General features: G+C 35.5%; 11 protein-coding genes across 20 annotated transcripts; 6 read left to right on the forward strand and 5 right to left on the reverse strand.

Annotated features, from left to right (window-relative positions):
• Positions 1-1,095: 1,095 nt before the first annotated feature.
• Positions 1,096-54,918, forward strand: LOC149807084 (mitochondrial enolase superfamily member 1-like). Of its 3 annotated transcripts, none has more exons than XM_089961713.1 (16): positions 1,096-1,221; positions 29,584-29,686; positions 31,947-32,062; positions 32,417-32,503; positions 33,098-33,124; positions 34,683-34,723; positions 36,073-36,104; positions 36,636-36,674; positions 37,137-37,219; positions 40,055-40,089; positions 44,064-44,151; positions 48,078-48,212; positions 49,023-49,194; positions 49,588-49,687; positions 50,178-50,259; positions 54,396-54,918. In XM_089961713.1, exons 3-16 carry the CDS (start codon positions 31,967-31,969, stop codon positions 54,504-54,506), a joined length of 1,128 nt encoding a protein of 375 aa, XP_089817839.1. In that variant the 5' UTR covers positions 1,096-1,221; positions 29,584-29,686; positions 31,947-31,966; the 3' UTR covers positions 54,507-54,918. The 3 variants fall into 3 exon arrangements, with proteins under 3 accessions (XP_089817839.1, XP_089817829.1, XP_089817821.1); XM_089961695.1 differs by lacking the exon at positions 1,096-1,221 and adding an exon at positions 2,180-2,410; XM_089961703.1 differs by lacking the exons at positions 1,096-1,221; positions 50,178-50,259 and adding an exon at positions 2,178-2,410.
• Positions 54,919-61,350: 6,432 nt separating this feature from the next.
• Positions 61,351-70,336, forward strand: LOC149807085 (thiol S-methyltransferase TMT1A-like). The gene is made up of 2 exons (XM_089961723.1): positions 61,351-66,858; positions 68,496-70,336. Exons 1-2 carry the CDS (start codon positions 66,334-66,336, stop codon positions 68,754-68,756), a joined length of 786 nt encoding a protein of 261 aa, XP_089817849.1. The 5' UTR covers positions 61,351-66,333; the 3' UTR covers positions 68,757-70,336.
• Positions 70,337-73,059: 2,723 nt separating this feature from the next.
• LOC149807086 (uncharacterized) lies at positions 73,060-102,465 on the reverse strand. Its single transcript, XM_089961737.1, has 5 exons — positions 102,392-102,465; positions 91,938-92,131; positions 89,151-89,336; positions 81,922-82,031; positions 73,060-78,201 (listed from the first exon to the last, which is right to left on the reverse strand). The coding sequence occupies exons 2-5, from the start codon at positions 92,095-92,097 to the stop codon at positions 77,323-77,325; spliced, it is 1,335 nt and encodes a 444-aa protein (XP_089817863.1). The 5' UTR covers positions 92,098-92,131; positions 102,392-102,465; the 3' UTR covers positions 73,060-77,322.
• A 14,385-nt stretch (positions 102,466-116,850) lies between these two features.
• On the reverse strand, positions 116,851-160,914 carry LOC149807087 (dynein axonemal assembly factor 11-like). Its single transcript, XM_089961749.1, has 17 exons — positions 160,766-160,914; positions 152,934-153,027; positions 150,492-150,565; positions 149,908-149,985; positions 147,997-148,093; positions 146,539-146,614; positions 140,967-141,017; positions 140,204-140,263; positions 134,453-134,559; positions 131,179-131,283; positions 129,272-129,364; positions 128,013-128,090; positions 126,875-126,940; positions 123,906-123,975; positions 122,785-122,880; positions 121,015-121,094; positions 116,851-117,087 (listed from the first exon to the last, which is right to left on the reverse strand). The coding sequence occupies exons 1-17, from the start codon at positions 160,773-160,775 to the stop codon at positions 116,901-116,903; spliced, it is 1,422 nt and encodes a 473-aa protein (XP_089817875.1). The 5' UTR covers positions 160,776-160,914; the 3' UTR covers positions 116,851-116,900.
• A 10,043-nt stretch (positions 160,915-170,957) lies between these two features.
• LOC149807088 (eukaryotic translation initiation factor 3 subunit I-like) lies at positions 170,958-201,028 on the forward strand. Its single transcript, XM_089961760.1, has 9 exons — positions 170,958-171,084; positions 178,712-178,892; positions 180,989-181,054; positions 182,925-183,074; positions 184,608-184,735; positions 187,608-187,718; positions 188,250-188,339; positions 194,309-194,475; positions 200,441-201,028. The coding sequence occupies exons 1-9, from the start codon at positions 171,082-171,084 to the stop codon at positions 200,520-200,522; spliced, it is 978 nt and encodes a 325-aa protein (XP_089817886.1). The 5' UTR covers positions 170,958-171,081; the 3' UTR covers positions 200,523-201,028.
• On the reverse strand, positions 201,029-217,990 carry LOC149807089 (uncharacterized protein C8orf74 homolog). The gene is made up of 5 exons (XM_089961773.1): positions 217,838-217,990; positions 216,919-217,111; positions 214,456-214,859; positions 211,171-211,312; positions 201,029-203,579 (listed from the first exon to the last, which is right to left on the reverse strand). Exons 1-5 carry the CDS (start codon positions 217,907-217,909, stop codon positions 203,452-203,454), a joined length of 939 nt encoding a protein of 312 aa, XP_089817899.1. The 5' UTR covers positions 217,910-217,990; the 3' UTR covers positions 201,029-203,451.
• A 114-nt stretch (positions 217,991-218,104) lies between these two features.
• Positions 218,105-494,963, forward strand: LOC149807090 (lipoxygenase homology domain-containing protein 1-like). Its single transcript, XM_089961784.1, has 72 exons — positions 218,105-218,240; positions 242,662-243,528; positions 244,355-244,538; positions 245,084-245,247; positions 249,164-249,250; positions 253,042-253,174; positions 255,659-255,810; positions 260,221-260,299; positions 261,089-261,170; positions 262,310-262,400; positions 265,206-265,335; positions 266,958-267,061; positions 271,288-271,464; positions 272,374-272,598; positions 276,261-276,438; positions 280,636-280,665; positions 289,746-289,880; positions 294,064-294,096; positions 306,193-306,350; positions 307,029-307,254; positions 310,645-310,796; positions 312,525-312,682; positions 326,579-326,634; positions 350,343-350,384; positions 356,418-356,584; positions 359,269-359,355; positions 363,609-363,744; positions 370,318-370,472; positions 370,823-371,045; positions 373,828-373,881; positions 374,820-374,989; positions 379,550-379,636; positions 381,187-381,319; positions 382,597-382,833; positions 387,535-387,660; positions 388,299-388,531; positions 390,005-390,091; positions 391,179-391,311; positions 398,471-398,622; positions 399,259-399,410; positions 401,299-401,405; positions 404,416-404,597; positions 406,836-406,928; positions 412,191-412,317; positions 414,285-414,442; positions 414,647-414,795; positions 425,059-425,177; positions 427,160-427,323; positions 428,030-428,119; positions 430,480-430,609; positions 431,233-431,387; positions 435,208-435,286; positions 440,090-440,165; positions 441,025-441,266; positions 445,673-445,836; positions 447,795-447,914; positions 449,291-449,417; positions 452,626-452,780; positions 453,647-453,804; positions 457,094-457,194; positions 457,671-457,834; positions 458,704-458,823; positions 466,915-467,041; positions 468,796-468,953; positions 473,041-473,195; positions 473,693-473,796; positions 478,717-478,880; positions 481,023-481,115; positions 481,946-482,072; positions 483,613-483,767; positions 489,051-489,208; positions 489,878-494,963. Exons 2-72 carry the CDS (start codon positions 242,707-242,709, stop codon positions 490,026-490,028), a joined length of 10,302 nt encoding a protein of 3,433 aa, XP_089817910.1. The 5' UTR covers positions 218,105-218,240; positions 242,662-242,706; the 3' UTR covers positions 490,029-494,963.
• A 1,116-nt stretch (positions 494,964-496,079) lies between these two features.
• Positions 496,080-834,187, reverse strand: LOC149807091 (KICSTOR complex protein SZT2-like). 4 transcript variants are annotated; one of them, XM_089961821.1, is made up of 63 exons: positions 833,291-834,187; positions 828,447-828,572; positions 824,691-824,864; positions 818,341-818,418; positions 812,593-812,685; positions 805,813-805,953; positions 798,942-799,095; positions 795,499-795,719; positions 793,437-793,579; positions 785,625-785,779; positions 783,961-784,057; positions 774,217-774,354; positions 773,343-773,498; positions 771,878-771,943; positions 763,891-764,094; positions 762,967-763,287; positions 754,561-754,785; positions 753,485-753,563; positions 745,897-746,006; positions 739,898-740,057; positions 677,548-677,660; positions 675,575-675,702; positions 667,532-668,491; positions 655,752-655,995; positions 653,777-653,993; positions 647,140-647,194; positions 639,389-639,646; positions 635,765-635,975; positions 631,107-631,157; positions 627,590-627,668; positions 622,274-622,465; positions 620,470-621,727; positions 619,822-619,960; positions 617,319-617,418; positions 611,873-611,996; positions 609,899-610,057; positions 607,990-608,089; positions 604,543-604,604; positions 594,395-594,553; positions 586,028-586,152; positions 584,299-584,463; positions 576,997-577,078; positions 575,510-575,674; positions 570,988-571,128; positions 562,306-562,478; positions 561,929-562,127; positions 560,474-560,670; positions 553,130-553,304; positions 550,958-551,094; positions 548,486-548,656; positions 547,063-547,309; positions 546,204-546,283; positions 544,375-544,539; positions 537,644-537,909; positions 535,499-535,682; positions 532,045-532,258; positions 529,573-529,703; positions 525,372-525,651; positions 524,005-524,158; positions 516,595-516,733; positions 510,716-510,922; positions 508,983-509,051; positions 496,080-500,439 (listed from the first exon to the last, which is right to left on the reverse strand). In XM_089961821.1, exons 1-63 carry the CDS (start codon positions 833,309-833,311, stop codon positions 500,299-500,301), a joined length of 11,478 nt encoding a protein of 3,825 aa, XP_089817947.1. In that variant the 5' UTR covers positions 833,312-834,187; the 3' UTR covers positions 496,080-500,298. The 4 variants fall into 4 exon arrangements, with proteins under 4 accessions (XP_089817947.1, XP_089817922.1, XP_089817932.1 ...); XM_089961796.1 differs by having other exon boundaries at positions 570,910-571,128; XM_089961806.1 differs by having other exon boundaries at positions 537,644-537,906; positions 570,910-571,128; positions 833,291-834,186.
• Positions 834,188-891,490: 57,303 nt separating this feature from the next.
• On the forward strand, positions 891,491-1,013,990 carry LOC149807092 (dual specificity testis-specific protein kinase 2-like). Its single transcript, XM_089961834.1, has 10 exons — positions 891,491-892,039; positions 914,436-914,557; positions 934,520-934,568; positions 966,665-966,814; positions 981,243-981,325; positions 987,664-987,745; positions 989,018-989,101; positions 994,267-994,353; positions 996,272-996,389; positions 1,002,221-1,013,990. Exons 1-10 carry the CDS (start codon positions 891,755-891,757, stop codon positions 1,003,318-1,003,320), a joined length of 2,160 nt encoding a protein of 719 aa, XP_089817960.1. The 5' UTR covers positions 891,491-891,754; the 3' UTR covers positions 1,003,321-1,013,990.
• Positions 1,013,991-1,026,054: 12,064 nt separating this feature from the next.
• On the reverse strand, positions 1,026,055-1,068,116 carry LOC149807093 (beta-1,3-galactosyltransferase 5-like). Of its 3 annotated transcripts, XR_016421780.1 has the most exons (5): positions 1,068,009-1,068,110; positions 1,066,986-1,067,126; positions 1,043,023-1,044,378; positions 1,027,744-1,038,366; positions 1,026,055-1,027,702 (listed from the first exon to the last, which is right to left on the reverse strand). XR_016421780.1 is itself a non-coding variant. In XM_089961848.1 (4 exons), the coding sequence occupies exon 3, from the start codon at positions 1,044,239-1,044,241 to the stop codon at positions 1,043,027-1,043,029; it is 1,215 nt and encodes a 404-aa protein (XP_089817974.1). In that variant the 5' UTR covers positions 1,044,242-1,044,378; positions 1,066,986-1,067,126; positions 1,068,009-1,068,110; the 3' UTR covers positions 1,026,055-1,038,366; positions 1,043,023-1,043,026. The 3 variants fall into 3 exon arrangements, 2 of the variants coding, with proteins under 2 accessions (XP_089817974.1, XP_089817983.1); XM_089961848.1 differs by having other exon boundaries at positions 1,026,055-1,038,366; XM_089961857.1 differs by lacking the exon at positions 1,066,986-1,067,126 and having other exon boundaries at positions 1,026,055-1,038,366; positions 1,068,009-1,068,116.
• Positions 1,068,117-1,094,205: 26,089 nt separating this feature from the next.
• Positions 1,094,206-1,138,100, forward strand: LOC149807094 (DGAT1/2-independent enzyme synthesizing storage lipids-like). Of its 3 annotated transcripts, none has more exons than XM_089961870.1 (9): positions 1,094,206-1,094,578; positions 1,107,007-1,107,351; positions 1,109,314-1,109,481; positions 1,113,670-1,113,768; positions 1,116,309-1,116,403; positions 1,123,872-1,123,935; positions 1,124,458-1,124,533; positions 1,129,979-1,130,042; positions 1,136,026-1,138,100. In XM_089961870.1, the coding sequence occupies exons 2-9, from the start codon at positions 1,107,090-1,107,092 to the stop codon at positions 1,136,128-1,136,130; spliced, it is 933 nt and encodes a 310-aa protein (XP_089817996.1). In that variant the 5' UTR covers positions 1,094,206-1,094,578; positions 1,107,007-1,107,089; the 3' UTR covers positions 1,136,131-1,138,100. The 3 variants fall into 3 exon arrangements, with proteins under 3 accessions (XP_089817996.1, XP_089818004.1, XP_089818013.1); XM_089961878.1 differs by lacking the exon at positions 1,094,206-1,094,578 and adding an exon at positions 1,094,613-1,094,955; XM_089961887.1 differs by lacking the exon at positions 1,094,206-1,094,578 and adding an exon at positions 1,097,632-1,097,734.
• The last annotated feature ends 13,066 nt before the right edge of the window (positions 1,138,101-1,151,166 follow it).

Consider the following 1,151,166-nt stretch of genomic DNA (forward strand, 5'->3'; position numbering starts at 1 on the left):
AGGCTGTTTGAAGAGAGTCCTCATCTACGGTCCAGAAATAAAAAGAAGTGCGAGGAAGAGAAGAAGACCAATGCAATGTCCTTTATGTTGACAGAATGATGTTAACATAAAAACAAAGGCCCTTTTCAGGGTCACTCATATGCCTCGAAAAATTTGCTTACTTGCCTAAAGTTTTTTAAAAAGTCAATTGTATAGTTGTTTGTGTCATAGATTAATGTTCATCCACCTATGTCTGTATGTTATATGTGTTATACATGTCTATGTCCCGCCAAGCGTTCTCGGTTTTCCCCCTGCTTTTTGGTCCTGATTGAGATCAGCCCCTTGCAACATTGTTACCAATCTTCAATACCGTGATATCACCTCACCTGTTGCATTCCTATCGTCCCTATACAGCAACCCCACTTTCTCCTGTCCGTATACAGATCCAATATTCCCTATGTTAAATTCCCATTGTCCGTATATCGTCCCAGGGTAATCTGAATAGTCTTGTCCGTTTATCGTCCGGGGTGGGTGGGGGCGGGATGGTCTTGTAATGTATTTTCCCGTTGTCCGTATATCGTCCCCATACGCTACTGGGGATAGAGTGGACATTTCCCATAGAGGCTTGCTGCTTCCTATGACATTTATATATAAATTAAACCAAGTTTTTGTATGGTCGTCAAATCTATAACAAAGTAACTTTCTTACGAAACTATCATGCGAAACTAGATCAAAGGCTTTCTTATAATCTAGAAATGTTACACCAGTTAGATTGCCATTATTCCTTCCTTCCATCTACTCATCAGTTAATTTTGTGAGAAATGTTTGACAGGAATGCTCATTGCGGAAGCCTGTCTACTCATTGTGGAAAATGGAACAGTTTTTATAGTAGTTATAAACCTGTTTCACTGCATGTTTTTCAAAACATGTTTACAAAGCTATTAGTATGGAAACGGTTCTATAATATACAGGATTACTTCTACATCCTTGTTTAAAATACAAGTAATATTAGAGCAGATTAGTTTATTTGGGAAGACACTTTAAGCAATACTTAGGTAATCAAGTAGGAAACAGACCATGCTATAACAGGTGCTGACAGCTGTATGTAGGATGTTTGGTCCAACCTCATCTGTACAACACGAAGTTTTTGTGTTAATTTGCTAACGGTGTAGAGAACTTCACTGTCACTCTCCATCTCTAGGGCAAATTGTCGACCATCAGGAACTCTAGCCGTTACAAAAAGTTAGTATGGGGTTTATTGTTGTTGTTGTTGTTCTAGGGTTTAACGCCATTTTTCAGCACAAGATAGGCTATACATGGCGGCCAGTATAACTGGTGGAGGAAGAACCCTGGAAAACCCAGGGAAGAACCACCGACCCACGAGAAGCTACTGGCAGGCTTTCCCACATACCCACGTTAGCCGAGCCTTGGACTCGAACCCACACAGACAGAAGTCAGATGGCAGTGATCCGGAACGGTGAGCGCTTTAGACCACTCGGCCACTCGGGGCCCCTAGTATGGGGTTTTAAGTCGGGATGACTACCATTTTGTTCACTGTAAAAATATATACTTACTATTTTAAAGGATTGATTAAACATATCAGCTATATTCTGGGGGGGGGGGTTGCGTTTGCACTGTGAGCACCATATGCTGTCAAAAATGGACTTAGGATGTGAAAAATGCATGTATAAAATAGTGGTTGGGGTGCATAAACTTCTGCTATGAACTGCCATTGACTTCTCTGGTCAAGTGGATAATATTCTTATACTTTGTTTAAATATAGGTATCTAAAAATATGGACCTTTTTGACCGCACTTGTGTATTTGATTTTTTTATGATTTTTTTATACTAGGTCGCTGATTGCGGCATTAAATTTGTACATAAAAACTGGCCCATGCCCCCTTAGCTGCATACCCCCCCCCCTTCATTTCAGTGGTAAAAATTACGTGATAGCACGCATATATATATCAGAAATTTAGAGGCTGGCAGATAAACAACCGAACGGACGGGAAGATTGTGCGAACGTAGACATACCAAATACATGCATGAAATATTTATCACCTCGTACACCGATTCTCACGCTATACAGTATACCGTACAATAAATAATACATGTAGGTTGGGAATGATGCTCAATACATGCACCAGCACACTAGACAATTTAACCCATTGGGCCCCCTTTTCATCTAGTACTGTATACCGTTCCCTTGTATCTCTTGCAGTTATTTCGATAACATAACTGACTTTGACACAGCTCGATTTTATGCACAGTATTACAACAGGTCAACACATCGGTGGGCTAGGACACACCTCTTGGCTGAACTTTATATACTTCTAGGCCCTATAACATGGCTACAACGACAATTACAGAACTTGTTGTCAAGGATATCCGCTTTCCGACTTCACTGGAGAAAGATGGTTCAGATGCTATGGTGAGTACTAAATGGATAGTTACTGGGTTATGAGTACATGTAAAGATGTACTGCATGCTGTCGTAACTGACATGTTAAAGTGTGTGCTATAAATAGTCTGGCTATCAGCAGTCAACGGCGCGGTAGAAAATGTGTTTCGACCAAACTGAGAGCATATTTGCTGACCGAGGGTCGCCGATCGACTTTGATCCACAAAGATGTGGAACAAGATAGGTTGACGATATTTGACTGGCAAAGATGTACAAATATTGAGATAAGTGAATCAGAGAGATGGGGTAGGAGTTAAGTGTTTAAGGTATATAAACTCAGCTTCTATAGTATTCGCACACTTTCCCATTTGTTTGTACCCCCTACCGATTCAAACAAACGAGGACAAAAAGCAAGGATATAAAAAATGCACAAAACTTGGTCATTTCTTTCATTGATTTATAATTTATAATCTGACTGTCGTCATGTGGTCTCAAATGTTGCGGACTTATTGGCGTTTGAAAGCAAACGGAAGCTCTTACGTCAGAAAGACTGCTCACTGTCCTTTATTGGCTTCTAGAATTGTCCATTTTCCTAAAAAAAAGTGTCTTATGCGGCCAGTATTTGTGTTAGGGTCCACTTGTTACTTAGTGGTGGATTAGTTTGGTTATCGTTATCTAAAGGATGATCGACCACGGTGTTATTGCCCGGATCGAGTGAATAAAAACAAAAGTATGAACATTAATGGAAGAAATAACGGAGATCTAAGCGAGATACATAATAGAACAACACGAGCCCCCGTATGTAAAATATGACAGTTTAATCATTTACATAATCAATATGATATTGAACATGGTATTTTAATGATAACCTTTGTCTTAGAAATAAAGTTACTAAGCTCTACAAAAAGGATTTAGACGTTGTTGCACAGATATGACAAATTTCATCATAGAGTCGAGTGAACGATCGAACTCATTTCGGCCAGCATAATAACCTGGTTGCTTCCAGTCCTTTCAAAGTCAGTCTTGGTGACAGGTCATAGTCGCCGTAGTCAGTCTCTCTCTCTCTCTCTCTCTCTCTCTCTCTCTCTCTCTCTCTCTTCCGGGTTATCAACCGTAACTTGAGTGCCTGCTCTTTTTTCCCACTGTAGGGTGCATCTACAGTCCAAATATCTGTCATCGGTTTCCTTCCGGGATCGAACAATACTACAGCATCTGATATCTTCTTATCGTAATTCAACAGAAACAAAAATTAATATGGGTAATTTTGCAATCTGACAACTGATACACACAACCCTATTACTAGATAATTAATGTCTCTCCAAAGAGGCCTACTTCGTATCCCTAATTGAACTATGACATAAACTAGATACAATAAATCGTTCGTACGCCCCTGCTCTGAATTATAAATCATTAACTGAACTAATGTCGGTCGGTAGGCGTACGGTTTCTCCGTCGAAAGAATTCACAACTTAATTACACAAATGAATTACTAGAAGTCACTTCTTGTGTGAACTACATTACTTGCTAACTAGCAATTAATTGGCTTAACATTTCCAGACACAGTAAAATAAATTCCTAGCCTACATGATTCATATAATTTAAGACAGAAAAATTCACACGTTCTCGCAATTGTATCTGAAGCAATGCATGAAATGCCCAGAATACGAGATTCCTATTACAAATAAACGAGTATTTTTGAACATAATTATCCAGAGAACAATGTATGACATTCTTAGAATAAATGAGATGCATAACATTCAAGACAAATGAATGCAGACAGTCAACTTCCGAAACCAATGAAAATAAATGTATAAATTTAAAACAAATAAATTCAACAAATAATTACAAACTTTATCAAAAAACAAATTGTATGCGATTGAATTAATACATTGTGCCTTCTTGAGACTCGCTCTATCCACGCAGCGGAATCTCATTGTTCCATTAAGTTCCGTGTCCGTTAACTTCCAGACAACCGTCCCTTGGACAATTTATGACGAGCAAATAGTTCTTATTTCCCCGGAGCTAGAATTGTCCTCACTGCAGAAAGTTAAACTGACCAAAATTTCGGGGGAGAATGCTTAAAACACTGTATTTCGCCTGGGAAGTACACTCCCTTATTCAGCTTTGCCAGTCATGTTTAACTTTATCTAAACGCCAAACATTAACACGCCCATCGAAGTTAAACAAATTCTCTATATTCCGCATTTATTAATAACTATTTCTGAAAAACCTCATTATATGACACCTATTTCCAATGGCATAGTTTTGTATCAGAATTATTTCAACTTTGACAGTTTTTCCACTACTTAACCCCAAATTAACCTCGCATATCTTTGTCTCTAACTGTTATCTCAGTTAAAAATCAACCATGTCTCGGCAGGAACATCATCTCCATCGCAGGCCAGCGATTTATTGCGGACCTAACCCATTCGTCAATGTTAAATGTTACGTGCCACGCTGACTGCGACAAGATTCACTCAGTTTGTGCCATAATAAGCTTTCAGAATTCATTCTGTTACAACTTGCAATATCTAGTTTTAATATTTCTGAAACAAGTCGAACAAATAAACTGTAGAAACTCTTGCATCCATGTATTTAAAGAAATGTAACTCCCATAATTTACGGAATTATAAAGATTATCAAAGACGATGAACTGTACCATATTTGTTGCATGAAAACATAGACTCGCCCATGCAAATATGGCGGATCGTTTTACTAAAGAGACTCCCGTTTGATTCGAAACGACAGATAATTTACAGTGTTTGGACCCCCAAGTAGTTATGTGGGACGATTCAGCCTCAATGGGAATTAGCATTACAGACCCCCCTGGGACTGTTTAGCCACAATGGAAATTTAACATTAACCACCCTGGGACTGTTTAGCCTCAAGGGAAATTTAACATGGACGAAAGATCGTGGGACTGTTTAGCCTCAAGGGGAATTGAACATGGGAATATGGGAATAAACAGGGTGGGACTGTTTAGCCTCAAGGGCAATTGAACAATGGTAAAAAAGTCTTGGGTCACTCTATTTAAAAACAAAAAAAACAAATGGGGTAGGCAATGGAAAGTCAATCTCTTTTCGAGAAATGTGGGTGGCCCTGAAAAGGGCCTTTGGGTTTATGTTAATGTATCCATTAACATAAGGGGCACCGCATTGGTCTTCTTCTTGTCCTTAGGCTGCGCCTCACTGTAGGACCGTAAATCAGGACTCTTTTGAGGCATCCTTGTCTTTCTACGTAGATCCTACGTATCCACAGACTGGTGTTTGTCCTGTGGACAACTGTCCACTTGGACCGGACATACATGGGTATGTCCGTCCGGAACATCAAGCGTAGAAGATTGCACATCGGTCCACATCTTGAGGCGCCGAGAACAGGTGAATCAATGCAGTGAACTGCACTTATTTATAGGTAGAGGAAGGATTGAAACGGATTGAGTTCATTGACCAATCCAAACACGCGTTACAAAATTCAGTCAGCCCGCATCCAATCCGAAGAGAGCAGTCTGTGACGTCACGTGGTCTATATAGATTCGCTAGCGCCTGTGTGCAGTCAATCTATGCGACAGTGATTCAACATGACAGAAACTCAGAAAACGATTCATTGGGGTGCACCAGCAGTGGAAACCGTCCAAGGGAACCCGGACTTACTTTCAGAAGAGGTAAATTGGGATTTTGTGGATTTTCTTACCTCGCAAGAATTTGTTCCGGAACCTTCGTCACCTTCATTACCGCAAGTGGAGAATTTTAGACAGAGACAGAAAGAAGAATTGGAGAAATTTATGCAACGACAAAAGGAAGCGGAACAAGCTTTTCTCCTACAGCAACAGCAGCAAGAAGAAGAGGTAAGAAAAAAACAACAAGAAGAAGTAGCAGCAAAGAAACAAGAGGGTGAAAATCAAACGGTCACGGTACTGTTGGACATTTTAGCGGAGTTAAGAAGTCTGAAACAAATGTATCAGACTTCTTTATTACGACCGAAGAGAATACAACCTTCCCGAGCTAAACACGTCAACCCTGTGACTAAGCCTACCGTACCACCCTTAGTGATTTCAACCAAATCATCATCATCAACAGTACGCAGTCCAGAAGTAGGCCTTGGCCTTGGCAAAGGCTTAAGGCACTTAAAGTTGATTGCTTAAACTCACCCCTACACCAAAAAAGGTCCTTTTCAGGGCCACCCACGTCTCTCGAAAAGAAATACACTTTAAATTGCCAATAACTCAAAAAAAAAAAAAAAAAAAATTTTTTACCCCTATAGTACGTGTATATGAGTGCGTGAGTGTAGCTTCTTATTTTAAAATCAAAACTCAAAGACACTTACCTTATATAATTAATGTATTCTTTTCTCAATAGTTACAATCCAATTCACAATTCACAACATAACACTTTAAAAAGTTCATAGACTTCTTCTATCTCATTGTTTACTCTCTCTGTTTTTTCAATTTCTTCACCGTCACAGTCTTTTCCTCTTCTTCCTCCTCACTTTCTTCCCTTCTTTTCTTCTCCTGTTTCTTTTTCTTCACCTGGCTGCTTTCTTCCTCTGAAGAATCCCTCTCTTCTTCTGAAGAATCCCTCTTTTCTTCTGACTCCTCTTGTTTCTTTTTTGGGCAATCTGGAGACCAGTGTCCTTTTTCTTTACAATAATAACAGGTATCTTGACTTTTGTCTTTTCTAGCCCCTGTTTTTTTTTTCTTTTTTGACGGTCTGGACACTCTGAAGACCAATGCCCTTTCTTTTGACAGATATAGCAAGTATCTTGACTTTTATCTTGAAAGGAAGGAGAGTAGTCCGTCGGCTGGTCTGAAGAGAATTTTTGGATGACCCCTCGCAAAGCTCTGATGAAACGTTCGATTTGGCTAGTCTCTTCCATCGTTGTGCTCGGTTTGAGAGTGAAATGAATAGTGAAAGGACAAGACACACACCCTTTTATATACGCAGGTCTGCCATGACTATAAATTAGTCTATGGTGTTTAAATTTGAGTCATTTGACGTTTTGCACTCAAGATGAAACGATCCTATTCATTCGAGAAGAAAGAAGAAGAAAGTAAGAGGCAGAAACGTGATCTATCGCCTCGTACCAGGGCTGAAGTCTTGGCACAAATTCATGCCAGTGATTTTGAAGAGGACATGAGTGAATCAGAATCCGAACCCTCTAAACAAAGTTCACCACCCTTAGTCAACCCTGAAAAGTACTATTCCATTCGAGAGACCGAAAAGCGCTCCTCTAGAAAATTTAGAACCACGGCTTACAAATACTCAGTGAAGTTTAAAGATTTCAAGGCTGAAGTACCGTTAGAGAAAGCAGAAGGGTTCATCACTGGGGTGTGGGATTCTTTGCTCACCGCACTCAAGCGACAATGTCAACCCAAAGAAGACGATCGCTTGAGACTTTCCATACAACACGACGATTTGAAATCCCCTGTTTGGATCGAGTTTAGCAGACCCGCAGAACTAACTGCTTCCAAAGTCATGGACAAGATTCAACACGTGCAACAATCTAATGACCAGTTTGACATCACCGATGGAAAAGCCACACTGGACATGCCCCACGTCTCTCCTCCTCAAGGGACCGGACAACGCAATAAGGTGTTATTGGTGAACGACCTTCGCAGCACCAAGAAGAGTCTCGTCCAAATTCACAATTCTCAAGACCAGATGTGTTTAGCCCGAGCCATTGTGGTGGGACGAACCTATGCCAACAAGAACGACATGCCTGAAATGCAAAAATTGCATGTCCTAGCTCCATTCTACACCTTGAAAGTACACCCTCAAGAAGTGCGCGGACCTCTGTTGTTTCGAAGGAAAGACTTTAAGGACGGAAAATACATTCATGTCTATTATCACGATGACCATTTCGATACCATTACCAGTATCACTGCATTCCTGGGATACGGTTATTACTGTGAGAAATGTGACCATGGTTATAATAATCGAGAGCAACACAAACATTGCGGATTGAAATGCTCAGGATGTTTGGCCTCTCCACCCTGTCTGAGCGAAGGACAAGAAAGAGTACATTGTCCTGCTTGTCTGCGCACGTTTGTCAGCCCTGCCTGTTACCAGCAACATCTGAAGACGCAAGGTTCACAGCAGAAATGTGCTTGTCAACTGCTGAGATTGTGCCCTACGTGTGGACAAGGCATACGTACCAATAATGCCAAGGCACACGTATGTTCAGGAAAGAAAAAATGTCACATTTGTCACCACATCGTGGACTTGGAACACCAATGCTACGTGCAAAAATATCAGCCCCCACCAGAGAAAGAGGACGGTCACAAGAAGAAAGGCAATTTCATCTTTTTCGATTTCGAATGCATGCAAGAGACCGGTATTCACATTCCTAATTTCTGCGTGGCTCATCGAGCGTGCGAGAAGTGCATTCAAGAACCTATCTTCAGTCATTGCCCTCACTATAGCAAGATTCCTGGAGGACGGGGAAAAATCTTTCGGGGACCGAACACGCTAGCCGATTTCGCCCGATGGGTCTTAGACCCCATCGACAAGACGTGGAGCCAAGAGGACATCGAACGTTACGGAGATTGTCATCGTCATGCCACGGTGATGGCTCACAATTTCTCCGGATACGATGGACAGTTTCTTTTGAGGTACTATACGGAACAAGGCACCGAGCGTCCTAAAGTCACTTTGAACGGAGCCAAAATCATTTTCATGCAAGTGGGACAAGTACAGTTTAAAGATTCGATGAGTTACTTGGCCATGCCTTTGAGCCGAATGCCTAAAACGTTTGGAATGACAGAAATGGCTAAAGGGTACTTTCCACACTTTTTCAATACGGAAGCCAATCAACATGCCGTTCTACCCCATTTACCTGAGGCTCACTATTACGACCCCGACAACATGCGTACCGAACAACGAGAAGCTTTCTACGCTTGGTACCAGGCTCACGCCTCCGACCCTTTCGACTTTCAGGAAGAAATGTTAAAGTATTGTCGTTCCGACGTGGACATTTTACGACGTTTCTGTGGAAAATTTCGAGAACTGTTCATGGAATACGGAGGGGTCGATCCTTTGAAAGAAGCTTGCACCATTGCCAAAGCGTGTTCCTTAGTCTACCGACAACGATTCATGCCTGAAAACACCGTAGCTGTCATCAGTCCTCAAACGACCAACTATGTCAAACGTCAATACTCGGTCAAAGCCCTACGCTGGTTACATTACTTGTGCGACAAGGAAGACAAATGGATTCAGCATGCCCGCAACGGAAGGGGGCGAAAAGACCATCGGAACGCATTCGGTCGATGGCTGGGACTTAGAAAACCCCAAGATCGCGTACGAGTTTAACGGTTGCTTATTTCACGGATGTCCCGTCTGTTATCCTGACCGCGGCACTAAAAATCAGTTTTTACAACGAACCATGGAAGACCTGTACCAGGACACTTATCAGCGACGCCTAAAGTTAGAACAGGAAGGATACCAAGTGGTGGAAATCTGGGAACACGAATACGATCACCGTTTGAAAATCGATCCCGAGTTTAAACGTGTCGTGGAAAGTTACAAGCTGATGGACCCCCTGAACCCGAGGGATAGATTGTACGGAGGAAGGACCAATGCCACCTGTTTGCTGTACCAAGCCGACGAAGAGAAAGGAGAAGAAATCAAATACTTGGACGTGTGTTCGCTGTATCCCTACGTGTGCAAATATTGTCGCTTTCCTGTAGGGCACCCACAATTGTTCACGGAAAACATCGACCTGAAAAACATTCGACAATACGAAGGTCTGATCAAGTGTAAAGTTTTGCCGCCCACGGACTTGTACCATCCCGTGTTACCTCACCATTGCCAAGGCAAACTGATGTTTCCTTTGTGCCGTACTTGTGCCGAAACGTGCAACCAACATCAGCCTTGTCAGCACACCCAGGAAGAACGTGCCTTGACGGGGACGTGGGTTAGCGTGGAATTGTTCAAAGCTCTGGACATGGGATACCAACTGTTAGAAGTGTAAGAAATTTGCCACTTTCCCAAGACACAACAATACCACAAGGGTGACCCCACGCAGAAAGGCATTTTCGCAGACTACGTGGATGCCTTTTTGAAACTGAAGCAAGAAGCCAGTGGCTATCCTTCCTGGTGTCACACTCCCGAAGACCAAAAGACATTCAAAGAGAAATACTATGAACAAGAAGGCATCTCTTTAGACCACATCGAGAAAAACGAAGGCAGGCGATCGTTTGCCAAAGTGATGTTAAATTGCTTGTGGGGTAAAATGGCACAACGACCGTGTTTACCCAAGACGGAATATTTGACCGAACCTTCCCGCTACTTCCAGATGATTCACGACAAAACCAAATTCATGAAACACGTGGACGTCGTTCGCGAGGATTTGATTTTGGTCAATAAGAAGATCTGGACTTTGTACAAGACGACCCTTTTGGAAATGTCATCATTGCGGCTTACGTGACAGCTCATGCTCGCTTAAAACTGTACGAAGCTTTAGAACTGTTAAGGGAACGCGTCCTGCACTTTGACACGGACAGTTGCATTTACATCCATCACCCGAGTCAACAGCACCCTGACATCGAAGGAGACCGTTTATTAGCCTGGACAGACGAGCATCCCGACGACAAGATTCTAAGTTTCGTCAGTGGCGGTCCCAAAAATTACGGCTACGAATACCGAGACCCACAAGGAGAAGTGCACACGACGTGCAAAGTGAAAGGATTGACTCTGAATTATCGTACCAGTCGTGTGGTCAACTTTGGGGTATTAAAAGAAGCCTTGCAATCCGGAGAGGATGAACATTTTAAAGTGACCACCTATCAACCGAACAAGATTGTACGTTTACCCACTCACCACATCGTCAGTCGACCCTTGGAAAAAGTCTATCAAATCGTGTACCAGAAGCGAGTGCGACCTCCCAATCATTTCACTTTGCCGCATGGACATGTTGGTATAAAACTTTGGTTGTAAGCGGATAGCCACCCACCAGAAGGATGACTTCGCCACAGCAAGAATCGAGTGAGAAACCCGATGAGAACTCCAAGTTCAAACCCTACCCTTTTCCGGTTTTCTTGCCTGACTATTGTGATTGTGCCCGTCGATTGGACACGTTTCAAGCATGGCCTACGGATAGGAAAGGATTACCTTCTTCTCATATTTTAGCTAGAACAGGATTTGTCTACTTGGGACCTGAGTCAGGATTGGGATATGAAGTACAGTGTTTCGCTTGTGGCCTGAAGTTACGAATGGATCTATGTATCTATAAAGATTCAGCTATTCTGGAACATACTCGATGGTCTCCGCACTGCCCTTATCTTTCTATGGCCTTTCCACCCATGACATTACGGTACAATGTTGACGGTACCTTAGAGACGGTACCTTCCAAAACAAGACATAAAAAACATAAAAAAGGAACGATGTACAAGCTTGAGACTGCATTGCGACTAGTATAAAAAGGGGCTATGGTCAAGATCGATAGTTCATTGGGACTACCAAGACCGAGCGAACAAGATGAATACTTTCAGAGAAACACAAAACAAGTTTAGAAAGGCACAATTCAAGTGTGGACTTCTGAAGTGGAATGCGATTGTGAGCCTTGCGATGGGTACGATGCTGTACGTTGTGACCTTAGCGATGCCGTAAAGCATCATGGGAACTTTGTTCTCACTACCCCTATCATGGAAAGTGATGCTGTGCGTGTCAAACCTGAGGGATGCAAAAGCGATGCCGCTCGTCCTCTTGGACATTTTACTGGGTTTCGTTTTAAAGAGGAATGTTCACCTTCACGTCTACCCCCCCCCTACGGATGTCATCCAGCTCTGAGCAAACTCCTGCCCATGTCACTCAACCCTCATCGAAACGAACCTGTGAAATACGAATGTACGTTTCCTGTGCGTTTGTCGGAATACTGTGACTTTGAAAATCGTCTTCAATCGTTCAAAGGAAAATGGCCTAAGTATCTGGGAGGACCGACCCCCGAAGAATTAGCCAGAGCCGGATTTTTCTACTTGGGCGAAGGAGATAAAGTCAAGTGCTTCAGTTGCGGTGTGTCACTTGGGAACCGCAAGATTCGGCCTACGTAGAACATGCTCGATGGTCACCGAATTGTCATTACTTACCCTTAGTGGGACCGAGAAATTGAAGTAACTTACCATAATATGTTCATGGATACTTTACACGAGAACATTCGTGCTTTGCCTGTGGAGTTGAGAGAACGCATTTACCGAGAGCTGGTCAAAATACAAGTCAAACGTAAAGAACAGTTGCATCCGTTACGTCACCAGATCTTTAACCACTGGTACCTGAATGGTATAAGAGAACTGATTCGTCAGAAATTGTTTCAGTGGTCAGACCTTGTTCAATACTTCCAGGCCCCCGATGATCCACCTGTTGATCAACTTGGTTACTTCGAGATTCACCTAGTACAACACATTGAGGAAGACAAGGTAAAGGATTACCGACATATTTTACGTGGAATCTACTTAGCGGAAGAGGAAACTTCTAAACGAAGTCTGACGTTTCGGTTACAGTATGCAACATTTAAATTCCCCACTGGAGAACGAAGATCTCTAGCTAGAAAGTACGTGTATTGTTTCCGAAACAAAGAGACTATAAAAACAGGCTGCCATGCCACGACTTTTATCGCATGTAATCCAACAGATTCCGTGGAAGGAACTCAATGACTATATTCAAACCGTGGATCATTACCATCGATTATTACAAGAACTGTATCCATTCAATTTGGGTCGACAAGTGGTGTGTGTCTTAGTGACTTGTTTTCTAGGATTTCGTTTACCAGCCGATTCCTTGTGGACTCTTTACGACCAGTACTTACCACACCCCCATGGCCTTAAATGGTCACGAAAGACTCCTTTTGCTCAAAGCCTTGCGGTTTCATCTGGATACTTCTCGACCTCTACGGGAAAAAAAGATTCGTCAACTTTTAGCTACCCAAGACGTGTATGACGATGTGTGTGTAGCTTGTGACTTACATCCCCATTGGACAGATGTCCGTGCCTGGAAAGAATGGGATTTTGAGGCTTGGACCCAAGAAGTGGCCCAGTATGCACGAGAATTGTTCAAGGAAAAAAGTCACTTTTCAACCTGTGTTAGTGACGGTACCAGAAGAACCCGTCACCCAGGACAGGACTGTCGTGGACATGCCTGAAAGACCCTTTCGGGAGGACACTTGTGTGACCTTACCCCCTATAGAACTGGTCAGAACTTTACCCAAAACATGTTGTACAGACACTTGTTTTTATTCCACGTTAATGATTTTCATGTGCCTTTTATCGTTGTACTTAAGCCTTTGGCTTTTATGTATTTTTGGCTTTCGTATTCATGTTTAAAACATTAAATAAATGTGTTCTGAAAAAAAGTATATAAACTCTCGTCTTGTTTGTTTTCGTGTCACAAGTGACATTCCTGACACTATGGCTACCTCTGCTGTCTCTGCTCCCTCTTCCTCCACTGTCAAAGTCATCGACGAACACTTAGATCGTGCCAGTTGGGAGGCTTTGTATCTTCGCCATCCCTTTAACATGCTCATTGCTGGACCTAGCGGTTCAGGCAAAACCGAATTCGTCAAACGTTTGATCGAACATAAACATCATTTGATCGATCGACCACCTCAGCGGATCGTGTGGTGTTACAAAGAGTGGCAATCGGCGTACAGCCTCTTGCGAGAAAGTCAAGGCGATTCCATCGTGTTTGTGGAAGGCATTCCTAAAGAAGACGACGGCATCGTCTCTGACTCCCGTCAAACCCATTTGGTCATTTTCGACGACATGTTAGGAGAAGACGAAGAAGAAATTAAACTGTGGTTCACGCGCAAAGGGCATCACCGTAATGCCAGTGTCGTTTACATCACCCAAAATTTGTTTCAACAAAGTAAAGCCCATCGCACCATCAGTCTCAATGCGCATTACGTGGTCTTGTTTAAAAGCCCTCGAGATAAATCGCAAGTGCAAGTCTTAGCCAAACAGTTAGGAACACCTTGGCTGACTCAGGCGTACGACGATGCCACTCAAACTCCACACGCCTATTTACTCGTCGATTTGAAGCCTACGACCCCTGATTATTTGCGATTTCGTACCCACTTGTTTCACCACTGGTGCCAAGACGGAGAGCCTGTCCTGTACACGTCTCCGTCTTCGACTTAACTTCATTCCACAAAAAAAATCTATAAAAACCTCAGACACTTTTCGTCTGTCTCACACACATTTTGAACATGACGTCCCTTCAGTCGCATCTTCCCGTCAAATTGATTCGTGCCTTGTATGGCATCAGTCGAGAAAAAAATCCACAAATACGAGCTCGTGTCTTAGAAGCTAGTCTCAAAGAAGTCTTACGATGGTTCACGGAGACGGCACGTCAATTACTCCAAGGAATCATTCAGATTCCTCATCAAACCAAACGCTTTTTTCATCGAAACAAAGTCGCTTTGACCCAACTGGCCGATCCCCGCATCGACACTCAAACCAAAAAACAAATCATTTTGAAACCTGGAGGGAGCGGTAGTCTAGGAGGGGTCATCATTCGCTCTCTCTTAAGATGGGATCCTAATGCCCCCAAACTTCTCCCCAAGAAAAAAGTCAAACGAAGCTCCAAGAAGAAGAAAAAGACCAGGCCCCCATGGAGAACTTCTCCAGTGGCGGGACCCTCCTCTGACCAGACACCACCCCGGAAAAAGAAAAGAAGCCCCCAGAAAAAGAAAAGTCCACAGAAGAAAACTAGTCGCAAGGGAGGCACTTCGGCCAGGACGCAACCTTACCCTCGCAAACCACGACCTGCCACGACGGTGACTGCGTCTCCGGCACCCTCACGTTCATCCACTTCTCCGTTGATGACACCAAGAACTGAAGAGTACTTGGAGACGCTGATCACACCAAGAACTTCTCCGTTGATGACCCCAAGAACTTCCCCAGTGGCAGGACCCTCCAATTTCGTGGCAGTGGCTGCTGCTCACAAAGTACCTTCTCCCAAAATTAAAGTTCAAGAACGATCGGGCATGTTACAAAGTTTACTGGATTTGTCCAAGCAAGAACTGGCTCGATTTAGTCCGTTGCGTACCCCTGCACGACGTGTCATGCCTGTCCTGAAGTTGATACGACGTAAAGACAACCAGTGGCGACGCGTTCCAGTATAAAAAAGGCCTGTGACCGAGTCGGGGGTATCAGTGTTTTTGGTGCTCCTGAAGACTCAAAGATGTCACCCTCCAGAAAACATCCCTCTTCTAAACAACCCCAAGGAGAGAAAAGAAAAGGACTGCGTCCTCGTTTAGTCAAACATGGGGACATCTTATCTGTCCTGTCCAAAGCTTCTCCACCTCTATGAAAAAAACTCATTCAATCAGCCTCCAAAGAGGTCATCGATACCGTGTGCGAATGTTGTTTGAACGTCTTGAAAGGCACGATCCCTTTGTCCAAACACCAGAAACAATGCTTAGGCAAACATCGTCACGTTCTTCGCCAAATGGTTCAAAAGAAAATTCCCATTCGTCAAAAGAAGATGTTGGTCCAACGTGGAGGCATTTTACCCATCTTATTAGGTCCCTTACTGAAAGGAGTCTTGGGAACCATGTTGGGAGGACTGGTGGGAGAAAGATAAAAAGGCCCTCGGAAGTCCCAAGATCTCAGAATCGACCCCTGACAACCCCATGGAAGGACGAAAACTAGCTTTAGTGCCTTACAAACGATGGATGGAATACCATCGTTGGCAAGAACAACGTACCGCGCATTTACCTCCCAATCCCCATTTGAGCGAGATGTCCCAGTTACAACACGAATTGCAGTCCTTGATGGATCGCCAAGATTTGTCCGAAACAGAAAAATCGCAAAAGTACGGTCAACTCTTGCAACGACTGCAACTCTTTCACCAGAAAGCTTTAAACGAAACAGCTCTACGCACTCTGAAAGATTTTAAGACCTTGATGAAAAGTCCAGCACCATCACCAGTACCACTACCAGTGACCAAGACAGAAAAAGGAGAAGAAGAAGGGTTTCAAACTCCACCAGAAAAAGTACGCAAGTTAACAACACCACCTACCTCCAGAATTGGATGGATTAAAAAGATGATGGCCACCCCTTCTTCATCACAAGAGAAAAAGAAGGTGAAGACAGAAGTGAAACAAGAACCGATATCCCCTGTTCACACATCCTCCTCTTCAACACCTATTGCCGGTCGCACACGCAAAGCATTGCAATCCAAGAAAATACCCCAAGAGAAAAAGAGTAGCATCCTCCAAGAGTGGGTGTCTTATTACCACACCAACCAACAAATGGAAAAAGTCTTAGCCAGCATTTACTACGATCCCTCGCATCCTGCAAGTTACGCAGGAGTTCAAAAATTGTATCGTGCTGCCAAAATGCGACTGAAAAGTCTCCGTTTACCTCAAGTGCAACGATGGTTACAAGAACAAGCTACCTACACTTTACACAAACCCATTCGACGCAAGTTTTCCAGAAGTCGCACCCGAGTGGAAGGCATCGATCATCAATGGCAAGCCGATTTAGCCGATGTCTCTCATTTGGCCAGCTACAATCGTGGCAACAAATATTTGTTTTGTGTCATCGACGTCTTTTCCAAATTTGCCTGGGTCGTGCCCTTGACTTCCAAATCGAGCAGCGAGTTAGTCGAGCCCTGCAACGAGTGTTGAAACAAAGCGGTCGTCACCCTCTTCGATGGCAAACGGACAAAGGCGCCGAATTTCTGAACCTAGCTTTCCAAAAAGAATTAAAGAAACGTGACATTCATTTTTTTACCACCGAGAATCCCGAAACCAAAGCCAGCATCGTGGAACGTTTTCAACGCACTTTGAAAGAACGCATGTGGAAATATTTTACGCATCACCACACTCTAAAGTACATCGACATCTTACCACACCTGGTGCAAGTGTACAACCAATCTTACCATCGAAGCATTGGACGTGCCCCGCAAGAAGTGACTCCCGAGAACGAAGTGCTGGTGTTTGAGCGCCTGTTTGGTACGTCCCGACGAGGGCTGTCCCCAAGAAAAGTGGAGAGTTGGCCGTAGGAGATTGGGTACGCATTGGCAAAACCTAACGCACTTTCGACAAAGGTTACTTACCTAACTGGACGACCGAATTGTTTCGTGTCACTGGACGAGTGCATGCCCGTCATCCTGCCGTCTATAAATTGGAAGACATGAACGGAGGAGTGCTCAAAGAAACGTTTTATTTGCCCGAGTTACAACGTGTCACCAAAAAAGAAGACGTGTACGACATCGAAAGCATTCTCGAACGCAGAACCCGTAAAGTGGGCAAACGACGTGTCAAAGAAGTCAAAGTACGTTGGAAAGGATATCCATCCAGTTTTGATTCTTGGATCGACGCTTCGCAAGTCATCGACTATAAAAAGAAGTGACCATCATGCCCTTTCACACAGACGCAGCTACGTCGACCACTCCTCCTTCACCCAGTTCTTCTGTGCAAGATTTACAAAAACAACCCTTGTGGGTGTGGTGTGGAGAACGTGTGCCTAAAACGCAAATCGTCTTTTTCTGCCAAATCTTCGTGGTGTATTGTGTCATCGGGGCAGCCATCGCCAATTTGAGTTTGCAACAAGGAGACAAACAATTGTGGACCATTTTATTGAGCAGTTGCATCGGTTACCTGCTTCCCAATCCCTCCCTGAAATTCTTCTCGAACGGGAACCACGGGAACCTAGTGTCCAGTGTCAGTGCCAGTCACCACTCCAATAACAACAACAACAACAACCCCATTTTGGGCGGTGACACGCTTCTGACGTCCAGTAAGCCCTCGGACAGCCACAGAACTCTGGAATTATGAGTCACCAAAACCAATTTTACTTAACCTTACCCAGTGACAGTTCCATGGAGGTTTTTTCCCCAGAACACGTGCTGTTACACGGCCAAATTATCTCAGGCCATCCCATTAGATCACGAAGCCCATTGGGAAGTGGCTTTAGTAGAAATGATTCACCCGACCCAAGTCCTCAATGTCCTTCCCAATCAAAATTTTTTTTACGGTGGAAGTTCATGACGAGCAAATGCAAAGGTACTTGAATGCCCATGTCAAATATGACAATAAAAGCTATGATGACAAAACTCAAAAGTGGTCCTACCACTTGTTGATTCCCCCAGGCTATTATTTTAGTGGTCAACATTTGGTCAGCACCATTACCTCCAGATTTAATGTCGTGTTTCTGAAAGCTTTGGAAAGTGCCCAAAAAAGTGTCACCATGGAGTACCACAAAGCAGCTCGTCGCTTGTTGATGAAATTTGACCGGAGTAAAATCGTGTCCATTTTATTTTGTCCTGAATTGTTTGACATGTTGGACGGAGACATGGACATGAGAATGACCATGCTCAAGAAAAACGAATTACCAGTCATTTACGACAACGAGTCTTTTAGCAAGTTATTTCGTGCCCCGGTAGAACTGAACCAAGGACTGAATTTGATGTTTGTGTACTCCGATGTGGTGGAGTATAACGTGGTGGGACACACCTCCGTACCGTTACTGCGTGTCATTCCTTTCAAAGTAGATTCTGCCACGAACGCTGACGAGGAAGGTGGAAACACTTACCACATTCACCGCGAATTTGTACATCCTCACTATTTGCCTGTCAGCAAGTCTTATTTGGACACGGTCAACATTGCTATAAAAGGAGATCTGGGACAAAATATTCCATTCAACAAAGGAAAAGTCACGGTGAAACTCCATTTTCGAAAACGGTTCTCTCACGACTCGTAAGTCATGTATCCAGTGTACCGAGGGGTTGCTCGACAGCGGGGACACGGTTTAGGAGATATGTTAAGATCGGCTTTGAAACCGATGGTGACACGCGGATTGCACGCCTTGAAAGATGCGGCACTGACACACGGTAAAGAATTTCTCCAAAATGTCATCATCGACAAACAAAACCCCAAAGAAGCTTTCTTGAGAGCAGGCAAAAATGTCTTGTTGCAAACGGGTAAAGACCTTTTGGGCCGACGAGACACACCTATAAATACCCTGCACGCTACCGAGTCAAGCATTCAGCAAGGACAAGGCAGAAAGAGACGACGAAGAAAACACCCTTTCACCAGACTTCACACGACTAAAGCTAGAAAGACAAAGAAAAGAAGAACCGTTCGAGACTTAGACGTTTTCGATTATTGAGACATAGAAAAAAATGATGCACCGAGAATCTTGCGCTTGTTCCAAGTCGGAACTGGATCTGTTTTCCATGCCCCCCACCATGATGACCATGGAAGAATCCCAGTGGGTGGAATTTCATCCCGTCTCCTCTTTGACGGATTCCGCTCCCATCGAGTTTGAAATCAAAGGACAGCCCGAAGATTACATCAATCTGAATAGCAGTTACTTGTACTTGAAAGTCCAAGTGATCAAAGCGGACAGCACTCCTTCAGGACTCAATGACAAAGTAGCTCCCGTCAACAATTTCATGCATTCTTTGTTCAGCTTAGTGGATCTGTACTTGAATAACAAACTAGTCAGCAGCAGCATGGATACTTACCCTTATCGCGCCTACCTGGAAAATCTCTTGACGTACGGAAAAGAGGCCAAGAATACTCATTTGGATGCTTGCGTGGTATAGAAACCTGACACAGCGGGTACAACCACGTTTACCGACCTAGCTATTGCACCAGAAGATGACAATCCTCACAATGCGGGATATATAGCTCGACGACTGAAAATCAAGCAAAGTCGTAGTTTAGAACTGATGGATCGTTTGCATTTGGACATGTGGTTGCAAGAAAAGTATTTGCTGAACGGAGTGGATGTCCGCCTGAGACTGAATCGTAGTAGTGCTGCATTCCATTTGATGGCTGATACCTCTTACAAAACTATCATTCAAGAAGCCCGACTTTACGTGCGTCGTGTGGAAGTGTTACCTAAAGTGGGAAACGACATCAGTCAGACGTTGAGCAGAGCGACCGCCAAGTATCCGATCCGACGCGTAGAAGTGAAAACGTTCACCATTTCTACTGGACTGCGATCTATCATCGAAGATCATCTGTTCCAAGGACAGCTACCCAAACGTTTAATCCTTGGCATCGTAAGCAATGCAGCCTTCAGCGGAGCCTACCATCAAAATCCTTTTGAGTTTAAACATAACAATGTGTCGAAGATTGAAGTCAGTCGTGATTGCAAGACCTTGTGTACCCGACCTTTCGAACCTGACTTTAGTGATAGGAAGAAGAATTACTTGAGGTCGTACTTGTCCCTGTACGAAGCCACCGGACAGTTAGGAACCAACACCAGTCACGGTATTACGTACGACGATTATGCAGGAGTCTATGCTTTGTGGGCTTTCGATTTCACTCCAGACCAAGGCAGCGACGAGGGACATGCAGAATTCGATAATACGATAGGAATTAACAGTTTGAGAGAAGTCGTTCTAGATTATTAGAAGCCATGGAAGACTGTTATCCCTCTTTACCTAGTGGAGAAACTTTGGAGATGAAATGTGAGGAGACCGTGGAAAAAGAAGAAGTTATCATGATGAAGTCAAGATGGCCAGAACAAGAAGCCCATTTAGTCTCCTGTTTTGCCAAACACTTGGTCGAAAAAATGACGAAATTGATCAAGAAAGGGTGCTATGGATGTCAAAACGATCATCCCAGTCAAATTCAACACGATAAATGACTGATGCTGAGTCAAGAAGAAAAATTGGACGAGTATCTGGACGAAGCTTGGAGTCTCATCTCGGACGAAGTCGTGTTACATCAGTGGTATAAAGACTTGCGTGAACATTCTTGTCCACCATTAACCACTCAAGAGATCGATCGTATCGAAGCTCTCCTGAATCAGAGTGAGGAGACGAAACGAAGAAACGGTTATTTGTCAGACATTTTCAAGCAAAAAGTCAGGATCGAATTGACGACTTATTATTGCCTGTGAAGAGGAAAAAAACAAAACATGGATACCTGGGAACTTTATTACCTTTTGAACCACAGTTCGTATACGTCTTCTTGGAATCCTGTCGTCTGTGCTAAAGATGAACTCCCTCATCGCAAACCTCAAGACCATCTAGCTTATGTGATCAACACAGACGACAGTCATCTCCCAGGAACCCACTGGGTAGCCGTTTACTTTCCTCAAGAAGGATGTGTGGAATATTTCGATTCGTACGGATTGCCCCCTTTGGAAGACGATATCATTGACTTTATGAGAAGAAATGCTCAGACTACCCGATTCAATAATGTGAAATTACAAGGCACAGATTCCTTGGTGTGTGGACAATATTGTGTGTATTTTCTGCATCATCGCAGCCTGGGCTATTCCTTAGAACATTTAGTGACTCATTTTGATCCTCGTTCTTCTAGAAATGATGTGAAAGTAGATCGATGGTTTTGTGACCATTATGCTTATATTTTGTCTCAAGCTAGAAAACGTAGTGTTCATCAATGGCCTAATGACTTCCAACAGTGGAAATCACAATTTCATTCACAACGTTGTCAGCCCTGTTTAAAGTAGAGTGTGAATTGAAAAAAATGTTTGTGATTTGAAAAAAAAATGTTTGATGTTATATTGTAGGTATATTGTTAAAAATGTTAGAGTTGTTTGTTAGTGTTAAGTAATTTGGAATGAAAAAATGTTGTGTTTTGAAAAAAAATGCCTTTGTCTTTTGTTTGGCTATAAGAATGTTGATTCATGCTCTTTGACTTCTTACTATCCCTCTCATGACACTCATTGAACGTTGCGGCTCGAAAACCGTAGAGGGATGTTTACCTTCACGTCCGCGCTTTGACTTTAAGAACCGGGGTAGTTTTCAGTCTAACCATCCATTGTCGACTCATCCTCCTACGAAGATGTGCTCCAAACTAGCTAAGCTAAACGAAGCCTACGTGAATTTGCATAGGGTCAGAGACAGTCTGATACCGAAGCCAGAAGAGATAGAGATGTGAGAATGTTAAAAGTCACTGAAGACCTGATAGAAGAGCTCTTCAGAGAAGAAGTGAACAGGGAGAAAGAAGAATGGAAAGAGAAGTACAGACTTCAGAGACAGCAGCAACAGTAACAACAACAGCAGCAGCAGCAGCAGCAGCAACCTGAAGCTGACAGAGGCTTTGTCGATTGTCGTATCGACACCAAAGAGTTCTTCTTCTCTTTCCGAAGAAGCAGACCTATCGTCAGAAAGTCTATCCTCAGAGGACGTCGCATTCTTAGAAACTAAAAGATTGCCATAGCAAACAAAAAAACCAGCCCTTTTCAGGGCTACCCCAATACTCTAGAAAAGAAATAACAATCCATTTGTCAATGTGTGTAGGTAGAGTAGTGTGAATATAAACACTAACTCTTTTTTATAGTGTGAGTGTATGTGTTTGTGTATATGATTGTGTGTTTGTAAGTGCTCACGTACGTTTGTGTGGATAGTAGATTAAGATCATGTTTTTTTTTTTGCTGTTTGAGGTGTGGAGAGAGTAGATTTGCGGTTTGATTGCTTTGCGTATGTGGATAGTATATTGAAGTGATTAATGAAAATTTTTAAACTAGTAATGGGTAGTATAAAAAAGTGAGTGAGTGTTTCTTTTAGGTCCGCACGTTGTTTGGTCATGATCTAGGTAAGATCAATTTTGTTTAAGGGGGATGTTTTCCATCACGTCCGCGCTTTCAGTATAAATTGAAACTCGCTGGGCAGTCTAGCTACCCTGTTCATTCGTTAACAAGACAATGAATACCAGATTAAGCAAACTTCTTGAACTCCAGATACATCTGGAATATGTCAGGCGCCTGTTAAATGAACTGGCCGCGGAGGCCATAGTAGAAGAGGAAAGAATAAAGAAGGAAGAGGAGGAGAGAAGACAGATTGAAGAGGAGGAAAAGAAAATAGGAGAGAGGATGGCTTACAAGATACCAGAGACAGAGGATTGGGGTGCTGAAGCCAATCATCCTCCCTCTGCGCTTTCAAGAAAAAAAGTAAAAGGAGACTGGGGAAGAAGATGTGTGTGTGGTGTCAGGCCTGGAAGGTGCTATCATTAACCAGGTGTCACTGGAGTTCAAAAACAAACAGCCCTTTTCAGGGCTACCCAATACTCTAGAAAAGAAATAACAATCGATTTGCCAATGTGTGTATGTAGAGTAGTGTGAATATAAACACTGACTCTTTTTCATAGTGTGAGTGTATAAGTTAATGTATATGATTGTGTGTTAATAAGCGCTAGCATAGGTTAGTGTGAATAGTAGATTAGGGTTTCATTTTAATGCTTTGCGTGTGTGGATAGTAGATTAGGGGTTTGAATAGGATTTGATTTTGATGCTTGGTTTGTGTGAATGGTAGATTTTGGTTAGTTTATTGCTGCTTCACGTATGTGGATAGTAGATCATATGAAATGAGAAAAGTAGGGGATGTGTTCCTTCACGTCCGCGCGTTGTTTGGTCATGATCTAGGTAATATCAATTTTATGTCTTAGGGGGATGTTTTCCATCACGTCCGCGCTTTCACTATAAGAACCCACAGTATTCGTCGTTCAAACCATTCTACAAAGAATAAAAAAGAAGATAGCTTCGAACCAGCTTGATAAAATGAAAACATTGCAAGACGTCATGGACAATTTGGGTATGATGGAGCAAATGTTAGTGAGGTTAAACGAGGATCACTATTCTTATAGCCCACATCGAGTGAAGATGGAGATTAACAACTTAAGAAAAGTAAAGGAAATGATAAGTGCTGTGATGAAAGAAATAAAGGAGGAGAAGGAGGATGAAGAGGAAAGGATAAGGATGAGAGTATGGAACGAGAAAATTGAAAAGGAAGAAGAAAATGAGAAGAGGAAGAAAGAAGAGGAGAAGAAGAAAGAAGAGAAAAAAAGGAAGAAAAGAAAGGTAAGAAGAGAAAGAGTGTAGGACAGAAAATAAGAAGTTGGTGGAGAAATAGAAGAAATTAGAAGAAGAAGAAACCCAAAGGCCCTTTTCAGGGCCACCCACATTTCTCGAAAAGAGATTGACTTTCCATTGCCTACCCCATTTGTTTTTTATTTTTTATTTTTTTTTTTAAAAATAGAGTGACCCAAGACTTTTTTACCATTGTTCAATTGCCCTTGAGGCTAAACAGTCCCACCCTGTTTATTCCCATATTCCCATGTTCAATTCCCCTTGAGGCTAAACAGTCCCACGATTTTTCGTCCATGTTAAATTTCCCTTGAGGCTAAACAGTCCCAGGGTGGTTAATGTTAAATTTCCATTGAGGCTAAACAGTCCCAGGGGGGTCTGTAATGCTAATTCCCATTGAGGCTGAATCGTCCCACATAACTACTCCCCCATTCCCACCCCCAGCCCCGAGACAATCAGGTTAGAACTTATGGATCAAGGAATGAAATGGCTAAGTTTTGTGCAATTTTTATATCTTTGGAGCCTTTTCGTTTTCAAGATCTTTAAGTGGCACAAACAAACGGGAGGGTGTGTGAATATTATAACAAATAGCCTGCCTTGCTGGTCCAGAACTTTAGTCAGGTACTATGAGTACATGATTCGTCGATTCCCGACAGCACCAGTTATGTTTTGTATTCCTTCCATACTGCATATAGAATTATCCTGGAGTAAATGTGACGTACAAAATGTACAGTTCCACTTAGTGCTGTGTATGAACGCTGTTGCAAGTGACGTATAAGCTGTATACAATACAAGGGTTGCACAAAGCACTATATCTCATCTGCGTAAGGGGCCACGGGTGGCAGAGTACTCTGAAGCGCTCGCCTTTACCGATTACTGTCATCTCACGCTTTGGAGCACATATCCCACATGAAAGTACAAATTTATTAATACCGACCAACTGACAGATATAACGCGAATTGTTTGTTTTTCTCTCTTCAAAATGACCCTTGTAAATTTGGTACATGTACAAGGTTTATCCGATAGAAGTACTTCTTAACTAAGTCCCATCAAACTGATCCATAACTTGAGACAGTAATCATTGAAGGAAAGAAAATATCTCCTGTTTCTATGAATGAGCTACCATCAGTTTCTGATGCTTGTAAATTCAGAGGTCGCGAAATATCCATTGATATATAATTGTTAGAAATTCAGATGCCATGGCCGTTAGGGTTTAATATTAGTATTTTTTGGAAGTAACCAGTAGTATCACAATAGCCATTTTGGATTTTTATTACTGAAGGTCCTTTCCTATCTACCCTCTTTGGCAAAGTTATAATCATTTGGGGTAAAAGGCTTTGCCCTTGATCAGTAACTATACAAACCACTATCATCATACTGCTTTGTGGCTACCACTTTGTTACGAAACCATACAAGTGACGATTATGATTCCGAAAACTTTGTGTAGCCCCATAAGTGAAGTGCTCATGAAGCACCTCATAACAGGGACTGGGAAACATTTGCTCGATTAAATCAGGATCGTTAATGCCCCGTTTCTGCATATGTGTTCGGTGATTTGCCATTTCCACCAACACGGTGTCGAATTCATGTTAATCGTTTTATCTTCAATACATAGTGAGTAGACTCCTTTGTGCGCCACGAGAAGTTCCGAATAGACACTATTCGCAAATGTAGTGGTAACGAGATTATTTTACCAGCACCTCCATCGATACAGTTGCTATTGATATACCCCCAACAACAAATTTGATAGGTGTATATGTGATAGTTGTTGTAGGCAGAATTTCAGCAACATCAAGACCTACAGTGGTCGCGGTGGTTACTCCGCAAATATAATCTCAACCACACACACACGTTTGTATTTCAGGATTAGTCGCAGTTCACTTTGTGATTTCGTCTCGCAGCTGTTGTTCAGCTTCGACTATGTTTTCGTGTCAATAACTTTGAATGCCTATTACAGTTCCTCAACATCATCATCGCGTTCAGTATCCATCATTTCGTAAAGAAATGTTACTCTAACAAAACGCGTCTTGTTGAATTACCATCCAGATTGTTCTCTTCTTATCCTGGTTATCGTGGAGACTAATTACGCTACAGGCAGGCCTTGTTCACCTGCAACACGCACTCACACTTCCAACCAAGCAATTTTCTTGATTCTTACAACCATCATACAATCATAAAAATATATTCGGGGGAACATTTAATTCTCTGGTAAATATATGTCCCCGTGGTTTGGCACCAAGTTGATTAGAAACAACGCAATTACACCTTCAACTTTGTTCCTCTAATGACAGTTTTCGTAAAGAAATGTACTCTAACAAAACGCGTCTTGTTGAATTACCATCAAGATTATTCTCTTCTTATCTGGTTTTTTTTTTTTTTGGTTTAACATAATCGCGGGGGGAAAGCAACCGTAGAGGATTCCGCTGTGAATTTTACTTCATCGTTGTAGAAACAGTCTTTTGCTGATTGTACGTCTGACGGTGTCGTGTCATTTAATCTGGCATTTTCATGTGATAATGCTAAGACCCTAAGTTGGTCTCGAGTTGGTAATGATGCATCAAGGTGGTTCCAACGATCAGTTTATATCTTGTCGTTGCTTAGATTATACTTGAGCTTATTAGCGGGCTTGGTAGCACCAGTCTGAAGCAGATATTCATGGGCCAGTGGAACAAAACTGTTATCAGTATTAGCATTCTCAACCGGTCAAACACTCCGTCTGCAAATTCCTCAACATCATCATCGCATTCAGTATCCATCACTTATATGTAATGGTAAATCTAATCAAAACCACAAACGGCAAAAACGTTTAAGTACCATCCGGACAGATGTTGAATCCTTCAAACTGAATCTCATCTCCGGCGACAAACGACCCTCCTAGTGTAAATGTGAAAGATCTTGCATCATTACCATCGATGACAGAGGTCAGCAGAGCATCAAGTCGCTTGTATTTCGTTTATTGTTATTGAACCACACACGCGTTTAGTTCCTGCTAAGGTAAACAAGATTGATTTGGACTTGCGTACCTTTAAGATGCGACTCGTAGGTGCATCAAAACTTCCCCCGACAAAGTCGAAAACAAGTCCACCATTTACTACGCATTGTTTTTCTCTGCTTCGAAAGTTAATATTCTTTCAGCTGTGTTTTATGAAAGTTTTATGGACGTAGCTTTTGATAGATGTAAACGATATAAAGAGACTTAGATTCGTCCGATTTGATTAATTTCGGCCAGGCTATTTTGCGCCTGCGTATCGTACATTCAAGACACATTGACTATCCACATTAGACGCTTTAAGTTTCCAGTTTGATCTTGGACTATTAGGAGCTCGCCCGGGTCAACGTCAACAACAACATGGCTGGTACACTAAGTCAAATATCTGCTTTGGTAACAAGCCTGGTAAGATCAATACCAAGGTCGCGTTGAGTTCTTGTACTAAGCGTCCGTAAATGTTAATAACAGTAATTTCGTATACTATTAAGCGTACTTTCTTAGTGACAAGGTAAAATCAAAAAGAACTTGCGGGGCTGGCGAACGCTCGAATGCACGAAACGCCTCAACTAAAAGATGTCCACATACTAGATTTTCCATTCGAGTTGGCAACGGTATCTCCGAATAATACAACAGAAGACGACTTTGAAGTCTATATAATTAGTCAACAAGTTCAAGTGCAAGTCTGTACATGTGAAAATACAAAAGATGTCGAGGTGTTACAACGTATGATACTGATATCAAATGAGTGCCAGGCCTTGTTGTCAAATCCAGATGAATGATGCCGATTTCCTTTGTCCATGGAATCATCGCCTTAGAGCCTTTGACTCTGTGTTTATCCCGTACACATCGGAAACGCTTGACTAACTTCGCTATGGTAGTAAATTGAATTTAGGTAATGGCGTGGTCTTTTGCAAGTCGTACCATGTAGTCAAAGACTTCTGCCTGAGAGTATTCTGCAAGTCGTTCCGGTAATTGAAGACTTTTCCTTTCTTCGAAACTTTTCAGCCTCCATTTGCCTCTTTATTAAGGCATTTCGGATGCAGTTTCATCTGCTTCTAATGCATTTTTTTTTTTTTTGCAAACACGGAAGCCCCAATCGCTTATAATACTTGAATAGCTGCGAGGAATAAAAACATTGCACTAGTCTTTGAATTTGTACCACTTCTAACTTAAATAATTTTAATGTCACCTATATATTCTTTTGCTTGGCTGCATTAAGTTGATCAGTTTACGTTTGGGGAATCCACACGGGGACGATTCCAGTTAACTTTGTCGGAGAAACCTAAGTGTGACCGTGCTGTCATTTCGTATTGCGCTCCTTTTTTTTCGCAAACTGCTCTTGCCCAAGGCCAGCATTAATTTCGTGATAGGACAGTATTATTTGAAAACGTAACAGGTTCAGTTACCACGTTACAATGACCCTTATTTGGCCACCTGTACCCTACCAGATGAAAAACCTATCGGAGTGAATCGCAGCAAGGTATATGTAACTATCAGTGGCGGTGGGAATAGGCCCACATACATGTGAACGAAAGTTCATGTCGACCAGGCATTGCTTAAACAACTTTAGGTGTTCCAACACAAATTAATAAATCGGGAAGAACGTACTGTAGTCGTGGTGGGAAATGTGCAGACCCGTGTCAGTGTTTGATGCCGGTCCATGAACATCCATAACTTGTTAAATGCACATGCGACTTAATTGTTGTCGAAGTAAAGCAGAATTTCTTAGGTGAGCTCCTGTTGACCGTTTAACCGCAGTCACTCCTGACTTGTCAAATTTCATCGCACCATTGCTTTGACCGTTAGTCCGATCTTCAGTTTGAAACCCCACTAACACGTGCTTTCATGTGCTAAAGTCTTGTTTGGTACTTATTTGTTATGCAAACTGTCCCTGAAGAGTACTTCTTTACTTTGAGTCTGTTGTAACCACGAGAAATGACATCGTTGAGGCGGTATCAGACTGCATAAAATTAATAATAACAAAGAGGATTTTGTATAGCGCCTAATCTTTAGAAGCTCTAAGCGCTTTACAATATTAGACAACACCTATAAGATAAAAAAACATATGATGATATGATTACAAAAACAAACACCATGAACTTAGAAACATAAAAAACATGCTGAGAATATTTAATGTAGGAAACATTATTAGGTCTTTAAGTTTGTTCTTGCAGTCGAAATAAGTGAGTTTTGTGAGCACTCTTGAATGGGATCATTGTGTCTTTGTGTCTAAGTTCAGTGGGCAATTCATTCACCTGATGAGAGAGAGGTATTAATAACATCAATTAGTGAAGGCAATATCAGTAACTTTAAGTTTTCTTGCACACTATCATACTGTGACCTTTCACGCGTTTAGGGACACGGAATGTCCTCCACAGTTAGAAAATGGAAACAGGTAGAAGTGTAATTGTGTTTTTTTTCTCTCCAAATATTTCAGCACAAGAGTCCGGATTACTCCTGCCCTTATGTGATACTGAACACGGACTCGGATCTACAAGGACATGGCATTACCTTTACACTAGGAAAAGGCAATGAGATAGGTAGGGTCATTCTGCAAACAGGAGGCACTTGACCCATAGAAAATCGAAAACATGGAAGTCATCCTAGCCATTAAGTTTGAACCATTTTTCAAAGACCATCATTTCAATAATATTTATCTGCAACGGCTTCGCTCTAAATTAGTTTTTCGATCAAATAGAACGAATTAGTCAACGTAAACATCTTTTCTATTATGATCAAAAGATAATGCTCAATGAGTAAAATCGTTCTGAATTTTTAAGAAGTATTTTTTAAAACCAAAAATACAAATTTTCATGTCAATATTGAGTATGTTCTGTTTCAAGAACAAAAATATATTTATTAAATTATAAGGCAAATGTTTTGTTTCATTTTAAGAAATTAAAGTCTGGTTCCTTACTTCGATAAAAAATGATTTATTTTCTTTTTTAATTATATTCTGAACTTTTTCAACAATAAACTACATTTATCAGCTATTTCTAGTATTTGTATGAAGGTGGATGATTTCTATTAGTTATGTTGCTCTTGGTCAAATCACCGGTGTAGAGCAGAACAACACCCAGTATATCGCAATCTATATGTTAACGTTTCTGTTTTTCGATCAAAATCCCGTAATTTCTGAAACAATACTTTAAATGTGATACAGGTGACAGAAGGGCATTACAAACAAATCCAGTGCAAGAATTAACGTTGGAAAAGAACTCGTATAGGTGAACAAAATACCTAAAAGATGGTACTTGTACTAAAACATTAAAGGAAATAAGCCTCGAAAAAAAAACACCCTGTTAAAACTGTCACAGAGCCTGTACCACAGTTTTATAGGACTCGCCATATTATACAGATTTTTTATATACTCACACTTTTGCGCATATTTTGTGGTAGTTCATGTCTGTCCGTCCTTCTATCCGCCAGTTTTTCTCATAACCTAAACTTATTCTATACCCACAGACGGAGAGTGATCATATTTTGTATGATGTTTTATTATATAAATGAAATGTGTTCATAACAACAAAGAAGGTTTCGTATCCCATACGCAACCATTAGAGGAGGAGGGGATAGTGGTATGTAATTCATCTACACCGATTGAGGGAGGGTGATCATATCTGGCATGTTTTAGGACGTTGAAAAGATGTTAACGAAGGTTTCAAATTAAGAGTGCATTCATGGAGGTGGCTATACAGCAGAACCAAAGCTAAAACATTTGGATATTTATTATGACTTCGAACTCTAGTTTATAATTTGGCACAAAAAAAAGTATATGTTGATATTACCGGAGCTTAGGAACTTTATTTATTTGATTCCTATATACATGTGAGTTTTATCCTACTTAAGTACACTTTTTGACACCATAGATGAGATTATGTTTATGAATTCACGAATGCGGTTTTAGTAATAGAAAGGAGAAAAATGTCAACCTATTAACAGTCATCTTACTTACAAAAAATTCCTTGTTGCAAATTACAACTGTGCATGCCATATCTGAGTGGTAAATACTTACAGAAAATACACAGTATTTCTCAATCCTAATGACACACCGTCTTTTTTTCCGACACTATTTCTTAGTGCGAAATGCGAGAGCAAAAACTGACCGTATGCTTCGATGTGGAATAAGGATATTGTATCCTTGTAGATGCGAATTTGTTGTTAGAAAATCCGTGAATCATTCCTTCTATAGGACCAAACTTTCGGATGGGATTTATCCATTTCACAAACGTGCATTTGTTGGAACCTATTATTCTCACCCATGTTTTTTGTTTTCTTACCTGAGACAAATATCAAGATCATCAATTAATTGTTATAATTGAATTAGCACAATAACTGAAGGTGAATGTGAAAAGAAATTATTCAAAATTAATTAGATCAGTTCTATATTTCTCAGTATCATGAAGTCGAGAACTTTTTTTATACTTAATATATAAAATTGTAATACAACACATATACCAGCAGATGGTGAAGCTGAATTTTAATTGGGGCTGATGTTGATAATATGTACACGTGCATGTGTACGTGAAACATTTGTCAGATACTCATTTGTACGCTGTGTATTACCTCTTTCAGGACTCGCACTTTCTTTTTTTAAAAATAAGTCCGTGTATTTCCATGGACTAGCGCTTTTTAAAATAATTCCATGTATTTCCATAGTAGGACTCGCTCATTTTAAATAATTCCATGTATTTCCGTTTTGAACTAGCGATTTTTTAAATAATTCCGTGTGTTTCCATTTTAGGACCAGCGCTTTTTTAAAATAAGGCAAAGTTAGATGATTTGCCACTTTTATTTCAGTGTGCTTTGCAATCAGACTTATGGAGAAGATGGTTGTAGGAAAGAAACTGAGTGACATTTTCGGAAACTTTGGGAGTTACTGGAGAGAACTAACGAGCGAAGATCAAGCGAGATGGGTAACGTGAGGAATAAATTACTTCCATAAAGGATGCAGTGTATTAATCAATATCAGACATGCGTGCTACACAAATCTGCGCCACGTTATTTGTTTTAATGAATCAATTTAAGGAGAAAAGAAATAGGCATACAATATTTTATTAATTAATTTTGTTTTCTTTATTGACACATTCTTACTACAAGTATGAATCTCATAATGAACAGTTTAATTCTCGTTTATATTTATACCATTAAGATTTGTTCAGCTTGTGCTTCATATAGTAAAGACTGGAAAAAGTAGGAGAAAACAAATAGATAAATAACATGTCAGCATTTATGGCGCTCCATCCCTTTTTTTTACATTTGTTTTTCAGGTGGGCCCAGAGAAAGGTGTTGTCCATTTGGCCGTTGCCGCTATAATAAATGCATTGTGGGATCTGTGGGCGAAAATGGAGGGAAAGGTATATGTCCCAATGTTCAAATAATAAAAGTCGTTTCAAAATGGATATTGTGATTATATTTTGAAACCAACACGAACTTTCAAATAACCAATTTAACCAACAGAAGAATTATTGATTAACTGCACATGAACGTTTGGTGCGGCTGTAACAGATATATAAAACCTCCTAAAATAAATGAATATGCATATAAGTAATAAATAAATCCACAAGACAAACTTTTCATGACTTGAAGATAGCAGTTTTCTTGAATATACACCATTTTCTAATGTATATTTACCACTTAAATGTGCACTATATTTCTCACGTGTACCTTCCTTGTCGTGGATTGTCTATATTAGATCATTCTCATGCTTTCTCTTCTCTGGTTTTCGCAGACATCACAATTTCTATATGTTATCAGTTTAGAGACCAGACTTAGCAAGCACTCATTCAATAGTCATATTTATATAGGGGGGTTTTTTTGTGGATTTTTTGCTCCATTATTTTCATTCTGGAGACCAATTATATCAAGCACTCATTTGATAATTATATTTATATAGTTTTTTTTACTCCAGGATTTTCATTCTTCTAACAACCGACGCATTTTCCTTTCAGCCCTTGTGGAAACTTCTTGTGGATATGGTGAGAACAAAATGTGAACAGTTCCGTTTACAGATAAACAGAAAGATATTTTAAAAATTGTTTTTGTATTTCCTTTTACCAATGTGCCGGTTCAGAATGGCTTAATTTATTTTCAAAATAGTTTAACTTTTATTTTTGTAATTTTATCGTTGATATGTAATTCATTTGCTATGCTGACAATTAAAACCTATCACGATGCTGACAATTAAAGCCTATCATGATGTTGGCAATTAAAACCTATCACGATGCTGACAATTAAAGCCTATCATGATGTTGGCAATTAAAACCTATCATAATGTTGCAATAAAAACCTATCTTGATGCTGACAATTAAAACCTATCATGCTGTTGACAATTAAAACCTAGAACAATGTTGGCAATTAAAACTTATCATAATGTTGGTAATTAAAACCTATCATGATGCTGACAATTAAAGCCTATCATGATGTTGGAAATTAAAACCTATCATGATGCTGACAATTAGAACCTATCATGATGTTGGCAATTATAACCTATCACGATGCTGGCAATTAAAACCTATCACGATGTTGACAATTAAAACCTATCATGATGTTGGCAATTAAAACCTATCATGATTCTGACAATTAAAACCTATCATGATGATGGCAATTAAAACCTATCATGATGTTGGCAATTAAAACCCATCATAATGTTGACAATAAAAACCTATCTTGATGCTGACAATTAAAACCTATCATGATGTTGACAATTAAAACCTATCATAATGCTGACAATTAAAGCCTAGCATTATGTTGGCAATTAAAACCTATCATGATTCTGACAATTAAAACCTATCACGATGTTGGCAATTAAAACCTATCATGATGTTGACAATTAAAACCTATCATGATGTTGGGAAATAAACTATATCTTGATGTTGGCAGTTAAAACCTATCGCAGTGTTGGCAATTAAAACCTATAATGATGTTGGTAATTAAAACCTATAATGATGTTGGCAATTAAAACCTATCTTGATGTTGGCAATTAAAACCTATCATGATGTTGGCAATTAAAACCTATCTTGATGCTGACAATTAAAACCTATCATGATGTTGACAATTAAAACCTATCATAATGCTGACAATTAAAGCCTAGCATTATGTTGGCAATTAAAACCTATCATGATTCTGACAATTAAAACCTATCATGATGTTGGCAATTAAAGCCTATCACGATGTTGACAATTAAAACCTATCATGATGTTGGGAAATAAACTATATCTTGATGTTGGCAGTTAAAACCTATCACAGTGTTGGCAATTAAAACCTATAATGATGTTGGCAATTAAAACCTATAATGATGTTGGCAATTAAAACCTATCACTATAATGATGTTGGCAATTAAAACCTATCATGATGTTGGCAATTAAAACCTATCATGATGTTGGCAATTTAAACCTATAATGATGTTGGCAATTAAAACCTATCATGATGTTGGCAATTAAAACCTATCATGATGTTGGCAATTTAAACCTATAATGATGTTGGCAATTAAAACCTATCATGATGTATAATCGTAGCTTTTTGGATATGTTTCAGGAGCCAGAGAAATTAGTTTCGACCATCGATTTTCGATACATGTAAGCATTAATAGTGTTAAGTTGATGTAATGACCAAGTGATGTATATATATATATATATATATATATATATATATATATATATATATATATATATATATATATATATATATATATGGATGTATGAATGTGTGTGTGTGTGTATTGATGGATGGATGGATGGATGGATGGATGGTCAGACTGATGGATGTATCTAAGAAGGAAAGGATGGATATATCCGGTCTCGCTAGATATTGCTTTTCTATTAGCACCATATGGAAATAGATTTAGTCTAAAAGAACATACAAATAAATTGGAGAACATGATACTGCATTTTGGAATATATTTTCTGTTGAACTAATATCCACAAAAGACTTTATGTTTTTATTTTTTAGATTCGGACAAAAGTATTTGTGTTATTAAATTCAGATTTGTTTTTCAGGGCTTCAGTAATCCTTCGCGTTTAATAAGTCGGTAAAATCTTCTCGTTTTCATAAAGATTTCTAAACTCAATAATAATAGAATGACCAGTGGCGGAGTGATGGTTCGAAGTGCCGAAGGGGGTCAGTGTTCTTAAGTGGGGCTCCTACTGAGGCGCGGGGGATCAGTGTTCCTTATTGTCACGCATATTCTACTACAGAGAACAGTTTTTTTTATCAGTTGCCAACCTGCCTCTACTCCCCTCCCCCAGTGTAAGTTTTGTGAAGAATCGCCTCCTGTTACACTAAGGTGAAGGAAAAATAATATGAACATTTCAGCTGAAAAAAGAGCAAAACCTTTCGACAGCGCCGACGACTATGAGAAAGTGGAACGATTTTGAGAAATGAACGTCAATGAAATTTTGAAGTGGAAACATTTTGAAACATTGAAAAAGTTGTGTAAAATATCTTGTTAATGCAATCTAAATATGTTATTCTGAATGTCATCTCATACTGTCCAACCTACGTTATTATTACATCTATTTTCGCTATGGAAGTTTGCATCCTTGAGTTCTGACAATTTTAGTTATCTGTACACACGTCAGTTAGAGTTTACTCTGTTAAGAAAGAAGAGATAATGTTTGCTATTGGAATAATTCTCCCGAAGACACATACGTAAGCACACACACACACACACACACACACAATACCGATATATATCTTTATTAGATCGATTTGTAAATACCCCATTTGAGGACTGAGTCTGTTTTCCCTATTTGCTGCACACATAACAGACAAATAAAGTAATAGTTGCCGTTTAACACTGTAGTTTACTCTATTCGACAAACATATCAATCCTTTAAACTCGGTGCACCAGTAGAAGACTAATTTTTTTTTAGAAGAGACTAAAATAAAGAAACAATATGCCATCATTTTCTCTTTATTTATGTAGCACAGATGCACTGACAAAGGAAGACGCCATCGGTAAGTTTTCTGTCTTGAGTCTTTTGTTATGTCTTTTTTTTACTGAAAATATCATTTTGTCTCTTAAATTTGATCATGTGCAGTAGGCTTCCTTGCATCTTTGATGGTCAAGGTTGTCGATCTACTGTTTCCACGTGTGTGGCAGGAAGTGGATAGATAATCCTTGGTTCAAGAAGATGGCTCCTTTTTGATTACGTCTTCAAATGAAACATTTCAAAGGACCTCACATTACTATATTTTTGTGAAAAGGGCTGATGCTGTATTCAGTGGTTCAGTGGTTAGCGTTCTGGACTCGGAATCAATAGGGTGTTTGCAAAATTCTACCCAAATTGGGTCAAGTTGGCCGTGATGGTGTGTCTCGTTCAAAGGCACTTTACTCGAATTGCGCTGACACTCAGCAGTCTTTCATTTGTTGATGTAATATTAAACAAATTAAACATTATGTTAATATACGAAAAATTCTCTCTAGAAAGTTATATTTGCTTCCATATCTGACCACCAAGATCAGATGGACGTTATTGTACGTTTCAGAGATGCTGAGGAAGATGGACCAGGGAAAGGAGCAGAGAGGTATCTCTCTCTCTCTCTCTCTCTCTCTCTCTCTCTCGCATATGCTTCCACGTCACATTTGTCACCAGTGTTTTCTTCATTCTTAACAAACTCGGTTCTTTTACATCTTCTCTTCAACTATTGAGTTATTTTCCCCCGTATTTGATACATTCCTAAATTTTTACGTGACTTCGACGACATTCTTTCTATACAGAACCCAACGTGTGACTGTTTTCAGTAGCATGAGTTACGTGTTGGCTTATTCCGTCTGAAGCAACTTGTATCTTCTGAAGGAGAAATTAATAGACGGAGGAGAATTTTTGTTCCTGAACAAAGACACTTGTTTAATGTAAATTGACTTAATAATTAATGAATGTTCTTTTTTAATTATCAACTTCCACTGACTATAACAATAATGATATTAAATTTTAAAAATGCCATTAATTTGTTACTTTATTTATCTGAACAAGTTTATTTCCACAGAGGCAGAAATTAAGGCCACTGGCTATCCAGCATACATAACATCTTGTGGATGGCTGGGTTACAGTGACGAAAAAATTACGAAGGTTGTACTTTATATTAAATATAACGAATGAAAATTATATAGTGTTACAGTTATTGTGTAACTTCAGATTTTACATATTTTCAGAATGTATTCATATGGCTAACGAACGATGCATAACTCCATAAATAAATTCGTTTCTTGTTTTATACTTGGTAGGAATATCTAACTGATGCAAACAACATGCTGAAGTTCTTCCGAATATATGTGTAACCACACCCACGACTATAAATTAGACTCTCTTGTTCAAAGCTACTGTACACGTTTGTTTTAAGAATGGGTCCTGCATTTTTAAAGTGAATGAAAAAAAGAAACAGTAGAAGACAAAGCCCGTTTTGGCTCACCTTTTAGCCTTACCTAGTGAGGGGATTCGTTTTTCAGTAAAATTCATAATTAATTTTTCAAAGCATTTTATCCATTTTTAAAATATTTTTGTTTACAAAAACTTTTATGTTAATTGTGTTTTTGTTTTTTGTTTTTTTTTTAAATTTCTTTGACGAATTTTAAGAAGCTATTGGCCAAACTTCAGTTATTAATTAACAATATAAGATGTAACTAATCAGATCAGAAATTTAATAATATAGTTTTGCTGTATTATTTGCATTTACACCAAACAGTCCCCAAGGTACCCTAGTAAATATACGACCATACGTGTTACGAAATGTACCAGTAAATAAGATGTTTACGTATATCATCAGTCACAATGCGTAACAAAAGTAGATTTGAATAATGAAAGATTAACATATTATTTATCAATAAAAGAACAAATATCATATAATAAATATATCAAACATGTTAATGAGAAATACTTGTTTTCAAAAAACAAGACAAATTACCCCATGATTCAAATGCATTATATTTCTGACCGTACAGAACCACTTTCATAAATAGGATTCAAATGGAGTGATGAAACAAAAGTTGATCAAGATATTCCCTGACAATTACACGATGGATCCGGTGATCATAAGTTTTCGCACTTTCACAGTAAATTTATAGAGTAAAAAAAAACTATTACATAATCTAGTGAATAAAAGTACTGATGCATTATAAAATACTTAAACTGTATGTGCAACTAGGATTAAAAACTAAAAAGGTTAACAGAATTGTGAAATTCAAACAAGTCCGGTGGATAATATAAGATATAAATCATAATATAACACTTAGAAATGGGGTAAAATAGCAGGGTGGTGGTTATGAATATAATGTACATTTACATGTATATAACCTAATGAATAACGCTGTTTTGAAAATGGCAGTGGAAAATGTAAGAAATAGGGTTGATGTGCAGCTATATAGAACAGAAAAAACAGAATAAGAAAACTATCTAAAAAGACATAATTTAAGAACAAAACATATTCACTGAAGATTTTATTAGCATAAATATAAAAACAAAAATAATGCTAAATAAACTAATTTAGACTGGAGTGCTGTACTGGATATATCAAAATTATCAATGTGTAACTTTTATTATAGCGATTTATATATAACATTTGGTGACAAAGTGAAATTGTTATGTGTTGATACCGATTCATTAATACTGGAAATATTTACAGATGATGTATATAAAAATATGAAAAAACGATATGCCTTTGTATGATGTAACAGAATATTACAAAGATCGTTGTCTAAGGAGTGAAAACAACTTTAATGCATATTGTACATTTAATGGTCATTTTATAAGGAGTGCAAACAACTTTATTGTATGTGGTAATATAAGGATGGCATAAATTGTACATTTAAAACAAACACAAATTTTACATTTAAAAATGACACAAATAGTACATTTAAAACTGACACGAAACATACATTTAAAGATGACACAAATCATACAGCTAAAAATGACAAAAACCGTACACTTAAAAATGACACAAATAGTACATTTAGAAATGATACAAATCGTACATTTATTACAAAATGTATAGTATTAAAACCAGATACGTTTTCAATTCATTTTTTTAAATAACAGTAATATAAAAATATTATAGTAAAAACATCCTCAGCACGTGAGTTGTATAAAAATGTTTTATCTGATGAAAAAAATTGCCAGTAAAATGCATACAGTAAGATCCTAAAGACATACGTTGGTGTGTTTATGAAACAAATTTAAGTAATTTAAGCGTATTATGTAATAAAAAGTTTAATTATAACGGCATAAATCTATTCTGTTTTGGAATTTTGTTGAATTAATGGAAGCCACTACTACCACAAATTTTCACATTCGTCAAAATATATTTTCATTTTTTTAAACAAGTTGAAAGAAATTAAATATTAAAATTATGTTAGGTTTCAAAACAAAGAATAACACAAATCATCCCCTTCCCTTCTGCCCCCCCCCCCTTCCCGGGTACAAAAGAGCTCTTTTCTTTATACTAGAGAAAACGGAATAATTTTAAGAGTTTATGTCAAGAACGATAATAAATGGAGGTTCAAATAGATGAAATTTAATTGTTACATAATTTTATATACATTGGGCAAATAATAATTAATCTCGCAGAAAACGGCATAAGGAGACGGTTAGACGTCCTTGACATGAACATTCAGATTACCAAATATTTGTGTTTGAATGGGGGGGAGGGACTAGCCCTTGCATGAGCAAAACCATGGCAGTGGTCACGGACATCATAGGTGCGATGTGGCGTTGTACTACAGTGGTATCCAGTAAACTTATTTTTGTACACTTTGCTATGAATCCATGGTCTTAAGATGTTTCGTTCAAGGAGGAATTTTTTCCATCAACCATCAAACTTTGAGCTATTAGGTTATATATTATATATAGTATGCAACTAAGAAACTGAATTGAATTTATCATTTAAAAGATTTTTTTTACTCTTTTGTACAGCTGGCCACTGAAGCCATGAGCCAAGGTCATAGCCGGTAAGTTGCCCTACAGAGACATGTTTTATGTTATATTTCACGAGATGAGCGGTTCTCCGGTGAGTTCATCTCGCAGATTTTGTTCAGCTTCCATTATTTTCTCGCTATTTTTGTTACTACTGAGGGTCCATCTTAGTTCTTTTGTTGATAGAATGTTATCGCGAAATGTAAACTGTTCGACAATCTTGTCTTTTCAGATGCATCACGCACGCGCACTTCTAACCAATTACTCTTCAATACTGGCCCAAATAACATACAGTTATATATAAAAAATACCTATTATGTAAATTGAGAGTTTTAGGGTCTAGCACACCATTGATATAGAACCATATTGATTATGCCATTGAATGATGTCTGAAACGACCGTTCTCGTCTTGGCCGAAAAACCTGTACACAGATAAGTTTGCCATTGTAGAATAACATTCGAGATGTTTCTCTTCTCGGTTTAATTACTGTTGTTGTTGTTGTAGACAAAAGGCATACAATTGCTGTCAATGTTAGCATTTGCTGTCAGCCGGTCCAACATCCCGTCAGTAAATTTGGCAACCTCATCACGGTCACAATCCATTAATTACATGTAACGCCAAAAGGCAGTTAAGTACCCCATTGGAAAACAATGAGTCCTAAAATGGAATTTCGTATCTGGCGACAAATAATATTCATACTGTATATGTAAAAGATTATGGAACATTGTCGTATCTAATATCCTACCACGCTGGTCGTCACTAAGTATTATTAATATTGCACCCCACCGGCCTATAGAGCCGGTTAAGATAAACAACTACTATCCGGACTCGTGCACGTTTAAGATATGAAGTTTAGATTTATCAAACAGCAGTCAGTATAAGTCGGTCATATGCTTCATTAATATATTACTTCTCCTTCGCTGGTGAATATTTCCCCAAACACACCCCATGAACATACTACGCGTAAGGTCACGGTATAGCTGATAGAGCTTGGGCGGCCTTACACAGACGTAGTATTTAATAAATCCAACCGAAACATCAGAGCCTTTAATTTGACCAGGTTTTTCACGGCGCATCGCAGCTTCAGAGCAACATCTCAAATGTTCATGTTAAACGTTTTAAGTTTTCCAGTTCATCTTAGGAAATTACAGCTTGCACGGGAGAACATCGACAACAACCCGGCTGATACACTCGGTCAGACCCGCTCTGATGGCAAACGTCAGATCGCGAAGGACGTATCTAATCGTTGAGACATCAGATCCTTACATATCAACAGGCATTTCGCATAGCATCAAGTGTACTTACCAAGTGATAATGTCAAAATAAACAAGCATGCGTGGTTTTGGTGAAAGCTCAAGTGCACGCTTCAACAACAGTATGTCCATATATTTGCCCGTCCAGCAGAGATCTGCATAAAACAATGGTTGTTGTCCGCCACTAGCACACCGGGAATATCTATACTCCAAGCTGACGTTCCATTGTGCATTCACATGCAAGAAGTTTACATCTATTATAGTCATTGTTTTTCATAATTATAATCATCACATCGTCCCCGAGTATTGACTATGGGTTCTCTATCTTTACATGGAAATAACGCCTCGCAGCAGTGCCACAATTGTGTGAGAATTTCTATAATTTCTTCATATTCTTAAGTGTTACAAATGAATTCATTATTATGCATATTTGATCGTTGCTGCTGCAAAGACTTCGCTAATTGTTTCACTGTAATCACTAGTGTATTACAATGCGTTTCACTATTACTCTGGGTTGTCAACGTCAGCGACTTCAGCTATTGTTGCACAATATGATTGCAATGTATATTTAATCTATAGTGTGTGCTTGACTTTTGTCTGCTATTAATAAAGTTTTGGGCTACCCATCTTTGACATTTTATTTACTTGAATTTGAGTTCAAGGCATGGTTTTTCCTATTGTCTACTTGATTTTCGTCATGCTCTTTACCCACAGATTTTGTGGAATTTTCCATTAGTTTTTTTCGGAAATTTGTTGCAGCATAGGTAAAGTGGGGATTATATTAAGACGTTTTTGTAAACAAAGTTTTCATTCCACTTTACTATCAGTGTTTGAAAATCTATGTTCAGAGTTTGTAGTCGTGTTCAGTTATAATTGGAGAGGAACTATTTAAGGTATTAATTGGAATTGCAAAGTGCTTATTGAGTTTTGGACCTGAAGATTACTTGGAGATGCTAGAGAACTAATTCAAGGAAATTCTGGATTATGTCAGTGTGATCCTTCAAATCTATTGGTACATTAGCACACAATAATCTTGGTACATCAGCTCATTTGGACTTTTGGATTCATTTGCAACATTTTATACCTTGGTACGTGTGATAGAAAATTTAGCATTTTTTAAATTTAATTTGCAATTCATAATACTGTAAGTTCCTTGTAAATTTGTACAGTGTGACATAGAGAAATAAATTATTTGTTGAATTTTACTAAACTTGTTGGTTTTGCTTTTTTCTGTTGAATGGTTTAAGAACATAGAGTCGTAACGAATGTCTTTTTCTTCTTTTCGTTATAAGCTTTACCAAATTCGCATCGTTATTGTTAAAAAAATATTTCAGAAGTCGAATAATTTATGAAGATACGGATACGTATTTGAAAAATCGTACATATTTTGTGAGCCACTTTAACAAATCTATATGACGTATTTCGCGAGATATTGACTGAGTCTTTTCCGTGACGTTACACCACATTATGTAGACCACTTGATTCTCTTGTTAGGTAGACTCATAAATTATTTCAAAATACAATACGCATCAATCCTAACATTTCGCCAGTTGTATAATGTATGCAGCGATAATCATCTTACATAATATATTCTCACGTAAAAGGAAACAATCTCTACGAAATATAGTGTACATAAATATAGTCACAGTCAACATAAAATCTTCTCTCGCAAAGAAAATTCTCAATGAAATATATTAACTAGTGTGGTCACGAACATTAATAATATATTCTGGTTGCTATATATTCTCTTACTCCGGAAAAATATTCTCATTATATATTGTATGCAGTTTAACTGTGAGCAATAATAAAGTAATAGGTAGGTGCTACAGTGTATTGGGACGCCTTATGATAATTTCTCTTTGGAGCGCCGCGGAGAGGTTTTCCCTACACGGGTCAGGTCAGCTTTTGCGGCAAAGACGCAGGTTTACGCTAGCAGATTATGCTTCTCGAAATCTTTTACGCGACCAGATATAATTTACGCTAATATTGCTGTGCAGAATCGTGCATGTTTGCGATTAGTATCCAAAGATTATCCATAATAACACCGCATATAAATGGTGGAATTATCTGCACCTGCGGTGGCTGCGTTTTGACAGTGTCTTTGTTGTATTTCCGTTGAATTGATTTTGTATTTCCAAAGAATGAATAATTTGTAATCCAAAAAATTAGTAATGGAAGCGTCGTTTTATGCCAGTCGATTTTGCTATGCAAAATCATTCACGCCAGAGTTAGAATTATGCTTGACTGCCTACAATTTAGTTATACCGCATACACTCGCGTGAAAAGCACGGGTAAAAATAATGTCATGGGGAATATAAAACCCTGACTAATTAAGTGATGTATGAAAATGGTTAAGATACGTACTCATGGCTAATTTGTTAAGGACAAAACTGTTTTATATTTATGTAGATGAAGCTATTTCCTGATGGTTGTAAGGTAAATAAGAAAATTTAACAATTTTCTGTTAAATATGCTCGCAGTAAAAACAAATGTACAGCCGAGAAATAATGCTGATTCTGATTTCTCCCTATGTCGCCAGCGAGATTTAAAACGATACTAAGAAAGAATCTCTACATGGAGTCGTGACATCAAAATACCACTAAGTACAGCCCATCCTTTTTTCTTCAGGTGATCGCAGAATTAAAAGAAATGTTCATGCTCACGTAAAATGTCATTCGACTTGAAATTTCTACTTTGAAATGAGGAATATAAGTATGTAAATTTGAATTATCTCGATTATTACTGCATATTTCAGATTCAAGATGAAGGTTGGAACTGACTTGCAGGATGATATTAGAAGAGCAAAAATATTCCGAAAGGTCATTGGTTATGACAAGGTCTGGGTAAGCTGTACTTCGACTTTCAGTGACGATTTGCTTTGCTAATACTAAACAAGAGTCCGAAATAGATCACATATATCTGTGTGACAATGAGAGTTTTGCCCAACTTTTTTATACTATGATCTATCTAGGTCGAAACCTTTTAAACCCACAAAATTCGTTTCTCATATCACGCGTACACAGCAAGCAAATACGCGTCATGTTGCCAACAGTCTCCTATGAAAGAGGACAGAAGACTTTGACCGCTATTCATTAAACAATTGGTTACAAAATTATAGGAGTGATTATTGTGGTTCCAAATCATGAAACCGTGCGTATACTGGCCATTTACTCGACTTCACCGCCTGTAAATCCGCTACCTTCCTGTTCCGTATCTGTGCTCGAAGTCGTCGGTAGTTTTCCATTTCGGCCGGCTCCATTTCGAACACAGCCATGATAATTATTTTATCCTCGATAGCCACCGAGTACAGTTTACTAGTCATACTGAGACTACTTTAAGCCGCCGCGAAAAATTAGGAATGCGTATTCTCGAATGCGGTCGTATCGAATTGTTTTGTTTGCACCACCAGAGACACCAGTTACTATCGATGTAGATCGACAACAATTTCTATCGGCTTGCCTACAATAGCTGTCTTGTGATTCTCGCCACGCTAACGTCAACATGTACTGCCGCGGTAAGCCCACATATCGCATATTCAGCCAAAAACACATATACCCGCATTTGTTTGTCTTTAGTCAGGCGAATTTCGTCGTGATTTAATCTCGCAGTTACTGCGTTTGGATTACTTTTTTTGCGTCGGTAATACTGAGAATCCATCATGGTTCATTTATTAAGAATATATTCACGTAGTATAATTACTCGATAGGCCGATCTTGATCAGGTGCAACATACACACGCACTTCCAACCGATTACTCTTTTTTTATTGATACAGCTGTCATACGGTTATATAAAATCGCTGCTTGCAGAGCATTCAACTCTCTGATGATTGTGCGCTCTTCAGGGCTGGCACGTCGTTCATATAGAAACACGCCAATTACGCTATTGAATAATGTCTCAAACGATCGTTCTTGTCTTTGCTCAAGAACTCTTAACCGACAATTACGTGCTTGTTGTATTACATTTGAGATCTTTCTTTTCTCGGTTGAGTAAATGATGGCTCAACTTAACTAACTTGAAATGTAACATGGGGGATTTATCGGTAAACTCCAATTCATATTGTGGAAACTATCCCTGCATGTTTTATGCTTGGCTGTGCAGTCAACAAGCGGCGATTTTCACTTGCTAATGATATCACTCCAAGTAGTCCTTGATTTGGGACTGACACATTAGGGCGGTCCTAACTGTCGATTTCTATTTGATCCTAACAAGGTAATATTTCAATGTATACGAGGGTCTGGTAAGCAGATATTCGTCAACGTATGGAACAAAATCACCGTCAATCTTGGCTTCACTGGTCAACCAGTCTAAGACCCCACCGGCGAATTCCGTAATATCACCACGGTCAGAACCCATCACTCACTAGTATAAACTTTGAGTCTTTCAAACTGAATTTCGTCACTGGCGACTAATGATGTTGATAATGTATATGTATAACATTCTACAACAACAACACTGACTGAATTGTCAACACCTGATTGTTGATAAGAAATTGTCATTGTCGTTGATGGATTTTTGTTCATATTACTATTCCACCCACTAGCCTTTAGTTCCGGTTATGGTAAACAAATATGATCGTGCCCTTTAAAATCTAACGTTTGGTCTATCCAAACCACTTTCAAGAGAATGAAAAACAAGTCGGCTATTTGCCAACGTTGTCGCGTTAATATTTTGCTATCCTTTTATAATTAATATTCCTTGAATTTGGTTCTATGAAGTTACAACAGGTGTGGTGCGGACACGTTTGAGATATGTTCATCCACGTATTGATTTCGGTCAGGTGTTTCTCGTCAGCTCCTCGTAGCTTCACAACATCTTGTGAACTTAAGATATGTGTAGTTTTCCAGTGCGATCTTGGAAAATCACAAGTTAGCCCGGGTCAACGCCAACAATAATCCGGCTAGTAAACTCACTCAAATCCATTTTGATGGCAAACCTGATCAGATCTACATCAGCTCCACGTCATCGGGCTGTTGAACATCGGTACATGTAAATAGGATCTGATCATCCATCCAGTGCTTGCAACGCTTTAACACCATGTTTTCCACATATTGCCCGTCCAGCCTTGTTTGTAACGGCAGGGTTGAATTAAACAGTGGCGAATGACTTTGTCGTCTATGTAAATGATCAACTTCAAGCGTCGGTACAAGTCCGTAGGGATCAAAAATAAAATATGTTTGGGTGTTACTACGTATTCTGCCCAATGTGTTCTAGGTCCTTTTGTTAAAACCAGATTGATTTTGTAACTTTCCATTGGAATCGTCAATGCGAGTTCATCCAGCATAAAGTCACCTCAGAAATGTTCTATTGACCTTTAGCATACCGAGTAATTCAAAATTAGTTCAAGGAAGTGTCAACGACTCGACAACCGAAGACCACTTGCACTCAGGAGCTACCTGGATAATAGAAGACTTTTTTCTTTTTTATTTGTCTACGAAATGTTGCTTGGCCTTGAGAGCCTCCACCACGCTCTACGCGTCCGCTTCATTATTAACAAATTCATCCCGAGTATTGGCACAATGATCATTATTATTGGCCTATATCAGTTTTCTTCGATTTCCAAAGGGGTCTCATATAGAAGAAAAAACCGAGTCTTTTAATTCTAACTTTGGTTGATCAGGGAGCCTAGCCGGGTATGAATAATACTGAAAATCTGTTATGCTGAGATATACCAGCACAACTGCGCCCATGTCAAACGCTGTCATCGGATCTATCATTCAATTTGACCATCTTTTATGCATTATTGGTTTCGTCTAATTTGCAATAGATGAATCGGCTATACGTCTCTGAGTGCCTTCATGGATGATTTTAAAGGCTGGTCATGGCATTATCGATGTCGATGTATAATCGGTTTTGGTGTTACTCGAGTCAGGACTGATCGTTGTAGTCGCTCTCGAATCTTTTGAATCGCTAGCAATCCCAAATTGTTCAACCCATCCGCAGGAACGTTATTAATGATATGAACTAATCGCATTGCAAATTGTTTAGTGATCGGTGCAGCGCGCGAAGACAATGTCGGTAGCACCTATGTTGCGCCTGTAAACAATCCACGAACAATATCGCCAGTGTCTTGATTGACAACACGCACGAGTATCACACGTCCACGTACGACTTTTGGGTCTCTTTGACAAATCTGTATGATGCAGTGAAGCAAAACAAATATTTAACGTAATGCTACACACACTCCATTGCACTGGTATATAGATGCCGTTATTAGATCCGCTCATAAATTCTTTCAAAATATTGTGCGCATCAATGTGGGTATTTCCGCGATTACCGCCGTAATTATTTACCATAAGAAAATCATCACACCAATTCTGCCACAGTCCATGTAAACTATTCGGCCACAGTCACTGCATAATACTAACTATGCCACTGTCAGTATTCTCACATTAACTCTACCACAGAGAATATAATACAGTGTGGTGGCGATCAATAATCAGATTTCTGCAGTCGCTTCGAAAACTTTGATAAAGCCACAATCAGTAGTATAGGCCTGACCGAAAACTTCACTTGTATGCATCGGTTGTGTGGTTAATATAATACTGGGTGGTTTGTTTATCACGTGACCATTGATGCAAATCATGATTTTGTATGTGGATGGACTTGCGTATGTGTATGTGCATGTATACTAAGTAGTATAATTTTGGCAGTCAAAGTCTTGTATCGTCTTGCATGGGAGCATGTTGGCAACTTTACGAGCGCTTGCTCGCGTGCGTGCGCGTGATTTAGTCGCCATTACTGATTCAGTATAAGCATGCTACTTTCCAGTGTGTGGACGCTAACCAGAAATGGGACGTGCAGGAATCGATTGACTGGATGGTCCATTTGGCGGAATACAAACCCTTGTGGATAGAAGAACCAACTAGTCCCGACGATGTCCTCGGACATGCTGCCATTGCAGAGGTGAGACTTTTCCTCTCTTAAGTATCAAATGAAAACGATTTGTCATCAACTGTGGGTGGAAGAAAAAAAATTGATAATGACTCCGAATAACGCTTTGCAGAGTACAAATCTGGTGCGTGTTGGATTTATGAGATGCGGTGTGTTGGTGGCAATCTTGCTGAACTCGAAACCGGAACATTGCAGGCTTTATTCCTGTCTAGACCAGGTCGAGTCGGGCACATTTTACTCCAGTTGTCTTGGCACAATTTAACCGTACGACTGTTGATGCGCCGCTTAAACACCAACCAAACAAAGTATACTGTGTTCACAAACGTACTAATTTCGTAAAGCAATAGTTAAAGAATAATAAATCTGTATTCAATGTATAGTTATTATAAAAAACGAAAAGTACTTCTTAAGATAAATCAGAAAACTGTCATACTGTTTGTCCTCAAAATCATCCATACATTTTAAGGAAAGAATCGTCATATGTTTTAGGTACGTTATCATAACAAAATATAACGTTGGAAACATTTGAGTTTTATTTCTTTAACAATAGCAATAAACGGGGAAAAAGTTGTTTTAAATATTCTAGAAGGAAATGAGGTTTACCTATAAATTTTAAATATGAGATACAGAGATTTTGCTTCACATCGTTTAGTGCCAAAGATGAGAGACTGGGGATAGAATCATATGATATTTAAACGTCCGTCATGAATGTCAGGATCGTTTGTCTTTTTTTTTAATATGTTTATTTTCCCGTCATTTCTTGATCTGAATGTCTAAAATGCTTCATATATTTGAGTTTGTAATTATCTTTCCTTTAAACAGGCTTTGAAACCCCATGGTATAGCAGTAGCCACGGGGGAAATGTGCCAGAATCGGGTAATGTTTAAGCAGTTTTTCCAGGCCAAAGGAATGGATTATTGTCAACTCGACTCGTGTCGCTTAGGAGGAGTCAATGAAATTCTTGCAGTCATACTTATGGCTGCAAAATTTGGCGGTAGACTTAAGTATATTTTATTCAAATTAATCTCTAAACCGTTTTCGACCTTTCGAGTACAAACTATTTAGAAGGTTTAGTTTGTCTCTTCGGTGAAAAAGATTGTATGCATATACTGCATGATCGCTTTAATACAATTATGGAAGTTTATCACCAACATCAGTGATCTTTGCTTGACCTTCTCCAAACTTAATACTTTTACGAACATTTATAGTGGCCAGTTGGTTTTATTTATAACTATTAATAACCTTACAGTGGGAACATATTTCCGGCAATTTTTTTTTTAAACTGTCGTTAATTTTCCCATTTAATTCATTAGTTTTAGAGTGAAATTCCGTTGCAATGGATTATCTTAACAAACTTCAAGTTAAGTTTAAATTCAAAATATTTTAGTACCCGTGTGTCCACATGCTGGAGGTGTAGGACTTTGTGAGCTTGTTCAGCATCTGTCCATATTTGATTACATAAAGGTCTCAGGAACACTGGAAAATCGGTAAATATAATATATATATATATATATATATATATATATATATATATATATATATATATATATATATATATATATATATATATATATATATTATGGCATTTTTGCACAGTAACTTTTAGGTTTATACATTCAGAAATTTACAGTGGTACTTTTACATTCAATATTGTTTCGTCCACGTAAGCAAGTTGGCATCTACGTAATATCATTTTCCTTGTAAATGTTTCAACCTTGCGCCACTCGAAGCGTGCATCTTTCTTCATCTTTATTCTTTGTGTCAGTATGTGTTACGTTCTTACTTTTTTTCTTTCTTTCTTCTTTCGAAATCTTATGAAGTTGTGATAATTTGATGGCTAATGAAGAAACCATGATGTACCTTACATGCCTTGACTAAGATAAGTAATATTGCCTTGACTAAGATAAGTAATATTGCCTTGACTAAGATAAGTAATATCTAAGTAAATAACTAGTGTTTATTATTCATCATCTATAGGATGACAGAATTTACCGACCATTTGCATGAACATTTCTACCAGCCTGCGATAGTCAAGAATGGTTGTTATCAAATACCAATGGTAAGACATTATTTTGTAAAAAGAGAGACAGTGTCTACAAAGTGTAATATCGTTACTGCATGCGTTATTTTTGGATGTTTGAATTCTTAATTTCTGATGCGAAACTGTCTTACTTCTCTGACAGATCCCAAGTGAACTCGAAATCCAATGCAGCGTCCTTTAAACGACCATATGGTCATTTTCTTTTTGACAATACATTTGAAACCAGTGGCTACTCGGGAATAACTTCACTAGAAATCTAGATCCTATAACAAAGTCAAAGTTTGACAACATCTTCTCTAGCCATAGTTCCTATATATTAACCTATCTACACCTTGGCGGAAAGATGCGGTATTTCATTGTTTTGCTGGCGAAATCAAATTGGATTTCACGAACTGTAGTATCCTTTATTTTCATGGAGCTAATTTTTCATGGTTTTATTGAAAAAATTCGTGGTCATTTAATTTCGTGGTTTTGCCTGTCAAATATCCCATATTAATTAGTATTTCATTTTGTGGGTTTACCTCAAAAACCGAAAATTAAGAATACAAAAGAATAAAACTATGCCTATGTTTAAGACAATGCTACCAAATGTATGAGCATTAAGCAAAGACCTGACAAGTTCAATATTTATACCGTGTTTTTGTCCGAGTTCCATCAATGAAAGCCGACGTAGACAATACATTAGTACAGTATTACCACCTCTAGGATCGCAAATTAAACACCACCAGTTACGATCATCACATGTGCCGTGGTTTGGTCAGAGTGCTGCACATAAAAATAAAAAAACACGATGCCACCGAAGTGCGAAGATGCTTACTAAATTTAAATGTTCTGGAATCATTCCTTTGTTTGCGCCAGCTTCGTGTGCATACCAGCTTCAATCACTGTACTTGACAGTAAATAAAGAGTGCAAAGAAGAAATAAAATCACACTTCCACAACTGGCACACTAATTAGGTCATGCAGGCCATCACGAAAATGGAAGATGTCACTGGTGACAATCAGTGCACTATATTAGCGAATCTTGCAACCTCATTAATCAAGTCAGTTCACACTGAATGGGTACTTGTAGCTCACGTGAAAATGAGTGAAAGATCGGACCGAATTCTGAGTGGTTTTGACAAAGCTGGACATGGTTAATTCTGCAATTTGCAATTTTGACATTATTTACTTGACAAGCATTTGTGTATACCATGAGATTTGATTGACACGCAGTTGTAATAGTGGTTTTGTCCTAAAATAGTTTAAGCGTGAGCTTAAATACTGTGCTGTAATTAGTGTATATACTTTGGGTTTCATTATTAATAGAGCTTCAAGCACTATTTCTTTTATTTTGAATGCCTGTTGTTCTGTTGGATTAAAAATGCATGGACAAAATGAAATGTACCTTCAGGAGAATTCAAATATATTGATAGTTTTGAATCAGTATTAAATTTAATTTTCATGCACAATATTTTTATTATTCTTTCCATCATGTTCAGTATTACTAGTGTTTGAATACTTTACATATTTTACGCTTTTCTCAAGCTTTTCTTTTCTTACATATCGATTTAAGTCAGTTTGTGGAAATAACAGCTATCGTATATCTTGTCTCTACGTGTACAATATAAGCTGTTTTATTATTCTTTTTTGCAAAGTGTTAAAATAAAAGACACGCGTACAAGCTAAAATTGTATTACCAGTTTACAGTACTGAAGTTGTTCTATTAAATACGAGTAGCTTTGTTAATATCTAGGAACGAAAGACAGTAAGAAAATGACGATGTGGTGGAGTGGATCATCATCACATATGGCTAATATTTCGTCGGGTCTTAAAATTCATGATTCGGGACAACAATGAAAACCACAAAAATTGGTCCTACACGAAAATTTCTGATTCTACGTTTTGATATGAAATCGTGATTTGATTGCAGTTTTTATTTTACAACTATGCATGAGGGTTTGTGTGTTTCATTACCTACTGATACAAATGAAACTGGAAATTAGTGGTGAAGCAGCATTATCTGTAATCATTACCACTCCAGCCCATGTTGCTCCAACTCACCCACCACAATGGGATGGATCAAACTCTATCCCACGTTGCTCCAACTGCAGTTTTTAGCCTTGTAATTTAAATTTGTATAATTTTGCTAAAGATGATAACCGTCAGATTTTTTTAATTGTTTAAATTCAGTATTGTATATTTTTAATAAAGACTGTGATTGTTAGAATTCTTATTATTGTAACCCAGTCTGTGTATCGTTAATAAAGAAGATCATTGTTCTTATATACCAATGCACTTGTACATTACACAGATATATTTCTGTGTTTCTCTCATTCCAATAAGAAAGATAACAATTGAGTACATAAGAAAAACTATGTAGCAGATTCCTCGCTACTTACGTTAGTGACATAACGATAAATCTTAAACGATTAAAATCCGAGTCTTGCACTGTTTGACGGGGCAGAGTGTTCTTAGAAACGGAATGTAAAACTAAGAACCCTTTCTAGTTTTTCGGAATTACAAACGGCTTTCCGAGCTTCAAGGACACAAGAGTTGAAACAAGTTGTTATCAAACATATCCCATTAAGAACAAAGCAGACATTCCATCAGTGCAGATATATACAACCATACAACCTGTTCAAAAAACATTCATACGTTGTAGACTTCAGACTCTGACTTCCATCTTGCAGGTAAGAGAAGTCCCAAATACCTTAACACAATGACTATCGTAAGAAACATTCAGGAAGCATTTCACTCACTTTCAGAGTGCTTGTAATCTTTTATTATATGTATATTAATTTTGCAAATATAGTGTGTAATGGATTGTTTAAGTTTTCGTTAGAATTTGTATCAATTTATAATTATATTATTAATTGTTGTAAAATTAATTTCGCTACGACATCATGCTTACTAATAATTAATTTAGAAACAAAATACCTTTTAAGGTACAGAAAATAATATTGTGGTGTTTTAAACCAAACATTCAACAAAATACCTTATTACAGACAGTCATGGTATAATCTGAAACATTCAGTTCTTAAGCATTTGGTTAACTTATTCGACATTTAATTATTTACATTATATTCTAAAACACACAAATTAGAGAATTGTGTGAAGTTGTTAAGCTTTAAATAAATATAATAATTGTATTATTTATCTCAAATGTGTAATTTTATTTGTGTGTAATTTTTCTGTAGTGAGTGAAGTTTGATTTTTTTTTAAATGGTGCATTGTAGACTACAGGCTCTGACTTCCTTTTTGCAGTTCGAATCCAGTACTTCTCAGCACACTAGCGATGTACACACCCACATCCCAAGGAGTGACACTCCTGTAAAGGGAGGCCAGAATTATGTCCTCTTTTCACCATCTTTCCACCTGAGAAGTGCCCCGTCAGTAAATTGGGCATGCTGAAAGCACATTAATCAAATAAACTAACCATAAGAATGTGTTAAAAAAAAGTTGACCTGTCCTTCCTAAAACATAAGCCCAGCATCCTCAATCATATTATACACAAGTTTCATTCTCTCTCTCTCTCTCTCTCTCTCTCTCTCTCTCTCATAGAGAGAGTTGCAGTTTAGCCATGTTTTTGACAGCGATAACGATAAATGTAAGCGCGTTTTTGATTGGATGCTGTTGCTTGCTACTGCATCCTGTGAACTTCACAGACCTTAAGTACTGAAATATCGGATCGATCCGCCAAGGTGTAGATGGTTTAACATATCGGAATCATGGCTAACGATGTCCTGACAAGGCAGTTAATACATTCTTGACTATTATTTGACTCCCCTGACAAGGCAGTTCATACATTCTGGAGTATTAGTTGACTTCCCTGACAAATCAATTCATTCACTTTAGAGTATTAGTTGACTACCCGGACAAGCCAATTTAGACGTTCTCAACCATTATGTTTTACTCCCCTGACTAAGCAGTTCATACATTCTGAAGTATGGACTCCCCCAACAAACCAATTCATGCATTGGGGATAATTTATTGTGCTTCGTAAGTTATTTTTTTATTATTATCTTGACATGATCAAAGATCTGAAAACTATGTACTATTATATGACAAAAACACATCATCACTACAATCAGTTTTTTCTATCATCGTTGTATTTTTCATAATGATCATCTGATTTATTATTATTATTATTATTAATTATTATTATTATTACAGGAGCCAGGGTATTTAGTGGGTATGAAAAAGGAATCGATGGAGGCATATGAATACCCGAATGGCAAGGCTTGGCAGAGGCTGTTTGATGATGGGACATTTACCAGGGATTAAAAATTATTTATTGTTTGCATGTGCATCTACACGAATTTACATGAAAAGTACTCGAGATTATATTCTTTATTTTTTGTATAACATTCATTTTGACATTTGTAGATGTTTTCGATATTATTCCGAAAACAAAGACTTCTGATAGGTCTATTCCGAAAAGTCGATTTAATTGATAAAACAGACTTTTAAAATTCGGCCTATTATTGATCGTTAATATGAACTAATATATAATATTAAACACACAGCTCCCTGAGAAAATAGTATCATCATTTTCCATGTGCCTCAAAGATTCGAAATTTCGCGTGATTACATGCATTTCTTTTAAATTCGATCTTTCAGAGCTTGGCATATCTTTTTTGTCTTATATCACCAGCTTTTGATACAATTTTGTGTGAAATAAACACAAGAAGGGCAACTTCTGTTTTCATTTTGTCAACAAAAAAAACCTCTTGAATTTTCAACCGATGACCAACAAGTTTAAAGTGTTACTCGATCTTGATTAGTCTCTTGATTAGTTGAATGCGTGTCTAATATTAAAACAACACGCATTCTAACTCTTCATGCACTTGGTAGAGTGTGGTATCTGTCAATCAGCTATAAGATAAAGTAAATTCCAGTGGACCAACAAAAGCTTGTATCGTTTGCTATATGTGAATCATGACATAATCGGGTGGCAAGCCAATATATTCGCCAGCTAGATGTGAATCGGGACATAATCGGGTGGGAAGACAATATCATCGCCAACTTGGTTTGAATCGTAACATAATCAGGAGGCCAGATGATACGATCAGCAGCCAGGTGTGAATCGTGACATAGTCGGATGACCAGACAATTTGATCGCCAGATAGGCCTCAAGCGCGATATAATTAGGTGCCAGTACAATCTGATTTCCAACTAGGTATGAATCGTCACATAATTGAATGGCCAGGCAAGGTACGAATCATGACAAAATCGGGTAGCCAGATCATTTTATTGACAGCTGGGTGTGAATCACGGCATAATTGGGTGGTCAGACAAGAGATTGCTCTACTAAGTGCAGCAGTTAGAAATTGGTTCCCCAGAAACGCTTGTTGACGGTTAATAGTAAATCGTGATATAATCGGGTAGCCACACAATTTTATTCACAGCTGGGTGTGAATCATGAAATAACTGGGTGGCCAGGCAAGAACTCTCCCAGCTAGAAAAACTGTACTATATAGCATATGCTACCTCAGTGGTGCATAACTTGGACATTTCTCAGATATTTTCATATCATAATTGAATTTGACTTAAATTAATGGATGAGGTGGCCAGGGGCATCCTCATTATTATTAGGGGTGGTGGGACATGTAGTGGTCAGCCATTAAGTTTTACGGATGTAAGCCAAAGCATTTTTAGAGGTGAAAAATCCGGTGAGTAGGCGTAGGGTGATCTTTCTCCGTTTTTCCGATTGGTCAGTTTTGTATGCAATTTCAATAATTAACTTGGGGCAGTTAGGGACAGTTGCATCTAAAATTGCCATAAACCATTCGTTACCTGAAGTGTGATATAGCATTTAACATAATTTACAAAAAACGGTAGAAACCCAATACGAGTTATTCCACTGTACTGTATGCATTAGATCAAATCTTGATTCATAGCAACAGAAGTAATGATTAAAAATATACCCCACCACCAGCACTGGGACCAATTACAATGACTACTGAGTGCATATTGAAGGTAAGTACTATATATTGGTTTGCACGTGACTGCTCTCTCTCTCTCTCTCTCTGTATTATATATATATAACTATCACACGGGTTAGAAAGTTTTATGGACATTCGAACCCAGGTCCGCAAGTAAACAGAACTCTCCGTTCTGAAATAATTCTATATACCTTGCTTTCTGGTGTAGGAATCTGGAAGTTAGATGAGAATTTTTTACCAGGTCAACAGGCGAGTGTGTCTGCTACTCACGAGTGCATATAAAACCGACTTTGTGGCATCATTTTTTTGCTGATATATGCTTAGTCGTGATTGTAAATTACTGGTGCATGCAAGCAAGGCGATGGGTGACGTTTATCTGCTGATCTGGTTTCTAATCTCCATAGAGTATGAATTAAAGAGTCCCTAACCTGTAAGCTAGTATTATTTGAATTAAATATTATTTCTGCCTAATATTATCAAGCATTCTCCTGTAGACTCCAGTGATAGCACTATCCGTTCCGTGTATTTTTGTAATTGTGTGTGTGTGTTTTAGAGAGAGAGAGAGAGATTTATTGAATAAAATGAGCACATACAAACAAGCAGGTGACCACTGCAAACATATTTCCCCCTCTAAGTGCCACATGCCATATATGTATCGATTTACAGGAGGTAATATAAAAACTACTTCGTTTGATTTATCGAATAGTTTCATGAAAGAAAGAGTCACATTTATGTGCAATGTTTGAATATGCTTTCAAAAAGGAAACGCCGTGTAATCTAAGTAAAGGAAAATCAACATATCGCGTAATCAGAGTTGGTATCTTATCGTAAAATAAACTTTAGTTTGCGTGTTCACCGTTTTGTTTTAAAAGATTAAGTTTCTTTAATGTGGCAACATTTTTAATTGATCCGGTCAAAGTAATTTTTTTCTTCCACCTCTAAAACGGTTGATTTATGGAAGCTGAAAATGGAGGAAGTATATTCATCCTCCATATTGCTATATCTGACGACTGAAAGATAATAGACAGACAAAAAGAAAATGCTTCCATGTTTACAACTGCCTTTTCAATATGCAATTTCTTTAATCTCCTTTTCAATCTGCAATTTCTGTAATTAAAAAAATATGAAATTGAAAATAGCTACATCTTCCATCGTTTCTAGCAGATGTAAAAATGTATTTTAGCAAGATTTTTATTTCAATCGTCTAATGAAATATACTGGCAGAAACTGATAACTAATCCGTGCATCAGTAGTATAGGATGTAACTTGAGTATCCATGGGAAATTAATAACGGACATGCATTTTTATGGCACTTTGAGACGATATGAAATCAACCTTATGCTGACTTTTTTATATCATTTACAGTAGGTCGCAATATTTTAATGGCACTTAAGGGACAAGGGAAAATCAACACGAAACCATTATGGTTTATGATCCCTAACATTTTTCCTCATCACGGCAACTAGGAAAAATTAACGTTAGGTTACTGGTAGCAATTTGTATTTCAAACATGTTATGCCCATTTTTCTTCCTAGACCAAGGTAGCTGAGAGGCTATTGCACCACCAAAAGAATTTATCGTTTGTATTGTAGACACCAAAATTAAATTAAATAGTATCGCTCTTTAAAAACGGTCACAGAGTTTACTTTATTATTTGGAATTTTGTATCTCTGTAAATAAGCAGAGTGACTGTTTAACTTTTTTTTAAATGATCTTTTGCGAGATTAACGTTACGGTGTAGGTTTAGTATGTGTGGGTCTCTAACGGAGAATGTAGATTGATAAATACACATACTATTAAACACGCCATTAGAAGACCGTCAGACATTCATCAACAGATCACATCGTATGATGCGAAATAACGGTATTTAAAGTAGGAGAGACACTTCATTACAATTTGTGTGTGTGTGTGTGTGTGTGTGTTCAAGGCTTAACCTTATTTACGAACATGGAAGCGAACTTTTGACTCCCAATCTGGATATTTTATTGTCTTAGGTCAAGTGAAATCAGTATATAAGGATGTGGTAAGTAAACGTAATCATTCATATCTTAAGTTCGGTCGGTTAGATGATTTACTGTTGCGTTCAAATATAATTTGATTGGAATTACAAAGTGCTCATTAACATTTTGGACTAACACAATATTTCAAATCGTGAATTCATTCAGCGACATTGTGGATTATATCATTGTGACAAATTAGGATTATTGGCATCCACAGTGATATGAAGACCTCTCTTGATCAGCAAAAGATTTGGAAGATGACGCTCGCTTAACTAATGCTTATTCAAAACGTTTCATTATTCAGCCAGCCTTCCTCTCGGCGTGTATTTGGCGAAAAATCATTTCAGTCTCATCCAGGTACTTCCCAAACTCAATCTGGCACAACTTTTAGGAATCAAACTTCAGATAAGACTGATCAGAAATACATATCTTTTCCTATATGCAATTATTGTGAAAAGATAAATCAAGTCGTTTCTGATTGCTACTGATTGAAAAAAATTCATGCAGTTTCAAATAATCTTACTTCCAATAGGTCAAGGTCACTGTCTTGTATTGAAATACAAACAAGCCAAATCTATTTCAATGATGGAGAATTATGAACCAGTCATGTCGAAAGGTTCTGTATCACTTATTAGTGATTATGTTAAGCCTATCAAATAGTAATGGGCACAGGAGCTTCTCTGAGCCTTTTTATTATCAGTACTTTGCTTTTGTCCGAGATTTTTTCTAGTGAATGTGTTCTTATTCAATGAGTAGAGTGCATCTTTGTTAATTTTCCTCTCCATTGTGTCAATTTGACATCAGACTTTGTCTCAGAACTCGTGAATGTTGGAGCAAAAACATCAGTACCTATTAAGGAAATGTATTACTATTAAACAAGGGCCTATCTGGAGATACCGTAATGGTTAATCTTCTTGTAACTGGCAAGCATTTGTCCTGTTGAGAATGAAACCCTGATTTATTTCTGTTTGTATTGCTACTAGAGCAACGAGTTCTTAAGAATGACGTTGATCAGGAAATGTTTCCTTCAGCTGACACAACTATTGGTAAGTCTTTTGATGAGGTCACCTTTGCACCTGGTATGATCAATCAATAGATATTCATCACAATAATCTTTTTAATATTCATTTTCACTATTGCAGTCCGGGTCACAAAGGCAATCAAATGCTGGTTCAATGGTCAGACAAATGTCGTGAAGCTTTAGACAAATTAAAGACCATATTTAAGAGTGCACCTGTTCTTTCAGCTCCACGGTTCAGTCAGGTTTCTTAAATTTGTGTTGATGTAGATGTTGGCAGATTATTGATTGATGAAGACAAACGTGGTGTGGAGCATCCTGTATGCTATTTTTCTAAAATTAACTAAACAATCACAAGAGAAATTATTCCGGAATCGAGAAGGAATGTTTGACTTTGATATCGGCTTTGCATCACTTTAAAGTGTATTTGATATAAACTCCTCCGACTGTTGTGTTCAGTGATCACAGTCCACATACTTTAATTAACAAACTGAAGTACAACAAGCAGAGACTGCTGAGGTGGAGTTTGATCTTGCTGGAATACAACTTTGACATTAAGTACATCAAGGAAGCAGAAAATCTGATTGCCGATGCACTATCACGCGTATGGAAGTATTATTTTCATTTATGTATATTTTGTGTTTTGTTTCATTTGTAAGACATCTTTTAATGTAATGTTATATCTCTACTCGATTAATATGTAAACAAAAGCTTTACTGTATAAATCTTTTTTCTTTATAAATGGTATATAAGATATATATATATATATATATATATATATATATATATATATATATATATATATATATATATATATATATATATATATATATACATACACATAGTGTGTGTGTCTGTACGTGCGTGCTTTACCTTTCTCCGTACTTGCGGGTAGGGTAGTTATGACCTACCTGATTTTGGCATTTTTAAAAGATGTTTACTTCAACTGAAGTTCATTGTATAATCTTAATTTCAAAGTTAGAATGTTCTGGAAGAGAACTTGTGACCCTCATCCTGCGCATTTTGTGTCTTAGAAATTGTTATATAAGGGTGCGGTAAATAAAATTAGTTTTCATTTATGTTTTATGATCGGTCTGTGAGATCATTTATTGTTTTATTTTCAGATATAATTTGAGACGCGTCATTTTTTAAAATTATTCATTGGATATGCAAATTTCTCAGTAACGTTTTTAACTCAAACTCTATTTTGGGACTATTGTGAATTCATTTAAAGACATTCTGGAATATATCGTTTTTATACATCAAGACCGTTTTATAGATCGGCACATTCATGAATATTGGTACATCACCATATTAAATATTTGGACTTCATTATGTACACTCTGTGCATTTCAACTTGTGATATAACAGTTAAGATTAGGGCCCCGAGTGGCCGAGTGGTCTAAAGCGCTCTCCGTTACGGATCACTGCCATCTCACCTCTGTCTGCGTGGGTTCGTTTCTCGGATTCGGCCAATGTGGATATGTGAGAAAGCTTGCCAGTAGCTTCTCGTGGGTCGGTGGTTCTTTCCGGGGACTTCCCGGGTTCTTCCTCCACCATAAATACTGACCGTCATGTATAGCCTATCGTGTGCTGAAAAATGGCGTTAAACCCTACAACAGCAACAGTTAAGATTATATGGGATTTAATTCACAATGCTATAAGTTCATCTTTTGTTTTCTTTTTGTAACAGCGAAATAATTTTTTTTTTTTTAAATTTACTAAAATTTTGGGCCTGACCTTTTCTGTTACTTAATTTAAGACGATAGAGTTGTAACAACTTAAATAAAAGCAAAGACAAAGAGACACTTTATGGTATATTATCGTGAAAACGAACCACAATGAAATTTCCAAAACATATAAAAGTCCATGTTTACATCCTTTTCTACTCTTTCATTTTTGAATATAACAATCCAAGCCAGCGTTAACAAAGAAAATACACAATTTCACACACACACACAAATATATATATATATATATATATATATATATATATATATATATATATATATATATATATATATATATATATATATATATATATATATATATATATATATATTTGCGAGCCTAGAACGAGTATGAACTTTATACAACATCACATGAACTTCATCTTGTTCTGTTTAAGACCAGCCTTTACGTTTTTTTTTTTTTCTTTTTTTTTTTATTGGGCTACATTTATCAAACTTAGAAATTAGGCCTGTGTGAAGTGAAATGTTTTTCCAGTTTTTTAAAACGGCGTAACTACACTCTATGTTTAATAAGATCAGTGAAACGTACCCAATGAAGAAGCACACAGGAGTTCTATATTATTTGCCGGGGGATATTTTGACTATGGCAAGTCATTATGTCATACACAAACGTAGGAAGAGATGAGAGATTATGAATACGGTAAATTTTATTAAAAATTACTTCACATGAAAGGTTTATAACTGGCAAAATCATTATTGATTTTGGACTCCAAATTGTAGTCAAACATAATTTTTCCATGAAGCAGAACTATCAAAATACTATCTTTAGTTTTTTCTTTTTTTCTTAGACATTGTAACTGAGACAAATATTTAGTACATCACTATATTAGAGATGGATACATTGGTCAAATAAGACTTGATGCAATCATCGTGAAAAGATCACGCCATTTTCTCGAGAAACTAGAATCAAAACGACGACGAGTTCCTGTGTCGCATGTTAGCATTAATTCACTTGAACGATTCTGATGAACTTAATGACCCATATCCAATACCACCTATCGTCACAGGACAGAGAAAGTCAAGATCAGGCAACAACAACAAAAATTCGTCTGGTAGTAGTAGTAGTAGTTGTTGTTGTTGTTGTTGTTGTTGTAGGGTTTAACGCTATTTTTCAGCACACGATAGGCTATACATGGCGGTCAGTATTAATGGTGGAGGAAGAACCCGGGAAATCCCCGGAAAGAACCACCGACCCTCGAGAAGTCGTCTGGTAGCCTCTGAAGAATACGGTATACACGAGTACGGTGAACTTTAAAGACTTCAAGTTTCAAGTTCTGGCAAAGAAAGCAGCTGTCTCCATTACGGACTTACTTTACTCATTTTCTTAGATGAATTGCAACGATAGAGCCAAGCTAAGGACCGAGATCGTTTGAGACTTTTTTCATGTCTCACGACGGTTTGAAACCTTCTTTGTGAATCAAGTTTAGTACAAATGCAAAATTATTTTTCTTTGAAAGTCTTGGACAAAAATTCAGCTTGTTCAACAAGTCAACGGTGAGTTTCAAATTATTGACAGAAAAACTACTACTTAGATGCTATAAGTTTCACCTCCATGAAGTAACGGTCAACTAAAAGTTATACCGGTGGATCAGTTTCTCGGTGCCAAATAAAGTGTCGTCCGGATTAACAGTCATTAAGATCATACGTGTTTTGCCCGTCTCATCACAGTGGCTTCAACTTTTGCAAAGAAGAATTAAACAGGACAACGGAAATATTAATGACAAGCATTAGACAATCTGACAGAGCTAAAGAGCGGCGAGAAATAGAAAATTTATTTTGGGCTAAACGGTAATTTTTAAAGATACAGTGTGTGAAGTTACATCATTGCAAAACCTTTAAGACGTGCTGGCGCCTCGTTATACACTGAAAGCCATTTGTAGAGATCTCATTTCCCGAGATCATTTCGATTATATTATTACCACCACACAGTTACTTGAATACAGTTACTACAGTTACCAATAGGGAAAAACGAATTCATAGTTGCACGAGATATCGTCACTGTTTCGCTTTATGCCTAGAACATTGCGAATGGCATAAGTGGCTAAAAAAACAAAAACATTATTCCACGCATTGTGTACAGAGAAGACAACCGACGTGGTGTGCTCGTGCATTTGCCAGAAGTTCACGAATCGATTCAGACGATATACGAACAGACCAACTAGAAGAGTTATACGCTTGGTATTAACTACTGTCTTCTGGCCCTTTTATTTTTCAAAAAGCAATGTTAAAATACTGTCGATTTTACGACGTTGTTGTCAATGTTCGACAATTACTTAGGGGCCACAGAAAGTTTTCCGTTATTTTCTATGAAGTGAAAATATCGGACCGAGAGCTAGTTTCACCAACTAGCAATTCTGCAAGACTTTTATAAACAATCGTCTTCCTTTGTTCTATTCCACATGTTCCAAAGTGAGGCTTTCTACGGATATGTACAGTTCATTGAATACATCTTTTTCTTCTGGAGTCAGACACCAAGAAGGCTAGCCGCAAACTTCTTTCTTAAATTTCTGAAATTCGATGAGCAACTTAAAAAAACCTCTTCGATGTAATCGTCATTTTTTGGTACTACTTAGTCAAGGATGCAGACATTTTGTCAAAACCAAGTTGTCCACGAACAAGAAAATGAAAAAGTTCACTTGACCGTATAAATGACCTACTTGTCCGTATTTTTATAGTTAAAAGGAAAAGTGGAAGACAGGAATGTTCAAACGTTTATTTTTGTGAAGTGATAACATTTAAATGCATTCAGTTTGAATCTGTGACGTGTACAATATACTGGACATTTTAACTAGTGTTATTATTTTGACTTTCATGGTCAGGATCTGCAAACCTAACAAGAATGCATTCTGGGTCCATAAATGCTGAATCAGTATTTGCATCTGAAAGAATTAATGTGAAGACCGCTCAGGTGGCCTCGTGGTTAGAGTGTCCGCCTTGGATGCGGGATGTCGCCGATTCGAACCCCGGCCGAGTCATACTTATAAAAATGGTACTAAGAGCTGCCTTGCTAGGCACTCAGCATTAAAAGGTTAGTATTAGGACTGGTCGGCCTGGTGTCAGGATAATGTGACTGGGGGGATATCATGTTACAAGTCTTCGGCATGATGCCCCAGTGGTCGATATCACTATAAACTGCACTGCAGACATGGTAGTGATATGACTGAATTTGTTTTAAAGTTACGTTAAAAATCGAAATAACACACACACACACACACACACTGAATGTGACTTTAGTTCTGGATATTTTATCCTTGACATTTTTCAGTAGGACGTCAGATATGCTGTTGATGAAATATATGCATGCAGTTCTGTTATGATCAATTCCAATTTCAATTCCATTTATTACTTGAGCCTGACAACAAAATTCAAAGTCTGAGAACGATTTTCCTGTTTTGCTGTGTTAAACAGCTTCTTGTAACGTTCTGTGTAGCTTACACTGTATTTATTGATCACGCTGCATAAACAACTTCCTTTTTCCCCAGGTCTTTTCATTATCAAATTTTAACTGGTATGTACTGTGTTTCGCTTTTTTGGTGTATTAACAATGCGTCTGTCCTAGTGATAACCTGTCCTACAAACAATATACTGGTTTTGTCTGCAGCTGGGGGTATCTGTTGCGAGATTACAAGATGCAATTGTTCTGTCTTTGTGGGCCTCGAACCAAAGAAAATAAAGCAGCCAAGAATCTTTGAACGACCATTTTCATTATTTTTCTTTTTTAGTGTAGTCCCCGTCATTGTCAAGTTTAGTTTTAGCCTGTCTTGCTGACTTTTCGTTCAGCTTTTCGCCATTCGGCTCAAGCTCTATATGAAAACGATCCAACCAAATGCATTCCTGGGAAAATTCATTGTAGTCGAGCATAATGGTTTCAAGGAGTTCAGTGAGTGGTTCAAAACAACAGATCCATCGGAGAGACGTATCCTCCAACCAATGAAATTCGTTCTGATGCAACCATCAAAATATTTGCCACTGATTAAGTGTAAACGAGCAAGTGATGCTAATTAAATTATACGATAACCCTCAGTTTGTGTCACTCGTTGTAGAGTATCTGTTCGGCACAATCCAACCAGCATGGCGTCCCAGACAAGCAGTGATCGGTCAGAATTACGCCCACATGACTATTTTCTAATGTGTATAGGAGCAAATTTCGAAGATCGACAGATAGGTGTCAACAGCAAATCAAATCTCCACCAAATTACTGTCTTGGGAAAATTTCTAAATCACATGAAGAAGCTAACAGATAGTTATAAAAATAAGAGAGGTCAAACAAATTTTATTTCTTTATTATCAAAATAGACGGAAATTACACCTGTAGTACAATAATTGGAATCAATTCAGTTCAATCAAATTATATTCACTGCCATTGATTCAGGCCTAATGCAAAAGTAATATTGTGCCATAATAAATATAAACAGCTATCTCCCACCACGCGAAGAATTTAAGGCTATCTTACAAAATACTTGCCCTGTAGGCTATCTATTTCTTGTTGTATAATAATATTAGGGCTGTAAAAGCCAACATATAACAGTAATGGTGTGTCACATACGTATTATACTCCATGCCAGATCGGGGTTCAGGAATCTCATTCCATTCCCGCTAAATAAATAGCCGTGCACACACACATATCAACGTAGTCAATTGTCAAATGAAATTTGACCATCGTTTTTTTTCTTTAGCATGTTTATTGGGTATTATGAACACTTTGAGAAAACAGACACATAAACATTTGCTTTTTTGCCTTTCCGAGGAAAGTCAGGGCCCTTTTGTAATTTTGGACCCCACCCCACTCCCCCAACACTAGACGACGGTAGTACTAATACTAACAAATCAAGCTGAGGCTACGACATCGTAGCTAGGTTTGGTCGTGTCTTCATTTTATTAAGCATTTTATCACAATTATATTAAAAATAAAAAAGTCCTTAATTGAAGCATTTCTTTTAACCTTTTAATTCGGGGCCCCGAGTGGCCGAGTGGTCTAAAGCACTCGCCGTTACGGATCACTGTCATCTCACCTCTGTCTGCGTGAGTTCGAGTCTCAGCCTCGGCTGACGTTGGTACGTGAGAAAGCCTGCCAGTAGCTTCTCGTGGGTCGGTGTTTTTTCCCGGGGTTTTCCAGGGTTCTTCCTCCACCAGTTATACTGGCCGCCATGTATAGCCTATCTTGTGCTGAAAAATGGCGTTAAACCCTACAACAACAACAACTTATTAATTCCCTTAAGTTAGCACATATCCTCTCCTCGAACACACCCAGTCGTTACAGTAAGTATGACAGGGGACCGGTATTCCTTCTTTCCATGTATCATATCTTCGCAATCCGAGTAGATGAAACATCATGGAAGCAGACCAAAAGTACTTCTGGCACGTGACTTATATTTTCGATAGCCACATGACAAAGTAATGGCGAAAATCGATGCCGAAATAGCTTTAATTGTTAGGTATAGTTTTCCTGTTGCAGTTGGAATCGGCTTGATCTATTTTTTCAGACGCTACATACATTCATTTATAAAATCACGAAAGTCAAGACTATTCGCATGGACTTTGAATCGTTTCATGACAAAAATAAATAAAATCCTTCGTAAGGAAAAAGAGACTGTTTTCCGGCACCTAGATTCTCATCGTGAACAGCTGGGCCATCCTTTAACCGTGCTAGAAATTGGCGCAGGCCCTGCCACAAACTTTGACTATTACCCCAGAGGAACAGAAATCGTGTGCTTGGATCCCAACCCGTATTTTAAATATTACGTTGAACAGAACGCACACAAACACAAGAATATACGCCTGTCTCGAGTTGTGCAGGGATTCGCTGAAAAGATGGGTGACATGAAAGATTCCAGTTTTGATGCTGTTGTCTGCACTCTGGTTATGTGTTCTGTAAGAGATCCAAGACAAGCACTTGATGAAGTAAAAAGAGTCCTAAAACCTGTAATTATTTATTATGTTTTTCTTGTTGTTAGTTGTTTCTTTGTTGAAACGGGCGTTTTAATAGATTTCTACACCCCGCTAAGAGGCACCGAGAAGGCATTAACATTAGTGATTATTTTATTATTATCCCTACCATCGTTTAAAGTTGCATGATTTACAAACTCAGTTTGTGTTTCAGTAATTTGTTTTTTTTGTTGTTTTTTTTTTCAGTCATGTGGATACAATGAAATCATATATATTTGATGTGTATTTCAATGCATATGTAAATACGAAACCGAAGCAGTTTTCTTATTAATACAATATTAATGTACTTATTAAATTTTATCATATGGCAGCAATAAAAGAATGACAGTTTCAAAAGTTGAAACGAATTACAAGTAATCCTATAGAAGGTTGTGTTTCTAATGCACTTTTTTATTTTCATGTGTAAAAAATCATCATTATTATTATTTTAAAAAGTTCATATAATTTTTAATAATTGTAATTGCAATAATTATGATATTTTAGATGTTATTAAGTGTTTATGATAAATATCTGGATCATGAAGTGCATATCATATGGTATAATTTTTACTGGTACAATCACACAATACGACATAAATTGTAGTATATGATATACTGGCATAAAGAAATTGCCTTTCGAACCCTTGTAACACAGAGATTGGTATTTAAACCTCTTTTAGACCTCTGACTTGTAGCTGATTTGCATATGACCTTTATGACCTTTATTACAGATATAAAAGATGCTAAGTGATGTTCAAATGGGTTAATACCTTTTATTGATGAACACATTTTTTCAGAGGTTTCAATTTCATCATAATTTTTCATTCTGACTAGCATGCAAGGTAAAATAAGTTATATCAGTACATTTTCATTTTTTTAACATGCATAAAGTTACTTGTTTAGTCTTGTAAATAAACAATTAATTATGTAGTATTTTGCATACATCAGGCATTGTAGGTTAATATCACTCAGTTATGGTTTCCGTATTTGAATTTTTAAAACAGGACACCATAGAGTGGGTGTATCTGTATCTATATAACCATCTGTTTAGAGGAAATAGTGATAATGTGATCTTCAGCATGACTACCAAGGCAACATTTTCATTTTTTAAGAAATTGTGTTTCATAAGAAGTCTTTTAGTAAAAATTCTATTTCACTATGACTATCAATTTTGAATAAGCAACAATAACAAGATATAAAAAGGTGGTCACCATGCCCATAAAATCTGAGATCTGATCAGTACCATTTTAAAAACCAACTAGACATTATATTAAATCTTGTTGGATGTGCAAAGGGAAACAGTTTAATTCAGGACCAACTAGAAATCACAAGATACCCTTGAGTGAGAACCTCATATTAAAAAGAGCATCCATTTAGGAGTAGTGTCAACAATGATGTTTTATATGGCTACCATGGTGGACATATCGGATAGCAGATTGGCACCATTTTCATTTAAGATCAGCTATACATCAGAAGTCTTTTAGTGCAACTCCATGTCGCTATGCAATTTCTTTTGGTATTGTGTTTATAAGTTTAATACAAGTAAAATTGTTGTAGGTGTTGATTTGATTTGAGATTAAAACCGATGTGATCTTCATATTATTTGTTGACTTAAGATTTTATTTTTTATTCCAGGGAGGCATTTTCATTTTTGTTGAACATGTTGCTGCAGGAGAGGGTTCTTTTGTTAATAAGATTCAGCAAATGATGAACCCAGTTTGGAAAACTCTATCTGATGGATGCAACTTGACAAGGAATACAGCCAAGTATATACAAAACACGGGTTTTTCAGATGTTAACATTCAAAATTTCCAGCTGAAGTGGGGATATAGGTTTTTAACTTCATTTATTCGTCCATCAATATATGGTTATGCCATCAAGGGAACCAGAACATGATGGGACAGAAGAACTTTGTTTTGTGAGACAATTGATGATTTGTACTCCCTTACTAAACACATTTACGAAAAATATACAAGTAAAGGGTGAAATTATAATAACTATTGGAATGACCACGATACAAAAATAGAATATTAAGTAGTTTGTCTAGTGGAGTTTTAATATGTAAGGAATCATTTTAGATGTAAGGACATAAAATCTTTTTTTCTTCTTGTGTAAACATTATTGGGGAACTTTTTAAAATAGCATTATTTCTTGTGAAAAAAAATGTTGCAAATGATTGTTTAAAAAAAAATGTTTGCACACAATTGTGTAAAACTTGGGTTTTCACAACTATTTTTATAACTTCACTGTACTGAAAATGTTTTATCCATTGCAGATACTCTAACTCCAAGATAGTAAGCTTATACAGTTCAGCTTAATATTTGTAATAATGTGTGTAATAAAACTTTAACAAACAGTACCTGTGAAGAAAATGGTTTCTTTGTCAGCTGGTGGATCAAGTTCAAGGTGTGACCCTAGAAGCAATTGTTCAAGCATCACATTAAAAAAATGAAAATTTAGATATTGGCATGACAGGATTTCATGGCTCTCTAAGAATAAAGAGTAGTGATGGAGAATGTAAAACTGTACACCAGGATAAAGAAAGAAAACGAGAGGAATCCAAATGGGACCAATGCCACTTAGCACACAATATAACGTGCATAAGCTAGATGTTTTCCAATCTGTTGATTGCTATGTGATGCTATGACACTGTAAACATGCCAATTATACTTGCTTCTTATATGAGTCTAACTGCAAACTGCATAGACCCAGATCTGCTGTCGTATAATGCACTGGCAGATCTGGTTCTGTGCAGTTTGTTAGGATTAATAAGTAGAACAGACAACATGGACTTGATCTGCAGGTGTATTATACCCATGCCACTCACACCTATAAGTAATGTGAGAGTAACACAAAGCCCCACACTGAAACAAAATATGAAAAAGAGCAAGAACTGTATTGTAAGAAACAATTATGCCCCCCCCCCCCATGATATGTTGATATTACAAGGGGCATAACCCTGGCAGACCCAACCGGGAATAGGGAAAGTGTATAATGTTATTTTAAATAAGGTGTAAATTGGGTACCAAAATACTTTATTATATTTTTGGACCCAATAGCTCCATCAGAGGCCATAATTCTAGTGCCAGAGTAGTACAGTGTGATAGCTGTGATATCATATTATACATTGTTATGTACATTTCTTCTGTATTTGTTAGTTTTTCTTCATGATTATATGCTATATATAATTGTATTTTGTACTGGTCCTTGACCAAAATCAAGTTCACTGTGTTTTGACTTGAGACACTGATAATGTTTTTATTTTGTAAACAAATCATACATTGTTAATATTTCCAAGGAGAGTGGTTTAAATATTCATATCTATTTCAACAGAAGTATACATAATTATTAGGGTCTAGGTCATGGTTATTGGAATTCCCCCATACAAATAAAAAGCCTACCTAGTGTATATCATATTTTATATTACAATTTTAGTAACATATTGTTCTAGAAATAAACTTTTATCCTACCTCCTAGCTCTTCTTTTGTGTCTTAGTTTTTATATAATTTTGTTTATCTAACATGTGAAGCAGAATCATTTGTATTGCTGTTTTCAGTATTTGATTTGGGTGAAATTATTTATTCAAATTAATTATTCACTGGAAATAAAAAGTACTCATAAATAATATCCTTGGACAGAGACCGTAACTGGGAATTATAGTGAATTCAGACCATGACATCTTGGATTATACTATTGTGATTCATCAAAAGATTTGTCACATCACCACATCAGAGGCCACTCACTACAAGCACATCAACACCTTCAGTCCTGGATCTTATTTTACACACCACTGAAATTTAATTATAAATTTATTCATTATGACAGGTGGTAAAACTTTTGTACTATTTTTGGATTTAATTCGTATTACTGTAAGTTCTTTTTAACATTTCATTTTGCATTCTGGGGGAAAAAATTGCTGAATTTTACCCCAAAAGATTTTTAAGTTATTTTCTAATACTTAGTTTATGACCATAGAGTCACAATAGAAAGTACACTGTATATTGAATTTATTAGTATATTACAACCAGTAAGTAGTACAAGGTGATTGCTGGATATCATAAGTGTATAATGAAGTTATTAGTAGATTACAACCAGTCACTAGTTTAAGGTGATAGCTGGATATCATTTTATAAATGTATATTGAATTTATTAGTATATTACAACCAGTAAGTAGTACAAGGTGATAGCTGGATATCATATTGTAAGTGTTTAATCAAGTTGTTAGATTACAACCAGTCAGTAGTACAAGATGATAGCTGGTTATCATTTTATACATATATATTGAATTTATTAGTAGATTACAACCAGTCAGTACAAGGTGATAGCTGAATATCATATTATAAATGTAAATGGAATTTGTAACTAGATTACAACCAGTGAGTTAGAGAAGTACTGTCACAGAGTTTAAGGCAATTATTCCAGACAATTTCTTGTTTGTTTTGGTTATAGCCAAATCCAACAAATGCCCTTCCAGCAGCATGGGACTACAATCAAACTCAACAAACACCCTTTCAAAAGCATATAACTCCAGGCCAATCCAACAACATCCTAACTGCATGTCATAAAAATTTTCTATTTTGTGCACAAATTAAAACCATAATTTCACAATGTTATGACTCGCCTGCTCTATAGAGCAAAATTGAAGAAAAAATCTAGCAGAGATACTACAGTTAAAAATAGGTCATCACCGCCACTGTGACCTATAATTTTCAATGGAATCAACCTACATAATATAAATGAACACGCTTGTCAAGTTTTATTACTAAAAACAAGTCTGGGATATACATGCAAACTTCATCACTGTGCAAATTGTGAGTGTGAAATGTATATCAGTATGATGTACTTTTGAAAATAATGAATTAAAATGAATGCACTCATCAAGTTTCATAACAGTACACAACAAATTGGCAGAGAAATGAACACTTGTCATCGATGCCAACAATAAAAACAACAATGTCATTGAAAAGTGATGCCTATTTCATCTTTGCTTTACAGCCAAAAGCAAAATATCTTACTTTTTCAAGCCTCTTCAAAGTACTTCATGATATTACGATCTTATTAACCATCCTTCTACACAGTACATCACGAGACCAAAACATATCTCTCTATACCTCTATTTTGTACTTGATGAGATCAAATTACAATCATATTTTCCACACAGCTACATACTATACTTTACGAGACCAAAATATGATTTTGTTCTCCATGCCTCTAAAAAGTAATATACAAGACCAAAATATAATCTTATTTTCCACACTGCTACACAGTACTGTATGAGACCAAAATATGATCTTATTCTCTATGCCTCTACAAAGTAATTAATGAGACAAAAATACCTTATTCTCCTCACTGCTGCACAGAACTTAATGAGACCAAAATATGATCTTAATCTCCATGCCTCTACAAAATTCATAATGAGACCAAAGTATATTTTTATTCTCCACACCAGTATATAGTACTTGATGAAATGAGACCAAAATATGACCTTATTCTCCACACCTCTACATAGTTCATGGTGAGACCAATATATGATCTTAATCTCTAAACTGCTACTAGTACTTCATGAGATGAGACCAAAATATGATCTTATTCTCCACACTGCTACTAGTACTTCATGAAATGAGGCCAAAATATGATCTTATTCTCCACACTGCTACTAGTCCTTAATGAAATGAGACCTAAATATCTTATTCTCCATACTGCTACACAGTACTCAATGAAATGAAACCAAAATATCTTATTCTCCATACTGCTACACAGTACTCAATGAAATGAAACCAAAATATCTTATTCTCCATACTGCTACAAAGTACTCCATGAAATGATTTCAAAATATAATCTTATAGTCTTATTCTCTACACCTCTACATAGTATTTCATCGTGACACTAAAATATGATCTTACTCTACACACTGCAACATAGTACTTAATGAGATGAGAGCAAAATATGATCTTATTCTCTACAATGCTACTAGTTTTTCATGAGATTATTCCAAAATATTATCTTATTCTCCACAATGCTACATAGTATGTCATGAGATGAAACCAAAAATGTTCCTTTTCTCCTCATCTCTTATTCATTCCATCATAGGCACCAAGATGAGATTTAGATGAATTCAGTTTAACTGCCAAAAAGTACAACTTTCTGCTGCTACCAAAACAACAATACCTGGTAATAATAATAAAAATAACAATAACAATCAGAAATCAAAAAGAACTTTATTCTCTTTGTGTGAAGATGTACTGCAAACACTCTGCCGATCATCATTCATAAATAATACACAATATCAGTATATAAAAAACAAAATGCAAAAAGTGCACTGTTGGTGTATGCTCTCATTTAGAAAACATGGCTATAAAGTGCAAGGAGTGTATTCTCTCACTTTGAAAACATAGCTGTAAAGTGCACTATGAGTGTATACTCTCACTTTGAAAACATAGCTGTAAAGTGCACGGAGTGTATTCTCTCACTTTGAAAACATAGCTGTAAAGTGCACTATGAGTGTATACTCTCACTTTGAAAATATGGCTATAAAGTGCAGTGAGTGTATACTCTCACTTAGAAAGTATGACTAAAAAGTACGCTGCAAGTATATACCGTCACTTGGCAAAAAAACCCCAAAAATTAAGATTCTAAAAACAATAAAGACAAGTTTAAACAGTATCACAGCATAAGATTATTTATGATCATAAATAAATGACAATAAATTTGTATCACAGTTTAGAACTTTATCTCATCTGACAAGTCCAATCATAGGAATGGTCACGCAAACCAATGAATATGAACTTGGCGTTTTAAATGGAACAGCAAACCAATGAATATAAACTTGGATTTTGGAATGACACTGAATATACTGACAAGAATGGACTGGAATCTTTTCAGCATAACTAGTGAAGATATATGTGTTATGTACATACAGGTAAGTATTAGCATTAACATCGGCACAATAATGATGAGCAAGATACATGTAATATTATTATAATTTTTTCCATTTATAATGTAGGCTTCCTTAAGGACATTTGTCAAAGCAGTATGCAAAGTCTGAAATAATAATGATTTTATGTGTGAACCTTTGCCCAACAAGCAATATGCTACATAAGCAGTAAATGCATCGATTCTAGACATATTTAATGATAGACTGACATCTAATACAAATATGGAAAAGAAAAGAGATAGTTCACCAATCCTGGATAGATTTAATCATATAGAGTGACATCTTTACTTAGGAAAAAAACAGCTGGTTCACTAATTCTGGATAGGTGCAGTGAGATATACTGATATCTCTACCTTATCAAAAAGAGGGATATCTTCACCTGGTACAATGAAATCTAAGACCAAAATCCATCTAGACAAATCAAGTTTTTGGTTTTGAGGATAAGTAAATTCACTGTTTACACCTAAAAGTGAGATAAATCGGGCTAAAATTTGAGACTGAGCTTCTCGCAACAGCCAATCAAAATAGATATTTAAACAGTCATGTTACTGACAAATGGTTGTTACAAAATCTTGAGCTCAAATCTGATCTCCAAGGTTTTATTATCTCCAGACTTGGTTTCCTCTCACATTATACAAGGAAATGTTTATGTTTTGACAAAAACATCAGCAGTCAATATTTTAAAACAGACACATGTGATAATTAGGATTTCATTGCTTTTGTGTATTCATGTTGAGTTTTGTTTTACTCTGCATGGCTTTAAGTTTTTGTAAGACCACAGACTGACCACATGCTCTAAATAATTTTAAATATGATGTTTTTGCTTTTAAACAAACTTTCTGGGACCAACAATTTCTAATGGTTTTCAGAGCAAGGGGTTTCAATATACTGAAAAAGTTTACAAAAAATGAAGGATTTAGTTTCAAGGTAATTTAGCTGCTGGAGGTTTCAGTCTTAAACAGTTTCATCATACAGTATATGCCAGATAAAACTGAGAAAAAGGAGATCATATGGGAGCTTCAGATGGTTACATGGGCAATGTGTTCCGATTTACAGTGTTTTGTGTTCAAACTTGAAAACTTGTTAAAGAAGGAATACCTGTTTCTCTTGACCTTATTGCTTGTCCTTTTCCCCCTTTGTATGATAAACCTTTTACAAACAAAAGTTTAAAGTCAAAGATTGGCAACATTGCTTAGAAAATAGTCTGAATTCACAAGTTTTCCTAGGGTACCAATTTGTGCTGAGTTTGTGCTTGTAACAAAGGACAGATGTAATGATACAATGAACAAATATCTATCTTTGAAATAATAGAACCTCCCCTTATCCAAAATATAAGAATAGAAAGACAAAAATGTCATTTTTTGTGCAAAACCAAGAAAACTACAACCCATGAAAATAAATGGATTCACAGTAGCTTATAAAGGCATATCTAAGCACAATGCCCTTAAATCGGAAATGACAAAGTGATTTACAAGCAAAATTTCCATACTCAGAACTGTATTGAACATGAGGGAAGAAAATCTGTAACTTTTTTCTATATTGGAAATTCATGAATATCTATTTCATACAGGCAGAATATTCAGGGATTTTTCTATATAAATGTTGCAAGTTCTTTTGTGTGTGTGTGTGATTAGGATTTTTAATGTAGCTTTAAAAGATTTTCAGTCATATCGCTATGATGTTTGCAGTGTAGCAGTTTAAAGTGATGTCTAGCACTCAAGCATCATGCCGCAGACATCTAACATGATATCCCACCTAGTCACTTTATCCTGACACCAGACTAACCAGTCCAAACACTAATCTCTTAATGCTGAGCGCCTAGTGAGGCAGCTGTTTTTGAAAAAAAAGGGATCTTGTTTGGTAGTGTATCAACAGTTAGTCTAGTTTCCTGCTACTTTACTCCTGACTTGGCACTATACTGTTAAATACCACTCTGGGAACCAGACTAATCAACAAAACAAAAAGCAGTGATGTAATACAGACATTTTAGTGTACACGTGTTGGCTGTTGAAACCAGTTGGAACGATCTTTTATATGTTGGACATTTTGAAAATAAATGCTATTTATACAGAATAATGAATGACTTCATTAGAAAAAGTGTGTTATTAACAATTATTATCGACATGATTGTAAAATGAGGATTCAGTCATTAAACAGCCCAGTTCACCACACCCCCACACCCGCAATTTTCTTGATGTCTAAGTTGATTTTTTCAATTTTTGGAGGTCCCTTGGTAAAAACTTGTGCCCTCATTTATAGTGCAGTCTATGTTTGAGGACCCCGTTGTGCACGAGTTATTGAGAGAGAGGTGTATAATCGTATGCACAGTTTCTTCCTCATACTCAATCAAAGCCCAACAGATAAAAAATATGGTTTCAGGTAACAAGCCCAATCAATCAAATGCAAAATCACCTGATTAATATGCTTAGATCTCTAACACTACTGAAACATACCAAGCTCCTGATCTTTAACGTATATATATTTGACCAAAATCAGAACACAAACATGTCATCCTGAGTGGTAACAAGCTCAGTCAATTAGATTGCATCAAAAATACACATTGAGTTTGCTCATTATCAAACTCGTCCAAGATCCTGATGATATAACCAACATTTCAAGTTCAATAAAAGTCAGATCAGAAATATGGCTTTGAGAGTAGTAACAAGCTCAGCCAATCAAATGCAAGAGTATCTCATTAATATGTATGGATCATGTTCATTATCAAACCCATCCAAGATCATGATGATCTAAGTTAATATTTCAATTCTGATCAAAATCTGTTGAAAAATGTGGTTTACAGAAGTGTAACAAGCTAAGCCAATCTGATGCAATATCAGCAAATTAATAGACATTGGATTTCATTCATTTATGCAAACATCCAAAATCTTAATTATATAAACATATATCTTAGATCTGAAATTGTATATATTTGTCAGTAATTAGTATTGGATCATTAACTTGTCCATCTGCAGATGAGTGTTTATGACTGCTGTTGGTAAGAGGCCATGTTGGCTACTCATTATCTGATTACTTACATGACCTTATTGTGAACCATAAAAAAGAAATAAGACCTTTCTTTGAATTGAAAAAAGTCTGTCTCACTCTGATGAACAAGCACTGATTCTTCTCATCTGGACATTTTGCCACTTCAGGTATGCCCAATATGCTTCTGGGTGGAAAGTGCAACTTTTGCTGGTGGGACTCCTATTTATATCAAAGTAGGAATCCTGAACTCCTAGTTTTAAAATCCTAGAGAGACGTATATAGGTGGGCAGATAACTCTTAGATAAAAGTTTTATCCTGGAATGGCTGGATTTGTGAGACAGTAGTAGTTTTCCTAAGGTATTATGTTTGGATAAAACATCTGAAGAAATCTAAACATGGCATCTACATATGGATAGAAATACTCTTAAAAAATTGGATTTTTTTATATTGAGTGGCTTTTGTGCAATCTTGCTAACAAGTTTCTCTGGACAGACAATCTCGTAGACAGCCAATAATAAATAATAATAGCAATAAAAAATAATCTACAACATTACAGGAACTGAGAGTAGTTGACTTATGAGTCTTTGAGGTAGTGGGAGAGCCTGCAGCTTAATGGCAGGCACCAAACTCAATAATGCAAATCTGCAAAGATTTTGCAGGTTGATTTCCATTGGAAGCTGCCATATCCGGACAAATCCATCACATGTGCTGACAGCCATTTCCTGCCCTGTTGATGAAAAGCTTAATCGCAGCACTCCAGGATAACCAGGAGGAGAAGCTTTAATGGATGAGCACATGTCTTTCATTTCTATTTGAAATAAGGTATTGCCCTCATGGGCATCAAATATTAATATTTTATAACTACGTAATGCTATGGCCACCGAGTGTCCTAAAGGTGTGAATTGTACACAGTCAATTGGATCCACACCAAAGCTTTGAGATTCATAAAGTACTTCCTCACTTGAAATATTAACTAAAAAGACCTTATGGTCATCTGAACCAAATGCCAATACTTCATGGCAGGATCTCGGGTTACAATCAAAAGCTCCCACCTGGCTCAATGCATTGCCAGGGAGAATATCATCAAATACTGAGCACACTAACTCCAGTCCTGGACAAGAAATGACCAGAATGTGTCCCATGGATGAACTAACCAGGATATACTTGCTGTCTGGGGTCCATTTACATTCTACCATTTCATTAAATGCAATTGTCCCTTTGAAATCTTTGCACATTTTTCTTAGGCTGACAACATGTTCCAGACTGGAAAATCCAAGATCAGTATTTGAGATATGTAATTCAAAGCTCATTGAAGATCGACACACAACAGCCATGTACCGTCCATCTGGAGAGAAAGCACAGAATCTGAAGTTGGCATTATTCAAGTCCTTCGCCCTTTTGTAGACATTCACATATTCAATCTAAAATGTAAAAAAAAGAAAAAGAATGATGCACATTTGTATTCAAAATAAAAAATGTAAAGATATAAAGATAACCAGAGGTATGTATGCAACTGAATGCAAATTCTCCTCTGTTATTACTTACAGTGTACATGTATCTAATTGTGTGCTTGACTTGTAGACTCATGCTGGTAATAAAAAAAGAGATAATAATACATGTTTTAGTAATTACAGTATTCTCCACAATAAAATTCTTAAAATAATGTAAGCCAAAAGGTAAATGTTAGAAAACAATCTGATTATCTCTTGTATTATCATATAAGAGATTTCATTTACATGATATTGTTAATATAAAATTCTAAAGTTGGGTTGGAAATGACCTTATTTGGCACGAGTGATAATGAACATGAGCATGCAAATAACAAACAATTCTTACATATCTGTACACTTATAATATTCTAAATCATTTTTTAATAGTATTTACATGTGGGTTTTGGCACAAAAAATTAATAACTTCCTGTTATATATTTATGGGTGAAAAATCTGGTCAGGTATTTGAGAGAATGATAAGGGCTGTAAAGTTAACAATTTTTGTGTCACTGTATTCAGCAGTTTTTTTAAAAAAGCATGATTACATATCAAGCAAACTCAACATTTGTATGGAGATCCTTGCTTTCAATGATACAATCTAACAATGGTGTGCACTTGTATATCTATATTATCCTTCAAAATACATGCCATTTTATCGAGTACAAGAGTGTAGAGGGGAAGTTCTGGATGATGTGAGCTGATGTCTTTTAAACTGTTTCACATTTCATACCCTACAATTGTGTACATAGTTACCGATTGGAGATCTCAAATGTTTCCAAACTATGAACTTGGGTCAGGAATTATCTTTATGTGTGAAATTTTGTCACACATATGAATTCCTCTTTTGTGCTCTGCAACTATATCCGTTTATGGGATAGTGATTTCTACAGAATGCAGATATGTCAGCCTCTCAGTGGCTGGGTCAAATATATCTTTGAATTTGCAATTTCTAGATAAAACAAACGCTGTAAAACAATACATTTACTGAAAGAGCAGGTAAAAAAATGTCTTTCTCCATCCCTGTGAAAGGAGACTCTGCCATCTATCCAAGTATATTTTTTCAGGTTTTCAGTGGTTAGAGCATAAGCCTTGGATGCGGAAGGTTGTGGGTTCGACCCCCCCCCCCCCAGAGTTATACCAAAGACTTATAAAAATGGTACTAAGAGCTGCCTCACTTGGCGTTCAGCATTAAGAGGTTAGTGTTAGGACTGGTAGGCCTGGCGTCAGGATAATGTGACTGGGTGGGACATCATGCTACATGTCTGTGGCATGATTCCCCAGTTCTATATCACTATAAACTGCCACATTGCAGACATCATAGCGATATGACTGGAACACTGTTAAAGCTACGTTAAAAATCCAAATCACAAAATCACACTCAGGTTGAAATCATTACATACATGAAACAATAACTCAGATTGCATATTTCAGTTCTTTATATTACACAAAGATCTCATGTGTGAGTATCCTGTTAAGGCATATCTTTCTTTTATTATTATTATTTCCTAAGATTAAGGAATGACCACAGAAACAATTACTGTATTTTTTTCATACACGACAAATTAATTATTAATTTCAGTGTACGAAAAATTATATTTAAAATAAATAATCATCATTTTGTGGTTCTGACCATGTAAGAAATATAAAGGGATCGTACTGAACAAATTCTACGGAACACATGCTACTCGACAACCTAACGGTACAAACATACAAAGTAAACATATATTTTTTGTCTCAAGCTGTTCTCAACTCAAGAATCTAATTACAATAAAAATAAAAGTACTCAAAAAGATTTTTGTTGTTATTACTAAACAAGAGAGAGAGAGGATTATGTCTCAGTGTGAAAGCTCAGCTGCATTTAGAGCACATGCAGATGTTATGTTGTGTAATGTTGACAAAATGATAGTCCTACGTATAAGACATATCACAGGTTATGTTTTAGTGCACACAAAAGTCAAAACATAAATATCAGAGTTGAGGTCGTACATGTAGGACTAGCAAAATGATTAAGATGGTTTGAACATATATTAGTTAAGGGTATTATTTGTTGGTGAATTGTACGCAAGGATATGAGTCCACATTGTCAAGAAATAAAGTGCAACTTGTATTTTTACAGCAGCAATAATCTCATTATCAAATAGCAATAAAAAAAATAAAGAACCTGAAATCATGTTTTAGTTAATGCATGTGAGTGTGTGTGCACATGTGTGTGTGCATGTGAGAGCGAGAAAGATGAAAAAAATTGTCCATGTACAAAACTGTATTTATTCAGGGCAGTTTTTTTTTGTAGCTTTTGCAACAAAAAAAAAAAAAAGACTTATTTGAGTTACCTGATGATTGTGATAATCCTCATATATTATGACCCTACTATGATGGTGATAACCCTCATATATTATGACCCTACTATGATGGTGATAACCCTCATATATTATGACCCTACTATGATGGTGATAACCCTCATATATTATGACCCTACTATGATGGTGATAACCCTCATATATTATGACCCTACTATGATGGTGATAACCCTCATATATTATGACCCTACTATATTCCATTATCAATAAACACAGCTAAATCAACAATTCATTCTTGTTTTAATTACGATGTACATCAACCACATGGCTATGCAGTGTTTTTTACAAGGTAAATTAACATGCTTAACGCTTTGGTTATTACAGCTGAAAACAAACTGATGGTAAGAATGGACAGAATAAGTCAAATCAGCAAGGCTGCCAGTAGAGAAATGAGGCTCTCTTTAGGGAAATGAAAATCTGTCAACGTGCTATTGAAGCCGCTGTCCATACAAAATTCATTACAAGGACAAGGAATCATACACATTACTTGTTATTCGAACTTGCCAATAATGATAATAGAGGGAAATATCATTGAATAGATTTGCAATAAAATGCTAATTATATCCAAGTCAAAACAGAACAAACACTTAAAAGACAGTATATGTATATATACAAATCGATTTAATGAAGCCCGTGATTTTCATATTTACGATATAAAATGACAAGGTTTTTATATTTTACTTTTGTATAACTATAATGAAACAATAAGACTAGTTGACCAAGGGTCTGTGGTCTTCACTAGCATGTACATGATGTTTTGTTATGGTGACAAACTTTATAAGGAGAAATAATTAACGATAATATTTAAAGGTTGGTCTGTGAAGTCCTTGGTCCATTTGTTAATAAACACCAGTAGATATCTTAATGACAAAAAGAGAGCTTATGCACCAATCATTGTATTTTCTCACCAACAATTAGTTATTAATTTTTGGTAAAAACAAAATGGCAATACAGTATGATCAATCTTTTTTGCAAATGTAAATCTTCTTAGAAATTTTATATCCGATAATTTAATTGATTTTTCAAAAAAATACAAAGTGATATGTATGAAAAATTATGATACATTTAAATAATTATGATTTTGATAATTGGATTATGTACGAAAAATTAATGGGTAAAAAAGAATACATGAAATACAGTACATGCAAATGAAACAAAAATTTGTGAATTAAAGTCTGCGAAATATTTTAAAAAATCACCTTCATCAACATTATCATCATGATTACTACTATTCCTTCACACACCTTTGTCACTATAAACTGCAGAAAACACCTAGTATAAACACATGACCTACCGTATCAATTTTGACTTCACCATTGCCCAAATAACCAATGTACTGACCATCAGGATGAGGTTGAACCTTTGGTAAGCTAGATGACCCAGTCTGCTTAAATACTTCACACTCTGAAAATCAGATTTCAAATTGTTACATAAATCAATAACTAGAGAAATGACAACATTTGCAATTGGCAGTATTCCACGTTTTTTATTCAAGGTTCCCACACTGACTAGAATGAATTTTTTATTTTCAAGGTTCATTTAAGAACCATTTTAATCAAGAATCAACAACAAATTAACTTCCAAAACAGGCATTTAAAAAATAAAAAGCTGTTTCTTGTTTGAGACCTCCCACAACACCTGAATTAGACATGAATATGTACTAAACCACTGGATGTATCACTAGAAACACAAAACTACTGAAATTCATATAAATCTACATGCATCACTAGAAACATGTAAAACTATAGAAATTCATGTAAATCTACAAGTATCACTAGAAACATGTATAACTAAGGAAATTGTTGTTGTTTTTGTTGCTGTGTTAAACACCATTTTCAGCACACGATAGGCTATACATGGCGACCAGTATTAATGGTGGAGGAAGAACCTGGAAAACCCCGGAAAGAACCACCGATCCATGAGAAGCTACTGGCCAGCTTTCTCATGTACCCACATTGGCAGAATCTGAGACTCGAACCCATGCAGACAGAGGTGAGATGGCAGTGATCCGTAACAGACAGCGCTTTAGACCACTCGGCCACTCGGGGCCCCAACAATGGAAATTCATATAAATCTACATGTATCACTAGAAACATGTATAACTATAGAAATTCATATAAATCTACAAGTATCACTAGAAACATGTATAACTATGGAAATTCATATAAATCTACATGTATCACTAGAAATATGTATAACTATGGAAATTCATATAAATCTACATGTATCACTAGAAACATGTATAACTACAGAAATTCATGTAAATCTACATGCATCACTAGAAACATATAACTACTGAAATTCATGTAAATCTACATATATCACTAGAAACATATAACTACTGAAATTCATGTAAATCTACATGTATCACTAGAAACATAACCACTGAAATTCATATAAATCTACATGTATCACTAGAAACATGTATAACTATAGAAATTCATGTAAATCTACTTATCACTAGAAACATATAACTACAGAAATTCATATATATTTGCCTTTATCACTAGAAACAAGTATAATTACTGAAATTCACATAAATCTGCCTGTATCACTAGAAACTAGTATAACTACAGAAATTCATATAAATCTGCCTGTATCACAAGATACAAGTACCAGTATAATTAGTGAAATTCAGATAAATGGATTAATAACTAGAGACAAGTATACTTATTGAAATGCAAATAAATTTGCATCTATTACTAAAAACAAATATGACTAGTGAAATTCATAAAAATTTGTATGCATCACTAGAAACAAATATAACTAATGAAATTCATATAAATTTACATGCGACTCATTTATGTTTACAGAATAAAAGACTTTCTTCTGAGTAACTGTGTATGCTGGCTGGAAGAATTAATTTCGAAATGGGAAGGTTTTTTTTTCTCTTCTTTCTTGTAAGACTAATGTTTTTCTCTGGCCAGGATCAAATCTTTATTTTCTCTTTAGGAATCCTCTTTATTGCATTCCTCAATCCTTACTCATGCGCAGACAGCGGCCTAGAGCCAAAAATCTCTTACAACAATTATTATTATTTGTCTTTCTGTGATGACTGCATAAATAATGTTCAAAATTAAGACTGTCTTTCTGTGACGACTGCACACATGAAGTTTGGTCTACATGCATTGAACAATGTCACTGTAACACTGGACAACAAATTTTTACAAAAGTCATGTTACTGAAATAAAATTAGTCAATTCTTATCAATTTTTATGTGCTGAACACGAATATGACAGTCAAATTGCAAAATTGGCTCTAGTTTTTTTGTAATCTGCAAGAAATTAATGTTTACATAACGAAATGCATTCCAATAGTAAAAGGTCAACTGTAATAGCCTACCTATAAAAAATCAAGTCATTGACTACATCTTAGATTTCTTCGCCTGTCTCTTGTACAGCTGTTCGGGAGCATCTCTGAGGAGTGTCCAGCAGTAGTCAGCCAGCATTGTAGTGGACCATTTTCCCTGGTATCTTTGTTCCATTGTTGCGATATCTTGATGAAAACGTTCGCCGTGTTCATCACTAACAATACCACAGTTGCTAGGAAAGAAATCCAAATGGGAATGAAGGAAGTGAATCTTTAGAGACATATTGCAGCCAAGTTTCTTATACTTCATCAACATGTCTTCTACTAGTTCCTTATAGTTTTCTGCCCTAACATTTCCGAGGAAGTTTGTAGAAACTAGGCGAAAAGCATTCCATGCTTTTTTTCGCGTCACCTTCCAGCAAGTTGTTGAACCGGTCATCTTTGAAAAGCTCTCGAATCTGAGGACCCACAAAAACTCCCTCTTTAATCTTTGCTTCGCTGAGTCGAGGGAATTTTTCATGCAGGTATCGGAATGCTGGCAAAGTCCGGTCAATGGCTTTCACGAAGTTCTTCATCAAACCTAGTTTGATGTGAAGGGGTGGTAGCAAGATTTTCTGAGCCTCAACCAGAGCTGGGTGTTGGATATTCTTCTCTCCATGTTTCCATTGTGCAAAAGCACAGCCTTGAGACTCAGTTTCGAAGAGTCCACAAATAGTCTCCATTCTTGTGGGTCATGAGTGATTTTTAAAGCATTCATGAGGCCCTCAATATCGGAACAGAATATCAGATTACTTTCCTTTCTGAAGAAAGGCTCCAATTGCTGGTGGCGCTTTCGATATGCAGTAATTGTGACATCTTCTTCTAGAAGATTCCATTGTTGGAGTCTTGATCCTAGCAATTCTGCCTTGTTCTTTGATAAGTCCAAATCACGAATCAGGTCATTTAGTTCTTCCTGTGTTATTCTGTGTGGGGTTGATGATGCACCACAGTGAAAATCTGGATCACTGCATGCTGATGGACCAGGAGAAGAACAGGTCGACTCACCTTTGTCTTCGTCAGATGAATCAAGAGAATATTCTGCTGGAGGTTCTGGAATAGGAAGTCCCTCACCATGTGGAACTGGTCTCAATGCAGACGGAATGTTTGGGTAGACTATTCTCGACTTCTTTCGCTTCGTTATTCCGCCGGAAAGAGGAGGAACCAAGCAGAAGTAACAGTCATTTAGGTGGTTGCTTGGCTCTCTCCACACCATTGGGACTGCAAACGGCATTGATGACCTTTTGCAATTCAACCACTGTGAAAGCTGTGTTGTACATGTAGCACAGCATATATGCGGAGCCCAAGGCTTGTCTTGGTCACCAACCTTGCATCCGAAGTAAAGATGATATGCCTTCTTCACTTGAGAATTGATACTTTTCTTCTGGTTGGCAAATGTCACTTCCCCACAAATATAGCAAAAATTGTCCGCGGTATTAACACACTTTCGAGGCATTACTGTTCTTTATTGTACGTAAATGGATAAAATAATAAGTTTTATGTAACAGTAGCTTGAACTGTCTCACACAACGTCTAAAATATTTTAAATGCTGAACCTATCTGATTGGGCTTTATATAGTACACTGCTTACGTCAGCTTCAGCAGCCGCCTGGCATTAGTATAATAGGCCTACACATGTATAGTACACTGCTGACGTCAACTTACTTCAGCAGCCGCATGGCATTAGTATTGCATTGCATCAGAAAATGATGCAATCAACTGTGGATGATGTGAGCATGATGGTATTATGCAATGTTACATCATTATTCCGGATGTTGCTGCAGTCCTACTGGAGAAATTTACACAGTGAAACATAGAAAATGAGGTATATGAATATCTTCAAAACGAGAGCCAATACAAATTTTTCACGGTTATATTCGTGTTCGGCACACCAAAATACTACAGATTAGGGCCTTTTCAAGTCAGTAATGATTTCACTGTTGACCAGTGTAATTGAAAATTTCTTGTAAATATGGACTCTGACCTACATCCCTCTGCTATTTGGGAAGGAAGCCAAAATAATACAAATCTCTAGCAGGGCAAGATAACCATTTAATTTACTGAATCTTCACAGGATGCTCTGTGGGATCAATATTCAGAAAAAGCTGAAAATAAAGTATACCACTGTCAAATTTAATATTAACCCCCAAAGAACAATTACCCAGGATAAGTTCTATACACATCAATTTAACCCCATGGTCTATGTTCTCTGTTATCAATATTCAGAAAACAACTGAAAATAAATTATACCACTGTCAAATTAAATATTAACCCCCAAAGAACAATTACCCAGGATAAGTTCTATACACATCAATTTAACCCCATGGTCTATGTTCTCTGTTATCAATATTCAGAAAACAGCTGAAAATAAATTATACCACTGTCAAATTAAATATTAACCTTACAGAACAGTGACTATCAGCACATGTTATGGATTTGTCCGGATATGGTAGCTTCCAATGGAAATCATTGCAAACAAGCCTTATTGAGTCTGGTGTCTGCCCACGTTTCCCAATATATTTATGTATTTTTCCTTAATAGCCGTACCCACAACTTTATAAATTTCCCCAATTTGCCCCAATGTATTTTTTCTTAATAACTGTACCCACAACTTTATAAATATCTCCAATTTGCCCCAATGCATTTTGCCTTAATAATTGTACTTCATAAATATCACTAAAACCTGCCCAGGTGTACTTTGTATTAATAACTATTAATAACTGCACTCAAAACTTTATAAATATCCCCAAGGTGTGCTCCTACCTTTTTTTGCCCTGATAACTGTTCCCAAAAATTCATACATATCCCCAATGTACACCCAAGTATGCAGCAACTTATTTGCAAAGTATCACTCCAATTAACAAGTCTTACACTGCCTGTAAAGTCATAAAATTTTCTGCTGCATTAACAGTCCATACCCTGGCAGATCATCATGTAACAAACAGAAAGCATAATTTTCTGTAAACCAAAGGAATAAAATCCTTTCTTGACACCACTATATATTCCCATAACCTGTACCCTGCATAAACAGTAAACACTCATGATTTATATAGCTTCACGCTTAATAGCCTCAGAATATCATTATCCATAGGCAGTTTACATGTTTAGCTGTCACAGAGGCAATTAAAGGGTAAGAAAGTCAGATAAATGACCACCACTCCACATATTAATTGACTTTTAATAGTTACACTGATTTAACTGACTGAAATAGTTGCTGTCATTTAACTGACTGACAACAGTCACAGTGATTTAACTGATTGACAACAGTCACAGTGATTTAACTGACAATAGTTGTTGTCATTTAACTGATTGTCAATAGTCACACTGATTTAACTGACTGACAATAGTTACAGTGATTTAAATGACTGACAATAGTTGTTGTTGTTGTTGTTGTTCTAGGGTCTAACGCCATTTTTCAGCACAAGATAGGCTATACATGGCGGCCAGTATAACTGGTGGAGGAAGAACCCTGGAAAACCCAGGGAAGAACCACCGACCCACGAGAAGCTACTGGTAGGCTTTCCCACGTACCCACGCTAGCCGAGCCTTGGACTCGAACTCAGGTAGACAGAGGTGAGATGGCAGTGATCCGGAACGGTGAGTGCTTTAGACCACTCGGCCACTTGGGGTCCCTACTGACAATAGTTAGTGATTTTGTTCTGCTATTCATTTTGACAACAAACAAACCTGTTAATTTAAAGCAATTTTAAACTGGTGATCCATGCTGAATAAATGGAAGTTATTATCCTCATGACCTTCAATAAAAATGTTGAAGTAATATTTATTAAACTTCATAAAAAGTTTATGATCATTGCCAGCATTCTTTAATGTCTGACTTTAGTCCATGAATAAAATGCACAACATGGCATTATTGCACTAAATGGAGTGGTTAAACTTGCTGCAGTATGGAACTGTGATTCAATTTTTAATACAAAATGTGGAAATGCAGCCATGATTAATTTTAATAATAAAAAGATGTCAAAACAGATGTGATTCATCTTTTTGTACAAAATGTTGAAATACAGCTGCAATTCATTTCTTGTACAAAAATGTCAAAACACACCTGTGATTCCTTTTTTAACAAAATGCCAAAACACAAATGTTTCATTTTTATATACCAAGTGTTGAAACACATCTCTGATTCATATTTTAATACAATATATCAAAACACAGCTGATTCATTTTTTTACAAAATGTCAAAACACAGCTGTGATTCATTTTTACATAATGTCAAAACACAGCTGTGATTCATTGTCTGTACAAAATGTAAAACACAGTTGATTAATTTTTCTTCTTCAAATTGTCAAAAGACAGCTGTGATTCAGTTTTTGTACCAAATGTTGAAACACAGCTGTAATTATAACGAAATGCAAAAACACAACTGTGATTCTTTTTATACAAAATGTTGAAACACAGCTGTTATTTGGGGAAAAATAAAACAAAGACCACCGAAACTAAATTTCAGAATTCCTGGTTGATGGAGTTAGACTTGCAAAGTAGCCAGGGGAGCATTGTCATTTCATATACCACAAACACCATTTTAGTCCTTCACCTTTATAGGACATAATTTAGTTGACATAGCAACACCACCCTGCATTGTGGCAGATGCAGAAAAACATTTTAAATGCTCAGAAAAAAATCCAACAAGATCTTCAGGGAAGTCGGAACAAAAGTACTGTCCAGTCTCTAATGAGTACAAAGATGACCAATAATGACACTTGCATCACTTTCAACCCTTTCCATGAACCATTCAGAGAAGCATAGTCAGTAATTGTAAGTTAATACTGTACTCCACAGTCCAGTGAATTTTAAAGCTGTCAGTAATTAAAAGTTAGTACTGTACTCCATAGTCCAGTGAATTTTAAAGCATAGTCAATAATGAAAAGTTAATACTGTACTCCATAGTCCAGTGAATTTTAAAGCATAGTCAATAATTAAAAGTTAATACTGTCCTACAAAGTCCAATGAATTTTAAATCATAGTTAGTAATTATAATTTAATACTGTACTTCACAACTTCATCCGAGTTTCTATTTGTCTCTGTCAGCTTGTGACTCCCGTCTGAATAAATGGCCAACAGCATTTTAAAACTTGTGATCCCCTCCTACAACAACATCTTTTAATATGTCCATGTCCATGTCCATTGCTAAGAGACAGTTGGGCCTAAATACAAACTTACTCAGCCTCTCTTTATCCAAGTCAAAACGACAGATGCGTCCAATAGGGAAATGTGGTACTGGGACCCAAGCACGAGCTGCACCTCTAAGAATATATGCCCCAGATGAAGTGAAGAGGGTGCAGTCATTATGTGGCAGAAACTGTGCATCAATCCACCAATATGCTTCATCTGGTATCACAACATGATCTGTGAAAATAAATTGCATACATAGTTATTAGTTTGAACAAAGAAGAAAACTATTCTTTTTTTCAACAATTTAAACTATCTTGCTTTCATTGGCATATCATGGAACACACCCTCATAACCTGATTACAACTGTAATATCCAAACTGATGAGATTTGTGTTTAATTTTGAATGCCATACATCACTTACTACCAGTGACATACGGAAGCAGAAGCTTTAAAAATTATTGTTTTGTATTGACTCAGCTTTTACAATCTTCAAAAAAGAACATAAATCTGCATCTTTATTTACATTCCATTGAAGGGGTCCAGAGTGGCCAAGTGGTAAAAAGCACTCTCCGTTACAGATCACTGCCATCTCACCACTGTCTGTGTGGGTTCAAGTCTCGGATTCAGCCAATGTGGGTATGTGAGAAAGCCTGCTGGTTGCTTCTCGTGCCTCGGTGGTTCTTTCTGGGTTTTTCCCGGGTTCTTCCTCCACCATTAATACTGGCCGCCATGCATAGCCTATCGTGTGCTGAAAAATGGCATTAAACCCTACAACAACAACAACAACATTCCATCCATAGGAAAACTTGAATCTTTGAAACTGAGGATCTTTCTGTATTTAAGACACCAAGCATAACATGTTCAAGGTGATGGGGGATGCCTGGGATTTTTTTGAAAAACATTTCTGGCCCCCAAAAACTCATCCAAAAAATTATCTTCCTCCAATTTGAAGAGAAAAAAAATCATTTTCTAACTCATTTCAGCTGCAGAAAAAAACTGTCTTATGTTCAAAGAAGAAAAAATATTTCTGGCTTGAAATTAAATATTCAGTCTCAAAGGGTTTACTGGATTGGTACATACTGGTTCAGTCACATTTATAAAATACGATAACTTAATGCAATGATGTTACCAAAAAGCATTCATGCTGGTTAATCTGTTTAAATTTTGAGCATTAATCATTTCACCTATCATATTTTTCTATGTAGATGACAGTTTGAATGATTGATTCAATCATTGATGTTTAAAAGGAACATCAACAAATAAAAGATGATATTGTGTCTAGGCAATAGAAGTGCCATGGGTAGGGATACAATAACATTATATTTCTGAGCAATAATAAGAATTTTAAATTAACTGTTGTGGTAGCCATATTTGATGCAAGAACAACACTATTTTCACTTATGAACAAGAAAACTTATGACCAAGAAGACATCATTAGAAGTCTTTTGATGAACAACCTCTATAACATGACCATCCACTATGGAGAAGTAGTGATACAATAGTTGCAAGATTCCTGCAATGGTGGACATCCCAGATGTCAAGGTCAGCACCATTGTTACTTAGGTTGAAATAAAAATTATAAGGTAAGAAAGGGCCAACAAAAACGTCTTGTCTAGGAAAGCTGTTATGAGAGAGAGGATCTTGTTGATCCAGTCCAGGAGAGAACAAACTCTAAAAAGGTTTGTAATAAAATTCATTCTCACATGAACAAAATCCTGAGATGGGATTAGATCTGACTTCTCGGGGTTCAGATTAAATTCTAGATAGGTCACTGTGGACAAAATAATAAGTCCTGTAGAAGGGAATGTAGCAGGACATTATGCACCAACCAAAATAGTGAAGGATGGAAATACCTTGGCACCTCAGATGGGCGGCAACTATTCCCATCACCCTGATAAAAGCTCGTCGAAATGACAAGAGATTGAAATTGGAATAACTCCTGGCTAAGATGGTATTCTTGTAAGAAGGACTGATGTGTAATGTGAAAATATGCATCCTGAAACTTCACAGAGACCTCATCATGCACTGAGCCTAACTGAAGCAGTAGTTTCAATCCTGAAGCATTTTTCCTTCAGAAAGTGTTAAAGAGGACAGATCAGTTATGCGACAAAACTTTCTACCTTTCTTAAGACCATGAAAAATATTCTGAAACAAACCAACAAAATGCTGGTGCCCCCTCATTTATTACCCTCTCTAATGCACCCTTCTGCTGAATAGTGTGTACCTCTTCTATTAACTGCACCAGCCTGGACTTGTGAAAGAGGATGGGGATCTGAGATACTGGAGAGTGTTCCCAGAACCCAAATAATAAGCCCTCCTACAGAGCAGAAAGGGTCCACATTACCTGTGATGCTCAACCATGCCCTTCAAGACAGGGTTAGTGCAAGTTCTCAGAGATGTCAGGAAGAGGTAGGCATGGCAGAAAATAGAGTGAGTATCCATAAAGACGTACTTATAAAATAAAATTCTGGAACTCAGAGAGTGACAGAATGGACAATTTTCCATACATATGCAACTTGTTCAAGACAAGCATGAGATGTGGGAGTCCCTTGGGGCTACAACCCACAGAATGCTACTGTATGTGCAATAAAAAAGAATTACACCAAATCTGGAACTAAAATTGGTTAGGAAATACTTATCCTAGCACCCCTTCACCAAGTTCTTTCCTCACAGGAAGAAGGAATCATGTAGGAACATGAATAATCTGTTGCTTAGATATGAGACATGTCAGAAAGATGAGCAATGCAACAGTAATAGATAAAGCACTACTATTATTACATTTCAAGCTTACACTAATAGGTAGTCAAGAAATTTTGCTGCCTTACTGATACTTACATGCTCCTTGTGGAAGAGCCTGAAATTCCTTTATCAGACTTCCAGGAGCCATCTGAAGATGAGCAGGAAATTTTCTGTACCTTGTTCGAGGGACACATTTTTTAATACCATCTGCATCCTGTATAGTCTTGTAATATACATGAGAGTTATACAGGCCCATTATCACACATTAATTACTGGGAAAGCTGAACAACCTACAAAAAATAAAAAAAACATGAAATGGGTAGGTACAAATATCAAGTTCAAGAGATCATGCTGCTCTTTGCAGTTTCTTCAATGCTGAAAATTGTTAAGATCTTTTTTCTATCTAATTTTGCTTAGCTAAAGGAGATTTCCAAGTTATCATAAGAATGTAATTGAAATCATAAATTAAGCATTATTATATGCTCATTTTTTTTTCTCCGTTAACTTTACAATGTCAGAATCATTCAGTATTTTACAATATTACACTCATGTGAACTTCATATTGCACTCATGTGTGCCCAATAGTGTATTAGAAACTACTTTGTAAACAAATCATGTATACTCAAGTAGTAGTTTCTTTATGTTTTGGTTGATTAAATTTGTTTCTGAATGAACTAAAGCATAAGTTTCATAGACTGCCACATACCAGTTGCTTTCCACATTCCATGTTAAAATTTTGATACAATGTTTCGGATTTAGGCTAGATCTATATGCCAGACAGGTCTGGGTCCCTACAAATAACATGCAAGTGACAAGGCACAAACTGTCTTCTTTAGCTGGTAATAAGAATGGCAAAAAATAGACTTACAGTTTTATAATACACTTACATCCTGAATTTCCTCAAAATGTACTTTCCTAGTTCTGCAAGTCTGAATTATATGAGCCATGTCATGGGTTCTCAAGCTTGATTACACATTTTGAAATTGTACTGTAATTTCAACTATATTCCAAGTGCAATTACATCCTCCTTACTACACTCAATATGAAATAAATATGTTCTACAGCATCTTTTTGATAACTGCAACTGAAAGACTTCATATTCCCCCCCCCCATGATTTCAAACATTCAATGGCAGAACAGATACACACTTGCAGATGTCAGCACACTGCTCCCTTGCCGCTGAAATCCAATGTACTTCATGTAGAATTGACATAGATAAATACAGTCATTATCACAGAATTTAGCAGAATCATCAAAAATACCAAAATCTATTAATCCCAGACTAAATGGAAAAGTTTGCACATATTCATTCATAATATGAAATCTATATTTCAATTTTAAATAGACCAAAACTTCATTTTCTTTTGAAAGTTATGTCTAACGCGCTATTAAGTTCAAATTTATCTGGGCAGAGTTATGTGCGCATTAATAATGTTTTTGTTGTGTACTGATGAATCTGCGCTTGTGTATTTAGCTTAGAATATGGCATAAATTCAGTTACTTTGTTTCTTGTAGTGTATTTTTGTTTATATAATTAAGCCTATGGTCAAATAAATAAATGAGCATATAATTATAGGTTACTGCATTTGTATGGGAATATATGAACGAGTTTTTTGGATGTAAATACTGCACAACCTTGGGAGTGCAGTATATCCATCCAACAAAACGAGTTCATATTTTCCCATACAAATGCAGTAAACTTTTTATTATATGCTCATTTTCTTATTCTATCTAATGCTTAAATATATTAACAAAATACACTACAAGAAACAAAGTAACTGAATGTATGCCATATTCCAAACTAAATACACAAGCGCAGATTCATCATTACACAACAACATTATTTCTGTACACATAACTCTGCCCAGATAAATCTGAACTTAGTCACGTGCTCGACATAACTTTCAAAAGAAAATGGCATGTCTAGTTAAAATTGAAATGTGGAGTCATATTGTGAATGAATGCGCACTGCAACAACTTTTTCATTGATCAGAAATTAACAGATTTCGGTATTTTCTTCAATTCTACGAAATTTCGTGATTATGGATCAGATTTATATGTGATAATTCCATATGAAATACATCAGACTGAAAAAGCAAGGGAGAAGTGTGTTGACATCTGCAAATGTCTTTGTGTTTCTGTTTCTGTCACTGAATGTTTGAAATCATAATGTGGGAAAAATATGAAGTCTTTCAACTGCAAATAATCAAAAAGACGCTATGGAATTTAATGCTTATTTCATTTTGAGTGCAGTAAGGAGGATGTAACTGCACTTATATTCGAAATTTCAGTACAATTTCAAAATGTGTAATCAAGATAGAGAAAATATGACATGGCTCATGTAATTCAGATTTGCAGAACTAAGAAAGTACATTCTGAGGAAATTCAAGATGTAAAACTGTAAGTATATTTTTATTCCCCATTTTTATTACCAGCTAAAGAAGACAGTTTATCCCTTGTCACTTGTATGTTATTTGTAAGGACCCTTTCTGGCGCTAACTGTATACATTTGTAGCTAGCCTAAATCCGAAACACTGAATCAAAAAAGTTAACGCGGAATGTGGCAAAGCAGCTGGTATGTGGCAGTCCAAGAAACATCTGCGTTACTTCATTCAGAAACAAATTTAATCAACCAAAACGTAAAGCGCCTACTACACATACTACACAAGTGTACATGATTTGTTTAAAACTCAAAAGTGCAGGCATCTGTGTCTAATTGTTTGTTTACAATAGAAAGTACATGTTCTTTTATGCGCATGAATGCAACATGAAGGTGTGCAATATCGTATAACAATGAATGATTCTGACAATGTAAAGTTAACAGAAATTAAATTTGAGCATATAATAATAAAAAGGTAACTGCATTTGTATGGGAAAATATGAACTCATAAGTCGTGCAGCATTTCCATCCAAAAAACTCCTTCATATTTTCCCATACAAATGTAGTAACCTATAAATACAAGGTAAGTTATACTGTATGCACATTATTTACACACATGCATGGTTTTCTACAAAAACAAAGTATTACAAATATGATTCTTGAGTCTCAATCTGCACAAATAAACGTCATTTAAGAATATTAAGATGCTTTTTTTGTGAATCAAGCATCAAAAGCAGTCCCCATTTCCACTAAGTTTTTATATTTATCTACTTAAAATGTATGGCAGGAAAAACTTAAAACTTATGTCCAAAATTTAGATTGCATCTCAAACTGTACTCCGTAGCATAGGGTACTTTTCCAGTGAAAGTATTAGTATGAGTACCATATGAGTACTTAAGTCCTTAAAATTATGAGTATCAATACAAGTATGAGCTGGATTTTCAAAACTCTGGAGTACAAAGAAATACATTGTGTCTGCCTATAATAGTACAAAATTTATGATTTCATACATTTAAAATGAATACATATGTTTAAATTTACGATATAAAATAAATTTATCACACATACAGAATTTATAGAATATTTTAAGATAGCATGCATCTGAATCTATAATGAATTTATGACATGTAAATTCTTCAGCATTTCTTTCCATAGATATATATCAAAATATTTCTTCTAGTATCAAAATCTACAACTTTAATGACTCAAAATCACCCAAGAACAGAGAGACACTGACATGCTTAATGCATTGGCAGATATGGGTCTGTGTAGTTTGTAAGGAGTAATCAGTAGAACACAGACCCTGATCTGCAGGTGCATTATGCTACCTCAGGTCAGGATCTTTGTTGTTTAGTTTTACTTATGAGTATAGATAGTAAGACTCGAACATTCTAAGTACAGTGTGACCCCATCATAGCACATTCCATTATAACGTGATTTCAAATATAACACCACTGTGGCATGGCTCTAGAAATTTCATATGCACATATTTTTTCTTTTTAAAAGTATACAAAATAACACGTATAAAATTAACTATCATTTTAGGGAAGAGATCCTTTATGAATTTTAATATAAGACCATCATATCACGGCTCCTGAAATTTTGTATACGTGTATTTTTCTTGTACAGGAAAAAATATAATTTTCTTCTTAAAAGTATGAAAAATAAAAAAATCTATTCAGGAATTATGCTGGACTTTGCCAATGTCGAAGGCAGGAACAGGAATGACTAATCAACTGAAGAAGAAGTATTGTTTTTAAAAAAATTTGCCCAGAAAAAATAGTTTTGCAGAAATTTAACGCTGATTACACCCGGCATGAAGCCCCTATCGTTCTGTATAAATACTAAGCAAATAAAATAAAAATCAGTCTCAATCAATGTTCTACAATTATTTGACATTGCCACCAGAATAACAAACAGGCTTTTGTTTGGTCCTCCAAATTTGTTCTTTAGTGGTGACTTCAATAACACATGCACCCTTTATCAAAGCAAGCTGACTACAATCTTCAATAAAAATAAAGCACCTTTTATCAAAAGAAGTCAACACCAAACTTAAATAAATTCAATGCAGTCTGATGGATTGCTGCATTTACCAAAGTGACTGAAAGATGTATGTTCTATCATGACAGTTTCCTTTTTGCAGGAAAAATGTTTATGCTTATGACTGCCACCAACAGCGGCAATAAAACTCAATGTAAATTTCCAATCTTTTGAAACCATAAATATCTGGCCACAACATAGATCAACTGAGCTGAAGTGTATTCCATTTGCAGATACAATTTGTGTCCTGTTGACCAAGTAGGACTTGAACCACAGTAAGGCTGTATCATGAATGCCAAATACATGTTGGAGACGGTGAAGTAATATATCATGGTCTATTGTGTCAAATGCTGAAGACAAATCATGAAGGGTGAGGACTGTAATCTTTCCGCTATCCAAAGCAGAGAGAATGTCATTAACTACTTTTAGAAGAATAGTTTCAGTACTGTGGCAAGGGCGATATGCAGATTGTACATTGCTAAAAAGACTGTTTGAATTCAGATGAGATACAAGCTGGGATAGAACAACCTTTTCTAAGGCTTTTTATATGAATGGGAGATTAGAAACTGGGCGGTAGTTCTTTAAATCGTTATGGTCTAGTGTTGGTTTCTTCAGCAGAGGCTTTACAATGGCAGTTTTGAAATATGATGGGAATTCCCCGGAGGAGAGAGAGGTATTAATAACATCAGTTAGTGAAGGCAATACTGGATCTAAGCACTCAAGCAGCAGTGATGTTGGAATTGGATCAAGTTCACATGACTTTGGTGCACTCTTCATCAGGATTGTACATACGAAATCCATAGAGACAGGTTCAAATGCTGCTAATGGTTGCAGCTCAAATTCTGTATCCCAACTGTATGGTGACAACGAGTCAGTTGAAACTGTGGTGTCAAGCTTATCTTTAATGGTTTGTACTTTGTCATGTAAGAAATTTGCAAACATGTCCAGAAGGTCGACAGGAGAGAAGGTAGTTGGAAGTGGTGTGGATTTGTTCCTTGACATTAGTTTGTTAGTAATCTCGAAGAGCTCTTTGCAGCTGGAACTTTCCATGACCTCAGTAGTGTAGTGGGATGATTTCGCTGCATGGACTATATTTGTGACATTCTTCTTAGTGGCTTCATAGATTTGCTTATGAATAGTGAGTCTGGCGGAAAGCCAAAGCCTCTCAACTTTATGGCGGTCTCTTTTAGCAGTGCGAAGCTGGTCCCTAACACTGCTATACCATACAGAACACTCCTGAATTGATACTCTGCACTTGGTAGCTGGGGCATGTTTGTCGAGCAATGAACACAGGCAGTTATCGAGTTGTTCTGCTGTAGGTGGTAAGCAAGTTGTTAGGTTTGCTTGGATGTCATGCATTGAGATATAATAGATCAAATGAGGACTTCCATTATATATATATATATATATATATATATATATATATATATACACACACACACACACACACATACACATGTGTATATGTGTGTTCTTTGTGTGAATCTAATGGAATGTGACCGATTCATGAAATTTATAACATGCGATCTATACTCAATTCATGGACTTTTCATTTACATGCATAGTACTTAACACATTATGGACATAACTAAGCAAATGTAAGTTGTCAATATACAAGTGTATTTCAGACTAGTTCTGTCTTCATTTAATCGAAAAGCACATATTTTTGTGCCCACTTTTACTACCCATCCACCACCCACCGTCTGGCCATCTTGTTTTGGTATGTACATCATTTGCTTCAGTTCACTGACTTAGTTGGCTATAACATGGTTTGGTCTATGATACAGTCAGATTCTATGGATTCCAACCACCATGTTAGAGCAGGGTCACGCTATAACATTACACTGAAATTTTATTTCAATCTGGAGCTTTCTGAGCCGATTTCATTGCGTTACTCATTCAATTGTCCAGAGACCTCTCCTGGAAAAGGCACATATACAAGATAATGTAAAAAGAGAACAGTAATCTTGGTTTCCTGTGTTGCAACCTCCAAATCAACAATGAAGAAGTAAAAAGTGCCACATATTTCACTCTGGTTCGACCAGGTCTTATGTATTGCTCGACGATGTGGAACCAACATAATAAAGATCTAATAAATAAGATAGAGATGGTTCATCAGAGAGCTGCTAGATTAACCACAAATAAAAAATAAATATCACAACACTAGCAGTGTCAGTGCAATGTTGAACCATCTCCAGTGGGAATCACTCGAATCAGGTGAACCAAGGCCAAGCTGACCATGCCGTACAAGACTGCAAACAACCTAGTGGACATACCAGTGGACAAATACCTGACCCTGGCATATAGCCAAACTAGGGCAAACCACAAGAAAAAGTTCCAATTAAAGTCAGCATAAACAAACTTTTTAAAATTCAGCTTCTTCCCATGTATAAGAGGGATTAGAACAATGATAAATAAATGCAGAAGCTCCTGACTTGGCATCTCACAAGCAGGAGCTTTCCAATATCACATTCTAATGAACTAGTCAGCCACAAGTGATTCTCAGGGCTATGCCGGTTGAGGTTATATATCTCATCGCTGCTACAGTAGCCGGATTGGTCGGGTCTCACTAAACAGCCCAAGACTCTCCAAGAACACATTAAGACTTTATAAAGTACCCACTTTAAATTTCAACAACAACAAAACAAAGAAAGAAACAAAAAGTGTGAATATTTAGCGATTGTTTATGCAACAGGAAATGTAGCAAGGTCAAAGAGTTGGCAAGGGTAAAAAAATTCAGACGAAGAGTGTTCGGGTAACGTGAATATTTATCAACATCTATCAATAAGTAGCAATGGGAGTGAGACATTTCAACCCCAATAAAATTCTCAAGACATTTCACCCCCAAGACACTTCAACTCCATCTAATGGACGATTCGCCCCCAATTCATCCATATTTAAAACGATAATTAGTACATTGCTAACAATAATTTCCACTAATCACACCTAGCCAGCTTGCTTTGTCTTGTAAGAGATGTGCTAAATGGCAGCATCGCATTTGCAATACAGGTTAGTGTAATAATTCATTATCTTTTTTTATTCTGTCAGTCTTCCTCTGAAAATATTTATTTATTTATGAATTTCTGAGTTGATTGTACCGAGTAGCATAGATGTTGCTTGTATATTCATACATTTTAGATATAAAAATATATATAATGATTTTATTCCTTCAAGCTTACCAACTTTTCATACAGTTCTAGAATTTCTTTATTTTTAGAACATAATGTAAGTAATTAAATAGTGAATTAGCTAACAATTAGCACAAATAATCTTACTAATTTCAATATTTCAGATGACTCCAACATTATTTGTAGTAAGTAGTAAATAAGAAGTATTAAATGTTTGACTTTAAAAATCGATATATTATGTTCTGTAGCTTCAACGGTATTTTATTTCTAAATTAATTATCACTGAACATGAAGTTAGTAGCTAAATCTTTACAGTAAATCAATACTATGATCTTAGATACATATAAATTCTTAATAATATTTAACTTTCCAAAATACAATATATATTTTTTGATTAGTAGTATATAAAAATAATAGCCTTATTAATTACGATGTATTTTCTATTGTGTGGTTTTATGTACTTTGATTTCTGTATACGTTTAATGTCCTTGTGGAAGTTTGAGAAAATCTCTGTTGCTTTTCGGATTTGCACCTCCGGATGCTGTCATGTATGTCATAAATGTGTTCCTTTTTTGTAAACTGGTAATTGCAGCTGTCATGAAGAGCACTTCTATCACCCACGAAATGGAGCTTTGTCACGGTGAAAAGTTTATGTATTAGGTCTTGCACGTGTTGTGGTTTCCAGTCAACAGAGAGTTTTAGAATGTTATTGATGGATTCTGCATTGTCATTAGTTAAATTCACATGTTCAATATTTGTGCAGCTAGGTTTTTGAAGAAATATTAGTAGTATAGTGGGGGACCCTAGTATCAATGGGAAAATACATTACAGACCCCCCCCAAACAACTCTAGCACCAAGGGAATTAAACATGGAGAAAATTGGGACTGTATAGTGACAAGGGAAAGTGGGGATGCTGTATAGGGTAGCGGGTAAGTTCACTGGGCACGTTTAGTGTCAATGGGAATTTAACATAGGGAATGTTGGGCTTGTTTACCAACAAAGGAAACTTGGTTTGTTGTATAGGGTTAATAAGAATGGAATAGATGAGGTGACGTCACGGTACTGGACATTAGCAACCATGTCCACCAGGCGTTCTATAAAGTGATATGTCCCGCTACGCCAATCATTCTATCCAGTTCTATGTCCCGCCTGCCAAGCACTGTTTTATTCCTATAGTTTCACCTCTGAACTATCTAAACTTACCTGCCCCACCAAGCATTATAGCCTTTCAAAATTGGTATAGTTTATGAACTAGCTGAACTTATCTGCCACCCAACTACCTGCTGAACTAGCCGAACTTACCAGCTGAACTAGCATCTGTGATGCCACCGGTACCAAATATTTAGGTCATTATTATATCACGTTCACCCCTTTCCACCCATATTTTATTTTGAAGGAAGTGCCTGACATTATCCTTCAGATATTTAGTGCAAAGATAGAGTGTAGCCGAGGGGAATACAGTCTCTATTGGCTTTATTATTATCTTCTCATCATCACTTCCAAATTCCATCATTTCAGGCACTCTTACTTTCATGGACTCAACATCTCTACCTAGCTCTGTAGCAATATGCTCCAGAAAGCTCATGTAAGTTCTGTAGGAAGCATCTGTGTGCAGAAGGACAGGACTATTACAAATCGAATGTTTGTTTGAACTGTTTCTGACAGCTCTTTAATATGTCATACTGTAGTTTTACTCATCAATAACACTCTGATACATTATACTATCGTTTTACTCGTCAAAAACTCTTTATGCAACTTGTTTTGTACATATAATGCGAAGAAAGCACGATTTGTTAGAAGTCAATAATCAATAAATATGCATTACTGTTTGATAGTGTTGATAATGGCCTGATTTATGAAAAGTTAATTTTATATTTTCTTTATTGAAACACTGGAAAGTTATTTTGGTAAAAATAAATGAACATGTGACAGCTCACATTTTTTTTCTTCTGATTTCAGCTTGAAACTGGCTATATTAAATAAATTTGAAATGATGAATCCAGTAATGGCATCATCTCTGCCCAACATGTGTCATATTTTGGCTTGTTCTTTCAATTCGCTATTGAAACAGAGTAATTCATACATTGACAGAAAGAATGTAACATGTAGAACACCACTAACTGTATTTATTTCAGTAAATACGTCTTAGTATAAGGAATACATTTTATTTTTCAATATACAGCATAACAACAGGAACAACTTGGTGGAGGGTTGATCTCTCTCTCTCTCTCTCTCTCTATATATATATATAGTAATCCGTCATCTAGTTACATATCACCCCATCCACTCGACTAAAGATCGAAACTGCACAACAGCTGTAGTAGCTAAAGAGTTAAATGACATATATATTCAGACAGTTTGGATAAATTACATCTGATAAATCAAGCATGACATTGATCTATAATCAAGGGAATTACAGAGCGACCTTCCTTCACGGCTACTTAAAATCAAGGGAAATCACTTCCATGGAGTTTGAAACACTTTAGTCATGTATTATAAACGTCTGTCAAAATTCCTGATGCATCTTTATAACAAAATAAATGAGAAATGTATGGTGCATTGCCACTTAATTAGAAAATGGTGTAAAAAAAATATTACAAAATTAAAGAGATTTGATGCATAAGAGTTAGTTTCCGTAAGTTATCAGAAATAGGGCCATCAACCAATACTATCAAACATTGATAGTAACAATGTCCGTATGTGTGTTTGCTTTTCTTCGCTTCTTGGTACGTTTATGGGAGCTTTGGTGCGAATATATGTAATAATGGGGTTTTCTTGGAGAGTCTTGGGGTGTCCTGGGTGTTTAGAGAGACTGGGATTGGTCTGAGTATGAAGGGACGAAAACGAACATGGACACTCTTTTACTTATTTCTGCCTTTCCTACCATTACTCTTTTGACTGTCCTATCACTTCCGTCTTTACTTTATCTTTGACCACGCACCACCCGTTGCTTAATAGTCAAGTGTGACTGCGTCAACGTATTAATAAATATAATACTTACACGAGTCTACTTTAACGCGTTGATGGAATGTTCTGTCTGACGGTTCGAAATCTCGTCATGTGTCCCACACAACATATGCAACGGTGTTACACTCGTTTTACACCCTAAATGTTGTTATCCTATGCGTTTTCCCAGTTCTAAAGCACTCTATTACGTTTTAAAACACTCATCTTTCTTTTTAATTCACGTTTTTGCAAAATTTAAATATTATATTTTATTGACAAATCATAAAATTATGAACACTGACACACAAAAAAGAAAATATGAAAACAGAGTTCATGCAATAAGATTGTAACGAAATTGTCGTTGTTATCTCTGTTGAAAGATGAAATATATCTTAATTTAAAGCACTTTTTTATTTGTTTTTTATGAATTTATATTGAAACATTTAATTTGTGCAAATTACCGGGGATAAAAAGAGCATCAAAGCATGGTCCATACAGTGATAGTGTGTGTGTGTGTGTGTGTGTGACTGTGTGTGTGTTTACATTACTTTTATCTACATATACATGTCTGGGTAGGTTTATGCCTTCTGTTAGATTTATTACATTTATGTGAAGAAGTGAAAATGTTGGACCTGTGCAATTTATGATTTAGTTTGATACAATATTGCACATAAATATCATATGTATATAGTGTACTTCATGTGATTAAATATATTTTAATAATCTTTGTTTAAAGCAACGTTTGCAAAGTTTGTTCAATTCATAATGTATCATTTAATGTTCTGCAAATTACAAACACAGAAAAAAATCAATGCAGGTGATATGTTTTCATCTTTATAGAATGGCTTCAGTATGCTAATGTATTAGTTGTTGTTTTTTTGTCAATATATACTGGTTTGGGAATGTTAATGCCTTTTTTTAAATTAAAAAATCGATTTGTGAGAATATTTCTTTATACTAAATAAGTCCTATGTGCTAAAACATCGAGCACCATTAATGATTTTCAATAGCTGAAGTTATAATCTATTATTTCAAGTTTACACTCTGTACTGTACAAGCGCAAAGTAAAAGAGAAGCATGTTATTATTTAAAATAACTTTATTATATAATATAGCAATGGAGAAAATAACACGGTCCATAAATTCTAGCATGTAACTTCAGTATCTGACTGTGGAGATCCGTTTCTCAACATAGGACTTCCATGGTGCCATGAAGTGACCCTGGCACTTCTTCATCTGTTTACATTGGTATCTGAGTTTACCCTGGGATACCATCTTAACTTTAATTATCACCGTTTGTTTATTACTTGGTTTGATCACTGTGTCCTTAATTAATTTAACAGCCAACACTAGTAGTGGGATCATCTGGACAACAGTTGTCCAAATCAGTTTGACCAAAACACTATAATTAAAACACTAATGATTTCTTTGCCAATTTACTGAATTTAATACCATTCTAAAACACAAACTATAATGATCACTTGAAATTACCTCACCTAAAATAGAATTTAACCATGAGACAATAAGACAGGTTCAAGAATGGCCATACCATCTCAGGGTATTTAACATGAGATCTCCCATTGTAACTATAATTTACTTATAACTTAAGGGAAATTGATAATATAATATTAAAATGACATTAAATTACCAACACCTATACTCATTAACCAATGCACTGTTTTGACTGACTAGCACTTGTTGATCTACTGACCAATACCTACATCTACTAACCAATAGGTCATTTTGACTGACTATAACACCCAGTCATCTACACATACTAACCAATACAAAAAGTAGGAGTGTTTATACAAATATACATACCTACTATCAGCCCTGGAAAGTGAAAGGATGTTTACCCACATACATACTACCCAACACACTGTCTAACTGACCAACAACCAATTGATACTACTCACCCTTTGCCAAGCAAGTCAACCAAAGCAAGTCCTTATATTGTCATGTGTGTGTGTGTGTGTGTGTGTGTGTGTGAATATCTTATAAATACTTCTGCACAAATCAATACATTAAAACACGTTTCTAGTATAGTCTATTGAATAAGAATGGTTACAAAGGGAAATCTCAGATTAATTTTCCTTCGAGGCCATATGATCATTTTTAAAACCATTTTTATAGTATCAGTGTAAATTTCTGCTGGGGCCATATGACCACATTAATGTTAATCTATGGATATTGTACCACTGAATTCCTATTCAAGGTCAGAAAGCCACATTTCAGCATGGCAGCCTATGTACTTTTTTAATATTGCCACTGCCATTATTTGACCTAAGGACATTTTTGTTACAAACCTTTTCTCTTATCAGAGTATAACATATTTTTTAATGTATGGACCATTTAACATGGAATTCTATTGTCACCAGAACAAATTTTGAAAAAAATGGCAGCTTTTATATTAATCCTATTGTTGTCAGAGTGCCACATCAATGCTGCTGACAAAGGTAGTTAAATATGTGATATATTCTGGAGCAAAATCATTTGATTTTGTATACTCGAACACCTGTTAGATATTTAAAATGTCTAAGGGTAGGTTGTCAAATTCTCTGAAAAAGTCTTTGCTTACTGTCAACATGGATTTATTTTTCACAATTTTCAATTCCCGTTTGTGTATCTAAATTATGCAAGGTTAATAGCTATGTGGAGCAATACTGGTACAATACTTGCGCTAACTAAATTTCAACAAGTATCTATGTGAGTTTAACATCATAGTCCAGTAATAAAATATCTAAGGGAATTTGAACATTTGGGCTGGTATGGGTATCTATGGGAATTTGACATAGTAATCCAATATGGACACCCATGGAAATGTTAACATTTTACTGGTATGGGTATCTGTCCAAAACATACAACATAGGAATGGAACATTTGCGTCATTCTGGCTACAAGTACCTACACATACAGACCATTATCCACATCTACTAATCAATAACATCAACTTCTGACCAACAGTTTTACTGACCATGACTCACTTACTGACCAACAGTCTTAATGGCCAGCACTTTTTTTTAACTAAACAATGCAGACTCCTACAAACCAATATCAAAAACTACAGACCAACACATTCTTAATGACCATCACCTACACCTACTGTTTAACCCCTATACCTTCTGACCAACAGTGTTACTGACCAGCACACACATACTGGCCTACACAATATTACTAACCAGCACTGACACCTGCTGACAAATACCCACATCTACTGGCCAATACTCACTTCTACAATCAGATGTGTAACAGCAGGATGTAAAGTAAGGAAGTAAAGTAATGAGACTTAACACATAATTTTAGAAAGATAATACCTTGCTGTAAACATGCAACTATCCCACTTTTATGAATCAGGCAGAAAAACTGAAGTCCCATGACTAGCATGCACACACACACACACACACACACACACATATATATATATATATATATATATATATATATATATATATATATATATATATATATATATATATATATATATATATATATATATATATATATATATATATATATATATATATATATATATATATATGTATATATATATATGTATATATGTATATATATATATATATATATATATATATATATATATATATATATATATATATATATATATATATATATATATATACACACACCTCAGATTATATGTGTATTGCAATCAATTTGGATAAATTGTACTAAAAAAGAGTTAATTATGTCTTTGACTAAAATTAGTACTACAATTATGAAACTTGCACAGAACTGTATATACCATAAAATTATTTCTTGGCCTCAAGTAATAATATATTACAGAAACAAAAGAAAAAATATTGACAAAAATTAAATGGTCTAGACTAAAGACGATAATAAAATTCTGAAACAAACATGGAACATAGCAGCAAATGAAAACAATAAGAACAAGTTTGAAAGTTAAAAAATGTACAAATTGTACAAAGAGTGTACAAATTTTATGGTTTTCTTTTTAAAAATTTAAACAAATTTGAATGAAATATACTACATTTATTTGGTAGACATTTCATGCACACTGCAAGGACTTTATGCATATTTATTCATTAGATTCGGAAATGTATCTATTCAGTTTCCACTAAGATGCAACTTTTGATGAAATAGTGCAGCAACTTTTGTAAACAGCCGGATGTGTGCATTTCAGCTTGAGATGTCAGTAGAGGAACTGTGCACAACATACATAACAATTAATGTTAATACATGCTCTTTGTTTTGCAACATCAGGTAAATGATGTAACATAGTTGACTACCTGACACCTATATTTGATTAAAATTGTTCCTTATATTTAAGATTAACACTGGCTTACATGCCTTAATCTTGCTAGAATCACTATATATATATATATATATATATATATATATATATATATATATATATATATATATATATATATATCACAATTAAAACAATATATTAAAGGAGTGTTGTTTATTCAATACATGTATATTTATATCACAAGAAGCCATATGACATATAGCACAGTGTTCAACAGTCCCAATTTAGTAATTACAGCCCAGCAATTAATAAACAGTGGAAGTTTGATAACTGGCATCATTGCAAGCCATGGCCAACAATCTGCTATGCTTTTTTATCACCATTGATTGCCTGTGCTTATATTTTCATGCTTCTTATGCAACGAACTTGGTTAGTAGCTTTATGTATTGACAGCAGGTGTAGGTGCTCATCAGCATGACTTTGTAGATCAGCAATAGTCTGATAAATCAGCCCTTCACCAGTGATCATATTGATTTTCGGGTGAGGGGCTGATATCACCTATTCATTAAAAGCTGCAATTATCTGCATCCAGATTTGGCCGCACACATTGGTGTACATGTTATGCACTTACTAGTATTTCTTGTGGCTGTGCAGCTACCATTGGCTGAAGGGTTCTTTTGGTGAAATGTAGATTATATTTCCTGAGCAAATCATATGTTTGGTGACTTGTAAATCCACCTGGAATAGCAGAACCTTCTGTCCTGTGGCCATTTTGTGTTTTGCGCTTGATATGGCTGTTACCAATTACAGGTATGTGTCTAAAGTGTACATGGGTTTGTACCTGAATGATTTGCATGCAGCAAAATTGCACATTTTAATGAACAGGTGACATCAGCCCCACAACATCGTACATCAGTATCAACATAGATTTGTGGTAGGTGTTGATGATCGTCAGTAAAATTGTGTTGGTCAACAGTTGTGCGTATTTGTTAGTAAGTGTAGATATGTGAAGCTGAAGTGACCCACCATATTTTATTCCCATGATGTGTGTTGCATTGCATGTTAAATTCCTATTTAGCTCATACAGTTCACATGTTACAATTCCCATAGATACCAATACTGGACCACAGTGTTAAATTCCTATAGAGACCCATAGCAGCTTACATGTTGAATTTCACACTGATATTCATATTTGACCACAATGTTGGACTTTCATTGATATCCATTATCCCGGCTCCCAATGTTAAACCTTTGGATACTTTTAACATTAAATTCTACTTGTACCCATATTGGCCCAATCCAAGATTGTGCATAATGAATATCAATCAATTATACACTTCTTGGTAGTTCATCATTAATACTACTTAACCTTGTGTTATAATCATTCAGCAGAGTATTATAATCATTACAACTTTTCTTAATTTCATTAATTACAATAGTCTTTACTCCAATATCTAGATTTATTTCAGTTGATGCTTTTTCTGTTTCTGATAGAACTCTATCAATCCTTTTCACTGTAAGCAATATTTTTTTTATCTATGTCAATATTAATTCATTATTATGTCAATTAATTAATATTAATTTCGTCTGTTTCTTTATTAATTTTGTTTTTATGTTGCTTCATTTGGGTCTACATCATTAAAATCTTTTCTTAATCATTCACTGTTGGATCTAATTTGTCAATAATTCCTTATGCCACACCAATGTTATCAACAAGTTCTTTATCTGAATAGGCTTTATTGTTAGAAATTGTCCTATTCCAGGTGAAATTAATGCTTGAGTCCATAAGTCCCACTCTTTCACAGCTTTATTTTATTGTTTTAATCTGAATAATAAGTCAGTTTAATAGCTCTATCATACTTTGACTCACACTGACCTTGTTATGTAAGTCCACTATCTATCTGTTGACTTTTTCCAAGTTGTTCCTGTCTGCGTGGGTTTGAGTCTTGGTTTCGGCCATTGTGGGTGTGTGAGAAAGCTTGCCAGTAGCTTCTCATGGGTCAGTGGTTCTTTCCGGGGTTTTCCCGGGTTCTTTCTCCACCATTAATACTGGCCGCCATGTGTAGCCTATCGTGTGCTGAAAAATGGTGTTAAACCTTACAACATCAAAAAAAATTCCAAGTTGTTCTTTCAATTTAATTGTGAAAACTATTATTGACAGCTGTCACTTAACCTTCCAGCTCATGAAACGGCTCTAATGTCATCAACTAACTCTTCATTATCTTCATGATTCTCTTTCTTCTCATAGATTGTTTCTTTCTGCAACTCTAATGTCATCAATTAACTCTTCATTATTTTCTTATTCATGATTCTCTTTGTTGTTTCTTTCTGAAACTCTTGAAGCTGTGATTGTAATGTGGTGTAATTTCCTATAGACTACATTATTTTCTCAACATCACTCTCTGAAGCTGATATTTTGGCATTTATCCTTTCCTCATCTAGTTCTAACAATTTCTGTATGTTTCTAGGAAGACTTTAATTCTTGACACCAATGGAATCTGAGCAATGAAGTCACAAGAATGCAATGGACACAAAAGGGTTGTAGCTTATTCTACTTGATGACCAACAAAAACTGAACGAAGATATAGCTTTACATGAAAGAAGCTGTTGAAGGTCATCTTCTTCATTAAATATTTAAAGTATTACTTGTATGTAATGAATTTCTTGACTGGAACAGATCACAGCTTGCTGAAGTGGTTACTGTACTCCAAGTTAACCAGTAGGACAATTCATGAAATGGATTAAGTTTTGCCACAATGTAAGTTTGAGATTCGTCATTTTCCTGAAAGGTTCAATCACAGTGAAGATGTCCCTGCAAGAGGTCTTTGTAAACAGTACAGCTTTCAAGCAGTGGCATCAGAGAGGAGTGTGTGGACAAATGGAGGCAATGATGATCAGATGAGATTTAAACAATGGAGTGTTGCAAAGCAATAACAACTATGAAAAAATATCTGCCAGATATGGTGTGTTGGTGAAGAGTCTCTGAAGCCAATTTGACTGGCTAAGGATCAAAAACACCAAACTCTATCACAAGTGGGAGACAAATCATGGTAAAAATTCACAGTCAAGCTATCTTTCCAACAGAAAAGAGAAATCATGTTCTACATCTGGTGCAGGATTCATGCTAGGGAGGACACCTCAACATCAGAAAACGTTTAAGATGAACAAAAATGGTTATCACTCAAAGTTCAAAAACAGTGTGACAGTGGTGCCAGAGATATGAAGCCTTTGTAAATCAAACATTTCCAGATTAGAAAAGGAGAGATTAAATGCAACTGACTGCATCAGTAGGTCTGGTAAAATATATAGCTGCCCATGTTATAGGTCCATTTCACAAAACAGGGGATGGAAACATTTGCATCTTCTTGGTCACTGACTATTTTATTAAATTGACTGAGATATGCCAACTGTCAAAATGTTATATTCATTCCAACACTGACAGCAGAAGAAGACTTCACACATTTCAAGTTGACATAGCCAATCAAAACATATCAAGGCTGACAGCTTAACAGCAACCTTTTTCATGAAATGTGTCAATTAAAAGGAATTAAGAAAACTAAGAGCATTTTAAACCAGGCACAGAATGCTGTCTGTATTCATCAAAGAATGAAAGAGTTCGGGATGAGCACCTCTTGTATCTGGTGTAATGTTCAGCACGGAAAGGAAGGCTAATTTACTTTTAAACATTGCATTTGGAAGACCAAGCTATCAATGTTGTTGAAGTTTGCAAGGATGGGTTAAAGCATTTGAGAAGATGGGAAACTTCCCATAGTATTTTTAGGGAGAACTTGCAATGTAAAATGCAACAACAGAAGTACTATTAATAATTAGCAGGTCTTGATGGGAACCATTTCAGAATGGCACCAATGTCTGGTTGTTTTCACCAAAAATGAAAATAGGATTTTGCTGAAATTACACACATTATGGTATGGACCCAACAAAGTCTTTGACAGACTGAGTGATGTTAACTACCAAGTAAGGCATGGCAGACACAAGAAGTCTCTGGTAATATACACTAAGCGCTTGAAAAGTCTGGATTCTGAGAAGTTAGAAATAATGGGCATGAGTCTTCGGCTTCATGACTTAAATGACGCCAGCCATGTTACCACTTATCCATCAACAATATGGCATGAATTCTTCCAAAGACCCACAGAAACAATGGTGGGATAAGAGCAACTGGTGATAAGTGATCTAGGAGAGAAAGAAAACTACTTAAGAGTCTTGATTATTTCCATGTTGTGTTTTTCTCATCTGGAATAATGACCAAGTGCACCTGAAACACCAATTTACATGTAAAGTTATTACTATCACTCAAACTAGATATTCTTTTGGTGTTTATTTGAGATTGTGTTTACATGATTTTTTTGTGATGCATTCTTATGTGCATGGCAGCACACAGTATCAGTGGCATAGATTGAATACAAAAATAAACTCTTGTACAGTAATTTAAATTTAAAGGTAATGCTTCGACTTTTAAATGTAAGCAGGTTTTGTAACATGGTCAAGCATTTTAAGTTTTATTCATGTGATCTTGCCTATTCAGTATATAACTGATCAACTGTTGGTGTTGTGGAATACATCAGAGTCTGAGTTACAGATTATTTCTCCTTCTTGGTTGCTATGCCATGTATTTTGGTCATTTGACTTCACAAGTGCACAGTAGAAACTAAACATGACAAACAATCCTAACTGACAGTATAACTAGATTATATTATTGTACATGTAATTACAAACAGGTATAAATAGCTAAATAACTGCAAGTAGAACAAGCAATTGAAATTTGTTTCATTTTACCAAAAAATAAAAAAAAATAGTCCAAAGGATGATTCATATTTAGCTCAAATGAATTCCTTAAACTTGAAGTTGTAAAGATGAGGTTACACATCCATAATGCTGGTGACTACTGTGGTTTGAATAGATAAACACTATAGAGTGGATAGATGAACACTGGCCTGAATAGATGAACACCATGAAATGGAAAAATGAACACCAACTTGAATTGATGAGCAATATGGAGTGGATAGATGAACACAATATTTAATAGATGAACATTGTGGAATTTATGGATGAACACTAGTTTGAATATATGAACATTATGGAGTGGGTAGATAAACACTGGCTTGAATAGATGAACACTATGGATTGGTTAGATAACCACTAAGGTTTGAATATATGAGTAGTGTGGAGTTGATATATAAATACTGGTTTGAACAGAGGAATACTATGTAGTGGATAGATAAACACTATGGTTTGAATAGATGAACACTATTGTGTAGATAGATGAGCACTATGTTTGAATACATAAACAATGTGGTTTGATTAGATGAACACTATGCCTTGAATAGATGAACACAATGGAGAGGATAGATAAATATTATGGTTTAAATAGATGAACACTATTGTGTAGATACATGAACATTGTGGCTTGAATAAGATGTACATTATGGTGTAAAGACGAGTACATGTGTTCATGTGTACATTTATAGGGGTTGTTTCAAAAAGAATTTTGAATGTTTTTGACTTTATCATTTTCTAGTTAAGTTTTAGTAAATCTAAGAAGAATTAAATTGCTTGTTTAAGTGGAAGTTGTTTAATTATTTTTACCCATTTGTAAAATATAGGTATACTCCTATCAGTTAGAATTAGTTACAATGTATAGTTTATGTTCTGCCCATGGCAATTACAATCTACAGCTAATGCACTGTCCATGATAATTACAATCTGTAATTTATGTACTGCCGATGATAATTACAATCCATAATTTATGCATTGCCCATGATAATTACAATCTATAGTTTGTGCATTGCCTATGATAATTATAAGCTATACTTTATGTACGGCCCATGATAATTACAATCTGTAGTTTATGCATTGCCCATGATAATTATACACTATAGTTTATGTACTGCCCATCATAATTTCAATCTATAATTTATGCATTGCCCATGATAATTACAATCTATAGTTTATGAATTGCCTATGATAATTATAAGCTATACATTATGTACTGCCCATGATAATTACAATCTATAGTTTATACAATGCCCATGATAATTACAATCTATAGTTTCTGCTGTGCTTATTTGAAGTTCAAGTCCCATGGCCAAAACACATGGTGTATAATTAATAAAGGCACAGAAAAAGGGAAGTGTGGCAGAATTATCTACGACAGTACTTTTATACAGGATCCATGTAACACACATAGATACTCTTATCATACATCTGCTACAGTACTAATAGCCAGGATCCACGTAACACACATACATACTCTTAACACTCATCTGCTACAGTACTAATAGCCAGGATCCATGTAACACACATAGATGCTCTTATCACTCATCTGCTACAGTACTCACAGCTGGGATCCATGTAACACACATATATACTCTTATCATTCATCAGCAACACTACTGAAAGACAGGATCCACATAACACACACAGATATTCTTAACACTCATCTGTTACAGTACTTGTAGCCAGGATCCACATAACATAGATACTCTTAACACTCATCTGTTACAGTACTTGTAGCCAGGATCCGCATAACGCACATAGATACTCTTAACACTCATCTGCTACAGTACTGAAAGCCAGGATCCACATAACACACATAGATATTCTTAACACTCATCTGTTACAGTACTTGTAGCCAGGATCCACATAACGCACATAGATACTCTTAACACTCATCTGCTACAGTACTAATAGCCAGGATCCATGTAACACACATACTCTTATCACACATCTGCTACTGTAGAACAGTACTTATACCAGTATCCACATAACATGCATATATACTCTTAACACTCATCAGTTACAGTACTAATAGCCAGGATCCATGTAACACACATACATACTCTTATCAAACATCTGCTACAGTACTAATAGCCAGGATCCACATAACACAAATAGATACTCTTATCACACATCTGCTACATTACTCACAGTTTGGATCCATGTAACACACATATATACTCTTATCACTCATATGTTACAGTACTTATAGCCAGGATCCATGTAACACAAATAGATACTCTGAACACTCGTCTGTTACAGTACTAATAGCCAGGATCCATGTAACACACATTGATACTCTTACCACTCATCTGTTACATTACTTGTATCCAGGATCCATGTAACACACATATATACTCTTAACACTTGTCTGTTACAGTACTAATAGCCAGGATCTATGTAACACACATATATACTCTTAACACTCATCTGTTACAGTACTAATAGCTGGGATCCATATAACACATATAGATACTCTTATCACTCATCTGCTACAGTACTTGTAGCCAGGATCCATTAACACACATTGATACTCTTACCACTCATGTGCTACAGTACTTGTAGCCAGGATCCATGTAACACACATTGATACTCTTACCACTCATCTGCTACAGTACTTGTAGCCAGGATCCATGTAACACACATTGATACTCTTACCACTCATCTGCTACAGTACTTGTAGCCAGGATCCATGTAACACACATAGATACTCTTAACACTCATTTATAATTGGTCCTGCTTAAAGCTGTGGTACATAGTTACTATCTTAGCTCAATACCTAATCACCCACTGCTTTGCTCTATCAGTCAAGGTGAGCTGATGCAACCATATTAATTTGAATAGGTTACCACTAACCTTAATTGTTTTTTCCAAAAGACAAGGTGTATATAAAAGCTGATTTTAGTGTAACTGAGAACATTGATATCTGAGACTGACATTAGAGAAAGTGTTTAAACAGCTGCAGTCTGGATGCCCATATAGAATATGGATTTAACATCCATATAGAACACATGGTCAACCATATATCTAAATAGTTACTGTCTGAATGCTATATAAAGAATATGGATCAAACATCCATACAGAACATCTGCATGTTTAAACAGTTGCAGTCTGGATGCACCTTATAGAATATTGATCAAACATCCATATAGAACAGGGGTGCACAAACCCAGGCCCATGGCTAGATTCAGCCCATGAACATGTTGTGTTTGGCCCTCAGGGCAAATTAAAACAACACAGAGATCTGGTCCATGAACAGTAACTATATTAAAGAAATTAGTGTTTGCGGTCCTCGAGTGGTCTTAGAAAATGTAATCTGGCCCTTGGCCGATAAAGGTTGTGTGCCCCTGATATAGAACATTTAGTCAACCACATGTCTAAACAGTTGCAGTCTGGATGCACCATATAGAATATGAATCAAACATCTATACAGAACATATCAACCACATGTCTAAATAGTTGCTGTCTGGAAGTTCCATACAGAATATTGATTGAACAGCCATATAGAACACATGGTCAACTATGTGTCTGAATAGCTGTAGTCTGGATATTCCATACAGAATATGGATTCAACATCCATATTGAAGACCTGATCAACCATGTAAAATGGAATGGGCATGTACTAACAAGTTTTATCCTTTACAATAGTATAGTTTTAAAATACAGAAATATCATGAATCCTAACAGTTCTTGTTGCACATCAAATGTAGCATGCCATTTTTCTGAAGGGTTCACCCATATGATGGACGTCTGCCATGTCAAAGAAGATAATTATAAAAGCTTATGACACTTTATCAAAGCAATTTAAATAAAATAAGGAATGACCTTTTACTTAATAAATTGTAAATTTGATGCTTTCTTAATAGTACTTTCATCAGCTACATCATACAAGGTTCCTGTCAGGACAGATCAGTCAGAAGAACAAATCTTTAAACTGTACTCTGTCTTTAATACATACATCATATAAAAATATCTGAATGTGATTAAATCTAACTACAATAAATGTTAAGGGAACAAGAAAAATATATTGTTTATATTAGTATATGGTGAAGTAAGCATTTAACTTCTTAAAGTATTCAAAGACTTGTGTTTCTCTGACCAAAAACGTTTATATGATGGTTTACTCTTATGTGCAGAAAAACAACAATATAAAATGATACAGGAAGAGAGTGTGTGTGTTTGAGTGCTTTCATGACCACACAAGCTCATCTGGAGTGTATGTTTATGTGGCTTCATGTCCACACATGCCCATCTGGGCTGTGTATCTGTGACTTTACGTCCACACATGCCCATCTGGGCTGTGTATCTGTGACTTCATGTCCACACATGCCCATCTGTGATCAAGATATAAATTTAGTTTACTGCATTATTGGCACTTACACCTCATATAAGAAATGACTGAAATTTGTTGGCAGCCATGTTACCAGTATAGCCCATTGTGTCACAACTGACAACTCACATCATGTCTACAGTGACATAATCTTTATGTTCCAGCCAATCTGAGATGTAAACTATTATCACTTGATACACTGACACCATTCTAGAGGACATAATTACAACATTATTCTGTCCCATTGCTTTATATATTCAAATAATTAATTTGCATGAAGGAAAACAATTTGAATTGTATTATGGGGACTGGACTTGCTGCTCGACTTGTCGAAATTTAGGGACTAAGGGGGGATACTCATCTATTAATTTTCTCTGAGAATTTATTCATCACAAGTTATGTCATTGTTTGGTTTTACATGTTAAGAATCTAAATCTTTCTACAAATCTTATAAAAATCTTTATATAATGTACAAATATTTTTTCCCACACTTCTTTTGTTAGCAAGCCAATGTCCTATTAATTCCTCAACAATGTTTGATAGTTGAATGGAAAGTTGTGTGCTTCTCCATTTTTCAAATGTTTGCATCTATTCTGTACATTAAAACATTGAAATTAATTTACAGCACTTAATTTAAGCAATAATGAGAGTATTTCATCATAGGGTATAGGGTAAATTCCATTTATATTTAACCACAATATTTAACCACATTTGGTCATTTTTGCTAAAGTTAATAAAGTTCATAAATGAATGAAATAATTCACCAGCTTATAAGTATTGATACAAGTTTACAAATTGTTCATGTCACATTTTGTTGTCCTTTTGGATTATCAGAACATGTTGATACCCACTGTAAAACCAACATGTTTAATTTGTTCCACTAAGTGTTGATTTTGACTGGAAGAACTGTATTATTATTATCATTATTATTATTATATCATTATTATTCATTGAATACATCAAGATGATATTGATTTCATAATACTGACTTGCATGGCAAAATACTGTGGTTCATCTTTTTCATCTGTGAAGTTAATGGGTCCAAGAACTTAGCATGATTCTACTTACAATCACTTTCTGTTTGAACGAGCTGTGAAAATATTAAACTACAAACAACAAGGACAGTCACCAAATATCACTTTAAGAAATAAAAATATCCATTTTTATGAAGAATAGTTTTATTAAATCCTGGTCTGTTAAAGTACTGATTTCATTCAAGTGGTGGAACATCTGGATCATCAACAAAGTTCTCACTGTTGGGCCGTTCTGCAACATGTCGAGTTGGTCCCTGCGATCCTAAGGGAGGTATTATTTTATCTCTTCTATCCTGTACAATGTTTCGAATGTCAACAGACTTTTTGGCAGAGGCATCCACTTCCAACTTTTCCTCTTTGGGCCTGGTCAGGTAAAGAAATAGGAATTTTGAGTAAAAGAAGAGTCCATCAGAAAAGTAAAAACTATTTTGAACTTTCAAATCTGCATGAAACATCAATAGTGACAACCTGTATTTCAAGTCCACAAATAGCATTTCCATTTCAAAAACCATCCCAGTGGTATAACTTGGCATACATACAGATTAATAGACACAAGTAAACAATGTGGTGTTACAACTCTATGGTCTTAAAAAAAGTAACAGAAAAGAGCAAATATGAACAAGTTTTGTAAAATTCAACAAATAATTTATATCTCTAGAAAACAAAGTAAAAGTGTGAAAAAAGAAAAAGAACTTATGGTATTACAAATTAAATACCAAATAATCCCTGAATTACTAACACAAGTCCTTAAGAATAAGGTTCAAATAAAACTTAAGTGGTATTCCAAAATAAATCCAAAGCTGAAAGTGTTAATGTGCCTGTGATGGCCCGAATAGTAATAATGTGCCAACAGTCCTTTGCTGAATCACAATAATCATATCCAAGAATATACCCCTATTTGAATTTCACTATAATTCCAAGCCTCTATTTCCAAGCCTCTACCCTTATATGAATTTCACTATAATTCCAAGCCTCTATTTCCAAGAATATACCTCTATTTGAATTTCACTATATTTCCAAGCCTCTACCCCATTTGAATTTCACTATAATTCCAAGCCTCTATTTCCAAGAATATACCCCTATTTGAATTTCACTATAATTCCAAGCCTATATTTCCAAGAATATACCCCTATTTGAATTTCACTACAATTCCAAGCCTCTATTTCCAAGAATATACCCCTATTTGAATTTTGCTACAATTCCAAGCCTCTCTTTCCAAACATATACCCCTATTTGAATTTCGCTACAATTCCAAGCCTCTATTTCCAAGAATATACCCCTATTTTAATTTTGCTATAATTCCAAGCCTCTATTTCCAAGAATATACCTGTATTTGAATTTCACAATAATTCCAAGCCTCTATTTCCAAGAATATACCCCTATTTTAATTTCGCTATAATTCCAAGCCTCTATTTCCAAGAATATACCCCTATTTGAATTTCACTATATTTCCAAGCCTCTATTTCCAAGAATATACCCCTATTTTAATTTCACTATAATTCCAAGCCTCTATTTCCAAGAATATTACTTTAGATGAGCTCTGTATCTTAAAAATGCAGTAGCCATAACAAGATTTTCAAGATGGTCATATGTCCCAAATGAATCACTTTTATTTAAGACCAACTTGACATCATACGTCTTCTGGTAAAAATCCCATGTCAACATGTCTTTCTGGTTTGGAGGAGAGGAGATAATGAGATTTTTAAGATGGCTTAACCCTTTACCTCATAGAGCATAGTTACAAAGTGCAGCGCGCTATAAACAGAATACCTGTTACCTATTCAACTCCATATGCATAGGCCTGCCTGTTAACTGTTAAGCAGTGTAGTGTATGTTATGTTTAACAGCAATTTTAACCATTTTACATTTTTGGTACACATCTATTATGTGTGGAAAAATTTAAGAGTAAAGTCCGATTGATATAGCTGTGTAATTATTTTTCATGAATAATTTCTTATGTGCTTTAAAATCTTGAGAGAACTCGTTCACCATCATGTCAGTGAGGCCGCGTGACCAACCATAGCTGCCATTACTCATACTTGAAATTCATCTGAATTTGATAATTTATAAAAACTAACTGCTGCCTACATCAATATCAGAGCCTTTACCTAAGTTATTGGATCCTTCATAGTTATGATTCTAATCTTGAAAACTTCGTAAGTACTGAATGAAATCTGCAACTGCCATTTTGGAAAGTGGAGATTAAGACCCAGTTACTTTAAATAGCAGATATCGACCAGTGCATAAACAGTGACCACGTGCTCTGACATATTTGTCATTCGTAGAAATGAATGTAGTATCTAATAGGGGGGTTTCTCCGAAGGTGGAGCTACGAAAACCGGCTCAAAATGGCTGATGTTTACAGCAGGAGTCAAAAGGCGCTTCCATGCGAATGGAGTAGAGGCATCCAAAGACGCTTGCATGAGGTAAAGGGTTAAAGTAACATTAACACAAATAATAAAATAGCAGCATAGACTTCATGTGTATCATCCTTAAAGTAACATAACAATAACGGAAGTAATAAAATAGTGGCATGGACTTCATGTGTATCTTCCTTAAAGTAACATAACATTAGCACAAGTAATAAAATAGTAGCATAGACTTCATGTGTATCATCCTTAAAGTAACATAACAAGTAACGTAACATTAGCACAAGTAATAAAATAGTAGCATAGACTTCATGTGTATCTTCCTTAAAGTAACGTAACATTAGCACAAGTAATAAAATAGTAGCATAGACTTCATGTGTATCATCCTTAAAGTAACATAACAAGTAACGTAACATTAGCACAAGTAATAAAATAGTAGCATAGACTTCATGTGTATCATCCTTAAAGTAACATAACATTAGCACAAGTAATAAAATAGTAGCATAGACTTCATGTGTATCATCCTTAAAGTAACATAACAATAACGGAAGTAATAAAATAGTGGCATGGACTTCATGTGTATCTTCCTTAAAGTAACATAACATTAGCACAAGTAATAAAATAGTAGCATAGACTTCATGTGTATCATCCTTAAAGTAACATAACAAGTAACGTAACATTAGCACAAGTAATAAAATAGTAGCATAGACTTCATGTGTATCATCCTTAAAGTAACATAACAATAACGGAAGTAATAAAATAGTGGCATGGACTTCATGTGTATCTTCCTTAAAGTAACATAACATTAGCACAAATAATAAAATAGTGGCATGGACTTCATGTGTATCATCCTTAAAGTAACATAACAAGTAACGTAACATTAGCACAAGTAATAAAATAGTAGCATAGACTTCATGTGTATCTTCCTTAAAGTAACGTAACATTAGCACAAATAATAAAATAGTGGCATGGACTTCATGTGTATCATCCTTAAAGTAACATAACAAGTAACATAACATTAGCACAAGTAATAAAATAGTAGCATAGACTTCATGTGTATCATCCTTAAAGTAACATAACATTAGCACAAATAATAAAATAGTGGCATGGACTTCATGTGTATCATCCTTAAAGTAACATAACATTAGCACAAATAATAAAATAGTGGCATGGACATCATGTGTATCATCCTTAAAGTAACATAACATTAGCACAAATAATAAAATAGTGGCATGGACTTCATGTGCATCATCCTTAAAGTAACATAACATTAATGCAAGTAATAAAACAGTGGCATGGACTTCATGTGTATCATGCTTAAAGTAACATAACATTAGCACAAATAATAAAATAGTGGCATGGACTTCATGTGTATCATGCTTAAGGTAACATAACATTAACAGAAGTAATAAAATAGTGGCATGGACTTCATGTGTATCATCCTTAAAGTAAAATAACATTAGCACAAATAATAAAATAGTGGCATGGACTTCAGTGACATAAGTTACGTCCTATGTGTCAGCTAGATTTGTTTAACAATCAGCATCCAACATTTTCCATTCAGATAACATACAAGTAATGTTATATTATAAAACATTACTATCAAGGCCAAGTAATTCAAAGCATACATTGCTTTAGTCCTGTTACTCTGAGTTTTACCTTGAACCCTGGGAAGAGTCCCCAGTTCTAATAAGGTAAAACAAACTCTATATTTACAAGAGTTTGGACATTTAAATTTCTTGAAAAGACTCTTAGAAGGGCTCTTGGTAAAAGAATTCTATCAAAAATCTGCCTCATGTAAATATGTTACAAATATATGAACTTCTATAAGAAAAATAATTTGAAGTCTGATCAGAGTTTATGAAACAGCTCCATCTCTATAGATTTAAATTCACCAAGTCTTGAATCCATTCCTACCCACCTCTGTTGCTTTGGTTTCCCTTCATTCTCCTTGTTGTCTTCTTTCTTTTCTGTAACTGAAGGTTTGACTAATGGCTTGACCTGCAAGGTTTAAACAGCTTACATTTAACTCTATTATGAAATCCAATATTAGTTTTGTGAAACCACTATCTGACAATAAAATGACTGTGTGATGAAAAGTCACATGGAAACATGTATCATGTTCAATGAAAAGTTACCCAGAAACATATAAAAATTTACATGGAAACATGTACTATGCTGAATGAAAAGTAACATGGAAACAAGTGCTATGTCAAATGAAAAGTTACACATAAACATGTACTATGCTGAATATAAAGAAATATGGAAACATGTACTATGCTCAATTAACAGTTACTCAGAAACATATACAATGCTGAATGAAAGTTACATGGAATCATGTGCAATGTTGAATGAAAAGAAATATGAAAACATGTACTATGCTCAATTAACAGTTACCCAGAAACATATACAATGTTGAATGAAAGTTACATGGAAACATGTACTATGTTGAACGAAAAGAAATATGGAAACATGTAGAATGTTGTGTGAAATGTCACATGGAAACATGTACCTTGCTGCTTAAAAAGTCACATGCAAAGATGTACTAGTCAAATGAAACGTCATGTGGAAACATGTACTATGTTGAACAAAAAGCAACATGCTTGGAACATGTACTATACTGAATAAAAAGCAACATGATAATATATACCATGCTGAACAAAAAGTCATAAGGAAACATGTACTATTTTGAACGAAAAGTCATATGAAAACGTGTACCATGCTGAATGAAAAGTTACATGAAAACATGTACTATTTTGAATAAAAAGAGCTATGGAAACATGTACTATGTATAATGAAAAGTCACATGGAAACATGTACTATATTTAATTAAAAGAAATATGGAAACAGTTATTATGCTGATTGAAAAGTCACAAGGAAAGATGTAATATGCTGAATGAAAAGTCACATGGTAATGTGTACTATGTTGAATGGAAAGCAACATGGAAATGTGTACCATATTAAATGAAAGAAACATGGAATACTATACTCAATGAAAAACAACATGGAAACATGTACTATGTTGAATGAAAAGAAATATGTAAGCATATACTGTGCTGAATGAAAATAAATATGGAAACATGTACTATGCTGAATGAAAAGTCACATGAAAACATGTACCATGCTGAATGAAAAGTCACATGAAAACATGTACCATGCTGAATGAAAGTCTCAAGGAAACATGTCCTATGCTGAATTAAAAATCATACAGAAACATGTACTATGTTCAAGATGAAGCAAGGAAGCACACCAAATGATAGAAAAATATTTTGTTTGAATGAAGACAAAAAGGGCATCAAAATGCATAAGTTATTAAATGTTCTATATAACCAATAATCTTGCCATATTTTTATGGCTAGACTTTGTCAGTAAACTCCTGAATGCAAACAAATATATTACAGTAAATTTGATCTAAACAATCAGCTGTGCCATAAGTCATGAAATTGAAGTTTTGGTCACTGTCTCATACATAAATAATTTGCATTCACATTTCTAGTAGACAATGAGTATCTGAAATTATTTATTATCAAAGCCAGCTTTACACATGAAAAAATAACAGATTAATTGTACAGATGATATCATAGATTCTGATAAACACAATTCACATTTGGTTTCAGACTTATTCAATCCAGCAGTCAACTATTTAACATGATTTTGCAGTGAACAATTCTCTCTCCCATACACACAGTACCTTTGGCATGGTAACCAGGAGGTGACCTGTGATCTGTGATCTTTGAGCTGAGCTTGAGTCAGGGTTCACCTCCTCTGTTAGATGTAACTGGAACACCTTGTGTCACAAGAATAAGAATGAAATGGGATAAAGAGAACAAACAAAACAAAACCATATCAATGAATGGAAATTAAATGCAAATCTTACTGCAGTGTCATGAATGGCACATTCTATGCCCACATCATGCTTAACCATTCTCAATGTAGATAACTGCAATGTTTTGGTTCAGCTTTGTGACACAGAACAAATGTTATTGTGTGGACATCATTCAGTCACAGTGAATCTAACAATTGACCTTTTGACCCAAAACTGACATAAGGTTTCTACCTTACCACAAGTGTAAGCTATCCAAAAGTGTGATCCAGGTATGTAGTGTAGAACTAATGTTACTGTGTGGACACCATTTGTATTTTTTCAATCAGTTTAGGTAATTCTCAACAAAAACAGTACCATAAAACTTATCATAAAGCCATATGAGAGATGAATGGGTTTGGGTAATTCTCAATAAAAACAGTACCACAAAACCTTATGATAAAGTTATATGAACCTTCAACTGGCTTGGGTAATATTAACAAAAACAGGACCAACAAAATATTATGATAAAGTCACATCAGCCACCAGTGGGCCTTGGTAATCATAAAAATATATGACTAGAAAAGGAATATAAACAATCTGCATAAAGTGATTATACCAAAAAATCTTGCTGTTTTCATTATATTTTCAACAGAAGTTGGGAAGAACATATATATTCCATTTTAATTTCTTGCAAGGGCCCAACACACTAGTAAATATTTGTCTGCTGTGAAAAAGAGAAGATATAAGGGAAAGGTAGAACAAATAATAAGCAACTATAAATCACAAATAACTGTCAGCATGTACTGAAGAATTTAAAGTTGCAAAAATATTAACATAAAATGAAGTACAAGATTAGCAAATCATTAATCTATAAGCAAGAGAATAGGTTAAATGTACAAGAATTAAATGATTCACAGTATTTCAACTTCCTTGTTATTCAATTCAACTGAAGAGTGAGGTACAGAAAATTTAGTGAAAACAAAGAATTTAAGAGTGGAAAGCCTAACCTTTCCCTTCAAGGTCACTCTGACATAATTTGTTTGTACATCCACATCAATCAAAGAGGTGTCAAGATGCCTGAAAAAAGGAAGCTCACATTTTATAAGATTTAACTTAACCAATCAATTATAACAGTATTATTATCAATTATAAACCTAATTTTGACAGGTGGAAAACTGAAATGTAACTATTTTTGTCCAAAATATTTTCAAAATCTCCCTTTTAAGCATAGATATCTCAATTTCAGTAAGGCTCAAGGAAGGCAAGCTGCTACTAAAATCTGCACAAAACATAAAACATCATAATTTTCAAAGAATTTATCATGATACATACCTGGTGTCTTCATTCCACTTAACTTACCATCATGCATGCATATTGTCTTGTTATCACTCAACTCACTATAACACATTCCTGGTGTAAAATTCCACTTAACTTATCATCATGGATACCTGGTGTCTTGTTGCCATTTAACTTACCATCATGCACACCTGGTGTATTGTTGGTATTTAACTTACCATCATGCACACCTGGTGCCTTGCTGCCAAGTAACTTACCATCATGCACACCTAGTGTATTGTTGCCATTTAACTTACCATCATGCACACCTGATGTCTTGTTGCCATGTAACTTAGCATCATGCACACCTAGTGCCTTGCTGCCACTTATCATGTACACCTGATGCCATCTTGCTACTTAACATATCATCATGTACATCTGGTGTCTTGTTAGCACTTGATTTTGTGCATTAACTCAGTGCCAAAAAACAGATCTTACATCTGCATTATTCAGTGCAACCATATTGGGAAACAGAAATTGTACTTCCAAAGATGAGAGCTCTGCACACAGTCAATGGAAGCTAAATCTTCATATGCACGGTGTACGTATTACATCAAATATGGTATTATAATCTGTGAACTGCGTGGTTTAATAAAACAAGAGTCTCTCAAATGAACTGATGCTCAACTGTCCAAAAAGAACTACCAGGAATTCAAGATAAGACCCATATTTCAGTTTAACTGCTGAGTGTTGAAACTGAATGAACTGATGCTCAACTGTCCAAAAAGAACTACCAGGAATTCAAGATAAGACCCATATTTCAGTTTAACTGCTGAGTGTTGAAACCATCTCTGACATCCTTGAGCAATAAGATTTGCATTCTGGCTGCTTTGGTAGAAATACTGGATGTAAGATTGTCACCAATTTCATCTTAGACAAACTGGACTCAATTAGAAGACTGATGCTGAAAATCTACAGCCAATGTGGCCAGTTATTATGGAGAATTAGTGCTTAGATTTTCAATATGTTCATTGTGGCAGTTATAATGGATGTTTGCTGGGCACCATTTTCATTTAGGACCAATTAGAATTATTTGTCTTTTGGTGAAGACTCTTTGTTGATATGACCATCAATTTTGGAACAGTTGTGATAACAAGATTTTCAAGCTGGTCATAATGGTGGTCATACTGGATGTCAGATCAGCACTGATTTCATTCAAGACCAACCAGATGTAATAATAAATCTTATGGTCAAGGAGCTGAGACAAAAATATTTTCAAGATGGTTTCCATTGTAGCCATACTGGATGTCAGATTGACACTATTATCACTTAGGATCAACTAGTCATCATAACAAATCTTCTTGTGACAACCTTATGTTGATATGATCATCCTTTAGAAGGAGTAACAACATTTTTAAGATAGCTGCTAGGTGGTTACACTTAATGTGAGATTAGCACTATTTTCATTTAGTCCTAGCTAGACATCATAACAAATTTCAAGTGAAACCACATGTCAATATGACTTTCCATCTTGAAGGAGTATTGTCAACATTGTAAATTGGCTTCTGTTGTAGCAATGCATATCAGATCAGAATTTGTATTAAAGACAAACTAGACACAATTAAAAGCCTTCTGGAGAAACCCCATACTGATAAGACATTCTATTCTGGAGGATTGGAAATAACAAAATTTTCATGATGGCTTCTATGGTGGCCATAGGACCATCCATTTATGAGGAGTAGCCATGACAACATTTTTAAGATGACTGCTGTGGTGTTGGATGTCTGGGCAGTACCACTTTCATCCAGGACCAACTTCTGGTAAAAACACCATGGTGTATAATGTTTAAGGAGTAGTATTGATAATACATTTTTTCAAGAGATGGCTGCCATATTGGTTGTCAGATTGGCACCATTTTATTTTAAGACCAATTTTATCATGGAATGATTATGTGTGTAAAGTTTCATGTCAATCCTCCAAGTAGTTATGGAGGGAGGAATAATAAACATGTACAAATGGACAAACCAACATATGACAACAGGTCATCCCATAAGGTCTTTGGGTCTATGACCAGTAGGGCTAAAAATAGAATGATACAAATTTGAAAACTGATTTTCAGCTGTTTGAAAGTTATATCTGTCTCACTATCTACTGCTGAACAAAGAATGAGTACTTTTTCTGTCAGTGTCTTAAATTGAACATTGTTGATTATCTCTTTCATTACCAATACAAGCAAACATAGCATATGTACAAAAATTTTAAATGTTATGATACTAAAACAATATATGGATAACCATTAGTGGCTTTTGTTAAACAGATTTTAACAGAGATAAAATATAACAAAATGATTGTAATATTTATGAAAAAATAGAAAGGCAAAATTGGACACACACACACCCCCCAGTCTCTCTCAGAAAATAATTAGAAACAAGTTAAAAAAGATTGGAAGTGTAATTTTCTATTAATGTTATGGTCATATGTCAATAAAACAACCAGTTATCTACTCAACCATCTACTGTATGCTACAAAATTTGAACGAAATAAAATTTTGTGAATTAAGCCACTGTCACACATTTTCAAGAGTTATGATCACCTAAATGTATATCACTTTGTATTGTCGGATTTACAAAACAAATCTTTAAAAAAGTTTAGCTATGATTATTTGTATCATTATAGGGCTAAATTAAAATACAGTACTTACTTATAAATTACAAGATCCAAAACAAGTTTATTGTCTTCTTCATTATCCTTCAGAGTAAAATCAATCCTGAAAAACAGATGGATACAACAAATAAGAACTGACAAAATGAAACTGTAATCAGTCAAAAATAATAAAGACATTCTTGGTAGAATTTCTACTAGATATAAGAAGAAATAAGGCAGACCAAAGTCTGCTCTGAAGTTTTAATAGATTGAAAAAACTGCTGTCTAGCATGTGCTTGATCCAGATTACAAAAGATGATAGCATTTCAGCACCTAAGGATGATTTGTTGTCAAGAGTGGACAATTCTGGAATGAATTGCCCTAACAAGACAGAAATGCATGATGGTACTTTGATAAATTTCAACTGCATAATGCATAGGTATAATGTATGCTTAACACTTGTCCATGACTGTGGATTGTACTTAATGATAATGGTTATTTGTAAACAGGATGTCTACATGACTAAGTTTTGTCATGATTGTAAGTTCTAAATCCCACATGAGAAAACTTTTTATTTCAGGACATTCTTGAAACAGACTTCTTTATAAGGCAAGAGTTCATGGTCAGTCTTGTTTACTGTTAGCGTAGATTTTTCCATCCAAAACTATCACATTCTATTATATTATAAGCCAAGTGAAAATATATATGTAAAGGGACCTAGTAAACAAATAATTCATGCCTGTTTTAGCTCAGTCTGTGGGAATCCATTTCTCATCAGAATGTAGAGTTTACAGTTTGGTTCAGATATAATTAGAGAGGAATTATTTATTTAAATTATTCCTTGAAATTACTAAGTGCTCATTGACCTCAGATTAACATATTAGTTTGGAATTATTGTAAACACATTCAAAGACATTTAGGATCAAATCATTGTAATATTTCTGAATATTCAAGACTATTGGAATTCATCTGGAACATTCTATACTTTTGTACTTGTGATAAGACATTTAGAATTATTTAAGATTTAATTCCCAATACTTGAAGTGTCTCTTAAATCAGCACTTTATATTGTAGAGAAATAAATTATTTGCTGACTTTACTAAACTTGTTGGTTTCACTTCTTTCTGTTACATAGCTTAAGACTTACAGTTTTGTAAGAATAAATAAACATAAAGAATTAAATGGCCTATACTTACTTTGGCTCATTAACATTCATTGGATTTCCTTCATCACTAAATAACCTGCGAGGTTTCTTAGGTGGATTCTTCTCTGATCTAAAATAAAATTTAAGTAAAACTTTGAACTTAAATAAAGACTGAATCTGCCATGATGTACAACTCCATTGTGTGTTGTTTAAATTATGACTTCAATCCTGATAAATAATTGGTACACAAGGCAGAAACTTTTCTGGGAGTTTGAATATTCAAGAGCTTGAGCTTATTCATCACATTTAAGGTTGGTGGTTCTAATTTCCTTCGGTTTCCTTCTGCTTATTGATTATTGAATGCAATCACTTGACCAATGGGGTGTACAGTACAACTTGCATACTGTCATCTCTCTTATGCAATAAAATCTTTTACTCAGACATGTTCTGATATTCTATAATCTTATTCTTTCATCTATAGACTTTGATTTTACAGTGCTGTGCTTCCAATCAACAACCCTCTACAATACAAAGCCATTATGTGGAGGTTGTAATCTACCTAGAACTTGCTTTGCAATAATATTTTGATAAAGAATAAGAGATGCCATGTTATTTTTCCTTTCTTTTTAATTTCAAAATAATATTTTTGTCCTGAAGGACGAAGACACAAAATTAAGTTTGGGAGAATGTGGGAGGTTTACAGATGCTATCTTCATATGGAAATTCTTCCTCCCTGACACAGGTGGACTGTTCTACTAACTGGACTGCTTAAGCTGACACCCCCATCCAGTTCCTGTAACACCCAATCAGAAATACACACCCAAAATAAGAAACCAAGTTTCTATGGTTCAAAGCAACCTCAAGGCAACTTCTGAAAAACAGGACTCTTTCTTGCCTCACAAGAAAGATACACATCAAGTAGTGAGGTACAGTGTATGATTGAAAAGCAGCCATAGGCAACAGGCCATCATACAGACATATGAACAGCCGAACATGCCTGGCCCCTTCAAAGGATATATCTTCAAGTGAAATACCAAATATAGTCACTTACAGGTAGAGTCAATCTGCAAACAAATACGATCCTGATCTGCCCTCACATAATACTCTGGCAGATCACAATATATGTTGCTTGTTCTACTGATTACTCCTAAAATACTGCACAGACCCAGATATACTGGTGTATTATGTTATGGAAGATCTGGGCCTGTGCAGTTTGCAGTTGAAAGTGACTCATAAGTGAGTATGAATGGAAGATGACTCTTTAATAATTTATACTAATTACTTAGAAGAACAACCCAAAACTATACTTACTCCTTATTCTTCTCCTTATTTTTCTGCTCCTGTATATAATGATGAACCTCAATCCTGGACTCTGGAGTGTAGGCTACTTTCTCCTTCCAAAATCTGAAAATAAAAGACTGCTTCTTAAAATTTCACCAATTTAAAAAATAACTTGAATCAAAGTACTAGCCTGGTATCTCAAATGGAAAAATGTCAGGCTTGTTGCCTCATTACTTCCAGTCAGGTGGAACTGATACAATAATTTCTAATAGATCTATACCTGTGTCATAGGAATATACCTGTATTATAGATATATACTTGTGTTATGGGCTATACCTATGTTATAGGTCTATACCATGTTATAGATCTATACCCGTGTTATGGGCCTATACCCGTGTTAGAGTTCTATACCTGTGTTTTAGGTCTATACCTGTGTTTCAGGTATCTACCATGTTAGAGATCTATACTTGTGTTATGGGCCTATACCTGTGTTATAGGTCTATACCTGTGTTATAGGTCTATGCCTGTGTTTCAGGTATCTACCATGTTAGAAATCTATACTTGTGTTATGGGCCTATACCCGTGTTAGAGGTCTATACTTGTGTTTTAGGTCTATACCTGTGTTTCAGGTATCTACCATGTTAGAGATCTATACTTGTGTTATGGGCCTATACCTGTGTTATAGGTCTATACCTGTGTTATAGGTCTATACCCATGTTATTGATCTATACCTGTTATGGGCCTATATCTGTGTTATAGGTGTATACCTGTGTTATGGGCCTATACCTGTGTTATAGGTCTATACCTGTGTTATAGGTATATGCCCATGTTATTGATCTATACCTGTTATGGGCCTATACCTGTGTTATAGGTTTATACCTGTGTTATGGGCCTATACCTGTGTTACAGGTCTATACCTGTGTTATAGGTCTATACCCATGTTATAAATCTATACCTGTGTTATGGGCCTATACCTGTATTATAGGTCTATACCCATGTCATAGGTCAGACATGTTATTGTTTAATGAAAATGTGACCGCGAAACAAATTACAAGTTGTCAACTTCTTATTTGTTTTTATTCTTTATCTTGTTTTTAGACTGTCCACATTGTTACCCTTGATTTGTTTTATTACCTTTTTATGCTGTCCACATTGTTATCCTTGATTTGATTAATTTTTTGTTAAACTACCCACATTGTTACCTTTGATTTGCTTTATTTTCCTTCTGTTTGTTCAATTACAATTTGATAAGGAAATGAAAGTTTTTGAAATAATAAATATCATTATGACATTGTGATTCTTGATAAAAGTCCCTTTTCTAAATATAGTACCATTAGATTTACCTCCACATTTATGGCTGCAATACTGATGCAATAACTTGTTTTGTTTGTTTATATGCTGTTTCATAAAAACCTGATTTAACAAGACCAAGCAAAAGAACAAAATTAGTTCCTCAGGTCAGAATGAGATATGGAACATAATTAACATATTCAAAAACAAATGAAGAAAGTGAAAAATCACAAAGACTAGACTAGATAAATCTGACCATTTTTTATAACCAGAATTTAAATTTATACATAACTGCATCCTGTCATATATAATTGTTATGATGATGCATATCATTTATGACGTTACGTAATGATGTAATTGTTGTTTTAAAATAAAAGACGTCATCCGTTACTTTCAAAACATTTCGTGCCTGAAGAAGTATACATTAAATGTGAAACTAGTTGCATAGAATTTTTGGCATTTGCATTGTTTTTAAACTATCTACATAACTGCATGAATTTCTACTCCCTCTTTCATTTCCAGTTTAAATATAGTAAACAATAAATATGAGATAAAAGAACATTGGCTAATAAAGTAAGTAATTTGTCCTCTGCTGATAGATTTCTTTCAGACTAATTGCAAAGTGAGAAAAACAACACAAAATTTACTCATTTGTCTTTTCAATGTCTTCTTTTTCTTTTTCTATCTTCTTGGCTTTTATATCTGCTTCCTCAGATGAACTGCTCTTTTCTTCCAGGGATTCCTGTCCACTCCTGATAAAAAAATTTAAGAAAGGTTTTCTTTACCCTGTGACACTGAGGGTTTAAATTTATTTACCCTGTGACACTGAAGGTTTGAATTTCTAAACCTTGCAAAAACTAAGAGCTTGAGTATCAAAATCTAAGAAAGATTTTCTTTATTCTGTTATACTGAGTGTTTAAATAATTTTTCCATGTGTAACTGAGGGTTTTAATTTCTTTACCCTGTGACACACTGAGGGTTTGAATTTCTTTACCCTGTGACACTGAGGATTTTAATTTCTTTACCTTGTGACACTGAGGGTTTGAATTTCTTTACCCTGTGACCCTGACGGTTTGAATTTCTGTAACTTGTGACACTAAGGGCTTGAATATAAAAATCTAAGAAAACAAATGCAACTGAGAATCCCAATTAACGACATAAAATCTTATTGTTTTCTGTAATGAAAGCTTCAGTATTGAATGGTACATATAGTAAACAGCATTTTGTGTTTTAAGAATAGAATCTGTAACATCAATATTTAAAAGCTGAGTGTACATATTTTCTTGATAAAAATCAGTTTGGAACCATAAGGGAATCTGTCATAGGGAAATAATGGTGGACAGTGCTGTGTCTGGTAAGTACCACTTTATTAGATTGTCGCTTTTCATAAACCACTGTGCAAATATATTCAGGAAAATATACAATTCATAGAAAGCAGAGACAAATATTATTTTATTAAAGATTTAGTCTTAAAGTGCAATTATGTAGGTCAGAAAAATATGGGACAATGCTATGTTGTGGAATTCAAAAGACACTGTACAGTCAAGGTTGTATTCTAAGTTCACTCATTTTTGTGAAAATACAAAGAAAAAGAAACAGTGAAGCAAACACTATTTAACCAATGCCTCATGTTGCACCAAGTATGTAGACAAATAATAAAACCTTATATTTGCAATCCTATGAATGGACTGTTGTAATGAAACTATAAAGTGAGTGATTACATTAAGAAAACCCCTCTTTCAAAAAATAGATGCACTTGCATATAAGCTGTGTTGGTTCTGTTGTTCTCTGTTTAAGTCATACTGCCAAAATACACTCAATATGAATATGATAGTTTTTAAACATATACCAAATGTGTTTATAACATATATAGAACTACTTGAAAATAAAGCATTGCTTAAAACCAATGTTAGATGCAAATATGATACTGGGAAAAAGATGGCATAATTCAAATAAGAGAATGAAAACAACATACTTGTGAAGTTGTTGTTGTTGTAGAGATTAACATCATTTTTCGGCACAAGATAAGCTATACATGGAGATAGGCTATACATGGTGGCCAGTATAAATGGTGGAGGAAGAACCATGAAAACCCCAGAAAGAACCACTGACCCACGAGATGCTACTGGCAAGCTTTCTCACATACCCACATTGGCCGAACCCAAGACTCAAACCCACCCAGACAGAGGTGAGATCACAATGATTGGTAATGGTGATCACTTTAGACCACTTAGCCACTACACATGTGCATATATATATATATATATATATATATATATATATATATATATATATATATATATATATATATATATATATATATATATATATATATCATGAGTGCCTTGTGCCTTGCTTTGCTCTCACTTCTCCCTGTTCTATCCAAAAGGAGAAGTCACTTTTTCCTATACTTCAAGTCTAGCTTGACCCCTAAGTAATATTATCCATGGGGAAAATGCATGAATGTTGTGCTTAATTCCATTCAATCTAGTGTGGTCACTGTATTTCTGACATAACCTCACAGCAATGCAGATGATGAAAGATTACATTTTAATACTGAAAAAAATTCAACAAGATCTTCAGTCAAGTTTGAACAACTGTACCATCCAGTCTATGGTGAATGCAAAATTGAACCCTGATGACACATGCAGCATCTTCACTCCACCCCACTTAAATAATAAGTACAGTCAAAACTATGTCAAGTTAGGACTATATTCCACTGTCCACAGAATTTTAAAGACAGAAACTATGTGTATTTTTATATCTAACATCTACGTTGTTGTGGTTATGTTAGTGTGTATACAAACATATTTTTGTATATTTATTATTTTCCTTTGGGAATCAGAGAAACACAATTTTAATACCAAGAAACAGAATTTTAATTTTGCAATAGCTAGAGTAACTAGTATACTTGGTAAATAGTGTATCCTGTAAAACCATTTATTATAATGTAATACAAGATTAGAATGTCTTGTTACATAACCTGTAAAACCTTTTATCATAATGTAATACAAGACTGGTATGCCTTGCTACATAACCTGTAAAACTTTTTATTATAGTGTAATAAAAGACTGGCATGCCTTGCTACATAACCTGTAAAACTTTTCATTATAATGTAATAAAAGACTGGCATACCTTGCTACATAACCTGTAAAACTTTTCATTATAATGTAATAACTGTCTTGCTTCATAACATTAAGAACATTGATTTACAACAATAGTAATGTCTCACTTACCAAATATGCTACAATTATTGCAGAAAAGAATTTTCTCTATTATTGATTTCAGATAACTGCCATTACAAGAAATACAACAAAATGTTCTTTACAGCAAATAACATAATGACTCCTGTTCTAACTCAGAGAATGATGTGATTACTATTTCATCTCATTAACTTCTACTCCAAGTTTGTTTCCATTTGGCTGAATTGTGAATCCTGTTCCCACTTTTATATCATTGTCACTGAATTTCTTACGTTGCTGTTATGTTTTGTAATCTTTTAATTATACCACTGTTGAAATTGTTCTTCTAAGATGCTTATTTACTTATATGTTGAGTGTAAACTATTTACCCACTTCAGATTGGACCCTACTGGAAATAAGCCCCATAAGGACAATACGAATAATCTTAGGTTTAATCAGTGCGTCTTATCTTACATATGAAATGTGTACCTTACTGAATATGTACTGCCTTAAATGTTATATGTACCTTTTACATTGTTTATATATTGCTTACTGCATGTTTTACATCATGTATTGAATTTTTTTACATATTAAATGCTGATTTTTCTAAATAAATACTACTACTGCAACCCAAAATATCTGAATTTTGAGATTTTTGTCCTTGATTGATTACTAGGTCACAATTGGAATTATTTTTTACTGTATAAATATGACAAACTGTTTATGTAAGTTTTCCTACCCATTGTTTATATCTGTGTACCATCTTCCATCAAAACCAGGTTTCATCTCTTTCGTCTCTTCCATTTTTTGTTTTGCTTTTATTTCTGCTTCAGCTTTCTGCTTTTCCTGGAGTAATTAGAAAAGCGTGTTTACAAAAATGGCTTCTGAAAGTTTCAAGCAAGATAATATAAACTATAACATATTTATGGAATTAGGCTTATTTTCAAGGTAATATAAACTATTTGACTCTTTTAATGGCATAAGGATTATTTTCAAGGTAATATAAACTATAACATATTTATGGAATTAGGCTTGTTTTCAAGGTAATATAAACTATTTGACTTTTTTATGGCATAAGGCTTGTTTTCTAGGTAATAAAAACTATAACATTTTTATGGAATTAGGCTTGTTTTCAAGCTAATATAAACTATTTGACTTTTTTTAATGACATAAGGCTTGTTTTCAAGGTCATATAAACTATAACATATTTATGACATAAGGCTTGTTGTTGTTGTTGTTGTTGTAGGGTTTAACGCATTTTTCAGCACATGATAGGCTATACATGGCGGCCAGTATTAATGGTGGAGGAATAACCCGGGAAATCCCCGGAAAGAACCACCGACCCTCGAGAAGCTACTGGCAAGCTTTCTCACATACCCACATTGGCCGAATCCGAGACTCGAACCCACGCAGACAAAGGTGAGATGGCAGTGATCGGTAACAGAGAGCGCTTTAGACCACTCGGCCACTCGGGGCCCCCATAAGGCTTGTTTTCAAGGTAATATAAACTATTTGACTTTTTTTATGGCATAAGGCTTGTTTTCAAGGTAATATAAACTATAACATATTTATGACATAAGGCTTGTTTTCAAGGTAATATAAACTATTTGACTTTTTTTTAATGGCATAATGTTTTCAAGGTAATATACTATATTTATGGCATAAGGCTTGTTTTCAAGGTCATATAAACTAAAACATATTTATGCCAAAAGGTTTGTTTTCAAGGTCATAATAAATATTTGACTGTTTTAATGGCATAAGGCTTGTTTTCAAGGTAATATACTATATTTATGGCATAAGGCTTGTTTTCAAGGTCATATAAACTAAAACATATTTCTGCCATAAGGTTTGTTTTCAAGGTCATATAAAATATTTGACTGTTTTAATGGCATAAGGTTTCTTTTCAAGGTAATATAAATTTTTTGACTTTTTTAATGACAAAAGGTTTGTTTTCAAGATACAGTGGAACCCCGCTATAACGCGATGATCGGGGTCCATAAAATCGGATCGCGTTAAAAGCGGGGTCGCGTTAATGCGGGGTTTTACAATATTTAACTTTTTTTCCGAGAACATATACGTGTATACATGTACAATGATCAAAAGTCGGCTTATCATCAGATGAATATTAACTGGAATGCATTAATTAAGATATATTCAAAATAATCGATGGCTAATATATTTATAGGTTATTACTGTGCATTAAAAACATTTACTAATTTTTATTTGTTTGAACGATAATACAGATTGACCGATAATACCAGACTATCGCTATATCATGAAAAGTGTATCAACACCGTATGCTACCGTGCCATCGTGGCATGCAGTTCATCCATAATGGATGTAATTTCATTGAAAATCGTACAGATTTAAATTATTCAATAATTTTGTAATAGTCTGAATTCGTCGTGTAAAATATAGGATGAACAAAATATTAAAACCATTTACTTCCGTCTGATATCGTACGGTCATTGCATGCAGCTATTCCCGGGTCTACATACGGTGTCTGTACAAATTTCATACCGCTAAAATTTTATCATATGCGACAACTGCAAGAATAATTAACAATCAACGCATGATTTCAGCATGCAAATAACTTTTATTTCAGATTTTGTGAACATCAAAAGAAACATGTGAAAACTGCTAAATTAATCGTTGCGCAAAGTGCAAAGTCAGTGTGGTTCCAAATTTAAATTTCATCATTTCTTGAAAAATATAGCCAATGACGTTTGCTTCTTTGCCGCGAACTGTTGGGTTCTAGCAAAGTCAAGAATGTTTCTTAATTGAAGGACTTTGATGCTGTCAACATCTTGTGTTTCCAGCCACCTTAAACTTGCTTCTAAATGTACTACTGCTTCAGACACTTTTGGTGGGGGAGTTGGGGTGCCATCGTCATCATTATCATTATTGTCACTGGTTTCAGGTTCTGATTGTGCAGCTTCATTCTTCCTGCTGACATTTGTAACAATTTCGTCATCTGATATGTGTTCGTATATAGGGCAGATGTCATCTACTGAATACCAGTTAAGGATATCATGATGACTGTGCTCGTATTTTTTGAGTGCTTCTTCTGCTAAACGTACCTCGTCTTCAGTGAATCCTGTAAATTCAAGCTCATCGTCACTATCATTTTGTGTCGAGGGCGTAAAAGCTGGCCCAAGACCCTTTATCCAGCATCGTTCAATGCAGCGTGCAGTGATAGCATCCCAGGCTTTACCTCCAAGGTGACATACTTCTTTTAAGTTGAGTAATGCCAATGATGTGTCGATGGATGCGTTATTATCTGCTACCATTCCCTTTATCATTTCACGGCGATAATTTTGTTTAAATACGGAAATTATGCCTTGGTCAAGTGGCTGGATTTCTGACGTAGTGTTTTTCGGGAGGTACGAAACTTTGATCTTGCCATCACTGCTGACAAGATTTTCCGCTGGGGGGTGGGCAGGGCAATTATCCAGCAGGAGGAGAGCTTTTTCCTCCAGCTTGAGTTTTCGTAAATGAGCCCGAACATCTGGAACAAATGTTTTGTGAAACCAGTCGTCAAATATGGAGCTATTCATCCAAGCATTCTTGCTGTTAGTGTACTGAAATGGAAGTGCCTTCATATTTACATGATGAAAACATCTGGGAGCTTTCGATTTTCCAATCATCAGAGGTCTGACTTTGTGGCTGCCAGACTTGTTAACACAAAATAAGAGAGTCACTCTGTCCTTCCTCTTCTTGAAACCTTCTCGTTTGTGACTGTCAGTCTTGGTTGCAAGGGTGCGATCGGGTAACATTTTATAACATAAACCAGTCTCATCGCAGTTGTAAACTTGGTTGGCTGTGTAGCAACCGTCCTCCAGCAACTTTTTAAGCCCAATCAGGTAGGAATTGGCAGCCTCTTTGTCAGCGGAGCAGATTTCCCCAGACACAAGAACTTGGCTGATAGCGTGCCTTTTCTTGAATCTGTCTAGCCAGCCATTACTCGCCTTAAATTTGGAATCATCTCCATTGATACGGCGATCAAATTTCTCTGCTTGGGCTTTCAGAATTGGGCCAGAAATTGGAACACCTTCTGAGCGAGCTTGTACAAACCATTGGTACAAAGCTGAATCTAGGACATTGTCATTAGCTAACTTAACCCTTTTACGCTGTAAACCAGTTTCCTCTTCAAGAATGTTGGGTAGACTACGGAGCTTTCCTTCATCTGTTTTCCACCCTCGCAAAGTGGACTCGCTGATTCCTAGATCTCTGGCAAGCTGAGTTTGTTGTTTGCCCTTCTTTAGTTGATCTAGGGCATACAGTTTCTCTTTAGCAGAAAACGACTGTAAAATATTTTTTTATATAAGCAAACAACGTACACAGATAAAGCTCGATAACTAAGTAATGAAGGCCTGCAATGGTTACGAATCACTTTTTATATAAAACAAAATTAAGCTGAACGGATGTACAATTTCATACCCTTTTAATTTACAGATAATAAAGTGGATATTATTTACTTTCAACTGTTTGTTGTTTGATCACACCGCCAAGCACAGCATACATGTTGGCGGCTTTCGTCCTTTGATGTTTATTAAATTGTGCGACTCTTGTATCAACCACAGCTTTGTCTGCTGCTTGGCTGTGATTGCAGTTAAATAAGAAGCCCATGTCGGCTATTGTTTGAGCAACGACTATACAGAATTCATGGAAGACAATCACAAAGACGATTTACTGGCTTTACTCATGGATCCGTAATAAGTAACACTTCCGATAATGTTTACTTCGGCTTAACAATTCAAAAACCTAATGAAACCAGTTTTCTCTTCCAGAGTAGAATACGGAGCTTCACCACAACCTGTTCAAATTGATAAATTTCAGAAGCCAAGCGTTGTACACACTATTTCTCGTACGTTATATATATCGTATTATTTTAGAATTCATACATGATCACTTCTCCAAAATCACTTAAAGAACCTGGATAAATTGTTAAGTTCCGATCGTTTATTATTAAAAGTCATACGCGAACTCTTCCACCAAATTATAATAAACATTTTACACACTATTTCTCGTACGTTAAACAAATATTTTCACGGTCCTATAAAAATACACGTAAATGAATTTCAAATTTCAGGAACCATGCCACGATCATATTATTTTAAAAGTCACAACTAATCTCATGCCCAAAATGAAGTTAATTTCTTGTTTTGTTTTTTTTACTTTTCTCCAAATTTTTTTTCTCCATGTGTGAATGAATATACAAAATTTCGGGAGCCATGCTACGACCGCGTTATATCCGAATTCGCGTTATGGCGGGGCGCGTTATAGCGGGGTTCCACTGTAATATAAACTATAACATATTCATGCCATACGGCTTGTTTTCAAGGTAACATAAACTATAACATATTTATGACATAAGGCTTGTTTTCAAGATAATATAAACTATTTGACTCTTTTAATGGCATAAGGCTTGTTTTCAAGGTAACATAAACTATTTGACTATTTTAATGGCATAAGGCTTGTTTTCAAGGTAATATACTATATTTATGGCATAAGGCTTGTTTTCAAGGTCATATAAACTAAAACGTATTTATGCTATAAGGTTTGTTTTTAAGGTCATATAAAATATTTGACTGTTTTAATGGCATAAGGCTTCTTTTCAAGGTAATATAAATTTTTTGACTTTTTTAATGGTGTAAGGCTTGTTTTCAAGGTAATATAAACTATAACATATTTATGACATAAGGCTTGTTTTCAAGGTCATATAAAATATTTGCCTGTTGTAATGGCATAAGGCTTCTTTTCAAGGTAATATAAATTTTTTTACTTTTTTAATGGTGTAAGGCTTGTTTTCAAGGTAATATAAACTATAACATATTTATGACATAAGTATTGTTTTCAAGGTAATATAAACTATGACTTTTTTTAATGGCATAAGTCTTGTTTTCAAGGTAATATACTATATTTATGGCACAAGGCTTGTTTTCAAGGTCATATAAATTATTTGACTGTTTTAATGGCATAAGGCTTCTTTTCAAGGTAATATAAACTATAACATATTTATGACATAAGGCTTGTTTCCAAGGTAATATAAATTATTTGACCTTTATAATATCATAAGGCTAGTTTTCAAGGTAATATAAGCTATCTGAGTTTCTTAATGGGTATACAGCTTGTTTTCAAGGTAAAATAAACCATCTGACTTTCTTAACAGGCATAAGGCTTGTTTTCAAGGTAATATAAACTATTTGACTTTCTAAATGGCCATAAAGTTTGTTTTCAAGGTAATATAAACCATCTGACTCTCTTAATGGGAATAGGGTTTGTTTTCAAGGTAATATAAACTATTTGACTTTCTTAATGGGCATATAGCTTGTTTTCAATTAGAAGACTCATTACTTGAAAAAATTTCCAACTCATCTGAGGATTGCTGTTGGAGACTTATAATATCTGAATAGTGAGAAAGAAGAACTTGGCACCATGGACACATAAGTTGAAGGAAAAGAAATATTTAAAATCTTTGAACATATACCCTTTTTTTCCTATATGCTACCTGCTGCTGTATGATTCTGGGTCGGACAATGCCATAATTCTGCAATGATTTAATTAATAGGGTCTATGAGAACAATAACATACAAAAGTCAAATCGATAAGTTTGTGGATTTTCTTAAAAGAAGAAGAAGCTTCAATAAATCTTTATCTTTTATATTGCCCATACCATCAAAACATGATGCATAAATTTGCATTAAAATCTAGTAAATCAGAGATCCTAACATAAACCTTATATGTCATATTAAGAATATTTACTGAGATTGTATGGACAAGCTGAGAATGTTTCATTATAACAATGTCATATATAAGTGCAATTTGATACAAAAATTGTATAGATCCAATTTTTATTTAATTCACTGGTTTTATGTAAGTTCCATTTTCTTCAGATAAAGATCAGACACTTAAGTCTAACGGACAGACACAAAAAAAAGAATGGAATCAGCAAAGTTATTATTTCTCTTCAAAGATAAAATGAATGGCATGCAAATCAGTACTTAATCAGCAAGCTATTCAAGTTTAGTCAAGAAAACAATGTTATCTAATAAAAAGTAAATAATATTAATACAATTACAAAAGTAACTTCTTTATAACTGATGGCAGATCTAACTGAAATTAGGGCATATCAATAATCATAGTTTAAATATGTTTTTATATTGGAAGCATACGAGAATGCTCTTTTTTAAATTCAGCTCTTTTTGTTTAAATCTTTGTTGAAATATGACTTGAAGTAAAATGCAACCAACCTGTAATGCCTTTATTCTTTCAGACTTTTCAACTTCTTGGCCATCCAAGTACTGTAAGGGGGAAAAATAGCATTTATCAATTCTGTATCATAGTAAATACTAATATCATAATACTGTATCAAAGTAAATACTGATATCATAATACCGTTTCAAAGTAAATACCAGTATCATAATAATGTACCAAAGTAAATACTGATATCATGAAACTATGTCAAAGTAAATACTGATATCATAATAATGTATCAAAATAAATACTGATATCATGAAACTGTATCAAATTAAATAATAATATCATGATACCGTATCAAAATAAATGATATTATGCTACTGAATAAAAGTAAATACTGATATCATAATACTGTACCAAAGTAAATACTGATGTCATAATAATGTATCAAAGTAAATACTGATATCATAATTGTGATGGGGCAAATTTCTGGCGATCTAAGAAGAATACATTAGCTGAGACCAGAGAACATTTAATTAGATTTATGGAGACAGGCGCATATCAAATCGCCATACTGCCATGATCGGTAATGTCTTTTCAAGGGAGAATTTTGTTCCTAATTAAGCATTTGTTTACACAGCAGCCAGATAGACTATTATGGACACGGTCAACTTTGACTTCATGGTAAAACCGTCACAATTGAAAGATTGCAGAAACTCTGTCACTCAAACTACCAGGTCAAGCTGACCCTGACTTTGGCGCCTCTGAAAAAGGCGGAAGAGATATTTGATTCTGATTGGTTACGATCAATAAAGGGCATGTTCCCACACTAAATTTCCTAGGTTTTAATATCGCCACATCAAAAATTTTAATCAGTCTAAGCTTTTCCTGCAAGAGGAAAAAACCTGAAGAATTTGGTGAATTTGCAAGAAATTCCCTCGTAAAAACCTTGTCCAAAGGGGACTGTTGTCAAAAGAAACCGATGAACTAATTTGGCAAATAGAGGGAGAACATTGAAAGCAAAGGTAGTTATGACAATTCCATTTTTATTTGTTGATGCCATATATAATGCTTTGCTGAATTTATTTACTTGTATTTGCATGAATCTTTTTTCTACATTCATATAATAATTTGCTTTATGAAGTATAACTGTGTTGAGTTTATGCATAGGACGTCGTACATTAACCTTTAGATAAGTTTGATAAATTGTTTGAATTTGTCATCTTGTTTGCATAAGAATTAGGTTCTAAGAATTTAATGCATTACATTGCTTAATATGATTATGAGAATCCATGTGAATTCACTGAATTTAGAAGATTTCACGTATAATTAAGAGTAAATGTGTATTGACTGAAATGACTTAGTAATTCATAAAATGTATCTCATTTTTTCGCTTGTAAATTGAGGCTGGCTCAGAACTGCTAGGCCTTGTGTGGTGTGTTAATGTGTGATGTTAATGCGTGATGAATTAGCCATTCGACTAACTTGTGTCATTATAGGAAATGTGGAGTCGACTGATAGCCTTAGCATCTGTTCAGCACCGATCTGATAATGGTGGGGGGGATAATGCAAAATCCCCTGTATCATAAATAACAGGAAATTTAGGTTGTCTCTATTTATATTTATTTAAAAGGGAGAAAATAGCTCCTGAGATGTATAATCCTGTGACGCAATCTGGCGATGTATACTGAGAAGTATACAGAGAAGTGTAGTGGTACGTACAATCCTGTGATGTAATTTTGCGATGTATCAATTCTGAGACGTATTCTGAGAGTATCCTGAGACGCATTGTGAAAAGTATCATCCTGAGATCCAGGGGTCTGAACAGCAACAGTAGAAGTGGAGTGAACTGGATGAACAGGTTATGCAATCATACAAGGTGTTGACTTCGATTGTTCACTCGATCCTATGATGAACTAAATCTATCAGTAAACAGATCAGCTATTTTATTTAAATCTATTTGTGTTTTTTTCCTTTGTAATTTGGTGAAAGTTTTGTTTCTAAAAGCAGAGTATATTCCTGATGTAATGAATTCTCACAGCTGTTTTATGTAATTGATTAAATTGTTTGTTTACATGTATGGGGGCTTTTGTTGGTTTGTTCAATTAATATCTGATCAGATCTCTATTTCACCTGTAAGTTTTCACCACTTATATTTATATTTACTCGAACCGGGTAATAACATCGAGGGCAGTCAACCTCTAGAAAACAAAAACCAAATTAAGCGGGACACCCACCAGTACCCTTACAATAACACTGTATCAAAGTAAATAATGACATCATAATGCTGTATCAAATTAAATAATAATAATATGATACTGTAGCAAAACAAATGATATTATGATACTGTATCAAATTAAATAATGATATCATCAGATTATATCACAGTAAATACTGACATCATCAGACTGTATGAAAATAAATATTGATACCATGATACTGTATCAAAGTAAATACTGATATCATGAAACTGTATCAAATTAAATAATAATATCATGATACTGTCTCAAAAAATGATATTATGATACTGTATCAAAGTAAATAATGATTTCAGTCCAGAGTGTCAAATTAAATAATGATATCATCAGATTGTATCAAAGTAAATACTGACATCATCAGGCTGTATGAAAATAAATACTGATATCATGATACTGCATCAAAGTAAATAATGATATCATAATATTGTATCAAAGTAAATAATGACATGGTACTGTATCAGAGTAAATAATGATATCATGGTACTGTATCGATGTAAATAAAGATATCATGGTACTGTATCAGAGTAAATAATGACATCAGTACTGTATCAATGTAAATAATGATATCATGGTACTGTATGCTACTTTATCAGAGTAAATAATTGTATCATGATACTGTATGAAAGTAAATAATAATATCTTCAGACTATATCAAAGTAAATAATTATATCATGACACTATATGAAATTAATAATGATATCATGATACTGTGCCCTTACTATAACACACTTTATTATAATGTAGTCCCTGATAAAACATAGGTATGGTCATGGTTCTAATTATAGAGGGTGAATTTTATATTTTAAATTTATGCTTCATTTATTTCACCTAATTATAGTTCTTGGTTTATTATAGCCAATTAGAATGTGATTAAACATAAAAAGATGCCCATCCATTATGTTGTTATGCATGAAACACGCTGATTATTACAGTCATTCTTAAAGTGTACCCCAATGAAAGGCAGCAATGCTATTAACAAGTAAATGTTTATGCTCCCTTGAACAATGTTATTGCAAGGTACAATTATAATATGACATGTCATTATTTGAATGAGGAAAATCCAAATCATTATTTACGTATATTATTAGGATTCATTTAGAGATGTGGAAGCTGTTATGGTGATGTGGAAGTTGTAATGGTTGTTATGGAGATGTGAAAGTTGTTATGGTTGTCTGGTGATCCAAATAACTCATTATAACACTAGTCAGTTAAGGAAGCATGCAATTACTGATTACAGGTACAAATACATCAAGTATGAGATATGTAAGTGAAATCAAAATATTTGGCTCATCAGAAAGAACACTGTATTGCAGATTTTTCTTAAATAAATTGCAATAGCATTGACACTGTTAAAAATAATAATGAAGCACAACATAGCAATGTGCACTATGACTAGATGGGAAACCAGGGACCAAAGTAGATCACTCATAGAAAAGTACACCATGGCTGGATAGGAAAGCAGGGACCAATGCAGATCACCTCATAGCAAGGTACACCATGGATATGTAGGAAAGCAGGGACCAAAGTAGATCACTCATAGCAAGGTACACCATGGATATATAGGAAAGCAGGGACCAAAGTAGATCACTCATAGCTAGGTACACCATGGCTAGATAGGAAAGCAGGGACCAAAGTAGATCACTCACAGAAAGGTACACCATAGATATATAGGAAAGCAGGGATCAAAGTAGATCACTCATAGAAAGGTACACCATGGCTAGATAGGAAATCAAGGACCAATGTAGCTCACCTCATAGCAAGGTACACCATGGATATATAGGAAAACAGGGACCAAAGTAGATCACCTATAGCTAGGTACACCATGGCTAGATAGGAAAGCAGGGACCAAAGTAGATCACTCATAGAATGGTACACCATGGCTAGATAGGAAATCAAGGACAAATGTAACTCAACTCATAGCAAGGTATACCATGGATATATAGGAAAGCAGGGACCAAAGTAGATCATTGTAGCTAGGTACATCATGGCTAGATAGGAAAGCAGGGACCAAAGTAGATCACTCATAAAAAGGTACACCATGGCTAGATAGGAAATCAAGGACAAATGTAGCTCACCTCATAGCAAGGTACACCATGGATATATAGGAAAACAGGGACCAAAGTAGATCACCTATAGCTAGGTACACCATGGCTAGATAGGAAAGCAGGGACCAAAGTAGATCACTCATAGAATGGTACACCATGGCTAGATAGGAAATCAAGGACAAATGTAACTCAACTCATAGCAAGGTATACCATGGATATATAGGAAAGCAGGGACCAAAGTAGATCACTTGTAGCTAGGTATATCATTGCTAGATAGGAAATCAGTGACCAAAGTAGATTCCCTTTTAGCAAGGTACACTTAAAGCAATTTAATTACTACTGTAGGAATTTATCAAGTTTGCTTGACAATGTTTGGAACTGAATTTCAGTATAATTCTTATAGAGAAATATACATTGTCGCTCAATATCTTTTTTAAATAATTTTTTTCAAATGACAAATACACAAGATAGAGTAACCAAAACTAGAGAGTTTTTCAACCAGTCCATAAAATTCATAATTACAAATTTACTATGATTCAGAGTAGACTGTCAAGGGTTATACCCCTAAAAAATACTTCTCAAAATGGTTGCTGAAATTATACTTGTCTGAAAATTTTGTTGAAATATAAACAACTACTAGTAAACTGGCTGCCATGTTTTATCATAGCAATGATAAGCATGTTCTGCTCATATTTCTTAGAGTGAATGGCTGTGAATTTAAATTACATACGATTCAAGAATCAAGGGTCATAACTCTAAGAAATATGAGCAGAACATGCTTATCATTGCTGTGATTAAAAGTGGCAGCCAGTTTCCCAGTAGTTGTAATTTCAAAATAAATGTGCTAGCTAGAGTATTCAGAAAGTTCTGAACTGTCATTACCAATTCTAAGATGATCAAGGGCCATAACTCAAAAGAATACATGTAGAATGTGCTCATTATCAAAGGCATCAGTCCTCTTGTTGAGATGAAGCTTCATAACAAATCTGAATGAAATCTATAGATATCAACGTGAAGCAAGATTGTTCAAAGAGTTGTACATTAGCAGTTCCTATGCTAAGGTGATCAAAGGGCCATAACTATAAGAAATATGCACCAAATATGTTCTTCATCAAAGTAATCCAACATACTGTTGCGATGAAGAATCACAACAAATGTTTTAAATCTGATAATAAGTAATGGCAACAGTACTTGTAAGGGCATGTGGACAGAAAGATGGATCGTCTGACACCATTTTAATATTCCCTTGACAATAGTAAGAACATAATACCTGGTGTCAAAAGATTATTATACAGAAATAGTGTTAATAATATTCTGCATACCCTTAGCTGTTGTAGTGTAGCTATGACATATTCTCTGTATCCATCATACTCTGAGCAAGGATTCCCTGTAAGGTACCTATACAAATAACAGTAAAAGCAATGTACATACAAAATTTGTTATTTAAATAGAAAATACAAAATGACATGATATTGTGACTTTGGGCAGTTCCTTGTAAACACTCTTGATACACAGGAAGGCACTCTTTAAGAATGAATGCCAATATTATTTGATTACTCAAAAAGTTTATATGAAAACAATACAAAATTCTAAATCACATCTATGGGTGCCTACTCCACATTCAAAGTGTCTTCCCTGTGTCACAAGTATACATTACTGGAACTGCCCTAATAATATTCAGAAGAAAATGCAGATACTAAAATTAAATTGTTCGTATATATTACCATATTTTATCAATGATAAGTTCACTACCCAATTTACAAATGTAGGGCAAATTATGACTAATGACAGCTATATCTGATCACTGGCCCACTCCTATAATTACAACACAAAATCATCACTATAGTGCCGCTGTGCTTATCACAGGAAATTAAGGCCTGTTCAAGAATTATGGAAAATTCTAGCCCACATTGCCATATTTATGTGATGTATGCTAAATAATTAAAAAAAATATCAAACATATAATTGTAATGCCTCTTGCTTAAAGTTCTACTTATACAAGGGTCTTACCAGGGGTAATATGGGTAAAATAGTCACTCTTTGCTGTGAAATTTTGCCTCAGCATCCCATAAAAGTAAATTTAACTTTACTCCTGCATACTTAGCACCTGTCCCCAATACTGAACCAGGTGCCACTGATATTCTTGCATAGTTTTTAGTTGTATAACTTATCTTACAATGAGCAGAAAAATGCTTTTAAATAAACTTTAGTGAAAGTTAGAAGCTACTGTTGCCATCCAATATACATGCAGTTAAAATTGTATCACCAACCATATCAATATGATATACTTCAAAGTGAATTAGTTCCAAGCTTTTTCAACCTCAAAATAAAACAATGCAATCACTATAAAAGCTATCAAACTAAGAACTAGGAAGAGAGTAAAGAATGTATTCAATACTTTCACCATGGGTGATAATCGGCTATCAACAAGTAATGTTCACCTATTTGTGGGAACAACTACCAATGTTTGAGCTTACTGTCTAAAGCTATTTATAAAGTTAAACAGAAATTTTGTCAAATTCAGTATATACATTTTTCAATATTTTCTTAAGTATAATGAATATTTTGTGTGCTTTAATATTATTTAATTTGTAGAGACAGAACTTATTTTCAAATTTTGCCTTCACAAACTTTTTCTTCTAGCTTATAGACCCCTTCTCCATATTTTCCCATCTCAATGCCCTATTTAGACATGAGGAAGAAATCACCTGACTGGATGTTTGGAGTCCAGTGTTACCCTTGCTATGTTTTGGTGTCTGTTAATGCAATGCAAGACTTACATTTCTTGAAGATGATATAAATCCCTGAGACATTCTATGCTGGTCAATTCCCCAATAAAGTTTACAGTCAGATCCAGCTTTTTTAAAGACTCACAACCTGAAAGTATTAACCTTTCATCATTCAAAGTATTAACCTTTCATCATTAAAAGTATTAACCTTTCATCATTAAAAGTATTAACCTTTTATCATTAAAAGTATTAACTTTTTATCATTAAAAGTATTAACCTTCAAAGTATTAACCTTTTATCATTAAAAGTATTAACCTTCAAAGTATTAACCTTTCATCATTAAAAGTATCAACCTTCAAAGTATTAACCTTTCATCATTAAAAGTATTAACCATTCATTATTAAAAGTATTAACCATTCATCATGAAATGTATTAACCTTTCATCATTAAAAAAAGAGTACATATAATTGAAACTGACAACTAATGTAAAAAAAGAATCAACAAAATGACGTATATTCCATTGGTCAATGTATGGGTCTATGCAGATCTCTTTGCAAGTCTCATATTATGGGAGTCCAAGATCACAAGTATCAACTAAATATATAGTGGTGGGATGCAAACCAAATATACAGTGGTGGGATGCAAACCAAATATATAGTGGTCAGATGCAATCCAAATCTTAAGAATTAATTATTCACTGACAACAACTAGTCTTTTCTAACTAATAAATACAAAACACTTAATTGAAAGGTATTTCAAGTCAAGTCAAATGGTAAAGTTTAATTGTTTAGTCATCAGAGAAAGCTAATTAAGTTAGTTGTTGTTGCTAGTATCTGTTTTTTCTTTCAACTAGGGCAAGCCTGCATATAGTTTGTTCTGAAAGTATGATATGTGTTGACACACATAAAACCAATATACCTGGTTCTTGAAAAGCACATGATTAACATGTAATGTCTATATTACAACCCTGGCAATTGTTCAGTTAAAGGATTTTGATAAGTCCTTTTTTGTCATGTGCTTTGTGATATTTGATGCTGATTCCACAAACATGGACTTCATTAATGGCGTATTTCTTGTCACATTTAATATACAGATTTTAAAACCAAGTTTAAGAGAAGGGTAGAATGTATAATCATGTCCTATGAACTTGATTCCATCCACTGAAATTCTTGTTTCCATCCATCACTGAAATTTGTGTGCCATTTCACTTGGTATTTTAGCTTATGATGATAATCCAGTTAGACATCATGATAAACTTTAAACACTGAAGCCATACTGCCTCTGTTTTATGTGCTTTAGTAATCAAACCATAATCAATCAATCTCTTTAATCCTTTCCGAATTACTTCTGATCACATGTGTAGACAAACTTGAAACACTCAAGCCAACCAACCCTGCCAACAGTATCAAAGAAATGTTGATTGTTTTATGCTGCCTGAAATTATTAATTTAATCATTTTGTCCTGCCAGTGTGTTTTCTGTGAAATCTGATCAAATTATGTACAACAATTTGTAAGAAATGTCATTTAAAGGCATTTATAGTTTTAGCAACTGTGGACATTGACAAATTCATGGCCCTGGAGCCAGGATGCTGTCAGATTTCATCAAAGTCTGTTCAATATAGGTTGAAAGTCATTTGATGGTTTTCCTGCTTTTATTAAGGTGGCCAAAGGTGAAGGTAGATAAAAATCATTTGTATAAATTTGAAAGCTCTACATGTCAAGATGTACTGTGTGAAATTTGGTTGAGATTTGTTTTTCAAAAAGAAGTTAAAAATTAGCATATTTGACGTGTGATCAACAACACACTGCATGCAGAGTCATATGGCAAAGCAATCCAAAAATCTGAATAAGTTAAGTGTCATTTATAAGGTTGAATTTCCTAAGGGATTTGCAAAGAAATGCTATCCGTGCAATGCTTATATTTCTCATACAAAAGACTTGGTTAACTTGTTTTTCCTCACCTTCCAAGTTTTCTACTCTTTCTATGTTGTTTAGGGCCAAATTCAGATATTCAAGCTTCTTCAAACGCCCAACATTTTCTGAAATATACAAAATTGAAATATACATAAGAAGGAATTGCATGATTCAGTGGACCAGCTGGGTGTTTTACTTCTTTAAAAAATCAAATGACAAATGCAACCATGAAGCTACAAATAATGCAAACCTGGATTTCAAAAAAAAGTGTCTACTGCTGCTGAGCACATTTGCTCTTGATCAAGTCTGAGAAAACACAAAAAGGCAGGCAGATGCATATGTATACTGAAATTTTAAGGATTATGTCCTCAGTGGAATTAAATCCAGTGTACCTAATATTAACAACAATATTAACCAAAAAGTAAAAGAGAGAGAGGGGGAGGTGGAGAATTCACCTAAGAAGATGTACTATTACAAATGATATACTTTGAACAAAAGCCCCAGGTGGGCCTGATATCAAATATATGTGTTCTATTTTATTCATGCAACGATTGGTGATAATAATGGACTTGCTGCCATATCATTGCTTGGAAAGATCTTTCTCTCAAAATTGTATTCATTTTCACATTACCTATCTTTGGTATAAGATTACTCTGCAGGTAAAGTATCTTCAGGTCTCTGCACCACTTGTCTATATATTCAATCCTGAAAAATTTAATTCAGTTTAAAAAATCATTCTAAACAGCTGATTTATTTCTAATATTAATAGTAGAAACTAGCAAAGATTTTAAAATGAACACATAAAAGTTCAAATAGGAGCAAACAATACCTCAAAAAGAGATGTTACAGACATCTGAAAGGTTACCATAGAATCAAATCATGCCAGGAGCTCAGATAATCCATTAATATAACCTTAAATAAACAAACACTACCTTCTAATTTTCAGAAAAAGTCTGTGTAAAATTTGGAGTAAAGTTTTATGATATTTGGTCCTAGCTTTGCAGAGTTCCTGCCCATAAATTTGGATCCCAATAAACAATTTCTAAGATGAGGTAAAAAAAAACAAAACGATATAACTATTACTTAGCTTTGATTGGTCACAGTAGAATGAAATTATGCACCGAACTCAGATAATCCATTAACATAACTAAAACATACCAATTCAACCTTCTTATTGGTTGGAAAATGTCTGTGTAAAATTCAAAATTTAATCTATAGATCTAGAGGTAACAAGTTCAGCCAATAAGATGCAAGATTATCTCATTAATAATGTGTGCAGATCTAACTTAGTATAGATAATAATGATATAAACTTACTAACCAAGTTAAAGCGAAATCTATCTGATATATCGTCTCCAGAGTGGATATAAAAACAATCAATCATATACAAGCTTTCATTATAAATATCCATAGATTTTGCTTATAATTAAATTCATCCAACAACTTAATAAAAGACTATTTGATAAATTTTATAAAACTCTAATACTAAATAAAGTTGCAAGAATGATGACCAGGTTAATTAAGTCACTCTAATGTAAGATCCCATCATTAATAATATGTGGTAATTATAATCAACAGGGATGTTGATGATATACAAATCATGATCACAAATCCCATACTAAATACAGTTTCTAGAATTGTTAATAAACTCAGCCAATCAGATGCAAAGTCACAGCATAAATATTCACAGATCTTGCTCATAAATAAAACTCATAACCATCAGGACAATGGTCAGGACACAATATCTTACAAGCAGCACAATGCTAAGACAATCTGAAGCAAGATTACCTTGTTAATATCAATAGATCTTGTACAATATAAAAGTCATTGAATATCTTGATGATTAAAATATGATCAGTTGTTAAAGAGTTGACAAGCTCTGCCAATCAGATGCAAGATCACCTCATTAATATGCATGGATTTTGTACATAATAAAAGTAATTGTATATATTGATAATTAAAATACAATCAGTTGTTAAAGAGCTGACAAGCTCAGCCAATCAGATGCAAGATCATCTCATTAATGTGCATGGATTTTGTACATAATAAAAGTCATTGTATTTATAGATGATTAAAATATGATCAGTTGTTAAAGAGTTGACAAGCTCAGCCAATCAGATGCAAGATCACCTCATTAATATGCATGGATTTTGCACATAACTATACCCATCTAAATCCTGATGACATAAATCTATCTGCCAAGTTTATTCAAAAGTGGATCAGAAATACAGTCTAAAGAATGGTTGTTGTTGTTGTTGTTGTTGTAGGGTTTAACGCCATTTTTCAACACATGATAGGCTATATTGATTTGTGACCTTGTAGCTTGATTTGTGATCATGATTTGTATATCATCAACATCCATGGTGGCCAGTATTAATGGTGGAGGAAGAACCCGGGAAATCCCCAGAAAGAACCACCGAACCTCGAGAAGCTACTGGCAAGCTTTCTCACATACCCACATTGGCCGAATCAGAGACTTGAACCAACGCAGACAGAGGTGAGATGGCAGTGATCGGTAACGGAGAGCACTTTAGACCACTTGGCCACTCAGGGCCCCCTAAAGAATGGTACTCTGTATACTATATAAATTGAATCAAACTGCAAACAACAAAGATCCTGATCTGCCATAGCATAATGTGCCTGCAGATAGGGTCTATTTGGTTTGTGTTACTGATTACTTATAACAAAATGCACAGACCCAGATCTACTTTTGCATTATGCAATGGCAGATCTGGGTTTGTGCAGTTTGCAACTGGACTCAACTTATGAGTGTATATGGTAACAAATCTGATGTGAGATCTTGATTTTACAGGCCAATATGCCAAGTCTGATAAAAGTCAAATCAGAAGAATGGCCTAATAGGTCAAGTCAGCATGCGGGCATTCTTGATGATAAAATTACTGTGAATGGTCAGCAATATGTAAAATCATAGGTAGGATACCAGTGAGTGCACATGCATTGATTAATAGACATGTACAAGATGGTTTTCTTTGACATTTCTCATCATGTAAATTGTAAGAATTTGCAATAAAATCAAAGCAAAAAGACTAAATATGAATTATTTATTTCCAAACCTTTCAATGTCTTGTTGATGAAGTGAGACTTCTTCTAATGTTGAGATTTCACAATTATTGTGTTCTGCTCGCTTACGGATCAAATCTTCAGTGACTGAAAAAGTCAAAGTCGATGTTATCTGGATCTTACAAAGTATTCCCTTTCATGAAAAAGAGTATTACCACTGAGAATTATAAACTAACACTGGTGTTATGTATATTTAATTTAATTGTTTGCTTCTTAGTTTTAGATTTTTTTATTTCATTACATGCTATTGTAATGTAACATTGTATGCTGGACTTGACCTTGTCTAAAATGGAGTTCATATCTGCTTGACCTGATTGACTTTTTTATTTTATTCATTCTAAACACCTAATAAATAGCTCAATTATTCTCTTTGTATATGTGCTTAATATTGGGATCATTATTAATATAAAAGGTAAATCTGTTTATTTAGGTCAAAGTGTTGGAATTTCCTAAGTGAATTATACATAATCAAGGTTATTGTTCTGTAAACATATGGATCATTCTAGAGGGTTATTTTTCATTAGGTAATGTTATTTTTTAGAAAATGTTAATTGTGACCCGAGGTTATGTAGAAAACTATATAATCTTGTGATTGTGAAGACCTGATCATTCATGCCTTAATATCTAGCACTTTCAATTTGTATTATGTCGTGACCAGATGGGCTAAATTTTATTTTCTTGAAATTACTGGATTCAATTGATTATTTTCTCTGGAAATACAAAGTGCTCTGATAAAATTCTTGGATAAAGATATTCACTGGAATTTATACTGAATTCAAACCTGGAATTATATTACTGATTCAACAAAAGACTGTTGACACATCAACACTCTATAAGCTATAACAGACATGTCATCGCCTTCAGTTTTTGGATTTCTTCAGGACTTGTACTGGGTTTTATTCAGGATTTTAAATTACTAGGACTTGTGTCCGTAATTATTGGATTATTTTGGGATTTAATTTGCAATACCGTAAGTTCTTTTTTCTCATTTTCACTTTCAATTCTAAGTAAATAAATTATATTTGTTAACATTATAAAGCTTGTTGTCTTTCACTCTTTTCTGTTACTTATTTTAAGAGCATAGACTCGTAACAATGGAAGGCCCCAAAGCATGTGTGGTTTCAGTGAGCAACAAAGATACCAAGACCATCAAAAATAAAAAAAATTAAAGTTTTGCATCAATCTTTTGGAAATTTAACAACTATACCTAAGTGGGCCCAGGATGGACCCTTTCCAGATGCACCAAAGTTTGCAAAAAGGTTACTCTTTTGTGGGCTGAGTTATATGTTGTATTCCACTGTAGGCATTGATAAGTGTGAAAAACATTGATAGCCAGTGTTTTGAATGGGTGATCTAGTCCTTCAGATGAAAATACAGTTCAGTCTTGAAAATACTGACAACACCTGGGTGACTTCAAGTTTGATAATATAGAATTTCCTGTACAAATTATGATGTCAACAAGTTTTATTGACTCGACACTGACATTTCCATTTCTATGCTCAAATGGAACAGTGACCTTCAGCTGATTTGATTATTTCCACACGCATGAACAAAATTCCACGCAGACGGATTAACAACGATCTATTATTGTTGAGCAACATAGATGGCCCAGAAATATTTATCAGATCAATAGAAGTTACTGTGAAGTGGATCCAGCAACAACTTATCTTGCCCATGGATATGATTATGACTGATGGTGACATCAGCAAGTTTTCCAGTGGCTCATTGTTGTACCTGTGATGGTCCCTTTAAAACCAATCAAAACATTCATGATCCCTGTCACATCATTAGTGTCTACAGAGGAGCTACACACATGCATGCAACCTGCATCTATAAATTTAACCTGGCAAAACAAGAATTCCAGCAGTGCTTCTTAACATGTGCAGGTATGACAGCCACTTCATCAAAACAGAAAATCACAACATCACATGTGGCAATAAGTGCAATCCCCAACAACAAGGAAAAATAAACAACATTTCAGCTGGATCAGCTGCAGTTCATTGACTCACTGCAGTTTCTCAGTTTGAGCTTGAATAACACATCAACAACCTTGGAAGGCCATGATCCCTTTATAATCACGTGTTGATACCGCTGTGCTGATGATGGAAAGCTTCTGGAAATGTTTTCTAAAACTCAGTTGCCACTGATTATGGCTGACTATACACACAAGTACAATGTCTGGTCTGCGTTTGGTTCTCAAAATCTTGGTGACTTCCACAATTTTTATTTGAATATGAATGTGCTGTTACTCACTGGTGTCTTTGATGCATTTTGCAACACTGACATGCATGCACTCAACCTTGTGCACTACTTTCATCATTAGGAATGGACTTCTATCGATAATGCACATGAAGTTGGAATCTGTGAGTATGACAGCAATAACAATGTTGGGTACATCTTTGAAGTCAACATGGAATACCTGATAAGCTTCACAGCACACACAATGACAACAGGCTGGCTCCGAAAGCACTGTCAGTATAATGTGAGTGGTTATCCCTGTTCCACTGTGTGCTTGTGGATGAACACTGGATCAGTGTTGGGGTCAATTTCACAAACGTACAAAAACTGGTACCAAATCTGCACAGAAACCTCAACCATGTCATCCATATAGAAAACCTACTTGTGGTTATGACTGCATGTGTTTCAGATCCAGTGGGTGCTATGATTTTGTCAATGTGTGTACATACAGATGAATACAGATCTGACAAACTGCCACCATAAAATAACTTTTATAAGGGTTTCAAATTCAGGAAAACCATAGAATTTCTTTGGAAATTAATCCATATCAACCTTTCTGAGACATTGAACAAGACAAACTTCACAGGCTCATTGCGAACAAGACATTTAAGTCATGCAAGATATTCGATAGTGGACTCATTGCCATACACAGCAAGAAATCCTGGTTAAAGTTGATGAAACCCATTTACATTAGTGTTTCCATGTTGGATTTGTCAAAGTTGCTCATGTGCGAGTTCTAGTATATCTAAATCAAATCATATTATGGTAACAACATTAAGAAGCTGTAAACGGACATGGATTCATTGCTGATGCACATTACCACCAAGGACATCTAAGCGGTGATATGTATATTTAATATGCACTACTTGTTAGTTAGTCTTTTAAACTTGTTTTTATTCATTATATGCTGTGAAAATGTAACATTGTAATCTAGTTGCTGACCTTGTTCAAAATCAGTGACAATTTTGTAAACAACTTTTTTCTCTCTCTGTGTAGGATCATTATATTAAGTGGAGTAAAGGACATTGTATTTTTTTTATAGTTAGGGTACATGATAATTGTCATGTGCTTTATTGTGATTTTGGTGAAGGACCCTCTAATTATAACTAAGATACTTCTAGAATAATGTACTTCTGACCCTTACTGGGGTAAAATCTTAGTTTAAAATAAAAAATCATGTTTAGTTTTGAAAATTAGTCATTTGTGCTTTAACATCTTAGCAGAATCAATTGTAATATTGTTGTATCCAGTAATTCATTTTGGCTGGAATTTATTTATTCAAATTATTTAATTCAAGTTATTCTTCTCTGGAAATAAAAAGTGTTCTTAAAAAATAACATTCTTGTAAATAGAGACTTGAATTTATGGTAAAATTTCTAGTAAGGATATATTCTTGGATTGTATTACTGTCATCCAACAAAACAATGCAGGCACATCACCACTATATGGGCCACCACAGACACATCAACACCTTCAGCGTTGGATTTAATTTGGATTTCAAATAACCTTTATTCAAAACTTTAATCATCAGGACTTGTGCCTGTAATTCTAGGATTATTTGGGATTAAATTTTGCAATGCTGTAAGTTCCTGTTTTTCCATTTTCAATCTGTATTCTAGGGAAATAAATTATTTATTGAATTTTACAAAGCCTGTTGCTTCTCTCTCTTCTCTATTACTTATTTTAAGACCATAGAGTCATAATAGCAGATCTGGGTGGAACATTATTTGTTGATGAATTTGACACCAATGAGTACCCCAAGGATTATCCACTATTTGGAAATGCTAACAAGAAAGTACTTGATTATAGTCAGTTCTGGCAAGAATCTTAAGAAAGACAAATGAATTCCCCAGGTTGTTGTTGCAAAGGTTCACTGGAACAACATGTATATGGAATGTGTATATGAACAACATGAATTCAGACATGCAGTTAAACTTATTTAGCTTGCAGAAACATCACACTGTCATGTACTGATTGTTGTGCCAGGTGAGTTTGTCCCTGCTGGTCACCAAGTGGTGGATTTTCCATGATACAATAACCACATGCTCATATGAGTACACAAGAGATACCAAAATATCCTTTGGCAAGGAATTCTTTATTCAGGGGAAGTACTTGTAATTCCGTTTGCATGAATGTAATTCCCATTGGCTTTGCCACTTTTCATCCAATGGCACCAATGGCAGTGCAATGGCTGTCCTGGAATATCAATCTGGTCTGAGACTGTGAATGGTGGCTGTGGTGGTAAAACACTTTGTGTGACTGCCTTGCAGCTCTTGGTTATGGTTTTTTGCTAAACTGCATCAGCAAGTTCTATACCCATTGCACATATTCGATGTTCATTATTCAGTGTTGGAACTATTGATTGAAGCCACACTATCCATTCTCTGGGGCAATTGTACTGGCACCCAAATAATCATTCCACAAGTGTATCATTCAATTGTTCCATTTATATCATGATTAACATTGGCATGCCCATGACGAACCAATGCATGATGTTGTGCCAATAATGGCTCAGAGAAATTCTTTATCTGGGTTGATGTAGAGCAGCCATGACAATGTCAGTGAGTGGCCCTTGTACTTAAACTTATTTTAATACATCTACAACACTTGCTGAATCTTTAGATGACAGCAGCTTGCCTTCCTTGTATCCGCTAGCTTACATTTGTATGTACACACACATACCTAACTGTGTGTTGATGCTGCATGTTACTGACACAAACAAAGCATCAAATGATACCCATAAACATCAATGTATTGACATAGATCTCATCTCCTGCTTTAATGCAATCTCAGGACTGGCCATCACAGAAGGATGTGAGATGGATTGTCCAAGGAGACCAAGATTACACTTGAATGATCATAGATCCTCTTGTAGTGGACTTTGGAGGCAAAGTCTCAGTTTAATAAACATGACCATGAAATGCATAGCTTGTGAATGGACTATGTCCACAATTTGTTACAGTACTCACAGCTAATGGAAGGGTAAAGCAGCCATTGGTAACTTAGCAAGCACTGCAACAGTCACTCACTAGGTAACTAGAACATAGCTGGCCAAACAAGGATTGTGAGAGATTGACCTACCTGCACCAAAGAAATGATAAACAAATTCATACCACCCTATATTGTGATGATAAGACTCAATGTGTTTATTTTCTTGACCAAGTTTAGTTCCTGGCAATTACTGTAAAAGTCAAAAATCGATTGATATCTTTCATCTGGAAGTTTCTTTATGACTGTTAAGGTGCAGAACATTAACTATTCAGTATTGAATAGACTTTGGTTAAACAAAATTAGTATTCAATTTTAAAACAACAATTTATATTTATTTAAAGATCAGTAAATGCGCATATATGACCTGTATGTCTTTTACTATAGAATAAGTCAAATAGCTCATGTACACGTTCTAAGTCACATTTTGCAGCTCTAGGTATCATTCTGGAGAATTTGATTACACATACCTTTAACTGGCATTTATTCACTTTATTTTGTGCTTTATCCATCAAATTTCCATTGAAGATCATTGTATAAATTCCTCAAAAAAATGCTTAATGGCAAATTCAATGATAACATATTTCAACATTTTTAAGCATAGTCTAGCAAGCAGTGTGATTCCAATTAAACTGGTTTTTGTTGTACACTATGATATAAGAGGGAAAGCGCTTGTGGTTGGGAAAAAGTAGTACTACAAATATAAACAAATACATGACAATGTTATCATTTATAAACAAAGCCTGTGAAAACACTGGCGGGAAAAAGAAAGGCACACAAGTCCAATAAATTGGAAGAAATTATGTAACTTTGCACATATCTTCTGCATGGTATGTTGTCTTTTATTTCAATTCATACATAATTTTTCCCATACAAATATGTTCCTTCATACACATAAAAGACAGTAGAAACAAAGCTATCAATTCAGATTTATTTTAGTTAAATTTTGAAGAAATGTCATGTGTGCAAGATAAGAATAAAATGTATGTTATTCTTCTATCCCATTCACAGTTAAACATCCATATAGGAGATGTATGAAAATGCATGCGACTTCTTGTTCACATGATCAAACCTTGATTCCTCCTGCACTAGCAATAGTTCAATCCAGTATCAACTTTCTTGACCCAGTCTAATGCTGAACTTCCACTGTCAAAGTCCATAGTAATCAATAATTTTCATCTGGAAATTTTGCTATGACATTTAATGAGCAGATTATTAAAAAATCACGACTAAATAAACTTTATTATAACTATGATCAAATTTTAAAACAAAGATTAATTTTTAAATTTATATCAGTAAATGCGCTTACATGACCAGTGACTTTTACTACAATATGGTCAGGGATTTCTGCGTACCTAAGGTTTCTGTTACCAATGTTCAAGCAAAATGCATACCGAATTCGACAGATTGACAAAAATAAAATATTGCAATGTTTATCATTTGAAAAGAAGCAATTGTCACCTGAATATTCTGTTTAAAATAATATTAATTTTGGACACAACAGATACCACCCCTGTGTTTTCATGACTCCCGATATGTCTGCCTATTCTGCACATAGATTTGAAAAGATGGAATGTTTATTAATTGGGCTATGGAAATAAAATACATTACTTTGGACTGTTTCTGTTAGCATTTTGGTAGAGGAATTAGGTCAGGTTTATAGCTGGTTCTACAAAATTAAATGTAACAATACCAATAAATGGCAAGATATTTTAATCAAACTAAGCTGATCATGTAAAAAAATTTAATAAAGTTCAACATATTATTTAAAGAAAATAAGCTATTATGTTGAAGAGAACCAACAATGAATAGGATGTAATGTATTTTCAACATCTTGTTTATAGGGGAAAAAAATTACTTAAAAATTAAGAAACAGACTATACGCTGGAGAATTTCTTGAGAATCCTGTTCTAGCGGCAAGTTCACATTTTGGATAGCAGACAATTTTGTACATTAGGGACAGCCTCTTACAACTTGGAAACATGGATCAAAATGCAGTATTGTTTTGAGGTATAAATTTCCATCTTTTAAATAATGTATTTAGTTTATGATTCTAAAAGATACATAATAAATAGAATTTTCTGGGTTAAAAGTTCAAGGTCATGGAGTGAGTCTTCATGTTGACATTTAGAAATCACATTTTCGTATGCTATTATGGTAGAAATGTGGGATATTTGTGCATGCTTTATGAATATCACTTCCTTAATTAATGGATGGCCTTTTTTCTTGATACAAATTGGATTTTCGACCAAAAAACACACGTGATCCGATGTTTACAGGAATGTCGCATCGTTGAGCAAAATTACCCGACGCGCAGAATTAGCCGATATGGTGGTATATCGAATTTCACGTATGTTCGACCCTGAAGCCCTTCATTAGCCTAACAGTATTACGGATTTTTATAAGAATATATGCAAACAGTATAAACTTGCTAATCTTTATACAACTATCTTCGTTTTTTTTTTTTTTGTATACTGTCATTTGTAGATGTGTGGCTCTTTCATGACAGTACAAGTCACGAAAAAAGGTTACTCTCAATAACTGTCGCGCTTTGTTGCTTGCATTTTGCTTTAGAATAATTATACATGTGTATACTTACTTTTAACCATGGTGTATGATGAAGTAAACAGACACACAAGTAAAATGGGTAAGATAGCTATAAATCTCTCTTAGATCAGGACATTAAAACGGCGTTTCGATGGACACTATAAAATTGTTTACGTGAACGTTCCTATCTCAACATTGAAGAATTCCAAATGGACTGGTTTCAAAAATTAATTATATAAGTTTGATAACATGATTGGATTCTCAATATATTCGTATTTAGCAGTTCATTATTTTTTTAAATTATGTATCATGTATTTATAAATTATCTTGAATTCATAAAATAATCAACAATGTTCATTATCTTTCAGATTCCAATATTTGTTTAAAATATGTATTGGTCAATATCAATTGGTAATTTTAAAATATGTCATTTTCTTTTAACTATGTTAATTTTAAGAGCGCAATTGCTGTCAGTATTATGCAAATAAGATTAAAATTTTATAATTTGGGTTACAATGGAATATTCATATAGTTCTCATTATACACAAAAACGCACGTACACATGAATGTTTAATTTATTTTTGAATTTAGACGATGAATCCAACATGTTTTCTTCAACAGACATTCCATCTCCCATGTTCCCATATAGATAAAAAGGAGCCATACAACAATAATCCTTGCAATAGCCTATGTGCCCTTTTATAAGAATTATCTGTTGACAGGGCACTATAAAAGGCCCTCAAAGAGCCCGAGCCGAACATCGCCCGTCGGAAAAGTTGTAGAAATATGATTCGTCTATAAATTTTACGACGGCAAAGGCCGCTCACATTCCGAGTGTGACTTTGTCTCCATTCACCGCCATAGTGTTCAAGGTGAACACAAATAGTTAAGAACATATTTCTCATTGGCAACGAATTACAACAGAGGTTTCTCTCTTGGCTTGACGGTAAAAGCCGAAGTGTTTCCGATTGTCCAGCAACCACCATGTCTGAAGAATTGAATGAGATCACAATTATTAGTTCCAGTTCAGTACGAATGTACTCTCCTTCTATTTTTAGACCAATTGTTCCTGTCTCCTTTTATCGGTGATACGAGAGTTAGATTTAGGCATTCTTGGTATGGATTTAAAGGTGATTATTTATTCTTAGAATACGAGATTATGGCATGGTTGTCTGTGTGTGTTTCGGCGACAGTACACGGTGAGTAATAAGGTCTTGGTGATGTTCCAGAAGTGAAATATGTGTTCCATTGCGCAGTGCTTTGTTTACAGTTCAGCCTCTTAAAGAAAGACCAGTGAACCTATCACAAGAACTTCACCGTAAAGTCATCTTTGAAGCTATTTTAGATTAACATGATTTGTATCGATTAGCACAAAGTGGAAATTTCAATAGTTATAAACAAATGTATAGACTATACAGGAAAATTCATTGTAATCTATGTCCGAATGCTAGTCAAATAACATTTGTTTTCAAGCATGCGACGGAAAAGTCCGATATCATTCTGAGAGACAGTGTCACGCGAGAATCTGGTTTAACGAGACGGGTTTTTGACGTTTAACAAGCTGTTACTTATACTCTAATTGGGACGGTTCAGGGTCAATACGGACCTATACAACAACAACAAAAAGAAAAAAATGGTTCACTTTTATATACATTACTAATTATTATTATCATGTATTCTAATGAAAGTAAATAATGCATAAATATCAATGCAGTGAAAAGGGGGTTCTGGCTCAGTGTTGATGGTATAAAAGTTCAAATGGGGTTCTGGATCGGTGCTTTGGTCGTTTTTTATTTATCTAAAAAGTTCATAGCGTCGGTGTGAATTTCGTACACGAACGAGTCGGTGACAGTCATGAGAGGCGTGGCTTTATCACTGTACTTGTGTTTGATGAAGTCATAGTGGAATTCTATAATGATCACTTTGGTAAGATCGAGTATAGCCGCGCCGACGTAGACGGTTTGTTCAGTCTCAGTTTTTTTTCTTCTCTTCTTCTGGATTCGATGGCAACTAACTCTTCCTCAAAGATTTTCATTACAAGGGCGTCATCGGCAACCAGTTTATCGCATCGTTCAAAAACAACGTCGATCTCGATGTTTTCTTTTAATTTCGTTTCTTTTCCATGTTGTTGTGTGCTTTTTTTACACGCTGTTGTTCATGAGTTTGAAGAAGTCTTTGTAGAACGTCGACGTGGCAAGGGTGCGTTGTTTTGTGTTGAAGTCGATGTAGGGTTTAAACTTGAGTGCCCGATGAAGTTTTTCAAGAACAAGTCCGTGTTTGGATCTTCTGCAGTAACGCTCAGTGCTGGAGGATTTAAATGTTGTTGTTTTTTTGTCACGCAGGTTAAGAATTATCTTATTCACCTTAGCATCTTCGATATCAAACACCGTTTAGGGTTGTCGTTGTTGTTCGCGTAACCATTGATTGTCCGCGAGAACGCTTTCAGGACAGAACGGATAATCATTGTGTAGTTCGTGGAGATGGGATGGATACCCAAGAACGACTTCGACGAAATAGTCATCGGATCATCTACGATACCCCGTTGCATTTTCTCGACGAACTGTTCTCCGGGATCCAGTGAAAGCCACTAGTGGGAAGGGGTTGTGACATCGCCCATTCGTAGAGATTGGTCGTTTCAAGGCCGAGGATATACACGGGAGGCTTCGTTGAGTCGTAGCTGAACATAAATTTGTGGTTGGCAACGGCGTGTTTTTTGTTGATGACGGAGATTCCACCACGTGTAATTTTTTTCCGTGAACATGAAAATGTCAGGATCTGTAGAGGATTCTAAGGTCAGCACGGATTATTGTAGCAAAGGCAGGGGCAGGAGAGGAGAAATACCAGAGGGAATCAAGCTGGTAATGGTTCAAGTATGTAAGTCTGAAATTTCGAAGATATCCGAGACCAGGAGTACATCCGTTTTCAAGTTCAGGTCGTGATAATCGCTGAGTGGTTTGCAACCGAACTTGTTGCATATCTTTTTCGCGTACATGTACTCGTCGTTATCAATCTGAGATAGGTTTAAGCTGGAATATGTATTCGTAGGGTTATATTACTTTTTATTTAAGTAAATCAGCTTTGACACCAAATTCCTTTTCCATGTGGGTGAACATAGGACAGTTTTGAGCGAGTTCTTTCAGCGACAACGCCATGAACAAGAACTAATCGATGGATCGAAAGGGGCCTACCGTCACCGACATTTATTTTTCGAAATTGTTGGTGATGATCTTGAATTGTTTTCCTGCCTTGTCTGGAATGGCCTTCACCCGCAGATGACTGAGCGCAGTTATGATGAAATGTGCGTCGTACCCGTGAGGGATGTGCGCGATTACGTGAAGAAATGGTGGGTCATTAAAGAAGCGTTTACGACTGGCATTAACAGCTCCGGTGATTTATTTCTGTGATTTTGCAGTGGTTTCTTACTTTTCAGCATTTGTCTTCGTGAGGTTCGAAGGGTTTTTGCAGATGAAGCAGGACGTCGCGGTGTTATAAAGTTTTCAATCACTGGGCGTCAAGGGTTGCATCGAAGCAGGATTGGCGAGGATGCCTTTGATGCGTCTCCGTTGTTGCTCGAGTTGTTGAAAGAACCATACGATGCAATCCTCGCAGCGGTGCTGTTGATACTCCGACGACAAACGTTCATGACTTACAGCTGACCGTGCATGGGACTTGTTTTTGTTCGATTTTAATGAAGGAGTGATCTGTGGCGGGCTAAGATCATTCTACTTTTTCCAGGATCGCTTCACAAAGTTGGCATGGAAGGGTTGGGCGTACTGTTTCCCATAATCGTGAAACGCTAACTAAAATCACTCACTGTCGCCATAGAATAATGGGTTAAATTGGTTTTGGAGTCTGTGTGCGCACACAATTTCGTAGCGTTCGTCATTATAGGTGGGGGCTTAGGTGCTTTAAAAAAAATATTTTTCTTCTCCACTCCGTGTTGATAGTATATAATAGGTTATTTTCTTCACTCTGTGTTGATAGTATGTAATGGTTTTGTCTTACCTTTGTGTGGTTAGTATATTATGCTTGTTTCTTCTTCCCTCTGTGTTTATAGTGTATATTGTTTTTTTTTTCTTCCCTCTGTGTGGATTATGTATAATGGATTTTTCTTCTCGCCTCTGTGTGGTGTGTGTGTATGAGATAGTATATTCTGAGTATATTCTGGGTTTGAGTTTTCTCCTTCCCTCTGTGTGGTGTATGTGTATGAGTTAGCGAACCTTTGTGTGGATAGTAGAGTGTTTATTTATAATAATTTGTATGGGTTAGGGTAAGTTTATGTGTATAGTATATTGGATTTTTTTCTTCTTTTTTTTCTCTTCCCTTGTGTGGATAGTAGATATTGTGCTTTTATTTTATAATAAGTATAATTTGTTTATTTTTTGCTCCTTCCTGTGTATGGATAATATATTTGGGGTTGTTTTGTTTTTTTTCTTTCTCCTTCCCGTGTGTGGATAGTATATTTAGGGTTTGTTTTTTCTCCTTCTGTGTGTGGATAGTATATTTTTTTTTGAGTCCACGTAAGTTTGTGTGGATAGTAGATATTTGGGTGTTTTTCTTCTTCCCGTGTGTGGATAGTAGATTTTGAGTTTGTGGATAGTATTTAATAGTTTTTCTTCTTCTTCCAGGGTGTGGATAGTAGATATTGTGATTTTGTTTAACCCTTCCCATCTGTGTGGATAGTAGATATTGGGGTTTTTGATAGTATATTTTGGGTTTGTTTTTTCTCCTTCCCGTGTGTGGATAGTAGATTTTTTTTTCTTTTTCTCCTCACCTTTGTGTTAATAGCATATTTGTGGATAGTATAGTAATGTTTTTTATTATTGTCGCGTGTAGATAGTAGATATTGGGGTTTTTGATAGTGTAATTTGGGTTTGTTTTTCTCCTTCTCGTGTGTGGATAGTATGGTTGGGTTTGTTTTTGCTCCTCACCCTTGTGTTGATAGTATAATTGTTTTGTGTTTTTTTTTTAAATAATATATAATAGGTTTTTACCTTTCTTTCTGTATGCATAGTTCATGATATGTGAAGTGAGTGTAAGGGATGTTTTACTTCACACCCGTGCTTGACACATAAACTCAAAGCGTTCGTCGTTCGCGCCATTCAACACTGAATAAAAGAAGATGACAATAGAGTTGTTCAACAAATTGAAGGACAGTTGATACTGGATGGTGAATGCCTCCTGTGTGGTGAAAAGGCTAAAACATGAATGGATGTATCCAGTTACCAAAGACTTTGTGACAAGTCAAGTGACCAGCCTGAAAGTAGTCAGGGGCCTGTTACAAGGTATGATAGAGGAGAAAGTAGAAAGAGGTTTCATTCAACCAACATATGTGAGAGTGGGAACCTTGATAATGTGATGAAAGTTATATGCTTTTTAGAAGACATACTGCTTTTGACAGAGTGGTCCTTTGTGAAGTGGGGACTGGGCCAACTAAAGAAACGAGAAGAAATAATGAGAAAAGTGCTGGAAGAAGAGGTGAAGAAAAATAAGACAGCTTGGCAAAAGAAAGAAAGGTAAAAGAAAACAGAAAGAAAAAAGAGGAGTTTGAAAGAATGAATGAAAACTGGATGAAGATACAGGAAAAATTTAGATTGATGGGCCATCCTGACTGGATTCCAGGGACGGAAAAAAAGAAGAAAGGAATTATTGAGAAAGTGAGGAGATGGAGGAAGAACTGGAGAAAATAGACGAAGAACCCAAAAGCCCTTATCAGGGCCATTCATATGCCACGAAAAGATTTGCTTTCTTGCCTAAATTTGTTTAGTCGGTTATATAGTTGTTTGTGTTTATATGTTGTATGTGTTATATATGTCTTTGTGCCTATATTAATGGTAAGTCCCCTTTCAGTAAACAACCCCCTATTCCCATGTTCAATTTACCTTGTCGCTAGACAGTCCCATACCCTTGTCGCTAGACAGTCCCATTCTTTTCTTTTTTTGTCGCTCTATAGTCCCGTCCATGTTAAATTCCGCATGTTAATTTCCCTTGTCGCCAGTGTCCCGCGACCTTTTTGACTAGGATTTCCATTGTCGCTAGGGTATCCCACTATACTACTTTCGTTGAGTGATTCCACTTAGGGACGTCTTGGATCATCGCGGAAAAGGTGATCCCGGTGGTGTTGAAGGTATTTTAATACGACTTGTACTGTGAGACGCGATCGGCGTTATCTTAAGCGGGATGTTTCGGGGGAGAGGATAGCGTACAACAGACATGGTTCATGCCGTCGTTGGAGATCCTCGATGGCGTTTTTGAACGCGCGCCGTTCCACTGCTGATCGAGGTTATTTAGCGTGAGTTCCCGTGAGTGTAAAGTAATCCCGTTGAAGTTGTTGAGCTACCTACGAAGCCTGTTTTGTATTTAATTTACTGTTGCTAATGTTTAGTCAGAGACAGAGTGGATATCAGGAGAGACGTGGACTCGCATAGACGAGAGAAGACAGATTAGGAAGAGACTTTTGGACTCCAAGTCACCAAGACTGAAAGAGAGAATTTCGAAGGAGTATAGAGGAAAAGACAAGGAGGTGAAGAAACAGCAAGGAGAGACAGGAGAGAATACACAGAGAGACTGGCAAAGGAGGCGGAGGCAGCAGCAAAGCAGAAAGACATGACGACGGTGTACCAGAACACCAAGAAGATGAAGGGCGACTACGGCCAGCACCACGACCTTCCAGTGAGAGATGAAGATGGAACTCATGTCACAGTGGAGGAGGAGAAGCTGAAGAGATGGAAGGAACACTTTGAGTCCATACTGAATCGCCCAGACCCACCAGTACTCGTTGACATTCCTGAAGTAGAGGAGGACCTTGACATCAACTGCGACGACATCACTGTTGAGGAGGTCAAGCAGGCCATCGACAAGCTGAAGAATGGGAATTCACCTGGCGATGATGGAGTATGTCCCGAGATGCTGAAAGCAGAAGACACAAAGACACCGCAGTTTCTTTGCCAGAGTCTCCAAAAGATCTGGGATAGTGAAGAAGCACCGAATGACTGGAAAACAGGAATCATCGTCAAACTTCACAAGAAAGGAGATCTGGGGAACTGCAACAACTGGCGAGGAATCACAGCCTGCACCGAGCCTCTCTGTGGAAGATCCTACGACACTACGGCATCCCCCAGAAACTTGTCAACGTCATCAGGTCCCTGTACGAGAACTTTGAGTGCAGAGTCATCCACAACAACCTACTCACTGAACCATTCAAGGTGGAAACCGGAGTGAAGCAAGGATGCATTCTCTCCCCGATCCTCTTCTCACTGGCCATTGACTAGATCATGCGCCGCACCATAGAGGGCCGGAGGCAAGGAATAGAGTGGACGCTGACCTCAATGCTGGATGACCTGGATTATGCCGACGACATCGGGTTGCTGGCAAGCAGACACCAGGATATCCAACAGAAGACACAACAGTTGGTACAGACTGCAAGCACCATAGGTCCTCGAGTCAACATAGGGAAGACACAAGTCTTGAGGAAGAACACCAGAGTGGGCGACCCAATCACCATCAACGACCAGCCTCTGCAAGAAGTAGACGAATTCACGTACCTGGGCAGCAAGGTCGCCACGGATGGAGATTGCACTAGGGAAGACACCACAAGAATCAGCAAGGCCAACCAGGCCTTCGCAATGCTGAAGCCCATCTGGAGGACAACAAACCTCAGCGCCCACATGAAGATCCGTATCTTCAAAAGCAACGTGCTGAGCGTCCTTTTGTACGGGTCAGAGTGTTGGAAGACCACTGCTAACATAGAACGCAAGCTCGAAGTCATCGAGACCAAGTGCCTGCTACGGATCATGAGGATCTTCTGGCCAAACATGATCTCGAACGAGGAACTCCGGCACATAGCGGCCGCAAGCACCATCGCTGAGACCATTGCAACTCGTCGATGGAGATGGCTCGGCCATGTCTGCAGAATGCCCCCGACTCACTACCAAGGGTGGCACTGAGATGAACTCCACAGGGGAAAAGGAACCGTGGCAGACCCAAAGAGACCTGGCGCCGAACCGTGGAGCGAGAACTCAAGACCAGAGGCCTCACCCTGCAGACCACCCCCATAACAGCAGCCGACAGACCAAAATGGTGCTCCATTGCTGTCGCCTCAAGCACCAGACGGCGCAGAGAGGATTGATTGATTTGATTGAATGTTTAGTCCATCTGACTACGCGTGATGTTATATATCTGTGTGATACAGATTTACATAGTCGATTGATTGGTGGTTGTATAAGAATAAAATAGGCTGTGTCTCTGCGTGACGCCGATAGGTTATACATCTATATAATACAAACTTACATGGTCTGTTGATAGTGACTATATAAAATTGTCTATATACTTACAAAATTACATAGTCGATTGACAGGTACAGGAGTGCTACGTGAACTTTTACCCTGCTTATAACTATATATCAATTATATATATCATCATAGAGGATGACATCTAGAGCGAATAATAGCTGCAAGTGGCTGCTTAACAAGTCCACGGAGACCTGCATCGACGCTGCGTTGGCAAATAATATGCAAGACATAACAGGTTGGTCAAAGAGGGTCGTGGCTTTACAACCTTTATCTTCTTTGATACATGAAAATAGTAAAAAAGTGAGACAGAAGCCCATTTGATGTTCTCTGATACGCGAAAATAGTCAAAAAGTGAGCCAGAACCCTTTTGGTCCTCTTTGATACCATCAACACCCCCTTTTTCACTGCATTGATACCCAAAAACTGGGCTAAATCATGTTCATCACTTAGATAATTTTTAAAAAATCACTCATTTATACCCCAAAGACGACAAAAGTGAGTCAGAACCCCATTTTCTATACTACTACTACTACTCTCTTTCTCTCTCATTCTCTCTCTGTCTCTGTCTCTCTCTCTCTCTCTCACACACACACACACACACACATACACACGCACGCACACAGAGCAGACGATGGGGATCTTACGTGTTAAGTGCTCATAAGAATCAGCAGCATTATTTAAATCAAATGGAAGAGAACAGATTCAAATGGAGATAACGTGTTATTCTTATTAGAGTCAGATTTCCTGTTATTAGAATATCAAACTTTTTAGTACTAATTTTAAACAAAGAATGGCACAAAAGATATTGTTTTTAAATCCTATATCTGATATATAAAGTGTACCGATAATGGGGTAGTTCATTCAGGAGTATCTCGGTAATCGCTATAAAAACTATTAAAATCTTATCATACATCAAGCTCTGTTGAGACTAGAGACATGGGAAAGAGTTTGTGATTGTAGAGACTTCGCGTTCGCATCTCAGTTGTGATTATTAAAGTTTCCTGACATATTTAATATTTTTTAGACAGAAAACAGGTAAAGGAAGTATGAAAGATTAAACGTAATCGCTGATTCTTTCCAATTAACCGTACTGCGATCTGTATAATTAACAGCGGTCTGCTGTTTGCAGCCAGTAGTTTACCTGAGTCTTGGTGTTAATCCTCACATCATGTTTTCCTGCTTAATGATTTAAGCAATATATGTATAAAAAAGTGTCAGTGACTACAAAGTGAATAGTTACAGGTATTACAGATAAAAAAGTTTCCTTATTGCGAGAGATCAAATACCATACACGCACCCTTTCGTTCTTACGATTGAAACATTATTCGGTGAACCCTATGTTAACTGTAGAAGAAAAAAAAAACACAAATAGTTTTAGCTGTGCAACAATATATTAGGATGACTAAGAGATGTACTTAACTGACTGAACTCACAACCATTTTAATCACAATTAATTAGTTCTTATTCATTTTATGATTTGTATGTAAGTGTATGCATATTTTCTGCAAAACCATTGGTACCGGCATTGAGATCCTTGATGTTATATTTTCTTTCTTGTTACAGTTGGGGAGACAGTACATGTTTCTAATTGTGCCTGACAAAGTTTCTCAAATAACTATGGTAGCTAATGCGAGAAAGAAAATGTGTCAAGGAAGAGTTGGAAAAAGGTAGGGCAAATGACTTTGACTACCGAGTGCTAATAGGGCTTTCAAAAGATTCAGGGTAAACTGCAGGTTAAATTTTTTTGAAAGAGAAAGAAAAAGTGAATTCATGCATATTAAAAAATAATGGCGTAAAAATGATGACATTGTAAAATTATTATAATTATTATTATTATTATTATTATTATTATCGAATCGCATAAACCAGTCTTTTCTAACCTGGGCCTTTTTCGTCATGTTCCCTTCTGACCCGTTAACTGTCTTTCTGGACCGGTCCCTTTTTAACCCGGCCCTTTTCCGTACCGGTCCATCGTGACCCGACAATGTTTGTACAGTGAGAAAAACCAGTCAAAATCCTTTAACGTTCAGGATCCGGTACGCATGTTTGCAGCGAGCAAGTTATCCAACTTAACAAGATGGTAAAGATTTGTGTGGAGTACATATATAATATCATTATTATGTGGTCTTTGTTTTGCTTTAGGTAGATTACTGACATACTTTTAGACGTTCGAAAATAGTTTGGTGTATTAATAATGACAAGATGAGCTAGACTTTTATAGTATGCCCCCTACCCCCATTGTCATTATATTGCCTCATAAGACAGTCGGAGACGTTCGTCTCTGTCATAAAAAAAGGGAAATTGTTAGTGACACTAACAGTCCTTGCTCCAGTTAATGCGAATTGATTAGCTGGCTGAGGTCGAAATCGGACTCCAGAACCAGGCATGGGATCAATTACAGGTGCTCGATTAGGATTACAGGTTGTTAACTTGAGCACTGATGTCCTGCATGTAAAATTTTGACGCTGATATTTATGTTTTTGGGCGTCTAGGTCTTATCGTATAAATGACGGCGTTCTGTAGCGTGTTTTGATGTCGACTAACATCGCAATGAAAGTCAAATGTTCAGGAATATCTCACACAACTGGCAGCCAATAACGACCCGTTTCTACAAATTAAAGTTACCAGTATAATGTTTTAGTCAGGCTTTGCTTACTCTGATGTATTTTTTTCTAAGAAATTAAAATTCTCTTAAAAGATATGGACATGTTTTCAAGTTTCGTTGGCCTACATTTCAGTTGGCTGAAATGTTATGGATGCTGGGAATGTGAAATTGGGTTAAGTTGAAGTATACTTCTGTAATGAAATGAATATAAATATATTAATATCAAAGAAAGTGTTTAGATAGCTTTGTTTTGTTCAAGATTCTTATCCGTTTTACTGATTCCATTGCAATCCAGTTAATGTAGGCCAATGGAACTTGTCCATTTGCTTGTGTGGGAATTTGAATTTAGTAGGAAAAAGACATCAGAGTAAGTAAAGTCTGACTAAAACATTGTACCTTTAATCATAGAAAAGTGCCAATATGGGCTGCCAAGGGTATGAGATATTCCTAAAAATTTGACTTGTAGTTCTCATGTTAAACAACAATGGAATACAGCGCTTTTTGGGGGGCATTAAGACCTTGACACCCAAAACAAATATCAGCATCGAGGTCTTGCATGTAGGACTGTTGAGAACTGATGATTATGATTGCAGTTGGATTTTATTTGGAAACCTTGATTATGATTACAGGGGGATGATGCTTGACACTTTTTTTCTTTTCTGGGCAAATATACATATTTGTTACTGAAAAACATGAGCTAAGTTTTTATAAAAATAAGCTTGTATATTGGGCACATCAGGGATGGTCCTGGCTTTTAAGAGTTGTTGCCAGAAAATTGCCAACCTCAATATTTTGCCTCTAATTTTCAAAAATTTTGTCAGATCAAGCAGTGAATATTTTCCAAGTCTATTAATCTAATAGGCAATGAAGATTGAAAAAGATTGGATAGTTATTACTTTATTGACAACAAACAATGCAGCCATAATATTACAAAATAAATCGGGGCCCCGAGTGGTTTAAAGCACTCTCCGTTACGGATCACTGCCATCTCACCTCTGTTTGCATGGGTTCAAGTCTAGGATTTGACCAATGTGGGTATGTGAGAAAGCTTGTCAGTAGCTTCTCGTGGGTCGGTGGTTCTTCCCAGGGTTTTCCAGGGTTCTTCCTCCACCATTAATATTGGCCACCATGCATAGCCGAGCGTGTGCTGAAAAATGGCGTTAAACCCAACAACAACAAAATAAATCATTACATGACAGTTTTGCACTACTTCCATGATCTTTGCATCCCACATCACCTTTAGTGCATAGGTGTGACTGTTATCACTGAAAAAATAACTGCATTATCAAATGTAAAATATAGACTTTCCTGACATCTACAGTCACCCTCTCTATCTCTCTTTCTCTCTCATTGTTTTAATAGAAACTTCAGGTACTAAGCGAATCTATATTATATATATTATTTTTGAAATAATAGTTTTGTAAGGAACTTTAGTTAATGACATTTTGATACTAAAACCCAATGATCGTACTTTACAATGTAAGATAAGTGACATATACTGTGATGTCAATTTCATGCATTCAGGAATTAAATGACCCCCTTCCTTTTATGGCTAGTTTCACAAAGTACATCTCCGTCAACCAGGAGTTCAGAAATTTATTTTTGCTTTACATGCTTTGCTTGTAGTTAATTGCTTTCTAAATCCAAAGACTGATACTTAATGACGTATATTTTTTTCTCAACAAGCAAACTAAGATCCCCATTCCTACAGATGAAACTTACATGAGTCAACACCTGGCATTTATGTACTGTAATAGTCTGTATATATATATATAAGCATTAATTATCATCATTAAATTAAAAGAAGGAATGAAGAAACATATCACAGAGCATATGTGCCCACAAAATACTAATTCAGAATAAATATGTTATTTAGTAAGCAGTGTTATATGCATATATGAGTTAACAATAAGGAAAACATGGTGGGATATAAATTGTGGGAAATAGTTATCACATGTAGCTTGAGTCCACATTTGAACCGATAACATAAATTTACACCCATTTTAGGCATTGTTAGTTATAACAAAAAAGGGCACTGTTTATTTCTCAATCAATTGCTAGTGCTTTCACTCACTGTAGAATAGACGGTTTCTTTGAAGTATGTCGAACAGGCTTGAGTCTAACCTTTAGCTATTGTGCAGATTAGGCAGCTGACCAGAATATGAAATGAGGGCACATGGGGGGGAATAACGCACTCCATAGGGAGAAACGGCATGTCCTTTGATAATTTAACAAGTATTGGACCCTAAAACTCTGAATATTTAGTGAAAACAATGCTTAAATATGCTGCAAAAAACTTCCCGATGGTAGGTCCCAATCTGCGTGTTTTCGGATTCAATCTCCCAAGTTGGTTTTTGGAAAAATTATATTTTTCATGACATGGTATAATAACTGTACAGTATTATTTAAATTTATTCAATGACTATTTGGAAATCTTTGTGTACATTTGAAACTGCAACACAGAAGGGGCATTTTTGGTTGGAACATATTCATATTTCTTGGCACTATTATAATTGAAAGGACCTTTAGGAAATTTGAATTCATTCACCATGCTCTAAGTTAATTTAATTCTTTCACTATGCATTTTGAGAAACAAATTATCTTCAGTTATGCAAAACCCTGTTTGTTTTGCCATTTCTTGTTGCATATTTGAAGTCCCTGGAGTCATAATATGGATTGGTGGCAAAGTAAAAGATCAATGAGCAAAATTAACATATGTTACTTACCCCGCCTGGATTCATGCTTGGTAGCACACTCCTTCAAAATATCACAACCAGTTGTAAATGAATTGACGACTTGTACCTTGATACATATATCACAGACCGCTCCTGTGGCCTAGTGGTTAGAGCATCCTCCTTGGATGCGTGAGGTTGTGGGTTTGATCCCTGTTCGAGTCATACCAAAGACTTACAAAAATTTTACTAACAGCTGCCTTGCTAGGCGCTCAGCATTAAGAGATCAGTGTTAGGACTGGTCAGCCTATTGTCAGGATACTGTGACTGGGTGGGACCTCATGCTACATGTCTGCGGCATGATGCCCCAGTTCTAGGCATCACTATAAACTGTCACACTGCAGACATCATAGCGATATGACTGAAAAATTGTTAAAGCTACGTTAAAAATCCAAATCACACACACAAACACATATATATCACAGAACATCTGCTTTAACTTTGTATCATATCTTGGCCAGGGATGCCCAAGTTTCCAGCTGTTGAGAAATTTTTGTGAACATTTGACGTGTTCATCATGGTGTGGTATTGCACTTGAAGCATTACTACCATCACTACATGTAGATGATGTTGGACTGTCAGGTATAACATCAGGTTCAGTGACTGTTGTCTGATGAATTTGCACTAAATCCAAATGCTGTTAATTTTGTTAACTTATTCTTAGGATAAGACGATGAACTCACAAAGTCTAACTTGTATTTACCAATGATAAAGTTGCACTGTTGACAGTATATAATTCTGATTGAGATTATTTTCATTTGCTTTGTATTTATACACAGCAATCATTACACGGATTGGTGGCAATGTAAAAGATGAAAGGTAATCAGTTTTCTCTGAAGTTTCAGGAAAACTATTTTATTGGTATATTTAAAAAAAAAACGACAGAAGGATTAGTCGTTGTTCAATTAATTGTAGCTGTTTCTGTTCATGCCCTTAGAGGTCGGTCGATTGTAGGTATAGTCCAATAGCATGACTGAGTGTATCACAGCATACAATACTCAGACCAGATGTCAACATAAGTAGATTATGATGTAATAATGCACTGTAAAGATGGGTTTGTCAATTTGAACAAATTATTTATGTAACAGATTCAAGAGCATTGTGTATCCATGATTGTATGTACAAATTAAACAGCCAAAAAAAATCACCAGATAGTATATTTTGTCACCAATAAGGGGGAAAAAATAGCAGTTTGCGACATTTGCGAAGCCCATGACAATCCCTGCACATAAAATTACCCATTCCTTATTGTAATAGTCAATCTTCAGTTTTTCTTTTGTTTATGGAAACTTTGATTATTCTTATAATTCTTAATAATATAATTAGTGATTTTTTTTTTTAATTGCAATTACACTATGCAGTTTGCAATTACACTGCAAATGAAGGACGATTACGATCATAGAGTTTCCAAAATCGGTGATTACAATTGCAGCTTACACTGTAATCAGTTTCATTTGAAATTGATTAAAATAGTAATTGGCCCCCATTGCTTCTCTGGACTATTCAGTGCTAATTTTATTGTACTAACTCCAATAACCCTTCATCCAGTTAGCGTAGGGTGACTAACTGGATCAAGTCAAAATCTGACCACTTGCAAAATCTGCTTATTTTTTATTGTACTGTTGGTATGTTTAGACACATGGTCATAAAGATGTCTAGTCCTACATTTGACCCAGATGATTGGTGGGGAGTCCTCATTTGGCATTTATATAATAAAAACATTAATAGCAATCATTTTTGCACCAGCCCATTTGTACCCGTTTACTAATTTAAAAAACGAAATGCATCAAGGATATAAAAAATGCACAAAACTTAAACATTTCATTCATCAGTGTCTAATTTATTTTCTAGCCAGATTGCTGCCAGGTCGTAAACACTGTCAACTTATTCATGTTTCACACTAAACAGAAACTCTTTTTAAACAAGCAGACTGCTCACTGCCATTTTGTTGTATCTAAAATAGTTTATTTCAGCAAAAACTGTCGTCTGCATCCAATTTGCAATGGCTGTTTTTAATATTTTAAATATAAATTGAAAAAAATAAAAAGTTTACCCTGTTGCATACATGAGCTGTAACTCCAGAATGTACGAATTGAGATTATCAAAGATAGTGAACTACATTACATTTGTTGCTTGAAAACATAGACCCACCCATGCAAACATGGTGATCATATTTCTAAAGAAATTCCTGCTTTATTCCAAATGCCAGGTTGACAGCATTTGGGACCACACGATGACAGGTTATATATCAGTGAATTAAATGACTAAGTTTTGTGCACTTTTTTTATATCCTTGATGCTTTTTGTTTCTAAAAATGGGAGGGTATGTGAATATTTTTTTTATAGATTATAAACAATAAGTTAATAACTTACTTTAACAATCAGACATACATACTAATTTAATCATGTTGCAGTTAAGTCTTGTTTCCATGCTAAAATTATATACCGACCCACTTATTCTATATAAAAATTCGTTGTGGAGAAATTATTTCACATGAATAGATTCTGCTAAAATATTACATGCAATGTGAAAATATACATAAAAAGTCATTGTGGAAGTCTTTATTGAAATGGTGGCCATTCCACAAGAGTTGCTCAGATCCAGAACATTTATGTTAGGAAACCATGCATGCTGATGGGTTGGCACCTCTGGTTGTGTATTATGGTGGTACATACCTGCCTTAACACGTGTCATGCAAAAGGCATGATTTTTTACTCCCCAAAAATGGTCATGTTTTGAAAAACACGATTTTCAGTAATCTTTTGGGGGAAAAACCACCACTTAATTGTATACCAATGACATGTAGCGGTATAAAAAAACCACCATTTCGTGTCTTACTAAAATGGACTGACAATAGCCATGGTGCTGTGTTAAGTCCTATGAAAACTGCTGTCAGGAAACCCATTTTGTTGATTTGCATTGGTAAAGTTCACAGAGTCAAACAACCCAATTCATTTTAAGTCAAATTGGTGCTAGATGCATATAGAAGAAAAGGTATTACGCATCCTTTTGTGCATGAGAATGTTTAAGCCATCTGTATTAAAGATTATTGGCAAGTATGTGAATGGTGGAAATGTTTTTTTGAAGTTACATTTTACCTGATTCAAGTGATGCAAATCATTATTATTTCTGTTGTCAGAACAGTGTGCAAATGGGCTTCATTTTTGAAGGTGATTCAGGAAGCAATATGCCATCAGCAACACAAGAAAAAACCAGCTTCATGTTTGTGAATAACAGAGGCAAGGTTGTAAGGGTTTTGAATTCTTTGTGCAAACTGCACAACAGCATCGACATAGGTTGTTCTAGATTGCAGAATGTCTGTCAAAACGGCAGCACCAACTGTATGTAACATATCCAACATCCTAAATTGAACATTCAGATTATTTTTTTTAATTATTATTTGTTATTGTAGTGTTGTTAAATTACTGTTAATTATTACAAACTTTTTGGGATGATTTTAGCCCTGAAATAGATTGATTGAAAGTCAGTAATAATCAGACCATTTTGTTTGCAGAGTTGATTTGTGTTGATAAAGCATTAATACCCAAACTGGACCTAGGCATTTATTAACTGCTATGTTACCTGTAAAGCTTCCATTAAACTTGAAAATATTGTCACCTCCCACATTTTCCCTAATGAAGTGGTGAGTCCCAAATGCAATATTTTTTCATTTCCTATAAAGACAAGCTTCAGATACTGTTCTGACAATACTAATACATGTATTATGATCATCAAGATAACTGTGTTATGACCAAGAATTGCTCAGAGAATCCAGCAGGGAAGTTCGAATAACAGTACTATTCAGTCTTTTGTGACTGGATAGAAGAACACTAATGACAACTGCATTACTTTCAAACCCCCTACTGAATTCCTGAGACTACCAAAGAATGCATCTAAGCATATATTTTGCCATCCTGTGGATTTTAAAGACGTGATGTTGGTTTTTATTTAATGTTTGTGTGGTTTTCATTAAATGAGTGTTGCCCATATTTGTATGATGATGATATTTGACAGTCTGTCAACTATTTCTTTCTTTGTAAGTGTGAAATGTTTTAAAAAAACAGAAGCTATTTTCTTTTATTCAGATTTAAATTTCCAATCATTTTCTATAGGTTTATGTAAAAAGTTTGCTTATTCTCAATTGGATGACATCACTTTTTTGGCTCCAGGGCGCAGACCCCTCTTGGGACTTCAGAACACAATTTTTTAGACTACCCCCGCTCCCCAGCTCTATCTTGGAATGTGGTTTTGTTGGGACACTTGCATATATATATCATCATGTAATTGGGGTGAGGGTAGTAATGCGTGCTGCAGACTTAAAGATTTACTCATTATGAACACATGTACAGATGATTGATCTTCTTTTACAGAAGCCGATTATGTTGCATGGCCATGAGCGCTCCATAACACAGATTAAGTACAACCTAGAAGGAGATCTGATATTCACCTGCGCCAAGGATTCCCAGCCCAATGTATGGTACTCCATTAATGGGGAAAGATTAGGCAGCTATAGGGGGCACAATGGAGCAGTCTGGTGTATTGATGTCAGCTGTATCCTTTCATATCTAATACTTCAGTTATGTTTTAGAGCTGTGTTTAGGATTTTGTAGATGAAATTTTGCAACTTTATTCTGCTATAACTGAAGGCCTAGCATAAATAGATGCTGAAAACTGACTCCCAAGAATGAGTGACTGGAGTTCTTTTGAGCTGATACTGTCATTAATCATAGTTTTGTACATAAGCTTGTACATGTTCATTTGCCAAACACCATATCTAGTTGACATAACTAAAGCTGTGGGTAGCCCTTGTAACAGAACATAAAGCACAATGTAAAGCTATCACTGCAACAGTGAAGCGATAAAATGTCTTTCCTTCCCAGCTTTTAGTTAGGGGCAGTGAGAGGCATCAGTCCTTCTCCATCCTTCCCACTTTTGTTTCTCCACAGTAACTTAATTTTTTAATTTTGTCCCGATTTGTTATTGATGAGAATTTGAGGTCAAGTTTGATCATTAGCATTCTGCATCATCATTAGCAGAGTTTCTGCACAAAAACTCCCTTAATTATTTCAACCAAATTTGATATGAAGCTTGATTTTGATAAGATTTCAGCTCTAATTGCTGTACGCAATTGATTGCAGAGCTGTAACCTCAGATTATCAAACCCACCCATTTTTGTTTTGCACAAGAACTCACTTGGATTTCATCTAACTTTGCTCTGCCACTTGATATTTATAAGACTTGGTTTAGTTCAATTGTCACTACTGTAGCCCCAGATTTTCAGACTGACCCCTTTTGTTTTCTGCACGATTTCAACCAGATTAGATATGGCACTTTGCCAATGATAGCGCTTTGGTTGACTTCAGTTGACAGCCTTCTGTGTCATTGTTTGGCAGTTACAGTCCCTGATTTTCACACCCACCAATTTTTCTGCACAATAAATCTATCAATTACTATGGGATTTCAGCCAGATTTGGATGCTACTTGATATTTGAATTTTGGATGAGTTCGATCGTCAGAAACCGGTCATTGTTTTGCATTGTTATAGCTCCTGTGTGTAAGACCAGTCCAGAGTCTCTTCCACACAATAACTTGTGTATTATTGAATTCATCCATATTTGGTATGCGACTTGATATTGATGAAACCATAGCTGAGTTTGATTGTCAGCATTCTACATCATTTAAGAGAGATATCAAACCCCGTTTTTTTAAATTCCTGCACAATAAATCCAATGGTCAGTAAGTCATTCATATCAAATTTGGGTTGCTGCTGGATATTGCTAAAGTTTTGAGATATTTGTTAGCATTCTGCATCATCAGTCATTTTTAGCCCTTGTTTGTCAAACTCATCCACTTTATTTATATAAAGTAAATTCATGAATTATTATTGGATTTCAGCCACTTTTGTCATCTTTTCAAAGATGTTTGCTTGAATTTAAATTTAGATCTTTGTGAAATTTTTCCATTTGATGTAATTAGTTTTCCATAACATTCTGTTGTGTTATAGGTCACGTGACAGTTTCTATATGAAGAGTTTTTAAAAAACAGTTTTTCATTTCCTGATTTAAGTTCAGTCTGTGGAATCATTTACCATGAACAGATGTAATTTGAGAGGAATCTTTTATTTCAATTATTCATTGGAATTACAAAGTGCTTATTGAATTTTTGGACTAAATGAAACTACTTTAGGATTGTTGTGAATTAATTTTAAGACATTTTGGATTATATTGTGGTCATCAGGACTTTTGGTATATCAGCACATTCAAGACTGTTGGCACATCAGCACATTCCATATTGGAATTCATTCAGAACATTATAAACTTTTTAACTTGTGATAGAACATATATGAGTAATCAGGATTTAATTCACATTACTGTGGGTTTCTCGTTAAATCTTCACTTTGTGTTCTAGGGAAATAAATTGTGTTGAATTTTACTAAGCTTCTTGGCATTTGCTTCGTTCTGTTACTTAATGACCATAGAGTTGTAACACAGCACACATCTATGTAGGATAAGCCAGTAGAGGGTAGTAGCTATGATCCTGTTACATTATCCAACACTTACAGGACAGAATTTTATTGGAGACATTTTTAATTTTTAGTCAAAGATGTTTACATTGTCATATCATGTTACCCTTAACACTGAAATTAGGGGATACCACTCAAGTTTTGTCAGGAAGTGCTGACAACACATGCCGATTATGGGATTGTGAAACAGGTATGGTTTGTTATTAAAGGAATATATCATCTTGGTTCATCTGAGCTGTTAAAATTTATTTCTACCACTTATCAAATGGTTTCAGAAAATTTACTTGACTCACCTACATTTTCACTTGTCCCAAAATTTAAATTTTCATGTTTTCGATATCGATGCATTTTAATCCATATTAAAAACAAAAGAAACATGTAATCAAAGGGCTTATTTTTATAGTTATTTTTTTGTCAAGGTATCTTGTATGCACTATTTCTTTCTCTGATATAATAGTATTAATACTTCCATCTGGAAAAGTAGAAAGGAACATACTGGAATTCAGATTTTCCCTAACCTTTTCTCTGATGTCTTAATCAACTGATAGAACAAAGTCTCATGTCCCTAATCTGTTCTTATAATTAGCGCAAAGATTAGCATGGTTCTTTTCCTCGAGCATACATGGCATTTCCATATTGGGATAGAGTGTAGACTGTCAAACAGAGCTCTCATTTATTTATTTTTATTTCATTATTTATTTTTAAAGTGGCCTTGCCTAGTAGAGTATTAGCAATGCACAGGTTTTATGAGGTCCAAACTGTCATGAGGCTTAATTAAGTCCTGAATTTGTCGGATTCATTGACAAATGCATTAGTTGTCTGAGTAAGGTTGCCAATTCTATTTTCTAGGCCAGGATGCAATATACCTCGAGGGTTTAGTATGCAAACTGGAGAATCTTCAGTAATTGGGGGCAGTAGGTAACATGCGGATCTTGGCTGTCCCCTTTAAAAGCTGTTGCAGACTTACTTTTCTTCCTCTTTCTGGAGAGAGAATGCTCAGTGTCCACTGTTAAGGGCTATATGGCCCCTTTCTGACACTATCAAGTTCTCTAGGGTTTCTGCCATTGCGATATAAGAAGCTCTGAAAGGGAAAAATTCACAGAAAATATTAAAACCAGAACCAGAAAATGGTGGAAAATACTTACGTTACCACTGGGACTATGAAAGGGTACACAACTTACTGAAGCACACATGCAAATCTTTATACAGTCATAATAAATAATTACTGTTAATATAAGTCATTTAGTGCCTTCTTCACAAAGATGTGATGATCCTGTACACATGAGCTTTGTTTTATAGAAATCAAAACCATCATATGTGAAAACTATGAGGGATACCTAATGAAGTATCATGTATATTCCATTGGAGTATAAATACATAAAACTTGTAAAAATTGATCTTGCTAACAGTTCATAGCTGCAGTTTGAAGATTCTGGTTTTAAACATCATGTGTCATAAGACTAAATCATTTCTCAATTGGAAGTTCACATTCTCTACAATGATTATATAGGATATTGTTATCCCATGTGCTACTCGTGTGAGTTTCTTAACCAGTGCCACCTTTGTACTCCCCAATAGAAGTGTCAGATCTTTGAATATCTGCTACAGGAAGTGTATGTGCACTTGCTGATAATGGGTAATCATTGGTGGAATGGGGGTGGGGCAAAGACATGACTTGATTTGCAGATATAACAATACTGCATGCTAAAAGCCAAACATAAACGATACAGGAGTGTTTAAGGCCAGAGTAATCTTATTATTTATGACTATTATATTGTCTTTTCACATTATAGATGTCAATGAATACTGCTAATTATTTTCAAAAGACTTTGAAAATTCAAGTCATTTAGACTGTCTGCATGGTGTGATTATTTGATTACATATATTTGTTAACAAAAGTTTTCACTGCTTCAGTGCAATTCATATTCATTGTAGAGATCAATGTAGTCAATATAAGATACAGTTTCTTTGATGTCCTTACATTCTTTTTATTAAAAAGAAAATATTGGAATTAAAAAAAAATATAAATGTATATGATCACTAATTTGTATCCACTACAGGTAAAGAACTAGCAGTCCTTGAAACACGGACAGCTGTTAGGTCATGTGGTTTTTCATACAGTGGGAGGACGTTGATGTACACCACAGACAAAACTATGGGCCAGCCTTGTGAAATTCACATCTATGATGTCAGAGACTCAACACAAGTGTGTAAGTACTGTTAATTTCAAAGATTATGTTTCTTCATTGATTCATACTCAGTCATAATATGTAAGAACATCTACAGCTTTTCATATCCAGTCATTCCAGCTGAAGCAAAGATGTTAATTGTATGTTTTAACATGTTTTAGGCAAAAAAGTGCTAAAATGTTGTTTACTTACCATTGGTCTCTTCTTGGATATGGATAGAGGGACTGTGTCAAATCTTGTAAATCCTCAGTTACTTTTAGAACAGCAGTACATGCTCCTCAAATGAAATAACTACTGGGAGAGCTTGGGAGGGAGTAGCATGTTATGGTTAAGTATGTATCATTAATGAAACCTATTTCAGAAATTGGTTTATTCTTCAGAAATGTTACCATGGAAAGTTAGGTAAGCCATGAAGAGAGTTAATTAGTTCTTTTACAGTAACTCCTGTCAATACCCCTCCCCCCTTTCAAACATTGTAGATAGCTTCAGTGATAAGACCATGCTTTGGTGGGGAATGTTGTAAAGATACCATATGTACTTGCTTATAAGTCGAGTCAGACTGCAAATAACATAGACCCTGACCTGCCACAGCATAATGTGCCTGCAGATTATGGTCTATGTTGTTTGTTCTACTGATTACTCCTAACAAACTGCACAGTTGTGATGTGGTCCTGGAAGAGGCAGTCCCTGGAAACAAGGTCCAAGAATGTCAGGAAAACCTGTGAATGGTAATATATGCATACATTTTGGAGGTCTAAACTGGCTTTAGAGTGTCCCCATAACTGATGTCAAGGGTCCAACATAGGGTCTCTATCATTAACTTGGTTGGCTTTTTCTGAGTAGAATTCCAATTTGTTTGTGTTGTGAATGATTTGGTGAGTTGTACATCTTCCATAGCATTACATGCAAATAGCATATTCAGCAAAGTGAGGAATCAGTGCATTGTTGTTATGTGAAAACATTTCATGATTTGTTATTTCTTCACAGCCAACCTACGATGGCATTATGTAGGAAAACAACATAGACCGAGATCTGCAGTGTTTAGGCAAAAGGCTTTCATTTGGGTCTGTAATCACATTATGTACTGGCAAATCTGCTTCTGTGTTTTTCACAGTTTAGCAAGTGTTCAGCCATATAGAACACAGGCTATTACTGAGGACAAAGAATGTCTTTGCCATAGTTGTACATTCAGGATTTGTATGCTACACCAGAAATATAGAGGGGCCTTTTGTCATACACCTTTCATCCTTCTGTCTTTCTACCCATCCCATCTTTATGGTGTATTTTGCATTTGGGCTATTTTAACATACAAGGTCACAAAACTTTGGATACCGCATGGTATATATAACACTCCTGTTAAAGATTCTCACTCATCTATATTTTGTGTGTCAGTGACTAAAGTCAGGTTTTGCATTTAATTCAGTTTCCTTGCACTATTGGCAATAGAGTTGGTCAATTTTATGAATATGTATTGGTGACTGCAACACTTTGCCAAAGTGGGGAGTCAGTGCATTGTTGTTATGTGAAAACATTTCATGTTTTGTTTCTTCACAGCCAGCCAAAGTCCTGCTATGGTGATACCTAGTGAATCTTCAAAGATAACAGCAGCAATCTGGGGACCTTATGAGGAATACATTATCACAGGGCATGAGAATGGAGAGATATGTCACTTTGATGTAAAGGTTTGTACAAATCGTGGTTCACACTCAGTCAGTTCTGTAAGTAACCTGAAGAACTCCATGAATATGTAATATATAATCTGTCATTGAAAATACATGTACTTAGTTTACTAGACATCATCATGCAGTGGAATAAAGTGAACTCTTACAAACCTGAGAATATAGTATCTGTTGAAAGTTCAGCTCATTGGAAACCTAACATAAAAGACAAGTGGTTGGAGAAAATTCACTTGTTCCCAAATTTAAATCACTTGTCAAGTTATATGTACCTTAAATCATAGATTTTGTTATGTTGTAAAATATTGGGGGTGGGAGAAAGGCAAATAAGGAGTAAACATGGTAATGTCATAATTTAATAACAGACAATGTACACAAAGAATTGATAAATATAATTATGTATCTTCATTGAAACTCAATATATGTAAGTACTGCAAAAACTAGTTATCATCTGCTGTCCTCACTTACTGGAGTTTAAAGCAGTTTTCATAATGAACTAAACAAAAACAGACCTACCCACCCTTGCAATTATGGCGTGAATTTCACTTCAGTGTTTGTGGCCCTCAAGTGGTCTTAGATAATGCTACCTGGCCCTTGGCCGAAAAAGGTTGTGCAGCTCTGTTATAGATAAAATAGTTGTACTGTGGAAATGAAAAAAAGGAAAAAAAGAAAAAATTATGCAAAGAAGCAAGCTTTTTATCGTGAGATAAAATGGGGGGAATACTATTTCAGCAGAGATATATTAACAACAAATGGCTTGCAGTAAGAAAAAACAAAAGCATGTGAAAAAACACCAATGCTGTGATGATACTTGAACACCCACTGGGCTATAAAACATGCTTTAAAATGAAATGCACTCATGACCACTTTTATCTTTTCTCATCGATACTCGTAGTAAGTGTAAAATGATAATGCAGAAATAATTTGCTCATTTCATCTGTTTCTTAATTGCTCTATTGGTTCTTTTTATGATACCTGACATGATAACTGACAGACAGTTTATGCGAAACATTCAAATTTATTTTGAAGATAGCACATAAAACATGGAAAATTTTCAGACTGATTGTACATTTATAGCTGTCAAAGTCCAGTGTGTTTGTCTTAAATCAGTTAATAAAGTAATTAATTCCATTTGTAAGTGTATCAAGACAGTTGTAAATGAATATCTATTTGCATCCTAAAAGCTTGCTCATGTGATTCGTCTGCAGTTTTTGAACTGATAGCAAAAACCAATTATGGCATATTGTCACCAGTGTAAATGCAGGTAATAGAAACCACATGCAGGCAGACCTGCCAACCCTCCTGATTTTGGAGTGAATTTCATGACTCTTGATAGTGATTCACGCTGCATGCAGAAAATTCCTGAAATATAAATCTGCTTAAATCAGGAATAAAATAAATTTTATTCTGTTATGGCTTGTCAAAATAGCAGCAGTAATCACTGATACCCATAACGTTCCTATATTGCTAGTCATGATGATAGTAGAACTATACCCATTGTTACAGTATGCCCTATAGCAAGCATTGTAAAGTAAATAAATATATATTTAGAACAGAAGTTTTATAAATACTCATGAAGAAAACTGGGGCCCAACTGATTTTTTTTTAATGGCACATGTACATACTCATAGCATTTGTAACTTTTTTTTAAACAAACACTACATGAATGAGGCTTTTTCGAGTGTTGGAATTTTTCAGATATTGAAAGATTAGCATGTAACATAATTTGCTTTAGTAACAGTTTTCCACTCATGCACCGACATCGTTAATCATTCACCATTCAATGTTTCATCTTCTTGATTAATACCATTTCGTAATTAAGCTACGCTGCAGCTAACATGTTTTCACCTCCAAGGAAAAAGATTTGTATTCCACAAAACGGGAAGTATAGATTGGAGTACACCAAAATTTGGCCTAGCATTCAGCCATCAAACATCAATGTACATTATGCTTGTTGCACAGTATTGTGCTGCGAATTTTACAGTTGCGAATGTGCACATGGACTGGTATTGTTGCTTGCAATTTACCTGTCATGCATGTACCATGTAGTAATATTATTATATAGTACATGTCTAACTTATAAAAACTTCGACTAGCTGCCAAGTGGTGCAAAAATTTGCTGTTATTTATGATGACTGAATTCAGTGGCACAAAGACCCAGAGATGTATGTGTGGTCATTATAAGAGTACATCAGATTAACAACATTAGTTTTCATTATTGTGTTTGTTTCCTAGTGTAGCTAAATAAGTAGTGCATGTGATCTAAAAATCAAGACAGGTTGAGACTTAGAAAAAAGCCATATGCAGATTTTGGGTTAAACAGCAAACTGACAAGGATTGTAATGAGGTTCAGAAGTGTTAAAGTTGCTTGAACTGATAATTTGGATGGCAAGTGTAGCCAAGTGTAGCCAAGTGTAAGAAAGTGAGTGATGCCTGGTTTAATGTTCAGAATAAGCCCTTTCCTTGAATTGACAAAATTCAGGCTCATTCTAATGGACAAACAAAAGCTATATGTCAGTGGTGTAACAAATTTGGAAAACTCATTAACAAGCACTGGATCTTCTCATCTGGACATTTAGCCACTTCAGGTATGCCCAGTATACTTATGTGAGGGGATTGCCATGTTTGCTTATGGGACTCCAATTTTTACCAAAATAGGAATCCTGGATTCCTTGTTTTAAAATACTAGCAAGACCTCTATTTACATATCAACATCTTCTGTCATTATTCTTTTAATGTGTTAGAGTGTTCACTAGGACTCTTTGTGTTATATAAGGATAACAATCTGAAATTAATTCAAACAATGCTGATGAAACAGATATAAAATCTTTGGCCCATAACATCTCAGCTTATTTCCTGCATTTTATTCTGTCCACAGACTGGTGAAAAGCTGATCTCAGTGAAGGAACATAATAAACCTATTAATGATATACAGGCATCCAAAGATATGTCCATGGTAATATCAGCTTCAAAAGATTTCACAGCAAAGGTAGGTCTAGAAGCATGGAATTTTTTCAGGTATTGCTCTCGCATTATAGAAGTCTCAATATGATAACTTCATCAATTTGCAAGTATCAGTGATTTCACATAATTACATAATAAGCTAGTTCTCATGTTGTCAGGCTAAATGTAAGCAAGAAACATGTTTCATATGATGACCTTTCATTTTTACACAAATGATGTCTCATAGCCATTGAATGCTGCTGCCATAACTAAATATAAGAAAACCCATTTTAAAAAAGACAAAATATTAGAGTCACATTGAGAACCGTTCTGAACATAATGCGTTCAATCCAGATTATTTTCCCATAGCAGTTAATCTGACTTTGAGGCATATGTCAGTCACATGAGTAATATGGGATCCACTTGGACTTCTTGTTTTTAACAGATTTCCTGTAGTATGAACAGATTTTTCTCAGATAAGATGTTCATGAATACAAAATTTTAAAATTATGTAACCTCGTAATCAATGTTACTATAAAGGAACATTGAGTTTTTATGAAAATCTTGTCATTTGCAGTTGTTTGACACTGCTACATTACGTCACATGAAGACCTACAAGACAGATAGACCAGTTAACTCTGCAGCAATCTCCCCTGTGATGGAACATGTAGGTTTGGCTTTGTGTATTCCACATTTAGATATAGGAGCCCTGTACTAATCACTTGTGCTGTTTTTCTGTCCATCTGCCCATCTTTCTCAGTCATACCCTGCAAGTTTTTTTATATCTGTATTCAGTTAAGAAACTGAGAATGTACCACTAGAAAAATTCTGAGAAATTTTGAAGAAATGCAGTTTATATAAAAAAATTTTGACTCACTTTTAAGGACTTTAGCCATATGATTGTTTAATTTCCGTATAATATGTTTACAGAATTTTAACATTTTTACCATTATCTTTTACATTGTAGTACTTCATATTTATTTTGGAAGAGTTAATCAAGGTTGTGTTTTGTAATTCTTGATAATCATTTTTGTAAAATGTTGTGACTCGTTGGTCTTAAACTAATTAACATAAAAGGGCAAAAACCAACAAGTTTTGTAAAAGTTCAAAAAAATAATTTATTTCCCTAGAATACAAAGTGCAAAAGAACTTGCTTAATTGTGAATTAAGTTGTAAGTAGTCTTAAAAGTTTTATCACAATTCCAAATGTACAAGTTCCAATTGAATTCTCTTGGTATTCCAAATTACTACCTGTTGATATGTATGTAGTCTTGAATATGCTAATGTGCCATTGCCTGGTTTGTGGTGATGTGTTAAGTCTTTTGATATATGACAGTATAATCCACAGTGTCCTTGACTGAATTCATTATATTTCCATATGAATGTTTTAGTCATAGAATATTATTGAGCACTTTGTAATTATAGTGAATAATAATTTAAATAACTAAATCCATTTTTGTTCACATTTTCCCATGTCATAAATGTTGCATGGGAATTTATATTCAAGTAAAAATAGCACACCATTCTATAAAGTTTTAAGTAATCTTTGCCTTCTTGGACCCTTATGTAAAAATTTCAGTTTTATATGCCTGTGTGATGTTCTCCACCAATCTGTCTGTTACCAGATTTGTTTGCACACAGTATCTCTGTTCTGCATAATCTGCATTTGCCATACTTTGTGGATGGCATGCACTTTAGTTAAAGAAACATCTAATCGATTTGGGGTCAGAGGTAAAGGTCACTGATGGAAAAGAAGAAAAATGGTTTATGCACATTAGTATTAGTTTTATATCACATACCTGGACCAAATTTTGTGGATGGCTTGGGGTAAGGATGCATATATGTAGACACCCACGATTTCACTGTAGGGATTACTGAAACAAACCTCAAGTTAATTACTTGTGGAACACTTGCAAAATTATGAAAATATAATAGTTTTAGTAAAATCTGGATATGTGCCTGTCAGGTTTTGTCTGGCTCAGGGTTTTCAAATTAGACTCAGTAGAATTCATCAGGGAACCATCTTAAATATACAGATGCTTTCATCTACCTTTATGGTTCATGCAAACATCCCACATGATCAAGCTTGTGCTCTTACATTACAAGTTCAATCTGGTAGTGTCATTCAGCAAAGAAAAATACATTGAAGGCATAAGAGACATTGAGTCATTTAAAAACTACAAATAATTGGCGCAGAAATTTGAAAAAAAAAAACAATATTTAGATTCTTGGCCATGCTTGGAAAAACAGTAGGATAGGTGACTATTGCCTTGATTGGATCAGGGGTCAAGCTAGACTTGAATTTTAGGGAGAAGTGACATCTCCTTTTGGACAGGACAGGGAGAAGAAGTGAATGCTCATCAGGGAGAAATGGATGCAAAGCAAGAAATATAATATATATGTGTGTGTGTTCTCTTATTTGAATTACACTCTCTGTTTCTCAATATTCATATTTGCTTTTAACATTTGATTTAAACAATACTTTATTTTCAAGTAGAACATTTTGGGGTTATTTTGGCCAAATAAAATAATAGAAACTACACTGTAACAAATTTTAACTGAGTAACCAGAATACATTATTGTAATTGCAAGTTAATTTTAAATGTGTAATCAACTACCCTTAATCATTTTTGTTGTTGTTATACTTTCTAAATATTCACAATAACGACACTTTCACACATTTTTAATAGCGCTCGAAACAACCCCTGTACAATGTGCATGAGGGCAAGTGCACGTGTCTTGAGATCATACTGTTTGTCCTCATTTTTTGTTTCCGATAAAACATTACCATAACTATTCATACATAACACACTAAAATGCATAAAATTACATACGCGACTCCTTTATTGTCGGTATATGAACTAAACCCTTCTTTCCAACCTAATAACGCATACATGGGTCCATCTGTTGTTAGAAGAAGGTTTTTTTTATAATGTAACCATTCATTTTATATAGCTTCCTTACAATTGTGCATTGATTGGATTGTAAATTTATGGTTTATTTATTTGTCTACCTACTCGTCGTAATTTTAGACATTGGTTAAACAGTATCTGCTCAGCTGCTTTTTCCATATTTTCACAAATACTTTTCAAGTGAGAAAATAACTTTGACCTTACAACGCTTCTCACGAATTCCACAAAAAGCATTATCCCATGCATTTCTGACCGACATAATTGCATTTTAAAGTTAAATTTTTAAATAACATAATACCTAGGCTTTACTTTCTATGAATTGTTTATTTTTCTGAATGTATTTGCCTGATGATTTACAAAAACAGACAATCAATATCCGCCATTGTTTCCCAGTTAGGATAGGTTTACTTACAGTAGTTTCAAACTAATTTTATGATGTAGTAGTGTACAAGAGGCAGTTAAAATATCTTGATCACCGATTCAGTTCATAAAACAAAAATTCTATTTACATACTATTGTTAAAGTTCCGAAACACAAGTTTGAGTTTACCATCAAAGGGTTACATGAGGAAATCTGGCAGTGATAGTTGCTATATAGCTTACACAGGAAAGTGTTAATGGTCAATGCTATCAAAACACATGTCTATCAATGTGCATAAGTTTGTCAGTGTAATCGATATCAAAACTAGACCAAGCTACTGATGGCTTGATGAACACGTTTCGCTACAACACAATACTGGAATTAACCTGGTTAAGGCAAGGGGGCATCTCAAAAGTGGTCAGTCAGTGTACCACACAGGGCAAAGTCATTTTCGCTTTTCTAACAGAAGAAAGTGAAGTTTACATTTTTTATGCGACTTAGCCACCCACTTCGCCTGGTAGCGTGACTCCAGTTGGATATAGTATCAATTTGAATTTTGATTACAGCTGGAAAAATTGTTGTTATTGCTGTCACCACAAGAATAAAAAAAGACATCAAAAGACTACGTCATGTTGAGTGATCTAGCAAAAAGTAATTAAGCTTCATGGGGTTGTGAAGCTAATGTTTCTGAACTGGACTGAACATCATTATGGCCAAAGTATACTTTGCGCTATTTTTGAGTTTAACATTATGTAGCCATTACAGCATTAAACCACACTTCTAAACTGTTTGGAAGTGTGTCATAAACTCCTTGGAGAAGTGTCATTAAACTTAATGTACACATTTGTCCCATGTCTGATTGATCCAGATGAAATGGTGCAGCTTGTACATGCAATATGGCTTCCACAGCAATCATCTTGAAAATCTGATTGCTGCTTCTCCAGATCTGATGGTTGTATTGATATAGGGTTTTGTATTGCTATAGGGTTTTGTATTGGTTGTATTGCTATAGGGTTGTATTGGTTGTATTGATACAGGGTTGTATTGCTGTAGGGTTTAGTATTGATATAGGTATTTTTTACCAAAAGACAACTTTGTCCTAAATGAAAATGGTCTGATGGAGATTATTACTCTTGAAGTGAATTTTAACTCAATTTTATATTTAGTTGATAGTAGATGGCAACATGTCATCGAATTGAAGGTCAAAAAGGTCTTGATCAGGTTTTATCTGTACTGGCTTATGAGCATGATAATACAAAGGAGTATAGATGGATTTTTATTACACCCAGTTTGTATATATATCTAATCAGGAATGATACCACTTAAATAACTTTGTTTTTTTGTGGGGGGTTTTGCTAAACAAATGTGTTAATAACAGATTTGCCAAACATCATGCTGGTAGATTGTGGCACTTCAGTTATGTTCAAACCTTGGCATCAGGTTCAAGATCAAAGGTAATGACAAAAAATTCTGTGTTGCACTTACAAGTATCTTGTAACTTGGACATGCAAGAAAATGTTTTTGTTGCCATACTTGATATATTGTAGCTTCAAATGAAAATCTGAGTTTCCATACTTTGGAGTTAAACAGAATACAAAAACAGAAGAAATGGAAATTGTCTTATCTTGGATTTCAGGAAATTATTTTTTGTCAGTAAAGTAGCAGTCCCTTTGATAAACATCTTTATATAAACCACACTCTTAAAAGTCCAAGACCTGATGGAACATCATCCCAAGATGCATCACAGCTCAAAAAGTTTGCATATAATCTCCTTTTATGAGATGTACGAGGGCACGTTGGGCCTATTCTACATTTTAATGGTGCAAGAATGAATGTTTTCATTTTGGGGCAAAAAGGTCAAGTCACTGAGTGAAACAAAACAAAAAGGTTTGTGCAACATTGTAAAGATTGAATGCCCGCACATTTCCTCCCCATACATGTGTATTACCTATTGTACTAATGTTAATGTGTTTGAGGAATGTATTCAATGGAGAAAGTAATTTTTTGTAATTATGTTTCTCAGAGAATGCCTGATCAGGTTAAACTGGTAAATATCCAGTTGATGGGCAGCCACCTAGTGAAGTAATTTGTAAAATGTAGTTTTCACCTTTATGGGATTACTTGATGCAGGAGGTAGTGCAGTTTATTTCCTGACATTAATATGATCAGGTGATTATTCTCAGAGAAACCTAATTTAAAACAAAATTTACTTGTTGTTACTCGAAAATGTTTATGAATTTCAGGCCTGACACTCTGCATTTACTAGTTTTTGAAGGGGAAAAAATGTGATATAATAATGCTTATGCCTAAATCTGTCTGACATTGATGTACATAAAAAAGATACACATACATTTTCATGAGAAGTTGCACAACGGATTTTAAATTATTTTAGTTACTGCTTAAGTTTCTTTTTTACATTATTCTTGCTGACAGGTTGATTCATCTGTTTAATTAATAGCTAAAACATTGAGGTTTTTAATGAAAATAAGACACTTGGCTTCTCCATCATAAACTTTGACTTGTTTCAATTAATAAAGGTTACTTTAGACTGTTGTTACTTGAAATGGTCAAACGAACCCTTTTAGTTTTGCAGATTTGAAAATGTTACTTGAAATGGTCAAATGGACTGTTTTGATTGGGCAGATTTTGAAGTGTTACTTGAAATGTGCAAATGGACCTTTTTGATTGGGTAGATTTTGAAATGTTACTTGAAATGTGCAAATGGACATTTTTGATTGAGCAGACATTGAGGTGTTACTTGTGTAGTTGTGCCCATTTGATTGAGAAGACTATGAAATGTGGAACTGTGTCCTTTTGATTGGACATAAACTTTGAATGATTCTTGAAATGTGTGACTGCCCTTTTGATTGGGCAGATTTTGAAATGTGCAAATGCAGCTCTTTGATTTGGCTGACTTTGAACTGTTACTTGAAATGTGCACATGTGCCCTTCTGATTTTGTAGACTTTGAAATATTTCTTGAAATGTGCAAATGGTCTTTTTGATTGGGCAGAATTTGAAATGTTACTTGGGCAGAATATTTTCAAGTAAGATTTGGATTCTAGCACATTTTTAAAATGGAGTGTTCAGGTTTTCTTAGATTGTATTATGGAAACATAATGTCAAGAAGAAAATTATTGTTATACATGGCACTAGAATGTTATTCCAGCTCTCATTTTTGGTTTTTGATGTTCAAAAACAGTCTAAAAACATTCAGAAAATTCAGTGTGAGATTTTATTCAAGCTGGGAACTTATTGGTCATTCTTTGTGTTTAGCCAGTAAGACACTTATTAGACATTGCCTGAGATTCAATATTTCTGGAGTGAGGGAGATATACAATGCCATGTTCATTTGTTTTTTGCAGGTTGTGCTTGGTGGAGGACAAGAAGCCATGGATGTTACCACAACGTCAACAAGGATAGGGAAGTTTGATGCTAAATTCTTCCATCTTGTGTTCGAGGAAGAATTTGGTAGAGTGAAAGGTCATTTTGGTCCAATCAATAGTGTTGCTTTCCACCCAGATGGAAAAAGGTTTGTGTCATCAGTTGAAAGTATTATGCAGATATTTTTTTTATTGAAAATTATGAAAAACGTTTTTAAAGTAGGAACTTGTCAATATTTTAAGACTGGCCCAGTCATACCAATGACTTTTAAAATAGGTTCTAGCAGCTGCCTTGCTTGGTGCTCAGCATTACAAGGTTAGTGTTAGGAATGGTTGACCTGCTGTCAGGATAATGTGACTGGGTGGGAGGTGGTGCCACATGTCTGCAGCATGATGCAGTGCTAGACATCAATATAAACTGCCACACTGTAAACATCATAGTGATATGACTGGAAAATTGATGAAGCTACATTAAAAATCAAAATCAGACACACACGCACACGCACACACACAATTTTAAGATAACTTATAAATTGATGTCAATAAGTGATGTTGATTTAGAAAAGAAGACAGATTTATGCATTAGATTGTAGGGGCATATGATGAAAACATGACACTTTCCTTCATGAGCCTTCAGAGTGGAGGGCCTTCTTGCTCTCGAGATTCTCTTCACAATTGAAGGTTTGAATTGTTTGTCTTGCAAGGCTGCCCTGATAAGAGCAGAGCATGAAGAGGAGGACAATCTGAGGAAAACCCGTGACTGTGGTTGCAGGAAAAGCTTTGGGTTGGACGGAAACGTTTTTTGCAGATCTATTGCTAGAATGAGTAGATCAGTGACCCAGCACTGGTCCCATCTAAGAGGGTAATCAGAATCATTTTGCCATTCTCACCTCGTAATTTCTGGATTATTTTCAGTATCACCTCCACAAGAGGGTAGGCAAATGCCTACAACCCCTCTAAAATATTGACAATGCATCTGTGGCCCAAACTTTTGGGTCTGGATCTGGGGAGATAAAATTGTATAACTTACGATTCCACCTTGTCGCTGAGTGATTGATCAGATACCCCCAAACTGCACAGATCTGAGTGAAGACCGATTGATGGAGAGACCATTCTTTGTGAAGGACTTGACCTCTCTTGGATAGAGTATCGGCCAAGTCATTGTCTGCTTGGAATGTATCTGATTTGTATGTTGATATGGAGATTATAGCAGCAACACAGAAAATTGCCAAATCATAACAAAGGTAGGGTGATTTTGGTTCCTCCTATTTTGAGGAGATATGTCACCTTTAAAGAGTTGTTAGACCTAATGAGGCCAGTTTTGCCTGAGAGTCAACGTTTTCAGAAGTGAAAGGCATTGATGACAAACTTCATTTCTAAGATGTTGATATGTAGAGGCCATTCCCCTGGCTCACACCTGCCGCTAACGGTAGTGAAAGTTGGCAATAAGTAGATACCTCAGCTGTGCATACTAATGTCGGTACATGCCATTATTTCCACTTGGGGCTTTCTTCAGCGGGATTCCCATGGTCAGCCAACCTGGGTTGCACCACTGATGCACAGATGAATCTCAGCCATGACGATGACTGTTTGAGAGGACTTGAAAAGGGGCTCACAATGTCCACATAAAAAAGATGGCAGAGTGGGAGCAAGTCCTGCAGATTGAGTAAACTAAGGGGTTGCAAAAACTCTTTCATTGAAATCCTGCTCGAATTGGACCATACAAGTTTGACGATTCTAATTATGCTATCACAAGGAAGTCGCGCCACAATCCAGTTGGTTAAAAGTTCCATGTAGAAAAGTCTGGCACCACTCTGACTTTTGTTTTTTTAATGAATGACCGTATCTCCTCTTGTAGAAAGGTATCCTTCTTTTGATCTGACAGTGTATCCATGAAGAGGGGAGAGGAGAAGTGGTTGTTGATAAACGAAACCTGAAGCCCCTTTGAAGAGTGACCTGTATCTCCACCACCCCACCTCATGTTATGAGGGAAAGGGTTGATCCAGTGAGCTCAGAATTCGGTTCCTTACCACTCTGTGTATGATTGCTTCCTTGGGGTTGATACTGCTGCACATGTGACTGAGAATATCCCCTTTCCTTAGGCCATATAACATCTCTTCACACTGGTGGGGGTTGAGTGGTTCCATATGCCCGTGTGGGTAAAGTGGATGGGCAGTTCCTGAGCTACCTGTCTCAGAGCTTCTTCTATGGTATCTTCACAGCAACGGTGATCCAAACAGGTCATCCAGAAAGGGAGGGTATGACATGGTTTGAGCCACATGGGTCATAGACATGCGACACGTATCAGATGTAAATTGGCTGAACTTGTCAAAGTATTGGCCACGGTATGGTGAGCAGCCCTGGTCAATGACCCTAGCAATCCTAGCTGTTGCTTCCCAAGCATGGCTATTGCCGGGTTGGCTCTGTTGAGTCTGAAATCTGCCACTGAGGCCAAATCCAACACTGAAGGTGCAATGACAACCCAAGCCAGCTCAGGCGTGGAATGGGGCACATATGTCCACCTTATATAATAGATGAGCAGACATGTGAACTGCTGCTATATTCTTGCCATGTGCTGGGAGATCAGTACTGAAGGCCTATGTCTCCTTAAGTTTATTCAGTTGTGGAAGGAGCCAGAGGGATGGCGTCTTTTACTCCTTGTCGAGATCTACTGATTCTTTAGTGGTAGGGAGTGGAGGGCATTTTGAAGTTGTCAACACCCTATAAATGTCTTTGATAGACACTTGAAAGCTAAACAGTCCGTTCCATAGTTGGATGTGAGTAAGATGTGAAGGATGGTGGATATGAAGAAGTTTCATTGTACTCACTGTGTGTCAAGGCCCAATCTGGGTCTATTTGCAGATGTGGAAAGTACATATTAGGTGGCATGAAGACTTTATTTCATTCATTAGCTCTCTCTTGTGGATAAGCATTGAACATATGGAAGTCCCCCACTGCTGACAGATTTGCCCTGCAAATGGTAAACCTGAAAGCTGGTGGTACAGAAGACAGTCCATTCACTCCAAGGGCCTGGCTGGACAGACAGATTTCTCATTGAATTCTCCATCATAGAAAGGGCATGTTGCCAATTATATGGTTAGATGGACAGATCTGTCACAAGATCCCTGTAGTTGGCTGGACGAATCAAGAAAAGGTCCCCACTTTGGAATGGTTGGATGGATGGCAACTTTGCAGTTTTATTCTGTATTAGATCCAATGGATTGGGAACAAACCACATGCATCCTGACTTATAAGTCCAGGTAATATCCTTAGACGTGGGCGGGGGGGTGGGGGCAGGACTTACGCCCACTGGGCTGCCTAAAATTGGGAAGCTCTCCCCTAATCAGTTGGAAATGCAAGGAAGGAGCTAGTTGGCTTGTAATGGTGAAGTGGTATAAGGAAGTGGATCCAGTTGATCTTGTATGCATTCCATGTGCCCTGACTTAAGGCCCGAAGGACGTGCAGGGGGACTTACACCCACTAGGCTGTCTAAAATTGGGAAATAATCAAATAATCACAAGTGAGTCTGTATTGCCAGCAATGAACCATAGATTGTCTCCTTGATTTATTCCGTCTTTCCATCCCTTTGGTGCTGAATGAACTATTGCTTTGAAGGTGCATTTCATGCATTTAGTAAACATCCTGAAACAATACAAGAGAAAACAATGTGACTAACTAGCTGATACTGTAGCCCAGACTTCCTCTGACCATGTATTAAAGATGCTGCATATCATAGATGGTGTATACTTAGTATAAACAAAACAAAAGTCATGGTAGACTTCCATGTTCTAAAGTTGCATATATAGTATTTAGATAGCATACTGCTGAAATGACACAAGAAGAGGAAGCAAAGCATAAATTAGTAATTCATGAACTCACTAATATAAAGGAATCAAGAGTGTCACATTCAGAACTATTCTTTAACATATGCATTTCAAATACTTAGTTGATCGTTCTACAGAAACTTTACAAAAAGGGAAAAACAAAGCATAAATTAGCAATGCAGTGCATGCTAATAACTCACGAAAACCAACTCCATTACAAATGGAGCAAGTAAAAAATTACTAAGTCATGCCAACTTGTAATGGTCTTGCAGAGGTCAATGATCACATGGTGTGACATTATCTTAAAAGGACAAAGTCCGTAAAGGTGACAGAATCACTCAAATTTAGCAGTAATTGTAAAAAAGAAAGTACACTTCCTGCCAGCAGAATGATTAATCCACTCAATAGATCCAAAAGGAACATGGATGAATTAGAACACAAAAATGTCTTGGATTTTGAGAGGATAAACTGTATGATGTGATTAGTACAGTTTCAAAGCTAAACACTACTGACATGGTGGTATCTAGGGGAGATAATGGACAATAGTTATTGTCCTTTGTCTATTTGAAATAGGAAAAGAGGATTTTCGTCTTTTAGTAGGGCTGGATTCCTGAGGTAGTAGGCTAATATTCCTAACGTAATGTGATTGGGAAAGTATTCTTGGAGAAACAAAATTACTTAAAGCTTTCCATCACACCTTAAGAGGTTTGTGCCTAGGTCATTTTTTTGGGGCACTGTGATGTAGGATCCATGTCCCATGAACATGTTTCTCCATTTTTGGATTTAAAAGCGGATATGAAGAAAATGGATTTTATATGCAGTTTCAGGACCAGTATTAAAGCTTATATTTTGAATATGCTATTGTAGTTTTTTTTCATCTTGTGGATCAGCATTGAAGCATATCTTTTAACTTTAGACTTTTGCTTCCTTGTTCATGAAATTATAATCATATATGAAATAAAATATAAACTTAAAAAATTTAAAATTGAAAAATTAGCAAAATTTTTAATTTAAATATCATTAAAATAGTGAATTAAAACTTGAAAATAGTGTATGCGTAGTAGGTCCAGGAACAGTCACCCTTTGAGGGAACCAGATTTAACGTGCATAATATCAGGTCAGAGTTAGGCCTGTATATTCAATACACAGTTTAATTTTCTTTGATTTTTGCATGAGTGTGAATTTAGTGAAACTTTAAGTTGTATGTAACATTAAAGGTTGCTTGATTTTTCAGCTAAATCAGGAAATTTCAAACAGTTCAAATACAATAGTTTTCCAGTCTCACTGTCATATTCAACCATAGACAGTAGTTTATTTTCCAACTGTTCTTCAGATATTTGACATACTTTGTATCATTGTTTGGTTTACTCTGAACATTTTCCTCATATTTGCTTTCTCTGGCTTTTTTGGAGTTGCCAAAGTTAAAAAAACTCATGACTTATCTTCATTGTCAGTCATATTGATTGAAGCAGAACCATGTGTTATGGTTAGTTTGTTCTGTTCAGCTAATTCAACCTTACGAGTTGAATACTAGTTACTCAGCATGCCCACATCTTTTGCATAATGTATTTAATATTTCACTGAATAAGGCTTCAAGTGGAAGACTGGAATATTCTGTTTCCATATCATAAGACAAAATCTCTTTGAACAAGGTCTGGTCACACAGTTTTGATATCCTTGTGCACTGGTATCCTAATCTAGAAACAAGAAAATCACAAACTTGTACTCTTTTCCATGTTCCAGTCTCTCCTGTCCTGTACCCAGCAAAACATAAGTACCATTGACTGGAACTGACTTTGCAGATGTCTCTTTTGATATTTTACGTTCATTGAAGTAAAAACTTTGAGCCAGCAGATGAATACTTTTAATTTTTATTTCTTTGAAAACTTGTAGTTCTGACAGACTTTTGACACATTTAGCTATTAAGTCCTGTGGTGATGATTATAGATTCCCAGACCTCAGACCACCACTATTATCAGGCATTGTTTCTTCTTTAATTTGTCCTCTTTTACATTTTGAAGTCTCTGCATTAACCAGAACATAATATAAGGGTGAAAAGTATTCTAAAACTTTGCTGATGACTCGATAAAGTGGGTAGAGTATAGCATCAGAATGTCCTATGTGTTGGAATGGTGCTCCTATTACTGAGTTAATGATATATCTTTTAAATATGGACTATATTGATTGGTATATATAATATAACAGATATGTGCTGAGTTATTTAAATAATAAAATGATTCCATTAAGGTAAAGTTACTTTATGCTGATATTTAAATCTTTCTGATTTCAGCTACAGCAGTGGCGGTGAGGATGGCTATGTGAGAGTGCATACATTTGATCCTGAGTACTTTGATTTCAGATTTGAATATTGATACAGATAATATTAAGCCTTCATTTTTATCATAGAGCTATTAGTGTCAACCATTTATCATTCTGTATTAGAAAAAATGTGTGTTGCCATCAATTCAAAATTTGTTCCTTAAAGAATTATACATCATTTTATGAGACTCTTTGGAAAGACTATTTGGCATGTGGGGACAGCAGCCAGCTGTGATATTTACATTGACTGTATCATTGCTATGAAAACTTTGGTCAACTTATCCTAAATAATTGTTAAATCATGCAACCAGACAAGTATACCTATCTTATAAAGTAACAAATGAGAAATTCCTTAAAAAATATGTAGCTTGTGGTATATATAATTTGTATATACACATTTGTAGGTGAGCATTTGACAGCTCGGAGCTAATGTGTGTGTGTGTGTGTATATATATATATATATATATATATATATATATATATATATATATATATATATATATATATATATATATTGGCTGTCTTATTGAAACATTAATAAAGCAACATAAAAACTAAATATTTGTTTATTTTGTACTTTATTAAAATAGTCATGCATGGGTTTTTGCTTTGGCATCTCCAAAGATACGAATACAATGATTCCGCAAAACCCAAATATTCATCAGAAACCAATGTTTCAATAATTCTGTAGCTACAGAAAGGCTTTATATGAATTTGTTATTTATCTGCAGAAAAGCAGTATCATCTGATGTAAACTAATGTTAAAACAAACGTTTAGTCATTATGAACAAAATTTTCACAAAAGTTTTTAAAACTCCCCTTTGGAACACATGAAAGTAATCACATTTTCCATGCACACATTTGTCCACCACTCAGTATGTCTGTCCATCTATTCATCTCTATTGTAGCTAGCATATCATTGCAACACTTACGTATAAAGTATGTCATTAGTGGATAAATTACCTCTATGTAGCTGTACCCATGGTAGCTTGATAAAGAGTTCAACACAGACCAAATGTAAAAGGTATGAAATAATACACCGCTGCTGCGTATCTATACGATTCATGATACACAGCTTACAGTACAATATATTATTAATGCATATATCAACTTGATGAACGTTTTCGTATTTAGAAGGTCTGTCAGTGGTAGAGTGTGTTATATGTGTTGACTTGTTGGTTGTATTTCCAGTAAGCAGATCACAAACAGATGTAGACTTCTCATTTGTTCATATGCCATTCTCATGCTTGACAAGAGAAAAAAATATTTCCAGTCATATACTACCTGTTACACAACTAGTCAGTGATTTTAGTCAACCTTTTAGGCCATTTCAGGCTGTCAATGATTTTAGTCAACCTTTTAGGCCATTTCAGACTGTCAATGATTTTAGTCAACCTTTTAGGCCATTTCAGGCTGTCAGTGATTTTAGTCAACCTTTTAGGCCATTTCAGGCTGTCAGTGATTTTAGTCAACCTTTTAGGCCATTTCAGGCTGTCAGTGATTTTAATCAACCTTTTAGGCCATTTCAGGCTGCTCCATTTGGTCAGGACACATCTTAGTCACTGCACACTTTGTTTTGCACAAGCATGAATGCTTTAAAAACATCATATTACCAAAATGTCTTCACTTAAATTTGGAGAGCATTATGGTATCATCTTCAGAAACGTAGAAATAATGTAAATTTCCTCCTATGTAGCACAATTCCGAGTATAGGAGCAGTGATGACTAACATCCAGAGCCTTCACACTTTACTTTCTGCAGATGCAGTACAACTGCTGCAGCCACAGGCACTTATTTCTATCAGTGAAAAAGGAAATAATTGACAACACCCACTTTCCTTCAACAAATTAACAAGGTGATTAGAACTCATTTAGTTTGGAATCTGCCCTCTTGCCAGTTCTGTCCTTACTTGTTTTTCTATCCCATTGGCACATTCAATCACAGATTACATGCATCAGTGTAAAAAGAGACGTTCCAGACTTGTTCCCCATGTATGATTTAAGTACTTTCTAGATCATTTAATAGCATGTTTGCATGAAGTTTCTCTCTTGCTTTGTATCTATTTTGGATTAAGTTTGGATGTAAATATTTGATGTGTCATGCAGTGAATAAAATAATTCTGATTGGTGATTATTATTTTTTCATAGACTTGAATAAACAATAGCTACCAATCAGACCTGAATGTAACATATTTCATTGTGTGATATACTGAATGTCTAACCTTCAAATTAGATCCAAGTAGACAAGATGTGAAACAAAAGAGAAACTTAATGTAAAAGTGGGTATTATGTGTTATTAGTTTTTCTTAATGTCATGTTGTCATTTGTGCCTATTCTTATTTTCTTGGGTATATTGCAATTATCTATCAAAAAAATTCTTGCTGTTGAAAATAAATTATACCCAAAATAAAACCAAATTAAACCTTTGATTACCAAAGCAATGTTGACACAGTGTTTTTGAAATGGACATTCTGTGAGAAGTATATAAAATTAATACATGATAAAATATAAAAAAAACTAAAAATGAAAAATGTGAATTTCGTAATAAACTTTTTGACTATCATAGATAGAAGAAAATGTCTCGCCACTTGTGGCCTTGTCCATTTATTCAACCTTTCTGCAGCAATCAAACAAAAAGGCAAGAAGCTAGCAACACAAACACTGAACAAACTTTAATGCAGGAGTTTAGCAAAGAAACAAATTTCATCCAGGCAATATGTTGATTCAGTAACATAATTTGGCCCTCATAAAAAATAACAAAATTCAGTGCTGATTTAGCTTGTTCGTTTTTTGCAGTTAATAATACTAAAAATAATTTTAAAACTTCTTGATGAAATGCACAGTTATCTCAGTTGTAATAACCAATTATATAGGTTAAAATAACTCTATCATAAAATTTCTTCTGGTAGATAATGCTAATACAGAATGAAACCAATACTGTCTGTAGTCTGATATTTCACATGTGGCTCTCTTAATGATTTACTCAATATAACTTCTTGCTTGATCTTGACGATCCTCTTGACTGGGATTCCTTGGGAGACTTTTGATCTTTGTCTGGTTTCTGCTGAGTTACTGGACTCTTTTGCTTTAGACTGTAGCGAGGAGGGGGACCTGAAAGTAGGTTTAAGTTGTTCAAATTTAACATAAGCATGTCTTAGAAGACCATCATTTACGAATTTTTTAAAGCCTCTCAAATTATTATTGTTTAATCTCAAATAACTTCTGTATTTCATATTTATACATAAAGACTCATTTGTGACAAAATATGCACAATAATGGAAAGCCAATATATATTGCAAAATGAGCTTTTTATAGCCTGAGTTCTGCTGCTGACATCTGTAAACTAGTTTTTAGTAATTTTTTCTTTAACCTTTGTTACAAAACTTTGCATGGATGTATGATATGAAAGAAAACCTTATTTTTTATGGCCATTTTAAACTGTCTGCAAGGACAAACTGTTAATTACCTGTAGCATTCTCAGATGCTGGCCTATAAATCACCTGTAGCATTCTCAGATGCTGGCCTATAAATCACCTTCAGCATTTTTAGTAAGATGCTGGCCTGCAAATCATCTTCATCAATCTTAGATACTGGCCTATAAATCACCTGTAGTCTTCTCAGATGCTGGCCAATAAGGGGGCACTCTACAGGTATTATGAACTTCTGAGAGTGATGGATGTAATGTTTACATTTGCAACATGCACAATGGAGAGAATATTGGCATACCTCTATGTAGCTTTCATATACTGTTGCTTGTTTGTTTTTTTGAAATTGTATTTGTGGAAATTGTACATGATTTAAGCATACAGCTGACTAAAATTACTGCACCATTTGCTAAGTAAAATCAGCCTCAATTAGTTGAAAGTACACTATCTTTAGCAGGTATCAAAATGGGGCAGAGGCATTTTGCCAGACTAAACAATAATAGCTTTTGAAAGTGCAATGAATGAATTACCAAATACATAAAATGTAAAAAAGTTAACACCTCTTTTGTTATTCGATTTACCTCTGAAATCCAGGCAGTGAAAATAACCAAGTAGCATTTTTTTTACAGAGGTACATGTCTGAAGTAAACTCAGTCTGTATACTCTATAACCCATATTACACCCATCAATATTACATCAAAATGAAGGGAATTATTTTGTTCCCTGAATAATACCTAACATATTAAAGTCTTTTTTTAAATAAAATAGCCAGTATAATCAGTTAGAAAAATGGTGAAAATTATTTTTCTTCAAAGATTTAACCCTAATCAAAATACGAAACTCTAGAGTGCCATCTATATCACAATTAGCATTCTCAGATGCTGGTCTACAAATCACCTGTAGCATTCTCAGATGCTGGTCTACAAATCACCTGTAGCATTCTCAGATGCTAGCATACAAAAGCTTACTACTATATATTATTGTTAGCATATTGTTGGCATTGTTATAAAAGGTAGCATTAAATTCAGTGTACTGTATATGTGTTGGCAATGTTATAAAAGGTAGCATTAAATTCAGTGTACTGTATATGTGTTGGCATTGTTATAAAAGGTAGCATTAATTCAAGCAGGGTCTGAATAAATAAAGTTATTAATGACAATTTTCCAGCAATGCCATACATTGTTTTGAGAGATGTATCTCTATAAGGTTAGAAGATAATTATTAGTAGGGCCAACCAAGAACAACTTAATTCTACATCTGTTGTCACATTAAATGCTGGCAAATTGTGATTTGTACTATTTATTTTACTCATAATTTAAAGTAAACAGTCTACATCAAGGCTAGTCTGATAAATCAACCCCACAAATCTGTGTTGATACTGATGGACAATGTTGTGGGTCTGATGTCACCTTTTAATTAAAATATGCAATTTTGCTGCATGGAAATCATTCCAGAACAAACCCACGTACACTTTAGACATATATCGGTAATTGATAACAGCCATATCAAGCATGAAAGTCAAAATGGCCACAGGACAGATGGTTGTGCTATTCCAGGTGGATTTACAAGTCACCAAACATATGATTTGCACAGGAAATATAATTTACATGTCACCAAAAGAACCTTCAGCTGACGGTAGCTGCACAACCACGAGAAATACCGGTAAGTGTATAAAATATACATCGATGTGTGCACCCAATTTGGCTGCAGATAATTGCATCTTTTAATGAATAGGTGATATCAGCCCCTCACCCGAAAATCAATATCATCATGGGTGAAGGGCTGATTTATCGGTCTACATCCAGGTATGAAAATCATAAAACTTATAATTTAAAGCAAACAGTCCACACCCTGGACTGGAAATCATAAAACTCATAATATCAAGTGAACAGTCCATGCCCTGGCCTGGAAATCATAAAGCTTGAGAGCTTGATATTTTTTTTACCAGTCACAGATTGTCTTACTTTTGACAACTTGTTTCTGATTGGCTGATAGTGGAAATTCATTCCTTGGCATCCGTCTGTCTACGGGAGACGATGGCATAGCTCCAAAGTACACTTTTGCTTGTCCTTTTTAGCTCTCTTTTCAGCTTGTTTTATTCTTCTCTTTTCCTCTGCATTTTGAACTCCCTGCCTGACAGCTAGACACCAGCTGGAATGGTTGTTTGCACAGCTCTCCCAGTCATTGACACTGATGTTTGCTGTCTTCATATCCTTCTTGCAAACATCTTTGTAGCGCAGATGTGGTCGTCCAGTTGGTTGTGCACCTTCTGCTAACTCCCCTTATAACAGGTCCTTGGGAATGCGACCTGGGTCCATTCTCTTGACATGGCCGAGCCAGTGAAGGCGCCTCTCGCTGAGTATGGAGAACATGCTGTTCATGTTGGCGCGTTCTAGAACCTCTGTGTTGGGTACTTTGTCCTGCCACTGGATGTGCAGAATGCGCCACAGACATCTCAGGTGGAAGCTGTTGAGTTTCCTTTCCTGTCTTGCATAGGTGGTCCATGTTTCGCTGCTGTAGAGAAGTGAGCTGAGCACACAGGCTTGGTAGACACGCAGTTTGGTCTTCTCTGTGAGGTTGGGGTTGTTCCAGACCCTCTGGTTAAGTCTGGCCATCACTGCTGCTGCCTTGGCAATCCTGCTGCCCACCTCAGAATCAATGGAGAGTGAGCTGGAGATGTTAGACCCGAGGTATGTTAAGTTTTCGACAACTTCCAAATTTTACCCATCGATGGAGACAGAGGGAGGGGAGTCTGTGTCCTGTGCCATGACATTCGTTTTCTTCAAACTGATGGTCAGTCCAAATTCCTTACATGCATGGGAGAGGCAGCATACCAGCTGCTGAAGTCCATCTTCCGTGTGTGATGTCAAGGCTGCATCGTCGGCAAAGAGCAATTCACGGATGAGTACCTCTGTGACTTTAGTCTTAGCACGGGGACGGGCGATGTTGAACAGCTTGCCGTCAGCCCTGGTATGGATGTACACTCCCTCGCTGCAGTCCTTGAATGCGTACTGCAGAAGCATGGAGAAGAAGATGGCAAAGAGCCTCGGTGCAAGGACACAGCCTTGTTTGACTCCGCTAATGACTGGGAATGCTTCAGATGTTGCGCCACTGAAGCACACTGTGCTGTGCATGTTTTCGTGGAACGACATAATGACAGCAAGCAGACGTGGGGGGCAGCCGATCTTCTGCAGGAGTCTGAAGAGTCCACTCCGACTAACCATGTCAAACGCCTTCGTCAGGTCTATGAAGGCAATGTAGAGGGGCATCTGCTGCTCGTGACACTTCTCCTGCAGCTGACGTAGTGAGAAGATCATGTCTACAGTTGACCTGCCGGCTCGAAATCCACATTGGGACTTTGGGTAGACACGGGAGGCTAGGATCTGCAAGCGTGCCAAGGCAACACAGGTGAAAGCCTTTCCGACGATGCTGAGGAGGGAGATGCCCCGATAGTTGTTGTAGTCGCTACGGTCTCCTTTGTTTTTGTACAAAGTGACGATGTTGGCATCACGCATGTCCTGTGGGATGTATCCCTGTTCCCAGCAAAGGCAGAGGAGTGTGTGTAGGGGCTGGAGCAGTGCTGGTTTTCCGCTCTTGAGGACTTCAGGCGGAATGCCGTCGCTTCCAGGAGCCTTCCCACAGGCAAGGCAATTGATGGCTTTTCCGAGCTTTTCCAGAGTGGGCTGTGTGTCTAGCTCCTCCATGACAGGCAGGTCTGGAATGGCATCCAGGTCAGTTCCAGTGACATTGTTTTGGGTTGCATATAGCTCGAGATAGTGCTCAACCCATCGCTGCAGTTGTTTCCCCTGGTCTGTGATGACTTCGCCCGTCTTGGACTTGAGGGGGGCGGTCTTGTAGCTGGGGGGTCTGTCGCCTTTTTGATACCCTCATACATTCCTCTTGTATCCCCGGTGTCAGCAGCTGTCTGTATACTGTTGCAAAGGTTCAGCCAGTCGGTGTTGGCACGGCGGCGAGCAGTCTTCTGGGCGTTATTCCTTGCAATCCTGAGGGCTTGTAGTGTTCTGGGGCTAGGTGCAGCCTTGTATGCCAGGAGGGTTTTCCTCTTTGCCTCAGTCACGGGCTCCATCTCCTCCCACTTTGCCTCATACCAGTCGACATTCTTTCGCTCCCTCTTCCCGTAAGCTGTGATGGCTGAATTGTACACAGAGTCACGGATATGGGACCACTTGGAGTCAATGGTGTCATCAGGTGTCACTTTGGTGAGGGCTTCCTTCAGTTTGCTGATGAACTGCTGTGTTTTCTCTGGGTTGCTTGCACAGCAGGTGCTGATATGTGGGTGACCCTTCTTCTTGGCGTGGTACAGCTTCTTGGGTAATATTCGCACCTTGCTGGCCACGAGGGAATGGTCCGTGTCACAATCGGCACTGTGGTAGCTGCGGGTAAGGAGGACACTGGCCAGTTCTGCACGCCTGGTGATGACGAGGTCTAGCTGGTGCCAGTGGCGTGAATGTGGGTGTCTCCACGACACCTGGTGGATCTCTTTGCATTTGAAGAAAGTGTTGGTCACACATAGGCTGTGGGAGCAGCACATCTCCAGCAGTCGCTGACTATTCTTGTTGATCTTGCCGTTTCCGTAAAAGCTGAGACAGGTGGACCAGGCCTCATGGTCAGCTCCCACTCTAGCATTGAAGTCTCCTAGTAAGTAAAGGCTTTCATTGTTGGGGATACTGGATATTGCCTGATCCAGAGCCTCATAAAACTTGTCTTTCTCCTTGTAGGTGGAGTAGAGGGTTGGGGCGTACACACTGAAGATGTTGACCGGGCCTAAGGATGTTGACAGCTGGAGGGCAAGGATTCTCTCAGTACCTGATGATGGAGGTTCAATGAAGGCGATTAGCGTGTTCTTGACGGCAAAGCCTACACCATGCTGCCTAGGTTCATCCAAGGGCTTCCCCTGCCAAAAGAATGTGTAATTGGCTTCCCTGATGGTGCCGCTATCAGCCAGTCGGGTCTCCTGGAGGCAGGCAATGTCGATGTTCAGTCGGAAGAGTTCTCTGTCAATGACGGCAGTCTTCCGTGCATCGTCGATCTGCTGTAGGTCAGTGGTCAATCCAGGACACATGGTCCTGATGTTCCAGGTTGCAAAACGAAGAGTTGGAGTCTTTTTATTTCTTCTTTTAGTCTTTCCTGGTGCAGAATTTTGTGGCCCACTTGTCGAGATGGTTCTCTAAGCTCCACGCACCCAGTGAAGCAGGCAGGCCATGGCGGGCAGCACTGACTGGGGGCTGCCCAGCTTGAGGCGGGCGGTAGCTGTCCAGTGAGACCTGATGATCTCTCCCACCGTCAGAAGTAACCCCTGGTGCCAAGCTCTACGCCAATCGAGCTTTGACTTAGAACCGGTAAACTGCTACTTCTCATGTTGTGCCGACGCCGTACGACGACGCTGGAGTGTCCTCTCCAGTGGAGCTATGAAGCCTGGGCAGGGTGGTATGGAGAATCAGCTGTTGCCCATGCAGCAGATCCCTCCTCTCCATGCAGCTGGTGTGCCCAAGGGAACGACGAATGCCGATACAGCTTGGCACCAACAGCGTTGCAGGAGTTGCCGGAATGACGTTGAAGTCAATGTCATACCGCCGTAGGGACTCCATCTCCGGATTTTCTGTCGGGGTTTACTCCCTTAGCCTTTCCCATGAGTGGGTATAGCCACAAGGCAGCAGAGGTTTGGAATCGGAGTTTTCCTTCTCCTAGATGAGCTACCATCCAAGGTTTACGAGTCCCATTTACCCGAAGCAACTGGTCTTATGGCGCCAGTGGGCCGCCTTCACCCCTTCTCCTGTTAGTAGAAAACATGGTCTGCCGGGCTTCAAATCTAAGCCACTCGCGAAGGCCAGGAGCTGGATTTTAGTTGACAGAGGCAGTAAGGGACGCAGGCCGTATGGGGCATTTTGGAGGATTGGGGCGCTTGTCTCCCACTCCCACCCTGGGCAATGTCAACCTTAGACCACAGTGGAAATTCAATATCACATTCAAGCTCAGAGTTTTATAATCCTGAATCCACTTATCTTTCATTGTATTATGTAATGGTGGTTCTGGGTCTATGCTATTAACTGTTTGGTGAGCATCATACATTGGTAGATACAGAATAGTCTGGAAATCATCAAACTCATAATGTGAATCCAAACCCTGGCCTGGAAATCATAAAACTCCTAATTAGAAGGAAACAGTCCACACCCTGGCCTGGAAATCATAAAACTTATCATTTAAAGCAAACAGTCCATACCCTGGCCTGAAAATCATAAAACTCCTGATTAGAAGCAAGCAATCCACACCCTGGCCTAAAAATCATAAAACTTGTGGGGTTTTTTACCAGTCACAGATTGTCTTACTTTTGATAACTTGTTTCTGATTGGCTGATAATGGAAATTCAATGTCACATTCAAGCTCAGAGTTGTACAATTCTGAATCCACTTATCTTTCATTGTATTATGTAATGATACATTGGTACATACAGAATAGTCTGGAAATCATCAAACTCATAATGTGAATCCAAACCCTGGCCTGGAAATCATAAAACTTATAATTTAAAGCAAACAGTCCATACCCTGGCCTGGAAATCATAAAACTCCTGATTAGAAGCAAACAATCCACACCCTGGCCTAAAAATCATAAAACTTGTGGGGTTTTTTACCAGTCACAGATTGTCTTACTTTTGATAACTTGTTTCTAATTGGCTGATAGTGGAAATTCAATGTCACATTCAAGCTCAGAGTTGTATAATCCTGAATCCACTTATCTTTCATTGTATTATGTAATGGTACATTGGTACATACAGAATAGTCTGGAAATCATCAAACTCATAATATGTCCAAACCCTGGCCTGAAAATCATAAAACTCCAAATTACAATCAAACAGTCCATACCCTAGCCTGAAAATCATAAAACTTCTAATTAGAAGGAAACAGTCCACACCCTGGCCTGAAAATCATAAAACTTATAATTTAAAGCAAACAGTCCATACCCTGGCCTGGAAATCATAAAACTCCTGATTAGAAGCAAACAGTCCACACCATGGCCTGAAAATCATAAAACTTGTGGGGTTTTTAACCAGTCACAGATTGTCTTACTTTTGACAACTTGTTTCTGATTGGCTGATAGTGGAAATTCAATATCACATTCAAGCTCAGAGTTATACAATCCTGAATCCACTTATCTTTCATTGTATTATGTAACAGTAGGTCTGGGTCTATGCTATAACAGTTTGGTGTGTATCATACATTGGTACATACAGAATACCAGTGGAATCATACTGTAATTACCTAGAACCTGAGGTCTTGGTAAAGAGGTCATCTCAAGCTTAAATTCTAAGTCCTCCTGAACTTCAGCTATATCTGCTTTTGTCCTCTCTCTAAATGCCTCTGAATAGGAACCAATCACTTCGTTCATAATCTCTTGCAAGACCTAAAATAAAACATGGTGTTTATTAGTAGACATAAACCCCTCAACAACAGAATCACCTTTGGAGAAACTTATAATATAAAGGCTGGTATGGATTATAGATGCAGAGACAATAGGAGTTAAGAGCCATATAAAATAATATGACAGCTGATTCAGGCTCATCTGGACAGGACTTGAATCTCTCACCTACTGGTTGTGAGTAACTTAATGACTCTGCCACATGTGGTGGGGAGGATGGAAATGACATGATTCATTATGATGTATTGTTAAAATTTCATCAGTTAAGGTTGAAACAAAGTTTGATTAGTCTTGATCTAGTAAAAGGATTTTTCTGTGCCTGTTTTTTGTCTGAAATTGAGCCCTATTCCCAGTGCCAAAAACTGCTCATTTTTCCCAATTTAAGTCTTACAAATTGCAAAGCACAACTTCAAACACTCTGATGCAGTTTGCCAAGAAAATTACTATAAAGTGTGTAGCAGGGGATTTAAAAAGCTAAAGTAGTTTAGGCTACTTAATTATTTTAAACATTCAATAGTATTTGATTTGGTAACTTTGTGTACATTACCTACATAACAAAGATCCAGATTTCCCAATTTGACCTTTTTATGTATAAAATTTTGAATTCAGTAGACCAGGGCCATGTTTTTGAAAAAGGCAGAAAAATATATATAGTAGAGTTAAAGACAAAAAGGATATAACAAACATAGGACTGAAAATGCAAACATCACATAAGTGCAAAAATCAGGTCACAGTGACTTAGTTTTGGTATCAATGAGTTACTCTTGTTGGGATGTATCCAAACAAATTTTCAAGATGTAGATAAAAATGGGGTCCAGTATATCAAGCGTGTTGTGAAGAAAAAAAAACAGATGAGCATACACAAGTCACTAAGCATGCAAATTAGATTATAATGACCCGATGTTAGTATGGATGAGTTACTACTGTTCAGATGTATCTAATTATATATTTCATGTGAATGAGAAATGTGTCCAAGATATCAATGGTGTATTGAAAAGTTTGATGAAAATACTTAAGTCACTCTAGCATAAAAATTAGGTCACAGTGAAGTATGTTTGGTATGGCCCAGTTACTCTCCCTGGGGTGCATTTACATACAAATTTTCGTAACAATGTCAGATGGGTTCTGACATAATAAATGGGTAATGGGTAGATAAATGAAAATACAAAAGTTGCTCAAACCTGAAATTGGATAACTATGACCTGCTGTTAGTATGGTTGAGTTACTCTTCCTGGTATAGGTGAAATGGGTCCAAGATAATGAAGACATAATTAATGAATGGGTGAAAATACAACTGTCCTTCAAGTGTGAAAATTAGGTCACAGAAATCATGTTTTGGTATTGGCTCAGTTACCCTCCTTGACATTCATCTTCACACTAATTTTTATGAGGATAGATGAAGGTTGCAAGATATTGAAAGTATTAAAAATGCATAAACAAGTAAAATGCTTTTTCCTTCCCAGCTTTGTTGGAAAGGGAAAAAGTAAAATAAATTTGTTGGTAACTTATTTATTCCAGTGACATGTTTATTTAATTCAGAGGTCTTCATTAAGAATTCAAGAATAGATTATTACCCAACAAATAACATTATTTCTTTTATTTTGAACCTTCCTTATGTTTATTCCTAATTCACTGCATTCATATTTACATTTTTTAAAATGACAATTACTGTTAAACTTAAATATGATAAAATGTTTGAAAATTAAATAATGGTCAAAAAATATAATACATTCATAACATTTGTTTTTCTCTGGAAAGCAGAAAGCAGTTATAGTGGATTTTTTGTAATGCATACATACATACATCCATACATCCATGCACACATGCACACATACATACATACATACATACATACATACATACATACATACATACATATATACACACACTCATGCATGCATATGTACACCACACACATACATACATACTATAGTTCAGAACAATATAAATCTGAAGCAAATGAATCTAATGTGGAAATTCTTTAGAACCAAAAATCTGCACCAAAGTGGCAATACCCAATATGTTTGTCAGCTCTCAACACCTCTCTCCCATACCCAGGCCAGTAATGGTTTCACCTCATCCACATGTGAACTGAATATTAGACCATAATGCATATCTACAAACAATTTGCTACAATCATGATTTAAGACTTGAAGTACGTGTCCCAAATGGTATAGAGTTGTGTAACATTATGCATGCCTACTTACTTGGACATTGAAAACCTCTAGACACAGATTTTAATTATTATCCCCCCCCCACCCCCGCATGTAATGCAGTGGAATATAGCTGGACCAAAAGTGTCTTAGTATATGTGACGGCTCAATTGCACAAAAATAGGTCAGAACCTTATTAAAAATAATAATGCGATAGTAATCACAAAAACTCAATATTTTTGGTTCTAAAGTTTGGCTGAAATTTAGAATAACTGAAAAATAACTAGTATAATGATACAAAAAGATTTTAGTACTATTTGCAATGTTGGGGTAGTTTTAATAATTCTTGTGATATACAACTTGAACTCTTCAGTGACAAGAGGACAGTTACAGTCACTTACATTGCATGCATGCCCAAATACAAACGTTTCATGAATTTGAATAGAGTACTGACGCTTTTTATCTTAAGAGGATGTTTCAGATTACATATGTACTGAGAAGTGTGGATCAAGGCAAAAATTTTTGGCATGCAATATCTGTATTAAGTCTGTTTTTTAGTCATTTTCTGTTAAAGTCAAATCTTCATTTAGATTGGAAATAATTCTTCTTAACCTGTTTAATCTAGATTGAGCTATGAAGCCTTTTCTACCCAACTAATTCTTTAGGTATGTCTTGTTATTATTTTGTTAATTTTCTCATTGTATTTGTTGTGTATATTTGCTACAAATCAATCTGTGATTTTGTTTAAAATATTTAAAAGTGACCTTCATAAAAACATTTCTACATAATTAAATATCTACTTGGTACCTTTTCCATCTGCGTGGAAAGCAACACAGTTGATTAGATAAAAACAACCTTTAACTCAATCAGATTCTATCCTTATACCAAACATAGAAGAAATAAAAGGATAATTTGCTACTGCTGCTACTTGTACAAAAGAAAAACAAAAACCTTGTCAAACAAAACTCAAGATACCTCTTTTGTTACTGGTTTCCCTGCTCTGCTATCCACCTTCTTTAAAGTTTGGTTGATTTTTTTGCCACTTTGTTCCACTATTTCACTCTTCTCTTTCAATCTTTCATTTGTCCTTTCTGCCACTTTTTTCTCAATCTGCTGAATTTGTTGCTCATACTCCCACACTTTGAGCGCCTTGGCTTCCTTTAATGGTGCCGGGGGATCCACAGGCCTAACTTCCATAATAATATTAGGACAATTAAATGTACGATCTTTTGTCAGTGCATATTTATACAATTTGAAGTGTGGCAGAATAATATTAAATATGAAATCTGTAAAAATTTTGTAGTTTCTTTCTCCTAGGATGTCAGCAAGCTCGGGAGATTTATCCTTGTAGAATTCTATTGACTCTGTCAGTGTGCCAGCTGAAAAAAAGAAAAGCATTATTAGGTCTTTCTGAGATCAAACTGTGTCTCTTTTCAGTCCATGATTTCCTAATATTGCTACATACTCAAGTCACATTAATACCAAATATTTGTATACCCCTACAACCAAGGGGTATATAAGGTCACATCTGCCCATTTTTCTGCATGTTGGCTTATAATGGACAATTTGTCATGAAGCTTTAAATAAGGATGACCTTGATCAAGCTCTATTTCTTAAATTTTTCTTTCAAAGTTGAATGAAATTCAGTCTGTATTACTGAAGACATTGTACTTCAGCTGTATCATATTGGCAGCAGTATGTGTCATATGGACTGGTTACCACAAAGTATTTACAAATATGTAGTTATTTAATAACTCTCACCAACATGAACTGGTTCAGTTTTCTTTTAGTACCATTATATTGGTAAATCATCATTATCAACAAATGTATTACTTTTTATGATTGAAGTATCATCCAAACTCAAAGAAAGATAAATGCCTTATTTTATTACAACTGGGCAATTAGATTTTTATCACTCTGGTTTATAATCAGTTTGATTACTATGATAAAAAATCAGTTTGTATGGGCATCCTAAGGGTCTGCTAGTTGTTATTTATGAATGAACTGTCTGCTTACTAAAGATCTGATACATATCTAGCAGAGCCAGTCATCAATAATAAGTTTCCTGTCATAACATGGCTAATTGGGGCTAGCTAGTGACATGCATATTTATATTTTGAAACTGACTAAGGTATTGCAAAACAAAAGCTGCTCAGAGGAGACACCAAGAACAAATCATCACTCAAACTTTTTTTTATAAACAACATTCTTACATAGGTGCATGCTCAGTCTGTAGCTGTTTTAAATTCTTCTGTACCATGTCAAGCACCCTTATCTTACTGCTAGATATAGAAATTTCAAAAGGCTATAAATCCTCTTTCATAACTCTGTGGAGATAAATTATGATGATAACTAATTATGCTGTGCTAATTATGATTGTCTCTTTTCTTTTTTTTTACTAAGGCAGAGACAGTTCAACTTAACAAAATATTAGATTCTGTAATTTCATGATACATTCATATGCAGTTTTAGAGGAAAATAACTCCACTTGATTAAAATAAGTCAAATAATCTATAAATGAAATAGAAGATTTTGGTAAATAAAAAAGTAACTTTTTATTGTGAAGACCAAAGAAATTTATTTAATTATAAGCCTAATATTCATGTCTCGGAATAAAGAAACCAAACTTGTAAATATTTGAAACTAATACTAATTCTGAACTTGTATATAATATTGACTATGCATAATACAGAGAAAGATTTTAACCCCAAAAAATCAAAATGTTACATATATTTGATAAGTAACAATCTATATACAACCATAATTATATTGATTGTAGCCTTATGGTTCTTTTATCATTGATGTTAGAGTTCCTGCACGTTCCAAGAGGGAAAATGAAGAGTCATAAATATTAAAATCAGAATGTTGATTAAATTAAAAAATATTGGCATTATCTTATTACATTTATCGAGAAATGAAGTTCATAGTTGTTTCACATGATGCAGACAATTTGTATTCATTGTTGATTTATCAACTTCAGTGGAGTTGTGTTAAGGAATTTCTAATGTGTACAACCACATGATTTTACCAGTAGGCAACCATACTTTTAAAAACTTTATATATATATATATATATATATATTACTGCAATTTTAGGTTATATATATATATATATATATATATATATATATATATATATATATATATATATATATATATATATATATATATATATATATATATATATATATTACTGCAATTTTAGGAGCAACAGTTTGTCAAAGCTGGTTACTCATGGACAACCATGGATTTTCTACCCTTTAAATACATGTAACAATGGCATTCTAAATTAAAGTTAAATAAATCACTGAACACATTTAAGCAACTATGATTAAAGACAATACTTACAAAGATGACCAGTGTATTTTTTGCAACTGAATGTCACAAATACATTTAAGTTTTAATATTTTCCATTTTTTGGTATATGACAGTTACCAACCTTTTATATTTTGAAGCAAACTCTCAGCTAACTTCACCACATGAGCAACCTGCCCCCAGGGAAACCCTTTTTCTGAAGCAAATGTTAGAACTTCATACAGGTAGTCTAAATGAATATCTTGTTGTAAATCTTTCTCTACATCAAATGGCTTCCAACCAAGAAGAAGAGCTAGTTTCTGCCTCCCTTCATTTTTCTGAGGAAAAAAAAAAACAAAATGCAGATTCCATCAAGCTTTGGTCTAGATACTTGCAGATATATCATATGGGACCAAAAGTGTTAAAAGTATATGGGTGCACACACATACACACTTTCTTACACTCATGCACATAGAAATTAAGCCAGCCTGGGATGTGCATTGGATAAAAGCTATACACCTCCCAATTAATATCAAATATTGCTTTAACTGTTAAAGTAAAACTTGTATTATTCTTATACTTTACGTTTGATAGATATTACTATTTTCTAATTCATATGTGATTGAAGGATCACTAGAAAGTTAGATAAGCAGGCCATGAAGTTATTATTTTACCTTATTAAGTTAATCTTCATGCCTGTTAAAATATCAATTACATTTGCTGTTAAGAAAAACAAATTATGTAGTCCCTCGATATAATCTAGTGGAGCTAGACAGATACTAGTGCAGATCCGTATCAGCTCAACATAAGGAACAGCACTCTATTCTGAAAATTTAAAGAACGATGCCAATGAATGCAACCGTGGCGTGTTCAGTTTATCCGCCGTCAAATATTTTATGTTGCAGCCCCACTTCTTGTGTCACATATTTTTGACAGTTTGCAATGAAAATCTTTTGTTCATTTAATCATTAATCTTGTCATGCTTAATAACTTAAATGTTGATGATGTTCTGTGAGTATTTCCATCTAAAGGCTTGGCAAACTACCATACAAAGTTCTGAATACCGGTAACGAAGCAACTGCCATTGCTCCACTTGTTGTCAATGCCGCCATTTTGTTGCTACAACGCTTTCTCATTTTCAGGTCTCGAGATACCACGTCAATAATTCGTACAATTTTGTCTAACTTTTAAATTGTTTAAGTTAAAATAATGATTTTATCTGAATATCTGGATATTGATAAAGTGAACAACTGACAAATAGGGGTAAGAAAGGTGAAATAATACTAATATAAATGAAAATGGTGTATTGCTGAGCTACGTCACGTGACTGGAAACGCGACCACGCTAGTGCTCGCAGTCAACGTGATAAAAAGTGTCAAACCTGAGTGTTTACTTTCTACGGATGTAAATGTAGGCTTCATTAACTGACTTGTAGATTCACTGCAAAATATGCTTCTTATTTGGAAGGTAAGTTTAAAACGACACGGTAATATGTGCTTCCATAACTTTTGTGAACGATGTAAGTTGCTTTTGCTGGACAACAGTAATATATCAGTAGGCTTGTTGTTATTCCCAATGTTGAAGAGGTTTTCGTAAGCCAGCAATATATCAAGTTAGCAGTAGGTCAGTTGTTATTCTTTATGAATCGAAAGAGCTCATATGATTGCCACATTTTCCCGATAAATGTGACTTGGTCAATCAGAAAAAGTTACAAGCTGTCTGTGATTTAAGTAAAAATGGAAGTGATTGGGGGAGAGGAAGAGAGAGAACTGTGTGCGTACATAAATATGACATAAATAAAACTTCACCCGATTCACTTAATCACTGATCTCTCATGTTATAACCCAAATCCCCGATCCCTCTCTCTCTTTCCAAAAGTATTGTCCTTTTATTTCATTATTTTAATTGTTCCCAAATTCAAAAGCACAAAGGTATTTGTTGTTTTGGAGGCCAGAATTTTGTCCACACAGGAGAAAAAAAAAAGCTCTCATGAAGTATATTGAAAAAGTTGGGCCTAATGACTTCAGTACATACATTTTCCTTCTTAATCTTACAAAATTACTTACATAATTTACAAAGAAAGATATCCATGTTTAAATCAACAATGAATGTGTTGGAAAACCATTGGCAACAGTTTTTCTTGCAATTTGTCTTGATGAACTTAATATAATCATTATCATTCTTTTAGCTTGGTCTATGAAAAATCAGACACAATATAAATGAACTTAATTTTTCAATATTTTGCTGAAATAGTGGACCTTTACGTCATATTTAACTAGAAATAGCTGTAGAGAGATCCACTCAATGCCACTTGTACTTTTTACCTCTGTGATACTTCACATGCATTGACATCAGTTCCTTAAAACAGCCATCATCTCAATTTAGGACAAGGCAAACCAACATAAAGGTGACTAGTTGTAATTTCTATGCTTTTGTTCATACAGAAAATGTGTATGAGGTACTACATTTGTTTATCCAAATATAGATGCAAAATCCATTATTCATTTACAGCAATGATGAGAATGCTGAGGTCTGTAGAGTGTAATTCTCTGAATCAGAATGGTGAATCTTTCTGGGACAATATAAAACACAAATTACTATAATTTCATCACTAATACATATGCCGTTAATATTTTGAGATGTAAGTTACAAGAAAACTGCCTGCTGTTAAATTATCTGAATGAAGCATTCATATGTATGATTGATATTTTAACATGGCATTACAATTACTCTATCATCAAAAAAAAAAAGTAATAGAAAAGAGCAAAAACCATCAAGTTTTGTAAAATTCAACAAACAATTTATATCCTTAGAATACAAAGTGAATATATAAAGATAACTTAAAGTATTGTGAACTGAATCCCAAATAACCCTAGAATTTCTAACAAGTCCTAATGAATAAAGTTCTGAATAAACTTTAGTGGTATTTCAAATGAAATTAAATGCTGAAGGTGTTGATGTGCATCATTGCCTGTAGTGGCATGCAGTACTAATGTACCAATGGCTTGAATTGTAATGCTGTGCCAGCAGTCTTTTGATGAAAGACGGATATACAGTTCCAGAACTCCTGTTTTAATTCAGTATAATTCCCAGGTAATGTCTCTGACCAAGAATGTTTGTTATGAGCACCTTGTATTTCCAGTAAATAAATAATTTGAATAAATTATTTCAACTAAATCAATAATGATACTGAACACAACAATAAAAAAGATTCGGCAAGATTTTACAGCAAGAATAAATAATTTTTCCAGTAAAAAATATGTAACTAAACTAAAGTATAACCAAGATGGGGACCACAAGTTCATTTCTAGAACAGTTATAGTTATTATTAGGTCTGTTACTAACATTATACTAAAGAACATGATAAGCATGTCTTTGACTCAGACTAAGATAATTGTCTTAATATTTATTCTACACTAACAGAGAAATAAAAACAATGTATTAGTTGTTTAGTGCTTTAAAAATAAATGATTCTGGTTACATTATAAAGCCAATGAATTTGATTTTGGACAAAGTCAGCTACAAGATCAATTTTACAGAACCCACTGTATATAATAAATAATAAAAAACCTAAGAAACAATGCAAATTAAATATACATAACAATAGAAGGAGAGAGAGCTATGGTTGTTGGAAAGTGATTATTATATTTTGCTTGGCATATAAATTGATAAGTTTTAGTTCATGTGTATGTGGGTATAAAGGTTTTTTTTAATTATAAATGGTTCATGCATCAGTCTGCAAACTTTGCATAAATATTCGACTTTCATCATCAAGAAATGTATATTGTTTTTTCTTTCTATTATGCATTAGTGATTTTATTACCTTTATTTTAATTCTGATGTGTACAGCAGTAACAAAATTAAAAGATATGAGAGAAAATTTATGTTTATTTGCATGTCAGTTACCTCTTTCTCAATAATAATTTTGAATGACAATTTGTAACATGCAGGAATGCATTATGTTTATTAGAGTTATGGTGTTCAGAAGAGCAGTACTAATTGATTATATTTATAATACATGCATAACACATTTTCTTAAAGGAATAAAAATATATACATGTAATTATATTTTGTCTGGAAGTATATTATTGGCTGCTTGTATTGACAGAAACAGTAATACAGAAACAGCTGTTCCAAATGATGACATAGAGCCTTAAAATGATATACATTTCACAATTTCACACACAAAACTACTTAAAAAGGAAACAAAAACATTATATATGTTATCTGTGAATATAACTGGTTTCAACACATTATATATATATATATATATATATATATATATATATATATATATATATATATATATATATTATACCTTCATTGTGTTCCATACAAGAGTTTTACCCAAAATAGATTTTCAAACAATAAAAAGGAAGACGAAGGAATAAAATGTACAAAATTATTTAGTTTTACACTCATATGTGTTGGGTGATGCTATCAATCAAAATACTAGATTGTGAAGGAAATGCAGATCAAAACAACATTATTGTATGCATCTATAACATGAATTAGTACATGTTACACTGAGTCACTTGATGATTTGTCCAAAAACAATATCACAGCAGCTGGGTGCATTTACATCAAGGTCTGTTTTTAGCTCAGTTTTATTTCAGTACAAAGGAGAAAAGGAGGATCCAGGGAATTACAGACCAATATCAAATTCTTCCAGTATTGTCAAAATTATTTGAAAAGCATGTAGCCATTCAGGTCTATTCATTTTTTGAAACATACTCTCTCTTTCATAAAGTGCAATAAGGATTTAGAAAGTACCACTCGTGCCAAACAGAACTTACCAAATTAATTGATCTTTGATTGCGGGAAATGGATAATGGACTTATGACTGAGATTGTTTTCCTTGACTTCAAGAAAGCCTTTGATCTTGTTGATCATGAAATTCTGCTGCAAAAGTTGAACTGCTAAAGGTTCAGCAATCCTTCTTTAAATTGGTTTAGATCATTAACTTAAACCAAAGGCCTCAACAATTAAGCATTGGCAGTATTAGCTCTCAAACTTGCATTATTCATTCAGGGGTCCCTCAAGGCTCAGTGTTAGGCCCTCTCCTCTACCTTATCTATATCAATGATCTACCATTAAATAATGAATCGACAAATACAGATCTGTTTGCAGATGATGCAACCGTGTATACCTCTAGTTCTGATACTGAGGTTATCCAAACGAGATTAAACTCAGACCTTATTACAGTCCAAAATGGGGCACAACAAAATAGGATGGTAATTAATGAAGGTAAAACAAAATGTATGATTTTGGGGATATCAGAAAACCTACACAAGTCTGGGAACCCAGAACTATCTCTTGCAATAAACAATCATCTGTTAAAAAATGTGAAATACGAAAAGCTTTGTGTCCATAGACAAAAATTTATTATGGGATGACCATATTGATAAGCTTTGTAAAACACTGTAATCCAAAATTGCCCTACTAAGCAGAAACATGAAATATTTACCTATGGAAACTCACAATCTATATTACAAGTCATATATTCTTCCAACAATGGATTATTGTTCAAATGTATGGGGAAACTGTGCTAAATCTGAGCTTGACAGTATTTATAAACTTAGATACTAGCAGCACGCATAATTTTAGATGCATCTATTGATCATCCCTCAAAAGCATTATTTACAGAACTCAAACGGTTCACAATATATGACAAGATATATTTTCACAAGGCAGTTCTTTTATATAAATGTCTACATGGAACTGCACCAGAATATCTTCAGGACTTATTCAGGCCTTTTTCAACACAATACCAGTTGAGATCAATTTCACATGGAAACCTTCTAGCACCAAAACCAAGAACAGAGCAATTTAAAAGAGCTTCCAATACTCTTGGTACATTTCTGTGGAACAAGCTTCCACTACATGTAAAATCTGCTGAAAATATTACATTATTTAAGAAGAGATGTGATGAGCATGTATGTGTTTCTAATAGATAATAGAATTTAGTATTTTAATACTAAACATGTTAAAATAAACAGTAATTATTGCTATCTTCATGTAATGTGCATTGTTATACATGTACTCTCCTTAAGAGGTCCTTAAGGGAGAATAGTCCTTGACTAATGAGTAAGCTTTATTATTATAAAATTTAACCCTTCTCAACCAACATGTTTGAGAGAAACCCATGATGAGAAGCACAGCATTGGCTATTATCTCAATGATACCATTTCCTGATCCCTCATTAAATATTTTCTCCAATGTGAACAGATTACACCAGCAGTGGCCATCATTAAGGCATCATACATACATATTCTGATAGATGATGTTTTTGCTATGCTTGGCCCAAAACAATGGTTTGACATCTTCTATAAGACATAAGTTTTATTCATTCAGGAACCAATGTGTGATCATGTATAATCCTATTCTAAACTACTTACCCAATAATAAGATTTGTTTTTTGTTTCTATGAAACTAACATTTGAATGCAAATAGGTCAATAAAATCTAAATTGGTATTAAAAATGTAATTGATTTGACAGTCCCTGGGAGATGTGGGTGAACTTCAGGGTCAGATGCTTATATAAATTCATCTTTTTATGCCCAGCATGTGTCAGTATGGTTATATGGTGAGGATCTCAATAGTCTATATTATGACTTAGGGACTATGTCCCTAGGGATAGGGATGAACCCCCTGGGGTCATTGTCAGTTGCACTTATAAATTTGTTCATGCCCAGTAAGTGTATGTGGTTATACAGTGTGGCTGTCAATAGTATGTATATTTTGATCCAGGGGCTTTGTTCATAGGGTTAGGCAGAGAGCCCAGGGCATCATCCAGAGGTCCCAGTCTTATGTTTGTTGACACTTGGAGCATTGATCATACATGTTGATTCTTGGCACATGAGACATACAACTCCAGAGTTATTTGAAATTTATGTAAAATCTCACCCACTAACCACTAGTTCCTTCCCCCAGAGGCATGATCAAAATTCAAGTGTTGGCACAATCTATACTCACAGGACTATCATTGACACAAGTTTTATATAGTTATTTCTAATGCTGTATGCAATGACACTTACACATATAGATACATGCACACATGGATATGGACAGACAGGTTGTATCACAGTTGCAAGTAATTAACAAAGCCTCAGAATTATCTAATTACACATGTATGGTTAGACCAAAGGCATATACTTATAGCCTGTTGGATCATATGGTGGATATGACTTCTAGAAACTTGCTCAACAGGATTTTACCCTATTTGATAAAAATTATCCTGGCATGAAGGTCATTTATGTTTAAATAATGCCAGCTCCAGTATCAGATGTGGCCACCATTACTAAAACTACGAAAATCTTTAATTGATTTTTCAAAAACACTGCAGAATTTGACAAAATTTGACAAAGATCTGGACATAGATGGCTTGTAGAGTTTTACAAATGATACTGATCTACCACCAAATATGGCTATCATTTCTAAAATTGGAAGTCTTTAAATTACTTATTGTCAAAAATCTTTAAATTGAATTGGACCAAAGCTTACAGAAAACAAGCTGATCAAAAGGCAGTTTAGTTTTATGTAAATAATGCACTGTCAAACATGTCACCTGATTTTGAACATGGTAAAAAAAAATGAAGATGACTTATTTTCAGGAAGTAATTGTCAGAATTTTACCAAATCTGATTTAAAAAAATACATTTTGGCATGACAGGCTTCCAGATTACATAACAAAATAATGCTAATTCACCATTAAATGTGGTCACTATTTTAATAAATGACAAAAGTTTTTAATAAGTTTCCAAAAACTACTCAACAGAATTTGTCAAAATTTGACAGAAGGGCTTTTAAGTTTGTGCAAATAATTAATGCCAATCAAATATGACTTTTGCAACTAAAATAGGAAGGCTTGATAGCTTTTTGTAAATAAAAAATTATTAAAATGGGACCTGATTTGACAAAAAGCTACACCTTAAAGGCATTTTACATTTATAGATGTGATGCAGTTACTAACTTTATGAAACCATTTATTCAGCTTTATGTAATAAAAAAATGCTTCACAGAATTTGACCAACTGACAGAAAACATCTTGTCATGGAGGCCTTTAAGTGTATGACAAAGCATCTTGTCATGGAGGCCTTTGAATGTATGACAGAAAATATCTTATCACGGAGGTCTTTAAGTGTATGACAAAGCATCTTGTCATGGAGGCCTTTAAGTGTATGACAAAGCATCTCGTCATGGAGGCCTTTCAGCATGATGGAAAACAGTTTGTCATGGAGGCCTTAAGTGTATGACAAAGCATCTTGTCATGGAGGCCTTTAAGTGTATAACAGAAAGCATCTTGTCATGGAGGCCTTTAAGTGTATGATAAAACATTGTCATGGAGGCCTTTGAATGTATGACAGAAAATATCTTGTCACGGAGGTCTTTAAGTGTATGACAAAGCATCTTGTCATGGAGGCCTTTAAGTGTATGACGATTGAAGTTGATATAGCATCATACGTTGATAAGTTATAACAACTGGAGTAATCTTAGATCATTTATTTCATAGTACATATATATACAATCAACAACACTGAGAGAAAAGTTTTTGGAGACAGCATCCTGCAGTTCTAGATCCTGGCCAACTAATGTTGCATTTAACAGATATCAACCAGGCGGACAATCCCAGGCTTACTTGTTCTCTTATTCAGTAAAGAAACTTAAAACTCTCATAAATTTGTAAAACATGAATTATCAAACATAACATTTGTCTGAGAATTCTTGTGCATTCCTTCAATTTATACATGAAGCCAGTGTCAGATTTCAGTGTGACTCACATATTAACACATACGGTAGTTGTTTGGTTCAACTGCCAATTTTGCTTTTAGTGAGAAACAATGGATTCAAACAAAGGTAGTAATGACAGTCCTTGTTTACACAGAGATATTGTTGAAGCTTGTACACTATTTTGACAGTACTATTTAGGGTCAAGGTGTTCGCAAGAACATTAGGGCCTTAAATAAAAAAAAATTGAAAAGATGTAAACAGGTATCCAAGGACTGAAAATTAGGTCATATTATGATGTAAGTAAGTACATATTTGAATTGAATAGTTTTGAAAGAAATATTGAGTTGGTAGTTTGTGGGAAAAAATGCTACAATTCCAAAAAATGACACTGCCTTGCATACCTTGCACAGATTATTGTCAAGTTTCTTGTATGGTTTTTAAGACTCAAAACAAGGAACTTTTTTCTTTTCACTACAGACAAATTTTATATTCAGGAGATTTTGTTATAATAGTTTGATTATAATCGATTTATGCCTAGTTGTCTGAGGGAATTATAGTTTGAAAGCAATATGAATGATCACAATTGTATGTGTAAGAGAAGAAGTGCAGTTTATTTTAGAAATACAGTTTTGCAGATAGATGAGTTGTGTTGGCACTGATTTAAAAAAAAATACAATTTTGCAGGTGGATGAGTTAGGTCTGTGAGAATTTAAAATACTTAAAACATCTTAAATCCAAGCAGAAATCAATCGATTGATAGTGAGAGACATGTAAAATATTACTGGTATATTTAGATATTAAGCATGCAGTACCGGTACATGGAACATGATCTGAGTCAGTCAAATATTTGTCTTTCTTTGGCCTCAGCTAAAACCAAGTATCTACTTACTGGATTAATGAAAATTTTATGGTGGCGCTCATCAGTTTTGTAATTTGCATAGGGTAAGAATTTTGAATTTTAAAGAAAAAGAATTTCCCTGGGTGTCCTCATTGAGTTATACTGGCTATTTGAGAAGGACCATGTATATCTTAGGTATTGTTCAAAGAACCTTTAATTCCCTTTATTTTGGTATATGATTGATGTGTGTAACATGGGTTATAGAGCATACAGCTTGTACTTAATTTAATGTGCACCTCTCTAAAAACTTCTATCTCAGCTTGGTCATTTTTACTTCCTGGACTTCAGAGGTCAATTGTAGAAAAAGAGCCGATAACTTTTTTTTACATTTTACATATTTTGTAATTCATTAATTGCACTTTCAGAAGCTGTTATTGTCTAGTCTGGCAAAATTTATTTTCCGTATTTTAACAATTGCTAAAGATAGTGTACTTTAGACTAATTCAGGCTGAATTTTTTTTGCACAAGGGAGCAGACATTTTAGTTAACTGTGTGCTTAGATCATTTACAGTTTCCACAAGTACAATATCCAGTGAAGTTTAAGCCACAGTAAATGAAAGTAACATAGATGTATTCCAACATTCTGTCCATTGTGCATGTTGCAAATGTAAACAACTTCACCTTACACCCACCACTTTCTCAGAAGTTCATAATCTCTGTAGAGTGCCCCCTATACGAGTTGAAGTATAGATTTCTTGGCAGGCCAAAATCCTGCACAGGGAATTTATCTGCTACTAATACAGTACCTGTTGCACTGCAAGATAGTCCAGATTCCTGGTCTGAAAAAGACATAAACTAAACTAAATTGAGGACCATGTATCTGTTTCTTCCTGTGATGAGTGGTGAGAATGGTTCTGACATGTTCAATGGAAATTAATGTTCAGAAAATCCAATCTGAGGCTACTCTTATAAATGATACATTTTCCTGCATGTGTTCACATTTTCATTATAAAATATGAAAGAAGAATTTATATGCTAAGCAGAGTTCTGAAAATCATGAATCTTGGCAAATTGAAATGTATCATTTTTTTATATTGTTGGCTAAATGCTTTGGTTTTTGGACCAGGGAAGTGTAGGATTCTGCTGGTCATGAAATGTTTTTTTAGGTCCTGATATATGTGCATGTTGTAAGTGCAGCTAATGGAGACATTAGGGATGACACGACATATTGATGTATCAATATTTTTCATTAATAATAGTCATATTGATACAAGAGGTGAAGAATTTATACAAAGTATACTAATACTCTATACAAGTTACTTCAATCTCAGCAGTCATGATTTATTTATAATTGTTAGTCATTTGTCATTTTAATCTTTAAATTGAGAATTATATATCACTGTAAAGAAGACATTCCAGATTTATTCTAAGGTTATATGATTTAATTGCTAAGTTACTGATCATTGAATATTGATCACATTTATGCAGAGTTTCACTGCTGCTTCACATCTTGTCTGCTTGTAATGAACATGAGGGCTACACTTCTAGCATTTCATGCAATGAAATACATTACATTCATTTCTGATTGGTGGTTATTGTTTGTTCAAGTGCAGAGTAAAACAATAGCCACCAATCAGAACTAACTATAATGTATTCACTCTGTGACACACCAGAGGCATTGACATACAAACTCAGTAGAAATAGATGCAAAGTGACAGAGAAACTTCATGTAAAATTGGCTGTTAAAAATGATCATGTAAATCATACATGGGGAACAAGTTTGGAATGTCTTCTTTTATGATGATATATGTAATCAGTGACTAAATGTGTCGCCAGGATAAAAGTATCCCAGAATTAACATGGGGCAATTACCAACGCGCATGAGTTATAGTCTCCTTATGAATTTGTAGAAGGGGAGAGGGTGTTACTAATTTCTTTTTTCACTGACAGAAACAAGTTCTATATCCATGGCAGTTGTTTTGCATTTGAAGGAGGTAAAATATAAATTATTTGATTGTTTGTTATCTCAGCTTCCATACATGGACTAAATGTTCTAAAGAAGATATTCCATGCATGAGGAAATTGCAGTAATGTATTAATTCTCTTTTGATGATAATGCCATAATACCTGGCAAATTTAAGTGAAGACATGAAATTTGCAATGAAATCACTTATACAATGCAGAACAAAAGGTGAGTTGACCAAGAGGAGACCTGCACCCTATCAAATAGAGCAGCCTGAAATGGCATACAATGCTGAATAAAAATCATGGACACATAACAGATAGTTTTTTCTTTTCTTGTCAAGGATAAGAATGGCATTTGAACAGATGATAGAACTATACCAGTCTATAATCTGCAAACTAGAAACATACCCAGTATGTTAATATATAAAAAATGGCACCACCCTGCCGATGACAGACCTTCTTAAGTTGAAAAAACCATGAAGTTGTATTGATAATGTATTTTGCATGGTATCTATACTTTACACAATGTATTGTTTCATCTCTATATGGGAGCCTTTTGTGTTTGTGATAATGTTCTGACTTTTAGAGTGTGGTTCATAAAAAAAATTGGAATTTGTATGTAAGATTTTTGCCCTTTTTTGGCTTACAATCTATGTTTTATGTGGGGTACATAAACTAATACCTCATTCTTTAGCTAGATTTTGCCTTTGTGCAGTTAAAACTCATACATACATACATACATACATACATACATACATACATACATACATACATACATACATACATACATAGTGGATTTAACTTTTGAGCAATACAGAACCCAATGTAATTTAAAGTCACAAGGTTAAGATTAAAACCTTGATAACAGTGCTCTTGTCAGTGGTTTCTATTTGATAACTTAATTTTCACACTACAATTTCTGTATGTAGATAAGCATATACATTTACAATGTCCAAAGAAAAAATTGTCAGTCAAGCAAGTAGAAATATTAAATCTTCACAGTTTGGAAATATTTGCTGCATACACATTGTATATACCCTAGTAATGTCACTGATATATTTATTTTATCCGAAATGTTTTGTAATTTTGTTTAGTCAAGTTCACAGGGACTGAAAGCTACAAACTAGTTGTCATGAAGTAAAATATTCAAATTGAGTTTTCCTTACTTGAAGCTTGCTACAAAAATTAAGTATCACACACACACACACACACACACAATCTTGTAAAACATTCAAAACAGGGACATGATTTTTACCATGTAGGAAAAATAGTTCCCTGTATTTGGTGTTTGAGTTGTGACTTGTATTTTATAATAGTTAAGTACCAGTTCTATGTTATGGAAATGTAATACGTGTTATGAGAAACCATGCAGTTGTGAGGTAGGCATGCAGTTGTGAAGTTGTGATGTAAATGTGTAGTTGTGATATTGGTGGTCATACATTAATTAGAGGAAAATTAATATAGTTTGTTTCATTTGTTCACTAAAGAGACTGCTTGCATGTAACAGTATAAATGCTCTACCTTTTGCTTAGTGGAGAAGCCAGCTGTGAAGTTAAAGTTGATTGATTAGAGAAAAATTGACGACTGTTATCATTGGGTCCTTAGAAAAAGGTGAAAACAAGAGACTTACAGCCAGAAAGAAATCAAGCTAGCAAGAAGGAAGAAAGACAGAAGAGAGAGAGAGAGAGAAAGAGAGAGAGAAGATAAAAAGGTACTGACTAAACAAGAAAAGAAGGAGAAATATTTGATAATTACCTCTGAGTCAGACAACATTTATCTGATTGTTTTGTTTCTCATTATTTATACTTCAGCCAGCATGCACATTTATGATACATCGAGAAACACTAAATATGAGTATGAAAACTTGTATTTTAAGCATCGTGACTGATACCATGTACAAGTACTTACAAAAGTTCTTTTTATTTCCTATTGGCTCAAGCTTAATTTATCAGATTTAACTCTAATGCAGTTAATTGGAGGAAAGAAATGGTATTATATTTTAGTTACCATGTAGACTGTTCATTATACTTCTTGAAAGAACTAAAATCTATTATGATATTTTCCAGTGTGTTTCTTATTCAAATGTGTATGGCTCAGAGTTAAATAGGAGATAAAATACATAAGCACAGATAAACGGCTAGAATCTCTTGTCCATCATAAAATCTGTGCATAATATCTGCATGAAACCTGTTATTCAGTTTTCTTATGTTCTCCATTTAATTTGGCGAAATGTGTTATGAATGTTGGACTACCCATTAATAAACACGTTTATCAATGTTGCTGTCTGTGTTAAAATAGAAAATAGATCATATATATATTTGCCTATGTTTACATAAATGATTTAAATCCTGTGGGCTCTTCTTGATGCCATCTTTGGTGAGTAATTTGGTAGCAAAGTGCGCAAGCTGAAGGCAAAACAATGTGAATTTTTACTGTGTAATTGGGGACACAGTTTTCCAACTGATATACATGAAGTTTTGAGTCGAGTGGGATGTGTGTATTAATGTTGTGTATAGCATGATCTGAAAAAATACTGACAGTATGGGGACATGCTCAGATAAGCTTATTTTAAGGTTTGTATTATTAAGTAAGGTCTTGGCATTCTAGTTAAGCCGACATTATGAAATGGGTATGTCCCTATTTCGAGGTGTCTCCCCAGTCTGTTGATGTGTATTGACACTGATGTCCCTGTTTCACGCCTTTCACACACACACACACACACACACACACACACACACACATGTCAGGGCTTTCTTTATCATCTGGGAGCCAGGTGATTATTACACCCAGTTACGTATTAAAAAAAAAACTATCCCCACTGGTGGAGATCCCCTAAACCTCTTGCCTATCTTTGTAACTCACTCTCCAGCTTAAATTCTAATGGAAGCCCCAGCATGTATTTCAAAACATATAGCCTAAATATTTTAGCTATACCTTGCTTGCAATATGAATAGAGAGGCAGGTAGAAAAGTAATTTGAAAGCCAATCTGACTAGTCTTAGAAAAAACTGACTTGATGTGTAAAATAAATAGTCAGTTGGAAATGTTTGTCATTGCATAAAATTGAGAATTCAACAGTGTTTACTAATTGTTATCATTTATATAAGCTTCTTCAGAAGGCATTGCTGATTTTTGTTCCTGCCTCAAAAAGTAGTAAACTTCAGTATTAAGTTAAACAAGAGCAAATTATGAATGACACATGCCAGGACATATTTTAGTGTTCTGATGACATCTGCTGTCAGGTTGTTTTTTGCTACACATTAGGACAAATAATTCGAAGAAGAGGAGCATTACATCAAACTTCCATTGCATCAAGCCATGGTGGCTCTGTCGATAATGCATTAGACTTGTAATCCAAGGTTTGCTGGTTATGAACCTGCTTTGGGCAGCCCTTGTCACCTGCTACAACTTGTTCTCGGGAAAGGTACCTAGATTGAATTCCTTTGCATGATTTAGCCAATAAAATGTTGAAATGCTGTTTAAAAACAACTAACATCTCTTATTATTACATTTTCAGTTGAATAGTACTTTTGGCAGAGTAATAATGAAATGGTCATATAACAGATATTTGATAACTTATACAGTTGCATCAGTATAAAGCTAATGATTTTCATGATGGTTGTTTTTTGTTCTTCTGCATGTTTATAAGTTTCAAATCCTGTCACAAATTCATGCTGTGGTAATGACATTGGTTGTGATGACCTAATTATCAGCAATGTAGGAAGTTTGGATAAATTTGTATCCCCTAGCATTAGCAGGGATATATTGTGATACCCATACATTAGCAGGGATATCACAATAATTGTGATGCCCATGCATTAGCAGGGGTACATTGTGATGCCCATGCATTAGCAGGGGTACATTGTGATGCCCATGCATTGGCAGGGGTACATTGTGATGCCCATGCATTAGCAGGGATACATTGTGATGCCCACGCATTAGTAGGGATATATTATGATGCCCATGCATTAGTAGGGATATATTGTGATGCCCATGCATTAGTAGGGATATATTATGATGCCCATGCGTTAGTAGGGATATATTGTGATGCCCATGCATTAGCATGGGTACATTGTGATGCCCATGCATTAGAAGGGATATATTGTGATGCCCATGCAGTAGTAGGGATATATTATGATGCCCATGCATTAGTAGGGATATATTGTGATGCCCATGCATTGGCACTGATATATTATGATACCCATGTAGTATCAGGGATTTATTGTGATACCCATGCATTATCAGGGATTTATTGTAATACCCATGCATTATCAGAGATTTATTATGATAACTTTCATCTGTCCATTAATCTGTCATTTCATAAATATATTGCCACTTAAACCATCAAGGTAAAATTCACCAAACTTGTTACATTTGTTGCTCATGTGATATTCTTCTGCCAGTGTGGTATAAATTTGCCCCCCGCCACTCCACCCAGGGTCTCTGGGAGTTGGAACAAAACTCAAAATATACATTTTCGATTGGCAAAGAATTTTGGGTTATGACCATGGGTCACATTTTTGAAGCGGGGCATGTAATAAAAGGGGATTTGTCATGGGTAACCACCAAAGTAGCATGTTTTCCTTATAGTCACAAATCCCTTTAGCAGACCCATCATTTTCATATTGAGACCACTCTTTATTCCAAAGCCCACCTTATCCTACTTTTTGCAAAGGTTCACCTGTCTGTGTGCAGTTCAGACTGGCCTGCCTTAGATCTGAGGCCAAAAAGTCTAAAATCCGGACACAAAATCAGATTCCAACCACGGGTCAATTTTGGGTGGGACAAAAAACGAGACCAAAAAATTAGGTTTTTCCCTCTGTATTTTGTAGTGCAACTAAAACATCCAGATTATTTGGTATCATTGTAGAGCTACATCTGTCTACCTTTCTATAATATGACCCACTTTAGTGTATCATACATGACCTTGACGCTACAGAGCTTGGCAGCAGGCTACTGCCTGAACCCGCCACGTAAACATGGCACCAAAGGTTGATGAGTTAATCATCTATCAGTTTTATTTGTGACAAAACTCCATGGTATATTGTTTGCAGATGATAATTACCATACATACTCACTTATAAGATGAGCCCAACTGCAAACTGCACAGACCCAGATTTGAGCCTGTGCATTTTTTGCAGTAATCAGTAAAATAAACAACATAGACCCTGAAGTGTCATGTGCATTATGCTATGGCAGATCAGGATTTTTGTTGTTTGCAGTTTGACTTAACTTATAACTGAGTATATATGGTAGTTAACAGTGAAGGTTTGGGATCCTAGGCAAGGCTTGATATGTGACAAAAGTTAAACTTTTATGAGATATCACAGAAATTTGCACCAGTAAACCATAGAAACTGTGGTTTGGGTGGGTTGAGGCCAATATTGCAAAGGTGAAGAATCGGACAAATATGACCTACACATAACTACAATATTATTTTCAATTTTCAATAGCTTTGCTAATGACTAAAAGAACATTTTTGATGTTATTTAAATTTGCTTAAAGACCTCTGGCAGAAATTACATTTATAGGGAAGACATTTTAGGCCTGTTATTAACATTCATGGTGTGTAGAAAGAATTCATGAAACTTGGTACCCAGACTACAATTGCAAATGAACTTGCAGTATGTCTGGTCTTGACATTCAAGAGTAGAATAAGTAAATCATAAAATGTGACCCAGGGTCCTTAACAAAACAAAACAAACTTAACAAAACAAAATAAACTTAACAAACTTGAAGAAGGGGGAAAGAGAATATTGTTTGATTATTTACTAAGTATTATCGTTTGTTTAAGTGTGTACTGTACAGAATTTTGACAGTAAATGTTTTGAATGGAGTCTTACTTCATGCTTGGTCAGTTGTTTCAAAATATGTTATCAGATGAGTTCTTATCCCGCTTATAGCTGACCTGTTTGGTCATGCTAGTGTACTTAACACCTTGAAAAAATACAGAAAATCAGTCCTTCTGAATTCAACAGCTTGAATTAATGTTAAATTTCTTTCAAACAAACCTTTTCATGATATCAGAAAGGACAATCAAAACTTGAAATACTAAACTTGTTATATAGCACTGTATAGGAATATAGCAATCTAATTGTCACTGCATTTATGTCAGAAGTTAAACAAATGTGGTTTTGGATCAAAAGTTTATAATTTTATCAGTGACTGAGAGCAACATGCTCCACAGCTGTATTGTATGTAGCACTTTGTTAAAGCTAAGCCCTATTTAATAGGTTTTGTGTACAGACCCCCATCATCATATACTGATAGGTGTGAATATTTTGAACTAGATAAAATTTCAAATGAAGAGAAAGAAGTTTACATTCTAGGCGATACAAATATAGACCATCTCAGTGATCAAATAAAAAGGAATTGGATGAATTGTATTGCTTCGTTACGAATGAAGCAACTAGTAAATGAACCCACCAGAGTAACATCTACCTCTAAAACACTTATAGATGACATTAATGCCAATACAAAAAAAAAATGTTTTGGAAGTAATGGTTCTAAAGATTGGTATAAGTGACCACTTTGCAATTTTTCTAACATGTAAAGACAATGGTAAATCAACAAAAAATAGTATCCAAGTATCCATAAATCTATTACTTATAGATCTTTTCAAAACTTTGATACTGTTAAATTCGTTGAAGATCTGAAACAGATTCCATGGAATACAGTCCAAATCTTTGAAGATATTGATGATGTTTTAGATACTTGGGCAGAATCTTGTTCATCAGTATAGTGCACAAACATGCCCCATTAAAAACACACAGGATAAAGAAAGACCACCAGCCAGGCTGGATCACCCCATACATTTTAGAAGCAATAAAGCAAAGAGACCAACTATCATCAGTAGGAAATCAAACTGAATATAGAGTTTGGAGGAATAAAGTTAATAAAATGATACATGAAGCCAAATAAGTGCACTACCAAAAAGTGCTGGGTGAAAACCAAAATAACCCAAAATCTATCTGGAAAGTGTTTACATGGTTTGTTGCAGGCAAATGTGAGAGTAAAACTGAAATTTTATCCTCAATCATGAGGGCATTTATACTGATAATCCAACTGACATCTCAAATATTTTTAACAACTTTTTTGTTCAAATTGCTGAAAAACTTAAAGAACCCAGAACTTCATTCCTGAAATGAGTCCTGAATTTGTGTTGAAATATATTTAAAAAATGGATGATTGTAAAGCTACTGGACTTGTTATGATTGGACCAAGGCTACTAAAGGTAGCTGCACCTGCAATTGTAGAGAGTATAGCTTTCATTTGCAGTGAAAGTATTAGGTCTAATAAATTTCCACCAATATGGAAAACTGCCAAGGTTATACCATATTGCATAAAGCAGGAACAAAAGATGATGTAAATAACTACCGACCCATCTCTATCCTTTGTTGTCTGTCCAAATTACTAGAATAACATGTCCATGATTCTTTTCTCAACTCTTTAAACACTTATGATCTTATTCATGATAATCAGTCTGGCTTTTGCCAGAATCACTCTTGTGAAACTGCACTTATATCTTTGATTGATAAATGGCTGAAAGTATTAGATCAAAGAGAAATGGTAGGCACTATTATGGTTGATTTTTGTAAAGTTTTGATCTTGTAGACCATGAAATTTTGCTTGAAAAACTAAAAATCTATCAATGCAGTGAAAACTCCCTAAACTGGCTTACTTCATACTTAACCGATAGAGTGCAAAAAGTATCTTTAAATGGTCAACTTTCTGAAAGTAAAAATATTAATTGCAGAGTACCACAGGGTTCTATCCTTGGACCTCTTTTATTCATTCTATTTATCAATGATTTACCTCTTAAGATTTGAACTTCAATTTCTTCCACTGACATCTATGCAGATGATACTACACTGTCTGAGATGGATAAAACCTAAACCAAAACGGTTCGTGAAAATAACTTACAAGATGCTCTCAACAGACTTCAAGTATGGTGCAAGGAAAACAGTATGATCAATAAATACAGAAAAAGCAAAAGCCCTACTAGTTACAAAACAACAAAAATGAGCAAGGCTAGATAGCGACAAACTCTAGGTTCTGTTTGACAATGTCAGCCTAAATTGACCTCTCAAGATAGAATTCTTGGTGTATTCATAGATAACATTCTTACTTGGTCTGTTCACATTAAACATGTTTCAAATAAAGTTAATTCTTATCTTTGGGTACTGAAGAGAATCAAAACATACACTAGTCTTCAGTATAGGGTCATCTTTTAAAAAAGTTATATTCAGCCATATATGGACTACTGTAATGTAATTTGGGGTAATACCTCTAATTCAAACATAACAACACTTTTAAGACATTAACAGCCATAGACCTTCATCACACTCATCTTTGCATGGGTTCATCAGCTTCTACAGTAACAGCCATAGACCTTCATTGCACTTATGTTTACATGGAGTTGTCAGCTTCTGCAGTTACAGCCATAGACCTTCATCACACTCATGTTTGCCTGCAGTTGTCAGCTTCTACAGTAACAGCCATAGACCTTCATCGCACTCATGTTTGCATGGAGTTGTCAGCTTCTACAGTAACAGCCACAGACCTTCATCACACTCATGTTTACATGGAGTTGTCAACTTCTACAGTAACAGCCATAGACCTTCATCACACTCATGTTTACATGGAGTTGTCAGCTTCTACAGTAACAGCCATAGACCTTCATCACACTCATGTTTGCATGGAGTTGTCAGCTTCTACAGTAACAGCCATAAACCTTCATCACACTCATGTTTGCATGGAGTTGTCAGCTTCTACAGTAACAGCGATAGACCTTCATCATACTCATGTTTGTATGGAGTTGTCAGCTTCTACAGTAACAGCCACAGACCTTCATTATGCTCATGTTTGCATGGAGTTGTCAGCTTCTACAGTAACAGCCATAGACCTTCATCACACTCATGTTTGCATGAAGTTGTCAGCTTCTACAGTAACAGCCATAGACCTTCATTGCACTTATGTTTACATGGGGTCATCAGCTTCTAAACAGCCACAGTTGTTATAATACTATATATACTTGCTAACAAGATCGAGTCCAACTGCAAACTCCACAGACCCAGATCTGCCAGTGTATAACGAGCCAGCAGATCTGGGTCTGTACAGTTTCTTAGAAGTAGTCAGTTGAGCAAACAACATAGACCCTAATTTGCAGGTGCATTATGCTCTGGCAGATCAGGATCATTCTTGTTTGCAGTTTGAGTTGATTTATAAGCGAGTTCACGTATATATGGTAGGTATACAGATTCCCTGTGGACTGTATATATATATAACTCACCAAATGACACCACTACTTTGAATCTATAATTTTAATGTCAATTTTCTATGTAACCCAAAGTGTTTCAAATGTGCTTTATAGGATAGAAAGTTATTATTATTACAAAACAGCAGTTTTCTGCAGTTTAAATTTTTAATTTAGAGCAGTTGCACATAGCTATCATGTAAAAAAACAACCCCCCCAAAACCCTGTCAGCTATGTACATGTATAAATTTTGTTTTCTTCTTAGCATTTTGATACACAAGGGGCAGCCTGCTTTTAATGTTAAGAAATTTGTATTTTAATTATATATCTCATGAATATTAAAATACTATGTTGAAACATGAATAAAATATTGGCCATTCACTTGTCGGCTGCTAAATTTGAGTAAGCAAAGTAGGAAACATGCAAACCAATGTGTAAATAAAATATTACTATATGTATTTGTGTAGGACATCCCCATGTACTAACACAGACATGATACACTAGGGTTGCTGTTCATTCTCCTTATTATTTAGCCCACGTTGTTGGAAGCTTGTCACAGGAATCACTAGTGTTCATGTCTATGTCTGGACAACCATTGGTAGCCTAGATTAAGGTCAGTCTTAAAATAACTTTTTGTTTAGATTAAGCTCAACAGTCAAGTTTTTTTTCTTTCTTTCTAGCTGAATAAATGGTACATTCAGCATACAGGATGTTATTATATTTATAATTACACATTTTTACTAATCCTTTATAAGAAGAATTTGATAGGTTAAAGTCACATCAAGTGATGCAGAAACCTAGAAGTTAGTTCATAACACTAGAAAGGAACTACCGGTACTGAAGTATTCATGCACTTTGACAATATTTGTAATCAGTGGTTCAGATATAGTTTTGTTATTTTTTCTTTACATTTGTTATTATTATTTGAACTATTTGTAATCAGAATGAATTGAAATTTGACAGGATTCTTGAAATCCTGAAGTTTGAAAATCAATTACACTTTATACATTAGCTGCCTTTGCTTAACTTAAGCTATTCATGTATAATTGATTTTCAACCTTCATGACTTCTATAAAATATGAAGTTCAATTCATAAAGGGTTTGGAGTGAGCAGTGCAGACTTTGTTCTGCCTGCAGGTTATGCACATTATTGCATTTTTTGGTACCAGTAGACTAATATTTTCTAATTTCAAATTGGATGACATTATTTCAGTCTATCTTTGCTCAGGTTCATCATTCATGGATTTGGTTGGTTGGTTTAATGGTTTAATGTTGGCACAACAATATTAGAGTTATATGCCTTGCCAAAGGGCACATGACAGTTTCCAGCCTGGACTGCTTGATTGCAGAATTTGAACCTTCACCCTTTTGGTCTGGAGTCAGGCATGTTAATCAGCAAGCCACTTAGGTCATGGGAATTTATATTCAAATTAAAATTTAGTAACCCAAATTTAGTGGAAGCACTATAATTACTATAGTCAAGAACCTTAATTTTCCAGATTTCTATCATTGAAATTATTGGTTTATGTCCCAAAACTACTATAGTTTATTTTATTATGTTATTCCTTTGAGAGATGCTTGTTGATCTAAACCTTGTCCAAAGATTCTTAATGCCTCGTATAATGCTAACAAATTTAAGTTTCCCATTGCATTGAAGTTTAGGGCGAATTTTCTATGAAACAAAAAGGTGGAACTCAGATTGCTTTAAAAAAAATTGCAGAATATGGACATGTTAGAAGCATATGTTTGTGCAGAGTTGAATGCAGTCTTTTTTATCACCACATGTGGGTTGTGAAGAAAACAATTGACTTCATTCAAAGTTGTTTGGAAAAAAAATGCATGTACTCATTTGCTTAAAATCTTTCAAGTAACTTTAACAAAAGCTATATCATTGTTAGTATTACAAGATGGAAATCTTGAGTCCGTGATAATTTTAGCCAGATAAAATTGAAATATTAATGATTAAATTGATACCAATTGCAAAATTGTCACTTACATAGTTGCATACATACAAATAATATTTATACCATTTGTACTTGCTTGTAAGTCGAGACAAATTGCAGACATCAATGATTATGATATGCCATTGCATAATGTACCTGCAGACAAGGGTATATATTGTTTGTTTTACTGATTATTCCTAACAAACTGAACAGATTCTTATCTGCTGGTACAGTATGAGACAGCAGATCTGTTTCTGTGCAGTTTGAAATTGGACTCGACTTTTAAGTGAATGCATACATTACATTTTTTCACCATTTTTTGTTCATTTTATTGGAGGCCATGGTCAATTTCATTCAGTGCAAATTTTATGAGTGAATGAATTTTTATGAATCTTTTGAAGTAAATGGAAGGCTAGCTGAATACTGGAACTGAATAGTTTCTTAGGTTTATTCATCATGTTCTCAAGAAATGTACTCATGCATGTTACAAAGGCCTGGTGTATCCCAGCATCCTATTTGTAAGGACATATTATAGCATTTGGTACCTAAAACCTTCCAAATTTGAATTGATGATTTTAGGATAGGACATATTTATGATGCAGATACATACAACTGATGCACACTGCTTGAAGTCCTAAGAAGGTATGTGATGCATTGCGCATTCCCTTCATATTTTCATATTGAAGAAAATGTGTTTACTTCAGGACTGTATATTATTAAAAAGCATACTAAACTGGAATGCCTCTACTGTACTGAGGATACAGTATTGTTTGATAATCTACATTGTATATCATTTGGTAAAGAAAATTGGTCTGCCTAATCTACTTTTAAAATCTATGCAGCTTTACTGGGGTTCATGTAAGTAACATAACTGTATATCTATGTAACAAGTATAAATTTTTTATCCCAATGCTTTAGCAGGAATTCATCAGACATGCCCCTTTAAAAACACACAGGATAAAGAAAGACCACCAGTCAGGCTGGATCTCCCCAGAAATTTTACAGGCAATAAAGCAAAGACACCAACTAAAATCTGTAGGAAATATAGAGTTTGGAGGAATAAAGTTAATAAAATGATACAACAACCCGAACAAGCACACTACAAAAAAGTGCTGGATAAAATAGAAATAATCCAAAAGCTATCTGGAGAGTTTTTAAAAAGTTTGGTGCAGGAAAATGTAAGAGTAAAACCAAGATTTTATCCCGCAGACATGAGGGCAGTTATGCCAATAATCCAACAGACATCTCAAATATTTTTAATGATTTTTTTTCTTCGTATTGCTGAAAAACTTAGAGACCCCAGAACTTCATCTGATTATCTGGAACTCAAACATTTTTGTGCTAAAAAACTACCAAATAATATAAAGTTATAAATTCCTGAAATAAGTCCTGAATTTGTGTTGAAATGTGTTTTAAAAAAATGGATGATTGTAAAGCTACAGGACATGTTATGATTGGACCAAGGTTACTAAATGTAGCTACACCTGCAGTAGGAGAGAGTGATGCTTTCATTTGCAATGAAAGTATTAGGTCTAATAAATTTCTACAAACATGAAAAACTGCCACGGTAACATCATTGTACAAAATTGGAACAAAAGATGATCTAAATAACTACAGACCCATCTATATCTTCCTTGTCTCCCCAAATTTCTAGAAAAACATGTACATGATTTTTTTCTCAACTATTTGAACATTTATGATCTTATTCATGATAATCAGTCTGGCTTTTCAACAAAATCACTCATGTGAAACTGCACTTACCAGTATATTTTTGATTGATAAATGGCACACCTCAACGCTGCTCTGTACCCTATACTGGCTATCCATTCGATCCGGAATCAAACACAAAACTTGTTTTCTGTGCTATGTTTCACTGTTGGACTCTAGTCCAACATACCTATCCGACCTCAACCATGTGTACACACCAGCAAGATACTTACACTCCTCTTCTGACAATCGTATACTCATTATTCCCACTATGAAAACAAAGTCATATGGACAGCGTTCTTTTGCATACCAGGGTCCAGCAACGTGGAATGAATTGCCCACTGAACTTAGACACAAAGACACAGTGATCCCACTCAAGAGTGCTCTCAAAACTCACCTATTTCGACTGCAAGAACAAACTTAAAGACCTAATAATGTTTCCTACCTTAAATATTCTCAGAATGTTTTTTTATGTTTTCTAATTTCATGGTGTTTGTTTTTGTAATCATATCATTATATGTTTTTTTATCTTATAGGTGTTGTCTAAAGTTGTATTGCGCTTTGAGCTTCTAAAGATTAGGCGCTATACAAAGTCCTCATTATTATTATTATTATTATTATTATGTGTTCACAGATGCCTTTGCACATGTTCTTCCAGGCTTGATACTTTAATTTTGAACACTTAATTATCTAGTGCCAATTTAGCCTGATTTTTCACAGCATGTTGTATATACACTGTACTGTATATTATTGTACACAACAGCTAGAAGGCCTCAAGGTAGATTAGTTCTGTAACTGAGTTACCTTCTCTAAATAAAGTCTTCTTTATTATTACTATTATTATTATTATTATTACTATTATCCATCTATCCATCTGTCCATCTGTCCATCCATTCATCAGTACATTCATAACTCCATCTCATCCTACAAACTGGCTGCAAGTTAACCAACTTGATACATGTATATTGTTTGACTGTAATAATTATCTATGAGAGGTGTAATTTTGGGAGATGACATTGTCTCTTTTGAGATTGGTATCTGTTATTTACAGGTTAAATATATACTTGCTTATAAAAAATGTCAAACTGAAAACAACAAAGAACATAATCTGCCTTAACATACTCCACCTACAGATCCATGTTTGTTCTAATGATTACTCCTATCAAACTGCACAGACCCAGATCTGCTGGAATAATATACACTGGTAGATTTGGGCCTGTGAAGTCTGCAGTTGGATTCATCTTATAATCAAGTATATACAGTATGTGAAATTAAGAAAATCGATTTTAAATGTTGTCCTTTGCAGACCGATTTTATTTACATGGAGGTAGCCACTAAGACAGATTTTAAATGTTGTCCTTTGCAGACCGATTTTATTTACATGGAGGTAGCCACAGATTTTAATTATATTGACCTTATTAATAAGTGAACAATTAATTCTTGTTTTCAGATCCAGCAAAATGATTTCATGACAAAGTCACATTAGTTTTTCACAATGGCAACCGTAGATAGGAAGAGGAAGGCAGAACGTCCAAAAAAGGACCGTAAACGGCAAGCCCCAGACAGTGAAACTTCCCCGGCAAAAGGGAAGCCTCCGCTACCTCCTGGAAATGGAGAGAGGCTCCCTCGAGCACCAAAGGTTCCTACAGAGAAAAAAACAAAGCACAAAAGTATGGTCAATTTACGTCATTCACCAGAAAGAGAAGAAATTCGAAGCTCACTTACAGCACCAGTTTACTCCAAGTCTTGTTATTTCTATCAGGATGATAACTATCAATTTCCACCAATCAGAATTGTGATCCATCCCAAAAAGTATAGAAAACTTGACATTATGCTACGGGATCTTTCACGACGGATGCCTCAGCTTCCATTTGGAGTACGTTCTGTATACACACCAACAGGAAGGAATAGGGTCACTACTTTGGAAGACCTCACTGATGATGGGAATTATATCTGTTCAACCTATAAACGCAAGGCTAGAGGGTTGGATGTTTCTAAAGTTGTATCAAGACATGCCTGGCATCTTGGTCGTCCTGATAGTGGACAGAGGAGATTAAATATGTTGCTTCGGGAAAATGAAAATATTAAAAGTGCCAGTATCCTCAGAGGAAGACCTCGTCCTGATTATGATTTGTCACGTGCATACATGGAAAAGCATCCCAAGAAACTGCATGTGATGAGAAATGGGGACCCCACGGATAAGCACATCTTTTTGCTCAACAGAAGAACAGCACAGACTTTTGAACAAATTCTTGATGACTTGAGTGGTATGTTTGGGTTTGCAGTCCAAAAGCTGTACACAATTGATGGAAAACAAGTAAGTTGAATGCTTGAGAAGCGACTGTTCAAAATTTATTTTAGGTTTTTTGTTTAAAGCACATTCTTTAGCAATGTATATAAACTTGATAGATTCATGTAAATTTTGTACAGAAATTTAATTATATTGGTTCTGTCAGGTTTCATTTTTCAGCTTTTTTCACATGCCCATGTTCAGCTGAGGCTATTATACTGATAGGTGCATTTTCCCTTTCCACTCTATAACTTCAGAATGTCTGAGTGGATTAATCCAAAATCAAGTTAGATACACCCTTGACACTTTTATCTGACATTATCTAGGCTAAATTCAATTTTCAGTATTTTCCAGCAGTTAAAACAGTTATCATCTATGTCCTTTCATGGTGTCAACTTACTGGCACTTAGAGACTTGCTATTACTGGGTCATTAATTTTCTTAAGTTACTGTTTATAGTTGGTTACCATTTTCTATCCATGAAGTAAAAAAACATTTCGATATTTTTATTGCTGCTAAAACAGTGTTTAATAGACTCTACAAGATTTTACAGTGGTAATCAGTTGCCATATTTGCAGTGTGATTTTTTTTAGACTGGTTCCATACATAGTGCTGGACTGGAACCATGTTTTGACTTTTAAGATGAAGTGTTTGAGAAGCAAACAACCAATCTTTTTCACGGCAGAAATGGCTGCTCATTATCACTGTAATCTTTGTAGAGACTGTCAGATGCTGTTTTAATATCACTAAACTTGCAGCAACACATTTTCACTTTGAAGATAGAATGTGGTATTAAAAGAGTTATTTTATGTTTGCTTAATATTTTTTAAAGTAACAAGTATATTTCATATTAGATTACTGGCATCAAATCGCTGATTGATGGTCCAGATGCCTTAGTGGCAGCACCACTTGAAGATTTTAAGCCAATGGCACTTACCTACTCTCAAACACCTGGTTCACGACTTCGAAGTAGAATGTCCGATGTGGAGAATCTGCAGAGTCGTCTACAGAACAGGAAGGATAGACTTGCAAAAACAAGTAATTATGCTGAAATGATTATTAATTATTGACATGGAAACAGTGTATTTAGTCTGATGGTTTTCATGTTTTTTTAAAAACAATATTATGGTGCTAATGATAACATCCGAAATCGATATATTTATATATTATTAATACGTTTACATAATATCCATGTATTTAGTAAAGAAAAAACAACACAAAGGTTAAACACTCCCACAATTTCAGCTTTGACAAAGTTTAAATCTTCATAGTTTTATAAACTCAGTATTTTTATATTGACATCATCATCATGAATTTATGGCATTATTGCTAAGATTTCCTTTAAATCCCCAGTTAGTTTTTATGTGGACTTTCATGATTACTATTATTTCTTGGCAGAAATCAATTACTATGATAAATTTTGACTCAGTAAATTTTGATATTTATTCCACCAGCAGTCTACAAACTGTTTCAAGTTCTAAAGGTATTAAGGTGTCTCTTTAACGTGAAGTGTAACATATAATTTAGACATTCATAATGTAATAAAATGCAATGAATTTTTAAGACATTATTTTTGTCTGTAGAGGGACGCTGGAAAGTATGGGTGCAGACAAATGCTATGCCATCTGCTAGCACCAGAGCTCAGGTCACCATGACAGTGTATGGCAACAAAGGCAACTCAGGGCCCATAACTCTGGGGCAGGGAGATGGGCAACACTTTCAGGCAGGACATATTGATGAGTTTAATGTGAGTACAAAGAGGCATCTGTTTATCTGTATAAGTATTAGACAAGAATACCTAGTAATCAGATTTTCAACATTTTACAATTATACTATATTTTTGTAGTGATATGTACACTATGTTGGAATATTTGTTGAGGGAGATCATTTTCTCCTCTTATTAATTCTTATATAAGTCACAGTGGAGTATTAAATTGATGGAGTTTGTACTATTAATATTATGTCACCACCCACCTAACCATTTTTATGTCTGATCCAGTAAATAATAAAACATTTTGTTGCACTTGAGGTACATTAATGGTGTTTAAAAAAGTTCCACACTTATAATCTTATTGCATGTCTTTTTATAACTGTGGACATGATCACAATTTTCTGAATAAAATTGAACAGTTCATTCAAATCATTTTCGTAAATATGTTGTTGGCAGAAGATTATTGAATGTTATGACTCATGTACTTAAAATAAGTAACAAAAGGAAAAGTAAACCCAACAATTTAAGTAAAATTCAACAAACAATTTATTTCCCTTGGATACAAAGTAAAAATTCAAAAGACACAGTAATTTAAATTATAATACCAAATAGTCTTAAATTTACATGCCCAAACATATAGAATACTCTGAATGAATTCCAATAGTCTTAAATGTGCTGATTTGTCACAATGATAGAATCCAGAATGTCTCTGAAAGAGTTCTCATTAATCCCAAATTAGAGTTTTGGTCTAAAAAGTTAATGAGCACTTTTGTAATTCCACTAAATAATTTATGTAAATAACTCTTCTTGAATTATATCTGAACATGATGGTAAACTCAGATCATAGATTCTCAAAGACTGGTATGAAACAAGAATAATAATTGTTTACCAAATCTCTTTTATATAAATCCACACTTGATCTACGATGCAATATTATCTTCTAGAAAACTAATGGAAAATTCTGCTAACTCTTGAACTCAGCATATTGTTTACTACTTAAAACATGACAAAAGCCAATTAGGCATAAACTCCATTCTCAACCCTCAAACACAAGTTGAAGGTGAAAGGCCAAGGTACTGGCTTATACAACAAAAAATATGGTATTTAATGTATTTGGTAAGTGGACAAACTACATAGTAGAAACATAATACTGAATTTAGTGAATAAAAGATATTATGGTACAGTGGAACCCCGCTATAATGTGCCCCGATTTAACGTGAATACGGATATAAAGCGGTTGTGGTGTGGCTCCCGAAATTTCGTATCATCACACATGGAAAAAAAAAAATCTTTGAAGTACATGAAATAGTATATAAATAAATTAGTATCATTATGGAGAGGAGATCACGTATGGCTTCCAATTTAATATGATCGTGGCGTGGTTCCTGAAATAGGGTATAAAACGTTTATTATCATTTTGGGGGAAGAGTTTGTGTATAAATTTTAATATAATACGATTGTGGCGTAACTTCTGAAATTTAACAATTTCACCAGGTTCTTACAGTGTAATGCCAAAAATAAACATTATCGGAAATTTTACTTATTACTGATCCAGTAAAAAAGCCGCCAGCATGTTTGCTGGGCTTAGTGGTGTTATTAGACTCAATCAGTTGATCAGTAAATAATGTCCACTTTATTAGCTGGAAATTGAAAGGGTATGAAATTGTACATGCGTTCAGCTTTAAAAAAAATATATAAAAGTAACTCATGACGTTTGCAGGTCTACTGCGCTTAGTTCTCGGGTTTTACATGTGCATGGGGTCGGCTTATGAACTTGTTATTAATTTCCTATTTTTTTATAAAAATATTTTACCGTTATGGAAAAGCAAGTTCACAAACGCAATTCGTTCTCTGCACTTTGAACAAAAAAAATTGATTATCATTTTGGGGAAGAGATCGTGTATGAAATTGAATACAATATGATATATAATACGATTGTGGCATGGTTCCTGAAATTTTAAATACATGTACATGTATTTTTCTTGTACCCGGAAAAATACTTTTTTTAAAGTAAGAGAAATAGTGTGTAAAATGTTTACTATCATTTTGTGGAAGAATTCGCTTATGAATTCGAATATAATACAGTCGTGGTTTGGGTTCTGAAATGTAACAATTTCACCAGGTTTTTGAAGTCTTATGCCAAAATAAACATTATCGGAAATGTTACTTATTACTGGTCCATGAGTAAAGCCAGTAAGTCGTCTTTGTGATTGTCTTCAATTAATTCTGTATAGAATCATTGCTCAAACAATAGCCGACATGTGTTTCTTCTTTAACTGCATACACAACCAATCAGCAGACAATGCGGTGGTTGATAAAAGATTCTCACAATTTCATAAACATCAAAAAACGAAAGCTGCCAACATGTTTTCTGGGCTTGGCGGTGTTATTAGACGCAGTTAGTTGACCAGTAAATAATTTCCGCTTTATTAGCTGGAAATTGAAAGAGTATAAAATTGTACATGCGTTCAGCTTTACATTTTTCTTTAAAAAGTGACTTGTGACCAATGCAGGCCTACTGCACTTAGTTCTAGGGTTTTACATGGGTATATTTTATTGTTATGGAAAAGCAAGTTCACAAACGCAAACCATTCTCTGCACTTTTGCGCCATGATTAGTATAGTAGTTTTCACATGTTTCTTTCAATAGTCACAAAATCTGAAGTAAAAGTTACATGTACGCTGAAAGCGTGTGTTGATTTGTAATTATTCTGTTGTAGTCGTTCAAACAAATAGGTGTACAAGTGTTAATTACTGGAAATTTGCAATGGATAAATGTACATAGAAATGCATATGAGAAAATTTTAGCAGTATGAAATTTGTACAGACACCGTTCATATAATCCTGTAACGTAATGAACCGTACACGTGCTTCGTCTTTCTTAACCTAATTTTGCTGTTAATTTTTTCCATTGAATTCAGATACATAATGATGTGTGACAAAATTATTGAATAGTTTAAATATGTATGCAATTTTTGCAATGGAATTACATATTTTATGGATTAATTTCAAGCCCCGATGGTACGATATCAGCAAGTAAACGATGTTGATACTATGTTTATGCTATATATTAGACGTTGAATTCAGATACAATGATTAGGGGAAAATATATTGAATATTATAAATATGTGTGCAGTTTTTCAGTAGAATTACATGCATTATAGATGAACTGAATGCCACGATGGCAAGATAGTAAACGGTGTTGATACCCTATTCATCATATACTGTAGACATGAATACATGTATATGTGCCAATGAGTTGTTTTCTCAAAAAAGTAAAATACTGCAAAATCCTGCATTAATGCGACCCAGATATTAACACGATCCAATTTTGTTGACCTCAATTATCGCGTTATAGCGGGGTTCCACTGTACATACATGATGTATTTTCATTTTTATTGAGAATAATATGTAATATATAAATTGTATGTTATTCCTATGCAAAAACCTTGAATTCATATGCTGCTGAATTTGCTATTTATGGGAGCTAAAACGGGAATGGCAAGTATACACCACCTGTCCAAATTTTCCTTCCTTATATCATTTAATGTTAATTATTGATCACCTCCCTACTTTCACGAATTGGCCACCTCACTACATTCCCTTCATAGACCATCAATAACAAGCCCACCCCAAAAAAACACAATTCCTGTGAGTCCCCATTTAATCCTTGGATAGGCAGTTCTGAGGACGGATCACTGTCATCAGCTATAATGAAAGAAGTAAAAAGGGATCACAGTCATCAGCTATAATGAAAGTATTAAAAAGGGATCACTGTCATCAGCTGTAATGAAAGAAGTAAAAATTTATTTCACTCTAAATTTTTTACTAATTATGATTGTTGACTGATTTAAATGTTCCCCCAAAAAGCATAACATGACTGAGATTTTGAGCAAATTGGAAAAGATATCTTTCTCTTATGTTTTAACATGAGAACTGATAATTTCTTTCAGGTATCAGTAGGAAATGTAGGTGAGGTATACAAGATCCGGATTGCCCATGACAATTCTGGGGATTTTCCCGGCTGGCTTTGTGATGAGGTATGTTCTGAAATTCTTTGATTATCTTTACACCCAATAGGTCAGATATTGTTGGCTTTATATGAATGGGGAATGTGATTCTGTTATTACTGTGAATTTTTTATTATTAAAGGGACACCGATTTTATGTGGCTTTTGTGGGTAAGCTAGACCACAGATTTAAAGTCACAAGGAATTATGAATTAAGCTGGTAATCAACAAACCCACCACCCCACCCCACCCCACTAATGTGCAGTTGTAATATATCATCACTCACTTGTTTCTTATAATACTGAGAAATGTATATGATGATATGTTTATGAAGGGTAAGGTACAATGAAATCTCATTGATTACAATTTAATTTGCATGCAAGTTTCCTTGTACTGATTGAAAGGTCTGTGCTAATAAAAAGATTACTGTTTAAGTAATAAATGCATCACAGAAATGTGACATTAGTATAATTCAAGAAAATGACGGTAAGTGTCATACACAGTGTGTGTCTATTTGAAGTACATGTACCCTTGACTAATTCTAGTCTCTGTTCATTGTGAAATTATCCAACATAGTGTATCGACCATTACTCTTTCTTGTGTACATCAATGATTTATATCAATGATTTACTACATCACATTGAGCTATCTACCACCATGTTTGCAGATAGTACATTATATAACACTGGATCAACAGGCTATGAGATTAGCACTAAATTAAATAAAGATTTGGTAAGAATAAATAACTGGTGTGGACACAATGGTATGAAGATAAATGTGGCCAAATCAAAAGCCGTGATCATAGGTACTCAAGCAAGAGTAAAAGCTGAGAAAATGACTACAAAGTAATGGTAAAAGGAATGGACATACAACAGTCAGAAAATGAAAAACTACATGGCATCATGATAGACAATATCTTGTGCTGGAAAGTACAAGTTGATAAGGTCATTAAAAAAGTGAACTCACTGTTTTATCTCTTGAACAGAATAAAATCTTATCTCCCTCAAGAACAGAGAAAGATATTCTACAATGCATGTATCATGCCACACGTTGAATATTGTTGTTCTGTCTTGGGTAATGGTAGTGCAGAAATTCAGGAAAGATTACTCAAATTTCAAACAAGTGCAGCTAGAGTTATTCTTGATGCTGATTGAGATATACCATCAACAGACCTTTCTAAAATCCCTAAATGGCTTTCATTTCAGCAGAGAACTCTATTTCAAAAAAGTGTACTAATGGTAGTCTATAAATCCTTTTATGGTTTAGCTCCTGATTATCTTAAATGTAATTTTAAATTTGGTGAATGTATGTATGAACTAAGATCCATCTCAAACAACAAGTTATATTTACCTAAACGAAATTTAGAGTTTTATGAGAAGAGTTTTGCTTTTTCCAGAGTCAAACTATGGAATTACATACCACCTTATATAAAGTCAGCTGACTCATGCCAAGTTTTCAAAAAAAGCTTCTTAGTCAACATCTACCGAAACAACCATTTTTATGATTTTGTTAATTCAATAATACTACTTTTTACAACATTGTTTTCATGTGCTCACCTATAATGTTTTACACATGTTTGCTGCTGCTCTTTGTATGAATCCTAAATGCACTCATCCTTGAAGTCTTGTGCATATTTGATTGCAGCAGTAGATCAATTGTCGTTTTTAATAGCATTTGTTGTATAAAGACACCTCATCTTGTAAAAATTGTGCATAATATATGTATACATGTACATTTATACAAATACCATTGTAGAAGGCCTTGTGTAAGATTGGTCTGTTGACCAAATGAGCTTTTTCTTTAAATAAAGTCATTATTATTATTAATTTTATATAACCAATTGCTGTAAAAATATTTAACAGGTATGTCCTACTTTCTCAAAGCTCATTTTATTTATATTTAGCCCAAGTGACACTTTGTCGTGTGTAGAGATAATCTTTTTGCATGAATTGTCCTAAGGGTAGATGCTTTCAGCCTTTCCGGTCAGATGAAACCTTATCAGAGAGTACATCTCTAGTATCCCCTTATTCCTTTAATGGAATCACCTGGTCCATGACAGCAATGAATAATCAAACAAATTAACCTAATTACTGCAATAGGGATTTTGCAAGTCTGTTAAAAAATGCAAATAAGTGAATGTCTGTAAAATCTTTGATAGCGGTATGTATGCGGAAAATGCATCAACACACAGAGATCAGTAGAACACTGTTTCGTATATGTTTAATAATATTTTCAATGAAAGTCAGGTTGCTTCATATAGATATTAAGCCCAGAACCCAACAGATTGGAGAAAAAAAATATTTCATGTATGAAAATATTTTAGAAAGAAAGCATGTTTGGACATGTGTGATTCCCCATTTATTATTTTTATTTTTATTTTATCAGCATGGTACAGGTGAAACTAATGATAGGATGTCAAACAGTGACAATATCAAATGGATAAATGGATTTGATTGGTTGGATTGGACTGAGGGTTTTTAAAGAAAATACATTTTATTAGCCTTGTGTAATATTTCTTTGGTTTTAGATATATGTGTGGGTTATTGAAATAGTACTGAAAAATATATTTGTGTAGAAAATTAATTTGGCTGTGGCCATTGAGCTTATGAGTCAGACCACTGAAACAATTCAGCCTGCACAAACATTCTTAAGTACAAACTTGCTAACTTATTTATTACATATTTTAAATGAAAAATGTACATAAACATTATATTATACACCAGCATTGTAACAGAAAATGACACATAATGTTATAACTTTAAAGCAACCGCACCGGTGGCCTAGTGGTTAGAGTGTCTGCCTCAGAAGCGGGAGGTTATGGGTTAGAACTCTGACTGAGTCATACCAAAGACTTACAAAAATGGTACTAACAGCTGCCTCGCTAGGCACTCAGCATTAAGAGGTTAGTGTTAGGACTGTTTGGCCTGGTGTCAGGATATTGTGACTGGGCGGGACATCGTGCTTCATGTCTGTGACATGATGCCCCAGTGCTAGACATCACTATAAACTGCCACACTGCAGACATTGTAGCGATATGACGAGAAAATTGTTAAAGCTATGTTAAAAATCCTAACGACACACACATAACTTTAAAGCTAACATTTTAGTCTTTACATGAATGAACACCTCATCATTGTATTTTTGTAATTAACAGATCCACTACTCCATCAGCCTAAGTGGTTAGAAACTGTATACTGCACAGACTGAGATCTGCTGTCACATAATGCAGTGGCAGATCTGGGTCTGTGCAGTTTGTTAGGAGTAGTCAGTAGAACAAACAACATAGACCCTGATCTGCAGGCACATTCGGTTATGGCTGATTAGGATCTTTGTTATTTGTGGTATGACTCGACTTATAAGCGAGTGTATACTTTAGATGGTAATGCAAAATGATTTGGATTTTGTTTAAAGTATATAACAAGTTGAACTGTATCTTACTTGAATGTACTTTGTAATAAAAGCTTATTAATTTCTAAACAAATACTGACAACAGTAAGGTACACTATATGGACATTTAATTACACTAATGATTTTCCTTTTATACTGAAGCAGTATTTCCCAATATATATTGAACCATGGTTCCTTTTGACTTACAGGTTAATGAATAGAAGTCCTAGTCACAATATCAAAGGGTTACAATCAAAGCTAATATTTTTAAAATGTTTGAAAAGTTGCATTTTGTAGCTTATTATGAGGGTTTTTGTTGTATTAATGAAGCAACACAAGATAATCACTTCAGGAATGTAAGTTGTTCCTAAAAAAAAGTTTCTGTGCAAGAATACATTATCCAAATTTTATCTTAATAATAGCAGTATATTTCAGGTGCGAATGAGGGACCTAGACACCGATGAGGAGTTAGTGTTCCCATGTAAGAGATGGCTGGCTAGGGATGAAGATGATCAAGAGATCTGCAGGGAACTTCCTGCTGTACGCAGGGGAGAGGCTGTACTGCCTAGTAAGTTGTGAATTATACCTTGGACAGAGTTGTAAAATATGTTAACCTTTATTGAAATACAGCTTCTTTCTTTGAGCCATCAATAGATTTATAACCTTACATCATATTGCATCACCATCTGTTTGTTATTTTGGAATGAACTCCCTGTGAATATTGAGAATAATATACATTGTGACCCTGCCATAATGCACCCCATGAGAAAAGCCAAATTAATGTACAGGATATCCCATAATAGTGCTCCTGAATATTTACAATTACTATTCCAGTATAGGCTACCTGGTAATACTCCCCACCTGTGATCCATGTCTACCAAACAGTATAAAATTCCCAAACCAAATAAGGAGTTATTTAAAAAAAAGTTTCCAATACTCTGGAACTCTGCTCTGGAATAGTATTCCAGTAGAAATGCCCACTCTGTTTCCTTCTTCCAAACCCAGTATATCCAGTGGTTTCAGACATGCAGCTAAAATAAATAAATTCCTTTTATGAGGGCCTCAAGGTAGATTAGTTCTTAGCTAATTGTGTTACTCTCTTTAAATAAGGTCATTATTAACTAATCTACCCTGAGGCCTTCTATATGTTATGTACAGTATATACAGTATATACAACATGATGTGAAAAATCTGGCTTGACACTAAATAATTAAGTAATTTTAAAATTCAAATTATCAAGCCTGGAACACATGCACAGGCATCTGTAAAAACATAAACATATATAAAATATAAAATATCATCCTGCATTGAAAAATTCAGCTATGAAAATGATGCAAAATTACAGAAAAGCAGGCAGTCTTTTTTGTACTAGAACTGTTCAATTTTCTAAAGATTTCGTCCATTTAAGACATTGATTATGAAAAGATGAAATGCTAGGAGCCTGCCTTATGTCACTGGGAATGTTGTTCCTTACCAGTGGACCAGTATATTGAAAACTTTTTATAAACAATTCCTTCTTTGGCCTTGGTATAATGTAATTTTTACTTCTTACGGACCTTAAATTTGGAGTGCCATCAGCATCTCTTTGGTGAAAGATATTGCTTAGATAGGTAGGAATGGCTTTTCTGGATACTTTTTACATCAATTTGGCCTTTCTAAGAAATATTCTTTCATGTATTGTTAAAACCTTTATATTATTCATTGCATCCTGAAAATTGTCTATACATTGATCTAGAATTAAATGGCAAACCCTCTTTTGGAGTCTTAAAAGTGTTGTTATGTTTGAATTAGAGGTATTGCATTACAATAGTCCAGATGTGGCTGAATATAACTTTTATAAAAGATGACCCTATAGTGAAGAGGAATATATGTTTTTATTTTCCTCAGTAGCTGAAGATACAAAATAACCTTTTTTGAAACATATTTAATGTGAATGGACCAAGTAAGGTTGTTATCAGTGAAGACATCAAGAATTCTATCTTGTGAGGTCATATTAAGGCTCACGTTGTCAAATAGAATCTGGAGTTTGTCACTATCTAGTCTTGCTCATTTTTGTTGTGTTGTAAATTTCAAGAATTTCAAGCTTTATATTGTTTGGTAGTTTTTTTAGCACAAAAATGTTTGAGTTCCAGATAATCAGATGAAGTTCTGGGTTTTATAGGTTTTTCAGCAATTTGAACAAAAAAGTTGTTAAAAATATTTGAGATGTCAGTTGGATTATCAGTATAAATGCCTTCATGATTGAGGGATAAAATTTCAGTTTTACTCTTACATTTGCCTGCAACAAACCCTGTAAACACTTTCCAGATAGCTTTCAGGTTATTTTGGTTTTCACCCAGCACTTTTTGGCAGTGCGCTTATTTGGCTTGATGTATCATTTTATTAACTTTATTCCTCCAAACTCTATATTCAGTTTGATTTCCTACTGATTTTAGTTGGTTTCTTTGCTTTATTGTTTCTAAAATTTCTGGGGTGATCCAGCCTGGCTGGTGGTCTTTCTTTATCCTGTGCGTTTTTAAAGGGGCATGTTTGTCATCTTTTGTTCCTGCTTTATGCAATGTTATGACCTTGTTATTTACTTGGTAATGCTGTACATGTCAGTGAATCAATTACGTATAATCTCTCAGTGGCATCACAAGTTATTTACTTGGTAATGCTGTACATGTAAATTAAATCAATTACGTATAATCTCTCAATGGCATCTCTAGTTATTTACTTGGTAATGCTGTACATGTCAATGAAATCAATTACGTATAATCTCTTAATGGCATCACAAGTTATTTACTTGGTAATGCTGTACATGGCAATGAAATAATTATGTATAATCTCTCTGCGGCATCACAATTTATTTACTTGCTAATCCTGTACATGTCAGTGAAATCGATTATGTATAATCTCTATGGCATCACAAGTTATTTACTTGGTAATGCTGTACATGTCACTGAAATCAGTTACTTATAATCTCTCTATGGCATCACAAGTTATTTACTTGCATTTTACCATTACAGTTGTTGATCATCATGTAAAGTGATGCATTTTTTTTCTTTTCCAGTCATGAAATATGAGATTGAAGTGCACACAGGGGATATATGGGGAGGTGGTACAGATGCCAATGTTTACATCACAATTTATGGAGATCGTGGAGATTCTGGAGTGCGACAACTGTATGCTGAAAACAAAGGCATTTATTTCAGAAAGGGTCAGGTGAGTGACTCGATACAATTATTAAGTTTTATAGTCTTTGTTTGAGCTTCTGCTCATCTACTCAGCTTTTTAATATTAAACTATTCCTCAAGGATTTATATGTTACTGCATTTGTATGGGAAAATATGAACGAGTTTTTCGGATGGAATACTGCATGACCTTGGGAGTGCAGTATATCCATCCAACAAAACAAGTTCATATTTTTCCATACAAATGCAGTAACCTTTTTATTATATGCTCATTTTTCTTATTCTACCTAAGGCTTAATTATATGAATAAAATACACTACAAGAAACAAAGTAACTGAATGTATGCTGTATTCCAAACTAAATATACAAGTACAGAGTCATCATTACTCATCAACAACATTATTAATGCACACATAACTCTGCCCAGATAAATTTGAACTTAATCATGCACAAGACATAACTTTTGAATTGCATTGCAATAACTTTCCCATTTGATCTGGAATTAATAGATTTTGGTAGTTTTGTCGATTCCTTCGAAATTTCGTGATTATGGATTGGATTCATCTGTGCAAATTCCACATGAAATACATCGGATTGAAGCAGGGAGGGAGACGTGTGTTGACATCTGCAAGTGTGTTTTTGTTCTGTCATTGAAGATTTGAAATCATAATGTGGGAAAAATATGAAGTCTTTCAATTGTGATTATCAAAACAACGCTATGGATTTTAATGATTATTTCATTTTGAGTGCAGTAAGAAGGATGTAATTTCACTTGGAATATAGTCAAAATTACAGTACAGTTTCTAAATGTGTAATCAAGCTTGAGAGCCGATGACATGACTCATGTAATTTGGATTTGCAGAACTAAGAAAGTACATTTTAAAGAAATCATATTCAGGATGTAAAACTATAAGTATATTTTGTGCCATTTGTATTACCAGCTAAAGGAGACAGTTTATACCTTGTCACTTGCATGTTATTTGTAGGTACCCAGCAATTTTATGAAATCAGGCATCTATTGCCCAACTAAATCCAAAACATTGCATCAAAAAAGTTAACATGGAATGTAGCAAAGCAGCTGGTATGTGGCAGTCCACAAAACATCTGCTTTTGTTCATTCAGAAACAAATTTAATCAACAAAACGTAAAGGGCCTACTGCATGAGTCTACATGATTTGTTTACAAATCAAAAGTGCTGGCATCTGCATACATTGTTTGTTTACAATAGAAAGTAGTTCCTTTATGAGTGCAATATGAATTGTGCACACGAGTTCAATATCGTAAAATACTGCACAATTCTTGCAATGCAAAGTTAACCAAGAAAAAAAATGAGCATATAATTACACTTTATTTGTATATTAATGTATGAAAACCATTATAACTTGCCCAGTTTTGTCCAGTTTATTTCAATAACAAGAAAATCCTAGCATATTGAGAAACACAACTTCACATATGAAGCAATGGCATTTGCTGTGTTTTGATATATTACCATAACCTATCACCCTTGAAATCTGCATAAATATAACTTAGATAGGTCATTTAATAAATACAAGATAAAAATAGGATAAGATGAAACTTGAGTGTAATTTTACAGAAAGTTCAGCAGTAGTATAATTTTCTGCTTGGTGGGAGAACAGATAGTCAGTCCTAAATGCTGCAAACAGAACCAATCATAGTCTTTGTTTTCTGTACCAAAACTTGGTATGGGGTGTTTAGTAATCAAAATCTTGCAATCATGAACACAGCTAGTCTGCCAGTTTCTGATGGCTTGCCATGAAGCTTGATAAACAGTATATATGTGCATGTTGACAAGTTATTTTGCTTGTGGAATTTTTGCGAGAGTTAATGCCCTTTTTGTCTTGTAGCAGTGTTTGACACAAACTATTTAACGCAATTAGTGCTACAGTTTTTGATCAATAGACATTAGACTTCACCTAAAGATATAAATATCAAAAAATCACTTGGCTCCTGCAATTTTTGTCATTGACCCTATTGTCTTCCAGTTATGATACAATCTCCTTATTGCAGCTAGTTCTGCAGATTTTGCCATGAAACAAAGTAAATATTATATTGACCACATTAGAATATACATGTACACTAATCACTTGGCTCAGCAATTTTTGTTAGAGTATTTTGGTCTTGTAGCCTAATGCAGTTGATGATACAGTCTCACTAGCACAACTAGCCATGCATATTTTGATGGATTTCCAGGAAACTTGGTACATATTATGATCAGCTAAAGATGTGCATACAAACCAATCACTTTTACTCCTGTGATTTGTGTAAGAGTTAATGCCCTTTTTGTCTTGTAGCCTAATACAATAAATGACACAATCTCAATACTGCAACTAGTCTTACAGTTTTTCATGAATCACATGTTTGCTTCTATCCCAAAACTTTGTAGTGTGTTTAATAAAATGACATAATCTTAAAGAACAAAATGAAATTAGTTATAATATGTTATTTACTAAATGACCCTTAACATTCTATAATTATGAAAATTACCACACATAATATTGATATTGATATAATATCAGTGACAGTGCTGTGATAAATATCAGTAACAAGTGATACTATCATGTCAGTTAGAGCTACACAGTAAGCATTTAGTTTACAAAAGTGGCACCCTTAATAGAAACAGTAATATATTTTTAGGTTACCAAGTCTCATGTTGCTTAGCAAAGGTCAGATGGTAAGTGTGTGGAATAGCATGTCATTGTCACAAGTGAAGATTACATACATTGAAGTCTTGACCTGTTTCTTGTTGAAGAAAAATATGATGAGTCACCTATCATTTATTGATAAAGTTTGGCTGTATTGAAACAATCCTGACTACCTGTCAACTTATATTCTTATAAAGTGCATTTGCACATATCATTAATGTTTGGGATAATTTATAATCTCCCTTTATTGTTTACATTCCCTTCATGTTGGAATGTTGTACCTATGTTTCCAATGCAAATAATAGTAACTGTAGTATCAGTTTTTGATGTATGACCCTTGTACAAAAGAAAAGTAATTTGATACAATATGTAAATCATATAAAAATGATTTGTTTAAATATTCATCATCTGGGGAAAGATTTTTGAAGTGCAGTGTGTACATGATAGGATTGTAAACTGTTTTCACTTTCCTTCTGAGAGAGAAATAGGCAATTGTATCCATTTTTCTCGAGGATTTAGATAATACTCATATAAGTTCATAATGAAACTGTTCATCATTAGTGTTTAATGTTTTTATAATTTATTGTGAAATAATTGCTATTTTTGTAGTTTAAAATTGGGCACCATTTTTATTACTGTGTGTATTGGGTGCTCAGCTTTCCACTAGGAGATGCTCAGGTTAATCTTTCTGAATTCTTCCATATTTAGTCATATTTGTGAAAACTTTGTCATGAATTTCCCAAGGGTGGGATCTGCCGTTTTGGCAGTTGTGGTTCTACTTGACTCCAGTAAAGTCTCAAGACCAAGCAAACAGAACAAAATTCTCTTGTCATCTCAAATGATAATTTCAAGCATCAATACAATAGCAAGGTAGACTAGTCACAACCGATACATTAAATTTAGTACTCATAATGACTATAATGTTTCTCTGAAGTTGTTTCAACATTTATTTCCTAGTTATATCAGATAAAAGTTCCCATAGAAGGATTTAGCCAATGATACTATCACTGTGTCATCATCAACACTGCCATCTGCTATCCATTGGAAATTCAGTATTCTGATTGGCATTATCGAATTTCCTACTCAGTTACATGTATCATTTTGAAATCACAAATTTTCATCCATTTTGTAGTGGTTGCATCATTTAGATGTCGAAATAATATACCTGACACAATGACACACTTTATTGCTACAAAATGACACACATTGTTGCATTCAGGACACATGATACTAATTATATGGAAAAATGGGAATCAGCCTGGAAATGGGTGAACATAAGGTAGAGTATATATGGGTTCGGCTGGCCAGGATTGGTTAATAATGTTAAGTTACGTTATAGGAAAAATAATCTTTTGAGAGCTTATCCTAGTTGTAAGTGAAAATAGAGACATTGTTTGATTGATGGAATTTCAGTCCTTTAACAGTCTTGAGATCGGAACACTCATTACTGAAATTAGCACCTGACTCTTTGGTGCGGAATTGTGTGTTTTTATCATCTGAATAAGAACTTTTGTGGTGAACATGCCATTTCTTGACACTGCAATACACTGGAGAGATCTAGAAACTGAAAAACGCATGAGCTGTCCATCTATTCCATTTTATTTGACCTTGACCCTTGACACATTATAGTATTTTATTAGTTTCAGCCAAAAGTAGTACTGCAAACTTCAGTGAGTCATATAATCTGCATAAATGAATTTTAATGTGTTATTTTGCTAAAGTACTGTATTATTATTGACTGCAACAAGTGTATTCAATAATTTAATTTTTTTATCTAGGTGGACCATTTTACTTTGGAAGCAGTGACTCTTGGACATCTGAGGAGGATAATCATTGGTCATGATGGCACTGGCCCTGGTTAGTGTTATTAGAGTTACCCAGTTAAAATACCCCACCCCATCGCCCTCTTTGGTCTTCTCTGTCACATGCTGATGAACTTGGATGGAAATCATATTTATTGTGAACTGCTTTTGTCCGATAATTGTGATAATGTCATGACAACATTGCATAACCAATACTTCATAACATGTAATCTCATTACAATGCGAAGTGACATATAGTTGCCCAAATTTATTCATGTTTTAATTTTAAGTAAGATTTTGTTCGTGATTCTTATGTTTTGTCATCTTTCACTGACAAATCTTTGAATGGGATATTTTTATATGCCCACCATAAGGCAGAGTAAATTATTTTGTCAGTCTGTCTGTTGTCCATCTGTCTGTTAACAATTTTGTTTTACACAACAAAATAAGTTGTCCACCATTTAGAGTTACCAAACTTTGTGGATTGCTTTCATTTGGGGAAAGGAGAATGCTGTTGATCATGGGGTCAAAAGCATGCAGGTTAAGGTCACTGAGTGAAAGAAGAAATATGACTTCTGTGCAGTTACCTCAGGCTTTCCACCATCTGAAGTTACCAAACTGTTTGGATAGCTTTCATTTGAGGTAATGAAGAACCCTACTAATTCTGTTTGAAACATTCAATGTCAGTGTCACTGATTGAAAGAAGAAAAATGGTTTCTGCACTTGTTTTCTTTGAGGACATGATTTTAATAAAACTTTACTATCTGACAAGGCTAGAAATGCCTGTTTGGCAATCTATGATTCTTTTACTCTAGTTTCTTAATATGTATTTTTTACTTTATAGGTGAAGGCTGGTTCCTAGAAAAGGTCATAGTTCGAGAACCCCGTGCAAAACCACATGAAGAGTATGTCTTCTACTGTGGAAAGTAGGTCGACAGCAAATAAAAGAAATTCTTTTTGTCAAAAATTTTTTGCCTGTTTGTTCAAAATTTTGGCCATTGTATCTTTCTTACCCATACAGATGTACTGAGAGCTGGATGAAATTGTGCAGCAATTTGCAGCTGGAAGCTTATATGAGAAAATTTAGAATTAATTTGTATCTCATCTAAGATGAATATTACAAAGAATCAGACACATTGTTCACAGTTTTGCCCATTTTAAAAGTGTCTAATATATGTCCTGTCCAAACACTGCAGTTGTGCAGTGGAAGTAATAGAAGAACTCAATTTCTTAAAATTCTTAAGCAAAAGCTAGAAAATTTAAGTATACTTGGCACATCATTCTTACAAATTTTTCTGTTGAATGATTTTGAGTTTAGACAAAGAGTTGATAGCATGATTAATTTTGATGTAGTCATACTGACTGTATGGTACATAGTAGTTAAATTTTATTGAATTCTACATGTTGTCACACTCCTTTATAGATGTTTGCCAACATTACTGTAAATTAACTTGTACTTTAATTTGAAATGTTGCTCTTTCTGTTTGCATTTTTGAATTGACATCAACCAGTGCATTTACATCAGGTGAAATGTAAAGTTGCATATGGCACTTTGGTCCCATAATTTAAAACTTCAGGGGGAGAGGTGGTGAATTATGTGAACCATAGTCATTAATTCATAACAGTATAAATCATAGATTTAATTTTTGCCTCAAAATTTTCTTTTTGTGACATTATTTAATCCCATCTTGTGTCTGGAATTTTGTGAACATAAAAATCTCTGATTTATTTGAGAATTTTCGGTTTTGGTGTTATATAATATATCTGGTAAATGCATTAAAATATTCAGAAGGATTCAGATTTACACGAGTACTTTTGTAATATCCCTGGCATCGGGATTATCATCACATATTAAAGTTTGTGTATATGTTTGGCTTCACTGCATCTCAAACATTCTTTCTTCTTAGGTTTTTTGCCAAAGTTTGAAGTGGTGAGTACCTATGTCACAAAAGCAGATTCTTGTGATCCATATTTCATACTTCACTAATAAGTTAAACAAGAAAATGTTTCACTGAAATTATAAATCTATGACTCGTAAATTTTTAATGCATTCTGTTTACTGTAGGTGGCTAGACGAAGGAGAAGACGATGGAAAGATTGTACGAGAACTGAAAGTTCAAGATGAGTACATGGATGATGTTCTGGAAAAGAGAAATGTAAGTAAATTGCAGCCTTTATCTCATTTTGTCTTTCACTTGGGAAGTATATTGTTCAAGCATCTCTCTGTGAGGAGAAATGTTTACTTACTATTCCCATTTCATTTTGTTTAGGCCTAAATTAAAAAATGTTTGGTTTGCCCTTTATTAACCCACCATATTAGGACTAGGTAGGCTGGTATCTCAATTTTGTTTCAGAATTTTGTTTAAATGTGTCATCACACATGCCAACCATTATGCTTTTGGTGTAATTGTTATGCATTTTTTTCTCCCCAAATTACATTTTACACTTGCATGTATATGGATTATGCTTTTATGGTTCATTATAAAAATAGAAAAAATAAAGTAATAAAAGGTTGTTTCTCATCATTTCTATTATTATCTCTTTAATTCCACTCACATAAATTTTGAGAATATTCCTAAAAAGATGACTGCTGTGTAAGAATAGCATAAGAATACTTTCCTTATTTGCTAGTTATAGCAACTGTATATGACACCATTCCAAGAAAACAGACATATGCACTTTGCCTCACAGATTCGTAATATTGATAAACTAGTTAGTTAACAGACCTGTCTTTACTTTTAAATTAAAATGGCACCAGATGTGAAGCGAAATGCTTTACGGCATGAGTTATGCATGTTATATGATGGAAAATGTTAAAACCAACCTTTTTAAACTTCAGATCATGTCAGGTCAGAAAATAGGACAAATAGACACAAACTTTAATGAAGAACATGAGAGTAAAGTAATACAGCACTCTGAGAACATGATCATTCTCATTCCATTTCAGGATCATTCATTGTAAGTTTTACTTAAAAAGTGTGTGCTGAATATAAATAATTTTTTTATTATATTTTGTGTTTGTATTCTGGTTTTAATCTATATGGAATTTCCACTTTGTGACAAGAATTTGATTAGCAGCAGAACCAGGTTAGTGTGTTCTGTAATTCTGGGATTAAACTATAGATTTCACTTTTTACACACAAGTTACACTTTTGTACCACTTATAGTGGCAATAATTACACCTATACCTCATGGGGTTGGCATGTATGTACTATAACTGATATTTTTTTAATGTCTTAATTCATGCTATGTACTTGGATCCTCTCTGATTTTCAGTTATGCTATGCAGAATGTCATAGTGCATGCCAGGAACATAGGTACTCTCTGATTCTCAATTACCATATGTCGCATGCTAGTTAGCTTTTGAGATTGCAACAAAGCTACAGGGTGATCTGTGTTTTGTATGTCCACATGGGTCTCCAGCCAGTCTCTTCATATACTTTAAAAATTGAAGTGTTGGCTTAATGCAAGAAAAACTATGCTTCGGTCAAACAAACATAAAGTACAAAATAAAAATTGTCATGAGCTCAGCATGTTTAGATACAGTATCAGTTATAACTTGTAAAATATTCTGGGTGAAGCCAGAAAATTAAAATATAGGGAAAAAATGTATCTTTAATAAATAATTAGGTCATTTTAATGATATAGGTTGATATTTTTTTGCTCCTTCAAATAGGCTTCGCGATCACATTAACATTACAAATATAACTCTTGAATGCAACCTTACAAAAATATGTCTTTCCTCTCCGTCATATATAGACAAAAGGCAATAAATCTTGCACATTACCTCCCCATTCCACCACAAAGTGTCACTAGTTTTTAAGCTCCACTTCTGCATTGTCCGCTTAGTACATGATATCTCCCAAAAATCCACTCCCACATCAGGAATTCTGACTTATTGTGTGTAATAATAATTCCTCTGCAGGTTGTGTAAATTAGTTTTACATTTTTCTAATTTTGGCATGAATTTGTCATATTCTTTGATATCTTTGGATGCATGTTGTCGTTCTCTTTTTAGCACATCACTACTTATGTTTTGCTTACTCTCTTATTAACAGTTGTTGTATTAGTGTTAAAAGAACTTAAAATTGGAAAACATGAATGTTCTGTGCAAAGATAAATTGATTTGTCATAATCAAAACACTTAATGAAAGTTAAAAAACATTAATGTGCTGTATTTTATTTTAATCCACTAACTGATTCCTCTGAATTAAATAACTATACATACCAGTTCTTATTATTATATTACAGTATATATTTTTGTAGTTTTTGTGATTGAATCATGATAGTGAAATACTTAGTTATTTTACCATAAAAGCTAAGTTTCAACTAGACAGCTCAAAATCTTAGATTTTCTTCCTAAAATTAAATTTTTTTAATATTTTTATTTAGCATTCAGCAGTTATTGTGATTTCAGTAATAATAACATGGTGTTAGTTTAAAATTGTATTATTCAGGTCTGAGTAAAATTCTAGGAATTGCTAAATTTTTCTTGAAATTCAAGATTTAAAATATTCCATATGTACAAAGTTGAAACAAAGAGTTATTATTTCAATCCTTGTCCATTCTTTTATTTCACTGAAATCAGTATTAATGGGATCATTAGAAGTGGGATGATATATAATCTCATTCTGGGACAAATTTTAGAAATAGTAAGAAACAGATCCTGCTTCATCATTCAGCTTGCCTGATTTGCAGCCACTGACATGTGATTAAGACTCTATATGTGATTCAGGATTTTGTGCCTTACTTTCAATGAATTATGACCCTAACTGTCAGTTACGGTTTATATTTAGCTGGTGGCCAGTAGTAATATAGATTGTGGTAACAATACAATTCTAATATGCTTAAAATATATTAATTCTTAGACTTTGATATTGTAATTCATGGACTGATTTTACATGTCACATTGTTCTTTCCTCTAGCATTAATGTATCATAATAAATCTATCTTTTTAACAGTGGGAGTATGAGAAATGGAAGTTTGAGAAGGGCAATCGATTGAAGTTTTACTCTATAGTGACAGGGAAGTGTTTGCGGCTTCAGGCAGATGGGTCTGTAGATGGTCTGGGCAAAGAAAAAGACAATCAGAGTAAGCTGTAAACATCAACAACTGTATGCACACAGCTACATAGTTTTTCATTACATGTATAAGCCTTTCTAATCTACTTCTACTCCTTTAAACAGGGTTTAATATATGCACTCTTGTACATGTGCCTTTAAAAGAATATATGAACAGTAATGTGTGTATATATATATATATATATATATATATATATATATATATATATATATATATATATATATATATATATATATATATATATATATTTGAAGTTGGTCAGGAAACATTGTCTATGTGAAAGGTAAAGAATAAAAACAGTGCAAAACTGGTGTGAAACCAGTCCAACCACTCTAAGAATCTTCCAGTTACTTTCTCAAGGGCACAAAGCTACAAAAGGTGATTATGTAAATAAGTTAAGAACAGAGGCCCCCAAAAAGCAATTCTGTAAAGTACTTCAAGTAATTATGTTTTCCATTCATATATAGGTATATATTTTTATGTATATTTGATTTAATTTATATTTGAATTAGTTTAATTGTTTGTTTGTTATTTTAATTTTTTTTAGATTCCATTACATGCTATTGTAATATAACTTTATATACTGGATTTAACATTTTCCAGTTATTAGTTTGACCTGACTGTTTTTTATTAAAAACTAATAATAGAAACTTTGTATCTAATGTGTACCTAATTCCTGACCATGATTAAAAAATCAGTGAGTTGAAGTTAACAACTTTTCTTTATTTCTTTTTATTTTTTCCAAGAGTACAGGTCATTGATTTTAGTCGAGACCATACTGGGAGGATGTCATGTTAGGCATGTAAAAGCTTCTGTGTGGTTCTTGAAACATGGTCATGTGACCCTCTGATGGGAATCTGTTTTGCGTCTTAAATTAGTGTCTAACCTTTTTCTATAGAGAGTTTAATTATTTGGGCTTTAAACCATTGACACTTAAAGGTGTTTTATTGTTGTAACCAGTTTGAGTTGAATTTTTAACTTTTCTTCAAACTATTTGGATTCTAAGAGATTATTTTTCCCTGGAAATACTTGTGCTCTAAATTAATTCTTGGACAAAGACAGTTACTGAAATTTACAATGAATTCAAACACTGGAATATCATTTTCTGTGATTCAATAAAGAACTGTTGACACATCAGTATGACCCTGATCCCAGCATATGTCATCACCTTCCATTTTGGATTTCATCAGGATTCGAACATGGTTTCATTAGGACTTTTTATTACTAGGACTTATAATTTTTAATTATTACTAGGACTTCTCTTTTTTTAATTCTTGGATTATTTTGGGATTTTACCACAGAAACCGTTAGTTCATTTTTCATTTTTACCTTGTTTTTCAAGGGAAATGAATTATTTGTTAAATTTTACAAAGTTTGTTGTCTTCACTCTTTTCTTGTTGCTGTTTTAAAGAGCCTAAAATGTAACAATGTATATATATATATATATATATATATATATATATATATATATATATATATATATATATATATATATATATGATAACAATTTTTAACCTTTTTCCTATTCTACAAAACACATAAAAGCTACGAATCATTATTTATTTCATCATAAAAAATCTTTGTTTTATTACTATTTTTTATATAATTAAACATGAATTTGTATTTCTCAGCTGTCTTTGAGGTGGTTCCAAAGAAGCCAACCAGACCCATGTTTTGTAGTGTGGCCTATCCTGACAGTTATCTTGTCATTGACAATGGACACATTTCTGGATTGGTAAGTTTGGTCCTTGCCAGATTTACCATCGGTCCAATCTAGAAAGTTTTAGAATATGTACATCATAGACCCAGTCTGGCTCCATGTCATAGGTCCATGCACAATATATCTTTCATTCTTTTTGGATGACATGTTGGGTCAGTTTGTTGTCAAGGTAAAAAATACATACTAGCTATGGTTGTTGTTGTTGAGGATCTCATATTAATTTGTCTTTATATTCAGCAAACTTTATCCTCAGTCCACTAGCTGTCAGAAAAATGTTCAGCTGATATTTGAAGACACAATATGATCATCAAAGGATGCATAAGCTTTGGAACTATTGCTAATAATTGTATATGGTGTGGAATGGATTACAAGTGTATTTGATGTTTATTTTGCTGGTTGTAAAATACATTGCAGCATGCCTTGACAAATAAGGATGCCATGCACTCACTTTGCATTGATCATGCCATTATGCTGACAAATAGATATGATACGATTTGATTTGACATTGCCTATTAAGAGAACCTCTGACAAATAGATATGATAAGATCTGATTTGACATTGCCTATTAAGAAAACTTCTGACAAATAGATATGATAAGGTTTGATTTGATATTGCCTATTAAGAGAACCTCTGAAAGTAGATATGATAAGGTTTGATTTGACATTGGCTATTAAGAAAACTTCTGACAAATAGATATGATAAGATTTGATATGACATTGCCTATTAAGAAAACTTCTGACAAATAGATATGATAAGATTTGATATGACATTGCCTATTATGAAAACTTCTGACAAATAGATATGATAAGGTTTGATTTGACAGTGGCTATTTTGAAAACTTCTGACAAATAGATATGATAAGGATTGATTTGACAGTGGCTATTTTGAAAACTTCTGACAAATAGATATGATAAGGATTGATTTGACAGTGGCTATTTTGAAAACTTCTGACAAATAGATATGATAAGGTTTGATTTGACATTGGTTATTAAGAAAACTTCTGACAAATAGATATGATAAGGTTTGATTTTACGTTGGCTATTAAGAAAACTTCTGACAAATAGATATGATAAGGTTTGATTTTACATTGGCTATTAAGAAAACTTCTGACATAGATATGATAAGATTTGATTTGACATTGCCTATTAAGAAAACTTCTGACAGATATGATACGGTTTGATACGACATTGCCTGTTAAGAGAACCTCTAACTAATAGATATGATAATATTTGATATGACATTGCCAATTAAGAGAACCTCTAACAAATAGATATGATACAGTTTGATATGACTTTACCTATTAAGAAAACCTATGACAAATAGATATGATAAGGTTTCATATGAAGTTACCTACTAAGAAAACCTCTGATGAATAGATATGATAAGGTTTCATATGAAGTTGCCTATTAAGAAAACCTCTGCATTCTTTTTCTTTGCCACTTAAGGTAACATTCAGCTAGATGAATGCACCAGAATTTACTAATTGCTGGTATGTTTGAGTGTTTTGCAGTCAATATACAATGTTGACACTAACTTTTGAAGACTCCTTTACTCACACAGTTTTATGTATTTAAGTTTTGACCACTTATTTTCCTGCCAGTGATGAAACATACAGTAATTTCTTTTTTATGCAAATCTGTGGTTAATATTTTATGTAGTTACATAAATTTAACTTAAATGTTTTCTTTAATTTTATATATTTCATTTTTCCACATACTCTTGCCTTGAAAGCTTGAAAATTTCAGTAAATAAGATTGAATTTGATTTTTCAAACAGAAATCAGAGAACTTGCACTGCAATATTACAATATGGACAAATATTATGACTATAAATCCCTCAAATTCATAATTTCCCTAATTTGAGTAATAGCCATGTCATATATAACAACAGGACAATAAGCAGTTGTCAGTAAACCTTGTTAAATGATTTCCAGAGATGAAAAATGTCTCCCTATGTCAATTTGATTCTCTTCTTGACAATATTAAACTAATTAAGCAATGAATGAGCAACTAATATTGCTATACAGTTTAAAGTAATGGACTTTTTTTCACACAGTTAACCTTTGACCTGAAGTGTTTCCCCAAATAGACAAGCAAAAGAGTTGCATTTGTCTGTGTCATTAATTTTACCCTATGAGGATTCACTGAAGCATGGATATCACCTTTTATTCACAACTGCCACCAAAGATATATTTCAAGCTCAATGTGAATTAAAACCCTTACTGAGAGTATTTCCTTGGGGTTAACATGAATTAAAACCCTTACTGAGAGCATTTCCTTGGGTTTAATGTGAATTAAAACCCTCACTGAGATTATTTCCTTGGGGTTAATGTGAATTAAAACCCTCAGTGAGAGTATTTCCTTGGGGTTAATGTGAATTAAAACCCTCACTGAGAGTATTTCCTTGGGGTTAACATGAATTAAAACCCTTACTGTGAGTATTTCCTTGGGGTTAACATGAATTAAAACCCTTACTGAGAGCATTTCCTTGGGTTTAATGTGAATTAAAACCCTCTCTGAGAGCATTTCCTTGGGGTTAATGTGAATTAAAACCCTCACTGAGAGTATTTCCTTGTGGTTAATGTGAATTAAAACCCTCACTGAGAGTATTTCCTTGGGGTTAATGTGAATTAAAACCCTCACTGAGAGTATTTCCTTGGGGTTAATGTGAATTAAATCCTTCACTGAGAGTATTTCCTTGGGGTTAATGTGAATTAAAACCCTCACTGAGAGCATTTCCATGGGGTTAATGTGAATTAAAACCCTCACTGAGAGTATTTCCTTGGGGTTAATGTGAACTAAAACCCTCACTGAGAGTATTTCCTTGGGGTTAATGTGAATTAAAACCTTCACTGGGAGCATTTCCTTGGGATTGATGTGAACAAAAACCCTCACTGAGAGTATTTCCTTGGGGTTAATGTGAATTAAAACCTTCACTGGGAGCATTTCCTTGGGATTGATGTGAACAAAAACCCTCACTGAGAGTATTTCCTTGGGGTTAATGTGAATTAAAACCCTAACTGAGAGTATTTCCTTGGGGTTAATGTGAACTAAAACCCTCACTGAGAGTATTTCCTTGGGGTTAATGTGAATTAAAACCCTCACTGAGAGTATTTCCTTGGGGTTAATGTGAATTAAAACCCTCACTGAGAGTATTTCCTTGGGGTAAATGTGAATTAAAACCTTCACTGGGAGTATTTCCTTGGGATTGATGTGAACTAAAACCCTCACTGAGAGTATTTCCTTGGGGTTAATGTGAATTAAAACCCTCACTGAGAGTATTTCCTTGTGGTTAATGTGAATTAAAACCCATACTGAGAGTATTTCCTTGGGGTTAATGTGAATTAAAACCCTCACTGAGAGTATTTCCTTGGGGTTAATGTGAATTAAAACCCTCACTGAGAGTATTTCCTTGGGGTTAATGTGAATTAAAACCCATGCTGAGAGTATTTCCTTGGGGTTAATGTGAATTAAAACCCTCACTGAGAGTATTTCCTTGTGGTTAATGTGAATTAAAACCCATACTGAGAGTATTTCCTTGGGGTTAATGTGAATTAAAACCCTCACTGAGAGTATTTCCTTGGGGTTAATGTGAATTAAAACCCTCACTGAGAGTATTTCCTTGTGGTTAATGTGAATTAAAACCCTCACTGAGAGTATTTCCTTGGGGTTAATGTGAATTAAAACCCTCACTGAGAGTATTTCCTTGGGGTTAATGTGAATTAAAACCCTCACTGAGAGTATTTCCTTGGGGTTAATGTGAATTAAAACCCTCACTGAGAGTATTTCCTTGGGGTTAATGTGAATTAAAACCCTCACTGAGAGTATTTCCTTGGGGTTAATGTGAATTAAAACCTTCACTGAGAGTATTTCCTTGTGGTTAATGTGAATTAAAACCTTCACCGAGAGTATTTCCTTGGGGTTAATGTGAATTAAAACCTTCACCGAGAGTATTTCCTTGGGGTTAATGTGAATAAAAACCTCACTGAGAGCATTTCCTTGGGATTGATGTGAATTAAAACCTTCACTGAGAGTATTTCCTTGGGGTTAATGTGAATAAAAACCTGTTAAACAGCACCTAACAGAACATCTGTTCCTCACATATTGGATGTCAACTGCCATCATATGATATGGTTCAACAGTCTTAGGCTCTAATTCCAAGCCAAAATCTTTTCTGTGTTCTAGTAAACATATGAAATTAACAAATTATATATGATGCTCATAATAAATTGTGAATTCCAGGGTAAAGGAGGGCCCTATGGTGAGTTCCGTGTTCGTGTTCAGCAGGATAGGACTGTCATGCTGGAGTCGGTGAAAAACCCGCTGCAGTTCATCACGATCAACCATGATGGCAGGCCAGGAGAGGTCAGAGGAATCCTTGACAAAGATCCAACACGAAGGTTTTTTGTTTACTGTAAGGTATGACTATCTCATGTAGGTTTTGCTTGGTTTCGCAGATAGGGAGGTTTAGACATCACTTTTCAGTTTTCATTATTATTGTAATGGTGGTCAGTGGTAAGATTTGGTGTTGAAGTGCTGGTATTTACATCATATTTTGGATACTATTTCATGGACAGTCATGAAGTTTCATAGGTATGTTTGTTTTGAAGTTTACCATTTGACTGAGATCCAATTAGATAACTTTAAAATAGTTTCATGCTTCAGCGACTGTTTTTTTAATGTTATATCAGACTCAGGTTAGAGGATCAGACACAAGCATTGCATGAAATTCTTCACCTCATTTGAAACAGAATAGAGAAATAAGACATGATAGTAACAATCAAATAAGAAACTTCTTTTTCTGAATTTTTTTTAATAATGGCATTACTACCTGTTTCCAGTGGATTGCAATCAGAGTTTTAGATTTGGTTCATAAAAGATCATAAATATACCAAGTTCTTTCCTAGCAAAGAGGGTGAAAAGATCAATTTTACTGATGTGAAATTGAAAGTGGGTCAGCATTGATGGGTATATTTTAATCTTTTGTTGTAGGCATAATGATTTTAAAATAATGCATAAAAATCTAGTGATTATATCTTTCATAATTTGTATTTATCAATTCATTTGATTATTTGTTCAAATTTTTTCTCATACCTCAGATATGACCATGACAAAAATATTTGATAGCACAGAGTTAAGAGCTGTACCAGGGTCTTTTATATTGATTTTCTGATGTGTTTTTGGGGTTGGAGGCTAGTAATCAAAAGCATTAAAATAGTATTATCATTATAGTGTTAGGAAAATCCATTTGTTTACTGGTAATCATACATACATGTATCTGACAGTGATATTGCAAACACAATTTCTTTTCTTTTTCCCATTTTATAGGGAGCTTTCCGTCACAGAGGTGTGATCATGCTGTGCACATCTGCCTTCCAGGCTATCAACCTTGAAAGTGAAGGCAGTATATTGTCAGGTCTGGGCAGACGTGCAGGGCCCGCAGCTCAGTTCAGAGTACACAAGGTGGGAGCATCTGGAAGTGTCCGCATGTTTGAAAGCATTGCAAATCCAGGAAACTACATCAGGTTGATGGATGGGAAGATAGACTGTTTGGTGAGTGGTGTTGGGGTTACAATCCATTGCCTCATTTAGAGAATGGTGTCTTTTAGATGACTGATGATACTACTTTTTCATCAATATTTTTATTTTACTTTGTTATTTTTGCAATCGGACAAATTTTCAAATAGGGTTAGCTGCACATGCTAATTAGCAATCATGGTGTTCATCCATCTATCAGTCTGTCAGAATCCATTCAGCTGTACTTCCATCCATCTCTCAACAGTTTGATTCCTGCGAGATAGCTTGACTGGGAATTATTGGACTTTACCCTAATTTGGTATGTAGCCATGTACAAGGTTGTCAGCAGATTTTCAGGATGAGTCCTGGACTCTTTACTCATAGAACTCCAGAATCCTTTATGAGAGTCCCTGCATTAACTTTGGAGTGACTCACTACGAAGAAAGATGAAAAGAAAAATGTGCCTAGGTAAATGTGTGACCATATTGATGACATTATAATTATCTTTTCACGATATACTTATCAATGACATTTCAATGATCTTGTCTTTTCAAGACATTCATGTCATGTCATATTTAACCAAACACTTGCTGTTACACCCTAATCAATCAGGCTTTAGACAGAACCATTCCTATGAGACTGCCTTGATCTCCCTCACTGATAAATGGCTTCAAGCACTTGACCAAGGTAGAATAATAGGAACTGTATTTGTAGATTTCAGGAAAGCTTTTGACATGGTGGGTCATGAAATCTTTTTGAAGAAACTGAAAATCTACCATTGTGATGAAAGAACAATTAGATGGTTTACTTCGTACTTAAATGAGAGAACACAATATGTTTACATAAATAATGTTCTGTCTGAACCTGAAACAGTTAGATATGGAGTACCACAAGGCTCAATTCTAGGTCCATTACTATTCATTTTATTTATTAATGACCTACCACTTTTACTAAGAGACTCAATATCATCTACAGATCTCTATGCAGATGACACAACATTGTCAGACATCCAAAACACAAAGCATGGGCTCGAAATTTCTTTACAGAATGCACTAAACAAACTGGAAAACTAGTGCACATGTAATGGCATGGTGGTAAATACTGGTAAAACTAAAATATTACTTATCTCAACACGGCAAAGAAGGACAAATCTTGATAGTGATGAACTATGTTTGACATGGAAGGATACAAATCTGCAAATGGTCTGTCATGATAGACTACATGGTGTTCTGGTAGATAATAAGCTATCATGGACTGAACATATCAAACATATCAGTAAAAAAGTCAATTCAAGTTTATGGCTTCTCAGTAGGATAAGACATTTTCTCCCTGAAAGGCACAGAAAACTATTTTATAACAGTTACATACAACCCTATTTGGACTACTGTAGTACAGTATGAGGTAATTCAAATGATAAAAACATAGCAAAGCTGGCACATCTTCAAAAAAGAGCATTTGGGCTAATATCAGTCGAGAAAGAAAGCAAGGAAAGTTTAGCTGGTAGGTTAAAAATATTACCTATTAAAGACTGAATCTGTTTGAGAAAAGCCAAATTAATGTACAGGATATCTCATAATAGTGCTCCTGAATATTTACAATCACTATTCCAGTATAGGCTACCTGGCAATACTCCCCACCTGCGATCCATGTCTACCAAACATTATAAAATTCCCAAACCAAATAAGGAGTTATTTAAAAAAAGTTTCCAATACTCTGGAACTCTGCTCTGGAATAGTATTCCAGTTGAGATTAGAAATGCCCACTCTATTTCCTTCTTCCAAACCCAATATATCCAGTGGCTTCAGAGATGCAGCTAAAATAAATAAATTTCTTTGTATGAGGGCCTCAAGGTAGATTAGTGTTTAGCTAATTGTGTTACCATCTTTAAATAAGGTCATTATTATTATTATTATTATTATAGACATACAGTAAGTATTGAGTTTACGTAAGTGGATGACCTAAATGAACCTGAACAAAAGAAAAAATCATATTGAATGTTAAATTTATAATTTTTGGCATACATTGTTTTGTTTTATATTTAACGAAAATGTTACATTGTTTGAACAGAATCCTGGTATATGGTCTTGGAACCTATAATTGGTATACTTGATGGTACTCTACATACAGAACATAACAACAACTTCATGAAACAGATTAAAATTAATCTGTTGTTTTGTTAACGTAACATATAATTCCAAAGTGAAACACAGAAATTGGACTTGAGTAATACTCTGCTGTCTGGTTTTTAGCACACTCTGATAACTTGCAAACCCACTTACAACATAGAGGTAAGTGTTGATGCCAGTCATTGTATGGAAAAGGTTTCTGTTTGTTTAACATTTAAAATTTTGATCAGAATTGGTCATTGAAAGCTTGATATATTATTTTTTTCAGGTGATGCACTTTAATTTGGAATTTACATCATGAAATATGTAAATCCAATATTTATATCACATCATATGTCATCTGTGTGTGTGTGTGTGTGTGTGTATATATATATATATATATATATATATATATATATATATATATATATATATATATATATATATATATATATATATATAGTAAGATTGTCTTAATAAAAAATAGTTTTTCACAATCAGTGACATATTATGATGTCAACATTGATGAGTGAAAATGTTAAGAAATGCCTACAGGGGGAAGTGCTAAGAAATAAATACCAATCTGAGAAGTCCTGTCTAGATAAGATCTTGTTTTAATTTTGGTTTCAATCAAATCATTACAAATATGATGTCATTGGTTAGAGTCTGTCAGGTGTAAAATAGTATTGCCTACTAGTACTTTTGTGAGAACCTGGCTTATGCAACAGTTAATTGTTGAGAATTGAATAGCCCTTTAGTTTGATAATAGAAGATTCTTAACAGATTAATTGTCAGAACCAATTACAATGCATACACAATGTCAATATGAAGCTAACATCCATGTGTTGGGTCAGCTTAATTTCTTGTTAAAATCACACACTCCATCTGCCTGTTTGCATTACCTATCTGACAAACTTAATTCAAGACTATAACAGCATGATAAAATGCCGGTGCTAAAATCAGTAAGTATTTATTTTTAATTAGTATATTGTTAAAAATTTTAATAAATCGACTTTATCTCCACACAGAAAGGTCGGATGAATTACAGTTACACCAACATGATTGCCACACTATGTAAAGTATGAAAATTGATGAAAACTTTATGCATTTGATAGTATTAAGTATAAATAATAAAATAATGTATAAAATAAGAAAACATAGTCAATATTAGAAATCCGAGTGAGCATCTAATCTCCGAGTGACAAATGAGAAGATCTTCAAAAACTGGAGTTGAACCATGAATGAAACTCATTTCATTATCAAAGGAAAAGCGCGGTTTTTAGTATGATTTGATTGGTTGTTTTGGGCCACCATAGTCTCACTGAATTCACATGCTTAAAAAAAAATTATGCCAAGAGTCCCGGATGCACACAAAATGAAAAAATAAATAAAATTAATTTACATTTTTTTAACGAAAAAAATTGTACAAAATAGTTGTATGGTCACACACTGATAAAAAAGGAAAAACCTTACAAATTACGGGTAAACCGTACAAGTTGACACCTATGATGACAGTTCATCAGATAACTTGGGGGGAATGGATTGGTTGGTAGTGTTTTGGTGTTTTCATTATTTTGCATTTGTTTTCTGCAGGGTGACAGAGGTCCTGATTCGCAGTTCCTGGTCACCAAACATAAAGACAAAGGCTACATCACCTTACAGATGAACTCACACAGAGGACTCTTTGTAGGCATGACTGCAGAGGGAAAAGTTCACCCTACCATTGACACAGGTGTCAAAAATATCTATCTCTTTCCAGAAATTGTTGAAAGTAAGTATTGTTTGAAGATTCCATTTCTGTATATCAAGCATTCTTTCATTTCACATTTGTACAGTGGTGCAGCATTCCTTAACATTACAGAGAACAAGTAAGAAATATAGCTAATATAGATCAATTAATGACCTGTTATTTCTGGCCAGGAAAGCAACTTTTCCATTTTTGTAATATATTTTTCCATAATTTGGACTTGATGTAGACAAATAAAATTTGCTAGGCAGGTTTTAATACATTTATGAATATTTAGTTAATCTGAAAAAATTTTCAGGCCATTTGATCAATTTTTTAAAATTTTTAAATGTGCTTTTAAACCTTTTTTGACGTTTTTGTGTGTGGTGAAAACCCTGTTAGCACAGTTGCACAGAGGTCATTTAAGTCAGGCTTGTTTATGAGCATATATTATGACCCAATTAGATTTTATACCACTCAAGCAATTCTGTTAATTTTCAGTCATTTTTATGGACTTTGTTGGGGTAAAAACATTTGTTAGCATGATTTCACAAAACCCAGCAGAAATAGACCAGTTAAATTTGATAGGCACGATATATATAAAAATCTAGATGGCCTGGTTATGGTTTCATATCGTTTATGGAAATGTTTCCATTGTTAAATAAATTGTCAAGCTCATTCAGCTTTTACCTTTTTAATTTTTGTGGGGTCATGTATGTTTTATCGACTAAAATCTAGAGTTACAACAAAAAATAAATGATCATTTTTATATATTGTGATGTACCAATGAGAGTGAGTCGTACAAATTGCTCTTTTTCTGGAAACACCACTACATAAGTATTAAGTGTTTTGTGGAACCCCATGTCCCTCTGATTGGATGAAAAGTTTAAGATTACAGCGTAAGAGCAGACTGAAATGTCATGACAGCTAATCATTGCAAATTGATTTGGGTTTGAAAGATTCTCAGTTATCGGTTGATCAAAATGTCAAAGGCAAAAATCATTGTTGATGAGATGATACAGATGGGTGAGTGGTTATTAAAACGTAAACATGGATCCAAATTAACTTTGGGTAAGTGTGGCACCTGTCAGTTAACCATTGCCAGCATTTTTTAATATACAAATCATTTTAAATGTTAACTTGGATTTCTGACATCAGTTTAATTTTTTTTATCGTATTGTGAAAGTGTGCTGATTAAAATAAATCGATCGACAAAATTATGACAATTTTAATCAATCTTGATTCTTCAGTTTGAAGGGTTTGAGCTTATGGAATATCTTGTCAAAGTCATGCATGGGATAGTAGTGTAATGATTGAAAAGAAAACATGAGCTATCATCTCATATGGGATGATAGTTCAATTGATTGAAAAGAAAACATGTTTATCATCTCATACGGATGGTTGTTTAATTGGTTGAAAAGAAAACATGGTTTATCATCTCATGTGAGATGGTAATGTAGTTTAATAGATTGAAAAGAAAATATGGGTCGTCATCTCATATGGATGGTACTTGTAGTTTAATTGATTGAAAAGAAAACATAGTTTATCATCTTATGGATGGTACATGTAGTTGAATTGATTGAAAAGAAAACATGGGTTTTCATCTCATACCTGCTGATAAGTGTATGATTTTGGACACTTTTGTTTTCACTTTGTCTATCAGCACTCAGTGGGCCCTATCTAAATAATGTACAGACAGTGGATCCTATCAGAAAAATGTACACACAGTGGGCCCTATCTGAAAAATTTACACTTGGTGGGCCCTATCTGAAACATTTACACTTGGTGGGCCCTATCTCAAATATTTAAACTCAGTGGGCCCTATCTGAAACAGTTGCACACAGTGAACCGTATCTGTATTATTTATACACAGTGGCCTCCATCTGAAATATTTGCACTCAGTAGGCCCAATCTGAAATATTTACACTCAGTGGCCTCTGTCTGAAATATTGACACTCAGTGGGCCCGTCTGAAATATTTACAGTCAGTGGGCCCTAGCTGAAAATTTTAGTTGTGAACTTCAGTTAATATTAATCTGATGTTCATTTATACAGCAGTGATGAAGATGTACAATCAAAACTTTATCTGCAGAAACTAGCAATCTTTACAGTGCACAAGTAGGTTTTAATCTGTTTTGGTCACATGATGCTATCCAAGGGAGGTAACTGAAAATACTACTTATTGAAAGGCTTTGGGTTGACTAATAAGATGAATTACTGTAAGTTGGTCCAGCGGTCAGGGTCTTAGGTCAAGGAAGGTAAGGGACTCTGACTATTTAAGCTTTCGGGGTTGTAGAATTAATGGAACGTTTTGTTCTATGTGAAGTCACTTTTTTATGGGTTGTTATGACCTAGGAATAATAAATAGTTCAATGTAATAAATTAAGTAGCAATTAAAAAATTAATTCAGCTAGTATTATCTGATCCATGACTACAGTCATGTAATAAGAGGGACAGAGTTATACCTAGGCACCTAGTGTTGCTTGGAATAATTTCACAGACATTTAGATAGCCATGATAGAATCCTAGAGGTATTGTTAAATTTCCTTAATCTAAAAAGCCAGCTGCTTTAAGCATGTCAGTAATTCCCTTATATGTGCATATGATTTGGATTTTTAACGTAGCTTTAACAATGTTTCAGTCATATTGCTACAATCTCTGCAGTGTGACTGTTTATAGTGATGTCTAGCACTGGGGCATCATGCTGCAGACATGTAGCATGTCCCACCCAGTCACATTATCCTGACACCAGGCCGACAGTTCTAACACTAACCTCTTAATGCTGAGCGCCAAGCGAGGCAGCTGTTAGTACCAGTTTTGTAAGTCTTTGGTATGACTTGGCTGGGGATCAAACCCACGACCTCTCGCATTGAAGCGGACGCTCTAACTACTAGGCCACTGGAGTGGTCTAATTCCCTTGTAATTGATGAATATCATTTGAAAAAAATCTTACTGGAAGGTAAAATAAATTTAAATTTTACAAAATGTCTGCCATATCCAATGAAATTTGTCATAGTTTGAGAAGAGAAAGTTTTTTCTTCAGGAGCCTCAGCTTTAGAATCATTTTAAAAGGTCACCAATATTTCAAAGAAACAAATATAAAGAATGATATAAAAAACACCAATCTAGATAGAAGGCTGGTTTTATCATTGGGTGGAATGGGAGAGTGGATTTGTTTTAGCTGCACTATACAGTTAGACCTTATAAGTTTCTGAATTATTCTCTTCGAAGCATTTCATCTGTCCCTTAATTCTCAGTAAATGCATATGGAAGAAAGCAGAATAAAACAAAAGTGTCTCAACTGACAGGGTTTCAGTGTATTTGCTATTGGTAAAAAGTTTGCTGACAGCTTCACTAAAAAAATATCTAATATGTAATAGAGACAGTGGAGGTACCATTAATTGATGTCCAAAAGATGACGTTTTTCATTTCCCACCCATGTGTTTTACTTTGCAAAATGTTTATACTTTTACAGCACCATAACATTTTTTTTACATTGTCCTTTTGAACCAGCTCTTTACTGATAACTTTGAAAATGAAAAGGTTGATAGGAGGCAGATGGATGGGCGGGAATGAAATAAATGAATGACATTACATCTTGAATATTGTCAATGTTTGGCTATCAAAAATAAAAATAAATACTTATATACGAACACTAAGTTAGCTGTACTTATTTGATAGATGTGGGGTTCATCAAGAAGGGGGGAGGCAGTTGAGTCAGCATGTGCCTATTCCCCCCTTAAATAAGTATGAAACAAGCAAACGTTTCGAAGAGTGAGTTTTATTTACATTTAGATGTTAAAATTGTGCTTTATTAATGTTTAAAATGCATGAGCATCTGGCAGATTCACCCAATGGGCCCCACTTAGGATTTCTCCTATATACCCCTTCTTTGCTTTAAACCCCTTCCCCCCTCCGGCAGCAATTCTTGGTCTGCTACTGTAGACCAGTGATTTATTTCATCCTTTTACAGAGGGATATGCTTCATATCCAGCCTTCCATTCCCTAATCCACCTGGGAAGGGGATGATGCACATTCTGAATGTGTTTCTGTATTAAGAAGATAACCTAAAACATAAAGGATTATCATAATCTCTTGAATCACTCAGTGCCAAGCCATGAAAGGCTAGCATGGATTTGTCAGGTATTGAAATCAGTTATATATAACAGTGTTTGGTTGTACTGATTATATTGCTGTACATAGCGATGTGTGGTTATTGATGCTTTATAATTTGTCATCTAAGTGGCCAGATCTGTACAGACCTCCAGGACAGGTGAGGGTGTTTAAACTATAGAGGCTATGCTATAAGTTGTTACCTTCCTTGTTATCTAGCAAGTCATGTGCATTGGCAATAGCTATATTTATGCTGGTTCAGAACAATTCACAAAATAGCTTGTTTCAAAAAGAAAAACTTTTTAAAGTTTCAATTCATTTGGTATAACAGTAATTAGAACCTTCTCTTAAAGACATCAATATTAAGCTGAAATATATGCCGTATTGTCTTTTAGAATACAGCATTTAAGGAGGGATCAAAGGGAAGATAATACAGCTAACTCAGACTCAAAAACAGGCATAAGTATCTATTGCCAATCCAAGCAACCATGCTATGAATTATTAGTCTATCTACTTTGCAAGCTTAGCATCATTTCTTGTGTAATAAATTATGCAATATATCAATGCGGAACAGGGAACTATCTCTTTTCATAGATGTCAGATCTATGGTTCAGTCATATGCTTTACTCTTTAACAACTATACATATATACATTAGCCCATATCCAAAAGTTTGACATGTTTTTTGACTAACTTACTACTGTAGCAGCTTCATTCATGGTTTGCATCTGTAGCATGTAGTCTACCAGGGATAAAAAAATTGATTCATTATACTTATGTAAAATTCTAAGCAGCTATAAATTGTACTTTCATTCAGCTCTTTGGCTTAGTGTATTTAACCAATCTTTTTTTTCAAAATTTCTTAAGGCTTTATAGTGATCTGAGTCATCCTCAGGGGCCACAATCCATTATACATGGTTGGTGCCTGTATGCAAAATTTATTTGAAACTGTTGTCAATCTTCTCTGATGTAAATGCATACAAATTCACAGTGTCAACTAGGTATTTAACTTGGTCTTTGAATGGAGTTAAAGTTGCTAAGCTTGCATGTGGATAGGCCTATAAACAAACAAATTCTGCACATGGTTTTATTTAAATGTGTAACACTGTTTTTATTCAGTAATGACTTCTTACGGTCATGTTATAGATTTTATCCTTCTTTGTTAACAATTTCCCAGCCCCTAAAGTTTCTTTAAAATTAGCCCCTTGAAATACCATTTTCTGTCTAAGATGTGAGTTTGCTATACATACATGTATTCTTTCAACTTGTTTTGTAGAAAGTCTTTCTTAAGTTTATCTTTCCACAGACTATCACGAGTCTTTGGTATGACCTTGCATCCTTCATAAATTTACTTTTCCACAGAATGTCATGAGTGTTTGGTATGACCTTGCATCCTTCGTACCAATATATGTCCTTGTTTATGACATCCATGGTGCATTGGACATCTTTAAACTAGCATCAACTTCATCATAAAAACACATACATGTATTATGATCAATTTTGGCTCAAGTTTACATTGAGTATCCTTGCATTAAGGTGTCTTTAGTGTGTATGCATGTGCCAGCCAATAATATGATAGCTGTTATTAAGTGACAGAACTGCATGTCATAACCAGGTTTTGCTAAAATTAGAACATAACTCTTTGTGGTAATTTAGTTCATTGAAGTTTGTACAAATAACAGGAGTCTAATATTTTGGCGTCTAGATCATGTAAGTGTTTCCAGATAACACCAGTCTAATAATATCCTGATATCTAGATCATTTATGTATGTACAAATAACACCAGTCTAATATCCTGGCATCTAGATCATTTAAGTGTGTATAAATAATACCAGTCTAATAATATCCTGGCATCTAGATCATTTAAGTGTCTATAAATAATACCAGTCTAATAATATCCTGGTATTTTGATCATTTATGTATGTACAGATAATACCAGTCTAATAATATCCTGGTATCTAGATCATTTTTTTAAATATATATGTACAAATAACACCAATCTAATATCCTGTCATCTAGATATTCAGTTCTTTACAATTAACACCAATCTAATATCCTGTCATCTAGATCATTCAGTTCTTTGCAATTAACACCAGTCCAATATCCTGTCATCTAGATCAATTATGCATGTATAAATAATACCAGTCTACTCTCCTGGCATCTAGATAAATTAAGTATGTATAATTAACACCAATCTAATATCCTGGCATAGGTCATTCAAGTGTGTACTAATAACACCAGTCTAATATCATTATCTAGGTCATTTAAGTGTGTATAAATATTAATAGTTTAACATCTGGGCATCTAGATCATTCTGTTATTTACAAAGTAGACAAGCCTAATGTTCTTATCTAGATCCTTTAAGTGTGTATAAATTATATCAATCTGATTTCCTGACATCAGCATCATATAAGTTTGTCCAAATAACACCAGTCTAATATTCTTGATCATTTAAGTGTGCATATATTTCAAAAGATCATTTAAGTGTGTATAAATAACACATGTCTAATATCCTTGCATCTACATCATTAAGTGTGTATAATTAACACCAATCTAATATCCTGGCATAGATCATTTAAGTGTGTATAAATAATACCAGTCTAATATCCTGGCATCTACATCATTAAGTGTGTATAAATAACACAAGTCTAATATCCTAGCATAGATCATGTAAGTGTGTATAAATAATAACAGTCTAATATCATTATCTAGATCATTTATGTGTGTATAAATAATGACAGTCTAATATCAACTATAAAACCATGACAACAGTAGCAAGCAACCCATTCTCATCACTGCTTGGTCAGCTTTGCTTTCAAATATAACCACAGTTACTGCAAGATCAATTGCAAGATCAATTGAACATTCAGGTGATTAGTCATATATAATAACCACCGTTACTGCAAAAGAAATTGCCTATGACTACACAGAAACTGCATTATCTTATTAATCAAGGTCATTTTTGGAACATGTTTGCTTCGATTCATCGTGTCAATTGAGAACGAGTTGCAATAAACAACAGAGAAGATATGTGAACATTTACCTCAGCTACATTATCATGCAGGTTACTGATATATTTGGATTATAGTCCTAGTTTTATGAGTGATATCATTCCCACTTGAGACTCTTACTTTTCAGTAGAACTCATAGAATAAAATGGCATCTTTCTGTATGTATGTAAGACTATCTTTCCCTTCTCCATCCAAGGAAACAACAATTTTACTTGCCTTTATACTTAAAAAGAAGTCATTAGTCATATGAGGAAATCATTTGATGGCAAAATATAAAATACCTTTTCTGTTTGCCAATTTTTACAGTCCTGTCATTGTCCCAACATTTTGTCTTAGATGTCTGATACTTACAACATAGCCCTGCTGACAAATAGATAAAAAAATAATTTAAGTTTCAGAAACTGATAGTTTACAGATCATAATATTCTTATACAGCATTAAGTAATTTTCATTAAGCATTTGGCTTTGTTCAATATTGATATAAATTGGCATGTAGTAAAGTTATGATATATTTGAGTGCCATTTGGCTTACAACCCCATTCCCTGTTCCCACACACACTCATGCTTTGAAGTTTTGATTATTCTTATTATACTGTGATTATGTATATAATGTATTCCTCAAACAGTTTATCATTCTCAATATACCATGCTCTAGTACACTCACCTAATATTTGGTCTTTCTTGCAATGCTGCAGTTGAGTATATAAAATATTTATAAATTTTGTAAAATCATTTTTGCTATAACATGGTTTGGAACATGATGCAGTCAGCATGTATGGACCCCAATTTACCAGGTTATAGTAGAGTTTCTCTGTAGGTCAAAATGAGTTCTTCATAGCAAGTATGGATTATGTTCATGTATAATAACCTCAGTCAGACTGTTAGTTTCTTAAGTTATGAACAAAATTAAATTTGAACATGTCAGATTGAAATGGGTCCTTTAAATTTACTGATCAAGTCAAATAAATAGACATAAAATGTAATACCTTTTTAGCTAGTCAGATTTTCCCAGGTTTATTTGACTAGTTATAGAATAATTGTTGTGAGATACAGTTAATGAGGTATTCAAATTTAATGAGTAAAAAACATTTGGTAAAGAAATAAAATATGTATTACTTGAATTACTGTAATGGAAATTAGTTCCATTATTAGACCTGCTATGTTTCTGTGTATCTTTCTGATTCTAATTATGTTTTAGAAGATTTTCTACACAGCCTGCAAGTATTACAACTCTATGGTCTTAAATTAAGTAAGAGAAAACCAACTAGTTAGGTAAAATTCAACAAACCATCTTTTTTCCTAGGATACTTAGTGAATATTTAAAAGAAATTTACAGTATTGTGAGTTAAATCCCAAACAATCCTAAATATTGTATTACCCCAAATAATCCTAAATATTCTATAACAAGTCCAAAAGTATAGAATATTCTGAATTAATTCCAAGTCTTGAATGTGCATATGTACCAGTAGTCTTGAATAGGCTGATCTACCAACATTTTTGATGTATAATAATAGCAATAAAAACTTTATTTAAAGAGGGTGACACAGTTGCATGGAATTAATCCTCCTTGTGGCCTCTGTTATGTGCATATTTATATTCGAAGTACGTGCACATAGTTACACACACACACACAGATACACACACACACTGATAATAAGATGCATTTATATATGGACATAATAAACAGAAAATTTAAATGAACATGCTTCTTCTAGTTACAATGTATATATACGGCACAAAAATAGTGAAACAACAAAAAGTGGAAGGTTAGTGAATTTATACTTTAAATTGTAATGTATGTGTCAAACTGAACAGGTTCCACTTTTCACCCATTGAATTAGATTATAATTAATTCCATTGATATTTGTACTTTCTTGAATTTCCCTTGGGATTCTGTTCTCTATTAGTGATCCTGAATAATATATTTTTTTAAAGAGTTCTTTATTTGGTTTTGGGATGGAAAGGTGGTTAGCTGAAATTGATCTTAAATTGGGGGTGTTGCCCCATTTTCTAGCATGAAATAGCTCATTGAGATATAATGGGGCCGTATTGTTTGAAACTTTGTGCATAAGTCTACCATTTCTCAAAAATATTCAGTCACTTAGTGTTAACACATTAATATCATTCATTGTATTTGGGATGATTTTAGCATTATCTATGATTAGTCTGCTAGCTCTGTTTTGCAAGCAGAATACTTTGTAAATAGTCTTGTCAGAAATGTTTCCCCAAGTCAGAGTAAATTGATATCATCATTTGCCAGGTCAGAGTAAGTTGATATCATCATTTGTCATGAAGTCACACAAAGTTTCTTAGCCTTGTCTCAAAAGTCGTATGACATCCATGTGATAAGAGGTAATCAAGGTCATTGGTAATGTAATAAGAGGTAATCAAGGTCATTGATAATGTGATCAAAGGTAATCAGGGACATTGGTAAGGTGATAAGAGGTAATCAGTGTGATTGGTAAGGTTAATTGGTTCCATTATTTGTTGCTGACCAGGTATGAAATAATACAGTCAGTGGTTAAATTTGCTTGGGCTCAGTGCAAGCAAATAATGGATATTTGCCAGTGTATGGTGGCCATATATTGCTAGATGTGAATTCAATGTAATTTTAAGAGTAGCTGTCAGTACAGAAGTTTGGTATGGGTAGATATTATAGAGTGCCAGTTTGCTGTCAGTATGGAAGTTGGGTATGGGTAGATATTATAGAGTGCCAGTTTGCTGTCAGTATGGAAGTGGTATATGAGTAGATATGTAGAATGCCAAATAGCTAGAGAGGAATGTTCAAAAATATATGGCTTGCTGAAATTGAATTGCAGTATATACCAGCTTTGTTAAGCTGAAGCCTATATATCATAGTGGCAAAATGTATAAATATCAAAAATGCTAGTGGGGTTTATTATCAATGAACATTTGGCATATTTACTTCAGAACTTTAATAAACTTATTGTACATGGAAATCAATATCAAGTTAACTGATATGGCACTGTCATCATGACTATTACTTGTTTTCTTTAACTCAACATGGCAGGGTTGATTATTGATTCCATGGTGGACTAGGTTCCCATAGTGTTTATGAACCTGCCAGTTTCTCCTTCTGGCAATCTAAAAATCATACAGTAATCATCAGACAACATAATTTTCCAGGACCAGATTTCCACAATCATCTAATTTGGTGGGCTGATTTGTAGGCATGTCCCAAATCCCCGCTCTCATCTGTTTTTGGACATGTAAGATTCCTGGTGGGGCACACATCTGAAGCTAGAAGAATATGCAACAATTTGAAAATGAAGGCAATGTTCTTGGCCTTACAAGGACGTGTTGGCAAAATAAGAAGTTGCTGTATGATGGTCTCTTTGGTCAACACCTTTATGGTACTGTACCACCAGTGGCAAGGAGGCACATGTGCTTATTCTCTCAATGTGATCATTGGGAACTTCCTTTGCTGTACAGCCTTGGAAGGGAATACCCACTGAGTTTGACACATGCCAGGCAATAAGAACAATTTCACATACAATCCATCCAGTAGAGGCAGGGTAGTCCTCACTGAGTGGTCTCTATCGGTCCATTGCAGATTCCTTGTTCAGATTTTAGAGGAGACCCTTCATGGATTTGTTTGTGACAATGCTAAACAGCAGGCTCCCATTTTATGTTTCCCCGGTCCAAGACCAGAGAGCCTGTGCAGTGGTAGTTTTCAGCCTGAAGTGGGATTATCTATTTGCTTACTAATTCCTACCCTTCAGGATCAACCCACAAGTATTACAGAAAGTTAGGACCACTGCTCAGCTCATTTGGTTGACCCTCTCTGGCTGCAATGATAATGGTTTATTGATCTTCTCAATCAGCTGGTTGGTCTGTCCAGGAATTAACTCAGAGGAGGGACCTTCTATCAAAGCACATGCACAACAGCACACAGATTCTATACCTTCATGCTTGGCTCATCTCAAAGAATCTATCTGCCAGAGCCAATTTTTCAGGCCAGGAGATGCTCTACAGCCAAGGTCTGTTATGACAAGTGGATAATCTTTTGGTGCACTAAGAAACATGTTAATCTTAGTTGTCTCTTGATGAGTGCAGGGCTGATTTTCTCCTATTCCCTTTTGGAGAGTGGCAATGCTTGCATTTTAATATCAAGTGTTATAGGGCATCCCTATCCAATAGTAAAAAGCCAAAAGATCCAGCCATTGGTTTAGATTCTTATATTTCCAAACTTATTAGATAGTTTGAGCTATAGAGACCGGTGACTCACTCTCTAATGCCCAGATGGAATCACTCATATTTCCTTTTGTTTATAATTAAAAAACCCTTTGAACCTTTGAGTGAGGCTTCTCTCAAGAACCTTACCCTCAAGATTATTTTCTTGCTGTCCTAAGCATCCATGTGACAAAGGAGCAGGCTTCATGCACCATCCTTAGAATTAGCCTGTCTAGCAAAAGTCCAGTTTCTATCAGTAGCTTGACTCCCTACATAGACCTCCAGTCTCAGTTGTATCTATGCTGGGGATGATCAAGATCAACTTTTATGCTGAGCTAGGGCTTTACATTTCTGTTTAGTTATTGGTAAGGTGATAAGAGATAATCAGGGAACAAGGAAGGGCAGGAAGCATCTTTTCTTTCCTCTAAAGGGCTCAGCTGATATTTCAGCTTCCGCAATTTTGAGGTGGAGTGTCACAACAATCAAGAGATCTGATCAGTCTGTTATGAAGAACTTTCATTGATGAAGATTAAACCCCATGAGGTTCAAGGGATTGCTACCTGATGGTCCTATCTATTTCATCTTTGGAGGATGTGATGAAGGGCATGTGTTGGTGATCTTGCACTATCTTCTCCTAATTCTACCTTTGTTCCATAGTGCACCAGAGTCAAGGTATATTTTCTCTAGGGCTCACGGTTGTGGCACAAAAAGTAGCCTAAGCAGACACCATCTTACAGTAGAGGACACTTTACCATAATAGTGAGTATTTCCTTTTTTCCTTTGCCAGTTTTGTCTCCCACTGAACTGATAAATTTAGAATTACTGATATCAAAATGTAGTTTTTTAGGGGTGGGGGTAAAACTAATTTGAATGTTACAAGCTGTTTGCCAGATTCCCACCCCAAACAGATCTCCCACTAGTAGTCTGCATCCTTGAAATAAGATGATGACTGTGCAAGGGAAAGAGGCACAAGGTTGACTTTCAGAAATAATTTGTAAGTCACCCTTGGAAGAATGAATTCACTTTTTATAGATGATGGTGATTTACACCCTGGAAAGAATAATCTATACAATAGCAACTGGTAAGTATTACACCATAAAAACTAGCTTTACACTCCCCTCCTCCTCCCCAACAACATTTTTTTTCTCATTTTGCTTTCTGGATCAGTACTGGTAAAAGCAAAAACCAAGTTTTGTGAAATTCAATAGATGATTTATTTACCTTGAATACAAAGTAAAAATTTAAAGGAACTTATTGTATTGTGAATTAAATCGCAAATAGTTCAAAAAGTTATCACAAGTACAAAGTATAGAGTATTCTGAATGAATTCCAGTGGTGTTCTGAATGAATTCCAATCTTGAGTGTGCTGATGTACCAATAGCCAGGAATAGTGTTGATGTGCTACTACTCTTGATGTATCACAATTGTATAATCCAAAATATTACTAAAAGAATTCACAATAATTCCCAAATAGTGCTAAAGTCAAAGAGCAGTTTGTAATTCCAGCGAATAATTTAAATTAAAAAATCCTCACAAATTAAAACTGAAACACAACTAAAAGACTGATTCCACTAAAGTTGTTAAGATAGGAATAGGTAACTCTAATAAAAACAGCCTTAATATAAAAACCTAAGATGCAATAAGAGGACCAGGATGAGGGTCAAAAGTTCATTTCTAGAACACTCTATTTTGTAAAAAAGATCAGGTCTTTCACTTCAACTTTAGTAAGCTGCCTGGCTAAGATCAGATAGACTATGTTTTTCCAAGGAAGTATCAGTTGTCTAAACTCAAATCCAAGTTGCCTACAAATAATAATAAATTTAAAATGTAATTAATAATCATAGATAAAAATTAGCTATGTAATATATTGTTTACAAAAAAGACATTTGTCAGGTAGGCCCAAACTCTGATACTCACTTAATGGACAAAGGTCAATCACACAATCAAATTAAATATATATAACACTGTCCTTGACCTTTGATTCATTTTTTCTTTTAAAGCAATAAAGATTTGAAACATTTTCTTTGTTCTGTTCAGATGGTATCCCGAAGAGTGAAAGTACTGCCATGTTAGAAGAGGAATTGATGCAGGAGATAAGGGGACAGGCAAAGTCTCAAACCCCCAGCCCCAGGTCTGTCCCCCAGGAGCCCAAGAAACAGCCACAGTTTGCAGGTATTGTTATAAATGTCAATATATCTTTAGCACCCAGGTTAGGACTTTACTTTCTCAAGCCTGTCACACAGTATCTGAGCCTTTGGTAAGTTAAAAAATATCCATATAGATTCTTGTATGCTTATCTTCCATTGTGGATTTATCACGTGCACTTTTGGGATTTGGTACAAGTGTTATGATTGATTGATTGATTGATTGATTGATTGAGTTCCTCTGTTGATCTACATAATTTGGAATTAACACATTTTTTGACAGTTTTTAAGTTTTAGGCATTTTGTTACACATTTATTTAGATTCATATATTTTATGTAGAAAACAGAATAAAATTACCAATTAAACGTTGTATTTCAGAGAGGTTATGTACCATTTGTCATTGGAATGTTTTTAGTTTTTTCATGCTGTGACTTCTCATAAATTTGCTAAATGATTTAAAATGCAGGAAACATATTTTCCCTGTATATATTGCAGAATATAACTGTAGTGACTCAGATTTAATAAACTTTAAATTAGAACTGATGTTCAGTACCTTCTTCCTCTTCTAACATCTATTTACTTGATGAATTGAGGAAACATGTTGGCATGTATAATTCAACCCATGTTCAAGATTCCTGATAACCTTAGCAAGTGTAAAATGACCTACTGTTATACATTACTACCAATATCTCTCTGTTTAGAGCAATGATTTGTTAATCAAACTAAGAGAGATCTTTTAGGTTACGCAGATGAGGGAATGCAGGTATGTCTCAAGCAGTAACTCGTCCAATGAAATTTAATCTCACTTTTATCAGGTCAAGTTTTTAAAATCATACCATGCGATTCGGCCCTGTTATTTATAATGCCTGACACAGTTTGCTATATAAGAAATTGTGGACCCCCTATTTTTTGTTCAGGTGAAAGTTAATTCTGATAGATATGTGTGGGGTGAATTGTTACATCTGATTATTCTCAGGCATTAATAACTGCTTTATCTGCATTGCTGGCTTTTCCACTGCATTACATGAATGGTCCCCCATTATTTTATCTTACGTAGAACTATACTATGTATGAGAGAGATTATTGAGCCATACTCCTGTTTGAATTCATTCTTAGAGTGAAACATTTTTAGTCAGACATTTTCTTAAGAAGAAAATGTCTGACTAAAAATGTTTCTTTTGATCAGTAATTCAGTTGGAGTTGGAGCGTGATTCTGATGTCAAAGTTTATGTAACATGCACACTTTTCACATTTGTCTGACAGCAGTCGAAGTCAGACACTCACTTGTTTACATAGGCTTAACAACTCATCTTTGAAGCTAAGCTGCATAAAGTTTCAGCAGACTTTAAGATTGTAACCTTTGTTCTTGATAGACCTTCGTTCATTTGATTTATATTCTGTCCTTGATAGACCTTCATTTTCTTGATTTATACTCTGTCCTTGATAGACCTTCATTCTCTTGAATTATACTGTGTTCATGATAGTCCTTAATTCTCTTAATTTATACTCTGTCCTTGATAGACCTTCATTCTCTTGATTTATTCTGTGTTCATGATAGTCCTTCATTCTCTTAATTTATATTTTGACCTTGATAGACCTTCATTCTCTTGATTTATAGTCTGTCCTTGATAGACCTTCATTCTCTTGATTTATACTCTGTCCTTGATAGATCTTCAGTCTCTTGATTTATACTCTGTTCTTTATAGACCTTCATTCTCCTGATTTATATTCTTTAGTTCAAGGAAAGAAATGAGATCCAGATTACAAACACATCAATTCATATTGAGACTGACACCATAGGATGTACTCTATTGTGCTATGAAAAAACCCAATTCAGTCCCAGAATGCCATCGTGTTATGTACTGTATTGTGCTGTGGGCAAACAAGTCGGTCACAGAATGCCATCATGTTATGTGCTGTATGGTGCTGTGGGCAAACAAGTCAGTCACAGAATGCCATCGTGTTATGTACTGTTTTGTGCTGTGGGCAAACAAGTCAGTCACAGAATGCCATTGTGTTATGTACTGTATTGTGCTGTGGGTAAACAAGTCAGTCACAGAATGCCATTGTGTTATGTACTGTATTGTGCTGTGGGCAAACAAGTCAGTCAGTGAATGCCATCATGTTATGTACTCTATTATGTTGTGGGCAAACAGTTCAGTTAACTAAGAGTATATAGCATATGTATCCATATTCCTGTACAAAATGGTGGTGGTGGCGAGGCAGAACTGTGGACTGATAAATGAATTTATCAGCTTGTTGCATATTAAAGAAGAATTACTTAAATGGTTTGGGGCCCCAAGTGGCTGAGTGGTCTAAAGCATGCACTGTTACAGATCACTGCTATCTCACCTCTGTCTATGTGGGTTCAATGGATTCGGTTAATGTGGGTATGCGAGAAAGCTTGCCAGTTGCTTATCGTGGGTAGGTGGTTCTTTCTGGGGTTTTCCTGTGTTCTTTCTCTACCATTTATACTGGCCGCCATGTATTACCTATCTTGTGCTGAAAATGGTGTTGAACCTATAACAACAACAACAACTTAAAAGGTTATTACATATCTAATATTAATATGGGGGGGGGTCAGAGAAACCATTCTTTGTTAGATGTATATAATTGTATTTGAAAAATGGGTAACCTAAGTATTGATAGCTGTAGTATGTGTATGCACCAGCTGGTCTGGTTGTACCCATACAAATAATTTAGTAATGCCATCAAAAATGTGTACAAAGAAACATACTTTTTTTAAAATTATCTTCTTGATCCATTCACATCCAAATACTTAATTTCTTGCTCATACTGACTCAGGAAATGCTGTATTGGCCTTTTTCATATTTGCCCGACAGGTCCAGAGAGTCTGATTTTTGACTGACAATAAAATATATAAATGAGACATTGGGAGTTTTTACAATGAAACTTGTATTTAGGCTTGAAAATCACTTAAACTGAAAATTAGAGATTAAAGGTACTGACTTTATAATATTTAGATTAACACTTCATTGATTGTGTCTAGTTTCCTGGTTCCATTGCAAGAGTAAACCATTCAATTCCATGGGTAAAGAGTGGTCTCCATATGAACAGCTGAGTCATTTTTTAACAGACTAAGGAAAAAATGTAGTATTAATTGAAAATTGTATTAATTGCTATTAATTTGAACTATTGCTTGATTGTTTGAAAAAAAACAGGGATTTGTATGTTTGGTTATAATAGCAAACCCACCCACCCATAAAAGTTACATGGTTGTTCCAGTCAGTAGTCCATAGCAGACCAAGCAACAAGCATGTGACGACCATTACAGTGGGGGGGGGTGTATGTGAGTGATCTGGAGGTGCTATTTGAATTTCTAACGTCAAAATAAAAAAGAATAAAGAGGGGTGGGGGGCAGCTCCTGCCATTTTAGCAGTTCAGCTTGTTTCAACAGGTGCATTGGATGCTTGATTGAGCAGGCTTTGGTAGTCCAATGTTTTCTGTGGGTAAATTAATTGATTTATACATTCAGGAGAGAAACATTTTTTTTAAAGATCTGCATTGTTTGCTGCTTAGTTGTGTATGCCAGATGACTGAGCAAACATTTGATGGCTATTGTTTGCAGTCCAGCAAAATATGCATTGAAGACAAACACAGAGAAAACTTGATTGTGTATTGTTAATGGCTCGTCACAGTTACCAGCTTGTCTAGGTCCTAATGTCTTTTCAAAAATAAGCAAGATGATTTTTGTCTTCTTTAAGAATGCCTGACATTTTGCCATATTATAAAATCAATGTTTATATTTGCACTAAAGCTTTGTGCATCTTCAAGAAATAGATGACATTATTGGAACATTTGGGGATTCTTACTGCAATCATATTATATCCAAATTCATGCTAAAACAAAATGTGATATTGTGGGGTTTCACTCTATGTACATGAATGTATATTGGCTGCTAATTGGGAACATGCTGTTTATTGTACAGTTTTGACTTAAATAGGAAAGAACAGCATCCCTAAAGTAGGAGGCAGTTGTCAGTGCATTTATTAAATTTAGCTTGTTGAGAAGACATCTATAGTACATGAGCGAACTCATTGCTATTGGAAGGTACTGCTTTGCCTTGGTGTGGCAGAGACAAATACTACATTTAAAATTGGTAGCAAATTTTATTGAAAAATAATGATTTTAAGGCATTAGACACTTCTGTAACAGCCAGTCTGACTTTCTCTATTCTTCTTTAAATAAGCATCAGACAACTTAGATGGGGAAGTCATCAAAGGTAAGACATTCCCAAATTTTATAACATTCCTAATTTTTATAACTGCTTATTCCTACTCATTTCACTTGTTTGTGGTCTATAAATAGTATGCAGGGTATTATCAATATTTGGCTTGTTTACAGTTATTTTCTGGCATAAAAGGGTAATTGGTTTTTACAGTGTAGAGGTGAGGAAAATATGTTGATTTAGAAAGTGTTTCTTGCCACTAAGACATGATTAAAATTTGAAAGACCTGATAACCAGGCCTTGAATTCACCAACAAACACTTGATTCTGGACTTTAGCATAAAGGGAAAATCTGGACTAAGGTGTAATATAGATTGAATTCATTTTATTTATTACATACAATTTGCACAATGATGGTCCATGATTTAAGGAGAAACTAGCCCTTAATGTCTCACTTCGTCCCACACAGTAAGGTTTGTCATTTTCTCTTTTAGGACATTGTGTGCTTCTTTCAAATATATTGTAAGTGGCACTTCAATCGATCGATCGATTGAAATTATATTAGTCAGCTTGCAGATTATCAGATCCTCTTTGATATGTAACAAGCAATCAAAAAGAATGCATAAGTTGAATATATTGGTTTTCTATCATTTTATCTCTAACAGACATGTTTAAAGATATAGTGTGATTCTTAGTTACAGTTAAACTGCCAGGTTACATCAGACCTCATCCCACTATAGATGTGTTTAAGGATGTGGTGTGATTCTTAGTTATAATTAAACTGCCAGGTTAAACCAGACCTCAGATCCCTGCTCTGTAGACATGTTATAAGGATGTAGTGTGATTCTTAGTTACAGTTAAACTACTAGGTTACATCAGACCTCAGATCCTTCTATAGACATGTTATATGGTATAGTGTGATTCTTAATTACAGTTAAACTGTATATTGTGATTCTTAGTTACAGTTAAACTGTCAGGTTACATCAGACCGCAGATCCCTGCTATGTAGACATGTTATAAGGTATAGTGTGATTCTTAGTTACAGTTCAACTATATACATGTAGTGTGATTCTTAGTTACAGTTAAACTGTCAGGTTACATCAAACCTCAGATCCCTGGTCTGTAGATATGTTATAAGGTATAGTGTGATTCTTAGTTACAGTTCAACTATATACATGTAGTGTGATTCTTAGTTACAGTTAAACTGTCAGGTTACATCAAACCTCAGATCCCTGGTCTGTAGATATGTTATAAGGTATAGTGTGATTCTTAGTTACAGTTCAACTATATACATGTAGTGTGATTCTTAGTTACAGTTAAACTGTCAGGTTACATTAAACCTCAGATCCCTGGTCTGTAGATATGTTATAAGGTATAGTGTGATTCTTAGTTACAGTTCAACTACATACATGTAGTGTGATTCTTAGTTACAGTTAAACTGTCAGGTTACATCAAACCTCAGATCCCTGGTCTGTAGATATGTTATAAGGTATAGTGTGATTCTTAGTTACAGTTCAACTATATACATGTAGTGTGATTCTTAGTTACAGTTAAACTGTCAGGTTACATCAAACCTCAGATCCCTTGTCTGTAGATATGTTATAAGGTATAGTGTGATTCTTAGTTACAGTTCAACTATATACATGTAGTGTGATTCTTAGTTACAGTTAAACTGTCAGGTTACATCAAACCTCAGATCCCTTGTCTGTAGATATGTTATAAGGTATAGTGTGATTCTTAGTTACAGTTCAACTATATACATGTAGTGTGATTCTTAGTTACAGTTAAACTGTCAGGTTACATCAGACCGCAGATCCCTGCTATGTAGACATGTTATAAGGTATAGTGTGATTCTTAGTTACAGTTCAACTATATACATGTAGTGTGATTCTTAGTTACAGTTAAACTGTCAGGTTACATCAAACCTCAGATCCCTTGTCTGTAGATATGTTATAAGGTATAGTGTGATTCTTTATCATAATTAAACTGTCAGTTACATAATACCTCAGATTTATAAACAGGTATGTTGTAGGGTACATTATCATTCTTTGCCATAATTTCACAGTCCACATTTAAGCAGTTTTGGTTGTCGTTTTTTTTCTTTAAAATTTTATTGTTATTGCTTTTTTTAAAGCTATTTTATATAATGAATAGTGAATGAACAATAAAGTTAAATAGACTGAAATGTTGGTTTTAGAAAGGGATTTACACAGATACCTAGACTGAAATAGTATCTTGTACGTTTTTAAGGTATTAATAAACTTATCTTTTTCTTCTGAAAAAAATGGATTTTTCTGTCCCAATTATATGTAAATTATCCATGAAGACAAAATAATTTATAACTAAGATACAGAATCCTTTTTTTTAATTGTTTTAATCAACATCCATCTTAATAAAAATTAATATGCAAATTTCAGTAGATTTAAAATATACACAGAAGCAGTATGAGGAATGTAGACTTGAATGAAAACATGCACATCCCAACTATTATCTAAAGTTGGATATATACTGTTAGGGCATCATGGGAATAAGTTATTTTAGCTCATATCAAAATAAGCTGAAAAAACCAACTAGGCACTGTCCTGTGTTAATTTGATTTTAGCCCCTATGTATTTTTCTGATTGCCAGTGGCAACATCAGAGAAAATTGTCCAGTAGAAAATTGGTACAATAAATATAATGGAAACTACTGTTTCAACTCACTTATAAGTCAAGTCCAACTCCAAACTGCACAGACCCAGATCTGCTGTTGCATAATGCACTGGCAGATCTGGACCTGTGCAGCTTGATATGAGGAATCAATAGAACAAACAACATAGACCCTGATATGCAGGCTCATTATGCTATTGCAGTTCAGGATCTTTGCTGTTTGTAGTTTGTTTTAACTTATAAGCGAGTACATATGGTAGTTTTGAAGGTCAGATTTTCCCTTTAAGTCCAACAATCATTTGGGATGAAATTGAACTCTTACTGAAGCCTGACAAAACAAATGTTACAAGCCTAGATAGGTGACTGTAAAATGTGTTGGTAAAACTGGGGCCAGAGTATCAGAGTCAGTTTGATTATTGTGTAGAGTCTGTGAAATATCATATTTAGTTGTTCACATATTCCTTTATAGCCAGACAATACTGTATGTACCATATGAGTCAGAACCAATTGCAAACTTCATACACCCAGATCTGCTGTCACATAATGTACCAGCATGTCTGGGTCTCTTCAGTGTGTCATGACTAATAAACAACACAGACTCTGATCTGCTGGTGCATCATTGCAATGGCAGATCAGGGTCTATGTTGTTTACAATGGGACTATATTTACAAGCAAGTATATAAGGTAAGTATCAGACTGCTGAATACTGTAGACATTTTTGATGTGTGGTGTTTTTTATTAGGTTTTATTTATGCATGCTGATTATCTTACTACTGCATTGCTTAATTATTATATTTATTTTCAGTTTATGTTCTGTTCTGTATAGTTTCACTAAACAGTTTGATGCATGCAAACATTTTCCATCATACACACCTTCCTTTTACTTCACTGTTTTTACTTGATGAAAACTTGCTTTTGTTGTGTTTGGAATAATTTTTTGTTTTAAAACTCAGTGAGAATGTTGGTGTCATCCTAATTTCACTAATTTGCTTGTGCTGGTGTTAATTACATGGGTTTTTACACACAAAAAACATTTTGTACTAAAATTCATAGCTATGCAACGGGTTCAAAAGGAGGACATATTTTTTGTACAGAGATCATTAGTTGTTTGGTCTTTACATTTTTTTGTTTGTATGAACCACAAAAACTCTGGAAATTGTTATTACAGGGAAAAACGTAACTCATTGAGGGAAAAAATACTCCAGTTATTACTGTCCTTATTCAATAATAGGCCAAGAATAGGCCAATACTAGACCCATGCTTGATGATAAGCAATGACACCTGTCATTTTGTGCAGACTTTTGGCAAATATTTGCCAAGAACATCATTGTTAATAACAAGCCACCCCGTTTTTACAAATTTATTAGGCTTGCTCAATAGTCTAATCATGACATAGAAGAAATGCTATATTTGATATTGACTGAACTTGGACTGATTTATGATGATCATCAGAATATTGCTCTGGGTATTTTATTTGTGCCTAAATTCTTTTTAATTTGTGAAAAATGTTCAAAAAAGTTTTCGATTATTTTTCTATCTTTCTGCTCTGTCACCTATAATGAACATGTCACAGGGGACACATTGGAACAAATAGAGCAGTTATAATCAATCCTCAAATATAATTTGGTGACAAAAGACAAATTATTGCAGATAATTAGAAATTTTTGTCTTTTGTTGTCCTGAGGAATGGTTACCATGATTATGGTATAAAAAATTGTTACACAAGCAAAAATAACACATTCCATTCTGTATATTCAAAATCCCACAAATTATATATGCATATTTTCAGTGGAAATTTGATCAGAATAGAGGTCAAGTAAATACTATTAGGCCATATATCAATTCATGGTAAAGTTGAAGCTTTTGCCTGTACACCACTGACCATTTAAAGAATAATTCTTTTCTATTTAAAGAATAATATTTAAGCCAAAATATACTTTAAATTTTTTTTAAATAGTGGCAATAATTTATTCATTGCTATTGCATAGCTTTTACTTTTATTGTGTCAGTAAACCTAATCCATTTGGGGCCCCGAGTGGCTGAGTGGTCTAAAGCACTCTCCATCATGGATCACTGCCATCTCACCTCTGTCTGCGTGGGTTTGAGTCTCAGGCTCGGCCAATATGGATATGTGAGAAAGCTTGCCGGTAGCTTCTCGTGGGTCCTGGGTTTTCCCGGGTTCTTCATCCACCATTAATACTGGCTGCCATGTATAGCCTATCCTGTGCTCAAAAATGGCTTTAAACCCTATAACAACAACAACAACCTAATCCATTTAATGTTAATATATTCTCCCACAGAGTGGAAAATTGTCAGTAAGACACAGTCCACTCATGCACCTTGCCATTCATGGAATAGTCCTCTTTTTAAAAGACACCATGTTATTGGACGAGTGTTCAATCTGTGACCAGAGAAATATCTAAAATGTTGCTAGTGCTTCACCACATTGCAGCTTCCTTCAACAAATAATGTCTTAGTGTTACATGTATCCTCTCTATATATTATTTATATGCTGGAAAACCCCTGCTTCCTTTCAGAGTTTGGTTCTCTAAGGGACCTTTTAGGTTACCTTGCTGTATTCCTCCCTTAGGGGTTAGGGTACACATATTCATTTTAAGTTACACTGGTTATGGGAACGTCTTTCATGTTAAGAAAATAACACAGCAGAGGCAATTCATTAATATGCAGGAATCATGAATTCCTTGTTTTCAATTGTCTGACCAAATCCAGTGTTTTTTCACCTTTGTGTGTTGAAAATTGTTATAATTACTTGCATCACATTGTTATTATTGTGTGTGTTTGCAATTACTCCTCAATAAAGATGTTATAATGGAATATATTAATTTAATATCAGAATAGACAGGTAAGTTCTCATTGTTTACTTTGTGCACAGGTGATTTCATGTGTGACATATACAAGATATTGTCGTTATTCATTGTTTTCTTTCAAGAAATTCGTTATTTCAGACAAAAATGTTGGGACAGTCTTTGTTCATGTGTGGCCACAAGAACAGTCCTTGGGACACTCACCCAGACTGTCTCACTTTTTCAAAATACACACAGATAATCATTGTGTGTTTTGTAAATTATGATACAAGAATTCTATTGAAAAATCTGGAACCTAGATCATTCCAGATGTACTTACAAGGGGCACATGAAATGTCAATCCCTCTTATCATCTGAATTTTCAGGTATTTTTCTTGTATAGCCCCAGGGAGCCCACTGTAATATAACTAATTCTTTGGTTTGAAAGAATACTTCCACGTCCCTAAAGCTTGTGGGACAAGTCTCCATCAAGACAGGTACTGTCGATTCTTTAGGAGGAAGTAAATATTTTAGGAATATATTGCCTCCCCCCCCCCCAAAATGGAGGAGAAATCAAAAAATGACATTTGCAGTTGCATGTTGCTGCCTTCCATAAGGAAGGAAGTGCACTGCTCATCTCGCATCTATGGGTAAACTATAGCAACTTCTTTCAAGAGAGGAGCTGCACCGCATTCAACATTTCTCAGGATGTATTTTATGCCACACTGGGAGTAGCAGCAATACATCTTTTTGAGTGATGAAGATAAATTAGACTCAGACACATGTGACTCCTGACCAGTTACTGACTTCTGATTGGTCACTGGTCAGTTCATAAAAGTGACTGGTCATTGTTTGGTAACTGGTCACTGATCAGTGTGTCCCAGTGACCAGTCAGATTTTAACAGTCACTGGTCATCTTGTAATGGTTGCCAACTTTCCACTGGTCATTACCAAGAAGGCATCATGGTATGAGGACAGGGGTTGGAGTTCCCCCCTTATCCACTCTACCATCACACCCTGTACAGGATTTGGAGTCTGCCCAGTTTCCTTTCCTCCAATGAATCCTAGGATATAGGGCCCTCCACCTCAGTGTAACTGGATCCTGGACCCAAATTAGAGGTGATGCCACGACTTGTGTTCTGCCATAACCTCCTCATTAGATGTCACTCATCTGAAAGGCTAGAGGCATAATATCCAGGAAAAACAAGCAGTCTCATATTCATTCTGAAACCTCTAGCATCTGTAGAGCCCAAACTCAGCATGACAGGATATGGGGAATGGCACAAAGTACTCCTATTTCAGTGTTGCCCAGTCACTCTTCTGCTTGCAATATACGAGATGATGATGCACTAACTATCCTCATTTACTTCAAGGAGTTTGAAGTAGAAACATGTCGTTTTACACCTTCTTTGAGACCCATCAATTTCTCTCATTAATAGGAAGAGATCTGGTCTTTTGATATATCAGTAAAGGAAGCTTAATGCTTCTTACCTCTATACTTGTGCTTGAAACCATTTGGCACACAGATCAATATGATCTTTTCAGATTTGAAAATATCTCTGGGTCTCAAGCACATCATATCTCCTACATTTTCCTCATTCCTCAATTACTGAGGAAATATCTTATGTTTTTGAATTACCAGGCACACTCCCAAAAGTTGGCCATTGGTCCTCCCCAGAGGGATGCAGGTCTGTCCTAACTAACAGAAAGCCTGGCTTTTGGTCACCATAGCTTTTTATGCTGACCTCTTCTCAGCTACTTCATTTAGTATGATTAAAGAGGTCACTTAATCCAGATGCATTGCAACTTGTGCTTTAAATTGTGACCGAGTCATCACAGCATGCACTTTCCATTACAATTGCTTTTTTGGGGGTACTTCTGCATATCAAAAGTGACATTGAGTTGGACTCCTCTAAGTCTTACTTTATGACAGTAAAGACCTAAGGGTTGTTTCATTGGAAGTTGAGACCATTGGTGGAAGACTCACCTCAATGATAGCTTCAAACAATTTGAAGCATCATCAGTTTAAATCCATCTGGTTGGCCAGGAAGCATACTAATTCAAATTACCCTCAAGGGCCCTCCTGTGAATTCTTCAAACAAATGCAGCCTCAGTCCAATTTGCAATCTCTTTCTGGTCACTTAATTTCAAAATGTGGAAATTGTCAAAGAGCCTCTAGGAGTAAGTTCTCTTGCCTGCATTCCTTTCCTAAGGGATGGATTAAGGGTGGAAAGAACCCTTGGGACTTACATTCTCCCTTGTTATAATTCCTTTTTCAAAAGTTCCTGTTGGGATTTACATCCTCCCCTGTTATAATTCCTTTTTCAAAAGTCTGTGTTGGGACTTACATCCTCCTCTGTTATAAGTCCTTGTTCAAAAGTCCTCATCTAGGCCTCTTTTTGGAGGCTTGATCAAGCATTACAAATGATGGGTGGATCCTTTCTATTGTGAGTGATTGTTAATGGCTTCAGTTTCAGGATCACCCCCCTCTATCAAGGACCCCCATGTTCTTTCACCAGTCCAGCTTTGTGTGAAATTAAGGGAAGAGGTACACACCCTTTGGCTGAAAGGGTCAGTTTAGAGAGGCCTGAACAATTGATCTGCCATATTCTGCTCCTAAATCTCCCTGGTCATCTAGAAAATTTTGTATCTTAATAGATCTCACCCTGAATTTCCTGGGAAATTTCATTTCTTAATCTCTCCCCATTAAATCAGTTTCCTCTGGAGAAACAGTTCAGGATGAAGACCACTTCCACACTCTCAAACACAATGTGTCCATCAAATTGGTTGGTCACTATTGACCTTCAGGAAGCCTATTTGCACATTCTGATGTTTCTTCCTCATCAAAAATATCTGCTTGGACCGCTTAAGTTTTGAATTCCATTTCTAACATTCGGAATAGCTTCTACATCCCAAGTCTTCACCTGAGTTATGGGAGTAGTAATTTCAAATCATCAATTGCTAGGATCAGTAATTTTTTGACAACTAATCCACTTTGTTCAGGTTCAGTCCCTCCATTAATGGTCCACAGTAACTTGGTTGGGTCTTTCCCCAGTCTCAAGAATTCAGGGCTCATTCCATCTAAGGACTTTGTTTATGTGTGAATGAGCTTCCTCATGAATCATGACTTTAAGTCCAGGTCCCATAGGATTGCACAGTTTGACTTTTTGGTACTTATCAAGGCACTATGTGCAAACACATCATTGTCTGCTTGTCTATACCTATCCTTAGTGTGAATCTTGAATGCCACTACCAATCTGGATGACTCTATATGGGCCCTGTACAGTTTCTCCTTTTTGCAAGGTGGAATCAGCTGGCTTGCTAGGCACTCAGAATTTGGAGGCTAGTGTTAAGACTGGTCAGCCTGGTGTCAGGATAATATGACTGGGTGGGACATGATGCTATATGTCCACGGCATGATGCCCCAGTTCTTGACATCACTATAAACTTTTGCAATGTTGACATTGGAGCGATATGACTAAAAAATTGTTAAAACTGAGTTAAATATCCAAATCACACACATACCCTTACAAGCCATGAACAGAACACACCCAAATTAGCCATGAAAGTTCTGAAATCAGTATTGAACCTAATTAACATGCAATATTTGTTAGCATCATCATTTGATGAATTATTTTCATGCACAACTCCCATGTATCTGTTGTAAAGAAAGCTGTTGACTAGATTTTGGCCAACAGTTGACTTTAAGTTGGAGAAATATCTATTAAAGAAAGAGATTCTATTGTACTCTACAAATTTTGATTTACCTTTAAATGCAAAGTGATGTATAAAACATTTTTGTTATAAAAGGCAGAGAAAGAAGAATAAGTATTTTGATTTATTTCCTCTTACCCTAAAGAACCTGATAAGGTCGTGTGCTACAGATATAAACACCTCTCACTTGACTTGCACACAATGAGAAACATAGGTTGCATCATAAGTGATGATGCAAGTTACCAAATATAGCTTGGAAAAATGTGAAAAGGGATGGACAATGAGAGGAGCATTCAGTAAGTAGGGGCCTATTTTGGGGATATTTTCTATAAGACAAAATGGAATCTACATATGCCCCATATAAAAGCAGCTTCATACATTATTTGGGTGTGTTGTGATGGTGTAGTAATTTTCCTACTACATAGATTTACAGTTACAATTGTATATAGATAAACAGTTGTGCCCTTCCATAAATTCTAGAGCAACAGTTTCAGGCTTAATCTGCACATTCCTTTTCTTTTTAATGCATGTGAATAAGTTTTCTTTTATTCTTCACCTCAGTTATTCATGTTTATTCCTGCTGCCCTATTTTTTAAATTTGTCTTTCTTTCTCGTGTAAGCATAGAAAACAACCATGTAAGCATTTTGTGTTTAAATACTGCAATGTCAGCTGAATGCATTTGTGATTTATATTGTCCTCATCTAGCTTTTTTCTTATTTATCATTCCACTGTTTCCAAAGAGAAATTACTTTGGTGTATATCTGGATATTTGTAATTGACCATCCTTAATTTAATACACAGTAAAGAAACTTGGGGCAATGTATATAGATGGCTTCATGTTCTTAAAAAATAAAATCTAGAACCATTTTATGATTATCTTGTGTATTGAATATACATACATTTGACATATGACTACCCTGTATTTTTTAATCTTTTTTATTACAATAAAAATGACTTCTAAATGGTTAATTGAATGTGATGATGTTGATCATGAAATTATGGAGGGAGGGTGTAGATTATGCATTGGAACTAAAGCATCTGTATTAGTCTGTCTTACTATTTTATCTCTTTTCCGTCTTTTTATTCTGGAGACCCATTTGATGTAAAATAAAAATCCAGAGCTTTTCCACTAATCTTGGCAGTGGATATGTCAAAATTTATATCCTCTGTGCAATAACAGAACCATGCTTTGCATATTGCACAAATGCTTTACATGCCATGTGCTTTACAGCTAATGTGTTCTCTCTGTCTTATGAAACTCTGATAAAAATTATCATATTTTAGGATCAGTATAAGGAATAAATTGAGAGAATTTTTGAATAAAATGAAGCAAATAAAGTCATTTTTCGTGTCCATGGCACATGCAAAAAACATCTTTGTTACAGATATTCAGAATGTTTCTAATTCAGCGCTATACACTACATCAGCATCTGAATATTACTGTATACAAAGTTAAGAAAATAATCATGAAATATATAAGTTGCAATTTCTGGAGTGATTCCGATAAGATTTTGAAAACAAGTTAGTACTAAACATCAACACATGTCCAGTGTTTTGACAGAAAACAATGATAGGTATCAGAGATAATCAGCTGTACATAATGGAAATAAAAACATCATTGAAACAGTGTAGCAGACTTAAAGGAAATAAAAACATCATTGAAACAGTGTAGCAGACTTAATGGAAATAAAAACATCATTGAAACAGTGTAGCAGACTTAACGGAAATAAAAACATCATTGAAACAGTGTAGCAGACTTAACGGAAATAAAAACATCATTGAAACAGTGTAGCAGACTTAATGGAAATAAAAACATCATTGAAACAGTGTAGCAGACTTAACAGAAATAAAAACATCATTGAAACAGTGTAGCAGACTTAATGGAAATAAAAACATCATTGAAACAGTGTTGCAAACTTAATGGAAATAGACACATACTTTAAACAGTTGCAACCTTAATGGAAATAAATGCATCATTTAAACAGTGTTATGAACTTAATGGAAATTAATGCATCTTTTAAACAGTTGCGAACTTAATTGAAATCAATACATTGTTTAAACAGCTTCACAGACTTAATGGAGATAAACACATCATTTCAACAGTTGCAAACTTAATGGAAATCAATACATCATTTTAAGTGTTGCAGACTTAATGGAAATAACACATCATTTAAACAGAGTTACAAAACAAACAAAAAATCAATGCATATGGTGTGCAATTACACAATTTAAGATACATCTTTTTTTGGCAGTAAGCTTAGCCATCATGTCAGTATTCCATGAATTGCTACACTGTTTCAATCATGTCAGTATTCCATGAATTGCTACACTGTTTCAATCATGTCAGTATTCCATGAATTGCTACACTGTTTCAATCATGTCAGTATTCCATGAATTGCTACACTGTTTCAATCATGTCAGTATTCCATGAATTGCTACACTGTTTCAATCATGTCAGTATTCCATGAAAATATGTGCCACAATGGAGGAGAAAATTATTGGCTGTTTTAGTGGTTATTTTTCTTTACTAAAAGCAGTCCAGGATAAATACTTTTTTAAGGCAGAGAGGGTGACCTCTCTTATCTTTATGAGTTACATCTGGATCAGAGTAGGGACTGAAAATTACCTTTATCCTACCTTGTTAATTGGGAATTGTAGTATGGGGAGAAAATTGTCACAGTCCAAAAATACTATGAATTAATTTATTTTCATAGGTATAGATACTTATATTTTTTTGAAATTTTGTTTCAAAGAGACCCAAGTTAGTACAATTGGTAATGGACACCATCATTGCCATAGAAAGACAATTGTTCATTGCATATTCATAGAAATTGGTATCCCATGACAAGTAGTGAAGACAATATAATAAATTAGAGAATCTACCATGATTAGAGTGGATGTACCAGTAATTTTGGATAATCAGGATTTGGATAATTGAGGTGGTTCTACGAGTTCATGGTTAGCATGATGTCATTTCCTTTCAGCTGGAGATTGGAGCATCCATGTTAGCAGTGAAGAGACACTGGATGATGCTGATGTAGCTCTTGTTGCCTATGGTAACAAGGGTAACTCTGGGCGAATAATCTTGGGAGCTCCACCAGGAAAAAAGATCTTCCAAGGTGGCAATGAAGATGAATTTAGGGTCAGTGATACATATCTTATGGTGCATGAAAAGTTAAAAAATATACTTACTTTTGCAGTGACTGTCAGTAATATATCCTCATTTCGTCTTGCAGCTTCAGTTTGCAAAATGTTTGATTAAACTTCATTAATGTCATGAAAATTTAACAGTGAAAATTGTCTTAATTCATTGTACTCTGTTGATGTGGATTTTCTTTTGAAGTCGTTACAGGTCACAGTGTATGAGTGGTAGATAAGAGTAATGTAATGCAGATTATCTGAATGATGATGTTTATTTGTATTAGATATATGTATGGAACTTTTAATTTTTGTTGAAAGTGACCTCTACGGTGATGTTTATTTGTATTAGATATATGTATGGAACTTTTCACTTTCACTGAAAATATTGTAGGGATATGAAAAGAACTGATAATATACGCCTGTATTTAACCACTTGTAATGTCAGAGTTTGAAGTTTTTAAAACGAAATCAAAAGTGAAATTTCTCCAAGAATTGTGTGACTATTTTATAAAACAGATTACACAGTTTTGTAAAACTGTGCTAGAAATAAGTCCATGAAGCCAGAACCCTCACTTTTTAGAACACAGTGTCTTACTCAGGTTTACTTGATGTAAAGGGTTCTTCCAAAAAAATGGTGTAAATTGCACAGAATTATGACGTTTTCCATATTTTTATGCAGGCCAATTTACTGAAGGTTGGAAAATTATTTAAAATTCGACTAGAGCTTGTTGTAAAAGGTGTGAACAAGAACCCCAAATGGAAGGTTAAAGAAGTCACATTGCAGGACCTTAACACAAAAGAAGTTCTAAAGTTCAACTTTGGTCGCTGGCTGTCACGAAACCATGAGGATCTAGAGATTATGAGGGAACTGCCTGTCAACAAACCAGGAGAGGAATATTTGCGAGGTATAACCAAAAATTGGATAATTACAGTAAATGGCCAGATATATTTCAACACCTTTAATCATGCCAGAATAGGTAAGAAAGTTGACATCTGCAGTCAAAAACTGTTTAGTTACTATTCAGTGCTTTAATACATTTTTCAAAATCAAATCTAAAGTGACAAGTGTCCAGAACCCATTATACAAAATGCAGAAGTCCAGAACATCACTGATCTTTTTGATTTATGATTCACCTCCAAACATTGGGGTCTCCGAGCTTCACTTTTGTTTTAAATACTTATTTACATGACTCCTATCAGATAACAATCTGGGTCACAGCTGTCCACACTAGTCAACCTCTACACCAATTTGCTGTGGGTTCTTTTTATTGACTGCTGAAATGGTAAAGTCTTTCTAACTCTTTTGTTGTAGGCAATATAGGTTTTCATATATATTTGCTCATAAGTTGAGTCCAACTGCAAACTGCACAGACCCAGATCTGCCATTGCACAATGCACAGGTGTATCTGGGTCTGTGCAGTTTGATGAGGAAAAATCAGTAGAACAAACAACATAGACCTTGATCTGCAGGCACATTATGCTACAGCGGATTAGGATATTTGTTGTTTGCAGTTTGACTTGACTTATAAGTGAGTATATATGGTAATCTTAAGACAGTTTTAGTTGAAATTTGGAGTGGCAGTGAATTTATTATATTTTTCAAATTGGCCAAACATTTCTCTGCTATTTTCATGGTCCACAAATAACTCTATCACCTGATCTCCTCTTCCTTCCAGTTTGCAGTGAACTTTATAAAAGTTTTTGACCTTGTTGATCAGGATATTCTTATCAATAAAATTCATTTTAACAATTTGTCAATTCAGTGATTGATTGGTTTACATCATATCTAACAACTAGAAAACAGTGTCAAAATAAATGACAGTTATTCTAAAGAAGAACCAGTCATATGTGGAGTTCCACAAGGATCAATACAGGCCCCACTTCATTTTCATAAATGATCTGGTGCTGATAATAGCCAAATTTATTTCATCTACTGAACTTTATGCAGAGATTACATAACTCTGTCTGATTTAAAAAAGTTAAAATTAGATCTTAACACATTAACCCCTAGCGACAATTTTACTGGGCAGGAGGTAATAGCCTACTGCCGAGCTCTGTAGCATCATGGTCATGCATGATACACTAAAGTGAGTGGTATTATAGAAAGGTAGACAGATGTAGCTCTACAATCATATCAGATAATCTGGAATATCTAGTTGCACTACAAAATACAGATAGGAAAACCTCATTTTTTGGACCTGACTTAAGCAAAATTCGCCTGTGGTCAGAATCCCATTTTGTGTCTGGATTTTAGACTTTTTGGGCTCAGATCTAAGGCAGACTGGTATGAACTGCAAACAGACAGATGAGCCTTTGCAAAAAGTAGGATAAGATGGGCATTTGGAATAAAGAGTAGTCTCCATACAAAAATAATGGCTCCGCTTAGCAAAAAAAAAAACAAGAAAAAACAAAAAATAAGTCCAACTTTTACCCTTCTGCTCATGCGCGAATCAAATAGCCAACAAAAAATGATGTTTCTAATACAACCAGGCAGTATGTTATTGAAAGATGACTGGGGATTTGTTGTTTTTGAGTCTATTCAGAAATAGCTTTCAAAATGTGTTTCCTACTTGATTTTCAGGCAAAAATGGCAAAAAAGCTCCAAGGGTTAATGTGTTAAACAGTCCATTTTGATGACATCACAAAATTTGAATATTCCTTGCGTATTTAATCACTTGTGCATCGACATTGCACATAAATTACAAATTTAGCAATTCCCAGACGAATTGTAAAAAAAAAATCAAAAAAATCTTGCTAACACATTAACCCCTAGCGACGACTTTACGGGGCAGGAGGTAGTAGCCTACTGCTGAGCTCTGTAGCGTCATGGTCATGCATGATACACTAAAGTGGTGGTATTATAGAAAGGTAGACAGATGTAGGTCTACAATGATATCAAATAATCTGGAATATCTAGTTGCACTACAAAATACAGATAGAAAAACCTCAATTTTTGGACCCGACCTTTTTTAATGCAAAATTTGCCCGTGGTCAGAATCCCATTTTGTGTCTGGATTTTAGACTTTTTGGTCTCAGATCTAAGGCAAACTGGTATGAACTGCAAACAGACAGATGAGCCTTTGCAAAAAGTAGGATAAAATGGGCATTTGGAATAAAGAGTGGTCTCCATAGAAAAATAATGGCACCGTTTAGCCACAAGAAAAAAGAAAAAAAAAAGAAGTCCAACTTTTACCCTTCTGCTCATGCGCGAGTCAAATAGCCAACGAAAAATGATGTTTTTAGCACATCTAGGCAGTATGTTATTGAAATATCACCGGGGATTTGGTGTTTTCGAGTCTATTCAGAAATAGCTTTCAAAATGTGTTTCCTACTCGATTTTCAGGCAAAAATGGCAAAAAACACCAGGGGTTAATGTGTTAAGGTGTCTCTTCAGTTAGCTTTCCTTGGATTAGATTCCGAGTGTAAGGCAAAAGGCATGAAAATAAACAGAAACAATACTAAATTATTTATGATTACTAAACAACAAAATAGAGCAAAATGGAAAGTAACAATCTGAATATTAAACTGAATGAAATTTGTCTTCAAATGATTACCCATGACAGAATAAATGGGATGATGGGAGACAAGAATTTGCAGTGAAATGATTACATTATTTAAGCAAAATAATTCCATGTCTGTCAGTTAAACAGAGGTTAGTAAATTCCAAAAACTATATACAACCATATCCAGACCACTATAATGTTATTTGTAGGCACATGACTGTTCTGTCAATAATATTAGCATATTATTCCATTTGAAAAATTGAGCTTGCAGACTCATCCTAAACGATGGTGAAAACATCCCAAATGCAATGAATGATATTAAATATTAACAAAAACTGAACAAATATTTTTGAGAAAGGCTCAACTAATGAAGAAAGTTTAAACAACATGGCCTCATTATATCTTAAGGGCCCATTTCAAGCTTGAAAACAAGGCAAGACTTCCAGTTTAAGATCAGTTTCAATTATCCATATTTTCATTCCAAACCAAATAAAGAACTCTTTTTTTAAGAAATGTTTTCAACATTTCTGGCCACTGATGTAGAACAGAATCTCACAGGAAATTAGAGAATGTACAAATATAAATGCATTTTATTGTAATCTAAGTTATTGGATGAAAAGTATAACCTGTTTGATTTGACATACATGGCAATGTAAAGTTTCATGAAAAATTACACAAATTAAAGTTTCAAGGATTTACCAGTCAAAATTTAACCCATGTTTTTTTCTGTGTCTTAAGTTTATGACTAAATGTTACATAACAGCTTGACATATATGACAAACTGTATTTCAGTGTTCAAGTATGTTGTGTCAGTGTACACTGGCAAGGAAAGTGGGGCTGAGACTGATGCATCTGTCTATATCACACTGTATGGTGAGAGAGGAGACAGTGGCAAACGGCAGCTTATCAAGTCCAATAATGCCAGGAAGTTCAGAACGGGGCAGGTCTGTTCATATTTTTCTTTGTCTTTGTGTTGTACCCATGTAATTTGTTGGAGTTAGAAATGTGAATTTTAATTGGCATTGTGTTGTAGTTCAGTGCATAAATTACATTTTGTTGGCACTTAAGTTCAGGTACATGACTGACAGAAAATGCATTGATGATAAAGACTATGTTGGTATTGAAATTCATGGCTTGTGAAAACCACATTATTCATGATAATTGGTACTTCATGATAATTGGTTCTCCATAATAATTAGTACTCCACGATAATTGATACTCCATTATCATACCTCATGATAATTTATACTCCATGATAATTGGTATACCATGATAAATAGTACATGTACTTCATGATATTTGATACTCCATGATAATTAGTGTTCCATAATAATTAGTACTTCATGATACTTGATACTCTATGATAATCAGTGCTCCATAATAATTAGTACTTCATGATATTTGATACTCCATGGTAATTGGTGCTCCAAGATAACTAGTACTTGATGATAATTGATACACCATGACAAAACATACTGAATTGACAGTATTCTTGGATATTCTTCAATTTTTATTTGCTTGTTAACATGGTAATTTTCTAAACTTGACTAAATTTCTTAATTTGCACACTTGTTTTACAGATTGCACTCCATATTTATTATTCTCATTATCGATAGCTGCCACTTCAGTCAAGCATTGGTGTTGATCCTGCCAATGAAGTCATAGTGTACTAAAAATGAAATAGCATTTGTGCTCTATTGTTCCATAGGTATCATATCTGGACCATTTGTAGTTTTACTCTTTTTGGATAGCATCTTGATTCCAAGTTTCAGTGATAGAGTATTATATTACTCCCTCACTATAAGACCCATCTATATGACAGTTCCTGTTCTAAGGCAGACATGGTCTTTGATCCCATTTCATTATTCAGTAGTAGATTTATATGTATCATGTTTTTCATCAAAATATGGTTTCACAATAGATTATGTCAGTATACTCCATGGTTGCCATGGATAGTGTTATAATGAGGGAGTACTGTATAATGTATTTCATTGTAAGGTAGTTTGACTTTAATTATGGCAGTATACTCCATGGCTCCCATGGAGATTAGAATAACGAGGGAGTACTGTTATCACATATTTTATTATAAATTGGTCTTACTATAATTATGGCAGCATACTTCATGGCTCCCATGGACAATATTATAATGAGAGAGTACAGTCCATTGTCATAAACCAATTGATTACTATAATTGTAATTAAGGCAAATTATCAAAATAAATGTGTTGGTAGTATCTGTGTATGCAGAGCAGTTGAGCAAGTTTTTCAGTTAAAATGTCTCTGCTGAAGTATGCACTCTGACTGGCCTTGGGTTACTGGTGCAATGCATTTATGTACCATTTTCACTGTAGTATCTTTATTTACTTGTATGCTTCAGTTGATTTCAGTGTTAATTTTGTCTTAATTGACAGTTGAGGCTTTAATGCAGTATGATGAACCAGAGAGAGAAAAGATACTTTGAAGATCCATGAAACTAAAAACAAAAGATGTAACAGCCAAATTTATAAATCATCCTCAGCCATATATATGGGCACATGCTCAAGGTTTACTTCACTTCATTGATCAGAATATGCAAAGATTAGAACCATGGACATACTAAAATAATTTGTTATAATTTTATGTGCAGTTATTTAAAAATAGTGATTAATTTCACATTTTTATTGGCCATTTTAGAAAGATGTCTTTGTATTGGAGGTAGTCGACTTGGCCAAGCTTCAGACATGTGTAATTGGCCATGATAGTACAGTGGCTGGCGAGGGCTGGTACTTGGAGAAAGTGACAGTCAAGGAAAGTGATACAGCTACTGAAGAATATGTCTTCCCATGTAACAAGTGAGTTTTATAAATATCCTAAACATTACAGTTCATACAATCTGTTTGATAACTCAGATGAACACTAAGATTAATGTATAAAGTAAAGGTTGAGAATGTTGCATGCATTTAATGATGGAATCATGCTTCTGATTTGTTCAGCTTATTACCATTCTGGAAGTCATATTTCTGCTCTAATTTTGATCTTACTTGGAACATAGGCTATTGTCATAAGGATTTTGGAAGAGTTTGATAATAAACAAGATCCATGCATAATAATGAGGTAATCTTGCATGTCATTGTCCAAGCATATTACCGCTTAGTAGTCATATTTATAATTCAATTTTCATCAGATTTGGAACATATCATCAGACTCTGAGATTTATTCAGCCATGAGTGACATCCATGCATATTAATAAGGTAGTCTTGCATCTGATTGGCTGTGCTTGTGGAGGTCATATTTCCAATCTGATTATGATCATATTTGCAATAAATGTTCATGTTATTAATATCTTGGCCGTACAGTCAACCCCATTTATCTCGACCTCAGTTATCTTGAGAACTCGTGTTATGTCAAGCATTTTGGTCCAGTCCTGAACAAATCCTTCTTTGTCATGCTATATTTGCCCTGCTTATCTCTATCCATGTACAGTCGATAACCCCATTATGTTGGGCATAACTTTTGGTCAGCAGTAACATGTGGACCCACTTAATTCGACGAAATGCAACTTTTAATGTCCATCTTGGAGAAATTTTACAACAAATGATCCAGTGTTTCTGCTACTACCAGTACCTTGTACTAGCAAGGATGGAAAAAAAATTGGTACAAGACCAGATTTTACTGGTACAAATGCCAATAACAACCTCATCAAGGCACGGTTTACCACTTCCATAGAGTGGAGAAAATTATGGTGTAAACAATACTTTAGAGTAAGGAAATTGAATGAATGTGTTTCTAACCTTTACAGGAGCTGCTTTCATTATGAACAGTATCACATGTTAATACTGTGACAATATAGTTCGTTCCACACAGCATCATGAATTGTATCTTATCTGTGACAGTAAATTATCAGGTCAGCTTCAATAATTGTAGCTAAAAATACCTAATTCATTTTACACTATATATTTAAAATGAATTAGGTACTTTCAGCTACATTTAATGATGCTAACATGAAAATTGACATAATTACAAATAGGAAAAAATTTGTGATACTTAGTGGAACAAACTATAGTGTAACCCCATTCCAATATTGTCAGGGTAAGTCACCAACTTAATCCATACACAATTAACAACTTTGGTTCAGAACACACTTTTAAAAGGAAATAGTTAAGGGTTTCCATGCTTGGTGTGAGTGTAAGCCTTTAACTGCAGCATGGCTATATCATGTGACTTACAGTCATCGATAAATAGAACCAGGCAAAATTCCAGACCATGCTGGTACCCTCGCCCAACAAAGACATGGTTGTTAATTTGTTTTGAACAAGAGTAAATAAAAGCACAGATGGTATATTTTTAAATCCATTGTGCACAGTATTTTTTTAAAATGAAGCTGTTTATTGCTGTGCCATGATTACCGATTCTTCAATGCAAACGGAGTTCTTTCATTTGGAATGTTTTATCTTTAAATGAACATCAAAGCCTTTTACTGTATCAAAGTGATATGCCAACTCTCCTTCTGGTGCTGTGTCGTTGCCGATGGTCACTAATCAAAGTTGGGAGGGATATGGAACTATGTATGAACAGGATAAGTCAGCATTTTACAGAATTTTGATGTAGAGACAGTTAATTTAAAAGGCTTTAAACAATATTTTACATGAATACCAACAGCCCCATTTTTTCTGTTACGGAGGCCACTTTTATCAGTAAAAACCAGCATACTGGTGCAAAGGAACCTCTGATAATCAAGAAAAGTTATTGATTTTCACACACAATTTTGGTCAGTTACATTTTGCTACTAGTTAAATTCAACACCAGCACAAAAAAAGTATTGTCCTGCATGTGCATTAGCCTAGATTTTGGTCAGCATGGTGCATGTACTATAATTAGCCTAGATTTTGGTCAGTGTGGTGCATGTACTTTAATTAGCCTAGATTTTGGTCATCGTGGTGCATGTACTTTAATTAGCCTAGATTTTGGTCATCGTGGTGCATGTACTTTAATTAGCCTAGATTTTGGTCAGCATGGTGCATGTACTTTAATTAGCCTAGATTTTGGTCATCGTGGTGCATGTACTTTAATTAGCCTAGATTTTGGTCAGCGTGGTGCATGTACTTTAATTAGCCTAGATTTTGGTCAGCGTGGTGCATGTACTTTAATTAGCCTAGATTTTGGTCAGCATGGTGCATGTACTTTAATTAGCCTAGATTTTGGTCAGCGTGGTGCATGTACTTTAATTAGCCTAGATTTTGGTCAGCGTGGTGCATGTACTTTAATTAGCCTAGATTTTGGTCAGTGTGGTGCATGTACTTTAATTAGCCTAGATTTTAGTCAGTGTGGTGCATGTACTTTAATTAGCCTAGATTTTGGTCAGCATGGTGCATGTACTTTAATTAGCCTAGATTTTGGTCAGCATGGTGCATGTACTTTAATTAGACTAGATTTTGGTCAACATGAAAAAACTATTGCCTTACTGAGACTCCCAAAAGGATGAGGCTTTGCACGGGAACATAAAAACAACTTTAAACTGCTGATATTGTTACAGTAACTTAAGTGTTGTATAAATGTGTGACTGGTTACATAATCTCATTAAAAGGACCTTTTTTCTGCAACCTATCATTACTGAATTATTACTTTTATTGTGCATTAGAAATGTCATTTGTTTTTAGAAATAAAACTCCTCATTTTTGATGCTTCAGATGCATAATCATTTTCTGCAGTAGATTTGTCAACTAAACCATGATATCTTGGGACCTGTTTATGTTGACAATTTTTTTTACACCCCGACATAATTGAGATTTGATCAAACTTAGAATAATATAGACTTATATAATTAAGATCTCACATTAATTTGATAATCAGTGAGGTCCCTACATTTTAATGAGGTGATCTTATATCAAATTGTCTGTACTTGTCACCATTCTTAAGACTGTAAGATTGTCTGTACTTGTTACCATTCATAAGACTTTATTTCTGATTCGATTTTGAGTGAATTTGGTAAATAGAATTAAATCATCAACCATCATAGATGGGTAAAGTTATGGGCAAGATCAGTGAATAGTAATGAGATGAACTTGCATCAGATTTGCTGAATTTGTCAGCACACTTGTGACTATTTTAGATTATATTTTTTTATAAACTTAATAAATAAGATATATTTTCAGAGTTTTATTACAACCAAGATCTGTGCATATTTATCATATTCATCCATTAAAAGTTCTCAATTTTAATGTTATATAGTCGATTTGGTTTCTGCTTTAACATACCTTTCTTCTGTCTCAGAATAAAACCAGAGAAAGTACTCTGTGATATTAGCTATTGAGAACTACAGGTTTGAGGTTTAGAATTCTTCCTCTTGCCAAAAATGCAAACCAGATCAAGAATATGCATTTTAGAATTTTTCAATTTGCATCATGTTTCATAAAATCATGTATAAAAATTATCAAAATTGTACAGCTTAGTGACTAAAATAAATAATTTGTAATTTATAAATGCAGAAAAAGAATAAAATGGAAATAAAACAAATAACACTACAGGTAGAGCAAATAATTGTCTCCACATTTGCAATACCACTGAATCCTTACAATCTTGGGACACTATTATAATGGTATTAACATCAAGATTGTAATACCATTGAATCATTACACTCTTGGGACACTATTATAAAGGTATTAAGATCAAGTTTTTAATACCACTGAGTCATTACAATCTTGGGACACTATTATAAAGGTATTAACATCAAGCTTGTAAAATCATTGAATCATTACAATCTTGGGACACTATCATAAAGGTATTAAGATCAAGTTTGTAATACCATTGAATCATTACAATCTTGGGACACTATTATAAGGGTATTAACATCAAGCTTGTAAAACCATTGAATCATTACAATCTTGGGACACTATTATAAAGGTATTAATATCAAGTTTGTAATACCATTGAATCAAACCATTGAATCATTACAATCTTGGGACACTATCATAAAGGTATTAAAGATCAAATTTGTAAAACCATTGAATCATTACAATCTTGGGACACTATTATAAAGGTATTAACATCAAGTTTGTAATACCACTGAGTCAAACTGTTGAATCATTACAATCTTGGGACACTATCATAAAGGTATTAAGATCAAATTTGTAAAACCACTGAATCATTACCATCTTGGGACACTATTATAATAATATATTGTGATTGGTGAAGACAAAATATTTGGTACATGTCAGGAATGCACAAGAACATTTTGGTTGAGCTGGATTAAACCTGTTTTAAGGTTTTCTTCCTACAGACATTGCTTGATCACTTTACTCTGCCCAGCATAAATTAACAAAGTCACTAGGCAAAACACCATATAGCAGGTTAAGCCCAACAGAAATTAACAAAGCCACTAGGCAAAACACCATATAGCAGTCTTTTTTTGTTGTTGTTGTTGTTGTAGGGTTTAACGCCATTTTTCAGCACACAATAGGCTATACATGGCGGCCAGTATTAATGGTGGAGGAAGAACCCGGAAAAACCCCGGAAAGAACCACCGACCCACGAGAAGCTACTGGCAAGCTTTCTCACATACCCACATTAGCCGAATCCAATATAGCAGTCTAACCCAACAGAAATTAACAAAGCCACTAGGCAAAACACCATATAGCAGGCTAAGCCCAAAAGAAATTAACAAAACCACTTGGCAAAACACCATATAGCAGTCTGACCCAACAGAAATTAACAAAGCCACTAGGCAAAACACCTTATAACAGTCTAAGTCCAACATAAATTAACAAAGCCACTAGGCAAAATGCCATGTAGGAGGCTAAGCCCAACAGAAATTAACAAAGCCACTAGGCAAAACACCTTATAGCAGTCTAAGCCTAACATAAATTAACAAAGCTACTAGGCAAAACACCGTATAGCAGGCTAAGCCCAACAGAAATTAACAAAGCCACTAGGCAAAACACCATATAGCAGTCTAACCCAACATAAATTAACAAAGCCACTAGGCAAAAAACCATATAGCAGGCTAACCCCAGCAGAAATTAACAAAGCCACTAGGCAAAACACCTTATAGCAGTTTAAGCCCAACATATATTAACAAAGCCACTAGGCAATAAACCATATAGCAGGCTAAGCCCAGCAGAAATTAACAAAGCCACTAGGCAAAACACCTTATAGCAGTTTAAGCCCAACATAAATTAACAAAGCCACTAGGCAAAACACCATATAGCAGGCTAAGCTCAACTGAAATTACCAAAGCCACTAGGCGAAACACCATATAGCAGTCTAAGCCCAATATAAATTAACAAAGCCACCAGGCAAAACACCATATAGCAGGCTAAGCCTAACAGATCAGAAATGTTATTGTGCATCACTGACAATTTTGTGAGTGGAAGAAGAGGTACTAATTGATGCAACATTTGATCAGATGAACTGATGTTAGGGACAATGTACAGTTGCAGACTTGCATGAACTATGTCCAGTGTTGTAATTTAGGATCATAATGTCTATACACAGTTATAGATATATGTTTGCAAGTTATGGGTTTAAAAAAATTCTTGTATTAAGTTTATTGCTGTAAGAAGATATTTCTTGTTTATAAATTTATTTAGAGAGAAAAATTTCTAAACAATTTATCACATTTGAAATTCATAAATATTTGGAAGAAAGTTTGACAAAGCTGGTTAAATAGTGTTTGATAGTTGCTTGTATTGTCATGTTAAAGGCTTGAAACATTTGTCCTATATATATTCTTTTATTTTTTCTGCATTATGGCATTACATATATATACTCTGCTATTGCTTACAAATTGTTTGAAATTCATATATATTATATATTTGTGGAATTTTTTCAAATTTATAACCTACCTCCAGTGTCCTTATTCTCCTGAAACACCTGCAGGAGATGCTCAAGTAAAAGAAAACAGTGGGCTTACAAATATCAAATGCATGAATTATAATTGAACTTCTTCTGTCTGCATAATTTCTAAAGATTATTGATTGCTTCTGTCAAGCACGAGAGACAATGCACGTTAAATATGCCATTATATTTGGAAATAATTTGTATCAGACTATATTAAAATCAACGTGATATAATATTTGGGAGATAGTTTACTTCGGTCGTGTTCTGACATTACTACATGGGACTCCTAAGTGAAATGGTACACATTTAAGCTTTGTCAGCCAGATGAGCGATATCAGACCCACTTGGGTGTCGTGTTATTTGTTTGCATAACTATTAATTTGCTTACAATGTTTAGAGGTAATAATTTTCCTGTTTACACTTCATAATTTTTTCATATCATCACTATAATTGTTAACCAATACAAAATGTCTATCAGGAATAGTTTGATTCTAAGCACACTTGAAAATTCGTTCAGTTAAATTTTGTCAGTACAGTTGCATGTCATTTAGATGTAATTGAATGGTGATAAAAAAATACATGAACTTTACAGTTTTGTTCTGTACAAGATTATATAGAAATGACTGCTAAAATGAACTGTTAGAACACTACATGTAGACCAAGTAAGTTCCCATGGAGCTAGATTCACAATTTTTTCCAACTTATCCTTGCCTGATATTCTTAAAACATTTTAAATAAGAAACTCAAACTCGAGCTCAAAACACTGAAATCTGATATTATACTTGGTATAAACCTGTATCATTTAAACTTTACATGCTATTAAAGAAACTTAAGAAAGAATCTTGAGAATATCCTGAGAATTCTGTGAATCAGACTTAATTCTAATCAAAGTAACATGACATCAAGGTTTCACACCTAAAGCTCTAGTGTTAGTTTTGTGCCCATAAGTTTCAAGAATATACAGTGCCCAATGTCATACAGAAATTGCTGTCATTTACTGCATGTCAAGAATACACAGGGTCTGATGTAATACATAAACCACTGACTGATTGCATGTCCTGAATACACAGGGCCTGATGTAATACATAAACCACTCACCAATTGCATGTCATGAACACACAGGGCCTGATGTAATACAAAAATCACCAACTGATTGCATGTCATGAATACACAGGGTCTGATGTAATACATAAACCACTGACCGATTGCATGTCCTGAATACACAGGGCCTGATGTAATACATAAACCACTCACCAATTGCATGTCATGAACACACAGGGCCTGATGTAATACATAAACCACTGACTGATTGCATGTCATGAATACACAGGGTCTGATGTAATACATAAACCACTGACTGATTGCATATCCTGAATACACAAGACCTGATGTAATACATAAACCACTATGACCAATTACATGTCAAGTATATACAGAGCTACATGAAACACTGACCAATTACATACGAAAAGTATACATGGCCTGATGTAATTCACAAAACACTGACCTATTTCATGTAAATAAATACGTATCTGATGTAATGCATGAAGCACTGTGACCTACTAAGCATCAAGATGGTGACTTGTGATATTTTCCAATTAACATAGTTTGAAACTTGTTTAGTTTTAAAATGCATATTTTATGACATTTTAAAAGATCATTATTTTATCAGTGTGGTATTGTTGGAAAGTCTGACCTTATAAATTTAGCCCCCATGTGTTTCTAAGCGAGTGCAAAGAGAGGTTTGTCAAGTTTGTAACTTTGAAAGTGTTAACATGATATATGGCACATTAGACTACTAGCACCATAGACCCAGAAGTACCAGCACATTAAGGGGTACCGAGTGGCTCAGTGGTCTATAGCACTCTCCGTTAGAGATTACTGCCATCTCACCTGTCTGTGTGGGTTCTCGTCTAGGATTTGGCCAATGTGGGTATGTGAGAAAGCTTGCCAGTAGCTTCTCGTGGGGTGGTGGTTCTTCCCAGGGTTTCCCCGGGTTCTTCCTTCACATTAATACTGGCCGCCATGCATAGCCTATCGTGTGCTGAAAAATATCATTAAACCCGACAACAACAACAACAACAACAGCAACAACAACAACCAGCACATTAGGTTGTTTGCTATTCACGATGCAGTCATTATTCACTATAGCACTGTTCAAGGAAGACACAGAAGTGTAAGACCTTATATGTGAATTCACCTTATTTTGGGGTACATTATATATTGGGTACATTATATACAGTATTACTATTACATAATGTAATGGATTCCAAGACTGTATAGTGTAAGGTCAAAAGTGAGAAGCCACCAGAATAGGAAAGGTCAGTGTTACATAGCAAAAAAAATTTTGAAGTGGTGTCAACATCATTGGATTGGAATTATTATGTAACCTTGATTTTATCCATTTGCACTAATGAAAGTACAGAATTTTTTGTCTGAAGTTTAAAATTGTAACAAGTGCTATTTTTATACCTTGCTGATGATGTAAACAGGATATGGTGCCTCACAGTAAAGAATTAACACATGGCCAAAAGCAGATCATAATTCAGTTAACCACAAAAGATTTTTAATGCTTGAAAAATATCTAAAATTACAGGAATAATGTGTTCTACAATTCAGAAATAACTCAACAGATTTCATGGGGTGGGGGAGGTAACAGAAACAAGAAACAGGCGAGTAGATCCAAAATCACAAGCAGAAGAGGTTTGCATCATGTTTCATGGCTTAAAGAGAGACATATCTGAACAGATGAAAACCAGTGGTAAAGAGTAATTGGTAGCAATGAATCTAAACTTTATTTTGAATATAAACCAGATGTCTTTGTTTAAAGAAACCTCATAAAGAATGTCATGCAGAGTGTTTAAGTCTGTGCAGTACACAATCAACATTCAAGAATATTTTGGCAATGTTATTAGTGGTGAACTACCAACAAAGATGTAGGAAATCTGACACAGCTGAGGGCAGCATTGACTCTGATAAATATATCAAAATATTTTGATGAACATTTGTGGCGAATTATTGCAATAGAATTTCCAAATGGGAATTGTCCTTCAAGAAGGATAATTGTCCAGCCCATGTTGCTACTAGGACAGAACAGTGGAAAATTTATAAAACACACAGGGGCCCCGAGTGGCCGAGTGGTCTAAAGCGCTCTCCGTTACGGATCACTGCCATCTCACCTCTGTCTGCGTGGGTTCGAGTCCAAAGCTCGGCTAGTGTGGGTACGTGGGAGAGCCTGCCAGTAGCTTCTCGTGGGTCGGTGGTTCTTCCCTGGGTTTTTCAGGGTTCTTCCTCCACCATTAATACTGGCCGCCATGTATAGCCTATCGTGTGCTGAAAAATGGCGTTAAACCCTACAACAACAACAATAAAACACACATAACCCCAGACCTCAATATTTTTGTGAATTATAGCAAGTAATTAAAACCAAACTAATAAGGAAGAATTAAATCTATGGCTAATTTTCTGTGTGTTGATATTTGGGTCTCTCGCAATAAGTTTTACATCAGAGGACTTTAAAGTTCCATACCTAAATGATTACAATGCATGGTAAAAGGCAAAGGTTTAATTACTCCATACCTAAATGATTACAATACATGGTAAAAGGCAAGGGTTTAATTACTCCATACCTAAATGATTACAATGCATAGTAAAAGGCAAAGGTTTAATTACTCCATACCTAAATGATTACAATACATGGTAAAAGGCAAGGGTTTAATTACTCCATACCTAAATGATAAAAAATACACGGTAAAAGGCAAAGGTTTAATTACTCCATACCTAAATGATTACAATACATGGTAAAAGACAAGGGTTTAATTACTCCATACCTAAATGATTACAATACATGGTAAAAGGCAAAGGTTTACTCCATACTTAAATCATTACAATACATGGTAAAAGGCAAAGGTTTAATTACTCCATAACTAAATGATTACAATACATGGTAAAAGGCAAAGGTTTACTCCAGACCTAACTGAATACAATACATGGTAAAAGGCAAATGTTTAATTACTCTGTACATAAATGATTACAATGCATGGTAAAAGGCAAAGGTTTAATTATTCTGTACCTAAATGATTACAATATATGGTAAAAGGCAAATGTTTAATTTACTCCATACCTAAATGATTACAATACATGGTAAAATGCAAAGGTTTAACTACTCCATACCTAAATGATTACAGTACATCATACAAGGCAAAGGTTTAATTTCTCTGTACCTAGATGATTACAATACATCATAGAAGGCAAAGGTTCAAATACTCTGTACCTAAATGATTACAATATATAGTAAAAAGCAAAGGTTTAATTACTCCATACCTAAATGATTACAATACATGGTAAAATGCAAAGGTTTAATTATTCTGTACCTAGATGATTATAATACATGGTAAAAGGCAAAGGTTTAATTACTCCATACCTAAATGATTGCAATACATGGTAAAAGCCAAAGGTTTAATTACTCCATGCCTAAGTGATTACGATACATGTTTTAAACCAAAGGTTTAAATACTCCATACCTAAATGATTACAAAACATGGTAAAAGCCAAAGGTTTAATAACTCTGTACCTAAATGATTACAATGCATGGTAAAAGGTAAAGGCTTAATTACTCTGTACCTAAATGATTACAAAACATGGTAAAAGCCAAAGGTTTATTTACTATGTACATAAATGAATACAATGCATGGTAAAAGGCAAAGGTTTAATTACTCTGTACCTAAATTAATACAGTGCATGGTAAAAGGTGAATGTTTAATTACCCCATACCTAAATGATTACAATGCATGGTAAAGGCCAAAGGTTTAATTACTTCTAAATGATTACATGATAAAAGCCAAAGGTTTAATTACTTAGTACCTAAATGATTACAATACATGATAAAAGCCAAAGGTTTAATTACTTTATACCTAAATGATTACAAAATACACAATAAGCCAAAGGTTTAATCACTCTGTACCTAAGTGATTACAATTCATGATAAAAGGCAAAGATTTAATCACTCTGTGCCTAAATTATTAAAAAAGACAATAAAAGCCAAGGGTTTAATTACTCCATAACTAAATTATTACAATATATGATAAAAGCCAAAGGTTTGATTACTACATACCTAAATGTTAGGACTCTTTAGTCTTAAACTAACTAATAGAAAAGAGCATAAAACAACTTTTTAATAAAATTCAACAGTTTATTTATTTGCCTAGAATATAATGTGAAAATTAAAAAAGAACTTAAGTATTGTGAATTAAATCCCAAATAGTCCAAAAAGTTCTGTCACCAGACCTAATAAATAAAGTTCTAATTAAATTATAGGGGTGCTCAAAATAAGATAAAGCACTTAAGGTGTCGATGTGCTAGTAGTCTCAAACATACTAATGTAACAGTGGCCTGAAGTGTGATGATGTGCTAACAGTCATCCAATTAATCACAATAATATAATCCAAAGATATCCTTTCTGAATTTGCTATAATTCCAAAAATTAATGTTTTTTTCCAATGTTTGGCAAACAGAAACAGTCAAGCACCATTTTATTTTACACCAATCAAACATCATGTAACAAAATTACAATTAGGGCACTAATGCCGAATGTTATTTCACAATGAAAATGAAGCAAAATCATAAAAATTTTCATATGTAGTATATCACCAGCATGTTATATGCCAGAACTAAGTTTTTACTTCACGCTCAGTTGAAAATCAGGGTGCACCTTGTCACATCAAAATATGGTATATAGCTGAAAAAGCATCAGTGAAGACAGTTCAACATTGGCTGCATGATTATAATTTCAAGAAACACTGAATTGAGAAGACATGGTTGAAACATACTGGAACCCTTTGTATATGTAGAGAACAAGCAAAGAAGCTTGTCAACCTGAGTGCCTAGGACTTCGTATAATCTTATCAACCTGAGTGCCTAGGAATGCATATAATCTTATCAACCTGAGTGCCTTGAACTGCGTAGAATCTTGTCATTCTGAGTGCCTAGGAATGCATAGAATCTTATCAACCTGAGTGCCTAGGACTGCATAGAATCTTACCAACCCATGTACCTAGGACTGCATAGAATCATATCAACCTGAGTGCCTTGAACTGCATAGAATCTTGTCATTTTGAGTGCCTAGGAATGCATAGAATCTTATCAACCTGAATACCTAGGACTGCATAGAATCTTATCAACCTCAGTGCCTTGAACTGCTTAGAATCTTGTCATCTTGAGTGCCTAGGACTGCATAGAATTTTATTAACCTTAGTACCTAGGACTGCATCAAATTTTTATCAACTTGAGTGCCTAGGACTGTATAGAATCATATCAATCCAAGTGCCTAGGATTGCATAAAGTCTTATCAATCTCAGTGCCTAGGACTGCATAGAATTTTATTAACCTGAGTACCTAGGACTGCATAGAATCTTATCACTAGGCCTGCATAGAATTTTATTAACCTGAGTACCTAGGACTGCATCAAATTTTTATCAACTTGAGTGCCTAGGACTGCATAGAATCATATTAATCCAAGTGCCTAGGATTGCATAAAGTCTTATCAATCTCAGTGCCTAGGACTGCATAGAATTTTATTAACCTGAGTACCTAGGACTGCATAGAATCTTATCACTAGGCCTGCATAGAATTTTATTAACCTGAGTACCTAGGACTGCATCAAATTTTTATCAACTTGAGTGCCTAGGACTGCATAGAATCATATTAATCCAAGTGCCTAGGATTGCATAAAGTCTTATCAATCTCAGTGCCTAGAACTGCATAGAATCATATTAATCCAAGTGCCAAGGACTGCATAGAATCATATTAATCCAAGTGCCTAGGACTGCATAGAATCATATTAATCCAAGTGCCTAGGACTGCATAGAATCATATTAATCCAAGTGCCAAGGACTGCATAGAATCATATTAATCTAAGTGCCTAGGACTGCATAGAATCATATTAATCCAAGTGCCAAGGACTGCATAGAATCATATTAATCCAAGTGCCTAGGACTGCATAGAATCATATTAATCCAAGTGCCTAGGATTGCATAAAGTCTTATCAATCTCAGTGCCTAGAACTGCATAGAATCATATTAATCCAAGTGCCAAGGACTGCATAGAATCATATTAATCCAAGTGCCTAGGACTGCATAGAATCATATTAATCCAAGTGCCTAGGATTGCATAAAGTCTTATCAACCTGAGTACCTAGGAATGCATAAGAAATAACATTGGGATATTGGCCATTTTTTGACCCTGCGTCTTGTATGATGGATACTTTGATCTAAACATGGATGGCAAGAAATACATTAATACTCTAAATATTCATTTATGGCCATTTGTTGTTAAAATGTTTGAAATTCCCATTTTATTTCTTAGGATCTCAGGCTTGGCTATTGTGAGTATCAGAATATTTACCAGTTGCTTCCCATGGTTTGGTGGTTCTTACTGGGGTTTCCCCAAGTTTTTCCTCACTAATTATACAGGCTTCCATGTATGTCTTGTGTTGGTAATTGGTGTTAAACTCACAACAACAGCAACAACAGCAGATCCTTGCCCACAAGTGAAACTTTGCACAATCTTGTGGAGCAGTTCAGGCAATTTGATAATCCATCAGTATGGACTGTATCAAAGCATTATAATGCACCATCATCTTAATGAAGTTATGAGGGTCTGAGGCCTAGTACAATTTATACTAATAAAAAAATAGGTAAGTGCCACAATTAGATTTTATTCTGTTTAAAACTGGCACATTAATTATTTATGGTATCAGCATCATCATCTATGATATATGTCATTTTTGGCATGTTGATTTAATATTACACTGTTACAGTTCTGTAGCTGACAATTCCATTACACAAAATACCTTATTTATGTGTCAGTATTTTACTGGATGAGTCAGTTACTGAACAGTTTCTTCTTTTTTTCAGATGGCTGGACACCTCCATGGAGGATAGGAAGATAGAACGAGTTCTGACAGTGAAGGGTAGGTGATTGCAGTTTGATTTTCTCTGCAGTTTCTTAATCACACCTTCCAGTGATGTTTGCTCTTGTGTCAGTTTGCCTGATATAGCAAGGGTCAGAACTTCACCAAATGCCTTATTTAATCCAAGTGCATGGCATGTTCTATAGATTGTATACAGAGTTTTCAGCATATGGCACTATGGAAGTGGTAGAGAGATTTGTACTAGTTCTGTTGTCTGATCTTTGGCATTAGTCAAGGATCTTCTTTTAACCCAATTCTCTTTCATTAATTTTGTATATGTAGTTTGATTTAATGAAAAATCAGTCAATTTTATCCACAATTCTTAACCTTTTGTAAGTAACTGATAACCCAAGTAATAGTATGTAAGCTTATTCATTTTGTGTAAGAAACAAAAGTTAGAGTCCTATTATTTTGTGTCCACATTATTTCTATATGTACATACTAGAATTTATATTGTAAAAGCTTCGTGGTTCTGTAGTATTTATATACAGTAATTTATCAAGATACTGGTCTAATGTTATTAATTTTGAAATGTTGTAAATTTGGAACTTTGTCTTAAAATAATAGCTTATGCATGAGCTGTGATATTTAAGAAACTAAAAAGAGAGGTACAATGTAAAGTTGTAATTGTTCAGAGGAATAAGTCTTGTTTATTAACATAAAATATTTGTGTGTGAAATAATTGTTTTATAATGTATTTTAATTAGTGATTTGAAAACCATGACAGGTTGACATATTGCAGATATTGTATGAATTTTTAAAATACTCAATTTCATCATGAGTGTGCAAAGTATTGTACAGTTTTTTGTCAACATTTTTTTTGAACATACATTATTTTCTATCAGATTTTGTATTCTTTGTGAACATAACCAAACATGATTATTGACAGTTACAGCTTTGCTTTGCATAATTGCTGGAGTGAAGATAATATCTTGCCACTAGCAACACAGTGCTTGTAGAATTGCAGGCAGACAGGTTTCAGAATCTTATGTAAATTAGTTAATGTTTGCTATTTCACAATTGTTTGTGAGTTACCCTAACCTATTATTTTGTCTGAAAAGTCAGATCAATGCAGTCATTTTATGGCTAGTGTTTTGAAGTAGATGAACTGCTGCAGGTCACTGAGGCCTCTATATCACTGCATGTGCATGTGCAAGATGCATATAGATGCATGTTTATTCAGATATTCATCATTGCATTAATAATAGTGAAATGTTGTATGTACTTGCTTAAAAGTCAAGTCAGACTGCAAACAGTGATGATCCTGATCTGCCATGGCATAATGTGCTGGCAGATGAGGGTCTATATTATTTATTCTACTGATTACTCCAAACAAACTGCATGGACCCAGATCTGCCAGTGCATTATGTGACTACAGACCTGGGTCAGCGCAGTTTGCAGTTGGGCTGGATTTATAAGTGAGTACATATGGTATACATTGAGTATTCTTTATAAATGCAACTTCCCATAATGGTCACCTCCATTAAACAAACCACCTGCTATAAAAAGTGTGTTACAGCCATGGTAAATTTAATAAGAAAATAGTGGTTTCTGTTCAGTTGAAGACTGCATACACTGAATATAGCAGTTCATCCTTCAACACAAAACTTTGATTCCTGACATCATCTTTTGTTGCACATCAGGGTGTGCAGAAACAACCAAGTGATTTGTCTTTAAATAGACTATAGGAATGAATAATGTAGTAATAACATCATATGACTTAGTGTAGGTACAGCTATAATCAGGGCTTTAATTAATTTATCTGGTTTGTATGCATTTGTATGCCTTAAAGTATAAAATATAGATTTATGATAAGAGAGTGAGGTACTTTCATAATGCTACTGAATCAGCCATCGTAAATTTATTATAGAGTGTATATGATTGGTAGTTGTTACAATTTGGCAATATTGGCAGAGGATTAATTTGAGAGTGTGAATTAAAAGCGGTCAAAAAAACATTGCATTAGTTAACTAAAAATATTTCATTCAAGGATGCCTTTTGGTATAAATCCATTATACCAGACATAAGATCACCACCAGTTCTTTCATTTTAGAAAACTCTCAAATTTGACACGGCAGTAATGGAATGTTTGTCTTTTAATTGCTATAAAATAATTATTGGTGTTGGATGTGTGATGGGGCTTTTTTTCAGTATAACTGTTTATTTTATGATAGGAGATCAATTACTGGATTTTGTGAGAGAAATAATCTTGATATTTCCCTGGAGTGAAAAAATATCAAAATCTTTCACTGGCTGTTAGTAGAGAGAAACTTAAGTAGGCAAGCAGCAGATATGGCTGACTCCCACAAAAGATGACTTGAGTTAAAATCCAACAGTGCATGAATTTTTTGTCTTAATTTGCTATTTTACTTCCAGTTGGGAAGGAGAACTATGAAACTGTTTATATTTTCTGTGTGAATAATCAGACCAGACTATAAATGATAAACTGCTGACACCACGCGAGATCGAGTAAGAAATCTGTTATACAGTAGATTCTTGCTAGCCAAAACATTTGAACATAAAATAAAAAGAAAACTTGCTTGTTAACAATGAATAATTGATATATTTCATATCTTGGGTGAAAAACTTATTTTCACTCTTGGCTTTGCCGGAAATATTTTAATAGTGTTGCTAGATATACTGCCAGACTTTTTAAGACAAAATTTTCTTAGTGTTGATATATATATATATATATATATATATATATATATATATATATATATATATATATATATATATACTGCCAGGCTTTTAAAGAGGTCTAGTAACCAAAAATGTTTCTTGTTTATGTTAAAGTTGATAATATCCAAGCAATTGAAATTGTCCATCATTCTTGTTTGTTGCTAGATAGTGCCAGTATATTGTGGGATTTCTGGACTTTTCACAAAAGTCTTTAAAATCACTTAAAATAAAGCAGAAAGAAAATTAACTCAGGGATCTATGATGCATTTGCAGTATTCAGGATTAATGTTGATGATCTACAGATCTGCTGGTATTGGCACTCACAATACTTTGATACACCATTGTCAACTTTTAGGCATTTTAAACTAGATTAATTGTCGACTGTTTCAGTGATTATTAAATGAGGCTGTGACCATTGCCGTATGTAAATCTGTTATTAGTCGTCATGATATTTGTAAGCTGATAAACATATAATGTTAGAATTATGCAGAGAAAGTTAACTTGAGCATATTATTGTGACCTGGCCATCCAACATTTTTAAGATGACTTTGAGCTGAAATTCTCTATCAACCGGTCTCCTTTGACTTTATTTTGGAATTGCTGCTTTTGATTGGCTAAAAGTGGGAACTCTGGTTTAGAGTTTTATCATCTCCAAGTCTTTTTCCCACAACATAAAAAAGTAAAATCTCAGTTTTGCACAAGTTTTGGCCTTTTTATCTTGTAGCAGGATATTTGTTAATGAATCTGGTTTTGTGGTTTCTTATGGTTTATGACAAAACTTGGTAAATTTAATGGCCGTCACCTGAAGGTAGATGTATCAATAAATCAGTTTGCTTCTGTGACTTTTTGTAGCATTATTAACCATTTTTGTTACTGACAGTGTATGATGCAATCTCTTGAATGCATGTAGTCTGGCAGTTTTTGATGGATTGACATGAAACTTGGTAAATATTATGATCATCACCAGATGATGTGCATATCAGTAAATCAATTTGCTTGCACCCGGTTTTAGAATCATTTATCCTTTTATGTTTAGAATGAAAGCATCTAGTCCTACTGTTTTTTAGGGGTCACCATCAAACTTAGTACATATATTGACAAATTGTACTCAGACTATTTTAAGAAGAGGTATGAGCTTTTCTTACTATAAATTTATCTCCATCATTTAGTAAGGATGGGATGCATGCAACTCAAGTGTATATTTACGCAAGAAAGTTATTCCTCATTCCTGCTGGTTTCTTGGAATATAGGCTTATCTTATCAAGATCTTGGCTAAGATAAAGATTGAATGATATCCACACACATTAATGAGGTGATCTTTTATCTGATCAGGTGTGTTTGATGCCACCTGGATGACATTTCTTGCCCAGTTTTGATCAGACTCAGAATATAGACTCACATTGTCAAGCTCTCACTTTACTGAGATCCACGCATATTATTCATATAAATCTTGCTTGGAGAAGAAGTTTAATTTTGATCAGAATTGGAATATTGAAGTGAACATCATCGAGGTGTGGAAAGCCTTTTAAATTAATCAGGTGATTATGCATCTGATTGGCTGATCTTTTTTGCAACTCTACAAACTGTGCATTTGATTTGATTTTGATCAGTCATGGCTTGTATTATCTAAAGCTTGAATAAAAATAATTTGATTGTACAAGCTTGTCAACCATTAAGCAATTTTTATTTCTGATCAAATTGTGATCAAGCTTGTTTAACAGTTTTCATGGCATCTAATCAGTTTGATTATGAGCAAGTTATAGGTTCATTTACAAGTTAATCTTGTAAATGAGCTTACTGCCACGCTGTTGATCTTGCTCAGACTGGTAAATAAGCTTATTGCCACTCTGTTTCTCTTGCTCAGACTGGTAAATGAGCTTATTGCCACTCTGTTGACCTTGTTCAGACTGGTAAATGAGCTTATTGCCACTCTGTTGACCTTGTTCAGACTGGTAAATGAGCTTACTGCCACGCTGTTGATCTTGCTCAGACTGGTAAATAAGCTTATTGCCACTCTGTTTCTCTTGCTCAGACTGGTAAATGAGCTTATTACCACTCTGTTGACCTTGTTCAGACTGGTAAATGAGCTTATTGTCACTATGTTGACCTTGCTCAGACTGTTAAATAAGCTTATTGACACTCTGTTGATCTTGCTCAGACTGGTAAAGAAGTTTGTATCATCAGGGTCTTAGGTAGGTTCTGTAATATGTGAGATCTGTTCATGTTAATGATGTGATCTTGCATTTAATTGGCTATTTTATTTTACTTCAGCAACTTTTATTTTCATTTTATTTGATGGTATTTCTGTGAAAAAGGGTTTATATCATCAGGTGTTTGGATGAGTTCAGTTTTGAGCAACATATTTGCATAACAATGATGCCTTTATCCTTGGAGATAATATTTATCAGATTATGTTTAAAAAAACAAGTATATTGACATCACATGTATGTGTTCTTCAAAAAATTATATTATCCTGATTAGTAAATAGTAAACTGTACAGATATGTAAGCTAGGTGAGCAATATCAATCCAGCTTTGGTCCCATAGTCTTTTGCACTTATTGGAATTAAATTTTGGGGGTATGGTTTAGGATAGAAGTTGTATTCATATGATTCAGCAGAACCTGTTTGATCTGTATTAATGGAATGATAAGCCATTTTCTGAGCATATATTCATGACCTGATTAAATTTTGTGCTATTTTCACAATTTTTGCAAGTTATTTGTACTTTTGAACTTATATTTTCTTGGTGGACTTTATTTTGGCACAATTTCATAATGATCACTTGACTGAGACAATTAAAATACAGTGTGAATGCTGATATACATCTATGTCACCTATTTTATATTGTTTGGCTATTATAAAAATTTTGAAAGTTATCAATCGTTGAAATTTTTGGAACTTGGATTTTTTTTTGGCAGAGACAGATCTAGTTTTATGTTTTCCTTATATATGCATGTAATCAGATTTTGAAACCTTTGTATATTTATTTTTTTAAATCTCTTATTTGTGTGTATATTTGTATGTGATAATTGTACATTATGTAAATAAGATTCCATATTGTCGAATATTTTATTAAACATCTTGTATATTTAATTTTGAGATCATCTATCTTTTGTGACCCATATTCTTTTACGATTAATTAGGTCCACAATTTAATTCAGACACATGTATGTATTAGAAGGTACATGGGGTTTAACTATCAGCTTGCTTAATTAAAACATCAGTGCTCCGATAATGGCTGGTCCACATTTCCTGTAAGCAGTATCATTAAACAGAGGTTGGCAGAACTGTGTTACATTTGCATCATGATTGACATGCAGAGCTCCACTGACCTGCATCCCCCCACCTCAACCCAGTTCAGTTAATTCAGTTAAAACAACATGGTGGTATCCCAGATAATAACTTTATTTGGACATGATAATGTGAGGATTTATTTTACAACAATCCTCCTTTACTTTGTATAGATACACACAGTCAAATAAAAAAAGTATGAACATTTCATAGTAGATTGTTTTCTTTTATTACATCATTTATTTTAAGCATCTTGTCGTCAAGATGGTGACCTTATCATAAAACCAATATGACAAAGTTAAATGTAATTAAACAATTCAGAGGGAACTGCATGAATCGTGAGGTAGTAACATTATGATTAGCTCACTGGTTTCTATAGTCACTGTCTTGGGTTTGAACCCCAGTAGCAGACAGAAGCCAGCATGTCTTCACCTGTCCTGTAGCATCTTTGGTGGTTAAGACACAATCCTTTGAATGGGGACATAAAATGTCAAACCTCCTATTCTGATAGACACCCACCTCCTACTGGTGAAGGATCCTTTCTCAGAATTTGAAAAGTGTTTGTGCTTGCCACTGTTACAAAGCTTCTTTCCTCATCCAGGAGTGTATAGTACATTACCCCACCTTCCTGTAATACTTGGTGATCGAGGGTGGCAATCAGTGGTAGGTAAATAATTAAAGTGTGTTTTCAAGGTAAACTCATGTAAAATAATATCATGGGATTTGAAAAAGACAACACAAAAAAAGAGCATTATTCAGATCTTTGTACAATCAATTTTATGGTAGTTGAAAATGACCCCAAAATATCAGTAATCAGATCTTTGTACAGTCAGTTTCATGGTAGTTGAAAATGACCCCAAAATAGCATTATTCAGATCTTTGTACGATCAATTTTATGGTAGTTGAAAATGACCCCAAAATAGCAGTAATCAGATCTTTGTACAGTCAATTTCATGGTAGTTGAAAATGACCCCAAAATAGCATTATTCAGATCTTTGTACGATCAATTTTATGGTAGTTGAAAATGACCCCAAAATAGCAGTAATCAGATCTTTGTACAGTCAGTTTCATGGTAGTTGAAAATGACAACAACAAAAATAGCAGTTATCAGATCTGTTGTACTGTACAAGGTCATAAAAGTCTTATGTGGGTAGTATCTACGTGAAATATATTCCAGGCTGTCCGCAAGGCACAATTTAGAAAGTTTTCTTATTATCATTAATTTTGTCCTCACAAATAGAGTTCTGCTGTTCTGCTCTATTTATGATTTCTAGGTCTCATTGATATTATTGATTTACTTCCCAGATATTACATCACCAAATAAAGGTAAGCAAAATGTTTTCAAACTCGTAACCGTGTGTTCAAAAGCCATAATTTGGAAACCAGCATGAAACAGTTCATAATTGACTTATAACCTTGTTTCAGTTTTTTTAACCAGAGTTATTGCAATAAATATGTATATACTACCTAACTCTGGGCTTTGCTCATAAAAATAATTTGGAGAGTTTCAGATTTACATTTGTTCTAAATAGTTGTTTGCAATTTTTAGCTCACCCAAAGTTGTACTGTACTTATACTGTCCATGTCTGTTTCCTAATATCTTGTTGCTTGCATCATTATAAAATATCCCAAGGAATATTAATTAGGTCACAGTAACCTTGCTAATGGCCCACTTGTTTTCCCTGATGAGTAGAATATGGTGAGATAGATGGCCTCTTGCAATAGTTGATATAATATATGGAAGACTTGGTCTGGACTTTTATTCAACCTGGTACTATATAATACAAAGTACTTTTAAAATCTTATTATCTGTTTGACTTTAGCTATACAGTTGTTTTGTATCCATGGCATTCATGGTTCATTGAATGGTGATGAATTTTTGAGGTTTTTTTTATAGATCAACTGGTCATTCATAATTATTTAGAACTTTTCATGAAAACTGCTTAACCACTTTGCTTGATGTTAAAGCGAGCAGCAATCCAACATCAAAGCCTTTCAGATTTACTTATTTGATGTTAATCTGCCATGCAATATTGCCATTGTTGCTAAAAAGAGAAAATGTTTAAAACAGCATCTCAAAACCACTCAACAAATGTTAACAAATCTGAGAAAAGGCATCATGGCAAGAAAGTTGTTTAGATTTGTACAGATAATGTTGATCTCCCATCAGTTATGGCCACCATTACTAGAATAGAAAAACCTTTAAACAACTACTCAAAATCTGCTTAACAGAATTTGACCAACTTGAACAGAAAGCATTCATGCATCAGGGCCTTTCATATTTGTAACTATTATGCCAGTCCACCATAAAACATGACTGACAATATTAAAAATAGAAAAGCCTTTTCATGACTTATTTTCCAAAATCATTCAGCAGAAATTTGATTGCAAGCATTCTTACATGAAGGGATTTCAGATTTGTTCCAGAGATGCCAGTCTGGCATTACTCAAGTAGAAAAATATTTAAATATCTTCTTTTTAAAAGATGCCCCCAAAAATTTGGCCAAATTTGTTTGAAAGCCTCATGGCATAAAGACCTTTAACTTTGTACAAAGTGATGCTGATCTACCATTAATATAGCCATTCTGAAAAGCGTAAAACAACTCAAAACCTGCTGAACAAAATTATACCAAATTTGACCAAATGCATTCTGGCAAGATCAACTTTTAAAATTGTAAAAATGATGCTGATCCACCATCATATATGGCCCACTATTGCTAAGCATAGATAAACTGGGAAACAACTTTTTCTCAGATACAACCAGACAGACTTGGATCAGATTTGGAAAAAATCACGCTGGCATACAAGGCTTCAAAATTTATTTTTTAATGATGCCAATTCACCATAAAATATGGTAGTCATTATCAGAAACATAAAAGCATTTAAACAACTTTATCTCAAAAAGCTGGTCAACAGAATTGAAATTTTTTAACAGAAATCATCCTTTCAAATATATGATGCAGATGTGTTATCAAATATAGATGAAGATACAAAAGAATGGACAAACCTTGAAACTTGTTTTGCAACATGTGTGATCAACACCATCAACACCATTGTGAAAAAATCTTTTCTAAAAAAAACATCCTACTCACCTAGAGTTGTTGACCAACTACCCAAGCATTTAGTTGTCAGGCAGTTGTCAGTCAGGTGTGTTTGCTTGGGTCTCTTGTTTAAAAATATGGAAGTTTGTCATTATTCGATACCTGGTCAATTACTGTACATGACTATACAGATTGTTTTGATGCAGTTTGATGTATTCTTAGCAAAGGGAGGCAGATAAGACAGCAATTGATATCTGACCTGACTGATACAGTCTATATATTAAGTAAGCTTTAACCCTACATCCTGTTTTCTGTTTAGTTGGAAAATTGCAAACTAAATTTGATTGCTTTGTTTTTTTAACATCTTGAATAACACTGTTGGCATGAAAGTACATTTTTTTATTATTGTACTTTGAAATAAAAAGAATTTCATTCATAATGTAAAGCAGTATCTATCTGTTATTGATGAATCCACTATGATTATATATCTCTCATTCTTTAGCTATCAATCTGACTATATGTATCTACTGTACTGGTATCTGCTTGCATATGCCTGCCAGTCTGTCTGTAAGTCCTTCTGTCTGTATTTTGATCTACTTTTCTGTCTCTCTGACTGTATCATCAACAATCTTCTGTGTTTTTTTCTACCTACCACACACACACACACACACACACACACACACACACACACACACAGAGGATTGGGTATTATCAGAATTTTAACATTTCAATATATTATGATACAGAACACTATCCTGCAATTTGTATCAAATTATTTAATTTTTTAACAACTCTCTTCAAGTTAGCAATGATTTGGAAACATTTTTACACGTTGTCAAGTTAGAGGTACATGAGATAGGCTTCTGTTTAATCTTGAATTTTTCAACTTGGACCACATTAATGGCTGTGATTGAATGATGTTTGGTGGATCTGGGCAGTCAGATATGTTAACTCACCTGCAAACACCTCCACATTAGATTCCCAACAAATGGTATGGCTATCAATTAATTTTAATTTTTTTTGTGAGAATTTCAGCCAGTAATGCCACTATTTTATTTTGCACCAGGTCATGCAAAATGTAAGGTCATTGTTAGGCAACAGACAGGATATAACATGCATTTGAACCATTTTCTAAGCAGAAATCTCATTTAAAAATCTGTTTTAATGATTTTAGAACAACCAACAGAGAAAAACAATTCAAATAGGTCAAATAAAGACTTCAGTAGAAATATTATGTCTATAATGTTTATAGAAATGCTGCAAAACATATTTTGGTACATGTTCCTGCAAGTTCTGTACCACAGTATATTGATATACTGGTAAAACTGCACACACATTCATGTACAGCATGCATATCTATCTACACATAATATACCTACCTATGCTTCTAATAGGTACCTATGTATCTATCCACCTATCCATATAAGGAGCCATCTACTATTCCTTTTCTATCTTTTTGTAATATACGTGTATCAGTATGATAATTACAACATATAATTATAGATATAATAGTAAAATATATTCTAAGTATATATTTAAGTCTGTCTCCATCTTATCTTTATTGGATGTAACCAAAACCACCATTGCATTCAGCCACATTTGACCAGATGTTAAACACATAGATGTGCACATACACACACACACCCATACCCACCCCCACCCCACCCCCACACCCCCACACACTGTTTTGTATTAATTGATCTTAGAATGAGCAGTTGGAGAGTTCCTCCATTTCATCAGAGAGTCTTGTTTTTGATTCAAGAAATTATCCTACTTGAGATAAACTAACTTTTCAGTACTTGGACACCCACATGTTACTAAATAGTGACGCACCCACATGTTACTAAACAGTGTGCCACACCCATATGTTACTTAACAGTGTGCCATCAGATCCCTGTAAGCCTGTAGATGAGTTTTCTTGCTGAAAGATCTGTGTAAGCCTAAAGATGAGTTTTCATGATGACTGATCTGTTTTGGCCTAAAGATGAGTTTTCATGATGACAGAACTGGGTAAGTCAATAGATGAGTTTTCATGATGACTGATCTGTTTAGGCATAAAGATAAGTTTTCATGATGACAGATTTGGGTAAGTCTATAGATGAGTTTTCATGATGACTGATCTGTTTAGGCCTAAAGATGAATTTTTATGATGACAGATCTGTTTAGGCTTATAAATGAGTTTTCTTGATGACAGATCTGTTTAGGCCTATAGATGAGTTTTCATGATGACAGATCTGTTTAGGCCTTAAGATGAGTTTTCATGATGACAGATCTGGGTAAGTCTATAAATGAATTTTCATGATGACAGATCTGAGATCTGTTTAGGCCTAAAGATGAGTTTTCGTGATGACTGATCTGTTTAGGCCTAAAGATGAATTTTCTTGATGACAGATCTGTTTAGGCCTATAAATGAGTTTTCATGATGACAGACCTATTTAGGCCTAAAGATGAGTTTTCATGATGACAAATCTGGGTACGTCTATAAATGAGTTTTCATGATGACTGATCTGTTTAGGCCTAAAGATGCGTTTTCATGATGACAGTTATGTAGATCAGGTTTCATGCTGGCAGATCTGTTTAAGCCTAATGATGAGTTTTCATGATGATAGATATAAATAAGTCTATAGATAAGTTTTCATGATGACTGATCTGTTTAGGCCTAAAGATGAGTTTTCATGATGACAGATCTGTAGATGAGGTTTCCTGATGATGAATGTGTGTATATAAGTTTTCATGCTGACAGATCTGTGTCAGTATGTATATAAGTTTTCATGCTGATGGATCTGTGTAAACCTGAAGATGAGTTTTCTTGCTGACAGATCTGTGTCAGCCTGTAGACAAGTTTTATTGCTGACAGATAATATCATTGATAGAGATGAAATGCACAGAAAATGATGATCTGAATGAATATGGAGATTCATGATAATTTAATGCCCTATCGACCATTCACTCCATTTCTATCCATGTTTACATTTTGACTTATTCTGATTGAAACTCAGATATAAAAAAGGAAGTAAAGCAAGAACTTATATTTGAAACTCAGAAATAAAATATAGAAGTAAAGCAATAACTTATATTTGAAACTCAGAAATAAAATATAGAAGTAAAGCAATAAGTTATATTTGAAACTCAGAAATAAAATATAGCAGTAAAGCAATGACATACATTCAGAAGAAAGATTTGCATGTGAACAAACAAGCTGAAATGCAGTTATAAGTTATTGGTCATAAAACTACCATGAATTTGTTTATTTTCATGGGTATCATTTGTCATGATTTGTCAAAAAATGAAATTTTCATTGGTAGATGAATTCATGGATTTTGAAATGGTCCTCATGTATCCAAAAATAGATTATTGCTTGTCTTTAAATTCATGGTTTGTAACAACCATTAAATCCACAAAATATGGTCCAACATGAAAATGAGTGAATTCATCACGGAACATTGTCTTGTACTTCCTCTTTTATAAAATATCGTATTGCAGAACAATTTTTTAACTGTCTTTTTTGGTGCAACACTAAATTGAATGTAGTGTGTGAATGGAATAAAGAATACCCAGAGCTTTACTTATGTAGAAGAAGGAGCGTCCTGACAGCTTTTATTAGCTATTATTTGTTGCATCATTTATTGCTATCACATTACTTGATCATAGTAAAACGAACCTATCCAAGAGTATAACACAGATCAGATGTACAGCTTGAAAATACGAAAGTGATTGAATGTCCGATTGTCTTCCGTGTTTAGAGGTTTTACCAGTTGAGTTGAATAATAGCTCAAAGGAAGAGGGTGATGAGGAGAAACAGGTAGCTATCACAGAAGAGGTTGCAGAAGGAGATGAAACCTCTAAAAAGGAAGGATCTATACTCCCTGAACCTGAGATTATCCTTCAGGGGTCACCAACTGAGGGTGAGTTAAATGATGTGTGACATAAAGATGGGCTGATAATCGGATGAAGTGACATGATTGTTATAACCTGCATGTTGCATGAAAAAATAACTATCATATACCATAACTGGATTGCTACACTTTTGTTTATTTATATCTGTTGTTTATTTATTATTATAAATCCTACCATTGTGATAGTCTGCCAGTGTTATTTTATAATCATTGCTTTGTGTGCAAAACTGATGGTTTGTATGAACTCTGCCTTGTAGAAGAAAAAAAATGGAAATATATTTGTTTCATTAAGGACTCTCTGTTTTTTAGCTGATATTATTTTTTATTAATTCATTGTGTTAAAAAGAACTTTTAATATGTTTGCATTCAGAATGTTTTATTTAATGGCTTATCAATTTTACATTTCTCTGCAGAAATTCAAAATTTCTTTTCAGACTATCTATTTGAATGTTTTTAAAATAATTTATTTAACTAAAAACTTGACAAAAGTACCAGTACACATTTCTTTTACAATGAGTTTGAAGTGATTTAACAAATTTGATGTTCAGAAAGTCAATTTCTATACCGCAGAGTTAAAGCTAAAGGATGCTATAATCTGCAAAGAATTCAAAAATATAATGTACTTGGTCTTCATCAGTTGAATAGGAACATAAGCTAGGAGGGTCAGTATGATCTGTCAGTCTTTCAGGTCACACATGTTTTGTCACCCACCCACCATGACTCAGTTATTCTGCCTCCTTTCTACTTGCTTCATTGAAATCTGGAAATTCATAAACATGTTTCTATGCTTGTCTATAATGTAATCATGTGTAGGTGGGGCCCCTTGGTGAAGGTCAAAAGAATGTATATTATAAAAAAATATAAGTACTATACTGTTCCATTTTCAAATATATTTATGCAAAATTCTTTATATACATGTGAGAAATTTAGGTTTCACCGCACACACCTTGTGTCCTCCACCATTCTCATCACTCCTCCTAGGTTAATGTTGAAGTGAAGTGGAGAGGCACAAGGGTAAATAGAGGGTCTTATTTGATAGTTTGATAAATTGGTTATTTTTCAAGAGGACAAAAATGTTGCATTTGCAAACCATCATAGTTGCTATATTTATAAATTTACATTTGTGCTAGTCACTTGAGTTTGTCCTGAGTATTTATCACGCTAAACTGAAAGGGGGTCACCTCAAATCCTGCCATCTCAGCTGATCTGCCTGGGTTGGGTGTCCTTGGCCACATCACTTTATTCAAATTGCTGTAGCACTAAATCAGCTCCTTGTGTTACTGTGTTTTAAAATAGTTAACTAGTCAGTAGAACTGTCTTGATCAAATTCAGTTGCTGTTCAAATAGAACTGACCAGAGTAAATTCCCAGTTAAGTAATCAATATAACTGACCAAAATAAATTCACCAGGCCAGTAGAACTGACCAGAGTAAATTCCCAGTTAAGTAATCAATATAAATGACCAAAGTAAATTCACCAGGCCAATAGAACTGACCAGAGTAAATTCCCAGTCAAGTAATCAATATAACTGACCAAAATAAATTCACCAGGCCAATAGAACTGACCAGAGTAAATTCCCAGTTAAGTAATCAATATAACTGACCAAAATAAATTCACCAGGCCAATAGAACTGACAGAGTAAATTTACAGTTAACTAGTCAGTAGAACTGACCATAGTAAATTCACAGACTAGTCAAATGAACTGTCCGCAGGATATTCATAGTTAACTAGCCTATGGAACTGACCAGAGTGAATGCATGACAGGCTAATAAGTTTATTTGTTAAAATTGATTGTAAATATTGTACATTCTTTGTTGCTGACAATGTTCCTTGCATTTCTTGTAAATATTGTACATTAATTTTCATTCATAGTGTTTCTTTTAGCTTGATCACACATATAATATATACAATAATACATATAAAAAAAAAACAATTATTGTTTGCAATGAATGTTCGTTTGCATCATTTCATCTTTAGGATCCTTAAGAAAGCTTTATGTTTAATACCATTAGTTCATTGTTTTCAATTTGATTCATGAATTTGAAGAGAGAAAAAGTGGATTTGATTTTCTCAGGTCTTCCTTTTCCTTTTATTATTAATATTTCAAATTAGCATAACTTATTTTCTTATGTTATCAATATTGACATTTGTTAAGTTTCTTCACCAGAATTTTGTTTATGTAACTTTTAACGGTGATTTCCAGAAAAAAATGAAAAGAAGAAACAAACCTTAAAGCCCAGTTTATTTATACTTTTATTTGAATTCCAGCTTGGAAAATATCATGAGTACATTGGTCTCAGTAGATATGATTAGGGATCCCATATTTCATGCTGAATTTGATTTATAAAATTCCTTTGTGATTTAGCTGAATTTGATTTATTAAATTCCTATGTGATAGATTTAGTTGAATTTGATTTATAAAATTCCTGTGTGATAGATTTAGCTAAATTTGATTTATAAAATTCCTATGTGATAGATTTGACTGAATTTAAAAAATATCCTATCTGATAGGTTTTTAGCTGAATTTGATTTAAAAAAATATCCTATCTGATAGATTTAGCTGAATTTGATTTAAAAAATTCATACATGATAGATTGAGCTGAATTTGATTTATAAAATTCCTATCTGATAGATTTGGCTGAATTTGATTTATAAAATTCCTATCTGATAGATTTGGCTGAATTTGATTTATTAAATTCCTATGTGATAGATTTAGTTGAATTTGATTTATAAAATTCCTATGTCATAGATTTAGTTGAATTTGATTTATAAATTTCCTATGTGATAGATTTAGTTGAATTTGAAGTCTTATGCATATTAAAACTCATTATAATTAAAAATAGGCCCATTTACATAGTGTAGTCTGTATTGTACATCATTATAATTAAAACTATGCCCATTTACATAGTCTAGTCAATATTGTACTTCATTATGATTAAAAATAGGCCCATTTACATAGACCAGTCTGTATTGTACTTCATTATAATAAAAAATATGCCCATTTACATAGTCCAGTTTGTATTGTACTTCATTATAAGAAACTTTGCTTTAAGAATGATAACACTTTGTATGGCTTCCTAGAACAGCAATACAGTAAGGGGCAATTGTATATGGCAAATAGGAATCCATCTTGAAATCCCCCCCTTCTACCAAAAAATGATGTCTCTCAGGACTGCTGGTCTGTCATAACGGGTCATTATACTGTATAATCAGTAAACCAATGGTCTTTCAGGACAGGTTTTATTGTATTACCTTCATACCATATTGTCATCTTTTCATCAAGATATCATTGCTGATTTTTTCCAAAATAAAGGGTTTGCATAAAGAACTGTAATCCAGGAAAGTTTTGTTTCCAAAATACAAGAGTGAATTTAAACAAAAACAAAAATAAAATTTAAAGGATATCAAAGCATTTAGAATACTGAATAAGACCAAATTTAATTTTGAGTCTGTAGAATAATTTCAGAACTAGATGGTACATGAAGATCAGGAACTCTTGACTGGTAACATACTCATACAAAAAATTGATATGGTTGAATTGGAATTTGTGTTTTGTGTGGGAAATAGCACAGCAGAAACCAGTAGTAGCCAGGAAAATTTTGTGTATTGTCGATCTTAGGCTTAAAAATGTCTTTCATTCAAATGTTCAGTGGGTCATATTTTGTTGTGTCCATTTAAGTTGAATTTCATGTTTGATTCTTTGTATCAATACAATTATATTAGCTGATAAATATATAAAGTTGCAAAAAGATTTGAAATATAATTAGTATATAATGTTATCACAAAACTTTCCTGGTTTACAGTTTTTTGATTTGCAAGCACTGTTATGGAATTTATTAATATTGCATATTCTTTTGGGTGCAGCACATTAAAGCAGTAATGCAAAATACATTTAATGATAACAACTTAGGAGAACATGATATTGTACAGTGATTCATTTTGCAATATATTTTTGTTACTCAAAAAAAGAAGCTGAACACAATTATTCCGTGTGAGTTAAAATGCAGATGATTAAAATAAAGTCATTAAAATTAATTTGCTTGGTACAAAACAATTAATGTTTTGTCTGACTTCTTGGATTGTGTTCTCACTGTTATAAACACATTATAGTAGTTGTATGCTTGCATGTATGTATGTATGTGTGTGTGTGTGTGTGTGTGTGTGTGTGTGTATGCATGCATGCATGCATGCATGTAAGTATGTATGTATGTATGTATGTATTTATGTGTGTATGTCTGTCTGTCTGTCTGTTTGTATGTATGTATGTAAGTATGTATGTATTGATCTGACATATTATCTCTAACTTGAATTTATACATTTGTACTAAATGATCAAGTTAAAGAAATATGTCAACTTTTATGTTTTTTCTTTTTAAAATGAATGCCTGTCTGTTGTTTAAAAAGCACCCACCCTCACCTCAATTTTCAATTAAAATTTGCAAAAAATAACCCCATCTAAGTGTGTTTATTAATCCTAGTATGCCTGGTGGGATGGAAATGGTTTCTAAAATCCACTCAGAATATGACGATTTTATTGGAACATACCACCATGCTTTTCTAGTGTATAATTATTACTTTGTGAAGTAAATCATTTTCAGAAGAAGATCCAGTAGGAGTTTAATTTTGTATGTGATCATATTGGGAAAGAAGGAATCAACTGCTACATTGAGAAAGGAGGATGATAGGGGTTGCTGTTTATGAGAAATTTCCCCAGATTATAATCTTGTAGCCATCTATTGTGGGTATTACATTAAATATGAAATCATATTTCTGTTCTCTTAGTCAAGCCTGTTGTGGGTATTACATCAAAAGTGAAATATATTTAATATAATTTCTATAACTGATCACTTAGTTCAGTACTTTGCGTATTTACTTATCATTAGACTTTGAATTAGAAAGTGTTTTAGAAACATCTCCAGCATCAGTTATAAGTCCATTTGATGGTAAGTTATGAAATTTCTCAGCAAATCACAGCTTAAACCTTATAAAACATGTTAACAGTAAATAGCTGATAAGGCAATTTATATTTTGTTGACTTAATATTTCAGCTTTAGCTTTAAACTGTACTTCCTTCTAAGCAGGCACAAACTGCAAACAACAAAGTTCTTGATCTGCCATAGCATAATGCACCTTCTGATCAGGGTCATTGTTATTTGTTTTACTGATCACTCCTAACAAACTGCACATACCCAGATCTGCTGGCATATTTATGCAATGGCAGGTCTGGGTCTGTGAAGTTTCAGCTGGACCTGACTTATAAGTGAGTATATATGGTAGTGTTTTTCTAGATTTATATAGCTTTGCAATTTTCTAATTGGCTTCTTACACAGAATGTATAAGCTGCGAAGCACAATTATTATGTCAACTCTGACATTTAGCATCTTTCAGAAAGTATCCATTTAAATTAAAATGCACAAAATGTATATTTAAGATGTTATTTTATTTGTCAGTAAGTATTTTTCATATTTTGTCAATAGCACATATTAACCATTCTATTTATTATGTTCACACTCTGACACTGTTTTGCAAACCTTGGGTTGATCTCACAGAAAATATAGTAATGTTCAGTTATTCATATGCACTTTATAAAGTGATTTTGACAAGATAATCTGCTTCTTAAATAATTGACCTTTCAAACCAGCCATTGTAATCATAGATTGCATAACAGACATTTGTTATGGCTGCAGACCAATCTGATCATCAAACCAGGTGTTTTACTATTACCTATTTGCATTTTGAATCCTTCTTTATGGGTTTGTCAAGTGGTTGTACAGGAACCAAGTTAAACATGTAAGTGGCTTTTGATACCTATAATATACAGTATAAAATTTCAGATCTTTGTAATTTGATGTCTCATGTACAGTTTTCATGATATTTTCACAATGTACTTAAACTATCTCAGTTTCTGTCGTAATTTGTTTGAGTCAAAAGAGGCTGATTTAGAAAATAATACATTGCTCCCAGATGTTCGGGCCTTTGGCTATAAAATGGTTCAATTTACAAGACAGGTATGATCATGACTATCATTTGATTATGTAGTAATAAAATTATACATATGGTGTACTTCATTTTAAGGTAGTATATTCCATGGATAGCGCTATAGTGAGGGAGGTATGCTAATTAGTGGGTGGAACATTCATTGCATTGTTCTAAGAAGTCAAATAATTCTGATGTCAAGACTATTTCTTGTGTATACCATAAGTACTTGCTTACAAGACAAGTCAAACTGCAAACAACAAAGCTCCTGGTCTGCCATAGCATTATGCACCTCAGATCAGGGTCTATACTGTTTGTTCTACTGATCACTCCTAACAAACTGCACAGATCCAGATCTGCAGACACATTTCTGATGGCAGATCTGGGTCTCTGCAGTTTGCAGTTGGACTTGACTTATAAATGAGAATATACAGTAAGATACATGACTCCTGTTTCCAAATGATTCAGAAAGATGCATATGTCAATATTCAGCATGTGAATAATTGATGTTCTTTACTGTATTCTCCGGTATATTATAACTTACTACCAGCCATCATTATATTATGTTGCTCTCCATTGCACAACCGGATGTAACATTTTCTATTCATCACTCCAACTCCCATGAACTTTAAGCAACTATTTTTAAATTATAATTTTAGTTGATCAGTGGTTAGCCTATTTAGAATCAAATTCCTAGTAGAGTACAAATTCATACTTTGCTAGTTTGATTAGAAGATATCCGTATTCTGTCTTTTATGTTTTCATTGAAACAAATTGTTCTCTCTTATTGTATTTCATTCTCAGATTGTGCTTCTCACTTATCATGGGAAAATATAACTTTTTTACTCTCTTATGCACAAAATGTTTTTATTTTCCACTTGTAAATAATTAGCAAAATCAAATATTGAGTTAAAAGTGTTATTTTTTGCATTTTTATAAGGATTAATATTGCCCTTCATTAGTGACACATGGAAATTTTATGCAGTAGGCTTCATTGAGGTCTTGTTTTTTACATTGTATGGACTCACATTGCCCTTGATTACTGACACATGGAAATTCTATAAAATTGGTTTTAGTGAGGCTTTATTTTTCACATTGTAAAAATGCAAAATCATGCATATTCATGGGATACAGTATTATGGCTTGGGATTAAACAGATGCTTTTTTGGGGATAAAATGTTGCAGGGTCACACTCTTTATCTCAGTAATCAATGCAAAAATAATATTTTGCACTTTGATTTATGTTTCATGGATATTTTTTACCCAGGGAAAAAACCCCACTAAATTCAATTCTCCATGAGTATTACTGGGGTGCCATAGGAAATGGGATACTGGGGTTGCCCACAGCTAGTTTGGCCTCTCAGTCCAGTTTTGTTGTTGAAAACTATTGATTCTGTTATACCTCTTTCCCCATTGACTCTTAGTTTTTTTAAATCCTCTCAACTTCAGGATATAAAGATACCCTGATATGTTATTGCTCAGCTTCAATATATATCTGTTGTATCTGCTCTTGCATATCATGCAGGTAACTTTGAACATTGTAGACCCTGATCTGCTGTTGCATGATACACCGTGAACATTGTAGACCCTGATCTGCTGTTGCATGATACACTGTGAACATTGTAGACCCTGATCTACTGTTGCATGATACACTATGAACATTGTAGACCCTGATCTGCTGATCCATGATACACCATGAACATTGTAGACCCTGATCTTCTGTTCCATGATACACTGGAAACATTGTAGACTCTGATCTTCCGTTCCATGATGCACTGAGAACATTGTAGACCAATATCTTCTGTTCTATGATACACCGTGAACATTGTAGACCCTGATCATCTGTTGCATTATACACTGTGAAACATTGTAGACCCTGATCTACTGTTGCATGATACACTATGAACATTGTAGAACCTGATCTTCTGTTCCATGATACACTGTGAACATTGTAGTCCCTGATCTGCTGTTGCATGATACACTGGGAACATTGTAGACCCTGATCTTCTGTTTCATGATACACCATGAACATTGTAGACCCTGATCTGCTGATCCATAATACACCGTGAACATTGTAGACCCTGATCTTCTGTTCCATGATACATTGGGAACATTGTAGATCCTGATCTTCTGTTCCATGCTACACTGGGAACATTGTAGACCCTGATCTTCTGTTCCATGATACACCATGAACATTGTAGACCCTGATCTTCTGTTGCATGATACACTGTGAACATTGTAGACCCTGATCTGCTGTTGCATGTTATACTATGAACATTGTAGACTTTGATCTGCTGATCCATGATACACCGTGAACTTTGTAGACCCTGATCTTCTGTTCCATGATACACTGGGAACATTGTAGACCCTGATCTTCTGTTGCAGTGTTGCATGAAACATCATGAGGATTATAGACCCTAAGCTGCTGTTGCATTATACACCATGAACATTGTAGACCCTGATCTGCTGTTGCAGTGTTGCATGATACAATTTGAACTTTATATACCCTAGTGTGCTCTTGCATGATACACTGTGACTATTGTAGACTGTTATCTGCAGTTGTATACACTGATAGATCATGACCTATCACTTTTATTCTGCTTTTGATTTCATACAGTTCAGATCTGGATTTATAACACATTTTGCAATTGTAGATTTAGGGTTCTTTTTTGTGTAGTACTCATTCTGTAGGTGTAAATTTGGTACTCACACATACCAATGCAATAGTTACACATGACCTTTTTCCAAACTATTTATGGTAGTCTCCTACCTGCCAAGTCATGGCATGTTACATAAAATCTAGCAACCCATCTGAAACAATCATATTTGGACTAATACAATTTCCCCAAATGCATCTTAACAAGTGATGGGATAAGGCATATTCTTTAGCACTTTTACAGTTGTCTCACTTATAGGATTACCTCAGATTGGGAAAGTTTTTCCAAGCTTAAGCAAGTAATGAACAAATTTTATTGCACGATGTGTCCAGTAGAATTCACATAATGCCATAGAAAGTGGTTTTGTTGGCAAATCAGGAAAAGAGGATCAAAGGAAGTAACAGGAGGAATATGGTTAAGAGCAGTTTTAAACACTCACCTGAACACTGACTTGGAACATAAAAATGACAGGAAAAATTTGGAAACATTATGTAGAAGTTTTTGGGCATTGTCTTTGAAAAATATATAAAATGTGTAAAAATGGAAAGACCAGGTGTGAAAATGGTGCTGCTCGTACATTAAATGTGGTCATAACAGCAGCCATTTTGAAAATCCTGCTATTGCTACCCTTCCTGTATGAATGTTCAAATCAGAGTAAGGTTTTTACATGCAGATTTCTTATGATGTCTAGTTGATCCTGAATGGAAATGATGCTGAGCAGATGTCAAATATGCAATCAGAGTGGCCATCTTGAAAACCTTGTTCTTCCAACTGACATGAATTTTTGATCAGATCAACATGAGGTCTTCACTAAACCCCTTCAAATGATGTCTAGTTAATCCTGAATGAAAATGGTACTGATCTGATGTCCAGTATGGCCACCATGGGAGCCATTTTGATACTCTTATACCACATCTACTGAACCGAAAGTCATATCAGTATGGAGGTTTCATCAGAAGACATGATATTATGTCGAGTTGATCTAAATGAAAATCGTAGTGCTCTGACATCAGACTTGTTTGCCACAGTGACTATATTAAAAATCTTGTAATTTTTACTCTTCTATGTTAAATCTTTTTATTCCTACTCCTCCTGAATAGAAACTAATATCAACATGAGGTTTTCTTGAAAAGGTCTCTTATGATGTCTGGTTGGTCCAAATTGAAAATGGTGCTAGTCTGACATTCAATATGGCCATCTTGGCAGCCATCTTATCTTAAATTCTTTTTATTGCTACTCATCTTAAATGGAAAGTCTTTTCAGCAGGGGCTTTTTACCAGAAAGACATCTGGTGGTGTCTAGTTGGGCATAAATGAAAATGATGCTGATCTGACATATGTATGGTGACCATGGCAGCCATCTTGAAAATCTTGTATTGTTACTCCAGAATGGATGGTCAAATTCACATGTGGCTTTCACCAGAAAGTATTCTAATAATGTCTTTGTTGGTCCTGAGTGAAAATGGGGATGATCTTACATCTAGTATGACTGCCAAAAGAGCCTATTGGAAGACCTTGTATTGCTGAAAAATATCAGAACTTGTTTAAATGCTCTGCATTAAAAAAGAAGAAATGGTCTTATCTTGATTTCCAGGAAATTCTTTTTATCAGTTTTTGAGCGATAGTCCCATTAGGGACTTTTGTCTCTGCTTTACTTTTCTTTGAAACTGCAGTAAAGAGAAATGTTTTTTGATACCTGTATATAATTTACAAGTGTAGAAACCAAATGAAAAAAATAATAACATATGTTTGCTTTGTACAGAATAATTAAATGTACAAAAATTAAATTAAAAAATGAATAAAGATTAGAAGAGTGGAAAGAATACTTTTCATTTTTTAATTTATTGAACTCTTATTTATGTTCCTTATCACTGAAATTTGCAAGTTATTTAGCTTAAAGAAAAATAAAATTGTTTATAAACTCAAATCATCTAGGCATTAACAATGTTGAATTTTTTATAAGAAATTCACTTCTGTTTAAACTGATCATCAGATTGGAAACTACAGCTGTTTTATAACGGTAAAACCGAAAATGTAGCATTTATGTATATTTAACACCTTCGCTTTTTTCTTATAATCTAATTATTGAAAGTACAATTACTTATTTTTCCAGTATTTCTTTAATTCAACAATTGTAATTTATGTTTCTTCTTTGTCTCTTTTTCAGAGACTGGAATTTTGAAAGATGTTCAGACACCCAAGAAGTCTGGTAGGTGACAGAATTTTAGCTTTACTGATTGAAGGCCAGCTTATTTGATAAGCATGTTTCTGTTGTCTTATTGTCTGTTAGCGGTTGTTTATTATCACTACTTTGATAATTCTTGGAGGAAGATCATGAAACTTGGCAACTTGGCATACTTTCTGAGTTCCAATGGGTCTTAAATGAAAATGGTGCTAATATGATATCAAACATATACTTCTCGTGAACAAATGGTCATATCACTTTGGAATTTTAACTTGAGTACTTCCTGTGATTATAGATTGGTACTGGATGAAAATGGTATAAATATGACCTATAAATATGGCCACTACAGCAGTTATTTTGAAAATCTTGTTATGGCTACTGTGGGATTGGTGAGGGATTGAGACACTCAAAGGGATGATGTGGTTGACTTGGCACCAGTCTCAGGATATGTGCCCTAAGAGTGGAGGGCCTTCTTATTAATGAAATTCTTTCCACAATCAAAAAATTTTAACTCCTTGCTTTGCAATACTTTACTGACAAGAGTCAGGGATGAAGAAGGAGTTGATCTGCACAGGGATGGAACACCTGTGACAGCACTTGTTTGAAAAGATTCAGTTTGGCCAGAATCTTCCTGGGTAGATATATTACCAGCTGAAGTAGATCATTGACCCAGGACATGTCCTGCCTGGAAGGGCTATCAGAATCACCTGACCCCTCAACTTCTGGGGTGTTTTGGTACCAAGACTGGGGGTTGGCATTCAGATGCCCACAGTACTTCCCACCAGATTGAAAGTGTGTCCACAACCCAAGTGGAGGGCATTCTGAAGCCAGAAACATCTGATAAGTTTCTTCTGCTGCAGCCATAAAATTGAAGTCGGTCCTCTTCATTTTTGGGTCTAAGTCTGTCAGATCTACATTATTATCACCACATTCACTGTATTTATTTTGGTCTAGCACAGCTTCCATTTCCACAAAAAAGACAAGCCTGGTGGCATGGAAGAAGCATTTCCATCATCCCAATACCTACCGTATCATGGGTACCATCTCTGTGGGTAGGTCATGAACATATGGTTCACTGATGTGTAGGATGAATTTGTCACTGGTAGAATGTTCAGTATGGTTGTCGACTGTGCAGCTGTGTTGCCTCCTATACCAGGCATCTGTAACTTGAACAATAGTATGAGGACAGCAAGACTGCAGCTTCTTGCTCTTCCACTTCCATTGATGTGGTGATAGCCGCTGGCTTCATACATCTCAGTGCGTGTGTGAGGGGTGGTGGTTGGGCTGGTGCATGTGTGGGTGTCCAGCAATGCTATCCACTAGGCTCAGAATTGATTCCATTTTTGCACCTTTTTTTTCTCTGTTATGACACTTCTCTGCAGAACTGTCAGCCATATATCTTCTGACCACACAGTGTATACACTGCATGTCAGGCAATGATATATATTTAGTGCAGGCTGGGCATGTATCATTTGTGTCCTTATTTACCTTGAACTTCTTACACTTGTCCTCATATTTCACTTAAGCGGCAAGAACAATGAACAAGAAATGTATAAATTAACAACTCAACATGTTAATAAGCTACAAAAACAACACCCATCACAAAATGAGAGAACAACAGGTAGTGAGTCTAAAAACATGAATTACAACATGCATCAGTGATACCATTTTAAAACTATGGCTGAACCGAACATTCACTTCGTATTCGCTTTGGGGCCGAATAGTGGGCCAAATAGCTATTCTGTATTCGACCGAATAGTAGCAGTTGGACTGAATAAGAATAGTGGTCACATGACATCTTTTTCTGCATATGCAGCTACTACAGCGAGTGGACTGAAGTAACTCTCTCATTAACATAATATATGCTGTGGTTGGTTGTGTCACACTGCAAAACACTATCCTTTCTGCACCACCTACGAGCTTACCAAGTGAACATCTCTTCAGTACAGCTGGCGATACCTTCAGTAACAATTTCTATGTTTAGTTAAATTAATTCCATTCCTAGTTTACACAGACTGGCAGAAGGATGCAAAAATTAGATGCAGTTAACTGTTTACTTTTAGATTATTTATTAAATTTACTGAACTGAAACTTTTGCTTACGTTTGAAATTTTGAATGTTGTCGGTAGAGCTATTGTGTACACTATTTGTATTCATATTCGGCCGAATAGTTGGTCCAGTTATTCGTATTTGGCTGAATAGTGATAATCACTTATGCGGTACAGCCCTAGTTAAAACATATTGTCTGGATAAACAAAGTGCATGAATGTGATAGTTTCACCAAAAATTGGCCATCATAAAAATGTCTACCATCTGTAGTTAATGATTAATACACAATAAAAACCTAACTTCTTGGGTAGACTGTGGAAAACCACTGAGATATTAGCATGATTTTCAGGACGTACATAGTACACTGCTGTCTGTACTGAAGTGAAAGCTTAAAACTAGCAACTCCTGGTGGTGGCAAATGGGAGGTAATGGGCAAGAGTTCCTGCCCTTTGTATGATAAAAACAGAAAAGACAATTTTCGTCTTTCAAAAGAGCTGCATTTGTGAGGCAGCAAGCTTATATTCCTAATATTAATATGATTGGAGAATGTAGTGTTATGTATATTTGAGTTAATTTTTGTATTTGATTTAATTGTTTGTAAGTTTTAAAATCTATTTTTTTTTCTTCTCATTATATTTCAAAATAATGAAGTTCTGTTTATTAGGAACTTGTACTTTTTTCAGAAAATAATTTGACCTTGCCTGTTCCTTTTAATAAACACAAGGCTGACCTTGACTGTTCCTTTTAATAAACACAAGGCTGACCTGGTTCGTTCTCAACCTTATTTCAAAATCAGTAACAGCCACTTCAACAAGTTCTTTTTTTATTTATTTTTATTGTGGGACTTATAAGAGTGAGATTGAAGCTGTATTGAATATGTGACCCTAGTCTTGTAAATAGTTTTAGTGAAGTAAACAACTTTTATTCTCAGAGTAAAATGATTGGTTCTTATCAAGGACACAGGGGCTATGTGATTTTTTTATATATGTAAACATGATCATGTGACCCTTATCTGCGGCATAAAATGCAAGTTTTAAACCATCATTTTTGAGAAATAATCACATTTGGGCTTTTACACTGGAAAGTGTCTGTTGTGTCAGTTGGAGTTATTTCGAATTATTTGGATCCGAAAGGATTCATTCTTTTTTTTCTGGAAATATATGTGTGTTCATACAAAATTCTTGAAGAAAGACATCTCTTATAAAAAGTTATTTGGATTTCCAAAACCGGAGTGATATTTCTTGTTTCTGCAAGGAATTGTAGACTTCCACACAGTACAGGTTACAGCATACGTCATCACTTTCCATATTGGATTCTTCGTTGGGACTCAAACTTGAACCTATTAGAATATTTTATTATTAGGACTTCTAAAATTTTATTCGTGGATTATTCTTAGATTAAATTTGGATTTGATTCTTAAAACCATAAGTTCATATTTTTTCATTTTTTCAGTATTTTTCCAGGGAAATAAATTATTATATTTTTTAAAGCTTGTTGTTTTCACTCTTTCTTGTATAACTGTTTATTCGAGCCTAAACATGTAACAGTATATGAAGGAGAAATGCATTTAACTGACTTTTCTTCTAATCACTGGACCAGCTTAGACTGAATAGGATGTGAGTATCCTTGAATTAGGATCTTCTGGTTTAATTTTTCAAGATTTTAATCTGCTTACTTTTATCAACAGTTATTAAAAACCTTGAGATGATTTATCAGAAACTACATTTTAACGACAAGTTACAATCCAATTTAGTGATGTCATTTTGTCATCATGTTCCTTCATGTATTGCCTGGTTAATATCAACTGCATTTGTTTGTTATTCTCACATGAGCCAGGTCAGTCAGCTTAAGCCATCATGGGCATTTTTTATAAATTACTGGGAGTGATTTTGTTTGATGCACCTAATTTGAAACTGTCAAGAGATATTTGAAAAACAATCATTCTTATACCACTGACACATTACAGTGCCAGGGGGTTGGGTGCCTTGAATTTACAATTAACAATTTATAATTTAATATATTGTTGAGACTGAAACAAAACCTAACCCTTATATGCACTAGGCATGGACCAGAGCTGCACAAGTAATGCACTGATTTTATACTATATAGTACACTATGGTGAATAAGGCGATGCACAACAGTGAGAAAACCAGCAAACCACTTTAAACTATAGTGAACAAAGCAATGTTTCATTCCCCATTGTAAATGTTCATTGTCATTATATTCACGTGCTATTTGACCTGCCAATGTGAGTATAATTTATCACTAAGCAAATAAAATTTAGGCTACAGAAGTTTAGTCATTTCTGCATTATGGTCATATTTTTGCACAAAAATGCGTTGATGTTTTGCACTCAGTTTGTGGAAAGAATGACTTAATATGGCATAGGGATATAAAGCATTATTTATCCCTACCTTTTATGCTTTATAAAATATTTTTTGTTTACATTGTGAATGAAGTTTAAAATGAATTGGATTTATACAAGTTTGATATGTCAAAGAATATTAACACAAGGACATCAGAGAAAACATCTAAATAATTCCCATCTGGGTGTCTTATGTGGTAATACACATTGAAAATCTATATGGAATGCCAGATCAATGATTAAGATTAAAAGGGTATGTAATAAGGGAAAATATCTCACATTCAAACTCAAGTTTTGAATGATTCTTGCTTTTTTCTTAGTAAATTTCTGGCAAGAACAAATTTAGTTTCCTATGTTGATTATTATCTTACATGGATGATCAAAACCTGATTTGCCAGTAATTTTCATGAGGTGTCAACAAGTATCAATGGAGTTCTAGTGCCATGTAACCTCTAAAAATGCATGGTGAGATACAGTAGTCATATTTCTGGCAACAGCATCAGCATCATCACAATGTTAAAATTATTTAGAGCTAGATCAGTAGTTGTACATACATGTGTTATGTATATTTAATTTGCAGTGTTAGTTAATTTTTTAAAATTCATTATGTGCTTTGGTTATGTAAAATTGTATCTTGTAGCTGACCTAGTCCAAAATCAAGTTCATTGTCTACCTGACCCAAATCATTGATTTTTGTTTTATTCTGTAAACAACTAATACATAGTTTATATTTTTCTGTGAGTGTAGGTTAAATATTATAATCTTAGTATGAGTCACAGACATTATGATTATCATGTTCTTCATGTTCTTTGGTATAATTTTAGTAACATACCTTCTATTAATAACTTAAATTTTTCTAGAAATGTACTTTTTGCCCTCATCCAGGTTATTATTTTGTGTCTTAGTTTGTTTTATATAACATTGTTAACTTTAAAAATTATTTATTCATGTTGTAAGATCTTGAAGCAGAATCTTTTATTGTTTTCAGTATTTCATTTGGGCTGGAATTTATTTATTTAAATTATTTATTCACTCAAAATACAAAGTGCTCATAAATAATATTCTTGTGCCAAAACATTAACTTGGAATTATAGTGAGTTTGGACAAAAGCTTTTTGGATTGTATTATTCTGATTCATAAAAAAGGCTGTTGGCATATCATTACAATTCAGGCCATTGGTACATTAGTACATTTGAGAATGCAGGACACTACAGGCACATCAGCACCTTCAGCATTTGAAATTATTTGAAAAACGACTAAAGTTTATTCAGAACTTTAATCATAAGGGCCTGTGTTAGAAATTCTAGGATTATTTGGAATTTAATTAAAATACTGTTCGTTCTTTTTAATTTTCACTTTGTATTCTAGGGAAATAAATTATTTCTTGAATTTTACAAAACTTGTTGGTTTTTGCTCTTTTCTACCACTTATTTTAAGACCACAGAGTTGTAATACATGCACTAGGGCAGAGGTGAGACCCCAGAATATCTGAATCATGCTTTGGGCCAATTTGATTCAGATTTATGAACTGGATTGCTGTTAGGTACCAGTAAATTGAGTCTTTTATAATGTAGTCTCTTTTTATTATGGGTAACCCAAGTTCTGTTCTGTTTTGTATCTTTTTATGTATTTTTGCATTATAGGTGGTGAGTACGATGTGTTGATCAAGACCAGTGAGGACTCAAAGCCAGCTAATGGAGGAAAGGTTACAATTACTGTGTATGGTAACAATGGCAAATCAGATGACATCAAACTATATGCAACTAATGCCAAGTCTGCATTTGAGCCAGGGAATATGGATGAATTTGAGGTAAGAAACAACTGATTGTATCAACCTATAGGTTGTGTGCTGTCAATCATTCATTCTGACTTGATTATTGGAAATGTGGCTTTTAAAAATCATGGTATTGTCCATTTCAACATGGTTTTATTGGTATATCCTTTCAATGTCCTGAAAAAATACTTCACCAGATGAAAACAGTGAAAACATTTTCACATGAAAGCTGAATATTTTTGAGCAATTAAATGAATTTCGTTTTCAGTTAGAAGTACAGTTTATAGTATATGACAGTAGAGATGGAAATTCCTGTACAATCTGCCATTTCAGTATGCTATTTTGGTCATTTTTGTGCAGATTATTATGAATATGACAAGTATTAAGTTCCCTTTCTGAAAAAGTTTCATTGATATTGGGCTGAACTAGTGAAAATATAACATTGTACTCATTTTACCCAAAATGCATTGCAGAAAAGTACCTACAATGGCTTGCAAAAAATGGACATCCACCATAAATTATAAAACTGAATGAAACTGATATTCATTTTCTTGGTCAAAATAATTGAGCTTCTGTGCTTTTAAGATCTATAGTTACCATTTTTAATTTGGTAAGAATTGTTTTGAAAAGCTAGAATGGTACGTCTTTTTGATATATGGACTATTTGAATTATTATTTGAAATAAAATTGCCTTTGTTTTACAACAAACAAAATCAGTAAAATGCAAAGTTTTAATTATAAATATAATAAATATTGTATTATATTCAAATTAAAAACAAGAAATACAAATAGATTTTGTAATATCTACTCTTAACAGCATGCATGTGCATTTCAGGTATTAACTCATTCAGCCCCAGACCCGTTATCAGTATCACTGCTGCTATGCCCCAGCAGCGCTAAGCTGTGTCTAGCTGCGTGTACCCCAGAGTTTTTACCAGTTTGAAAAATTTTGTAAACATCGTGCACATGCATTCACTCTTACCTTAATTTCTCTGCTTATATCCAATTAAAATCCAAGAAAGTTTCACCATTTATTGCAAATGAATTTGTCTACACAGTGATGTATTTTTTTTTCCCTATTTGTCCAAGTCTTTCACAACTTATTTATGCAGAATTTACAAAATTATGTGCAACGTTTATCCGCAAGAACTCGATCATCATCACTGTCAGCATCCTCATCTTTGGACGATTCAATCTCAGAAACTTCTATGTCCGAATCGAAATCTCACAAAATATCCAACTGCCGAACATATCTTTCCTCAGCTTGCTCAGTATTTTCAAGATCAAACCCAAGAAACTCCTCATTTTTGCTCTCATCAAAAATCACTCTTACGTCCGCCATCATTTACGATTTTTCATGACCAGAACACGTGTAGTTATGGTGGCGCTCACCAGATAATATGTACTTTTGAGAGAGTGACATATGTAAGGTGAAGTAGTTCGCATTTAAAACATGCACAGTGGAGAGAATGTTTGCATACCTCTATGCTACATTAATGTAATGTGGATGATATTTCTTTTGGATATTGTACTTTTGGAAATTTTACATGATTTAAGCACACTGCTAACTAAAATGACTGCTCCCTTGTGTTAAAAAATCAGCCTGAATTAGTCTAAAGTGCACTGTGCGTAGCAGCTATTAAAATAGGGAAAATGAATTTTGCCAGACTAGACAATACCAGCTTCTGAAAGTGCAATGAATGAATTACCAAATATATAAAATGTAAAAAAAGTTATCGGCTCTTTTTTATGCAATTTACCTCTGAAGTTCAGGAAGTGAAAATGACCAAGTAGAGCTAGCACTTTTTTGAAAGGTGCACATTTGAAGTAAGGCCAAGCTGTATACTCCATAACCCATAGTACACCCATCAATCATACACCAAAATAAAGGGAATTAAAGGTTCTTTGCATTATACCTAAGATATACAAGCTCTTTTTTAAATAGCCAGTATAACCAGTGAGGAAAGCTGGGGACATTCTTTTTCTTTAAAATCCTAACCCTATGCAAAATGCAAAACTGTATAGTGCCACCTAAACCACTTTCAAAACAGGAGCCCTTAGCTTCTGAACAATTCAAATGTCCGCAAATGAAAGTAAAATCATTTCTGATTGGTTTAATAGTTGTTAGTTCTTGGAATAAACCCATTTCTAACCAATCAGAAACGTTGAATCTAACACACATTCATCACACTTGGAGACGGGATCGGCCATTGAATGCAGTAAAAAAATCACGACTACAGGCAGGATCGGCCATTGAATGCAGAAACCGGATCACGCCTACAGACGGAATCAGGGCTTAAAGGGTTAAAAACCTTCCCATTATCATTTTACCTATAAGTAGGTAGTATCAGAGATTAAGTGGCATGTGTTCTTTATGATAATGGATATGGTAAAATATATCTGTATATGTAACTACAGTGAAACATGAAAATAATAAACACTAAACACATTCACATTTAATGCAAAGTTTACACCCAGTGAAATATAGTCTTTAGTGTGTATATATATATATATATATATATATATATATATATATATATATATATATATATATATATATATATATATATATATATATATATATAGCTAGCTAGCTATGATGTTGGGTTCCTGATGGCTTTGCTATAAATATATTTCTCTGTATATGCATGTAGCTTAATTAGGAAAACACAAAAATGTATATAATAATTCTTTACTTGCATTATATGACTGTCTTCCAGATTTCTGTTGGTGACATTGGGGATATATACAAGATTCGGGTCCAGAAAGAAGACTCAGACAAGTGGGAGGGATGGCATCTGATCGAGGTAAAGCATTTCTACAATGAGGGACTGCACTAATTAGTTTGACAAAAAGGAGGCTATGGGTTTATGAGGGTATGGCTATTATTGGAATATGCCTATTGTTGGGGTATGCCTATTATTGTGAGTATATGCCTATTTTTTTTGTATACCTATTATTTGTTGTATGCCTATTATTGGGGTATGCCTATTATTAGGTTATGCCTGTTGTTGGGGTTATTCCTATTGTTGAGGTATGTTTATTATTGGGTATGCCTGTTATTGGGGTATACCTATTTTGGGGTATGCTTACTATTGAGGGTATACCTATTATTGGGGTGTGGCTATTATTGGGGGTATGCCTGTTATCCAGCATATCTTATTATTGTTGTCTGTTGCTATGGTTATGTTTATATAGTTTAACGGACTTGTTAATTAGACTGTCAGTTTAAAGGCAATTGTGTTGATACAGTTCCATGAATAAGTGATTTTTAATGGAAGTGTAATGCAGAACCAAATATTTCATAAACCTTTTGCTGTTTTATACAGCAAAACACAGTTATGCATGAAATTAAATATCATTAGCTTTTTGATCACAGAATCCTTGTCACCATTTATAGTACAAGTCACATGGGTAATGTATGCACTTTTAATCATTTAAATTAAATATACATTGTTCTTTAAAATTTAACACTATTTTTCCTTAGCCAAAGTGTATTCATTTCTGATTTTTGAATGATCTGCACCTTAACTGTCATCAAGAAACATCCTGGCAAAATTTATCGATCTCTTTGGTCTTTTACAATGGTGGCCATGTACTAAACTTGGGTCAAAATAAGAGTGTGTTGAGTGGAATTGTTACAGTTGAGGGTTGTACAGATTTGTTTATCAATATGCGTTGCTTTCATTGTGACATCACAGCAGGCGACATTCAATCCGGATTGTTTTGGATCATGCCTTTAGGTTCATTTCATCCAAAAAATGTCTACGTACTTTAACACTGATTTTGCCATATGCACCTCTCAAAGCATCTAAATAATGACTTTCCAAAGGAATATGGATGTATACGAATCCAAATGAAATGAATGCTTGCCACTTAAAAGTATGTAGAATCAAATTCTAAAAAATGACACCCATTACTGAAATAGTCAATGCTGAATGCCTGCAAGACCCATATGACTTGTACTATAGTCAATGGAAAGAACCTATTTCGTATAAATTCTTTAAGATATCAAAATATTTGTTCGTGCTGCCACAAATGTGGATGGGACATGCAACTTATGTTCCCAAGAGTGGTTGTACAACTTGAAATTTTTGGTTTCACTGCCTTTAATTTTCATTGAAATATACATTTTTTCAGTTAACTTGAATACCATTCATTTTAGCCATTTACCAGTCCCTTTTTTTTGTTTTAGACAAATAATTTTATTATGTTTTAGTTATCTCCCAAAAAATTGGTTCAAAATAAACTTTATATGAAATCATGTTAGCACAAAATTCCATGATGTGAAACCTGTATTGTGTTACCCTTGTTTGACCATATTTCCGTGTCTGCCCATCAATCTGACACACATTGCTTAAGCTGGTAATTGAATTCATTCTCAGGTACAGTTTGTCTCAATCATACAACTTAATACACCTCTCCTTTGATAATTTTTGCCTGGCTAGGTCACAAACCTTCTAATAAAGTGGGGTCAGGCATGTTCTTTTTCTAAAAAATACAAATTGTTGTTGTTGTTGTTGTTGTAGGGTTTAACACCATTTGTCAGCACACGATAAGCTATATATGGTGGCCAGTATTAATGGTGGAGGAAGAACCCAGGAAAACCCAGGAAAGAACCACCGACCCACGAGAAGCTACCGGCAAGCTTTCTCACAGAAAATACAAAAAGAATTGACTTTTATTTGTTCAATGTGAAGAAAATAATGATTAAAACTAGTACAAGAAACTTAGATATATCGTTTATTTTTGTTGTTGAAAACAGTGGTTAGTGTCCAGAAATCTGATTCATCATCATAAAATTCACAGTGTTTTCTATGCAAAAAATTAAATTCTCAGTACACTGTAAATAGCAGTATTCAGGGATAGTTTGATTGGTCCATGAAAAATGTCAGTATTCAGGGATAGTTTGATTGGTCCATGAAAAATGTCAGTATTCAGGGATAGTTTGATTGGTCCATGAAAAATGTCAGTATTCAGGGATAGTTTGATTGGTCCATGAAAAATGTCAGTATTACCTATCCCTGAATATTGCTATTTACAGTGTACTGAGAATTTAATTTTTTGCATAGAAAACTTAACAAAATTTATCATATAATTGGTACACTTTACATATAGTGTGTGCAGTTTAATATTTTTGGGAAAAGGTTATGCTTGTTGGAATACGGCTAGTTTACCCCACAGGGGCTCATTACAAATAAAACTAATGGTATCAGTCAATGGAAAGAGGGCTAGGGAAGGCACCGGTAATATCGAATCCATCCTTTGTGAAAATACAAAGCAGGTCCACTTTCAATTAATGGTAACAATACAAAACTTCCAGAAATCAGACATCAAAATACAGTCAGCACTCAATTAGGTCCTCAGAAATGCTCACGTATATAGCTGTGATGGTAGATCACAGTTTTCACGTTTAAAAAGATGACAGCAAACAACATGTATGACGATTATACTGAAATCAAATTAAATAGCTAGAACTAAAACATGAATTTCACCTGACAAAACTTATTTAATTGGTATTTATTTCTTAAAATTCCTGAATTGGCACTAAGAAGTTTGCTTAATTATAAGCAGAAATTTCACTATTAATTGCAATAAAATTGCAAAATCAATATTTTACTAATAGAACAATATAAAAACAATAGAGTTTATATGCTAATGGTTCTTGTTTCACAAATTAACTGTCCTTGATTTTTGAAAAAAGAAATCTTGTTTTTATATGAATCAACAGTAACACTGAAATATATCCACGTTCACATGCAAAAATTAGTGATGTAATATACAATGTTTTCAGAGGTACATATGATGCATGTTGAAACCTCAGATTGTGTTGTTTGTAACAATGTTTCAAAGGTTGGTCATCTTGAAAATAAAGGTAATTTATACTGAAAAGCATTAGAGAAAGCTTTTTATTGACAATTATTCCTAATGCAACTATAAAATGAATACAAAATCATTTCACAGCCCACCCCACTTTTCTTATTGTCAGTATCAAGTAGAAATGTCATCCCCATTTTACATTGTTAGAGGTCCTCATTAGCTCGCACCCTTGCTTATCCTGCTGTGTTTTGGTACCCTGTCATTTGCAAGTTATCAAGGGTGAGGTATTATTAGAATTGTTTTGGTGGATTCAATATCATATTAAAGGTATGTCAGTCTGATCTAAATTTTATGATCCAAGACATGGTTTTGCTTTACATTTAGGTCATTTGTTTCTGCCGTTTTTAGCCAAGAGTAATGCAGTTTGTTATGTGGCTGAGTCTTGATGAGTACAACACCATTGTACAAAAAAATGGGTCACCTAAATTTCATGCTTCAGTGAATGAATAAATTTTGTGTTTAGATCAGTTATGAAGGTCTTTTTTATTCATAGAATCATTGAACTTGCCATGTAGATGCACGTTTGAAAATACATCACCATGGTACCGAAAGTTACTGTGACTTGAATTTGCCATTGAAGTTTTAAATTTAAGTCACTTTCTCAGGCATTGTTAGCCTGAGTTATGTATGTTGCTGTGTAGATGTATGTGGGTGCCTTCAACACCATATTACTAAAAACAGGTCACTGTGACATAAATTTCATGCATCAGTGGTTTTAGGCAATGTCTTTGTTTAAGGTCAGTTTCTAATGCATATTTTAATGCAATGTCATGCAAAAAGTAGGTACAAGGGCATTAATGTTTTATGAATACATTTCTAATTATATGTTTCTCTTTCTCTCTCTGTTTCATTTTGACTGCCTTTTTGTCTGGGATGATCTATCTGGTCCATTTAGTCATGTTTCTTTTAAATAGAAGATTTATAAATATCCCAAATAGCAATTTTTCTGCAAGTGGTCAGCAAAGTGTTATTCATGGATCAAATATATATTTCAGTGTGCAATTACTTATAGTTGATAATTTAAATTTAACCTTTGCCTGGTACCAACTTCATTATTTAGATTTAACTGTTGACAGGTCACATGCTCTGAAAGCATTAATGACAATATACAAAAGTACAGAAAATGAAATTGTGTCAATTCAAAACATATCTCAATAGAAACGAATGATTCTTTGTGAAGGTCAAGCTTAAAGACAAGGACACTGATGAGGAGATTATATTTCCATTCAATCGATGGTTGGCTCGTGATAAAGATGATGGAGACATTGCTAGGGAACTTCCTGTCCTGCTTCCAAGTGGACAACATGCAGCCCCAGGTAGGTTGAACATTAACTGATAAATAATGTTACATTTCCTAAGTATTGTTTTGAGTTCAAATAGTACCATAGAGTACTTTTGGACACGTAAGAAAAATAATATGCTGAAACTAATTTACATTTTATAAACAACATGCAACCTTTGTTGTTTTTAAAATGTTTCCCTCCGACCATATGCAGATCTAACCTAGTTTCAACGAGGTTAGGAGAAAATCATGACTTGTACAAAAAGGTATGATCAGAAATTCCTACTATCAGAAAAATGCAAATGTTATTTGGTCGTTTCATAATTCCTACCATCAGAAACATGCAAGGGTCAGCTGTCAGATTTAATAAATCCTATTATTATCAGGAAAAGTTAAACAAAATCATCACCACCTTATTTCATTGCATTGACAACTAGTTTACAGAGTTCTGTCGTAATGTGTTTTGTACTGGGGGAGTTGGCTCACTTTTACAAGACTATTCACAGACTGTGTTAATTTTTTACATAAGATTTTGAGTTTTTAACATATACATTTTTAGAATAATAATCATTATAGATATTTTTTGGCAGAAAGAACAACTTTGTATATAGAACACAATATTCCCAACCAGATAAGAAGTTTATTCCTGAAGTAATGAAAAATTAAGAAATTAATTAGAGCCCTTTACATAATTACCTGTTTTGTGTGGCCATTCTCACTTCTTGTAACAACCAAACTCTGCAGCCCATACACATCATAGGCTGCCATTTGGTACAGTACTTGCATAATGCTCTGGCAGTTTGTAACCCACTACCAGTTTTTAAAACAAAAGCATTAAGGACAAAATAAAGTGCATCAGTTTATAATTTCTAACCTGATTGTAGTGAGGAGGTCTCTAACGTTCATTTTGTTTGCATTTTATTATAAGCATGGCCACGATATTTGCATTGCTGAGTCTGTGTTTTCAGATGACAGGAGTGATGTAGTTAATCATTTTTTTAAATAAGATTTCAATAATTCTGTATATTTGCATGACATTGGGAGTTACAGCCATTGAAACCATTGACTTAAGAGTAATGCCACTTGCCTTTTAATTTTTTTCGACTTTTTTTTAGAAATATTGAAATTAGACATTGCAGATATTTTATGCATGCAAGTTTTACCTTCTGTGTGTCCTGTAATTCTCACCCCTTCACTGAAAATGGACTTGCCCAGGAACCAGAAGTGGACACTGAGCAGGGTCATTATTCATATTGAAAACTCCCATTTGGTTTGAAACACAAGATGTCAATGTTGGGGATATCTTGGCAATATTTAAATTAGAAAATATCAGTTGATGAATTAAATAATTTATTTTTGTTCATTTTATTGCCTCAGTGGTCATCTTGGAAATCTTGTTATCACTATTTCTCCTGATATCTGCTTGGTTATAGATGAAAATAATCACAATCTAACTTCTAATATGACTGCCACATGACTGTCTTGAAAATCTTGCCTCTCCTGGATGACTGGTCATATTGTCATTGTGCTTTTACCAAAAGACTTCTTATGATGTTGGTATTAAAATTAGAAAGGTACCAATCTGATATTGAATATTTCCAACATTGCATCCATTTTGAAAATCTTGTTAATGTTGCTTCTCCAAAATGGGAAGTCATATCAGTATAGGATTCCACCAGAAGACTTCTTATGATACCTTGTTGGTCATAAATGAAAATAATATACCTTTTTGGTATAATGGTGTCAAATTGACATCAGGTATGTCTACCACAGCAGCTGATTTGAAAATCAATGAAGAATATCAAAGATGGTTTAACAGTCTCCAGTTAAAATGGAAGAAATGGTCTTATCCAGGAAATTGTTTTCAGTCAGTAGAGCATCAGTCCCTTTGGGGGTGGGGGACTCTTGTTTGAAAGAGTGGTGGCCCTTGACAGTTAAACTTTTAATCTTCATGTGGAATGCTAAATGCATCCACCATAGCTCAAAAACATTTTAACATATTCTGATGCAATTCAGGTTGAGCATTGTCACATAGACTAGATGTCTTTTTGGGTTGTGTCTGATATACTCCATTTTGGATAGAATTATGGCCTTTAACGATTAACTTGATATATTCACATGGAATATTTCTTGCAGCTGGTACAGATCAAGATCTGTTCAACATATTCTAATGCAGTTTGGTTTAAATGTTGTCTTATATATCTAGGTGTGCCTTTCATGTGCTTTGTCTCAACTGCATTTTGGATTGAGTTATGTCCCCTGGACAATTTCCTTACTCACTTCAGATGGGACTTTGTTGAATCTAGCATTGCTGAAAAATCAATTAACATGTTCTGATGATATGAACATTGTCTTTTAGACCTGGATATATCTTTTATGGATTTATTTTTGTTTAGACACTTTTGGACATAATTCTGTGTACTGTAAAGTAAATTCTTGTCTCTACATGTAAGGCTGAGAATCATTCAATATATTCTGATGGAGTTTGGTGAAAACATTGTCTCTTAGATGCAACCATGCCTTTTGTGAGTTTTGTTTGGATAGAGCTGTGATCCTTGTCAGTAAAATTCTAGTCTTAAGTGGGATGTTGTTTACAAATAGCATACCTCAAGAACCATGTTCTGATGCAGTTCAAAGTGAAAACTGTTTCATAGACATAGATATGCCATTTTATGGGTTTTGTCTTGTTTACTACATTTGTGTCTTTGTAAATCAACTTGATATCTACATGGAATGTTGCATGTATTGACAAGTCCAAGAAAGAGGAAAGAGTTGGATTTCAAGCATTTCACATCATCATTTCAAGGTGACATGCCCCTGAATGATAGTGTGTGTGTGTGTGTTTTGGATTTTTAACGTAGCTTTAACAATTTTTCAGTTATATCACTACGATGTCTGCAGTGTGACAGTTTATAGTGATATCTAGCACTGGGGCATCATGCTGCAGACATGTAGCATGATGTCCCACCCAGTCACATTATCCAGACACCAGGCCAACCAGTCCTAACACTAACCTCTTAATGCTGAGTGCCAAGCAAGGCAGCTGTTAGTACCATTTTTGTAAGTCTTTGGTATGACTCGGCCAGGGATAGAACCCATGACCTCCTGCATTCGAGGCGGACGCTCTAACCACTAGGCCACCGGAGCAGTCCTGAATGACAGAATCATAGTCTTCTAACTTTTGGCCCCTGAATGACAGTCTTATACTTTTTGCGCTGAATGACAGTCTTCTAATTTTTGGCCCCTGAATGACAGTCTTCTACTTTTGACCCCTGAATGACAGTCTTCTAATTTTGGTCCCTGAATGACAGTCTTCTACTTTTGGTCCCTGAATGACAGTCTTTTAATTTTGGCCTCTGAATGACAGTCTTTTAATTTTGACCTCTGAATTACAGTCTTCTGATTTTGTCCCTGAATGACAGTCTTTTAATTTGGCTCCTGAATGACAGTCTTATAATTTTGACCCTTGTATGACAGTCTTCTAATTTTGGCCTGAATGACAGTCTTCTAATTTTGGCCTGAATGACAGTCTTCTACTTTTGGCCTGAATGACAGTCTTCTAATTTTGGCCTGAATGACAGTCTTCTAATGTTTCTTTCCCAAATTTTCTCTTATTAAGGTCTTCATTGACACATTATATCTAGTGGATCCCTTTGTATTGCACTCATTTTTAATCATTTGTAATTTTAATGCACACAATGTTAATTACTAGTGGGGTCCTTTGTAATGAACCCATTGTTAATTACTAGTGGGGTCCTTTGTAATACACCCCTTGTTAATCACTATTAGAGTCCTTTGTAATGAACCCATTGTTAATTGTCAGTGGGGTCCTTTGTATGGCACCCATTGTTAATTGCTAGAGGTGTCCTTTGTAAGGCTTCCCATTGTTAATTGATAGAGGGATTCTTTGTAAGGTACCACTTATTAATTATTAGAGAGGTTCTTTGTAATGTAACCATTGTTAATTGCTAGAGGGGTCCTTTGTAAGGCATTCATTGTTAATTGCTAGAGGGGTCCTTTGTAAGGCATCAATTGTTAATTACTAGAGGGATTCTTTGTAATGCACCCATTGTTAATTGCTAGTGGGGTCCTTTGTAAGGCACCCATTGTTAACTGCTAGTGGGGTCCATTGTAAGGCACCCATTGGTAATTGCTAGAGGGGTCCTTTGTAAGGCATCCATTGTTAATTGCTAGAGGGGTCGTTGTAAGGCACCTATTGTTAATTGTGAGTGGGGTCCTTTGTAAGGCACCTATTGTTAATTGCTAGTGGGGTCCTTTGTAAGGCATCTATTGTTAATTCCTTGTGGCATCTTTGTAAGGCACCCATTGTTAATTGCTAGAGGCATCCTTTGTAATGCATCCATTGGTAATCACTCTAGTTTCCATATGATGCATCTATATCTCAGAAAAGATCACATATAAAATGTCTTACAATAATATTGCTGTACAAACTAATAAAAAGTTCCCCATTGTTACTGCTCTTTGCAAAATCAAACTCCATCAACCAGAAGTTCTGAAATTTGTGTTGCTGCACTTTGCGTACAAATTGCTGATCTTTCATAAATGAGACTTCTACACCATTCAAGCTGCCAAAATAATCATGTTTTTCTGGATTGTTCCTCTTTGTTTACTTTACTTAGGCAAGTTAGCCTAAATGGCTCTCTTATAGCAGTGTTCAATGGATTTGAAACACAAACTCACTCTAACTATTGTCAATCAATTTAGTCTTATGTGCAGTGATGGTTGTTTCTCTTTGTTGTTGTTGTTGTTGTTGTGGGGTTTAATGCCATATTTCAGCACACGATAGGCTATGCACGGTGGCCAGTATTAATGGTGGAGGAAGAACCCGGGAAGAACCACCAACCCATGAGAAGCTACTGGCAAGCTTTCTCACATACCCACGTTAGCGTTTATCTTTGATCATGTTGACCTTTTAATCACCTTTATGACAACCAACTGTATAAACTGCCCCTTGTTGATCATTTTCTATGAGAATGAAGTATGACCAAACTCTTTTTAAAGGCTACAGATATATAATGTGGTGTCAACCAAGGTCTCCCTCTCTGTTTTTTTGTTTTAATGGAAATATTGCTTTCATAAATAATACTATGTCAGGAGGTGTGGAAGTCAGAAATCATGTTTTTGGCATGTCAGGTGATCTAGCAGGTATGCACATATATTTCTAGTACTGTCCTTTTCCAGATCATCATTTTCCCCTTATACTGTGTTATTATTAGCATGGAGTCTGGGTATGAATATGAGTATGTGGCATGTTCAAATATGACTTCCTAAATAACATTGAAAAACACATTCACAGACAAGGTGTGATGTGATTTGGATTTTTAACGTAGCTTTAACAATTTTTCAAGTATATCGCTACGATGTCTGCAGTGTGGCAGTTTATAGTGAGGCCTAGCACTGTGGCATCATGCTGCAGACATGTAGCATGATGTCCCACCCAGTCACATTATCCTGACACCAGGCCAACCAGTTCTAACACTAACCTCTTAATGCTGGATGCCAAGCGAGGCAGCTGTTAGTACCATTTTTTATAAGTCTTTGGTATGACTTGGCCGGGGATCAAACCCATGACCTCCCGCATCCAAGGCAGATGCTCTAACCACTAGGCCACCAGAGCAGTCTCACAGACAAGGAATGACTTTATTGAGTATGTGGCCAATATGGCATGCTCGATTATTACTCCCTTACAACATTGAAAAATACCTTCAGAAACAAAGAATGACTTTATTTATTGAGATTTTAATAAAATAAATGCATCACCAAAGTACAGATAAGTCTGCAGGTAATTAGTGTAGATAATGCTGGTAGATGGAGTACACCAGACTGATAATCAGTCTTTATAAAATTACATAATATCCTCTATTATACGATAATTTCTTTTTACAATTCTGCAATGTATATGTTTTCAAGAGCATTCTAGAGCCAGGGCAAAATTTATTAGTTTTCTAAAGAGGTCAGTGACTAGAGATATGAACCATTGCTCGATTGTGGTACCAGTATACAAAAAGCAAGTATGGTTTTAAGCTGGTTTATATGCCTGAGGTCTTTATATGCCAGAATTAATTTAGACAGCTTGATTTAATTTTATTTCAGCTGTTTGGTTGTACATAATGAGCCATATCCTTTTATAAATTCTGGTCTTCTATGTGTCATATTTTGTTTAATGAGTGTGGGGGACTGGCATTTAATATAAGATTAGGTTTGTGTGGTTTCATGCCATTTTTCAGCTTATGATAGGCAATACATGGCAGGAAGTACATTTGGCTGAGGAAGAACCCTCTGGAGGTGGGGTTACCCTTGGAAGAATGACTGACCCACGGGAAGCTCCAGGCAAGGTTTCTCACATCACCAGATTGGTTATTGATGCAAAGTCTCTTGTCCTAAATAAATGGGTGAAACACAATTTCCATAGCCCTGAATTTAATATCTTCCTAATAAATGGGAACTTCATAGTGATTGTTTGAAACTTGCAATTCATCACGTTAGTATTTGCAAATAAGTGAAGGAATGTGGATATTTCAGACATACATTAAAGAAGTACACATAATTTGGACAACTGTAACATTGTTTTGTGTTGTTTGTACAGTCTGCCATTACCTAGTCCAGGTGTATACTGGAGACCACTGGGGAGCTGGGACTGATGCTAACATGTACATTACACTACATGGCATACGTGGGGATAGTGGCAGACGACTCCTCTACAGATCTGCAACAAACACAGTCAAGTTCCAAAGGGGACAGGCAAGTATTCATACCTCAGTTATAGAGGAAACTTTTCTCTCATGCTAATATCTAACATTTATGTACTGTATGGCCTACAGTTATAATGCTTTCATAGTGTCGCTTTGCAATAACTGTCAGAATGATACAAATGCTTTCTTGGCAATCTTGATGAAGTGAAACATAATTACTTCTGAATGTAGCAATTGTTTAATATTGTTATACAGTGGCATGTGTCATTCAAGTAAAGTAATGATTCTAGTGAATATTATAACAACCAGTTTATTGAAGTTTTTCCTACATATATCAAGTACATTTGAAATTGCAGTCACGTATAATATGTTAGCAGTATTGTTTCCTTCTTGATTCAGGTGGACAGTTTTGAATTTGAAGTAGTCTCCCTTGATAAGTTGACTGCCATAGATATATCCCATGATGGTAAAGGTCATGGTGCTGGGGTGTTCCTGGACAAAGTCATCATCAAGGAGAAAAAGGGTGATGACCTTTCACCCCTACAATATATATTCCCTTGTGGACGCTGGTTAGATGACCATGTAGATGACTGCAAAACGGAGAGAACACTCAGGATGATAGGTCTGTGTCATTTATGTCCTGGCTGTTATATGCCAGATATTTCCTAGTGATAATTTTTGTCAGATAAAACTTAAGTCATATCAGTCCTACTGACCTGTTGGCTCATTGTTAAATTTTCTTTTGCAAGCTCATAACTAAGTATGAGGGGTGGGGAAGGTCAAAGATTACTACCTAATTTCTACATATTGGATAGAATTTGAGGCATATTTGGTATGATGCAAGTGCATTTTTGGATTTATTTTTAAAATGTTCATAAGCAGACAGCTAACTTTATGGGTCTTGTCTCTGTGTGTCCTTAATGTCTGGGGCCCTGACCTTGGGGCTTAAAAAACGTTGTGATCTCCACCTCATAACCAGTATGTGCTTTCTTGGATTGAATAGTTATCTAGCACTGTCCATGAATCTCTCACTTTCTCCTGTGTGATTGGTCAAACTTAGAAACTGTTTGTAGCCATTATAGCCCTGCCTTAAAGAACATATATGCACTTACTTTGTCCCTACAACTTTTCAATGAAAGTAAATGACAGCTTCCTTTGTTTTCATGGGTGAGTGGAAAGTCTAAGCAATCAAAATCTGTAACATATAATTTATTTAAATTGGAATTAGAGTTGAAGACAATGTTAACTTCTCTCAGTTTTTCATTTAGACCTAATTTTTTCTTTAGAATATGGAAATACATCTACTGTCCTAAAAACAAAATCTTATCTAATTGCTAGGCAAAATCAACCATACAGTCCTGTATGAATAGTCAGTTCATCTTGGCCTTACTAGCTGTACTATTGCTGAAATGTACAGGTCAGATTGTAACTAGGAAGAACATTTGGGGTGTCAGGGCCCACTACTAACTGACTCTCTCTCTCTCTCTCTCTCTCTCTCCCCCCTCCCAAGTTCCAGGTTTATATTTCTGAATCTTTTAAAGATGAATTTGTTTGGATATTTTATTTGTTTCTGTTTTCATTTACAGCAATATTTCTCATGCACCAGAATCATGATATGATCACATTGCCCTCATTATTGATGTGAACCAGAATCATGATATGATCACATTGCCCTCATTATTGATGTGAACCAGAATCATGATATAATCACATTGCCCTCATTAATGATGTGAACCAGTGTAATTTACAAATATTTTACAGATAATTATTCGCGAATATCAGAAAAATTAATGCAAGTGGGTGGCGCTAAATTTCAATCAGATTGCTGGAAATTGTTATGAAGAAAGAAAAATATAATTACCCATGTATATAGTTGAGCTGGTGGTAACCCTGTATCTAATTTTTTAATGACAATTTGGTTAGTGGTATCTTCATAAAGACCTTAATCAAAATTATCATGAAGATTTGGGATGAGAATGACCAAGACTATTTTGCCCATAGGGTTTCCTTATGAACAGTAATTGGTAAAATATTTGTAGCTACTGTTACAAGTGTATCCTCTTAAGTAATAGAAAAGAGTGAAAAGCAATGAACTTTGTAAAGTTCAACAAATCATTTATTTCCCTAGAGTACAAATTGAAAATGAAAAAAGAACTAACAGTATTGCAGATTAATTCACAAAATAATTCTGGAATTACAGACACAACTCCTAATAATTTAAAGTTCTGAATAAACTTTAGTAGAAATCCAAATTAAGTCCATCACTGAAGAAGTTGATGTGACTGTGATGACCTGTATAATGCAGGTGTGGCAACATTCTTTTGCTGAAACATGGTAATATAATTCCAGATTTGAATTCACTATAAATCCCAGTGAATGTCTGTCCATGAATATTATTTTTTATGAAAGCTCTCTATTTCCAGAGAAAATAATCACTGAATTAAATAATTTGAAGAAATAAATTCCAGCTCAAATGAACACTGAACACAACAATAATACAAATTAATTCTGTTAGATCTTAAGCATGACTGAATGTTTCCAATGACAAGATTATATAGTCCTCTACTTGACATCAAGTCACAATTTACATTTTCTATTAAAAAATGATTTCCTAATATAAAATAATAAACATGTTTTTTTAAATTAATAATGATCATGATAATACACCCATACACATAGAGGCTATTTTAACTATGCATAAAAATAATAAAATAAAAATATCAGTAATTCAGGTTAAGTAGAAAATAAACTTAATTTTGGACAAGGATAAGCCTATCATACAACATTACATTACGATAACATATAATGAAATAAATTCTAAAAAAGCAAAAAAAACTAACAAACAGTGCAAATTAAATATACACAACACTACCTAAATTTGATTTCATATGGTGACTGCATGGAAAATAATTCTTTTGCAAGCTTTATTTTATATATGTGCACTATTGAACCTCTTAACTATTGGCCTGACGTTGCACATTTAAATGTAATGAGTATTATCTTGAGACTTCCTTGGTGATGTAAAAAAAGATCTGATTCTGCAAAAGCAAGGAATTTTTTTACTAGTGGTAAAGAACAGTACTTGGAGAAATATATTTTAATGCATAAAGTCACAGTAAATTAAATTTGTAAAATGATTTGAATCAAATAAAAGAAGAAATGCTCTTATCACATTGATTGATTTGTTGCTGAGAACTTGTTTATTTTTGTTTCTGTACATTTTTATGTATTTGTTAAAAATGACCTTTGGTGGTCTTTAATTGATAAATGCTCCTGGGGCCAAGTTTGTTTTCTTAACACATTTCTTTGGGTCTTAAATTTAATGGTTTAAAGCACTGATGAAATCCATGAAAATTGATGCACTATAAATAAAACTGAATTTGCCGTGTTTCATCATTTTTCAGAGGTCATAGATTCAAGAAAACCTCCACCATCCAAAGAAGCTGGCAAAAAATCTCGTAAGTAAACATGCTTCATTGTAAAGGGTCAATATATGTAGGTTATGTTTAAATTTAGGATTGAACTAGTACAAGATTTTGATTCTAAATGCAGAAAGAAATTCACTTAGAGCATATTGATACAGGTTTTAATAACTTTCATGATTGTCATTTTTTGACCAATGAATGTGTATGGTTTTTATATGATTCTTATATTAAAACAAATGATGTTAATATTTATTCTCTTCTGTGATTTTCAAGAATGAATTCTTGAAAAACAAACGAAATTAAAATGACCAACTGATAATAATGTCACCTAGAAAATTAATGTTAATGTCACTCTCACTAACCAAATGAATTATTTGCTTTGTTTAATTAATGTTTTTACTAAGTTGAGTATTTTAAGTTGCACTCTTTTTGGAGCACTGAGTTGTTTTACTTGGCAGTATCTTGTTATAATACATATATGTTAAAACATACTTTTTCAGTTATTCCCATGTATTTATCAGTTATGCATTATTTCGTTTTGTGATGAATAGTACAATTATGTTGGAATATAGCTTAAATTAAATCTGCATTTAAACAATAAAGTCACAACAAAGTTAATAAATTATTGTGTTAAAATGGGGACCGATAAAAAGCAACTGTATATTTGACCATTTTTGTTAAAAAAAGGAATTCTGTGGCTTTTAGATTCCAACATGTTTAATTAACATAATTAGTTATTTTATCTGCATTCTTGAAATGACCTTAAAAAACAAAAATATGTTGGATGTGTGATTCACAGCTAGCTTGCTTGGGATATGAGAAATACACAAGAAAACTGGGTGGTGGGGAAATTACAGTAATATTATCAAACAATAGTGAAATGTGTATTTTCATGTATAAATTTATATGTTAAATGGATCTATTTCTTGCTATGTATTTCTTTTTCTCTCCATATGTCTATAATGTATCAGAGGGCCATTGGACAGTGCAGGTTAAGACAAGTGACTTGAATGATGCTGGTACCACTGCCCAGGTTTATCTCACCATTTATGGCACAAATGGTCATTCTAACAGACTCCAACTTGGCAAAGAGGGTAACCCCATAGACTTGTTCTCAGCTGGCAAGGAGTCCACATTTCAGGTATATTGATTTGAAAACCAAAGGTATTTGCAAACTAAATAATAGTTTCAATAAGGACTTGAACTTCTAATTAGGGGAAGAGATATGATTTATGGGTCATCATTTAAAGTCATTTTGGTAATTGTTTTGGTGCTATCTGGCAAGGTTCTTGACAGACTTTGGTTAATTTTATCCTGCCTGATCGAAGATGTTAGCCCTGCCAATAGAACAGTGTCCCATCAAGGTGAGGTTTTATGCTATCAGTTTGGCATACCATGACGGTTCATAAAAGGTACCCATGAAAGTCAGTACTAAAATCATAAAGGTTAAAGTCCTAAAGAAAGTAATTACATTTCTTTTCTTACTCCTATTTGGATTTTTAAGATTTCATATGTTCTTTAAGGAAATCTATTTCCATAGGATATTGATACACATAATAGATAGAAGAATTTAATATGATAATATCGTGAAATTGATTTTTGGTTATGTAAATCTATTTTTAGAATAGGCCTCCATGTTCTTTTTATTGGTAATATTGAATTTTTAGGAAGATTTTTCTTGTTTAATAATACAAATTACAATTAAATTTAAACAATTGTAACATAAAACCACTTTGAAGGCTGAGTTTTGGAAAATTGCATTTGTTGGAGAGAATATTAAGTGGAAGAATACAAATTAATATTATATATATATATATATATATATATATATATATATATATATATATATATATATATATATATATATATACACATGTATTAGGCATTGTAATTGATTTTATAATTCAATTTTTATTAACTCAGTTATTGTGGCAAATGTGGAAATTTTTATTGTAAATAATGACTACATATATAATACCTTTCATCAAAGACATTTTTAGATCTGAAAGTTGGCATGGAATAGAAGTTGAAGTTGCTAATTTTATAAATTTGTCATCCTTAATCCATATATAAGTTGATGTAGAATACAATTCAAAGCCATATCAACATCTTGGCTTCATCATTTTTACTAGTAACTTCCTGGTTTCATAAATACTAATGATATCCTGAATGCCAATCACCAGCACCACCATGCTTTTTGCTGAGTTTCATTTTTGTGGGAGGGAGAAAACAAAATGGGTGTTTCAGGTTGATCCTAAACTGTATTGTTCAATTACCCGATCCTTGTGATCTCCTTAACTACCACTGGGTATATTCCATGATCAATGGACAACTCCAAATAAACAGTTAATAATAATAATAATAATAATAATAACAGCTTTGTTCAAAGAGAATGATACTATTAGTTGCATGGGACTTATCCTCCTTATGGCTCTCTGCATATTTACATACAGGGTTCATGTACATAGTTACACACAATAATAATAATAATAATAATAATAATAATAATAATAATAATAATTATAATAATAATAACAGTTTTATTCAAAGAGAATGACACAATTAGTTGCATGGGACTTATCCTCCTTGTGGCTCTCTGCATATTTACATACAGGGTTCATGTACATAGTTACACACAATAATAATAATAATAATAATAATAATAATGATAATAATAGTAATAATAATAATAATAATAATTATAATAATAATAACAGTTTTATTCAAAGAGAATGACACAATTAGTTGCATGGGACTTATCCTCCTTGTGGCTGTCTGCATATTTACATACAGGGTTCATGTATATAGTTACACACAATAATAATAATAATAATAATAATAATAATAATAGTAATAATAATAAATTTTCAAAAAGCATTGATCATAAGGTATATTTATTTATGGACACAATAAACAGAAAATTGAAGGACAAGGACATATTCCAACTAGGTACATTGTGTACATATAGTACAAAAATAGTGCAACAACAAAGTAACAATGTATTTGTAAAATCATATGGGTTCCACTTTTCATCCATTGAATTAGATTTTAATTAAAGGCATTATATATGTTTTTTCTTTAATTTCCTTTGGGATTCTGTTTCAGAATTAGTGACATAGAATATTGAAAACATTTCTTAAATAGTTCTTTATTTGGTTTTGAAATGGAAAGGTGGTTAGCTAAAATCTTTAATTGGGAGTGATGCCTTGTTTTCTAGCATGAAATAGTTCATAGAGATATAATGGATCCATATTGTTTAAAACTTGGTGTGCAAGTCCAGCCTTTTTCGGAAATATTTGTTCAATTATTGCTAACATTTTACTATTATTCATTGCATTGGAGATTGTTTTTAGCATTATCTGTGACAAGTCTGTAAGCTGTCTTTTGCATGTGGAATAATTTGCAAATATTCTTGTCAGAAGTGATTCCCTAGATAACATTACAGCAGTCTAGGTATGGTTGTATATTGCATATATGATATATTAACCTATGTTTAGTTGATAGATATGGCCTTATCTTGCTAAATAACCAAAGACATGAATTGAATTTATGACATATGACTTAAATATGTTCATTCCATTGCAGATTGTTGTCAATGATCACCCCATATATTTTGTCAGTAGTAACCATTTGTAGACAAGTTTCAGTCAACTTAAGATTCAAATCATTGTATTCCAGTTTTGTTCTCTTTTGTTGGGTAGTAATCATTAATACTTTTATGCCATTTTCGTTACACCAGGATTCTGTTCTGAGGCTATCTGAAGGGAGACCCCTAGGTCTGATTTTGCCTATTTGAATCTGATAAAGTATTTTCATTTGCATACATGTCGGTAGATGAAATACAGTTGTCTATTTTTAGTGGAATATCAATTATGAAAATTAGAAAGAGGAGTGTTCCCAAAATTGATCCCTGTGGAACTCCATATGTAATTGGTTCTTCTTTAGAAAAACTGATTTATTTTGACACACTTTTTTTCTCATTGTTAGATATGATGTAAACCAAGCAATTGTTGAATTGTCACATTAATACATGTTCATTTTTTTTAAGAATGATCAACAAGGTTAAAAGATTTTCTAAGATCAGTTTGTATGAATCCAGATAATTTTCCTTGATCTAAGGTAGTAATTCATCTATGATGGAGACCAAGGCTGTCTCACAGGATTAGTTTTCTTTGAACCCTGTTTGGTTTTTGCAAATTAAGTTTTCAATTAGTTTGGACAGAGTTGGCAAGATAGATATAGGTCTGTAGTTATTGACATCTTCTTTTATGCCAGACTTGTAAATGTTAACTTTTGCCGATTTACATATCTGAGAAAATACAGAGGCAGATATGCTTAGATTACATATGTAATCTATGTTACCAGATATTTTATTTGCTGCAGCCCTGAAGAGACATGGTCCAGTATTATCTAGACCTGTTGATTTTGTTGTTACAATAGTTTACAACATTTTTAGAACTTTTCCTTTTGGTATTGCACAGATTAAATATATATTGTATCAGCAAGAATTTGCTCTGAACAGAAGTTTCCTGGGTCATCATTATTGTAATTACAATGGGTTCCATAATTCTGGAAACTGTACTGACAAAAATTTTGTTAAATGTTTTTATTATTTTTAAATCCACATCAATAATTTGGCCTTCTTGACACAGTTGTTGGAATTTGGATGACCTTCTAGAACATTTACCTGCAATTAGTTTGTTAAAAACTTTCCAGGGGAATTCTTATTGCAATTGTTTTCTAAATTTTTGATCATTGATGATCTATGAGTAGTCCATGATGAATTGATGGCTAAATCTGTGAGGGTTTTTTTTAATAATCATTGAACATTTGAGTCATTAATATGGATTACATCCCTTTATCTGATCAATTTTATCAGTGAAAAAGATGTACATGTACCTGTAATTGCTCAATTGTGTCAAAGGAAATACTGGTAAGTCAAATATCAATGGATCCATGGCTAAAATGTGACCAGGAAGAATAAGGTTTGGTAAAAGTAGTGATGACTAAAGCAGAATCATTTAATTTTTTAAGGAACAAATGATATGCTTTGCATAACTACAACACATTATATAAAGTATAGACCAGGAAATTCCATACAGATTGTGAATTGTGAGCTCTTTTGATTGTTTTCTTTTCTTTTCATCTTTGAGAAATCAGCAAATACAAGCTCATATAAATGGATACAAAATAATGACAAAAATTATAATACAATATTAGTTGTATTAGTTTATAATAATTTATTGGCATGATAATTAAACAAGAATTGGTACAGCTGTGTCAAGGTTTTGATTTTGCTGATAATATCACAGTAGCACATACTTGAATCAATTTAAATGACATATATATAAGCCCTTCACTTATACCTGATGCAGAAAGTTACAGATGAATTTTTGCCTTGCAGATTCAGTGTTTCAGAATATTATTCTTGGACTAGTCAAAATCACTTATTTGCCCCTAATGACCTGAGTGATGTTCTTGATTAAAACTTCTATAATAACAAGAAGAAAAGGGATCTTTTTTTTTTCTCTTCTGTTTTGGTGTAACTTGCTGTCACGTTTGCAATAAATGGCAAAATAGTTCAATAGTTATAAAAGAACTAGCAGGAACAAAATATTTTAATATGCATATATCCTCTCTAAATGTGACAAAGGGGCATGAAAAAGGCTAACACATATTCTTGACATTCTTGTTAATACAGATCGATATTGGAGATATTGGAAAGGTAACCAAATTAAGGCTGGAGCACAGTAACAGTGGACAGAAGCCAGACTGGCATGTGGACTATGTAAGTAATTTTGCATGCAATTTAAGATATGCAGGAAAACGAAGTCAGCATACTAACAGTCAATTCAGTTTTAAATCATCTTTCTTAGAAAAGTGACCAATCAGGCTGCCAGCAGCAACATTTACCATGGTCAAAATTAATCTGTGTCAAGAAATAGAATGATAAAATATGTTTTCTGCCTGATATATCTTTAAAACAAATTTCCATTTATACTTTTTTTCAGTTCACAATTATTACATATATATTTCAAATTATTTCCAAATTAACATTTCAGTTGATTAGCCATTGTAGCTACTATATTTAGCATTTATGTCACAATAAGTTAGTGGTACATTTGTCCAGTGTCCTTATATCTCAGTAAATCCATGAGTGTCTCAGTTATTTGCTTATGCCATGTTATGAATGTTGAAGAAAGAGACAGATAATGCCAGTCTTAGCCTTCAAGTTAATGATCTGGTTTCATTTTGTCTTTAGTTCACTGTGGCATTCATATTTATGAAAACACACTCTTATCGACCAAGTGAACTATCTGGTTTCATTTTGTCTTTAGTTCACTGTGGCATTATATCCATGAAAACACACCCTTATCCAAAAAGACAATGATCCGGTTGCATTTTATGTTTAGTTCACTGTGGTGTTATATCCATGAAAACACACCCTTATCCAAAAAGACCATGATCTGGTTACATTTCTGATTGAGTTCACTGTAGCATAGTATTCATATCTGTGAAAACACACCCTTAACCATCAAACCAACGATCTGGTTACATTTTATGTTTAGTTCACTGGAACATGGCATTCATAGCTATGAAAACATTTTTAGTTTTTTGTAGAGTGTTTTGATCTGTGAAGATCATATATTGCAGTGTTTCAGAATTAATTTTCGTTATGGCTGCAGTGAGTTTTTGTGCTGCCAGCCAATATAAAAAATATTCTGCTGTATGTAAGTTCTAGCATGAAGCATTTATGTTAGAAATCATGTTATTGTTTTTAAGGATGTACAGAGTCACCGCTTACATAAAATGTTGTATACAAATATGATGATGACAAATGATATGCTTTAATTGTGCTTATTATCAATTTAGAAATCAAACAACGATAAATATGTCAGCAACAAAAGTTTCAAGTCTTTCCAAGCTTTGCTGATCATCCAGTGGATGTCTGTGTTCACTTGTCAATATCCCTCCACTGAGTATTTGAACAAAACACCATTCAGCTGCTTTAGTTGTAGCTACCTTGCTCCACTGTGTGACAGTTCATCTATTGCTGTATCCCCTTCTGGATGAGTATTGGAAAAAGCCACATTTTAAAACCATATTTCCTGGGTATTATTACTTGACACTACTATGAACTGCATATATGGAGATGCATAATGTGGTTGCAGATCAGGATCTGTCCTCTTTATTTATTCTGATCATGCAAGGATGAGGGGCAAATGCATTTTGTGCTGAGAGATGCAAGTCCTCAGCATTGGAAATCATACGGGTCAGTCAGTTGACACTTTAATATGGTACTACTAGTATTTCTCATTTTCGCCCCTTTCTGTACAGGTAAAACTTAAGGATGATGACACACAGGATATGCTAGTGTTTTATGTTGACCGATGGCTGGCCTTGGATAAAGAGGATGGTCAGATTTGTCGAGAACTTCCAATGGTGAAGATAGGCTCTTCATCTTTACCAGGTAAAGTGCAGTTTGTTTGAATAGGAATCATGAAAACATTTATAATTGCTACAGAGAAAATTGAAGTCATTCACTCAAAGTACAAATTGCTCAAAAATCAATGTCATTCACTGAAAATTCAGATTGCTTGAAAGTAAATGTCAATCACTCAAAGTACAGATTGCTAGAAAATTGATGTAATTTACTGTAAAGTGCAAATTGCTTGAAAATCGATGTCATTTACCCAAAGTATAGATGCCATTATTGGAAAATCAGTGTCATTCACTGAAAGTACAGATTACTAGAAAATTGATGTAATGTACTGTAAAGTGCAAATTGCTTGAAAATCAATGTCATTCACTGAAAGTACAGATTGCTAGAAAATTCATGTCATTTACTCTAAAGTACAAATGGCTAGAAAATCAATGTCATTTACCCAAAGTATAGATGCCATTATTGGAAAATCAGTGTCATTCACTGAAAGTACAGATTACTAGAAAAATGATGTAATTCACTAAAGGTTCAGATTGCTAGAAAATTTATGTCATTCACTCAAAGTTTAGATTGCTTGAAAATTGACGTCATTCACTCAAGGTACAAATTACTAGAAAATCAATGTCATTCACCCAAAGTACAGATTTCCAGAAAATTGATGTCATTCACTCAAAGTACAGATTACTAGAAAATGAATGTCATTCACTCAAAGCAGAGATTGCTAGACAATCGGTGTCATTCACTCAAAGTACAGATTGCTAGAATATTGATGTCATTCACTCAAAGTACAGTTTTCTAGAAAATCAATGTCATTCACTCAAAGTACAGATTACTAGAAAATCAATGTCATTCACTCAAAGTACAGATTGCAAGAAAATCAATGTCATTCACTCAAAGTACAGATTGCTTTGATAATTGTTGGCTAAAAAATATATCTGATTCAGTCAAAGTACAGATTGCACAGACTGCTGTACTTGGTTGCTTAGAATGTAAACAATCAAGAATTAATTTTGTATGTGCTATCAATCTTGTTAAAAGAGGAAATCTACAAATGCATGTGGGGAAAATGTTTTAAAATGTTTTTAAGAATACATTGTCAAACTGCTATTGTTGTTTTGTTTGTGGATTGTTTTTTTAAAAAAATAATTGTTAAAATCTTATCAATAAGTTGACTAATTACCATGTAATTTACCCAATGGCCATAATTTCCTTTGTGGCTCAAATTGTATTTTTGTTGCAGAAAGAACTTTTTGTCTTTCTTTTAAAACAATTTGTCAAAAGAACTTTTCACATTTTTGTTTCAGTCCTACATTATGTTCTTGCTGTCACGACAGGATACATGGAGAATGCTAGGTTGGATCAAGGATCTGTCTATATCAATTTGCATGGAATTCATGGTGATACAGGATTTAGGGAATTAACAGCACCAATTAGTAAGAATAGGTTACCTTGGCAACCAGGTCAAGAAGACATCTTCATCTTGGAAGCAGTTTCTGTTGGAAGACTCAAAAAGATTGAACTAAAAGTCGATGGCAATGGAGGTACCATAGTAATTTGATGCAATTATGGAATGATTGTTTATACTTGGCAGGACACATTTCTTTTCTTTCTGGATAATTGAATCAGTAAATTGAACCTTCATTTTCATTCAGCAAATGGCATGTGTGTAGTATGGTTCTCTGTTTCCAATGTTTGGCTGTATATATTAGAATTCCTAAAACCTCAGATTTTGTGGGACAGGTCCTTTAGATCATTGGTTTTGATTAGCACATATTCAGGGGAACCAGACATTTGTCATGGAAGTTGTTAGATATTCATTATCAACATGTTTTTAAATTGTTTATCCATTAAATTGCCAAATGAACACCTTAATAAAGGGGGGCCCCGAGTGGCCGAGTGGTCTAAAGCGCTCTTCGTTACGGATCACTGCCATCTCACCTCTGTCTGCGGCGGTTCGAGTCTAAGATTCAGCCAATGTGGGCATGTGAGAAAGCTTGCCAGTAGCTTCTCGTGGGTCGGTGGTTCTTTCCGGGGTTTTCCGGGTTCTTCCTCCACCATTAATACTGGCCGCCATGTATAGCCTATCGTGCTGAAAAATGGCGTTAAACCCCACAACAACAACAACAACCTTAATAAAGTTAAATTCAAAGTAAACTAGATCAGGTATACACATAATTTCATTGTAAGACATTCAAAAGATGTGATTCAAATATTTAAAGCATATTTTGTATTATTTGGTTTTCCCAATTGTTTAAATACTTCATGCCACAACGCGAAAGTAAAAAAAGACTGTAATTTCAGAGCTGTATGAGATTAAAGGATTTACATTTTTGTACTTCAAAGTTTCTTTAGCAAACGTGTTGTGTATCACTTTTTGGGGACTTATCTTCAAGTTCAGGGTCATGGTGTTATATGTTCGATTTTTCTGTTACACATAAATATTTGCAAAAAGCAATGTCAACTGGAAGAGAGTATTATGCATCTTTCAGGTCAATAGAAACAAAATAAGAATCTTTGCGAACCATGGTCAGTGCTGTTCTTAATGTCTCCATTTGAAAATGGTGATGTACCACGTGCATTGAAAGCATGCAGGTTAAGTATAACCCAGATGTTCCCATCATGCTTTTCTCTAGTGAAAATGTTAGACAAGTACTTTACACAGGCAAAGTTTATTCTCTCCAATACTCCCTTTTTCAGCAGTTTATCAATTTCTGTTGTACTTACAATGGATTCTTTGTCAGAGAATTTTCTCTGTTTTGAATACAAGTTTGGACTGGGCTGCTATCAAGTTTGAGTGTATAACCTTTCAGATTAGATAAAATCCATGCATCAGAGGTTCTCTTCTGCCATTGTTTTAGCACACTGACTAACTTTACCAGCAACAAAATGTTTTGGGTTGCACACAGAGATTTATAACTGTAATGGAGATCGAGCTTGATCAGTTCTTTCCTCTTATGAGACATGTCATAAAATGCAGAAGAAAGCATCCGCAATACATTACCAGCATCTGCAAGCAGTTTATTGACATTTGTATGTGTACTGTATAACTTATTATGTAGTAATTCATCCATGAACCTGAGAAGGGGAACACTAGCTTTAGCAACATTTCCTTGAAACTTTTGGAGCTTGGCATCCATTTGTTTTGTAGTTTTGTTCATTTTTGCCCACATTTCTGGATTTACTTTAGGCACACTTAAATTTTGGCAATTTTGTGGCCTTAAATGTTTTTTGCTCAAATCCTTAAATTTATCCTGTGCTATTTGGGCCCTGAGTCCTGCATTCACAACTTTAGCTAAGCTCTCCTGAATGGGCGGCCTACAATGTTCAGGCACTGCATAAAAGTTTGAGAGTTCTTGCAGGATGTCATTTCCTTCAGTTTGTGAGAGTAAATTTGGTGGTGAGGTTACTAAGTTTTGAAGGCCATGCTCAAAGTCATCAACATGTTCCTCACTTTCTGCACTGGTTTTAGAAAGATCACTTCTCTCTTTATGCTGAACCGTTTCTATCCATACACATTTCAGTGACAGTTCATTAAATCCTGGCATATCAGCCATGGTTTTTTTGCTAAGACTGTCAACTTGTGATTTTAAAGTTGTTACCGTAGCTGACAATTTGTCAATAATTCAAGCTGACTGTCCCACATCACTTGATTGTGGGTTGCTTGTCATTCAGTAAGACAGTCATCATGGTTGCTGCCATTGTTGTGCAGATGTCACGTTTTCTGTAACTGACTCTTGAAATTTCACGGACACATGACAGACTTGTTGGTAATGGCATAGTCTCCTTATCAGTAGATGCAGGATATCTCCTTGATTTTGATGCCATTACAGGGCTATCATTTTGCATAGTTGTTCCCCCATGGGAATCATTGCGTTTTGTTGCAACTGTGATAGAGAAATCTTAGGCCTTATCAGCTGAATGCTGCTTGGCTCTATTTTGCAATATTTCTTGCGATAATCCATGCCTCATATTAACCGGATACCTTTGGCTTTGTCCTGATTGTGCCATTGTGCAAAGCTGTGCAAGAGACAACACTCAAAAATGATGAAACAATGAAGTACAGTACAGTTATGACTGTATAAGGCCTTTAAAATGGTAGAGGAAGTTTCTGCTCCGCACTAATTTCAAATTTGCATGAAAGTTGATCTGTAAATTACTGGAATCGTGAAAATTTAAAACTTGAGAAAAACACAAAGTACTGACTCCTTGACACTGGACCATTCACTAACTCATCACATGACCAATTCCATCTCATGGGATCCTGAGGCACTTACAGGGGAAATAAAATCATCACTATAAGTTGTGCTGCATACAACATTTACATCCTGTCTTCAAGGTCAAGGTCACATGCCAGTAGTTTAGGCTTCAGTCACATTTTACCTTTTGATTTTGAGCTTAATAGTTTAAGATAACTGAACAAAACTTTTTGTAGAAGATGTGTTGCATTGCACGTTTGAAGTCTCATCCGTAAAGTCATGGTCATGGGTCTATATTTAAGTTTTCATTTTGTTTTTGCTTCATATCATTCAAGGTTTTTGAGACAGATGGATGAACAATGATGTACTTATATTTCTCAGTTTTATGGCATCTCACACATAAAAAAGATTTTTTTACTGTCAAGGTCACTGATCAGTACTTTTTTATCCACTTTCTGAACTTTCCTAATGCTTCTTAAGACTGGGCATTGAATTTCTGTCCTGAAGGCCATGGTCAGGGGTTTGATGATTATAAACGTTTATGACTTCAGCATGGTACATGGTGGACAAAAAATTACTAAATTTGCCTTTAGACTTTACTAGCACACAAAAAGCAAGTAGTGGTTATCAAAGAATGTTGGTTTTCAGTTCATACAGAGTTACTGACACATTTTTATGATCAGTTTTTGTTTTTAATAGTTTTACGCATGGAAGGTGACACGACTTTTATACCCCATCATATTTTATAATAGGGAGCAGTAAGTTAGTTTATTCAGTTATTCACATCAGTCCATATGTACACATGTCAAATCCTTATGTTACAGTTTTTTCTTCATCCAGAACCTTTGAGGAACTTGTGCATGAGAACTGAATTTGATATGGAACTTAATACAGACCTACACTTATAGTTTCTTTTACATCAGCATTTGACCAGGTTAAGGATCCCCTTTTGTTTATAAAGTTTGCTCTTGCAAAATTAATTAAAGTTTTCCTCAGATTTACATTGTAGCTGTTTTTGCAGGGGCTTGAGTAGATAGTTTTATCAAACACGTGTTTTAGTCTGCTTGGTACAAACAGAACAGAGGTCTGATAATATGTTTACTTCTTCTATTTCATATGTCAGATTTTTTTCCCATTCTTTGTCTGGCTGGAATGAAGTATTAATTGTATTTTATTCTGATGACCTTTATCATTGGTTCTGGTGTATTGTTATTAGACTAAGGACATGCAGTTATCATTATACATGGACAGTCTTTCATGGTCTATCAGTCAAAATGTTGTGACATGCAGTTACCATTTTATATGGACAGTCTGGTCTATCAGTCAAAATGTTGTGACATGCAGTTACCATTTTATATGGATGGTCTGGTCTATCAGTCAAATGTTTGTGACATGCAGTTACCATTTTATATGGATGGTCTGGTCTATCAGTCAAAAGTTTGTTACATGCAGTTACCATTTTATATGGATGGTCTGGTCTATCAGTCAAAATGTTGTGACATGCAGTTACCATTTTATATGGACGGTCTGGTCTATCAGTCAAAAAGTTGTGACATGCAGTTACCATTGTACATGGATGCTCAAGTCTATCAGTCAGAAGGTTAGGACATGCAGTTACCATTTTACTTGGACAGTTTGGTCCATCACTCAAAAGGTTGGAACATGCAGTTACCATTTTACATGGACACTCAAGTCTATCTGTCAAAAGGATAGAACATACAGTTACCATTTTGTATAGACAGTCTAGTATATCAGTCAAAAGTTTAGGACATGCAGTTACCATTTTCTTGGACAGTTTGGTCTGTCAGTCAGAAAGTTCAAAGTCACATCAGGAACTTTGTTGTTGGCAAGAGAATGTTGCAAATAAAAAATATATTCATGAGCATAAATTTTTTGGGTGAATTTAACAACATGATTAAATTTACAGGAAGTGTAATCCCATATGTAGCAATATGCTTAAAGCATGTATACCCAATGAGAATAACAATGATTTTAAAATAAAATTTTTTTAGTGGATTTGAAAACATTTCTTTGTTTCTTAAACAGGTAGCAAGTGGTATGTTCAGCAAGTGAGAGTGATGGAGGGGAAGAGAGCATGGGCAGAGACTGTTTTCTATTGTCACAAGTGGCTGGGAACTGACAAAAACCTGCCTTTGGAATTCACTGTCTCAGGTGACTTTCTTCAAAAAAATGTATCATACCATTTCATTTTAAATCTGTAAAAGTCTTTAATTTAATTTTTCAGTCAGTAAATTCATGTAACTGTTTTGTTTCATTGGACTTTGTATGTCTTGATTTCAGCATATCATGACTTTATTTGCATATTCTTTAAAACAAATACTTCCATATGTGAAATGACTTCATAATGCTTTCAGGTTTTTGTTATCACGTCTAGAGATATATTTGTTTGTTTTGTTTGGGGGGGGAGGGGGTTCAGTAAAATCCTGCCTTTTTTCAGTTAAAAATAATACTCTTATCACTGTAAAATAGAAAGATGGTGACTGTGAGCAGAAATTAATCATCCATTTTTCATAATGGACAACCATAGAAAAAGAAAAAAGCCTGGATCAACCCCCTGATATATCAGTCAATATGAGAGACAGTACATAAATTTAAATAACCTTTCCTTTCACGATATCAGTTAATATGAGAGACAGTACATAAATTTAAATAACCTTTCCTTTCACTATATCAGTTAATATGAGAGACAGTACATAAATTTAAATAACCTTTCCTTTCACTATATCAGTTAATATGAGAGACAGTACATAAATTTAAATAACCTTTCCTTTCACTTTCTATTTAAAAAGATATGTGTCCCTCCAATGACATGATAGATGCACTAGAGAGTATTCCTAAAGGTCTGACAAAACCAGTCAACACCAAGGGCAGATGGTTAATCTGGGTTCAGACTGGTTTGCAGGCCGATGCTGGGACTTCAGAGAAAGTCTTTCTTGTACTGTCTGGACTGAAAGGACAGTCTGATCCAATCCTGATAAATGGCAAGGATTCTCTTAATCCAGGATCAGTAGTTAAGTTGGAGGTAAGATGGTTTGTTCAGTAATTTCAGTCTCAGCTGATATTGTCATAATGTGACAAAGATGGTAGATAAATATAACTGTTAATTTTGAGTTATTTCTTAACATGATTTTGTCATTTGTCCCTTTTTTGTCAGAACAGTGTTGATATATTATCAATTTTTTTCAGTATGTTTAATGTTGTACTACCAGTTTTCATTTGTATTGTCATTTGACTGTCCAGTAATATAGAAGCCCAAAGGTAAAAATTTAATGTCACATGAAAGGCAAATGTTGAATGCACATCTACATTATAAAAATAATCAGCATTTAAAGCTAAAGATTCCCTTTTTTATCTAATTTCCTTTCACAAAAACTGCCATCCTGTCAGTCATATTTATTTAGTGTTCATTCTTTTTTGAGAACTATATACCATATATTCTTGCTTATAAGTCAACCATTTTTACTAAAAATTTGATTCATGCAGAGTAGGGGTCATCTTATAAGCAGGACATAATACAAATCTGATAATTCTAGGGGTATCATTGGAAACTATAGATGTTTGATGTACACAGAAATAGTGTGAATTCAGATATTTTTTGTATTTTAATGCCATTATTCCCATATAGATATGCATATATCATATGCACTAAGTTTATCAGTGCCATGTTTAAAGTTCTGTAGTCAAAAGAATTTACTTTCTGAGTGCTTCCTAATATAGCCATGAAGTGTTTCAGTTGCCATGAAGCAACATATTTTATATTAAATTTAGTTTTCTAATTATATAGCCTAATTCAAGTGTTTATAGAAAGGACAAAAACAGGTACTATCAGAAAAAAACATTGTTTGTTAAAGACAGCCAAAAGTTTTTCTTGGCATTGAAGACTAACACTCTACCAAAAGAATTTGATTGTATTAAAAGTATGTGGCGACAGGCAGATACAGAAGGGGATTATTTTTAATCACTTTGATAGCTAACTTATTTTTACATCTGTACCTGTTTGCTTTCCTCTGTTATAGTGATTTTACCTTACACATTACAGTCCTTTGTTAAACTGCAGGCAATACCAACCAGTAGTGTATGTGTGTGATTTGGATTTTTAACATAGCTTTAAAAAAATTTCAGTCATATCGCTACGATGTCTGCAGTGTGTCAGTTTATAGTGATGTCTAGCATTGGGGCATCATGCCGCAGACTTGTAGTATGATGTCTCAACCAGTCACATTGTCCTAACACTAGGCTGACCAGTCCTAACACTAACTCTTAATGCCAAGCGCCTAGTGAGGCAGCTAATGTACCATTTTTGTAAGACTTTGGTATGACTTGGCTGGGGTTCGAACCAACGACCTCCCGCATCCGAGGTGGATGCTCTAACCACTAGGCCACTGGAGCAGCCCCAACCAGTAGTGTGAAGCAAAACCAAAAAAGTTCTTATTTTCAGTGTTCATCAGATTATCAGATCAGATATTTATTTGATCTGCTTGTTTCATCTTTCCAGGCAAAAGTGGATGAGATTGGTATGGTCTTCAAAGTACGATTCTACTTCGATGAAAAACATGTGGGAACATCCTGGTTTCTGCAAAAGGTATTGAAAACCATTTGTGCTTTTTCATTTAGCTACCTTACATTGCATTGATAATATAAGCATATGCTTAAAAAACTACAGCAAGTAAAAATCCTTTATTATGGCAATCAGCTAGCTTTTATTATTCATAATATTACTTAGAGATAAGTCTTACATGTAAAATTATTCATTGACAAGTCAGTAGATCCTGTTTATTAAATGATCTCAAAGAATTTAAGTTGTTTTTACTCGGTGTTATCTCATGAAACAAAATGTTTTTTTTATAACATTATATTATGATCCTAGCAAATGCTACTAGGTCTTTTTCGTAAATGAAGGAGGTGGAGTCTCAGAAGACATTGTTTTTAAAGACTCCATCTATCAAATGTTAATTGGATTTGTCAACATGGAACACTTAGATCATTCTGTAGTACCATCCATATATGAACAAATGTGTGCCTTTTGATACCTTCCTCCATGATTTTCCTTTTGGAACAACGATAACAAGCATAGTTAAACCTCTCAACTGAGATTAATTATAATCAGTTGGGGGTGGGATTGGTACTTTAAATGAGAGATGGTTAGTTTGCAAAGGATAAATTTGCTGTTTTATGATTTCAAGTAAACGAGAACAATAAGACTAAGTTACAGTTCAAAAGTAGTCTTAATATGGGACTTGCTGCAATGGGAGGTTTGTACAGTAAGTTACAATTCAAAAGTAGTCTTAATATGGGACTTGCTGCAATGGGAGGTTTGTAGAGTAAGTTACAATTCAAAAGTAGTCTTAATATGGGACTTGCTGCAATGGGAGGTTTGTACAGTAAGTTACAATTCAAAAGTAGTCTTAATATGGGACTTGCTGCAATGGGAGGTTTGTAGAGTAAGTTACAATTCAAAAGTAGTCTTAATATGGGACTTGCTGCAATGGGAGGTTTGTACAGTAAGTTACAATTCAAAAGTAGTCTTAATATGGGACTTGCTGCAATGGGAGGTTTGTACAGTAAGTTACAGTTCAAAAGTAGTCGTAATATGGGACTTGCTGCAATGGGAGGTTTTTACAGTAAGTTACATAATTGGCTATTTTCACCACCCTGCACACCATTTCCAGTTAAAACTGAAGGACCAGGATACAGGGGAGGAGCTTCACTTCGATTACAAGGACTGGATGGAATCGACAGAGGACAACCCAGGGGGATTCCTTGAGCTTCCCACTGTCAGGCCTGATATACTTCCTATGAAAGGTAAAGATATATGTGGAAAAAGTATCCATCATGACCTCACATGTCGGAGCAGATAGTGCTTGAATAACAAAGTGATTGAGGACATAGAGTGTGTGTGTGTGTGTGTTAAGTGGTGTTTATTATCTGTCAAAGTTTTGTGCCACAAATATAATAAAAGTATGTTTTAAAACAGTACATTTCTCTTGCGATTTATTTACCTTGTGGTATTAAAGGCAACAGCAGTGTATTAGGTGTTTATAGACAGAATGAAGATGATAAATAATTATATAGTTTCTCCTCTGAATATATTCCTCAATCACATTAACTTTTGGAAGATGTTCTGCTGCCTCTCAAATCTAGCAATAATGTAAATTGGAATGTCTCCTGTCTATGTTTTGTATGGAAGAACCTCTTCCCAATCCTTCCCAATAACTTTTACCACTTGTAGGTGGCTATAGTTGTTTACCATTCTTTTTTGCTTTTAATGATACTAGTAACATGGTATGCGCACCTCAAGGAATCGTAATCAATCTTGTGGCTTTTACAACCATCTGTGGACATTTTTAGCATAGTATTGATGGCAAAGAATTATTCTAAATATTGAAATCATGTTTTAATTTTATTGATATTTATTTGAATTTGTAACCATCGTGGACATCATGGTTTAGTTAACAAAATTTCTGACCTCATACTCCAACATGGCATTGTTAGTTGCTGGTTGTTTTGGCATACATTGGATATTTATCCGCTTGCTTTTCCCCCAGATTTTTCATTCAGAAATACAGAAAATTGACCAAGGTGTTGACAAAAAGCACAAAATGTAAAGCGTTTAAGGCCAATGAAGAAATGAATGCCACTTGTCTTGCCTGTACTAAATGTTCATCCATGACTACATTCACTACGTGTTAGGTATGGTCAGAAAATGTATAGGCTGTGGTATTAAGACCATGTTTAGGACTAAAGAGAAATGGAGTAAGTACAGGGAAAAGGAATGCAATGTTTTAAGTTTGAACCCTAAGACATCATCATCAGCCAGCATTGTGGGGGACATGTTGATAGTACCTTATCATCCTCAATTGATGCATACAGTACCAACAAACTACTGAGGCAGATGAAATTGGAAGAACAAGTGGATAGGGATTTACCATCTCAGCAGGTTTCTTCTGAGTCACAGATGAGGTGACTATTATAAAAGATTGTGACACAGTTGCTGGTCCCTGGTGAATTTATTCTGCTACACCCCTCTTTTAATTTTAATACTGAATAGGAATATCTGTGAGATTGTCCTCCTTCGTCTAGGCTGTCCAGTGGGAATCAATCTTCTCCACATGTCAGAGCCTGGTCCCAGGACTTGTAAGTCTTGGTGCATAGTAATTTTCTGGACATGGATGAGTCATATGGCCACCAGTCCAGTCTGTATAACACCATTCTGGCCACTGTCCAGCCAGTCCAGCCATAGTTGACATTCATTGACCGGGAATCAGTCACTTCAGCATGCCTTACCATATAACATCATGTCACCCTGGATTATGTGAAGCTATATAAGGAAAAGGTGAGTGTATCCATCCATTTCACTGCATGGTAAAAACAGGTGTTTACTCAATTGGCCATCCAGCCAAATACCATGCTGGCCAGCCAGCCAATAGCCATTCCAACTGCCCAGCTGATAACCAGGCAGTATATCCAGTCGATAGCCAGACTGAGCAACCATTATGATTACTAGCATTTATTACCATGAAGACCTACTGTAGCATTTGCATGGTCACCAATGCCAGAACAAATCCTTGTGGTGTATGCCCCAGGGAGAGATCAGATAGTACACAGGGATGATGGATGACATGGTCTTGTCTTTACCTCCCTGGATATTTTATTCTGATGCTGACAGAATACATGATGAGGTCAGCCCCCAAAGTGAGTGTAGGAACAACCTTGAAGACTCTGATCCTACTATGGATCATATGGAATAGCTTTAAAATGGCTCTGGGGAAATTTAATGGGGTGCTGCTGATTTCTGAATTCCCAGCCTTGTCAACTGTAAGCCAGGCATATAGGCTAAGGCTTCAGTTGATTTGGAAGATAAAGAAGAACACCCATTTGTCTATCTTCTTCCATAGTCAGCAAAGGTGAAAGAAATTTCAGACCACCTGACTGATAAAATACAGGACCTATGCAATTCCAAGGCTTTCTTTGCAGAAAGCCAATTACTAGCATCATTTGCACAATACTGGTATTGCGTGCATTCTCCAACATTCAGCAGTGAACTGCAATCCTAAAAAAGTGGTCTATATAACCAACTCTGTTTTACAAGGTAATAAAAATGTCCTGCATGCCACCTCTAACTTGGTGAGAAATATGATCATTACCTCTTGTATGCTAGAATTGGCATCTCAAGCTATTTTTCAACAGGCTAAAAAAGTAGCGATCCACACATGGGAAGCCACAGCCCACATTGCTGAAGTAATTATTATGGATGCACATCACATGATGGCATATGCCGTGACAGTGACTGCTAATATTGATCTTGTGAGAAGGGATCTCTGTTTGTGCTTGGCCACCCTGAAACCACATCATGCCTTGGCTGAGCAGTCTGCACTTTTTGGCTTGTCATTGCTGTTTGGCAGTAAAATGCAGAAGCAGGCATCTCAAAAACTGCTGCATCTATTCACCTTGTCCCTGGCTCCTGTGCTTTAACAGAATCAGATCCTACCAAATCTGATAATTTTACAAAAGGAGATCTTCTCGACAAGTGGGCAGTAGGGGTGGTTCACAAAACAAACTACCTGTTGGTTTTACTCCATGCTGTTTCTGGTATCCAAAGCTAATAGAAATAGTCATAGATCTCAGCTGACTCAACACATACATAGCTGCTCCGAGGTTCAAGATGGAGACTGCAAGTGCAGCCAGAATTTCTGTGAAAAATGATGAGTTTACAGTCAGTTTAGACTTTACAGAAAACATACTTGCATGTCCCTATACACACATTCCTTTTGTTCAGTTTCCTAGAATCCATTTACCAATTTTCATGCTGTCCTGTTTGGCATCCATATCAGCCCATTTGCTTTTACCAAGATTGTCATCTGTTTTGTGTCTCTATTCTGGTCAACCGCATGAGGAGTGATGGCTGTGTATCTCAGTGACACCCTCCAAAACCACATGGTAAGCTGATCTCTTGTCATGTAAAAGAGGGTTTCTGGTGAATGGGACAAATCTATACCTTTTTCCGTCCCAGCAATTCATTCATCTAAGGATGGAATTCTTTACAAACCTCAATCTTGTTTGCCTTCCTCAGTTGCATTTAGCATGATTATTGAGCTTGCAGATTCCATTTCTGACAGGGAGTGGATTGTGGTGAGAGAATATTTGCAGCTCCATGGACTACTTACTGCAGTTCCAGTATTCATTTTCCTTGGCTGCCTTTTCATATGCTCTCTGTAAATGGTCCTGCTAGATCCAGGGATCTAGATCACAAAATCATGATATCAAATGAAATACATGGGTCTGCCTGTAATATTGCCCACCTAACTGGCAGCCACATCCTCTACATGGCCTGTTTTCTCAGCACTGCTGTGTTGTGTACTTAAGTACCCCTTGTAAGGGGCCACCACTCTGGTTTGAAATGTGACCAGCATATTAGTCCAAAAATTTCAAATTAATCGCTCAAAATGGACACTTTTTATGTAATACATGTTCAAAACTAATATTTAATTCATATGGCAAGATAAGTAATCCAATTATCTTTTCTGATGCCTCTTCCAGATGTCAGATTTTTGTTACTGAAGTAATTGCTAGCTAAAGTACATATACCCATCTACCACTATGGTTCATATTTTATATCATTATCTACCAATGACAACTTGTACAGGAAATGGGCCTTACAATGTTGTGGTAGGGTTTTGGGCTTTAAACAGCTATTGAACTCTTCTCTTTGACAATCATGACTGGAGGTAATTATTAAGGTCATAACTTGGTCAGCATAGGCTAAATATAGTTTTTGTGCATTCACACACAAAGAGTAATTAACCTTGAACAAAACAGGCTATCAGGTAAAGACTAAATATCATGTGACAATACAAATAATTTCCTTTATAAATAATGTATTTTGTCTTCTCTACAAAAACTTTTTCTGCATGATTAAATTGCAGTACAGGTATCAACATAGGAATTAGTCATTAAAAAGATTAACATGTTATTACATGTATGGAAAATTATTACTTTAGAAAAAAATGTATTAGTTGTTTGTCTCCACAACAGTAGGGAGAGTTCTTGCAATAAAAGTTGCTGTCGGAAAAACTCAAATAAATAATATCATAACAGAAAGGAGAATATTCTGCAGCAGTAAGAAAATTGAGTAAATGGAAAGATAATGATCTTAAATGCCCAGCAATGTTTGTACCAAGATTTCAGTGACAATGTTTTTGAATGGATTTGCAATGCCAATACTAAGATAATACCCATTCCCATTTCACACTTAAGAATGAAAAACTACCAATTTATATTCACTTAAATTGTTGTTGTTCTTGTCGTTGTTGTTGTTCTAGGGTTTAACGCCATCTTTTAGCACATGATAGGCTATACATGGCAGCCAGTATAACTGGTGGAGGAAGAACCTTGGAAAACCCAGGGAAGAACCACCGACCCACGAGAAGCTACTGGCAGGCTTTCCCACATATCCACGCTAGCCGAGCCTTGGACTCAAACCCACGCAGACAGAGGTGAGATGGCAGTGATCCGGAATGGTAAGCGCTTTAGACCACTCGGCCACTCGGGGCCCCTTCACTTGAAATAAGTCCAATCTTATGACAAGATGTTTTGAAGGTACATATAGCTTTCATGCTTCATACACACACTTCTCACAATATAGTCCCCATCTGGAAAGGCATTTTTCCACTGTTGAAGGGGTGGCCTTATAAGAGGTAGACCATTGTTGTTTTTTCCTGCACCAGTGGAACATCAAATAATGGCTTACTGCAGGAGTTCGTTTGCACAAGCCCCAGCTAAAATTATTGTTTGTATGGATGCCTGCTCCTGCTCGTAAAGTTGGGGAACCCATATGTCACCCAACTTCATTAGTGGAAAACGGGGGCTGCAGGAGTGTCCTGTGTTAAAATCCAAGAAATAAAAGCAATAACAAATGTGTTTCATTTCTGGGAGAAACAAATATACAGAAAGGCAGTCATCATTATGTGGGATAATTCTGTGGTGGTGGTCTACCACTTCAAACATGTGGCAGTGAAATCACCAGATCTGTGCACGTTGATTTGGTAATTTCACCTCTGGTATGCACAGATGAATATAACTGTCCAGATTAGACATATTATGGGCTGGCTTAATGTCCTGCTGATTCATTGCCAAAAATGGGCCAGACCCTTCACACAGAATACTGCATCAATTCAATGATATTTCAACAGATTTGTACACTTTCAGGCTGCTCAGTGATAGATCTCTTTGTGACTAGGTATGATCACAAACTGCCCACCATCATCTCACCAGCCCCAGACCCTGAGTCAAGGGCCATATATGCACAGTCATTTACTTGGGAGGGGTTGATGACTACATCTACCCCTCCCCCATGGTCCTGGCACTAAAAATATTTCAAAAATGAGTGGCTGAAAATGCAGTGTGTGGCTAAATTTTTCCTTTGGCTTGTCAAGGAGAAAGGATGAGAGCCAAGTATGCTTAAAGGCTATGACAAATTCTGATATCAAGGTAAAGCATACATAGGTCGTGATAAGGATTTATCAGACCTACTAGCCATTTTTTTTAATTTAATAGACCAAAATCTCTCACCCTGTTTCCCAGGTAGAATTTATTGTGGGTACTGAATGGTTCAATTCAAATCAGTTTAAGCACTTAGCCACCACCTCACTGATGCTACTGTCATATAAAACATGTTTCTTGACAGGCTCTACCTTCAGCACACAGTGTCAATGACTTGCATCAGATGGCTTATTGGTCATAATGATGCAACCTGGCTTGATAGCAAAGAACATGCTGCTGGCAATTGTCAATCAAGGAAGTGTCAGCCATTGATAAATCTGTGAAGGTTTTGATGAAGGATGAAGTCTGTGTGCTAAAACACTACATGGGGGACAGCAATGCCTCTTTATTCCAGTCAAGACAGGGAAAGAAGATATAGCCACCCAAACCTGAGCATCATGGCTAAAGTTTGTAAAACATGTGGCATACTATGGAATCTCCAGGGAAGAAGTGCACCTCATATAAACTTCAGCTAATAAAATAAGAGCTATCTTGGCAAGCCTCACATTCAAACAGAATGTGACTGTCAGAGACATAAAAGAGGCATTTGACTGGTATGCACAAAGAGAAAAACAACTGAATTTGGTAGGTTCAGTAGCTGCAGCCCAGACTATAACCAGACCAGTTTAAAGTCAGCACATTCTTATCATGGGTGTAGAACAGCACTTTGCTATATTTGCCTGATGATTTACAGGGTAAAAAAGAAAGTCATTGCTTTCCTCCTGTTTCTTTCACTTGTTTTGGCATCACTAGATTAGGTGACTGCTAATGGTGCTGTTCTCTTATTTGGAGTGTGGTTTACCCTCATGCAGGGAAGAAGCCTTATTCCCTCCATGGTAACAATGGTGAAGGTAGAGTGCCCATCATTGCCTCCTCCTATTACCTATTCTCCTTATGTTAATATGATCAGGGAATTTTTTTCAAAGGAGAGAGAAAACTTTTCTAGTAAGTTATGTTCTACAAATATGTATGCAATCACAAACTAATAAGTCCTCCCACACCTCAAAAACACAGATGTGAGTATCCTCATGGAGGTATTGCTCAAGCAAAACTGGTAAACAACTATAGCCACCTAGTGGAGGTAAGGGGAGATAAGGGGATTGTTTGGGAAGAGTTTCTTCCCTTTGCATCTATGGCATAGAGACTGAAAAGATTAATTTTTCCATCTTTCTTTGATTACTGGATTCTGGAGGTAGTGGAGCAATTTCCTAACATTAGTGTATTTGGGTAAGTATTCATGGGTTAAAAAAATTTACTAAACATTTTGCATTTACTTGAAATTATATATCTTCTGATCATTAGTTTATATTTATGTGATGTAAAAGAAGTGTAAATTTGAATGAAATATGTGGCTGATCATATTAAGGTATGTAGTTAAAGCTGATACATATATTTCAAAAGTGAATGAAAATCAATGTTACAGAGCAAGTGTATGTAGTGTCAGTTGAAACTGGTGATCTTGCCTGTGCTGATACAGAGGCAGATGTATTCTGTGATTTGATTGGTCAGTGGGGCAGCAGTAGCCAGAGATCATTGTCTGTATCCAACAACAAGAAGATGTTTAGGATTGGACAGGTAACATTTGACAAATTTATACAAAAATTTAATCAGATAAAGTTAAAACTAGATGAACCTGGGTAAAGCTAAAGGATAGACTAATGTGTGTTCACATGTTATTTAAACTTAGACTTACTGATTATAGTTGGATGACATACCATTTACCAGATTAAGTTTTCCTTGAATTTTTATTATTTATATTACACTTATTATAATCAGTCAACAAAGAGAAATAAAGGGAGAATATGAGAAAGAAATCTAAGTCCAGAAGCAATTATCCAATTGACTTGATTTATGTCTGAGATGTTGCACTCAATATCTATGTAACATAGAGAGTTATACTTATATTATTGCTTTCTTTTGGACATGAACTTGTATGTTATACAAAGACAATCACATTACTTAGCACTGTAGTTAATTTCACATCTTAAAAAATCTGGATTATTTGTTACAAATGATGTATAAAATCTTATAAAAGTATCTCAGCTTTTATGTCTTTCAGAATTCAGAACCCTCTAATATGTCCTATGATGTCTTTTACACCGCCAAGAGAAATAACTCTCAGAAAATTCTTCAATGTTTTAATATTTCCTATTTTGCCTTTTACTCTGCCAAGAGAAATGCCTCCAGGAAAATTAGATCAATGTTTTTCAGGTTGATGATTTCTGCATCACATGTGTAGAGCTGGGTTCAATTCAGAATGTCCTGATTGGTCACAATACAACAGGGCGTGGTCGGGGTTGGTATTGTGAGGTTGTCAAAGTGAAGCTGGCAGAGCACTGGGAAAAAATATTTCCCTGCATGAGGTAACTCACTGTAAATGAGGATGATAAAAGTGTACAAATATTTCTAAAATAAGTACCATATATAATTGCTTATCCTGAGTCCAGCTGCAAACTGTACAGGCCCATATCTGTCATTACATAATGCACTGACAGATCTGGGTCTGTGTATTTTGTTAGGAGTAATCATTAGAACAAACAGTATTGACCCTGATCTGCATGTGCATTATACTATGGCAGATCAGGATCTTTGCTGTTTGCAGTTCGTTTCAACTTATAAGTGATATGACAACTTTATGGTCTTAAACTAAGCAATAGAAGAGAGTGAAAACCAACAAGTTTTGTAAAATTTAGCAAATAATTTATTTTCCTAGAATACAAGGTGGAAACAGCATAAAAATAACTTCTAGTATTGCGAATTAAAGTCCAAATAATCCTAGAATTTCTAACAAAAGTCCCACTGATTAAAGTTCTGAATAAACTTCAGTGGAATTCCAAAATAAGTCCAATGCTGGAAGTGTTGATGTGTCTGTGATGACTCATGTTATGGTGAGGTGAATACAGTCTTTTGTTGAATCCAAATATTACAATCCAAAAATATATCCTTTTTTGAATTTTGCTCTAAATCCAAGTCTATTAACAAGAATGTTTTTTTTTGAGCACTTTGTATTTCCAGAGAAGAATCACTTGAATTACAAAATAAGTTGAATAAATTCTAAAATGAAACACTGGACAAAATAATAATACAACTGATTCTTCTCAGATCTTATACACACATGATTAATTTCTTGATAAACAAGATTATATTGTCTACTTGACCTCAGCTTCTGATTAGCATTTTCTATAAAAAAAAGTTGTATTACATGATAAAATCTTAGTTATAAATAGAAGGTCTGTTACTAAAATGATAATATAAAATGTGGTAAACAACAGGTAGACCCAGTATGTTGTGGGGAATTTCTAATGTTTTGGACTTGGATTGAGATGTTCTTTATGAAATCCAAAATCAGTGATTTAGGTCATGTAAAAAATGAACTTGATTTTGTATGAGGTCATGTCCAAAATACAATTATGCATAGCATATAATGAATAAAAACAACTAACAAACAATGCAAATTAAATATACATAACAGTGAGTATATATGATAAAGATCATGTGCCCTTGATTTTCATATGCACCTGTATGCAATATTCACACATATCAATCATCCATATTAACATCATATTACATATGTAGAGGAACTGTTAGACTTGCAAATTTTACATCCTGTTTTTTCTTTTTCTTTTCTGTGCCGATAAACAAATACTTTTTGCCATGAAAATACAATACCAGAAAGTCCATTAGTGTTTATTTTCCACACAGTTTATATCTACTTTCTCATTTATTATTCAGATTTTGCCGTATTTCTTACATTTATATTTTTTTCACTTTAATAAATGAAAATATCTTTGATACATCCATAAGCAATCGTACGGAGACACCTGAATTTAAAAGGTATTTTTATTGTCTTTATTTGGAAACATATTTGATCAATTGAGGTACCAAACAAGTACATTGGATACGTGATCATAGAAAGATGATTCTGAATTTGAAAAAAATGTGAAATCCAAGGAGAAAAAAATATGTTTTAGGCTGTTATATGGATTCTGTAATACCATGATAGTTATGGAATGTGGCAAATTGCTACTCTTTCCATTTTCTAACAGAATTATGTATGTGTAATTGCACAATTATGATGGATGATATCAGTTGTTTTTCTAAATTGATTCATTTGGTCTTTAGCTTCATATCTTCCACAGATATAATTTTGTAATTTTAATTGTAAGTATTTGTCTGTTTTGACAGTATCAAAATTTAAATTTATACCTTTGTCATTGAAGCAAAATATTAAATTAAACCTTTTCATTGTAGGTGGTTGGACACAGGATGTGATGATAGACAACTTGTCACCCAGTTATCTCCCTTATCAGAACTGTTGATGGGTGTCACCACAGGCCAGAAATACCTGTCAAATAAAGGTTTGTATATTGCTTGTAAACTATGCTGAAATTTATTCTCTCTCTCTCTCTCTCTCTCTCTCTCTCACACACACACACATTCTCAGAGAAACACAAAAATACATGTACTTAATGTCTACACATGCACATGCATTTGCATTAGAAGTTAATAATAATAATAATAATAATATTAATAATAATGATAATAATAATAATAATAATAATAATAATGCTTTATTTATAGAGGGTTATTAATTAGTCAAGGACTATTCTCCCTTGAGGGCCCTCTTAAGGAGAGTATTACAAGACACATTATATGAAGATAGCAATAATTACTGTTTATTTTAACATGTTTAGTATTAAAATACTAAATTCCATTATCTATTAGAAGCACATACATGCTCATAATATCTCTTCTTAAATACTCTAATATTTTCAGCAGATTTTACATGTAGTGGAAGCTTGTTCTACATAACTGTACCAGAGTATTGGAAGCTCTTTTTAAATTGCTCTATTCATAGTTTTGGTGGTAGAAGGTTTCCATGTGATATTGATTTCAATTGGTATTGTGTTGAAAAAGGCCTGAATAAGTCCTGAAGATACTCTGGTGCAATTCCATGTAGACATTTATATAAAAGAACTGCCTTGCGAAAATCTATCCTGTCATATATTGTGAACCGTTTGCGTTCTGTAAATAACGCTTTTGAGGGATGATCAATAGGTGCATCTAAAATTATGCATGTTGTTTATAAATCCTGTCAAGCTCAGATTTAGCACAGTTTCCCCATACATTTGAACAATAATCCATTGTTGGAAGAATATATGACTTGTAGTATAGATTTTGAGTTTCCATAGGTAAATATTTCTTGATTCTGTTGAGTAGAGGAATTTTGCAAAGCTTATCAATATGGTCATTCCAGAATAAATTATTATCTGTGGTCACACCTACAAGCTTTTCATGTTTGACATTTTCTAGTGGATGATTTTTTATTGCAAGAGATAGTTTTGGGTTCCCTAACATGTGTAGCTTTTGTAACATCCCCAAAATCATACATTTTGTTTTACCTTCATTAAATACCATCCCATTTTGTTATGTCCAGTTTTGGACTCTAATAAGGTCTGAGTTTAATCTCATTTGGATAACCTCAGTATCAGAACTATTATGTATACAAGGTTGCATCATCAGCAAACAAGTCTGCATTTGTGGATTCATTATTTAATGGTAGATCATTGATATAGATAAGGAAGAGGAGAGGGCCCAAAACTGAGCCTTGAGGGACCCCTGAATCAATTGTGTGAGTTTGAGAGCTAATATTGCCAATGCTTACTTGTTGAGACCTTTGGTTTAGGTATGATCTAAACCAATTTAAAGAAGGATTGTCGGACATGCAACAGTTTAACGTTTGCAGCAGAATTTCATGATCAACAAGATCAAAGGCTTTCTTGAAGTCAAGGAAAACAGTCCCAGTCATATGTCCATTATCCATTTCCTTAAGCCAAAGATCAATTAATTTGATATGTTCTGTTAGTCCAGATGAGTTGGTGGAAAGAAATACAAGCTGTCAACTCATGATTCCCATGTGCCATATTTTTGTGTCATGAGGTTACCCTACATCTGAGTTCTGTAACAGCAACATGATTTCAATACACCAAACTGGATGGTATTACACAGAGAGGAGAAAGATGTAGTTCTAGAATGACAGCAGATAATGAAGACTTCCTACTCACATTAAATTAAAATATACAATAGAAAATACATAATTTGTTAGACTCTGTGTTGTTTGGGCCAAAAATTACAGGTTTTGGAACCAGAATTTATGCCCGGATTTTAGACTTTCTGTCCTTAGATCTAAAGCAGACCAGTTCAAACTGCATGCAGACAGATGAGCCTTTGCAAAAAGTAGAATAAGTTTGAGATTTGGTGTAAAAAGTGGCTATGCCTCAAAAGTCATGGATTCAATACACAAACAAACACACAAAAAGAAGTCCAGTTTTCATCCTTTTGCATGGGCAAGAAAGCCAATGGAAAACAATACATTGGTACATCTTTTATACACCAGAGTGTCTAACACAACATAAATCTCTCAAAAACAGTTGTGATTGGATGCTTTCAAGTGATAATGAAAAGAATCTCCAAGCGACAGTGAGTTAAAGGTAGGGAATAAACACCTTTAGTGGACAATGAATTACAGGAAGAGAGTAAAAACCTAGTCCCTTAAGTTAGGTTGTCTCTAATTACAGGCAATATAATCATTAAATCTGGATATGGACATTCTAGCCTCTCAAGACAGATGGTCTTTCAAGACAGGTTGTATTGTATTTATTTGTGAGCCATTCTTGGCTGTTATATTGTATTGTATTTATTTGTGAGCCATTCTTGGCTGTTATATGGTCCTCTATCTCAAGTAAAACAAGCCATGAGCCTTCCTGAAGCAGTATGGTTGCTCTATGAAACATGCCCAAACAATAGACTGTTGTTGTGAGTTTTTTCCAGATAGGGTTGTGAAGACTGTGTGAAAACTGTGTCAGAAGAGGGACAACCAAAGAAGATCTTCCTTGGCAAGCAGGAGAGAAATCAATCTTAGGGTGGTCAGAAGAAATAATTCAGAGATTCCCTCAAGTCATCCTTGAAACATTTCAAAATTGGGAAGATCTCACACAGGATTGCTGCACCTGGCACATTCTTATCCATACCTTGGCTACTGCACACGTCCGTGCTCAACCTATATTAACCTCAGTGTTCAAGTATCTTACTTTATTTGTATTTCAATAGCACTGTATTCTGCCTTCTTTGGATTTAGAATATAGCTTGGTGGGATCAACGTACAGGCCATGACCAACTTCATATGTATATGAAATAAATGGTAAACTGTATTGCTATTTTCTTATGTAAGAAATGACTAGCATAGATAGAGATCAGTTACCAAATGTTTGTCCCCTGACCCTGTCTATTTACATGAACAGATAAATGTACTAATGCATTACCATTCGTGTGATATTTTCTGATTTGGTCCTTAAAATTTGATTCCAGATGGATTGTGGAACTATCACATAACTTCAGCAGGGCCAGAGAAGCTCCCTAAATCTGCCCTTAACAGGAAGCTAAGGACTGTATCCCTTGTTGTCTATGGTTTAGATGGTACAGTGGGCCCCATTGAGCTGGAGAACACAGACAGTGATACCATTATGCCAGGAAAGACGGACCATTTCTTTGTGAGTTATTACAATGTTTTTTTTTAAAAAAATGTTAAATTCAAATGAAGTACTCTTTCTTTTATTAGACATTGTTATTGATATATTTAGGGTAATATTCCTGTTTTAATTTCTTTTACTTTTGCACAGCATGAAAAATCAAGCCATAACAAGAAAAAGTTAAAAAGATCTTCAGGTTTAAACATGATAGTGGAGAGCCAGCAGTGCATCTGCTGAGGTTGCTGACACATACATTTCATGTGACAAGAATAATAAAACATATATTGATTAATATCTGACATTTTCACCTTAAACAAGATATTAATCATTTTTTTTTATTTAACAAAGAACAGAAATTTAATTGTACTGTTTTATGCTAATTGTACAGATGTGACATATTAGCATCATTTATAGATTTGTTCTCACCCCATGGGCATTTTGCAATGTTATTTTGTTGCTTGACAAATTGGTCTGTTTTTTCTCACCCATGCGACAGAGAAATCTGTTTAGCTAACCTTAATTTTCTTATCTCAGTCTAGTCTTCTCAGACCAGTCATCTCAGTCAAGGTTTCCACGTGCTCAAAACTACTTTTATAAAAAGAAACCCTTGTTGTCTTCTCCTGTGCCTCACGTAGTTGTTCTAAAATCAAACATCAACAACAGATATATAACAAAAACATAGTAACTTAAGGTCAATCCATCTTTGAGAACACACCATACAAAACATTTTGAGAGAGACAAACACACATACATGCCCAGTGTCAAGCTATTTAGTATTATGCTAATTCGTTTCACACAGCATGGTCAATTTTATCCTATATGTGGGCCCAACTCAGTACATTTTAAGATCAGCGTCATTAAATGTAGCTTAAGCTACCTAACTAGTTCTAAATACTTTATGTGAAATAAATTACATACTGTTAGCTACATTTAATGACGCTGACCTGAAAATTGACTGTGCTACAGATAGGATAAAATTCTCAATGCTGTGTGGCATGAACTGTGACAGACAACATTGATCGATGCACATAGACTATAGACCTATACACTTCAAAGCCTCGGTGAGAGACAAATAATATAACTCCTTGACTTGAATTTCCATGTCTTGGTCCAAAACCCCAACATAGATTCCATTGATCAAGGGATACTCAGGCTATACATATTACTGGCCACAAAAATCCCAACTCTCTTAACAACTACAGAAAACTTAGTAACAGCTAGAAATGCGTTACGACAAACATGCTTTATTCTAATTTTTTTAAGCATCTCCATTGTGCCCCAGTTAAATCAAAAATATACCTACAATATTTAATGACAAATAATGCACTTACCAGCTAGAAGGAATCATTTATCCATCAACACTTTAATCCATAACCAAATTTCACTGTATCATTTGCCATATTTCCAATACAGAAAAAAAAATTTTCAAAGAATCTGTGAACTTGAAAGTTTAGCATATGGTTATCTGCTATGGTCCATATTTGGAGGGTCTTTCATACACAGGGGGTAATTTTACAATCAATATTAATTACAACACAAGTATGTCACAAACAGTTTCACCTCCTCCAAAGAAAAGGTGAGTTATATACGATAGTGACACAGATTTCTAATTACCCATGAATAATCTAATGCAAGTTGTTACTCTTCATTACAGATTGTACTAAGTATAACTACAGTACAACTGTGTACCCAGTATTGTTTCATTATTTGCAATATAACCTTTCAAAATTGGAACTGATGAAAATGAAACATTTTCTTGTAATAAATATTAATTATTTATTGTTAATTTTATATAACATCCATATATTAAATATGATAATACTTCATTGCTATGCAAAGTTTTATGTTATTTTTTTTTTGCTCACGTGTATTAACTGTGTACTTCAGACGCAACAGCCACAGGACAGGCCTCATTAACATATCTGTATTATTGAGCCGCATGTAAACATTGGGGCATGAACTACATTGCATTAGTGAAGTGTTCTTTATACTTTAAAGGAAAATATTGGGTGAGAAAAATAATGTACGTTGGGGTTTGGATTGAGACCAGGAAATCACAATCATGGGGTTACATTATATGTCTCCCCACTCGGCAAGCCTCGTAAGGAGACAAATAATGTAACCACTTGACTAGGATTTCTTTGTCTTGGTCCAAACCCCAACATAGAGTATATTAATTACAGAACCAGATGTCTGTATTAACTGTTGATGTTGTAATCAGAATGAGTACGTCAACTTGATTTATGTTTTTCTTCTTAGAATCATTCCTTGCCTGGTGTTGGTGAGATTCACAAGATACGGGTGTCAGCTGGATATGAAGATGATGCTGAATCAGTCTGGTCTATACAAGCGGTAGGAAATTGAATTCTCTCTGCCCTTCATGTTTGTGATGCATTGTCCCCTTGTGAGAAGGAAAGCCATGAAATTCATGTTTCTCACATTCCTATATATGTATGATTGTGTTTTGCTATGTAGAAAACCAGTGCAGTATAGCTCTATCCTATCTCAACATGTGACCTATATCCTGACTTTTGGGGTATTTTGACCTACTGTGACTTCATTCTGACTCTGACTCTGTAGTGTTTTGGAATTTGACCTTCTGTGACCTTCGTCCTGACTCTTGATGTATTTTGACCTACTACTGTGACCTTTAACCTGACTCTTAGGGTATTTTGTCCTTCTACTGCAAGGCATAGTGCGCACAATGTATCAACAAATGTCTGAATAACATCATTTGCTCATTCTTTCACAATAATCACAATAATATCACTTAGTAAAATGAACAGTGGGTGAAGCTGGGTGTCCTTCAAATAGGCACTAATCAACCTTGCTAAACGTGTGGTATCTCAAATCCAAATTCAAGTTAAAAAGCTGCTGTTTTATTTGTTTGTTTTTTATAATCTCCTCTTACTATTTCATCTGGGTAAATACATCTTGAGCATATTCCTGTTTATTTAGAATTGTGACTAACTACATTATTGTCACAGCAATGAGAGAAAAAGTATGTAGTAATATTTAGGATATTTATGGATCCCATCCATTCTTTTAGAATTTGTGCTCAGGAACTTGGTGAAACCTCTCTTTACTGCCATTCAATTCTTTCCCCTTTCCTGATCACATCAATGCATATCATTAATCCTATCAATACACATGCTTTATGAATAAATAGAGATAAACAGTTTTATTAATATTTTTATTATGTATAATGCACTTTTTAAAAATAATATATTATACCTTGATATATTATTAAAGAATGTTCAATATTCCATCAGAACTCAAATTATATAATAAAAATTATGATCTGCATACTAATAATAATATAGATAAATAAGTATTCTATAAATAATTAATCATAATGTATTGAAATTTATTTCATAATGCCTCTTCTTTTTAAATGAATTAGTAAACTTATTTTTATGATATTAGTTTATACATTCACTATTTAAGTTCTTCTGTATAATATAATAATATAAAAATATTCTTAAATTATTGTAAAAATGGGACATAATTCAAATACCAATCCTTAATGAAGTTTAAAGAACACAACACATATATATATATATAAAAAAAAGGATTAATGAATGTCGCATAGAGTTTTGGAATTTAAACCTTTTCGATATACCATATTGAGACAGTGAAACCAATAGGTTTCCTTTAACAGACGTTCCATCGTTTATCATTAATACATATGGGAGTACCTGGTGACATGAAACTGACATCATCTTGCCTTGGACTAGAAAGATGCCCATTACAGCTGCAGTATACTACAGTTTATTTACCATGATCATCTGAACTAGATTTATTGTTACACAAATGGGAAAAATAGTCAACAATAAAATGTACATTGTTGTAGGATGCTCTAATCCTACTATTAAAATATGTGAGAACTCCTGCAAATGTGGTGTAAAAAATTTATAAGGTTCCCATCAAGGAGGAAATTTAGAATGGATAATCCTGTCATGCCTTGAGAGTGGAGACCAGATGATGAACTCTCAGTTTTATTACACTCAAATGTTGGTCCTTGAAAACTGTGTTCTTTGGTGTTCTTCTCCTCCCATGGGATCCTCACTGATGTCCCACCCATTAAGTCAGGTGATGGAAGAGAAGTAAAGTTTGAACTTTGGACAGGTTGGTTAATAAGGTTTGCTGCTGGCTTCTTCCAGATCTGTGTTCAGACACCAGGAGCTGTTTTGGTTTGGAGAGCCTTTATCAGTGGTGCCATGTAGCAAAAAAGGACCTTCAGTTGCACCCACACTTGGTAATAGCCAAGAAGCTGTTGCAGAAATTGTCCCAAGCCAGTAGGTGATCAAGCAGAAGAGGGAATGTCCTTGGTCCCTCAAGCCTTCCACACTGGGCTTGGGTACTTTCAGGTGAAGATGCTAGTGGAAACCTGGGCATGTACCACCATCAAGTCTCTAGAGGCTGTAAAACTCAAGGCTTCTATGCTACTATAGCTTCCCATACCAACCTATTTGCAGCTGCCTTTTATGGGAGATGGTGACTCATCTAGGCCTAGTTCCTTAAAAGGAGAAATCTGATCTGATCCTTTACACTTCTTTACAAAGAGAAGTCTGATCTGATCCTTTATGGTTTCTTACAAGGAGAAATCTGATCTGATCCTTTATGCTTCCTTACAAGGAGAAGTCTGCTCTGATCCTTTATGCTTCCTTACAAGGAGAAGTCTGCTCTGATCCTTTATGCTTCCTTAAAAGGAGAAGTCTGATCTGATCCATTACACTTCTTTACAAGGAGAAGTCTGATCTGATCCTTTTTCAAAATTTCATTTACATGGGGATGAGTGTCCTTTTCATTAATCAAGGGACAGTTGTGTTACTTCCAAACAGGTTCTTATGATCCATGCTGTCTCTCAAAGCAAGACTGTTTAAGAGGACTTCATTGTCTGCTCACCTTTACCTCTCTCCTAGGGACTCTAAATATGTTAATAATAACTAGTAAATAGGTGTTTAATGTAATTAAATGATGTTTACACAAAGAATAAAGTCCAGCCAGGGCCCGTGATGTGGGTCAGTTCAAGGTCAGTTCAGTGGACACGCACACTAAGTTGGATTAGCGATCAGCCAATCAGAGACAAGGGTCTGCTGTGCTGAGGTAGCTGACAGCAGTCATTCACTTTACAAGCAATCAGCATTGAGAGTGGTCTGTTTTTGTTTTCATATCCTCCACCGCCCCAACCACCACCTGCAGATCTGTTACATCTGGCTCACCCTTCACCTGCAGGTCTTATGATTAACTTTCCACCAGTATACCAATTCCACTATCTCCAGACCCTTCATACTAATAGGCTGCTCTTGCCATATCTTCTCCAGTGGTATTTGCCACTATTGCATCATCGGGCATTCTGTCCCCAATCCACTCAACTTACAGACATAACAAGTTGTGGTGACTCTGCCTCAATACAGCGGCAATTCTGCCTTAACAGTTATGTCAGTCAGTCATACTGGCGAGTCCACCTCAAAACATAGGAAATTCTGCCTGGACATCAGTCATACTGGCAATTCTGCCTCATATATAGGGCATGTTGGCCATTTGGCCCTGACATCAGTCATACTGGCGATTCTGCCTCGTAGTTACTGCCTGCTTCTGTACCATCCTACCACAACTACCTCGTGCAGCTAAGGATGAGACCCAAGGAATGCCAAAGATGTATACTTATGTAATGTTTTATAATGCTAAATAGTTGTTAATTAAAGAGTTTGAGACTACCTCTCAATTAGTTCTTATTATGCTTTAATGAATCATATATATGGTCCACCTGTCGATCATTCCATATATTTTAGATTGTGTAAACATGCATTTTATATTATGCTAGCCAGTGAATTACTGGATTTTTCAAGTAAAATGAAAGTGATTTACTGGAGTGAATTACAAGAAATAATTTCACTGACACATTAATAACAAGATATGTGTGAGATTCAAAAGCAGACTCCAGTTCTAATCTAACAAGGCACTTATAATTTTTTTCTTAATATGTTATTTTACTTTGTATTTGGAATGAGAATTATGCAACTGTACATTTTCTTTTTAAATAATCACAAAACATTACAGAACTTAAATGGTAAACTGTGGACATCACATGGGATTCATTACTGTTACTTTAGTGTGTTATACAGACTATACACAGTACATCTTGCTAGCCAAGACATTTGGTAATGGTAAACTATGGACATCACATGGGATTCATTACTGTTACTTCAGTGTGTTATACAGACTATACACAGTACATCTTGCTAGCCAATACATTTGAGCATAACATAAAAAAGAAAATTTGCTTGCTATGAGTGAATAATAGATATATTTCATAAGCTTAAGCATTTTCACCCACTCAATGAAATATATCCGTTTTTCACTTCATTCAAGCAAATAACCTCTGTTAAATTAAGTTTTTGTTCCTCAGTCTAGAACTGCATTTTCCTCAGATTGTGCACAAATTCTAAAGACTGATGTAATAAAAAATATATATATAGCCTGCCAAATATGCTTAAGTTATAAAATAACAAGAAACTCAATTATTACAATGGTTTCATTTTTGTATTACTCATATAATTTTACCAATGAATTCATTTCTTAATAAAAATAAAATTTTCCAATGGTGATAAATGTACTTTTTGTACAAAGGCCCTGGAATCAATACTGCATTTGTTTTGGGAATGTAATATGATAATCAGGCTGCAGAATGATGTGTCCCACTGTATTCGGAATAAAGTGAACATAGATATTGTGCCAAGTGCAAGTCTGTTATATTGGGAGATACAAGTAGAGATGGAATATATGAGCATCTTTTTATTTATGTTTTCTTCTAGTCAAATACTACATTTACATATGTAAAATGTAAGGGGATATGCTTAGATTAAATTGATTGAAAACTTCTCTTAAAGACCACTATAATATAGAAAAATATATTGCAATCAAATTGGAAAAGAAAGAAGCATTTATGTTGATTTGGGAACAGTGGGAACCATTATTCCACCTATAACTTTGAATGATGTGTTATAATTCAGATGTGTATTTAGTAGCATCATGTTATAGTGTACAGTGTGTTATTTTGTTTGTATTATAAGTTAATGGCTAACCCAAAAATATTTCATTGAATCTCATTTGATGGTAAACAAAGGGCTATAATATTATAAAGTCTCTGTCACCTAGACGATGTATATTTGTATTTGTCTAAAAGGAGATTGTGTATTATATGAATGTGTGCACATGTGCTTGCATATGTGTGCATTATTTTTTCCTACATTACATTTATTGTCCCTAGATTGTAAGGTGACCTTGGGGTGGTTCCCAAACCCAATGGTCAACCTATTACACGGACAATGTAAAAAAAAATGTATCTCATTTACTCATTATTTGTTCTTATGAGTGGAGACCATATTAAAATCTGAGGAGAAAAATAAATGATCATTATAGAATACAACTTATCCTTACACATGCTGGGCATGTGGATAAAACCAGAGATTATCAACTTGTGAAGCAAACATTTTACTAATATGCTATGTTAATGGTCAGATTTGTGCAACCACTGCTTTTCATTGTTTACTATTGAACTTGAACTTAAAACTGAATTAGATTTTTCTTAATACTTTCATTTTGTAGGTTATCCTTGAAGAGCAGAAATCCAAGGACATTTTGAAGTTTGACTTAAGTCGTTGGGTAGGTGAAGTGGGTGGGGACATCCGCAAAGAAGTACCTGTTGTCATACATGGAAAACCTTATGACCCAAGTAAGTATGCAGAATCCATTTCTCAGAAAGTACATAATATCATAATAGCATATAAAATACATCCAATTAAGACCGTGGAGACTTTGGCAGAGTGGTAGTAAAGAATATAGTCAATCTACATACTTGCTAATGACCATGTCACTTAAGGGATGGTCTAGCTTTAATGATGACAAGATTAAAGTTTACTCTTCATGCTTTAAATGCTTAAAAACATAAATAATATGACTACCTGTCTTCAGAGACCACCTTTTCTATAGTTGGTCTTTTAAGAAAGTTTACACTGTAACAGACCTTTCAGATTAGAGAAATGAAATTTAATGATCCAGTAAAAAAAGAACTATTGTTTCTCATAGCCCTGCATAGCTGCTGGTAAAAATCAGGCAAACATGTAATTAAGTCACAACAGTACTTATGTCTAGACTTAGACTTATTCAAGCTTAAGGTGTTTATGTTTAAGTGTATGTCTAGACTTAAACTTGACCAATCAAATGTCATAAATTTAGCCTGAACTTCAAGACTTTTGTTGTTGAAATTGGGGTTTGTTCATTAGGTTGTTACGAATACTTAAGATGTTAATGGCAGTCCATGTAAATAGGAGTGATCACATAAGAAAAAATGTGTTTATATGTATAAATATATAAAATTTGAAAAAAATCCCTAATCCATATCAGTATTTAATATATCAGTTTTAAAGTCATATCAGTGAAATAAAGCTTGCTGTATAATGTATAACTGTTTATGTTCACTTGAATTTTTCTGGTGTTAAATTTCTAAGCGGTGATCAGTGGACTCTCACCTTGTTTATTTAAAATAAGTGCTTTCATATTTTTTTAAAGTGAGAATGTCTGATGACATTTTGCAATTTTCTGCAACAACTTGTTCCTTTATAGTCAGTTTGTAGTTCTGACATGAAATGCTGTCATGCTTCTTACTGCAAGAGCTGTAAGGAGCGTGATGTTCTTTGTTTGCAAAGGAATTCAGTTTATTATGATAGTTGGTTTTAGTCTGGTACCCAATCATATATACTAGGTCAATTGTGTTTCCTAGGGCAGGAATTTTAAAAAAAGTAACCCAATTGTTTTAAAAAAATTGCGATGAGTGAGTTTAAAAGAAAGTTTGAAGATACAAACACAAAAAAAAGTATAAAAAAGTTTTGATGCCACTACAGGTTTTGTACTCATGACCTCTTGTTTGGCAAGCATTACATACAGAAATACAAATGTGGGTGTTTATGTATAATATTTTGTTGTCTATGGGAGGGAGTCACAATGGCTTACTCAGCTAATGTGGGTATGTGAGAAATCTTGCCAGTATCTTCTCAAGTGGCGGTGGTTCTTCACGGGGTTTTCCAGAGTTCTTTCTCCACCAGTTATATTGACTGCCATGTATAGCCTATCTTGTGCTGAAAAATGGGGTTAAACCTTACAACAATGACAACAACGCCGTGGCTTACATGTTATTTTGACTTTATTGTGACCAGATGTCATGCTGACTTGAGTTGAATGCTGTGCTTCTCAGCCATTAGCTTTTTGTTATCTAGATAATTATCGGTGGTAATTATCAAAGGGACAAAACCTGACATCTGAAAAACACATCAGTAATTGGATTACTTACCTCTTTGTATGGATTAAAGTTGGGTGACATTTCACATGTTGGAACAGATGTCAGTATGTTGTATTTGGAAATCAACAAATATTCATGAGATTTACATAAGCAAACCCATGTACCTGCCCCCTTATAAGGGGTACATTTCACTGGCCACATTAGAGGGTTGCCATCTTAGAGAGGTACTTTTAAACACAAACTCATTGGTGCCAAGGTATTCTGGCTACAGAAAGCAGTTGGTTGCAGATCAGGAGGTTTTTTTCTTCAAGAGAAGCACCCTGTTATTTAAAAAATAGTATTCTGTCAGACAAATGAGTCTGACTTTAACCCTTTGGATACTAATGTAATAACTTTTTTTTCAGTCCTGCAGTACTTTGTGATGGTACACACTAGTGAGGCAGAGGTGAATGCTGGTACTAATTCCAATGTGTTTATTACCATGTATGGCTCTAAGTCAGACTCTGGCAGGCGACACCTGATCAGAAACTTAAAGGGCATCAAAAAATTTGATACTGGACAGGTAAGTCATGTTATTATACTAAACGTTATTTATTAACTCCGAACTCTTATACACTTAAGTTGACATGAGAAATTTTAGCCCAGTAACAGTGATAAACATAATCAGCTGACAATGTGTGATTGACAGTAGAAAAGAACGTCTTTTCTCTGAGGAACTGTTTTCTCAGCTTTGAATCTCTTATCAGTTTTGTACCATTGATTGCAGGTGGATACATTCATTGTTGAAGCTGTCGACTTGGGACAGTTGGAGAAGATTGTTGTGGCTAAGGGTCCTGGCACGCCATGGCTACTGGAGAAAATCATTGTCAAAAAGTCACAGTATGAAGCAACGGAACATATCTTCCTTCATGAAAAGTAAGTTGAATGTCAGTTTTACTGAAAATAGTGTTCACTTATAGTTTTATTTCCATCTTTTTTATTTACAAAATATGGCTACCATCTTTACCCCATGCTTTTTAATGCCCACAAAATATATGCAATTTTTATGTCCTAAAAGCTTGGGGACAGTGAAAATAATTTGCAGTAAAACTACCTAAAACTTGTTGACAAAAAAAATATTTTGCAATAAAACTGTCCATTTCTTAGGGTTGAAGTTAACTCTACTGGTGTTGTTTTCAGTCAATTAAAGATCTTGCAATTAGCAATGTTGATTTGATAAATTCAGAATCTTTATATCAATTGCTTTTGACATCTTTATGGAAATACTTTTGTTTCTGAGCAAACAAAATTCCTGCATGGAGACAGCAGATTGTAATCTTTATGGAAATACTTTTATTTCCAAGCAAACAACTGCAGATTGTCAGTGTCAATGAATTTTGACTTAGGCTGTCAGAAGTGCAGTATTCAATCGCCTTGCCATGTATAACATTAAACTCTCTCAGCTATGTGAATAAGTTGAACAGAGACTTTCAGAGATCCATGAAATGAATGTCTTCTCATATAAATCTCTGAGATATATCGCTACGTTTATTAAATTTTCCTGGGCAGTAGTCTCAAGAAAGGCCTCTAGTATGATACCAAGTATGATACAGACATTGACTGAATGGTTAGTAAATCAGTGGTCAGTAATATAATGGAATGTGGTGTCACTGTGACATATGGATATTATTGCAGTGTGTTAATATTGCAATTCTGACAACTTGCTGACATTGGAATTGTTTGATTGGATCTTCCAGTAATATATATATATATATATATATATACAAGACTAATGTCTTTTATCTAGATGGAGATGTGCTATATTGACTCAACCAATTATAATGGTATTTAAAGTTTATATGACTGTCTGGTGTATGAAAGGTTTATTGTTCTTCGAATTTAGTAATCTACTGATCCAAAGTTTGTTTTTATGATTTACAGTATTTGTTACATGGGGAGGGGCAATATGTAACATATACCTTTTTTAAGGCATTTTATGATTTTGATAGGGTTCCAACAATGGGAGCCCCCTCCAGTGTAAGTTATGACACATCTAGAATGGGATGAATTCAAATGATTTTCAACATTTAATGAAATGGTATTAGGAATTATTTTAAATGAATACCCATTGTATCAATGTGAACTTTCCTTTTTAGCATTATTTTGTTGTGCTTTTGCTTCTTCAAATACATTACCATATCATAAGACGTTAATGTGTGTGTGTGTGTGTGTGTGTGTGTGTGTGTGTGTGTGTGTGTGTGTGTGTGTGTGTGTGTGTGTGTGTGTGTGTGTGTGTGTGTGTGTGTGTGTGTGTGTGTGTGTGTGTGTGTGTGTGTGAGAGAGAGAGAGAGAGAGAGAGAGAGAGAGAGATTTTGGATTTTTAATGTAGCTTTACCAATTTTTTTAGTCATATTGCTACAATGTCTGCAGTGTGACAGTTTATAGTGATGTCTTGCACTGGGACATCAATCCCCAGACATGTAACATCCGGTATGAGATTGTCTATGATCATGTCATCAACAACAAAGTCACATTTCAGTCCGCCACATCCCAGGTAGACTTTCAAAGTACTAGTAGTGTCCAAAGGTAAACAGCTAACTCAGTTTGCCCTATTATATTCAGATAAATTTGTGCCCTCTGAAATCAAGCACCCAAACATATTTTGCTTCAAAATCAAATAGTAATCTTATCACCTTTGTCCCTGAAGTCCTAGATAAAAAAGCATGGGCAGTCAGTGCTTCTTCCATGTACTGGAATGGTCTGTTTGCTTATACCTTCATTGAATCCTTCTGATCCTCAAAGTCTTGCAGAAGTAAGGGAAACAGAGTACCATCTTATCCTGATGGCTCCACTCAAGTGGAATAAACCAAAGATAAATGATGTGTTAAACTTAACAACCAAATTGTCATTAAAATCTTGATTTTTTCCTCACCTGTTCAAGCGATGCAGATGCAGGGGTTTCAAATGATCCTGGAATTATTGAACAGTACATGCCTGGTAAATATCCAGCATGACCACACTGGAAACAGTTCTCATAATGGACAGTATCGCTAGGACAAGAAAGCCAGTTTGAAATCATAGTGGAGGGTTTCTTAAAGTGGCTCAAGAAGAAACACATCACCATACCTGTCAACCTTCTTGAATGTTTTGGGGAGACTAAAAAGTCTTGTGCCAATGGGAGTCAGTGAGCATGACCAATAAGCAGCATTGTACTACTGAGAATAAGTTATCTAAATATATAAAGCTGTAGCAAATGACTAGAAATTAAATATAGAAAATACTATATATGTTCTTATTGAAACATTTAATAGTTACAAACAAACAATACCATAGATATAGCATTGTCATATATCAAGAATACACAAACAGACACATAGATGTGCACACATGCTCACAACTATACAGCTATTAAGTACAAAATATACAAAAAGTTTCTGTCTATAAAATCTGTTGTGGAAGACAGTATTATCTTGCAGCCTTTGCTGCTCACAGTAACATTTTTGTGGATTTGAAGGTGATGCAACTGTCACTACCATTATCTTTATGCTCATTAGAGTCTGGATAGTTGCTCAAACTTTCCGAATGATCTTTTAAATTTTTTATGATTTTGTTTTGATGGTTTTAGTGGCATGTTTAACACATGATTGGATATGTCAAGCCTAGGAAATGGGAACTATTGTGCTTTTCCCATGGACACACCAAGGCAGCTAGCCTGGCCTCTACAGGGTGTGTCTGTTGTACCTGTGACCCTTGGATTAGGAGTCTGAAGCTTATTGATGCTACTATGTATATCTTCTTTTTTCTTGAGGATTGATAAGGCTCTTCTCACATTCACCCTGTCAAATGCTGGTGTATTTACCGTGATGAAGGCTGGTGTATTTGCCCTGATGAAGCCTGGTGTATTTGCCCTGATGAAGCTTGGGGTATTTATCCTGATAAAGGCTGGTGTATTTACCCTAATGAAGCCTGATGTATTCACCCTGATGAGGGCTGGTGTATTTGACCTAAGGAAACCTGGTATATTTACCCTGATGAAGCCTGGTGTATTTACCCTAATGTAGGCTGGTGTATTTGCCCTGATGAAGCCTGGTGTGTTTGCCCTGATGAAGGCTGGTGTATTTGCCCTGATGAAGCCTGGTGTATTTACCCTGATAAAGACTGGTTTATTTACCCTGATGAAGGCTGGTGTATGCACCCTGATGAAAGCTGGTGTATTTTCCCTGATGAAGGCTAGTGTATTTGCTCTGATGAAGGCTGGTGTATTAACCCTGATGAGGGCTGGTTTATTCACCCAGATGAAGGCTGGTGTATTCAACTTGATGAAGGCTGGTGTATTCACCCTGATCAAGGCTTGTGTATTTACCCTGATGAAGGCTGGTGTATTTACCCTGATGAAGGCTTGTGTATTTACCCTGATGAAGGCTGGGGTATTTACCCTGATGAAGCCTGGTGTATTTACCCTGATGAAGGCTGATGTATTTACCTTGATGAAGGCTTGTGTATTTGCTCTGAAGAAGGCTGGTGTATTCACCCTGATGAGGGCTGGTGTATTCACCCTAATCAAGGCTGGTGTATTTACGTTGATGAAGGCTTGTGTATTTGCTCTGATGAAGGCTGGTGTATTCACCCTGATGAGGGCTGGTGTATTCACCCTGATGAAGGCTGGTGTATTTACCCTGATGATGGCTGGAGTATTTATCTTGATGAGGACTGATGTATTTGCCATGGTTAAGGATGGTGTCTTTAACCTTATGAAGGCTGGTCTATTTACCCTAATGAAAGCTGGTGTATTTACCCTGATAAAGGCTTGCCCTGATGAAACCTGGTGTATTTACCCTGATGAAGTCTGGTGTATTTACCCTGATGAAGCCTGGTGTATTTGCCCTGATGAAGCCTGGTGTTTATACCCTGAAAAAGTCTGGTGTATTTACCCTGATGAAGCCTGGTGTATTTACCCTGATGAAGGCTGGTGTATTTATCTTGATGAGGACTGATGTATTTGCCATGGTGAAGGATTGTGTCTTTAACCTTATGAAGGCTGGTCTATTTACCCTAATGAAGGCTGATGTCTTTACCCTGATGAAGGCTGGTGTATTTGCCATGGTGAAGGCTGGTGCATTTACCCTGATGAAGGCAGGTGTATTGGTCCTGATGAAGGCTGGTGTATTTACCTTGTTGAAGACTGGTGTATTCACCCTGATGAGGGTTGGTGTATTCACCCTGATGAAGGCTTGTGTATTTGCCCTGATGAGGGCTGGTGTATTTGCCCTGATGAAGGCTGGGGTATTTACCCTGATGAAACCTAGTGTATTCACCCTAATGAAGGCTAGTGTATTTACCCTGATGAAGCCTGGTGTATTTGCCCTGATGAGGGCTGGTATATTTGCCATGGTGAAGGCTGGTGTATTTACCCTGATGAAGGCTGGTGTATTTACCCTGATGAAGCCTGGTGTATTTACCCTAATTAAGCCTGGTGTATTTACACTGATGAAGCCCAGTGTATTTACCTTGATGAAGGCTGGTGTATTTACCCTGATGAAGCCTGGTGTATTTACCCTGATGAAGCCTGGGGTATTTACCCAGATGAGGGCTGGTGTTTTTACCCTGATGAAGCCTGGTGTATTTGCCCGGATGAATTCTGGGGTATTTACCCTGATGAAGGCTGGTGTATTTATCCTGATGAAGGCTTGTGTATTTACCTGATGAAGGCTGGTGTATTTACCCTGATGAAGGTTTGTGTATTTACCCTGATGAAGCCTGGGGTATTTACTCTGATGAAGCCTGGGGTATTTGCCCTGATGAAGCCTGGGGTATTTACCCTGATGCAGGCTGGTGTATTTACCCTGATGAAGGCTGGTGTATTTACCCTGATGAAGGCTGAATGTATTGTATCTGTGGACAACATATACATTGCTCAAGAATGACTGATTTAGAGATGATGTTTGCGGCATGTCGAAAGTATAAAATGTTCCTATTTGCTGCATTGCTTCAAAAAGTCAGTCTCTATCAACTAGGAGTTCTGAAATTTTGTTTTGCAGGGCTTTGTTCACTTCAGAGATGGCTCTTCATCCCCCAATCACAGATACATTTTAACATTGTGCCTTAAAACATTAATTTTACTTCCACACTATTCCAACTAGCAAAATCATGTTTTGTATTTTATACATGGAGTAAAATCCACTTCAGAGAGATGTTGCCACTGATCACAAAACTAGCCTGTAATATTTAACATTATCATTCAAGGTAACTTTAGTTTCTTCAGGATTCATCTCTTTGATATACCTAGCTTAAATGAATTACTGTAGGTTGTTCCACTTCCCTGTACTTTACCTGTGTAAATGAATCTAGTGTGCTCTCATACAGCAATCAGACTTGATTTTTCTCTGCTTTAAAGTGGAATTCTGCTTTTCTTCTGACTTGAATGAGATTTTTCTTGATATAGTCCGTTTTTTATATTATCTCCAATCCAGTTTTTTAAAAATGGTCTGTCCGCTCCCATTCCACAATGACCCTTGTAAACTATTTGTTTCATATATTAATTAGCACACCACTCTTGTAAAGAGTATTCTGATTGGTTGAAGGTTTAAATTCATCCAATGAATCTTTGTGTAATGGAAAATGATGGCAATGGAAAGAAGAAACAGTGCTTGCAAACCATGGTGTCCCGGAGTTGTTGAGGGAGACTGTGACATGAAAAGTTTAAATAAAGGTTTAAAAAAACAAATGGGAATGGCTGGACCAAAAAGTTGACGGAAATTTAGTTGGTCAGTTTATAAGAAAACTGAGCACTGGAGGACTAGCATTTTGTGACCTCTACAATAAAGATCTGAATTACGGTAATCATGGTTGGAAGAGTTTGGAATAGCACCTACAAAAGAAGCTGCATACAAAAACACTGAAGCTCAGAAGGCATTTGGAAAAAGTGCAGTTAATTACTTTAAGCAGAAAGATTTCTTAAATGAAAGAATAGAATATGCACACTGCATGTCGCCAAGCACCAGCTTGAAAGGAAAAAGGCTCTCATTGAGAAGGAAAGGAAATGACTGCACATTGAGCCAAAATAGTCAGTGTGACAAAAAGGAAGGCTAAAGAAATCTTTGCCAAAGCCACAAAAAGAGCTCGACTAGCATATCAACAGGTTGTGTCCATTGGAGAAAAGACAAGTGAATGTATGGGATTATTTGTATATAGTTGATGTACTTTGGTATTTATTTTACAGATTTGTTATGAAAAGAGAAAAGTATAATATATTTGCTGCAAAAATTTACAAATTATTGTGACTTAATTATGATGTGAACACTGACATGCACATGAAATAACTTCAGCATCAATAGAATTGGAGAACAAATTCATGTTACTATAAATATTGTGAAATTATTGAAGTCAGGTTGAACATTTTTGGTAAGTTTATTAGTTTTTCAAATGATTATTTTGGTTTATTTTATGATCATAAGTTGCACCAGGAGCAATTTTTTATGAGTGTAAAATGTGTTTTTGGTTGGGGGCCTTCAGCCTCATGGATCCCTAGATCAGGGGCGCAGTCCTTCAATACCCCATTGGGGGAGGACCCCCAAACGCTCCTTAAAATTTTTTCAGCTTTTTTTTATGGAAGACCAAAATCATGTCTGAGCCGTGCTCACAGATCTTATAACAAAATCACCCCAGGTCTTGTTGACCAATTAAATAATCTCTGCAGTAGTTGTTTTTATCTCTGACCACCTTACCTTTTAATTGCTTGTATGACTATTGCCTGTATAAATTGTCTGGTGGTATTACTTTTCCATGTACATTAAACACACCTATTTAGATTTTACACTGGTTTCTGGTATATATTGTAGTGTTAATAAAGGTCTCTCTTTCTCTTTTGTTTTTTCATATGGTTATCAAGATTTATGCTTTTATAACCTGATTATATTTAGAGGTTTGGAAGTTAACAATTGCACTTTTCACATTGCATGTACTCGGCAGGTATGCATCACTTCATTATATATCAAATACCACAAGTAGCTAACATTCACCTTTAATGACAAGAAGTCAACCCTGATCACTGTAGATGGCTACCATTCCATGATTTCATATAAATTTCATCATCATGTAAGAGAAGATGCATGCCAAAACAAATATCTATCAGACTTCTGGTGAATTTTGATTCTTGACTGTAGATTTTGATCATCTTTTCGAAACTGAATTTACTGTGGGTTTTGACATGGTTGAATAAAGTGATCTTTTTTAAATTTATTTTTAAGACCTCAGTTACTAATGTCTTGCACAAAACCTGCTTCCTGGTTGTTCTGGTTACAATTGGCAGAATCTATAAAGTTCTGACATGGCTGAATAAAGTGATCTTTTTTTATTTTATTTTTAAGACCTCAGTTACTAATGTCTTGCACAAAACCTGCTTCCTGATTGTTCTGGTTACAGTTGGCAGAATCTATAAGATACTAATGCCTTGTTGGTCACTTGGACAATCTGCAATTCCATAGCAGTAGTTGTCCCAATTGGTTTCATTGACACATATCTTTTATACTGACTTTAGACCATATCTCTCACAAGATTTAAAGCCTCTTCACATCCATTAGGTGACCGGAGATGGGAACTTATCCAGAGTAAGGGGATATAACTCCTTCTACCTCATACCTATTCTCCTAATTTATTAGATTGGGTAACAATTGGAGTACAAAAGTTTTTTCTTTGATAATACTTATTCATTCATAATATGGGCACATGCCCCCATCCTAACTGCAGTTATATCTTAAAACTTGACAGATTATGAATATCCTCTCCAACAGTATGGATGTGATTTAGTGTGAATCACTCTATCCAAGGGGAGATAATTCTTATCTGACTTTCTTCCATGTGGGCAGACTTTTGGCACTTTATTTTGCTTAAAATAAGCTTGAAAGCTTGTGTTGTAGTGGTTCTACTCTTAATTTATTATGATTGGGTAAGTATTATTGGAGAAGCCTATCTTAGTCCAAAAGTTTTAAAAGGGAACATCATATTACACCTGATAGGAATTTTCCATTTATCACACATTTCCATTCATGTTAGATTGCAAATAATAACCATCTATAATATAGAACTTAAGAAATCTTAATTTGTTGTCATTTCTTGTGGTGAGATTTAAATGTAAACATGTGGTTGATAATCTTAAAACCAAACATATGAAAGTCTTTTTATGGCCAGCATGTCATGATGGTTTCATTTTTTTAAAATAAAGGGATATTAAATTACCTTTTTGTTTCTTTGTGGCATCTTGAACTGATCTTGCTTACTTTGTGCAAATGCTTGGGTCAAAAATGAAATTACTGACCCAATTGACAGATTTTTGTGCAATGGATTTTAATATCAGTGGATATTAACCCAAAAATGTTAAGTAACTGAAGTGATTTACAGATCTTAATATAAATTATGTTGACAGGCAGTACTCACAAATTCATGCTTCAGTATAGTTTGAGTTGCCTCCCTCACAGCATCAGAATGTGTATATATGGTAAGCAAAAGCGACCATAATAACTAGAATAGCACTCATAAACTACTAGAGCCAAACCCTTCATTATTGTTTGCAGTGAGTCATTTTTCAAGAATTTACAGTCACCATATAATTCTTTATTGATAGTACTTTGCAGCATATACAATTCCATGTCATTTGTACTAATAAACAAGGTTGGCACTTGCACTTAAATAGAACACTAAATTTGGACTTGGGGACAGAATGTAAGTGAAACAAGAGAAAAGACAAAATATGTGAATATTATTGCAAATTGTTTCAAATGTATCACTGCAAACTTTGGTAAAGCATGTATCACTGCAAACTTTGGTAAAGCAAGCAACAGATTAGCGAGGGCATTATAAACAAGTTTGTTAGTTATCTATGCATACTAAAATAAAATAGTGATGTAATTCATTTTTTTAAATAAAAATAATGTGTATATGTTCCAAACTTTTAAAAAATATTGTGTGTATATTTGTATAAATGTTGTATATAGAATTTTTATAAATATTGTGTATATAATTTTTATAGACTGCTCCGGTGGCCTAGTGGTTAGAGCATCCACCTCTGAAGCGGGAGGTCGTGGGTTTGAACCCTGGCCAAGTCATACCAAAGTCTTACAAAAATGGTACTAATAGCTGCCTTGCTAGGCGCTTGGCATTAAGAGGTTAGTGTTAGGACTGGTCGGCCTGGTGTTAGGATAATGTGACTGGATGGGACATCATATTACATGTCTGCGGCATGATGCCCCATTGCTAGACATCACTATAAACTGCCACACTGCAGACTTCGTAGCGATATGACTGAAAATTTTTTAAAGCTACGTTAAAAATCCTAATCACACACACACACATAATTTTTATAAATACTGTGTATAGAATTTGTATAAATGTTGTGTATAGAATTTTTATAAATGTTGTGTATCTGTACAGAATTTGTATAAATATTTTGTATATGTACAGAATTTGTATAAATATTTTGTATATGTACAGAATTTGTATGAATATTTTGTATATATACAGAATTTGTATAAATGTTTTGTATTTGTACAGAATTTGTATAAATATTTTGTATTTGTACAGAATTTGTATGAATATTTTGTATATGTACAGAATTTGTATAAATATTTTGTATATGTACAGAATTTGTATAAATATTTTGTATATGTGCAGAATTTGTATAAATATTTTGTATTTGTACAGAAAATGTATAAATATTTTGTATATGTACAGAATTTGTATAAATATTCTTTATATTTACAGAATTTGTATGAATATTTTGTACATGTACAGAATTTGTATAAATATTGTACAGAATATTATATGCAATGAGAACCTCAGATGACATTAGCTTATATCTGAGTAAATCAGTTATATCCCTTGAAAATAAGGACTCATTAATATTTACATTAGGCCATAGGACCACATCAACTTTATGTCCATTTTATGTTGTTCATTGAGTCATCCATTTATCAAATTTTGTCTTTTTTATTTCTTATGAGAAAAAAAACTGAATCATTTGTGAGCGAATTTCTTATGAAGCATGGTTGTATTAAGCCAATTAAAAATCATTCAAACTTCTATTATGTTCCCACCCACCCCCATTATTACAAAAAGAAAATTTATAGGAATATTATTATAAAGTAGATATTGGACCATCTTAGCATATTCACTGTAAATTATTCATGCTTGAATTGAAATTTTCAGATGGATAGGTGCCAAGGAGAAACAGAAAGAAGAGATAGAGGTGACCCTTCACCTCACAGCGACATTGGAGAGTAATGTTGCTGTACCTGTAGACCACATTCTGAGTCTAAGATCTTCTGGTATGTTGGTGGGGTGAGGTGCTTTTGAATAATACATGTCACTGATGTCTTGACATAACAAACTTCATCAGAATTCATAGGAATATTTTATTTTTTTCCCTACCTTTAATGTGGACATCTTCTGTATCTGACAAATAATTTTAATCATGGAGGTTGAGAGTTTTAGTCTTGCTTAGAAATGTGCATCAAGTGCATCCATTCTATGCTTCATGATTGTAGCATGCTCTTATTCTGAAATTGTTGAGCATGTTTCTGATTCAGTCACTTAAGAGTTTCTTTGATAGATCATTCACAGATTTATGACCAGAGGGTGATGCATATTTTTGATTACATGCAGCACAAAAGTATGAGAAAAATGAATACAGTCATTGTCTATAAATAGAATCAGCATTGTTGATGGAATATGCAAATCTTTAATTAGTTTAACCTGAAGAAAATAAAAATGTGTGATGATTGTTTAAGATTGATGATTGACTCAAATTTGTAAATTATATTTCCCAAAAGGGGGTCAAAATTATTCTTTAGATTTACAGATTCTACATTTTTTTGTTTTAATGGTGAGATATGATCTTTTACCCATTACAGTTATAAAAAAAACTTTAAATCACTGAATTGATATCAGTCTATACTATATATGGTTCAATAGATAGACTAATGGGCAAATATTCAGTGTTTCTGAAAAAAAGTAAAATCAAGTCCATACATTCTACCTATTGATTAAGCAATAACATATTGAAGTATTTCTTTGGCATTTCTTTGTTCCTTCTCACTGCCATATGATGTCACCATAGGTATTACTGTTGGCAATACCAGATAAATTGCAATAGAATGGATGTAGACTCCCCAGAATGACTAACTGTAGGATGTAGAATCACCAGAATGACTGATTGATGGATGTCGAATCACCTAGAATGACTAATTGTAGGATGTGGAATCTCCACAATGACTAAGTGTCAAATGTGGAATCAACAGAATGACTGATTATAGTGTGTGAAATTGCTAGAATGATTGACTGTAGGATGTGGAATCACCAAAATGATTGATTATAAGATGTGAAATCACCAGAATGACTCACTGAAGGATGTGGAATCACCAGAATGACTGACTGTAAGATGTGGAATCACCAGAATGACTAACTGTAGGATGTAGAATCTCCACAATGACTAATTATAGGATGTGGAATCACCAGAATGACTCACTGTAGGATGTGGAATCACCAGAAGTACTCACTGTAGGATACAAAATCAACAGAGTGACTAACTGTAGGATGTGGAATCTCTAGAATGACTCACTGTAGGATGTGGAATCTCTAGAATGACTGACTTTATGATACTGAATCACCAGAATAACTGACCTTAGGATGTGAACTCACCAGAATGACTGATTATAGGATGTGAAATCACCAGAATGACTCACTGTAGGATGTGGAATCGCAAGAATAACTCAATGTAGGATGTGGAATCGCAAGAATAACTCAATGTAGGATGTGGAATCACCAGAATAACTCACTGTAGGATGTGGAATCGCAAGAATAACTCAATGTAGGATGTGGAATCGCAAGAATAACTCAATGTAGGATGTGGAATCACCAGAATGACTCACTGTAGGATACATAAGCACCAGAATGACTAACTGTAGGATGTGGAATCCCCAGAATGACTGACTTTAGGATGTGGAATCCCCAGAATGATGGATTTTAGGATGCGGAATCACCAGAATGACTAATTGTAGGATGTAGAATCACCAGAATGACTCACTGTATGATGTGAAATCCCCAGAATGACTCACTGTAGGATGTGAAATCCCCAGAATGACTCACTATAGGATATGGAATCCCTAGAATGACTCACTGTAGGATATGGAGTCCCCCAGAATGACTCACTTTAGGATGAATGTCATGGCTGAAATGCTAATTAACTCAGACACATGTATGACTTGCATATTTTATAACTTTTCAGTGTTAATTGAATTCCCATTTACAGATGGTTCCTGGAAAATTGAAACTGTGACAGGGGGAATAAAGGAATTCTCAGATAAAGTTGACCCAGTTGTTATCTTCTGTGGAAACAAAAGGGAGAGTAGACCACTACCACTAATGTCAAGCAGTGAAAACCCATTTCAAATTGGTCAAAAAGACACCTTCCTTGTAAGTACATCTTTGAGAATTATTCAAAAGAGCATTTGATTTTTTGTAAGTGTTCAGCACTGGTATAGAGTTATTGTGGTTTAAGTAAGCTCACTAAAAACTATTTCAGTCTCACAAATTATCTTTTTTGCCAATCACTCAAATGCTACTTGCTCAAAAATGCAATGACCATATTCAGCCTTACACACACACTATGTGCTAAAACAAATTATAATTATGTAAATTTCTTGAAGTTAATGGTCCTCATAAAAAGCACACATTGATGAAGACCTATTCATTGTCCTTATCAATTGTATATACATTCTTGAAGAGTTGTCTGTAGGTTCATTCTCTCACCCTATATGGCTATGCCCATGAAAACACTTTAAAAACCATTGTTAAGATGGGTTTGACCCTTAAAATTAGATGGTAATGATACATAAGGCATACATGCTTGTTGGTTATGAGAAAATGATGATGATCTAGGTTGATTTTAACAGCGTTTCCTTCCCACAAGGTAGGCAGGGATAAAAATACACATACTTAGAAGTGGCCATTTGATGCAGGTCTTTACAAGTTTTATGTTTTCATGGGCATAGCCAATGAACCAAGAGATTAATTTATGGTCCAGATCAGGGCCTCATTTGTGATATCAAGTCCACACAACTTCATTTTTCTCACATCTTACAAGGGCTATACACCTTAATTATTTTTCTTTTCCTGACAGGTGAAACTGATGGATGATGTTGGAGAGTTGTTTAAGATAAGGATTGGATTTGCTAATAATACTGTCCCTAAAGGCTGGTATATCAGAACAGTAAGTGAAGAGTTGAGATTTACCATTAATACTGTCTTTAAAGGCTGGTATATCAGAACAGTAAGTACAAAGTTTGAGATTTGCCATTAATACTGTCTTTAAATGCTGGTATATCAGAACAGTAAGTACAGAGTTGAGATTTACCATTAATATTGTCTTTAAAGGCTGGTATATCAGAACAGTAAGTACAGAGTTGAGATTTACCATTAATACTGTCTTTAAACGCTGGTATATCAGAACAGTAAGTGTAGAGTTGAGATTTGCCATTAATACTGTCTTTAAAGACTGGAATATCAGAACAGTAAGTGTAGAGTTGAGATTTACCATTAATACTGTCTTTAAACGCTGGTATATCAGAACAGTAAGTACACAGTTTGAGATTTGCCGTTAATACTGTCTTTAAAGACTGGAATATCAGAACAGTAAGTGTAGAGTTGAGATTTACCATTAATACTGTCTTTAAAGACTGGAATATCAGAACAGTAAGTGTAGAGTTAAGATTTGCCATTAATACTGTCTTTAAATGCTGGTATATCAGAACAGGAAGTGTAGAGTTGAGATTTGCCATTAATACTGACTGTAAAGACTGGAATGTCAGAACAGTGAGTACAGAGTTTGAGATTTGCCATTAATACTGTCTTTAAAGACTGGTATATCAGAACAGTAGGTACACAGTTTGAGATTTGCTGTTAATACTGTCTTTAAAGACTGGCATATCAGAACAGTAAGTACAGAGTTTGAGATATGCCATTAATTATGTCCCTAAAGGCTGGTATATCAGAGCAGTAAGTACAGAGTTTGAGATATGCCATTAATTATGTCCCTAAAGACTGGTATATCAGAACAGTAAGTACAGAATTTGAGATTTGCCATTAATACTGTCTTTATCACATTAACCCCCGGAAGTTTTTGTCATTTTCATCTGAAATTCAGTAAGAAACACATTTTGAAAGCTATTTCTGAATACATCCTAAAACACCAACTTCCAGGCCAGGTATAAATCACCATTCACATATTACTTAATTGCCTGATAATAGCTAGTGAGATGTGTTTGAAGGCTGCAGTGGGTGAGCCCATTGTACTAATTTGCATAAGTAGGATCAGCAAATGGAACAACCCATTATAGGTAAATTGGAGATGCTAGATACATGTACAATTACAAAAGTTATTACATATCACTGCCTTGAATGAGAATGTTTAAGCCATATGTGTTATATTTTTGACAAGTTTGTGAACAGCGTCAACGTTGCTTTGAAGTCCGATTTTATTGCATATTTAGAATGCAAAGCATGATCATTTCAGTTGTTGGAATAGTGTTCAAGTGTAATTCATTTTTGAAACCAGTTCAGGAAGCAATTAGCTATCAGCAAAGCCCAAGAATAATAAATTCAAAACTGTTGGTTGACGGAATTTTACTTTGTAAAGCATGCCAGCCAAGAAAAGAAAAGAAGAAATGGGGTGAGGCTATTAATTTTTTCACGTACTACAAATAACACAATGACATACATCAACTTAGTTCTGACCAGGATTCACTCAGAGAATCCAGCAGAGAAGTTTGAACACCAGGACCATCCAGTCCCTAGTGAGTGTAGTGATCAACACTAATGACACTTGCATTACCTTCAAACTTCTTTAAACCCTGTTGAATTTATATTCCAAATGTAGGTATTGCACTGTTGTGTGACAATATTCAAAAAGGGAAAATTTGAGGCATGTGGAAATTGGAGTCTGGATACGTGGAATTTCTGTCAGGGCTTGTGAATTTATTTAGGTCACTAGCCCTGGACCTGTGTCTAAAACAAAGTCTTTGAGCACTGACTAGAAAAATTTGCTTTTCCATTAGAATTTTTTGTCCAGTGGAGATCACACATCACTGTTGTTAGCTGCTATAATATTACATCAGTGTTTTATGGCATTTCTACACTGGTGCTTATGTTCCTGGGCAGAAGTTCAGAGACGTGTAACTAGAAGTGCCTTAGTACTTTGTATCCATCACACACACATATGCACACACATATACACATACACATGCACACACACATGCACATAAATATGCACACACATGCACATGCACACACATACACACGTGCACATGCACACACACATATGCACATGCACACATATACACATATACACATGCACACATACACATGCACACACATGCACATACACACATGCATACACACATACATGCACACACACACATATACAGGCACACATACACATGCATACATATTTAAAGAATGTGAGTATCATGTCATGTCAGAATTATCTGCTATTCCTGTTTGTGAGTTATACATCTCCCTTATTATCTTCATACACATATGGATGTAATAAGTACTGTACCATGCCTGTTGTAGATAAGCTTTGAGGATGCAGACACAGGAGATGTGTTTATGTCAGAGTTGAACAACTGGGTTCTGGTGGACAATAAACTAGATGGCTGGAAAGAGTTTCCTATCATGTGGCCAGCAGTTCAGATCCCTGCAGGTCAGTTTAACGGGTGATACAACCCATTTCAGCTCATCAGTGTGATAAAAGACAACACATATTAGAATTCCTAATAATATTCCTTTTTTTTTTAATGTTACAGATTTAGTTATTCAAGTCATGCTTGTATAATAAAATTATTAATATGATCAAACATCATATTCCTTCCACAAAATGTAATCTTAATATTTATTTCCAGCCTGAGCAAATGAAACTGATGTGCCTTTGAAAATTGTATGATTTATATTTTGGAGATAAATCCCTACCCCCATTCATTGAATTAAGCTTCCCTCCCATTACAAGTCATTACCATTTTTAGGTAACATGGACAAAACAAGGCTTTTTCATTAAGTGGGTCACACGTGTGTATATTTTTGTAATTGTCCATACCAGCAATTTTATTCATTTACCAATTCTTCAGCATAATGATGATGAAGTTTTTAGTTACATGATTTACAAAGAATAGCATGTTTTAAAGTACCATAAGCTCAGTACTTCATACATCACCATACCTAGTATTTAACGGCACAAACTTTCAGATTTGTCAGTTTTAATACTGCATATGCACTGTTGCTCAAGATTTCTTTATTAATAAATTTGCTAGATGATCAATGTATTTTCAGTAATGAACTACATTGTCACTATCCATGTTGGGGATGTTCACAAGGCGGGCACTGACAGTAATGTTTACATAGAATTGTATGGAGATCGGGGAATGACTGGTCGTAGAATCCTCAAGCATTCTCTCTCCAACACAGAGAAATTCAAACAGAGTCAAGTAAGTTTTGCATACATTGGTTTAAAATCTTTCTTATGGTTCAGGCAGTGTACTGAAAAGATGAAATATGCTTGTAATAGAACTTTGAAACTTTAACTGCTTTGAAGCCAGATCTTTTGTAAGCTCACATTGTTGTAAGGCCAAGTTAGCTTATGGTATGGTTCTTTAACCATCATGCTTTGCCCATCGTTTGGTGTCCATTGTCCATCAATATTTGCTATGTTCAGCTTCTCCATGATCACTCAACACATTTTGATTAATGTTCACAAGACACATCCTGGCATCACAGTCTCTGAAAATTATGTTGATCCATCATCAAATATAGCTGCCATTTCGAAAATAGCAAAACAATTGGAACTACATCTTTTCCAGATAGAGTACCAGTTTTGAAAAAATGTCTCGGGTAAAATTCTAGCATGAACGACTTTACAAATGATGCCAATCTACTATCAGACAGTTCCATCATTATTAAAAAAAAAAAGATCTTTGAATAATTTTTCTCTAATACATTGCTCAAATTTGAAGCAAAACATTTGGACATACTATCTTTTATAAGTTCATATTACTGTAAGGCCAAGTGACCTTTTGTTAAATCAATAATTTAAATTAATTTTTCATGGTAGCCTCAACCATGTGAACCTTCTGGTCAGGATGGATATCTCCCATTCTTCACTGAAATCTCCTACGTACTCAAAATTATTATGAAAATATTCCAGAACAGGAATTTTTATATTTTTTCTCACACCTTGCATCTAGTGTAGTGTACAGTAAAGATTTCCTGTTATCACATGACTGTGAACTATGTTAAACAGTGCAAGCATGACATTGTAAATGCTAATTCAGCTAACAATAGCCTAAATTTCATCACTGAATTATACTTGTATGGTTAGTAGTAATTCAGAAATTATTAAAGGCATTACTTGATTATGGTTGGATTGCTAAAGCTCAAGTAACAAAAAACAATTAACTTTACTTGGATTTTCTTTTTGTCATGGTCAGTTTGGCCTTGATGTTTAAAGTTTGTTGAGATGGATTGTGTGATCAGAAGCCAGTTGAAAGGGTTAATATAATGAATTATAGCTGGATTATTCATTACTATAAAGCTCAGATAGGTTGGTTTGCTTTGGTATTTAAAGTTTGTTGGGATATCTAGGCATGTGTTATTTCCTAAAGTTAAAATGTCAAAATGTGAATAACTGAAATATCACATGAAATTCAATAATGGATGGAAATATGAATTTATTGGTTTGAATAAAGTTCAGCATGGCATGAATGTTCCTGTAAAGTCTGTTGTAAGAAGAACTTCTCAGATTTTGACCCAGATAGTTCCAGTCTTGAGCAGTTCTGGTAGGCAGGCAGCAGCCTTATTCTATCCACTATTAAAACTTCTTGTTGAACCCAGTAAAGGACATTTTGTACTCTAAAGAATTTACAGGCTAACTCCAAAGGAAACCTGGATCCAGTAACAATGCATCAACTCCTGAGTGTTGAGATCAACAGTATTGATGACTACCACAAATTTAATCCAGGCAGTGTTCTGCTAAGACAGCTAAAATTTTGTGTGCTACTTATAAGGATTATGAAAGGCAACACATTACTTTGAAAGGACTGATGTGATAAGATGATGTACATATTTCAATATTTAAAAAATGAAATTTGTTCAATAATTGTCATTTTTATATATGAGCATGCTAAGAATTCAGTTGATGAAAATTCTCTTGATTTGAAGTCAAAACTCTTGATCAAATCTTTGTTAATGCTACAACTTCATGATCTCACACTAAGGAACAGAAAAAGCAAAACCAACAAGTTTTGTAAAATTCAACAAGAATGCGAGGTGAAAATTTAAAAGGAGCTAACAATATTGTTAAGTAAATCCCAAATAATCCTAAATATTCTATCTCTTACGTGTTTAGGTTCTTTTAAACAGTAACAAGAAAAAAGTGAAGACAACAAGCTTTGTAAAATTTAACAAATAATTTATTTGCCTAGAAAACCAAGGTAAAAATGAGAAAAAGAACTTATGGTTTTACGAATCAAATCCAGAAATAATCCTAGAATTAAAAAATAGAAGTCCTAGTAATAAAAAGTCCTAATGAAACTAAGTTCAGATTCCTTTGTAATCCAAAATGGAAGGCGATGACATATGCTGTGGTCAGTGTCAGACTGAAGTTTCAACAGTTTTTTGTTGAATCACAGAAATTATATTCCAGTTTGAATTCTGTATAAATTTTGATAACTGTCTTTGTCCAAGAATTAATTTAGAGCACAAGTATTTCCAGGGAAAAATGATCTCTTGAATTCAGATAATTAGAAGAAAATAAAAATTCAACTAAACTGGTCATTACAAAACACTTTTAAATGTCAGTGGTTTAGAGCCCAACTGGCTAATTCTTATCATAACATAAATTATAAGACTGATTAAAATGCCAAACAGACACTTGGATGTGGGTCAATCTTCTGAACAAACCTAATTGATACATGTTAATTGACACATAGGCCAGATATGACCTTGACTGAAATCAATCGTTCTGCTCTGGGAAAGAATTTTTTTTAAAAAAAAATTGTTTGCTAGAAACTATCACCGATTACTGAATCAAAGTCAGGAACTAGGTCAGCATTAGATACAATGTCTCTATAAAGTTGTTTACATCAAAAATATAAAAATACTCTGAACTCAATTCTAGACATTATAATAGCATGCAATAGAATTAACAAAAATTTAAAAACTAACAAATAATTAAATTAAATCAAATATAAATTAAATTAAATATACATAACTATCACAAGTCCAGAAGTTTAGAATGTTCAGAATAAATTCCGAGAATCTTGAATATGCTGATATACCAATAGTCTTGATATACCAAATGGATTATATAATCCAGAATGTCTTTGAACAAGTCCTCAATAATCTTAAAGCAGTGTTTTAGTCCAAAAGTTTATGAGCACTTTGTAATTCCGAGGAATAATTTAGATAAATAATTCCTCTCAAATTATACCTGAACACAACTAAAACGGTTTCCACAGGTTGATATTTTTAAGATAGGAATAAATCATTGCCGACCCAGTTCCTTATATATAGACTGTCACCTGACTTATGACACAACAAAATGCACGGGATGTGGGTCACTAACTAACCCATCAAATTCATAAACAAGTTAAGTTTGCTTCAAGAAAATGCCAAACTGGTAAATAAAATCAGGTCTTTTGAACTTAAATTCAATTAACATCATGACAAAAAATCAGGTTGACAATAAAATTTCCTAGGGAAAAACCAAAATCCTGAACTCAAATCCAAGAAACATGTTCATAAATGATCATTATCTTACAATCATTGGCAAAAGGTAACTATATAATATGCTGTTTACAAATGACCCTTACAATCTACAGTCATGGACAAAAGTTAAGCACACAAATATAGATATACATAACAACTAAGCTGACTTCTCTGTTCTCTCACATGTATACAACCTTTCTTTTAGAGTGTGTATAGAAAGTTCCAGTTAAACTGGTCTTGCATTAATTGTGTGATCCCAAGTAAAGTAGTCAAGAGGTCATGGTCTTATGAGGTCACCCCTGGTACACATTCTGCCATGAAAAGATGAATGTACAAGAGGTCTGGTATTAGGGTGGGGTGACACAATAGTAAAATCTTCAGTCTTAATATATAATATGGTGGCCATATTAGTGGGTGGTCATTCTTTAGCAGGACCTCACAAGGAATTAGAACAACAACATTAGTGGTAGTAATACACATAACTACCATTAACACCACTTTCATCAATCATTATATGGATAAATTTTCACAAATATTTTTCAGGTAGATGTGTTTGAGCTGGAGGCTGTATACTTGGGAGATGTTGAAAAAGTTGTAATAGGGCATGATTCTAAAGGGCCAGGTTAGAAATATTATCTTTATTTCTTTCCTTTGTTTGTGTTTTGTATGGAAATCTGAAGTCACAAAATATAAAGAAATACAATCGCATTATTATCATGATGTGGCTGCTGGTTTACTGTGTACATACTGTTATTTGCAGGTTACAAAATTTTGTGGATTTAAATTTCACAGCTGCAGGAAATCACAAATCTAATTGGCGAACAAGCCGTCATGACAGTTGGACCCTATTCTCTATTGGCATTCTACCAGTTCTCATCAGAATGTAGACTTTGACAGAGTTCTTATAAAGTATATATAGTAAAATTTTATTTCCACATTTTCTAAACCAACCTGTTAAAGTAAGTAAGAGCAAAGAGTAAATTTATTTTTGAAGATCTTATAGGAACCAAGGTACAAAGCCAGATGGTAAACATGAAACTTTAGCCAGGCAGCTAGGATGTGCAATTGGTGCAGATGAATAGACTGACTCCTGTTCTGGTTAAACTTTGTACAACAGACATAAAACTGTTATATATTAGCTTTAATTTTAGATTTCTACAAGAAATATTACCACAAACCCAATTTTGAAAAAGACTAAATGATAATGATAAATGCACCTTCAGTGAGGGAATAGAACAAATTGATCATTTATTATATGACTATTGAGTTACTGAATACTTTTGGAAATTATTTATGTAATGGATCCAAACTTATGATCAGAATTATAAAATTACACGAAAAGATATCTTTGTAGGAAAAAACAACTTTGATGATCTTGTCAACCTTCTAATTGTGCTTACGAAATATGATATATATAGATCAAGTTGTGCATCAAAAATCTCAAATCTCTCCTATTATAAAAATTGCGTTTTATTATATAAAAGGCTTAAATAACGTTAACCCTTTTGTCATCTTTTGGTTTGATTTCTTAATTTTTCATTACCTTCACGTCAAACAAAGAAACAGTAAATTTAAAACACTTTGTGGTTTGTAAATTGGGGTTCTTTGTGTAAAATATTTGTGACTATATGTGTCTGTGTGCTTGTTATGTGTTATATCTAAGTAAGGGAACACATATGAAGATCAGCCTGAGGATGGAAAAATAATTTGAAGGTGGTGTCCCATACACCAGGTCAGGTGGTGATGTAGGGGAGCATGTAAAATTCTGACCATTTATTTTCAATTAAATAAAAATGTTTACATACCCACCTACAGTGATTTATGACTGTATTTCTTCGATTTGTGGCCATGAATCACAGTGCATCAGTCTTATGTAGATATTCTTTGCTAGGGAAAGCACCTGCTGATTCACACAGTACATAAGTATTGTGTATTTTGCTTTGCTATGGGAAGCATGTGCCCAATTCACACAGTACATCAGTATTGTGTATATTGGGTTGCTAGTGGAAGCATATGCTGAGTTCACCTGTAGTAGGAAGTTGATAGATGAAAATCATAAAGTCATTTATTTCATTATAGGTGGGTGTCATGTATCACTAAATCAGTACATGCAGTAGGGAATTACAAAAAAGAAGGATTTTGACTAGCAGATGAATTCACTCTTGGAAGAAGTTGTAGTTGTAATTGTTTTAGGGTTTAAGGCCAATTTTCAGCACAAGATAAGCTATACATGGTGGCAAGTATAACTGGTGGAGGAAGAACCCTGGAAAACCCCTGGAAGAACCACTGACCCATGAGAAGTTACTGGCAAGCTTTCTCATGTACCCACGTTAGCTGAGCCCGAGACTCGAACCCATGCAGACAGAGGTGAGATGGCAGTGATCCAGAATGGTGAGCGCTTTAGACCACTCGGCCACTCAGGGCCCCCACTCATGGAAAAAGTGTCTCTAACAGATGAATTTACACTATGAAAGACATTATATTATTATGACTCTATGGTCATAAAATAAGTAACAGAAGAAAGGGAAAACCATTAAGTTTTGTAAAATTCAACAAATAATTTATTTGCCTAGAATACAAAGTAAAAATTTAAAGTAACCTAGTATTATGAATGAAATCCTAAATAGTTTTAAAAGTTCTATCACAAATCCAAAAGTATAGAGTATTCCAAATGAGTTCCAGTGGTGTTCTGAATGAAGTGCAATCTGTTGTGCTGATGTGCCAATAGCCTTGAATAGTGTTGATGTGATAGAGTCTTGATTAGAAAATAGGTGGGCCAGATTTTCCTGGGGGGAAACCAATGACCTGTGCTCAAATCCCATCAAATGCATTAATAAGATTAATCTACACTTTCAAATTTCAGAATGCCACATAAACATGTTTACTTATATTAAAAGTACAACACACTATCCTGAAGCTGTGCAATGTATTTACAGAAATGACCCTTTACAAACTTCAGTCATGAATCAAAAATGAAAAACATAATATAGATATAACAAAATTTACATCACTTTGAGATCTGTTAGTTTGGAAAAATTGGACATCCCTATTTTCAGCATGAAAAATATAATTTCTATATCAGTGGTTCATTTTGAAATGATATTTCAGTTTTAAAATATAAAGCATAAGTGTATTTTAAAAAGGCTTTTGTTAAAATAAAACAAATCACTCAAATGAATATAACATTAACATAAGTTTAGATGACAAGAACTGTTCTAATGGTTGGGGACATCTGTTAAATTTGGGGGAATATTAGAAATGACCCAAGCAGCCAGTTACTTGCAAAAGAATTACTTTAGTGACAGTTTTTGATAAATAGGTAAATTAGTAAAATTTGTTGTTTTACTGATGAAAATATATAGAAAGTTGAATTTGAAAAGGTAAGTATAGTGTATTTGATACTGAGAACTGGTTGGATGTCATTACTGAACATATTTAACTACCAACAAATGTGTCGTTTTCTAACATCACAAAATTTATACCCTCTGAATGAAATGTAATTACAGTGCATGATAAATTAACACTGTCTGTTATTAACTTTATACTGAATCAGATATGAATTAACATTGTGTGATAAATTTATAACTCAGTCTTAACTTTAACTGTTATAAAATATCTGTCTGTACTTAAACTTTGTATGGAAATCACATACAAATTCACAGTGTATTCAGTCTGTACTTAAACCATGTATTATAAATTATTTCTCAGTCTCTTAAATCAGGTATAAATTCACACTGTGCAATAAATTATCTCACAGTCAGTACTTATACTGAACAAGATATGAATTTGCATTGTGTAAGAAATTATTACTCTGTAATTTAACATTATACTGAACCAGATGTAAGTTCAGTGTGTAATAAATTATTACTGAATTAGTACTTCAGTCTTATGCTGAGTTATATAGGATTTCAGTGTGTAATAAATTATTACTCAGTCAGTAGTGAAACATTATGCTGAGTCTTAGTTTAGTTTGTAATAAATTTTTAATAAGTAAGTACTTAAACATTATGCTGAATACAAATTCATCATGTAATAAATTATTACTCAGTCTGTAATTTAACATTATGCTGAATTAGGCATGAATTCACTGTAATACATTATTACTTAGTTGATCCTTAAACATGCTGAATGAGATACAAATTCACTGTGTAATAAATTTTTACTCAACCAGTAATTTAACATCTTGCTGAATCAGACAAAAATTCAATGTGTAATAAATTATTGCTCAGTAATTTAATAGAATGCTGAATCAGATACAAATTCAGTGTGTAATAAATTATTACTCAGTCAGACATTATACTGAATCACAATGGTCTTTGTTGCCTTTTGTTTTGGTATGAAATGTTTCATTTTAAGACATTAAGCACTGGTCGATGCTCATCAGTTCAGTTAGATATAGGCCCAGTAATAATTGTCTTCTGACATTATATCCTCAAGACATTATTTTAATTAATCAGGATATTTTAATTGAACATCTTAAAACAAGTTATAATTGCTCACTGTAGCTAAATTACAAGAACATGAACAGTTGAATTGAATTACATGTATGATGTTGAAGGTTATTTTAACTTCAGATTTCACTCTCCAGGTACTTTATAGCTGTAAATGGCATTTTGAAAATTATTATAAGTTATAAGTTATCCTGTATTTAATGTGTACTTAGAGAAGTGAGTGTAAAGAAAAGGAGTGTTAACAAACTTATCATTGCATTTCAAAGTATACAGCCCCTGTTGACTCGTTATGTTGAAGACATTCATTTGCAACATGCTCAAGTGTCCGATCATTCCCACATTCATTTGCAACATGCTCAAGTGTCCGATCATTCCTACGTACATTTGCAACATGCTCAAGTGTCCAATCATTCCTACATACATTTGCAATGTGCTGAAGTGTCTGATCATTCCTATGTACATTTGCAACATGCTCGAGTGTCCGATCATTCCTACATACATTTGCAACATGCTCAAGTGTCCGATCATTCCTACATATTTCATTCTTTTGAGTTTCAATTAAAAGTTTTGATTTTGTTTTCACCACGATCTATGACAATTAGCACATACGTTTTCCAAATACCTTTCATGACATGAAAATATAATAAGAAACACATGACCTGCTTTGTCCAATAAAGAATCCAGTTTAGCCAAAGAAGGCTATAATCTATTTATAACTAAAATCATAGATACTAGCAATTTGTCATATTTGTGTGTACAGCATTTTCCTTATCTTTTGAATTAGCTGGCTCAAAATTCAAATGTACAAATGCTCAGTCAGTGCAACAAATTGAATGATAAAGTTTACCATTTGGTTAAAGTAGATGACTCACCTGGAAAAGTATAACATAATTTAGCTGGCGGCTGGTTGATGATGAAAAGGCTTTGTATCTTTTCTGATTTAAATTGATGAAAATGTCTGCTTTGTTTTCCAGGTAATGGCTGGTATCTGGAGAAAGTTGTGGTGCAACAGTCTCCAGATTCAAGAGAGGTCATCTTTGCATGCAATAAGTGAGTTAATATACAGTCTAACCTGTATAAATGGGCAACATCTGAACAAATTTCGAACAGTTTCTTTTTTTAATAGAGTCCCTTCTGTTTAAGGGATTACCTTAATAGACAGCGTGAAAGATAAGAATTAGAGTAGTATTGGGAATTGCAAGATAAAGTACAAATACTTTTTAGAATTCTGAGCAAAGAAAATAGACCATTATGTTTGTTTTTTTTTCTGACCATATTTATAGTGTTAACCATGCACGTATGTTCTGTCATGTCCTATCATGTCAGGTTTTTATTTCTGCTAAATAATTTCTGAAAGACATTATGGATTGCAATCAAATTTGGTATGAGGTTTAATGTTAAAAAGACAGAATGGATTGGAATCAAATTTGGTATGAGGTTTAATGTTAAAAAGACAGTATGGATTGGTATCAAATTTGGTATGAGGTTTAATGTTAAAAAGACTTTGAACAAGTTTAGTTTTCACCGTTTTACTTCTCCTGCATTAATTTATGACATTTCTTACTTGTCTTTAAGTTTTGTTTCTTCCCATGTATTTTAGTAAATATTTAAACTTAGCATACAGTTTATGATCTCTGTGTATTTTGTCAGGTTTGCTTCATGCTCAAGTTAAGCCATGTGGGTTGTTTCTTTTTAACTGCAAGATGCTGGTGATCAAAAATAAAAATTAAAATATCACCATTTGAATCAGAAATAGCATCAGCTAGTGACTTTATTGACTCTTATAAAGTTCTCTGAACTTATTTACATTTTTCTTGAAAGACCAGTTGCAAATTTAGTCTTCTTTGCAATTTGTCATTAGGAAAGCAAGGCAAATTTAATTTAGTATTATTTATTGCTTCAATTCTAGATGGCTGGATGAAAAAGAAGATGACCACCAAATTGAGAGAACTTTACTTTCTGGCTTTGCTGTCAGTAGGTCAGGGGATGATTTTGAGGTAGCCCCACCCCTTGTGAATGCATCAGTGCACAAACAGGAAGAGGGTGTGGAGGAGGAAGATAAAGAGGATACAGTGCACAAACAGGAAGAGGTTGTGGAGGAGGAAGATAAAGGGGATACTATGGTACCTCCACCCAAATCTCCAGAGGAGGGTAAATACTGTGGACTGTACATGTGAGGGTTTTTATGGTGGTGGGGTGCTCCTAATATTTTATTTAAATTATTATAGAAGTCCCACCCAGGCTCAGTTTGGGCTGGAAGTTAAATTACTGAAAGATATATATAAAACTCCAAGCCCCCAGCCAGCAATGCCAATAGTTAAATGATTGAACATACATAAAAAGTGAAATTCAACGAATAACAATTTGTTAACAATTCAATAGTCAAATGATTCAAATTTCAAAAGTACTTTCCTTCTGATTGACCCTGTAATAGCCTATTGCATCACTTGATAGTAGTGTGAGATAGATTTCCACCTGTCCTTGTATTCTACTCATATGTATATTTTTCTCTCCTATTCCTTCCAAGTCCTTCTCCTCTTCCTCCCAACTTTCTCCAGATTCCTTCTCCTCCTCGACTTCTCTATACTCCTTCTCCTTCTTCTCCAATTTCTCCTCCTTGACTCTGTTTCCTCCTCCTCCACCTTCTCTCCTCTTTGGTCATCTCCAACAGCTCTGCTAGTCTCGCTTCTAACTCCACATCTTGGAGACTCAGGACTCAACTGAATCAGAAGTTCGGTCCCCGAAAAAGCTTCTTGTGAAAACACAAGGACGGTACAATATTTTCCCTCAGCCCTCTCATCTCATGCTACATCCAGCCTGTCATCAGATAACGGCTATTAAATATCTTCGGTTATGCATTCATTCCCATCGAAATACTCATATGTTCTTGTATGGTAAACCAACATTGTAATAAATGCATGGTATCAATTACTTCTCATACTTACATCAATAAATTGCATCACATCAGTACATATTCCTAATCCCATTATACTAAACAATGTCACATGCTCTGATATATCCATACATCCATAGTAACTAATCTTACACACTTCAACCATTTTCCAAATTCACAATTCATGCATGTGTAAATTCTAACATAGCACATGAATAAATGAACTTGTTTACTATGATGTAACCTAATAGCGAATAACAAAATTAATTCTGACCACAAGCTAACAATCTTCATAATATTCAAGCTAATTTCTCAAATATGCATGTAAATGAAACACTATAAAGGTAATTCCACATAATAAACAATGCTAGTAATTAGGTATACATACTACAAATAATTACAATTATGATGCTGTAATATTCTGCAAAAATGAAGCAAATAACTCACAGACCTTTTCAAAGCTTTGTCTTTCCTTAGAATTTGTTTTACCGCCAAATTACAAGTGGCTTTCTCAGAGTAATCCTATTTGCTCAGCAATCTTCCCAGGAGAACTACTGACCTTTTGCTTAGAGTTATGAAGTTATAATTCCAATCTAAATTGTAATCACACCCTCTATCTCAATCCTGATTGGATATCACTGTGAACTGATCCAATCAAACTTAGCGGACAATGCCCTTCTTGATGTCTTTCCACATGGGAACCAATGAAAACACGCCCTGTTTACCTCGTGGATTTCCTCTGATCTCTAACATGTATGTGTCATATGAGAAGCCTTTGTCCAAGTTGGCACAATCTATTGCCTGTGTCGATTCAAGATTCTGCTCTCTGGCAGGTTACAGTAACCTTTTGTAGGAGATTAACTCTATCCCATGTCAATGTTTGGACATCAAACATATGGCCGTGACAATTACACATGTCTTAATACCTATGCTTAGCAAATGTGACACCATGTACTTGCTTATAAGATGAGTCCAACTACAAACTGCACAGACCCACATCAGCCATTGCATTATGTGCTGACAGATCTGGATCTGTGCAGTTTGATATTAGTAATCAGTAGAACAAACAGCATAGACTCAGGCTCATTATGCTACAGCAGATCAACATATTTGATTTTTTGCACTTTGACTTGACTTATAAGTGAGTAAATAAGGTAGTTCTGTTAATCTGACAAAATCATTGATGTTGAAAATGTTGGATTAACACAGCTGATGAACAAGTAATAATTTAAGTAACCTCGAACAAAATGAATCTAATTTTGTATCTTGTAAGGATATTTATCTATATAAACAGAAGTCTCATTTACAAGATAGATTGTACGTATTTATTTTATTCATTTTGACTCTCAAAGAGTATTCTACAAATTTAAAAGACTAATTGCCAATGATATACTGTTTTACATGTGTTATCAACAAATGGCGCTGTAGAAGTGGATGTCAGATTATTGAGGTTACTCAGGGTGTGAACAATGGCCACAGTTACTATGCAAGAGGACTTCAGTCTCTACCCCTCCACAGTTTTCAAAAAAAAAAAAATCATGCAAGATTACCAATTTTATGGAATCATCAAAATGTGATTTGCAAACTTCATCTCATTGACTGGGATTCATTAACACTGACACGTTTGTCAAATCAGTTTTTGCTTTTAAGCTCACCTCTGCAAAGTAGGGGTAAGCAATTGTACTACCCCAGCTATCGGTATTCATACAGATAAAGCATTATATAAACCCTTACTAAATGTCAAATTTTATACTTTTTTTCTTAGGTCTTAGGCAATAGTTTGGAGGGTTTTATAGCACCCACCCATTGGGAAGGGACTGAGTGGGCTAACTTTGTAAATGAATGTATAGTAGTTTACATTCTTGTTTTTAAGATTTTGCATTTCGCTCATGTTTTTACACACTATAAATATTGTTTTATCTGGAATCATTAAACTTGGTGAGGTGATGCTTACTGATAAGTATTACACATTTTTAATAAAAAAGGTCACTGTGACCTATGCTTCACTAAGTTTGGTTACATTTTAAGTTTATTTTTCATGCTCTGTTCATGTATCTCATGTAGTACCACATTATTACAACAAAGGAAGGTCATTGTGACCTATATTAAACATTTTACTGGCTTAGGTTATGTATATTTGTTTAGCGCATGATCATGCTGGTACTTTGCAAACTGTATAATATACTGTAACACCTAGATTCATGAAACTTGGCAAGGGGATGCAACTACACTCTCATTACAAATGTAGGTAAGGTCAGGTAAGTATTATCAAAGAACTGAATTTTACTCCAAGACATTTTGTGATACTATCACTGTTAACTCCAGTTAAACTGCATCGTTCAGATACATATTAGATGCAGGATAAGGATTCAAAGAATTAATTAATTTTTAGTATCAAAGTTGTAACGCATTTTTTTATTTTCCATGTAAGTACATGGAATTTATGTAATCAAGGTAGAAGCTTCAAAGTTTTGTGATATGATTGAGGGTGAACTCTACATGCAGCTCCTGGGGTGGGGCTAAGGGGTGTTGGGGTTTGACTCTCAAATCATGAGACTAACTTTTCTAAGAATGGTTTGTGATTACTGTCATAAGTGTGAACACGTCAGATGGGGTTTTTAATGGGACCATTTGTTCACGCACTAGAGGCATGCACTTGTGTCCTATGGTTCACAACTTAGAAGTTATTTGGGATCCCCACCCATTAAGTAAATACATACCTATTCAGAATAAAAATTATTTCAGATATGCAGCTGACTTTTGCCTTTGGGTCCATTCTTGGGCACAGGTACTTGACCCTTGGGGGACATATTTGGGATGGGAACACAAAAAAGGAGGAAAACATGGATATATTTTACGAACATTTTCATTTTTTTTAAATTTGATATCTTTCCAAATAGATTATACTGCAACTTGTCTACAAAGGAAACTGAATAGGACAATAAAATGATGTCCTTTGTGGAAATGTGTTCTTTGTATAGAGACTAAATATTTTTAACCTCTTTAGTAATTGCTTTATGCATCCCTCTGTCTATCTCTTCACACTTCTTGTAATGATCAAAGTACTGTGAGCCTTAACATAATTGGATGCCATTTGAACAGCATTTTACATGTAGCTATAGCTGTATCTTTGAAACTTTTCATTGCTTCTTGTACAATTCTGACAGAGTTATTGCACATTTTCATAAATTTTATTTTCCTTCTGAGTGCCTCATGATAACATGAGATGGAATTGGTCATATAGTAGGTCAGTGAGTTGATCCAGCATCAGGGAGACGGTTCTTTTTTTATATCACTTATTTTAGTTTATAGGATTATTGTAATTTAATGGCAAAATGTTTATGAGAATTTGTTGTTTTTGTAGGTGTGAACTTACTCTAATGTTCTGAGAACATTACCACCATTGCTGTACATAAAGTTCATCAATTTATCAATTAACCAGCAAAAGAATACTGCAAAACTAAAAAAAATTCTCACCTGCAAAGTATATACAAGAGATATCACTTCTACAGCCATATGAGCAGAAGCAATTGAAGAAACATTTTACAGTTTGTAAAGAAGACAGTATTCCATGGAACCCATTTCTACACACATTCTTGAAAGGCCTTACATTATATTTGGACTTTTCTAAATATTAAGCAGAGATAAATCTTGAATTTTACAGGTCATCTCTGGAGAGTGGCGACAACTACAGGGAATGACCCTGGACAAGAGACTGGAAATGCAGTTGAATTGATCCTTTATGGTACTAAGGGGCAGAGTGAGCCAATAATAATAGGGGACCAGGAGGGGTTCAAATTCAACAAGGGACAAATAGATTCATTTGATGTAAGTATGGATACATGTAGATATGAATAACTTAGTACAATGAATACATTTTTCAGGTGGGAATGAAGGACAACTTATGCTATGACCCTAGTGTTTTTGTTGTCTGCATGTGTGTATGTACCATATATTTAAATTACTTTTTTTATTCATTAGGAAATGCTTATCCTTGTTTTATATAAGTTGACCCAATTTTGTTGATTTTTTTTTTCTCTCACAAATTGAGGGAAAACATTAGAGGTTAAGTTTTGTGCTGAAAGGTTTGTACTGTGTAAAGAGTAGGTTAAAATTTATGTGTGAAAAATAGCATATCCCTGACCTTATTCTCAGTTTATTTTGAAATCTTTTTTGATTAAAGTCAAGCTTTGGTCGTTGTAGAGAACAGGTTAAAGTATGTGTTTTAAGTCTTGTTCATTGCTTGTCAGAAATTTGTATTTGAATTTCACTTTTTTATAATAAATGGGGAAAAGATTGAGGTTAAAATTTGCATTTATAGTTTGTTTTATGGAGATAGCAAGTAAAAATTTGCATTATGTTTTTTTTCTATATATATGTAGTGATTTTACATTGAAATTTCACTTGTTTATATTTATAGCCATGTTCCAGACTTTTTTCTTTATTTTTATATAATTTTTGCTTATTCTAACTGTAATTTATTGTGAAAAGTGTGAAATTAAAGGTTTTTGTTTTATGTTTGTACTATCAGTTTTAAAACCTTGTTACCTTGTGGCCTACTTTTTAATTTTCTTTCAGAGAACACAAACCATTTTTATATGATCTACAGTAAATATGAAAGGGTAACATTGTGTTAACCTCATCTTTCTGCCAGTCTCTCCATCTGTCAGTCTATCTCTCCGTCAAACCTCAGCTAAGTCTTGCATTACTTTAGAACAATTTTCCAGGCATTTCCAAGTTTGTTGTATGGATACAGCTTGGAGAGAACTTAATTGTCCTACGCAAAGTTTGTCACATGACCTACATTTCACACTTAAGTCACTTCTTTTACTTTTAGGCATTTGGTCTGTTTTGTTCTACATCAACGGATCAAAAGTAGGTCACTGGGACAGACATTCCATTCTTTAATGACTTTATTGAACTATACATACTTCTTGAGCAGTCGTTATTGTAGTGTTATTATCCTTAGTATGGGTACTCTGTGGTTTGTACAGCACCATCATTCATGAAGTAGGTCACTTTAACCTGTATTTTATGTTTCATTATCTTCACTCTAGAAGCCATGATGGTTCAGTGGATAAGGTGTTGTACTCATGGTAATAAGGGTACTGTTTCAATTCCCAAAACTGAATTTGCTACAATCTATACATTAGCCAAAGGCAAAAACTTGTGTGATTTTAACAAAAGGTCCTGACAGTCATCACAGTGATAGTGATTGAGTCTTGTCTCATTTGAATAGAAGAGGACATACAACATTTGTGAGGAGTATATTGAAACTGTTCATTGGTATTTATTTCTTACAGTTTTGGTGCTTGTAGGCATTTACCATTAATTTTATTAATGAACATTTAGTCCTGTGTGGTATTATATAGTGGGAAGATATTATGTTAAGGAAAATCTTTTTCTCCTAAAGTGGTTTAGAACGATGGTTTTCAAACTTTTGCATATGTGGCCCATTTTCAGTTATGCTCTATATGGTAAATACATCACTTGCAGCAAGCACATGTCCAACAGGTGGTTTAGAATGATGTAGAAACAACTTGACCAAATGCCGTCAACATGTCATAGGGGGTTAACCATCAGTACTGTCAAAAAAGTAAATTTCTGTGGCCTACAGTCCCCTCACAGAATGATGGATGAACACCCTGACCATGCTCTATGAAAATATCATGCCTGCAACCATGATAGAAATTTCTTTAAGCGAGATTTGCATGCTAGTGGATAATGCATTAGAAAAATGCAAGTATTATATTTTATTAGCTTGAAAAAATATTATTTCTCCACAGGTGAAGGTCAAAACTGATGTTGGTGAAGTGTACAAGGTCAGAGTTGGTTTCCATGGAAGTGAGCATGAAGTATCATGGTATCAGGATTACTCCTCTGCACCTTCCTGGTGCCTAGAGAAAGTATGCTTTTACTTGGAATAGAATACATATGTATTGGAATCTGGTTTTTAATAACAATGAAATTTTATTAGATATCACTATGTAACATTTAAAATAGCTGCACTAAGGCATTCTGTTCCTTTGTATAATACAGTTCATCATAATGTGATTCCACATATAACACAGTACTGCATGACCAGAATTAAACCCTTGAATTTAAATCAGTTTAGTACATGGATAATTTGGGTTGTACAATGTTATAATTAGTACTTTGTCTTTATTTACTTCTTAAAACATTACTACATCTCTTCCTTGATAACTCACATGCAAAAGAATCCAAAAACACATGCCACAGTTTAAGCGAGAGTATGTAGTGAGGGACCTCAGAAAATTTAAGATCGGGGTGCCATCATGCCATCATTGCTGGACATTGAGAACAAAAGGACAAAGGGTGTGCAGTTAAATGGTTTAATTCTCACTTTAATTAATTGTGTTGGGGTTAATTATGAGTTCTTTTTCAAATGAAGTTGTGTGATTTTCTGTATAAATTGTCTTTATTTTCAAGCTAACCAATCTTTGATACCGTGTTAAAAACTCCAAGAGGTTTCCAGACACATCAAGTGTACCTTTGAAAACATTGTGTATTACATCATTGCTTTTAGCTTCTGAATGTTGATATATTAGAGTGTTATTGTTATTTAGCAGCAAAACATGATTTAGGTTTTTTTTCTCTCTTAAAAACCAGGTCTATTTAGTTCCTAAGCAGCATCAAAACAACTTTTTTTACAAATATTGTCCTATTAGTTAAATACTAATGCCACAATCCATTGCAAGTAATAGTGAAATTTTGGCTCATCCTTAAGCAAATCTCAGAGTGTCAATTCAGGAATCTTAAGTTTACTACAAACATTGGAATTTGTTTCTCCATTATGAACCATATCTGTGAAACAAAACTTTTCATGCACTAAATATCCTTTTTCTCACTTTGCTTATCTAGCTATCATTGATCACATTTGCTAGGATAAACCATTGATTAATGGTTACCAGGATGGTAACTCAAACATAACCAAACTGGGTCACTGTGACTTAATTTTCATGCTTTAGTTACTTTTGTATTTTCTGCTATTCATTCATTGTGGACCATCTTTCATCAAGAGTCATCAAAATGCATACATGGATGCACCTGACAACTCAACCATACTAAAAGTAAGTCAGTCACCAAATTTTCAGGCCCAAGACGCTTTTAAATTTTCTTCCATACTAGTCTGTATATTGTCAGATACTCCAAATGTGATTCTGTGGAATTGGATTTCGTGTTTACAAATAAATACATTGTTGTATTTTTTAATTCTGATATTTTGCTTTGGAATAATATTTGTAATAAATTCCTGTGTCAGCTAACCATGTCGGATGTGACTAAAGGGAGAGAATATGAGTTTGAAGGCCAAGTCTGGATCAAGCTGGACAACTACAATGATTTCTGGAGAGAACTGCCTGTTAAAAATGGAGCTCAGAAACTTCAGGGTATGTACAACTATTTCTTACTGACATCAGCATTTTGTCAAACACTTTTTGGCAGTGTTGGCAGTGCTGTAATTGCCAATTTTAATCATTTTTCTTCCAAAAGATTTTAATGGTTAGTTGCCATAAATTGTCACAAGATTTGTAGGAGAGTATTTTGATGAAATGTTGTTTAGAGTTGTTTTCTTTTTCAGTGTTTTTTTGGTTTGATATTCTGTTTTGTCAGTAATCTATTGGAGACAAATATGCGAACTGGTCCTTTCATTTTTAAAAGTAAAATCAGTGAAATCAAAACCTCTTATCATGACCATATGCCCTTGTATACAGATGGTACAAAATATGGAGACAAGGTTGCAGCTACTATTGCAACACATCATAAGCATGATCTCAGTGTGGTTACCAGATAAAACCACCATATTTTATTGCTGAAATTACATCGTACTCAAATTGTTGAAATACGTCAAAACATTTCAGGCAGGAAATTTCATCTTTTTAGGTTCCCATTCCACACTGAAAGCCATACAAAACCTTAAATTTTGACAACCCATTAATATATAGTATGTTAAAGAGAAATGATTTACTCATGAAATCTGGAAAAGTATTCAGTACTGTTGACTGCCTAGTGATATAAGGGTAATAAAGGGGCAGATAAAGCTGTCAAAGCTGTTCCCTGCCATCACCGTTACATCACCTTGTGGATCAGTCTCAATCTGTTTAATAGATATAGTCTACGTTTTCACTGCAGAAATCACAGCCAAACTCAGATTTTTTAATTACATCAAAACAACAAAAAAGAAATGTCATTATCATTTCATAATTCTATTTCTGTACCAAAAGTCATGAAAAACCATAAATTTGACAACTCATTTCACCCAAGATTTTACAGAAACAGGATTTGCTCGTGAAATCTGGAAAAAGCATTCTGCACTGTTTGATGTATAGTTATAATAGAATAAGAGTAATGAAAGGGCAGAAAAAACCACCAATGTTTTGCCCTGCATTCACCCATTTTGTGAATGGAGGATTCCATATAATGTTTTGCCCTGCATTCACTCATTTTGTGAATGGAGGATTCCATATAATGTTTTTCCCTGCAGTCACCCATTTTGTGATTGGAGGATTCCATGTAATGGTTTTAAAGACTGTGTAAACTGGTATGTATGATACTTGGCAAAATCTGTAGATCAAGAACTCCACAAAAAAGACTTTTAACATGAAACTGATCATAGGAGACTGGCAACAATCATACCAAACAAATCACAGATATAAGATGGTATTATGTTGCATACTTGCAAGACGTGTATATACTGAAGGGTGTTTGACATTGGTTTTGTGGGCTTAATGGGTGCATTTTGATGATGCCACCAAATTTGAATATTCCTTGCATATTTAATCCCTTGTGCATTGACATTGCACATAAATTACAAATTTAGCCATTCCTTGATGATTTTTAAAAAATTCAAAAATCCTTGTTAACATATTAACCCTTGGTGATGAGTTTACTTGGCAGGAGGTAATAACCTACTGCCGACCTCTGTAGCATCAAGGTCATGTATGATACACTAAAGTGGGTGGTACAGTGTATTATAGAAAGGTAGACAGATGTAGCTCTACAATTATACCAAATAATCTGGAAGTTCTAGTTGCACTACAAAATACAGAAGAAAAAACCTAATATTTGGACCCGATTTTTTTTCCACCCAAAATTTGCCTGTGGTCGGAATCAGATTTTCTGTCCTGATTTTAGCCATTTTATCTCAGATCTAAGGCAGACCAGTATGAACTGCAAACAGACAGATGAACCTTTGCAAAAAGTAGGATAAGATGGGCATTTGGAATAAAGAGTGGTCTCGATACGAAAATAATGCGTCCGTTAACCCTTTACCTCATAGAGCATAGTGACAAAGTGCAGCGCGCTATAAATAGAACACCTTTTACCTAGTCAGCTGCATACGCATAGGCCTGCCTCTGAACTGTTAAGCAGTGTAGTGTATGTTACATTTAACAGCAATTTTAACCATTTTACATTTTTGGTACACTGTTACTGTATTACTTTCCCTATAATTTTCAGCCATGGTGTATCAGGTTGAGACCTACACAAGAGCATTACCTCACTCATACTGTATTACTTTTCCTATAATTTTCAGCCATGGTGCATCAGATTGAGACCTACACAGGAGCATTACCTCACTCATACAGTATTACTTTCCCTATAATTTTCAGGCATGGTGTATCAGGTTAAGACCTACACAAGAGCATTACCTCACTCATACTGTATTACTTTCCCTATAATTTTCAGCCATGGTGTATCAGGTTGAGACCTACACAGGAGCATTACCTCACTCATACTGTATTACTTTCCCTATAATTTTTAGCCATGGTGTATCAGGTTGAGACCTACACAGGAGCATTACCTCACTCATACTGTATTACTTTCCCTATAATTTTCAGGCATGGTGTATCAGGTTAAGACCTACACAGGAGCATTACCTCACTCATACTGTATTACTTTCCCTATAATTTTCAGCCATGGTGTATCAGGTTGAGACCTACACAGGAGCATTACCTCACTCATACTATATTACTTTCCCTATAATTTTCAGCCATGGTGTATCAGGTTGAGACCTACACAGGAGCATTACCTCACTCATACTGTATTACTTTCCCTATAATTTTTAGCCATGGTGTATCAGGTTGAGACCTACACAGGAGCATTACCTCACTCATACTGTATTACTTTCCCTATAATTTTCAGCCATGGTGTATCAGGTTGAGACCTACACAGGAGCATTACCTCACTCATACTGTATTACTTTCCCTATAATTTTTAGCCATGGTGTATCAGGTTGAGACCTACACAGGAGCATTACCTCACTCATACTGTATTACTTTCCCTATAATTTTCAGCCATGGTGTATCAGGTTGAGACCTTCACAGGAGCATTACCTCACTCATACTGTATTACTTTCCCTATAATTTTCAGCCATGGTGCATCAGGTTGAGACCTACACAGGAGCATTACCTCACTCATACTGTATTACTTTCCCTATAATTTTCAGGCATGGTGTATCAGGTTGAGACCTACACAGGAGCATTACCTCACTCATACTGTATTACTTTCCCTATACTTTTCAGCCATGGTGTATCAGGTTGAGACCTACACAGGAGCATTACCTCACTCATACTGTATTACTTTCCCTATAATTTTTAGCCATGGTGTATCAGGTTGAGACCTTCACAGGACAAAAGTTCAAGGCAGGCTCTGATGCCAATGTGTTCATCCAAATATTTGGTGAATGGGGAGACACAGGAAGGAGGAGGCTTATGGAATCAAAGACCAACAGCAGCAAATTTGAGAGTGGATCAGTGAGTGTGACAAGATAGTGTGTGATAAACAAAAATAAATCATGATAAAACAGAAGATTCATTTTGTTTTTAATGTTAAGCTCATTGACTCTGACAGGATTCATGACATACCGATAACTGTCTTAAAATTTGTACTCAATTTAAAAGAAAAGCCATGAAAGTTAATCACTTAGAAAATAAAAAGAAAACTTCACAACCTGGTTATTATAAACTGAAACTGCAATGAAGCTGGCATCTATTGAAGGAAAAGGTTGATGAGGTAATTGTAATGTATCCATTCTTCAGTTATCCCAGTTAATTTTGATTCATCATCATTCCTGCAGTCTTTAAAAATCCGTGAAAAGCCATAACAGAATTTCTAGCCTTTTAATATCATGAAAATAATAAACAGTTTGATAAAATAATTTTGGAATTTGATAGTTGTATAAAGCTATGACCATACCAGTCTTTCATTTGCAACTAATATTGATATTAATTTCAGTATTAACATGAATTAAGAAGAGTTTCATTGTGTCATTTCCTATTTTCACATCTAACTAAATGACCTGAAAGATGGTAATATCCCTTAACCATAAAACTATACTTTTAAGCACTTGACAACAAATTTGCCTTTATATGTAAACAAAAAATATCACTTAAAATTATGATGAAGACACTAGATTTTATTTTGTTAGTATCTTTTCAGTTATTTGTATTTGTTGTGTTTCAATATCCGTTGGTAAAAATTTGACATACTTTATACATAAAAGGCACACAGATGAAATAATAAATTAGCAATGACAAAAAGTTACATAGCGTAAATGTCTGTAAAATTTTTTAAAAAAATGAACATTTGTATGAACATCTTGCCTATTAATATTTATCAGAGAGACCTGTTTGAAGTACAAGCAATAGACCTTGGAAAGTTGGTGAAAGTGAAGATTAGCCATGGTGGAGCAGGTCCAGGCTCAGGCTGGTTCCTGGACAAAGTCATCATCAAGGAATCTCCTACTGCAGTGGCCAAATATGTCTTCAAGTATGAAAGGTACTCATGTGGAAGTTATTACTTATTAATTCATTAGCCTTGAGAGCACATTAGACTTCTCATTTGAGAGGGGGGTAGATGAAAACAATCCCTAATTTCTCCTTAGCTTATCCAAGGAAGTCTAGCTGTACAATGATTGTAACAGTTGATCGGGTGTCTGTATGAGTTAATTTGGGATTGGTTATTTTGTTTTGTACAGGGGGATACAAATTTGACTAATCATGGGGAGGGAGTTTGCTCACCTGTTACTATTCTAAATTCATATAAAATAAAATAAAACAAAACAAAAACACTTGACCAACTTTTGCAGATGGCACCCTGCTTGAAGGGCTTTCAGATTTTTACAGATGATACTGATCTACACTAAAATAAAGCCACCATTACTAACAATAGAAAAACCTTTAAACATTCTTTCAAAAGAAACAATAAAATTTAATAGAAAACATCCTGGTCTAAAGACCTTTCACATTTTGTACAAATGATGTCATTCCAGCTTAAAATATGACCAACATTATTAGAAAGGTAAAACCTGTTTGTTGCTCATTAACAAATGTTATTTTAAACTTCTTAAAACCTACCATACTGATTTCAAACAAATTTAGCACATGGCATGAAGGCCTTTTAGATTTGAACAGATGATACTGATGTGAAGTCAGATATAGCTGCTAATACTAAAAAGAGATAAACCTGTACATTTTTATTGACGAAAACCACTCATCAGAACTTGATCATCTATGACAGGAAGCATCTTGGCATGAAGACATTCAGATCAATTCTGTCTGTGCCAGTCTGTCATTAAACTTGGCTATTGTTGCCATAAATAGAAAAACTCCTAAAAAACCCCACTTAAACCTCAAAATTGAACTTGACCAAACTCCTAAAAAAACCCACTTAAACCTCTAAATTGAACTTGACCAAACTCCTATAAAAACCCACTTAAACCTCTAAATTGAACTTGACCAAACTCCTAAAAAACCCCACTCAAACCTCTAAATTGAACTTGACCAAACTCCTAAAAAACCCCACTCAAACCTCTAAATTGAACTTGACCAAACTTTACATCATTCTCGACAGAAAATCTTTCAGATTGTTTCAAATGATACTGATCTGCCATCAGATATGGCCATCATTACTAAAAATAGAAAGACCTTTAAATAATCTTTTCCAAAACTGTTGAATAGAATTAGATCAAGCTTGACAGGAAGCATGAAGACCCTTCAGTTTTTTCCTAATGATCTGCCATCATATTTGGTCACCATTATTTAATAGAATATTTTTAAAATGACTTCTTTACAAAAATTGCTTACCAGATTTGAGCAAATTGTCAAAAGCATTATGATTTAGAAAGCATATGCAAAAGAAGCTGATCTGCCTTCATATACAGCCACCTTTGCTGAAAAAAAAGTTTTAATGATGTCTTCTGAAATATAACTGAACAGAACTTGACCAAATGTTAGGGATAGCATCCTGGGATAAAGGGCTTTATGAATTGGTCAAATGACACCAATCTTCCATGGTTGCCATGGAACAGCTCTGGAAAAGTTTACCACAATTGACAGGAAGCATTCTTGTATTAAGGGCTTTCACATCCCCACCAACCATTATGATTTTAGCTGTCTATCTATATTATGTGTATTATTTTCATTATTATAGTTTATAAGGGTCATTTAGTTAATAGTAAGTAGGAGTTTTTTATGATGATAAGTTTGCACTTTAAAGATAAGTCATTCTTGTATAAGCTCATTCATTTAAGGGTGGATTTTACTATAAATCCTGGCAAACATCACAAGAACTGATGTATATGATTACTTGAAATGCCAAGCTGACCTAATTCCTGATTAGTCAGTGTTAAAACAGCTGCTTTTGTTTCAAATCATTCTGGAATGAATATGCACTGCTTTGTCTACAAGAAGCGAATTACAGAGAATCAGGCATTTGTAGTATTAATATCAGTCCTGGAAGGATATTTACTTGTGTTAAATTGGAAGGATTCATTTATTTAATTCAATACTTCATAAGTGATTGAAATGTTCAAACTATTTGAAATTTTAGATATTATGGAATCACTATAAATTTATTTAAATACTTTTTGGGCTTATATCAGTGGAAGTCAACAATTAAGAATTAAAATTAGAGGAGGGAAATGTTGACTCCAATGGTGGGTTGCTGTCTCTCAGAAGATCCAGTCAATATGCCACAGAAAATGAACCTATCACATGAGTTAAAATAACTTTGTCAACTAATTAGCATAGTATATACATATAAGTAAAATACTTCATTTTGGAAATTTCTACCATGTAATAAAACATAAAGTTTGGACAAATTTAAGAATGGATGAAATAAAGGTCAGAGAATCTTGATTGTATATGCAGTAAAACCTATTTGCACATAGCTTGCAATATGATTGATCAGTGGTCTTATAGATTTAGAATATGCCACAGTACAGTATTGGCTGCTAGCAAGTTATTAATTGATAGAGCTAGACAATGACACATAGTTGTCAGGACAGTACTAGCTAATAACAGGTGACTGACAGATAGAGCTAGACAGTGATACATTGTGGGAATGACAGTACTGACTGATAACAGGTGGTTGACAGATAGAGCTAGACAGTGATACATTGTTGGCATGACAGTACTAGCTAATAACAGATGGTTGACAGATAGAGCTAGGAAGTGATACATTGTTGGCATGACAGTACTAGCTAATAACAGGTGGTTGACAGATAGAGCTAGGCAGTGATACATTGTTGGCATGACAGTACTAGCTAATAACAGTTGGTTGACAGATAGAACAAGGCATGATACATTGTTGACATGAAAGTACTAGCTAATAACAGGTGGTTGACAGATAGAGCTAGGCAGTGATACATTGTTGGCATGACAGTACTGGCTAATAACAGGTGGTTGACAGATAGAGCTAGGCAGTGATTCATTGTTGGCATGACAGTACTAGCTAATAAACTGTGGTTGACAGATAGAGCTAGGAAGTGATACATTGTTGGCATGACAGTACTAGCTAATAACAGTTGGTTGACAGATAGAACAATGCATGATACATTGTTGGCATGACAGTACTAGCTAATAAGAGGTGGTTGACAGATAGAGCTAGGCAGTATTACATTGTTAGAATGACAGTCCTGGCTGATAACAGGTGGTTGACAGATAGAGCAAGGCAGTGACATTTTTTCAAGAACAAAACTGGCTGATAAGAGTTGATTGACAGATATAGCTAGGCAGTGACACATAGTTGGTCATTAATAAGTCTGTTTTGTTGTTCATTATTTTAGATGGCTGGATGAAGGAGATGGAGATGGAGGAATAGATCAGGAGCTTGTTCTTACAGACATTCTTGAGGGAGAGGATCCTGAGGAGGCTGAAAAAGTTCATGGTAAGAAAACACACAAAAAACATGCATTTGTAGTTTTATAGAACATATCATAAATCAGGTAATGGTATTGTTCCCATTATTTAATGTCATGTAAACCTTCACAAGAAAATTGTATTGTGTACAAAATGCATTGTTGTGAGAATCAGTGACCACACTTTTCTCATAACCCACAGAGATACATTTATCAGGATACAGCTTAGAGAGACTTCTTATAGTTACTGTATTTGGCAACACTGCTTTCTAGTGTATTAACTGTGTGATTATAAATTTGGAAATACTGCTTTCCGCTACAGTCACATAATGATTCTATTGCTAACAGATATTTCTATAACAGAAGCAGATAGGTAATAAAAGTGATGTGGATTTCACATTCAAAACTAATGTTTACTGGTTTTCTTTTTTTTAAAATTATTTAAGATTATTTACTGTTATATGTTATTTATATTACTTATCTATATTTTGTTATTCTGTGTCAGATACTCCATGGCAGGTCCACACAGTCACTGGTAGTGAGGCTGGAATGGGAAGCAGTTGTCCCATAGAATTGATACTTTATGGATTACAAGGACACAGTCCACCTTTGGTCATTGGAGAGAAAGAAAATTTCCACTTCCAAGAAGGACAAAAAAATTCTTTTGATGTAGGTATTCTATCTGTTCTTGTCTGTTTTGATATTTTTGGCCCACAAATAAATAATTCATTTGTCTTGTAATTTTTCATTTCATACTTATTTTCTTTGGATGTCATAAAGTTAATGTAAGCTTTCATTTTCAGGAGTATATCTGAAATTTATTGAAAATCTAAGAAATTCATTAATTTTGCAATCCCAAGTTTCTTGTATGTGAGAAAGTACAATGCATATCAACACGATGGTAATAAAAATTATAGTTCTGAGCAAAATGTATACATTTTCTGTTAATTGAGTTAATTAGATTTATAATACCATAATTTTACAAGTAGACTTTAATGACACCAAAATGTTGTAATACAGTACATGGTAGACTGTTATTAAGTCGGTGTTGAATTTTCTTTTTTTCATTAGCATGGGCATTTGACCATGGAACACAGAGGGTTTTATTTGTGTCTTGATTTCTAGTAAAATGGCCCTAGTTTAATGAATGTTTAATGAACCTTTTCCAAAGTTGAAGAGTATAATGGGAGAATGTAACCAAAAATTGCACTTGATGACACTTGAGGTTTGAGGACATCACATTGAGTTAGGTAATTAGTTGGGGTTGTTTTCCCATAATTATTAGACATTTGGGAAATGGTTCATTTGGATTTGAGTCATCACTCACATGATCTGAATTATATCCTCATTTGACCTTTGGCCTTATCCAAGTTCAACAAGAGGGAGAGTTTGTCAAGTTGAGTTGCAGATAAACAATGATTTATGTTGGCAGTCACACCTATTTGTTCATTTACTAATGTGTTAAATATAAAATTTTGTATACTATTCAACCCACTACATATCATAGGAAAAAATGCATAGACAACATTCTTTTTCAGGTACGAGTTGTTGAGGAGGTAGGAGAACTATACAAGGTTAGAGTTGGTTTCCATGACAAAAACCATGAAGCACTGTGGTATCAGAATTATTCCCAGGCACCAAGTTGGTATCTGGAAAAGGTAGAGGATTTTCTTCAGTTTTTTTACCAAACACTTCTAGGGTAGGCAGTTAATATTTGGTTGGATGTTAATCTGCTTTTGATAGCAGTCATTGTTTTTTTTTATATAGTATTCATATTTTGAGAAGGAAACCTTTCAACATTTAAGACTGCATTTGTTTTAAGGCCAGAGTATACGCACATGGATCTAAATTGTAGGGGCAAAAATATTGACTCATTGTCCCAGACTCTGTATATTTTCTATACTGTGAAACAGCAAACAGCCATATTTGCACAATTTCCCACAGACCTTTTCTTGCCTATAGCATAACTGTACCAGATCTCATTTTATATAAAGTACCCATTCAAACAAGAAAGATTTTCCAAGCATAGAGATCTGAAGTGTATGAAACTGTTCAGATTGAATGATAACACAACATATAAAGTCCACAGGATGCAGTTACAATAAATAGAACCCACAGTTAAAATACAGTTAGTCCTATTAACCCATTTTCTCCAGTTGCAATGAGATAGGTGCATTTCTATTAATTTTCTTCAGTTGCATAGAGATAGGTACAGTCCTATTAACCCATCTTCTCCAGTTGCATAGAGATAGGTACAGTCCTATGTACTATGTATTACTTTTCTCCATTTGCATAGAGATAGGTACAATACTATTAAATGCATTTTTTCCACATGCATAATGATAGGTCCAGTCCTATTAAACCATTTTTTCCAGTTGCATAGTGATAGGTACAGTCCTATTAAACCATTTTTCCAGTTGCATAGAGATGGGTACAGGCTTATTAGCCCATTTACCCTCAGTGCATAGAGATAGGTACAGTCATATTAACCCATCATCTCCAGTTGCATAGAGATGGGTACAGGCTTATTAGCCCATTTACCCTCAGTGCATAGAGATAGGTACAGTCATATTAACCCATCATCTCCAGTTGCATAGAGATAGGTACAGTCCTATTAACCCATTTTCTCCAATTGGATAGAAATAGGTACAGCCATATTAATTAATTTTCTCCATTTGTATTGAGATAGGTACAGTACTATTAACCCGTTTTCTCCAATTGCATAGAGATAGGTACAGTCCTTTTCAAATATGGCCAGTTACTAAAACTATAACCACTTTAAAGCAGGTTCTTACAAACTGCTCAGCAGAATTTGACCAAATTTGACAGAAAGCATTCTGCTATCACAGTATGTCTGCTGTACTAATAATAAAGTTTTAAAACAATTTCTGTGAAAAAATAATATTTGACAATTTTACTAAATTTGAATGAAAACATTCAGGTTAAAACACTTTCAAATTGGTATCAATTACTCTGAAATGTCATTAGATATTGTTGCCATTACTAAAAATATAAAAACTTTAAAACAATGTCTTAAAAACTATATAAGAAAATCTGACCATATTTGATGGAAAGTATTCTGGCATAAAGATTTGACCACCATTACCAAAAACAAGGAACACACATAATCTCAAATGACTTCTTCCAAGAAACAACTAAGCAGAATTTGACCAAATTTGACAGTGTTCTGATAGCAAGGACTTTCAAATGTATAAAGATGATACTCATTTGCCATCAAATATGGCCACATGACTAAAATATAAAATAATTTATATAACCTTTAACAAACCAATGAACAGAATCTGACTAAATTTGACAGAAACACACTAGTATGAATGGGTTTTAGGTATATATAAATTATGTCGATCTACCATGAAATATGGCCTCTGTTACTTAAAATAGAAAAAAAAATCTCCAAGAACTTCGAAATAAGAAGTCTAGAGGCTGCATATTGAACCTATGTGAAACACATGTCCTTGAGCCCCAGGTCAAAGGGATGAGTGAGCATGTTGAAGGATGAATGGTATTAGTTTCATAATTTCTTATACCTGGTATGAAGAAGAGCCATCAGGGGTTTAGGAGATATAAATACATGAAAACTTTTAACATAACCCTAATGCAAATTTTCTGTAACTATGACCTTGACCCCAGGGCTAAAGGTGCAAGCACATCTGTCACAGAATAAATTGTCTTAACTTCATAATTAATCCTTCATGGGAGGAAGAAAATTCATAGTGTGGTTTAGGAAATATATACAAATGAATAATATTTAACCAAAACCTTAATGCACATTTTTGATGTGGTGACCTTGACCACAAGATGAAAGAAGCAAGTGTGTCTTTCACAAAAATAATTGTTTTAGCTTCAAAATGTTCAGTCCCAAGTGTGAAGAGAATTCATTCAGGGCCTTAAGCTGTATATGCCAGTGAAAAGAAGCTTTCACCAAAACCATAACACAATTTTATGATTGTGACCTTGCCACGAGGTCATGGGGGCAGGCATGTCATAGAAAGAATGGTATTAGCTTTATAATGATTCATGTCAAGTAAAATGAGAATCTGTCAAATGGAAAGGAAAATATATGCCAAGATAAAGCTGAATACACAAAAATAAACTTAAAAGCAACTATAACCTAAATCATAACAAACTGTTGATACCACTGCCAGTGGAAAAGTGACTGTTATGTCTTGCTTTCCACTAACATGCTCAGTCATTTGCATTCCACTAACATACTCAAAGCCATTTGCTTTCCACTTTCCACTAACATGCTCAAAGCTGTTTGCTTTCCACCAAATACACTCAAAGCCATTTGCTTTCCACTAAAATGCTCAAAGCCATTCACTTTCTACTAGCATGCTCAGTCATTTGCTTTCCACTAAAATGCTCAAAGCTATTTGCTTTTTACTAACATGCTTAGCTATTTGCCTTCCACTAACATGCTCAAAGCCATTTGCTTTCCACTAACATGTTCAAAGACATTTGCTTTAACTAACATGCTCAGTCATTTGCTTTCCAATAACATGCTCAGTCATTTGCTTTCCAATAACATGCTCAGTCATTTGCTTTCCAATAACATGCTCAGTCATTTGCTTTTTACTAGCATGCTCAAAACCATCCACTTTCTAATCATATGCTCAATCATTTACTTTCTGCTAATATGTTCAAAGCCATTCACTTTCCACTAATATGCTCAAAGACATTCACTTTTTACTAACATGCTTAAAGCCATTCACTCTCCACTAAACATGCTCAAAGCCATTCACTTTCTGCTGACATGCTCAAAGCCATTCACTTTCTGCTAACATGCTCAAAGTCATTTCATATTTATACAAATGATTCTGATTGTTGTTGAAATAATACCACCATTACTTAATGTCAAAGCTCCTTTTACAACTTATAATTTTTTTAAAAAAAACACTGAGCAAATATTTTGTCATCAACTTAAAACATGCTGGCAATGGGTCCTTTAAACATGGGACAATTGATGCTTATATGCTTTCAAATATGGATGAAGATACAAAAATTAGAAAACCTTGAAACAGTTGTTTTTAACATATACAGTCAATAGCAATGTAAGAACAGCTGTACAGCTAATAGCACTGGCAGAACAGTTGTTTTCATAACATATGCAGTCAGTAGCGTTGGAAGAAATTTGTACAGCTAGCATCCTACTCAGATTTCTTAGCCCATTGTGCTTGCAACTGGCAATTAGACAGATGTCACCCAGATGAAGGAAGGCCATTTTTGAGTCAACCATTTTATTTTTAACTATTAGCAGTATTTTCTTGTTCATAAATTACTGAACTCTCACTCCTGGTGCCAGTATCAGATGCAGAGGTAATATGTCCATTGTCTTTATGATTAATTTCACTTCACCTATTTCTCACAGCCACTATGTATATACTAATTCAATTTATATCAGACCATAAGTCATTGTGATCTTCACTGATCTAAGTGCAGTACTCCCTCATAATGCTGTAGAGGGAGCCATAGATTACTGGATTTTCTGTATATTTTTGGATGGCTGAATTTTGTTAAAACTTTGCTATCTGAAGAAATATATAATTATTCCAGTTTGTATTCAAAACCAAACAAGGGAGAGAACAAAATACTCCTGGCTTTGAAATTAGTACCTACAATAATGTGCTACCATGATGTTTTTTTCCTATCTGAGCATGTAGGGTGATGAATGTAAAATAGGCATTTTTTTCCTATCTGAGCATCTAGGGTGATGAGAGTAAAATAGGCATTTTTTTCTATCTGAGCATGTAGGGCAATGAATGTAAAATAGGCATTTTTTTCCTATCTGAGCATGTAGGGTGATGAGAGTAAAATAGGCATTTTTTCCTATCTGAGCATGTAGGGTAATGAATGGAAAATAGGCATTTTTTCCTATCTGAGCATGTAGGGTGATGAATGTAAAATAGGCATTTTTTTCCTATCTGAGCATGTAGGGTGATGAGAGTAAAATAGGCATTTTTTCCTATCTGAGCATGTAGGGTGATGAATGTAAAATAGGCATTTTTTTCCTATCTGAGCATGTAGGGTGATGAGAGTAAAATAGGCATTTTTTCCTATCTGAGCATTTAGGGTAATGAATGTAAAATAGGCATTTTTTCCCATCTGAGCATGTAGGGTAATGAATGTAAAATAGGCATTTTTTCCTATCTGAGCATGTAGGGTAATGAATGTAAAATAGGCATTTTTTTCCTATCTGAGCATGTAGGGTAATGAATGTAAAATAGGCATTTTTTTCCTATCTGAGCATGTAGGGTAATGAATGTAAAATAGGCATTTTTTCCTATCTGAGCATGTAAGGTGATGAATGTAAAATAGGCATTTTTTTTCCTATCTGAGCATGTAGGGTAATGAATGTAACATAGGCTTCATTTGTTCCTATCTGAGCATGTAGGGTGATGAATGTAAAATAGGCTTCTTTTTTTCCTATCTGAGCATGTATGGTGATGAACATAAAATACTCATTACTTGCCTATTTTATGCTCCACTAGTCCTAAACCAGACGAGCTTACGTGATAATCTGCTGTCCATCATCTATGGTCCATCTGTGTTTTTGGATAAATTTGTTATCACTACTTTTCTCAACAACTTGAAAGATTGACATGAAACTTTCAACATAATTTCATTTCACAGTCTAGTAGGTCCCAAGAAAAAACAGTGCCACTCAGACAATAAGTTCAGAACTGTAGACATGTTGAAAATCTTGTTACCACTACTCATGATTAATGTATAGTCATATCTTCATGGGGGCTTTCATTGAAAGACTTCATATGATTGCTAGTTGGTTCTAAATAAAATGGTGCTTATTTGAAATACATATTGGAAATCCTGTTATTGCTACTCCTCCTGAATGGATTCTCCTTTCAGTATGAGGTTTTCACAGAAAGACTTCTTATAATGGCTAGTTGGTCATAGGTACAAATTGTGCCTGTCTGACATCCAGTCACAGAGCCATGTTGAAAATCTTATCCCCACTCCTCTGAAATGAAGGGTCATATGGACATGAGGTTATCACCAGATAACTTTTTAAGATGTCTAGTTTTCCTAAATGAAATTGATGCCGCTTGCACTTGCAATATGGCTGCAGCATGGCCATCTTGAAAATCTTGTTATGGCTACTCTTGATGTCCATTATGGCCACCACAGTGGCCATCTTGTAACACTTATTGCTATACATTATCAGCCTGTTTTCACTAAAAGGCTCTTTATGATATCTAGTTGGTTTTAAATGAAAATTTTGCCAATTTGATATCCAATATGGCCAACACAGTGACCATATGGAAATTTTTGTTATTGCTTCTCCTTCTGAATGTAATGTTGTACTGACATAGGGGTTTTACCAGGAGACTTATTGTGATATCTAGTTGGTTCTAAATGAAAATGGTGCTGCTTGCACTTCCAGTATGACTGCAACAATGTACATCTTGAAAATTTTGTTTTGTCTACTCCAGAATGAATTGTCCTATCAGCTTGAGTTTTTGCTAAATTACTTCTTATGATGTCATAAATAAAAATGATGGTCCTAAATGGAACTGGAGTCAATATGATAACCAATATGGCCATATGACAGCCATCTTGAAATATTTTTATAGTTACTTTTCCAAGATGAAAGTCAAATCCACATGAGGTTTCCACTAGAAAACCTATTGTGATGTCTTGTTGGTCCTAAATGAAAGTGGTGCCAATCTGATATCCGATATGTCAACCACTGGGGCTAATGAAAATTCTTGTTGTTGTTTTGGATTTAATGCCATTTCCAGTGCAAGATACAGGTAAACCCAGCAAGCTACTGGCAGTTTTCTCACATACCCACATTGGCTGAACCTGAGACTCAAATCAATGTGGTCAGAGGTGAGATTACATTGAATGGTAAAGGAAAGCACTTTAGACAACTTTGCCACCCAGAGCCACTGAAAATCTTGTTATTTGCTGAAGAAAATCAGAAATGGTTCAGCAATTCAGTAGTTAAAAGAAAGAAATGGTCTTATCTTGATCCTGTAAATTCTTTTCAACCAGTGAAACATCAATCCCTTCAAGCACTTGTATTTAACTACAGTGGTACAAACATAATGAGGTCTACTTCTTGTTATACCTTTGGAAATGTCAACAGAATTTAGGCTATTTGATGCCATCATTTTCACACATGTAATAAATACACAGCAACAAAAGTTTAAATTGCTGACTTTGAATAACGTACCAACTCTTCAGTTTTCATGAAGATATTTCACAGTACAACTCCAATGTTTATAACCAATGCAATGGAATTCCATGTATAGGCTTAGCATTGCACAATGAATTCTAGTTTCTGTTTTCCCAAGAATTCCTTAAAATATCTAGTTTAGTTAATAGGATATAATACAATCCACAATATTGTTACACTTTCAAAGCAACATAACACAACACGAAAATTGTAGCTTTAAAACTGTAATAGTTCCTCATTAAAAGCTAAGTCAGTACTCTATGACTTAAAAGAACCCAACTAATTAACCAAGCACAGTCTATACATTTTATCCAATTAATTATAATATGTTAATTTGATATAGCATGTTGAACAAGTTTGGTATTTTTTAAGCCATGGCAAGTTAAACATACTTGGTATTTTATAAGCCTTGGCAAGTTAAACATATTTGGTACTTTTTTGCCTTGGCAAGTTAAACATATTTGGTATTTTTTTAGCCTTGGCAAGTTAAACATTTGGTATTTTTTAAGCCATGGCAAGTTAAACATATTTGGGTTTTTTTTAGCCATTGCAAGTTAAACATATATGGTATTTTTTTTAACCATGGCAAGTTAAACATATTTTGTATTTTTTTAGCCAGAGCAAGTTTAACAAATTTGGTATTTTTTAGCCATGGCAAGTTAAACATATTTGGTATTTTTTAAGCCTTGGCAAGTTAAACATATTTGGGTTTTTTTAGCCTTGGCAAGTTAAACATATTTGGTATTTTTTAAGCCTTGGCAAGTTAAACATATTTGGTATTTTTTTAGCCTTGGCAAGTTAAACATATTTGGTACTTTTTAGCCTTGGCAAGTTAAACATATTTGGTAATTTTTTAGCCTTGGCAAGTTAAACATATTTGGTATTTTTTTAGCCATGGCAAGTTAAACATATATGGTACTTTTTTAACCATGGCAAGTTAAACATTTTGTATTTTTTTAGCCAGAGCAAGTTAAATATATTTGGGTTTTTTTAAGCCTTGGCAAGTTAAACATATTTGGTATTTTTTTAGCCTTGGCAAGTTAAACATATTTGGTATTTTTTAAGCCTTGGCAAGTTAAACATATTTGGTATTTTTTTAGCCTTGGCAAGTTAAACATATTTGGTATTATTTAAGCCTTGGTAAGTTAAACATATTTAGTGGTTTTTTGTGTCATGGCAAGTTAAACATTTTCTTGTATTGAAAGCTTTATTTAGCAAAAATACTTAATCTTTTGACAATTGGGTTTCATACATTTCATATGAAATGAACACTAACCTGGCGTGTAAAATACTGTCTGTAATTATAAGTTTAAAAAAATACCTGGCATGTTCAATAGTGTCTGTAATTATGTGATTTTATGTTCCTCAAATTGTCAACCATGTCCATTGTTAAAGCTTGAATTACATGCACGCATCTCAGTCATTATACATGTGTCCCATGTGAGATCTTGACTGGGCTACATGCATGTATGAGAATGTATAGTTTGAGTTTCTGACCTCATTAAGACATAATAATGTTTTGATATTCTAGCTGAGCCTGGAAAACATGACAACCAAGAACAAGTATGATTTTGAAGCCAAGACCTGGCTGAAAGTTGATGACAACAGAGATTTCTGGAGAGAATTCCCAGTCAAAGGAGGCAGAGAAGAGCTGAAATGTATGTGGAGAAATATAGTATAGAGAAAGAGAGGGAAAGAGAGCATAATATGAAATCTTTATTTACAAGGGGGTACATCGTGATTCATTTAAAAACTTTGCCAATAAATCTTACCAAACTTGAAAGTCTGCCTGAAGCTTATCAAGCATTTTGTTATTTATGAATTATATTTTTGAAAATTTCCTGAAAATTAAGAACAAATCTCTTTGAAGGATGTTCCATAGTATCACAAGTAAAAGAGATAACAACGTAATTGAATCCTGAAAAACAATGTGAAAAGGATTTCTTGAAAATGTGATTTTTGATATTACACATCAAGCAGATGAGAAGTTAACATTCTAATTTTGGGTGCAAAACAAGAATTGTCAGAATTTTGTGTACCAATTTGGAATATAATAAACCTAGGCATAAAAATATGGACATCACTGGTTGTTTGTGTTTCATTGAACCTTTGTCAGACAGACCTTATGTTTAATTTTTCTTTACTTGGAATATGTCCAAAGAATTATATATGTGAAAAATATATAATAAGTCAAACAGTGATGAGAAGTTATTTCTGTACTTACTTTCTTACTAATATCAAATGTTACATTAAATAGTTGTACATTCAGTAGTGGTTTTTTATTTCTTGCTCTGCAATGATACATAGCATATTGTGTGTCATCTAAACATGTGAATTTATTTATTGTGATTCTTTATTGCAAGAACAAATTTAAAGACCTAATAATATTCCCTACCTTAAATATTTTCAGCATATTTTTTTATGTTTTTTAATTTCATGGTGTTTGTTTATTTTTTAATAATATCATTATATATTTTTTTTTAATGTCATAGGTGTTATCTAATGTTATAAAGCACTTAGAGCTTCTAAAGATTAGGTGCTATACAAAGTTCTCATTATTATTATTATTGAGTTTTGAAATGTAATTGACAAACTATCCAAGTTGGAGTCATTAATATAATAATTTAGGATTGTAGAGGTACATTATTACAAGAAAAGCATTAGGGTAGCGCATTACTGATTTTATTCCAGCCAATTGAGAAATGGTCAATTGTTTACATGTTCTCTCTTTCATTATTCATTTATAAATCTAATATTGGTTTTCTTTTTTAAGAAGTTGATAAAGAAATGCATTATAGCAGCTTTTATATTTTGCTTTATTTACAACCACTTCTTTTAAGAATGAGTCTAAAATTATAGTATTCAGTTGAGATTAGAAATATCCACTCTATTTCCTTCCTCCAAACCCATTATATCTAGTGGCTTCAGAGATGTAGTTAAAATAAATAAATTTCCTTTTTATGAGGGCTTCATGGTAGATTAGCTGTACAGCTGATTTTGTTACCCTCTTTAAATAAAGTCATTATTACAGTGCTGAAGTATCTAGTTGAGGTACACACATTAGAAACATTCTGTCTAAAATTAATGTATCCTTTTGAAACTTGACCACTGAATTATCTAGCTGAGGTACACATAGGAGAAAAGTTCAAGAATAAAATTAATGTATGTTTTTGAAATCTGACAGTCCTGAAGTATCTAGTGGAGGTACATGGGGGAAAAGTTCAAGAATAAAATTTATGTATGTTTTTGAAATTTGACAGTACTGAGGTCTCTAGTTGAGGTACACATAGGAGAAAAGTTCAAGAATAAAATTAATATGTTTTTGAAATCTGACAGTACTGAGGTATCTACTGGAGGTACACATAGGAGAAAAGTTCAAGAATAAAATTTATATATTTTTGAAATTTGACAGTACTGAGGTATCTAGTAGAGGTACACACAGGGGAAAAGTTCAAAGCTGGCACAGATGCCAATGTCTACCTACAGGTTTTTGGTCAGAGAGGGGACACAGGGAAGAGACGACTAATGACATCCAAAACTAATCCTCTCAATAAATTTGAAGCAGGGAAGGTAATGCTCATTATTATTCATTTATTTAATTGAATGCAAGTATTTGAGGTATTTAGAGATATTTCTCGGCATTGATTTAGTACAGTAAATTATTTTTTCCAGAGTTATTTAGTTACCATGACATTAAACCAATTATTTTTATTCTCAGATCATTATGTACAAAACTGTTATCGCCATTCTAATACAATTGTTTTTTTTTCATTTTGTGAAAGCAATTAAAAAATGTAAATCTCAACAGCAGTTTACTTGACAGCATCTTTGTAGCATTGTTTTATGGATTTTTAGAAAGGTAGTTACATTCACAGATATGGATTAGAGGAAGACAATAAGAAGCTTCCGGAGGAGGGACATTTTACTGGTTGATATAAATTCATTAACTGGTGCAAGGTATTCAAGCATAATTTTTGTTTAAATGCAGAAAGATAATCTTATTATATGCTCATTTTTGTCTCCGTTAACTTTGGATTTTTAATGTAGCTTTAACAATTTTTCAGTGATATTGCTATGATGTCCACAGTATGACAGTTTATAGTGATGTCTAGTGCTGGGGCATTGTGCCACAGACATGTAGCATGATGACCCACCCAGTCACATTATCCTGACATCAGGCTGACCAGTCCTAACATTAACCTTACATTAACTTTACATTGTTAGAATCATGCAGTATTTTATGATACTGAACACCTTCATATTGACACATGTGCCTAAAGACAGTATAGTGTATTGGGAACTACTTTGTAAACAAACTATGTACACTCACGTAGTAGATGCTTAAGGTTTTGGTTGTTTAAATTTGTGAATGAACTAAAGCAGCTGTTTCATCCATTTGAAAGTATAGCTGATAATGTTAACAATGTGGACAAGTTTACTGAGTCAGAAACAAAACTTTCAAAGAAGCAAACAAATGAACACGATATTTGAAATGTCAACAACAAATGGGAGAGACTCAGTAATTGAAAATACCATTCTGATCATTGAAACATTTGTTTAGGAGAATATTCATATCTTTTTGCAAATAGAATGGTTAAAACTATGATGAGCGCTGTTTAGGGTCTAAAAAAATATAGCATAGAAAAGCATATTGAGGCTAAGGTTTTTGCATATCTATCAGAGACGTACCATTTTACAAGTCTGTCAAAATACTAGATTCAAGAAAAAAAATGCAACTGAAGGATTTGGTAGGAAACTAAGAGTGTCAGAGCCAATAATCCAGGACAGTGAAAAAGTATTATTTCCCTTGGGTAAATGGAGTGTCACACAACAGCTGTTTATCAATTTTCCCCATGTAACTATTTTGATTCAATGTAAGGCTAGCGATAGAAGACACTATGATTTAGTCATAGCTGGGGTCCATCCATCAATGAGCCAAGGCATATGCATCTTTTCTTCAGCTGATAATAAGAATGGTAATAAATATACTTATGCATCTTGAATTTCCTCAAACTTTTTTAGTTCTTCAAATCCAACTGACATGACCTTTAAAACCTGATACACACTGAAGCTGTACTGGAATTTCAAATAGCCTACATTTCCAGCTGAAATCCATTCTTCTTACTGCACTGAATTGACCCAATAATCCATTCCCTTATAATCAGAAAAGCAGAGTTGATTTGGATCAACATAGAAACAAAATCCACATGCATTCATTCACAATATGACTCTAAATTTCAATTTTAAGTAGACCAAAATGACAATTCTTTTTTAAACTGATGTTGAGTTCATGACAAAGTTAAAAGGTCGCTGGGCAGAGCTATGTGTGCTTGAATACTATTATTGTGTGTTGATGAGTCTATGGTTGTGAATTTATTTTGGAACAAAGCATAAATTCAATTACATTATTTCTGGAATGTCTGTTATTTTTAACCATAGGTAGTTGAACAAAATGAGCATATAATAAAAAGGTTACTGAATTTATATGGGAAAATATGAACTTGTTTTTTCTGAAAAATGCTGGGCTCTACAAGATCATGCAGCATTTTTTAGAAACACTCATTCCTATTTCTCATACAAATGCAGCAACCTATAAATGTTCTGAATGATATAGAAAATGTTTGCTGTCAGAAACAGTGGTAAAAATTGATTGATTGATGAAACAAATTAATATTGTTTAAGAATAAAATAATATAATGGCATCCCTTATCAAGCAGCATCACTAAACACAGATCCCCTTGTAGATAATATGTATAGTTTATTCATGATAGGTCAGTTTATTTAGCAGAGTTATTCAGACCAGTCTATATTTAGAACTAAATAACCAACAAACTTACTTCTTTGCCTAAATCTTGAAACATAACGTTGTTACTCTTTTTTGTTGGTGTCAACTCGGACAAGAAAGTCAGGTTACCCAATTGACATGCAGTAGCAATGGTTTTGATCAGAGTGGGCAAAGGGAGAAATGCACCTGTCTGAGTGATTTCATGTACTGTTTAAATGAAAATAATAATATGTATACAGTAAAATAAATATATAGCCATTGTAGCCAAAATTTAACTTTTGCAAACAAGAGTTATCTAGGGGTGATGGAAACTAAATGGGACCTCCATTTCTAGAATCAGCTTTATGGCTCGGTGAAAATCTGAGATGCAGAAGATGTTTACATAAGAAGTGGATAAAAATCATGCAAACAAGACAAATATTGATCATTGAAGAATATAGTGTTTTTATGCTCTACCTCATACAAATGTGGGGGTCAACAGTAGTCCTTGTGTCCAGTGGCCAACTGGCATAATCTCCTTTGATGGATTGCCATGAAATTTGGTAAATGTTTTGGTTGTTACCTAAAGATAGCATATCAAGTCAGTCTGTTCATGCAGTGTTTTTAGACCTTTATTCTTGTAGCATGACTCAAACCTCTTAGCACAACTATTCCTCATGGAATGATATCAAACTTTGTAAATATTGTAGTCTTCTCTCATGATGCATATATCAACAAATTTCATTTTGCTCCTGCATATTTTGCTAGAGTTATTGTTCATTATGTCTTGCAGAATGTCATAATCTTGTCAGCATGATGTAAATATTGACAAAACACTTTTCTCTTAAAGAAGTTGATAGAGTTATTGTCCTTTAGTTTTGTAGCCTGATGCTGTGTATGACAATATCATTAGTACGTCTAGTGAATTTTGTTTTGTATTATAATGAAAGTTGGAAAATAGTATGGTCATCACTTAAAGATACACATATCCAAAAATTATTTTCTCCCATAGGTTTTTGTTCGAGTGGTTGCTTTTTTTGTTTTGTAGCTGCATGCAGTATAGGAAAACATTTTGTGAATAGAACTTGTCTCATAGTTTTTTTTGATGAATTTCTGTGAAATTTGGCACAGTATCTGGTAATCATTTAGAGATGCATCTGTTGATAAATGTTTGAGCTTCCTTGCTTTTTATAAGAGTTATTGCCATTTTAATTGTAAGCAAGCATGGTCCTGAGTGGCCAAATGGTCTAAAGCACTCACCCTTATGAATCATTGCCATCTCACCTCTGGCTGCGTGGGTTCAGGTCTCAGGTTCAGCCAATGTGGGTATGTGAGATAGCTTGGCATGGGTTGGTGGTTCTTTCCAGGGTTTTCCTAGGTTCTTCCTCCACTATACTTGCTGCCATGTATAACCTATCTTGTGCTGAAAAATGGCGTTAAACTCTACAACAGCAGCAACAACAACAACAACAACAACTGAAAGCTAGCATTACAGAATTTTGTGAATTCAACTGTTTAATTGAGTGCTGTGAAATTAGTATAATTATGGTCATCAGAAGCTAGATATGCATTTTAACAAGTCTTTTACTTGCTGTATTTTCAGAAGAGGTATGCCCTTTTATAATACATAGATTCATCTCCACCATGGAGTATAGGTTGGGTGAACAAATTGCTTACTATTCTCACCTTTCAGATAAAAATGGGTCGTTCTTCTGTAGTTTAACCAGATGCAGTACACAGTTAAATCTATTGCAAATCATTGCTAATACAAACAGATGAAACCATCTGTCAGCTAAGCAGGATTCATTTTTTGTCTTGGCATATATTGTCCTCATATTATGGAAGAATGATTAACAAGATTATACTGAACAATCATTCTTTTGTGTATTGCAGATGGACTTGTTTGAAATTGAAGCTGTTGACCTTGGTGCCTTGACCAAGGTCAAGGTCAGTCATGATGGGGCTGGAGAAGGAGCAGGTTGGTTCCTTGACAGGATCTCCATAAAGGAATCAGATGCCATGGACAAATATGTTTTCAAGTGGGACAGGTGGGTGTAAACCGTTATTGGTTTCTTCAAGATTTTACTAGTTTGAAAATGGGGACTATCAAGCTGTCATTGCTAGTAACTTAGTATAATAGTATTTTGTACTCATAGATCAATATTTTAGAGCTTTGACTCCCAGCAGCAAAGTTAAAATATTGAAATCTTGAAAAGTCAGCAGGGAATGACTCAGAAGTCAGGAACTCGTTTTGATTTCCATTCTACAAGAAAATAAAGTGATTGAGGTTTTGAGGGACAAATTCAGACAAACTTAATAGTCTGGGTAACTAAATTATGGAATTACAAATGCAAAGTACATGGTAGGATTGGTCCATTTCATTTCGTTCACACTGCAGGGATTGACTGACTCTGGCAGCAGACATATAAAGCTTGATAATTCAAGACTTGAACCAGTGACTTTAGAGGTGCCCTTAAAGACTGCAATGCCGATAGATTATGTCAATATCTTTCATCTCTGATACAGTTCTTTTGCTCTTTTACAGATGGTTGGATATTGAAGATGGCAGATCTACAGTGGAGGCAGAACTACCTCTTACAGAGGTTGTGGAGGACAAAGAACCAGAGCCTCAACCTCAAACACCACATGGTGGGTTTGACAATTCTTGTTGACAATTTTCAAGCAATGCTGCAAAGACATTATGCAATAAAATAGAAAGAAAGTTTGAGCTCGCCTAGCTGTAAAGATTATGATAAAGCATTGTGTCTGACATATGGCATCCATTGTGCATCATAAATTATCCATTATGTCAATAACTATTTGCTTCTTTTAACATTTTGAGAACTGTTGGACAATATCAGCTGTTATATTTTTAAAAAACCCATCAAGTTCCATGATCAGATTTGTAGAAAAGCTGCTTATTTGCCATCAAATACAGCTTCCAGAGTTAAATGTAAACAAGACGCCCTAGTTAGCTTGAGATTGCTCAGTTTTTAACATCTGCCCAACAGCCAAATGCCTTCAGATTGCTCAGGTTTTGACATCTTCCCAACAGCCAAATGCCTTCAGATTGCTCAGGTTTTGACATCTGCCCAACAGCCAAATGCCTTCCGATTGCTCAGGTTTTGACATCTGCCTAACAGCCAAAATGCAAGAGAAGTTAGCCAAGAAATATGGGTCAGAAGAATTTTTCCAGGGTGCAGATAAGTTTGATTATGAGTAACATCCATGCATGTTAATGAGGTGGTCTTGCATCTGATTGGCTGAGCTTTTGAACACTCTAGAGGCCATAGATTTAATAGATTTTAGCAGCTTGTATTAGTACGATCTTAGATGAGTTTGAATGTGAATGAGATCCATGCATATAAGTGAGGATCCAGGCTGATCAGATTGTTGGAATGAAACCAGCATCCTTTTGGCCACGAGTACAGCCCTTTTATCTCTGAGCCACCTCAGTTTCTTTGGATCTGAATCTCGAAGGTTTCCAAGTTGCCACTCCATGGAATGCTTTCCTTAGGTTTGAGTCTCAATGGTTTCCAAGTTTTCACTCCATGGAATGCTTTTTAGGATGTGGATCTCAATGATTTCCATTTTATCACTACATGGGATGCTTCCTTGGATCGGAATACAATGGTTTCCAAGTTATCACTCCAGTAGATGCTTTCTTGGGTGTGAATCGCAATGATTTCCAAATTATCACAATATGGATTGCTTTCCTGGATGTTAATCTCAATGTTTTCCAGGCTATTACTGCATGGGATGGTTCCTTGGTTATTAATCTCAATAGATTCCAGGATATTCCTAAATGGTATGCTTCCTTGGGTGTGAATCTCAATGAATTACAGGATATTACTCCATGGGATGGTTCCTTGGGTATTAATCTCAATGGATTCCAAGTTATTACTCTATGGATGCTTTCTTAGATGTGAATCTGAGTGAATTCCAAGTTATTACTCCATAGGATGCTTTCAGATTTTGTCAAATTCTGTTGAGCAGTTTTTGAGAAGAATTTGTTTAGTTGTTTTTATTTTTTTAATTAATAGTGAACATATTTGATGGCAGATTGGAATAAATTGTAACAGTTGAAAGGTTTATATAACATGATGCTGCCTGCAAAAGTTTGGTTGAAATTGGTCTTTTGGTTTTGAAGTTGAGAATAGCAATCTTTGATGAATAATGCATAATGGATGGAAGTCAGGTGAGTTAATGGTAAACTTAAAATAATTTCTTGGAACACTTGATGGACCAGTTGAGACCAGATTTAATGGTTAGCATTCTGGAATGAATGTCTTTTGAGTTTTGTCAATTCTCTGTGATAAAACATTTAAATTCTTCATACTGGATAATGATGCATGACTACAAATCGGCAACATTTGAAATGTAAGTTAGATTAATGCTCATCATTATGAATATTAACGTTTTGTCTTAAAAAGTTTTAAAAAGGTGGGTACTACAGATTTTGTACATAATGTGGGTAAAAATACCCTGTCACTAATTTACCATAAAATATGGATAAAAATTGTGCTTTCACTGATTTTCCACAGCATATAGATAGAAGTATCCTGTCACTGATTTTCATTGCATATAGATAAAAGTACCCTATCACTGATTTTCTATAACATGTAGGTAAAAGTACCCAATCACTGATTTTCCATAACACATAGGTAGAAGTACCCTGTCACTGATTTTCCACAGCATATAGGTAAAAGTACCCTATCACTGCTTTTCCATAGCATATAGGTAAAAGTACCCAGTCACTGATTTTCCACACATATAGGTAAAAGTACTGTATCACTGATTTTCCATAGCATATAGGTAAAAGTACCCTATCACTGCTTTTCCATGGCATATAGGTAAAAGTACATGTCACTGATTTTCCACACATATAGGTAAAAGTACATGTCACTGATTTTCCACAGCATTTAGGTAAAAGTACCCTGTCACTGATTTTCCATAACATATAGGTAAAAGTACCCTATCACTGATTTTCCATAGCAGATGGGTAAAAATACCCTATCACTGCTTTTCCATAACATATAGGTACAAGTACCCTGTCACTGATTTTCCATAACACATAGGTAAAAGTACCATATCACTGATTTTCCATAGCATATAGGTAAAAATACATGTCACTGATTTTCCATAGCATATAGGTAAAAGTACCCTATCACTGCTTTTCCATGGCATATAGGTAAAAGTACCCAGTCACTGATTTTCCACACATATAGGTAAAAGTACCCTATCACTGATTTTCCATGGCATATAGGTAAAAGTACCCTATCACTGATTTTCCATGGCATATAGGTAAAAGTACCCTATCACTGATTTTCCACACATATAGGTAAAAGTACTATATCACTGATTTTCCATGGCATATAGGTAAAAGTACCCTGTCACTGACTTTCCATAACATATAGGTAAAAGTACCCTATCACTGATTTTTTGTAAAATTTATGTAAATGTACACTCAATGATTTTCTATTAAACATTGGAAAAAAGTACTATACCGCTGATTTACTATAAAATACTGGTGAAGATAGCCCTGTTCCTGATTTACTGTAAAATATGGGATGAAGTACCCTGTAACTGATTTACTGTAAATTATGGGGAAAAGTACCCTGTCACTGATTTACTGTAAAGTTTGGGAAAAAGTACCCTGTCACTGATTTACTGTAAAATGTGGAGAAAAGTACCCTGTCACTGATTTACTGTAAACTAGGGAAAAAAGTACCCTGTCACTGCTGATTTACTGTAAAGTTTGGGAAAAAGTACCCTGTCACTGATTTACTGTAAAGTTTGGGAAAAAGTTCCCTGTTTCTGATTTACTGTAAAATGTGGGAAAAAGTACCCTGTCACTTATTTACTGTAAATTATGGGGAAAAGTACCCTGTCACTGATTTACTGTAAAGTTTGGGAAAAAGTACCCTGTCACTGATTTACTGTAAAGTTTGGGAAAAAGTACCCTTAACTGATTTAGTGTAAACTATGGAAAAAAAGTACCCTGTTTCTGATTTACTGTAAAGTTTGGGAAAAAGTACCCTGTCACTGATTTACTGTAAAATGTGGAGAAAAGTACCCTGTCACTGATTTACTGTAAACTATGGAAAAAGTACCCTGTCAGTGCTGATTTACTGTAAAATGTGGAGAAAAGTACCCTGTCACTGATTTACTGTAAACTATGGAAAAAAGTACCCTGTCACTGCTGATTTACTGTAAAGTTTGGGAAAATGATTTACAATAAAATAATAGCGAAATGACTATTCATAAAATTTGCACAGGCTGAAGATTATGAATACCTTATATCAGATATACAAAGTGAATGTTGAAGAGGTAAAATTTTCTTTGCAAAGCAGTTACTGATGTCATTTTGGTTTTCCACAAGAGAAAGCCCGTGTAAGTGGGTTGTATATTGCTAAAGATTTCCAAAGGTGTCATATACATTTTATGGACTTTATCATTTTCTTTCACAGGATTTTTAATGCGACTATTAAAATTGTATACACATTTTTCTTTTTCAATGTTTTCTGTGAGATAGAAGTTTCGACCATGTTATTTGAGATTCTGTCTCTCCCAAAGTTCATAGTGTTATGATACACTTTGGCTACATGTGATCTCATATTGATGATTACACTTTGGCTACATGTGATCTCATATTGATGATTACACTTTGGCTACATGTGATCTCATATTGATGATTACACAATGCAGTGATCACAGTATTTTGATTTGTGCTGCAAGCATTGATTTTACTTGTCCTTTGGACGATAATATATTACAGACATTGGCACAAAAAGAAACCATAACTGTTTTAAAAACACCTTTAATTTGTTAATTAATATGTAATCAGCTTTTCTTCATTTATTTATTATTTATGATCTAAGCACTAAAAGTCTGTCCTGAATGGCTGTGTTGTAATTTTTCAAATCTGAAATGCAGACAAATTATCTAGAGATGAATTTTCTTGGGGATGAATTGTTCAGTAGAAAGAATTGTCTTGGGACATATTGTACAAGAACTAATTGTGCTTGAACCAGAATGCTCATCTTGGGTTCTACAGTCTGCACTTTTGTGTGTATTTTTCCATCAATCCTACAATAGTTTCAGCTTGATTAAATACAATCAGCTCAAGATATTGAAAGAACTTTGAAAATTTATGTTTTGTCTGAGTAGATTTCATAGATTTTTACACATTGGTATAATTTTAATATTTATGCTTTAATTTTAATGGTTAGTATATATTATCTTACCTAAAATTGGCTTTTACTTGTGCTGTCCATTGAGTTCAGTTGTTCATTTGCACAGACTAATTCATTTTACGTAAGAAATATAAAAAACTATTGTAGTTATATTGTTTAGTTCAATGATTGACATGGAGTTTGTGTTTTTGTTTTATGGTAATGAGTGGACATTTAGTGATATATATATATATATATATATATATATATATATATATATATATATATATATATATATATATATATATATATATATATAATTTCTTTTCTATTTAAAATTTGGAGAATAAATTAAATTTAAATTGAATCTTAATTTCAAATTATGTGAGCACAGTGGAGTGGAAGGTTCTAGTCACAACCAGCAGCGAGCCTGATAGCAGCACTGATGCCAAGGTGACGCTAACTATATATGGTGACAATGGCAACAGTGGGCCAATTCTGCTTCAGAGTTCAGATGGATCTCCCATCTTTGAGAGGGGCAAAACAGATGAATTTAATGTAAGCGTAATTCGACAAAGTGTTTACAAGTTTGACCACATAGATGTTTCAAAGTAAGATATCAGCATTTCTTTCTCTATCCAAACGATTTCAAAGCTGATAATCTCTATAACCGATTTAATGCAAGGTAATTATATTTATTAGGTATTCAGTTTGAACTTGTATTCAAAACATAAATCTGTAAATTGTCAAACATAGAAATACATTTACTGTATCAATACAGGCATTGAAATGCTGAGTTGAAATGTCTGATATGAAACTTCATTTTAAAATGGTTCATGGAGATTTGAATAAGGTTTTTTTTTTTTTGGTAAATTTTAGTTTCCACAGGAAGTTACTTTTAGTGTTTTGGTGACACTTTAGATAATGTTCTCACATATTTTGAACCCTTGACAATCAGCACATATACACAAAATAAACATACCATATATCCTCCCTTATAAGTCGAGTCAAACTGTAAACAGTGAAGATACTGATATACTGTAGCATAATGCAACACCCAGATCAGGGTCTATGTTGTTTGTTTTACTGATTATTCTTAACAAACTGCACAGACCCAGATCTGCCAGCACATGATGTGCTGGCACATTTAGATCTGTGCAGTTTGAAGTTGGATTCATCAGCAATTATATATGGTACACGAAAAAAAATGCCTGCAATGGCCTTCCCAGAAGCACATTATGTCTTAAAAAGAAAATATATTCTGGTGCAAAATTAGCTTTTCTTACTATTGCTCAGTTCCTATCTTAGTGATTTAATGCAGCTCCATTTATGTATTTCCCCTATTCTTATTCTCCCTTACTGCAGTTTTATTGGACCTTCATTATCTACATGATGATGTTATCATCTTTGGTTGTAAAGTGTAAATATAGAAGATTGAATATTTTGTGTGTGATGAACTTCACTTTTAAAAACAAAATAAAAGAAATAAGTGCTTTTAACAGTTGCTAGTTTAGAAACTAAGTACATACACTTGTTACCTATATTGTACAGTATTAAGTCCAATGAAACTTTATACACTTATCCATATTGTTCAATTTTAAGTCAGAAAAAAATATTTATATTATTCATATTGTACAGTATTAAGTCAGACAAAACTAAATATATATACTTATTATCAGTATTGTACAGTATCAAGTCCAATGAAACTAAATGTAAATACTTATCCGTATTGTACAGTATCAAGTCCAATGAAACTAAATATAAATACTTTATTATCCATATTGTACAGTATCAAGTCCAATGAACTAAATATAAATACTTTATTATCCATATTGTACAGTATCAAGTCCAGTGAACTAAATATAAATACTTTATTATCCATATTGTACAGTATCAAGTCCAATGAAACTAAATATAAATACTTATCCATATTGTACAGTATCAAGTCCAATGAAACGAAATATAAATACTTTTCCATATTGTACAGTATCAAGTCCAATGAAACTAAATATAAATACTTATCCATATTGTACAGTATCAAGTCCAATGAAACTAAATATAAATACTTTATTATCCATATTGTACAGTATCAAGTCCAATGAACTAAATATATATACTTATCCATATTGTATAGTATCAAGTCCAATGAACTAAATATATATACTTTATTATTCATATTGTACAGTATTAAGTCAGATGATAGAGACTATTGAAGACATTTGAAGCAAAGGTTTCTTATATTTATACCATCATGTCCATTACGATTTACATTACACTTTATGCCATATTTCCAATTTTTTGTCTCAAAGTTTCAGTCCAGGCCTGATGAACCATTTTTCACCTAATTTCAAACAATGTATTTTCAGTGTTGAACATTAATAATGCTGTACGTGATTACAACAGATGAATTTATTGTACATTCTGCAAATAGAAATTGAAATCTGCTTAAGATATTGAGTATCATGAACTGTAATTCATAGACTATTAATTCACTATTGTATGTAGGGCACCAATTTTCATGGTTTTGTTGCCACCAACAACTTCAGATTTAAGAACTCAACAAATGGTGATTCTATTGTGGAAACAAAAATCTTTGAATTTAAGTGCCAAATGTTTTTGTTTTTGCTAAACCACAAAATGTTTAACCAGGAAAATAAATATATTCATAGAAGTAAAACTCCAATATTTTGATTGCTACAGGTTTCCGTCGATCTAGAGGAAGTGGGGCCGATACAGAAGATACGCCTAGAGCATGATAACTCAGGGGTGTCACCAGGTTGGAGAGTGGAAAAGGTTATTTTTAGTACATCATTATTTTAAGATGGTGGAATGAATTTATTACATTGAGACATATATTATAACCTGCCCCAGATCTGCCATTACTAAAATATAACTTGCCCACATCTTAAACTTGCATTTGTGGACAGTTTCATTAAATTTTGTTTATTTGCATTTTGTTCCCATATAGTACATTTTCAGTTCCAACACTCCCTCAGTAACTGACATTTTTACTGGGGACTGTTGAATGGCTAAATTGCCTTATTCCTTATACTTCCATAACAAAAGTCTGTATAAAACAGGCGACTGTTTAATGGCTAAATTTCCTTATATGTACATGATAAAAGTCTACATAAAATGGGGGAGGGGGTTTAATTGGTAATGTTCCTTATATGCCATGATAAAAGTGGGCATAAAAATGGGGGACTATTTTTTAATGGCTAAATTGCCTTATTCATCCATGACAAAAGTCTGCAAAAATGGGGGGCTCTTTAATGGCTAAATTGCATGATACCTCTATATATAAAAGTCTATGTACAGCTTTTCATCAGTAAATGCCATTTTGGATAATTATACGTAGATGACTGTACATCCCTTTTGTCACGATGTTAGTGAATCATCATGGCTTTTATGGTCACGATTCCTGTTGATAATAGATTGTTGTTTATACATGTAACAGTGACAAATATAGAATCTTTAATTGTGAATTGAATTAAATTTTGTCAAAATTGTAACTAAATAAATTCTAATATGCCATTATGTTTTATCACATTTATTCAGAAAATCAACCAAGTCAAAATAAGGTTGTGTTTATCAATAAAATGAGTATTCTTTCTTCTGTCCAGGTTGTCCTGATCAATAAAGCAGAGAATATCAACCTGACATTCCCTGTTAACAGATGGCTATCATCTGAGAAGTTTGGGGACACTGTGGTGGAGGTCCCTAACAACACAGGAACACCGAGATGGCCTGGTTGGTATCTACTGATCTGTGTCTGTCTGTTTATCTATCTGTGCTCTGTTCTGTCTGTTTCAGACATTAGACAGTTGAAGTTTTTTTAAAATATTAGACAGTTGTATTTAAATTTCTTTTTCCAGCATTATTAAAATTTAAAGGGACTTAACTCTTGAAAATCTTAAAACTACTCCTTAGACTCTATGCTTTACAACCATAATTTCATAACATTAGTTTTTACTAAGAAAAGATATTATAATTTAAAAGTGAATTTACAGATAAAAAGCAACTGAAAGGCATGTCCTTGTCATAGAATTCAAGAATTAAGAGGGCAGTCAAAGCTTTCCTCGGTAATGGGACCTAAAAATAGGAAAGGTATTTATAGACGCTTTGAATAGGTTTTAGGTTCCTTGTTAAGAACTGTTTGAAGTCTTTTGAAATATTTGAATGTACAGAACTTAAATAAAAAATAATAAAAAAATTATTTCCTAAACAATACCTAAACCTTTAATCATAAATTGTACAATCATACTCCATCATGATGTTATTATTTGTTTTCTACTGTGCTATACAGTATCTAAAATGACTTGATCAAAGTCAATGAAAAATCAATGAAAGATGCATCTTATATTTTGAGTTAACAGTCCATGCATGATGCTTCATTATCTTTAGAGTGCAGACCTGCCAACTCTTGCGATTTTGCCATAAGTATTATGAAATTTACCCTTAAAATACAGACTCACAGCATACACGCAAAAATTATGGAAAATGATCATTGCCAAAAGATCCAGAAAATTTGTTCATCTGTGTTTGATTTGGATCCGGGTTTCATATTAGAAGTAGTGAAATTGGTCAGGGAACCAGACTAACTTTACAGCAGCACATCAGATGCATTAAACTGTAGATGTTTGTTCAAGCAAAGCATCTGCATGATTGAACTCTTGATCATATAATTTATTTTAAATGGCATCCAGCAAGTGATGCATGTTTAAGACAAAAGGGGAAATAAGCCTCTTGAAAAGTGTTAATAATTAACACAGAAATATAAAAAGGAATATTCAGATTCTTGTGAATAAAAGCTGGAAGGGACACAATTATATTTATTGGACATCACATGACAATTTTAGTATGACTCATGACAGGAAATAATTTCCAAGAATTGCATCAAGTTGAGAGATAGCAACAAGCCATAGAGCTCCATAGGGTTTGGAACTAAAAATTTTGCAACTGTAATTGTGGTAAAAAAATTATACACGTACTTTACAAACTTTTCAGGTGAACATAATGTTTATCGTCGGTGCATGTTCCGAATTCCAAACTTTTAATTATGTTTTCCAGATTTACAATAACAGTTTATGGTATTTTGTTACACATTACTGAAAACTGGTCAGACTTACGGAAAAATCAACTGCCTTACTGAGATGGATGCATCAGTGTTGGCAGGTCTGGTAGTGTGATCATTTTTGGTGAGCTTTCAGAATCAGTAATACTTCGATCAATGATGGTGACAAATGCTTTAGTGGTACCTCATTACCATTAGTTTTTTAATTTCTTTCAGTGAGGAAATATGTGGTGCAGACTGTAACTGGTGATGGTTCTGGTGCAGGGACAGATGCCGTAGTCTATATCAAGCTGGTTGGCAGTGTAGCAGATTCTGGAAAAAGAAATCTCTTACATAACTTGGAGGACACAAATAAGTTTGAAACTGGAAAGGTATATTTCTCTTCCCGAATTCTTCAGTATGTTTGGACTTGAGTATTTTGTTTTTGCATTATGTACAGAGGCATAACTTATAGCTTTTTACTGATGCATTTACTTTGTGCAAAGGAACAGGAATGTATTCCTTTCTTTCTTATTATTTAAGCAGAGACCTTTACACTTGTGTCAGGAATGGTAGAAAATATATCTTGAGGCCTTTAGGTTTTTGTTTTCTTTCAGGCAATTAATGTTTACTATGGCCCCACCAAAGTCATCAGAATCCTGTAGTAATCACATCCATCTATAGTTTGGTTTCAGGCAATACATCATATCACTTTGCAGCAGTAATTTATCTGGGCAAATTCATCCATCCATCAATCATACATGGCATTTAATGAGGCATCTGTTGACAGTACCAACTGAACTAGGACTTTGTATGGTTCATGGAATATATTTAAATGACCATTATAGCAATATTGTTTTGGCAAACTTAGAGATGCAGTACTTCCATTAGAGTTGCTGGAGGAAAAATGTTCCTTTTTTTCTTGGCTTAACTCATTTGGCCCCGGAGGTTTTTGATGTTTTCGCCTGAAATGCAAGTAGGAAAGACATTTTGGAGGCTATTTCTGAATACACTGTAATACATCAGCTTTCAACAGATTTTCCATGAGACTAATGCCTAGTTGTATTAGAAACACTGTTTTCTATTGGTTATTTTGCTTGTGCTTGAGCAGAAGGGTAAAAGTTGGAGTTCTTTTTTGTTTTTTTTGCATAATCGACCCATCATTTTCATATGGAGATCACTCTTTATTCCAATTGCCCACCTTATCCTAGTTTTTGCAAAGGTTCACCTGTGTGCAGTTCAGACAAGTCTGTCTTAGATCTGAGGCCAAAAGTACTAAAATCCGGACACAAAATCACATTCCGACCTTAAGCGAATTTTGGGTGAGAAAAAAAACGGGTCCATATCTGTCTGCTTTTTTGTAATACCAACCACTTTGGTCTATCTTAAATGACCTTGATTCTGCAGAGCTTGGAAATAGGGTACAGCCTCATCATGCCTACAGGCAGGATTGGGCTGAATGAGTTAAGAAGTTAATGCTCCAGCATGTTTCTTAATCAAGAAGCTGCTTTATATACCTTAGGGGACCAGAGATAACCTCTCCTGGCAAGGGAAGTAACTCCATTCACCTCTTACCTATTCTTCTAAGGAATTATGATCACGTTTAAAGAATAAACCAAATTTTAAAGTAAAATGTTTTTTAGATAATACTTAACAGATCACAAAATGGATACAGCCCATCAGGCTACTTTATACTGGAATTACTATATCCTTCATGGAGAGCATACATTCTACTCCATTAGTAAGTCAAGTATTCACAAGATCTGGCACCAATCCCTGTACCAAAGGGAGATGACCTTGTCTGTCTGCCACCCATGTGGGCAGACAATTTTTAAATTTCATAGCTAAAACTGTTTGCCTGGGAGGGTTGAATTTGTGATGTTGTGTTAGTACTCCCTAAGGTATTATGGTCAGGTCAGTATTATTGAAGAAACATTTTACTCCATAAAATTGGTGTCTATCAATTCATTTGACCCAATGTTTTTTTCAAATGTTAGTACAATACTGATTACAAATTTGACATATTAGGCTTATTCTGTAGCTTTGATTAATAGCATATTGGGCCTATTGTGTAGCTTTGAGTGATAGCATATTAGGCCTATTGTACAGCCTTGAATTATAGCATATTGGGCCTATTCTGTATATTTGATTGATAGGATATTAGGCCTATTTTATAGCCTTGAATGATAGCATATTGGGCCTGTTGTATACCTTGAATGATATGATATGTGGCCTGTTGTGTAGACTATGGAAATTCGATAGGTGGCAACCTGATTATTCTTGGAGATTTCAACTTTCACTTTGACTGTCCTGGAAACTCAAATACATCAAAACTCATAGATTCCATTAATGTTTTCAACCTCAAACAGTCAGTTAACCAACCCACCCATAAACATGGTCACATTTTAGACTGGATTCTTCATAGACCTGATGATAACATTCTATGGTCCTCCCTTGTATCCCATGACCTTGCATCAGATCACCTCTGCATTATATGCCATCTGGACATATCAATCCCTTACCCTCTACCTTTATCTGCTACTAAGAGAAACCTTTGTATGATAAATAGAACCAAACTAATGCACGACATCCAAGCTAACCTAACAACTTTCTTACCTCCTATCAGAGAACAACTCAATAACTGTCTGTGTTCATTGCTTGAGAAACATGCACCAGCTACCAAGTGCAGAGTATCAATTCAGAAGTGTTCTTCATGGTATAGCAGTGTTAGGGACCAGCTTTGCACTGCTAAAAGAGACCGCCGTAAAGCTGAGAGGCTCTGGCTTTACACCAGAGTCACTATTCATAAGCAGATCTATGAAGTCGCTAAGAAGAATGTCACAAATATAGTCCATGCAGTGAAATCAGCCCACAACACTACTAAGATCATGGAAAGTTCCAGCTGCAAAGAGCTCTTCGAGATTATTAACAAGCTAATGTCAAGGAACAAATCAACACCACTTCCAACTACCTTCTCTCCAGTCGACCTTCTGGACATGTTTGCAAATTTCTTCCGTGACAAAGTACAAACCATTAGAGATAAGCTTGACACCACAATTTCAATTGACTCATCGTCACCATACAGTTGGGATACAGAATTTGAGCAGCAGCCATTAGCAGCATTTGAACTTGTCTCTATGGATTTTGTACGTACAATCGTGATGAAGAGTGCACCAAAGTCATGTGAACTGGATCCAATTCCAACATCACTGCTGCTTGAGTGCTTAGATCCAGTTTTGCCTTCACTAACTGATGTTATTAATACCTCTCTCTCATCCAGGGAATTCCCATCATTTTTCAAAACTGCCATTGTAAAGTCTCTGCTGAAGAAACCAACACTAGACCATAATGATTTAAAGAACTACCGCCCAGTTTCTAATCTCCCATTCATATAAAAAATCTTAGAAAAGGTTGTTCTGTCCCAGCTTGTATCTCATCTAAATTCAAACAGTCTTTTTAGCAATGTACAATCTGCATATCGCCCTTGCCACAGTAATGAAACTACTCTTTTAAAAGTAGTTAATGACATTCTCTCTGCGTTGGATAGCGGAAAGATTACAGTCCTCACCCTCCTTGATTTGTCTGCAGCATTTGACACAATAGACCATAATATATTACTTCACCGTCTCCAGCATGTATTTGGCATTCATGATACAGCCTTACTGTGGACACACATTGTATCTGCAAATGGAATACACTCCAATCCAGTTGATCTATGTTGTGGTGTTCCATAGGGGTCGGTTCTTGGACCTGTTCTCTTCATTCTGTACACTCAGCCGCTCTCAAGTGTCATAGATCATCATCCAGTGTCTCACCAATTGTACGTTGATGACACCCAAATATACAAATCTAGCCACCCAGCTGAAGTTGATGCCACCATCCAAGGTTTAGAGAGGTGCATTTCTGATGTGAAATCATGGATGACATACAAGCTGCAGATGAATGATGATAAAACTGAGGCCATTCTGATCACAACACAAAGACTTTCTCATCACATCCTTTACCTCAAACAATAATTATCAGCAATGCCAACATTAAATTCACACAACCAGTACGAAACCTAGGTGTTACTCTGGACAGTACTCTCACGTTGCACCAACATGTCATGAACATATGTAAGGCTGCATATCTTGTGCTGAGACGCATCAGCTCAGTTCACAAGTATCTTTCAGTTGATGCCACTAAAACACTTGTATGTTCATATGTTTATTAGTACTTTCAAGACTGGACTATTGTAACTCAATTCTGTCTAGTTCATCTCAATATCTGCTCCAGAAACTTCAAAAAGTTCAAAACACAGCTGCTCGGATCATACTTAGAGTACCACGATCAGAGCACACCTCCCTGCTGCTCTGTACCCTACATTGGCTATCCATTCGATCCAGAATCAAACACAAAATTTGTTCTCTGTACTACGTTTCACTGTCGGACTCTAGTCCAACATACCTATCCGACCTCATCCATGTGTACATACCAGCAAGATACTTACCCTCCTCTTCTGACAATTGTATACTCATTATTCCAAGTATGAAAACAAAGTCATATGGACAGCATTCTTTTGCATACCAGGGCCCAGCAGCATGGAATGAAATGCCCACTGAACTTAGACACAAAAACACAGTGATCACATTCAAGAGAGCTCTCAAAAGTCACTTATTTCGACTGCAAGAACAAACTTGAAGACCTAATAATGTTTCCTACCTGAAATATTCTCAGCATGTTTTTTATTTTTTAATGTTTTTCTAATTTCATGGTGTTTGTTTTTGTAATAATATTATTATATGTTTTTTATCTTATAGGTGTTGTCTAATGTTGTAAAGCGCTTAGAGCTTATAAAGGTTAGGCGCTATACAAAGTCCTCATTATTATTATTATTATTGTATAGCTTTGAATGATAGCATATTCAGCCTATTCTGTAGCTTTGAGTGATATCATATTATATAGCCTTGAATGATAGCATATTGGGCCTATTGTGTAGCTTTGAATGATAGCATATTGGGCCTATTGTGTAGCTTTGAATGATAGCATATTGGGCCTATTCTGTAGCATTGAATGATAGCATATTGGGCCTATTCTGTAGCTTTGAATGATAGCATATTGGGCCTATTCTGTAGCTTTGAGTGATAGCATATTGGGTCTGTTGTATAGCCTTGAATGATATGATATTGGGCCTATCCTGTTGCTTTGAGTGATAGCATATTGGGCCTATTATATAGCCTTGAATGATAGCATATATTCGGCCTATTCTGTAGCTTTGAATGGTAGCATATATTCGGCCTATTCTGTAGCTTTGAATTACAGCATATTAGGCCTATTGTATAGCCTTGAATGATAGCATATTGGGCCTATTGCATAGCTTTGAGTGTTTTGATATTGGGTCTGTTGTATAGCTTTGAATGATAGCATATTGGGCCTATTGCATAGCTTTGAGTGTTTTGATATTGTATATGTTGTGTAGCTTTGAATGATAGCACATTGGGCCTAATGTGTAGCCTTGAATGATAGTATATTAGGCCTATTGTACAAGCTGAACTAGAACTCAGAGGAGGAGGATTAAAACAATAAAATTTATTTACGAGTTTTTCTGAGTCATATAAAGTGCACATGAGCTATAGTTGTTACAAATAGTAAATTAAAGACAAGGCCACATTTGTATACATTGCATTTTTTTCCAGACAGATACCTTCATTATAGAGGCAGTTGACCTTGGCAGACTACAGGAAGTAGTGATAGGCCATGATGGTTCTGGACCTGGCTCTGGCTGGCTGTTGGACAGAGTCATTATTAAGGAGTCACAAGATGCCAAGGAGAAATATGTATTCACTTGTGGAGAGTAAGTTGTGAAATGTTTTATTTTAATGAATCATTTCTAAAATACAAAGATACCTTTTAGAATGTAAAGCAGAGCTTATTGTCAGTGACATTTGGTGGGGTATTGCATTGATGCAATTTCAAGCCACCTACAATGCATACTCGCTTATAAGACACATCCAACTACAAACTGCACAGACTCAGATCTGCCAGTGCATAAAGCTCTGGCATATCTGGGTCTGTACAGTTTGCTAGGAGTAATCAGTAGAACAAACAACATAGACCTAATTTGCAGGCACATTGTACTACAGCAGATCAGGATCTTTGTTTTGTTTGCAGTTTGACTTATAAACAAGCATATTTGGTATTTATTTCCAGTTAAGATTTTAGAAATAGTCTATAGTTGTTGCCATGGTTATTTTGTTTTTCTTGTGGTGGGTGGGGGTGGGTTGCACAGTTCCTTTCTTCATCCTAATGAGAACACACTACTTAATAAAGTTTAAAACAACTTTCTTAATGAAACCTACAGATGGATAACAGTTGTTTCATTTTTTAACTCAGCAGTATTTGAGACCTATCTTTTAATATTGTATATAGAATTTTAAATATATTTCTGTTGAAAGGATTGCCCTATTTGTTGTAAGAAATCAGATTTTATATGATGCCAAAACTTATCCTTCATGTTATGCAGATGGCTGAGTGATCAGAGAGATAGCAGACTTACAGAGAGAACTCTGTCTTTGGACAAGGTCATAAAAGAGGACGAAGATGACAATAATGTCAGTAGTGAGAATGTGGCAAATGATAATGACATTGATGGAAACAGGAATGAAGAAGACTGATGAAAAAGAGAAGAAGGCAGACGATAGTCAGAACACAGTGGACTTGGAAGAATTATGTAAATTTTGTCAGGGATATATTTAAGCAACTTATTTATTCACAGATTTTGAAGCTTTTTTATTTTTATTTTTGGTAATATTTAATATTTTCATAGAGAATGATTCTTTGACTAAATATGCTTTCATCTCTAATTGTTTATTTTTGAAGTTCATGGTACTTTCATTTATTTACTCCAAATATTGAGTATGTTACATACATCCATCAATGACTAATTGTCACTTAATATATATGCTGTATCTTTACTTTGCCAGAACAGTAATGCTATAATGGTCATTTAAATATATTCCATGAACCATACAAAGTTCTAGTTCAGCTTTTACTGTCAATAGATGCCTCATCAAATGTCATGTAAGACTGATGGATGGATGAATTTGTCCAGATAAATTACTGCTGCAAAGTGACATGTATTTTATTGTAAAGAACATGCCTAACAAGTTTGTTTATATATGAACTAAATATTATATATTATGTACATTTTAAATTATTGTTGGCTATATTTGTTTATGTTCTCCAGATAATTTAGTTTGTTAAGTGCCAGAAATGGTTGGATGATATTGTTCATAAATGTATACAGTTCTGAAATACACAAGTTTGAGTACTTAATACTGCAATATTTAATGTCAGTATGTTTGATTTTTAGATAAGAGAGATGTAAATGGTACTGACTTTTGTGTAATACTATGATCTTATGGTTGAATCCATGAACCAGTATTGTCTGTGATAGTTCAGTATATAAACATCAAGGCCAATATTGTCTGTGATAGTTCAGTATACAAACACGAAGGCCAATATTGTCTGTGATAGTTCAGTATATAAACATCAAGGCCAATATTGTCTGTGATAGTTCAGTATATGAACAGAGACCAATATAATTCACTATACAAACAGAGACCAATATTGTCTGTGATACCATAGTTCATTATACAAACACAGAGACCAATATTGTCTTGATAGTTCAGTATACAAACACATAGACCAATATTGTCTGTGATAGTTCAGTATATAAATACAGAAACCAATATTGTCTGTGATAGTTCAGTATATAGACAGAGACCAATATTGTCTGTGATAGTTCAGTATACAAACACAGAGACCAGTATTGTCTGTGATAGTTCAGTATATAAATACAGAAACCAATATTGTCTGTGATAATTCAATATAAAAAACTAAGGCCATTATTGTCTGTGACAGCTCAGTATACAAACACCAAGACCTTAAAAATCTTGTTCAGAAGATGTTCATGCTGCAATAAACACACCATACAGTTTGTCTGGTTGGAAATACGCTTCTGGATTTTCTACCATTTTTGAGACAACACTTGAGGATCCAGGAAAATTGGGAATGCTTTCACATAAAAATATATAATTGGTAAATTTTAAAATTGTTTTTACACACTGTTAATTCAAACATGTTGACAAAGAAAAGAACCATAATTCAATAGCATAGGGTCCATGACATGGGGTGATTCAAGCAAAATAGTCACTCTCACATCTGTCACTTTGTTTAAATAGTGAAGTTCACTTGTCTTGCAATGTTTTCATAATACCCCCATCCCCATCATTCTTCAGTACAATACAGTATTAAATGAAGTAAATACTGGTTTTGTGTGAATTTTCCCCTCTAAAGAAAAAGGTGGAAAGTTAGAAAAAGAAGTGGGATTTTGTTTCTCCTGTAGTCATTTTCAGTTCAAATTTGATGAACACATATACCAAAACTACATTGCTCTGTTCAGAATTCCCACCAAAAATTTGCCCATGAAAGAAAGAAGTTGAGAATTTTTGTAGATCAGAAGTGAATTAAAAGTCAGTGGGCAAATTCAGTTCCAGTACTAAGAAAATTAATTAGTTTATCCAGTATGGTGAATCCTACAAATGTAGAAACAGGCAACTTCTACTATGGTAACTATTGCCAAGTTTTGACAGGAACATATTTTCAGCATGCTATTTTATGTTGTACAGCATCAATAGTGAAGCAATTTAAGAAAAGGTTTAATATTTTTATAAAGTTTTAATAGTACTTCACAAGTGTTTTAATCATCTGACATGAAAATATACTAAAGCAGAAGTATAAATTGCCTGGTTCAAACTATATATGCTTTTTAACATATATTCATTTCTCCCCATTTTCACCTTTTTTGTCTAATTTTCTGGTTGCTCTTTTTGTCTGCTGTATTGATTACTCTTGTTCTTTTGTCTACTGTATTGATTACTCTCTTTCTTTACTACTGTATTGATTACACTTTTTGTCTACAGTATTGATTACTCTTTTCATCTGCTGTATTGAGTAATCTAGTTTTTTTGTATAATGTATTGATTGCTATTCTTTTTGTCTACTGTGTTGATAACTCAAGTTCATTTGTCTCCTGTATTCAGTTTTTGAAGAAAGTTGTGACTACTTCTTTTTAATAATATGGGAAAGGTCCCTTCTTTCTTAGAAATAAATGCCAGCAGTCAGTTCTTTTGAGTATAGATTTGTAAAATTCCTAATGACAGATATAAAGCCAGTACCTTTTATGCTTTTGGCATGTAGGAATATGACAAATTCAGACAGTTTTGTAGCATTTTAAAGTCTGATTACTGAAAATGCAAAATACCCTTAGCTTTCTTTAAACCCATTGTCTGAATTTTTCCAGTTTCTTCTTAATTGGTGAAGTAGGTCAGTAAAATAATGCTTTTTTTACCAAGATAACTTTCTGATAGCTGATCAGATTGTTAAAAATCATCCATACAAATAGAATTATACACAAATTAAATCCTAGAAGACCAATAATTTTGTCCCTTAAATTTATTTTAGAGTGATACTTCCTCTGAATAGATCGTTATAAATCCTTTATGCATAGAGACAGCCATTGGATAGTTATGATGGTGTCCTTTTACTAAATACATTTTTGAGCGTAAAAATTATGTCATATTTGTTTACAAATTCATCATCTTGAAAATAAAAAAAATCCAGGTGCTTCCGAAATAATTGATAACCACAGCATATAATATGAAACTGAATTAAAATCAAACCTTTACTTCCAGTACTTATTTTGTCTATCTTGGCAACCTAGCTTGATCAAGTCATGTCATTGTATGTGTATAAAAGATAACTCTCACTGATGAGGTCTCATTGATTATGGGTTTGTAAGTTAAGATCGAAAATTTAATTGTCTATAACCTTGTACATGCTCTGATTTCTCATGCACCATAAATCTATATACATCCTAATTATTTTTTGTAATCAGTTGTTTTGTACAGAGAATATTTTTATGAAAACCTTGTAGCTACCTATGGCAGTTATACTTAATAGTCTTACCTTTATTTATTTGTACACCACAAAAATAAATAATAAAGTGTATGAAAGATTACATACAATAGAGTTCAGAAACCATAGATTGAATGATGATATGGTGTTTGTCAGATGATACTGTTACATATTGAACAAAGCTAATAATATAAACAAGATCATACAAGTATCTTATGTTGTTTTTTTCCATAATTTCTATGCTGAATTTAGTTGTTATATTACGATGTTTTGTAAATACTTCGGTATTTGTAGCATGATGATTTTGTATGACCATAATATTAGCCTATCCCGACATTTTGCAGCTCACTGTGATTCAGACTAACACAACGAATGAATGTATGCAATCAATTTGCTTGAGAATGTTGTACAATTTTGATAATGTAACATATGGCAAAGACACTGATATGATGACATAGCCATGTCAGTCCACAGGTTTTTGTTGATTTTCTCATAAATATGTACAGTTAATATATTACAGCACTGATAATTTTGTGAAAATGTTTTTTTTTTTTTTAATGACATACAAATATTAAAGAAGGGGGAAAATTCAATTTTTTTCCCTGTACATCACAATTTCCACTTTGCATTCCTCGTCTTTATTTATCATAGATAACCAGAAAAACATGTGATAATCTTGCCATATAATTTTTTTATAAAGTTTTATATTTATTTTCAGTAACACTCGTCTTAAAAGGTTTTTTTCATATATGCAATGCTGAAACTCATTTTAGAATTTATTTGGACCCCACATCAAAATGCAGGGGCCCTGTTTAATTCCCTTTACCTTCCATCCTATTTAATTACCTCTACCATCCATTCATCAGTCTGTTCATTTACATTTTGTATGCCCATCATAGCTCTTCAATTCTTATGCATAACTGGATCCCATTTGTAGATGAATAGCAAATTGCATGAACACATTCCTTTTGAAGATGGTCATTTCAGGTCCAGTTTTAAAAATTGTTGACCTTTTTTTATCAGTTTGAAATCTTCTTTAAGGCAAATCCTTTTGATCAGTCTTTGGAACCATTCAACTTTCGATGCAATTTTGTGTGTACATCATCACATAGATATAGATGAGCCTTTCATGTATTTCATCTCATGCAGAAGAGTTATGGTTCCTGACTGCATGTCCTCCCGACTTTTGTTTCTGCAACATTACTTTAACAAAGATAATTGGATTTTTAAAAAAATTGGTATGCAGCTTTATGAGACCATGAACATCTTTTATTTCCTGCATCCCACATCGTTTGTAGGGGTTATGGCCCCAGAATGCTCTGGTTTTAAAAAAAAAAACAATCCTAATGTCCTGTAACACAAGTCCGTATCTTGATTGTAGTTAGCAGGGCCCTTAGCAATACACCCGTTGCTAATGGCTCTAGTATTATTTCTCAACCACCACTGTATTTAGGTTTATTAAAACTTATGGTAATGTTTTTTAATTCAGAAAAACTAGGACATCGACACCAGGTATTGTTAGTGGATAGTGAATGTCTTATTCTACTTCCTTCCTGTTTGTTTTATTCAAGGTTTATAATTACTCCAGAATTCATATTTACTTGATTTGCCAATAAAACGTGTACGTCTCATGCAACTAGTTGCTCTTTATACCTCAACATAAAATCAAAAAGTATAACTTCATTTCTGCTTGCTTAGCTAAGAAAGAGACCCTTGAAAGGACTGATACTGGTCAAAGAGAATTTCCAGCAATTCAAGAAACACCATTTCTTTTTTTTTAAATGTGGACTATTGATATCTTGGATTCAGTAATAAAAAGATGTTCAAATTAGCTGATGTGTTGAATGTCAGATTTGCACCATTTTTATATCGTACAAAATAGACTTCATTAGAAGTCTTTTTGTGGAAACCCTATGTCAATATTACCATCCATTCTGAGGTGATGGCAACAGCAAGATTTTCACAATAGCAGTCATGGCAGCTATAATGGATGTACAGTAGGTACCATTTACTTTCAGGCTAACTAGGTATCATAAGAAATCTACTGGTGAAAGCCTCATGTTCAGCGCCATCCATTTGGCAGGAGTAGAGATAACAATATTTTCAAGATGTTCATGATCATCCCTTCAAAAGTAATAGGTAGTGATAACAGGATTTTCCAAATAACTGACCAGCTGCTCATATTTATTAGCACCATTTAGGACCATCAGAAGAAGTCTTTCATGTTCACATATCCATTCAGGAGGAATAGTGATAAGTTTTTAAAGGCAGTAGTAAGGTGACCATCTTAGACTTCACATCAGCAACATTTTCATTTAGAAACAACTTGACATCATAAGAAGTCTTCTGGTGAAAACCACATTGATATAACTTTCAGTTCTGGAGGAGTACTATTTTCAAGACAGCCGCTGTGGTGGCCATACTTGACACTAGATGAGCAGTGTTTTTATTCAGGATGAACTAGACATCAAAAAAACGTCTTTGTGTGATAAAATTTTGATATAATTATCCAATGAGAAGTAGTGATAATATATTCAAGATGGACACTCTTGTGGCCATATAGAATTTCCAATTGGCACCTTCATTCAGAAACAACTAGACAAAGGGATGAATTCATACGTAATGTTATGTAGCAATCCTCCAAGTAGTTTAGAAATAGCAATAATAAACATAGGAAGATGGATGACAAATACTATCCCATAAGCTCATCAGCTTATCAGTTAAGCAAAAAATGAGAGAAGCATGTATTTGAGAATTCGTATTTATTTTAGATGAACAACGGAGTCAAAAGAAAATTGTCTTAAAAGAGAATATAATTTCTATCAAATTATTATTTCAGGCTTGCCTGCTTTTACACAAAAAGATTTGTTCACATTTGTAGACAATATTTGTAATATGTGACAAAAAAAAAAGACAAACCATAACATAGTGCATTTCTATGTAATACATATGCAAATGAAAATACTTGGGCTTTTGACATTTTATTTAAAAAGTATACAGCAAAACATGTGGATCAATTGATAGAATTATCTATGCTTTTAATAAAAGCCGCATCATACTTAAAAATAAAGAAATTTATCAGTACAATATCAGTATAAATTGAAATTCATAGACTTGCAATCACTTTCATGCACATGGTTCACATGCATCCTGGCAACTGAAGTTTTATAACTGATTCTATGACGTCCTTTATATCTCTCCCAAAATGACACACCACTGTCATTTCACAGACAACAACCATAAAATAATTTTGAATTTACAAGTTGTTTCTTATTAAGCTGTTGTAACAACTTTTTTGCTATTTAAATATTTCACTCATAAATTCTAAACTTCCTAAATTTTATATCAATTTTAAAAGCTCTGCCCAAAACTTAAATGCAAAGTTAATGGAAAGACGAAGTAATTTGTTGCCTAATAATGAAAACATAAAACATATTAAAGTGACTGAAACAGAATAAAGCAAACTAAATCTACAAATAATTGCATAAATAAAAATAATTGGAAAAGTAAATATAAGATGAGTTTTATTAAACACAAAGTTTTCATATCGTGCTTGCTATACTTTTCAATGTATAGTTCAAGTGCATGATTATTTTCATTAAAAGAACAGGCAAAAGTCCTATGATTCTTTAACACCTCAAAATTTCCATTTATCCATTGCTATGAAAAAGTTTATTGCTTAGGAAAAGAGAAAGTACAATAAAAATGGATTGTATAACTAACATTTTCAAGGTTATATTCTACAGTTCCACCCTGGATAGAGTGCCAGTGCATATTATCCACAAACTCCAACCATATTATGCATCTCCTGGGATACTGGTAGTTGAAATTTAAGAAATTTAATTCCTTTTGCTAAAGCACAATAGAGTGAAAACTACCATTTTGACTCACTGCTAATTCAAGTCGAACTGCAAATTGAATAGACCCAGATCTGTGGTTGCATAATGTGCCAGCAGAACCTTGTCTATACACTTTGTTACGATTAATCAAATGTGCCAGCAAATCTGGGCTTGAGCAGTCTGTTATGAGCAATCAGTAGAACAAACAACATAGGCTCATCATGCTACTGCAGATCAGGATCTTTGTTGTTTGCAGTTTGCCTCAAGTTATCAGTGAGTACTAATGGTATACCATTCCCTGTCTGCAATGCTAACCATCAGAAAAAGACAATATCTAAAATTTTACAAGTCAACCTGCAAACAACAAAAGATCCTGATCTACCATAGCATAATGTGCCTGCATACCAGGATATATGTTGTTTATTCTGATGATTACTCTTAATAAAATACATAGACCCAGATCTGTCAGTGCTTTATGTGATGACTGATCTGGGTCTATGCAGTCTACTGTGGACTTGTAAGCAAGTATATATGGGAGTTAGATACAGAACTTTGGTGTATGTTGAAATATAAAGAACAATTCAGATAATTAAGATAATTACAAGTGTTCATAGCTACAGTGATGGATGCTTGTTTAGAGAAGAAAAAATCACACCAATGATGCCACACATGTATGGCTGATGTTTGGCACTACAAGAGTAGGAAGGAGTAAAACTGGTTCTGGAATTATATAAAAAACATACCCTAGTTCAAAAATAAAGATAATTCTTTGTCAATACCTCCCTCAATACATACATTCAACTGGATATATATATATATATATATATATATATATATATATATATATATATATATATATATATATATATATATATATATATATATCTCTTTTATATACACACACACAGAGAATACAAATCATAAAATCATAAGGTAAACAACAGTCCTTTCAAATGTCTCAGTAAGAGATTGTGTGTGTGACAGGGTTGTTTATGATAAATGTAAGAAACTGATCATGAACAGAGAAAAACTAGTTTTAGGCTTTGGCTAGTTAAAACTACTTTTGCACTGCTCATTGTCAGCACAAACACACAGTTGTGTACAGTCACAGCGCAACTTCTCATATACAATAAAGGCTATCTAGTATATACATGGGACCCAGGGAAGGCATTTTTAATGTGGAGTAGTCACCCCTGATGCAGTTCACAATTTTGTATTGTTTTCATATGAACTCAAAGTAATCAGAGTACCCTGGCAAATATTTTGTTAAAAAGGTTCCTTCTCTTGGTACTGTGTATCTTTAAATGGAACAGTCATGACCACTATTATCTAACCAGTCTGTTTTTCATTGATTCTTCTACAAATTTAACCTCTCATGAAGTGTTGCCTCCCTTACCCAGCTAAATTTCTCTTGAAGTGTTGCCTCCCTTACCCAGCTAAGCTTCTCTTGAAGTGTTGCCTCCCTTACTCAGCTAAGCTTCTCTTGAAGTGTTGCCTCCCTTATCCAGCTAAACTTCTCTTGAAGTGTTGCCTCTCTTACCCAACTAAACTTCTCCTGAAGTATTGCCTCCCTCGCTCAGATCAAATGTATTCATGTAACCTCTCCTTAAGTGTCATCTCCCTTACCTAGCTATCAGTGCCAGTTAATGAAAATTCAAGAAATGCATATAACATGGCCCTTAACTAACATGGTAACGGTAACAAAAACAAGTACAATTTAAGGGAAAACAAATGCTGTGATCAATGAAAATGATATAAATGATATTCACATTTTATCTCTGTACATATAAAACCAAAATATACATATAGTTTGGTGCCAAAGACTTGCAGAAAAACATAGTACTGATTCATCTGCTAACATGTTTCTAAACAATATCTTCATTTAAGAAAATTTTAAATCTACAGCTTAAGCCTAAAAGAAAATTTACAGCAAAGACCAAGACCTTTGATCTTTTCGTCCAATATACTTCGAAACTTTCTATTTCTTATGTTGAACTTATTCATACCATGAGTCCAAGAGCAAATTCATTATGCAATTAAGTAATAATGCTACTGAAATGTAATAGGGATCATTTTAATGGTACTAGCTGGGAAATGTTGGTCTCAATGACCCTGACTTTTGCTCAAGGTCTATCGTCTTGAAATTAAACTCACTGTGCTGAAACCATTAATGTCTAAGCAAACCAACCATCATCATGACCTCTAACCTTAAGACCCCTAATATCTAAAGGTTGCTTTATTACCCTAAGTGTAAGCCATGCACAAAGTTTGGTTTATACCAGGAATTATGTGTTGTGTCAAATCTGATCAAATTATATTAAGTGGATTTTAAAAAAGACTTTTGGAGGCTTTTATTAATGGCAGTCACATTTGATGATAGCTCAGTATCATTTATACAAAATTTGCCTTTATGACAGGATGCTTTCTTTAAAATTTGGTGAATTCTGTCAAAGGGTTTAAAGACATCTTTTGGAGTTTTTTTTATATTTTAAGTAACACTGGCAATATTTGAACAGCGATTAGCATCATTTGTAAAAAAGAAATAATTGAAAGGCCTTTATTCCAGAACCTTTCTGGTTTTTTTTTTTATAAGTCCTGATTGCCTACTTTCAGTAATGTAAATATATGAAATGAAGGATCAGAATAACGTGTATAAATATGAAATACCTTTATTTCAGGATGCTCTATGACATGTTTGTTGTTACTTGTCAAGTTTAAGAAGAATTTGAAAATAGCAAATTTTGCTGACACATACATGACAGATGCTGGACTATACCATAAGTTCACCTGACCTTATAGCTAGGAGAACTAATGTTGAGATACACAAGTTTCATATAATAGTTGGACTTCCTTACAAACTAAGTCATTATATAATATCCAGGAATATCTGTCCCTTACTATAATTTCCCACGTTATACCACTGCACTCATATGAATCAGGTCACTTCTATGACTCCTTTCAACAGCATTATAAACAGCACTGTAAATGGTTTTCAAAAATCATAAATATCACTGACTACAGTGAAACTTGTGCCAATAATCTGCTTAGCAGGTGAGACAATAAAATTATTCCCAGTTTGTCGATCGCCCCATGTCTGTTCCATCTCTCAGCTCATCCAAACACTTCTTCACAGCATACTGGTCCAAAGATGGAAACAGCACGCATTGACAAAATTTTCAATGTGAGCCTGTACACTTTCCTCCTCTGTCTGCTTGGAATCCCTGGACTCTTGTTCCTTTGCCTGCTTCTTAAATACAGCACTCAAATCCTGAGGAGAGAAAAGAGCAAATGGTGTTCTATGAAACTGATATCTCTTTGTGAATGGTATGACAATGTAGTTCTCTGGTTATTAAGCTGAGACAGGAATTCCTAGCATATCAAGATGCAAACTTCAGTTTCATTTCAAGACAGCAACTGATAGAGAAGATGTATGGTTTTCAAAGACTTTTACACAGTATTGTAACAATACTGACAAAAATCTCAACACCACTGATGCTGTTTTCACCAGATATGTGATACCTATAAATCTCACAATTAACAGGTGTGACAACAATCTGGCTTAGTGAGATCTACCCATTTACATCTGGTCACTCCAGTGGCTTAGTGGTTAGAGTGTTGGCTTGGATGCAGGAGGTCGCAGGTTCGAACCTCGGTTGAGTTATACCAAAGACTTATAAAAATGGTACCAACAGCTGCCTCGCTAGGTGCTCAGCATTAAGAGGTTAGTGTTAGGACTGGTCAGCCTGATGCCAGGATAATGTGAAAGGGTGGGACATCATGCTACATGTCTGTGGCATGATGCCCCAGTGCTAGACATCACTATAAATTGTCACACTGCAGACATCATAGCGATATGACTGAAAATTTTTTAAAGTTATGTAAAAAATTCAAATCACACACACACATACACACACATTTACATCCAGTAGCACCCGTGCAGTGAGAGCAAAAAAACTGAAAATCATATAAAGTTCAAGTTCACTATTGCACAAAATTTACCCATATGCAGGCTTTTGAAAATTTTTATTATTTTTTACAGCAATTATTCTGAACAAGTTAGTGTCCTCATTCTTTAAATTATGATGTTTAAGCATTCATTGGTCTTGCTTTCTACACATTTAATCTTTCAAAAGCAAAATTGCATCCATTTTTAGTGAGATCTCTTGTTCATCACATGAACCTGGCCTTTAGTAACAGCTGGTGGAACATACTGTAAAAGCAAAATGCAATAATTTATGAAGATTTGCTTGTAAAGCTTACAATATGTTTTTATTTGGCAAAAGGGGTGAGTGTTGGAGTGGAGGAAGTTCTGTGCTATTACACTGTCCAAAGTTCTAATGGGTGATTTTAATCTGGGGGTTGTACAATTTGATCAGAAATTGCAGGGGGTGGTGGTGGCTGGGAGGCTTCTTGTTAATTTGGTGTAAGGTGTTGGTATAGATAAAGCTTCACATAAAATGACCATTTGTTCTGACTTTTTTGCATGCTAATTTATACTTCTCTTTTCAATATGACTGACATAGCTGACTGGTTTGGTTTCTGTGAGTATGCAAGTGGCTGATTAGGCCAATTTGTGCTCTCAACTGTCTCTGGCACACTTGATAGGAGATACTGCTTGGATTTCCTTGATCAATAGAGGACATGCTCCAGTTCTGAGATTCATCCTGCTCAACTTCTCACTGCCTTTGCAATTCTCCTCTGTTAAAAGTCTGTAGCTCCAGTAAGCATGAGACTGCACCAGGTAGAGAAATCCTGTGTGAGATCTTCCAAAGACTCAGGGTGAATGTTGAAGTGCTTTTATTTGATGGAATCTTTGAAGCGTTTCTACTGAAAACCTGGAGACTACATTTGTTTCTTAAGTTCACTATAAAATATCTTCTTTGGTAGCTGGCCTTCTGACATCAGTAAAGTGTGGGTGCTTGAAACCTCAACAGTTTCATCAGGCAGCCCATGTGAAAATGGTTCATCATGGCCTCCCTACACAGCCAAGGTTTTGCAAGCATACAGCAGGGGGGTCAGCAACACATTGGCTTTGCAGACCATAGTTTTTTTTGTAGAAAGATGTCTCTATGCCACCACACTTTTGTATGGAGTCTGTCAAAGGCCACATTTGCTTTAACAATTATGGTATTGGTTTCATCATCAATGTGGACTGCACATGACAGAATACTGCTGACACAGATGAACCTGACCATTGCCTGGTGGGTTTGGGCATTTACTTTTATGGTAGGTTCTAAACATGACCTTCCTGGTCCAGGTTGGTGCATCATCACCTGTCTACTTGATACTGATTGTTAGACTGACATTAAATTGTCACAAGCTGAAAATAAATGCCATTCAGGGAACAGTCATCAGAACATAGGAGATCATGAACAGTCACTTCTTGTAACTTTGTCTTATACAGATTGAAGAGACTCCCTTGAGTCTGGTATCTGATATTGATCTCAGTGTCCGAATCATGGAAGGCATCAGTAAGCATGGCAGCGAACATCCTAACGAGGAGAGATAGGGCCAACACACAGCCTTGCTCAACTCCACTGGTGACTGGGAAGGGATCAGATGATTCACCGTTGTCCAGAATGTGAGCAAGCATGTCATCATGGAATTGATAAACCATCACAATAAATTTATCTGGGGAACCAAATTTTGCCATCATCTTCCAAAGGACTCCATGGCTAACTCTGTCAGAGGCTTTTCACAAGTCAGTAAATGTTGTATATAGGTTGGAGTTCTATTCCTGGAGTTCATGAGATGCAAACACCAATGTCTGTAGTCCCTTGTCCTTTCTGAAATCATGCTTCCTCTCAGGCAGGAACCCTTGATCAATGTGATGCACAAGGCAATTCAGTAGAACTGTGGTGAGGATTCTGCCAGCGATTAACAGCAAGGAGATGCACCTATGGTTGTTGCAGGACTGTCTGATGACTTTCCACTTGTACAAGTGTATAATGGATGCATCCTTGTACTCCAGGGGATAGTTCCCCATGTCCAGCTTGACTGAAACAGTTCAGTCAGCTTCTCTGCCATAAGCAAGCCTTTGGCTTTGTCAAAATTCTGCTGGTACTGCATTTCTCCAGGTGTTTTGCAGTTTAACAGCAGGTCAGCATTGGAGGATCAGCAGGTGATATGCTGATTTCCACTTCTCAGTCAATCACTTGCTTCCTTGCGGATAGATGACTGTTGATATAGGAAGTTGTTGAAGTGTCTGCACATCTTTAAGTATCTTTTGTTTGTCAGTAAGCAGTGAGGTCCTGTCAGCACTCAGTACTGGATATGTTCCTGATGACTGTAACTGGCAGATTGACTTCAAAGCATCATAGAAGTTCTTCATACCATTCCTGCCTGTGTTGAACTGAATCACATCTGCCTTACTGTTCAGACATGAGTCTAACTTTACACTGGACAGTTCTCGTGATGTTGAAAACTGCCTTCTTGGATGATGAAGTGCAGTCTCCTTAACAGGCCTTCTGTAGCTGATGTTTCTTATTCAGTCGTCTCTGTATGACACACAGTCTCTGAAGCATGTTTCCCTCAACATTTATATGGATTGTATCTCTTTGGCTGCATAGTTCTTTGACAAATGCCTGTTTCAAGTTCTCCTGTCTCAATTTGGCAACATTAAGCTTTTTGGGCCTTTTTTGCCTTGCAGTCATCTTCTAGGCTTAATCCAGATTATGAGCTTGTGGTCAGACAAGCATGCAGCACTTTTCTTGACCTTAATTACCATATTTGCCAGCCTATAAGATGATACTTTTTGACCAGAAAATTTTATCTTCGTCTTAAACTCCGAATCAACTTATATATGGATTATGTCATCCAAATCGATTTATCATATGCAAAATAGTTCTCCAAGAGTACGAGAAATAATGTGCAAGAAATATTTCATTTTCAGTATTAAAAATTAACATAGATCAGATGCAATTGTGCTAAAGCAGCATGCACTTGTAAAGTACGTTGTTTGTAATATACGTTGTTTAAATTTAATTACATATATGTGCATTAGAATTTACAAGTTAGAAAAAGAATAACCATGACAAAGACATATTCCATCACAATTTTCTTCTTGCACCTAATGATCAAATAATCCATATGCCCCATTGAGAGAGAGAGAGAGACAGACAGACAGACAGATGTCTTCACGATTGTAAATCTGTATTGTTTACTTATCTGATGACTGATTTTACTTGTGTACAAGTGCAGTACCATATTCCATTATCAATTAATGCCTCTAGCTAAGCAATTCCTTCTAGTTTTTGTTGCCACTTCATTATTAAAAGAATCACATGGCTTTGTTGTGGTATTTACATGCTAATTAAATATGCTATGGCTGTATTCAGTCATTCCAAGCTAACACCTGTTTGAGGTCAAGATTTGGCAGACCAGATCAGATTAGCTAGGCTACCAATAGAGAAATGAGGCTAAACATGGGTATTATGAAAATTGTACCATATAGTTAAAGGAAATGCCAAGTGGTTACTATTGTAAATTTCACAGCCAGTGACTTTTTTTAACTTGCCGATGGAACCAACACCAATTTAAACTACATCTAGCATAAGCAAAGATCAAAAACAATTGCCGCCTAAGTACAGGAAGAGTACATGCACTTTAAACAAAATCTTAATTGTTGGGGTTGAAGAGCTTGTTATACTTGCAAAGAAAATTAGACAGCATGTAAAATGGTCATTCTTGGGATTTAACCTAATGGAGACTATATGGATATAACTATTGTGAATATTTAAACCCTGAAGGAGTATGGTATGTACTTTCATAGTTTACATTTACTGTTTCATTTATTAATAGTTTCTTTCTTTGACAAAAGCTTCAGCAACACAGGGGCAATAAAGTTTTAAAAAAAGAACCAAAAAAATCCACAACGAGCTGAACTCTCTCTCTCTCTCATATATTGGACCATATTTTATTTTGATCACAATGTGCAAAAAGAAAAATCCAATGGAATACATATGCATCCTTCTCTCTGTATCTCTCTTCGCCTTTACATCCCACTCTCCACCCCTGAAAAATGCATTTTAGTATTAATGATGCAATTTCCCTCTTGTTGGTAATCTGAAATAGCATACAGTGATACTTTTAATATTTATGAAACCAGAAGTTATTGTAATTTAATTCCACACAGCATCGTGACTTTTATCCCATCTGTTACTCAATAAATTTTTGGGTCAGTATCATTATATGTAGCTGAAAGTATATAATACATTTAAAATACTTCTTGTGAAACAAATTAGGTACTTTTAGTTACATTTAATGATCCTGACTGGAAAGGTTACTGAGTTACAGGCAGGATAAAATCGTGACGCTGTGTGGAACGAAGTGAAAAACACAATCAAATGTTTTGATCTGGCCTCGTCTTATACTCAGCATCAACTTATATAAGGATGAAGGATGGAAAGTTTGCCAAATTTGCTGATTCGACTTATACTCTGCATCGACTTATAGGCCAGCAAAGACGGTACTCTGACATCCTGTTTCTCTCTCCTGATGATGATGACACAGTGAGATGCCAGTGTATGAATCATGGGCGCATCCAAACTGTATTGTTGTGGTTTGCAGGTAGAAGACTGTTGGTTATTAGGTCATGTTCAGTGCATTTCCTCAGTATGAGGAGTCCATTGTTATTGCATTCACCAAAAGCCATTCTTGCCAGGCATGAATAGTTGTATCACCTCTGACTTGTTAGATTTTTGGTCACTATGGTGGGATCCCTGTAAACTCTGTTATGCTGACTAAGATTAAGGTGATGCAGGCTCCTTCCTCATGCTATGGAGGTAAGCAGTGTGATCATAAATAGGGCTGCTCAATTACCCAGGGTGCAGCTGAGTCCACTGATGCTTTAGAGCTGTGAAAAGTGACAATATGCCCTAAGTCACTTGTATGCAGGCTTACAGCTATAACTCCCAGTGCATCCAGGCCTGCTGCTTTGCCACTGGACTTGAAGTCATCTGGGGAAGGGGTCTGAGGGGAGTAATGTCATGACTTTCACAGGAGTTGAATTTAATTGAGGGAAAGCTTCACCAAATTGCCCTCACTCTCTTGTCTAGGTCTGTCTGAATCCAGTGGCACCACAATGTTGAGAAATTAGGAGACAAGTCTGGATGCAATCGATGGCCATCAATTCCTACTGCACCTGAGCTGATCCTGTACTGTCTACACAGCTCTTGCTACCTAACTTGACAGCTGGGGAATCAGCATATATGCACAGAGTAACATATAGTCATATGGACTGAATGATCCATGATCCTTACCTAAATGTTTTGATTTTAAATTTCATACACATTTTCATTAATGACATACATGTATGTAGAATGTAAGAAAGCAGCTGAGATACAACTGTATTCTAACTGAGCAACCCTTGTTAAAAAATTATTATATTAAAATGCTATTTCTGTTCCCCAGTCTGAAGTTGCCACCCCTCACATTATACTGCACACTGGAGTAATATCAGTGGTTTGTTCCCCAATCTATAGTTGCCACCCCTCACAGTATATTGCACACTGTTATAATTTCAATGGTCTGTTCCCCAATCTGTAGTTGCCACCACTCACATTATACTGCATCATTTTTCATGTCTGTCCCTTAAGATACATATTATGCAGAAGGAAAGTTGGATTACCATACAGAATAAGACTTCCTTCACTATACAGATAAGAGAACCATCAAGAAAGAGCTATGGGTCATCATGAATATATGGAATTGGCAGAAGTGTACACAGTTTTAGATTTTGAACATTTGAAACATGTTTTCCTTGGACAATTTCTAAACTATGTTGCTGAAGATGTTCATCAGTATATATATATATATATATATATATATATATATATATATATATATATATATATATATGTGTGTGTGTGTGTGTGTGTATATACTCGAAAAGAGTTCTTCCATTCAAGTAATAGTCAAATTAGTGTGTGTGTATGTGTGATTTGTATTTGTAATGTAGCTTTAACCATTTTTCAGTCATATCACTACAATGTCTGCACTGTGGCAGTTTACAGTGATGTCTAGCACTGGGACATCATGCCTCAGACATGCAGCATGATGTTCGACCCAGTCACATTATCCTGACACCAGGACGACCAGTCCTAATACTAACCTCTTAATGCTGAGTGCTGAGTGCCAAGTGAAGCAGCTGTTAGTACCATTTTTGTAAGTCTTTGGTATTTCTTGGCCAGAAATCGAACCCACAACCTCCAGCATCCAAGGCGGAATTTCTAACCACTAAGCCACAAGAGCGCTCAGTCAAATTAGTAATATTTTAAGAATATACCTACCAATGATGAGATATGTCATACAAAACAATAATTCCAAACCCACAACACCTGACACAACTGTGATTCACTAAATACAAATTTTCCAAATACTTCCATGACAAAAAAAAAACACAAAAGGGTAATATAGTATTTGTGTTCCTCTGCTTTAAAACAATGTTTAAAGTTTTAAAAAAAAATCTGCTTGAGACTCTTTGCAATAGTAATTTTCTGTACTGAATGTAGGTTAAGGGCAATTTACTAACGTGTTCAAGAAACATTAAAGCCCCCTTAATCTAGATCCTATTTACTGGGAAGAGATTTACTCTACAGTCAAACAAAGAGCTGATGGCACACTATTTAATAGCATAGGTGAGTGTAAGTTTTATTTTAGCAAGGGACTCAAGAGTTTCAGACAAAATATAAACAAAAATTCTGTCTCAAGTTATCAATACATCATAGAACAAAGTTGGAATATATGCCAGCTGACCACACCTACAATGCACTAATCAATACAAAGGAAATGGAAACAACAGTTTTATGCTTGCTGAGTGGATGATGGCATGGATAATGCACTTACAACTTTATTTTTTAAGTTGTCAAAAGAAAGCATGAATGATACACTTACAGCTTTATCGTTGAAGTTGTCTATACAAAGCATCATGACTGACACACTTATAGCTTTATTGTTGAAGTTGTCCATACAAAGCATCATGAATTATACACTTACAGCTTTATTGTTGAAGCTGTCTATGCAAAGCATCATGAATGATACACTTACAGCTTTATTGTTAAAGTTGTTTATACAAAGCATCGTGAATGATACACTTACAGCTTTATTGTTGAAGTTGTCCATACAAAGCATCTTGAATTATACACTTACAGCTTTATTGTTGAAGCTGTCTATACAAAGCATCATGAATGATACACTTACTGCTTTATTGTTGAAGTTGTCTATACAAAACATCATGAATGATAAACTTACAGCTTTATTGTTGAAGCTGTCTATGCAAAGCATCATGAATGATACACTTACAGCTTTATTGTTAAAGTTGTTTATACAAAGCATCGTGAATGATACACTTACAGCTTTATTGTTGAAGTTGTCCATACAAAGCATCTTGCATTATACACTTACAGCTTTATTGTTGAAGCTGTCTATACAAAGCATCATGAATGATACACTTACTGCTTTATTGTTGAAGTTGTCTATACAAAACATCATGAATGATACACTTACAGCTTTATTGTTGAAGCTGTCTATGCAAAGCATCATGAATGATACACTTACAGCTTTATTGTTAAAGTTGTTTATACAAAGCATCGTGAATGATACACTTACAGCTTTATTGTTTAAGTTGTCCATACACAGCATCTTGAATTATACACTTACAGCATTATTGTTGAAGCTGTCTATACAAAGCATCATGAATGATACACATACAGCTTTATTGTTGAAGTTGTCAATACAAAGCATCATGAATGATACACTTACAGCTTTATTGTTGGAGCTGTCTATACAAAGCATCATGAATTATACACTTACTGCTTTATTGTTGAAGTTGTCTATACAAAGCATCATGAACATGTCCAGATTGTTTGCATTGAGGATTATCTGTAAAATATAAACAATTTTGACATTTGTAAGAGAGATAACAAAACATTCACAAACTAAAAGCAACAACAAAATTATATGGGCTACATACTTCAAAGAAATTTCCTTATCTATAACTTTACTGAGAATCCAACAACCCCAGTAAAACTTTGTAAAATCTATTAAACTGCTTCCACTTTCATAAAAGATCTTAATATTGAGTAAAATTTCATCCAAGTTTTGCATACTGATTTAAATTAAGAAAGGAAAATAGTATTAAATCTATGCTTCTTAGCAACCTGTTTAATTCAAGGCTTAACACAGAGACAAATATCTTAAATTTCACCTTGCATAAACTTACAGAGAGACAAAATTTTGAGCCGAGTACATACTAAAGTTGAGAAGTTATATGAAAGCAGAATCTAGCTGCTACTTGTCATTAGCGATAAAAGACCATCTTTTATATGGTTAATTTTTGGATAGACTTGCTTGGATTAACACTAGATAAATCTCTATACATTGCTAAAGTTTAGAAATTATGAAACTTAGTAAAGTAGTAGATGTGAGAGAAAGTAAAACAACTGATAGTGAAGGGAACAAGAGGTCCAAGTGGGACCCATACTACTCACCTACTAATATGACCATTTCACTAAGGAGGTTTCTGCTCACCAACCAGGCTTATGCAGTATAATATGAACATAACCTATGAAAACTTTCTTCCAAGACTTTATATAATACAGATTTTATCTATTTCACTATAGTCTAATCAAACCTCTGATAAGATAAATTGAATCCAAAGCGTGAACAAAGGCAATCAGATGCAAGATATTTTCCATACATAGAAACAATCTCAATCAATATCGAGCTCTTTCAAGAACCTGATGACATAAAACCCATATTCTAAATCTGATAAAAAATGTATTAAAAATAAAGGTTTTACACTGGTGACAAAACCAAAGTCATCTCTGATAACAGCACAGTTACAAAATCGAGACACGGTTCTTGGAAAAACTGCCAAAGAGACTTGATGAACAATGAAGCAAGTTATACTGACACTGAATATCTGATAATGAAACTATTGACTTGTGGTGTTCAAATGTTTTATTCAGCTGTAGATAGCAAATGCTGCCAAATGTACTGTGTGTGATGGTGACATATCCTAAGGGACAATTGCTCTAACAGCCCCTGCTGTCACCAGATCAGTCATCATCAGAGTGATATTCGAGATCTGGACTATTCCCACCCTAACTCCAGCCCCAATGCAACAGAGCAAAATTCTAAAAGCATTTTGCACATATGCTTGTATGTCCCCATTTTTAATCCTATGTCAAGGTTTAAAAACTTATATGTGATGATATAATACGAAATGATACAGTCTGATCACATGAATCAAAAATTATATTCATCTACTAGGTAATGTAGCAGGTTGTTTATGACAGCATTGCTTTAATATGATGCTCCGAATAGGATTTACTGAAACCTGCCCAATACTAAACTCATTTATCTGACACCCAGGTTTATATCTATCATCAGATACATGAAAACTAATGTGATTGCACATTACTTTTCAGTGATATGCATGCAAGAATGAACAAACAGGATTGTTATGTCTTCATTTTTGTATCAAAATACAAGAAAGCTCATTGCCTAAATAGTGCTATAATAATTTGTATGAACTGACTTACATGGTATTGCACTTGCCCATCTGGACTACTGAAGTAGCGGCGGAGATCATCTTGGTATTTGTGTGAGAGTACTTGAGCCAGTCCAGCATACCAGGTTAAACTCATGTGTTGAAAGGTAATCAGTCTACTGTCAATTTCACACAAGGGGCACCTGTGAGCCCGCCCAAGCAGCTCACAAAGCTCTTCATAAGAAAGACGCATCAATGGCTGCCAAGAAAAACGTACAAAATTATCACATTGTACTAGAAATGAGTTTAATGATAAACAAGAGCTATCAGCAATCAGTGCATCTCAAAGGACCCCACTCACTATAATTCACTCAGCAAAGCCTTCAACAGAGGAATTAGTGTGGCAATGGGTGACCAGGTTTGTGCAACCCCAAAGGCTGGATCTGGCCTGCGACTTGGTTTTATCTGCTTTTTTTTTTACATCAGAGGGTACAACTTTAAAAATTGCTTATGCATCCCTTGCCCTGGAGGAAGCTGCATATGCCTGATAAAGACAGAGGGAAGCAACTCTTACAGGCTAACTCCTACCCATTAGGTGGCTATAGGTATATCAGGATGAAAGCAGTTTTCACTTGAGTGAAAGCTGTAACAGGATGCTTGCAATGTGGAGATGGATGGGGGTGATTCTTAGTACTGTGATCAGGAAAGTAATATCTGAAAAACGTACTTTAAAAAATAAATTGCAGTATTCATTAAATACATTACCTGATCACATTAACATTAAGAGAATATGCAAGAAGAGGAGGAAATTCTGAACATCCTAAAACTAAGTGTTAAGACTGTTCTGCTAAAAACGATGAAATTCTCCATGTTACTTTAGCACTATCAAAGACAATTTATTAACACACTTGTGAGAGAGATCCTGTGTGATTATTGTGTTAGCATAAAATGTTCTCCAGGTAAAACCTGCAAAAGTGGAAAATTTCTGACTGGGTCAAAGGTTGTGTTTTCCTGAATGGGGAGTGGTCACTGTTTGGGCAGCTGCCACAGGCCTGACAAGAATCCATTCTCTTTTTCATAGAAAGAAGCTGGAGAATGCAGACTGGGTGTGCCATTCTGATTGATCCCACTGGCTCAAATTGAGACATTGCTTTCATAGGCTGGATGTGTGAAATGGCCTGATTTCATAAACCCAAATTTTCATTAATCAGAGTGTGTTCAGAATTAAAGCTGTCAAAGTTTTGAAAACTTCTACATCCATTGATCCTAACAGTTGGTTACCCGGGTACCCAATCAAAGGGAAATTATATTAAATGTGAACTTGAACTGCTTTTTGTAGGTTCATTTATACCAACCTCCAAGAGAGGTATAATCATAATTATTACTATTACAAGTGGCAAAAAGCATAATCTGAGCATAAAAATAACTATCTATATATTTCATTCCACAATTTTAAAAAATGTATAAAAAACATACATTTTTGCTACTTACCTGGATCTGCAGTTAAATTCAAGACACAAATCAGCTAAGTGCATGTAGATTAGTAGTTAGTACGAGACTATATTTATTTATGCATACCACTCAACTTTAACTAGACAAAATTTATATCTTTTGCTGAATGGTCAAGAAATGATGAACACTGTATTAGATCACTGTTGAATTTGTCTTTCTAAATTTGTAAAGTGCTATTGATCAATCCTTTTCCTGATCCAATGTTTATAAGATTAACAAAATCCCTCTCCTCTAACATTTTTCAGTCATACAGCATCCATGAGTCACATTGATAAAGCCATTTCTCTTAATATTTAGCACAATTTCTTTTGTTATTTAGACTGGTTTACTACATTAGTATCAAAATATAATGAATCTGTGACACATGGTTTTACATTCATGAGACCTGTCTGTTTTCTCAGAACCGTTTCATGTAGAGTTACAATAAATAGAAAATAAGGAAATTAGAGGTTTAACGATGGATAAATGCACAGCAGCCAATAGACATACAACATGAGCCTTGAACTGTAATTGTTATGATGTGTCTCACTCACTCTTGATGTATATAATCTGAACTTGGAATGATGTTTTTTTAAAATAATTTTTAATGGATATTGGTTGCCCATTATATTACCCAGGTTATTATCAATGGGCAGGTACCTGTTTACAGCTATATTCAGAGTACGTTGATTTGACAACTACTTCAACAAAGCAGCAAGCCTGTGGCATAATCCGTTTTTTCCATTCTTTGGCAGTAGGAATATTCTTTTATGGCCATTGAGGAATTCTCTGTGTGTGAGTGTTAGATAGCACTGAGGAAGTTGCAGATTATGCTGCTTTATTTCCCTTCATCTACTGATCATGGGAAGGAAGCAAATAGTTACTTATTGTTTGCCTAGTGATAGCAACCTGTTCTTAGAATTGGAGAGACAAAGGTGAGCAATTTGTAATTCCACCTTGTCACAAAAGACTGACCATCAGACATCCCCAACATGTATAAATACAACAAAAGACCAACTGATGGAGGCTAATACCATATGAATTACTTGAAACATTTGGGAGAGAGTGCCAGTCAGAAAACCGAGTCTTCTGGGAATGTGCCTGACTGATAAGTAGATATGGAGTTGGTAGCAACAATGTAGAAACTGTCAAACCAGAATGCACCTGTTAGGTGATTTGGTTACCCTTGTTTGAGGAGATAGGTCACCACTACAGAGTTGTCCAATATAATCAGAACTATTTTTCCAGAGAGTCAGTCCTTCCAAAACTGAAAGGTTTGTGTTCTTCTGGTCTCTACTTGCTACTGGCCATATCAAAATCCAGTAACAGGTGGGCCCCCCAGTGATATATTCTGGTATTTGTAGATGCTATCACTTCCAGTTGGGGCTTCTGAATGCCTTTCAAGAGCCAGCCATGGTTGTATCACTGACAGGAATGAGTGTGCCTCATTAATGATCCTGACTTGATTCAGTGGACAAAAAGGGTCATCTGTAAGGGGTACATTAAAGACAGCCAAGCAGGATCAAAAACAGCATTGAGTTTTTAGAGCTCTTTGACTGAAATCCAGGTCCTGTTGGAAATGGACATGATGAGTTGGATGAAAGTCAGGCTTCTTCCAGGACATGAGAAAATGGATATGATAAAAAATAAGTGATAGGAAAATTTTTTTACCCTTTAGAAGAATAGAATTTACCATGTTTGTGAATGACACCATCTATATATGCTGGCATGAATGCAGATGAAATTACCTGAACAGGGTTGAAAACATAATCCATGATTCTGGTAAAGACCCAGGAGCTGAAGTTAAGACAAAATGAAAAAACTTGTGGTAAGGAAAACTAAGAATGTTTTGATGCTCGGTGGATTAGCACATGAAAGTGTGCATCAGTCAAGTCAAGACAGCATCCTTGTCCCTTCTGATGGATTGTTGTATTGATCTTACTTGTCTCCATCTTCAACTTCAGCAGAAGAATGTGTTGATTGAGGTGACACAGGTCAATAATCAGCCTCAACTTGACACTGGCCTATTGTTTAATGAGAAGTCTTGAATAAAACCCTAAAAAGTGTTTTGCTCCCCCATTTCTGGAAATGTAAGAGTAGCTGATGATTGTGTATGCCACAATTTTGGTGGGAAAAGCACCCCAGCAATTTCCCCCACGAGGCTCACAATAGACTGAGCCACAGGATGAATACTTAATGTGTCTGTGATGTCCTTGTGAAACTTTCCTCTTCTTTGCTTCAGGCCAAATTCTACAAAACACTGGACCATATGGTACAAACACTGTATGGTAAGGACAAAGTACCTCTAGGACATTAAGATATCAGTAACACTGATTACTTGGTCTAAAAATGTTTTTAAAAAAATTCTTAAAGTCTTATATCATCATGCCGTTGACAAGCAATACTAGGAGATCTGCTGGAATTTTATCTTTCACAAGGTCTCTCTTCCTATTTAAAACAATTGTGACCATGTCATGATCTGTTTGAAAATAAGGTTACATATGATCAGTACTTCTTGCACAACATGCCCCAGGAGGGCAGTAGTGTAAAGATTTTAAAGGGATGGGGTTGGGATTGGTGTGGAATTATCAATGAACACAACTTTCAGATAACAAGAGGCTTAAGTTGGCCTGAGATTGCTCAGCTATAAATATTTTATATCCTCATCCATATCTGATGGCACATCAGCATCATTAGTCTGATAAAAAAATGCCTCTATGCTTGGATTCTTAACATCAAAATTAATCAGTTGTTTTCGGTGGTTTTATTTATATATTAAAGTTGTTAAAATGTTGTTTCAAAGTTGGTCAAATTCTTTTGAGTGTTTTTTAAAGATAAAGTTGTTAAAATGTTTTTATTTTCTATTCTTAGCAACATGTTCACATTCTGATGGAGGATTAGATTCATCTCTATAAAACGGAAATGATTTGAAGGCAAGATATTGTACAATTTCATAAAATTCTATTTATACAGTTTTTGAGAATAAGTTGGTAAAATGTCCATCTATCATTAGTAATAGTAGCAAGGATTTAATGGTGGATAGGCATCACATGCTCTTCAAGCCAGGATGCCTTCAGTAAAATTTTATCAAATTCTTTTGGGTGGTGTTTGAGAATGGTCATTTTGGTGTGTTTTTTCTATCTTAGTAATGGCATATTTTGATAGCAGATGGACAGCATCTGTTGAAACTTTGAAGTCCTTTATGCCAGTGTCCTTGCTTTCAAAAATGGTCAAATTCTTTTCAGCACTTACTAAGAAAAAATTATCTAAATATTTTTATAATTTTAGTAACACTGACAAATGAAATCTGGATAACATGCACACCGGGAAGCTTTCTGTTATATTTGGTTAAATTTGACTGGTCTTAGTGAAGTAATGTAAAGGCCTCTTTCTTTTTTCAGTAAAAGTTGCCACATTTATTTGCAGATCGTCTACACTTGTACATATATGAAATCCCTTCAAACAGGAAAGTCAGATTTGGTCAAATTCTGTTGAGCAGTTTTCATGAAGACAATTCAAAGATTTATTTATTTTTTGTACCAATGACCAATGATCATCATTTGTAGAAACCTGAATCCCCTCATACTCATACCAGGATGCTTTCCATCGTATTTGGTCAACTTCTGTTAAACAGTTTTTGAGAAAAGATTAATTAAAGTTTCTTCTGTTTTCAATAAATACAGTCACACTGCAAGCCAACATCATTTGCAAAAACCTGAAAGCCCTTTATGCCAGAATGCTTTCAGTAGATTCTTCTAATATGAATAATGATAGTCATACCTAATAGTGTATCTGTTTGAGAAACATGAAAGCCCATTATGCCAGAACACTTTCAGTAGTCTTCTAATATGAATAATGATAGTCATACCTAATAGTGAATCTGTTCTAGAAATATGAAAGCCCATTATGCCAGAATGCTTTCAGTAGATTCTGCTAATATAAATAATGATAGTCATACATAATAATGTATCTGTTCTAGAAATTTGAAAGCCCTTCATGTCAGGATGCTTTTGAATCAACTTTGATCAAATTCTACTGTGGGTTTGAAGTTAATTTTTCTTTCTTTCTAGTTTTAGTAACGGTGGCATAATTGCAGACTGGCATCATTGATACAAAACTGAAAGCTCCTCATTCCAGGATATTTGTGCCAAACTTGGTTTAAATTAGTCCATCAGTGTTTTAGAAGTTTAAATGCAAATGTTGACAAAGAAAAGAAGATTGGACCAAAGCTAACATATCTCAAATGCAGGGCCATATCACAAGCTCATTTGGCCTTTTCAAACACTGACCTAAAATTGTATAAAAGAGAGGGTGGGTGTCTGATCTTATCAAAGGTGTTTTGTCTTTGTGTTCCAGTTTCTGACTTTCTGGGCTATCATTATATATTTTTTATTTCATTCAGATTTCTTTGCTTCATTTGAAATTGAGTAATAAACCTACATCTTTGCTGTCTTCTGTGTCACTCCTCCTTTTCCTCTTGGCCTCTTCTTCTGCACGGTCTCCAACCAGCATGCGCTGCCATAACACATCTCGACGGCACTTCTCCATTGATTCTGCTGCCATCTGCTCTATCTTTTGCCTGTAGATTTGATATTTAAACAGTTAAAGAAGAAATGTTACTCTGTGTGTGTGTGTGTGTGTGTGTGTGTATGTGTGTGTCTGTGCCTACATGCTTGTGTGTGTGTGTGTAAAAAAAAAGTGAGCAACTGGCTTTAAATACCAAAACTATCACTGCCAAGACAACCACCTTAACCCAGAAATGAATGGTAGCCATTGTCCAGACTCTTCTTTTCTGCAATGACCATCATCTTTGTTTCTCACTGTCACACATAAATGACAAATCATGCATACGTGTGAACCTCCCTCACAGGAGAGTTTTTCTCCAGAGATTAGGGGTATCTCTCATTCCTTGCTGATATCTTATCAAAGAATAGTGATAGTGATGGCAATGATAACAACAAGGGTGTCTGCAAATTAGGCTTAAAGTCACAACTGGTGTGATGGTATAACATATGAGTTTGTGGCTATCACTTGAAGAATCTTACTGACATTAAAACAACATTAGACCAGACAGTACCAATCTTGAGCAGTTCTGGCTGTCAGTCAGCAATCTGAATATACCCACAGGCACAAAACAATTTAAACTTCTTGGTGGACTCGGCAGAATTATACTAAAACTGCCACATTCCAATGCAGCTACTGAAAGTAGTTTTACCATTCTGAGGAAATTTCAGGCTGACTTCACTTACTCATTTGTATAACAGCGTGACTTTCTGTTAGCTTGTAACATAATTTGCTACAAGAACATTGTCTCTACATAGTGAAACTTAGCAGCCATATTACGAAGTTCGTCCATGGGTTTTAAGACAATGCCCAATGGCAATTTTTAGGCAATAGGTCATTACATGTTAAATCACATCCACCTTATGGTCAGCTTTGATCAGGTTTAATGTATGTTTGTATAACTATATGCAAATATAACCACTTTACAGTGTCATCTTACTACAAGTGGAAACTGAAGTAAATTCATGTTATTTACTTCAGTCATTTTGGCTACCATCCTACAATACATACAAAAAAGTTCATGATTTTGGAGTGGAAAGCACTTCTTATAGTATAACTGTCAGACATTAAGTACAGGTACTTGCCCAGCTAGTAGATGGCATATAAGCTGTGGACCTTGAGATGAACTTAAGCTATTGACTTTTATTAAGATGGAACAACACACCATCATTTATCTTATTAATGTTTTTCTCTAAAACCTTGGTATTTATTCAAAAAATGTATAGTGTTCATCAGGAACTAACAGTAAATTATTTCTGGAACAAAACTGAAAAACATTCTCTAAAGCAATGGCACCTTCATATCTATCTGCCTTTATATAAAGTTTATAGCTAGAACATATAAATACAGAAATGTCCAAAGGAATGTAAAGAGGTATTCCTCTGCATAGATATTTCTCAACATTCAAAAATGACTTGTGTTCTTGATAATAAATAGATTTTGTTGTTTAATTCACCTTCTCATGCCAATCTGGACACATACAATCTTTTCAATGCCTGAAAAATTTACTGCATGAAAAGTTTTAATCATGCATATTTTTTGTTAGATAAAAATTCAAATAATCTTCAAGAATTTCTCCACCTTGGCTGTATCAGTTTTATAATTATGTGCCTTAAGATTTTTCTGACAACCTCTTCTTCTAAATATTTATTATTCAGCCTATCATTAGTAATTTAGTTTATTAAGCTTTTTATTTCACAAGTCGGTCGATATTTAAAAGGAATGCACAACAAAATGGATGAACAGAGATGGGTGCAAGTAAGAATAAAATGAATGAACAAATGAACAAATGAATTAACAATAATGAATGTAAGAAACGAATGTGACATACATATTTATGAATTTCCACATAAATAAGAACAAGTAAGGGGATAATAAAGAACTATGACATTTCATAAAATGGCCATTATAATTTTACCAAAACCATTACAACAATAAATGGAAAATTGTTTTTTTATGTACTATTTATATTAGACTGAAATATACAAAAAGTATTTATTTGCTCTTCTACTAAATTGGTAAATATTTCAAGTGCCCACTGTGTTCTCATAGAAGTGCTTCTTGCAATGTTACAATCAATTAAAAAGAGATCTGCTTTGTGTTATGATATTAATTAGGTTTTGAGTAAAGGGGGTAGAAAAAAACAACTTTAAAAGGTATGCAAATCCCACCTATGATGAGAGCCAATGTTCACAGTCAACTAATTTCAGATATGCAATTGAACACTGTTTTAAACATTATTATCTAAGTAACATAATAACAGTATCTAAGACTAATATGTGTTTTATCCTATTCATTTGCAATGTGATTAAGGTGAATGAAAACCTTACTTACATTGACAGGTTTCATTATAGAGAATCAAGATTTAAAGTTTGCAGTGAATTTAAATTTCTAAATTAGCATTGTGGGTTTTTCTCAAGGACGAGCAGAAATTTCACAATTACTTCCAATGAAATCAAAGCATAAATATTTTACTAACAAAAAATAATGGAGTTGATGCTTCTCTACATAACTAACTCTTTTTCAACAAAAGAATCTAGTTCTGTTCTGAATTAACAATAACAGATGGGTGTATCCACATTTACATGTAAAACTCAGTGATGTGCTAAAGAATGATTTTGTTGGGAATCAGATGATGTGTATTGAAACAACTGGGAGCAATGTTTTTAACTATCTTTCAAAGATTGGTCATTTTGAAAATAAAATTACATCTCTCCCTTGATAACTTGCATAAAATGGGGTCCAAAAACATAAACCATGGCATATGCAAAGGGCTTCTGAAAAATTCAGAAAGGGTATACATCTGGACATATTCTAGTGTTACTGAAGATTCAGAAAGGGTATACATCTGGACACATTCTAGTGTTACTGAAGATTCAGAAAGGGTATACATTTGGACACATTCTAGTGTTACTGAAGATTCAGAAAGGGTATACATCTGGACACATTCTAGTGTTACTGAAGATTCAGAAAGGGTATACATTTGGACACATTCTAGTGTTACTGAAGATTCAGAAAGGGTATACATCTGGACACATTCTAGTGTTACTGAAGATTCAGAAAGGGTATACATTTGGACACATTCTAGTGTTACTGAAGATTCAGAAAGGGTATACATCTGGACACATTCTAGTGTTACTGAAGATTCAGAAAGGGTATACATTTGGACACATTCTAGTGTTACTGAAGATTCAGAAAGGGTATACATCTGGACACATTCTAGTGTTACTGAAGATTCAGAAAGGGTATACATTTGGACACATTCTAGTGTTACTGAAGATTCAGAAAGGGTATACATCTGGACACATTCTAGTGTTACTGAAGATTCAGAAAGGGTATACATTTGGACACATTCTAGTGTTACTGAAGATTCAGAAAGGGTATACATTTGGACACATTCTAGTGTTACTGAAGATTCAGAAAGGGTATACATCTGGACATATTCTATTGTTACTGAATATTCAGAAAGGGTATACATCTGGACACATTCTAGTGTTACTGAAGATTCAGAAAGGGTATACATTTGGACACATTCTATTGTTAATGAATATTCAGAAAGGGTATACATTTAGACACATTCTAGTGTTACTGAAGATTCAGAAAGGGTATACATTTGGACACATTCTAGTGTTACTGAATATTCAGAAAGGGTATACATCTGGACACATTCTAGTGTTACTGAAGATTCAGAAAGGGTATACATCTGGACACATTCTATTGTTACTGAAGATTCAGAAAGGGTATACATTTGGACACATTCTAGTGTTACTGAAGATTCAGAAAGGGTATACATCTGGACACATTCTAGTGTTACTGAAGATTCAGAAAGGGTATACATCTGGACATATTCTAGTGTTACTGAAGATTCAGAAAGGGTATACATCTGGACACATTCTATTGTTACTGAAGATTCAGAAAGGGTATACATTTGGACACATTCTAGTGTTACTGAAGATTCAGAAAGGGTATACATCTGGACACATTCTATTGTTACTGAAGATTCAGAAAGGGTATACATTTGGACACATTCTAGTGTTACTGAAGATTCAGAAAGGGTATATATCTGGACACATTCTAGTGTTACTGAAGATTCAGAAAGGGTATACATCTGGACACATTCTATTGTTACTGAAGATTCAGAAAGGGTATACATTTGGACACATTCTAGTGTTACTGAAGATTCAGAAAGGGTATACATCTGGACACATTCTAGTGTTACTGAAGATTCAGAAAGGGTATACATTTGGACACATTCTATTGTTAATGAATATTCAGAAAGGGTATACATTTAGACACATTCTAGTGTTACTGAAGATTCAAAAAGGGTATACATTTGGACACATTCTAGTGTTACTGAAGATTCAGAAAGGGTATACATCTGGACACATTCTAGTGTTACTGAAGATTCAGAAAGGGTATACATTTGGACACATTCTAGTGTTACTGAAGATTCAGAAAGGGTATACATCTGGACACATTCTATTTTTACTGAATATTCAGAAAGGGGACACATTTGAACACATTCTAGTGTTACTGAAGATTCAGAGTATTAAAAAAAACTTTATTTCAAAAAAGGGTGAGTTATTTGCAGATTGTCAAAACACAATCTTGATAATTTTCCTGCAAGTTAGAGCCAAAATTTATGTTCATCTTTGAGCAAACCTCTTAGTGCCAATTCTGGAATAAACTCTGGAACTTGCTTGTCCATAATGAATCCTGAATGTAAAACTAAAGCTTTTTAATCACTTTTTGCTTGGTTCCTTTGCAACTGATTGTCAAATCTCCAGATGAATATAATAAACTACTGATTAATGTTAGATACCTTAACTATGTAATATGTACTTTGTGTTCTCAGTATTCAATTAGTCAACTGAAAGGTAGGATTTAGATGTCCTTTAACTTATTTGTATTCTACCAATTACTTAATTTGATACAAAAGGCTAATTAATATGAAAATATAATGCAGGTCAACTTTCAATCGACTAAAAATACAACAAGAACAAGCTCTTCTGCAAACTGGAGATCAAAACACAATTGGTAATTAATTAGGTTCTCATGGAAATGCTCTTGGGCATCATTCTGATGGCCAACTGATGGGCATCATTCTGATGGCCAACTGATGGGCATCATTCTGACGGTCAATTGATGGGCATCATTCTGATGGTCAATTGATGGGCATCATTCTGATGGCCAACTGATGGGCATCATTCTGACGGCCAACTGATGGGCATCATCCTGATGGTCAAGTGATGGGCATCATTCTGATGGCCAACTGATGGGCATCATTCTGATGGTCAATTGATGGGCATCATTCTGATGGTCAATTGATGGGCATCATTCTGATGGCCAACTGATGGGCATCATTATGATGGTCAATTGATGGGCATCATTCTGATGGCCAACTGATGGGCATCATTCTGATGGTCAATTGATGGGCATCATTCTGATGGCCAACTGATGGGCATCATTCTGATGGTCAACTGATGGGCATCATTGTGATGGTCAACTGACACTTTCACATTTAGTTCTTAAAGTGTTACCATCTGTAAACATTACTAATATTTTAACCGATCAAAATTTCATCATATTTTCTTATTTACTATTATAACTCCATGGTCTTAAAACAAGTAATAACAAGGAGTCAGAAACTTGTAAAATTCAACAAAAAATTTATTTCCTGAGAATAAAAAGTAAAAATGTAAACAACAAGAAACTTAATGGTATTGAAAATTAAATCCCTAATAATCCTAGAATTACAGACACAAGTTTTAATGATTATAGTTCTGAATAAACTTTAGTGGAAATCCAAATTAAATCCAGTGCTGGAAGTGTAGATGTGTCTGTGGTGCCCCATGTAGTTGTGATGTGCCAACAGTTTTTTGTTGGATCACAATAATACAATCCAAGAATATATCCTTATTTGAAATTTCACCATAAATTCCAGTCTCTATTTCCAAAAATGTTATTTTTGAGCACTTGTATTTCCAGAAAAGAGTCACTTGAACTAAATAATTTGAATAAATAAATTCCAGCCCAAATGAATTATTGGACACAACAACAGTACAACTGATTCTGCTAAGATCTTACATCATGAATAAATACGTTTTCCAGTATCAAGATTATATAGGCCTCTACCTGACCACAGTTCACAATCAGCATTTTCTATAACAAATATGTTACCTAATGGAAAGTTTCCTTCTGGAAGGCTCCAAATGTTTTACAAAATAAAATCTTAGTTAAACTTATAGGTCTATTTCTAAAGTTATAAAATAAATTGTGGTAAACAACTGGTAGACCCTGCATTTCATGGGGAATTTCTAAAGTTTTACACACAGACTGAGATAGACATGTTTACTTCAAAAACAAAACAAATGATTCAGGTCAAGTAGAAAATGAACATGTTTTTGGACAAGTCCAAATACAATCAATCATGGATATAATGAAAATAATAAAAAAATGTTAAAAAAAAATAAAACAAACAAGCCAAATTAAATATACGTAACATTTCACTGTAGTGAGAATTTTGTTTATAATAACAATTTTAAACATAGAATTTATTAAAAAATTTTTGCTAATTTCATTATGTTTATTCAAAATCCTGGGCACTAGCTGCTGTTTTAGACTACAAAATTAGCAATATATCAAGGTTTGTAAACCCATTTTGATTGCTATTTCATTCACACTGAAATAAAAGGGGCCTATTTTGAGGCATTTTCAAAAAGATAAAATGTGATTCACACCTGCCTAAATGTTATAAATAAGTTCATGGGTATAGCAACGAAGTAGTGTTCCTCATTATCTTGCACCTCAGTTTACACTGTAGTCAATGTTTTTGTACCCCCTTGTGCACAAGTTACAGAGGGTGAGGTGTGTATACAATTACTTCTATGCTATAGTCAATGTTTTTGTATCCCCTTGTGCACAATTACTGAGGGTGAGGTGTGTATACAATTACCTCTATTCTATAGTCAATGTTTTTGTACTCCCATGTACACAATTACTGAGGGAGAGGTGTGTATACAATTACTTCTATGCTATAGCCATTGTTTTTGTACCCCCTTTTGTGTAAGTTGCTGAGGAAGAAGAGTGAATATAATGACTTCTATGCTTCTAAGACCCAATGTGCGATAATGACCAAGACCAATGGCTGCCAGTTTATTTTTAATGACCCGAGAGGCTCTCTCTCTGCATCTGGTACATAAAGTGCTGTATGGTGCTGAAGAAGCCCAAATGAGTACATTGGTCCAGGTAGAAAGACTGAGAGATAGACTGGTCATTAGTACTTACCTGACAGCTCCAGTTTCCTTGTGTAGCATCTGGTACATGGGTGGCTGATATGTATTGGAGAAGCCCAGATAGTTGGGCGGGTCTCGAGGTACACCTAGTACATGACTAATGGAGGTGAAATCCTTAGAGTCTTTATCCTCAATAGCGATTTCCTCTGAAACAGACCAAAATATTTACATTTTAATGTAAAACTTTTTCAATGGCAGCTGTATCAAAGATTTTAATCTGAGCAGCTTGAAGGTATGAAACTGTGGTGAAGATTTTAAACTGAGTAGCTTGAAGGTATGAAACTGTAGTGAAGATTTTAAACTGAGTAGCTTGAAGGTATGAAACTGTAGTGAAGATTTTAAACAGAGTAGCTTGAAGGTATGAAACTGTAGTGAAGATTTTAAACTGAGTAGCTTGAAAGTATGAAACTGTAGTGAAGATTTTAAACTGAGAAGCTTGAAGGTATGCAGGTGTATCAAAGATTTTAAACAGAGTAGCTTGAAGGTATGCAGGTGTATCAAATATTTTAAACAGAGTAGCTTGAAGGTATGTAGTTGTATCAAAGATTTTAAACAGAGTAGCTTGAAGGTATAAACTGTAGTGAAGATTTTAAACTGAGTAGCTTGAAGGTATAAAACTGTAGTGAAGATTTTAAACTGAGTAGCTTGAAGGTATGAAACTGTAGTGAAGATTTTAAACTGAGTAGCTTGAAGGTATAAACTGTAGTGAAGATTTTAAACTGAGTAGCTTGAAGGTATGAAACTGTAGTGAAGATTTTAAACTGAGTAGCTTGAAGGTATGAAACTGTAGTGAAGATTTTAAACAGAGTAGCTTGAAGGTATGAAACTAGTGAAGATTTTAAACTGAGTAGCTTGAAGGTATGCAGGTGTATCAAAGATTTTAAACAGAGTAGCTTGAAGGTATGCAGGTGTATCAAAGATTTTAAACTGAGTAGCTTGAAGGTATGCAGGTGTATCAAAGATTTTAAACAGAGTAGCTTGAAGGTATAAACTGTAGTGAAGATTTTAAACTGAGTAGCTTGAAGGTATGCAGGTATATCAAAGATTTTAAACTGAGTAGCCTGAAGGTATGAAACTATCAAGGATGTTAAAATGAATAGCTTGAGAGTGTGCAGCTGCAAAGTCACATTCTTTTTCAAACAAATTTTTAAAGGAATGTGAACCTCTCTATCAAAGGTCTTGGGGGGGGGGTCAGTGTTTTTGATCCCACTGTAACAGTTTTTCATTTGCAATACAAAATACTGAACAGATTTTAAAATTTAAAGTTTTATTGTCTCACTGTTGCACTACCTTCACCCCTTTTCTGGGACACAGCTCATAACCAAGAAATCTGGACCACTGACGGAATGGTAAACCTACCATCAAGAGTCTGGTGAATTTTGTGTCCTCTAAGGACCCCAAGTGTTTGCTCCAAGGCATGTCGAGGAAACAGCTCCCCACAACTTGTCAGCACAATGAAAAACTTCAGCACAAGGGAACTACGATCCATTTCAGGACCAAGCTGATGGGGTTCTTGGAATATTATCAGCCCAAAGCTGTAGCTCTCTTTCTCTGGTTTGGATGATTCTGAATACTGCAGAATTTCTTGGGAAAAGTTACTGACTAGGGCATAATCAACCATCTTCGCAAATGAATAATCCTGGAACATTTGAAGATATACATAGTGTAAATTCTGTTTGTAATGAAATCAAATATAACAACTTGTTGGGTATCATTAAACACACTGCAAAGTCTCTTCCAGTTTTTATATTACACTGTACAATGAAATTAAGCTATAAGGAAATGATATCTGTGCACCTTAAGTTTACTGCATATATGATATTAATGACGACAATGATGATGAGATGATAACGATAAAGTTAACTTGTAAGAAAATACTAGTTTAAAGAATGGGATATACCTGGATGCTAACACTAATGCAAGCTATGTTCACTTGTCACCTGTACCTGCTTGCAATATAATTTCCTTGTCTGATATTAAAATGCATAAACCTGCTTAGCCAATCACTGCAAGAATAAGTAAAACATTTTCACATAACTTATCATGCTGTTTAACTATAAATGGCTGTAGAAGGTACCAATATTCATTCTAGAAGGAAAATATTGATATACTTCTTTTTCTTTAAAACAGGGTACTAACCTAATATTACTGGTAAGATTAAAACCTTAACTTGTGTGCAAAGGAGGGGAAGTACTTTCTGCTTGCCAGTTCTAATTCTTTTAATCTGAATTGCATTTCTCATTCTTCTCTCTGCATCTGTAGTTCCATCTTTTTTTTCTCTCTGTATTTGCATCCCTCTCTCTCTCTCCTTTTCCTCTTTCTGCATTTGCATTTCACTTTCTCTTTCCCGATTTTGTATTTCCATCATTTGTTTTTAAAGCTGAAGCTTTCTTAACTCTATTTCCATCTGGTTTGTTAATTTCTTTTAATTTAATTTCAGAACCATACTGAAACTTAATAATCAAACCCAAAGCACTTTTATATAAAAAAAAATTCTTTTTCACTAAATATTGGACCAAAATATTTATTATTTCCTATAGCATTAAAAAAGCTTTTGCTTCAGAAAGAACATCATGTCTGGCAAGCTGAAGCAATTCATCCCTTTTCAAGGAAACTCTAACCCTGCCTGGGTAGACTTAAATAAAGTTCTCCACTTTAGATGACACTGTAAAGCTATGTCGGTTTCACTAGAGATTTCTCAAATATGTGAAACTAAAATACCAGAGACTAAAAACATTTAGAAACAAAGTGAATTTAAATGTTAAAACCAAATTGATGTTTTCTGAAATATTTTAAAGAAATCTGTAGTGTGGACAACAGCCTCCCCCCCATTTTCTATTATGACTCTATGGTTTTAAACTCAGTAACAGGAAAAAAAAGAGAAAACCAACAAGTTTTATAACATTCAACATATAGTTTATTTCCCTAGAATACTGAGTGAAACTTTAAAAGGAACTTACAGTATTGTGAATTAAATCCCAAACAGTCCCAAAAGTTGTATCACAAGTCCAAAAGAATAGAGTATTCTGAATGAATTCCAGTTGAGTGCCAAATTAATTTCAACTTTGCATGTGCTGATGTACCAATAGCATGGAATAGTGATCCAGTGTTAACAGTCTTAACAACCTTAATATAAAAACCTATGTCACAATAAGAAGACCAAGATGAGGGTCATCTCAATGTAACTTTCCATCAAACTGTAAACATAATTCATTTCTAGAATTGTCTAAGGTCAGAATCAAGACTTATCTAGGCTTAACACCAAGTGTGTGTGTGTGTGTGTGTGTGTGTGAGTTGGATTTTTAACATAGCTTTAACAATTTTTTAGTTGTATCACTACAATGTTTGCAGTGTGGCAGTTTATAGTGATGTCTAACACTGGGGCATAAAGCCACAGATATGTAGCATCATGTCCACCCAGTCACATTGTCCTGACAGCAGGCTGTCCAGTCCTAACACTAACCTCTTAATGCTGAACGCCAAGCTAGGCAGATGCTAGTACTATTTGAATAAGTCATTGGTATGACTCAGCTGGGGTTCAAACCTGCAACCCCCTGCATCTGAGGCAGATGCTCTAACCACTTAGGCCACTGAGGCAGTGCAAAACCAAGTAAACATGTTAATAAACAGTGACATTAGTCATGTAGGCCAAAACTCATATCCTCAGTTATGGACAAAGAACAATCACACAATAGAAATTAAATGTACACAATTTTTTTAAAATCTGCTATAATATGCTGCATGAAATGTATGTCATTATTGCAACTAAAGCAGATTTTAGATCAGCTTTATTGGAACTTGATAACTGAAATATAAAAAATTTAATAATAATTTTGCCTACATGGGAGATTTCAGTGAGTAATGGGATATGCCCCTCAACTTGTAAGGAAAACCCACTCATTCAGAGGTTAACATCTATGCATATTCTATGTGCCAGTCTATCATACTAGTACTAACATTTAGCTACCAAGATTTTCAAAGTAGGCTGCTGTTATGCCCAATACTGGATGACAGCTCATAATAATTTTCAGTTGGAACAAAATAGAAATGATTAGAAGTCTTTAGGTGAAAACTCCATGTCACAGTAACCATCCATTCAGGGGAGTGGTGAAGACAAGCTTTTTAAGCAGCCATATCATATATAAGATTGACATAGGCAAGATAAGAAGTCTACTGTTCAAAATCACATGTTGTTATAGCCATTCATTTGGGATAAGTAGAGACAACAATATTTTCAAGATATAACTTTCCATTCAGGTGGAGTAACAAAAATATGATTTTCAAGATGGCTGCTTTGGCAACCATATTGGACATCAGGTCAACACTCTTTTCATTAAAGACCAGCTCGACATTGTAAGAAATCTTCTGGTAAAAGCCACATATTAATATGACTTTCTGTTCTGGTACAGTTATGATAAGATTTTCAAGATGGCTGCCTTGGTAGCCATATTAAATGTCAGATTTGCACCATTGTTTTTAGGACTATATCAATAAAGTTGTTCAGGAAAACCCTATGCTGATATGACCATCCATACTGTCATTCATTTGGGAGGAGCAGAGATGACTACATTTTCAAAATAAAAATTTCCATTTTGGTGAAATAGCAAAACAACATTTTCAAGATGGACACTCTGGCAGCTATAATTGATTTCAGATTGGGCCCATTTTTATTTAGTACGAACTAGTCATAATAAGAAATGCGCTAATGAAAAAATGAAGTTTCAACTCAGGAAAAAGGAGTTTGCTGTTCTTTTAGCCATTTATAAATATATAACTGTACTGAATAGGAGAGATGAAAAAAATAAAAGCAATTATTGTCTGCAAATTTAGCAAAGGCACAATTCCAATATTCCTAAGTAGTGATTACCATGCCAAAATGATGCACAAAATTATTTTAAAAAAGACCTTTCTACAAAGCAATGGGGAAGGGGTAATAAAGAAAACAATGGCAAAATGATATACATGGAGATATAGAATCAGCCGAGGTGTCTCACTCAAATACTCAGCACCCTCTATCTGCTATCATTCCTATAAAGTAAATGTAGGAATCAAACATCAGTGGAATGTAATGACTGAGTTATTCGGGTTTCTGTAGAGGACACTGAATTATGGAGTGAAGTATGAACTTCATGATTTAGCAGAATACGTCCAAGGAGCCTCAAGTGAATTGAATACTACATGGAAACATGCTTGCTGAACAGTAAATTATAAGTTCAAAATTTAGAAACCCTAAACATTGGTTTTGTTTCCCAACTAAACCACATTCTAACCACTTTCCAACCCACTCCCCCCTCCAAAAAAAACTTATCGGATTTGCACAAATTGGAAGATCAACCTATGGGGACATTCTGATGACAGAATTATCAATATATAACAGAAAACTTTCACCCATGCAGCTAGACAATGGGAAGAATGTGTCTGTTTAAAGCTTCATGGAAATCCATCAAGTAGGAGTAGTGATAACAAACTTGTGCTAACAGACAGACGACAGACAAGAGGCCATCTCAAAAGTTAATAAAATATGCTAGAATCTGGGATAATAATCCATGTGTTTACTCACCAAATCCTTTATTTCAGGATCGGTATGATACTGCATCTTCAAACTGGTCATGTTGTAGAGATTTGCATGGTTCAACATATATTCATATAACTGCTGACCTGAACATGAGGGCTTTGGGATAGTTACAACATCTGTAAATAAGATATTTCTTTCACAATTAATTAGAAAAGTTGTTTAATTTATAGAGGCTTTAAATGATTTCTCTGAAGTTCTGTGTCATACCTAAAAGACTAAAACACTGTATCAAACCTCTTGAAAGACCTGAATTTCTTCATTATATCAGTCACACAATTTTTTAACAGTCTGTTCACCAGACCATGTATTTCCATAAATAATGTATTTTTCATAACTTTCGAGGATTCATTAATGGCAGGGACATTTTTTTAATTTTTAGGAAATGATGGAATGAGTGGCAAGTTTATTTTGTTCTATTCTGGGAATAATACAATAATATTGTCATTTGTTGCAATATTTAATACACAGTTTAACGGAAAAAATGTTTATAAGACAAGAAATGTATCTGTATCAATTCGAAGATATAAAAGTAACATAATAATACAGTATTGATGTACTGGCATTGACTGTCTTCTTGTACACTAGTAATATAATAAAAACAGCATTGAAACTGATGTTGACTGCCTTCTGATACACTATTAATATAATACTGTATTGATGTTGACTGACTTCTGGTACAATAATAATATAATAATACAGTACTGATGTATTGATGCTGACTGCCTCCTGGTACAATAGTAATATAATAATACAGTACTGAAATTGATGCTGACTGCCTTCTAGTACAATAGTAATATAATACAGTATTGAAACTGATGCTGACTGCCTTCTGGTACAATATTAATATAATATTGAAACTGATGCTGACTGCCTTCTGGTACATTAGTAATATAATAATTCAGTATTGAAATTGATGCTGACTGCCTTCTGGTACAATACTAATATAATATTAAAATTGATGCCGACTGCCTTCTGGTACACTAGTGATATAATAATACAGTATTGAAATTGATGCTGTCTGCCTTCTAGTACACTAGTAATATAATAAAACAGTACTGAAATTGATGCTGACTGCCTTCTAGTACACCAGTAGTATAATAATACAGTACTGAAACTGATGCCGACTGCCTTCTAGTACAATAGTAATATAATAATACAGTATTAAAATTGATGCTGTCTGCCTTCTGGTAATATAATAATACAGTACTGAAACTGATGCTGTCTGCCTTCTGGTAATATAATAATACAGTATTGAAACTGATGCTGTCTGCCTTCTGGTACACTAGTGATATAATAATACAGTATTAAAATTGATGCTGACTGCCTTCTGGTAATATAATAATACAGTATTGAAACTGATGCTGTCTGCCTTCTGGTACACTAGTGATATAATAATACAGTACTGAAATTGATGCTGACTGCCTTCTGGTAATATAATAATACAGTATTGAAACTGATGCTGTCTGCCTTCTGGTACACTAGTGATATAATACAACAGTATTAAAATTGATGCTGACTGCCTTCTGGTAATATAATAATACAGTATTGAAACTGATGCTGTCTGCCTTCTGGTACACTAGTGATATAATAATACAGTACTGAAATTGATGCTGACTGCCTTCTGGTAATATAATAATACAGTATTGAAACTGATGCTGTCTGCCTTCTGGTACACTAGTGATATAATAATACAGTATTAAAATTGATGCTGACTGCCTTCTGGTAATATAATAATACAGTATTGAAACTGATGCTGTCTGCCTTCTGGTACACTAGTGATATAATAATACAGTACTGAAATTGATGCTGACTGCCTTCTGGTAATATAATAATACAGTATTGAAACTGATGCTGTCTGCCTTCTGGTACACTAGTGATATAATACAACAGTATTAAAATTGATGCTGACTGCCTTCTGGTAATATAATAATACAGTATTGAAACTGATGCTGTCTGCCTTCTGGTACACTAGTGATATAATAATACAGTACTGAAATTGATGCTGACTGCCTTCTGGTAATATAATAATACAGTATTGAAACTGATGCTGACTGCCTTCTGGTACATACATAACATTCATTTCATTATGCTTCACATCACAAAAGTATCATCACACTGGCGGGTATTGCTCTTGATAGTATGTGGTTGTCTACAGATAAATGCTTATTCCTGTGTTTTCTTTACATGAATGGTTAATGACAATAACAAATGTCTAAACCGTGTCGTACCAAGCTATCAAAATATTGTTTGGGCCAGACATAACATAAATTACTGTGTAACAATGCCAAGTGATGCAAACTGATCCAGTTACATTAGTATGTACTATAGACCATACAAATAGTTTATATATCTTTGCCTCAATTTATAATAAAACGGTTCAAAACTGGTTTTAGTATTGTCAGCAGTTTTAAAGAAGTGAGCAAACTAACAAGTTCAAAGATTAAAAAAGAAGCCTACCTTGTTGTAGAAAATTTCTGGAGAAAGATGGGGCATAAGGGTAAACCTTAATGAAATCTATGAGGAAATTCACTACATGATAGTTTGGAGGAAATCCTTTATGTTCTCCATTCAGGTATGCCTGCACACAGCGCAGGTGGAAATCATGAGCAAATGAGTGAACATGAATAATGTCCTTGCATTTTTCACACTCGTCAACAAACATCAGCTTCATCTGAAAAATGTTAACAACATTAATGAGAAACTAGTAAAGGCATGAGTCATATTAAAAACCAAGTGTATTGTTTATTATGGCAAGATTTAATATCAATTATTTACAAACCACCCAAAATTCTATTACTGTATTATTTTTTTTAATATCTGATCTATTATTCTTTCTCCTTTAATTAGTTTGTTCTTAATACTAGCTTCTACAGAAACATGATTGCAACAGTTCACTCTGGTGATTATTACCCAGGGTGTCTCAACAACCTCGACCTTTGGTCAAGACATATGGTCTTGAACTAAAGTTACCGAGTGGAAATCATTAATTTCTTTCTAGACTTAATGTAATGATGACCTCTGACCTCAAGACTCAATGATTCACAGGGTTTGTTTATTACCCTAAGTGCAATTCAAAACTCAAAATTTGGTCGGGGAACTTACTTTAGAATCAAAGCTACTCTGCAGAACCCATTCTTTGAGTCACAGAGACTACAAAATCAAAAGACATCCTTTATATCTTAAGTGCAAACACATGGCATAGAATTAATGTTATTATAAAACAAAATAATATTCAACCTTTAGTCAAAGTGACCTTGATCTTGGATCTTTTTGTTCCAAAATCAATATGCAAGTAACCTAAGGTACATATTCCAGAACCAAATATTGTGTGCAGAAATCATGTTTTCTTCTTTCAGTGTCTGTGACCTTGCCCTTTGGACCCTATAATCACAAAGATTTTTCCTTATATAACTGCAAACTCATCCACACGTTTGGTTTGGCATGATATATAGAACTAATTTTTTGTGCAGAAACAATCTTTTTTCTTTCTGTTATAGTGACCTGACATTTGACCTTTTAACCTAAGGACAAATAGGCTTATTCCTTTCCTAAGTGGAAGCCATCTAGTTTTTGTGCAGTTATGTCATGTGGACCTAATGTTATTGTGCAGAAATCATTTTATTCTTTCAGTCACAGTGACCTTAATGTTTAACCTTTATCCACAACATTTGGCCAAGATACCTGCTGTAGAACTGATGTTATCATGTGCAAATGAAAATGTTAAAAAACAGACAGGGTCTTAGCATAATACACTGTGCCTAAAGATGAGTGTAAAAAATATATTATGTTCTTAATAATACTTTATACACTGAAACAAGGGTCATATTAGAAAACATCTGGCCTGTCCATTGTACTAGTATGTGCCCATACTGCATATAACTTGCACAAACTTTCTTTTCAATAATGACAACCCTGTTACCATCACAACTGAAATCATATACATCTTGCCTTGCCAACAAAAGCAAGATAAAAAGGCTAAAAATATTAGGTGGTAAAATGTTTCAACAAATGAAAACAGAATTGTTATACTCTTACAAAATGACATTAATGTCACTGAGATATCTAAACTTTTGTAGTTTACTTAAAATTGTGTGATATGTTATTCTGACTAACAGTGACACTTTAGTCTTCCACTACTTATTTACACTGCATTGTAATCTAATTAAACTTTCTTTGAAAAGGATATCTTGCATGGGACCATACTACAGGCAAACCACCGATTTTCTGGTACCCTTGGTTCCAAAGCCTTGCCTGATTAACAGTTTTGCCGGACCAACCAAGGTCATGCATCACCAATATAATGCAGTTTTGTCTGCATTATACACCTTCTCAGCTCACGACTGAGGTGCTCATTAACTACAGGCTTCTGAAATTCGTCCACATACTCAGCAGCTCTTTCATGGTCTGCAGACTGTTTTTCTCCACACACTTTATGCATGGAAATTCTATGACTCTTCTTGAACCCTTTAAGCCATCCTTCACTATAGTCACTCTCATGTTCTACTTTAAGTTCTTTATGAAACAACTGAGCCTGGTCCATTACCATCCTGCCAGACAAGTCCACTCCATCACTCCGATGTTGTCGAATCCATTTCATCATCACTCGGTCATGCTCAGTACTCTTACCATCTTTCATAGTTTTCTAATGTTCATTCGTTTCTTGGAATCACTGTCTGAATAAAACTTTAATATTTTGTCCCTCTTCTTCTTTATATTGTAAACAGTTGATGAACCAATACCATATGTGTCACACAGCTTTCGCACAGAAACACCACAGTCCAGTTTTTCAACAGTTCTACTTTATCTTGCATCGATACTGACAGGTGTTTATGTTTGACACCACCACTGACACTTGCATCTTTCTTAGAAGCAATAGCTAGGGTTAAATGTAAGTGAAATAAGCTAAGAACTGCACAAAATACAAGTATCACTACCAACAACTGCAGTGTAAATAATCCAAGCAAGTGTGTGCACAGTAAATTTATTTGGTGGTGTCAGGAATTTCAAGTCCCCTCACATAATTTTGTCTGGACTGAAAGAGGTGCCAGACCATCCATTGCCAGAAAATCGGTGGTTTACTTTTATAAGCTGGTTCAAAGCCTTAATTCTAGGAATGAGGTAACAAAGAGAGCAGTTACCATCCTTGTTCATGCCTACTCTGTGGATAAAACTTCATAACTTATAAGGCCCAATTTATTAGCACCTCATTACATGTCTGACCTTGTACACTGCCCATCTAACCAATGAAAATGTTACCCTGTTACCCAAATACTTCAGAACTTTTAATCCAGCATTTCTATGGGTGTTCAATATTTCCTTTTAAATCAATGCATTGAATCTGATGACAATTCAATAATGCCAATACAGGACATACATGAAACAAATTCCCCAAGCTTGATCATGTTTCAGGTTATTAATTATTATATCTCAGTACTCTCAGCACCTCAGATATTTTCATCAGCTGGTTACTGAGGTGGCAAAAATGGATGATCAAGAGAAAACTACAACCAAGGATGAACAATCACTCAACCCTGCATGTTGAAAGATAGTATCAAAGCAAAAAACTGCAGATTCAGGTAAAAACCAGTGGACTTTGCTAATTATACAGGCCCTAGGGTAATGTTAATAAAGGATGACAGATGCCAGAAAACTACTATGTAATCCCTTTGACACACATACACATCCACCCACACACACAAGAACATAAATGTCTGCAGCTGTAAAGATGAATGACAGGTAATATGTAAAAATCTTGTACATGAATCTGATGCCCTTTAAGCATCAATGACATCAATCCAAATGAATTTTCCTTGATGTTCTGTTTTCGATTTTATCCCCATCAAATGTTGAGTAGTATATGTTGCCTAGATTTTGCAACAGTGGTGATAATGAGAAAATGAGTTCCATAAACCTGTTGGTTGACTGTGTCTGATAGTCTACTTGACTCATAGGTATAGAGCTTGACACAGAAGTACTCTGCATGGAAGCTGAGTTCTATTAGAAGAATTCCACCTGACAGTGTCTTCTGGAGGTTGAATATATTCCTGTGATGAGTAGCCATCTCCTCAAACTTTTGGTCACTTCTTCTATCCAATCTGAATGCAAACAATACAAAGCAGTTTTAATGAATGTAAATAATGTAGTGATTCACTTATATTGACATTGCAAAGGCTGACAAACTGCCTAAGTAAAAAGGAAAACGCAAAGTTATTGGCCAATGGTCATTTGTCATGACAATTTTTGTCATGCTTATGTCAATGGCAAGAAAAAAAAGTATAGGTCAACAAGTAGTCCTAACTTCAATAAATCCTTTGTTTTCTAGTTGTTTATACTGACATGCTACCAGTCTTGACCCATAGTATTTTTAACAAATTATTCAATTTTCCCAACTGGTTTTAATGTTTCTGTCATATTATCAAACATGCATTTATTTGGTCCTCTAATATTGACCTGCCTCAGAGACTTCAACAATTCATGTACCCTTCATCAAAGTAAGCAAGCTACAAACTTCAATAAAATAATGCACCCTACATCAAAGGAAGTCATCATCAAACTTGAAAAAAGCAATGAAATTTGATCTTCTGTTGCATTTTCCAAAACGAGCAGTAATTAAAACATGTTTACAATGCCATAAAAGTTTCATTTTCTGAAAGAAAAAAAGTAACTTTATTTCTGCTTATGATGTGCTTAAATAAGCCTTTTCTTTAAAAAAAAAATGTCATCTTGCGATCATTTGTAATAAACATTTTTACTGCTATTTTGAGAGAATTTAAAACTTGACAGGTTTTCATTTAGCTTTGAATAGCCTCATCACCCTGACAGTCTCAGTTGTATGATTTCATCTGTTGCCACAGTCAGACTAAATTCTGTGTCAATTTAATTAGCATGTAAATAACACTACATTCTACTGGTGTCAGTACTGAATTGCTTTGTTACATGTTGGTTGACAATGGGATATTGATCAAATGAAGACTACCATTTTTGAATATGTGTTTTCTATAGGATGTGATCTTTACATGAATTTTCGAACATGGTACCTATACTAGAATTCAGGGACTTTTCCTATTCATGTACTTTAGGCATCATGAATATTATTACAAAAAGGTACCAAAAATGTAAGCTGTCAATATACAAGTGTATTTCAAACTGGTTTTGTCTTCATTTAATCAAAATTATCATTGTTTATTTTATCAAATCCTACTCACCGATGACAGATCAAACCTAAAAGATGAATTTCACTTGTATGCAGGTCAATAAGAAATTTAATTTTTTTTGTCTGTGACCCACTCACCCCACATCTCAACATCTGCTTATGTGTACAATATTACTTCATATCCAAGGATGTCAAGATAAATAGGTAGTACAGTGGAACCTGTCTTGAAAGACCACCCCTTCTGCCAAAACATAATGGTCTCTCATGACAGGTGGTCTCTCATAACAGGTTATAACACTATATAATCTCTAAATCTGTACATGGAGAACCTGGTCTCTCTAGACAGGTGGTCTCTCATAGCAGTGGTCTCTCAAGACAGGTTTTACTGTACTATATAAAGTGGCCCCTTCTCATAGCTGACTTTCCAAACTTTAAAGTGGGGGTTTAATACTGAATATTAAAGTCCATAACCATGCTGCCATTACCACTGGAAAAGGTATAAAGAAGGTTGGCAGGTATGTGAAACAAATTATTTTTGGGATTATATGTACAACATGCCAAATCATTGCACAGTCTTACTTGTAAAAACCCTCAATACAAAGTTACCTCACTTAAAACGCAGTACACTTTATACTCCCAAGAGGATTCTTACAATTGAGAGATCAATGTAACTCTATATTCCATACTCATTCCATAGTCTAAAAAATTCATGAAATAGTTCTGATTTCTGAATCAAAATAACAAAATAAATTATAAAAGATGACAATTAGGTTCATCGTGAAATGCAGATATAAAATTAGCAGCAGGCAGACTTGCCTTATCACAAAGTAACAGTAGTAGATGCCTCACACAAGATGATTACAAAGTCTTAAAACCCTGACAATTCTTGAGTCTATTACTTACCTGTGTTTATATGAGACAGGTGTGGTGTGTATGTAGTGGAAGCCAATGGTCTGTAAGTATGCAATGTATTGTAGTCTGAACTCCTGTAGCAGGGTTCGGTGCCAGTCCTCTTCGATGGCAGGCTCATAGGCTTTGTATTCTGGTGAATCTGTTAGTTTCCCCATAGATGATGACATGTTTAGTGGCTTTTTCTTCCCGTCTTGGCCATCAATATGTTTGGTGCGAACACTTCCTACAGATGTGCCTGAACTGTGACGGGACCTCTGCTAACAAAAATCATGTTTAGTTAAAAGTACAAAAATGCTACACTATTTACAATATTTATTAGTGATTTTTAAGGTGATCACTCAAACAATAACACAATAATAGTGATACAAACAATGGTTTGTAAACATATCATCTAGAGATGGCAACTCCCTCCATCCCATTTTATGTATAGACTCCTTCTGAAAATACCAAATGGTCAAACATGCTCAATTTTTATACTTCTTATGTTAGTACCATACAGAACAGCATTCTTAATTTGCATAATACTTAAGCTAAAGGTTGTTTGCTCTGTAGCAAATTTTCAAAAGGCATCTCTATGCCTCTTACATGACATGTGTACCAAGTTTGGTTGAAATACCTTGAATGTCTCTGAAAGTTATGCTCCAAAACAGAAAATGTTTATAGAAAGAAAGACATATTGATAGCAATATTTTCTTGTATTAAATGCAGGGAAATAAATATAGCACTGATTTTAGTAGGTAACAGGGGGATAAAAAAAGGGCACCGATTTGTAGCATGATTAGTATGGCACAGATTTTTGTACATACTGATGGTATTAATATAGCACTGGTTTGTACATACATGGGGCTATAAATAAAATGTTGATTTGTACTTACTAAGGTAATAAATATGGTATGGATTTGTAGGTACAAGTGGGATGAAAATGGTTTTGATTTGTGCACACAAGTGGGATAAATATGGCATGGATTTGTACATACCAGTGGGATAAATTTGGCATGGATTTGTATACACCAGTGGGATAAATATGTCATTAATTTGTTCATACCAGGGGATAAATATGCCACTGATTTTTGTGCATACCATGGGTAAGAATATTGCACTGATTTGTACATACCAGTGGGATAAATTTGGCATGGATTTGTATACATCAGTGGGATAAATATGTCATTAATTTGTTCATACCAGGGGATAAATATGCCACTGATTTTTGTGCATACCATGGGTAAGAATATTGCACTGATTTGTACATACCAGTGGGATAAATATGGCATGGATTTGTACATATGAGTAGGATAAATATGCCACTGATTTTTATGCATACTATGGGTATAACTATCACACTGATTTGTACATACCAGGGGGATAAATATGCCACTGATGTTTGTGCATACCATGGGTATAACTATCACACTGATTTGTACATACCAGGGGAATAAATATGCCACTGATTTTTGTGCATACCATGGGTATAACTATCACACTGATTTGTACATACCACTGATTTTTGTGCATACCATGGGTATAACTATCACACTGATCTGTACATACCAGGGGGATAAATATGGCACTGATCTGTACATACCAGGGGGATAAATATGGCACAGATTTTTGTGTATACCATGGGTATAAATATGGAACCAAATTTTGTACATACCATGGGAATAAATATGTCACTGATTGTTACACACTAGAGTGATAAATATGGCACTGATATTTACACACCTGGGTAATAAATATAGCACTGGTTTGTACATATCAGTGAGATAAATATATCACTGATTTTTACACATACCATGGGAATAAATATGGCACAGACTTTTACACACTGTGGTGATAAATATAGCACTGGTTTGTACATATATGTGGGATAAATGTCACTGATTTTTTTGCATAAAACAGGTATAAATAAGGTAGTGATATGTACTAACCAGGGTGATAAATACTGCAATGGTTTTACAGATTTGTACCTACCAGTGGAATAAATATGTTACAGGTTTGTACCTACCAGTGGGATAAATATGGTACTAACTTAGTACATACCATTGTGATTAATATGGAATCAAGTTGTACTTACCAGTGGGACTAATATGACACTGATTTGTACCTACCAGTGGGACTAATATAGTATCGATTTATACCTACCAGTGGGATTAATATGGTACTGATTTGTACATACCAGTGGGATTAATATGGTACTGACTTGTATTGGTTTTAGCACAGTTTATTGTCCATGACTATTTTTCAAGCCAAAATCCATAATATCTTTGAAATTTGTATGCTGGTGTTCTTATGATTAGTTATTACCATTTTTTCATATTGATGCAGTATAGTTTCTACAAATTTGGAATATGGTGCTACATATACAGTAGGGTTTAAACAATTAAATAAGAATACAAACATAACATTATAGAAACATTTGATCTGGATTTGGTTGACCTGATTGTTACAAGAAGTTATTATGATGGGCTAAACACAATGAAAATTTCCCTTAGAGAATTAAAAACTATACGAAAAGTAAGCATAAAGGATTTATCAGCCAAAATTTGAAATGTTCTTCAGCTTTAAGAGTAACATCATTTAAAATGACACCAAGCTATAAAAAACTAGCATTAATAACTTAATAAAATGTCTGCAAGAAACCAATTTTTGGAGTAAATTATATTTTTTCGATTATAGTTAAGTGATAATAATACCTTAGCAGTACTAAAACTGACTCAAAAATCCACGACTCCCAAGCTACATTATATTAGCTATGAAAGCTAAATATTGTATGTCCACATAGATGGCAGTGAGACAGTGATCTCCCTTTCATACAGAAATTGGTGCAAATTCCATGAATACTTCAGTTATAACCAGAGCAGAATACACACTCTCTTAGCAGCATGAAAACTGCAGCAGAGTTGTGAGGGTATATCCATATTATGGTTTGGAAAGCATTATTGAAGAAACATATTTTACTACAAAAGTTTTCTTCTTCAAAAATGCTATCCAATCAGAATACCTTATGTGCATAGATCAGAGGTGGATTGAGTATCACCCTTTACCTGGAAAAGGCCACTGCCAGTCTCCTAATGTATGTTAGGCAGCTTCTAGAATGAGAAGCTGGAGAATTGACTTTTCATGCCAATACACAGCTTTTGGAAAAGAAGCAATTCCTCCTCCCCCAAATCCAATAGGTCTTCATGCCACTGCTTTAAGAAGCTTCAGAACAACCTGGGAAACTAACCTTTGTGCTGCAGCGATGGGTCCCATCAGGTCTAACTGAGCCTTCTGGGATGAAAGATCTATGAGGTAGAAGCAAGAGAAAGTAGACTCTGACCTCCATCCAACAGCTTATATAATGTCAGCCTGGGAAGAGTTTTTCTCTAACGCAATAACTGCTGCAACTGCTATAACTTCATGAGCCAAAATGCAAAGAAAATTTGATTTGGTTAATTTTGATTATGCACAACAACAAATCCATCTTATCCAGCCAATAAAGTCAGTGCTGAAATATTATCCTTTTCCACTTTCAGAGGTAAGATAGACAGGATCTCCCTCTTTGCACCAGTACATTTCTTCCCAGGTACCATTTCAAAGCTCTCACCAGTCCTGTACATGACCCAGAGTTAAATAGCTCAAACAAGAAAGAGTTTTGCCATGAAAAAATGATTGTCCCTGAACAGGAGCCTGATCCTGGCAATGAAAGCAAGGGTGTCAAGATTAATGTTGACCCATCCTGTTGGAACTGTCACTAGTTCAGGTCAACTGCATACATTTTGTTGATTCTGCCTGCTGTAGTTATTACGAGTATGTGAACCAACAAAGCTTTCAACAGCAGTTCAGATAGTTCCTTATTGAGCCAGGTTAGAACACATGAGAGATTCTACTTTGGGCCACACCTTGGGGGGTCTGAAATCAAAACTCAGTAGAAGAACATACAAATTATCAACTTTACAAGACATACCTGCATAAGAAGACTTGATATGTGCCAAGTGAAGTTCTCCCATTTTCTGATGGTAACTTGGATGCACCAAGATTGGTACTGTTTATTTCAAGGAGCAAAGTTTTGGCATCAATTGAGATAACAGTATTACTTGTAATGGTCTCATAAATGTTCAACCCAAGACAATCAGATCCACAGCCACAACCAGTATGCAACAGAATTCATGGCTGAGAAACTCTTCTGTGTAAGAACTAAAACCACTGCTGAAATGATTTTCAATGTGTGCTCCTGATGGAGACCTACTCTTTCAGATGAATTTGAAGTACATATTCTAGTGGATAAAAAACCGAGTTTGGATGATATTGGAAATTTCCTTGTTGATAAGGAATTTAAAGTCATGGAGGAGTGCAACAAGGGATTTCATGCTTTGATTCAAAATATAACTTAATGGGGCCTTTGAAGAATGTAGTTGGATGTCACTGATGTGGAGATGGTCCTGAAATGAGCCTTAACAATATTTCAGTCATACTGCTACAATGTCTGCAGAGTGGCAGTTTATAGTGATGTCTAGGACTGGGGTATCATGCTGCAGACATATAGCATCATATTACACCCAGTCACATTATCCTGACACCAGGCCGACCAGTCCTAACACTAACCTCTTAATGCTGAGCACCTAGCAAGGCAGCTGTAAGAACCATTTTTATAAGTATTTGGTATGGCTCAGATGGGGTTTGAACATGTGACCCCCGCATCCAAGGCAGATGCTCTAACCACTTAGGCCATCAGAGCAGTCACTGCTGGGATATCTACATGAAAAACTTGTGCCTGTGTTTTGTAGAATCTCCTACTAAAATCTGCTGGTAGGCATCACTGAGAAAAAAGACATCTATTTACACCAGGGTCCTGCAATTATCTGTAAGCAACCCAACAGGTCAACTTAAGTCTGTGGTAGCAGTCTGAATGCCAGTTTGTCTTTCTTCATTTACCAGTCAAGTGATGCTGGAATTCTGGACCAAGGTGTTGATTGAGGAGGAGGACAAACAATGTTAGTAACAACAAAAGACTTCTTTGACTGATGTCCAAAATGCAGTCTTCTCTTGTCATTGCAAGATCTATCAAAAACAATGAAGCTTATGAGCTTCATTGTCTTTAGAAGAATGTGGCTGATGCCTCTTGTTAAATCCAAGATGCAGCTGGTGAAGATTGTTTAAAATGGTGGCTAGCAGATCATTCTGATTGGGATATGGGAAAGACTGGACAATCACTAAGCAATTCCTCCCTGTGAGTGCCAAAGACATGTGAAAAAGTTGATTCAATATCACTTTGGTACTGGGGCACTGAACTGGACACAGTGCACTGAGTGTGTTATGGAACTCTACTGGGTATACTGATCCATGAGAGTACCTGTCTTCTGGTGTCGAGTAAGCAGACTGGAAAAAGACATTCCCACCTTTGACTTTAAGGTTAAGCTTGATGGAAAGTGTTGACCTTTTGCATTCGGATATGAAAAAAATTGTCATGACAGAACAGTGTAATTTTATCTTCCATTATGTTGTCCAGTTTTTATGCTGGATTCTGTTACAGAATACCTGATCCACAGAAACAGTCCTTACTTGCAATCTGAAAGACAGTATCTAAGCCAGCTCAATTTCATATCAAACTCATTCATATGTAGATGATTGAGACTGGCTGTTGAACCCATGTGATTAAGCCATATTGGTTCTGCTGAAAATGGTTTGTCAAGTTGAAGCAGCAAGGGTGGAGCTGTGGTTGCAGGCTGAAAGGGGATATCTTGAATTGCTATGGACATGATCCTATTGCACAAGAATGATGCACCATTGTGTATACTGTAATGGATAAATGCAGTTTCTACAGCAAGACTGACCAGACTGTTCCTCTAGTGAAGACCCAGATGTAAACATGTTATGTCACTGCCATCTTTTCTTAACGCGGCCATAGAAAACATGCCTATATGTATCCAACCAAAGCAGAAATTATACATCAATAAATGTGAAGCGTCAACTAAAATAACTGCTGTCATAATGAATTTTCGAAAACACAAAAATGACCTGCATAACAAAATATAGTTTTTAAACATATTACCAATTTTCCAAGTTAATAGAACACACAAGCAACACATGCAGGTAAATACAATATCATGCCTATATGTAAGTTTATGACAAAATTATATAATTCTGTAATAAAACGAAAGATTTAAATGTTACAAAAACAGTTGTACTCGAATGAAGGATCAATCTGAATAAGTATTAAATTTAATTTTCATATACATTGTATTATTTTTTTCTTTCATTTTCAGTATTACTATTGTTTGAATGCTTATGCTTTTTCTCTATTTTCTCTCTATCCTTACTTACCTCACATATTGATTTAAGGCAGTGAGTATAAAATTACAGCTATCGGATACCTTATCGAACATGTGCATTTAAACAATATAAAATGATTTATAATTCTTGCTTCAAAAGATTAAAATAAAAAATAAAACAAACACATGTATAAGCTAATATTTAATTACCAGATTACAGTATTGACCTTGCTTTATTCAATACTAGTAGCTGTGTTAATCTCTAGGAATAATACACTGTAAGAAAACAAGGAAGGGGCATCATCTTACGTGGCACATTTTTCATTGGGGATTTAAATTCATGGTTTGGGGCAACAACAAAAATCACGAAAAATGATCCCCCACGAATATTGATGATACTACAGTATTATGATCAGATAACATATTTTAAGAAAAGATATAAAATCCAAATCAATATAAAATGCAAGATACCGATTTGCTGTCCACACTGACTGACACTGGTGATGAGTGTGAGTCCTGTCCTGTGGCTCTATATTTCTCCAGCACCTTCTGTCTCCATTGTGCAAAGAAGAGAAGGGGTGTGGCACAGTAATGGAACAGCCTGAAGTGCTGTTTCAGAAGCACTATATCATCCTCCTGTTTAAATTAAATTGCAATTACAATAATATGAAATATCTGTAAAGCAACACAGCAAAGTTTTTGTTATATAGAATATCATTCTAACCAAAAGGTGGTCAATTTATTAACAATTGCAAATATCAAAGCATTGTTTTACTATTTGTATGATCTCTGTGTTAACGTCTCTCTTACAATATGGATACTTAGTCTCTTTTCTTCTTATACATATATGGATACGTGTGTATTCAATCAGACCTTGACCTGCGTCTGTCATTCCAATTATATAGGTCTATCCATCTGCCTGTCTGTCTGAACAACTTCTGTTGATAAAACTGTTGGATAAATGTAACAAAAATTCCAAGGAATTATGTCTCACCAGCATCCCTGCTCAACAGATATTTTTCATTTTCAAATGACCATCATCTTGTAAGAGGAAAGGTAAACAAAATATGCCAGAAGGTTGACACTTATAAAAAAAAGTAATACAAGACTTTTATCATTTCATTTATTGTGTGAGGTCAAAACTTAACATTATCTTACTGGCCATGAAAGACAGCTATCCCTCCCAAGATAAAGGATGAATGACCATTAAAAAAAATACTTTAAAACAAAATCTTGTGCATAAATTTCAAATGACCTTCACCTCACCTGAGGGTCAGCGAGAGACATGAAATTCATACAAATGATAAAACAGTGCTTATTGACTACAGAGTCTGCACATTATGACTGAATTTAAAAGGGTTTGAGACCTAAGGTCATGAAGACAAAAATCTTTTAACTGCAAACTTTATCAAGAATTTCAAATGGCCCTGACCTTGCCGGAGGGTCAGAGGGAGAGCTTGGTTCATGGATATGAAAAGCAATGCACAATGAAAGTATGATAGCCATCCATTCTATGTTTTGGGACCCATGTCCATGCAGAAAACTTCAACCAAAAACTTGACCCAATTTTATTAATGAAATTGACCTTGCCTGAGGATTAGAAGGATGGAAGGTGTACTTGGATATGTTGTTCTTGTTGTTGTTGTGGGGTTTAATGCCATTTTTCAGCACAAGATAGGCTATACATAGCAGCCAGTATTAATGGTGGAGAAAGAACCTTGGAAAACCCCAGAAAGACCCACTGACCCATGAGAAGCTACTGGCAAACTTTCTCACATACCCACACTAGCCGAACCCGAGACTCGAACCCACGCAGACAGAGGTGAGATGGCAATGATCTGTAGCGGTGAGCACTTTAGACCACTCAGCCACTCATGGCCCCATACTTGGATATACTTACTGATGCTACAGTCCAAGTGTCATAGCTACTCTCCCAAGGGGTTTGAAGTTTTGAAGATACAGAAAAACTTCAACCAAAACCTTTATTATGGCTGATGCTGCCAATGAGCTATATTTGCTGCCACCACCAGAATTAGTGATCCGAATGCTAAAAATGACTTTGAAAAAAAACTGATAAATTTCCTAACTTTAAATAATCTGAGTCCTGTTTCAAAGACAAATATTTAAATGTAAGGTACCCAATTATGAACCTAATGTTGAATGAAGTGATAAAAGTCCTATATTACATTTTATAAGCATCAACTTTCTGGCACGGTATGTTGCCTGACTTAACATTCTAATTGTTTAAAAAGGCTCAACTTTGTAAATAATAATTAAAAATAAGATAATTTTAAACTTACAGATATTTGGATATTTGGCCCTGCCGTTTTCTTCAGCCACATCAAATACAGCTTCTGAATCTTCAGCAAACTTTCCTCTTCTGATAGTATAAATTTTTAACAAAAATTTTAAAACTAATTTTCACATGCTATCTTTGCAACAAAAAAAAATGAAACTGATGAATAATTAAAAAGTCCCAATGTCATAAATGTTGGAGCCTTATTTCACACTTACAAATTAATGCAAGGCTATCTGTGCTCAAATAAATCAAATGGATGAGAATTTTATCATTGTTTGGCAATTTTGGTCTGATGCAAGTAAAATATAAATCTGTGCATCACCAACATTTTCTTTATTTATTTATTATGAAAGATGGGAACATGCTTTCATGGATATTGGTTTCTTTTGCAAAATGGCATCTATAATTTTATAACATGATGTCAATGATATGATATTTCTTATGATGTCAGTGATGTGATGTTTCTTATGACATGGTGTCAATGCTATGATATTTCTTTAACCCATTTAGGAATTTGTTTATTGATTAATAAAATACAAATTCATAACATCAGAAATGAAATTATTATTAAAAAGTTAAAACCTATCAAGCCAGGATGGTCTCTCATGTCTGAAAAAAATTTATGGAGAGTTTCTGGGAAGTAAATGTATAAAGGCTGAGGTTGATGGTTCCTTTGGGTTTCAAGTCTAGTTTCATTCACTCTGAGTACCACCTAGTTCCACCAACTGGATTAAAAAAGGTACTTTACAGAATTTGTTAGATTGTACAATCAATGTAAACCTGCATGTAAATGAGTCCAAGTTTCAAGCTTAAATTTCAAACATAAATTGATAATTTAGATGTGTTCTGACAGGCATTACCTTTTTTAATGCCCCGTCTAATTTCCTGTGCCTGTTGTCCATGCTGTGTGACAGGGTCTTTCTCTGCAACCTGCAGATTTGCACGGACAGTTTTCCATGGGAATACATCCTTAAATGTTGTGTCAAATAAAAGACTTGGGGTCCTGTCTTTTGCTGTCATGCTGTTGGTGCGTCTAATGTGTTCCTTGGAGGATGGAGTGGACGATCTAATCAGATGATCCACATCTGACGTGTTGATAAACGGGTTCTGGCAAAAATATTTTAGAAAGTATCAACCACTTTTTATTTCATCCACAGCTGCTGATATGCATTCTAAACTTTTTGATCAAAAATAAAATGATTTCCCAATAAAATCATCAATTCAATAAACTGTTGGATAAACGGTTTAGATTTCCAAATATGAAAATGTTCCCATTACTTGAATGCATAATAGACTGTACTGACTAAACCACATGAACTATAAAGTTCAAAACACACTCAAGTGGATACATCCTTCTATTTTGTTGCGAAAAAAATACTTAACCAAAATTAACATGATAACTACAAAAGTTGACAACACAAGAGCTCATTTTTTTGAGCAGGTGAATGAATTAAAATTAATTTCAAAGTCCGACTTTTTGCAGATGCCAACCTGTGCAACATCATGTTCCAAATCAAACGGACTTAAGTATTGTGATTAATTATCTGCAATGTATTATGAATATGAATAGCATCTGACTCACATTTTTATTAATACAGAATTTCAATTTCAGTTCCAAATTAGCTTCTAGCAGCTGACAGCATATGCAATAGAAATTCCAGTACAAATTGTAGCTTGTTTGAAAGTTATTATGAGTAATATTCTGCCAGGTATTATGGGTGTGGCTGGTATGAGGTTCTAGCTTGTACATTATTGTAATGATATAAGTGGCAAACTAGTTAAAATATAATGTAGCACGTTATACCCATGACGTTTTCAGAAAATTACTCAAAACGACTTGTAAAAAAGATTTCTACAGGAATTTCTGTTTTTGCTGTTGTCAACTGAAAAATATAAATCTAACTGAAATTTAAATGTAGTTACCTGCTTGAAATAAATGAATTAAGCTCTATAGTCATCATTTTTAATTGTGGAATATTTTTATCTGGCTAATAAGGTTTCACAAATTTGTCCTTTGCATCTGTTATCGTGAATCAGCATCTGAGGCTGATATTGCTATGTGCAGTGTCACAGTGTAGAATTATTTTATGATACTATAAAATAGATGTGAGTATAACAAAATAATTCTGCCTGGATTTGATGAGAAAGAAATCAGTCCAGTAGCAACCAGCAAAGCAAGAGTCAAAATCATAAGGGGTGCTCTCAGCTGATGATCTGGCACTACAGATTTAAGATTATCTCTGGATGTAAATGTTATGAAATAATTTCTTATGTCATACTCACTGGAACATTTGCCAGGTCACTGAAGAGGTAGTGGGTGAAAAGACCCATTTTCTGGGTAATGATACTGTTCAGAAGATGTGCCCGGGCATTATGCCACTGTACCAAGCGAGTTAAATACTTGGACAAGGAACTGTTCAAATCACTTGCCCAGTTGTATGTGAACACAACTATCTAAAAATGAAAAAAAAAAAACACAATGCAAAGAAATATTTAAGTCTAAAACAACAGAAAACATCAGACTTAAGAAATAATAACAAAAAAGAATGCAAATGAATGTTTAAACAAGAGTAAAGTAACATGTATAGCATGCCTATGCCCCATTTCTGATAGTCATGAAAGTGGGCACTAATCTTTAGGTTTCTTTCATATCCCAAGCGCAAGCCATTCACATAGTTTGATCATGGAATGTAGCCTAGAACAAAATTATTGTGGGAAAAACTCATATTTTCCTTCCGTCAGAGTCACCCTGATATTTGATTGTTCAACTCCAAAATCCAATTTCATCCTTACCCCACCCCCCCAACGGTATCCACAAAGTTTAGTTACACTTTGCAGTCAAGAACTAAATTACTTTTATTATGACTATGGTGAAAGAAAAGAGTGAGAACCAGCAAGTTTTGCAAAATTCAACAAATATTGTATTTCCCTTGAATAATAAATAAAACATGTACAAAGAACTTACAGTACTGCAAAAAAGCCCAAATAATTCCAGAATTTCTATGATAAGTCCTAATGCTTAAAGTTCTGAATAAACTTTAGTGATATTCCAAAATAAATCCAATGCTGGAAGTATTGATGTGCCTGTGGTGGCCTGTATCACAGTGATGTGCCAACAGTCTTGTGTTGAAAACACAATAATACAAACCAGGAATATATCCTTATTTGAAATTTCACTATAAATCCAAGTCTCCTATCCAAGAATGTTATATCTGAGCACTTTGCATTTCCAGAGATGAATATCTTGAGTTAAATAATTTGAATAAATTTCAGCCCAAATGAAATACTGGGCACACCAATAATACAACGGAAATTGCTCATATCTTAAAACAATAATGAATAATTTATTGAAAAACAAGATTATATACTCCTCTATTTGACCTCAGGTCACAATTAACATTTTCTAAAAAACAAAACTATTACCTGATGGAAAATTTCACTCTGGAAGGTTCCAAATGTTAACAAGATAAAGTCTTAGTTATATTTAGAAAATCTATTACTAAAATTAAAATATAAAACATGGTTAACACAATGTCCTTGACTCAGACCAAGATAAATATGTTTACTTCTATTAATAATAATCCTAATATCAAACCCATTCATAGAGAAAATATTAGCTATGTATTAGTTGTTTACTGAATAAAACAAATCAATGATTCAGGTCAGGTAAAAAATGAACTTGACTTTGGACAGTCAAATTCAAAATACAATTATCCATAACATATAATGAAAAAAACAAAGAATGCAAATTAAATATACATAACATTTTGCTGAAACAATTTTTCAGCCAGAGAGATCCTGACCTTTAACCTTTTGACCCGGAAATCAATAGACAGTTTTCTTACCAAAAGTATAAATTATTAAACAAGTTTGGTCATGGTCTGTCATCTGGAACTAAAAATACTGTCCGCAAACTGTTTTTCTTCTTTAAGTCAGAGTGGCCTTGACCTTTCACCTCTGGACCTCAAAATCAATAGGAGATGTGGTAGCTCAGTTGGTAGAGCATCAAACTCATAATCCAAGCATCAATGTTCAATACCAATCCAGGCCATCCTGGGTCAGCTGCCTTGATGTGATCTTGAAAAGGCACTTAGATCCCATCCACTTTGTATGACAGAGTCAAAAAAGCACTAAATGCACCAATAAAATCACCCCACCCCATGCACAAGCCATTCACAAAGGCTGTTATGCATGTTATAAGACTTTTAAAAAGTAAAAACCAAATCTTAACCTTGTCAATGCTTCTGCCAACACCATTATAACTGGAAAAATGAAACCTATGTTTTACGATCTGCTAATGCTAGTGACACAAACCATTTTTATAAGTTGTAAGAAGAAAACAGGCTAATAACTCTTGACAAATATTTACTGTACCAATGAAAGACAAAAGAGATGAAGACACAGAAAAAAAAATAAGGGGTATAACTCATAACCACACTCAAGTAACCACTCTGGTGGCCTAGTGGTTAGAGTGTCCACCTTGGATGTTGGAGGTTGCGGGTTCGATCCCCAGCCATGCCATACCAAAGACTTATAAGAGCATTAAGAGGTCAATGTTAGGACTGGTCGGCCTGGTGACAGGATAATGTGACTGGGTGGGACATCATGCTACATGTCTGTGGCATGATGCCCCAATACTAAACATCACTATAAACTGCCTCACTGCAGACATCGAAGCGATATGACTAAAAAAATAATTAAAACTATGTTAAAAATCGAAATCACACACACAGGTACCACACTCAAATTATTTACCTGCTTGTGTTTAATGAAGATCATGAGAAGTCTCTGGCGTGGTACAAAATTACTTTCACTCTCATCTATCACAGTTTTGTCAGGAGTTGTACTTGGGGTAGAGGAGTAGAACTTCTGGGATGTTTGCTTACTTAGCACTGGGAATGAAAATATGGTTTGCATCATGGCAAAGCAAAAAGTTGCAATTTTGTTGGTACTTAAATTCATGGAAAGGACTATGGAAATGTTATTTATATAGAGAAAATACTTTACATTATTGTTAATTCAATAAATAAAAGAAACAAGATTTTAATTTTTCAAAAACTATGGAAATAAAATACTGATGCTGCAATTTAACTGCAAATAATACTGAAATTTCTGCTCAACACTGGAGTAAACCTCTGCATGCCAATTTGGGAATTTTAAGCTCAGTACAAACATTGAAACTCACTTCTCCATAATAAATCATATCTTTGAAAAATTCAAAGGAGAAAATCTTTTACAGAAAGACTACTCCTTTTGTTTGATTTTATTGCTATCATTGATGACATATGTGAATTAGAAGGATAAAACATCAAATAATGTTAGATACTTTATGTTTCCTATATAATAATTTTAAGTGTTCCAATGGTCAACTGAAACGAGCTGACCTGACACACAACCATGACTACTAGCTCTTACGCATGTAAGATTTATATGCCTTTCAACTGTTTGTTTTACTCTACCCTTTTATTTGATTTGATACAAGAGATGTAACTGGTGTGATAATACAAAGCAGGTCTACTTAAAAAACACTTCTGCAAGTTGGAGATCAAAATACAATTGGCACTTATAAATTCTTGTGGACATATCTCTCATGGTAAAATTGACACATTTACTTTTAATGTTTGAATACATGTGATCATATCATATTTATGATGATTACACTACACTGAATTCAAAGAGAGAACTAAAACCAATTTTACTTTTACAAAACTTACAAAATTGGTATTTATTTCTTAAAGTGCTGCCATTAGCAGGCATTACTGACATTTCCATGAATCAAGATTTCTTTGAATCTTGTTATTTACAGCATACTGCCTATATAATTTGTTTTGTATAGAAAATGTAACAAAATATATGACATTGTATTAAAACTTGCAAATTATGTTAATTGAAATTTCTGGTCAGTAACTGCTGTTTTCAATGATAAAACAAGCAATATATTAAATTTTAATATACCAGTTTTAATTACAATTTTCTTTATGTCCAACAGATTAGGTCCAGTTCATTTGGTAATTTCTTTGTTTGAAAAAAAAATTGGGATTCACACATGATCCTGTGTTGTAAGTTGGGGTACGAGTTATTGAGGGAGAATTGTACATGAATACAAGAAGACCAGGGCCTACATGTTGAACCAGCAAACACATGATCAAAGCAGTGCAGAAATATTTGAACAAAAACCTTAACAAATCACTGATGCTGCTACTAATAAGGGCTCAACAAAAAGTAAATTTCCTGTATGATTTCTGACACAGAACTCATGCAATAGGTTGCTTCTGTTGCACTGGTTCTGTTATCCTACATCTATTGCCTAATTTCTTTTACCTTATTTATGTTACCCTGCTTTTATAGCACTAGTTACCTTTTGTAAATAATTTAAATTTCAGCCAGGATAGTAGGTTACATAGCTTTTATGTGTGACACATATTCATCCCAACATGACAACTTTGGTTGAAATGCCAGTAGATGACTCGATACAAATTGGAGTTATCTTCAAGAGATATCTAGACAATGATGAGTACCCATCCACCATAGCTGTTTAAAGAACACAGTTTTGGTGTGCAATAAATTTAATTCCCATATACACCAACATTGCTAAACAGATACAAAATATATTGGAATTAGAACCTTTCAACTACTTAAGCAAGCTTAATAAACTCTAAAATGTGGGTCACAATAACCCAAATTTTTTGTGACCTGCACCTTCATCCCAAGATATACAGCAATGGCAATGTGTTCTAAATTGGTGTAATCAAATAAGAGTTAATGCCTAGACTTATGCATTGTCCTCTAAACATGAGAACACTGAGGTGTAGAGCTGGAAAGAATCCTATATGTACAGCCCACTTCTAAACGCAAAGGTAAAATATATATATTCTTTTGATAAGACATGCTGATCATGAAAATACTTTTATAAGAAATCTCAATTACCTTTCTGGGTTACCCCTGTTACAAAGTGTCCACTCTCCTCTTCTGAATCAATCTCTATACTGGATTGCCATTGACTGAAGTTTCTACCAATCCCAATGAAGGTATCTATTTTACCCGGAACAAAGTTCACTGCGGAAACTGCATCTACAGAGGTCTCCTCAGAAATATTACCAGACTGGAAATACATTTTTAAATATACAGGTAAATGGACAGTGTTTCCCAAGAAAAATATCCCCAAGTCTCTGTGTGTAAGGATAGACTTTGTAAGTTAGTTGCACCTCAAGATTTTACTTGCACGTGACTTTGTCTTTTCATGCTAAGTATACAGTATGGGGCTCTTAATGGTTTGACACAAAGATCAATGTCCACTGCATATCTGACTTTGTCTTTATATTTCTATCAAGTGCAGATATTGTTAAGGGTGGGGATTTCAATAATGTTTCAGTTATTAAACAATGTAAAACCATGGGGATAAATCACTGGAAGTGATTACTACTACTACTACTAATAATAATAATATCCAGGAACCAATATTGAATTTGTCTTTTCATGCCAAGTGTCTTTATGGTTATAGGGTGTGGATATTAGTTTTAAAGTTATGGCCCAGGGTCAAAGGGTTATGCTTGTAATAATAATAATAATAATAATAAGAAGAAGAAGAAGAAGAAGAAAATAATACTAATACTACTACTACAGCTAATAATAATAATTAAAGAGGGTAACTCAATCACTCGCCCTTGAGTGCCTCCAGAACAATATTTTAATATGTTCATGGTTATCAAATACATATACAAAATTTTGATTCAGAATTGTGGTAGAATTAAGCATTTTGTGTATTTGACTGCTTCCTGGAGCCAAATGCACAGAGTGGGACTTTTGACTAAGTTAGGAATAAAATAATGTCTCATTATAATGCCATCAATATGTCCAACAGAGAACGCCACCTTACAGTTAGACTGCTTATAACGGAGTACATGACACAGTACTCCTTCATTATAATGCTGTCACTGGGAGTTAGTCTACTGCTCTATATGGAGACTGACTTACATGTATAATGAAGCACATACTGTATAAACTCATTATAATGCTTTCTATTAGAGCCAGAGTATACAACCTTATACAGTATTGAGACTATCTTATAAGGAAATAAATGATACAGTGCTCCCTTGTTATAATGTATTTCACAGGAGCCACTGAGTATACCACCATATAGTCAGACAACATTATAATGAATATGCATATAATTATGATACCAATTAACTACATGAAGTCAGTGGTAAAACTCAACTTATAACTGGAACTGTATTCTAATGAACAACTTTATAGTAAGGGAGTGCTATAAATGCCACACCAGTTTACATAATGGAGAAAAAAGTCTATTAGGATTTTTTAAAGAATTTTCTTTGGAAATTGTAGTATGTGACAGCATGAGAAACTGACAGGTGGAAAGATAAATGTAATCATGACATCCTTGACTTTAAAAAAAAAAAACCTTGTAGATGCTTAGTAAATGACCAAATTTCTGTGATTTTTTCTTTCATGATTATACAATTATAAAACTCAGTTTAGTGTATATGAAAATTAAATGCACAGATAATAATATCCCTTGACAATATAGAGGGTTCAGTAAAGTGATCTGGAGATCTTCCAATATAATTTATATGACCCATAGGTACCACTTCACGTTGTATAAAAACTTGAACTAAAGGGTATAACAGCAATAACCCTTGGATTAACATTGACAGCTCAGTAGTTGACCTAAAACTGTAGTACATTATCCAAAATCAAATGATTACAGAGTTCAAATTTGCTTGGAAAGTATTTTTACCAATTCTTGTATCTAATGTCAAACTTCTGGAAAGGCATTTATAGCTGTTATGACCAAGATCCAGTACCATCATCCAATGGACAAGGATGGTGTACCACAATTCTAGCAAGACTAAAAAATATAAAACCCATGAACTGGACTGAGGCTTTACTGCTGGAAAAAAGAATTTTACATGAATCCACTATAAGACCATTTTTTTCTTTTTAAATTAGTGTTGAAACCATCGATTATATTATTGAGCTATATTGGATGTAAGATCAGCAGCATTTCATTTAGGATCAACTGGATATAATTTTAAGTCTTTTAGTGAAAACCCCAAGTGAATATCATCATCCATTTCAAGATGGCCACCATGGGGGCCACAGTGGATGTCAGATCAGCATCTTTATCTAGGACCAACTATGCAAAATAAGTCTTTAGGTAAAACCCCAAGTCAACATAACTTTCTGTTTAAGAAGAGCAACGATTATAATAATAGATTGCTGCCATGACAGCCATGTTAGTTGTCATATCAGCATGGTTTCCCACCAGGACCAGCTAGGCATCTAAGAAGTTTTGTAGTGAAAACCCCATGTCAATATGACCTTCTGATCTGAAAGGAGTAATAAATATAAGGTATTCAAGCTTGCTACCATGATCTCCATAATGGATGTCAGATCAACACCATTGTCATTTAAGACCAACTAGACATTAAAGAAAATCATTTATTGAAATTCCCATTGTGATATGGCAATCAATTTGGAGGAATAGCAATAACAAGATTTTCAAGTCTGTGCTGCATAATTTTTATTTGAACCAACCAGAATTTGGGATGAATGTGTATGTAAAATTTCACAGCAATTTATGAGTTGTAGCAAAACCAAACTTGAATTAACTGACAGATGGACAATGGATGACAGACATGATGTAATCAGTAGAGCTAAAAAAGTAAATGATTTACTGAATTTTGTTTCTCCAAGAACCAATCACATTAACATAGGGATATAAATGCTGCTTCGTCTCAAATCCAGTCATTTTGGAAAAACAAAATATTTGACTTCCAGTCTATGTGTCATTTATAAAAAGGGAAAAAACTCTTAAAAATTATACACCCATAGGTGACTAACAGATGTTTAACTTCAGTGAAGCATCACCATAGATGCCTGCATTTTTTGTGGGGATGCGTGGAAAAGCTATACAGTAATGTGATTGGTCAAGTAGTTTTGGAGAAAATTAATTTTCTCCATTGAATAAGTTCCCTGATACATTAACGTTAGGAAAATAGTTAATAGCAGGAAAAAGCATGAGCATCCAACTTCTACCAAGGATACATTTGAAAGGCAATATAGCTGGATCCCACATATAAAGGATAGGCAATGCAGCTGGATTCTCTATATAAAGGATAGGTGATACAGCTGGAGTCCCTATATATAGGATAGGCAATGCAGCAGAAGTCCCTATATAAAGGACAGGCAATACAGCTGAAGTCCCTACAAAAAAAGAATAGGCAATGTAACTGGGGTTCCTATATATAGGATACACAATACAGCTGGAGTCCAAATATCAAGGATAACTCACTGCCCTAATATTATGGCAGCACAATCAATGGTCACATGATATGTCATGTAAATACATGGACAATGAAGAACAAGTCATTTATCTTACAAAGAAAGCTTTGGACACATCCAGAAAAACCTATAAAACCATGCCTGGTAAGCTACTGTGCTGTCATTAACTGGGTCTGTGATCATCTCAGCCACAGAACCTCAACCACCAAAATAAATTCTTTATATTGTTATGCTAAATCTCAGAAACAGAACCCTGAATGATCAACTGCATGCCAGTTGATGGCTTCAGTGATGTCCAGTTGTTGTTGTAGGGTTTAACGCCATTTTTCAGCACATGATAGGCTATACATGGCGGCCAGTATTAATGGTGGAGGAAGAAACTGGGAAAACCCCGGAAAGAACCACCAACCCATGAGAAGCTACTGGCAAGCTTTCTCACATACCCATATTGGCCGAATCCGAGACTCGAACCCATGCAGACAGAGGTGAGATGGCAATGATCCGTAACGGAGAGCGCTTTAGACCACTTGGCTCAGTGATGTCCATAATCAAACCCTTGCATTAGAATATAAGGTGTGTTGAGATCTATAATCTCATGAGCTGAAATTTGTACAAGACATATCTGGTCTTTTAAGACTTCAGAACATGTGGAGCACATCACCCTCATAAACCAAGATGCCAAGGCCTGCAGGGTTATATCATGTTTCCTGACCATTAACGGAAGTGGCATTTTAAGGCCCCATTACTGTTTACTGAAATTCAAGTAGTGCCTGAGAATATGGACTGGGTCTTGCATCACTGCCTTTCTCAATAGGAGTTAGGGAATAACCACCTTCTGACTGCCTGTAGATGGCGACATTGTTTCATCTATGATGCCTGGACACATAACATGATTTTCTGAACTGGAGATAGTTTGGCCTCATCGAATGGGCATGTGACTCACACACCTGCATTTCAATGCTTAGGGTTATAAAAAAAAAACAAGTTTTGTTAGATAGCTGTTTCAGCAAGGTTCTGGCCAGAGGCTCCAGATTGCCTGAAATGAACCATCTCAGAATCCATGAAAGGTTATACCTGGTAAATAAATGAGTGACTTGGGTGGATTCAGGTAAAAACTGGCCAGCAGGTACAAGAGATCCTTGTCTTGACCTAAATCTCCTCTCCCATGATGTCTGAACGTGTCAGAAATCATAGAGCAGTAGCCCCTGATAGTGATAGGGCCTAACTTCTCAAAGAGCCAGAGAAAGCAACTTAGCAAGTTCTGACATCACAGCCTGCAAGGACACGATGTTATTGCCCTTGCAACAGTCTATGAAAATAAGTGCCATAAGTGGAGGGTTTTCTAGCTAGAACTTGAGTAGAGTGGGTGTCAGCAGGATCTTCCCGGAAATCTTTATTGCTAGATTGTTTAAGACTCTTCACCCAAGACATGTTCCATGAGAAAACCCCATCCCAACTGACATATGGCTCTGGCCTCTAGGTCCAGGATTGGACATGAATGTGGGCAGTTTATGCTTCTACTCTGCCAAAAAGAGATCTGTAACAGGATGCCCTCAAAACTGGCAAATCCAATTAAAACTTAGTGGATAAAAACTGACTTGGTGTAAAGTCTGATGCCTTCAAGCTGGGCATAACACTAAAGCTGACAGGAATATATCTGATATGGACTGTATTCCTGTACCAGAAGATTAGAACACAGAAGCTGCTTGATTTGGTCCCCATCACCTCACCTTTTGAGGGTGTAGGTCAACACCATATAGTTGTTTTGTGTGATGAGGATTACCCTTTCACAAAGTTGGTCTTTCCAGAACTGAAACGTTTTTATTAGAACCGTCTTTTCCAAAAGAAGGATGTGATGGGCCCACGCCTCCAGCCTCCACCCTGACAAAGAGTTTCTGCTAACCATCGTGATGCAGGCAACAGGTCAGCTTACCAATAATATGAACTGGCATCTGTATGGATGATAATCTCCAGATAGAATCTATCCTGAGGAATTCCAGCTGTAAGCCATTTTTGTGGGTCTCACCAGTGGGACAGGAACTCTTTTATTTCTGTCATTATCATAACTTAATTATGCTAGACAACCAGAAAATGGGTGCAACTGAGCCAAAAGTGTTGCATGAACAGGCAAATGAGAAGGTTCAAGTCCACTACCAAACTGAGTAATCAGAGGAATTGCAAAATCTCTCATGGAAATTCAATCCCTGTTGGAGACAGATTCCAACAGTTTGATTCTCCACATAATGCAGACAGGAAGGAACTGAATGAGGCTGAGATTAGTAAAACATTCCATACCCTGACAAATGGAAGGCTGGTTGAGATGAGTAAAACATTCCATACCCTGATGCATGGAAGGCTGGTTGAGGAGAAATCTGACTTCTGGTTCACTAAAAAGTCCAGCTGGGAAAAAGGTTGTTTATGTCTTGCAACAGAATCTAACATACATATTTTTTAAAAGTTTGTCATCTTGGCATGCTGTGGTCACTGTTGATGAGACTGACCTGAACAAGGATGATGAATCAATGTAAAGTCTTTGTAAATACCCATGGGCTGAGGATGAGACCAAATGGTAAAGCATAAAATCAGCATTGAGTTCCTCACAACACAAGAAGCTGAATGGATAGGGATACAGAAATATGCATCAATCAGATTAAGACTGACTGATTGCAAAACACATCTGCACAGTTGTGTATATGTTTGAGATCCATAACCAGACTAAGATTTCTGCTGGTTTTGTTACCTGAAAAAAATGATAATAAAAGATCAGAGTTCAGTCTGTGAACTCTCTATCACCTGCTTGATAAAAATAGAGCTGATCTCGCCCAACAGAACTGCCATCTTCTTAGGATCACTTCCATCATGGAAGGGGATGATGAAAGGTATTGGACTGGATGAATAAAATCTTAAGACAAATTTTTTTTTTAAACTTGGATCACCCATTCATTTTGTGGCAAGAGAGTGCATACAAGACTGTCCCAAAAATAGGCTGTCAGTTGTGGCTTGGGTGTAAAGCTACTTAAAGTTGTTGGGAGGCTTGTGGAAGGAAAAATTTGGTTTTGTGTCTTTTTTATTATATTGCCTCCAAAACTGTGGGGACTGAATCATCTGAAGTCAAAATGTTGCTGAAACTGCTGATAAGCAGGATTCTGCCTTCTCTGCTTCTGCATTGAGGCAGAGACTGAAGTGGTGAAAAGCTGTAGTAGGTGGTATACTGTCTACTTCTGCATATTGTCAATACCTCCATGGAAAAGTTGTCAAGCATCAATGTCAAGGTGACCATATTTTACAAACAAGTCTGGATGTCAAATGAAAAATACAGCAGACAACTTAACAGAATTGTGGGGTTGCCATGTTCACTGGTGCAATGTTCTAATCTAGTCTCAGAATGTCTGCATTGTACATTTCTGAATGAGAGCAATACCAGTGGGAGAAAAATGACTCGGGCAACTGGCTCTCCAAATAGAAGGCCTTAGAGATTCCATGGACTCTTGGAATTTCTCTAAATGATGGTTGGAGATTTCATTAATCTTTGCTGACTGCAGTAGTAGATGGAAGAAGAGGTGTTCGTCCTCATCCTTCATGTTTACAGAGGCCTTGACCTTATAGACCTGGCTAGTGCACAATGCCCTACCATATCAACTTTTATGCTCGGATGTGTAGAATTAAAGATGATTTTGATGGATATTGAGATGTGATGGAGTTTGATGCTACTCACAATGAGCTAAAGCTTGAATTTGCATACACATACAGTGCAACCAAGAAGTGCAAAGGGGAGGTAAATTTTTTCATAGACTTTCTTCCCTTTTTGTTTATATGATACAGCTTTTCACCACTTCAGTCTCTGCCTCAATGCAGAAGCAGAGAAGGCAGAAATGCCAGATTTAATAGGCAGCTAAGATTACTTTTCTAATGTTAATTTAATTGGGGAATGTAATCAACTGAGAAAATAAATTGATTTAAGAAGCTCACAGTTAGTGGATGCCTGCATGGGTTATAGATAATTCCTACTGGGAGTTCTTCCATTTCCTTCCCTGGGATGACTTTAAATATCTTGATGTTAATGTCAGAGCAAATGTTGCCAATGATGTTTTGAAGCTCCTGCAGTATAAAGTCTACTGAGAACTGAGACTTCAGGCATAGTTCTAGCTGAAAAACTGTTGGAACACCTGCAAAGAGAAAAAAATGCTTAATTTTGCATGCTTTCTTTTTGGAATTTTGACACTTGGTGAAACAAAATGTATGACTCTCATAAATTTTCATTATTTTTGACCTGACTAAAAAATTAGCAAATACAAAACCAAATAGAAATTTGCCCATATACAGTAGATGTAAATGGCACTGCATTGATACTGCCCATCAACTTTCACCTCTGACCTACTAAACACTTATAATCTTATGCCTCCTCCCAAATGACCTCCATCTTTGATTTACTAATCATTCAGGCTCCTCTACCTACTCCCTATTGACCTCCATCTTTCATCAAATAAGCACACAAGATCTTCTGCCTTATCCATAATGACCTCCACCTTTGACCTACTATTGACTCAAAATCTTCATCACCTGATGAATCTGTGTCACATCTGATTTAAGCACAAGATTTAAGGACAAGATGAAAATACATCCAAAGCTATTTTTAAAAACCTTTAACTGACAAAAGGATGTGAGGACAAAATACAATTGCTTGTATAGTTGCAAATGATATGACTGTATTTGTTGAAAATGGTCACGCTTTTCATATGCTATACCTTTTCACAGATGAAAGCAAAGACTAAAAAAATAACTAAATATGTTTGTCAGCTTTAATAATTACAGTAAGGCTGTTAAAAAGCAATAAATATCTTTAAAATTATCAATTTTCCATGGTAGTTACAATATATTTATACATTTATGGACAGAAGCTTTAGTTTACATGAGCAAGATTTTCACATGACCAGTAACTGAAACATGTGAAATATAACAGTTAAATTTTTAAAAATTTAACCCTTAAAATTATTTTTTGGAGTTCATGATTTTATGACTTTACACTTATTCTTCTAATTGTTCTGAAATGAAATTTCATGTAGATTCTAAATTTCTGCTTTTCTAAACTACCTACAGACAAATATTTAACTCTAAACCTCCCTGCTGGATACATGGACAGTTATATAATATGCTGCATTTGCCTTACATCTTGCAGCATTCAATAAAATGATACAAGAATTAATAAAATATTTTCAAAAATTTCTGCGAATTCATTTTTATGGGTATTAATTTTCATCATTTTTCACAACTAAATTTTTCACTGGTACTGAAATTTATGGAATGGGGGAGATGTTTACTGTTTTCAAGAAAAATCATATAGTTTTTTTTTGTTTATGATGAACAGCAACCATGAAATCCATAAAAAATGATAGTTCATCAGAAATAGTGAATTCAGTACTCTACCATTTTGACAACAGAAGCTGAACCAGTCCTCCATCAATATTGTGTAGACTTTGTGCAGGTTGCCAAAAGTGCCACACTGGTACTTCTCCAGTAGCTGACTGGTACTCTCCTGTACATGACTTCTAGGGGGGATTCCAGACTGGTTACATAGTTGAATCTGCTGCAGGGTTGAGGTGCCAAAAGTAGTAAGATCAAAGGTCTAAAGAAAATAAAAAGATTAAAATATACTTAGCAGTAAAAATGATTGTCTTATGTTAAAAAAAGTGGTATGATAAAGATTCCCACAAATTCATAAAAAAGGGAAGATCAAGGTGAACATATGGACTAATAGAGAGAGAAGCTTCAGGGAAATAATAATCTTTTGTGGCATGACTCACCTTGTGCATGTCAGGTGGAGGGGACAAAACTCTCTTGGAGGTGATGATGGCCTCCTTCAGAGATTGAAGGGGAGACTGATTCTGCAGGGATTGACGTCTCTCAAGTTTATGATGTGCTGCATCAGATTTCATCCTCAAAACCAATGAGAATTTTCTCTCACGAATGTCTTCAACTAAAACACAGAAAAAATATTGTTGGAACTGGCAAAAATTAGGAAATAAATAATTGTATAGGTTAAATTTACATTCAAACCTAGTACTTTGTTAAATCAATTTATCATTTAAGACACAATCCAAATTCATTAAAAGTAGGCTCCACTGTATTGTTTTGTTTTTAATAATCTGTCCTAATACATGGGCATGATGATATATTTACATAACTGTTTGTTAGAAATGCTTCTGGTTACTCAAATTGTTTCAAGTCTTGCTATACTGGAGATGTAATTGCTGCTCAATTCTCAGTTATCATACTGTATACAGCTATCTACCAGTCAGGTCCAAAACAACATATACCCTGAGCTGCCATTGTATAATGCATCAGAGGAACAGGGTCTATATTTGTTTTTTCTAATGATTACTCCTAGCTAACTGCATCGACTCGGACCTGCTGGCACATTATGTGATTGCAGATCTATGTCTATGCAGTTTGCAGTTGAATCTGACTTACTAATGTTTCTTACCATAACAATATGTCCATTTTCCAGATGTTAGTTCAGTTGTCTTCAACATACATACAGGACAAAATGCACTCTCTTATGTAATGAACAGTATTGGACATATACAAAAATAGCAAATACTAATTTTGAAAAAAAAATATTTTGATGAATGTTTTGTCAATTGTGCAATTATGAGGATTCTTATTCAGACTGCAATGTGTTCGTGGAACATGGATGGCATATAACAGTACCTAAAAACTTAACAAAATTCAAACTTAAGCAAAGAGAGATGGATGGAGAGATGGATAAGGGCATCCCTATATAACCCTATCATCATGGATTCAAATATGGTTTAGAAAAGTACTGACTAATACACTGTAAACTGTGCAACTACATGTTTACAACATTGCATTTGTCTTTTGGTTTATTAGTCAGCATGTAACAGGTATAATTACACTAACTGGGCTAATCTGTTTTTATTGCATTCTTTCAAAGTCCCTAAGAAAATCATGCACATATTTTTTCTCTGAATTTCATTGAGATTTGCAAAGTAGTGATAAATAAATGTACTTCTGTTCTGTAGAAAGCAGAATTAACACCCAGAGATAGAACAAATATTCTCTAGGTTCAGCTTCTGGGTTTTTGTGTAGGATTACAAGGCAAACTGGTCAATCATGCAGGTCTAGGAATGGTCACTTCAAGTAAAAATTCCAGCTATTTGTTTCAAATAAAACTAATTCCAGAAAATGCAACATAGCCTGTGCTGACTTTTGGATACAGTATGTTGTGTCCAACATAAGTGGTGGCATCTTGGTACATCAGAACTTATAATTAATGTACTGGATTTCATAAAAATGTAGAAAAATGAACAAAATGTATATGGAACTTGATCAGTGTAGTGAAACCTTGAATAGAATAATGATGGAAATATATATGGAACTTGATCAGTGTAGTGAAACCTTGAATAGAATAAATATGGAAATGTATATGGAATTTGATCAGTGTAGTGAAACTTTGAATAGAATAATGATGGAAATATATATGGAACTTGATCAGTGTAGTGATCCCTTGAATAGAATGATGGAAATATATGTGGAACTTGATCAGTGTAGTGAAACCCTGAATAGAATAAATAAGGAAATGTATATGGAACTTGATCAGTGTAGTGATAGTGATCCCTTGAATAGAATAATGATGGAAATATATATGAAACTTTATTAGTGTAGTGAAACCTTGAATAGAATAAATATGGAAATGTATATTGAACTTGATCAGTGTAGTGATAGTGATCCCTTGAACAGAATAATGATAGAAATATATATGAAACTTGATCATTTAAGATATCCCTTGAATAGAAATTTTATTAAAAGTACATGTATATGAAACTTGATCAGTATAATGATACCATGAACAGAATAAATATGGAAATACACATGGAACTTGATCAGTGTAGTGAAACCTTGAATAGAATAAATATGGAAATGTATATGGAACTTGATCAGTGTAATGATACCTGGCTATCTGTCAGGCATTAACTAAATGTCTCATGGTCTAGTTATCTGTCAGGTATGAACTAAATGTTTGTCTCCTGGTCTAGAGATCTGTCATGAGCCATGGCTCCTGGCCTGGCTATATGTCAGGGATTAACTGAATGTCTCCTGGTCTAGATATCTGTCATGAGCCATGGCTCCTGGCCTGGCTATCTGTCAAGGAATAACTAAATGTCTCCTGGTCTAGTTATCTGTCAGGTATGAACTAAATGTTTGTCTCCTGGTCTAGATATCTGTCTGGCATAAACTAAATGCTGGTCTCCTGGTCTTGTTATCTGTCAGGCATGGACTAAATGTTTGTCTCTGAAGACATCAAATTGTAAAATTTACCATCCTCAACAGTGTTAATACCTACTGAAAATTATAAATCAGGATATGGATAATTATAAAATACTCAAAGTGTGCATACCAATGTTAAGGCAAAATAGAATCTACATCTTCTGACATAACCCATGAATCTCCAAATGTCTTTTATTTCCCCTTTGGTGCATACAGACTATGTTCTTTCTCCAGATACATTAGAAGTACCATTTTAAACATGTTTAGGTTATGTTAGTTTCAAAACAACAACTTCAGTGGAGATATGTTCATAAATGATGACATTTTATTATTTTTTAAAAATTTCAATATCTGAAAATGTAACAAAATTTCTGTATTCTGACTAGTTTAAATATACCAAAGAGAATTCAGTAATGAAGATGAGAAGTTCTTGTGTTTGGATCTTACATTTGTAACCTATGGCATTACATGACCTCCACTGTCTTGTAAGATAAACTGAACTCTGGAGCAAACTACAATGAAACATGCAACCGCACTTCATAATTATGCTTCAGTGTGGCTAAATATACAAACAAAACAAATGTATTAAATAGGTGCAACTTTTATCATCTCTTCTTGGTATTGCTATTGAATTCCACTGTAGTCTGTATAAGAATCATTCAGATTTTGTTGTTTTTCCTGGAGATCTGCTAAGCAGTGAAGAATGTTATTTGCATTCAACAGAAAGCAGCATTAAATTCAAGAGAGATGATGAAATGCTTAAAGTTTTTGTGAAGGATGACAAAGTTAACATCACTTACATTTGCACCAAAGAATTTCCCAAAAGTGCAGCCTAATACCTGCTTTTCTTTTAACATGTTATATCCAAGTTAGTGCTTACAGTAAGTAAGATAGCCTTGGTACACATTAACTGACTACTGCAATAGATTTTTAAAAAAATGTGGAATAATTATGGAAAATAACAGTCACACTTTTCAGACAACGATTTATTCAAATCAAAATAACAGATCTGGCTATTTAAACAATCATGGTTTGCTCAGTTGTCTGCTGAGTTGCAGTACAAAGTCAATGATGACTAATTTTCAAGCCTGAATTAATGATTAAAATGGATTCATTTTCTGAAGGAAAAAATATGCATAAATACATAATTTAGCAATTAAAGCAATAAGTTATAAAATTTGATAAAAAAAGACAATTTTGATTAAAAATAAAAAAATTGGTAGATAATGAGTTAAGACTAACTGAAAAGTTAAATTAGATCAAGAACTGGAAAGGAAACTTTTTATAGTGATGCTCTTTTAAGGTAAACCCATTATTGGAGTTTTTCAGTGCTTTAAAGGTTTATCTGACAACATGATAAAATGTTTATTATAATAAAGAAACTTTCCACATAAAAGATACTAGTGCAGTAAAAATTCTAATTTTTTAGATGGCCAAGTGGATGCCATTTTATAAAATACTTAAGCTGAACTTTGCCCATCTCATGAAAATGGCAAGTTTTGCTTATAAATTCTATTATGTCATACACAGTTATCTTATGTATATATCATAACTATATTTGTCATTAGGGTCATGTGTATTTACACTTACAGATACCAATAACTACTTTAGATTATCAAATAGATGTAATTTTTCTCCAGGCCCAATTGATCCACAAATGGACAGAAATCTCTAAATACTGGCTAATTTGGGGTGTGGAGAGAGGTAAAAATATTTTGATTTAATATAAACCATTTCATAAAGTACTAGCACAAGCACAGTAACTTATGTGGCATAGGCAAAATGGTAGGTATACATTTAAAGGCTGCTTCGTTTATGGTTGAGGACTAATATATGCTACAAAGACAAAACTACATGTGTTTTATTCCAGTTGGCAGAAAGAATGAGTTTGATACCTGTCAGCAATGGTCTGCTACCATGACACTGGACCAATATCTCTCAGGATACAAGGCTCATTCAGAAATGTGATCAATTGGTTGTTGATATGAATTGAGGTGCTGTTTTCTGATTACAATCAGTCTGTTGTTCACAAAGGTTGACCTAACTGTACTATTTGTATTAGGCCAAATATGAATACCTCATTTAATAAAGTATTTGGGGCCTAAGTGAACATGAAATGAATATTCAGTACAGGCCTAGTTTTTTTTATACCTTTTTGTTGAAGGATGTTTCACCCAGAATTCAGCACTATGTCACAATTAGCAAACTCATCTTCAGTTCATATGCTGTAGCTGTAGTTACTGTCCCTTAATTATCTGTCCATAGCTGTGTTGTAACTATTAAATCTGGTTCATACGACAAACCATCAGATTTCATTAAAGGAACCCATTAGGCACTGATTTAAGTGTCTAATTAAACAGGAGTAAAGTTTTCTCTTAATGTGGGGGGCATTTCTAACCATGCTTTGAATCTTTACAGGGTTCCAAAAGTCTTTGTTACTTTGTATGCATTTTTAAAACTTTTAATACAAGATTTCAGCAGCAAAGAACTTGGTATCTCTCTTTCTCTATCATGTTTGGTGTCACTTTGGACACCAACTTCATCTGAAAACTCATTGTCAAATATTCTGTCCAAAATATTTTTGTCAAACTCAACTTTAATTTCTCAACAGTTAATATTGTGAAATCACAATAAACTGCTTGTTGCTACTTATGGTACTCCTCTATTAAACCAAGCAACCAAAGTGGCCCTTGTCATCCAATATGACAGAATTTCTAACAATTCCAAACATGTATTTACATTTTTGAATACTTTAAAATGTACAGCAATAAATCATTCCTAAGAATTTATAAGGGGACTATTACTGAATATTTTAAGTTACAAAAGTTGTTCCAAGCTGGGTGTGTGATAAGGAAATTTAAGATGTATGGAATCACAGACTGAACATCTGTATCAAATGCCATATCAGCCATGTAAGATTATTAAAAAGGCATGTAAAAAAACTGAGTGCTGATTTATCTTTTTACATACATATGATGGAACCATGATTTCAAAAACCCAGTAGATGTACAAATTTTGATCAGTAGATTTACTTCTAAACCAGAAGATTCTGCATCTGCACAACTTTTACGTTCTTCAAAGGGACAGAAAACAGCATAACAAAACAGCAAATTTTGAACATAAATCAAATTTATATTCTGATGGCAATGTTACTATAATATTTAATTAATACAAGTTAGTAATTATTTAATGAAAAATGAAGAGTTGTTTATCTTATAGTTCACTGCAAAGGATTTTTGTTTATGAACAATCAATAGCAGTTTTAATTTCCATCACAAGATCACTTCTCATGGCACACATAACAGGTACTCATTAGTTTTCTGGTCCAGATTTCACCCTGAATCACTATGCATTTGTGAAGAATGGAGAATGTCCCCTCTGTATCAGCATTAGAATGGTGTAATAATGGGATAACAAGGTTCAATCTGCGAAAGAGTTCTAGCTTGTTTTCCTTTTGCTGGGTTTTTAAAGTTGCTGACTGCTCTCCAATACTCCTCCATATAATGTTCATTCCAGGGATGAAGTTCCCAACTTGGTCTTAAGATGTATCCCTGCGTCTCATCCTTAAGGGTTTCTTTCTTTTCATAGCTCAGATCCAAAAATGGGCTGGCAGGTTTCACCACTGTGAGTAAAAGATTGATTTTGTCTTGAAATAACAATGAATAAATACAATGTGCATTATGCTTTTATGAATAATTTAGCCCTAAAAAATGAATTAACTTGTAACTGATGTATTTTATCTTGGGACAGAATTTAATTTATGTGCATGAAAACTCCAAAAAGTTAATGAAATACAAAAACACATGATAACATAGAACCTTTTACTACTTGCCTGCACATGTTTAATTTCTGATACTCAAGCATTGTTAAACTTGTAATATTTCTTAGTGGTTTCTTAGCACTGAGAGACAAGTTGAATTTTGACATTTTATTATGAACAGAACAAAATATGTGCAAGAATTTTTTAAATATTCCTCTTAAACCTGCTTAAACAATACAATAACAATTAAACATGACAAAATATCAAAATACTTACTCCAGTGTTGCTGCTGAAATCACTAATATTGTTGGTCTCTCCACCTTATCTTCCCTCTGTGAAATGTTGGGCAATTTTCAACAAAAGCTTAGAAAACATCATGACCATTGTTTATTCCTTCAAAACTGGCTGGTTTTTCTAACTGGTTAATATAACACTTAAAAATGCCATGTTTTGATTTTGAATAATTTTTTTTAAAAAGCAGTAGTTTTCAACTAAAAAATGGTATGTGCAGTAGATAGTGTTTAAAATGACATTTTTTGCCAACCACTGGTAGAATCACATGTATGTCTGTGAGTAACCAGCAGTGTACACTCATGTACACATCTGTATAGGTGTAGTTGGCAGTGCTCTGTAAAGGTTAGTGGTACTCAGCTGAAATATGAAGTGATCAATATTTTGTGCCAATATACTACATTTTTACATTTACAGTATTTTAACACAACAGCTCACACAAGTATTTCATCACAGTTAGCAACAGTCTAATTTTCACTCAGATATTTATTAAAGTTGGTTGGTTGTTGTGGGGTTTAACGCCATTTTTCAGCACACGATAGGCCATATATGGCGGCCAGTATTAATGGTGGAGGAAGAACCCGGGAAAACCCCGGAAAGAACCACCGACCCACGAGAAGCTACTGGCATGCTTTCTCACATATCTACATTGGCTGAATCTGAGACTCGAACCGGCGCAGACAGAGGTGAGATGGCAGTGATCCGTAACGGCGAACGCTTTAGACCACTCGGCCACTCGGGGCCCCATTTATTAAAGTAACACATGTATTTATTATGTGCAAATCTAACTTTGCCTGCCTATGTATTAAGACACTGGAGTCACTTTAGCTCACAAAAGACTAAACTGTATATACCATTCATTTCATATATGAAGGATTATGAATCATCATATAATTAAGTTTTCATATAGAGTAAAGCTATTTAAGAAAATTATTCAAAGTTAAAAATTAAAATTGTGAATAAGGTACAGAACCATAATACTGATGTCAGTTGATCAAAACAAGAGCTCCAAATATAATTTCAAGTCCTCAAACATAAACTTTAACAATCCTTTAGTGTCAACATCAACAGCACTAACCCTTTCGGTGTCTGCACTGTTTTGTAATACCTCGAAACTCAGATGTTAAATGACAGATAATTATATTATATATAACACCTGACATAGATTAACAAACTATATTTTGGTCAGAACTCACATAAAAGTTATCCATTAGTAAGTGTGCATGGTTTGATCATATTTTGCTTCATTGATGGGAAGCAACTGCAAAAATCTGCTTAAAAACATCAAGATCTCTTTTAAACCAACAATCATGCATGCCTGTTGAAACCTGCCACTACACTGGCCAATTCACTAATCACCACTCAACTTTGTTGTAAATTCAGTCTGAAAAATGAATCATATACATATTTCAATGGTCACACTATCTGGAGTGAGAAAAAAACACACAAAGTGAAGAGCTTTTGGAAAACTCTTAAAATATACAAAGGGAGCAGACTCTTCTATTATGTACATACAGGTGGTGATGTGCAGGTGATTTGTGACATTATCAGTGTAAGCTGAATGTGATAAACTTTAACCATGAAGGATATTCTTTGAAGTGCACAGTGCATTTATTACATCAAGCGTGGGTTTTTGCTACAGTATATTATCATTTTTTGTATAAACTTAAATGGCTTTCATGCAAGGATGTTTTTTTTGTCAAACTGATGAAATTCTGTTTGCCATTTTGTTTTTGAAAAGTTTTTTGTATGTTCAAATTTCAAATTTTTTGTATTTTCAGTAGCAGTGGTCATAATGATGATGGCTTAGCATAAATGATAAAAAACTAAGACCTGCATGCCACAATACTCTCAGCCAGGCTTTGTTAAAACTGAGACTATTAATCTGTTAATGGATGATGCAAATGCATGAAGCATGATGGAAAAACACTGCATGTAGGCTAAAAATGTAAATCTACTAACTATATTGCATTATTTCTGTGTGAAATCGTTGGAACAAATTAACACATCCTCAGGAGTAAAGAAAGGAAGTGTGTTTAAAAACTGATTTTTAATAAGCAAGATTCACCTTTAGTGACAAGCGGGGAAGAGGGAGCAGAGTGGGTGGGAAGGGAAGGTAACTCTTGCAGATGCTCAGGAATCTCACATATTGGTGCTGTTAGAAGGTAGTACTCAATGACGATGTCACACAATGCATGTTTCAGAGCTCCTATCAATTTCTCCTTTAAAACTGCAATATCAACACTGCCACGCTCCCATATACGAAACTGAATCAGGGCAGTTGGACCTGAAGAAAGAAGGCATCTTTTAATATAATTACAATATCCTTAAATTTTTTTTTACAAACTTCTTAAATAATGTTTGTTATTTAATGTTAAATTGTCACTTAAAATGGCATAAGAAAAGTTTGTTGATGACATCTGGGCTCAAAACATGCCAACATCTGCATGATGACTAAGCTTACCTGTTTTGGAAGCCAAACTCATTATATCCATCCCCTGATAAAATGCCATCCCAACTGATACTGAAGTAGTTCCTCTTACTGTGAAGTAATTTATTCAATGAAGACAGACTGGTCTTAAATGAGGGGAAACACTGTAATACATGCATGTATGTTACTTCAATCTGTATACATGTGACAGAACATAGAGGTCATCTTAGGACAGATCAGGAGATTTACAAATCTGATTAAGAGTTTTGACTTCAGATCAGGAAGATTTTCAAAGACCTGATTTTTAGCACATAAAATGAAAAACTGACAACTAACTACTGAACAAAATTTCCTTTTTCTATATTAAAATATGCAAATCATCTCATCACATCAGTCCTTTCACAGAAACTTGCTGCCTTCCATATGGTCCTTATATGTAGCACAATCATTTTTTGCTTTTCTCAGTACAGTGCAACCCCGCTATAACGCGAATTTGGATATAACGTGGTCGTTGTGTGGTTCGCAAAATTTTGTATATTCATTCGCACATGAAACAAATATTTTTTGTTCAAAGTACATGAAATAGTGTATAAAATGTATTATGGGGAAGAGATCATGTAAGAATTAGAATTTAATATGATCGTGGCTTGGTTCCTGAAATTTTAAATGCATGTAAGTCTATTTTTCTTGTACCGGGAAAAAATATTTTTTTTTAAAGTACGAGAAATAGTGTGTAAAAAGTTTATTATCATTTTGGGGAAGCATTCGCGTAGGAATTTTAATATAATATGATCGAGGCGTAGCTTATGAAATTTAACAATATCTCCAGGTTCTTGAAGCATTATGCCAAAATAAACATTGTCAGAAACGTTACTTATTACTGGTCAATGAGTAAAGCCAGTAAGTCATCTTCGTGACTGTCTTCAATTAATTCTGTATACAATCGTTGCTCAAACAATAGCCAACATGTGTTTCTTCTTTAACTGCATACACAACCAAGCAGCAGACAATGTGGTGGTTGACAAAAGATTCTCACAGTTTAATAAACATCAAAAACAAAAGCCGCCAACACGTTTGCTGGGCTTAGCGGTGTTTTCAGTTGACCAGTAAATAATGTCCTCTTTATTAGCTGTAAATTGAAAGGGTATGAAATTGTACATGCATTCAATTTTAAAAATTTATAAAAGTGACTCGTGACCATTGCAGGCCTAATGCACTTAGTTTTCGGGTTTTACATGTGTATGGGGTTTGCTTATGAACTCGTTATTAGTTTCCTATTTTTTTATAAAAATATTTTATCGTTATGGAAAAACAAGTTCACAAATGCAATTTGTTTTCTGCACTTTGCGCACAAAAAAATGTATTATCATGCTGGGAAAGAGATCGTGTATGAATTTGAATATAATACAGTATATAACATGATTGTGGCGTGGTTCTTGAAATTTTAAATTCATGTAAGTGTATTTTTCTCCTACCCGGAAAAATATTTTTTTTAAAGTACGAGAAATAGTGTACAAAATGTTTAATACCATTTTGGGGAAGAGTTCATGTATGAATTCGATTCTAATACGATCATGGCTTGGCTTCTGAAATTTAACAATTTCACCAGGTTCTTAAAGTGTTATGCCAAAATAAATGCTATCAGAAATGTTAATTATTACTGATCCATGAGTAAAGCCAATAAGTTGACTTTGTGATTGTCTTCAATTAATTCTGTATACAATCACTGCTCAAACAATAGCCAACATGTGTTTCTTCTTTAACTGCATACACAACCAAGCAACAGACAAAGCGGTGGTTGAGAAAAGATTCTCACAATTTAATAAACATAAAAATACGAAAGCAAACAACATGTTTGCTGGACTTGGCAGTGTTATTAGACGCAATCAGTTGAATAGTAAATAATGTCCTCTTTATTAGCTGGAAATTGAAAAGGTATGAAATTGTACATGCGTTCAGTTTAAAAAAAAAAATGTAAAAGTGACTTGTGACCATTGCAAGCCTACTGCACTTAGTTCTCTGTTTTTACAAGGGCATGGTGTTTGTTTATAAACTCATTATTAATTTCCTATTTTTTTATAAAAATATTTTACCGTTATGGAAAGGCAAGTTCACAAATGCTAGTCATTTTCTGCACTTTGCACAATGATTAGTATAGTAGTTTTCACACGTTTTTTTTTATGTTCACAAAATCTGAAGTAAAAGTTATATGCACACTGAAAGCATGTTTTGATTGTTAATTATTCTTGCTGTAGTCATTCAAACGAATAGGCATTCAACAAGCGTTAATTACTGGAAATTTGCAATGGATAAATGTACATGGAAACGCATATAAGAAATTTTTAGCAGTATGAAATTTGTGCAGACACTGTTCATAGATACTGTAACATCATGAACCGTACACCTGCTTCGTCTTTCTAATTTTGCTGTTAAATTTTCACATTGAATTCAGACACATAATGATGTGTGACAAAATTATTCAATAGTTTAAATTTGTATGCAGTTTTTGCAATGGAATTACATATATTATGGATTAATTGCAAGCCCCAATGGTACGATATCAGATGGCAAGTAAACGGTGTTGATACTCTGTTCATGCTGTATATTAGACGTTGAATTCAGATACAATCTGGGAATTTTTTTTATTGAATACTGTATATCTGTGCAATTTTTTAATGGAATTACATGCATTACAGATGAACTGCATGCCACGACAGCACGATAATAAACAGTCTTGATACTCTATTCATCATATACATTAGACATGAATACACGTATATGTGCCAATGAGTTGTTCTCTGAAAAAAGTAAAATACTGTAAAACCATGCCTTAACGCGACCCCGATATTAACACAATCCAATTTATTGGACACCAGTTATCGCGTTATAGCGGGGTTCCACTGTAGTTCATTGCCTGGATTACATTTGTAGCAGTCCTTACAAATTTCAATCTCAACATTTACAAGTTGGTGTCCCATTACTGCATCAAAGTTTCCTTTGGAGTCAGTCATAATTCTGCTCAGAACAGAAAATGTCTTTTTAGTGTCTACATTGGAATGTGGCAATATTTGTACAGCTCTCCAGAGTCCATAAAGAAGTTTAAATTGTTACATGCCTGTGGTAAGAATCAAGTTGGTGACTGCCAGCCAGAACTGTTCAATATTGGTGATATCGGGGTCAAATTTGGTAAGTTCTTTCTAAAACAGACTTTACAAGAATGGCAGAACGTTTTATGTCACTTGGGCTCTTTAGTAAAGACTAATCTAACCATATTATTCTATTACTGTCTTTAATCCTTTCAGAATTACTTCTTATCACATATCATATAATCCATCTTAAACTTTAAATGCAAAGGTCAAATCAATCCTGTTCAAAGATTCCAAGTAATGTTAATTGTTATAAGGTTTCTTGAGCTCTTTAGTGATCCAACCATACTTCAATAATGATTTATTCTGAATTACTTCTGAATTCACATAGTAAAATTCAACAAGTACATTTAGATTATTGTCTGTCAAATTAGCAATTAAAGTGTCAAGCTCACCTTGCACAGGCCACTTCACAGTAATGTGATCACAAAATGTTGTTACCATAGCTATACTAATTGGAAGCAAGGTGTGACAAAATAGTGAAATAATTCCTTTCATGGAATCTTTAAACAATAATTAGTACACAATTAAATTAAATTTATTTTAACCAATATCTCAAAAAGCAAAATATTTACAGAGTATGTCAGGGTCTAAAATTTTGTTGTCAAAATTTGTCCATAATTGGTACTCAGAACAGTGCTTACAATATTTCCTGTGACATAGTTATATGAAACATGACTAAGCTGAATTAAAATTCGCATTTGCATAGAAATTACTCAAGGTGAAAATTGTCTAGCATAAAACAATCCTGATGCCATTGCTACAAATTTTAAATAGAAGTCAGTATTACTGCCATGCTTTTCTTAGTTATAGTTGTCCCTCCTAAGTGAATTATACATACATGCAAGTATTCCCACTCCTAAGCTCTACCCCTACCCCAGGATTCATCAAAATTCTATAATTGTTGTGCACATCTAAAGGCCAAGCCCAATTATATTTGTGTGTTTCAAGTCTTTTTCAGACTGTTTAGGTGGGCTTGATTATTGCAAATGCACATCTGAACAGCTAAAACAAATCAACACCTTTTCTTCAAAAAGTTTGAGGATAATAATTTATCAACATGCAACGAAAATAATTCAGTTTAATGTTACCTGGCCTTTTGCCCTTGGCCTCATATTGTTCAGTATGGATGAATGCCTCTAGGTCACTCTGGGTATGTACAGAGGAGTGGGCCTGACTGGAGGGTTTTGCACAATGGAGTAGTCTAACAGTTTGCTCCTTGCCATCCACAAGGGATACACTCACACAGGCAATACCTGTGAGAAATCAACATAAATGAATGTCAGAAAAATAACTTATTTATTTTGCTTTTTTACCCAAATAAATATTCTGTTTCACTATAATTTTAAAGCCATACAATTTCATGTTCATCTTTTTAACAGCAAGACCTATGTTACATCAATCATAGTATTGGCTTGAATGAACATTCTTACATGAAAAAGACATTTTTAAATAAACCAAGTTTCTTTGAGGATACTTACAAGATCACATTGACATTAGGAAAATGATTCCCTAACCTCAGAATCCATCTCATCCTGAGAAACAAAACAAAATCCTTCCATCTATAATTAATACAATGGGAAATAACTCTGACAGATTCTCCCCCCCCCTTTCCTGGTCACACAGGTTAACAGCTGTATCCCAGATGTTTACCAGTTTAAACTTAAGTAAAACCAAAAGCAATGGAATTGTGTGAGGGACTGGGAGTAATGTGATAGGGTTAGTGTTCTTGGAGAAACATAATTTACGCAAAAAATTCTCCACTGAACACGTTATATGATCACATAAAGACTTGAGGAGGATATGCATGAGCATCCAACTGCTATTGCATCACCCTCTAAAAGTATTATGAGTGCTCTTTGTTTTGAAAGACTTATCATTCCATATATGCCATGTACTTAAAACTTTATTCCACAAATAAATTCAAATTAGGAAATCACACCTGGTGACCTTAATATCAACAGCAAACAAGACAAGCTTAGTTGATTGTCAAAAATAATAAGTAGAAGACTGATGTCTGCATGACAAGCCCAAGGTCAAGGGATTGCTGTAAAATCTTTAACTTTTACCCCAAAGTCAAAGGCTGAGTATGCTACAGAATAAATTGTCTTTGCTTCCTGTTGATTCATCCAGAGAGAATTCATCAATGGGTTAAGAAAATACAAGCAAATTAAAAAAGTATAACCAAAATCTTAATGTAAATTATTTATAACCATGAACTTGACCCAGATGTTAAAGGGGAAAAATCCTTTAACCAAAGCCTTAACACAAGTTTACTATGACATTGACTCCAAGGTAAATGGCTGAATTAGCATGTTGTAAAATTAACTGTCATGGCTTCATAATGATTCATGCCAAATATCATGAGAATCTATCAGAGAGTTTAGGAACTATATACAAATGACAAAAATACAAACTGAAACTTTTAATAAAATGATGATGATGAAAATGCTGGAAAAGTGACTGGTATATCTCAATTACCACTAATGTGGGTTTATGAAAATATGATTCTGGCTTCATATAATAAATACATCCTAGCAATGCTATTGTATCCTTCACATATGTATTCCTTATTTACCTGTTCCACCAGAGGAATGAGATCTTATGTAGAGGAAGACCTGGTCATCTGGAATGGCTGTCATTTTGCCATCAATCATATCCTAGAAAAATTAATTACACTGTATCAATTTAGGCAAAGTGAATGAAAGAGGACCAAGAGGATGAAGAACAGAGTTTAAGACAGTGAAATCAATAAAGACTACAGGTTATACTAATACTGTTTCATTACCTGACAAAATTACAGTACAGCAAAACTTGACTTGAAAAACAGTTGCTGTGGGATACCATCTGTTTTGTGTAACTGATTCTTAATGCACATATTACTTTGTCATATACGGTGAGACCACCTGTCTTGAAAAATCACTCTCTTTTGATAGAAGGAATGGTCGCCCAGGACCAGTTTAACTGAAGCAACATATGTACTTTCAATCGTTTCCTGGTGGTTTACTTACCATCAAATGAATATTTATCAAGCAGGCAAATAAGAACAGTTCAAAAGAGTACAATTACCCAGAAAAATGTTAAGTTATTAAAAGTCACATTCAAACAAAACACCAAAATCCATACATTAACCCATCATTTAAAAACAACACTTAAATCCATACAATGACCCATCATTTAAACAGAATACTTAATCCATACACTGACCCATCATTCAAACAGAACACCTTAAGTTATACATTGACCCATCATTTAAACAGAACACTTAAATTCATACATTGACCCTACATTTAAACAGAACTCTTAAATTCATACACTGATCCATCATTTAAACAATACATTGAAATCCATACATTGACCCATCATTTAAACAATACACTGAAATCCATACACCTACACATCTTTTAAATAAAACACTGAAATCCATACAGTGAACCATCATTTAAACAATACATTGAAATCATACATTGACCCATCATTTAAACAATACATTGAAATCATACACTGACCCATCATTTAAACAATACATTGAAATCATATGCTGACCCATCATTTAAACAATACACTAAAATCATACACTGACCCATCATTTAAACAATACACTGAAACCCATACACTGACCCATCATTTAAACTCTTAAATCCATAAACTGACCCATTATTTAAACAGAACTCTTAAATTCATACACTGATCCATCATTTAAACAATAGACTGAAATCCATAAATTGACCCTTCATTTAAACAGAACACTTAAATTGGTACACTGACCCATCATTTAAGCAATACACTGAATCCATACATTGACTAATCATTTAAACAATACACTGAAATCCATACACTGACCCATCATTTAAACAATACACTGAAATCCATACACTGACCCATCATTTAAACAATACACTGAAATCCATACATTGACTAATCATTTAAACAGAACTCTTAAATTTGTATATTCACCCATCTAGCACTTCATTCATGTACTTAATAGGTATAAGTGGTTTTTTATTTATTTTAAATACACAGATCTTTTCAGGATTATATTTTGCTACAAGTCTTATTCATTGAACTTAGCTGAATGAGAAAAGCTACTGTAGTGAAGTTAGAGCTATATGATATATAAGCTACTGCAAGGTGGTAAGAACAAAAACTACATATAAGCTACTCTAAAGAGGTTAGAACAATACTACATATAAACTACTGCAGGGAGTTAAGAGCAACACTACATATAAGCTACTCTAAAGAGGTAAGAGCAATACTACATACAAGCTACTCTAAAGAGGTAAGAGCAATACTACATATAAGCTACATTAGGGAGGTAAGAGCAATACTACATATAAGCTACTCTAAAGAGGTATGAGCAATGCTACATAGAAGCTACTCTAAAGAAGAGCAATACTACATATAAGCTGCTGTACGGAGGTAAGAGCAATACTACATATAAGCTACTCTAAAGAGGTAAGAGCAATACTACATATAAGCTAATCTAAAGTAAGAGCAATACTACATATAAGCTATTCTAAAGAGGTAAGAACAATGCTACATATAAGCTACTCTAAAGAGGTAAGAGCAGTACTACATATAAGCTACTCTAAAGTAAGAGCAATACTACATATAAGCTACTCTAAAGAGATAAGAGCAATACCACATATAAGCTACTCTAAAGAGGTAAGATCAATACTACATATAAGCTACTCTAAAGAGTTGAGAGCAATACTACATATAAGCTACTCTAAAGAGGTTAGAACAATACTACAAATAAACTACTGCAGGGAGTTAAGAGCAATACTACATATATGCTACTCTAAAGAGTTATGAGCAGTACTGCACATAAGCTACTCTAAAGAAGAGCAATACTACATATAAGCTGCTGTACGGAGGTAAGAGCAATACTACACATAAGCTACTCTTAAGTAAGAGCAATACTACATATAAGCTACTCTAAAAATGTAAGAGCAATACTACATATAAGCTACTGTAGGGAGGTATGAGCAATACTACATAAAAGCTACTTTTTGGAGGTAAGAGCAATACCACATATTAGCTACTCTAAATTAAGAGCAATACTATATATAAGCTAATCTAAAGTAAGAACAATGCTACATATAAGCTATCCTAAAGAGGTAAGAGCAATACTACATATAAGCTATTCTAAAGTGGTAAGAGCAATACGACATATAAGCTACTGTACGGAGTTAAGAGTAACACTACATACAGTGTGACCCCGTTATAGCATGCTCTGTTATAACACGAATTTGGATATAACAAGGTCGTGGTGTGGCTCCCGAAATTTCATATACATGTATTTTTCTTGTGCACAAAAAATAATCTTTTTTAAAAAGTACCCCCCAAAATGTAAAAAGTTTATTATCATTTTGGGGAAGAGATCGCACATGAATAATATAAGACGATCGTGGCTTTGCTCCTGAAATTTTATATGTATTTTTCTCGTACACGAAAAAGTATTTTTTTCTTCTTGAAAGTATGAAAAAGAAAGCATAAAAAGTTTATTCTGGGATCGCGTAGGTCTTCGTCAATATCGCAAACTTGGATTGTTTTTCCTTATTGGCTGCAAAACATACCATGTGGCGACTTTTTTTTATTGGTGACATTGTTGGCTGTTTAAACTTTTATATACAACCATTGGTTTGGAGTGCAGAAATTCAGAGGCCCCATGAAAGGACGCCACAAACTGAATATAAAATGCACTGAAATTTATCTATTGTTACATAAACAAATTCTTTGTTCATATTGACAAACCATCTAAATAGTGCATTGTTATATCATAATCTGCCATCTCGACATCTAGCTTGAGTTCTGTATGTTGTGAAATATCGCTTTTTGTTGTTATTTCTGGTAACATCAACCAGACAAGGCATTGTCTCGTAATCTATCTTTCATAGTAATTAATATATTTACAAAGACTGACATTTGTATACGGATGGTAAGTAAAATTCCTCTTCTTTTCACTCAGAATTAAATCCTTCAGAACACACATTTTCTGTAATAATCCCTGTCATCAGAACATCTACGTCTCTATCGTCTATTGACTCTTTGTTAATTTTCAGATGCATGCTTGGAAGGCAGCATCATGCTGCTACCACAAATGTATAAAAAAATATAATAAAAAAATACATCTTACTTATTGGTTTATTCAATAGGCATGGAGGGACAGTAACTAGACTAGTCCAAACGACGGCCAATTCCTTTTCAAAAATGCACCTAGATACAATAGTTTGCTGACATTTCAAAGGAAACGGATTACCTTTGAAGCACCAATTGTTATGAAAACGTACTCGGCAATGGAAAACATACCAGTCTCAATCATACAATACAATTATTTGATGTTGCTGCCACAATAAGAACTGGGCATTTGTTTGGTGCCCCAAAGCTGTCCTTTAGCAGTGACTTCAATAGTGCATGCACCCTTCATCAAAGAAAGCCGACTACAATCTTTCAATAACAACAAAGAACTTTTTTCAAAGGAAGTCAGTACCAAACTTAAATAAAAGTGATGGAATCATTGATTTTTGCATTTTCCAACATGACTGGAACACGTTAACTGTGCTGTGAAAGTTTCCTTTTTGCTGGGAAAAAGTTTATGCTTACGAACGCTACCAACGGCAGCTTAAAACACAAACTAACTTTACTGACTTGGAATGTACTGAAAAGTAAATGTGCTTCATCATTCTTTATGTGATTATGATATGTTTTTCCACTAAAATCAGACCAATATGACCTGTTACATGTACAAAATTACTGAATATTTTAAAGCTGTGTGTGCATATTTTCGATGGAAGCACTTGTATTGTGGATTCAGTGTATATGATGAGGTTCGCAGGTGAGTACACGGTGTTGATACTCTGTTCAAACTATACATTAGACATTTATATATAAACAATATTCACGTATATGTACCAATTCGTGGTTCTCTAAATAAAGTAAACTATTATACATGTCTTCTCTGTTTTCACTACAGGTGTATTTCTCATTTAATATGCATCAATTTAAGATGGTAACTGTGCCGATGAAGCACGTATTTTACCGCCCGCATTTATTACCTATGCCCCCCCCCATTATTTAGAGTTAAATTTTCTTCAGCTAACTGACCTGGTTGCTTATAACACTATAACACAGTTCGGTCTATAATGGGGTTGGGTTCTATGGCTCCCAACTACCGTGTTAAAGCGGGGTTACACTGTATAAGCAAGGGTTATCTACAAATGATATATTCTATAGTGTATATAAAGACCCCAAGTGAAAGTAAACTATGGTCCAGCCAGCTTGGTTTTTATACTACGGGTACTTATGCAAAACTTTGTTTCTATGGCAACATAGCACATATTAAATGCAGAAAATTCTACATATCAAATGGCACCTCTACATGACTTGCTTGGCATGTGCACTGAGTCTGATTGAAATACCTTACCAGTTTTTAGATTTATGCTCCAGAAATGAACAAGTTTATGTAAAGAGATACAGATGGACACAGTCAAAGCTACATTATCTCATATTACATACCATGGGGTGAATAAAACAAAAGAAGACTGAATCAGCAACATATCCCACCTTGCCAAAATGTCTGCCAAGTAACAAAATAATCAGTCGAAGATGTTGAAATTTGTACTTACAAATATTACCGGGGTACCTTTCTTGAACAGTCCCATGAAAAGTAGCCATCCACTCTATATGGTCTAACTCTCTTGCTGCTGACAAAAGTACCCCTGGAGTATAGCCACCCTTCTAATGCAACCCATGGCCATAAGAACAAAAACTGTAAAAACTTCACCCTCACAAACAACCACATAATGAGGCTTGCAGATGGAGATCTTACAAGCAGTTACACAATGGGCTTAACAGATAGAACAGAAATGAGCATTTTCATTTATGATCATTTTCATTTATGATCAATTAGACATCATGAAAAGCCTTTTAGTAAAAATGCAAGCTTGATTTTTGCAAAACTTGCAAAAGCAAATTTTTGGTAAATAATGTTTTTTCAAGAATACTATCCAACCACATTAAGATTAGAAACCAAGTTCAGCTACCTCCCACGATCCACACAAAATCATGAAAATCATCTTTTTCATCAATATCAAATAGAAAAAGGGCCATAATTCCTGCCTGTTACCTCTCATTGCCACAACAAAGAGCTTTAAGATGAGCAATACATCAAATAGGAAGCTCACATCTGAGGGAAGGTTGGATGGGTTTTAAAGTAATGTGATCGGGTAAGTGTTGTCAGAGAGACATAATTTTCTAACAATTTGCTTTCTCCTTCAAATACATTTACCAATCACATTAATATCAGCAGACTAGGTAATAGAATGTAATGATAAGCATCCACACCTATAACCCATGCATCTTTTGAGGGAAGAAAACCTAGATTCCCTATGTGACAGATAATCCACTCTTCTACATTGACAGCAGCACAGCACAACTGACCAGTATAAATATACATAAATATAAATGGACAAGAAGAAATTAAAGAACTGTTCTTTCTGATTAAGCTTTTCTATTTCTAGGTGAACCCAGTGAAAGCAGTACAATGCCGATGATTAAGTTGTGCAGACTTTAACTGGGTCTGGCATTTATCAGAGTTACAGCCACCAAATCTACCATACTTATATATCGTCTCTGCAAAGCTAAATCACTATGATAAAAACTTGAGAAGGTTGGCTGTGCATTCCAGCCAATAGCATCGATTATGTCTTTGACTGAAATGTTATGTTCAAATGTGAGGCTTGCATAGGTTGCTCTGATCTCATTAGCGGAGATCTTCACGAGATGACTCTGTTACTGATCTTAACTTGAAGAAAGAGATGCTTTCATCCTTCATGAATTATCTCTGTGTGCTTCATGTCATGCTTGAGATCATGAAAGGTCTTGTTTGAATGACTCTCTGGATGCATCCAACTTTCTGATTGCCCAATGATGGCATCCTACTCTTGGCTATAAAGCCTGGCTGCATCATCAGGATTCTGGAACCTTTTGATCTGAACTGAAAGTGGCTCAGGTCTGTTGAGAGGGTATGTACCTCACTTTGCAAGACTTTTGAAACATTAAAGTAAAATATAAGAAATATCTGAGGTCTTGGACTCTGGTTTGGAAACCATTTTTCTAGCCAAGAAATGTAAGTTCTGATAATTATCATTTTATGTGAAATAAAACTCCATATATAAAGTAACATAAAAATTCAAAGATAGTCACTGTTTCTAAAACACAAATATTTTATTCTGGACATCACAATAATCCTACTTAATTACTGTAATTTATCTATATAAAGTTGAAATTTAAACATGTCCTGAAACTATTAATGATGACAGGAAAAACTTACTTTCAACTGAACATAAGATATTCTTAAATATGATTATAAGCAAAGATAAATAAATAATAGCTTATTCACTATTTCAGAAGTAAATTAACAATAAAATCCAGCTTTTGATGGGACACAATCTATCCAGCAATGAAGGTTATTGTGAACAGCAAAGAGCACACATGTAGATATGTGTACTAAGATACATAAAGATATATTAAACAGTTCTGAGGTTGTGCTCCAGAAAGGAAATTATCAACAATGGATTGATGACCTGGATGAAGATAAGACAAGGTACTTAAACTGATAAATTGTGAGTAGCAGTAGGTACATACACACCACTAATCTAATATGTAATTTTTTATTGAGATATCTTAAACGGTTTGGGAGTTTCTCCCCAGCAATGAAAGTGTGAATAAAGGATGGATGGATAAAATCACAGCAATAGTTATATGCTCCATAAACAAAAATACTTATGGCAGACAGACAGACAAATTAAAGAGACAGGACAGACAGATAGAGACATAACTGAAACTTCCATGTATGAAATATGCAAATTGTGCAAACCATGAATTTCCTATCGGGCCTTGTATCCACATAGTTGGGTACATTGAGGAACTGAAGCAGATTCTGTCTTAGGTAATACAGGAGTGCCTTCAAATGCTGACTAACTCTACTTGGAAGGGTCAAAAGAAGCTTCTCCGTAGGGCTGCTTCCAAGTGGCTGAATAAACTGAAAAATATGCACAAGATTAAAAATAATGCTGCCTTCCAATAAAAATAATGAACAATCTAAAAACAAAACTAAATTATAAGATACTGGCCATGTCCTACATGCTGAGCCTGCCCCCACCCTCATCTACATTCAAAATAAAAAGCATGATAAAATGTTACTAAAATAAAAGTGAAAAACATCACTGAGGTTAATCTGGGGTGTGGACATGCACATGGTTTGTTATGGTATCTTAGGGAACAGCATCACTGATGATACAGAGTCATATATATGGATGCCAAAGAAATTGCAGTATCAAGCTTCCATCAAGGCAGGCTCAACAAATATCATCTACAATGGTGTATATGGAGAAATTGCAATAACAAAGAAAATATAAAATCCCTAAAATGAAAAAAATAAATTGTGGACCAAATGATTGCATTAAAGGGTATTCTTTAATTACTTACTAGTTATTGCTTAATAGTAAGAACTTAATATGAATTTCATTTCAAAGTTGGTAAAATATAATGATATGCTTTTGTTAAAAACCAACAAATAAACTGATATCTATATAGTAAAACTGCAAACAGATGAAAATCTTGTTACTGAAATTAAAGGAAGAAATGGTCTTATCTTAAATCCCTGTAAATTCATTTCAGCCAGTAGAGTTTTAGTTCTTTTAAAGAACTCTTGTTTCAATACAGGTGTAATATTTGAACATTTAAAGGTATCTGGAAAGTTATCACTCATTACACTTAATTTAATAATGTGCATTAATGGCTGCTATTATTGATGCAACAAGTTTAAGAATATATGGAACAATTCCATTCAGTCCAAAGGATGTATTAACATTCAACTCTATGAATGTATCAAACTCCTCAACTTCATTAGTTACTAAAAAATATCCTTCATGAGTAATTGAGCTCTCATAAACAATATCTGAAAGACCTAATATGATATTTTGATCAAATTCTGTTGTGCAGCTTTTTAGAAGATGTTCTGTCTTATATAATGGTGAAGATATTGGATTACAGATTGGCAACAACTGATCAAATCTTAAAGCTCTTACGCTATTTTTCACCGTGTGCACTTATGTACAAATTAATGAAGAGGTTTTTAAGAAGTTGTAAATAACAATGGTATGTAGACAACAGATGAAACATGACACAGGACCCTGTCATAGGCTCACCTCAACAGGTAAGCTGAAAATTGACAAAAGTCTACAAATGCAACCAAGCCTGTCACTAAAAGGATAGAACATTTTTTAAAAGTTCCTTCTCTTTTACTCTAATTTTTCATTATCAGCCTTACACATTTATTAACATTTCTTGAAATTATGATCTTCAGGACCACCATTGATCTATCTGCATGACTTCAAAGAAGGTCACAGTGGTACATATTTTGACTGAGATCTAAACAATCAAAGATAACATGTAGTTCAACAACTTATTTTAAAATTCAAATAACTTAACACTTCAGCATCTGCCTTAAAAGCAAAACAGGACTTATTCAAAACTATGTTTCTAATATTGATGGGTATAAAGTGCACACACACTTTTCAACCCTCTTTAAAGTTTTGGCAAACCTGCACATCATCCCATGTGAGTTTGCACACTGGATTTCTCCTCAGCATGACTGTAATGATATCCAACACCGACTCATCCAATTTGCTCTGTAGCAGCCGCATCAGGTCAACCTTTATCTCTGGACCTATATATATATATATAGAGAACAAAGTTATTATAAGCTATACACCTCTCCAAAACACAGACTGCAGCATAATTGAGGGTACAAGTTACTGACAAACCTTTAACAAATTAAGAAAGGGATGGACATCACCATGTGAGAAGGGAAGATTAGATGGTTTAAGACTCATTCTGTAATCATGTTGGGAATAACGGTCAGTAAATAGTAATTCTATTGTAGTTGTTTGCTTTTCCGTACAAATTACCTTTTATTTTCAACATAACCAATTTTTTTTAAATCTTAAAAAACATTCTTGAATAATGTTTCAATATGCATCAGGTTTGTACCAGCAAAACATTGTGTATTTCTTGTTGCAATAACTTAGGTGTAGTTTATCTTCAGTACTAGAGAACCCACTCAGTATCATTGTATATAAAATAATCCACACCAATATAGTGTAGTTGCATATTAACTGAGCATTCATTAATAGTTCTTATTCTTGACATAAGCATGAAATGCAAGTGGGGTATTGTTGTCATGTACATGCAAAACCATTCAAATTACATCATTTAGATCTTGTTACATACATAATTCTCTTTCCATGTGCTCTAGTTTCCCCACTGCTGCTGAATATTCTCCTTATCTGTTACGACTTTGTTTATTTGAGTCCTTTCAACACAAAATTATTCAGCTAGTCCCACCCCATTGCTGAGACAAATAACTTTTGACATTCTTCTAAAGTAACAAGTCTCTGTTTTTTATGACGACTAGTTAATGTTTTGTAATGATTTACTCCTATGCTGCTAATTGTACAGTACTGCGATGAGGGCAAAATCTGTGTGGACAAAATGCCTTATTTATAAAGGAAATGAAACATGTACTATCACAAAAATGCCTTATTTATAAAGGAAATGAAACATGTACTATCACATGATTTTTCAGTCTATGTCTGGTAGCCTGTTTTGTTCAAGTTAATTTCTGTGTATGTGTTAATCCTCAAAATCTATATTTATCCTATGCTATGCTGACAATGTTATGATCATGACAATTATCTCTGGTTGTAATCATCAATGAGAAAAACCCAAGAGCTGTGTGAAGCTCAAAACTCTATCACAACAATGCTGAGCTTATTTCCTGTAAACATCAACTTTTACAGATAATGATATAATATTAATCTTAGTGTTACATGTACTTTAGCCAACACTTCTTTCAGAAATGGAAACCTGACATTGACAGACAAATATTGGTAGATAAATAAAATGTAATAAAATAAAATGTGGCCACTTGTTAGGGGAATATGTTACATTTTTGTATTAATATGCTGGCTATGTTAGTCAGGTGGCCATTCTTGAGGGGTACTTTTGAAAATAAACTCATCAGTGCCAAGGGATTCTGGCTGTAAAAAGTGGGTGGTTGCTGGTCAGAGGGGCCATTCAAGTGGGGCACCACAGTACTAGAAAAAAATTAGTTTTTTTCTTTAAATACGTTACCAATCATAATACCTTACGAGAGTAGCCAAGAGTTGGCAGGAGGTACATCCCTTTACCATGGAGATGCCATCTCCAGTCCCATAAGGTCTAAGGTATGTGAGACAGCTTCTAGGTAACCCAACTGGAGAAGACTCCATCTGTAGGGGAGCAGCTTCAGAAATGCAAATCCAGCAGAAGTCGTGAAGCCATGTCTTATGAAGCTGTCAAACGACCTGGTAAGGTGACCTGGTGCACCATAGCTATAGGTCCCATAAGATCGAGTTAAGCCCTTTGAGATGAAAAATCTCTAATGTAAAAACTGCAGAATATGGACTCAGATCTTCATCCCATGGCATGGATAATATCAGTTAGAGAACAGTTGGATCAGAGGCGATACTTGTGGCAACTGCTCCAACCTCATGAGCTGAAATGCATAACAAATTCATTGAGCTGGGGTTATTTCTTAAAATGCAGAGTGAATAATCCACTTAATCCAGGATGAAAGGATCTGTGCTGTTATATCATCTTGTCCTTGTTTGAAAAGTAAAAATAGGCATGATCTCTATTGATGCAACAGCTTGGTCTTTTTAAGATACCATTTCAAAGATACATCGATCCTGTAGGTGGATTTGAGTGGAAGTGTCCAGAGTAGACAATAATATCTTTACAAAGGTCTGTTTATCCATGGATGGAAGCCTGTTTTTGCCTTTGAAAGTGGGAACCATCGTAAGTGAAACTGACTCGTATTGTTGGAACTACATGTACATTCAAGTCACATAGTGGAGCATGTATTTTGCAGATTCTGTCTGCCACTGTTAATGTGATATGGAAGCAGATCTTGTATGAAAGGTGGGCCAAAGATGCCCTTATAAGTGCTTCAAATGGTGTTTTGTTCAAACAGGTTAGCACTCATAATAGGTTCCACTTTGGGCACAGCACCAGTGTTTTTGGCCATGTAAAATCAAAGTTGGAGAAGAGGTCGGATAAGTCTTTGTTTTGTCCGATATCCTCTCTTCCATGATGGCAAAAGGTGTCAGTAATCATGGAGCAGTAACCTTTGATTGCACTTGGGGCTAATGTTTTCTTGTCAAAGAGCCTTTGGAGGAAGTTAGCTAAATCAGGTAAAGATGCCTTTAGTTGTATAATTTGCTCAGAGTGGGGGGCCTTCTTGCCCGTGTGATTCTCTCCATGACTGATTGTGAGAACTGTTTATTTTTGAGGTTCTGTTTAATGTGATCCAAACGTACAGGTTTAGTAGGTCTAGGCCAGGGTGAAACAACTGCTATCATGGTTGTCTGAGTATTTTCCATGGAATTTCCATTGTGAGGTTGATGAGCCATTATTTCACAACTTCTCCCATGTGAGTGGTGCAATGAGGATGTGGTGACACCAATTTTCTTGCTTTTTCTATTACCTTTGGAATCAGAGGTATTGGAGGGTTTTCATATGATTCCATGCTGTTCTAATCTATGGATAGCACATCAACTGCCCAGGCTTTGAGATCTTTGATGAGACAAAGGTTGGGAGCTTGGTATTCCACCTTGTCACAAACAGGTCCGCCAATGATCAGTGCATATCTGAGTGAAAACAGGGATCGAGAGACCATTCCATCAGCTGATTGCTCTGGGACAAAGAAATCTGCTATTACATTTAGACATTCAGGAAAATGATGAACTTGGATTTGGATTTGTTGTTGATGGCCCCACTTAATAAAGTCCCACACCAATATGCAAAGGACTGGGAACTTGGTTCTGCCTTGAAGATTCCTTTTCCAGTTAAATATTCCTGCCACCAGTGAAAGGCTTTAAAAATGGCCTTTATCTCAAGGATATTGATATGTAGATGCCAGTCCTGGGAAGACCACACTCCTCTAGCTTCCTGAAAAAACAGCAGGTGTGCCACACCAGCCTTCTATACTTCCATACAGATTATGATCTCTGGTGATTGTATTTGCAGAGTCATACAAACTGAGAGCCAAGTTAGGTCATTCCATGTCTGCAGAAAGTACCTCATATTTGTGCAGATGGGAAGAGGCTGGTCAAGTGGACAAGCTTTTGGCCTCCATTTGGATGGAGGAATCATTTGTAATTGGTACATCTAAAGGTGACCTAGGATGATGAGATCTGCTGACATGATAAGCAAGCCTAAAAGACAAAGGAATTCCCATGCAGAGATTCCCATGAGAGTAAGATAGCCATCAGGGTCCTGATTTTTAATACCCATTCCTGAGGAAGACATACTCTGTTTACCTGTGTGTTGAATTCCAAACCTAGATGAACAAATTGTCAATATGGTACTTGGTCAAATTTGTCCTTATTGATAAAGGAACCCAGATTTGGAAGCAGTGTAACAAGGGTTACCATAATACTGTGTTCTAATACATAACTGATATTTTACAGAATGTTGTCCAGTTTACTTTAAGTTGCCACCATGTGGAATGTCCATACATGAGCCATAACACAGTTCATGTAATGAGTGAAGACCCAGAGAATGATGTTGAGTCCATAAGCAAATAACAGGAACTTCTAGGAAGCCTTCTGAGCAGGGTTGTAAAGATAAGTGTCTTTTAAGTCCACAATGATTGTGAAATCTCCCTCTTGAACAACATCCCAAATGTGCCATGGTATTTCCATTGAGAACCAAGGAGTATGAATGAATTGACTGAGGGCACTTCAGTTGATGACAGAGTGCAGAGTGCAGTTTGCCTTTAAGACCGAGAAAAATCTGGAATAAAATCCCTGGGAATTTATATTTCGAACAATTTCTACCACCCTTTTCTAAAGAAGTAATTTGTTTCTTACTGCAAGGTGGTGGCTTTGAATGGGTCTGTTGGAATGTTTGTAGTTGATGGGACTCAACAGAGGATGATGTGTTTTGAAAGTGATGCAGAGTCCCTCAGAAACCATCTGTTATGTCCAATGATCGTTATGGCAAATCTTGTCCCATTTGGCAGGAAAGAATTGAAACCCTCTTCCTGCTGGGATATGTGGAAAGAATGGTGTGGGGAGAGATGGAGGCAGTAGTGTAGAGAAATTTTGGCATAAATGATCACTACTTCCCCGTCTTTTGTCCACTTTTGTTTGAGAGAACTGTAGTTTTTTATGTATGGAAATATGATAGGACAATTTGTCAGAGGTTGGTGTTTGTGTCATGTCCCTTGGTTCCTTTTTAAGGTTTCCCAAAATGTCCCTGTATCAGTGTTGCATTTGAGGGGAGGGAAATTTTGCTTCCTTAGTGGCGTGTGTGCATACTTTGGCAATCTAGCCATCAAGACGTAGATGTGAAGATAAGAGTTGTGATTGTAGCTTGGCCTTACAATGACCCTTAAGGAAGGTGGAGAGCATTGTATCTGATTCTGCTAATTGCAAATTTGCAGCTGCCGTTACAGCATTGGCTCATGTATGTTAAGCAGCTCTGTTCAAGACCTGGGCCATTCTGATGGTTACCTCCCATGCATGTACCATGGAAATTGGAACAAGAGATGATGAGCTCTGTTCCACCTGAGTCATGGATACCAAGTCCAACATAGAGCCCATGGCTCATGCATTGCTTACCAACTGTTGAGTGTCATTGAAAGATGTTTGATCCAAGGAATAGAGTAAGTTTTGACAGCCCCAAAGCTGTTATGTCCCATCAGCTATTGGGGTGTCCAAATGAAACACTGCTGTATGGCAAACTGCCAATGAAAACTTGATGGAAGGCATCTTTGTGAGAAAATGAGACAGTTAATGCTTGGGTCTTGTAGTTGATGATGTGAACAGTTCAAAATGTCTGTGATTCTGCCAGACTGTGGAAGTAATTTGAAGTTGGATTCTGCCTTTTTAGTGACAAGATCAACAGATGCTGGAACTCTGGTCCAGATGGTTGATAAGGTAGGAGGAGGCAGAACTGTGAAGGTAAAAAGCAGAAAACTTCGTCAGTGGAAGCTATAAAAGCTGAGTCTTCCCTAAAACATAATGTAATCAAGAAGTGATGAAGAAGCCTGAGAGCAAGTATCATCATCTTTTCTTGCAGAAGATGAGGCTGATGTCTCTCGAGTAACCTTAGAAGGAGCTGGCAAAGAGTGTCAAGGTCTGCCGTTGACAAAACTTATAGAGTGCTCTGAAGTTGAAATGGTGATTTCCAATCAGTCACTGATTAAAGAGTCCTTTCCACTAACCAAGGGTCAAGAGAACTGAGAGATGGCATCTGTCAGAAGCTGAGGTACTAAGCCAGCATCGTAAATGGAGAGTGTTGTGAGGCTGTAAGTGAGTTAGAATGATCACCATAATTGCCTGTATACACTGGGTTTGACAGACTGGATGACAGATTGATTTCTGGGAACTTATTGTGTTGAGGTCTTTGTCCCTGAAGATCGCTTGTAGTAGGCCTAGACTAGTCAAAACAGAAATGGTCTATGCTTGTTTGGAAGACATCATCTTAGTCATAAAGTTGGGATGGGTTATGGGATGTTTGAGTCACGTGAACAGTTACTGTATTCGATGAGCATGAGAATATCATTTTGCTCATTCCCTCACTGTTTATTATCATGAGCTGTAGAGTGGAACCCTAAGGAGGCAAGTCCTATATGTATTGCCAGCAATGAGGAGCCCTCTGGTGGCAACATAGGTGCCAAGGTTGTCTCTGAATGTATAGATTTCAGGCATTTTGTAACTGTAGAGTCCTTTCTGAGTTATCTCCCTTATCTGCCAAAAACTTCCATACTGAGGGCATGTCAGCATGTAGGCTTAAAGTGTTTTCGTTCTTAGTTGTGCATTTCTATGCTCTGCCCATGGTCTAATCTGTTGGACAAATAGATATATATAAACCTGCACCTGTCTCTTATTATTAAACACAAAGTTAGTACAGAGCTATGCCTTAGAGCATTACCTGGAAAATAGCAGACAAACTTAATAAAACTATAAAGCGTCTATATAAATACCAAAATAATTCACCATACTACCTGTGAGAGGCTCCAGGATGACCCATACAGGTAAATGCAATGAAGTGTGGCATCTGGATGCTAAATGTATTAGCAGACAAAACATACCTGTATGTAGCCAGCCATTGTGGAATTGTACATATTAAGAGTTTTCTATTGGTCTCAGGGACTTGTATAAACATAATTAATAGTACAGCCCAAACTTATTGTGAAGCTGCATAGGCTACCTGTGCATGTACCTAAGTACAATTAAATCTGTAAAGATGGTAAAGTGTTGAAAACTGCAAAGACACAACTCTGCCAACATAGAAAGAAAGTTGTTGTTGTCATGGGGTTTAACGCCATTTTTCAGCACACAATAGGCTATACATGGCGGCCAGTATTAATGGTGGAGGAAGAACCCGGGAAAACCCTGGAAAGAACCACCAACCCACGAGAAGCTACTGGCAAGCTTTCTCACATACCCACATTGACTGAATCCAAGACTTGAACCGGTGCAGACAGAGGTGAGATGGCAGTGAAAGAAAAGGTAGAAATTGTTGTTGTTGTTGTAGGGTTTAATGCCATTTTTCAGCACAAGATAAGCTATACATGGCAGCCAGTATTAATGGTGGAGGAAGAACCCAGGAAATCCCTGGAAAGAACCACCGACCCTCGAGAAGCTACTGGCAAGCTTTCTCACATACCCACATTGGCCGAATCCGAGACTCGAACCTACGCAGACAGAGGTGAGATGGCAGTGATCCGTAACGAAGAGTGCTTTAGACCACTTGGCCACTCAGGGCCCCTAAAGGTAGAAATAGAGTATAATTTCCTTGTGAACTGAGAACTTGTATTTGCCAGAGCTGATTCTGGCTTTGCAAGGTCTCTCATGGTGAAAGTGTGCTTCTCAGCAGGAGTGGAAGTAGTAACTGGGATATTCATGGGTTTTGCCATCAATCCCTATATCAAGGGGAGATCACTCTGCCCAACAGCCATCTAGGTGGGCAGATAACTTTTATCTCTTTTAGTTAAAATTATTATCTGGGAGGGCTGGATTTGCAAGTTAGTAGGATTTCTCCAAAGGTGTTATGATTGGGTAACATTATTTAAAGAAGAAATTGCATGGTTTCATTTTACAATGTTGAACAGAATATTTAAGATGCAACATTTTGACACTTATGTGAACATTATGATACAGGTATTGTAATGCATGAAAAAATAATACTTGTTACATTATATTAAGTCTCAAATATCACTTAACACATTAACCCCTAACGATGAGTTAACGTGGCAGGAGCTCTGTATCGTCATGGAATTTCTAGTTGCACTATAAAATACAGAGGGAAAAACCTCATTTTTTGGCCCCGTTTTTATTCTACCCAAAATTGGCCCGTGGTCGGGATCCGATTTTGTGTCCGGATTTTATACTTTTTGGTCTCAGATCTAAGGCAAACCGGTATGAACTGCAAACAGACAGATGAACCTTTGCAAAAAGTAGGATAAGATGGGCATTTGGAATAAAAAAAGTAAGGGCTCCATTTAGCACACACCCCCCCCCCAAGAAAAAAAAACAAGAACTCCAACTTTTACCCTTCTGCTCATGCATGAGCCAAATAGCCAATGAAAAACAATGTTTCTAACACAACTAGGCAGTATGTTATTGAAAGATCACCTGGGATTTGGTGTTTTTGGATCTATTCAGAAATAGCTTTCAAAATGTGTTTCCTACTCGAATTTCAGGCGAAAACAACAAAAACTTCCAGGGGTTAATATGTTAATGTGCCCTCACTGGAGATTATGACAAAACTGGCCATAGCATAAATAAAGTCTGATACATTACTTTATGATACAAGACATTCCTTCAGGCTGACTACTGATGTTATGTTTGACTTACCTGGGTCCTGTATGCCATGTACATAGAGCTCCACCCTCTCATACCCTCCCCGCTGTGTTGATGACAATGCACTGGTTGCTGATGTAATGGATATGGTATCTAAATCCTTCTCTTTATCCATCCCAGAATCCATACATCTCCATCCTCCAGATGAAGAATCTAAGAAGAGTTGAAAAAATGTGCTGTAGAACTGTAATTTACATAAAAATTAGTGTTCTTCTAGGTAATATGTGTGTACATGTGGTATGTAATATTGTACAAGTCACCAATACCATATAAAATAGATATCTACAAGTGATATTCTTGAGATTTCACTTGTTTCCATTATATACATCTTAACATTTTTAAATCATGCTTGAAAAAGGTACTAGCAAGATGACTTTAATATTTTAACCAACACAGAATGATTCATCTTTCATCAGTTTCTAACATGCAACAACATAAAAAACAACCAGGCATGCCTGCCTTTTTTCAGCAGAGCTGAGAAGAATAAGCATGCATTAGATAAAAATAATGCTCAGGTGAATATTGGTGATTAGCTGGGTTACTGGAAATATACACTTAAGTGTGAACTTGGGCTGAAAACAATTCAACATTGCATGGTGTTAGCTTCTTATGTTTACAATAGTGAAGTCATCAAAACTTCATAAGAACAGATATGACCATCTATCTAAATAAGTCCTGAAAAGATTTTCAAGACGGTTGCTATAATGGGCATCAGATCAGCACCATCTTCTTTTAGGGCCAACTAGACATCATAAGGAACTTTTGTGCAAACATCCCAACTCAAAATGACATTCTTTTCAGAAGAAGTAGCTAAAACATGGTTTTCAAGATATCTGCCATGAATGTCATATTGGATTTCATATGGGCACAATTTTCTTTTAGGACCAGCAAACCTCACAGAAGTATTTTAGCAACAAAAAAAAAAAACCTTGCTGAACGGACCCTTCATTCAGGAGGAGTAGCTGCTGTGATGGCCCTATTTGGAGGTCTGAATAACACCCTTTTCATTCAAGAAGTAGTTATCCTTAGAATGAATGTGTGTGTAAAGTTTCACTGCTATCTCCCATTTATTTTTGGTGCAGTGATAACAAATTGGTGCTAATGGATAGAAAGACAATGAATGATAGACAAGAGACAACAGGTCATGTTACAAGTTCTTCCAGTCTGTGACAAGTAGAGGTGAAACTTAAATTACTGAAGAGGGACTTCAGTAAAGCTCAAAAAGACCCAAAATATCCAGAATCTCTATTTACCCCAGACCATTAAAACAAGAGTCCCTTGAACGGATTAAAGTTGTAATGATCAAAAAAGAATTTCCAGGCATCTGCAATAAGCACGGGGGCAGGTTGTATCCTTATATTATTTGTACCTGCTGAGTACTGCAACCATCACTGATATCATTTATTGACTCCAATATACTACAGTTGTTAAGAAAAATATTTTCTTACATGACTTTTTTAACATGAGATACCAGTAAGTATGATACAAATTTTATTACTATTGTCCTTGTCCTTTAACCTTATATCATCAACAGAAGATCACTGAAACCTGCCTCAGAAATTGTAAAGAAATAACCACTTGCTAAGTATGTTTAAATTTATAATAAACATTTTTTTGCAGAATAAATGAAGTGGTATCATTCAAGGTTTTCGTCAGATATATTTAAAAACTTCGTTTGATAAAAATTCATTCAAATTCATATTACCGTATTTCATGTTATTTTTCGTACCCTTTAATTTTTTGTACACCATCAAGCCATAAAATAATAATTAATTCTATTATATTTTTTCATACAGAAACTTTAACATTCTTTTGGTCATCCTATTATTTTTCATACACAAAACGATCTACTGTGAAGATTTACTTTTGCCAAAGTGATAAAAAAAGTATGGCCCATTAAATTTTACAACTAAGAATAAGAGATAAAATCATTGTTTTAGTTGCATTTTTATTTACCTATTATTTTTATTTTATTTTGTTAAAATTGAAGACAGGTTCCCATTTCAAACAGATTTAAAAATATGCCAAAGTTCGATTTAGGAACATCAAATGACCAGGGTATTGTTTTGCTAAACAGGTTATGAGTAATAATAATAATGAGGACTTTGTATAGCGCCTAATCTTTAGAAGCTCTAAGTGTTTTACAACATCAGACAACATCTATAACATAAAAAACATATATAATGATATGATTACAAGAAACAAACACCATGAAATTAGAAAACATAAAAAAACATGCTGAAAATATTTACGGTAGGAAACATTATTAGGTCTTCAAGTTTGTTCTTGCAGTCGAAATAAGTGAGTTTTAAGAGCCCTCTTGAATGGGATCACTGTAACTTTGTGTCTAAGTTCAGTGGGAAATTCATTCCACATTGCTGGGCCCTGGTATGCAAAAGAAGACTGTCCATATGACTTCATTTTCATAGTGGGAATAATGAGTATACAATTGTCAGAAGAGGAGTGTAAGTATCTTGCTGGTGTGTACACATGGGTGAGGTCGGATAGGTATGTTGGACTGGAGTACGTCAGTGAAATGTAGCACAGAGAACAAATTTTGTGTTTGATTCTGGATCGAATGGATAGCCAGTGTAGGTACGGTACAGAGCAGCGGGGAGGTGTGCTCTGATTGTGGCACTCTAAGGATGATCCAAGCAGCTGTGTTTTGAACTTTTTGAAGTTTCTGGAGTAGATATTGAGATGAACCAGACAGAATTGAGTTACAATAGTCCAGTCTTGAAAGTACTAATGAACACACAAGTGTTTTAGTGGCATCAACTGAAAGATATTTGCGAATGGAGCTGATGCGTCTCAGCTCAAGATATGCAGCCTTGCATATGTTCAATGACATGTTGGTGCAATGTGTTGTTGTTGTTGTGGGGTTTAACGCCATTTTTCAGCACACGATTGGCTATTCATGGTGGCCAGTATTAATGGTGGAGGAAGAACCCGGGAAAACCCCGGAAAGAACCACCGACCCAAGAGAAGCTACTGGCAAGCTTTCTCACATACCCGCATTGGCCGAATCCGTGGTGCAATGTGAGAGTACTGTCGAGAGTAACACATAGGTTTCATACTGACCATATGAATTTAATGTTGGGTGTTGCTGATATTTATTGTTTGAGGTAAAGGATGTGAATGAGAAAGTCTTTGTGTTGTGATCAGAATGGCCTCAGTTTTATCATCATTCGTCTGCAGCTTGTTACATGTCATCCATGATTTCACATCAGAAATGCACCTCTGTCCACCTTGGATGGTAGCATCAACTTCAGCTGGGTGGCTAGATTTGTATATTTAGGTGTCATCAGCGTACAATTGGTGAGACACTGGATGATGATCTATGACAGAGTAGTGAGTAACTTTGGGCATGTTCTTAACTGAGGCATCGAATAGTGAAATGGGAGATTCACGCAATATAACAATCGTTGTTTATTGTTGTTGTTGTTGAAGGGTTTAATGCCATTTTTCAGCACACGATAGGCTATACATGGCAGCCAGTAGTAATGGTGGAGGAAGAACCTGGGAAAACCCTGGAAAGAACCACCGACCCACGAGAAGCTACTGGAAGCTTTCTCACATACCCACGTTGGCTGAATCCAAGACTCAAACCCATGCAGACAGAGGTGAGATGGCAATGATCCGTAATGGAGAGCGCCTTAGACCACCTGGCCACTCGGGGCACCCTAATCATTGTTTAAAATCATGCATGTAGGTCAATGATAATTTCTTTCTTTTATTATTGTATTTCACTACATATTTTTGTTTTTATTTGCATCACGTTTCAAATGGCGTCAGAAAAAAATGCTGATGTATCACTCAGATAAGCAAAACGACCAATTTATTCTTTGCTAAGTAAATTTGGTATAATTCCATGAGAAATATAAATATTTGTTTCATCAATGAAACACAAACCCAAATTATCTGTTATCTTCGCGTAAATGTGTCTCCGAGCATCTAATAATGAAAAAGACAAAAAAAACTAAAGACGTATTCACCAATTATAAGTGTGTAGAAAGCTCTTTGCTCAGCTTATTCAGAAAGGGCAACTGTTTTGTTAACTGAGAATCTATTCACATTCATTTTATTGCCCTTCTTTGTCTTTTGTATTGGTGAGAAAATATAACGATTGATGCATTTGTTCTGTTGTTGTCATTACAATATATAGCGCTATTCATTAACAGCTGGACAACATCATTAACGAGTGCCCTTGATTATGTCAGTCGGTGTAACAAATAAACGTGCGCATTTAAAAATGAGTTCAGAAGCCATTTGAGTTTATTTATCCAGTAAAAATAATATCTCAGTACAGGAAGACGCAAAGACCACAGACCATTGGGCAATTAATCTTATTGTCTCAATATAGTAATGCAGTAAAAACTATAAAAACCCAGTTAGTTTTAATCATAAATGCAAAAGTCATTGACTCTGTGAGTTCCATATATATATAGTTAATATCTTCAAAGATCTTGGTCTGTTCGTGCTTGGGCATGTCTTCATTATTAAGTTTCTTCAAACCCCTGCCAAAGGGAGAGACTTTTATCCAACCACCACCTAAATGCACTGAGCCACCAAACAAAAGGCAGAAAATTGCACCTGAATGGCCCGGAAAAGACAAAGGTGAAATCCATCTCCTGTCTGTTACTTCAGTTACCAAGATCGCCAATGTAAAAGACGATGCTGAACTGCACAAATCAAATACTGATGCAGCAGGTAATGCCATCATACCCAAAGATACTGTTGCAAAGGCGCCCATTGTTGCTGACAAATTTCCTAAGCCTGCAGTAGACAAGCTGGACTACAGCAAAGATATGAGGGATATAAGCCAGTTTCCTGGTACTGCAAAGTCACCAGTAAGAGGAAAGTATAAGAAATGGGACATCAACGATAAAATAAGAATTGTTGAGGAGGCAAAACTATGTGGAATAAGGCCTATAGCTGCAAAGTACCACCTTACACCAAGTACTTTATCAAGCTGGATGAAAATGGATTTTTCGAAAAATATTCAAAGGACAAAATAAGGATCTATCCCAGGTGCCGGTCAACCCTTGACGTATTTGCACGAGAAGGAGCAGGAAATTTTATCCTGGTTACTCTGTATGCGTGACCATCACGTGCCTGTAACAATTGAGATGTTACAAAATTATGCTACTGCAGTTATTCAGCAGGAAAATCTAAAGTTTCAGGGCTCAAGAGGATGGGTTGATGGATTTTTCAAGTGAAATGGACTTGCACTGAGGTGTAGAACTTCAATATCTCAAAAACTACCTCGAGATCTAGAGGAAAATATAGACTGCTTTACAAGATATATAAGAAGGCTGTGGGAGGATGAGGAATTTGATGAACATTTAACTGGAAATATGGCCAAATACCAGTGTATTTCAACTTGGTTCCAGGGTAGATAATTGATAAAATCGGAACAAGAGAGGTACGTATTTGAGGTACCGGCAGTGACAAGTGCCATTTAACTTGTGTACTGACATGCCTGGCATCTGGTGACTTGTTGCCACCCACGATAATCTTTCAGGGAAAAAGAAACTTTAAAAATCTAAAAATCCCAAAAGGGAGTTGTTGTGAAAGTTCAACAAAAAGCATGGATGGATGAACACCTAATGTTGGATTATACTGATGAAGTTTGGAAAGTACACACAAAGCACGCACCTTCTCTCCTAGCGTTGGATTCATTCCATGGCCATTTGACTGATGGAGTGAAAAACTAAAAGAAAAAATCCAGAACAACAATGGCAGTAATCCCCAGTAGATGCACAAGTAAACTACAGCCACTGGATGTATATCTAAATAAGCCTTTCAAGGGACTGCTGCAGAAAAAATGGTCAACGTACATGAAGGACCAGGCTTCCAAAAATATTGCAACCAGGAAAGCTGGTGAGGAGGCAACAGAAAAAATTCCAGCCCCTTCAAAGCAGCAGATGATTGACTGGATTTTTGAAGCCAGTGAAGAATTAAAGAAGAAAAAGGACATGATGATCAGTAGCTTCAAAGTTACTGGTCTTTCAAATGTAGTAAATGGTAGAGAGGACCACTACATAAGGAGTGACAATGCAGATCCATTGGAAAGTGTTTCTAGTGATGAAGAATGTGAATGGTTTGAGGGTTTTGAGCTGGAAGACTTGTAAAACTCTTGAAAATTATGAATGTTTCATTGCATCATGTTTTTGCATTTGTTTTGTGCATTCGTCCAACATTGGATCACAAATTATATCCTTGAAAATAACATGTTGTGTTTAAAATACAAAAATATTTTTTATACACGTTGCTTTGTTGTTCTCTCTCTCTTAAATTCATTTGCCTTTTTTTCTTCAACTTGCTTCAGAACAAGTATCAGTAGATTAATATTGTTCTTGAGCTAATAGGCTTGTCGTACATATTTTCAATACCCCATGGGTAGCCTCATTTCCCTACATAAAGCCTCCTTAATTTGATCTGTAGAGGTGAATCTGGTCTTCAACCCAGTATTTACTAGAAAAGACCAAGGTAAAGGCCAAAAATATTTAATCAGCATGTATATTACGTCTGCATAGCCATGTGGCACAGTGACAGTGGATCTCATAATTACACACAAAATGATTTATTTATTTAGGTTTTAATTGCCAATGGAATATAGTAGTGCCCTTGTAGTGTTTACATAAAGAATAACAACTGACAGGTAACTGAACAATAAAGAGTATTCTCCCTCTCTCTCTCTCTCTCTTGACTGATTTGAGAGCAGAATGAGACCGGATTTGTACATAAGTTTTGTACGTTAGGTTGTTGAGTGTCTTGTGTTCCACAGGCCTTGTCCGGGTATGATCTCTTTATTTTTCATACACGGTTATTACCCTAAAAGGATAAATCTTTATTTTGCATATAATTTTTCGTACACTAAGATTAATAATTATTTTTTCATGTACGAAAAATAACATGAAATACCTTATGCTCACAAGCCAGTACATTTAATACCCTGGATCAAGACCTTTGACCTGAAAATCAATGTCAGAGTGCATGCTATCAACTTGTTCAGTGGAACGAAACTAATATAAAAGTCTGGTAAAAATTAACATGTATAGTAGTACAACACTGTGTTCATAAGCTGTATAAAAAAATGCAAGCAATGATTTTATACCTGATCCCAAGATAAATTTTATCTAGTTTCCTGAACTCTTTGATAAAAGTGTGGATATGTTGGTGACCAGATCTGCACAATTTTGATTCAGAACCAATTATATGATTTGTATAGGTTACAACTTCTACCACAGAAAGTAGTCACTCAAGACAGGTGGTCTCTAATAGCAGAGCAGGGTGAGAAGATCTCTCATTATTACAATACCGGCATTGTGTTGGTTTTTACAACTGAAAAGAAAACAATAAAAACCACCGAACTGACTATATATGTCTATGACTGCTCCCTTTTCAACAAGGAATGGTTAATTGTAAAGGGATTTACGTGACTTTGGTACTACAAAGGCAATTAATAATAGATTTTAATCTGGTTTATGATAAGCAGTATATGAAATTATGTGACTTTAACACTACAATGACAATCAATAATGGATTTTAATCTGGTTTATGATAAGCAGTATATGAAATTATGTGACTTTAACACTACAATGACAATTAATAATGGACTTTAATCTGGTTTATGATAAGCAGTATATGAAATTATGTGACTTTAACACTACAATGACAATTAATAATGGACTTTAATCTGGTTTATGATAAGCAGTATATGAAATTATGTGACTTTAACACTACAATGACAATTAATAATGGACTTTAATCTGGTTTATGATAAGCAGTATATGAAATTATGTGACTTTAACACTACAATGACAATTAATAATGGACTTTAATCTGGTTTATGATAAGCAGTATATGAAATTATGTGACTTTAACACTACAATGACAATTAATAATGGACTTTAATCTGGTTTATGATAAGCAGTATATGAAATTATGTGACTTTAACACTACAATGACAATTAATAATGGACTTTAATCTGGTTTATGATAAGCAGTATATGAAATTATGTGACTTTAACACTACAATGACAATTAATAATGGACTTTAATCTGGTTTATGATAAGCAGTATATGAAATTATGTGACTTTAGCACTACAATGACAATTAATAATGGACTTTAATCTGGTTTATGATAAGTTGTATATGAAATTATGTGACTTTAACACTACAATGACAATTAATAATGGACTTTAATCTGGTTTATGATAAGCAGTATATGAAATTATGTGACTTTAACACTACAATGACAATTAATAATGGATTTTAATCTGGTTTATGATAAGCAGTATATGAAATTATGTGACTTTAACACTACAATGACAATTAATAATGGACTTTAATCTGGTTTATGATAAGCAGTATATGAAATTATGTGACTTTAACACTACAATGACAATTAATAATGGACTTTAATCTGGTTTATGATAAGCAGTATATGAAATTATGTGACTTTAACACTACAATGACAATTAATAATGGACTTTAATCTGGTTTATGATAAGCAGTATATGAAATTATGTGACTTTAACACTACAATGACAATTAATAATGGACTTTAATCTGGTTTATGATAAGCAGTATATGAAATTATGTGACTTTAACACTACAATGACAATTAATAATGGACTTTAATCTGGTTTATGATAAGCAGTATATGAAATTATGTGACTTTAACACTACAATGACAATTAATAATGGACTTTAATCTGGTTTATGATAAGTTGTATATGAAATTATGTGACTTTAGCACTACAATGACAATTAACAATGGATTTTAATCTGGTTTATGATAAGCAGTATATGAAATTATGTGACTTTAGCACTACAATGACAATTAATAACATACATTAACATCAGCTATCATTATCAGTCTCTCTTATACAGTTTAATTACCATATTCACTGATAGTCACCTTTACATTAACATTAGCTATCATCATCAGTCTCTCTTATACAGTTTAATTACCATATTCACTGATAGTCACCTTTACATTAACATTAGCTATCATCATCAGTCTCTCTTATACAGAGTTTAATTACCATATTCAGTGACAGTCACCTTTACATTAACATCAGCTATCATCATCAGTCTCTCTTATAAGAGTTTAATTATTTTTGTTCAGTGTCAATTTCACTCAAAATTGCAAAAACAATTAATTTTGGGAGCACCTATGTAAGATACAATTTAACTGCTTCTTTTGATCTCAATGGTGTGGACAGAGCAGCACATAAATTTGAATAATCACAGTATTAAATAAAATATATACTCACATATAAGTCAAGTCAAACTGCAAACAACAAAGATCCTAATCTGCCATAGCATAATATGCCTACAGATCAGAGTCTTTGTTGTTTGCACTACTGATTACTCCTAACAAACTGCAAAGACCAAAATCTGCCAGTGCATTATGCTTGGTCTGTGCAGTTTGCAGTTGAACTCAAATTAAAAGCGAGTATAATATACAGTAGTCACTTAATCTTTGATAAATGATCTGCCAAACCATAAACAAAGAATGAAATTATTTAGGTGTTTCCTGGCATGGAATGCACGTATACTATTAAATTCACCAAAATCAAACCTTTCTAATTCAGAAATGATTTTAAATTCGCTTCATGCTGTATATCTTAAACTATTTGGCAACCATAATGGAAAGGGTATTAAATAAATATAAAACTGCATTCTACTTCAATTGGGAGAAAGAATTAAAATTTTATTGCACATGAATATGTCTTTGCCTGACATCTTCAATGTACCCCTATACATCAAAATCAGAACAAAATACACAAGGGTTTGTGTGCATACAGACATACACAATTACCATTGTCTTTACCTGATATCTTGAATGCACCCCTATACATCAAAATCAGAACAAAATACACAAGGGTTTGTGTGCATACAGACATATATTTACACAATTACCATTGTCTTTGCCTGACATCTTGAATGTACCCCTATACATCAAAATCAGAACAAAATACACAAGGGTTTGTGTGCATACAGACATATATTTAAACACTTACCATTGTCTTTGCCTGACATCTTCAATGTACCCTTATACCACATCAAAATCAGAACAAAATACACATGGGTTTGTGTGCATACAGACATATATTTAAACAATTACCATTCATCTCATCTAAGCTGACAGTAGACAGCTGTCTAGAAGAGCTGCAAGTTTCCTTTAATCTGGAAGAAAAAACTTACACTTTATAAAAACCCATAGCATGTTCAATAAAATCAGTGACATCTGCCTGTTAGTATCAAGAGTATATTCATGACTTTCCTATATGTTTCAAGTGGCAATGAATGAAAACTCCATAGCTGAATTCTTCAACTAACAATCTAAGGATTCAACTGATATTGGCAGAAAAAAGCCATTGAGGCAAATATTAACAAGGTAACAATTCTAAATATTTTATAATACCAAATTTTAAAATATTTTTCTTGTTCTTAATGACTTTTAAGGGTCATGACTATTCTACAACTTTTCCAAGATTTTTGTGATCAATGAAACTAGGGATTAAAATAATAAAGGAAAGAAACATTACAAATGTACATTTAACATCAAATACAACACATTTAAACATACATGGTACCCAGGGAAGGCAGCTTTTAAAAATATATGCCAGGGTACTTTGTTTTCATAGAGTACATATTAAAATGATAATAAATTATAAAATTGCATCTATGGGCGAGTACCCCATATTAAAAGTGCCTTCCTTGAGTCCCAGGTATGTTTTACTGGAACAGCCCTGACTAACAGACATGAGGTGACTGAACAAAGTCAGTATGATATACACAATGCATTGTGAAAATAACTAATCTGTATATTTTAGGTACAATACAGTGTAAAATAACTAATCTGTGTGATATTTTAGCCACAACACACTTGCAAAATAACTGTTTTAAGGAACATTTAATATTAGATCAATATATTCTGACAAACAGCCAAAATACAATAATTTTTATTTGTCAGCAATCCAAAGCAGTACAAACTGAATGCAAACAATGCAATGATCAAACAGCAAGAACCACTTCCAGCTGAAATTAACAAGAGATCAAAGTAAATATTGATTGTCACCTAAAATCTAACAAGATTCCTGCATAAGCTTTAATGACAGAATAATTGAATATCCATTTCCTCTTATTGCTAGCTGATTGTACAATGTACAAAATCTAGGCAAGCTCCTTTCAATCTATAAGAATAAGCTGGTGTTTTGACAGATATGTTGTATGTCATGTTAAGCAATCAAAAATGCTGAAAACGACACCATTTTTTTTAGGAAACAAATACTTATGTCATACTTGGACTAAAAAAAGATGTTTCCATAATTTGCTTTACATATTAACAACATAAAATCCTTTCAAAATGAACAGGGCATGATTTTGTGGATTATTATTTAAACCTAATGCTCTTGACTAGTCCTATACCAAATGAAATTATCTTCCAAATGGATTAAGCCTAACTTGATAATTAAACTTTGCAGGTAAGTATTATACAATTACGATTAGTTCACCGCCACCCCAATAACTACATTAGCACAGCAGCAATAATTTATGTGCTGCTATCACATTGATATATTTATCAGTCAGGAGGAAGGAAGGATTACCTCAACAACTTGGGTATAGAGAACAAATGCACTTACCCAGTGAGAGAATCTTAGAGTTGGCAACATTAAGAACCTAACCCCTCTGACTCCAGATGAGCACCCCATCCCAAATCTGATGTACTGGTGTACAGAAAGCATTTGGGATCTGGGTTGTGAACTGGGGAGATCCAAATTAGTCAAAACTGAGTAGGTCCTTGCAGTCTCCAGTTTGCTAGAACAGAAACTAGAGCAACTACAAGGAAGTCTCCTTAGAGGAACTAAGTCTGCCGAGTACAGAGTTTCCATGGACAAAAGGTGAACTAATGATGAGGTCATTTCCAGAAAAGCCATTATTATAGCCAGAGGAACACAAACCGTCCCTAGGTTGGCAGGAAAATTCATCTTCACATATATGAAGTCCTGAGATGGGAAGAGAGTTGACTTCTCTAGGTTGGGAATAACACCAAGATGAGTCACACTGACCAACTAAAGGAGAGCTCTTTCTGAAGAGAATCTCTGAAAATTATTGGTGAGAGAGAGGGTGTGCACATGACATGATGTCTTCACTATGATCTCTTGTAAGCACTAAAGTGAGCTGGAGACAATGACTGCTCCTTTAAGAGCATTATGGAGGCTACCAAAAACAGAGCAGGAAGTGGGGCAATCATTACTACAGTGCAGACATTAAGCTCTAAGACCCTGAAAGCATCTCCAGACAGGAGAGAATCTTCTTGTCCTCAGTGACATAAGTCTTAGGACACAGGTCTGAGGGAATGAGGCCGTAAACTTGTATCAATGTCTTATTGAATGTCAACTTCCTCTTCCTCCAACACCTGACCCAACGGATGGGAGGAGAAGGGGATCCCAAAGAGGGAGAAAAACCAGTCACTAGTCCTTCTAAAATCTCATCTGAGTCTACCATGATGGAAAGGACAAGATCATCCTGACCCCTCTGTCCTTTCAAGTATCTCTTTCCAGAGAGGGAGACAGCAAAATGGGGTTGCCATCATCACAAGAGCACTCATGGGGGGTAATGAGACTAGCCCTATTAACTGTCCTCCTAGGTAAATATGATGGCTGATCCCTTCTAGACCATCTAGGAGGTGTGTGGCAGCACTACTCCTTTCTACTGGACAAGGCCTAAGGTAACAGTGCGGGAAGAAAGAATCACATTCTGGTAAGAGGGGTGGGGCCTAAAATGGGAACACAAGGAAAGGGATGTTATCAATCTGATCCCCCTCATTATTTGGGTGAGTACAACTGACTCCCTATCCCCATAGGGATTAAATAGTAACACAGAAACAGATGGACACTGATCTCATCACTCTTCCTAAGCAAAGCACAAAAAACATTCAAACGTAACAAAATACTGAAAATAAATAAAAAAAGGACTGAGGAATACAAGACATTTAGAGATGAAAATGAAGATAACATCTGATGAGCAATACAGCAAGGAAAAAAGAGGATGGTATTTTGTATGCTGGCTGTACTAAGGAGTCAGACTGCGATCATATTCTTTTCAGTTCTTGGACTGGGGACCAGGTGTCTCCAAAAAGGACAGCAGTGCTTGTAGTATATAACTATTATTAAAGTGTGGATGAAGACAATTCCATGCTCAAAGAAAAGTCATCATTCCTGTGTACATATCAACAGCAACAGCAAAGAGCATTACTCAAAATCTGTAAGCAACAGGTTTAGTAATTTACTTTATTTTCAGTGACAGTCACAGTTACTGATGTTCTGAGTAGCAGTGTAATCAAATCAACAAAGAAACAAAAAAACAAAGAACTGCAACTTGACAATGTAACATCTGAATTCATGTTATAAATAAGCATGTTAAAGCAAGGTTACCTTGTACTATTAATTCCATTATGTTGATTTTTCCTCAATACATTTTTCACTCTTTGTTGGTCAACACTCAAATACCAATTTAACTAGGTAATTGCTCATTACTTTAACATTGAATTTCAAGAAGTTCATACCTGAGGTAGAAGACTGCTTGTGTGCTTTCTTTAATAACGAACATGTTCTTCCTGTTAATCACACAAAATTTGTTCAACACCGATCTCAGAGCTTGAAGTCCTGCAAATTATTTCAAATATAATTTAATATTACTTGTAAGAAGGCAACAGTGCATATATTCTAAATTCACCTTCTTAAACTTATATGGAACAAGACTATCACAGTCCATCACCATTTTGGAGGACAGTGTAGCTCAGAAGGGAGAGCACCAGATGCATAATCTTCATCATGTTCAATACCCACTTAGGACAGCTCCTTCAGTGTGTCCATGGTAAAGACAATTAGTTCCCATCTCACTGGCATTATATTACCAATAATGTATTCAAAGTGATGCTAAAACCAACAACAAAAAAACATAATTGGTTTTTATAAGGATTGTCAATCAGAGCAATGGTTACAGAGATACGTAACAGACATATTTGGTAAAGCCTAGTTGCCTGAATACAGACCTCCATACTGGATATGAGTTAACAATTTCTGTAGTTGTAATTTTACTCATACCAAATGTATGAACATTTCTTAAAATTGATGTCAGTACTTTCTACTTTCAATAAGGCAGTGCAAGATGGCCAAATAGCTGGCAAAAAATGAAGAATTCTGAGGGAACATTTTTTTCAATACCAAAAACAAATTTTGGATGAGCAACCAGTATTGTTTCATGCGCTGACCCTGGGAACTTAGATATCCCAATGTGCAATCTTTATTATATTCGCTTTTTTTTTGCAGATAAATTGTGATGAGTGTTATCTGTCTATAATGTCTTTGCATACATTCATGTATCGGTCAATCCATTTGTCACTCCAGCTGTCAGTCTGGTTGTCGGTCCACCCATCTCATACTTGTTTTTCTTGTAACCTAAACTACATTTACCCAAATGAGGTCATGTGATCATATTTGATATGATGTTTCACAAGGATGAGTAGAAAACAACATTTTCATTCCTGGATGCAGCCCCTGGGGGAACAGGTGGTTGGGATCTGTTCACATTTTCATAGATGATATGGACTCTCCTTGTAAACTTAAATCCATCACTCCAACTGAGGTTTGTGTTACCATATTTAGCATAATGTTTCACAAGTATAAGATGACAACATTTGTTAATCTAGCATGCAGCCTCTGGAGAATAAGTGGATTGGATCAATTGTCATATTTTCAGATGTGATATGGATTCTGAACTAGACAGAACTCCACCTACATTAACTATGGTAAGGATGATCATACTTTGCATGATGTTTGACTAGGCTCAGTCAAAAACAAAGGTTTCTGATCTGGATGCAGCCTTTTTAATGACGGTGGGTGGCTATGGTACTGGGTAAATGAAAGCAGACAAATATTTATTCAAATTGGATATTTGTGATGGCTTCCATCTTTAGCTGAAAATGCCAAACAATGAGTATGCTCATCAAGAATTAAAGACTATAAACATTAGTTTTGCTCACAAATTATCTGTATTATTTATTTTCTACTCATCACTGCCAGTATTTTTTACCTAGCTATGGCCTAATCAACTGGTTTATGTTATATAAATTATTTTTATATAAATAAATATTTATTCTATGCAACAGTATCATACTGATGCTAAAGTACTTTTCTTCCTATATGTGCCCATTTGGAAAACTCTTCTTCAAAATTATATCCCATGAGATGCCGATTTTCTAGAATTTCCTCAGCATAATTTGGAATAAAGAATTTTCACTACAAGCAGTTTTAACAGTTCAGAAAAAAGTCTGGAGAGGTTGACATCACTCTGCTAGTCTTATTTCAATATCAAAGCAAGCGTAAAATGTTTACAGAAGATTTATCCTGCAAGTCAAAACTATATTCTCTCTTCTAATTATTTAAAACACTTCCAAGAATAGTTACTCTTACCTCTGGATACACCAGTTCTACCTTGGCCAGTCTTCAGCCTTGGGTGGAGGGTAAAGCAGATCTTGAAAACACAATCACAGTCAAAATGTCCAGGACCCAAATTCATTGCAGCTGCGAGATATTTTCTCTCAAACAGGTCATCATCATCAGCCTCAGAACCTACAACACAATGGTTCACAGAACACCATGCTTCACTCAACATAAATTACTTTCAAAAACTAGAACACAAACCTACAATGAATTCACTTTAATGCTCAGAGTAACAGTTTGTCTGGATTGTATGGCTGCTAGAAACTAATCATTTTAATACACAATATATAACTTCTTTGCCATGAATGCCATGAGATAAATACACTGAAATAAACATGTAATGACATGTTTTTGTTCATGTCAAACTATGAAAACTGTTGCCCATGAAACTGAATTAATGGGAGATGCTGATGCCAGCACAGCCACAAAAAATTATATCAATGTGTTGTGATCACAAAGGCACGATATTCAACAAAGCACATATCCACAAAAAATGGTGAAAAGATTATTAATGACACTTTGAAAAAGTGGGAGTAGGCATAATTTTGTCCACATATAAAGTCAAAGTCCATTAACATTCTTCATTACAAATAGACATTTCTGATAGACAAGAAAATGTACAGAGCTGGAGTTCATCAATTTATGAATACAATAAAACTGGTTATCCAGACCTTGAAGGCAAAGGTGACATAAATTACATACAGATTGAGTGAAATCAAATGAAATAATATGCATCTTAAACAGCACTACTACTATTTCTTCACAAGGATTCTTTTAAGGCCATCTTGTATGGGGTTAAAACAAGAAATGTACTTTGAAACATCTCAGTAACATTGATCTTAAAATGCTTGTGAACTTCCTATAAGATATTTTTACAAGACAAATATTGTGATATACAACTGTAGAGAGAAAGAGATACAGTTTTTATACTGTTATTATGTATCTTTCTGTTTAAAAATCCTCCAATTTTACCAATAAATTTTCATGGTCCCCATTACAAGTCCCTGTAATGGGTTACCTGTAATATTTTCAATGGCCACAAGTTCAAATCCCTGTATGGGGTTCTCTGCAATATTTTCACTGGCCCCCATTTCAAGTTCCTGTATGAGGTTACCTTTAATATTTTCACTTTCCACAACTTTCAAGTCCCTGTATGGGGTTACCTATAATGTGTTCACTGGCTACAAGTTTAAGTCCTGTATGGGATTATCTATCACACGTTCACTGCCACAACTTCAAGTCATGGGGTTACCTATAATATTTTTCCTGCCACAACTTCAAGTCCCTGTATGGGGGATGATGGTGGGGTGGCTTAATAATAATGGATTTAAAAAAAGAAATGTTTAAGATGATTAGCAGCATGGGTAATTAAGGATAAATTGAATAAACTGTGGTTCTAAAGAACATCCCAATTGTATGGCTGTTGAGAAAAGCAACAAACCAGTAATAAGATTCAGAATTAAATGTAGTGTATATTATGATGGCATGCTTCACCCACAAAAGCCCCAACTAGTGGAATGCCCCACCCATCATGGCCTCACCTAATGGCATGCCCCATCTATTATGGCCCCACCTAGTGCCATGCCCTATCATGGCCCCACTTGGTCGCATGCTCCACTCATCATGGCCCCAACTATAGGTATGCCCCACCTATCATGACCCCAACTAGTGGCATGTCCTACCTATCATGACCTCACCTAATGGCATGCTCCACATATATACGTTTGGGGAAAGATTGTCTCAAGTAGAATAAATTCAAGAAAACCTCATTCAATCAAGAAAACCTTGTGAAAATAACCACAATGATTGACGTAGCTTCAAAGAAAAAGTACAAAAAGATGTTCTTTACTGGATATATATGCCATCTTGAAAACAAGACATCTAGCATAATTAAGTTTATTTTTATTTCTTATTGAATTTGGATATACAAATGAACAGTCTTACTGCTGCTGAGATTGATGTTTTTCTTTATGTGTGTGTCTAGATTCCAGGTCACTTCCTCATCTGCTTCTGGCACCAATAGCATGTGACAGTTTCTGTTCTCATACAGGTCATTCAACAGCAGGATCTGGAGATATGAGGTAAAAAAAACAGTGTTCCCTCCTTATAATGCTATTCAAAAGAGCAATAAAAGTAACAACATTGTAAATGAAGAAGCCTTAAACCAAAGGGTGTTCCAGCAAGGCTGTGTTCAGATAGCATACTGAAACACAAAAGCTGAGTATTTATCAATATGAAATCACAATATAATTGGTTCTGAAAAGCCCAGAAATGAATTAAAGTTAAAGAAATTAAAAAGCAATAATAAAAGAACAAGAGACCCTAGAACAGACTGATGCTCTGCTGGGCACAAAAAAATTACAGAAATTCAACATTTCTTCCTTTTAACTGTCAAAGGTTGAAACCATTTCTAATATTCTTCAGTAATAACAAGATTTTCAAATTAGCTAATGTGGTATACATTCCAGATGCTAGCTTGACAACATTTTCATTTAGGATAAAGTAGACGTCATTAGAAGTGTTTCTGGTGAAAACCCATGATATAACAATCATCCATTCAAGAGAGTAATGACAATAAGATTTTTAAGACAGTTGTCATGACAGCCATATTGATGTATGACTCGCACCATTTTCATTGAAGACCAACTGGGCATCATAGGAAGACTTTGGTGCAAACACCACATAAATATGACTTTGTGATGTTCTTTACTGGATATATAGCAAGATTTTAAGATGGCTGCCACATTGGATGTTAGACTGACATTTTATTTAAAACCAGCTAGACATCATAAGAAGTCTTTCAGTGAAAACCCCATGTCGATACATTCATCTATTCAGGAGGGGTTTCAAGAAAAAGATTTCAAAGGTGGCTGCCATGGGGCACATATTGGACATCAGCTGGAACTAGGCCATATTGGACATCAAATCAGCATTATTTTTGTTAAGCGACAAGAAGACATCATAAGAAGTATTTTATTAAAACCCCATCTGGATATGACCATTCATTCAGGAGGAGTAGCAATAACAGTATTTTCAAGATGTTGACTATTGTTGCCTTACTGGACATCAGACTGGTACCATTTTCATTAGAAGAACTGGTTATATACATGAATTATGAATTAAATCCTATATCTAACAGAAAGGAAAGTGATTATACCTGGATTCACAATGAAATTCAATCTGAGATACAAGTCTTGAGTCATCTAATTCATTCCAACCTACAAGCCAGGGCTAATGTAATTTATTCCAACACACAAGTCAAGAATAATGGAATTTTTTCCAGTGCACAAGCCATTATCAATGGTATTTATTTCAATATAGAAGCCAGGGTTACTGTAATTCAATCCAACAAAAAAGTTAGGGCTACTGTAATTATTCCAAAACACAAGCCCAGGTTACTGTAATTCATTCTGATGTACAACCAGAGGATCAAAGTCTTACAATTTGATCCTCCAATTACAAACAATCAAGTAAATAATCCAAGAAGTCTATGTGAATGGGAATTAAGTCTTTGTCACTTTTTGAAAGGCTAACAGCTTTTTATACATAAGATTTTTTAAACAAGCTTACAGAAATATAGTAGCATATTTTTCCAACTTTCTGCTTGCAATAAGAATACAGGTACATATATGAGAAATTTATGACATCATGACATCAATTAAGGACCAAATATCAAAAGGAAATTCACATGACATTGTATTAAGGACCAAACATCAAAAGGAAGTTCACTTGACAATCAATTAAGGACCAAATAATTAACGACCAAATATCAAAAGAAAATTCACTTGACAATCAATTAAGGACCATATATCAAAAGGAAATTCGCTTGACAATCAATTAAAGGAGACCAGAAACACAAATTTTTCTTTTATGTATGTAATTCTCTACAAATTTTAATTGGACTGTGATGTTTATAAATGAAATATCGTAGGCAGGTAGTGATTATATTGCGTGGAAGATACCATGATTCCGTAAATTGGCGAGTTTTTCCGAGCTTTGATGAGACGACAGATCCAGTGGTCCCGTAACGCAATACTAGCCAGTCCTCAAATACAAACATATATATGGCGAGCGAGACAGACAGAAGGAGACCAGATTTGGGTTGAATATGCTTCCATATTTGGGTTGAATATGCTTCCAAGTTATGCTCATAACTGTATCTGTTGAATTGTGTGTTAACAATGTGTTTAAGGCCTGGCAGCAAAAAGTACAACAGTAAGAAGGTGCTCATATTTCATATTTTGGAATTTAAAAAATGCAATGTAATTTTTAAATAAATACTTATACATCGTGTGATGTGCAAAAATGTGATAAGGATTAAGTGATGGTGCCCAATGTAAAAATTTAAAATTTAACACAATGCAATAAATTCATTTATGAAGGATGAGGTTCAATCGTATTATATGTAAATGACATATTCATTACCTACCCCCAACACATACACACACACACACCACCACTGAAGGTATGACATCTTGAACATATACATCAAACACTGAAACGCTGAGAGATAATATTAAATTCTGGGCGAAGAGACTAGAACAGGGACAGACTTGTGTGTGAAACAATATCCATTACCTTGGAGGTGTAAAAGGCATTGAGAACGGTTTTCATCGGTCGAAACTTAAGCATTAGTTTTTCACACACAAAAAAAAAAACACAAATAATTCTGCTAAGCAGAAATCATAAGTAATTAATTTAAACATTAAGAAGCTTCCTTCTTTTGATTCAATCACAGTGTATTTTACATGCAGGCTACATATAGCATATTGACAAACCTGATAGTATATACATATCTGGTATAAATAGTTTATGTACTGTATTGGTCAGTGCTGAAAGAAATTTTTTCGGCCCTGGCCCAGGGCTGGTGAGGTAAATAAACTCACTAGCCCTGACTGAAATTCCACAAGCCCGGACAGTTCATACCTGTCAACTCTCAAGTCGGGAGAAAAACCTCCTGATTTTGGGGGTATTTCCACACCTACCTCCCGAAATAATATCAGAGTTTTTATCTTCAGTAAATAGAATGTTAAGATTAAACATTATTCATGTAAATTTCAGATTTTTTAAAACACTACAACAGAATGGTAGTAATATAAGCATTAAAGAAACAAAATTGTCACCAATTAGCTTAAATCCTATGAATGATCACTGTGAATGTTGCCTACTTTTCTCTGCAAACAAAATAAATCTCCATTTCCACCAAAGAAACTCGGCCAGTTAACACCCGATATTCCTCTACTGTATATGTAAAGTTTTATTACCATGATTAAAATAAAAGAAGGAATAAAAGAAAAATATGCCACACAGTATATGTGCCCCCAAAGAACTATTTCAGAATAAATATTTTATTCAGTAAACAGTGTTACACGCCTTAAGACTTAAACCTAAGGAAATAAGGTGGGATTTAAATGTGGGAAAAACAGATTTTAACTGTTAAAATGAAGTCCTAGGCATCATAAGCTACAACAAAATAGGGCATCGTTTATTTGCCAATCAATGCTGATGTTTACATATACACATTGTAGAACATGGTTTCTTTGAAGCATGTCTGAAGGGCAGTCCTTTTCACAAGATAAATTAATTGATAATGATTAACTGTTAATTAGTAACACTGGCCTTATGCTTGAGTACTCAATTCTAACCTTTAACTATTATGCAGTTCAGCCATAGCTGACCAGAATAAGATACAAGGGTCTTTTGGGGGATAGGGGATAATAAGGCATATCCCAGGGAGAAATGGAGAGTCCCATGGGCGCTCACACATTGGGGCAAGGGGTGGGGTCAATAGTAGCCTCCCCCCAATTTCTATTTTCAGCCAGTTAAATTGAAACTTTGATTTTATAACTGACCTCTTTTCTTTTAGTTGCTGCTATTTAAACATCCCAAGAGATAGTTTTATATCAGTTCCTATCATTACCGATTACCGTTTATACATACTACATGTAACAGGCATAGACTAAAAATTTTTGGTTTTTTAATTTTTAATTATTTTTTAAGATTACTGAAAAATTATGTTATCTCGAAACATGACTGTGTCAGGGGTTTAGAATCTTATTTTTAGCAAAGCTTCTATTTGATTAAAGTCAGATCTAAATTTCACCTAGGACAGAGGTGATTTGATTTTGATTGTACCATGTTAAGGTATGTATGTCAACATCTTGAAAATACATTTACTCATTTCATCCCCGCGATCAAAGTTTCCTCAGGAAAACAATTTTTTTGGACAAATCCGACGGGCACCTAATTTTGAATACAGGATGGGTCCGAACTAAAATTAGAGGGGCCCCAGGTGTTGGGCTATCACATTTTTAGCACTGCTGGTGTAGATAAAAGATCTGTGAATTGACTGTTGCATTTTGTGGTCACTTACTCAGTTTTCTGCCTATTTTCGTAACTCACACGTTTAACACTTTTCCCAGGATTTAAAATATCCAACAGTATGTCTGGAACAGTGACAACTTTTAGTCTAGGGCCTAGCATTTGCGTATCTTAGAGCTGTCATTTTTTTCAGGATCGTTCTCGTAACATTCCTTTAGAAATGTAAAGATCACAGAGTGATTTATGGTGGTGCTTTGAAATCGACTCGCTTGTAATAACGTATCCATACTTTCTTTATGCCTTTATCTTTGGAAAAGAAAAAAAAATGTTGTCCACAGGCTTTTCTTAATGTGCTATTACACCCGTAAGCAATGCGAAACGGCATTGTCTTTTACTCTGGCAACTCCCAGTTGGGATGCTGGAGTCGCTACTATGATGTCACACCCCGAAAGTAACCAAATAGGCGCGGAAATTTTGCATACGAGGTCACAGAAATTCAGCTCCTAGAAGATATGCCAATATTTAAATATTGGCATTACGGTCACAGATGATACTTCATAATCAGGTTTTCTTCTATAGTGCTTTTATTGTTATTCTTTATTTCCATTGGTTTCTGGTCTCCTTTAAGGACCAAATATCAAAAGGAAATTCACCTGACAATCAATTAAGGACCAAATATCTAAAGGAAATTCACTTGACAATCAATTAAGGACCAAATATCAAAAGAAAAATCGCTTGACAATCAATCATATTATCAACATTATTATATCCTAAAATGTAGTACTAAAAGTCTAATATAATAGACACAAATTTTGCAAGATTTTTATTACCAAATTACATTATCACCTCAAGAAATGCCATTGATCTGTATTTTGATATCTTCCTCTTTTTTGTACATACATGTTATAATCTCCTGTCTTTTTGTCCAATGTAAATCTATTTTTCAAAAAGCTGCCAATTTTTAAGAAAAGCAATAAATGAGATTTTTTTTCTCTTTAAGCAGAACTTGGTAAAACCCCACTCCTCTATGACTTTATATAATTTACAACAATATGATGAACTAGCCTACCTGGTTGACCTTCTGACATATGCTTTCAATCTTTGCCTTGACCTGACACAAGAGCTCCCTCTGCTTTAAAATTTCTTCACTGTTTCCTCTTCCAGACTCCCTGTAAAAAGTAATATGGAAAAAAGTAATTTTTTCATAACTGAAAAAATTACATTACAAATTTATTTTTGTTTTGGTAGTGGTGGTGGGGAGGGATCATTAAAAAGCTTATTGTATCTACTCTTAGTAGGAGTATAGATTGTTATGACTATTATGGTTTTGAAAAGAAGTCATCTTAAGTTTTCTCCATTTTTCACAATGGTATCCATGTTGAATTACAGAATAAAATGCAACTGAACAAATCTGAGACATTTTGATGCCCGAAATCTACCTGCCAAATTACATGCAAACTGACCAAGCAGTTCAAGCAAGTAAATGAATAATGCATGACCGATGATGCACAATGCATGACCACCATACATAAGCTCACTGGCCTCATAGTCATGTGAGCTAATGATACACTGTATACTAACAACCACTAGACTACATTGGCTTATATCTTTGAAACATCTGAGCAAAAGACTAAAGTTAATGCTGAGAAATGCAAAATCATACTTGAAGTACTTAATGTAAGTTACAATTTAACATATTAATATAGGGACAAAAGGAACAAAATCCTGACAGTTGTAGGATTTAACATAGCCTGAAAATGGTCGTCTTCACATAAATACAAATATGACAACCAAAATTAATTTGTCTACCTCTAATGCTTTGCTTAATCATGCTGGCAAGGTTTTTCTCACAAAAGTAAAAAAAGTTTACAAATATGCAAAAGAACTGAAGAAAGAAAGCACATAGATAAACAGGTTAAACATGCAAGTCACAGAATGAATTGTCTTCATTGGGCTTAGGAAATATAAGCAATTGAAAATACTTCACTGTGACACTGCTAAAAAAAGTCAAAAGGGCAAGAAAGCATGTTGAAGAATAAATGGTCTTGGATTCATAATGATCAAACTAAGATGAAAATCTATAAAAGAGTTTAGCAAATGTTAGGAAATGAAAAAACTCAAACAAAAACTTTCATGCAAATTTTCTATGACTGGGACCATGACCCAATGGTAAAAGGAAAAGGTTTAGGAAATATCAGCAAACTGAATAAAACATTTCATCAAACCTGAATGAAAGTTTTCTATGACTGAGATCTTGACCACAAGGTAAAAGAGGGAAACAAGCATATTTAAGAAATATATACCAATGAAAAACCTTAACTAAAACCTTAAGAAAATCTTGATTTTGCCAAAGCTGCCATCAGCATAAAAGTGACTGCTCTATCAGACTTCCCACAAATGTGAGCTTGACAAATATTTCTTAAAAAAAAAACCTGAAAATCTAATCCGGTCATATATATATATATATGCATAAAAATTGCTATCCAAATTTCATTTTTCTACATAAAGTGGTCTTTCCTCAGTCTTGCTGACAAGCTTCTTGATATGATTAGACCATTGTGGGATAGATAAATAGACAGGCACTAAATGAAGATGCCCCCTGTAAACAGACCATTTTATGGACGGGATGGATGAATAGACAGGCACCAAATGAAGATACCCCCTGTAAACAGACCATTTTATGGACGGGATGGATGAATAGACAGGCACCAAATGAAGATGCCCCCTGTAAACAGACCATTTTATGGACAGGATGGATGAATAGATAGGCACCAAATGAAGATGCCCCCTGTAAACAGACCATTTTATGGACGGGATGGATGAATAGACAGGCACCAAATGAAGATGCCCCCTGTAAACAGACCATTTTATGGACAGGATGGATGAATAGATAAGCACCAAATGAAGATGCCCCCTGTAAACAGACCATTTTATGGACGGGATGGATGAATAGACAGGCACCAAATGAAGATGCCCCCTGTAAACAGGCCATTTTATGGACGGGATGGATGAATAGATAAGCACCAAATGAAGATGCCCCCTGTAAACAGACCATTTTATGGACGGGATGGATGAATAGACAGGCACCAAATGAAGACGCCCCCTGTAAACAGACCATTTTATGGACGGGATGGATGAATAGACAAGCACCAAATGAAGATGCCCCCTGGAAACAGACCATTTTATGGATGGGATGGATGAATAGACAGGCACTAAATGAAGATGCCCCCTGGAAACAGACCATTATATGGATGGGATGGATGAATAGACAGGCACCAAATGAAGATGCCCACTCTAAAAAGACCATTGTATGGATTGGATGGATGAATAGACAGGCACCAAATGAAGATGCCCCCTCTAAACAGACCATTATATGGATGGGATGGATGAAAAGACAGGCACCAAATGAAGATGCCCCCTGTAAAGAGACCATTATATGGGTGGGATGGATGAAAAGACAGGCAACAAATGAAGATGCCCCCCTGTAAACAGTGGAGGCAAACAAATTTTTTAATTTTGAGATTCAACTTGAGTTTTATTCTCAGAAAGTTTTAATAAATACTGGGCTATACCTCCTCTGGTAGAATATATCCACTGCCTTGGGACCAACCAGCATCACCAACCAGAAATTGGGCAGCTTCCAAAACATGGCACTACTGTCACTGACTGAGGTCCCACTATCATCAATCTCACTCATGTCACCGTCATAGGCTAGAAATCACCGCAAATAAAAATATCAGACCCACGATTTGCAGATTTTCAAAAAACTATTTATGTGTAGGAAAGTTTAATAAGGACTCAGTATATGCAGATTAATTGTTTTGAAAATTTATAATTGACAGCAATTACAGAGAAAGTGAAATAATAAAAAAATTAAACAAAACAAAAAAAAATAAAAATAAAATAAAATATAAAAAAATAAAATAAAATAAAATAAAATAAAATAAAAGAAAAATAATCTGCAAAACTGTAATTTATTGAAGAACTCAGTCTGGGATCAACATCATACATGAATAAACTATGCGGCATTTTCAACCAGCAGACAATTTCAAGCTTCAGTGGTCATTCCAGTTGTCAGCTATTTTTAATAAATCAATTCAAGTTTAAAAATTTTTAAGTCATAAAGAAGCAAAACGAGCAATATTGCTGCTTTGGTGGGTATGATTTTGGTTTGTAACCATGCATAATTAACTGGTGACTCTTAATTTATAAAAACTCACCATCTTCGGTAAAGCTTCCCCTGGAAGACTGCCAAGATGGTGTTGGTGGAATGGTAGAGTTCCTGTTACTGCGGGGTGTTCCTTGACTAGAAGGTGCTGAAAAGTGTCGCAGTCTGCCAAGAGGCGTGAGTGCTGGTACTGCAGTCTTTGCTGGTGACTGTGACAATATTTCCTCCTGTTTGGGACTGGGAACAACTTCACATGTCCTAACTGACTTAAATCCTGCAAAACTGGAGCATCTCTTGAGGATACCACTGGTCTTATCAACTTCATCATGTGAATCAAATTGGTCCTCCTCATCGAGCTCTCTTTCCTTCGACTGAAGAAATTCTTCTGATTCTGTGTAGTCCTCAGCTTGACCATCCTGGTTGGTCAATACAGTGGGCATGTCTGGTATATGGGCCTCTAATGACTGTTGCTCAGTCTCCACATATTGGAGATTCAAGGATTTGGGTTTCTGGACAATACCATGTCCTCCCACAACTGACAAGGACATTAGCTTAGCAGGATCAGAACTTCTCCTTTCACTTGAATCCATTCCAAAGGGTATGGCTTTTTCATCAAAGGTCTTGCAAGTACCATCTTTCTCATCATCTTCCTCATTTTGGTCTCCTTGTCTAATACCATCACCAGCAGCCGCTTCTCCAGACAAGTGTTTACATCTCAAAACCATTTTTCCATCTTTATATTCTGGTGGAACTTCACCTCTTTTATCTACAGTGGCAGTTGTGCCTGTAATAAGAGATTCTGCTTCCAGAGCTTCATCACCCGTGCTAATTGTACTATCTGCTTCCTTGTTGTGAATTGTCTGTGATAAACTGTATCCACTCTTCCTGTCAGCTGCATCATGAACCAGATTCTCATCATTTATTTCTGTGCCAGCTCCTGACTCAGTAATCATAGCATACTGCAATTCCTTCTGAACCTGTTTTGATTGGCTGACTGGAGAGTCCATCTGCTTTGAATGGTTTAGGGCAAGGGGGGATGTAATTGCACCAGACAGTTTGGATTGGTTTGAAATCAATGGAGAAATGACCTTGAGAGGTTTTACAGTGTCCATTGTTTCCAATGGTTCTGACTTGGACCCTGATGAGTCGAGTTTCTCCCTTGACATTCCACCCTCCCATTTAAGTTCATCAAGTGCTGTGCTGAGGGCAACAGCATTCACAAAACTTATGTGAGACCTGTTTTTCACAACATAGTACCAATCATTTTCTCTGACAAGACGATATAAAGGAAGATTCATCTTCTCAAATTCCTGCAATAATTGTAAACTGACTTAGTGTGAATTGTTTCAATTAAAATTTAGATCATAAAGTCATGCAATCCTACGAAAAAAAAAAAAAATTCTTATAAGTTAGAAGACTGAGCAAAATAATAAAGAAAATTACATTGGAGGTAAATCCAAGCATGCTAGCAATGCAAAAAATGACCTATGTTTATATAGTAATGAACGCCACTCTTAGATATAGTGACCGTAATCTGATGTTTTGCAAATTTTTTAAACAAGGGAAGATCTGATAGTATGTTCAAAGATATACAGAAGAAAAATAGTCCACTTTTCATTTCAAAATTTTGGTTATCTGAAACAGAACTTATATTTTGCTAATTTTAACCGTCTTGAAATTCATTTTGTAGAATCTGAATAAATTTTGATATGTCATTGTTTTTTAGTAACATGGCAAACAAACTGTGAAACCACTGGGTACAATTATGCTGAATTGTTACACCAATGCCAAACTATGTAGTGACTTTAAAAAACTGACGAAGGTGAGTATCCAACTGACTGCAAAGTACATTTTACCTCTCTGAACTGTGGAAGGCTCTGGTCCAAGCCAAACACAAACTGTAGCTGTACAGTATCATGGCTGCAGTTGGCCTTGCCTGCAATGGCTGACTGCTGAATGTGATTGGTCACAAACTGGAGTTCGTCACTGCTGATCAACTGGATGAGCCTCAGGGAGGACACTATTTCATCCTTCAGAAGCCATTCAATCTAGAGAAATATATTTTCTTTTCAATGGCAGAAATAATGAACTGGACACCAAGGAAACTGAGCCTTTACTACCTCTGTGAATCTCAGAAATCTATTTCATTTCATGGTAACAAGAATTTCATAATTTAAAAACAATTAACCTGCAACTGAAACTTAAAAATGCTCCTATTTTATATCAAAATCATAGTTATGTAATGAGCAGATCAGATGGTCCTAATTAAAAAGAAACATATTCTTGTAAAAAAAGAAACAGTTCTGCGATCCATCTAAAGCTAACTCTAAAAAAAAAAAGCAACTTAGGCATGAAATCAGTCAAATGGCTGACATCTGCTTAACTGCCAAAAGAATAAGCAGTTGGCCAAGAAACCTGGGTCAGATGGGAGCTTTTAGCAAAATATATTTTCCCCAGTTGACTGCATATGTTGTGAAAACAAATGCTTCAAGTTCCTGTATATTTAATATCCCCATCTATATTTGATGGCACATAAGCTTCACTTGTCCAAAACTGAAAGGTCTTTATGTCAGAATGATGTCAAATTTGGTAAAATTCTGTTAAACATTTTTGTTAGGTAGGTTTTTTTTTAAATGCTTGACTATATTTAGTAAAAGTACCCATATTTAATGGCAAAGTGACATCACTAGAACAGAATTGAAGGCTAAGAAACTAGAATTTCATCAATTCTGGTTAAATTCTATTAAGCAATGTTTTTCTAAAGTAATCTAAAATTTTCTCTATTATTAGAATCACCAACCATATTTGAGGATGGATTGGTATCCTTTGGATGAATCTGAAAAGCCTTCATGCCAGTATACTTTCCATATAACCTGGTCGGTTCAGTGGCTTTTGAGGAGAAAAAGAATTTTCTTCAAATTATTTTGTGTTTAGTAATAGTGAAAAATTTAGGCCTATTCTCTTCAGAGCAAACCACATTTAAGGCATTACAGTTTTCAATAAGATCAGACATACCTGATGGCAGATTGGCACTGCCTGTACTAAGCTGAAAGCCTTCAAACCTGGGTATGTTCTATTAAGTTTGGTCAAATTCCATTCAGCAATTTATTTAAAGTCTTTTCAGGGTTTTCTATTTGTAGTATGCAGCCACAAATTTAACATCCCTTAATGTCAGAATGTGTTCTGCTAAATTCTGTTGTCATTTTTTGGGAAAGTCATTTAAAGGTTTCTAACTTATGCATCAGAGGCAATATCTGCAGGTAAAATGCATCATTAGCACATATGTTAAGTCCTTCATGTCAAAACATTTTGTAAAACTTGGACAATTTTTTAAAATCACTTTTTAAGAAGTACATTAAAGGTTTTACTACAGCAGCCATAATTGATGGCTGATTGGCACCACTAGAACTTTATGCCAGGCAGCTTACTGTGATATTTTATTTAAACTGTTCACAGTGGTTTTTGAAAAGAAATTTATTGAAGCAAATACTAGTGTTGGATGATGGACAGTAATGGACAAATGCAATGCACAACACCAACCAAAAAGTTATCTTCACTTTACAACCAGGTGAGTTAAAATACTCTTCCGAGCATGCAATACAATGTACAGTACATGCATAAAGTTTAATGGATTGCCAACTCAATCCAGTGGATGTGGACAGAGGACAAGGGATTAAGTGCCCACTATGAGTAGTGGAAGTTCACTTAACCTGGTGGATTTTTCCTGCCACTATTGGAAATCCACTCAATTGAGTGGATGTCCATCATGGATTTTATTGCAGCCATAGTGGGTTTTATGGCATCCCTCGGAGATTCTGTTGTATTCACTCAGTGAGTCAACACAATAAAAACATATGAGAGAAACCCTGTCACCATAAACCTTATCCTGGATGGGGGTCAGTTTCATGCCTTTACCAGTACAAAATATAGAGCAATAACATTTTTTGTGATATTTATCAATTAGTTTGTCACAGTTTCTTTTTCATTTCCATACTATTTCCAAGATCTGCTTTAAAGAAATTACTGAAAGAAGTATTATGAAACTCAAATCTAACACAAATGAACGCCATGCTATTTATATCCAACATGTATGATCAGGAATGCTGGAACATTATGACATACATGTCATAATTCTTTTTAATGTTCATTCTACAACTATAACATGGCATGATGTACACAAATAAAAAAGATAAACGAGTTATGTTATAAAATGGTTTTTGGGTAATTATACCCTTCAACTCTGAAATGACATTGTTCATGAGAGAGTACAACTATTTTTTAAATGCATGAAATTGTGTACACTGTATTTACTGTTGTGCTCTATCAGTAGCCATTCATGTCATGAAGAAAGTGATTTGAATTTTTAAAGTTTCTTTCTATCCTGACTTTTTTTAAACAAGTCTACCTGCATCACCAAGTCAGGACAGTTTGTACATGTACAAGCTATTGTTCAATGTCATGCTTTGATGTTTCAAAATAATTTAACTGTTGAAGGAAAATATCACAACATCACACACTTCAGAACTAAAATGATGTCATTTTGTGAAAAACAAATTTGGACCGAGAAATGCATTTGATGTCAAGTTCTCATAGTACTGTGTACAACTGGTGTTAAGCATTTAACTTAAGTTTAGAAAAAAGTGTAATGACCTAGATGCATGCCCAGACTATGTTCTTTCATTTCTAAAAATTGGAACAAGTCATTTCTTTCAAGCTATATTCCATCTCCTCCATGTCTCTTTGTCTGCCAGTCTACAACCCCTCCCCACTCCTTAATGTAATAAGCAAATAGAGTAGAATCTTAAATGACTTGAATTACAGTTGTTCCTAGCAGCTAGTGGTCAATGTCACGCTTTGATGTTTCAAAATAAACACTGCTGAATGACAAGATTTCCTGATGTCTTGTTGCCATGAAATCAAATGCTTTAAACAAAGAAGACATTAGTGATCATTTTTAAACATGCTGAATTCCAAGTTTGTGTTGTTGTTGTCATGGGTTCAACACCATTTTTCAGCACATGATAGGCTATGTATGGTGGCCAGTATTAATGGTGGAGGAAGAACCCGGGAAAACCCCGGGAAGAACCACCAACCCATGAGAAGCTACTGGCAAGCTTTCTCACATACCCACATTGGCCGAATCCTAGACTCGAACCCATGCAGAGAGAGGTGAGATGGCAGTGATCCATAATGGAGAGCGCTTTTGACCACTCAGCCACTCGGGGCCTCTCCAAGGTTGTGGTCTCAGTGGCTGTTTATGCCATAAACCAATTGATTTGTACAAAAATATTACTTTCTTTGTCACTTTTTTCATGTATCTATTTTCAAAAACCAGCAATGGAGTGATACTTTTATGTTGAAGTCAGCTGATATGCTCTTAACAATAGCCAGTTAGGATGGTGTTGAGCTTCAAAGTTATTTTTTTTAGCAACAACGTTTCAAAAGAAACAGTACTTCTGACCTAAAAGGTTTTTTGTTGTTTGTGGACAAGCGAAATTTTGACTTGTAATATTGACTGAGAAACATAATATGGTTAAGTTGCAATATTTTCATGTAAAATTAGTTTCTAGCAGTGAGAAGGGAGTGGGTATGAACAAGAAAAATTTCCACTTAGATAAAGCTACAAGGAAAACAACTTACAAAACTGGAAACTATTTTTACTGTACATCAAAAACAACTGCATCTACCACAGATGCCCATTTCACAACGAAGTTTGCATAATAGCATGCAATTTAGCTGAATAGCAAATGATAATATGATGGATGTACTAGAGAAATTTATATAATAAACTGCACTATTAACCTGCTAGTAATGTGCTTTTTCTTATTTTCTTATTTATTTATTATTTATCATGTGCTGCACATCATCAGCAAGGTGCAGAGCCTGCAGTCCACTGGTCTGTCAGTCTATTGTTGAACTGTTGAATCTGGTCATAATAAACATATACGAACTTAGTGCTTGAGAAATTTAACAGAAAGTCAAATGCATCAGTATTACTGAAATAATGTGCGCGATGACGTTAGAAATCATTCAAGATAAACAGAAAATAATACAGATTAACAGCCTCTGAAGCCAAACCTCTTTCACATCCAGTATGAAGTAAACAAAGTTCTACAAAGGGAGACCTGTTTAAAACTATGAAAAATAAGAAGCCACATTAATAACAATGAGTGCAATTATAGATTTTATAGCTTTGTCTAACACATGATTTAGCTATTTCAGGTGATCTACAAGGTCATGTGGATTGAAAGAATGTAATGTATACAAATTTCATCTGCATTAACTGATGATAATACATACAAGTTTATCTCCTACCAAAAATATTTAAGTGATTACAATTTTTCATCACTTTCACCTGTCCATTTTGTAGCAGGTCAATGGGAAAACAAAACAGGTGTCTAGTTTCTGAGAAAATGAGTCACAAGGACATGTATATTTGGGTCACAAGAACAGGCGGAACTAACAGAAGTTGCTTATTGGATAGTCCTGTGTACATTTCATTGTGAGGGATAATGTTCAGCAACCAATTTAAAAGTGACTGGCAGAATTAAACCTGCTAATACTTACGTGTGATTTCTTTTTCCATTTGCTTTTTGTTTAAGAGCAGAATCTTCCTCATATTAAAATTACCATAAGTAATCTTGATATATTTTGTGAAACACCTAAACAGTTTCATTATTCTTTGTTCAAAATACAGTTTTCTGTACCACAATTTTTTCACAGTCTTACTTTCATCCAACAAATCTCTAGGCATATCTCTGCACCGCTACCTATCAAACAGTATTGTGTACAACTATAAAAAAGGCATTTTGCAGCTGAGCTTACAAGTTTCACATGATGTAGTGGATGTCCATGATTACATAATTATATTGCTGTGACTTCTAACTTGGGCAATAAAACTTAATCCATCCACTACAAGCCATGACACAGACAATCCATGATGACCACAATGTCCTGTCCATGATGGACACAGCATGAAAAGAATTAAAGTCCACCACAGGAACGTGGATCTTTCATAAAACGTGATGCATGAACTGTATCATTGCTATGATTGCAGACCTGGGTCTGAGCAGTTTGCAGTTGGACTCATCTTAAAAGGAAATATATATGGTATGTGTGAGCATATGTGTGTGCTTCAAAAAAGTAACGAGTAATTTACTTTTAACACTAACCTCTTCTCCACACTTGGTGACAGCTTCCTGCTGAAGTGGAGGCAAACTGCCAATCACATCTCGTGCAGCTTTAAGGGAACTGTAACATCCATATAAAGAGACATAATTTTGTGAAAATCTTCTGGTATGTGTGCAATGACCCTGTCTAGCAGCTATTTTTATTGTTCAGTTTATTCTGTATCCTAGGTAAATGTCTCTACGTGAGCTCAAACTAGAATCCTAGCAATGAGTGTCTAATTATTGTAACTTGTCCAATAAAGCACCAACTACTATAGAGGCATTAAGCATAATTACCCTAGTCTAACACAGCAGACCCAGACCTACCGTCATATAAAGCACCAACAGGCAGTCTCTATGCTCTTTGTTATACTTAGACTGTCGTTTTAAGAAAAAATATGTGAATCTGGTGGCACATTATATAATGGCAGATTTGGTTTGAAACTGTTTGCTGCTGTATGCATTAATAAAGTAAATATGGCATTAAAGCATACTCCATTAAAAGTAAATACCAGGTCCAATCTTAGGCACTACAATATATGAAAATTAATCAACCACCTGCTCAATTAACTATTTTACCAAAGCATATAAATGTGTTTGAAGTAAGAAAGCAAACAGATATGAAAAGCAAATGCATAAAGCTAAACTAAGTTTAGAGACTTTCTGACCTCTTAACCCTTTTAAGATTAAATTTCACATTAAGTTTCGCGTTTAAAAAGTTCTGAAACATCACTAATAATATTATCCCTAAAAAATGAATAAAACAATGGTGCTAGATGAATCTGGCTTGATAGTTTTTTATTTTGTCTGTGAATGGCACCATTCAATTTAATGAATGCATGAACTTTGACCTCTGACCTGAGAGAAGATCTATGAATGAACTGAATCAGAGACTGAGGTGTGAATCAAAAGTATGTTACATGGTGGATATACTTTTAAGATGTCTTGATAGGCTTGTGCTGAAAGATATAGTTAAACAAATTTCATTCCAAATCTGCTGATATAAAGTTGAATCCTTTTGACTTTTGAAATATAAAGAAGCCCAATTTTCCTCTTTTTGGTCTGACCTTGATTATAATGAAACTTAATTATAAATCTTTACTGTCATAATGAGCCATTTGTATCAACAATGAAAAATATTTCAAAGGGCTTTGACTTCAATTACATAACATATATACATTTATCTGTTAGGACCACTATGATCTTGAATTTGGGAATTGATGATATGCATACTTGCTTTAAGAGTCTTTATACACCACTCCCATGATAACCTGCAATTCGTGGGATTCATAAATATAAATTGCAGCATAGGCAAGGGGGGGGGGGGGCAAGATACAGAGAGATACAGAGGTAGACTCATAGTTTTGATGGTAAAATGGTGGGGTGGAGTGCTAGCAAGAAGTGTTGAGATGTGAGTAATATAATCTGCATTGCAGTATTTAATATTCATATAATGGATTTTAATATTTTTGGATATTAGATCCGAAAGGCCATTTCAGAGTCAAAAAGTAATGAGTCTCTTAATGCAGATCATGTTGACATACAGTGCTCTCAGATTCATAATATAACAGTAAAGTTAGAGTTGCTTAAATTTCAAGGTACAAACGTGTATCCATGGTAAGGAAATAATGATAAGCTTCCAAGAATTATGCTCAAAAACAGATGGAGCCAAACCCATCGATATGTTTGCACTGATTAATTCTTCAAAATAGCATTTGGAATGTCATGTTGTCGATAGTACATGCCAGTGCAGCAATGACTGTGTACAATCTAATATTATTTGTACTAATAAAAACAGCACAGGAAAGTTACATGGTCCTGGAAAACTATATTAGGATTGAGAAAAAAATTGACCACTGAAAAAAAGAGAAATAAACCACAATTTAGTTTGATTTTATTACAACTCACAAGTTTATATTTTTGAATGCACAACTGCAAATTTAGAGAAGCAATCCACATATAAAACAAAAGCAACAGCATAGGATTTATCTATGTGTAATTTTAACAAGCAATTAGGCTGACCATACACACAGATGTTAGTGTCATGTTGGTACCTTTCATGTATTGTAACTAGCTGAGACAATTTATCTGTTAATTAGTTTGACTTTTCATGCCAAATAACCAATCAACTTTCAAAAGTTGTCAAATAAATTCATTTTATTCACAAGGTAAGCACTTAATTAGGTTTTCATAAGAGTACTTGCAGGAATTGCTATGAATCAAATGACCCTTCTCACATCTAATGAGAAAATGGCATTTTATATCTATCATGATGACAATTCAACTGAATCAAAAAAGGACATTCAAGCATAAATTTGACTTAGGCTTCTTTCATTGGTATTTATTTCTTACAACGTTGACGCAACAAGTAGGCATTTCCAAACAATGTGTTTTTGTGTGCTGTTGTATATATATATATATATATATATATATATATATATATATATATATATATATATATATATATATATATATATACACATATATATATATATTATATTAGTATGTGGTGCAAACAGGTGAAGAGAAAAGATTGTAAGGTCTATGTAGGCGAGGTCACACATGCACACACATATACACATGCACACGCACACATACATATCAGAGATTCTGAAATCCCATTTTTTACCAGACATGTCCAGAAGAACGTAGGTTTACACTCAGCAACCAGACATCACCAATATCAACATATAAAGTTGTTTTTAATTTGTTTATCCATTAAACTGCCAAAGAAACACCTTAACAAAGTTAAATGCAATGGCATAAGGTCGAGTTTACAGATTGCTTCTTTGTATGATAAATAAATAAAGAAACTGATGAGGTTTAAATCACCTTTTTTTCTTTGTCAGAAAATCAATAAAGCCTTTGCCACCAAGCTTGTTATGTCATTATGTTTTCACAATTGTTTAAACACTCTACAGCCACAAAACCACAAGTCAAAAGGGAAAGAAACTCATCCATATCAATTTTCAGGAGAAAAATTTCCTGCAAGCAGTTTTAGAATTTCAGGATCCGTGATTTTATATATATATATATATATATATATATATATATATATATATATATATTTATACATACATACATACACACACACACACACACACATATACATGCATACGTACATACAGACATACATACATACGGAAAACAAATTAGGTGAGAACAGTTGGGGAAATTTTAAAATTGAAGGAACTACCTCATGTGAATATTGCTTTTTATCCTCTGCCCTTGATGACTTTGTTATTGGACATTTTTTTAATCAATGGATCACTCTAAATCACAAATGTCTCCATTATGAACCCATAAGTGTCAGACAGTCTTCCTCCGATGCTATCTCAATAAACAATTTTGAGGCAAAGTAAGCAAATAGTGAGTTTCAGACTTGTGAAAGATTGCCTTCTGGAACACTGATTACGGTCCATAAAATAAAATGCTATCAGAGGCTAGAAAGGAAGAAATGAGAATTATGTTAATTGTAAGTGGGTAAGTGAGTGAATGTTGGAGAGGGTGTGTCCCTCACCTGATAGAGCTAACTTTGGAGGACAGTACAGACTGGTCATTCCGAGTCACACTGACAGGAGAAGGAGGAAAGATGGTGTAATTAGTGAATTAATCATAAGCAGAGAACCAAGCTCTTTCGCATAAAATCTGAAAAGGAAACATTTCAAACCCAACACCTGGATTTCAGTGGATGAAGATCGATGGTACCACACCCCAGATCATGAAAATGCATGCACTAACTTATTTCCATTTCATATTTTAAACAAGTTAATGTATCACTTTTTAATTAGATCACCATCCACTTCAGAATTCTTTTCTCCAATATCAGAGGTTTAAATATGGGTTTTTACTCCGCCCAAAGAAAAATAAAATTTGTGAAATCAATACTGAGGCTAAAAGACAAGTTTTATGCAAAAGAGGTCTGGTTTAAACTCATATACTATTATGGCCAAAAAGATATAATCGAGTCCAGGGTCCAACAAAATATTGTGCCCAAAACAGGAGACAACAGAAATGAGGTCTTGGCTATCAAAAGTTGAGTTCCAGTAGCCCAGTAATATCATAAATTGTTCAACATTTTTCACAAAGGAGGATAACACTGAATAACTGATAACAAGAAAAATGGGAAATTCAAAAGCTAACTGCAACATTTTAAAGTGCCTTCTCTGAACTACTGAATATACACTGGGCTATCTAGTTCTCTTCAGGAGTTACTTGATTTTTTGAAATTTGTCATACCCTATACTCAATCAAAAAACACCTGTCTCAGTTTAAAAAAATTAAATGTAAGATTATCACACAACTAGTAAGAATAAGAATTTTTAGCTCTTTGGAAGATCAACTTTTAATAGATTTTTCTCAAGTTGTTGATGATATGTGATTTTTATGTTTTTGTAAAAATTCCAAATTTTCATTGAAAACTTGCTGTACTTTCTGTTCAGTTCTAAACATATGTTCAAATATGCTTGTCAAATTTCTTTTGTCAACACTGAGAGATTTTGTGTGACCTTGTTAACAAGCTGCTTGGAAGAAACAAATGGAGCGAATGATGTAAGGATGTATGGACAGATGGGTGAATGGACCAGTCAAGATGTTTCTGCTGCAAGCAGTTAGGACATCAAATCCAGATCTTCCATACAGTAATATCAGTTTGGACATCAAATGCAGATCTTCCATACAGTAATATCAGCTGAGATATCAAATGAAAACCTAAAATACAGTAATACCAGTTAGGACATCAAATGTAGATCTTTTATAGAGTAATATCAGTTAGGACACTAAAAGTAGATCTTCCATACAGCAATACCAAACAGAAATGTTCTACACAGTAAGTATAGTAAGTAACAGGCTTGAAGAAAAGAACATATATTGATTAAAAACAAAGAATTTGTTTGATGGCTTTCTAAAATTAATTCAACAAAGGAATGTTCTACTTGGAAGGCAAACAAAGCAGAAGAAACCCAAGCCATATTTCTTAGTCACTGTCAGAAATTATTGAATACACAGATTTTGCAATAAGCAAATCAATATTCCTTTTAAATTCAAAGTAGCAATAAGTCTTAAACAACATAGAATATATGTAGTATTACACATCTTTAAAAAATCTGGATCAATGTTGATTATGATAATTTTAAACAAATATTAACTTCTGGAAAGAGAAAATGTCTAGAACTTCAACTGTTTTCACATAATTCTATAATCATCCTACTTTGTAATGACATTAATACAAAAACAAAAGGATTATTCCCATGCAGAACTTAACAGTTCATATATTTTTTGTGATCTGTGATAACTTTCCAGGATATCTGGAATACATTTTGCATTTTATGACTGTCAAAATTTTGGTTCAACATGTCAATCTGTGCAAGAAATATGTTGCCCACCCCCTCCAAAGATATAATTTCATGTTTCATTTGAAAACATTAACTGCAACCAAGGCCATGCAGAATAAAGTCATTAAATGCAAAAAGTTACTTTCTACAAAAGAATATATATACACCATTCCTTCGATAATTCGCGCCCTGATAACTCGCGAACCAACTTATAGTATGGGGTCAGGAGTGGATCCCATTTTATAAACCAGAAAATACCTCAAAAATTGATCCCAATTTGTTGAACTTGAAGAAAATCCCGATCAAAATTGGTAACGGCAACTTTGATATATCGCTCGCTTTATCGTCAAAAACTATGAAATATCAAATTTAAAAATAGGTAATACAATTTTTCACATTTTTTTCCAAACGACATTCTTAGTACACCACAATTAACGATATGTAAGGAAATTTCGATCAATGAAAATGTCATTCATGCCAAGTGGAGACAGTACTTTAATAAATAAATACAAATTAAATAAAAATTTTTAGCAACTGAAATTTGTTTTCTAGTTCTATCTTTTAGTTCCTTTTAAGTTTAATCATCATAAATACAATGTGTCCTCTTGTAATTAAACGTAAAGTGCATCAATCTACCGTAACAGCTATGTCAGTGACCATTTCTCTGAGAACCTAATTAAGTGCCGACCATGTTTTGATAACTGACTTCCAGAAGTATTTGTTGTATTGTTGCACTGAATTAAAAGCTGGCCTCCTTTGTATTATCACATTATGTCTTTTGAATCAAATAAAGGAGGTGGAATAAAAGAAAATTTAAAAGGAACAAAAATCCTACAAACTTAAAATCTAATGGCCCTGGTCATATGTCGGGTGAACCCACTTCACTTGATCAATCGAACACTTATAAAAGTTATTGTGCATGTAACATAAACTACCTTAGATTAACAGACTCTTTCATAACTGTGATCAAAGATAACAAGGCAGCCAAGCAAAATGAATACTGCAAAAAATAAAGAGCATGATTTCACAGATACGGACCATTGTGGGTAAGCGAGTTTTGAACTGGCACTTAGAGATATCCTCAAGGATGATAAAAAGTTTTATTATTAATTTCCAATTAATTAATTCATGACATCAATACTGTACTAATTGAGTAATACAAATATTGAGTTTCAACGTAGACGATTGTCCCACGAAATAAATATCACGTTTTTAAAAAAAAGGAATCTTGTTTGGTGGTGTATCAACAGTTAGTCTAGTTCCCTGCTCTATGGACTCCCAATTTGACAGGATAATATTAAATACCACTACGGGAACCAAACTCATCAAGAAAACAAAAAGCAGTGATGTAATACACAGATATTTTTTCGCGTACATGTGATGGTTGACGAAACCAGTTGGAACAATCTTTCATATGTTGGAAATTTTGAAAATAATTGTCATTTAAACAGAATAACGAACAGCTTCATTAGAAAAAGCGCATTATTAAAAACTAATGTTGACGTGATTGTAAAATGAGGATTCAGTCAATAAACAGCCCAGTTCCCTAATGCCACCCCTCCGTATTGTTTTCTTGATATCAAAGTGATTTTTTTCAATATTTGGAGGTCCCTCGGTAACTCGCGCCTCACTTATAGTGCGGTCCATGTTTGTGGGCCCCATTTGCATGAGTTATCGACAAAAGGTGTATATATATATATATATATATATATATATATATATATATATATATATATATATGTAAATATGTATGTATATGAAATTGTATTATTCTGTAGAAAATAACAGCTACTTTTGTCTAAAGAGATTTAACTTTTACAACACATAAAATGTCAGAAAAGGCTGAAGGCTAAAAGCTATTTTGCTGCAAGTAATTTTTTAACATAATTTACATGAAAAAAAAACATTAAAAAATGTAAGTTCTGCAGAACACAGTATCTCTTCTGCAATGATGTATCCCCCACCCCCAAAATTTTGACTTGTAAAAACATTAACACAATATTGTCTCATAGATGCTAATGATGCCATTGTTGTAAAAATAATACCTGTATCTCACCTTGACAATGTTGGTGAAGCAACAACAACAACAATAACAATAATAATAATAATAATAATAATAATGATAATGAAATCATGGTTCATTAATAATAAAATATAAACTATGATATTCTAGAAATCCTTGAACTAAAAGCACAAGTCATGAGGTATTTTGAACGAACAGGTAAAGCAAATATCATTTATTCTCCCTGTAACATTACTGTTCATGCATTTAATTGACTACCAGAAAAAATAATAATGAACATAATCAAAATAACAAAAGCTTAGGACTGTTCCCTTTAAACATACATGGTACCCAATGAAGGCAGTTTTTAAAAAAAAAACATATGCCAGGGTACTTTAATTTAATTTCAAAGAGTTCATATTAAAATGATATGAAAATTTTAAATTGCCTCTATGGGTGAGTATCCCACATCAAAAGTGCCTTCCCTGGGTCCCAGGTACATTTTAATGGAACAGCCCTGAGGAGAATATAGATTAAAATTTTCTTTGTAAACAAGCTGATTAGTCTTAAAGGTCTTTTTCATTCCTGCCAAATAAAAACAGTTTCTAATAATTGGTTGTAATATCTGCATATATGCTTTCCTGATTCATTTGTATGTATATGGTTACAAATTTATAAAAAATGTCATATGATAGGAATTATTTTTAAAAAGTACAGACCAATTAGTGGATAATTAAAGTTGTTATGTTATTGTCTGTTTGTCTGTCAAACATTTTTTATGATATGACACTATGACAGATAAACTAGAGCATAATGTCATAAAGGTCTTTTTGTGTGTCATACCCTGCAGTATCTGTGTTGCTACCCTTATCTTCAGTGTCAGAGTCCTGTGCAGAGGTGTAACTCATGTTTGATAACATTCGGCTGAAAAAAGGCTTCTTCACTGTTGGGACTTCAAGGTCTGTAGGCAAGGTCAGTATGTTCAGGTCAAAGGTTATCTTCAGATGAGTAAAGTCTATTTCTGAATAAGTTTCTAAAGTGTCTTTCATCTCACCTATATGGTAAAAGAGAAAACATTCATTTCAACTATTAGTGTGCTACTCTTTAAGCTTAAATACAATTCATGTAAGTTCTAAATTAAGAAGATGTTATATGAAATATTATTTGACACATGTCATTATTCATAAAATGGAAACTTTCACTAAAGTTTTTTTTGTTTTTGCATAGTTTAATGTCTCACTTAGGATCCCAACACAAAAGACTGTAAAGGGACAAACAGAAATAGCAGTTTTTAATGCACTAATAGTGCTAAATAATATATAATCTTATTTGCTTTCACAGTTTTGCAACCTTCGCTTTGTCATCTGCACCATTTTATATTTTCCTTGGACATAGGCATTATTGTAATAAACATTTTATCATGTGTTCAAGCATCTGGTGAAAACATTAAACATATCTGACTATCAGGTTCAAATGAAATTAAATTTTCCATCCCGAATCATGCTCTCACTTAATTTTAGTGTTTGCTCATTATCTACCAGCATCTATAATAATAAATACCCATGTATTCTGAATGACCTTTCTTTTCAAATTAATAAATTGATCATTACATGAATAACTGTTTATTTACATAAATTTTTAGTCTCTTTTGTCAATAATTAAACCTCAAAATAAATAAATTAAACCTTTGCAGTGTATATGTGACTTTAACCTCAAAAATAGATTACACTAGCAACCATCAAAGACTTTATATTGGAGCTCAGCCGACTACCACAAACTCTGAATGTTTTCATCATCAGATACATTGTTTTAAAATGAATATTAAATGCCATCATATTTTTATTGCCTTTAGCAACTTTGGCCTTTTCTAGTTCCAATATATATGTGGCTATACACTAAATAAAAACTACAGGTATATTTTAGATATTTTAATGCTGGTATGTTCTACAGAACTGAACAAAAATAGCCTCATCATTTGGTTAGGTCATCAAAGTTTTTATTTCATATTGTGCATTAATTCAGTCATGTACAATAAAAGCAAATCTCTGGTAAAACCCTCCCAATTTTCACATAAACTCCATCTGTAAAAAAATAAAAATAACTTCCCAAAAAATTTTCTATTGCTTTTATTTTTAAGTTATTCATAAAAATGCAACGGATATTTCTTGTAACCAGTTTGGAAATGGTGGAAACACCTGGTCATTACAGTAACTACAAAGTCATAATAAAGGAATAAGTTGTTGGAAACTGCAAAATGTCATCAGGCATTCTTAGGGCTGTCCCACATAAATATTATTGCTACATTTACACACCAAACCAAATTTCCCTAACAGATTGCTGTTATGACATGGGGTTTTCACCAGAAGACTTTTTACGTTATATAGTTGGTCTTTGATAAAAATGGTGTTAATATGACTTCCAACATGACTGCCATTTTAGCCGTCTTGAAAGCCTTGTTATCACTTGCTACCCAGGGAAGGTACTTTTTAAAAATATATGCCAGGGTAATCTTATTATTCCAAGAGTTCATGTGACAAATTTTTTTAAATTGCATCTATGTGTGACTGCTCCACATTAAAAGTGCATTCCCTGGGTCCCAAGTAAATTTTACTTCACTTTAGAAGGAAAAACAAAAGCAATTCAACTAAATGAAAGTAGAGTCCTAATATCATAAAGAATCAAATAAACATTCGCAGTTACACAATCTACAGCAGAGAAAAATGGAGTGGATGACAATGATAGCTATAGCCAGATGTTTATGCTCTCGTTTATTTGACATAGTTACATTGCACAGGCATTAATGATTATTTATAATTATTTCAAACAAATAACACTGATATGTTTTATCATGCTAATTCCATAACATGCCTGTGATTTTTAAATAAATGTACAAAATATTGATAAATTAGTTATACTTTTCATTACTTATATTAATTATTGCTCACATTCAAGTTTTCATATTGAGGAAATCCATTTATTTTCTTGGAAATATGTCATATACAGCTGTTATAAGGAAAGTACATAAAGGTCTATGATGTACAAATATACTATTATGCTATTCTTATGCAGCAGTCTTCTTTTTCTAGAATATTTTCAAACTTGTGAAGGATTAAAGTGATGATAAAAACGACACATACAAATTTTTCTTGCTGTATTTTTTAATTAATTTTTAATAAACTATAAAGTTTAATCCATACACAAGTGAAAATATATGATTAGATCAGGTGGAAAAAAAGTGCAATGATTATGCCAAAAAACATAATGGGTGGCATGTATGTTGTAAGGTCAGATTGTCACCATTTTCAAACAAGACCCAACAAAATCTTTAAATAAAAAATTAATGTTGAAAATTTGCAGAGGGAAAATTTCATTAATGTTATTAACATTGGTGTTAACATGTTCTGCATGATTAGTGGTAACATGGTTAGCAAGATGGCCAAAATGGCAGCTATGCTAGTCTTCGGCTGAAAATCCCATGTCAGAACAGCAATCTCTTAGGGAAATTCGGTTTGGTGTGTAGATGTAGCAATAATAATTTCAAAACAACCATTGGAGCAGCCATATTAGGTGTCAGAGGGAAAATTTCATTTTGATCTCACAATGAAATGGTGTGCTAAGTTTCAAGACTTTCCTTTTGGTACTTTAGGAACAGTGATAACAAATCTGTAGTAAGGGACTGATGCTGAACAAATGCCAGAGGAATCGATGATTAATAAGGGACAAATGCTGAATAAATGCCAGAGGAATCAACGAGTAATAAGGGACGAATGCTGAACAGATGCCAAACGAATCGACGATTAATAAGGGATGAATGCTGAACAAATGCCAGAGGAATCAAACGATTAATAAGGGACGAATGCTGAACAAATGCCAGAGGAATCAACGATTAATAAGGGATGAATGCTGAACAAATGCCAGATGGATCGACAATGAATGATGCTACAACATAAGCTCTTTTGAACTTTGACCAGGAAAATAAAAACTAAAAATGTGCTCTTAAAACAAAAATTCCCTCCAACTGTGTATGAAAACTGACCTAAATGCAAAACTTAAACATAGTGTGATGGATGGACCTGGGTAACACAAGATACCCTGCCACTGTTGTAATGATGGATAAAAGAATCTCTGCAACATTTTATGTGAGAAAGCTTGCCCGTAGCTTCTCGTGGGTTGGTGGTTCTATCAGGGGTTTTTCCGGATTCTTCCTCCACCATTAATACTGGCCGCCATGTATAGCCTATCCTGTGCTGAAAAATGGCGTTAAACCCCACAGCAACAACAATAGCAACAACAACTGCAACATTTAACTTCTCTATTTGAATTCATTACATTTAACTTTATTTTTTTAATAAATTTTAAGTGGATCAAGATTTGAATGTTGATACTAAATCCATTTTTTTGGCTAACATCTAAATTATAAGCAGTCTTGCTTCCTTCAAATCTAACAAAACAAAAGAATACAATCACCAAGACATGTGATCAGGGACTGTGAGCTGACACTCTGGTGCTCCAGATGGCTTTTGAATGTGCAGGTGAAGTTCAGGAACAATGGATTCTGGTCATCCTTGCTCTCATCAAAATACATCTCCATATCCGATACAGATTCGACCAGAGATTCACTGGAGTCTATGTTGGAGGTATTTGAAGTGGTCTCCCTTTTTCTAGTAGCTTTAACAGTGAGATGGGAAATAACCTCTGGTTCCTCCATCTCACTCATACTGTCTGCTGAGATAATACAAATTACAAAATGAGCTTATAAGTATTTAACAGAAAGTTTAAACTTAAAGTTTTACATATATACAGAATTTATTTATATATACAGAATATGATGTATAATCTCAACATACATGTTCAAGTGTGAGAAATTTTTACCAAACACATCATAAAAATGTTGAAAAATCCTTAATTACATTGGGAGAGCTATCAGAAGGTATTTCAATAAGTTCATTTGTGTAAAATAAAATAATTAAGTAATCTTAAAAATACAATCTTCCATCAACCAATGCATAATAAGCTTAAAGTAGTTTCCTGCCCCATCATAAGTTTAGCTGATATGGGATCTAGATTTACTGACCAGTCAAGAGTATTAGCTTTAATTAAAATGCCACAAAAGTATGCCTGATGTATGTTCATTTAATTAAAATGCCACAAAAGTATGCCTGATGTATGTTCATTTAATTAAAATGCCACAAAAGTATGCCTGATGTATGTTCATTTAATTGAAATGCCACAAAAGTATGCCTGATGTATGTTCATTTAATTAAAATGCCACAAAAGTATGCCTGATGTATGTTCATTTAAGCTATACTTCTGGATATACAAGTTTTTAATCAATTATGAAAAATATCTTTCAGTCCAAAAACTACAAATACATCTGACTCTTACATGACCTGTAGGGTATGCCATTTGAACTATTATTTATTGCAACACAGAAAATACAACATGTGTGTCAATGTGTTGTGACACTAATTTTCATACAAAGCTTTTAGTTTACTTGACTCTTGGACACTTTAAAATTCAATTCAAAATAAGATGGTGTCATACATATCACAAAGTATCTACACAAATGAAACAAAATTCTAGCAGTAGGAATGCTTCAGAAACTGACCTAGAAGAACACCTAGATGTTGTGGATGAATCAAATGCAGGTCACAGTAACCTATATCTAATATGGTGATCTAATACTTATACTAAATCCATAGATAAAGCTACACAACTGTATATGCAAAGTTGTACAACAGACTGACCAAACGCTCAAAGAAAAAGAATAGTGACCTACTTTTTGGCACAACAATTTACATATACACACTAAATTACAAGTCCTTGCAAGTGAGATTGCTGAAAATTTCACCATAAGTAATGCAAACCAAATGAAGGAAGTAAGGACAGGAAATCAGACAAATGGGTAGGCAAATAAGGTCAACACTGGATGCCATTTTCATATTTATTGTGTCCTCTGAGAAAAATGAAAGGAATTCTAAACTTTCACCTGATTGAGCAAACATAATATAAAATCTTTGACCTTTTAACCATGAACTAATAAAAATACATGAAAATGATATTCAAAACAAACCAAAAATGACAGCAAATGCTTAAAAATACACAAAAAAGAAATGAAAATGCACTTTTTCTCTGATAGTTTTGTAAAATTTGGATCAATAGCACAAATGTGAAAATGTATTGTGAGGGGAGAAAAAATAACTGTAATTTTGCAATACTTCCCTGTTACTATTGCAATGCTTACCTATTACAAGACATAAAATCTCCATCCAAGCTAAATATTCCCTCCTCTAATTAGTAACTGGAATGCCAGAATTGAAAAGAACTTTATCTCAGTCTGACTCCTTAGTCCAAAACCAACATATGGAATATCCTCATCTTCTGACTTGGACAGAGACTATGGGACATCAGAGCAGGGTGGGAGGACAAAACTTTTCACAATAGTTAACAGCAGTAATAGTTTATCTATTACTTCTGCATTGCTGAATTTACCAGTTAGAAAGGAGGCTGACTGTCCCTAAGAAAAATTGGTATAAGAACATGTGCACTTACTGTTACCCTTATATTAAGAGAGTTCACTACTGTAAGCTGATCAAGAGCTTAGACACATGTTGTGCCGTCCAGATTGTACCCAAGGAGTAAATGCCTTCGCTTGGGTACAGGAAAGATAAAAAGTAAAAGCATGAAAATGATGTGTGAGACTGCCATAAGGCTGCTTTCATAACATCATTCAATGAGGAGCAAAGTAGACCTAAAATGTAGCAATAGCCCTAAATTCATAAGCTTTAGTCAACTGTTCCGGTGGCCCAGTGGTTAGAGCATCCGCCTCGGATGCAGTAGGTCGTAGGTTCAATCCCCAGCCAAGTCATACTAAAGACTTACAAAAATGGTACTAACAGCTGCCTCACCTGGCACTCAGCATTACGAGGTCAGTGTTAGGACTGGTCGGCCTGGTGTCAGGATAATGTGACTGGGTGGGACATCATGCTAATTGTCTGCGGCATGATGCCCCAGTGCTAGACATCACAATAAACTGCCACACTGCAGACATCATAGCTATATGACTGAAAAATTGTAAGCTACATTAAAAATCCAAATCACACACACATAAGCTTTAGTCCTGATAAGAATCTATCTGGAAATGCTGACCACAAATAACATCAGAAGAACCCTATATAGGTAGAAACAGATGATTCCAACTCTTCCTTAGTTTGAAGGAAGTCATATAAAAACATAAGGCTCTCATTGGGCAAAGGAATCTATGCTGATGATATGGATCACAGATACAACTGACACCAGTAATCTCAATATGAACACAGCTTCTAAAGGAGGCTGATTCTTAGCCGGAAACCTAGGACAACAAAGAAGAGAAACTAAAACACAGTTTCTGCTAAACTATGAACGACCCATTTCATTTCCACTGACAACAAGTTCACTTGTTCTCCTCACTGATGCTAAGGAAAGGTGGAAACATCTTTGGGAGTAAAGTTCTTGAAGGAAGTTTCATTCAAAGGTTAGAAAGGGGATTTAGACAACACTCAGATAAAACGCAAATGGTTCTATCTTGGCATCAATGAGTGAGACATGATCTCTGAAGCGTGCAACATCTAATGAGATCAAAAATATAAATGTCCAAACCTATGGCAAAACCCCTAGAAGGGGCTGCCCTATAGCCCTTACAGTAGAAAGAGAACATCCTCTTTCCCAAAATGGAAGAGAAGCCTACAACTGCATTTAAAGAGGAACAGCTATGACCAATGCATTTCCTACTGCACCAAATAAGAATGATTTTCCATTCTGTATAATAAATTTTGGGAGTGGACAACCTCCTAGCCTATACAATGCAGCTGGTAACCTTGCTTGAAAACTAGTCTTGGGAGATTGATCATTTGAGATGAGACAAGCAAAAGGGTAGAGAATCTGTAGATTGTTGCCTAATAGTGACTTCCTGTGCTGCAACAGCAGGTCCCTCCTTTGTTATAATTTCCTAAGCTCATCTGCCAATAGGGCTGAGTAGATTGATGAATCATAACCATGAACACTGGGGCCATTGGGGATATCAAAATGAAATGAGATGGGGTGACCCTGACTTGGTGGAGAACCTGCAGAATTATTTTGAAAAAGGTGGGAAAATCAAGCATAAAGCCTTGAGACATAAAAATGGAGCTTGTTGTTCAGTCTCATAACAAACAAGTCCAATAATGGTCTCCCCCACAGCTGTACTTCTGCTACCTACCAGTGCAGAGGCCATTCTGTGAGAATCATATGGCCATATCTGGACTGGCTATCCAACAGGGTATTCCTTTTACCCAGGATAAGACTGACTCTGAGAGTGATCTCCTTCATGACTGCCCACTGGAGGTTCCAGACATCCATGCAAAAATTAAGTACATATGCACCTCCCTACTGCCAGAGAAACACTGATGTATGCTATTACCAAGATGATGTCAGAGGCAGAAATAACACAGTAAAGCTTTGTGAGGTTGATGTTGCGATGCTGTGTTAGGGACGCTGACTACATTTCTAGGTTATGTATATGAAGACTAAAGTCCCCAAAAAACTAAACCCTCTAGCTCCAGATGAACAACCCATTCCAATGAACCCACACACCATGACACCCAAACAAACCTCTGTAAAGAGGGCTAGCTGAGCACATACTAGGGTGCTGAGATGTGAAAGGTGCTGCAGAATAAGGTGCAACTCCCGAGGGGTGACTATCTCCCTCCTTAAGGAAGGGACTGGAGTCCAATGATTTCTTCTCTTGGCCTCTTTGCCCACTCATCTAGGTTAAGACAGGCAAGCTGGAGATTTGAGCTGGGGCTGCCTGTTTGTTTCTTGAGGCTGACCCAATCTGAAGAACTTGTGAGGTCTTGGCAGTCAGTCACATGTGTACATTTAATGGCTAGTTTTAACAGGCCTAGAATTATGGCCATGAACTGGTGTTGCTGGTCCTTCAAACCCTCAACCCTGCAGAAGGGATGTGACCTCTGAAGATTATATCCACATCAACTGGTGCTGCCTCAAAATCTTCTACTGTGGTCCAGCATGACTCTAGACATTTCCAAGGTGGTATACCTGTGAAGGAGAAGCTCCACTGAGAGCCACTGACAATGATACCACATGCCTTGACATTTTCACTAGACTCCAGCATGCACTGAAGCACCACTGGAGACATCAACTCATCTTCAATTGACTGAAGGAGGCAACCAAAAAGAGATCAACACCAGTGGAGATGAGTCCAGGTAACAGCCAATATTCCTATTTGGGATGCACTGGAGTATGAAGGGAGCAGGAGGTGGAAGCTGAAACCCAAAGCAAGGAGGAAGAGACAGACAACCCCTTCTACTGTGTGGCATTCTCTTGGCCATATTAAAACTTCTAAACAAGCTCCTGAACAACAGCAGAGTGCAGGAGCAGCAGACCTAAACTAAAAGCCTCTCAAGACTGGTGAGAATCTTAGCACCTTCAGCCCCATAATGCTTTAGGCACAAGTCCAAGAGAAGGAGGCAGATGAGAAGAAAAAAAAAACACTTTTCTTAGAACTCATTTGAGTTCACCAGAATGGATAAGGCATCATTTTCCTAACCCACTCCCAAGGCAAGACAGGACAGTCCTCCCTGGTATCCCTCTCCTTTTGCAACTGCTCACAGAGGGTAATGAGATTAACTCTACTAGCTGACTACCTAAGCAAGTGGGATCGCCGATTCCTTCCTGGCAGTCTTAGCAAAGAGTGGTGGCCCACCTCCATTATCTTGGACAAGGTAGAAGGTGATGGAATAGGTCCCTCACATGTCATGTCTGCCATACCTTGAAAACAAGGCAGGAACATTCATGATGGTGGAGGAAAAAACTCACCACCTGGTTAGCAGTGCCCCTCAAATCCTGAGGGGATAAACTGGGAACATATGAAAGGGGCAGATGCCAATCTGATCCCCATTCCCAGACGGGCAAAACTCCCTATCTCCACAGGGACTGGATGGCCACATTGAAACTATTGGGGTTTTCACTAGATCCCGTCCCAAGACTGACAATCAATACCTGATGTCCAGTTGCTTGAAGGTTATGATCTGGTATCTGATGACCAGTAATCAGAGCATGGTGATGGTTGGTCAACTGGTACCCAGTGCACAGCATGCAGTGATGGATGAATAAACAAAGACCAATTCTGGCAACAAAGAGCTCACAGACAAGCCCGGACAAGTTCCATCAAGAGTGAGATCTCTGTTGTTCTATGTTTTCAGAAAGCGCAACTTGCTTATATTATTCACTAGCACTATGTTTATCTTGTGAGGGCACTGCCTGTCACTGTCATGATGACATGACTTGCTCTCAGGCACCTATCCTCACTTGGAAGGGGTTAGGAATCTATCCTTCACTGGCACTGATGACATCAGACAAAACATCAGGGATTCCTTGCCTTTTAATGATCTTCAAAATATGGAGATTGCTCTTTGTTTCTGCCCCACAAAACTGACTTTCCAACCCAGGAAGGGATCCAGACCCCCCTTGGGAATGGAGAGGGTCATTTGTAATGATGATGAGGACGTTGGGTCTTTCCTCCTTCCTCTATTAATGCAGAGACTTCCCATCAAGTCCCACACTTGATCTGTCTACAGACATAATATAGGACATTCATCCATGTGTTCACAACTAGTGCACAATATCAGGTGGGGTGTGTATCTCACTGGGCATTCCTGTGCCTGTGCTTAACCACATCCTGCAACATACTAATCAGTGAAAGAGAAAATCTTTTACCCAAAACAAGATAACTGAGAAACAAAGAATGGTATACAAAACTTACTTGACCACTGGTTACTAAGATGGTGAACAATGAACAGAAGCACCACTTGCTAAGTATGGTCCCATATCCCTTCAAAATTAGCAAATGGAAAAACAAGAAACTCAAATAATGCAATGGGGGGCGGGGGCGGTAATGGCCAAAATGACAATGAAAACAAACGTTGATGAGCAACATGGCACATGTGAAATCTCATTAAATTCTAAGGAAAAAGAATATATAGGAATTAGACTAAGATCTTTTCAATTCTGGGTCCCCAGTTACCAAATAGGGGCTGAGAATATTTAGCTTGGACAGAGGACTTGGTGTAGCATTCTTAACAGTAGCAGGCAATATATTACTGCTATTAAAATAAGTACATATGGAAAATAAGAGCACACATGAACTCCAGTTTCTTTTACAGCAAAAATATGCACTTGTACCATGACATGTCAAATCCTGAATGCAGCCCCTGTGTGGCTGGTGGAAACAAAAAACAAACTTGAATTTGTACATTTATGATGATTTGATCTAGTTTACTTCTCATGTATAAGTGCAGTGACTGCAAGCATGTTCATTCTTTGCCTTTGATAAGAGCTAAAAGAGCCGCTGTGACTCAGTGGTTTACACGTTTGCAATGTGAGGAGTGCAAATTCCAATCCATCCCCATTCAGGCTGGGTCAGACACTGTGGTGTGTCCATATGCAATACACGTTATCCCAATTCTTTGGGGACAAACACCGACCAATCAATGAATTTCCCACTGATAATTAGATTGTGGACACCACATCAAAAACATCTCTTCTAGAAAATAATTTTACCAGTAGTGTTGATCGATTTAAAATTACCCAAAGTAAATTGTCCATTTCAATTAAGAATGTGCCACAAAGTCCCATTGCAAGCCAGAAACAAAACTACAATAAAATTTGGTTTTAAAAAACAACGTACTGTCTTTCTAGCATTTAGGATTTTTCCATTGAAACATTCATGGTACCCTGGGAGCATTTTTTCAAAATGAGATGCCATGGTACTCTGATTTTTCAAAGAGTTTATATTAAAATAACACAAAATTCTAAATTGCATCTATGAGTGACTATTCCACATTAAAAGAGTCTTCCCTAAGTGATAAATATATTTTACTTAACAACCTTATTTATTCTTCACTCCTCAAATTTCTTTCAAGAGTTGCTTCCAAAACATGGAATGAAACTTTTCAAATTGGTAATTATTTGATCCTCACCTTTTTTGAGGGGGGTGGGGTAAAAAGCTCAATGGTTTAAATTTACCAAGGGCAGATTTTCACACTACAGTCATAAAACCAAGCATCAATAAAAAAAATGTTAGACTGCATTACTAGATTAAAATGATCTCCTTTGAAATAGTCAGTAGTGTGAAGTACTTCCTAACAGAGCATGAAATTTCAAATGGGAAAGGAAATTACCTGGTATTCCCTCTGATATCTCAGTTGTATACTTTTCATCAGAAAATTCATCCATCTATAAGGAAAATAGAAATTGTTAATAGTTTTAATTAGGTGTTCCTCATCAAGCCAAAAAGTGTAACACAGTAACAGTAAGCTTAACATTGTACTAACATCACTGCCGACAAAAGTTATAAAATCTAAAAAAAATATATTGATAACACACATCAAACAAGAGCAGCTTGAAGTTCCATACGCTTGACAAACAGTGTCATAATTTTAGATCAAAAATCTTTTGGTGTATTTCATTATTATCCTCCAATGTAATAAGTAGACATTGTCAAAATTTCTTTGAATGAACATCCCATATACATTTTTTGATTTCCATATTTTTCACCACATTACTCATTTTGTTTAGGAATTATTGATACGAGTGAGAATGTCTGCATTCTTTGTGGAATTCTTCTCCATGGACTATCTTAAAGAAAAGACCCCACCCACACACACACACACCTTTGTTGAGTCTGTCTTTAACCATACATACCCACTTATAAAGTCAGGTCAAACTGCAAAAAACAAAGATCCTGATCCGCTTTAGTATAATACACCTGCAGAATATGCAACAGCAGATCTGGGTCTATGCAGTCTGCAGATGGACCCACCTTATAAGTATATACAGTACTTTGATATAATGTAAATGACTGTATCACTGAAGTTAATCTAAAATGCACTGATCTTACTCTAAGGTAAGGAAGGACATAATAACCTGAATTCCAAAGTGAATGATATATCAAGCTACTGCCATAGCATGCTTCACAAAGACAAAATGTAAATGTAAACCAGATAAACAACAGAATATATGTAGGAATTTTTAGGAAATCTGAGTGAAAGGGTGCTTTATTTCATCTGCTCCAAGGCTTAGCACAAATAAGGTAACCAGGACATTGACTTCCTTGTCCATCTCATGACGAAATTGTATACAATATTACAGCATCAAAATGCACTACGCCACTTTATGACTTCAATCAATCAATCATGTGACAAACAAAATCAAGACAATCTGACTTGCCACCAAACAGAATCAAAATCTGCAAGATTTTTCAATAAAACAAAGCTTTCTTACCTGGCTCACAATGGTAGGCAAAATATCTTACAATAATATTTTTACAGCAGGTTTCCTGTGCACTACTTCAAGCTGCCTTTGGCATTCATCAAAATATTTAACTCCTGCTCAATAGTTGCTAAACAAGCTAATAGCAACAGCTGTCTGAAGAAACCATGGCTTCTCTGTATAATAATGGCAATAGAAAACATTTGGCAAAGACCAAAATGTTACAATTTTTTAAATGAAACCAATTTTTTCTACTAAAATGTTTTTTCAAGAATACTTTAAAAACTTCTATAACCTTATGTGAACTACTAGTACCTCACAAATCCAGCCCTCCCAGGTTAAAAACGTTTTGATAAAAAGCTAAAAGTTATCTGCCCACCTAGGTGGCAGTCAGGCAGAGTAATCTTCCCTTGGTTCTGGGATTGGTGCCAAATCACAAGGATATTTCAGTTGCTATTGGTGTGAAAGGCACATGCTCTATATTGATGTAACAGAGAGGAGGCTAAGAGGATGTATTTTGGTGTGTTTAAGCAAAAAGGGTGTTGAAATGTTGTCTGCTTTCTACAACAGACATTAGAAGAATGTGTTCCCACCATGGAGAGTAGGATTAGCATCAAATCCCATCATTAGTCATTCTCTTCCAGGAATGTAACCAAGAAAATGCTTAGAAAGGTGTATCTGTATTATGATTAGGGGAGTATTATCAAAGATACATCTTACTCCAAAACTTTGTTCTTCAAATACATTACCAGAACATAACATGTTAGAAGAATAGCTATAAACTACAGGAAGTTACTTATCATTACCTCAAAGCTGGTCCTTGCTCTGGTTTCCTAACATATGAGAAATAGCTTTGAGTCTAATGTGAGATGTCTAATATCAGTCTGTCAAGCTTCATGAGCTGATATACACAAGAAACTGACACTGACACAATTCCTTGTGGTCTGAGATGATGACCAAATGAATCCATTTTGAAAGAACCTGCACAGAGACATCATCCTTCTCTTCCTTGAATGGTATGAATAAAAGATTTTACTCTCTTTTGAATAGGTCAGTATATTTCAGATACCATTTCAATATCCTGACAATTATTGGAAATGCAAATATAGAAAAGATCCAGTGGATACAGCAGTTTCAAAATAAAATAATGATTTTCCACAAACAATAGCTTGTTCTAGGCAATAAATACAGGGCCTGTCATGAGAGAAAATGAAACATCATAGCAGAACTAAATGCATGACTCTATAGATAAGGCATGAACTCATTCTGAATGCTAGGGCTAGAGTAACAAGAAAGCAAGTTTTATATGAGAAATAAGTCAGTGTGGGTTCAGACAGTGGTTCAAGAGTTGATTTGTTTAACAACATTAAAACCCAATAAAGGTTCCATTTTGGACAAAGGGTCAATGCATTCAGTCAGGACAAGTCAAAATTTGCAACCAGGCAGAAGAGGTCTTTGTTGTGGTCTATATCCTCCATTCTCCCTTGTACAAAATAATGCTCAGCTGGTGTGTTTTTTGGAGAGATAATTTGATGCCCAAGACATGGAGTGTGACATGATTGGGTCAATGTCTAGGGTGAACAATCAAGGACAGTGATATCTATCAGTTGGGAGAGTCATGAACTCATGAACAATGCCCTTGAAAGCAAGCCTCAGGAATTTCTGGGAAGACGTGGATGAGAAAATGAAGGCACACATCCTAATGTCTACACTGACCACTAAGGGTCAATCTTGGATGTCACTATGGGCTGAACCTAAGGTCTCTATCTTAAGTTTAGTGACCATATGTTCTTTGAGTAACATTAAGCTATGTTTGTGTTCCAAATGATTGCTACTGCCCTTTGCCGGATGAAAGAGACTAAGATAAAACATTCATGTCTTCTTCCTACCAGGATTTCAGAAAATTCAACATGAGCATAGCATTATTTTCTGAGTCAAAAAGAGTTTGGTTGGGGGAGAAACTGAGCTTACAAGCTATGAAAATGCTAATGGAAAAAAGGACAAGTCAAAATGTGTAACCAGGTCAGAGATGTCTCTGTTCTGTTCTAAATCCTTCTTTCTATGATGGCCCAATGTGTCTGAAATCATAGATGAGCCAGAGGTGTTTAGTTGCAATTTTTAATATGAAGGCTTTTAAAGAAATCCTGTTTCTCTATTAACAACACTGAAAGAAGTCTTTCTAGTTTCTGTCATAAGCTTTCAAAGTGGTGAGTCTACTTCAATCAGTGGTTCTGTCCGCCACTTGTTCACATAAATGTTTCTTTCTGAGTGCCTGTTGAATACTGAGTCAAGAGTAAAGGCTCTGTATTTTTGGAATGGCTGTATGTGCGTCTGTTTCAGTAGGCTTGAAATGGCCAGGATTTTCCTGGGTACCTCCACCATAATATTCAAGAGGTTGTTCATCTGAGATATCTCCCACCCGAGGAGATCCATAGAATAAATCTGCACTCAGGTTCCCTTGATCTATGGATCTTATGGCTGTACACACTGAAATCATTCCAAATCAGAAAAAGGGTGTCAATTGACAAGGTTGGGAGCTTGATATTCCATTTTGTAGCAAAGAGGTCAATTATGGGTCAACACCCAACCAGTGCAGATTCAAATGAAGACCAAGGATCTGTGGGGTGTAACAACTATTGTGTGAATCACTTGATTCCATCAAGACCACAACTTCACAAGGACAATGAGCCTGCCTTGTAAGTTGTGGACTTCAATGCAGATTTATCAACAGCAACACCACTTAATGAAATTTCATAATGGAAGGCAGAGGTCTGATTGTTCTCCCTTTGGAGAGAAATGATGGCAGTAGAGTTGTCAGAAAGGATCACAGCAACATTTTCAGACAGCATCTCCTGTTGCACTCAAAAAGCATTCACAAGGACTATCATCTCCAAATGCTGATGTGCATCGACTGTACCTGAAGGGGCAAACCCATCCCAAATGGGTGCAGGGTAGCATGGGCACCAAGTCATTCATTGTGATGTTCATACAAACTGTAATTTCGAACAGTTGGTTCTGAAATGGCATGCTTCACATAAGCTCTGAGTTACTCCCATTTGCCAAGATCGAACGTCATGTTATCTGGACACTGAATATTTGGTCTATTTGGCAAATTTTCAAGTACCACTGAGGTACAAGGATCATCTACAAGTGGTCTCATATGCAGATGTCCCAGAGTAAGATTATTTGTTGAGAAGGCTAATGGGCAAAGGAATCCTTCCTTGAAATCCACTCTCCAAGATGACACAAGATATCATTAGGCTGCTCCACATGGCACAATGTTGAGGGATGCACACTTGACTGTGAAAGTTGTTTGAACTCCATGCCCGGATGAGTAAAAAACTGGGATACAACAAGATCAGACCTGTACTTACTGGTAAGGATTCCAAGTCAATGTCGAAAGCAGAGATTATATATCTTTGTAGAAAAATCCTGATTTTAGAGGGAAGACAATCTCATGCTTGAGACAAGAAATGTGAAATGTTTGTGTCAGTGCCTATGGCAAACACCAAGGCTCAGTGTTAAAATATCAGTTGGGAGAGTTATGAACTGGAAAACAATGCCCCTGAAAGTGAGCCTCAGGAATTTCTATGAAAAACTGTGTATGGGAAAAGGAAGGCACCTATCCTGAAGGTCGATGATGATTATTAAGGGTCACTCTTTGATGTCACTATGGGCTGCACCAAAAGGTCTCTATCCTGATCTTGGTGCCCATATGTGCCGTGAGAAATGATTTCTTCTGCCCTTTCCTGGAGGAAAGATCCTAAGTGAAACAACGATGTCTTCCTCTAACCAGGATTTTAGAAAATGGGAAACATAAGCATATCATCATTTTCTGTGGAAAAGAGTTTGGTTGGGAGAGAAACTGGGCTAAACTGGTCCTTCTCTTATTGCACTCATTGCTCTGAGAAAATGAGCCACAGCCAATAAGTACAATCTGAAGGAGGATTCCTCTGTTGGGAGCACTTTAGTGGGGTCTTTTCTGCTTCTCTCTGAAATAAATGATGGATGCTGGGTTAATGGCACTGAGTGAGACCTACCTTTTACAGCAGCCTGTCTCCTGATCTCCTCTTTATGGCCATGGAACAAAAGACTGGAAACAGTAGCTGAAATCTATGAGCTTCCTTGTGATGATCTCTCCGTAGCATGGATGACAACAGGAAGGCGACCCACTCAGCATGCTGAAGGTTAATGAAGTAGCTGTGAAATTGGAAACTAAGTGCTGTACTGCCATCTTAAGTAAACAAGCCAAATGCAAGTATGATGGGACCAGGACTGGTGATGGAACAGTTCAGTAGCAGTCCCCACTGCCATCAGAGGTCACATACTGGGGATTGTTGGAGGCTTGATCACCAAATCCAGGGCAAGTTGTGATATGCATATGTGACAAGCTGAGGCTGGAAGTGATGTGGCAAGATGCTGGACACTGCTGCCTTCATGGGTCTGGGTCTGGATATGTTAGGAAGGTGCATCATGTTACCCAAAGCCAGTTACAATGAAAACAAATCAGGACAATGCTGAAACTGGACAGCTCAAGGTACAAGTCCAGCCAGTATCAGGTTATGAGGTCTGGTACTGGTTACTGAAGGATACATCAAAATAGCCAGTACTGTTGTGTACATGCCATATTGCATTCTCCAGGTTTGGTCCACATAGGCAAGTGTACTGTGTCAGGACTGGCCGAGGAAGCAGTCAAGTGCTTGTCTGACCAGAAGAGAGTATTGACAAAGTGGGCTATGATGACATTGGAATTGTGCTAGGGTCCTGGGGTGACAAAATGGGTACAATGACAGTACAGTTGTGTGGATGGCCTGAGGTGGCAAAGTAAGTAGCAATGATAATTGAATTGCATGAGGGGCCCAAGGTGGCAAAGAATGCCAGATCTTTTTTAACTGATGACTACTCTGCTGTAACTGATTGCAAAATCAAGTAGTTCGGCATCTGTGTCAAGACTGATAGCATATGTTTTGCTTGATGACCATTTGCTGGCTGTCTCACTTTGGAACAATTGGCTGACTAAAGTAATTATCATCTGTTCCTGTCCACAAAACACAAATTTTACAAGTGGTTTGACTGGCACTCTGTACTCACTATCACAAAAAAATATCGCAGACCTAAGTCTGTTGGGGCATTAGTCAATGCCAGATCTGGGTCTGCAAACAACAAGGGTATTATGGAACTGTGTCTCTCACATGTAAATTAATCCTGATGCATATGTGTATATGTGTTAAAACAGCACAACAAAAAATCTTAAAGCTATAGTCCCAGCTAGGGATACATGTTTGTAATGGTGGAGCCAAGGTGACTCCGTAATTAGCATGCAACCAGAAGTATGCAGAATCAAATCAAACACACTATGATGCATCCCTGGGAAAGGCACCTTATTCCAACTGCCTCAGCATGATATAACCTTTGTGTGTTGATGTGCCATTTGACACAGAACAAACAAAACAAACTGTGTAAATATTTGCTCATATGGAGCAGACCAAAGACAAATCTTGAATTGTAAACAGAATCTTACATTTTAAACAATGTCATGATTTATACCTGTGGTTGTTCTGGGCAATAAAAGTAGTAATCTGGGTTTGCTGGGACAGGTCTGAACCACTTGAAAACAATTTCTTGGAACTTGTTCCTGATAAGGTTATGGAGGTTGTCTAGTGCTTCACATGACTGGTCTAAATTCAGTGAAGGGATGTCCAACTTCATTGTGGTTCTAGGAAGCTGCAACGCATATGGTATTTGAGACTGAGGATCCGGTTCTCTGGATATAAAATAAAATACATTTTGACCTCTTCAAAAACTTGCATGTTCACTTTCAATGTACAAACTTTTACTTCAGTGCAGAATTCTCCATGGATCAGATATTGATAAAAAAATATAGTACTGAAGGCGAAGTAACCAAAACACAGCCGCCAGATTCAGACATTGTTTTATGCTATGTTATATATTAAACAAGTTATTATCCACTGAAACTAATTCCCTGATACTCAATGGGTGTGTTACAAGTTGCAGAGCAGTGTTAATCAAAATTATCAAGAGGATGGAGCTGACTTCAATGATTTGTTGTATAAAGGGTGATATATTCTAATATTTTCCGTATGACATATCCTAATGATTTTTTTTATAAATAGTGACATATCCTAATGATTTTTTAAATAAAGGATGACATATCCTAATGATTTTCTGAATAAATGGTGACATATTCTAATCATTTTCTGTATAAATGTGATATATCCTAATGATTTTTTGGGGGTATAAATGGTGACATATCCTAATGATTTTCTGTATAAATGGTGACATATCCTAATGATTTTCTGTATAAATGGTGACATATCCTGATGATCTTTTTTTGTATGAATGATGACATATCCTAAAGATTTTTTATGACTGAGACTCCTCCTTTACAATTAAGTAAAATAGTTTAAACAGTTCATTATATTAGTGTAAGCAACCTAATCAAAAGTAAAGGACGGTTCTCCAAATGTTTTACAATTTCTTCTAACATTGTCAAGGTTATTTCCAATGAAATGCAAGCCATTCCTCCACTTCCCTAAAGTGTATTTCTCTCTTTGTTTTACAACTGTGTTTGAAAACATAATTTAAAAAACAAAACTCTTCTAAAACAAGTCAAAAATATAAAGCTCACAAAAAATTATTTTGGCAAATAAACAGTGCTTTCAGAAAATAAGCAGAAAATACAGTGTGTAAGAAATACTATTTCAGTGAAAACAAAAATCAGAAAGGTCTATCTTTCTTGTGAACCTGACCAATTGCACTACCACGTACAGTTCACTCTGAAGTCAGTTACAACTCTTTTTAACTCGAACTTCAACTTCAGTCCAATTACAAAACTTTCAAATTAGAACAGTGTGTGTGTGTGAGTGTGTGTGTGTGTGTCTGTGCGCACGCACACTAGTGGTTTTGGACACCTCAAGACAATTGTAGCTGTACAAAAGGAAAAGCTCAAAAATGTAAAACTGAACTGCACAAAAACATTTATGGAAGATAAACCCCTTCAAATAAATGCAAACATAATGTACAACAAGACAAAATACAAAATGGAAAGGTGTTCAAATCCTGTAAAATGTATATAAATTAAAAGATGATGGTAACCTATGTAATATCCTTAAATGCACATGGTCAAAATTTTGTTTATAAGCCACATTCCCTCAAAAAAAGTCTAAGATTTTCTTAGGTAGTACATCATCATACAGTTTCTCTTCAAGTACACATCAAATACTTCTGTCTAAACTCTCAGCAAGTGACACTGTGGACACTGGCATGGTATGCAGTCTGGTCAAGGTTTACTCTTCAGGAAGTATGTCTGTGTCCAATATGTCACAATAACACCTGATCTCTGATCTGTTCTATACGAGGAAAGCCACTCTCCAATAATGAGTGGGTGCTAGGCTAGATGGGACAAAACATTATCACAAATTACTGAAATGGCACTGCAATAGATTTAATTGATTCTTGTAAAAATGCATCCCAGTAAACATGAACATATTGCTTAACTTACAAATCTCCATCTTCCATGTCCATGAATCTAACCGAGCTCCTCTTCTCAAACATTTCCTCCCTGGCTTCCCCATTTTGTTCCTTCCTGGCCTCATATACAAGATGTTGTAGGTGTCCACATGTGGCATGTAGAAATGTGGTGATATCCATCTCCATTGGCAATGACTCCTCACAGATATTATTGATTGCCACATCCACATCCTGAGCATCTAAGGTGTACCCTTTCTGCAAACTTCGGAATACACCTAGCAAGCAGATACATTTGTTTAATGAAGATTTGTTTTAAATATTCATAGTTTATGATAGCTTTGCAACAATTTCTAATAAATGATAGAAGACACACTTGTTGTCTGATGCGGCCTTTAATGAGGAGATAACTGAGGAAACCTCTGGAAACCACCAACTCTGAATGGGTGAGTACATACTCCTGCATGTGCTTAACTGTAGAGTCAACTGAGACCACATCAATGCAAAGCAAATGTGTTGATCTGTGTAATATTTACTGTGAATCTGTCTCTATTACCTTGATGAAGAGTACTAAATTGAAGTAATGTTGCTACTGGCCTCATCACACAAATAAATCACTCTCCATGAAATCTTTGTTATTTTCTTATATATAGAATTTTGTTTGTTTTTGCACCTACCTTTGCCTGTTTTTATTTGGGGGGAGGAAAGGTGTAAATCTGTAACAAGTTTATACTCATATAATACAAAAAATTTAAAAGAAAATCACCCAGAATACTAACAAAGATTTGCACTCACCAAACTACCAAGAAAACTTAACCCCCTTCCCAAATACCATGAAAGAACATACAACTCAAATACACAAGTATTTATTTAATGAACATACTCAATGGCAGTATCAACCAAGACTTCAAGCTGAGTCCACCCTTGGCTAAAGGATAAAATTATAATATTGATTAATCAGAGTTATGTCTAGTTTTATCAATATATGGCTGATTACAGGAATAATAACTACATGATAGCTTTATGCCCAGAATGTGGCTCTATTTGAAGGTGAAACCAAATGTTTCCTTTGCATGAAAACTTTATTGCCACATACAGCTAAAACTGCTTTGATAGGCATGATTTTGAAATTGGTAGCAACATTCGCAACTTAAAACAATTACCCCAAATAATACCAAGATTATTTTGCAGAACCAATACCAGCTAAAATTCGTCAACCCATCCCTATCCTGACAAAATTTTAAATTGTGACACCCACCCTCAAAAAAATAAAAGTTTACCTACAGAGCACTTTAATCTATTTTTTTTTCTTCTTTCACAAAACCAATTTAAAAACGGAGTACAGAGCCCAATCACAATATTTACAGTGTATAAGCAATAAATATATTTAAAATAAACGGTAAAAAGACTATTTTCATCCAAGAACGCTCTGGTGGCCTAGTGGTTAGAGCATCCGCCTTGGATACGGGAGGTCGTGGGTTCAATCCCCGGCCAAGTCATAACAAAGACTTACAAAAATGGTACTAACAGCTGCCTTGCTTGGCACTCAGCATTAGTTGGTGGGACATAATGCTACATGTCTGCAGCATGATGCCCCAGTGCTAGACATCACTATAAACTGTCACACTGCAAACATCGTAGTGATATGACTGACAAATTGTTAAAGCTACGTTAAAAATCCAAATCACACATACACACACACATTTTCATCCAATAATAATAGCTATATAAAACAAATCTTTTTGTAACAAGTATCAGGGACTGACACTCTACACACCAATAAGAATTTCCAGATATCCAAGAAAAGACCACTTTTCCTTCTTAAATGCTGAGTATTGAAACCATCTCTGATATTCTTAAGCAACGATTGATTTTCAAGATGGCCATAATGGATGTAAGATAAGCACAATTTTCATTCAGAGTGTACCAGATATCACAAAAAACTTTTGGTGAAAATGTTTTTGGTTTTTGATGTGGGGAGGACTAATTTTAAATATGTAATACTTACCTGTTGCTAATGCATAGCTGGTACTTTTCTGATCAGAAAATACCCTGACAATATGATGAGAATTTGTCCCCCAGGTAGGATGAACCTTTCTAGAACACAAAACTGACCCGTGTCCAACCCACCAATACCTTGCCCATGCACCCACCCTTCATTCTTTTAAGGTTGCAGCCTAAACTAGCAGGATATCAGTGAGGGGCAGAAGGGAATCTGGCAATAGCAACAGCTAAGTATTACATCATTAAAATTAATCTGACTACTTCCCCACCAAAAAATCCCCCTATACTTTAATAATATCAGTAATACAAAACATGTTGCCACTGCATAGCTGAATTTGTCAATTCAGTGGGAGGCCAATACTCTTACAACTGGCCTGTAGAATAAATTACTGCTGGATGGTATCTACATGGGACACATTCTGAGCAACAACAATCAGACCAAGGATAATATATCTTTACTTTGATAAGCCAGTAAGGGAAGGAACAAAGAGGAGAAGGTGGTCTGAGGTCACCACAAGGCAATATTCATCACATTCTCCAGGCATTAAAGAGTTAAACAGGCCACTAAGGTAAAAATGGCTCAAACTGCATGAGCTTAATTGAAATAATGGAAGCTGGAAGATCAGCTAAACCCTTAACGGGAGAAAAAGATGTTTCCTACTCTTTCTTTTCCTTTTAGAAGCTCCTAAACAAGAACACAAAGCTATAGCTGAACAAAAAAGTTTAACAGGATCATCGCCAGCATAGATATAAAATTACATCTTGAGATGGAGCAAGTTCCAATTTGTATAGGTTGTGTAGAAGACCCAGCCTGATCACTAAGGACCAACAGTATGACAGACCTACTCTCCAGCAATCATCAGAAAAGGAAGATTAGGATACCTAGTGAATGTTGGGCTGAGCAACCTTTCTACTGCAGCCTTTTAAAGAAGGGAGTACACATTTTTTTTTAATTGCACAAGATTCAAGTGATGGAAGAACACAGGAGAGCCTAAATAGAAAAGGAGATCTTGAAACAGCAGTATCCTCCTTTATGATAGAAAGGACCCAGCTACTGCCCTAATGCCAGATCAAGCTTCTGAAAAGCAGTCTAGACTGGCACATATGTGAGGCAGTGGGAGAGGGACACATTACAGGAGACTAAACTTTTGAGAAAGCACCTTCATTGTAACTAAGGAACAACAAGAGATCTGGTTAAGAGTTAGTCCCAGAATGTTTATCCAAGCTGGAAAGAAATTCAGTGTCATCTGAAAGCTTAGGAATAGATCACTTGGCAAAAGACAGTAAACCATATTTAACGCTTTGTTGAAAGACCAGATCTTGTCCTCCTCTGCTGCCTTTACTGATGGATGGGAGGAGGTAAGGGACTGGAATGAAAGGCATACCTTTTCTGTATCAAGCTCATGAAAAATGAAAAATGATGAGGACAGAAAGGATATCTTCATCCTGTTATCACTCTTGGGAGACAGGACTATGCAACCCATTATCCTTCTGTTGCCAGGGAGATTTGGGAGTAAGAGGGACCCCGAATATGTAAATCCCAACATGAAGCTAGCTGATTGACCCTAGCAGCAGGCTCAGCAGATGGGAAAGATTGACTCTCCTCCCTCTTTTAACTAAATTTGGTGAAAGAAGGCCCATCCCCAAACTTCTTTTTTGACTCGAGGTCATAAGAGGAAAATGCTTCACTATAGCCAAAAGCACTGACCTATCAATCATGTGGCCAGTGTTCTGAAGACCAAGGCTGCATGCAAGGAATGGGCCAATCATTTCCCTGCAGTGGAAGGCCTCATGTCCCCTAGGAATTTTTACGGATTAAAGAAAGAAAAGGTGGGGCATGACTTGATCCTAACCCCCTCCCTGGTCTGGCATCTGTATACTGATTCCTAATCCCCAGAAGATGAAACTGCAGTATGAAGAGAAGGGGGTCTTGATCTGATCCTTATCTTTGTACCAAAGGGGATCCAATGCCCAGTGACTGCTTACCAATCAATGACCAGTGATATGTGCTGGTACCCAGTGCATGGTGGCTGGTCAAAGACTGATCAGGTACTTCAGACTTGTATCAAGTCCCTTACCCATATCTAACAGACTTAGATCTCAGCTCTCCCCTTAAATGATGGCTTTATCCCATCAAGATCAATGTACCCTGGGGACTAAAAGAGTGCTGCTCCCCCCTCATGGAGGTAGGGGGCACAGCTCACTTTCAGAATGCACTGAGCTGTGGGCAAGTACCAGCAGTGAGTATTGCTCCCATTCATCATGGGACAGGGGCAACCTCACTCTGCTTTTCTACACAAAAGAAGGTGCTTATCCTCCTTAAGTGGAGGGCACAACCCACTCTTTGTCCAACTGGACAAGAGTGAGTGCTACTCCTCCCAAATGAGAGTGTGTGACTCACTCTCTTAAGAGGGGCCAAGTAACGGTAAAAGTCTCGAGACAGTGATAATCCTTCCCTGAAACCCTAAGAGGAAATCTCTGACTGAATTTCTGTAGAAGATAAGAAAGGAATTATCTTCCTTAAGTGCAACTGGGTTTGGCAAGGTCCCATACCTCACCCAACCAGACACATGCCAGTGGGATGGGCATCCCAGTGGGTTTTCCTGTGGTAGACCCACCCACACCTGCCTAGCCACTGCTGAAATAGAGTGCTGTAATAAAAGAGTTATCAAAAAAAAATTCTATATAAGTAAAAGTATAAATGTATTTGCATGGACTAAAATCTATGCTTATATGGTAACAGTAAGATCTCACCTTCCCTAGGTGTTGTCTCAGAATTAAAACAATCACTGATGTCTGAAGCAAATAGGAAGCCATGCTAGCTGAAAATGAATTGGTATTTGATAACTAAACACACAACATAAAGGGAAAAACTCGTGTGCAAACTACCTTCTGAGAAAACAATAGCAAACATCACATTAAAAGAAAATTTTAAATGTGATGATTCATTACTGTAATAAATAATAACCACAATCAAGAGAATAAACAGAATCAATTCAAGTCTGCAGACCAAATTTACTTAAGGCAATAAAACCACCAAAAATGCTAAAGATAAGTAAAAACTGACGATGACCAGTCTTATCTGAGAACTGGCGATGACGAATTTAGCAAAACCCAGTTTGGTAAGATTTATGACTAAAAAAAATACTATCCAATACTAATTATGAGACTGAACTATTATTTTGTAATCAAACCGGCAATATCAAGGTAAAAACTGGCAGGTGACCTGCTTTTCCAATATAGAAATAGCACAAGACACATTTAAAGAAAATGTGAAATATAAAGATTTGTTACTGTTAAAAAACAAAAAACAATACTAGTTCAAATTTAGCAAGAATAGGGATACTTACTAAATACCTGCCCCAGCTAGAAATAAGTTCTCGACACTTAAGTTCTCCACACTCCACAGTTCTGCTAACATGCCTATGGGGTAAGAACCTAATTGCAAGGTGATGCCAAATGTAACCAGGAAAAAATTATAACAGCTCTCTTGAGAGAGCTCAATTCAAACAAAAAATTCCAGATCAGAGGTAATTCCACACAACAGAAATGATGCACACAAAGAGAAAATTCAAACTGCAATAAAAAAACATGTAACAAAGGCAATTTCTCTATAATGTAGAATTTAAGCAACCTGTATTGGCTGTGACAGGAAAAAGAATCAACGACATGTAAGCAAGGTATCTGTAAGATGGATCAGGTGTGATCTTGTGTTTTACAATCTTCTGGTTCACACCATAACTCAAGGAAAATTTTTCATCATATGTCAGGGTATTTTCCACACAGAAAAGTACAATCTATGAAAAAGCAACAGGCATTGTATTACTGATATATAAATCCTGTGTCAATCTCACCATCTATACAGAAGGAGTAGTGATAAGATTTTCAAGATGGCCCTATTGGATGATAAGCGTTATTTTTACTTAGGACCAACTAAACATAATAATCTTTCTTCCAAAACCCATGTTATTATCACCATCCTTTCAGGAGGGGTAGGGATAACAAGAATTTCAACAAGGCAACCATGGAAGTCAAATTGGAAGTAAGATCAGCACCATTTACATTTAGAACCAACTAGACATCATATGAAGTCTTCTGGTGAAAATCCCGTGTCAATATGATCATTCATTCAGGAGGAGTAAAGATAACATGAGTTTCAAGATGGCTGCTGCAGTGGCTATACTGGTGTCAGATTGGCACGATTTCATGTAGAACCAAGACAAGAAGTCTTTTAGTGAAAAATCCATGTTGTTATTACCATCCACTCAGGATAAGTAGGCAAAAAAAGATTTTCATGATGGCCATTGTGGTAGTCATTGTGAATTTCTGACTGAGACCATTTTCAATTAGGATGAACTAGACCTTAAGTTAAATGTCAGGGTAAAGCTCCATGAAAATCCTCCAAGTAACAGTGGCGATAATAAATGTGCTAATGGAAGTATGGACAATGGTCAACAGTCCATCAAAAAAGCTCTTCTGGTCTATGTCCAGCAGAGTTAAAAATGAGTTGGGCTTAATTATGTAAGACCAGATGACATGTGCAAAATGTCATTGATAGAAACACACTTATGTTGTACTTCCTATCCATGGTTTCCACAAATGCCAATTTTTCCTGTACAGTTACAATGCATATATGCTTTGTGAAGAAGATGCTATTTTCATGACAATAATCTTTCAGCCATATTAGTATGTAATAGATGTTTTTTCTTTCTATAATCTGCGTTTTGATTGACTTGTTCTCTATGTGCCAGGATCATATTTATAATTTTATATATTCATCTTTTAAATGTGCAGAATTAGGTATTTTATTATTTATTGTTAAATATTTTGGAATGTATCTTAAGTTTGCATTAGGTCTGCTTCATATAACAGAATGCTATCAGATTAAAATAATCTGATCATGTCACAACTATATTTTTATCTCAGATAACAAATGTGGGTCAAATTATTATTGTTTTATGAAGTAAAGAATGAGAAGTGTTCTATTTTTTTATAATCTAGTCCAGTGTTGTCCAACCTTTTTGACACCATGGGCCAGTGAAATGTTTTTCTTGAAGCCTAGGGCCGCAGCAGAAAACTGAAAAGCAACGACTATATAGCTTCTCGAGCTCTGGCGGGCCATTTAAAATCAGCCAGTGGACCGCATGCAGCACACGGGTCAGATAGCACTTATCTAGTCTGATTATTCTTGTTGCAGACGGATTACTGTATGAACATGGTTATCATGCAATTTCATGTAATTGTTCTAACTGGAAAAAAAACAGGTCTTTTCTTATGTACATAAACATGATGTGAACAGTGGTGTTTGTACCATAAATCATGCTAGAATTTATGTACCATGTATTACATGGTTCAGTTGTGTAGTTTTAGCTGACTCTGGCATTGGCTTGTGTCAATAACCGATAGATATTGGCAAATGTTCCTGCATCAACATGTGTCTGCACAGAAGTAATCTTCCCAGTGGATCCTTTGACAGACAGGATAGGAATGTAATATATGTGACAAATCTCCATATACATGCTTTATAGTGAAATAGGCCAACTTCATACCCACCACTGGCATTATAGTGAAATAGGCCAACTTCATACCCACCGCTGGCATTATAGTGAAATAGGCCAACTTCATACCCACAGCTGGTATTCTCATGAAATAGACCAACTTCATACCCACTGCTGGCATTATAGTGAAATAGGCCAACTTCATACCAACCACTGGTATTATAGTGAAATAGGTCAACTTCATACCCACCACTGCCATTATAGTGAAATATGCCAACTTCATGCTTACTGATGGTATTCAAGTGAAATAGGCCAACTTCATACCCAATGCTGAATGATGTATCAACATAATTTCAATGTGAATAAGATGAGGAAGCCCGTTAGCTTTGGACCCATAATCCATGGGTTGGCAGTTTGACAACCTGCCCTGGTCTGCTTTGTTCAGCTGCCTAAGCATGTTCTTGAGGAAGGCAAAAGTTCCCCATTTCCTTGGCATGATATAGTCTATGTGTGTTAAAAGTGCCAATGAAATGATCAAAAACATTACAAAAATGTAATAACATTATAACTTCATATTCATAGATGGCTGGTATATTCTCATATATTCATGATGGCTGGTATATTCTCATATATTCATATATTTTGTAAACATTACAATTTTGCAGATTCATGTTTCGCATGTCAGTATCATAGTTTCATAATTTTATTAATAAGAATTTTGTTAAAGGAGCAGAACAGTTTGATATTATGTTAACAGAACTTTATCATCTATGTTTGTTGAATGCACATGCTACTGTGTAGAGTTTACTGTGCAACATATGAAAAAACTTCTCAATGCTTTACTGAGAATTCAGCATGTCAATGAAATATCAATTTAGTACATGTATGAACTAATTGTAGTGAGCATTTGTTTAATCTAAACTGGGTACAAGATCAAAATACCGGTATGATTATTTAGCTACGGGTATCAAAACCTGTAAAAATCTAGTAGGACTGAATTCATTTCCATATAAATATTGTAAACAAATATACCATTTCCATAAATGGTCTCTCCCTCTTTCCTAATCCAAAACCAGCTATTTAAATAGTGGTCAAATAGTCTCAATGACCATTCCTATATCCACCCCACACCAAAAGTTCCTCTAAGAAAGTATCATATTAAATGGTCACAATGGTTTCTTAACACTAAAGGCAGTAACTTTAGTGCATGGACTATGAAAATAAACTCTTTGTTTTCCCAAGAAAGAAACTGTTTGGATAAAGACATGACATCCAAACTATTGCGGATGAGAAAGGAACTGTTCAGATAAAGAAATGACATATAACTGTTGTGAATGAGGAAGGAACTGTTTGGATAAAGAAATGGCATACAAACTGTTGCGGACGAGAAAGGAACTGTCTGCGTAAATACATGGCATATAAACTGCTGTGGATGAGAAAGGAACTGTTTGGATAAAGACATGGCATATGAATTGTTGTGGACAATGCCTCATCTTTCTTATAAGTACCACACTTAAATCAATTGTTCACTGTAATTTTACATTGGATATACTATTCATTATGTTAAAGAATCGGAATAAAACCACAATATTGCTAAGAAATGTGTTATTGGGGTGAATACTTGAAGTAAATTGTCCTTCTTATAGATCTCCCACTTACTTTCTTGCAGGGAGGGAAAATTAGCTAATCATTGTACAATATAAAGATTAAAAGAAAATTAATTTGACCACAAATTTGCTGTAGTTTATTAAAAAAGTCGCATAGCTAGTAGGAGCAAAATGTGTTTTCACCAAATTTTTTTGCATATAAGTATGTGGAGCTGGTCAATTTTGGTCAGTCATATTTCTTACACTCTTGTTGTGACATCAGTCTGCAAATTTATTTAATGCTGTGCTAAAATATTATTTGAGAGGAAAGATTTTCTTGGATTATTAACTGGAATTACAAAGTGCTCACTCCACTAAAATATTATTTTGGGACTATTGTTAATTATTCAAATGTGTTCTGGACAATGCCATTTTCATACATCAGGACTGATGGCAGACAATTACATTTGAGAATCTAAATTTTAATTAGAACATGATTCTTTTGAACCTGAATAGAACTTTTAGGATTATATTGGATTCTTTTCATAATACAGTTCCTCTAACATTTTCATTTAAAAACTCTGATAATAAATTGTTTTTTAAGCTTTACAAAATACTTTGGTTTTGCTTCTTTCTGTTACTTAGCTTATGACCAGAGTTGTAACTATGTTAAGAGGCAACTTAATGAATTGGTTATTCTTTTTCTTCCCAGAATAGATCATAATAAACCAGCACTACATTAATTATTCTACTGGTTCAAATTTTCACAGAATGCTATGCCAAAATTCTACAAAGTAAAAAAATTAAGGATGAGTGTTTGTATTTGACAGCGTATACAAGATGGGAACAGCTTTTCAACTTAAAAGACATCAGAAGTCTTTGAGCAAAGATGACTGTCAATCACTGATTTGACAGATTCTACATTAGGTCTAGGTCTTTATCTTGTAAGATAGCAGATAGCAGATACCAGAGCTCTAAAATAAAAGCAGCTGAACTAGCTACCTCCTTACTGTATTCACCACTCCCCTGATAACTCACGAACCTGCATGCAATCCTGGATAGGTAAAATTGGTAAACAAAACCTCAATATATCACTCATTTTACCAACAAAAATGGTAGTTAGTTAGAAATAACATTGTGAAATTTGTATGTTTAAATTAAAAAAATCACATATTTTGTTAAAATTTCTTGGAAAAAATATTTTCTCAATACAATGAAGAAAAACAAATACAATATACAGTGAAAATATTGATCAATTAAAATGTCAGTAATGCCTACCGGTAGCAACACTCAAAGAAACAAATACCAATTAAATAAGTCTTGCTAAATGAAATTCATGTTTTACTGTTTTCATTTGGTTTTAGTGTACTCATCATTAATGTGATTTGCCCTCTTACATTCAAACAAGAAAACAGTAAATCAAATATCACAGTGATGCATGTGAGCATTTCCATGAAAAGCAAACTCTTTTTTTTTTATATCTATGACTTGTTGAAGTGTTAGTTGCACTGTTGCAATCAATTAAAAGTTGACCAGCAAAGTATTATCATGTTAATTAGTCTTCTGTATCAAAACAACTAAAGAGGTATTTAAAAGGCATGCAAATATTACCTGCATAAAAACAAACAGTCAGTCATGTGTTAAGTCAACTCATTTCAATCGACTATTTTAACACTGTAAGTACATGTAACATAATTAAAGTATCTGTTGGTAAAATTAATCAGTGGTTTATCATATTCACTAGCAAATGCTATCAACAACAGCAAAGGAAGGTTACTAAGTGCATAAAAAACTTAGTTTCATATACATTGTTCATTATGGAGAAGCAATTTCCATTAATTACAGTGAACTTAAGACCAAAACTGGCACTCAGAGGCCTGCTCAGGGATGAGCAGTACCAGTAGCATGTATCCACATTTACAAGCAAAATAGCAATGATGTAATACACACTGTTTTAGCGGGTACATGCGATGTGTGTTGAGATCACCTGAAGTAATGTTTTTAACAATCTTTCTGAATGTGAATATATTGAAAATAAAGAAATTCTTAGAAAAGATATAAATTGATAATTATTTCAATACGATTATTAGATGAATATTCAATATCTAACCCCACCTCTTCCCACTGTTTATGTCCATCTATTAATTTTTCAGAGGTCCCTTGCTAACTTGCATCCTTCCTTAGATCGCAATCTATGTTTCTGCATCCAGTTGTGCACGAGTTATCCAGAAAGAGATATTTATAAGCAAAATGTAAAATGGATAGAAAGAAAGTCTGATGAATTCTATCAATAAAAGAAAATTGGACAGAATTAATGAATGATAAATTTACACAATGAATTCTATGAAGAGGATAATATGACAATTATCTGAAATAATAACAGTAAATGTAAAAATAATTAATAATACTAATGGTATTCTGTGTATAAAAAAATTTCAGGAGCCAAGATTAAAAGCTAAACCTATATTCAGTTGTGATCTGTGTACAAAAACCAGTCTGACCTTTTCTAATATGTGACTATAATTAACAGGTTATACTGTACCTACATACATATGTACTTACCTACCCACCCATTCCACACACACATGAAGATCCATGTCAGGTAGAAGCAGGTTTGTGGAGAGAGAGAGAGAGAGAGAGAGTGAGAAAGAAAGAGCAATGAGAAGCTTCTGAAACTCTGCCTAAGAACTTATCACTTTTCTTAACAGTTTTGGACAGAAAGCTACCTTTGACATAGCAGCTGAAGTAGATCTCTGACAGCATTGAACAGTTCTGTGTCAGGTCACCAATTCCCTCCTGGTTCCCATCCACATACCATCGTTCCTGTGCAATCCGCAAACGTAAGTTAGAGGTGCCACCTTTTTCTTCATCTGCAGAATCCCCAGTACTGAATGACACCCTCTTGTTGCGAGGACTTGCCAGTGGTCTACTTGGGTCAAGAGAAACATCAAAGCTAAAGTCTTCATGCAAATCCCTGGGCAATGTAAAGCTCCATGGATTAACAAGTGACTCAATAATATTCACCATGGTAGTTTCATACATGTACAGTGGAACAAGCAATGGCTGTGTCGGTTCTTCAACATCATGTTTTAGTTCCTCTGGTATGGGATCCTCTTCTTCAACTCTCTGGCCATCATTCCCTTTCTCAAAAAGTTCAGCCTGTTCTTCAGACTTTGTATCAACCCTTCTTAGGTTTATTGTATCACTGTGTACACTCTTAGTTTCAGAAATATTGACCATTAAAACCTTTCCCTTTTCCTCAAACTCTTTCTCTCTTTGGTCAACAGAACTACCAAGGCCCTTCAGAAGAAGAAGGTCATCTAAAGAAGCTGGAAGAATTGTGATGAAGATACAATTGCTGCTGAAGGCTCTGATGAAACATTTCCACTCAGGAGTGCTTTTCTGTTCAGATGTACTCTCAGACTGGATCCTGGATTTTTCAACAGATTTTTCCTGAGACTGATTATTAGTTCTTTGAGGTGCAAGTTTATCAAGTGGGAAAACATCAGGGAACCCTTCATGGTTTTTCTCTCTGACATTCAAATGGGAAATGTAAGCTTTGCTCTGTTCCCCATACAAAGTGAACGATCTCTGATACACATCATGTAACTTGTCCAAAAAGAATGAAAACAAAAGGTTGTTTGTATTTTTGCTGTCTCTTTGCACTTCATCACTGGCATTTGTGTCTGAAAAAAAAGAGCAAAACAGCAAAATTAAGATAATGCATGCATTAAAATTCTTTACACACAGGTATGTGCAATGTACAGTAATGAAGTTTCCTGTCTAGAAACTCCAGCAATGGGACACAAATTTTGTCTTTAGTTATCAGACTGAAGATAAAATGCAATAATATAAATGAATGAACATCAAAAAGTTCACTCTTAGATCCAGACTAATTCAATGGTTGAATTTTAACCCATTACTCTGTTAGATGCAAGTCTGTCATGCTAGACAATGAGCTACCACATCTCAGGTCTAATAGCCAAACGCAAGGGCAGCTGGCCACGATATCTGATCTACTGGATGTTTCCTGTAGAAATTTCTTCATTGCTGTTTGATTGTATATATTTCGAAAACAACTGTTTCAAAGTTTTTCTGGTTTTTATATCATTATCTATATCTGTTGGCACAACAGCATCATTTACATTGTACTGAAATGTCTTTATTTCAGGATGCTAAAGTTGTTGAAATTTTCTTAAACTGTCTATTTAGATCAGTTTTATAAATATTTGTTATTTTCAGCAACAACAGCCATATTTGATATCAGATCAACAGCTTTTTGGAAGAAGTTATTAAAAGTTTGTTTTGGGGGGTTTTAACTGCAGTCGACTTATGGCTTCATTCCCGGATGCTTTCCATCTAATTTGGTCAAATTTTGTTGAAAGTTTTAATTACACAAGTTCCATGGCAAATATAGCTGAAACTGGTGCAGTTGCTTTTGACATGATTCCCACGCTTTCCTAAAGATAAATTTCCAGGTCATTTCCAGGGTTTTTCCATGATGAAATTAATTTTTTCAATGTTTACATACGACATTACTGAATGGAATTAAAGAACAAAATATATAAAACATGCATTTTCTAAATGAAAAGATCTTTCTTTTTCAAGACTAACCAAAAACATCAAAGTCAGAAAAGATGATCATGTACAAAACCACAAAATGTATCACACGAAACAAGTTTGATTATAATCCTAAAAACTGGCATGTTTAGTCATTTCAATGTACAGAATAAAAATTCTAACTTTATTTTGCTGCATTGTGTTGCTAAGTGGGAACAACATAATGAACATAAATTATGCTTTGTTAACCTTCAAAACCTTTAGTACTAAAGAACTCTATAGCAATATAAATATATATATATATATATATATATATATATATATATATATATATATACACACACACACACACACACACACAAACACACACAGTGCAACCCCACTATAATGCAAATTCAGATAAAACGCGGTCGTGGCCTGGCTCCCAAAATTTTGTAAATTCATTCACATATGAAAAAATATTTTTTGTTCAGAGTACATGAAACAGTGTATAAAAAATGTATTATCATTATGGGGAAGTGATCATGCATGAATTTGAATTTAATATGATCGTGGAGTAGTTCTTGAAATTTTAAATACGTGTATTTTTCTCGTACCAGGAAAGAATTTTCTTTTAAGTATGAGAAATAGTGTGTAAAACGTTTATCATTTTGGGGAAAAGTTCGCTTATGAATTTTAATATAATACGATTGTGGCGTAGCTTCTGAAATTTAACAATATCACCGGGTTCTTGAAGTGTTATGCCAAAATAAACATAATCAGAAATGTTACTTATTACTGGTCCATGAGTAAAGCCAGTAAGTCGTCTTTGTGATTGTCTTCAATTAATTCTGTATACATTGTTCAAACAATAGCCAACATGTGTTTCTTCTTTAACTGATACACAACCAAGAAGCAGACAATGTGGTGGTTGATAAACGATTCTCACAATTTAATAAACATCAACAAACGAAAGCTGCCAACATGTTTGCTGGGCTTGGCAGTATTATTAGATGCAATCAGTTGACCAGTAAATAATGTCCACTTTATTAGCTGGAAGCTGAAAGGGTATGAAATTGTACATGTGTTCAGCTTAAAATTTTTTATAAAAGTGACTCGTGACCATTGCAGACCTACTGCACTTAGTTATCTGGTTTTACATGGGTATGGTGTTTGTTTATGAACTCGTTATTAATTTCCTATTTTTTATAAAAATATTTTACCTTTATGGAAATGCAAGTTCACAAACGCAAGTCATTCTCTGCACTTTGTGCAATGATTAGTATAGTAGTTTCCACAGGTTTCTTTTGATATTCACAAAATCTGAAGTAAAAGTTATATGCACGCTGAAAGCATATGTTGATTGTTAATTATTCTTGCTGTAGTCTTTCAAACAAATAGGCGTACAAGCGTTAATTATTGGAAATTTGCAATCAATGTACATGGAAATGCATACAATGTTTTTCTAGCAGTATGAAATTTGTACAGACACAGTTTATAGACCCTGGAACATAATGAACCGTATACATGCTTCGTCTTTCTTTACCTAATTTTGCTGTTAATTTTTCCCATTGAATTCAGACACATAATGATGTGTGACAAAATTATTGAATAGTTTAAATATGTATGCAATTTTTGCAATAAAATTACATATATTATGGATTAATTGCAAGCCCCGATGGTACAATATCAGATGACAAGTAAACGGTGTTGTTACTCTGTTCATGCTGTAAATTAGACGTTGAATTCAGACACGTTGATCTGGGGAAAAAATTATTGAATATTGTAAATCTGTATGCAATTTTTCAATGGAATTACATGCATTATAGGTGAACTGCATGCCACGATGGCATGATAGTAAACGGAGTTGATACCCTATTCATCATATACATTAGACAGGAATGCATGTATATGTGCCAATGAGTTGTTGTCTGAAAAAAGTAAAATACTGTAAAACCCCACATTAACGCAACCCTGATATTAACACGATCCGATTTTTTGGACCCTAATTATTGCGTTATAGTGGGGTTATAGTGGGGTTCCTCTATATATATATATATATATATATATATATATATATATATATATATATATATATATATATATATATATATATATATATATATATATATATGTATATATATATATGTATATATATATATATATATATGCATCTCATAGAAAGTAAAATTTCCTATAATAGTATATATATATAAAAACAATAAACGCAAATAATTAGTATCTTGTCTTGTAATGAAAAGAGCTTAACCCTGAATTTGTCTGTGCCATTAAAATACCAAACAAGATTTTTCAAACAATCTAATCTCCTTAAGACAATCTGGTTAAAAATCCATCATTTAAAACACATTTTCAAAAGGGTTGATTTAAATTTTGACAAAAGACCTTCAAAATTATACACTGTTGTATAAACAAAGACTGAAAGTTCTGTAAAATCAACTTTTCTTGTAATTCATTAAAACCAGTCCTCAAACTTGTACTGATACAGGGGTTCGTATCGTTTTTTTAATAAACCACCATGTCGTCAATTTCTGCGCGTTGGGTAATGCTGCACAACGATGTCATTTCTGTAAACATTCAATCATGTGGTTTTTTTTGTCAAAATCCATTTTGTATCAAGAAAGAACAATTGTACTTTAATTAAGAAAAGTGATATTCATAAAGTGTACAAAAATACCCCACATTTCGAAATGCATATGAAAATGTGATTTCTAAATGTCAACATGAAGACCACTCCATGACCTTGTTGAACCTGTAACCCAGAAAATCCTTTTTACTACGTATCTGTTAGAATCATACAGATAAAGACATTATATGATGGAAACTTAAAAATATTTTGCATCTTAATCCAAATTTCCAATTTTGCAGTTGTACCACATGTACAAAGTCGTCTGCTACCCAACATGTCAGCTTGCTACTAGAATGGGATTCTCATGAAATTTCCTGGTGTATAGGCTGTTTCTATATTCTTTAGTAATTTTTCCCCATAAACAAGACATTGTAAACACATTACACCAAATTCATTGTTGTTTCTCTTCCACATGATAGCTTATTTTTTTATAAAATGTTGCACTTTACTAATTTTTTTATAAGATCGGTCTAGTTGGCTTAATATTGCTTGCCATTTATTGGCATTGTTACAATGAATTTTATAAAACTAGCTATCAACCTGACCTAATTGCTTGACTCAACTGCTGACAGAAACAGTCCAAAATAACGTATTTCATTTCCAAAGCCAGATGGATAAACATTACATCTTTTCAAATCTGTGCGCAGAATTGGCTGACATATAGTGAGTCATGAAAACAGGAGGTGGTATCACATGTGTCCAAAAATTAATATTATTTTGAACAGAATATTCTGGTAACAATTGCCTCTTTTCAAATGGTAAGCATTGCAGTTTTTTTTCTTTCATCAATTGGTCGACTTTGGTATGGGCTTTGCTTCAATATTGGAGATGGAAACCTTAGGTGCGCAGGGATGACAATTTCTCATTTCTGCTCTGAGATTCAACAATTTGGACTACAAATTTGGCTTAAAATGAATAGCAGTCCATTTTCTAATCGAGTTTCCTCCAAATATTCCCACCCCATTTTTCATATTTGGATATTTAGGATGGGGTGTGGGGTCACTGCAAATGCAAATCGAAAATTTGGAATTTGCTGCCACCGTGCGTTAGCAACATATGGTAGCCGCTTACCAGTGGGCCTAGAAAATTTAAACTTATGTTATATCAACTCATAACTGCAAGAAATTGATAGGAATATGATTTATTTTCTCAGAAATGGCAAGTATTATAATCATTATGTCATTAATCCACTGACAGACAAGACGAAACTACGGGATAGATGAAACCTGACCCAGTACTCGCAATTTGCATTAATAGTCACAAGACTTCACAAATTTCAAATGATGACATCAGAAATCCAATAGTCATGTGATAAATTTAAAGAAATTGAATTATATTAAATGTAAGTCACATACTTTTTGTAAAAACCAGCAATATAGCAAGTCTGAGTTATCAAGAAGAGAGCATGTCAATGTGGTAGTCACGTGGTAAAACAGAAGTCCAGAAGTTGTTCTCGGAATACATAAACATGGAGAATTTTGTGTTCTTTCATTTTTTTTTTTTTATTACAACCAGTATGCAACTTTAATATTTTTTTTTCTTCTATAACATTTGAAAATGTGGGCTGTTAGATTTGTGTACTCATACGACTAGCAATGCCAATCAGGAGTACCAAGTCACATTTCATCAACAACATAGTTTTATCTTGTCTTTCAGCAGATTAAAGACATAATGATTTTAATACTCACAATTTCTGAGAAAATAAATAATTTTCATAACAATTTCATGCATGTATCACTCAATCTAACGACGTTTACAGTTTGCTAGGCCGTCCTGTAAGCAGCTCTGCAATGCCACCACCATGTTGGCATCTTGTGATGCTAGACTGGTTTTCATACCTTCCATGTGAGGAAAGATACGGATATCGAGCTGACTTTGAAAGTAAAAGTCTACTAGACAAATCTAATCCTCTGGGCTTTTGGATTTACTCAGCATACATGTTAGAACTCGATAAATTTAACTCACGATCAGTTTAGTTATGACTCAATTACGTTATTGTTTCCAGCCTCAAGTGGTGTCAGAAAATTCCTAAGTTTTTCCCAACTTTCATAAATATTTGCAAAATTTAAGGACTTTTCACGGTCAGGGAAAAAAATTATCATTTCTCCCAACTTTTTCCCAATAGCATAGGAACCCTGTTTTGAGAAACAGCAGAAAATAGCAATTGCTGCCAGAAGATGCACGCACAACCATACCATGGGCTCACTTGATCTTATGGCCAGTACAGCCAAAAGAACAGAAATGTGTTCACAGAACATGAATGCCCTCCCCAGTGTCTAAAACATGGTCTATATGCAAAACTTTACTTGACGGAAAGTGGGACAGAGAAGCAGTACATTCCTCAACCACATCTATGGTGGGGGCATAAAAATCTGTAAATTTATCATTTCACATCTGACATTTTTCTGAGGTCATATTAACACACTACCAAAAACTATGTCATTCCTTTCTGGGGATCAAAAACTGATGTCGATTATTGCCAGAAATTTAGAACAGTATAATACATTACAATAAGGTGCTTTACAGCCATGGATCACTGCCTGTGCAAAGGTTGTCAAGTATAAAATGGCAGAAGGGGCAAAGGGTCAATTCTTAATTAGGTCTGGGTTCTACCCGTACAAAATTAAAAGGAGTAAAGATTTTAGTACATCATAAGCATATAAACGTCAACATATGTACACTGGAGTATTGTAAATGGCATATTATACATCTGCCATGTCATGCTATTTCATGGAAACCATTTTTCTTCTTTCAGTCCCTCTGAAATTGGCCACTGACCTTTTAACCCCAAAATCAACAGGCATATTCGACAGTTTCATATGCAAGCCATCAGCAAAGTTCAATCAAAGAATGTGGTGTAAACTTAAGCCATTCCTTATTTCAGTCAATGTGATCTTGGCTGTTGATCTAAAAAATTAAGAGGGGTCTTCCTCATCTCAAATGCAAGCCCTCTACAAAACTTGGTCAAAGAAACCAGTTTCCTCTTCAAGTCACTGTGACATTGACCTTTGATCCCAAAAATCAACAGACGTCTTTTGTTTCTCATATGCAGACCTTTAACAAAGTTATGTTTCTGTCATACAAGTCATGTTACTATGAGGAGTTATCCTTCTTTCAGCCCCCATGGCTCTGACTTTTGAACTTATAAGCCAGATATTTGATAGATTTCTTCACTATCCCAAATGTAAGTAACAAAGTTTGGTAACAGTAGCTGGTGGAAAATTCAAGTTAGTGTGTGAAAACACAATAGGGAATAGACAAATGGACAGACAAACCATGAAATAGTCATGCACAGAGTTATGAAGAGTAGAGAGAGATTTAATTGATGCATATCTGAGTACACACATGTATGTGTGTGTGCATGCGTGCATGAGTGTGTGTGTGTCCATGCATGAGTGTGAAAATAATTTAAAGAAAATGAATGATAAATAGAAACCTGGATGGATACAAGCAAGGAAAGAAAGATAAAAAAAACTTATTCTGCCATCACAAGGAACAAAGTTAACTTCCTATAAGTCCTTCTCATTTCTGAATGTAAAATCCTCAAATGGGAGTCTTTTCTTTCTCCTCTTGCAGTTATTACCATGAGTGTAGATGGGAAACAGAAGTTCTGCCTGCTGGCTCCTCTTCAGCAGAGACAAGATGCTGAATGGAAACTGTACATGATGAATGTTTTCAGTGATGTTCGTCAAGATGGTCTCTGGCTGCAATCTTCAAAGATACAAAAATAATTTGAAATGTTCACTTATTTCAAGACAGCTGTATAGCAAGCTTACACAACATATACAACTCAAAATCTTTACTTATTAATGTGAACTGTATAGCAAGCTTACACATGTACTCAATACTCCAGATGGCTAGGACAGAGATGAGGTGAAGGAAGTACAACCATGGATGGACCATGCACATGCTGGCTTCAGGGATTGAACTCAGAACCACATAGGTGCATACTGAGTGGTTTACCATTCTGCCAAGATACCCTGAGCTATACCTTTGGTTGAATTACTATATCACTGCTGCTAGAGTATATACAATCATGTGCAAACTGGTGTCAATTAAAAGCTCTACTTCTGTCAAGAATACCACTTTAAAGTCATCTTCACCTGAGCAAACTGGAGCCAATTACAAGTTCTTGTCATGAATATTCCTTAAAAGAAATCCTATCATGAACAAAGTGATGTCAGTTACACATTCTCCTTCTGTCAAGAATACTACTTTAATGAGTCCAAACTGATGTCAATTACAACTTTTACTTGTGTCAAGAATACTCCTTTGAAGAAGTATTTTCACATACATACTGATCTGAATTAAAAGTCTTAGTTCTGTCAAGAATACTACTTTAAACAGACGCTTTCATGAGCAAATTGACATCAATTACAACTTCAGCTTCTCTAATAAATACTCTTTCCATGACAGTTTCTCACAAACAAAAAATGATGTATGTGAAGCCTGCTAAGCCTATGCCTAAAATGCTGCAGTCTTCTACCAGCCTCTATGTGTGATCTGGATTTTTGTAACATAGCTTTAACAATTTTTCAGTCATATCACTATGATGTCTGCAGTGTGGCAGTTTATAGAGATGTCTAGCACTGGTGTATCATGCCACAGACATGTAGCATCATGACCCACCCAGTCACATTATCCTGACAGAAGGCCAATCAGTTCTAACACTAACCTCTTCATGCTGAGCACCTAGCGAGGTTGCTGTTAGAACCATTTTTATAAGTCTTTGGTATGACTCAGCTAGGGTTCAACTCCGTGACCTTCCTCATCTGTGGCAGACACTCTAACCACTACGCCACTGGAATCCAAGGTAAGTCATTTTCTCTGGATTCTCCAGTTTCCTCCAACACAAAAGACAACATGGTACAAACATCTAAGCAATGAAGTGCTAACAACATGCCAAGAACATGCACAATTAATGTACAATAAACACAGCAGTCAACCTCTTATACACACACACACCTTCTATACTGATAAACTGGCCTTATTAATAGGGTTACCTCTCCTGAGGCAGACAAAATCGTTGTAAAAAAAAACTATTTTGATGTTGGGAAAAGATAACATTGTTCATTTCAGTCATAATGTGGGCATGCCTAATATTTTGCAATGATGCAAGAAGACTCTATTCTGAGAGTGTATAAAGCACAAATATTGATTCTCATGTGCTGAAAACTAAAATAAAGTAAAATTATTTAAATTGCAATGAGAACACTTTTACATATATATATATATATATATATATATATATATATATATATATATATATATATATATATATATATATATATATATATATATATATATATATATATATATATAATGGAATTCATGACCATACCCATATTATGTGAAAGGCAACAGTATAATGAGAGGTGAGAGACCACCTTTCAAGTTTCATCCAACTGGGTAAGATATTTTTATCTTGCAAACACACTTGGGATGGGTTACATATTTTTATATTGTCAACACACCCAGTACTGATTTTATGAAAACCAAAAAGCTTCTGTAATACATAATTTAAGTAATGATGCTCTACATGATTGGACTGCTTACCCATTGTTTGCCAGTTGTCCAAGGTCTGCTGGTATAGCACTGTTCTGGCAAAGGTACATCAAATGTTCAAAAGTCACAAGGGCAGACACACATTCTAAATCCTTAGGGAAGAACTGAAAAAAGAAAACTCTGTGATCAATAACAATTTCTATGCTTTACATATGTATTATTCATCTTTGGCTGAAAAATATCTTGCAGTGAAATATCAATTATCCACACCCCTTAAGATACATGGATATTTCCTGGATAACTGTTTGAATAGCCCAGCAATTATACATTATTATCACTGGTTTCAAATAGCATTGCAAATGGTATCCAACTGTATCTAAAAATGTATTAATGCAAACAGCTTGAAAAATGTATATAATGAGTTTCTTGTATGTAGGTTTAAATTATATAATACTCTTCATTAGTTAATCACACTCAAAAGTTCAATGAATTTGGAATTTTAGTTTCCACACCTGAAAAGATTGGCCAGGAGTTGGTATGCCTTGAAATGGTGGTTGCCCTTGTACAATCATGAGCTACTGTCAGGTCTGCATCATTATTAGCAATAATAATTTTTTCCCAATTTATTAAGATACTTTCTTAAAAAAAGTTGAACCTTTTATAAAACCAAATAAAAAATTTAAAACCAATTTATAGAAAAGTAAATGACCAAGAACAGCTGAAAAATTGGAGCCTATGCATCCCTATAAGAAGAAATCATGTGACATGGTTTTAATTTTAATATAATGCATGCCTTGTTCATTAAGGGATGAAATGAATGCATGCTTTTTACATTATTATAGGATAAAGCATAAATAAGACATACTTTCTTCACATATTTTTCAGGTTGTTGGCATTAATACATGCTAGATGCAACAGCTGATACCACTTACAATGCCAATTTTAAAAATTTGAACCAGGGGCCAAATTAAAGGGTTCAATTTCTTCCCAGAGTGTTGTGGCCAGTTTTGTAACTTTCCAACCTATGCATGATCATTAATATTGCCATATTGCTGATTCTCATATATACTCACTCATAAGTTAAATCAAACTGCCAACTACACAGACCCAGATCTGCCATTATGCTATGGCAAATCAGGATCTGTGTTGTTTGCAGTTGACTTATAAGTGAGTATGTACAGTACATGTATTAAGATTGCATCAATTATTTTCAAGAAGAAAGGCTTGTTAAAACTGAGTTATCTAGTATTTTTAATAGCAAGAGTAGCAATTATACTTGCTAACAAGTCAGAGCCAACTGCAAACTGCAAGACCCAGATCTGCCATTGCATAATGTGCCAGCAAGCAAATATGGTATAATGCCAATAAAGTATTACCAAACTTTGCATTAGCACAATTGTTTCCAACGTATCCATCTACTCCATAACAACACAATTGTAAATAACACCTGTCATGACAAACTTCCTGAATGAGCACAGAAAAAAAACTTTACCACATCCTCCATACAGCCGAGATTTGTCAATAAGACATTGTCTACTTGTGCAACTACCATGCCTATGCAGAAACAATCTTTTTCGTAGACAACAGTGCTCCATAACCTCAGACTGAGGTGGAAGGAGGGAATTCGATCACAGCGATGGGTAATTATTGCATAATTATAATTAGTTTACCCAACCCCAAAACTACATTTTAACAGCAGCAATACAGTACCCATTGCTATTACGTAGCTGACTTTGTCAGTTACGTGGGTAGGTGATGCTTTAAAACTGACTAAAAACAGAGAAAAATGGAAAGTAATACCATTAGAGGGAGACATCCATTTTGCAAACTGCTGATGTATCTCTGGGCCAAATGTTATGCACAATGATGGATCCCAAAGAGAAAAAAATGTGCTTTGTTGTTGTAAGGGTACAAAATTAGTCAGCATAGCACATAAACATTAAGCCTGACATATGGGTAAGTCTTGCCATAAATTGTTGACTGCATGTGATGGAATCTGTTCAGTTTGTGGCATGCATTGAATTTTGAATATGACTCACCTGATTAACAGTCAGAGCTAGATTTAATGCAATACAAAGTCAGTAGCAGTAAAATGACGAGTTGCGACAAACCAGGAGAAAATTTTAGGAAGTTGCGGTCCATTTGAAACAGGTGTCATAAAATTATATTTTCGAGAATAGTTATTAATAAAGGTGGATTAGAGTGGATTATTCTTACTTTTATGGGAGTGATAAAAAAAATTTGCTGTTAAAGTAAGTAATTGTGATTGCCTAAGCTTGACAAAGGAGTGTGTATTTCCAGATGGAGTTTAGGGGTTTAAAATAATCTCCCTTGTGATATTAGTCAGTCCAAGTTATTCTGCCAAGGGGAAAAGTCTGATGGTCTCTGAGGAAAATTACAAAAGTAATTTCTCTCATTAAACAAATCATCCAAGGGAACTTTTAAATAACTGGATCCAGAAAAAAGACGGAGGGAATTCTCTGATGGTAAGTGAGCATGGGCTCAGAAAGGCAATGTTAGTCTCAATTACATGTTCATTGATGTAAGTTTGTAATTATTGTTGAATTTATTCATTTAATTTCATACTTCAATTTTCCTCTAGTTCAGAAAATAACTGTGCGTGTTATCTGATTCATGTATGGTAAGATTGTCATACAATATTTTGCTGAAGTGTACGAGTTTAGATTTAGTTCTTTGTATGTAATATAAATCATTTAGTGTAGATTTCATGCATTTCTTCTGATACAAATTGTGTGAATATGCAAGTTACCTTTCTTAAATGTTATTATATATGCTGAAGATTGATTTTTCTGTCTCAAAATTTATGTCAATGAATCACTAATTAGCAAAGTAACATAGTTAAGACATGGAGATAGTCCATTAATTCATGTGTATTTAAGCTGTGAATTCTCTTCAACTGAAAATCAAGGAGTATGCCAATTGGCATACATCAACTCGTAATTTACAGCCACAGAGGGGTGTGATGGTTTTTCTAAAGAGGTCTAATCATGTCTTGGTCTCAGTAGGAATGCGAAAGACAAATTCATGTTAACAGAGTTGTGAATGTGTATTTGGCTGTGAAATGACCATAGGTAGTTCTGTTGAATTTTGATTGACAATACCTGCTGAAGAAGAGAGGGAAAACTGGTTGATCCCAGGAGAAAAAAACCTGACAGGTATATAGGTTGGGTACTATATTATATTTTGAAGGAAAGAAAATATGTCCATACCTGTATTGCACAGTGGGAAAAGAGCACAGACTGCAACAAAGAGGTTCATGACTCAAAGAGGAGAGTAAATATAGTGAGAAAAAGAAGGACAGAAATATGGAAATGCTGATCTATCAACAGCAATGATTTGAAAATGACTATCAGTACCAGGTGATGCTGACATGCTGGCAATTTGAGTTTGATCAGTCACTCAATCATATGATGAACTTGTTCTATCAGTGTAACAGAATGGCTGATGGAATTTTGCATAATGTTTAACTCTCTTTTCACGAGAAATTATTCAAAGGTCATGTACGATCTCATTTTATTTATGTAATTGATTAAATTGTTGATTTTACATACAAGGGATCATGTTATTCTATTTTATATCTGTGCTCATACCTCTGTAATCCCATCCCTTAATTTCATATTTGATGTTATTAATTACTTGATCCCAGTAATAACACCATGGTTGATCAACCTAGATAATGGTAATCAAAAACCGTTAAGGAGTGGGGGAGATCACACATCTCTGCCACCTCCTGACAGTTGTGCTAACAAATGGAGGTAGATGGAGGAAAGGTTTTATGGGATCTCCAAATGCTGCCTTCATTATGTCCTCCAAGGAAGAGTGATTTAGATAAGCCTAGGAGGCAGTGATGGTTCAAACCTCATGGGTTTCATTTACATAAAAACACAGTGCCTTAATTGGCCATAAAAACCTATTTTGATTATCTCCAGCACAGACTTTACTGAAACCAGGAATCCTATAGGTGTTGCAGCTAAAATGGGGATATAAGAATGATATGAGCAGTGGAAGTTCAGACCTTTTTTAGAACTTGAAGTAGCAGTCAAAATAGTAGGAAGGCATATGTGAACAGACAATTCCACTGGAATCTGAATATGTCCACTGCCCATGCTCTCTGGTCTGGGACTGAAGACACATAAAAGGGAAATCTGTTTTCCCCCCAGTCCATTACAGATCAGTGAAGAGTTCATTCCAGGAGAACTATTTTTCCTGACCTGGATAGTTTGTCTACTAAAATGTTCTTCCCTGGAACATGTTGAACCCACAAGGTAATTTTCTCTGAGGTGGCCCAGCAATTGAGTTTCCAGACCTTCATACAAAGAGTATGTATGTGTGTTTCCCTGATGTCAGAGATATGCTATGATAGACGTGTTGTTGGAAGAGACCATGACACATCAACCTTTTACTCCAGAGATGATTCATCCAAAGTCTAATGACCCTGGAAAATTAAGCCCTAAGCAAGCACCCCAAATTACTCCCTATATTCAGACCCTCCAAACCCCTTTTTCAGAGCAGGTGAGGTGACCATATTTTTAGTTCAGGAACAGTCCCTGAAAATATGTTATTTATCCCATCTTCAAAGTAAATTTTATCCAAACCCTAGCTGTATACATTTGCATTTATTTCTCATAAATGTATATGGCGACAAGTGCATATATTGTTCTTGCTGTTTATATTATGAAAATGTTTTCTTTTCGGGGTGGGAGGGTAAAACTATTTTTTGAATTAATCAATACCTATTATTCAACAGCTATAGTATTGAGTGTGCAAAAAATCCATCCGTTTAATGTGATTATATCGTCCCAGAGAGTAGAGTAATGTCAGTATGATACAATCCACTCTTGCTGCCCTTTAATGTTCAGCAGGTTGTGCTGTTATTTCTTAAAACAAGAGCCTAAGGTGTATATTGAAAAGTAAGAGATTGTACCTAAACCATTAACAGTTGGGATACACAAAATAACTCTTATGTCCTTTAAAGAGCTAAATTCTAGAAGAGAAAAGGTTACCAACACAGAGACTGTTATTAGTGTGACACCAAGAGTCAAATTAACAATATAAGGGAGATCACTAATACTCACTACAAATTTTCTCTGGTGATGAGCCAGGTATAATGTCCATACATATGGAGTCCTTGAAAAAGATGCCCATTTTATGCATGTGCCATGCCAGGTGCACGAGTGGATTACATCATACTGACAATTCTCCACTCTGTGGGAGTGATATATATACAGCAAATGGACAGCATTTTTTCACACTAAAATTAAAACCTGCACTATAGTGATGGGCAAGTTTTTGCTGCTATTAAAAAGTAATTAAATAAATGGTCAACCAACATTTAATATATTATGCAATTGTTCAAGTAGAGTAGCCATGTGTACCACAAAAAATATTATTGTTTCCTCAGTTCCATTCTGATATCAGTGGAGAAGATAACATGACTGCTGACATACCATTCTGTTCTATGGTTAAATTTATGAATTCAACAAAAACCAGATAACTTTTTCTCTTTTTTCTTTTCTTTTATGGCCATAGCAGCAAGAACATCTAGTAGTCAGACAAGAACATCTAGTGTTCGGATTGTTCATGGGATATATAGTTCGGCTAATGATACTTGTGCTTAGAGTTTATCTTAAGCACTTGTGATTTCGTAACCACTTACCCATTTTACTTCATATCTTCATATGCTTACATTAATCTGTTTATACCTTTACCACTATTGCCCCAAGGTCATGCCCCTGGATGGTACAATTAGGTCAAGAAGAATGACACATTCCACATTCTCTCAAAGTTTTTCATCACATATATTCAAAGTATCAGGACATGTGCCCTTGGTTCAATTATTATGATCAGATACAACCTACATTTTAAAACAAGCTAATATTATTAGAGCCTAACAATGAGATAATGGCCTAAAATGTAGTCCTGGAGTGGGGGGATAAAACTAATTTTAATTATGCAATACTCACCTATCACCAGCCATTACTTTTCATGCCAAAAATACCTTGAGTGTTTTGATATGAATACATCCTTCACAGTGACAGTCCACTTGTGAACCTCACATGCCCATGTGCAAAACAGTCATCTTTATCATTATGACATTTATTCCACATCATCATAGCAGGGTGTGAGCAGGACAATTAGCAATAGTGACAGGTTAAGTATTGCATAATTTAAACTCATATACCCCCCTCCAAAACAAACCAACTACATTTTAATAGTAGCAATATCTTACCAGTCACTATTGCATAGATGAATTTGTCTGTATGGGGGGCAGGCTAATGTATTAAAACTGATCAACAACAGAAAAATGGAAGGGAGAGATGCACTTTAATGAAAGATGGTATCTCTCTCAGCCATATGCTGTGCCACAAGTAAGGGTTTCAGTGAAACAATGCCTATCCTCGGTTGTACTAAAGAGTGGAGGATGCATGATGAGAAAGAGTGTGTGATCACTAAATGCTGCCTTCATGACATACTCCTAAGAAGAATGATTTCAATAGATCTCTGAGGCAGTGACAGCTTGAACTCCATGGGTTTCCAAGTTTATAAAGAAGGCCTCAATCAGCAAAGGGCCAATAAGCTCTTGATAGTAGTGACAATCCACCACAGATTGATGGAAGCCAAATATCAATGGCACCCTTCATTGGAAGAAATTTTTTACCCTTCCTTTTCCTTCAGAAGCATTGAGATAGAATGCAGTGCCCTGACATGGCATAACAGCCTGATCATCACCAGCACTGATTCATCTGAGACGGGATTCTCTGGGTAGGAGAACTAGGCACAGATGACTTAATTTAGCAAGATTTGGCAAAGAAGAGAAACAGAATCGAAACTGCCAATCACCGAAGATGGCCAGTATTGAAGACAAGGCAGGAAACATGCTGTCTTCTTGTAGTCAGCAAGGTGAGAGTGTAAGGTCCTGAAAAGAAGCCTCACTCATTGATTTATAGGGGGTTTGGTGAAAAATCACAAAACACAAGACAGATTCTATCTGGGCATAAAACAGTAGGGGACTAGGTTTCAGCCATTCTAATTACTTTTTAAATCAGTGATGTGTGAATAAAAACCAACTGCCTTGCCCTGAGAGTATTTACATGTGTTGGAAATGGCAGTTCTATAGCCCTCAACAGTGGATAATTAACATCCCTTGTGCTTGAAAAGAAACAAAAGAAAGTCTGTGACAGTACTCACAAATGGACAGCTAGAAACAATGTGCTCTTACTTCACTGATCACGCAAGGTTCTAAACCTGACATCACAGACCTTGAATGTAGAATCTCTTATGACCTGAATTATGCAAGTGGTAACACAGCCCAAAAACTTTTTCTTGCTGATGGGTCATTTGAGATGAGCCAAGTGAGAAAGTGGAGAATATTGGGCTGCATGTAAGTGGGGGACCTCTGTATTTTAACAGAACATTCCTTCTCTAGGATAAGGACCTGGCTTGATCTATCAGCAGCTCTAGAAAAATGTTACACCATGATGATTGGTGCCATAGTGGGGCCATGAGGATGACATGGGCAGTGTATGTTCTGAAATTAGAAGAACTGTAGCAGCCGTTGAGATAGCGGGAAAGAGTACATGAACAGATGATCCCAGAAGAAGCTGAATCCATCTACTACCCATGCTCTCTGATCCAGGACTAGCAAAACAAAAAAAGGAAGTCTGTTCTTGAGCCTGGATAAATCCACCATAGGCTTTCCACCAGTGTAAAAAGGGATTCTGTGATGAAGAAGTGTACAGACCATTCCCTGAGGACTGTTTCATCTGACCTGAACAGACTGTCTGCTAATACATTCTTCTTGCCCAACTCAAGGGTGTGATGGTTCCCAAGGCTGCCCAGTAGAGGAGATTCCACACCTCCAAAGAAGGAGAAGGAGCATGTGTGTCTCTCTGATGTTGGAGATAAACTATGATGGCCATATTATTGGAGGAGACCATGAAACATTGACTCCATACTCTGTCTATGCACCATTGCTATTTTAGAAAATATAGGATTCATTTCTAGATTGCTGATGTCGAAGGACAATTCAGAGTCAAAACTAGTCCAATTCATCAACCAATGCAGGTGGTGATGAAAATCAGGTCTTAATGGAATTGGAGACGAGAGTAAATCTCTGCACGACTTCCACTTTTCAAGAAGGAGAAACAGTATATAAAGCCATCCTAAGGGAACCAGATTTATAGCAATAGTCAAGGTTCCCAAAAGGAGTAGGCAAAAGTGGACTGACAACATCTTGCTTGTATTGCCTGTTGAAATGTCAGGATTCATTCTATCAGGTCCCACTGGATCCTAAACTCTAATTTTGAGAAAATTTATCACTGCAAAAATGAAGTCATGAGAAGTAGTAAGACCTGACCAGCAAAGGAACAGATCCTAATGGAGGGACTGAACCTAAACATTGTGGAACAGATACCTCCAGCCTTTCTGATAGATGCCGCTTGAGGAGGAGGTGATGGCAGGACATGAGCCTATGCACCACCTATACTATGGGTCCTGGGTCCAGCAGCCAATGGGGACATAAAGGACAAAGTACCCTGAAGTGGAGGGTCCCACATCACAAAGGGATTCATAGGTATACCAGTAATGGGGTGGATAACAATTCAATCCCATCTCATAGTCTGGACATGCTGAGCAGACTCACAATCCTGTACAGGGTATGGTGGTAGTGCATGGTAAAGGGGTTTTAATGGTCTGGTCCACATCCAAATACCCATGGTAACCACGCTTTTCTAAAGACAAATTTCCAGGTCATTTCCAGGGGTTTTCCAGGATGAAATTAATTTTTCAAGGTTCACATATGACCATTATTGAAGGGAGTTAAGGAACATTTAACTTATAAAACATGCATTTTCTAAATCTAAAGATGTTTCTTTTTCAAGATTCTCCAAAACATCGAAGTCAGAAAAGATGATCATGTACAAAACCACAAAATGTATCACATGAAACAAGTTTGATTATATTCCTTTAATTTGGCATGCAAAGTCATTTCAATGTACAGAATAAAAATTCTAACTTTAATTTGCTGAACTGCATTATGTTGCTAAGTGGGAACATCATAATGAACATAAATTAGTTTTGTTTCTTTTCAAACCTTTAATTCTAAAGAATTTTATAGCAATATATATATATATATATATATATATATATATATATATATATATATATATATATATATATATATATATGCATCTTATAGAAAGTAAACATTTCCTATTACAGTATAAAAAAACAATGCAAATAATTGAAATGTTGTCTTGTAATGAGAAGAGTTTAACCCTGAATTTATCTGTGCCAATCAAATCCCAAACAACCTAATCTTTAGATGATCTGCTTAAAAATCCATCATTAAAAAAAAAGATCAAAAGGGTTGATTTAAATTTTGACAAAAAATACTTCACATTTATATACTGTTGTATAAACAAGGACTGAATTTTCTGTAAAATCAACTTGTCTTCTTGTAATTCGTTAAAACAGTCCCCAAACCTGTATTGATACAGGGACTCAAATCGTTTTTTATAATACAAGGGACGACAATTTCTCATTTCAGCTCTGAGATTCAATAATTTGGACTACAAATTTTGTTTTGAAATGAATAGCAGTCCGTTTTCTAATCCGAGTTTCCTCCGCATATTCTCACCACAATTTTCATATTTGGACATTTAGGTTGGGGTATGGGGTCCTTGCAATTGAATATCAAAAATTTGGAACTGGGTGCCACCATGTGGTAGTGATATACGGTAGTCATTTACCAGCTGGCCTAGAAAAATTAAATTTATGTTATGTCAACTTATACCTGTATGAAATCAATAGGAAAATGATTAATTTTCTCAGAAATGGCAAGTATTATAATCATTTTGTCTTTAATCTGTTGACAGACTAGATGAAACTTCGACATAGATAAAACCTGACCCGGTACTCGCCATTTGCATTACTAGTCACATGACTTCACAAATCTCAAACGACAATATCGGAAGTCCAATAGTCACATGATATCAACAACAAACTCCTTTTTACTGTTGTACAGAAATTCAATTATATTAAATGAAAGTCTGATACTTTGTGTAAAAAAACAGCAATCTGGACAGTCTGATTTACCAAGCAGAGAGCACATATCAATGTGGTAGTCACGTGATACAACAAAACTCAATAAGTTGTTCTTGGAATATGTAAATATGGAAAATTTTGTGTTCTTTTGTTTTTGTATTTTTATTACAACCAGTATACGACTTTCATTTAATATTTTGTATTAATTTTTTTCTCTACAACATTTGAAAATGTGGGTTGATAGATTTATGTACTCATGTGACAAGCAATGCAGATCGCTAGTACTAGGTCACATTTCATCAATGCCATAGTTTTATCTTGTCCTTCAGCAGATTAAAGACATAATGATTATAACAGTCACAATTTCTCAGAAAATAAGGTAATTTTCATATCGATTTCATTCATGTATCACCTGATCTAACAATGTTTAAAGTTTGCACAGCTTCGCTTTGCCACCACAATGTTGGCCTCTTATGATGCTAGACTGGTTTTCATGCCTTCCATGTAAGGAAAGATATGGATATGGAGCTGACTTTGAAAATAAGTCTACTAGATGAAGCTAATCCACTGAGCATTTGGATTTACTCAACATATATGTTTGTTACAAGCAACCAAATGATCCATATTGCACATTCTGAATATTCAGGTTAGAAATCATTAAATTTAACTCACAGTCAGTTTAGTTATGACTCAATTAGATGATTGTTTCGGGCGTCAAGTGCCGGTGGAAGATTCCAGGGTTTATCCCAACTTTCATCAATATTTCAGAAATTCAATGACTTTTCATGGTCAGGAATTTTTGTTATAATAATAATAATAATAATAATAATAACCTTATTTAAAGAGGGTAACACAATTAGCTAAAAACTAATCTACCTTGAGGCCCTCATACAAAGGAATTCATTTATTTAAGCTGCATCTCTGAAGCCACTGGATATATTGGGTTTGGAAGAAGGAAATAGAGTGGGCATTTCTAATCTCAACTGGAATACTATTCCAGAGCAGAGTTCCAGAGTATTGGAAACCTTTTTTAAATAATTCCTTATTTGGTTTAGGAATTTTATACTGTTTTGTAGACATGGATCGCAGGTGGGGAGTATTACCAGGTAGCCTATACTGGAATAGTGATTGTAAATATTCAGGAGCACTATTATGAGATATCCTGTACATTAATTTGGCTTTTCTCAAACAGATTCAGTCTTTAATAGGTAATATTTTTAACCTACCAGCTAAACTTTCCTTGCTTTCTTTCTCGACTGATAAAGCCCAAATGCTCTTTTTTGAAGATGTGCCAGCTTTGCTATGTTTTTATCATTTGAATTACCCCATACTGTACTACAGTAGTCCAAATAGGGTTGTATGTAACTGTTATAAAATAGTTTTCTGTGCCTTTCAGGGAGAAAATGTCTTATCCTACTGAGAAGCCATGAACTTGAATTGACTTTTTTACTGATATGTTTGATATGTTCAGTCCATGATAGGTTATTATCTACCAGAACACCAAGTAGTCTATCATGACAGACCATTTGCAGATTTGTATCCTTCCATGTCAGACATAGTTCATCACTATCAAGATTTGTCCTTCTTTGCTGTGTTGAGATAAGTAATATTTTAGTTTTACCACTATTTACCACCATGCCATTATATGTGCACCAGTTTTCCAGTTTGTTTAGTGCATTGTGTAAAGAAATTTCGAGCTCATGCTTTGTGTTTTGGATGTCTGACAATGTTGTGTCATCTGCATAGAGATCTGTAGATGATATTGAGTCTCTTAGTAAAAGTGGTAGGTCATTAATAAATAAAATGAATAGTAATGGACCTAGAATTGAGCCTTGTGGTACTCCATATCTAATTGTTTCAGGTTCAGACAGAACATTATTTATGTAAACATGTTGTGTTCTCTCATTTAAGTACGAAGTAAACCATCTAATTGTTCTTTCATCACACTGGTAGATTTTCAGTTTCTTCAAAAGGATTTCATGACCCACCATGTCAAAAGCTTTCCTGAAATCTACAAATACAGTTCCTATTATTCTACCTTGGTCAAGTGCTTGAAGCCATTTATCAGTTAGTGAGATCAAGGCAGTCTCACAGGAATGGTTCTGTCTAAAGCCTGATTGATTAGGGTGTAACAGCAAGTGTTTGGTTAAATATGACAATAATGAGCCATGGGCATGTTTTTCAATCAATTTTGACAAGTTTGGTAGTATTGAGATTGGTTGGTAGTTATCAGCATCATCCTTAGAACCAGATTTGTGAATAGGAGTTACTTTTGCAGTTTTCCATATTTTGGGGACAGATGAGGTTGCAATACTTAAATTAATTATGAATGTTATGCTATCTACAATAGCAAAGGCAGAAGATTTAATGAGTTGTAGACCAATCTGATCAAGTCCTGTAGCTTTCTTGGTTTCAAGTTCACTGAGACATTTCTCTCAACTTTTTCCAGACTCACCTGTTTGTATATACTACATGCTTTATATACACCCCAGTGTATTTGCTGTTGTTGTTGTTGTTGTTGTAGGGTTTAATGCCATTTTTCAGCACAAGATAGGCTATACATGGCGGCCAGTATTAATGGTGGAGGAAGAACCCGGGAAAACCCCGGAAAGAACCACCGACCCACAAGAAGCTACTGGCAAGCTTTCTCACATACCAACATAGGCCGAACCTGCAAACACTAGCTTAAATACTGTTCAAGTGAGAACTTAATGCAGTTTAATCTTGTAGCAGGCAATTTTTGTCTGGTTCCACTGAGAGAAAAAAGACTGTTTCTATACATGTTCATGTGAGGTGTACAAGTGGACCTAATTTTACTGACAATTCTACACTCTGTGTGAGGGTGTAATGACATTTAGTGCATGAGATTTATCTACATGATAAAGAGTTAAAGCTGCACAATAGTGATGGATAAGATATTTCTGATGTTAAACATACGTTTTTGGAATGGATTTGTTTTTATTGGCAAAATCTTTTCTGAAAATTGATGCCTGCCACAGCATATTTTGTTTCACTGTTTGAGATCTGTTGGTATTATGGTTTAGTATATTTGACAAGAGCTATGTCCATAGATTTCTCTCCTGGGAGGCATGTTTCTCTTTTCCATTTATTCAGTATGTAATTTTCTTCTCTGATTGATTTTCAGACCCACAGAAAGACTAACACTGAATCTTTTTCTTCTCCTTTTGTAACATTGATTCTTCCATCTGTTTCCATTTCTGGTTTTGAAGATTTCACAATTTCATACTGTTATTTTCCATAAATTCTTGAAAAAATGCAGAATTATCACTGGCATACATGCATCAATGGTGAAAATGTTTCAACTTGTCTAAATGAAATTTTCTACTCAGAACAACTATTCTGCATTACATTCAGGACATTTTTTTTATTGATATTCATGCAAGGACAATTCTTCAGAGGAAAACTACTACATATTCAAGATTGTGAAAAACTTGGGAATTTTGAAAATTAAAGAATTTAAATTGTGACTGTTTAGGGCTCTTAAAATGAAATGCTTTAGCAAGTAATAAGAAAATAGTATATACATATATCAGATGATATTGTTACACTCTTCGCTGGGGCCCTAGATGGCTGAGTGGTCTATGGCACTTGCCTTTACAGGTTACCAACATATCATCTCTGTCTCAGTTTGAATGTCAGGCTTAGCCATTGTGGGTATCTCTGAAAGCTTGCCAGTAGCTTCCCATGGGTTATAGTGGTTCTTCCCAGGATTTTTGTGGATTTTTCCACCAGAAATACTGGACAGCTGCTATCATCTGCTGCAAAATGGCATTAAACCCACAACAATATATACTCTTAATTATTTAACTTCTGTCTCCTGTCTTAGCCATGAAAGTATCTTAAAATAAATTAATATATTTACTTGAAGACTAAATATTAATACATATTTTATTTAGCAGGTCAGTTTTCTCTTGTCTTTATTGACTGTAACATTTGCAAGGACCCGGTGAGGTGGTTTTACAGTATGGATAAAATTCACTTTGGTGAAAACAGGTTTGCTTTTAGGATTTTTGCAATTGCTTTTATTTTTTTGTTTTGGATGAATGAAAAAAAGGGGTAAACATATTTTTTGCAATGAAACAGTCTGCTTTTGCTCTGATAGCCATGTACATGAACTCATGGCACTATCTAGAGGATGTGTGTCAAAGTCCAGTGATGTGTGTAGACAGCTGAATGAACAACAGTAAAGGCCTCTGGATTTCTGAAAAATAATCCACTACTAACACAACTGTGTAACATCACAGGAATGTACAAAATACAGTATAATAACACATATAAATATAGTGTGAAAGCGCAAGAATGTACTAAATACAGCATAACCCAAGTCTAAAAACAGTGTGATGTCAGAGGAAGGTACTGAATACAATATAACTTAGGTATACCATAGTGTGATGTCACTGACATCTACTAAATACAGCATAATCCAGGTACAACAATAGTGTGACATAACAGGAATTATTTAATAAAGCATAACCCATACATAACTGTCATGATCACAACCAGGGCAGGATTAAGACTGGACAGAGCTTGGGGGATTCAAGATAGGGTACCCTTATAGATCTCCAAAAATGTTACCCTGAAAGCAGTCCTTAAACTGTCCTTTATATGTGAATAGTTATTATGGCTATATTAGGCTCAGTATTAGACCTATATATACGGTTTATTTAAAGACATGTAACTGTATCCAAAGTAATTGGAAGGGGTGCATGACTAGACAGGCCTGGGGAACATACCTCCCTTGCAGCTCCCCTTCATCCAGTGTTGATCATAACAATGCATATATTCTGTATAACAGTGAGGTGTTTAAATTTATCCTTGCTGAATATGCAGCAAAACTATTTTCAAAATTTGTACTGGTTCAAACAGGATTATCTCGTGTTTTTTTTTATTTTACTGTGTATCAATGTTAGAAACTTTAAAAAGTTCATCTTTTGTATCAAAATAAATACATGAAAATGCAAGGGGCATTTTTTAAAAATCATCTCATCAATTTGGGACATTCAGGACAAAGGAGTCATGGAATGTGGAGTCCTGCATGCTGATGTAAATACAGTATTTAACATAATCACCAAAAGTGTCTTGCTTTTGGTCAAACTTGCAGAAATATCCAGTGCTACCCATACATCTTGCCCTCAACATGTCCTGTCAAAGGAAACTGGCTGCTAAAACCTGCCTAGAATATCATTATTTTCATGGAACTTATCACCACATGATCTCATTTTTACCACAGCATGGTTTGATGGAAGAAAGTGAATGTCAAAACCTGCCAAGACCATCATTATTTTCACTGCATTTATTAATATGCATGTTTTTGGTGCCTCTGTTATTACTAACTTTGTTGGCCAAATCAGTCTCAAAATTTGAGCTTATATGTATTTAATGCAAAGTGATCATTTTGGGAGAGAAAATTTTTCTCCTCAGTGGAGAGCTCCAATTGTATGTAAGGGGAGTTAAACTCTTCTGGCTGAACATGCTCATGAAAGAGTCATTGTTTATGACTTTGTCAGTGTGCACATTATGATAATCTTTAACCTCGTGATATTTCCACAGATAATATTGTTTTAAGGGCAAAGTGAGGTTACAATTGATACAGTATTTCTCCCATGGTAACCTCTGAGGGCCAACCAATTTAATTTCTCAAAAATAGGAATGTGTTTATTATCAAAGGTATCCTTAATAAATACATGCATTTGCCAAAATTCTGTAAAATGGGGCTGTGCATAAATACCATAAATGTACTGTTATGTAACCAACACTTTCTGTGACTTATGAAACTACAAAACTTTCAGAAAAACTTTAACACATAACTTTTTGGAATATTGATACTACAGCCAGAGCCATTGCTGCCACAAAGGATACCTAAGTGTCACCATACGTTAAAATACAGACTTGACCACACCAAAAAAAACTTTGTGCAGATGATCACGTTTACACAAGCTTGGCCATTTTTAGCTTTGTCCTTTGATGTTGAGGATATCTTGTAAGACACCTAGGTGTGGCAGACAAAACTTTATCAATAGGTAAATATTCATACCTATACAATGTAAGTAAATATTGTCCTGTTTCATATTGTGAAGAGGGTACAATGTTCTACTGCAAATGTCACATGAGTTCTTGTTAAGATTAGACAGGGCATTTAACTGGATCCTTCTACACCTTGGACCTAGAAACAACAGGAGATAGATGATGACCCCTGTGACCTTACTTTCATATCAGTCCTAATTTTGACATCACATGCCCTGCAAAGATGATTCTATCCCTGTCCTCGCGACAACAGAGAGGTTTTAATCAGCTCCAGGGACAAGATCCCTTCCTATCTCCTTGGGAACAAGAAAATGGGATCAGCAGAGATAATGACTATCTGTTTGAAGACCGCCAGATAGATAGTTTATAATTCAAGCTGTGATGATTGTCATATTGAGATCATATTGCATCTTGTCATAGGACTGCCCTATCTACCTGTTTCTTTGTTATGACTCCCAATTAACAGTATCTAAGCTGTTTAATACTCATTATCATTTTAGAAATAGCATTATACCACAGGGGTTGAACATAGGATCCCAGCAGCAGTGTAAACTGTGGCCCCCCATCTTCCAATTTGAGTAACATAGAGAATATCGACAGGACAAAGAAAAGTACTAGAAAGTAATTAATGCACAAGCAGTGGTAAAAAAAAATATGAGATAATCTTATTTGCTTTTACAATTTTCTCGATATCATATTTTCTTGACACTTCTACAAGCATGATAAACATTTATCAAGTAACTCATGGAAACATTTGCATGTCTGAATATCTTGTTCACATGAAATGAGCTGCACTAAAGAATTTTCTGTTTCGGATCCTGCTCTTAATTAGCTTTAATATTCACTAATTAAATAGCAGTGTTAATTACGATAATTCTCATGTTTCTGAATTAATAAGTAATTGATTAAATGTTACATTGGTTATTACTGTAACCTTACCACCCCTGATATTTAGCTGCTTTTATCATCATTTCAACCTCAAAAATATATAACACTTGCAGTCATCACTGAATTTGAATTGCAACACAACAAACTCTGCATTTTTTGATTGAAAAATGGATATTTATGGCCATCTTAAAGTTTGTATCACTGTTAGTGATTCTGGCTAAATGCTGGAGTTAAGACACTATGGACAGATGTGCACTAAAGAAAAATATTTTTTTTTATTTTTTATTTTTCTTAGATGAAAAAAACATTCCCAGCAGGTACACAAGTCAAGATTTCAGTTACACTGGACAAAAACTTGCAGGAAACATGTGATTGCATGCTCAAGGTGATGCACTTTATCACTTCACATTGAACAAAGTTAACTTTTACTGTGGGTTCAACACCTGCACTTCTACTAAATAAACATCATCCACTCAAATGTTTTCAAGTAAAAAATTATGTTTAATTAATCTTAAGCAAATTTTCTCTCTCACTGGGAGTATAACAAGAGTCCCTTGAAGGGACTGATGCTCAGCAGGCTGAAAAGAATATCCTTGAATTCAAAATACGATGATTTCTTCCTTTTAACTTTCTTAGTGTTGAAACTATCTTTGATATTCTTCAGCAATAACAAATTTTTCAAATTAGCTGCTATGGTGGACATACTATTTGACAGCTTGGCACCACTGACATTTAGTACCAAAAAAAACATCAATGAGAAGTAGTGAAAACAAGATTCTGAAGATGGCCAGTGTGGTTGTCATATTAGAAGTCAGAATGGCACCATTTTTATTTACAACCAAGTACACATTGTAATAAGTCTTTCAGTGAAAACCCAATGCTGATGTGACCATTCATTCAGGAGAAACAGTCTTAAAAAGATTTTCAAGATGGTCACTGTGACAGGCATACTGGATGTCTCAATGGAACCATTTGTCACGGAATGGTGTAAATGTTGTTAATTAAATACATGTACTCGGGTTTCGTTTCTTTTTCTCTGTACAACGATACCCGAGGGTGATTATAATATGGTCTATGTATTTCGAAATCGTGAGTACGATTTGTCCTGTGCCACACGTGCAAGGTGCCTTTGATAAAGAATAACGAAAATTCTAAAGGTATAAATACGTTACTACATGTAAAGGACCTTTACAATACTAATGGTTTTGTCAGCAAGCGGCCTGCTTAAAGGATTCGCACAACTCCAGCTGTAGGGGTAGGTAATGTTTTGGGTTTTAAGTGATAACTAGTGTATTACCATATTTGCCTTTGCATGTTTGTTATAGTTTTCTTTACATACCATAATGCGTGCATTTTTTATTCTTGTTGCGACATAGTGCAGGACTTATATTGGTAATGTAAAGCTACATTTTTTAAAAAAGAATTGTTTACTATTGTCTTATCAAGCAGGGTTAGGTTTACTATTGAACCTCTGTTTTGTAATTGCCATTATAATATAATCTTTTTAACTTACCATGTATAACGTCCTTACGTTATGTCTGTATCAAGTTTAGTACACTGTATCGGGTATATTTTCAGCTGAGTTTTGATGGTAGGAATATCCGAGGTGTCCGGTGTTGTCAGAGTGTAGAAACGTCCATGTGTCCGGAGCGTTTAAGGTGCCGGAGCGTCTAATGTCTAGCGTCCGGAATGTCAAGAGTGATTAAGGTGACCCAGCTGTAGAGCCGTCAAAGGACCAGGGGGACCGGAGGGTCTAATATTTCAAGTGTCCGGAGGGTCTAATGTTTCAAGTGATCATAGTATTCCGAGGGTCCGGAGTCTATATTGGTTGTGAAATTGATTCGGAGGAGCTGTGGAGTGGATATGGTGCACGGGTGACGGAGTGCATCTCCACACATGTATTTTTAGCTGTATGCTAATTTTGGGTTAGTAAGACCCAGTGTATTATTCAGGACTGGAAGGATAGATTGTATATCCGTTCTTGTTTAGTGACATAATCTCGCTACCTGAGCGAATACATTTTTTTTACTATGTGTAAACGCTTACATTGTTTACTATTTGAGTGAACTATATTCATCTTTCCATTATTGAATCATTTGTGAAATCATTTATCCTGTGTTTTAGGGTTACTGACCTAAATTTATTTGTACATTTTTTGTCATCTTTGAAACTGTGCGTTTTTTGTTAAATAGATCCAATATTTGGATTATAAATACGCACACATCTTAATCATCCACTACTCATATAAATTGCCACATTAAACCATATATCTGTGTCGTCAAAACGTGTTCTGTTGTTAATCCGAAATATCCCACCCGGTTATCTTGTTACACCATTAGGACCAACACAACATCATATGAAGGTGAGGAGAAATCCCATGTTGATACAAGTATCCATAAAGGTGGAGTAGTTGTAATATTTTCAAGCTGACAGCTGTTGTTACAATACTCAGCATCATATCAACACCATTTTCATTTCTGACCAACTATACATATCATAAAAAGTCTTCTGGTGAAAACCACATGGCAATATTACTTTTCATTCTTCTGGAGTAGCAATAACAAGATTTTGAAGATGGTAACTGTACTGGCCATACTGAAAATTGGATTGACTCTTTTTTCATTTACAACCAGCTGGACATTATAAGATGTCAAGTGAAAACCCCATGCTGAAATTCTGGAGGAATAATGCTAGGAAGATTTTCAAAGTGTAAACATAATGATGGGAAATGTTACACTTATTTAAGCTCTTAAGTAGATGATTAGATTGGATTTTCAGCCATTACAACAGTTCTTTGGGGGGCTGAGGATTGGCACATATTTGAACTTTATGAACTTTGAATATACTTGCTTATAAGTCAGGTCCAAAAAACATATACTATTATCTGCCATCATTCATTGAGTTGACAGATCAGGGTCTGTGTTGTATGTTCCACAGATTGCTCCTATCAAACTGCATAGAACAGATCTGCTGGCACATTATGTGGTGGAAGAGCTATGTGCTTGGGGATTTTGCTTACAGTCGCAGGCCACAAGAGTAAGAACAGTTCCTTATCACTAATCATGCATTTTAAATAAAATGCACATTTTCAAAAGGACTGCATAATAATAATAATAATAATGGCTCAGCTCAGCCTCAGGCCACACAGTGTGAAGGACTGGGCCACATGCATCCCATGGGCCATGGGTTGGACACACCCATATTAGAATATTGGAAATGGTTTCAATGCGTAGCAGTTAATATGTGCATATTGATAAATCACTTTTCTCCTGCCATATTTGCCTTGTTGCTTAATTTAATGCAGTATATATAACAATCTCCATAGCACACCTAGTTTTGAGTTTTTTAAAAATTAATTTCCATGACTCTTGGTAAATACTGTTGTCATCAAATGTTCTCTTTTTGTTAAGAGTTATGGCTATTCAGTCTTGAACTTAATGCATTGTATAACACACTTGTAGAGTCATTTCCCTTTATCTCTTACTGCCTAATGCATTGTAGGACCCAATCTTGTTAACATAACTAATCCCACTCAGTTTGAAGAAATGTTAAGAAACTTGGAAAATAGCAACAATATCACTTTTCTCCTATAATTTTTGATAAAGTTATTCTTGCAGCTGAATGCAGCAACTGAAAATCTTGTGAATGCAATTAACTGTTGATGCAACAACATGGAGTTTTAGGAGTTGCTTTTAAAACTTTAATTTCTTGACAAACTTGTAAAAAAAATCTAAAACTCCTTGAATTTATCTTAGGAAAAACAAAACATTAGAACTGAATGAAACAGATAACATTTTAAATTCATAATTTTTATCAGCATATTTTCCAGAAATAATAGATAAATGCATATAGGTCAATTAGTGCAATCACATGACACATGACATAGGTAGTTACCATATGGAATAATGACTGTTTGCTCTAGTTGGCATACACTAATTAAGTAGTTTTTTTTCTCCACACTAATTAGGTACGTTTTTTTTCTCCACTTTTAAAAAAACACTTTTATGCAGTGATAAACAAAGGAACATACTCAAAATAATATCTTGAAAACTTGAGGGAAAAAACACTGAAAAGTCCTTCAAAACCAACTTTCTTGTTCTGTATGATCATGAACTTACCTTGTAGCTTGTTTATGGATTGCTGTGAAACTTGTTAGATATTAAGGTCATCATTTATAGACGGACATACTGACAAAATCCTTGTACTCACTTGAATTTTATAATAGTTCATGCTTATTTTGCCAATAGATGCAGTGTATGACAAAACTGTACCAGTATGGTCTTCATCATCAGATGTTATACATGTGGTGCTGACACTATTTTCACAAGAGCTAGGCCCTTTGTTTTTACTATAGACTCATCTCCATCACTGGGTAGGGGTGGAATGCTGGACAGGCTGGGTATGTTTACTCACCATTCATCTGGTTTCATTTTATGTACATGTCCTGTTTAGATATTTGGTCTATGAGAGAAATTTGTCCATTTTTTAACAATATATTTTTTTAACTTAAAACTTTTTTTTCTGGTCTGCAGTATGGTATGTATGTTCTAGAAACATTAATGTATTATATTTTGCTTTTTGGGTCCTAAGACGCAATAGTAACAGTTCAAGAAATTCCTGTGCTTCAGCAATGAATAGAATTTGTCATTTTGGCTGGGATGTCATTGGTTATCACAATATTGACTATGTGTTGATAACATTTTCTTAGATACTGAGAAAGTAACAAAAACAGAAACAGCAAAATACAATTGCAGCAAATATTACATAAATATAAAGAACTCTATTAAAAATTCCATTTTCATTTGGAAACTCTCAATAGGAATTGAGCATTGCTTGCATGCTAAAACATGCATGAATGGTGTCCAATGAATGGTGTTTTTCAAAACCAGAATTATTTTTTGTTACTTTCATGCACAGACATATGTGCTCATTTAACAACTGGCAGTATTACTGAAATTGTGTATATTTCTTTACTAAATAAATCCTTGATACCCTGCAGTTTATAATGTGTCCAATATACTTATCTAACAATCAGGTAACATTATTGTATTATGATACTTTCCAGCTTATATATGTATATCCTATTTATAAATTTAATTGATATCCTACATATGTTTGAAAGTTGGACCCAGTATACCACTGAAAACTTCTTTTCAAGCATTAATATTTATATGCTCATATAAAGCAGAGTTAATATTTTGTTTGTCTGTTCATCCATTGATATATCTGTTGCAAAATAATCTGAGTTTTCCACCATCTACAGCTACAAAACTTTATTGATGGTGCTTGCACTTGGGTTAAGAAAGAACCAACCAAATTTCAGTGCTAATAGGTCAAAGGTCACCATCACTGTGAGTGAAAGAATAAAATGTTCTCAACATATTAAACTTGAGTTTTTCACCATCTACAATTACTGAAACGTTTTGCATGGTTTGCAGTTGGAGAAAGGAAGAACTATATCAACTTTTTGGGGGTTGAGGGCAAAGTTTAAATGTCAAGGTCATTATGATTGAAGGAATAAAATGGTTGCACACAGTAACATTAATTCTAGATCATATAACTAAGCCAAGCTTTGTGATTGGCATACACTTGGGGTAAGAAAGATGGATATTAATTTTGAAGTCAAGGTTACTGTGACTGGCAGAAGAAGAATGGTTTCTTAATATAGAATTCAGTTATATATTTAGAAGACTGTTAAACATGGCATGAGCATGTAATGTGCCATTTGTGGTACTCTTGCTTGCATACTGTTCATTTCTTACAGTACTTTTTCATCACTATATTTCTGTGAAAGAATATTACAAAGTACAGACTGTGACTTCTGGGGTGCAAAAACAGCTCTTACTGCCTCAGACCCATTTGTAAAACAGCTATTGTGATGGTGAAGGTAATATGACATTAAGTATATCATAAATTGTCTATCTAATTCTACATTTCACTAAACAAGCTTAAGGGCACTCATATTTTTATTGCCATGACACTATGATTCACTTGTAAATTATGAGCAAACATTTAGGTCACTTTGACAAACTTTTGTGGCTATGAAAACATGATTAGGTGTGTCACACAGTTGAATTTATTCTCAAATGTAAGATGAATAACACTCAAACCCATTTATCATAATGGAAGTAGAGTAAATTCTAGATAACTTGTTGCACCTAAGACTGTTAATCAGTTAGAGAGAACATTGCTTCAAGTCAGCAATGTTATATATAACTACAGTAAGACCTCACTGTAAAGCACCTTTGTATAACACATATAATACAGGTATGGCTGTGAATCTCATTGTATTAGTTGAAGTCTGTCATTGCATGTAGTGTATCCCAGTATAAGGCAACTACACCTCTAACATGGTACACATTTTAGGATTCCATGAAGCATAACTCATAGTAACCTATTAAGGATAGGTAAATTTACATAATAATTCCAGAAGTATTCAGACAATCTTGACAGCATTATAGCGAGGTATTTGGACACTATTTGACAGCATTATATTGAAGTATAGGCTACACATATTTAATTGGCAATCTATAGGGGAGTCGGCTGTACTTATTCCATAGTTTACTCTGGAAAAGGATGGAATATGATGGAAAAGCATGGAAAACCCTGGAAAACTATGGAAAAATGAAATATGCTGCAGAATTTAGCATGGAAATCCTGGACATTGCGCATGGATAATACTGGACATGCCTGGAAAATGCTGGACATTTTGGACTCTGAATTTTTTTCAGCATTTTCCATGCTAGAATTTTCCAGCATTTTCCATCGTTTTTCATGGAATATGATGGAAAATCTACACCCGGGGATGACTTGATACAATATCATCCAAATATGGCACTCATCATAGCTAAAAAATTTAACTTTGGCAGTTTTAAAATAGATAGCCAAAATCTCTTTAAATCTAATTTGAGCTCTATTAGTCATAGACCAGAAGAGCTGATGGGATGGCCTGTTGTGTATAGTCCATCCATCCATCTTCTGTTTTCTGTCATCCATCCATCCTTTAGCACAAGTTTCATTATTGCAACTCCTAAACTACTTGAAGGATTGCCATGAAATTATTTAACAAATATTCATCTCATGGTTGAATTAGTCCTAATGAAAATGTTGCCACTAAGACATCCAGTATGTTTAGATTTAGGACAGCTATATGGATGTATAAACCAACAGCAGCATAACAATATGCTCCCTCTGCTACTGCTATACAAATTACCAAAAGAATCAGAAGGCACATGAACTATATATTTCTGAACGAAGCAATCTTGTGAGAACAAAAACCTATAAATAACTAGCAATAAATGATCCCTTTCACAAAGTTATTGTAATTAATAAACCTCTGCTGAGCAAACCTCTATTTTGGGAGGATACTTTTATCTCATTCCATATTATAGACCTTTCCATTACAGTTTTAATGGCCTCAGCCATGTGTATCATGTGACATTCTTCCATAAAGGTATTATTGCCCAGTGCCCTGTACTATGAAGCTATAATCATGCACATTTACACAAAGATCATTTATTTGCACAAGCATTTAGGTTAACAGTGCACTGCTATGTAAACAGTATTAAACTGATTATCCCAAAGTTTTATTTATAATTTAGCACTTTTCCTGTGTAATTTTGTGTAAAAGGTTTGTCTTTATCTGAGGTTCTAAATAGCTTAATTCTTATTGTCCTCAATTATTTATTTCACAGTCCTAAATTCTGACTTATTTAATGAATTTTATAAAACAGTACTTTACTTCCTTTACTGGTCCTAACCAATCATGCCAACTTCACTAGGTTAAACTTTTCATACCTTCACTTTCTCTCACCTATCTTTTTCATTCACTAATTCTCATCATTATTTGTGACAATATCACCTATGAAGGTATATAATTGAAAAACCTATCATCTACATAATATTTGCAAATATATAAACACACTGGTAAATGAATTGACAATTACTTCAACAATTAATTACATTAATTAATTGACCAACAAATTAAGCTCTATTTATTATGTCCATGAATGTCAAATTTGTAAATGTCCTGAAGACTTAAATCTATTTACATTTTGCCTTTCAAAGACTTCAGTTACATCTGTACGATCCTTTTCCTCATTCTTTTTATGGAATACATATAATGACTTAGTAATTATAAAGGTGATTATTTTACTTATCTAAATGGTATGAAAGAAACATTTTAATTTTTCTTTCCATAATAATATTATATTATAATATTATTGAAAGTATTAAGGTTTTTTGAAGTTTCAAGAAAAGGAGAAAAGTAATCATAATATATTAAAGTTTGTGTGTGTATGCATATATATATATGTATATGTATGTGTGTGTGTGTTTTACTTTGTTATTAATTTCAAAAAGGTAAACAATGAAATCACCAAAATGCATCAAAATGGTGATTTTCCAGTTCTTTGGGTATTTCAGTTTTGTTTTTCTTGTAACAAATAATTTGTCAATTGGACAATTTCTTTCGAATGAAATTTCTTACAATTAAATGGAAGAAATGATTCCATTTTTCAAAAATGAGGACCTTAATTTTGTGAACACAAGTATCTTAATTAATGTATATCTTTTGCTTTTACTTTCATTTAAATAGTAGACATTCGAAGATTTATGCAAAAATAAAGTTGATTTATAGCAATAAAGGAATATGGAAGTATTTACAATGTATCCTGTTGTATTCAGTCTTTTTTGTGTCAGACATATGTAAAATCAGTATCTGTAATCAGTACCTAAATGGCATATGCATATAGATGTATAGCAGAAAGGAGGAGTTAGATATAGAAGATCTATCCAGTGGAAAGGTCTGTATGTGATACAATCTGCCAGTGTGAGAAAGAAATGTGATACATGTACATCTACTAAATACCCATTTAATCTTATATAAATGGTGTTCAGTACAATCTGTGATTCCATACCGCACACCTAAAACTTCTGTATTGCACACCCATCCTGGAACTTCTTTTACTTTTATAAATTGAAGTATTCAATAATATTCCACTTATAAAATATCAGAAATGATTTATTGCTATAAAGATTAAATTGTTTAAAAATGGCAACACATGCTTGTAATTTTAGGAACTGCAGTCATATAGATTGTAATGGCCACTTTTGCTTATCGGGATAATGGGGGAGTACATTAAGTAGCGACAGGCAGTTTATGGGCATTTCACTGTATACACTGCCAAGAGATTAGAGTTAGTTAAGGTTGACAACAATATATAGTTTGAACAGAATGTTTGACAACGAGTTCTCAGATGAAACTAGTGTGCAAAGTGACTCCAAACCAGAGAGAGAGAGAGAGAGAGAGAGAGAGAGAGAGAGAGAGAGAGAGAGAGAGCATTTACTTCGCTGCTATAATCTTGTATTGAAATTTTTTAAAATCCAGACAAGGTAAGAAAGACTAAGGGAGTTATGTCAAAATTCAATGCATGATTAGAAAAACCCCCATGTTATGGGTGAAAATTTTACCCATTTTTAAATTACAGTGTTGCCTAACTGGTTTCTTTAATAAAACCAAATGGCTTGTACGATTAATCAGATACTCTTCATAGCTAAAAACAGCTATAAACAGATAATTAATGGACAGTAACTATGGTTACACCATTTGAACTTCAAATAAGTTTGCTAAATGCCACAAGTGCTGAATTCTGGGCAAAACAACCTTAAGCAAAAAGGTCTAAGTAACCAAAGAATAAAACTTTCTTTACTGTGCAACCCATTGATCTTGTTCCCAGGATTAGCAATCATGACAAGACATTACACAATGTCAATGACCTAGAATACATATCTTACCCAATCACGACAAGACATTACACAATGTCAATGGCCTAGAATACATATCTTACCCAATCATGACAAGACATTACACAATGTCAACGGCCTAGAATACCTATCTTACCCAATCATGACAAGACATTACACAATGTCAATGGCCTAGAATACCTATCTTACCCAATCATGACAAGACATTACACAATGTCAATGACCTAGAATACCTATCTTACCCAAAGAGAAAACAGAATATTATTTAGAATTTTCTCATTAAAAATATCCAAATGGATATTCAAAATCATGTTCACATGTCAAAAACATACAGAATCTTAATGTTTTAAGAAACAAATTTAAGTGGAGGAAATTTTTCAACTTGTCCATTAATATTACTGAAGAATCAAATTTGTTTAGAAAATCTGAGGATAAAACTGGCAAACATTTGCAACATAAAAGTCAATGTATCACAGACAGAAGCTGTTTCAGCGTAAAGTAAATTTTGAAAAATTACATCTTGTTACAATTTTGTTGAGACTTTTTCATCACCAGGGCACATGCAGGGAAGTATATATTTCCTGAAGTTATTACCTGTAAGTTCAATGCATCAATATTTTCTTGTATTAAATGCAAACACGAGAATAGGGACTTTGAATATACTGTAAATTGACTAGCTTTCTGTATAAAATTGAATATAATTATTGTGATACAGTAAAATTTCCCCTGAAAATTGCTTGGATGCATAGTGTGTGTGTTCAGTAAGAAAAAGAGTCACTGTTCCAAAACTGATCCATTTTTAAAAATAATTTGCATGTGAGTGCATTTAAAATCGATTCATGTGTCCCAAACATCATTTTTAAAAATTCAAATCTAAAGAATAAATCACCGTATCTGCAAGGCAGACAGATCAATGATGCAACTGCACAGTACATATCTAGGCTTAGCTCCATGCAATTAAATACATGGGGATTTTTATGAGGGTAGTAAAATATCTTTCATAAAATGCCAAATTCCTGATTAATTTTTTTTTAAAGTTACATTAAAAAAGTTTAAATGATTCTGAGAATAAAAAGGGGATAGTAAAAAATACAAAACCACATAGGAGCTTTGTTCTGATGTCAGGAGACAGAACTTGTTTTATCCGGTGTTGGAACATACATTTAGGTCTGATGGCCTCAATTCATTTTGATGCCATATCAAACTAATTCTTTCCATTCACTCAGAACAAAACACATATGCAGTTTTCTCCATGGATCTCACATGAATGCACTCACTGACACTGTAGATATTATTATACTCATAACATAATGAACAGTCGCGTAATAATTAATTCTTGTTTTGATGTAAACTAAACCATTTATACTCATTTTAATCACGTAAATTCTTTCAGAAAATACTCAGTATTTTTAAAGATATATACATACCAATGGTATTCCATCTTTCTATTTACAACACTATTTCGCAGTGAGATATGACAGAAAAGTAATCCATCCTATGTACTAATGTGAGATAAGGAAATCACACCCCATTGACCAGGGCAGAAACTCAGTAGCATTGTCCCTCTTGGTGTGCATCATTTCAGATATGTAATCAACACCTAGTTTGAATGAAAAGAACTCTGATTTAAATTCTTTTTCCAGATTTCCCAATACACGTGTCTACCTTGGTGGATTTGTATATTAATAATGCTATTTTCAAAGCCGTGTTCCAGGCAAAAAATTCTGATTTCTGGTTGGGACTTACTCCAGTACATATGATGGATTCTATTATTGTCAAATCCCAGAGGTGTCTGCTTAAGATAAGCTTGTGTTGTCATAAATAGTGGGTTACAGAAATACCAATAAGTCCTCCAGGTCTTTGATAACAAACTTGTAATAATATTCTTTTGCTTCTCTTTAAATAAATAGGCTTTTGCACATAATTAAGTTTTTGTGCAAAACAATGACCCAAAGGAATCGGGAGGAGGAAAGACAGTAATACTATGGGAGATAACTCTGAAAGCTGGTAATGTAATGTACCAATAATTTAGGTTGTGAGAAAAAGAAAAAGAAACCTCTTCCTTAAAACAATGATTTAAATAACTGATAGCATTTTATACATTTAATATAACACTGGGGAATTCAATATAAAAGACAGTAAGCTGGATACAAATTTTGGCTTTCACAACATCTGCTCTCATATCTGTAACAAAATTCTATATAATATGCAAACAATATTATATCGAAACCTGTCAATAAAGTACAATCAAGGAATATCAATATTCTGTCCTTGATGGACAGGTATCCTTCATAGAAAAGTGAATTATGTTGGTAAGCTTAAGAAAATGGATTTACAGATAGTGTCTCCTGTGAAAATGGCCTCAATATAAAGGTGTCTTCTAAAGCAGAAACTAGCTTCACTAAATGTTTGCCTGATATGGCTGCTAACACAACATAATCTAGAATATCTCAAATCCTAATAAATGAAACATTATCAGGCCTCAACAATCATAATACTCCACTATCTGCCAATCAGAACCAAACGTTTAAAAGTAAGATCAGCTGTGATCATCAAAACAAACTTCTCAGCTGGTACTCAGCCTTAGGAGCTCCTGACCCCTATTCTCAAAACCTTTATGTGCAAGAACTCAAGACCAATTTAGGTGATCAAAAACTCTGACAGTTTACAACTTTAATTAGAACAGAGCTAGAATCGCAATGTTATGATTTTTCTCAGCTGTGTACTTTGGTCTCAATTGGCTGCCAATGTACATGTGTGAACTGAAAAGATCGTTTGTAATTTGGAGGTCTTGAGCTGGAGTTTCTTGCTCACTTCCTCTTTGGTTAGGGAAAAGACGGTACTTTGGTTTCATAACTCTTTTCAAGCATATTAGATTTTGTCAAATTTTACTACAGCAATGTACATCCAAATGGGAACTGTGTAGACCCAGACCTTCTACCTAACAATGCACCAGCAGATAAGGATTTATGTGGTTCACATAAACTAACAAGCTGAATGATTAACACAGACCTTAATCTGTCAAGTTATTATGTGATGGCACATCTGCCATTTTCATACTCTAGCTAACTAGCATTGAAAACAGTTGTACTATGTGTGTTTGGTAAGTGCTGTATCCAGTTCCTTCCATGTAACCTACAGGGTGAGGAAGGGAGGTGTTGTTTTGCCTTTGTTATATATATATATATATATATATATATATATATATATATATATATATATATATATATACATACACACACACACATAGACAAGTTAAATCATAAGCTGGGTCAATGTCATGCGTGAATAAGTTTTACACAAATTATGTTATTTCTTGACAATTTCAGTTTTGCTGCTAATATGTCATTAATAAGTCCTTCTATTGCATGTTTAAGGAAATTATTAAAGATAAGTGAACATTATGCATTTGAAAATGATGTTATCTATAATACACAAAAATCTGAATGGATGGTCTTTCAGTCAACATCTTTCAAATTACCATTTCTTCCCACTGTACACCTTAATGGCCACGCTCTTAGATATCTCAACAGTTGTATATATTTGGCACCCATTTTAAAATCCAGTCAGTCTGTTGATGACGATATGATGAGACATTACATACTTCTGTGTACTTGAATAAACATGCTTTTAAAAATATTCTTTAAATATCAAAATTAGATTATTCAAATCTAACTGATGCACAATGTACTGTGCTGCTCTGCAGACAAACTTGAGTGAATGTATGACAAGACAACTAGTAATTGGTTATAATAATAGTCTTTAAATTCTATTAGGCCTTCCAAGATGCAACAGTTCCTGTGCCATATTTGTAAACAATAATCTATTCCATTTTGAAGAAGTGATGAAAAAGTATGCATTTCAATGATAACAAGAATATCTAATGGTAAGAATTGTATCTTGAAATCTTAGAAGGACTATAGATAGATGGAACAAATTACTCATTAAATGTCTTACATAATTTTATTTTTAACAATGCTTGACACATTCTGTAGCTGTAGATGTGCCAGTATATTTAGATATAAGATTCCTATATATTTAATGTTTAAAAAAATTTCACTTTTTATATTTCTAATACACTGTATATATGTATGGACTATGCATTCTGAAATAAAGAAATCTAATCTTATCTTGTTGGGTGCAGGTAATAAATAACCAAACAGTCTCAGAACACGGAAGAAAGTCAACTTAAATTTAAAACCATTGCATTAACTGAAAAAAATATATCATAAATATTTTATTCATTCACTTGTGATAAAAAAATTGTATATACTTGCATATAAGCCATATAATTTAGAAAGAAAATAAGCCTGGAAGAAGGGAGGTCAGCTTATCCACAAGACAAGGTCTAAACTTGAAAATTTTTAGGATTTTTTCTTGACTGCCAGTATATATTGTTAATGCAGATCACCAAAGATGAGCATACATACTTAACTTGAACCCCCAGGACCTCCTGTACTCAGGGTTCTGCCACAAATTTAAAAAAAGATTCCTTTTACAAACTTTTCCTGACCAAAACATAACCATTTCCAGACCTAACAGTAAATCCCAAAGAGGTCCAAATCTACATACTAAAATTTCTCCCAAACAAAATGCAGTCAAATAACCCATTTCCAACTAAAATGGTTGTAATAATGAATATTTAGGAACTTTTCATGACATCATTTTTAAAAAATTTCAATCAATAACAAGATTTTTCAATATGCCTGGACATATCTCTTCAAAGAATGTACAGATTTGGATATACATGTACCATATAATAAAACTGTCAATTATGAAGGAAAGAGTTAAGAATACTGCTGAACTCTTCACTTCAAAACTTCCTACAAAGTTTACAGTTAATCAATTCATCAAACAGTAATAAAACTTTGTCGTTTTGGTTTTATTCAATAGATCAGAGGTAAATGAATCTCTTCAGCAAATGATCAAAATCCTACAAGTCAAGAATAATGAAATATACACTGCACTTTTCAGTATACTGATTATTTTTTAAATCAGATGAAATACAGAAACAGCCAATTATAACAAATATTTTTTAAAATACCATAAATCCAAATGATATTCAACTAAAGCTTTATAATACAATAATGCCCTCTCATTTATAAAATCTTTATTTTCATATAAGAAAGCTTCTAGTAATCATATACCCCATAATCCCCCATCCCCACCCACTTCATTTTACAAGGCACACTTATCACTGGAAAAATACAATAAGAATGAAGATAACAAGCATTCACAATCCTCCTGAATGACTCCTGTTATATTTAGAAAAACACACAAAATAGTGAGTTAAGGTTTCAACTATATTTTTAAAAATTCATACAACAATCTAAATTGCACATTACAAAAAGGGCTAAATGAGCAGATGTATTGTACTAACTTTAAATTCTATGTTTTTCTTATAGAAATCTAATGCACTGAAAATATTAAAGTAAAGACTAACTTATTAAAATTTTTAAAAATACATAAAAGTATTGTCTCACCTGTGATGATGCAACATTAACCTTAGTAACAGTACCATGTGACTCTGACAGCTACCTTTTACCCCCCCCCATTCATCTGTTAACATTGGCAAATTTGAAAACAATACATGTTTAGAAAGAAAATATATACCCCCTCTGCACAGCTATTAACAATTTATTCTGAAAAATTAAACAATCCACCCCATGCACTTGACTACTGACATCTGACTCCATCATTACCATTAATGTAGCTTCTGAATCCAACATCACCATAAATGTGCCATATATATGTACACTAATTAATCAGGTTGTAAGTCAATGGTCAGATTAGCTTTGCCTCAAAATAATGAAAAACTGACCACTATGACCTCATCCTTTAACCTTCTGAACACCACATCCCATAGTAAACATCTTGATGTTATCTAATGTTAAGTCACTCACGGCAAAAGTCAATGTTTTACAACTCAAATCAAAATACTTTAATTACTTTAATAATTTAATACTGCTCAATTTAAACAACTGCTTCTCATATCCTTGACCTTTGTGATTCCTGGCCTTCAATCACTAGGGATATTTCTTCCCCCAATAACTATCCCCTGGTGAAAACAGGAGATACTTCCCAATAAACCCGAAATGTGTTCATAGAACACATCTGCCCAAGCAATGCCTGAAATGACCCAAATGAAAATATTAACAGAGGTGTAATGAATAGATGGATAGATGAATGGATGGACAAGGATAGCACCATATTCTCATGCCAAGGTCTCAGTGGGGCATAAAAATCACCTTAAAAAAGTTGACACAAGACAGATAACTGGAGACTGCAACTTCTTGTTTCTCATCTTTTATAGCATTTCATCACAGCTGAGACAAAAATGAAAGGAATACTTATGCTATATACTGAAAATATTCAAGTATTCATAGAAACTGTACAAGAATGTTATAATTTTTACACAATTTTAGTCAATTAAACTCTGTAATACAAATGATAAAATTGACTTATGAAATCAAATAACATGTATTTAGGTAATTTGTAGTGTACTTACTTGAAGAACTGTGCTTTTCATACTGTTCAATCAGATGGGCTAACATCAAGATCACGTTTTGTGTGGATGAAACTAACTTCATTTCAAAAATCTGCTGCATTTAGGTGTTGACTGCAGTTGGAGGAGTTGAATCTCACCATATTTTTGACGAAAGATGAGATAAAACTCTCTCCACTACACAGTACACCACAGTGAATCTGGAACTATGTCAAACAAAATTTTCTCCAAGACACACTTCAGTATTCTCCAGTATACAGTACACCCCAGTCAATCTAGAACTATATGTGAAAACACTTCCTAGTACACCCCAATACATATCAAACTGTGCAAGACAAAACTTTCTCCACAACAAAATACACATTCATGATGCTGAAACTGTGAGACCAAACTTTCTACACAACATAAAAATGTGAAAATCTTTCAGAGAAGAATTTCTCAAAAAACACTCGCAAAGTTTAAAGCAAAAAGTGCTCAAGTAATTTACACATCTCAATCAATCTGTAACTGGACATAAGCAATCTTTTCATAAACAATACAAATGGGAAGAAAAATCTGATAATGTGTGAGACAAAACAATCTCTGATAAGCATCAATTAATCTGGGAAATTATGAAGTACATCTTTTCCACAAGACAATATAAATAAATGAATCTGATATTAGACACAAAAGTCTCCATTATGCAGCACATTGCAATAATTCTGAAATTTTGGAATCAGAATCCTTTATTGCAACATGACTGACTCTTAACATATATGACAGCATGCCAACAAAACTATGTCTACTACACAGCTTTATATTACTTCATTAGATCTGGAATTGTATTAAGAGAAAGCTTTCTCAATTATATGCCAAATTCTTTCTCAATTATACACCAAATTCTAATGTTTCTCTGGAGGTGTCCGAGACAAAACTTTAGTTTCAATCATATACTTCTAAAAATTCTAAGCTATGCCAGTGAAAAAAATCTCTCCACTATATCAAACACCGAGTAAGAAAAGCCAAGTCTTCTACATTATATTCTTTACTACAGCACATCTGGTGACATTAGTGTTTTGTAATATAAAATTGTTTCCCTTACTACCATTCAAACTCCTGAAAGAAATGCAACAACTGAGTGAGATGCAAAGTTCCATGCTAGTCAGCATATACAAAAGGACTAGTGTTAGGAAAGTATTAGGAGATATCTAATAAACAATTCTTTTAACAAATGCAACCAGTTAAAAAAAGTGATGGTTTAGTTGGATTCATTCAATTTTAGCAAAGTCACCCTCTCACCTCTTTCCACATGGGTTCAAGTCTTGGGCTTGGCCAATGTGGGTATGTGAGAAAGCTTGCCAGTAGTTTCCCATGGGTTGGTGTTTCTGACAGGGGTTTTCCCAGGTTCTTCCTCCACCAGTTGCACTGCCCACTATGTAAAGCCTATCATGTGCTCAAAACTGGCCTTCAACCCACAAAACAAACAAAACCATCCTTATGAATCACAAGTGTTTGCTCTCTTCAAGGTGTACCATTCCTCTGGAACAGCACAGACTGTGCACTCGGAGGTGTACCATTCCTCTGGAACAGCACAGACTGTGCACTCAGAGGTGTACCATTCCCCTGGAACAACACAGCCTGCACGCTCTGAGGTGTATCATTCCTCAGGAACAACACAGCTTGCACACTCAGAGGTGTATCATTCCTCTGGAACAACAAAGCTTGCACACTCAGAGGTGTATCATTCCTCCGGAACAACACAGCTTGCACACTCATGTGTGCCATTCTCTGAGCAACACAGCTTGCTCTCTCAGAGGTGTATTTATTGCTCTGATGCAGGTAATGCAACAAGACTCAAAAATCAAGCCTTCAAAAGAGAAGTTAGAAGATTAAATACACTACCTACTAACCTATGTTAATGCATGTAGCAACAATAAAATTGTCAAAACAACAGAAGAACAAATATAGTTCTGACTGACCTACATCACTGCAAGTAACAACAAGTTCTGTCAATGTTATGGGATTAAGCTTGCTCAAGAGAAGAAGCGGCCAAATTGAAATTAAAAAGTATGGCTGACATAAAGTGCTGTAATTTATACCATGCTGTGATGGCACAGGTAATTCAGGTTAACCTCTCAGTGCTGACACAAGTCACAAGTGTAGGTGTACCGAGGTATACTGCGGTACACTTCTAGACAAATTATTATACACATTATCAATAACAAAACCCACCATCATAGCACACATTTCAATAAATCTGTTTGAGAAAAACTTTCACCAGTAAACAACACCAAAATTAACAGGGAGAATTACATAAGGATATATATTCTTCTGAAGTCACTGCATGTAAAAACCACTATTTTGCAAGAGTTAATGTGCATCACCAAATAACCAAGTTTTTCCCCAAAATTTTGTTCAAGATCAAAAGAAAGCTTGAATACTGGCTCACAGCAATAAATCATTTTGCCAGCAATTTATTTCACAAATTGAAAAAAAATTAATGAAAATTAGATAAGGTTCTAAACTGCAGTTAACTGTTGGTATCTGTAAGAGACCAGACTGGCATGACCAAATATCTTTCTGCCACAGCTATATGAGCCAACTCATGTTGAACACTGCTACATTTTCCCATGCCTTTTGACACACACATACACACACACACACCCCTTTCATAATTCTCCAGAAGTACCATCCCTGACAGTCCAACATAATAGAGAGAAAAATTTGTAGCTGGAATGGGATTTAAATTCAAGATCTCCCTAAAATTTGCTGGGTGCTTGACCACCTGGGCTATTTGAGCTGTGTACATGCACTCAGCAGGCCTGCCTAATCTGTCATATACTTTTCATAAATAGCCTGTTCCTTAAGTAGTGAGTGCACAAAAAATCTGCCGTGTAAGCTCTTAGTAAGGACCAACAAAAAACAAAACAATAACTCCTGCCCTGGAAATAGTGTTTTTCAGTGTTGATCACTCAATCAAATTCAGTTATTCTTTCAACCTATGTGCACACAATCAAATTCAGTTATTTTTCCAAATCCATGTCTTCACTCAATCCAAATGGGTTATTTTTTTCAATCTATTTGCTCACTCAAATCAATTCAGTTATTTTTTCAGTCTATGCTGCAAGGAAAGTGGAAAGAGAGCAATATATGTTCCAAACAGAAGAATTATTTCTGAAAACTTAGGAAAATTAAACTAATTATTCATTCAGTAAATTTCATGCACGATAACTTTACTCCATCGATATGATCTTAAGACATCTGTAATGTTCATATACATCTGGAAGCATTTGGTACAGGTAAGTTAGGACAGTCAGTGCATGATTTATAATAGGCCATTATTACCAATAAATCTGCCTCTTCAGTTCTACCTGCCATGTAAGATTTCATACCAGACCAAATCATTTTCCTTGCTTGCATGTTTAGTGGTCATATGGATATCATTATGTCTGAATATTGGTGTGGAGTCAAAGTTCTCATATGCTAGTTGCACAAAAGTAAATATATTGTTCTAAATCTGCCAACATATGATCAAATCTACCAGACCTACTGCAAATTCTCATCAAATCCAAAGAAAAAAAATCAGTAGCTCTTAAAACTATTTGTTTTGTTATCTTCACTATCTATTCAAATTTTCTTATTCCAAAGCTGTTCTTAAAACAGTTATGGTAGCTCAGCTGGAGCAGCATTGGACTTGCAATAATAAGACTGCAGGTTCAATACCCACCCAGGGGAACCTGGCATGGCTTGGTGTGTCCTTGAGAAAGGCACTAAATAACCATGTACTTGGCATGGTATATCCAACAGTGTATTTGAAGTGCCATTTAAACCAACAGAAACAAAACTCAGACAAGACTTTGTTAACAGTAGTAGATACTGCTGCAATTGATTCACTTAACAATATTTGCTGCTTAACTATAATGACATCATGACCTCCCTCCTAAGATAAAAATGTTTATAACAAGGCCTCAAAGATGATCAAAAGTGACCATTGCCAAGAAGTTGAGTGGACATCAGAGATGGTATCTCTTGAGGATTTCATATTTATGCAATGACTGAATGACCAGTTTAAGTTTCCATATGGTGACATATAATCTCTTGACCAATACTAGGTTTTGCTGCATAAACAATTCTGAAAACTCATTAGAACATAGTTGGAGACCAATATTTACTGGCTCAATGTATTCTTGTATCCACAACAAACAACTCTACAAACTACATGGATCAATTTGTCAAAAGCACTAACCAATAAAAAAACTGTAAGCTAAGGAATGAAGCATAAGCAAACTTTCATGGTCACAGTTACAAACGTTTGGAATGGAATGTAAAATGCAATACCTCTGTAACCAAGACTGTACATCCTCATATAATAACCCTGAGCAATATTGCTGGCCAAAGATTGTTAGGTAAACACTAGTCTATTCCAATTTATTCTAGTTCTATGTAACTTTCTCCACAATATGCAATTATCTTGGATACTTCACAGCGAGGACAATTTATGGCAATTTCATATTCAGTTCTGTTGAACTTGTGAATGGTTAGGATGGTATGTCTCAAAACCTCCCAATGTGTGTTAATACACAGATATTTCATTTGCCTAGCAAACAGGTATTAGGGTAAACTTAGCTCCTTTTAGTGACAAGGTCACGCAAGGTCAAAACTTCTTGATATCATTTGCACTTTACTCAACCTGAGCTGGAAGGTATTGCCTAATTCAACATTTTGTTGTTATAGAGCCGCCACTGATCGCTGTCCTTGTACTAATACGAGATATTTCTTCCACTTTTACCTTTGATGAAAATTCCATGACTATGAATCCTGATTTTTGTCCAATAAAAATATAATCTGCCTCAGCACTTTGGGCTGGGGGTTGGGGGTACAAGAGTGTTACCATTATCTTAGTTCCACTAGTCAACTACAAATATTAAAGATCAGTATATATAACACTTCTAATCTGAACAAGAACCACTAGCTGTCAAAATGTGTCATATAGTTTTAATAAAAAAAAAACAATAGTGTCAAACAAAACACCCAAAACCTAAATTCCAAATTTTCAATGAAAGAAAACCAAAAGAGTTAATTCTACAAATATTTTTTCTAATTTTATGATGCTAACTAATCAGGCCAACATAGCAGATTCAATTCCAGGATTGGAGAGATTAAAGGATGGAAACAGAAGACAAACAAAATAAAAAGAACAGAAAGAATAAAGTTGAAAAGAAGTGTACTTATCTTCAAAACAGTAATCAATCATAACAGGTAGAGTCATGTAAAAAAAAATGTGGACTAGGAACAAGAAATCAATGAAGACAAGTAAAAACAAAAAAAGATGAGTAATCTTAATTCCAATATTCAAAAGAGAATATATTTGAATAATAAATCTACATTGCAGAGCTTAAACACATACAATACAGTGTGGACTTTCAGTGGTTGAGAAATTTTTAGGAATATAGTGATCAGAGGAGATGATTAACATGAAATTCCATAAAAATTAAATCTAACTTATCAGCCATCCCTAAAATATAACTAGTGAAACTTTACAACTGCCAAAAGATCTCACTACACAATATTTTAATAAACTGCATGACATTATTTCTACAACATAGATCTTTCAAAAATGATTATAATCAATTTCAGACAAAAACTGATAATTTTCTGCAATATCCAAATTCAACTGAATTAAAGTTCTAAAAGAAAAATTGCCAATTTGGCGATAATAAGCTCTAAAAATGTACCAAACAAATTTCATCCAACAATTTCAAAAGATAAAATCTACAAAGTCCAAAAATTTATGCTTCCATGGTTCATGGACAATAAGACATAAATTATCGGATAGGAATTTGAAATGCAAATGTATTCGTGAAATTTACTACTTACTTACAACAACAAAAATGTGCCAAAAAGGGGTATAACTCTATTAACTCTAAAGGCAAAAGAAATGCATCTAAGAGGTCAGAATGCATATTGTCAGAGAAACTTGCAAAATGAAATAAAGAATAAGCAAACATCTATTAAGAAGCCTGCATGAGGCCTGATCCTGGCTCTGTGAAATTAATTAAATAAATAATTAAATAAAAACTTCATCAAAAATATATTTAAAAACTATTGTAATAGATACTGTAGTAATTAATATAAGAAACTGCAATCCATATAGTTCAGAACAAAGGAACAGATAGTACACATCTCTAGTAGTTTACTTCAGCTGAACAGGAAACAAATCTATGACTGCGATGTGTTCATCACAAATATAAACAAGTTATATGAGCCATTTGAGAATGACTATTTCAGATCTGTAATATGCATTCAAATACACCACATTCTGGCCTAACTAAACTAGAGACTCACTGAAATAATATACAATATTTAGTGACCCACTGAGACAAAATACAATATGCACAGTATGCAAATCAGGACTTTCAACCATGACAAGAGTGTAATTATATCTAGACTATAAAAAGAAGTGGAAACAAAATGACATCTTGATGAAAGCCAGGGAACTAATTTAATTTATGCCAACTCAGGATAAAGTGGCTACCTCCACATAAAACTAAATTACTGAACTGATCTTAGGAGATTTCTAAAGCTTCTGTGCAGAATGTGTCTGAATTATGTGCATTAAATATTTTCCCCTATGGAAAGAAACTTTACTTAGCACCAGCATATGTCTTTATAAAGGAGGAGGTGAGCCTTGGGCCAAGTAGTCTAATGCACTTGCCTTTACAGATCACTCACACATATCTCACTACAGTCCAAATGGGTTCAAGCCTCAGCTCAGCTTATGTAAGAATGTGAGAAAGCCTGTTACTATGCTCCCATGGGTCATTGATTCATCCTGGAGTTTTACCAGGTTCTACCTCCACCAAATATACTGGCTGCCATGCATAGCCTATCAAGTGAGAAAATATGGTGATAAACCTACAGAAAATAAAAATTATATCTTAAAGGATGACCAGCAGTTGGACCACCAGCCTTAACTAGGAATGAGTGATTACATAATGTTATATTACATGGACTTTTGGGATTGAGGATAAGGGGTTATGTCCCATAAAGTGGATTAAAATAGAGGCTATAGATATTAACCTTGCCCTTTCATAAATCAAATTTGGAATCTGGCGTATCTGTATTAAATATAGACTAAAAAGGTTTTGTGCACTTAGTACAGATTTTCCTATACAAATGAGGTTGGCTAGTGCTTAGGTAAAATAGTGGAATTACTCATTATAACAAACTTCAGATATACTCTACATAAAAAGCGAGATAAGTGGTACACAAGACCAATTAATTATAAAAATACCTTTTTTCCTCTAAAAATGGATTCAAAGGAACAATATATGATCATAACCAATCATCTCCATTTTTTTCTCCATAATATTTTGATCTTCATTTAATTTGAAAATGGAAGAAATGGTATCCATAAATGCTGCTTTTGTGAATGAATGAAACAAGTACAGCTTCAGAGATACATTCATTTCATATGATGGATAAGTACTAGCACAAGTGAAATATAATTATAGTGTCACCAAAAATGCGAAACTTTTCCAGCCAAAGGATGGGTAAGATTTTATGTGCACATCATATATAAATTATACAGGTGTGTGAAGTTGGAGGCATGGCTAAGGCTATTGGTATGCATAAGAAACTACTAAGTACCTGAGCATGAATTTACAAGACACTCATTACACTGTATGTGATGTACAATGGATTAATTGTAAGAAACAGAATCAACCAATAGGTTAAAACATCAATGAATATCCTGCTCATCTCAACAAGGTTTTCAGCCTGATTCAATTGTCAACTATATATATTTCAATCTCATTATTCAAGTTTTTTGTTTCAAACTAATTTAAACTCATTTTATTGTCTTCACATATGAGCCACTGAGAGTAGATCCATATAACAAGTTTGAACATTAGGTTAAGACCTGACAAGGAAGAATGTCATGCTATTGATAAGATTCTAGACAAGACTGGTCCTTGAATATGACTTATCTAGAAATGACTCTTTAACTGAATTATGTATATGTATCAGATCAATTTCAGTCCCAAACAGCTCTGAAAATATTCAATTTTCTTTCACTGTTTAACAGAAAACAAAAGAAAATGTTTTGTTTAATCCATGGACAAAACTCGCCCAAATTTTGGTAAGTTGTCTCACAAAATTCATGAAGCATTTGAGTAAGAATCAAACATGTATCCTGGTCACAAGAAAAACTTCATGCAAAGCTTTTGTACAATCAATACTTGTCTCATAATGCTTCGCCTAGTGACACTGATCATTATAAGAACAAAAATGTGTGAGGTTGCATATGTACTCACATATAAGTCAGATACAACTGCAAATTGCATAGACCCAGATGCACTGCCACATAATGCTGATCTGGGTCTATGCAGTTTATTAGGAGCAATCAGACAAACAAACACAGACCCTGATCTGACAAAACACTATACAGCAGCAGATCAAGATCTATGTTGCTAGCAGTTGGGTTCTTACTTATATGCAAGTATATAATATGGCATATAAAGTGTCTGAGAAAGTAACAAGCTTACAAGTGTTAAAAATGCTAGATTGGCCAATTTAACCAACATTACACTGTGTCTTGATAAAACTGAAAATCATTATTACTAAGTTATGGTGAAACTCTATATATGACAACTATTATTGATGTGCAGCCATCAACATGGCGAACAATTTTGCTGTTATCATAAAACACATTCTTAATCGTGACTACAGCACTGTATTGACACTATGCTGTGCCTAAATTCCCTGAATCACAATTTAGCCAAACTTTGCCAAGACATGCCAACCAGTTCAAAGTGAGAGAACAAAACACTATCAAATAAAATAACTTTTGTGATGATTTTTATGCTAACTGGCAAACAAAACATGCTGATAGAGTTCAATCGGACAATCTAACATTGCAAATACACTAAACTGACATTATACTGCACCTAAATCATCCTTTCACAACCTAGCCAAGATATCAATAATTGGAAAAAACAGAATGAGTACCAGAAATAAGACCAAGATTTTTACGAAGAACTGCTGGCAGCCATGAGCTGGAAGAGTTAGATCTGGCAATCTATCTGACACTGCATAGACCTAATCTTCCAACGGATGGATACTGCAATCAACAGGCAGCAGCAATTCTGTCAAACCTGCCTCACTTCCTCTCTCCAGTCTTGATAGGAAAGAAAAATTAAGTTTAATTATGGAAATTCAATTAATGCTCGATTAAATCTTAAATTAATTTTTGTTAAAATGTGAACAAATTTAATTTTGCAAGTCAGTGAAAGGTTTTGGAAGAAAAAATAATGGATGCCAATCATTAATAAAAAACCACTGTACAATGTAGGAAAAATTTACATAATATTTCTATTATTTGGCAAACGAAATTCATTTAATGGTATTCACAAATAATTATTTAAGATATAAAATTAGTAACAAAAATAATCTACTTATTTCTGTCATAAAAGTAATGCGTTCTATGTATGAAATAACTAAATTAGGTTTTAGGTAAGAAGCCGGTAATCAGTCTAATTGTTAATCTGCCAAATATACACCTATGAATTTTAAACTGGTATGAATTATATCATATTTGTGACCTTATTCTTGCAGGCAACTTCTAACATTATTATCTTTGAAAGAAAAAATAAATAATTTGTGAACTGAATCAAAAGTTAGGTTTTAAAGTAACATCACCTGAAGTGAAGTTAAATCCGAGTAAGTCCCGCAGACCTCCCCTTCCAAACGAGTTTCCAGTTCTTCTACACCTCAAGGTGTATACCAGCCATGTGCTTGTGGTTTGGGTCTGGATCACCCACAGCTTGAAGTTGAGGCAAGCCAGGTAGAGGGGAGATTATATGGGCATCTAGCATGTGCTCAGACCTCAACTTTGTACTTCGATATGTCAATCCTGGGCTAGTCCAAAGTTTTGTCATTGAGGGAGTGATCAGGTTATCAAGACTGGAGAAAGGCATTGTGCAGTTCAAAGTACTTTTCATATACCATTAGCATTTCGGACAAACAAATCAAATTTCATCACAAAAAGTTAAAACCTAAAATATGTGCAATAATTCAGAATCAAATTTTTTTTCACATTGCAATTATTACCACAAATTTATGATGCCAAACTTCCCATGAGTTTTGAAGCCTATCTAACTTGTCTGAACATTGCCTTGAACAAAGTCTACATGTCTTGGCTAATTCGGCTTAGGAAGATAAGAGTTTGCTCCTGACTGATACCGCAAAGAAATAAATTGGGCCAAAGCAAACACCCCTATCTTCCATACGCTGACATAAGGGTCTGTCTGCTTATCTTCATAGCCATGTACAACAACCAACTGCCACTTCAGGTTGATCCAATGTGGCCCATCACAAAATCTACTGTTAATTAATCAATAAAGAATAATCCTTACTCAGCATGTTGCACAAATACTCCAAAGGATCAATTTAAGCAATGTAACAGATCATATATGGTATTTATTAAATATTTTCATCTGTTCCTAATCATAATAAATATTACAAGTTCACAGTTCATACATCATTGTATACTGTTCTGATATTGTGGGAAAGATGAATATCAATCAACTCTAAGAAGAACATGGTTAAAATATATCATTCCTGCATAACACAGTCAAATAATAAAAAAACATTGCTTTCAAGGTGGTAATAAATATCAAGTTTTATACTTTGCTCTGTTGCATAATCGTAACAATTTGGTCCCAAGAAGTAACTCTATATGATTTTACTGACTTGAAGAAAGCAAAGACAGATCATTATTAATAAAACTTGCATCAAGTATCAAAGCATGATTTCTATCTTTGATTTAAAAGAAAAAAAGTCACGTCTTTATACTTAAAAAGAAACATATTGCATTTATGCAAACAGTTACATATATATTTGAAACTGCTGCGGAATGATTAATATTAATACATCGCAATGAATTATGCTCATTGCATACAATAGGACATTCAACAAGAGAATACCTAAATATGGTAGATGATTGGTGATAACCTAGATAATGTATTAACAATGCTGTCAACAGAATATTCTGTGCCATTTTAAAGCCCCAAAAGCTGCCATTTCTGATAAATTTTACCATTCTTCTAATCTATCAAGTTTGGAAACGATGGAAATGATTTATTAAAAAAGCTGTCTGACATAAACTGTTCTTTGAAATAATCAGAATGTTAAGTTTAAGCAACAATTAAATATTCAGTTTAAAATTAAGAGGTGCCACCAATTATTCAGTCAATAAAGTTGCTCATAATTCCATATTTTTCGGGGTTGCTTCAAAATTAGTGATGTGATACATTTGACAAATTCCATTAGTGACTAATAACAACATTTGTATATGGGCACACAAATTTAAGAGAGGCAAGCCCACATTTTTTTAGCGGATTTCAGAAGAAAAAGTATGCATTAGATAAAAATAAGACTTGGGTGAATATTGATCAGCTGGGGTGCTTGAATACTGTGAAGCTCAAACTTTGGCTAAAGAAAATCCAACAAAGCGTGGCACTGACTTATGTTTATGTTCCACCTTTCAACGGGGCCCCGAGTGGCCGAGTGGTCTAAAGCGCTCTCCGTTACAGATCACTGCCATCTCACCTGTCTGCATGGGTTCAAGTCTAGGATTCAGCTAATGTGGGTAAGTGAGAAAGCTTGCCAGTAGCTTCTTGTGGGTCGGTGGTTCTTCCCAGGGTTTTCCTGGGTTCTTCCTCCACCATTAATACTGGCCGCCATGCATAGCCAATTGTGTGCTGAAAAATGGCATTAAACCCCACAACAACAACAACCAGATAGGTTGACCATTGGATGTCGCCAATTTATATCATAAATTTCTACACATATTAAAAATGGCAGGGTTTCTCAGGGTTTCTCAGTTCGAGGGAAAAATTACATGGACCATAATTGATCAAACATTGGTGTTATCTGGTTTTAATGGAACCCAATGATGTTTAGGACCAATACCTTTCAAGGTTCAGTATTATTCAGACGATTTGACAAATACAACTTTTTGCTCGTAACTGTGGCATTGGGGCCTCACGATGCTCTACCTCATTTTGTTTTGAAAAATGATCACTAAGACCGAAAATGAAAACCAGCCATGGCAGCATATATGCTAATGATTTCTAATGTTATATATCAAGACATTGGAAAACTGTAAAATTCCATTATTCAGGATCAGTGAGTCAATGTAAATAAATCCTTAACTGTCACATGAATAAACTAGTGATATCATACAGAATTTGGACTATCTCAGTCTCACTCCTTCAACTCAACTTCTCACACAAGTGACAATAATACAAATCTTCTGCTATGATTTTCCCTCACAGTATTCTGGTTATATTTATGCAAAACTGATTGAATACAAAAATCTAAGTCAAAACCAAAGACAATACATAACAAATGTTTTTATAATAAGTTACAGATGTGTACATTTGAAGATGGGGTGTCCTGAGAATTAATTTGTGTTTCCATATTCCACACAATTATACAACTTATCAAAATTTGATAACAGTGATCTCTTTAAAGAACAGTTTATCTGCATTCAAGAACAAAGCACACTGATTACCTCTGAATAAAGGAGTATTTTCACAGATAGACTGGAACTCTGAATATCACAGATATGCCTCATATCAACCACACATGGTTCTTAAACTCTTCAAACAATTTGATCTGTTATGTAGAGTGGATAGATGTAAACAGGCTGACAGATAAATAAGGGGAAGAGATAAATACTGAGTAAAAAAGTAACTGTAAGAATGCAACATATTTCAATTTTGAATTCATTCAGAAAATGACGTTTCCATATGAATGTTATATTACAATGTCAGTGCAAATATTACAGGTTTTACTGCACAAAGACACATACAAAAAGACAGATCAAAAGGACTAAAATAAGCTGGATACACAGATACATAGATTCATACAGTTATCTATGGACCCTTAAGCTTAAGTGTCTAAATGCAGTTTTTCAGTACTGGTAATCTATATATTTTCACATATCTCATAAACATTGACAGACCAAGGTAAATTTCAAAAATCAAAAAATCAAAGCCATACTCTTCTTAATTAATAGAGGAAAATTCTTATTCTGTTCACTGATTTTCAAGAATAAGCTGTCAACAATTTTTTCTCAATTTTTAATAACTGCAGCTTTATTTGACATCAGAGTGGCATCATTTACATATATTTAGAAATCTTTCTTGTCAGAAAGCAATCTGATAAATTCACTAAATTCTGTTCAGCAGTTTGTCACTAAATTCATTTAAATGTTTTAAAATTTTTATTAATGGCAGCCATATTTACTGGCAGTACTACATCATTGAACAGACTTGAAATGCCTTGAGGCCAGAATGTTTTCTGTAAAATCTTGTCAAACTCTCTGTTCATTTTTCTTAAAAGGCCATTTAAAAGTCTTTATGCATATAGTAAAGGCAACCAGATTCAATGGCATAATTTGTACAAATCTGAAAGGTCTTTTAAGCCAGGATATGTTCTGTCATATCTAGTCAAGGTTTTTTTATTTTTAGTAACATTAGTCAAATTTTTATAAAACAGAAGGCCTTAAAGCAAGGATGCTATTTCACTTCTTGTTAAATTATGATCAATGGATTTTCAGAAAAGTTGTTTAAAGTTTAATTGCAGTCATATTTAATGATGGATTGGCACCAGTTGTATAAGCTTGTAAGGTCTTAATGCCAAGATTCTTTATGTCTAATGTTGCCAAATTCTCTTCAGTGGTTTTTGACAAGTAATTTAATGTTTTCTTTTCTTCATTTTTACTAACAATAACCATACTGGATGGCTTTTCTAATATAAAATACTGAAAGGCCTAATTAAAAGCAGGATACTCTCTGCCAAATTTATTTGAAACTAGTCTCATAATTATTATCAGATAAACATCTGACAGATGAAAGTTCATGGACAATACCGGGTATATGATGATCACAGACACAAACCATAAATTCACTTGGCCTTACAAAAACAAACTGCAGAATTTATAATATTCACTTGTCCACCAATAAAATTTTGCTTATGGGGGCTTTGTATGCGGGTGGGAAAGGAGGAATAGTTTCTTTGTGTCAACATAAGATTAGTTCTCTGCATGGATATAGAGAAGGTGGGATGAGTTTTTATCCTATTTGTAAGGCAAAAAATTTGTTAATTCACTTCAAACTGTGAATAGGTTGGGCAATAATTAAGTCAAGTGGTTTGGATCATGTGCTTGTCTTGACCAGTAACTGGCTACCTGATAATGATAACATAATTGTCTATCTAGAAGCAGATAGTAGTGAAACAGGAGTCAGACATGTTGAAGATCATGAGACACTTGGACAAAGTTCCTTCTGATATGAAGTTTTGCCTCCATCACAGCGGGTCTCAACATGTTGTCATAGCTAAGTATTAGCCAATTTAAGACCAATGTCCTGATATGATACATATTTAAACAAAATAATGGATTCACACTTACTGACTTACCAGTGGAGCAATAGGGACTTTTGCCAAAACAAACAATGAAACAAACAAGTAAATATCCACAGATGAATGAACGCACACACATTCTCCCCACTGATATATACATAAACACACAGTTAAATCTAAAAGCCCTCTTTTATTTTAACATTCTGATGGCACAGCACCCACCCTCCTGTTTCTCTCTCTCCCTCTCACACACACACACATATATATAAATTTTATATACATGTATTTTTCTCGCACATGACAAAAAATTCTTTCTGAAAAGCACACCAAAAAAAAAGTAAAATGTTTGTTATCATTCTGGGGAAGAGACTGCACATGAATAATACAAGATGATCGTGGAGTGGCTCCTGAAATTTTATATGTATTTTTCTCGTACACGAAAAAAAAGTTTTTTTCTTCTTAAAAGTACAAAAAATAAAGTGTAAAATGTTTATTCTAGGATAGCATAGGGATTCACCAATGTCACAAACTGCAATTTTATTTTCCTAATTGACGGCAAAATATAACATCTGGCGATTTCTCTATTTATTGGTGACATTGTTGGCTGTTTAAATTTGTATATACAACCATTGGCTTGGAGTGGAGAAATTCAGAGGCCCCATGAAAGGAATTCGCAAACCTGATACAAAATGCACTGAAATTTATATACTGTTACATAAACAATTTCTTTGCCCATAATGACAAGCCATCTTAACAGTGCACTGTTATATCATAATCTGCTTATGTTGACATCGAGCATGAGTACTGTATGTTGTGAGATATCTGCTTTCTTTTGTTGTTGACATGTCTGTCTTTCGTCAGATTTTTGGCTGCTTGCTAGTAATTAACATATTTACATTGACTGACATTTGTGTGTGGATGGTATGTAAAATTCCTTTTCTTTCCACTCAGAATTAAATCCTTCAGAACACCCACATGTTCTGTTACTCTGTACTAATCTTTGTCATCAGACCAGAACACCAGAGTTTCTATTTTCAGTTGACCCTTTGTTAAACTGAGTGGAAGGCAGCATCACTCTGCAACCACAAATGTAATAAAAATTAATCTTACTTGTTGGTTTATTCAACAGGCAGGGAGGAACGATCGACTAAACGAAGGCCAATCCCTTTTTTAAAAATGTATCCAGATAAAATAGTTTGCTGAAATTTCAAAGAAAACATTACCTTTGAAGCACCGACTGTTATGAAAACATACTAAACAAATGGAAAAAAATCAGTCTCAATAATGCAATACAATTATTTGATGTTGCCACCACAATAAGAAAAAGGCATTTGTTTGGTTCTCTAAAGCTGGCGTTTAGTGGTGACTTCAATAGAGCATGCATATTTCATCAAGGAAAGCTGACTACAATCTTCAATTAAAAAAAAGAACTTTTCTTCAAAGAAGTCAGTACCAAACTTAAATAAAAGCAATGGAATCTGATGGATTTTTGCATTTTCTAACGTGAGTGGAACAACACGTTTACTGTGCCATGAAAGTTTCCTTTTTGCAGGGAAAAGTTTGTGCTTACGAATGCTACCAACGGCAGCTTAAAATGCAAACTAACTTTTACCAACTTGGGACGTACTGAAAAGTAAATGTGCTTCATCATTCTTTACGTGATTGTACTATGTTTATCCACTGAATTCAGACGAATATGACCTGTGACAAAATTATTGAATATTTTAAAATTTGTGGATTTTTTCAATGGAATTACTTGTATTGTAGATTCAATATATGTGATGAGATTCGCAGGTGAATACATGGTGTTGATACTCTATTCATGCTATACATAAGACATGTATATATAAACAGTATATACGTATATGTACCAATCCATGGTTCTCTAAATAAAGTAAAATATTATATATGTCTTACCTGTTTTCACTACAGGTGTGTTTCCCATTTAATATGCATCGATTTAAGATGGCAACTGTGCCAATGAAGCACTTATTGTACCACCCGCATTTATTACCTACCCCCCTCCCCCTTGCAAATTTGTTGGGATAAATGCATCATTTTCTTCAGCTAACTGACCTGGTTGCGTATAAAACAGGTTCAGTCTATAACACTGTCAGGTTCTATTGCTCCCAATTACCGTGTTATAGCGGGGGGGGGTGTGTGTGTGTGTGTGTGTGTGTGTGTGCATGCGTGCATGCGTGTGTGTGTGCGTGTGTTATATGGACACAATTAAATATTGTTAGATCTTCCAAATCACAGCAAAGAACATTTCTGACATGTCTTATTACATTATTAACTTGTATGAACTTCCCTGAAAGTGGAAATGACAATTCCATGGAACCAAAATACATAATAATATTATTTAATTGAAGGCAATGTTAAAAGTAGATAGTTTACAAATTATAATTCAAAAAGCAACTGTCCTTCCAAATCAATAGAACACTTGACACAGACATCATTTTTCACCACTGGATCCCAAATGGAAATTCTTATCTGATGTCACATAAATGACTCGGTAGACACACCATATACATTGATTTTGATGAAATGTTTACAATGTTCCCAACTAAAGTGTGTCAATTCCATTACTTTTGTTGCTATGGCAGAGAAAGTAGCATTATTATATGCTCATTTTTTTCTCCATTAACTTTACATTGTCAGATTCATGCAGTATTATACGATATACTTCATACTGCAATCATGTGTGCCCAATAGTGTATTATGAAATACTTTGTGAACAAATCATGCACACTCACACAGTAGACACTACGTTTTGGTTGATTAAATTTGTTTCTGAATGAACTAAAGCAGATATTTCATGGACTGCCACATACCAGCTGCTTTGCCACATCCTGCGCTAACTTTTTTGCTACAATGTTCTGGATTTAGGCTAGAGATATACCCCAGACAAGTCTGGATACCTACAAATAACATGCAAGTGACAAGGCATAAAATGCCTTGTTTAGCTTGTAATGTCAAAAAATATACTTTTACAATTTTGCATCTTGAATTTCCTCAAAATATACTTCTTACTTCTGCAAATCCAAATTATATGAGCCATGTCATGGGTTCTCAAGCTTCATTACACATTTTTTAATTGTACTGTAATTTTGACTATATTCTAATTGCAATTACATCCTCCTTACAGTACTTGAAACAAAATAAACATATTCCAAAGCATCCTTTTGATAATTGCAATTGAAAGACTTCATATTTTTCCCACATTATGATTTCAAACATTCAATGACAGAACAGAAACACACTTGCAGATGCCAACACACTGCTCCCTCACTGATGAAATCAAATGTACTTAATGTAGAATTGACACAGATAAATCCAGTCATTATCACGAAATTTAGCAGAATCAACAAAAATACCAAAATCTATTCATTCCAGACTAAATGGACAAATTGTTGCAATGCACATTCATTCACAACATGAATCTAAATTTCAAAGTTAAGTAGACCAAAATGCCATTTTCTTTCAAAAAGTTATGTCTAGCGCATGACTAAGTTCAAATTTATCTGCACGGAGTTATGTGCGCATTAATAACGTTTTTGTTGTGTACCCATGAATCTGCGCTTGCGTATTTAGTTTGGAATATGGCATAATTTCAGTTACTTTGTTTCTTGTAGTGTATTTTTGTTTATATAATAAGCCTTAGGTAGAATAAGAAAATGAGCATATAACAAAAAGGTACTGCATTTGTACGGGAAAATACGAACTCATTTTTTGGATGGATATACTCCCAAGGTCGTGCAGTATATATCCATCTGAAAAACACGTTTATATTTTCCCATACAAATGCAGTAACCTATAATTACAGTTGTTGGATGTTCATGTTATGGGATAATTGCTGAATGCAGAAATTCTTGAAACAGATGTGAGTTTATTCATACCTATTTGCTAATATTTAAAAATATCGCCGCCTAACTTTCTGTACATATGTGAACCTTAAAGACAGATCTCCAAGTACATGATATGCATAAGGTGTAATGATTATGGTTGACTCATAAGATGGTACAGTTAAAGTGTCTGAAAATATTACAGATCCAATGATCAATTGGAGTCAGTACAATTACAGCCCTGCCCTGCCCCTCCCAATATAATGAAGTTGGTGCTTGATAGATTTCTCTACTATTCTGTAGAATGTTTGCAAGCCAAATATTTAAACCAGAAATCAAACACTTAAACCCCTCTTAGACTTCACTATTAGCCCTTTGCTAGGAGAAATCCTAACTATCAATATACACAATTTACCTCTATCAAACCTATCAATATGATTGCAATGGGAAGAATAGTTATAAAACTAACCCAAGAGATTCTTTATTATTATTATTATTATTATTATTATTATTATTATTATTATTATCATTATTATCATTCAGAGGGAATCCATATTAGAAGTCTATAACTACAAGGTGAACAAATGGTTCTATCATAGTATTGATCCCATAGGTAGGTAGGTAGGTAGGTAGGTAGGTGGGTGGGTGGGTGGGTAGGTAGGTGAGTGGGTAGTTTAGGTAGGTAGGTAGGTAGGATGGTAGGTACAGCTGTATAAATGTCAGGAATGTATATGGGTGGGTGTTGGATAAACTGGAATGTATGCAGACAGGTAAAACAGTTTTTTCATTAGATTAAACAAGGTAAGTCAACATCTGTGATAAAAACTGGGGAAAAACTTACACTTCTGTCTTTCTGTATTTAAAATTCATTAGCCAATTATTTGTGGCTATGTCAACATATACTCTCAATAACATTACCAGATTGAAAATTTACAAGACATCAACTGATTTGTGCCATCAAGGTTAATATATATTAAAAAACTAAACGATGCCTTTTAAAATTTGCTTTATTTTAAATCAACCACTCTTTATTTCAAACATGATTTCAATCTTTTCACACGTCTTCTGAAAACTGTTGTTGGTCTGACAGGTTAACCATTAAAACACTGAAATACAACAGATCTGTTATCCAAGACAACCTTGTGCCAGCAACCTACTAAGCTTTACCTCAATTTGAAGAGATTTTGTGATGGTAAGGTGTGCAAGGAGAATGATCATAGTGTAAAATCTGAAATAACAAACATATATTTTATTTTAAATCACTGAAGCTCATTCTGTATGCATTTATTTTTTATATGAACTTTTTAGCCAAACATATTTCAGTACAATTAACTGGGTATTTATGCTTGGATATTACATTTAACATACTATATAAATATTGTTGCCAAAAGAAAATGTTGATAGAAAACAGATAAAATGCTATTCATGCTATGCTAATAATAAATGTCCTACCCTCATGGGTCAATATGCTAATGATAAATGTCCTAGCCTCATGGGTCAATATGCTAATGATAAATGTCCTAACCTCATGGGTCGATATGCTAATGATAAATGTCTTAACCTCATGGGTCGATATGCTAATGATAAATGTCTTAACCTCATGGGTCGATATGCTAATGATAAATGTCCTAACCTCATGGGTCAATATGCTAATGATAAATGTCCTAGCCTCATGGGTCAATATGCTAATGATAAATGTCCTAACCTCATGGGTCAATATGCTAATGATAAATGTCTTAACCTCATGGGTCGATATGCTAATGATAAATGTCTTAACCTCATGGGTCGATATGCTAATGATAAATGTCCTAGCCTCATGGGTCAATATGCTAATGATAAATGTCCTAGCCTCATGGGTCAATATGCTAATGATAAATGTCTTAACCTCATGGGTCGATATGTTATGATAAATGTCTTAACCTCATGGGTCGATATGCTAATGATAAATGTCCTAACCTCATGGGTCAATATGCTAATGATAAATGTCCTAGCCTCATGGGTCAATATGCTAATGATAAATGTCTTAACCTCATGGGTCGATATGCTAATGATAAATGTCTTAACCTCATGGGTTGATATGCTAATAATAAATGTCCTAACCTCATGGGTCAATATGCTAATGATAAATGTCTTAACCTCATGGGTCGATATGCTACTAGTAAATGTCCTAACCTCATGGGCCAAGATGCATAATAAATGCATCTGATCTTGGATTAGTTCCTTGCAGGCTGACCAGATAATCCTAAAGTTTCAGAATGGCAGAGCCTGATTGGAAATATCATCCCTTCTGTCTTGGAGTGGTAAGAAAACATAATAACCAATACTTCTGTGCTGAAAAGATGGCCTTATAACAAGAGTCCCTCCAGGGGACTGATACTCTACTGGGTGAAAAGAATTTCTAGGAATTCAAGATTATACCACTTCTTCCTTTTAACTGTCAAGTGTTGAAACAATCACTGATATTCTTCAGACATAACAAATTTTTTAAATCAACTGCTCTGATGGATATATTATACATCTTATTGGAACCAGTTTCATTTAGTATCAAGTAGACATCATCATTAGCCTGTAAAAGCCCATGTCAATATAATATTCCATTCAGGATGAGTAATGACAAGATTTTCAAGATGTCTGCCATGGTGGCAATACCGTATGTCAGATCAGCACCTTTTCATTTAGGTGGCGCTATACAGTTTCGCATTTTGCATAGGGTTAGGATTTTAAAGAAAATGAATGTCCCCGGCTTTCCTCACTGGTTATACTGGCTATTTAAAAAAGACCTTGTGTATCTTAGGTATAATGCAAAGAACCTTTAATTCCCTTTATTTTGGTGTATGATTGATGGGTGTACTATGGGTTATAGAGTATACAGCTTGGCCTTACTTCAAATGTGCACCTTTCAAAAAAGTGCTAGCTCTACTTGGTCATTTTCACTTCCTGAACTTCAGAGGTAAATTGTATAAAAAAGAGCCGATAACTTTTTTTATATTTTATATATTTGGTAATTCATTCATTGCACTTTCAGAAGCTGGTATTGTCTAGTCTGGCAAAATTCATTTTCCCTATTTTAATAGCTGCTATGTATAGTGTACTTTAGACTAATTCAGACTGATTTTTTAACACAAGGGAGCAGTCATTTTAGTTAGCAGTGTGCTTAAATCATGTAAAATTTCCAAAAGTACAATATCCAAAAGAAATATCATCCACATTACATTAATGTAGCATAGAGGTATGCAAACATTCTCTCCACTGTGCATGTTTTAAATGCGAACTACTTCACCTTACATACGTCACTCTCTCAAAAGTACATATTATCTGGTGAGCGCCACCTTAAGACAATCTAGACCTTGTAAGAAGTCTTTTAGTGAAAACCACATATTGATATGATCATCTATTCAGGGGTGACAACAAGATTTTTATGACAGTCATTGTGGCAGCCATATTGGATGTGTCACTGGTACCATTTCTTAATTATCCCACACAATGCTATTAAACAAGCAATGAACAATAAACACATTATTCTTAGTTACTTATGGACCAGTGGTTCCCACTCTTCTCAAATCAATATAATGCTTCTTTCTTTTTAGATATGCTTGCAATATATCTTTCCAGGACTGGTACCATTTTCAAATAGGTCTAAATAGGTATCATAGGAAGTATATTGGTGAGAAACCGATGTTGATATAGCCATCCATTTGGAAAGGAGTTGAAACAATAATATTTCAACATATACTTTCCATTCAAGTCATTTGCTTATGTGGGTTCAATGCCATATTTTAGCACATGATAGGTATACAGGGCTGACAGTATATTTTGTTAAGAAAGAATTCAGGAAAAATCCAGAAAAACCACCAACCCACAGTAGACTACTGTCAATGTCTCTCACATTCCCATGTTGGCCAAGCCAAGAGTTGAACCTATGCTGATAGAGGTGAGATTATGGTGATCTTCAAAAGCAAGTGATGTAACAGCTATACTGGATGTCAGATCAGCACCATTTTTAAAGACCAAACGAACATTGCAAAATGTTCAACCATTTGAAATGTGGTAACAAGATTTTTAAGCTGGCTGACATGGCAGCAATATTGGATTGTCAGATAAGCACCATTTTTATTTAAAACCAGCTAGATGGTGTAAGTTTTTTTGTGAAAACCTCGTGTTGATATGACCTCCAATCAAGAGGAATAGCAATACAAAGATTTACAAGATGGCTGCCATAATGGATGTGAGATTACTACCATTTTAATTTAGGATGATCTAGATATTGTAAGAAGTCTTTTAGTGAAAAGGTCATGTTGATATGATCACACAGGAGTAGCAATAACACGATTTTCAAGATGGCTGTCATGGTAGCCATATTGGATGTCAGATCTGCACCAATTTCATTCAGGACCAACCAGATATCATAAAAAGTCTTTTAGTACAAAACCCATGTTGCTATAGCCATCCATTCAAGAGGAATAACAATTAACCTGAGCTGATGGATAGATGGATGATGGACAACAGACCATCCCACAAGCTCTTCAAGTCTATGACCAAAAGAGCTAAAAATGGATAGCCTCTGCTGAAGAGGATAAAATGTTAAAAATATAACATTGTGTTCTGGGTAAGGCGGTATTTGAATAAGATGTTGCCACTCTTGATAGGAAGCCTTCGAAAATGATGAACTCCGTATTACCTCTTGGGAACTATGTTAGTGACCACTGAGTGATGATGTCTTTTGTGGCAAAAAGGGAACATTTTAGGATCGAAAAATCTTCCTCAAACAACTGGTGTATGCAATTACTTATTTAAATGAATTTTACAATCACATGTTTCAGAAATTGCATCAGAAACACTAACTGCAGAATGACCCTCATAGGTATCTTACACCTGTGCTGCAGATTATCACCAAAAGTTGCAACTTAAGGCTTGTGATTCTCCTTATTTACATTACAATACTATGACATGCTTGGCAGTTAAATGTATCTTATTTGTGTCAAATTTAAGGACCATCAAACCTTTTGTAACAAGACTTTGCAAAACAGGTAAATTTATATCATTCAATACTTACATGGACCACTTCAAAGCACTGACATATTAAAACATGGCATGCTGATTTTTCAGTTAATTTGAACTTTATATGTATAGAACTGTGAATTTATTCATTTTTGAGGGCATACATTTTCCTGGTTTTCATGGTCAACTTTTCAATGTCTGATTTGTAGCAACCATGAATTCCACATTTAGTTAATTTAACAACAGTTTAGGTTCCAAATATGCTATATTGTCTATAATTGCAAAAATTTTGTGACAAAATATCTTATTAATTAAAAATAAATCCTCAGAGATCTATTTCATAGATACATAAATATTGATTATAGATATACCTTACAACCTACATTTTTCAGCTACCAAAGGTACTAGGAAGAAATGCTACTGACTTGTTGCTCCCTGTAATTCAAACATGACCTCATTTAGCTCAAAGATCCGTTGTATAGCTGCTTTGTCATTCATACACAAAATTTGGCAATTTAAAGACACTTACACCCATAATTACCAAAACCTGTCCTATTTATGCTGTAGCCAAAGCTTCTATACAATATACCATATATAAAAACTCAACATTCCAGTGAACAAAAACATTTACACTCATTTTCTGACTAGCTATGTGACACAAACAACAAATAATAAAAAAATAGAAAAGATGAAATCAAAATCTTTTTCTTGGTATATCCTAATATTGCTTTATAAATGTTATCATCAAAATCAGGGAAAGATCCTAAGATGAGCCTGATGAGGACTGAAGGCAAACAAATGACTGAAGAAAAGAATTAGAAATGTGTCAATTGGACACATGCTCCTGCCAATATGAAGCAACTGAAGGACAAAGTTTTAAGCCAAAAACTGAGGCCATAACAACATCAAAAATTTTGTTTGAAAATATAAAAAACTAAACTTGACCTGGTCTTTTTAATGTAAAGACTCATACCAAATTTGGTTTCAGTCATTGACATCTTTCAATTCAGTCCATGAATTCCTTTAATTCAGTCAATGAAGTCCTTCAATTCAACCCATGACATCCTCCAATTCAGTCCATTAAGTCCTTCAAAAGTTTCTAAGGAAACAAATTCTGATTCAAGAAAAGGACCAAGTTTCAAGTTAAACAGGAACCATAACTCACTTACATACTGATGAGATATCTTGAAAACTAAAATTGACCCAGGCCTTTTTAAAGTAAAGCTTCATACTGAATTAGGATTAAAACATAAATTCCTTGAAAACTTCAGATTCAAATATGTGCTATAGATACAAGGATACATATCCCAAACCATGTCTAAACAGTACTTATGGAGACATTTAAGTCATGTTGATCAAGCTCCATTAATGAACTGAAATAATTTTATAACATGATTTTGGATCTGTAGTCATCCATCTCTAAATGTTTGGTCCCAGACATGACACATCATTTATTACATATTATAAACAATGGAAAATGGCCAAGATCACCAAGCACTGCAGAACTTCCAGCTGATGGATTTAATTTTCAAAGCTTTTTAGAAAACTTTAACTGTACCTTCCCAAGTACATCGCTATGTTCAATACCCCAAATATCTGATCTGTAGCAAAGGACAGGTACAATCAAATAACAAAAAAGGGTATAATGCCAGAGAAATTGAGTCATCTAAAATCATGCTTTCTATCAATCTTCATGGATTTTGTTGCTGCTACAAGGCACACATTTAATGACAGAACACATACTAGCTACTCTGTGGAAATGAGATCCCTTTCCCCATCCATGAATTTAAGCTTTGACCAATCACAAAAAAGCAAACATTTTATGATGGTCAAATAACATAATAATACTTTTGGACTTGTGACAGAACTTTAAAGATTATTTAGGATTTAATTCACAATACTGTAAGTACCTCTTAAATTTTCACTTTGTAACTTAGAGAACTAAAAAATTATATGTTAAGTTTACTAAACTTGTTGATTTTACTTCTTTCTTTGTTGACTTTGTTGAATTGATGACATGTTAATCAAAATGTATGTCACTGAACAGATAACGGTGTTGGACACCTTTATTTGTAGGTGGTGGCCTAGAGGTTAGCACACTGGCCTTCAGCACCAGAGGTTCCAGATTTGAATCACAGTAGGGGCAATTAACTGTTTCCAAACATATCAATTAGCTTCACTGGTAAATACGATGCAAAACAAAGTGCTGTTCATCAGATGCAAATATTAAATAGCAGTATATGACAGCACATTGCAGTCAGTGGTTGACAGATTGATAAAACAATACAATTTCTTTTCTTGTAAATGCTAATTCTCCTCTGAACTCTGGTAAAAATCCACTGTATGTATACCTTGGCCTTATTCACTTGTTCTGAATTCTTTAGAGCTCCTAAATGATACAGTAGTGACTCTACCACTTTTACCTCCATCAACATACCAGAGATGATTGTAGAAGAGATGAGGGCTGTGTGTTTAGGAGTGTTGGTTCAGTAAAACCATGATAAGATCAATGAGTGGACCTGAATATGTATGCATCCAGCAGTGGTTTACAGTACCTCTGTATAAAAGCAAAAATGAAAGTGCCAATTAAAAAAAAGTTCAAAAACTAATAACAAATAGCAAGAAAGTTTAGAAAGATAAACCCTTCCATAAATGTCAACATTAAATGCAGCAAGATAAGAAGGTAAAACAAAGATGCTAAAATTCTGTAAAATCAAAATAAATAACAGATAAAGACAAAATGTTATATTGCTTTTTTGTCCCTATGGTCCAATTTATTAGGTCTACTGAATACTGAAGTATTAAAAAAATACTTCCTTGAATTTCTAATCCTTTTAACATTGTGATTTTAAAACCTGGTGGTCATTAGGTGGGGATTCTCTAGTACCTTGATATTTAAAGCAAAATTTTCTTACTTGTATTTCCTATATGTGTCAATTAAATTTTCATATCATTTATCCACATTGTAATCAGTCATAAAAATTGCACCTTAAGTGTATTATTCCAACATTTTGATACTTGCAGACTGACAAAAAAAAAAAACGTAAAGAAAATTCTTCAAGAATACCTTTCAAAACGTCACTAAAACAACTGCACTGGTTTATCTTCACAATCTCCATGCTTTTGCTGCATATTTATAGCTTGTCTGTACCCAACCACTAATGCCCCCACCCCACACACACACACACAGACACACACACATGCTTCTTTAGCTCAGTGATTTGCATGTTGTACTCATCACCAGAAGGGTGAGGGTTTGATTTCCACCACTGTATCAACCCATACTGATTAATGTGGTGTATCCCTGGGCAAGGTACTTCTCTCAACTTGCCCTAGCACAGTAAAACCTTCAAAGTGTTGATATACCAAATGCACCAAACCAAACCATGCCCTCCATCCAATCCCACTCCTGGTAATCCTCCTTTCCTCCAACCAGATATTAACCCAGACATCATAATGCAAAATCCATTACAAGAATGCTATGAATGCATATCTGAAGTGTGTTTTCATTAACTATCTGAAAAAATCTTTGTAATTTAAATTTTTTCCATGTCAAACTTTTTGTCCCCTCTCTATCTAGGTGTGTGAGCCAAGGACAACACCCTTCTTGTTGATGACTACCACCCAGTGATTTAAGAGGTATGATAATAGGGAGATGGAAGTCTAAACTTTAAAAGAATATTCAGAATGTAGTGTCCACAACTCTTACACAAGAAATAGGACATGGTGGCAACAATATAGCTGGGGATGTTCAAGGGGTGGAAGTTGGGGGTGGGGATGCATAATCATAGCTCTTCAGTTTACAGCCATAGTTTTTCTTTCATCCAGGAAGTTATATATTTGCAATCTGTATTCAATACACTGTATCTGCTCATGTACAACACACATCAAGAAATGGCTTAAACCTGCTGCCCAATGACCAACCTGCTTTGTCTGAAATGTTTGTCCTTCTTTTGATTTTGAGTAAAATGGGTAGACTATGGTCTACCATGACATAATGTACATACTATATTGTCAAATCAAGAACATTTACACACAGTAAATCCAGCATAAGCTACGTACCATACATACCAGCATATATGACATTTCAAACTGTTGTATGCAGTTATGTGTTAATACTGAACAATACTGGTGTACAACTCTTTATTAAAGACTTTGGTTAAGCTCAAGAAACCATCTATATGAACGATTTTACATTAAAGTTTAATTTTAGCATTTAGGGTAACAAAATAAGCATGTGGGAACTGAATTTCAAAGTTCTAATTACAATTTATTCATTTCTTATATGACAATAATGTCACCATTAATAAAAATAATATTTCATTAGAAGAAGGATGAACTCTTTATAAGGTACCTTAAATTCATTCATTACAAAGATAGCTGGTTCAACATTGTCTGGGGCAAGTATTTTTGCCAAAAACTGCTGTTAAATAAATGGAGTTGACAATAACTATAACAATAGAACTGGTCCTATTTTACAAATGCTTCTTCCAGGCTGTGTCATGCTAGCAGAAAACAGGATATCTTCTACTGCTTCCAAAGTCTAAAGACAAACATAACATCTTTATAGGAACTCATGTAAGAAAGGACAAAAGGCAACATCTAGTTGTATGGGTACATTACTATCCCCATATAATGAATTTTTCAAATTTTACGGATCTATTCAAACAATACACACTGCAAATAAAATCAGTCTGGGAGGCTATTCATATGATATTAATGGATGAGATAATTGAATATAAAGAACAACAATTATAAACAATATGCACAGGTAAAATATTGGCAGGTATGAGTTTGAATCCCCAAGCTCAGCATTAGGGTTCAAATACTTCCTTATGTTTTGGAAATGTTCTTTGTTTTAAAAAAATTTTGTAGGATGCCTATAATGATATTCCCTCAATCATTGTTAATTCTACCTCTAATATAATATATCAAACTGTCCCTTTAATGGGAACAGTGTATTACAGGTCATTTAAAAACAAAGCTGTCTCTTTAACGGGAACCATGTGTTACTGGTCAAATTAAAATATGTCCCTTAATGGGAACAGTAAGTTACAGGTCACTTCAAGTTAAATTTGTTCACTAAACAGTTTGGTTTGACTTATAATTTTTAATAGAAATAGTTTTTTATGGATTAACAAAATTGGATTACATTCTTATAAGATTTCTTGTTTTTCTATAAGAAGCAGATTTCTAGTCAAAGTAAATCGACACAGGTGAAATTGAAGAATTAACCTTTTCTAAAGAAAAAATATGTCCATATGACACAAAGAGCATACATATTATATGATGCAATTGGATAGGGTCCATGCCTTTGTTGAATTCTGATAAAAAAAAATGAAAATCAACTCTGACCTATTTCCTCTTAAAAACAATTAAAAAATATGATTTCAATCCATCAAGTTCTTCAAAGGAAACAAAATTGGCAATGGATGTGATGCTACAGCATGAATGGTCATCAGAAACACTATATGTCCCTTCATTATGTGACATTATAAGAGGGATGGTCAATAGCAACACTATGTTCTCACCACATGTGACATAACAGGATGGATGGTCAATGGCAACACTATGTCCACTCCACAGGTAACATTACAGGATGGCATGTCCCTTCCACATGTGATGATACAGGATGGGTGGTACTAAGCAACACTATGTGTCATTTCCACAAATAGTGCCAGGGCATAAAACAAAGAATATATAGAAGTGTATTCAAATATGTCACTCAATGTCACTCTGATGCTTGACAAATCTCTGGGGGGATGGGGGGTAATTGTAAAAGGTATCTATGGGGATATGTTTTTCCATTATTCATAATCATTTTGTTAATGATGCATTAAACTTTAGAAATGCTGTAAAAATTATGAAAAACTGTACATACCATCTGGGAGATCTGCTGGAAGTTGGCTCCATCAAACTGTTGCCTCTCTGGTGAGTTGTTGATGCTGACTCCATCCTGTGGCTCCACCCAGCACTCCGTAACTATCTGAAGTTCACCATCTGCTTCAGTAGTCTCCATCTCATCAAGGTCATCCAGGAGACTGGGAAGACAAGAGTCATGTCTCCCACTTACATAAAGGCTTCAATTGAAATTACCCTATGGCTGGCACACTCAATTTTTATACTACTCTTCATAATAACCTATGGTGCGGCACTGCCCAGATTATATACTACTTATGCTATGCTTTGTTTCCATGGAAACAGCAATTTATTTAAAAAAATTATATCTCTCCAATAATACTTATATGATCACATTAATATTAGGATAAGCCTCTACAACCAACCAAATCCAGCACTCACTGAAAGATGAAAAATGACTTTCTATCTAAATATCGTGTAGACAAAGGGAAGCAACCCTTAAGGTTACCACCCCCACCCACCCATTTTCTACCTGCTAGGTTGCTAATGGTATACCTATAAGGGGGCACTCACCAGTTATGTACTTTTGAGAGAGTGACGTATGTAAGGTGAAGTTGTTTGTATTTAAAACATGCACAATTGAGAAATGTTGGCATATTCAATGCTACATTAATGTAATATAGATGATATTTCTTTGGATATTGTACTTTTGGAAACTGTACATGATTTAAGCACACTGCTAACTAAAATGACTGCTCCCTTGTGCTAAAAAAATCAGCCTGAATTAGGCTAAAGTACACTATCCATAGCAGCTATTAAAATAGGGAAAATGAATTTTGCCAGACTAGACAATAACAGCTTCTGAAAGTGCAATGAATGAATTACCAAATATATAAAATGTAAAAAAAAAATTATCAGCTCTATTTTATACAATTTACCTCTGAAGTTCAGGAAGTGAAAATGACCAAGTGGAGCTAGCACTTTTTTGAAAGGTGCACATCTGCAATAAGGCCAAGCTGTATACTTTATAACCCATATTACACCAATCAATCATACACCAAAGTAAAGGGAATTAAAGGTTCTTTGAATTATACCTAAAATATATAAGGTCTTTTTTAAATAGCCAGTATAACCAGTAAGGAAAGCTGGGGAAATTATTTTTCTTTCAAATTCTAACCCTATGCAAAATACGAACTGTAGAGTGCCACCTAAGTAACTAGTTTTCACTTTAGCATACCTATAACAGGATGTGCACATTGTGAGAAAGGGTGTGAGGGATTTTCGGTAATGTCATCTAGTAAGCATTATTGAAGAAATATAATTTACTACAAAAATTACTTTCTCCATCAACACATTACCTAAACACATTAACATTATGAGAATAGGTAAAGAGGAGATGGAAATGTCAACCTGTGTTAAGTAAATGACTTAGAAGTGTAATTATTTCAAGGTACAGCATATGTTAACAATCACAAACAAAATGGATTAAGATTAATTTAGAATCTGAATAAATTCACCACAGTTTCACAAAAATGTTGTATGCACCACATTCTGACTCATTATACCACTGAAATAAAAAGTGGATTGTTGAATTAAATATATTAAAGATTGGATTCATGGAGGTCATTGTTACAGAATTAAGCTAAAGTTAAAAATTAGTTTACTATTGGTATAATGGTTAGCAGCCTAGCAGGAAGAAGGGGATGTAATCTATAGGGGTTGCTTCCCTTGTCTAAATGAGCCACTGAAAGACACTTTCCATCTTTCAGGAAGATCTGGTTTCTGACGTAATTGAGAGTTATCCTAATGTTAATATCATCAGGTAATGTATTTGACAGAGAAATTCAAAATTCTGAATGCAGCCAATTTTTAAGATCAAACGATATCTCATAGCAACTTGTTTGACATGTGTACCAAGTTTGGTTGAACTATCTTAAATGGCTTGAGCTACCCTATGAGAGATGGACTGATAATATAGAAACATCTATATCCTCTGGTATTACATACCAGAAAGATAGACAAGAAGATGGAAATATTTACATCCCCCATCCAACAACAAATATATGCTAGGTAACAGAATAATCTGATGAAGATTTTGTATACAGGAAGTTTGTATGTAAAAAGAATACATGGAAGTGACAGGTATTAGAAGTTTTGTTCCAGAAATGGAAGAGTACATAAGGATGGATGAAGAACAGACAAATGGACAAAAATATTAAATAGTAAAAGGAATTCTTTAAAGAAATAGACAGCAAATTGACTAGTCTAGTACAAGTACCAAATTTCACAGAAATGTCTTAAACAGTTTGGGAGTTTTGCAACAAAAAACAAAAGTATGAATAACAGATGGATGGATGTACAAATGCAAAACCATTTACAATATTAAGACTAAGAACTGAATAGCAGAGTGCAGATCTGGACCAATGGACCAAAATATGTACTAAGATTCACAGAGACAACTTTCTGGACTTGTGCTCTTGAACCAAAAGCATAAAGGATACATCTACACCACTATTCTAAAATGTACCAAATTTCATAAAGATATCTGAAACAGTTTATTTAGTTTTGCTCCAGAATGAAAGTGTGGATAATGGATGGATATGTGGCAGAAAAAGAGACAATAACATTTTTAAAAATACAGAAACTAAGGATTGGAAACAGAAAAGGACACATCTGTATCACTAGTCCACAACATGTACCAAGTTTTATAGCCATAAATTAGTACACTACAAGTACCCAGTTTCATATACATAAACTACGCCACTACTTGTACCAAGTTTCATAGATAGAAACTAATCCGCTACATGTACCAAGTTTCACTTACATAAACTAGTCCACTACATGCATCAAGTTTCATAAACATAAACTAGTCCACTACATGCATCAAGTTTTATAAACATAAACTAGTCCACTACATGTACCAAGTTTCACAGTCATAAACAAGTCCACTACTTGTACCAAGTTTCACAGTCATAAACTAGTCCACTACTTGTACCAAGTTTCATATATATAAACTAGACCACTACATTTACCAAGTTTCAGTCATAAATAAGTCCACTACTTGTACCAAGTTTCACAGTCATAAACTATTCCACTACATGCATCAAGTTTCATAAACATAAACTAGTCCACTACATGCATCAAGTCTCATACACATAAACTAGTCCACTACATGTACCAAGTTTCACAGTCATAAACAAGTCCACTACTTATGCCAAGTTTCACAGTCATAAACTATTCCACTACTTGTACCAAGTTTCATATATATAAACTAGTCCACTACATGTACCAAGTTTCAGTCATAAATAAGTCCACTACTTGTACCAAGTTTCACAGTCATAAACTATTCCACTACTTGTACCAAGTTTCATATATATAAACTAGTCCACTACTTGTACCAAGTTTCAAAGACATAAATTAGTTTACTACATGTACAAAATTCCACATACTTAAACTAGTCCAGTACTTGTACCAAGTTTCACAGACATACATTAGTCCATGACATGTACCAATTTTTATATACATAATTAAGTGTACTACATGTACCAAGTTTCACAGATATAAACTAGTCCACTACATGTACCAAGATTTATAGACATAAATGTGTCCAATACATGTATATAGTTTCACAAACATACACTAGTCCACTACATGTACCAAGTTTCATAGACATACCCAGAACTGCTTGAGATTTGTACTTTGGAAACAAAAGTGTGAATAATGAATGGATAGACATATGGACAGAAAAATGGAAAACTATATAACAAATATTGAAATCGAAGAATTGTGAACTGCAAGGACACATTTGGCCCACTAGTCTAACATGTGTACCAAGCTTCTAAGAACAACCTTGGTCAGTCTAAGTCATGTTCTGGAAACAAAAGTGCAGATACTGCTAATTGGATGAATGGAACGACCAATGGACAAAACCAAAATACTGAAAGCAGAAGAATTGTGAACAGCAAAATACACATCTCGACCAAGAGTTAAATATGTGTACCAAATTTCATAGAAATACCATCACCATTTTGAGAGTTATAGAAACAGAAATGCTCAAGCAGAGATTGACAGATGGTTATAATGATAGTTATTTGTCCCTGTCATTGCATACTGGGGACAATAATAAAAAGAGGGTCTTACACTAGGGCTCATATTTCCTGAAATATATTTAACTAAATAATTCCCATTTTCAACATCTCAGAGCAAGCATATGATTCAACTCAATAAGTTTTATCTATTTCATGTGAAATGAGTAGACATAAGTTTCAGCTTATCATTTTAAAAAATCTACTAACTTTTCCAACTTATTTTATTTTTGAGAGCTTCATTTTATTTTCCTTTCTTGTGTTAAGAATCTTTTGCTTTAAGTCATTACTGATGCTTCATTTCAATGACCAATTAAAAATGCAAGTACCTGTAGATTTATAAAACTTCCTTTCTTGTGCTAATACACTAACCAGATCTTTTAATCCAGGATCTCTGATTGACCTTGAGATCACTTTTTTTTTAAAATTGATGCAGAATAGATGATAGAGAGAATAAATTAAAATGTCATTAATATATCTCAGCTACTGTGACTACAATATCTCAGCTACTGTGACGAATATATTTCAGCTACTCTAACTACAAAATCTTGGCTACCATGACTACCATATATGTTACTAAGACAACTATATCACAACTACTCTGACTACTATATCTCAACTACACTAATATATCTCAACTACTATGACTACTATATCACAGCTACTCTAACTACAAAATCTTGGCTACTGTGACTACCATATATGTTACTATGACAACTATATCACAACTACTCTGACTACTATATCTCAACTACACTAATATATCTCAACTACTATGACTACTATATCACAGCTACTCTAACTACAAAATCTTGGCTACTGTGACTACCATATCTCAGCTATATGAATAGTACATCTCAGCTACTGTGACTACTATATCTCAACAGATCTAACTACTATATCTCCACTACTATATTTCAACTACTCTGACTACTATATCTCCACTACTATATCTCAGCTACTATGACTACTATATCTGGCTACTGTGATGACTGCATTTCAGCTACTGTGATGACTATATTTCAGCTACTGTGATATTCACTGCATATGAGAACGTGAGACCTAATTCATAATTTAAAACAATAGTTGTAAAGAGACAACCAAGCTGGCTGTACACTAGTGTTTGTGCTTGGGATAAGCTGCACATAATAAAGTAATTTATTACAGAAAAGTATGTCACTCAGACCCAATTTCAATAATGCAAGGAACATTCTGATTTAAGTTCCATTTAGATGCACTGTCTACAGCTGGAGAGATCTGTAACAAATATCAAAGTTTGTTTAGCATGCGAGTCATAATCAGTGGGTTCCAAGTTTTAATGCTTTCCTGATCAGCTCTAATCAGCTGCCATGGTGTCTCTCAGAGAAAGGCACTTTACTAACTTTTGCTTCATCACCAGTATTTCAGGTGCTGATGTGCCATTAAATGCCCACTCAATCAAATCAATCAATCAGTCAAAAGGTGTGTAACATATTATCAAGTTTTCTTCATTAATGCTAAAATGTGATTATCAATAGCAAACTGTTCAAAATGTCTTTGCTAATTGGACAAATAACATAGGGGCCCCGAGAGGCCGAGTGGTCTAAAGCGCTCTTCGTTACGGATCACTGCCATCTCACCTCTGTCTGCATGGGTTCGAGTCTTAGATTCGGTCAATGTGGGTACATGAGAAAGCTTGCCAGTAGCTTCTCGTGGGTTGGTGGTTCTTCCCGGGATTTTCCCGGGTTCTTCCTCCACCATTAATACTGGCCGCCATGTATAGCCTATCGTGTGCTGAAAAATGGCGTTAAACCCCACAACAACAAATAATATAAAATACATCAAGCTTTCATTTAAACATAAAATGCATCATGTTTCCATTGAAATATACAATGTATCAAGTTTACGCTTAAACATAAAGCATATCAAGTCTACATTTACAATTTCAATTGAGTACCTGTCATCTGAAGTCTTGCTATGAGGTGGAAACATAACATACTGGATGACACAGGAGGAAGTGTCTGGCTTTCTGATCGAGGTTCCTGCATTCACAGTCCAGGCTGAATCCTAAAACACAAAGTCAAACAGTCAAAGTTGAGTGGAACATAAAAACAAAATCTTAATCTCCAGCACAATCACATATTACCATTTTTTAAAACAAGATCTGTATTTCAACATCATTTATGAAGTTGTTCAATGATAAAGAACACCAGGGCTCTCTTTTATTATTTTATTTGATGCTTTCATTTTATGTTGTGGTTTTGTTACTTTATGCAGTAGAGTCATGATTATACATGAAGTGTTTTGCTATAATATGCAGTGGTTTTATTTCTATATGTATTAGTTTAGACATTAGATGTGGTACTTTTTACACTAAATACAGTAGTTTGTCATTATATGCTGTGGTTTTACCATCATATGTGGTGCTTAACTTGAATATATCAGTCAATTTTCTTTTATATTGGGTGCTTTACTACTTTTCTTTATATTGGGTTGTTATATCTTTATATATGGTGTTCACATTGTTATATTTGGTGTTTGTTTTATAATACAGTATATACTTGCTTTCATTATGATGATTATAAAGTTTCTTGTAAATTTCCAGGATTCAACTCAGTGCTGCCAAAATCAGATATAATCAAAACTGGATTGTCAGCTCACACCTCAGCTGTACATTATTATGTATCATCACATATATTTATGTCCTCTGCCTTTCCACAAAAAGCAGGGGACACAGTACGCGTGTTTCCATCTGATAATTTGTTCATCTATCGGTCATTCTTTCATTTCCACGCTATAACGCTTAATATATTAGGCATTCTATTTTTTCAAGGTCAAGGTCATGGGTCAATATTTTAGTTTTAAATTACATTTTTCTTCTGTCCAGTCTAAGATAAATTGATGAAACATGGTTATACTTATATAATGTCAATAGAAAACATCTTGCATTTCATCTACAAGATCAAGGTCACAAGTCAACATTTTCAGGTTTCTTTTGTTTCTGCTTCAAATCTTTAACAGTGTCTTTGGTGTAGGGATGAACCATCATATACAGTCCTACCCGCATATGTTGACATCACTTATGTCGACAAGCCGCCTATTTCGACAAAAGTCCCGGTCCCTTGGTCTACTATTACTACCAAACTTGTCATGCTTATGTCGACATCAAGATAAAAAATAAATGTGCATGTCAACAGAAGCCCTTGGTCCCAGCTTGAACAAATCCTTTGTTTTCTAATCATTTATGTTGATAAGCTGCCAGTTTTGACCCATACTTTGTTTAACAATTAGTTGATCTTGCCGCCAGGCTTTAATTGTACCGCCTAATCATTTATGTCGGCAAGTGGCCAGTTCTGACCTGTCCTCTATTCAACAATTAACTGCCGCCAGGCTTTAATGTCATGGTCGAATAAAAAAAACAAGCTTTTGTTTGATCCTATAAATTTGGCCTCTTGTGGTGACTTAAATAAAAGCTATGAAATCTGATAGATTCTTGAATTTTCCAAAGTGATCGGTGATTAAAAGAAGTTTATTGTGCTGTAAAAGTTTCCTTTTTGACTTTATTTTTATTTACAATGGCTACCAACGGTAGTGAAAAACGCAGATTAAATTTACAGTCTCTGGAAACTAAATATCTGGCTGTTAAGGAAGTTGAAGGTGGAGCATCTCGCAAAGATGTCTGTGAAAATTTTTCTCTTAAACATAACACCTTGTCAGGATGGATGTAAGCTGCTGAGTCTATAAAGAAAGACTAAGTTGAAGGTAACTGCGCTCCCCAAAGGAAGAAGCAAAAGACTGCTAAATTTGAAGACGTGGAGGAGGCAAAAGCAAAATGGTTCAATGAAACCCGCATTGCACATTCCCCCTTATCCGTAGATCATGATATGATCATCGAAAAAGCGAAAGAATTTGAAAAAAAATTAGTGTGGAGAACTTCGCTGCAACAAGTGGTTGGTTCAGTCACTTTAAAATTCGTTATACATCGGATACAAAAGGATCTGTGGAGAAGCCAACTCTGCAGAAACATCACAGCTTGATGGATGGAAAGCCCATATATACTGCATATGTAAGATATATTGCAGAATTATAAGTCTGAGGATATATACAATGTGGATGAAACAGCTTTATTCTTTAAGTGTACTCCAGACAAGACATACTGCATTAAAGGTCAACCATGTGTTGGTGGGAAACAGCCTAAAGACCGCATCTCTGTTCTACTCACATCGAACATGATTGGCAATAATAAAATGCCACTTCTAGTTATTGGCAAGTCTAAGAAGCCTCGCTGTTTTAAAAATGTGCACCATCTTCCTGTTGATTAATATGCGAACACAAAAGCTTGGATGACGTCAGACATTTTTATGGAGTGGATAAGGAAACTCAACAGAAAAATGAGAGTGCAAGGAAGAAAAATTGCCTTGCTTGTGGATAATCGTTCTGCAAACCCACGTGTGGACGATCTCCAACACGTCCAACTAATTTTTCTTCCGCCCAATACCACATCACTCATACAGCCAATGGATCAAGAAATCATCCAGAATCTAAAACTACATTATCGAAAACTTCTCGCCCACAAAAAGCTGGCTGCGATTGATCAGCAAGAAGAATTTAAAGAAGATTTACAGGGGCTCTGCACAACTTGAGGAAAGCTTGGGAATTAGTGATGCCAGAGACCATACAGAACTGCTTTATGCACGCTTTCTTTCCCGAAAACAAGGAATTTCATGGATTCTCCCCATCAGATATCCCCCAGTGTTGAAGAAGATGGCTTATATGAAGGTATTGGAATTCCATTGGATGAGTTTGTTCAGCTGTCTATTGAAATGGATAACAAGGAACAATGCTAAGCAGCTCTAGCAAATGATGATATTATTGCTGCCGTTTCAGAAGATGGCATGGAAGACAACAAAATTCACACTGATGCTAATGATGAATCAGAAACACTACCTTTGCCATGTGTTTCATGCAGAGAGGCCTTTTCAATGTGCGATGGTTTGACAAGATTTTTTTGTGCAATCAAACTCATTGATAATATCAGAAGAAGCGCATGGTCACTTGGAAAAGTTGCAGCATCTTCTCCAGAGAGAACAACTATCAAGGCTCAAACAGAAGAAGTCTGCATGAAATTCAGAAATGCATGTACTGTCGTTATCTCCCATGCCCACCTGTTGTGCTAACAACATTTAATTTAAATTTAAATTTAAATGTTATTGTAATTTTATGCATTGATTATGCTATAAATAATAATCTCAATTACAAGTATATGTATTTGTCATTAAAATCTTTACTGTTACATGTATTTGTATTTTGAGAGAATTCATAACTTGTTATCTCCGGGACATATTTTAAATGGATACCACTTGAGCTGACATTGTTACGATGTTGTATTGTAAGAATCATTTTCTTTTAATATCTCATTAGCATGTGTCAATGTATACAATATTATGCCTTCATTAATTATATCAGCCGCATATCTCTTGTTCGCTTTTATGTACTTTTCACGATGACTTCTGTAACTAAATGCATGTACTGTTTAAAACAACTTGTTGACAGGTTTTCATTTCCCTGTGAACAGACCCATCCCCTTGGTAGCCTCAATAAGATGGAAACAGACTGACCAAAATCTGGGCCAATTTAAGTACATGTACTTGAAACATGTAAATAACAGCTATGCAACTATGTGCTAATGCTGACATTGAATATGGTAGTGAATGTTTTTCATATCAGGATGTGACCGATGCAATATTTTATTGCGGATTTTATTACACAAAGGTAAGCAAAATGTAATTTGTCAATATACAAGTGTATTTCACACTGGTTTTGTCTTCATGTACTCAAAATTTCATTGTTTTCTCAACATGTAAATGCTACTCACTGATGACAGGTCACCCCTTACTGACGAATTTATTTGTATCTTTTTTTCAGACACCCCCCCCCCACAACACTTATCTTGACATCTGCCTATGTCGACAATATTTCCTCAAGCCCGAGGATGTCGACATAAACAGGTATGACTGTATTAGTTTTTGATTTGATGGCATCGCATGAATCACAGTCAAGGCTATATTTTTATGTTTCAGATCACTAATCAAGTTTTCTGCTCTTTGACTCTAATGCTCTTTGAGATCAAGCCATGAAACTTGGTTACTTTCCATATCTACTAAGTAACTTTACAGCTCCATCACAAAAGATCACTCTGTATATGTTTGGTGACCTATCGTAGGCAGGGTGAAATTTCATTGAATTTGCTTGTAAACTTTTGTTCGAGTTAAGGGTGAAAGTTAAGGATAGGGAAACACAAAAATGTAAAAGCCTTTGGGGATATACTCACATTCTTTAACATGTCACTAACTGGAATGCTGCCTAATTTGTGTTTCTACAATAGGCAGTCCCCAATTTATGCTACCCAAGGAAGGGAAGATTTCTTTGAATTTGCATGTAGTCAACTCCAATAAATTTACCTATTTGTATTGCTTTTGTGTTATATGTAAAGATAACAGGGGAAATCTTTGTTTCCTTTTGTAAAATAAGAATAAAAAGCTGTTATTGTCTGCATCATTTTAATGCAATAACATTCTTTGTCTTGGAGTTTTTCTTTGTCTTCTAGTGATTTAGCTGTCAGGGTAGAGTAATCTTTTAATAAATTACCTGCACTTTTAAACTATCTGGAAGCTGATTTGTTTACATTATGGTTTATATCCAATTCAGGCATTTCAAATCTATCTCTATGTGATAGAATTGTCTGCACAACATATCACCTCTCATTTTTGACTAGATAATGAGCCAAATTATTAATTTAGAAACATGCAAGGGATTTTTTCTTGATATTGATTCTTTGAGCCGTCTCCTGGTTGCGAATTGGTCAGTTTCTTTGAAAATGGAACATATGTTGCAGCATCTGCTAATACTGACTTCAGTAACCCTGTTGCAGAAATTCATGGACGAAAAAATAGATGATGACATGGTGTTATGCTTATGGAACACCAAACCACAGCCAAAACAGCATAAGAATATGATTGCAAGAATGACTGAGACTGCCTACATTTCCTTAAGAAAGATGAAAATTCACAGAGCAACAAAATGGTGCAGCTACAAGTATAATTGGTAGGAACCTCATAAAAAATTAAATGGGTTCAGAATTAAATCATAATTCAATACAAATATTCAGTACAGGGTTCCTAAGCCTTATTCTGACACAGGGTTCATAAGCCTATTTCTGACACAGGGTTCCTAAGCCTGTTACTGACACAAGAGTTCTAAGCCTGTTACTGATACAGGGTTCCTAAGCCTATTTCTGACACAGGGTTCATAAGCTTATTTCTGATAGAAGGTTCCTAAGCTTATTTCTAATAAAGGTTCCTGAACTTAACTATAATACAGGGTTCCTAAGCCAATTTCTGACACAGGGTTCCTAAGCCTGTTTCTGATACAGGGTTCCAGAGCCAATTTCTGACACAAGGTTCCTTAGCCTATATCTGACACAGTGTTCCTAAGCCTATTTCTGACACAGTGTTCCTAAACTTATTTCTGACAGAGGGTTCCTAAGCCTATTTCTGACACAGGGTTCCTAAGCCTGTTTCTATTACAGGGTTCCTAAGTTTATTTCTGACATAGGGTTCCTAAGCCTGTTTTTAATAAAGGGTTCCTGAGCCTGTTTCCTTAAGGGCATGTTTCTGTCTAAAATATTTTAATCCATTATGCGTAATTAACACAATTGAAAGGTTATGCATCCAGCACACTGCAAAATAAACTTCCAAACTGCAACGATGTGGTTTCTCTTTGCACGTGGTCTAACACATCTACCATGATTTTATGTCTGGTTTGAAATAGTACCCAATTACAATTAAATGCTTTCAAGTTTAGACATAAATGTCAGTTGTAGTCTGCTAATATGTTTTGATAGATCCATAGGTATTTGTTGAAGGATGATTATGAAATGACTGACGGAAGTTTTCTCTCTTGTACAAGTTCAAATGTTGTTCAGCCCTTTCAGAACCTGGCAAGAATTATGTTTTCATGGTTGATCAATTTAAACAGATTTACATCATTTATATTCGTATTAACATTTATTTTTTTTACTCCTTTAATTTATTTCCCTTGGTTACAACTACAGTGACTTGTATATCTCACATTTTGAAATCAACGCATATATTTTAAACAGAAAAAAAGATATATATGAGACAAATAGTAAAATAAACAAACAGATGTGAGACCGGCAATCATGCTTTTACTATATAAATTTTAGAGGCATTTGGTCTTATCGCAGAGATCTATGAACTACTTCATCATCATCAACTTTAAAAAGCACAGCATATATATAAATGTTCACCAAAACTAAAGACAAAACCAAAAAATGCAAAGTAAAAGCACAAAGCACCGAATATAAAAGAAATGCAAAGGAATATAGAGTCAATATAACACATAATAAAACAACAGCACAAAATGATAAAATTACCCTATAGAATAATTAAACCACCACCAATGATCTCAGAAGCACCACAAATAATGTCTGAACTATAACACATTAAAAATTAAACCATTACATTCAATACAAAGAGCACCATAATAATGACAAAATGACCTCATACAATAACAAAAGCACAACAGATAATAAAGAATGCAGTAATTATAAAGATAAAACAATTGAATTAAACAATTAAAGACTATGTAAGATAGCTCTGGCATTCCACACATTAAACCCACAAAGCATTTAACATTGATGCAGTAAGCATTATAAAGATCCATAAATTAGATCTTGTTATTTGGTATACTTTTAAAGTCAATACATACAATACTGTTGTTTGCTACACTTTTAAAAATCCATAAACAAGATCATGTTATTTTGTACACTTTACAAGTTCCTCCAAGTTATTTGGTACACTTTAAAAGCCCATTCATGAATTCATGCTTTTTGTCACACCTTATATTGTTAACACGTAAGATCATGTTGTTTGGTACACTTTATATTGTTAACACTTAAGATCATGTTATTTGGTATATTTTATGTTCATAAATGAAATAATGTTATTTGGTACACTTTATATGTTCATACATAAGATATGTTATTTGATTATATGGTAGAATATAATGTATATGGTGGAGGTAGATTTATCTGAATAATGTTTTCTCTGTCCATATTTGAATGGCATCCTATAAGGTGTTTTTGATATTTTCAGTCTAAAAGTGTCTGGCATGGCAACTCCTTCTACATTATAATGCTCAAGTTGCCACAAATGTAAAACATGTTTAGGTTTATATTTGTCATACATGTGAACCACAGATTAAAAAACTATAACAATTGTCATGCAAAAGATTTGTCAAACATCACGCAAGTAAAAATGATGTTTGGTTCACACAAGAAAAATTATACAAAGTAATTATTACATTCTAAGGAAGACAAACAAAATTTAATGTACATTACCATATTTTAATTCCCAAATTATAAAATGAAATATTGAATGATACAAAACTTTGTTTACGCAAAGAATTGAGGAGAATTTCCCAAATGTTAAGACATGTTCATTGACTGTTGAAGAAAAACTTACAATCATGTCGACTTCTAAAGCCATATTTACAATCCCTGAGTTTGTTACACCAAAGTGGAAACCTTCTTGTAATCTCATCCTGAAAAAAAATAAAATTGAAAAAAATATAAAGTTGTAAGTTTTAAAACAAATGAGGTAAGCAGAATGGATTTTGTACATGTAATATGTGCAGTTAATATCTGCATGTATCATTTGGTGAACTGCTACAATAGATGCATGTAGTCTTAATCCAGTTGTTGACCATAAAAACACAAAACTGATGGCTTAACAAGCAAACATAAAAATTAAAATTTAAATTAAATCTACATGATGGCCATGTTCTCAGCTGAATTTCATCCAACCAATAAAAAAAGAACTAAACAATACAAAAGTATTCCTTCATATTCAGGAGTGTTATGCTGGAATTCCTTCCTATTAACTCTAAAGTCAACTCCTTCAACATACTGTTTTGAGAAAGCATACCATTCTCTGACTTAATATATTTTACATGATTCTCAATCCAAGCAAATAAAAAATAATGAAGAAAGAAAGCCAGTCCTTTCCTGATGTGTAGGGGTGGGGTGGACAAGCAACTAGCATACAAACTGTAAACACGGAAAATTTACTATTAGAGGGCCACAAGGGAGATTAACATCTAACGAATGCTAAATGTGTTACCCTCATTAAATAAAGTCATTATTATTGCTTTTATTATTATTATTATTATTATCATTATTCATTTTATTATCATTATTATTACTACCTGCTTATCAACATATCATCTGTAAATTTGTTGTATCCAACTGTTACAAGTTGCTGTATTTAACACCTTTAATTTTGTGGCATTTTGTTTTCTCAAAATATCATCATATACAGCTGTGGCTCCTTACTGATTGGGAAGTAAAATATATCTATCTTACATCGGTGAATGGTCTCAAATCTTAAAATGACTTGTTGAAGAAGCTGACATTTTACACTATTTTATCCTGCAAGAAACATCATCTTCCCAAAATTCACCAACACATGCTTTAGTATTTTATGATTTAAGGGATTTTTAAGACCTAAATTGAAACTAATTATCTACATGAACTACATACTTAGTGAAAATGCTGAGAATTCTGCCAACACTCTGCATGCTGACTTGGACAGAGGGCATTTGAATTGTCCAGATCCAGCGCTGGTGGTACAGATATCGTGACAGTGATTTAAACAGACTCACTGCTGACTTGTTAGCCATCTGAGATTGTGATAACATTGCCAAGGGCAGAAAGCCCTCTGATTGATCCTCCAGCTTTGTCAAGTCTCTTGGTTTCTTCTCATATCTGCAAAACAAAATATTCAAATTCATCGACAGATCATCTCCAAATTAACCACAATAGTATTCTTTTTTAAAAATTTAATGGTCTTTAGAAAGAGCAAGAGCAAAAACCAACAAGTTATTTAAAATTCAACAAATAATTTATTTTCCTAGCATACAGTGAAATTTAAAAAGAACTTACAGTATTGTGAATTAAATACCAAATAGTCCTAAAAGTTCTGTCAAAAGTCCAAATGTATGAAGTTCAAATTGAATTCCAGTGGTATTCCAAATAAAATTTTAATTTGAATATGCTGATGTGCCTGTAATCTTGAATGTGCTAATGTGCCAATGGCCTGGAATGTGATGATATGCTAACAGTCTTTTGGTGTATCACAACAATATCATTATTGTCTGAATTCGCTATAATTCTAAATTAAAGTTTAGTCCAATGATACTATTGAGCACTTTGTAATTCCAGTGAATAATAATCTGAATAAATGATTCCACCTAAATGAAAAACTGAACACAACAATAAGACTGATCCTGCTTCAGATTTTAAGGCAAGAATGAGTAGCTTTTTCAAGTAAACAACATTATATAAAAAGCTAAGACACTATAATAGACCAAGGACGTAGGTCAGTCTCTTCTATAAAATATTAAAAGTAGTTAACAAGTTTAGGAATTTCTAAGTGAAAAACTGATGTCCTAGACCCAAATAAACATGTTTACCATTAGTACTGAACTGAATATTTAATCTACAATGACAGGGAAATATATGCTATGTATTACGTTGTTTACAAAATAACTGTAACCTAACACTTGGCCAAGTAAAAAAAATACATTGGACAGAACATATCATTACACTGTACAGAACATATAATCATTAAAAAAAGTCAATAAATAATACAAATTAAATATACATAACAATTTAGTTACCTCCCCATCAGCCTGTACCCCTCTTGAAATTTTGAAAATGAAAAGATCAAGAATATAAAAACCACTCTGGTGGCCTAGTGGTTAGAGCGTCTGGCTCATATGTGGGAGACTGCGGGTTTAAACCCCAGCCAAGTCATACCAAAGACATATATATAAAATAGTACTAACAGCTGCCTCACTAGGCGCTCAGCATTAAGAGGTTAGTGTTAGGACTGGTTGGCCTGGTGTCAGGATAATGTCACTCGGTGGGACTTCATGCTACATGTCTGCAGCATGATGCCCCAGTGCTAGACATCACTAAAAACTGCCACATTGCAGACATCATAGCGATATGACTGAAAAATTGTTAAAGCTATGTTAAAAATCCAAATCGCACACACAAATCACAAGAATATCAAAAATGTACAAAACATACTCATTTCATTCAGTGATTTATAATCTGGATTGTTGCCAATGCAGGCCCTAATACAGTCACTATTTTCATGTTTCAGACCTAACAAAACTTCAACATCAACATGGTGTCCATATTTGTGCGGGCAAGTCTATTTTTCAAAGAAATGGATTGATGTAGTTGATAGCGTTCCATAAGCTGCAGATAATAATATCCATTTCCATAACATTGAAATATATGGGGATATATATTCCTCCTTTGTTCTTTTAATTGTTTGGGAATATTGCAATCAGACATTGCAGACACTGGATGCACACAAGACAGTATTTACTTTACATATGAATGTTGGCCTTGCATGCAGCCCTTCAAAGAAAATGGATTATTCCAGCAACCAGAAAATGACAGTGAACACGCTCCTCATTTACAATGAAAACTTCTGTTTGGTTTGAAATGACAAAAAACAGCAATATTAGGGACCACCTGGTGATACCCATGATATAAATTATAAATCAATGAATGAAATGAGTAAGTTTTGTGCATTCTTTTTATACCCTTAATACTTTTTGTTTTCCAAATTGGAGTCATGGCGGTTTGGGCAAATACTACTCAATATGAACAAGGGTAGATGTTTTTTATATTTCTATTGAAAACCATAATAATTATTTATTCCAATTTAGAAATGCATTGGAAAAATCATTATTATTTTTTAATATAATGGACACTATAAGAGATGATATCTATAACTGGAATAATTCTATTCTTTAAAATTATTTGGGAGTTCACAGATTTTCATGGATTCTGAGACAAAAATGGCAGCCAGAAAGTAATTTCCAGCTGAAAGGGCTGTCCCACTTGGTAACAAGACCAAGAATACTTAATAGATTACATATTACACAACACCACCTTTCTTACTGAATCATTCAACATGAATGTCATTCAATATCATGATGTTTCTCACAGACTAACAGGAATGTAATGTAATCCATTCCATGGCTAGCTTTTTCAAGTTACTACTTTGTAAACATATTGCATGGCTGATTTTATCCAGGTATCTTATCTAACCTTTCTTACTACTCAAAAACAATTCTAATGAACGAAACAATGCCAGTATTGAATTACATACCTCAACAATAGCAAAGAGTGAACATATGTGCTGATTTTTATCTTTGTACAGCTAGAGTTTGGGATGAGCCTAGGCTCGAGCTCGAGGCTCGATAATTTTGGAGCATTTTCAGTTGCTCAAAGCTTGAGGTTGAAGCTCGATGAGCTTCAAGCTTATGCCTAGAAAAATTCTCCGCTTTTTTATATTATCGGACCGGAAAAACCCATGCGATAATTAATTGACTGTGGGAATGAGCGGCTTTACAGATTCACACGGCCTACGCTTCCCCATGTGTTGGTCAACCAGTGGGCGGTCATTGCCTTGCAACGGTCATCGCTGGGGGCTCCTAAGATAATAATTCCGACTATTATGATTGCGGCTGACGGGGAGAAGGGGTTTTTCAACTTCTGCAAGCGAGAGAACTAGTGAACTTCTCAAGCATTTGTCCTGACGATAAGTGGTGCCGGAGGGGCAGTAGGCGCACAACTGATGCCCGGGGGATTTCTTTTAAACTGATTTTTGAACAGTTCAAACAACATAAACGTGTTACCGCGATTTTTCATATTGTATCTGCTCTTTGTTTTTTATATTTTATTTCTAAAGCAGTAGCGATGTCAAAAAATAAGAAATCAGCTGTTTGGACTTATTTTAACAAGCGCGAAAAGGATCATTTCGCAGCTTGCAATGAATGTAAGCAGACAATTTCATGTCCACAAGGAAACACTTCAACAATGCGTCAACATCTGCTTAGCATTCATCATATTGACGTCAACAAGGATGAGTGTGAAACTGAGCCGAAGAAAATGAGAACAATGGATAACTTTGTTGTCAAAACTTCACTGGAAGAAATAGTCTCGAAACTGGCTGCAGTCGATGGATTCTCGATTCGGAAAATCACTCATTCAGAATTTATTCATCAATCGCTGTCATTAAGAGGAATGAAGCTACCTGCTGATGAAAGATCGGTGATGGCCCTTATTTGCGATTTTGAAGAAAAAGTGAAGCAACAAGTCATACAGGACATTAAGAAAGAACTCTCAGAATCAAAGAGATTTTCAATATCATTGGACGAATGGACAAGTATCGGAAATCGTCGATTTCTCAACATCAACCTTCATACGGTCTCATCAAAATGTATCAATCTTGGTCTTGTCAGAATTTACGGAAGTTGTAATGCTGAAAGAATGAACAAGCTCATTGGGGAACATCTTAATTCTTTTGGTGTCTCATTCAAACAGGATACTGTTGCCTCTACCGGTGATGGAGCAAGTGTCATGATCAAGTTCGGAGAAAAATCGCCTGCTCTGTATAAAGCCTGCCTTGATCACGGATTGCATTTGGGTGTTACAAAAACTTTTTACAGAGAAAATTGCCCAGGTCAAGGAATTTCAGTTTTTTCACGCGAAGAAACTGGACAGACTGATGATTTCCATGAAAGCGACGATGAATTGAGTGCTGAAGAAGTTGAGATACAAAGCGAATCATGGAAGGAAAATATAAACACTGTGAGAGAAATCGTTAAATTTTTCAAAGGCTCAGCCATATGATCGGATGCGTTTAAAGCTAAAAGCTCAGAAAAATTTCACAAAGAACAACTGTCCCTCGACTGCAAAACTAGATGGAATTCCATGCTAAAAATGCTAGAAATCTTTATTAAATTATACGATGTCACCAATGAAGTGCTGAGTGAAATCGGATCCGAGCATCTCTTAACTAATCTGAACACAGAATTATTGAAATCCATAGTCTTAGCATTGAAACCGGTTGAGGTTACTCTTAATGCTATGAGTGAAAAAAAGCTTCTCTGAGAACCGCTTATGTTGCTATTAGCTTCATGAGGGAAAAAATGTCTGCACAAGGAACAGAGATCAGTCGTACTCTTTTAGAAAATATTGATCATTACATCGATGGTAGAGTTAATCAACAACTTATGGATCTTATGATTTCTCTGCACCATTTGGTTAATGTTCCATCCAAAACTTCTATTGAATTAGCGACAAATTTGATGAAGCGGCTATTTCCATCAGCAAATACTGCAAATGAAGAAGCACATGATGAGAAAATAACAATTAACCATAACGAGCTCTCACTTGAAGATGAACTTAGATTTCGATTGGAAGCTTCTAGCACTCAGGGATCTCTTCAAAATGATCGATTTAAGAAATTACGCCAAGAATTTTCCTTGTCAAAAAGTAATGGTGAACTGACCGAAAATTTGAGGCAATTATCAGATGCCATCAGTACAACACTGGTCAACAGTGAAATCATTACTGACTTGAAAAGGCCCTAATCTGTAGTATTTTGGTGTGCCGAACACGAATATAACCGTAAAAAATTTGTATTGGCTCTCGTTTTGAAGATATTCATATACCTCATTTTCTATGTTTCACTGTGTAAATTTCTCCAGTAGGACTGCAGCAACATCCGGAATAATGATGTAACATTGCATAATACCATCATGCTTACATCATCCACAGTTGATTGTATCATTTTCTGATGCAATGCAATACTAATGCCATGCGGCTGCTGAAGTAAGTTGACGTCAGCAGTGTACTATACATGTGTAGGCCTATTATACTAATGCCAGGCGGCTGCTGAAGCTGACGTAAGCAGTGTACTATATAAAGCCCAATCAGATAGGTTCAGCATTTAAAATATTTTAGACGTTGTGCGAGACAGTTCAAGCTACTGTTACATAAAACTTATTATTTTATCCATTTACGTACAATAAAGAACAGTAATGCCTCGAAAGTGTGTTAATACCGCGGACAATTGTTGCTATATTTGTGGGGAAGTGACATTTGCCAACCAGAAGAAAAGTATCAATTCTCAAGTGAAGAAGGCATATCATCTTTACTTCGGATGCAAGGTTGGTGACCAAGACAAGCCTTGGGCTCCGCATATATGCTGTGCTACATGTACAACACAGCTTTCACAGTGGTTGAATTGCAAAAGGTCATCAATGCCGTTTGCAGTCCCAATGGTGTGGAGAGAGCCAAGCAACCACCTAAATGACTGTTACTTCTGCTTGGTTCCTCCTCTTTCCGGCGGAATAACGAAGCGAAAGAAGTCGAGAATAGTCTACCCAAACATTCCGTCTGCATTGAGACCAGTTCCACATGGTGAGGGACTTCCTATTCCAGAACCTCCAGCAGAATATTCTCTTGATTCATCAGACGAAGACAAAGGTGAGTCGACCTGTTCTTCTCCTGGTCCATCAGCATGCAGTGATCCAGATTTTCACTGTGGTGCATCATCAACCCCACACAGAATAACACAGGAAGAACTAAATGACCTGATTCATGATTTGGACTTATCAAAGAACAAGGCAGAATTGCTAGGATCAAGACTCCAACAATGGAATCTTCTAGAAGAAGATGTCACAATTACTGCATATCGAAAGCGCCACCAGCAATTGGAGCCTTTCTTCAGAAAGGAAAGTAATCTGATATTCTGTTCCGATACTGAGGGCCTCATGAATGCTTTAAAAATCACTCATGACCCACAAGAATGGAGACTATTTGTGGACTCTTCGAAACTGAGTCTCAAGGCTGTGCTTTTGCACAATGGAAACATTCTTCCATCTATTCCAGTAGCGTATGCTGTCCACATGAAAGAGACATACGATAACTTAAGGCAGCTACTGAATTCCATTGAGTATAACAAGTACAGCTGGCACCTCTGTGGTGATTTGAAGGTAGTTGCCCTTTTAATGGGACTGCAGCAAGGATATACAAAATACATGTGTTTCTTATGCGAGTGGGATAGCCGAGCAAGGGAAATGCACTACATGAGGAAGGAATGGACTCACAGGCAGAATGTAGCCATTGGAGAGAAGAATATCCAACACCCAGCTCTGGTTGAGGCTCAGAAAATCTTGCTACCACCCCTTCACATCAAACTAGGTTTGATGAAGAACTTCGTGAAAGCCATTGACCGGACTTTGCCAGCATTCCGATACCTGCATGAAAAATTCCCTCGACTCAGCGAAGCAAAGATTAAAGAGGGAGTTTTTGTGGGTCCTCAGATTCGAGAGCTTTTCAAAGATGACCGGTTCAACAACTTGCTGGAAGGTGACGCGAAACAAGCATGGAATGCTTTTCGCCTAGTTTCTACAAACTTCCTCGGAAATGTTAGGGCAGAAAACTATAAGGAACTAGTAGAAGACATGTTGATGAAGTATAAGAAACTTGGCTGCAATATGTCTCTAAAGATTCACTTCCTTCATTCCCATTTGGATTTCTTTCCTAGCAACTGTGGTATTGTTAGTGATGAACACGGCGAACGTTTTCATCAAGATATCGCAACAATGGAACAAAGATACCAGGGAAAATGGTCCACTACAATGCTGGCTGACTACTGCTGTACACTCCTCAGAGATGCTCCCGAACAGCTGTACAAGAGACAGGCGAAGAAATCTAAGATGTAGTCAATGACTTGATTTTTTATAGGTAGGCTATTACAGTTGACCTTTTACTATTGGAATGCATTTCGTTATGTAAACATTAATTTCTTGCAGATTACAAAAAAACTAGAGCCAATTTTGCAATTTGACTGTCATATTCGTGTTCAGCACATAAAAATTGATAAGAATTGACTAATTTTATTTCAGTAACATGACTTTTGTAAAAATTTGTTGTCCAGTGCAATCAAACCGACTTCAATTGATTCAGAAAGAGCATTTTCAGCTGCTACTAATTTCTGTACAAAATTGCGATCAAAGTTATCGGATAAATCACTGCATGCTCTTGTCTTTTTGAAATACTATTATATTAACAAGAATGATGTTTAAATAAATTATAAAGAAAATTATTTTTCATACTACTCAAGCTCAAAAGCTCGAAAAAATTATCAAGCTTGAGCTCGAGCTCACACGAGCTTCAAATCCCCGAGCTTTCCTATACTCTATGTACAGCAGTGACAAGAAATCGAGGAACAATGCAAAACTAGTTCAAGTAATCATCTTTATTTTTCTCTTACAACTATTTAAAAGTAGAACAAGTACAAATTTTTGCCCAAACCTGTTTAAGGTACAAATTAAATGCTTGTATACCCAATAAAGACATTAAAAAAACCTGAATGAAACTTCAATGAGTCATCAAAACCAATGAACTCCAAAGACTTTTTTTGTTAAGTCATATATTTGGAAAGCCTTGTTCTAACAATCTTTAAGGCGCATAGGTCAACAAATTATCCCTCACTTGAGTAAAAACATGCATGTATACAATGGGACTTAAAACTAAAGGTATCTTTGCCTGCAACTCTTTCTTTAAGAAATGGGCCCTTTGTCCCTTACCCATCTTCACCTCTACCATTTCTGCCCAGGGACAAATGTGCACAGATGTATACAATGGTACAAGAAAAAACTTTTGTATTTTAAAAAAATGTGCCAATTGTTTGCAAAGTCTGCAGGAGAACAACTGACCTAATTAAGGCCCTCCCAGCATAACAGTCTGCCATATAATGCCCCCACCTGTCAGTTGAAACACAGCTTAGCCTAATTCTTGCTGCTGATGCTAACAGTCTATCTGGCCCTGACAAGGTTCAAAACTTAGCTGTATGGTATTTGACAGGGTTTGAAACCCAGACATATGGTACCTGAGCAAGTGCAAGTGCATAAGCCTCTACACCCTTGTCACCTATTGGCCGATTCTGCAGAACACTATAAAAGAACAGTAACTTATCTGAGTAATGGATTTCAAGTCCTGGTTTAGCCATGTATAAATCTAAAATGTAACTTACAAACAGAAACAATTATTGCCCAAAAGACTAACCGTATAAGAATGTTTTCTACTGGTTTGGAGAGAAGAACACAGCAGTGGATTTCTGACCAATCTCTGGATAAAGGTGGTTTCCTGACCATCTCTTTTCCATCCAGCTTTCGTACGACAGATCCAGATGAAGTCTTGGTCACCTTCTGTGTGCCTCTCTTTGGAAACTTCAGATCTGTTAGTTTCTTTCTCAGGCTGCATATCACCTGATGCCTTTCATAGCCAGGTGTGCCACCCAAAAATGCCAGTCTCAGCACCAAGCAGGGGACATTGGAAGTTATCCTCAACAAAACAAAGTAGTCAGGAGTCTCATTCTTTGGATTCCTGAAATAATGCATATGAACTAGCATCCACTCTTTCATCAACAGCCAATCCCAATATATATTGTTTGTTCATCAAGCAATACATACATGCAGTTCTTTCAAAACTGTTTTGAAAATCTGGATTTAAAAACTGCATAAAGCCTAATGTTTTATGATTCTTATTTCACACAAATCTTATATTAAGAAAAATTTAGCTTAATTTTTATCATTTGTCTAATTCCAGGTAAATCTTCAACAGATCAGCACTAAGCATAAATAAGCAATTCACTTTCATGTTTATATATTTATGCCATGAATAAATTAATCATTCAATAAACATACTAATTTCAAGTTGATATTTATCACAGACGGAATTTAAAAAAACGGACCAGCTATGATGAATATATCTGCAAAGAAAAATAATGTGTTCACACAGTAAGAGTAGAATAGCATGGTGCAAAAAGTAGCCATGTTCCATTATTCAGATTTCAGTTCATTACACATATTCCAGTTATAGCCTCATATTTAAAAGTTAAAAGTGAAATTTGGGAAAATCCTTACAGAAATCCAACAAAAACAACACAAGATTATTGGTGCAAAACAAAACAGCTAAAAAGAGACTTACTTATACAGAAGTTTGATGTAGGACTGGTTTTCCAGCAGAACAAATGTGCTCCAGTCTCTCAAGATGTTGTCTAGGGACATGAAAGCCTGTCTACACTGAACATGGCCAAATCTCCCACTGGCATTGGGAATATTAAGATACTTGGATAAGGGCATGTCGTGTTCCAGTATCACACCAATCCTGTGAGTGTGCATCCATTTTTGCCTGCATCAGAAATGAGGATTGCATGTGACATTATATATTGTCTTCATACATGACAGCCTATCTACACTATACATGGCCAGATCTCCTGCTGGTGTTTGGGAATACGAAGATACCTTGACAAGGACATTTCATGCTCCAGCATTACACCAATTCTGTAAGTATGCATTCTTTTTAGCCTGCATATGATGTTTTAACATGGAACCCAAGTACCATGAAATCTAAGGAAATTACAAAATGTTTTTGAGATAATGTGATCAAAGGATTGGATAATAAGAAAAAGTTCAATATGTAGTGTGATAGGACAAGACGAATTTATTAAACTGAACGGGCAAATCCCATTATCCAATTCACATTCACAGCATCAATAGTTGGAAAAGGATTCTCTGTCTCTCTTTCTCTCTCTCTCTCTCTCTCTATATATATATATATAGAGAGAGAGAGAGAGAGAGAGAGAGACTCACAAAGACAGACAGATATACAGAAAAAGACACAGTGAGAGTTAGAAGTGAAATTAAATTTCACAATCTGTGATTTATTTTAGCTTTTTTTTCAGGGTTTAAAAAACAATGAGGTTCAAGACATAAAACAGTTACAAGATTTTCTCCATGATGTCATTGACTTTGAATACCATAAACCAAATTGAAACCCTCATAAATAACTTCATATGGGGAGACAAAAAAATACATCAACTTGCCAAACACACTCTTTAAAAACAAGGAAATAAAGGGGGCCTAAACACCTCTGACCTTACGGTTAAACAAATAAACCACATAGCTCGCCTTCAAAACCTAGAACAGCACCAAACACACATATGGCAAGTCATATACTTATACTGGTTCGGATTTCTCTTGAAAAACAACCCGGAAATATATAGAAACAATAAAATTACTAAAGTACTAAGTCCACCTAAAACTATCTACAGAATAACTAATACACTAAAACTTTATAGGGAAGACAAAGAAATATGGAAACATACAAAAAAAGAAAATATATATATCAGTACCTATTTGAAATAAGACAAAAACATGTTAAATAAACAATCCTACTATTAAATGGGATCCCATATGGAAACAATGGGCAAAATTAAAAGAGACAAAAAAGCAAGCAAGACTATTATTATATCTACATGACACATGGTGGACAGGGGAAAATGCCTTCAAAAGGAAACTCCTGCAGAGCATCCCCCCTGCCCCCGTCCAATATGTAAAAATGGTCCAGATACAAAAAAAACATAATTTTACAATGCAAAAAGAATGAAACACATAGAAATAAAATTAAAAATGAAATTCAAAATATGATAGAATATTACAATGAAAATCAGCTTCTATACACTAGGGACATTATTAAATCCAAATTGTATAAAAAAAATAACTGACTACATATACAACACTATGGATATGAGAAGAAGAAACATACGGCTAACAGAATTAACAGTGACCAAAGTCTGAACTCTGCCTCCCCACTCCTATGCTCCTTCCCCCCCACTCCTACCAACACAGAAAATACATCCACGCTCTCATGCCTGTCTAAAGGATCAGATCACAAGCACAAGCAGCTGGGAGCTAAATGGTTTCTCCGAGGCACACTGTTTAGTCGATAACATCCCTCCACCATATCTCCCCCTACTATACACTAAATCAGCACCATTTACCTGACTACAAACTCCCCCCCCCCCACCAGCTATAAACCATAAAAGGGGCATTAGGTCTGTATAAAGCTACATTTATAGCTACCTGAATAGGAATGCAGATGTAAACCAAAAAATGTATAGAATAAAGCTATAAGCACTCAATCAAGAGTAATGCTATACAGCAAACATGCACCATGAACGCATCCTACTTATCTGACGTTACCTGCCCAAACAATCAGCAATGTATACATGGAAAACAGAAGGGGGAAGCTCAAATACAAAAAGGCCATCCTTACATGAGCCATCTCAAGAGAATCGTAAAATTTGAGCCTCCCACAACTGTAGTAAATCACCCAACAAATCCCAAACTTAACCTCTTCAACAACTATTCAATACTAAATCCAAACTCATAGGAAAAAGAAAAAAGAAAAAAAAAACATGCCTCTTCCAAAATACAATTCAAAACAACACCGGAATAACAAAATAAAATATAAACAGAAATGCATACAAGCACAGATAATACAGACCACAACAAGTAGACATATTATTATTTTCTCTTTTCAGATTAAATCCTTATATATTCCAAAATCTTATTCTAGGAATAGATAGGGCATCCAGACCAATACATGATTCAGCCAAGACAGTGCCAGTCCTCACAATAACACAAACAAAAACAACAAAACATACACATAAACTACAATCATAGGACAAAATGACTCTGGCAAAGTCACTACACGTTCTTAACAACCAATGGAAAAAGGGACGGAAACCCACCCATGGTACAAAATGTTCCAAGGGGTGGGAAGTCCAGACCAAAGCTCCAAGTCAAGGGAAAATGGAAAGCAGGCCCAAGGCCAACCCGGGCCAAGGGAAGAGAGTATGTAACATTCCTAAAACTTATGTGATTGAGAAACTAACACAATATGAAGAGCAAAACAAAAAGCAACCCTGCAAAATTCATATACTATTTATGTTATTATTTATCTAAAACAAATAAACACTAAATACTGTATGGGTGGACAGGGAAACACATACAAGACACACATATTTAGAAAAACAGGGTGTCACTTCTAAGTCCTAAATAGCAAGACATGCTATGAAAGGGCTAAGGGGTGTCAACAAAACTAAAGCTGATGATCAGACCTATTAAAATTACAAAGGGAAGAGAGAGAGGAAAGATTTAAAAAAACTGGAGGTCCATCTCCTTTCTTAATATAGACTATAAACATCTAAGTAGAATTTTAGCAAATAGGGTTAAGATGGTAATGGACAAAATAATAAATACTAACCAAACATGTGCTGCAAAAGGATGTGACGTACAAAATAATATACTAAACATAAGAACAGTAATTGATTTCATACAGGAAACAGGTCAGAAAGGTGCCATGGAACTTTTTGACCAAGAAAAACCTTTTGACAGATTGGAACATAACTATATATAGAAAGTTCTAGAAAAATTTGGATTTGGGAACTATTTTCAAAGATGGACCGAAATCTTTTGTAATAAAATAACTTCAAGAGTACAGGTGAATGGAACAGTCATGGAAAAATTTTAAATACAGAGATCAGTGAGGCAAGGATGCCCAGTATCAATGCTATTATATGTGATCAAAATAAGAAAGAACAGAAATAAAAGGGACACAAATCCCCAATTTAAAAGAAGAATTCAAGATGCTCCAACATGCAGACAATTGTACAAATTTCATAAGGGATCCAAAATCCTTTAATTACCTAGAAAAAAGAATTTGAACCATTCGGGAAAGCTTCCCGGTCAAAAATCAATCATGACAAAACCGAGATATTAAAAACAGGAAACTGGTGGGGGAATCACCCTGGATCCCCCCACCTAATAAAAGATCATACAAAGGAACAAGGATTTTTTTGTGGAAAGGAAGACGAATTAAAAAACTAAAGAAACATGAAAAAGAAAACAGAAGAAAACACCAATATCTGGGCACTGATGCCACTATGCATAATGGGGTGGGCATAAGTGGCCAAAACATATCTGCATTCAAATATAAATTATACATTAAAATCAACAGGCATAGAAAACAAAAAGCTAAATAAATCAGACAACGAAATATTAAACTATATATGGGGTTACAAGACATATTATGTCATAAAAGAAACTTTATAGAGGGTAAAAAAGAGAGGAGTACTAGCACTACCAAACCCAATACTATTAAAATGTACAAATATATTAAACAGAATAAAAATGTTAATTTTTGAGTCCAAGATACCATGGAAAGCCCTTTATATATATATATTGGTTTGGCTTCACCATCAGGAATAGGGCAGATATATATAAGAATAATTTATTATTAAAAAAATGGAAGTTCCGAGGAAATTTTGAAATATTAAAGAACTACTGGTTAAATATAGGGATAAAAGGGAACTGTGGCTAAAAGATAAATATCAAACTTATGAATGGATAAGAAAAGATATTACAAAAAATATATGCAGTAGAATCGAACAAGAGAACTGGGGTATAAATTGGGATAGGGCATGGAGGTACTGGTCCAGCATCAGATCCCAAAAGATACAAAGTTTAATGTTTAAGTAAAAGTGTAATTCATGGTTGACAGGGGAGGTAGCTCTAGAAAAGGCACATGATAAAAACAATACCAAAATGCCCAATGTGTAAAATGGCAAATTTTACAAAATATCATGCTCTATCACAATGTGAACAAAGAAAAAAAATGAAAGAATAAGAATAATTATAGAAATATGTAAAAGGGAGAAGTACAGAAGGAACAACTTACTTTTATTAGATCGTGACTTTGACAAAAAATTAGTAATGAAAATTACTCACTATATCATTAAAATAATGATGGCCTGTTTTCAGGTTATTAAGATTAAAAAGTAACCTGCCAGAACAGGACATCATAATACAGGGGGGCTTCAGTTTACAGCCCAAGTCTCACCTTATCTTTCACCTCATGGAAATAAATGGGCAAATTAACTTTAACCAACTCAGTACAAGATGATTGGATTCTTTGTACCTCAAACCCTCATATAACTAAAAATAAGTTTAACTAACATTACATATAAGAAGGGGAAACCCACCTGTTAACTAATAAACTAACAAACCTTTTAAAAAAAATTCTCTCTAAGAAATATAGAGGGACACAGGGGAGCTGCATACTGGAAGATGTTGCAGGGCTCAGTCACATGGTGCTATGTGAAGTTAAAAGGCCTATAAAAGAGTCTCAGAAAAACCCAGATGCAGGATATGGACAAACAGAACACAAAAACGGGGTTATAAGACTAACCCCAGTTAATAAAGGGTTCCCCAAACTAACCTTTTGAGTTATTATTAACATCAAAATCACATTTTTTAATTTTATTTTATTTTCGGCCCTTTCTGGCCATTTTTTCTTGTTTTAGGAATAAACATCTACATTAAATATAAAAAATAAGAATAAAAAATAAGATCCTAAAAAAAGCCAATTATTCCCACTGGGATTCAGATGTATGCCATCTGGAGAAAGGTAAGAATACCTGAATCAAGTATGGGGACAAAAGATGACGCTGAAATGAAAACGGAAAATATCAACTAAGATTAGATTGACATGGCTTATGACTCGTAGATATCTTCTACGAGACATGTTTTATGTAGCTGAGTGTGGGGAAGAAAACTTCTGACCAGCACGAGGTGCACACCTAAACAGAGCAGACGTTCATAAAGGCGACATATAGATGAAATGACTATAGTGGGAAGGTGTGAACTGAGGTCCTTTTCACCTATTTGGAGGAAGATGGCACCAGGGACACCCTCCCAATGGAAACTACCCTGCATAATGCTAGGGATGGTTGCTCCAGACAAGCCACAGAATTCTACATTTAAATTTTCTTTTTTTTAAGCCTTTAGAATGACTAACTATGTGTACTACATCCACCACACTGGTATCTTCCAGTTTAGATTACATGCCTGACTCACTCAATTCAAAACGAAATTTCAAGCAAGGCGAATCAGTTAAAATTTTCAAAAGTATCTATAAAAAACGTACAACTGTTGCTCTTTCATAAATGTTGACAACACTATGCCATTATGGGTCAATCAAATGAATGATGGAATAATATGACTGCATGTCTTTAACTTGCATAATTCATGTACTTTCTTGGCTGCCTAACAAAAAACCATGGGCAAATTTAGCATTTTTTGTAGGTTTAGGGTAGAGCCATTCATCATTTTTCCAATTTTTGGGTTTGTTTTTAATTTAGGTTTCCTTCTATTTTTAATGTTTTCTTAACTTTTTAAAATCAAAACGAAATTTTGGGGTTTTTTTTTGAGGTTTTGAGGTCCACTGCAGAGCAGAGAGAGAGAGAGAGAGAGAGAGAGAAGAGGAACATGAGAAAAAGTATCAGAGTGTCACAACAGTTCTCTGTGAATAATAAAGCCATTGTATTAGTAACTGTTCGGAGGTTGATAAAAAAGTGTTTTCATTATTCAGTGCTTATATCAACAGTGATCATGTATTCTGACTTAGTATACCAATGTGATCCCACCACCCTTGAAGACCTATGGCCTACTTAACAAGCTAGCAATGCCAGTTAAAATAAGCAGAATAGAAGGAAACCTAAATTAAAAACAAACCCAAAAATTGGAAAAATGATGAATGGCTCTACCCTAAACCTACAAAAAATGCTAAATTTGCCCATGGTTTTTTGTTAGGCAGCCAAGAAAGTACATGAATTATGCAAGTTAAAGACATGCAGTCATATTATTCCATCATTCATTTGATTGACCCATAATGGCATAGTGTTGTCAACATTTATGAAAGAGCAACAGTTGTACGTTTTTTATAGATACTTTTGAAAATTTTAACTGATTCGCCTTGCTTGAAATTTCGTTTTGAATTGAGTGAGTCAGGCATGTAATCTAAACTGGAAGATACCAGTGTGGTGGATGTAGTACACATAGTTAGTCATTCTAAAGGCTTAAAAAAAAGAAAATTTAAATGTAGAATTCTGTGGCTTGTCTGGAGCAACCATCCCTAGCATTATGCAGGGTAGTTTCCATTGGGAGGGTGTCCCTGGTGCCATCTTCCTCCAAATAGGAAAGGAACAAATGATTATGTATTTTAAAATGTTTCATTGGACCTAAAATAATGCTTCATTTTGTGAAAATATATTAATGGCAAATCCCACATTTGTGATACAAAATATGTGCCAAATTGAGGTCTAACTATCAAAATTAAAATTTAAACTAATAAATCTTAAATGTGGACAAAATTGAAATCAGAATGTTTCAGTTGAGAACAGGTTAAGAATCAGAGCCTAATCATTAATGAACAAACATATGAAGTTTCAATGAAGCTAAGCTCAGAACATTTGTCAGAATATTTCACAATACAAAAGCAGCACATCTGTCCATGCAAGCACACATAGTGCATGTCAAGTAGGAGGTGAATATCCCAAGCAGCCTTTTTAACGGCCAAGTTTACCAAATCCTTGTGGTATACTCAAAAGCTAAAAAATAATAAAAAAACAGTCTATTGGAATACGTTTATGGAGGGTTATACTTACCATAACACAGATTACTAATGAAGGGATGAAAATGAAGAAGCACCATTTCACTAGCAAGTGCATAAAAACCTTTAAAATCAACAAAAAAGGAATATGAATAAAGGTGCAATGCACAAAGACTGAGGAGAATCTGTCAAACAAAACACAAAAGTGTGTATGATTGACAACAATGATGACAAAAGTCACTTAAATGACAAATATCACAGATTCCCCCAGACACACATGATAGCCACGTGAAGTTCAAGAAATATAAGGACAAGATTCCAAATAACATAAGTAACAAAGACATCAGATGGAGATTGTGTTGTTTTTGTTCTACAACCTCCAATTACTAAATGGAAGAGTGAATTCGCCTTGGATTGGGTATTAGTAATAGAAGAAGAGACAGCAATGCAATAACAGCAGTTAATGTATTAATGCTGTTAAATGATGTGTTTTTAATTCAAGAACGTCCCCATCCACTAATTCAAATTAAAGCAAAATATGTGGATTTAAAAATCAATTATGCAGAATATAAAACTAAATATTGAAATCAATTTCAATAGATTATAAACTAGGCTTATAATTGCAGTAGCATCCATGACTTGCTGTTTAAAGTTGTCTCAAGAAAAATACTAAACTTACCAAACTTTGATATCCAGGTTGACAACTGGCTTCCAAAATGAAGCAAACTGATTCAGGGCAGAATCTCTGTGAAACAAGAGGTACAAATTGTGTATGGGTGTATATGATATATATATATATATATATATATATATATATATATATATATATATATATATATATATATATATATATGCAATTACTTTACCAAACCTACAAATGCTACAGTTGCATACATTAGCAATTGCTTTACTGTACCATACAAATGCTACAGGGTTTATACCTAAGGAAAATTTGGCCATAACAGTATTCTATAAAGGACATACCATATCAAGCCTAATTAACATCAATTTCTTATCCAGTCTGTAGTCATCATGTACAAACAAAAATTTAAGACATAAGGACCCTCATCATGCACTTAAAAAACAATGATATAAGAACCCTCATATGACTACCCCATGTAACTCAGCCTAATTGCATCACACACAATCAGAACTAAAACCTTAACTAATAAAAAAAATGTTTATCCAGTAATACATAATTGTATGGAGCACCTGGCCTAGGCAAACTCCTTTATGATAACAGTATTTGATGTCTTTCTAAAGAACACTTAGCCCCAAACAAATTCCTTGCTGTAACAGTATTTGATGTCTTGCTATAAAACACTTAGCGCCAACAAATTACTTGCTGATAACAGTGTTTGGTGTAACAGGAGTCTGAATTTGCAGTGTAGAGTCACTTTGCATAGAATTTATAATTAAATTATGGCAGACTGACACCTTCAGTGTAATGATAATCAGGTTGCCAAAGGAAAAAATGATTAACTGGGGAAAAAAACAGGATTAGTGTTTCCAACCATATATTACAGAAACTTCATAAGGAATTGACATTTCTACTGTCTTATGCTATTTAATTAATGTGAAAAACATAAGCTACAGTCTACCATGAATAACTCACTAAATATCAACTTTTGCTCTCTTTGAAGGAAGCACAGCCATCATGAATCCACAGGACAGCATGGCATTTTTTTTTAAATTAGGATTTTAGATTTTTTACAAATCTGAAATTTGGAATTCTCAAACTTTTAAACAAAAATTCAGGATGATCCCAAGTAAACTAGGACAAACAGTAGGTCTGAAAATACATATTAACCCAAAATTATTTAGGTAAGTTAGTAAAAATATTTTTTTTAAATTATCATGATATGAATGCTGGAAGACATGTACAAATTTCACTGCCATTTTTTTCCAGACTAAAAATACAATTAAATTAATTATTTCAACGGAAACATTTTCTATTTTGATATGATGATTTCTTCCCAGCCATGTTAAAATTTCTTCACCTGGTTTTGTAACAAGTTCTGAAAGTGGTCATATTTATCAATGAAAAGGTTCAGCCCACTTTTATTAATCCAATGCAAAAAAATGTAAGTGAAACTTGTGGATAATCTGACACAAATTTGAGTGTCTCTAGTTAGTGCCCTTACTTTCTGAGCTGTTGGTTGAGGACTGGAACACTGGAGTTTGCTTGAGGCAAACAGAAGAGTGGTACACCTTTCTGGATACTCTCTGGTACTTTGTAGTACAGTGGGTTGACTGAAAATGACTGCAGGTGTACCAACAGCTGGTCTGTCTGTGACAACCTACATAAAATATTTCAAATTTGTATATTCTATGTTAACTGTACAACTATTTCATCATTTGGAACACGATGACTAAAGCATAGATATAAGGTAGTCACCCAGGTGGAAGAAAATGGGAGAATGCAGACAATACCACTAACAGTAGAGATGAATGCTTTTGCAATGTTAGAGTATTTTACCTTTTTAAAACTGTTTTATTTTGCAAAACTCCAAGAATTCCAAAATACTTGAAACTTGAATAGTTAGTGTGCATTAACTTTCACAAATCTTGTTTTGAATATCCGTGCCTAAGTAGGGTCTTTTCATACAAAAATATGAGAAAAAGTATGCATCATTAATTGTCCATAAAAAATAACTGAATGATTTTTTTAAAACTTCATCATACCTGCACAGGATGAAGAACATAGACTCCTCTGATCATGTACACAAAGGAAAGTTTCTGTTAGAGACTAAATTATTATTTATTTAATATTTATTAAAGATTTTGTAAGAGTAAAATCTCGTACAAGAAAATAAACATTAAAAATCTAATTGGAGTCAAGTAACAGTCAAACTGCTGAACAAATTAATATTGTCTTCATGATGATTACTACTGGAATTCAGAGTAAATCAGATTATCACACTGCTGTCGGCTGTTATGTTTCTGTGTCATTTTTGGCTCAAAATGATCATACTCTAAGGACTGATAAACATAAACAGAACAAAGACCAAAACTCACCCTTGGAGAGCAAACCAAAACTTCTTGACATTGGCAGTGCGGAATGGACTCATTCCCTTGGTGTTTATCTGTGTACAGATCATGTCATGAAGGAAATCATAACTCCCTTCTAAAGTGATCTCTATATGGGTACCTTGCCTGTAACGAAAGATCAGAGTTTCTGCAAATTTTTTCACTTGTTCTTAACTTTGGTTCAAATAAACATTAATGCTCTGATGTTAGAAGATTCCTTGTATTCAGACTGAATTTATTTTATTTTTAAGAGGTAAAAGTACTATAAAGACCTGTTAATCAGAGCTCCTCAAAAGACATTACCATATTCAGGCAAATCATAGCTTCACAATACCAATTATCAAATAAAAATCTATTTTTAATTTGCAAGCAGTTCATTACAAAATTCAAGATGATGGACTTACCATGTTTCTCATTCATAATCACTTTGACACTTTTATTTATCCAAATTATGGTAAAGGTTTGCATATTTGTATGTATTTAATTTCATGGTTTAACCCAACACCCAAAATTAAGAATGCAAAAGAAGAAACCTATGCTGAGAACAAATGGTGGCTGCTTCAATATTTAAAACAATATACCAACTGTATGAACATAGATCTACATTTGTCATGATATGTCACTTACACACCTCTGTCACAAAATTAGGCAAAGAAATAACTTGGTTTTGCCTTAGAACTATTTGACTATTTCTCACTGTACATGCGTACAACGTTATCTAGGGTGAATATGTGTTCTTCCAGGTAATCGACTGTATTAACATGTACCTCACCAGAAATTACTTGTGACGAAGGAACATTAATAACATGATATGCATGGATATTTTACCCTGACCTTTGCTCACTCTCCTATGGATTTAAGTAAGATCAATATCTAAAACCAACACTGGTCGTTTTGGATCACGTCAAGGAGTGTACGCTCTCCATTGTTCTCCAGTCATAGGGGTAAGTGTTAAATTTACATTTCATTTGATATGCGAAGCTTATTCGGTTTGTAATGTCTTATCGTGTAATAATGCATTTATTACAACGCAGATTTGAACTTTGAATTACAAGTCACTATTAGAGGTTAAAGTATTATCATATATCTAGAGATTATACAGAAACTATTATTATGACCAATTTGGTTTTATTGTAGCTGATTGTGACTGTCGCTGTGATTGTGACTGTTGCTGTGATTGTGACTGTCACTGTGATTGTGAATATGACTAGAGCTGTTTGAAGCTGTCTAAAGTTGTTTAGAGCCATCTGGAGTTTCCAGAGTATTTAAGGCTGCGTGCTGTCGATACGTATGTATGTACGTATGTCTGTGCCATGGACATAGACATAGCAAATTAAAAAGGGTGCTGTATGCTGTCTGTACGTGTGTATACGTATGACTATACACGTGGTGGATCCATAAAGGGTGTGAGCGGCCAATAAGAGTGTGGGCCAACCCAAGGAATCGTGCGACTGTACAAGGGGTCTAGAAGCATACGTTTGGTTCAATTGTTGTTCCAATTGCATTTTTATGTTCATAAGATTATTTTGAATCTTCGTTGTGTTCATAAGATTATTCTGAATCTTAGTTGTGTTCATAAGATTATTTTGAATCTTAATAGGAGTTCATATTCAAGATTATGTGAATCTCTCTTGAAGCGTATCTGCAGTCCATGAGGTTTCTTGGATCTGTACTTCATATTGATTTAATATTTTTGGTTTATTTTCAATGTGTGAATGTTGTGTAGAGTGATTTGAGTCAGTCGTATGTTGAGAGCACGAGAGAATCATTATATTTTACCTCATATATTTTTTTCTTTATTAATTCATTTCATAAATTTCCATCTTTCTCACATTGTGTTTGTCTTATTCATTTGGTCCAAAGACTCACTCAGTTTCTATTCTGCAACAACCTCAAAGGAAGCAAATGCAGCCAACAATACTAAGCTAATTGGTTATTACTGGTAAAGTACATATGTAAGATCTCTTCTTTAAATCAATGTCCATAAGTACTTTCTGATGACCCTGACATCAACACAGTGACTAAACAGTGATTAAAATCAACTCAGATTCCCTTCAGTTCAGATCATGCCATCATTCCATATGTAAACCAAACACATGACAAGCTGCCCCTTGTTCAATGCACTTAGCAAGATGTGTCAACATCTGATGTGTTAAGTACTTATCAAAGTGTGAAGATGCTAACTAAATTTAAAAACAACAGAATTACTCCACTTTTTTAATCAGCCTCATGTACAATTTCAACCACTAGACTTTACAATAAATAAAAACTACAAAAAATAAATAAAATCACTTTTCCACAATTGGTGAAGATCAGGGTACTATATTAGCAGAATTTAAAGCCTCAACAATCAATCCAATCCATGCCAAACAGAAATCAAATTTTTAGTAAATTATGTTTCTCCGAGAATACTTACCCGATCACATTAACATTAGGGAATATAAGCCTGCTACCTCTCGAATCCAGCCCTACTAAAAGACGAAAATTCGTCTTTTCTGTCTATCTTATATAGACCAAAGGGCAATAACTCTTGCCCCTTACCTCCCCTTGCCACCGCCAGGTATCGTTAGTTTTTAAGCTGAGCGATATATATTATACGAGGATGCTCGCATAGCGGGGTGGTTGGGAGGGTTTTTAAGTAATGTGATCGGGTAAGTATTCTCGGAGAAACATAATTTACTAAAAATTTGCTTTCTCCTTCAAATACGTTCCCCGATCACATTAACGTTAGGAGAATAAGTAATAGAAGGAGGGAATGCTGAGCATCCTATCTCCACCCCGGGTACCTTCTAGGGAATGATGGCTGGATTCCCCATTTGAAAGAAAACCCGTTTTCCTAATTTCATCAGCAACACAGCCTAGGGTCACGTGATGTGTGACCCCTATATACGGTTAAGAAGATAGTTATTGAAATCTTCTTACCTACAAAATTTCCCTGGCAAATCCAGCGAAGCTGATAGGTTGTGCTGATTGTTTTAAATGGGTCTGGTGGTCATCTGGGCTGCCGACACCGGACCTACCAGATTCAAGGTTTGCCTCTGAGAAGCCAAATCTCTGAGATAAAAACTGGAGAAGGTTGACTCTGCATGCCAGCCAACAGCTTCTATTATATCTCGGATCGAAACATTGCATTCGAATGCCAGGTTTGCCAAGATTGCTCTCATCTCATGAGCCGTAATCTTCATGAGGCGACTCTGATCTTGTGAGACCTCAGAGTACGCTGAGCGTATAACCCACTTCAGCCATGAAGCAAGGGCTTGAGCGGTGATATCCCGTTTACCAGCTTTGACCGGAAGAAAGAGGCGCTTATGTGTGTCCCGACACGCCTCTGTGCGTTTTAAAAGTGCTTGAGTGCACGAACAGGATCTTGCATCGCTGCTGTTCTTGATTTATCTATGGAAGAGAGCGAGCGAATGACAATTCTTTGATTGCCAATGGATGGTAACCTATTTTTGGCTACAAAGCCTGGCTGCGTCAGGAGGACCACCGAACCATCTGATCTGAACTGAAGAAAGTTCAGGTCACTGGAAAGGGCATGCAACTCACTCACCCTGCATGCTGAAGCTAAGGCTATCAAGAAACATGTTTTGTATGATAGTAGCTTTAACGAAGTGTGGGCTAAAGGTTCAAATTTGTCTGAATTGAGCCATGTTAAAACCCAGGACAGATTCCATTTTCGAAACAGGGTGAGGGATTTTGGTCGATTGAAATCAAAATTGGCTAAAAAATCTGAAAGATCTTTGTTATGCCTAATATCACATCTACCATGATGGCGGAATGTGTCTGATATCATGGAGCGGTAGCCTTTAATAGTAATTGGGGCCAACTGTTTCTCCTCGAAAAGCCAGAGAAAAAAAGTCAGCCAGTTGAGGGATTGAGACACTCAAAGGGTCGATGTTATTGATATGGCACCAGTCCCTGAAAACACGCCACTTTCCCTCGTAAGCCTTCAGAGTGGAGGGCCTTCTTGCTCTAGAGATTCTCTCCACAATCGAAGTTTAAATTGTCTCACAAGGCTGCACGGACAAGAGCCAAGTGTGAAGAAGACGACGATCCGGGCAGGGGTGGAACACCGGTGACCGCGATTGTTTGAGAAGATTTGGGCTGGTTGGAATCTTCCTGGGTAGATCTATCGCTAGATCAAGGAGATCAGTAACCCAGGACTTGTTCCATCTGAGAGGGGCAATCAGAATCATCTGACAGTTCTGACCCCTTAACCTCTTGATTATTTTTGATACCAAAACCGTGGGAGGGTAGGCAAATGCCCACAACCCCTCCCAGCAGATTGACAGAGCATCCACAGCCCAAGCCTCTGGGTCTGGAACCAGAGAGACGAAGGTGGGCAACTTGCGATTCCACCTTGTTGCAAAAAGATCAATCATCGGACGCCCCCTAAGTGTGCAAATCCGAAGAAAGACTGATTGATGGAGTGACCATTCCGTGTGAATGATTTGACCTTTCCTGGATAGAGTGTCGGCCAGGACATTGAGTCTGTCGGGAATGTGTCTAATTTGTACGTTGATGTGGAGGTTGTCACACCAACGTAGAAACTGCCAGATCAGAATGCACAGGTCTGGTGATTTGGAGCCCCCTTGTTTGAGGAGGTAAATCACCACCACAGAGTTGTCTGACATAATGAGGACAGTTTTTCCTGAGAGTTGATCCTTCCAGAAATGAAAGGCATTGATGACAGCCCTCATTTCTAAAAGGTTGATGTGGAGAGACCTCTCCTCTGGCTCCCACATGCCACTGACTGTAGCGAAGTCCGGCAACAGGTGGGCACCCCAACCGTAGGTACTGGCGTCGGTACATACCGTTATCTCCGCTTGGGGCATCTCCAGAGGAATCCCCGTGGACAGCCAACCTGGGCTGTGCCACTGACTCAAGAATGATCATATCTCGGGCGTGATCATTATTGTTTGATTGAGGGGACTTGAAAAGGGGCACCATTGTGCCAGTAACATCATTTGTAAGGGACACATAAAAAGACGGCCAAGCGGGATCAAGTCTGCCGCCGCATTGAATAATCCGAGGAGTTGCAAGAATTCTCTCGCTGAAATCTACGTCCTGTTGGAAATGAACTCAACGAGTTTGACGATCCGGATTACGCGAGCGCGAGGAAGTCGTACCAGATTCAGATCAGTGAGAAACTCCATACCCAGATGGACAAAACGCTGAGATGGACAGAGATCGGACTTTTTCCAGTTCACGAGAAAGCCTAGATGGTCTAAAAGTGCTAAAAGATTGTTTCTGCCTTTGAGCAGAATAGAACTTACCATATGTTTCTGGAGGATGTCGTCCAAGTACACTGCCATCCCTGTAGATGAAGTCGAGCGGAACAGGGTGACGATGCAATCCATAACCTTGGTAAAAGCCCAAGGGCTGATGTTGAGGCCAAAGGGTAGGACCTGGAACTGATAAACTGCGTCGCGGTAAGCGAATCGGAGAAATTTCTGTGATGCGGGGTGGATAGGGACGTGAAAATATGCGTCGGTCATATCTAGACTGACGGCATACTCGTTCCGCCGGATGGAAAGACAGATTGATCTCGCCGTTTCCATCTTGAATTTCGGTGGTAAAATGTATTGGTTGAGGCGACTCAGATCGATGATCGGCCTCAACTTGCCATTTGCCTTCTGGATAAGAAACAGCCTGGAATAAAACCCCAGCGATTGCGGGTTTTTCACAATCTCCACCGCCCGTTTTTCTATGAGCGACCGTATCTCCTGTTGTATAAAGGTATCCTTCTCCCGATCGGACGGTACGTCCATGAAGAGGGGAGAGGAGGACAGGGGAGGGGTTTGGATAAATGAAATCCGAAGTCCCTCCGAAATGATCTGGATCACCCAATCGTTCTGAGGAAAAAAGGTGGTCCAGTGGTCCTGAAATTTCAGGAGGCAGCCGCCCACAGGTAGGCTGTCCGCGGGTGGTGGAGAGGGTATGTCAATTTTTAGAGTTAGGAGGCTTGAAGATGGAGAAACTTTGTTTCTTACCGCCTCTGTATGGTTGCCTCCTAGCTTGATTAGACTGTTGTCTCCTGGCATTGGGTTGGGATCTATACTGCACATTTGATTGTAAGGATCCCTTGTCCCTGGTCCGCCAATCATCCCTCCGCTGTGGCAGGGGCTGATTTTTTCTAAATGCCTGCGAGGGCTGGGCAGCGAGTTGGAGGGGCAGTTCCTGAGCTGCCTGATTCCGAACTTCTTCAATTTTTCCTCCAAAGAGTAAAGGCGACCCAAACGGAGTCATCCGTAATGCCAGAGTATGATGGGGCTTGAGCGACGTGGACCACAGACATGCGTCACGTCGTATTAGGTCTAAGTTGGCAGAAGCAGTCAATGCATTAGCCACGGAATGGTGAGCTGCCCTGTTAATAACTCTAGCAATCCAGGCCGTCGCTTCCCAAGCATGGTCATTGTCGGATTTTTCTGCGAGTCGGAAAATGGCTAATGAAGCCAAGTCTAACACTGAAGACGTAGCGACTACGTTCCTCACTAGCTTTGACATGGCATGGAACACATTTTTGTCCACTTTGTAAAACAGTGGAGCGGACATGTGAACTGCTGCCTTATTTTTGTCCAGGGCAGGAAGATCCGTACTGAAGGCATCTGAATGAGTTTTGTACCAGCGACCCAAGAACATCGCTGGTATTTGGCTTTCTGAAAAGAACGCCTTAGCATTCCCCGGATCACCTATTCGTCCTGATAGACGATCATTGATCTCCTTAATTTTTGCCAACTGGGGAAGGAGCCGGAAGGACGGCATCTCTTCCTCCCCGTCAAGATCTACAGACGACTTAACTTTGTAGTCTTGAGTGTCGGAAGGAGGTGGAGGGCATTCTGTAAATTTCTTCCACTGCCGCCTTGAAGCCAAACTCAGTCCGTTCTATGGTTGGATCTGTGTATGGCTGATTTGCAGGAGTTTCGTCACCCTCACTGTGTGCCGAGTCGTGTTCTGGAATAGCTTGCATTTCTGGATAGAGCATACCAGGTGGCATAGATGACGCGATTCCGTCATCCTTAACACTGTCACTAACTCTCCCTTGTGGATAAGCCGTGAACATATGGACGGACGGCCCTGCCGGCTGGTTTGTCTGGCTTGTGGTCGGTCTGAATGTTGGCGACGGTCCTGCTATCACTGGTGCCGGCTGCTCCAATGGCCTGGCTGGACGGACAGATTTCTCACTAAAACCTCCGCCATAGTATTGGTATGTTGCCGGCGGTACAGCTTGACAGACGGATTTATCACTAAAATCCCCATATGTCATGTTTGGTCGGATCGTTTTACCAATAGGGTCCCCATGCTGGGACGGTTGGACGGCCGGTGACGTAGAGGTTGTATAAAGAAATGGATCCGATGGATCCGGTAAAAACCCCATGCGTCCTGACTTACAGGCCCGAAGGCCATGCTCGGACATGCGGGGGGACTTACGCCCACTGGGCAGCCTAAAATTGGGGGAATATTCCCCCAAAGAGTCAGACAAAGCTGTGTTAGCGAGCGAGGGAAATAAGAGTAATATCTGGCCTGATGTCAATAGCTGCGTCGTCGTTTCCTGGACCAAACGACGCATCTGTTCAAAGTTGGACTGTTGTACCCTGTCAACATTATTTCCCTCCATTGCCGCTGATGTTACTGTGGCTGACGGTTGCAAACGACGAACTTCAGGTGGAGGGGGGACCCCAACGTCCCCCACAAGACTCGCAATGGAGGCTGTCTTCGGATGTATACTGAGGACATCAATGCTATCTTTCTTCGACTTATTCCGTCTATCCCTCCCTTTTGCTGCCTTCTGGATTACATCAGCCCACATTTGCTCTGTCCAAGTATTACACACGCTGCATGGTATAGATGATGTACACTTGGTACATACTATACAAGAGTCATGGTTGTCTTCTTTTGCTTTGAACTTTTTGCATTTCATGCATTTGGTTGACATTTCTACTGAAACGACACAAGAAAAGAAAACAAAGCACAAATTATCAATTCAGCATGTTATTAATTCGCTAATAAAAACAACCGTTACTAACGGAGTAAGCGAAATTAGTCAGTGTTGCGTTAACTCTTAATTAACAACATGAGTTCCACGATAGTATGTGTAACATGGTCTTCAGTAAATGAAATCCGTAAGGGTGACAAAGTCACTCAATTGTGAGAAAAATTGTTAAAATAATGTATACAACCTGCAGAAGAATGATTGTCCAACGCAATAAATCCAAATTTAACTTCGGATGGTCCAATTTAACACTAAGATGGCTTGGATTGTTTGGAGGTATAATGTACATGTTATCAGTACAAGCGAAGCTTAAAAACTAGCGACACGTGGCGGTGGCAAGGGGAGGTAAAGGGCAAGAATTATTGCCCTTTGGTCTATATAAGATAGACCGAAAAGACGAATTTTCGTCTTTTACAATAGGGCTGGATTCGAGAGGTAGCAGGCTTATATTCCCTAACGTTAATGTGATCGGGGAAGGTATTTGAAGGAGAAATCTGTGGTTCACATGAAAATGTTTTAAAATTTGGACTTAACTATCCATGGCTTTATGAAAGTTAGTCATGTTTAATTCCATTTGTTTCAGGATTATTTACCTGAAAAACATTCAGGGCTGTTCCAGTAAAACATACCTGGGACACAGGGAAGGCACTTTTAATGTGGGGTACTCACCAATAGATGCAATTTAGAATTTTCTTATTATTTTCATATGAACTCTGTGAAATCAAATTACCTGGACATATTTTTTTTTAAAAATGCCTTCCCTGGGTACCATGTATGTTTAAATGGAACAGCTCTTATGTGTACCAACAGACTAGATTGACATAATGTTGATTCAGTGATTTTGTCCGAAAATCAGTGATGTGTGAGCTACAATACTCTCCTATAACTAGTGTATAAACATAGTATTTCATTAGTATTTGTGCTTCAAGCAATAGTTATAGTAATCTACAGTCACATTGTTCAATGGGGCTAAGCATGCATGGGTAAAATGAGAAGTGCTTTCACAAGGATTAAAATTTTTCGAACAACATTTTCACCTGAATGAAGAATCAACTGGAACTTTCATCCAGTAATACTGATGTTTGATTACCTTAGGGCTATTCCATTTAAACATACCACTACCCCACGGACGGCAAAAAAAAAACTTCCATGCATGGTCATCAATAAACAATAATCACTTCTGTGCCATGTCATATCAAAAGATACATGGGCATGGGTGTCCAAAATTCACTGCTATGACTGGTGGTGGTAGAAAAAAATCACTTCTATGGGTGGTCACCCATTTTTGAAAGTGCCTTCCCCCACCCAGGTGTATGTTTAAATGGAATAGTGCTTATGCTTTTTCTCATTTCATCTCTATCCTTATTTATCCCACAACATATCGACTAAAGGCAGTAAGTGGAAATTACAGCTATTGGATACCATATAGACACATGTGCATGAAAACAATATTGCCAATAACCAGTGACTGGATAAACAAATGCATACTGTACATAGTTATAAAATACAATGTTCACATTAAGATTACTCAGCAAGTCATTGACTGATTGATTACTCTCACATGTAGATTACTCAGCAAGTCATTGATTGATTGATTACTCTTACATTTAGATTACTCAACAGATCAATTGTTTGATAATAACTACAGGCAACTGGTGCTAAATGATTTTCCAGTCAACCAATTTTATTTTTTATTTATTATTTACAATTTTTATATTGTATATGAAATATTATCATACCTGCCAGTATCCAGGGGCCAGGGTGCTGATGCTAGGTATTCAAATCGGGCATATTCTCTCCATGGCAATACTAACCTCACTTCCAACTGAGTCTCTCCTGTCAAAAGAGGATTCGATATTCATTTTCGGTATCAAATTCTATCAAATTATGTCATGATATGACATACCATAAACCCACTTCGAATGTCAGATATCACACCAGTTTAATATCACCAAGTGTTGCTCTAAAAAATTACTTACTGACACATGAGGCAATGATCTGATTCATTAGGCATCTCATTGCACTTCAAAATCCTTTCACTATATTTGCAATTAAGGAAATAAAATCTTTTCATTATGCTATAAAAAGTACTCATTTGAAATTTATTAAATTCACTGAGGAAATTTTCAACTTCTTTCATTAGTTTAGTATGTAATAAACACCCAAGGACAAACTCTTCCTGACACAGAAAGTTTCTGAAGGCTGATAAATAAAAGGACTGTTAAACTTACATAATACTGAACAACACAAACATGGAAAATGAAAATGGCAAAACACAGAAAAATAAAAGTCCCACAAGCAGGAAAACAAGTGTAATGAATATAAAATGCATAATTTATTCAAACCTCAATAAATGAATTCTACAATTCTTAGAATTGTGATCCTAAATGTATACCATGAATTAACTCTTATCTGTATAATTCTCAAAACTATTAACCTAACATTATACTGTGAATTCACTCTTATATGTATAATTCTTAGAACTGTGAAACTAAAGGTTCACTGTGTATTCACTATTATTTATGGGCTAACAATTTGTGTACTGGATGGTTGCTTAAAAATCATAACTTTAAGTAACAAATGTAGTCAATAGTTCAAGCTCAGTATTCACTCCTCCAATTAGCACTGATTGACTAGAATTGAAAAGAACCTGACCCAAATCTGACTCCTTATAAACAGCCAACACACAGAATACTTCCTCTTTTGACTTATATCAATAGCATAGGACAGAGAGGAAATCTTTCCAACAGTTGCAGGTAAGTGTTACAGAAGTTGAATTAGTTTACCCACCTCCAAACAAATGCATTTTAATAGCAGTAATACATTATCAGCCAATACTGCACTGCTGAATTTACCAGTTAGGAGGGAGGCTGAAAGCCTCCACAAAGCTTATAGTGACAACAATTGCACTTACCCTTGCAGTAGGAGTGTTCATTACTGCAGGTTGGAAGAAGGCTGGATCACACGCTGTTCCATAACTATAGGAACCAAACTAAAAATGCCCTAGTTCCAGCATGCCAAAAATGTAAAAACAGTAGTTAGTGGCTCTCATAACATAATCTAAAGAAGCCTGATTCAAGCAGAGTCAAGATGTACCAATAACTTAACTTCATGGGCTTTAATTAACATGAAAAAAGGTTCCTTTCTGAGAGGAACTGAAAAATGAATGATGGGAGGAAAATCTATCGGGAAATGGAAATCACTGAAAAGTCCAAGGAACCCTTGATTGATATACATTTCCTAGCCTTCCTTCTCCCTTCTCCCATTAGTGAGATACCAGTCTCTGAGAATCAAAATACTTAATGAGGGTCCAACCCAATGGCAGAACTTTACCAGTAATAACTGATTAGCTTAGCATTTTTGTCTGCACTGGCACCCTTTGAGGATAAATGCTTCCTTATACCTTTAGTTATTGAGACATCTTTAATAGTGTAGCCCTCTCTCAGACGTGTAGACAGGATACTAAAGAGTGAAGAATTCAGCTTGTTCTCGGTGTGCTTTTTACGTATGGTCGGCAGAACAGAGGCAACTTTACCCTTGATTGGATGGCTAAGCAACCTGTGGTAGAAAGAAAACAAAAAAATCCATCAAATTATACAATTAATATAGTGAGGTGTTATGTATATTGTTTGTTAGATTTTTTTGATTCATAATATGCTATGCTATATTGTATTTTGTACTTTACCGTATCGAAATTCAAGTTCCCTTTTTGATCAATAAATTTTATTTTACAAACAAATAATGCATAGCTAATATTTTCTCTATCATTGTGGGTTAAATATCAGCATCATTGTCTTGGTCTAAGAAAAAGACAATATGTTTACCATTTTCTTTACTTAAAGTTTAATAACAGAATCTTCTAGAATGGAATTTTCCATTAAGTACAAGCTATTTCATAAAATGCCATTTCTGACCCATGTCAAGTAGAGGGCTTTATAATCTTGTTTATCTAGAAACTATTTACTTGTGCTGTAAGATGCTGAAGCAGAATCATTTGTTGTGTTCAGTATTTTATTTATCTGCAGTTCCAAATTCCATGGAGGTCAAAGATTTTGTGCTAGATCTCAATATTTTAATTCACTTGGTCGTGGAAATCATCTTTCCTGCAGTAAGCAATACTAAAATCAATAAAACATGACTCCCAACAGATGTACTGTTATCTTTGCTGATTTTATTTCAAGCATGGCCAAGAATCTGAATATTGATGTTTCTACTTTTGACAACTGATCAGACATTTTAAGAGAGTCATTGTACATCTGCATCCAACATTCTTTTGTTTGTTGGATGGGTATGTGCTCCCATACAACAAATACAACATTATGTTCAACTAATCAGTTTGTAAAGTCTACTCCTGTGTCAATGATTTCCAGTTCAGTTTCAAAAACCAAACTTCCAAATTCTGACTTTGTGTTAGATCTCAAATTGATGTAATATTGGTTTCGCTTTTTTAAACATGGTGGTGGCAATCATCTCTCCAGCAATGCACAATGCTAAAATCAACATGATTCACAAAAGATGTAACTGTTCCTGCTTTTAAGCAAGGTCAGCAAACTGAATATTGATCTGCATACTTCTGTGACAACTGTTGTAACCTTTAAAAAGGCTGATTATCAACTTTGATTTTTGTTTGTTGGTTGGATTCATTTCCAGATCATGCTACAACATAAGAGCAACAGCATGGGCAGATGAAAGTATCTGTAAAGTTGGTCTGGTTCCCTGTCCAACTACATTGAATGTATAATGAAAAGCAAATTTTTAGTAAATTATGTTTCTCCGAGAATACTTACCCGATCACATTAACGTTAGGGATATAAGCCTGCTACCTCTCGAACCCAGCCCTACTAAAAGACAAAAATTCGTCTTTTCTGTCTATCTCATATAGACCAAAGGGCAATAACTCTTGCCCCTTACCTCCCCTTTTTTAAGCTGAGCGATATATATTATACGAGGATGCTAACATAGCGGGGTGGTTGGGAGGGTTTTTAAATAATGTGATCGGGTAAGTATTCTCGGAGAAACATAATTTACTAAAAATTTGCTTTCTCCTTCAAATACGTTCCCCGATCACATTAACGTTAGGAGAACAGGTAATAGGAGGAGGGAATGCTGAGCATCCTACCTCCACCCCGGGTACCTTCTAGGGAATGATGGCTGGATTCCCCATTTGAAAGATAACCTGTTCTCCTAATTTCATCAGCAACACAGCCTAGGGTCCCGTGATATGTCACCCCTATATACGGTTAAGAAGATAGTTATTGAAATCTTCTTACCTACGAAATTTCACTGGCGAATCCAGCGAAGCTGATAGGTTGTGCTGATTGTTTTAAATGGGTCTGGTGGTCATCTGGGCTGCCGACACCGGACCTACCAGATTCAAGGTTTGCCTCTGCGAAGCCAAATCTCTGAGACAAAAACTGAAGAAGGTTGACTCTGCATGCCAGCCAACAGCTTCTATTATATCTCGGATCGAAACATTGCGTTCGAATGCAATGGCTCACCGAGATTGCTCTCATCTCATGAGCTGTAATCTTCATGAGGCGACTCTGATCTTGCGAGACCTCAGAGTACGCTGAGCGTATAACCCACTTCAGCCATGAAGCAAGGGCTTGAGCAGTGATATCCCGTTTACCAGCTCTGACCGGAAGAAAGAGGTGCTTACGTGTGTCCCGACACGCCTCTGTGCGTTTTAAATAGTGCTTGAGTGCACGAACAGGATCTTGCATGGCTGTTGCTCTTGACTTATCTATGGAAGAGAGTGAGCGAATGACAATTCTTTGACTGCCAATGGATGGTAACTTATTTTTGGCTACAAAGCCTGGTTGTGTCAGGAGGACCACTGAACCATCTGATCTGAACTGAAGAAAGTTTGGATCATTGGAAAGGGCATGTAACTCGCTCACCCTGCATGCTGAAGCTAAGGTATCAAGAAACATGTTTTGTATGATAGTAGCTTTAACGAAGTGTGGGCTAAAGGTTCAAATTTGTCTGAATTGAGCCATGTTAAAACCCAGGACAGATTCCATTTTCGAAACAGGGTGAGGGATTTTGGTCAATTGAAATCAAAATTGGCTAAAAGGTCTGATAGATCTTTGTTATGCCCAATATCACATCTACCATGATGGCGGAATGTGTCTGATATCATGGAGCGGTAGCATTTGATAGTAATTGGGACCAACTGTTTCTCCTCGAAAAGCCAGAGAAAACAGTCGGCCAGTTGAGGGATTGAGACACTCAAAAGGACTATGTTATTGATATGGCACCAGACCCTGTAAACACACCACTTTCCCTCGTAAGCCTTCAGAGTGGAGGGCCTTCTTGCTCTTGAGATTCTCTCCACAATCGAAGGTTTAAATTGTTTGTCTCGCAAGGCTGTCCGGACAAGAGCCAAGCATGAAGAAGACGACGATCCGGGCAGGGGTGGAACACCCGTGACTGCGGTTGTTTGAGAAGATTTGGGCTGGTTGGAATCTTCCTGGGTAGATCTATCGCTAGATCGAGTAGGTCGGTGACCCAGGACTTGTTCCATCTGAGAGGGGCAATCAGAATCATCCGACAGTTCTGACCCCTTAACCTCTGGATTATTTTCGGTACCAAAACCATGGGAGGGTAGGCAAATGCCCACAACCCCTCCCAGCTGATTGACAAAGCGTCCATGGCCCAAGCCTCTGGGTCTGGAACCGGAGAGACGAAGGTGGGCAACTTGTGATTCCACCTTGTTGCAAAAAGATCGATCATCGGACGTCCCCAAAGTGTGCAAATCCGAAGAAAGACTGATTGATGGAGTGACCATTCCGTGTGAATGACTTGACCTTTCCTGGATGGAGTGTCGGCCAAGACACTGAGTCTGCCGGGAATGTGTCTGATTTGTACGTTGATGTGGAGGTTGTCGCACCAACGTAGAAACTGCCAAAACAGAATGCACACGTCTGGTGATTTGGAGCCCCCTTGTTTGAGGAGGTAAGTCACCACCACAGAGTTGTCTGACATAATGAGGACAGTTTTTCCTGAGAGTTGATCCTTCCAGAAATGAAAGGCATTGATGACAGCCCTCATTTCTAAAAGGTTGATGTGGAGAGGCCTCTCCCCTGGCTCCCACATGCCACTGACTGTAGTGAAGTCCAGCAACAGGTGGGCACCCCAACCGTAGGTACTGGCGTCGGTACATACCGTTATCTCCGCTTGGGGCATCTCCAGAGGAATCCCCGTGGACAGCCAACCGGGGTTGTGCCACTGACGCAGGAATGATTGTATCTCGGGCGTAATCATTATTGTTTGATTGAGGGGACTTGAAAAGGGGCACCATTGTGCCAGTAACGTCATTTGTAAGGGACGCATAAAAAGACAGCCAAGCGGGATCAAGTCTGCCACTGCATTGAATAATCTGAGGAGTTGCAAGAATTCTCTCGCTGAAACCCACGTCCTGTTGGAAATGGACTTGACGAGTTCGACAATCCGGATTATGCGAGCGCGAGGAAGCCGTACCAGATTCAGATTGGTGAGAAACTCCATATCCAGATGGACAAAACGAGGGATGGATGGAGATCGGACTTTTTCCAGTTCACGAGAAAGCCTAGATGATCTAAAAGTGCTAAAAGATTGTTTCTGCCTTTGAGCAGAATAGAACTTACCATATGTTTCTGGAGAATGTCGTCCAAGTACACTGCCGTCCCTGTAGATGAAGTCGTGCGGAACAGGGTGACGATGCAATCCATAACCTTGGTAAAAGACCAAGAACTGATGTTAAGGCCAAAGGGTAGGACCTGGAACTGATAAACCGCGTCGCGGTAAGCGAATCGGAGAAATTTTCGTGATGCGGGGTTGATAGGGACGTGAAAATATGCGTCAGTCATATCTAGACTTATGGCATACTCGTCCTGCCAGATGGAAAGACGGATTGATCTCGCCGTTTCCATCTTGAATTTCGGTGGTAAAATGTATTGGTTGAGGCGATTCAGGTTGATGATCGGCCTCAACTTGCCGTTTGCCTTCTGGATAAGAAACAGCCTGGAATAAAACCCCGGTGATTGCTTTTTTTTTTCCACAATCTCCACTGCCCGTTTTTCTATGAGCGACCGTATTTCCTGTCGTAGAAAGGTATCCTTCTCCCGATCGGACGGTACGTCCGTGAAGAGGGGAGAGGAGGACAGGGGAAGGGGTTAGATAAATGAAATCCGAAGCCCTTCTGAAATGACCTGGATCACCCAATCGTTCTGAGGAAAAAAGGTGGTCCAGTGGTCCTGAAATTGCAGGAGGCGGCCGCCCACAGGTAGGCTGTCCGCGGGTGGTGGGGAGGGTATGTCAACTTTTAGAGTTAGGAGGCTTGAAGATGGAGAAACTTTGTTTCTTACCGCCTCTGTATGGTTGCCTCCTAGCTTGATTAGACTGTTGTCTCCTGGCATTGGGTTGGGATCTATACTGCACATTTGATTGTAAGGATCCCTTGTCCCTGGTCCGCCAGTCATCCCTCTGCTGTGGCAGGGGATTTTTTCTAAACGCCTGTGAGGGTTGGGTGGCGAGTTGGAGGGCAGTTCCTGAGCTGCCTGATTCCGAACTTCTTCAATTTTTCCTCCAAAGAGTAAAGGCAACCCAAACGGAGTCATCCGTAATGCCAGAGTATGATGGGGCTTGAGCGACGTGGACCGCAGATATGCGTCACGTCGTATCAGGTCTAAGTTGGCAGAAGCAGTCAACACATTAGCCATGGAATGGTGAGCTGCCCTGTTAATAACTCTAGCAATCCGGGCCGTCGCTTCCCAAGCGTGGTCATTGTTGGATTTTTCTGCGAGTTGGAAAATGGCTAATGAAGCCAAGTCTAACATTGAAGACGTAGCGACTACATTCCGGACTAGCTTTGACATGGCATGGAACACATTTTTGTCCACTTTGTAAAACAGTGGAGCGGACATGTGAAATGCTACCTTATTTTTGTCCAGGGCCGGAAGATCCGTACTGAAGGTATCTGAATGAGTTTTGTACCAGCGACACGAGAACGTCGCTGGTACCTGGCTTTCTGAAAAGAACGCCTTAGCATTCCCCAGATCACCTATTCGTCCTGATAGACAATCATTGATCTCCTTAATTTTTGCTGACTGGGGAAGGAGCCGGAAGGACGGCATCTCTTCCTCCCCGTCAAGATCTACAGACGCCTTAACTTTGTAGTCTTGAGTGGCTGTAGGAGGTGGAGGGCCAACACCCTATAAGTTGCCAACACCCTATAAATTTCTTCCACTGCCGCCTTGAAGCCAAACTCAGTCCGTTCCATGGTTGGATCTGTGTATGGCTGATTTGCAGGAGTTTCGTCACCCTCACTGTGTGCCGAGTCGTGTTCTGGAATAGCTTGCATTTCTGGATAGAGCATACCAGGTGGCATAGATGATGCGATTCCGTCATCCTTGACACTGTCACTAACTCTCCCTTGTGGATAAGCCGTGAACATATGATGGACGGCCCTGCCGGCTGGTTTGTCTGGCTTGTGGTCGGTCTGAATGTTGGCGACGGTCCTGCTATCACCGGTACCGGCTGCTCCAATAGCCTGGCTGGACGGACAGATTTCTCACTAAAATCTTCGCCATAGTATTGGTATGTTGCCGGCGGTACAGCTTGACGGACGGATTTATCACTAAGATCCCTGTAAATCATATTTGGTCAGACCGTTTTAGCAATAGGGTCCCCATGCTGGGACAGCTGGACGGCCGGTGACATAGAGGTTGTATAATGAAATGGATCCAATGGATCAGGTAAAAACCCCATGCGTCCTGACTTACAGGCCCAGACATGCGGGGGGACTTAATGCCTACTGGGCAGCCTAAAACTGGAGGAACATTCCCCCAAAGAGTCAGACAAAGCTGTGGAAGCGAGCAAGGGAAATAAGGGTAATATCTGGCCTGATGTCAATAGCTGCATTGTCGTTTCCTGGATCAAACGACGCATCTGTTCAAAGGTGGACTGTTGTACCCTGTCAACATTATTTTCCTCAATTGCCGCTGATGTTACTGTGGCTGACGGTTGCAAACGACGAACTTTAGGTGGAGGGGGGACCCCAACGTCCCCCACAAGACTCGCAATGGAGGCTGTCTTCGGATGTATATTGAGGACATCAATGCTATCTTTCTTCGACTTATTCCGTCCATCCCTCCCTTTTGCTGCCTTCTGGACTACATCAGCCCACATTTGCTCTGTCCAAGTATTACACACGCTGCATGGATGATGTACACTTGGTACATACAAACAAGAGTCACGGTTGTCTTCTTTGCTTTGAACTTTTTGCATTTCATGCATTTGGTTGACATTTCTATTGAAACGACACAAGAAAAGAAAACAAAGCACAAATTAGCAATTCAGCATGTTATTAATTCGCTAATACCACAACCGTTACTAACGGAATAAGCGAAATTAGTGTCGCGTTAACTCTTAATTGACAACACGAGTTCAGCGGTAGTGTGTGTAACATAGTCTTCAGTAGACAAAATCTGTGAGAGTGACAAAGTCATTCAATTTTGAAAAAATTGTTAAAATAATGTATACAACCTGTAGAAGAATGATTGTCCAACGCAATAAATCCAAATTTAACTTCGGATGGTCCAATTTAACGCTAAGATGGCTTGGATTGTTTGGAGGCATAATGTACGTGTTATCAGTAAAAGCGAAGCTTAAAAACTAGTGACACCTGGTGGTGGCAAGGGGAGGTAAGGGGCAAGAGTTATTGCCCTTTGGTCTATATGAGATAGACAGAAAAGACGAATTTTCGTCTTTTAATAGGGCTGGATTCGAGAGGTAGCAGGCTTATGTCCCTAACATTAATGTGATCAGGGAACGTATTTGAAGGAGAAACCCAGGTACAAAATGAACCTGGACAAGCAACTGTGACAATTAAAGATTCTACTTTCATATTTTTTGCAACTTTTCCAGAAGTCCATAATTTTGGGTCATTTTAGTAAGTTGTATAGTAAAATCATCACTGCTGGCAGCTCTGCTACATGGTTTGCACAACTACAATATCTGACTTGTATATTATTGCTTTATTTCAAAATAGTACAGAAGGAGTTGTATGTTTACATGCCAACATAGAATCTCAATACACCTAACTCATCCATAAAAAGCTAAGTGATAACAAGGCATTGAGACAATACAAACTGATAAACAGGCAACGTAAAAAGAATCATGATTGAAGGATGAAATCCTGAAGAGGCTCAAGTACCAAAAGGGAAGTACTCACTTTTCGACTTGTTTTGCAGGTAGAGTTATTTCCCCTAGATTTTGATGAATTAATTCATACTTGAATCCTTCCAGTCCCTTCTGAAAACTCCATAGAAACAAAGCCTTGTGGTACACATTCAGTGCATGGGTTGGATCAGGACTCTAGAAAGAGATTTAGATATCACTTTTAATGACTACTGCTGTAAACTCATTTTCTCAGTAAATAAACATTTTGATGGAAGTTGTTAATCATGTCTTCTTTACTGTCACATAAGAACAAATTTTAAGACTTCAAAGTTCAAAATTAGGTAGACTAGAAATATGCCCATGGTATATTTAAAGACATTTCAGTTCAAGAAACAATGTAATGTAAAATTTATAAGTCTAACAGGACTATAAAAATGTCTAATGTTTACAGAACTGTGCAGTCTGGATCATGCAAATGAGAATGTCCTTACCAAATCTGCTTTCAATCTGTGAAGTCCTTCAAACATTATTATGGGGAAGTGGAACTCATGTTGCAGACAGAGAATATTAAATAACAAAAGGACTGTAAAACAGTGAACTTAATTAAATCTCAATTTAAACCCTTTTACCAATTTAGTCCTTCAACAGCTATTAGGTAGACAAAGAAATAATAATGCAGGTGCAAACTCTTAAGTCAAACAAAAGTTGTAACTATGCTTAAGTCAAAATCAAACTATAGCTACATTTCCTCAAAATAAAGCATCATACTAAAGTTTTTCTTTTATCATCAGAGTCCTTCAGAGGTTACTGAGTGGAACAGAATTCATGATGCCAGTGCAATCTTCTGAGACAAAACAAAAAGCCTGAAACTTCTGACAATAACCGATTGAAATCAAATTTGCCCTCAAAAGTTTTCTAAAACTAAATGTTCATACTAAATTTGGTTTTAAGAATATAAAAATTACTGAGCAAACACAGAAGTCATAATGCAAGGCAAACTTTTCAAGTCATAAATAGAATATGGTGTGGACAAAAAAAATCAATATAAAAAAGTCTAGGTGTTTTTCTCTTTCACTTTGACCCACTTCCAACTCCAACCATACCCCTTGGGCTCCATCAAGGATTCCAAACTTTTACTGTCATCTACTAATCCTCAGAAAACATCCAACAAATCATAACCAACTCTCACTCATTTGGTGTTGATGGGTTTCAGATGTAATAGGTGAACCAAATAATATAAACATGGTGGGATGGACAGATGTATTTGTTTGTCCGTGGGTTTTAATGGCACATTTAACATATTATTGGCAATATCATGCACAGAAAATGGGAACTTAGTTCCTTTACGAAGGATACAATGAGACAGCTGGCATGAATTGGTTTCAAACCAACAACCCTTGGATTATGAGTCCAGTGCTATAGCAAATGAGCAACCAAGCTCCCCAAGAAAAATAAAATAACCACAGACACATAGATAGAATGATATGACTATCACAATACATATACATCAACAAAAGTACAGATTTAATTAAGTTTACTTCATAAAATAATGATAACATTCAACAGCCAGTAGCATCATAATGTATCTTCATACAAAACTTGTAACACTTTACAACATACAACCTAATAATGTCACATCCAGAACTTACAAAGCAGTGCTAATTTGCTGAAGCAGAAATGCTATGAAATTCAAAGTCTTTACAGCAACCCTTTGTGAAAAAGTTACGATAGAGTATAGTTGCTTTTTTAAAAAAAAACAAGCACGGATTTTTTATAATGAAAAACAGTTTGAAATTCATGTTAATTGAAGAAAAAATACATCTTTTATTTGACTTGCCTTCTTAAACTTGAACAAAAGCATCATCTTGACATAAACTAGCCATCCTTTCATTCCAGGTTGGTATATCTTCTTAAATACATAGCTCTACATCACTGAAACTATATCTGAACTGACTTCACTATGGCTGTTTATGCAGTTGTTAAACAGTCTTCAGTATAAAAGTGAAACAAACTGTATACAGTACAGCCATTTTGGAAATAGTAAGTAAAAATAGAGTTGACAAAAAAAAAGAATAAAATGTTTTTAAAATAAAGTCAAGAAAACAGATGCATACCACCAATGGGCAGCTGGCAAAGTAAGCTCCAAATGTGGCTGTGGCTAAAAACTGCATCAGTTCTGTGTGACAGACATGGCCAAATTGTCCACAGGGTGAACAATCCTGACCGATCTTCAGGAATGTACAGGCAATGGTGCTGTTCCGTAGCTGTGTCAGGAGGAAGTCAAACACACTGGCATCGGGAATGCTTAGACAGCCATCAGTGATCACCACAATACCTGAAACAAGGCAAAATATTTTTGTGTACATAATGAAATCTGACATGTATTGGAACAATGTTTATGCATTTTGAAAGAACATGAAGACTAAAACCTTGAGATTCTAAAGGTGACCAATGCTCTACTGGTTGAAAAGAATTTCCAGGAATTTAAGATAAGACCATTCCTTCCTTTTAATTGTGGAGTGCTGAAACCAACTTTGATATTCTTCAGTGATAACAATATTTTCAAAACTAATTGCTATGACAGACATATTAGATGTCAACTTGGCATCATAGTCATTTAGGACCAACAAGGTAACATAAAAAGTCTTCTGATGGAAATCCTCATATTGATACAATTTTCCAATTTGGAGGAGCAACAGAAAAAATTTTTTTAAGATTAATGCCATGGGGGCCATATTTGAGATCACACTGGCACCATTTCTAGTTAGTAACAATTGGACATCATAAGAAGTCCTTTAGTGATAGCACTATGTTAATATGACCACCATCTAGCAAAAGGTTTTACAAGATTTTCAAGATAGCCATTGTGGCAGTCGTATTAAAGGTTTGAGCTACACAATTTTCATTTACAACCAACTTGACATTTTAAGAAATCATTCAGTGAAAACCCTATGCTGATATGACCATTCAGAGAAATAGTGACAAGATTTTCCACATGGCCAGCATGGCAATCAAACTGAATGTTTAAATGGCACTATTATGATCAACTGGACAACATAACTCAGCAAACCAGCTAATTCAACTGTTTGGTTGAAGTTACATGTTCATGGTAACCAGTAAATTACAATTTTTTCAGACCTATTTACCCTAATTAATGTCTGTCAAGAGTTTTGTCAATTCCAATCCATAATTTTAGCCAACTGTCCAATTTTTGCCATTCCAACTCTGACAGCTGGTGTCAAATCTACAACTTAGAAGTAAACAACAAAGTATGCAATATGTCTATTTCTAGCATCAATGATCCTCCAATTATCCTGTCCATACCAACCAGACTATATATGAATTGGTTGAAACAAGGTCATACTTCATCAAGCATACCTTCATTTCATTTAAGAACATCTTGTCTATTATTACATGTAATCATAAATTAGAATCTCTTTTATTTGTCACGGTTCATTACAACATCAAACTCAAAGGATTCACATGTGGTCTAACTCATAATCTTAGAGTTCAGTAAAGCAGTCTCAAGTGCTTTAGGTATAGTAAGAAATATACAGAACTCTATCAAGCAGCATTTTTTCAGACAAGACAACCCATAAAATTAATCCTTGGGATAACAGCCCCTATTTTTTAAAAATAACCTTTAAAAACTACTGTGAAATCAAAGCAGTAAACAGCTCTGCTTCACATATTATGAAGTATTTGACCATTTCCAACTACAACATGCTAGATTGACCAAGAACACAGTAGCAAGTGACACTGGTGACAAGGTTAGATAGCTAATAGCAACACAACCTTGTAGAGAAGCAAACCCATGGCAACTAAAAAATCTACAGCAAAATATATTTTCCATGACTAAAAATAGTTGTTTCCATTTTTTGATTTGGGTTCTGCCACCAGCACACTTCTGCAGGAATACTTGGCATAACGACAACTTTTTACTTCCACATGTAAAAAATACAAAGTAATATGTGAAAAATGCAATAAATATTTCATCAATAAATTTCCAAATTCAGCTATTAAGTATATAACGAAATATTGTCTATCCACTAAATAAGAAGTTCTAAAGTTTGCAAGCAGATCAAGATAATACATCTGTAAGTAAAAGAACCTGTAAATTAAGTAATTGTTGTGGCATAAACAAACAATTATTAATCATAGAAATAGTTGAAAATATATTTTGTTGCAATGTCTTCAATCAGCTCATGCATCAACAGGTGAAACATCCCTGGGTCAATGTCATCAGTGAGCATCTGATGACTAATCAATGTGGACTCATTGATGAGTTCTGGTATGTTCCTGCCCATGCAAACCAACCCCATAAGAGTTTCTAACTGATTCACAAAATCGTACGGGTCACACAATCCATCAAAATCTTCTCCATCCTTTGGTTATTTCAGTTCTTCTTTTAGAAATCTAATATACTGTAAAACATGTGGTTTTATATGTGTACTAATTCTTCTTCTTCCTTTTTCCAGTGTGAGTGCTAGTCTTCTTAGGAGTGCTACACATCTTTGCTGCTGTCATGGTGTGGGAGCAGATGTTTGTTGCTCTTTGGTTTGAGGTGACACATGGTTTGATCACTGTATATATGCACATCTTTCTTCCAGTTGTTCCAGTGTGAGAGCAGATGCTTGTTGCTCTTGGGTTTTGTGTGATACACAATTTTTTTTTTCCAGGTTTGGGATGATACGTGTCTTTGTTACTGTTACTGTTGCTTCATATATGCATGTTTGTCTTCCACTAGTTTCATGTTTATTTCTTTTGTTATCTAAGAAATTTGAAATTTTTGGGCTTTGTTGTTCGCATGTGGCTTGATGTTTGTTGGGCTTGGTATGAATTTCAGATTCTGGGGAGTCAGGGCATTCAGATTCGGGTTCAAAAAATGTTCAGGTGTGTCTACGTATTCAAATTTGTGTCTGTAGAATGGTCCAGATCTGGAGTCAGGTCGATGTGGAAGTATGATCTCTTTCATATATTCTGTCCATAATTCCTTGCCCTGTACTTGTGTCTGTACTTTTGTATGTACTTGTCACATCAACAGACTTTATGCCACAATATCAGAAACCTATAAGTAGTATCACAACAGCAGTTAGTTTAGTTAGTGATCTAAAAGTCTTCTACTATACATGACTTCCTCTGGCATGAGTGCCTAATGGTAACTTTACTTGGTAGGTTTGCTCTTGTGTACTTCCATATGATACATGGACATTGGGGTTTGACCTAGACCAGTAGCAAAAATCTCACACCACTATTATCATACTACTCACTGAAAAACTGCAATATTTAGCAACAATATCCATATTCAAATTACAGTGAAAGGCTTTCATAAGAGGATGACTTCTGTCAAATGTTGTCCAATTCTATTATTCAATATATTAGGAGAAATTGTTAACAAGTTTAGTAACAGTGGCCACATTTGATGATGCAGAACTTCAAACATCTTGATACAATAATGGCTTCTGTCACATTTGCTCAAACTTTTGCATGCAGTTTTTGACATAAGGCCATACCATAATTTCTCTTGGCCTTACAGTCAGGTGAGCTTTTGACCTACCTGCACTTGAGTTCTCAGGTAGCAGTTGTAGAGCCAACATGCCATTTCTTAACATGGTAACAATCCCTGCCTCATGATTATTGATGATGCCCAAGGGTTTTTCACTCGTATCATAGTCAGGAGGGCTCTCACTATGTCCATCCTTTCCAGACTCCTGTGAGAAAATATCATACTTGTATTTAAAACTTTATTTTAAAATGACTGAACAAAAAGTTCTCTCAACCTGTTAAAATGATTCTAAGACTGTACAAAAAGTTATCTCAGCCTGTTAAAATGATTCTAGAACAAAAGTTCTCACAACCTGCTTAACTCATTAAATCAGCATGCCACATTTATGCATCATGAAATCATACCTACTGTCAAGCTCTGTAATGTCAACATCATTTATTATACACCAAAGTAGCTGGCATTAATGAAAAGGGGAAAGATGTAGTTGTATAATGTTATAAAAAATTAAAAACAACGTAGACTTTCTACTCCCAATAAAAAATACAGCAGAAAAACATCATTTCTGTGACCCATTTTTTTTCCAGGCCAAAAATGACTGGTTTGAGAACTGGACTCTGTGTTCAGGTTTAGACTTTTAGGCCTTAGATCTTAATCAGACTGATGAACCTTTGCAAAATGTAGGATAGGTTTCAAAACTGGCACAAAACAGGCCAAGACATGAAAATCATGGTCCAACATGCAAAAAAAGGATCCAATTTTCACAATTTCTGCCCATGCATAGCCAACTAAAACGTCTTTTATATACCCTAGCATCCTGTTACATGAAAGTCTCTCTGAAACAGATTGTTTGGATCCATTCAAAAGTAACCCCAAAAATGTGTCTCCTACCCCCCCATTTCAGATGAAAATGAAAAGAACTTCCAGGGTATAATAAGTTGATGCCTGCATACTAGACTTGTGCAATAATTTGGTAACGTATTTGCTGGCCTATAAAATGATACTTTTTGACCAGAACATAATAGCTTCATCTTATACTCCGAACTGACTTACACATAAATGATGTCACCAGAATTGCTTTGATATGTCACTAAATTTTCGTATGGAAATTTTTTTCTTCCAAAAGTACAAAAAATAATGTGTAAAAATATTATATTTTAGGGAAGAGATCATGTATGAAAAAATATAGGACCCCACACTGATAAGGATTTTAAACAATTACATGATCATCACTATTAAAAATTAACATATATCAGATGTAATTGTGCTCAAGCAGCATGCACTAGTAATATATGTTGTATGTAACATACATTGTTTAAATCTATTTACATATAAGTGTGTTAGAATTGACAAATCAAAAAATGAATAACCATGACAAAGACGGATATTCATATTTTTCTTTTGTACCTCATGATCAAATAAAAATTATGCCCAATTACGAGAGAGAGGTAGAGAGAGAGAGATGTTTTGGCAATTGTTCACTTACCTGATGACTGTGATCTTACTCCTGTACAATTGCAGTACCATATTCCATTATCAAATAATACCACTAGGTAAGCAATTCCTTCTAGTTTTAGTTACCACTTCCATTGTACAAGAATCAGGTGACTTTTTAGTGGTATTTACATGCTAATTAAATATGCTACAGCTGTAGTTGGGTTTTTGAAGCTAACACCTGAGGTAAAGATTTGGCAGACTATATTAGAGTAGTGAGGCTACCAATAGGGAAATTAGGCACCCATGGGTATTATGAATACAGTACCATATAATGAAAGAAAGTGACAGGAGGTTACTGCTGTTAATTTCTAAATCAGTGATATCTTTTGAACTTGCTGATAGAACTAACAGCAATTTAAAAAGATCACTCCAGTGGCCTAGTGGTTAGAGCATCCAGCTCAGATGCGGGAGGTCATAGGTTCGATCCCTGGCTGAATCATACCAAAGACTTTAAAAAATGGTACTAACAGCTACCTTCACTTGGCACTCAGCATTTAGAGGTTAGTGTTATGACTGGTTGGCCTTGTGTCAGGATAATGTGACTGGGTGGGACATCACTATAAGCTGCCACACTGCAGACAATGTAGCAGTATAAGTGATTTTTTTAAAAAGCTACCTTAAAAATCCAAAACACACACACACACACGCAATTTAAAGCAACATCCAGCATGAGCAAAGATCAAAAACAATTGCCACCTAAGTACAGGAAGAATACATGTACTTTAAAAAAGTAATCTTATTTGCTGGGAATAGAGAGGTTGTTATACTTGCAAAGAAAATTTATCAGCATGAGAAATGGTCATTCTGGGATTTAACTGAAATGGAGTCTATATGGATATAACTATTGTGAATATTTAAGCCCTGAAGGAGTATGGTATGTATTTTCATAGTTTACATTTACTATTTAATTTATTAATGTTTTCTCACTTTGACAAAAGCTTCAGCTAAACAGGGGCAATAAGGAAAAGAAAGAAGAAAAAAACACAATGAGCTGGAATATCTTTTTCATAAATCAGGCAATATTTAATTTTGATCATGAGGTGCAAGAAGAATTATGCAATATAATACATATGTACTTCTGTATCTCTCTTTAAAAAAAAATGTGGAAAAAGCATTTTAGCATTAATCATGCAATTTCCCTACTGTCAGAATCTGAAATAGCATACAGTGATACTTTTAATATTTATGAAACTGGAAGTTATTATACTTTAATTCCACACAGCATTGCAAATTTTATTCTATAACTCAATAAATTTTCAGGTTTCCAATTAGGCATAAATGTTGAAATAACAGGTATGACCAAGAAACTTCAAATCTATGTTCAACAACCACTTCCCAGCCCATCGGGATATGGAAACATTACAATTCCTTATTTATTAGCACTTGTGCAGTTCAATAAATTGGATTGTCAAACTTTAACTATTCATTTGGAAAATTATTGAAGAACACAATTTTGATCATGTTGGTGGTATTTGTTATATTAATGACTCTGTTCTACAGGAAAATTTCCTGATCTGGGTGATCTGGGAATTCTGTAAGATTTAATAATTTGTGCAGCTAAGCACCAACATCAAAAGTCAAAATGAAAAATCAACATCTGAATAAAAAAGTCAAAAATCAGCCTTCACTGCAAAAGCATCAGAAAGGCAACTAGTTACTCTGGCTTTTAAAGCTCCACCAAGCTTTAAATCCAGATGATCTATAATATAATAGAAGAAACATCTACAAGGCTCTACAAGTGAAGTCTTGTATCATTTTGGAACAATATTTAACTGCTAATAGGGCAACTCATTGGTCAATAGTATGGACATGACCCAAAGACAGGCAAGTACGTGATGCTGTTATATGTTGCAAAGAGAGTATGTGCTAAAAACTATAATGCCAAAAGGTATGACACATATGGTCCAATGGCACCATCCAAGGGCAAAATTCAAGATTATTTAAATAAGTGAGCTATACAGTGGTGCTTTGTGAAAGGGACAGTCTTAGTAAAAAGGCACTCATTAACCAGCTTGGTTAAAGAATGAAACCAAGAATTTCATAATAAAGACACATCCAAACATAGCCAGTAAAAGCCATACAAATATTATACAAAAATTGAACTTATTGAGTCAATGACTTTTACAATGATAGAAAATGACAAGGTTTTTATCATGAACAGCAGGAGATACTGTAATGATGATGAGGCAATATAGATCAATAGCTATATTTTCTCACTACATGAAAACTTCCTGATAAAGATAACAATAAAGGTGAATTAAAGTATAAGAATAAATTTACAATTAAACAACAAATACTCTTTCAAAACAAGATAAACAAAATAAATAAGGGACTATTTCTTTAATTACCTAATCTCCTGTTTAATTACACTGGTCAACAGTGAAATCATTACTGACTTGAAAAGGCCCTAATCTGTAGTATTTTGGTGTGCCGAACACGAATATAACCGTGAAAAATTTGTATTGGCTCTCGTTTTGAAGATATTCATATACCTCATTTTCTATGTTTCACTGTGTAAATTTCTCCAGTAGGACTGCAGCAACATCCGGAATAATGATGTAACATTGCATAATACCATCATGCTCACATCATCCACAGTTGATTGCATCATTTTCTGATGCAATGCAATACTAATGCCATGCGGCTGCTAAAGTAAGTTGACGTCAGCAGTGTACTATACATGTGTAGGCCTATTATACTAATGCCAGGCGGCTGCTGAAGCTGACGTAAGCAGTGTACTATATAAAGCCCAATCAGATAGGTTCAGCATTTAAAATATTTTAGACGTTGTGCGAGACAGTTCAAGCTACTGTTACATAAAACTTATTATTTTATCCATTTACGTACAATAAAGAACAGTAATGCCTCGAAAGTGTGTTAATACCGCGGACAATTTTTGCTATATTTGTGGGGAAGTGACATTTGCCAACCAGAAGAAAAGTATCAATTCTCAAGTGAAGAAGGCATATCATCTTTACTTCGGATGCAAGGTTGGTGACCAAGACAAGCCTTGGGCTCCGCATATATGCTGTGCTACATGTACAACACAGCTTTCACAGTGGTTGAATTGCAAAAGGTCATCAATGCCGTTTGCAGTCCCAATGGTGTGGAGAGAGCCAAGCAACCACCTAAATGACTGTTACTTCTGCTTGGTTCCTCCTCTTTCCGGCGGAATAACGAAGCGAAAGAAGTCGAGAATAGTCTACCCAAACATTCCGTCTGCATTGAGACCAGTTCCACATGGTGAGGGACTTCCTATTCCAGAACCTCCAGCAGAATATTCTCTTGATTCATCTGACGAAGACAAAGGTGAGTCGACCTGTTCTTCTCCTGGTCCATCAGCATGCAGTGATCCAGATTTTCACTGCGGTGCATCATCAACCCCACACAGAATAACACAGGAAGAACTAAATGACCTGATTCGTGATTTGGACTTATCAAAGAACAAGGCAGAATTGCTAGGATCAAGACTCCAACAATGGAATCTTCTAGAAGAAGATGTCACAATTACTGCATATCGAAAGTGCCACCAGCAATTGGAGCCTTTCTTCAGAAAGGAAAGTAATCTGATATTCTGTTCCGATATTGAGGGCCTCATGAATGCTTTAAAAATCACTCATGACCCACAAGAATGGAGACTATTTGTGGACTCTTCGAAACTGAGTCTCAAGGCTGTGCTTTTGCACAATGGAAACATTCTTCCATCTATTCCAGTAGCGTATGCTGTCCACATGAAAGAGACATACGATAACTTAAGGCAGCTACTGAATTCCATTGAGTATAACAAGTACAGCTGGCACCTCTGTGGTGATTTGAAGGTAGTTGCCCTTTTAATGGGACTGCAGCAAGGATATACAAAATACATGTGTTTCTTATGCGAGTGGGATAGCCGAGCAAGGGAAATGCACTACATGAGGAAGGAATGGACTCACAGGCAGAATGTAGCCATTGGAGAGAAGAATATCCAACACCCAGCTCTGGTTGAGGCTCAGAAAATCTTGCTACCACCCCTTCACATCAAACTAGGTTTGATGAAGAACTTCGTGAAAGCCATTGACCGGACTTTGCCAGCATTCCGATACCTGCATGAAAAATTCCCTCGACTCAGCGAAGCAAAGATTAAAGAGGGAGTTTTTGTGGGTCGTCAGATTCGAGAGCTTTTCAAAGATGACCGGTTCAACAACTTGCTGGAAGGTGACGTGAAACAAGCATGGAATGCTTTTCGCCTAGTTTCTACAAACTTCCTCGGAAATGTTAGGGCAGAAAACTATAAGGAACTAGTAGAAGACATGTTGATGAAGTATAAGAAACTTGGCTGCAATATGTCTCTAAAGATTCACTTCCTTCATTCCCATTTGGATTTCTTTCCTAGCAACTGTGGTATTGTTAGTGATGAACACGGCGAACGTTTTCATCAAGATATCGCAACAATGGAACAAAGATACCAGGGAAAATGGTCCACTACAATGCTGGCTGACTACTGCTGGACACTCCTCAGAGATGCTCCCGAACAGCTGTATAAGAGACAGGCGAAGAAATCTAAGATGTAGTCAATGACTTGATTTTTTATAGGTAGGCTATTACAGTTGACCTTTTACTATTGGAATGCATTTCGTTATGTAAACATTAATTTCTTGCAGATTACAAAAAAACTAGAGCCAATTTTGCAATTTGACTGTCATATTCGTGTTCAGCACATAAAAATTGATAAGAATTGACTAATTTTATTTCAGTAACATGACTTTTGTAAAAATTTGTTGTCCAGTGTTATTTAATGCCTCAGTTGAAAACTTAGTTGAACTTACCAATAATTGCATCGCAAGATATCTTAAAGAAAAATTTGAACAAGAACAGTATGCTGGACAAAAGAAATTAAAATTATTCAATTGCAAGCAGGTATATAATATATATATCAAGTTATACAGTTCTCCCTCATTATCATATACTTTGTTATAATCAAATTCCGAATATAATGCAGTACCAAAATGGACCCTATGGCCAAAATCATACCATTGAATAACAATGTGTGTTGAAAGAAGACTTGGTGAAGCTCAGTGTTTTAGCTCTTATTTCCTTTTCAAAACATGATTATTTAAAATAATTTTGATAGTTCCTGCCATACTGTAGTTTGGTATATTATGTTATTATCAATATATCAAAATTCCATTCATACTGCGGTTCTCACTATAACATATTTCTTTATATAATGCAGTCAGCCATTTTGGACCCCAACTACCATGGGCTTAACACTTAACGCCATTGTCAGCACATGGTGGCCAGTATATCTGTTGAATAACCTGGAAAATTCCCAGAAAGAACCAACAACCCAAGGGAATCTACTGGCAAGCTCTCTCACATACCCAAGTTGGCTGAGCCTGAAACTACAGTGTTATAATGTGAGAGATCTGTAATTACTATTAGAACATACCGCATGAAGACACTGCTCCATTTGTAAAACTTTGCTGAAACTAGATGCCATAATGGATTCTAACTCAACCAGTCTCTCCTTCATCTTTGCCAGTACAGCAGTAACATTGTCACTCTTTAACAAGATCCCTTGTCCAAGCACCTGCAAAAAATTAGATGTGTAAATATAAATTTGTTAATTGAGTAGTTAAAAGCAAGCTTTTTTTAATTGAGAAAAATACTCCAAATAATGCTATGAGTTATATAGTGGTCTGTAAACCAAAATCAAACCTTGTCACTGTAGTATAAGCAGGATACTGTGATCTACTTGTGAACTTGGTGGATGAAACTCCTTACTATGCAACACAATCTTAACACTGCTGACTAAGTAACTGAGGTCTTCACTACCAACAGATCACCTGCAGTGTAAGACTGATTGTGTGGGGGGGGGGGGGGCTTAATGACACATCAGCATAATACTGGCTATACAGTGCCAATTAAAACTTAAGTTCTACAAAAGTGAAGATAAAGCATTTTTTAAAAACTTTATGAAGACATTCCATACAAAAATCATCTCACATGAGAAATGAGATAAAGAGTGAATATTATTTAAAAGATATATAAAATAAAAGAAAACAAATATAATTCATGCCAATTATGTACTTTCATTTTAATGCCATTTATAATGATGAAATAGCATTCAATTTGCACTGATGTGCTTTTTTACTCCATGGCTGGTGCAATGTGCTGTGTCTTGTGTGCAACTCACTTATGTGCATGAGTATGTATCTCTTTGTTATCTCATTACTTTGATCTATGCCAATTTCAGTTTATGCCATGGCCTCAACTATAACCTCAGAACACATTTTGATTAGTTTTGATGCAAACTATGTATCATTTTTAAAATCAATAATATGTCTAACGTGAATAAATGATTGTAATTTTTCATAATAGTTATTCATTAATGGAAAACATCACAAAAGTGAATACCTTGGATGTTTAGGAGACTTTCTGTTGGCTATTGACCATAAACATACAAGGTACTGGGCTGTTTGTAGTTAGCGTCATTGGCAGAGTGCATTAAACGCAATATATCATTCATGAAATTTGACATGGATTTAGGACTGACAGATTTTAGATGCTGAATCCACACTCTCCTCAACTGCCTTCCACTGGAAATCAATACAATACTACAAATTGTCCATTTTACATCATTTCATCTGTAATTATTGCAAACACAACATTTTCTTTTTTTAAAATAAAGATTTTGGATGAATCTGCAACATTTTTTTCTTCAGTTGTTCTCCAGTGGAAGCTGGTTAAAGTTTCTCTGTACTAAAGAGTTTCTATGGGAAATAATTTTAAAGGGAGTTAATAACCCTTTCCAGAAGGACTATACATGCGACATAATACCACCTCATCTGTCAGAGCTTTATAAATTTTATAAAAGTTAGCCTGCCCAGGCCTAACTAAATACAAAAATGAACTTGACCTTGGGGATTTGAGCTTGCTATGGGAAAACAAAACATCACAACAAAAGTAAAAGTATGGTAAAATATAGCATAAAATGTTTTAATGAAATCACATATTTATTTTACAAATATAGAACTTTGTTTTTATTCAAAAACCAAACATCATTAATTAATGTTATCAAAAAAACATAAGTAAATAGCATATGTTACTATTTGCATATATATAATTTTTATCACTTTAAATATCAGCATATGGTTTGAAGATGAAAAGAAAACTCAAGTTAAAATAAAGACAACACAATCTCCACAAAAAGATCTAATATCTTGTGTTTTTTTAAACTCAAGTGGGGACATTATGTTAGGGGGAAACAAAGATTTCACCAAGGCAAGTTCAATTTTCCAGTCAGCCTTCTCAAATAAGCCAACATTTATAAAATTAATAAATACCTGCATATGCAGATGAGGACAAAAATAATGGGTTAAAAAGAAGTATAGTTTTTTGAGTAAAGACAGAATAATATATATATGCAGTAGTGTTTATGGCACCTTAGCACAAAAGCTGCTATGTTAATTTTCAAAAAATGTTTAATTAAGGACAACAAGAAAATGTATAAAATGTAAAGATGTTAAAATTACTTTAAAATGCAAATACTACCTGATAAAAGTAGCAAATGTAAAATCCATAAAACTCTAATAAAATTTGTTGCATAAATCACATTCCATTTAAAGAGTCAAAGCTTTTCTCAAGTGGTATGTCTCCCGTTTTTTTTTCAAGTTGTTTCCGTCAAAGTACATCTATTACAAAGAGTCTAAACACATTTGACAAGACTGATTGGTAACTTATGAGTTTTAGAAATGGCAACATTTTTAAGAGTGAGAGACAAATGTTAGGGCAAAAAGCCTTAAACTGAATAAACGAAACCAATAAAGAAATGTAAATGTCATAACTTAATTTTAAATCATGTTTTGATATATGAATATATTTATTTTTATCTACATTTCCACTCTCATGCTGATTTAAGTATCAGTTCAGTAAGAAAACAAGGTCCCTCACCTATATATCCCAACAGCAATAAATTTAGCAACATGTATCTAAACAAATGTTGAGAAATTGACTTTTGAGAACAAATAAAGAACATTTATTTTATATCCAGTTAGTTTTTTGCCAAAAGAAGAAAGAATATATTGATCTCCTCTAATAATGACCTAACACACAGATGATAAACTATACTGGCGGGTGATAGATTAAATGAGGTTCATTGTTAGAGATAAGAGCCTTTTATTTCCAAACACAACTGTGAAAGAAATTTCACAAGTCATAAACAATTATCACCAAGTCACAGAGAAACTAGCAGCATGCATCAAGACAATCTTTGATAAGCCAATTGCCTAGAATCAACAATCTTGTAACATTCAGAGCCAATAGGTTAGAACTTGAAAGTTTGCAAATTCCACATTTATACAAATATAATGATTAAAATATAACAGATAAGTAAAAATATAAATATTTATTTCCTATATGTCATTACTTGCAAATATTCACATTATCATGTGTGTGCGTGAGAAAATACCGAACTGACCTTAAAACTGACTTAACGACTGAAGTGATGGACTTTACCAGTATATCATGTGAAATAAAGGATCAATAGGTAAAAGAAACTGCAGACAATTATGTGATTGAAGAACATGGTAAATACAAATGCCAAATAAAGGTGCTAATACATGTAAAATGGCTAGACTGTAGAGTAAAAACTTGCGTAACATAAAGCATTATGAAGTGAACACAAACTCTTTCTCTTTCTCACAATGTTTTGGTCATGGGCAAGAGAAGTATGATAATAGCATTTTGGATTCTTGTTGCTGATATAGGTCCTCAATGCAAGCAAATTTACCACAAGGTACCCTGTGGGAGGAATGTCATGTGGGTTAGAAGACTTTAAGCTACAAAAATAACACCAAAAAAATTATATTGTCATACTACTTGATCAAGAAACCATATTATGTGCTGATTATGGTACCAAATCCCCCCAAAATATGGGAGTAGCCATAAAAGTGAAATTCCTATGAAGCATCTCAGTGAGTCCAATATTACTGATTGTGACTATACTATCTAAATATGTGAAGATTCCTTTTGTTGAGACCAAAACACAACCATTACTACAGGAATAGGATTACTGATGAGGACTTATGGCATATAAAATATTCTGATGATATTGTTTGCTATGTGTGACTACATTTTATGTTGATTGTGGCTATATTTTGCAGAAGTTGTGTGATAATATTATATTAAAAAATTACCGCAGTATGTAATTACAAAACTTTTTAAAGGATTAATGAGTGCATATAATGTGGGAATCGTACTACCCAAACAATGGAGAGTTTGCAACATCACAGACAAGACTAATGCATCATACCGTTTGGTAAAAGTGGCTCAAAAGATGTATGATTTTTCAAATATGTATCCAGACCATCTTGATAAATTAACTGACCCAGAAATTGTACTGGAAGAACAATGACACAAACTCAATCAAGCTTATGACAGAAAGCATGAAAAGCTTATTATATGACATTGTACAAGGAAACTTCAAATAGCTGATGTTAACCAAAAAACTAGTTAGCAAACCTAGCAATGAAGACACTGAAATAAGTAGCAAAGATAATGATCTTGAAATAGGCAGCAAAGACAGCATGGATCACCATAATTAAAGAAATACTTTCAGTATTAATATATAGATGGCATCCACACTCACTAACCAGTGGGAGAGATTTTATGAAACCCTTTCTGTGTCCAGAGGAGCAAATCAATAGCTGAAATATACAAACACTCCAAAACATTTCAACCTTTTGGATTTGACACTGACCAGAAGTATGCAAGATGCAGCAGCACTCATGATGAGTTATTTCAATTCATTTGGGCCAACATAAACTTAAGACAGATTTTCCAAAGACTAGAGAATATTTGTTATTGATTATTCAGACTGTAAACCTGTTTATTTACAACACCCCTCATACAGTATTTCAGACTACCATAAATGAAGAGCTTACTCTATGTGGCACTGTGTTTTCATCCAATTAAATGAAGCTTTTGTATATATAATAAGTTCAATGACATGTGGACACAATCAATGTAAAGGTGAATGTCTTGGAAAATATGAACTATGTGAGAGAATATGCCATTATGACTACTGTAAACTGAATCTGCCTATGTTATGTGTTGACCTTGGTGATCAATCAAGTGTTAAATGTGGTATCAGTGTAAAGCAGCACAAACAGCTTTGCAAATCATACTAATCTGTTCACAAGAATGATTGTTCTTGCATGCTAAGACTCACAACAAATAAAGAACCTAATGTCGTAGAAAAAAAGCCAATGACATCACTACGAAGCAAATTAAGTAACAACCAGGATTAATGCAATTAGTTTTTGATGTTGGTAAAATACAAAAATTTCAAAATTTATCAATGAAATAAACAGTTAGACAATAATTTTCCTTATATACCAGCATGCTGATTATGAACCAGCTCAATCAGCTTATGCAAGACCATAGGATACGAATACCAAATAGAATGTGAAAAGCTGACCTACTTGTAATGTTACAACTTGTACCAGATGAGCCATGTATGATTGTGAAGCAACTTCAGTAACTAGCACTGTATTATATTACGATTTTTGCATGTGCCAGGTAGGCTAAAATATCACAGGTGGTTGGTGATGAACAAGAGTATTGCATCATACAGCTGTTATTGCCACTGAGACTGCCACAAAAGCGCAATGACTGCAAGTTTCCAAGTTTGCATTACATAAATATTGTTGTGATTTACATGATTATCAGACAAACATCTTGATCAAATACAAGCCAGGTAAAGAAACAGTGAACCTTCTTTCAAAGATGTATCCAGGCATGTTATTAACATTACAGCCTACAGGCAAAATCTAGTTAAGATCAAATATTGATCTACAAGTGCATTTGATTATGCTGCATACCAGTGAGAATCATGATGAGTTAAGAATCACAAACTCCTGGAGTCATATTAGTTAATCAGTGATCTTCAAATGTAAAGCAGACTTAAAGATTTGAAGGGAAAAAAAGAAAAGGATCATTGTTTGCGACCATATATTTACAAAACTTCATATAGGAACTGACATCTCCTTTTTCTGTTGCTATTTACTCAGTATGAAAAATGTATGCTACAGTCATACTGTGAAAATCATTTTTCCATTTTCATCTTTTACTGCCAACAAGCCAACAAGATATTATAAAAAGTCTTTTGGCAAAAACCAATATGACCATCCATTCAAGATCTGTAGCTGTATCTCAATATTTCAAGATGGCTGCCATAGTGGACATATTGGAGGCAAAATCAGCACTATATTAATTTATCACCAACTAGATATACTATGAAGTCCTCTGGTGAAAACACCATATTGATATTAGTTTCTATTTAGAAGGAGGAGAAACAAGATTTTCAAGATGGCTGCCAAGACAGCAATGCAGAATGTCCAATTGACACCATTGTCATTTAGTATCAACTTGACATTATATAAAGTCTTTTGGTGAAAACCCTTATGCTGATATGACCATCCATCCAGGATGCCCAAATAATTGCTATATCGATCTTCCTTCAAGGTAGGATCAACAACATCTTCATGTGACCTACTTTGGGCAGAAATGGTGTTGAAACCACCCAAGTTCAAGACTACACTTTGCTGCATGACAAAGTGACCAATAGTGGACCTGAAACTGGCACATGTCTAAGAAACATAAAATACAAATCATAGTGACCTACTCTGATATAAGGGTGCTGTATCTACCAAGGCATGTTGACAGATCAATTTTCATCAATCTGTGACCAACAGTACCCGAGACACTGACTGAACACAAAATATTAATAAAGTTATTGAAGTGCGAATGTAGGTCAAAACTGGACAGATGTATGTAATAGTCATGCACACAAATGCCAAAGGGAACATTACAACACTGGCAACACCTGGATGTCAAGCTGTTTCATGTTATGTAAAAAGATCTATATTAGAATCTTTAAAAATTCTTTTACAAACTTTTAAAACTTGTAATAAAAAAAGAGATGAGTTTTGTATTTGAGTATTAACGGGCATCAGTGGCTGCATTGTTTATACAGGATGGCATTAACTTACAGTAAAACCATTAAAGAAGGCTTCAAATCCTAGTATATGACTCAATATTTCCAACTGATGTATACAAGATCAATATTTTTTTTAAAAAGTATCTTGATGACTTACTTATTTTAATACAATGATAATGAAACAAACTAACAAAATGGACACAAAGGGTGTAAATCCCATATGCTTACCTGGTTGGCTGTACAGAAGGAAACAGGTGTATAAGCCAAAACAGTGATGATGACATGGGGAGATAATTTAGCTGGATTATCTGGCAAATGAAACTGAAAAATACCAATAAAAGCAAATTGAATTACTCTACCAATGTAGCAGCATCATTCTATACCTAAATATGCTTTAAATAAAGTTTTCTTCATCTTATTTGCCACTGGTGGTTTTCATATACCTGAAAGGTCAACCTTTTATCTAACAGTAACTGCACTCACAAAATAGTAATAATGAACTGATCTCTTGAATAACCTACACAACTGAAGATGTGATGTGATGTAATGTGATTTTGAATTTTTAACGTAGCTTTAACAATTTTTCAGTCATATCGCTACGATGTCTGCAATGTGGCAGTTTATAGTGATGTCTAGCACTGGGGCATCATGCCGCAGACATGTAGCATGATGTCCCACCCAGTCACATTATCCTGACACCAGGCCGACCAGTCCTAACATTAACCTCTTAATGCTGAGCGCCAAGCGAGGCAGCTGTTAGTACCATTTTTGTAAGTCTTTGGTATGACTAGACCGGAGATCGAACCCACGACCTCCCACATCCGAGGCGGACGCTCTAACCAGTAGGCCACCGGAGCAGTCACAACTGAAGAAAGCAAACTATGTTATACTGATGCTTTTTAAATCCTATCTGCTGCTGTAAGAGCTCTGCCTGATGTTTTTATCCTGTAAACAAATTATAAATGCCTATCAGACTCAGCTATAAATGTATTTGTTGCCATGTAATTTACATATCAAATTCTATCTGAAATCAGTTTCAGTACAGTAAATCCAGTCTTGTGAGACCACTACTTCTTCCAACAAAACATGGTCTCCCAGGACAAGTGGTCTCCCATAACAAGTTTGTGTAAGATTACTATTTTTCAGGGTCAAAATGCAGCACGTTTAAAAAGGGAAAATATCCACAACTGCTTTATATGGATTTTATTCATTTTTCACATTTGTTGTCAAAACACTGCAATCTTTTCATCCTGAAGTAATTTTGTCTAGCAATAAAGATATACATTTATCATAAAACATTAAAAATTATGTTTGAAGATGAAATGTACATGTAGGTTAGCAAATTAATTGCAAAATTAATAAGGTAATATTTATTTATCCTGTCCATAAATTAACTTGACAGACCCATACATTTCCAACTCACTTCAAACGTAGCATAAGAACTGCACAGTTAGCTATAACACTTGTTCAGCCTGTGTATGAATTAGTGGCTTTGTTAAAGCTTTAAATATATATCGAATAAATATATTACATTTGACTAAATGAGAAAAAAAACAATTAACCCATCCAGAAACATAATAAATTTAAAGACAAAACAAAGTGCTTAATTCACTGACAACATAAAGAGAATAACTTGATAACAAAGGGTGTTAAAGACCTACACCATGGTGTAAGCTGTAAGAATGTTACTTTGAAAAAATACAACAAATAACACAAAACTATTACAATGATTATAAAATCTGGAAAAAAAATAATTACTTATTAAAGACAAGGACAAAGACCCCCCCCCCTTTATTATCAAGCGACTCCAAAAACAAATAACATACTTGACCACTACAATGAAGCCCTTTCAAAAAGAGGCATTTTACCAGGGTTTTGTGGTTTTTCACAAACGATAAATAAACAATACAAACCTCTGAAATAACCATGTAAATCTGTGGCAGTTCCTCTTAAATCTAAGCAATAGTTAATCATAATTTACAGGGCTTTGGCACTGAAATGGCAGTTAGTGATATGTACTATAGTCTGTTTTATAGACTGTACCATATGAAGGAACTGGTAGCCAGACTCAAGCATTTGTTGTTTGTTTTTTTCTCTCATTATTTAAGCACAGACATTCTCATAAATGGACATGGCTGCAAAGGATTAAAAAAAAGGCCAGTGGTATTTATCTCTGTCTTTGCAATGCAGTCATGCACATTAGTGTTGTTTTAAAATAACCTGCACTTTGTCTGCAGACACTCCTAAATGGTCATAGTAGACAGTGGTTACAATGGATTAAATAAACATCAGCAGTAATCATTTGTGTTTTGTGAAATGGTTGTTCACAGCAGTTTTTAAACGCATTTTTTGCCAGAAAATTATGATCACAGGTCATGTTCTGCATGTGAATTCTGATATTAGTGCAATTATCTCATAAAATAAATCCATGCATAATGATTATTGTTGTAAATAACAAGCGGTTGCTCACAGCAGAGGTTGCTCAAGATAGATTTTACTTTATATAGTAAAACCTCTATATACATCTAAAGAACAGCCATGATACATGACAAAGTGTCCTTTATAGAAATGTGTCTTTTATATGCAGTGTCAGTATACTTAATGTGCTTCATAGCTCATACAGTTATGACTCGCTGCAAAAAAGTTAAGGAATATGAACATAACCCACCATTCAAAATATCAGCATCCATTAGCAGTGAAACTAAACAGTGAAATATGCAAAACAAGCAAACATTTAAACATATATTTGTAATGAAACTGTTAAGAAACTAATGCACACTAGGATTTTAAATCCTGGTCATCAAAAAATAATTCTGAAATTAAATAAAGGAAATTTTTTAATTCATTTTTACACCTTGAGCCTTCTGGAAAGGTCAAAGGTTGACATGAAATAATTTGATTCCAGAACCTTAATGAAAAATGTTCATGATTTTTTTAATCTGCTTTTTTGTAACCTAAAATCTCCCTTCATAAAGCAAACATTGCACTAACATAAAAAGCATAGTTCTTTTAATGATAAATGACCTTAACCAAAAGCAAACAAGCTTGTGTGTGTTACTGAACTTTAAATTTTCTTCACCAAAGTCAACAGTATCCATTGCACCATGCAATTCAAGGATTTTAACTGAGAGCACTATTGACATTAAAATCGATCCAGATCTAGTTACATGATGTTCACAACCACTGTTTTGTTTACCAGTAGGGTGCACATCACTGCAATCTTTTTGATCTGCCTGAAGCAAGATCATATCAATTCTGCAACAAATGCAAGGTGAACTCATGATGTAATGAGACAAAATGGAGAATGGTAATTGTGAATGGGGTAGTTAAATGTCAAAACAAGCAGAACTTCATGCAAATCTGTTACTATTTTAATAGTGGCTGGGGTTAACTGCAAGGAAAGAAAACTTTGTATTAAAAAAAATGACAAAACGGGCCGTTCCATCAAAACATACATGGTTAAATGGGAAGGCAATTTGTAAACATATCTACCAGAATAATCATAAAAAAATCACTAGATTTATGTGTAATTGCCTCAATTTGAATGTGCTGCCAGCTAATCTCATGTCCCATGAAGTTTCAAGTGAAAAGATTCAAGTTGATCTAACAAATGGGATTATTCAAGTATATATATATATATATATATAAACACACTGCTCTCTCAATAACTCATGCCCGGATAACTCACAATCCCGCTTATAACGTGGTGTCCATCTTGGCTCCCAATTTTTTCCACAGAAAATGTATTTAAAATATCTTTAAAATATGCTGAACATGAAAAAATTACGATAAGAATTGGTAAATTAAACCTTGATACATTGCTCGTTTTATCATCAAAAATGGTGATTAATGCCCGTAAAAATAGAATCCATACTTTGAAATTTGCAAGTTCTAAATAAGAATTAATTTCAGAGATCTCGAAAACACTTAATTACGCGTATCTGGACGCCAATTTTTGATCTGGGACACAGAAAATCACTGAGGCGGGAGTCTTCTGTATGCATGTAATAGGTGCACAGGAAAATTCAAAGATTTGCCAGTCCTGTTTCAGCCACCTGCTTTGTGGGCAAATGTGTTGATCAGTTAACTGTGCTGATATTTACAATGACAGAATTCAGTGACTGAAAGACTCCTTGATGTACAAACATGTTGCCATTACATAAAAAAAGAACATGATGCAATAGCTAGGCGGCTAGTTTAAAGGCTTTGACTGGCGGCCAGGTGAGAAAATGTACTGATATTTAGTGATTGAATTCAGAGGCAGAAAGACTCAGTTTTAAAATCCTAGCGAGACCTCTGTTTAAAGATATCATATATTATGTAAGATTTTATGATAAATAGTTGTCAGTATACTGTAAATAAACAGTCTGGTGAAATAGCGATCAATGAAAACTTCTGGTAAATGCTACCAGGTGGCAACAGAGAATGAAATAAACACCAATTAAACGTCTTCCTGTGTGAAAGTCATGTTCTAATCCTTTAATTCCGTTTCAGTGTAAACATTATAATCGCAACATATTCTGTTCATTGAAAACATGAAAAGAGTCAATCGAAACCCATGAGTACTTCTGTGAGAACCTAATTACATGCCGGCTTTGTTTTGATCAACAACTTGGGGAAGTGTTTGTTGCATTAAAAAATCGATTACAAGAGACCTGGGGTGCTGGATTAAGGGTCTTGGAGCTGCCTTTGACGTAAAGCAAAACAGTAACAGAGACAGCAACGATGATAGTGACTTTGAAGGTTTCAGTGAAACTGATGTCATTAATGCCGGGGCTGTTTGGGAGAAATTTGTATAGACTCATGGTCCTGAGATGGGCGTTTCTCTTAATGATATGGAGGAGTGGATTTGTGCTGACAATGATTGCCCCACAGATGAATACATGTCAGATGAAACAATAATTAATTCTATAACGAACAAATTTGCAGCAGAAGACGATTCTAACTGGAGTACCACAAGTGTTGAAAGTGATGCAGACGCAGATGTTGCACCACTTCCCCCCTCTGCACAGGAAGGAATCAAATCTTTTGATATTGCCATAAGGTGGTTGGAGACCCAAAATGTTGACTAAGTAAAGCTCATGCAGTTGAGAAATCTGAGGGATTTTGCTCGGCAACAGAGAAACCAAGGAGTAACACACAAAAAAAACTGAACTGATTTTTCAAAAAGTGAATTGATATTTGTCAAGCATGGCACAAACAGCAAGTATTAACTTGTTCTAATTTACGTTGTTTTAAATTTGTAGACACATTAAATATGTTAGTACTGATTAACCCTTCTTTTTTGTTTTCCATTTTACTTCTATCGCATTCAAATCTATATCTATCTATCGTTCAATCGACACTGTTTCTCGAAAACAGCCGATCTTTTGTATATAAAAAAACGTCTAATTTGGATCAAACAATAAAACTAGAATGCATCCAATTCAACATAAAAATTAGTGATGTAGTACATAATGTGTGAAGCGGTACACATGTTAAGCGAACGGAAACCACATGGAATAATGTTTTCGATGATCACCTCAATATACTGTAATTTATCCTGAAATTAATGTTGCTCTATGAGGAAATAATAAACAAAGTACACCATTATGAAGAGATATTTATTCACAGTTAATCTCAGCACAATTATAAAGTGAGTATTCAACACTATAATCTGCCTACCCCCCCCTTATTTTTCCTTTATATCATCGATCACTTTATTGGTTTTGGGCTTATTTTATAGGTCCCTCGATAACTCACGCCTCACTTATAGTGCGGTCGATGTTTCTGGACCCTGATGTGTGCAAGTTATCAAGGGAGTGGCGTGTGTGTGTATATATATATATATATATATATATATATATATATATATATATATATATATATATATATATATATATATATATATATATATATATGAATGAATGAATGGATTGCATTCAAATGATTGACTAAAGACTAGTGGTAAGTGAAGGAATAAAACAGGGTACAGACCGGCTGGACCAGGCCGAGCAGGAATCGCTCCAAAGTCTTGTACACTTTCTCATACAGTACTTCACCAGTTGAGACATCCTGAATAATGATTGGAAAAAAGGTAAAGAATTATAAAACAATAACAAAGTTATCAACATATTTTCTTTTATTGACATCAACAGCTGCCCCACCCCTACCCACACAAAAATTCAGCCATGCTCTAATTCACTCATTTTCATAACATTATAACAAATATGACCACCGTGTCTTGATTCGTAAATGTGGAACAATGGTCGAAAGGAGATCCAAATGAAAAATCAAGAAATAAATGGAATGATGGGTGAATACACCTATAGTGAAATAATTGATCACAATATATCTATAAATCATTCCATTTCCTGTGCCCTACCTAGGAATACATTTAAATTTTCACCAAATTGTGAATTTCAAGAAAAGTATGAGCTAATTGTCTTTTTATATTATTCTTGACACACACCAACATCATTTTTTAATATTTTTTTTTAAACATTTTATTAATGTTTGTCCAAAATTTCAATAATTCAAGGTCAAGCACTTGGATGGAATTACCATACATGTTACTCAGTGGATTAAACAGCACAAGGACAAGATGTAGTGTTACCCCTAAAAGCACAATGTTATCAGTATTAGAAAAAGGGTTGTACCTGCTATTGTTAGTTCCTTCCCTAACACAACTATTTGTGTTGGAGGCATCTTAAAAATGTTAACAAAAAAATAAATTTTAAACTTGAATTAAAAAACTGGAAACTGCACATACCTAACTCAACCAAGCTTTAATACTTTTAGATTTGTCCTGAAAGTTTTACATCTTTTTAATTTCAAGTATAAACATCCAGACACAGCAAACAGACTAAAAATACATGCATGATGTACAAGATATTTAAGAATTTTAGTAAGACATTTCTACATTATTTTATATTTGTAAATGTAATAGTTAGCACTTGTGAAGACTTTCAAAGTAATTTAGTTCTGTGGATACACTTTTAAATTTTTAGAAAATTAATACCTTGAAAGACATTTTCTTAATGCCTAATTTACACAAGCAGGTAAGGGCCTGCAAGTTGAGCCCCCAGTCAAAATATTGCTGCAAAACATATGACGTTGATCCCAAGGTAAAAAAGGGAAAGTGAGCATGTTGCAGAATGAATTATCCAAGCCTCATTATGATTTAACGAGTTTACGAACAAGTTCATCAAGGGGTTTAGGAAATAGAAGCACCAAAGAAAATAATCAACAAACCCTTAATTAGAATTTTCTAAAATTCTGATCTTGACCCCCAACACCAATAGACCAGAACATATGATGTGGAATTAATTTTCTAAGTGTCTTAATGGTTCATTCCATGTATGAAGAAAATCCATCAAGGAAAAAAAAAAAGGTGAAAAGAATCAAACTTAAACCTTAACACATAATTTTGTATAACAGTGAATTTGACCACAAGTTAAAAAAAGCTAGTCAACATGTTGAAGAATGGTTGGTCTTAGCTTCATAATGATTCAAGTGTGAGGAGAATCTATTCACTTGAAGCAAAGCCTTAATAAACTGTGCCACTGACACCATTGAAAAAGTAATTGCTGTTTCTTGGTTCCCACTAAAGTGGCTTAACAAAACATTTTGGTGTGCACCTTATCAACCCACCTTATTAGGACTTGGTAGATGGGAAGGTTAATTTTGTATGTGGGCATTCTGTGATTTGGATATTTAATATAGCTTTAACAATTTTCAATAATGTTGCTACTATGTCTGCAGTGTGACAGTTTATAGTGATGTCTAGCAATGGGGCATCATGCCTCAGACATGTAGCTTTATGTCCCACCCAGTCACATTATCCTGACACCAGTCTGACTAGTCTGACTAACCTCTTAAAGCTAAGCGCCTAGCAAGGCAACTGTTAGTACTTTTTTTAATAAGTCTTTGGTATGACTTAGTTGGGGTTCAAACCTGTGACTTCATGAATCCATTGCAGATGCTCCAACCACATAGGCCACTGCAGCAGTCATTAATTTTGTAAATTATTTTCCTGACTTCCATCAAAATATACAAGAATCATATATGGTATAATTGAACTCATATATGGTATAATTGAACTCCTCCAATATTTTAATTATATAAACCCAATATCCAAGTTTAATGAAAACATCAACCTATTTAACAAATTATATAAAAATCAGGTCAGAAGTATAATCTCTCAAGTGGTAAGAAGCTTGAGAATCATATGCATGATCACCTTATTAACATGCATAGATCTTGCTCATAATAAACACATATATTTTAAGGATATAAGCTTATTTACCAAGTTTGATAAAAATATGAAATTTAGTCACTAAAGTTCTAACAAACTCAGCAAATAAATGCAAAATTACTTCATTAATATGCACAATCTTGATCATAATTATATTCACACAGGAGCTTGACCTTTTAAGATAATTAACCAAGTCTATTCACAAATATAGTATTTTAACCAGCTCTTCAACTTACCTCATAAACATGTGTGAATCTTGCTCAATAATGAACTTAGCTGAGAATTAAGCCAATATTCCAAGCTGGATCAAAATCATAACAAAATTATGGATTCAAGAGTGGTAACAAGCTCATCCATCAAAAACAAGATCACTGCATTAATAAGTATTGATCTCACTCATTATCATAACAGTTCAAGATACTGATGTTATATGCATATATTCCATAGCTAAACAAAAGCAGATATTTGGATCACGGTTTTTAAGTCAGGTTAATTGGTACATGGTAAGCAAGCAATTCTAAGCAAAGAAAATTTAAAGGTGCTTAATATTTTGTTCTGAGACTTCTGTTAGGGGAACACTTTTCCTAAAAAACGTATTATTAAAACTTGTCTGTAATATGTATAGATGCATGATCAATACCAAAGCTAAAGATGGTATCTACATAACAATTTTGCACTAGAAGATATCAATGATGATTTACTGTTGCAAATTGAGTTTGATTAGTGACACAGTATCCCCATTCTAACACAGCTGAAAAAGTTTGAGAAAAGCACTACAAATTGTAATTATCCATGGTACTAAGTAAAAAGGTGAGTCATGATTTCAAAATCACGTTAAAATTTCTAACAGTATATGGCATACTTACTGCCAAATAATTCTTATGTTCAACCAGTCACAAAGCATCTCATATTTACTGGTATATTAGAATACAATTATGGTCTCTTTAGGATTTTGAAAATAAAATCAAATAAAATTAAACCGCCACTTTTTCAATGGGCTGATGCTCTACTGGATGAAAAGAATGTACAAGACAAGACCAGTTCTATTTTTAACTGCTGAATGATGAAACCATCTCTAATACTGTTGAACAATAACAAGATTTTCAAAATGGAAACATGCTGTTGTGACCAAATTGGTCGTAAATTGGTACCCTTGTCATTCAAGACAAACAAGAAGTCTTCTGGTGAAAACTCCATATTATAATCATTCACTATTGATGACTTGCAAATAGCAACATTTTCAATATGGCTGTCATGTCAGCCAAACTGGTTGTAAGATTGGCACCATTTTCATAAGGACCAACCAGATACCTTTAGGTGAAAACTCCATATCAATATGGTCATTAATCCATTCATGAGAAGTCAAGGTTTTCAAGACTGCTCCCATATTGGAGGAAAGATCAGCACCATTTTCATTTAGAACCAAGTAGACCCTATGAGAGGCTCTCTTGTAAAACCCTGCGTCAATGTAACTTTCCATTTAGTTCCAACAAGGTTATCAGAACGGCCATCATGGCAGTCACACTGAATGTCAAATCAGCAACATTTTCATTTCGGACCAAAAAGATATCATAATAAGACTTTTCATAAAAATTTCTTGTCATTATGGTAATCAATCTAGAAGAAGCAGCAATAAAAATATTTTTAAGGTGGCCACCATGTCCCAAAAATCCAAAATGTTCAAATATGTGTACAAAAAATTATTTAAAAAAAACCCTACTGTAATTAGCTGAAAATCTAATCAGATAATCTTCATGTGAATACAAATTTCATCGGGCCTTCAAATCTAATCAGGTCAAATACTTGTGACCTTAATAAAGCATATAAAATTTCATGGCTTCAAGTCCAATAGCTTTAGTGCTATCATGTTAAAATGGTTTTGAGACAGGCATGTGGACTTACAGACACAGACAAAATAAAAACAATAACATCCCATGTGCTATCACAATATGGACATAAAAAAGACTGGGAATCCAATATACAGAAAATATTATGCCCTATTCTGATGACTAAGAGTCCAAGACATAAAAATGCCAGTCATTATAGCAAAGACTCTTGATACCTAGTGCTATTTAAATTCTGCAAAAAATGTTAATACATTTTGCTAGTCAAATTATCAAATATAATTGAAAATCTGCTGGTTCAGTGAACCAATAACATAATCAACTGTGAAACTACATAATTGATTGTGCTAAAAGGAAGACTACTCTGAAGCACTCAGCACAAACTACTTACTTCCTCTTCTTGCGTTTTGAAGAAAGAAATGAGGTTTCCAAATGACATTTTAAAAAAGCTACCATATCTGATATGCATGCCATGGGTTAAAATGATCAAACCACAATATACCCATATCCTGGTGGAAAAAGCTTGTTCTTGTGTTTGGACTTACTTTGATTTTTACAAACATACAAAGAGAGCACCAATAAAGAAGAATTTAGATATGACAAAGGCTGCTGGAAAACTCTGCAGAAAAGAGTGCGAAAACAAAGGTAGGTCCAGCCATTTTCACTGAAATTTGTTAAATTTTCAATAAACACGTACTCCAGCATAAACTCTCAAAAAGACCAGTATCCTTATTTTGTTTCATCATTTTTAGTTGCATGCAAAACACAAAGTTTAGTAAAACTCCAGTGTAAATGGTAAACTATAGAACTTCCAATCCAGTACAGTCGAGATGAATTATTTATTCTCTTCATAACTTACAAATATAAAACAATGCCATACTTCGTTGGTGTAAACTTTTATAATTTGGAAAATTACGATTACATGAGTTTGCTGTTAAATTGTTGAGTAAATAAATTTAAACAAGTTTTGATGATTTGTTTCAGTTTTGATGTAAAATCCTTTCATTGTAGCATTAGTAAATAATGACAAACAAGAAAAGCATGTCCTTCTATACTGCAAATGATAGACACATAACATATGAATGAAAGGGTTTGGGGGGAATGCAACAGTTTTTCAATTACATAAAAGTGATCAGCCATAAAAAGCTGTTTTCCTTTAACAAAGTTGTACAACAAAAATAACACCACACAACATGAAAAAAAGGAAATATTTTTATTAGGTTAAAGAATACATGTCATTAAAAGAGATTACACCTGTACATTTATTAACATGAACTCTTGAGTAAATATTTAACCCTTTACCTCATGCAAGCATCTTTGGACACCTCTACTCCATCCACACAGAAACGCCTTTTTGACGCCTCTACTCCATTCGCATGGAAGCGCCTTTTGACGTCTGCTGTAAACATCAGCCATTTTGAGCTGGTTTACGTAACACCACCTTCGGGGAAAACCCCCCATTAGATACTACTTTCATTTCTGCGAATGACAATTACGTCAGATCATGTGGTTGCTGTTTATGCACTGGTCGATATCTGCTATTTAAAATAACTGGGCCGTAATCTCCACTCTCATTTAAAATAACTGGGCTGTAATCTCCACTCTCCAAAATGGCGATCGCGGATTTCATTCAGTACATACGAAGTTTTCACAATTAGAATCACAACCAAGAAAGATTCAATAACTTAGGTAAAGGCTCTAATATTGATGTAGGCAGCAATTAGTTTTTACAAATTATCAAATTTAGATGACTCAGTGATGTAGACGCAGACAAAAAACTTGTAAATTTCGAGTATGGGAAATGGCAGCTATGGTTGGTCATGCGGCCTCACTGACATGACGGTGAACGAGTTCTCTCAAGATTTTAAAGCACATAAAAAATTCTTCCACCAAAAAAATAATTACACAACTATAACAATCAGACTTTACTCTTAAATTTTTCCACATATAACAGATGTGTACCAAACATGTAAAATGGTTAAAATTGCTGTTAAACATAACATACACTACGTTGCTTAACAGTTCACAGGCAGGCCTATGCGGTTGTATAGGTAACAGGTGTTCTATTTATAGCATGCTGCACTTTGTAACTATGCTCTATGAGGTAAAGGGTTAACTATAAACAAATAAATTAAAATTTGCTCTTAGTAACTGATTATAATCAATTATCAGTTGGTTAAATGGAACTTATTATTGAGAGATTCATATCTCTACAGGCTGCTATATAGAAATATACAAGTACATACCACACAGGCTACAGATGGACTGAGATCCAGAGTTATAACCAGTCTGTACTGGCATGACAAGAAGGTCATAATTGTACTGGGGGTCAGTACCACTTGATATTTTTGGCCCAGTTCCAATTCTGACCCATCCTCAGGAATAACAGAGATAATCTGTAGCTCCTCATCACTTCCAGGCTAAAGAAGAACAGAAAGAAAGTCATTTTTACAATACAAGGAAAACAAACAATTTACCAAGAGTTAATACAAATGTCAACAGTAACATTATGGAACTATGACATTATTTACATGCTGATGCCCAGGGTAGTACAATGGCTCTCTTGTACTTCATGAAAACAAGCTAAATATGGTATATACATGTAGAATTCTGAAATCTGACATAATTTGTACTTGATCAATTTGAAGACATTTGTTTTTACATAAAACACTTTACTTGTCTGATTCACTATAACTCCAAATTATTGTTTTAGACCAAGAATATCAATGAGCATGTTGTAATTCCAGTCAATAATAATTTGAATAAATAAATGCACCCAAATTAAAAACTGAACACAACAATTAGAACGATTCTGCTTTGAATGTTAAGGCAAGAATAAGTAATTCTAATATAAACAAGATTATATACCCCTCTACTTGACCTAGGTCACAGTTTACCATTTTCTGAAAATACTGTCAACTTAATCAAAATTTCCATTCTAGAAGTTCTGAGGTCAGAATCAAGACTGTATTTTTAACTCAAAATGAAGAAAACATATTAACTATAAATAATGATTTGAACATAAAATCTATTTGTGTAGAGAAATAGTAGCTATGTATTATGTTGCTCACAAAATAAATCTCACTGGTCAGGTACACCATTAAACTTGATTTTGAACAAAAGTCAACTACAAAATACAGATGAACACAACATATAATCATTAAGAAAAGCCAACAAATAATATAAATTAAATATATATAGCACTTGAGAACAAAACCAAGAAAGACTGACTCAAAAGTTTTGGAACTAATGATACAAGTGTCATGACTGAAATGAGAGAAAGTACTATTGCCATGACAAAATAGGACTGTCCATCCCTAACTGGAATTCACAGAAGTGCACATAAATTGTCCCTAGCAGCACCCCAAGCAGCATGGCATAGGTTCCAATTGGAAGCATACACTTGCAATGTACACAATATCTTATACTATTTAGCAGGTCAACCCTATGTTCCAACAAACTACATTCCATAAAAAGATGATATAATTGCCAAATTGCCGTTTGCTGAGCTACACTCATTGAGAAGGTATGTATAAAATAGAATGCTGGACATTGTTGCTATTGGGTCATGAAAATAAAGGATTTTCAAAACTTGGAGCAATGAACTGCTTATGGAAGTAAATCAGTACACAAGGCACTGTATTCTGGACATCTTTTTCTTATAATGAATAACAAAAACATCATTTTTGAAACAGAAATACTGACTTTAGTTACAGCCGACCATAATCAAGCTGACTTTCCAGAGCCTGAAGGACCTAGTTGATCATTAATTAGATTTCTTTCCTTAATTAGCATATTTACTTACTACATAAAAGAATATTAAAGTGGAAACATTTGATGCAAAAATATTGTATTGTGCAGATGTTTTACAAGTACTTGATGATTAATAAGGTATGTAGTTCACTTGTTTGTTATTTTGTTTTGTAACTGAAAATTACAGTAGATAAACTCCACTTCTTCCTCTGTTTCCTTAACTTCTTCCTTTATTTATCAGTTGGGAGAGCTCATTTCTTTTTCAAACCCCAGTTTGAGCTCTGCCTTTGATCTAATCCACTTAGTATGGGGTGCTCACCAGTTATTATGTACTTTTGAAAGAGTGACATATCTAAGGTGAAGTTGTTTGCATCTGAAACATACAGTGGAGAGAATGTTGGCATACATCTATGCTACTTAGATATAATGTATTTTGATGATTTCTTTGGATATTGTACCTTTGAAAACTGTACATGATCTAAGCACACTGCTAACTAAAATAACTGCTCCCTTGTGCTAAAAGAATCGGCCTGAATTAAGTCTAAATTATAATATCTTTAGCACCTATTAAAATAGGGAAAATGAATTTTTCCCAACTAGACAATACCAGCTTCTGAAAGTGCACTGTAACTTTATTTACTGAATTGTGTTATGTGTATTTGATTTAATTTACATTTGTTTTAATTTAATTGTTAGTTTTAAAATTTGTTTATTCCATTACTTGCTATGATTTTGTAACTTTATTTACTGAATCTGATATTGTTCAGTTCTGACTGTTTTTGATGTAAACAACTAGTAATAAAACTTTGTATCTAACGCTGAACTAGTTCCTGACCTTGATTCAGAACCAGTAAGAGTTGAAGTAATCAACTTTGTTTATTTTTAAAAAAATTCTTTCTTAGAGTAAGAATCATAAAGTGAAATCGAGGCCATACCTGGAGCATGTGACAAATAACATGTATTAATTAGGTTTATCCAGTGAAGTGACCCACATCCAGACATCTGTTTTGCGTTGTAGCTAGATTTATTATTGATGTTTTGAGAAATAATAGTTATACTTGCTATAACACTTGAGAAGTCAAAGTGTTTTATGCTGTGACCAATTTTGGGGCTAATTATTGTTTTCTTCAATTTATTTGGATTTAAAGTTTGTTTTCCCTGGAAATACTAGTGCTCTAAATTAATTCTTAGACAAAGACAGGTATTAAAATTTACACAGAATTAAAACACTGGAATATTACTTTCTGTGATTCAACAAAGAACTGTTGACACATCAGTACGATGCTGACCACATCATACATCATCACCTTCCATTTTGGGTTTCATTGGGATTCAATCTCAGTTTCATTAGGACTTTTTATTACTAAGACTTCTTTTTTATAACTCTTGGATTATTGTTGGATTTGATTTGTAGAACCATAAGTTTTTTTCTCATTTTTACCTTGTTTTTCTAGGGAAATAAATTATTTGTTAAATTTTACAAAGTTTGTTTTCTTTACTTTTTTCTTGTTACGTTTGTAATAGCCTAAACACGTAACAGATGAATTACTACATATATAAAATGTAAAAAATGTTATTGGCTCTTTTTTTTACAAGTTACCTTCTAAGTCCAGGAAATGAAAATGACCAAGCAGAGCTAGCAGTTTTTGAAAGGTGCATATCTGGAGTAAGGCCAAGCTGTATAACCCATATTACACCTTATCAGTCATACACCAAAATAATGGGAATTAATGGTTCTTTAAACAATACCTAAGATATACAAGGTCTTTTTTAAATAACCAGTATAACCAGTGAGGACACCTGGGGAAATTCTTTTTCTTTAAAATTCTAACCTTATGCAGAATACAAAACTGTTGAGCACCACCTATGCTAGTAGCACATGATGAGCCAAACTCCTGATAAAGGAGAGTTGCTTCCCCTGAAAAAATGGCAGCAATTTGTTTAGTTTTGTGGGTTTAGCACCATTTTTCAGCACATGATAAGTGATGTATGATGGCTAGTATATCTGATGGAGAAAGAACCCAGGGAAACACCAAGAAGAACCACTGATTTATGGAAAGCTACTGGCAAACTTTCTCACATGCACACAGTGGCTGAGCCAGAGACTCAAACCCATGCGGGCAAAAGTGAGGTGGCAGTGATAGGTAAAGTTAAGTGCCTTAGACCACTCAGCCATGCAAGGCCTAGTCAGCAATTTTATTATTTATCACTGACCAATTTAAACAACCTGCCTGGGGAATATTACTTACTATTTCAGCTTTAGGTATGAAGCTGATAGGTGTTGTGAGATGCTGGAAAAACCATGATGCTCTAATATTTCTTGATATTCTGTATTCTTTTTTCATCAACAGGTACACATCTTTGGCTCTCAGAACCTGCAATTACAAGGAAGCTGTCAAACTTATGTCTTCTTAAAAATGTTACTACACAAACATATATGTAGCCATATTATTCTTTCCTGTCTTTCTGCATCAATATTTTGACAATATAGTTAACTAGATATCAGTAACAAAGTAATATATCCCAACATTTTTAATAACTATTAATTCTATCATTCCACAATCTATGCCCAAACCCCAAAAATCTAGCCCTACTGAAAATGGGTACCATTATACCAACATCTGCTGTGGTGGGATGTGGGTTGGAGGTGGGGTTCTTCTTCTTAGGGCTAGCCTGCGATGGACTGTCATGTACCTTCAGCCAAGACAGGCAAGGTAAGCTCTGCAACATGATGCATGCTCGAAAGTCAGAATACATGGTACCAACTCTTTGTGTGTGTGTGTCTGTCTGTCTGTGTGTGTGTGTGTGTGTGTGTGTGTGTGTGTGTGATTAGGATTTTTAACATAGCTTTAACAATTTTTCAGTCATATCACTACAATGTCTGCAGTGTGGCAATTTATACTGATGTCTAACACTGGGGCATCATGCTGCAGACATGTAGCATGACATCCCCACCTAGTCACATTATCCTGACACCAGGCCGACCAGTCCTAACACTAACCTCTTAATGCTGAGCACCTAGCGTGGCAGTTGTTAGTACCATTTTTGTAAGTCTTTGTACCAACTCTTTCCTTTTGGCTTAAAATTTCAAGAGTCAAAACTGAAATTTTAACAGTCATTAGTTTTTGACAGTTGTAAGCTCATAGCTGTAACTGCACTCATGGAGCAAACTAATGTGTTAAGACTTCTTGTCTCATGCTGAATAAACAGAAACAGATCTACTATGTAAGAGACAGACAAGCAGAAAATTATACAGACATTGCCATTACTGATTTTTTAATAAGTATTTCTCTTTTTTTTTTAACTACATATGATTGGTGTATATTTGGTATATGAAACAAAAAAAGGATTATTTTATAAATTATTTTTTATGACCTTCACTGCCGTCAATGATAAATTGGTTTGATTTACCATGTCCTTACACCAGTCACATATCACCGTATTACATGTACCATCTTTCTCAATATTCTTAACCAACAAAAATTCTCCTCCTTATATTTTCTTAGAACTTTAAAAGATGCATTCTCCTCCTCCTCCTCCTCCGAATTGTTACTTTGTTTCTTTATAGAAAGAGGGTCAGAATGATCATCACTGGCCAGTCATTTCTGAGACCAAGGCGGAAAAGAAGATGTATTTGAGATATTATGATTTAACAGTTCACAAACAGACCAAACGTAACAAAATTATTCCATCTCATTATTCAATATCCAGTAATTCCAAATAATAAAATAAATTCACTGAGCATAATGTCTAATAAATTGCTACTGAATTACTGAATAATGCATTTGATTAAAACAATCAAATTTAAATGTGTCACCAGATGAAGCAAATTAATTGTCAATAAAACAATATATGTTCATCCACTTATCAGTGACAATAGGCCTCATGATCCAGCATATCTTGCAATTTTGTCAAATTGATTATAAGTTGATGAGCAGCAATCCGAACAAATGCTGATATTTGATAAAGGGTTAATTCAGTCTAGTCATAACTGATTCCTCCAACTATCTTAACAATCAAAGATAATCTCAATATAATCTTGCCTTGATTCAAATATGCACACCTAAGCATGACATTATCAACCTGTTATAATTTGTTCCACCAAGCATCGCAAATTTTATCTTGTCTGCAACTCTGTAAATTTTCAAGTCAGCATCATTAAATGTAGCTAAAAGGACTTAGTTTGTTTCACACAAAGTATTTAAAATGAATCATGTACTTTTAACTACATTTAATGATGGTAAGCGAAAGGGGGAGGGTATTTATTAGAGAACAATAATGAAAGTTAAAGTTGTTCTTTTCATGTATTCATATAATGACCACATGTACACCTTGGAGTCTTTCTGCCACTAAATTCTGTCATTGTAAATATAGCACAGTTAATATGATCATTTAATTAACACATTTTCCCATTCAGCAGCTGGTTAAATTTGGACTGGTGAGTCTTTGAACTTGCCACCCAGCTTCTTCATCGTGTTTAACACAAAATGTGTGTTGGTGACTTCCGTAATGTATACAGCAATATATGATGTACATTGTAACAGCATGATCAATTGAGACTACTGCAGCATTTTATTGCAATCATGGATCTAAAGCAAACAGGTATTGAAAAGCACAGATGTTAAACTGCATCTTTAAAATTTTCTGTTCTTAAAAAAGGAGACTGGACATTAATTAGGGATTATACGGTATAATAAATATAAAATTATCATTGCAATTTACATTATTTTTATACATCTTACCACTGATCCATTCCAAGAGCAGGAACCACAGATGATACCTTTTTGGAAATGGTTAACCAAGGCCAATATAACTACAAAGATTATTGAATTTCCACCAAGTAGTGGAGAAAGGGTATTACAATATCCTCTTCTAAAACATGGGGATAAATATCAAGAGCAAGCAGCTGCCCCATCAAGCATATTACATATTTCTATTTCTTTCAGTCTTTGTTTTTCACAAATAAAAATATCTGCTAAGATATTAATCTATTTCTAACTGATGAACTGTTTGATCAATAATAAAGCTTAAGGGCTTTTTCTTATGAATTAAGCTGAATCCCTTCAAATTTCTAAATTCTATTCATTGTGCACTTTTGTAAAATTGGAGAGTCCCAAACAAATTATCATGCATTTTTGGGGGAGACCAGAGACTTGCACTTTGCAGTCTAGGGGAAACCCTGTATGCATGAAAATTATAAATGGAATGAAATATACCAAACAGTATAATACACTGTAAGTGTCTATTAAGCAGTTCTCATTTCTAAAAATTCTGGACTTCCACAAAAATTGACATTATTTGAAACACTGCAAAAGTTACCAATTCTATTTTGATATTAGTTCACTGCATGTAACCAAATACTCAGCATATCCAAAAAGTTTTTTTCTGTAAACTTCTGATAACAATATCAAGTTTTATATAAGAAAAATATCAAGTTTTATATAAGAAATATAAATCATTTACAACATCTGAAAAGTCATTTTTCAGTGACAGTATGTCTTACTATGTTCTTAAATGGTTTATTCTAAATGAAGCAAAATTTTAACTTTCAATAATTAGTTTCACATAAGGATTTATATTGAAATTCCATATGCCAAATCATAAAAAAACTTCTACCACAATAATTTACTGCAGAAATCTAGGGTCTTGTAAAATGTGGGAACTTAAATCAAACTAGATATACTGTGTAAACTCAAAGAACAGCTTTATCAAAATTATGCTGATCATGTCCAAGAAATTTACAAACAATGCCTATCTACCTCAAGTCCACAAAAGTAACTGATATTCCACAATTCTCAATTTCTGCATATCATCAAAAACAACTGTATTTGGGCTTCCCTAGTATAGGAACCTACTGAACCATATCTAACCAAAATCAAAAAGAATATTTATCTTCATAAACATGTGTCTGTGTGTGTGATTTGGATTATTAACATAGTTTTTACAATTTTCCAGTCAAAACTTCATAGACGTAACAATTTAAACATAAACCTAACTTCAAGAAGCCAATATATGAACAATTATAAAGTATTTACAAAAATAGATTCTTCTCTACAATGCTGCATTGCTTTGCTACATGTTCGCCAAATGATGCTGCCTATTAATTTGAACACAATCATATTATCATCAGCCTTTTCCCGTCATATGTTATTAGCATCCCAAGATTGTTTGAACACTGATACCAAGAAAAATGTTGGTTGTAGGTTTCTGGATCACAAGAACAAACAATGTGAGAAATGGCCAAGTATCAGGCCCAGTTTGTAAACAAATGTATTATTGGCTCAAGTGTTAGCTTATTAAATTGTCATTATGTCTGAGAAAATAAATCATCTTCCTATCAATTATACACAGAGTTCAATGTAAGGATGCTTAACTTTTGCAAGGCCCAAAAGCTGGTGGCTACCCTATGCCAATACCACTTGGTTTTAGTGAATTCCAACTTTGCAATAGGGAATGCACTCTGACTTCACACCTAAACATCCAATTTCAAACATGGGCTGGAAATGGTTCGGAAAAGCTTGAACATGGTTGAGAATTAAAGTTCTAATGATTTTCTAGCAATTCCTGCTGATTGAGTTTTTACTGTCAATTAGACCAGCAAGTTGTTCTCCACCTTTTTTTTTTTTTTTTTTTTTTTTTTTTTTGACTGGCGGCGGACAACTTGCTGGTCTAACTGTCAATCTGATTGAGTTTTCACTGTCAATAAATGAAGCAAAACAAATCTGAACATGTTTATAGATGCTGCATACAAAACTAAGGAAACAAAAGCTGATACATGGAGAGAAAACGGAGAGCGAATATACACAGTAAATAACTATCCGAAGACGCCGATTTTTTTATATTTATAGTTACCAATCGACAAGGGAAAACTGTAGAAAACCCAAAAGAAAAGACAGGGACTATATATAAATAACATATACTGTGGCAAGGGTCAAGAATGAGCCTATGCAGTCAGATATTGTATAGAACACAACTTTACTGTAATAACAGATATCGTGTACTGTCATGGGACCATTCAGTTCAATCAACTCACTTATCTGCCCCTTAATTTACTAATTTACTGACAATGAATGATGACTTCTACATTTTATACCTTTGCATCTCTTTCCGACATTATCTCTTCGTAAAATATTGGATGTTTTGCAAATTTAAGGTATCATCCTGGAGTTTGTATCCAGTACAACTCTCACCTGCATCACGACTGATTCTCATGATCAACTGAAACGCCGAAGTATTCCGAATGACCTGGCCGCAATACTGGGGTTATATTTGGTGATTTTAGAACACAACCATTTGAACAAATAGTTTTATTATCTGATCTATTCAACTGGACCCAACGTGGTTATTAATACGCAAATCATTTGCTCAAAATTTTGGTTGTAATTGAAACATATTAGCTTGTGGAAAAGTGCACTTTATTAATTTGTTTATATCTACGGCACATATGATTTTCGGAATGTTTTGGTTTTCTACCTTCTCGGGGCTTTTTTTTTTTTTTTTTTGGTTTTTGATGTGGGCTTTTTATTGCATCAACCGAATCAGCACTCACCTTAGGACCACATAGAAATCTCTCTTCTGTATACATGAAACGGTCTTCCTGATTGTTTAAATTAGTCTTTATTTGGTTTAACGACAAATAAAAAAGATAAGTCTATACTTTGGTCTAACGACAAATAGGCTAAAATAATTTATATAAATAAACGGAAAACAGTAATCACTATTATGATATTCATTATATACTTCTTCAACAAAACAATTTGAATGCTTTCAGAAGTCCATTACTAGGCAAAGTATGCCGCATACTTCTAAAGTTACACTGTCCTAACTAAGCGACAAGCTCAACCACTACATTAGATTTTACCGAGCTGGATAGGCCTAGAGGTTACTAAAAATAGATACAGAAGTATATTACTTAGTATATTAAGTATATTAAACAAAATAATTGAATACAAATAAGTATTATTAAGGAAAGATGCATTACATTGTAGCTTATGTTGGTAGCGAAATTTACATGGAACACTAACTCTCTCTCTCTCTCTCTCTCTCTCTCTCTCTCTCTCTATATATATATATATATATATATGATACAGGTCAGATAATTGCAATTTGTATTCGTACTCTAAGGAGATTTGAACTCGGGGTTCGCGGGTAAACGGCACCCATCGCTTTGCTTGTAAGCACCGACACCTACAGGTTCTCGACCATGGACACATCACCAAAACTGATGTTTCAAAATCGGTGGTATACGTATCCGTATGTAGGCAGACACACACATGTCGACGTAGTAGTATTTCTGATATACCTTGATTGATGTCTTGGGAATCGGGAATTACTGTGTACAGATGAGAATTAATTACTATATAAGTTATAATAGGACTGTCTGCGAAATCTTCGTCATGGCCCTGGATGAAGGTTATTTTCACATTCGAGAGACCCAACGACTGACTTCCAGAAAGATTTGATGGACAGTTTACATCTACACGGAGAAATTTTAAGATTTCAAGTCTCAAGTATCACCAGATATAGTAGCCTGTTTCACTGTAGATTAATGGGAATAATTGTAGATGCATTGAAACGACACTGCAAAGTTATTGATGACCATCGTTTGAAACTATCCATCAGTCACGAGTTTAGTACACCAGCAGAATTAATGACATAATTCAACACAGCTAGCTATTCAGTAACGAGTTTGACATGACTGATAGAAAAGTCGCTCTTCACCTTAAACATGTTTCGCCTCCCAAAACGCAGAAAAGTGTTATGGCTTGATGTAATTCTCACTTGCAAAACATGTTTAGTCTATATTAAAATTCATCATGACCAAATGTGTGCCGTAGTGATGGCACGAACTTATGTCGAGAAGAGTGATTCAGCGGAGAGAAAACGATAATGAAAATGCATCTGACAATCAGACATACCACAAGAACGAAGAGAAGTTTACCTCCTTTCCAACAAGCAGGGATTTCGAGGGAGACCGTGTGTGGAATTCCAGAAATCAAAACACATCAATGCATGTTGGCACCTCGTTGTCCTCTGAAAGTTTACTATCAAGTTGGCTAACCCTTGTGTTTCGACGAATGGACTTCCCAGATGGAAAAAACATTCATGTTTATCATCGAGATACAGTTATTACTGAGAGAAATGTGGCAAAGGACATCGTATGATTTCGCCAAGTTATTGGTTGTTTGAAACCACGATTTGCTGACACTTGCAGACGAATGTTTATCACATTCAAAATATACTCAAACAGGAGATCATTTAGACTGGTAAAAGATGTTTCTTTCCCTCGTGATCTCTGTGTCCTATCATAGCTTTCCATTTGCATAGGACAATTTTATGCATCCGAGAGTTAAAGATGTTGAATATGATTGTGTTTATTGCAGCAAAATCAGTATAGCTTGGCAGCGTATGGACAGTGGGAAATTAACATTAGGCAGCCATCTATGGCACGTGAGTTACAAAAGAAATGTGATATTGTAGCGAGTAGCAAAGCCACAAGTTACAATGTAATTCTTGGCACAAAAAAATCAAATACATCGGGTATTTACTAAGAATATTTTATTTTTATGTTCTTATTTACCAAACGTGGTTCACCTCAATTTCAGTTGCATTTATGCGCTCAACAATAAGAAGAACAACAACCGCAAAACTTCAGAAGATAGTAGGTTTATGATAAACTATTATTTTTATAATAAATTAGATATTTTACATTTGGAAGCTATAAAATCCTATTTGACCGGAAAAACGAGTCCAACTGAACAACGCAGCACACAAGACTTTTTATGTTGTTTTCAATGTTCAAGAGACAAAACTTCGTCAAGAAGCAACCAGTGATGAGTCAATTATCCTCGACAAAAATAATTTATATGCCTGAAATGTATTGATGTGTATTTAATTTACTCACGCTCACAAAATGGACGTTATTCTTTCTGCAATTATAACTCGAGGGATGACGGGAAATATAGTAGAATATATTTCTCGGGTATGAAAAAATAGGATTTACAAAATTATGAACAATATTTCAACAATTATTTTCTATATTTCATGCCTAAGTATATAATAGTATATATTAAGTGTGAAATGTAGAGAAAAAAAGAGTATGTATTTTTTCACCTAGATTCCTACTAGATTTTAATAAATATCTATAAATTTTTATGTAGTCTTTGCTTCTATATCGGTTTCTATGAAGTTAAACATCCACCTTTATAATTATGTTTTACAGAGTATTGTTGCATGCAATTATTTAAGATTGTTAATGAAATTTGATTTAGATTTTCATAATTTACAACATTACACAATTATCAGTCGCCAGTCATTAATCTTGATAAGAATTAATCTCCCTTTGAATAGTTCACCTTATTTTTATTCTGAGACAGTTGCTTGCTCTGTTCATTAATTATTAATATTGCCACGTGCTTATCTTCTTCAATTAAGCTTTCATATATAATGGCGTTATTATTCCCCCCCATCTATCTATCTATATATATATATATCTATCTATCTATCTATCTATATATATATATATATATATATATATATATATATATATAATTGATTGGTCATATACTCCTGATTGATTGGTCATATAGCGAGTTTCTACAAAAGAAGATAATAACATGATTTGTGTATATGATGCATATTTGATATAATATCTTTTTTCTTCAGTCTTTTCAGGCATTGCCTGCTACCGTAAGTAACAGTAGATGGCACTACATGTGGATGTTGAACCAGAGTGGGCAGCTACACCTAGACGACGCTTTTGCAACAAAGCTGCAGATGTGAATACACTGGATGCCGTAGCTGAAGACCTACACACAAGCGGCACAGGGAACTTGGCAATCCCCTGGGTGACTGAACAGCCGTTTTTAGGATCACGCTACATAATTTCGCAGCTTGAGGTAGGGGCTGAAAAAAAGATGCGCTAAACATTGCCTGCTTCATCTTAACCCATTTCATCATACTACGCCTGGCGGAAATGCCATATTAACGGCCATAAAACTTGCAACAAAACAAAGGTGATGCAGCTCCCCATCGGTGCCTGAAACGTATGCACACTAATGGGCAGTACTTCAGCAGAAAGGCCAGATAAAAGAACAGCTATGTTTGATAGAGAACTTGCCGGATTCAAGATCCAAACAGCAGCTCACCTTCTAATGGAAGACCGAAGTAAATAATAGCGACGTGAGGTTGGTGTTGTGTTAACCATCAAATCACAGCTTGTTAGCAAGCTCACAAATCTCCCAAGTGGTGTGAATGACATGCTAATACAAACGAGACATCTACTGTAAGGAAAAGACATGATACTATCATCAGTCCAAGTTTTATGAAGAAATACCCAAGGCAGACGAGCTCTTCGTCCTTGGTGATTTCAGTGCTAGAGTTTGGCACAATCCAACAAACATGTCGTTGTGTCATTGTCAAAAACTATGTTGGCAAATGCAACAACAACGACATTTCTCCTGCTGAGGAAATGCACTGAACGCAACCTCCTAATTACCAACAGTCTTCAGCCTTCAAAGCTGCTTGGATGCACCCCCACTACATGCATTTGCATCTTATTGACTACGTCGTCGTCAGGAGAAGAGACATGCAGGATATCCGACCGACGAAGGTCATAAAGTGTTGAATGCTGGACTGATCACAGGCCCATAATCGCTAGACACAATATTTGCATTTAACGGCCAAAGGTTATTTTCCGCACTTTTTCAATACCGAAGCCAATCAACATGCCGTTCTACCCCATTTGCCCGAGGCTCACGACTACGACCCCGACAATATGCGTAACGAACAACGAGAAGTTTTCTACGCTTGGTACCAGGCTCACGCCTCGGACCCCTTCGACTTTCAGGAAGAAATGTTAAAATATTGTCGTTCCGAAGTGGAAATTTTACGGCGTTCTGTGGAAAATTTTGAGAATTATTCATGGAAGACGGAAGGATCGATCCTTTGAAAGAAGCCTGCATCATTGCCGAAATATGTTCCTTAGTGTACCGGCAACAATTCATGCCTGAAAACACCCTGGCTGTCATCGGCCCTCAAACAACCAACTTTGTCAAACGTCAGTACTCAATCAAAGCCCTACGCTGGCTACATTACTTGTGCCACAAGGATGACAAATGGATCCAGCACGCAACAGAGGAGGTGAAAAGACTATCGGAACGTATTCGATGGATGGTTGAGACTTAGAAAACCTCAAGATCGTGTACGAGTTTAACGGCTGCTTATTTCACGGATGTCCCCTCTGCTACCCTCAACGTGACACTAAAGATCAGTTTTTACAACGGACCATGGAAGACTTGTACCAGGCCACTTGTCAGCGGAGCTTGAAGTTAGAACAGCAAGGATACCAAGTGGTGGAAATGTGGGAACACGAGTATGATCACCGTTTGAAAACCGATCCCGACTTTAAACGCATCGTGGAAAGTTTCAAGTTGGTGGACCCACTGAACCCGCGAGACAGTTTGTACGGAGGACAGACGAATGCCACCTGTTTGCTGTACCAAGCCGACGAGGAAAAAGAAGAAGAAATCAAATGCTTGGACGTGTGTTCACTGTCTCCTTACGTGTGCAATTATTGTCGATTTCCTGCAGGCCACCCGCAATTGCTGACGAAACACATTGACCTGGACAACATTTGACAATACGAAGGATTCATCAAGTGCAAAGTCTTGCCTCCCACGGACTTGTACCATCCTGTTTTACATCACCATTGCCAAGGTAAACTTATGTTTCCCTTGTGTCGTACTTATGCTGGAACATGCAACCAAGACCAGCTTTGTCAGCACACCCAGGAAGAACGCACCTTGACTGAAACGTGGGTCAGCATGGAATTGTTCAAAGATGTGGACCTGGGATACCAACTGTTAGAAGTGTACAAAATTTAGCACTTTCCCAAGACAGAACAGTACCACAAGGGCGACGATACTCTGAAATGCATTTTCGCAGACTACATAGATGCCTCTTTGAAGCTGAAACAAGAAGCCAGTGGCTATCCTTCCTGGTGCCACACTCCCGAAGAACAAATTAAATTAAAAGAGAAATACTGGGAGCAGGAAGACATCACTTTAGACCACGTGGAGAAAAACGAAAACAGACGATCGTTTGCAAAAGTGATGTCAGTTTACTTGTGGTTTAAAATGTCACAACGACCGTGTTTCCCCAAGACAGAGTATTTGACAGAACCTTCCCAGTACTTCCAGATGATTCACGACAAATCCAAATAAATGAAACACGTAGATGTCATTCGTGAGGACTTGATTTTACTCAATTACGAAGAAGATCTGGACTTTGTTGAAGCCGACGAATTTGGAAATGTCATCATTGCGGCTTATGTGACAGCCCATCTTCGATTTAAATTGTATGAAGCTTTAGAACTGATAGGTGACCGCGTCCTGTACTTTGACACGGACAGTTCCACCTACATCGATCTCCCGGGGTCAACGTCACCCAGACATCGAGGGAGGCCGTTTAGGAGCCTGGACAGACGAACACCCAAAAGAGAAGATTCTAAATTTTGCCAGTGGTGGTCCTTAAAATTACGGCTACGAATACCGGGACAAACAATGACAAGTACACAATGAGTGTAAAGTGAAAGGATTGACTCAAGTATCCAGTGGAGTGGTGAACTTTGACGTATTGAAAGAAGCTTTTCAGTCTGGACAGGATGGAAACTTTAAAGTAACCAACTACGAGCCGCACAAGATTGTACATTTACCCACACACCAAATAGTCAGTCTGCCTTTGGAAAAAGTGTATCAAATCGTGTACCAGAAGTGAGTGCGGCTTCCCAACCACTTCACTTTACCGTACGGTCACGTCGATATTGGTCAGCATATAAAAAGGGACAACGTCCAAGACCGATAGTTCATTGTAACTACCAAAACCAAGCGAGAAAGATGAATCCTTTCAAACAGACATCATTCCAGTTAGGTGATTCTGAAGTGGAGTGCGATGATGTGCCTTGCTATGATAGCGATGCCGTACGCTGTGAAGAAATAATACTGACTGAATGATCATAGATGTTTTACAATAGAACATTTGTGGTTTGCCTGTGGAGTTGAGAGAACGCATTTACCGAGAGCTGATCAAAATACAAGTGAATCGCAAAGAACAATTGCATCCATTACGTCACCGATGTTTAAACCACTAGTACCTGAATGCTATAAGAGGACTGATTCAGATGAAAGTGTTCCAGTGGTCAGACATTATTAAACTGGACGTGGGCGAAAAGGATTGGTTTGTTGTGACTCATTCTTTTCACTACAAGGTAGACATACTGCAACGAATTCCAGAAGAAGAGTTAGAGGATTGCCAAAATCTTTTACACAACATAAACTTAGTTCAAGAGGAAACTTCTGAACGGAGTGTGATGTGCAAGTTAGTGACTAAACCATTTAGATTCGCCACTGGAGTAAAATCATCTCTGTGCAGAAAGTGCACTTATTACCTCCGACAAAAAGAGGTATAAAATAGGCTCCCATGCCACGGCCTTTATCAGAAGTGATACAACATATTCCGTGGAATGAAATAAATGAGAGCATTAAAACAGTGGAAGATTACCAACACTTGTTACGAGAACTGTCTCCATTGAATTGGGGTCGACGTGTGGTGTGTGTCTTAGTTACTTGTTTTCTGGGATTTTGTTTACCAGCCGATTCATTGTGGACTCTTTACGAACAGTACTTAAAAACAAATAAAACATGAAAGTGATTCCTTTAAATGTGCACAAGAGACTCATTTTGTTAACAGCCCTGCGTTTTTATCTGGATACTTCTCGACCTCTACGGGGAAAAGAGACTCGTCAACTTTTACTTACCGAAGATGTATATGACGACGTGTGTGTAGCTTGTGACTTACACCCTCATTGGACAGATATTCGTGACTGGAAAAATTGGGGTTTTGAGGCTTGGATTAAAGAAGTGGCCAATTATACTGAAGAGTTGTGATCCACAATTCAAACGTACAAGGAAAAAAGTGTCTTTTAAACCCGTGTTAGTGACAGTGCTAGAAGAACCCATCACCGAGGACAACCACTCCCTTCAGGACAGGATTGTCATGGATATTCCCGAAATACAATTCCGGGAGGACACCTGCGTGACTGTACCCAATGTAGAGACTTTAAGAACTGTCCTTAGGACACCTTGATTTCCAAAAACATGTTGTACAGTGACTTGTTTATAATCCACTTTGATCGTTTTGATGTCTATTTTATCGTTGTATTCAACCATTTGGCTTACATGTAGTTTTGTCTTTCGTATTGTTCCATTTTAACTTGCAATAAACGTGTCCTGAAAAAGTATTAAAAAGAACTCATGTCTTGTCTGTCTTCATGTCAAAAGTGACATTCCTTGCACTATGGCTACCTCTGCTGTCTCTGCTCCGTCTTCCTCCACTTTCAAAGTCATCGACGGACACTTAGATCGTACCAGTCAGTTGGGAGGCCTTGTATCTTCGCTATCCCTTTAACATGTTAATTGCTGGACCTTGCGGTTCAGGCTAACCCGAATGTGTCAAAAGGTTTGATCGAACATAAACATCATTTGATCGAACGTCCACCTCAACGACTCGTGTGGTGTTACAAATAGTGGCAATCGGCGTACAGCCTCTTGCGAGAAAGTCAAGGCGATTCCATAGTGTTTGTGGAAGACACTCTTAGCGAAGACAAAGGGATAATGTCTGACCCCAGTGAAACAAATTTGGTCATTTTCGATGACATTTTAGGAGAAGACAAAGAAGAAATTAGACTGGTTTACGCGCAAAGGGCATCATAGTAATGCCAGTGTTATTTACATTACTCAAAAGTTGTTTCAACAAAGTAAAGCACATCGCACCATCAGTCTCAATGCTCTTTACGTGGTCTTGTTTAAAAGCCCTAGGAATAAATCGCAAGTGCAAGTCTTAGCCAAACAGTTAGGAACGCCTTGGCTCACTCATGCGTAGGACGATGCCACTCAAACCCCACACACATATTTACTCGTGGATTTTAAACCCACCCACCCCGATTTTTTGCGATTTTGTACCCATCTGTTTCACCACTGGTGCCATTACGGTATACACATCCTTGACATCGACTTAACAAAAAACTTACCAAAAAAATCTATAAAAACCTCGGACACGTTGGGTCTCTCTCATACATCGTCAACATGACGTACCTTCAGTCTCATCTTCCCGTCAAAGTGATTCGTGCCTTGTACAGCATCACTTGCGAAAAAAATCCACAAATACATGCTCAAGTCTTAGAAACCAGTCTCAAAGACGTCTTACAATAGTTTACTTTGACAGCACGTCAGTTATTGCAAGGCACCAGTCACATTCCTCATCAACCAAACACTTTTATGAGAGAAACAAAGTACCCTTAACGCCACTGGCTGATCCCCGCATCGACACTCACCAAAAAGCAAATCATTTTAAAACCTGGAGGGAGCGGTTCTCTAGCAGGTCTCATCATTTGTTCCATCTTAAAATGGAATCCTAATTCCCCCAAAGTCCTCCCCAAGAAAAAAGTCACTCCCAAAAAAAGACAAACAAAGCCCAAAGAAGAAAAAGATTAACGGTATCAAGACCAGGTCACAACCCCAGAAAAAGAAAAGCCAAAGCCCAAACAGAAAGAACAAGAAAAGTCCCCAAAAAAAGAAAAGACCCAATAGAACAGCTTCTACCCAAAAGAGAGACACTTCAGCCAGGACGCAACCTTACATTTGCAAACCTCAACCTGCAGAAACGGTGACCGCGTCTCTAGTAGCCTCAGATTCTTCCACTTCTCCGTTGCTGGTGATGCCAGCCAACCCCAATTTGACACCCATTCTTCCTCATTTGATGAAACAATGGAAACCCACGTCTCGAAAAACCTCTTCAGCGGTAACATCCTCCTCCTCTTTAGCTGCAGTGGCTGCTGCTCACAAAGAACCTGCTCCCAAAATCAAAGTCCAACAGAGATCGGGCATGTTACAGAGTTTACATGATTTTTCCAAGCAAGAAATGTCCCAATTTAGTCCGTTGCGAGCCCCTCCACGACGCGTGATGCCAGTCATCAAGTTGATACGAGGTAAAGACAATCAATGGCGACGCGTTCCAGTATAAAAAAAGGCCTGAGGAAAAGAATGTGAATCTGTGTTTTGTGCTCCTGAACACCCAAAGATGTCACCCCCCAGAAGCCATCCCTCTTCTAAACCCAAAGGAAAGAAAAGGAAAGGACTGTCTCCTCGTTTATCCAAACATGGGGACATGTTGTCCGTCCTGTTCAAAGCTTCACCCACCCAGGCGAAAAATCTCATTCAAACTGCCTCCAAAGATGTCATCGATATCATGTGCGAATGTTCTTTGAACGTTTTAAAAGGCACGATAACTTTGTCTAAACACCAGAAAAAAATGCTTAACCAAACATCGTCACCTTCTTCGCCAAATGGTTCAAAAGAAAATACCCATTCATCAAAAGAAGATGTTGGTATAACGCTGAGGAATTTTGCCCGTGTTGTTAGGACCCTTGCTGAAAGGAGTATTGGGAACAATGTTGGGAGGACTCGTGGTAGCAAGATAAAAAGGGACCAAGAAGATAAAAGGGACATCTGGAGTCCAAAGATCTCAGACGTGACCATTGAAATCGAATGGAACGACAAACACTGGCTCTAGTGCCTTACAAACGATGAATGGAATACCATCGTCGGCAAGAACAACGGACCCCGCATTTGCCTCCCAATTCAAATTTGATCGAGATGTCTCAGTTACAACACGAATTGCAGATGTTGATGGATCGCAACGATTTGTCCGAAACAGAAAAACCGCAAAAGTACGGTCAGCTCTTGCAACAACTGCAACTCTTTTACCAGAAAGCTTTAGATGAAACAGCTTTACCGACTCTGAAAGATTTCAAGACCCTGATGAAAAGTCCACATCAACTTCGCAAGTCATCGACTATAAAAAGAAGTGACCATCATGCCCTTCCACACAGCCTCATCTATCGCTACCGCTGCAGTGACCACTTCTTCACCCAGTTCTTCTCTGCAAGATCTACAAAAACCACCCTTGTGGGTATGGTGTGGAGAACGTGTGCCTAAAACGCAAATCGTCTTTTTCTCCCAAATCTTTGAATTGTATTGTGGCATCGGTGTGGCCATTGCCAATTTTAGTTTGCAACAAGGAGACAAACAATTGTGGACCATTTTATTGAACAATTGCATCGGTTACCTTCTCCCCCAATCCTTCTCTGAAATACTCCTCGAACGGGAACAATGGGAATCTTGCGTCCAACGTCAGTCACCACTCCAACAAAAACAACAACATTTTGGGCGAGACACTCCTCTGACTTCCAGTGATCCCTCTGACATCCACAGAACTCTGGAATTATGAACAACAACAACCAATTTTACTTAACCTTATCCAGTGACAGTTCCATGGAGGTGTTTCCCAATAACACTTTGTGCTGTTACACGGCCAGATTACTTCAAGCCATCCAATTCGATCACAAAGCCCATTGGGAAGTGGCTTTGGTGGAAATGATTTACCCTACACAGATCAAAAACATCACTGAAAAGCAAAACACTTTCCAGGTCGAAATCCTGAACGCCCAATTGCAAGAAGAAATGAATAAAATTGAGTTTTCATGTGACACAAAGTCTGCAAGCAATCCATCATTCAGCATCTACACGTTGAAAATTTCGTCAGGCTATTATTTTAGTGGTGAACATTTGGTGGACACCATTGCTGACAGGTTCGAGTTAGCCTTTGGCAAAGCCCTGAACAGGGACAAAAGAAGTGTTAAGATTGAGTATCATAAAGTGGTTCGTCGCCTACTGATACAATTTCAGGATACCGACACATTGTCCCTCAGGTTTAATGGTAGTTTGTTTGAAATTTTGGGTGGACATCCACTGATGGTAGCACACAATCTAGGCCCAAAGATCAACAGTAATATGGATTTTTACAGGGCTTTTGGATTCCCGGTAGAACTAAACGAAGGACTCAACTTGATCTTTGTGTACTCCGATGTAGTGGTGTACAACGTGGTGGGACACACCTCTGTACCGTTACTGAGTGTCATTCCTTTCAAAGTGGATGGTACCACGACTAATGACCAGGAAGGTGGAAATAACTATCACGATCACCGCGAACTTGTACATCTTCACTATTTACCCGTCGTATTTCGACACTGTCAACATTACTTTACAAGGAGATCTGGCACATTTCGTTCACCAAAGGATAGGTCACGGTGAAACTCCATTTTCGAAAACGATTCTCTAACGAACTGTAAGTCATATGTATAGTGTACTGAGGAGTCGCTCGACGGCGAGGACATGGTTTAGGAGATATGTTGAAATCGGCCTTTCGTTCGGTGGCTTCCGTGTTGAGACCGATGCACGCCTTGAAGGATTCCACATTGACGCACGACAAAGAATTTTTCCAAAATTTCATCATCGACAAACAAAACCTTAAAGAAGCTTTCTTGAGAGCAGGCAAAATTGTGTTGCTTCAAACGGGCAAAGACATTTTGGGTCGAAGAGAAACTCCTTTAAATGCCCTGAACGCTACTGAGTCAGGCATTCCCGCTTCCCTGACGCCACAGCAAGGACAAGGCAGAAAGAAACAACAAAAACACCCTCTCAGAAGACTTCACACTCATAAAGCTAGAAAGACTAAGAAAAGAAGAACTGCTTGAGACTTAGACGTTTTTTATTATTAAATCATAGCAACAAAAATGATGCTCCGAGAGTCTTGCGCCTGTTCCAAGTCGGAACTGGATCTGTTTGCCATGCCGCCTACTATGACGATAATGCAAGAATCACAATGGGTCGAATTTCATCCCATCTCCTCTGTCAAGGAATCATGATCAGCTTCCATCGAGTTTGAAACCAAAGGACAACCCAAAGATTACATTGATCTGAATAGCAGTTACTTGCACTTGAAAGTGAAAGTAATCGACACATCGACGGACGGTCCCGATATAAAGGACGAAGATAAAGTAGCCCCCGTCAACAATTTCATGCATTCCTTTTTCAGTGGAATAGGTTTGTGTTTGAATAACAAACTGGTCAGTAGCTGCATAGACACTTACCCTTACCGAGAGTACCTGGAATATCCCTTGACGTACGGAAAAGAAGCCAAGAACACCCATCTAGATGTTTGTGTGGTATGTAAACCTGACACAGGGGGCGATTTGATTACAGATAAGGAACCCAACCACAATGTGGGATTCAACGCCCGACGAAACAAAATCAAAGTCCCCAACAAAAATTTAGAACTGCCGGATCGTTTGCATTTAGACATGTGGTTGCAAGAGAAGTATTTGCTGAACGGCATGGATGTCCACCTGAGACTGAATCGTAGCAGTGCCGCTTTCCATTTGATAAGTGATGCTGTCTATTACAAAACCATCATCCAAGAAGCCAGACTCTACGTGCGACATGTGGTAGTGTTACCTGAAGTGGGAAACGGCATCAGTCACACTTTGAGCAGAACGACCACCAGGTATCCGATACGACGCGTGGAAGTGAAAACTTTTACCATTTCCGCTCGACATCAATCCATGATCGAAGATCATCTGTTCCAAGGTCAGTTACCCAAAAGTTTGATCATTGGTATCGTTAAAAATACAGCCATCAATAGAGTGTTCGATGAAAATCCCTTTCAGCACTACATTGTGTCCAAGATCGAAGTCAGTCGAGATGGCAAAACCTTGTGTACCAGACCTTTCGAACCTGACTTTAGTAACAAGAAGAATAATTACTTGAGATCGTACTTGTCCCTGTACGTAGCCACAGGACAGTTACTAACCAACACTATTCACGGCATTACGTACGAGGATTATGCAGAAGGCTACACGTTTGGCATTTTGATTTCACCATAGACCAAGGCAGCGACGAGGGTCATTTCCACCCTATACAATTCGGCCACATTCGTGTGGAACTTCAGTTTACAAAGTATTCAATCTAACCACTCCTTTTCCCCTTCTCTAAACTATACCTGACAACCTAGCATGCACGTAACACAACTCATATCTCTGAGAATTTAACACTCTAGCTGAAGGTGACAGTAATATCTATACCATGAGAAATTATATGCCCCCAAACTTAGAGCATATAAGGTGTTCCAACACCCAAGACCATCAGGGCCCGCTGCACAAAGTGGCAAACCTATAATAAAAAAGATAGGAAAGACTTCAAATTAGCATCTATAAGGTGGTCTAAAATACCGACGACCATCAGGCCCAGCAGCAGAAGGCTGCAACTAAAACAAAGATAATTTAGACCCGAAAGACTCTAAAACCCGAATCCTACATATAAGGTGGTCTCAAAAGTTCAAGACCATCAGGCCCAACCACACAAGTGGCAAACTTTACCAAAATAAACTCACCTAAGATACCTCTCCTAAGCTAAATTCTAAGTTCAAAACAGCAAAGAGTTTTTTCAAAATTGTATAGGACGACAATTTAGACCCGATACCCTTAAGTCTAGAAGCACCGACCTGTGACCTTGGAGCCGCCTTTCCAACCTCTCCTCCCTTGCCACGGCCGGACATCAAAAACAAACAGCGTGCAGTGCACGCCCTTAATACCACTAAAAATGCAGTACCAAACACGAGTGTGTGATGGGTCCATTCCCACTCATACATACCTAAATGCAGCTAAGTAGTGACGACTGAATAGGTTGAGTGTGTGCTTGGTCTATCCCCGCTAGCCTTCAAGCCCTCCATTCAAGAGTTAGGACCTCTTGTAAGGTCCACTGCATGACAGCTTTAATTAAAAAGTGCTCCCTGAGCACATGAATGAATGGGGGAGGTGGCTCCAATTCCTTCCCCTGAACGAAGCTTATGTGAATTTAAATCGTGTCCGGCAAAACCTGAAACCGAAGCCTGCAGAGATAGAGAATGTCAGAATGTTGAAAGTGACTGAAGACCTGATAGAAGAGCTCTTCAGAGAGGAAATCAAGAAAGAAAAGGAAGAATGGACGGAGAAGCACAGACATAAGAATCAGAGAGCAGCAGCAACAGCAGCAGCAGGAACCAGACAGAGGTTTTGTCGACTGCCGTGTAGACACAAAAGAGTTCTCCTTCTCTTTCCGAAGAAGCAGACACTATCCTGTGGGAAAGCCTACCGCCAGACGCGGACTCAGTCTTAGACAATAAATGATTCCCATACCTCCTCGTCCAAAAAAATAGCCCTTTTCAGGCCTACCCAATACTCTAGAAAAGAGATAAAAATTCCATTGTCAATGGTATGTTAGTAAGCTAGAAAAAATAGAAGTGTGTCTATAAGCACTTCGTTTCTTTAACTTTGTTAGAAGTGTGTCTATAAGCACTTCGTTTCCGTAGCTTGTCAAACAATCAGTGAGTTTGTGATAGTAGTTAGCGTTTGTAAGTAAAAAGTGAGTGAGTGTCCGCGCGATCCATGTTTTTTTTTTTGGGGGGGGGAATTGATATGGGTCTTGAACGTTTTGGTAACAGGGGATGTTTTGCTTCACGTCCGTGCTTGACAAATATAAAGGAAACGCTCGTCTCTCTGGCTACCAGTCGTTGACTGATTGAAAATGAGTAACAGAACAGCAAAGTTACGGAAGTTCCAAGTGCACCTGGATTATGCCAGACGTTTATTAGATGCGCTGGCCATGGTGGTGATACAGGAGGAAGCCATATTAAAAAAGGAGGAAAAGGAATAGAAGAAGAAAGGAGAAGAGGAAAAGAAAAGAACAATTTTGCATCAGCTTATCATGAGACCTGTTTGTGAGGCGTAGCCTGAGGCGGGGACGCCTGCTCATACTGTACTAGCACCACAACCTCGTCAACCCCAGCCACGACCTCTCCCACCAGTACAAAGACCAGTGGTTCGCCAGACTGAAAACTGGGAATAGGAAATAAGTAGGCCACAGCATCCACGCGTGTGGCATAGGAGAAGATGGAGGGAAGTCTTCACTATCCCTCAAAGTGGAGACCGGGAGAGTGAAGCCAGTCAACCTCCCTCAGCGCTCCCAACCACACGAATCAATTGGGAGCAGGATTTGACCCGGAGATGTGTCAGTGGTGCCATACCCGGAAGATGTAACCTTTAGCCAGGTGCATTGGAGTTATAAAAACAGCCCTTCTCAGGGCTACCACAATACTCTAGAAAAGAGACTATTAAAATTGCCAATTTCAGAGAGTGCTGAATAGTGTGATTATAAACACTGCCCCTTTATTGATATGTGTGTGTGTGTGTTTGTCTGTCTGTGTGTGTGTGTGTGTGTGTGTGAACCCACTTACGTTTGTATGGATAGCAGAATGTGTGTTTGCATAAGTGAGCATACGCTTGTGTTGATAGTAGAGTGTGTGGTTTTTTCCCTTCCATTCTGTGTTTATGTTATATTTGTTTTTTTTGTTTTTTTTTTTTTCTCCTTCCCGTGTGTGGATAGTATATTTTGGTTTTGTGGATAATATAATAACGGTTTGTTTTTCTCCTTCCCCTGTGTGGATGGTATATTTGTTTTTGGTTCTTTTTTTTTTTTTTTTTTTTTGGTTGTTCTTTTTTTCTCCTTCCCGTGTGTGGATAGTATATTTTGGTTTTGTGGATAGTATAGTAAGGGTTTGTTTTTCTCCTTCCCGTGTGTGGATGGTGTATTTCGGTTTGTTTTTCTCCTTCCCGTGTGTGGATAGTATATTTTGGTTTTGTGGATAATATAATAACGGTTTGTTTTTCTCCTTCCCCTGTGTGGATGGTATATTTGTTTTTGGTTCTTTTTTTTGTTTTTTTGGGGTTTTTTTTGTTGTTTTTTTTTCTCTTTCTCGTGTGTGGATATTATATTTTGGTTTTGTGGATAGTATAGTAAGGGTTTGTTTTTCTCCTTCCCGTGTGTGGATGGTGTATTTCGGTTTGTTTTTCTCCTTCCCGTGTGTGGATAGTATATTTTGGTTTTGTGGATAAGGGTTTGTTTTTCTCCCTCCTGTGTGTGGATGGTATATTTGTGTTTGTTTTTCTACTTCCCGCGTGTGAATAGTATATTTTGGTTTTGCGGATAACATAATCAGGGTTTGTTTTTCTCCTTCCCTTGTGTGGATGGTATATTTCGGTTTGTTTATCTCCTTCCCGTGTGTGGATGGTATATTTGGGTTTGTTTTTCTACTTCCCGTGTGTGGATAGTATACTTGGGTTTGTGGATAGTATAGTAAGGGTTTGTTTTTATCATTCCCGTGTGTGGATATTAAATAACAAGTAAAGTGAGTGTAAGAGGTGTTTTTCTTCACGTCCGTGCTCGACAAATATAAAGTCAAATCGTTCTTCCTTCGCTCCATTCAACATTGAATAAACGAAGATGGTAATAGAGTTATTTAACAACTTAAACGACAGTTGGTAATTGATGGTGGATGCCGCCAATGTGGTGGAAAGGTTAGAGAAGGAATGGAGGTATCCAGTGACCAAGGACTTTGTGACAAGTCAAATGACCAGCCTAAAAGTAGCCAGGGAATGGTCTAAGGCATGATAGACGAGGAAATAGAAAAGTTAAGAGGTTTCATTCAACTTCCGTATGTGAGAGTGGGCACATTGAAGGAGGCCCTTGATAATGTGATGAAATTCAGGTGTTTTTATTTAGAACACATACTGCATTGGACAGAGTGTTCTTTAATGAAGTGGGCACTGGACCAAATAAAAAAGGAGAAGAAATAATGACAATAGTGCAGGAAGAAAAAGTGAAGAAGATAAAAGACAGGTGGGTTACGAAAGAAAGGACAACAAAAACAGAAAGAAAAAAGAGGACTTTGACAGACTAAATCAAAACTAGTTCAAGGTGCAGGAAAAATTTAGATCTATGGGGCATCCTGACTGGATTCAAGAGACGGATTAAGAAGAAGAAGAAAGGAATCATTGAGAAATTGACGAGATGGAGGAAGAACTGGAGAAAATAGAAGAAGAAGAAGAACCCAAAGGCCCTTTTCAGGGCCACTCATATGCCACGAAAAGTTTTGCTTTCTTGCCTGATTTTTTTAAATTAGTTGTATAGATGTTTATGTTTGCATAATGTCTATTGCCTGTGTTATCTCTGTGTCTGTCCCGCCAGTCCCGTTCCCGCCAAGCGTTCTAGTCTTTTCTCTCCCGCTGTTTGCTCCGATTGAGGACAGCCCCTTACTAAATTGTTGCCAATCGTCATCTCACTTGTCCCTATACGGCCCATATATATATATATATATATATATATATATATATATATATATATATATATATATATATATATATATATATATATATATATATATATATATATATATATATATATATATATATATATATATGTATCTATATATATGTATATATATATGTATATATATATATATGTATATATATATGTATATATATACATACATATATATATATATATATATATATATATATATATATATATATATATATATATATATATATATATATATATATATATATATATATATATATATATATATATATATATATATATATATATATATATATATATATATGTATATATATATATATATATATATATATATATATATATATATATATATATATATATATATATATATATATATATATATATATATATATATATATATATATATATATATATATATATATGGATGGATCAGTGTTTGATCTCCGTCGCCTAGCTGCTAAAACAATGACGCTAGAAAGACTCATCATTGAAGCACTCTTTGCAGATGACTGTGCCCTCATGGTCCATGAAGAGACTCACCTACAGGCAATCATGGATAGATTCTCTGAAGCCTCCAACTTATTTGGACTCACAATCAGCCTAGGAAAGACAGAAGTCCTCTTCCAGCCCACACCAACCACTGTCCCCTCACAACCCTGTATCACCATTGGCGACACGCAGCTGAAGATTGTGGACAGTTTCAAATACCTTGGCAGCACAATATCTAGTGACGGCTCCCTGGACAAAGAAATCACTGCGAGGATCGAAAAAGCCAGTCAAGTACTCGGACGACTTCGAACCAAGGTTTTGCAGCACAAGGACATACGCCTGTCAACAAAGATGAAAGTGTACAATGCAGTTGTCCTCACGTCTCTCTTGTATGGCTGTGAAACGTGGACACTCTACCGAAGACATATCAGTCAGTTGGAACAATTCCACCAGCGCTCCCTGAGATCCATTATGCGGATCAAGTGACAGGAATAAATCACCAACCAGAGTAGTTAAGTGGGGCACCCTAGCGACAATGGGAATTAGCATTAAAAACACCCCTGGACAACTCTATCGACAAGGGAAATTTAACATTAACCACCCTGGGCCTGTCTAGCGACAAGGGAAATTTAACATGGGCAAAAATCCCTGGGCCTGTCTAGCGACAAGGGGAATTAACATGGGGAATATATTTTGGGCCTGTCTAGCGACAAGGGGGAATTAACATGGGAATAAATTGTGGGGCTTGTATAGGGACAATGGGAATAAATCGTGGGCCTGTATAGGGACAAGGGGAATTTAACATGGGATTTTTTTTTAAAAAAAATGTTTTTAAAAAAAAGGGCAGGCAATGGAAAGTCATTCTCTTTTCGAGACCTATGAGTGGCCCTGATAAGGGCCTTTGGGTTTCTTCTTCTAATTTCTTCTATTTCTCCACCAACTTCTTATTTTCTGTCCTACACTCTTTCTCTTCTTTTCTTTCTTTTCTTCCTTTTTTCTCTTCTTTCTTCTTCTTCTCCTCCTCTTCTTTCTTCCTTTTCTCATTTTCTTCTTCTTTTTCAATTTTTTCATTCCTTGCTCTTATCCTTATCCTTTCCTCTTCATCCTCCTTTTCCTCCTTTATTTCTTTCATCACATCACTTATCATGTCCTTTACTTTTCGTAAATTGTTAATCTCCATCTTCACTCGATGGGGACTATAAGAATAGTGATCTTCGTTTAGCCTCAGTAGCATTTGTTCCATCATGCCCAAATTGTCCAGGACGTTTTGCAATGTTTGCATTTTATCGAGGTGGTTTGAAGCCATCTTCTCTGTAGAATGGTTTGAACGACGAATACTGTGGGTTATTATACGAAAAGCGCGGACGTGAAGGAAAACATCCCCCTAAAACAAAATTGATATTACCTATATTATCACTTAAAACGCGCGGACGTGAAGGAAAACATCCCCTACTTTTCTCATTTCATATGATCTACTATCCACATACGTGAAGCATCAATAAAGAAACCCCTAATCTACTATTTACACACGCAAAGCATTAAAATGAAACCCAAATTTACTATCCACACCAACCTACATCAGCGCTTACAAACTCAAACACAAACACTATAAAAAAAGAGTCAGTGTTTATATTCACACTACTCTACATACACAAACATTGGCAAATTGATTACTATTTCTTTTCTAAAGGTTTGGGTAGCCCTGAAAAGGGCTGTTTGTTTTTGAACTTCAGTGACACCTTGTTAATGATGGCACCTTCCAGGCCTGACACCACACACACATCTTCTTCCCCAGTCTCCTTTTACCATTCTTCTTGGGAGTGCAGAGGCGGGATAAGTGGCTTCAGAATCCCAATTTTCTTTCTCTGGGATTCTGAAATTTCCTCTCTCCTTTTCCTCCTCTTCTTTTTTTCTTCTTTCCCCCTCCTCTTTCATCCTTGCCTATTCGACAATGGCCTCCGCGGCCAGTTCATTTAGTATGCACCTGGCATATTCCAGGTGCATCTGGAGTTCTAGCAGTTTCACAATTCTGGTATTCATTGTCTTGTCAACGAATGAACAGGGTAGCTAGACTGCTCAGCGAATTCAATTTATACTAAAAGCGCGGACGTGAAGGAAAACGTCCCCCTAAAACAAAATTGATCTTACCTAGATCATGACCAAACAACGCGCGGACCTAAAAGAAACACTCACTCACTTTTTTATACTGTCCATCACTATTCTAAAAATTTTCATTAATCACTTCAGTATACTATTCTCATACGCAAAGCAATCAAACCTTAAATCTAATCTCCCCACACCTCAAACAGCCAAAAACATGATCTTAATATACTATCCACACAAACGTACGTGAGCACTTACAAACACACAATCCTATACACAAACACATACACTCACACTATAAAAAAGAGTCAGTGTTTATATTCCACTACTCTACCTACACACATTGGCAAATCGATTGTTATTTCTATTCTAGAGTATTGGGTAGCCCTGAAAAGGGCTGGGGGGGGGTTGTTTGCTATGGCAATCTTTTAGTTTCTAAGAATGCGACGTCCTCTGAGGATAGACTTTCTGACGATAGGTCTGCTTCTTCGGAAAGAGAAGAAGAACTCTTTGGTGTCGATACGACAATCGACAAAGCCTCTGTCAGGTTCAGGTTGCTGCTGCTGCTGTTGTTGTTGCTGCTGCTGCTGTCTCTGAAGTCTGTACTTCTCTGTCCATTCTTCTTTCTCCCTGTTCACTTCTTCTCTGAAGAGCTCTTCTATCAGGTCTTCAGTGACTTTTAACATTCTCACATTCTCTATCTCTTCAGCTTTCGGTATCAGACTGTGTCTGACCCTATGCAAATTCACGTAGGCTTCGTTTAGCTTAGCTAGTTTGGAGCACATCTTCGTAGGAGGATGAGTCGACAATGGATGGTTAGACTGGAAACTTCCCCGATTCTTAAAGTCAAAGCGCGGACGTCAAGGAAAACATCCCTCTACGGTTTTCGAGCCGCAACGTTCAATGAGTGTCATGAGAGGGATAGTAAGAAGTCAAAGAGCATGAATCAACATTTTTTTTGCCAAAAAAAAGGACAAAGGCATTTTTTTTTCAAAACACATTTTTTATTCAAAATCACTTAACACTAACAAACAACTCTAACATTTTTAACAATAATCCAACAATATAACATCAAACATTTTTTTTTCACATCACAAACATTTCTTTTATTTTAATTAACACTCTACTTTAAACAGGGCTGACAACGTTGTGAATGAATTGTGATTTCCACTGTTGGAAATGATTAGGCCATTGATGGACACTACGTTTCCTAGCTTGAGACAAAAGATAAGCATAATGGTCACAAAACCATCGATCTACCTTCACATCGTTTCTTGAAGAAGAACGAGGATCAAAATGAGTCACTAAATGTTCTAAGGAATAGCCCAGGCTGCGATGATGCAGAAAATACACACAATATTGTCCACACACCAAGGAATCTGTGCCTTGTAATTTCACATTATTGAATCGGGTGGTCTGAGCATTTCTTCTCATAAAGTCAATGATATCGTCTTCCAAAGGGGGCAATCCGTACGAATCGAAATATTCCACACATTCAACTTGAGGAAAGTAAACGGCTACCCAGTGGGTTCCTGGGAGATGACTGTCGTCCGTGTTGATCACATAAGCTAGATGGTCTTGAGGTTTGCGATGAGGGAGTTCATCTTTAGCACAGACGACAGGATTCCAAGAAGCCGTATACGAACTGTGGTTCAAAAGGGAATAAAGTTCCCAGGTATCCATTTGTGTGTTGTTTTTTTCTTCACAGGTAATAATAAGTCATCAATTCGATCCTGACTTTTTGCTTGAAAATGTCTGACAAATAACCGTTTCTTCGTTTCTTCTCACTTTGATTCAGGAGAGCTTCGATACGATGGATCTCTTGAGTGGTTAATGGTGGACAAGAATGTTCACGCAAGTCTTTATACCACTGATGCAACACGACTTCGTCCGAGATGAGACTCCAAGCTTCGTCCAGATACTCGTCCAATTTTTCTTCTTGACTCAACATCAGGCATTTATCGTGTTGAATTTGACTGGGATGATCGTTTTGACATCCATAGCAATCTTTTTTGATCAATTCCGTCATTTTTTCCACCAAGTGTTTCGCAAAACAGGAGACTAAATGCGCATCTTGTTCTGGCCATCTCGACTTCATCGTGATAACTTCTTCGTCTTTGTCTTGAGATTCTCCTTCCACGGTCTCCTCACATTCCATCTCCAAAGTTTCTCCACTAGGTAAAGAGGGATAACAGTCTTCCATGGCTTCTAATAATCTAGAATGACTTCTCTCAAACTGTCGATTTCTATGGTATTATCGAATTCTGCATACAGGATGACGTTCACCGTTACATCAGGGGCTGGGTCTGCAAACTGAAGTTCCACACGAATCTGGCCGGATTTTATAGGGTGGAAATGTCCCTCGTCACTGCCTTGGTCTGGAGTGAAATCGAAAGCCCACAAAGCATAGCCTCCTGCGTGATCTTCGTACGTAATGCCGTGACTGGTGTTGGTCCCTAACTGGCCGGTGGCTTCGTACAGGGACAAGTACGATCTCAAGTAATTGTTCTGGGTAAACTTAGGCTCAAAGGGCCGGGTACGCAAGGTCTTGCCATCGCGACTGACTTCGATTTTCTTCACGTTGAAGTGTTGTTGTTGTAACGGTGAACGTCATCCTGTATGCAGAATTCGATAATACCATAGAAATCGACAGTTTGAGAGAAGTCATTCTAGATTATTAGAAGCCATGGAAGACTGTTATCCCTCTTTACCTAGTGGAGAAACTTTGGAGATGGAATGTGAGGAGACCGTGGAAGGATTTTCATTGAAGTCTCCGTTGAAGGCTGAATTCAGGACCATACCAAGGATTAAACGCTTGGGTAACTGTCCTTGGAACAGATGATCTTCTATTATGGATTGATGGTTACGGGGAATGGTGAACGTTTTCACTTCCACGCGTCGGATGGGATACTTGGCAGTCGTTCTGCTCAACGTTTGACTTATGTCATTCCCCACTTTAGGTAACACTTCCACGCGTCGTACGTAGAGTTTGGCCTCCTCGATTTGGCTTTTAGGATTGCCAGTCTTAGTAGCATCATCATCAGCCAACAAATGGAAAGCGGCACTGCTGCGATTCAGTCTCAAGCGGACATTTACCCCATTCAGCAAATATTTCTCTTGCAACCACATGTCCAAATGCAAACGAACCATCCGTTCTAAACTCTTCTTATTTAAGATTTTGTTTCGTCTTTCCTCAAAGCCGTCATTGTCTTTATTTAATGTGTCGAACTTGCCCGCTTCGTCAGGTTCCCATAGCACACAAGCATTGAGATGAGTATTCTTGGCATCTATTCCGTACGTCAAGAGATTTTCCAGGTAGGCACGGTAAGGGTAAGTATCCATGCTGCTGCTGACCAGTTTGTTATTCAAGTACAAGTCCACTCCACTGAACAAGGAATGCATGAAATTGTTGACGGGAGCTATATTCTCAGTGTCTTCTATTCCACCATTATCATTATCTAGAACTTTGACTTTCAAGTACAAGTAACTGCTATTCAGATCGATGTAATCTTCGGAATGTCCCTTGATTTCAAACTCGATGGAAGCGGAATCTGTCAATGAGGAGACGGGATGAAATTCCACCCATTGGGATTCTTGCATCTTCATCATCGTGGGGGGCATGGCAAACAGATCCAGTTCCGACTTGGAACAGGCGCAAGACTCTCGGTGCATCATTTTTTTTTTTTTTTTTTTTTTTGTTTTTGCTGTTTTTCAATAATCAAAAACGTCTAAGTCTCGAACGGTTCTTCTTTTCTTTGCCTTTCTAGCTTTAGACGTGTGAAGTCTGGTGAAAGGGTGTTTTCTTCGTCGTCTCTTTCTGCCTTGTCCTTGCTGAATGCCTGACTCGGTAGCGTGCAGGGCATTTATAGGTGTGTCTCGTCGGCCCAAAAGGTCTTTACCCGTTTGTAGCAAGACATTTTTGCCAGCCCTCATGAAGGCTTCTTTGGGGTTTTGTTTGTCGATGATGCCATTTTGGAGAAATTCTTTGCCTTGTGTCAGTGCCGCATCTTTCAAGGCGTGCAATCCGCGTGTCACCATCGGTTTCAACACCGGGGCCACCGAACGAAAGGCCGATTTTAACATATCTCCTAAACCGTGTCCTCGCTGTCGAGCAACCCCTCGGTACACTGGATACATGACTTACGAATCGTGAGAGAACCGTTTTCTAAAATGGAGTTTCATCGTGACTTTTAATTTGGTGAATGGAATATTTTGTCCCAAATCCCCTTTTATAGCAATGTTGACCGTGTCCAAATACGACTTGCTGACAGGCAAATAGTGAGGATGTACAAATTCGCGGTGGACGTGGTAAGTGTTTCCACCTTCCTCGTCAGTGGCCGTGGCAGAATTTACTTTGAAAGGAATGACACGCAGTAACGGCACGGAGGTGTGTCCCACCACGTTATACTCCACCACATCGGAGTACACGAAGATCAAATTCAGTCCCTGGTTCAATTCTACCGGGAAACGAAAATACCTTGCAAAATGCCCGTTGTTGTCAATCTCTGCTTTCTCCATCTTTTTGGTCTGCTTATCCGTAACCATATTGAGGTCTCCACCCAAAATGTCATACAATTGTGGGCAAAATTTAATACGTATACTTTTTTCCTCACTTTCAAATTTGATGAGTAGACGATGAGACAGTTTGTGGTATTCAGTGGTGACACGTTTATTTAGTTTGGTCAGAACTTTGTCAAATGCTGCATAGAATTTGTCAGCGATGGCCTCCACCAGATGTTGACCACTAAAATAATGGCCTGAGTTAATTTTAAATTCATAAACGTAAAAAGGAGGAGAAGTGTCACTGCTGCTACGGGGTATTAGGGTCTTCGCAAGTGATTTATGTTGAGGAGTGGTGATCATGGTTTGCTGCACTGTTGGGTCCAGAATTTCGACCTCAAAAGTGTTTTGAGTTTCACTGATGTTTTTGATTTGTGTTGAGTGAATCATTTCTACCAAAGCCACTTCCCAATGGGCTTCGTGCTCTAATGGGATGGCCTGAGGTAATTTGGCCGTGTAACAGCACAACTTGTTGTGGGGAAATACCTCCATGGAGCTGTCACTGGGTAAGGTTAAGTAAAATTGGTTTTGGTGACTCATAATTCCAGAGTTCTGTGGCTGTCCGAGGGGTTACTGGACGTCAGAGGTGTGTCTCCGCCCAAAATGGGGTTGTTGTTGTGGTTGGAGTGGTGACTGGCACTGGCACTGGACACAAGGTTCCCGTTCGAGGAGAATTTCAGGGAGGGATTAGGAAGCAGGTAACCGATGCAACTGCTCAATAAAATGGTCCACAATTGTTTGTCTCCTTGTTGCAAACTCAAATTGGCAATGGCTGCCCCGATGACACAATACACCACAAACGTTTGGCAGAAAAAGACGATTTGCGTTTTAGGCACACGCTCTCCACACCACACCCACAAAGGTTGTTTTTGTAAATCTTCCAGAGAAGAACTGGGTGAAGGAGTGGTAGCAGTAGTAGCTGCGTCTGTGTGAAAGGGCATGATGGTCACTTCTTTTTATAGTCGATGACTTGCGAAGCGTCGATCCAAGAATCAAAACTGGGTGGATATCCTTTCCAACGTACTTTGACTTCTTTGACACGTCGTTTGCCCACTTTACGGGTTCTGCGTTCGAGAATGCTTTCGATGTCGTACACGTCGTCTTCTTTTTTGGTGAAACGTTGTAACTCGGGCAAATAAAACGTTCCTTTGAGCACTTCTCCGTTCATGTCTTCCAATTTATAGACGGCAGGATGACGGCCATGCACTCGTCCAGTGACACGAAACAATTCGGTCGTCCAGTTAGGTAAGTAACCTTTGTCGAAAGTGCGTTTGGTTTTGCCAATGCGCACCCAATCTCCTACGGCCAACATTCCACTTTTCTTGGGGACAGCCCTCGTCGGGGACGTACCAAACAGGCGCTCAAACACCAGTACTTCGTTCTCAGGAGTCACTTCTTGCGGGGCACGTCCAATGCTTCGATGGTAAGATTGGTTGTACGCTTGCACCAGGTGCGGTAAGATGTCGATGTACTTCAGAGTGTGATGATGCGTAAAATATTTCCACATGCGTTCTTTCAAAGTGCGTTGAAAACGTTCCACGATGCTGGCTTTGGTTTCGGGATTCTCGGTGGTAAAAAAATGAATGTCACGTTTCTTTAATTCTTTTTGGAAAGCTTGGTTCAGAAATTCGGTACCTTTGTCCGTTTGCCATCAAAGAGGGTGACGACCACTTTGTTTCAACACTCGTTGCAGGGCTCGCACTAACTCGCTGCTCGATTTGGAAGTCAAGGGTACGACCCAGGCAAATTTGGAAAAGACGTCGATGACACAAAACAAATATTTGTAGCCACGATTGTAGCTGGCCAAATGAGAGACATCGGCTAAATCGGCTTGCCATTGATGATCGATGCCTTCCACTCGGGTGCGACTTCTGGCAAACTTGCGTCGAATGGGTTTGTGTAAAGTGTAAGTAGCTTGTTCTTGTAACCATCGTTGCACTTGAGGTAAACGGAGACTTTTCAGTTGAGTTTTGGCAGCACGATACAATTTTTGAACTCCTCCGTAACCTGCAGGATGAGAGGGATCGTAGTAAATTCTGGCTAAGACTTTTTCCATTTTTTTGTGTTTGTGTGTTAATAAGGCACCCACTCTTGGAAGATGCTACTCTTTTTCTCTTGGGGTACTTTCTTGGATTGCAATGCTTTGCGTGTGCGACCGGCAAGAGGTGTCGAGGAGGAGGATGTGTGAACAGGGGATATCGGTTCTTGTTTCACTTCTGTCTTCACTTCTGTTGGACCAACATCTTCTTCTTTTGACGAATGAGAATTTTCTTTTGAACCATTTGGCGAAGAACGTGACGATGTTTGCCTAAGCATTGTTTCTGGTGTTTGGACAAAGGGATCGTGCCTTTCAAGACGTTCAAACAACATTCGCACACGGTATCGATGACCTCTTTGGAAGCCGATTGAATGAGTTTTTTTCGTAGAGGTGGAGAAGCTTTGGACAGGACAGATAACATGTCCCCATGTTTGACTAAACGAGGAGACAGTCCTTTTCTTTTCTTTCCTTGGGGTTGTTTAGAAGAGGGGTGTTTTCTGGAGGGTGACATCTTCAGGAGCACCAAAACACTGATGCCCCCGACTTGGTCACAGGCCTTTTTTATACTGGAACGCGTCGCCACTGATTGTCTTTACGTCGTATCAATTTGAGGACAGGCATGACACGTCGTGCAGGGGTACGCAACGGACTAAATCGAGCCAGTTCTTGCTTGGACAAATCCAGTAAACTTTGTAACATGCCGGATCTTTCTTGGACTTTGATTTTGGGAGAAGGTACTTTGTGAGCAGCAGCCACTGCCACTAAATTGGAGGGTCCTGCCACTGGGGAAGTTCTTTTTGGGGTCATCAACGGAGAAGTTCTTGGTGTGATCAACGTCTCCAAGTACTCTTCAGTTCTTGGTGTCATCAATGGAGAAGTGGATGAACGTGAGGCTGCCGGAGACGCAGTCACCGCCGTGGCAGGTCGTGGTTTGTGAGTGTAAGGTTGCGTCCAGGACGAAGTGCCTCTCTTGCGACTAGTTTTCTTCTGTGGGCTTTTCTTTTTCTGGGGACTTTTTCTCAGTTTTTTTTTCTGGGGGCTTCTTTTCTTTTTCCGGGGTGGTGTCTGGTAAGAGGAGGGTCCCGCCACTGGAGAAGTTCTCCTTGGGGACCTGGTCTTTTTCTTCTTGGGGCTTCGTTGGACTTTTTTCTTGGGGAGAACTTTGGGGGCATTAGGATCCCATCTTAAGATAGAGCGAATGATGACCCCTCCTAGAGTACCGCTCCCTCCAGGTTTCAAAATGATTTGTTTTTTGGTTTGAGTGTCGATGCGGGAATCGGCCAGTTGGGTCAAAGCGACGTTGTTTCGATCAAAAAAGCGTTTATTTTGATGAGGAATCTGAATGATTCCTTGGAGTAATTGACGTGCCGTCACCGTGAACCATCGTAAGACTTCTTTGAGACTAGCTTCTAAGACACGAGCTCGTATTTGTGGATTTTTTTCTCGACTGATGCCATACAAGGCACGAATCAATTTGACGGGAAGATGCGACTGAAGGGACGTCATTTACAAAATGTGTGTGAGACAGACGAAAAGGGTCTGAGGTTTTTATAGATCTTTTTTTTATGTGGAGTGAAATTAAGTCGAGGATGGAGACGTGTACAGGACAGGCCCTCCGTCTTGGCACCAGTGGTGAAACAAGTGGGTACGAAATCGCAAATCATCGGGGGTCGTAGGTTTCAAATCGACGAGTAAATAGGCGTGTGGAGTTTGAGTGGCATCGTCGTACGCCTGAGTCAGCCAAGGCGTTCCTAACTGTTTGGCTAAGACTTGCACTTGCGATTTATCTCGAGGGCTTTTAAAGAAGACCACGTAATGCGCATTAAGACTGATGGTGCGATGGGCTTTACTTTGTTGAAACAAATTTTGGGTGATGTAAACGACACTGGCATTACGGTGATGCCCTTTGCGCGTGAACCACAGTTTAATTTCTTCTTCGTCTTCTCCTAACATGTCGTCAAAAATGACCAAATGGGTTTGACGGGAGTCAGAGACGATGCCGTCGTCTTCTTTAGGAATACCTTCCACAAACACGATGGAATCGCCTTGACTTTCTCGCAAGAGGCTGTACGCCGATTGCCACTCTTTGTAACACCACACGATCCGTTGAGGTGGTCGATCGATCAAATGATGTTTATGTTCGATCAAACGTTTGACGAATTCGGTTTTGCCTGAACCGCTAGGTCCAGCAATGCGCATGTTAAAGGGATGGCGAAGATACAAAGTCTCCCAACTGGCACGATCTAAGTGTTCGTCTATGACTTTGATATTAGAGGAAGAGGGAGCAGAGACAGTAGAGGTAGCCATAGTTTGAGGAATGTCACTTGTGACACGAAAACAAACAAGACGAGAGTTTATATACTTTTTTTCAGAACACGTTTATTGAATGTTTTAAACATGAATACGAAAGACAAAAATACATAAAAGCCAAAGGCTTAAGTACAACGATAAAAGGCACATGATAACCATTAACGTGGAATAAAAACAAGTGTCTGTACAACATGTTTTGGGTAAAGTTCTGACCAGTTCTATAGGGGGTAAGGTCACACAAGTGTCCTCCCGAAAGGGTCTTTCAGGCCTGTCCACGACAGTCCTGTCCTGGGTGACGGGTTCTTCTGGCACCGTCACTAACACAGGTTGAAAAGTAACTTTTTTCTTTGGACGTTGAAAGGAAGGATCACAACTCTCGAGCATAATGGGCCACTTCTTGTGTCCAAGCCTCAAAATCCCATTCTTTCCAGGCACGGACATCTGTCCAATGGGGGTGTAAGTCACAAGCTACACACACATCGTCATACACGTCTTGGGTAGCTAAAAGTTGACGAATCTTTTTTTCCCGTAGAGGTCGAGAAGTATCCAGATGAAAACGTAAGGCTTTGAGCAAAAGGAGTCTCTCGTGAACATTTAAAGGCACCACTTTCATGTTGAATGGATGGTAAACACTGTTCGTAAAGAGTCCACAAGGAATCGGCTGATAAACGATATCCCAAAAAATAAGTCACTAAGACACACACCACTTGTCGATCCAAATTGAATGGATACAGTTCTTGTAATAATCGATGGTAATGATCCACGGTTTGAATATGGTCATTGAGTTCCTTCCACGGAATCTGTTGGATTACATGTGATAAAAGTCGTGGCATGGAAGCTTGTTTATAGTCTCTTTGTTTCGGAAAGAATACACGTACTTTCTAGCCAGAGATCTTCGTTTTCCAGTGGGGAATTTAAATGTTGCATACCGTAACCGAAACGTCAGAGATCGTTTAGAAGTTTCCTCTTCCGCTAAGTAGATTCCACGTAAAATATGTCGGTAATCCTTTACCTTGTCTTCCTCAATGTATTGCTGTAGGTGAATCTCGAAGTAACCAAAATAATCAACACGTGGATCATCGGGGTCATGGAAGTATTCAAAAAGGTCTGACCACTGAAACAATTTCTGACGAATCAGTTCTCTTATACCATTCAGGTACCAGTGGTTAAAGATCTGGTGACGTAACGGATGCAACTGTTCTTTACGTTTGACTTGTATTTTGACCAGCTCTCGGTAAATGCGTTCTCTCAACTCCACAGGCAAAGCACGAATGTTCTCTTGTAAAGTATCCATCAATAGGTCAGTCCGTACAATTCCCAATCTTCTCCTAGAGCAAAAAGTAATCCACATAGTGAGTTATTTCTGACCACTGCCATTTAGGGTAACGTCCAAGAATGTCACTGAACTCTTTTGATGTAAACGGTCTAGAGTAATACAATAGGACGAATGCACACTTGACCCAAAGAAATCTAACACACTGGTTGACTTTTTTCACTTTCCTCTTGTGAATTTCTCGGCACAAAAGTTCTACAGTCACCCATTGAGATTTCACTCTGGCAAGTCCCTGCCAAACTTCCTTGTAAATCTTCTCTTGTAGTTCTTTAGGTAATGATTCAAGATCGTTTTTGAAATGAAGTTTAAATACTGGTCTCGGTGATTCCAACATTTGACTCCTAGCCAGTCTGGTTTCTTCTTCGTCAACGACATGGTAAGTTACTTCAATATCTTGGTCCCACTAAGGGTAAGTAATGACAATTCGGTGACCATCGAGCATGTTCTACGTAGGCCGAATCTTGTGGTTCCCAGCGGTGAAGTGACACACCGCAACTGAAGCACTTGACTTTATCTCCTTCGCCCAAGTAGAAAAATCCGGCTCTGGCTAATTCTTCGGGGATCGGTCCTCCCAGATACTTAGGCCATTTTCCTTTGAACGATTCAAGACGATTTTCAAAGTCGCAGTCTTCCGACAAACGCACAGGAAACGAATATTCGTCTTTCACAGGTTCGTTTCGATGAGGGTTGGGTGACATGGACAGGAGTTTGCTCAGATCTGGGTGACATCCGTAGGGGGGTAGACGTGAAGGTGAACATTCCCCTTTAAAACGAAACCCAGTAAAATGTCCAAGAGGACGAGCGGCATCGCTTTTGCATCCCTCAGGTTTGGCACGCACAGCATCACTTTCCATGATAGGGGTAGTGACACTAAAGTTCCCACGATGCTTTACGGCATCGCTAAGGTCACAACGTACAGCATCGTACCCATCGCAAGGCTCACAATCGCATTCCACTTCAGAAGCCCCAAACTTGAATTGTGCCTTTCTAAACTTGTTTTGTGTTTCTCTGAAAGTGTTCATCTTGCTCGCTTGGTCTTGGTAGTCACAATGAACTATCGATCTTGCCTAGGGTTCCTTTTTATATACAGACCAATACCGACGTGTCCATACGGTAAGGTGAAATGATTGGGAAGTCGCACTCGCTTCTGGTTAACGATTTGATAGACTTTTTCCAAGGGTCGACTGACGATGTGGTGAGTGGGTAAACGTACAATCTTGTTCGGTTGATAGGTGATCACTTTAAAGTGTTGATCTTTTCCAGACTGCAAGGCTTATTTCAGTACCCCAAAGTTGACCACTCGACTGGTACGATAATTCAGAGTCAATCCTTTCACTTTACACTTCGTGTGCACTTCTCCTTGTGGGTCCCGGTATTCGCAGCCGTAATTTTTTGGACCGCCACTGACGAAACTTAGAATCTTGTCGTCGGGATGCTCGTCTGTCCAGGCTCCTAAACGGTCTCCTTCGATGTCAGGGTGCTGTTGACTCGGGTGATGGATGTAAATGCAACTGTCCGTGTCAAAGTACAGGACGCGTTCCCCTAACAGTTCTAAAGCTTCGTACAATTTTAAGCGAGCATGAGCTGTCACGTAAGCCGCAATGATGACATTTCCAAAAGGGTCGTCTTGTACAAAGTCCAGATCTTCTTCGTAATTGACCAAGATCAAATCCTCGCGAACGACGTCCACGTGTTTCATGTATTTGGTTTTGTCGTGAATCATCTGGAAGTAGCGGGAAGGTTCGGTCAAATATTCCGTCTTGGGTAAACACGGGCGTTGTGCCATTTTACCCCACAAGCAATTTAACATCACTTTGGCAAACGATCGCCTGCCTTCGTTTTTCTCGATGTGGTCTAAAGAGACGCCTTCTTGTTCATAGTATTTCTCTTTGAATGTCTTTTGGTCTTCGGGAGTGTGACACCAGGACGGATAGCCACTGGCTTCTAGCTTCAGTTTCAAAAAGGCATCCACGTAGTCGGCGAAAATGCCTTTCTGCGTGGGGTCACCCTTGTGGTATTGTTGTGTCTTGGGAAAGTGGCAAATTTCGTACACTTCTAACAGTTGGTATCCCATGTCCAGAGCTTTGAACAATTCCACGCTGACAAGGCTGATCTTGGTTGCACGTTTCAGCACAAGTACGGCACAAAGGAAACATCAGTTTGCCTTGGCAATGGTGAGGTAACACGGGATGGTACAAGTCTGTGGGCGGCAAAACTTTGCACTTGATCAGACCTTCGTATTGTCGAATGTTTTTCAGGTCGATGTGTTCCGTGAACAACTGTGGGTGCCCTACAGGAAAGCGACAATATTTGCACACGTAGGGATACAGCGAACACACGTCCAAGTATTTGATTTCTTCTTCTTTCTCTTCGTCGGCTTGGTACAGCAAACAGGTGGCATTGGTCCTTCCTCCGTACAAACTATCCCTCGGGTTCAGTGGGTCCATGAACTGGTAACTTTCCACGAGGCGTTTAAACTCGGGATCGGTTTTCAAACGGTGATCGTATTCGTGTTCCCACATTTCCACCACTTGGTATTCTTCCTGTTCTAACTTTAGGCGTCGCTGACAAGTGTCCTGGTACAAGTCTTCCATGGTTCGTTGTAAAAACTGATTTTTAATGTCACGATCAGGGTAACAGACGGGACATCCGTGAATGAAGCAACCGTTAAACTCGTACACGATCTTGGGGTTTTCTAAGTCCCAGCCATCGACCGAATGCGTTCCGATGGTCTTTTCGCCCCCTCCGTTGCGGGCATGCTGAATCCATTTGTCTTCCTTGTCGCACAAGTAATGTAACCAGCGTAGGGCTTTGACCGAGTATTGACGTTTGACATAGTGGGTCGTTTGAGGACTGATGACAGCCACGGTGTTTTCAGGCATGAATCGTTGCCTGTACACTAAGGAACACGCTTTGGCAATGGTGCAAGCTTCTTTCAAAGGATCGACCCCTCCGTGTTCCATGAACAGTTCTCGAAATTTTCCACAGCAACGCCGTAAAATGTCCACGTCGGAACGACAATACTTTAGCATTTCTTCCTGAAAGTCGAAAGGGTCGGAGGCGTGAGCCTGGTACCAAGCGTAGAAAGCTTCTCGTTGTTCGGTACGCATGTTGTCGGGGTCGTAATAGTGAGCCTCAGGCAAATGGGGTAGAACGGCGTGTTGATTGGCTTCCGTGTTGAAAAAGTGTGGAAAGTACCCTTTAGCCATTTCTGTCATTCCAAACGTTTTAGGCATTCGACTCAAAGGCATGGCCAAATAACTCATCGAATCTTTAAACTGTACTTGTCCTACTTGCATGAAAATGATTTTGGCTCCGTTCAAAGTCACTTTAGGACGCTCGGTGCCTTGTTCCGTATAGTATCTCAAAAGAAACTGTCCATCGTATCCGGAGAAATTGTGAGCCATCACCGTGGCATGACGATGACAATCTCCGTAACGTTCGATGTCCTCTTGGCTCCACGTCTTGTCGATGGGGTCTAAGACACATTGGGCAAAATCGGCTAACGTGTTCGGTCCTCGAAAGACTTTTTCACGCCCTCCGGGAATCTTGCTGCAGTGAGGGCAATGACTGAAGATAGGTTCCTGAATGCACTTCTCGCACGCTCGATAAGCCACGCAGAAATTAAGAATGTGAATACCGGTCTCTTGCATGCATTCGAAATCGAAAAAGATGAAATTGCCTTTCTTCTTGTGACCGTCCTCTTTCTCTGGTGGGGGTTGGTATTTTTGCACGTAGCATTCGTGTTCCAAGTTCACGATGTGGTGACAAATGTGACATTTTTTCTTTCCTGAACATACGTGTGCCTTGGCATTATTGGTACGTAAGCCTTGTCCACACGTAGGGCACAATCTCAGCAGTTGACAAGCACATTTCTGCTGTGAACCTTGCATCTTCAGATGTTGTTGGTAACAGGCAGGGCTGACAAACGTGCGCAGACAAGCAGGACAATGTACTCTTTCTTGTCCTTCGCTCAGACAGGGTGGAGAGGCCAAACATCCTGAGCATTTCAATCCGCAATGTTTGTGTTGCTGTCGATTGTTATAGCCATAGTCACATTTCTCACAGTAATAACTGTATCCCAGGAATGCAGTGATACTGGAAATGGTATCGAAATGTTCATCGTGATTATAGACATGAATGTATTTTCCGTCCTTAAAGTCTTGGCCTCGAAACAACAGAGGTCCGCGCACTTCTTGAGGGTACACTTTCAAGGTGTATCGTGGAGCTAGGGCATCTTGCAATTTTTGCATTTCAGGAATGCCACAGGGTGTGTCTTTGGACAGGCCAGCTTGTTGTAACAGGAGTTCTGCTTCATTTCGTTGTTTGGCTCGGTCGGATCGTTGAATAGTTTTCCAGGTTCTTTTCCATTCTACCCTGTCGTTCTTGTTGGCATAGGTTCGTCCCACCACGATGGCACGGGCTAAACACATCTGGTCTTGAGGGTTGTTATTTCGGACGAGACTTGTTTTGGTACTGCGAAGGTCGGTCACCAAAAACACCTTATTGCGTCCAGTCCCTTGAGGAGGAGAGACGTGGGTCATGTCCAGTGTGGCTTTTCCATCGGTGATATCAAACTGGTCATTAGATTGTTGCACGTGTTGAATCTTGTCCATGACTTTGGAAGCAGTTAGTTCTGCGGGTCTGCTAAACTCGATCCAAACAGGGGATTTCAAACAGTCGTGTTGTATGGAAAGTCTCAAGCGATCGTCTTCTTTGGGTTGACATTGTCGCTTGAGTGCGGTGAGCAAAGAATCTCACACCCCGGTGATGAACCCTTCTGCTTTTTCTAACGGTACTTCAGCCTTGAAATCTTTAAACTTCACCGTGTATTTCTAAGCCGTGGTTCTAAATTTTCTGGAGGAGAGCTTTTCCGTCTCTCGAATGGAATAGTACTTTTCAGGGTTGACTAAGGGTGGTGAACTTTGTTTAGAGGGTTCGGATTCTGGTTCACTCATGTCCTCTTCAAAATCACTGGCATGAATTTGTGCCAAGACTTCAGCCCTGGTACGAGGCGATAGATCACGTTTCTGCCTCCTACTTTCTTCTTCTTTCTTCTCAAATGAATTGGATCGTTTCATCTTGAGTGCAAAACGTCAAATGACTCAAGTTTAAACACCATAGACTAATTTATAGTCATGGCAAACCAGCGTATATAAAAGGGTGTGTGTCTTGTCCTTTCACTATTCATTTCACTCTCAAGCCGAGCACAACGATGGAAGAGACTAGCTAAATCGAACGTTTCATCAGAGCTTTGCGAGGGGTCATTAGAAAATTCTCTTCAGACCAGCCAACGGACTACTCTCCTTCCTTTCGAGATAAAAGTGAAGATTCTTGCTATATCTGTCATAAGAAAGGGTATCGGTCTTCAGAGTGTCCAGACCGTCAAAAAAGAAAAAAAAACAGGGGCTAGAAAAGACAAAAGTCAAGATACCTGTTATTATTGTAAAGAAAAAAGACATTGGTCTCCAGATTGCCCAAAAAAGAAACAAGAGGAGTCAGAAGAAAATAGGGATTCTTCAGAAGAAGAGAGGGATTCTTCAGAGGAAGAGAGGGATTCTTCAGAGGAAGAAAGCAGCCAGGTGAAGAAAAAGAAACAGGAGAAGAAAAGAAGAAGGGAAAAAAGTAAGGAGGAAGAAGAGGAAAAGAGTGTGACGGTGAAGAAATTGAAAAAAAAGAGAGTAAACAATGAGATAGAAGAAATCTACGAACTTTTTAAAGTGTTATGTTGTGAATTGTGAAGTGGATTGTAACTATTGAGAAAAGAATAAATTAATTATATAAGTTAAGTGTCTTTGAGTTTTGATTTTAAAATAAGAAGCTACACTCATATACACGTACTATAGGGGTAAAATGTTTTTTTTTTTTTTGTTTTTTTTTTTTTTTTTTTTTTTAGTTATTGGCAAATTGAAAGTGTATCTCTTTTCGAGAGACGTGGGTGGCCCTGAAAAGGGCCTTTGGTTTTTGGTGTAGGGGTGAGTTTAAGCAATCAACTTTAACTGTCTTAAGCCTTTGCCACGGCCAAGGCCTACTTCTGGACTGCGTACTGTTGATGATAATGATTTGGTTGAAATCACTAAGGGTGGTACGGTAGGCTTAGTCATAGGGTTGACGTGTTTAGCTCGGGAAGGTCGTATTCTCTTCGGTCGTAATAAAGAAGTCTGATACATTTGTTTCAGACTTCTTAACTCCGCTAAAATGTCCAACAGTACCGTGACCGTTTGATTTTCACCCTCTTGTTTCTTTGCTGCTACTTCTTCTTCTTCTTGTTTTTTTTTTCTTACTTCTTCTTCTTCTTGCTGCTGTTGCTGTAGGAGAAAAGCTTGTTCCGCTTCCTTTTGTCGTTGTATAAATTTCTCCAATTCTTCTTTCTGTCTCTGTCTAAAATTCTCCAATTGCGGTTATGAAGGTGACGAAGGTTCCGGAACAAATTCTTGCGAGGTAAGAAAATCCACAAAATCCCAATTTACCTCTTCTGAAAGTAAGTCCGAGTTCCCTTGGGCGGTCTCCACTGCTGGTGCACGCCAATGGATCGTTTCCTGAGTTTCCGTCATGTTGAATCACTGTCTCGCATCGATTGACTGCACACAGGCGCTAGCGAATCTATATAGACCACGTGACGTCAAAGACTGCTCTCTTCGGATTGGATGCGGGCTGACTGAATTTTGTAACACGTGCTTGGATTGGTCAATGAACTCAATCCGTTTCAATCCTTCCTCTACCTATAAATAAGTCAGTTCACTGCATTGATTCACCTGTTCTCGTCGCCTCAAGATGTGGACCACAGTTCAATCATCCACCCTTGTGTCTTCAATGATGTTTAGGACGGACATGCTAATGAATGTCCGATCCAAGTGGACCGTTGTCCACAGGACAGACACCAGTCTGTGGATATGTAGGATCTACGTAGAAAGACAAGGATGCCTCAAAAGAGTGCTGATTTACGGTCCTACAGTGAGGAGCAGCCTAAGAACAAGAAGAAGACCAATGCGGTGCCCCTTATGTTAATGGATACATTAACATAAACCCAAAGGCCCTTTTCAGGGCCACTCATAGGTCTCGAAAAGAGAATGACTTTCCATTCCCTGCCCTTTTTTAAAAAAAATTTAAAAAAAAAAAATCCCATGTTAAATTCCCCTTGTCCCTATACAGGCCCACGATTTATTCCCATTGTCCCTATACAAGCCCCACAATTTATTCCCATGTTAATTCCCCCTTGTCGCTAGACAGGCCCAAAATATATTCCCCATGTTAATTCCCCTTGTCGCTAGACAGGCCCAGGGATTTTTGCCCATGTTAAATTTCCCTTGTCGCTAGACAGGCCCAGGGTGGTTAATGTTAAATTTCCTTTGTCGCTAGAGTTGCCCAGGGGTGTTTTTAATGCTAATTCCCATTGTCGCTAGGGTGCCCCACTTAACTACTAACCAGGAAGTCCTTGACAGAGCCAACACAACAAGCATCGAAGCCAAACTAATGCAGGCCCAGCTTCGTTGGACTGGCCATGTCATCCGCATGGATCAAAGCAGAATCCCAAAGCAGTTGTTCTATGGCGAGCTAGCACAGGGAAACCGAAACCAAGGCCGCCCTCATAAGAGGTACAAAGACAACCTCAAGATGAACATCAAAATGGACAGACCTCCAACCCCGCCAGCTCGAGCTGGCTGCCCTAGACAGAAGCCATTGGCGAGCGCTGACCAGAAAAGCCTGTTCCACCTTTGAGGATGACCGCCACCAGCATCTTGCTGCAACTCTGGAGAGACGTCACAGAACTGTATCACAAATACCATCAACCACCGGTGTCCCATGCCCCACCTGCAACCGCCTGTGTGCATCGGAATTTGGACTCAGGACCCACATGCGCGTCCACCGTTGAATGAGATCGCACAACTTGTCTTTCTCGACTCGAGAGTACCATTATATATATAGAATCAAATCCAAAAATAATCCAAGAATAATCCAAGAATAAAATATTAGTAGTCCTAATAACAAAATGTTCTACTGATTTCACGTTCGAATCCCGAGGAAGAATCCAAGATGGAAGACGATAACGTATGCTGAAATCCGTAGTGTTGAAGTCATAAGTTACTGATAGAAACAATAATTATCACTCCGGTTTCTTATAGCTGAATACATTTTTATATTTAAAAAAAGCTGTTCTTGTTCCACAATATTACATGAGCAAATGTATTTTCCAGAAAAATAACAGAATTAATCCTTTTGAATCCAAGTAATTTGAAATAACTCCAAACCAAGTAATTTGAAATAACTACAAACAGCACAACATACAACTAACAGTTTAACAGCCCAGCTTCTACTGAGATTAATTCTCCAAAACATGGGTTATATGGTCTTTCTAAAACGTAAATAAGCGGTCACGTGATCCTCTTCTGGAAGGTTATAGAAGCAAGTACTTGTTACAAATCACGTTTACCCATTGTAACCCTGACGAAAACCAATTATTTTAAATAAAAAATAAAACGTCTTTGCGATCGCTGCTACAAACCTTGAAACAAGGTCAGAATTTAGATCAACACCTGTTGTTTATAAACTAACAGTCAAGGTCAAACTATTTTCTGAAAAAAAAGTATCATCTCTAGTGAAAAAATTTACATTACAATATCATGTATAAAAAAATAAAAAAATTAAAACTGACAAATAATTAAATTGAAATAAATATACATGTATATTAAAAAGATATAATTAAATCAAATATGCATAGCAATAAAAGCATATGATACTGAATATGCAGCTGATGTTAGAGTTGATTTTCTTAATAATGGTATTTTGGCGTTGTTTGACATCGCTACATATATTATCGAACGAAGAAATATCGGAACAATTCAAAAAGACGTTGATGTTGCTACAACGATCCTGGGTCTAGCAAGATATTCAGATGATTATTCAAGATCAGCTGGGTCCGTCAATGATGTTTGCCAAAGACACTTCTGACCACCCTGATAACAGACAGCATAATATAAGACAACCAAGAAACTACGCCGACAACAATGACGCAGATGTTTGGCCGGTGGTTCATGGTGCTAATCCAGAATTTAACTTAGGATTTGCTGCACGGAGATCAATGTTAAGTGTATGATGTGATGTGATTTGGATTTTTAATGTAGCTTTAACAATTTTTCAGTCATATCGCTACGATGTCTGCAGTGTGGCAGTTTATAGTGATGTCTAGCACGGGGGCATCATGTCACAGACATGTAGCATGATGTTCCACACAGTCACATTATCCTGACACCAGGCCGGCCAGTCCTAATACTAACCTCTTAATGCTGAGCGCCAAGCGAGGAAGCTGTTAGTACCATTTTTATAAGTCTTTGGTATGACTCGGCCGGGGTCGAACCCACGACCTCCCGCATCCGAGGCGGAGATCAATGATCAATGTTAAGAGGCGGAAATAGAAGATTTTCATTTGCAATTCCACTCTCGTATATCTTTGGATTTTGTAGAAATGTAAAATAAGTTATCTTTGGGGTGAAACTTACAATTGTATTTGTGAGAAAAACTGCTGATGATGATGCACTCGGGCGTCCTATCGGTGATACTGGTAAAGTACTAATAACAAAACATTCGTTATGGATGCCAGTAATGATCCCATCGCTTGCTGAAGAAGAAAAATTAATTACTTTTATGAATTCAGGTGAAAAATCATTGCTATCATGGTTGACAATGACAACAGATAGCGTTCAAAATAATTTGAATGGTTTATTTACATGGCATATAACATCACAACAAGGAGTTTCTGCACCACGACATATATTTATGGCTTTACAAGATGCTGTACGAGTAAACTCACAAACACATATCCATATGATATTCGATATATTTAATGTTAGTGAAGTTTCTTTAAGGATAAACGAGCATCAAGAACCATCTGAAGAGATATTGTTAAATTTTGATCTGAATTATGTAGCTCATGTATATCATCGTTTAATCACGTTTATGGGACGTGATCAAAATATATATACTGGTTTGCAAATATCACAGTTAGATTTTACAAATCTGTATGCAATCTATTACTTTTCACTGGAACATATATAATTTGTTAAACAATCTGTCGTTGATATTCATTTTAAAGCTCGTGTAAACCCTGGTGGTGTTAATTACAGAGCAATTGCAGTTATACTGAGTGATAAAGCAATGATAATTGAAGGTGTTGGTGGACAAATGAGAGTTATTGACGCTCCAGTAGAAAACATGTAATTAAATCGCTCACGATATTTATAATGTCATATCATCATAGTAGTTTCAGTCTGACTCCTGTCCAGATTAAAAAGCTTCAATCAAATTCAGCAAAGAACTGCAGAATAAAAATATCACTAAAAAAAGGTCAGATCAAAGGTGGTCAGAATAAACTCTCATTGTCAGAACGTCAACTCAAACAGTTCAATAGCGTCAAACAATCAAAAACAGGCGTTAGACTCAATCTTTCTGCTGGTGCGGTCGGAGATTCAATTAAAACAGGTGGAATATTTCCACTTCTTACAGTTATACTAGGTTTAAAAGCCGCTGAAGTCTCAGCTGTTGCAAAAGCAGTTTCACTTGGTACTGCTGAAACTGATGGTGGATTAGCAGCACACAAAATAATAACAGGAAAAGTAATTTTAAAAAATGGGAAGATGTCTAATATTACCAGGAACGCCTTATCGATACGGAAAAGGTCTGAGAATTCCAGGAACACATAGTTAATCTTTCCAATGTCAAATTTTGATTTCTTTGATGCTGCTACAAAATTAAATATAAAAATTTTAGAGGTGTTTTATGCGTGATCAATTACGCAAACAACCAAACAATATTGAAACCGGTATCATTAATCTCGATAATACTTCTGGTCCTGGTACTCACTGGATTGCATACGCAGTTGATCCACGTGGAAGTATTTATTTTGATTCGTTTGGCCAAGCTCCACCAAAAGAATTTTTAAATTATGTAAACACAATAAAAACTCCAGTCTGTTATTCACCATTAGCAGCACAAACAATAACCGATCCGCCAATATAAGGGCGTGAAGCAATTGCTGTACGCAACGCTATATCTTCATCAACATTACCTCCTCATAAAGTCGTGCACGAGTATACAAGTAACCGCTAATCGTTTTAAACAGATCTTAAAGTATAATGGTAGATATTTACGGAAAATCTTCTCGCCAGAGTAAGACTCAGCAAGGCGACTTATCTAAATATGCAACCCTTGACGAGGTCAAGGATGAAGTCGTTAATCTTTTGAGTTTTGCAAATGTGGACGAAAACGAAGTCGTTGTTTTTCAGGATAAACAAGGACGATTAAACACGAGTAATATCCCGTTGATGGATATTATTCTGCGGGTTCCAGACGTAACAGAAGATAACTTAGTGGTGTTTACTAAAAACGGTAAAATTAAAAAATTAGATGAATCCATTATATCAATCATGGGAGAAACTGGTGGACGTATAAGAAAAATTGGATATATTATGTACGGCGATTTCAATATGAGTGAAAATACAATTATTAATGTGATAGAACCAAAATCAGATGATGATGTGGTAACAAAAAGATATGTTGACAGCAACAACAACATGATCAGAAATGAGATCAATGATGGTTTATTAACCAGTTGTGATACAATGACTGGTTTTTCTTAATATGAATAATAATAAAATTACTGGTCTTGGAGAACCAGAATCAAGCGATGACGCTGCAACAAAGAAATATGTCGATGATAGCAACATTCCGATGATGAACTCGTTAATGACAATCAACGATGCAATGACCATATTTAGATCTGAGTATTCTAATCAGTTACAAGCGTTTACAAATATTCGTAGAAACATCAATAGAGCCATTAATGAATGTTTTGGAAATCCACCAGACGTAGACATTAAGCTCTCTGATATAAAAACAAATTACCAATCGTGTAGTATATACGGTAACGTCTGGATCAGCATTATGGTCACCACTAAATAAATCTATCAAACATCGCGCTGAGGTTACCGGTATATACAGGCTCCCAGTACTTGGTGTTACAACATATACAATATCTACTACAATTTCACGGCGTTTTCCACTAACTGAATCCTCTGGATGAAAACGACAGGGGAACCTTGTGGTGGGACTTGAAAAAAAGGAAAACACAGTGTTGTATTATTGGTGTCTTGAATTAGTTGCTAAACTACCACCTACTTAAAATATAATGAGCTACCCAATCAACGTTCAATGTTTTAAATACAGTCAAGCACGTGAATGGTAAACAAAACTAAAAACTATCGTTGACGAATATAACGTAAAAGTATAGAAACAATATGGCAGACATGTAGTTGCTGTTGACATAACTACATATTCGGCGTCTGCTGTTATTGCTGGAACAGGCGTATTATTATCAACAATAACAATGACATCACCAGCAGTTGTAACAATTTGTGTTTCAGCTTAAAAAACTATTGCTTGCCTTCTTAATATCATCGCCAAAAAATATGTACATGCACAAATGCAAATTTGCATGATTATATAATAAAATTACACACAACGATGTTAGCAAACTCCAAATTATCCTCGTTATTATCAACAAGCCTTAGTGATGGGAAGATATCAGATTTTGAGTTCACGGAGATGATTAAAATTTACAAGGAAGTAATGACTTTGATAGAATCCACGCCTGATTTAGAAAATCAGGATTTAAATAAGAATGTCACCTCTGAACGATCTACTTCAGCAGATTATCGTTAATACAACTCTATCAAACACTACGGTGATATCAGTGAGCTCAACTAATCCGGAATTTAGTGTTAACTTTCCAACGGCAATTCCAGCGAAAGAAATAGGCTAGCACAATTGCGAGTATATTACAGCTGGCCAAATATCAGATCAAAATCATTTGGTGGATTGCCAGCAAATAATCCGCTTGCATTTGCAAATCAAAATAAAGATGAATGAACTCCTGATTGGCAAGTTGTCAAAATTCCAAAAGGTAATTATGAAATTGAACAAATAAACGATGAATTCCAACGCAGAATTAAATTTATATCAGAAAAAGAATTTTAAAAAATCGCTATCACCGTTCACTAATCAACCTCATCAGCTGCGATAGAAATAAATTCACGAGATTATGTTGTAGATATTTATCAATCATCAATCCGAAGTGTGTTAGAATGGCCATAGGTAATATCAGCAAGGACCACCAAAACCAAAAGAAGATTATTTCTCTATTACCGATTTTTTATATATATATAAATGAACCAGAATATCGAGAAGAAGAATCTCCATTACGCCATACTCTTCATTATTTCTATCCTACTTCTTTAGTTATACAAGATGAAAACAATGTGTATTTTGTAAATGATAGAATATTCAAATCATTATCTAATAACATTAAAGATGAACATGCAATTATATTAACAGCACTATAACGGTTATTTAAAAATTATATTCTGAAGTATCCTAATGACAATCTAAAAAACGAAATCGATGAAACAATACAATATTTAAATCAAATTACATCAGACATTGAGTATATTAATATAGCAACCGTTGATATTATGAAAACATATAGAATAGATTTACAAGATAAAATAATATATTTTAAGCAACCATTTCTCGATCATTATAAAATAAGTGAAGCAGATCAAGCAACATTTATAATGCCAGAATTTGAAACTAGCGAACAAAAAATATGGGTCAGTGATAGTATCAATCAACATTTTCCACAAATCATTGATGCATGGAGAAAAATAGCCCCACCATCAAATATTCTCAAACATAACAATGATTCATACGGTGGTGGCAGACATATTTCATCAAGAATTGTTAATATAACTTCGACAATAGCATTCAGTCTTGTATGTGATGCAATTGATGGCAGCTATCAAACTAATCTTGAAAAATCTAGTCAGGCTCGGCAAGGATATATTTTATATACATTTACACCTCAAGTACCTCCTGGATATTTGATCGTACAAAAACCGATTAATCCGGTCTATTTGAGATGTCATAATCCGCTAATATCAAGGATATATTTCAAACTTATTGACCAATCCGGAAGGTTACTAGAGTTACAAAATTAAAAATCTGAATATTAATCTCTACGTATATCTTAACGATTTCAGGTTATTATTCAAATTATCGAGGAGAAAAAAATAGCACAAGTCAATTTTTTAAATTTTTTTTATTTCTCATGTATAATAAAGTGAAAGGATAATTAACCACGACCCCAGTTGCCATAATTTTCATTTTCATCAGTAACATTTTCACATATTTCACTTTCAAAATCTCCTTTACTATTTTTCTTAATAACTTTTTCATTGTTATCTGACATAAACTTTTTCAACTTTTACCAAGGAGATATATTCAGTTTTATTAACGAAATAAGTAAGAATGATCCTGTATCCGTGTGGCTTTTTCAAAGTTTAGATAATGGAAACTATGATCAGTTTGTACCACCTAATGGAGATAGTTATCGCACAGAATCTATCCACGAAGAAGTGAAAAATCTTACGTTGAAATATTCCCATGACGATGCTGAACAATTACTGAGTAATTGTTTTACAGTTCAGTCAGTTGCTGCTCATTTTGCTAGAGAGAAAATTTCGTAGAAACCAGTACGATTTGATTTTCTTGAAGAAATACAACGCAGTTGTGACGAATACGGACACGGTGGATTATGGAATACTAAATACGATCATAGAGATGTTATTTCGCTTGATATGGTTCTATGATATCCGGTAAGTTTTCTTGGTATGGGAGAGTGATGTAAGTATTTTGAGCGATTTAGACATCCAACACACGAGATGACCAAATTATCGATAAACGGACTATTACCGAAATTTGACTTGACTGGATTTATTTGAATCGAGTTATTTAAGTTTGCTGAAAATCTTTATCCGATTTGTTATGTCTGATTTGTCAAACATTTTTTTCTGAAAAAATGCGGGCACCAACATTATTATTACGGTATATTTTCGATGTAAAAATACTAATATTGTTAACAGTAAGTGAGGCAATTATGTCGTATCGTCCGCAGAAAGAAGTTTGGTTACCACAACAAAAGAAATATTCTGATGATGAAAATCCTGATATGACTGATTTTGAGAATAAAATCGCAAAAGATCCTGGCAGAAAAATAATCGGTAAATTCACCCAAGGATGATCATATGATTATACGCGAAATTGCACAAGATTGATTATATATGATTCTGAACTAGATTTTATAATTGCTGATACAACGAATAGAAATATGTTTATAAGACGAAGTAATATTAATTTATCAGACGGAAATAAATTAGGTACAATTGTGAGTTCTATTGTTGGCGAGTCATCGCAATTTACTCATTTAAGATCTTCAGTGCTCGCGTACGTTTCAATAAATCTATTATCGTTGATAACTAGAATTTGTGCGTTTACTGTCAGAGTTGCTATGTATTCGTTTTATATCAATAAAAAATACACGATTTCTGGAACAACTTCATATTGACACTTATGCATCATGGGGTGAATGAAGAATAAAACAAGAAAATATACTTAATTATTCTGAATCATCCGACGTTGAAATTTAGAGTATTTATTACCAAAGAAAATCACATATTGAAATTGTCATCAGCACCATCGGTATATGATCCTGTAGCTAGATATAAAACAGTTTATCTCAATGGGCCTGGAGGTTGTGATTAAAAAAATCTCCTGTGATCGACTTATTCTTGAACAATTATTCAGAAATAATTGCATTAACACCTACACACAGACTCGCAAGAGAAATGAGAGAAAGAAATATTAAATCATGCACTTATCATAAATTCATTCGATGGAAGCGAAATAAATGGTTTCTGATCGTGTTGTTGAGAGCTAGTTAACTATGGATGAAATTCCATGGACGCTAGGATTCGCAGTTATAATTCATTCATCACAAGGATTAACCATCTCTGATACAAATGTTTGGATCGTCGATGATCCTATCGAATGGTCAAATTTAGTTTATCTCGCAGTGTCTCGGGTCAGACGAATATCTCAGCTGCGGAGAATGGTCATAGACTTCACAGAAAATAATGATCAAATTCAGGAAACTAACGATGATATAATTAGAAAAAAGTAGTTATAAACACTGTGAAAAAAAATAAGCGCGACTTTGATCTCGATTCTGAATTTATCATGACACTGAAACAACAGTAATGTGGCAATATTGAAATAATAATCCAAGACAATTTACTGTAGACAGAATTAATAGCAGTCTTGGTCATACACGCGAAAATGTGATGCTGACCTGTCTTGAATGTAATCGACGTCGATGTGCTAGTTTACAAAAGTGAATGCGGTGATGATTGTGTGTCTTCAGGAATTACTTGTAATTGTTCACGTACAACTCCACGTTGAGGAGCAGTTGAATCGAATCTGTAGACTGCAGGTCTACCCGTAGATCTTACCACGCTAGAAATTGTATGTGTCGTAATACTCCAAATAGGATCAGTCGCTCTTTTTTTTACCACATTCAAGTTCACCGGGTTCATACAAATACCTGACAGTTATTGTTGTTGTCGTAGTGTTTATCGCCATTTTTCAGCACACGATAGGCTATAGATGGCGGCCAGTATTAATGGTGGAGGAAGAACCCGGGAAAACCCCAGAAAAAAAGGTCCTCGTTAATAAATTCGTTCAAAAGCAGGTACAACTTCAGATACAACTTCAATTGCCTTTTGTTGTTGTTGAGTTTAATTATAGTGGCGTGCGCACAATTGTGCATGTGCCACTTTTTTCTGACTGCACCGCAGCCTGCTCGTTGTTCCTGGGGAAGGGGATGGTGCCACCTCCCCCAGGCTTTTATGGATTCAAGGAACCCTGATAGTTTGGCCTCAATCTGTGGGTCCATAAAGGTCCCTACAGTTGAATGGTTGGCTGTCATTAGTGGGAAGGAGAGCTCGGGAACGGTCCTGCTTGCTTTACATCGCTGGTTTCTTGTTGCATTTGCCTGGTGTTTCTTGCGATTTCTTTTTTCGATTTTTTTAATATTTTTTTCTTCTTCAAAATGTTCTAAATGGAGGGGGATGTTCTATGCTGTTTATAGAGGTTCTTAGTAGATATCTTGTATGAAGAGAGATTTTCAAGGTTATTATAGTATTACTAGTCGAGGTGTTTAGGGTGTGTTTCCTACGTTATTTTATTTATAAGTTTTTAGATATTACCTCTTTAAGTTATTTATTAATTAATGTTTTTAGAGATTGAATGTTATTTATACTTTATTTAGCAAGAGACCGGAGTCCTAGCCGATTACACGGTTCGTTAAGGACATCTAGGACATCCGATTTTGCGGTTTCCTTAGTTTTTTATAGGTGCTTCGTAAGTGAATTATTTATTAATACTTTTATAAAATTGAATGATATGTTATGGGTTTTTATGTGGTGGCTTCTAAATTTATTTAGCTAGTTACTGGGTCTGTTGGTTTTGTGGGAATAGTAATTATTTTTTGTTCCTAAATCCTGCTGAGTCTATGAATTGATTTATATTTTTATATGCTGATTGTTTATTTTTATTAGAGTCCATAAGTAACTCTGGGTATGTGTGTGGTGATCCAATCTCTTTTTGGTTTTTGATAAATATTTTCCGAGCGGGTTGATATTTTGGGCATATATTGAATACGTGGTGTAGATCTTCGGTGGTGTGGCAGTTAAAGCAGTTAATGGTTGCTGGTTTGGATCCATTAAACCTTCCAAAGCTGCTTGCTAGTTTAGTTTTTCCAGTTATTATCCTGTTTATGGTTTTCTGTTCTAAATAGGTACCCTTAGGTAGCTGTATGTTCCTGTCTACGTGTTTTTGTTTTTTTTTTGGTTTCATGGTGCTTTTTACCTTTTGTGGAGGAGTTCCAAAAATCTTGCCATGTTTGGTCTATATATGTTTGTGCGAAGCTTATTGCTTCTGTAGAGCTATAGTTAAGCTTGATAGAGTTTTGATCTCCTAGTTTGGTTTTTGCAACTTTGTCTGCTGTTTCGTTGCCAGAGATTCCAATGTGCGACGGTATCCACATGAGCTCGACTAATTGATGTGCTGTGGTGATATCGTCGATTAATTGGGATGCTCTGTCGAGGAATTGTTCCCTAGAGTGTGTATTGCGATTTTGGATCGATTTGATAACGCTTAGGGAATCGCTTATAATGACTGTTTTTGGTATTTGGTTGTCTTTGATCCATTGTAGTGATTCAAGTATAGCCCAGAATTCAGTGGTCTAAATGGAGCAATAGTCAGGTAATCTGGATCCTGTTTGTATATTGAATTCAGGGATGACTATTGCTGCTGCTGTTCTTGGTGGGTTGTTTGCTTTTGATCCATCGGTATATATTTTAACATAGTCCGGGTATTTTTGGTTGATTTCGTTTACCAGTACACGTTTTAGTAAGTTTTCTTGTCCTTCTTTATTGCCTAATTTGGTAGCTTCAATGTTAATCCTTGGTGGTTTTTGTAACCATGGTGATTTGTTCTGGTCTGTATTGTTTGTTACCTGTTTTTTTAGTAGAGGTATCTTTTCTCTTAGTTCAAGGATTATTTTGCCACTTGGTGTGATGGGTATGATTTTGGGTTTGAAGACAACTTTACACTTATTTATAGCTATTTTGGTGGGATGGTTGTCTGGGTGGGTATCTAATCGAATGGAGTATCGGAGGAGCAGTTCTTGCCTACGTAATTTTAAGGGTAGTTCTCCTGTTAGTGTTTGTAGTTCTTGTAATGATGTTGAGAGGAGTGTTCCTGTGCATAATAGCAAGGCTTTTCTCTGGATAGTGTCAAGTTTTTGTAGTACAGGGTGCTTAGCCGAGTTATATGCTTGGCAACCGTAATCCAGTTTTGATCTAATTAGGCTTTTATATATCGTGAGGAGGGTTTCCTGGCTGGATCCCCAGTCAGTCCCTGTGATGTTCCTGAGTAAATTGAGATCCTTGTTACAATTCTGGGTGAGTTGTTCAATGTGCTGTTTCCATATGAGGTGGTTGTCAAAGAACATTCCTAGGAATTTTACTACTGTTACGTATTAGATTAATTGATATTGTATATAGAAGTTTGGATAGACTAGGTTGTTATTTCGTTTGGGGGTGAATATGATTGCCACAGTTTTTTTATGAGATATTTTGAAACCCCATTTGTCCGCCCATCTCCCTATGTTGTCTAGGCTCTGCTGGATTTCTTTAACTACTGTGTTATTGGCAGGATTTCCATTCCTCCATATGCCACTATCATCTGCAAATTGTGACAAGTTTATTTTTGTGGAGGCTGCGTTGAGGTCAAGGTCGTTTACCATTAGGTTAAATAGTAAGGGACTTATTACACTGCCTTGCGGTGTTCCATTTTCAAGTGAAAATTCTTCCGAATGGGTGTTGTCTATTCTTGTGGTAATTTTCCGGCCTGTGAGGAAATCGCCAATCCAGTTGAACAAGCGTCCAGTTATTCCAAATTGGTTTAATTTGGCCATTAGTCCATTGGTCCATACTAGGTCGAACGCTTTTTCTAGGTCTAAAAAAAACGCTATGAGGTTGCGATCGGTTTTCCTATGTGCGTTAAAAGCGAGTTTGATGTCTGTTTCGAATCTGAGAAGTTGGTCAGTGGTGGACCGTTTGTTCCGAAAGCCACATTGATTTATGGAGAGTAGGTTATTGGTTTCTAGGTGGTGTTTTAACCTATTTGCGATTATTGTCTCCATTATTTTGCAACTATTGTTTGTAAGGGAGATGGGTCGGTACGAATTTATGTTGTTGGGATATTTACCTAGCTTGGGGATTGGTATTACTATGGCCTGTTTCCATTTGGTGGGTAGTTGGCCTTTATCCCATATCCTATTAAAGAGTTTGATTATGGCTATTGTTATATTGATAGGTATTTTTTTTAGATAATGTAACCTAACTGATCCTTACCAGGGGATGTTTCGTTTTTGGATCGCAGGGCTATCTTCCATTCATGTACTGTGATGTCGCTATTTAGGTGAGATTCTTTTGTTCCTTGGTCTTGAAACATTTGAGGTTGGGTTCCCTCCATTAGTTTTTTGTGTTCTTGAAAGTTTCTGGTGTGATTATTGTTGCTACTCATGTTCGAAAAATGCTTCGCTAGGAGGTCTGCCTTATCTTTATTTGTTATGGCATTTTTAATTTTTGGGGCTGTGGTAGTTGATTTCCCTTTTATGGCTTTTATCTTGTTCCATATTTGTTGAGTTTGATTTTAGACTCAGTTTAGAGCAAAAGGTTTGCCATGGATTAATTTTAGCAGTTTTTATAGCTTGTTTTAGTGCTTTTTCTTTATCTTTATATTGCTGGAAGTAGATAGAATTTTTGGTGCGTTTATATTTATTTAAGGCCTTTTTTTGTCTTTATGTGCTATAGTGCACTGTTTAGTCCACCATGGTACAGGGTTTTTATTTTGGATATTAGTTGTCTTTGGTATGCATCGGTTAGCTGCTTCTATAATTGTGTCTGTTATGTTATCATAATACATGTCAATACTTGGGCTTTCTAAGTTATCTGGATTTACTCTAGCTAGTAATAATTGGAATTGGTCCCAGTCTGCCTGTTGGTACCTCCATTTAGGTGGGGTTTCGTTTGGAATGTGTTGAGTTTTTGTTTGAATATTGATTGTGATGGGAAAATGGTCACTTCCTAACGTATCTTCCTGATCCACCCACCAATTTGTGATTTGAGCCAGTTTTGGGGTAGTGATGCCTGATCACGCTGAATTGCGGTATGTCCTCGTCTGATTTTAACGTTATGTTTTTACATTAGAGATGATACTGCACAAGAAATTCTTTGAATATTGCCACATGGCGGCCAGTATTAATGGTAGAGGAAGATCACGGGAAAACCCCAGAAAAAAAAAATACCTGACAGTGACATTACCTAATACTGGTTGTTTTTAAAATTCATGTTGTTGTATTGGCATATGTTTTTTGTAATTGCATTAAAAGGTTTCATGGCAGTTGTTCGAGTAATTTCATTATTTAACGCAGCTATCACACTTGGTAATCTTTTAACCCATTTGCGAGATCTCATATCTTTCTGAATTATTTCCTTTGCATATTGATATCCAAATAACCGCTCAGCAAGTGTTCGATTAAATCGTTCAACAATTACCTGATCACGCTGAATTGCGGTATGTCCTCGTCTGATTTTGACCTTATGTTTTTTCATCAGACATGATACTGCACCAAAACCTTCTTTGCCAGAATCAACCTTTAGTTACTGTGGCCATCACAAGGGTCCTCTTTAATAAATTCGTTCAAAAGCAGATACAGCTTCAGCTGTTGTTTTAGTTGATAACGGCTCTGCTTCTTTATATCTACTTGCAGCAACAACGACAGTTAACGCGTATTTTTATGTACGTGATTGACTTCTACCAACATTAATAATATCGTGTGGTAAAAACAAAATATCTGCTTGATGAACTTCGGTAGGAGTGCTGACATTAAAATGTGCATGCTGATTATTTTAGGTGGTGGTAGGAATTTGCCATATTGCCAGTCGTGCTAACCATTTTTTCAGCAACAAAACGTGTAATATTTGCTGCATCAGCGAGTTTACTAATCGCTGCTCTACCTATCCAATATAATCTTGGTCTGTAATAAATCAATTCCATTATTTTAATAATCGTTTGATTAATTACCAGCCCCTAGCATTAATTTACCTTTCATCGCGGATCTTATTAACCAATTGGCAAATTATTCTCTAAAATATTTATTTTTTATGGAATTTAACGAATAAATCAACTTCACATCTGCAATATGGCGTTGTTGCAGATCTGGATTTTTATAATCTGCATAATGAACATGATACCTTGATCAATCGCATTTATTGGATACTCTCCAGGTCTTGGTTGATCTCCGTAGTCAAGTCGAATATCAAGTAGGGTTATAGGACTACCATAATTACATCCAGGAAGATGTTTTACTCCTGTGTATTTAGCCCATGGAGTTCCTGGTAATTTTCCTAATAAAGTAGCAATATCACCACCGATTTCATTATCAGAAATAAATTTATATTATTTGTACCACATTTCACACATTTGTCTGTAAGTGCACGCTTTTTATTTTTTGTTATTATGGTTGTTAATCCACTTGTGGAAGTGGATACTCTGCATCGAACACAATATAAATCCATATTATTTATTATATTGTATAACATGGATGTCACTGATTTCTCAGCAACACGAAAGCAGGAGCCAGTAAAACGTATTTCAGCATTATCGAATTCCATCAGAATGATAATAATAGGTCCATCCGGATCGGATAAAACACAATTACTGCTTTAATTTTATAATGAGATGGCTCAAGTGGGATAAGTTGTATTTAGTAGCTCCGTCAGTTGATGATCAGAGATGTTACGATGTACTTAAAGATTTTAATGAAAACGCAAAATAGTTGGACGAAGATGGTAATGATATTATTGATTTTATCACCGATATTGATGAAGACCCATCTGTAGATGACCTCGACATCTGTACTCAGCGATATACACAAATATCTAAAGTGATCAGAGATACTTGCAATATTTTAGTTGTGTTTAATGGAGTTGATACACATACTCTGCGAAATATTCACCAGACTCGGTGTAGTGGGGATATGGACATGATTAGGTTCAAAAATTTCTTTTCAAAAGTACAATCTGCTCCACACGGATTTATCACGATAAATTTACACGAGGATCACAGTATTGTATAGGTCTTGATAAAATCTTTGGTTGAGAGACTGATATAATAATGATTTAATTACTCACCCATTTACAGCAGCAGAGAGGGTGCGATCACAAATAACTGTCTCGGTGGGTAAACGAACGCACATAATTTGAAGAAAAAAAAACACGAACGACAAAAAATAGAGTAACCCAATTAGAGGAACTCTCGGTAAGTTAGAGGCTTCGGTTTGACGTTATTTACCTTATTTATTTTTTCCGTTTTCGTTGGAATCTTTATTTTTCAAAAATGGACCTTCCATCAAGTGGTCTGTTCACCCTCTCTGCTGCTACTGGCATACTGGTCAGGTACCATCGCCAGCCACCACATATGCAACCGCTGTGGAGGTGGCCATCGGTCCGACAAGCTTCGACGCATAGAGCTGAAGGCCAGAGGACACTGAAGAAAGGTCCTTAGCGAGCTGCATAGTAAAACTCATCCTAGTCTCACGTTTTCCAAAGCGACAAACGTCAATATTAAAGTAGTGCTGTAGCAAGAGCATATTCCCACCTAACCATTGACGATCGTAATCACATTTAGCAAAAGGCTAGGTACCATAGCATAGATTTCAAGACACCAAGGTAGCCATAGCTGGTTGACCTCGGTCAGCAACAACCCGTGATAATTTTTCATCTTGAGAAAGGCTGTGTATCACAGACCGGATAGTCCAGGTACACACTAGCGATCAACATGCCTAGAATAGAGAGAATGAACGCCTTGCTAAAGGAGGGACGTATCACCGAGAGCGAATACGGCGATATTCTGTAGGGCAGTACTGGCCGACAACTCCGGCTCCAGGCATCAAAACCTACATCTGATTCTAAGGCAGAATCCTGTATGGGATCCAAGGCAGCAGGCCTTGCCATCTATATCTGACGAACGACGAGCTACTAGGAAAGCTTCCGCGTCAGAAACGATGATCCCCCTCACGAAATTTTCTTCAGGACAATCTTCGCGAATATAGGTTCATTCTCCAACTATCATACAAGAGAAAAGTCGTGACGGAAAAGACAAAATTTTGGTCGACTAATACTATCCGGTCATTCACTTGAAGCCGATCTATCTAAACTACGCAAAACCATGTCCCCGGTGTGACAGACATTCGAAAACAGGAGATCGAAATGAAGGGTGTCAATTTAAACCTTAGCGTAAAGGCCATTACAGAAAAGATTATGGAGAGCAAATGTTACTCCGTTGGCAGATGACTTCGCGGAACGAGTCTCCAAGGACAGAGCTAATATCGAGGAGCGATTAAAAAGGGTTATGAACCAATGTTGAGGCTGACGGTTAGTAAGGTTTGAATAGGTAAAGCTATACATTTCGCACGCCCAAACGGATTTATAAAAGAGCAGTCATAGATGCGGAAAACAGGGACACCCAATGGTTTGGATGGGCCGTTCGATCAACCCATTATTCTACGAATCGCGATCACGCAGAGCTTTCCGTAAATACAGTAGCTTAACTTCCAGCTGAATGCGTCCGACATTAAACAAACAAATTAAAACCTTAACCATACCATCGCATACAGCATCTTTGGATGGGATTACGCAGCTTACTCATGAACAACAAAATCGGGTTATACTACCGGACAAAGACGAGCCTATTCCGCAGTAAACCAAAACATTATCGCGACCGGTAACGATCAGACACGATGATCACGCAAAAACGATTAGGTAGGCTAATAAAGAGTTGCATGAGTCCTTCGCTTATATTTTTGCTTTCCCACCGACCATGGCGTCTGCGTTGGAATCAACACCCCAAATAGGGACGAATCTGGCCAGGAGATACCGCACTGTCGTAGGCGTGGCTATGGGTACGCACCTTGCCGAGCGTTTCCTCTTCAGTATGGTGGCGCTCTACAGTTTCGTATTTTGCATTTAGAATTTTAAAGAAAAAGAATTTCTACGGGTTTCTTTAGTGGTTATATTGGCTATTTAAAAAAGATCTTATATATCTTATGTATTGTTCCAAGAATCTTTAATTCTCTTTATTTTGGTGTATAATTGATGGGTGTAGTATGTGTTATAGAGTATACAGCTTGGCCTTACTCCAGATGTGCATCTTAAAAAAAAAAATGATAGATCCAGTTAGTCAATTTCACTTCATTGACTTCAGAGGTAAATTGTATTTTTTTTTAAAAAGAGCCAATAAGTTTTTTTTTTTGTTACATTTTGTATATTTTGTAATTCATCCATTGCACTTTCACAAGCTGGTATTGTCTAGTTGGGCAAAATTAATTTTCCATATTTCAATAGGTGCTATATATGGTACTTCAGACTAATTCAGGGTGATTTTTTTTAGCAACAGTGAGCAGTCATTTTAGTTAGCAGTGTGCTTACATAATGTACAATTTCCATAAGTACAATATCCAAAGAAATGTCATCCACATTACATCAAATTAGCATAGAGGTATGCCAACATTCTCCCCACTGTGCATGTTTCAAATGCAAACAACTTCACCTTACATACGTCGCTCTCTGAAAAGTACATAATAATTGGTGAGCGCCCCCTATGGAGATCCACCAGATCCGCAGCACGTAAGGCAGGGTCGTGTTCAATGTTCCAGTCATACTCCGCAGCGACAAACGTATCCAAGTAGTAATAATTTAAATTGTACAAATGGACACGCTCCATCTACCTCTCACTGCCATTTTTTTAAAAATCATTTAAATGGCAAATGGTGGCACAGTATTACAATTTTCATACAGAAACAGCATCGTTTCATGTGCTTCGACAACATGCTATTTTAAGGCCATTGTTTTAATGACGTCTTAGACTGACTTTTTTAGACAACAATCCCCGAAGCATTTAATGTAACGGGAACATCTGTAAGACACCTTGAAGACATTTTGTTGTATACGGTACATCACGTACATTCTGAAAGAACATATTTGTGTTCGATCCTCCACTCTTATATTGTATCACTACCATCTGTGGACCGCACATGGATTTATATTATGTTGCATAGGACTTCCACAAATTGTAGTAAAGTTTTTAAGATATATCTGCAACTGCCAACGTCGCAAGAAAATTGACATGTTATCTCGGCTCGATTCCTGCAAGCAAGACGGTTTCAAAGTAGTTTTTACCTTTAACTTTAATGATTTTGATGTTCCGAGGGTCTGAGAGTCAGAACTATAAATAGACATGAATTTTGTATTCAAATTTTAACAGGTAGTACGAGCGTTTCCAGGGGAAATAATTCAACCAATCTTATGTTATGATCGTCATGGGCGGTAATAAATGCAGGCTTGCCTTCTTCGCGAAGATGCATAATGCATAATACGTTTCTGAAATTATAAAATAATTAACTGATAGAATGTGTAAAAACACGTCTGAAACATATATATCATATTCTATTTACAACTTTTGTTTTCATTTTTGTTACGTCTTCCAAAAATTAAAATTCGTAGTGATTGATAATCTCAAAGTAGATTACAACTTTTATAAGACTGATACCAATCTCTTTCCAGACCAAAGTCCTCCCATTAAATAATGCAGTAACTATGCCCTTTCTTTTCATGAGCTGGAACCAGCTACTTCCATTTCAGATAATTACTGAGTTTGATTTATGCTGGAATTAATGGCATGATAACTTTGAACTGAGACATAGGACTTACCCTCAATACTCGCTTGTAAGTCTAGTCAGACTGCAAAGATACCAATCTGCCTTAGCATACTGCTCCCTTAGATCAGGTTCTGTCTCTTATGTTCTGCTGATTGCTCCTGGCAAAGTGCACCGATCCAGATCTGCATGCATACAAAAATGAATAAAAAAGACATATAGATTTACTAATTTAAATATTTGTACCCAACTAGGATAGCAGTTGACAACTGTTGGTTATTTATTTTCCCTCCAAATAAGAGATTGCTTAGCACGATCATAGATTAACGGCTAGCATTACGTATCCCTCTATTTCAAGCAATATTTACACAGAGCAATAAGGTTTTAATGCAGGACCTTGATTGAAATAACGAATTTAACACGGTAGGATCATGCGCAAATCCTTACTCTTCGATTAAGACAATATATCCGAAACTCTGAGGAAAATTTCGCAAACTCCGTAGAATCACTCTAAATAATTTGGGCAAAACAATGTAAAACGCTCGTACAGGAGTCAAAACTAAATGAATTATGACACAATTTTATACACATATATGGCACAAAGAGGTTAACTTGTGCGAATTCATATATTGCCTCGCAAATATAATTGTTAGAATTTAGACCTTCTATGTATTGAGATTATAGAATCATGTTTGACGTAATGACAATAACTAAATTTAATATAAAATGTGAGCATTGACATAGAAATATGTTCTAAATGTATGCTTATGATGGTTAACATGAATTTTACTTTTCATGCATATGCCGTATTACTTAACCTGACAACAAATTCCAGTGTATGTGTAATATGTTAACAAAATACTTTATGTAGATATAGACTAGAAACAATATATATTTTAGAGAAGTTTATTACACATTTAGTATACTATGTAAAAAATTTTACACTACCCAACGGACCCCCCCCCCCCCATTTTTAACAGTGTTGTAAATCTTTCCGGAACAAAGCGGTTAATGTAGCTCACGAGTTTTCCATTACCCATAAAGCATCAAGAGGAAGTTTACAAATGCGGGAGCTATATGAGCAAAAGTAGGGTAACCGCTGAACTGTCACTGGTGATTTGATTATTACAAGGAGATAATGCAGGAAGCTGGCTTTGGCGAATGACGACAAACACTTTAACGGGATTTCCAATCATTTATAGTGTCATATTCGTTGTGGATTGATCGGAATGTAGATTGCAAACGATATGATTGTAGATTTTGGCGGGGAAAGTAAATTTCTTCGTGTATTTTTTGAAAGTGAATTTTATTTTTTTTGTGTACAGAAATGATTTGGAGATGTAGTTATGGATAGAATGACAAAGCAGACGGAAATCATGCCTGTCCCTCTGCTTGGAAAGCTTAAACGCTCGCAGACCATAGACACTGACTCTGTGAGACGTGAAACATCCCCGATTGCCAATGGCATTGACAATGATTGCAAACATGAAGAGGAACCTGAGGGTCAGAATCACAGACGCACCCCGGGACCGTCATGCTGGGCTTTAAAACACGCTGTATTAGCATTGACAAGGTTGGACGATTTTATTTGTGAGAAAATCGGTGCTGGATTCTTTGCAGAGGTTTTTAAGGTATGGACGTGTGGAAACCTTTAAGGTAGAAATAGTCTGAACACAAACTTTTTTTTTTGTATTATATGGTTACTTGACTGTTATTTGTTTAGAGTCTTGACGGCTGCCTGTATGTTGACTTTTTGAGGGATTCGTGACTGGCAGAGTTAGACCGTTTCGTTTACCATCATTTTCTACTTATTATAAGTTCTGCAAACTTTTCTACGTATGTGTCATTTGTTTATTATTCAGTAGTAAAAGTCACAGGTCATTTATGCATTTTAGTAATGGCTGTCACTGTTTATAATTTTATTCAGCATACCTTTAAATGGCAATTACTCACTTTATTTAAACCCTCATAATCCATGTTTCTTTAGAAGGTCATTATTTACATGCCCCAAGAAGTACTTACGGCATGAATGTTAAAGTACCTTTCCACTATTGTAAAAGACGATAGCTGTTGATAATTTTCATCTGGAAGTTTATTGATGACAGTTAAGGTGCATCACATTGAATAACCAGGATTAAATAAACAAAGGTTAAACAAAATTATTTTAAAACAACTTATATTTCATTTATGCTGAGTAAATGTGCTGACATGAGCTGTATGAATTTTACTATATGTCACAAGGTGGTGAGAGATAAGAGATCCCCCTCCTCTTATGGTTTTTGGTTATTGTTATCAAGGAGATGATCAACCATGGTGTTATTACCCAGATCGAGTAATGCTAAAGTAAAATATGAAATTATGGATGGAATAATGAGAGATTTGAGCAGAAATATAGAATAGAACAACATGATCTTCCTTATGTAAAATATTACAATACAATCAGTTACATAAAGTGAAATCAAACATGACATTTGAATGATTCCCTTTCTCTTAGAATTAGACTTACAAAATTTATGTAAAATTTTAATTACCATTTTGATATACTGACAACAAATTTCATCATATAATCGAGTGTCTGATTGAACTCCATTGTGGGCTTGTCAGCATTACTTCTAGTTTCTGGTCTTTTCCAAATTACTGTTGGTGATAGACTGGCATTTTTTGTGTGTATTTCTTTTCCTTCTTTCTCCTCTAGCCTCTTGGTTGCAGACTGCTCTTTCCACTGTGGAGTCAGGTATGGATCTATTTTCCCTTGTGCCTTCCAGAGCCCTCGCTTGTTTATCATCAGAATTATTTCTCTCTCTTCTCTGGCTCTGGGTTTCTCAAAATTTCTGCCTCACCCCCGACCCTTAGATGATTTATCTAAGATGAGGACTTATTTAACAGTTTTCCTCAGAGACCATCAGACTTTCCTCTTGGCAGAAAAACTTGGACTGATTAATTTTTTGTGAAGTTAGTTTCTTACGAGTCCAAATTCCATCTGTAAATCCTCCCCCCCCCAAACAATTGCTTTCTTAAACCTATAAAATTTTAACACTCCTGTTGAAGTTAGAATAATCCTCCTTTCTAAATAACTATTGTGGAAACTAGCACCTGTTTCAATTGACCAAAGACTTCCCCAAATTTTTCCCTGGTTTGTCTCAACTCTTGTCATTTACTGCTTTTGCATTAACATTGCAATCTGTCTTTAACCATTAAACAACTTAATCCTAATTAAAATTCAGTTCATGCCCCAACCAGTAGATTCCATCCCTTGAAGTCAACAATTTATTGTGTTACTAGACCATACATCAGACTTAATGGTTATGTGTCATGATGACCATGACAGAATGCTCTACAAAATTATATTCTGCAAAGGTTTGCACCATTACGCTATAACAGGTCATTTTATTGTCATTTTCAATCCACTTTCTCATCCTAAAGTTGATAATCATATTAGAATACCTGTAATAAGATCCTGTCAAAGATTTTGGCTGCCATTTTTCAGTACATTTGTTGCTTCATATTGAAAGGGTAAGCTACTATAACCTGAATTAAAAGAAAAAAATGTAAGATACACTCTACATGTGACACAGAGGAAGTTATGGCAAAGTAGTATATTTTAAACAAAACGTTCACAGAAATAATGATAATTGCTAACTTTTAGAATACTTAAGGAACAGTTTCATTCTTTGATTTGCTTATGCAGATATTCACATTTTTTTTTACAGGTAAAAGTAGTTTGTTAAATGATTTTGGTAGAAATTTAGAATGGCATGCATTTACATGTACCATAATTCAAGGAGGATTATTGACATTTTGGCGATTAAGAAATAGCCCATACATAATATACTAAGGCAAGTACAATCTACATACCTCATGAAATTGCTGCTAGATGAAGGCAAACAGCTTGAATTGGCTGGGTGGTCTGTCATTCAGGTATCACCAGAAGGTGAAAATGTAAACAGACATCAAGACTCTGAGCAAATAATAATAACCTTGTATTATAGAAAAACATTGCCTCTCAGCAGGAATCCTTCATTATCAGAGATCCAGTTTGTCTTGTTATAAGCAGTATTATTAAAAAGCATAAAGGTGATACTTATTTTATTGAGTTTGATTGGAATGGATTCACTAGTTTGAAGTCACCCAGAGCAACCATCTGAGTGGTAGTCCTGATGATTACAGTGATGAGGATAAACTGTTTATTTAGTCACCATGACCTTTTGTGTCTGTTTTCTTAAGTCTAGCTTTTTAGCAGATGGGCCATGGCTGGCGAAAATTTGAAAAGGGGGAAGCATCCAGGGGGGATGTTCACGTGTCAAAGGGACACATCACAGTGAGATAGGGTGTGTCCTTTGAGAATTTCAGGTGTATGATGCTAAGGTCCCTGAGAGCCCTCATTCAGCAATTAGTACTAGTATTAGTAGAAATATTATTATCTTGGATTCCTATAATTTCTATTTTGGTCAGTAGAGCAGTATTTCTTTGAATTAACTTTCATTTATTAATGGATTGTATAAGATTTGTTGACCAGATCCTCTAATTACCTAATAAATAACATTTGGTTTTCAAATCTATTTTTAAGAAAATAAACGGTGTTTCTAAACTGATAATACAAAGCAAAGCTCATCAATGTAAACCCACTAATCACACACTTCATTGATCCTTTAATGTCAAGTTAATTGTGTCAGCATCAAATTTCATGGCTTCAGAAGTGAAAGTTAAAATTCTTTAAGAGACTACTCCAGTGGCCTAGTGGTTAGAGCATCTGCCTCAGATGTGGGAGGTTGTGGGTTTAAACCTAAGACTTATAAAACGGGTAATAACAGCTGCCTCGCTAGGCACTAAGCATTAAGAGGTTAGTGTTAGGACTAATCTGCCTGGCGTCCGGACAATGCAAGTGGGTGGGAGATGATGCTACATGTCTATGTCATGATGCCCCAGTGCTAGACATCACCATAAACTGCCACACTGTAGACATTGTAGTGATATGGCTGAAAAATTATTAAAGCTAAGTTAAAAATACAAATCACACACAAAATTCTTCAAGTGTCTGTCTTGTGATGTCTGATTTTGCATTCATATTTTGAGACTAAACTGTTGGAAGGTGAAAATCAAAATACAGGGTCTTAGCAAGCTATAGTCAGTTTTCTTTGCGGAAAAGAAATAAAGCCTGTTTTATTTTCATTTAAATATGTAGAAATGATTATATACCAGTAATACTGAGCACCTCGACTAGTGTTTGGTGGTTACGAGGGTATTGCTAGAGAATTGATGGTGATTTAGTGTCAATACCCTACATGTTCCCAACATTGCAATGTGCTGATACCATATGAGGGAATACATGTATACTGTTGTCTGCCAGATTTATTGAATGATCACTGCTTACTTTCATATTTATATGTGATCGGCCATCTTTTTCCCCAATGCCACCAGGGTTTCGACACTAACACAAGGCCACCAGAGTTTCAGAATATGGGTGGTCTGTTGGGCTTGTTTTTTTAAATTGTGGATATCAAAAATATATCTATCCCATGTTATGGGATTCTATAAATCTTTTAAGTACAGTATAAACATGTCAGACATGTCAAAAATCTAAAGTGAAACAAAGTTAAAATAAAACATAGATCATGCTTACACCATTTATTCCAAATTGCCATCATTTGGGCACTTACAGTTAATTGTCATTTGGGCACTTCTTTGTTAATCTTATAAGAGCAAGAAGCATTTGGGCGATTGACTTTTTATGTGTTTCGCGTGTTGGAATTTTTTAAATGTCTCTCCATATCCCAGAAAGTACAAAGAGTAAAAGACAATAAACTTGAAATACAAGGTGCATAGGATAAAACCAAAAGAGAATTACTGGTATATGAAAATTCCAAGATATCTGGAAGCAGGAATTTCCAAGGCTAACCCACCACAAGGAGAAGGAAGAGATGACATGTTCAGTTTGGTCAGCGTATGATACGATTGAGAACATTTGTAGTTGGCTGCAGAAACTGTAAAAATGGTAGTCAAAACCCATGACTCGTCAGAGAGCCACAAAAGGAATGGCTTAAGAGAGAAAGCCATGAAGGCAGCCTCTGGCTCTTCTGAAGGCTATAAATCTGTTATGTTGCTGAATAAGACAGCCGTTAAAAAAACTATGTGTCATGTTTAGAAACGCTCATTTTGTCACAAAACATTGACGCCCATATACTATGTGAGGGGGCCCCGAGTGGCCGAGTGGTCTAAAGCACTCTCCGTTTTGGATCACTGCCATCTCACCTCTGTCTGCGTGGGTTCGAGTCTCGGATTCAGCCAATGTGGGTATGTGAGAAAGCTTGCCAGTAGCTTCTCATGGGTCGGTGGTTCTTTCCGTGGTTTTCCCGGGTTCTTCCTCCACCATTAATACTGGCCGCCATGTATAGCCTATCGTGTGCTGAAAAATGGCGTTAAACCCTACAACAACAACATACTATGTGAAATTATGTGAGTTGGACAAGATTTGGAAATAGGTAGTACCTACCTGACAAATATTGTTAGAAATTGATCAGGGCTATTGCCTATACTGGTAGAATCAGAACAGGACCATATCATTTCCTCCAGTCAGTTTTTAGTGAATGCTCCACTGATAATCTGACAAAGAGGCAGAATTTCTATACGTTATTTCGAGTGCAAGGTAATTGCTATTAATTTTCATTTTATACTATTGAATTTAAACTATTAAACAAGAAATTTAAATTTAGATCTGTTCCATTTATAATTTTGTAAACTCTTAAACAATCAATTTAACTTTAGATTCATTAAAGATCAGTTTTGATGGCTCATGTGATCATATTTGTATCCCTTCAAACTCGTTAACATGATTTTGCACCTATATAGGGACAATTAAGTGATTGCTTTAAGCTATTTGAACATTTATTTATTACATTCATTATTTGTCACAAATCTGAGACATTTTGTTGGCAGGACATTAAGTGAAGATACTATTTAATTAGTGGTTCTTGTTTGAAATGCGTGCCATTTCTAATGAAGATTCTTGGACAAATTGACATGTAAATTTGGCCTAATTCTCTTCACTGTTAAAGGAAAACTAAAACTTGACAGTCCAGACTAAATTTACCTGCAAAGATTGTTAATATACAGTGTACTTGAAACTGCTTGAATGTCAACTAGATGGTCATGCTAGGGGGCGATTAGAGCAAAATGGTCACCATTGAGTCACTTTGCCTCAATGGCCCCAAACTCAAATTTCACTTTACATCGATTATTAGTTGTTATACAAGTTGTTATACAAGAGGACATCATGATACATAAAAGCAGTTTTATTTACGGTTTCATTTTATTCTTCACCAAATTGAATTAGAAAGTATACCTTTTCTCTCATTGTACCTCGTGTTGATAAATCTTTTTTTCAATTTTTTCTTCTTTTATTGTTCATGTACATGTTGACATGATGGATAAAGTAATTTTCAGTATGTACATTTTCATTGTACATGTATTTATTTTTCTGTTTCAAAAATCTTCATCTCCTGTAAAATGATGTGATTATTTCTGAATATTATAAATAATAATAACATGAATCAATACTGCTCCAACCCCAACATCACTTGCATCAACAGACAGTTTAAATGAATGGCTGAAATTTGGAGCTGTAAGAACTGGCACACTTTTAAGTATGGCCTTTAACTTATCAAATGCCTCCTGACATTTTTCAGTCCAAAGTAACTTGTTTTTCTTGCTCAATAAATTGTCAGGGGTTCAGCAGTTATAGAAAAATTGGAACAAATTTTCCAATAGTATCCAGCCATACCTAAAAATCGCATCAGTTGCTTTTTACTAACAGGCACAGGGAATTCAGAGATAGCCTTGACCTTAGCATCTATAGGTTTAACTTGTCCATATCCCACGATATGTCCTAGAAATGTTACACTAGCATGGCAGAACTCACTTTTGGATAGATTAATTGTCAAACTTGCATCAGTGTGTTTATCAAAGAATTTCCAAATTGTCGCTACGTGTTCTTTCCAGGTGTCATTGTAGATGATATCATCAATGTATGCATCACAATTATCTAGATGAGAGGTAATCATATTCATTAAATGTTGAAAAGTACTTGGTAAACCCTTCATCCCAAACAGCATTACTTGATATTGATAAAGTCCATCTGAAGTCACCAATGCTGAAATTTCTTTTGCTCTTTCCGTCATGGGAATTTGCCAAAATCCTATTGGAAGGTCAGATTTGGTGACATATTTGGCATTTCCGATTTTATCAATGCAGTCATCAGTTCTGGTAATGGAAATTAATGTTTTAGTCATACTGTTCACCTTCCTATAATCAGTGCACATATGGAAAGTTTTATCTGGTTTTGAAGTATACATGGTGAACTCTAGTCAGTTTTACTGGGCTCTATGTAATCATTTTCCAGCAAATACAGAATTTCTTTTTTCAAGTATTATTGTTTGAGAGGGTTCATCCTGTATGGGTGTTGTTTCACAGGCTTGGAATTTACAATTTCAACATCATGGAAAATTGTGTTTGTTCTTGTAGGAACATCTGGAAGTACGGAAATTTTTTTGTTCCAGAGCATTCATAATTTCTGAATTCCAAAGATTTGTTCCTCCAAAATCAATAGAGTCCAATGATATCCCTTCACTTAAATCTTCACTGAGTGGGACAGGTACAACTAAATTGATTGCCGTTTTTAACCTGGCTATCTCTCTCAGTATACTGGTACTCGTTAAAATTATTTAAATCCCATGAGTACTATCATTATAATTTATCTCATTCATTTTCTTCTTAGCTTTTTAAGGGTTGTAATATGTAATATGAAGAAAATTTTGAAGAATGAGCAAGAGAGACAGAACTCTATTACCAGACTCAAAAGTTCTCTCCATTGTAGTTCTGTCAAACCATAATTTCACTTTTGACTTGAATTGCTGGATGCCAGATTCAAGCATAATTGGCTGGAAAATTCCAGACATAAAATTTGACCCTTGACCAGATTGGACAGATTTGGGAAGGCCAGACTGAGTTAAAAAAAATCTTCATCAAAGCTTTTACTATGGTTTTAGTTTTAATATTCTTCAAAGGAATTGCCTCTGGGAACCTTGTTGATGCACAATTATGGTCAACAAGTATTGGTTACCTGACTTAGTCTTGGGTAAGGGACCAACATAATCTACCATTATTCTGCTACAAGGTTCATCAAATGCAGGAATAGGTTGCAGATGAGCCTTAGGTATCTTCTGATTGGATTTTCCTACCATTTACAAGTATGACAAGATCTGCAGTATTTACAAACATCACTTTTAATTTTTGGCCAATAGATGTGATAAGTCTTAGTAATTCCTAAATGACCAGCCAAAGGAGTTTCATGGACCAGACTAAGTATTTCCTGTCTGTAAGATTTTTTAATTACAATTTGATAGTTCACTGACCACTCGTCACCAGCAGACACCTCGGGAGGTCTCCATTTTCTCATAAGAATTCCATTTTTGATGAAATAACAGACAGGTACTACATTAGTTTCAGTTACACTAGTGGCTCTTTGAAACAAACAGGAGATCTCAGGATCTTTTTCCTGTTCGATGACAAGTGATTGCTGTTTGTCACCCTGATTAGAATAAAGAGAATGAGAAGGTAAAAGAGCATCACTGTGATCCAAACAAGGAGTGAAAATGACCTCATCAAAAGCCTGACTAATGCATGTGTCAGCTAAAGGAATACTTTCCTGATCAACATCATTCTCAAGAGCTTTCTTTGTCATAGCTCTAGTAACTGCACAAGCTGGGTATAAATCCGGGAATTCTTTTTCAATAGGATCAACTTTCTGATCCAAATAAGGCTTGTCAGTTACAAGTGGATTAACCACAACCTTATTTCCAGCTAGGTCATTGCCAAGTAATAAATGAATGCCCTCAACGGGAAAAGCACTGTTCCGACTGTCACTGGTCCTGAGACTAAGTCTGATGACAAATTTATACAATGGAGAGAAACATTAACAAAGCTGCACTCTACTTCCTGAATAAGAACACTTTCATTAGAAGAAGACTTCTCAGAAAAAGGCAACGTACCTGATAATAAAAGACTCTGAGAAGCTCCTGTGTCCCTTAAAATTTTAATATGGATGGGATTGGCCAAATCACCCAAGAGTGATATAGAACCATTCGATATGTATGGTTCATAGTTCTCCATAATAAAATCAGACTGGGGTTTATTAGACCCAACAAATGTATTTTCAAGTCCTGATGAAATCCAAAATGGAAGCTGATGACATGCTTTGGTCAGCACTGTACTAATGTGTCAACAGTTCTTTGTTGAATCACAGAAAATAATATTCCAGTGTTTGAATTCTGTGTAAATGTTGATAGCTGTCCTTGTCCAAGAAGTAATTTAGAGCACAAGTATTTCCAGGGAAAAATAATCTCTTGGAATCCAAATAAATTGGTTCTGAATCAAGGTCAGGAACTAGGTCAGCATTAGATACAAAGTTTCTATTATTAGTTGTTTATGAAAAACAGGTCAGACAGAACTGAAATAAATTTCTGGACTTTGTCAATCAAAACTAGTAAATAAAATTACATTACAATAGCATGTAACAATTTAAAAAAAAAAACTAACAAACAAACAATTGAATTAAATCAAATATACATAACAATAGTCAGGCATAGGGTTGATTACATATGCTCAATTTCAATTATGATTACAAGCTGTTTGGCACTGTTGATTACGATTACGATTGCAATTTATTTGGAAACCATGAATATGATTTTAAGATTATAATTGCTTTTAACTCTATGTAAATGTTTATTGACAATTATATTGTATTATTGGCCACCTAAAATTACCCATTCCTTATTGTAATAGTCAACATTCATGGTCTTTTGTTTATGGAAACTTTTATTATTATTATTATTATTATTATTATTATTACAATTATTAAGAATATAATTAATGATATTTTGGTTGTTGTTATCATTTGTAATCATGATTACTCAATATGATTACACTGTTAGTGAAGGATGATTATGATTACAGAGCTTCAGAAATCAATGATTACAATAACAGCTCACTCTGTAATCAATTACAATTGTTTCTGATTAGTTATAATCTGCCCCATACCTGGAAATAGTATTATTTATCCCATGTAAATGTACACACTCAGTATCTCAATATGCAGTATGTAATTATTGTGTATTTAAGTCAGGAAATACACCACTTCTGCATTTCTTCCTGGTTTTTTATGTTACCCTAAGAATTGGCTAGAGGAGAGCAGTTTCTGACAAACATCTTTGCAAAACGAGTTAATATCTTTACTGATCAACGTTTTGACATATGAGGCAGCCATGTATCTAATTTCTTCCATCTTACATAATCTGAAGACATAATTAAACTGGGCCTTGGATTTCCTCATCATATTACATAGAAGACCCAGTCTAGGTTTACCATGCCATAAGAATTCTCACACACTAGTAATTATTTACACATGAAAATCAGGATAGGGACACATTGACTCAGAAGTACTGAAATGTATTATATGAGCCTCTGTTTTGAAGGCATCAATTGATTAGGCATTAAATATGATTCTCTCCCCTCCCCATTGTGATCAAGGTCTGTTTGACTATCAAGAATCAATATCAATATCATTCCCATCTGTGGAATGCCAGCTAAATTTAGAGCATGGCCTAGCCATGGGTTACCAGAATTGAGGACAGAGAAAGTTCCTGTCATACTATACATTAAAAGAAAAAAATATGATTCATGTAAAGTGCAACTTTTCCAATAAAATTCTTGACTTTTTGAAAGTGTGAGTTGTGGTTCATTTGCTTGTGCTTTTCTAATATGTAATGATGTTCTGTGTCTGATGCTGTGACAAAACTATGCACCATGACAACAAAATAATGAAATAATTTAAAGGTACATGTATATTGCATGCATCTGTGTTTTGTGTTGTTTAATAAGTTGGGTAATTTCAACTTGTGTAGTCTTTCTTGCCATGTCAGAAATATGATTTTAATCACAATACAATATTGCTAGGAATAGTCATTATTGGTACTCTCAGTTTAATTCAGTTTTACTCCTACTTTATGGGCTGGGTCTCCAACATTTTTTCATGTTGAGAGTCCACGAAAATTCATATAACAACCGTGGTCATCATCATTAATTTCAACAAAGTCATTTCCTGTGGCCAATAAATACATACTAATTGCATTTTTATACTATCAGTCATTATCACCTTGAGTGACCTTGACATGAAATGTCAGATAATCTTTACTGTAATCAGATTAGATGAACCATATAAATTAGATCTTAGTAGACATGGATACTTAGACACATTTTAATCAATTGAGGGTTCATACTGATCATAGGTATGTGTGCTTTTCCTATTTCAATATTACATAATTTCTATCAGGCGCAAAGCAGCAAATGAGCCTGAGAGATTTGTGGAATGAATCTTGGAATAGGGCATGAGCTGATTAAAACCCATCTGGAACATTATTAGCTTTGTGCAGATGATTTTGTAACTTTCAAAGGAAAAATATAGCTGCACCCCAAGGAACACTAGGTTCAGAACTTTTGGATTTTGGTCCTAAACCTGCTGTGGAGAAGTTTGTTGAAGAAAATGTGAATTTAGTATGCTGTGATGTTTCAAGATGAAAAGAAAACAAGTGTTTGGAATTTGGTCATTTGTTTCTTCCTCCATTGGAAATTATTTGATGTGAAGTGGAATTAGGTTAATTAAACATATTATCATAATATAGAAAAGAAACCAATCTCTTCCTTGGTTCTTTCTAGATGGACACAGTATTAAATAATGGCAAAATAAAGGCATTAAGAATTGTTACATCTTTACAAGCAAGCACAATTATGATGGTTATCAACTGTCTTCATTTGTTTATTATAATATGAAATACTTCACACTAAAAAAGCATTAGCAATCTGATGACATATATTGGTGACACAAACAATACTACTATGCAATGTACTGCTATTTGAAATTTTACTAAAAGGGCTCAGGCCTGGAGAAAACATAGTTGGTACTGCCCTTTTAAACTTTACTGCACTAAAAGGACTTGGCAAGGAGAAAGCATAATCGGTACTGTCATTTTAAACTTTACTCAAATGGCTTACGTATAGTCAGTACTGCAAAATAACTTCGTGAAGTCAAGAAGGATAAAGGCTAAGGTTTCACATTGGCAAAGTGAGGGATCACTTCATAGTACCCAGATGTAAAAACTCAAACTGGTATCAAGCAAGGCCAGAATTTTGATTAGAAAATTATAACTTTTGTACATGTTTCACTGTTTGTAATTTATCAGTTTGGATAAAATTTCAGATTTAACTATTTCCAAAGAAACCTTTTGAAATTGTGCAGGATGCAACTGCTAATCTTAGAATATTTTTGCAGGGTTTGTGCTGATGCAGAAAAACCTGTCTCTAACTTAACTTTATCTAATGGGACACATATTTAAAAACTATGGTTGTCCCTCTGGCTCAGTTTTTGACAATTTTCTTTGATGTCTTTCAAGTAGAGGGTATCAATTATTGCAGCTTTAGGCACCTTATTTCGAAAGCTGATGAGTCCAGAGGACTAAACTTGTTAAATCTCTAGAAGCCATATTTCTGATCTGATTTGATCAAACTTGAATGCAGGCATATCTCCTCAAGATCTTGCATGTGTTTTATACAAAGAAAAATCAACACATCTTAATGAGGTGATTTTGCATATATTTTTTTTAGCTATTTTCAGGTTTTTCAGGAACCCCAGTATCCAGATCAAATATGTATGAAATTCTCAAAAGTCTGGCCTTTCAACCTGTAATATGTCCACATGACTCACCTAATTTTCCCCTTTTTATATTTTGATTAGCTGAAGGCTAGACTTGAGTAAATAGACATTAACCAGTGGGACTAATTAACATTTAATCCTAACTGCTGTAATTACTGGGCTGCATCTCTGAAATCTACTCTGACAAGACTTTAATTTTTTTATTATTTTCCAATTGAGAGTGTATGCATGCACCTGCAATTGTTTGGCAAATAAATGATGCCCTATTTTGTTGTCATGGCATTTTAATTAAATTGGTGGCAATGCTTATGTAAATAATATATGTATAATAAATGTAATCAATGCCTTCTCAGAGTTATGATCAATATTTTGTAATAATAATAATATTTTAACTGCTACTTAAGAAATTTTAATTTAGAATTCAGCATTACAGTATCATTAGACACTTTTTCAAAGAGTAGAAAGTGCATTGACTCATAAAAATAAGGCAGCAAAATCATATTTAGGAAAACAGACTCGAGATGAAAATGACACTAATGCTAATAAAAGACAAACAACTGATAAAGGTGAAAACACAAGTGAAGACAACAAAGAGAACTCGAAATGTATATTTTATGCTGACTGTATTGACCACAGTGATGGACATTGATAAAAATGGTGGCATCACAATGAACATGAGAAATTACAGACAGTTCTCTTCATTGACAAAAGTGGAATTGGATGGTACATTAAAATCAATTTGTCTTTTTAAGACTACTGAACTGCAGACTCATTTCACTTGAAATGGAAATACAATCTTGGCAGCTCTCAGCCTTTAACTGTCATTAATTTAACACAGGTCATTTAACTGTTGTTTAGGGTTGCCATGGTATGCAAAATGGACAGTCAATTCTGTATGATGCTGAGAATACCCTTGTATATGAAAAACTATGACTGTTAAGTAGCACAGTTCTGTACAATGAAACCATAAATAAATTAATCAGAATAATGGGGGAGCAACCTGTACTTGAAGACTTTGATAACCAGAACGCCACTCGTGTGTTTATTGTCAAAGAACAGGAACATGTAAAGAAACTAGCTCATTTAAACAGCTTGTTTCCAGATAGCAAAGTGCAGTATGATATAAAGTATTTTGGACAGTCTGCAGATGGTAAAGTGCAGTATGATATAAAGTATTTTGGACAGTCTGCAAATGGTAAAGTGCAGTATGATATAAAGTATTTTGGACAGTCTGCAAATGGTAAAGTGCATATGATATAAAGTATTTTGGACAGTCTGCAAATGGTAAAGTACAGTATGATATAAAGTATTTTGGATAGTTTGCAAATGGTAAAGTGCAGTATGATATAAAGTATTTTGGACAGTTCTCAGATGGTAAAGTGCAGTATGAAATAAAGTATTTTGGACAGTCTGCAGACGGTAAAGTGCAGTAGGATATAAAATATTTTGGACAGTCTGCAGACGGTAAAGTGCAGTATGATAAAGTATTTTGGACAGTCTGCGGATGGTAAAGTACAGTATGATATAAAGTATTTTGGACAATTACTGAAAACGTTTTTTCTCCAATGGGATCTTCTGATGATGAGAATTTAATCTGATATGTTATAAAGTATTATCATTTTTCATGTTCCTTTCTATCCATTTGAAAGTGAGTGACTTGCATGTTTATGCTAGGGACTGAGTTCCATGAGTTTAGGAGTCCAGAATATCTCACCCAGAAACTCGGATGAGAACCTTGGAGTTTGATCAGTCTTGGAATATTTGCTTATAAATGAGGATCTTGGATTTCAGTAATAAGTGAGTTTAACTCATATCGATGTGGTTCAGTCATATATTTGACTGGATATTTGAATATTTTAATGTTCCTGTTTGAAAAAAGAGAAAAACATAATAAGCACTGTAGCATGTAAGCTTTCACCACTTCACCCAGTTTTTTTCTTGAGTTGCAAGTTACCTTAAGTGTATGCTAATTATAGTACAGCTGTATTGCAGTTAAAGTAATGGTGGTGTATCCTCATTATGTTTACTTCCTGTATTTAAAGTATACAGGAAATCTTGTGATGCCGAGTCATACATTTTCAGGACATCCTTGTACATGTAATTTAATGATAACTTAAAGGGTCAAGTTTTATAAAGTAAAGTGTGCATGTGAAAAGTTTTCAGTTGTGCATGGTTGTGTACACAATGCTCTGTGTACTAAATCCATACTTCGTGCTCGTGTACACCAATCCATTATTTGTATGATGTTGTTGTAGGGTTTAATGCCATTTTTCAGCACAAGATAGGCTATACATAGTGGCCAGTATAACTGGTGGAGGTAGAACCCTTGAAAACCCTGAAAAGAACCACTGACCCACAAGAAGCTACTGGCAACACTGGACAACAAATTTTTACAAAAGTCATGTTACTGAAATAAAATTAGTCAATTCTTATCAATTTTTATGTGCTGAACACGAATATGACAGTCAAATTGCAAAATTGGCTCTAGTTTTTTTGTAATCTGCAAGAAATTAATGTTTACATAACGAAATGCATTCCAATAGTAAAAGGTCAACTGTAATAGCCTACCTATAAAAAATCAAGTCATTGACTACATCTTAGATTTCTTCGCCTGTCTCTTGTACAGCTGTTCGGGAGCATCTCTGAGGAGTGTCCAGCAGTAGTCAGCCAGCATTGTAGTGGACCATTTTCCCTGGTATCTTTGTTCCATTGTTGCGATATCTTGATGAAAACGTTCGCCGTGTTCATCACTAACAATACCAGTTGCTAGGAAAGAAATCCAAATGGGAATGAAGGAAGTGAATCTTTAGAGACATATTGCAGCCAAGTTTCTTATACTTCATCAACATGTCTTCTACTAGTTCCTTATAGTTTTCTGCCCTAACATTTCCGAGGAAGTTTGTAGAAACTAGGCGAAAAGCATTCCATGCTTGTTTCGCGTCACCTTCCAGCAAGTTGTTGAACCGGTCATCTTTGAAAAGCTCTCGAATCTGAGGACCCACAAAAACTCCCTCTTTAATCTTTGCTTCGCTGAGTCGAGGGAATTTTTCATGCAGGTATCGGAATGCTGGCAAAGTCCGGTCAATGGCTTTCACGAAGTTCTTCATCAAACCTAGTTTGATGTGAAGGGGTGGTAGCAAGATTTTCTGAGCCTCAACCAGAGCTGGGTGTTGGATATTCTTCTCTCCAATGGCTACATTCTGCCTGTGAGTCCATTCCTTCCTCATGTAGTGCATTTCCCTTGCTCGGCTATCCCACTCGCATAAGAAACACATGTATTTTGTATATCCTTGCTGCAGTCCCATTAAAAGGGCAACTACCTTCAAATCACCACAGAGGTGCCAGCTGTACTTGTTATACTCAATGGAATTCAGTAGCTGCCTTAAGTTATCGTATGTCTCTTTCATGTGGACAGCATACGCTACTGGAATAGACGGAAGAATGTTTCCATTGTGCAAAAGCACAGCCTTGAGACTCAGTTTCGAAGAGTCCACAAATAGTCTCCATTCTTGTGGGTCATGAGTGATTTTTAAAGCATTCATGAGGCCCTCAATATCGGAACAGAATATCAGATTACTTTCCTTTCTGAAGAAAGGCTCCAATTGCTGGTGGCGCTTTCGATATGCAGTAATTGTGACATCTTCTTCTAGAAGATTCCATTGTTGGAGTCTTGATCCTAGCAATTCTGCCTTGTTCTTTGATAAGTCCAAATCACGAATCAGGTCATTTAGTTCTTCCTGTGTTATTCTGTGTGGGGTTGATGATGCACCACAGTGAAAATCTGGATCACTGCATGCTGATGGACCAGGAGAAGAACAGGTCGACTCACCTTTGTCTTCGTCAGATGAATCAAGAGAATATTCTGCTGGAGGTTCTGGAATAGGAAGTCCCTCACCATGTGGAACTGGTCTCAATGCAGACGGAATGTTTGGGTAGACTATTCTCGACTTCTTTCGCTTCGTTATTCTGCCGGAAAGAGGAGGAACCAAGCAGAAGTAACAGTCATTTAGGTGGTTGCTTGGCTCTCTCCACACCACTGGGACTGCAAACGGCATTGATGACCTTTTGCAATTCAACCACTGTGAAAGCTGTGTTGTACATGTAGCACAGCATATATGCGGAGCCCAAGGCTTGTCTTGGTCACCAACCTTGCATCCGAAGTAAAGATGATATGCCTTCTTCACTTGAGAATTGATACTTTTCTTCTGGTTGGCAAATGTCACTTCCCCACAAATATAGCAAAAATTGTCCGCGGTATTAACACACTTTCGAGGCATTACTGTTCTTTATTGTACGTAAATGGATAAAATAATAAGTTTTATGTAACAGTAGCTTGAACTGTCTCGCACAACGTCTAAAATATTTTAAATGCTGAACCTATCTGATTGGGCTTTATATAGTACACTGCTTACGTCAGCTTCAGCAGCCGCCTGGCATTAGTATAATAGGCCTACACATGTATAGTACACTGCTGACGTCAACTTACTTCAGCAGCCGCATGGCATTAGTATTGCATTGCATCAGAAAATGATGCAATCAACTGTGGATGATGTGAGCATGATGGTATTATGCAGTGTTACATCATTATTCCGGATGTTGCTGCAGTCCTACTGGAGAAATTTACACAGTGAAACATAGAAAATGAGGTATATGAATATCTTCAAAACGAGAGCCAATACAAATTTTTCACGGTTATATTCGTGTTCGGCACACCAAAATACTACAGATTAGGGCCTTTTCAAGTCAGTAATGATTTCACTGTTGACCAGTGCAATCTTTCTCATGTACCGACATTAGCTGAGCCTGAGACTCGAACCCACTATATGATGTTTGTTTCTCAGCAGTATTTTATATAGGTATTTGCCTGTACATATGTAGATAATTGAGGTCCACAAGGGAAATTACTTTTTGTACTAATTGTACCACCCTCATAAAATAAAGACATTATTATTATTATTATTATTATTATTATTATTATTAAGTTTACTGAAAAGATATTAATTAACGTATCCAATTGGTCATTTAGTTTAATAAATGTAGCAGTTTAATGAAAATTTTAAATAGTAACTTCTTACTCTGTGATAAAATGTAACTTAGTTTTCGTAAAGACAAGTTACTGCTGTGTGTTATGTCATTTATGAATCTTCGTTCGACACTTGGCACTGCTTATCTCAGTTGGTAAAAATGTGTTTAAATTTCAACATACAGGACTTAATGTTTTACATACTTTTAAGTTGGGTTACTTGTTTCATCTGTATAAGTCTGGGATCTGGGATAAAATTAACAGGTTACACTATACAAATTTCACTCCATTTGGTTTGCTACTTTTTTTTGTTGCTATTTTTACTTCAACAGTGAGTGATGATTGGGATTACAGAGCTCTTGATGAGAATTAAATGGGGTATTTTATAATAATTTTAACCTGATTGCATTTTGTAAAAATTTGATTGGTATGAAGATCACAAGACTCACACCACACAAACTTGTGATACCAGACTGAGTCTAATACCACTTTTGTTAGTCATGCCGTTTCAAATCCATGATGTGGTTGAGAAACCAAAACTACTAATTCAATGTATGTTTGATTATATATGTCTGAGTATATTCACAAATGGATCAAGAACTGTCATTTCAGATGTGCATGTAACATCTGAACTTGAACTGATGGCTTAGTTTATACTTGCCAAACATATCGTCATATGATTTGGACTGTATTAATATAAACTGGTATGTATATAGAGAACATTTTAATTCTACTGGATATACTATTATTTGTTTTTATTGATACACATTAGATTGATAATTTTGAAAATATCCATCAGAAGCTTTTTTTAAATGTTAATAATTATTCACTATAGTCATTGCCTTAGAAATTCAGCAGCAGTTACTATGAGCAGTCACTTGAGGCCTGCAAAAAGCATTAGCATTTATAAAAACCCTCCAGGATTTAGATGGCACAAGTCATTAAGTTTGCAAAGTACACTTATATGCATCTATCTGGCAGGAATTGAAGTTCTGCTGAACTTTTGACAGTGAGTAAAATTTGACTTGTTTGTTAATGATGCCCGATTAAAGGTCCAAAATCTATACTCATTTGTTTATGTCATGTTTGTTAATGATGCCAGATTAAAGGTCCAAAACCTATACTCATTTGTTTATATTATGTTTGTTAATGAAGAGCTTCTGATGATGAACAGACCATTTGCTACTAGTCAGTACAGTACTCATTGGATGGTATTGCCCTAAAGAAAATTATGAACAGACCATTTGCTACTAGTTAGTACAGTACTCATTTGATGGTATTGCCCTAAAGAAAATTATGAACAGACCATTTGCTACTAGTCAGTACAGTACTCATTTGATGGTATTGCCCTAAAGAAAATTATGGTTAAATTAAATAAATCAGCATTGATTCCTCACATTTATCATTCGGTCCAGTTAGAATCTTTTTATAGGCTTTGAAGTGTTTAATTTTAATTACTGAATGAACAGGTGATAGGGATCTCTTAATCTTAGCACCTGTAGACCATGATATTGGGAAGTACGTCACTCAGTAGATAGGGATGTGTACACTACACCTGCTCAGAAATTTTGTGCGAAAACCAAATTCATGAACCTTTTATGCAGAAAAATTTACATTATTATAGGGTTCAGCTAGACAATATGATCCCCCCCCCACTACCAGCAGATTATGGTGAAATGGTGGGAAAATAGAAGTGATTGTAGAGTGGTACACATTTAGAATGTTTAAAACAGTTGCTTATACATGTCATATTACTGAACCTTTCAGTCAGATATTGTAAACACAAAAAAATACTCTGTAAATTTATGATATAGTAAGACCATAAATCGTGCAGAAATTTTGCATCTAGGCTACTTTCTTGTCTACATTTGGCTTGGCAGTCATACAACTTTATATGTGAATGCCACTTGGTGAGTCCACAAAAAATAGGTCATTCTGACCTATATTTTGATGTTTTAGTGACTTTTTGATTAAGTTTTGCTTACATTAGTTTTACATGCAATGTTGGCAGCATTGTAATATAACTTCTTTTTCTCCCTTCATCTTGGTCAATGCAGCACAGTGTCAGAAGCTATCAGCTGCAAGTTGTTTTCTGTGCTTACTTAGGTTAAGTTATACAGTGTATGATGAGTAAAATTGATATACATGTAGGTCAAGTAGAAGGTCTTAGTCACCTAGCCCTGCAAGACAAGTAGCTAATTGAACATGTGGAGATCTGATGAGTGCTGCATGTAGGTTTTATATGCAGTTACAGTTTTGGGGGGTTTAATGCCATTTTTCAGCACATGATAGGCTGGCTGTACATAGCAGCCAGTATATTTTGTAGAGGAAGCACTAGGGGAAAAACCCAGAGAAAACCACTGACCCACAGAAAGCTACTGGCAAGCTATCTCACATACCCATGTTGTCCGAACCAAGACTTAAACTCATGCAGACAGATGTGAGATGTCGGAGATATGTGAACCCAAACAGAGTGATGTGTAATTTAATGACTATAGAACAGTTTACAACATCTCCCCCAACTCCAGGATATGTTAATTTACAGTTATATGAAAGGAATATATTTTCATCCATTCCATAATGCCCAATGGTACCTTGTAGCCAAGACATTGTTGATAGGACCTTAATTTTATTAGGTCTTTGGCCACTAGGGATAACAAGATTTGGCTCTTGCCATCTGGGGTGGTCAGTTGATTGGAAAGTTTGTTAATTTGCTGTGTCACTTAGGGATGATTGAATAATTTTAAGATCTTGACACCTTGCAATGTAATATAGTTAGTCCAGCTCAGCATCATAAGTGATATCCTCTCTGTAACTTTGTGAATTTTCATCCCAACATCTTGAAATGTAGCTAAATTAATTAATTATTTTGCACACGAATGATTTTGCCACCATTTGAATTGATAAGTACAGCAAAACCACTCGTTCAATACATGCATACAAATAATGATCATTGTTCATGTTGTTTGCCATCATGGTCCTGCAGTTGTGAGATAGTCAATTTTTGATCCAGCACTGAGCAGTTATGGTGGCCATAGTATGCCAAAAATGTCTATCATTCTAGTTCACATTAAATTATTTTAAATTTCTATTTACCAGTAATGTCTGTCTGTGATGAGCTTTGTCTAAACTGAATAGATAATACTCTTTATCTGTTGCATGCAACGGCTCCCATAACTGCTCAGCCCTGTATTGAATTTAATTTTATCTACATTTCAAGATGCTTGTGTGAAAATTCACCAAGCTAGAGAAATAGGTATTACCAACAATGCCAAGCAGAGTATAATAATAAGGACACAGGATGAAGGGGCACTAAATAGTACATTGTGTGTGGCATTGTTGTACTCGTTATATTGTAGCTCATTACATTTTTATAAATTTTTGCAAATCGTTCATTGATAATGTGAATATTGTATTGCTAATACATGGTGCTTTTAGTCTAATACAGATAAATTTCCGTGAATGAAGTTGGATCATTATATTGGTGAAAATCTAACACAGGTAAACTTCTGTGCATGAAGTCAGATCATTATATTTGTGAAGATGTTCCAGCATATGTTAAATTATTTACAGTAGGGAGGGCTGCAGATAAATAAATTTGTCATACATGTGCAATAAAGCCTTAAAGATATTGATTACACAAAAAGCTGTTAAATAGCTGTAGATCTAAAGGTTTTGCCAGGTGTTTCTTCATTGCACACATTGCTTTCACCTGTCTCCTTGTAGTGACAACAGAGATATAAAATTTCCCATATGACTGACACATTTCCAACACAGTAATCTACTCCTGACAATTTTATATAATCACATCTATTTTAAACTAAATCCTAGTAAAGTCCCAAATTTCAGAGCTCTCTGGTGCTGCTTTGAAGACCTCCAGCTCCTTGTCTTAAGTCTAATTTTTGGGGAAATGTGGCCCTGAATCTCCATTTTGCAAATTCAACAGAGAACTCAGAAGCTTGATGTTCCTAACACCAACTAAATAGGACAAGACTGCACACACACATGCACACACAGAAATAAGCAGCCATGCTTGGGCAGGCATGATCATCTGATTGTCCAAGCTGCTTGAGAGTCTTTCTAGTACACTCCTACTTGTGTTAAGAAGCAATTTTTAGAAGAAAAAGTGACCTTGTAAGACAGATGGTTGATTAATAAAGGCTTATTTTGCAAGTTACTTCATAATGACCTTGAGAATGTGAATGTTTAGTACAGATGACTGCTAATTAGAGGCAGTTTTGCACCAATGATCCCTAAAGCAGGGGAGACTGTTCCCCTGTCCTCCAAATGTGGAGGATACATTTCAGATGGACATAGAAAAGAGCTTGATAGGGCTTACTGTATTTTTTGTTTTAAAATAAAAACAATGCAATAATCTTGTTTGATTTGACATCATTTTCACCATAACTTTGCTATCTGCACTCAGGATATCTACAGGTATTGTAATAAATGTTTTGTAAAGTACTGAAACAGTCCATTACAAAATTTCAAATTTAAACCCCTGTTTACATGGAAATAGTTGTACTATGGAATTTTCTGACCAGGACCTTGCTCTAATTCAGTATGGTTTTCACTTATTATCAAGCAGTTTTTATTCTAATACTTCTCATTTTTCTGGATTTGTTGCCAGTATGTATTTTTGAAAGCCTTTCACCCAAGAAATTCAGTTATTAATTTGACCCCCAAAAATACTATACATTAATGGCCATCAAGAGACTTTGGAATGCTATATACCATATCTGTTTTTAAAATGGAAATTAACTGCCATTTGAACATTTTTATCACCTTTGGTGACATGGTTTGTAGCGCTAACAAAGATGTGACTTGCTCTAAAGAAAAAACTAGGCAAATTTTGGATGAATTTTTTGTTTAGTTTTCAAGGTTACAGCCATGGGACAGCTATATACATAGGACCTCAGCACAGTCCCATGAAGACTTTGCACATGAACTCTACACAGCCACATAAATGCTTTACACTCGATCTAAATACGACCACATGATGGCTTTACACTGGAACTAAGCATAAACACAAGTAGTCTTTACACTGGATTCTGCAAGCCATTTGGGTGGTTGATGTTTAATTTTTTCAAAATTGTAATGTCATAAGTAAATACACGTAAATGGAAATTGGTTTTAAAAGATCTGACTGTATTACAGTTTTACACTAAACATAGCTATCATATAGTGTTTCATTTCTTAAAACATAAAAGTCATATAGTGGTAAAATTTTTATGTTTGTATGCAGGTTACACATCGCACAACGGGCCAGGTATTGGTGCTGAAGATGAACAAAGATTTGACAAACAAGTCGAATGTGCTAAGGGAAGTCCAGCTGATGAACAGGCTGTCTCACCCAAACATACTAAGGTAAGTACTAACTGACATACAAGTATTTTATATGTGCCATTCCAAAGGGCAGATGCAGAAGTGCAGTGCTTTGGGCAAATAAAGGAGGAAAGAAAACAAACACTGATTAAGAGTAGTGCACAAAACAACTTTTCAGACTTGACTTGACATTTAGCCTGTAGTTTTACTTGTAGCTTTTGCTTTTTGAAGCAAGAAATTGAAATAGGCTATGAGAATTTTTGATATCATTATTTAAAAATTTCTCCTGAGAATCCCATGTTTGATAATAATTACATACTTTAATTTCACAAATTCTGGAAAACTTTTTAGCAAGAAACATTTTCATATGATAAGTCTGACCCCAACTTTGAATCACATTGGCTTATCAGTGAGATATACAGTACAGCTGACATGATTTTTCACTTTCTCTGTGGGTCATGGTAGGGGTAAAGGAGAGCTTATGGAGTTGATTCAGACTAACCCCATCTGTCATCTCTGCACACATCCTGCCATAACATAATACGGAGAACAGCTCTGGACACCACACATTTTTGTGGAGACACATCAGATGATCAGAATGGACGTGTTCTTGATAAAGTGGATGTGGTTCGCAGTTTATGACCTTTTCAAACATTCTTTGAGAGATAATACCTTATGTACTCACTTAAAAGTCGAGCCAAAAAGCAAACAACAAAAATCCTGATCTACTTTAGCATAATGTGCCTGGAGATTAGGGTCTCTATTGTTCATTATACTGATTACTCCTAAATAATGCACCTACCCAGGTCTGCTGGTCATTATACGATGACAGATCTGGGTCAGTGCAATTTGCTATTGGACTCATCTTATAAGTGAGTATATATCGTACATATTGGAGCACTTATCATTTTCATTGCATTTATAATTAAACAGACACCTTTTTACTTTTCTCGATCTAATTTTAGATAACATTAACATAATGGCAATCATACTTTTTTAGATCAAATTTTTAGATAACATCAACCTAATGTCACTGACAAGTGAACTTGATTAAAGCTCAATATTGCATGAAGCAATAGAATGTCCTGATTTTTATGGGGGGGGGGAATCGTATCTTATAGTAACCTACCTGTGCATTTATGATGCTTTTGCATCAGTTGAAGCTTGTATGATTTGAAAAGACATGGAACCAGTTTTAAAAGAAATCAGATTCACACTTGATCAACATTGCCACAAGCATCTCGTCATGTTTGGTATACATGTATATAACATCATCAAATACTGGTCTTAATGAGAGGCCTGTAATAGTCATGTAGTCGTAGGTTATTGCCTTTACAGCTCACCCACAAATCTCAGCTTGGGCAAGGTGAGTATGCGAAAAAAATTCTTGCCATTAGCTTCCCATGGGTTGGTGGTTCTTTAATGTGAAGACGATGAACTTGACTGACCATTTTTATGGACATCACCTCATCCTTTAGCTGGTGGTAAATAGTCATGTGTTGATGCTGTAATTGTGTACATTGTATATGAACTATTGTTTGAGTAATTATTCACCTCTGGCATAATTTCATACTGAGTGTAGACTGTCCTTAACAAATTGATTGTATGTGCCAGTGATTGACATTTGCTAGATTACTATTTACCTTATCTGCTCCCGTGCAAAATCAATATTAAATGGGCAGAGCCAACAGGTCACTGATGTCAAGCTTAGGTGGACATACAAGGATCAAAGTTAGACTGTTTCAATATTATCATTGGTATTTTTGAGAGAGGAAGAGGGAATCAGTTATGACTTAATTGGATTAACTGTTGAATCAAAGTTTTTTTTTTATTTGATTAACCATCAACATGCACATGATTCTACAATTTTAAAGGCCTTCTACCAAACAATGCAATTTATAATTATAATCTTTCACTTTTGAAAAATAACAAATCTTTTAAACACAGAAATATTGAGTATATTTGTGTGTATAGTCCCCATATTAGGATAAAAAGTTTGAACCAGTCTACTGGTGACCAGAAATGCAATACAGATGCAATGTTAGTGATAATCAGGTTACAATTGCTGACACATGTACACAAGGTGTTAACTGACTGCCTTACTGTTGTAATCTGTGGAGTTGATGCATATGTTATAAGGTGATAAATGGATCAAAGGTGGTTTTGTGCTGGCTTTAAAGTCTTTCTTTTTTTAAATCTGAGGACCTCTGAGTTTGTTTTTTAGTTGCTCAAGATGTTTTTAAAGCTATATGTAAGGGAAGGTGATATATTTTAATTGAGTTACAAGCACTAGCTAAGAAATATGAAATTCTGGAACACATGTCCAAATCAGAAACAAGTTCCTTAGGATGAACTTGGCTTGGAGTGGTATTGGAGAGCAGTCAGCATTTTTTTTAAAACCCAGCCAGAAAAGACTGAAGTTCGATATTTTTGCATGGTCATGTTGTCATTGCCACATTCTAATGCTGATAGAAACATTATCCATTCTTCTCAAAAATAATATTTTTCATGGGGAAATCTGGACAAGAAAACCAATGAGGGCCAGTTAATTGTGAAACTTAATAATAACAATTAATGCCATCAGTGATCACCCATCATTGGTCTTGTGAATGGAACTAAAACTTCTCATGGGTTTTATGTGTAAAAAATCTTTGCAGTGAACTATTAGATATACACCTCTTCCTTCATTAAATTGTCATACACTTATTAATTAATGACTCAGTAAGTATATTTTCTTTCCTGTCTCAGTCTCAGAAATGACGCCTGCCAGTGATGATCATTTTAACAGTCAGATTCCAAAGAAACAGAAACACAATTGTGAGAAGGAGAATGAATCTCCTAAAGTTGTAAGATATCTTAAGCACAAGTTACAAAACACTGTACAAATGTTTCCCTTTATTTAACATGAGACGAGAAATCTTGAGCTTTCACGAATAAAAAACAATCCCAGCTATGAGATCTTGACTCAAAACAAATGACTCTTGAGATTTTCAGTTTGACTTTTGAGATTTTGAAATCTGTTGAGAACCCTGGTATCTTATCCTGAATGTACTGCAGTCATCAAGGCAGCCAAAGGTGAGATGGTGCAAATTAAAGATGCTTGTTTATGTAGTTTGGACTAGATTAAAACAATGTAACCACTGTTATAGAAGTCTTTTTTCATGCAAATTGATGCTGTTTAGCAGAGTAAGGACAACATTTTAATTCTGTTAAATAAAATGAGCGATATGTCTATAAATTTATATGAATTTTAGTACTTGTACTTGTTTCTAGTGACTTTCATTCTGTGCTTTAGTATGTGGTCTAATTCTAAAAAATTGTTTTCTGAGCCAAACTTGAAAAAAATTCCACTCAGGAATGGTCATTAATGAACCTTGAAAAAATGAATTCCACCCAGGAAGTTTTTGTTGACACGGTGACACACATATACACATGGGTAGCTACCCATAGACCACTATAACTTTTCAAGCTATAACATGACAAAGCATTTTATATAGCTGACAAGCACTATTGAAGATACAATCTCATTGATATGCTATCTCTAGTATACTGTGTGATTTTGCATAGAGGTGATGAAAGATCGCCCCAGTAGGGTGTGATACTTCAAAGATTGAATCAGGACCCCTTGTGTGTTAGTTTCATTTATTATATTTAAGTCTTCCATGACAGTGCTTGTATTACTGGATATTCCATTTCACAGTTAGGACAGTCTTTTTATACATGTATACTGACTTCTCTTAACAAGTACAGGATTTTCTTCATCACAAAAGAACAGGCACTATTTTCATTATATGTATGAAACTATTCTAAAATTGAGGAACTAAATATTTTACATCAGCAACTTTTTGATTAACTCATACGTGTACATTAAACATTCTTAAAGTCACATATTTTCCCAAGCTTGAGAGCATTTTTTATTTTTTTTGGAGAATACACAAATTTCACACCTGTATCTCATTTGACAAATTTTTTTAAAAAGCAGAATGCTGCCATATGAACAAACCAGGTTGACTGGCAGTTTGGTTTGATGTTTTATGACACAGCAACACAAGTTATTTAGTACCAAGACAATTGAAGTAAAGTGCCTTTCTGGAGGATGCACAGGGTTGCTGGTGCCTCACTGATCTTGTAGGATTCAAACCAATATCCATTTGGTTGTGAGTGTGGTACACTAACCACTAAGCCACTGTGGCTTCTGTCTCCATTAGTTGCCTCTAATGACATAAATGGCAGACCTGCCAACTGTTACGATTTTGCCATAAGTCTTACGAAAATTACTCTTAAAATACGGACTTACGGCTTAGGCTCAGTTAACATGGGTATCTGAGAAAGCCTGCCAGTAGCTTCTCGTGGGTTGGTGGTTCTTCCCGGGGTTTTCCAGGTTCTTCCTCCACCAGTTATACTGGCTGCCATGTATAGCCTATCTTGTGCTGAAAGATGGCGTTAAACCCTACAACAACAACAACAGACTTACGGCATAAAAGCAAAAACTACAGAAAAATGATCATTGTTGAAAAATCCAGAATATTTGTTCATCCGTGTTTGATTTGGATCCGGGTTTCATATTAGAAGTAGTGAAATTTGTCAGGGAACCAGAATACCTTTACAGCAGGACATCAGACACTTTAAACTGTAGATATTTGTTCATGTGAAGCTTCTCATGATCAAACTGTTGATCATAGAATTTTTTTTTTAAATGGCGTTCAGCAAGCAATGCATGCTTTAGATGAAAGGGAAATAACCCTCTTGAAAAATGTTAATAATCAGTACAGGAAAAATAAAAAGGAATATTCAGATTCTTGTGAATAAATGCAGGAAGAGACACAGTTATGTTTATTGGACATCACATGCCAATTTGAGTATGACTCTTGGCGGGAAATATGATTGCAGTCGTCATGTGAAATGGAAAAAGAATTTCCAGGAATTATGTCAAGTTGAGAGACAGCAACAAGCCATTGAGCTGCATAGGGTTTGGAACTAAAATGTGTGCACTGTACTAGTGGTAAATAAAGTCTCTGCGTACTTTACAAACTTTTAAGTTGAACATAATGTTTATCGTCGTTGCACATTCCGAATGCCAAACTTTTAATTATATTTCCCAGCTGTACAATAGCAGTTTATGATATTTTGTTACATCTTACTGAAATCTGGTTAAACTTATGGAAAAAATCAACTGCTTTGCTGAGAAGGACTCGTCAGGGTTGGCAGGTCGGAAATGGGATTGCATTGGATTATTCTTAATAAATGACGTGATAAATTGTTTTACGTTTCCTGAAGACAAAACAAAACAAAATATTTCACAGAGAAGAATAAAAAAAGAATCTAAGATTATATCTAATTTAAGTACTTGCTTCAAATGAATATATATATATATATATATATATATAGTTACACGGGGGGGAGTGAATGTCCCTCCGTATTTGGTTTTCGTTATCTAGGGGTTGACCGCCCTCGATGTTATTGCCCGGTTCGAGTAAATATAAATATAAGTGGTGAAACTTATAGGTGGAATAGATAGAGATCTGAGCAGGTATATAGAACAAAGCAACACGAGCCCCCATACATGTAAACAAACAATTTAATCAATTACATACAAACACTGTGAAAATTCATTACATCAGGAACGTACTCTGCTTTTAGAAATTTAACTTTCACTGAAATACAAAGAAAACGCAAATAGATCTAAATAAGATAGCCAATCTTTTACTGATAGATTTAGTTCATCATAGGATCAAGTGAACAATCGAAGTCAGCGTCTTGTACGATTTCATAGCCTGCTCGTCCTCAGTCTGTTTGCTTCCTCTGTAGCTGTTCAGACCCTTGGATCTCAGGATGATACTTTCTACCATCCGTCTCAGGACACTCTCAGAATAAGTCTTCAGAAATTAATACGTCACAGGATTATACGTCTCACTGCACTCTTCTCTATGCTTCTCCGTATAGGTTTCAGAATAACATCCCTCATTCGTCCCATACGTCTCTGGAGCTATTTTCTCCCGTTTAGATAAATATAAATAGAGACAACCTAAATTTCCCGTTATTTATGAAACGGTTAATTCTTCATTATTCTCCCTCGTTAACATGTATGCGAGGCCTGGGGTTCTGAGCCAGCCTCAATTTTTACACAGCGAATAAATAGGATATATCACATCAATCAATTACTAGATCATTTCCGTTAATACACACTTATTCTTAATCATACGTGAAATCTTCTAAATTCGGCAAATTCACATGGATTCTTGTAATCATATTAACTAATATAATGCATTAAATTCTTAGAACATAATCCTTATGCAAACAAGACGACAAAATTCAAACAATTCGTCAAACTTATCTAAAGAAGATTAATGTACAACTTCCTATGCATAAACTCAACACAGTTATACTTCATAAAGCAAATTATTACACGAATGTAGAAAAAAGATTCATGCAGATACAAGTAAATAACTTCAGCAAAGCATTATATATGGCATCAACAAATTACATGGAATTGTCACACTACCTTTGCTTTCAACGTTCCTCCCTCTAATCGGTAAATTAGTTCGTCGGTTCCTTTCGACAATCGTCCCCTTTTTGGACAACAGTTGTTTTACGGAAATTTCTTGCAAATTTCCGGAGTCGTACTTTTTGGGTCTCCTCTCGTAGGAAAAGCTTAGACTGATTAAAATTCGATGCGGGCGATATTAAAACCTATGAAATTTTGTGTTGGAACACGCCCTCTCATTTAATGTACCAATCAGAATCAAATATCTCTGCCGCCTTTTTCCAGAGGCGCCAAAGTCAGGGTCAGCTTGACCTGGTAGTTTGAGTAACAGAGTTTCTGCGTTCTCTCAGTTGTGACAACTTTACCATGAAAATGAAGTTTTCCTTGTCCTAAATTGTCCGCCTGGCTGCTGTATAAACAAATGTTTAATTAGGAACGAAATTCTCCCTCTAAAGGACATTACCGTACATGGTAGTATGGCGATATGATACGCCCTTGTCTCCATAAATCTAATTAATAGTTGTCTGGTCTCAACTAATGTATTCTTGTTAGATCGACATAAAATTTGCCACTTCACATATATATATATATATATATATATATATATATATATATATATATATATATATATATATATTGCTAACCTTGGTGAGGAGAATATGAAGTGATTACGGTAGATGACCTTCATAAATTTTATATAAAATACACACATATTTAAAAGATTCTACTTATAAGATGATAACAGTTCTGATTTGGTCTAAAGAAAGCACATAATAGTATAATGCCTTGGTCATTAGGCCTTTGCCTCATTTTGTCTAATGAAAGTACAAAATAGTGTAATGCCTTAGTCATTAGGCCTTTGCCTCATTTTGTCTAATGAAAGTACAAAATAGTGTAATGCCTTGGTCATTAGGCCTTTGCCTCATTTTGTCTAATGAAAGTACAGAATAGTATAATGCCTTGGTCATTAGGCCTTTGCCTTATTTTGTCTAATGAAAGTACAGAATAGTGTAATGCCTTAGTCATTAGGCCTTTGCCACATTTTGTCTAATGAAAGTACAGAATAGTATAATGCCTTGGTCATTAAGCCTTTGCCTCATTTTGTCTAATGAAAGTACAAAATAGTGTAATGCCTTAGTCATTAGGCCTTTGCCTCATTTTGTCTAATGAAAGTACAGAATAGTATAATGCCTTGGTCATTAGGCCTTTGCCTCATTTTGTTTAATGAAAGTACAGAATAGTATAATGCCTTGGTCATTAGGCCTTTGCCCCATTTTGTCTAATGAAAGTACAGAATAGTATAATGCCTTGGTCATTAGGCCTTTGCCTCATTTTGTTTAATGAAAGTACAGAATAGTATATTGCCTTGGTCATTAGGCCTTTGCCTCATTTTGTCTAATGAAGGTACAAAATAGTGTAATGCCTTGATCATTAGGCCTTTGCCACATTTTATCTGATGAAAGCACAGAATGGTATTATGCCTTGGTAATTAGGCCTTTGCCTCAATTTATCTGATGAAAGCACAGAATAGTGTAATGCCTTGGTCATTAAAGAGGTCAAAATTTTAGAAAAAGTCAACCAGGTACCCTGACGATCCTAATGATCAGTTTCCCAGGTACCTAATCAAAGGGAAATTATATTAAATGTGAATCTGAACTCTTTGTTTTAAGTTCATGCATATCAGACCCCCTCCAAGAGTTATAAGCGTCATTATCACTAAAATGAGTGGCAGAAGGCGTAATCTGAACATAGAAAGAGTGAGCTATATATTACATGCCATAATTACAGAAAACCATATGAAAAACTTTTGTTTCTGCTACTCTTGGATGTGCAGTTAGTTAGAATTCTTGTCACAAATTGGCTAAATCCATGTGTATTAGTACAAGTATGAGAATACATACAATTTGAAAATACAAAATGATAGATTAAATACGCACAACATTCACTTTAATTAGTCTACATCACATGTTTAACTTTTGCTCAAAGATCGTAAAGTCAAGTCCCGAAATTCTGAATGTTATATATTACATCACTGTAGAATTTCTCTTTAAAAATGTGTAAAGTGCTATTGATTTATCCTTTTCCTGATGCAACAGATTCAGTTTAACAAAATCCCTCTCCTCTAACAATTTTTAGTCATATAACATCGACAAGGCCCGTTTTACTTGATAATATTTGGCGTCATGTTTTTTAAATATAGACTGGTCCGCTGCATGAGTGTGTATCAAACAATAATTAATCTATTCCACATGCTTTCAAATTCAAGAAAACTCTCTGTTTTCTTTGAAACATGTCATGTACATTAAGATCAGTGGACAGAGGTCTATGTTGGATCACTGTTTCATGACACAAGCCATTTGTTTTTTACCCGGATAATTATGAATGGGTGGGTACTAAAGTACCCATTGACACCTTTATTGGTCATTAGGCTTTTGCCTCAAACGACATCATGATGTTATTTGTGACATTATGAAATACCATTGTACTTCTTTTATATACATTGTGCATTAAATCTACTTTATATCTATCTAGAAGTTGTGATTTATTAAGCGAAGTTATGTTGTTGGATCCCCAGTGAAGCACAAATCCAATAGTGTAGTTTGAATGACTATACCAATTATTTTTTGCATCACTTGTAAACTGTGGTTACACGGGAATTACTCACCCAAAAATTTAGATTCAGAAACATATCCATAGGGTTTCTGCATAAAACATATTTTACACTCTAAAATGAATTGGGGCTCTATTGTATATTGCATCTTTGAGAAAACATCATAACTATGCAGTAATTTTTTTTAAGTTTATGATTCAGGTGGTTTAACTTTTATAAAAGAGGAATTATGTGATAGTTACCTAGAGTACATAAAAAGAATAAAGTTAAGTTTTAACATTCATTATACCATATATACTTGCTTGCAAGTCAAGTTAGCCTGCAAACAACAAAGATCTTGATCTGCCATAGCATCATGTGCCTGCAGACCATGGTATATGTTGTTTGTTCTACTTATTACTCGTGACAAACTGCACAGACCCAAATCTGCCAGAACATTATATGCTGACAGATATGGGTCTGTGCAGTTTGCAGTTGGTCTTGACTTATAAGCGAGCATGTATGGTACTTTCTTTGGGCCACATCATTCAAGCCAAGCTACTAAATATTTTTTTCTGTTGATTTTAAAATTTTGAGACCCTGACCATCAAAACATTTTATTTGTGCTACCAGTATTATTACTACATGCATTAAGAAGTGACAATCACTTGTAGAGTGATACACTGTTTGCATTTGAACCTTATCAAGTAGAGTTGGTGATATGTATATTATTCAAATGGTCCAGAGATATGATTGTGATCTTATACAAACATCTGTCTGCTGTTGATCTTGAAATCATCAGTGGTCAATGAGGGGAAAAAGGTACATGTTTAACTGTATACGCCACAAGGAGTATGGATTCATGCATGCATGCATGCATGCATGTATATATGTATGTACGTGTATATGATTTAGTGGCACATCAGCACAATTCTGTGTGTATGTGTATGTATATATATATATATATATATATATACACACACACACACACACATATATATATATACACACACACACACACACACACACACACACACATATATATATATATATATATATATATATATATATATATATATATATATATATATCACAGAGCCAAACTTTGCCTCAATCTCAAGGAAGACAGACATTCCAACCAAAATGAACATGTATCATGAGCCAAAACTGATAAGATAGATGATCATGTTGCAAAATTGACAGAAAGCGTGCAAATTACAAAATAATGGCAAAAATGGTCAAATCCTTAAAATATAAAATAATGGTGAAAAAAAGGGTCAAATCCTTCCGTAAAAAGGGTCATATCCTTAAAATACCAAAATTGGTATATAATAGGTGAAATCCTTAAAATATATAAGTATGGTTAAAAAAAGGGTCAAATCCTTAAAATGCCAAATTAAAAATCTTATTATTGACATGTCTCAGTAATGTCTGACTTTGTGAATTCACCAGAGGAGTTCCTATGACTATTTGTTTGTCCACAGTGGAGATGGTGTGAATCTGATATCCTATATGGCCAACATGGCAGCCAACTTGAAAATCATGCTGCTGTTACTCCTCCAAAATGGAAGGTTCTACTAACGTAGAGGTTTTCACCAGAAGACTTGTTATAGTGACTTGTTTATCTTAAATTATAATGGTGCTGATCTGATGTCTTTCATAAATCTTTTTATTTTTATAACAACAAACATTAAAACAGAAGAGACATTCAAATGAAACAAATGAAGGCTAAGTGGTTCATTTTTATACTTTTTTTAAAAAAATACTGCAAATGTGCCTCTTTGGCAGTGTACCATGGTAAATGTACTGTTGGGGATCCACACCACAATACATTTTTATCAGTATAGTACAACCTGTTTGTCTCTTATGTAACAATTATATATAGTGAATGGCATGGTTCTCTACCTTGGATGCAGGAGGTCACGGGTTTGAATCCTGATTAAGTCATACCAAGGTCTTATAAAAATGGTACTAACAGCTGCCTCGCTAGGCACTCAGCATTAAGAGGTTAGTGTTAGAACTGGTCGGCCTGGTGTCAGGATAATGTGACTGGGTGGGACATCATGCTCCATGTCTGTGGCGTTTGCCCCAGTGCTAGACATCTTTATAAACTGCCACACTGCAGACATCATACTGATATGACCGAATTTTTTTTAAAGGTACATCAAAAATCTAAATCACTCACAACTAACCTACAAGCAAGTATATACTGTACAATACTTAGTGACATTTTTTTAAATTTTATTTAATCAGAGATATAGATTGTTCATGCATTATGACATTATGATGGGAAGCATGGAGTACACTTCCTAATAGTGAGACTGCCTTATAGTAAAGTGCATAATAGAGTACTCCCTTATTATAACACTATCCATGTGAGCCACTGTATAATGCATTATACTGAGACTAACTTATAATGAATTACTTGTACATGATAAAATACTTATGCATTATAACACTATCCATGGAATCCAGAGTATACCACCTTATGAAGGCCCATAATGTGAGGGATCGCAGTATGTCATTCCTTTTCATTGCATAAAAGGGTTAATCTACATGTTTTGATGATATAATTTTGTTTGAGTGTTTATAGATCAGGCTAGTAAGAGACAATATCAGCCCCTAAGATTACTTCTCTTAGACAAAGCTTAGTGACTGAACAGCTCTGCTGTCAACTTAATCATATCACATTACTGTATTATTTATTCAAGGTGATTATGCAAGCAAAAAAAAACATTTGATAGGAACAGAGTTGTACCAGAGACATGAAATGGGCACGGTCCAGTGGTTAGGTATGTAAGAGTAGATTGTATAGGTCACTGCTACTATTACTTATTCAAAACATCAAGTTTTATGGTAATTGCTAAAAACTAAAGACCCACTGAATAATGGTCCCTCTATGAAGCAAAAAAAAGACCCTTTAATATCAGCAATATAAAACCTGTTGCTATTGCATTGCTGGTACTTTTCTGGTTAGAAAACACCCCAACCATATGATGAGAATTTGGCCTTCCATAAGGATTAAGATTTTAGAACACTAGATTTCCCCTTGGACACTCCACAGATAGGTTGCCTATTTGCATTGTTCTTCATGTTATTTCCAGTTGCAGCCACAGTTGGTAGCTTAAATTCTGCAACATAGAACAATTGGCTTCGCTTTGTATTTGAACTCAGGATTTGAGTTCTCATTTTGTGAGCGTAATTTGTATTGTATTGAATTACCCCTAATAAAAAAATTTCTCTTTCAATTACAAACTCTCAAGCAGTTAGAATTTTGTCTGGTTACATTTGGTATGACCTTGCATTTAGGTTATTATGCTACATTGGTGTTATCGCAACTATTATTGTTGAGAATTTATTTCTAGCTTAGGTAATTATTAGTAAATATCCCTATCCTTGCCAAACTTTGTCTGCAGACTAATACTGATTCTGTTCATTGTTTTATTACAATACCAAATCTTCATAATTCACATTTTCTTTGAATGTGACTTGTGTTATTTGGCTTTTGCTGAATTAGTCATTGCCAGTTCATGAATGGGCTGATGGATATCATTTTTAATTATCTTCATAATTATTTGGTGGCTTCATTTGTTGTGTAAAAAATAAAATTATGTTCCAGTTTAAAATTCTCAAGCTGTTAGCAGTTTGTCTGGTTACATGTGGTATGTCCTTGCATTTAGGTTAATTACTCTACATTGGTGCTGTCATAACTATTTTTGTTGTTGACCCCCCTCTCCATGGAGAGTGAGTTCTGCCCTCCTGTTAGGGATGAGCAGCACCCTGTTTTACATGACAGAGTGAGTCATGCCCACCTCTTAGGAAGGAGTAGTGCCCTCTTTCATCAAGAAGGTCAGAGAGTGAGTTGTGGCTCCCAACTCCCATGAAGAGGGAAGTAGCACCAACTACTTGCCAGCATCTCATTGTGGGTTGGAAGTAAGCCATTACCCTCCTTTCCCTATAAAGGGGGAGCAGTGCCCTATCAGTCTCTGAGGCCCATCTGAGCCTCTCTGATCTGGTGAAAGGTTTAGTACAGGCCTGAGTTGCCTGACTGGTTTTTCACAAGACACCTGGGAATTGACTACATTGGGGATTAGGAATCAGCATATGGATGCTAGACTAGGGAGGGGTTCCAATCAGGACACACACACCCATTTTCTTCCTATAATCTCTCAAAGTTCCTACAAGATGTGGGGCCTTCTGTAGCATAGAAGCGATTCACCTTTTCCCTGCATGCAGCCATGGCTGTCAGGACCTTGGTCACATTTATAGAGTGATTCTGGAGCCAGGGTCCTGCATGTTGAGCAGTGGATACTTTAAGCCTGAAGTGGGATTGTGCTGTTTGTTTGCACTTTCCCATCATTCAGCATCATCCCTCTGGTTCTTCACAAGTAAGGTTCTCCACTGATGAGTTCATTTTGGTAGCCGCCAGTGACCCCAGTAATCATAGTTCAGTGATCTTCTTGTCATGTTGCTGGACCATCCAAGAATATTACCCATGAGGTGGGACCTCCCTCTTGTCATGGCATCAGGGCTTTCTCCCATGCAAAAGCTGGCAAGTTTTTTCTCATCTTATCTTGAGAGGAAAACCCTATTACATGTCTAGTTGGCCCTAAAAAAGATGGTGCTGAAAATCTTGTTATTGCTACTTCCCTTCAATGAAAAGTAATATTGTCTAAGGATTTGCACTAGAAGACTTCTTATGATATTGGTCCTAAATCAAAATGGTGCTGCTTGCACATCCAATATAGCCACCACACTGGCCTTCTATAAACTCTTCTGATCGCTACTCCTCCAGACCTATAGTTACATCACCATGGGGATTTTACTGAATGACTTAACAATGTCTGGTTGGTCCTAGATGAAAAAGGTGCTGTTCATACATCCAATTAGGATACTACAGTGGACATTTTTTTTTGAAAATCTTATCACTTCATCTCCTGAATGAGAATTCTTATGTTATCTAGTTGGTTGTAAATGAAAATGATGTGATCTGACATTTGATATGTCCACTACAGTGGCCAGCTTTAAAACACTGTTATGACCACTTTTCCCAGATAGACTTATTGTGATGTTTTGTTGGTCCTAAATGGAAATGGTGCCAGTCTGATACTGAATATGGCCACCATGGTAACCATGTTGAAAATCTTACTGTTCCCCTTCTTAAACAGTCATATCAGCATCGGGTTTCCAAGATGTCTTCTTGGTTCAGAATGAAAATCTGATATGCAATTTATCCACCACAGCAGCTAATTTGAAGATCTTGTTATAGCTGAAGAATGGCAGAGATGGTTCAAACACAAAGTATGTAATGATGTTCCCTCTTGTTAAAAGGGGGTGGTTGATTAGATTTGGTTGTCATTATCTAGAGGATGACTTCCCTCAATTTTATTGCCCGGTGTGAGTGGATAGATAGAACATCAACAGAGAACTGAGCATAACTATTGAGAAGAAATATGGCAATAAGAGCCCCCTTTAGACAAGAGAATAACAATTTAATCAATGACAAACTAATAGTGTCAGATTCAATTTAAGTAAATTTATGTTACAGAATTTCAATAGCAGTATTTTATTATGAATTCATTTCATCATGATAACAAGAGTGGTGAAACGAGCACAATGTCCACACCTGATCTGCATCACCTAGCGTTGTTTTCTGTCTCCTTGAATCCCACATGTTCCGGCCTTCACGTGTATACATTTGATCTTTCTTGATCCTTCTATCCTAACGGTTTAATCTCTTATCCAGACTTCCATCTTTCAGACTGTTCCAGAGAGCTGTTTCCCTGATTGACAAGATTACCACTCAGTCTCTGTTTATATCATATTCTATATTATATCATATTCTATATGTATATAAAATTCTCTCACTTTTTTTACTCAGAAAGCATAAAATAGCTATCTAAACACTGCAGAAATTCTGACATAAGGTGACCTTAATGGTTAATGGCCCTTACAAATTTAGACTGTATTTTGAGTAAGGTACAATCGTTATCTCTAGTTACAAATGAGCCCTGTAATGTACATCTAAGTCTGTCCTAATTCGATAGGCCATCACCCTTGCTTCACAGTTACTGACCATAAATTAACATGTCAGCGGTGCATATAAACAAACATTCCTGTATCTCTCTGTTTACGCTACCACATGACTCCTTAGACATCCAACCTAGTCAGTTCCACTCAATAAGATACATGTTATTGATTACTATTGCATAAGACTCACTAGCTTCTAGTTCATGGCAATCCCTAACCTGCAAGATTCTTGAATCATTAAAAATCAGATTTAGATATGCATTTGTCTATAAGTCATGATAATCAGTATCATCTTAACAGACAAAGGAAATTAATTCATATAACCCTGAGAAATCATACATATCTGAAAATTTGGATCACATGCAATAAGTCAGTTGTATCAATGAACTAGTAACTATAAAATTAAAGAAATAAATTGCATAAACAACTCTAGCATTTCAACAGATTTCCATGAAATTGAATAAATTATGCATATTATGGAACCTAGACATATCAAATCCATTTGCATAAAACAAAATAAACAAAATAGAAAATTGCATGAAAAATTAAAATTTGCGTACCTTAATGCTGTTCTTTCCAAGAAAATGTGCGGCCTAGCACTAAAGGCCTGTCTTTGCCTACAAGACAGCCTGACTTGTCTTAATGAGGAAGAAGTACATTTTAGTTTTTTCTGAAGTCAAACGAGTCTTGCTTCTCTTGCAAGAAAAATCTCAGACAGGAAATTCACCCAAAGTCATTACTTTAAATTCAACATTTCTTCCAGGGTGTACCCCTTAAGTTAAACTAACCAATCGTAATCAGTTTTTCCTAATTTTTAACCTAGAATCTGAGAAATACTACGCATACCAACTTCCTTTTGTTAAATGACTATTCAACAGGGCATTCCCAATAAGCAGATATGGTCGGCATCTTAATGTTTACTTTCCCAGGACAGCTTTGCGATGCCCAGATCAATTCCAAATTTGCCACAAATGCTGGCCTCTCCTTCTTCCATGAAATTTAACATGGGTGAAAAGGTTGAAGTGACCCTTCACATAAAATCTTGCTGGCTTGACTGTGCTAAAATTTTAATGCACAATGACTTCAATTTTAAGGTCCAGTACTTATTCAAAATTTGACATATTATAAAGTAGTTTAAAGGAAGAAATGGTCTGGTCTTAACTTCCTGGAAATCATTTTCAGCCATTTGAATGTCAGTCCCATCAAGGGATTCATGTTCATATCCTTGATATAAGGTGGATCATATAATGTTATTATTTCGTTCATCTGTCCAGCCATCTTTTAACAGTTTTGTTTCTACACAATCTGAATTGTTCACAATATATTCACAGGATTACTGACACTTAATGATCTTTAATGAGATCAAATCTTAACAATGGCTCTTTTTATTTTGTACAGATGTAAATCCTTCCTACAGATAATTGATGCAATACACAATCGGTAGGGGTCAAACTATATTCCTATGCCACATATCATTATGATTCATGATATACAGCCTACGAGTAAAGCATTGAATTAAATGTCAGCATGTATTAAAGATGGCTTTTAGTATGTGTTAATATCGTTTTTAATGGTTAACAAATGTATTGCCCACTTAAGCAATAGCGCTACAAAGTTTATCAAGCTTTGTTAACATGTAAATAGTATACAGTAGAGTTACCAGTATATTTGGTTTACCACTTTTTTTTCTGTTGGCACATATTGTGGTTCTTTTTCACTGTAAAGATACTTTGGTAGTTTCCATCAGTAAGGAATGTACGAAAATTGCAGAGTAATCTTATTTCATTTTTAATGATATTAACAGCATGTCATCATTTTTCATGACTATAAAATCTTGTCATTTGTTTTACTGAAAGGTTGTATCTGTCATAGTTTAATTTTGAATATTACAAATATAAATATTTATGACCTTTAATCACATGTTTGACACATGACACATATGCCAACATGGTGGCCATATGTAGTGTTGTGAATGTTATTCAGGTCAAATCCAAGTTTTGGAAAAATTTGGGATTTTTTAAAATTAAAATAATTTTTTTTACTATCATATGTTTATATGTCATTTAAATGTATTCCTTTATAAGACTGCCCAAAAAAGTGTTAGGCCCATTCCCCAAAACATCAAATCATTGGTCCCTTATATAATTTCGGTATACTGTGGTACATAGACTCAGTGATTATTTTGTGAATATAAACAAGAAACTTGTGGATCTCACAGCTCATAAAAGATTTCCTCAAAACTTTGGAAAAAAGAGTGCTTAGGAATACCTAAAATAAGTCTTGAATTCATTTTAAGTGAATTAGACCAACTTGATGGCAAAACAGCTACAGGTCTAGATAATGTAAGTGCTACATTCCTAAAACTCCCATCTCAAAGGACGACACCTTACTTATGTATATCTTCAATCTAAGTATTTTCTCAGATATTTTTTCAAAGGCTCAAACTGGCAAAAGTAAATCCAATACATAAAAAGGGAGATCTTTCAGATATGAATAACTACAGACATATATCAGTTTTCAGAGATATTATAAAGACATATTTGTAATGAATATAGACACTACCTGGAATCTTTTAATTGACTACATTCATGACAATCAGGCTTCCATGAAGGGCATTGAACATGCCAGACTAAACTAACTAGAATGGTGGATGATTGGTTAACAGCAGTAGATCAAGGTAACCTTGTACGTAAAGTGAATCTTGTTACAAGGTTTTTGACCTTGTAAATCACAACATCCTGCAGGAAAAGCTCAGCATGTATCATGAAAACTTGGTTTCAAACCTGTCTTAAAGGCAGACAACAAAATGTTTCTGTTTTAAATAAACTTTAAGATAAGAAACTGGTGAAGTCTGACTGTTTCACAAGGATCATTTCTTGGACCATTACACATTCTGCTGTGCATCAATGATTTACCATATCACACTGAGCTATCCTACACCTACATGTTTGCAAATGACACAACTTATATAACACTGGATCAACAGGCGATGAGATTAGCACAGAATTAAATCAAGATTTGTTTTATAAAAATAACTGGTGTGAACACAGTGGTGTGAAGATAAATACAGCTAAATCAAAGGCAGTTATCATTGGTAGTTGAGCAAGAGTAAAAGCTTTCAAAGAAGTGATAAAAAGAATGGAAAAAGAACAGTCTTAAAATTAAAAACTATTTGGCATCAAGATATTATCTTGTGCTGTAAAATACAAGAAGATAAAGTCATTCAAATATTGACTCGCTGCTTTATCCCTTGAACAGAATGAAATCTCATCTCCTTCAAGAACAGAAACATATTCTACAATGCATTTATCATGCCACACCTAGAATATTGTTGTTCTGTCTTGGGTAATGGTAGTACAGAAAATCAAGAAAGATACTGAAATTTCAGTTTCTGGAGCAAATCCTATGTTAGGTGACTTGTAAATCCATGTGAAATAGCACAACCATCTGTCCCATGGCCATTTTGAATTTCGCACTAGATATGGCTGTTACCAATTGCCAGTATGTGTCTAAAGAATATGCAGGTTTTTTCTGGAAAGATTTGCATGCTGCAAAATTGCACATTTTAATGAACAGGTGACATCAGACCCACATATTGTCCATCAGGATCAGCACAGATTTATGGGATTGATTTATCGGACAAGTATGAATCCTGTATGTACCTGTGTGCATATTTTATTGTTGCAGTTTATCAATTCTCTAGTTTGTTTCTAGTTTTTAATAGCATTTGTTGTCTAAAGGACACTTTATCTTGTAAAAACTGTGCCTTATATATATATATATATATATATATATATATATATATATATATATATATACACACACACACACACACATACATACATACATATATATTAACACACACACATATGTAATTGTAGAAAGCCTGATGGAAGATGGGTAAGTTGACTAAATGAGTGTTGTTGTTGTTATTATTATTATTATTATTATTATCATCACTGTATGTTCAGTATACTTTGTGGTACCCAGCTCTAATAAAAATGCCATGTAATCAAAATGTTTTTTTTTGCTATATGCTTTTTACCAATTATTATGACTAATTTAGTTTGTAAGACATGTCTTTGGTGTTTATATGACAAATTAGGTAAAATATCTTTTTGATGTTTATGATATTGTATCCCACTGTTACATATTGGTACATAATAAAAAATGGACATTGCAGCCATTTGTACTTCCTGGACCTGCATAAAAGATGCTTTCCTAAGATATACAGTGAACACAGAACTGTGCTGTGGCATTTAAAGTTGAAACAGTGTTTCTTCAAAATAAAATGTTAATGCAAAAGGTCCTGTTAACAAACATTTTTTCAAAGGTAAATAATGCTGTGTTTGAAGTTTGTGTAAACATTGTCAGTAAACTAGCCTGATATGTAATGTGTCATACAACGAATTCTCTTTAACTAATTCCTAGCCAAGATATGTAGAAATCATACATATTTTAAGAAAGGAATTGAGAAACAAAAATGTTTCTGCCAAGCAGTCTAGTTAAGCAGAAATGTGGAAATATATCATATAATTGGAACTAGTAGTTAACTGCATTATTGACAGCTACATGTATGTTTCTTTACATGGTTACTGATTTTGTAAAAATTTAAGCCATTTACACATGTAAACATGGCAGCCTTATTATGCAATACTGCATACATGCAAAATATCCAAATATGCAAACTCACTTTAATTGTTAGGCATTTAAAATGAATCTAGATTGTATAGAAAAAAACATGCCATCATATTTCTCTAATTATGCAGTATGCAGAAAGGCAAATTCTTTATAAATTTCTTTGGCAGAAGTTCATCTTTTATTATTAGCCACTCAGTATATGTATTATCGATGATTTGTGTGTTGCAGATCCATTAAATGGCTGTTATCTTCCTTTCAGGTTCATGGGTGTCTGTGTTCATGAAGGTCAGCTTCAAGCACTAACAGAGGTAAGATATTAAGGAAACTAATCTATCTTTACGCCTTCTTTTCCTGGTCACAATATACCATTTATACTAGCTTATAAGTCGAGTCCAACTGCAAACAACAAAGATCCTGATCTGCCATAGCATAATACACTTGCAAACCAGGCTTATGTTGTTTGTTCTACTGATTACTCTGAACAAACTGCAAAGACCCAGATCTACTGGCACATTATGCAACAGCAGATCTGGGCCTGTGAGATTTGTAGTTAGCCTTGACTTATAAGTAAATATATATGGTAGTATGTCACCATATTACTATTTATCTAGTGATTCTCCATTTTTGATAAACCATTTTTAGTTGACCTGACTAATAGGTCAAGTGAGCTTATGGTAAGGCCCTAGTTGTGTCGTATGTTGTGTGCACTCTGCATTTGGCTATGAACAATTTATTGTAACCAATTTGGAATCTATATCTGATTTCTATCACACTTGGAATATGGGTTCTATCATCAGAATCTTGGACAAGCTCAATAATAAGCAAGAACCATGCATATTAATGATGTGATCTTGAACTTGATTGGCTAACCTTATTACCAAGGGAGGGCATATTTCTTATCCAAGTTTGTCAACTTAAAATTTATGCTTGCATTATTAAGATCGGGGGTGATCTGTGTATATTAATGAGGTGATCTTGCATCTGGTTGGTTGAGCTTATTATCATCCAACAAGTCATAATTATGTTCTGATTTAGATCAAAATTGGAATAAGGTCTTACATTGTCAAGATATTAAACAATATTGAAAGTGATCTTGCATCTGATTGGCTGAGTTTACTACCACTCTTGTAGTCATGTTTTGATTTGATTTACATAAGACATAAGATACAGGTTTGTTATGTATATCTTTCTTTCATGTACAGTGGAGCCTCGTTAATCCGGACACATTCGTTCCCAGCGAATATGTCCGGATTAACGAGTTTTCCGGATAATTGAATCATGCACATTTTTTATTTTACGATATCATCACACCGTATATATGTACATGTATATGCTAGCTTTAAATGTAATGTACTGTATATTCAATAATGGTTGAAATAAATTAATGATACATCTATTAATTTGTGTTTATTTCACATTATTATAACATGTGCTTGTACATACATATACAGTAAATAGAAGTTTAGACAATTAACACATCGAACACATCACACTATGTTCATGTACATGTATGTACTGTACATACATTTATTATGTCAGTTTCCTGAAGAAGTCTGTAACCTTTGTTTGCCTGGATTCTTTGAAACCCTATACTGTCCACAGCTTAAAAATGTCAACTGTATTTGCACAGCAAACAATATACTGTTATTGTTACATACAGTTGGTAAACAACAAAGAGGCTTAATGACACTTTTAATTTATTTACCATATGTTATGTCAAAAAGCGTGGACGATTTGATCCCAGTGTGTTTATTTAATTATTAACACCCCTGTCAGCGACTAGTTAAAACAGACATTGTTTATACAATCGCTGGTTACAATATGGTCGCGCTACTTAGTTATTGATAGTGGCCATAGATTCTCAAGGGCTTCACTACTGTGTTTTATGTATTATTCTTCTGATTGTATTTTTACATATGATTTTTCGAATTTTCTTATTTTTGGACAGATTATTTCCGGATTATCGAGACAAGTTTTAATGTAATTTTACATTTTGGTCCCCGATTTTGATTTCCGGATCTGGAACGCGGATTTCTTGATTAACGGAGCAAATTAACGTTTAGGAATTCCATTCCCTTTGAATTATGTCCGGATAGCGAGGTTTCCGGATAAACAGAGTCCGGATTAACGAGGCTCCACTGTATATTATATATTATAAATAATAGTTTCTTTTGAGAGTCATTTACTTATGGCATATTTAACTCAAAGATCCTATGAGTTTTATACTTTTAAGATGAATCATGTATAATGCTTACTGTTTCATTCATAAAATTCCATGGGTGATGTGAATGGGGGTCATGCATGTTTCTGAAAACGGCTCATAACTGACTTTGATTAGCCAATTTGAATCAGCTGATTTGTTGACTTTGAAAAAGACAGGATGATTCATTGAAAAGTTTGGTATAAGCAGTCTGACAATAATGCATTATCGTTCTATATAAAAGAAAATTGATGTGTAAATCACCATTCATAAAGTTTGACTGGTCTTATAAGGAGTTTGAGGAGATTTATTCATTTACGATAATTTGTTGGAGTTGCATTGCATTGAACATTCATTTTAAAGGATATTTGGATACGAATATAATAGTTTTACTGGATTATTTTGAATGTGATTAAAAGGACATTAGGATATTTATATAAAAGTATTCAGGGACTATTTGGATTATTTTGGATTTACTGTGAATTCACTTAAAGACCTTTGTATTTAAACCATATAAAATTTTCTGTACTGTTGAAGCATCAGTCCATCAGTTATTATTCTGAATACTTTTGGAACCTAATTGGATTGCATTTGAACTATTGGTATTGATAGAACATATTAGAAAATAGGAATTGATTCACTATACTGTAAGTTATTTTTAATTATTTCACTTTGTATTTTAGGAAATAAATTAATATTTCAAACTTTACAAAACTTGTTGGATTGCTTCTGTGTCACATAGTTAAGCATCTATATTTGTAAGAGGCTTTAATTATGAGATACCTGGATCTGATTAGCAGAGTTTGTTATCTTTCTAAATCTAAATGCTATATTACTCATCCAGTCTTCTTAAAATGGGTTTATATCATCAAGATCTTGGATTATGAGTGAGATACTAAGAATATTAATTATGCCATTATTTTTAGAACAGATTTCAATCAGACTAATAAAATAGGTTAATTGGTATTGTATAAAGTTTGGGAGATTGGTTTGTTTTCTACATAAGTATATTTTGTGAAATGGTCAACTTATTATGGTATGGAAGTCGATTTAGCAATATCAGACCCATTTGTGACTCACTTTTATTTTATGACTACTAGTGTTATCAATTACTATTTAGTATTTTTCTTTGTTATTTTGAAATTTTTATCTCCCCCAAATTTGGAGGGTAGGGGGACACAGTGTACCATTCCCTTGTGATACAAGGTGCAACAATGTTTTAGATTTGTACACATGATGTCAATCTGCCATGAAATATGGCCCCATTATAAAAATTGAAACCCCTTTAAATGACTTCCTGAATGAATATAAATACAGAGAATGTCTTGCTAAAACACATATGTCTTGGTCCACCGGGTGCCATTATGTTACATGATGTATTGTGCAATATCAGGGCAAGTCATCTGAAGAAAATATTGCATACGTATATAATAAGCTATGCAAGGGTGGGACTGGAAGCAAAAACTATGGTTTTCATTGATGTGGTTTACCAACTTAAACTGATGAATATTCAATGAGAACTAAAGAAAATGCAGTATTCAATTTTTTTACACACATTTGGTATGTATATGTATAAGAAAATGAGCAACTGAATAAGCAGTACAGGTGTGCTCACCAGCTGGCAATGTCTGAATTCATTGCATATATTTAATCTAAAAATAATGAAGGACAGTTAACATATTTACATTTCAGAGATCTAACATTTTTGTGTTAGATTCCATTTAATTGAGAATATTTAATTCCTTGCTTGAAAATCATACAAACTTGTGAAATGCTATATACATAGTACCATTATATCTCGTACCACTTTTTTAGGGATAGTAATTGGGGATAGAGTTTGTTTTCCAAAACACCCATTGATTTTTAGCAGCAGGCTACACATTGCATGAGGGCAGGCTCTGTTTTGTGATATTTATTTAGCTCTACTGGTCATCGACCAGAGGAGCTTATGGGATAGCTTGTTGTCCATTGTCTATTGTCTGTTATCCATTAGCATAGGTTTGTTTTGGCAACTCCTAAAATATATGGAGGATTGCCATGGAGTTTTACATCACAAGAACTAAGTGAAAATGGTGCTATATGGACATTTGATATGGCAGCCAGCTTGGTAACTACTCCCCCTGAAAAGATCATCATTTTGACTATGCATTTTCACAAAAAGCTTCATCTGATCTCCTGTTTGTCCTAAATTAAAACGGTGCTGACCTGATCTCCAAGATTACTACCTTGACAGAAATTCTTACTGCTATTCCTCCTAATGGAGAGAAACTGATGTGAGATTTAAACAAAACACTTCTTAAAAATGTCTTGATGGTCTTAACTGAAAAATGTGCTGATATAATGTTCAATATGATCACCAGCTTGAAAGTCTTATTGCTGATTTTCCCAAATAAAAAGTCATATTGACATGGGATTTTCACTTGAATTCTTATGGTTTTTAGCTGGTCTTTAGTGAAAAAGATGCTGATATTACATTTAATTTGGCCGTGGTGATTTTCTATCTTGAAAATCTTGTTATTAGTACTTTTTTTTAACTGTAACAGGTAAAAACAGGTAATCCAAGAATGTCAGAAATAGTTTAACTTTGTTTTACTGGAAATTCTTTTTAGCCAGTAGAGTATTAGCCCCTTCGAGGGACACTTATTTGGCTATTTATAAGGTCAAGTGAGCTTATCTTACAGCACTGCATCTCTAGTGTGATATCTCTAATGATCCCATTAACATTGTCTCTTTTCACCTTTTCATAAACCACTGGACCAATTTCAGCCAAACTTGTCAGAGAGCATCGTGGCATAACGTTCTATCAGAGTTGTATACATAGTGTTAATCTACCATCAGATATGGCCACTGTTACAAAATATTAAAAAATTAAATGACTGCTTTGCAAAAACTGCTCAAAACAATTTGACAAAATGTGATAGAAAGGATCCCCACAAAAGGGTCTATAAATTTGTTTGTGCTTACTTGGCTGTTAGGGCAAGTGAGGTTATGGTATGTTGAGCTGTCAGAGAGTATCTAAGTACTTGGATGCCCACCCCTACCTGATTTATATCATTCAGTCACATAAATTCACACAATTCTCTCAAACTTGTATCAAAAAACAGTAATGACTGAAATTCCTAGAATAAATGAGTTATATAACATTCAAGACAAATGAATGCAAACAGTTATCTTGTGAAATCATGAAAGGAAAATGTATCTATGAATTTAAAACAAATAAATTCAAACAAATACTTACAAACTCATGCCATGAAAATTTCATGAGATTGAGACAAACCTTGTGTGTCAGAGACTCTGTCACTTCTACATAGCAGAATCTATCTTTACCTTTTAAGTTTATGTCCTGCAAACATCCAGACACATGTCCCTTGGAGACTATTAATGAGAAAGTACTTTCTACTGATACTGGAGCCTAGAACTTCTTGCCTTCTCAAAGAAACTTATACTGACTAGTTTTCCAAGGGGAATACTTAAAACATTGAATTTCGTCTGGGAAACACCCTCACCCCCACCTAGCTTCACCTTTCAGGATTAATTAATCTAATTGCCTAAAATTAACACACACCCATCGAGGTTAAAATAATTCCCTATTCTGCCCCATATTAAATAAACCTATTCCTATAAAATTTCACTCTATGACACTTAGTTCAAATGGCACAGAATTGTCGTTTTCTGTTACTTAAGCCCAAATTCACCTTGCCTCTCCATCTGCCTGATCATTATCCCAATTAAAAATCAATCACACCCCAAACCAGGGATGGTAAACCAGTGCAGTTTAGCAATTTGAATTGGTATCTAGCCTTTTAGTCAGTTTCATTTGATTCATCTCACACTGACTGCAGCAAGATTCACTCAGCTATGTGTTGCAATAACATCTTGCAAAAATTTACATTAGAGTGTGCCAAATTAATTTTTCGTAAGATAACACTGAACTGGCATATCTCTCATTTTCAAACTGAATTTCATTTCATTGTTGTTGTTTTGGGTTTAATGCCATTTCTCAGCACAAGATAGGTAATACATGGCAAACAGTACAATTGGTAAAGCAAGAACCAGGGAAAACCTCAGAAAGAACCACTGACCCACAGGAAGTTACAGCCAGCTTTCTTACATACCCACATTGGCCAAGTCTGTGGCTCAAGCCCACATGGACAGGAGTGAGACGGCATGATTCAGTAAGGATGCGCTTTTAAGATACTCTGCCACCTGGGGGCCTCATTTCATTGTTGTAGTAAGATACATGGTTTTAGTTTACTTGTTTTATATCAAGAAGTATCTGTTCTTATGAAATCAAGTTAAATGATTTTTCTCAGAGAAATTGGTATAAATGAAAGAATTCTTGCAATGATATGCAATCAGTTGTTATATGAAAACCACCTACGTAAATTTGTATTAGATCTTTTATAATTTGTCCATCTATCTATATAAAAAAAAGTAAGTCACTGTTACCCATATTTCATAGTTCGTGATCTGGCCATTAGTAGTTTTCATGTTTTAATGCTTGTTTATATAAACCTGGTATGGGTGTATGGTTTTAATAGTGTATCTGTATATTATGGTGCAGCATTTCATTGCCATCGAATTTGTGATACTTCTATAAATACTATACAAATAAAATTTCTACTTAAGCCTTTTTACAGTGAATTGTCTTGTTCATTGTCAGTTCTAAAGGCAAAATGATTTCTGAAAGATGTCTCTCACCTGTTGCATTAACAGTGACCTAAAATAAGAAATGGATCCTGGAATCTCTTGTAATTTGGTACCAAATACAAGGTCAAAACAGAAAATTGATCAGTTACTTTGTCATTTGTTGGGTATATAATTTGGAGGTGGAGCTGGCCATTAACAAATTGACTGTTCATGTTTGCTTAAATCATCCCATCCATGTCACCAACAAAACTTGACACAGTTGAGAAGATACAAATTAAACAGGAGTCCATCATTGTTCACTTAAAGTGGTTTAAAAGAAATAAAAGTTACATGAAACTGATGTTTTGTTCATGCTTTAATATTTTACTGTGCACTTAGATTTCTGCAATACCTATATTCGGCATCACAGTATGCTTCAGCATGAAAAGTCTAGTGATGTGTGTGTCTGTGCGGTTTAGATTTTTAATGTATTTTTAACAATTGTTTAGTCATCTGCAGTGTGCAAGTTTATAGTGATGTCTAGCACTGGAGCATCATGACGTAGAAATGTAGCATCATGTCCTACCCATCACATTATCCTGACACCAGGCCAACCAGTCCTAACACTAACCTCTAAATGCTGAGCACCAAGTGAGTCTGCTGCTAGTACCATTTTTAAAAGCCTTTGGTATGCCTCAGCTGATGTTTGAACCTGCGACCTCCTGTATCTGAGGCAGATGCTCTAACCACTTAGGCCACCAGAGCAGTCAAATTCTGGTGATAACCAGCCTTATAAACTTGATATATTATGAATGGAGCTCGTTGTATTACATGGTCTAGCTCCAGTTTTTTGGTGTGTCATTGACAAGACAGAAAGTTATAGGTAACCTTCTTGTCTGCTGGCTCTGTGGTTGGAATGCTGGACTCGAATCTCAGAACAATGCAGTTTTGAATCCTGCCCTGGCCATGCTATGTCAATTATCATGATGTGTCTGATGGTCTACTCAAATTGTCTTGAAGTGATATAATCTTTACATGAGTTGATATGCCATTTAAATATCATTGAGTATAATATTGTGCAGTTCATTAGAATGAAACAAATGACATTGTTTCTATTTTGCATGATCGGCAATAAAAGGGGCCATGTATGCAATTGTAGTAGGGCAAAGGAAGTTACAGAGAATTTCTTTTTAAAAAGAAGCAGTAAATTATTGAATCCTTTAGTTGAAAGTTTGGCAATATATTCTTTTAAAATTAAAGAATATATAATAGATGTGTACATGAATTAGGTTTTGTTGACACCTCTTAGCCCTTTCAAAGCATGTTTTGCTATTTAGGACATAGAAGTGACAACCTGTTTTTCTATTTATGTGTGTCTTGTGTGTGTTTCCCTGTCCACCCATACAGTATTTGGTGTTTATTTGTTTCAGATAAATAATAATGTAAATAGTATATGAATTTGTCAGGGTTGCTTTTTGTTTGCTCATCATATTGTTTTAGTTTCTTTATCCCATAAGCTTTGGGAATATTACATAATACTTTCCCTTGGCCAAGAATGGCCTTGGGCCTGGTTTCCGTTTTTCCTTTGCTTGGAGCTTTGGTCTGTACTCCCCACCATTTGGAACATTTTGTGTTGCAGGTGGGTTTCCAAACCTTTTCTCATTGGTTGTTAAAAATGTGTAGTGACTTTGCCAGAGTCATTTTGTCCAGTGAGTGTGATTGTAATTTATGTTTATGTTTTGTTGTTTATGGGGTTAAGATGGTAGGCAAGGCAAGATGGCTGAATCATGTGATGACTGTGACCCACCTTGATAATAACCAGGGGCAGTGTGTTTTGTAGGTTAGAACAGACTCATCCAAACAGTGGTAGTACTGTATTTATACAATGATAAGCCCATGCTTGATTTTTAAAATATATTGGCAAATATTTAAATACAATATTTGTCTGATAATAATCTCTCCCCTATACATTAAAAAAATGTGTAGGACAGCCCCCCTGGTCTTGCCACAGCTAAATGGCATAATACTTGACATGAAATCACATGCATATTGGCTATTTATGATTGATGGTGTTGCCTCCTAAGTATGTGTGTGTATGTATGTATGTATGTATGTATGTATGTATGTATGTATGTATATATATATATATATATATATATATATATATATATATCCATCCAAGATCATAACAAGGGCTTCTTCTGTAAAGATTTATCACTGTCCACTAAATTGGTCAGAAATGGACAGATAAAAGTAGTTTCTATCAGAATTATGAAGTTTATTATGTGTGATGGATCACTAAGGAAAAAGAGTCAGTGGCATAGAGACAAAGACCACACATAGTATGTAAAACATAAATGTTCTACTGGGATCAACAGGGGAGGTTTTGAATCAGGCAGATATCATACTAAGGTACCATATATATTCACTTATAAGTCAAGTCAAACTGCAAACAACAATGATCGTGATGTGCCTGCAGATCAGGGTCCATATTGTTTGTTCTACAGATCAGGGTCTGTGCAGTTTTCAGTTGAAGTTGGCTTGTCTTATTAGTGAGTATATAAAGTAATAACCTCGAGCCTGCATGGACTGTGTTTTAAACCCTGTTTGTAATGTAGAGTTAACTGAAGACCATGTTCCTTGGGCAAAATTATGTTAGAGCCTCATAGAAAGTCACTCTGTTTATACTGAAAGGTGGTTGCAGTGTCATCTGCCTTTAACACATTAACCCCTAGCGACGACTTAACAGGGCAGGAGGTAGTAGCCTACTGCCGAGCTCTGTAGCATCATGGTCATGCATGATGCACTAAAGTGGGTGGTTTTATTGAAAGGTAGACAGATGTAGCTCTACAATGATACCAAATAATCTGGAATATCTAGTTGCACTACAAAATACAGATAAAAAGCTAATTTTTTGGACCCGACTTTTTTTTACCCAAAATTCGCCTGTGGTCAGAATCCGATTTTGTATCCGGATTTTAGACTTTTTGGTCTCAGATCTAAGGCAAACCGGTATGAACTGCAAACAGACAGATGAGCCTTTGCAAAAAGTAGGATAAGATGGGCATTTGGAATAAAGAGTGGTCTCCATACAAAAATAATGGCTCCGTTTAGGAAAAAAAAAAAATCAAACTTTTACCCTTCTGCTCATGTGCAAGTCCAATAGCCAATGAAAAACAATGTTTCTAGCACAACTAGACAGTATGTTATTGAAAGATGACGAGGGATTTGGTGTTTTCGAGTCTATTCAGAAATAGCTTTCAAAATGTGTTTCCTACTCGATTTTCAGGCAAAAATGACAAAAAGGGGGGGGGGTTAATGTGTTAAGTGGAAATCGAAGTAAATTTATATTCTTTATTTGATCAATTTAAGTACCATCCCATTATACATGCAAAAAAAGTCATTATAGTGGAGTGTAATGCACTTCTTATAGTATAACTATAAGACTAATTATATGGTTTTGTCTAGCTAATATTAAATGGTATGAACTGTGGACTTGGACCTGACAGCAGGTTTAAGAAATTTAGTTAAAATATGGATGGGCACACCAGTATGTATCCTAATATATATATATATATATATATATATATATATATATATATATATATATATATATATATATATATATATATAATGCACAGTGTGTTTATCATCAGTAAATAATAAATTATATTTGGGATAGATAGAAGTTACAAAAAAATAAGGTCACCTTCATATACACCTGTCTTAATATTAAGTTTATGGCTGGAACATCCAAATATAGAAATGTCCAGAGGAATGTAAAAAGGTATCCTAGGGATAGATATTTCTCAACATTCTTTACTTACCTGGACCCTTTATAATATATAGATTTTCTAATACATACAATCTGCCTCACATGTGGGACACTATTTATTGTCTTATATAATTTCAACAAAGAGGCCAGGAAGAAAATAATAGCCTTCAGATAATAAAACATTCTGAAACTATTTTATTACACAGATACAACCTGTAATAAAGGTTCATATTTTGAATCTGTGAGTCTTAATTTCAATGTACTGAATTTCATGTTCACAACATTATATGCAGAAGCCATCAGTTCACATGGGGACCTTTTATTGTGGTGCTCAAATATTTCTTTCAGCATCACAACTGCATCACACAATACTACCTTATATCATTAAAACATGCAGATATTGCCATTTGACTACAAGCACTAGCAGATTCTTTGTGTCTGCATGGTTCCAAAGTTGTTATGTACGGAACCAAATCTGTCTGTGATCATGGGAGCACCAATTTTGTTCAGGTAGCAGAAGTTTCAATTGAATCCAAGCTAACATAGTTAAATTACATCATTGGTTATAGTAATTTTACATTTTTTTAACAAAGTTATGGATTTTCCAACATCACTTAAAACATTTTCGTTTATTTTTTTTTAAATATTTATATATATCATTTGCAAATCTTAGTTGGGATTTGGTGTCTAAGTTATATTCATAACAAATGTAGTTTTTAAACAAAATATGGTTAATTAACATTAAATATTGTTTTTCCACATATATATACCTGACCACTGAATTCAGACAAATAGACCGAATCAGATTAAATAAAACAATTTCAGAATTTTTAAGTAGGAAAAAGTAAATCTTGTATATCTTCTGCAGATAATGGAGTCCAGTTATGCATTTTCGTTATATGTCAGGTTACTTTTATATGTCAAGTTTCACAGAATGCTGTGAAATGAAATATTCTATATTATCGGTATTATATTTGTTTGTGCCTGTATCCACTTGTAATTTTTGCAAAACGAGGACACCTTGTGATGCTAAAGTCAAAATATGAATCTCTGAGGTCAGTGTTATAAATATTCATTAAATAAAATCTGAAAGGTATGCAACCGATGCAAAAAAGGTTGTTTACATGTATTCAGATTCTGGCATATATGTTACAGTTTTGGGACCCATGATCTTGCCCAAGCACTTTTGCATTATTGCAAGGATATTGTTGATAAATAAAATCTGTGATTATATTTTACATCTTAAAAGTCATGATTTCATTACAAATTTGACATTGGTGCCCCGAGTGGCCAAATGGTCTTAAAAGTACTCACTGTTACGGATCACTGCCATCTCACCTCTGTCTGTGTGGGTTCGAGTCTCGGGTTCTGCCAATGTGGGTATGTGAGAAAGCTTGCCAGTTGCTTCTTGCCAGTGGTTCTTTCCCGGGTTTTCCCTGGTTCTTCCTCCACCATTTATACTGGCCCACCATGTATTGCTTATCGTTTGCCAAATAATATTGTTAAACCCTACAACAACAACAATATATTTGACATTCATGAGTGTACCCAACAGGATTTCATTTATTGATTGACTAATTAATATAATTAATTCATTTGTTAATCCATTCATGTATAATAAGTAAGTTGAACTTGTGTACCTACAAATTGATATTTATTTTACAGAAACTTAAAATGTTATTTATGATACTGTAAATGAAATATATATGCTTCCCCACAAATGTGAAAGTATGAACATTATGACTTATTCTAGGTGACTTGATTGACTTGTCAAAATCTTTAATTGAAAACTTCTTCTGTACACAATTTGATAAAATTAGTTATGTAATTCAGAATTTAGAACTATGATACAAAAAGCTTAGCAAAAATAAAAGTCCTTCATGAATTATTGCCTCAGGTCCAAAAATAAATTAATTAGATGATGTTTTTTTGTTTTGTATTTTGTGGCACAGCAACACGAGATGGCTTCTAGGTGTAGAGGAAATTAGAGTAAAGTGTCATACCCAACCTTTGTCCTTTGACCTGCTTACATACAAACCATAGGAAGTCAACATAAAATGGTCCAATTACAATCCATCAGTTCATCCATGAAAGGGGTATTTTATAAAATAAAAATAAAGATTGATCTTTGCAAATGCATACCTTAGACAAGATTGATGTCTGGCTTTGTGATGACATGTAACAAGTTCTGCATTCTGATACTGCATGTATAAAGTCCAACAAAATCAAAATAAACTTGCATCTCCCCAGTACAATATTACACAATTGAATGGATCATTGTTCAAACAAACAATGATTTCTCAAAGATAGTACAAGATCCATTGTTGCTCAATTATTTGAGAGAAGAAAGGATAACTAACTTCTTTTTAATTACTGCGCATAATAGATAAACAAACCCTATATAAAAATTAAGTATTGATGTCTGAACTTTATTACAAGCATCATTCACATATGTAACTTTATATTTTCACTTACAAGTAAAATTATAAATTATCTCCATACATGTATTTTGTATTTTTTTTCTTATTTTTAATGAAAAGTTCAAATATGTCTAAAACATACGCTGATAATGAGTGACTAAACCATATACTTATGGGTTACTGCATTTGTAGCATATAATAAACCTATATATGTATGTCTGTTACAACTTTATCTTGAAGTTCTGAAGATCACAGGTAAAGCCCATTTCAGGAAGCACATTTTAAACTTACATCCCTTTATGTACTCTCGGTTGCCAAAGATAATCAATGTATCTACCACCACTTTTGGGGAGCAGTTCCCAACAATGGTTAGTGTACCAAGTTCAAGTGAAAAAAAGAGGCATTGCTGCTCGTTTATTAAAATTTCAACGATTTTGACATAATGTATGTAAATTAAAGAATTTCAGAAAGATGATGTATTTTGCTAATGACTATTGAAAGGCAAATTTTTTTATCATAGAAAGTACACCATGGTTAGAAGTTTATCAGGGGCGTATTAACCATTAAGCAGACTAAGCACGTGCTTAGGGCATCAGGGCCAAAGGGGGCACCACAAAGTTGAGAAAAGGGTGAAAAGAAAAAAAACGAATGAAGATTTGTAAAACAAAAATTGGTAGAACTAGTGCAAACTGATCATAATGTTCTGTTTCTTGATCATGGTGCACCCTAGGGTTATCTTCCCAGGTGTATGTGCAAAGGATGGGTGCACCAAGATTTGTCAGTGCTTAGGGCACCAGTGAGCCTTAACCGATTCGGCCCCGATCCCATCTGTAGGTATGATGAGGCTGTACCCTACTTCAAAGCCCTGCAGCATCAAGGCCATTTAAGATGCACCAACGTGGGTGGTACTAAAAAAGCCGACAGATATAGCTCTATAATGATATAAAATAATCTGAAAGTTCTAATTGCACTACAAAATACAGAGAGAAAAAGCTCATTTTTTGGACCCGGTTTTTTTTCACCCAAAATTCACTCGAGATCAGAATGTGATTTTGTGTCCGGATTTTATACCTTTTGGCCTCAAATCTAAGGCATACCGGTCTTAACTGCACACAGACAGGTGAACCTTTGCAAAAACTAGGATAAGGTGGGCATTTGGAATAAATACAAAAATGATGGGTCTATTAAGCAAAAAAAAAGAAAAAAAAGAACTCCAACTTTTACCCTTCTGCTCATGCGCAAGCAAAATAACCAATGGAAATTGATGTTTCTAATACAACTAGGCATTATTCTCATGGATAATCTGTTGAAAACAGCTGTATTACGATGCATTCAGAAATAGCACCCCAGATGTCGTTCCTACACACATTTCAGGCAAAAACGACAAAAACCTCTGGGGCTGAATGAGTTAATCCGCCCCTGAAGTTTATGCATTATAGAACACATAATAATAATGTTAAGGACTGAAAACTCATAAACGGAATGCCTTTTGAGCACAAAAGAGCAAGACTATTCATTGAATATGACAAATGTATACTCACCGAAACAAACACATTCATAATTAAGACTACAATTAAAAGACATTTTTTAATTTACTGTACAGTTTTTGAATTATAGTGCTTTATCATTTTCGTGTTACTTTTTATGCATAATATTAACAGTTTATCAGAGATTACCTTGACTCATTTTCTACTTCACAAAAAATAATAACACTTTAAACATGTAAAAGGCAAATGTGATCCAAGGCTGCCTGATAATTCCTTACAAAATGTTTCATCCTGTGTCTTAGCAACCAGAACTGTTTAAGACCAAACATCCATTTCAGTACCTGTTTAAGTATGTGATACTTTACCATTTTCATGTGAATACAAATATATAAATGTGCAAATATGTTTTTCAATTAATATAAGGATGATGTGGCAAATGTTTTTCATGGTATACCAGTATAAGCTTTATGTCAGGTTTAAGAGCTAAGAGTTACTATGCTCCCCGGAAGTGGCTGATTTATGTGTGTTGCAAGAATGATATCTCTGCAGCTAAGGGAGGTAAATCATGTTATTGAACAGGACTATAGAATAGGAAACAGTTAACATCCAGTAAAGTAACACTAGAAATAAGTTTACACCCCTAAAGTCTGTAATAAATGTGTTTTGTGTTTTAGATTAATAATGTAGCTTTAACAATTTTTGAGTCACATCGCTACCATGTCTGCATGTGGCAGTTTATATTGATGTCTAGCACTGGGGCACCATGCCAGAGACATGTAGCATAATGTCCCATTCAGTCACATTATCCTGACACCAGGCCGACCAGTCCTAACACTAACCTCAAGTCTTTGGTATGACTCGGCCGGGGTTTGAACCCATGACCTCCCACATTCTGGGCGGATGCTTTAACACTAGGCCACTGAAGCAGTCCTGTAATGTTATTTATTCTAGTATATGTCTGTCATCAAATGTCCACTTATTAACTTAACATAGTCACTTGTTGAGTTCATTACCTGTTCCTTAGAATATTAAGAAATGTCTCCCAATGAAGTATGGATTGATACCACTAAATCATCTGCCCAATAAAAACTGAAATCAGATATATGCATCAATCCGATGGCCATAACTAATGCAATAAGAGTTCATTTCATCAGGTGTGAAAGGCCTCCATTTTCTCATGCTGCTGTTGTCAATCAATTCTGCCACATTTATTCTCTGATTATTTTATTTCTGATCAGATGCAAAACAAATCATTTAAAAAAAGCCTTAAATAGGTTTGGTATTCTCCATTTATATATTTAATTTTGAAATACTGCTGAGTAGAGGGTTCACTAGTATGCCAGCTGTTTTTGTGCATCAAGTATATACATTAGACTTTTATTCAGCATCATTTTTAGGCTCAGAATCACTCATTGGTATCTCCAGTAATTTTTCCCAATCAAGTAATGATATGATTTAAAATCTTTCAAACTCATTCTCATAATCACTATCATCACCTATTATTTACCAAGTGAAATTTTCATCTGGAGATGAATCTTGCTGGGAGGCAACCATTTCGAGTTTTCTGAGTGGTGCTTATTTTAAACACACGTCAAACTTCTTTGAATGTTCAACTATAACAAAATGCATGCTTCAGTGTGGAACTCAATGTAATAATCAAATTTTTGTTTCACAATATTTCATGTTGAGCCAAAGTACTCAGATGTGTAAGCATTTGCTTATACGAAAAATGATCTGTGCTGTGACAAGTGCTATCAGACCTGAGCTGGTGGCAAGATTTATACATCGACAAGCACTTTAAGGTTTAATGAATGAAAACTGACATTACATGGCTTGTTTCATGTATTGTATTTAAGTCCACAAGGAAATGCAAGCATATTTTTTAAAAAAAAGTAAAATATTACATAGAAGTATCCAAGAGTCTGCCATGTTTTAATTTCATATATATATATATATATATATATATATATATATATATATATATATATATATATATATATATATATATATATATATATATATGGTTTTAGGAAAGGGTAGGAGACATGACTATAGTAGACAGTATATTAAATAAATGAACCGAGCATTCTCTTTTTACTCCAGAGTTGCACGTGTTAATTTGCATTTACAAACTAACAAATGTCATTTAAACTGGAGAGAAAAATATTGGGCCCACTAGAGCCTCTTGTTTACTTTTCCACATTTACTCCATGTAATAGCTTTGTCTTGTTGCTTGACACTATAGCCAGGACTGTACTGAACTGTACTAATTTACTATAAAACTAGAGTGACCCTTTTTGGTCAAGGGTACTCAATAGCCCATTTCATACCGAATTTAACCGAGTTGCTCCGTAATTATCTGAATAACCTCCCGAGTTACTTTACACTCCAGCCAATCCAACGCTGGTGGGCACATGTACATAACAAAATGGCGTCCATTGTTGTTTAGAAATATTTCAGAAATAAAATTAATTAAATGATTGAAATTTGTATGTGAATTATCGACAGTCTTTCAAAAACAAATCTGATAAACTCATATGAAACGCATTTTATTATAGTGACGTTTCGGATGCACAGAAATAGTTTGAACAACTTGCTCTTTGATTGCCAGGATTACATTTGTTTACTTCGACACCGTTTCCTTACTCACATGTACATGTCCAGATGTAAACAGCTTAAAGCTACTCTCTCGTGTGGGTTTGAAATCCGCCTTGATTACCAGAAAATAAGACAGGATGGTTCCAATATTAAATTTCGTAAATATCTGTGGCAGCATCGCTGTTGAATACGCATTTTTCAACTCAATAAACAATGTTGAAGTAGTTATAGAAATTGATGCTGATGCTGAAGCGTTAGCCATATTTTGCCCACCACCTATTACGGTCAGCTGACCACCCGCCACGAGATCAAAATTCCGAGCAAATTACAAAGTTCACCGAAGTCTGCATGAAATGGGCTATGCAGAACCCTTGCTCATATTTCCATCCCCATGTTTTTTATATAAAATAGTTGTGCCATTCACATATACATGTATTGTTATTGCGTACATGGAACTTATGAGATCTTGTATTCATTGCTTGATTTTCTGTTTCTTTAAGTTTTGTATGCAGTCTTGTTGATTGATGAAAATGGAGGAACAAGAGGCATCAGGGTGTCCTCTCCATGTGGTGCAGGGTTTCCCCAAATAGTTGGCAAGGGTCACTGGGCTTTCATATTTACCCATAGCATCAATTTTTATTTAGTTGTAATCTGAAACCTATTTCCTTGCAATAAAACTCACTGTAAGGTCTATTTAATAACTGAAAATTTCAGAGACCACAATGAACTTCCGAGCATAACCACAGATATAGAGCACACTTGCACTGATACTTGGTAAATAAGTAGAACTGTCAAATTTATCAGGATTAGTTGAGAACAAGGAAGCTTGTTATTAATATTACACCTGCAGTGACCATGCTAATTGATTGTCAGTAGCCAGAGGTACATACCTGTCAAGTAAACTGCAAAATTCTGTTTTTTTTTTGTGCCATTAAGTTTATCAGTTGTAGAGTTGCAAAATTTAGTGGAGAGAGAGATTGTGTAGATTACTCATGTATTTAATTTGCTCAATTTTACGTAACAAGGAATGCATGCCCATGTTTTAGACAACAAGGAATAGGTGTCCATGTTTTAGACAACAAGGAATAGATGCTCATGTTTTAGACAAGGAATATATGCTCATGTTTTAGACAACAAGGAATACAATTGCCCATGTTTTAGACAACAAGGAATGCATGCCCATGTTTTAGACAACAGGGAATAGGTGTCCATGTTTAGACAACAAGGAATAGATGCTCATGTTTTAGACAAGGAATATATGCCCATGTTTTAGACAACAAGGAATACATGCCCATGTTTTAGACAACAAGGAATGGTATCCCATCATTAGCTTGCAGGTCAAAAGTGCACTGACAAAAACACGCACCAACAAAAAGCACGCAAGGCATAAATTATAAATGTTATTATGTCAAATAAATAAGCAAATATTCGCTATTTAAAAAATGTTTAATAGTATTAATATGAGTTTCAGTTTATTTTTTCTATCACTTTTCAAAATGCGATATCCATCAGTTATGCTCTTTCTTCTTCTGTGACTCAGTCTTTTCCATGGTTAGATATGATTTTTAAATTTTTACAAAATGAATTTGATATTTATGGTTTTCTAGGCTTTTACTGCGTAAATACGCACCTTGATGTCTGTTCAATGAAAACTGTGATTCAAACTTTTAGTTTATTTCATTCGAAATGAGACATTTATCAATCAAAGTCATAATAAGATTACAGGCTTATAGTTTATGCTGCATGCTTTTGACGGCATGCATTTGAGGGGCATATTTCGCTGTGCGCTATTGTCACCGCACTTTTGACCCATGTGCTAATGACGGGGTGCCTACACCCACAAGGAATACATGCCCATGATTTAGACAACAAGGAATACATGCCCATGTTTTAGACAACAAGAATACATGCCCATGTCTTAGACAACAGGAAATACATGCCTATGTCTTAGACAACAAGGAATAGATGCCTGTGTTTTAGACAACAAGAATACATGCCCATGTCTTAGACAACAGGAAATACATGCCTATGTCTTAGACAACAAGGAATACATGCCCATGTTTTAGACAACAAGGAATACATGCCCATGTTTTAGACAACAAGGAATACACGCCCATGTTTTAGACAACAAGAATACATGCCCATGTCTTAGACAACAGGAAATACATGCCTATGTTTTGCATAACAAGGAATGCATGCCTGTGTTTTACATAACAAGAATACATGCCCATGTCTTAGACAACAGGAAATACATGCCTATGTCTTAGACAACAAGGAATACATGCCTGTGTTTTAGACAACAAGAATACATGCCCATGTCTTAGACAACAGGAAATACATGCCTATGTCTTAGACAACAAAGGAATACATGCCTATGTCTTAGACAACAAGGAATACATGCCCATGTTTTAGACAACAAGGAATACATGCCCATGTTTTAGACAACAAGAATACATGCCCATGTCTTAGACAACAGGAAATACATGCCTATGTCTTAGACAACAAGGAATACATGCCCATGATTTAGACAACAAGGAATACATGCCCATGATTTAGACAACAAGGAATGCATGCCCATGTTTTAGACAACAAGAATACATGCCCATGTCTTAGACAACAGGAAATACATGCCTATGTTTTACATAACAAGGAATGCATGCCTGTGTTTTACATAACAAAGAATACATGCCCATGCTTTTTGCAATTACCTATCTCCAAAGCTGACTGTTCTGGTGGCCTAGTGGTTAGAGCATCCACCTCAGATGCGGGAGGTCATGGGTTCGATCCCCAGGCGAGTCCTACCAAAGACTTACAAAAATGGTATTAACAGCTGCCTCGCTTGACGCTCAGCATTAAGAGGTTAGTGTTAGGAATGGTCGGCTTGGGAGGTGTCCTAAGTAATTTGGGTGGAAATTCTGGAGGAAGGCAGCAACACACTTATGCACACCCCTAGTGAATTTCAATTGACTATTGTTCCTTTGGGTGGTAGGGCATTTTACCTTTAGGACATGTGTAGGGACTTTCTTAGCATCCCTAAGTATGCTTATATCCCATTTAGCATGAGGTTGGGAGACAACGTGAGTTTTGAAATATTTTCCCAATATACACCCACTTCTAACACTAAGTCCATCCTCTGCTTGAGGAAATTTTTGGCAGAATTTCCTTTAAAACACTTTAAATTATTTTTAAAACAAGGCCTTTGAGTTTAAAAAAGTCATTATTTATTTACTTCTGCTTGACTTTGTACGTAAGTTTCCAAAAGATTGTTACAGAAGTAGACAATATGATTATTTGCCATATAGTTAGTATGCATAATCTTCTATTTTGTTTGCTGCTAGGTATAGATTGTTATACTGTTTACATCTAAAATTACTGACTGAACTGAATAGACAAACACATGTCTACTGATCTTATTACCTAGTCAATTTTATCAATTTTACAGATGTTTCTTGAAAGAAATGTGATAATTTTGATAAGTTGAGTTTATTTATCACATTTTGTAACAAAACAGGATTTCCATTGCATCTATTGATAAATAGGTTCCAGGTGTAAAATATTTGGATCTGCAGATGGTTAATGCACCATACTTTGGTGTTTTTGTTGGAATATTCTTCCAAGGATTCCAAATTTAGTTTGCTTTTTACCCCAAGAAAAAGGGTGCACAATGTTGCAGTGCAGAATTTACATATTTTTTATACATTGATGTTTTTCAGTTTTATTTGAAAGCATTGGGTACAAACTTGTGCATCTTTTCAGGAGAAAGTACATTAGATTTTTTATGTAGGAAGTCAGGTACCAGGGAGTTTAGTCTATATCCCACATGAAAAGTTGTGGTACTTCAAACTGTTCATACTATTTGATAATGCTGTAGTCTGCATTCTTCCTCAAGCATGGATACAAGAGTGTTGTCTATCATAGTTTGAGTAAAGGAGTGTGGGTTTTTTCTGGTGATAATTGCCAACGTTGTGTTTTTCACTAAAGCAAATGCAGCTGGAACTAAATATAAAGGGATACAGCTGACACCCTTCCCATCACCACCTCTACTTCTTGCACTAAAAACCACTGTTCATGTCTGAATCTCAGAAAGAGAAGGAGGTGAAAATTTCCATTTTTTAAAAAATGATGCATGTATTTTACAGGGTTACATCATGCTCATCAGACTAATGAATACCCAGAACCACCTGAGATTTTTTCATTAAACTTGGTATGAATGTTTTTATCATGACAGGAGTTTGTGCCTTATATACCATTTGTCTTGTCTTTTTCAGATTAGTACTCCCACCCCCATTTAAAAACTTTTATGTAAGCTTAATATCTTGCAGAGTATATTTCATAAGTGCTAGCTTACTTACAGATCTAGTTAGTAGTCATGGGCAGATGTCAGTAGCACCATAGATTACCGTATTTGCCGTATGTTTTTGGACACCATTTTTTTGTGGAAAATATAATATTTAAATGCCTTGTAAGTTTTCGGACATTGCTCTGCTGTAATTTTTTCTACAATTTATGTTTTTGGACACAATCTAGGAAGATCTGCTGCTTCGTTTTATTGTAAAATTCACAGCGTGTTTACCGTTAATTTAACTGATACAAAATTCGCTTCATTTGGTAGCCAATTATTTATTGTGATCATGAACTTCCATGAACTAATATAATTTAAATTTTTTAATCATATGTATATATTTATGTATGTATGTATGCAGATAGATAGATAAACATTGTTATATTAAGCCATACACAATAAGTAGCAATATCTAAGAATGAAAAGAAATATGATTTAATGCTGTAATATATTTAAATATATTATTCAATATCAAGTAGCTTGTCCGTAGCCTTTTGTAGGTCCTCGGGCGAAAAGCCCTCAAATTCTGTATCACTATCATCGTCCATATTGTTTAATTGTTTGTCATTTCTGATCAGCGCGTTTTCACTTCCGCTCAGATTGACATTGATACCGCACACCTTGAAAGATTTAATTATCATTGTGCGCTTTTCCTTCAATGTGTCCATGGCATTTACAACCCAGTCCAATACAGTCTGTTTGCTGGCTGTCTTGATCCGTCTGTTGCTGCTTTCATTAGATGATATTAATGCATTCGTAGTATCCCTGATATATTCCGTCCAGCTGCGGCGGAGGTAGCTCTTGACAGGTTTAATGATGCTCACATCGAGAGATGTGCAGCCTCCAGGTATTATTGCTGGCACAACGTTTCCACGCCGCAACTGTTTCTTCACGTCATCAGTGATGTGAGCCCGGAACGAGTCCATAACTAATAGTGATCGCTCTCTTCTGGTGAATGGCAAATAAATTTCTTCAATAAATTGCAGCATTAGCATTTCGTCCATCCATGCTTTCTCTTGAACTGCGATAATCCACCCTTTTGGTGCCTTCAGATCTAACTATCTCTTTCCCTTGAAAATAATCATTGGAGGTAATACGTCGCCAGAATGTGCAACGGCTAAAACGACAGTAATGTGTCTCTTCTCCACACCAGTTGTATGAATCAGAATGCTTTTCATTCCTTCTTTGTCCATCATTTTCCCTGGCACAAGATCAAAGTACATCGGTGTCTCGTCCGTGTTAATAATAAACTTATTGTCAAACTCATCCTCCTCATGTCTATCCATCACAAACTTGTGGAACGAAGCAATCTTTTCTTCCAAATCCTTGGATAAACATTGGGCAAGAGAGGTCTTGCTTCTAAGCACAAAGTCATGTCTTTTCATGAAACTCTCTCCCCATGAATGACTGGCATGGAATTTGCTCTCTGGAAATTCTGTTGAGACAAGTTCCTTGGCATATATACATATTCCCTCAACACTGACTGGAATTTGTAAATCATGCTGAGTGAGCACCCATTGAGCTATTTTATCATCCATAGCTTGTCAATATGAAATGGGTCGTCCACACTTAGGCAAATGTCCGTTCAAGTTCAGATCGGCAGAAAAGTCAATTTTCATCCAGGTACTCACCGTGGATTTCGGAATCTTGAATTTTTCTGCTGTAGGTCTAATTTCCAAACATTATGCATTGTTAACGATATCCTGCTTTTGCTTTAATGTATAATGTTTATAGTGACCACGTACAGAACCGGGTGGAGCACTCACAGGTTCAGGATAATCAGATTCGTCATCTAGAGCAGCTTTCTTCGTAGGTGGTTCTTTTTGTGGTGCATCCTCAGAATCATTAATCCGAGGTCGCTTCTGTGGACGGCCTACTGGCCTCTTTGGAGACGATTTCGGCAAGGCAGAGTCCCTCCACGAACTAGGCAGTGCCTCCTCGCTTGTTGCATAACGTATGATAAACTTATCCATCAAAATTATTACAGTACTAACAAAATTATGTTTCACAATAACAGCTATCCAGTATATGAACTTTTGATAGTGGTGGGTATTTTATTTATACTTTATATTTTAATAGCTTGATTGGCTAACAACAATATGATTGGTTGTCAGTGTAGACATTATTACACACATTGATTAGAAACCATGACCCCTGCTTTATATCATTAAACAATACATCGGAGAGTCAGTATGGATTAGTAAAATTCATTGGCATTGTGCAACAAAACTAACCCCTTATCCCTGAGGCATTATATACCAAGGTTTAAACATAGTTATTGTTCTTTTGGTAGTAAACCTCTTTGTAGACGATAAATATTGATTGTGGGTGCTAAATGTTCGGTACATCATGTGCTTTTTTAATGAAATCCAGATGGCTGAACTTTATTTCCGAACACACCTGTCAAAGAAATCCCACAAGTTTTATTATTAACAATTATCACCTAGACACCTTGAAATCTCCAACATACTGGTACATCAAAACAATCTTTGAGCAGTCGATTGTTTCGAGTCAGCAAGCTCTACTCATTTTGAAGCTACCCTCGGCTAGTGTGGAGAAAAAAAAGAGAGAACCACAACAAATAGATCACCTTTATTTATAAAAAAAATGCCAACATATTAATCACGCTGACTCATATATTGCAACTTGCTTGTTATTTTTACCCTTCCTGTGTGTGCATACAACACTCACCCCATATGGAGCCTCTCACCCTTGGTGCTCTAAGATTAGCCATCATACATGTACCGATATTTCTACTCTCGATACTAAAATGTTTCTGTCATAAATATCTTAAAAATTATAATTCCAAAATCTTTTTATTTAGTTTGCATTAATATCTTAATTACACAGAAATCAAGCTTGCACACGTTGGTAATGTAGATTTTAATGATCACCGATTAGCAGAGGGTTAAACTGGATTGCAAGATTATATAGTAATATGGCGGTTCTTTTTGAAAATACGCACACAATCGTGGCTCTAATACATGTATGGCTGTGTTTTCTGGTGGATGGACATGTATCACATAGACAAAATAGGCAAGTAATGCCTGTTTTTCATTCATTATCCTTTCCGTGGTGCTTGACAAAATACTTGTTTACTTCATGGCAGCACGTCATCATGTGAGCTAACGGTAACTTCGTTACAGACATGGGGGGTTAAATCTATCTTCAACTGTATGTTTTCGGACACCTAATTAAGGAATTTGATATGTATTCGGACGACAAAAAAAGTAATTATTTGTTGCAGTCCGAAAACATATGGTAAATACGGTATGCTGACCTCTTGTTTGCTACCTTATTTATTTCTTATAAGACAAGTCCAACTGCAAATTGTACACACCAAGATTTGCCATCAAATCATGTGCTGACAGATCTGGGTCTGTGCAATGTGTAATCAGTAGAGCAAACAACATAGACTCTGATCTGCAGATGCATTATGTGATGGCAGATCAGGATCTTGGTTGTTTGCAGTTTAACTCAACTTATAAATGAGTATGTATGGTACTTGTCAGCAATATTCAATAAAGGCTTGTTACTAAACCTGTTGACCTACATCCATCAGCTAGGTATTTGGTACCTGTGGTCAGTTTGAATGATTTCTGTCTAGTAGTTATTGATTATGTATGATTTAATAGTAATGTATTCAGGTGCACAGTAGGAAGGGTTTCTCAATCTCTATCATGTATATGGACCTCTTATTTTCATATTAAAATGTGTAGAGGTTTAACAAACCACGGTAGGTTGGTTCAGTTAAATGTGAACAAAGCTTTGTTTTAGGAAGATATAGATAACCTAGCTTAAAAATCTTACCTTTCAGCACAAATGAGGACTGTACTACAATTTATCTGCACATACCCAGATTTGCCCTTATTATGCACTGGCAGATCTGGGTCTGTGCAGTTTGTTAGGAGTAATCAGTAGAACAAACAACACAGACCCTGATCTGCAGGTGCATTATGCTATAGCAGATCAGGATCTTTGGTGTCTGCAGGTTGACTTATAATTAAGTATATATGCTAAGAAGTCAGCAAGCTTGATATATAATAGGACAGCAATGGTTTTCAGGGATAGTTTTGAACTTGAATTTGTTTAGTGAAAGGTTACAATTAAATATGTTGTGTAACTTTAGTTTAACTTAATTTTACTATTTAGTTGGTCTGTAATCTTAATACTCACAAATTGTTTACAATTTTTTAGAACACTCCCTCTGATAAATGTGTAAATGGTACATGTGGTTTCCTTTTACAAAGTACACATGGGGTTGACCAATGCTAAACACCTAATATTGGCAACATTCAAAGATTAAATTGTCAGGTTCATCCAGTAATTTTAGTGCAAAACACATAGTCATACCATGTATCATATAATTAGAATTAGATTTATCAACAGCTACAAGTCTGATTGTCTTAAGAAGAATCAGACCATTTTGATTTTTTATTCCTGATATCAGATTGACCAAGCATAGGTACGGGTGAAATGGTACACCTATGCCACATGATATATATCACAATACACAACCTACAGTATGATACATATTGATATTCTTAATAAATAAGTAAAGAACTAATGTATGGCTATTGAAGATTAAAAGTGACATTTGTAAGGTAAATATATTCTCCACCTTTAGTGTTGATACAGCAGAATTATCGACACATCCAGACGTCAACGAATCATGAGGCTTTTTCTTCTATTTTTTTAAAACCCCTAATCATTTTCTGTACATTAGCATAAGTTAACTTTCAGAAGTTCGGATGCTTGGGTTCTGGTTATGAAGTTAATTTCTGGTTATGAAATCCAGGTAACTACATGTATTGTACTGTACTTTGATATCCTAATTTAAGTGCACATGTGACAGTCTACAGTATACTGGTATAACAATTTTCATTGCCTAATTCTAGGTAACATATTGGGACTGAATTTTGGCATGATGCTTTTGGTGTCCAGTTAATGGCTAATAAATGTTCATTTATTAGATTTTGCCTTCTTTAGGTTTCACCAATTTGTAAATTAGGTCAGCATGAGATATCTATTGAATGAATATAAAATATAGTACTTGTAAGTTGGTAGTGAAAAAGCACCACCCCATTATAGACCAGACAATTGTGAATAGATCACTGTGAATTCACTTAGAGAGCTAATGTTTGAATCAGATTAACACAGGGGCAAGTGGCATACCATTGTGTATGGTGCAAAGTCAACTATAAGTACAAGTAACAACGGACATGGCCAAATGTGTCCTTTAAGTGGATTGATTAACTTGCAGAGTTTTGGAAAGAAAAACTGTTTAGTGCAGTTAGTAGTATTCTTTACAGCATATTTTTGACAACCACATGCCATTGTCATTTGATAGTTTCTTCCTGCCGATTAATTGACTCAGTTGTTGAAATTAATTGTTGCATTTTCATGTGAAAGATAAACCTTCTGCTGCTGTATGACTGAAGATTTGAAGAGTTCTGTGAAACATACAGTAATGTTTCATTCAAAGAGATACAATAAAGAATTCTTCAAAATTTGAGAAAAAAATGGAACTATTCCTCAAAGAAGGATGATTATGCTGCAGGAATTCTATATTTTATATTTGCAAAAGAATCTGGAGCCACTTATTTGTTCCATCCCATTATTTCTATTCTCTATGACAAAACTCAGAAATGTACATATTCTTTTACTCTACTGGTCATAGACCAGAAGAGCTTATTGGATGGTTCCTTCTCCATCTATCCATTAGCACATTTGGCAAGTTTGTTATCACTACTCCTTCATAACTACTTGGAGGATTTCCACACATATTCATCCCATGGTGTAGTTGGTCCTAAAGAAAATGGTGCTGCTCATTTAGCCAATATGGCCACCAGCAGACATTTTGAAAATCATGTTATCACAACTTTATGTCTACTTGATCCTGACTGAAATTAGTACCAGTCTAATGTCCAATGCATCCATGATGGCAGCCATTTTGAAAGTTCTGTCACTACCGCTTTTGAATGAATGGTCATATCATCATGCGGTTTCCACTGAAAGACTTCGTATAATGTCTTGTTGCTCTTAAATTACAATTGTGCTGATCTGACATCCAATATGTTCTTGTCTTAAAAGTCTTGTTTTAGCTGCCCCAATTAAAGGGACAGTCATTTCATTTTGACATTGATTTTTCATCAGCAAAGTTCTTGTTGTGTCTGCTTGGTCTTAAACGAAAATAACTAAATTTTAATATGGACACCATTTTGGCTATCTTGAAAATATTTGTATCTCTATTCCCAGATGCTTTCCATAGAGTTTTAGCCCCTTAATGTTGTCTGCATTTGGCAGATCAATGCTTATTGCACGGGTCAGAATGATGTGATTATTAAATTATGACACCCATGTCTGCCAGCACACACTATATCACAGATAAACTACTTTTATTTCCAACCCTTCCTTGAAACGGTTGTGTTTAGAAAAACATGATTGTCAGAGATCATAGATATAATGAAAGACATTATCATGACTTCTCATGGTATGCCTATAACCTGTAAAAACAGTAACAGTCCTGCTTAATACTCATGGAAAACTCAGTGTAGTTTGTACATTTGATTGTAAAAATATTGAAATGCAGCTGTGATTTATGGAAGGATGACCCATCGTCAAAGTGTACAAAGCTAAGTTTGAGTTTGTGACATGCAGCAGCATGGGGAGCATTTTATTCTTAGCACACATTGCAAGCACCATTAGTCATTCAGAAGTATATTAATCTGTCGAAATAGGAACACCACCCAGCATTAAGACAGTACATACCGGTAAGTGCAGAGTTGAATCCAAAAAATAAACATGTGAATTAGTGTGGCCATTGCATGTTTGATACTACCTCACAGTGATGCAGATGCAGATAGATCATTTTCCATGCTAAGAAAACTTAAAACATTTTCAGGGATGTGTGAACAGTATATGACCATCCTTTCTCTTATGAATGCAAAGACGAACTCAAAGGGACCACCCATTTAATATTTGGGGAATGGGGTGGATGGGTTTGGTTGAATATCTGACAGCGACCACTTAGGCATTATGTTTTGGTGACCTTTGAATTAGCCGATGGAAATGCAGCTTTCAGAAATCTGAAAGTGAATCAAATTGTTTGGCACACATTAATGCTGTTCAGCCATACTACCCAGTCTCAAACACAAATATATAAAACTTGATCTGATTGGCTGATACAAATTAGCAATTATGTTCAAAACATAGGTCACCAGAACATGACCCCTCAGTGGTCGGTGTCATGTCTGTTCATGTAGGACAGTGGATATAATGATTTTATTCAAATTGGGTTAATCCTGAATGCTTTTGAAAATAAATTTCTGGCTCCATTTATCTTGAAAATGTATTTCTTTCTCCATTTTGAAGAAAGAAAGAATTTACTTAATCATGAAATTAGTTGAAAAAAAATAATTATCTTGAGGAAATTTTAAAAAAAAAAAAACTGATTTGAAAAGAAAATTGTAGCCTCATTATATGGCTACTTCCAAATGAAACTTGCATAACCTTTAGCCCTCCACCACCCCCACCACCCCACCCATGCCCCAACTATTTAGCACATGACATTTGGTAAGCTTTACTGGTTATTACTTGCAGTAAAAAAGCTGCACAGGCTTTTAGGTGTGGAAAACCAGTATGATTGCAGTAATTAAATACTGTTAATCCATTATTTAATGGACAATTAGTGATAGTACAGTTTCCCATACATTTTTATGTTCTTTTAAAAATTAAATATGCAGTGATAAAGTAACATATGGAGAAAGTTTAGTTTTTGTTTGGAAAATGCTCCTTGAAAACCTTTTGGAAGTCCTTGAAAACACATTGAAACGTGTTTGAAAAACTCCTCCTTTGGGCTATACAAGCCATGAACTTGAAGAAATCAGTGAAATTCCCCATGCGAACTTGAAGAAGTCAGTGAAATTTCCCATGCGTTTGTATCAACCAGTTGATCAATCAGATGATCTTTATTTCCTCCCTAAGGAGCAGTATCATACTAACGAGGGGGGATGGGGCAGTTGCCCTGGGTGCAAGAGGTCCTGGGGTGCCAACAACATGGACACCAGAGGTCTTGGCATGCCAAAACCCCTCTGGGCCATCATCTTCACCCTGGGCACCATTTACCCTTAGCACGCCACCGATAAGGACAGTTCATTTGCATATATAGAGCAGGACAGAGCAAGAGGAATTTAACAATTTACACTGATGATTTTGAAAAACACTAGAGAAAGTCGGTGATAAATTAACTGATACAAATGAGGAAGGTCGAAATGGAATATTAATTAATTAAGAAATACATGAGAACATGCAAAATAGCACGTAACTGTTGTAAATAATCTATAAAAAAAATTATTATTACAGTATGTGTTGAATAATGATAATGGCTACACTTCGAAAATGAGGTCTTATAGGTACAAAGTTTTGGTTGGAGCTGATTTAATAAGTTTTGCTTTCTGCAAATGTTAGATCTTGAGGCTGTGAAGTATATTTGTTATACAGGGACAAGATAATGGATTGAACTGATCTGAAAAAATGTTAAAAAGTTGTGTTTTGTCCAGTCTGCTTTCAATTTCAGTTCTTTAGAGTTTCATTAACTGAGTTGTTATTTGGGTTAAGTTCTATATGTGGTTCAAAAATTCAAACTTGTAAAGCCTGTACCAGTGAAAGTCATTTACAGTTTGTCTTGACAACATGCCAAAGAAGGTCAGCATACTGCAGACTACATGTTTGAGTAACATCATGAATTGGCTTTGATACCCACAGGGATGTTATAAACCAGGTTAATTGGCATTGATAATTATTCTTCACACTGCAGTACAGAGTGGATGAGCAAATTTATGCTTGTAAGTGTTGAAGTTAAAAAATCTGTTTCTTTTCTTGTATGGTCATGTTGACCAATTGTTTCCACTGAGATTCAATAGCAAAGATTGATTGATTAATGAATTTCAAGAGGAGGTCTGTAAGTTCATATTTCCGAAGTAAATTTAAAATATCTGGAATAAAACCAGATTGTACAGCAGGCATCAGAAACGTTTTAGAACTTCTGTGCCAGGTGTGCTCAGTTCTATAATGCTGGGTGCCATGTCATATTTGTCCCTTTAATTTAATTATCATTTTTAGTATATGCAACACAAAACCAAAACTTGTAACATGTGCCTTCCAAAAGTCTGTCATGCCACCATTTACACAAGTGCCATAGATTGCTGACACCTGTTGTACAGATTGGATGCTATAAAATACATATGGAGACATATGAAGAATATTTGCTTGGATATGATGCTAGTGGCCAGGGTGCAGAGTTTACCTTGGAAGATTGGATTGTGATTTCTATCAGCCACAGCTTCTTTCAGATCCAACTTTTTACTGTATCCACATCTACAGTATATGAATACTGGCTTAAATTTTTACTTTGTATTCCCACCAACTTAATAATTCAATTAATAATCTCTGGATTATGGAAATTTTCATCTGTCGTTAATGGAAGGGCAGATGTAACACCTGACTGATTGCACCAATAACAACATTCCAAAATACACATGCTAGCCCATTGTTGCTATGTTTTTAAAACAACCTGAAAAGTTTGATACATCTTATATAATGTTACATCTGATTAAAAATCAGTTTAAAGTAATAATAGCATTTACTGTATTGGACTAATTCAGAAGTGAAACTGTTGTTTCTGTCTTTTCCCAAAATCTATTTATAAACTACAGATAAGTCAACAATACATGTATTTTCAGATTAATTCTGATTATTTACACAGGTTTACATGAACTTTGGAATTTTCAGACTATACCTTTTCCTTATTTATCCACAGGAAGTGTATTATTTGATCTCATCGCTAATGTTTGCTCCATTTGTCCTGCGCCCAGAAGATGTTAGCACTTGTTTTATGATGTGTAATTGGTTCAGAATGAAAATGGTACCACCACCTTGAAATAATTGCTGCTAAAAAAAATATGTATTGCACTTGTATATATCTTAACTTGAAAGACTGGGAAAAAGTATATGTGTATATAAATATTTGCTGTATTTATAAATTCTGAAGATTATCTCATGGTTTTATTTTCAGTGGTTAAAAAAGAATGCAAGTAGGGAACTGGATCCATACAAATTCTTTTTGGCCAGTTGAGCAACAGTCCCTCTATTTATTTTTTATTAGCTTAAGTTGTTATTGGCTGCATTTTGCCATACTAAGTAGAAAGTATTTTGTTTCTTGTAATAAAGCTTAGAGAAGTTAGGAGAGTATGTTTTTAATGGTATCTATGACCAATCAATTTAAGAGGGACAGCAGAAAAATGGGAGCATTATGGTATGTGTGTGTGTGTGTGTGTGTGTGTGTCCTGCCCTAATAAAGGATTTTGACATAAGGTTGCTCTGCAAATGACCTGAGAGACTGTCATCTTAGGTGATCCATCATTTCGCTTAGGAGACACTTCTGTTGTGGCGGGAACTTCTGTTAGGATATCAGTGCTCATTTTAGAGAGGTAATCTGTACAGTTTTAATAAGACTTCTTTATAAAGTTATCTGATATCTGCAATATTGTTTGACTATTTTCCTTCCTGCATTTTGTGTTTAAGATATTGTAATTTACTGCTTTATTGGGGCACCAGGTAACTGAGTGGTATAAATCGCTTGCCTTTACCAGTCACTGACATCTCACCTCTCTCCGTGTGGGTCATAGTTTTGGGCTCGGCCATTGTAGATATGTGGAAAAACTTGTCAGTAAGCTTCCCTTGGCTCATTGGTTCTTCCCAGGGTTTTTCTGTGTTCTTCCTACAGCAGTTTTACTGGCTGCCATATATAGCCTATCAGGTGCTGAAAACTGGTGTTTAGCCCACAACAACAACTGCTTACTTGTACGTTCTCATTATTCCACTTATATTTGATATTCTCTATGTTTTTTGTTTACACACACATTTATGAGTGAAGTTTTTCTTCTCTTTCAGTACATTAATGGTGGAAATCTGGAACAGCTACTGGCAGACAAATCTGTTGAGCTGCCATGGACCTTACGGGTCAAGTTGGCAGAAGACATTGCCAAAGGCATGCAGTATCTCCATTCCAGGGGAGTTGTCCACAGGGACCTCACATCCAAGGTAAGAAGATTATTCTTTAGAAGTATCGAGGTTTTTGTCATTTTCTCCTGAAATGCAAGTAGAAAAGACATTTTAGGAGCTATTTCTGAATACATCAACTTTCAACAGATTTTTTTTTTTTTTTTGCTTAATGGACCCATCATTTTCATATGGAAACCACTCTTTATTCCAAATGCCCACCTTATCCTAGTTTTTGCAAAGGTTCACTTGTCTCTGCAGTTCAGACTTGTCTGCCTTACATCTGGGGCCAAAAGGTCTAAAATCCTGACACAAAATCGTATTCCGATCACGAGCGAATTTTGGGTGGAAAAAAAGGGTCCAAAAAATAAGGTTTTTCCCTCTGTATTTTGTAGTGCAACTAGAACGTCCAGATAATTTGGTATCATTGTAGAGCTATATCTGTCTGCTTTTTTGTAATACCACCCACTTTGGTGTATCTTAAATGACCTTGATGCTGCAGAGCTTGTAAGTAGGGTACAGCCTCACCATGCCTACAGGTGGGATTGGGACTGAATGAGTTAAGGACCTCACATCCAAGATAAGGGGACAGATCTGTAGAGTTGCTTTGAACTCTAAGGGTAACAATGGCAGATGACATTTCCAAGGGCATGTAATATTGTGTACATGAAAGAGCAGTGTACGAGGGAATCACTTTCAATGTAAGGAGACTAATCTGTTCCATCATCCATGGAATCTTTGTGTCAAGTTAGCATTAAATCTAACCAGATTCATGCAGTACTGCCATTGCAGGGGAATGGTTGATTGTGATCTCACATAGAGAATAAGGAGACTGATCTATTCTGCCTTCCAAAGAGCAAAAAGAAGTGATAGTTCATTATCCAAGAAATACAGAAGTATTGGGGGAAAAAATTGGTTTGCTTTTGCACAATTTCTAAGTAGGTATAAAACTGCCTGGTTGAATTGAAAATCAGCCACAAAGTGAGAGACCTTGGAAATTGTATGCCAGGATATATAGCCAACTGTTATAAACAACTGCAGGAAATCTTGGAAGGACATTTAAGAATACTTTTAATGACAATACACCTTTTAAATTGTCTGAATCAACTGTAAAGATGTTGGAAATTTAATGAGTACAAAAGAAGGGTAGTAAGGAAGAAAATTTTATAAAGCCATTAGTGGAAATTAGGTCACTGTGACCTGCATTTTATGGCTCATCTATTTTTAGTTCACTTAGCATTGGGCATACATATAGTTTCACTAGGTTAAAATGTGCCCTTTGGTCATATTCTAAGACACTTGCTCCTGCAGACTTACCAAGAGTATGACAGGCCATCAGTGGAACATAGTTCATGGTGACCTTTATTTCATGGTTCATTGCCTTTTACTTCCATTTGCATTTTCAGCATGTATATGGTTTCACTCCTGAAAATGAGTAAATAAACAAATTGGACACTATTGCTCCTGCAGAGACATAGAATTAGTCTGATGTACAAGCTTGTCATAGTTAGCAACTAGTGGAAGCAGGATCCATGGTAGCTAGCTAGAGACCAAAAACACAACCATCAGATTAGCCCAGGTCAGCTAATGTGGTGTGGTGTGTCCTGGCAGGCACATTACTGAGATTGCCGTGAATCTAGTTAACCCACTTGTGTTGCTGTGCCATAAATCATGAAACAAAATCAAACACAGTAATACTCTAATGAATGAACCAAATAATCTTCAAAGATTGATGATACCCCATGAATAAAAGGTGTTTACAATATTTACTGTTTTTAATCTGGTCATAACCCCATTGGTTATTTCTTAACAGACTTTTTTGTCTTATTTTTATTTTAGGAACAAATTTCATTCTTCACTATGATAAATTTTTAAAAGGTTCTAATGTAATATAAGCAAGTGGGGAAGAAATTTCTAGGTGTGGGATTTATATACCGTCCCATTTTAATACCTATTCATCTTTTTTACATCTCCCGTTGATCGGGAAGCTTTATTTTGCACCGTTACCATCTTACCGTTTTAATTTCAACCATTTGTTCTTTTATATCGCTGGTCGATATAGGACCTTTTATAAGTTTTAAAAGATTATACAAATAACACTTTGTTTGGCGCTAAATAGCCTAAAAGTGCTGATGCGCCATTAAAAAAAAAAAAATAAACAATCAAAGGTGTGGGATTTATCAGTACAAACTCTTCCACTTTTCATGTTTTATTTATGCTACAAGGTCACACAGGTCAAGATAACTGAAAGTTGCACTAATTTGTAAGTAATGACTCCAACTCAGCAAAACTCCCTATGATGTGACCTGCCCTTTGATTTGTTTTATGGGTGCTTGCATGAAGAATGGCACATTCCAAAGCTTGACCTATGTGTAAGTAAGAATTGTGAATTATTCATGTGAACAGTTTTTGATAATAATTCAGTAGTTTAAGGTTTGTGCACAGGAAGGGTGTTTGATAATAATAATTCAACAATTAACAAAAAATTTGACTAATTGTGTGTTAATAAAATGATCCTGTAAAAATACATATTTTCTTTAAAAGGGTGAGAAAAAGTATACTGGCAGTCTTCTCTATTGCTTCAGCATATATTGCTTTCTAAATGGTAAGTTGTTTGGCAGCAGAATCCCTAATCTGTTTTATACATCTGTTATGAGAGTCTGTCAGCACTCTCTACCATATTTATTCACTGCTAAGCCCATGTTGCTGTGGGCAGTGTATTCTTCTGATATCTTGGAGGGGGGGTCTTCTGGGACCCCACCCCCCCAGCCCCCTTTGTTGACCATTCATGAGCCTGCTACCAGATCTGATGGTACAACCACTGGTAGGATTGTACAACCTTTACCGGTGCATTAAGAATCAGGCTTAAAGAGTTGATTCAAAAGGGTTTTTGTCCACTTCAGAGATGATTTGATGTATAATTTTAGAAATGGGACCAGTTGCTACTGCAGACTTATTCTGACATCAGGCAACCATAGAAATCTGATAAATACATGTCTATACTTATAGGAGGAGATATCTTGTTATCAAAATTTTCTTTTTGTTGCTTATAGATAGCCAGTAACAACTGAATGTATGTAAATACATTTTTGTGGAATAAATAATTGTTAACCAACTAATAAATACCTTGGACAGAGAAATGATCAATTGAGCAGATCATTTTAAATAATAATTGATAATAGAATTTTAAGCAATTATGCATAGTTCTGTTGATTTTCCAGTCAATCCTCAGTTCTTTGTCTCACTGGTGTTAAGGAATAAACTTGATATTTTAAGGTAGGCTGGAAAAAAGCTAACCTTTGCACTTCTAACATACTGTAATATAACTGTCAAATAGAGGAAGTTTATTTGGCATCTGTTTGGCAGTGAGCATTCTAGAGATCCTTCAGTGTTTACTGTCTCTATCAAACTGTTACCTTTCACAGTACATGTAGCATATGGAGTAAACAGATTTGTTTAATCTTGCTTGAATATTATGCATCTTTCTTGCATTGTTTCCTTCTACTTTTAAAAACATGCAGGGATAATGTACTTTTATCATACTTGAATCTAGCTGTTAAAGAGAGGAAGCTTTTACGCCTGTTTGGCATAAAGCAATTTTGCTTCCTTGTTTATTCTCTATACTCAAGGGGCCCCAAGTGGTCTAAAGATTTTTCCATTACGAATTACTGCCATCTCACCTCTGTCTGCATGGGTTCGAGTCTCAGATTCGGCTAATGTGGGTATATGATAAAGCTTGCCAGTAACTTCTCTTGGGTCGGTGGTTCTTTCCGGGGTTTTCCCACGTCTTCCTGCACTATTAATACTGGCCGCCATGTATAGCCTATCATGTGCTGAAAAAATGGCATTAAGCCCTACAACAACAGCAGCTCTATACTCAACTATTAACCATCTCACTAACTTAATATTTGAAGTAAATAGTTATAATTATTTAATATTGCTGGGGAATTAACCATCTTTATTGCCATTTTTTTTATCCAATCACTTTGAAAATATGGGAAGAATGTGACTTGTGAGTTATTCTTTTTTGTGTTGGTTATCTTTGTCCAGAAGATGATTGACCAGTGTTGTATCCCAGATGAAGCAAATATTAAAATGTGAATTAATGGATGGAATTAGTGAAGATCTGAGTAGAGATATAGAATAGATAAACATGAGCCCCATGCATACAGTTTTTTTTAATCAGGTAGATAAACAAATTAACATTGTACAAGACCAGAAAAATCAACTCAGAGTTTTAAAATACCATTATCAGTTCCATTTTATATAGATATGGCAATTCATGAAATCGAGTGTGTGTTTCGAACTTCATTTGTCCAGCATGTCTTCATAACCTGATAGCTAGTTGCTGGTCACTCTGCAGAATCAACATAGCTTGTCAGTTGCTGTCAGCTTAGTCCCTGTGTCGTAACTTGGAAACTATTGATTTCCCATTCAAATAAGCATACTGTATGTACATGTATATGTACATAGGATATGAAAGATAAATTGATGCACCTACTACTATAGCTGTGCTGTAGTTATCATTTTATAAAAACAGGTTACTTTGATCTATATTTCATGCTTCATTGATTTTTGAATAACTTGCATTATGCTCCTCATCTCAGGCACTATTGCTTGTAAAGTCACCTAAACTGGGATGTAGTTGAATTATTGGGGGGGGGGGTACTACAACTAGGTCGCTCTATTTCACAGTTCACTTACTTGAACTTATCTTACATGGAGCTTAGTTTCTCAGTTTTAGGGTTTATGTTAGCCATTTTCTTAGACACCATTACTTGTATAGTCATATAGGTTGGTATTTAGACCATGATGAGGAGGATACTTTTCAGTGAAAATGATGTATCGCATGTTTGAGCCACAAAACTTGGCATATAGTTCCATCATTAGGAGTACTGCTGCCATTAGTGAAAATTATGTCACTTTACCTTATTATACATTTTAGACTCCGACTATTTTAGTTAACCTTTGCATTTAGCTCGACTCTTTATTGCCTGCGGAGTCACACAACTTGTTGAGCAATTTTGTACTGTTGCCATGAATGAAAATTAGGTCACAATGAAATATTTTTCATGCTTCATTATTCTTTGCAGCACTTTATATTGAGCATTGATATGGTTTCTCTGGGTTAAAAAATGTGCTTAAGTCGTTTTCTCAGATACCATTGCTGTTAAGGGTTTGGGGGACAAAGAATGGGCATGATGCACCTGCCAGCATGCAGTACAAGTTGACTAATGGTTGACTAATGTGGGCAGGAGTCTCAGTGGCATATTGGTTAGTATGTTGGACTTGTGATCAAAAAGGTTCAAGTTTGAATTCTACTATCAGCCAAGATCAGCTTCCATGATGTGTTCTTGAGCAGGGCACCTTACTTCAATTGCCTTGGCACTAAATAATCTACCTGTGTTGCTGTGCCATAAAACACCAAACTAAATCAAACCTACAAAAGTTACCCATGGATTAAAAAAAACAATGTTTACAATATGCATTGTTTTTTGGCAGTTATCTTATGCAAATCATGGGCCGAAAATTGCAGTGATCTAACAAATGAGACCAGGCAATTTCTGACATCAACCTGCAATTTTTTCCAAACTGCAGTTGGTTAGACCAGTCAGTTGGAGAAAATTTCTGGCAGAAATTGATTAGTATCGGACAGAATTTACATTATGATGTCTTGAAAAGATGAACAGTAGACCAGTGTCCAGAATATGGCACTTAAACAATTCATACTGTTGTAATATTTGAACAACTGGCCTGCTCTAATCTTATGGCCCAATATGCGTCAGTAAGTTTCTTAACTTGTGTCACCATGAGTATTTAAATTTGTTCTTTCACGTCTACAGTTAACCCACTGCTGAAAGTAAATAACACAATAACAGTGCTGTGTGTGTGTGTGATTGTGATTTTTAACGTAGCTTTAACAATTTATTAGCCATATCACTACGATGTCTGCAGTGTGACAGTTTATAGTGATGTCTAGCACTGGGGCATCATGCCGCAGACATGTAGCATGATGTCCCCACCCAGTCACATTATCCTGACACCAGGCCGACCAGTCCTAACACTTACCTCTTAATGCTGAGCGCCAAGCGAGGCAGCAGTTAGTACCGTTTTTGTAAGTCTTTGGTATGACTCAACCTGGGAATCAAACCCACGACCTCCCATATCCGAGGCAGACACTCTGACCATTAGGCCACCGGAGCAGTTAAATAACTGTTGAAAATCTGGGATGTAGTCATAGGTCCTGAAAATCAAATGTTGCTGTGATTTTTTATATTTATATGTTATAATCACCATTATTGAACAAAACGCAATGCATTATGATGTGTAGATGCACTGTATGGAAATGTCTGAAAAAAGATAATGGAAATAGATAAATACAATCACAGTACCATACATACTGACTTATACATCAAGTAAAACTGCAAACAACAAAGATCTTGATCCGCCTTATTATAATGTACCTGCAGATCAGGGTGTATGCCGTTTGTTCTACAGATTACCTCTCACAAACTGCATATAGGCCCGGATCTTTCACCGCGTAAAGTTCCATCAGATCTGCAGTTGGACTCATAAGTGAGTATATACAGTATAGTTGGATCTGCTAGAGTAAATCCAGGACTTGCCACAATAGCAGGACCCACTGGTCCAGGATTTTATTTTTAGTCCCAGAAAAATGTTCCTTTTTCAGGTTTGCTTGATGTACCAGGTCACAAAGATCAATATACATGTAGTGGCTTGTATTTTCAGAGCCAGTCTTGACTATGACAGCCTTATACACAAGTAATAGCTCCATTCGTGCAAACTACTTGTGATGTGTCTGTATGGGTTTGAGTCTCAGGTTTGACCAGTGTGGGTACGTGAGAAAGCTTGCCAGCAGCTTCTCGTGGATCAGTGGTTCTTTCCGTGGTTTTCCCAGCTTCTTCCTCCACCATTTATGCTGGCTGCCATGTATAGCCTATCTTGTGCTGAAAAATGGCATTAAACCCTATAACAACAACAACAACTTGTGATGTACCTTTCCATTTGATTTGTTTTATGGATACTTACATGAAGACTGTCACATTCCAAACCTTGACCTAGGCACGAATTGTGAACTATGCATTGGTGTAGTATTTTATATTAATATTTCAGCAATTTAACATTATTTTTTTTGGCTGTCATTTGGTAATTGTCAGTAAAATGATCCTGATTTTGGGGGGAAAAAAGAGTGAAAAAGATTATTCCAGCAGGTGTCAGCAGTCTTTTCAATTGCTTCTGTGATATATATTCTGTTCTAATGGTAAGCTATTTGGCAGCAGAAACCCTGATTTATGTCCCTCTGTTATGAAAGCCTGCCAGCATCCAGTACCATATTTATCCAGAAATAAGCCTATGTCCCACATGCTAACAAAATTGTGGCCAAATTTTTCATATCTTTCTCAGAGAATCCCTCTCTCTTTCACTTCTTCCCCATTTCTTGACCAATTCGTTTGGCTGCTACAACTTAGTCATGGGAACCACAGAGAGAATTCTAAAACTTGTACAAGTACATTCACACTGTAGACAGGAGATTTTAAGAGTTGATCAAAAGATTTTTTTCCCCCACTTCAGAGATGACTTGATGAACACGTTTAGAACTGGGACTTTCTCACATCAGCATCCAGCCAGTGTGAGATAAGTTTTTTGTTACCTTATCAATTAATTAATACCAGCACTAGAACTCAGGTGGCTGAGAATGTATGTTTCTTATTCTGATAATTTACCTGTATTTTTTTAACCAGCTGATAAATACCTAAGACAGAGGTCATACATTCAGTAAAACATTTTGAAGACTAATTGATATTATAATTTTAAGCAATTAGGCCTAATTTTGTTTATTTTCCATCAACTCTCAATTCTTGCTCTCACTGGTGTTAAAGAAGTAGGCATGATTTGATAAATTAGACGGAATATTAACCTTTACACTTTTATCATACAGCAGTCTAACTACTAAAGTAAGTTTTTACATATGTTTGGCACAAATTATTCTAGATCCTATCCTGTTTACTAAACTATTAACCTTCTCACTACATTAATTATCCAAAGTAAACAGTATGGTACATCAGTTATAATAGTTTAATCTTGCTGGAAAATTACATGCTTGGCAGAAAGCAGTTTAGATGCTTCCTTGTTTACTGTCTGTAGTAAACTATTAACCTCACTACATGTAGTATTGGAAGTAAATAGTTATAATGGTTTAATCTTGCTTGCAAATTACCTTTATCCCTTCACATTGAAAGATTTGCAAGGAAAAAGTGATTGTCTATATACAGTGGAACCTTGTTAATCTAGACACCTTCATTCCCAGTGAATATGTCTGGATTAATGAGTTTCCAGATAACTGAATCATGCACTTTTTTTTTTTTTACAGTGTCATCATATTGTATACATGTACAGTGATTTGCTAGCTGTTGATGTATCTTCATTAATGGCTGAAATAAATGAATAAATACTTGTTTATTTCACTTTATTATAACATGCACTTTTAAAGAAATACAATTACTATCAACTCTTATTTTATGCTGGCCGGGTTATCTACTTGTCTGCACTTGCTTGATGGTGTCACCGTAATACTTGTAATGTAAAATGTACAATGAATACATACTGGTATATTGTGGATAAATGTAATAATAAATGCAGTCATTTTTATAATTTTACAATTGTTATAGCTGCTGATGAGCCAATACTGACATTACTTTTTATTCTGAAATTAAGTCCAGTACTGTCCAAAGCTTAAATCAACTTTATTTGTACAGCCATCAACAAACTGTGATTGTTGCAAACAAGTGGGAAAGAACAAAGAGAGCTAATGATACATATAATTTATTAACTGTATCATGTATCAGAAGTATGAACGATTTGATCCCTGTGTGTTTGTTTAATTATTAACACCTCTGTTGGCAAGTAGGCAAAACAGTGATTGTTTATACAATCGCTGGTTACAATACGGTCACGCTACTTTGTTTTTCCAGACACATGATTATGTGATCATTTTATAACTTTAATGTTCCACTGGAAGCTGACCAGTCATAGATTGATAAATTGACTTCCAGATAAAAAAGTATCGATTTTTACAATGAAATATATGTTATGTTTATAAACTGCTTTGCAATACATGAACGACAGTTATTGTCTTTCATTACATATGCAAATTATATTTAACCAGTTGGGTCTAAAAACCAGAATTTTTTGCAAATGTATTTGATCCGAAGTCAAAGTAACAAGAAGTAGTAGTGAAATGGTTCTGTGTTTCAATATGTATCATGATAAAGAAGCTATAATGTGATATATTTTTTTGTATGCATTTGAACTTGATGATCTTATCATCTTTAGGCTGTATTTATCAGTAGCATGGTGCCTTTTAAGGTCATATTTCCATTATGCAGATTGCAGGCTGACCTAGACTTGCCATCTGTTTATATGCCATCCTTCACAAAATAACAAAAATACTTCTAGACAGACTACCTACTATTTGAAGTGATTCTGAGACTTGCCATCTGTTTTTATGCCATCCTTCACAAAATAACAAAAATACTTCTAGACAGACTACCTACTATTTGAAGTGATTCTGATTCAACCTTTTCTGCTGCTCCATTGGATTGGATTTAGGATTAATCTTGGTCACTATACCTTATGTTTTGTGCTGCATTAATGCTTTAAAAATGTATCTTATTCACAATTTTATGACTTTACTTAAATTTGGAGGTTATTACACTCTTGTCTTAAAAACAGAAGAAATAGAGCAATTTTTTAGTGTAAGAAAAATTGTGTATAGAACTGATTTTTGTGCATGAAATCCTTTTGGCACTGACAAAATATATCATAATAAAATAGATGTTTCAAATGTGTTCCCCCCCATGTATGATTTAAGTACTTGGCATTTTTTACACAAAAAGTTTGTCTGTAGCTTTGTGCCAACTTGGATTGAATTTGGATGCCTACACTTAAGTGTGTTAGACACTGAATAAGCTACATTCATTTTTGATTGGTGGTTATTATTTACTCTGGGCTGGAACAAACACTAACCACCAATCTGAATTGAATGTAGCATATTTCACTGCATGACATACCAGAAGTGATGGTTCCAAACTTGATCCAAGTAAATAAAAACTGTGGAGAAATTTTGTATAAAAAGCGGCTTTAAATGATAGCAATCTCACCATTCTGCATCACAAGAATATGGATTTCTTTGGGCTTTTTGGCAGAGCTTTTATTTGTCAACTAGTAGCAACAGTTGGTCAGGGTGTTTGAAGAAATCAGAGCTGCTCAGATAAGAAAATTAGCCAAGGCAAGTACATGTAGCTTCGTAAGTTTTCTACACCCTTGTCATGAAAAGTTGCTTAAAACAAAATTACGGGCAAAAAAAACTTCTCATTTCATGGCAAGTGTGTTCCTGAATTTCGCTTTCTAGAAGGTTCTATGAAACCTGCACCAAGTTCACTAAAGTAGCAGCTGTTTATCTAAGCTGGGTTTTTTTTCTGACAGGCTCTGATTTTGTTCCAATACTTCAACCAGTTGCTTCAACTGGCTGAGGTTAAAGCTAATACAGAAAAGTCCAAATAATCCGTATGCCAGTGACACAGGATGTTGAGATTGCATAGGTAGTCAGCTACTGTATTACTAATTTCCAGTGCTGTTAGTTTTTTTGGTTAGTTTTCACGTGTGAGGTTGTAATAGAATGTTGATTATATATATCTTGGTAAAACAGAAATATTGTTTTTTTCTGAGGCAAATGCGTGTCCTCAGTCATGTATAATAGTGACACATATGAAGGCTCGAACATGAGATTAAAGTTTGCTTTACATAAACATTGCATAACTTTATACCAGCTTCATTGTAAACACTTTGTACTCAAAAGTTATGTAGCAGTCCAGGGTTTCATTATGTGCCTGTCATATGCTGGTATACTTTTGGAATAGAATCATTTTCTTCCTCTCTGGTGATGAGTTGAACATCATTGCACAGTTGTGGAAGAAACTGAGCAGCATGTCCAAATATGCTTTCATTTTGTTGCATCAGTCTGGAGTTCAAGAGATCATTCCCAAGTCTACAGTTTGCCATGTCATTGACTGATTTCAAGAAAAGGAAAATTTTGAAAATATTTAATGAAAACCTGAATGAAAAAAAAATCACCGAGCATGATGTTTGGGATTTAATTTGGTTGTATAATAAAGATAAATCCCAAAACCTCACTCCCGTGAAGGCTATAATAAACATATTGTGAGGTGGAAAAATACGAGAAAACAAAATAAATCATGTAGTGTGATGTAGTGGCAAATTTCGTTGCAGTGTACATAATTATTGGAATCAGCTGATACGGTATTCAATTATGATATTAAGATTGATATTAAAAAATAATAAGATTTTCTTTTCAAGGCAGATCAGTAAAGAATGGACTGCACAGTAATTGTCATCTGCCTTCATTCTCTGTTTAGTTTCATAATTTGGGGCTATGTAACAGTCGATGGTATCACAAAACTTTTAGTCACAGGTGGTAATATGAACGCCACAAGTTTGCAGAAGTGCTTGTATCTGGTCTGTAATTGCATGCCATTTCCACACAAATTAGCACATACTTCAGTCTGATGATGCACCTGTTCACACGATTTGGGAAATTCAACAGTACAAATATGAAAATCTGCTGAAATTTATTTGACTGACCTAGAGCCCAGATTTAAAAATCATCAAAAATGTATGGCATAAAGACAAATGTGGACTTCAAAATTAGGTTGAAAGACTGTGGTCAAAAAAGTTCTGAACAGGCAATTAGATCCTGTGGACTTGATTTACCTCTGAGTTATTCTCAAAGTCATTATCACTTAATATCATGTTGTGGAGAAAAAGATCAAACGGTTAGCATATATACTCACATGTAAGTCATTTCTAACTGCAAACTGCATAACCCAGATCTGCATTCACATAATCTGCCTGCAGATCTAATTCTGTGCTCTCTGCTGGGAGTGAAGCCAAAAAAAATGTTTCGTCAGTCAACTCGATCCTTTTTCTTATTGCCAACCCTAGCACTCCCTACCCACCCCCATAGTTTTAAAAAATATTCCAAAATTGATTGTGCATCTAAATGAGCACGATTTGCCCAGTACCTTGAAGCACTTAGCATGTTATATATATATATATATATATATATATATATATATATATATATATATATATATAACAAACAAAACCTACCTACTACTTTTAAAACCAGTGTGATAAAAAATGTTTTTATTTGCCTAATCAGCAAAACATAACAATAGACCCTCATTTGATGAGAGATCAGGGTGTGTGTTGCTTGCAGCTGGACCTAAATGTTGAGCAAGTATTGACATTGTATCTCAAAGTACCATATATACTCACTTGTAAGTGAGGTCAAATTGCAAACAGCATAGATCCTGATTTGTCATTGCATAATATGCATGCAGATCAGGGTCTATATTGTTCTACTGATTACTCCTAACAAACTGCACAGACCCAGATCAGCCTGTTCATTATGCAATGGTAGATCTGGGTCTGCACAGTTTTCAGTTGGACTTGTCTTATAAGTGAGTTTATACTGTAATAAGGTAAGTAGTTTCATTTCTTTGAATGATAAAGAATTTTTTGATGTCCCGCCTTAATATATGGCACTAGCTTTGGTATGACCCATAGTCATTCACTCTGACTCCAATGTTTCAGACTACTGTGTCCCTCAAGGGATTGAGATAAATTAGGTCCTAAAATAGGTCTTTTGATTGCCATGCCTTTCTCTCCGTCCTTCTCTATGTGTGTCCATCATAACCATCTTTCTGTTGGTTTTCCTGCTGTATCACCATTACATGATTTGGTTTAGTTTTGCCACTTTTGTTGTTCATGAATCATGCAAGGGCCAACCATTTAATCAGATGAAGGTGGGGGCTAGGATTTTCTTTCCAACCAGGATATTATTTTCTTCTGTCTCAAGATAATCCTAGTTTTCAACTAATACTATAGATAGAATTTAGTTCTTTTGAGTGAAAAATTACAGCACAAGAATTTGTTCAAGCTATTTGGTGGTAAGAAATTTGTTTTAAATATATCCACCCACCCCCACCAAATGATTGGTCTCTAACTGACTTGCGTTATTAGTGAGGTATGTTCTAACAAGGCTACATCAGATTCCGCAAGAAACATAAAGATAAGTTATTTAATGATGTGAAGCCACATTAGATTTGGTTCTCAACAGCCAGGAACTAAATAAAGTGAAATAAATCAAATTGCAGCAAGAGAAGTAATTTAACTAATCTGCAGTAAATGTAATCTATGACTACATGTTGATGGCATCTGCATTTAACAAGAGACTGAGCTTTGTAGTGAGGTCAGTGATAGAGATGGGTTGATCATTTATTTCTAGCAAAGGTCTTGACATGTGGGATGCAGTGTTTTGTGAAAACTTTTTAATAATAATAATAATAATAATAATACAGTAATAAAAATAATACAATAATAGTAACAACACCCCAATTCTACTGTAAGAGGAAGTGGATCCTGTCAATAAAGGACAGTCAAGAGAAGTTTAAATGTCTTTAGTGAACAGTTGAACATTGTATAGAGGTATGCTATGCAAGTCAAATTAGGTACATATGTTTTGAAGGTGTCCTTGATGGGCAGGAATACTTTATATTGGGGTATCTACTTAGGTTTTACTTTAATTACTTTTAAAATTTGATCCCACATTTTACTGTTGTATTTTTATCTTTCAAACATAATCATAAATATTTATGTACATACATATGTGTAACAGGGCCCAGCAACGTGGAATGAATTGCCCACTGAACTTAGACACAAAGACACAGTGATACCATTCAAGAGTGCTATCAAAACTCACTTATTTTGACTGCAAGAACAAACTTCAAGACCTAATAATGTTTCCTACCTTAAATATTCTCAGCATATTTTTTATGTTTTCTAATTTCATGGTGTTTGTTTTTGTAATCATACCATTACATATGTTTTTTATCTTATAGGTGTTGTTTAATGTTGTAAAGCGCTTAGAGCTTCTAAAGATTAGGCGCTATACAAAGTCCTCATTATTATTATTATTATTACAGTCTTGGCTGTACAGTGCCAAGGTAAAGATTACACAGTGGTAAATAGTAATAAAAATTAAATTGCAAAAATGTTTTGAAAGATGAACTCTTCCAAATTAAACTTCTCATGTACTCTTCTGAGATGAAAGATGAAAGGTTAAGATGTAAAAATTCTTGAAAACGTATAAAATGAAATATTATTTTAAGAGATAAACCTGTAAAGTCTTTAAATTGGGTTAATATCAAAGTATGTAATAATAATTGCAGTTAGATAATCTTTTCATTAGTTTATTAGCTGCTGCCTTTAATTATCCGTGACATCTACTGGCTCTGTCTGGTTGAGGGACAGGTGAAAATACATATCAGTTGTTGTTTTGCTCACTGATACCTTTTTCTTATATCAGAATGTGCTGATAAAGATGGAAGTAGCCATGTACACTGCTATTGTGGGAGACTTCGGGCTGTCTGCCAAGATTCCAGATCCAAAGTAAGTATACCACAATACCTGCATCAGCAGTTCAAAACATCAAGAACATTTGTTAACTAATACACATCTTGGGCTTTGGAAGTGCGTGGGTGTGGTAATCTCCAAGGTCTTACCTACCAGCAGTAAACAGGGTTACCTTATTTACTGAAGTAAATGCCTGGGTTGTATGAAACAAAATGAAAAAGAGAAGGAAAGAGTTATTATGGATACATTGTCTCTTATAAAACTTCAAAATCCTGTAAAATATTTATATTATAATCATCCTTTTTATGCTATCATCTGTGAGTTTCAAGTATATAGGATGAGTAAACCACTTTCAGGGTTTGTTTAAAACCGAATGAAAATAAACGATCATGGAAATTTTAAGGCCTGTAATGCTAAGGCCCAATGAAAAATAGCTTTATTTATAGTTTCCCTACCATTTTTTTGTCTGCCAGTCCCCAGAATTACGTATTTAATAGGAGCACAAGCTAACCCATCGCTGTTGTACAACTTTCTTTTACATGCCAATAATCCCACCATCAGTTTGATGTGAATATATCCGCTAGAGGGAAGAAATATTAATATGATGTAGTCTATTCATGCATTTTGCTTGTCCCTTGGTATGGTCATGCGCAGATAGTTATCTTTTTCAAACACATGGAGTTCAGGTGTGTGCCAGGATTCTTCAGAGAAAATTTGCCTGTAGCAGTGGTTTTAATCACTTTTGCAGCCTGGTCTTTTTTCCCTCAGTAATTTAGTTCCTTTAGGTACTTGGGTTGTTTTGTGTACCACACCTGTAGGGGTTAGATACACTTTCCTACCTTTATCACATCTATCTAGGTACCTATAAGTAGTTTTGTGCAGGAATAATGACGTCCTGCTAAAATAGAAGCTATGTGTTTCTTCTGTCCAGATTGACATGGAATACAGTATCTATACTATTTTTCTTCTTGTGTTTTATTGAATTAGTTGAATTCTCTCTAATGTTGGGGCCCTGAGTGGCCAAGTGATCTAAAGCGCTGTCCGTTACGGATCACTGCCATCTCATCTTTGCATGGGTTCGAGTCTCAGATTCAGCCAATGTGGGTATGTGAGAAAGCTTGCCAGTAGCTTCTTGTGGGTTGGTGGTTCTTTCCGGTGTTTACAACAACAACAACTCTCTAATGTCTGCGCTTCACATTTCTGTTGCAACTGAATATGTGTCTACTTCCTTTAATCAATTAAAGTTGTGAAAAATCTCTTTCTTAAATGAAAAAAGACTTTTAATACTGTTTACTACATGCATATAGAACACAGGGGTGTACTTCATACGCACTACATACAAATAGGTGAGTTATACATGACATTAAATGCATTACTACCTCCTCTTTTGAAGGAGATACACTGCTCATCTAGTAGTATGTTGCTGCCATCCACTGAGGAGATGCACCATTCATACTGTAGCATTTTGCTACCTCCCATAATGGAGATGCACTGCTCAAGTCATAGCATGTCACTACTTGCCATTATGGATGGAATGCACTGCCATCTCATAGCGTGTTGCTGCCTGTCATTGTGGACTATTTACACTACTCGTAACACATCGCTTCCTCCCAGTGAGGAGGACATGCACTGCTCACTGTGTAGAATGTTGCTACTCATATTATAGCGTGTTGCTGCCTCCCAGTGAGGAGGAGATACACTGCTCACTGTGTAGAATGTTGCTACCTCCCATTGTGAAGGAATTGCACCACTCATATTGTTGCATGTAGCTGCCTGACATGGAGAACATTTACCATTCCATCAGAGCTGGTGATCAGCACCACACTTTTTTGAATGATGCATCAACTGACAATCCGTTATCTTCTGATCATCACACATGGTATGGATATAGGGCTTAGATCGAGTTCCCCCCACTTTTACCTCTACCACCTCATTATGAGCAACCTTGGGAGTCTCACCAGCAGGTTCAGATTAGGTATCCCCCCTTTCCTATTATTCCAGGTAATCCCTACAGGATCTGGAGCCATCAGCCTCAGGGTCCTTGGTCTTGTATGATCCTTGGGCCATTGGACCCTGCCCTCAAAGCAGATGAGATACTTGTGTCCTGCAATCTCATCACCAGGTGGGAACAAATTGGAAGGCTGGAGGTATCACATTAATGAGGACAGACAGACAGACATTTTTTTTCTCTTGCTTTCACACAGCTGCTCAAAGTGTACTCAATCATGATGATGATATCTCCATTCTCAGCATTGAGGAAGCACAACGGACTCCAGCTATTACGCCTGCTCCTTCCTCTTTGTTAGATTTGGAGAGGTGGTATGGTCCATTTATTGGCAACAAATGACATCTGTTGCCTCTTGCCACCAAACTACTGCTCAAAACCACCTGGCACACAGTCCAAGATGATCCTTTTCAGTTTGGAAAAGATTTTGGGGGCTAAACCACAACGAGACTTCTTCCTCCTTTATCTTTCTTCAGTGGCTTAGGAAATTTCTCTGAGGTTTTCAACAGGCCAAAAATTACTTGGCAATGTCACTTCTGCCAGCTAGCTACCAGATACCTTGGCCTTCAAAACCTCCCAGTGTGGCCAAGAAGTATATTTCAGGGTTGAGCCTGGGCATACCTTTCCATGAAAGACATTGAAGCCGTGGAACAGACAGCCCAACTACTTGTAACCGTAGCTTCTCATGGTGACCTTTTAGCTGCTTGTGAGAGGCCTCCTTGAACCCAGCCTCCTTATAATGCATACTGTAAGCTGTAGCCAAGATGGCGTGCACTTTTTGTCGCAATTTCTTTGTTGGCCAAACTTATGCATATCTGCCAAGATGTTGCTTTGGACTCGAAAGTCTTACTTGACCGTAGTAAAGACCCTCATAAGGCTGCTCCACTTGAAGCTGAAACTCTCATTGGAGGCCTCATTCCTAGTGTGGCTTCTCAAGACTTGCATGATCCTCAACATTGATTCTTCAAATTCACTCCTGGCCCATCACAATTGGCCAGAAAACATATCGATGTGAATCGCCCTCAAGGGCCTTCTGTTAAGCTCTTAAAGCCTACACAGCCCTGTCCAATATACTACTTCAAACTAAATCTCCTTATCAGTTTATCTCCAAGGAACAGGAAAACGGATGAATCTTAAAAAGAAGGAGCCAGTTTTGACACCCCACTTCTCTTCCATTAAGAACAAGGGGACAGCCCTTGGGACTCGAGCCCTCTGCTGCTGCATATCCTTTTCCCCAGACATTCCTTTCAGTGCTCACCTGGGCTTCTTTTCCATGGCTTAGTCAGTCAGCACGTACAATGGTTGGGTCCTTTCAGTCATGAGCAATCATAATGACTCCAGTTTCTGAACTAACTCCTATCCAGGACCCTCATCTTTCTTCACCAATCCAGTCTGGTGAAACTGATGGAAGAAGTACACATGCTTTTACAGAAAGGGGTAGTTGAGATGATTCCATCACTCGATTTCTGTTACCTTATTTTCTTTGTTACCAAGAAAAGTGGAAAGCTTTAAATTATTATTGACCAATACATTTTAAATCATTTTCTTCTGGAGGAACCTTTTAAAAAACCCTCAATTCAGATTGCTCTTTGCCTGTTTGATTGTGCAGTCTCCATTGACCTTCAGGATGTTTATCTACACATTCCTGTATTTCCTTCTCACTGCAAATATCTTTGGTTTTGCTTGGATCAGGAAGTGTTTAAATTCCAGGTCCTACCATTCATAATTTATTCCACACTCAGGTCTTCGCTAAATGCTGATAACACCAGTACGCCAGTATTTCAATGACAGACTGATCTATAGTGTTAATGTCCAGTCCTTTTATCAGGACCTGCTCCATTGTTAGTCCATGATAACTCAATTGGGCCTTTTACCCAACCTCAAGAAATTGGGACTCATTTCATCACAAGACTTTTGTTTACATGGGGATGAATTCCTCATGAATCAGAACTTTGAGATCCACAGGATTGGATTGATCACATCCTGAATCTGTTAGAGGAAATACAATGAAAACTTTGTTGCCTGCTTGACTGTATTTGTCCCTGTTGGGAACCTTGAATGCTGTTGCCGACTTGGTTATTAGGGTGTCTTCATATGCATCCTCTACAGCTCCACCTTCTTGCAAGGTGGAAACCTCTCATATTTTTCTATTAGCCCAAATCATTCTAGGACTAGCAAGTGATCACCATTTGCACTAGTTTGTGAATCAGGGACAGATTCACGAATGTGGTCCCCATGCATGCACCTGACCCCAACTCGATCCACAATGCCAGGCATCCTTCAGATTGGGCGGCCTCCATCAGCCTTCAGGATGCCCATTTACGCATCTCAATATTTCCTTCACATTGCAAATACCTCAGGTTTTGCATGGAGCAGGAAGATTTTTTACCTCTGGGAATCTTGTTGAAGCACACATTATGGTCAACAAGTATTGTTTACCTGACTTGGTCTTAGGTAAGGGATCAACACAATCTACCATTATTCTACTAAATGGTTTGTCAAATACGGGAATAGGTTGCATATAAGCCTTAGATATCTTCTGATTGAATTTTCCTACTATTTGACAAGTATGACAAGATCTGCAGTATTTACAAATGTCACTTTTAATTTTTGGATATTCTGTCCAAACACATTGGCTCCCTCTTACACAAAAGCCCATAAATTCTTCACCTCCATGATTGTCTCATCTCAAGTGATCCACCAGAACAAGGCCGAGTTGCCAGTTTAATTATTCAGGCCAGTAGAGGCAGTGAGATTCATTTATTGTCTGTCGACATGGCTGTCGCCTGTTTAATTAGAGTTACATATCCGTTTCTGTCCTTTGTCAGCTGTGAGTTTTAGCAAATAATCTGTTACCCTTGGTAGCTCCACTGCTTATAGAGATCCCCAGTATGAGTTTATTCTTAGCTGGGGATGATTAAGATAGACTTTTATATCCTGTTAGGCCACTTTGTTTTTTTTAAATGCTTCTAAAGGAAAACAGTAGGATAGTAAACATTTTTTCCCCCCCCCCCCTTATTATTAAGTTTTTTTTTCCTTTATCTTAAGGACTACATTGATATTTTGGCTTCTACCATCTCTTGGTGGATTGTCACTGCCATCAAAAGAGCATATCAGTCCCTTATTAAGAGAGCAACTAAGAACCCATACGATTGGAGCCGTCACTTCTTCTTGAGCATACTTCAACTGTTCTTCCTTAGAAGACATCATGACGGTAGTATTTTGGCAATGGCCTACTACCTTCACCTACTTCTGCCTCTGCTCTTCAGCATAATAGAGTGCAAGTATTTTTTCTTGGGACCCATAGCTGCAGCATAACATGTAGCCCACAGAACAACCAACATTCAGTAAGTGCAGCTCTCCCTCGGCTAGTGAGTACTTTCTATTTTTCTCTGTTTTTAAACAGTTTTAGCACATCAGCCAACCCACCTCACTGACAAACTTGGGTATGCAATAGCGATGGATTGCTGATATTAAGATGTAGTGGGGGGGGAGGACATAAAACTAATTTTCATTATGCAATACTTACCTGTCTCTATTGCTGAATGCCCTTCTCCCAACCTGCTCTGATGTCATGGTGTAATCATCATCTGTGTAAAAGGTTACTGTTTTGCACATGCAAGGTGCACAAGAGGACCATGTCTTATAGACATTTCTCCATTCTGTGGGAGGATGTATTCTGATCAAATGGATGGGATGTTTTGGTACAAGAATGTAATAGTTACACAATATCAATAGGTAAGTATTACATAATTAAAATTAGTTCTCCCCCTTCAAAAAATACATTTTTCTGAATGTTACGACTAGTTTAGATTTAATTTCTGTTTTAGATAAAAGGGTTAGACATCACACTCATTAAGATACTTACTGTTTCTCCCAAGTGCCTACAGGACATAGACTTTAAATTATGATTCAGGAATTGATTGCACTTTTTGCTGTTCACTAGTTTGAATCTGCTTAAAATATACAGCGAGTTATAACAGACAATCTGAATGATTAAAATAATTATGTAGATGGTACATATTTGTTATATAACATTATGTTATTAAATAATACTGTTTTTCTGCAAAGGAAAAAAAATTTGACCAACCTATTTCTTTTAAGCTTGAAACCAGAAACACATTTTGGGCCTAAAGACAAATAATTATCAGAAATTTGTACATAATGTCAGCAGAAAAAAGGTTAGAGACAATGATATTTTATTGTCCAGGAACTCCTCATAGATTTCTGTTGATTGGTGATATTTAACTTAAGTCTTATAGAAAATTATTCATATATTTCTGGCACAAATTGTAAGCAAAGTGTACATATATAGTAATATCTCCTGTAATATTTCTGTCTTTAAAATGTATTTGTTTTTCTTCTCCAGTTCTCAGAAACAGCTGTCCACAGTGGGTTCTCCTTATTGGATGGCACCAGAAGTAATTCTTGGAAAATTCTACAATGAAAAGGTACACTGCTGTATTGAAAGATAACAATATTATCTGAGAATGTGGAGAAAAAGTGCTAATTGGTTTGGTCACCTCAGATCATTTACGTTAAAAGAACATACTGTTTACATTAAAACTTTAAAGCTACCATAGTGAACTTCTGTGCAACTCATATCCGTCTGTAAGCAGCATAGATCCAGACTGGCAGACTGTAATGCATTGTGCCATCAGATTAGGGCCTGTGCAGTTTTCTCGTATATGCTGTTTGCTTGAGATGGTGAATAAAATTCATAGCATAAACCTGATCTGTCTTTGCGTCATGTGATGCCAGACATGAGTTTATGTTAATTGCAGTTGTGTAGTTGCAATACACAAGCAGAATATTTTAAAACATCACATGATAATCCTTGGTTTCTGATTGGCTGACAACATCAACAGTATGCATTTCCCCTTTATTTTGGGATGTTATACATAACTACAGGAATTATATCTGTTAGGCAGGTACTATTACTTTGTGCCAATGTTATATAACAGCATTGGACATTTAATGCACTAAATTCTATTATTGCTTTCTCCTAAGGGAACTGTCCCCCTGGTGAAGTATAGTGCCTTGTCTTCACTGTAGGCACTATACCCTGTCCAATGGCTGTATAGGAGAACAGTTTCCATGATTGTAGGTAATAATAAAATACTATTGTAGGATGTTCACATTGTGGGAGTTTTCCTTCTGTGTTCACTGAAAATTGACTCCTGAAACAATCTACTTTCGTATATTTATTTCTTCTGTTTGTTCACATCTCTATTGATTTTTAACAGGGTGTACATACATCTTTAAAAAGGCTCTTAGTTGCTTTTATTTCATGTGAAGGGTTGTTACTTATGAGTAAAATTGTTAGCATTGTATCACATTATACATTGTTGCAAGTTAAAACTATTCTGACTATGTATTAAAGACACATTTTACATTCATTTGATGCAAGGTTTTCTTTTATACCTTGTAAACAAATTTCAAAACCTTTGACATTAAATATAACACATTCTTTCCACTCCTGAAAACCAAGTTGGAAATCTTTAACTTGCCAGTGCAGGTTGCAGAGGGCCTTTTGTAAGTAGGTTGTAATTTGAATTGGTGTTATGGGCATTTTTGTGCTGCATATTTATCATCTCATGGGACAAAAAGGGCACCATTACCTATTTTGGTCACATATTTTAAAAATACTGTACCACAAAAAATAAACTATCCTACAACAACCTGTGTGTGCTGCTTATTTATGTTCTTACTACCCTTTTCAGGCCGATATATTTTCCTTTGGTATAATCTGCTGTGAGATAACTGGGAGGATAGAATCTGACCCAGATGTCATGCCAAGGAATCATGTAAGTTGATGCAAGATACAGTTCCTTTTATAATTTCAAAGAAGTGTGTAATATTTGATAATGGTCATGCCTGCATATGATGGGGAGAAATACGTATCTCTTCCTGGCAGAAAAGTGTTAATGTCACCAACATTGTTAATATTCTGTGCTACGTTTGTGAAAGCCATAATTTCAACATCAGGTGCTGTAAACTTTCACACAGTAATGTTGTATAACCGAAGTTTATACCTTGATATGTATAGCACCTGTCCTGCCCACATGTCGTTGTGCTATTTGCAGATGAGAGTAATTAATAAATCATGTTTGGAGTCCATTTCATTTCACTAACAAGGGTCAGGTCACGAAGCAGCAACTTAAGTTCAGAACACAGTGGGGTGTATACATGTAAACTAGTGAATTTCCATGAATGAATATAGCACTATTTAAAAATAAATTAATTTCAAATAAAGACAAAGTGGTTATACTAGTTATGTAGCTAAAGGTCTTATTCCTGAATAAGAGTTGATACAATACGTTGCAAACTTCCTTAAAAATCAGTTGTAAAGAGGGTAGTAATATTCCTAATTTTGACTAATTGCTTTGTCTCCTAGCTTCCAGAGAGATTTCTTTGGTCCCATCATATTGGACCACCTCTTCTGCTCTAAAAAATATGGTCACATAGGAAAGGGTGACCTCAAAAGAAGAGAATAAATTGGAAGTCATGTTACAGCGGAATGAGGAGGTCTTGTAAAATTGTTAGAGGGGAAGGTGGTATCTTATTTCTTTGATTATGAGATAGCATCTCTATAATGAATTCTAAGGGTTTTTTTTCTCCCCCTGCTCTTTTGAACCTTTGTGATATCTTAAAATGCTTGAAATGGTATGCCCAGAATTCTTTTCCAGCTAATACGTATCTGGGGATGGAAAAATTTGACTTCATGCTATTGAATTGAATTCCAGTTGGACAATTTCATCTTAAAGTCTTGTTTAGTTTTCAAACAAGCTTGTGTTTACCTCACTCAAGAACACTGTTTACATATACATGTCAGCCTGTTTGGTTAAACAGTGCTTTAGTGCAGATTAAAAACTTACGGAGAGATGATTTTGATAATGGTAAATACATTGAAAATGGCTTTTTATTTTAGCACTTCAGTACATTCTAACAACAGCTGTTCATCGTGAAACTCAGTTTCTATTTATTATGATTTCTTTATTAAAAGTGGCAAAAAACCTAGTCAATTTTGTTTTCCTTTTTTGTACAGAGAACAACTTATTCACATTAGGGAAGTGGTTTAAAAGTAAAAGCTATCTTGTTAAAAGGATAATTTTGTTTCAGGTTGATAACTCTACTTCTAAACAATGGAGGTTAAATCACATCAACATATGATTGGAATGAAACAAATAGAAATATTACAACAATTTTTGTTACCCCATCAGGCCATCCACCTTTGCATCATAGGAAATTACTCTTTTTAAGTTATTATCAGCAGGGTTCTTACGGTCTTTGAAAGTCTTTGATAGTTTGGGGAAAATGAGGTTATTTTCAAGACCTTGAGAGTTTGGGGAAAATTGAGCAGATTACCCCGAGGTCTTTAAAAGTCTTTGAAAATTGAAATAAACCAAAACATTTTAATTTCTTTGCATAATTACAAATAAAATTGTCCAAGGTTGTTAGATTTGGATGTAGTCGAGTTTTCTGGTTTCTTTCTTTTGATTAATTATAGTTTGAATGTCATCATTAAACAGTATTATAGTATTTTGCATTCATTGTTTTCTCATATAACATAACTTGTATACAAAATGTTACTGAAAATAGGTCTTAGAAATCTATGTGGTCTTTGAAAGTTTGGGAAAAGTCTTTGAATTTATCATTGAGAATTCTGTATGAACCCTGATTAAGAAGCGCTGGAGAGAAACAACCCGATGTGGCACAGAGGGTGCTGTCATGAAGGGATTTCAAGTTAGTACAGATAATGATTCCACATCAAATATGGCTTCTTTTACTAAATGTACAAAACTCTTTAAACAACTTCTTAAAAACTGCCCAACACTAGTTTGGTAATTTTGATGGAAAGCATTATGGCACCAAGGGTTATCAAATATATACAAATAATGCCCATCCATAATAAAATATGGCTGCTATAATTTACATTAGGAAAACCTTTAGATGGATTTTTGTCAAGAGAATTTGACCCAACTTGACATTAAGTAACCTGGCATGAAGAGCTTTCAGGTTGTATGCCAATCTGCCATTCAATATGGCCACTGTTACTGCTAATAGAAATACCTTTAAATGACTTCATCTCAAGCCTTCATTAGATTTTAACCAAATCATTATAGTACATTTTGGCATGAAGGACCTTTGTTTTTGTAAAATTTGTTCAGATTTGTTAAAGATCCACCATTATTGTTTAAAAAAAGTCAACTTTAAAAAACTTCCATCTTGAACTGCTCAAAAGAATTTTATCAGATTTGAAAGGAAGGATCCTAGCTCAAAGGCCTTTCAGTTTTATACATTTGATGCCAATCCACCTTCAAATAAGGCTGCTATTGCTAAATGTAACAAAAGCAACAAAACATGTAAACAACTTTGTCCCAAAAGCACTCTGTAGGTTTCAAAATTTCCGTTCACTTACTACAGTTTGTAATTAACTTACAAAAGTGCTACATGTACATTTTTTAAGATGACTTTGTACATAAGAAATCAAGGGGCACATAAATTAGGTAAACTCTCATTTTTGGAGTAAACATTGACAGATTTGTTAGCACATGTTTTTTAAGTTCACTCTGTTTGCACTTTTTAATTTGTTATATGATTATCCAACTGCTGCCACTAGTTGGGTAGACTTGCTGTCAGGTGGTTTGTAGATGAAATATATGCCACTGTGAATGTAACATTAATGCCCATTGGTTGTTGAGCACATTGTTATCCAATCATACAGAGTATTTCATTACCTAGTGTGGCCATGTTATGCATATGAATATGGGACCTTGTTATTTTGTGTGTGCAGTTTGTGCAGCACAGTAATTTAATATCATCATCCACTGAAAAGCAAGAATATACATAAAATGGATGTGTTATTGTGGTCATGACTAAAATAAATTTGGTGACTACGTGTATTATCAAAAATGGGGGGAAATAGGTAGGACACATTTTCCAGGCATACTATAAAATAGGAATGTTTTCAAGGCATACTATAAAATGGAAATGTTTTCAAGGCATACTATAAAATGGAAATGTTTTCAAGGCATACTATTAAATGGAAATGTTTTCAAGGCATACTATTAAATGGGAATGTTTTCAAGGCATACAATAAAATGGGAATGTTTTCAAGACATACTGTAAAATGGGAATGTTTTCAAGGCATACTATTAAATGGGAATGTTTTTAAGGCATACTGTTAAATAGGAATGTTTTCAAGGGATACTATTAAATGGGAATGTTTTCAAAGCATGGAATAAAATGGGAATGTTTTCAAGGCATACTATAAAATGGGAATGTTTTCAAGGCATACTACTAAATGGGAATGTTTTCAAGGGATACTATAGTATGAGAATGTTTTCAAGGGATACTGTTAAATGGGAATGTTTTCAAGGCATACTATTAAATGGGAATGTTTTCAAGGGATACTATTAAATGGGAATGTTTTTAAGGCATGCTATTAAATGGGAATGTTTTCAAGGGATACTATTAAATGGGAATGTTTTCAAGGCATACTATAAAATGGGAATGTTTTCAAGGGATACTATTAAATGGGAATGTTTTCAAAGGATACTATTAAATGGGAATGTTTTTAAGGCATGCTATTAAATGGGAATGTTTTCAAGGGATACTATTAAATGGGAATGTTTTCAAGGCATACAATAAAATGGGAATGTTTTCAAGGCATACAATAAAATGGGAATGTTTTCAAGGCATACTGTAAAATGGGAATGTTTTCAAGGCATACTATTAAATGGGAATGTTTTCAAGGGATGCTATTAAATGGGAATGTTTTCAAGGCATGGAATAAAATGGGAATGTTTTCAAGGCATACTATAAAATGGGAATGTTTTCAAGGCATACTATTAAATGGGAATGTTTTCAAGGCATACAAAAAAAGGGAAATGTTTTCAAGGCATACAATAAACTGGGAATGTTTTCAAGGCATACAATAAAATGGGAATGTTTTCAAGGCATACTATTAAATGGGACTGTTTTCAAGGCATACAATTAAATGGGAATGTTTTCAAGGCATCCTATTAAATGGGAATGTTTTCAAGGCATACAATAAACTGGGAATGTTTTCAAGGCATACAATAAAATGGGAATGTTTTCAAGGCATACAATTAAATGGGAATGTTTTCAAGGCATTTGAGCAGTTGTTAAACTTACTTATCATGATTATGACTTTGGTTATTAATTATTAGTGAAAGCAAATAATTTGACTACAAGTCTCTGTTATTGAATAAATTCTGTGTCATGATTATACATACTGCATGATCATTGACACATAGTAAACCATTGTTTACTAGATTTAAGTTTCAAACCATTGTTTCCCCTATATATTCATGTACCCTCAGTTTGACCATTAAGGATGCATTTATTTGCAACTACAAAAGCGTGTTGGAAGCTGACCAAGTTTGATTGAAAGCGTTCAGGCATAAACACTTTTCAGTGTTAACAGAATCATGATGTTGTACCATCAAATAAGGATGAAGATACAAAACAGAGCTCTTGAAACAATTGTTTTCATAACATATGCAAGAGAATTAGAAGACATTTCTCGAAAGAGCATCCAACTGCCCTAGCTGTTATCTTTGGAAAGGATTTGTATCAGACTGTAGTAAAATGGGTTAAATTGACATGATACAAACACTGAGAGATAGTTAATATAGGGTAATGTTGTTAAAATACTATGGAAGCTTGCTTTGTGGAATCACCAACTGTTATCTTATGTAAGCATTTGAGCTATGCCAGGCATTATTGTTAATCTTGTTCTATTTTTCTGCATAATGAAAAGTTTTTGCAGGAAGAACTTTCACATACAGGTCAAGTCAGAAAGAAAAAAAATGATGACTTTGTAATTTTATTTGCAATAGCTTCATTTTAAAACCTTTGGGTTTTTCATTACATTTCCAATAAACAAAAATGTGATTAATCATGCTCTTTGTTTTTCAAACAAATATGTATTAATTACTTTCAGAATTTTGGGATTGATTATGTTGCTTTCTGTGAGATCATCGACTATTGCCCATTGGACTTTCTCCGCCTAGCATTCCGATGTTGTCAGGTGAGTGACAGAAGCTATTTATGTCTCCAGTTACCAAGCTGTTTTGCATCTTTTGGAATCCTTTGTGACCAAATGGTGACAAAACCATTTGCTGTGTAGAAGATGACTGATTCAAGGCTAAAATAGTCAAACCTTGTGCTTTCTAGAACAGAGGTTTCCATTAAATTTAAAGTTGGAGGGTGAGTTGCCAAAGTGTGTGGGGTTACAGGGATACAGTTTTTTTTAAAAGTAGCCTGGTGTAAAGTAAAAGTAGCCAGGTAAATCACCCAACTTCCAGCTGATAAGGTAATCCCTGTATAAGATGACTGATTGAAGGCACAAAACATTTGGCATTCTTGAGTATGACTGATTCAAGGCTAAAATAGGCACAAAACCTTTTACTTTCTTGGAGATGGCTGATTCAGGGCTAAAACAGTCACAAAACCTTTGTAGTTCCAGTGAGTTATTTAAATGAATTAATCCTCTCAAATATAAATTGAACACAACTAAAATTGATTCCTTTCAAGATTTATGTTAAGACAGGAATAAAGGATTTCTGTTTACTTCTCCCTTATATACAAAAACTAAGATACAATAACAGAATCAGAATGAGGGTCATTTTCTCATCAAATTCATAAATAAGGTCCCTTCTAGAAACTTCCAGCATCAAAAGACCACTTGAACATGATAATGATTTTCATATGTAACCTAAAATCATAGACAAGAATTAGCTATATAATAATTATGTTGTTTATTTTTTAAAAAGACATTTGTCAGGTAGACCCAACTCCTACCCACAATTTAATCACACAATACAAGTTATGTATTATACATAACATTATACATACTATTATCTTTGACAATACACAATGCAGATTAAATATACATGTTATGAGCAACATACATGTAACTTTACTGTTTGAAAAGTTTTATAGGCATACGTTGAGCAATCAGATGGAACTTAAGTACCATCTTTATGCTGTTTTTATTCCCTTGCTTTTCATATACCCTCTTTGTGTATGGTTGGATGCTTCAGATGTGTTCATGTCTGTGAGGGAAAACATGGTTATAAATAACACCTTGTTTTGTTTCACTTTAACCTTATTTGACAGTTTTATTTTTGTATGTGATGCCATTTGTTTAGTTCTTGCAGGCAGGAAACAATATTTCTCATATCACTTATATTGGTCATTGATATATCTTAGAATGGATGAATTTCAAGAGCTGAGATAATTATATCTACTCATTAGCATAATAGTTTCTGTAAAACCAAAGTCTCTCTTTTGAACATTTCATCACTTTATCAGAAATTTATTTTTGTTTGATAGTGCAAATTTCACTTTATTTGGGTGAAATATGTTGACATTATTTGTTTGACCATTAAGACAGCAGACATCCATTTAGAAAAGCTCAGCACAGCAGATGTTAGATCACATGTTGCCACAAGGTGATGTGCTAGGGGCATTGGAAATTTCAAAAACAAAACATCTTTTAACAGAAATCTGGTAGTGAACAAATAAAGTTTGGTGATGTGTAAGTTGCTGCTGCATGTTCCCATGTATAGTGTACACGAAACTGCTGTATATACCCATGTACAGTGTAAACCAGACTGCTGTACATACCCATGTACGGTGCAAACCAGACTGCTGTACATACCCATGTACAGTGTAAACCAGACTGCTGTACATACCCATGTACAGTGTAAACAGACTGCTGTACATACTCATGTACAGTGTAAACAGACTGTTGTACATACTCATGTACAATGCACATCAAACTGCCAACACCTCAAAGCTACACAGAATGTTTCCTGCAGATTAGGGTTGACCCTTTTCTGCTGGCACAGTATGCGGGGCAGATCTAGTTCTATACTGTTTGCATTAGATTTGAATGATATACAGACAAATATAGCAATGAAACTACTGCTTCATTATTGCAGATTGATCCCAAGAAGAGGCCAAGTTTTGAGGAGATAGTCAAGATCCTGGAACAAATAAGGATGAATTTGGAGAGTGATGATTTTTATCAAGAAGGACGAGAGCGACGTAACTCAACTGGTATGGGTGTAAACAATCTCGTTATTTTTTTGTATATGGTACCGTACTAGTTCCTGTTACATTTGAATGCTATACAAAAAGTGGTAGAACATGCTTATAAAATAAATCTGTGCAAGTAAATTTTTCATTAAAAATGCTATTCAGTAGTGATTTATAGAGTGTAAGTTTTTAATTCTACTGGTCGTAGACAAGAAGAGCATATGCAATAGGCAGTTCATTATCCATTTGGCATCTGTCATTTTCCAAAATTTAGTCCTTAATGAAAATGGTGCCACTTGGACAACCATTGTAGCTACCATGGTAACTACATAGCTGCCAACCCTCATGATTTTGGCGTGAAGTTCACAACTTTTTCAGTGAGTCACAGATTCACATTGCAAGCAAAAAAATTCATGAATTCTCCAATTCTCATTTACTTAAAATCTTTAGTAAAATAACCGATTTTCTGTTAAGTGCTAGTCGTGATATTGGCAGTTGCCGAAACGGGCCAGTACTGCTGGTCGTGATATTAGTAGAACTACAGCTGATTGGTACAGTTGTCCTGGTAGCAAGCATTTTAGCCTATTTAAATCTATATGTATAAGAGTACTTTTTGAAGCATTATTTGTGAGTTTTCTTGTTGAACACAATCTACCTTTATCAGCTGGAGACCATGCTAAACATTTGTTCTGACAAATGTTCCTGGACTCGAAGATCGCTTCCAAATTTTCCTGTGGAAGAACCAAAAGTGCTTCAGCTCCTGTGCATTCCTCACAGCAACAGTGACAGCGAAAGAGTATTTTCTCTAGTGAGCAAAAATAAGACAGACTTTAGGGTCTCCGTAGCTGCAGAAAATTTGTCAGCAATTTTAGTCACCAAGATCAACCAGCAGGCAAGAAGCCTGAACTGTTTTGAATACAAATTTACGATCAAGCAGTTGAGGAAGTTCAAGTCTGCCACAGTATCATGTCTTGATAAATAACCACAAGAACAATTGAAGCTTATAATACCATAATAAATAGAAATGCAGATATATTTCTGCATATATGTAGTGTTTTAGTTTTATATTGCAATCTTGATATAGTGTAGTATTGACGGTCAGAGTAGATGGAGTTATTGTCATGTTATTTTGCACTAATTCATGTCCAAATTCACTAAGTTTTATATGTTATTTTGCACTAATTCATGTCCAAATTCACTAAGTTTTATCCCTATTTTCACTAATTGCGAGCCTGGAAAGTTGGCAGCTATGTGACTATCTTGAAGATCTTGATATTTGCTACTCCTTCTGAATGGGTGGTTATATTGACATGTGGCAATCACTGAAAGACTTTATATGATGTCTAATTGGTTTTCGCTGAAAATAGTGTTGATCTGTTATGGTTGGTATGGTGGCCACCTTGAAATTTTGTTATTGCTACTTAACTATTGGTCATAGAAACATGGGATTTTCACTGAAAGGTTTTTTATGATGTCTTGTTAATTGTAAACAGAATTGGTGCATTCTGACATAGAAAATGGCTCTCATTGCAGCCATCTTGAACATAAGCCACATTGACATGGGGTTTTCACTAAAAGACTTATCATGATGTCCAGTTGGTCTTAAATGAAATCTACTGAGCTGACTTCAGATATGGCTGCTGTTACCATAATAATGAAAATCTTTTTGCTGCTTCTGTTGTGTGAATTGTTTCTTTACTCAACAGTTTAAAAGAATAAATAACAGAAGATAGGGACTTGGATTCCTGAAAATTCTTTGGCAGTATAGTATCAATCCTTTTGAAGGAATCGTGTCTTTATTCCACTTAAGTAATATTGACTGAAATTTACTCACTTTAGTTTTTAAAATACCTCTTTTTTATTCCTCAGCTTTTTTCAGTTATCAGGACTACATTTGTGCCTTTCTTTTTTACAATCCTTCTGTTCAGTCCATTATTCAGTCTTTTGGTTCAGTGACAGTGGATCTTGTTGAGAGAAATCTTGTAGGAAACAATATACATGTAGTTGATTGCCTTTAACAGACGCTTTTGAAGTTGCTTTAGGGCATTTTTGGTGTAACTGATTTTCCTTAGGTATAGTTTCATTTCAGAGCGTGCAGATCAATGTATAAAGTTAGTATTGTGTGAAAATGTAAGAATAAATCTTGCATGCATTTGCCAAGTGTACATCTTTGTTTATATGCCTCACCTTATCTGTGGAGAGGGTATAATGTCCCCCCCCCCATCACATGCTCTTGTATACCATACCCTGTCTTTAATTTCATGTCATCTCAATAACTTTTGATGGATTTCGTGTCTTAAAAGCAAATTTGGTTTGAGAATTTATGTTAAATGAGATTTTGGCCTAGTTTAATGTTCAGCTCTTTAGTTGCATGAAGTTAATTGTTAGGTTGCAACTCATAAAATACTCAAGTGTTGGCATGGTTTTCAAACTTTGGATTTTGCACCCTAAATCATTGGGTTTCCTGTGAGTTTCAGATGCATCATTATAATATTGTGGTGATCTTTCTCTACAATATCTGGTACCAGACCTTGAGATCAGACATTAGATGGCTTCATACCTTGTCCATTCCAATTCTAGTATCATGATTTATGCAGATTGACGAAACTTACACATGCACTGACCAGCCAAACTACATCCATGACTGGCTTTGTTGCAGATGGACAGCATAACCAGTACTGGATTTGTTGGTTGACTTTTTCAAAATATTCAGTACAAGACTGAGGAGATCAATGAGAACTGGCATTGGGCCATTCCATCACCAGTCATAGTGTGTGGGCCATTCCATCACCAGTCATAGTGCGTGGGCCATTCCATCACCAGTCATAGTACGTGGGCCATTCCATCACCAGTCATAGTGCATGGGCCATTCCATCACCAGTCATAGTGCATGAACAGTATAGGTTATGGTGATTGTCTTTCCAACATGGTATCAGTTGCAGATTGTTGAAAACACTTGGAGCCAGTGCTTGGAGGTTGCTATTTCACATCATTGTAGAGCTCCCAGCTTAGTTTATCTTCCTTAGCATCATGCTTCCTCCAGTCTATTGTACCATCTCAGGAAGTTTTTCTTTCACTCCTCACCTTTCACATTAAAAAATGGATAATTATAAGCTCCTCTTTCTCTACTTCATCCAGAGATGTCAGGAGAAAATTCAGCCTTCTTTGCCTCCAAAGAAGATGTCTTGTGGCTTCTGTTTCCAAAGTTCTATGCTCCCCCTGCTCTGTTGATGACTTCCAATAAAATTCCTGTATCCATTGACATTTTAAACAAAATTGATCAGCCAGCTTTCAAACAATTACTGCTGTATAGTTATGTCACTGACATCTTGCATTGGTTTGACAGACTACTGTAAGACCCTAATGTCAACAGACCTTCTCAGAATGATGACTACTGACCAACTTCACTGAGGCCTTGTACAAGATTCACTTGCTAGTTTTCCATACTGAGGTCTCAGCCATTGACAGAAACATCACTCAGCTGGTCATGTGGAAGCCATCTTCCATGTGTATAGATCAGAAACCTATCTTGGACATGAAACAGCTAGTGTGCAGCATCATAAATGTTGGTTCCATGTTTGATGTTGTCTTCATGGCAGTCTTTCTGCAAGTTGAGCTAAACCTATATACTGCAAGAGGCCTCATCCAACACACTTGTATACTACTAGTAAGACCTATGTCAGTACTCATATACTACTGAGACCTCTTCCAACACACATGTATATTACTAGTGAGAACTTCCATCACACCTATATGCTATTAGTGAGACCTCTTCCAACACAAGTGTATACTGCTAGTATGACCTCTACCAAGACATGCTAAACAGAGCAGATCAACACAACCTTTCCAATTCCATGGCTACTTCTGTCAACCTCCAGGTTGCACAAAGAAACATTTTTTTATCCTGGGGCTCCTTAAGGTCGAGTGACCTAAGGCACTGATCTTGCATATCACGGACATTTCACTTCTGTCTGCATGGGTCTGAGTCTTGGATCTGCCAACATGTGTATTTGAAAATGCTGGCTGGTAGCATCCTGTGCATCAGTGGTTCATCCCAGTGTCTTTCCATATTCTTCTTCCTCCAAATATACTGGCTGTCAGTTATAGCAAGCATATCATGTGCTGAAAAATTGCATCAAGCCCACAACAATAACAACAAGTATCCAACTCTGCAAAAGAAAATGTGCTGCTTGCCTTCCCTAAAACCAAACCAGACCAGACTTTTATGTCCACATCCACAATGCTCAATGATCACCATCCATAAGGCAGCCCTTAGACCCCAATTTCTTGCTCCATAGCCACACAGAGATCAGGAAAATAGGACACTGAAGAGGCATGACTTTCAGGCCCATTGACTCTGAGACTTTTCTCAGTTTCAAAACAGTACCAGAAAAATAGGAAGGAAGGAACGCACTGAGTCATGATGGACAGGAAAAGCTCCCTTCAAACCTTGCTGCTTGGCAAGGTCCCAGCTGTCTAGAGCAAATGACAGAAGAACAGGAGAAGATTTTAGCCCAGTTTCTGTCTTTGCCAGCCTCCTTTTCAGAGAAAACAGCATCCTGCTTGTGCTGCACTTTTCCAAAAATGGAAAGACCCATGGGTCCTACAAGTCATCTCAAAGGGCCTCAAAATCATGTTCCTTGACATTCTTCCATATCAAGGGTTACTTTTGGCCACATTCATCCCCAGAGTCCTATACAAAGCAGATGTTGTGCACTAAACCATTGGGATTTTATTCCAAACTTATTTGGGCCCCCAATCCAATGCATATGCCACACAGGTTATCAGCCTTAGCTAGTCAACACATGCACACAAGTTCAGGATTTAGAACACAAGGTCAATCCTGAATTTCATGTAAGATGGAGTGTTTGCACTGATAGCCTAGATCTCTAAGATGTATACCTTCTTGAGTTTCATGGACATCATGTACTAGTCCATGACTATCCCTTTTGGCATCAATCTCATCTTTGGATGTTCACAGGAATCCTAAACCCTCTCATGTATCACACTTCAGTTCCTGACATTGAATTACCTGGAGTTCAGGACCTCTCTAAGTTAAGCCTGTCTACCTCAGGAACAGTCCTTGTAGATCATCTTTGTTGTGTCTTCCATCTGCTTCAATTTTAGCCTGGGAATTTCTTAGCATCTTGTGTTTTTTTTTATGCAGCCATGAATAGTTCAGATTCCATAAAATGTATGCTAGGCTTCCAGATAAGCATGCTGATAGGTTGGCATTTTTTAGCTGTCCCTCACAAGCCCTCCACACAGTTAAATCTCTAGCACAGTGTGCACTTCAGAAGTAAATGACAAATTACAGGATGTAATGCCAATTCCGCAGAAAACCCACTAATTTCCAGCTAGGTAAGCAGATGACACTATCAGTTTTAGTGCCAAAACAAGCCAGAAGACAACGTTGTTTTTGTTTTTTGTTTCGGAGAGCAAGAATTGTAAGCTGGTGGAGCTTTGATTGGGTAATTATTATCCCATAAACATATCTTTTAAAAAAAATTAGTTTCCACAAAGTTCAGCTGTTTCAGGCCCTGCTTAGCAAATTTAAGCAGTTGGAGCATTTTGTATTGCACTAATTGCTAAAAGATCCTGTTCACATTCTATCCTGCAGTCCTCTTTTCATATTGGTAATAGTTTTATAATAATCACTCTGTATTCAGTATCATATCTGAGAATTATATTTGAAGAACATCATATACATGATAATGAAACAAGGACAATTTGTAGACAAATATCTTTAAATGATTTGATAGGCAGTCTGTTCATTTATATGCACAGTGATGATTTTGTGACTGGTTGACAATTTGACAAGCATATCAGTGTAAGTACATTTTACTTTACAGATGCCTCTGGTTACAAAAGGTCAAGGTCAGCAGACAACATTTTGGAAGCTGATGAGGATGAGGAATTTCATGATGAGGTGTTTCATGAACTTGTAACACCACAGCTGATTGGTGAGGCCATGAGTCGTGATGATCCATTCTACTCTCCAACACAATCAAATCCTTTTGCCAGTATGGCTGAGTTCAAGGATGGACGTAAAATTCTGGGTTCATGTAGGGATCAGGAAACAAATGGCTATGACCTTCCATCCCCCTCTTCTGCGGGAACGCCTCCTGGTACCCCAATTCTTCCTGACAATGCTGGAAGTCGTAAAAAGGCAGTTATTCAGAGGAAAAGCCAGTCATTACCATCATCTCCAGTTTTGCTGAGAAAAGCTGCGGAACGCTTACATCAAGAGTCCATCCATGGTACTGGTTATCTAAAACAGCCCATCAATCCAAATAGATATTCATTCCCAGCATTTGGCAATAGGTCAAAAAGTGTATTTTTCCCAGAGGCAGTTGCTCAGAAGCTTAAATTTGAAATGTATGATAGTCCAAATGGGAAAGATAGTAGGGAAAGTTCAGTTGAAAAGCAGCTGTATGGTTCCACACGCTGCAGACGTTCCACAGCTCTTGGAGCACATCGTGTTCCACGTCATGTTTTCAACAAGCAACGAAGTACTGAGGAGGGATCCTGTAACAATTATTCTGACAAGGCAAACAAATCATTGACATTGCAGAATGGTGATGGAGATCAGACCCCACAAAATGGTGAGGGAATTCACAGTCCAGTGACTGAAATGTATGTGAACCATAATATTGAAACAAAAAATGAGAATTTTAATAACAATGAGGAACCCATTTTGTGTCCCATCAGAAGTGCATCAGACACTTTAGTGGCTTATGATAATATTTCTTCATTGGCCAATCCTCGATCCAGTTTTTCCAAGATAGATTACAACGAGTACAGTGGTGACCATCAGATAATAAAGGAGGAAACATTTACTACTAAAGGAGACACTCATTTCACAGAAGAAGTTTTCTATTCATCCAAAGTTTCCAGGTCTGTTAGAAAGTCAACAAATTACCATAGATCTGAAACCCAACAAAAACTCTGAGAAAACAGCCACTTTTTTGTTGAGTTGTTTCTGATTGTATTTTAGTTCAGCATGTTTGTAACAGTGTTAATTCCAGAAATGGAAAAAGTGGGGCACAAAGACCCCTTACAAAGTCAAAACTTGGAGTCATTTAGAATCAAATGTGGATCACAAACATGATTTCCTGTTCTTGTTTATACGAGTTTATTTTAGAACATTCAAACACATTATTAACATCTTCTGCATATTCATGCATGATTAACTATCACACTCAAGAATTTTATTTTGGACACTTGAGTCTACAATTTTTTGTCCCTGTTTGCTGCTATGGAAAGAAATGCAGCTTGTGCTGAAGATTTCATGTTATCTTCATTACATTACCTATCCATGGTAATTGACCATGAGTTCTTGATAGGTACCAAAATTAGTCACAACTAGTAAAACTTTATGTCAGCCTATGAAATAATTATTTTATGTTCCTTTATGAAGGAGTGCACTCAATTCTGTAACTATTACCTGAGAAAGTCGACCCAAATTATCATTTATGTTTATTTCTGGGATCTTTATGGGCTTTAAGACCACCATAAAGGCAAAGATGAAAAAATGATGGTCAGGGCTTTAATGGTGTAGCCTGCAATGAACACTGTCAGATGTATGTTCATGTTTTACTGTATACATTTCTAGATGCTGCCACATTTCATTTAAACTAGTCTTTAATTTTAGTGTTCTCCTAATCAATATGGTAGATTATCTGGAAAATTAAAAAAAATTGCTTGTCTTCAGATGAGATTTAATGAAACTGTTAAAATAATTACTTACTTTTCCTAAATATTTTTACATAAAAAAGTTTCATAAAATTTGACTTATCCAGCCAATATTTTTACATTCCAGGCCACAGGAAAAATGATTTCTCTCAGACCTGTTGAATTGCAAGTGTTTTACATAGAATTTTTGCTATTTGAAATGAAAAAGAAATGGTTCCCTTAATTTTCATTAAGCAAAGTAACTGTGATAGTTATTTAGTACTATGGTGTATGGAGCAAATGTTTGTACATTTTTTAAGTTGTATATATTTTGCATTAGTTCAGACAAATCCTTTCAAATCTGGAGCAGTCACTTGTTATGGTTTCTTTCTGAAGCTTCTGAATTTATCAATTTAGATACTTTTGTTAATTTATTATTTATTTCAATGAGTTCCCCTCATACATATGGCTGTTTGTTTGTTTTTGGAGTTAGCCAAGCTTATTGGATATTGGCTCAATAGTGTGTCTAGTAAAACAGTGTTTTGAGCTTTCATATTTTTTTGATGAGGTATTAAAATACATCACACAATTAGTGCAGAAAAAAGGAAAAAGAATGAAAAGTTACTAATGTTTATTTGTAATGGCAGATCTGGGTCTACTTCATACCTTGTCTCAAGATAATAATTAAACCTTGTTCAGCAAAGTAGTTTTCACAATTTGGAATTGAGATTCTCTCTTATCCTGTATTTTATTTTGTATTATAAACCAACTCCCTTGGTATGGATACTTCTGTTGGTTAAGGGAGGGAACACATGTAGATTTGATTACATAACACCTGGCAATTTTATATAAACTATATGTTGTTTAGTTAAAATGAAAAGTTTGCCATAAATTGTCAATTTTATCTGATTTTTTTTCTTTTCTTAAAAAGCTGGTAATACTACTTGTAAAATAGTAAATGTTGTGTTTAGAACTGTAACTATGGCCATTGAAAGAAGTGAAGAATTAAGTTTTAAAATGGACAAGTTTTTACAGTTTACCATAATTTCAAAAAACAAGAATATGACATAAGATTTGAATGTAAAATTTTTAGTGTATAAAAAATATCATACCCTTCAGTTCCAGTGTAGACAATCTAATGGCTGAAATAAAATCAAACAGTTTTCTTTGTAAATTAAGACTTTCATTATTTCTCCACCAAAAGAATGGTTCACAGGTATATATTGTGGTACCCAAATCTGTCATCAAGTCATATATCACTGAGTATATTTCACATCAACATATTTGATTCTGTTCAGTTTTTATAATTATTGCATTATTGCATTGCGTTTCATGGAGTTTGTTTTTATAGTGGATGAGCATAATGTGTTGTCTTTATCAGTCGGTGAAGAGTTTTCTTTCAAGAAACTAACTCAAAAACTTCTGCACTGTGAAAATCTTTAATAAAACTTCACTATTTCACAGCTAAACTTTGATGTCTATTAATTATTAATTATTAATGACTTGATGCAAGAAATCTTCAATTCATCAGTGACTGGTTTCTGTTAAGGAATGTTTTAGTCCGAGTGTGATGTAAGTAAATAATGGGTGATTCAGGCGTGTTGTTTCATATTCATGGCATTGAAAGCTAGCACACTTTTATGCATGAATGTGTTTTTACTAATAAATACTGAAGTACTGTATTTATTTTTGTGTAGCACATACCTAGCTACCTAACATTGTATTGTATGAACAGTGCTGGCTGATCAGGGTCTAAACGGTTCCCATGAACGTACATGTATTGTAAAAGTGTAATATGAACACTGTATTGCTTGAACAGCACATGTATATATATGTCTAAGCTGTTCCCATCAACTCCTTAGTAATATGGATACTATTTTATGAACAACACTCAGATACATGTCTAAGTTCTTCCCATGTACTTAATACCATATATACTCACTTGTGTGTCCAACTGCAAACTGCACAGACCCGGATATGCTGTCAGATCTGGGTCAGTGCAGTTTGTTAGGAGTAATCAGTGGAACAAACAAGATTGACCCTAATATGCAGGCACATTATTCTATGGCAGATCAGGATCTTTATTGTTTGAATTTTGACTTACAAGTAAATGTATACTTTAAGTAATATGAACATGGTATTGTATGAACAGGTCTTGCAGATACATGCCTAAGTTGTTCCCATGCACTCATAAGTAAAATGAACCATGTATTTTATGAGCTTCACAAGCAGATCAGGATTGAAGCAGTTCCCATGTACTCATTAGTAATATAAACACTATATTATATGAACAGTACTGACAGATCAGTGTCGGAACAGTTGCCATGTACTCATAAGTAAAATTAAGACTTTTGTATGAGCCACAGTAGCAAATAAGGGTCTGAGCAGTTCCCATGTGCTCATGAGTAATGTCAAGAATGTAGACCATGGTCTGGAAGTCATAAAATGTTGGAGCTTGAGATTTTGTGTCAGCCAATCACAATTGACTTTCTTGTTGTAATGCCATTTATGATTAGCCTGATCCACCAGTACAGTAAACAACAGCGGCTGACACAAAATCTCAAGCTCAGAAGTTTAAGATTTCCAGACCATAGTGTACACTGTCAATATTACTTATGAATACATGGGAACTGCTCAGACCAATATGTGGTAGTGCAGTTCATACATTAGTGTTCATATTACTTATGAGTACATGGGAACTGCTCAGACCAATATGTGGTAGTGCTGTTCATACAGTAGTGTTCATATTACTTATGAGTACATGGGAATGCTCAGACCCTGAGCCATGACAAAAGAAATCTTTTTGGACAATATGGCATAATCAGGCAAACTAATTTATAGTACTTTGTATAATGCTTTCAAATGTTTGTAATTCATGATGTTTGTATGAAATATATCATACTTTATTTAGGAAGGGTTGCTCTTATGAAATAAACAGTGAATGTTAATTTTATGCCTGAAGGAATATTTTCTCGTGTCGGGCTCATGTATGCATATATATATATATATATATATGTACAGACACGCACACAGTACTGAATGGCCTATCTTTTTGGAAGCTTAAATGGATAGAGGAAACAGTAAAACAATTCATATATTACATGAAATATCAGTCACTTAGATTCATGCATTACCATTTAGTGTAATATAGTGTTGATTTTTTTAATTATTGTATTAAATTTGTGTTCAATGTGTCAGATACAAAAGGCAAAGCAGCCTTTTTGCCACAGTCTAGTAATGAATTGCATAAATGCAAATTGTACATCTTTGTTACATGTCAAGACTTGGTGATGTATATAATGAAACTGTCATACTTTTATTTACTTGCATAAATGAACTGCATATAATTATTTATATACATGAATCAGTGTATGTAATTAAATTTATATACTCAGTAAGGTGTTATATGAGTTTAGGTATATGTTTACTTGACAGAACTATAATACGTGTACCTAACTGATGCAGAAGATTGGATCTGGTTCTGTCTTGGCAGCTATGGGTTTGTCCTTTATATGACACCTGTGTGATTGTTTGAAAGAAGTTATTCAGTGTACAGATATTGTAATTCATTTTCAACAAAGTTATATAATTGAACAATGAAAAAACTTTTAATTTAAAAATTGGATAATGACAGTGCGTATGTTCAAATAATGATTTTGGCATCGAATGTGCACTTTATTACTAAATTCATTTTCTTCATGGTCATGTTGGAAATTGTTTACACACAAGTTTGCTCATTTATATTTTGTCATGATATTATTGAATTCTTAGCTCACTGGAGCAGATATACGGGTGATTGTTAAGTTTTTTTCTGAATTTTATCAGCGTGTTAACCCACTGTTAAAAGACTTGTATAGGTAATTGTACTTTGTAGAATTGTATGATTTTTCCTTAATAAAGGAACCACATTTTTTTTACCTGTATGTTGATAGCTGTAATAGGCATACCATCTTCATTCAGAACCACAGTAAATAAATAATATAATATATAAATTATAGATAACAATCATATTAAACAAAATTGCTTTTATAAAGCTGCTCCTTTTTAGTTATTTGTTTTTTATTTTCAATGTAAAAATGTACTTTACTCCATGTAGTCATTATACCACAAGAAACCTATAAGCAGACATTATGTACGAGTTACAGGAAGATCAATTATACTTATTATATTGTGTATTCATAACTGGTTTGTTTGCATCTAAAGTGTACGTCATTGTGTCATGTAGGTGACTTTTTTAATCTTAAATAAAATTTGAATTATATTAATACAGTGTTTCCAATGTGCATTTATTCCTGATGGGATCTGAAGCCTAAACGTCATCAAAAACTTTGACAAAAACTGTATAGTGGCAGCCAGAGACTAAACTGAGTTGAGAAAAGTAGACATCAGGTCTAACAATTACCAGTGAAGGGTGTAGTTTTTCATTTTTCCTATATGCAACACTGTCATTCTGACATTATAGCATGTGACATTTAATCTGGTTTATACTAGATCACACCACTTGATTGGCCTTTTCTTGATTGGCCTTCTCAAGAAACATCCATGTATTTCTACACTAAGTTTGTCATATATATTTTCTGGGGCAGTTACATAATGATCTTGCAAAAAATATATATCAACAAGCAGTGAATTAAATTAACCAATTGCCATTAAAGGTATGTTTATTCAAATAAAAATGACACCTGTAGCTGAAATAGTCTGTCCTGCACGCCTGCATGATTTGTATGACTTGTACTTTAGGGACATTGTTAGCTCTTGCAAGATTGTGGAAAAGAGATGACTAATAATTTGTAATGTATGTACTGTAGCATTGTATAACAACTAGAGTATAGTAATTTGTAACTAATTGTGATAATTACACTGTTAATTTTGTTGTTGTCACTCCAGTCTCCAGAATGCCTGCTGTACCTAAGTTGTCTTCATTTTTATCCCATTTTATATAAGGGAATGAGGCAGCTGTCACTGTATCTGTCTGACTCTCCATCCATTCATTTCATTTCTGGGTTGAAACTCCAAAACCATTCAAGATATATGCATGAAATTTGGTACACATATTAGACTAATGTTGTAGATATGTGTGAAATTTGGTACAATTATTGGATTAATTGTGTAGATGTGCCTATTGCTGTTTAAAATTCTTTTGTTTTAATATTTGTAATAGTTTCATCCGTTTGTTTGTCTATCCATCCATTATCCACAGTTTTGTTTCCAAGATGAAATTCCAAAATCATTAAGATATCCCCATAAACTTTTGTAAACTTGTTCCAAGCTTCATCTGCTTGTCTGTTCATTCATCCATGCGTGCTTCATACATTTGTTTCTGGAGCATAATTCCAAAATAATTTATCTCCATGAATTTTATTACGTGTATTGGACTTGTGGTTCAGATGTGCCCTTTGCTTTTCACAATTCGTCAGTTTCAGTATTTTTATTGTTGGTGTCTCTTTGTCAATCCATCCATCCATTATCTTTTTTTATAGGAAAAACTCCAAAACCTTGTAAAAAGATACCTGAAATTTGCACTCTTATTAGGCTAGTAACGTACATACATTATTTGCTGTTCTTCAGTTTCTGTCTTTTCATCATCCATCCACTGTTCAGACTTTGATTTCCCTTGTAAAACATGATGCCAGTGACTTCCCTGTATACTTCATAATTTCATGTACCGTAAAGATTCTATATCCTGAGAGACATTTTTATGTGGTGAGGGATGTTGATGTCATCAGCTTCTTGGTTTTTTATATTTATTCCCAAATATGTAATATTTGAAAGATACAGCTGTCTGTCTGTCTGTCTGTCTGTCTGTCTTTACTTAAACCAAACTGGACACACTTGTCAAATAACTTGCCTATAGGTGTCTTTTGATACTTAGGTATTTCTACATTTTTAATGTTATCATGGGAAAAAGTGTAGGAAAAGTAACATACATCCTGAGAGTGCTGTACCATACAAAACTGGCATAATTAGTACACACATTGAGGCTGTTGTACCATAGCATACTGCCATAAGTATACACCTTTGTTGGACCATAGCATGCTGGCATAAGTATATGCCTTGAGAGTGTTGTTCCATAGCATGCTGGCATAAGTAGTACACACCTTGTGGGTGTTGTACCATAGCATACTGGCATAAGTTTACACCTTTGTTGTACCATAGCATGCTGGCATAAGTATATGCCTTGAGAGTGTTGTACCATAGCATGCTGGCATAAGTAGTACACACCTTGTGGGTGTTGTACCATAGCATACTGGCATAAGCATAAACCTTAAGGGTCTTGTACCATAGCATGCTGGCATGAGTATATGCCTTGAGAGTGTTGTACCATAGCATACTGGCATAAGCATAAACCTTAACAGTCTTGTACCATAGCATACTGGCATAAGTTTACATCTTTTTGTACCATAGCATACTGGCATAGGTATATGCCTTGAGGGTGTTGTACCATAGCATACTGGCATAATTATACACCTTGGTAGTGCTAGCACTTGATACTGGCATAAGTTGAATACACCTGGAGAGTGCTGCACTGGCACAGATAATATGGCTAACAGAATAGTGAGAAATTTCTATAATGCTTTAAAATTTTTGTTCATAAATATATCCCAGCATTTCACCCCTACTCCTGTGACAGAGATGAGTCCATTGTCAAATAAGTGCATATCCTTTCTAGAAACTGAGTACAAGGACTGGTCAACATGAGGTTTATTGATTAGGAACATAATATGTACTATGATTCAATGCAGTCCACAGGGGTGACCTAGATGGCCAAGTGTTTGAAGGTGCTCACCTTTACAGATCACTGACATCTCACCTCTCTCCATGTGGGTTTGAGTCTCGGGATTGGCCAACAAGGATATGTGAGAAAGCTTGACAGTTGCTGTAAGTCAGAAAGGGCAGTAACTCTTGCACAAATTATTGGAGCACAAAGATTTGTCAATATGTGCACTGTTGGTTGATAATCATATTATGTATCAATGACCTTTTAAAACACTGCAGGACAAGTTGAGTTCACAGGAGCCTGTTTTACATTATTACATTTGCAGTTGGCAAAACCTCTGACTAAAAACAGAGAGCACTGTAATTTATTAATATGCACAATTTGAGATGATGACCATAAGATGTACAAAGTTTCATGGCAATCCATTGAAAACAGACTGGTTGCATTCACATGATTATATCATACACTCAGGCTCCAAGTCAGAAAGAGCAAAAACTCTATAAAAAATAACATGCAGAAGCACAGTGATCCATTGAGGTCTGTTAAATTATTTGCATTTACAAAATTGTGTCATGCACAACATTTAGTTGCAAGTCAAAAAGAGCAGTAACTGACAAAACTGCAAGAGTGCATGATTTGTTGATATGCAGATCTTCATATACAGACTCATTAGATGCACAAAGTTTCACACTAAACTTGCACTAGTTGCATTTACACAAATCTATCATACACTATTCGTCTGCAAGACAAAAAGAGCAAATAACTCAGACAAAAATTGTGAGTGAAGGAATTTGTCACTGTGTAGATATTCACATAAGGATCATAGCATTTCCAGGTTTGATGGTGATCCAGTAAAATCAGACTCACTCGATTTTGCCACACACTGAATTGAACTGCTAGTCAAAATTGGGGGGGGGGGGACCTTTACAAAAATTGAGTACCGGTATACTGATTTGTGAATATGCACATCTTCAGGTGATAATAATCTGTGAAAAATTGGGGTACTAGTTGAAGATTGCATAATGGATGGAATGAAGGATGGACAGACATGAAGAATCAAGAGTACTGCACAATAGAGTACTTTTGGCAGGAGTGTTTGTATAAGCAGGGATTTAGGGCAGATATGTTACCTCTAAGTGACTGAAACTAATGCAACAAAATCCAGTATATGTCTGAATATTGCATCTAGGCAATTTAAAGAATTAGTGTTAGGACTGATCAGCCTGGTGTCAGGATAATGTGACTGGGTGGGACATCATGCTACATGTCTGCAGCATGATGCTCCAGTGCTAGACACCATTGTAAACTGTCACACTGCATACATCGTAGCTATATGACTGAAAAATTGTTAAAGCTACGTTAAAAATCCAAATCACACAATTTAAAGAAAGTCTATTGCATCATCACAATGTAAAGAATGCCTCAATGTTGCATTGTCACAATATGAAGAATGTCTAAATATTGCATCTTGGCAGTTTAAACAATGTCTTAATATTGCATCTGCACAACACACAATTTCAAGAATGCACTTTGTGATAATATTTAAGTCATTGTGGCCAATTTCGAAAGCATAGGAAAATTTAGTTTACTCTAATACTATTTCTTCATGTTTATGTCTGATAAAAGGACTCCAGATTGGGATATAGTTTCTATATTTTTATATTGCCTGCATTAGATGCATAATACAGAAACAGTACATCAGCAGTTCAATAACATTTTTGAACATCTACGTAGGGAAAATACATTAGGGGTGATTTGTAGTGAAGACATGGTGTTCTGCAGAACATTGAGTTAGCTTTGATCAAACTTTATAGGAATATTTTTATAGGACATGCTTTATCAAAATTGTGTCCAAGGTGGCTCCTCTTTTAATGGTTTGAATGAAAAACCAGTTTTCAGCTTCTTTAGAATGACAGAGCCAGTATCAATCAAAATTTATATAAATGTTTGTTAGGGCATGCTTTATCAAAATTGTGTTTGGGGTGGTTCCTTAAAAACAGTGTTGCTTTCATTATTGCTATTTAAGATATGTATTTTCAACTTCACAGTAAGTCAGTTTTGATCTTTGGACATGTTTTTTCAAAGTTATGGCCAGGGTAGCTCCCTGGCAAATTGGGTGGCTTCCTTAGCAACCAGGTGGAAAAACTTTTAAGCTTCTTTTCTAGAATGACTGAGCCAGTTGGGTGTTCTTGAGGATGTGCTTTATCAAATCTTTTTTCCAGGGTAGCACTCTTAAGGATTGATGTGGTTTCCATAGCAACCAAGTGGTAAATATTTTTGGGACTTTTCCTTTAAACAGCTGAAGCAATTCTGATCAGACTTGGTAGGACTATTTCCTCAGTCAGGCTTCATTGTAACTGTCCTAGCAATGGTGGGGCTTTCATAGCAACCATTGGGAAAATTCAACTTCTTCTACAGAACAGCTGAAACAGTTTTGATTAAACATGGTAGAAACAAGTCTTTTGACATGTTGTAGCAAAACATTTTCAGGATTGGCTCCCCTTGCAATTGTGTAAAGCCAGCCCGTAGAATGATTTTCTCTTCAAAACTGCCTTACTGTGTTAGACTAGATGTGATAGATAAAAGTTTTAACATTCATACAAAAAATGTACATCATCAAGTATAGCTTAAGTTGATGGAAGTTGAAATAGTTAAAGAACATATCTGATACCACTGTTTTTTCACAAATATCAGGAAATTATCCTGAAATGGCGTCTTTGACCCAAGGCATGGGCCTTATTACTATATTTGACTTTTACTCTAATGTATATTAGGTGAACAATGTCAGACCCACACAGCCCTCTTGTTTATCTTTGATAATTAATATACAGGCTATGTGCAGATTTACAAGAATTGTAAGTTTTTGAGACAGTACCTAGTTGTGATAAAAAAGAATGTGCTTGTAGGTGTTGTTCATTTCCTTATATCTCAAGTCCACAACAAAGAACAACGAAAGATTTTATATGCAATCTTAAGTCCTAATTGAATTTAAGGAAAAGTACCTTGTTTTCATAAACATGGCATTATATTTGTAACACACTCACACAAATGTGTAAGTTACTGCCACTTTTCATTCAAAATGTTTTCTTAATACATGCACCGGTATACACCCAGCATGTATGTAAAATGTGTTTGATAAGTATGCTTTGTTTTGTTATAGCGTATGAATGATCTCGCTATCCAAGCAACTGGAATGAATCAACAATAAACTTATTTAAGGAATATATAAATTGTTTACATTATTATTATATTCCTTCTGCCACTGCCCCCACCCACATTTTCAAGCAGATTGAGTGATAAAATAGAGACAAAACATCTTGAGAGATCACCTCTTCAACCAACAAATTTTTAGTTTCACAAGACAGTTGGTCTCACAATAGAGGTCATCATGCCATATAACAAAATTGATATATGCATTAAGAATCTGCCTTTAAGATTATACACTCTTTGCTTGGGTTTGAAGGTGTTATTATGGAAGTCATCTGTGATCTGTTGGCATAACGTCTTAAGCTTTAACTTGAGCCCAGAAGTTTTGTGGTTTCCAGGTCTAGTCTTAAGCAACAGATAGTCTCCAAAAGCCAGGGTCTTTCTTATGTGATTTTAGCTTATTACATTCTTCTGTGATAGATGAAGGGATAGACTATATTTTGTGATTTTAGCTTTATTACATTCTTCTGTGATAGATGAAGGGATAGACTATATTACTTATGTGATTTTAGCTTATTACATTCTTCTGTGATAGATGAAGGGATAGACTATATTATGTGATTTTAGCTTATTACATTCTTCTGTAATAGATGTAGGGATAGACTGTATTACATATGTGGTTTTAGCTTATTACATTCTTCTGTGATAGATGAAGGGATAGACTATATTACTTATGTGGTTTTAACTTATTACATTCTTCTGTGATAGATGAAGGGATGGACTACATTACTTACGTGGTTTTAGCTTATTACATTCTTCTGTGATAGATGAAGGGATAGACTGTTTTACTTATGTGGTTTTAGGTTATTACATTCTTCTTTGATTGATGAAGGGATAGACCATATTACTAATGTGATTTTAGCTTATTACATTCTTCTGTGATAGATGAAGGGATAGACCGTATTACTAATGTGATTTTAGCTTATTACATTCTTCTGTGATAGATGAAGGGATAGACCGTATTACTAATGTGATTTTAGCTTATTACATTCTTCTGTGATAGATGAAGGGATAGACTATATTACTCGACGTTTCTGTATCATTATCTGATTGATGCATTTAAGTCTGTATTCAAATGCCATATGTCAGGATATTACAAGCTACTGAATATTAAAGACCAGCCGTGATATCATAAACTCAGAGAATGATTTGAACCTGAGTTTTAGCTTTCAGCATTCAAAAGTGGCATTACAAAAGTACGGCCTTTTGGACTGGCTAACAAAATCTAACACTCAGGCTCAATCTTGGAAATTCTATGATCTCCAGTCCTAGTTGTAAATACAAGCCATTTCATTAGATGTGATAAGGTACAATCTTTGTGTACTATTTAAAGTACTGCCTGATATCTGGAAGTTTTTGTTTCCAGATTCATACTACATGTAACTAGTGCAGAAAGAAACAGAATTGTACTCCTTTATTACAGTTGCTTAAGTACATTTCAGTGAACACTTTTCTATATAGTGTCTATTTTGGAACAGCGGATGTTGTGAATTAGGTTATTCTGTATATGGTTATTATATCCATATGTGGCATGGATTAAACAGATCAAAAATGATTTCCAGAGGGTAAACAAGCTCAGCCAGTCAGATGCAAAATCACCTAATTAGTATGCATGGATTTCACTTATTATGGAACTCATCTGAGATCTTCATGATGTAAGAATATATAATCTAACTTTGATCAAATTTGGATTGGAAATGCAGAATGGTAACAAGCTAGGTTTTCAGATTCATTATCAGTATGCCTGGATCTTGATCATTATCACACTTGTTTGAGACCATCATGTTATAAGCATAGTCAGAATCAAAACTGGATCAGAAATATGGCATCTAGAGTAGTAACAAGGTTAATCAACCAGATGCAAGATCACCTTGTCAATATGCATTGATCAAACTCCTTACAGATCTCATCAGTAATGGAATTATAGGACTTTTAGATATTAAATATAAACACAGAGAAAGTGACTATAGAAGACTATAAAATATTAATCTTAATATAATTGTATAATGTATTTGTTTCAAAAAATCCTTTAAATGTGGTACAATTATAGAGGTTTACCATCAAAAGAAATGTACAGGGTTTAGATTAGTAACACAAGCAACAAAAACATGAGAGAATACACAGTATAGTAATATGTTTGTGTAACTATGAATTTTAGTAGTTAGAAAAATTTCAATTGGAGAATTAATTTGTATTCAGACAAGAGTTTCCATGCTTAGTATAGTAATCACTTTTAACCACAAAAGGAGATAACTGTATTTTGAGGAAGATGCAAACCAGTCAACAGTATTGAGGATCTGGAGGAGCAGTACAAAGCATGTAAGTTGATACTGATGCTTGACCACCACATCGGCTGACTTTGAAGTAAGAAGCTCAGAAGGGCTTAACACACCAGAGAAAGGCATTTCACCATACCTGTTGCTGATGGTCCAAAACATTGGCAGACTGACGAGCAAACAACTCATAAAGGCTGAGTGTGCCAATGAAATTTGGTATGCCATATGGGTCGCTGATCATAAGTGAGAAGACTGATGGAGGAGCAGAAGGTTCATAAAGCTGAGAGCACTAGAGAAAGGCATGTCACCATACATGCTGACAACCTTGAGCCAAGAAGGAATACCTGAAGAACATAAGGGGCTTGTATGGCAAAACACACCAGGGTAAGGCATGCTGCCATACCTGCTGAGAAGCAGAAGTCTCATAAGGCTGAGCATGCTAGAGATAGGCATGCTGCCAATCTGGCAGAGGCATGTCAGCCTAAAACACTGACGGAGCTAACTGTCGAGTCCTGCGCTACTAAGCACTACATAGGCAGCTTTGATAGTCCTAAAGAATATAAAGGGCCAAGGACTATTAAAAGTATAGAGCTGAAGTGTCCATAGACAACAACCCCAACAGAGTCGACGACACATCAACCCTGCTAGAGCTGGAGCCACAAGAAAGGATGGCTCTGGAAGAAGAGATAAAAAACACAGGAAGTGTAAAGTTACGGAACCTATGTGCTAGATGAAATGATCCATACCAGAGGCAACTAGTGAAGAGATGAATGACCACAGAAGTGGAGTATTGCACTAGAATAAGTTAGACCACTGCGTTAGCATATGATGGGTATGATTGTTCAAACTGTGCATGGCCACATTCACTAGAAAATTGAGGACTTTACAAATCTAGGTTCAGGATGGCAGTTTAAATGATAATTGAGGCTAGACTTCAGAGAGGTATGTATGCTACCACTGCATTAACCTATTTTTGGAGGGACCTGTTCTAAAAAAGCACAAAAGTTTCATTAAGACCATGCACTGTTTGAAATGCCAAGCTAGAGTTCCATACAGCATATGTTCAAGCCAAAACAAGATGCAAGATCGCTGCCAGCAAGTATAAAGAAGCATCCCACAGTGCTTTGATCTTAAAGCTGCTGCCAGAAACAAATAAAACCAAAGTACCAATAATATTTTATAACCTTTACGGTTATGATCAGCATCTAATGCAGGTGACAGAAACTGCTATCATGAATGACATAAGAGTCATTCCACCACCAAAAATCTTATGATTCACATGTCTTAAATTAAGTAACAGAAAGAAGCAAAGCCAACATTTTTTTAAAAATTCAACAAATAATTTAACTCTCTAAGTTATACAAGGACATTTTAAGAGGAAATTACAGTATTAAAAATTAAATCCAAAATAATCCTAAAACATTCTAACAAATGCGAAAGAATTGAGTGTTCTGAATGAATTCCAGGTTCTTGAGTGTGTTCATGATGCAAAGCCTTGATGTACCACAGTGGTAATGACCAGAATCCTTTGAATAAATTCACAATTATCCCAGAATATTTTAGTCAAAACAGTAATCTGAGCACTTTATAATTCCAATTAATAGTCCAAACAAATGTTTTTTCTCAAATTATATCTAAACACATTAAACACATCTTCAAACTGATAGTAAAACAAGAACATAGGAAATAAGAATTAATTAATTTATCAGCTTTGTCCTTATGGCTCCACAGAGCAATATTTTCCTACTTGACCCATGTAGCAAAACTTCCTATGACCTATGACCTATGTCACAATACCCTGCATCACAACAGAACCCACCTTTCTGAACCATCCAAAGGGAAGTCACCTCAAACTTGTACACAGGTTCATTACTGGGGTTAATTTTAAACTTGTAAATACATATTTATAGCTTAAATGCAATCTACAGACATGCAGCAAAAATTAAAAGACACAAAATATAGATACACATGTACATAACATAGCATTTAACATTAGCCAGCTAAAGTTTATTGACAGCTACTATTTCATACCAAGTGCTCTGGTGGCGCTGGGTAAAGACAACTTTGAAATAATAAACCAGTATACTACTAAAGACCCACCCTGGAAGCCCTTAAAGCAGAAAGGAGTGTACCACTATGAATGCATGGATATTACCAACAAATTCAAAGAAACCTGCCTACCTCCAATAATAGTGTTTACAGCTCACTTAGAAGAACCAGCATAGCCGAAGTGGAGTATGAGCTGTCACAGAATGTGGGCTGCAGTCACACGCACCACCCTAGACAATTATCATGATGTCTTCCATAGAGCAGACATGCTGCTGTTAACCGATATGCAGATGGCATTCAAGAGAAATTTGACGGTCTATAGACTATACCTAGACCACTACTATGGTTCCCAGGGTCTTACCCAAGATGCATTGATGAAGACCAGCTGCATCCAAACAAAAAGTCTTGATGGTTAGCCACCAATATGCCAAAGCCAACAACCTAGAATGTCCAGTGTATAAGTCATAAATAGGAGCAGACCCTCATCAAGTGCATAGATATAAGCAACATGTATGGTCACAACCCAAAATTTGCCAGTAGGATACTTTAAGTGACTCCCAAAAGAAGATCTGGACACCGAACCATGGGTAACTGCGACCACAGATGGTGAAACCGGGTACCAAGTCGAGGTGGACATATAGTGTCCGCCAGAGCTCCATTACAAATTCAATGACTATCTGTTGGATCCAGAGCAGATGCAAGTACCCCAAAGGTTAATGGGTGAGTGCCAGAAGAACTTACTCAAAACATTAAGTAAAAAGTATATCAGAACATCCAAACTGGTCCCCAACCTAGAACCATGTGATGCACCATAAAATGATCCAGCTATGTGTGAGAAACAGAATGAAAATAATGCTCATTGGCATTTAACAATACTTTCTGAATACTAATGAACAAGCTATATTTTGGTAAAACAATTGGAACTTATCAAAGTGTCTACTGACACCAAAGGGTGATTAAACGTACTTAAAAGGTTAATAGCCGAATCAGTGTACAAGAGCAGTCACATGTTTGAAGGAGAAAACCTGATACCTTCTCACAGATAAACCCACTCATGTAAACAGACATGGTAGGCCTAGAGCTGGCCAAACATGTCAAAAATATACTATGATGTACTACAGACAAGGTCTGGACCATCCATGTGCTTGCTATACACGGACATGGACAGTCTATTGTTGGACATAAAAGTACAGATCTAACAACATACCTGATGTTATAACGTTAACAATAACATGATAAAGTATGTCATGGTTGATGAAGAGCTGATGAAAAGTGTAAGGTTTAGATATACTGTGATCACCATATGCAGCACTGGAGAACAACTATAAGTATACATAGTGCAAAATATAAGCTTCTCATTTTTGGACATAAATAAAATGGATTGCATCGGTCGGAATAAGTATGCTGTCACATGGGCAAAAAGACCTGCGAGTCTGTGTTCCAAGATGCAGTTGGGTTTCAACGAGAGGGGACTAATAACCGGGACAGTACCACTCCATATAGTGCTAAATGGGTCTTTAAGGTTAGAGTTTTCAGGGAGTGGATGCAAATAACCTGGATTGTACTGCTCCACAAACAGCTGATTCGTATTTGCACCAAGGACAGGAGAAGGTTGCCACACTGCTGGAAAGAAAGCCAATAGCTTGGACTGTACAGCTTCACAAATGACTAGTATGGATCTCCAAGGAGAGGAGCGCCATGGCACAGAAGATGAACTCCATAACCTGGACCATGCTGATTAAAAATTGTTGGTTTGGGTCTAACATACTGCATTTAAAGCTGTGGAGTTTGAGTATCACTAGGGATGACCATGAGTTCTACAACCACCTATCAGGAGGGTCAGTGCAAAGGCGAAGAGCGCCCTTTAGTGGTGGCATTGCAGAGGAGCTGGGTTTTGAATGATGATATCGCTTGCATGCTGTATGACCAGTTAGATAATAAACATAGGTCTGTCCATCCCTGAAGAAATATACCAGATGAAAAATTATAAACATCGGCCAAGCAGATGAGATCAGTCGTGCATTTTTGTTGATCCTAATATTGTTGAATGGGTTTTTTGTCCTTTAACAATTAAGGCCTGGCAAGATGAGCTTGAGGCACCAAGGGTTCATCGTTATCATTTCAGAATAGACGGTTTTATTAGAGTGATCACCAATAAGCCTGGTTGTTCCACCATTTTAGACTTAATAACATAGAAATGACAAGTAAAACACGCCGTACTGCATACAGAATCTGTGCACCATGATGCAGCAAGTTAGACGGCGTACTGGTAACCAAACAGTCTTACAGCGAGCACATGAGTAAACCATTGGACCAAGCCTTGAGCCATATAAATGGAGAACCTGCAAATCCAAACTGTAAGAGAGGTCAAAAGCCTGGTAACATTGCATATAAACTCGTGACCCAAGTTCACCAAAAGCAGTTTTGTCAAGGCAAGGGGACCATATCTGTAAGTACGGGTTAAAGTGTTGGCAACGGATGCAGCTGTCTTAGAGTCTAGAGACCCTACGTCATTGTACCCACCAGTAGTATCAGCAACAGATATAGCTTACTTAGGTGACTCACTGCTAACCAACGATGAGTCTCATGAGGTAAAAAGGAGGAGCACCTCGTTAGGTGTTTCAGCGCCTCAGAAGGGTATTGATATATCGTGTGGTGTGGGCAGGTATATTTGCCACAGTGCCAGCCTTTTTAGCCACTGTCAGATGTAATCCTGGTCCTGATGGCCAGTTCATTAATGATGCTGAAACCTTTCCAATAGTCACACGGACTGTAATTGATTCCAACATGCAACAATTGTTATCTAAATTTAGTTTATATTGTGTGCTTTTCTTTTGTCCATAATTGTAAGTTGTAAACAACATGTTAGATAGCTAAAGTTTGTCCATGATTGTAAGTTATAAACAACACACTTGCTTATCAAGAGTTCATTGTCAGTATACGTTTTTCCATTAGAAATCTTCACATTTTATAACATTATATGACATGTGAAAATTTTTAAAAATTTGGATTTGCTAAACAAATAATTCCTTCCTGTTGCGGTCAAACTTGCTAATGTACAGACTGTAAAAAACCTCTGGAATGCGATCAATGAGGCAGTATGGGCTTATGCCCTTAAATAATCTAACGATGGATTTTAAGATTTTGGCCTTCGTTTGGTGCCTGAGAACACTGGTGTAAAAGGATGGGTAGCCTAAGTATATATTGGTTTTTACCATTCTAGCTATCTCAAGGTAGTTAATGACATCATATTCAAGGGAAATACCTGTAATAAAGTAGGAAGCCATTGGGCTGATGGTAATTAGCACATGTACATAGTCATTAAACATCAGCTCTAAGTTTAGCCTATGTGCTAGGCCAGACTGTCAAAACAGCAGGTGTTCAGTTAAGAGTTCAAAGTTCGATGGAATATAATATTGATCACCACAGGCATCTAATATGGCAGATGATATGGTTGAATCTTTTACGCCCTTTCAGATTTACATCTCAACTATACAATGTTTATGGTTTATATCCTTCCGTATGTGGAGTATTCCCTTCTTTATGGGTGAAACCGATTGTTCTAATAGCATCTCCAGACGTCAGCATCATCGGTGCTGGCTACTTCATTGCCTTTAAGTTTGACTGTTATTTTTTATTTTATTAGGGCTCAACCTAGGTTGTTAACTACATACATATTTTTATCCACAATTGTATAGTTTTAGTGGTCGGAAACACCATCGGCTTAATGGTCAAACTTGGAGCAACACCCGGACTGCCTCTGGTTCCATGTCATGGCCTAATGCTTGGAGCATGGGGGTAGCTCGATAAGATACTGCAGAAAATATCCAACATTCTCAAAAAGCTTTGTTGTAAAGGCGGGGTTTGCTCTTCCAGGTATTATAGGAGGGATCATACCCTTTTTGCTAAGGACTGATGGAACCGATGTTTTATCGTGGTGGCTGAATACTGGCCTGCCATGTCTTCACTTAGCATGGCGGCAAAGACTGTTCTAGTGTTTGGTGGTAGGCTTGCATAAAGCTTATTTCCTTTTTTCTATAATACATTTCTGAAAGAATCCTTTAATTCAAAATTACTAAGCCTAATTTGCTTGAATTATTGATCATTATTATTGTGAACGGAAATATTTAAATTATTGTGACCTTTCATAACACTATACAGTGTATACAGATTTTGAAAACTTTTTGTGCAAAATAGCAATGTTTCAAATGGTTATCATCGTTCCTCTCCTTCTCCTATATTCTAGAAAAGAAAAACTTTTGAAATAATTTTTTTTAAAACCTAATTTAATAATAAAATATCTGATTTGGAGAAAAAATTTACTTTTTTTGCACATAATTTGTTGCTTAAAATTAGAAATCTGCATGTGAAAAGGAAACACAAAATGTACATCTTTTTAAAAAAAATGATTCCTATTATTTAAAGTTATTTTACCAAAATCTTAATGCAAACATTAGTTAACTGTTTATGGTAAAAAGCAAAGTCAAAACTTTCAATCCTACTGCATATTAATTTGTGTAGCAAACTGGAAAATTGGCATGAGAAATCAAGCATTAACTACTGTTAAGTTTCCAATTTTCTTAAATTAATAGAATCTGGAAATTTTAAAAATATTTTTGTTATTTACCTTAAATTGTACATTTTTTATTTAAAAAGTTTCCTAATTGTTAAAACTGTAAGTCTGTAATGTAAAATGGAATTTCAGCATGCTAAACTGAATGTCTGTAATTTAGTCATAAAACTGACTTTGATTCAACCTTTCACAAATATAATTATATTTTGTATGCTGAATTCCATTTGAATAATATTCTTGGATGCTGTCATTCTTTGCTATTTTACTTGTATGTATCATGTGATGTGCATAATACATTTATATCATGTTATTGTTGATCTGTGCTATAAATCCTTCATACAGCTCTGAACAACAATTTACCCTGTGTCCTTGACATTTCCTTTCCCCGGATTCCTCATTACTAGGATTATGCCATTTACAATGCTGAATCTGGTTAAAAACTAATGCATATCCATCAACACATCCTTTAAAATTTGTTCTCACCCAAATTATAAAAGAAACCAGCTACTGTACCGTGGCCTTTGACTTTCAAATCAGTAGTGATATTTACCATATATACTCGCATATAAACCCGTTCGTGCATAAGCTGAACCCCCCCAAACTGAACAGGTATAAACATTAAAAAGTGCATGACCCACATATTAGCCAACCCACAACTCCTAGACATCACAAGATGCATGCGGTGAGTTCTAAATGCATTTATTTAGGCAAACTTATATTAACAAAAAGTACACGTATACCTATCTCAGGCTTGGCAGGCATGATTATTAAAAAGAAATGGTATAAACTTGTTTGAAAGGAATTTATTTAATCATCTGTTTTCTTATTCTTTCTGCCTAATTTAGATTTGTGTATAATTTGATCGAACGATGACAACTGAGCAATTGTGATTTGCTGTAACACTACCTCTCCTTTTTGATTCAATTATTGTTTGTTCATGCATTATTACATTGGAGATTTTATATAAGTACACCAGTAATTACGTTTTTATTTTGACTTGAAATTGTAAATACGTAACTCATTAAAAACTGATCCTTGTATGACAACACAATGAACAACAATACGGTTTGATTCAACGCTCGCAGTTAGGCTACTGAACAAATTTACATAATGGTGCCACCGCATGTACATTATAGGTTTGAATTCGCGCTGAATGAAGTACATTCCACTGAATGAAGTACATCCCTTGTAGTCGATTCATGGGCACCACTGCACTAAACTTCAATGATATCTCCAAAATACAATAATGAAGTTTCAGAAATAATCCTTCTTAAATTATGCTAATACTGTAAAAGTTGAGTTGTACTTTGCTTTGATGTAAGCGACCTTACACCACTCCCATCACCTCTTACCCAATGAGAAAAATAAAAATCTTCCAAATTTTGGGGTCACTCCATGCCTACCTGCCGATTTTATAATATCTCCCGATTTTTGCAGAGAACTCCTGATTATTACATCTTCAATTTTCAATTCTCCTAAAAAAGAAAAGTCCTACATAAATAGATATATCGTATGCAATCCATGAAAGCCATGTTCTGTTGTATCACCTGTAAATATTGTCATGACGAAATAATTACCTTACTAGAAAGAATTCTCTTCTTCACGTCACTCACATAAATTTATGATTTTTTTGTTCATCTACAACAATACACAAATCAGAAAATAAACCAGAACAAAAAATAAACCACAACAATAAAATTGTCGGCAATTAATTTCAATCCCAAGAATGATTCCCATGAATGCTATAGCTCCATATAACGTAGCTCCATTCCCACCAAAGAAACTTATACGACTGAGTACCTGGCATTTTTACACCATATATACCAAATATATGAACCTTAATTACCATCATTAAATTAAAAGGAATGAAAATACATACCATGCAGCATGTGTCCTAAAAAAACTAATTCAGAATACACATGTTTTATAGTAAACAATACTAAATACCTTATGAATTGACAATAAGAGAATAAGGTCAGATATACGAGGGAAAATAGTTACCACATGTATGCTACCGTGAGGCTGCCTATTTAGGTACATTTAGTTCAGCAAAATTGGTAATCCTTTATTTGCCAATCAACTGCTGGTGCTTGCATAACACACGGTAGTGTAGAACATTGTTTCTTTGAATCATGATGGAGGGCCAGTCATTTTCACAAAATAGTTACATCGATAAGGATTAACTTTTAATCAGTCGTACTGGCTTTCTTGCTTGTTTATTTAAGACTAACCTTTAGCTATTGTGTAGTTGGCAAGTACTGGGGGAAAATAAGGTGCATTGCAGGGAGAAACCACGTGTGCTAGGCGAATTATGCCCATATTGTGAATTTCACCCAAGAGATCGATCAATATTTAGTGAAAACAAGGTTATAAAATGCCGTAAAAAGCATCCCGATTTTAGGTCCAAATCTATTTTTTTATTTAGTCTCCCTACTTGGCTTTTGAAAAGTTGACAGGTATACCTTACACCCTGTTTTACAAAACTATGGTAATCGTGCTAATATTATGGAATTACACATCAATGTACTGGCATAGTTGCCAGTCAAAATTCCCTCTTAACACAAGCCAGTTTCAGGGTTTTAATGATTAACTGGCCTGTATTGCTGTCGGAAAGCAAATGACTAATCCACCAACAAAGGAAATGCCGAAACATCAATCTTTAAATTGTGTGGAAAGTTGTGATTTTGTTCAGCCAAAACACAAAACATAGATTGATGATAATCTTAGTTGATCTATGAGAATTTTAGCCTTTATTTCTACCACACTTCATGAACATGTAAGTTATGCTGCTTAAGTGCACTGTACAATTAAACGTGTGTACCTTTTCAAAATTATTACCTCAGTTTGTAGGATCACTTATATCATTGAAAATGAGTAACTTATGAGCGCATGAGTCAACGTAAATGAAAAAGCTATTAAGAACTGACTGAAATGTTATCTAGAAGAATGCAATTTGGTTGAAACAATAAATAAAGCAAATCTTCATCTAATATGTTTGGGAATAAATAAGGACTTAAGTGACACTATGCACAATTTGCATTGTGTCAGTACTGTACATTATAGTTCAGCCTGGACTCCCGGGTAAACTCAACTGGCCAACAAATTATGAAGTCTGCATTTACCTTTTTTTATTTTCATGTTGGAAAAATCAGAAAATATGCACATGCAAAATAATAACAAAATAAATCATAGTACTTGATAACTGTTTAATAAGTGTCGGGTCACTGAAAGAAGAAAAAAAATTCATGCATATATTTTAGGACACAGAAAAAATTATTTTTTTTGTGTCCCAAGATTTACAGCCTTTTACAGTAGTCAACAAAAAGACTTAAAAACTATCAAGTTTAGACATTTTCCTGTGAACAGGCCGACTCTCTTTTTCCAGGTCTTTATTTTTTCCTAAATTATTCAGCTTATACGCAAGTCGCAAGTACATACATTATATCCCATTGTAAATGTCATAACATCACAACTTTGTCTAATTCAATCCACGCATGGCAATAAGGTAGTACTACCAGGTAAAAATGTAAACCATTTACCACCCACCTAAATTTAAACAACTGCACCTGTGATCTTAGACTCCAATCTCCTTGGCTGTTAGTCTCAAGGAATATTTCTCCCTGACCCCCCCCCCCCCCGATGCATTTGTGGGCAAAGTTTGACAATAATCCCCGCATGAAAATTTTAACCAAGAATTGATGACAGACACTGTCACTGCTATGTGTTGCATTTTATAACACAAGTCATAGGCAAGGCAAAAATGTATATAGTTATCAAATTATATCTCAAGGATTCTAACCTAACACAAGATCTTGAGTATTCTAACATAATGAAATGAGTTTCATTACCCAACACAAGAAAGTTACCTAACACATGATCTTAATGATTTTAATGCTGTGAATAAAATTCCATTACCTAAACACATGAAAGTTTTCATTATCAAACACGAGTTTCATTAACACAAGAGTTTCATAACCTAACACAAGAATTTCATTACCTAACACATGCAAGTTTCATTACCTAAGACGAGTCTTCATTATCTAACATGAGAGTTTCATTACCAAACATGTTTCATTATTTAACACAAGAGTGTTTAATTACCTCACACGTGATAGCTTCATTACCTAACATGAGTTTCATTACCTAACACATGAAAGTTTTCATTACCTAACACATGAGCTAACAGATGAGTTTCATTAACACACGAGTTTTATTACCAAACACATGAATTATTTACCTAACACATGCATTTCAATATCTAATACACGAGTTTCATTACCAAACACGAGATTCTTTTAACAAATGAATTTTCATTACCTAAGAGTTTTTTTCCTAACACAAGTGTTTTGTTTACCTGACATGAGTTTCATTACCTAGCACATACATTTCATTACCTAACATGAGAGTTTAATTACTTAACACAAGAGTGTTTCATTACCTAACACAAGAGTTTTCATTACCTAACACAAGTTTTGTTTACCTAATGTAAGAGATTTTCATTACGCAACATGAGAGTTTTCATTATCTAACATGAAAGTTTCATTACCTAACACACGAGAGCTTCATTACCAAACACAAATGAATTTAATGACATAACACACGTTTTCATTTTTATGTGAGTTTCACTACGTAACTTATGAGAGTCTCATTACCTTACACATGAGAGTTTCATTACCTAACACAACAGGGTTACATTACCTAACACATGTGAATTTTCATTACCTAACACACGATAGTTTAATTACCTAACATGTGATAGTTTAATTACCTAACATGTGACAGTTTAATTACCTAACATGTGATAGTTTAATTACCTAACATGTGATAGTTTCATTACCTAACATGTGATAGTTTCATTACCTGTGATAGTTTCATTACCTAACATGATAGTTTCATTACCTAATACAATAGGGTTTCATTACCTTCCACAAGAGTCCTTTTTTGTTGCCGCCACCTTTTATTTAGCCAAGTTAGAAACTTTAGTATTGAGGTTCATCAGATTGTTGACGAAATAGTACAGCTGAACACCAACAAAGTGATCACTATATCAAACTTCAACCAAACATCAAGGCAGAAGCTATGAAAATAATGAAATATTATAAATTTCTTGAAGGTGTATGGTGCTTTCTTCTTGAATATTGAATTATTATAAAAACTGTAATAAAGGAGTCAAGCATTTTATTGTTGACTATAGGAAATGAAATGTAACAGTTTCATATGAATTTACCACAGCAACAATGAGTACAAGAGTCTAAAATACTTTCACTCAGATCAGTAAATTTCAGACACTGACCATTCATTTGTGTACGGTCCACCACAAATTTCTGAGACAAAAATGAACATTAAGGTAAGAATATAAATACAAACAGATCTTCACAGATATTGTCTAGTAAATTTCTGTGTAATATTTTTCAAAAGCATATAATATTCAGAGTATATCTATATAATATTATTAATACAAAACAACAAAAACTAAAATATAATGATAAAACTTGGACAGATAATGTACCGGGTAAGTAAATTTGTTCATTTTAATTGCAGAATACTCTGCACATATAAGGACAAGTTTTTTCCAGCCAACTTCTAGATTTCCACTCACATATTCTCCTCGCACCTGCCACCATCAACCCTTAATATCGTAAACTTTTCAACTTCTAGCTGGCTGCATTAGGGAAGCTGCACTGCAACAATTATTAAATAACATTTTCTTAAAGTAAGTACTATTGATTTGATGAAAAAAGTTATTATGAGAAATTGTGTTATAGTATTTTGCCACATGCATAATCCAAACTCTTTGCAATGTTGCTACAGCAAGAAAATTATGTCACAGGGATCTGTTTTTGCCTGTAGTGAATTGTACCTTTCAATATGAATATATCCATCAGCTTTAATGTCAGTACATACATCACTGTCCAACAAACTGAACCAAATGCAAAAACTTTTTAGAACCCAGGGAAAACCCCAGAAAGAACCACCAACCCACAAGAAGCTACGGGCAAGCTTTCTCACATACCAACATTGGCTGAATCCAAGCCTTGAACCCACAGAGACAGAGGTGAGATGGCAGAGATCCATTCTTCCTCCACCACTAATACTGGCCGCCATGTATATCCTATCGTGTGCCGAAAAATGGCGTTAAACCCTACAACAACAACAACAACATAATTAATAATTCACAAAAAGTAGGTCACTGTGACCTACTTTTGGCTGTGGTGGCTAGTACTCATAAAAAAGAATAGATCAATTGTTTCATGACTACATACAACAGTGTGAGAACTGAGCTAAATAAAATCATAATCTAATCACTGGAGTGTGAAAAGTAGGTCACTGCTACTTAATTTTTCTGCATGGTGAATAGTATCCTCAAAGATAAATATACCAATCAAGTTTCATGACTGCACATACAATAGTATCAGAGAGACTGCGCTAAATACAAAAGTTTATTTTACAACTATACCAAAATGGTGCCAGAAAAGTGATGCCTATGTCTAACCTTTGCGCTACAGGTGAGACAACAACAGAAGGAAAAAAACATCAAATTGGGCCTCGTGTAGTCCACCTGATTAAAATTGGCTCAGACATAGTTCTAGAGTGGTAACAAGCTCATCTAATCACATCTATGATCACTTTATTATTGTATATAGATCCTACACATATCTGAAACCATACAAAATCTTGATATTCATACCGATGGACAGAAAAAGCATGACTAACACCGGGCTACTCTAAGATTCTGAGACAGTTCATATAACAAGTTTGAAAAATTTCAGATAAAAAAGATACAGCTTCCAGTGATGACAAACTCAGCCAATCAGATACAAGATCACCTCAATAATGCTTGCATCTCAATTATTATCACAATAAGATGCTTGTTATCTCAATCATTATCAAACTTATCCAAGAGCTTAATGATATAAGTATATGTTCCAAGTCTGAGCAAAATGAGATCAGAAATACAGCCTCCAGAGTGGTATCAAGGTCAATTATCACAAGCAAGATAGCTTTGTTAATATGCATATATCTTGTTAATTATGAAACTTGTCTCATAACCTAATGATGTAAGTACATATTCCACTGTCTGAGAACCTAACGATACAAGTACATATTCCTGTGTTAGCTTAAAATCAGACCAGAAATATGGCCTCCAGAGTGGTAACAAGGTCAGTCAATGAAATACAATATCTCCTCTTTTATTATGGGTTGATCTCACTCATTATTGAACATGTAAAACATCTGATGATATAAGCCTACATTCCAAGTTTGTTGAAAACTGGATTAGGAATCTGAAATCCAGAGTGGTAAGATACAATTGATGATGGACAGGAAATGCATGACTGACACTGGGTTAAACCATGAGTTCACTTAACAATAGCACTGTAAAATATATGTAATGCATTGAGTCTGTGACACTCTAAGATTCTGATGCAGCTACACCATTCTTGATCCTACCTTCTTTTGGACATGGAATTTCAGTACTGGACATTATTCTGAAATATACAGGTATCACTATATAAAAAAACTGTTTATTTTTTTACATAACTGAAGTTGTGGATTTCACGGAATGTCTTAAAGGTCACATTTTGTCATGCAAGCATGACTGATGCACCATGACCTTCTTCTAGTAAGTAAACATTAAATCACAAAAAATCTACTCTTGCTATACATGGTTATCACAATGATTTTTAACTTTCATATGTATAAAGTACTCTCTACAAAAACAATTTTCTGGAATAAAAAGTACATTCCATGCTTCTCAGAACAATTAAATTTTGTATGCTTCTTTAATAGTACAATAAGTATCAACATAAAACGTACATATGCACCGGTACTATTATGTACCGTAAGTGACTATAAGAAAGTTTCCATTTCTCAATTTTTTTCTAGAGTTTTATTGTAAACTAAATCTTTGAATGGCTGTTCCAGGCCCTGGCAGTGAGTTTCAAACATTTATTTTCCATTTTATTTTAACAAATGATTGTATTTTTAGAAAATATGCATACATTATTATGCTATCTTTAATAAGCTGTTTGGAGAAGGCGGTGAAAAGTACATATCTTAAATTTCAAAAGGTCAATTGATAACTGGCCCTACAGCAGCCAACATGTACAAACTATAACCATTTGTCCACATATTTTAATACTTGCACATATTTATATTTTTCTTTCAAAAGAATCAACCATTTCAAATTCCAATCCCTCCTGCATATTACTCATCTAAATCTATCAAATCTCAACATTTCCAAAGCCTGTTCAAAACTTGTCATTTACTTTAGACATCTGCAGGATTTTTACAAGTGGAAACTTCTTTATGGGCAAATACAGTACACTGCATTTAAACAAAAAGCAAAAATACATTAACAAATAATTTCCAAAAAGGACAAAAACAACTATACAAACATAGTATCCTCTAATGATATACATGTATGTAGCTGTATTTCTCTTACAATTTACTTCATTAATTATCATCATTATCAATCTATATGAACAAAAACATGTATTTGTATGGGGTTGGATGGATATCATTACTCCCATTTGACAAGGGAGACAACCTAACAAATGAATTCCACCCAAACAATATGATGTGTTGACAATATTCTTTCCTTTTGTTCCTTGTACTGTAAGGGTGACAAAGAAAGCAAAATCTTTACCATAATTATATATAAATCACTGATCAGCTCTGAATGGGGAAGGGAAAAAAAGTTCAGAGGGAATCAACAGACCTAATCTAAGGAGAACACATACAAGGTTTCTTACAACCAGTTCAGATTTACCTGTATTAAGAACTCAGACAATATAAATAAATAAATAAGTTAATAAAATTTAAAAAATGTCCAGTACTTTTTGTGTAGTGAACCAGAATTTACTAAACTCTCTGACCATTTAGGTAGCTTCATATTTAATTCCACTAATACCCATTTCCACTGAGAATGAAAACAATTTTCCAAGGTGGCAGCTCCAATTTATAAGTTTAACTTTTCAAATTAGTTTTGAGGTTTCTTAATATTTTAAAAAGTTAGTGATAAAACTGCAAAATATAACTGAACCTGTAGTTGTCTGTGATCAATTACTAGAATTGTCTGACAAACCTAATGCAAACAAAATTAAATAAAACCAAAGATACTGATGGTTCTAATACCATCTGGATTATTTCTATAGTGATATGCATGACTGCATGCTACTTTGAAGTAATAGGACCAACTAAGAGCACGTGTTTCAGCTGTTGTACTGTTAACGATTCTAAGAAATACACTAAAAACAATTCTATTAATCATATGATCCAGATTTAACTTTTCACATGAGACCCCTTTTATGTTGAGCTCCATTTTTATTTTGGAAGAAAACTACATAACATTTAAGTTAATCTAATAGGTGGACAGATGGATGGATTTACCACAGACAACCAAATGGATGCCAAACTTGTGGCTATGTTGAGAACCACAGCAGACTGGAAAATAAATGCAGTAAAAGCTACCAGAACCATACATACTTATATACAAGATGGATCAAACTCCAAACTGCATAGACCCCAATCTAAAGACAATAAAGGTGCAGGCAGATCTGGGTGTAAGCAGTTTGTGATAAGTAATCAGTACCACAAACATCACCTCACCTGCTGGCACACTATGCAATGACAAATCAGGGGCTATGTTGTTGGACCTGACTTAAAAATGAGTACAGAAGGTAAGTGTTAAAAACAGTATATCTTTTATCAGTACAGTATATAAAACAGTATCTATTTTATCAGTACATTAAATAAAACAGTACATCTTTTACTACTACTACTTCGAGTCAAAATTATATCATATTTAAATTACAGATGCCATCAAACTACACTAATATAGAGGTATCCTCATCTTTAAAAGTATAAACCATTTCAACTTTTACAAATAAGAAGTATAAACCATTTCAACTTTTACAAATTAGAAGTATAAATCATTTCAACTCTTACAAATTAGAAGTGAAAAATATTTCCATCTTACAAGTGCAAAAGACATGTAAGATTGTCTTCTGCAAACAATCACCATTTAGGGATGCCATTGACACTAGTTTAACTACTGCATTCCTTCAAAAGAATAGTCATGAAAAAATACTTTAAACAATGGTGCACTGTAGTCAAGAAAAAAGGGTGGATCCAAATGGGGGAATAATATGTTGGGGCAGAAGATTCGGTATTTAAATATGGTAGTGCATTAACCAGTACATTCTTCATCATGTACTCACATGATGATGTTGACCACTGGTGACAAGGTCATGGTGGTCCATGCAATAGTACAAGGCCTACCCATAACGGGTTTGGCATAGCAAAGGTTAGAGAGCACATGCTCTCCCTGTTCAAATCCTACTAACATCTGTACCACACCTACAAGCTTTTCTCTCTTTTGCAGTGCAACAGACTAGACACAATTGCTGCAGTGTAACAGACCCAATCATAACTCGAGACAATTACTGCAGTGTAACAGACCCAATCAAAACTCGAGACAATTACAGAAGCAGTGTAAATAGACCCATTCAAAACAGTACAATTACTGCAATGTAACAGAGCCGATCATAACTCAAAAAATTAGCTCAACAAATTACATGTCTAGGGAAGGCAAGCCTCTTTGTCAATGACAATGACAACATCACGGAGTGTTCATAATACTATTTGAAAACCATGGCACAAGAGTTTCTTCAAATCTACTGATACCAAAATGGACATCTTGGTGGATTTGGTGGTAGGACTAAACTTTTAGTCTGGCACTGCAAAGACTATGTGTAAAATATAAGTTACAAAGAGATTTCGGAAGGAATGCAGCTTAAAGGCCAATCCATCCAAATAACCAAATTTACTATCACTTTCATTGCTACACATATATTAACTCCATTCTACCTCAAGATCAGGCTTTTAAGTAAAAAAAAAGCTGACCATAGCTGCCTGCATTTTGAACGTGCCCCTGACCTGTATTCCAAATCTGAAGAGGGTGGTATAAAATTGTATTGAAATAATAGGAATGTAAAAAAGTTCAACACTCAGACTAATCTAGGATGTGGATGGATGGATGGATGGATTGACAGGTACATGGATTCCAAGGTGATCATTGTGTAGATTTTCCATTAAGGCACACTCAATAAAACAAAAATAAAACACTTTGGCTGGATAAGAAACAAATATGTATAGAAAATATGTAGCCAAGTATAACTTGCCACTATTCCATATTCCTATGACTCTTTCAGCCAATCATAATTGGTTATGGTTTACATTGCACAACTTCAATTCCTTTTCAGAACAAAAATGGGATGCCAAAAATATCATGTACTAAATTTACCGAAAATAACTGATGACAATACATGCAGACAGTCCAAATTTGTTTATGACAAAAACCGACTCATGAAGAAAATGGTCTGAACATCTTACATCTTTTTAGCCCCAGTTTGTGCCTGATATTGTGTAAGCCAATCAAAAATGAATTTGCTTTTCAAAAGTTGCTTTTAATTAACTGGAGACTAGTGACTAATTAGTCCAAGGATCATTATGATTTCCAGGCCTATAAGACCTCATTAGATTTAATGTATAAAAAGGGATGTATTGCACATGCCTAAAACCAACACTCTTTTCAAGCAAACTTATATACAGTATTAATGATGACATATGATGGAGAGCTAAAAGTGCAACACAACTAACGATTATTTCAGAAACACTTTTTCTCACTACAGTGATGACAATATTAATCTAAGACATAAACACATTTAATCCCATTACCAAAGAAGAAAATGAAATGAAACCTAAGATACATGTCTGTCTATACATGTATGATGTTGTTGTTGTAGGGTTTAATGCCATTTTTCAGCACATGATAGGCTATACATGGCGGCCAGTATTAATGGTGGAGGAAGAACCTGGGAAAACCCCAGAAAGAACCACCGACCTACGAGAAGCTACTGGCAAGCTTTTTCACATACCCACATTAGCCAAATCCGAGACTCGAACCCATGCAGACAGAGGTGAGATGGCAGTGATCCGTAACGGAGAGCGCTTTAAACCACTCGGCTTCTCTGGGCCTCTATACATGTATGAAACTTTTAATATGACAATTATTAGTGTTGCTGATACAGAAAAACTTGAGGATTCAGGTAATACTACATTAAACATTAACAATTCTGTTCAGAAACCAATTTATTTTCTTCCTTACCACAAGTGCAAGCCATCCTAAAAGACTGGACTGGATCTGTAATTTAGAAATAATGTTACTGTGCAGAAATAATGTTTTCTTTCAGTTAGAGTGACCTTTAATCTCTGAATCAATTGACATTATGACAGGCACCTAAAACCATGGAACATAATAATTTGAAAAGCGTGAGTCAATACCAGAAAATGAAGTTATGTAAGATGGGATCTCTTTAGAGTATTAAGGATATTTCTCAGTGCAGGGAAAAAATAACAACTGGCTTTAACATCTAGCCATAGTTGAAAATAAGTGGCTCCACATTTTTTCTTGACTCTAATTTGTGACCATTTGGAGCCATAGTGGCTAAGTGGTTGGCTCGCAATTAGCAGGATGCAAGTTCAAATCTGCTCAGACCAACCCAAGTTGGCTGCCTATGTGTTTCTTTAGGCAAGGCACTCCTCCAGCTGATTTTGCTCTAAATAGTCTTGCATGTGATAATGTGCCAATAAACACTAATCCACCAGTTCCCAATTAAAAGTTTTCTTCAATGTCATTTGACAGGATATTGTAAAACCAGACAGTAATTGTCCACATTTTCTGAAATTTCATTATCTTTTCTTTCATGACATAAGCTTCTAAGGCAGTTGATCTTTCAGATGATAAACTTAATTCCAGTGGAGATGTAGAAAATGTACATTATTCAACTGTACATGTATAAGTAAAATAAACTTTTTGACTGATATATAAGATCTATGAATGCAGGTAAATTATTGTATAGTAGCATGGCTTCCAACTATTCTTTGCTGCAACCCTAAATTTGCCACAAACAGGACCTGACAACCCTCAGGCCTATATGATTAAAAAAATGTCTTCTCATGACCCTTCGCAACCCTAAAGAGGACCTCCTACTATCTGAGGTTTAGAACGGCTGATACTGAAGAATGCCTGAAATATATATGAACACACTTTGTTATCTTATGAACACTTCTGATGGAATTCTAATGGAATGTACACACTCTGAATGCAAATGGTTCAATTATTGTATTAATTACTATACCTACAGACAAGAGATAACAGAAGCTATCCATTTATACAAGAATGTATTTAGAAGAAAAAACTAGTGTGACCTCGCTATAGCACACTCCATTATAACATGAATTGGGATATAACTTGATCATGGTGTGGCTCCCAAAACTTCATAAACATGTATTTTTCTCATACATGAAAAACAAAATTCTTTCTTAAAAGTATGAAAATTAAGGTGTAAAAAGTTTAGTATCATTTTGGGGAAGAGATCGTATATGAATTCTAATATAAGATGATTGTGGTGTGGCTTCTGAAATTTTATATACATGTATTTTCCTCGTACACAAAAAAAGTTTTTTCTTTTTAAAAGTACAAAAATTTACATAAAAAGTTTATTCAGAGATTGCGCTGGGCTTTGCCAATGGCACAAATTGCAAATTTCTTATTCCTTATTGGTGACAAAATATATCATCTGGTGATATTTTTTTTTGCAACATTGTTGGCTGTTTAAATGTGTATATACAATCTTGTGTTCGGAGCAGACAAATTCAGAGGCACCATGAAAGGAAGCTGCAAACCTGATATAAAATGCACTGGAATCTATCTCCTTGTTACATAAGCAAATAGTTCATATTGACAAACCATCTTAACAGTGCACTGTTATATCATAATCCGCTTATGCTTACAACTGGCCTGAGTACTGTATGCTGTGATACACTCAAATTGTCTTGTTATCAGGACTAGCTACAATCGACCAACCTTTGAAGGCAGGAACAGTAACAGTTACCAATGACCAAATGATAGCTAATTCCTTTTTTTAAATGTACCCAGAAAAAATAGTTTTGCTTCAACTTCAAAGAAAACCGACTACCTTTGAAGAACCAATAGTTCTGTATAAATACTAAGCAAATGAAAAAATATTCAGCCTAAATCAATGTTTTACAATTATTTGATGTTGCCATCACAATAAGAAATGGACATTGTTTGTTCCTCCAAAGCTGTCTTTTAGCCATGATTTCAATAACAGATGCACCCTTTATCAATGAAAGTAGACTACAATCTTCAATAAAAACAAAGAACCTTTCACCAGAGGAAGTCAGCACCAAAGTTAAATAAAAGCAATGGAATCTGATGGATTCTTGCATTTTCCAAAGTGACTGGAACATGTTTATTTTGCTGCAAAAGTTTCATTTTTGCAGGAAACAAGTTTATGCTTACAATCACTACCAATAAAGGCATAATACACAATTAAATTTCCAATCTTTTGAAACAACATATATCTGGCTGTCAAGTTAATTGAAGATGGGGTAATTTGTTCACATTTTTATTTCCCCATGAACAGCCTCATCCCCTGGGAAGCCACAGCAAGATGATGGCCGTGTCCAGCTGACCAAAATCTAGGTCAATTTTAGTACATGTATATGTAGCATGCAAACAACCATAGCCATATGCTACTAGTGACAATATAGTAGTGAATTGTTTACAGACAATTGGATATAGATCAAATGAGGACTACCATTATTCTATGCATGTGTTATTTGTGTTTTGTAATGTGATGTGACTGATACATGAATTTTATAACATGATCTATACTCAAGTTCATGGATATTTTTATATACATGTACAGTAATTAACAGATCATGGATTGTACTACATAAAGGTAAGTTGTCAATAACGTGTATTTCAGACTAGTTTGTCTTCATTTAATCAAAAACATGTATATTTGTGCCAGCTTTTATTAAACCCCACCCCCACCCCAGACATTTTTTGGGGGGGTACATGCATCATTTTCAACATTTTCTTCAGCTAACTGACTTAGTTGGTTAAAAACTGGTTTGGTCTATAAAATAGATGGGTTCTATGCAGCCCAACCACTGTGTTATAACAGGGTCACACTATATGTACATTTGCTTCTAGTCTCAACTTCCATCAATATTTTTTCTTCCTGGATCTCAATTTTTGTGGCAGATTTAAAAAAAATACATTTTTCAAAACTTAAATTCATGGGTTGGAGAAGGGATCCTGTTATTTCTACAACAGGTTAAGTGTTCACTGAACATCAGATTTCTAGCAACCATAAATTCTATGAAAATTAGAATGACATGAAAAATAGTGAAAATTCACAGTATAATATGCATCTACTCTCAGACCTAAGATCAACTCTCAGACGTAACACTTTCCATGGAAATGAAAACAGCATTCATGGAAAAGAATGTTTTGACTTGTGAAAATGAAGGTTTGGTGATTGGTGATGACTTTGATTTTTTTCCATTATATATTGCATCCCAATTCACAGAAACACTTGATCCATTAAGGCCTAACATGGAGCTCTGAAAAGAAAAGAAAAAAATTATTTTTAATGCATAAACACAGCATAAATGTAGCTCTTTATATGCACGTCGATGTCAACAGATTGCAGTTTCTGAGACTTTTGTTAATAATAAGCAACTCTGAAGACTCCCAATGGTGAAGTGCAATGCTTTAAACAACAGCCTAACTTGAAACATCATTTTTGCCCATATATTGCTACTATTAAGGATTTTGTTATATCTTTCTAAATGCAGGTATATTTAATTCTGTGAAAATGTTGATTTATATTGCTTATATTGCATCAAACTGGAGTACAAAAATTCCAATTTTCACTTATTTTCTGAGATCAGGTGTGAAAATTATTTCAGCAGGATTTCTGTTGGTAGCAATGTAATTTATGATATTTGTGATCATCAAATAGCACTAAAATGAACTACTAGTGAACATTTTATTTATTTTCACCTTCCTCTCCGAAGGGAAAACAGACACAAAAGTCAAAGTTTTACTTTGATTATTAATACATTATAGTGAAACAAAATGGAATGGGAAATGTCATAAAATAAAATCAATGCAAGCCAAAATGATTTTTGCATTTTGGGCCTGTTAGGTAAAACGTCAGACTCTATGGTGACTATTTGACCCCAAAAAGTACTTAGCACAGACCCTGTGAGTATTCAGATTCTCTAACATATGCACATTTTCATCAAGTTGACAAGAGAGTTAACAGCTCAACTATTGTTTGTTCCACACAGCAATATGATTTTTATCCAATCTGTAATACAGTAATTCTTCTGGTCAGCATCATTAAATATAGCTAAAAGTACCAAATTCATTTCATTTGATGTATTTAAAATGAATTAGGCAGCTAAATATAATGATGCTGACCTGAAAAATTTTGGGAGTGACAGAGAGGATAAAATTCATGATGATGTGTCAAATGGACTGTTAGAAAATGTTTTGGAGACTGGCTGCTTGGATGGCTGGTAGTGTACATACTGGTAATGATCGTTACACACATTATGGATAGCTGGTAGTGTACATACTGGTAATGGTCGTTACACACATTTTGGATAGCTGGTAGTGTACATACTGGTAATGGTCGTTACACACATTTTGGATAGCTGGTAGTGTACATACTGGTAATGGTCGTTACACATTTTGGATAGCTGGTAGTGTACATACTGGTAATGGTCGTTACACACATTTTGGATAGCTGGTAGTGTACATACTGGTAATGGTTGTTACACACATTTTGGATAGCTGGTAGTGTACATACTGGTAATGGTCATTACACACATTTTGGATAGCTGGTAGTGTACATACTGGTAATGGTTGTTACACACATTTTGGATAGCTGGCTGTGTAAATACTGGTAATGGTTGTTACACACATTATGGATAGCTGGTAGTGTACATGCTGGTAATGGTCATTACACACATTTTGGATAGCTGGTTGTGTAAATACTGGTAATGGTTGTTACACACATTATGGATAGCTGGTAGTGTACATGCTGGTAATGGTCATTACACACATTTTGGATAGCTGGTTGTGTAAATACTGGTAATGGTCATTACACATATTTTGGATAGCTGGTTGTGTAAATACTGGTAATGGTCATTACACACATTTTGGATTGCTGGTAGTGTACATACTGGTAATGGTCGTTACACACATTTTGTGCTATGATTTTCTCAAATAAAGCACACAGGCTCAGATTCATCTGCAAGATGTGGTTGATCTGGTGTTATGTGCTAAATGACTTTTTCAACTACTTTACTTCAAATGAATCACATATTGTTGTCATCTCATGCTTTTCAAAAACAAATTAAAAATAGTTTTAAACTGTTCAGTATTATGGTTTGTTGACTTGTGTCCACTTGCTAAATATGCTAAAGATTCCTTTCCTTAAAAGACAGAATTTTAATTTCGTAAACTAAATAATGGTGCTGAATGACCATATGGCACCTTTATTCCAAGAACATCTGTAAGTGAATGACAGATTATTATAAGGTAGCCTAATCTATATTATGTTAGATGAAAAAACTGCTAAAATTTCTTTCATAATAAGGACTTGTTAAAAAAAATGCTTTTAATACCATTAACATAATAACAACTTTTACAATCACTACTGTTTAAAATGGTGAATTTTCAACACAAAAAAAAATAATTATTTAACTCATTTTAATTTTAAGTATAAACTTCTAACCTTCTACAAAGGGACACCTAAAAATAAATTGCTACAAAAATTATGAGTGTTGAAGGTTTGGAGCTTTTAAACCATAAACCAAAGTGTTAAAGATTTCCCAATATTTTGCGGTTAATCAAAAATTACCAATTATAGAGACACAGGCCCCAAAAATTTGTTGGAATCATCAGTGACTGGAGTATGCAGTGTATTAGAGTAATCAGCAGAATAAACAACACAGACTCCTATCTTCTGGCATATTGTGCCAGGGCAGACCAGGGTCTATGTTGTTTGCAGTTGGAGTTAAATTTATAAGTATATGGTATGTAAAACTTGTGAGTATATATAATATAGTATCATTTTTTGCATAACTTAAATCAGAAACTGTCACATCACAACAGAACACATTTTTATAATACTGAATCGTTAAAGGTGTAATTATCTCTTGTAATACATGATGTCATAATGGTAGCAAACATTCTGACCGCCTGACATCATAATGGTATCAAACATTCAGACAGCCTGGCATGTCATAATGGTATCAAGCATTCAGACACTCTGACATGTCATAATAGTATAAAAAATTATGACATGTCATAATGGTATCAAACATTCAGACAGCCTGGCATGTCATAACAGTATAAAAAATGATGACACGTCATAATGGTATCAAACTTTCTGACAGCCTGACATGTCATAATAGTATCATTCTGACAGCCTGACATTATAATGGTATAAAAAATGATGACATGTCATAATGGTATCAAACATTCAGACACTCTGACATGTCATAATAGTATAAAAAATTATGACATGTCATAATGGTATCAAACATTCTGACAGCCTGACATGTCATAATGGTATCAAACATTCTGATGGCCTGATGTCATAATGGTATCAAACATTCTGACAGCCTGACATCATAATGGTATTAAGCATTCTAACAGTCTATCATGATGTAAGGTATCACACATTCTGACAGCCTGACATGTCATAATGGTATCAAACATTCTGATATGTCATAATGATATCAAACAATGACAGTCTGACATGTCATTAGGTATCAAACATTCTGACAGTCTGACATGCCATAATGGTATCAAACATTCTGACAGTCTGACATGCCATAATGGTATCAAACATTCTGACAGTCTGACATGCCATAATGGTATCAAACATTCTGACAGTCCGACATGTCATAATGATTTCAGATGTTCTTATTATCAATTGTGAATTTTAATGCTGCACATTTTGACTGAACAGTTAGACATCCTATATTACATCTGCAGATTGTTGTTGTTATTGTTGTTATAGGGTTTAATGCCATTTTTCAGCACAAGATAGGCTCTACATGGCAGCCAGTATATATGGTGGAGGAAGAATCAGGGAAAACCACAGAAAGAACCACCAACCCACGAGAAGCTACTGGCAAGCTTTCTCACGTACCCACATTGGCCAAGCCCGAGACTTAAACTCACACAGACAGAGGTGAGATGGTAGTGATCCGTAAAGGTGAGTGCTTTAGCCCACTTGGCCACTCAGGGCCCCTGCGGATGTATGATAATGTGGGATATATGCATGTTCTTGAATACATAGTGTGTGTTTGTGATGTTGATTTTTAACATAGCTTTAACAATTTTTCAGTCATATTGCTGCAATGTCTGCAATGTGGCAGTTTATTGTGATGTCTAGCACTGGGGCATCATGCCGCAGACATGTGGCATCATGTCCCACCCAGTCACATTATCCTGACACCAGGTCAAGCAGTCCTAGCACTAACCTCTTAATGCTGAGCACCAAGTGATGCAGCTGCTAATGTTGTTTTTATAAGTCTTTGGTATGACTTGGCTGGGTTTGAACCCTCAACCTCCCGCATCCTAGGTAGATGCTCTAACCATTAGGCCATCAGAGTGGTGGTACACGTGTTATTGTTATTTAATACATGATACATGTGTGAGAATGAGCGACATATTCATGTAATACATTATATGCATGTAAGAATGTGGGATATATTCATGTAATTTCATATATGATATGCATGTGAGAATGTGGAATATGTGCATGTGGAATAATTGCATGCTATAATTTAATAAATGCTACATGTGAGAGAATGTGGAATAATTACATGCTATAATTTAATACATGATATGCATGTGAGAATGTGGAATTAATACATGCTACAGGTGCGAGAATGTGGAATAACTGCATGCTATAATTTAATATATGATATGCATGTAAAAATGTGGAATTAATACATGCTACATGTGAACGAATGTGGAATAATTGCATCCTATAATTTAATACATGATATGCATGTGAGAATGTGGAATTCAATACATGCTACATATGTGTGAATGTGGAATATATGCATGTTTTTTAATAACGATATGCATGAGAGAATGTAGGATAAATTTATGTATGTGTTTTGTTTTTTCCTCAGGAAAATAAAGAATTATGAAAAGAAAAGTTATTAATTAATAGTCGATCCTACCTAGTCACCATTCTGTGGGGCCTGCATTGAGATCACACTGACTGGTAGCAACAAGTGTGTTATTCAGCATTGTATATTGTTCCTTTGGCTGCACGACACCATGAATGACAATTAGGTATAGATAATTACACACTCGTAAACCAGAACTGGATACAGTGAATCGGCCACTCATTACTGGTTCAATGCCCACGCGATCCGCTAAAATGCCCACATAAGCATCTTCATTTGGAATAAGTTGTACATATCTACAGACATCCACCATTTTCCTTACAACATCCATGGAGAGTACATAACCCATACCGCTCGCATAAGGTGGGTAGTGTGTATCAGGATACACTTCCTCTGAAACGAACCATTTGTTCAAAGTGTTTCGTACCACAGCAAGTCTTTTAGGATCAGAATATACATAACCAACATACAAGTTACTTCCTATATTAGATTGCCTTGAAATCATTTGATGTAAAACTTGTGTATTTACAAAAACATCATCATCAGTTTTTAAGACATATTCAGTTTGGCAAAAGTTTTGGACCCAGCTAAGTCCATGCATAACTTTTATTGTGAGATTCCTATATGAATCTAAGTAGCTGCCTTGAAGAATATCCCCATGGGTTTTAATTTCATTTTCAATAATAATCTCCGATGGTATATGATTGGTAAAACCTATTAGGAATATACACTGCCATGAAAACTTGGGTAAGTTGTAATTTCTAGGATTGCACCATGTTCTTCTTATGGCTCTACGACGATCTGAATTTTCAGGTGATGATGTTATAATTATAATAAATTTACTTCCTGAAAGGCATTTAGGTTTTTCTGTGAATGCATCATCAAATTCTTCAATTGTCCATTTCACAATTGTGTCATTAACAAACTTGTACACACTATTCCTTCCATTCACCTCAAAATGACGGTGATGAAACTTCAACTTTTTGCTGCCTTTTGACTTTTCACTGGAGGAATCAGCTGTGCGATGCATGTATGACATCCTGTTGCTAACACTGACGAGAATAATGCTGTATGCAACAATAAATGCTACCGTTAACAACAAGACTGATGTTATGCTGGCCTTGAGAAGAACACGACTGGAGATGGGGGCAAACTTTCGAGTTCTTGACCTCATCCCGGTCATCAACTCCACTGATATCAACAGTTGTCGAGACTTGGCCTCACCATTTGATGAGTTCATACTCGGACTGTCACCCCTGTCCCACTGCATTATAATATCCTTGTGACCCCTGTGCAGCACTCATGAGGGACGATAGTGGTTTCAAACTACATGTCATCAATTAAGAGAGCTGTCACATAATCATGCTTCTGATCGCACTCTTAAGATCTCACTCAGAGGTTACACATCTAAAATGAAGAAAAAATATATGAAATAAAACTGGTTGTAGATTTCACCATTTTCTTCTATTTCATTATACTGAATACTGAGAAAGGAAGCACAGAATATGAAATGTAGGTCACAGCTGAATCTTTCCGAACAACAGCTTGAGCTACATGACATTACACACACACACAAATGAATGCAGTCAAAATGTGGCAGGATAATGTAATCCCTACTTAAATTTTGAAATGCATGGGTATGCCAATGAATTAATATCTATATACACCATATATACTCATTTATAAGTCAAGTCCAACTGCAAACAACACAGACTTGGTTCTGCCATCGCATAATGCACCAGCACATCAGGGCTAATGTTGCTTGTTCAACTTATTTGTCTTGAACAACTTCATAGACCTGGATCTGCTAGTGCATCATGTGAGTATGTGCAGTTTACAGTTGGATGGGACTTATAAACAAGTATATATGGAATGTGACCAAGAATTCAATAAAAGTAATAAGATCATTAATTTTCTCCTCTCCAGGAAAGCATGTCTTTATGCTAGATTATCATGATACATGGATTTCTAAATGACCTCAAAAAATCTTCCCTAAAACATATGTGCTAAGGAGATATCCTGTATCTAACATAATAACTGCCACATTCCTTAAAAATCTTACACTTATCTTCTGGACAAAACTTGAATCTCCAGTGCTAAGCATACATTTATTTATTACAACATACCTTGTGGAAGAAGCAGCTGCTAAAACAAGCTTAAAATGTATATATATACTGCCAAATATACTTGTTGACAAGTCAAAACAAACTGCACACAACAAAAATCCTGACCTGCCATAGCACAAAGCACCTGCAGATCAGGGTATATCTTGTTTCTTCTATTGATTACTTCTAACTAACTGCACAGACCCAGATCTGCTGGTACATTATGCAATGGCAGATCTAGGTCTGTGCAGTTCACAAGTACATACATAAGCAAGTGCACACAGTAGTTATTTTTCTTGGGACGTGTCATCATGCAGACCCTTTGTCTCAATAGAACTTTACTGGTTAAATTTGTCTAGTTTGTCCCAATCTTTTTGAAATAGCATGTACACGTGGCATAGCACTTGTCACATTTCATTGCCATGTATCACTGGACAACTGAAACAAATATTTCATGAGTTCTGCATTCCCAAAACCCTCCAACTTGACAACTAGAACAACTATTTCATGATTTCTGCATTTCAAACCCTCCTACTTGTGGGGGTGTGTGTGTGTGTGTGAGAGATTTGGATTTTTAACGTAGCTTTAACAATGTCATATTGCTATGATATCTGCAGTGTGGCATTTTTTATAGTGATGCCTAGCATTGGGGCATCATGTCACAGACATGTAGCATGATGTCCCACCCAGTCACATTATCCTGACACCAGGACGACCAGTCCTAACACTGGCCTCTTAATGCTGAGTGCCAAGCAAGGCAGCTGTTAGTACCATTTCTGTAAGTCTTTGGTATGATTCAGCTGGGGATCGAACCCACGACCTCCTGCATCAGAGGCAGATGCTCTAACCAATAGACCACCGATCCTACTTGACAATTGGAACAAATATTTCATAATTACTGCACTTCCAAACCATCTTACCATTAGATCCTGTTTCAAACTGAATTTAATTAAAGATAATCAAAGATGCATTCATTTAAAAACAATAAAGGGAATAACACTCTAATGGCTAAAATGAATTGGTAGGAATCCACAATAAGTTCATTTCTTCCATCTTTTATTCTTTTTAACTACAAGTATCTCATTTTTAGCTCTCCAAGTATCTTGAATGAGATATTTTTGAAAAACTACCACAAAACAAATAAGTTTTTCAGAAGATACTTACTCATATGCTGGAGTTAGCGTGCTCACAAGTGCGGTACAACAAATTTTAGTCATGACCTTTGACCGTAACAATGATGTAATTGATAAAAAAGATTGCTGAACTTCTCTCAGTTACTGTCAAGAGATCCTTATATACACATGTGTAAAGTTACTATCCATAATTAACAGTTGTTTGAACTGTTATATATTTTAAAGCCATCATAGTTCTAAAACCCAATTTATGACCAGTAAACTGGTACTCAGTTAACATATTATTTTGATAAATTCACAAACCAGTATATACAAAAAAATTCATACTATGTGTTATCATGCTCACAGACAAAACCTGAGTCATGACCTTGAAAACAATGTCACAGTGCTGACTGTAAACTTGTTTGTTGAAATGCGACTACACTGTATGTAAAAAGTCTGTTAAAAAAACAAAAATATGTTGATAGTTCCATCTTCTTCATTTTCATTTAGGATGCATTCTACTTTGTAAGAAATAACTTAGTGAAATTTCCATAAAGATATGATAAGCTGGTCAGCATGAGCAAATGTTCAGGATATCCACCCTAGCAGCCATGTTAAAGGTCAAATATGCATCATTTTCATCAAGGACCAACCACATATTGCCACACATCTTTTTTAGTAAAAGCCCAGTATCAATACAACATGATTAGCAACAGTGGTATCAGACTGCCACCATTAACATCACTATACATAAAAGAAATGTTGTAGTAAAAAACCTATGCCAATACAACATGAGTAGCAATAGTGGAGATCAGATTGGCACTATTTTCATATGAAGAGGAGTGTTGTAGTAAAATAAAAACAATGCCAATGCAACCATCCATTCTGAAGTAGCTATGCCATTTTTATGTATGGCCATCATGGAAGCCATGCTGGAGTTCAGATCAGCACTGCTTTTATTTAAGACAACCACCATTATGCAAGTGTTCAAAATCCCACATCAATATTACCATCCATTCATCAGAAGTAAGATTTTTAAAGATTGCATATCATCATCCTTTTCATAGCACAAAGAGTATTCCACTGAGAACCCCATATCAATATGACCTTTAATCATTCCCGTGTGAAATGGAGTTCTTCACATTATAGGCAGTTCATCAAGTTTTTGACTTACTCTTCAACTTTTACAATACACCACATGAGTTCAGCAACTCTTCTAGAATGAGTTCCTGAATGAAAAACAGTTAATGTACTAAAATGAATTTAAACACTTAATTAAAAAAAATCAAACAGTTCTTTAAAGAATTCTGGAACATGTCAAAAACAGTTCAACAACTAAATAATGTCCTTTAAATTCATGACAAATTGCGGTACATTTTATAAAATAGAAACAAATCAGGAATAGCTAAAACACAAAGTTGCATCTGAAATAGCTGATAACTAAATAAAAATATATGGCCATGATTTTGAAAGCAGCATGAGTCACTGAAAAGACTATTTCTGTCATAACTTTTTAACTGCAAACTCAGTGCATTGTTTCAATATAACTTAAATTGAAAAATGTCAAGGTAATTAATAACAGGAATAAAAATCTAATAAGTTATTTTGGAAGGCCTCAGAAAGTATCATTACTACATACAATAAGGACTGTTTTGGAGGTCAGGTTGGCATTTTTTAAATCTAGGACTACCTACATACCATACAGACTGTTTTGGAGGTTAGGTTGGCATCATTTTCATTTATGACTAACTATATACCATAAGGACTGTTTTGGAGGTCAGGTTGAGCTCAGGTTGGCATAATTTTCATTTAGGACTAACTATATACAAAATCATAAGGACTGTTTTGGAGGTTAGGTTGACATTTTTTAAATCTAGGACTACCTACATACCATACAGACTGTTTTGGAGGTTAGGTTGGCATCATTTTCATTTATGACTAACTATATACCATAAGGACTGTTTTGGAGGTCAGGTTGGCATCATTTTTAATTAGGACCAACTACATAATACATACAGAAAGACCTTTTTGGAGGTCAGATTAGCATAATTTTAATTTAGGACTAAATGTACCATGACTCTTTTGGAGGTCAGGTTGGCATTGTTTTTATTTAGGACTCACTACATAATACATAAAATAAGGACTGTTTTGGAGGTCAGGTTGGCATCATTTTCATTTCGTACATAAAATAAGGACTGTTTGACTTTTAGAGAAAGCACCTTGTTGATATGTCCAAATGATGAAGACAAGTAGCAATAACAACAGTTTTAAAACAACTGTTATAGTGGTCATATTGATGTCAGAGGGGCAACATTTCTACTTAGAACCAATTACATGGATACATCAGAATAAAAATGTTAAGTTTCATGACTTTCCTACAGGTAGTTAAATAAGTTATATAAACATATCTGTTTTGGCCTTTGACACTGACCTCAAGGTTGACAGCTGATACAATTACAATCAAGTTTGGGAAGATCCATGTAAACAGTGACAGAGGAATGTGATAACAGCCACTTAACATTTACTACAGAAATGTACTGGCAATATTTGCCCTGAGCAACATGCAATACTTGCAATGGGTCCTTTGTTATGGTCCTGGACACAGCCATCCACTATTAACATAAATTAATCATATATTTATTACAGTTAGTTGCTTTTTGAGAGAAAATTATAGTATTTCTTACCTGTAATGATCACAAGCTCAAGACTACATACAAGAACAAACACATTTCACCATAATGAATATATTCAAGATATTTTTCTCACATTTATTCACCCACAAAAATACTATTTTTTAAAGGGCTAAAATATTCCATTTTTGTTTTCTTCATGTTTTGGTGGTAATGATAAGGATAGCACGGATAGTACTGACAACATCTGTACATAAAAATATAGATAAGAACAATGTAAATTACAATGTCCACATGCAAAAAACACATCAGCAAAACATGCCTTAGCAAGCACATTCATACATAAAGGATATCTATCCAAAAGTGGCAAAATTTATGAAAACACAATATCTTTAATTTCTATAGATAAGACCTTATCATAATGATTGATTGATTGTAGACTTTATGGTGCACAATCACTGTGAGGCTATACAGTACCACAAAAAGGAAAAAGAACAGTCTTAAACGTTCATGATAAAAGAGCAATAAAAATACAAAAAACATGACAATATAATGGAAATATCCCCATCCTAAGGACACCTGTACAGAAAGGACAAAGTTATGGTGTTCCTCAAGAGAAAGGTTTCACTGCTGCCACATATATTTGCTTAAAAGTAGGGTCCCACTGCAAATAACATAAACTTTGATCGCTGTTATTTTATGCACTCACAGATGAGTGTCCTAGTTATTTATTCTACTGATTACTCCTAACAAAACCCAGATCTGCCAGTGCATTATATAATGCAAGATCTGGGTTTATACAGTTTGCAGCTGGATCCAGTTTATAAGTGAGTATATACAGTACATGAATTTAAAAATATTATTGCATATTTATGCAAAACTACTTCTGTGTCATTGCTAATTTCTGCATTTGACTAACCTGAATTTCCTGGTTGACAGAAATCGTCTAAACAAATGGTTTGGTTTTAAATATCTTTTCCCAAAATGAGTGAAGGGATTAAACACAATACACAGTTTTTAAAACATATAATATACATGTTGATATTTATATCTAAATTATGTGTGTTAATTGTTATGATTATACTTGTGATTGAAAGGGTAATTTTTTTAATAAAATTACACAGCTTAGAAACAGTGGGTTGTACTTTAAATTGGAGTAAACTTGTTACTGTGGCCTTCTGTCCTTGAAAGGCGTAGAGGAAATCTTGTCAACAAGCATGACGGGATTTTAATTTGGGTCATGGGTTTCCCCCTAAGAAAATCAGAAGACCTAATTACTGATAGGTTAGCTGCTGAAGGACCTCACCTAGCTGACATAAAAGAATGATCTAGAAATGATTGTTTGACCATCATTCTGCTTCTGAAATTACAACTTACTTTTGTTTTTTAATATAAGGGACGTTTACCCAAGAATTAGTTGTTCCTATCTTAAACATATTTCTTATAAGAATCAGCTTTATTTGTGTACAGCTGAGAGGATTTAATTTATTTATTTATTTAGATTATTCAATGAAATTACAAGGTGCTCATAACTTTCAGGATTAAGTAAATATTTTGGAATTACAGTGGATTACACCTTTGTGATACATCAAAACTGTAGCATATCATTTGGAACACCAGTGGAACTCATTTGGAATACTTTATATTTTTGGACTTATGACAGAACTTTTAGGACTATTTCAGATTTCATTCTCCATACTTTTAAGTTATTTTTAATTTCACTTTGTATTCTAGGGAAATAAATTATTTGTTGAATTTTACAAACTTTTTGGGTTTCATTCTTTTCTTTTACTTAATTTACTTCCAAGCTTCAATTTATCAAAAACAAGTTCTTTAAAGCATTTGTTCCTTATTTTTTAACACAAGAGCTGATTCTGGGCCAGATTTTCTATTTATTTAGCAGATGGATTTTGGGTCACATTTACTACTTGTCTATGGGACAGATTTTGGGTCACATTTACTACTTGTCTACGAGATAGACTTTGGGTCATGTTTTCTACTTGTCTATGAGACAGATTTTGGGTCATGTTAACTACTTGTTTACTAGAAGGATTTTTGGACAGGTTTTCTACTTGTTTAGCAGATGACAAATGTCCAATGACATGCATGACAGTAGGACAACCATTTAACATGCCTTCATATTAAAGGTACTACTGTATCAGGCCTTTTCAATGGCTGAGTTTTGCTGGATGACACTGTTTGAGGCACTGATGGACATCAGTCATGTTATTTTAATCCTTTATGTGTAGTAGTACATGTAGTAGACTTATCTTGTAAAGTTCATGTAAGGACAGAAATAAAAAGCAACCAAACAATTGATAAAAACAATCTGACTTGCCATGCAATGACAACCACCTGTACAACCCAGAGTATCTCTCCTGACTGAGCTGTGATATGTGACATGTGGCAGTTAATACTGTCCACAAAACAGCTAAATCTCTTTGGTATCTGCTCCATTAGAGTAAAGCAGTATCTGAACTGAAGTGAGTCAAGCTATACTAATTTATCAACATCTGATTCTCTGCATGACTGCTTTCTTACTTAGATTTGAATTTCCCGGCAAAAAGTATATGGTATGGGATCTGATGGCACTCCTGTTATGAAAGAGAAGGAAGGCAGTATAGCAACTTTTCTGAAGACTATCAACATGCTTGCCAAAGATGTGGCTAAGACCAATCCTGAAATCTGATAATAATCTGAATTCCTTGCATATGTATAGCCTTTTCAATTAAAACTTCTTTTTTGCAAAATTAATATATCAGAAATGGAATATATATGGACTATGATCTCTCAAAAAAGTTTGGACTAAATTAACTATACACAATTTTCTACTATGTTGAAAGAATTTAAATAGAATTAATATCAAACTATTGAAGAACTAAACTAACCAGCAAACAAAAAGCTTAATAAGTTCATGCAACAAAGGTTTATTTTGTACCATGAATTACATGAATGTATTTCTTTCCCCAAAACTTTGAATTTTATTAATGAATGAACATCTGTTCTTCCATCTCCCTCTCTTCCTCAGCAAACAGCAACCTGACAAAATAAATCTATTAATGCATTAACTTGATTACGTCCCCACGACTGTTAAATATGTCCTTTTAGCATCAAAAGCTAAACTTTAATTTTCAATCATTTCTAGCGCCATCAAAGCAACATGGCCATTTAGCTCACTAAAAGAATATTAGGGCTTAGTCTATAGAGAAAAATGTGCAGAAGACTCGTAGTGTCCACACTAGGAGTGAAACAATTCACCAATGTATCAAAGCATCAATGATTTTATCATATAAATACACAAATCAACACTAAAGATGAATATTGAATCAAAAAAGATCTTTGCTTTATAAAAGTTACTTGTAATCATCAAATACCATTAATAATTATTTGTTACATTTATTTTCATTATTTATGTCCATCAATATGTATCATATCATAGTTTGTGCACTGCAATATTCATGGCATAGGTGTATCACTTCACCAGTTGTCCATGCAGAGCTGTTTCAGTACCAGTCTACTAGCAAACAATTTTACAGTTCTATTCATTAAACTTTCACTGTTTACTATCTGCATTACTATTTAATAGATTTCAGAAGTCTCTGGATATGGTTCCCATTTTTGGGTCTTCTCAAATCTGAGATTTTTTGTTTGCCCATCCCCACCTGATTTTTTCACTGGTGTATGTATATGCACAAAACTGCAAATAACCCTAGTTTACCTCCACTACAGTGAGAGCTGATATGTTGTTGATAATGCAGTTGGACTGCTGACCTTCAAACCACCAAGTTCATGGACACTCTCTTACCCAAAAATTCTCTATTACAATACTTTTGTATTTCTTTAATAGCTTCATACGAGGAGCTCCAGACCTGTCATTACAAACTGGTTTTACAACTCAGGGTCTATAACTCTGTATGAGAAGCTCCAGACCTGCCATTGATAATTGGGTTTGCAAATCAGGGTCTACAACATTTAATGCGAAGCTCCAGACCTGCCATTGCCAATTGGGTTTGCAAATCAGGGTCTACAACATTTAATAATAAGTTCCAGACCTGCCATTGTCAACTGGGTTTGCAAATCAGGGTCTATAACTGAGTATGAGGAGCTCCAGATCTACCACTACAAAATGTGGTAGCAAATCTTAGTCTACAATGACTATTCATGTTACGATATTATTGCTTACTACAGATCTTAAATGATGTAATCATCATATCATGACATCATCAATATCAGGTTAATCTGTACCTAGGTGTATCAGAGCACTATGAGGCAATGAAGAAAAATAAATATTGCAAACAATTTAATTGCAATAACACTCCTGTGAAAGAAAAGTCTTAGTGATTTATAAACTGTTGTAAATTGACTGTACAAGCTTTCAGCTGTGGAAAACTGATGTGACCCGGATCATTCTGTCATACATGTACTGTACTGACAAAAATTCACTCACCAACATACTTTTCTTTGCGCATGTTATTCAACCTATGCAATTTTGATGAATTTTTAAACACTCATTCAGCTATTAATTAATGGGCAATTAGTGACAGGGTACTTTTTCTATCCTTTTCTAGTGACAGGATACATTCTCTACCATTTTCTATGTAAAAAGCCTCACAAGGAGAAAGAAATTCAAGAAGAGCACAACCCCAAAAAATGCACACTAACCTTTCTGTGATTTTTGATTCCTTGTCCCCTTAGCGATGAAAAAATCTAATTTAAAAAAAAAAAGTTAAATACTCTAGCATTTCACAAACATCCTTAACACATTAACCCCTGGTGACGAGTTTACATGGCAGGAGGTAGTAGCCTACTGCCAAGCTCTGTAGCGTCAAGGTAATGAATGATACACTAAAGTGGGTGGCATATAGAAAGGAAGACAGATGTAGCTCTACAATGATACCAAATAATCTGGAAGTTCTAGTTGACTACAAAATACAGCGGGGAAAAAACTCATTTTTTGGACCCGATTTTTTTCCACCCAAAATTTGCCTGTCGTCAGAATCTGATTTTGTGTCCTGATTTTAGACGTTTTGGTCTCAGATCTAAGGCAAACCAGTATGAACTGCAAACATACAGATGAACCTTTGCAAAAAGTAGGATAAGATGGTCATTTAGAATAAAGAGTGGTCTCGATATGAAAATAATGGGTCCATTAAGCAAAAAAAACCAAAGAAAACAAGAACTCCAACTTTTACCCATCTGTTCATGTGCGAGCCAAATAGCCAAGCAGACCAGTCCTTACACTAAATTCTTAATACTGAGTGCCTAGTGAGGCAGTTGTTAGCACCATTTTTATGCATGTGTGTGATTTGGATTTTTAACATAGCTTTAACAATTTTTCAGTCATATCGCTATGATGTCTGCAATGTGGCAGTTTATAGTGATGTCTAGCACTGGGGCATCATGCCGCAGACATGCAGCATGATGTCCCATCCAGTCACATTATCCTGACACCAGGCCAACCAGTCCTAACACTAACCTCTTAATGCTGAGCGCCAAGCGAGACAGCTGTTAGTACCATCTTTGTAAGTCTTTGGTATGACTCAGACGGGGATCAAACCCACGATCTCCCACATCCGAGGCGGATGCTCTATTAAACTAGGCCACCGGAGCGGTCACATTTGTATTAGTCTTTGGTATAACTCGGCTGGGTTCAAACCTGTGACCTCCTGCATCCAAGGCAGACACTCTAACCACTAGGTCACTTGAGCAGTACAGGTATTATACTAAGTTTACTGGTGAAAACTAAATATTGATATGACCATCCATCAGGAGCTGTAGCAATAACAAAATTTTTATACTAAAATACAAACCAGTATCATTTTTTTTTTGAACAAAAAAGCCTTTTCAGTGAAAACGCTATCTTGATATAACCATCCAGACTTAAGGAGTAACAAGAACAAAATTTTCAAGATGGCCATATTGAACATGAGATCAGCATCATCTACAGCCAACCTGACATAACACGTTCAATGTAAACCCCATACTGATATGACCAGTCATGCCGAAGGAGTACCGATAACAAGATTTTCAAGAGAGCCATCATGGCAGCGAGCAGCACCATTTTCATTTAGGACCAATTCAACCATGGGTTTCAAGGCAATCCTCTACATAGTTCAGGACTAGTGGTGATAAAAACTCATGCTAATGGACAGATCGACAGCAGACCATTACAAAAATGAGTAAAACATTTACAAAGGGAAGGTTAGTAATGGAATAAGAAAGAAGTGTGATTTACAAAACATGATATACTCCCAAGACAAGCTGATATTTGAAAGTGTACAACTCTCTTGCCCCATGGACCCAACCAGAGGCATGATCCAAGGGCAAGTATGCCACAGGAAGTAATGGAAGTATATTATGTATATATTCCCAATAGACTATGAACCAAAAATGGTATATATTTTGCCCAAGCAGAACCAGAAATGGGCATAATTTAAGAGCAGGAGTGGTATAAGGTAATATTTTAAATCATAACTGAATGACCACTACCAGGCATGTAACTATACGGCCCCACCTAGACATAATCATATTGCCCCACTCACAGACAAAACCATGAAGCCGCCATGGGACTGTGAGAAAAAGGGACCATACAATTTTCCACTATGAAATGAACTAAGTTAGGAGTCATTTAAATATAAGAAAACTTTTAAACCAAAAGTATCCAACATCTTAATCCTATGGCACATCCAGGGACACAACCAAAGGGCAACACAGTACAGTAAGAACTGTTATGAATGACCTCTGCTATAAGTGACAACAATTGTAATGCACAGATAGATTTTATTATATAAACGCGCTGTCGTGAGCGACCACCTGCTGAACATGACCACTGATGTCTTGGCAAAATATGCATTTTGACACTGCTATGAACAACCACACTGCAAAAACAAGGATATAATCCACTAACCTTTATTTAATCTCTGTAACAATGACTACCCATGCGATTATAAAAAAAAAAAAAAAACGGGCTGGCTACCTGTATCTAAAATTTTGTAGGTATGCTTTTAGGGTTTTATAGTTTCTGTTGCAAACAAGACTAAAGTACAAGTCGATTATTACCTTGTCTGGTTCCCTGCTTCCTTGCATTGTTCTCTGCTATTCGTAAAAGGGAGAGCAATGCAGGGAGGATATGAAGCAGGGAACCTGACTAATTATTCCCGCACTTAGCCTGCTTCTGGCCTTATCGTAGATCATATGTAAGAGTATGATCCAGCATCCCTATGAATGACTATATCGTGAGGACATCAACACCAATGACCTATACGTAATCAATTGTTACAATGACTGCTTGATTAGTAATGACTGTTCTGAGAAAGAAAAAAAAACAAACACAAAAAGAACCTTTTAAAAAAAAAGGATTGAGGCTACTGGTGATAGATGCTACAGTCCGTAAACCTTGCTAATGTTCATGTCACAAATTTCCATTATAGTGCCAAAATTGACGTAGTGGTCATTTATACTGTTTGTCTTTAGAGTTAATCCGTATGGGGAATAATAAGGTCATTGTCTATTAAATCAGCAAGAGAGAATCGTTTGCAGGATTCGATTGATAGTGTTCAAGACTTGTGATGTTTGTTGTTTTTTCCCCTGGTGTTAAGTGATTACATCGCAATCAAAGCTATCATCTATTTAAGTTGGTGCAACAAGGTTACACACTTTGTTTATTAAGTTAATCCTTTTATGTCTTCTATGAATGAAGCCGTTCACTTCTGTCTCTGAGTAAATGATTCTGTTTCTGGATGAGATAATTGTTTCTTTTTATTTCATTAATTATTAGATATACAATGCACATGTATAGATTTTTCATATTTTCCCATAGCCCAGTCAAAACCGTCTTTACATTCAATATTACAACTGAACACTAATAATGTTAACACCTAGAACCTTAATAACAATGGAATCTCCAACTAAAATGAGACAAATTTTAAGGATGGATTAAATATTTATCGTAACTGAAAGAAGTGAAAAGGAAGACCACTCAGAAAAAAGTGGATTAAACATCAGTAAAAGAAATGTTGGTTGTTATAAAGGAAAAGGAGTAAACCAGAAACGTTTTCATATGCTAATATTTACAGATCTTCAAGTGTAAATGTGATTTCATGTTTGATGATAGAAGTATATCCTTGTTGCTATATAATTTTGTTTTTAGATGAATTCATACAGTATTTTATCAAGAACTATTAATAAAGAATATAATATATGTACAGTGATTGTGGTTATTTTTCTTTAAATTGTTCTGAAACTGGACCTGGAAACTTTTTGTACAAACCTGCTATGAGTGACCATCTATCTTAAGAGACCATTTCTGGTTGGCCCTGGTCTCTCATAACAGGTTTTACTCTTTAAGAAGAAAATGAAATTTGGTATAATGAAATAGTCCAAACTTTTAGTGAACTGGATAGAGTTCATTAAAACAACATAAGAGATGGAATTAAAACTTTCACCAAATGATGACCTATATACTGACACCATGGTCCCACCCAGGGATTTATCCCAAGGGTGTGAGGGGTCAAGTATTTAAAATCAAGTGTATGATGCTGTTATAGTCCAAACATGAAATAAATTTTATGAAATTAAAGTGAAGGAAAAAACCTGAACTAAAATGCATCCCCATCATAGCTGTTGACCATGTCCCACCGAGGAGGACAGAAGTGGTACTGATTTTTTTTTATTTGTGTTGATATTATATTTCGAATACATGTATGAAGATATTTTGGATGTGGAGTGGGTTGGATTACTGACCTAAATATTCTGGAAAATCTTTAACCAAAGCTGCCCACAGACTTTAAATTTGTTGTACATATGTAGAAGGAAGATTCATCTCAAACAACAAGTTATATTTACCTAAACCAAATTCTAAGTTTTATAAGAAGAGTTTTTCTTTTTCTGGAGCCAAACTATGGAATTCCACACCACCTTATATAAAGTCATTTGACTAATGCCTAGCTTTCAAAAAATCTTCTTAGTCAACACTGTTATATAATGTACTCACCTATAATTTTACATGTTTGCTACTACCATTTGTATGAATCTTGTATGTACTCATCCTTAAAGTTTGGTGCCAATTTTATTGCAACAGTAGATCACATGTCTAGTTTTTAATAGCATTTGTTGTCTAGCATATGTATGTATGTATATATGTATGTATATGTGTGTGTGTGTATATATATATATATATATATATATATATATATATATATATATATATATATATATATATTCACATGTAATTGTAGAAGACCTTGCGAAGGATTTGTCAGTTGATCAATGGAGATTCTATTATTACACTTGCCTAGAATGCCAATACCCTGGAAGACTGGCTTTTTGTTTTAAATTGTGAATAGTGTGTTATCAGATCTGTGTCAAAACTGTTTAGTACAATGGACTCTTTTGAAAACAAGTTTCATAACTCTACCCTTCTTATTATCCATTCTATCGAAAACATGCACATACACAATGCTACAATGTACTCCTATAGAAAGTTCAAAAGAATTCCATTCAAAACATGCATTATATGTACAACTAGCTTAACATTATTTGAGTTAAACCTGAACAGATAAAAAGATGACCACTTTTAACCACTGTACTTGTTTATTTGCCTCATATTTAAATTCTATACATGTACTTACCATTGGGTACCCAAAAATAAATCAGAGTTCATTTGACATGCAAGATTTTTTGATACTGAAAATGGGATGGCCTTAATTGAGAAAGTATAGTTTATTTAAAACAGCTGACTCTAAATTTACTTAATGCCTGAAGCAAAACGTTTTATAAAAAATGTTTAAAAAAACATGTTTCACAGCAAGGAGTCAACTGTTCATGTAGAGGAATCCGTCACAACATTCTTACTGTTGCATTCATTATTAACATAATAATGTAGTCATTATGTATCACTGTATTCATTATTCACATAAATGGGACAACTATTATGGAACTGTACACTGCACCTCTCCTTGTCTTGCCAAATACTTAAATATGAGAAAAGACCTGAATATCAATGTTGGTAAACATTTATCTGACAGTCTAACAGTCCACTCAGGATTTTACAATGTGGCTTCATGCCTTTATAGGTTTACCACTAGTAACATGAACAGTAGATTAAGCCACCAGCAGGGCATGGTGACCAAGGCTATGACATCTAAACTCCAGAATCAACAGATCTCTTTATTACATATAAAGTGCATGTGATTCATATTTTTTTCTTTTTCTAAAGTTGCATTATCAAGAACTGAAAATTTTGTGTAAAAAATATTTTCCACCTTCTAAGTACCTGTACATGATGCAGAACTAATATTATTGTGTGAAAACCATTTTTTCTGTCACTGTGGACCTTTGACTTGACCCAAATACTGGCAGACTTCTTCCTTAACCAAACAGCAAGCTATCCACAATGCTGATTCAGACGTGTGTGTGTGTGTGTGTGTGAATAATTTGGATTATTATTATTAGCTTTAAAAAAAATTCCATCATATTGCTACGATGTCTGCAGTGTGGCATCATTTATAGTGATGTCTGGCACTTGTGCATCATGCCACAGACATGTAGCCTCATGTCCCATCCAGTCCCATTATCCTGACACCAGGCCGACCAGTCCTAACACTAACCTCTTAATGCTGAGCGCCTAATGAGGCTGCTGTTAGTACCATTTTTATACGTCTTTGGTATGATATGTTTGAAACCACGACCTCCCACATCCAAAGTGGACACTCTAACCATTAGGTCACCAGAGCGGTTGTTAGGTTCAGATATGTGATGTACAACCATTGCTATTGTGCTAAAACCATTTTTATCCTTTAAGTCACTGTGACCTTGACATTTGTTCTTTTGACTCTACAATCATTAGGGTTTTCCTTATCACAAGTGCAAACAATCCACAATGTTTGGTCCAGGTCCAGTGTATGTCATGTAGAACTCATATTACTGCATGGAAACCAATTTCCTTCTCTCAGACACTGACCGTGACCTTTTAACATAAAGGTCCATAGGTTTCTTTCTTACACCAACTACCAATTAAAAGCCAAATCCAAAGTTTGGAAACTGCAGATGATCAAGAAATGAAGTAATGATGTGGAAGAAAAAAAATCTGATTGACAGACAGACATGGCCATAGCATACTATGCTCTGTCAAATGGCAGATTATAAAAGAGTGGTTTAAATTTTTGCAAACTGATGATTCCACATGACAGCTTGTCAAGTTTCTCTATATTTACATATATATAGAGAACAGTGTTTATATTCATCAATTGTCAGCACATTCACAGTAGCAAATACATGTACTCCCATTCCAAACATTTTTCTACTCAAGTTGACTAATGTACTCAATATGCACAATTACTAAGGCTTCATTACACTGAGCCAAAAATGAGGTGACATGAAATGTATAGCTCTTCAATACTGAACAGGACAAAGGTTTTCCAAATATATTCAAACCTGTCGCTAGTGACCACTCATGGAAAAAGGCAAAACTGGATATGGCCATTGCACACAAGTGACCACTCTACATAGGCTGACTTTTAAAAAATTGGTTTTCAAACAATTAACATACACCAAATATTATTATTATTATTAGTATCATTAATATTATTATTATTGTCAAGAGTGTTTCATGTGCATTGTGCAACAAAATCATAATTATGGGTATATGTTGTTCTCGGGGGCCCTGAGTGGCCTAAAGCGCTCTCCGTTATGGATCACTGCCATCTCACCTCTGTCTGCGTGGGTTTGAGTCTCGGATTCGGCTAATGTGGGTATGTGAGAAAGCTTGCCAATAGCTTCTTGAGGGTCAGTGGTTCTTTCTGGGGATTTGCCGGGTTCTTCCTCCACCATTAATACTGGCTGCCATGTATAGCCTATCATGTGCCGAAAAATGGCGTTAAACCCTACAACAACAAAAACAACATATGTTGTTCTCTCCCTAATTTATATTAAATGCAAGATTACTGTATCCTGCTCACTTTAATCCATCCTATGAATGAAATCATCACTGACTTTAAACTATACACAGGGGTCAACCTAGATGTTAATGAAATTATCACTGACTTTAAACTATACACAGGGGTCAACCTAGATGTTAATGAAATCATCATTGACTTTAAACTATACACAGGGGTCAACCTAGATGTTAATGAAATCATCATTGACTTTAAACTATACACAGGGGTCAACCTAGATGTTAATGAAATCATCACTGACTTTAAACTATACACAGGGGTCAACCTGGATGTTAATGAAATCATCACTGACTTTAAACTATACACACAGGGGTCAACCTAGATGTTAATGAAATCATCACTGACTTTAAACTATACACAGGGGTCAACCTAGATGTTAATGAAATCATCATTGACTTTAAACTATACACACAAGGGTCAACCTAAATGTTAATGAAATCATCACTGACTTTAAACTATACACAGGGGTCAACCTAGATGTTAATGAAATCATCACTGACTTTAAACTATACACAGGGGTCAACCTAGATGTTAACGAAATCATCACTGACTTTAAACTATACACAGGGGTCAACCTAGATGTTAATGAAATCATCACTGACTTCAAACTATACACAGGGGTCAACCTAGATGTTAATGAAATCATCATTGACTTTAAACTATACACACAGGGGTCAACCTAGATGTTAATGAAATCATCAGTGACTTTAAACTATACACATAGGTCAACCTAGATGTTAATGAAATCATCACTGACTTTAAACTATACAAAGGGATCATGCTAGATGTTAATGAAATCATTACTGACTTTAAACTATACACAGGGGTCAACCTAGATGTTAATGAAATCATCACTGACTTTAAATTATACACAGGGGTCAACCTAGATGTTAATGAAATCATCACCTACTTTAAAATATACACAGGGATCAAGCTAGACTTGAATTTTTGGGGAGAAGTGACTTCTTCCTTTTGGACAGAAACAGGGAAAAGTGAGAGCTGAACTGGAAGATGTGGGAATAAAGTAAAACACATAATATATATGTGTGTTGTTTTCATTCTCTTATTTGAATTATGCTCTCTATTTCCCATTATGCATATTTGCATTTAACACTGGTTTTAAGCAATTCTTTATTTTGAAGTAGAAAATGTTCTGAGTTCTACCTATATTATAAACACTTGGTGCATGTTTAAAAACTATCATATTCATACGCAGTGTGTTTTGGCAATATGACTTAAAATGAGAACAACAGAATGAATGAATTTTAAGTGAGTAACTAGATTACAGTATTGTAACTGCAAGTTAGTACAACTGCTGAATCAACTACCCTTAACTGAGAATTTTTCTTTTTACTGTCTGAAATTTCACAATAAAATGGCACTTGAAATGATGCAAATGCAACTAATTTTAGGAAGAGAGGTTTTCTTAATGTAACCATTCACTTCATAGCTTCACAGAAACAGTCCAATGTCTATGTACTTGGTGTAACATTAGACATTGGAGTATTTGCTTCACTTATTTTTTCTTCGTATATTTTCACACAAATGAGTGAAGTCAGAATACAAACTTGGCCATAGAGCATCTCTTGAATTCCAAAACATAGCACTGTCCTGTATGTTTCTGACCAACACAATTGCATTTTAAACCTAAATCTTCAATAACCTTATACCGGTACTTAGAGTCTGCTTTCAATAAGTTGTATATTTTTCTGAATCTATGGTTTATGAAAAGAGACAATTTAATAAAGTGGTACTTCCGAGACACAGCAATGTGTCATTATTTCCCCATAATAGGTTCACTTAAGGTTCCAAACTGACTTTTGCGAAGAAAATAATGTACACATAGCAGTCAAAATATTCATGTTTCCGATTCTATTCTTAAAACAAAAATTGCTATTTACATAGGTTTACGTTTTGAAACACAAGTTTTTATGTTTTTATCATCAAAGGATAACTTGCAGAAATCGGACAGTGATAGTTGCTAACTTACTTGGTACAGGATTAATTGTCAATCAGCTATCAAAGAACATGCCTGTGAATATGCAAGAGTTTGTTGGCGCATTTGATATCAACAACAACTATTTCATGGCTTGAAGCCTACATTTTGCCATAGCTGTAACATAACACTGTAACTAACCTGGCTAAGGCGAGGAAGCATCTCAAAAAGGAAAGCCATTCAATGTTCCTCTAAAAAACCACAAGGCAAAATCAGTTTTGCTTTCCTAAGAGATGAAGGCAAAGTTTACATTTTTTTTACTTAGTCACCCACTTCGACTGGTAGCATGACCCCTGAATGCAAAGAAATTATTTTTGTTCACACTAAGAAAACAATATCTGGATTAGTCGTTAATCGACTTGCCAAGAAAGACAGTTGGCTTATTTGAGAAAGCTGTCAAGAACAAACAATCAAAACAAGCTGTATATGACTATTCAGTGTGATCCATGAACCAAAATTTCACCTGCCTTTACCATCACATTTTGAATTACAAAAAACTCCTGACCCTAATGAAATGGGATGTACAGGTAACATGTATCTGTTTTCAAAGACAAACTTTTTTCTTCAGAGAAAGCTTTGATTAACACGGCAAATCATACCTGTCAACCGTGCACAGCAGGTGACTTCAATTTCTGCTGCGATATCACAAACACATTTGAAACAATCCATCAAACAAATTGCCTCTAGTCCTCTACTTGACTATAATCTACCTAATGATGCATCATTTCCTAATTTGACATATTGACACCTTTGAGTTACACTGTCAGTGTGACAGTACAATCGAGATAAGAAATATCTTTACATCAATTCACTTGATATTCCTTTATCTAAACAATACCTTCCTCATGAAGCAAGAATTCAGTTTGCACAGACAACGGACACTGTATATTCTCTAGTGACCAATTCAGACAGGAAATTTGCAGACAGGATATTAGAATAGCCATGGTGAACAGGTGACTACTGAGAAAAGATTACAATTATTAGAACAGGTCTGGCTGTATCTCCTTCTGTTATGCTGAATATATTTTTAATATTTTTAACTAGTCCCTAATTTTCTCCATTAAAAATCTCTTCAGGCACTTTACTAAAAAAATATCGACAGATACCATCTTTTGCAAACAAAATGAAACCTGCCCAACCTGATATCTCCATACCAAGGGCACCTATTTATAAAGCAGAACATGTTATGAACCCTTTATTTTTACAAAGAAACAATGTAGAGCCTGGCCCGTTGTCACTTAACCTGTGTTGAACTTTGATGAGCTGTCAGGGGAACACTGTATGTGCCCCTCTCTCATTACAATGATTATGAGACAGTATTTGTTAAATTTATAGCTCACTCAAGGCACAACACAGTGAGCCAGCAGAGCTAGGTATATGCAGCTTGCTGCCACTAATCTGTAGAACAAACATCTTTATCATTATCTGGCAATGGCAAAAACTGGTCTACAATTGGATACGACTTGGAGAAAAGAAAATATACATACAGTACATCTTTGGATCGGAATAGCATACACCCAACTACAAATGCCCTAGATCCAGATCTGCTGTTACTTCTGGGTCTATACAGTCTGCAGTTAAATTGGACTTTTCATTAAGTACAGTAAAGATTATTTATGACATTTCACTAGGGACTGGGATGTTTAAAAAGTTATTTCTGAAACCTTAGATCAGTCTCATTTGTTTGTTCCAAAATGTTTTTGTACTTGACCATGTCAATGACACTGGGCATACATGTAGTAAACAATTCATACTGACAGAACTTATTGTAATGGAGATAACATTCTCAAAAAAATTAACATTTGTATTTAAAAAACACAAGATAAACCAGTTAGTGAATCAGGTGAAAGTGTCACATACATGTACATGTAACAGCTGGTGAAATTATAAAATCACTATTACATAACTGTCTTTGTTCAATAATTTGGTTGCTTCCTGGGAAGCACTAGTTTAGGAAGCAATATTCTCTTGTTTTAAAAAAAATTTAGGTTTCAATGATTATGACAGTGTCACTATCAGAATAAACATAATCCAAGAAATGAAGTTCCTTGTCACCAGACTGAAGTCAACATCATGCACTGTAGCAAAGGGAATATCAGCATCGATATCATTAGTAATAGAATCTGTCTAACTTTGCCTTAACAAAACAGCTTGCATCTGTGGGCAGTAATTTCATGCTCAACATTTGTGAGGTATCTCTGGATTTGCATCATTTTGGCTTCTATTATTCATAACTTTAGTTTATAGCTTTGAGTCTTAACAGACATCTGTTCTTTTACTGACTGATAAAATTTCAGCCATTTTAACAATTCAGAATTCATAATGAACACAAGACAGATTTTGTTTAAGTTGTACTCAATTAGTCAACATGCAGGTACAGAACAATAGTTCATGGATATTTCTAAATATTTCTAAATTATTTAGTCAAAAAAATACAAAACAGAAGCATTTCTATTGATGCTTTAATTGGCACTGAACCAGCAACCATGGTTCTACCAAGTACCAATTATGAATGAGGTATGATTATCACATATTTGTTACCTGTCATCTTTGTTAGGATTTTGTTATTTACTGATTATGAATGGTGTGATTTTATTATGCTTTTGTTACCTGGAACTTTTCTTGTTACACATTTGTTATTTAAATGCCCACTACTGTTTATCTTTCTTCAGCAAATCCGGTGATAATAACATAGTAAAGCAAATTTTCTCAGACAGACCATGCAAATTAAATGTTAAACCCAATTAAACATTGTAGCAAAGAGGTGTTAAAACAAAGACTTTGGAATACATAGTACTTAGGAATTATGTCAGGGAAATTAAAGTGAAACATTCTAACAGAGAAAGCCATTGTATCCAAGTACCAATCCTAACTTTATATAAATGCTACAAACCCCAAAGATCCAGATCTGCTGTTACTTTAAGGTCTATTCCATTTATTTAATCGTAAGTAGAATGGACATCAAAAACACTGAAATCAGTGATTGCAAAGAAACTTTATCTTCTTCCTTGAGTTCTTTTAGCTGCATAAAGTTAAAAATGGCAAGGTAAAAGCCACTGAGAACTGCTGTCTGATTATAATCCACATTTCTTTGGAAGGTCATTACATACATGACATGAGAAACAAATACACCAAAAATCAATGTTAAATGGTGTAATCAAGCAGAAACTGGACTGAATGTTGTGTGTTATGATATCACAATGTAAATTGCACATATTGAAAAACAAAACTGTAATACCCTTTTATTAGTTTGATAAATCAACCCCCAAATCTGTGTTAATACTGATGGAACATATGTGGGTCTGATGTCACCTGTTCATTAAAGTTACAATTTTGCTACATGCAAATCTTTCCAGAACAAATCTGCATACACTTTAGATACATACCAGTAATTGCCAGTATCTAGCACAAAATTCAAAATGGCCACAGGACTGAGGGTTGTGATATTCCAAATGGATTTACAAGTCACCAAACATGGGATTTGTTCCAGGAATATAATGAACATGTCACCGAAAGAATGTTTCAGCCAAACGGTAGCTCCACTGCTGTGTGAAATAATGGCAAGTGTATAAATGTACACCACTGTGTGCAGCCAATTTTGGCTGCAGACTTTTGCGTGTGTTAATGAATAGGTGATAGCTGTCCCATAACTGCCAATTAATATCATCATGGGTGAGGGGCTGAATTATTAGCCTACCCTGTTATTTATGATTGACCCGATTTCCTCTTTACGTCACCAGTTTAAGACCTTGCCAGTATTATAGACATCCATAGCAATCAATTATTTGCATCTGGAATTTGTTAAAAATGTTAAAAACAATGAATGTATATTTGAGTAAATGCACCTAAATGTTTACGGTGATATATACTATTCTGACATCGACATGTTTATTAAGACAAAGATTGTTCATCAAGCAAAGTAAAACGATGACAAATTCTTTTTTAATGAAAAGAAACAGGAAACAATTACACGTATCAATCTACAAAACTGTTCCAAATATAAGTTAGCTATCACAATGTAAGACTTTGTCTTTGATATATTTGGTTTGGGCATTAGGGTTTTACTGCCTAAACAATGGTGCTGTGTAGTATGATTTGATGTTGACTGACACCATAATGAAAGTCACATTTTAAGGAATATCTCACACGCTTGGCAGACTAGCAGTGCTTTTCTACAAATTAAAGTTTGAATGTATTAGTCAGACTTTACTTACTTTGATGTCTTTTTCCTAATAAATTCAAATTCTCACACAAGCAAATGGACCTGTTTTCAAGGTTTTTTGGGGCTACATTTCAGTTGTCTTGAAAGTGGAGGCCAGGAATGCTGCAATCAAGTTAAGTTGAAGTATTTTATTCTGTAAAAAAAAATGAATAAAAAATATATTATGTCTGTAGTGCCTACTGGAACATTAAGTAAAGTTTCAATTCATTCAAGAAACATATCCCCACATGAACCTACTTCTACATACCTTGACTACCATCGCATTTCAAAAAATTCAAATGTATGTCAACGGAATGTGAAAATGCGTCCATTTGTTAGTGTCAGATTTTGATTCTACCAGGATAAAGACAACACAGTATGTATATTGATTGATTACACATAAATTTGTGGAAGAGTGTGGATATTGGCTCCCAAGTGTGTGAGATATTGTTGAAATTTTGACTACTCGTTCTGATGTTAATCGACATTGGAACACGTTACAAAAGGCCATTAGCACTAAAACATAAATAACATGTGACACGTCTTACATTGTAGGACTACAGTAACAATCACACAACACCGCTAAAATATGGTATTTCAACAACAACAAAAAAAAACACAAAAAAGCAACAATAAAAAAACACAAGAATTCAAGGAGGCAAATTAGTCCAACAATGAAAGACATCGACCAAGATATTTATGTTTCTCGACCCCAAAACAAATATCTGGGTCGATGTCTAACATTGTAGGAATAGGAGGAAAATATATGCCCTTGGCCTTTTTGGGGTCGGTACATTCTGGAAGTTATACATGGGTGTTGTGTAATACATATTTAACTTTACGATGATTAATAAGCGTTACGTCCCACATAATCCTTTTATTTATAACAAAATGCAGTCATATCAAATCTTGCTTTACTATCCACATGCCACCCTAAAAAGTGATCAATACGATATGAAAGCTGTTGAATTTGCTCTATATGTATCAATTATGACTACAAATTTACATTTAAGTAGTATATTATGCGTTTTACTACCTGTTTCTTACTCTTTTCGCAACACTGTTCATCACTTTCTACAGTTATTTTCTCATAGTATGCGTCCTCAACATGATCTTTCGTGGCCGTTTGCCAACATAATTTGTCAAGGTCGATGTGGGGAGATAACTCGAAAAAATTAGCCCCACCTCCAGCATTGAGCTTGAAGACATTCTTGTCCTCTCTCTCTCTCTCTCTCAAAAACACAAATAAAATAATCTAAGTATCTTTTTAAAAAAAGATGTAGCACGGAGCTCGAAGACGTTGTTACACCAAAACAACACCAACAATCTATGCATTTTTGAAAAAAAGGTGTTGCATGAAGCTCGAAGATGTTGTAGACCAACAACTAGGTCTCTGCTTTTTTTCTTCTTCTAACAGCTGTCAGGAAAAAAAAGTGGAGAGCAACTTCTTGGTCTACAAAATGTTGTTGCTCTCTCTCTCTCTCTCTCTCTCTCTCTGGGAAATCTCCAAATAAGACGAACAATTTCTGCATTATTGAAAAAAGATGTACCATGGAGTTAGAAGACGTTATTGCATGCCTGCCTCTCTCTCTCTCTCTCTCTGGGAAAACTCCAAATAAGACTAACAATGTATACATCATTGAAAAAAGATGTACCATGGAGTTCGAAGACGTTACTGCCTGCCTCTCTAACTAGTTGTTTACTAGTTGAGCTACTTATTGGACATCAAGAAAAGACTGAGTTCTTATTGTTTATCTTGTGTACCCTCAGAAGCCTGTGCAGCATACAGTATATAACCACAGACAGGTAACATGTCGTCATTACTCTTTGCTTTCTTGCAGGAAATAAGTATTTCAGAGAACAATGTCAGGACAGTCTGTGGAGAAGTGTGGCCACAAGAAGGCTTGGGGCACTCACCCAGACTGACTCGTTAAAATTCCACAAAGAAAAATCTCTCCGCATTTCGTAAATTATTGTCAACTGATATATGGTATTATATATATATATATATATATATATATATATATATATATATATATATATATATATATATATATATATATATATATATATATATATATATATATAATGCGGATACGTCCTTCCCCTCTTCTTCAGAATGTTCAAGTTTGCTTGCAGAGCCCATAAGACATCACTACGAGATGATTAGCTCTTCAGGTCAGAAAAGCACTTCCATGTCCCAAGAAAGTATGGGATCGATTTCTTCGTAGAAAGGTGGGGCCACTTATTCTCCAACCCCGGCAAGGGAGGAACAGTTGAGCATATCCTACGTTCAGAGTAACTTGTTGCCTCCTCAGTAGTGAATAGGGGCACCCTAGGGACAATGGGAATTACCATTACAGACACCCCTGGGCAACTCTGGGGACTATGTAAATTTAACATGGAGGAAAATCGTGGGCAACTCTAGGGACAAGGGGAATTAGCATTACATGGGAATAGAGTTTGGGTCTGTCTAGGGACAAGGGAAATTGAACATGGTCAATAGAGTTTGGGTCTGTCTAGGGACAAGGAGAATTTAATATGGGATTTTGTTTTTTTTTAAATTTTTAAAATAAATTTTTTTTTTTTAAAAAAGGGTAGGCAATTGAAAGTCATTCTCTTTTCGAGAAATATGGGTGGCCCTGAAAAGGGCCTCTGGGTTTATGTTAATGTATCCATTAACATAAAGGGCATCTGCGGCATCTTCTTGTCCTCAAGCTGCGTCTTATTCGAGGGCCATAAATCAGTGTCCTCTTCAGGCAACCTTGTCTTTCTACATACATTCTTCGTATCCACAGACTGGTGTCTGACTTGTCGACAACGGTCCACTTGGACCGGACATACATGAGTATGTCCGTCCTAAACATCATGGAAGACACAAGGGTGGATGATTCGACTGTGGTCCACATCTTGAAGCGACGAGAACAGGTGAATCAATGCAGTGAACTGCGCTTATTTATAGGTAGAGGAAGGATTGAAACGGATTGAGTTCATTCACCAATCCGAATACGCGTTACAAAATTCAGTCAGCCCGCATCCAATCCGAAGACAGCAGTCTGTGACGTCACGTGGTCTATATAGATTCGCTAGCGCTTGTGTGCAGTCAATCTATGCGACAGTGATTCAACATGACGGAAACTCAGAAAACGATCCATTGGGGTGCACCAGCAGGGGAGACCACCCAAGGGAACCCGGACTTACTTTCAGAAGAGGTGAATTGGCATTTTGTGGATTTTCTTACCTCGCAAGAATTTGTTCCGGAACCTTCGTTACCTTCTTCATTACCGCAAGTGGAGAATTTTAGACAGAGACAGAAAGATGAATTGGAGAAATTTATACAACGACAAAAGGAAGCGCAACAAGCTTTTCTCCTACAGCAACAGCAGCAAGAAGAAGAGGTAAGAAAAAAACAACAGCAAGAAGAAGTAGCAGCAAAGAAACAAGAGGGTGAAAATCAAACGGTCACGGTACTGTTGGACATTTTAGCGGAGTTAAGAAGTCTGAAACAAATGTATCAGACTTCTTTATTACGACCGAAGAGAATACGTTCTTCCCGAGCTAAACACGTTAACCCTGTGACTAAGCCTACCGTACCACCCTTAGTGATTTCAACCCAATCATCATCAACATTACGCCGTCCAGAAGTAGGCCTTGGCCGTGGCAAAGGCTTAAGGCAGTTAAAGTTGATTGCTTAAAGTCACTCCTACACCAAAGAAAAGGCCCTTTTCAGGGCCACCCACATTTCTCGAAGAGAGATAGCCTTTCAATTTGCCAATAACTAAAAATAAAAAAAAACAAACATTTTACCCCTATAGTACGTGTCTTTCTATGAGTGCGTGAGTGTAGCTTCTTGATTTAAAATCAAAACTCAAAGACACTTACCTTACGTAATTAATTTATTCTTTCATCCATTGTTACAATCCAATTCACAATTCACAACAGAACACTTTAAAAAGTTCATTGACTTCTTTTTTTTCCTTGTTTAGTCTCTCTGTTTTTTGAATTTCTTCACCGTCTTTTCCTCTTCTTTCTCCTCATTTTCTTCCCTTCTTCTTTTCTTCTCCTGTTTCTTTGCCTCTTGTAAATAGAATTGTCTTCTTTCTTCCTCTTCTTCCTCTGAAGAATCCCTCTCTTCCTCTGAAGAATCCCTCTCTTCTTCTGAAGAATTCCTCTTTTCTTCTGACTCCTCTTGTTTCGTTTTTGGGCAATCTGGAGACCAATGTCCTTTTTCTTGACAATAATAACAGGTATCTTTACTTTTGTCTTTTTTAGCCCTTTTTTTTTCTTTTTTGACGGTCTGGACACACTGAAGACCAATGCCCTTTCTTCTGACAGATATAGCAAGTATCTTGACTTTTATCTCGAAAGGAAGGAGAGTAGTCCGTGGGCTGGTCTGAAGAGAATTTTCTAATGACCCCTCGCAAAGCTCTGACGAAACGTTCGATTTGGTTAGTCTCTTCCATCGTTGTGCTCGGCTTGAGAGTGAAATGAATAGTGAAAGGACAAGACACACACCCTTTTATATACGCTGAACATTCGAAAATCGAACCGAGCCAAACAACGAAACGAAGTAGAACTCCTGTTACAACAAGCCGGACTGTCCAAAGACACACCCTGTGGCATTCCTGAGATGCAAAAATTGCAAGATGCCCTAGCTCCACGATACACCTTGAAAGTGCACCCTCAAGAAATGCGCGGGCCTCTGTTGTTTCGAGGCCAAGATTTTAAGGGCGGAAAATATATTCATGTTTATTATCACGATGACCATTTCGATACCATTACCAGTATCACTGCATTCCTGGGACACAGTTATTACTGTGAGAAATGTGATTATGGTTTTAATAATCGAGAGCAACACAAGCATTGTGGATTGAAATGCTCAGGATGTTTGGCCTCTCCACCCTGTCTGAGCAAAGAACCAGTGCCTTGTTCAACTTCTCTGCGCACGTTTGTCAGCCCTACCTGTTACCAACAACATTTGAAGAAGCAAGGTTCACAGCAGAAATGTGCTTGTCAACTCCTGAGATTGTGCCCTACGTGTGGACAAGGCATATGTACCAATACTGCCAAGGCACACGTATGTCGAGGAAAGAAAAAATGTCACATCGTGGACTTGGAACACCCATGCTACGTGCAAAAATACCAACCCCCACCAGAGAAAGAGGACGGTCACAAGAAGAAAGGCAATTTCATCTTTTTCGATTTCGAATGCATGCAAGAGACTGGCATTCACATTCCTAATTTCTGCGTGGCTCATCGAGCGTGCGAGAAGTGCATTCAAGACCCTATCTTCAGTCATTGTCCTCACTGCAGCAAGATTCCCCGAGGGCGTGAAAAAATCTTTCGGGGACCGAACACGTTAGCCGATTTTGCCCAATGGGTCTTAGACCCCATCGACAAGACGTGGAGCCAAGAGGACATCGAACGTTACGGAGATTGTCATCGTCATGTCACGGTGATGGCTCACAATTTTTCCGGATACGATGGACAGTTTCTTCTCAGATACTATACGGAACATGGCACCGAACGTCCTAAAGTGACTTTGAACGGAGCCAAAATCATTTTCATGCAAGTAGGACAAGTACAGTTTAAAGATTCGATGAGCTATTTGGCCATGCCTTTGAGTCGAATGCCTAAAACGTTTGGAATGACAGAAATGGCTAAAGGGTACTTTCCATACTTTTTCAATACGGAAGCCAATCAACACGCCGTTCTACCCCATTTACCTGAGGCTCACTATTACGACCCCGACAACATGCGTACCGAACAACGAGAAGCTTTCTACGCTTGGTACCAGGCTCACGCCTCCGACCCTTTCGACTTTCAGGAAGAAATGCTAAAGTATTGTCGTTCCGACGTGGACATTTTACGGCGTTGCTGTGGAAAATTTCGAGAACTGTTCATGGAACACGGAGGGGTCGATCCTTTGAAAGAAGCTTGCACCATTGCCAAAGCGTGTTCCTTAGTGTATCGACAACGATTCATGCCCGAAAACACCGTAGCTGTCATCAGCCCTCAAACGACCCACTATGTCAAACGTCAATACTCGGTCAAAGCCCTACGTTGGTTACATTACTTGTGCGACAAGGAAGACAACTGGATTCAGCATGCCCGCAACGGAGGGGGTGAAAAGACCATCGGAACGTATTCGGTAGATGGCTGGGACTTAGAAAACCCCAAGATCGTGTACGAGTTTAACGGTTGCTTATTTCACGGATGTCCCGTCTGTTACCCTGATCGTAGCACAAAAATCAGTTTTTACAACGAACCATGGAAGACTTGTACCAGGACACTTGTCAGCGGCGCCTAAAGTTGGAACAGGAAGGATACCAAGTGGTGGAAATGTGGGAACACGAGTACGATCACCGTATGAAAACCGATCCCGAGTTTAAAGGTCTCGTGGAAAGTTACCAGTTCATGGACCCGCTGAACCCGAGGGATAGTTTGTACGGAGGAAGGACCAATGCCACCTGTTTGCTGTATTAAGCCGACGAAGAGAAAGGAGAAGAAATCAAATACTTGGACGTGTGTTCGCTGTATCCCTACGTGTGCAAATATTGTCGCTTTCCTGTAGGGCACCCGCAATTGTTAACGGAACACATCGACCTGAAAAACATTCGACAATACGAAGGCTTGATCAAGTGCAAAGTTTCGCCTCCCACGAACCTATACCATCCCGTCTTACCTCACCATTGTCAAGGCAAACTGATGTTTCCTTTGTGCCGTACTTGTGCCGAAACGTGCAACCAAGACCAACCTTGTCAGCACACCCAGGAAGAACGTGCCTTGACGGGAACCTGGGTCAGCGTAGAATTGTTCAAAGCTCTGGACATGGGATACCAACTGTTAGAAGTGTACGAAATTTGCCACTTTCCCAAGACACAAGAATACCACAAGGGTGATCCCAGTCAGAAAGGCATTTTCGCCGACTACGTGGATGCCTTTTTGAAACTGAAACAAGAAGACAGCGGCTATCCTTCCTGGTGTCACACTCCCGAAGACCAAATACAATTCAAAGAGAAATACTATGAACAAGAAGGCATCACTTTAGACCACATCGAGAAAAACGAAGGCAGGCGATCGTTTGCCAAAGTGATGTTAAATTGCTTGTGGGGTAAAATGGCACAACGACCGTGTTTACCCAAGACGGAATATTTGACAGAACCTTCCCGCTACTTCCAGATGATTCACGACAAAACCAAATACATGAAACACGTGGACGTCGTTCGCGAGGATTTGATCTTGGTCAATTACGAAGAAGATCTGGACTTTGTACAAGACGACCCTTTTGGAAATGTCATCATTGCGGCTTACGTGACAGCTCATGCTCGTTTAAAATTGTACGAAGCTTTAGAACTGTTAGGGGAACGCGTCCTGTACTTTGACACGGACAGTTGCATTTACATCCATCACCCGAGTCAGCAGCACCCTGACATCGAAGGAGACCGTTTAGGAGCCTGGACAGACGAGCATCCCGACGACAAGATTCTAAGTTTCGTCAGTGGCGGTCCCAAAAATTACGGCTACGAATACCGGGACAAACAAGGAGAAGTGCACACGACGTGCAAAGTGAAAGTACTGACTCTGAATTATCGTACTAGTCGTGTGGTCAACTTTGGGGTATTGAAAGAAGCCTTGCAATCGGGAGAGGATGAACACTTTAAAGTGACCACCTATCAACCGAACAAGATTGTACGTATACCCACCCACCACATCGTCAGTCGGCCCTTGGAAAAAGTCTATCAAATCGTGTACCAGAAGCGAGTGCGACTTCCCAATCATTTCACCTTACCGTATGGACACGTAGGTATTGGTCTGTATATAAAAAGGAACCCTAGGCAAGATCGATAGTTCATTGGGACTACCAAGACCGAGCGAACAAGATGAATACTTTCAGAGAAACACAGAACAAGTTTAGAATGGCACAATTCAAGTGTGGGGCTTCGGAAGTGGAATGCGATTGTGAGCCTTGCGATGGGTACGATGCTGTACGTTGTGACCTTAGCGATGCCGTAAAGCATCATGGGAACTTTAGTGTCACTACCCCTATCATGGAAAGGGATGCTGTGCGTGTCAAACCTGAGGGATGCGAAAGCGATGCCACTCGTCCTCTTGGATATTTTACTGGGTTTCGTTTTAAAGGGGAATGTTCACCTTCACGTCTACCCCCCCCCCCCCACGGATGTCATCCAGCCCTGAGCAAACTCCTGTTCATGTCACCCAACCCTCATCGAAACGAACCTGTGAAAGACGAATATTCGTTTCCTGTGCGTTTGTCGGAATACTGCGACTTTGAAAATCGTCTTCAATCGTTCAAAGGAAAATGGCCTAAGTATCTGGAAGGACCGACCCCCGAAGAATTAGCCAGAGCCGGATTTTTCTACTTGGGCGAAGGAGATAAAGTCAAGTGCTTCAGTTGCGGTGTGTCACTTCACCACTGGGAACCGCAGATTCGGCCTATGTAGAACATGCTCGATGGTCAGCGAATTGTCATTACTTACCCTTAGTGGGACCGAGAAATTGAAGTAACTTACCATAATCTTTTCATGGATACTTTACAAGAGATCATTCATGCTTTGCCTGTGGAGTTGAGAGAACGCATTTACCGAGAGCTGGTCAAAATACAAGTGAAACGCAAACGCAAAGTTATTGAACCGTTTTTAAATTATGCTCTGTTCCAAAGTATAAGAAGACTGATTATGAGTGGATATTACATCAGGCACAAAGGTAAACGAGGATATTGGCCACCACCCAAGGATTCCAAAAACAGTGTATATACTTATGGATACTTTACAAGAGAACATTTTGGGCTTGCCTGAGGAGTTGAGAGAAAGGATTTACCGAGAGCTGGTGAAAATACAAGTCAAACGTAAAGAACAATTGCATCCGTTACGTCACCAGATCTTTAACCACTGGTACCTGAATGGTATAAGAGAACTGATTCGTCAGAAATTGTTTCAATGGTCAGACATTGTTCAAAACTTTGAGGTCGCCAATGATCGACATGTTCATAATTTTGGTTACTTCGACATTCACCTAGTGCAACGCATTGAGGAAGACAAGTTAAAGGATTACCAACATTTGTTACGTGGAATCTGCTTAGCGGAAGACGAAACATCTAGACAAACTCTGACGTTTCGGTTACAGTATGTAACATTTAGATTCCCTACTGGAGAACGAAGATCTCTGGCTAGAAAGTACGTGTATTGCATCCGAAAAAAAAGAGAATATAAAAACAGGCTGCCATGCCACGACTTATGTCACATGTCATTGAACAGATTCCGTGGAAGGAACTCAATGACCATATTCAAACCGTGGATCATTACCATCGATTATCACAAGAACTGTATCCATTCAATTTGGGTCGACAAGTGGTGTGTGTCTTAGTGACTTGTTTTCTGGGATTTCGTTTACCAGCCGATTCTTTGTGGACTCTTTACGATCAGTACTTACCATACCCCCATGGCCTTAAATGGTCACGACAAACTCCTTTTGCTCAAAGCCTTGCGTTTTCATCTGGATACTTCTCGACCTCAACAGGAAAAAAAGATTCGTCAACTTTTAGCTACCCAAGACGTGTATGACGATGTGTGTGTAGCTTGTGACTTACATCCCCATTGGACAGATGTCCGTGCCTGGAAAGAATGGGATTTTGAGGCTTGGACCCAAGAAGTGGTCCAGTATGCACGAGAGTTGTTCAAGGAAAAAAGTTACTTTTCAACCTGTGTTAGTGACGGTGCCAGAAGAACCCGTCACCCAGGACGGGACTGTCGTGGACAGGCCTGAAAGACCCTTTCGGGAGGACACTTGTGTGACCTTACCCCCTATAGAACTGGTCAGAACTTTACCCAAAACATGTTGTACAGACACTTGTGTTTACTCCACGTTAATGGTTATCATGTGCCTTTTATCCTTGTACTTAAGCCTTTGGCTTTTATGTATTTTTGTCTTTCGTATTCATGTTTGAAACATTCAATAAACGTGTTCTGAAAAAAGTATATAAAATCTTGTCTTGTTTGTTTTCGTGTCACAAGTGACATTTCTCACACTATGGCTACCTCTGCTGTCTCTGCTCCCTCTTCCTCTACTGTCAAAGTCATCGACGAACACTTAGATCGTGCCAGTTGGGAGGCTTTGTATCTAGCGGTTCAGGCAAAACCGAATTCGTCAAACGTTTGATCGAACATAAACATCATTTGATCGATCGGCCACCTCAACGGATCGTGTGGTGTTACAAAGAGTGGCAATCGGCGTACAGCCTCTTGCGAGAAAGTCAAGGCGATTACATCGTGTTTGTGGAAGGCATTCCTAAAGAAGACGATGGCATCGTCTCTGACTCCCGTCAAACCCATTTGGTCATTTTTGACGACATGTTAGGAGAAGACGAAGAAGAAATTAAACTGTGGTTCACGCGCAAAGGGCATCACCGTAATGCCAGTGTCGTTTACATCACCCAAAATTTGTTTCAACAAAGTAAAGCCCATCGCACCATCAGTCTCAATGCGCATTACGTGGTCTTGTTTAAAAGCCCTCGAGATAAATCGCAAGTGCAAGTCTTAGCCAAACAGTTAGGAACGCCTTGGCTGACTCAGGCGTACGACGATGCCACTCAAACTCCACACGCCTATTTACTCGTCGATTTGAAACCTACGACCCCCGAGGATTTGCGATTTCGTACCCACTTGTTTCACCACTGGTGCCAAGACGGAGGGCCTGTCCTGTACACGTCTCCGACCTCGATTTAATTTCACTCCACAAAAAAAAATCTATAAAAACCTCAGACCATTTTTCGTCTGTCTCACACAACGTCAACATGACGTCCCTTCAGTCGCATTTTCCCGTCAAATTGATTCGTGCCTTGTATGGCATCAGTCGAGAAAAAAATCCACAAATACGAGCTCGTGTCTTAGAAGCTAGTCTCAAAGAAGTCTTACGATGGTTCACGGTGACGGCACGTCAATTACTCCAAGGAATCATTCAGATTCCTCATCAAACCAAACGCTTTTTCGATCGAAACAAAGTCGCTTTGGTCCAACTGGCCGATCCTCGCATCGACACTCAAACCAAAAAACAAATCATTTTGAAACCTGGAGGGAGCGGTACTCTAGGAGGGGTCATCATTCGCTCTTTCTTAAGATGGGATCCTAATGCCCCCAAAGTTATACCCAAGAAAAAAGTCCAACGAAGCCCCAAGAAGAAAAAGAAAAAGACCAGGTCCCCAAGGAGAACTTCTCCAGTGGCGGGACCCTCCTCTTACCAGACACCACCCCGGAAAAAGAAAAGAAGCCCCCAGAAAAAGAAACAGAGAAAAAGTCCCCAGAAAAAGAAAAGCCAACAGAAGAAAACTAGTCGCAAGAGAGGCACTTCGGCCAGGACGCAACTTTACACTCGCAAACCAGTGGCTGCGTCTCCGGCATCCTCACCTTCATCCACTTCTCCGTTGATGACACCAAGAACTGAAGAGTACTTGGAGACGTTGATTACACCAAGAACTTCTCCGTTATTGACCCCAAAAAGAACTTCCCCAGTGGCAGACCCTCCAATTTAGTGGCAGTGGCTGCTGCTCACAAAGTACCTTCTCCCAAAATCAAAGAAAGATCGGGCATGTTACAAAGTTTACTGGATTTGTCCAAGCAAGAACTGGCTCGATTTAGTCCGTTGAGTATCCCTGCACGACGTGTCATGCCTGTCCTCAAACTAATACGACGTAAAGACAATCAGTGGCGACGCGTTCCAGTATAAAAAAGGCCTGTGACCAAGTCGGGGTATCAGTGTTTTTGGTGCTCCTGAAGAATCAAAGATGTCACACTCCAGAAAACCCCAAGGAAAGAAAAGGAAAGGACTACCACCACGTTTAGTCAAAACTGGGGACATGTTATCTGTCCTGTCCAAAGCTTCTCCACCTCTACGAAAAAAACTGATTCAATCAGCCTCCAAAGAGGTCATCGATACCGTGTGCAAATGTTGTTTGAACGTCTTGAAAGGCACGATCCCTTTGTCCAAACACCAGAAACAATGCTTAGGCAAACATCGTCACGTTCTTCGCCAAATGGTTCAAAAGAAAATTCCCATTCGTCAAAAAAAGAAGATGTTGGTCCAACGTGGAGGCATTTTACCCCTCTTGCTAGGTCCCATACTGAAAGGAGCCTTGGGAACCATGTTGGGAGGACTGGTGGGAGCAAGATAAAAAGGCCCTCGGAAGTCCCAAGATCTCAGAATTGACCTCTGACAACCCCATGGAAGGACGAAAACTGGCTTTAGTGCCTTACAAACGATGGATGGAATACCATCGGTGGCAAGAACAACGCACCCCGCATTTACCTCCCAATCCCAATTTGAGCGAGATGTCCCAGTTACAACACGAATTGCAGTCCTTGATGGATCGCCAAGATTTGTCCGAAACAGAAAAATCGCAAAAGTACGGTCAACTCTTGCAACGACTGCAACTCTTTCACCAGAAAGCTTTAGACGAAACAGCTCTACCCACTTTGAAAGATTTTAAGACCTTGATGAAAAGTCCAGCACCATCACCAGTACCAGTACCAGTACCACCACTACCAGTGACCAAGACAGAAAAAGGAGAAGAAGAAGGGTTTCAAACTCCACCAGAAAAAGTACGCAAGTTAACAACACCACCTACCTCCAGAATTGGATGGATTAAAAAGATGATGGCCACCCCTTCTTCCTCACAAGAGAAAAAGAAAGTGAAGACAGAAGTGAAGACAGAAGTGAAACAAGAACCGATATCCCCCGCTCAGACATCCTTCTCCTCTTCGACACCTATTGCTGGCCGCACACGCAAAGCATTGCAATCCAAGAAAATACCCCAAGAGAAAAAGAGTAGCATCCTCCAAGAGTGGGTGTCTTATTAACACACCAACCAACACAAAAAAATGGAAAAAGTCTTAGCCAGCATTTACTACGATCCCTCCCATCCTGCAGGTTACGCAGGAGTTCAAAAATTGTATCGTGCTGCCAAAACGCGACTGAAAAGTCTCCGTTTACCTCAAGTGCAACGATGGTTACAAGAACAAGCTACCTACACTTTACACAAACCCATTCGACGCAAGTTTGCCAGAAGTCGCACCCGAGTGGAAGGCATCGATCATCAATGGCAAGCCGATTTAGCCGATGTCTCTCATTTGGCCAGCTACAATCGTGGCTACAAATATTTGTTTTGTGTCATCGACGTCTTTTCCAAATTTGCCTGGGTCGTGCCCTTGACTTCCAAATCGAGCAGCGAGTTAGTGCGAGCCCTGCAACGGGTGTTGAAACAAAGCGGTCGTCACCCTCTTCGATGGCAAACGGACAAAGGCACCGACTTTCTGAACCAAGCTTTCCAAAAAGAATTAAAGAAACGTGACATTCATCTTTTTACCACCGAGAATCCCGAAACCAAAGCCAGCATCGTTTTCAACGCACTTTGAAAGAACGCATGTGGAAATATTTTACGCATCACCAGACTCTGAAGTACATCGACATCTTACCGCACCTGGTGCAAGCGTACAACCAATCTTACCATCGAAGCATCGGACGTGCCCCGCAAGAAGTGACTCCCGACAACGAAGTGTTGGTGTTTGAGCGCCTGTTTGGTACGTCCCCGACGAGCGCTGTCCCCAACAAAAGTCGAGAGTTGACCGTAGGAGATTGGGTGCGCATTGGCAAAACCAAACGCACTTTTGACAAAGGTTACTTACCTAACTGGACGACCGAACTGTTTCGCGTCACTGGACGAGTGCATGGCCGTCATCCTGCCGTCTATAAATTGGAAGACATGAACGGAGAAGTGCTCAAAGGAACGTTTTATTTGCCCGAGTTACAACGTGTCACCAAAAAAGAAGACGACGTGTACGACATCGAAAGCATTCTTGAACGCGGAACCCGTAAAGTGGGCAAACGAAATGTGAAAAAGAAGTGGAAGTACGTTGGAAAGGATATCCACCCAGTTTTGATTCTTGGATCGACGCTTCGCAAGTCATCGACTATAAAAAGAAGTGACCATCATACCCTTTCACACAGACGCAGCTACGTCGACCACTCCTTCACCCAGTTCTTCTGTGCAAGATTTACAAAAACAACCTTTGTGGGTGTGGTGCGGAGAACGTGTGCCTAAAATGCAAATCGTCTTTTTCTGCCAAATCTTCGTGGTGTATTGTGTCATCGGGGCAGCCATCGCCAATTTGAGTTTGCAACAAGGAGACAAACAATTGTGGACCATTTTATTGAGCAGTTGCATCGGTTACCTGCTTCCCAATCCCTCCCTGAAATTCTCCTCGAACGGTAACCTTGTGTCCAGTGCCAGTGTCAGTCACCACTCCAACAACAACCACAACCAGAACCCCATTTTGGGCGGAGACACGCCTCTGACGTCCAGTAACCCCTCGGAGAGCCACAGAACTCTGGAATTATGAGTCACGAAAACCAATTTTACTTAACCTTACCCAGTGACAGTTCCATGGAGGTGTTTCCCAACAACACGTTGTGCTGTTACACGGCCAAATTACCTCAGGCCATCCCCTTAGATCACGAAGCCCATTGGGAAGTGGCTTTAGTGGAAATCATTCACCCGACCCAAGTCCTCAATGTCCTTCCCAATCAAAATAAATTTGATGTGGAAGTTTATGACGAGCGAGTGCAACAGTACTTGGATACCAATATCAAATATGACAAGAAAACCCGTTTACAAAATCAAAAGAACACCACGTATCACTTGTTCATTCCCCCAGGTTATTATTTTAGTGGTCAACATTTGGTCAGCACCATAGCCACCAGGTTTAATGGTGTGTTTCTGAAAGCTTTGGAGGATGCCAAAAAAAGTGTCACCCTGGAATACCACAAAACAGCTCGTCGCTTCCTGATAAAATTTCCTGAGGGGGGAAAAATCATGTCTTTCTTATTTTGTCCAGAATTGTTTGACATGTTGGGCGGAGACATAAACATGAGAATGACCATGATGAAGAAAAACGAATTACCCATCGTTTACGACAACTAGTCTTTTAGCAAGTTATTTCGTACCCCAGTAGAACTGAATCAAGGACTGAATTTGATGTTCGTGTATTCCGATGAGGTGGAGTACAACGTGGTGGGACACACCTCCGTACCGTTACTGCGTGTCATTCCTTTCAAAGTGGATTCTGCCACGAACGCTGACGAGGAAGGTGGAAACACTTACCACGTTCACCGCGAATTTGTCCATCCTCACTATTTGCCTGTCAGCAAGTCGTATTTGGACACGGTCAACATTACTATAAAAGGAGATTTAGGACAAAATATTCCATTCACCAAAGGAAAAGTCACGGTGAAACTCCATTTTCGAAAACGGTTCTCTCACGACTCGTAAGTCATGTATCCAGTGTACCAAGGGGTTGCTCGACAGCGAGGACACGGTTTAGGAGATATGCTTTTGAAACCAATGGTGACACGCGGATTGAACGCCTTGAAAGATGCGGCACTGACGCAAGGCAAAGAATTTCTCCAAAATGTCATCATCGACAAACAAAACCCTAAAGAAGCCTTCATGAGGGCAGGCAAAAATGTCTTGCTGCAAACGGGCAAAGACATTTTGGGCCGACGAGACACACCTATAAATACCCTGCACGCTACCGAGTCAAGCATTCAGCAAGGACAAGGCAGAAAGAGACGACGAAGAAAACACCCTTTCACCAGACTTCAAGCTAGAAAGGCCAAGAAAAGAAGAACCGTTCGAGACTTAGACGTTTTCGATTATTGAAACACAGAACAAAATGATGCACCGAGAATCTTGCGCCTGTTCCAAGTCGGAACTGGATCTGTTTGCCATGCCCCCCCCCCCCCATGATAACGATGCAAGAATCCCAGTGGGTGGAATTTCACCCCGTCTCCTCATTGACAGCCTCAGCTCCCATCGAGTTTGAAATCAAAGGACAGCCCGAAAATTACATCGATCTGAATAGCAGTTACTTGTACTTGAAAGTCAAAGTTGTCGATGAGGACAATTCGCCCCTAGATGGCGATGAGGTAATAGCTCCCGTCAACAATTTCATGCATTCCTTGTTCAGTGGAGTGGACTTGTACTTGAACAACAAACTGGTCAGCAGCAGCATGGATACTTACCCTTATCGAGCGTACCTTGAAAATCTCTTGACGTACGGAATAGACGCCAAGAACACTCATCTCAATGCCTGTGTGCTATGGGAAGCTGACGAAGCTGACAAGTTTGAAGTATTCGAAACTAATGCTACCAAAGACAACAATGACGGATTTGTAGAACGAAGAAACAGAATCATAGAAGCCAACACAAGTTTAGAACTAATGGATCGTTTGCATTTGGACATGTGGTTGCAAGAGAAATATTTGCTGAACGGGGTGAATGTTCGCCTGAGACTGAATCGTAGCAGTACCACTTTCCATTTGATAGGTACTAACGCTTGCAAAACTGTCATCGAGGAAGCCAGGCTCTACGTACGACGCGTGGAAGTGTTACCTAAAGTGGGTAACGACATCAGTCAGACGTTGAGCAGAACGACCGCTAAGTATCCGATCCGACGCGTGGAAGTGAAAACCTTCACCATTCCCAAGGGACAGCGATCCATGATCGAAGATCATCTGTTTCAAGGACAGTTACGCAAACGTTTGATCCTTGGTATGGTCGAGAATGAAGCCTTCAACGGAGTTTTGGCTAAAAATCCTTTCCACTTTAAACACTTTGACGTGTCCAAGGTCGAAGTCAGTCGCGATGGCAAGACCTTGTGTACCCGACCTTTCGAACCTAACCTTGAGAAGAAGAATTACTTGAGATAGTACTTGTCCTTGTACGAAGCCTCGGGAAAGAAATGGACTTTGTAGAAGCCGACGAGTTTGGAAATGTCATCATTGCGGATTACGTGACAGCCCATGCTCACTTAAAATTGTACGAAACTTAAGAACTGTTAGGAGATCGCGTCCTGTACTTTGACACGGACAGTTGCATCTACATCGATCGCCTGGGTCACCGTCACCCTGATATATAAGGAGACCGTTTAGGAGCCTTGACGGACGAGCACCCACACGACAAGAATCTAAGTTTTGCTAATGGCGGACCTAGACTTTACGGCTACGAATACCGGGACCCACAAGAAGTGCACACCGAGTGTAAAGTTAAAGGACTGACTCTCAATTATTGCACCAGTCGAGTGGTGAACTATGGTGCATTGAAAGAAGCTTTGCAGTCTGGACAGGATGGAAACTTTAAAGTTATCACCTACGAACCGCACTAGATTGTAAGTTCACCCGCTCACCAAATCGTCAGACGGCCTTTGGAAAACGTGTATTAAATCGTGTCACAGAAGAGAGTGCGGCTTCCCAACCACTTCACTCTACCATTCGGACACGTCAATATTGGTCAGCATATAAAAAGGGACAACGTCCAAGATCGATAGTTCATTGTCACTACCAAGACCAAGCCAGAAAGATGAATCCTTTTAAACAGACATCATTCAAGTTCGATGATTCTCAAGTGGAGTGCGATGCAGTGCCTTGCGATGAGAGTGATGACGTACGCTGTTACCTCAACAATGCAGTAAAGCATAATGGGAACTTTGCTATGACTACTACTGTCACTGCTACCATGGAAAGTGATGATGTGAGTGTCAAACCTGACAGATGCAAAAGCGATGCCACTCGTTATCGTGGACACTTTACTAGTGTTCATGATGGATATCATTCTCCACGTGACACCATGTAGCTACCACCCTACGGATGTTATCCAAAACTGAGTAAACTCCTGCGGATTTCACAATAGTCCCACTAAAGGTAGGTAGTGACAATCCGGAGACCATCGAGCATGTTCTAGGTAAGCCGAATCTTTCTGCTCCCACTGGTGAAGTGACACACCGCATCTGAAATGAACCTGTGAAAGACGAATATTCGTTCCGTGTGCATTTGCCTGAATACTGAAACTTTAAAAGTAAGTCGATTCCAAACGTTCGAAGGAAGATTGTCTAACCATCTAGGATGACCTACCCCCGAAGAATTAGCCGGAGCCGGATTTTTCTACTTAGGCGAAGGGGATAAAGTCAAGTGCTTCAGTTGCGGTGTGTCACTTCACCAGTGATAGCAGACAATTGCGGCTTATCTGGAACATGCTCGATAGTCTCCGGATTGTCACTACCTACCTTTATTGAGACCTAGTCATTGAAGTGGCATACTATGTCGTTTAAGAAACCAGCTTGGCTAGGAGTCAAACGTTGGCCAACACTTAGACAAAGTATTTAAATACCATTTAAAAATAATATTCAAGGATTCCCAAACCAACTGAAAGAGACGATCTACAAGGACGTTTGGCAGGGATATGTCAGAGCAAGATCTCAGTTGGTGACTCTAGAACTTTTGTGTCGAGAAATTCACATGTTAGACTACGAAGAAGAAATAAAACTGTGGTTTACACGCAAAGGGCATCATCGTAATGCAAGTGTCATTTACATTACCCAAAATTTGTTTCAACAAAGTAAAGCCCATCGCACCATTAGTATGGATGCTCATTACTTGAACTTGTTTAAAAGCCATAGAGATAAATCGCAAGTGCAAGATTTAGCCAAACTGTTAGGAAAGATCTGGCTGACACATGCGTACGACGATGTCACTCAAACCCGATAGGTCTAATTAGTCGTGGATTGAAAACCCACTCCCACACCCGATTATTTGCGATTTCGTACCCATATGTTTCGCAACTGGTGCCACGATGGAGGGCCTCTCTTGTACTCGTCCTAGTCGCTAACTTAAAATAAAAATCTATAAAACCCTCAGACTCTTTGGATCTGTCTCACACAGCGTCGACATGACGACCCTTCAGTATCATCTTCCCGTCAAATTGATTCGCGTCTTGTACGGCATCAGTCGCGAAAAACTCCACAAATACGTGCTCGTCTCTTAGAAGCCAGTCTCAAAGAAGTCTTACGATGGTTTACGTTGACAGCACGTTAATTACTGCAAGGCATCATTCACATTCCTCATCAAACCAAAACGCTTTTTTGAGAGAAACAAAGTAGCCTGGACGCAACTGGACGATCGTCGCATCGACACTCAAACCAAAAAGCAAATCATTTTGAAACCTGGAGGTAGCGGTTCTCTAGGGGGTGTCTTCATTCCCTCCCTCTTCAAATGGGATCCTAATGCCTCCAAAGTTCTCTCCAAGAAAAAAGCCACTTCCAAAAAGCCAAACGAACCCTAAAGAAGAAAAAGATCAACGGTGTCAAGACCAGGTCGCAACCCCAGAAAAAAGAAAAGCCCCCAGAAAACAACTTTAACCGCAAGAGAGACACTTCGGCCAGGACGCAGCCTCACATTCGCAGACCACAACCTTCAGCGGCGGTGGTCGTGTCTCCAGTAGCCTCATGTTCTTAAACTTCTCCGTTGTTGGTGGTGCCTGCCAAAACCAATTTGACATCCGTTCTTCCTCAGTTGATGAAACAATGGAAACCCAAGTCTCCAAGAACTTCTCCTCTAGCGGTGACATCCTCCTCCTCTTTAGCTGCAGTGGCAGCTGCTTACAAAGTACATGCTACCAAAATCAAAGTCCAAGAGACATCGGGCTTGTTACAGAGTTTGCTGGATTTTTCCAAGCAAGAACTGTCCGATTTAGTCCGTTGCGAACCCCTCCACGACGCGTTATGCCTATCATCAAGTTGATATGACGCAAAGACAATCATTGGCTATACGTTCCAGTATAAAAAAGACATGGGGACAAGAATGGGGCTCGGTGTTTTTGTGCTCCTGAACACCCAAAGATGTCACCCGCACCCCCAGAAGTCATCCCTATTCTAACCCCAAAGGAAAGAAAAGGAAAGGACGGCCTCCTCGTTTAGTCAAACATGGGGACATGTCGTCCATCCAGTCCAAAGCTTCTCCGCCCAATGGAAACATCCTCCAAAGACGTCATCGATACCGTGTGCGAATGTTGTTTGAATGTCTTGAAAGGTATGATACATTTATCTAAACACCAGAAAAAAATGTTTAGCCAATCATGGTCACGTTCTTCGCCAAATGGTTCAAATAAAAATACCCATTTGTCAAAAGAAGATGTTGGTACAACGCGGATGAATTTTGCCCCTGTTGTTAGGACCCTTGCTGAAAGGAGTATTGGGAACAATGCTGGGAGTACTCATTGGAGCAAGATAAAAAGGATCGAGAAGATAAAAGGGACCTCTGCTGTCAAAAGATCTCAGACGTGACTATTGAAATCCAATGAAAGGACGAAAACTGGCTTTAGTGCCTTACTAACGATGGGTGGAGTGCCATCGTTGGCAAGAACAACGGACCCCGCATTTGACTGCCAATCCGAATTTAACCGAGATGTCCCAGTTGCAAAACGAATTGAAGTCGTTAATGAATCGCAACGATTTGTCCGAAACAGAAAAATCGAAAAAGTACGGTCAACTCTTGAAACGACTGCAACTCTTTCACCAGAAAGCTTTAGACGAAATAGCTCTGCCCACTCTGAAAGATTTTAAGGTTTTGATGAAAAGACCATCACTACCACTGCCCCCAGCGGTCAAGACAGACGCAATCTCACGAATTCCTGAGGAAGAAGAGGTACGAGAAGTCTTTCAAACACCATCAGCAGCTCCCATTTCTAGTAAGATTTCAGCGTCCTTGATGACCCCTTTCTCCGCTCCCCATCGAGAAGAACTTAAAGCTTGGGTTAAAAAGATGATGTCCACTCCTCCTTCGACAGAAGTGAAAATGAAAGAAGGGAAACCAGAAGTGAAAAAAGAGAAGAAGACCAAAACCATTCCATCACCACATCCATATCCACCGCCACCACTACCTTCAACTTCTACTCGTTTTGGCACGTCGGACACGTAAAGCCGTTTCAAAACCACCATCTCGCCCCCATTCAAAGTATCATCAGCGAAGAGTGGGTGACTTTTTAAAAAGGGACAAGGTATTATCCAGCATTTACAACGATCCATCCCGTTCTGCAGGTTACGGAGGAGTTCAGAAATTGTATCGTGCTACCAAAACCCGTCTGAAAAGTCTCCGTTTACCTCAAGTACAACGATGGTTACAAGAACAAGCCACGTCCACTTTACACAAACCCATTCGACTTAAATTTTCCAAAAGTCACCTGAGTGGAGGGCATCGATCATCAACGGCAAGCCGATTTAGGCGATGTCTCTCATTTTGCCACCTACAATCGTGGATACAAATATTTTTGTGTGTCACCAACGTCTTTTCTAAATTTGCATGGGTTGTGCCATTGACTTCCCAATCGAGCAGTGAGTTAGTGCGAGCCCTCATACTGGTGTTGAAACAAAGCGGTCGTCACCCTCTTCAATTGCAAACCGACAAAGGTACCAAATTTCTGAACCAAGCTTTCCAACATGAATTAAAGAAACGTGACATTCATTTTTTCACCACCGAGTATCCCGAAACCAAAGCCAGCATTGTGAAACGTTTTCAACGCACCTTGAAAGAACACATGTGGAAATATTTTTTACTCATCACCACACTCTGAAGTACACCGACGTCTTACCGCACTTGGTTCAAGCGTACAACCAATCTTACCATGGAAGCATTGGACGTGCCCCCCATAAAGTGACTCCCGACAACGAAGTGACTGTTATTTAGTGCCTGTTTTGTATGTCCCCGACAGTGGCTGTCCCCAAGAAAAGTGGAGTGTTGGCCGCAGGAAATTGGGTGCGCATTTGCAAAACCAAACGCACTTTCAACAAAGGTTACTTATCCTACTGGACAACCGAATTGTTTCGTGTCACTGGACAAGTGCGTGGTCGTCATCCTGCCGTCTATAAATTGGAAACATTTAACTTGTCCGACTTACAACGCGTAACCAAAAAAGAAGACGAAGTGTACGACATCAAAAGCATTCTAGAACGAAGAACCCGTAAAGTGGGAAAACGCCGTGTCAAAGAAGTCAAAGTCCGCTGGAAAGGATAGCATCGAAGTCTTGATTCTTGATTCGACGGTTCGCAAGTCATTGACTATAAAAAGAAGTGATCATCATGCCCTTCCACACAGCCTCAGTTTCCGCTACCACCACAGTGACCATTCCTTCACCGAGTTCTTCTCTGCAAGATCTACAAAAGCAACCCTTGTGGGCGTGGTGTGGAGAACGTGTGCCTAAAATGCAAATCGTCTTCTAAGCGCCCTCGGGGAAGCGTGTTCTACTGTCACATAAAAAAATGAGGAAACTGTTGACGTGCAAGAAGGATCTACAAACGGTGAGCAGAATCAGGCGGAGGGAGGGGAGGAGAGCGCCCCAGGTACTACGATACTTCATACCCTTGGACTGCAGGAGACTATAGACGACACCAAAAAAGCAGGAAACTACAGTCTCTTGCATAGCATGGAAGTCCCTGAAAACAAAGAGACAAAGACCGCAACAATGGAATTTTGGCAACCGCATCCTCTCCACCTACTATAAATAAGCCTACGAAAAACACCAAATGTCGACCCTGATTGTTACTGCTGAATATTTAACAGAACGTCATGGGTTCGAGGCATTCCCAGCTCAGCGATATAGAGAGACACGAACGGCTGAAGAGATAGCTGACGAGGAAACCAGCCGGAATACATTCTAACCGGCTGCCTTACAACAGTCCTTTTTAGGGCTACTAAACAAATTGCCTCTAATCTATGGAACCATTTTGGCTTGGTATCCCATTTTGAAAAACTATTATCTACACAAACTTGATCCTATGGACCGCCACATCAAAACTTCACACTTTTACGACCTAATAGTGACCAAACTTTTCATATGTCTCTTAGACACATTAGTTAAATAGGAAAAATTAGGGCATTTATTACGTACACTATGTACTAGAATTATATAGATTTTGTAAGAAGTAGGATTTTTCTTTAGACTTGTTGGCTTTGATCTAATTGCTCAGGTGGCTTACACATTATTGGAATTTTTTATCATCTATTAGTAACAACTGGACTAGAGTTGAAATAAGTACGGGCTGGCTTTTCTGGGAGTACACAACATCCATGGCCGGCTTGCCGAGTTCCTTGCCTCTCCTGCCTCTCTCAAACATTCGTACATGGACGGAGATGTGGAACAATTTCCACACGTCTAAAGCTTGGTGTCCCAATGTGACGTCATGGTGGCGACCAATCGCTACTGACATCACATGCTGCTTTGGTTGACACCCTTCCTCAGTTGTGGCAGACTGAACATAAGTGCGTGTTGGATTCATACCGACTCATGATAGCCCTTCAATCAGGTCGTTAGGGACTAAATATTCCTACGATCTGACGGCTAAATTAAACAGTGTTCTGTGAACACATAAATGTCTCGGGGATGAGGCACTAATTCCTTTCCCCAAGATTAATTAAACAGTCAGCCGTGCTGGCATAAATCTTGATACATGTACATTAGCGCGAAAATCACGTTAATTCAAAGAGTCAATCAGTCAGCGGCAGAACTTTGGCAGAAGAAAGACAACTGTTCGTCAATACCTACATGACAACGGGTCTCTGCTATTGAATAATAGTGGAGTATACTGCTGATAGTAAAAGGAACCTTACTCTAAAGTACTCAAGCAAGAACATACCAGCTGGTAAGTAGCGATCCGGTCGTCGATATGGACCCTCATGAGAGGCATACTCGATATGATGGAGGAACAAAAGCAACCATTTACCGCAAACCTACCCACACCACAGACCAGTACGGGAACTTCAACTCCAACCACCATCTTGAACATAAGAGATCTGTGGTGAGAACTTTGCTGCATTGTTAGAATTTAGGAAGACCAGGTGTTGGAGGTTGAACAAATTAAGAAATCTTTGATTGCCAACGGTTACAAAGACGGGATGTTCGTGTTTCGTGTAAAAGAGCAAAGAAGAGAGTAACTTCTGAAGGAGGAAGGAGAATAAAACGTGTAACTGTTCCATTTCTATATATTGGTAGACTCTCCGACAGATTAGAAACAAAATCTTCCGAATGCATGGAGCTAAAGTGACCCATAAACCCTATAACATCATCCGCTTAATATTTGTACATCCTAAAAACAAAAATCCTTTGAAATTAAGAAGTGCTCAGCCATCAATAAGCTCCAATGTGATAATTGTGCAAAAAGGCTAAAATTGGGAAACGGCTAAAAGCCTTGAAACAAGATTATAGAACACTTGTACACCAACAGAGAATCCCTGACCGCAGTTGGTGAACATTGGAAAGAATCAGGGCATAATATTTCTTGGGATAACATTGGAGCACTCAGTAGAGAGAACAATATCCTGAGGAGGAAAATAAGAGCAGATACTGAAATCAAGTAGGGGCTTGGGGCAGTGTTGAACCGTGATTCCAGATTCGAACTACTGTCGTTTTACAACATGGTTTTGCCAAGTGTTCTACATTTAGTTGATCACGTGACTCCACTCCAGAAGTCATTCCTCTGACGAAGACCTTGCCATAAAGTCGAAAGTTAAGGAGTCATAACCTATTACGCTACAAAAATGTATTTATTCTTAGTTTTCATAAAACAAAAGGTTATTTGAAATTTCACTGCTCATTTTGCAAAGATTTTAAATTTAAAGTCATACTGTCGAAAATGGAGACCAATATTTTCTTTTCCTGGAGAAGATCTAAAAGTTTCGTCCACACAGTTAAGTAGCGTCGACACCATAAAGTGGGTGTATGGTACTATGGTTAAATATACACTTATACGCGAATGATTACAAGCTGATCCTTAATGTACTGTATTTATCACTCGAGCGATATAAATTATGGTCTCAAGTAGAAAATGTATAGATGTTCGAATTGTCGCATTACTTTGTCACATGGAAAGTATATCAACCTGGCGTTGATAAAATTACATGTAGTGGGATACTAGTACTTGTTCCAATTTATTTTATTGATCCGACACTTAGAGTCTTTGTAATACATTAAACTTAACTAAATAAAAAATGGCTGGTTTTGTTAATACCATGTACACTACAAAGTTGCAACAAAAAACAAACAAACAAACAAACCGGTACTCGTATTTTGGAAATTTGTAAAGCAAGAAACTCAATAATAAACCCAAGTATTATTGGGGAGAAAATTAGATTAATTAAACTTTAGCTGGTAAATAGATGAATCGAAGTTTAGATGATATTAAATGTTCTACGAATCTACCTTCATTTTAATCAAAGTTAAAATACATGTAGGTTTTCTGACTTTGAGATAAGTTATGCTTAAAACGTTAAAAAATATGGGGTCATAATTTTGAACATTCACGTATGGTTTTAGTATCCAAGAATAATCTCAAAGTTCAAAAGGCTACACAAGTGAATTACATTTTTTCTTGGTCGTTGTCATCATATTATTCCAATACAAATCTTTTTAACTGCGTTCGACACGCTCGTCCAATCTCACGAAATTATCAGTTTTGAGTATCTTACTACCTAATGGTTTTACACTAAGTAATAGAAAAGAACGAAAACCTACAAGTTCATTCAACAAATTCAACCAATTCAACAAATATTATATTTCCTTTTAATTCAGTGTGAAAACTTTTTAAGAAACTTACAGTATTGTGAATTAAATTCCAAACAGTCCTAAACGTTTATCATAACTTCAAAAGAATCGAGTGTTCCCAATGAATTCTAATCCTGAATGCGATGATGTGCCAGTAGCCTTGAATGAGCTGATGTGCTAACAATCTTAACGCATCACATTGATATAATCCATAACGTCTTTGAATTAATTCACAATAATTCCAAAATAGTGATTTAATACTCCGTCGACGAGCATTTTGTAAATCCCATTAATAATTAAAATAAATAAATCCCTTTCAAAACTACAAGACTGATTAATTATGTCAACTGCCTTAATATAAAAACCTAGGTCACAATAAGAGAACCTGGATTAAGGTCAAACAATTATTTCTACAACATTTTAAGTTGTAAACAAAGTCAAGTCTTTTTATTTAAATTGCACTAAAGAACATGGCAAAAATCAGGTACACCATGAATTTCCAAGGAAAAAAGCCGTGATATGAACTTAAATCCCTGTAAACATGTTTACAAAAATTAATGAAAAATGTTGCAAAAGAACACATTTCATTTCCAGGAAGAATGGGACGAACACAAATATTTCTGGTGAATGAGAGATCTCTGAAGCCTCTAGAAAGGCCTCATAATCAACCATACCAACCAACAATACTAAACAATCTTTCAAACACACACAGTTTTTGATGTCACCAGTGACTGTCTTATTTTTACACCAGAACTTGCTTTTCATGTTTACTTGTAAGTTAAATGTATTCATCATGGACTACTTTGGTTTATTTCTGGTCATTTTTTTTTTATCGAGCCAAAACCAATTTTTATGAACAGCTGAACCAGAAAAATAAGCAAAATACGTAAAATATCCATTTCACATATTAAGCGGAAGAGTATGCGAACTTGCCGTTTTGGGATACTTATGTTCACATTTTATATGATTGGGGAAAAAACAAAAACAAAAGCTACCATTTACCGCAAACCTACCCACACCACAAATCATTTCATCTTAAATTTAGTGAGCAGTTTACAGACAGGCAGCATCGACTTGGAAAGAAATAAAAAAATATGAACAGCTTTCATAATTTTTTGACACACGCTTTGTTTTTGTTTTTTTTTTTTTGTTGTTGTTTGTTTTTTTTTTTTTTGTTTTTTTTCTGACAGTGAACACAAAACATGTCAGAAATTAAATGAAACCACCTTACGTTTGTAATATACATCATACGAATAAATTTCGAGAGGGTATAGAAACCAGTCCTTATGCATTATTTTCCTTTGAATATACACGTAACTTCTGGCAGATTCTTGACTAAAAAGAATTAAATTTTAATTAAAACAAAGTCTCTAGCAACTTTACGTGACAAAGAAACAAGAAATTAGAACATACGCATCTTTTTGTAGAGTCTTCTCATACTGTCGTGTAATATATGATACCTAAAGAACACATACTTTGTGTATTACGCGTATCAAAGGTATATTAGGATGTTTCGTGTAACCACATAGGTTAACTTATTTACAAACACCAGTGCATCTCGGCTTTTTATCACGTTATGATAATGCATATAATATAGTATGGCAGTTAAATACCATTTCATCCGCATTATACAGTTGCGGTTCCAGAAATATCGGGTGTGTGGACGCAGAACAAGTAGGCTATGGGGTTGTGGGAGGAAATCTCCAGTGTGGGCCCCTGGCTGAGAATGAGGTCATTGGATGCTACTGCATTAGATTTTGAAGTGTCCATGACATACTTTTAACCGCCTAAATGTACAGAAAACACATTTGGACATGTTTCGGTTGATGCTAGATAATGTTAATGGCAAGCGAAGGTGACGAACGTTGGCCCGTCCCATTCGCCACTGTTAAGTAATCATGAATGTATAATTTGTATTCAAATTGTTGTTTAAAACCGACCATCCAAACAGTCTCTCTTTTAATATAACTCTTGCATTCTCATCTCTATAGATCCCGATTTATAGCGTTGAAGTTATTTCCCTTGGAGAACACTTCCGTTGATTAGAAGAAACAGGACAAGAAGCAAACACTTGCAGCGCACAACTTACACGTGCATTTTACAACCACAAAACCTTCAAGATTTTATCAGACTGCTGTGACTGTTTCTAAGGGAAAAAGAGCTCATAACAGGTCGGTCATTCGATAATTGACAGTAATGTCTAGCATTACACAATCACTCGTTGATTTGAGTATGAAGGGACAACTTTTGAATATGACGACACCCACTCTCCATCAACCAATTAAGGGAAGTGAGCGTTTTCAGTAGTTTCCCTGTTTTACTATAAGAAAGGAGTGTGCGTGTTTCGGACGCAAGCCTGATATATACTGTGTACTGAGAGCTCGTGTATTCATCAATGCATACTATGGAGGGGTTGTGTATTTATCATACCACTTTGGGTCATTTAAATTCACCATGTGTTATGGCATATGACTTCAAGTGAGCACTGTATGCAGTTTAATTAATTTCAACTTCTGCTCGAACCCGGATTACGTTAAGATAATTACTGGTAGGTTAAATATTTCATAAATTGCCACAGAAACAGTGTTTCTTTTAACCTTACCAACAAAAATTAGATATCTTGACAGTTGGAATGTGAGGTCCAAGTTTATTTCTTATCAGAAAGATAGTTTCATGAAACAACACAGTTGCACAATGGGTAGTTTCTTTAAACAGTGGAATGTAAAATTGTTTGATGCTGTCTTGATCCTAGTCCTACAACGTAAGACACATCCCTCAATATTTTTGTTCTGGGGGTTGATGGGTCTTACTACCTAATGGCGCTGTGTAACATGTTTTGATGTTGACTAACAGTGTAACGAAAGTCACATTTTCAGGAATATCACACTAAACTTTCAGGAATGTCACACACAACTGGCAACCAATAATGATGCTTTTCTACAAAACAAAGTTAAAATGTTTTTGTTAGACTTATCCGTATGTCATTTCTCTAATAAATTCAAATTCTCACAAAAGAAACGGACCTGTTTTCAAGTTTCATTGGCCTACATTTCATTTGGCTGGAAAGCGATGAAAGCTGGGAATGCCAAAATCAGGTTAAGTTGAAATATTATTCTTAACAAAATGAATAAAAATATATTATGCCTATTGGGACTGTAAACAACTTTTCGTTTCATTCAAGAAATGTATCCCCACATGAACCTACTTGAACATACTTCAGCATACCTTGACTACCGTCGCATTGCAACAAATTCAAATGTATGTCAATGGAACATGAAAATGCATCCATTTGCTAGTGTCATATTTTCATTCCACCAGGATAAAGACAGCACATTAAGTATATTAATTACACATAAATTAGTGGAAGAGTGTCGATATAGGCTACCAAGTGTGTGAGATATTACTGAAACTTTGACTACTCATTCTGATGTTAACCAACATCAGAACACACTATACAAGGCTGTTATTTGGGTAACAACATATTCTGTGTCTTACATTGTAGGACTATCTTGATCCCTATCTGCCTGATAAGTAGAATATTTATCTTCTTGTTCTAAAGAAATAAAACGTGCTTTGACACTTGTATAACCTGCCACATGAGCCAGTTTTAGTGTTTACAAACTAACTGGGCACTGTACTGTATCATTTTTTACATCACGTGGTAATGTGGTCCAAATATCACGGCCTACATTTTTCTTGATATCTTGGATGGAAATTGTGACCTGTGATAAAGTCAACCAATGCTTGCAATCAACAGCTTTACACTCTGTCCTAATTGTAGGAATATCTAAAATGGGTTGGAAAAGGTCACTAGACGCTCTGACCCTATATGAATATACATGTAACAATATGAATAAAAATCAGTTACTCAGCATTTTTGAAAAATAAAACCAGCTATATTTATATGATAAAAGCACTTTAAAAAAAAATATCAATTGCTCCTTTTCTTATCATCTGTAGTGAATGCAAATATCCAAACTTAGTCGTTCATAAATTTATGGCTGAATTAAAATGTATTATTATATTCTCAATCATATGATGTACAGTGGTTGTTAACATTACTGGGTGATATCATAGTAAGAGAATATTTTTTAAATGTCATTTGTTTTTACTTAACTTCTGTAATATCAGCAAATAAAAGGTACAGTTCAAAATAATAATTGATGAGAGTAAAGTAAAATGTGGTACTGGTATATTCATGGTAAAAAATACAAATACTATCCAAAACAATCATGGTTATCATTGGAATCCCACATTACCAATGTTAAATAGCAAAAGTGAACAGTAATTTTTACTCACAGCAATTGAACCTGATGAAGTTTAAAATGATGCAGATTCACAAGCAAATAAGACCACACCATTGCTAAAAATAAATAATCCTTTAATTGACTCCATCACCAAAATTGCTCAACAGAATTTGACCCAATATGACAGAAAGAGTTATGGCTTAAATGCTTTTAAAAATAATGCAGGTTAGAGATTATAAGGAATGATTTAAAAAATCAGGAAGAAAAATATACACTCATGTGATCAGTTTTTTTTTTGCCAATTGTCTAGGTCTAGTGTTTCTTGAAAATTTACTTGTCCAACTGGCATTTCACTTGTCACAAAATTTAAATCTTTTGGCTAGATTTGAAGAGATGTATTCATTTAAACCATATTAAAAAGAAAGGAAACGATGTACAAAATATTTCTTTCTTTCTTAATTCTTAATTCTTTAATTTTTTAATTGTCAAGGCATTTTATATACACTATTTTCTTGCACTGACATGGTAGCATCAGTACTTCATGAGCAAGACTAGAAGAGAATAATCTTGAATTCTGAATTCCTCAATGTTGTCTCATGACTTGATCAATTGACAGAATAAAGTCTCTTGCCCAGAGTTTGTTCTTATAATTAATTCTTCTCCAGGAGCTCACAAAGCTTTTCCATATCAGAAAGTGGTTTTCTATTTTGGGATAGTGTGTAGGATGCATTAAATAGAGGTCTCATTTTTTATTTGCTTGTCATTTAACTCTCATTTATGGCATTAAACCCCAACTCTCGTATAGTTTTATTATGGCCTTTCCTAGTGGAGTGTTAACAACTCATCTTCAAGGATTTTCTGCACATGCTGGCTAGTGTCATGTAACTACTGTGCTGCACATGCTTTGTGAGAATCATAACTAGCATGAGACTTGCTTGATTAATTCCAGAACTTTTCAGTTTCATTGACAAATAAACTGAGTATTTATCATGTGCTTATAATAGTATCAAAATGTGTGAACCAACAGAGGTAGATTCAAGCATTCAGTGTTCAGTATGACTAGAGGGCATGAGTGGCCAGGTAAAGGTAGATAATGTTTTTTAAGTATGAAAATTAGTGCTTGCCCAGCTTGCTTTAAAATGGGAAAGAACACTTGTCCTGGACTAGTGACATGGAAATTTGTACTTTCAGACTTTGAAAATCAGTAGTCGAGGATATCTAGCCATGGGATTTGATTATCCCTGAATATACATGTTGCAATATAACAAGTTGATAATAATTTGATACTGTATTTTTAAGAATAAGAATAGTATATACTAATAATTTACTAATAGTTCAGCATGGTCAATAGACTGAAAAACTAAAAGCATCTGTTAAGCAAACCAGTAAATGTACATGAGTATTACAATTTGTCTGCATATTTAATTATGTGCAAGGAAAAGATCTTTCTTAAAGAAGAGCATGTATCTTGTGACCATGCGCAAGTTTATAAATATATTTGTAGATCATTATTGCTAAAACCTTGACCACTTTTGTAATTCTTTAATATTTTTAAAGTTTTAATCTGCTTATTTAAATAAACTTTAATAGTTGCCAGTATTGCCACATTGAAGTGTCTGAATACCACATTAAGGTGTCTGAATAACACTTGAATGTGTCTGAATGCCATATTAAGGTATCTGAATAACACTTTGTGTCTGAATGCAAGAATGTCATATTGCCATATTAAGGTGTCTGAATGTATTGTCATATTAAAGTCTTTGAAATATTTGTTGTTTACATCTTATATCATGTATTTTGAATTATTTTAAAGCACTTCATATATTCAGTGCCATTACTTATAGATTATTTTATATGTATATGAGGATCAACCCAGGAATCCATACTCACTGGACATATTAACTCCCCATGTTTTGCCAAGTATGTGTACATACAACTGTCCAATGTTATTGTGATCTTCATTATAATGTGATTCTGGATGTAACTCTGTACCAATATAAACCCTATGACCCAAATCATACCATGTACGGTTGAAAAACACCAGACAAATATGAAGCTTAGTGTTATATTTTTATTTTATTTTTTAAACACAATTGGATCATTTCTACTATACCACTGTTCAGTGTGTAATTTTGTTCTCAGTATATCATGGTTAGGTACATTACACTATATATGGTTATGTACCCAAGTACTGTATTATAATGAAAGCAAGGATTACTTCAAGGGTGGGACTATGAACAATTTCTAAATTGTGTATTAGGGTTAAGTCCCCAGAGGCTGCAAGAAATGAGGGGACAATGCTGAATTGTCCTTTTTATGCCCAGAAAGTGATCCTGTGTAAATATGAGCTCAGAAATCACACCAGCATATACTGACAATGCAGCAACTGTGTGCTTCAAAGTTTACTTTTCCCTAAGCAGTCTTAATGTGTTTGAATTTGCATTCAGACTCTGACATAATGTCAGATACTGACCTGAGTGATAACAGGTCCAGTTGAATCTCTTGTTAAACACTGTTCACATCACTGGTGTCTTGTTAAGTTTTAAATACAGGAATAAGCTATTTGGGGCAGATCATCAAGTTGCTTTCTTAAATTTTGTAATCACTGGCATTGTCCATCAATACACTTTCTCTAGAATGGCTCAATAGATTTTAAACCATATGTCAGTGTTGACATCCAAGTCTGAGACCCCCACAGGTCGGTACACATTGTGCTAATCCATCATCAAATATGGGCACAATTACTAAAGATATTTTTAAAAAAAACTTTAAACAACTATTTAAAGTCCATAATACAGAATTTGACTAACGGTTAAGTATAACAGAATGCCCACTGGAATGAAGGAATTTTATATTGTATAAATAATGCCAACCCACCATCAATTATTCAACTATGATTGTTGTTACTAAAATATGGAAAAACATATTAACAACTTCTTGCAAGTACTGCTATACTGAATATTATATGCTCATCTTTTTTATCCGTTAACTTTACATTGTCAGAATCATTAAGTATTTTACGATATTGCACACCTTCATATTGCACTCACATGCAGGACACATGTGCCCAATAGTGTATTAGGAACTACTTTGTAAACAAATCATGTACACTCATGTAGCAGACGCTTTATTTTGGTTGATTAAATTTGTTTCTGAATGAACTAAAGCAGATGTCTCGTGGACTGCCACATACCAGCTGCTTTGCTACATTCCGCATTAACTTTTTTGATACAATGTTTCGGATTTTGGCAATAGACGCCAGATTTCATAAAATTGCTGGGTACCTACAAATAACTTGCAAGTTACAAGGCATAAACTGTCTCCTTTAGCTGGTAATAAGAACGGCAAAAAATATACATAGTTTTACATCCTGAATTTCCTCAAAATGTAATTTCTTAGTTCTGCAAATCCGAATTACATGAGCCATATCATGAGTTCTCAAGCTTGATTACACATTTCGAAATTGTACTGTAATTTCGACTATATTCCAAATGCAATAACATCCTCCTTACTGCACTCAAAATGAAGTAAACATTATATTCCATAGTGTCTTTTTGATAATTGAAATTGAATGACATATTTTTCCCACATTATGATTTCAAACATTCAATGGCAGAACAGAAACATGCTTGCAGATGTCAGCACACGCTGCTCCATCGCCACTGAAATCAAATGTACTTCATGTAGAATTGGCACATAAATCCGGTCCGTAATCATGAAATTTTGTAGAAACTACAAAAACACCAAAATCTATTAATTCCAGATCAAATGGAAAAGTTGTTGCAATGCACATTAATTCACAATATGACTCTAAATTTCAACGCCATCTTCTTTTGAAAATTATGTCTAGCATGCGACTAAGTTCAAATGTATCTGGGCGGAGTTAAGTGCACACTAATAATTTTGTGTAATGATGAATCTGCGCTTGTGTATTTAGTTTGGAATACGGCATACATTCAGTTACTTTTGTTTCTTGGAGTGTATTTTTGTTTACATAATTAAGCATTAGGTAGAATTAAGAAATTAGCTTATAATTAAAAGGTTACTGCATTTGTATGGGAAAATATGAACTCGTTCTGTCGGATGGATATAAAGCACTTCCAGGGTCCTGCAGTATTTCCATCCGAAAAACTCCTTCATATTTTCCCATACAGATTCAGTAACCTATAATTACTAAATTTGATAGGAAGAATTTTGTCTTGCAAAGCTTTTCATTTTTATACAAATGATGCCGATCCTCAATTCAGTATGGCCATTGTGAGGAAAACCTTTGGCCATTGTGACTTAAGAGGAAAACCTTTGGCCATTGTGACTTAAAAGAGGAAAACCTTTAAACAAAAAACTGATAAGCAGATGTTAACCAATTTTCACAGAGACCGAATAGTTTGTAAAAAATATTTGGTTCCACTCTGCAGTTTTTAGTGCTTTGCAGCATGGCCTTTACAAATGAGCATGTCTCAAAAGCATGTTTTGACAATTTCTCCTAATGGACTTCAAAGATAAATCGGAAAATAAACTAGCAATAACTATTTTTCTTTTTATATATTTTATAATTCATTTGCACTTTCAGAGGCTGGTCTATACTGGCAAAATTTAATTTTTCTATTTTAATAATGGGGGGAATAATCTGGCAAAAAGTGAGTTGCACCCCCACCTCTGGTGATGGAGAAATGCTACCCTTTCGAAACCCTTATCCCATTGATGGCAACGAGTAGATCAAACCACCTGGGAAGGGTAAAACAGTAATGTAGCTATGTAAATTATGAGGACTCTACCATCCAAATGGAGTTGTCTGACCTGTCATTGACCAGGCACTGGGGCATTAGTCCCTACTTTTTGAGTTCCTGTCAACAGTCATTAGAGACCCTTCAGTATGGGAAAGGTTGTGCCATCTGTTTTGCCATGCTACCAATCAACCCTGTTTGGGACCTAGTCTGCATACACCCCCCAGACTGTTGACGGAGATAGATCAGCAATCCCCAATTCCTTATGATTACTTACAATTCCTATGGGATATGGAGGCATCCATTGCAGGGAAGTAAACTGTCTCTCATTTATGGCTCCATGGGCACAAAGGACTTTTTTTGTTTGTGTGTAGAGTCATAAAGTAGCCCCATCTGCTTGAATAATGTCGAGAAGCATTCTCATTCTCCTGCCAAGCATGCTACTAGGGGCAGTCCTGCTGCCATGGAGACGTACAGAACCAGGGTATTCCTACTCCAGGACTTTTATTCAGTAACACATGGAGTCAGAAGGTCCTGCATCTCAGTCACAAGAGCAGGATGAGGATATACTGCCTAAAATCACGCTGAAATGGCACCTCCTTCTCCTCCTTCCTTTTGGGTCCCCTGCCTCCTCTCACCCATAGACCCAGGTAGCAGAGGATGAATAGATCTGGTCATTCAGTATTTCATTCAACACATTTTTCTGCCTTCTTCCACCAGATTTGTGTCCCAAGCCCTCAGGCTCAGACACAAGAAAATTCTCCCAGTTTGAAGAGACTCTTGGTGGCAGCCTCAGATCCTTATCTCCTATTTGGCTTTGTTAGGAAGTCCTCTCAAGGTTATGATTTGGGCTGGGAGTTTTCTAGCCAGCATAAGGGGTGTACCGGTCTCACACACCCTCCACTGAGACTGCTGGTCTCTTTGGCAGGTTACATACCGGTAGTACAATTCCCTGCTGGGCCCCTTTTGCCTGCCCCTCAGACTCTGGGGCATCACAGGTGGTAATTTCAGTGGGAACCTGGTCTTGGTTTTCAGGTAAGACACTGGAGGCACTGAAACTTGATAATAACAAGAACAAACTTAAAGACCTAATAATATTCCCTACCTTAAATATTTTCAGCATGTTTTTTTATGTTTTTTAATTTCATGGTGTTTATTTTTTGTAATAATATCATTATATATGTTTTTTATGTTATAGGTGTTGTCTAATGTTGTAAACCGCTTAGAGCTTCTCAAGATTAGGCGCTATACAAAGTCCTCATTATTATTATTATCATTTATAATAATAATAAAATAATTTTGCCTTTATTTAAAGAACAGAACTCAGTTAAATACAACTAGTCTCCCTTGAGGCCCTCAACAATGTATACACATATATATGTATGTGTGTGTGTGAAATGAAAACAACTTTTTACAAGTAACTATATCTACAGTCACTAAAATACATTTTGAAAGTTAGAGGATTTAGTTGCTTATATGAATTTTCAGTTCCTATATGCAATAATTTTTTTAAATGGCTTTCAGCAAGATCTTCATGTACATTATACATAACAGTTAATGATCACTTCTGCTTTGATATACCTTTAGGCTATTCTGCAAAAATATGTCATGTAGTAAAGTTTAAATCAGTGTTTTTCTTTTTCATGAAACAACATTAGGTACAAAAGTATAGAGATGTTCATATACTGAATATATATATATATAGAGAGAGAGAGAGACATTTTTTACATGTACTCTTCATAAGATGCTATTATAATGGACACAAAATGTGATAAGTTTAAAGAGTAATATTTTAATAAATCCCAAATAAATGATTTTAAAAAATCAAAAAAAATAAAATTAAACTTAATTTTTCCACTTTGTTCAGTAATATTTAGGTATGAAATACTACATGATAATGTTTTGAAAGGATTTCACTGAATTAGCAGATTGAATGTGTGCAGGAGTTCCATACAGTGTGACCCCGCTATAGCATGCTCCGTTATAACACAAATTCGGATATAACACAGTTGTGGTGTGGCTCCCGTACTTTCATATACATGTATTTTTCTCATACATGAAAAAAATATTTCTTTCTTAAACATACAGAAAAAACGGCAAAAGTTTATTATCATTTTAGGGAAAAGATCGCATTTGAATAATACATGTACAAGACATCATGGCATGGCTCCTGCAATTTTATATGTATTTTTCTTGTACATGAAAAAGTAGTTTTTTCTTCTTAAAAGTACAAACAATACCATGTAAAAAGTTTATTCTGTGATCGATTAGGGCTTCACCAATGTCGCAGACTTGGATTTTTTTCTTTTTGGTGCCCAAATATACCATCTGGCGATTTTTTTTATTGGTGACATTGTGTGCTGTTTTAAACATATATTCAACCATTGGTTTGGAGTGGAGAAATTCAGAGGCCCCATGAAAGGACACCACAAACTGAATATAAAATGCACTGAAATGTATTTATTGTTACATAAACAAATTATTTGTCCATATTGACAGACCATCTAAACAGTGCATTGTTTATCATAATCCACTTATATTGACATCTAGCTGAGTACTGTATGTTGTGAAATATCCACTTTTTTGTTGTTGACATTTCTAGTAATGGAGATCAACCGGATGAGGCATTTTCTTGTAATCTATCTTCCATCGGATTTTCAGCCGCTCGATAGTCATTAATATATTTACAAAGACTGACGTGTATGTGGATGGTAAGTAAAATTCCTCTTTTCAGTCAGAATTAAATCCTTCAGAACACCCCTTTGTTACATTTCTGATGCATGCATGGAAGGCAGCATCAAGTTGCTACCACAAATGTAAAAAAAAATTATATAAAAAAACATTAAAGAAACCCAACACATCTTACTTATTGGTTTATTCAATAGGCAAGGTGGAACAGTAACTAGAATAGACCAAATGACGGCCAATTCCTTTTTAAAATTGTAACCCAGATAAAATAGTTTGCAGAACTTTCAAAGGAAACAGGTTACCTTTGAAGCATCGATTGTTATGAAAATGCATTCAGCAAATGAAACAAAATTGGTCGCAATCATGCAGTACAATTATTTGATGTTGCTGCCACAATATGAAATGGGCATTTGCTTGGTTCTTCAAAGCTGTCCTTTAGAGTGACTTCAATAACGCATGCACCCTTCATCCAAGGAAGCCGACTACAGTCTTCAATAAAAACAAAGAACTTTTCTTCAGAGGAAGTCAGTACCAAACTTAAATAAAAGTAGTTGAATCTGATGGACTTTTGCATTTTTCAACGTGACTGGAACACGTTAACTGTGCCATGAAAGTTCCCTTTTTGCAGGGATAAAGTTTATGCTTATGAACGTTAACATCGGTGGCTGAAAATGCTAAATAATTTCTACTGACTTGTGACATACTGAAAAGTTTATTCATAGTGATTCATTTTGAAGGTTTATATTTGTATTGCTAATATATATTATCTATGTGAAAGGATTTTAATGCAGGATTTCGCATTCTTGAAACTACACTGAACTTGGAAGAGGTACATTGATTGGTTTGATTTATTTATATAATATCATTTGTTGGAACTACAGTGCTGTACCATTTAGTCATAGACATTTGAATTTCAATAGCTGTATAGATTTATTGTGAAACATTCAAGGACATTTGGATTTTAAAAAAAGTTTTTATTCGGAATACCTTTGGAATGTATTTAGATTAATTGGATATATTGGGATTGATAGAACTTTTAGAATTCAAGGAATTCATGAATGACAGTAAGTTATTTTTCAATTATTTCTTAACATTTGTTTTAGGGAAATAAATTTAGATTTTAAATTGTTGAAAGCTGGTTGGTTCATTGTCATGTTTAATCTCCTAAGTCTTAACACATTGATTACTTCCTACAGCTTCTCATTTATTCTTTATGCTAGGTTTCTTGTCCCTTGCTTGCCAGTCTTTTTTCTGCAGCCTCATTCATTCTTCTGAAGGAGAAATCAATGTCTCCACCCATGCTACCATGCCTGCTGCAGGTGGTTCCCACAAGCTCAGCAGAGTTGCTCTACTCCACAACAATGTTGCCCTGGATACCTCTAAAGTCTTACTGGATCACACTGAGAACCTTCTCAGAGCTGCTTTTTTGGAGGCAGAAACCCTCATCAGAGTTCTTATTCCCTCCATGGCAACTCAGGACCAAAAGGACAATGGCATTCTCTTGCATCAACGCGTCACCCATAAAAACGGGCAAGGAAGTATTCATCCTAATTTCCCCTTTGAGACTCCATTGAAGTTCTCATAGGGATGCAGTCCCAGCCTAGGAAATAAAACCAGTATATGCATCCCACTTGCCCATTTGTAGCTAGATGAGTGTGCTGGGAAAGCCCAGGGCATAGGGAGGAGGTTTGTAGGCCTCTTTCCCTATCCTTAGGTGTGGGGTGGGAACCGCTCTGGAAACTCACACCTTCTCCAGCTGTGCATCCCTCTTCCAGATTTCCGATGGATACTCAGCTAGATTTTTCCCACTGCTGGTCCATGATGAGTTGGGTCAGAATCGACATATACCTGACTCTTTTAGGAGGTGATGTAAGCCAGGACATCATTGTTGGCTCATTTGTATCTATCCCTTATGGAGACCTGGCAGCTGGCCTAGGAAGACATCATTTGCACCCTTCCCAGTTTCTTCTTGTGATGAACTGGAAACTGCTCAGAGATCTCCTGACAGCTTAGATTTCTTTAGGATCGGAGTTTCACCACATCTGACTTGGTAGGCCAATCAGGACCAGTTTTTCATGCACACCCCAACACCAAACCTATCGCAACACCACTCCTATTTGTTCATGGATTTATCAAATTCAGGGTAGACCACTCACTTGGAGCTGGAAGGGCTAGTTCTTCAGGGTTCTTGGTCCCTGGAAGAAACCACCCTACACAAACACATGATCAGTTCGAAATGAGAACAGTATTTTTATCCCTACATCAATCAAGAGTTTTTGTCTGATGGTCTTCTCCAACAATGTGTTTGTGGTAGTGTACCTCAGGCATAAATATTCCTTATCTCTGAATGGAGGTTTGGTACCTCCTTCTCTGGGCAGCCTTGAAGAGATTTCCTTCCAAGTTTGTCATCAAAATGTGGTTCAGGGGAGGTGTAAACTAATTTTAATGATATAATACATACATGCCCCTCCTCCTTCCACTCTGATGTCACACAAGTAGTCTGGGTCCATAAGAAAGAGGATGGCTACTGCACGTTGGCTTCTAATGCGGGGTACAGACTGGGTCTGTATTCTCGCTAGATTTGGACTTTATGGAACTTTCTGTCTAATGGGAAGATGGAATTTTTTACTTACAAGGGTAATTTCCATCATGGAGAGATAAACAAAACAACAGTAATAGGTAAGTATTTCTTAAAATTAGCCCACCCCACCCTACCCCACCGCCGTAAATACATTGCTATTATTAGATGGACACCGATGGTATAGGGTAAAGGGGATCAAGGGCATTTTTATGACTGAGAAAAGCTTGTTGAGACATTGTCTTGCTCCAGAATGTGCTGATCTAATTATTTTATATTATTCTGTGACATTTTTCATGAAATTTTCAATCAAATGTATGCAGTAGAATGATGTGATAGTCACTGAACAATTTTGATTTCAGGAGATTGAATTCTGCAACTCTTGCATTTTATGGCCATTCTCAGCTGAGAGCCCAGGCACAGCAGAGTTCATCCCGTGTGCAGTATGTCAGTGCTGGAGTATGCCTGGGTTGTGATAGAGGAACTTGACATTCAGTATTGGCGGTGGGTAATTTGGGTTGTCTACCCTATCCTAATCTCCTTCCTGTTACCATTGGTGCTACTTCTTTTCTTGTATGGATCAGCTCTTTTCCTGCAGATTTACCAGTATCGACACAGACTCCAGGAGGCTTATGCTCACGACTTATGGGATGGGGCCAGAAAATCAGTGGCTGCAGTGTGGTTTGCTCAGGCAAGAGTATGGCATGGTAAGAAAGGAATCTTCCCACACCAAAATGACACCCCTTAGGATACTATGCAGCTACCTTTCATCACTCCCCTTCATATATTGTGTATTCATCCTTCATTGGTCAGTTTTGTAAACCATATTAACAGGAAAGACCCTTCAAATGACTGTTCAATCCCATGTAAACACCCTTAAATGTGCCTAAATACAAAAATGAAAAGTGAAAATGAAGGTTTGCATAACCACAAATGAATGGGTGATAGAAGGATTGAATGAATACTGAAAAGAATGCTATTACATGGTGATGAAGGATCTAAATCTGGAAAGCTTCAAGATGACATGGATGAAAGGGTACAAAATGACATGGATGAAAGGGTACAAAATGAAGTTCTGATTGCATGTGTCAGATTGGTCTGTATAGAGAAATTGAAGGCATATTGAATAGAAAATGATTCTCTATGAAGTGATAGATGTGGCACCAGCAGTCATGAATATAGTAATTATTAGCTGTGTGCCTTTTTATTCTTTAATTTGAGAATTCATTGCAGAGAGCTCTTTCAGGAACAGGCACTGGTTTCTGCCAGTAAGAAAGGAAAACTTTTGACAACACACCTCTTCCCTTCTACAACTTAACACATGGTGACGTATTCACATGGTTTAAAATCATCCCTTGTCCGATTGCCAATTCTGTTCTATTTTTATATACTGATTTCATGTTTGTCATGTTTAAACATAAACCACTGTAATGGAGACGTTCCAAACTTGCTTTCCATGTTAAAGTACTTTACTGATCATTTTATAACCACTTTCATTCAAAGTTTCTCCATCATACTTTTATTGAATTTTGAAGCCTACGCTTACAGTGCATCAGAAAGTGAAATGTGCTTCATTTAATTCTCACTGGTGTTTATTGTTTGTTCCAGTTCAGGTTAAACAATAACCATCAGTTCGAACTGAATGTAGCTCATTCACTATATGACACTTAAACTGTAAGCGATAGAGAATCATCACATAGGAGTAGATTGTTTGGTACAGTAATGAAATTGTAAATTGGGAAAACATTTGGAATGTCTGAGTTAGGATATTATATGTTATCACTGACTGAACGTGCCAATAGGAATAAGACACTCTGAGTGTATTTTTAGAAGGGTGTAGGTGTTTTCAGTAGATCACTGCCATCTCATCTCTGTCTGCATGGGTTTGAGTTTCTGGCTTGGCAAATGTAGGTACGTGAGAAAGCTTGTCAGTTGCTTCTCATTTGTCAGTGGTTCTTTCCAGGGCTTTTCCCTGGTTCTTCCTCCACCATTATGCAAATATACTTGCCACCGTGTATAGCCTATCTTGTGCTGAATAATATAGTTAAACCATATAACAACAATCGTAGACTATATCAGGCCAAAGAAATGACGGCTTAGTGCTTCTCCCAAAAATGTACCAAAACAGCCAATCTGACCAGGTATCAAACCCATGTCTTTTGGATCAGTCACAGTATCTTAAAGATTGTACTGGTACATTTAAATCTGCTTTATCAGATCATTCTGTACAGAGTAACCTGCACATAAAGGAAAAACATGTCTTTTCCCATACTGTCTTCATCATTTTGACCCATGATATGAAGTGTACACCTCTTGATTAAGGACACATTTGCATGATCCTTTGATTGTCCTTAATAGACAAGTTTGATTAAGGACACATTAAGGACACATTTGCATGATCCTTTGATTGTCCTTAATAGACAAGTTTCGCTATGTTCTGCTTGTATCTATGTATTTTCATCAGATGGCACATGTATATTCTGACTAAAATCCAGGTCAGTGTAAGATGGTTTTGACTAAAATTCAGGTCAGTATAACAGACAACTGGTTTTTTCTTGGGGCTTGTAGATGAAAGTTTATGTGGGTAAGGAAAGAAAATAAGAGTGTATGGAAACATTTAGAATTGCCAAGACTGTTTGTCTGAAGTTTCATGTATGCTATTATTTCAGGTTATGAACTAATTGGTTTAGAAAAGCTGCCAGACCAAGGGCCAGGGCTGATAATCTACTACCATGGAACCCTACCAGTAGACTTTTACTACCTGACAGCTGTATGTTTAATGCAAAAAAATAGACACATAAGAGCTGTTGGAGATAAATTTTTATTCAACATTCCAGGTAACATAATGTGTTGTCATGTTTCTATTATAATTTTTAGTGTTCTCTAAAATAAAAGTGATACATTTTTTTTAATGTTTGTTATTGATGATGACACATTTCAAAGAACCAGCAATATAAAAGTTTGAGGGTTTAAAGACTATTTTGCTTAGAGTCCAGTGTCTACCAGAATGCTTGATGTGACCTGCAATTCAGTGAATTCAGGTGGTTTATTCCATCCAGGTTGCAGGGGCCCCGAGTGGCAGAGTGGTCTAAAGCGCTGTCTGTTACGGATCACTGCCATCTCACCTCTGTCTGCATGGGTTCGAGTTTCGGATTCAGCCAACGTGGGTATGTGAGAAAGCTTGCCAGTAGCTTCTTGTGGGTCGGTGGTTCTTTCTGGGTTTTCCTGGGTTCTTCCTCCACCATTAATACTGGCCGCCATGTATAGCCTATCGTGTGCTGAAAAATGGCGTTAAACCCTACAACAACAACAACAACCATCCAGGTTGCAACTACATGATGTCCTGATTTTTTTTTTTCACAAAACAAAATCTGTCACAAAAAAGAATAATTATTGATGAGTCATAGTGAGGACTAAGAAGTCTTAAATCAACAATTTTATACTTCATTTTTCAATGACACTAAATCTGGACTGCCAGGTTTCTTTGCTCTGGTAGCCTCTTTCTTCTGCCAGCTGACATGGAAATCTATGGAACCCTGAATTTTGTGCCTAAATTGTATACTCTGCTTCACTTGAAAAGCAATGGCAAAGCTGCTGATCTAGTGCAATGGAGGTAGTGAAAGTAGCCAAGTGACAGTGCCGAAAATAAGTTTATAATATGTCATGTTTACCCCGACCCAGAGTAGCCCAGTTTGAAACATGTATAATCAAGGTAATTCTGACGGGTCATTGTTTGATGTCGAACATTGCCGAAGGCTAGCACTAATCTGTTACGTAAGATTGTTGTGGCTAGAATAGAAGAACCGGACATCGGAGTTGCAAGGCGCCCGATAGCCAGTTATCACCTAGGTGTCGAAATGTTCCCAGATCAAAAGAAATTGCATGAAGAAGTGGGAGTGTCCTAACTTCTTTCCCCTGCAAACAGACAGACAGGTTGAACTGGCCGCTAAGACGATTGGACAGGGGCACAACGCCACCCAATCAGAATCGAGATGGGGGGAGACCTTGATTTGGGTAGAATGATAATCCCTGAGTTTTCCGGCAAAAGTTAGTTCGCTGAGAGAAATTACCCAGAGAAGAGGTTAGCGTAACTCCAAATAGCCATTCGTTATTGGCGGGAAGATCTTAGAGCGGGAAATTCTAAGTACAGAAAGCTTCAAAGGTCAGTAGATATTTGTTTGGTCTTTGTGGAATGCGACTGCATTTTAATTGTAGGTCGTATGTATACTTTATTAGTACTAGAATCGTAGTACGAAGAATTACTTTGTTTTGTTAATATGTTTGCATATTTTGAAGAAATGAGTTGATATTTGTAAAGAATTATATAGCTTGCCAGCCGTCGTAAGAGTTAATATTGTAATTTACTATGTGGGTATTTTATAGTAGACTAACACATATGTTCATATGATTATAGATTTTGCCATTGTTGAATATTTGTAATGTACAGACATGCGTCTGATTTTGTCAGATTGTAGTACGATGAGGTTAAATATATATGTGTATATACTGACGTGACGCAATGTATTGATGTCTGTATAACAATTCGCTGATACTGTGTTATTACGCCATTGTTTACCCTGCAAGAAGTGTGTGGGAATTTCGATGTGTATGCATGCGTGGCCGAAACAGTGACAGCTATCTGATGGTTAATTGTCGTTATAGTGTGAGGTGAGGTTCGATAAAACATTTGTTAACGCCTTGTGGTTTTTCACAGGAAGCTTTGAGGGACAGACCAGTTAAAGTTTGGTCCCGTTGTCTCGGATAGAGAGACGGAGGAAAGGAGGGAAGAAGAGGGAGAAGTTGAAGTCTGGGAGCGGAATTGGAGGAGGAGATAATAGAGAGGAAAAGGAGAAGTTGAAGTCTGGAGCGAAGCTGGAGGAGATAGTAGAGAGGAAACAGGGACAAAGAAGGAGTTAGAGGAACGGAAAGAAGGAAGGAATCAGCGGGAAAAAATAGATGAGTAGATGCAAGGACAGGGGGAAAATCGAACTCACACTGTAAATCACGGGATGAATTAGGCTGTCACTTGGTCGAGGGAAAGACGAGTGATTCGAAGTTATCGTTTTTAAATTATCACATTTATTAAATTGTTATTGATTGAATTTCATCTTCTTGTTCTCTGTAATTTAACCGTCGGCATTGCTGACTGGGAGCTCAGAGCTGTAAATCTACATCATCACTAATTTATCTTCCTAACCTAACGAGCCAGGGTGGAACTTTCAATTTAATTTAATTAAATTATATTGGGAGAACCCCACCCCAATACGACAGAACGTCACATAATAGTTTTCCAGATGTTTTTATCAGTATGCTTTTCAGGGAATAATTGGTGATAATGTGATCCTGCCCTTCTGGATGTGTGTTGTCGTTGTTTAGACCACACGGGGCCCCCTGGATGTGTGTGATATTGCACAACTTCCATTATGCTGTTCAAGCTACAGATTTCAAACCTTGGACATAATTGGTGGTAGCTTTGGATTTGCATAAGTTTAAAAATTTGACGCAGCCCCTGGGGGCAGGCATAATGGGTGGAGGTTGTTTCACATAAATTTAAAATTACGAGACTAACTGATCCAAGAGAAAACACATCATTGAATTTGACCTGGGGGTATACAGTTGTGAATCGTTGAATTTAAAAATATTGAGATGCCCATCCTGTAATTACATGTCCCTTCTTAGGCATAAAAAGGATCTAATACTAGGGGCATTGTCGAGTGGTGAGGAGGGAGGGAGCACAAAATAGGTGCAAGAGAAATGTGTTTCGCAAAAATTTTACTTTATGATACTATTAAGTTTATGGACAGAAGGTCCAATTATGTTAGAATTTGAAAAGTAGCAGCAAAGACATTGTATTTTGATCCTTTCGATGATGCTGCTTAAATACAGGATTTAACAGTTCATCATTAGCCAGAGTGGTTTGCTATGATGTAAAAGCAGTTGACAAATATTTGGGGGGAAAATGTTGGTTAAGCACTAATTTGCAGGATTAACTTGTATAGGAATATTGCGAACTATTATTTTGTTGAAAGCAGTTTAATGGCATCAGTTTAGCTAGAACTTATTTGAAATCAGATAACTACATTATTCAAAAAATAAGTTTTTGTATTAAATTCTAACCCACTTTGTGTACCGTATATCATGGGGTAACTGAAGGGAGTGATGTGATAGTAGGAAGGAAATAATAGTGAGATAAGTATAGGTGTTCCCCTTTGCAACAGGTCATTAGATACCAGCTACCATGTGTATCAAACAGTACTTTCAAAATCACCAACTGTTTATCTGTTCAACTTCGTAGAAGTAAGTCTCCTTCCACTTCAGATCCTTTAAAACAAGTTATCGTTTTCTTGTTCTTCAATCTGTCCCAGAAGTTTTATTAGTTGGTAGGGAGATTGGAAAGGGGGGGGGGGCTGTCACATGACTTCCAAGTATCACTACACTAATTGAGCCAATTTGCCGTTTGTTGCATTCTATTGTAGTCTCTAAGAAAATCTTTAATTATCTCAGATTTTTCCTGCTAATCAGTGAAGAATAAAACTAGCTTTCATTGGGACCTAAACAGAAAATACAATGCTTATTGGGTTAGCCTCTTGACCTTTGAGTAGCATGACGAAGGAAGCTGGTGTGATTTTGGTTGGTTCCTGAATGTACACCATGCTAAAAGTCCCTGTCATTTTATTAAAATGCAATTACTGGCATTAACAAACAATGATGCCGATTTTTTTTATATGTTTTGTCAAAGTTATTACTTAACATAAGTAAGATAGTCTTTTTGCACTTGTAACTAATGTACTGAATATCAGAAACAGTGTAGAAAAAAGGAAATAAAGAAAGACCTTACATGGTGTAGTGATGCCTTTTGAAACAGTTTTAAACATCTGACACTGGTAATATTGATATAAGGTTCCCCAGAATCAGTGAATCGTGGGAAACGATTACAGAAATTCTGATAAGAAATAATTTGCTTAATATGGCCATAGAATATCTTTGTGATTATGAGCAGTTATGACAGAATATATGTTTTCCAGGATGGAAGTTATTGATGGATGTATTTAGAGTGACACCAGGGACTGTACATTCCTGTATAGATGTAATAAACAGAGGACACCTCTTAGGAATAGCTCCAGGTATAAAAAGGTCAAATATTCTTCTTAATATAATCATGAAATAATAAATTCTCATTTTATCTTTTACCATTTGTGATAGTAAAGAAGCTCATTGTTTGTTTTATTACATCATTCCCTTCATTTGATAACTCTTTTAAAAAATTATTCAAAAAGTTTGAAAATGAGTGTTCAGTACCATATTTCTCACAAAAATAATAGCCTAGTAAATGGTGTAATTATAATCTCCTTTTTTTCTATCATGGAGTTCTGCCCTTTTCTTGAGGTTGAACTGACTATTTACAAACATTTCCCATTGCTTTTTATGCTTGTAATTCATATGCTTCATTAATTAAAACAAATATTTTTGTACATATTTAATTGGGGCCCAGAGTGGCCGAGTGGTTTAAAATGCTTTCAGTTACGGATCACTGCCATCTCACCTGTCTGTGTGGGTTTGAGTCTCGGATTCGGCTAATGTGGGTATGTGAGAAAGCTTGCCAGTACCTTCTCGTGGATTGGTGGTTCTTTCCGGGGTTTTCCCAGGTTCTTCCTCCACCATTGATACTGGCCACTATGTATAGCCTATTGTGTGCTAAAAAATGGCGTTAAACCCTACAACAACTACAACAAATATATTTAATTTTTAGATGAGTTGATTGTCTAATTTTTCTTCATATATTGATTGAAATTTTGTCATTTAATAATTTTAAAACAAAAAAAAAACCAGTTTGTTTTAATAGTATTTTTGAAGTCTTTTAGACTGAATGATGACCTATTTGGAACTTTATCATACTGATATAAAGGTTGAGTTTGCTTTTTTACAGTTATATACATTTACTGATCTGAAAAGAGTTCATTATCAGAGTGCATATTTAATGTATAGTTATTTATTTTATATCTCATAATGAGAGTGAAATATTTCAGTAGGAGAAAAATTATGTCACCTCAGTTGCAATACCACTTTCATCACCAGTGGTGATGTCACTTTTGGAGACCACTCCAGTGGGCTAGTGGTTAGAGCATCCGCCTTGGATGTAGGAGGTCGTAGGTTCAAACCCTGGACTAGTCATACTAAAGACTTATCAAAATGGCACTAACAGCTGCCTCACTAGCTGCTAACCATTTAGAGGTTAGTGTTAGGATTGGTAGGCCTTGTGTCAGTTTAATGCGACTGGGTGGAACATGATGCTACATGTCTGCATCATAATTGCCCCAGTGCTAGACATCACTGCAGACATAGTAGCAATATTACTGAATTTTTTTAAAGCTATTTTAAAAATCCAAATCTTTCACACACACAGACAATTTTGGAACTCTTCTTTTTCCATTTAGGAAGTGTATTGGCCCTGTGTATGTTACTCAAACCTGTATTAATTTATTTGGTACCATTTCATTTTTCTTCTGCTCCTTCTCTTGATCTTTCTCCCTCCCTCCCTCCCTTCCTCCCTTTCTCTTTCTTTTTTTCTTATCATGCTGAAGAGATTTTGAAATGTGTCAAGATAGTTGACTGTCTTGTGTAAGTCATTGATGGAGCACCATTAAGAAATGACTAAAAATGAACTCCAAACAGCAGAAAGGAAGGTTTCATATATTACATTTTTTATGATTAATTTTTAACAAGGATCAAGCAAATTGTTAGTGTCTAAACTTGTATGACCTTTTGTTACACTATCCTGAGTCACCCCCCACCCCCCAAAGTATGGGATACCTGTCAAACTCTATGTAAAACATTTGACATTTTTTTTTAAACTCTGGTTTAAGCATCGTCATGACATTGTTTAAATAGTGATTTTAACTCTTGTCCTGTTCGTTACCATATTTGAAAATGGAGAAATTTGCATTGTTGAGAAAAGATTGCAAACGGAAATTAAGTGACGATCAAAATTCGGATGCAGCATCTGTTACCATACTAGGCTGCAAGCTTACCAGAGCCACACGAAAATTCACCTTTAAGTGAAGAAACCGTAAGAAACCAAGTCTTTACAAGTAAACACCCAATCATTAAAATATTTTGTTTATTGATATGACTGCACTGTGATGTTTTTATGAACCTCCCCAGCAATGTTCACTGCATGAAAAATCAAGAAATGTATTAACAAAATAAAAATCTCTTATTTTTGAATGAAAATGGTCAAAATGCACAATTTGAAGCATATATGTACACAAGGTGAACTTGAAAAAAGTCAGTCCTCAAATTATTGTAAAATTTTGCAACTTTTTTTAATAATGAAGCCATTATTTGCATAGGCACCAAATAGAGAAGAAAATTCATGCAAATCAACATTTTTGCTTTAACAAGATTATAATTTAAAGAAAATCTCTTGTTTTTTTAGTAGAGACAAGGAACTGTTTTACTAGTGAAGTAAAAACATTTTTCTGGTCATAAATTGCTTGGCATAACCACCCGTGATGATACAATTGCTTGGTATAACCACTTGTGATAATACAATGTTTCCATTTCACTAGTAAAATATTTCCTGATATGTACAAAAATCTATCCTATATATAATTTCAAATACTTGTGTCAATTAATAAAAGTTGTAATTCTTTAATCTTTCTAGGTGGAGTAAGAGAAGCATTATTTGGTGATGAAACCTATCCAATAATATGGGGCAGAAGAACAGGTTTTGCCAAAGTTGCTGTACAGACTAATGCGGTAAGACCTGATGTGGCAAGACCTTGTACACAAGATTTATCATAAAGAACATTGCAGTCAGACCCACTTATCTTGAACTTGGTTATCTTGAGAACCCATCTATGTTGTGCATTTTGGTCCCTTCCCGAAAAAATCCTTTGTTGTGCTAATTTTTCCCTGTCTATCTCAACCCCTGGTAAGTCGATAACCCTGTTATGTCTGGCATAAATTTTGGTCTGAAGTAATTTGTGAACCTGCTTAATTTAATGAAATTCGAATTTTATTGTCCATTTCAGAGAAATTTTACTTGAAATGATCTGGCTTTTCCACTACTACTGGTACCTATTACTGGCAAGGATGGAAAAAGTCGTTACAAGACCAAATGTTACCAATACAAATGCTGCTTAACCAATCTCATCAATGCAGAGTTTATCACTTGCATAGAGTATGGAAAATTATGTTGTGAACAGTACTGTAGAGCAAGGAAATTGATTGATTGCATTTCTGACCTTGATAGGAGCTGCATTCATAATGGACATTATCATATGTCAATACCACAACAATTTAGTTCGTTCCACACAGCATAGAGAATTTGATGTTATCTGTAACTCAGAATTTTTTTAGGTCAGCATCATTAAATTTAGCTAAAAATACCTAATTTGTTTTACACAATATATTTAAAACAAATTAGGTACTTTTAGTTACTTGATGACGCTGACCTGAAAATTTACAGAGTTAAGATATGATAAAGATCGCAATGCTCTGTGGAACAACTACAGTGTAATCCCATTCCAATATCGTCATGGACAGTCACCAACTTAATCCGTACACAATTAACTTTGGTTCAGAGTTCACTTACAAAGTAAATAGTTAAAGTTGAAGTGTTTACATGCGTGGTGTGAGTGTTAGCCTTCACCCTCAGCCTGGCTAGATCACGTGACTTACAATGATCCATAAATAGAAACCTGCAAAATTCCAAACCAAGCTGTTTCTGCTACCCCAAACACATGGTTTTTTATTTGTTGTGAACAAGAATAAATAAAAGCACCAGTTGTATCTTTTTTTAAATCCATAGCGCCCATTATTTTTTTAAAAGAAGTTGTTGATCACTGTACAGTGATTACATATTCTTAAACAAAAACAGATGAAGCAGAAAGTGACTAATAGGTGAAACAGAGCAGTGCTTTTATTTGTACTGTTTTATCTTGAATCAAATATCAAAGCCTTGCAATCCATCAAAGAGATGAGCCAACTCTCGTTCTGGCACTGGGTTGCTGCCGACAGTCACTGTTCAAAGTCTGGAGGGATATGGGACTACAACTTTATGAATAGAATAAGTTGGCTTCTTACAGAATTTGATGTTGAGACAGTTAACTTTAAAAACTTTAAACACATTTTGCAGTTTATTGGTCTCATCTTTTTCTGGTACATAGGCAAATTTTATTGGTAAAACCCGGCACATGTGTAGTGAAACCTCTTATCAATCTGCAAAAGTGATTGATTTTCATGCACACTATTGATCAGTTACATTTTCTTCTAGTCACAAGTAGACACTAACAAAGTAAATAACATGTACATTATTTATGTGAAAATCCCAGGCTCACAGCCTGGAAGGGGAGGTGATTAAGGGAACTTGTAATAAAATGTGGGGATTGACCATGTTAGATCATGGAATTGCTGTATTTACCACATATGTTGGGACATGACAAAATAAAAAATAAAAATTTGCGTTCCAGAACTTAAGGTGAATTTTGTTAAAACCTACGTCATGTGTCCCAAGACTTAGGAAATGAAATAAATTGTGTTCAATTTGCACACACACACACACCCCAGCCGCAACCGGCCACATCACATGTTATAATAATAAAAAATATAAAAAAATTTATTTGATAATAAAATGAGAGAAACTAACCTTGTACTGTTAATCATTTATTCACTTTTTTGGTCAACATTAGCATTTTATTAAAGGAAAAATATATCCATGAACTCCATATAAGTAGCGCATACATCCATAGTGTTATCACTTTCGTCAGACAACACAACACATTGGTCATTGACGTGAATATTGAGAAACGAATCATGTTTGGTTGTCCTCAAAGGTTTTAATGTTACGAGAATGAAAACTGGATCCTGCAAAATCACATTCGAATGAGAGAGATAATGAGAGTGAGAATTATCAACGCATATTGCTCGAAAGTACCTGCCATTCATGCGTGACACGGTGTAAGATACAAAATAACCAAGAGTTTATTATATCCAGGGTAACAATATGACAATATCTTTCAAAAATCATTATTAGAAATACATTCACTTTGAGCACAAAGGACAATCTTTTTGATTCCATGGGTTACAAAAAGTATTATTAAAGCAAGTTAATGCTGTGTATAATATTTACACTGAAGAACTCTTAACCTGTTTGTGTCAATTATGACTACAGATGGCATATAAATGAAAGCCCAGGTGTTGAATAAACACACCTTGTAACAGCCATAAACTCATTGTTTGAACTTACCGGTAGGATATCAAATACCAAGGTTAATTTATTACAAAGCAAGCTGACCTCGGAAGCAGACTTTAGATTCCTTTTAGTGTGGGGATTTTTTTTAAACTTTACATATGCATACAAAGTTGACTGACATGGGGAATCCAACTTTGATTTCTTTCTACTGGTTTTCACTGGTATTTTGAAAATAAATAGAAACAATGGAACACTTTGAAACAGTAACTTATCACAGATTTACACAAGTGATTCCTCGCAGTCATTGTTGTCGCATACATAGCATATATAAAGGGGAATAAAGATAAAGCAAAATAAACCACATTATAGATCTCCGCCATTATGGAGAAGTTTGAAGTGCAATACTCGAGTAGTGACGAGGCCTAGCCTCGTGCATGGAAAGAAAATGTGTTGCCTAAAGCTTCACCTAAGAGACCTGTAGGTCGAGCAAAAAGACATGCTAGAGAGGAGTGTGATATAAAAGAAAATGAACCAGCTGCAAAAAGGCACAAAATTGGAGACCCTAGTCAGAAGAGATGATGCCTACAAAAATGTCAGGCAAGGGCATTACAAGCGTTTTACATTAAAGCAAAAAGAGGAACTTGTAAATTTCTCAAAATCACATGGAAATCGAGTAACAGCAAGACCTTTCAAAATCCCCAAATCTACCCTTGCAAATAGGTCAAAACTAGATTTTTCTCAGCAGCTGAATAATTGGGGATATTTAGCAAGGAGTGGGAGGCCAGTATCATATGGCAATGAGTTAGATGGAAAAATTGCAAAGTGGGTTCTCATCCAACGCAATCTGCAGATCACTGTTAGTGTGGACACTATATGTGCTTATGCCAAGGAATCTGTGTCAAGTGAACATCCAGAAATTGAGTTTCAAGCCAGTAGGAACTGGGCAACAGGTTTTTTAAAGCAAGACAACCTGATGCTTCGTTCATGGACAACGATGGCCCAGCATCTCCCAGAAGATTTGGAGAAGAGTAAAATTATTCCACGAGAAGAAGACTATTTTGAAGACAAGATGATAATTAACATGGATGAAACTCCTATGCTCTTTGATCTCATTCCCAGAAAAACTGTCAGAAAGAAAAGTGTTAAAAGTGAGAATTCGCATGACTGGTGTGGGTAAAAAGCATCTAACCTTAGTACTTGCAGTTTCTGCAGCAGGAGATGTGTTGCTGCAAATGATAATTTTTCGTGGTGTGAGGGAGCTAATAGATATTCAAGCACCAAAAGGATGGATCGTACATGTGCAGGAGAAGGGTTGGGTTGATGAGGAGGTGATGCTGCAGTGGATTAAAGAGATATATCTCAAGTACACAGGAAAGGAACTGTCTCTTTTAGTGATGGATTCATTCCAGGCGCATATTACAGATGCTGTAAAACTGGCTTTGAGAAGGGGTAACACAGTGCCTGCTGTTATTCCAGGTGGATGCACCTCCAAGCTACAGCCACTAAACGTCAGTGTAAATAAACCATTCAAGTCCGACATGAGGAAAAGCTGGACAAATTTTATTTATAAAGCAGCAGAGGGCCTTTCCAAGGAAAATGACAACACGTCTCATATTAAATGTGCAGATAAACAGTTTTGGACTGGATTGTGAAAGCAGTCAAATCGTTTCGGGACAAGCCAGATCTGATTCGAAAATTTTAAAGTTTGTGGTATTAATAATTTCTTGAATGTATGTGAAGACAATATCATAAGAGATACTGAATGTGATGGCAGCGACAGTGAAGAGGATGAATTTGAGCCTGAGGAGGTTGAGTGGGCAATTAAGAATGTAGACAGATTGAAGGATTTAAATTAAATGTATTAGCAGCATTCAAGTGTGTTCAGCAGTATTTAGATTGTGTCAGATATCAATGTTGTGTAAATAAAAGATGTTCGATTTTGGAATTAGTATGCTTATCAATCACTCTGTGCCGTCAATATCTACTGATATCTCTCTTTCTCTAACTGAATATATTTTTATGTAATTACAGTGAATATTTTATACTGTGCTCATCAATTGTTATTTTGCCAAAATAATCGTGTAACGATCACAAAATGCAAATAAACCTTGGCATTTAATTGAAAAAAAATGTCGTTGAAGCATAAATTAGAACAGAAAAAGTTGAACTCGTTCTCATATACACAAAAGATTCATTCTTACCTGAGCTCTTGTTCTTAGCAAATTTGCATCTAGGTAGAAAAGTGTAAACAAACAACACTCACAGCGTTTTAATTTTTAAAGTTTTCTTTAATAAAATTTACGTTTTTAATGCATTTTCTGACATGTAATTTTCGAATGATTTAAAAGGTGTCCCACAACTTACGACTAAAAAACCCCAATGTGTCCCAGAACATACAGTGCACAAAATAATTACTTTTAAAATAAATTTATGGTGTCCCATTAAATATGGTGTCCCAACATATAAGCATATACGGTAAATATGGTAGTGTTATTTTCTTTCATGAAATTCCACTTCTAAACAAAACAAGGCCATAGTTTTTTTTCATGAAATTCCACTTCTAAACAAAACAAGGTCATAGTTTTCTTTCATGAAATTCCACTTCTAAACAAAACAAGGCCATAGTTTTCTTTCATGAAATTCCACTTCTAAACAAAATAAGGCCATAGTTTTCTTTCATGAAATTCATCTGCATGATCAAACTGTAGCTTATAAAATTTTCAAAAAATTGCATCCAAAAAGCAATATATGTTAAAGATGAAAAGGACAATAAGCCTCTTATTATGTCTGACCATGCCATTTATTGTGCCTCATTTTATCAGATGCATCACTGTTGTCTAATCATACTAGTTATTTTGCCACGTTTTGTCAGATGTAAAGATAACTGCTTCGGTGACATAGTGGTTGGTGTGTCTGCCTCAGATGCGGGAGGTCGTGGGTTCAAACTCCAGCCAAGTCATACCAAAGACTTACAAAAATGGTACTAACAGCTGCCTTGCTTGGTGCTCAGTAATAAGAGGTTAGTGTTGGGATTGGTCGGCCTGGTGTCAGGGTAATGTGACTGGGTGGGACATCATGCTACATGTCTGCGTCATGATGCCCCAGTGATAGACATAAGTATAAACTGTCACACAGCAGGCATTGTAGCGATATGACTAACACCTTGTTAAAGCTACATTAAAAATCTAAATCAATCACTCACTCACTCGCTCACTCAGATGCAAAGATGTGTCTGTAATGCTAGTGATTTAGCTATGTTTTGTCAGATGCAAAGATGTGTCTTTAATACTAGTGATTTAGCTATGTTTTATAAGATGCAAAGATGTGTCTGTAATACTAGTGATTTAGCTATGTTTTATAAGATGCAAAGATGTGTCTGTAATACTAGTGATTTAGCTACGTTTTGTCAGATGCAAAGATGTGTCTGTAATACTAGTGATTTAGCTACGTTTTGTCAGATGCAAAGATGTGTCTGTAATACTAGTGATTTAGCTATGTTTTATAAGATGCAAAGATGTGTCTGTAATACTAGTGATTTAGCTACGTTTTGTCAGATGCAAAGATGTGTCTGTAATACTAGTGATTTAGATATGTTTTGTCAGATGCAAAGATGTGTCTGTAATACTAGTGATTTAGCTATGTTTTGTCAGATGCAAAGATGTGTCTATAATACCAGTGATTTAGCTATGTTTTGCAGGTGCATTGAGGTATCTCAACATAAAGGTGAAACTGTTTTTGACTTGTCTGGGAAGCATAGGTAGGACATGGGTACGACTTTTCCAATGGTATTGTCGTTATTGTTAATGTGGTTGTCAGTGTTAAGTTTTTGCATTGAACTAAGTTGCCCAGTTTGCATGTGATTTCATTACATTTGATGAATTTATTCATCAGCTGCTTATCAGGTAAAAGATCACAATCACCTACTTTTATTACTCCAGTGACTTTCCTGGGTATATAGAATATTCCTTTGCAGAATAGAAGAAACAAACATAGCATTCTGTGGAATTCTTCTTAAATATAGTTTCATTTTTTTAAATTAGAAATTGATTTACTTATATCAGTCAGCAAATATTATTGCAGTCTGATTATACTGAATCAGTTTTACATTATGACACCAGTTTGACTTAAGATTTACATAACACCAGTCTGACTTGAGACATGACTCCACCAGTCTGACTTATGATTTACATGATAACAGTTTGACTTAAGATTTACATGATGACAAGTCTGACTTGAGATTTACATGACATCACCAGTCTGACTTGAGACATGATTACACCAGTCTGACTTATGATTTACATGATGACACCAGTCTGACTTGAGGCATGACTACACCAGTCTGACTTATGATTTACATAACAGTTTGACTTAAGATTTACATGATGACAAGTCTGACTTGAGATTTACATGACAACACCAGTCTGACTTGAGACATGATTACACCAGTCTGACTTACGATTTACATGATGACACCAGTCTGACTTGAGACATGATTACACCAGTCTGACTTACGATTTACATAATGACAACAGCCTGACTTAAGATTTACATGATGACAAGTCTGACTTGAGATTTACATGACAACACCAGTCTGACTTGAGACATGATTACACCAGTCTGACTTATGATTTACATGATGACACCAGTCTGACTTGAGACATGATTACACCAGTCTGACTTATGATTTACATGATGACACCAGTCTGACTTGAGACATGATTACACCAGTCTGACTTATGATTTACATAATGACAACAGCCTGACTTAAGATTTACATGATGACACAAGTTTCATTTAAGATTTACATGATCGCACCAGTCTGATTTAAGATTTACATGATGGCACCAGTCTCACTTAAGATTTACATGATGATGCAGTATGACTAAAGATTTGTTTGATTACTTCAGTCTGACTTAAGATTTACATGATTACACCAGTCTGATTTAAGATTAACATGATGATGCAGCATGACTTAAGATTTATTTGATTACTTCAGTCTGACTTATGATTTACATGATGACACTTTTTCAGCCAGTGTATCCAGTATTTACTCAGAATGTGCGGGAAGCCTTCAGAACTCCAACCATTGGTAAAAGTTAGTACAATTTTTTTATTATGCTTTTAGACATATTTTCCTTCTAAGTTTTCTTTGATTGTTGAATATTTATTGGTAAAGGATGACTGCTTAGTAGAAACATGGATGTAAAGAACAGAAAAGTACTTTTGAAGTGAATTGGCATACCCATAGAGTTATAAAGGCTTTCCTAATTATGGACACAGCAGAGTGATTCTATGGTTCCTTATACAACTGTAAAACAAGTTGTACTGTATTTGTTAAAATGTAATGATAAAAATATATTCTATTTGATTCAAGAATATGCTTTGAATTTTATTGGTGCAGAAAGGAAATTGCAATTAAACTCTTGGGGATTTTCGTCTGGTACCCCACAATTAACTTTTCCCAGCATAACCAAAGACAAAGGGATGATTGTATCAGTCCTACCATTATGATTACATTTAAAAGACTTTACATGTATGTTATTTGTTTCTTTGATTAGGAGATACACTATGTAGAAGGCTTGAGATTTATTTCAAATTTTAATTTTTCTATTTTCAGGACTTTTAAGAAAATTGTATGAAAAGACAAGGCTTCCTATAATGCCAATATATGGCTTTTTCCCAGTAAAGCTCAGGTAAGACTGTAAAACAAGGATATTTTTCAAAAACACTTAGTCATGGTTTTGTTAATAATATAGAGAACTTTAAACAAAATGCATTACAGAGTAGGTACAATATACATACCAAGATAAAATCATCTAATTGTTCAATAGATTTTGTAATGTTCATAAAATGACTTTTTCAGTAAAATAGCACAGATTTTTAACAACCTCCAACCTACCCCCACCACATGCATGTATTGCGTATGGAGGATAAAGCTATTGCATTTTCCAACTATATATAATTGATCTTTGTAAATACTTTTACATTTTTGAATCATAGTCTCTAAGCATTTAAGGTACTTCTACCAAACTTTGTACAAATGTTTAGCAAGGTACTTCCACCAAACTTTGCACACATGGTTAGCAAGGTACTTCCACCAAACCTTGTACACATGTTTAGCAATATATTTCCACCAAACTTTGTACACATGTTTAGCAAGGTACTTTCACCAAACTTTGTACATGTGTTTAACAAGGTACTTCCACCAAACTTTGTACACATGTTTAGCAGGGTACTTTGTACACATGTTTAACTAAGATACTTCCACCAAACCTTGTACACATGTTTAGCAAGGTACTTCCACCAAACCTTGTACACATGTTTAGCAAGGTACTTCCACCAAAACTTTGTACTCATGTTTAGCAAGATACTTCCACCAAACCTTATATATGAGTTTAGCAAATCTTCATTAGAATTGTATGCTTTCAGTATTTTATTTTTATGTTTCTATGGAAACAGAGTTGCATAAATCATATATAAACTAAGGGTGTTTGGCCATATAATACTAGTGTAAGTAGTTGGCCTTATGGTGCCAATGTAAGTAGTATATAAATTAAGGGTGATGGACCATGAGCACTATCATAAATACTTTATAAATTAAGGGTGTTTTGCCATATGGTAATAGCATTAGTAGTATATAAATGAAGGGTGTTTGGGCATATGGTACTAGCATTATTAGTATAAAAAAAGGGTGTTTGGCAATATGGTACTTGCATTAGTAGTATATAAATAAAGTGTGTTTGACAATATGGTACTAGTGTAAGTAGTATATAAATTAAGGGTGTTTGGCCATATGGGACTTGCATTAGCAGTATATAAATTAAGTGTGTTTGACAATATGGTACTAGTGTAAGTAGTATATAAATTAAGGGTGTTTGGCCGTATGGTACTAGCATTAAAAGTCTATAAATGAAGGATGTTTGGCCATATGGTACTAGTGTAAGTAGTATATAAATGAAGTGTGTTTGGCCATATGGTACTAGCATTATTATTATATACATGAAGAGTGTTTGGCCATATGGTACTAACATTAGTAGTATATAAATGAAGGGTGTTTGGCCATATGGTACTAGTGTAAGTAGTATATAAATGAAGTGTGTTTGGCCATATGGTACTAGCATTATTATTATATACATGAAGAGTGTTTGGCCATATGGTACTAACATTAGTAGTATATAAATGAAGGGTGTTTGGCCATATGGTACTAGTGTAAGTAGTATATAAATTAAGGGTGTTTGGCCATATGGTACTAGCATTATTAGTATATAAATGAAGGGTGTTTGGCCATATGGTACTAGTGTAAGTAGTATATAAATTAAGGGTGTTTGGCCATATGGTACTAGCATTATTAGTATATAAATGAAGGGTGTTTGGCCATGTGGTACCAGCATTAGAAGTGTATTAATGAAGGGTGTTTGGCCATATGGTACTAGTGTAAGTAGTATATAAATGAAGGATACTGGACCATATTCATTAAGGGCGGGTATTGGATTAAAAAATCAAATTGCAATATATTACAGTATTAAGCAAAATATTGCAATATTATTGCAATATATTTCTTTAAGAAAAAATTACATATTACTGTTAATTTATTGAAATAAAATGAATGCAAACTGCAAAAAATTACTTAAAATTATTTAGACAATTAATACAGAAAATGAATAAAATGCAGTAGTTGCAATCTAACACAGAAATAAAGAGTTATAATTTAAGTCATTTGTCTGAATGATTCACAGTTTGTTGTTTACTTTTCAATAAACATAAAATGCATAATACTGTAGATTGGTCTCTTTATTGCCACTTTACCCAGTGTAGTTCAAACTGAACTGCCTTGAAAATCCCGTGATAAAACTTACTTCATATTATTTTTAAGAAGAGCATCAACCTGATTTGATTTTAAGACTGAACTTTATACATTTACTATTAGCTCCAGCAACGAAAAACACCCTCTCAGAAGGAACACTTGTTGCTGGGATACACAATAAGGATTTAGCAAACTTAGCTAATCTAGGAAATTTCTGCTCATGATTTTTCCACCACTGAAGAGGATTTGAATTCAAGGGAATCTACAGAAACACTCTATAGTTCTTAAAGCTCTTCTTCTAGTTCTTCCATTTGTGTTATTGAAGTCTCAACACCAGTTATGTAGACATCACCAAGAAGTTCTTGCATGCCAGACAACAACAGGTACCTTTATCTGTCATATCAGTCTGACCAATGTCTGACTTGAGCTTCTTGCAAACTAGTTGAGCATCCTTAGCAGCAGAATTGGCAGACACATAACTGCTTGGTTAGCTGTGGTAAAGATGGCAATTCTGACTGCCCACTATCACCCACAGGTGAGTGATCAGTGTCCTGTTCAACGTTAACTCTAACAATGATTTCTGATGCATTTTGCGGCAATAATGATAGTTTCTTCTTGACGAGTGTATCTATCCTGAAGATCATCAACCAGTCCTTTTCATCTGAGCTATTACTAGAGAGTCATCATCACTGTTTTGGAAAATGATGTCAAGAAGTTTGCATTGAAGAGCCATGATAACAGAAATGGTTGGTACTGACTCAGCAGAAAGAGTGGTTGTCACCACTTATTACTAGAGAGTCATCATCACTGTTTTGGAAAATGATGTCAAGAAGTTTGCATTGAAGAGCCATGATAACAGAAATGGTTGGTACTGACTCAGCAGAAAGAGTGGTTGTCACCACTTTAAGAGGTTTTAGATAAACCATTACCTCATCTGCCAGGCAAATGTCATCATCTGACAATGTGTTCAGATCTTTCTCTTTTATTTTAGCAAGATCTTTGGATCTCAAAACAGCAATTACTGCACACTGCATTTTAAGAAACCTTGAAATAATGTCATAAGTACTGTCCCATCCAGTGGGCACATCAGCTTTAAGCTTATGATCCGGTAAACCCAGCAATTCAGCCTGGTTTCTCAGTTTAGCTGCTGCAGTTGTACTTCGGTGGAAGAATCCAACTATTCGACGAATCCTGCTGAAGAGAATTACAATGCATCTGATTTTGAGACACTTTTATGCAGCTAAATTAATTGTATGTGCATAACACTTGATGTGAAAGTTGCATCCTAAAAGAGTCCCTGCCTTGTCCATGTTTGATGCATTATCTGATACAATAGGTGGTATGGGGATAGACTGTATTTCCCATTCTTTGAGGGCCTCATGAATCACAGCAGCTATATTATCACCTGTGTGCCCTTCATACATGGGCCGAGTTTGAAGAACATAGTTTATAGGCTTCCAGTATTTATCAATGTGAGTTGACATGATTGTCAGATATGATTCAGTTGACCTTAACGTCCAACTATCTGTTAATGCAACCTTCTCAGCATTTTGTAGGTCATCTGTTACTCGTGCCTTGACTTGAGCATTTTGTATAAATGATCACCTCTGCAAACTGCTTTCTACCTGGAACATTATATCGAGGGCAAGTGTATGTAAAAGGTCTCTAAACTCTGGCGAATCCTTTATTCATATGGACGCATGTCCTCTATTATAAATCTGCACACTTTGTCAGTTATATGTAAAGCACAAGGAGTATTTCACACCAGTGAGCCCTGGTAAGGTTCTCTGGATTAGCTGCAATATTTTAGCTTTAGAATGTTCGGAAGTATCTCCACATGACAAACTCACATTTGCAGGGATCAATGATCTATTGTCTGTCATCTTGTACTATCACATTTCCTGGGATGGTGCTTGTTCATGTGGTATACAAGATTAGCAGTTCCACCAGAAAACTTTAATTCTAAATCAGAAATTATTATAAGTAGTGAAATATGGCTAATATTAATTTATAATAATAATATAGTTCGCTTGCTGCTTATCAAAATTTGCATCAATATTGCACAATATCAATATAAGAAAGTCATATTGCGATTATTGTATCTGCAGTTAATACCACAGTATACCAGTATTCTTTATTATTGTGCACCCCTAATATTCATTAGCATAAATAGTCTATAAATGAAGGGTGTTGGTGGCCATATGGTACTAGTGTAAGTAGTATATAAATGGAGGGTGTTTGGCCATATGGTACTAGTATTATTAGTATATAAATGAAGCGTGTTTGGCCGTATGCTACTAGCATTAGTAGTGTATAAATGAAGTGTGTTTGGCCATATGATTACTAGCATTAGTGGTATATAAATGAAGGGTGTTTGGCCATATGGTCCTAGCATTAGTAGCATATAAATGAAAGGTGTTTGGCCATATGGTCCTTGCATGAGTAGCATATAAATGAAAGGTGTTTGGCCATATGGTTCTAGCATAAGTAGTATATAAATGAAGGGTACTAGTAAGTAGTATATAAATGAAGGGTGTTTGGCCATGTGATACTAGTGTAAGTAGTATATAAATGAAGGGTGTTTGGCCATGTGATACTAGTGTAAGTAGTATATAAATGAAGGGTGTTTGGCCATGTGATACTAGTGTAAGTAGTATATAAATGAAGGGTGCTTGGCCATGTGATACTAGTGTAAGTAGTATATAAATGAAGGGTGTTTGGCCATGTGATACTAGTGTAAGTAGTATATAAATGAAGGGTACTAGGCAATCAGGTGCTAGCATTAGTAGTCCATAAATTAAGAGTGTTGAACAATCTGGTTCCAGAATAAGTTTTGCTGTGGGTTTAACACCCTTTTTCAGCACATGATAGGCTATAAATGGTAGCAAGTGTATCTAATGGAGGAAGAACCTGGGAAGAATTAGCAACCCACAGGAAGATATTGACATCTTTTTCACATACCATGTTGACTGAGCCTTGGACTCAAACCCACATGGCCAGAGTTGAGATGTCAGTGATCTGTAAAGGTGATCACCTTAAACCACTCGGCTACCTGGGGCATCTACTAGCATAAGTAGTATATAAAGTAAGGGTGCTTGACCATAAGTTACTTGCATGTCCTTGACCATAGGGTACTAGCATATCCTTGACCATAAGTTACTAGCCTTTATGAAATTGTGGGACTGGTATGATATGTCATCTCTAAATGATGTCTGCTTTAAGCATGAAGAAATACAACACATTTTAGTTTTCCTTTCAAGTACATACATATACACAAGTAGATGGACATACATGGGCTGGATTATATGATCTCTAAATATTTTCCTTTGCATAGGACATTCATTGGTGATCCAATTTCCCCCAAGAAGGATGAAACACCAGATCAGTTTTCTGAAAGGGTAAGTATTGTTATGTATTCTTGGTCATCATCCTCATGTTGATATGTACATGTTTTCAGCTTTTCAGCTTGGAAAAATTAAATATTTTGGTTGAATGTCATGGATTGGAAAACGGGTTCAGTTGTTGCTGCACTAGGATCATTCTTTAGTTTTTGGTAATTAAAAAATATATTTATATGTATATAATATATATATAATATATTTATGAACAGTTTGACGCATAGCAGAATATTGACACACAGACATCATTGTAAACACATCAGTAATTTTAGGCTAGGCATGTGACTCAAAATACAGATTTAACATTGTGATTCTACATCAGACATTAAGCTTAACTGGGTATGTAATGACATCTGTGATTCCAGATCAGTCATGGAAGGTTAACTCGGTATGTAATAAAATAAGGGTAGGTAGATAGGTTTATTACCTATTTTTTCTTATCTTTTTTACTATTTAATATATATATGATGATTAGTATATATAATGTACTAAATGCTTCAAGTACTGGACAAAACCAGCTCAGTTAGATGCACAAATCAATTAGGGGAATTTTTTTTTAATCCTGGGGGAAAATGTGCTAGGGTCAACAATGAAAAACAGGGATGATCAGCCGACTAGAAATATACTCACTTTTTTAGCCATATGACATCTGTGATCAATGATTTCAGATCAGTTACATAAGATTAAAAGGGCATGTAATAGAATCAATGATTTCAGATCAGTTACTTAAGATTAAAAGGGCATCTAATAGAATCAATGATTCCAGATCAGTTACATAAGATTAAAAGGGCATCTAATAGAATCAATGATTCCAGATCAGTTACTTAAGATTAAAAGGGCATGTAATAGAATCAATGATTTCAGATCAGTTACATATGATGAACTGGTACCGTAATAATAACATATCTTACAAGTGAGGTTTATTCTTATAAATAAATATTTGTCTCATGGGTCAGGCTAGATTTGAACATTTATCCCAGGTGTCATGCTAGACTTGAATTTGTGGAAGAAGTGACTTCCTTTTGGACAGAACAGGGAGAAGTGAGAGTTGAACAGAGATAAGTGGAAGCAAAAAAATGCATAAAAAATTTATTCCGGGATCGCGTAGGTCTTCGCCAGTGTCACAAACTTCGATTGTTTTTCCTTATTAGCTGCAAAACATACCATGTGGCTTTTTTTGTATGTTGGTGACATTGTTGGCTGTTTAAACTTTTATATACAACCATAGGTTTGGAGTGCAAAAATTCAGAGGCCCCATGAAAGGAAGCTGCAAACTGGATATAAAATGCACTGAAATTTATCTGTTGTTACATAAACAAATTCTTTGTGCATACTGACAAACCATCTAAACAGTGCATTGTTATATCATAATCTGCTTATCCTGACATCTAGCATGAGTTCTGTATGTTGTGAAATATCCGCTTTTTTGTTGTTGACATTTCTGGTAACGGAGATCAACCGGACGAGGCATTGTCTAGTAATCTATCTTTCATCGGATATTCGGTGCTCGCTAGTAATTAATATATTTACAAAGACTGACATTTGTGTGTGGATGGTAAGTAAAATTCCTCTTCGTTTCACTCAGAATTAAATCCTTCAAAATGCTCAGGTTTTCTTTAATAATCCCTGTCATCAGAACACCTGCGTCTCTATCATCCGTTGACCCTTTGTTAATTTTCAGACAAATGCTTGGAAGGCAGCATCACGCTGCTACCACAAATGTTAAAAAACAAAAATACATCTTACTTATTGGTTTATTCAATAGGCATGGAGGGACAGTAACTAGAATAGTCGAAATGACGGCCAATTCACTTTTTTAAAATGTACCCGGATAAAATAGTTTGCTGAAATTTCAAAGGAAACAGATTACCTTTGAAGCACCGACTGTTATGAAAACATACTCTGCAAATGGAAAAAATACGTCTCAATCATGCAGTACAATTATTTGATGTCGCCACCACAATAAGAAATGGGCATTCATTTGGTTCGCCAAAGCTGTCCTTTAGCGGTGACTTCAATAGCGCATGCACCCTTCATCAAAGAAAGCCAACTACAATCTTTCAATAACAGCAAAGAACTTTTCTCAGAGGAAGTCAATACCAAACTTAAATAAAAGTGGTGGAATCTGATGGATTTTTGCATTTTCCAACACGACTGGAACACGTTAACTATGCTGTGAAAGTTTCCATTTTGTAGAGATAAAGTTTATGCCAATGGCGGCTTAAAACGCAAACTAACTTTTATTGACTTGGAACGTACTTTAAAGTAAATGTGCTTCATCATTGGTTATGTGATTGTGCCATGTTTTTCCACTGAATTCAGACCAATATGACCTGTTACAAAATTAATGAATATTTTAAAGCTGTGTGTGCATATTTTCGATGGAATCACTTGTATTGTGGATTCAGTGTATATGATGAGGTTCGCAGGTGAGTACACGGAGTTGATACTCTATTCATGCTATACATTAGACGTTTATATATAAACAGGATTCACGTATATGTACCAATTCATGGTTCTCTAAATAAACTAAACTATTATATTATGTCTTCTCTGTTTTCACTACAGGTGTATTTCTCATTTAATATGCATCAATTCAAGATGGTAACTGTGCTGACAAAGCACGTATTTTACCACCCGCCTTTATTACCCACACACACACACACACCCCACAATTTTTTTGGGGGGGTGGGGTACATTTTCTTCAACTAACTGACTTGGATGCATATAACACAGTTCGGTATATAACGCAGTCGGGTTTTATGGCTCCCAACTACCGTGCTATAGCAGAGTCGCACTGTATATATATGTGTGTATGTGTATGTATGTATGTATGTGTGTGTGTGTGTATATATATATATATATATATATATATATATATATATATATATATATATATATATATATATATATATATATATATATATATATATATATGCCGCTACTTTGTGTATCCTCTGATCAGCTGATTTTAGTCACAACACGTTGGCTCTAGTAGAGAGTAGCCATTTTGAGATATTTCCTCATACATCGAAATGCTCATTACTCATTCGCATATTTTGTATAACAATACAAGATTTTAAAATCAAATTACTTGCACAAACATTCAAAGATGAGAATCATATATTGAGGTAGTTTTGTTATAACTGATTATATCTAATAATATTATGTTTATTTAGAAGACTTAAAAGCACAGAGCTGTGTGTTTATTACAGTTGTGAGGTCATGTTCCGTTAGCTTGATCGATTTGGATAGGCTGATCGATTGCAATACCCACCAATCCATGCTTTGTTTACCAGAACAGTCGCATGTGCCAAACTTGTATATTAACAGCGTCATTGTTCCAAGTAAGGGGTGCAGATAGTAGTTAAGTAAGGGGGCAGATGGAAAAGGATAGAGAAAAGGACTGGTCAAGATTGAGCCTTAGAATAAAGATTTGAGAGAAAGATTGATTAAATCAGGAAAAATGAGAGAATTAATATACAAAAACATTGAAAAAGGAAAATTCTTGTATGGAATTTTGAGGTATAATTTGGAGCATAGACTTTGAACTAAAACTTCTCATAACCAGACAAATTTCTTACACACGAATTTCGGAACCCAAAATTGATTCTGAAACTAAAAACTTCTTATCTCAAACAACATAATTTGCCCACATATTTTTAACAATCAGGCTTAGTTTTAGTAATTTATGAACTTGATTAGATAATCGAGACACACCCCATTATGGATGTATATACAGGTATATTTCAGCATGTAAAATTGAATCTGTAAACTGGTGGATTATAGTTTTTTACACATGAGAAAGTGTCAGATAAATCTGTCCAGAATTTTTATCTTTTTATTGTTTTTTTTTTTATCTCTGTTGCTTGAGTCAGTTGAGTCCTTGTAGCTTAAAGATCCGGAAAATCTAAAATCCTGCGTAATTTTCCAGACCCTTGAAGTTATAGGATATATATATATATATATATATATATATATATATATATATATATATATATATATATATATATATATATATATATATATATATATATATATATACTGTGCATGTATGTGTTTCCATTCTCTTATTTGAATTATACCCTCTATTTCTTAATATGCATATCAGCAATATTTTATTTTCAAGTAGAAACTTTGTTGTATATTATAAACACATTTTATATGCATAAAAAAATCATGATATGCATATGCGGTGTATTTTGGCCATATGACTTATGAGCACTGTAGAAACTATACATTGTAGTGAATTTTAGCTGATATGAGTAACTAGATTACAATACAGTAATTGCAAGTTTGTAGAAATGCTTAATCAGTTACCCTTAAACAAAAAATATTTTTTTTAATGAAAGTTCACTATAAAATAGGAGTTGAAAAAATGTGTAAACTTGCTTTGAAACAATCCCTGTAACATGTACATGAGAGCAAATGCACATGTCTTCGTACCATATTGTTGATCTCAGTTTCTTTGTTGCCAGTAAAACATTGCCATAACTATTCATAGACAACACGCTGAAGCATTAAAGTCGGCATATGAATGATCAAAAACCTTCTTTCGAACCGAATTGAGAGAGCCAACATGTGATTGCATCTATTTTTAGAAAGAGGGGCTTTCTTAATGTGACAACTCGTATTCTAGCTTTGTTACAATAGTCCATTGATAGCACTGCTGATTCATGGTTTTATTAATTGTCTACTTATATGTAATAACATTAGACATTTGTTAAATTGTATTTGCTTTGCTGCTTTTTTTTTGGTGTATTTTCACAAAAATGAGCGAGTGAAAATAACTTTGACCTTACACCGCTCCTTGATTTCAACATAGCATTGTCCCATTCTTTTGGACCTAATTAACTGCATTTTTTTCTAAATCTTCAATAACATGATATTAGACTTTGCTTTATGAATCAAATATTTTCCTTAATGTTTTCCCAAATGTTTATCAAAACAGAGTGGTACTTCACAGACACAACAATGTCTGCCATTATTTCTCCCTGACAGGTTCACTTATGGTTTCAAACTATTTTATGAAGGAAATAATGCACTTGTGGCTGTTAAAACCTTCAGGTCAATAAGTTTAATCTTAAATCACACATTGTTATATACATACTATTGCTTAAGTATTCATAGCACAAATTTGTACATCTTTTATCATCAAATGATAACTTATGGAAATCAGACAGTAATAGTTGCTAAAACTAGGTATATAACGCATCTCTGCTGCAGCTTATTTGGGAAAGGGTTAATGGCGAATGTGAATGTGCAAAGAGTTTGTTTGTTGGCGCAACTAAATTAACACCAGCTATTTGATGGCTTGATGCCTGTGTTTCACTTTGAGCTATAAACACAACCAAAAATAATGGGCTACGGCAAGGGAGCATCTCAGAACCTATGGTCACTCAATGTACATTTAAAAAATCACAGGGTGAAATCATTTTCACTTTCCTAACAGAAGAAAGTGAAGTTTTCAATTTTTTTTTAGGTGACTTGGTTTCCCACTTCGCCTGGTAGCTTGACCCTGTATCCATGTGTTTAATGTAATGCATAGGCTTTTCACCAGCCATGAGCTTATCATGGGAATTTTATGGTAGCCTGTCTATCATTTCCATACCATGTTACTATATTATCGAATTAATTAATGACCCTTTAAGAAAAACAAAGATAATTACAATTATATATTCAAATATAATCAGCATGGCTGATGTTTAAATAATGGCTAGCTTGAATTTAAGACAAAATAACAGAATAGGGAAAAACATTTCTTTAGATTTTTCCTGTTGAATTCTTGCAAACAAAATATAAATGTTTTGGCAGGGGTAAATCTTATTATCTAGTAATTATCAGTTCGACAAGATTACTTGTGCAGTCTTTCAAATATTAAATAAACATGGTAACTTACTAAAGAGATCATGAATGCCAATTTGTGTACATGTTTACAGCAACAATAATAAATTTTGATATCTTTCAATTTTATTTTTTGCAGGTTGAAGCAGAAATAAAGCAAATGATTTTTAAGCATCAGAGAATTCCTGGAAGTATTTTACAAGCTCTCCTTGATAGGTTTCCATGGAAGCAGAAAACAAGTTGATGCAATTTAAATTTAGTCTCCTGTTGATGTTTAATTGGTGCATTTTCTTAGCTCATCTGATGGAACTCCAAGTGAGCTTATGGTATAGCCTTTTGTCCATCATTTGACATCTCTCTGTCCATCAACAATTGCTTGTGAACTCTCAAAACTTCATTTCTTGTCAGATTTTGATCAGATCTGGTATGTAAAATTATATAATTTTGACCCCAGGTAAGTTAAAATACGATCAACTTCCATGCATATTGAGTGGATCTTGACTGGCCACTCTGTGTGCATGCTGTAGAGGTCATATTTGAATCGGATTTTGTATGTAAGCTTATATTATCAAGACCTTGAGTGAGTTTGGTTATGAGAGTTCCAACCGTGCATATTAATGAAGTGATATTGCATCTGATTGGCTGAACTTGTATAGACTCAAGATGCCATATTTCTTCTTCAGATATGTTACCCGTCGTAATAACCTAGGAGAACTACTACTACCTCAAAAATCCACCCCTCCCAGTCTAAAACCTTTTAACTAGAAAGCTAAAAATGATCTGCTTTCATAGGTAGCAGTTAGAGTGATCTCCCCTTGATAAGGAGATTGGCACCAGATTTTGTCATTCTTAAGTTAATACTTCTGCATTTGCTGAGTAGTATGCTCTCTACTGATAGAGAGGCCTTGCAATTTATAAACAAGCATTTTGGAGCTTTCTCTTCCAAGGGAAATAACTCTATCAATTTCCAACTTTCTGTCCTTTCTACAAGGACAAAGTTTCTGGCTTTTCAGTGGCATCACTTTGCCATCCTCACACCATTTGGTACCCTTGGTACGTACTTGCATGGGTCACAATGGCATATTTTCATATGGCTAAACTTGTGTTTAATAGGTGCAGATCTGATTGTCATGTAGAAAACTTGTATAATATTGCTGTATTGTGGCAAGTTTTCTGTGTTAATCTAGTCTTTGTGTCCACTTTGTAGTTACATAAATGAAGCTCTGCTGATTTGACATGTGTAAACCATCACTGGGCCTTTTCTACAGGTAACATTGTCTTACAATTGATATTGTAGTGTCCAGTTTGTAATGACACTGAAGTGCATTTTTATGTGCTGTTCCATCATGACGGGACTCTGTTATATATCATTTATAAATCCCAAGTGTCAGCTGACACTTTTTCTTGTAGATGCCTTCCCATGAACATTAGTTGGCAGTTTTTTATAAATTACACACACTAGTTTTCCATTTGGATACCCAGCAGTTGACAGAGATATTGCAGTTTTGGGGATTAAAAATCAAACTTCAATAGGCATGGATTAAAAGTCTTTTAATGACACATGGCAGCCAGTATGCAACATTGTGGCCATGTGCTGTATGTTGGATCTAGTATCTATGGTAATCAGTCATCAAAACAGGACACAGCTTATCTTCTCCAACCTTGAATCTTGAGTCTGTTTCTAGAAGACCCACATCTAAACATAGTGGCCCAACAGATTCTGGCCACTGCCGTAATAGCAGCAATGAACTTAAAACTGGTGGAATAAGATACAATGATTTCTACATCTGCCTTTCTTAAGGACCATCATAAAGCAATCTATGCTTGCTACCTTTATCGTCAAATCTCTTTAATCATCAGGTTGACAAAATCTGGAAACAAGTCACCAAGGACACCAGTTTCCTTCCCTCCTAGTCTCAGCTACAGCAGAGGGATTTGCAAGGCAGTCAACAAAATGATTGAAGGGATGTCCTTGGAACACAGGCCACAGGGAAGCAGTCCTCCTAAATTTACAATCATCAGAAACCACTGTTCTCCTGAAAAGAAAATGGAAAAGAGGCAGAGATAGGGCAGTTAGCCAGTGTTTCTCTCCACAATACCTCCCTATCTCAAAGTGACATCTTTATGCTGCCTGGATCACAACCCTTTGCTGATGTAGTAGTACTTAGGAATGCTGGTTGTAAAAAGAATAAATCACAAAAGTTTGTTTCAGTATTTTCATGTTCTATTTTTTTGCCCTTGGTACAAGCAGCCCAAACTTCGACAAGGGAAGCAACTTTGTAACATAACATCTTTGTTTAGTGAGGCCAAATGAATACAAGGTGAGTTTCATTGATTCATATCATGAGAGAAATAACACTGCAGAATGAGAAAAGCTATGAGATGATACCCTATGAACCCAACAAGCGGTTTCCGAGGGACTCTATTGCTTTCAGTGACCTCCTTTGTCCAGGGTTTTCTCAGCTGCAAAAATGGCACTCATCGCCTGGTTATAAACCTAAGCATACATAATCAACTCTGCACTCTTTGGTTCACAATAGAACATCATGAAGGTTCTAAATGCTATCAAGTAAGAAGACTACGCAATCCTTGTTGACTTGCAAGAAGTGCAGCTTTTTGATTTGCCTACAAAGACTGCATTCTTCAAAAAATAGCAGGTGAGTTTTGTCTTGGAACAGGACATGTTATCCCATGTTACTCTCCTTCTCAACCTCAACCACTCCGGTGGCCTAGTGGTAAAAGCGTCCACTTTGGATGCGGGAGGTTGTGGGTTCAATCCCTAGTCAAGTGGTACCAAAGACTTAAACAAAAATGGTACTAACAGCTGCGGTGCTTGGCACTCAGCATTAAGAAGTTAGTGTTTGGACTGGTTGGCCTGGTGTCAGGATAATGTGACTGGGTGGAACATCATGCTACATGTCTGCGGCATGATGCCTCAGTGCTAGACATCACTATAAAACTCACACTACAGACATCATAGCAATATGACTGAAATATTGTTAAAGCTACGTTAAAAATCCAAATCTCTCACACACACACACATTCTCAACACAGTTTCCTTGTCAACAAGGACATCGACTTTGTACACCTCAAGATTTTGTCACATTGGTCTGAAGTTCAGCACTCAAGTAAACAGTACCTCCCTCGGGAACATGCATTGCATTAGTACATTAGTACAATGGTGGCTTCCTTGCTTATATGGGACAATCCACCCACCATAGAATTTCTCCAGCTGCTGTGTTTGCTCATTATAGCAGTGGACATCTTAGTCCTAGGTCACCTTCTTATGCACACATTACAAATGATTCTGTGGTCCCAAGGGGAACAAACCTTTTCCTATTGGACCAACTTTTCACTATCAGCACAATGTGATGTTCCATCCTGAAGATGGGAAAACCTCACTTGACTCATGTTGGAGATACCTCTGAAAGTCCAACCTTCGGAAATCAGTCTCTATGGATATGAGCACCGAGGACTATGGAGGGGGGGGGACACACCCTCAATCATTCCAAGAAGCCCTTAGTCTCTAGAATAAAGCCACTTTAAAAGTTTTTCATTGGTGGCAGGAGAATCTACATGTGGTGATTTGTCTCAAACGGCAAGGTGGAGCCAAGTCCCTGGACCTTTGCATTCTTGTCTGGAATTTTCTAAAGTGGTATCTTCAATGACAACTCCTTATCCAGTTCATCTTACTCCATGCTGACTAAATGTATTAGTGGACTTGTCCCAGAAGAATCAGTTAATACAAAATAATCTCTTTATCTTTCAGTTTTCACTCAGTATGTGCCCAATGGAATCTTACCAATGGTGGGCCTATGTGCAAAAAGGTAGATTGCCAAGCTCCCAGCCTTTGTCTCACTAGTCCTGGATCTGAAGGCTTGGGCAGTTGATGCTCTTTTTATAGATTGGAACAACATAGGCATATACGCTTACCCTCCAACACCTATGGTTCTGAAGGTGATACAGAAAGAAAAAGAATTGGAGTGTTGCCTCATCCAGATTGCACCACTCATCAACCTCTCAAAAGATTCTCCAGGAAAATCAAGATATTCCCCCATCTGCTTCAGCTACCATGATGGCAGGTGTTTCATCCCAACCCGGAGCATTTGAACCTGCAAATCTGGATCTTATTAAACAAGCTCTCAGGAACAAACAGTTCTCACAACTAGTGGTGGAGAAATTACTCAAGCAAGATTGCCCTCTACTTTGAAGGCGTACAAAGGCAAATGGAATATTGCTGCAGGCATAGGTACCTGTAAGACTAGTTTCCTACTATGGCTCTTTGATGAGAGACAGTTAGCACCAATCACAAAAATTGAAGGTTACCATTCCATAATCACTGGCACCCTGCCTCATCATGGAAGAGAGGATATCAGACAAAACAAAGGCCTATCCTACCTTCCATCCAATTTTGATTTTGCACATCCATTGACATTGACTTTTTGCCCAAAATGGAATCTATCATTGGTAGTTATCTGACTGAAAAAGACATTTGAACTGCTTTCAAGAAACTCATTGATTCACCTCTACTGTAATGACCAGCAAGCTGAGTCTGTGAAATACATTATCTATCAGTGGAACCAAACTACTTGAAGTTCCAGCAAGATGTTTTAGTGTTGCTCATGATGGTCCTGCTATCATTGCCAAGTACAGGCTCCCATTCATGGGGAATTGGGCTTTTTTAATGAATTTCTCTCTACACTGGACACGTATCTAAAGGTTATGTACAGTACCCAGTGCAAGCTCTGAAGTGGTACTTAAGAAGGACCAAGCTGTTGTGTCAGGGGAGATCATGCCTCTTACTCCTCACAGAGGGAAAGTATGACATATTAGCACAGACACTCTAGTGCTGAATAATGTGGATTATATGTTCCACATATCAGAACATGATTCCCAGTTGAAGCTGCTTCCGATTATATGGAGTCTTTCTCCAGTTGTGTTAAGTAGACAATGTCTCACATACGTTGAGGGACAAGAGATGGTCTTTCTGGGGTAAAGGATTTATTTCCATCCATTCTTGTATGGTATTATGATTATGTAAACTATTTTAAGAGGAAACTAATTTTTTCTAGTAAAAAAATGTTTCTTTGATAGTACTTACCCAATCATAATACACATAGACCCTCCCAACCTTCCCACAAGTATGTCCATATTGAGAGCTTGCTTTCTTCTCCAGGAGTAACTGAAAAATTCATGGGATTTGGCACACAAAAAAAATCCCGATATCAAGGGGAGATCACTCAAACTGCCACCTAGGAAGACATAACTTTTAGCTTTTTAGCTAAAATGTTTTAACTTGGGAAGGCTGGATTTGCAAAGTAGTGGTAGTTTTCCTAAGATATTTTGAATCGGGTAAGTATTATTGACAAAATTTATTTTCCTTGAAATAAATTGGTTTCTGATCAGATTTTGGTCAGATTTGGTATGTAAGCTTATATTGTTGAGGCCAAGGGTGAATTTGGTTATGATAGTGACATCCATGGATCTTATTGAAGTGATATTACAACTGATTGGCTGAGATGTGAAGACTCAAAAGTCCACATTTCTGAGCAGATTTTGATATTGGTATGTGAGCTTATATCATCAAGGCCTTGGATGGGTTTTGTTATGAGCAGCATCCATACATATTAATGGGAATCCAGGCTGATCAGATGGTGAGAATCAAACCTGCAACCTAGTGGTCATGTAGCAATATAGCTCTGTTGTATTGGGATCCCAGTGGCTTCCAAGCTTTGACGGATCGGGTCTCATGGGGTGAGGAATCCATGCTGACTGCACAGATTACCTCCCCTTCATATTCCAAGTAACTATATGTACATAAGGGGCCATGAACATTTTCTAAGTTATGATTTTCAGGCCTGGTCTCTTGGGACTTGGTAAAGATATAGATGAAAAAGCTGGTGGTAACAAATGTCTTGCCATTTTTATGCAGAGAATGTGAGCATCTCTCTCTCTCTCTCTCTATATGTGTGTGTGTGTATGTATATATATATATATATATATATATATATATATATATATATATATATATATATATATATATATATATATACATATATACATACATACATACATACATTGTGTATTAATGTTGGTATGAATTATCTTCTAGGATCATATATATATATATATATATATATATATATATATATATATATATATATATATATATATATATATATATATATATATATATATATATATATATATATATATATATATATGGTCCTAGAAGATAATTCACACCAACTTTAATACACAATGTGGAAGCAAGTGTGTGAATTTCAGTTCACAGGCTGATATGTCTAGTACCAGGTATGAGGCCCACTTGAGCCTTGTGTTGTGATTTCAGTTCACAGGCTGATATATGTCTAGTACCAGGTTAGAGGTATGAGGCCCACTTGAGCCTCTTGTGTTGTGTGGCATAAAAAGAACAATCAAAATATTTTTGGAATCCTCTAGAATGTTATTTATTTACATTGCTGATATTCTTGTACATTATATATGTATCTATATAGTCAGCTAAAAAATAAAAAGTATATGCATTAAATTAATGTGCATCAGACCCATGTATATTTACTGCCTCTTGTTGCACAATATATGCATATTACCTGTACATCCCATTTTATTCTATTTAGAATAAGCAAGACAGAGTCTCAGTAGCTACTAGTAGTAAGGACCTAAATATAATATCTGATTATTTATGTTAATGTTTTAATTTCTTTTATCAATAAAAATGATGTAGGCTTTCAAATTTGTTCAGATGAGGCAATTCATATCAAGTATAGACACCAAAAAAGAAAAATTTTAACATAATTTCTTCTCGAAAATCACTCAGCAGAATTTGCCTTAATGTGATTGAGGGTACCCTGGCAGGAAGGTCTGACAAATTTATTAAAACAGTGCCAGTCCACTTACAAATGTAACTTTTACTAAAAATAGACAAACTTTTAAACATCTTATTCCACAAACATGCTCAACAGAATTTAACCAGATCTGACAGCATCTTGGCATAAAGGGCTTTAAATTTTAAATAAACGATGAAAATCCATGATTAAATATGGCCACCATTCTTGAAAATCGATAAGCCTTTAATTGACTCCAAGATACCCCAACTTCAACATAATTTTACCAAATATTTTAGAGAGCTTCTTGGAATGAATGAATTGAATGATTTGCTATCAAATGCAGATGCCATTACTGAAAATAAAGTAAACTTGTAATGATCTCAGTCTACATTGACCGAATTTGACATTCTGACATGAAGGGATTTTAGACTTGCATAAATGATACTAACCTGTCAGATATGGCCATTATTACCTGTTGATAACCAGTCAGATTCTTGATTTCATTATTCATATCCATTATACTGGGTACCTGTTGATAACCAGTCAAGATTCTTGATTTCATTATTCATTTTCATTATACTGGGTATCTGTTGATAACCACATTCTTGATTTTGTTATTCATATCCATTATACTGGGTACCTTTTGATAACCAGTCAGATTCTTGATTTCATTATTCATATTCATTGTACTGGGTACCTTTTGATAACCAGTCAGATTCTTGATTTCATTATTGATTCATGTTGTTAATTCTATAGTTTCATATCACAGTGGGATGAACAAATGTATAACTTGGATGTCATTTTTTTATACTTTCAGTATTTGTTTCAGATTCTTTTTGTTTTACATGTGGGAAATACAAATTATTATTATATGAACATTGTTATTATACATGGTATCTGTTGTGGAATAAAACATTCATACACATATATGTTGTCATTTTTCACACTTTGCAGTGATGTCATATTATTTGACTAATTAGATCTTGATTGATTGGGTTTTATTGGCACTCATGCACTTTTTTTCATTCTAATCTTGCCAAGGAAATGGAAGCTAAGTGTCTCTCCCAAGGACACATGGAAGCAGCCAACCTTGACTTACATAGGCAGATATTGAACCTACAGTCCTTGGATTATGAGTATGTGCACTACCAACTGAGCACTGCAGTGCCCTGACTGATCAGTGAAATCAAATGTTTCATTTGATATTGCTTAGCAGTAATAAATGTTTAATTCCAATTGGTTGTAACACACTGCAGGGCCATTTGCAGATCTATGAAAATTTTTATTAGAATGTAAATGCAGATTTCTTTGGAAAGAATAGCATAAGTAATAAGTTTTGCAAACCATGCAGTTTACTTTTTGTCAGTCTAAATGTTGACAGCACTCCAGGTGCAATTTGTTTTTAGCTAACATATACAAAGCAAAAGAAAAGCTTATACTAAAAACCCCCGTGATATCTGGCATCATGAGCATCACAAGCCCAGTGATATCTGGCATCATGAGCATTGTAACCCCTGTGATATCTGGCATCAAGGGCATCATAACCCCTGTGATATCTGGTATCATGAGCATTGTAACCCCAGTAATATCTGGCATCATGAACATTATCTGTAGTCAGATTAACATTGTGAAAGTTTTGTTTAGTAGACAGTTGCAGGAATTATATCATGGAGTTTTCTTAAGAGTGACCTACTTTTTATCTGTGTTGGTCATGGACCATGAGAACTTCTGCAGTTGCTCATCATCCAGCATTTGGCATCCATTAGCACAAGTTTTTTATCACTCTTCCTCTTAAAGTAGTGGAGCCTTGCCATAACACTTGCATATTCATCCCAAGTTAGGTCCTAAATGAACTAGTAATCCCTGAGTATCCAGTATGGCCAGTATGCCTGAATGGATGGCCATATTAATACAAAGTGTACACCAAAAGTCTTCATGTTCAGTTGGTTCTAAACTACAATGGTGCTGATCTGCATCCAATATGACCACCATAGTAGCTATTTGAAAATCTTGTTCTTGTCACTCCTGAACAGATGGTCATTTCAAAATAGGGTTTTCCCTAAAAGACTTGTGATGTCCTGTTGGTTCTATCAATCAGACATCCAGTATGGTTATCATGGCATCCATTTTTAAAATCTATCTATATTCCTCCTGAATGGCTTTTTACATCAACATGAGGTTTTTATCAAAAGACAATATGATATTGGTCCAAAACAGAATTGGTGCCCATCAAATGTCCACCTGAACATCCAATTTGGCAACTATGGTGGCCATCTTGAAAATCTTATCATTACCTATCTATTTTCTAAAAGAAAATGTCACCTAACACCAAGTATTCACACCATGTTGAAAATCTTGGCTTTGCTTCCTGCCCAGAACTGATTTTTTGTCATGTTTCACTTCAACTCGATACAGTAGTTTTTCCGTCATTTTTGCAACCACTCCAGTGGCCTAGTGGTTAGAGCATCCACCTCAGATGCTGTAGGTCATGGGCCAAGTCATACCAAAGACTTACGAAAATGGTACTAACAGCTGCCTCGGTAGGCAACCAGCAATAAGAGGTAAGTGTTAGGACTGGTCGGCCTGGTGTCAGGATAATGTGACTGGGTGGGACATGATGCAACATGTCTGTGGCATGATGCCTCAATGCTAGACATCACTCTAAACTGCTACACTGCAGACATCGTAGCGATATGACTGAAAATTGTCAAACCTACATTAAAAATCCTAATCACACACACACACACACACACACACACCTTTTTTGTTGGACTCTCTATTTTTCCTTTTTTAAACTTTAATGTCGACATGTGTTGTTTAATGAGAGGATCTCAGTAGTTTTTTTGTGAAAGAAAAGACTTTCCGGTTCCACAGAAATTCCTGTCTTCAAATTTCATCTGACTTCATGTTCCATGCAATGTGATGCATAGTTTCGGAGGGAGGTGAGCTGAAGGATTTTAGAATCATTCTGTTTCTAAGGGAATATAAATAGTGCATGCTAAAAGTGCAACACCACCATTAAAATTATAATGCTGTAAAATCACCTGCATAATACATGCAAGACGTGCAGTGTAGCAACATTGATTCTTTATTGTCAGTAATTATTGTTGCTGATTTTCATAGCTTTACAACTGTTTCTACTTGGCCTATAAAGCAATCATATTGCTAGGTGTATAAAAAACAGGTAACTTAAATGATATTTCTACATTTAAAAAGCAAATCAGATTCATTTTATTTAATTAGGGGTGGGGTGAAATTATGTTACATTCAGAAGATCATGTTTTATGTATTTTTAGATCAAGGGAACATGTAAAAAAGGTTAAGAAGTACACAGTAAAGTGATCTGCTGTCATGTAACTGCAAATACCACAATATAGCAATGAACCTAAACTTAAATAATAGTGTAAGAAAGACTTGTCTTGAGAATAAGCAAGTTGTTTTGATTGCAGCAAATCAATTCAGTGTGGAAACACTTAATATAAGCAGCAAATCAATTCAGTGTGGAAACAGGACATACGCAACAAATAAGTTCAGTGTGGAAACACTGGACATAAGCAGCAAATCAATTCAGTTTGGAAACAATTGAAATAAGCAGCAAATCAATTCATTGTGGAAACACTAGATACAAGCAGCAAATCAATTCAGTGTGGAAACATGGACATAAGCAGCAAATCAGTTCAATGTGGAAACACTGAACATAAGCAACAAATCAGTTCAGTGTGTAAACACTGGACACAAGCAGCAAATCAATTCATTGTGGAAACATGACATAAGCAGCAAATCAATTCAGTGTGGAAACACTGGACATAAGCAGCAAATCAGTTTAATGTGGAAATACTGAACATAAGCAGCAAATCAGTTCAGTGTAGAAACAATGGATTCAAACAACAGACGAGCTGCTTTCAAGGACAGAAGCATGAAGAGATTGAATTCTTTTGAAATTCATTACTTCTCAGGTATTTTCATACCATGAGGTGGAGAAAGCAGCAGATCCAGTGGAGATCCTGAACCAATCTTTTTCAAATCAGGTCACTGTTTTACATGAAAAACTGACGGTGAGTGTTTAGGGGTCATTTTCTGGTGACCTTTGAATTAACCAGTGGAAATGCAGCTTTTAGAAATCTGAAAGTGAATCAGATTGTTTGTCCGATTGTTTGTCACACACTGATGCTCTTCATCCACACTGCACAGTCTCTCAAATGTGAAGATATAAGACTTCATCTGATTGGCTGATAGAATTAGCAATTATGGTATTAAGATAGGTCACCAGAACATGACCCTGAGCTGTTGTTATCAGATCTTCACACAGGACAGTGGAAATCTGATTTTAATCAGATTGGATCCTGGACCTGTACACAAGTCAATGTCAGTGATTATGCAATCAGAAACCAATCCGGAACAAGTTGCCATGACAGAATCTTGAGTGGCCATGAAAGTAGCTGCTTCTTGATGGAACCCTAGAACTTTTTCAAAGTTTTCTGGCTGATTTTTTGTAGATTTTACAATGGGCACAAGTAAAATCTAATGGACCGGGGACATATATCAGGAAGGAAATCTCTCAAAATAAATAACAATAAAATGACATTTACCTTTGAGTTTAATGAAACAGCAAATTCTTAATGAGAAAAACAGTGTGATGTTCTGATACAGTTCTGGTCAAATGAGATGGACTGTAAAGTTGTTAAATATTAGTCATGTGAAAGCAAGTGATGCAGGACAGACACTAGATGACATACTGACAGGGGTGCCCCGAGTGGCCGAGTGGTCTAAAGCGTTCTCTGTTATGGATCACTGCCATCTCACCTCTGTCTGCGTGGGTTCGAGTCTCGGATTCGGCCAATGTGGGTATGTGAGAAAGCTTGCCAGTAGCTTCTCGTGGGTCGGTGGTTCTTTCCTGGGATTTCCCGGGTTCTTCCTCCGCTATTAATACTGACCACCATGTATAGCTTATCGTGTGCTGAAAAATGGCGTTAAACCCTACAACAACAACAACAACAACATACTGACAGAGGAGGAGTACCAACTGCTGCTGTCTCATTTTATTTAATTAGGAACTGATGTTAATAAAATATTGTGGTTCTTTGTTAACACACATTTGAAAGACAGGTTTTCCAGGACTGGTATAATTTGTGAGCATGTTTACAGCATGTTGTTTACAATGTGTTTAGATAAAATCTTGGTGTTTATGGTGAATATGCAGAGCAGTTAGATTTTGCATTACACTTTACACATCAGAGGGAAGATTTCTTGAATACTCTGTCCAAGATAGGATTTGGAGGAGGATCTGTTTATAATGCATGTTCATTGCAGGTGACTCACTCTTTTACCATATCTGATGAAGATTGAAGTGGGGTACTGTGCATCAATACTTTCAGAAAGATTTTGTGGCAAAAGCAAGGGAAGGCAAATCTGATGAGGAAATAAAGGTATAAAACAATCCCTCAAAGTGAAAAAATGTGGAAACCCATATTCAGATGTACTTCTATCAGTGTGGTGCCACAGTTTGAGAGATTTTTTGGGCCTTGTTCTCAATGAGGAGTCCTGCAGAACACTGAAGAAATTCATGCTTAGGTCATCAAGTTTGATGTCATTGGTAACTTGAGTGGGTCAAAGCTTATAGATGTGGATGTCATGAAGTAATAAAATGGTTCATTATAGAAAGATATAGTGGATGATGTAGAATGTTGTAGAGCATTGCTAAATAAGAATCTTCATGTCAGAAACAATTGTTGTTAGAAATGAAGATAATTCTGCAGGAGGCATCAGTGTACCGTGCCATTTCATGATCAGTCCATTCTTTAAGATGCAAAGTGCTTACATCAAAAATTGGCATATAGATGCTCTAGGAGTCTTGTAGAAAGCTTATCAAATATCAGCAAATAGGATGTGACTCTTGTACTGGAGAAGTAAAAGGGTCCAGAAGAATTAATACAAGATGAGAATGGAAAGGTTAAGATGGTTGACTAATATTAGAACAAAGTGTTGCAACCAAATGTTTGACAGGAATGCTAAAGCATTCTCATCTTGAGAAATCTGCCAAATCAGTTGTCTGTTTAGTTCATGGAAAGCAGAGGTCAAATAATGATTCTCAACAAAAAGATATTTACAGAAGGCCCAAAACTCTTTGTAGAAGAGTTTATAAATGGAATAAGAATTGCCAGAGATGCTGTCATATTGTAGAAGGAAACATTATTAATATTCCATTAACTCAGAGCCTACTTAGTGCTTTGAAGAAATCACACATTACATGCAAAAGTCACACAGTACATACACAAGAAATCACTCAGTACATACAAAAATTACACAGTACATACACAAGAAATCACACAGTACATAAAAAATCACAGTACATACACAAGAAATCACTTAGTACATACAAAAATTACACAGTACACACCAAAGAAATCATGCAGTACATGCAAAATAAAGTATGCAGTACATATAAAAGAAATCACACAGTACATAAAAAAAATTAAACAGTACATACAAAAGAAATCACAGTACATACAAAAGAAATCATGCAGTGCATACAAAAACAATCACTGTACATACAAAGAAATTGCACAGTAAAGTTCATGTTGAGAAGGACAACGCTGAGTCAGAACTCTTGAAGAAACAAAAGCAAAATTTAATTGAGCAGCTTGACAGAAGCCATGAAATGGAATGAAAAAATAAAGAGAAAGCTACCAGAAAAAGAGGAAGATCTGAAAAAAGTGAAGCAGACTTTCAAGAAGAGCTTCAGAAGGCTTCCCAGTTGTTTTGCTTGGGCCAGTGAAAGGCTGATATCTATAGTAAACAGAAGGCTTCCCAGTTGATTTGCTGGGGCCAGTGAAAGGCTGATATCTATAGTAAACAGAAGGCTTCCCAGTTGTTTTGCTGGGGCCAGTGAAAGACTGAATTCTTCAGTAAAGAACAAGAACTTTAAGGAACTCATTGCAGCTGGTGGTCTTTTGAAGGTGGTAAAATCAAACCTGCAGAAATCAACAGAAGCATTAGAAAAATGCAGAAGCAAAGAAATGAAATTGATTAGAAAGAAGCAAGACTGATGTTTAAGACTATATGTGGGCCTAGTAAATAATTCAGGTTGCCTTTTCTAATTAGTATGCAAGTGCTTTGTGTGTGTTTTATCACATCTGTATATGCATACACATAGTAATAGACAATTGGCTTTTATAAACTGTATTCTTTGCATTACTAATATTTTGTTTACCAAGCATGACCTTACGCAAGTACATTGTAACTGACCTCTGGTTTTTAGCTGCACTGACTTGTGAGCAATGACAACACAACCCAGTGTGACTTGATTATTTTCATTTGACCCAGTTTGTGGCTGTACCTTAAGAATACTATGAATGTAACCATTTCAATTTACTTTCCCTAAAAATATTACTGATTTAACCAAGCATAGCATTTGTCTAGATCTTAACATGAGGACAAGTTCTATAATCTTCTATCCATAATATAAGATTCAAGGTCATTTCAAAGTCTTTTGCACTGTATTTGACAATTATCACGTGAATATGTGAGCTCAAATGTGTCAACCAATTTGGTATGTTTGTGTTTCTTAAGAATATCAGAGATTGTCTCAATACTCAGCAGTTAAAAAGAAGAAACAGACTTATCATGAATTAATTGATATTCTTTTGCCCATGATGCATCAGTCTCTTCTAGGGACTCTTGTTTTGCACAAATGCCCTCATTATTAAAGATTAACCCAATAGAAAAAGCTTTTTCTTCATAATCTTTTTTTTATTTTTTGAACCGACAAAAATGGCCATATATTTTGTGTACCTTGACATCATGCCTTGTTAATTCAGGCTTCCAAATGGTTAAAAATAAAGATAGAAATTTAGTGACTCAATTAAGTTATATGAGCAAAAATGTAAGATTATATTTATAACATGATGAAAACTCATTATTTTCAGTAAAAACCACAAATAGTATAGTGAATTGATGAAGTACATTTGGATGGGCCTTTGACTTACAGGACATTATCTTGAGGTTATGAAGTTATCTGTGTAATCAGAAAAAAGTATTTGGGTTTTTGACTGTAAATAACATACTAGTCATGTGATAAACAGAATGTCTTTAGTGATTGATTGGTCAAATGATTAAAAGTCATGGCCATGAAAATCACACTTTTTAAGTAACAGACTGTAGGAACATCTGATTCTCTTTTTATTTGACAGTCAATTGAACATCAAGTCAAACTAATATTTGTCAAACAGGTGCGACAATTGAAGAATCTAAAGTTGTTATGCAGGTATGATAATTGTTACTGGTAACCATAATTAGAATGGTCTACAGTTGTCATACAAGTGAGACAAATGTCACTGATACTCTTAGTCATTAAGTGTCTTCAGTTGTTTTACAGGTGAGACAATTGATGCTGTTAACCATAGTTAAAATGGTCTACAGGACAACAGGCATAA

The sequence above is a fragment of the Sinohyriopsis cumingii genome, chromosome 1 (genome assembly GCF_028554795.1).
Source record: "Sinohyriopsis cumingii isolate HCF-2022 chromosome 1, ASM2855479v2, whole genome shotgun sequence".
In the NCBI taxonomy this organism is placed as follows: domain Eukaryota; kingdom Metazoa; phylum Mollusca; class Bivalvia; order Unionida; family Unionidae; genus Sinohyriopsis; species Sinohyriopsis cumingii.

Coding starts and splice junctions, on each gene's coding strand:
- LOC149807084 (XM_089961695.1), top strand. CDS start 2,327: ATGGCTACAACGACAATTACAGAACTTGTTGTCAAGGATATCCGCTTT. Junction 36,675..37,136: donor CCAGGGAAAGGAGCAGAGAG/GTATCTCTCTCT, acceptor TTATTTCCACAG/AGGCAGAAATTAAGGCCACT. Junction 49,195..49,587: donor TATGGCTGCAAAATTTGGCG/GTAGACTTAAGT, acceptor AAAATATTTTAG/TACCCGTGTGTCCACATGCT.
- LOC149807085 (XM_089961723.1), top strand. CDS start 66,334: ATGGCGAAAATCGATGCCGAAATAGCTTTAATTGTTAGGTATAGTTTT. Junction 66,859..68,495: donor TAAAAAGAGTCCTAAAACCT/GTAATTATTTAT, acceptor TTTTTATTCCAG/GGAGGCATTTTCATTTTTGT.
- LOC149807086 (XM_089961737.1), bottom strand. CDS start 92,097: ATGGGCCTGTATAACTCTCATGTATATTACAAGACTATACAGGATGCA. Junction 82,032..89,150: donor CTTGGATAAAGAGAGGCTGA/GTAAGTTTGTAT, acceptor TCTGATTTTCAG/AGTGTGAAGTATTTAAGCAG. Junction 78,202..81,921: donor GTGAAGTCAAAATTGATACG/GTAGGTCATGTG, acceptor TTTACATTTTAG/ATTGAATATGTGAATGTCTA.
- LOC149807087 (XM_089961749.1), bottom strand. Junction 131,284..134,452: donor TACACAGATATAAACAATGG/GTAGGAAAACTT, acceptor TTTTTTTATCAG/GAGTGGACAGGAATCCCTGG. Junction 129,365..131,178: donor GACATTGAAAAGACAAATGA/GTAAATTTTGTG, acceptor TTTTATTTTCAG/ATTTTGGAAGGAGAAAGTAG.
- LOC149807088 (XM_089961760.1), top strand. Junction 187,719..188,249: donor CAAAAGATTTCACAGCAAAG/GTAGGTCTAGAA, acceptor TGTCATTTGCAG/TTGTTTGACACTGCTACATT. Junction 194,476..200,440: donor TTCCACCCAGATGGAAAAAG/GTTTGTGTCATC, acceptor TTCTGATTTCAG/CTACAGCAGTGGCGGTGAGG.
- LOC149807089 (XM_089961773.1), bottom strand. CDS start 217,909: ATGAGAAAGCGTTGTAGCAACAAAATGGCGGCATTGACAACAAGTGGA. Junction 211,313..214,455: donor GGAAACCAGTAACAAAAGAG/GTATCTTGAGTT, acceptor GTTTTATTTTAG/GTCTTGCAAGAGATTATGAA. Junction 203,580..211,170: donor ACCAAGACCTCAGGTTCTAG/GTAATTACAGTA, acceptor ACCTACTTTCAG/GTCCCCCTCCTCGCTACAGT.
- LOC149807090 (XM_089961784.1), top strand. CDS start 242,707: ATGGCAACCGTAGATAGGAAGAGGAAGGCAGAACGTCCAAAAAAGGAC. Junction 245,248..249,163: donor GACATATTGATGAGTTTAAT/GTGAGTACAAAG, acceptor AATTTCTTTCAG/GTATCAGTAGGAAATGTAGG. Junction 350,385..356,417: donor TCAGACACCCAAGAAGTCTG/GTAGGTGACAGA, acceptor TTTGCATTATAG/GTGGTGAGTACGATGTGTTG.
- LOC149807091 (XM_089961796.1), bottom strand. CDS start 833,311: ATGTCGGAAAGAGATGCAAAG. Junction 824,865..828,446: donor TCATACCTAAAGCTGAAATA/GTAAGTAATATT, acceptor GTTCTTCTTTAG/CCTGGAAGTGATGAGGAGCT. Junction 784,058..785,624: donor AGATGTCTCAATAACTAAAG/GTATAAGGAAGC, acceptor CTCTTTTGACAG/GAGAGACTCAGTTGGAAGTG.
- LOC149807092 (XM_089961834.1), top strand. CDS start 891,755: ATGGATAGAATGACAAAGCAGACGGAAATCATGCCTGTCCCTCTGCTT. Junction 914,558..934,519: donor TCTCACCCAAACATACTAAG/GTAAGTACTAAC, acceptor TCTTCCTTTCAG/GTTCATGGGTGTCTGTGTTC. Junction 994,354..996,271: donor TAGCATTCCGATGTTGTCAG/GTGAGTGACAGA, acceptor TCATTATTGCAG/ATTGATCCCAAGAAGAGGCC.
- LOC149807093 (XM_089961857.1), bottom strand. CDS start 1,044,241: ATGCAGTGGGACAGGGGTGACAGTCCGAGTATGAACTCATCAAATGGT.
- LOC149807094 (XM_089961870.1), top strand. CDS start 1,107,090: ATGTCAGTGCTGGAGTATGCCTGGGTTGTGATAGAGGAACTTGACATT. Junction 1,113,769..1,116,308: donor CCTCTTAGGAATAGCTCCAG/GTATAAAAAGGT, acceptor TAATCTTTCTAG/GTGGAGTAAGAGAAGCATTA. Junction 1,123,936..1,124,457: donor AACTCCAACCATTGGTAAAA/GTTAGTACAATT, acceptor TTCTATTTTCAG/GACTTTTAAGAAAATTGTAT.